This window comes from Scyliorhinus torazame, chromosome 7 (assembly GCF_047496885.1).
Source record: "Scyliorhinus torazame isolate Kashiwa2021f chromosome 7, sScyTor2.1, whole genome shotgun sequence".
In the NCBI taxonomy this organism is placed as follows: Eukaryota; Metazoa; Chordata; class Chondrichthyes; order Carcharhiniformes; family Scyliorhinidae; genus Scyliorhinus; species Scyliorhinus torazame.
The window spans coordinates 282532239-283685671 of record NC_092713.1 but is presented as its reverse complement, the minus strand read 5'-3'; the positions used below and the strand labels follow the sequence as shown (position 1 = coordinate 283685671).

Sequence of the window (1153433 nt, the reverse complement as noted above, 5' to 3'; positions counted from 1 at the left end):
TCTTTGTAGCCTCTCGGATTCAAGGATGACTTGTTTTGACTCCAGTTTGATGGGTTCTGACATGGCTGCTTAACCCTCTGCACGATCTGTAGACACTGTCACATTCAGAGCACACAGTGCTTGAAGGATTGGGTAGGTGGGTTGTTTGGGGGATCCCCCCCCTGTGCCCTGTCCCCTCCACCACCAGCTCTGGTGGCTCAAATTCAACTCGGCACATTCTTGATGAAGTCTCTTGATGACTTTGATGCCTTCCTGAATGAACCTTCGCCATTCTGGTCGGTCACAAGCCATGAACTCCCATGAGTCAGTGAGTATGTTTGTTCTCTTCAGGAATGCTTTAAAAACATCTTGAAAAGTTTCTGGGAGTCTCCTGCTGCGACTGAGTTCTGACTAGAGCATTTACTTTGGGAATCTGTTGTCAGGCATGGGTAACATGTCCTGCCTAGTGGAGCCAGTTTAAGTGATTAGTGCCTCAGTTCTGGGCAGCTTGTCTTGGGACAGGGCACTCCCTTTCTTGCCAGTAGATTTGGAGGATCTTGTGAAGGAATTGCTGGTGGTTCTTCTCCAGCATGAAGTGCCTGTTATTGGTCAACAAAGTCTCAGGTGCATATAGAAGAGTAGGGGTCACTGCTGCTCTTAGTCTCGGCTTTGAGATCCTGCTCCTCAAATACTCTTTTCCTCATATGGTTGAAGACTGAGCTGGCACATTGGAGGAGATGATGAATTTTGTTGACTATGTCTGCCTTTATCGAGAGGGGGTTCCCAAGTTACGTAAGATGGTTCACATTTTCCAGGATCTTGTTATTGCTCCTAATTGACGGGTGGGGGAGAGGGGCGGGGGTATTTTGCTGTTGGAGCTGGTTGGAAGAGGACTTTAGATTTCCAGGTGTCTTGAAAGGCCAATTTTCTCATATACTTTGGTGAAGGAGTCAGCAGTGTCCTGGAACTCTGTTTCTGAGTGAATGAACACACGAGCAACATATATATTTTGAAGATGTATGACTGACGTAGGGATGGTTTTGGTTTTGGATTGAAGGTGGATTTGGAGATGCAGCCATATTGTGAGGTACTGTACTGCAGAGGATTCTGGGATTTCTGCAGATCCTCCACCAAATTTACAGCAAATGATCTGGAAATGCCCCCAGGAAATTGCTAAATTTCCAGACCTGCTGCAAGAACATTCAACGAGGCTCAGTGATCTGGTAAGATTGATGATCAACAATGACCTGACAACAATACAATATTTTCAAGGCAGAGGGTGTAGGGGGTGGTGGTGAGCTGTCTAATCGGTTGTAACGCACGTGATGTATGTAAAAACTTGCCAATTTGTTGCGGGGCAACTTGTAAATAATGCACACGCTGCCACTGTGTAATGGTGGTTGAGGACGTGCCCATCATGCAGGCTGTTTCCTCTTGGATCGTGCCAAGCTTACCGTTATCTATAAGACACAAGTCAGTGTCTTGCTACAAAGCTCTCCACTTGCCTGGACATCTTCCAGGCAAGCGGAGGCTTTCCAGCAAGACACTGACTTGTGCCTTATAGATAACGGTAAGCTTTGGAGAGTCAGGAGGTGAGTTACTCGCCTCAGAGTTCCCAACCTCTGACCTGCTCTTGTTACCACAATACTTTTCGGGCTGGCCCATTCATGCTTCTAATTAATCCGCAGGATTTTGATGGTGGCTGATTCAGCAATGGTAATGCCGTTCAATGCCAAGAGGTTAGATTGTCTCTCGTTTGAAATGGCTATTGCTTGGCACTTGAGTGGCACGAATGTTACTTGTCACTTGTCAGTCCAAGTCTCAATGTTGTCCAGTCTTGCTGAATTGGGGCTCGGAATGCTTTACTTTCTGAGGAGTCGCAAATGGAACTGAACACTGAGCAATCATCAGCGAACATTCCACCCACCTTATGTTTCAGTGAAGATTGTTGATGAAGCCAGCTTAGGATGGTTAGGCCGAGGACATTACCTTGAGGAATTCATGCAATGATGTTGTGGAGCTGTGGTGGTTGGTTTCCAATAAGCACCTAGGCATGACTCCAGCCAGTGGAAAGTTGTTCCCATTGGTTTCCATTGCCTTCAAGTTTATAAGGATTCCTTGATGCCACACTCAAGGTGCAATTTTCCCATAATAATCAGGCTCGGAATGAAAACTGGCATGTATCTCTCCAGATGCACAGTCGAGTTTTCAGACCAGACCTTGAGCCACTTTGACAGAGAAACCTCAAGGTGAGGGTGGTTTATGCCACCACTATGGCGGGGCACGGCCTGATGGAGCCAGCAAGAGCGTCACCACCAAGATGCCGGGGGTTCTCTCCCTCCCCAAGTGCACAAGTATCAGGTGCTCTCCCCCACCACTATCGCGGCAGTATCACAGTCACTTCCCTCTCACTGCCAAGTTCATGCCCCTGACTGTCAAGTTCCCACTGCCGCACTGTCAGGTCCCAACTCCCTCACTGCCTGTAAATATTTATACAACTACCTGTCCTGCCGATAGACAGGACATACCCGGGAATAGTAATGCTGGAGTCTGTGACATCGGCTGCTAGGTATGATTTGGTGAAGCTGATTATGTCAGCATGTTGCTTAGCTAGTCTGTGGAATCGCTCTCCCAATTTTGGCACAAACCCCCAGATGTGAAGAGGAGGATTTGCAGGGTTGATTTTGTAGCGTGTACTATTGTCATACCTGGTGCCTTGATGCCGGGTGGTCCACTTTCAGTTTTAATGTTATTAAATCTTTCTGTAGTGAATGATTCAACTGACTCACTTAATTGGCCATTTCAGAGGGAACTTAAGAGTCAACTACATTGCTGTGGGTCTGGAGCCAGTTATGGTCCAGGCAAGGTTAGGATGGCAGATTTCCTCCTCCAAAGGACATTACTGAACCAGATGAATGCTATGACAATTCAGTGGTTTTGTGATCATTATTAATGAGAATAGCATTTTATTCCAGATTTATCAAATAATTGAATTTAAATTCCCCAAGCTGCCATGGTGGGATTTGAACTCATATTTCCAGCATATTAGTCTGAGCCTTGGGATTCTAGTTCAATAGTATTACTACTATGCCGCCATTCTCATTTTCATTTTTGATGCTTGTCAACATAAACATGTGAAAAATGCAAATTCACTCCACAGATTCATTCTTGAGCTGTGCGGTCCATCAAAGTGGGTTGATTTACATACAGAATTTTGCAGAACACACACTTAGGGCCATTTTAGCCTCATCATAGTCTGCATAATTTCTACTGGCTGACAGCATAATAAATGTATTTTACAAATATTTTACTTCATCGTACAAAAGCAAAGCTGTCCTTTACATCGCATGCATATCACCCAAACCTGCCCTGGTGCTTTCGAGCAATTCCATCCACTCCTCCCATCTTGAAATGACTGAAGTCAGATTGAATGGGTTATGTGGAGCCACATTACCAATACCACTTTGCTGTTAAATCTTTTAAATTTTGTTTTAAAAATTTAGAGTACCCAATTCATTTTTTCCAATTAAGGGGCAATTTAGTGTGGCCAATCCACCTACCCCGTACATCTTTGGGTTGTGGGGGCGAAACCCACGCAAACACGGGGAGAATGTGCAAACTCCACACAGGCAGTGACCCAGAGCCGGGATCGAACCTGGGACCTCAGCTCCGTGAGGCAGCAGGGCTAACCCACTGCGCCACCGTGCTGTCCTTTGCTGTTAAATTAATGAAACTATATACATCAGATATACAGGATCTATAGTTATTCAATGCATACTGCTCAGCAAGACCTGTGTACCTGCAATTAATCAAATGGCTACCTTCTGAATACAGATTTTATTCTTCCTAAATTATCTACAAACCTCTCATTAATATTATGGAATAATCTGCGCTAATTACTTAAGTGTTACGATATTTCTAAAAAATTCAATTAACTATTTATATTTGTGGCTGTTATAAATTGTGACCCGAATATAACATTTTTCAGATAATTAGTCATGCTTTTATTAGGATCCAACAATGACTATGATGTAGAAGAATGTAATTGGTCTCTGTGGAGCAGAAATTATGAGCACAAATAGGAAATATTCCACTCTGCTGATTCTTTTCAGGCCAGGCATATTATTTTTTTTTTGCTTTACAGATCCGCTCATGCCCATCAAGATGAAGAAATGCTCCACTGAGTAATGGAACATGTTTTTTTGTGTGTGCTAGCAATTAGCCAGGCGGAATTTGGGCGAGGTACGAGTTGAGGATCCTTTGGCATTGCTCCAACAATGAAACATAACATGTGAACTTCAAAGGAGCATTCCCAACACACCGGCCATTCGTATGGCCCTCTAAGTGAGGCTGCTATATCAGTTTAAACAGGGCATGATTTGTGTGGAGGAGTCACAGCCAGTCGAAAAACTGTGTTGAAAGTGGGCCAAATTAATTTCACCTACAGCGAGTACGGAGAAGAGATATTCACTAATTGGTTCAATATCAATTCCCAGAGGTGGAAAGGGCAATATTCCAATTGACAATGCCAACAAGTTATCATAATAGTAAAAAGCTACTTTATTCTTTATTGATTTTATACTAGAAAATAATTCTCAAACACAATGAGTTCTACCTGAAGTTAACAGTCCCATGAATGGCAATAAAAATAGGTTTGAGTAAAAAGAAAACACACACACAAAAAAAACATTTTAATAGTTACTTCGGCAATGTCTAATTTAGCAGAGGAGGGCAAAAATGGCAACAACACGGGTGGGATTCTCCGGATCCCCCAGCCATGTGTTCACTGGTGGGGGGATTCTATCCTCCCGCCAGTTGTCCATGGGATTTCCCATTGAAACCACCCCACGCTGTCGCGAAACCACCCCACTCACGGGGGTGAGCTGCCAGCGGGAAAAGTGAATCCCGACGACTGGAGAATTCCGGCCCACATTTTCCCCTTGTCACTTGCCGTTCACAACCTTGATAGACTTGACTGTGATCAACGTCTTCTTCCTATATTGTCATGAGCCAGGTTCAATTGAGCACCAGGATCATTGCTCCACACAGAATCCAAACACAAACTGACCACTGATGAAGAGCAAAAGATTGTGTGATATTTCACTCCAAAACCAAGGTAGTGTTATTCCATAATTTCCACCAACCAAAGATTTTTAATCAGCAGCAAACTTCGGAGGAAAAGCTACATATTTTCCACAATTTTGATCTCAACATTATGGAACATGTATAATTGATCAAGATTTTCAATTGCGTTCACTTAAACTTTAGATATACTTCAAAATATGGAGATAGTCGGTGGACCTGTGCTTTTATTTTGTATGGCAATTGTTCTCTCCCAGTTGGACATGGTATATGCAAGATAATTGATTAAGAATATAACTTAAGACTTCCGAGTGCGGCTATGCTGAGCTAAGTCGCACGTTCGGCAGCTCCTTTTGGGCTCTTTTGAGGGGCCCCAACGGCAATTGTTCAACGGTTCCCAGCGTGGGAAGGTGACATACGGTTCCCCCGGCATTTGGACCAGGAGTGGAGCGGTCAAGAAAGTGATTTTAGTGCAGCGAAAAGTACGAGGGAGGAGAAGCAAAATGGCGGCGGGGTGGAGACCAAGCAGCGTGGGTGCTATGGTCGCAGGAGCAGCAGGAGCTCCTCAAAAGCTGCCTAGCGGAGCTGAAGGCAGAACTGTTAGAGCCGATGAAGGCGTCAATCAACAAGCTGGTGGAGACCCAGAAGGCCCAAGGGGCGGCGATCCGGGAGGTGCGGCAAAAAGCCTCGGAGAACGAGGATGAGATCCTGGGCCTGGCGGTGAAGGTGGAGGCACACGAGGCGCTGCACAAGAAGTGACAAGAAAAATTTGAGGACCTGGAGAATCGGTCGAGGAGGAAGAATCTCCGGATTCTGGGTCTCCCGGAGGGAGTTGAGGGGTCTGATGCCGGGGCATATGTGGTCACGATGCTCGACGCGCTGTTGGGCGCGGGAGCTCTCCCAAGGCACCTGGAGCTGGACGAGGCTCATCTAGTCCTGGCGAGGAGGCCCAAGGCCAACGGTAATGGTGCGGTTCCACCGCTTTGTGGACAGGGAGTGTGTCCTGAGATGGGCCAAAAAAGAATGGAGCAGCAGGTGGGAGAACACAGAGATCCGAATATACCAGGACTGGAGTGCGGAGGTGGCCAAGAAGAGGGCCGGCTTTAACCAGGCTAAGGCGGTTCTACATCGGAAGGGGGTGAAGTTTGGGATGCTGCAGCCAGCGCGATTGTGGGTCACATTTCAGGATCGACACCACTACTTCGAGACGCCGGAGGAGGCGTGGACTTTTATCCAAACTGAAAAGTTGGACTCGAACTGACGGTTTGATGGGAGGGGGTGCCTAGGGGGTTACTGTGTATTGGAGGATGTTCTGTTCTGTTTTCTTTGGTGCTGGGTGGGGTTGGGCTCAATGGCTCTGAGGGATCAATCCTCTGGTCTCATTACGCTCGGGCGATGGTGAATAGTTGGAGAGGTCAAAAACGAGAACACCGCTGGGCGCAAAACTATTTTTTGGGTTGGGGGTTGGAGGCCCGGGATGGGGAGTTGAGACAAGGCTGCAAAAAGGGAGCTGCGCCAGAGGGGGCGGGTCCGGCTTGGATGGAAAGCGCAGGCTTTTACCCGTGCTGGGGAAGGAAGGGGGCAGGGCCAGGGCGGGAAGTGTGCTGCTGGAGAGGAGCACACACTGATTGCCAGGGGGAGGTGGAGGGATTCACACACCGGGGGGTTGATGGAGTGGCGGGAGAGACTGGGTCAGCAGGAGTCAGCTGACTTACGGGAGTTCCATGCGGGAAGCAAAAAGGCTAGAGGAGAATCTAGCTGGGGGGGGGGCGTGAGGAGGGAGGTGGGGGGGGAACTGGGTTGCTGCTGCATTGGCCAAAGGGGAGCTGGAGCTAGGAGAGGAAGTTGGGGCGGGGGTCCGCCGCCTGGGGGAATGGAGGGTGCGGGAGGCGCGGGCACGTAGCTGGCCAAAAAAGGGAGATGGCCAGTCGGCGGGGGGGGGGGGGGGGGGGGGGGGGGGGGGTAGGCTGAGAAAGGGGTGGGTAGGGCAGGTCTTTCACTCGGGGTTGGACGCGAAGAATAGAGGGGTGGCGATTCTAGTGGGGAAGCGGGTGTCGTTTGAAGCGCTGAACATTGTGGCAGATAATGGAGGTTGGTACGTGATGGTGAGTGGTAGGTTGCAGGGGGTGCGGGTGGTATTGGTGAACGTATATGCCCCGAACTCGGATGATGCCGGATTTATGAAGCGCATGTTGGGTCGGATTCCGGGCTTGGAGGAAGGGAGCCTGATAATGGGGGGGAACTTCAACACGGTGCTGGACCCAGCACTGGACCAGTCTAGGTCCACAATGGGTAAGAAGCTGGCTGTGGCCAATGTGCTTAGGGGGTTTATGGACCAGATGGGGGGAGTGGATCCATGGAGGTTTGCCAGGCCGGTGGCCAGGGAACTTTCCTTTTTTTGTCACGTCCATAAAGCCTACTCCCGGATAGATGTTTTCATCGTGAGTAGGGCGCTAATCCCAAGAGTGAAGGGCACGGAATATTCGGCCATAGCCATTTCAGATCATGCCCCGCATTGGGTGGAGCTGGAGCTGGGGGAGGAGAGGGACCAGCGCCCGCTGTGGCGCCTCGATGTGGGACTGTTGGCAGATGAGGGGGTGTGCGGGCAGATTCGGGGGTGTATCGAAAGATACCTAGAGGCCAATGACAATGGGGTGGTGCAGGTGGGGGTAGTCTGGGAGGCGGTTGTCATAATATACACCAGTATAGCATGGTGCAGACACACACTGATGGACACACAGTGGGACCAATCAACACACACAACACCGCAGCCAATCACCAGTGAGAGCACACGCACTATAAAGACAGGGGACATCAGAGTTCCCACTCATTCGAGTAGCAGCTAGCTACGAGGATAGAGCTCACAGCCTGCAACACAGACATTCACCATGTGCTGAGTGCATCAACTGGTTAGGACAAGGCAAAGGTCTTTAGTTAAAGCTAGTATCATATTTACCCACAGTTCAAGTATGTTTAAATAGTTAACCTTTTAATAAAATAGTGTTGCACTACTTCAAGTGTTGGTGACCTGCATGTGATCCAGAACACCCAACACATCAGCGTTGAAGGCGGTGGTCAGGGGAGAGCTGATCTCCATTAGGGCCCATGGGGAGAAGAGAGAGAGGAGAGAGAGGGAGAGACTGCTGGGGATATATTAAGGGTGGACAGGAATTTTGCAGCGGCCCCCGAGGAGGGACTACTTAGGGAGCGACGGAACCTCCAGACGGAATTCGACTTGCTGACTACTGGGAAAGCAGAGGCGCAGTGGAGGAAAGCGCAGGGGGCGGCGTATGAGTACGGGGAGAAGGCGAGTCGGATGCTGGCTCATCAGCTTCGGAAGAGGGAGGCAGCGAGGGAGATTGGTGAAGTTAGGGATAAATGGGGGAATACGGTGCGGAGTGCGGTGGGAATAAACGAGGCATTCAGGGACTTCTATGAGGAGCTGTATAGGTCTGAGCCCCCGACGGGGGAGGGGGGGATGTGCCAATTTCTAGATTGCTGAGGTTCCCGAAGGTGGAGGAGGAGCAGGTGGTTGGGCTGGGGGCACCGATTGGGCTGGAGGAGCTGGTTAAAGGACTAGGGAGCATGCAGGCAGGGATGGCCCCGGGGCCGGATGGGTTCCCAGTAGAATTTTATGGGAAGTACGTGGACCTGCTGGGCCTGCTGCTGGTGAGGAATTTCAATGAGGCGAGGGAGGGGGGGACCTTGCCCCCGACAATGTCCAGGGCGCTGATCTCTTTGATCTTAAAGCGGGACAAGGACCCATTACAGTGTTGATCGTACAGCCAATTTCGCTCCTCAATGTCGGCGGGAAGTTGCTGGCGAAGGTACTGGCTACGAGAATTGAGGACTGTGTCCAGAGGGTGTTTCATGAGGACCAGACGGGATTTGTGAAGGGTATGCAACTGCACAACAATGTGCGGAGGCTCCTTAATGTAATTATGATGCCTTCCCTGGAGGGGGAAGCGGAGGTAATGGCGGCTATGGACGCGGAGAAGGCCTTCGATAGGGTGGAGTGGGAGTATCTTTGGGAGGTGCTGCGGAGGTTTGGGTTCGGGGAGGGGTTCATCAGTTGGGTTAGGCTACTATATAAAGCCCCGGTGGAGAGTGTGGCTACGAACTGGCGGAGGTCGGAGTACTTTCGGCTGTTCCGGGGATGAGGCAGAGGTGTCCCCTGTCCCCTTTGTTGTTTGCACTGGCAATTGAGCCGCTGGCCATGGCATTGAGGGAGTCCAGGAACTGGAGGGGATTGGTTCGGGGGGGAGAGGAACACCGGGTGTCGCTGTATGTCGATGACCTGTTATTGTATGTTGCGGACCCAGTGGAGGGGATGGCGGAGGTCATGCGCATCCTTAGGGAGTTTGGGGACTTTTCGGGGTATAAACTTAACGTGGGTAAGAGTGAGCTCTTTGTGGTGCACCCAGGAGACCAGGGAAGGGGAATAGACGAGCTTCCGCTGAAGAGGGCGGAAAGCAGTTTTCGGTACCTGGGGATCCAGGTAGCTAGGAGTTGGGGGGCCCTGCACAAGCTCAATTTGACGCGGTTGGTGGAGCAGATGGAGGAGGATTTTAAAAGATGGGATATGCTGCCACTCTCACTGGCGGGTAGGGTGCAGTCGATCAAAATGACGGTCCTTCCGAGGTTTCTCTTTGTGTTCCAGTGCCTTCCCATTCTGATCCCTAAAGCCTTTCTTAAACGGGTAAGCAGGAGCATCATGGGATTTGTATCGGCGAATAAGACCCCAAGGGTAAAAAGGGACCTGGAGCGTAGCAGGGACAGAGGAGGGCTGGCGTTGCCGAATCTATGTGGCTACTACTAATGTGGCGATGATCCGTAAGTGGGTAATGGAAGGGGAGGGGGTGGCGTGGAAGAGGCTAGAGATGGCGTCCTGTGTGGGCACGAGTCAGAGGGCGCTGGTGACGGCACCGTTGTCGCTCCCGCCGACAAGGTACACCATGAGTCCGGTGGTGGCAGCGACTCTGAAGATTTGTGGGCAGTGGAGGCGTCATAGGGGTGAGGTGGGGGCCTCGGTTTGGTCCCCGATTCAAGAGAACCATCAGTTCGTCCCGGGAAGGATAGATGGAGGGTTCCTGAGCTGGCATCGGGCAGGGATTAAAAGAATGGGGAACCTGTTCATTGATGGGACGTTTTGCGAGCCTAGGGGTGCTGGAGGAGAAATTTGGGCTACCCCCAGTAAACGTTTTTATGTATATGAAGGTGAGGGCGTTTGTGAAACGGCATGTGAGGGAATTCCCGCTGCTTCCAGCGCGCAGGATTCAGGACAGGGTGATCTTGGGGGTATGGGTTGGAGAAGGTAAGGTCTCGGCGATTTACCAGGAGTGCAAGAAGAGGAGGGGACCTCGGTGGAGGAGCTAAAAGGCAAATGGGAGGAGGAGCTCGGGGAGGAGATAGACGAGGGTCTGTGGGCTGATGCCCTGAGTAGGGTTAATTCTTCCTCCTCTTGCGCCTGGCTCAGCCTCATTACAGTTTAAAATTGTTCACAGAGCGCATATGACAGGGGCGAGGTTGAGTAGGTTCTTTGGGGTGGAGGACAGATGTGTGAGGTGCTCGGGGAGCCCAGCAAATCACGCCCATATGTTCTGGAGGTGCCCGGCACTGGATGGGTTTTGGAGGGGCTTTGCAAGGAATATGTCCAAGGTGGTGAACGCCCAGGTCAAGCCGAGCTGGGGATTAGCATTATTTGGGGTATCGGACGAGCTGGGAGTGCAGGAGGCGAAAGAGGCCGGTATTCTGGCCTTTGCGTCCCTGGTAGCCTGGCGGAGGATTTTGTTACTGTGGAAGGATGCGAAGGATGTGAAGCCCCCTAGCATGGAAGCCTGGATTAATGACATGGCAGGGTTCATCAAGCTGGAGAGGATAAAGTTTGCCTTGCGAGGGTCTGTGCAAGGGTTCTTCAGGCGGTGGCAACCGTTCCTAGACTATCTCATGGAGCGTTAGGAGGAGGTCAGCAGCAGCAGCAAAAATCAATTCCGTCTGGAGGTTCCGTCGCTCCCTAAGTAGTCCCTCCTCGGGGGCCTCAGCATAGCTCCTGTCCACCCTTAATATGTCCCCCACCAGTCTCTCCCTCTCTCTCCTCTCTCTCCTCTCCCTATGGGCCCTAATGGAGATTAATCGGGTGTTTCCCTATTTGTGTTTTTATTGTTATATGGGGGGTTATTGTAGTTTGGGGAAATTCTATGTATAATTCTTGCGGGTGGTGTACTTATGTTCTTGTTTCTTTTTTATGGAGGGGGGGGGTTGTTGAAAATCTGTTGAAAATTTGAATAAATATATTTTTTTTTAAAAAGAATATAACTTAAAATCAATTTTAACAATTTATTAAAATAAATAAAATTTGCTGAAATTTCAAGCCCTGATCTCAAAAATATTGGAGTTTGGCATAAGTCATTACTCACATTACTGTTGTTTACTGCCTTATTCTAGGCTCTACATTGCTTTATATAAATAAAAATGACAACATTTACAAGACAATTTACAAGCTTACAGTGGTGCCTCGAGGCAATATTCAGAAGACTTCCAGTATAACTGAACAAGGGTTTATTGATAACAAGTAATGGCGAACTACACACAGGCACAGAATCACTGAACAATTCTTCGCTCTCGAGCTCCAGGGATCACTCTGTCCATGATTCCGCTCCCAACGCCCCATGCTTTTTCCCATTGGTCACAGTTCACGTGCACTCGTGCATTAGGCCCCAAGCATGTCACATGGACCGCAAGTGGGGCGACGTGGTGGTATAATATTCAGCACTGCTGCCTCACAGAGCCAGGGATCTGGCCTTAGGTGACCATCTGTGTGGAGTTTGCATATTCTCCTAATGCTTGTGTGGGTTTCCTCCGGGTGCTCGGTTTCCTCCCATAGTCCAAAGAGATGCAGGTTAGATGGATTGACCATGTTAAAAATTGCCCGCTAGTGACCAAAGATGTGTATGTGAGGTGTGGGTACAGAATTACGAGGTTAGAGATGGGGAGTGGGCCTAGGTGGGGTGCTCTTTCAGAGGGTCGGTGCAGATTTGATGGGCCGAATGATCTCCTTCTGCACTGTAGGAATTCTATGGTTCTATGGCTTGCCCCTTAAAGGGATCGCGCTATCACATCCCTTCCCTCTCAAGTCCCTCAATAACTTATTTACAGTTCAGGTTATGTACACTAACTATATACAATAAAAAGGTTGAGAAACACAAAGTGTGAGAGTCCATAACGGTTCATCACGTTGTCAATTTGTCAGAGGTTTTTCTGGGTCTCGTAGACCAGCTTCGTCCTCTAACTGGCTCATCCAACTCTTAGGTAGCAACGTTGTCATCCGCAGGAAACCGTCTGAGACTTCTCTACTCCAGCACCCTCCTGGGTTGTCGATGGGGCTTCCTCAGAACTCTTAGATTCCCTCTCTGCTGCCTCCACCACAGGAGCAATGTTGCTGTCTGTTGTCTCCAGATTGAGGTTGTTTTGTTCACTTCCACCATGTTTAATCGTCCATTTCAGGTTTTTCATCTGAATTCCTTTCCACTTTGTTCACTCGAGTCATGACTTGTTGGGCGGGATTCTCCGTCCTGGAATGCGTTCCTTGATAGCACGGAGAATTGGGCATGGGGGAAAATCGGGATCATGCAGGGTGGGAGGTGTGGGGGGTCCTCAACTTCACTTTGAGATCTGGCACCCTTGAGAAATGGTGTATCGATCTCTGAGGAACCGGCCTTGCCACTGACTTTAGTTCCCCACTGCAGAAAAAAATTAGAGTGTGGGAGTTGTCCGTGAGAAACGCCCCAGGCTCCAAACAAATGACTGAGGGCTGGATTCTGTGGTCCGCCAGCCGCGTGTTCCTCAGCATCGCTTCCTTGCTGACAGCCGGGTTCTCCGTTCCTATCACCTGCCAATAGGATTTCAGATTGTGACCACCCCAATCCACCGGATTGCCAGCACAACAGAGAATCCAGCCGCTGGAGAATCCAGTGTGGGTGAATACTGGTCTGGATCTCACCCAAATACCCGATGGGAATAAACCCGTCAAGCATGCCCAAAATGGCACTGAGGGAACAATCCTCTGGTCTCATTTCGCTCGAGCGATGGAGAATAGTTGGAGAGGTCAAAAGCGAGAACCCTGCTGGGCGCAAAACCATTTTCGATGCAACCGGCCCGCTTCCTTGGTGAAATCAAGATCCCGCCGTAGTGTGACGAGAATCCAATTATCACCACTTCCAGACGATTAACGGGAGCCACCCCATATCCAAAGGCCTCCCATGATCCAGCTGTTTCCCCAGCAAGTGGTCAAGCTGGCGCCAATTAGTACCACTTTTGAAAAATGAGAAGCTGGCGGATGGGTTCCGACGGGGAGCTGAGGAGGTGAGCAGCCATCTTCGCTCACAGGCAGTGACCCACGGACATGCTGCCCCTGTGCTTGGGGAGAGGGTGGCAACAGGGGGGAGGGCAACAGGGGGGTGCAGCCCCGGTTGGGGGCAGGATGCCATGGTGCTCTGCTCGGGGTGGGGGGTGCTGATGGTGGCGTGGGGTCAACTGTGCGACGTACAATCAATTGCACAAAGACTAAAGTTGGGTACAACTGTGGCTTTATTACAGTCAGATGCGTGGCCTCCTGCTGCAGCTGGCGAAATGGCAGGGCACTGGAGGTCATGCATATTTATACAGTTCTCCGTGGGCGGAGCCAGCCGGCAGGAGCTACCGGTGAACCTGTAGTGCAGGTCCTACCTTACATCTCCTATTACAGTGGTTCACCACATTCACCCCCTGTTAAAAATGAGTCCGGCGGGGGTGACATGAAACTATATATAATTAGTGCAATTATGTACAGTGGTAAGAAAAAGAAAAGTCCATGTTGACGGTCCGGAGTCCGTCAAAGGTTCATCAGGTCCGGTGCTTTGGTGCTTCGTTGGGAGCGGCATTACGGTGGCAGCTAAGCCGGTGCTGGCGGTGGTGGAGGTGGCACCGATGGCGGTGGTGGCGGTGCTGATGCTGGAACTCCAGGAGCGTGCCGAAGTCCTCTTCGTCCTCTTGTGCGGAAAAGGGGAGGTGGGGGTGTTCTGGTGGGGTCAATATTGGCGGCGCGGTGGGAGGGGATGGCGCATGGGTGAGGGGGGGTGTCTTGGGGTGGAACCTGACGGTGCCAGGTCCCTGAGTGAGACAGTATCTTGGCGGCCATCGGGGAACTCAACGTAGGCATATTGAGGGTTGGCGTGGAGTAGGTGAATACTGTCCACCAAGGGGTCCGCCTTGTGGAGTCAGATGTGCCTACGGAGAAGGACCGGTCCTGGAGCTGTGAGCCAAGTCGGGAGCGACACCCCGGATGTGGACTTCCTGGGGAAGGTAAAAACACGTTCATGGGGTGTGTTATTAGTGGCGGTGCACAATAGTGACCGGATGGAGTGTAGAGTGTCAGGGAGGACCACCTGCCAGTGAGAGGCTGGGAGGTTCCTGGACTGTAGGGCCAGGTGGACGGCCCTCCAAACCATCACATTCTCCCGTTCTACTTGCCCGTTTCCCCGGGGGTTGTAGCTGGTCGTCCTGCTGGAGGCTATACCCCTGCTGAGCAGGAACTGACGCAGCTCATCGCTCATGAATGAGGATCCACTGTCACTGTGGATGTAGGTGGGGAAACTGAACAGATCGAAGATGGTGCTGAGGGCCTTGATGACGGTGGCAGACATCATATTGGGGCATGGGACGGCGAAGGGGAATCTGGAGTACTCGACGACCATACATAAGAACATAAGAACTAGGAACAGGAGTAGGCCATCTGGCCCCTCGAGCCTGCTCCGCCATTCAATGAGATCATGGCTGATCTTTGTGGACTCAGCTCCACTCTCCGGCCCGTACACCATATCCCCGAATCCCTTTTTTCTTTAGAAAGGTATCTATCTTTTTCTTAAAAACATTTAAAGAAGGACCACACTGAGAATGTACGTGTTCCGGTCGGTGGAGGGGAGGGACCCTTTGAAATCTAAGCTGAGGCGTTCAAAGGGGCGGGAAGCCTTCACCAGGCGCGCACGGTCTGGCCGTTAGAAGTGCGGCTTGCACTCCGCACAGACCTGGCAGTCCCTATCGACTGTCCTTACTTCCTCGACGGAGTAGGGCAGATTGCGAGCTTTGACCAGATGGTACAATCGAGTGACCCCCGGGTGACAAAGGCTGTCGTGTAGGGCCCGGAGTTGGTCTACTTGTGCGCTGGCACATGTACCTCGGGAGAGGGCGTCTGGGGGTTCGTTGAGTTTACCGGGGCGGTACAAGATCTCGTAATTATAGATGGAGAGCTTGATTCTCCACCGCAAGATTTTATAATTTTTGATCTTGCCCCGCTGTGTGTCATTGAACATGAAGGCTACCGACTGTTGGTCCGTAAGGAGAGTGAATCTCTTACCGGTCAGGTAATGCCTCCAATGCCGCACAGCTTCAACGATAGTTTGGGCCTCCTTTTCGACAGATGAGTGGCGAATTTCAGAGGCATGAAGGGTGCGGGAAAAGAATGCCACGGGTCTGCCTGCCTGGTTTAGAGTGGCGGCAAGGGCGACGTCTGAAGAGTCGCTTTCTACTTGGAAAGGCAGTGACTCGACCACTGTGCGCATCCCGGCCTTGGTGATGTCTGCTCTGATGCGGGCGAAAGCGTGTTGTGCCTCGGCCGCGAGGGGGAATTGGGTGGACTGAATGAGTGGGCGGGCCTTGTCCGCATAGTTTGGGACCCACTGAGCGTAGTAGGAAAAGAACCCCAGGCAGCGTTTGAGGGCCTCGGGGCAGTGGGGGAGGGGAAGTTCCATGAGGGGGCGCATGCGCTCGGGGTCGGGCCCAAGAAGCCCGTTTTGGACTATATAGCCGAGAATGGCTAACCGGGTCGTGCTGAACACACAATTCTCTTTGTTGTAGGTCAGGTTGAGAAGAGTGGCAGTGGGGAGGAATTTATCGAGGTTGGCATCGTGGTCCTGCTGGTCATGGCCGCAGATGGTGACATTACCTAAGTACGGAAAGGTGGCCCGCAAACCGTACTGGTCGACCATTCGGTCCATCTCTCTTTGGAAGACCGAGACCCCATTAGTGACACCGAAAGGGACCCTAAGGAAGTGGTCGAGGCGACTGTTCGCCTCGAAGGCCGTGTATGGCCGGTCCGACTTCCGGATGGGGAGCTGGTGGTAGGCGGATTTCAGGTCAATTGTTGAGAAGACTCGGTATTGCGCAATCTGAATGACCATATCAGATATGGGTGGGAGGGGGTACGCGTCAAGCTGCGTGTACCGATTGATGGTCTGGCTGTAGTCCATGACCATCCTGTGTTTCTCACCAGTTTTAACCACTACCACTTGGGCTCTCCATGGGCTGTTGCTGGCCTCGATAATACCCTCCTTAAGCAGCCACTGGACTTCAGACCTGATGAAGGTCTTGTCCTGGGTGCTGTACCGTCTGCTCTTAGTGGCAATGGGCTTGCAATCTGCAGTTACATTGGCAAAAAGGGAGGGGGGATCGACCTTGAGGGTCGAGAGGCCGCAAACGGTAAGGGGGAGTAAGGGCCTGCTGAATTTGAGGGTGAGGCTCTGGAGGTTGCACTGGATGTCCAGGCCCAACAGGAGTGCAGCGCAGAGATTAGGAAGGGCATAGAGGAGGAAGTTACTAAATTCTATGCCCTGGACCGTGAGGGTGACTGTACAGAAGCCTCGGATCGGGACGGAGTGGGATCCAGAGGCTAGGGAGATCCTTTGATTGGCAGGGTGGACCGTGAGGGAGCAGCGCCTTACCGTATCTGGGTGAACGAAGCTTTCAGAGTCCAGCAGTCACAAGTTCGAGTGGCCATTGATTTTCACCGTCATCGACGCGGTGGCCAGGTTGTGCGGGCGAGATTGGTCCAGCGTCATCGAAGTGAGCTGCGGGTAGCCATCGGATGCTTCGGGTGGTGAGCGTGTGTGGTTCCGATGTCGGGATGTCTCGAGACCCTGTGGGGGACAAGATGGCGGCACCCATGGTGCGCACATTGCGGGGTCGGGACAAGATGGCGGCACCCATTGGTCGCACATGGACCCGGGAGGAGAAGATGGCGGCTCCCATTGTGCGTCTGGCATGGGGTATGGGGCGATAGCGGGCGCGATCGCAGTGACTGCGCGGGCCTGGCACACAGCCGCGAAATGGCCCTTTTTACTGCAGGCTTTACAAACTGCAGTGCGGGCCGGGCAGTGTTGGCGGGGGTGCTTCTGCTGACCGCAGAAGTAGCAGCGGGGACCCCCGGGTGCGCAGATCGGCGTGCGGCACAAGCGTATTGGGAAGGCAGGGCCACGGCTGAGGACGTCGTCAACGGTGTCCAGGAGGGGTAGGAAAGAGTAGAAGGGTGGGCAGCGCGGCGGGAGGGATACGACTGCACGTTACGGGGTGCAACCGTCATGGAGAGCGCCAAGGTTTTCATCTCTGCTAGTTCGAGCATGGCCTCTTCCAGTAATCGTTCTCGGATGCAGTCCGACGCAATCCCCGTCACGAAGGCATCGTGGCTGAGAAGATTTGTGTGTTCGGCGGCCGTAACGGCCTGACAGTCACAGTCCTGGATGAGTGGAATTAGGGCCCGCCAGAAGTCTTTGATGGACTCACCAGGTTGTTACGAGCGGATGGCGAGTACATGCCTCGCGAAGAGCATGTTCGTCTTCTGCGCGGAGTATTCCTTAAGGAGTTCCACTGCTTTTGTGTAATTCGTGGCGTCTTGGATCAACAAGAACACGCTGGCGCTCAGTCTGGAGTACAGGACGTTTATCTTCTGAGCCTCCGTTGGTGCGGGGTCCGCCGCGTTGATGTAGGCCTCAAAACATGCTAGCCAGTGAGCAAAGCCTTTTCTGGCGTCGGGCGAGTGCGGATCCAGCTGCAGGCGATCAGGCTTAATTGGGATATCTATTCTGTGGAAAATCTGACTGTAATAAACTGATGCACGATCAATTGCAGAAAGACTAAAGTTGGGTACAACTGGGGCTTTATTACACTCAGATGCGTGGCCTCCTGCTGCAGCTGGCGAAATGGCAGGGCACTGGAGGTCATGCATATTTATCCAGTTCTCCGTGGGTGGAGCCAGCCGGCAGGAGATACCGGCGAACCTGTAGTGCAGGTCCTACCTTACATCTCCTATTACATTGGTTCACCACACCGTGCATGGGTCCTCCATGCCACTGGGCTGGGCCTGTTTTCCCAACTATCATCCATAACTTCCACTGATGGCAGAGGCTTCTGTCTTTGCAACTGAAGGCATTTGCGAATGCGAATTGGTAATCGTGTGCAGTAGGGAAAATGGAGCCTCAGAGGTACACTTAGGGCAGCAAGGAAAAAAATGCCTGGAAAGGGTTAAATCGACAGTCTCCAATAACCAAATCAAATTAGCATAGTACAAGCCAGCACGCCACAGGTAACACATAACTAAAAGGACAGCGATCAGGCCGGCTCCGGCCTGTCTAGGAATGACATGCTATAGCTAGCTACATGCAAATATCAGGGACATGGAGCAGATTACCACCCAATCACAGACCGATTGTTTCGGCACGGTCTTTTTGTATTACAAAGCAGGTGAGCAAAATGTACCTCCAGAATGATTAGGAATAATGTATGTAAAACAGTGTATCCGCAACATTTAATCGGGGATGACTGTGATCCCATCACGTTGCCGGTACCGATAGTCGGTTGCATTGTACTATTTGAATCACTCATTTCATGTTGAATCATTTTGAATCACTCTGTATCGAGCCTAAACAGTATAAAGAATTGCGTGGGGGCTTTGTTCGGGGAGAGCTGCTTGGACTGAGCTGTAGTTAAGACAGCTGAGTTTTAGCTCTCCCACATGCATGTGGCATTAAAAGACGTTTTGTTAAAGTTTCACACAGTCTGAAGAACTTGATTCATTTAACTCCGCTAACATCGTGGTAAAGTGAGCACTTCACACATACCGGGCAGCACGGTAGCATTGTGGATAGCACAATTGCTTCACAGCTCCAGGGTCCCAGGTTCGATTCCTGGCTTGGGTCACTGTCTGTGCAGAGTCTGCACATCCTCCCCGTGTGTGCGTGGGTTTCCTCCGGGTGCTCCGGTTTCCTCCCACAGTCCAAAGATGTGGGGGTTAAGTGGATTGGCCATGATAAATTGCCCTTAGTGTCCAAAATTGCCCTTAGTGTTGGGTGGGGTTACTGGGCTATGGGGGATAGGGTGGAGGTGTTGACCTTGGGTAGGGTGCTCTTTCCAAGAGCCGGTGCAGACTCAATGGGTCGAATGACCTCCTTCTGCACTGTAAATTCTATGATACCAAGTGTATCCCCATGGGTGGGTGGGCCATGTACCGTGTGGGAGTCATTGCCTAGCATTCCAATCACACCTTGATACAGGGACACAGTGTTTACACATTGCGAGAGGAAGCACCACAGGTGCAGCGGCCAACCTTCAATCATCCAGCGGCTGGGCCATATGTCTGCGGCCGGGCGTGTTGGGTGGGGGGGGGGGGGCATGTCTGGGGGGATGGGGCATGGGATTGGTGGTTGGCCTGCATCACAGAACAAAGAGCCAGAGGCGTCATATTGGTTATGGTGAGGGTATGTTAATGTTCTTCGTACAATTGTACAGCATTGACCCGCTCTCCTGATGGTGCCACCTTATCCAAACTCTCCCACCCAAAGACCCCCACCTACCCCTACATCCCCACTGCCCTCTCATTGATCCTCAATGTGCTTGGCCTTCCTTGCTCTACCACTACGTCTAGGCATATCCCCAGGATGCACATCAGAGGTGGAGGCAGCCAGCTGCTTACCCGTGGCCTTCGATGCCCCTGATGGGTATCATGACTCATCTTTCATTCCAACACCCTACCGTATAAATATCTCCCACTTTCTATGCCTTTCAGCTTTGACAAAGGGTTATTTACAACGTGAAGCCAAAGGGGCCTCATTAAGTAGGCTAATTAACGTTATATTGCATTGTTGGCCTCATTGGGCCTAGCGTCGGGAAGCTCGCGGCAGTTCCCGCTCGCTACCACATTGAGAAATCTTCCCAGAGAATCACGACCTTAGTCATTTTTTGGGAGAATCGTTTCCACTGTTTCTTCTACAGTAGAACAAACGAAGGAATTCCAGTAGCAAAGCTCCGTTATCTGATCACTTTACTGAGTCCCTTAACTGATTATTCAGTCAATTACTGTCCGACTAGACTTGTAGTTTTCTCTTCTCAGAGAACTTAGAATCCCGGTCTTCTCTCTCCGACCCAGACTGAATACTGATGTGTTGAGTGTTCTGGATCACACACAGGTCACCAACACTTGAAATAGTGCAACACTATTTTATTGAATTATTAACTGTTTAAACATACTCAGACTGTGGGTCAATACGATACTAGCTTTAACTAAAGACCTTTGCCTTGTCCTAACAGTCGATGCACTCAGCACATGGTGAATGTCTGCGTTGCAGGCTGTGAGCTCTGTGCTCCTAGCTAGCTGCTACTCGAATGAGCGGAAACTCTGATGCCCCCTGTCTTTATAGTGCGTGTGCTCTCACTGGTGATTGGCTGCGGTGTTGTGTATGTTGATTGGCCCCACTGTGATCCATCAGTGTGTGTTTGCACCATGATATACTGGTGTATATTATGACATCCCCCTTTTATAAAGAAATGTACCTGCATGGCAATAAATAGTGTATGGTGAATGTTTCTGACTACGTGTGCGCGAAATATTTACAGGACTATGTACATAAAAACTAAGCTATTTACATGGGAAGGTGCCTGGTGCAGAAAAACAGTATGTCACAAGAAAAATGAGATGAACACTATATACAAACCACTTGAACGATTAAGCAGAAGAACAGAACAAATCAGAAAGTCCATAAGTCCACAAAGTTCACAAATTAAGTCTCTGAGGTGGGCGACGAATTCTGGTTGACCGCCTCAAGGGTGGGTCGGGAACCGCCGGCTGAGGAGCGGGCTGGACTGCGTCAGAGTGAGGAGGATGCAGAGTGACCGGAATCTCTGCATAGTCCAGGTCAGGGGCAACAGGAGGGTATGGCAATGGTGGAGGATCATGTAGCGAGCGCAGAACGAGACGAAGGGCACGTCGATTGCGGCGCAGAATGGAGCCATCTTGCAGACGAACCAGGAACGAGCGGGGAGTCACCTGCCGAAGAACCGCAGCAGTTGCAGACCAGCCACCATCCGGAAGATGGATGTGGACATTGTCATCTGGAGCCAGAGCAAGGAGATCAGCTGCACGGGAGTCATGAGCCGCCTTGTGCTGTGCACGAGACAGTTGCATTCGTTGAAGGACCAGAACGTGGTCGAGGTCTGGGACGTGATTGGACGGCACCGTCATCCTCAGGGTGCAACCCATGAGCAGCTGGGCTGGCAACAGGCCAGTGGACAGTGGGGCCGAGCGATAGGCCAGCAGGGCGAGGTAGAAATCGGACCCAGCATCGGCAGCCTTGCAGAGGAGCCGTTTGACTATGTGGACGCCCTTCTCCGCTTTGCCGTTGGATTGGGGGTACAGGGGACTGGATGTCACATGCACAAAGTTGTACCTCCTGGCAAAGTTGGACCATTCCTGGCTTGTGAAGCAGGGGCCATTGTCCGACATCACAGTGAGTGGGATGCCATGTCGAGCAAAGGTGTCCTTACAGGCACGGATGACTGCAGGCGATGTGATGTCGTGTAAACATACCACCTCTGGGTAGTTTGTAAAGTAGTCTACAATCAGAACATAGTCCCTGCCCAGCGCGTGGAACAGTCGATGCCGACCTTGGACCAAGGGGACATGACCAACTCATGGGGCTGTAGGGTCTCACGTGGTTGGGCTGGCTGGAAACGCTGACAAGTGGGGCAGTTGAGCACTGTGTTGGCGATGTCGTCATTGATGCCGGGCCAGTACACTGCCTCACGGGCCCGTCGGCGGCACTTCTCCACGCCAAGATGGCCCTCGTGTAGCTGTTCCAAGACGAGCTGGTGCATGCTGTGCGGGATGACAATGCGGTCCAGTTTCAGGAGAACACCATCGACTACCGCCAGGTCGTCTCTGATGTTGTAGAATTGTGGGCATTGGCCCTTGAGCCACCCGTCTGTTATGTGGTGCGTGACACGCTGTAGGAGGGGGTCAGCCGCTGTCTCGCGGCGAATTTGGACGAGGCGTTCATCCGTGGCAGGTAGATTGGAGGCCACGAAGGCCACATGGGCGTCAACCTGGCAGACGAAGCCCGCTGGGTCACATGGGGTGTTGACTGCCCTGGAGAGAGCATCGGCAATGGTTAGGTCTTTGCCCGGGGTGTATACCAGCTGGAAGTCGTATCGCCGGAGCTTGAGCACAATGCGCTGGAGGCGAGGGGTCATGTCGTTCAAGTCTTTCTGTATCATATTGAACAGCGGGCGATGGTGGATCTCGACGGTGAATTGGGGAAGGCCGTACACATAATCATGAAACTTGACGACACCGGTCAAAAGGCCCAGGCACTCCTTTTCTATCTGCGCTGTTCCGTGGGGGTCATGGCACGTGACACATATGCAATGGGGGCCGATGATGAGGCCTCATCGCGTTGCAGGAGCACTGCCCCAATGCCAGAGTGGCTAGCATCGGTCGAAATTTTTGTCTCTTTCGCTGGATCAAAAGAAGCTAAGACCGGGGCCGTGGTGAGTTTGGTTTTAAGTTCTCTCCATTCGCGCTTGTGGGCAGGAAGCCATTGGAAGTCTGTCGTCTTCCTGACAAGGTTCCTGAGAGCCGTGGTATGAGAGGCGAGGTTAGGGATGAACTTCCCTAGGAAGTTGACCATGCCCAGAAATCGGAGGACCGCCTTCTTGTCCTCTGGCGTTTTCATGGCTGTGATAGCAGCCACCTTGTCCGCATCCGGCTGCACACCCAACTAGGAGATGTGGTCCCCGAGGAACTTGAGTTCCGTCTGACCAAAGGAGCATTAGGCTCTGTTGAGGTGTAGGCCCTGCTCCCTTATGCATTTGAACACACGCTGGAGGCGACTGACATGCTCCTGCGGGGTGGTGGACCAAATGATTACGTCGTCGACATAGACGCAAACACATTCAATGCCTTCCATCATTTGTTCCATGATCCTGTGGAACACTTCTGAAGCCGATATGTAACAATATCTGCCAAAAGGGGTGTTAAAGGTACACAGTTTCCTGCTGGATTTGCCAGAATCCTTTCGAGGCGACAAGTTTGGTGAAGAGCTTGGCGCAAGCCATCTCGCTTGTGATCTCGTCGCGCTTGGGGATTGGATAATGCTGCCTCATGATATTGCGATTGAGATCCTTGGGATCAATGCAAATTCTGAGCTCACCGGAAGGCTTTTTTACGCACACCATGGAACTGACCCAGTCGTTGGTTCCATAACTCTGGAGATCACTCCTTGGTCTTGGAGGTTCTGCAGCTGCTGCTTGGGGCGGTCCTTGAGGGGTGCTGGGACTCTGCGAGGTGCATGCACCACAGGCATGGCGTTCTGTTTGAGTAGGATCTTGCAAGTATATGGGAGCGTGCCCATGCCTTCGAAGACGTCGCGGTGCTGGTCGATGATGGCGTCGAGTTGCGCCCTGAAGCCAGCGTTCTGGAAGGCAGGCGTGTCATCAGGAGAGAGAGAATGAACTCTTTGAACGAGGTTCAACAGCTTGCACGCCTGTGCGCCAAGCAGGGAGTCCTTCGAGGAGCCCATGATCTCAAAAGGAAGGATGGCCTTCCGTGACTTGTGCATCACTTCAAGTTGGCACGAGCCGATAGCAGGAATGATGTTGCCATTGTAGTCCAATAGCTGGCAGGCCGATGGAAGGATGGCTGGTTTGACACGAAGGCTTCGGAAAGCAGACCACGCCATGAGATTGGCGGAGGCACCAGTGTCCAGGCGGAATCGTATTTGGGACCGGTTGACCGTCAGGGTGGCACACCACTCATCTTCTGGATCAATACTGTATACCGACAGCGGCTGGTGTCTTTGCTTTGGGGACAACCTGTTTTTCATTACGACACCGACTCGAAAAGGCACCTTCGGGTCCTCGGTGTCACTGCTGTGTGGGAGGTCCGCATTGGACTCAGTGACCGTGGGTTGAATTGCCCGAATATTCCTGCAAGGCTGGCTGAAGCGATATGAGTTGGCAGGCTGAGCTGCTCGACAGCAGGCAGCATAGTGGCCAAGTCTTCCACATCGTAGGCATTGTCGAGATTTTGCGGGGCATTGCCGCTTTAAATGGGCGGAGCCAAAGTTGCCGCATGTCGTGACGTCAGCACGTTCGCTGCGCCACCGCGCATGCGCGGTGCAGTCGTTGCATGGTGCGCGCCTGCGCATTACGTTCCTCAACGTCGCCGCCCCCTCGTTTGGTGTATACAAGTGTGGGAGTCCGTGAAATGCATGCAAAATGGCCGACCTCATCCAGGCTGTGGCCCTGGTGGTGCTCAATCACTTGGACCCGTTCCGCCTAGTGGGGACCTTGCCGTGACGTTTGAGCCGACTCGTGGCATTTTCATGTAAGACACAGGTCTCTATGGCAGTCGTTAGGGTGAGTTGCTTTACTTTGAGGAGCTGCCGACTGAACACCGAAAACGATCTGGTCGCGTATCATGGAGTCGGAGGTGGGCCCATAGCTGCAAGATTGCGCAAGGATGCGGAGGTGCGTTAGAAAGGATTGGAAAGGTTCATCCTTACCCTGCAAACGCTGCTGGAACACATAATGTTCAAAACTTTCATTCACCTCAACGCTGCAGTGAGTGTCAAACTTGAGTAGGACCGTCTTGAACTTCGTGTTATCTTCGTCATCTGCAAAGGTGAGAGAGTTTAAAATGTGGATGGCATGGTCCCCGGCCGTGGAGAGGAGAAGAGCAATCTTTCTGGTGTCCAAGGCGCCCTCCCTGTCCGGGGCTTCGAGGAAGAGCTGGAAGCGCTGTTTGAAAATCTTCCAGTTGGCCCCGAGGTTGCCGGCGATGCGGAGCGGCGGCGGCGGGCTGATGTTGTCCATGTTGCAGGATGACGGAATGCTGCCGGAAGGCAGATCACTTGCAGGTAGGTCTAAGAAGTGCTAGTATCCCACTACTCCTGGTATCATGATGTGTTGGGTGTTCTGGATCACATACAGGTCACCAACACTTGAAATAGTGCAACACTATTTTATTGAATCATTAACTGTTTAAACATACTGAGACTGTGGGTCAATACGATACTAGCTTTAACTAAAGACCTTTGCCTAGTCCTAACAGTCGATGCACTCAGCACATGGTGAATGTCTGTATTGCAGGCTGTGAGCTCTGTCCTCCTCGCTAGCTGCAACTTGAATGAGCGGGAGCTCTGATGCCCCCTGTTTTTATCGTGCGTGTGCTCACACTGGTGATTGGCTGCGGTGTTGTGTATGTTGATTGGTCCCACTGTGTGTCCATCAGTGTGTGTCTGCACCATGATATACTGGTGTATATCATGACAAACACTTCCTCTCAACTCTTGCATTTTCTGTGTCTGTCACTGGATCACTGTTGCTGGGCAACAGTAACGCTTTTCTACTTTTTTTTTCTTTCCAGAATCACTGAACTATCAATCCCTTTCAACCCACCTCTTAAACCTCAGGGTTTGTAAGACCACACAAAAATAATGATACAAACAAACCAAAAAGACCTGAAATCTTTCTGTCACATGTCTATCCAGGTTCCGGAACGCCAACAGTCACAAACAAAACCGAAATGAAACAGGAATTGTTTTACCGGTCTTAACATAATGCCATAACATATATACATATAAAAAATCAACTTAAAATTATACATTGTTCATAACACGCGACACAACCTTGAGCTTTCCAGCCTGACATAGCTATTGTGATCTTAGTTTGATATAGGTGACAAATTTCTGGGAGTTATCCAGTTCATCTACCGTAACTTCAGCAGATAAGCCTTGGAAATCCCACGTTTTATGAAACCCTTCCACTGAAGTTACAGCAGAAAAGCAGGAGAACTTTAATCAAAAGTCATCGCCACAAATACATGGAAGCACAAACTTCAAGATTCTCTTGTGCAAACGGTTGACAGGAAGGCCTTTGCAGGAGGTGGTTTATTCTCGTACTCACCAAGATAAACATTGATATCTGAGAGACGAAGAGTAGCAGACAGAGCGCGAGGAGACACATAGAGGAGTGAAAGAAGGGGAGAGGGAGACTGCGAGGTGCAGTGAAAGAAAGATAGGCAGAAAAAGAAACAAGAAAATCAGACATAAAGAAGGACCGAATGAACCAGAGACAATGGAGAGAATAGAAACAGGTAGATAGACTGAGAACCAGTAAAAGGCAGGACAGGGAGATAGATGTGTGATGAATGGAGGAAATTGGTGCACATTATATTGTATATTTTGTTGTGGTAACATTGTTAAAAACCCTTGTTTAAGATACACAGTCAGTGGGTCTGTTAAAGATGTAATTAAAGTGTCGTGAAAGTGAGGTAATTACTTTCTTTTTAATATATTTTTATTGAACATTTTTTATATATACGAAACAAATAAACACCCCAAAAGAAAAAACACCCTCCAACGCTCTTTCACCCCCCCATAACATCTGACGGTGACCAATTCCTGGAAATACATGACAAATGGCTGCCATCTTGTATAAAACCTCCAAATCGAGCCTCTCAGCCTATATTTCATTTTCTCAAGGGACGAAAAGCTCCATGAGAACCCCCGTCCACTCCGAGGTACTGGGTGGAGAAGCTGACCTCGACTCCAACAGAACCCGCCTGCGAACAATCCGCGAAATGAAGGCTAAAACATCTGCTCCCATCTGCAGCTCCGGTCGGTGCGACACCCAAACATAGTCTCTCGGGGGCGAAGCTCTAATTCCATTTGTAAGATCGCCGACATGGTGCTAAAGAAGGAGCCCTAGAAGTTCACCAGCTCAGGACATGCCCAGAACATAATTTGCTGGGTCCCTCCCACACCACTTGCACTTATCCTTTACCCCCTCAAACAACTGACTCCTCCAAGCCCTTGCTAAGTGTGCCCGATAACCACTTTTAACTGTATGAGCCGCAGCCTTGCAGAGGCATTCACCCTCCTTACGGTTACATATCACACACCCTACTCCACCTCCCCTCCCAAATCTTCTTCCCGTTTGCCCTTAATTCCCCGCCTCCCCGCGAAGCAACATCCTCCGCCAGAATCCTCCAGTAAATTCATGAAGTACTCCCCTCCTCCACCCCCGCCAACGACAGGATCCCCGCCAACAATGATGACGATGGCATCACCAGAAAGGTCAGAAAAACCCTTTAGGCAAAGTCTCTAACCTGCAGGTATCCAAACGTTTCAGAATGCGAAACAAATCTTAATTCCCCGCTAGCTCCTCCAAACTCACAAACCGCCTCTCCAGGAATAAATCCCCCATTACCACCACCCCTTTGTCCTCCCAACCTCTAAACCTGGCATCCAATCAGGCAGGTAGTTGACCCAATTTAAAATGCTGCCGTAATTGCCTCCATATTTTTAACGTGGCTACCACCACTGGATTTCACAAAAATGTGCCTGGAGAGAAAGTATGTGGGGCGGTCTCTGGTGCCCGCATCCCTGTCCTCTTGCACAATCTGGCCTCCATCTTCACCCTGACTTCCTCCTGACCCCTGTATCAACGCAATACCGTTTCCACATTCGCCGCCCAGTAATAATAAATCAGGTTCGGCAGCGCCAAACCTCCTGACTGCTGATCCCTCTGCAAGACCACATTTCGAATCCTCGCCATCATACCCACTCAAGTGGACGATGAAGTAATCCATTCACCTCCACCATGAACGCCTTAGGCAGAAACACCAGAAGGCACTGGAATTAAAACAAAACCATGGTAGGATATTCATCTTTACCGACTGCACTCCAATCGCCCAGCCAGAGACAGGGGGAGATCTCCCACCTCTGCAGATCCGCCTTAACCTTGCTAACCAAACACATAAAGTTCAGTTTCCATAACCGCAGGCCACCTGGAACCCCAAGTATCTAAAATGAGAACTCATCAGGTGGAATGGCAACACCCCCAAGTTAGCTCCCTTCCCTGGTGGAGTGACCGAATAAATTCACTTTTTCCAAATTCCATTTTATACCCGGAAAAAGCCCTAAATCGCTTTGATAGTCCCGTTATGTCCCCCATTGTGGGAACTGGGTCCATGATGTATAGTAATAGGTCATCAGCATATAACAATACCCTATGCTCCTCCCACCCCCTCATTAGCCCCCTCCATTGTCCAACTTCCTCAAGGTGATGGCCGACGGCTCAATCGCCAACACAAAGGAGAGGGGACATAGGGCACCCTTGCCTCATTCCCCTAAACACCGAAAATAACCCAAGCTTGATGTTATACCTGCCCGAAGCCTATTGGCTGGGGACAATTGATTATCCCATGACTCTTGGGGAGTTGAGCTCCCCCAATGAGGTGGGGGAGGGGGGATGGCAATCACTCGTAGTTGCAGCTGTACAAATAGACTGGCCAGTGTGGTACCGGCTAGAAAAGGAAACAGTGGTGAACTATTGCTGCTGTGTACATATTGTTGTAAATAAAGTTACTTTTTGTTTGACTCGACAAACTCTTGCTGGATTCTTTGTGGCCCTCACAAAACTTACATTGTTCGTCTGAACGTTGGCCTTTGGTTCCTCATACAACAACTTAACCACGACATAAACTTAGGTCCAATCCTGAACCGCTCTGACACAGTGAGCAGGTACGTCCACTCTACTCTATCGAAGGCCTTTTCCGCATCTGAAGCCACTATCACTTCTTGTTCTTCCCCCTCTGCTTGGGACAGTACCACATTTAGTAGGCACTTCACATTGGAAGACAATCAGCTACCCTTGACAAAACCTGTTTGATCCTCCCCAACAACCTGCGGGAGACACCCCTCCAATTTGCCAAAATGTTTTGCATCAATATTCAACAATGAGATTGGTCGGTATCAGCCACACTCCACCGGGTCCTTGTCCTTTTCAATAGGAGCGAGATGGATGCCTGACTCATCGTCTCCAGGAGCGAGCACTGGGCCACCAAATCCTCAAATGCTCCCACTAATAATGGCCCCACGCAATCTGCAAACTCCTTATAAAGATTCACCGGGAACCCATCTGGCCCCATTGCCTTCTCTGTCTGCATATTCCCAATCGCCTTCCCAACTTCCTCCACCCCCAAAGGCTTCTCCAACCCTGCCCGATCCTCCTCCTTCAACCTGGGACACTCCAATCCCTCCAAAAGCTCCACCATGTCTGGCTCATCCCCCAGTGGCTCCGAGCTGTACAATTTATTATCAAACGCCTCAATCACTCCATTCACCTCCTCTAGCGCCTATACCAGCTCCCCCTCCCCGCCCATCGCCCAAACCGGAACAAGGTCCAGGGTTGCCACCTGCCACCTCAACTGACACGCCAACAGATAAGACGGCTTGCCTTTTCCCCATACTCATAAACTACCCCCTTTGCCCGTCTCAACTACTGCACTGGTTTATCCGTGGACACCAGATCAAATTGTCCCTGCAGCAGCTTCCTGCTGGTCAAAAGCTCCGGAATCCATAAGACATAGGAGCAGAATTAGGCCACTTGGTCCATTGAGTCTGCTCTGCCATTCAATCATGGCTGATATTTTTCTCATCCCCATTCTCCTGCCTTCTCCCCATAACCCCTGATCCCTTTACTGATCAAAAACCTATCTATCTCTGTCTTAAAGACACTCCGTGATTTGGCCTCCGCAGCCTTCTACAGCAGAGTTCCACAGATTCACCACCCTCTGGCTGAAGAAATTCCTCATCTCTGTTTTACCGGATCGTCCCTTTAGTCTGAGATGGTGTCCTCTGCATCTAGTTTTTCCTACAAGTGGAAACATCCTCTCCACATTGATTCTATCCAGGTCTCGCAGTATCCTGTAAGTTTCAATAAGATCCCCCTTCATTCTTCTAAACTCCAGTGAGTACAGACCCAGAGTCCTCAACCGTTCCTCATATGACAAGCTCTTCATTCCAGAGATCAGTCTTGTGAACCTCCTCTGGATCCTTTCCAAGGCCAGCACATCCCATCCTTCCTTAGATACCGGACCCAAAACTGCTCACAATACTCCAAATGGGGTCTGACCAGAGCCTTAAAAAGCCTCAGAAGTACATCCCTGGTCTTGTCTTCTAGCCCTCTCAACATGAATGCTAACATTGCATTTGCCTTCCTAACTGCCAACTGAACCTGCACGTTAACCTTAAGAGAATCGTGAACAGGGACTCCCAAGTCCCTTTGTGCTTCTGATTTCCGAAGCATTTTTCCATTTAGAAAATAGTCTATGCCTCCATTTCTCCTTCCAAACTGTATAACCTCACACTTTTCCACATTGTATTCCATCTGCCATTTCTTTGCCCACTCTCCTAGCCTGTCCAAGTCCTTCTGCAGCCCACCTGCTTCCTCAGTACTATCTGCCTCTCTACAGATCTTAACCAATCTACAGATCTTTGTATCATCTGCAAACTCAGCAACAGTGCCTTCAGTTCCTTCTTCCAGATCATTAATGTATGTTGTGAAAGGTTGTGGGCCCAGCACCGACCCTTGAGGCACACCACTAGTCACCGGTTGCCATCCTGAAAAAGACCTCTTTATCCCCACTCTCTGCCAGTCAGCCAATCCTCTATCCATGCCAGGATCTTACCCTTAACACCAAATGCTCTTAACTTATTTAACAGTCTCCTATGCGGCACCTTATCAAAGGCCTTCTGCAAATCTAAATAAATCATGTCCACTGGTTCTCCTTACTCTACATATCCTCACACAGAAACCCAGATCTGCGAGCAGCCCAACATCCAAACTCCATGTTGCCCACTGGGCCGGTCCCCTCTCCAACAACACATCAACCAGGTGTGGGGTGTGGTCAGAAAACATAATTGTTGAATACTCCGCATTCCTTACCCCCAGCAACAATGACTTCCCCATTGTAAAACAATCGATCCCCGAGTAGACCTTGTGCACAAGCGAAAAGAAGGAAAACTCCCTCTCCCCTGATTGCAAAAAACGCCATGGATCCGCTCCCCACCTCCCTCCTAAATGCTGCTCCCTGCCTGACATGGTCAGCGACTTTGGCTTGGAATGGTCCACTTTTGGATTCAAAACCGTGTTCAACCACCCCCCCCCCCCAACCCCCTGCCCAGGATCAACTTATGCAGATACATGCCCGGATTAGCTGCCACCATCCTCTTCATAAAATCCACGTCATCCCAATTTGTAGTGTAATGCTCACCAAAACAACAGATTTACCTTCCAACACCCCTTTCAACATAACATGCCCCCCTCCCCGTCCAATACCACATTCTTCATCTGGAACTGAATTCTCTTATTTATCAAGACTGCCACCGCTCGGGTCCTGGTATCATATTCTGAGTTACCCAACCTTTATTTACCCTTACCTGGTCCTGCCCTTTCAAATGAGTCTCCTGCAACAACACACATTGGCCCTCAAACCCTTTAAGTGCACAAGGCCTCCCAACCCTCGGAAATTCCATGTCACCAGCTGGATTGGGGACTCTCACCCTCCCCTCCTGCTCTCAGCCATTACGCCTCTGGGGGATGCTCCGATCCCCCCCTCCCCCACTAGGTTCCATGACCTGAAGCCCTTCTAAGGTGGCATCTGGTCCCACTCAGATTCTAACCATTTACTTGTTTACTTATAAATGGCAAATGGAATATTGTTTACGTTTTTGGAGGTTCCCTGGGATGTTAATAATTTGAGGGATGGTGTTTAGTCCTAACTAAGCAGGTCACAGGACATCTTGGTGGTATACAGATGATGTAATTAATGGAAGGAGGCAGGTCTATCTGCAGTTTTGTCAGAGGATTTGAGTCTGACAAGACAGAAGAACTTTCAGGTTGTTGCTGAAAAGGTCTTTCTCCAAGGTCTCTACACAGAGGAAAGAAAGTCAACCTGTTTTGTTAATTTTATTTATAAGTGGCATTTGAACTGTATTAGACTTGCTTGCTTGGAATATTTACAGTGAAAGCATAGGGCATAAGTTAAAGTGTTTTCCTTTTATTAAGAACTGTTTGACTGTTAATTGTAAAGCTATTACTTTGATGTTAATGTGTTTAAATTAAAGTCTATTTTAACATTAAAGATATATACTGGTCAGAGTCATCACTCCTGGGGTGAAGTCTTCTTTCCTCACAATTTTACAAAATGCACATTGCTCAGGGTTTCTCGTCTGGTCTCCTCACAGATGATCGATATAACAACTTATATTGATTTATATCAAGCCATAAACATATGAAATACGCAAAGGTGTTTCACAGGAGCAATAGAAAACAAAATATAACACCTATATATATGAGGAGATATTAGGTCAGGTGACCAAACATTTGCGGCCAAAAAGATAGATTTTTAAGGAGTGTTTTGAAGGAAAAAAGTGAGGTAGAGATACAGAATATGAACATAGAACTTACAGTGCAGAAGGAGGCCATTCGACCCATCGAGTCTGCATCGAACCAGTTAAGCCCTCACTTCCACCCTATCCCCGTAACCCAATAACCCCACCTAACCTTTTATGGTCACTAAGGGCAATTTATCATTGCCAATCCACCTAACCTGCACGTCTTTGGACTGTGGGAGGAAACCGGAGCACCCGGATGAAACCCACGCAGACACAGGGAGAACGTGCAGACTCTGCACAGACAGTGACCCAGCGGGGAATCGAACCTGGGACCCTGGCGCTGTGAAGCCACAGTGCTAATCACTTGTGCTACCGTGTTGCCCCATCCCTCTTGAATGGTTTCAAGAGGGAATAATGGAGCTTAGGAACGCGCCAACTGAATGCATGGTTACCAATGGCGAGGAGATTAAAATCACGGATGCTCAAGAGACCAGAAGGCAAGGAGCACATAAATTTCAGACAATTGCGGGGCTGGTGGTGTTAACGTATATAGGCAGAGGTGAGGCCAGGGAAGGATTTGAAAACAAGGATGAAAAGTTCAGAATCAAGATGTTGCTTGCCCAATGTAGCTCAGTGAACACAATGTGAACGATGAACAGGATTTGGTGCGAATTGGGACATAAGCGAGAGAACGTTGGATGAACTCTAGTTTATGGAGTATAGAATTGTACAATCAGTCAGGAGTATACATGAATAGTCAAGTTTAGAGGTAAGAAGGACATGAATGAAGGTTTCAGCAGTTCAGGCAGGGATGTCATCAGGTGATGTTACTGAGGTGAAACCTGCAAATATTAGCGATGTCACATATATGTGGTCTGAAATCAATACGACACCAAGGTTATGAACAATCTGTTAAGTCTCAGACAATTGCCAGGAGACAGGGATGGAATCAGTAGCAGGAGCATTGTCCCAGTTCAGCTGACTTCTGACCAGACTTCCTTACAATTTCCCTTCACTCTTTGCAGCCCATTTGTTTTTTTAATTCATTTACGGGATGTGGGTGTCACTGGCTAGGCCAGAATTTATTGCTCATCTCTAGTTTCCTGAAGAAGATAGTGGTGGGATACCTTCTTAAACTGCTGCAGTTCCTGCGGTGTAGGTGTGGGCAGCGGGGTAGCACAAGTGGATAGCACTGTGGTTTCACAGCGCCAGGGTCCCAGGTTCGATTCCCCACCGGATCACTGTCTGTGTGGAGTCTGTACGTTCTCCCCCTGTCTGCGTGGGTTTCCTCCGGGTGCTCCGGTTTCCTCCCACAGTCCAAAGGCGTGCAGGTTAGGTGGATTGGCCATGCTAAATTGCCCTCAGTGACCAAAAAGGTTAGGTGGGGTTATTGGGTTATGGGGATAGGGTGGAAGTGAGGGTTTAAGTGGTTCGGTGCAGACTCGATGGGCTGAATGACCTCCTGCTGCACTGTATGTTCTATGTACACCCACAGTGCTGTCATGGAGGGTATTACACTATTCTGACGAGAGTCCGTGAAGGAACATCGATTTATTTCCAAGTCAGGATGGTGCACCTCCAAGTGGTGGTCTTCCCAGGTATCTTCTGCCCTTTTCCTCCTAAACGGAAGTGGTCGTGGTTTTGAAAGGTGCTGCCCAAGGAAACTGGGTGAGTTCTTGCAGTGCATCTTGTAGATGGTACAACGGCTGCCAATGTTTGTTGGCGGTGAAAGGATTGAATGTTTGTGGAAGGGTAGCAATCAAGTGGGCTTCTTTTTCTTAAAAATTTTTTTTTTTTAAGAGTACCCAATTATTTTTTTCTCCAATTAAGGGGCAATTTAGCATGGCCAATCCACCTAACTTTCACATCTTTGGGTTGTGGGGGTGAAACCCATGCGAACATGGGGAGAAGGTGCAAACTCCACACGGACAGTGACCCAGGGCCGGGATTCGAACCCGGGTGCTCAGCGCCACAGTCCCAGTGCTAACCACTGCGCCACATGCCGCCCCGGGCTTCTTTTTCCTGGATGGTGCTGAGCTTCTTGAGTGTTGTTGGAGCTGCACTCATCCAGGCAAGTGGACGCTATTCTATCACATTCCTTGTAGATGTTGGACAGGCTTTGGGGAGTTAGGAAGTGGGTTACTTGCAGCAAGATTCCTAGCCTTTGACCTGCTCTTGTAGGCCCAGTATTTATATGGCTAGTCCAGTTTAGTTTCTGGTCAATGGCAACCCAACGGATGTTGCACTGCACAGTGTCTTTAACATTTATCCCTGGCCATGCACACACCATCTTAAAGGGACCACTGCTTATGTGCAGTCTATTCATCATGTATCCAGATCGTTGCTTGACTGTGCATCACCACAGTTTACAGGGATCATTGATTATGGCCCCATTCCACTTGGGTGTAAAGAGTACTTATAGCCTCTCCAGCTCAGATATCCTGAGGTCAATGTGTCCTCTGGTATACTGTAACTGCATGGGGAATCTGTTAGTATTATATCCTTCCGTGTTGTACAGCTATTCTGTTGCATTATGGTTAATGCTATTTGTGACAAGCACTCTGATATGATAACTGTAGTAGATGTACAACAAAACAACAAAAAGGACAAGCGAAAAGGTCAACTGGATCAGTAATGACATTAGTAAACAAGCAGAGAATGAAAAATAGATAAAAAAATAATCAGGACAGCTGCAGAACTGAAACTGGAAAGGCCAAGAGAGGAAGACAAGGCCTAGCAGAAGCAATGAGTCAAGGTATAGTGCCACACATGATAAACGAGTTTGGATAGACTCCAAGACAGAGGAAGCTACACAGACAGCAATGAAGGGTGACTGTAGGACAAGTATACAGAATTGCTAAAACTACTGTTGTGTCGTCAAGGACAACTGTCAGTGCCATTGATGAATAAATAGTGGAAGGCACTAAAGGCAAGTAGAGGGACGGGAGGCAGTTAGAAAAATAGCTTGAATGTTTTAAAGGAGACGGCGAATAAATCAGCGCCTGAGGGTTCCCTTAATAGATGTTAAAATGAGTTGAGGCAACAGACATCAGGTCCCACTTGTTCAATTTGGTAAAGCCTGGCTGGAGATTTCTTAGGTCAGTGGTTTTAATGACGCCTGTGACTGCAGCACTATATTCAATCTTAGCAACTAAGGAGAACCCCGAGCATTGAAAAGTATTGAAGGAGCTCATTTGTTACTTGAAGGAAGCGGCAAGCCGATGAGTTTCTTCATTATAGTCTCTCTGGATTTACTGCTTCGTGTTATGTATCCATTAAGACTACAGCCAAGAACATAAGATCTGGATCAATGAAATAAGAGAACTGTGGAGCTGCATTAAACACAAAAAAAATTGCTACAATTTTCTTACAACCAGAGGTTATGGGGACATTCCATGATTCCATTGGAGGTGTTTATAGCTCAACAGACCCGCTCCAAAGACTTACATATGGGCCAGAAATTTATGCGCAACATGAGCATATGATGGGCGGTACTGGAAGGGGCTGCGTTTCCTGCTATTGCACAAGATCAAGCAATGATCACAATATTACGCTGGCTGGCCACTTGAGTAGCAGCCAGCGTGAAGTGCATCCGGATAGGGTCATCGATGCTGGCGGGGACGGAGACTTGGCAAGCTGTTTTTCGGAGGAGTGTCTGTGCGGACTTGTGGAGCCAGTGACAGACAGGAGGGACATCCTCTTAGCCCAGGGTCAACATAATGCTCATTCTCCACAAGGATTCCTCCATGACTGAGACCATAGATATCATGGAATTTACAGTGCAGAAGGAGGCCATTCGGCCTATCGAGGCTGCACCTGTCCTTGGAAAGAGTGCTCTACTTAAGCCCATGCCTCAGATTGTACAGAGGTTGGTGACTTTGAGAGAGGCAAGAGCCCAGCAGAATACATGGTAGTCTCATCCTTCATAAGGACTTCAGCGATGCAGCAAACACTAAGCCACTGTGATGCAATTAATACCACTCATACCAAGCAATATCTCATGGACATTGGCTCTGTGTGATATGACTAATAGTACTGACTGATTGCTTTGTCCCTCAGAGCCATCCAACCGAGCTAGACAGGAGGCCAATAGGCCTCCATTGACACCAGAGCAAGTACCAATGGAATATGCATTCACGGCACATCCTCTCTCAGCACCAAACACTAGCCAGATTCTGGCACATCAATGGGAAATAGTACGTTGGCTCAGTTGGTAATGCACAGTGGTGAGGGCACATCAAAGTAGCATGACCAGATGGTAGAGACAGGGTATGGCAAGGGTGCCAGCAGTCAGAGGACTGCTGTAGACCAGGACCATGCTGAGTCCGAGGCAGATGATGAGATTCTGGAGTTGTCCTGTAGGTTGAAAATGCTGGATATCCAGCGGAAAACGTCGGGAGATCTGGTGGAGGTCCCTGAGGATATGCATGCCATGGTCTCAGTCATGGAGGAGTCCTTATGGAGAATGATCATTGCATTGACCCGAAGCTACGAGCACACATCCTCATCCTTTGAGAGAGTGGTGACTCTCATGAAGAGACAGCCCCAGGGATAGAATGAGGGGTTCCTGGGTTTGGGTTCGGACCTACAAACATTCACACAGGCAATGACCTCAGGGGGTCACAGCCAGCGTGGGAGAAGGATACGGCACACAGTCTCTCAGATGGTGAGCAGGGAGGTCCAGGCACATCTCAAAATTGCGGCAAGCTACCTATCATCTCTGTGGGCTCCCCTCACAGAACCCAGGATGAGGCAGCAACTCCTCGGCCTCTCTGTCAGGCGCCATGCCAGCCTCAGAGTCCATCCCCTCAGGTGGAGCTTACTCAGGCCGCCCCGGCCAGAGGGCGACTGCCAAGGTCACCCACATCACCAGGACGCCAGATGCAGCAATTCGTCCCGATGCCGCTTTCAGTGAGTGGGGGAGAGCGCACCAAGACACAGCACTCACAAATGCAAACTTAAGACAGTGAGCACAGCAATGGGTTTGCACTGGTTGCTTAAGCTTTTTGAAAATATCACGGCGGAATTCTCAGTTCCAGCAACTAAGCGCCAACGGAAAATCCGTGGGTGGACCACGATGGGGAAATCGGCGCAAACTCCTCACCAATTCCGGTACCGGCGAGGGGCTAGCACCGGTGCTGTGTGAACCACCCACAGGTCGCACAAAAATGGCCGGAGAATGGCGGTCGGCCTAAGTAGTTACCCCTTTGGCCCATCGTGAGGTCCACCATGCCAAAGTCACACTGGTAGGGACCATCCGAGTCCACCTGAGGGCCATCCCACCACAGTGCACTGCCTACCCAACACCCCAACCAGTTCCCTGGCCCCCACATCCCCCAAGGGCCCCTGTATTAGGGGCCTCCCGCAGGGGCCCCTATAATAGGGAGACCTCCCTCCCCCACAGATGTAAGTACAGTGCATTCACAGGTCTGAGTGATTGGAATGTACTTAGTGCTTAGAATGCACTTACCTCTCTTTGATGTGGTCAATGTGTAAGCATTGGGGTCTCACCGCTTAGACCACTGAACCATGAAGGGCGATGAATGAATCAAAGCTGCAGACGGTTTGTAGAAGCTGTCAATCACAGGCCACTACTAGAAAGGTATGAATGGCTTGCAGCTAATTGATCTGTGGGAATCAGATGTAGGTGGCAGCTGTTCTTCTTCAAGGAATGGACATGTGCTACTGCAAGGTAAGTGTTACAGCTGTAATTCTTCTCACTGCCCCTGTCTGGACTAATCTCCAGCTTCCAGACAGAGGTCTCATTTCTTTGGGGAGGACTGTGTGTAGGAGGGTGGTCTGTGGGGAGGGGTGTGGGGGGGAGTCTGTATTACATGGGGCCTGTAGGGATCTGACCATTATAGGGTCCCCTGTAGGGGGTGTCTACATATTACAAGGGTCCCTGTGGGGGTTCTTCTTATTACAGGGGTCCCTAGTGGGTCTCCCTATTACAGGGTTCTTGCCTGATGTCTTCCTATTACATGGGTTTGTGAAGGGGGGAGTCTGTAATATAGGGATCCCCGTAGGGGGGTCTGGCCATTGTAGGGGCCCCTATGGGGGTCTCCCTATTACAGGAGTCTCTGTGGGGATCTCATTATTACATGCGTCCCTATTGGGGTCTCCTTATTACAGGGGTCCCTGTGGAGGGTGTCTCCTTATTACAGGGGTCCCTGGGGAGGGGTCCCCCTATTACAGGGGTTCATGAGGTGGTCACTGTATTACAGAGGACCATGTGGGGGAGTCTCCCTATTACACGGGTCCCTGTGAGGGGTCACCCAGGGTCTCTGCGGGGGTGGGTCGGGTCACCCCCATACTTGGGGGTGGGGGGCACCCAGGTAATATGGGTGGTGGGGGCTGCTGTGAGGTGCAGGGGTGGGGGGGGGTAGATTCCGGGCTGATTTGCAGTGCTGGGGGTTGGTCAGCCGCGGGACCTCGCTATCAGTCCACCCGCTCAAAATGGCAGCCCGATAGCAGGATTTCCTCGGGAATCACTCATATTCGTCAACATACATAAATTTGCATGGCAAGGAATACTGAATTGCTTGCCGGGTGTGCGCTCCTGGGGGGAACGTAAACCGGTTGCAATTCACCTTCGGCAGGAGAGCAAGTCTCCCAAATGGAGAATCCCACCCATTTTCTTTGGATGAGACCGGAAGCCATGGACTGGATTCTCCACCAGCGGGATGCTCCATTTTCCCGGCTGACCTCTTTCTCAAATCCACCTCATAACCTGTTCCCCATAATCCATTTAACTCATTTTTAAAATCAGAAATATATCTATCTCCTTCTTGAAACCATTTAATAACTCAGACTGCACCACATTATGGGGCAGCGAGTTTCACAAATTCACACCTTCTGCGGAAATATTTCCTCCTCATCTCCTCATCTCAGTTCTAAATCTACTTTCTCTCAACCTACTGTGACCTTTCATTCGAGATTGCCCCACAAGGAGGAAAATTGGTCTATGTTTATTCTATTAACTCCTTTTAGTATTTTCTATACCTCGATCAGATTCCCTCTCATCCTTCTAAACTCCATTGGTTTGCAGTTACTAAATTCCATTGAGACTTTTCCCCAGGGTAGAGGGGTCAATTACTTGGGGACATAGGTTTAAGGTGCGAGATGCAAGGTTTAGAGGAGATCATAGATCATGTACGAGGTAAGTTTTTTACACAGAGGGTAGTGGGTGCCTGGAACTCGCTGCCGGAGGAGGTGGTGGAAGCAGGGACGATGGTGACGTTTAAGGGGCATCTTGACAAATACATGAATAGGGTGGGCATAGAGGGATACGGACCCCGGAAGTGTAGAAGATTTTAGTTTAGACGGACAGCATGGTCGGCACAGGCTTGGAGGGCCGAAGGGCCTGTTCCTGTGCTGTACTTTTCTTTGTTCTTTGTTCTTGTTCATTATTATTTCAATTTGGGGGGGGGATGTGAGTGAGGGAGTGTGAGCTTTGCACCTTGATATCCTTGGTGCTGTGGGATCAGTACACGAGAAGTATTGTAAAGCAAACATAAGGCAGGGTATCGCAGCAAAATCGGGAACTGACCGGTATGCCTAAGTGTCTGGCCAATGTTGATCTGGCCACTGTGGCGATAGTAATTGAATGATTGGAAGAGTTTAAATGGGCAGTGGAACCATGGTAATCGAGTAATTAGCGGAGATTAAGGGGAGATAAAATCAATCTTGCTGTTTCAATGTTGTTATTCTGGGGCGGGATTTACTGACCAACCCACCGCATGTTTTCCAGCGGCGGAGATGGCCCGCCAGTGGGATTTACTGGTCCTGCCATTGTCAATGGGATTTCCCGTCGACTGAACCACTTGTCGCCGGGAAATCCGTGCGCCATCGTGGGACCGGAATATTCCACTGGCGTGTTCAGCCAGTAAATCCCGCCCCTGATGTCACCTTTATGTGTTTGTGATGTACTGGGATTTAGGACAAGTAAACATGGAGTGCAAAGAATTTGTCAGTTAACCACAATATATTGTGCGTGTGCTGGTGTGTGAGACCTGAATGCTCACATTGGATGGTGTAATATCAAGACATTGAAGACCGTGTGTACTATAATAGATTTATGTCATAATGTAAGTAAAATCTCCATAGTCCCAGATGATCATAGGTTGCTTTCGCCTTTGAGGGGGAGAGCTGATTAGTGGTGATTTAACCTATAAAGTATCACTACACCTCAGGCAAGGAGCAACATTGAGAAGGCGGGGCCTTCTTGAATAACCTCATCCAGTACGGTATTTATGTCATATAATTAACCTGAAAGCACATATTAGATTGTGTAGCACGATGTCGCATTAAAGACATGGGGCACGATTCCCCGACCCCCCGCCGCGTCGGAGAATCGGCGGGGGATGGCGTGAATCTCGCCCCCGCCGTGTCCCGAATTCTCCGCCACCAGAGATTCGGCGGGGGTGGGAATCGCAGCGCGCCGGTCGGCGGGCTCCCCCCGGCGATTCTCCGGCCCGCGATGGGCCGAAGTCCCGCCGCTGTCAACCCTCGCCAGCCGGCGTGGATTGAACCACCTACCTTACCGGCGGGAGCAGACGGCGCGAGCTGGCTCCGTAGTCCTGGGGGGGCGCTATTCCTGGGGGGGGGCGCGGAAGAGACCACTGCGCATGCGTGGGGTTGCCGTGAGTGGCCGCTGACACTCCCGCGCATGCGTCGCCCGGCGAAGTTCTTTCGGCGCCGGCTGGCGTGGCGCCAAAGACCTTTCCCGCCAGCCGGCGGAGCGGAAATCATTCCGGCGCGGGCCTAGCCCCTCAAGGTGAGGGCTTGGCCCCTAAAGGTGCGGAGAATTCCGTACCTTTGGGGCGGCCCGATGTCGGAATGATTCTCTGGTGGCGGAGAATTCAGGACACGGCGGGGACGAGATTCACGCCAGCCCCCGGCGATTCTCCGACCCGGCGGGGGATCGGAGAATCGCGCCCCTGATTCCACAGTTCTTAAAACTGATCCGCGTGTACTTTGGTATTTATAGTCACGAGAAAAGTTGGAACAAGAAAGCAGCCCCAACAGGCGGGACCATATTCAATGATTCAATACTCATAAAGAAGTCATAAACCAAGGACTTTGTTCAAGAGAAATGTCCCATCTTTTTGTTTCGGAGTGGGAATTCTTCTGCACGACTGCACACACGTGGTCATTTTAAAAGGCTGACATTTGCATGGTTGCCACGTGGCCACACGTCTTACAGAAAACATCGTCATGAGTCAACCACACAAATGAATGAAAACAACTTATATTTCTATAGCTCCGTTAATGTAATGGCAGATCCTAAGATGCTTTCAAAAAGTATCATCAAAGTATGATACTGATATTAGGTCAGACGACCAAAAGCTTCGTCAAAGCCTGATACAAAAGTTTGAGGTCACGTACCAACCGACTCAAGAACAGCTCCTTCCCTGCTGCCATCAGACTTTTGAATGGACCTACCTCGTATTAAGTTGATCTTTTCTCCACACCCTAGCTATGACTGTAACATTACATTCAGCAGTCTCTCCTTCCTCCCTATGTACGGTATGCATTGTCTGTATAGCATGCGAGAAACAATAATTTTCACTGTATATTAATACATGTGACAATAATAAATCAAATCAAATCAAAATCAAATCAAAAAAACTTAACCAAAGAGATAGGTTGTAAGCAGTATCTTAAGGGAGGAAAGTGGGGTCGAGAGTTGTGATGCTGTAGGGAGGAAATTCCTAAGCTTGGAGATTCGGCAACTGAAGGCACAGCCAGGCTGGAATTAGACAAATACAGATAGCTTGGAGGGTTGTGATAGAGATCTTAAAAATTATAAAGGTGTTTGATAGGATAGATGTGGAGAAAATGTTTCCCCTTGTGGGTGGATCCAAAACTTTGGTTCATAAATATAAGGTAGCCATCATTAAGTCTGTCACGGAATTCAAAAGAATCTTACTTCCCCAGGGGGTAGTTACATTGGGGAACCTGCCATCACTGGAATAGTTAAGGCAAGTACCATAATAGCCTTTCAGGAGAAGCTAAGGTATGGAGTGAAGGCTTGTGTGGAACATAAACACCAGAATGAACTAGTTGGGCCAGGTGACTGTTTTTGTGCTGTACTTCCTAAGTAATTCTATGCAATAAAAGAGAATGGAATAGAAAACCGGGGAGCGGATGTGATTCCTGTTTGTCGGGGTGTTTATTGGACAGTAGAATCACGCAGGGTCGATGACACGTGGACGAATCACTTTTGGGCTCCCACCGAAGATGGATTTCTCCTGCTCTCTATTCTGTTTGAATGGGTGCAGCGATGTATTCAGTTTAGCAAAACTAAAATCTACTTTCTTCCCAGTTGAAGAATTAAGTCTCTGATTTCAAGCTGTTTCGGAAAGCGAATGAAAGCACATTCAACTCTTTCTATGGAGAAAGGCTGAGTAATCAATGTATTTGTTACTTTGGGCCCTCTGCCAAGTTGGGGCTAGTTTGTGTAAATGAATGAATTTTATTGATTTGCCGGAGTTGCTTTTTCTCTGTTTCTTTCTTCTCCTCTGTCTATTGCTCTTTCTGTCTCTCATTCTTCCAATGGTAAAGCATCAAGTGTTGTGTTAAAAGCACTGAAGACAGTCAGTGTCATACTATCTTGCTACATGGAAGTAAATAGCTGAGAAAGACCGTTGATACTTTCTCGTGATTCGCATGATAGACAACCTGAGAGAATAAAAAACACAAAGTTTGACAATATGCTCTGATTTCAACCCATCTCTCCATTGTGTCTGCATATATTTCCCACGTCTCTCTGCATTGTAGCAGGTCACCAACCATTTTAATTGCATGCGATGTCACAAATAATAATAATAATCGCTTATTGTCACAAGTAGGCTTCAATGAAGTTACTGTGAAAAGCCTCTCGTCGCCACATTCCGGCACCTGTTCGGGGAGGCTGGTACCGGAATTGAACCCGCGCTGCTGGCATTGTTCTGCATTACAAGCCAGCTGTTTGGCCCACTGTGCTAAACCAGCCCCTGTCTTATATCCCTGTCCTATATTAATCCTGCCAACTCCAAAGGTTGTGTAGCGTATCTGTATGTCATGGCATTGCAGCATCTTGATTTTAAAATTCTCATCCTTGTTTTCAAATTCCTCCTTGGCTTCCCACCTCCCTATCTTTGTAATCTCCAACAGGTTGACAAGCCTCCAAGTTACCTCCACTCGTCTAATTCCAGTCTCTTGAATTGCCCTGGCTGTGCCTTCAGCTGCTGAATGCCCAAATTTTGGAATACCCTCCCTACAGCACCCCAACTCTCAACCCCACTTTCCCACCCTTAAGATACCGCTTAAAACCTATCTCTTTGACTAAGATTTGACCAACCTTTTGGTCATCTGACCTAATGTCAATATCATACTTTGATGGTACGCCTGTAAATCACCTTGGGATCTGACCCTGTATCCCTTTGTTTATTACAAGAAAAGCCCAGCCTGTAATTGAGTTTGCAGATATTCTCAGCACAGTGAAGTGAACAACACGTATAGAAAATGAGCTACAATTTGCTCAATGTGCACCTGATAATGGGTTTTTGCATTGCTACATTTCTTACTACATTTTTTTGTTTAGTGGTTTAAACCTGGGACAAGGCGTCTGCAAGGATATGGGCAGGAGTCTGTGTCTGCCGACGTGGAATTCAGGAATTGCGATTGGGCAGAGAATCAGTTCCGATGGGAAAATCACGGCAGGCGCCGATTTCATGGCAAATCGCAATTCTCCGACGCCTTGACAGCACGTCAATGCATTCCAGAATGCCCATACAGTAAACACTGTTTGCATTTCATTAGCGGGCCTGACCCGGTATTTTCCGGGGCCTCCGCGATTCTCCGCCTCTGATGGGCTGAATTCCCGACGGCGCAGTTCACTTGTGCTTTGCTAAATCGTGAAACCAGCGTCGTGGCGGATGAGGGAGAGAGAGGAGGTAGGACACGGAGTCTGTGGCTGCCGGGCCGGAGACTGGCCGGGCTGGCTGGGGCGGGAAATCTGTGTCAACATCGGATCCGAGCTCCGGGGTGTCGAGGGTGTCGCGTCGAGGGCTGACGTCCAGGCTGCTCTCCTCGTCGCTGCTCATGGGGTGGGGGGGCCTCCGGTGTGGCATGGCTGGGGGCGGGGGACACCAGTGTCTCACCGGAATCGATTGTGTTCCACATGGCGCCGGTTCTAGCCCCTTGACAGCTGCTGAATCGGTCAAGGTGCCAGTTTTGCCGTCATGGACGTCCAAGAATCCTGCCCCGGCATCAACACTTTGTCTCAAGAATGGAGAATCAAAGCCCATGGTCTGTGTTTGGGTTTTGAAATGTAACAAGTCTGACTGACACCTCAGGCTCTTTGTAGTGTTGTGACCATGCTACTGAGGCAGACATCTTAAGATCAGTTCAATAAAGTTTGCATAGAAACCCACTAATGAAGATTGCTGTTTGTATACATGCAACATTATGTCAGGAGGTAGTGGCAAAAAAAAGATTGATTTTTGAAACTTGTAAACTGAGCAGAGAAGGCACTGAGAACACAGGCACACAGAAAGGTTCAAAGTCCACAAACGGCTGCTGAAAAGAACAAAGAAAAACACACAAATGTTGCAAGTGAAATTACTCGCTGCAGAGAAACAGGAAACACAGATTATGGCTGCAAGAAAATGAGTAAGTGAGTAAAAATGGCTGCTGTAAATTTTCCAATCCCATATGCAGTCTCGTTGAAATATGAAGTATGTCAAGACTGGCATTTTTTCCAGTTACAATGGCAAAATTAAGATTGCAACAGACTAAATTAAGAAATCTGAAATGATAAGAGTCGCTACATTTTTAACACTGCTTGCGAGAGACAGTTACAAAAAGTGTATCCCACCCTAAATCTGACAAGCGAAGAAAGAAAGGGGACAAGAGATTTTGAAAGCCTTGAACACATTTTTCTGAATGAATGTTATACATGAAAGATATGTGTTCAATGGTAGAGATCGGAGTGAACCAAGAGCGTTGAAAGGTGCGTCATGTCAGTAATGCAGCTAGCAGAATCATGTGAATTTGGGCTGCTAAAGGATGAGCTGATTAGATTGGTGTCAGAAGTGAGATACTCCACAGTGAGAGCAAGTCGACTGAAAGATGAGGAACTGATGCTAAAGAAAGTGATAGACATGTGTTGAAATGCAGAAGTTGTGAAACAACAATTAGAGCACATGTATGACAGAACAGACCAGGGGTTACATTATGCTGAGATGCAGTCAAGCCAAAAGAGCTGAGTAATCGCAGACAAAGGAATCTTTCCCTACAACGCTTCCAGTTCACTCTGATGTGAACATTTTCCTGCAGAACATTTGTCTTCATAGATTATCATAGAATTTACAGTGCAGAAGGAGGCTATTCGGCCCATCGAGTCTGCACCGGCTCTTGGAAAGAGCACCCTACCCAAGGTCAACACCTCCGCCCTATCCCCATAACCCAGTTACCCCACCCAACACTAAGGGCAATTTTGGACACTCAGGGCAATTTATCATGGCTAATCTACCTAACCTGCACATCTTTGGACTGTGGGTGGAAACCGGAGCACCCAAAGGAAACCCACGCACACACAGGGAGGATGTGCAGACTCCGCACAGACAGTGACCCAAGCCGGAATCGAACCTGGGATCCTGGAGCTGTGAAGCAATTGTGCTATCCACAATGCTACCATGCTGCCCGTTTGTCTTTGTCTCGTGCAATTACTGCGGAGGACAGCATGCGCAGAAAGGCAATGTTTTAACTGCAACAGGCAGAACCATTTTTCAACAAGCGTTTGGACAGGAAAAGGAAAAATAACTGACACAGCTGCTGGAGAGATATCAGCAGGCACGTCTGAAGAAGAACTACACATGAGGCAACAGGTTGGTTCAGTCAAGCCTAAGGATTGGTGACTGTTGAAATGAGGACCGCAGAAGGAAAGCATCATACAACATAATGACCTTCACAGACCTGTGTGAAGTGGTTCAACATGAAAAATGAAAATGAAATGAAAATCGCTTATTGTCACAAGTAGGCTTCAAATGAAGTTACTGTGAAAAGCCCCTAGTCGCCACATTCCGGCGCCTGTTCGGGGAAGCTGTTACGGGAATTGAACCGTGCTGCGGGCCTGCCTTGGTCTGCTTTAAAAGCCAGCTCTTTAGCCCCGTGCTAAACCAGCCCCGTGCTAACATAACAATAAGACCATCGGACGCAGGAGCTGAAGTAGGCCATTCGGCCCATCGAGTTTGCTCCTCATTCAGTGAGATCATGGCTGATCTGGTATAATCCTCAACTCCACATTCCGGCCTTACCCCATAACCTGTGATTCCCTTACTGATTAAAAATCTGTCTATCTCAGCCTTGAACATACTTTGAACACGTCATTGATGACGATGAACATCTTGCCAAGGTCATCCCCACACCCCCACTACTTGCCTTCAAACAACCGCGCAACCTCAAACGAACCATTGTTTGCAGCAAACTACCCAGTCTTCAGAACAGTGACCACGACACCACACAACCCTGTCATGGTAATCTCTGCAAGACGTGCCAGATCATCGACATGGATACCACTATTACACGTGAGAACACCACTCGCCAGGTACGCGGTACATACTTGTGCGACTCGGCTAACGTTGTCTACCTCATACGCTGCAGGAAAGGATGTCCCGAAGCGTGGTACATTGGCAAGACCATCCAGACGCTGCGACAATGAATGAACGGACATCGCGCAACAATCACCAGGCAGGAATGTTCCCTTCCAGTCGGGGAACACTTCAGCAGTCAAGGGCATTCAGCCTCTGATCTCCGGGTAAGCGTTCTCCAAGGCGGCCTTCAGGACCCGCGACAACGCAGACTTTAACCTGGTGTTGTAAGACTTCGTACTGTGCTCACCCCAGTCCAACGCCGGCATCTCCACATCATTGAACATACTTAACAGACCAGCCTCCAAAGCCGCCTGCTATAAAGAATTCCACAGATTCACTACCCTCTGAGAGAAGAAATTCCTCCTCGTCGGTCTTAAATAAATGACCCCTTAGTCTGCGATGATGCCCTGGTTTGGACAATCCGAAAAGGAAGCCCTCAAAAGTAAGACTGAGACTACATAATGGCACAATCCTGAGAGGATACTGCGAGGCCTGGATAGAGTGCACGTAGAGAGGAATTTCCACTGGTAGGGAAAACTAGAACCAGAGGACCCAATCTCAGACTAAAGGGACGATCCTTTAAAACAGAGATGAGGAGGAATTTCTTCAGTCAGAGGGTGGTGAATCTGTGGAACTCTTTACCGCAGAAGGCTGTGGAGGTCAAATCACTGAGTGTCTTTAAGACAAAGATAGATCGGTTCTTGATTAATAAGGGGATTAGGGGTTATGGGGAGAAGAAGGAGAATGGGGATGAGAAAAATATCAGCCATGATTGAATGGCGGAGCAGACTCGATGGGCCGAGCAGCTTAATTCTGCTCCTAACTCTTATGGTCTCATGGTCTAATACTGATACCAAGAGGACAAGTTAGTCTTACAGCCCAATGCCATGACAAGAAGGAAGATCTCAAGTTCCAGATCATGGATGGGAGACAACAGGTATACAATCATTGTTTGACTCTGGTTCTTCTATTTGTTCGGGATAGGGGCTGAGGTCTAACTTCTCCAAAGGTATGTTGGGCCGGGGGGAGCACTGGGCTGTTGGTGGTGGGGGTTCTAGTGGCTGGGGGTAGGGGGCACCGGAGTGGGCCTCTGGTTGGGAGACGGAGCTGACCTTGAGGTGTGAGAGAGAGAGGGGGATAGATGGATGTGAGTGTGTGTTTGGGAGAGGGCGGTGGGTAACTGTGTGTGGGTGAGGTGAGGGGGGAATGGGTGTGGGTGAGAGAGTGTGATGTATTTGTGTGTGTGTTTGGGGGTGGGGGGGTGGGATGAGGGAGAGTGGTGTGTTTACACTAAGTGCCACATAGTTTCTGATAGCAGAATTGCATTGTATCTCTGCTGCCCGAAAACGTATATTCAAAATCAGCTTCTAGTGACAGAGTTTATCTCCTCTGTCAACAAGGTCTGCTTCACCCACCTCTGCCAACACAATGGTAGCACAGTGGTTAGCACTGTTGCAATATAGTGCCAGGGTTCTGGGTTCGATTCCCGCTTGGGTCACTGTCTGTGCGGAGTCTGCACATTCTCCTTGTGTCTGCGTGGGTTTCCTCCGGGTGCTCCAGTTTCCTCCCACAAGTCCCGAAAGACGTGCTGTTAAGAGAATTGGATATTCTGAATTCACCCTCTGTGTCCCCGGACAGGCGCTGGAGTGTGGCGACTAGGGGATTTTCATAGTAACTTCATTGCACTGCTAATGTAAGCCCACTTGTGAAAATAATAAAGATTATTATTTTTCCAGCATCATCCTGGCGACCAACAGTATCTGCCCACTTTATTTCTTCAGTACCAATCGTCACCTTTCATATTTCTCCCCTGCCCATAGCACCTTTGTTGCTAAGATTGAGACACTATCATTCCGATGCCTTCCCGGTTTCTTTTTTTATAAATTTAGCGTACCCAATTCATTTCTTCCAATTAAGGGGCACTTTAGCGTGGCCAATCCACCTACTCTGCACACATGGGGAGAATGTGCAAACTCCACACGGACAGTGACCCAGAGCCGGGATCGAACCTGGGACCTTGGCGCCGTGAGACTGCAGTGCTACCACTGCGCCACCGTGCTGCCCCCTATTTTCTTAAGTTAACACCAACCTGTGGTAATACCAGGTATTTCAGTACCTGAGAGGGGAATGACCATTGGCTAGACCGCGGGGTCTACCATTGGGTAATGTAGCCCCGCCCTGAGAGGCGGGGTATAAGAACCAATGCCGTCCCAGCAGCCTCCACTTTTGTAACATCGCTGCTGGGTACAGATCTATCTGATTAAAGCTGAATCGATATGACTCATCGTGGTCTCAAGAGTATTGATGGCGCATCAATTTAATCAGATAAGTGCTTTGAAGGATGGATCTCCGCATCAAGCCGGCGTGCCTTCAGCTCAGCCCTCACGCAGAAAACTACGCCGCGATTTTTAAGCATTGGCTGGCATGCTTTCAGAGCTACCTCGATACGGCTGCCTACACCCCCACGGAAAGGCAGAAGAGACGCCTCCTACGCTCGCGGGTCAGCCCGGCGATCTACCCCCTGATCGAAGGGGTGGTGAACTATGATAAAGCCATGGAACTGCTGGAAGGACATTACATTCGTCCACTGAACCAGGTCTACGCCCGTCACTTGCTGGCAAGATGAGACACTCGAAGACTTCTGCCGGGCACTGATAGTGCTGGGCCAAAACTGCGGCTGCCCAGCGGTGACGGGGAACGAGCACACCAAACTTTTAATTCGAGACGCTTTCGTGGCAGGTATGGTCTCCCCTGACATTCGCCGAAGGCTACTCGAAATGGACACGCTGGGCCTCACCGAGGCCCGGGCCCTGGCTGGTTCATGGACGTGGGGTTCATGAACTCCCTTGCGTATGCCCCCGCGCGCACCGCGCCCCCCTGGGCTGCGTGTCACCCCGCCGCGGCAGCCCCCCAGACTTACCCGCTTAACCCCCAGACTTACCCGCTAACTCCGCAGGCCTGCACGGCAAGGCGCCCCGCTACCGCCGCCGGCCAACGCTGCTTCTTCTGCGGCCAGGCGAATCACCCGCGCGCGCGCTGCCCGGCCCGCACCGTCACCTGCAAAGGGTGCGGCAAGAAAGGCCACTATGCCGCGGTCTGCCTAACCAGCGCGGTTGCCGCGGTACAAAATGAGTACCCACAGCCATTCTTCCAGCCACCCGCTGTGCAACCACAACCGTTTTTTCAAGTCCCGACTGTCCAAGGCCCACCGCACTCCTTTTTCCCAGCCCCACCGGCCCAACGCGCACCGCAGCCTTTGTCCCGCCGGGCAGCGTCGCAGCTGCAGCCATTCTGCCCCCCTGGCAACCATGCTGGAGGAGTGCGCGCAGCCATTTTGTCCCTCGCTGGCCCAATCGTCGGAGTCTCCATCCCCGAACTCCATGTGCGATCCATGGCCGGCGCCATCTTGGATGGGGCCTCAAGCCCCCAGCACGGCTGGCTACGCACTGCCCGACCAAAACCCCTTGCTGCAGCTGACCTCCACCACGCGGGAGCAGTGTGCGCCACCATTTTGTCCCTCCCCGCCGCCATTTTGTTCCTCCCCGCCGCCATTTTGTTCCTCCCCGCCACCATCTTCGGAGTCCCCGGACTCCATGTGCGATCCATGGCCGGCGCCATCTTGGATGGGGCCTCAAGCCCCCAGCACGGCTGGCTACGCGCTGCCCGACCAAAACCCCTTGCTGCATGTAGCGCACAATGACTTACGCGAGACGAGAAGCGATGAAGTCTATCTAGGCTTTATTAAGCGAGATTGTTCCCCAGCAGCTCCGCAACAGAATGAGGCTGCGGGGAGAACGCGAGCTCTTATACTCCGCCTTCAGGGCGGAGCCAGAAGTCGGCAGATCCAACCAGAACCCGGGACCTGTCAGCCAATAGCCTCTCAGCTTCACAGGTACCATATTACCCCTAATACATACCACCACATTCACCCCTTGTTAAAAAGGAACCGGGCGGGGTAGTGGTTCGCATGGTGGTAGGGGTTTACAAGGCTGGCCCTGGAACAAATTTCGGACTGTGGCTATACATATTTAGCCCAATATTTAGCTATGTACAAGTTTGTCAGAACGATTTACATTAAGAAAATTTTTTAAAATTTTACAACAAAATTGGTGTCACGCGGATTCCACAAGTCGAGTGGGCGGTCTGGTCTTCCTCGTCGATCGCCTCAGCCCCGGTGGTGGTGCAGGTGCTGGCTCGGGCGCTGTCGTCTCCGGGAGCGTTTCGTTGTTTGTTCCTGTGTTACTCATGGGCGGGCACGGGAGGAGGACCGATCTCCCCGGGAAGGGGGCGGTCGCGGGGTGCGCCGGTGGCAGGGAGGGGGTGATCGGTGTTGGGGGTGTGTGTGTGTTGCCGGGGGGCGCCAGGTCCCGCAGGGAGACCGTGTTCTGTCGGCCGTCGGGGTACGCCACACAGGCGTACTGCGGGTTCGCGTGGAGAAGGTGAACCCTCTCGACCAACGGGTCCAATTTGTGCGCCCGCACATGTTTCCGGAGCAAGATGGGTCCTGGGGCTGTCAGCCAGGTCGGCAGCGACGCTCCGGAGGAGGACTTCCTAGGGAAGACAAGGAGGCGCTCGTGAGGCATTTGGTTAGTGGTGGTACACAGCAGCGACCGGATGGAGTGGAGAGCATCCGGGAGGACTTCCTGCCACCGGGAAACTGGGAGATCTCTGGACCGTAGGGCCAGTAGGACGGTCTTCTAGACCATACAGTTCTCCCTCTCTACCTGCCCGTTCCCCCGGGGGTTGTAGCTGGTCGTCCTGCTCGAGGCAATGCCCTTGCTGAGCAGGAACTGACGCAGCTCGTCACTCATGAAGGAGGACCCCCTGTCGCTATGGATGTATGCGGGGAAGCCGAACAGTGTAAAGGTGGTGCCAAGGGCTTTAATGACTGTGGCCGCTGTCATGTCGGGGCAGGGAATGGCGAAGGGGAAATGGGAGTACTCATCCACCACGTTTAGGAAGTATGCGTTGCGGTCGGTGGGGGGGAGAGGCCCTTTGAAATCCAAACTGAGGCGTTCAAAGGGGCGGGAAGCCTTGATCAGGTGCGCTCTATCCGGCCTGAAAAAGTGCGGTTTGCACTCTGCGCAGATGTGGCAGTTCCTGGTGACTGTACGGACCTCTTCAACAGTGTAGGGGAGGTTGCGGGACTTTACGAAATGGTAGAATCGAGTGACTCCCGGGTGGCAGAGGTCCTCGTGGAGGGCTTGGAGGTGGTCTATTTGTGCGTTGGCACATGTGCCGCGGGATAGGGCATCGGACAGCTCGTTCAGCTTTTCGGGGCAAAACAAGATCTCATAGTTATAGGTGGAAAGCTCGATCCTCCACCTTAAGATCTTGTCATTCTTAATTTTGCCCCGCTGTGCATTATCGAACATAAAGGCTTCCGACCGTTGGTCGGTGAGGAGAGTGAATCTCCTGCCGGCCAGGTAATGCCTCCAGTGTCGCACAGCTTCCACTATTGCTTGTGCCTCCTTTTCCACTGAGGAGTGGCGGATTTCTGAAGCGTGGAGGGTTCGGGAGAAAAAGGCCACGGGTCTGCCCGCTTGGTTAAGAGTGGCCGCCAGAGCTACGTCGGATGCGTCGCTCTCGACCTGGAAGGGGAGGGACTCGTCGATGGCGCGCATCGTGGCCTTTGCGATATCCGCTTTGATGCGGCTGAAGGCCTGGCGGGCCTCTGTCGACAGGGGGAAGGTAGTGGACTGTATTAGCGGGAGGGCCTTGTCTGCATACTGGGGGACCCACTGGGTGTAATATGAAAAGAAGCCCAGGCAACGTTTCAGGGCTTTGGAGCAGTGGGGGAGGGGAAATTCCATAAGGGGGCGCATGCGTTCGGGGTCGGGGCCTATCACTCCATTGCGCACTACGTATCCCAGGATGGCCAACCGGTTTGTGCTAAAAACGCACTTTTCCTCGTTATATGTGAGGTTCAAGGCGTTAGCGGTCTGGAGGAATTTTTGGAGGTTGGCGTCGTGGTCCTGCTGATCGTGGCCGCAGATGGTTACGTTGTCGAGATATGGGAACGTGGCCTGCAACCCGTGTTGATTAACCATTCGGTCCATCTCCCGTTGGAAGACCGAGACCCCGTTCGTGACGCCAAATGGGACCCTTAGGAAGTGGTATAGACGCCCGTCTGCCTCGAAGGCTGTGTACTTGCGGTCACCTGGGCGGATGGGGAGCTGGTGGTAGGCGGACTTGAGGTCCACGGTGGAGAAGACTTTATATTGGGCAATCCGATTGACCATGTCGGATATGCGGGGGAGAGGGTACGCATCTAGCTGCGTGTACCTGTTGATGGTCTGACTATAGTCTACGACCATCCTTTGCTTCTCCCCGGTCTTCACGACTACCACCGGGGCTCTCCAGGGACTCCCTTGCACCATTAGGTTCGCGATGCAGAACCCTTTGATCTCCACTGAGTGGGATCCTGCAGCTAGGGAAATCTTTTGCGTGCTTGGATGGATGGTCAGAAAACAGCGTCTTACCGTATCTGGGTGAATAAAACTTTCCGTGCTCCCGGAGTCGATCAAGCATGGCGTCTCGTATCCGTTGACCAGCACCGTTGTTGTCGTTTGGAGCGTCCGGGGCCGTGATTGATCCAGTGTCACCGAAGCCAGTCGTGGCAGTAGTGTCGCGGCGTTTTCTTCGGACCCCGTGGAGCTGTCTATGCTGGGGTCCTTTGTTGTCAACCAAGATGGCGGCGTCCATGAATCGCACGCGGTCGGGGGTGGACAAAATGGCCTCCCCCATGAATCGCACGCGGTCGGGGGTGGACAAAATGGCCACCCCCATGAATCGCACGTTGCTGGGGGGTCACAAGATGGCTGCGCCCATCCTCCCCTCGTGGTGTCCGGGACCCAAAATGGCAGCGCCCGGGGTCGCACATGGGACGCTGTGGGGGGGGTTGGGGGGGGTTTGGGATGTGTTGTCCTCGTTCTTCTCCGGGGATTGCGGCGACACCCCGGGACCGGCACACTGCCGTGTAATGGCGCTTTTTGCCGCAGCTTTTACAAGTAGCTGCACGGGCCGGGCAGCGCTGCCGGGGGTGTTTCACCTGCCCTCAAAAGTAGCAGCGGGCTCCCCCGGGATGGTCTGGCGCTCTAACAACGTAAGCTTGCGGGGGGGGTGGGGGGTGCCGGGGAGTCGGTGCGACGGGGGTCCATGGAGACCAAGGGGCTGCCACGCAGTCGGGGCCATAGGCGCGGGCGTTTTGGGAGGCCACATCAAGGGAGGCCGCAAGGCCCCATGCCTCTGAGAGTCCTAGCGACTCTCTTTCCAAAAGTCTTTGACGAATTTGGGGAGAGTTCATACCTGCCACGAATGCATCTCGAATTAGCAGGTCCGTGTGCTCGATCGCGCTCACCGGCGGGCAGTTGCAGTTTCGTCCCAAAATCAACAGCGCGCCGTAGAATTCGTCGAGCGATTCTCTGGGAATTTGCCGTCTCGTCGCGAGTTGGTGGAGTGCGTAGACCTGGTTTATGGGCCAAATGTCGATGCCCTTCAGCAACGCGAGCACCGTCGGGAAATCCTCTGCGTCTTCTATAAGCGAGTAAATCTCCGGGTTTACCCTCGAATGCAGGACCTGCATTTTCTGCTCTTCCGTGATCCGGCCGGGGGCCGTTCGAAGGTAGCCTTCGAAGCATGCTAGCCAGTGTTTGAACACAGCCGTCGAGTTTGCTGCATGGGGCTGATCCGCAGGCACTCCAGGGCGATCCGGAGCTCCATAGTCTTTTAAGCTCGCTTAATAAATTGTAGCGCACAATGACTTACGCGAGACAAGAAGCGATGAAGTCTATCTAGGCTTTATTCAGCGAGACTTGTTCCCCAGCAGCTCAGCAACAGAATGAGGCTGCGGGGAGAACTCGAGCTCTTATACTCCGCCTTCAGGGCGGAGCCAGAAGTCGGCAGATCCAACCAGGACCCGGGACCTGTCAGCCAATAGCCTCTCGGCTTCACAGGTACCATATTACCCCTAATACATACCACCACACTGCAGATGGCCTCCGTCACGCTGGAGCAGAGTGTGCCGCCATTTTGTCCCTCCCCGCGCCATTTTGTCCCTCCGCGCCGCCATTTTGTTCCTCCCCGCCGCCATCTTCGGAGTCCCCGGACTCCATGTGCGATCCATGGCCGGCGCCATCTTGGATGGGGCCTCAAGCCCCCAACACGGCTGACGACACACTGCCCGACCTAAACTCCTTGCTGCAGCTGGCCTCCATTACCCTGGACCAGAGTCGGCCCCAAACGCTAGCGAAGGCCACCACGACGATCCCCATCAACGGCCACGTGACGTCGTGCTTGATCGACTCTGGGAGCACAGAAAGCTTTGTTCACCCCGACACGGTAAGGCGCTGTTCTCTTGTCACCCATCCCGTAAACCAAAGGATCTCCCTGGCCTCCGGGTCACACGTGGTGGAGATAAAGGGGTTCTGCCTAGCGGACCTCACTGTCCAAGGCAGGGAATTCCGCAATTTCCGCCTGTACGTCCTGCCGCACCTCTGTGCAGCCACCCTCCTTGGGCTGGATTTCCAGTGCCATCTGCAAAGCCTGACTTTTAAATTTGGCGGCCCTATAGCCCCCCTTACTGTCTGCGGCCTCGCGACCCTTAAGGTCGACCCACCTTCCTTGTTTGCGAACCTCACCCCAGATTGCAAACCCGTCGCTACCAAGAGCAGATGGTACAGTGCCCAGGACCGGACCTTTATCAGGTCGGAGGTCCAAAGGCTGCTGAGGAAAGGGGTCATCAAAGTGAGCAACGGCCCCTCGCAGGCTCAAGTAGTGGTGGTAAAGACCGGGGAGAAACATAGGATGGTCATCGACTACAGTCAGACCATCTACCGGTTTACGCAGCTGGACGCGTACCCTCTCCCCCGTATTGCCGACCTGGTAAACAGGCTTGCGCAATACAAGGTCTTCTCCATGGTGGATCTCAAGTCCGATTACCATCAGCTACCCCTCCGTAATAGCGACCGCCAGTACACTGCCTTCGAAGCAGATGGGCGGCTCTACCACTTTTTAATGGATCCCTTCGGGGTCACAAACGGGGTCTCGGTCTTCCAGCGTGAGATGGACCGAATGGTTGACCGGTACGGCTTACACGCAATGTTCCCGTATCTTGACAACGTCACCATCTGCGGCCATGACCAGCAGGACCACGACACCAACCTCCGTAAATTTCTCCAGACCGCGCACCTCCTAAATCTGACCTACAATAAGGAGAAGTGCGTGTTTAGCACCGACCGTCTAGCCATCCTAGGCTACGTAGTGCGAAATGGAGTCATAGGCCCCGATCCCGAACGCATGCGCCCCCCATGGAGTTCCCCCTCCCTCACTGCCTCAAGGCCCTAAAGCGCTGCCTCGGCTCCTTTAGCTACTATGCACAATGGGTCCTTAATTACGCCAACAAGGCTCGACCCCTGATCCAATCCACAACCTTCCCCCTGTCGACGGAGGCCCGCCAGGCCTTCTGCCACATCAAAGCGGACATCACAAAAGCCACGATGCGCGCCATCGACGAGTCCCTCCCCTTCCAGGTCAAGAGCGACGCGTCCGACGTCGCTCTGGCCGCCACCCTCAACCAAGCGGGCAGGCCCGTGGCGTTCTTCTCCCGCACTCTCCATGCCTCTGAAATTCACCACTCTTCGGTCGAAAAGGAGGCCCAGGCCATAGTAGAAGCTGTGCGGCACTGGAGGCATTACCTGGCCGGCAGGACATTCACTCTCCTCACGGACCAACGGTCAGTTGCCTTCATGTTCGGTAATGCACAGCGGGGCAAGATAAAAAACGACAAGATCTTGCGGTGGAGCATCGAACTCTCCACCTACAATTACGAGACCTTGTATCATCCCGGGAAGCTGAACGAGCCTCCTGATGCCCTATTCCGCGTCACTTGTGCCACCGCACAAGTAGACCACCTCCGAGCCCTCCACGAGGATCTCTGCCACCCGGGAGTCACCCGATTCTTCCATTTCGTTAAGTCCCGAAACCTGCCTTACTCCATCGAGGAGGTCAGGACAGTCACCAGGGACTGCCGAATCTGCACGGAGTGCAAACCGCACTTCTACCGACCAGAGAGGGCGCATCTGATAAAGGCTTCCCATCCCTTTGAACGCCGCAGCATGGACTTCAAAGGCCCCCTCCCCGCCACCGACCGCAACACGTACTTCCTTGACGTGATTGACGAGTACTCCCGGTTCCCATTCGCCATCCCCTGCCCGGACATGACCACAACCACCATCATCAAGGCCCTCCAAAGTATTTTTACACTGTTCGGTTTCCCCGCATACATCCACAGTGATAGGGGGTCCTCCTTTATGAGCGACGAGCTGCGCCAGTTCCTGCTTAGCAAAGGCATCGCCTCGAGCAGGATGACCAGCTACAACGACCCGGGGAAACAGGCAGGTAGAAAGGGACAATGGAACGGTCTGGAAGACCGTCCTACTGGCCCTTCGGTCCAGGAATCTCCCAGTCTCCCGCTGGCAAGAAGTCCTCCCAGTGGCCCTTCACTCCATTCGGTCACTGCTATGTACTACCACGAACCAGACACCTCATGAACGTCTCCTTGTTTTCCCCAGGAAGTCCTCCTCGGGGACCTCGCTCCCAACCTGGCTAGCGACACCCGGAACCGTCCTGCTGCGGAAACATGCGAGGGCGCACAAGTCGGACCCGCTGGTCGAGAGGGTCCACCTGCTGCATGCCAACCCCCAGTACGCCTACGTAGCGTTCCCCGACGGACGCCAAGATACGGTCTCCGGGACCTGGCGCCCGCCGGAGCCCCACGTGAGCCCGAGCCACTGCACCCCCCCACTGCACCTAACCGGAGGGTCAGTACTGCCGCCAGAACCCCGACCCAGAGCCAAGCAGGCACCGACGCCCCCTACAGGCACCCCTTCCTCCTGCCCATTTTCCGACCCTACAGCACCGCCTAGGGGGGACAAAACTGCCTGGGAGGAAGACACCACGTTCCCGGAGTCACAACCGCCGGGGCCCTCATCAGGATCGCCGCCGAAACTTAGACGCTCCAGTAGGACGACCAGGCCGCCCGATCGTCTGATTGCAGCACCATGAAGAAAATAAACAACACAAGAACTTTCTCCGCTACCCTCAACAGCATGGTACCTGCAATACCTGGTCCTACCATGAAAAGGCGACAGTAACACTGGCCATCACCCTGCTGGCTCTTTTTTTAACAGGGGGTGAATGTGGTAATACCAGGTATTGCAGTACCTGAGAGAGGAATGACCATTGGCTAGACCGCGGGGTCTACCATTGGGTAATGTACATAGCCCCGCCCTGAGAGGCGGGGTATAAGAACCAATGCCGTCCCAGCAGCCTCCACTTCTGTAACATCGCTGCTGGGTACAGTTCTATCTTATTAAAGCTGAATCGATATGACTCATCGTGGTCTCAAGAGTATTGATTGTGCATCACAACCTTTGCATTTCACAGCAGACTGCCTGGAACACTCTGAAATGATACCAGTAACCCATTACCTTCTTCCATTTGATGCAAGTCAATCTGCAATTTTCTATTGTTTTGAAGCGCTGTCTGCAGAGTAATTAAATGCTCACTTTAGAACGGTTGCTTCACAGTTAGGTAGATTTTGTAATGACAAATAAAAGTGTCCTGCTGGAATGTGTAATTAGCCTTTAATTTGTGTGCTGTGGTTAATTGATTTCACCCTCTTGATTCTCAATGGCCCAGCTACAATTGAACCACATACTGTTCGGTTAATGCACAAGGCACTCACCACTTACTTCTTCCAGTTCACATGCTGGCAGAAAGGATGACTTTTAAAAGGTTTAGTGAACTGCGAATGTGATATTAATCACTCACATTTCCTGCAGCAAAATAGAAGCTGAACTACATAACACGGAATAAGAATTGTGCGTGAGACCTTGATTTTAAATTTTTCATCCTTTTCTCCTCATGGATAGATTAGGTATATTTCCAGGTGGCTGTGGATAGCCCCAAAATACAGGCATGGGGAATGCAACGTGCAGTTAATTGGTGCCTAACTTAACGCTGCCTGGGCACTTGAATGATATCTGAGCTTGCCAGTATTATCCATACTGATGCATCAACAGGAAGGTCACTATCATGAATGGTCAGCACTGCTTTAAGTTAGCCTGCACCTGTGTACTGTAGCTGGAACAGAAAATGGAAGTTGTAGTTGGAATAAATCTGACCTGGTAGTGAGTGGGGCACAGCATAACTGGAGCAGAGAGCAAACGCCGAGGTTTTCAGATGCTGCCCTGGAGGTCCTGTCAGAGGAGGTCAAAGGGTGATGAGCTACCTGTGGTGAATGTATTACGGCAACCATTCACCACTGTATTGCATTGTACTATGTTGATGCCCTTGTGGGCTCCACCTATGGACCATTGTATTACATTACATCGCATTGTATCATGTTGGTGCCCTTATGGGCTCTGCCCCTGGCTCCGCCCCCTCGGGGGAGGTATATAGATCTGCTGCCCTGCAGGCGGCTCTCAGTTGCAGAGCAGTCGCAGGCAGGCACAGTTCTAGCTGATTAAAACCACTGTTCACTTCAACTCTCCGTCTCGTGTGAATTGATTTACCCACGTACACGGATTTATTAGAAGACAGGAGGGGGCGATAGCCATGGAGGTCAACATCAGGAATCAAGCCCTAAAGGCCTGAACGCAGCGCAGCACGAAGTTTAATAACCCCCCATGAGTGGTTTATGTCAGTGAATGCATTTTCAATTGCAATATCCTGCTAACTGCACCACTAAGCTCAATATTCACCGCATTATAGGAAGGACGTGGAAGCTTTGGAGCGGGTGCAGAGGAGATTTACCAGGATGTTGCCTGGTATGGAGGGAAAATCTTATGAGGAAAGGCTGATGGACTTGAGGTTGTTTTCGTTAGCGAGAAGAAGGCTAAGAGGAGACTTAATAGAGGCATACAAAATGATCAGGGATGTCAAAATGTCCTAGAGTGGACAGTGAGAGCCTTCTCCCGCGGATGGAAATGGCTAGCACGAGGGGACATAGCTTTAAACTGAGGGGTAATAGATATAGGACAGAGGTCAGAGGTAGGTTCTTTACGCAAAGAGTGTGAGGCCGTGGAATGCCCTACCTGCAACAGTAGTGAACTCGCCAACATTGAGGGCATTTAAAAGTTTATTGGATAAGTATATGGATGATAATGGCGTAGTGTAGGTTAGATGGCTTTTGTTTCGGTGCAACATCATGGGCCGAAGGGCCTGTACTGCGCTGTATCGTTCTATGTTCTATGTTCTATACCACCCCTGAATCGCTCACCTATCAACAATTATTATCAACCAGCCCTCACACCTAACATTCATATGCTTCAATTCCAAACAGGAAACACTGGAAATAGTCAGCAGATCAGGCTGAGGAGCGGGAAACAAAATTTGCATTTAAAGTTGATGATTTCCATCATAACTGGAAAATATTTGACACGTAAGAGGTTGTATGCATGTACAGAGGCAGAAAAGCAAGCAAGTGGTAGGAAAGAACAAATAGGAAGGTCTATGTAAGGTTGGCAAGCAGAAGTGATTAAATCCCAAAATAAATTATTGCAAAGGGCTAATGTAAGTAAAGGAACAAAAGATGGGTTGAGAGCATACGGAAATGGGGAAAACAGAAAAGTCATCAACAGCTACCATCTGAAAATAAAGCAAAATATAATCGCAAGAAACCAAAAAGTAAGGAAAAATGAGAAAAAATACTTGGGAAAGATGTTTATAGTTTGAAATTGTTGAACCTGACTGAAGAATAAGATGCTGTGCTCTCCACAGAACCTGCCAACCCACTATGTATTTGCAGAATTTTCTGTTTTTATTTCAGCTTTCCAGCATCCACAATACGCTGCTTAAATATTCATGCATTTCACTCTCACACACACTAGGCACGGCTGCAAATCTCTTTCAGGGAGCACACACTGCGAGCTATTTAATCTTGAAAGCCACATCAACCAAACGCTCTTCCCTCTGCTTGCTTACAACTGGAGGCAGCAGGAGCTAAGCCCCTTAGAGGAGAAGCCGCTGGCCATTGTCGGGGTGACGATTGCTGGGACCGTGGTCAGTGAAAGAGCTGAAGCCATTGAAGGTAACAGGATCATGACCATAAGACCATAAGACATAGGAGTGGAAGTAAGGCCATTCGGCCCATCGAGTCCACTCCACCATTCAATCATGGCTGATTTCAACTCCATTTACCCGCTCTCTCTCCATAACCCTTAATTCCTCGAGAAATCAAGAATTTATCAACTTCTGTCTTAAAGACACTCAACGTCCCGGCTCTACCGCCCTCTGTGGCAATGAATTCCACAGACCCACCACTCTCTGGCTGAAGAAATTTCTCCTCATCTCTGTTCTAAAGTGACTCCCTTTTATTCTAAGGCTGTGCCCCGGGTCCTAGTCTCCGCTACTAATGGAAACAACTTCCCTACATCCACCATATCTAAGCCATTCATTATCTTATAAGTTTCCATTAGATCTCCCCTCAACCTCCTAAACTCCAATGAATATAATCCCAGGATCCTCAGACGTTCATCGTATGTTAGGCCTACCATTCCTGGGATCATCCGTGTGAATCTCCGCTGGACCCGCTCCAGTGCCAGTATGTCCTTCCTGAGGTGTGGGGCCCAAAATTGCTCACAGTATTCTAAATGGGGCCTAACTAATGCTTTACAAAGCTTCAGAAGTACAACCCTGCTTTTATATTCCAAGCCTCTTGAGATGAATGACAACATTGCATTTGCTTTCTTAATTACGGACTCAACCTGCAAGTTTACCTTTAGAGAATCCTGGACTAGGACTCCCAAGTCCCTTTGCACTTCAGCATTATGAAATTTGGCACCGTTTAGAAAATAGTCCATGCCTCTATTCTTTTTTCCAAAGTGCAAGACCTCGCACTTGCCCACGTTGAATTTCATCAGCCATTTCTTGGACCACTCTCCTAAACTGTCTAAAAACTTTCTAAATCTTTCTGCAGCCTCCCCACCTCCTCCATACTACCTGCCCCTCCACCTATCTTTGTATCATCGGCAAACTTAGCCAGAATGCCCCCAGTCCTGTCATCTAGATCGTTAATATATAAAGAGAACAGCTGTGGCCCCAACACTGAACCCTGCGGGACACCACTCGTCACCGGTTGCCATTCTTAAAAAGAATCTTTTATCCCAACTCTCTGCCTTCTGCCTGACAGCCAATCGTCAATCCATGTTAGTACCTTGCCTCGAAAACCATGGGCCCTTATTTTACTCAGCAGTCTCCCGTGAGGCACCTTATCAAAGGCCTTTTGGAAGTCAAGATAGATAACATCCAATGGTTCTCCTTGGTCTAACCTATTTGTTATCTCTTCAAAGAACTCTAACAGGTTTGTCAGGCACGACCTCCCCTTACTAAATCCATGCTGACTTGTCCTAATCCGACCCTGCACTTCCAAGAATTAAAAAATCTCATCCTTAACAATGGATTCTAGAATCTTGCCAACAACCGGGGTTAGGCTAATTGGCCTATAATTTTCCATCTTTTTTCTTGTTCCCTTCTTGAACAGGGGGGTTACAACAGCGATTTTCCAATCCTCTGGGACTTTCCCTGACTCCAGTGACTTTTGAAAGATCATAACTAACTCCTCCACTATTTCTTCAGCTATCTCCTTTAGAACTCTAGGATGTAGCCCATCTGGGCCTGGAGATTTATCAATTTTTAGACCTCTTAGTTTCTCTAGCACTTTCTCCTTTGTGATGGCTATCATATTCAACTCTGCCCCCTGACTCTCCTGAATTGTTGGGATATTACTCATGTCTTCTACTGTGAAGACTGACGCAAAGTACTTATTTAGGTCCTCAGCTATTTCCTTGTCTCCCATCACTAGATTACCAGCGTCATTTTGGAGCAGCCCAATGTCAACTTTTGCCTCCCGTTTGTTTTTAATGTATTTAAAGAAACTTTTACTATCATTCCTAATGTTACTGGCTAGCCTACCTTCATAATTGATCCTCTCTTTCCTTATTTCTCTCTTTGTTATCCTCTGTTTGTTTTTGTAGCCTTCCCAATCTTCTGACTTCCCACTACTCTTTGCCACATTATAGGCTTTCTCTTTTGCTTTGATGCATTCCCTAACTTCCTTTGTCAGCCATGGCTGCCTAATCCCCCCTCTGATAACCTTTATTTTCTTCGGGATGAACCTCTGTACTGTGTCCTCAATTACACCCAGAAACTCCTGCCATTGCTGTTCTACTGTCTTTCCCACTAGGCTCTGCTCCCAGTTGATTTTCGTCAGTTCCTCCCTCATGCCCCTGTAGTTACCTTTATTTAACTGGAACACCTTTACATCTGATTCTACCTTCTTTCTTTCAAATTGGAGATTGAATTCTACCATATTATGATCAAAAATAATGCTCCTTCTTACATCCCACTTCCTCCATCATCCCACAATCCATTCGGATTTACCAGCCTCAATTGACTAAGCGTGAATTGCTTACTCTGCACTATGCCCCACCCATACTCTCCTCACCACAACTTTACTCTTGTTTTATTTCCCTTTCAGATACTCAAGAACTGCAACTCGGTCCGACAATGGAGGAGTACTAACAAGACAGTGACGATGAAGACACAGTTCTATAATTTCGCACTTGTGGCCATCAGCTCAAATACGGACAGGACATGTGTCTGAAGAATTGGGCAGCACGGTAGCATAGTGGTTAGCACAATTGCTTTACAGCTCCAGGGTCCCAGGTTCGATTCCCCGCTGGGTCACTGTCTGTGCGGAGTCTGCACATCCTCCCCGTGTGTGCGTGGGTTTCCTCCGGGTGCTCCGGTTTCCTCCCACAGTCCAAATATGTGCAGGTTAGGTGGATTGGCCATGCTAAATTGCCCTCAGTGTCCAAATTACCCTGAGTGTTGGGTGGGGTTACTGGGTTATGGGGATAGGGTGGAGGTGTTGACCTTGGGTAGGGTGCTCTTTCCAAGAGCCGGTGCAGACTCAATAGGCCAAATGGCCTCCTTCTGCACTGTAAATTCTATGATAAAGACGGAATTTTCAAATAGTGTGACACCAGGAAGAGTGGTCTGTCACCAGTCTGCACGTATGGACAGTGAAGGTGCTAGCTTGCTGGAAGATAAGGTTTCACACTGATTCAACTGGGGAGGACTCGGATGTGAACTTCCATGGGGCAGTCGACAGGGGAATGAACAAAGAACAATACAGCACAGGAGCAGGCCCTTCAGTCCTCCAAGCCTGTACCGGTCATGATACCAACCTTTGGCAAAACCCTCAGCACTTCCTTGTGCCATATCCCTCTATACCCATCCTATCCTGTTTGTCAAGATGCCTTTTGAAGCCATTAACGTATCTGCTTCCAGAACCTTCCCTGGCAACGCGTTCCAGGCACTCACCACCCTCTGCGTAAAAACCTGCCTCGCACATCTCCTCTAAACTTTGCCCCACGGATATTAAACCTATGCCCCCTGGTGACTGACCCCTCCACCCTGGGAAAGAGTGACTGCCCATCCACTCTATTCATGCCCCTCATAATCTTATAGACTTCTATCAGGTCACCCCTCAACCTCCCTCTTTCTAATGAAAACAGTCCAAGTCTATTCAGCCTCTCCACATAGCTAACACCCTCCAGATCAGGCAACAGCCTGGTAAACCTCCTCTGCACCCTCTCCAAACCCTCCACATCCTTCTGGTAGTGTGGTGACCAGAATTGTGCGCAATATTCCAAGTGCGGCCTTACCAAGGTTCAGTACATGACTTGCCAGTTTTTATACTCGATGCCCCGTCCAATGAAGGCAAGAATTCCATATGCTGAAGGGCATGCCCAACAAAATGTTTGGCTTATTAGGAAGCTGTCAAAAATGTCTGTAGTCAATGCCCAGGAATGTAGAAGAGCCCTGCTCCAGCCTTGCACAAGGCTTTGCTCTGCGTGACAAACTCTGTTTGCACACATGTGAACACAACCATGATGTAGCACTACTGCTTCACAGCGGCAGGTTCGATTCGGCCTTGCATGACTGTCTGTGTGGAGCTTGCACGTTCTCCCCTTCTCTGCTTGGGCTTCCTTCGGGTTCCCCATTCCCTCTCTGTGTCCAATGATGCACAGGTTAGGTGGGGTTACGGGGTAGGGTGGAGAAATGTGCCTTGGCAGGGTGCTCTTGGAAGGATCGGTGTAGACTCGATGGGCTGAATGGCCTCCTCTGCACTGTAGGGATTCTGTGGATCTGATGATCGATGTCTCAGCTTCCATTGAAGTCCATGTACAGCTGCCCACTGTCTGAGTGCTCCATTGGAAGCTCAGATTGCTGTTACACAAGGCCAGCTTGCTGCCATCATGGCTGTGGATTAGAGAGTTATAAAGGGGTCTGCAGAATGTCTCAGGAGTCCGAATACTCGGATTATTGGGGCGGAGTGCCAGTGACTCCCTGGAGCATGAACCTGCTCTCCTCTCCCAGGAGTACAGCTTTTGTTCTCCAGATCCTGCCCGCCAGTGTCCTTGCTGTTGCCCATCAGCCAGTCAACCCAGGCTGTCGTCATCAATGCTGAGAAGGTGCAATCCATAACCGGTGAATTTCTAGGCTCAAAAGTCATCCTCCAAGCTCATTTAAAGTCACCCCATTGAAAGTCAGCATTGCTCGATGCACTGAAATCACATTGCATGAGAGCATTAGGACATGGAAGGTACATGGAAGACCGGCACTAATACAATATGCAAGGGTGAATGAGTTGACCTATCTATGCAATATAGAACACTTCTGTTTATAAATTTCATTTGGACTATCTATTTTGTGATGGCTTTTATTTTTGCGCTGTGGCAAATGATGTTCAGTGACAAAGTGTGAGACTGTTGATATATGGGGATTAATGGTTATGCTTACTGACATCATATTTGGAAGAGTTCCTCATGGATAACCCTTCCAGAAATGGGCTGTCTGGGATCCTTCCTCTTTCTCTTCCTCCTCATGCTCCTGCTCCTGTCTATGAGGATAGTGGCGGCAGAGAAATTGGATGGGCATTTGAAGGAAATTAACCTGTAGGGATACGGTGTTGTGGTACCAGAACAGACCCCAATGTATGTTAGGAAACTGGACAAGAAACCCCAACAATTTTGCAATTTGTAAACTGTGAGGAAAAGATGCTTCACCCCAGGAATAATTCCACTGACAAACAGGGATCTTTTCTATTAAAACACACTTTATTCTTAGTACAGCGCCAGCTACATTAACATCACAGAAAATGGCTTCAAAAAATATTCTTAACAATAAAAGGAAACACTTTAACTTCTTTCTTATACCTTCTCTAGCTCCAGTTAAGCAAAGCTCATTACAGGTCAAAAGCCGCTTGCAAATAAAGGTAGCAAACACAGGACTTTCTGTCCTCTGTGTAGAGTGTTCTTTTCAGCAAAGGAGAGCGACCCTTTCAGACACAAGCTGCATGTCCTTCTGTCATTGGCAGACTAAAAGCTAAACTGTATATAATCTTTATTAGGCTTACATTAACACTTCAATGAAGTTACTGTGAAAATCCCCTCGTCGCCACACTCCGGCGCCCGTTCGGGTACACAGAGGGAGAAGTCAGAATGTCCAATTCACCTAACAAGCATGTCTTTCGGGACTTGTGGGAGGAAACTGGAACACTTGGAGGAAACCCACGCAGACCCGAGGAGAATGTGCGGACTCCACACAGACAGTGACCCAGGGGTGAATTGAACATGGGACCCTGATGCTGTGAAGCAACAGTGCTAACTGCTGTGCTACCATGACACCCTGCGTGCTACAGATCTGGCATCTCCCATTAGTAACATCATCGCTATCCCACTAGATCCCACTTATGGCCATCTTACTAAGGCTCTTACTTACACTACCCCTCAATTATCGAAACCCCCAGAGAACCTTCTTTATGTAAACAAAAGTCCATTAGTTCTTTTTAGGTAAATAACTAAATGGTTATGATCAATGATTATCCCACTTTTACGACATTTTAATTCCATCTTTTGTAGACACGCCATCTGCCTTTATGTTAAATCAGGATCTATAAAAATATTACTGCAACAGACATATAATACAATATATGAAAAACAATTCCATACATTCCCCTCGACGGGAACAGATCATGGGAATGGGACTGACTGGAAAACTCAATGGAGAGCCAGCATGGATTTGCTGGGCTGAATAGCCTCCTTCTGTAATAAGAATATGATTCTATGATTCCTCAGCTATTCGCCACACAGCTGGTGAAAAAGGATATGGTGATGTTGTGCAGCACATGGCAGACCACAAGTCCTGACACACGCTCTGCCATTTGTTGCAGGGCTCCTTCAGAGCTGTCCAAGCAGTGGAAACCCCAGCACCCCAATGATCTGCTCTATCACATTATGTGTGGCAGCATGTCTTTCATTGTATGCATGCTGCCTAAATTTGCACAGTGGCATCAGCCATGTTGCTTCTGGATAGCCTTTGTTGCCCGGTGGCCACCATTTGGTACCATGTGGTGACTCAAGTACAGCTGGCATTGTAGTTGCTGTGCTAGATTAAGTGAGGGCATTAGGTGGAGCATTGAGCTTGAAAATAGCACTGTTAGCATCAAATCAGTGTCGCATACTGATTGACATCAGGATCTACCTGCTGTGCGAACTTCCAGTGAATGTTCACTGTGTGTGTGCTGTCACTGGCAAGGCAAATACCTAACTACCGTGAGATGGTGATGGTGAGCCACCTTCTCAAATATGATTGAGTGGTGTAACACAGAGGTCAGACCAAATAAAGGTGACAGGTTTAATTCCTGAAGGAGAGTGATGAATTAGATAGGATTTTACGACAATCGCTTCAGGATTACCATTACTGACAGTAGGTTTTTATTTGAGATTTGTTTAATTAATCGGTAGGATTGTAACTTAAGGGTGCGATTTAAAGGGGAAAAAAATGAGTCCTATTTTGGATGCATTTAACGGGTTATTTCTCAAAACCTGCTGAGCCGAGAACTACCTGCTATCAAATGGGCCTCTGTTTTGGGCCTCGGCAAGGAACGTCCATCGAGGCCGCGCTTACCTCATTTCCTGCACCAATGACATTGGGGCACCATTTTTAAATGGTGCCCCAATCTCTGAACGCCTCACCGCTGTCTCCGGACACCCCCAATGCCCCAACTTACCTGTTAGGGGGTCCATGAGCATCCCCCCCTCCACCCCCGCAAAAGGGAAGGGCACCCCAGACCTGATCCCTGGCAGTGCCAACTTGGCAACTGGGCACCTTGGCACTGCCAGGCTGGCACCCTGGAGGTGCCAGTGTTGCATTGTCAGAGTGGCCAGCTGGCACTGCCTGGATGTCAGTCTGGCAGTGGCAAGGTGCCTGTATGGCAGCGGGAGTGCCAGAGTACCACCTTGCCCAGTGCCCAACTACCCAGTGACCTCTGATGGCTTGGGAGACCCTCCAGATGCCGTTACACCTGGTCCACATATTTTTTGAAAATTTAGAGTACCCAATTCATTTTTTCCAATTAAGTGTCAATTTATTGTGACCCATCCATCTACCCTGCACATAGAATCATAAAATCATAGAATTTACAGTGCAGAAGGAGGCCATTCGGCCCATCAGGACTGCACCGGCCCTTGGAAAGAGGACCCTACCGAAGCCCACACATCCACCCTATCCCCACACCTCCACCCTATCCCCATAACCCCACCTAACCTTTTTTGGACACTAAGGGCAATTTAGCATAGCCAATCCACCTAACCTGCACATCTTTGGACTGTGGGAGAAAACGGGAGCACCCGGAGGAAACCCACACACATACGGGGAGAACGTGCAAACTCCACACAGACAGTGACCCAAGCCGGGAATCGAACCTGGGATCCTGGAGCTGTGAAGCAGTTGGCAGCACGGTAGTGTAGTGATTAGCACAGTTGCTTCACAACTCCAGGGCCCCACTTTCGATTCCCAGCTTGGGTCACTGTCTGCCCATTCTCCCTGTGTGTGCATGGGTTTCCCCCGGGTGCTCCGGTTTCCTCCCACAGTCTAAAGATGTGCAGGTTAGGTGGATTGGCCATGATAAATTGCCCTTCGTGTCTAAAAGGGTTAGGTGGGGGTACTGGGTTGCGGGGATGGCTTGGAGGTGTGGGCTTAAGTGGGGTGCTCTTTCCAAGGGTCGGTGCAGACTCAATGGGCCGAATGGCCTCCTTCTGCACTGTAAATTCTATGAACTGTGCTAACCACTGTGCTAGTGTGCTGTCCTACATCTTTGGGTTGTGGGGACACTATTCCGTCCATCTTCAGCAGGATGCTGTTGATCAGCGTGAGGTTGTCCATAACAGTGTAGAATTGAGGGCATTGCCCTTTCGGCCACCCATTGTTGAGGTTGTGGATGACTCGCTGCGACAGGGGGTCTTTGGCCGCCTCTTCTCTGATGAGAACGAGCTTTTCGTCTATTGCAGGGAGGGTGCTTGCGCACATTTGCACCTGCGATTCAGTGTGCTGGATGATCTCCAGTGGATCACTTGGTGAGGTGACGGAGCGGGACAATGCATCGGCTCCTTGCCAGGTGTGTACACCAGATTGAAATCGTACCTCTGGAGTTTGAGCAGAATCCTCTGCAATCGGGGAGTCATGTCATTCAGGTCCTTTTGGATTATGTGGACCAGAGGTCTGTAATCCGTCTCAACGGAAAATGTCGGCAGGCCGTAGACGTAGTCATGGAGTTTGAGGATGCCGGTGAGAAGACCTTGTGGTAGTCTGTGTTAGGAGGATTACGGTACCTAGAAATGCCGGAATGCCATTGGTGGAGAATGTACTTGTTCCAATTAGATAAACTTGTATGTTAGCTCCGCCTTGCAAGGCGGGGTATAAGAGCCCGTGCTGCCCCAGCAGCTTTCTTCTGTACCTGCGTTGCTGGGGGAAACATCTAGTGTATTAAAGCCTTCAATTGTCACCAATCTCGTTTCTGAGGTTATTGATTGTGCATCAATTTAATACGCTAGATTTAAAAGAATGGAGCTCCGAATCAAGCCAGAGTGTCTGCAACTCAGCCCCCATGTGGCAAACTCAGCAGCAACCTTCAAGCACTGGCTGGCGTGTTTTAACGGATATCTCGGAACGGCCGAAAACACACCACGGGAGAACAGAAACTGCAAGTCCTGCACTCGAGGGTGAGCCCAGAAATTTACACCCTCATCGAGGACGCGGATGACTTTGATGCAGCAATGGAGCTGCTGAAAGGACATTATATTCACCCGGTAAACCAGGTCTACGCCCGACATCTGCGAGCGACGAGGCGACAAATCCCTGGGGAATCGCTGGAAGAATTCTATCATGCGCTCCTGGTGTTGGGGAGAAACTTCAGCTGCCCACAAGTTTCGGCGAGCGACCACACAGAACATTTGATCCGGGACGCTTTCGTTGCAGGTATGCTGTCCTCCCAAATCCGCCAGCAATTGCTGGAGAAAGACACCCTAGGCCTCAAGGAGGCACGGGCCCTTGCCAGCTCCCTGGATGTGGCCTCCCGAAACACCCGCGCTTACATCCCCGACCGCGCGGCAGCCCCCTGGGCAGCGTGGAACCCTCCCGCGGCCGACCCCGAGACATCTCCCATCCCCCCACAGGCTTGTGCAGCAAGACGGCCTGGCAACCGCGGGGGGCCCTGCTGCTATTTTTGCGGGCAGGCCAAGCACCCCCGACAGCGCTGTCCGGCCCGCGCATCCACCTGCAAGGGATGTGGTAAAAAGGGCCACTTCATGGCGGTATGCCACGCCCGGGCAGTTGCTGCGGTCTCCGGTGGTGAATGCGGACCGCCACCACAATCCGTGCGGCCAGCGGGGTCCGCCATCTTCCTCCTCAATGGCCACGTGCGGCCTCTGGGCGCCGCCATCTTGTGCCGCGGACGCCACGTACGATGGATGAGCGCTGCCATTTTGTGCACCCCCAGCCACGTGCGACCAATGGACGCCGCCATCTTGGATGGACTCCCAGGACCCCAGCTCGGCTGACCACACACCGCCCGAAGAGAACATTCAACTGCTGCCACGAGTAGCCTCGGTGACCCTGGGCCAGTCTCGGCCCCGAACACTGTCGACTGCTACGACAACGGTGCTTATCAACGGGCATGAAACATCCTGCCTAATCGACTCTGGGAGCACGGAGAGCTTCATACACCCCGACACGGTAAGACGCTGTTCTCTCCCCGTCCACCCCGTTAATCAAAAAATCTCCCTGGCCTCCGGATCTCACTCAGTAGAGATCAAAGGGTTTTGTATTGCTAACCTCACAGTCCAAGGAAGGGAGTTCAAAAACTACCGACTCTATGTCCTGCCCCACCTCTGCGCGGCCACACTCCTAGGATTGGATTTTCAGTGTAACCTCCAAAGTCTAACGTTCAAATTCGGCGGCCCTATACCCCCCCTCACTGTCTGCAGCCTCGCGACCATCAAGGTCGATCCGCCTTCCCTGTTTGCAAACCTCACCCCGGATTGCAAACCCGTCGCATCCAGGAGCAGACGGTATAGTGCCCAGGACCAGATCTTTATTAGGTCAGAGGTCCAACAGTTACTGAAGGAAGGTATCATTGAGGCTAGCAACAGCCCCTGGAGAGCTCAAGTAGTGGTTGTAAAGACCGGGGAGAAGCATAGGATGGTCATCGACTACAGTCAGACCATCAACAGGTTTACGCAGCTCGACGCGTACCACCTCCCCCGCATATCCGACCTGGTCAACAGGATCGCGCATTACAAGGTCTTCTCCACGGTGGATCTTAAGTCCGCCAACCACCAACTCCCCATCTGCACTAGTGACCGCAAATGCACTGCCTTTGAAGCAGATGGGCGGCTCTACCACTTCTTAAGGGTTCCCTTTGGTGTCACTAATGGGGTCTCGGTCTTGCAGCATGAGATGGACCGAATGGTTGGCCGGTATGGTTTACCGGCCACATTCCCGTATCTCGATAATGTCACCATCTGCGGCCACGACCAGCAGGACCACAACACCAACCTCTGAAAATTCATCCAAACCGCAAAAATCCTTAACCTAACGTATAACAAGGATAAATGCGTGTTTAGCACCGACCGCCTAGCCATCCTCGGCTACGTAGTGCGTAATGGAGTTATAGGCCCCGACCCTGAATGCATGCGCCCCCTTATGGAGTTCCCCCTCCCGCACTGCTCCAAGGCCCTGAAGCGCTGCCTCGGCTTTTTTTCTTACTATGCCCAGTGGGTCCCCAACTATGCGGACAAGGCCCATCCACTGATCCAATCCACAGTTTTCCCCCTGTCGATAGAGGCCCGTCAGGCCTTCAGCCACATCAAAGCAGACATTTCAAAGGCCACGATGCACGCCATCGACGAGTCCCTCCCCTTCCAGGTCGAGAGTGACGCGTCCGACGTAGCTCTGGCGGCCACGCTCAACCAAGCGGGCAGACCCATGGCCTTCTTCTCACGCACCCTCCACGCCTCCGAAATCCGTCATTCCTCAGTCGAAAAGGAGGCACAGGCCATAGTAGAAGCTGTGCGACATTGGAGGCATTACCTGGCCGGCAGGAGATTCACTCTCCTCACTGACCAACGGTCGGTTGCTTTCATGTTTGATAATGCACAGGGGCAAGATAAAAAATGACAAGATCTTACGATGGAGGATTGAACTCTCCACCTACAACTATGAGATCTTGTATCGTCCCGGGAAGCTAAACGAGCCGTCCGATGCCCTATCCCGCAGCACATGTGCCAACGCACAAGTGGACCGCCTCCGAGCCCTCCATGAGGACCTCTGCCAGCCGGGGGTCACTCGATTTTTCAACTTCACCAAGATCCGCAACCTGCCCTACTCCATCGAGGAGGTCAGGACAGCCACCAGGAATTGCCAAATCTGCGCGGAGTGCAAGCCGCACTTCTACAGGCCAGAGAAAGCGCACCTGATAAAGGCTTTCCGTCTCTTTGAACGCCTCAGTATGGATTTCAAAGGCCCCCTCCCCTCCACCGACCGCAACACGTACTTCCTGAACGTGATTGACGAGTACTCCTGGTTCCCTTTCCCCATCCCCTGCCCCGTCATGACCGCAACCACCGTCATAAAAGCCCTCCATGGTAACTTTACGCTGTTCGGTTTCCCCGCCTACATACACAGTGATAGGGGGTCGTCCTTTATGAGCGGCGAACTGCGTCAATTCTTGCTCAGCAGGACGACCAGTTACAAACCCCGGAGAAAAGGACAGGTAGAGAGGGAGAACGGAACGGTCTGGAAGACCGTCCTACTGGCCCTGCGGTCCAGAATCTCCCAGTCTCCTGCTGGCACCTCCCGGATGCCCTCCACTCCATCCGGTCAATGCTGTGTACCACGACCAACCAAACACCTCACGAACGTCTCCTCGTCTTCCCCAGGATGTCCTCCTCTGGGACCTCGCTCCCGAGCTGGCTGGCAGCTCCCAGACCCGTCCTGCTCTGTAAACACGTGCGGCCGCACAAATCGGACCCATTGGTCGAGAGGGTCCATCTCCTCCATGCTAACCCTCAGTTTCGCCTACATGGCATACCCCGACGGCTGATAGAATACAGTCTCCCTATGAGACCCGGCGCCCACTGGATCCCCACACACACCCCCGCCATCAGCCCCACCCTCCCTCCCACCGGTGCACCCTACAGCCGCCCCCTTCCCAGGTGGATCGGTTCTTCCACCGGCCCCGTCTAGGCCCTGCCCACCGGCGCACTCCACAGCTGCCCCCTTCCCAGGCCAGTCGGCCATTCCACCAGCTACGTCTAGGGGTGATGAAGCAACCGCAGAAGCCGAAACCACACTCCCGGAGTCACAGACACCGAACCTCCAACCGACATCACCACCAAAGCTACGACGATCGCAGAGGATGGCCAGGGCCTCCGATCGACTAATTGCTTCCTTTTGAAATGTACATTACTGTTATAATGAGGCAAAACGCTGCACGGAGGCATTACGATACCTTCATAACTATAACTTCTACCACTTCTACCACATTGTAATATGAAGCCACCACCCCCGCCGGACTCTTTTTTAACAGGGGGTGAATGTGGTAGTCTGCGTTAGGAGGATTATGGTACCTAGTAATGCCGGAATACCATTGGCGGAGAATGTACTTGTTCCCATTGGATAAGCTTGTATGTTAGCTCCGCCTTGCAAGGCGGAGTATAAGAGCCCCAGCAGCTTTCTTCTGTACCTGCACTGCTGGGGGAAACATGTAGCGTATTAAAGCCTTCAATTGTCTCCAAACTCGTTTCTGAGGTTATTGATTGTGCATCAGACCTAAACACTCCTTTTCAATCTGCGCGTACCTGGTCTCAGTCGGTGTCATTGCCCGTGACGCGTATGCTACTGGGACCCATGATGATGTGTCATTTTTTTGTAGCAGCACCGCCCCAATGCCATCCTGACTTGCATTGGTCGACATATTAGTTTCCCACTCTGTGTCAAAGAATGCAAGGCGGGTGCAATGGTGAGCTTGGCCTTCAGCTCCAACCACTCTGTCTGGTGTTCCGTCTTCCACTTGAAGGCGGTTGATTTCTTGATCAGTTTTCTGAGGGCCGTTGTGTGTGTGGCCAATATCGGGATGAATTTGCCGAGGAAGTTTACCACTCCAAGGAAGCACAGTACTGCTTTCTTGTCCCTGGGGACTTTCATTGCCTCGATGGCTTTTATTTTGTCCGTGTCCGGGCATACACCGTGTTTCGATATCTGATCACCCAAGAACTTCAGCGTGGATGTCCCAAAACAGCACTTGGCGTTGTTTAGTTCGAGGCAATGTTCATGTATGCGTCGGAACACCCTCTTTTGTCGCGACACATGCCCCCCCGGAGTTGAAGACCAGATTATGATATCGTCAACGTAGACACGAACCCCTTCTATTCCTTCCATCATCTGCTCCATGATGCGATGGAAAATCTCTGATGCCGAGATGATGCCAAGTGGCATTCGGTTGTAGCAGAATCTGCCAAAAGGCATGTTGAAGGTGCAGAGCCTTCTCCTGGATTCTTCAAGTTGAATTTGCCAAAATCCTTGGGATGCGTCCAATTGTGTGAAGAAGCGCGCGTGTGCCATCTTGCTCGTGATTTCTTCCCTTTTTGGGATTGGGTAATGTTCCTGCATAATGTTTTTGTTTAGAGCCTTGGGGTCGATGCAGATGCGTAGGTCCCCCAAAGGCTTTTTAAAGCACACCATCGAGCTGACCCAGTCGGTTGGTTCAGTGACCTTAGCGATGATGCCTTTCTTTTGTAGGCTTGTGAGCTCTATTTTCAGTCGTTCCCTCCATGGAGCAGGGACTCTTCGTGGTGCGTGGACCACTGGTTTGGCGTCAGGCCGCAGTGGAATCTTGTACTCATACGGAAGTGTGCCCATCCCGCTGAAGACATCTGGGTACTGGGTCAGGATGTCGTCGATGATGGTCTGAAAATCCGGATGAGACGGCGTCATGGTGTAGACCCTTTGGATGAGGTTCAGTTGCTTGCAGGCGTGCACACCTAGCAGGGACGCCCTGGCTGGTTGAACAATCTCAAAGCGTAGGCTTGTCTCTAAGTGTCGGTTGGACACTGTCAGGTGGCAGGACCGCAGTATCGTAATTGCGTTGCCATTGTCGTCCTGGAGTTTGCAAGCAGCTGGAAGGATTTTGGGAGCCTTCTTGATTCTCGTGAAGTCCAACTGCGAGATCAGGTTAGCGGAGGCACCTGTGACCAGTTTGAACTGGATGGGGCATTGGTTGACATCCATCACTGCGTTCCATTCGTCCTCGGAATCCACGGCAAGGATTGACTGGACTTGCGATGTGCCCAGTGTGGCATATTCGCACTTCATGATGATGCCGACTCGGTATGTGTTGTCCAGGTAGTCATCGTCTGGATCTGGACCACTACCTTGATCAGAGTCATGCGTTCGGTGTTGCACACTTCTGATGCGATCCTGCCTGAATTGTGGTTCGCTGACTCCAAACTTGTGGTGCAGATCTGCACAGGGCTGCAGAGTGGTTAAGTTTCCCTCAGTGTAAACAGCGTTTGCCTCTTGCAGGGCATTTTTTTCTAAAGTGGGCGGTGCCACAGTTTGCACACGTCATGACGCTCAGTGCGTCGTTGCGCAAGCATGGTGTGGTTCTCAACCGTTTGCACCTGCGCGGTGCGGTTCTCGGCAGCTTCGTATTCCCGGTTGTATTGCGCATGCGTCGGGCCCTGGGAGGAGCGCGCGAAATGGCTGCCGTCGGAGATATGGAGGCGCTGCATCCGGGAGATGGCCTGAACACACTCCACCTCGCGGGAGGTTTGTTTTTCACTCTCAGCAATTTTATGTTGTGAGTAGCGATTTTTTGAATGTTCATTCACAGTGCACGTTTCAACAGCGATTTTTCAGGTCATGTGCTTGATTTTCAGCAATTGCTCTTGCAGAGGGTCAGAGTTGACTCCAAAACCGATTTGGTCTCTAATCATGGAATCAGTTATGTCACCGAAGTTGCAGGATTGCGCCAGCAGTCTAAGGTTAGTTAGATAACTATTGAAGGATTCATCTTTACCTTGCATCCTTTGCTTGAAGATGTAGCGCTCAAATACTTTGTTTGTGTCCACCTCACAGTGGCTGTCGAATTTCTCCAGGATGGTTTGGTATTTTGTTTTGTCCTGCCCTTCTGTGTATTGAAACGAGTTGAAGATCTCTATCGCATGGTCACCCACAGTGGTCAGTAGAAGAGCTATCTTCCGAGCATCGGTCGCTCCATTTAGGTCGGATGCTTCCACGTATAGTTGGAACTTTTGTTTGAACGAATGCCAGTTAGCACTAAGATTACCGGTGGTCCTGAGTTGGTGAGGAGCCTGAATCGTGCCCGGATTCGGTAGCTGGTTGTCTCTGACCTTACTGAGTTGAACTAGGGAGATTGAGCAGTCACTCCTGTACCATGTTGTGTTATGTTACTTGATGTAGGCTTTGCTGAAAGATGCTCCAGACTCTGAGATAAGTTCAAGGTATTTATTGAGCGATTCACAATGCTCCTAAATGAGTTCGACACTCTGCTAATCTAACTCTAGTAACTCAGTCTATTCTGCTAACTATACAAGCTTGCTCTAGACCACGTGCTATGGTGTGATGTTGCTGTTAATCAACCCTGTCTTGCTCTCTAGGTTTCTGCCGGTGGAAGAGGCAGAGCCTGTGTGCCTTGTCCTTTTTATAGTGGTCGTGTAGTGCCCCCTTGTGGTAATGCCACCTCTGGGTGTCCTGATTACCCATTGGTTGTGTCCTGTTCTGATGACCCATTGGTTGGGTGTCTGCATATCACCAGTAAGCCTAGCATTGCCAATAAAGGAAGGAGCCAGCCTGTAATTGGACAAGCCACATGCAATCAATTGTTTATAGTAACACTGCAATGAAGTTACTGTGAAAACCCTCTCGTCGCCACATTCTAGCGCCCGTTTGGAACATGGAGGGAGAATTCAGAATGTCCAATTCACCAAACAGCACGTCATTCGGGACTTGTGAAAGGAAACCGGAGCACCCGGAGGAAACACATGCAGACATGGGGAGAACATGCAGACTCCGCAAAGACAGTGACCCAATCCGGGACTTGAACCAGGGACCCTGGCGCAGTGAAGCAACAGTGCTAACCACTGTGCTACCTGCCGCCCACTGTGCTACCATGCCGTCCTGATGGGGAGCTCAGAGCAGCTGCAATGGGCGAGTGGAGAGTGGGGTTATGATCGGTCTGGACGGATCATATCTTGGGAGGCATCAGGCTACCTCAACTTGAATTTACTCTGGTTGTAAGGGGGTGGTAGTTGGGTGGAGCTAAGGAGGGGCAGGGCCTCAGGCAGGCCCAAGACAGATGAGGTTCTGGCAGACCTGGGGAGGACAGAGTTGTGGTGGACCCAAGGAGGATGAAGTTGTTGCGGGTCTGTGGGGGCGAGGTTGTGCTGGGCCCAAGCAGGGCGGAGTTGTTGGGGGGCCAGGGCAGAGTCAAGTTGTGGCATGACCAGGGAAGGGGGGGGGGGGGGTCGGATGGGTAAAGCTGCAGCGGACCCAGGGAGAGTAAAGTTGTTGTGGGCCCAGGAGGGTGAAGGTGGCGGGCCCGGGAGGGTGAAGATGTGGCGTGCCCGGGGAGGGTGAAGGTGTGGCGTGCCCGGGGAGGGTGAAGTTGTGGCGGGCCCGGGGAGGGTGAAGTTGTGGCGGGCCCGGGGAGGGTGAAGGTGGCGGGCCCGGGGAGGGTGAAGGTGGCGGGCCCGGGGAGGGTGAAGATGTGGCGTGCCCGGGGAGGGTGAAGTTGTGGCGGGCCCGGGCAGGGTGAAGGTGGCGGGCCCGGGGAGGGTGAGGTTGTGGCGGGCCCGGGGAGGGTGAGGTTGTGGCGTGCCCGGGGAGGGTGAATGGTGCAGCGGGCCCGGGGAGGGTGAGGTTGTGGCGTGCCGGGGAGGGTGAAGGGGCAGCGGGCCCGGGGATGGTGAATGGTGGCGGGCCCGGGGGGGGTGAAGTTGTGGCGGGCCCGGGGAGGGTGAAGTGTGGCGGGCCCGGGGAGGGTGAAGGGGCAGCGGGCCCGGGGATGGTGAATGGTGGCGGGCCCGGGGAGGGTGAAGTGTGGCGGGCCCGGGGAGGGTGAAGGTGCAGCGGGCTCGGGGAGGGTGAAGGTGCAGCGGGCCCAGGGAGGGTGAAGGTGCAGCGGGCCCGGGGAGGGTGAAGTGTGGCGGGCCCAGGGAGGGTGAAGGGTGGCGGGCCCGGGCAGGGTGAAGTGTGGCGGGCCCGGGGAGGGTGAAGGTGCAGCGGGCTCGGGGAGGGTGAAGGTGCAGCGGGCCCAGGGAGGGTGAAGGTGCAGCGGGCCCGGGGAGGGTGAAGGTGCAGCGGGCTCGGGGAGGGTGAAGGTGCAGCGGGCCCAGGGAGGGTGAAGGTGCAGCGGGCCCGGGGAGGGTGAAGTGTGGCGGGCCCGGGCAGGGTGAAGGTGCAGCGGGCCCGGGGACGGTGAAGTTTTGGCGGGCCCGGGGAGGGTGATGGTGCAGCGGGCTCGGGGAGGGTGAAGGTGCAGCGGGCCCGGGGAGGGTGAATGGTGGCGGGCCCGGGGAGGGTGAAGGTGCAGCGGGCCCGGGGAGGGTGAATGGTGGCGGGCCCGGGGAGGGTGAAGATGTGGCGTGCCCGGGGAGGGTGAATGGTGGCGGGCTCGGGGAGGGTGAAGGTGCAGCGGGCCCAGGGAGGGTGAAGGTGCAGCGGGCTCGGGGAGGGTGAAGGTGCAGCGGGCTCGGGGAGGGTGAAGTTGTAGTGGACTGGAAAGAGTGGAATTCCACTGAGGGAGTGAGGGCGTGTGTGTGTAAGTGGCAGTGAGAGAGTGTGTTTGAATTTGGCCTTGAGGGAGTCTCTGTGTGTTGCAGTGAGGAAGTGTGTGTGTGTGTGGCAGTGAGGGTTTGTGTGTGTGCATGTGTCAATGCGGAAGGTTTTGTGGGTCCATGAGGAAGTGTGTGTGTGTGTGGCAGTGAGTGAGTTTGTGTGTGGCCATGAAGAAATGTGTGTGTTTGGCCGTGAGCAAGTGTCTGTGCAGCAGTGGGAGAGTGTGTGTGTGGCAGAAAGAGAATGTGTGTGCGGCAGTGATATTGTGTGTGTGTGTGTGCGGATTTAAGGGAGTGTGTGTGCGCGGCCGTGAGGGAGTGTGTGTGTGTGTGATTGTATGTGTGTGTGTGTGGCCATGAGGGACTATGTGTGTGGCCATGAGGGTGTGTGTCTGAGTGTGTGCAGCCGTGAGGTAGTGTGTGTGTGTGCGACCGTGTGGGACTGTGTGCGGCCGTGTGGGAGTGTGTGCGTGCAGCCGTGAGGGAGTGTGTTTGTGTGTGTGGCTGTGATGGTGTATGTGTGTGGCAGTGAGAGAGTGTGTGTGCATGTGCCCGTGAGTGACTGTGTGTGTGAGTGGCTATGAGTGGGTGAGTGTGGCCGTGGGCGAGTGTGTGTGTATGTGGGTGTATTACAGGGAGTGAATGTGTGTGTGTGGCCGTGGAAGAGTGTGTGTGTGTGTGTGGCAGTGAGGGAGTGTGCATGTATGTGCGAGTGTGTGACAGGGAGTGAGTGTGTGTGGCCATGGCGGAGTGTGTGTGTGTGTGTGGCAGTGAGGGAGTGTGCTTGTGTGTCATACTGTCAGAGGCACAGGGCACAGAAAAGGCCCTTCGCCCATTGTTTCTGGGCTGGTAAAAAACATCTAACTATTCTCATCCATTTTCCAGCACTTGGTCTATTGCCTTCGCATCGCAAGTACACATCTAAATATTTCTTAAATGTTTATGAGGCTCTCGGCCTCCACCATCTTTTCAGGCAGCGCGTTCCAGACACCAACCACCCTCTGGGTGAAAACGTTATTCCTCACCTTCCTCTAAACCTCCTGCCCCTTGCTTTAAACCTAAGTCTCCGGTCCTTGATCCCGCCACCAAGGGGGAAAGATTTTTTCTGTCCATTTTATCAATGCTCCTCACAATTTTATGCATCTCAATCATGTCCTCCCTCAGTCTCCTCAGCTCCAAGGAAAACAACTCCAGCCTGTCCAATTTCTCTTCATAACTAAAACTCTTCAGCCCAGGCAACATCCTGGTGAATCTCCTCTGCACCCTTTCCAGTGCTATCACATCCCTCCTATAATGTAGATTCTAGAACTGCACACAATACTCTAGCTGTGGCCTAACCAATGTTTTATATAGGTCCAGCATAACCTCTCTGCTCTTAAACTCCATACCTTGGTTAATGAAGACATGTATACCAGGGGCTGGATTCTCCGATTCTGGGGCTATGTCCTCACGCCGGCGTGGGAACGGTGGCATTTTACGGTTGGAGAATTGCCGGGTTTGTGGCCGCGCATGTGCATGGCGGTGGCCTCCGGCGGCCGAGACGTGCCACATGGCGGAGGCAGCTCGTGGACCCGGCCCGCAAAATAGTGGACCCCATTTGGCCGGCTTATGCGCCCCAGACCACCCCCCCCCCCCCCCCACAGTGCCCCCAGCCCCGAATAATGTCCTCCCCTGCCCGCGGATCAGCCCTCCCCCGATTGTAGAGGCGCTGGACTGAGTCCGCAGCCAGCACGCTGAGTTCCCAACGGGTGAGACCATGAGAGACCCACGCCATCAGGAACTTGACCGGTCGGGGCAGAGCATCAGGGGGCAGGCCTCAGGCAATGCCGCTTTGGATGGGGCGGAGCATCGCGAAAGCGGCACCGCTCTCGATCTCATCAGAAACTTGGATTCTCCGGCCGATCGCTGAACGCAATTTTGGGGTCGGCGACCGGAGAATCCAGCCCATATGCCTTCTTAACCATTTTATCCACCTACCCTGCTACGTTAAGGGAATGGTGTATATGCACACCAAGGTCCCTCTGCTCCTCGGTGCTTCCCAGACACCTACCATTCATTGTGTCTTGCCTTGTTTGTCCTGCCCAAATGCATCACCTTGCATTTATCCAGGTGAATTCTATTTCTCACCGATCAGCCCATCTTACCAGCCCGTCTGTATCTTCCTATAATCTAAGGCTATCCTCCTCACTATTTACCACCCCACCAATTTTCATATTATTCACAAACTCACGGATCAACTCTCCAACATTCAAGTCTAAATCATTTATGTAACCACAAACAGCAAGGTTCCCAACACTGATCCCTGTAGGACCCCATTGGACACAGGCTTCCAGTCAGAAAAACACCCCTCGACCATGACCCTCTGCTTCCTGCCACTCAACCAATTCTAAAGCTAATTGGCCAAATTTCCTTGGATCCCATGGGCTCTTACCTTAGCTATCAGTTTCCCATGTCGGACCTTCTCAAAAGCCTTGCAGAAGTCCAAGTAGACTACATCAAATGCATCGCCCTCATCTACACACCTGGTCACCTCTTCGGAAAATTCCATCAAATTGGTCAGACATGCCCTCCCATTAACAAAACAATGCTGACTGTTCTTGATTAATCCCTGCCACTCCAAATGCAGATTAATTCTGTCTCTCAGAATTGCTTCCAATAGTTTCCCCACCACTGAGGTTAGACTGACTGCGTGTAGTTTCACTTCCACTTCACCAGATGAAAATGTCACAGGAAATCCAATTGTTGCCCCCCCCCCCATTTAATAATAATAATCTTTATTGTAACAAGTAGGCTTCCATTAACACGGCAATGAAGTTACTGTGAAAAACCCCTAGTCGCCACATTCCGGCACCTGTTCGGGTACACAGGGAGAATTCATCTAACAAGCAACGTCTTTCGGGACTTGTGGGAGGAAACCGGAGCACCCGGAGGAAACCCACGCAGACACAGGGAGAACATGCAGACTCCGCACAGAGAGTGGCCCAAGCCGGGAATCAAACCTGGGACCTTGGCGCTGTGAAGCAACAGTGCTAACCACTGTGCTACTGTGACGCCCACAATGCGGAAACAGACTCCAACAATGGTGGGTGTGCGTTTGCACACTCGACATTCCTGAGCCACAAAATGGATACAGGAAAATGAAGCAGAGTGGAAAACGCTGAGGAAAATTGGATTTCCTCCAAAGGAAACGGAGATGTGGCCAATTACATGCGGAAAGCACCTACACACTCAGGAGGTAATACTGCCTCTGTCACTACATTTCTATTCCGCGAACATAATCATTTTTCGACAGTACCCCTAAGTTAGGAATGTTCATGATTTGGAAGGGAACTCACTGGTGATAGCTTCATCAAATGCCTCTGGAAATCCTTATCCATATAAATATTATAATCTCATTAGTTCAGCGACCTTTCAACATAATTGCTGATTACTTTAATCTCACCTCAAGTGTTTGACTTCTTGACAGCTGTGCCTGAGTTTGCTACTATTACTATCCGGTGTATTCTTTTCCTTGTTCCTTTTCTCTATTTTCAGATTGGTTTTTTTTCTTGCATGTTGCAGCTCCTGATGCATAAAATTGTAAAATGAAAGAAGTCTTTACACAAGTCAAATATATATTCCATCTCTATTCTTTCGGTTATATGAATGTCAGAGTTCTCCATGACTCTCGTGTTTTGCAAAGCTCATTGTGTACATTTTTTGTGCACGGTGTGGTTGGTTATTTGCCTCTGACTCATGACTTTGCCTCATGTCAATAGTGTAAAAAGAATGGTATTAATTAAAAAGACAAAGGTATTAAACTAACCTATTGATTCAAGGATTAACGTGTCACCTAGCAACCATCTGCTGATCAATTACTCTTGCAGTAATTGTCTTCCTGGTTCTGAAATGACTGGATGGATATTGCCAAGGGTACTGGTACGAATGTCAAATATCAGTTGCACATTTCGAGCAAGTAAACCAGTGTAGGTATGCCCTTTTTGGAAGGGACACAGACAAGAAATATGGCATAACCAATGCTAAATGTTGGGAATGATAGCATAACTTTGGCTCTTTATTTCTACATTGGACAATGTTATTACGAAATAGCCTGGGCAAGGCAAAGAATAATAGAAAAAATTGGGGTGATGGAGTGAATTATTTGGTCCCTCTAATAATAATTTCTATTATTGTCACAAGTAGGCTTACATCAAGACTGCAATGAAGTTACTGTGAAAATCCCCTAGTCGCCACACTCCAGCACTTGTTCGGGTACACAGAGGGAAAATTCAGAATGTCCAAATTACCTAACAGCACGTCTTTCAGGATGTGTGTGAGGAAACCGGAGCACTCGGAGGAAACCCACACAGACACGGGGAGAACGTGCAGACTCCGTACAGACAGTGACCAAGCCGGGAATCGAACCTGGGACCCTGATGCTGTGACGCAACAGTGCTAACCACTATGCATCCATGCTGCCCACTACAGTGGCAAGCATGGAGCATCTAATGTGCTCAGCCTGGATTTGTGAGATGTAGTCATTTAACAGATTCCGATACAGTCATTGTGCATATTGACTTAGGCACAAGGAGTGTGCACTGATGGAAGTGGCAGGACATTCAGAAATGTAAAGGGATGCCTGGCTGTTGAGAAGCAAAGGGCAAAACCTCTTCCAGCCTCTAGCTCTTGCTCATACGTCGGACATTCCAAAAGGGGAAAGAAGTGACAGGCCAACAGCAAGCAAAGACAAACTGACTGCAGTTGCACGGAATGGAGCGTGTGGGAAAGTGGAGATGCAGTCTAGTTGGCTTTGTGGAAATGATAAATGCACAAAATGGGCACAAGGAGAGTTTTCCAACATTCCAATAAAAAGGCAGTGCAGAATGCTTGTCTGATTCAATGAAGCATACTATACCTAGCATTTGTTAAATATTCATTTAAACATTTTTTGGATTAAATATGGAATCATAATGGAGTAAAGACATGAAATGGGTATAAAGTTCTTGTCAGGTGGCCTGATTTATATGACACCAACCACGGTAGCACAGTGTTTAGCTCTGTTGCTTTACAGTGCTAGGGACACGGGTTCGATTCCCGGCTTGGGTGACTGTCTGTGCGGAGTCTGCACATTCTCCCCGTGTCTGCCTGGGTTTCCTCCGGGTGCTCCGGTTTCCTCCCACAGTCCAAAGATGTGCAGGCTAGGTGGATTGGCCATGCTAAATTGTCCATAGTGTCCAAAGGTTAGCTGGTGTTACTGGGTTACGGGGACACGGTGGAGGTGTGGACCTAAGTAGGGTGCTCTTTCAAGGGATGGTGTAGATTTGATGGGCTGAATGGCCTCCTTCTACACTGTAAATTCTATGAATTTATGATTGCATAACTTGTAGCTAAAGCTATAAACGATTTAGTAACATTAACTGTGGGTCAAATATATACACAACAACAGTTTAGCACAGTGGGCTAAACAGTTGGCTTGTAATGCAGAACAAGGCCAGCAGCGAGGATTCAATTCCCGTACCGGCCTCCCCAAACAGGTGCCAGAATGTGGTGACTTGGGGCTTTTGACAGTAACTTCATTGAAGCCTACTTGTGACAATAAGTGATTATTATATTATAGATGATTAACAGTATTAACATGCACAAGCAACTTCTCTTTCTCAGCTCCCTAGTCAATCTGAGGTCATCTGACTCTAACATTCACTTATATACTAATGAGACTCATAGTGGTCAGACAGTAAATTACACCACAACCATGATATCACTACATCCCCTTTCCTTCGAAAGAATAAATCAATACATTATCATCAGTATATTTACATGTGATATCATTAGCCTGTGAATCTAACAGTATTAATTTTTTTTCATTAACTTTTTTAAAATAGGTTTAACAAATGCACATATGTATATATATATGCACAAGAACAGCAAGCATAGTATGTACAAATAGTCTAAATCTACAAATTGCGTTGATCAGTTTTTCTTCCGACTCCGGTTGATATTCTCAAAGTTTGACCTTGCTGCTCAGAACTTGTAGATTCAATGTTCTCCATGACATTTTCATGCTCAGGAACTGCTGAACCATCAACTCACACTGATGGTAGCTGCCGTTGATTCTGACGTAGATTCGTCATCCATCACATTGTTGTGAAAGTCTTCTCTGGATTTCAAAAGCGTGTGACGATTTCTTCTGAAAACCAACCCGTCCTCTGTCTGTACATTGTAGGAACGAGGTGCTACTTCTTTAAGTACAATGACTTTTCTCGATCAATTGCCTGAATCTTCTATTCTGACAATGTCACCACTACTCAGAGGTGGTAAGGTTTGAGACACTCTATCATAGAACTGCTTTTGTTTTTCTTTAATTTTTTGCATTTCTTGCAATACCACTAGGGCTAAATCGCTGGCTTTGAAAGCAGATCAAGGCAGGCCAGCAGCACGGTTCAATTCCCGTAACAGCCTCCCCGAACAGGCGCTGGAATGTGGCGACTAGGGGCTTTTCACAGTAACTTCATTGAAGCCTACTTGTGACAATAAGCGATTTTCATTTCATTTCATTTTTCATTTCATTTCATTTTCCTCCTTCTTTTCCAAGTATGGAAGTGTGGTACGCAACCTTCTATTCCTTCTATCCATGAGTAACTCTGTTGGCGATCAACCATGTGACAATGGCGATGCTCTGTAACTCCATAGTTCGAGATATGGATCATGTGGGCTGTCCATTGCCTTCTTCAACAATTGCTTAACAATATGTACACCTTATTTGGCTTTTACATTGATGTGACGTGATTGAAATCATACGTGACTGCAAAATGTTGCCACACTTTACAGCTAAAACAAGGACCGTTGTCACTCACAATTACTTGAGGAATTCCGTGTCTAGCAAAAATGGACTTGGCATGCAGTATTACATTGCTGGCCGTTATGCTTGACAGTAGAGCCATTTCGGGATAGTTTGAAAAATAGTCTATGATAATTAAATAATCTTTCCCTCGTAGGTGAAAGAAATCCATAGCTACCTTCTGCCATCGTGTCATAGGTAAATCAGATATTTACATAGGTTCTCCTGTTTGGTTGCAACGATGCGCCTGGCAGGTGTCACAACAACTGACCATACTGTCAATATCCTGGTTTGTAGCTGGCCAGTAAACAGAACCATGAGCTCTCCGTTTACACTTCTCAATCCCGAGATGTCCTTCATGTATCTTCTTAAGTACATCCTTGCAAAGAGATTGAGGTATAACTAGGTGTTCAAATGAAGTACCAGTCCATTAACAATACTGAGTTCCGATCTTACATTGCAGAACTCCATACATTGACCTCTGGGCCAGTGTGAGTTGATGTTCCTCATCATCTCTTGAAGAGTTTGATCCTTCCTGGTCTCTTCTTGGATCTCATGTAGTTTTGTAGCTGATACTGGTAGTAGTGTGGAAATAGGATTGGTATGCAGATCTAGATCTTCAGCAATTTCACTACTAATATTTTGTATCGGGCTCTTGATAATGCATTTGCTAAGATCAAATATTTGCCTGGTGTGTAGATGAGATTGAAGTTATAGCGTTGTAACTTCACCATCAACCTCTGAAAGCAGAGCCATTTGGTTGAGATTCTTCATGATGATGTTAACCAAAAGACGATAATCTGTCTCAACTATGAAAGTTGGAAGCCTATGCACGTAGCTATGGAATTTCTCAAAGCCTACAACTAAATTGACGCATTCTTTTTCAATTTGAGCGTACCTCTGCTCTGTTGTCGTCATGGATCACGATCCATCTGCGACTGGCTTCCAATCGCCATGCTCAAGTCGCAGAAGAACTGCTCTCAGACCATCTTTGGCCACGTCTTTAATCTGCTTAGGTGGGTCAAAAAATGTGAGAACTGGCGTGATGGTTAGTGAAGTCTTGTGAGTTTCAGTCCAAGTGAAATCATTGTCTTATGCAGGAGATCACATCGGCGTGTTGTTTTTGCTGACAGGTTTGGAATGAATTTTCCGATAAAATTGATCATACCCATCTCTCTTAAGATGGCTTACTCTCCTGTGGTTTTGGCATGTTGAGAATTGCTTGGATTTTATCTTGTCAGATTCAATGCCATGTGATGAGAGCTTGTCACCGAGGAGTGCGACCTCAGTTGCACTAAATTGGCATTCTTTTTTTTTAATAAACATTTTATTGAGGTACTTTATTTGCATTGTAACAGCAGCAATATAAACAATGTACATAAAAATATAAACATAGTGCAAATTAATTAACCCCCTAATGTACGCTAACCTAACCCCCTCCCACCACCCCTTCTGCTGATGATTAATTCTCTGCGAAGAAGTCGATGAATGGTTGCCACCTCCGGGCGAACCCTAACAATGACCCTCTCATGGCGAACTTAATTTTCTCCAGGCAGAGAAAGCCAGCCATGTCCGATAACCAGGTCTCCGACTTCGGGTGCCTTGAGTCCCTCCATGCTAGTAATATCTGCCTCCGGGCTACCAGGGAAGCAAAGGCCAGAACGTCTGCCTCTTTCTCCTCCTGGATTCCGGATCCTGCGACACCCCGAAAATCGCCACCTCTGGACTCAATGCCACCCTTGTTTTTAGTATCTTGGACATGACGTCAGCAAACCCCTGCCAAAATCCCCTCAGCTTTGGACATGCCCAGAACATGTGAACATGGTTCGTTGGTCCTCCCGCATACTTTGCGCACGTATCCTCCACCCCAAAGGATCTGCTCATCCGTGCCACTGTCATGTGGGCCCGGTGAACGACCTTGAATCTGGCACAAGTTGCGGTCGCGGTGACTCTACTCAACGTGTCCACCCAAAGGCCCGCCTCTATCTCTCCCCCCAGCTCCTCCTCCCACTTTCGCTTCAGCTCCTCAGTCTGCATCTCCTCTGATCCCATAAGCTCCTTATAAATGTCAGAAATGCTCCCCTCACCTATCCATCCTCTAGAAACCACCCTATCCTGAATCCCCCTTAGCGGCAGGAGTGGGGAAGGCTGATACCTGTCTTCGCAGGAAGTCCCGCACCTGCAGATATCGAAATTTGCTTCCCCCCGCCAATGCAAACTTCTCCTTCAGCGCCCTCATACTCAGAAAGCTCCCCTCTATAAACAAGTCCCCCATCCTCTCAATCCCCGCTCTCCGCCATATTCGGAACCCCCCCCCATCCATCCTCCCCGGGGCAAACCGGTGATTATCGCAGATTGGGGACCAGACCGATGCTCTCACTGCTCCCACATGTCTCCTCCATTGCCCCCAGTCTCTCAGGGCTGCCACCACCACGGGGCTGGTGGAGTACCGTGCCGGCGGGAATGGCAGAGGCGCAGTTACCAGCGCCCCCAAACTTGTGCCGCTGCAAGAAGCCGCCTCCATACGCACCCATGCCAACTCCCCCCCCCCCACCAGCCATTTCCTAATCATGGCTATATTAGCCGCCCAGTAATAATTGCTAAAGTTTGGCAGTGCCAGCGCGCCCTCCCCCCGACTCCGCTCAAGCATTACCCTCTTCACTCGCGGGGACTTGCCCCCCATACGAAGCCCGCTATAACTTTGTTGACCCGCTTAAATAAGGACCGCGGAATGAAGATGGGGAGACATTGAAATACAAACAGGAATCTCGGGAGGACCGTCATTTTCACCGTTTGGCATCTGCCAGTTAGAGACAACGGGAGCGCATCCCATCTCCGGAAATCGTCCTTCATCTGATCCACCAACCAGGCCAAGTTCAATTTATGTCGCCGGTCCCAATCCCGCGCCACTTGGATACCTAAGTACCTGAAACTGTCCCCTACCAATATAAACGGCAGTTCCCCCAGTCGCCTCTCCTGACCCCTCGCCTAGACCGCAAACATCTCGCTCTTCCCCATATTAAGCTTATACCCCGAAAACCGGCCGAATTCCCCTAAAATTCCCATGATCTGTTCCATCCCCTCAATCGGATCCGAAACCTACAGAAGCTGGTCGTCCGCATACAGTGAGACTCTGTGCCCCCCCCCCCCCGGACCAGCCCCTTGAGGCCCTCAGAGCAATTGCCAGCGGCTCTATAGCCAGCGCAAACAGCAGTGGGGAGAGGGGGCATCCCTGTCTCGTCCCCCGTGAATGTTTTCCTCCCAGGACCAGCCCTGTAAACCCTTACCACCATACGAAGCATCACCCCGCCGGGTTCATTTTTGACAAGGGGTGAATGTGGTAGTATGTATTAGGGGTCATGTGGGACTGGAAGCCCTAATGTCATTGGCTGACAGATCCCGGGTCCTGGTTGGCCGTTGACCTCTAGCTCCGCCCTGAAGGCGGAGTATAAGAAGCCGGAGTCCTCCCCCGCAGGCCATTCTACTATCGAGCTGCAGGGGAACAGACACGCTTAATAAAGCCTCGTCGACTTCACTCTATTCGTCTCACAGAGTCTTTGTGCGCTACAGCTGGGTACCCATCCGGTCCCGGGGCCTTACCCGACTGCATGGCCTTCAAGCCCTCCACTACCTCTTCCAACCCGATCGGGGGCCCCAGCCCTTCTACCAGCTCCCCGTCCACCTTCGGGAAAGTCAGCTCCTCCAAGAAGTGCCTCATCCCCTCCAGCCCCGCAGGGGGTTCCGACCTGCACAACCTGCTGTAAAAATCCCGAAACGCCTTACTCACCCCTGCCGAGTCCCCAACTAAGTTCCCATCCCCGTCGATAACTTTCCCTATTTCTCTAGCTGCCTCCCTCTTTCTGAGCTGCTGTGCAAGCATCCTGCTGGCCTTCTCACCATGCTCGTATATTGTCCCCTCGCCTTTCTGAGCTGTTCCACTGCCCTCCCTGTGGTTAACAAGCCAAACTCCGCCTGTAGCCTCATCTGCTCCATGAACCATTTCAGTTCCTTTGCCATTGCTGGCACCGTGCCCGTTTTCGAGCATGACCGATCCAGGCCAGGATCAATAACTTTATTAAAGTCCCCTCCCATGATCAGTTTGTGCGAGTCCAGGTCCGGTATCTTCCCCAGCAGCTTCTTTATAAATTCCACGTCATCCCAATTTGGCGCATTGCCCTCGGAGGGTCCCACGTTCGCGGCTTCCTCGCAAGCGCTCTATACACCCTGTCCACCTCCAAGGGTCGGGAGAATGCCCCCTCCCCCAGCAGCTTTTCGAACATACCCGCTACGTATGCCCCAGCACCCGCTCCCTCAGTCCCCTCCGGGAGCCCGACAATTCTTAAGTTCTGCCAGCGGGACCTATTCTCTAGGTCCTCCACCTTCTCCAGAAGCCTTTTCTGCTGGTCCCCCAGCATCCCCACCTCCAGCTCCACTGCTGTTTGATGCTCCTCCTGCTCAGCCAGCGCCTTCTCAACCTTCTGGATCGCCCGATCTTGGGCGTCCAATCTGTGTTCCAGCCGATCAATCGACTCTTTAATCGGGTCCAGACAGTCCCATTTCTGTTTGACAAAGCCGTCCTGGATGACCTGCATCAACTGCTCCGTTGATCGCTGGGCCAACACCCCAGGGGTCCTGTCCTTGGCCATGCTGTCTCCTGCTGCAGCTTCAGCACAGCTCTTGCCTATTTCTGCCTTTTCGTGCACTTCTTGGGCGAGATTCTCCGACCCCCCGCCGGGTCGGAGAATCGTCGGGGGCTGGCGTGAATCCCGCCCCCGCCGGTTGCTGAATTCTCCGGCACCGGAGATTCGGCGGGGACGGGAATCGCGCCGCGCCGGTTGGCGGGCCCCCCCCGCGCGATTCTCCGGCCCGGATGGGCCGAAGTCCCGCTGCTAGAATACCTGTCCCACCGGCGTGGATTCAACCACCTCTCTTACCGGTGGGACAAGGCGGCGCGGGCAGGCTCCGGGGTCATTGGGGGGGCGCGGGGCGATCTGGCCCCAGGGGATGCCCCCACGGTGGCCTGGCCCACGATCGGGGCCCACCGATCCGCGGACGGGCCTGTGCCGTGGGGGGCACTCTTTTCCTTCCGCCTTCACCACGGTCTCCACCATGGCGGAGGCGGAAGAGACTCCCTCCACAGCGCATGCGCGAGGATGCCGTGAGCGGCCGCTAACCCTCCCGCGCATGCGCCGCCCAGCAATGTCATTTCCGCGCCAGCGGTGGGGCGGAAATCAGTCCGGCGCGGGCCTAGCCCCTCAAGGTTAGGACTCGGTCGGTCAAGGGGCGGACGATTCCCCTTTGGGGCGGTGCGATGCTGGACTGATTTGCACCGTTTTTAGCGCCGGTCGGTGGACATCGCGCCGATACCGGAGAATTTCGCCCCTTGTTCTTTTCTCCATCCACCGATATGTGGAAACGGTGCCCAATTGCCTCAGCCTTCAAATTCATCGTTTAAAACCGGAAGAAAGTCCGGGGGAAAGGTCCAAAAGTCCGACCAGAGCAGGAACCACCAAATGTGCGACTTACTCCTTCATAGCCGCCACCGGAAGACCCTAAATTGGCATTCTTGCTTGTTGCGCTCCACCCTATTTCTCCTGACGCTCGTTAGAACTTTAACCAACCTCGTAATGTGCTCTTCTATGGTTGAACCCCTAATGATGATATCATCCACGTACACGCGTGCACCTTCGATGCCTTTGATTATGTGCTGCATGGCACAGTGGAAAATTTCTAATGCCAAAATAATGCCAACAGCATTCTCAGAAAGCAATACCATCAAAATTGTGTATTAAAATTGCAGTACTTTGTACTTTGTTCCTCTAGCTTTAGCTGCCCGAAACCTTGAGATGCGTCAAGTTTCATAAAGAATTGTGAACCTGCCATCTCAGATATGATTTCTTCACTTTTTATATTTGGTAGTATTCTCTTTTGATATTCCCATTAAGATCTTTTCTCAGAATCGTTGGGAGTGTAGATCCAATACTTTGTGGATGCTACATATCAACTGCACTAGACCTAATTCTTCACAGGACTGATCACCTAATAATGAATCCAAGGCCTCAGATACAATACAGAATGGGACAGAGGAAACTGTTTTCTTAACCATCACACTCAGGTCACAAGCACCATAATATGTAATGCTTGAACCATTATAATCTCTCAGAGATAATTTGTGATTTCTTCTAATCGGCTGAATTTTAAGATTTCTTAAATCAGTCATGCTGATTAAATTGGCTTTGGCACCAGTGTCTAACTTCAATTGGATCACTGCACTGTTCACCTCAAGTGGTAGCAGCCATTTGTCCTCATCAACCACATTTATTTTAAATGGAGTATCAGTTTGCATTTTTTTTAAGTGCTGGAGAATTTTTTGATATCTCCAACAAATTCTTCTCCTCTGTTATTACTCCAACAATGATGTTTCATCACTGGAGACTGTGTCTTATACTGTGCTGACCCATCTGGGGTTGAACTTAGAGTAACAATTCTGAGCAAAGTGCTTTTGTTCCTTTGCATCTGGAACAAAACTTGCCAAACGTTGGACACTGCCTTAATTTACATCTTTTATGGACTTTGTCCTGATCTTTAACCTGTTTGTTGGTGTGAGGAGCTGCAGGAACTTTCCTGCCTTTTTTTGGAAGTTTCCCGCCCTTTATGGAAAAAGCGCACATCCGGAGTGCTTTCCTACAAGAAGACACCGCCATTACTAAGAAACATTTTAGAATGCTGTGCTGCTAGTTCGTGAGCCTGACAAATATTAACTGCTTGTTCCAAAGACAGCTCTGATTCCCTCAGCAACTGTTCCCTCAGCTTTTCATTCACACCAAACACAATCTGGTCCTGAATCAGGGAAGATTCCACCGCAGAAAAATTACAGGTTTAAGATTTTAACTTTAAATCAGTGACAAAATTACCTATTATCTCTCCTGTCTTCTGTAAATGTGATCTAAACACATAGCGTTCATGAATTTCATTCTTTCTGGGGGTGTAATATGAATCGAATCTTCAAAATACTTGGGTAAAATTTTTACTGTCTGTAGCGCACCAAAGACTCCGAGAGACGAATAGAGCGAAGTCGATGAGGCTTTATTAAGCGTGACTGTTCCCCCGCAGTTCAGTAGTAGACTGCCTGCGGGGGAGGACTCCTGGTACTTATACTCCGCCTTCAGGGCGGAGCTAGAGGTCAACGTCCAACCAGGACCCGGGATCTGTCAGCCAATGACATCACGGCTTCACAGTCCCACATGACCCCTAATGCATACTACCACATTCACCCCTTGTTAAAAATGAACCCGGCGGGGTGATGCTTCGCATGGTGGTAACGGTTTACAAGGCTGGTCCTGGGAGGAAAGCTTTCGCATGTTATTACCGTATGTACAAGGTTTTTTTTGTTTCGAACTATTTACAGTAATCGTCAGGAAAAACAAAATGTTCTCGTTAAAAGTCCACATATTGTACTGTTAGATCGACGCCACGAGTCGGTCGGGCGGTCTGGTCGTCCGTGTCGATCGCCTCAGCCCCGGTGGTGGTGGTGGTGCTTGTTCCGGTGTTGTCGTCTCCGGGAGCCTTACGGTTTCAGCTTGGGCTTCATTCCTGGTCGGGACTGGGAGGAGGACCGATCCTCCTGGGAAGGGGGCGGTCGCGGGGTGCGGCGGTGGCAGGAAGGGGGGGGCGGTTGGGTGATTGGTGTCGGGGGAGTGTGTGTGTTGACGGCGGGCGTCAGATCTCGTAGGGAGACCGTGTCCTGTCGGCCGTCGGGGTACTCCACGTAAGCGTACTGCGGGTTCGCGTGAAGGAGGTGAACCCTTTCGACCAACGGGTCCGACTTGTGCGCCCGCACATGTTTTCGGAGCAAGATGGGTCCTGGGGCCGCCAGCCAGGTCGGCAGCGATGTTCCAGAGGAGGACTTCCTGGGGAAGACAAGGAGGCACTCATGAGGCGTTTGGTTAGTGCTAGTACACAGTAGCGACCGGATGGAGTGGAGGGCGTCCGGGAGGACCTCCTGCCACCGTGAAACTGGGAGGTCCCTGGACCGTAGGGCCAGTAGGACGGTCTTCCAGACCGTGCCGTTCTCCCTCTCTACTTGCCCGTTCTCCCGGGGGTTGTAGCTGGTCGTCCTGCTCGAGGCTATACCGTTGCTGAGCAGGAACTGGCGCAGCTCGTCACTCATGAAGGAGGACCCCCTGTCGCTGTGGACGTATGCGGGGCAACCGAACAGTGTGAATATGGTGTTCAGGGCTTTAATGACTGTGGCCGCGGTCATGTCAGAGCAGGGGATGGCGAATGGGAAGCGGGAGTACTCGTCCACCACATTAAGGAAGTATATGTTGCGGTCGGTGGAGGGGAGGGGTCCTTTGAAATCCAGACTAAGGCGTTCAAAGGGGCGGGAAGCCTTAATCAGGTGCGCACCATCCGGCCTGAAAAAATGCGGTTTGCACTCTGCGCAGATGTGGCAGTTCCTTGTGACTGTACGGACCTCCTCTATAGAGTATGGGAGGTTGCGGGACTTAATAAAGTGGTAGAACCGAGTGACCCCCGGGTGGCAGAGGTCCTCGTGGAGGGTTTGGAGGCGGTTAATTTGTGCGTTGGCACATGTGCCGCGGGATAGGGCATCGGACGGCTCGTTCAGCTTTCCGGGACGATACAAGATCTCGTAGTTGAAGGTGGAGAGCTCGATCCTCCACCTTAAGATCTTGTCGTTTTTGATTTTGCCCCGCTGTGCATTATCGAACATGAAGGCTACCGACCGTTGCTCCGTGAGGAGAGTGAATCTCCTGCCGGCCAGGTAATGCCTCCAATGTCGCACAGCTTCCACGATGGCTTGGGCTTCCTTTTCCACTGAGGAGTGGCGGATTTCTGAAGCGTGGAGGGTTCGGGAGAAAAAGGCCACGGGTCTGCCCGCTTGGTTAAGGGTGGCCGCTAGAGCTACGTCGGAGGCGTCGCTCTCGACCTGGAAGGGGAGGGACTCGTCGATGGCGCGCATCGTGGCCTTTGCGATATCCGCTTTGATGCGGCTGAAGGCCTGGCAAGCCTCTGTCGACAGAGGGGAGGTCGTGTTCTGTATTAGGGGGCGGGCCTTGTCTGCGTACTGGGGGACCCACTGGGCGTAATATGAAAAGAAGCCCAGGCAGCGTTTTAGGGCTTTTGAGCAGTGCGGGAGGGGAAATTCCATGAGGGCACGCATACGTTCGGGGTCGGGGCCTATTATCCCATTGCGCACTACGTAGCCCAGGATGGCAAGCCGGTTTGTGCTAAAGACGCACTTGTCCTCGTTGTACGTGAGGTTCAAGGCTTTAGCGATCTGGAGGAATTTTTGGAGGTTGGCGTCGTGGTCCTGCTGATCGTGGCCGCAGATGGTTACATTGTCGAGATACGGGAACGTGGCCTGTAACCCGTGTTGATCAACCATTCGGTCCATCTCTCGTTGGAAGACCGAGACCCCGTTTGTGACGCCAAATGGGACCCTTAGGAAATGGTATAATCGCCCGTCTGCCTCGAAGGCTGTGTACTTGCGGTCACTTGGGCGGATGGGGAGCTGATGGTAGGCGGACTTGAGGTCCACGGTGGAGAAGACCTTATATTGGGCAATCCGATTGACCATGTCGGATATGTGGGGGAGAGGGTACGCGGCTAGTTGTGTGTACCTGTTGATGGTCTGGCTATAGTCTATGACCATCCTTTGCTTCTCCCCTGTCTTTACTACTACCACCTGTGCTCTCCAAGGACTATTGCTGGCCTGGATTATGCCTTCCTTTAGTAGCCGCTGGACTTCGGACCGAATGAAGGTCCAGACCTGGGCGCTGTACCGTCTGCTCCTAGTGGCGACGGGTTTGCAATCCGGGGTGAGGTTTGCAAACAAGGATGGGGGTTGCGCCTTGACGGTTGCGAGGCCGCAGATAGTGAGTGGGGGTATTGGGCCGCCGAATTTGAAGGTTAGGCTCTGTAGATTGCACTGGAAGTCTAATCCCAGTAATATGGGGGCGCAGAGTTGGGGAAGGATGTAGAGCCTGTAGTTTTTGAACTCCCTCCCTTGCACCGTTAGGGTAACTATGCAGAAGTCTTTGATCTGTACGGAGTGGGATCCTGCAGCTAGGGAAATCTTTTGTGCGCTGGGATGGATGGTCAAAGAACAGCGTCTTACCGTGTCGGGGTGGATAAAGCTCTCCGTGCTCCCGGAGTCGACCAGGCATGGTGTCTCGTGCCCGTTTATCAGCACCGTTGTCGTCGTCGTCTGGAGCGTCCGGGGCCGAGCTTGGTCCAGCGTCATTGAAGCCAGACGTGGTTGTAGTGGTTGAGCGTCTTCTTCAAACCCCGTGGAGCCGTCGACACTGGGGTCCGTTGTTGCCGTTAAAGATGGCGTCGGGGGTGAACAAGATGGCTGCCCCCATGCATCGCACATGGCTGGGGTGGTCCAAGATGGCGGCGCCCTTCCTCCCCTCGTGGTGGCCGGGACCCAAAATGGCGGCGCCTGCGGGTCGCACATGGGGCGCTGGGGGGGTTGGGGAGCGTTGGGAATACGCAGGACTCCCTCTTCTCTGGGGACAGCGGTGGCTGGGACCCAAAGTGGTAGCGCCGGCGGGTCATACATGGGGCGCGGGGGGGGGGGTTGGGGAGCGTAAGCGGCGTCCAGGGCTCCCTGTTCTCCCGGGACAGCGGCGACCTTGCAGGACCAGCACACAGCCGCGAAATGGCCCTTTTTCCCGCAGGTCTTACAGATCGCTGCGCGGGCCGGGCAGCGCTGCCGGGGGTGTTTCGCCTGGCCGCAGAAATAGCAGCGGGCTCCCCCGGTGCGACTTGGCGTTTGGACCGCGCAAGCCTGTGGGGTGTCCGGGGGGGGTGGATTTGTCGCGACGGGTGCGTATGGAGCCCAATGGGCTGCCGCGCGGTCGGGGCCGTAGGCGCGGGTATTTCGCGCGGACACGTCTAGGGAGGCTGCTAGGGCCCGTGCCTCTGAGAGTCCTAGCGACTCTTTTTCTAGAAGTCTTTGGCGGATTTGGGAGGAGTTCATACCTGCCACAAAAGCATCGTGCATTAACATGTCCGTGTGTTCATTTGCGTTCACCGGCGGGCAGCTGCAGGCTCGTCCCAAAATTAGTAGCGCGGCGTAGAATTCATCTATCGATTCTCCGGGACTTTGCCGTCTCGTTGCGAGTTGATAGCGAGCGTAGATCTGGTTTACTGGGCGGACATAGAGACTTTTTAGTGCTGCGAATGCCGTCTGGAAATCCTCTGCGTCTTCGATGAGAGAGAAAATCTCCGTGCTTAACCTCGAGTGCAGGACCTGTAGTTTTTGGTCTTCTGTGACCCGGCCGGTGGCCGTTCTGAGGTAGGCCTCAAAACAAGTCTGCCAGTGCTTGAAAGCTGCTGCTGCGTTCACTGCGTGGGGGCTGATCCTCAGGCATTCCGGGATGATCCTGAGCTCCATAGTCCTTTAGTCACGCTTAATAAATTGTAGCGCACAAAGACTCCGAGAGACGAATAGAGTGAAGTCGATGAGGCTTTATTAAGCGTGACTGTTCCCCCGCAGTTCAGTAGTAGACTGCCTGCGGGGGAGGACTCCTGGTACTTATACTCCGCCTTCAGGGCGGAGCTAGAGGTCAACGTCCAACCAGGACCCGGGATCTGTCAGCCAATGACATCACGGCTTCACAGTCCCACATGACCCCTAATGCATACTACCACATTCACCCCTTGTTAAAAATGAACCCGGCGGGGTGATGCTTCGCATGGTGGTAAGGGTTTACAAGGCTGGTCCTGGGAGGAAAGCTTTCGCATGTTATTACCGTATGTACAAGGTTTTTTTTGTTTCGAACTATTTACAGTAATCGTCAGGAAAAACAAAATGTTCTCGTTAATAGTCCACATATTGTACTGTTAGATCGACGCCACGAGTCGGTCGGGCGGTCTGGTCGTCCGTGTCGATTGCCTCGGCCCCGGTGGTGGTGGTGGTGCTTGTTCCGGTGTTGTCGTCTCCGGGAGCCTTACGGTTTCAGCTTGGGCTTCATTCCTGGTCGGGCCTGGGAGGAGGACCGATCCTCCTGGGAAGGGGGCGGTCGCGGGGTGCGGCAGTGGCAGGAAGGGGGGGGGTTGGGTGATTGGTGTCGGGGGGGTGTGTGTGTTGCCGGCGGGCGCCAGATCTCGTAGGGAGACCGTGTCCTGTCGGCCGTCGGGGTACTCCACGTAAGCGTACTGCGGGTTCGCGTGAAGGAGGTGAACCCTTTCGACCAACGGGTCCGACTTGTGCGCCCGCACATGTTTTCGGAGCAAGATGGGTCCTGGGGCCGCCAGCCAGGTCGGCAGCGACGTTTCAGAGGAGGACTTCCTGGGGAAGACAAGGAGGCGCTCATGAGGCGTTTGGTTAGTGCTAGTACACAGTAGCGACCGGATGGAGTGGAGGGCGTCCGGGAGGACCTCCTGCCACCGTGAAACTAGGAGGTCCCTGGACCGTAGGGCCAGTAGGACGGTCTTCCAGACCGTGCCGTTCTCCCTCTCTACTTGCCCGTTCTCCCGGGGGTTGTAGCTGGTCGTCCTGCTCGAGGCTATACCGTTGCTGAGCAGGAACTGGCGCAGCTCGTCACTCATGAAGGAGGACCCCCTGTCGCTGTGGACGTATGCGGGGCAACCGAACAGTGTGAATATGGTGTTCAGGGCTTTAATGACTGTGGCCGCGGTCATGTCAGAGCAGGGGATGGCGAATGGGAAGCGGGAGTACTCGTCCACCACATTAAGGAAGTATATGTTGCGGTCGGTGGAGGGGAGGGGTCCTATGAAATCCAGACTAAGGCGTTCAAAGGGGCGGGAAGCCTTAATCAGGTGCGCACCATCCGGCCTGAAAAAATGCGGTTTGCACTCTGCGCAGATGTGGCAGTTCCTTGTGACTGTACGGACCTCCTCTAAAGAGTATGGGAGGTTGCGGGACTTAATAAAGTGGTAGAACCGAGTGACCCCCGGGTGGCAGAGGTCCTCGTGGAGGGTTTGGAGGCGGTTAATTTGTGCGTTGGCACATGTGCCACGGGATAGGGCATCGGACGGCTCGTTCAGCTTTCCGGGACGATACAAGATCTCGTAGTTGAAGGTGGAGAGCTCGATCCTCCACCTTAAGATCTTGTCGTTTTTGATTTTGCCCCGCTGTGCATTATCGAACATGAAGGCTACCGACCGTTGCTCCGTGAGGAGAGTGAATCTCCTGCCGGCCAGGTAATGCCTCCAATGTCGCACAGATTCTACTATGGCTTGGGCTTCCTTTTCCACTGAGGAGTGGCGGATTTCTGAAGCGTGGAGGGTTTGGGAGAAAAAGGCCACGGGTCTGCCCGCTTGGTTAAGGGTGGCCGCTAGAGCTACGTCGGAGGCGTCGCTCTCGACCTGGAAGGGGAGGGACTCGTCGATGGCGCGCATCGTGGCCTTTGCGATATCCGCTTTGATGCGGCTGAAGGCCTGGCAAGCCTCTGTCGACAGAGGGGAGGTCGTGTTCTGTATTAGGGGGCGGGCCTTGTCTGCGTACTGGGGGACCCACTGGGCGTAATATGAAAAGAAGCCCAGGCAGCGTTTTAGGGCTTTTGAGCAATGCGGGAGGGGAAATTCCATGAGGGCACACATACGTTCGGGGTCGGGGCCTATTATCCCATTGCGCACTACGTAGCCCAGGATGGCAAGCCGGTTTGTGCTAAAGACGCACTTGTCCTCGTTGTACGTGAGGTTCAAGGCTTTAGCGGTCTGGAGGAATTTTTGGAGGTTGGCGTCGTGGTCCTGCTGATCGTGGCCGCAGATGGTTACATTGTCGAGATACGGGAACGTGGCCTGTAACCCGTGTTGATCAACCATTCGGTCCATCTCTCGTTGGAAGACCAAGACCCCGTTTGTGACGCCAAATGGGACCCTTAGGAAATGGTATAATCGCCCGACTGCCTCGAAGGCTGTGTACTTGCGGTCACTTGGGCGGATGGGGAGCTGATGGTAGGCGGTCTTGAGGTCCACGGTGGAGAAGACCTTATATTGGGCAATCCGATTGACCATGTCGGATATGCGGGGGAGAGGGTACGCGGCTAGTTGTGTGTACCTGTTGATGGTCTGGCTATAGTCTATGACCATCCTTTGCTTCTCCCCTGTCTTTACTACTACCACCTGTGCTCTCCAAGGACTATTGCTGGCCTGGATTATGCCTTCCTTTAGTAGCCGCTGGACTTCGGACCGAATGAAGGTCCAGTCCTGGGCGCTGTACCGTCTGCTCCTAGTGGCGACGGGTTTGCAATCCGGGGTGAGGTTTGCAAACAAGGATGGGGGTTGCGCCCTGAGGGTTGCGAGGCCGCAGATAGTGAGTGGGGGTATTGGGCCGCCGAATTTGAAGATTAGGCTCTGTAGATTGCACTGGAAGTCTAATCCCAGTAATATGGGGGCGCAGAGTTGGGGAAGGATGTAGAGCCTGTAGTTTTTGAACTCCCTCCCTTGCACCGTTAGGGTAACTATGCAGAAGTCTTTGATCTGTACGGAGTGGGATCCTGCAGCTAGGGAAATCTTTTGTGCGCTGGGATGGATGGTCAAAGAACAGCGTCTTACCGTGTCGGGGTGGATAAAGCTCTCCGTGCTCCCGGAGTCGACCAGGCATGGTGTCTCGTGCCCGTTTATCAGCACCGTTGTCGTCGTCGTCTGGAGCGTCCGGGGCCGAGCTTGGTCCAGCGTCATTGAAGCCAGACGTGGTTGTAGTGGTTGAGCGTCTTCTCCAAACCCCGTGGAGCCGTCGACACTGGGGTCCGTTGTTGCCGTTAAAGATGGCGTCGGGGGTGAACAAGATGGCTGCCCCCATGCATCGCACATGGCTGGGGTGGTCCAAGATGGCGGCGCCCTTCCTCCCCTCGTGGTGGCCGGGACCCAAAATGGCGGCGCCTGCGGGTCGCACATGGGGCGCTGGGGGGTTGGGGAGCGTTGGGAATACGCAGGACTCCCTCTTCTCTGGGGACAGCGGTGGCTGGGACCCAAAGTGGTAGCGCCGGCGGGTCATACATGGGGCGCGGGGGGGGGGGTTGGGGAGCGTAAGCGGCGTCCAGGGCTCCCTGTTCTCCCGGGACAGCGGCGACCTTGCAGGACCAGCACACAGCCGCGAAATGGCCCTTTTTCCCGCAGGTCTTACAGATCGCTGCGCGGGCCGGGCAGCGCTGCCGGGGGTGTTTCGCCTGGCCGCAGAAATAGCAGCGGGCTCCCCCGGTGCGACTTGGCGTTTGGACCGCGCAAGCCTGTGGGGTGTCCGGGGGGGTGGATTTGTCGCGACGGGTGCGTATGGAGCCCAATGGGCTGCCGCGCGGTCGGGGCCGTAGGCGCGGGTATTTCGCGCGGACACGTCTAGGGAGGCTGCTAGGGCCCGTGCCTCTGAGAGTCCTAGCGACTCTTTTTCTAGAAGTCTTTGGCGGATTTGGGAGGAGTTCATACCTGCCACAAAAGCATCGCGCATTAACATGTCCGTGTGTTCATTTGCGTTCACCGGCGGGCAGCTGCAGGCTCGTCCCAAAATTAGTAGCGCGGCGTAGAATTCATCTATCGATTCTCCGGGACTTTGCCGTCTCGTTGCGAGTTGATAGCGAGCGTAGATCTGGTTTACTGGGCGGACATAGAGACTTTTTAGTGCTGCGAATGCCGTCTGGAAATCCTCTGCGTCTTCGATGAGAGAGAAAATCTCCGTGCTTAACCTCGAGTGCAGGACCTGTAGTTTTTGGTCTTCTGTGACCCGGCCGGTGGCCGTTCTGAGGTAGGCCTCAAAACAAGTCTGCCAGTGCTTGAAAGCTGCTGCTGCGTTCACTGCGTGGGGGCTGATCCTCAGGCATTCCGGGATGATCCTGAGCTCCATAGTCCTTTAGTCACGCTTAATAAATTGTAGCGCACAAAGACTCCGAGAGACGAATAGAGTGAAGTCGATGAGGCTTTATTAAGCGTGACTGTTCCCCCGCAGTTCAGTAGTAGACTGCCTGCGGGGGAGGACTCCTGGTACTTATACTCCGCCTTCAGGGCGGAGCTAGAGGTCAACGTCCAACCAGGACCCGGGATCTGTCAGCCAATGACATCACGGCTTCACAGTCCCACATGACCCCTAATGCATACTACCACATTCACCCCTTGTTAAAAATGAACCCGGCGGGGTGATGCTTCGCATGGTGGTAAGGGTTTACAAGGCTGGTCCTGGGAGGAAAGCTTTCGCATGTTATTACCGTATGTACAAGGTTTTTTTTGTTTCGAACTATTTACAGTAATCGTCAGGAAAAACAAAATGTTCTCGTTAATAGTCCACATATTGTACTGTTAGATCGACGCCACGAGTCGGTCGGGCGGTCTGGTCGTCCGTGTCGATTGCCTCGGCCCCGGTGGTGGTGGTGGTGCTTGTTCCGGTGTTGTCGTCTCCGGGAGCCTTACGGTTTCAGCTTGGGCTTCATTCCTGGTCGGGCCTGGGAGGAGGACCGATCCTCCTGGGAAGGGGGCGGTCGCGGGGTGCGGCGGTGGCAGGAAGGGGGGGGGGTTGGGTGATTGGTGTCGGGGGGGTGTGTGTGTTGCCGGCGGGCGCCAGATCTCGTAGGGAGACCGTGTCCTGTCGGCCGTCGGGGTACTCCACGTAAGCGTACTGCGGGTTCGCGTGAAGGAGGTGAACCCTTTCGACCAACGGGTCCGACTTGTGCGCCCGCACATGTTTTCGGAGCAAGATGGGTCCTGGGGCCGCCAGCCAGGTCGGCAGCGACGTTTCAGAGGAGGACTTCCTGGGGAAGACAAGGAGGCGCTCATGAGGCGTTTGGTTAGTGCTAGTACACAGTAGCGACCGGATGGAGTGGAGGGCGTCCGGGAGGACCTCCTGCCACCGTGAAACTAGGAGGTCCCTGGACCGTAGGGCCAGTAGGACGGTCTTCCAGACCGTGCCGTTCTCCCTCTCTACTTGCCCGTTCTCCCGGGGGTTGTAGCTGGTCGTCCTGCTCGAGGCTATACCGTTGCTGAGCAGGAACTGGCGCAGCTCGTCACTCATGAAGGAGGACCCCCTGTCGCTGTGGACGTATGCGGGGCAACCGAACAGTGTGAATATGGTGTTCAGGGCTTTAATGACTGTGGCCGCGGTCATGTCAGAGCAGGGGATGGCGAATGGGAAGCGGGAGTACTCGTCCACCACATTAAGGAAGTATATGTTGCGGTCGGTGGAGGGGAGGGGTCCTTTGAAATCCAGACTAAGGCGTTCAAAGGGGCGGGAAGCCTTAATCAGGTGCGCACCATCCGGCCTGAAAAAATGCGGTTTGCACTCTGCGCAGAAGTGGCAGTTCCTTGTGACTGTACGGACCTCCTCTAAAGAGTATGGGAGGTTGCGGGACTTAATAAAGTGGTAGAACCGAGTGACCCCCGGGTGGCAGAGGTCCTCGTGGAGGGTTTGGAGGCGGTTAATTTGTGCGTTGGCACATGTGCCACGGGATAGGGCATCGGACGGCTCGTTCAGCTTTCCGGGACGATACAAGATCTCGTAGTTGAAGGTGGAGAGCTCGATCCTCCACCTTAAGATCTTGTCGTTTTTGATTTTGCCCCGCTGTGCATTATCGAACATGAAGGCTACCGACCGTTGCTCCGTGAGGAGAGTGAATCTCCTGCCGGCCAGGTAATGCCTCCAATGTCGCACAGATTCTACTATGGCTTGGGCTTCCTTTTCCACTGAGGAGTGGCGGATTTCTGAAGCGTGGAGGGTTTGGGAGAAAAAGGCCACGGGTCTGCCCGCTTGGTTAAGGGTGGCCGCTAGAGCTACGTCGGAGGCGTCGCTCTCGACCTGGAAGGGGAGGGACTCGTCGATGGCGCGCATCGTGGCCTTTGCGATATCCGCTTTGATGCGGCTGAAGGCCTGGCAAGCCTCTGTCGACAGAGGGGAGGTCGTGTTCTGTATTAGGGGGCGGGCCTTGTCTGCGTACTGGGGGACCCACTGGGCGTAATATGAAAAGAAGCCCAGGCAGCGTTTTAGGGCTTTTGAGCAATGCGGGAGGGGAAATTCCATGAGGGCACACATACGTTCGGGGTCGGGGCCTATTATCCCATTGCGCACTACGTAGCCCAGGATGGCAAGCCGGTTTGTGCTAAAGACGCACTTGTCCTCGTTGTACGTGAGGTTCAAGGCTTTAGCGGTCTGGAGGAATTTTTGGAGGTTGGCGTCGTGGTCCTGCTGATCGTGGCCGCAGATGGTTACATTGTCGAGATACGGGAACGTGGCCTGTAACCCGTGTTGATCAACCATTCGGTCCATCTCTCGTTGGAAGACCAAGACCCCGTTTGTGACGCCAAATGGGACCCTTAGGAAATGGTATAATCGCCCGACTGCCTCGAAGGCTGTGTACTTGCGGTCACTTGGGCGGATGGGGAGCTGATGGTAGGCGGTCTTGAGGTCCACGGTGGAGAAGACCTTATATTGGGCAATCCGATTGACCATGTCGGATATGCGGGGGAGAGGGTACGCGGCTAGTTGTGTGTACCTGTTGATGGTCTGGCTATAGTCTATGACCATCCTTTGCTTCTCCCCTGTCTTTACTACTACCACCTGTGCTCTCCAAGGACTATTGCTGGCCTGGATTATGCCTTCCTTTAGTAGCCGCTGGACTTCGGACCGAATGAAGGTCCAGTCCTGGGCGCTGTACCGTCTGCTCCTAGTGGCGACGGGTTTGCAATCCGGGGTGAGGTTTGCAAACAAGGATGGGGGTTGCGCCCTGAGGGTTGCGAGGCCGCAGATAGTGAGTGGGGGTATTGGGCCGCCGAATTTGAAGATTAGGCTCTGTAGATTGCACTGGAAGTCTAATCCCAGTAATATGGGGGCGCAGAGTTGGGGAAGGACGTAGAGCCTGTAGTTTTTGAACTCCCTCCCTTGCACCGTTAGGGTAACTATGCAGAAGTCTTTGATCTGTACGGAGTGGGATCCTGCAGCAAGAGAAATCTTTTGTGCGCTGGGATGGATGGTCAAAGAACAGCGTCTTACCGTGTCGGGTTGGATAAAGCTCTCCGTGCTCCCGGAGTCGACCAGGCATCTGTCTCGTGCCCGTTTATCAGCACCGTTGTCGTCGTCGTCTGGAGCGTCCGGGGCCGAGCTTGGTCCAGCGTCATTGAAGCCAGACGTGGTTGTAGTGGTTGAGCGTCTTCTTCAAACCCCGTGGAGCCGTCGACACTGGGGTCCGTTGTTGCCGTTAAAGATGGCGTCGGGGGTGAACAAGATGGCTGCCCCCATGCATCGCACATGGCTGGGGTGGTCCAAGATGGCGGCGCCCTTCCTCCCCTCGTGGTGGCCGGGACCCAAAATGGCGGCGCCTGCGGGTCGCACATGGGGCGCTGGGGGGGTTGGGGAGCGTTGGGAATACGCAGGACTCCCTCTTCTCTGGGGACAGCGGTGGCCGGGACCCAAAGTGGTAGCGCCGGCGGGTCATACATGGGGCGCGGGGGGGGGGGGTTGGGGAGCGTAAGCGGCGTCCAGGGCTCCCTGTTCTCCCGGGACAGCGGCGACCTCGCGGGACCAGCACACAGCCGCGAAATGGCCCTTTTTCCCGCAGGTCTTACAGATCGCTGCGCGGGCCGGGCAGCGCTGCCGGGGGTGTTTCGCCTGGCCGCAGAAATAGCAGCGGGCTCCCCCGGTGCGACTTGGCGTTTGGACCGCGCAAGCCTGTGGGGTGTCCGGGGGGGGTGGATTTGTCGCGATGGGTGCGTACGGAGCCCAATGGGCTGCCGCGCGGTCGGGGCCGTAGGCGCGGGTATTTCGCGCGGACACGTCTAGGGAGGCTGCTAGGGCCCGTGCCTCTGAGAGTCCTAGCGATTCTTTTTCTAGAAGTCTTTGGCGGATTTGGGAGGAGTTCATACCTGCCACAAAAGCATCGCGCATTAACATGTCCGTGTGTTCATTTGCGTTCACCGGCGGGCAGCTGCAGGCTCGTCCCAAAATTAGTAGCGCGGCGTAGAATTCATCTATCGATTCTCCGGGACTTTGCCGTCTCGTTGCGAGTTGATAGCGAGCGTAGATCTGGTTTACTGGGCGGACATAGAGACTTTTTAGTGCTGCGAACGCCGTCTGGAAATCCTCTGCGTCTTCGATGAGAGAGAAAATCTCCGTGCTTAACCTCGAGTGCAGGACCTGTAGTTTTTGGTCTTCTGTGACCCGGCCGGTGGCCGTTCTGAGGCAGGCCTCGAAACAAGTCTGCCAGTGCTTGAAAGCTGCTGCTGCGTTCACTGCGTGGGGGCTGATCCTCAGGCATTCCGGGATGATCCTGAGCTCCATAGTCCTTTAGTCACGCTTAATAAATTGTAGCGCACAAAGACTCCGAGAGACGAATAGAGTGAAGTCGATGAGGCTTTATTAAGCGTGACTGTTCCCCCGCAGTTCAGTAGTAGACTGCCTGCGGGGGAGGACTCCTGGTACTTATACTCCGCCTTCAGGGCGGAGCTAGAGGTCAACGTCCAACCAGGACCCGGGATCTGTCAGCCAATGACATCACGGCTTCACAGTCCCACATGACCCCTAATGCATACTACCACACTGTCTTCATCGTTTGCAAATTTAAACGTATTAAATACAGCAATTGCTTTGGTCCCTGCCGTTGTTAGGAGCATCACTACCGTACGTGAATCTGATTGATCTCCTAACTTTATTGCAGTAGGAAACAGGCTAAATTAGGGGCAGCACGGTAGCATTGTGGATAGCACAAATGCTTCACAGCTCCAAGGTCCCAGGTTCGATTCCGGCTTGGGTTACTGTCTGTGCGGAGTCTGCACATCCTCCCCGTGTGTGCGTGGGTTTCCTCCGGGTGCTCCGGTTTCCTCCCACAGTCCAAAGATGTGCGGGTTAGGTGGATTGGCCATGCTACATTGCCCATAGTGTCCAAAAATTGCCCTTAGTGTAGGGTGGGGTTACTGGGTTATGGGGATGGGGTGGAGGTGTTGTCGTTGGGTAGGGTGCTCTTTCCAAGAGCCGGTGCAGACTCGATGGGCCGAATGGCCTCCTTCTGCACTGTAAATTCTATGATAATCTATGATAAATTGTTGTTTAAACACACGCCAGTTGCTGTCCACATTGCCATGAAATGTGAGATTCATTGGTGGCTTCAACAACTCCGTGTGGTTCATTCTTGCAACACAAAATCTCCAAATCACTGTGGACCTTGCGGCAGGCTGATAATTTTTTTTTCGGTGTTTAATACCATCCAACCCTGAACATGTAATGTTCTTGTCGGATGGCCTGATTTATATTACAAGAAAACTTGTAGCAAAAGCTATAAACAATTTATTGCCATTAACTGTGAGTCAAATATATGCAAAACAACAGATGAATACAGCATGAATATACACACGTAACGTCTCTTTCTCAGCTCCCTCGTCAGTCTGAGGCCACCTGATTCATATACTAATGAGACTCCTAGTGGTCAGTCAGTGAATTACAACACAACCATGATATCATTCCAATGGGTATGAACCTACTGGCTCACAAAATGCGGCTCATTTGTGAGGCCTGGGCATGAGGCCCTGAGCTTCCAGTCTGTGCAATTCCCCTGCAGCCTAAACAGCAATTTCACTTTCAGGGTTCAGCCCCACTGAATCATTATTGATTCAATGATGCCAACCATTGCCCTGGTTACTGTCCAAAAGATACAGGGGTGGATTTTACCTTCGTCACTGAGGAAGTAAACTGACCATGCAGATCACCTTCCCACAGTTTAAGTTACCTGCTTTTCTTAGGTTTGCTCTGCCTGTTGCCCACCCAAGCAGTGAATTTAGTAGATTTGTTTGGGTTTGGCCTGCTGGCACTATCCTCTTGTTACTCTTTGCACATTAAACAGTCCAGTTGAGACTGAGCAATATATCAAAACTGTGATGTGTTAAACCAGAGAGATCATCTCTCTTCTAAATCTTTGAATGCATTCTTGCTTTGTTATCTTATCAGTAGCTAGAACCAATTTTGAGTGTGTCATCAACAATAGAAATAGGTGATAAAAACAGTAAGAAGTAATAAAAATGGAAAGTGCCATAAGTATTCAGCAGGTCTGGCAGCATTTGTGGAGAAAGGAACAGAATTAATGTTGCAGGCCAAGGAGCTTCCTTCAGAACATGTTGTGCTTTATCGGCAACCGCATTGTCAATTGCAGCAAAATGATGACGAAACCAGATGCTTTTTCAACTCAAGTTGACATCAGCCACAAAAATCTACAAAGGTATTGTTACATTTGAGGGTCGTAATGAACAATGAGATTCTTAAAACGAATGTAGAACCGACAGACAGATATAAGATTAGTTTCCATTATTTAATGTCTGTTGCTGACCCCTGCAAGCTACAAGTACATAAAGGGGAATCGGCCACAATTGTCTATCCACTGGAGACTTTGCCAATAATATTAGAACTGTAAATTTTACAAGAATGTTTTGAAGCAATATAGCTAAGGGTCAATTTTAATCGTGCTCGGCCAGTCAGAACCAGAGAGGCAGCTACAAGGTTTGCAATGGCTTTTCCCTTTCAAATGCGCTGCCATCCTGTGAGTTCTAACCTCAACCTACTTGCAGGTGAGAGGAGCACCCACTGGAAATCAGCATGGATATGCAGTTAGGCTTCAATGATATCGTGGAATCGTAGAATTTACAGTGCAGAAGGAGGCCATTCGGCCCATCGAGTCTGCACCGGCCCTTGGAAAGATCACCCCATTCAAGTACACACCTCCTCCACCCCATCCCTGAACCCAGTAACCCCAAATCACCTTTTTGGACACAAATGGCAATTTAGCATGGCCAATCCACATAACCCGCACATCTTTGGACTTAACTTTGGATTTATACTGTGTTCCTGACCTGTACCCTTTTTTTTCCCTTATCCCTCTTTTACTGTTGGAGTGCAAAAGGGGCAAATCGCCTTCCCACATTGTGTGGGTAAAATAAACCAAGCCTTCTATTTTATCTCATTTTGAATTTGTCAATTACTTTATTAAAATAATTACTTTATTATTACATCATTATCCTCTGGGCTCCATTGCAATTTTAACCCAACAACTTTGTGAGGAATCCATTTGTGGCTGCCCCACCAGTCCAATCTGACAGCATAGAACATAGAACATATAACATTACAGCGCAGTACAGGCCCTTCAGCCCTCGATGTTGCGCCGACCTGTGAAACCACTCTAAAGCCCATCTACACTATTCCCTTATCGGCATAAAGGAATGGAGCAAGTACAGGTCCCAAATGCTGAGTTAATTTAACCATTTTTGGGGGTTCCTAGTAAGTCAGGAAGAGCAGCAAACATCAGGCCTTAAGCTGAAAAAGATGCATCCCACTCCAGACCCCTACTCCCCATTATGACTTCCAGCCAGACAGGTACTTTTCCTTCAGGAACTTGGCATCAGAGCCCTATTGTACAAAATCCTGCTTTCACCCACCAATCAGCAAGAGATTCCCACCAAGTTTGTGCGGGATACTGGTGACACCTAAGAAGACAATGCCTGGAATTTAAAAATCTTCCTTGGCCGCCATTCACATGACGTCTCTGGGGAGTTACGACGCGCCTATAATTTTACAATGGATTCTAAACGTTGCAAAGTTTTAACTTTTATCGTGGACCTGGATTCCAGGACAATTCTCTTGTTCTTCATTTGTGAAATTAGCTTATTTTCATTAATTTAGCAAGTCTGCAGATTGCTGCAATGGTATTAGGTTTGAGTTTTTTTGTCATCTGTGTGATTTTTGTTTTCAAAAAGGAATATTTAATCTACAATTTTTCCCCTGAAGAAATTTGTTGTACATTTGTAAAGATAATGCAAAGTAGTTGTGAAGCACTCCAGTTAAATTTGCAAACACAAGTTTGACATAATGCAGTAACAGAATCACAAATCAATCTTACTCCACATTGCAGCTGCAGTGCCAAGTAGCTTAAAGTCAGTTCACAGGTTCAGAGGATATTCTAAATATGATCCCTAAACACAGAATCACTTACTCCATTTCATTACCAATTTCTTTAGGATGTCCACTGTTGACATTAGCATTATATATACGATTAGTGGCTGCAATGATCCTTTCATCCATTATCATGCTTTGTGCAATGATATTCTTGTGTATAGAACCTGGCGAACAAAGAGGCCATTCAGCCCACCATTGGTAGTTATCCAATTTATCTCAATCATGCCTTTTCCCATGTCCTTATAAATGTTTTCCTGTTCATCTATGTAACATGAACATGGAGGGCGGCACAGTGGCACAGTGGTTAGCACTGCTGGCTCAAAGCTCCAAGGACCCGGATTCAATTCCAGCCTTGGGTGACTGTCTGTGTATTTTGCACTTTCTCCCTGTGTCTGCCTGGGTTTCCTCCGGGTGCTTGTTTTCTCCCACAGACCAAAGATGTGCGGGTTAGGTGGATTGGCCATGCTAAATTGCCCCTCAGTGTCCAAAAGGTAAGATGGGGTTACTGGGTTACGGGGATGGGGTTGGGGGTGTGGGCTTGGGTGGGGTGCTCTTTCCAATGGCTGGTGCAGACACAATGGGCCGAATGGCCGCCTTCTGCACTGTAAATTCTAAGTAACTGTTTTCCAATCTGTCCTGGACCACCCACGTCGATGCTACCACCAAGAAAGCACAACAGCGTCTATACATCCTCATAAAACTAAGGAAATTCAGCATGTCCATATTAACTTTGACCAACTTTTACAGATACACCATAGAAAGCATCCTATCTGGCTGCATCACAGCCTGGTATGGCAACTGCTCGGCCCAAGACCGCAAGAAACTTCAGAGAGTCGTGAACACAGCCCAGTCCATCACACGAACCTGCCTCCCATCCATTGACTCCATCTACACCTCCCGCTGCTTGGGAAAAGCGGGCAGCATAATCAAAGGCCCCTCCTGTTGTGTTATATTACTTCGAGTAACATAAGGTGCTACTTGATGTAGGCTTTGCTGAAGGATGCTCCAGACTCTGAGATAAGTTCAATGTATTTATTGAGCGATTAACAATACTCCTAAATGAGTTCGACACTCTGCTAATCTGACTCTAGTAACTCAGTCTACTCTGCTAACTATACAAGCTTGCTCTAGACCACATGCTGGAGTGTGATGTTGCTGTTGATCAACCCTGTCTTGTTCGCTAGGTTTCTGCCGGTGGAAGAGCCTGTGTGCCTTGTCCTATTTATAGTGGTCATGTAGTGCCCCCTTGTGGTAATGCCACCTCTGGGTATCCTGATTACCCATTGGTTGTGTCCTGTTCTGATGACCCATTGGTTGCGTGTCTGCATATCATGACGCCTCCCACCCGGCTTGCTCAGTCTTGCAACTTCTTCCATCGGGCAGGAGGTACAAAAGTCTGAGAACACGCACGAACAGACTCAAAAACAGCTTCTTCCCCACTGTTACCAGACTCGTAAATGACTCTCTTATGGACTGACCTCATTAACACTACACCCTGTATGCTTCACCCGATGCCGGTGTTATGTAGTTACATTGTGTACCTTGTGTTGCCCTATTATGTATTTTCTTTTATTTCCTTTACTTTTCATGTACTTAATGATCTGTTGAGCTGCTCACAGAAAAATACTTTTCCTGTGCCTTAGTACACGTGACAATAAATAAAATCCATATCCATTGGAAGTTACTATCAAATTTGTTTCCACCAGACATCTGTTACACATCAGAACAATTTGATGCATGAAATTTTCCTTATCTTCTCCCACCACGGTTCTTTTGCCAATTATCTTGTCCTCTGCCAATAGCTAAACTTCAACATTCAGTACTGACCACCTGAAGGATAACATTAGATATAAAAATAGACAGCAGATAAAGTCCAGTTGTGTGTGATATTGTTCATGTAATCTCTTAATCTTAATGCCTTGACCTGTACATTTTCAAATCTTCATTGCTGCCATTTAAGGTGTGATCTATCTGAATGGGAACAGAGTCCTGCAGCATGTGATTAGCCCGGTGTTTCCCGGCGCTTGGAGTGGCGAGACAAATTCGGGTAAATTCGGGTCCTCAGCAGGAAACGCACAGCGATGCCGCACTTAGTCCTAGTCCTGTTTTCTGCACTGCGGAGCAAGAACAAAAGCTGCACAACTCACCGATAAGCGGGTCCTCAGGACTCCTTGCACCCGCACAGGGCACCCAGGGCCCAATCCGCAGTGCGGCTAAATGGCAGCCTGTGATCTTGTCAGTGCCAGCCTGGCATCCTGGTGGCACTGACAGGGTACTAAGCTGGCAGTGCCAAGGCGCCCATGTCACCCTACCCAGAGGGTAAGAAGCTGTGGGCCTCCAATCCCCTGAGAGAACCCCACAAGTGTCGTTCCATCTGGTCCCCGTTTGTGGGGTCCTGCACTGAACGCCGCTGGTCCGAAATGTCCACGGTGAAGGGGTTAGACCCCATGCTTGGGTAGATCGTGAGACTAGCTGCCTCACTCTGATACACAGATTTACCAAAAAGTGATCCCACCCACAAAGGGCGGGATCTACCCATCGAGTTGCGCCACGCTGCCTTTCGGGCAGAATGCGGCCGGTAGATCTCGCCCTTAGTTTCTAAATCTCTACTCACGTAACCCATGTCTCGACACCATTAACCCTTAAACGAATCCCTACGCACCTTCTGAAACAATAGAAATAGCATTTTGTTTTTTTTATCTATCTTCTGTGTCCACCTACCCAATTCTTCCAAAGAGTTTGCTGTTGAAAACAAATCAAGTAAATCAATTAATGTGTTAAGCTTCTGTAAGCTTATCATTGAAAAGGCAGGCTGTGACAGATTCCTAGAAGGGATACATGCAGAAAGGTCAGTCAATCCATAAATTATTTGAATACGTAACTTCGCCCGCCAAGGAAAAATTTCCAAATACATATTTATAACATCAGTTGTATCTGGTCATTTCAGTTTGAAGCAGGAACAAGATATGTCTCTGGCCCTGGACAGCAGTCACTTCATGACTAGTCTTTTGACGTTTACTATTTTCATGATCAGTTGTGAATATTGTATTCCAGCTGGAGCCAAGCAAATGGTAAGCCAGCTGGCCCTGGGTCCCGATATGGCAACGCATTATTCAAGGAATGTTACATTATACAGTATGGTACAACTGGGTTTGAAAACAAATTATATACAAAAATAGGGGCAGAGGATCTATTAGCAAGAATAATTGGGAGGGGAAAGCGTTCCAGGCATTGGCAATGTTGGATGATATTATTTACAACTATTAATTTAGTATATATACATTTGGTAGAGTACAGATTCATCAGTCCTTTATCATCATTCGCACCATCTTCAGGAAGATATGTTTTGAATTTTTTCCGTGTAGGAAGAGAGAATAACCAAAGCATGCCTTTCACACGAACATAAAGGGCACGTTCTAAACATATTGCAACAGAGCTCACGTCGAGCTAGTTTAAACTGGTGTTTCCCAGCGCCAAGAAAGACGGCGCTATGTAACGGCTCCTTGTTGCAATCTGGGGCCTCAGCGGGGAATGCCCTGCTAAGGCCTTGAGATCAGGCGCGCACACTAGCTGTCTCACTCTAATATGCAGATTTGCCAAATACTGATCCTGCCCACAATGGGCACATTTCAGATCGCCACGTCCCCGCGAGATCCCATTAGATCTCACTAGGCGTGGTGAGCCAGGTAGAGCCAGGAAGAGGGATCTCACAGAATCTACCTGCCGCCTTGCGCCTCAATTCATCTGAACGGGGGCATGGAAGGACGGTAAATCGCATCCAAGAACTAGGAGCAGGAGTAGGTGATGTGACCATCAATTCACTCGAAGACACGTGGAAAAGTAAACTGTGGTTTTAATCAGCTTGGAACTGAGCCTGCCTGTGACCGGTACAACACTGAAGGCAGCCCCGTAGGTCAGCAGCTCTTATACTTCCTGTAAAGGGGGTGGAGACAGGGGCGGAGCCCGTACATGCCCCAACATATCCCCTGTGGGTGAAGCCACACAATGGCCCATAGGTAGAGCCCACAGGGTTAATAAGATAACACAGTGCACTGGTGAATTATCAGTAATTATACATTCACCACATTCACCCCCTGTTTAAAAATGAAGTCCGACGGGGGTGACGGGCTCATAGATTCAGTCGGTCCGGTGCCCGGATCGTACGTTGCGACCGCCGAAGCACTGGTGTTGCAGCCGCTTCGGGTGGCTGTGGAAGTGGGTCCGGAGCAGGCACAGGCACAGACTCCGGGAGCGGCTCTTCCGGAGCATCATTCCTGTGGACCGGTGCGGCGGGTGTGAGGGAGCGCAGGAACCATATAGGGGTGGGGGCGCTGAACATGGGAGGTTGGACGGGACATAGTGTGGGGGATGCAGTAGTGGGAGTGGTGTTGGAGCCTGCGGGCGCCAGGTCCCGGAGGGAGACGGTATCTTGCCGGCCATCGGGGTGTTCGACGTACGCATAGTGTGGGTTGGAGAGCAGGAGCTGGACCCTCTCTACCAGGGGGCCAGTCTTATGGCTCCGAACATGTTTTATGAGGAGAACTGGACCCAGTGTCATCAGCCAGGGCGGAAGCGAGGTCCCTGAGGTAGCTCCCCTGGGGAAAACAAACAAACGATCATGAGGTGTCTGGTTTGTGGCAGTGCAAAGGAGGGACCTAATAGAGTGGAGCGCATCGGGGAGGACCTCCTGCCAGTGAGAAACTGGGAGATTCCTGGACCGCAGGGTCAGTAGGACGGTCTTCCAGACAGTCACGTTCTCCCTCTCCACCTGCCCGTTTCCCCTGGAGTTATAACTGGTAGTCCTGCTCGAGGCGATGCCCTTACTGAGCAGGTACTGACGCAGTTCGTCGCTCATGAACGACGAGCCCCTGTCGCTGTGGACATAACTGGGGAAACCAAACAGGGTGAAGACACTATGCAGGGCTCTAATGTCAGTGGGGGTGGTCATATCAGGGCAGGGGATGGCAAACGGGAAGCGGGAGAACTCATCTATGATGTTAAGGAAGTACGTGTTGCAGTTATTGGAGGGGAGGGGCCCTTTGATCGATACTGAGGAGTTCAAAGGGCCGGGATGCCTTTACCAGGTGGGCCTTATCTGGTCGATGGAAGTGGGGTTTACACTCCGCACAGATTTGGTGGCAGTCTCTGGTTAAAGCTCTGACCTCCTCGGTGGAGTAGGGCAGGTTGCAGGCCTTGATGTAATGGGCGGGCCGGGTGACCCCCAGGTGGCAGAGGTCATCGTGGATAGCCCGTAGTCGGTCATCTTGCGCGCTGGCACATGTACCGCGGGACAGGGCATCTAGGGGCTCGTTGAGTTTCCCAGGATGATATACTATAGTTATAGGCGGAGAGTTCGATTCTCTTATCATTCTTGATCTTGCCCCGCTGCGTATTGTCAAACATGAAGGCAACCGATCGTTGGTCGATGACGAGGGTAAACCTCCTACCAGCGAGGTAGTGCCTCCAGTGCCGCACGGCTTCCACGATGGCTTGGGCTTCTTTTTCGACTGAGGAGTGTCGAATTTCAGAGGTGGTGAGGGTGCGTGAAAAAAACGCCACCGGTCTGCCTGCTTGGTTGAGGGTGGCGGCGAGAGCGACCTCTGAGGCGTCGCTCTCCACCTGGAAGGGGACGGACTCGTCCACCGCACGCATCGTAGCTTTGGCGATGTCCGCCTTGATGCAGTTGAAGGCCTGGCGAGCCTCAGTTGCCAGTGGAAAGAGGGTGGCCTTAAATAGTGGGTGGGCGGGCTTTGTCCGCATACTGGGGGACCCACTTGACATAATAGGAGAAAAATCCAAGGCACCTCTTCAGGGCCTTGGGACAGTGAGGGAGAGGAAGTTGTAGGAGGGGGCGCATACGGTCAGGGTCGGGCCCTAGGACCCCGTTTTCCACGACGTAGCCGAGGATGGCTAGCCTGGTTGTACGGAAAACACATTTCTCCTTGTTGTAGGTGAGTTTGAGTTTTTGGGCGGTTTGGAGAAATCGGTGGAGGTTGGCGTCGTGGTCCTGCTGATCATGGCCGCAGATGGTCACATTGTCCAAGTACGGAAATGTGGCCTGCAGCCCGTACTGGTCCACCATTCAGTCCATCGCTAGGGGACCCGGAGGAAATGGAAAAGGCGACCATCTGCCTCAAACGGCGTGTAGTGGCGGTCCTCCGGGCGGATTGGGAGCTGGTGGTATGCAGACTTCAAATCGACTGTGGAGAACACGCGGTAGTGCGCGATCTGATTTACCATGTCTGCAATCCGGGGAAGGGGGTATGCATCGAGTTGCGTAAACTGGTTAATGGTCTGGCTGTAATCAACCACTGTGGTAGTATCAGGTATTGCAGTACCCGAAAGGCTGTAAACCATTGGGTAAGCCTAGCAGTTTACCATTGGCTGTTTGGTATGTGGCTCCGCCCTGACAGGCGGGGTATAAGAACAGCCAACATTCTGTACCGAAGCTGCTGGGGAACAGATCTAGTCTATTAAAGCCTTCTGTTATGTTACAACCTCGTCTTTGAGTTTAATTGATCGTACATCAATTTAATAGACTACTCTTAAGCTGAAAGAATGGATCTCCGAATCAAGCCGGAGTGTCTACAACTCAGCCCCCATGCGGAGAACTCGGCTGCGATATTTAAGCACTGGCTGGCGTGTTTTAAAGGCTACCTCAAGACGGCCGGAGGCACCCCCTCAGGAGAACAGAAACTGCATCTCCTGCACTCAAGGGTAAGCCCTGGAATCTTCACCCTCATCGAGGAGGCGGAGGACTACGATGCTGCGATCGAACTGTTAAAGGGACATTATATACGCCCTGTAAACCAGGTCTACGCACGTCACCTGCTTGCAACTGGACAGCAAAGCGCCGGGGAATCGCTGGAGGACTTCTACAGTGCTCTACTGGTGCTGGGCAGAAACTGTGATGCCCGCAAGTTTCGGGCAGCGAGCACACAGAACTTTTAATCCGGGATGCCTTCGTAGCAGGTATGACCTCTTCAGAGATCCGCCAAAGACTTTTAGAAAAGGACACCCTGAGACTGAGAGAAGCACAGACCTGGCAGAGTCCATGGATGTTGCCTCCAGAAACGCGCAGTCCTATGCGCCCGACCGCGCAGCGGCTCCCTTGGCTGTGTGGCATCCTGCAGCGGCAGCCCGACTGACCTTCCCCGTGTCCCCGCAGGCCTGCGCTGTAAGATGGCCCGCTAACTCCATTGGGCCCCGCTGTTTCTTCTGCAGGCACGCGAAGCACCCCTGCCAGCGCTGCCCAGCCGCACCTCTACCTGCAAAGGGTGCGGCAAGAAGGGCTATTTTGTGGGGGTCTGCCAAGTCTCCAATGACTCCGGACCGCCACGGCAACCTTCCCTTCGGGCCCCAGGCGGCCAGCACTCACCGCCACGCCCCTATCCTAGGGCCACGTCCGACCCACGGGTGTGGCCATCTTGCCCTTCGGATGCCACACTGGACGGATGGGCGCTGCCATTTTGTCCATCCCCACCGCCATTTTGTCAATCCCCGACCACCATGTGTGATCCATGGGAGACGCCACCTTGGATGGGGCCCCAGGCCCCCAGCACGGCCGACTACATGCTGCCCGATCACAACCCACAACTGCTCCATCTGGCCTCGGTGACACTGGACCAAAATCGACCTTGGACACTCGCGACTGCAATGACGACGGTGTTCATCAACAGCCACGAGACGTTTTGCTGATCGACTCTGGGAGCACGGAGAGCTTCATACACCCCGACATGGTAAGGCGCTGTTCACTTGTTACCCACCCTGTAAACCAAAGGATCTCCCTGGCCTCCGGGTCACATTTGGTGGAGATAAAGGGGTTCTGCCTAGCGAACCTCACCGTCCAAGGCAGGAAATTCAACAATTTCCGTCTTTATGTCCTGCCGCACCTCTGCGCGGCTACACTCCTGGGGTTGGACTTCCAATGTAACTTACAAAGCCTCACCTTTAAATTTGGCGGCCCTATACCCCCCTTACTGTCTGCGGCCTCACGACCCTTAAGGTCGACCCGCCTTCCCTGTTTGCGAACCTCACCCCGGATTGCAAACCAGTCCCCACCAGGAGCAGGCGGTACAGTGCCCAGGACCGGACCTTCATCAGGTCAGAGGTCCAAAGGCTACTGAGGGAAGGGGTCATTGAAGCTAGCAACAGTCCCTGGAGAGCTCAAGTAGTGGTGGTAAAGACCGGGGAGAAACATAGGATGGTCATTGACTACAGTCAGACCATCAACAGGTTCACGCAGCTGGATGCGTTCCCTCTTCCCCGCAAATCCGACCTGGTGAACATGATCGCGCAATACAAGGTCTTCTCCACGGTGGATCTCAAGTCCGCTTACCATCAGCTACCCCTCCGCACTAGTGACCACAAGTACACTGACTTCGAAGCAGATGGGTGGCTCTACCAATTTTTAAGGATTCCCTTTGGTGTCACTAATGGGGTCTCGGTCTTCCAACGCGAGATGGATCGAATGGTTGACCGGTATGGCTTACGCGTAACATTCCTGTATCTTGATAACGTCACCATCTGCGGCCATGACCAGCAGGACCACGACACCAACCTCCGAAAATGTTTCCAGACCGCGTAAATCCTTAACTTAACGTACAATAAGGATAAATGCGTCTTTAGCACCAACCGCCTAGCCATTCTCGGCTATGTAGTGCGAAATGGAGTTATAGGCCCCGACCCTGAACGCATGCGCCACCTTATGGAGTTCCCCCTCCCTCACTGCCCCAAGGCCCTGAAGCGCTGCCTCGGGTTTTTCAGTTATTACGCACAATGGGTCCCCAACTACACAGACAAAGCCCGCCCCCTAATCCAGTCCACAACCTTCCGCCTGTCGACAGAGGCCCGCCAGGCCTTCTGCCGCATCAAAGCAGACATTGCAAAGGCCACGATGCGTGCCATCGACGAGTCCCTCCCCTTCCAGGTCGAGAGCGATACGTCTGACGTAGCTCTGGCCGCCACCCTCAACCAAGCGGGCAGGCCCGTGGCCTTCTTCTCCCATACCCTCCATGCTTCAGAAATTCGCCATTCCTCGGTCGAAAAAGAGGCACAAGCCATAGTAGAAGCTGTGCGACATTGGAGGCATTACCTGGCCGGCAGGAGATTCACTCTCCTCACTGACCAACGGTCGGTGGCGTTCATGTTTGATAATGCACAGCGGGGCAAGATAAAGGACGACAAGATCTTACGGTGGAGGATAGAACTCTCCACCTACAACTACGAGATCTTGTACCGTCCTGGGAAGCTAAACAAGTCTTCTGATGCCCTGTCCCGCGGCACGTGTGCCACCGCACAAGTGGACCACCTCCGAACCCTCCACAAGGACCTCTGCCACCCGGGGGTCACTCGTTATTTCCACTTCAGTAAGGCCCGCAAGCTGCCGTACTCCATCGAGGAGGTCAGGACAGTCACTAGGGACTGCCAAATCTGTGCGGAGTGCAAACCGCACTTCTACCGGCCAGAGAGGGTGCACCTGATAAAGGCTTCCCGTCCCTTTGAGCGCCTCAGCATGGACTTCAAAGGCCCCTTCCACCGACCGCAACACGTATTTCCTGAACCTGATTGACGAGTACTCCCGGTTCCGTTCGCCATCCCCTGCCCCGACATGACCACAACCACTGTCATCAAGGCCCTCCAGGGTATCTTTACACTGTTCGGCTTCCCCGCGTCCATACACAGTGATAGGGGGTCCTCCTTTATGAGCGACGAACTGCGTCAATTCCTGCTCAGCAAGGGCATCGCCTCAAGCAGGACGAACAGATACAACCCCCGGGGACACGGGCAGGTAGACAGGGAGAACGGAACGGTCTGGAAGACCGTTCTACTGGCCCTAAGGTGCAGGACTCTCCCTGTCTCCCGCTGGCAGGAAGTCCTTCCGGAGGCCCTCCACGCCATTCGTTCGGCTGCTATGTACAACTACCAATCAGACACCTCATGAACGTCTCCTTGTCTTCCCCAGGATGTCCTCCTCCGGGACCTCGCTCCCAACCTGGCTAGCGACACCCGGACTCATCCTGCTTCGGAAGCACGTGCGGGCGCACAAGTCGGACCCGTTGGTCGAGAGGATCCACCTACTACCACGTTAACCCCCAGTACGCCTACGTGGCATTCCCTCACGGCCGGCAAGATACAGTCTCCCTCCGGGACCTGGCGCCCGCTGGAACCCCACGCGCACACGAACCATTACCCCCACACCCTCCCCCCCACAGCACCTCACTGGGGGGTCGGTCCTCCCGCTGCTCCTACCTAGGCCATCCCACCCACCGACGCCCCCGAGAGGCGCCCACCTCTCATGTCAACCGTTTGCCCCACCAGCGCCGACTAGGGGTGACTAAGCTGCCATGGACGACGAAGCCACGCTCCCGGAGTCACAGACGCCCGGACTCCCACCAGAATCACCACAGAGTCTCAGACGATCCAGGAGGACGACCAGGCCACCCGACCGACTGATTGCTACACTGTAACTGTAACTGTAAATGAACACTGACTGTATATATCTTCCACGCTTGTAAATACTCACTGTATCTCCATATCTGATCATACCATGTTAAATGCAATTGTAACCACTGGCCACCACCCCCGCCGGACTCTTTTTTAACAGGGGGTGAATGTGGTAGTATCAGGTATTGCAGTACCCGAGAGGCTGTAGACCATTGGGTAAGCCTAGAAGTTTACCATTGGCTGTTTGGTATGTGGCTCCGCCCTGACAGGCGGGGTATAAGAACAGGTGCTGTCCCAGCAGCCCTCATTCTGTACCAAATCTGCTGGGGAACAGATCTAGTCTATTAAAGCCTTCAGTTATGATACAACCTCGTCTTTGAGTTTAATTGATCGTGCATCAACCACCATCCGGAACTTTTCCCCGGTCTTGACGACCACCACCTGAGCTCACCAGGGGCTATTGCTGGCCTCTATGACCCCCTCCCGCAAGAGACGCTGGACCTCGGACCTAATGGACGTCCTGTCCTGCATGCTATACCGCCTGCTTCTGGTGGCTACTGGCTTGCAATCGGCGGTGAGGTTTGCGAAGAGGGGGAGGGGGTCGATTTTTAGGATCGCGAGGCTGCATATGGTGAGCGGGGTCAGGGGCCCCCTTGAACTTAAGAGTTAGGCTCCTGAGGTTGCACTGGAAGTCGAGTCCCAAAAGGAGAGGAGCGCAGAGGTCTGGGAATACATATAGTTGAAAATTAGCATACTCAGCACCCTGTATCACTAGGGTTGCAGTAGTGCACCCTTGGATTTGCACCGAGTGCCACCCAGAGGCAAGGGATATGGTTTGTTGCGTCGGGAATACTGGGAGCGAGCAGCGACTTACCATATCCGGGTGAATGAAGCTCTCTGTGCTCCCGGAGTCGAAAAGGCAGGGCGTCTCGTACCCGTTAACCCGGACGGCCATCATGGAGCTCCGGAGGTGCTTAGGCCGTGACTGGTCCAGGGTGACCGCGCTGAGGTGTGGGTAGCCGGCGGCGTGATCGGAGGTGTTAGGGCGGCCCCGCGATGGCTGTCCGTGTAGGTCATACACGTCGAGCGGCGTAGCAGATAGCGGCCAAGATGGCGGCCCCCGTTGGTCGAGCGTGGCAGGCGGTGAGGAAGATGGCGTCCAAGATGGCGGCCCCCATGGATCGCACGTGGCCGGCCGCGTGGAGAATGGCCAAGATGGCGGCCCCCATGAGCCGCACATGTTATGCGGAGGCGGAGGCGGCAGACACGCTGCCACCTTGTGGGGTCTGCGGGCCTGTGAGTCTGTGGATCGGGTCTGTGAGTTCGAGTTCTTAGACCTGGCCAGGCTGACCTTGGCGAAGGGTTCTATTCGCCTGCAGCTGCTGCAGTTCACGTTGCGGGCCGGGCAGTGCTGTCGGGGGCGTTGGGACTGGCCGCAAAAGTAGCAGGGTAGCCCCCCCATGATGGGCGGGCGGCCGAGCGGCACAGGTCTGGGGTAGTCTCGGGTCGGGGGCCCACGAGGGGTCACGTGATCGTCCGGGAACGCTGTAAGGCTCTGAAAAGCGGCCTCCAGAGAGTTAGCCAGTTTTACTGTGTCGTCCAGGTCCTGGGCCCCTTTTTCGAGCAGGCGCTGTCTCACATAGTAAACGTCTCGGACGGTGAGCTCCATGTGCTGAATGGCCGTCACGGCCTGGGAGTTACAGTTGCGCGCGAGGGCTTTGAGGTCGCGTAGGTAATCATCTAGCGACTCCCCGTGGCGCTGGCGGCGAGTGGTGAAGACGTGTCGCGCGTATACCTCGTTCACAGGCCGCACATAGAGGCGTTCGAGTAGTGCGAGGGCCTCTGTATAGGAAGCGGCTTCGTCGAGCTGGACAGAAATGCGATGGCTCACCCGTGCATGGAGGAGGCTCAGCTTCTGTTCGTCAGTGATGGATGGCGTAGACGACGCGGTGAGATAGGCCTTGAAGCATCGAAGCCAATGTGGAAAAAATTCTTTCACCTCCGCAGCCTGTGGATCGAGTTCCAGTCTGTCAGGTTTGAGGGCTGATTCCACAGTAGTATTTTAAGCTGATTAAATTGATGCGACCATCAATTCACTAGAAGACACGAAGAGAAGTAAACCGTGGTTTTAATCAGCTTAGAACTGAGCCTGCCTGTGACCGGTACAACACTGAAGGCGGCCCCGCAGGTCAGCAGCTCTTATACTTCCTGTAAAGGGGGTGGAGCCATGGGCGGAGCCCGTACATGCCCCAACATAAACCCTGTGGGTGAAGCCACACAATGGCCCATAGGTAGAGCCCACAGGGTTAATAACATAACACAGTGCACTGGTGAATTATCAGTAATTATACATTCACCACAGTAGGCAATTCAGCCTCTGCAGCCTGCTTCGCAATTCAATGTGATCACGGCTGATCTCCTCTCGGCCTCAATTCCCCTTTCCTGCCCGTTCTCCATAACACGTGAACGCATTACTGATTAAAAATCTGTCTCCTCTCGAAATTTACTCAACGCCCTGGCATCCACCATACACTGGGTACTGAATTCCATAGATTCATGATCCTTGGGAAGAAATAATTTCTCGTCATTGTAGCGATCTCTGTATATGTAAATACATGATTGGTTAATGTGCTGTCAGCTCAGTCAGATGATCACTAGAGGGCAACACTAACAGGGAGTACATAAACAAGCTCAAGCTGTTTTCCCGCTCTCTTTGTGTGTGTTATAGCTAGAGAACAGAAATGTAGCAAGCTCATAGTGTAGAGTATTATATTCACTGTTAATTTAATTCAATCCTAGTTAATTTGACTACCAGTAAAAGTATTAAAGAAAATAACTCATAAGTATATTCATTTGTTACTCAATAAATAATTTGTCATCAGTGGAAGACTTCGAGTTCATCATCAAAGTTAAGTTTAACTCGGCATAACAAATGAGTAACATATATTACTCCCAAGTAATATAACACTTATCTCTATTTTAAATCTGGTTAAATCAAACATACTCACCATAAAATAACCTGTGAAATTAACACAATGATGTGTTCCAACACCATTTGGACATCACATACGCTTGTGTAAAGAAAAAACAGTTAACAAAGAATTTTAATGGCCCATAAAATAGATTGGTTTACACCATGCCACAGCAATATGTTAGGCTGTCTTTGGCAAGAGAATTTTTTATTCAGAGTGGAAGCTAAATGATCAATATAATGAATGAGAGTCTTCCCTTAAAACTGCCAGATAACCAAAATTCTTCGACAGAGAAAATTTGTAGGACTCATTTTTGGGTAAGATATGCATTTTACTCAACTGTATCTTTTCTGTTATAATTATAATTGTAGAATTAATAAAGCTTCTATCAGCAATTCTTTTGGATAGGTACACTAATTAATAATCTTTATTAAAAATAGCTCACAATCTTGTATTCTCCATTTTCATTTTTACTTTGCCATAGAAATTACTGAGGGGTACATTAATATATCTGCATTCGGGGAAAGATAATGGATCTAATTACTATGAAACTTTACATTAGTATTTATTTCATCAGCTTTTGGTTAACATTACTACAGTAGAATTGTATCTGCTGTTGGAGTACAGCTGTTACTTTAAGATTGCTGATACAAATTATAGGCCAGAGCCGTGGCATTCAGGAGGAGATGTCAGGTACATTCCAGCAACTGGAGCAGTCCCAAAGCCTTCAGGCGCAGGAGTTGGCGGCAACAATGCGTGGCACTGAGGCCAACACTGCTCGGGTGGCGGCCGCAATGGAAAACCTAGAGCACAACGTCCACATCATGAGTTCACAGTTCAGTCTGTGGAGAGGGAGGGAAAAGGGGTGAGGGAGGGGATTGGGGGACAGAAGGAAGTGTGAGGAAGGGAGATATTGGGAGAGGGAGGGAAACAAAGAAAAAGAAAAGAACAAAGAAAATAAAATTACAGCACAGGAACAGGCCCTTCGGCCCTCCCAGCCTGCGCCGATCCAGATCCTTTATCTAAACCTGTCTTCTATTTTCCAAGGATCTACTTCCCTCTGTTCCCCGCCCGTTCATATATCAGTCTAGATGCATCTTAAATGATGCTATCGTGCCCGCCTCTACCACCTCCGCTGGCAAGGCGTTCCAAGCCACCACCCTTTGCGTAAAAAACGTTCCACGCACATCTCCCTTAAACTTTTCCACTCTCACCTTGAAATCGTTACCCCTTGTAATTGACACCCCCACTCTTGGAAAAAGCTTGCTGCTATCCACCCTATCCATACCTCTCATAATTTTGTAGACCTCAATCAGGTCCCCCCTCAACCTCCATCTTTCCAACAAAAACAATCCTAATCTACTCAACCTTTCTTCATAGTTAGCACCCTCCATACCAGGCAACATCCTGGTGAACCTCCTCTGCACCCTCTCTAAAGCATCCACATCCTTCTGGTAATGTGGTGACCAGAACTGCACGCAGTATTCCAAATGTGACCTAACCAAAGTCCTATACAACTGTAACATGACCTGCCGACTCTTGTACTCAATACCCTGTCCGATGAAGGCAAGCATGCTGTATGCCTTCTTGACCACTCTATCGACCTGCGTTGCCACCTTCAGGGTACAATGGACCTGAACTCCCAGATCTCTCTGTACATCAATTTTCCCCAGGACTCTTCCAGTGACCGTATAATCCGCTCTTGAATTAGATCTTCCAAAATGCATCACCTCTCATTTGTCTGGATTGAACTCCATCTGCCATTTCTCTGCCCAACTCTCCAATCTATCTATATTTTGCTATATTCTCTGACAGTCCTCCTCGCTATCTGCAACTCCACCAATTTTAGTATCATCTGCAAACTTGCTAATCAGACCACCTATACCTTCGTCCAGATCATTTATGTATATCACAAAAAAACAGTGGTCCGAGCACAGATCCCTGTGGAACACCACTAGTCACCTTTCTCCATGTTGAGACACTCCCTTCCACCACTATTCTCTGTCTCCTGTTGCCCAGCCAGTTCTTTATCCATCTAGGTAGTACACCCTGAACCCCATGCGACTTCACTTTTTCCATCAACCTGCCATGGGGAACTTTATCAAACGCCTTACTGAAGTCCATGTATATGACATCTATAGCCCTTCCATCATCAATTAACTTTGTCACTTCCTCAAAGAATTCTATTAGGTTTGTAAGACATGACATTCCCTGCACAAAATCATGCTGCCTATCACTGATAAGTCTATTTTCTTCCAAATGTGAATAGATCCTATCCCTCAGTATCTTCTCCAACAGTTTGCCTACCACTGACGTCAAGCACACAGGTCTATAATTCCCTGGATTATCCCTGCTACCCTTCTTAAACAAAGGGACAACATTAGCAATTCTCCAGTCCTCCGGGACCTCACCCATGCTCAAGGATGCTGCAAAGATCAAAGATATCTGTTAAGGCCCCAGCTATTTCGTCCCTCGCTTCCCTCAGTAACCTGGGATAGATCCCATCCGGACCTGGGGACTTGTCCACCTTAATGTCTTTTAGAATACCCAAAACTTCCCCCTTCCTTATACCGACTTGACCTAGCGTATTTAAACATCCATCCCTAGCCTCAACATCCATCATGTCCCGCTCCTTGGTGAATACCGATGCAAAGTACTCATTAAGAATCTCACCCATTTCCTCTGACTCAATGCATTAATTCCCTCTTTTGTCTTTGAGTGGGACAATCCTTTCTCTAGTTACTCGCTTGCTCCTTATATACGAATAAAAGGCTTTGGGATTTTCCTTAACCCTGTTAGCCAAAGATATTTCATGACCCATTTTAGCCCTCTTTATTGCGCATTTGAGATTTGTCCTACTTTCCCGATATTCCTCCAAAGCTTCATCAGTTTTAAGTCGCCTAGATTTATGTATTCTTCCTTTTTCATCTTAGCTAGTCTCACAATTCCACCTGTCATCCATGGTTCCTTAATCTTGCCATTTCTATCCCTCATTTTCACAGGGACATGCCTGTCCTGCACTCTAATCAACCTTTCCTTAAAAGACTCCCACATTTCAAATGTGGATTTACCCTTAAACGGCTGCTCCCAATCCACATTCCCTAGCTCCTGCCGAATTTTGTTATACTTGGCCTTTCCCCGATTTAGCACTCTTCCTTTAGGGCCACTCTCAACTTTGTCCATGAGTATTCTAAAACTTACAGAATTGTGATCGCTATTCCCAAAGGAATCACCGACTGAAACTTCAACCACCTGGCCGGGATCATTCCCCGATACCAGGTCCAGTATGGCCCCTTCCCGAGTTGGACTATTTACATACTGCTCTAAAAAACTCTCCTGGATGCCTCCTTACAGATTCTGCTCCATCTACGCCTCCAACACTACATGAGTCCCATTCAATGTTGGGGAAGTTAAAATCTCCCATCATGACCACCCTATTGCTCCTACATTTTTCTATAATCTGTCTACATATTTGTACCTCTACTTCACGCTCGCTTTTGGGAGGCCTGTAGTAAAGTCCCAACAATGTTCCTGCACCCTTCCTATTTCGTAGCTCTACCCATATTGCCTCAGTGCTCGAATCCTCCATCGTGCCCTCCTTAATTAATGCTGTGATATCATCTCTGACCAGTAATGCAACTCCTCCACTCCTTTTACCTCCCTCTCTATCCCTCCTGAAGCATCTATACCCTGGGACATTTAGTTGCCAGTCTTGCCCTTCCCGCAACCAAGTCTCCGTAATACCAATAACATCATATTCCCAGGTACTAATCCAAGCCCTAAATTCATCTGCCTTACCTGCTACACTTCTCGCATTGAAACAAATGCACCTCAGACCACCTGTGCCTTTGTGTTCATCATCTCGTCCCTGTCTACTCTTCCCCTTAGTCACATTGAGTTTATTATCTAGTACCTTACTGGCTTTAGTTGCTGCCTCTTTACTGACCTCTAACTTCCTAATCTGGTTCCCATCCCCTGCCACATTAGTTTAAAACCTCCCCAACAGTGTTAGCAAAAGCACCCCCTAGGACATTGGTTCCAGTCCTGCCCAGGTGTAGACCATCCGATTTGTAATGGTCCCACCGCCCCCAGAACCGGTTCCAATGTCCCAAAAATCTGAACCCCTGAAATCTGAAATGGGGAGGGGGGGGAATTGGGGAAAGGAGAAAAATGGGGTGAGGGAGGGAAATGGGAGGGTAGGGTGCTTTGGGGAGGGATATTGGGGGGGGGGGGTGTTAGTGGTTGAGCTGGCGGACAATGCCTTGTCCTAGGAGAATCTGGAGACGATAAGCACCTCACTGATTCTCCTCACATGTCAGATCTTGCCAGTGCTGCCTGTCCTCCATCCTCCGGCTCCTCCTCGGGGTCGTCCTCCAGATCCTCCTGGGCCACCTCAGATGAGGCCGCATGACCCTCCAACATCTTTCGATCCTCCCCCAGCATGTAGCCCTACTGCTGTGCCAGATTGTGCTGGGCACAGCAGACCACAAGTGTACTGCAAGGCACCGCCAGAGAGGTCAAGGCATCAGAACGGCATTTTCAACAGGCTGATGAACCGCTCAGTGACAGCACAGGTGAACGTGGGCCTCACTATAATGAGTCTCTGCCTCGGTCTCAGGACTCTACACCGGCATCATCAGTCATAACCTCAGCATGACCCTTGTCCCCCACAAGCCAACCGGTCATCCTGGGGTGGTCCTTGAAGACACTGGCGATCTCCAAGTGCTGCAGGATGTAGCTATTATGCATACTCCCAGGGTAGCGGGCACACACGTGAATGTTTCAGAGGTGAGGTCGCACACAATCTGAATATTCTGTTAACATAGGGCACTCCCTGATTCCCCGGTGCTCGTATGGCGACATGCATGCCATCGATCACTGCCTGGACCTGGGGCAGCCCGGAGATGGCAGCAAATCCTGTAGCTCGGATATCTTGGCGGGCCTGGTCCAGGTGGTAGGTGATATAGTTGGATGCCCAGGCTTACAGAGCATCCATCACCTCCCGGATGCACCTGTAGGTGGAAGATTGGGATATGTTACACAGGTTCCCGCTCAAACCCTGGAATGATCCATTGAAGCAGTGGGAGCAAAAAGACAAGTGGTAGTTGTCGGGGATACTATAAATAGGGGAACTGATAGCATCCTTTGTAAGCAGGACCAAGAGTCCCGCATGTTATGTTGCCTACCTGGTGCCAGGGTGAGGGACATCGCTAACTGGCTTGAAAGGATATTGGAGTGGGAAGGGGAGGATCCACTTGTTGTGGATCACGTTGGGACAAACAACATTGGCAAGACCAGGAAAGTGGACCTGTTGGGGAATATAGAAACTAGGAACAGAATTTAAAAAACAGATCCTCAAGGGTTATTATCTGAGCCACATGCAAATTGGCAAAGGGATGAGAAAATTAGGGAAGTAAACACGTTGCTAAAGGAGTGGTGCAGGAAAGAGGGGTTCCATTTCATGGGGCACTGGCATCAGTATTGGGTCAGGAGGAAGCTGCACTGTTGGGACAGTCTTCATTTGAACCAATCTGGGGCCAGCGTTCTCGCGGAAAGGATAAGCAGGGTGATCACAAGGACTTAAAACCAGCAAATGAGGGGAAGGCCTCAGGGGAACTCAATACAGTTCTAAAAACAAGTAGCAAGGCAAAGAGTAATGAAATAGTCAGGAAGCAAACTTCAGGAACTGCAGCTAATGGCAAATATACAAGACGTATATTGGTTAAACCAAAAGTGAAAATTAATAAACAAGCAAGTAAAACATTATTGAAGTGATAGTATTTCTAATCAGTAGTGCTGAGTGGCGGATCAGTGGGAATAACTCAATTGAGAGTTCTATATACAAATGCACCGAGTGTAAGGAATTAACTAGATGAGCTGCAGGTGCAAATGCAAGTTGAAGGTTACGATGTAGTTGCTATTACAGAGACATGGCTGCAGGGTGGTCAGGACTGGAAACTAAATATACCTGGTTATAAAGTTTACAGGAGGCACAGAGAATATGACAGAGGGGGTGGAGTAGCCTTACTGATTAGAAATGCTATCACTTCAATGGTGAGGGAGGATATATTGAGGGGAAGGTATCCAGTGGAGATCATATGAGTGGAACTGAGGAACAGAAGAGGATCTAAAACAGTAGTGGAAGTTGTGTATCGACCGACCCCCTGGTAGCAGTTCTGAGGTGCTAGATTGTATAAAGGCAGAAATTAGGCAAGTGTATAGCAAAAGCAGAGCAGTATTAATGGGAGATTTCAACGTACACAGATTGGGAGAAGCAGACTAGCACCTGTCAGGAAGGTAGTGAATTTCTGGAATGTGTCCAGGCTAGTTTCCTGCAGCAATATGTTCTAGATGCAACAAGGGGACAGGCAATATTAGATTTAGTTATGAGTAACAAGCCCAATTTAATTAGTAGACTAACTGTACGCGAACACTTATCAAATAGTGATCACAACATGATTGCATTCAGTGTAGCATTTGAAAGTGAAAAGCACGTTTCAAATACTAGAATATTAGACTTGCGTAAGGCTGGCTTTAACGGGATGAGGCGGAGACTGTTCACGGTAAACTGTTAATGGGTCAAACGACTGAAGATCAGTGGAGAATATTTTAAGAAACATTTAATGAGATACAGAATAAGTATATGAGAGGAAGAAGTTCCGCTTCACAAAAAGAATAGCCATGGACAAGCAAAGAGGTTAGAGGCAGCATGAAACTAAAAGAAAGGGCTTACAAAAATGTAAGACACCGAACAGATCTGGACGAATGGGATAGACACAAGGACCAGCAAAGGGTTACAAAGCAGCTTATAAAAGCTACTAAAAGGGATTATGAAAGGAAACTTGCAGGGGACATCAAAAGCAATAAGAAGACACTTTGTAGATTAATAAAGGGAAAGCAATGTGGGCCCACTAAACCTCAAAATGGAGATGTTGTCAGTGATAATGGGGAAATGGCAGACATGTTGAACAATTACTTTGGCTCAGTATTTACAGTAGAAAAGGAGAGTAACTTGCCAGAAGTCCTGAAAATATTAACAGTGGATAGATGACATGGAATTACAATTGATGTGAGTACAGCATCAGTAACTAAGAAATTAATGGAACTAAAGAGTAACAAATCCCCAGTTTCCATCCGAGGGTGTTAAAGGAAGTAGCGGAGCACATTGTAGATGTCCTAACTGTAATTATGCAGAGTTCTCTAGATTCAGGACTAGTCCCTCTGGATTGGAAAATTGCACATGTCACTCCACTTTTTAAGAAGGGTGGAAAGGGATTACAGACCAGTTAGTCTAACACAGTGGTGGGGGAATTGCTAGTGTCTATTATCAGGGATGGGGTAACTGAACACTTTGGAAAATGTTAGTTAACCAGGAGAGCCAGCATGGATTTGGGAAGGAAAGGTCATGCCTGATTAATCTTATTGAGGTGACTAAGGTATTGGACAGGGAAATGTCTATGGATGTTGCTTATATGGATTTCAAAAAGGCATTTGATGAAGTCCCACACAAGAGACTATTAACTGAGGTGGAAGCCCACGGAGTTGAGAGTAAATTATTGGCATGGTTAGGAAATTGATTGAGCGGCAGGCGACAGAGAGTGGGAATAATGGGGAATTACTCTAAATCTCAGGAGGTGACTCGTGGTGTACCATGTGTTGGGGCCTTAATTATTCACATTATTCATTGGATGGTGGCATAGAAAGTCATATAACCAAATTTGCTGATGATACAAAGTGTCATCGTAGACACGGCATTGTAGACCGCCCAGATGATAGCATAACTTTGCAAGGAGATACCTAACTAACTAACTTATACCCTAAACTAACAAAAATCCATCAATCCCAGTTTTGAGATTATATGAAACATGCTTTTGTCACATCGCCCCTGAATAGTTTAGCTATAATTTTAAGGTTATGCATCTTATTCTGGGCACTCCTACCAATTCATTTCTCTCTACACTCCCTATCAAATCCTTTCATCCATAACTCGGACATCCCTTAATTTTATGTATTCAAGGGAACACACACCTAGTCTGTCCAGCATGCTCACATAATTTAACTGTCTTAGCCCAGTATCATTCTGTTGTTTTTAGGATAGGGAAATAGAAGTTAATGTAAAAGTTCAATCATGTAGTGGAGCGGACCTGGAGAGGCTATATTTCCTGCTCCTGCTTCTATTTCTTATGTTCATGGAATAACTTCATACTTTTGAACATGCAACTCCACCTGCCACCCGTTTTGGCCATTCATTTAATGTACCAATGTCCCTTTGCAAATTTCTGCTCCCATCTACACTATTTACTGTGGCACCTAACTTAATGCCATCAGCAAACCTAGGTGTACAGCTCTCTTCATCCTTTCATCCAAATACTGCAATTCTGTCGCTCCGGTAGAAAACCCTTGGGAAGACTACTACTCATCCTGCATACAACCCCATAATCGTTAACTCCTGTCTCCCACATTCAAAACAATTTCCTATCCAAGTCAATAGGTTGACTCCAATTCCATGTACTCTCAATTAGGAATTTTCATATCAAGTTGAGTCTTGGGAGAAGGTCAGTCAGGATCACTGCAGCTGGTGGAACAATTAAAAATGATAGCGTCGCCTTTGAAAGCAAGTGCATGTAGAGGCAGAATGAAAACACAAAGAGAGGAAGTATCAAGCCAACTAGCAACTCATCCAAAACTCAGTCATCTACTGTATCCTGTCCTATTTGCAGCAGTTCCTCCAGGCCAGATCGGCCTTAGTGATCACTACATATCCATCCTACCTAACGCCACAGATAATGAACATGGTCATCTTTGCCTTGAAGGATGAACAAAGTCTAATTCTGTCAACAATCTATTATGTGCCATCTTGTCATATGCCTTCTGAAAGTCGACATAAATAACATCCATTAATTCTGTGTGAAGAAGTATTTTCTTTTTTCTTATAAATTTAGAATGCCCAATTCATTTTTTCCAATTAAGGGTCAAGTTAGCGTGGCCAATCCACCTACACTGCACATCTTTGGGTTGTGGGGGCGAAACCCACACAAACACGGGGATAATGTGCAAACTCCATCCGGCAGTGACCCAGAGCCGGGATCGAACCTGGGACCTCGGCGCCATGAGTCAGCAGTGCTAACCACTGCGCCACCGTACTGCCCTTAATAACAGATTTGAGTAAATTTTCCACAACTGGCTTGGACTAAACAGGTTTATAATTTTCAAAGTTATCTCTCTCAGCTGTTTTTTATAGTGGAGTGTCATTGGCTACTCCCAGTTTAAGATAACAATTCTTGAACGGAGAACATATTGGGAGATAGTGGAACCCATATTCCTCTTTCTTCCGCAGTCTGTAAGTGCAACACAAGTTTTCAGCTTGCCTCTTGTCATCTGTCTGTATAGAAGATATAGCTGCATATAGCTACAGGTAAAGGAGTGTCACATTCCCCCCCTTTATGTTGAACTGTCATTTTTCTGTTTTCATCTCCATTAACAATACGTTTGTTCGATTGGTTTCCTGGACAGTGTCAAAATTGCAATTCCAGTCTTAACTGACATTCATACTCATATTCAATTTTTACTCAAGTGCAGGGTAGCCAAGCAACCAGTCCGGTGTTTTATTTTTGACTTCTGAAGATTTCAGTAGTCTGATACATAATGAGATTGGATACACGTAAACCAACATTCCTCTCACATTCTGTTTGCTCAATTCCAGGCACTAGGACATGGGTTATTGGTTAAAACATTATCCATCATTGAATGGAACAATAATGAAAGACAACTGCTATTCTCAGATGGCTTGTTTTTTTAGACATGAGGCCTGGAAGATCCCATGGATTGCTTCTTGCTTGACCATTTATTTTGCTCCCATCAACAGATGCCCTTTCAGCAAAAAGGGACATGCATATCATGGCTGAGGTGGCGAAAATGACTGAAAGACATTTCTTCACACAATAGAAGCACTTGTTAAAGCTTCCCTGATGATGTTATGTGGGAATTTTTAGATTGATACCAAATGTTGAAATTGGGATGTCTGGTACAAACATCTTCATGCCAGAACAGTGGATAGCCTCCAGGCCATTCAATTGCGAGCATTCTAAATGACTGATATTTGATTATATCTCTCCAAAACTGTGAGGAATAACTATGGCTAGGAATAGACAGACCTTTTTATCTGATGCTTTAGGCTCTGCTGAACCCAAAGCAAAAGATGGTATTTGTCTCTGTAGCCCAAAGGCACAGCTATGTAATCCCATCAGCGAGTCAATTTAGATGGTGAATTTTAACCCCACCCACCTGGCAGAGACCCAGCAGGTGAACAGTTAAAAACAAGGTGGTAAACACCTGTTTATAACTTGCGAGTTATAACATTTTGGTAAATTCCAAGCCTGTGTTCATGTCTGAACACAAAAGGCCCCCTTGAAGCTATCTTGTTCTAGAGCTGCCAACAGTATATCAACTTGATGGATTGCAATCACGAGTCCCAAGATACTGGCTACAAATCGCTCTGGGAGTCTTTTATTGGCAACTGAATCTTGTCCTCTCAATCACAATGAAGGATTTCTAACTTATTGCCATGGTCCCTTCTGGAGGGAATAATTATTTCCTGTTGGTCAGTTGTTGTTGGCAGGATGGGTAGAGGAGGTGGATATGAATCTTTACAAGATTGCGGGATGTCAAAGTCCATTACAGGTTGTGCCAGCAATTTTGTCTATATTGATTTAGGTCATTAAACAGTTCTGATTACCCTAGCTGAAAGCAAAGTCAAACTCGCCATGTACAGAATCCACTCATCTAACATTCATTCATTGATTCAATGGATTTAAGAGTGTTTGCATTCTACAATCACATGACACTTGGTCCATATAATCGAATTCTGCAGAAAAAACACACTTAAAAAGAATTAGAGGAGCCAGAAGAGCTAAAATTATCAGGTCCTATTTTTATTTTCTAATTAGAATTAAGGATTATAAAACAAATTTTGATCATCCTTTCTCCCAAATTTATGCCTCTGTCACAGAACACCCGTGGCCAAGAAGGCCTGCTCCCCAAATAGCACCAAAGTACTTTGCAACTTTTATTTATCAAGTGTTGTAACGTGGCAGCTGATTTGCACACAATGCTTTCTCACAAACAACAATGAGCATAAATGATTAGACAACCTAATTTTAATGACATTGATTGAGGGATAAATATTGGTGAACATCATTGGGGAACATCATTGGTCTCCATCAAATGCATGGGATCATAACTTCCTGGTTCGTCAATGTCACATTTAGCAGCTACCTCAGTGATATGCTGGGGTTTACTCAACAATTGCCTAGAAGTGCTAACGGCCCCTGGACAACGGCCCGCTGGGCTGGTAACCATCCAACAGAAGTGATTTAAATTATTAACTTTGGATGGTTGTGTCAGTTTTACCCTGCTAATTACTTTGAAAGAGTTAGAAGAAAAAAAACTTTCTAACTGCAAAGTAACGATTGAAACACCCAGACGGAGCCTCGCACGGGATATCCTGCATAGACATGACACCCCCCCCCCCCCGCCGCCCCCTGTGAATCCGCCATACTTGACCCAACCACCCCATTCTCCCCCTTTCCAGTCTCAAGACCTTCCCCTTGCTTCCCCACCACCCCCTCGCCACCGTTCCCTACCTCCCCCCCCACTCCCCCCCACTCCCCCCAATCCCCCCCCACTCTCCCCCACAACTCCCCCCACCCCCACTCCCCCCCCCCCCCACTCCCACTCCCCCCCCCACTCCCCCCCCCCCGTAGTCGTAGTCTCCCCCCCCAAACTTCCCGGTCACCCCCTCCCTCCCGATTCTCCCCCCTCCCGCTCTCCCCCCGATCACCTCCTCTTCGATTGCCTAAACCACTAACCTTTGAAACTTACCTTCCCCCTTTAAATTGTCCCTTTAAACATCTCCTTTACGGTGGCTAGTGCCATAAAAAGAGGAGTTCCTTTCTTCCCTGCACCCCAGTTATTCCTCGCCGAGGCAGCCTGTCTCACCCAGCCTGAGGGAGGAAGGTTGGGTAAGACAGGGGCTTTGCAATTTCAGCGAGGGTAAGTCCATCCAGAGTGGCAGTCCACTGGAGATTCCCACTCTGAGGAAGTTACCAGCAAATTCCTGAGGATGTAGTCTTGGAGTTAACTGCTAGTGTACAAGATCAGCACCATAACCCCCTCCCGAGGGAATATAGTGTAAGACTTGACTTTCATTTACAATCTTCCTGAACCTAAATGCTTCACTGTGTTATATATTTCTGTGCGGAATCTGAGGCATCAATCCATGTCCTAAGACCCCGCAGAATGTTGAATCCTGAAGATGCTGCAGCACCGTGCTAATATATTAATGGCATTCTAATTACATGTCAATTCTTAATTGTTTCAAAAGGACGGCGGTTCAGTCTGAATATGCACAAGTTAGGTGGTTAAGTTTTCTTACCGTTGGTTTAGATCAAAATTTGTACAAGTGCAAAAGTTATATATTTGTCCCTTTGGCTCACCGTAGAGCCCTGCTGTAGTAATATATGCAAGGAAGTGATGTAATGTGATACAGAGCAGGAAACAGAAGCAGCGGGTATGAGGGAAAACACACCATGATAAAATTATGTTTGTTTGTCAAATGTTCCTGAGTAACATTCTCCGAATACACAACAGTGACAATGTACTGAAAAAAGGGAAAATAAAAAATCTAACAGTCTTTACTCAATGATACACCTCTGGGCACGTTTGGACAGAAATATTTCCTGAGACATTGAAGCAGATTGACTATGTGCAACTTTGACTTTTAAATGTTGCTGATTGTGAGAAGAAGGGTTTTAGTGGCAGGAAAAAAAGACAGACAAATTAGGGGTGGTTTTGCTACCCCGTTGCTCCCAGACGCAATTTTGTTGCACCGGGTGCATTATGGGTGAGGCCCAGATTTGGCTTCACGCCGGGTGCAAAACCGCGTGCGGGTCACCCGACACGCTGGGCGTGATCCAGATAATCATATTTGTAGCTTATTTGAATATGCGCGGTCTATTTGAGGACGCATTCTTCCAGCGCCTGGGAATCACTGGTCACACCTGCAAAGCCTCAACCGGGCGCTGATTAGTACTAGTCTCCACAAGTGGACACGAGGTGTGATGGCCACTCCAGGGGTCTCGGAGGCCATTGGAGCCCAGGGTGGTTGGGGCAGGGCAGGGCAGTACCATGTCACTCCCCTGGCACCCCGGGCATCCTGGCTGTGCCAACCTGGCACTGCAGGTTGTCAGGTAGGTACTGCCATGTGCGAAGGGGTACTGCCAGGGTGCCTTGCTGGTAGTGCCAGGGTTCCAGGGTGCACAGCCTCAGGGGTTGGCATGCCCATGAAGGGGAAAGAAGGGAAGTTATGAAGGAGGGCTGAGGGGGGGGGGGGGGGGGGAGGATACTGAGAGGTGGGAGGTCATGAAAGGACAGGGGTGTCTGATAAAGGCGGACCCTCAGCAACCCCATAGCGAGATGTGCTCATTTGGAGGGGAGGAGGGGGGGGGGGGTAATGCCCATGTGTGTGTGTGTGGGGGGGGGGGGGGGGGGGGGGGATAATGCCTATGTGTGTGTCTGTGTCTGTGTGCATTGTCGGTGTGTATGGGTGAGGCGGACCCCCAAGCACACTTGGAGATTGAGGCATCCTTTCAAAATGACGCCCTGATTTCGGAGGAGCTGGCGAGTTCAGCTTTCCACTGCTGAAAATATGTATATATTTTTTTTAATATGTTCATTCAAAGTTTTTCCAACAAAAATTTTCAACCAATTAACCCTGTAACAGAAAAGAGAAAGAAAAAAAGAACAGAACAAAATATAAACATATCAGTCAAACATACTACAGAACTGATACAATGGGTTTCTCCCGCACATAATAACCCTCCCATATGCTTTTTACAAGTACCCCTAGGGGAAAAAAAACCCTCCCCCGCCCACCCAACTATCCCCCCCGTGAAAGGGACATCCCCCCCCCCCCGCCCCCCCCCCCCCCCACCTCTCCCTCCCTGGGTTGCTGCTGCTGACCGACCTCATTCTAACGCTCCGCGAGATAGTCTAGGAACAGTTGCCACCGTCTGAAGAACCCCTGCGCAGACGCTCTCAAGGCAAACTTTATCCTCTCCAGCTTAATGAACCCAACCATGTCATTTATCCAGGCTTCCACACTGGGGGGCTTCACGTCCTTCCACATGAGCAAGATCCTCTGCCGGGCTACCAGGGACGCAAAGGCCAGAATGCCGGCCTCTTTCGCCTCCTGCACTCCCGGCTCGTCCGCCACCCCAAATAATGCCAGCCCCCAACTTGGCTTGACCTGGACTTTCACCACCTTGGACACAGCCTTCGCGAAACCCCTCCAGAACCCATCCAGTGCCGGGCACGACCAGAACATGTGGGCGTGATTCACCGGGCTTCCCGAGCACCTCCCGCATCTGTCCTCCATCCCAAAGAACCTACTCAGCCTCGCCCCTGTCATATGCGCTCTGTGAATAACCTTAAACTGTATCAGGCTGAGCCTGGCACATGAGGAAGAGGAATTAACCCTACTCAGGGCATCAGCCCACAGACCCTCTTCAATCTCCTCCCCCAACTCCTCCTCCCACTTGCCCTTCAGCTCCTCTACCGAAGCCTCCTCCTCTTCTTTCATCTCCTGATATATTGCCGAAACTTTGCCTTCTCCGACCCATACACCCGAAATCACCCTGTCCTGAATCCCCTGTGCCGGGAGCAACGGGAATCCCCTCACTTGCCGCCTCACAAACGCCCTCACTTGCATATACCTGAATGCATTTTCCGGGGGTAACCCAAACTTCTCCTCCAGCACCCCTAGGCTCGCAAACATCCCGTCTATAAACAGATCCCCCATCCTTCTGATCCCTGCCCGATGCCAGCTCCGAAACCCCCCGTCCATCCTTCCTGGGACGAACGGATGGTTCTCCCGGATCGGGGACCACACCGAGGCTCCCATCTCACCCATATGTCGTCTCCACTGCCCCCAGATCTTTAGCATTGCCGCCACCACCGGACTCGTGGTGTACCTTGTCGGCGAGAGCGGCAGCGGTGCCGTCACCAGCGCCCTCAGGCTCGTTCCTATGCAGGACGCCATCTCCAGCCTCTTCCATGCCGCCTCCTCTCCCTCTATTACCCAACTCGCCACGTTGGCTGCCCAATAATAGCCACCCAGATTCGGCAACGCCAGCCCTCCTTGTCCCTACTACGCTCCAGAAACCCCCTCCTTACCCTCGGGGTCATGTTTGCCCACACAAAACCCATGATGCTCCTACCTACCCGCTTAAAAAAGGCCTTGGTAATCATAATAGGAAGGCACTGGAACACAAAAAGAAACCTCGGGAGGACCATCATTTTAATCGACTGTACCCTGCCCGCTAGCGAGAGTGGCAACACATCCCATCGTTTAAAGTCCTCCACCATCTGCTCCACCAGCCGCGTCAACTTAAGTTGGTGTACCTGGATCACCAAGTACCGAAAGCTCCTTTCCGCCCTCCTCAACGGTAGATCGTCTATCCCTCTTCCCTGGTCCCCTGGATGCACCACAAAGAGCTCACTTTTCCCTACATTGAGCTTATAGCCCGAGAAGTCCCCAAACTCCCTTAGGATCTGCATGACCTCCACCATCCCCTCCACTGGATCTGCCACATACAGCAACAGGTCGTCGGCATACAGCGACACCCGATGCTGCTCTCCCCCTCGGACCACCCCCCTCCATTTCCTAGACTCCCTTAATGCCATAGCCAAAGGCTCAATTGCTAATGCAAACAACAGGGGGGACAGGGGGCACCCCTGTCTCGTCCCTCGATACAGCCGAAAATACTCCGACCTCCATCGATTCGTAGCCACACTTGCCACCGGGGCTCTATATAGGAGCTTAACCCACCTGGTAAACCCCTCCCAAACCCAAACCTCTGCAACACTTCCCAGAGATACTCCCACTCCACCCGGTCAAAGGCCTTCTCCGCGTCCATAGCTGCCACTATCCCCGCCTCTCCCTCCACCGAGGGCATCATAATCACATTGAGGAGCCTTTCGCACATTGGTGTTTAGCTGCCTGCCCTTTGCAAATCCCGACTGGTCCTCATGAATCACCCCCGGGACACAGTCCTCAATTCTCGTAGCCAGCACTTTTGCCAGCAACTTAGCATCCACATTGAGGAGCGAGATCGGTCTATACGACCCACATTGCAGTGGGTCCTTGTCCCGCTTCAGGATCAGAGAGATCAGCGCCCTGGACATTGTCGGGGGCAGGGTCCCCCCCTCCCTTGCCTCATTGAATGTCCTCACTCGCAACGGGGCTAACAGGTCCGTATACTTCCTGTAAAACTTAACCGGGAACCCATCTGGCCCCGGGGCCTACCCCACCTGCATGCTCCCCAGTCCTTTAACCAGCTCCTCCAACCCAATTGGCGCCCCCAAACCAGCCACCTCCTGCTCCTCCACCCTCGGGAACTTCAGTTGATCGAGAAATCGTTGCATTCCCTCTTCCCCCGCTGGGGGCTGAGATCTGTACAGCTCCTCATAAAAGTCCTTAAAAGACTCATTTACTTTCACCGCACTCCGCTCCGTAGTTCCCCTTCCATCCTTGACTCCACCTATCTCCCTCGCTGCCATTCTCTTACGGAGCTGATGTGCCAGCATCCGGCTTGCCTTCTCCCCATACTCGTACGTCACCCCCTGTGCTTTCCTCCACTATGCCTCTGCCTTCCCTGTGGTCAACACGTCGAATTCCGTCTGGAGACTTCGCCGCTCCCTAAGTAGTCCCTCCTCGGGGACCTCTGCATAGCTCCTATCTACCCTTAGGATCTCCCCCACTAACCTCTCCCTTTCCCTGCCCTCTCTCTTCTCTCTGTGAACCCTGATGGAGATTAACTCTCCCCTGACCACTGCCTTCAGCGCCTCCCATGCTACCCCCACCTGCACCTCCCCGTTGTCGTTGGCCTCCAAATACCTTTCAATGCACCCCCGCACCCTCACGCACACCTCCTCATCTGCCAGTAATCCCACATCCAGACGCCACAGCGGGCGTTGGTCCCTCTCCTCTCCCAACTCCAGCTCCACCCAGTGTGGGGCGTGGTCTGAGATAGCGATGGCAGAGTACTCCGTTCCCTCCACTTTCGGGATCAGCGCCCTACTCAAAACAAAAAAATCTATCCGGGAGTAGGCTCTGTGTACGTGAGAGAAAAAAGAAAATTCCCTGGCCAGGGGCCTAGCAAATCTCCACGGGTCTACTCCCCCCATCTGGTCCATAAACCCCCTAAGCACCTTGGCCGCAGCCGGCCTCTTCCCTGTCCTAGATCTGGAGCGATCTAATGCTGGATCCAACACCGTGTTGAAATCCCCCCCATTATCAAGCTTCCTGCCTCCAGATCCGGAATCCGCCCCAACATGCCCTTCATAAATCCAGCATCATCCCAGTTCGGGGCGTATACGTTTACCAATACCACCCACGGCCCCTGCAACCTACCGCTCACCATCACGTATCCTGAAAATATTTATAAGGGCACAATTTAGCTACCACATTGTGCCTGGCATGGATCCGGGCACACCGGGTGAATAGCGGAAGAGGGCAAAATCCATATTCGCGCAGGGCACGATCCATTTTGCAATTCACCCGACCCGCTTCCGATGGCGAGTTCCGGATATCGCCCAAAAATGATGAGAATATCAAAAGGGGTTGGTTTAGCACACTGGGCTAAATAGTTGGCTTTTAAAGCAGACCAAGCAGGTCAGCAGCACGGTTCAATTCCCGTACCAGCCTCCCCGAACAGGCGCCGGAATGTGGCGACTAGGGGCTTTTCACAGTAACTTCATTGAAGCCTACTTGTGACAATAAGCGATTTTCATTTCATTTCATTAACCATAATTTGCATTCATTTCATTCTCATTAGAACGAGATTGAAGTTGAATGCAGTAGCCTCCCGAGAATTATCCTCTCTCTGTCAAAGGGTAAGTGTGTAGATGAGCAGAGGACAGCTGATTAAGGCCTCCCTGGCAGAGGTCTTGGATCTAGGGGCCAGGGGTGATTGTGCAGAGCGAGATTTGCCAGCACGCTTGGCTCGCTGGATGGTACTCTGAGAGAGGGCGGTACAGTCATGGTAAGGGTGGGAGGGGGGCCTGGAGGATTTGAGGGTCCCGGGATGGAGCTCTACCTGATGGTCGGTCTCTCTCCTTCTCCAATTGTTTCCAGATCACAAAATGTTTGCTGGTGTGGATTCTGTGGAGGCTGTGCTTGTGGCAGCTGAGGTGGGCAGACGCCGGAGATGGCAGCAACGTCAACGCAGGCTGGTGGCGGCACCACATGTGCAGGGGGCCTCCGCACACCCTGAAGATCTGGCCTCCCATCAGGCTGAGAAGGGGGCCAGAAGGGGAGGCCAGCGATGCCCCAGGTGTACAGGCATCGCAGGTCCTTCCATGAGCTGACGGACAGCAATTGCTGCAGAAGACTCTGTCTCAACAGAGAGACAGTGCGGCACCTGTGCCATGTCCTCACGGATATGGCACCTCGTGGAGGAGGAGGAGGACCCTTGCCACCGGTGGCCGCAAAGGATACTGCAGCAGTATACTTTTATGCCACCGGGTAATTCAACGGCTTGAGCAGCGACCTTTGTGGCATATCGCAATCTTCAGCCCACAGGTACATCCGGGAGGTGTCAGATGCTCTGTGTGCCTAGACATCAACCTGGACCAGGCTCACCAAGATGCCAGGGCTGCAGGATTTGCCACCAACGCCGGGAAGCTGCAAGTACAGGGGGCTATCGACAGCCGCCTGTCTGCTTACGAGCACCAGGTCCCACTCCCTGAATATAGTGTGTGACCACCTCCTCAGAATCATGCACGTGGGTGCCCGCTACCCTTGGAGCGTGCATGACAACTGCATTCTGGGGCATTCAGAGATCCGCAGTGACTTTGAGGCCCACAGGATGATTGATTGGCTTGTGGGAGACACGGGATACCTGCTGAGGTCATGGCTAATGATGCCGGTACAGAGGCTTGAGACCGAGGCGGAGACTTGATACAATGAGGCCCACGCTGCGACCCATGTTGTCATTGAGTGGTGCAATGGGCTGCTGAAAATGTGGTTCCGACGTCTGGACTGCTCTGACGGTATCCTGCAGTACACCCCCCAGAGGGCCCCTGCTTTGTGGTGGTCTGCAGTGCCCTTCACAGTCTGGCACAGCAGGGAGTGGCATGCTGGAGGAGGAGAAGGATGAGGATAAGGTAAGAGAGACATTCAGCCTTGTCTGGGGAGGAGGTGGCAGACTAGGAGAGGCTGGAGGATGGAGGGTCCAACGTGCCAGGAGGAGCATGGAAGCCCTCATCATCACCAGATTCTCTTAGGACGAGGCTGTGTCTGTCAGCTCAACACGCTCCTCACCCGCCACCTCATTTTTCTTCCAATCCTCCTGATTTTAACCCCCACTTCCCCCCTCCCCCCCTCCCCCCCCCCGCATTCTACCCCAAACTCTACCCCATCATCACACCGCCTCTGCCTGACCACACTGTTCCACCCTCCCAGAGTCTGGGTAACATCACTCCAGGGTGCCGGACCTGTGTTGGCACTGTCAGCAGGTCAATAGACCATGCAGGAGAGGGATGAGGGAACTCTGGTGCTCATGGTCTGATTAAGTCTGACTCCTGTCTTTCTTCTCACACTCACACCCATCCTCATGACAGGGCCTGCATCGGGGGCTTTGCCGGGGCGGGGGGTGGTGTGGGCATGCCCACTGTGAAGATTAATGTGTCAGAGGCTTCACATGTATCAGGGGTAACAAGTTTTAATAGTGAACATTCTACTGTGACAGATTCCCATTTCCCCTGGCTACAGATAGTGACCCACCAGTGCCCACTCAGTTCTTCTCACTTTTCTTGATCTTACATGGTCTAGTGCTACATCTAGGTGTGTCCCCTGGCTTCACATCAGATGGAGGCAGCCAGCTGCTTTCCGCACCCTGTGGACTTTGATGTCCTTGGTGATCATCCTCTGGAGGCCCTAGAGTCAGAGGGTCCTGTCCAAGTTACCAGTGTCACAGACGTGCCGTCACACTCTGTTCTACCCACTGCCCTTGACATGAGCCAGTGTCAGGAAAGAGCGATTTTGAAGAACTGGAAACTGCTGTAGTCTCCTATCTGGCTGGCCCCAGGTTGTGCTCTGGAGCTTCCTTCTCCCTGACAATACCCATAGGGCCCTGTGTGACTCCATGGGATGGAGGGGCAGCTGGAATCAGCTCCAGCGGCCTCTGAATAATCTTGCTCTGCCACTCCTAAAGGCTCCACATTGTCTGTTCAATGGTATCGACACCCTCAACGATGGTCCTCAGTGACTCAGCCACGGTCTGGGGTGCATCGGCAATGTCCACCTCATCGACTGGGACATGATGTCAAGGCCCTCAGTCATGGCTGTCACAGACTGAGCCATGCCTTGGACACCACCACTCAAGGAGCAGACGCGAGCTCCAGGTTTTCCACTGCGGTCATCACCCTCGCAGTGTTGGTCTGGATGCCACATATGGATGGCACCATCCCCTATGCCTGAAAGCTTTGGGACTCCTCCAATCGACCTTGAAGTCACTGGAATGTTGCTGTCATCCCCTCCTGAATGTCATGGCACTGGCCTATCATTTGTATAAACTCTGGGAGAACCTTGTCCAACAACTGGCTGGAACCTGGCTGAGGCCTGGTATCCAGCAAACCTCCAACTGTTATCTCCCTTGGATATATCTGCCTCCACCTGATGTGCACCAGCAACTGTGTGCTGCTCACCAGACAATGCCCTCAAAACCTGTCCACTAATGTCGCCTACCAAGGTGTGTGTTGCTGCGTTGATGGAAGGTGTAGGTGACAGCTGGGATGCATCACCGGTGTTCTCCTTGGAACTCTCCTCTGAAGCGTTTTCTTGGGTTGGGGGCGGTGGGGATGTGGCACGGCCTCATCAGATGACAATGGACATGTGGTCAGTGAGAGGAAAGGAACGTTTTGTGAGACATCAACAACTCACTTGACACATGTCACCTGGGTGAAGGGACAATGGATCCTCGTCTCTGGTGCAGGCTGATCTTGTTGTCAATCACGCTGTCTCCTCTTCCAACCTCGCGATCGCAAGGGCCCAATCCTCATTAATTCCGACACCTCCAATGCAAGTTCTAATGATGTTATCCATACCATGATGATATGGCAGATTTAGGGATATCAAAATAATATTTGTTATCATATTACGATAACAGTTGACAGGGCAATGGTAATTTGAAGGATAATTTGACATTTTGTGAGGTATCCTTGTTACAGTGGCTGCTCTGTGCTGTTTCTGACTACATTGACTTTTATAACCTGACTGTCAAAACCAATAAAGGAGAGTGGGTAAAGCTGAGTTTAAAACAAATCTTATAAATGGAGCAATTATTGATGTCCATTGCTTGATAGCCTCCACTGCAAATCTTTCATAAGGAATGATATAAAAGCTCTCTAATCGCTTCTCTGATGGCTCAAGGGGAAAATACAAAATGCACTCTATGATAGTAATTCATGGCACTGTGCCCTCTTGCGAAGGGTGCCCATGCGGGTGTCCCCAGCATGCATCAGAGGCTTGTGAGGGAACTCTTATCTCGACACCGCAGAACCCAAGTGGCAGATGGAAAGAATCTGCATGTCACTCTGAAAACAATAAATACTAGCTGCAAATGAGGCCTGCACATAAGTTATTTAAAGCATCAGGCACTCAAAATATAGGTAAGAGAATTCTTAACATCTCCTATTACAAAATATTATTAGGAGTACTCTGGAATGTTTTCCAGGAGGTACTCTGGGGAGTTCCTTGTCACGGCCCCCTGATGCTTAACCTTTTATTATGCACAGTATTATAATTAAATGGACAGAAAATGTAACTGCCTATGTAATATCCCATTCCCAAACCCCCCCCCCCACCACCACCACCAACTACCCCCGCACTCTCACACAGGCAAACAACACAGGGGAGTGGGTGGTTGAGAGGGGCAGAAATTAATACAATAAAAGGATAAAGGGTTTTGGATTCCAGTTAATGTTTCTCTGAAGTTTAGGCTTCTGTTTCGGTACTTCTTCCTTCTGGGCTTGAGATGGTTTCTCTGGCAAGTTTGTTTACTTTCTCTGTAGATTCAAGGTAATTTCAAATTCACAGCAAAGATGTGACAGGCACTCACTGGTTTTGTAACAATGAAGCAGTTCTCTCACTTCAGCAAGCAAGAGAGAGAGAGAGAGTTCCTTCTCCTTCCAAGGTCCAAACAATTCTGCCTAGTCCCTCAGAAAGAATCACACAGGAACCAATCACTGACTGTTGTCAAGCAGAACACTATCCCTGGCCAACCCACAGGTTGCCAGTTATCTAATCAAACTAACTTCTTCCAAAATCTGTTCCTAAGATTCACTTGGCACCGAAGAGTCTGGGAACACAATGTCCTGGCAAGCAGGCTGCTTCAGCTCGAGTCTTCTGCTTAAAGACAGGGGGAGGGATTCTCCCAGCCCCGACACCATTGGCGCTGGCGTGGTTGGCACGGCGCCGGTCGTGGGCTCGCTCTACGCACCCCCCACCCCCCCGTGATTCTCCGTCCCGGGTGGGCTGAGCGGCCGTAAGGAAAAAGCCCGAGTCCCACCGGCGCCGTTCTAACCCGCTCTGAGCCGGCGGGATCTCAGCATTGAAGGGTCTGGTGGCGGCCTGTGGGGGGGAGGGGGGGTCAGACCCCAGGAGGGGCCTCCGATGTGACCTGGCCCGCGGTCGGGGCCCACCGATCGGCAGGCCAGCCTCTCAGGCTGGGGCCTCCTTTGCTATGCGCCGGCCCGTGTAGCCCTGCGCCATGTTGGGTCGGGGCCAGCGCGTTGAAGGAGGCCACTGCGCATGTCTGCGTTGGCGCCGGCGCCACTGCTCATGCGCAATTCCGCGGTGCACAGTTAGCGCCTGGAGCGGCAGCTGGAGCGGCAGGAACCGTTCCAGCACCGTGCTGGCCCCCTGAAGGGGCCAGAAGTACTCTTGGCCGCGGCCCGTTCACGCCGTCGTAAAACGCAACGGCGTGGGCACTCTGCCGTGGGATGGGAGAATCCCGCCCAGGATATATTGAAATTACAGGATATATTGGATAAATACGTGTCTGAAGAGATGGTGTCAGGAGGGGCGGTTTCCGAATCCTGGGGCATTGGGACCGGTTCTGGGGGAGGTGGGACCAGTGATGTTAAGAAGGGAGGTCCAGGATTCTGACCAGCTACAGTCAAGCAATGTCATTATAGTTCTAAGTCAGGATGGTCTATGCTTTGCAAATGATCTTGTAGGTGGTGGTGTTCCCATCACAATTATCTGCTGCGCTTGTCTTTCTAGGTGCTAGAGATTGTGGGGTTGGAGGATGCTGTTAAAGGAGCCTTGGTTAGTTGCTGCAGTGCACCTTGTAGTAGGTACACCATGGGCGGGATTCTCCCCTACCTGGCGGGGCGGGGGGGATCGGCGGGATGGAGTTGCAGGAACCACTCCGGCGTCGGGCCGCTCCAAAGGTGCGGATTTCTCGGCACCTTTACGGGCTAAGCCCTCACTTTGAGGGGCTAGGCCCGCGCCGGAATGGTTGGCGCTCCGCCGTTCGGCAGGAAAGGCCTTTGGCGCCACGCCAGCCGGGGCCGAAAGATCTTCGCCGGGCGGCGGAAGGCCGTGCATGCGTGGGAGCATTAGCGGTTGCTGACATCATCCCCGCGCATGCGTAAGGGGGGTGTCCCTTCTGCATCGGCCATGGTGAAAACTGTGGCCGAGGCGGAGGGAAAACAGTGACCCCACGGCACAGGCCTGCCCGCCGATCGGTGGGCCCCGATCGCGGGCCAGGCCACCGTGGGGGCAGCCCCCGGGGCCAGATCGCACCGCTCCCCCCCCCACCCAGGACCCCGGAGCCCGCTCTGCCTTGTCCCGTCGGTACGAAAGGTGGTTTAATCCACGCCGGCGGGACAGGCATTCCAGCAGCGGGACTTCGGCCCATCGCGGGCCGGAGAATCACCGGGGCGTGGCGTGATCCCCGCCCCCGCCGAATATCCCAAAGGCGAATCCTTTGATTCGCGCCCATGGGAGAATCCCGCCCATTGCTCTCACTGGTCAGTGGTGGAGGGAGTGAATGTTTATTGTGCTGTATGCGGTAACAATCATGTGCGTTTCTTTGCCCTGATAGTGTTAAATATCAAGACTGTTGTTGGAGTTGCACTCATCCAGGCAAGTGAAGAATATTCCATCACATTTCTGGTTTGTTGCTTGTAGTTCGTGGATAGGTTCTAACAAAATTAACAAGGCTCAAGAGGTACAGGAGCCCAGCAGATGGCTGAGAAAACTATTTGCACTGCCATTGAATATTGGGTCTTGGGCCTCATTTACATCAAGTCATCCTCAGGCAGCTCATTGGTGAAGGTGACTTGATATTTTTATCCATTAGTTACTCTTGGTTAGACCTTGCGAGAGAGCGAAAGTGATCAGGAGAGACTGAGTGACTGGGCGACTGAGTGTGCTGTGTTCGAGAAAAAGACAGCAACCAATGGCAGGGGACAGCAGCATTTGGGAGTATATGAGGCAGTGATTGAGAGAGGAGGGCAGGCAACAACTGACAAGGGTTGGGCAGTAGCTGGCAGTGGCGCAGCTGATTTTAATTTGGAGCTAGGAGACCCCCTCCTACATCTCCCTGCTCAATGTTCAGGGTGTGGTAGTATGCATTAGGGGTCATGTGGGACTGTGAAGCCGTGATGCCATTGGCTGACAGATCCCGGGTCCTGGTTGGCTGTTGACCTCTAGCTCCGCCCTGAAGGCGGAGTATAAGAACCAGGAATTCTCCCCGCAGCTCCAGTCTGTTGCTGAACTGCGGGGAACAAGTCACGCTTAATAAAGCCTCATCGACTTCATCTCTATTCGTCTCTCGTAAGTCTTTGTGCGCTACAATTTATTAAGCGTGACTTAAAGGACTATGGAGCTCAGGATCGTCCCGGAATGCCTGAGGATCAGCCCCCACGCAGTGAACTCAGCAGCAATTTTTAAACACTGGCAGACTTGTTTCGAAGGCTACCTCCGAACGGCCCCCGGCCGGATCACAGAAGACCAGAAACTGCAGGTCCTGCACTCGAGGGTAAGCCCGGAAATTTACCCTCTCATAGAAGACGCAGAGGATTTCCAGACGGCGTTCGCAGCACTAAAGAGCATCTACGTTCGCCCAGTGAATCAGGTCTACGCACGCTACCAACTTGCAACGAGACGGCAAAGTCCCGGAGAATCGATAGACGAATTCTACGCCGCGCTGCTAATCTTGGGACGGGCCTGCAGCTGCCCGCCGGTAAACACGGCTGAACACACGGACATGTTAATTCGCGATGCGTTTGTGGCAGGTATGAACTCGCCCCAAATCCGCCAAAGACTGTTAGAAAAAGAGTCGCTAGGACTCTCAGAGGCACGGGCCCTTGCAGCTTCCCTAGATGCGGCCGCGCAAAACGCCCGCGCGTATGGCCCCGACCGCGCGGCAGCCCCTTGGGCTCCGTGGACCCCCGTCGCGACAAACCCCCCCCCCTCCCACAGGCTTGCGCGGTCCAGACGCCAGGTCATCCCGGGGGGGCCCGCTGCTATTTCTGCGGCCAGGCGAAACACCCCCGGCAGCGCTGCCCGGCCCGCGCAGCGATTTGCAAGAGCTGCGGGAAAAAGGGCCATTTCGCGGCCGTGTGCCGGTCCCGGGGGGTCGCCGCTGTCCCCGCAGAAGAGAGAGTCTAGCGCATCCCAAACGCTCCCCAACCCCCCCCCCCCAGCGCCCCATGTGCGACCCGCAGGCGCCGCCATTTTGGGTCCCGGCCACCACGAGGGGAGGAGGGGCGCCGCCACTTGTGACCCCCCAGCCATGTGCGATGCATGGGGGTGGCCATTTTGTCCACCCCCGCCGCCATCTTGGGACCCCCCAGCCACGTGTGATGCATGGGGGTGGCCATTTTGTACACCCCCGCCACCATCTTGGACGACAACAATGGACCCCAACATCGACGGCTCCATGGGGTTCGAAGAAGACGCTGAAACACTGCGACCACGTCTGGCCTCGGTGACGCTGGACCAAGCACGGCCCCGGACGCTCCAGACGACGACAACAACGGTGCTGATCAATGGACACGAGACACCATGCCTGATCGACTCCGGGAGCACAGAAAGCTTCATCCACCCCGACACGGTAAGACGCTGTTTTTTGACCATCCGTCCCAGTACGCAAAAGATTTCCCTAGCGGCAGGATCGCACTCCGTAGAGATCAAAGGGTTCTGCATAGTGACCCTAACGGTGCAAGGGAGGGAGTTTAAAAACTACAGGCTCTACGTCCTTCCCCAACTCTGCGCGCCCACATTACTGGGATTAGACTTCCAGTGCAACCTGCAGAGCCTATCATTTCAATTCGGCGGCCCAATACCCCCACTCACTATCTGCGGCCTCGCAACCCTCAAAGTTGAACCCCCATCCTTGTTTGCAAACCTCACCCCGGATTGCAAACCCGTCGCCACTAGGAGCAGACGGTACAGCGCCCAGGACCAGACATTTATTCGGTCCGAAGTCCAGCGGTTGCTGAAGGAAGGCATAATCCAGGCCAGCAATAGTCCCTGGAGAGCACAGGTGGTAGTAGTAAAGACAGGGGAGAAGCAAAGGATGGTCATAGACTATAGCCAGACCATCAACAGGTAGACACAGCTAGATGCGTACCCTCTCCCCCGCATATCCGACATGGTCAATCGGATTGCCCAATATAAGGTCTTCTCCACCGTGGACCTCAAGTCCGCCTACCATCAGCTCCCCATCCGCCCAAGTGACCGCAAGTACACAGCCTTCGAGGCAGACGAACGATTATACCACTTCCTAAGGGTCCCATTTGGCGTCACAAACGCGGTCTCGGCCTTCCAATGGGAGATGGACCGAATGGTTGATCAACACGGGTTGCAGGCCACGTTCCCGTATCTCGACAACGTAACCATCTGCGGCCACGATCAGCAGGACCACGACGCCAACCTCCAAAAATTCCTCCAGACCGCTAAAGCCTTGAACCTCACATACAACGAGGACAAGTGCGTGTTTAGCACAAACCGGCTAGCCATCTTAGGATATGTAGTGCGCAATGGGATAATAGGCCCCGACCCCGAACGCATGCGCCCCCTCATGGAATTTCCCCTCCCCCACTGCTCCAAAGCCCTGAAACACTGCCTAGGGTTCTTTTCATATTACGCCCAGTGGGTCCCCCAGTACGCAGACAAGGCCCGCCCCCTAATACAGACCACTACCTTCCCCCTGTCGACAGAGGCTCGCCAGGCCTTCAGCCGCATCAAAGCGGATATCGCAAAGGCCACGATGCACGCCATCGACGAGTCCCTCCCCTTCCAGGTCAAGAGCGACGCCTCCGATGTAGCTCTAGCGGCCACCCTTAACCAAGCGGGCAGACCCGTGGCCTTTTTCTCCCGAACCCTCCACGCCTCAGAAATCCGCCACTCCTCAGTGGAAAAGGAAGCCCAAGCCATAGTGGAAGCTGTGCGACATTGGAGGCATTACCTGGCCGGCAGGAGATTCACTCTCCTCACTGACCAACGGTCGGTAGCTTTCATGTTCGATAATGCACAGCGGGGCAAAATTAAAAATGACAAGATCTTAAGGTGGAGGATCGAGCTCTCCACCTTCAACTACGAGATCTTGTACCGTCCCGGAAAGCTGAACGAGCCGTCCGATGCCCAATCCCGCGGCACATGTGCCAACGCACAAATAGACCGTCTCCAAACCCTCCACGAGGACCTCTGCCACCCGGGGGTCACTCGGTTCTACCATTTTATAAAGTCCCGCAACCTCCCCTACTCCGTGGAGGAGGTCCGTACAGTCACCAGGAACTGCCACATCTGCGCAGAGTGCAAACCGCGCTTTTTCAGGCCGTATAGAGCGCACCTGATCAAGGCTTCCCGTCCCTTTGAACGCCTCAGTCTGGATTTCAAAGGGCCCCTCCCCTCCACCGACCGCAACACATACTTCCTGAATGTGGTGGACGAGTACTCTCGTTTCCCTTTCGCCATCCCCTGCCCCGACATGACAGCGGCTACAGTTATTAAAGCCCTTAGCACCATATTCACACTGTTCGGTTGCCCCGCATATATCCATAGCGACAGGGGGTCCTCCTTCATGAGTGACGAGCTGCGCCAGTTCCTGCTCAGCAAGAGTATAGCCTCGAGCAGGACGACCAGCTACAACCCCCGGGGGAACGGGCAAGTAGAGAGGGAGAACGGCACGGTCTGGAAGACCGTCCTACTGGCCCTACGGTCCAGGGATCTCCCAGTTTCACGGTGGCAGGAGGTCCTCCCGGACGCTCTCCACTCCATCCGGTCGCTGCTGTGTACCACCACTAATCAAACGCCTCATGAGCGCCTCCTTGTCTTCCCCAGGAAGTCCTCCTCTGGAACGTCGCTGCCGACCTGGCTGGCGGCCCCAGGACCCATTTTGCTCCGGAAACATGTGCGGGCGCACAAGTCAGACCCGTTGGTCGAGAGGGTTCATCTCCTCCACGCGAACCCGCAGTACGCCTACGTGGAGTACCCCGACGGCCGACAGGACACGGTCTCCCTGCGAGACCTGGCGCCCGCCGGCAACACGCATACCCCCCCCGACACCAATCACCCCCTCCCTGCCACCGGCGCACCCCTCAACCGCCCCCTTCCCGGGAGGATCGGTCCTCCTCCCAGGTCCGACCAGGAGTGAAGCTGAAGCAGAAACCGTAAAGCTCCCGGAGACGACAACGCTGGAACAATCAACTGCACCACCGCCGGGGCTGAGGCGATCGACAAGGAAGACCAGACCGCCCGCTCGACTCGTGGCATCGGTGTAACACAAGAATGTCGTGGACTTTAACGAGAATGTTCCTTTTCTTCTTACGAATATTGTAAATAGTTCACAAACCCTGTACATAGCCCAGTGTAGGGCACTGTAATGACATGCAAAAGTTTTTTTCCCTCCCAGGACTAGCCTTGTAAACCGCTACCACCATGCGAAGCACCACCCCGCCGGGTTCATTTTTAACAAGGGGTGAATGTGGTAGTATGCATTAGGGGTCATGTGGGACTGTGAAGCCGTGATGCCATTGGCTGACAGATCCCGGGTCCTGGTTGGCTGTTGACCTCTAGCTCCGCCCTGAAGGCGGAGTATAAGAACCAGGAATTCTCCCCGCAGCTCCAGTCTGTTGCTGAACTGCGGGGAACAAGTCACGCTTAATAAAGCCTCATCGACTTCATCTCTATTCGTCTCTCGTAAGTCTTTGTGCGCTACACAGGGAAGCATTTTTCTTAATCAAGAATTTGGTGTTGGCCTACTGTGGTCACCTAAAATGGCCTCCCACAAAGAGTGATGGGAAATTCGGCCAAGCTTGAACACAGACAGGCTGCAGCTTGCAAATATACAAACTGCAGCCCAGACTTTATGCAGAAACTCATGCCTGCAAAAGACCATTAAAAGGCAATTAAAGGAACAATAGAAATATCCTATCCATCACATCGTCTCCCAGACGCAGCGGCACCAGCCCCTACTTGGAACACTCCCAGGATTGGCCACTGAGTCCCCAACCCAAAATCGATGTTGTGGTGAATGTATAGTGCTAATAATTCACCAGTGCATTTGTATCATATTCTGTTGTTGTGTTATGTTGTGAACCCTGTGGGCTCCACCTATGGGCCATTGTGTGGCTTCACCCACAGGGGGATATGTTGGGGCATGTACGGGCTCTGCCCATGGCTCCTCCCCTTAAGAGGAAGTATAAAGAGCAGCTGACCTGGAAGCAGTTCCCAGTATTGTTCCAGTCGCAGGGAGGCACTGTTCTAAGCTGATTAAAACCACGGTTTACTTCTCCTCGTGTCTTTGAGTGAATTGATGGTCGCATCAGATGTGGCAGCGCCTGATTGAACGTGATTGATCAGCGGGATGGAACCCTGATCAATGGATTTACGGCGACCCAGAGTCCGCCCACAAAGGAGCAGGGAATCCCAAGCCGGTTAAAAGGCATTGCGCAGCCATTACTCGCTCTCTCTCGACTGCTGCATTAACAACGGTGAATCCGCCAGCCAAGCAGAGCTCACACCATCCACAGAGGACAACAACAGAACACAGACTACCTACAGAACTTCAGTGCTGCCAGACGACCAGAATCCAGAGAAGGCCATATCTGCTGTGCATTTGCCGGTCACCTGGAAGTTAAGTTAAGGCCGTTTAAGTGTGTTAGTTATAGTCCAATGTGGATGAACGTGTGATTAATTAAGTAAATAACCTTGTGTATGTTAAATAAACTATTATTGTACGAATCAACTTGTGTGATCATTTGTCCATCTTATTCGGGTTATACACACTGTGGTTATAAAAGAGCTTCACTACATCAGTCCTTTTAAGGACTGCTGGTTAGGCCACGTGTAGACATAGTTTTCCTATATGCACCCAGTTCAATGCAGCGAGTTTTATAATGTTGGTTACAATCAGATCTTCTATGTTTTCTTTTTACAAAGATACATTGAACTGAACAGTCCACCATTGACTTTTAAGAAATCTTTCTGGGTGGTCTAATTCAGAAACTCTTCCACCTTCCAGATGCTGTGGGCTGTGGTGAATTGCAATCCTGTGCCAGAGATTTAGTCCCTTAGTACGCTAAAGATCCACAACTGTCCACCTCATGGACTCCATGCACACCATGAGGATTTTCTGCAGTCATCTCTCCGTGTCTAACTTGAAAATTTAGATCTTCAATTGGCACCAATCTCTTGGAAGAAATAAACTTCCCTAACTCACTTCTGAAGTGAATGGTTATGGATGAACACATGCTGGAGAATTATATCTCACTCAAAGTTGAGCTCGCTCCAAGAGATCAGCAATGTATGCATGGTAGTCACCATGAAATCAGATAGCGAATTCAGAAAAAATCCTCTTTACCCAGACAGTGTTGATAATATGGAACTCACTTCCATAGCAAGGAACTGGGCAAATAGTATGTTAATGGTATGTTTATTACATTGTTAAGATTACACAGCTGAAGCATTTTGAACATTTATAAAGGGAGACTGCTGGGACATTGTGGATTGGAAGCACAAGTGTAAGTCTGTGAATGTGCCTATTATCAAGAAAAGTATTAGGACACGATTCTCCAGCTGTGGCCGCCTGGCGACCTGAGAATCCCGTCCGAGGTCAATGGACTTTTCCATTGTCCGCGTCTTATCCGTGGCATTCTTGCGGCGGGTGCGGAGGAAGAAACCAGCCCTTCGTGTCTGGTTTAGAAACTTATTTTACTGGCTTGGGATAGAAATAACATAGTGCAAGAATAACATAGTGCATTTAAGGGGAAACTGGATAAGCATATGTTGGAGAAGGGAACAGAGTGTTACCCAGATGGAGTTAGATAAGGAAGGATGGGAGAAGGCTCCAGTGCAGCATAAAAGGTGACACTTGTTGGGTGAATGGCTTGTTCTTGTGCTATATGCCATACATAATTCTATATCAGGTCAAATCCCTGCTGAAGCTAAATTTTACACTTCTTTCATCTTTCACATCTTACTGACCACTAGCTTCTCAGGACTAAAATATTTGCAAGAGTCTTGGAGGGGCTGGTTTAGCACAGTGGGCTAAACAGCTGGCTTGTAATGCAGAACAAGGCAGCAGCGCGGGTTCAATTCCAGTACCGGTCTCCCTGAACAGGCGGCAGAATGTGACGAGTAGGGTCTTTTCACAGTAACTTCATTGAAGCCTACTTGTGACAATAAGCGATTATTATTATTATTATTATACCTTTTCATAGAAAACGTTGTGAATTGTATAAATTACAGTCAGACAGGGGCATCTCAATGGATGAGTGCACATATTAAGAGGCATTTAATGCAACTGGCGGTGTGTGATAGAGTTATGAGCAATACATTTCTAATGTTTCACTTTGTGAATAAATCCAAAACTGAATAAAGACTGACTTCTGGGCTGGATTCTCCGATCCTGCAGCTACATCCGCAGGATCCGTCTGCTCTTATGACCAGAAAGTCGGCACCACCTCCGACTTTACCTGTGGATACGGCCGGAGAATGGCTGGGTCCGTGGCTGCGCATGGGGACGGCCTACAGTGGCCACGCCGTGCAACATGGCGTGGACCTGGCCTGTCAAAACCTGCCCCCTGTAACCAGCCTCGCCACCCCCAGACCACCGCCCACCAGTCCCCCAGACCCCGCCGAAGCCCCCCTGCCAGCGGAATGGCTCCCCCCCCCGACTGTGGAGGCACTGGACTCAGTCCGCAGCCGAACGCGATTTCGGCGTTGGCGATTGGAGAATCCAGCCCCTGGTCTCTCTCAATGACTGGCTGGCTTAACAGACATTATGTTATTGGCACTTGGTTATTTGATGGCTCAAGTCTTTAAAATGGGTATTGGTGGTATAAATTGATGGATTTGCCTAAATGCAGAGTTGTGGATATGCATAGCTCAAGCGGAAAGCTCAAAAGTATTTGGAATGTTAAATTGAACCACAGAATGCCCATTTATAAGGCATAATGTGGTTTCCTATGGCCATGAAATGGTATACAGGAGGTTTCCGCCCACTTCGGACCAAAGTACATGCCAACCACATTAATCAAGGTCAAACAACAGGCGTCCTTTACCCAAGAAGCAGGTATTTGACTCTTAAGATGTGTAAATAAGGGACAAAAGCCAGCTTCAAGTCCCCCCAGAGACATTGAATTGTATTGATACCACCAGCAAAGTGGAAAACCATCCAAAAGCATTGCTTAAATAAAAAAATAGTTTACTACTTGGCACAATCAGTTCCCATAATTGGGTTCAGATGGCCAAATAAAGTGCAGCAGTGATACACCTAACTAACGGGTAATGAAGTAAAGTCATCATAGTCCCAGATGACCATAGGCTGCTTTCGACTTTGAGGGGGAGAGCTGACTGGTGGTGATTTAACCTGAGGGTCACCACACCTCAGGTGAGGGGCAAAGTTGAGAAGTCTGGACCTTCATGAATAACCTCAGCCGGTACGGGAATTGAACCTGCGCTGTTGGCCTTGCTCTGCATCACAAATTAGCCGTCCAGCCAACTGAGCTGTCATGTAATAGGGTACATTCAGAAGTTGGAGTTTGGTGACAGTGCACTCCTGTCCTAGGTGCTCCTATCAACATAGCGAAGGGGCTTAAAATTTTGTCAATTTACAATGACTAACAAGTGATTATTGCGGAGTAGATTAGCTGGATCGCTTTGGAGCGAAGTCAGCTGTAACAGTGACATAAATTGTGGTGCAATTTGAAGTAGAATCATCCCCCCACCCCACTGTTTCTATCAGAAATCTGATAACTGAGCCAGTTTCTCAGCTAGTTTGGATGGAGAGAGAACTGGGGGTTCTTTTCACTCGACTGTGTAAATTGGTAGCGTGAACTTGGCTAGCCAAACCCCTGATGCTTACTGACAGCTTTAGCAGACAGAATGTGTACTTTTAGCAGATTGTGCTCCAGAAGTACCCCTGCACACTTCTGGGTACCTTAACCCTGGCTGTTGTGAACTGCATGAGGTTTCCAGTATTTAGGTGAGTCCTTACTAAAGAGAGTGTACATCCCACATTCGATGAACAGGATTTCTACCCTTGTGGATTTCTCAACAGTTTGATTCAGAAACTCTTAAGTGTAGTAATGTGTTTCTGTATTTGATAACGCCCCCCCCCCCCGCCCACCAAAATAAAGAGGAGGCGTAATTGAGAACATGGAGCACTGTGCTTTGCTGACTACCCAAGATCGACTTGTGATTAACTGCTAACTGAAAGATCTTTATTGCAAAAGACTTTCCTGAAGTCTGCCTCTGGGTGCTAATTGTAATAAATGTAAATTATGTACATGATAAATGCATTTCTAATTTGAGTACGCATAAGTCCAAGTATCCAGAAACCCAAAAGTGGAACATTGAAAAAATAGCAACTTCATTCTTATGTTACATAATATTATCAGGGTGATTTTAAGAGCTAACTAATTTTTGGGAAATAATTTTTGTTCCACGTTGTCAGTGTATAGGGAATTGATACATAGATAGACCAATAACATAGAACAGTACAGCACAGACAGGCCCTTTGGCCCTCGATGTTGTGCCGAGCATTGTCCGAAACCAAGATCAAGCTATCCCACCCCCTGTCATTGTGGTGTGCTCCATGTGCCTATCCAATAACCGCTTGAAAGTTCCTAAAGTGTCCGACTCCACTATCACAGCAGGTAGTCCATTCCACACCTCTCTGAGTAAAGAACCTACCTCGGACATCCCTCCTATAACTCCCACCCTGAACCTTATAGTTATGCCCCCTTGTAACAGCTGCATCCACCCGAGGAAATTGTCTCTGAACGTTCACTCTATCTATCCCCCTCATCATCTTATAAACCTCTATTAAGTCGCCTCTCATCCTCCTCCGCTCCAAAGAGAAAAGCCCTAGCTCCCTCAACTTTTCCTCATAAGACCTATCCTGCAAACCAGGCAGCATCCTGGTAAATCTCCTTTGCACCCTTTCCAATACTTCCACATCCTTCCTATAGTGAGGTGACCAGAACTATAGTGGGTTTCCTCCGGGTGCTCCGGTTTCCTCCCACAGTCCAAAGATGTACAGGTTAGGTGGATTGGCCATGATAAATTGCCGTTAGTGTCCAAAATTTCCCTTAGTGTTGGGTGGGGTTACTGGGTTATGGGGATAGGGTGGAGGTGTTGACATTGGGTAGGGTGCTCTTTCCAAGAGCCGGTGCAGACTCGATGGGCCGAATGGCCTCCTTCTGCACTGTAAATTCTATGATAATCTATGATAACTGCACACAATACTCCAAATGTGGTCTCACCAGAGTCATGTACAGTTGCAGCATAACCCCGCGGCTCTTAAGCTCAAGCCTCCTGTTAATAAACACTAACACACTATAGGCCTTTTTCACGGCTCTATCCACTTGAATGGCATCCTTCAGAGATCTGTGGACATGAACCCCAAGATCTCTCTGTTCCTCCACATTCCTCAGAACCCTGCCGTTGACCCTGTAATCTGCATTCAAATTTTTTCTACCAAAATGAATTACCTCGCACATATTGGGGTTAAACTCCATCTGCCATTTTTCGGCCCAGCGCTGCATCCTATCAATGTCTCTTTGCAGCCTACAACAGCCCTCCACCTCATCCAGTACTCCACCAATCTTGGTGTCATCAGCAAATTTACTGACCCACCCTTCAGCCCCCTCTTCCAAGTCATTGATAAAAATCACAAATAGCAGAGGACCCAGCACTGATCCCTGTGGTACACCGCTGGTAACTGGTCTCCAGTCTGAAAATTTTCCATCCACCACCACCCTCTGTCTTCTATGTGATAGCCAGTTACTTATCCAATTGGCCAAATTTCCCTCTAGCCCACACCTCCTTACTTTCTTCATAAGCCGACCATGGGGAACCTTATCAAACGCCTTATTAAAATCCATGTATACGACATCAACTGCTCTACCTTCATCTACACACTTAGTTACCTCCTCAAAGAATTCAATCAAATTTGTGAGGCAAGACTTACCCTTCACAAATCCGTGTTGATTATCCCGGATTAAGCTGCATCTTTCTAAATGGTCATAAATCCTATCCTTCAGGGCCTTTTCCATTAACTTACTGACCACCGAAGTAAGACTAACCGGCCTATAATTACCAGGGTCATTCCTATTTCTTTTCTTGAGCAGAGGAACAACATTCGCCACTCTCCAGTCCTCTGGCACTATCCCCGTGGACAGTGAGGACCCAAAGATCAAAGCCAAAGGCTCTGCAATCTCATCCCTTGCCTCCCAAAGAATCCTTGGATATAGCCCATCTGGCCAAGGGGACTTGTCGACCCTAAGGTTTTTCAAAATTGCTAATACATCTTTCCTCAGAACATCTACCTCCTCTGACCTACCCGCCTGTATCGCACTCTCATTCTCAGAAACATGGCCCCTCTCCTTGGTGAACACTGAAGAAAAGTATTCATTCAACACCTCTCCTATCTCTTCTGACTCCATGCACAAGTTCCCACTACTGTCCATGACTGGCCCTAACCTCACCCTGGTCATTCTTTTATTTCTCACATAAGAGTAAAAAGCCTTGGGGTTTTCCTTGATCCAACCCGCCAAGGACTTCTCATGCCCCCTCCTAGCTCTCCTAAGCCCTTTTTTTTTAGCTCACTCCTTGCTACCTTGTAACCCTCAAGCGACCCAACTGAACCTTGTTTTCTCATCCTTACATACGCTTCCTTTTTCCACTTGACAAGACATTCAACCTCTTTTGTGAACCATGGTTCCCTCACACGGCCATTTCCTCCCTGCCTGACAGGGACATACCTATCAAGGACACGCAGTATTTAATCCTTGAACAAGCTCCACTTTTCATTTTTGCCTTTCCCTGACAGTTTCTGTTCTCATATTATGCCCCCTAATTCTTGCCTAATCGCATCATAATTACCCCTCCCCCAATTATAAACCTTGCCCTGCCATTTGATAAGTATGTACCGGTCAGGCAGGGAGGAAGGCATCGAGCGAGGGAACCGTGGTTTACCAAAGAAGTGGAATCTCTTGTTAAGAGGAAGAAGGAGGCCTATGTGAAGATGAGGAGTGAAGTTTCAGTTGGGGCGCTTGATAGTTACAAGGTAGCGAGGAAGGATCTAAAGAGAGAGCTAAGGCGAGCAAGGAGGGGACATGAGAAGTATTTGGCAGGTAGGATCAAGGAAAACCCAAAAGCTTTCTATAGGTATGTCAGGAATAAAAGAATGATTAGGGTAAGAGTAGGGCCAGTCAAGGACAGGGATGGGAAGTTGTGTGTGGAGTCTGAAGAGATAGGCGAGATACTAAATGAATATTTTTCGTCAGTATTCACTCAGGAAAAAGATAATGTTGTGGAGGAGAATGCTGAGACCCAGGCTATTAGAATAGATGGCATTGAGATACGTAGGGAAGAGGTGTTGGCAATTCTGGACAGGCTGAAAATAGATAAGTCCCCGGGGCCTGATGGGATTTATCCTAGGATTCTCTGGGAAGCCAGGGAAGAGATTGCTGGGCCTTTGGCTTTGATTTTTATGTCATCATTGGCTACAGGAATAGTGCCAGAGGACTGGAGGATAGCAAATGTGGTCCCTTTGTTCAAGAAGGGGAGTAGAGACAACCCCGGCAACTATAGACCGGTGAGCCTCACGTCTGTTGTGGGTAAAGTCTTGGAGGGGATTATAAGAGACAAGATTTATAATCATCTAGATAGGAATAATATGATTAGGGATAGTCAGCATGGCTTTGTGAAGGGTAGGTCATGCCTCACAAACCTTATCGAGTTCTTTGAGAAGGTCACTGAACAGGTAGACGAGGGTAGAGCAGTTGATGTGGTGTATATGGATTTCAGCAAAGCGTTTGATAAGGTTCCCCACGGTAGGCTATTGCAGAAAATACGGAGGCTGGAGATTGAGGGTGATTTAGAGATGTGGATCAGAAATTGGCTAGCTGAAAGAAGACAGAGGGTGGTGGTTGATGGGAAATGTTCAGAATGGAGTTCAGTTACAAGTGGCGTACCACAAGGACCTGTTCTGGGGCCGTTGCTGTTTGTCATTTTTATCAATGACCTAGAGGAGGGCGCAGAAGGGTGGGTGAGTAAATTTGCAGACGACACTAAAGTCGGTGGTGTTGTCGACAGTGCGGAAGGATGTAGCAGGTTACAGAGGGACATAGATAAGCTGCAGAGCTGGGCTGAGAGGTGGCAAATGGAGTTTAATGTAGAGAAGTGTGAGGTGATTCACTTTGGATGGAATAACAGGAATGCGGAATATTTGGCTAATGGTAAAGTTCTTGGAAGTGTGGATGAGCAGAGGGATCTAGGTGTCCATATACATAGATCCCTGAAAGTTGCCACCCCGGTTGATAGGGTTGTGAAGAAGGCCTATGGAGTGTTGGCCTTTATTGGTAGAGGGATTGAGTTCCGGAGTCATGAGGTCATGTTGCAGCTGTACAAAACCCTGGTACGGCCGCATTTGGAGTATTGCGTACAGTTCTGGTCACCGCATTATAGGAAGGACGTGGAAGCTTTGGAGCGGGTGCAGAGGAGATTTACCAGGATGTTGCCTGGTATGGAGGGAAAATCTTATGAGGAAAGGCCGATGGACTTGAGGTTGTTTTCGTTAGAGAGAAGAAGGTTAAGAGGAGACTTAATAGAGGCATACAAAATGATCAGGGGGTTAGATAGGGTGGACAGTGAGAGCCTTCTCCCGCGGATGGAAATGGCTAGCACGAGGGGACATAGCCTTAAACTGAGGGGTAATAGATATAGGACAGAGGTCAGAGGTAGGTTCTTTACGCAAAGAGTGGTGAGGCCGTGGAATGCCCTACCTGCAACACTAGTGAACTCGCCAACATTGAGGGCATTTAAAAGTTTATTGGATAAGCATATGGATGATAATGGCATAGTGAAGGTTAGATGGCTTTTGTTTATTGACTTCCCATGTCGGTGCAATATCGTGGGCCGAAGGGCCTGTACTGCGCTGTATCGTTTTATGTTCTATGTTCTATATGGCCCTATCCCTCTCCAAAGACACCGAATTGTGGTCACTATCTCCATAGTGCTCTCCCACAAACAAATCTAACACTTGGCCCGGTTCATTACCCAGTACCAAATCCAATGTGGCCCCCTCTTGTCGGACTATCCACATATTGTGTCAGGAAACCCTCCTGCACAAACTGTACAAAAACTGCCCCCTCCGAACTGTTCGACCTATAGAGGTTCCAATCAATATTTGGAAAGTTAAAGTCACCCATGACAACTACCCTGAGACCTCCACACCTATCCATAATCTGTTTTGCAATTTCTTCCTCCACATCTCTATTACTATTTGGGAGCCTATAGAAAACCCCTAACAACGTGACCGCTCCTTTCCTATTTCTAATTTCGGCCCATATTACCTCAGTAGGCAGATCCCCTTCGAACTGCCTTTCTGCAGCCGTTAAACTATCCTTGATTTCCTTGATTAACAATGCTACTCCTCCGCCTCTTTTACCACCTTCCCTACTCTTACTGAAACATCTATACCCGGAACTTCCAACAACATCCTCAGTACCTCACTACTCTCAACACTGGCTTCTGGACTACAGCTCATTTTCCCATCCCCCTGACAAATTAGTTTAAACCGCCCCCCCCCCCCCCCCCCCCCCCCCCCCCCGAGGAGCCGTAGCAAATTTCCCTCCCAGGATATTGGTGCCCCTCTGCTTCAGGTGCAAGCCGCGCTGTACAGGTCCCACTTTCCCCAGAATGTGCTCCAATCATCCACGTAACTGAAACCCTCCCTCCTACACCATCCCTGCAGCCACGTGTTTATCTGCACTCTCTTCCTGTTCCTCACCTCGCTAGCACGTGGCACCGTCAACAAATGAGAGATGACAACATGGTTTGTCCTGGCTCTCAGCTTCCACCCTAGCTCCCTAAATTCCTGTTTTAAATCCCCGTCCCTTCTCTTACCTATGTCGTTGGTACCGGTGTGTACCATGACTGGTGACTGTTCCCCCTCCCCCTTAAGGATTCTGAAAACACGGTTCGAGACATTACGGACCCTGGCACCCGGGAGGCAACATACCATCCGTCTCTTTTGTTGCCACAGAACCGTCTATCTGTCCCTCTAACTATCGAGTCCCCAATAACTATTGCTCTCCTGCTCTCCCCCTTCCCTTCTGAGCCACAGGGACAGACTCAGTGCTGGAGATCCGTTCACCGTGGCTTACCCCTGGTAGGTCGTCCCCCTCAACAGTATCCAAAGCGGTATACTTGTTACTGAGGGGAACGACCACAGAGGATCCCTGTACTGACTGCTTCCTCCCTGGCCTTCTCACCGTCACCCATCTACCTTGATTCTTCGGAGTAACTACATCCCTGAACTACATCTATGACCACCTCTGCCTCCCGAATGATCCGAAGTCCATCCAGCTCCAGCTCCAGTTCCCTAACGCGGTTTCTGAGGAGCTGGAGATGGGTGCACTTCCCACAGGTGAAATCAGCAGGGACACTGATGGCTCACTTCACTTCAAACATTCTGCAGGAGGAACATTGCACTGCCTTCCCTGCCATATCGTCTAGATAAAACAAGAAGAAGAAAGAAAGAGCTTACCTGTTATTCACTCTACCCCTTAGGTTAGAGGAGGTGGAAGGGTGGGGGACACTTCAAGTGTAGTGTCTAGGGTTTAGGAACCGCCTAACTTAAATACAGGTAAAAATAAAACACTTAACCAGCAACCACTGCGCCCCGCACAGAACAGCAATCAGCTGTTATGGGCCCGCGCAAACAATTTAAATCTTTACTACTTACTCAGCAGTCACTCTGTCCTCACTCTGACCGGATTCAGCTGGAAACTCCCAACAGTAAGTTTTCAAAAAGAATTTACTCCCCTTCTCAGCAAGCACTCATTCAGCAACCACTGCGCCCCGCACAATAACACCTCAGGGAAAAGAAAAACTACTCACCAGTCATCAGCCAATAACTTACCCGCAGGCTGTGACATCAAGGTTCAACTTTTTTCTACGTCTACCTGCCCTCGAGTCTCCCTCTTGATCTTTACTCGGCTGGGATCCTTACAGTGATTGGGTTTTTTTTGGTTAGAGGAGGAGGTAGGGAGGGAAACACGGATGAACAGGAAAAGACCAGCAGACCAACCATTCCACCCAAAAGACCCCCTTCCCCACAGCCTCACAATCTTTAGGCATAAATAGATAAGACCCAGAGGCATAAAGGGGAAAGCACTTTGTAAAATTCCTCTTTACTCCCTCTGGCGATTGAAACCAGTCCAGTGCGTACGGACTGAGTGTTAAAAACACTTACCTTCTGCGATGGGATTTCTGTCGCAGACAGCAACCGGTCCAGCTCCCCCTTGGATAACAATGCAAGAGTCAGTACCAATCACATCAGACATCAACCTCTGTCAGAGGGTCACAATTCTCTGGGAAAAGAAGAACTATCTAATGTTCGCTCCGGTGATGGGAGGAACAGCCCGATTGGCCGGGGTGATCCTCCCATGGGACGAGGGCAGTGTCCTGGCACGGACTGCCATTACCGTGGCCACCTTGCTGTGCACCCACTGACCACCTACCTTGGCCCCTGGTTCTGCAGAGCGACATCGGCCGTAAGGGTGCCCCCACCCCCGCATTCCACCTTCCGCAACACCCTGCCAATGTACCCCCGCACCCGGCTGCCATCCACCAGCAGCCCATCCAGGACAACACCCACAATAGCCCCTATGGGTGCATTACCCTGGCGCGGGCAGTGCTAGCCAACGGTACCGCTGGAATCAGGGGCGGGCGCCAGGGCCAGAGGCCCCTATGGGGCCGACCATCGATGGTGGAGGGTCACTTGTCAGCAGAGTCCGCAATGTCAGCCGGGGCCGCCATGTAGCCCGTTGAACCAGGCTCGGCACAGAGGGTACGCACCATGCTAACATGTCGGCCTTTCACCTCCTGCAGACAATGGGTATTGGAAATCAACCAGCAATGGTGGCCTCCCTGCTAGTTGCAGCCCTGGGAGATGCCCTGCAGCTGTACAAACAGGTTCTGCTTGAGGAGGAGGAGGAAGCTGCATGGTAGAGCATGCAGCAGCGTAGCGGGCAGCAGTGAGTGGATAGCAATGGAGTATGCCGCAGAGGGACAGGTGGCAACCGCCCAGATTGGAGAGTCAGCTACCCAATAGGCCGAGGAAGAGCAGGAGATGCCAAAGAAGTGCCACATGAGGCTTCGTGTGTACCGGCACTGCCTATCATTTGAGGACCTGCTGGACAGGGCATGCCATCGAGGAGTCCGGCTGAGCAAAGAACAAAGAACAAAGAAAGGTACAGCACAGGAGCAGGCCCTTCGGCCCTCCAAGCCTGCGCCGACCGTGCTGCCCATCTAAACTAAAATCTTCTCCACTTCCAGGGTCCATATCCCCCTATTCCCATCCTATTCATGTATTTGTCAAGATGCCCCTTAAATGTCACTATCGTCCCTGCTCCCACCACCTCCTCCGGTAGCGAGTTTCAGGCACCCACTACCCTCTGTGTAAAAAACTTGCCTCGTACATCTCCTCTAAACCTTGCCCCTCGCACCTTAAACCTATGCCCTCGAGTAATTGAACCCGCGCCCCTGGGAAAACGTCTCTGACTATCCACTCTGTCTATGCCCCTCATAATTTTGTAGACCTCTATCAGGTCGCCCCTCAACCTCCGTTGTTCCAGTGAGAACAAACCGAGTTTATTCAACCGCTCCTCATAGCTAATGCCCTCCATACCAGGCAACATTCTGGTAAATCTCTTCTGCACCCTCTCTAAAGCCTCCACATCCTTCTGGTAGTGTGGCGACCAGAATTGAACACTATATTCCAAGTGTGGCCTAACTAAATGTTCTATACAGCTGCAACATGACTTGCCAATTTTTATACTCAATGCCCCGGCCAATGAAGGCAAGCATGTCGTATGCCTTCTTGACGACCTTCTCCACCTGTGTTGCCCCTTTCAGTGACCTGTGGACCTGTACTCCTAGATCTCTTTGACTTTCAATACTCTTGAGGGTTCTACCATTCACTGTATATTCCCTACCTGCATTAGACCTTCCAAAATGCATTCCCTCACATTTGTCCGGATTAAACTCCATCTGCCATCTCTCCGTCCAAGTCTCCAGACTATCTAAATCCTGCTGTATCCTCTGACAGTCCTCATCGCTATCCGCAATTCCACCAACCTTTGTGTCGTCCGCAAACTTACTAATCAGACCAGTTACATTTTCCTCCAAATCATTTATATATACTACAAACAGCAACGGTCCCAGCACTGATCCCTGCGGAACACCACTAGTCACAGCAGTGAGACAGTGCAACATATCTGCCAGATGTTGGCATACCTATCACCGCGGGGGTATGGGGAGAACACCCGCTCCTGGTAGCTGTCAAGGTGACAGTCATTCTGAAAATGTATGCAACGGGGTCCTTCCAGGTGCTGAGTGGGGACCTGTCCAGGACCTCACAGATCTTGTCAGTGGCGTCACGGAAGCCCTATCTGCCCAGGTGGCTCAATATATCCACTTCAATGTGGACCAAACCCACCTGGATACCCGGGCAGGGGGAGAAAGATCTTCTTTTCCCTACTCGGGTTAAGGTATCCAAGCACTCTATATTTTTCAAGAATTCACTTCATACATTTGCACAAAATGCAGCACAGTAGCATTACGGATAGCACAATTGCTTCACAGCTCCAGGGTCCCAGGTTCGATTCCCGGCTTGGGTCACTGTCTGTGCGGAGTCTGCACATTCTCCCCGTGTGTGCGTGTGTTTCCTCCGGGTGCTCCGGTTTCCTCCCACAGTCCAAAGATGTGCAGGTTAGGTGGATTGGCCATGCTAAATTGCCCTTAGTGTCCAAAATTGCCCTCAGTGTTGGGTGGGGTTACTGGGTTATGGGGATACGGTGGAGGTGCGGAACTTGGGTAGGGTGCCCTTGCCAAGAGCCGGCGCAGACTCGATGGGCCGAATGGCCTCCTTCTGCACTGTAAATTCTATGCAAATTCTATGAAAATTAAATCAAAAAACTTTTGAGAGTCCAGAGTAAAGTCCTTGAGATATGGGAGAGTAAAAAAAAGTCTTCAAAATAAAAGTAGTTCCAGAAAAGGCTACAAAATAAAAGTAATTTCAACAAAGGTTTTAAAAGTAATTTTCACGGATGCTTCAATAATCTCAGAAGGCTAAAATTTATCTCATGCTGATCAGGGACTGGATTGTCCAATTTTGAGACTAAGTGCTGATGCCATCGTGAAAACTGTGGTCTTTTACACCAGGAACACTGGTGTCAAAAGGCCATCAATTCCCCATTTTGCAGGGGGCTAGCAGGTAGCCGTCGTAGAGCTCGCAGCTCCAGCTGCCGATATGGCTCCCAGCACTTCTAGGGCAGAGGCCGTGGCGCATATGCACAGCGGCGGCCTGCAGCAGCCGCGCCATGCTCCATGGCGGACTCAGCCCGTGGACCTGGACCGCTAAAGTAGTGCCCCGCATCGGCTGCTCGCATGCCCCAGACTGTCCGCCCACATTGCCCCCAGCCCCGAATGAAGCCCCCCCCGCTTGCTGATCGGCCCTCCCCCAACTGTGGCAGCCCCGGACAGAGTCCGCAGCTGCCACATGAGGACCCCGGATGGTGTGAGCGCACGTCAACCACGCCATCGGGAATTCGGCCGGTCGGCAACGCAGCATCACGGGGCGGGGCTCAGGCAATGGCATGAGGCGGTGGATACTCGGCGCGGCGCACTCCATGAGTACGCCGATTTTTGGGGGGTGGAGAATTGAAAAACCGGCGCCACTCCTGGGGCGAAATTCTCCTACCCGCCCCGCCACATTTCTGCCCCGACCGGCCGGCGGGAGTCTCCGTAACACCGGCTGGTCAATGGGGTTTCCCATTGTGGGGCAGCCCCACGCCGTCGGGACACCCCCGGGCGCCGGCAAAATGGAGACTCCCGCCGGCGGAGAATGACGCCCCTGATTTCAGCGCCAAAACGGATTCTCCACCCCGTCGCTGAACGCAATTTCGGTGTCGGGGAGCGGAGAATCCAGCTCCAGATTCTTAAGGAAATTCTTGTCTATGGTTTAGCCCTTTATTTACTTTCACTTGTTCTAATTCTCAGCTCAAGCTTTCTGATTTATTCAAACAACCGTCTGTCACTTAGAACATGGTTTGTCATCCAAGCATTGGTCATTATTTAAAATTCACTAATTTTCATCAAATTAATGAAATGTTTACGTGCACCCGTCATATATGCCATTCCTACAAAGTTAAAGGGTCTGCATTCACCGTTTTTGAGGCTAAGTGCTGATGCCGAAGTGGGAACTATGGCGTTTTGTGATGCCAAACTTGGCATCGAACACTAGCGGGGAGGAGCTAGCAGCCGCGCTGGGTAAAACCGACTGCCGCGACAAAAATGGCTGGAGAATGTCCGGGTCGGTGGCCCCACATGCTCACGGCGACGACCTGCAGCGGTCGCGCTGTAAAACATTATGCCGGTCGTGCGCAGACCCGACCTGTCAAATACTGCCCCCTGGCCACTTCCACCAGTGCCCCCAGCCAGCAGCATGGCACCCGGCCGACTGTGGCGGCACTGGACACAGTGATCGGGAACCCGGCGTGGCGGCTGTGATCTCTCTCATGGAGGTCTCTGGTAGGCCTCTCCTCTGAGGTGGGTCTCTGGTGGGGTTTTCTCTCATGGGGTTTTCTGGTGGGAGCCTCTCTTACGGAGGGTCTCTTGTGACGGTCTCTCTTAAGGGATGGTATCTGGTGGGCTCTCTCATGGGGGGTGTCTGGTGGGGATCTCACTTGTGGGTGTCTCATGGGCGTGTGGTGGGCAGGAATTGCATTGTCAGAGGGAGGGTAATCCTTGATGGAAGTTACGAGCTACTGCCTGGAAGAGTTACCCCTTTGGCCCTGTGTCATCCCCATGTTAGTGCCACGCTGCGAAATGCTGGCACCAATTCTCATCTACGTGAATCCCAGCCCAGAAGGCTAGAGAATCATGTGGGCTTGGAGAATCTGGGGGCCGAGAATGTTAATAGGATGCAATGGGTCAATTTGACTTATTTGCATCCTCCCACTGGCATTGGGTACAAACCTCGAAGCCCCCGCCAGCGGGGGATGGAGCATGGAACAGGCATAAATCTCTTTTTTAGGATGAAGCTCGATTCTCCGCTGCATGGGGAACTCTGCTACCAGCAGCAGGTGGCAGAGAATCTAGCCGCACAAGTTTAGTTCTTTCATTATCACAGTTTGCATACATGAGAGGATTTAAAATCTTTGAATGGGTTTCATGAATGAAATTTTTTTTCTGTGTCAAGTGTGTATTTGTGAGAGCTCTCTTACATTTTGGGAAGTTTAAATTCTTTTCATCTCCACATGGCTCATGAGGTCTGCCCATACTGGCCATGGAGGTGGCATGAGGGCTGAAGTTGGTCTGGAAGGCAGTGGTTAGGAGCGTGAAAGATGTGATGCTAAAGGGCCTATGAGTTTCTAAAACAATTGGAATGATGCAGGTATGCCAACCAGATTGCTTTGCTTGGTCACCTACAATCTGCTTCTAAGGTTGTTGGGTCCAAACCTATCCTGTCCCCACCTCCCTGGAATGAAAAGCGGACGTATCGGGACCATTTGAAACAAGGTGGGCATACTGAGTCAGGAGATTTCCTGTCTTAAATTGTCCGTCTCACTCGTGAACATCTGGCCCATGTGTAAGTTCCAAGCTTTCCTTCGGCCCCAACTGTTTCCACTGATTTTTACTTATTTAACTAGAATTTTATGTTCCAGTATATACTCACGAGAATGCCAAGAAAATTAAGCACAAATTTACAGAGGCAAACCAGGGGTTTAAATGGGTGTATTTTCAATTGCAACATCTCAATAAGGTCTTGAAAATCAATTCTAATTTGAATTTTATTTTGCTGTTCGGAAAGTTGTTTTACTGTTTCTGCCAAATAACATGTAGGTCCCTACTGTAAACTGATACTGGCATTGAACAGAAAACACTTCTGTGTTTTATATATGGAGGGACAACACTCTGAAGTTCGGCTTCTCTGTGAACATAATCGGGCTAATAGACATCCAGAAAATTCAAATTGTATTGGGATTCAAATTTGTTCGATCCTTGGGTTCAACTAAAGGACATGCAGTAGTGTTTGGAATTAATTGTATTGATTGGTCTATTGGCCAGTGATCTACCAGAATGCAAGCAAGATGAGTTGTCCTTTTTAATATAGATTGTAATTTAGACTCATGCATATAGTTGTGATTAGCTTCCAAATAGATATTATCTTGCCACTAAATATTTTCTTTTGAAACAACGAATACTGGTAACATCACTGGGGAAACTGGCTGAGTTATAGATCGTAACAATGCAGGGTAATTGAGTTGATATACAGTTACGCTGACACAATCACCAAAGTTCCTTGTGTTGTTTATGAATTGCAGTGTCTCTATCAAAGTTAATTTTAGTTGCCTTCTATTCTCAGATCCAGTCATTTCTCCCAGTACATTGGTGCTATTTCCATTCACTGGGTTTGAAATATGAATACTGACAGAGAAGAAAGCACAAGAGTGTTCAAGTTAATGGCAAATCCTTTGCAGCAGTTTTATTTCCAAAGGTTCCCCATTTTGTGGCCCAGTGGATTTCAGTTTGAGATTACCATCTCATCCCTGCCACTGGAGTAAGGTATTGAATAGAGGTCAGGCACTTAACAAGCAGGGCAGAAGAATTAGAGCGCAATCCTTGAGCCACTCTCCTGTACTACACATTGTAGCACCAACCCATAGCTGAGGAAGCAAATAATCCACTTCCCAGTTTTAGTTAGTACTGATGTGGATTGATAATTAATCAACATCTTGCTTGTCCTTCACCTATTGTTTAAACTTGTTCCAGGATTAACACATACTTGTTTAGATTACTGAACGATCGTAATATATGATCTGTAAATAGTAACACTGCTACATGTATTGGTTTCAGTTGATAGTGCACTTGCCTGAGAGTGTTGTGTATTCAAACCCCATAGTAGGAATTTGAGACTATAGGGCTGTAATCCGAGAGCCCCCGGAACTGGCAGGTGGGATGGGGGGGGGGGGGGGGGGGGGGGGGGGGGGGCGGGTCGGCTGACATAGGTACAATGCCATTGGTGCCATTCCTGGCACCTATCCACCCATCCCAATTTTGCCAGTAGTGGGAGCAACATCAGGAGGCTCATCCACCCATGGGCCAATGAAGGCCCTTGTGTTGTCAATTAATGACCGCTTAAGGGCCTCCTCCCGCCACTACTGGGATTTAACTGAGGCTGGGAAGGCCTACGTCAAGTACGCAAACGTCACTGGTTGGCTCCGACTAGTGGCGAGGCAAAGTGGGGTGATGCTTTCTTTACATGGACAGACCCCAAGGTCTTCTCACGCCTGTAGTTCCCCTTAACCACACCCTGTCCACCGTGGTCCATCCCAGAAATCCCCACACCCCATTCCCTTTTCAGCCTCGCTCTGGTGTTACCCTCACCCCCTCCAATTACCTAAGTATCCAGCCCCACCAATGATCACCCTTGGTAGCTGGATGCAGTCTCAGCAGTGGCCACCACTCCCAATAATTGTTAAATGGCTGTGGGGAAAAATAGCCAAGGAGAGATGAGTTCTCTCCTGAATATTCCACCCTAAACCATTCCCCCACCCGCCTAATAAAAATCCAATCAATAACCTAATATGACACTTGGGTTTGCTGCATTTCCAGAGATGCTATTTTTTTGGTTTTAATTGAGGCCCTGTCTGTATATGAAATGATGCCAGTTGAAGAATAGGGATTTTCCTGGCCACAATTTCCCCTCCAATCAATACCATTGTAAATACATGCTCTGCTGTGTGCAAAACGGCTGAACCTCAAGTAATTAACTAATTTTACATTTGAGACTTTTCCAAAATACATGGTAAAGTGGTTAGCACTGTTGTTTCACAGCGCCAGGGTCTCAGGTTCGATTCCCGGCTTGAGTCACTGTCTGCGCGATGTCATGTGAGAGTACCTTTAAGAAATGGGTGTATATAAATATCTGTAGTGAGAGTACCTTTAAGAAATGGGTGTTTACTACTGCAGTGATGTCAGAGAGTGGGTGGAGCTGGGCTGTCTGCCAGCTTTTTACTTTCGTTTTTGAGCAGGCTGCAGGCTGTTTTAGTTTTGTTTCAGTGTTGGAGCTGAAGCCAGACCAAGCAGGTGTACTGCTGTTCTCTCTGCCATCAAAAGATTATCTCTTGATCATTTGGTGAATTCAGAATTATAAATATTCTCAGTAGTGAATGTAAACCTAATGTGCTTCTTTTGAAAGGTGTTTCTTCTATCTTCTGGATGTTGTTTGGGAAGTTATTAAGCATTACTTAGTGTTGTATTCTTTGGGGGTTGTATTTGAATTAATGGTTGCTAAGATGTTCACTGTATGTTAAAAATGTTAACTGGAGTTCATAGAATAAACATTGTTTTGCTTTAAAAAAAAACTTTTCCATTTCTGCTGTACCACACCTGTAGAATGGGCCGTGTGCTCCCCATACCACAATCTAATAAAAGTTGTGGGTCAGGTGAACTCCACGATACACTTTGGGGCTCTCTAATCCCTGACCCATAACAGCGGAGTATGCACACTCTCCCCGTGTCTGTGTGGGTTTCCTCCGGGGGCTCCGGTTTCCTCCCACAAGTCCCGAAAGACGTGCTTGTTAGGTGATTTGGATATTCTGAATTATCCCTCAGAGTCCCCGAACAGGTGTAGGAATGTGGCGACCAGGGGATTTTCACAGTAACTACCTTGCAGTGTTAATGTAAGCCTACTTGTGACACCAATAAAGATTCTTATTATTATTAAGCCTCTGTATATAAACACAAGCATTTCTCTGCACGACGCACTCATCAGTTGTAAACCTCAATTTGTAAACTGCACAAATATCTACAAACCTTATGAAATAGGAATATACTGTACGGCACTGCTATAGCTTTTGGGAAATGCTACAGAAAAAATGTTCTAGTAGTGAGTATGTGTGCATAACTTGTACACACTGAGATGTTCATGCATTGTACAAGTCAGCAGATTAGCTGAAAATGCTTCATAAAGGTTTCAGTGCAGAGGCAACGGAGACATGCAAGGATATAAATTATTTTTCTCTCCCTTTTGGTGGTGTTTTCACCAGATAGAATTCATCACTCAATGGTTAGAATGTTGACCATATTCACTGATCTCTGGCATTAGTAGTCTTCACTGTGAGAGACATTGTGTGCGTTTATGGCCTCCCCTGTTGTCTTCCTGTTGGATAGAGAATACCTGGTCTGTGTTCAGCGTCTCCTCCAATAATCCCAAGGAATCCAACAGTAAAGCTGTATCTGCTCACTGTGTGTAACAGTATTTACTTCCGTAGTCATCAGTTTTTCTTCTTCATAAACTATATGCTGAGACCGAACTGAATGTGAATCCAAATTCTAAGGTGAGAGATATCCATGATGTGGACTCAAATACAATGGGCAGATTCTCATTTTTACTAATTGCACATTATTCTGGCAGAGTAGATTGTGCACGCTTTATGGAACTCACCTGATTTTCATTCAAATTAAAGAATGTAGAGCAGGGAGATTTTTTAAAGGGTAAACTACCACTCAGGCAGTTCAGCTGAAAATCTAGTCAAACATTTTTTAAATCTTTTGCCTCCAGTCTCATCAATTCTAGATTAGCACTAGGAGCAGCACAAGTTAAACCGACATTGGGTTGAATGATTTGTAAACTCAACCTTAGAAAGTCAACTGAGCCAAGAGCATTTCCAATCCCTCCACTGGCTCTCCGCGTAGTCTTTAGGAGTGAGATGAACAATCCAATACAGAACAATGGTTCGTTTTCTGTTATTGATCCAGAACGTGGAGTACCAAGGATAGCACTCATTCCATCAATTAGGATGGATTTAAAACCAGTTCTCACAGGTGAAATGTGAATTTTTGATTGAGTATCACTCTTACCAAAATGGCTTTGCGACAATGATGTGTCAAAATTGTAGTGGGTTCCTAAAGCAATAATGTTCATATTTTGCCATTGCTTTGTCTAAATGAGAATTACTTTAATTTTAGATTCAAAAGTAAAGATAATCCAATTTTGAATTGCTTGCTTTTAGTTTATTCTTGCATGCTCAAACAGATGGCTGGATTTTGGGCCATGTGCCAGTTGCTGTTGTGGTTACTGAGGTATAACATTGCAGGAAATGATTCTATGGGTGGGCAGGGAATAAATGCCCACAAAGGCATATTTATTGTCCCACTGGGATTCCAGGAGAATACTGTTCAGTTGGAGAGCTACAACTGCTAAATGCTACCGTATATATATATTTTTTAAAGTGCTTTTGTATGTCCCCAGTCTCTCCCTTGAGAGCTAATACAAAGAGTCGCTTCTATTCTGAGCTTACGGTCTTTGCTCGCAGGACCCATGCAAAGTTGGAGTGGCGAAGTCTGCCAGCATTACATCAGAGCCCATTGGCCACAGTGTGAATACTGAGCTCCTCCTGTTATCTTGTACTCTTTCAACCAGCGTGAGTTTAATGTAAAAGTGCCTTTGATGAATAGTTCTGGGAGCCTTTCACCACTTCTTCTGCAATATCCAGTGTAAAGCAAAATGGACTTGAATTCTAGCAAGAAGATAATCAACAGTGAAAAGAGGAATCGCTTCAGAGCCTTCATCGTTTACATCAGAACAGCTTCAATCACACTTTCAGGATTCTAAACAGTGAGAGTATAAATACGATCAGAGTACAGTTTACAGGATTTGCAGTTCAGACCCCCTAATAGAAGTAGAAAACTTTTTTCTTTTGTTTTCTTTTTTTACAGAAAGCATAATACAATAAAATAACCGATTTTCTTATGTATAGCATTATTGCAGTTCATATAAATGTTATCTGTTTGCATAGGGTGTGCAAGGATTTTCTCATCATGTTTAAAATACTCAAACGCAGAAATAAAAGGTCAAACATTCATCCACACAGTTGATAATCTAAATAATTATCGCCATTATAATAGAGACACAAACATCATTCTGCTTACAGAGCAAATAGTCAAGGGATTTTGATTATCGTTTGACGTAGAAATGAAATGGTTTGAATCCAAGTCCACCCATGTTGGTTTGTACCCACATTACATCTGCACTGACACTAGGGGGGCATTGTACATTCAGGGATCACTCTCCCCTGACATATACAGGTGCAGTATCATTTCTGATTTCTACGGGCCACCACTTCAATTTTGAAACTTACGGACATCATATCCATTCTGTCCATGTGCTGTATGTATGCTTGCCCTAACACAGAGAACTGTAACAGCCTTATTGTTACTGAAAAGAATTTGGCTTTCCCCGCCACAAGCATTTGTTACATTTTTTTCTCTGATTCTTAAACATCTTTTATTGGGTGGATTTTGTGCTGGTCCACGAGCGTTACTGCTGAGAGCCAATGCATTTCGTACTATCTCCCCGGTATCATCATCACGCATTCTCAGATGAGGTATAGTGTGAATCAAACTCTCCTTAAACTGATCAATAGCCCACTCTTAGAAGACGACCCCTGCTGCTGAATTAAAGTGACATTTCCATTTCGATACCAGCCATCCTTACTGCATCTGAGTGAAGACCACCACGTCAGGCCTAGTTATAATTTACTTTGTAGAGACCAAATTCATGTAGGATCTGTACAGGCATCAGAACAGGAAGATTTGCTAGATTTGAGGTGAGTGCCAATGGGAAATGGCAACAATAAACCAACTGTGCTACTTGGACCTTCAAGTTGTACCTTTGGAGATTACAGTGCTTCCTAAATCTGTACTCAAATAAATATACCACATTGTGTCGGAAAATGTACTTTGTTGCCAGATTGGAGTGGAAATGGTGACATCAGGGGCGAAATTCTCCCCCAACGGCGGGATGTCCGCCGACTGGCGCCAAAGCTGGCGCCAATCAGACGGGCATCGCGCCGGCCCAAAGGTGCAGAAGGCTCCGCATCTTTGGCGGCCTAGCCCCAACATTGAGGGGTTAGGCCGACGCCGGAGGGATTTCCGCCCCGCCAGCTGGCGGAAATGGCGTTTGTTTCCCCGCCAGCTGGCGCGGAAATGCGGCGCATGCGCGGGAGCGTCAGCGGCCGCTGTCAGTTTCCCGGCGCATGCGCGGGAGCGTCAGCGGCCGCTGACAGTTTCCCGCGCATGCGCAGTGGGGAGAGTCTCTTCCGCCTCCGCCATGGTGGAGGCCGTGGCGGAGGCGGAAGGGAAAGAGTGCCCCCACGGCACAGGCCCGCGGATCGGTGGGCCCCGATCGCGGGCCAGGCCACCGTGGGGGCACCCCCCGGAGTCAGATCGCCCCGCGCCCCCCCCCAGGACCCCGGAGCCCGCCCACGCCGCCTGGTCCCGCCGGTAAATACCAGGTTTGATTTACATCGGTGGGACAGGCAATTCCTGGGCGGGACTTCGGTCCATCCGGGCCGGAGAATCCAGCGGGGGGTCCCGCCAACCGGCGCGGCCCGATTCCCGCCCCCGCCCAATCTCCGGGAGCGGAGACTTCGGCGGGGGTGGGGGCGGGATTCACGGCGGCCAACGGCCATTCTCCGACCCGGCGGGGGGTCGGAGAATGACGCCCCAGATGTAAGCTGGTCATTTTGATACCAGCTTGTCACTAATTCTAAATTCACACCATTCCTTTTGAATTTAGTTCATACACATACTATTCAGTTCAGAGTTAGATTGATGCATCAAATGTACTGCAAGTGTTAGATCCTTAACGCTAGCTCCTACATTTAACACATTAAATGTGTTGAAGTGACATTCTAAAACTCAATCCTTCATTTTATCTCTCTTTCTGCCTTCTGCCTATATTTTCTAAAATTCAATTACAAGATGTGGGCATTGCTGGCTAGGCCAGCATTTATTGCCCATCCTTAGTTGCCCTTTGAGAGGTGATGGTGAGCTGCCTTCTTGAACCTCTGCAGTCCCTGAGATGTAGGTACACCCACAGTGCTGTTGGGGAGGGAGTTCCATCACACTACTGACACAGGATTCCTGGCCTCTGACCTGTTCTTGTAGCCTAGTATTTATATGGCTCGTCTAGTTCAGTTTTTAGTTCATTGTAACCCCCAGGATGTAGGTATTGGGGGATTCAGTGATAGTCATGTCTTTGAATGCCAAGGCGCGATGGCTAGATCCTCTTTTGTTGGAGTTGGCCATTGTCTGGCACTAGTGCGGTGTGAATGTCACTTGCCACTTGTCAGCCCAAGCCTGGATAATGTCCAGGTCTTGCTGCATTTGGACATGGACTGCTTAAGTATCTAAGAATAGCGAATGGTGCTGAACATTGTGCAGTCATCAGCAAACATCCCCACTTCTGACATTATGATGGAAGGAAGGTCATTGAAGAAGCAGCTGAAAATGGATACTACCCTGAGGAACTTCTGCAGTGATACCATGGAGCTGAGACTCTCCACGTCTGCGTGGGTTTCCTCCAGGTGCTCCGGTTTCTTCCGAAAGTCCAAAGATGTGCAGGTTAGGTGGATTGACCATGATAAATTGTCCCTTAGTGTCCAAAAGTATGTTACACCATTGGGTGGGGGAATGGGCCTACGTTCGGGTGCTCTTTCGGAGTGTCAGTGAAGACTCGATGGGCCGAATGGCCTCCTTCTGCACAGTAGGGATTCTATGATTGACCTCAATACATCACAGCCATCTTCCTTTGTGCCAGGTATTTAAAAAAAAAAGTTAGTGTACCCAATTATTTTTTCCAATTAAGGGGCAATTTAACGTGGCCAATCTTGCACATCTTTGGGCTGTGGGGGTGAAACCCACACAGACACAGGGAGAATGTGCAAATTCCACACGTCAGTGACCCAGGGCTGGGATTCGAACCCGGATCCTCAGCGCCGTCGGCAGCAATGCTAACCACTGTGCCACCGTGCAGCCCTCTTTGTGCCAGGTATGACTCCAACCAGCAGATGGCTTGTCCCCTGATTCCCATTGACTGCAGTTTAGTTAGGGCTCCTTGATGCCACACTCGGTCAAATGCTGCCGTGATGCCAAGGGCAGTCACCCTCACCTCACCTCTGGCAATCAGTTCTTTTGACCATGTTTGACCCAAGGCTGTAATGAGGTTGAAACTGAGTAACCCTGGTGGAACCCAAACTGAGCATTAGTGAGCATGTTATTGCTATGGAAGTGCCGCTTGATAGCACTGTTGATGACTCCTTCCATCACTTTGCTGATGATCGAGAGTAGACTGATGGGTTGGATTTGTCCTGTTTCTTGTGCACAGGACATACCTGGGCAATTTTACAAATTACCATGTAGATGTCAGTGATGTAGCTGTACTGGAACAATTTGGCTAGGGGCATGGCAAGTTCTGGAGCCCAAGTCTTTAGCACTTTTGCTGGAATATATGCCGACATCCTGCAGAAATTTTAGACAGTGGGTTTACTCCAGGTTGCTGCAAGTGTTGCAGAGATGTCTTCCTGATAGTTTGTTTTCCTTACTCATCAAGAATGAAGGCCTTCAGCACTCTGGCATCAAGTCAAGCTAATGGCAGAGAGGAAAACAGTTCAAATATTACCTTTACAACAACTGAACTTTCCGCACTGAAGTCCAAAATTGTACTGCTAGGGCCGTTGCCTATTCTCATTGAGTATCTGACACATCACGATTAAAATTATCGTCTTTCTGAATGGGAAATCAACAAATGGCTCTGGGGCACTTACTTGAGAAGGAAGTATGAATAAAGTTGTCTTACAACCAGTGCAAAGGTCCAAGTTTCATTAGCTGGTGTTATTTGTTGAAGAAGACAAGTACTTCAAGCTGCAGAAATCTTGACTAAGATGGTTAGAACTCACTGTCTGCAGGTATGGTTTGATAGCACAACTTGTTTGAGCTGAGCAGAATTCAGCCTGGATCTCAAACATTTCTAAAAGAATGGCCTCTTGTTATTATAGACTCCTATGTTTGGGGTCTTTACACTTAGCAGTTTAGCAAGTTTGAACTGCTTTATAGAATATAAGACAGTAAGCAAGCTGAAACAAGAAAAATCCATCTGGCCAACCTACAACACCTCATTTTTTAAAACTCTCTTCCTTTCGTATCAGACCAGTATTTCCTGTTAAATTGGGTGGGGGGAGGGGTCTCTTCTTGCTATGGAACAGTTGATTTGATTCATCAGTCAGTTTGAAAATTGTGAAAAAAAAGTTGTGTTAAGTTTAAGCTTACTGTTTTCCTATTTGATATCTATATACATTCATTCAATTTCCTTCGTTCTGCACAACTACCTTACAGAGACCAGATTGAGCTTATTTAGCCTCTCTTGATAGCTCACTGGCAAATACTTGGAACCCATCTATCATGTTAATGGGGCTTCTGCTAAGACTAGAGATCCAATTTATTTCAAGAGATTTGCAATAACAAGGTATTCGCTCTACTTGGTTCCACCACGTTATAGCGTAAGCACTCCTAACATTGCACCACTGATGGTAGTCAAAGTCACAGCAGTAAGCTGAGAATGAATCCCAGCGCTTCTAAAGTGACCCAGAGGTATTATAATAACCAAGACCATAGCAGAAATAAGTGAGACTGTTCCACCTGTCAGCCTCTCTATCATTTATCGTATGTTCAGGAATTGCTCAGGGCATTTTTAATTGTCTGTTTTGGCACTGAGCCCATTATCCCTCTACTCCTAATAGAATGGAAAACCCATCTTTGTCATATTTCAGTTAATTCACTGACCTGGACAGGAGTTTCATCCTAAGTTATTTCTTGCTCAAAGTTTGTGTTCGTTCTTTTGACTTTTTGCAACGAACCATTAAGCCTTTCTCCCACTGCACTTCTGTCCTCCCTCTAACCAGCCTGTCCTCTAACCGGTTAATTGTTCAACTCATTGGCAGGGAGCCTGGACATGCATGTTCCTGTCACTTGTTCATCTTTTATTTTTAGTTTACTTAGTCACTCTAACCTGCGTACAGGTAACACACAAATTAAAACCGGCATTATCTTCGTCCACTTGACGGCATTCACTGAAACTATAGCTCGCTGGTGCCGACAAACAAAAAGCAAATTATTACAACGTTAACCATGGATTGCCTGAAGAGCCCTTACATGTGAGGTGCTGGTAAGTCACCTAAGACTCCCACAAGGGCATTCCGGTAGTAATAGTTGAAAAAGTTACATTGTACAGATTTCGATGAATTACTTTGTTATAGCTCATGCTGTTGGTCAATAGGACAGATAAAGTAGTAACAGTATAGATTTACGCCTTGTAGTCTGACTGTGCTGTATTTTCTGACCTTAGTAATGAGTAAGAGAGGCAGAAGGAGAGAGGAACAGATATCAAGGCAAGGGCAGAATGGCAGCACAATGGGGGTTGGGGAGGTGGTGGGGGGAGGGGAGGAGGGGGTTAATCTAGACTTTTTTTGTACTTCCTAATTACATTCTCAGAGCACCCTCAAAGGTTGTAGGCTGAATAATGGAGAAAAGTCCAAAAGAAATGGTGAAAGATAGGAACACATTGAAATTCAAAAAAATAGACACTTGTGTTATGCATTTCATATAAAACAAAATGCAATTTTTTCTTATTCAGAGGTGACGAATTGGGAGTAAAGTGCTTCATTGTGATACAATGAAGGTAAAATACTTTTTCTTGTAAGGCTTAGAGTTCTGGGTCCACGTGACCATTTTCAACTGCTTTGCATCAACAATTTGCTGCATTTAATCTTGCAGGCTTTGCAAATTCGATTTCTCTCATGCTGAAATCACAGCTGTACTGGTCAGCGGATCACAACAGGAAAGCAATCGCAACAAACAAGGTAACGGCTTTCAATTGCCAAGCCTAGCAACACCAAGGAAGCTCGTCTGCAATCGGGAGGTATTAATGAATGACAGAATTCCTTGGCAGAGAAATCTTTCGGAGATCATAAGGGTGGAATTGAGGATGTTGGAAAAGCAGAAATATTAGGATTTCTATCATCAAGTGCAGAAAGGCTTTGCATAATGTGGCAATATTGCTATTCGCTAAAAGCTGGACAAAAGTTCCACTGGCCCTTATTTGTAGTAATATTGTTCTACTGAACTTCTTTGTAGTAATATTGTAAATATGTTTCTTTAAAATGTGTTTACCATCTTACCATGAACAGTAAACCGAAAAAGCTTTGATAAACAAATTTACAATCTTGCAATACGCCAAGGGCCCTCAAAGAACTCTTGCAAGTGTCTGAGGATTTAAACTGTTCTGTATCAAAACACAACCAGGCAACACCATCTAACAAGTTCTTCGTAAACAGGATGCAAAATTCCATCAATGAGCAACGTCTTTTTTCAGAATAATTCCTACCATTTCCCCAAGCTTTGATGTTGCACTGAATAAACAGAACTTGAATGAACAGGAAGCGGAATCGATGTGCATTAGGTGCCATGGGCGTGTTGGATGAAGCACAAGAGCTTACAAATATCTCAAATGCACTGACACGAAAGACACAAGTACAATTTGTGCCTCCCTCATTTTGTAAGAGTGGCAGGTATCTGTAAGTGGAGATTGGAATATATATGTGAGTGCATTTGTTGAGAAGATTTATCTTTCTTGTGGAACCCACTACCACATGGAGCAGGAGAGATAAATAGCGTAGATGCATTTAAGAGGAATCTAGATAAGTACTTGAGATTGAAAGTAATGAAAGTTATGCTGATACCGTTGAATGAAATGGGGTGGGGGGGGGGGGGGGGGGGGGGGGTGGAGAAGCTTATGTGGGTTATCAACTCCAGTCTAGTCCAGTTGAGCCGGATGGTCTATTTCTATACTACAAATTCAATTGTGCCATTTGTTTTGATTATAAATATCTACCAGCAACCAGCAAATACACAAAACCATAGTTTATTTGGAACAAGAACAGAAGATGCTGGAAAAACACAGCAGGTATGGCAGCATCATTAAGGAGAGAGAAAGCAGAGTTTGGTAGCATAGCCCCTTTAAGAGCCAATCCTGTGTGCGCCATGTGACTCACCCAGTGAGGATGGAGCGCCTGAACCTGGGCCTATTTGGTGCAATGGTGCGGACCCTGGTAACGGAAAATCAGCAGACTAAGACATGGATTGGGTGGGAATTAGACCTGTGTTCGTGTTGTACCTGTACATAAATATAGTTTTCAAGTTTGTTAATAAATCACTGTTGTGATTTAACTCTGCCTCGCTGTATTAACTCGCGCTACAACATTGGCGACAAGAATAAATCAGACCAGTTGAAAAAGGAAAACGTTTGTTGGGGGGAAAGAGTGGCCTATCAGAGACCTGCAAAAAAAGGTAAATGATCAGCCACAGTCGAATTGCCATGCCACGCTTTGGGAAAATCGATCCAATTGATCCGGGGGTTGAAAGTTGGGGCCAATGCATTGAATGGCTTCGATACTTGCCAACAAAATCACAGCAGAAGACAAGCAAACAGTGATATTGCTCTCAGTTTGTGGGCTCACAAACGTATAACCTCATAAGAAGCCTAACAGCTCTGGAGGCTCTGGATACTAAATCTTTTGATCAACTAGTGCAACGAGTGAAAGACCATTACAATTCCCGGCCCACCATTATAATGCAGCAATATAAATTCCATTCAGCCATTTGGCGCCCTGGAGAAACAGAATCATAGAATTTACAGTGCAGAAGGAGGCCATTCGGCCCATCGGGTCTACACTGGCCCCTGAAAGGGCACCCTACCTCAGCCCACACTTCCACCCCATCCCCATAACCCAGCAACCCACCCAACATTTCGGACACCACAGGGCATGACCAATCCACCTAACCCGCACATCTTTGGACTGTGTGAGGAAACCGGAGCACCCGGAGGAAACCCATGCAAACAAGAGGAGAATGTGCAGACTCCGCACAGACAGTGATCCAAGCAGGAATCGAACCTGAGACCCTGGCGCTGTGAAGCAACAGTACTAACCACTGTGCTACCGTTCTGCCCACAGGATGTGCTTTTGTAGCCAGACTTCGCCAGTTGGCTGAACATTGCGAATTCAGTTAATCTCCGCGTGATATGATACATGACCGTTTGTTTTGCAATATCAATAATTTGAATATTCAGAAGAAGTTGCTGGTAGAAACCAGAATATCCTTAGACAAAGCAGTTGAGTTAGCTCAAGCGACTGAAAGTGCTGAACAAAGCACTTTTGAACTGCAAGGTGTGCAAAGTGAGATACATCAGATGTGGCGGGAAACAGTGGCCGTTTAAAGTACCCGTAGTCAGGGTGCAGCGGTGCCTGAAAGAAGGAAGAGTGACCCCCCAGTCATAGGGTCTAGAGGCCTGTTATCACTGTGGGGGAGACATACCCAAGTGCCAGTCTACCTGGTCCCCATTTGTTGGGACCAGTGCTAAATGGCACCTAGTTGTGGTCTCCTCGGTGAGGCTGGTAGATCCTGGGAGCCGGTTAGATCTGACATCGACAGAGTTAAGTGAGCTTTTAAGCTCACTTAACTCTGCAAGTCTGGGTCCTGCCAATTGTGGATGGGATCCAGATCGTGTCATCCCACGAGTTCTCGTTAGATCTCGCGAGGCGTAACGACCTTTGGGAAAACTGGAAGAAGCCTCTCATGGGATCTACCGGCCGTGTCCCGGCCCCAAATCCGATGAGATGTGGCCGGTAAATCGGGTCCCAAGTCTCATGAGGCAAGACTGGCTGAGGCAAATTAAAGTAAATTGGCTGGAGATATTCAGCACTATGGACAGGATTTTCCAGGAAATTCTGGGCATATACCAGAAGTCTTTCAGAGAAAGCTGGGTGAATAAAAGGGGTGAAGGCCAAAATCTGCATAGACCCTGATTCAACATCAAAATCTTTTAGAGCCTGACCGGTGCCCTGTGCTCTGCATCAGAAAGTTGAAGTGGAGTTGCAATATTTTGAAGACCTCGGAATAATTAACCAGTACAGTTCTCAGAGTGGGCAGCACCAACAGTTTCAATGTTAAGCCAAGCCGCGCAATAAGGATTTGCGGCGACTGCAAGATGACCGTGAACACGGCTGTTAAAATAGATAGATGTCCTATTCCTAGGATAGAGGACCTCTACACGAAATTGACAGGAGGCCTCGTGCATGAAATTGGATCCAAGTCATGGGTACCAGCAGCTTGAGTTGGAGGAAGAATCGAGGAAATTCATCACTATAAACACACATAAGGGCTTGCTCCAATTTTCATTTGCCAGTGCAATATTTCAGTACATGATGGAGAACGTTTTACAAGGCATCTCAAAAGTTGTGTATCTGGGCAATGTCTTGGTAATGGGGGCATCACCCAAAGAGCATAATGCCAATTTTGAAGAAGTCCTTAGGAGATTCAAAGAAGCTGTTATAACATCTGAAGTGTGAAAGGGGCACATTTCAGGCCAATGAAGTCACATTTAGGGTTCAAAGTTGATGCAAAAAGATTACATCCATGTGAGAACAAGATAAAAGTGATAAAAGAGGTGCTGGTACTAAGAAAAGTAAAAGAGTTCAAGCCCTTCTTAGGGACGGTCAACTACAATGGCCATTTCTTACCCAACCTATCTACAATTGTGGCAACATTGCACCAACTGTTGAAGAAACATAAATGATGGAAGATTCCCAGAGAAATTCTTTTGACCAAGAAACAGGCCCTACAATTGTCAACCTTACTTGTCCACTTTGACCAAGGCAAACCCATAATAGTGATGTGTGATGCATCACCTTATGGCATAGGGGTGATACTTTGCCATAAGATGGAAGATGGAATGGAACGGCTTGTCGCCTTTGCTTCTGGGACTTTGATGGATGCCAAAAGGAAGTGTTCACAGGTGAATAAAGAAGGTTTGACAGTAATATATGCTGTCAAGACGTTTCACCAATATGTTTATGGCTGCCACATCACTATCATCTCGGACAATAAACTGTTACGTGGGCTCATCTGCGGGAATAAACGGTTCCACCAATTGCATCGACCAGAGTACAAAGATGGGTATTACTGTTGGCTGCGTATAGTTACACTTTCAACACAGACCAGGTACACAGATCTCAAATACTGATGCTGTAAGCCGGTTTCCATTTTCACAGATGGTATAGTGCCACCCTCGGGGCAACAGCCACTTCTCCAGGAGTTGCAGAATGTGCATCCTGGTCTGACCAAGATGGAAATGTTGGCTAGGAGCTACATTTGGCGTCCAGGGATCGACAAAGAAAAGTAGAAACTGTTGTCAGCCATTGTGAACATTGCCAAACGCAGCAGACCCTTCCACCCGCAGTTAAACTAAACCCTTGGGAATGCTCTGGCCGCTCTTGAATGAGGCACCACATTGATTTTGCTGGCCCTTTTATGAGAATGATGTCTTTAATTGATGTGGATGTCCACTCAAAATGGTTGGATGGCCAACTCATGCTTTCAATGACTTCATCAGCCACTGTCAACAAGTTGCAACATATTTTTGCAATACATGGCATCAAAGAGGTAATTGTTTCTGATAATGGCACCGCTTTCACAGCTGAAGAGTTTCAAGTTTAAAAGTTTCCACTACATATGAATGGCTCCCTTCCAATGGGTTGGTAGAAAGAGCAGTACAAATCTGAAGGTCAGCTTTAAAGCCTCAATGAGGAAGCAGACTATTCCTGTTCCGCATGGCCAATTCTATACTCTCTTACAACACATCTCACACTACCACTGGAGTTAAACCGGTTGAATTGTTGACAGATCTTGACCTTGTTTTCCCGAATTTCACGGGGCGGGTGTAGATTAAGCAATCTTCATAGAAGAAGCACCACGACTCAGCTAAGGGAGACAGGTCCTTTGAAGTGGAGGACTTAGCTTTTGTCCGGAATTTCAGAAGGGGGCCAGCTTGGCTACCCAGGAAGGTTATTGCAAGGACTGGCCCAGCATCCTATGTCCTCGACCTACAGGGCAGTGAAATGCAGAAGAATGTAGACCATATGCGAAGGAGTTAAGCCGCCAACCCCACACCTTGCTATGACTGTAACATTATATTCTGCAGTCTCTCCTTCCTTCCCTATGTACGGTATGCATTGTTTGCATAGCATGCAAGAAACAATACTTTTCACTGTATACTAATACATGTGACAATAATAAATCAAATCTGTCAAATCAAATCTGGGTCCAGTGGTAGTTAATATTCTGCCAGCCACAGAGTTGGTGGTGGTAGAACCAGTGGTTTCCCAAGTAGAATCTCGTAACTCAGCAGAAAGAGCGGAGGAGGGTGTCAGCACTGGCTCATCTTCGGAATCTGTAATTTTGCCTGACACTGTTGTGGCCTCTGATACCTCAAGCATGGAGGAACTGGTTATCGAGTTGCGGCACTCTGCAAGTGTCCCAAATGCCCGGTTAGACTGAACCTATGGACTTTGCCCGTGGGCTCCCTTACAGAGAATTCTCTTTAACTTTACTTAGTTGTATATAAGAGTTTTTTTAATGAGATTGTAAAGGGAATTTAAAGGGGGAGGAATGTGATGGCATGGTCGCTTTAAGAGGGCCACGTGACCCGCCTGGAACTTATGTAGATGGACGCATGAATCTGGGCCTATCAGGTGGCAGGACATGGACCTATGTAGCAGGGAAGCAGCAGACTAAGCCCTATAGTCAAAGAACAAAGAGAGGTACAGAACAGGAACAGGTCCTTCGGCCATTTCAGCCTGCGCCGACCGTGCTGCCCGTCTAACCTAAAACCTTCTAGACTTCCAGGGTCTGTATCCCTCTATTCCCATCCTATTCATGTATTGTCAAGGCGCCCCTTAAACACCGCTATCGTACCTAATCCACCACCTCCTCCGGCAGCGAGTTCCAGGCAACTACTACCCTCTGTGCAAAAAGCTCCCTCGCACATCTACTCTAAACTTTGCCCCTCGCACCTTAAACCTATGTCCCTTAGTAGGGACTAGACCTGTGCTAGTATTGTGCTTGTGTTTAAATATAGTTTGCCAGGGCAGCACGGTGGCACAGTGGTTAGCATTGCTGCCTGATGGCACCGAGGTCCCAGTTTCGATCCCGGTTCTGGGTCACTGTCCGTGTGGCATTTGCACATTCTCCCCGTGTTTGCGTGGGTTTCACCCCCACAACTCAAAGATGTGCAGGGTAGGCGGATTGGCCATGCTAAATTGCCCCTTAATTGGAAAAAATTGGATACACTGAATTTATAAAATAAAAATAGTTTGCCAGTTTTTTAATAAATCACAGTTGCAATTTAACTCTGCCTCATCGTATTATCTCGCGCTGCAGAGTTTAACGCTTCAAGTCTTTCGGCTCTTGTCAGAAGTGACGGGAGGGAGAACGTGTTATAGAGCGGTGAGAGATTGCAACAAAAAGTAGCAACGGTAAGTTAAAAAGAGAGAATGCCTGCTGTTGGAGGGGGAGGTGGGTTTGCATAGAAGCAATACATGCATGAGACATTTTTAAAAAGGGTTTAAGATGGAGGAGAAAGGTGAGAGAAAGAGAATATTTGGATTATTAAATGTATTAAATGAATAACAGACTAAAAGACTAACACAGGCTTGTGGAAAAGTACTGCTTGGACAAGGAAACAGATGTACATGAGGAAGTGGAAATAATGGAGAAGTAGGTATAGCATTAACAGAAGAGATAATAATAGGTCTGAATATTGAGCAAGATAGATTGGGGAAGGCTTAGCAGAATAGATGAGTGGACAGTCTTAAAGACATAAACAAGCCTCTGAGGCTGCGCAAATGTCCAGTGGACAGAAAGAGTACGTAAACGTGAACATATAATGCATGATGAAGCATGAATACTGATATGTAATGTATGATGAAGGCTAATAAGGAAGAATGTGAACCTCAGTGAAACCTGATCCAATCAGGAGGAGAGGGCAGGAGAATGATAAACGAACAAAGTGTATATAAACAGACGAAACAAGCTATTTGGTGTGCTCCTGTCTAGGAGGCACCCAACTCTGCAGACTTGTATAAGAATAAATAAAACTCTAACTTGCTTCTAGTATTTTTGTCCTCGGTGTCACTGATTGTGAGCACACATTCAAATCTCAGAAAGGTCACAATCTAAAGCTGCCAAACTCAATATTGAGTCTCGAGGGCTGCAACGTGTCCAACCGGAAGATGCGATGCAGTCCCTACAGCTTGTGCATTGCAGCATTTAAGGTGGCAGGTGGGCCTATTTACTTTGTGTTTTGTTTGGTTTTGTTCACATTGGCCACATTGGCTAGGCCCAGCTTTTATTCTTACCCCTCGATACCCTTGAGAAGGTGGTGGTGAGCCGCGTTCTTGAACCGCTGCAGTCCAAGTGGTGTAGATATAGCCACAGTGCTGTTAGGGAGGAGTTCCAGGATTTTGACCCAGCAACTGTGAAGGAATAGCGATATAGTTCGAAGTCAGGATGGTGTGTGGCCGAGGGGTTGTGTGGGGGCAGGGGGGAAGGGACTTGGAGGTGGGTGATGGCGTCCCCATGCATCTGCTTCACTGTCCTTCTAGGTGGCAGAGATCATCGCTCGGAAGGTGCTTTTGAGGGATCTTGTGCAAATAATGAAATTTAACATTAAAAAAGTGAACTGATATTTTTTGACAGCAGCACCCATCCCGACCCCCACAGAAAAAAAAAATCAGTCTCAAGGGGCTGTTGACTTTTTTTGAAAAAAGAACACATTAATTTTTCCAAAATGAACAGGCTTTATTTTCTGTGGCCACAAGGTCCATCTCTTACTGTGAAAACATCATAGTGTACAGCAGACTGATAATCAGGTGTCCACCAGTAAAGAAATAAAAGATTTTTAAAAGCCTGGTTCTGCTCCACCTCAAATTCTAACCATGTGGATAATGTGATATGCAAGGTAAACATTTAAAAAACCTTGCAGGGGTGATACAATGCGGAAGGGTCTCAATCTCTGTGCACATAGCGCTGTGTAGACAGTGGCAGGGGTCTGGCCTCTTTATGCAGTCAGCTAATCTCAGCTGTAATATTACACTGGATGTACGAGTCAACCATGCCATCATAAGGGATGTAAAAATGTGAAAATACGATAACAGGTTGTTCTGATTATTTCTCAGAGTTAATCTCAGACAATGAATCATGGCTAGTTATAGAATAGCCTGCCCAAGGAAGAGGACCAAGGGAGGTTATGATTCTCGTAGGGGAACTGATGTGTTTTGCAAAAAAACAATGTCCAGATATGTACAGACATAACTAAGGGAGGAAAATGTTGGAAACTTTGCAGTATTCAGGCAATATCTGTTATGTGGTTAACAGTCTCCTCTTTTATGTGTGACTGGTTTTGATGGGCATCATGGGATTTCCTGAATGCCAACAGTAGTTTACACTTGCCTCATGCAATGTAGCTTGCTGCCCATGACTTTGTGATTAACAGTGGTGTCTGATTCCTGAAGAAAAGTCCAAATATTTTAAACAATTTAAAAGTGAATAATGACTATATCCACCGATCTGGCCTCACCTCCCACCCTGTCCCTGAGAGTTTTCCGCTGTATTTTTCTCATCACTGCAAATCCTGCCATTGAGGTCTGCCTTGGTCTTGAACCTATTGACAGGACATAAGTCCAACACCTTACGGACCCTCGCAGAGTCATGAAAGTAAGCACCATACGATACATGGACAGCGTGGCTGAATTCCCATCAGTCTTTGGTCTGTGACTCTTTCTTACTCTGTAACTCAAAGCCATAAAATAGGTATATAATATATATATAAAAACCTCAAAATATTTTTCTATTAGTCTACCACAACACACCAGTACATACACACTAGGAGTGCACCGATTACAGTTCCCCTACAATCAGCAGGCTGTAGACTGTAGTCCATTCCATCAATGGATGTAAATTTAGTTAATCAGATTCCTGCAGGTTTTCGAAACAAACAAATCAATTATTATTTCACTGTTGATTTTAATCTGGCTATTTATTTTTCAAAAAACTGAAATGTCAACACGGCTAAATAGACATTAACATTTTTGCTGGTTATCTCTGCACAGCCTCCGCTCTTGGAATTATCTGTTCAGTAAGTAACTTTGCCTTATGTGATGGTTATAATCACGGCAGACAGTTTATGTGCAGCAACTTGAATGACTCAATCATGTAAATGTTTCTTTCTTATTTATTGGCCTTCGATAAAGAAGGCACTACCCCAATTATCTGTGACTCAGATTCCAACTTGCGGAATACCTGCAGGATTTCCTACTTGGTGTGGATGATCAGACTGAAAAGTGGCAAAGGAAGACCAGCCACTTCATCACTGTTAAAACAGGAGGGAATATTCTTTACTGCCCCCAGATTTACCACTAGAGGAGACAAGTGTCATGTTCCTGTGCAGTCAACTGGCTCCTGAACAACACTCATGGAAGCCAGGGAGCAGTCTCCAGGTGACTTTGGAGATGAGTTCAGACGAAAAGAGATGGAGACAAATAAGAGAAGGTACTTCTCTCAAAAATTCTTCAATTTTTTTTCCAATTGATGAGTGAGGAAAATATCCAGTGACACGCAGTCAACTCAACATATTTTGGGGGTGAAAAATTAAAATGATCCGACAACATTTTAAAAAACCAACTATTATTCGAATAAGAAAGCTTTTTTTTGCGTATTAAGCACCTCACATAAAATTAATTATTTTGAAGTGCCGTGACTATTATGTATAGAAAACAAATCTGGAAATTGTCTTGAATATAGCATTGTGATAAATGATCAGCTTGTGTCATTGCTTTTTTTAATGGTAGTGTGGGTTAAGGAGAACGCAAGTTTCTTGAAGAGGGCCATGGGTTCTCTTGAATCCACAAAAGCAGACAGAGAATACTTTTAATATCTCATTATAATGCGTGCATCTCTGACAATGCAGTACTCCCTCTATGCTGCACTAAGGTGCCGGCCTAAATTGGTTCGACAAACTTTCCTAAAGCAACAAATGAATGAAAAACTGGAGAATTTATCGATTGGTCTACATTTAATGATGTTAGCTTTTATAACTGGGATGCGTTGGCAATGTACCACAAACAGATCCCTCTAAACGGGATTGTTGTGATGACTGACACCTACCAGCACACCTACTTGCCGCTCTACCTTAAAGTTAGAAAATAAATGAGCTGTACCTTACCTTGCCATCTACGAAGCCATCTCCTTTCCTTCCTAATATATGGATCAACACTTCTACAGTCCAAAACCTGATGATTACTGGGTTCAACGTCAGTACTGGGATTTGATCATTTTACACATTTTGTAATCTTTGCACTCCCAATTACACACATGAAACTTAAAAATAATGTGCTTTCCTTGCTGAGTGCATTCAGTTAAGGCAAAGGCATACATTTGTTTTTCACCCTCTTTGAACAGAGATGTTATAGCAACATGTCTCAGTAAAAATGATTTCTTTTTCATTTTTTAACCCCCTATACTGAAACAATATTTTAACAGGGTTTGAAGACAGTCAGCACAAAGTGTCTATTTAGGAGGCCTTTTCCATAGTTGTCTAGCAGGCTCACGCCATGCAGGTACGGCCACCCATAGCTGTCCAAAATTCGAATGACCTGAACTTTGCTGGCAATGGCTGTGGATATTGCCCCTGTGCAGTTTTTGTTTTACATTTCCTTTATAGACAGACGCTGCTGTTTATCTGACATGTGGAGCCCGCCCCTGCTTGTGAAAGGAAGAGTTTTCCATTTGAGCAGACGCAAACCTCAAAGATATTTTGGCGAGCAGATGGCGAGGAAGTGTACGAACCCATAGGCAGTCTAGGTAATTTTATTTTTCCGGCTTCCAAACGGATCTGAAAGAGATTTTAAAAAATAAACATGAGAAATGAGACCTGCATATATTTAAAGAAATCGCACATTGCTGTCGCTAGCGAACACGGGAGTTCAGGAGAATCTCAAACCCAAATCTGAAAACTCAAAGAGTTACGATCAGCGTCAATGTCATTGTGTTTTCCACATCTGCTTTGTTCGAACAGGGGATGATGTCTGGCTTGGGTTCGATAAAATGAGAATGTACTTTAAACATATAGACTAAATAGGTTTTCATTAGAGTTTTAAAGTTGTTTTGGAGATTAGGGATGTGACAATGCCGTTAAGTCTCGAGTGAAAGGCTTCCCGCAGGATATACGACGCTCGTTACGCCTTGGGAGATTTAACTCGATATGTCATGGGCGTGATCCAGATTTGCATATTCAAATGAGTAGTTAGTCTCACTTGAATATGTCTGTGCTGGAGTTACCCAGGGTGCAAGATTGCATGTCCTTGCCTCGAAGACCCTGCTGTGGCACCGTTTAGCACTGATTTCCGCAAAAGTGGACCAGGTGTTACGGCACCTGCGATCTGAGGCCCTCGGTTGGTCAGGCTCTGGGCATGGTAGTACCCTGGCACTCCCGATGCCCTGGGGCACCATGGCACTGCCACCCTGTCACTGCCAGTGGCACTGTCAGGGTGCCCAGGTGACACTGCCAGGCTGGCAGTGCCAAGGTGCCCAGGTGCCAGGCTGCACGTGCCTTCGGATCAGGCCTGGCAGTGCCCTGCCCCTTATGAGGTGGGGTGAGGGGGCTCGAGGTCCCTTAAGTTCGGGCATTGGCGAGGGGCGCGGGGGTGTTCTGGTGGCCATGATGGGAGGGTCGACAGATTGGTGCATCATCTTCCTGCACTGACGAGCTGAGCTCATTAGTACAGGAATTGAGTTTAAGTGCGGTCTCGGCGGAACATTCCTCACCATGGCCTAAAAAAGAAGCAGAGTCCCGTTTAATAGGGGGCTGGTTCTCGGCAAGCGTCGGGAAACATCCTGTTAAATGTCGCGAAAATTGGACTGTTGCTTTTTCATTAAATCGGGCCCTAGAAAAAATGATAACTAGCATTTCTATAACCTTTTACCCTCAGCATGTACCAAAGCATTTTAATTTGCTTCAAAATACAGCAACTGTGGTTAATGCAGGGTATCATGTTAGCATGTTGTGCACAGCATGATCTCACAAATAGAATGGATGAATTGTCAATAAATCTCACTTTTGGAGATACTAATTAAGTCAAGAAGACTGACAAGGATAACTCCCCTTTCCCACTTCAATTCATGGATTCTTTCACATCTATCTGAACAGGTAGACATGGCCTTGATTTAAACTCCAGAGGAGGAGTTGGGGGGGGGGGGTCAAAATTGAGTGCACCACTATGGGTGATGTTCTCAGCTCAGCCCCACTGAAAGGAAGATGTTGGGAGGCCCATTGTATGGCCAACTGAGGCTCTTAATTGGGCTATTAATGGCCTTGAGATGGGCCTTTTCCTACTACTGCTTAGACATAGTGGGTTGGGGCTGACACCGTGTGAATTCCAGCAGCTTTCATTCCCTTGACTAGTGGCTGGCAATGGGGATATCTCCTTTACGGAACGCTGGGGCCCATTACGGGGCCCCTCTGGGTCTTTAGCCCGCAGAATTTATTTGTTAAAGGAATAAAACCACAAGATCCGCAGATTCGGAACAAGTATAAACAAACTTTTCTATTCCAGGTTCAGAAAGATAAAACAATTTACAATATCTATCTTATACTCTAACATTCAAGTTAATATAAGGTACATGTGAATTAACAGGTGAAAAGTGGTTGTACACACAATACTGCACAATAAATAGGAAATGCATTGAACACAGATTCCATGGACTTCTCAACAAGCCGCCCAGACCTCAGTAAACATTGTGAGTCAATCAATCAGGTTGAAACTCTCTCTCGCAAATGTTTCCAGTGTTCAGCTTCAAAGATATTGCCTTAGAATTCTATCCAAAGTTCATTCCACCACTGATGGCCTCAATGACTGTACACCTCACAGGGTTTCAATCTCATTTCCTGAGACTCTACACCCCTTGATTCCTGAGTCTGCAATCCAGCACCAGCTCAGAAGAACAACTTCAGGCCTTTGGCTCTGACAAGTGGAATACTACTGCTGCTAAGGGGTACCGAATGGCCTGTGGCCATGGAATCACTAATCTTCTGCTGTCCTTTTAGATCTTCAGGGATCCTCCTTAAACCTCAATAGCCCTTTTTATGCTTGGAGCCTTTTTCTCTGCTCTGCCCTTGCTTTCTTCTTAATTGGGACCTCTCTCTGTCCCCTGTTTGGAACTCTTCATTGGGACCTCTCCCTGGCCTCTCTCGCTGTCCCAGCCAGGGACGCTTCTCCAATTATGGCACTCTGCTCCTATTCACAAGATCCCATTTTCATGCTGCTTTCTTGTTGCACATGCACAATGGGCCCATTATTGGCCCGAAGAACTATAAAAAGCTGGATTGCACATGTGTCGCCCGCTCCTGCTCTATGCATGCACAATGCATGGACACAAACCCCTGCAGCCATTTGGGACTTGGAGTGCCTGGTCCCTAGGTAAGTTTGGATCTTGTAACATACTCCCACAACACCCCCGTCCCCATTGTATCCTTCTCCAACAGCAATTGCTCTTGGGGACTCGATGCAGTTCCAGGTGTGGCCACCACTTCCGGTGGCACTGCTGGGATCAGTGATCTGCCATCCTTTTGTTTGGCCAGCATCTCTTGGAGGCAGGAATCCTTCCTCGAATGGGGAGGGAATTTATAGCAATGAGGGCGTTTTTCATAAAAACGGAGAAGGTTAAGAGAAGATATTGATTGATTGATTGATTTGACTTGTCACATGTACCGAAGTACAGTGACGAGTATTTTTCTGCAGCCAAGGGAACGCACACAATGCATACATAGGAGACAAGAAAAGAATAATCGACAGAGTACATTGACAAATGGTACATCGACAAACAATGATTGGTTACAGTGCGAAACAGGGGGCTAAACAAAGCAAGTGCATGAGCAAGAGCAGCATAGGGCGTCGTGAATAGTGTTCTGACAGGGAACAGATCAGTTCGAGGGAGAGTCCTTGAGGAGTGTAGCAGCTGTGGGGAAGAAGCTATTCCTATGCCTGGATGTGCAGATCTTTAAACTTCCATATCTTCTGCTTGATGGAAGGGTCTGGAAGAAGGCAAAACCTCGGTGGGAGGGGTCTCTGATAATGCTGTCTTCCTGAGGCAACGGGAGGTGTAGGCAGAATCAATGTGCGGGTGGCAAGCTTTTGTAATGTGTTGGGCTGAGTTCACCACACTCTGCATGGTAGACATGTTTACAGTTATGAAAGATTTTGATACGGTCAATAACTAGAGAAGATACATTTAAGAACAGAAAAACATAAGGTACAGGGGCCAGGGTAGGCCTTTCAGCCCTTTGAGCTTGCTCAGCAATTCAACACGATTCTAATTGATCTGCCTCAACTTAACCTCTCTGCAATATGCCCATAGTCCTCAATGCCCTCAGTATGGACATTTCAGTTTGGATGTTTTCTCTCACTCAACGTTCTGTCACCAGAGGTAACAAATTTCTAGTCCATGGTTCTTTTAGAGTGATATATTCAAAATTGATCACTTTTCTAAATGTAACTACCTTGTCACACTACCTGTGTTTTGACAGAGAACATTATCTGTTGGCAGTGAAGATTGAAAAGTGACTTCTCTCTTTTACCTACTGTCCATAATTTATTAATCATTAGATGCACTGGAAGGAAAATTGACACCAATATATTTTTGTTGTCAAGTAGTCTTTGAGATATGAACGATTCATCTCCCATGACTTTCCCAGGGGGAAGTCAAGGCCAACTGCAGTATTCAGGTCAACTAGGGTTAAAAGACAGGGGAATAACTGGACTCAGTGGCAGATGGCAGGAGGAAGAAAGGTGATGAAGAAGGGAAGAAGGAGTAAGGAGAGAGGAGTGTTTTAATATGCCTTTAAGGGATAACAGCATGATGCCACCAGAAGGGAAGTGTGTCATGCAATCCGGTCTTAGTTCTATTTTGTTTTTGAGCATAGCACACACACACACACACAGAAACAGTGCGCCCGGTGGACACCATGGGGACTGGAGTGTTTCTTTTTTAAAAATTTAAAGTACCCAATTTTTTTTTCCAATTAAGAGGCAATTAAGGGGGTCCTTGTTAGCATAAGCGCTTAGCACAATTGCTTCACAGCTCCAGGGTCCCAGGTTTGATTCCCGGCTTGGGTCACTGTCTGTGCGGAGTTTGCACTTTCTCCTCGTGTCTGCGTGGGTTTCCTCCGGGTGCTCCGGTTTCCTCCCACAGTCCAAAAATGTGCAGATTAGGTGGATTGGCCGTGCTAAATTGCCCTTAGTGTCCAAAAAGGTTGGGAGGGTTGGGTTGGGTGGGGTTACTCAGTTACAGGGATAGGGTGTGAGCTTGGGTGGGGTGCTCTTTCCAAGGGCTGGTGCAGACACGATGGGCCGAATAGCCTCCTTCTGCACTGTAAATTCCACGAACTTTAGCGTGGCCAATCCACCTACCTGCACATCTTTGAGTTGTGGGGGGTGAGACCAACGCATTCATGGGGAGAATGTGCCACCTCCACATGGACAATGATCCGGGGCCGGGATCGAACCCGGGTTCTCGGCGCCTTGAGGCAGCAGTGGTAACCACTGCACCGCCGTGTCGCCCGACTGGAGTGTTTCATTGACCAAGTCACTGCTTAGGTGGGATTCTCTGACCCCCGCCGGATCGGAGAATTGCCGGGGGGCGGTGTGAATCCCGCCCCGCTGCTCCGACGCCGGCTGCCAAATTCTCCGGCGCCGGTTTTCGGGCGGAGGTGGGGATCATGCCTTGCCGGTCAGGGGCCATTGGCAGAGGCCCCGCCGGCAATTCTCCGGGCCTCGATGGGCCGAACGGCTGCCCGTTTTGAAATGGACATGGTCCATCACGGCGGGACCTGGCTTTTAGGCCGGCTAGGTGAGTCCTCGGGAAGGCGCGGGGGGATCCGGCCCCGGGGGGGGGTCCCCACGGTGGCCTGGCCTGCGATCGGGGCTCACCAATCTGCGGGCGGGCCTGTGCCATGGGGACACTCTTTCCTTCCGCGCCGGCCTCTGTAGGGCTCCGCCATGGCCGGCGCTGAGAAGAACCCCCCCCCCCGCGCACGCGCAGGAACACAGCCGGACTGCGTATGGGCGGAACCACGCCAACGGTTCTGCACATGCGCCAACTCGCGCCGGCCCTTCACCGCCGATTGGCGCGGCGTCAACCCCTCCGGCGCCGGCCTAGACCCCGGAAGTGCGGAGGATTCCGCACCTTCTGGTCGGCCCGACGCCAGAGTGGTTCGCACCGCTCTTGTCGCCGGGCCATCCGGCCAGTTGCAGGAGAATCCCGCCCCTTTTCTTTTGAAATTTCCTTTGAGATTCCGTTTACTTTGATGCAGCATCAGTTTATGGGGCTGCTTTTTCATTTTTTCCTCAGTTTGTTAACTTAGTTTACTTTGTTATCCAAAAGATACACGGCTCTGCTGCTAATGTCTTCAAGCTTTCTCCCTATTGTTAGGATATTGGACAAGACCTCCATATTTGTTAAGATATTGGATGAAAAACTCCAAAGTATTTGCAATTTTTACTTCACGCCAACTGTGATGGCTCTGACCAAAAGGTATCTTTTGTGTTAAAACAAACTTTAATTTAAACACAGACCTAACCCCATTAACATCAAAGAAATAGTTTTACAATTAACACTTAAACAGATCTTAAATAAAAGGAAAAACTTTGAGTAACTTATGCCCTACACCTTCACTATAACTATTTCAACCAGGCAACCCAATATAGTTCAAATGCCACCTATAAATAAAGTTAACAAAACAGTTTACTTCCTGTCCTCTGTGTAGAGATTTTGGAGAGAGACCCTTTCAGGAACAACCTTAAAATACTTCTGTCTTGACAGATTCAAATTTTATAGCAAAACTGCCAAAATTACAGACAGACCTGGTTTCTCCAATTCTTTACATAATCTGAATCCCACTAAGACGTCTCATGGCCTGCTTTGCTAGGACTAAATATCATCCCTCAAGTTTTTCCCGTCCCCAGGGAACTGCCCAAATATAAACAATATTCAATTATTCATCTATAAGTAGACAAGTAAATGGTCAGAATCAATAACAATCTCACGTTTATGACACCTTAATTACAGCTTTGGCAGACACACTTCCTGCATGTACTTTAACCCAGGGATTTTAACAACATTACTCCAACAAAATATAATATATAACAATTTCCTACATTTATCGCACTATGTATAAATGTTTTCATGTTCCTGGTCTAAATAAATGAACCCACAACACGTTTCCACGTCATTTATGTGTGATGGGTGCTCATACCATTCTAACAACAAGACATGGTACTCAGCGGTAGTCAAACAACATGGTAACAAGGTTAAATATAGGTACAACATGGTGAATAGTCTTAGATCACTTTTTAATGGTATGAGTCAACCCTCAACATTCTGGTAAGACCACTATGTAGTGACGGCATTTGAGAATGTTGAAACCGTAGCATAGTGACTGAGCAGAAAAAAGTGGTATACACAGTGTCAGGATAGTGCTCAACTAAAGGACTGGTAAGCACGGGGTCAATTCAGGTGGGAAATGCAAGTGACCAGGGGGTGGGCCAGATTGATAGAGAATCAGGGAGAGTCATAAAAATCAGACCAGAGAAGGTTGCAATTATAACAGGCGAAAAGTGCACAAAAGTAGTAACAGCGATATTTATCCCAAATACTGTGGCAGAAGGAAAGTTAAAGGGATATTGTCAGAAGGTCCACAAAATTCCCCATTTTAAATTGGGATACAGCTGATCTACTATCCGAATTCCAAATGTTGAAACAACTTACGTGGTTTCTTGATTCAGTTATGTCTTAACCAGGCAAACAAGCCATAATTATCTGCCTAGAAATCAAGCATGAATGGCTACATAGGCCGAACACATCAAGATTGACAGCAGAAGAGCTAAAGGATCCTCCAAAGATATGCAATACAGTGGAAAACCAGTTCAGAATCAGGTTAAACCTACGCATTCATCAACCACCATTTAGTCATTTCGACACCAGCCTGCAGAATCTGTAGACCACTTTGTCAGCAAATGTAGAGAAAAGGATGCACACTGTGGTTTTTCAGACAGATCTAGGAGACAGAATTGCTGAGTAGGGAATCACATCCACTCCCATGGTAACATTCCAGAAAGATCTGCTAGACAAGCCCAAAACACAGAGCAATAATGAGCTTCTTGATGATGCACGTGCGGACAAAGTTTTCCTTGCAGGTCGACGGCGCTTACAAAACCTGTCACTCGCTAGAATACCCAAGCTAGCAAGATATGTGGAAGCTGTGGCATTCTACATGTACCAAGGAAGGGTCCAGCTTTACTTCAATTCTGCAAGACATGTGGCAGAGAGAGCCAGAACAAAGTCTGATGCAGCTCCAAAGGGCTGTGCAAATCCAAACAGACCATATACAATGTATATCTTCAAGCAAAATGGATGACCATCTGGTATCCCATCAGAAACACATACATTGTTTGATAAATCAGAAAATGATGATGATGTGAATGATGAGATCAAGAATGGTGAACATGTGCTTCACACCATCAATCTCATGGAAAACTTAGATATCGCCACACCATCTGAGGTGTTTACCAAAATTCAAATTAGTTGTTTGTAAGAAAGTTGGCAACCAATGGTTATTGGCCATGATTGACACAGGGAAAAATTCCAATAAGCTACTCCTGCAATTTATAAAAGGTCTAAATCTACAGACCTGGAGGACCATGGCAAAACCTACTACTGCATAACTTAGTGTACAAAGTTTAATTAATTCCAGGTGCAGGATCCATATCCTGGCGTGCAAGTACAATCAATCGTCCTGAGTTTAGGCGGTACTGTGGCACTGTGGTTAGCACTACTGCCTCACAGCGTCAGGGTCCCAGGTTCGATTCTGGCCTTGGGTGACTGCGTGGATTGTACATTCTCCCCATGTCTGTGTGGGGTTCCTTGGGTGCTCCGGTTCCCTCCTGCTGTCTAAAGATGGGCAGGTCAATTACTAGGGGGCATAGGTTTAAGGTGCGAGGGGCAAGATTTAGAGTAGATGTACAAGGCAAGTTTTTTACACAGAGGGTAGTGGGTGCCTGGAACTCGCTGCCGGAGGAGGTGGTGGAAGCAGGGACGATAGTGACATTTAAGGGGCGTCTTGACAAATATATGAATAGGATGGGAATAGAGGGATACGGACCCAGTAAGCGTAGAAGATTGTAGTTTAGTCAGGCAGCATGGTCGGCACGGGCTTGGAGGGCCGAAGGGCCTGTTCCTGTCCTGTACTTTTCTTTGTTCTTTGTTGTTAGGTGGATTGGCTATGATAAATTGCCCCTTAGTGTCCAAAGATATGTAGGTTAGGTAGATTGGTCATGACCAATGTGTGGGATTACGGGGATAGGGTGGAGGAATGGACCTAGGTAGAGTGCTCTTTCAGAGGATCAATGGGGCGAATGGCCTCCTTCTGTAATGTAGAGATTCTATGGATTCTATTGTTTCCAAAAGGAGGTGAAAGCTTATCGAGAGCATTAGGAATGTGGGGTTTAAGATACAATCAGATCAGCCATGATCCTATTGAACGGCGAAACAGGCTCGAGGGGCTGAGCGGCTTACCCCTGCTCCTAATTTGTATGTTCTTATGTTACATATATTCTACATAGAGGAGACTAAATGCCCAGTGATTACAAGTCCATTACCATGCCATGACCTCATTCTAGTGCAATTCATGGAACTATTCAGACATCACAAGGCAGGTCAACTTCACAAACAACTTCTAATGTTTCATCATCTGACGGCAGAATATCCAGAATGTTTCAACACATTTGGCAGTTTCCAGGGAGCTGCAAAATGACACTTTCAGGAGAATGCAAGTCCATCAATTGATCTCGTACATTTTACGCAGCACAAATGCCAGCAGCTACAAAAAGACTGTTGAAAACTATCACTGAAGGATGGCCTGATTCAATTCAGTATATCCACAAATGCATGAGATCCTTTTTGCCTTACCTGGATGGGTTAGGCATTTCCAAGGGAGTCATTTTTAAAGGCAGTCAAGTAATCATATTGGAATATTTGTGGCATGGTCTTCAACAACTTCATCACTCGCACATGGGCATAGATCAGATTATAAGACTCACAAGACTATTGACTAGGTATGAACAATGACATTGAAATCATTGACAAAATGTGCAATGTATGTCAAGAACATATGCCAAGTCAGCACAAAGAAATATTGATTTCACATGAAGTTCCTACCCATCATTAGTTTAAAATTACACCTGACCTCTTCTTTGTCCACAGAACTGACTTCATTGTCATCTTTGACTATTTTACCATTATTCAACAATTGCACAACAGATCAAGCACACTATTACACACACTCTAATAAATGTTATTTTCAGTTGAAATGGTGTGCCCAGAGAGATCATTACAGATAACAGTCCTCAATTTATTGGTAAGCCATTTCAGGACATGTGTGAGAAGTAGAATATTGATTGCACTACTTTTTCTCCTCGTCACTTTTGATCAAATGGGCTGAGCTGAACTGATGATTTGCACTGTGAAATCACTAATTCTTAGATGCAGGCAGACCTATCAAGATCTATACATTTCAACGTTACATCTGTGAAAGACACCTTTAAGTGCAGCTATTCCGTCACTGGTATAGCTCATGTTTGGCAGACCAGTGCGTACCAATTTAGCTATTCTTACTTGTTCTAGTCTATCAGGAACTAGAGAACTACTTTTAGAACTGCACGGGAAGATGACCAATGTGCATGATAAAACAGAATTGCCAGGTTTACAGTTGGTACAACAAATTCGCATCTAGGATTCCACAGAAGGTACGGAATCATATCATAGAATTTACAGTGCAGAAGGAGGCCATTCAGCCCATCGAGTCTGCACCGGCCCTTGGAAAGAGCACCCCACATAAGCCCACACCTCCACCCCATTCCCGCAACCCCACCCAACCATTTTGGACACGCAGGGCAATTTAGCATGGCCAATCCACCTAACCTGCACATTTTTGCACTGTGGGAGGAAACTGGAGCACCCGGAGGAAACCCATGCATACACGGGGAAAACGTACAGACTCCACACAGACAGTCACCCAAGCCGGGAATCGAACCTGAGATCCTGGAGCTGTGAAGCGACAGTGCTAACCACTGAGCTACTATGTGGCAACCAGTTGAGGTGACAAAAAGTTGTTTGGAACCAAAGCCCAATGAAGTCATTTCACACAAAGGTGAGGCATAACCAAGGGCAAATCAGATCCATTCTAGCTCCACAGCCAGTATACAGTCGTATTGCATTGAGGACAAGATCCTCAATGCAGTCAGGAAGAACATCCAGGAATGACAACCCCACAGATCACTGTCAGCCGTTAAAGAAACTTCCACACAAGGTTATCATTACAAAATGTGGGCATACCAGCAGATTATCTTTATACTTTAGAGACCAATAGATTCATCAGTTCGAAACACTTATGTAATGGTAACCAAACATGAACATGTATTGTTAATAGTTATACTTCTTTGGAAGGGAGAAAGGTATCATTAAAAAAGTAGGGATGTTGTAATATGCCTTTAAGGGGCAGTTGCATGACACCACGAGAAGGGAAATGTGTCATGTGATCCAGTCTTAGTTTCACTTTTACTTTTGAGCAGAGTATGCATACTCAGCTTTCTATCTTTGTATACATGTTCTCATATTCCTAACAAAATAAATGAACTCACAATGTGTTAACAAATTCTCTTTTGGGTGCTTATATCATTATACAACACAACAGGGAGAAGTTGATGGGGTGGAGAAAATAGGGGAAAGAGAAGGGTCAGGAAAAGGAGCGTACAAGGAAGGGGTGGGAATGGGAAGGAGAAAGGAAAGGGTTGAGGATGGAAGAAGGAGATGGGGAATGGAGGAATTTGAAAGAGATAAAGAGGGATAGTTAAAAGGAAGGGGAGAGAAATGTAATTGTGGATAAACAGAAAATTGTGAGGGAAGTGGAGAAGAGAAAGAGACAAGAGAAGGATGGGAAGTGAAATAGCGGGAGAAAACTTATTAGGACAATTAAGGATTGGGGAGAGAGTTCTAGTGGGGCAGTAACTCTCCGTGCTTAGTGGGGCAGGGAATGCAGTTGGGCTTGATCAATTCCCTTACTTGTTGTGGGGGAAGAGAGAAGGAAGAGCAGAGCTGAATTGAAGGTCTACCCCATCAAGTCTGAGATCTGATTTTCAGCTAATTGGGAAGGGAAAAATACGAACTATAAGGTGAATTCCTGCCATTTTACCATTTTACTGCTTCAATGCTTTCTCAAATCAATATCTCACTAAAGAAAACAAAAGAGTTGCACATCTGACAATGAAGACTGAAATCACAAAGAAACATGATAAATAGACTCTTGGAGAGTTGAATTTACTGAACAGGCAATAATGTGCCTGGCTGACAGACAGAACGTTGATGTCAATTTCTAACAATATTATTCTATTTAAATCTGAAGAGGACATGGAAGAGAACTTTGAAAAATGATAGAAATTCTACTGGAACCAGACCCTCAGAAGTTTATCTACATAATTTGTATTTACTGCAAGAGTACAATATATTGATTAATCTGGGAATTTTGTGCATTCTAATGCGAGTATTGTATAATTATTAATGCTGAGAACACAATGCATTTATTAGCTGAAAGCATAATCCATTTTTAGCTGTGAGGATGACCTTATTAATTGAGAGTTAGACATTTCTTAACTATGATTAGTCTCCATCTGTGAAAGAGGAGTTTATTATGAACTATTAGAGTACTGTATATTTGTTGAGTGTTCGAGTACAGTGGATGTGTTAAGCTTGATAGTATATATTTTATTAAGAGTATTCACAGAGTATTGTGGATGTATTGATACTGAGAGTACTGTACTCATAGGAATAGTGTGAATAAAAAAATAATTTCATAGAATAGGAGGCCATTCGGCCCATCGAGTCTGCACCGGCTCTTGGAAAGAGCACCCTACCCAACGTCCCCACCTCCACCCTATCCCCATAACCTAGTAACCCCACCCAACACTAAGGGCAATTTTGGACAGTAAGGGCAATTTATCATGGCCAATCCACCTAACCTGCACATCTTTGGACTGTGGGAGGAAACCGGAGCACCCGGAGGAAACCCACGCACATACGGGGAGGATGTGCAGACTCCGCACAGACAGTGACCCAAGCCGGAATCAAACCTGGGACCCGGGAGCTGTGAAGTAATTGTGCTATCCACAATGCTACCGTGCTGCCCTGAATAGAATCGTGTTGATTTCATTAACTGTGAAAGGGCGCTGAAAGTAATTGAAGAAAAAGCTGTGCATAGATTGTAAATACAGATTTATGATTGCAGATTGTGCATTTTATTTATAAACAGTTATATCATTTTGTATTTTATTAATTGCAAAAGGATTGTCCATTTTATAAATGTGACCATTAATTGTGGCAGACAAAACATAATGGGCGGGATTCTCGACCCTAGGACTACCGGAATGTGTTCCCCGATGGGATGGAGGGACAGTGAAATCACACGCTTGAGTGACTGGAATGCACTTAGTGCTTGGAATGCACTTACATCTTTTTGATGTGGTCAATGTTTACAAACATTGGGGTTTCACCACTTAGGCCACTGAAGCGTGAAGGGGTAAGAATGGGTTAATGCTGCAGATGGCATGTACAAGCTATCAACCCACAGACCACTACTTGAAAGCTATCAATGGCGTGCAACTAATGGATCTGTGAGAACAAGTTGCAGGCACAGCTGCTCTCCTTCGAGGAATGGACACATGGACCGGGATTCTCCCCCAAACGGCGGGGCGGGCCGTACCAGTGCCAAAGGGTGTGTGAACCACTCTGGCGTCGGGCCGCCTGGAAGGTGCGGATTCCTCTGCACTTCCGGGGACTAGGCCGGCGCTGGCGTTGTTGGCACCGGGCCTACCGGCGCCGAAGGGCCTCCGCCGGCCGGCGCGAGTTGCCGCATGCGCGGGAGCACCAGCGTGTTCTGGCGCATGCGCAGAACTGCTGGCACGATCCCTGCGCATGCGCAGGGGGTTTCTTCTCCATGCCGGCCATCGCGGAGCTTTACACAGGCCGGCGGGAAGGGAAAGAGTGCCCTCACGGCACAGGCCCGCCCGCAGATCGGTGGGCCACGATCACGGGCCAGGCTATGGGTCTCCCTGCATCCCCCCCCGAGAACTCTGCAGGCTGCCCTCAGAGCCAGGTCCCGTCGGTATGGACCTTGTCCATTTCACGCCGGCGTGACCGGCCGAAAACGGGTGGCCGCTCGGCCTATCGGGGCCCGGAGAATCGCCGGCTTGGCCACTGCCAACGGCCTGCGACAGGCGCGGCATGATCCCCGCCCCCGCCAAAAAATTGGCGCCGGGGAATTCGGCAGCCGGCTTCAGAGAGGCGGGGCGGGATTCACGCCGCCCCCCAGCAATTCTCCGACCCGGCGGGGGGTCGGTGAATCCCGCCAATGGATCTGCAAGATATAATGCTTCCCACTACCCCTATTAGAAGGGTCCTGGGGGGGGGGGGGGGGGGGGGCGGTGGGGACGGGTCACCTCTGTTTTTGGGGGTGGGGGGGCACCCAGGCAATCCGGAGGGGGGGGGCTGCTGTGCCGTTGGGGGGGCCTGGGACGATTTGCGGTGGGGGGGGGGGGGGGGCGATTTGCAGTGTGGTGGCCAACCCTGATAGCGGGATTCCCAGGGAATCCCTCTTCGTCCGTTTACATGGCGTGGAACATTGAATGGTAAAGGGAATTGTAAAACTGGCGCAATTCAGCCCCGGTGGGAAAACAAAGGGCTGGATTCTCCGATTCTGTGGCTATGTCCGCAGGATCCATCTGGTCTTACGAGCAAAATGTCGGCGCAGTCCCCGCACCGATCCTCCGCCCGGTGCGGGGCTAGCAGCCTCGCTGCGTAAAGCCCGCAGAATGGCTGGGTCCGTGGCCGCGCATGTGCATGGCCAAAGCCTGCGGCGGCTGCGCCATACAACATGGCACTGGCCGCGCGAGGACCCGGCCTGCCAAAAACTGCCCTCCTGTAACACCCCTCGCCAACCCCGGACCAATGCCACCAGTGCTCCCAGCCCCTGCTGAAGCCCCCCTGCCAGCAGAGCAGCTCCCCCCGCGCCCCGACTGTGGCAGCGCTGGACACGATCCGCCCATGATTTTGGCGCAAACGGAGATTCTCCGGCCGATCGCCGAACGCGACTTTGGCGTCGGCGACCGGAGAATCCCACCCAGAATGTTCATTATCTCGTAAGATCTCCATCTAATCTGTGGGGCCATTTTGAGCCGTTCCCCCCTTGTCACCCAAGGTACCACCTCGGAGGAGAGCTCCGAGGAGCATATCATCAAGGCGTCACAGCTATCACCCCCACCTTCCACCAGCACAGAGACACACACCTCGGTGGGTGACATTAGTGGACATGTTCCTGGGGCATAATCTGGTGAGCACCACACAGTTGCTGATGCACATCAGGTGGAAGCAGGAACATCCGGAGTTCTGCTGGATCCCAGGACTCAACTGGGTATCAGTCAGATGCTAACCCTCTGGACAAGGTTCTCCCAGAACTGATGCAGATCATCGGATACAGTTGTGAGATTCAGGAGGGGATTTCAGCGACATCCCAGCGAGTGCATAGCCGATTGCAGGAGTCCCAAAGGCTACAGATGCAGGAGACGTTGCCGACAATGCATGGTACTGAGGCCATCTCTGCTAGGGTAGCGACCGCAGTGGCAGGTCTGCCCAAGGCATGGCTCAGTCTGTGACGAGGGACATATCCCAGATGTAGGTGGACATTGCCCAGGCACTGCAGAACATGACCCAGTCACTGAGGAGCATCGCTGAGGGTGTTCACACCATTGTGCAGTCGGGAACTATCAAGAGAGCCAGATGACTCAGAGGCCTCTGGAGTTCAATCCAGCTGATCTTCCGTCCCATGGAGATCCCCAGGCCCCTACGGGCATCGCTGGGGCCCTCTAGCTCCAGGACCGCCAGAGGACGTCTGCCAAGGGCATCAAAGGCCACAGGACGCATAAAGCAGCAGGCTACCTCCACCTCCGATGTGCATCCTGGGGACACACATAGACATCGCAGTAGACAATGAAAGATCAAGAGAAAAGATCACTGATTGGTCATGTGGAATGGGTGAACACTATTTGTAGCTCCCTGGAAATGTCAAACATTCACAATTGAAACAAGTTACACCTGATACATGTGAAGCCTCTGTCATGTTGATCTTCACAACGGGTCTGCCTGCATCCCCAAGCCCTGTTGTCCTCTGCTTCCCCCCCCCCCCCCCCACCCCCCGGACACAGTGGTTCAAGTTCAGATGCCCCAATGCAGACCCCGTTCAGGGGATGAGTGTGAGCGCGCTGTCAGCAGAAAGACTGCAATCAGACTTTTGAAGAAACTGAAGAGCACCAGCGCTTACCTCACAGTGAGTGATCATCACTCGCCCGCCTTGTACAGTGACCCGCTGACAGAGCTGACACAGACACATCACCCTGGGGTGATGTCACACAGACCCTTGGAGAGTGACTTGATTCAAGTGTATAAGATCTGGAACGGTATTGGCATGGTGGACCTGGAAAGGACTCACCTTCTTGTGGGTGAGTCCAGAGTAGGAGGCAGTGTTTTAAAATTACAGCTCGCCCTTTTGGAATAGAGATAAGGAGATTTTTTTTTTCTCTCTCAAAGGGTTCTGCAACTTCATAACTCTGCCTCAGAAGGTGGTGGTGGTGGTGGGGGTGGGGGGTCATTTAATACTTTTAAGGGAATTAAAGGTTATCGGGGTTAAATGGGAATGTGGAATTTGAAACACAAATAGATCGTCCATGATCTTATTGAATGGTGGAGCAAGAATAGCCTATTTCTGCTCCTATTTTGTTTGTTCATCCGGTGCCTCTTCACCTTCTGTTCCCTGTTCAGATTCTGTAAATGTATAATCAGCTAAAGAAATCGCACCATAACCGATGAGATGCTTCACAAAATCTGAACTCTCCAACTGACATTTGCCCTGGCGTGGACCGCACATGCAAAGAATTCACTTCAAATAGTCTACCGCCCCTATCAATTAGTCTATGGGACAAATCCAAAAATACCCTTGGTGATGTAGGATCATTCCCTGGCCCTTAGAACTAAGATTAGTTCAATTGTTCTGAACCCTTGAAAGCCTGCAGACAGGGAGAAGGGCACTTATGAAGGCTGAGGTTTGAGAGAACATTTGGTGAGTCTTATGGCACCACATAAGGCCATCGAGTATAAATGTTAGTCCCGGGGACATGGTATATTACAAAAGAGAAGGACAGAAAGAGTGGAGAGGCCTAGTTAAAAGTTATAGGCAGTGATGGAAAAACAGTAATATTACAACGTGGCAATCATACTTTGGGTACAAGCCTCGAGGCCTATGGGCATTAATTATGTATTTATAGAATCTGGCCAGTGAATAGAATAGAAGGTGAAGCGACACAATGTACTTCACACACACATTTGTTGGACACTTATGAAGAGCAGGTTACACCAGATGACGGGATGACTGAGTATAGACAAAGTGATACTGGGGCACAGGAGAAGGTTATTTATCCCAAAGGACAATGGCCCAAAGTTGGCACTAGAGTCAGACATATGCCAGTAAGGGCCAGTTTGTGGAGGGATTTCACCATTATGGGGAGAGCAGGAAAAGCCACTGGCAAATAAAAAAACATTCACTGAATGTACAGGATGAGGGGCAGGAGGTGGGACCCATGCATTAGCAAAATTAGTTAAAGATGTGGAAGGCCAGAAAATGCAGTGTGAGTTCTGAAAGTGGACCAGAGAGCAGTCACAACCCTAGGAAAAGATCATGGACTAGCAAGAAGAACTATGATTGTAGGAGGGAGAGACCCTGCATCAGTAGTCAAGGGGGTGAGTAGAGGTCGTAGTTTGACAAGAGCAAGGACCATAGAACGGACTACGAATGCCACAAGAAGTGGCTCTTATGATCGAGAAGTTTACGTGGCTAACAACAAATTAGAAGATAAGTTGATAAACGATGCCAAACAAGGAGAGTTGGAAAGAATACATTGAGGTAGCAGACAGGGACAACCAGCCTTATTACACAGGTGGATATACACAGAAAAGGTACCTCATGATGGCATGTTTAAGGCTAAAGCTGGACTAGTGGTTTGGGGTTTTGAAGAAAGACTTGGTGATCAAGATGTCAGAGTGGACTCCCCGATTGCAGGAAAAATGAGCTAGAAGATTTTCTTAGCGCTTTTAGCCACGCACTTCTGGGAATGAAAATCAATTGATGTAAAAGCTTCATTTCTGAAGGATAAAAAATTTCCAAAGGAAGGGTTTGTGAAGCCACCTAAAGAAGCTGGCGGTATAGAAATTAAACTGGAAATTAAACAAGTGTGTTTATGGGTTGAGTGATGTGTCAAGGGAATGGTATGTTTCAGTTAGGTCTGCCCTGCTTGCATTCAGCTCAAGGCAGACCCAGCAATGTTCTTGTTGTAACCTGTCCTGATTCGAGCGGAGGGGACACTTGGTTACCCCATGAACTCTTCTGGGGCCAATCAACCAAAACAAAACAAACTCAGGGATAAATTAAAAGGGGCAGCTCTCGATAGGTGCACTGCCAAAACAAAAAGAAAGATCAATCAAACTTTAGAAACATCAAATCAAAGTGCAGTTAAGAGTGTCAATAAAGCACTCCAGCCACTGCAGTGCCCACTGGGCACAGAAGGCCTCAATGGTGCCTGTGGACACCGCCTGCTCCCTCTCCAGGAACACTTGGCCATGAACATAGCCACGGAAGAGGGGCAGGCACTCCGGCCGGACGACCTCCTCCACCGCCCGCTGCCTGGACCTGCTAATGATACAACACCAGGTTAAAGTCCAAAAGGTTTGTTTCGATGTCACTAGCTTTCGGAGCGCTGCTCCTTCCTCAGGTGAAGGAGCAGCGCTCCGAAAGCTAGTGACATCGAAACAAACCTTTTGGACTGTAATCTGGTGTTGTAAAACTTCTTACTGTGCTCACCCCAGTCCAACGCCGGCATCTCCACATCACTGCTAATGATAAGTTTTGCCAAGAGCAGGTTCACAAGGAGGTCCTCCACCTTCCTCCGTTCTACACCGGGTGCCCATAGACCAGGAGGGCGGGACTGAAGTGCAAACAAAACTTCAACAAAAAGGCTGCAGAAACACGATGGGGAAGGGGATGGGAAGAAAACAAAAGGTGCCACTGAAAGTAGGTTAAGGATTGACCATGGTAGCAGAAAGGAAATATTGGAAAGAAGACAGATTTCCAAAGTAAAATGGGTTGATGCACATGATCAATTGTGAGACTCTTTTACAAAGTGCTTGCTCCAAGGAATTATAAGGTAATACTGCCCAGAGTTTAAAGAGAATATGGAAGACAAATTTTTTTTTGTTTGTAATTATTTGTATATGGTAAAGAAAGAAGAAATGGTTCAAGATGGGTAAAATGGGATCTATTAATGGTTGGTTGTAGTCTAAGATGAGACAGAAGATGACAAAAACATATAATTTTGTTTTGGCCTGGTGCGTTTTCTCCCCGACGTTGGATTCTCCGCCGCATCGGGAACTCCGCTACCAGTGGCGCGAGACAACGAATCGAGCCCACGATGAATTCTCCTGAAGATGCAGATTTGATGCACACTTTACTGATGGTGGTAAAGCAAGTCAAACCGTCAGCTCGATAGGATCATGTCCTCATGTTTTATTTAAAGCATTTTGTGCACTGCGATTTGGTTTTCACTGAAGACTAAATTGAAGCTGTCAGATCATTATTTGCACAGACTTGGTGCAGCTGCTAGTTCGAGGTATGGGAGAAAATTCTCTTAACATTTTCTCTTTCTCTCGCTCCCAATCATCCTTCTCATACGCCATGGTGGTTTTGGGTTAAAAGTTCGGCAGTTACGTTAGTAATTTCCTGGCACAAAAGCACAATATCACTTGGAAAATTCTTTCTTTATCCATATTTATGGTGGAATCTGTATAGGATGTGTGAATATTTCAAAATTAACTATTTCAGATTAAAGTATAAATGCCAACAATGTCCTTATTCACCCACCTCGCCATCTTCGGATTCCAATTTCAATTCGTTTTGGCAAGTAGCCAGCAAATTACCCGCCTCCGCTTGTATCTCAACTCCTTTAGGTGCTTCCAGTATCAGTGAACGTGTGGGTGATTCTAGTCTAGGGTCACAAAATGTCAGAATTAGTTTCAGTATTTGTCCCCTTTCCTTCAGCAGTGAGTTACTGTACGAACACATAGTGCAGAGCTTGACTGTCTTTTGTAATGATGTACATTCCTCTGTGGCGCTTCCTTCAAGGTTGAGGAAGTGATAGCAATCTCATTGGCAGGTGATGGATGTGTTTAATCAAACAGGCAGGGGACTGATCCTTTGAAGCTAATATTTAATGTAAATGTATTTTTGTTTTAAACTTTGTTTACCGATTAAAGAGACACTGTTCTCCTGCCTTAGATGTTGATCAGATGTCTGTGAACCAATGGGAAATGAGATGCAATGGCATCGTCACATGACCGAAGAGGGGGGGTATTCTAATGTTTCCTGCTGGGAAATAAGGTAGTTATGTCCCAATGGAAAAGAGGATTGATTAGCCATCTTATTCTTGCTGACGGTGTCGGCGATACAATAAGCCAAAGGTTGAACCAAACGGTAGATCCCTTTAATAAGTGAATCGGAGTCCTATAAAGTATATTGGACTCAATAGCGCAGAACAGGCATGATTGAACCCTCCCCATTGTAACAGTTGGTGCTCCAGTCGATGAAGAACCCACAAGATATACATATTTTTGCACAGTTGGAGAAGCTCCAGACATACCCTGGGTCACTGTCACCTTTTAACCTGAGGTAAGTCCATTTCCTCCTCTTCCAGGGATTAGAGGCTGGCCAGGTCACCCAATACTATGATAGCCTGGATCCGGTGGGCTGCTCTACATCTCCAATTTCTGCCTGCAAACCACCAGCCACAAAGGAACGAGGCCTAACTTGCAAAATGGACTTGCGTCCTGTTGACAGTATGGGGTAACTTGTCAGTTTGCTCTGCCAGCGACCTACCCTAATATCAAATGGAAGCAAATATACCCTGGGCGGGATTCTCCCGCCACGCCGCTCTGCGCCGGGCCGCCGATTCTCCGGCGACCGGAGAATCGACGGCAATGGCGCCTGCGCAGTCGCTGCGTCGCCGGTCGGGGGCATTGAGAGCGGCCCCCGTGGCGAATTTCCGCGCTCGATGGGGCGAGTGCCTGCCGAGTCCTGTCACCGTCATTCGCGTGTGGTCCTACCCGGCGGGACCTCGGCGTTCTGGCTGCGGGGGCCGTCCTGGTGGGGGGGGAGGGGGGATCCAACTCAGGGGGGGGAACCTCTACGGTGGCCAGGCCCGCGATCGGGGGCAACCGATCGACGGGCGGGCTAATTACGGGGGAGCCTATGTTCCTCCGCGCCGGGCCCCTGTAGGTCTCCGCCATGTTGCGTGGGGGCCGGCACGGAGACAGCAACCCACACGCATGCGCAGACCCGCACTGGCCGTGCTGGAGCCCGTGTCAGCAGCTGGAGCTGCGTGAAGCACTCCAGAGCCGTTCTGTCCCCTTGTGGGCTGGGGGATCGCTGCTCCTGGCGGCCAGATGACGCTGTCGTAAAACGCTCCGGTGGTTACGACGGCGTCAACACTCTGCCGCTAAAATGGAGAATCCCGCATGCTATTACTGAAAAGAAGGAACTTAAAACTGTACATAACCTCGATAGGTACAGAATGTGTTCGTGTGAGGCGCAGTAGACAGTACCTGATGCAACACAAATCTGCCTAGTGAGCTTTGAGAGTAGAAAACAACAGTGCCCAAATCATGGACTGACAGTGGGGAAGCAGTTAAGTCAATGAAATAGTAATCCAGTTTGGGAATTTGAATTCAGTCTTTAAAAAACCCTTAAAAAATGGTTTCTGTCTGTGGCCATGAAGCTGGCCTACACGTGACACCAGTCCCACCGCAATAGGTTTGACCCTTAACGGTGCTTTGAAGTGGTGTGAAAGCTAAGTTGCTCTATCGAACTGCTACCATGTAGGAATCCAAGCAGGCCCATTCTTTTCACAGCAACCGGGAACAGGGAAAAATAAAGTAGTCTCCAACCAAGAATTAATGAGAAAATAATTCTGCTCTTCCTCTCATATCTAAATCAGATACGCTTTCCAAGCAAATTACAGAAATCCCTGTACTTACAGGAATTCGTGATGATATAACACTAAAGTTGTCGTTAAAGGTGAAGTTTCTGGTGCTTTTAAGGCAGGAACCATCCTCTCATTTTGTGCATTATGACAATCTTTGTGGACTGGTTACATTAGGCACACTTGTGTGCTTCAATTACTGAGCTTTCAAAATTCTGAGAAAGCACAGATGCCTGATGTTCTTGCTCAAAGTGAGGACTGTAAGATAGACACCAATTGCTGCGGTCCAGTCACCCTTAAGCATCATGCAATATTTATCCAGAACAAAATCGAACTCATTTTGTGCTCACAATGTTTCTACTTATTGATCCAGTGTTAATTAGTTTAAAATAGAAAACATATTTTTCAATGATTTTGGCAGAAGCGCAAGACAATACTTGGCAGAATATTGTCGTTAAAATATTTTGAGAAGTTCAGTTAGCTTGGCTGATAACTAGGAGGTTGCACATTGTAGTCCCAGTGTCGCTCATACCTCAAACTCATGTGGTTCAGCTATCGAAAGTTTTCAATTCATAATGTGCTTATGAAATGATAGGAAAATTGGCACCAGCTTGATTGTTATTAATGATTTACCTTTCCTGGTAATTAGCAGCGTGATATGCTCATTGACATAGAATAGATGTGGAAATCAGCCCAAAAGCATTTCAGCAGAAACTAACCTCCTTGTTAATTACATTTCTTTTTTCTCCCCAATTTTTGCCAATATGGCACATATTTGAAGAATGACATCAAAATTTGCAATCAATATACATTACGTTAAGGAATAAAAGAAAGATGGTGATATGAGGATAATTTTTTTAAATGTAGCAAGTGGTTGGAATCTGGAATGTACTGCATGGGAGTGTGAGGGAAACAAATTCAATTAAGACCTTCAAAAGAGAACTGGATAGTTATCTCAAAATTAAAGACATTGCAGGACTATGGGGGAAAGGCAAGGTAGTGGGTGAAGTGTTGTATTGTGGTGCACCATGGGATCAATCACCCAGGCTTGACCAATTTGCTGATATAAATTTTAAAAGTTTTTGCAGTCAAAAAAAGTTAGAGTGCATGTAGTAGGCGATGTGACGTTTTGGTCAGGCCGACAGGTTGATGAGTAGCCTATGGGCCAGTCCATCATAAGCTCAGGAAATGTGACATTTGGGTCAAGATAAAATAAGTTGATGAATGATCCATGAGTTATACTGTGGCAAAATCGGATTGCCTGATCTCAGAACCAAGCTAAGATATGCAGATGACTAGGCACTGCACTAAAAGATCAGGATGGATAAGCAAAGTTTGTGCTTTGGTATAAGCTGCAGACATTGGTTGTGCTAAAGGTCATTCTTTGATTGTTAAGTCGACTCATCTGTAATTGCAGACATACCGAACGAAACAGACAAGATAGGAGCACTGTGAGTTAATGATGGGATTGTGATATCTCACAAACTCTGAAAACTGTTGAATTGCCTCTGAGCATTCTGAGAGAGCATTCGCCTGTATGCACACTTGTACTTGTATTGAAGAAACTGCTGCTTGCTTTATCTACGGCCGATCTAGGTGTCTTTAAGTACTCCACAACATGGGACTCGCTGAGTTGCTCTTCTAGACAGCTGGCATGAACATGATGGGCTGAATGACCTCCTTCTGTGATGCAACCATTCTGTGTTTCTATGGGCTGGATACACGCCAGATGTGTTTGCAATGGCGGGACATGGAAAAAACAAGGAGTGTCAAGACCACCACCTCTCGCCCCAAACTGTCCTCCATTATACAGGATTCGATCGGGCACCAAAATCAGCAGACTGCCTGTCTTTTGTACAAAAATAATTAAGGGTCAATTGAGCTTGTTGACTTGTTTGTTTGTTTGACTGTTTGAGCCCCTTTGTAAAATCCAGCCCTATGATTCTCCATGAGAACCCGAGGATTGGAAGGATTTTAGAATTTGGCAAAGGATGTTCAAGAAATTGATAAAGTAAAAGAAAGTAGAATATGAACAGAACCTAGCGAGAGACATTGTAAAGACTTAAAAACTTTGATAGGTCTGTCAAATGGAAGAGATTAGCAAAAGTCAGTATGAGTCCCTTAGAGACAGCAACAGGAGAAACTATAATGAGGAGTAATAAGAAAATGGCATTAAACAAATACTTTGTTCATGTATATTCTGGAAATACGGAGGAGCCTAGGGCCTAGTTAGGATGAGGAGCTTCTGAGAAATGAGAAATTAGTATCAGTAAAGAAACACAACTGGATAAATTAATGGGACTAAATGCATTGTTGCAATGATCAGTGCTCGTGGTGCTGTGGTAGGTTGGTGGGTGGCGGTAGCTATTTAAGTAAATTAATGAGGGGACCGAATGTAATGTCTTCAAGAGAAAAGTGTGGCAAATTTTGGAAATCTGCAATCAAAGCAGAAAATACTGCAAATACATAGCGGTTTGGCAGCATTTTTGAAGAAACAAAGTGTAAACACTTCAAGTTGATGGCCGTTCATCATAGTCCATGGCCAAGATTTTTAGGACGGTGGAGTTTCCCTCCTTGCCATCTGATGAATCGGCAAGAACACATCCCCGCAGATACTGTCTGCCCTGCAGCTATTTAACACTTAGACAAGTGCTAATTAGCTGGAGACGGGACTTCCACTTCTCACTCAGGAGGGAGTGCCATCTCAATGAGCTGCCGGCCAATCATATATCTAGTCCCTGCGGCCGCAGTGGACAGGACTGCATGAAGTCACCGGAGTCCAGTACTAGCTAACTGTGGTGTTAAGGCAGGGATGGGAGGTGAGGACCAGGGCACAGGACAGAGGGAGGTGTTGGTGGGGAGGCTTTGACAGTGGGGGGGGGGGTGAAGTGGGTTGTGGAGGACCCGTAGACCGGGCTTTCTATTGAGGGGGGGTGGCACCAGATGGTAAAAGGAGGCTGTGGATGAAGGTGCACCCTCTCCAAATTCACCCACAAGGCCTGAAAATGATTTCAGGCTCCCTGAGAATTGAGGCTGGGTGGGAAATGGCCTTCAATGGACAATAATTGACCACTTAAAGACCTCAATTAGGGCAAGGGTGGGCGGGCTAGCCTTGGCGTCGCTTGTTGAAACGTAAAGCTGCGGAGAGTTCCGGTTGTCAAAAGCCTGGCGCTGCAAAGGGATATAGACAAGTTGAGGGTGGAAGAAAGTGGCAGATGGAATATAATGTGGAGAAGTGTGAAGTTACCCATGTTTGTCAGAAAAATAGCTTAATTTTATCACTAATAGGAAACTCAAAGATATTGGTGTTCGGAAGGACTTGGACATCCGTGTACATCAGGATTGTTCAATTTTTGCGCGGGCGAGAATTTTCTCCCACTCAAAGGGCTGATAAGGAAACTTCAGAAATTAAGGTTTAGAACAACATTAAACGTGGATTTCAAAAATAAAAATCAATGTCGAAGCAGTAAATAGATAATTTTAAAAAGTAATTGGTCAAAATGACCATTAAAAAGTGTCAAGCCGGCAGAGTTAACCAATAGCACCATTTCTGCCTTTTTGCTTAAGGAGCAGAATTAAAGAAAAACAGACTAGACCCCAAGTCCTGATCACCAGGGAAGGGAAGGGAGTGGGGTATGGACCCAAGCTATGGAGTTAGGGTTAACCACTGAAGGACAGATCTAAGGCGTTCAAGTCAGACGACCCTGACCTATACAGGAAATCCAGGTGTGACCTCCGCAAGCCATCTGAGATGCCAAGAGAGAATTTCAAACCAAGCTAGAGTCACAGACTCTCGGCGATTGTGGCAAGGACTAAACAACATAACGGGCTACAAAGCGAAGCCGAGCAGTATCTCCGGCAGCAGCGCACCCCTCCCCGATGAACTCAATGCATTCTATGCTCAGTTCGAGCAGGTAACCAACAATCTGCTGTCGAGTGCCCCAGCAGACCATAACTCACCCATAACCACCATCACAGCTTCCGAAGTCAGATCGGCCTTGAACCCTCGGAAGGCGACGGGCCCAGGCGGGATCCCTGGTCGTACACTCAGAGCCTGCACGGACCAGCTGGCAGAGGTATTCGCGGACATCTGTAACCTGTCCCTACTCCATTCCAAGGTCCCCACCTGCTTCAAGAAGACCACCATTATAACGGTGCCAAAGAAGAACCAGGCAACGTGCCTCAATGACTACTGTCCAGTGGCCCTGACTTCAGTCGTAATGAAGTGCTTTGAGAGGTTGATTAGAAGCGCATCACCTCCATAGTCCCAGAACACCTTGATCCACTGCAATTCGCATACCATCGCAACCGGTCCACAGCAGACGCCATTTCCCTGGCCCTACACTCATCACTAGGGCATCTTGACAACAAGGACTCCTACATCAGACTCCTATTTATTGACTACAGCACCGCCTTCAACACCATAATCCCAGCCAAGCTCATATCAAAGCTCCAAAACCTAGGACTTGGCTCCCCACTCTGCACCTGTATCCTCGATTTTCTGACCAACAGATCACAATCAGTAAAAATGAACAACAACACCTCCTCCACAATAGTCCTCAGTACTGGGGCCCCGCAATCTGCGTACATAGCCCCCTACTCTACTCCCTGTACACACACGACTGCATGGCAAAATTTGGTTCCAACTCCATCTACAAGTTTGCTGACGATACGACCATAGTGGGCCGGATCTCAAATAACGACGAGTCAGAATACAGGAGGAAGATAGAGAACCTAGTGGAGTGGTGCAGCGACAACAATCTCTCCCTCAATGCCAGCAAAACTAAAGAGCTGGTCATTGGCTTCAGGAATCAAAGTACTGTACACACCCCTGACAGCATCAACGGGGCTGAGGTGGAGATGGTTAGCAGTTTCAAATTCCTAGGGGTGCACATCTCCAAAAATCTGTCCTGGTCCACCCATGTCGATGCTACCACCAAGAGAGCACAACAGCGCCTATACTTCCTCAGGAAACTAAGGAAATTCAGCATGTCCACATTAACTCTTACCAACTTTTACAGATGCACCATAGAAAGCATCCTCTCTGGCTGCATCACAGCCTGGTATGGCAACTGCTCGGCCCAGGACCGCAAGAAACTTCAGAGAGTCGTGAACACCGCCCAGTCCATCACACGAACCTGCCTCCCATCCATTGACTCCATTTACACCTCCCACTGCCTGGGGAAAGCGGGCAGCATAATCAAAGACCCCTCCCACTCGGCTTACTCACTCTTCCAACTTCTTCCATCAGGCAGGAGATACAGAAGTCTGAGAACACGCACGAACAGACTCAAAAACAGCTTCTTCCCCGCTGTTACCAGACTCCTAAATGACCCTCTTATGGACTGACCTCATTAACACTACACCCTGTATGCTTCATCCGATGCCAGTGCTTATGTAGTTACATTGTATACCTTGTGTTGCCCTATTATGTATTTTCTTTTATTCCCTTTTCTTCCCATGTACTTAATGATCTGTTGAGCTGCTCGCAGAAAAATACTTTTCACTGTATCTCGGTACACGTGACAATAAACAAATCCAATCCAACAAAGGCCTTGCATTCACCTCTGGTGGTGCACACTCCGAGCTGGCCTCAGAGGAATTCATGCAAAAAGTAGGGGTCTGTAGGGAGTTGTCTTTTAGTCTGTGTTCTCCTCCTCCTCATGCCTGTTTGTGGATAGGTTTTTGGGGAGGGGAAGGAGGGGAAGGATATGTGTATAACAGCCCATTCCCAATCTCAGAGTTCTCACAGAGACACACAAACACACACACTTACGCCCAGGCCTGGGAGGTTTGAATATTTTACCTCTGAGGAGGAATTCAGGATGGCTATGAAGGTGTCAAGACCCGCTTCCTCACTGTCCTTTGACTCCAGCTGCCCTGCTCAGGGTGATCAGGCAGGCACTGTTACCATGTTGCTGCTCCTTGCAGCTTCCCTAGTCCTGTTTGCCATCTTGATTCCTGTCCAGGAGGGCGAGAGAGCAATTGTGGCCAAAGATGGAGAAAGTATGGAACATGGCCACTCACTTTCACAATGTTCACTATTCCTCCAATCACCTGAGCCTTTCAACAGCCAATGTGGGAGAGAAAGAGTTTGTGATTGGAGGAACAGCTCTTTGCAGATCTGTCATTTCTACTTACCTGTATTTTGAGCAGTGAGTCTGCAGGTCACAAAGAGAGGCAAGATAGGCCACGCACTGTATGTTGGTCAACACTGTTGTGCATGAATCACAGAATGTTAATGTGCAGGTAAAGAATGCAAAAGAAAGCTTATGATATGTTAGCCTTTATTACAAAGGCATTAGAATATCAGGGCGAAGATGGCTTGGTCCTCCACCTTCAGGTACCGTGCCCTAAGAGGGCACTGATGATCATGGGCTTCCATTGGATTGGTGCATGATCATTCTTGGCAAAGGACTGCAGTGGTTTACTATTGCCTTCTGCAGAATAGTTGACCAGAAAACTGTCCTGGTTTTAACTGACTGCCATCAGATGTATTGGAAGGATTTACAGGCTGATAACCAATCTGTTTGGCCACATTACACATGCACCTTTTATGGTGCTATCAAGCCCTGAAGTGAGACTGAACCCAGAACTTTTGGCCCACAGGTAGAGAAACTACCACTGTGCCACACATCTCTGTAAATAAGTCTCACTGCAATTATTTAGTGCCTTGGTGAGATCACAGCTGGAGCACTGAGTACATTTCTTACTTATATTTGCCTTAGAGGGACTGCAATGAAGTTTCACCAAACCGATTCTCCAGATGAATGGATTTCCTATGAGGAGAGATAAAGTAGATTGGATCTATATTCCTCACAGTTTAGAAATTTGAGAGGTAATCTCATTGAAAGATATACCACTGTTAATGGGCTTGACAGTGTAGATGTTCGGAGGATGGCCCCCCTGGGGATGCAGTGCAGAGAACTAGAGGTTACAGCCTCAGAATACGGGGTTGCCCAGTTAGGATTGAGATGGGAAGAGGTTCCTGCATTCAAAGGGTTGTGAATCTTTGGAATTCTCTGTTGCAGGGAGCTGCGGCTCCTCAGTCATTCAGTATTTTGAAGTTAGATTTTGATAGACTGTTGAATACTAAGGGAATCAAGGTACATCGGGAGGAGGTGAGAAGGTGGAATTGAGTAGATCAGCCATGTTTGCAATAAACGAGGAAGCAGGCTTGAAGAGCTGAATGGCATACTCCTGCTTCTATTTCTTATATTCTTATGTTTTATCGCCTCTTGAAAACATTGGCCCTTTGCTGATATTCGTGCCAACTGGCACCCTTAATTAGCCTCCTCAATGATTATTATTCCAATGAGCTGCCTTGATAATTAACAAAGCTGAAATCCTTAAAGTGAGGACAACTGTAACCCTCTTTTTTCCACCATAGTTGAGAGCAAATACTGAGCATCTACTGGAGAATAAGTATGGATCAATATGGCTTAGAGAATAGAATAATAGAATTTATAGTGCAGAAGGAGGCCATTTGGCCCATCGGATCTGCACCTGCCCTAGGAAAGCACACCCTACTTAAGCCAACACCTCCACTCTATCCCCATAATCCAACCTAACCTTTTTGGACACTAAGGGGGCAATTAAGCATGACCAATCCACCTAACCTGCACATCTTTAGGCTGTGGGAGGAAACCGGAGCACCCGGAGGAAACTCACGTAGACATGGGGAGAACATGCATACTCCAAACAGACAGTCACCCGAGGCCGGAATTGAACCCGGGTCCCTGGAGCTGTGAGGCAGCAGTGCTAACCAATGCGCCACTGTGCCGTGCTGGAATCACTGGGTAAATTTGCAAAGCCATCAAAGGAACAACAAAAATTGCCTGCCTGTCAATTACATTGCAGCAACTAACTCCCATTAACCAATTGAGCAGCAGAAGATTATGTGTCATTCAGTGAGAAAAGAACAGGGATCAGCCTTTATATTGATTATAGCGCAGCATATGTTAGCCTGCTGGTCAACTGCGGGGCAACACTAACAGTTGTAGTTGCACACAGATAAAATTACTGCATCTGATCACAGGATAGAAAAACTACTTGTTATGGGGCACTGCTGGGCTCACCTGCCAATCATGGAACACTAAAGCTTGTTGTGTGCCCATGTATTGTCACTGTTAGGAGAACTTTAGCGAGCATGTTGCCGTGTATTCAAGTTACAATGAACCCGACTTGTTTAGGATCTGAATTGCAGTAATGTATTTGCTTTAAAACGTCTCTGGTTATGAACTAATGCACACTCCCCCTGAGGGTTCTTCTGCTCTTGAAATGAATCAGAGTTGACGTCTCACACAATAGCTGCTTTGCATTCAGAACACCAAGATGTCATAAGAAGAATCACTGCCACTACCACAGACCTCAACCCAGCTGAAAGTTTGTGAAAAGTTCTGAACTTGCAACAATAACATGCTCAAGGGTTAAGTAATCTGTAAGGAAGAGGCATAAATAATTCAATAATTAATTAGAAGACTGGGCTATCGAATTGCTGTGCTGTTCGAAAGTAGAAATTGATGAGCAGTCAATCATATTAAATTGAATCCCTCACTGTATAACTGCACCCAGAGCCATTTTTACAAATTTCATTTGTGGTGCGCAGAGGCATGGGTGTCAGGCCGAACACGTCTGAGGTGAAGTGAAATTCAAGGCTTGCTTACGACGGAACTGAATATCAAGCGGGGGTCTATAACCGACAGGTGGATACAATAACGTCCACTTAACATTACCATCCAAAATGGATTACTATCCCTGGTGTCTCTCGAAACAGAGTGCCTTCTCAGGACTCCATAGGGCAATTTCTGCTGATCGATCAAATATGATTCACTTATGTTATGTTTCACGGTGTTAAATGCAGACCGATGAGGTTGGCACCTTACAGATGAAGGAAAATAGAAACACAATTTAAGTTGAGGGCTATCACATATACTCTTCATGGCTGGTTGCACACCATCATCAAAGGTGGTTCTGTTTCCCCCACTCCTTCTCAAATCTCATACATTTCATTGGGGTGAATGATGTGACCATAATTGAAACAGTACAATTTCCTCGTACTTACAGCTGCTCCACCCTAATTTTGCTACTCTTCAAAGAAATGTGCTTCAGATTGATAACAATGGAGCAGAAGCGGTGCATCGAGGCATAGGCAGACTTTAATTTCACCTGTACAGGGTACATCACAGAAGATGATTTGGCTTTCACCTGAGATGTGGGAGACTTGAAGGGTCTGTCAGCCACTATATAATTCTATAACACTGTAAATTCTATAAAAACATTTTTTTAAATTCATGTGGAATCTGTAGGATCTATTTCAACGAAAATAGCTCTGGGTGCGGCAATATAATGGAAAAGGTACAGTTTAGTGTGATTGAGTGCTTGCCGATTGCTACATCAAAACAAACAAAGCAAATTTTACAGACCGGTTGGGGAGGGAAGAAAGATTGAAATTCATTGCCTCCTCGAGCATTTGGCTGTTTAAAATTGTGCCATCTGAGCATTGAAACAAAAAGCTCTGAGACAGAACTAAAGAGTGCCATTTATTATCCAGTACGCATGCAATAGTTCGCACCCAATGACTTTGCAGCTGGCTTGAATCCAGCAATTGACACATGCTAAAAATAAGGGACTAAGGACTACCTTTCATGAATTCAGCTCATAATAATCATCAACTATTATAGTTTTTAAAAATCATTCTTCTGATCATTACGCATTAAATTTTGAAAAATCTATTCGTTGCTGATTAAATGTAAGACAACCAGGAATGTGAATACTAAGGTATTTGAAGAATTCTCAATCACTTTGGGAGAAAACAAATAACAATGTGTTTAGATTAGGATTAAATTGTTGACCTTCCAGGGATATCCTCGGAGACCAGTGTGGGAAAATGCAATTGTAGTTGTAAGTCTTGAATAATCAGTATTTGATTAATATTTACACCTTGTTATGTAGCTACACACAACAAACAGGAACAAAATCCCAGGAGTGGAAGAAATTAGTCCAAGTGAATAGGCGGACATGTACCTAATTTCTCAAGCACAAAAGCACATCTTATTTCTCGCCTACTGATAAAATGGGAGAGGACTTTTGAAATTCCACTTTGCAATTTTTCCACATATAGAATCTCGGATTCCCAAGAGCTCTGTCAAGACTTTTTGACTTTGAGTTAAACTAATCTAATATATCGAGATGGTGTACAAATGGCAGATGGCATGAGGTGTATGGGATGAAATACATGGGGCAGATTCGCAGTCCCGCCACACCGATTTTCTGGTGCCATCGTCGCCGTCGGCGATCGGATTCTCCGCCCGCCAGCCGGCCATTTAGGTTTCCCATTGTGGGCAGCCCCATGCCGTTGGGAAATCCCTGGGTGTGGGTGCGCTGCTGGCTCAACGGAGAATTCCAACAGCGGAGAAACCAGCCCATAGACATGAATTTTATGCTCTCTCCAGAGAGTTTTGAGGTGGTGAGGAGTGTGAAATTGCATGGACGGAATTCCCTCCCACATCACAGCCGCACCGGCCCGGATGTGATTTTACGGAGGGGTGGGTAGGGTCTCAGATGGGAAGCCCACCTTTGCCCCTATTAAGGCCCTTAAGTGACCACTTCATGACCACCTAGGATGTTTTGCCGCCCACCCTCAGTTTTCAGGTTGGTGGTGTTGGATAACTGAGGGTGGGAAACAGAAGAATTCACTAGCTTCGATCTTGGGTGGGAAGGTGGTGGTGGGGGGAGGAGGATGCGGTGGGGGGTGTCTCCTGCTGATTAACCACTGACTACCACTCTTCTCCCTCTCCCCCGCTACGACCACACAGGACATCCTCCTCCCCTCCCCAGGAACTCTACCACTTACCACACACCGGGGAGGCGGTGGCCTAGTGGTATTGTCACTGGATTAGTCCCAGGTTTGAATCCCACCAGGGCAGATGGTGAAATTTGAATGAATTCAATAAAAATAAATCTGGAATTAAGTCAAATGATGACCATGAAACACTTGTCGATTGTCGTAAAATCCCATCTGGTTCACTAATGTCTTTCAGGGAAGGAAATCTGCCGTCCTTATCTGGTCTGGCCTACATATGACTCCAGATCCACAGCAACGTGGTTGACTCTCAACTGCCCTCCACTGAAAGATCCTTGCAAGCCATTCAGTTCAAGGGCAATTAGGGATGGGCAACAAATGCTGGTCAAGCTGGCGACACCCACATCCCAAGGATGAATTAAAAAAACACCGGCTCCCTGCACATTGACTCAGGCACAACACTGCAGTACCTCTTCCAACCAGTGCAGCGCTGTGTCTGGAGGGACAGGTGAGCTATTGATGAATCTGATGGGACTAATTCCTTCCAAGTGCAGATGGAAGTCCTGCCTGTTGCCAATCAATGCTCATTTGAGTCGGAGTCGGAGGAGATGCATTCCCTGCCGACGCTCCAGATGGTTGAGCGCCTGCTATCCGACAGACTCGGGCCATGGATTTTGGGTGCCTGATTTACACGAAAGCCCACCACTATGGAAAATTTCTGCTTGGCACAAAAAGGCATGAAATCGATCATATCACAAAAATGACTCAAAAAGTGGTATTTAAAGAAAATTTAGCTGACTGGAAACTTGGTACTTTTAAATGTGAGACAGCAAACTGCTGTAAAATGCGAGGCCACCTTCCAAGCTGAAGGGGTGAAAAAAAGCAAACAAAAAATCTCTCCAAAAGGAAGTGTGAAGAGAGAAACACTTCAAAGGAAACCTACAGACATCAAAACCCAATGCTATAACTGAGGAAGAGATTAAGAGAGGAAGAGTGCTGGATTTGAATCAATAGTAAAAATAATGTTAACTGTTAACCAGCCAGATACACCCAACAGGCACTCAAAACCATCCTGTGGAGGATGAAATAATCCCATCTCCTGCTGTTTTGTTTTGCTGTCTTGCAATGTGTCAGAAGTTTCTGGAATGAAAGATCAAAACGTAATTAATTGTTCTCCAACAATGCAAGAACTGTAAATCAAATTCCTTTTGGGAAAATAAAGACAGGAGGTTTTTAAGAACGAAGAGCAAAGACAAGTACAAGACAGGAACAGGCCCTTTGGCCCTCCAAGCCTGCGCCGACCATGCTGCCCATCTAAACTAAAATCTTCTACACTTCCAGGGTCCGTATCCCTCTATTCCCATCCTATTCATGTATTTGTCAAGATGCCCCTTAAACGTCACTATCGTCCCTGCTTCCACCACCTCCTCCGGCAGCGAGTTTCAGGCACCCACTACCCTCTGTGTAAAAAACTTGCCTCGAACATCTCTAAACCTTGCCCCTCGCACCTTAAGCCTATGCCCCCCAGTAATTGACCCCTCTACCCTGGGAAAAAGTCTCTGACCATCCACTCTGTCTATGCCCCTCATAATTTTGTAGACATCTATCAGGTCGCCCCTCAACAGGATTTGTTCCAGTGAGAACAAACCAAATTTATTCAACCTCTCCTCATAGCTAATGCCCTCCATACCAGGCAACATCCTGGTAAATTTCTTCTGCACCCTCTCGAAAGCCTCCACATCCTTCTGGTAGTGTGGCAACCAGAATTGAACACTACGCTCCAAGTGTGGCCTGACTAAGGTTCTATCCGCAATTCCACCAACCTTTGTGTTGACCGCAAACTTACTAACCAGACCAGTTACATTTTCCTCCAAATCATTTATATATACTACGAACTGGGTCGAGATCTTCTTGCTGCTCATGCTGACATGATCTGTCGGTGCTATCGACAGTGCACTCCCACCACGGGTTTCCTGGCGGTATGGGGTGGATTCAATGGGAAATCCTATTCACAGTGGTGGGACCAGAAGACCCCGCCATTGGCCAACAGTGGGCTGCCTCCCGCTGCCAAGAAACACATCATGGGGAGGTCAGAGAATCCCACCCATGGTTTTTACTCCAGAGTGATGTCAGCTGGAAGACCTGCTGAAGAGAGCATTAAGGAATCTTTCTCTCTTTTAAGTTCAGAACAGCCCTATTTCTACAGTAGAAAAATCCAACCCAAGAGGCAGTGACTCTCCATCGGAAAGTACCTCAGGCAAATCCCATCGATTTCTGGGATTCGGATCACAGAATTAAAATGAAAGAAATTGTCTCCAGCAAAGTGCAGTTACCTGGACTTCAATTCAACTCCAGGATGTTTTAAAGGGAGCCAGCTAATTCAAACTGTCGCAACGTCCAACAGACTATACCTCAAGGGCAAGCAAAGGACTCAATTGTATATTTTAACTTTGGACCCTAGCTTTTCATGCTTCTGATATCTGTGTGTGTGCCATCATGTCCTTTACTATTTTTCCTCAGGTTTAGCAGCTAATAAGCTATTTCTTTCTCAAATTCAAGAAAACCTGGATGGATTGGCTCCTTATTACAAATAAATATATTTGTATTGAAAAAGGCATCTACCGGGAAAATAAATTGTAAAATATCCATGTTGTGACCAACTGAGGAGGCGGAATAAAAAAAGGGATCCATTTAGTCCCTCCTCGGCCAGCCATAACGATAGCGTCCATTCAAGATCCAAACCATTTCAAGATCCCTTCTGGCCTCACTTGAATCTTTCCGGTAAGCTGCTGAAAACAAATGGGCTCTTGCATTTAGCTACAACATACCTGTTTTGGACAGCAGGAAATAGGCTCAATTTGGCATGTCAGCAGGTCCTCCTGGCCCCACTAAAATTTTAATAAAACTAAATCTCGAAATCTTGCCTTTTCCTGAGCAGCCGCTGACTCAGCTGCTCACTGCCCATTACAACTGAGGCTAGTATGCAAGGCGCATGCTCTGTCCATTTGTACACTATTGTAATTGGTTGGAGAACAGGCTCAGGACACCGATTTGCATGTTTGAAGAATCTCTTGCCTGTTTTAGGGAAAGGGTTGGAAGGTGCATTGCACACTTGAGTCTCACTTTCTCCAGGCATTGAGAGGTCTTAGTGGGACTTGTAGAGGCCTTTCCAAAGGTATTTTATGTGCTCGCCCTGGCCCTACAAAAACCCACCGGCTGGCTGCTGCTTCCCACCCCTTGGCAAATGCCCCCTCTCCTGTCCCGACTGACTTTACCTTACAACTGGATACAAGATATTGTTTGCCTCAACCAATTGGAGGATAGTCAATAGGTAAATGACAAATGTATTCCTGAGCCTTCACTTGGCAGGTAATAAGAGACCAAGAACAGTTCAACAAGCAACTAAATCCAGCATGAAATGTTTTATTGCGTTAAAATCAATGACTGGATGATATATGCAACCTGTTGTTGCAGATTGTTGAAGCCTCCAGGTTTCCTCATCAGCTGTACATGTTGTTGCAACAGCCAGATCAGAGTTTCAATGTACTGCTTGAGTTTGCCTACCCTCTGTTTAAGCTGCCGGTAGGTGTGGTGATATGCATCACTGTAAATACACTAAGACTAGGTAAACACTGGAGGGAGCACCAGAGACATCATGACACACAGACATTCAACCAATAGGCCAGTAAGATAGGACACGACCAATGGGCAGTCACGACACACACAGAGGCGACACTACCACAGGGGGGCATTACACCTACCCATATATAAGGACACAGACAACATGATCTTCCTCTTTCCAGTGGAGACACTTAGTGAGTACAGACAGGGTTGATGGAAACACATCACACCCACCACGTGGATTGTAGCAGACTGGTTAGTTTGTCTGAATAGCGAGCAGGATTAACAGGAGAGTCGAATCCAAGTAGGAGAATTGTTAATAGTTTAATAAATGTGTTAAAGCTATCTCCAAGTCTGAACCTTCCTTTGTTAGAGTGTACATCAAGGAAGCAGCTGATGCTATGTCAAGAGCATAACAAAACAGTAGGTTTTATTTGTTCTGTTATGTTTAGAGAAACCTGATATGCTACAGGATAATACTATTGTGACAATCTGAACAGAAATATGTACTGTTCCTTAACATTACCCATTTGGACAACATTAACACCACTACACATTTGAAGGTTGGTAAAATTACATGCATTACAGGAGTCTATTTTTTTTAATTTGGAACAGGCAACAATGGAAATATTTCCTAAAGTTGCCACAGGACAAAGCAGCCCGCTTGATTACTACCTCTTCTCACAAACATTCACTCCTTCCACTACTGACGAAGTGTACCATCTACAAGATGCACTGCCGGAAATCACCAGGGCTCCTTCAACATCTTCCAAACGAAAGACCACTACCATCTAGAAGGACAAGGGCAGCAGATACATGGGAACCATAAGATATGGGAGCGGAATTAGGCCATTTGGCCCGTTGAGACTGTGCCACCATTCGATCATAGCTGATAGGTTCCTCATCTCCATTCTCCTGCCTTCTCCTCATAACCCTGATCCCCTAATTAATCAAGAAATCTCCTTATTAATCAAGAACACCAAATTTGTGTTTGAGGTGCTGTTACCGATAGTGCTACTGACCAAGAGCTGGAAGGTGAAATTAGACAGATTAGTTCTTTCTTACAACATAAGAACTGGAAGCAATTTCGCCTCTCGAGCCTGCTCCGCCGGTTAATGCGATCGTAGCTGACCTCACCATGACCCCAATTCCACTTCCTGCCCGTTCTCCGTCACATTTCAACCCATTACTAATTAAAAATCTGCCTAACTCCTCCTTAAATTTATTCACTGTCCCAGCATCCCCCGCAATCTGGGTAGCACTTTGAAGTTCCCATCAGAGCCACTCACCATTTCAACTTGGAAATATATCGCCGTTCCTTCACTGTCAAAATCCTGCACTGTGGGTGCACCTACACCACATGGACTGCAGCGATTCAAGAAGGAAGCTCACCAGCAACTTCTCAAGGGCAATTAGGGATGGGCAATAAATGCTGACACAGCCACCGATGTCCACATCCCATTAATGAATTTTAAAATCGCCTCAGCAAAGTCAGTTCCCCCCTCATATCTATGTAATTGGCATTGTTTAAGTTTAAGATTCTTGTTTTAGATTGGAGTATGTTGCTCTCAAATGTAATATGGAATTCAATCATATTGTGATCCCTTTCCTAAACAATCTTTCACAAAGAGATTACTAAATTAACCTTTCCTCATTGTACAATAAGGTTACCCCTAGTTGGTTCCACAATGTATTTCTCCAGCGAACTGTCATGCAAAATTTCTACAAATTCATCTTCCACGCCACCTTTGCCAATTTGATTTGTTCAGTCTACATGAAAATGAAAGTTCCCGAAATGTATTTGGCTGTCTCTGTGGCACGTTTCAATGATTTCTTGCTAAATGCTCTGCCCAATGGTATAATTTCTACTAGGGGGTCTATGAACTATGCCCAACAGCATGATTGAACCCTTGTTATTCTGTATTTTCACCCATACTGATTATACTTCCTGATCTTCTGAGACGAGGTTCTTTCTTACTACAGTCCTTAAGTCATTATTTATTATCTGATATATTTCTCTTCCTCGTCTCCATTCTGCCTATCTTTTTGAAATATTGTGTATCCTGATATATTTATTTCTAAATCTTGATCCTTGTAACAATGGACAGCATTTACATTTCCCCAGGGATGGGTAGGGGGTGGTGGGGCTTGTTTAATTGGGTGGGAAGATATGGGGTGAAGACCCCATCACTTTGCTACTCCCCCCACTTATAACAGGACATAAAAGGTCGAGGACAGACTTGCTCTGTGGAAGCCAACTGAGGTCCTTAAGTGGTTACTCAAGAGCCTCATCCTGCCGCTACTGGCATTTAATCAAACAAAATGACTTAGAATTTATGACACCATTTATGACACCGAGACAAGAAAGATAAAGATAAAATAAAAGGTTTGTGAGAGGAAGAGTCATGGAGTTCCTAACTGAATTCATAGTCATGGAAACAAAGTGCGACATCACTCCTTGTTTGGTGAAATTTGAAGGAGAGATAGAGGGGGTGCACCCTTCACTGACATGGGCAAAATTCTCCGCTACCCGCAGCTGGGGTTCCTGATGTGGCTGAGAATCATGCGGCAGTAGGAGCATGCAAATGGTTACAAATGGGTCTAAAGTGCTGCAACCACAATGTGTACAAATATCAACCACTTCAAAGAGAGCTAACTGCTTTCGATTTCCAGCTGAGCACTTCAAATTTGCTCAAGCATGAAGGGGGTGATTGGAATGCACTTAACTCTCTTTGAAGTGGTTGATGTTTGTAAACATTGTGATCAAAGCACTTGAGAGTCACTGAACCATGAAAAGGATGAATGAAGCAAGGCTCACAGCTATGTGTGTGTGGAAGCTGTCCATCACAACCCACTAAGGGAAATGCATGAATGTCATGCAGCTCAAGGATCTGAGGTTTAAACACAGGTCAGTGCTTTTTCTTTCCAGAAATTGACACATGGTGCTTGCTCTTTCTGAGCCAGCAGGTGTATTGCCCAGGTGAGTGTTACAACAGTGATTATTTTCACTGCCTCTGTCTGGACTGCTCTCTAGCTTCCAGACGGTGGTCTCTTTTCTGGGGGGGTGGGGGGGGGGGGGGAGCCTCTTCACAGGTTTCAGGTTTCTTTTTTTGGGGGGGCTTCCTGACAGGTTTCTCTTTTCTGGGGGGCTCCTGATTGGGGTCTCTTTTCTGGATGCTTCTTGACAGGGATCTCCTTTCTGTGGGGGGGGGGGGGGATCTGTGAGGGGGGTCCCCCTATTTCTGAGGTCTCTGTGAGGTTCTTCCTACCTAGGGGGTCTTTGTGGGGAGTCCCCCTGTTTAAGGGGTCTCTGTCTCTGTGGGTATCCCCCTATCTCGGGGGAGTCTCTGTTAGGGGTTTCCCTATCTAAGGGGTCTCTGTGGGGGGTTACCCCATCCTATTTAAGGAGTCTCTGTGGGGGAACCTCCTATTTAGATTGTCTCTGTGGGGCGCACCCTTATCTTGTGGGTCTCTGTGGGGGGGGTTATCCCTATTTAGGCTGTTTCTGTGGAGGGGGGTAGGATCAGGTCACCCCACCACTTGTGGAAAGGGGGGGGACCCAGAAAATCCGGGGGTGGGAGGCTGATGTGCGATGTTGGCCGGGGGTGGTAATTTTCAATGTGGGGGTGGGGCGTTGGCCAGGAATGGGGCCTGGTTGTAGGGCCACCTGCTCAAAATGGTGGCTCAATAGCGGGATTCCCTTGCCATGCATAAATTTGCATGCCTGAGGATTGGGAGTCGCCTCCTGATTGAGTGCAAGTCAGTAGTAATTCAAATCCAGCGGGAGAACATCTCCCGAATGGAGAATTCCGCCCGGTATTTCTCGTCCCCAAAGTAAACTCTGACTAGAGGGCAACAACAAAGGTGTAAGAAATAGAGAAACAATTTTTCAGAATGTACCTTCCACTTTGCTTGAAACCAAGGCCTTTGCAGGCTTTAAGGAAATAATTGGGGAAAATATGAACCAAATATTTCCCTTTTTATCATGTAATTATGCAGAACATTGAACACTGTACTAATCAAGTGGTACTGAATAACGTTCACATTTAATTATTCATGAGCAGCAATAAAAGAGGCCAATTTAATTTTAATATAAGCCACAAAACATTTGTTCAGTGATTTGCCAAAGACTCAGTGTGCTTAAAGGGCAAATATGTCATTTGGATATTAAATAATAAAAAAACATTTGAGCCATTTCCCATTGGTAAACTTTCCCTTCAATCCAGCACTGCTCTCATTTCATTATCAGATGATGCCCTATATACATTTTCTCCTCTGTGTTTTTGTGTGCTGTGTATATATGGTTTCTGTCATTGGCTCCTGTTCCTTTTACTTCCCTCTGTTTCTGCGCAATTTATGTTTCACCTAACTGTTGCTGGTTTCCATGTTCTCTCTGTCATTCTTTCACCTCTCTAAGTTTTGCTTTATCTTTCTTTCCTTCCTCTATCCTCATTATTTAACCAGCACAGTGTGTGCAAAATAAAACCGTTGCCATGGTTTTTCAAAGAACTCCAAAAGGTTTTCACTGGACCCGCTCCTTGAATATGTTGCATTGACCAGATTACCTCTTGACAGATATCACTTTATAACATGGGCTTCTACTCGTGAAATCTTAAATCAGTTGAGGAAGCTCCATTGCAAAGTCAGACACCAACTGCGCGATTTAAAGAAAAATATCCAACATTATTATTTTGGAATTAAATAACATATGAGAATATTTTGCAGAAGGCATCACTTCTTACAATTTTCTCATCATAGCTTCTTCTAAAAAAAGGATCCCTCCAATCATTGTTTTAGATTTCAAATTAACCCTTTGCTGCTACACCATCATTTAAGGAGGCACTTTCTGGGTCACATTCAGCTACTGTCATGTAATTACAGTAATTTAAAGGAAGCTTTAAACGAGGCTTCTCCATCTTTCCATCCTCCACCTGCTACACACGTGAAACCAAATTTACTGCTGCAATGCAATACACCCTCCGATGGCTGGAGTGAATGTGTACCCGTCTCCAGGAGGACCCAGATCAGGTATCACAATTTTCTTCCTCAGGGACAAAGTCACGCGAGAGCCCAAAAACGAAGATCTCGCCGGAAAGGTCTCTGGTTCAGATTTTCCTTGCACCCCCCCCCCACCGGTTCCTGCCAGTGATGTCATGAGGTCTCTCTCCCCCGCCCACCCATTAGGGGGCATTGCAAGGGTGACAGCCGGCAGTGTCAGGGAGATTCCTCTCGGGATCTGCAATGAGGTGGGAGCTTCTTATACATAGGGGGTGCGTGCATGTGCAGGGGTGGGGTGGGGGAGGGTTGCCGTGACGGGGGGCCTCATGGGAGGTGTGTTCCCCATGCGTTTGTCAGGGGGGGGCGGAGGGTTTCACATCTGTGGGGGGCTAGGGTGGGGGTGTGGTTGGTTTTTTTCTATTCCAGAGTTCAGGGTGCCCTTTTGATCTCAGAGACAAGCCCGTCCTGCCGGCATGACGGTGTGAGACACACTTTCAGCCAGCATTCTTTATGGGAGATGGACAATACGGAGAGACAAGGCGGCTGTGCAGCTGGCGAGCTGCACACCGGTTTACTCGGCTCGCCCAGCACTTGGAGAAAAAAAGGGAATATTCCGCTCGGTACCACCATGAGATTTTACCCTTGCCTCTGAATATGCTCATCAGAACCCTACTTAAAAAGGAAGGAACAATAGAAGACCTATTCAGATAACAGACTTTTTTGAAAAGCTGCTTGCCAAACCTTTATTAGGTGACAACAGTTTCTTCTTCAAAATGATAGATCACTCTGCTCCCTTCCCAAAGAAAACATCTAGCCACACATTTCCTTCAATGAAAAATGCCCGATTAAAGAAAGTTAAGCTGAAGTAGATATTGCACCTCTGTTTTAAGGTTTTACAGACATTCCATGGGGTAGAAATATGGACACAAAACATGCACAATGCATACCAATTTAGCAATGGGACATCCCGCATTCAGTGCTAAACTCGTGATGCATCCAGTGTCAGGCATCTGAATATGTACAGAATTTTACCATTCAATGGCATTATCATCATTGAGTCACTCATTATTAACATCCTCGAGTTTATCATTGACAATAAACTGGACCAGCCATATAAAGACTGTGGCTACAAGATCAGGTCGGAGGCTGGGAATTCTGAGGCCAGGAACTCACTTCCTGACTCCCCTAAGCTTGTCCATCACCTACAAGGCACAAATCAGGATTGTGATGCAATACCTCCACTTGCCTGGAGGAGTGCAGCTCCAACAACACTCAGGAAGCTTAACATCATCCAGGACAAAACAACTGGCTTGTTATGCACCTCATCCATGAACGTACACATTCTCTCCCTCCACAACCATTGCACAGTGGCAGCAGCTTGTACTATATATTAGATGCACTGCAGCAACGCACCAATGCGCCTTTGACAGCATTTCCCAAACCTATGAGCTCTACCATCGAGTAGGACAAGGGAAGCCCGATACATGTGAACACCACAGCCTGCAAGTCTCCCTCCAAGCCATACGCTATCCTGACTTGGAATGTTGTCACCATTTTGTCACTGTCGCTGTGTCAAAATCATGTAACTCCCTTCATAACAACACTGTGAGTGTACCTACACCAGATGGACTACAGCAGTTTAAGAAGGCAGCTCACCATCACCGTCTCGATGACCACTAGGGGTGGGAAACCAACATCCGGCATAGCTACCTTCACTAGGACAAGCTGTCTGTGGCGCTCACTCCAACTCTGCTGATGAGGTCCAGGGACCAATTCCTTTGATCCTTGGGCCTTCTGTTTCAGGCACATGATTATCGTGCAGTGCCAGGTCTGAACCCAGAACCGGGCCGAGGAAAAAGTGGACCGATAATACTCTATCCACTTCATGATCCCACAGCCATAGTTGCCCTGTGGAAAAACTTGTTGTTCTACAGTTTTAAAAAAAACAGTGTATCCTGAATATGTTAAATGTGCTTCTCTGATCTCTTAGACTGCAGAGAAAAAAAACCAAGGAACTTGTCATTAAGGGACTGCAACTTATCCTCATTAAGTATTAAGTGCGGAATTGAGCTTACATTCCATTTGCAAGGCTGCTCTCATCAGCTGTGAAATATCCATAATTCAGATTTTTATTTCTAATTGTGGCGTTTATTAGCATCTGCTTTCCTCTCAAGGTTAGCCATTAGATAATATAAAGACTAATTACAGTTGCTGGTGTGGTACACTCCAGGACGCCTGCTTTCTCCTACACCTGTTTGTTTTCACTAATGAGATCGCAACTTAATTAGCTTCTGATGAGCAACCCTCTTGATCAGAAATAGAGAAGCATAAAAAGAATGAGAAAGTGAAAGAAAAGAGCTTATTAAACCAGAGTGAAAAAGAAAAATAAGAAAAACATCGAGAAAAATTGCAAAAAGAGATGAGAGGAAAATTGGGAGAAAGATTACTGACAAGGCAAATGGGAACACAAGAACTAGGAACAGGAGTAAGTCATCTGGCCCCTTGAGCCTGCTCCGCTATTCAATAAGATCATGGCTCCAATTACCTGCCCGTACACCATAATTCTTAATTCCTTTACTGTTCAAAATTCTATCGAGCTTTGCCTTAAAAACATTTACCGGGAAGCGTTGACTGCTTCACTGGGCAGAGAATTCCACAGATTTCCAACCCTTTGGGTGAGGAAGTTCCTCCTCAACACAGTCCTAAATCGGCTTCCCTTATTTTAAGGTAATGCCCCTTAGTTCTAGATTCACCCACTAGTGGAAACAACCTTCCTGCGTCTATCTTATCTATTCCCTTCATAATTTTATATTTTTCTATAATTTCACCCCTCATTCTTCTAAATTCCAATGGGTATAGTCCCAGTCTACTCAGTCTCTCCTCATAAGAAGAAAGCAAATGTGACAGAATCCTTGAGCAGCAATGGATAACAACCAAAGAGAAAGAAATTAGACAGCAGATTTTGTCATTTACAAGAGATAGAGATCTTTTATCTGAGGTTTAATAGAACAAAGAACAAAGAAATGTACAGCACAGGAACAGGCCCTTCGGCCCTCCAAGCCCGTGCCGACCATGCTGCCCGACTAAACTACAATCTTCTACACTTCCTGGGTCCGTATCCCTCTATTCCCATCCTATTCATGTATTTGTCAAGATGCCCCTTAAATGTCACTATCGTCCCTGCTTCCACCACCTCCTCCGGTAGCGAGTTCCAGGCACACACTACCCTCTGCGTAAAAAACTTGCCTCGTACATCTACTCTAAACCTTGCCCCTCTCAGCTTAAATCTATGCCCCCTAGTAATTGACCCCTCTACCCTGGGGAAAAGCCTCTGACTATCCACTCTGTCTATGCCCCTCATAATTTTATAGACCTCTATCAGGTCTCCTCTCAACCTCCTTCATTCCAGTGAGAACAAACTGAGTTTATTCAACCGCACCTCATAGCTAATGCCCTCCATACCAGGCAACATTCTGGTAAATCTCTTCTGCACCCTTAGATCGGTTTAATCTAAACAATTTTACACTCTGTCACACGTGGACTTTGTTAGACCCAAACTGGGAGAATTGAGGTCAATACTGTAATAATCCTCATGGCACCCATGGGGACACCCCAATTGATCTTCCCGTGGGACTCGTGGAATACGAGCTCCCCCACTAGTGGGCGGAGGCCCATCAGCTGGGACTCGTAGAAATCGTCTCTTAAACGCCGGCCCAGACTGGGACCGGCTCGATCCATAGTCCTAATTGGGACCTTGGAGCTGTCAGCTGCATTGCAGCCTTTACTTTGTTGTCAAATTGAATTTCCTTTGATTTACCTTCTCGGGACTCTTGAGCTTTTATAAATACCAGAGCTGAAATTATGCCCTTTCTTTCCTTGCAGGTAGATGTGAATTCACGTGTTTAATTTGCTGATTTGGGGGACTGCAAATAACCAATCAAACTACTTTGCAAACCTGGTGTAGCCACCTGGGTTGGCCACTTCCCGACTTAAAATGGAGATCGGCAAAGAATGCAGGGAAATTCAGTCAAGCCAGGAAAAACTAGCAGGTGCAAAGTTTCCTGTGTATTAAAACTTGCAGAAACCCAGACAGCACTGAAACCAACAGCCATCTGCATATTAATGAGCGATCCCCGGGAATAATTGAAACATTTAAGGTGAATAAGGCCAAGCCAGACTCCTCAGCGCCAGCAGGAGCCAAGACAAAGAAAGGCCAACGGACACTCAGGAACCGCCCAGCGATCAGGGAATGGCTCCAGTATTGGAGAAATCGATCCAAGTGATCGGAACGTAGTCCAATTATTTGGAACCAGGTACGGGGTCTGCCCCGAACGGCGCAAAGCCCGTGGAGACTATAAAGTAGAGCCCCCAAGTTCAATTCATCCTTCTTGGCAGGATCACTAAGCAGCTCGAAACAACCCTTGACAGTGACCTGCCTAGCTGTCGCATCAAGCAAGTAAGTCTCCAGTCAACGCACGCTACGAGATAGGCGCTCCTAGCTACCAGTCCATATCAGCTTTGAATCCTGCAGACTCAGCGTCGAACGAAAGGCCATTTGTTCCCCTGACCTGGTGGGCCAGACCCAAAGCTAAGTATAGCCCTTTTAGTGTTAGAGATAGTTTAGTAAGTAGACTTTTATGCATGAGTAGTGATAGACTGTGTATAATAAATGTTTTGATTTGAATCTTACTAATTGGTGTGTCGAGTTATTGATCAGCACTTGAACTTGAACCTCATGGCGGTATCATAAAGATACCTGGCGACTCTAGAGCAAAGGCTATAGAAACAGAGCAAATTAAGTAAAGACACAACGGACAACATTTAAGAGCCAACCAAAAATTAGCAACACTGGGTACTCGTAATGTAAGTTTCTGTTTGTTTTTAAGTAGAAAAGTTGAGTGAAAAAACATGAAGATTCAATTGATGTCAAGCAATGTTGTTAACAACTGACTCAATCTTAGTCAGACTTGGAAATGAATTCAATGCAACGGAAGTCATGCAATTCAGGTTAAACCAAAAGTTTAACATTTTCACCTATTCGGGAAGGAAATGCCCCATGTTAAATTACCAGGGCACCCTGATGTACTCTTTTGCCTTTGGCCTGAATGTTCCTAAAGACCTCTTTGTCATGAAAATGGTGGCAGAGGCCTGGATCTAGAACCACCCCACCAAAAAAAACAGCACCCATTTTTGCAGGGGAGGAATGGGGGCGGGTTCTAAGTTGCACATCCATGGTTCATGGATACAACTGCACATGTTAAAGTGCAGCTGCATCAAGCTGATCTGATTTTCATTAGTGGTATGTCCAAAACACAATTTGTGCACTTTAGGACTGGCTGATGTTCTAAAGCTTCCAGAGATCTTTCGAGAGGTAGGGTAACCTTCTGGATATGGTCCCGGGACATCTTTGGGGCAGGTGAGGTGAGTTTTGGGAGAGGTAAGGTGCCCTTTGGGAGAGGCAAGTTGCCCTTTGGGATTGTTAACAGTAGACATGAATGTGTATAAACAGTGCATAATCTCATTGGAACTGCCAAGAAAACTGTCAAGAGAGAAATCACAAAGAGCTGTCAAAAGGAGTTGTGAAAATAGATTATCAAAAGGAGCTGTCAATAGAACTGTCAAAGGGAGCTGTCAAGGTAGCATTGCATTTAAAACGCCAGTGCTTTGAATATATTCAGAAACGGCATGCAACTTTAAAATAAATTAGTGCTTGCTATTTCACTTTGTCTATGGACATAGCCTGAGGGTTTGTTCTGTACATGAAACTTAGAGTGGACGGGATGTAGTAGCTGGCCCCTTTAAGGGGTGATTTTCTGAAGGGTCATGTGGCCCGCTCTTCCAATCTGTACGTCGCATGTGGAATCGCCGAGCAAAATGAGTGCTTTTGCTCAGTTTAATCCAGGAGGCAGACTGGCAACATCGAGGCTACATGACTCTGTGAATGGCATGCTGTACAAATAAATGTTTGTACCGAACTCGTTAACAACCTAGCCACAATTTTTTTTTTTTAAATTTAGAGTACCCAATTCATTTTTTTTCTAATTAAGGGGCAATTTAGCGTGGCCAATCCACCTCGCCTGCCCATTTTTGGGTTGTGGGGACAAAACCCACGCAAACACGGGGAGAATGTGCAAACTCCACACGGACAGTGACCCAGAGCCGGGATCGAACCTGGGACCTCGGCGCCGTGAGACTGCAGTGCTACCACTGCGCCACCGTGCTGCCCTTACCTAGCCACAATTAACATTCCAGAATTAGTGATGCATGACTGATTTCACAACCTTTCATTACCACAGCTAGGTGCCTATCTATATAAAGTTTGATTGACAGCTCCAAGTGGTAACAAACAGCTTGAAGTGAAATTATGAATTCCAATTATTTTTGATAAGGGATTGATTTAACAAAGGATTTTAAATGTATTGAATGGTATTTTAATCAATGGGATTGTTTTCTTTGATATCATAAATTAATCAATAGACACTTAAAAATTTTAATTAATTTCAGTATGGGTGCTGAGGTCTGCCCATGGTGGATGCCATGTGAGTTGGCACAATAGGTGTAAGGTCAAAAGATGGTGGGTAGGTGGCATGGGTTGGTACCTACCCTACCCTACTCAACCTTAGTCAGACTTGGAAATGAATTCAATGCAATGGAAGGCATTAAGTTAGCATAGAGCTAATAAAGGCTACAAGGGGTGGGCATGATATATCATTGAGTTGGCATAGGACCATTAAGGGCAATGAGGGTTGAATGAACGGGCACTGATTCACATGGAGGGTTTGAGGAGCATGGGTGGTGGGTATGGGAGCATGAAGTTGCACGGGGCATGGGGAATATGTGAGGCGGTTAAAGGGATGCGATGGGAGAGCATTGGAGGGCTGTTTTACTTTACTGTTTCTTTTCATAGCTTTGACAAAGTGCTGGTGCACCGGGGAAGGCCTTCCCCCAAGCCCCATCTATGCATCCGGCAGTCTCAGCACTTCTTCTGGGATTGCCCAGAAATTCAGCCCCCATGGAACAAAATTCCGAAGTACCAAGGCACATATTCCCTGGTCGGGTTTGCAAACTCAGGAATATTCCTAACTGCGCTCACAACCAGGCAGCAAAAAATTTAGTCCCAAATTCTACAATCTACCAAACTCAAGGTTCTCACACCTGGAACCACTCGCGTTAATCTTTTCTACACTCTTCGGAATACTTTCATGTCTTTTCTAAAATATGAGGCTGGATTCTCCGTTTGGGAGACGAAGTGAAAACGGTAGTGTTTTATGCCAGAAAAACTGCTCCGGGGGGAGGGGGGGGTGCTAGCAGGGAGGCAGTGTAGAGCTCCTAGCTCTAGCTGCCGATGCGACCCGGAGCATTGCCGGGTCCGTGGTCGCGCATGGCGACGGCCTGCAGCGTCCGCGACGTGCTTCATGGCGGACTCAGCCCGGACCGCAAAAATAGTACCGCCCTTCGGCCGCTTGCGCGCCCCGGACTGCCCCCTCACACCGCCCTCAGCCCCGAATGAAGCCCCCCCTGCCAGCGAATTGGTCCTCCCCCGACTGTGGCGGCACTGGACTGAGGCCACAGCCGCCATGCTGAGTTCACGACGGGTGAGATCACACATGTCCCATGCCGTCAGGAACTCGGCCAGTCGGGGATGGAGCATCGCGGGGTGGGGCTCAAGCAATGGCCTGATGCCGTGGATAAGGGGCTGGATTCTCCACCCCGCAGCCACATTTCTGTTTCACCCTGCCGACGGGATGCTCCGATTTGCCGGCTGGTTAATGGGGTTTCCCATTGTGGGGCTGCCCCTTGCTGTTGGGAAACCCCCGGGCTGCCGGAAAAACAGAGTTTCGCGCTGGTGGAAAATCCAGCCCAAGGCGTGTGCCATACTCCTAGAGTACGCCACTTTTCAGGGGCCGGAGCATCGCAAAAGCAGTGCCGCCCCCGATTTGGGCATCATCAGGGATTCTCCGCCCCCTCGCCAAACGTGATTTCGGCATCGAGGATCGGAGAATCCAGTGTCCAGAATTGGACACAATGGGCGTGATTCAGTGGCCCTGTTGCACCCAGCGCGAACCCAGGTGCAATGGGTGAATCACGCATGAAACCAAATTTAGGCTCCACGTCGGGCACCGGGCTGATTGCAAGTCACCCGACCCGCCTCGCCCGGTGCAATCTGGGTCTTGCTCTCACTGGACGTAATCCAGGACTTCATAGTTAAAAGAGCCGTATGACTCATTTAAATACCCTGATGCCAGATTCGTCCGGGACTACCTGGCCGTGCCTGGGATATCTTGCCAGGCGCTGTTTAGTACTGCTACACACAAATGTGGACCAAATGGCATGGCTCCTTGGGGGGGGGGTTCTTGAAGCCCATTGGAGACCTCTGAGTGGTTGAAGACAGGGATGGGTGGCCGCCTGGCACCTGGACACCTTAGCACCTGCCAGGTTAGCAATGCTAGGGGTCGGTGCTGGTGAAGTGTTGTGAGGTAGAGGGGGTGATGGAGGTTGGGGTTCGCCAAGGGTAAGGGGGAAGGTAACAAAAATGGGGACGAGGGGGAACCTAAAAAGGGCAGGGCAAATTTATGCATGGTGTGGAATACGAGGGATTCCCAGGGAATCCCGCTATTGGGCCGCCATCTTGAGTTGGCAGCCTGATAACGAGGTCCCGTGGCTGGTCACCCCCCTCCCTCCACACCGAAAATCGGTCCCGACCTCCCCCCCTCAACGCAAACCAGCCTCAGCCCACCCCTCCCTACCACACAACAGCCCCCACCCCTGGATTTCCTGGGTGCCCCCCAACCCCATGTATGGACCCCAATTAGGAGTTCACGGGCGGAGGTCCCCCTATAACAGGGGTCTCCGTGGTGGGGTGTGGGGGGTGTCTGCTAGAGGAGGCGTGGGCAGCAGCCCATTGTTTGGGGGGGTTGGCCCTTGGATGGGCTCAGCTGGTCTCTAACAGTGTGCCCTTGGCGTGGTGGACCTCAGGTTGGGCCAAGCCACCATGACAAGGCCGTGCTTGGAAAAACCACAAGTAATCTACTAAGCACAAGTGATCCGTGCCCACGTGATACTCGGCAGCGGGAACCGGAGATTCTTGGAAGGCCAGAGCATAGGGAGCCGGGCCCACTAAACAGCTGCAAATAGGACAATGGCATCTCGTTCAGATCGCCGCCCGACACTGATCACGATTTTGCCCCGATGCCCGATTATCCATCCCATTGGGCAATGCATTCCGAGCGCCCCGGCCCACCCTGGCTGTTACTCAGCACCTGCAGCTCTGAGAAACATGCTGCTAAATGTGCCATTCAATGGACTTTAACTCAAGTCTGCTCATTCACATCCAAAATTGCAGTTGAGGCCAAACAAATGTTTTACACAAGTTTAACGTAACCTCCTTGCTCTTGTGTTCTATGCCCCTATTAATAAAGCCTTGGATACTGTATGCTTTGTTAACTGCTCTCTCAACCTGACCTGCCATTTACTGGGTAATGAAAATATAGCAGAGCCGTACAAAAACACACGACTGCTTAGCTGTTTGACAACAGACTAATGAAAAAAGTAGCCATGCTGCAAAAACGAGCCCATTGATTTATATCACACCAGCATGACCATTCCAACCATTAACACGTGAAAGAGAGAAAACACCAGCTATGTGGAGGACTCACATAAACTAAATGAATTGCAAAGCAATGACCTAACATAAGGAAAGCATCTGTAATTGCACTCTCAGAATATACTCTGGGTCTCAGAAAGAGAAAGTTTTTAAACTGTAATTTATCAATGGTCAACTTATGAAACTAATAAGACACCAGCATATATTTAATTTTGTGAAACCACGGCCAGGATTTTCTCGCCCCATTGTGGCGGGACACGCGGCAGAAGATTCGGCAGCCCAGCCAAGGGACCAGATGATACCTGTGCTGGGCGGGACTGGAAAATCCCACCCCATACCTTCAAGAACTATAATTTATTTTAAAATTTGGAAGGACGTTGCCTTATTTCAACACCCTGGGGTTATCATTGACCACAAACTGAACTGGACTTGCCATATAAATACTGTGGCTACAAGAGCACATCAAAGGCTAGGAATCCAGTATCAAGTTACTCGCCTGCTGACTCCCCAAAGCCTGTCTACAACGTGCAAGTCAGGAGTGTAATGGAATACTCTTCACTTGTCTGGGTGAGTGCCGCTCCAACAACACGTAAGAATCTCGACAAATGCAGCCCCCTTGATTAGCACCACATAGGCAAACATTCACTTCCTCCACCGCTTAGACACATTAAGGTGAGTTAAGGACAAAGGGAGATTTCCCTTTTCCCTGTTCCCAAGAGCTGCAAAGCGTAGACTTGCTGGCTTGGATTTAACTCCCGGGTTGGGAGTCAGGACATTAACCAGGTTCACCAAACCCGACTCAGGAAAAAGGCCGCATAAGTTGGAATTTTCATTCTGGGGTTGGAAATCAAGCCCACTGCCCACAGAATGAGTGCAGAGGCCGCCGGGGAGGCGGGCTTGGCTGGAGACTGCCGAGGAGGCAGGTTTGGCTGGAAGCTGCCGAGGAGGTAGGCATGGCTGAAGGCTTGCCTCTGTGCTATGGCATTGTGTCCATGATTTTTGAAAAAGCATCCTTTAAAGTTACACCCCCTCACCCCCCCCCCCCGCACAAACACTTCCATGCCAGCCCATGTCACTCTATGCCCTCTACCCACCCACCCTTCCTGTCCCTTTATAGTCCCTATGCAAAGTTAATGCCAATTCATGCAAACCCATCACTCTTGGCACTTACACCATACTAACTCACCCAGTATCCACCATGGGCAGACTTCAGAACCCAACCTGAGGTTAATTAAATAATGCTCGATAATGATAATATTTATTAGTGTCACAAGTAGGCTTACATTAACACTGCAATGAAGTTACTGTGAAAATCCCCTGGTCGCCACACTACGGTGCCTGTTCGGGTACACTAAGGGAGAATTTAGAATGTCCAATTCACCTAACAAGCTAAATGTATTCACCTAACAGCCTGTATTTGTTAAAAAAAACCTCTTCATAAAAAATCATAAAAACCCATTCATTACACTTATATCCCTTCAACTACATCTTTATATAAGCAAACATTTCATTTAAATGCTTAATCCCTTACAAATGCAAATTTTGGAATTCATAGTCCCACTTCAGAGAGAGACACAACCACTGGAAGCTGTGAAATGAACTACAAAATGGAATGCATCCTACTGTGGTAACAGAAGGATGTTAAATCAGTCATTCAGCATTAATCCAGTAATGGTAGCTCTCAGGTTTATGTCAACAGAGTGAAATAGCAAGCGTTGATTTTTTAAAAATGCTCCAAACATTTTGTTTCAAAGATTTAAAGGGCAGCAATTTCAATGCCTTGACAGTTTGACATTTGCTTTTGAAAGTTCACCTTGACACTTTTGACAGTTACCTCTGACAGTTCATTCTTGACACTTTTGACAGCTGCTCCAGACAGTTAATTTTGATACATTTGGCATTTTTAATGAGTTTGACAGTTAAATAGTTAATGTACACTTAACAATCGCAAGGGACACTATCCAAAGGAGTAGTGTATCTCTCCAAAAGGTACTTCTCCAAAGGATTGCACAAAATTCAGAACTGCACCTACCAGGCCTAAAGTCCACATACCTGGGTCAACAAAGTTTCCCATGAATGGAGAAGCTGCTGATTTATATGGGCATCTTCCCCCACAAAACTCACATTCACAAACCCTGACCTGGGCCCATCCCCCACCCCCCCGAAAACAGTTGGGTACGTGCTCGGGTGCTGTTCATCCACCATCTTTACAATGGGGGCCTCTCCGTTATTGTTAAAATCCAGGCTGGTGTCTCAGGTTGCTACTCCTACAACGCTGTCTATGGAATTCATAAATGGCAAAAAAAGGCGCCTCTCCCCTCCTTAGACATACTGTAAAATTTTCTGGCTAGTTTAATTGATAGCAAGTGGCTAATTGGTCTCAGGTTGGTCTCTGTGATAATTTCATTCTCAGAGAAATCATCATGGCTGCTGTGCAGGAATGCGGAACAAATGGAAGCAACGTTTGTATTTTTGTGTTGAACTGCGTTTGTGTGGACAGCAGAAGTTGCTGTCGCTTTCACAATTGTAATCAGTTGATAAGACATCATTTTGGTCTCTCGGGAAATCAAGGGATATGGGGAACAGGAAGAAAGTGAAGTTAAAGCCAAGAATTGCCATGAACATATTGAAAGGCAGAGCGAACCATTGGAGCAGTCCTATGGTCTTCTCCTGCTCCTATTTCTATGTTCTTATCTTTTATGTACCAGGAGACTACCTGAAATAGGCACTCACCCAGTATTGACACACAAATGGAATGGGAGAGGGGCCCGAGAACACGTTTGCTTTTTGTATCCTTCCCAGAGTCTGAAGGTAGGAAGTAGGATCATAAAGGCTGGAGTTTCACCATTTTGAAATTGCCACCGATTTACACTTATTATGCCAATTGCCTTTAATCACTTTTTAAAACTTCTACATCAGGCTAATTTAAAGATTGGGGCATCCAGATGGGTGAAAATAGAGACTAAAGAAATCAGAAAAGTGTTTTTAAAAATTAATAAAATCTTAGTTTAAGAAATCTATTTATTAATTATTTAACAGCACTCCGCGAATATGTAATTATCTTCTCAGGGTCATCAAATTTTATTAATCGCATTGCATTGCCATTAAAAACACCAGGGGCAAAATTCTCCGGAAACGGCGCGATGTCCGCCGACTGGCGCCCAAAACGGCGCAAATCAGTCGGGCATCGCGCCGCCCCAAAGGTGCGGAATGCTCCGCATCTTTGGGGGCCGAGCCCCAACCTTAAGGGGCTAGGTCGGCGCCGGACGAATTTCCGCCCTGCCAGCAGGCGGAAAAGGCCTTTGGTGCCCCGCCAGCTGGCGCGGAAATGACATCTCCGGGCGGCGCATGCGCGGGAGCGTCAGCGGCCGCTGACGGCATTCCCGCGCATGCGCAGTGAAGGGAGTCTCTTCTGCCTCCGCCATGGTGGAGACCGTGGCGGAGGCGGAAGGGAAAGAGTGCCCCAAGGGCACAGGCCCGCCCGCGGATCGGTGGGCCCCGATCGCGGGCCAGGCCACCGTGGGGGCACCCCCCGGGGTCAGATCGCCCCGCGCCCCCCACAGGACCCCGGAGCCCGCCCACGCCGCCTTGTCCCGCCGGTAAGGTAGGTGGTTTAATCTACGCCGGCGGGACAGGCATTTTAGCGACGGGACTTCGGCCCATCCGGGCCGGAGAATCGCGCGGGGTGGCCCGCCAACCGGCGCGGCGCGATTCCCGCCCCCGCCGAATCTCCGGTGCCGGAGACTTTGGCAACCGGCGGGGGCGGGATTCACGCCAGCCCCCGGCGATTCTCCGACCCGGCGGGAGGTCGGAGAATCTCGCCCCAGGTTGCACAAGGAGTGACTTACTAGGGGATTTCTAACAGTGATGCGGGGTGGGAAAGTTAAAGTTTTTACTTATATTAATGATTGGCAGCTGGTTGTTGGGGGTGGGTGTGGGGGGAAGGCATGGATGGGATTGGCAGCATCCACTGTGTCATTAGCCTGGGTGGTAGACCCCAACTTCAGTTTTTCCGCACAAATCTGCTGAAAAGCCTGAAGTTGCAGTTTTTGATGGGTGTTGATGTGAATGCTGACAGTCCAGCGCCAATCCCTCCATGCTCAGAAAATGTCACTGCTGCGGAATAATGCAGCACCGGATAGATAATAGGGCTGGAGGAGTCAGCTCCAGTAAGAAGCAAACTATGAGACACTTCAGTTGGTCCTTGACAGAACTGAACCTGAGCTCGAGCCAGGTTTAGAAAGAAGTAGAAATTTTCAGGTACAGCAAATAGTTAGGCAATCTAATAGAATATTGTGAGGGGAATTGATTACAAAATTAGGGAGATTATGCTTCAGTTGTACAGTTGTGGCATTGGCGAGGCCACATCTGGAGTACTGTGTGTAGTGTTGGTCTACTTATTTAAGGAAATATGTAAATGCGTTAGAGGCAGTTCAGAGAAGGTTTATTAGACTAATACCAGGAAAGGGTAGGTTGTCTTATGAGGAAAGAGTGGAGAGTTTAGGTTTGTAACCACTAGAGTTTAGAAGAGTAAGAGGTGACTTGATCGAAACCTTTAGGGGTATGGGCAGGGTGGATGTAGAGAGGATGCTTCCTCTTGTCAGAGAATCTGGAACTAGGGGTCACTGTTTAAAAATAAGGGGTTGTCCGTTTAAGACAGGAATGGGGAGCATTTTTTTCTCTCAGACCGTTGTGTCATTGGAACTCTCTTCCTCAAAAGGCAGTGGAAGCAGAGTCTTTGAATATTTTTAAGGCAGAGCTAGGTAGGATCTTGGCCAACGAAGGGGTGAAAGGTTATTGGGCATAAGCAGAAATGTGGAGTAGAGGTTACAAGCAGATCAGCCATAATCTTAATCAATAGCAGAGCAGGTTGGAGAGGCTATGTAGCTTATCCTTGACCCTAACTCCTGTATTCATATGTAATTTAAAAGCTAGATGTTGCGTATTCGTGTTTGTTCCTAGTTGGAACAGGGTCACTTTAAGAGTTCGATCACGTGACATACTGATGACAGCATCGGCAGTTTGAGTGGGCTCGCAGTCAGTCTACACCAACAGCCTGTGTGACAACACCTTCCCAATAAAGCTCTTGTTTGTTTTGTACGTTCGTGGTCTGCAAGCTTCTCTTTTAAAATACCACAAAGAAAACTAGCAATGAGCTGATTGAATCTACACTGCAAACAACTCGAAAGAAGAACTACAGAAATCCGGTCAGAAAAAGAATTGTTGCAGACATCCAAAAAGTCTTGAGAGCTTATTTATTTGTACAACAACCTGCATTTGAAAAATGTCCTGCCTACTTCACAAAGATGCAATCTGCCATAAGAGTACATAGAGTTAAAGAAGAAGATTCTGGGGGAGTGGAGAGTGGTCACCAACAGTCTGGGCTCCAAAAGTGTGTTTTAAATTAGGTTAAAGGAGGAAAGGGGTGTGTAGAGGTAGGGAAACAGGTGAGGAATTCCAGAGCATGGTGTTTAGAAGGCTGAAAGCATGGTCATCATGAAAAGGGGTGGGTTACACTAATCTAGATCAATAAAGCAGAGAGTTTGTGAGGCATTGATGAAGAGCTAATTATTATTTTTAAGAATAATTTAGAGTACCCAATTCAATTTTTCCAATTAAGGGGCAATTTAGCTTGGCCAATCCACCTACCCTGCACATCTTTGGGTTGTGGGGGCGAAACGCACGCAAACACGGGGGGGGGGGGGGAATGTAGAAACTCAATAGAGAGCTTCCTATCCGGCTGCATCACAGCCTGATATGGCAACTGCTCAGTCCATGATTGCAGGAAACTGCAGAGTGTGGTGAATTCAGCCCAACGCATCACACAGGGGCTGGTTTAGCACACTGGGCTAAATCGCTGGCTTTTAAAGCAGACCATGGCAGGCCAGCAGCACGGTTCAATTCCCGTACCAGCCTCCCGGAATGTGGCAACTAGGGGCTTTTCACAGTAACTTCATTGAAGCCTACTTGTGACAATAAGCGATTTTCATTTTTCATTTTTTTCATTTCACAAGCTTGTCACCACTACATTGATTCTGTATACACCTCCCGCTGCCTCAGAAAGGCAGACAGCATTATCAGAGACCCCTCACACCCAGGCATTGCCTTCTTCCAGACCCTTCCATCAGGCAGAAAGTACAGAGTCTGAAGACCCGCACATCCAGCCATAGGAACAGCTTCTTCCCCACAGCTACAAGTCTCCTCAACGTCTCCCCCTCGGATTGATCTGCTCCCTGTAAGACGCCCTATGCTGCTCTTGCTCATGTATTTGCTTTGTTCGGCCACTTGTTCCGCACTGTAACCAATCACTGTTTGTCGATGTACCATTTGACAATGTTCACTGTTGATTATTCTTTTGTCTACTATGTACGTACTGTATACGTTCCCTCGGCCACAGAAAAATACTTTTCACTGTACTTCGGTACATGTGACAATAAATCAAATCAAACTCCACACAGACAGTGGCCCAGAGCCGGGATCGAACCTGGGACCTTGGCCCTGTGCTGCCATCATTTAAAACTTATGAGTAAGATATTTGTCATGATTCTTCCAGCGGCATCTTGAAAAGATAAATGACCCTGAAAGCTAAATCCATTTTATCTGAAACCTCAACATTATTGGTATGAAGGACAGTTTATCGGGAAACATCTTCAATGGGAAGTGAAAGCGACAATGTGACTCTACCACATGCCAAAGGATTAAAAGGATATTGTTGCACATTCCAAGAGATTAAAGAGAAACTTGCCATGTGTCAAGCAATTAAAAGATAAGTCTCTTATATGTCAAGTGATTTCTTGTGCAGGTTCAGTTGCTGGATCAAATCTATGACATAGATTCACACTTTAGTTGTTCTTTTACCGATAAAGTCAAAAGTTTTAATCTAGCTTTTAGAGAACTTTAACGGGCAAGTATTGTAATAAATATTTACCTCACACTAACTAAAATTCTATTAATAATAAGCAAGCATTGGCATTGAACTTTCATGTTGCTGACTGTTTTGTAATCCTCTTTCATAATATTGAACACTGACTACTATCAAAAGAAACGCATGGGGCTGGATTCTCCCAAAATGGGGCCATGTTCCCACGCCGGCGTAAAAACGCTGGCGTTGCATTCCCCAGTTTCCTGAGAAAAATAAAAGTCGATTCACTTACCTGCAGGGGGCTAGCAGGGACCCGGAGAGCTTCACGCAGCTTTGGCTGCGGATACGGGCCCCCACATATCTGGTTCCGCGCACGCGCATGGCGGCAGCCTCCAGCGGCCACGCCGAGCGGACTCGGACCCCGGAGGCAGCTCCGTAATACAGGTCCAACCCCATCAGCCGCGCGTCCCTGCATCGGACCGGCCTGCTCTGTGCCCCGGCCACCCACAAGGCCCCCACATTTTTGCAATGAAATTTCATCTTGCTTTAAATTTTAACGTGAATAAAAATTAATAGTCGGCGTGGAATTGATCTTTAGCATTAGTGTAAAGTGTGTGATAATGATGAGCAGCTGGTTTTACACCCTGCACACGACGTCAATGGGAAGGGAATAAGACTGGATGTAGGTGAGCGTCGATTCACTGTCACCCATTTTGTGCGACTTTCAAGTGAACATAAAAACACTCCAAAAACTACAGAAGCTGGAAATCTGAAAGAACATCAAAAAATGCTGTCAGATAGCATAAATAAACGGAATAGATAAATTACCATTTTTTGGGGTGGAGTCTTCGGTTTTGAAGAAGTGTATACCTGAAAATTATCTAGCATGTTCTCTCTATAGATGTTGCCTGGCCTGCTGAAAGTCCCAGGCATTTCCCTGTCTTTTAGTGGATTTATGATGCCAAATGTGATACATGGGCATGTTATAAGCACAATAAGGTTTCCATCAAGTTTTATTCACCATGGCCACCATTCTGGAGCAAGACTCGGTTACCATTCAAAATCCTCTCAGTTTTGACCATTCGGAGACTGACTCCAGAAAATGGAGCTTACATGAAACACACTGGATGTGACGAGGAAGAGGTAGAGAAACAGGAAAAGAAAGGAAGGGAAAGGGAAACTCTTTCGGAAAAAAGGGAAGAGGAAGGAAAGGAAAAAGGTAAAGAGAGGGCAAAATAAAAGGGAGAAAGAGAAAATACATGAATGAAGGCACAAGGAAAGGCAAGGGAAAATTGAGAGGATAAGGAAGAGGAGGGCGAAAGAAGCTATATAGGGGGGAAAACAACAAACTGGAAAATGATATTTCATACCTCAGCCCTTTGAAAGGCTCAGCCCGGATATGTGGTGTTTCTATAGACCTTTCAAACACAGCCCCTTCAGCACCTGCAGGGAAAGACCGGTTGATGTTAATGAAGGAATATTAAATTCTGTACCCGAGTGAGTTACTATACTGAGTTCCAACACCACTGCATGTAAGAATACAAGATAGGTATAAACAAGTAACTTGCTGGCATATCATAGAGAATTTCTACTGTACCCACCCCAATGGAAACCAGCCAGAGGCAATTAATGAGCTCTTGCCCTTAAATAAAGATGGGCTTCCCAATGGCGCTTCACTAGGCTGCTTTCCCCACGCGTGAGTTAAAATTAACCCCATTGTGTTGGAGCACTAATGCATACTGTCGCAGAAAAGTGATACAGAGGCTTTTAAAGCAGACCAAACAGGCCAGCAGCACGGTTCAATTCCCGTACCAGCCTCCCCGAACAGGTGCCGGAATGTGGCGACTAGGGGCTTTTCACAGTAACTTCATTGAAGCCTACTTGTGACAATAAGCGACTTTCATTTCATTTCATTTCAAGCTTCCCAGGTATGTCTACCCCAGCTCTATCACTTTAGAAATGCAGCAAACATTATCAAGAGGATATCCAACTGGGATCTCGGAAGCACTGGGGAATGTCGCATTCTGAAATTGGCAGAGGAGAAAGAAAGCAGATTTTTTTTTGTGTGGAAAAAACCCCCTGAAGTTTGAGAAATAACCTACTCCCAAGATTGTTTCCTCACAGATGATGAATGGCCTCTATATTTCTAGTATTTTCTGCTTCCTTCTGAACAGAAATCTGCTACTTTGCAAACATGCCTCTTCCCTGGGTAATGTTTCCATATATACTGGTTGAGCACAGGGGCTGGTTTAGCACAGTGGGCTAAACAGCTGGCTTGTAATACAGAACAAGACCAGCAGCGTGGGCTCAATTCCCGTACCAGCCTCCCCGAACAGGCGCCGGAATGTAGCAACTTAAGGGGTTTTTCACAGTAACTTCATTGAAGCCTACTTGTGACAATAAGTGATTATTATTATTATTATTACAGGCCCTTCATTTTTACCATGTGTTGGCAGCCATTACTCGTGTTTGCGACTGGACAGTAACAGTTTGCAGGTTTCCTGGCCACAAGAGGGCATCACAGCCAAACCTAACCCTGTCTTCACCTGAAATCCACATGCACCTGCAGCAGTAGAATCTTGAAAACAAAAGGATTTCCTATTTTTAACATGGAGGTGCTGACAGCAACTTTCTTATTATCACCACCCTGGCTGACGAGCACAGACTGGATAAACACAGTGAACCACCGGGGAAGCCCCTCCAATATGTTTTGTGTTGTGTGGATGATACCCAACCGCTACCTCACTCCGCTCCCAAACTGTAGACCTTTAAAAATAGAGTCATAGGATTATTATGACACAGGATGCCATTTGGTCCATCAAGCCTATTCTAGCTCTTTGTAACGCAATCCAGCCTGTTCCATTTCACTGCTGTATCCTGGTGCTCTGTTTTTTTCTCAATTTTGCTCAAATGCCTATTCAATTTCCTTTTGGACGTATTCATTATCGCTGCTTCCGCTATCCTCACAGCCAGTGAGATCCAGGTCATTACCACTCGCTGTGTAAAAGAGTCTTCCTCACATTTCCTTTGCATCTCTTGTCCAATGCTTAAATCTGTGTCTTCTACTCCCTGTACCATCAGCTAAAGGGAGCAGCTTTAAGTTGTCTAATCTATCTAAACTTGGATGCCTCCATAAAATCTCCATTTAATCTCCTTTTGCTCTAAGGAGAGCAACCCCTGATTCTCCAATATAACATTTTAACTGAAATCTGTCAACCCTGAAACCATTCTGGTATATCTGCTCTGAACCTTCTAACGGACCATTACATCCTTCCTAAATTGTGAGTGACCTGAACTGGATGCAATACTCTACTTGTGGCCTAATCAGAGCTTTATGCAGGTTCAGCCTAACTTCCCTGTTCTTGTGCTCAGTATTTATGAAGCCCAAGATTCCAAATGCTTTGCTATCTCAATGTGCCCCGCACCTCCCAAGATTTGCACATGTGAATTCCCAGCTCCTTCTGTCCCTGTGCACTTTTTAGAACAGTGCCATTAATCTACTGGCCATTCCTGGTCATTTTGCCAAAGTGACTTCACACTTCCCTGCGTTAAATTGCTTCTGCCACTTGCCTGCCCATTCTGCTGACCGATCTATGTCCTGTTGTCAGCGATGGGTGTTATCCTCGAAGGCAATAATTAAAGATTTACCAGGCATAAAGGATTATTAATCCTTGGAGCTGTTGGTGAAGCAGCCCAGGCAAAATTTGTGCCCCACATGACATTGTCCAAGTAAACGAAAACAATTAAACTAACTCACACAATCTGAGAAGTGTCTTTCATGACCACAGAAATCATCAAAGCACTTTACTTAGTGTGATCACTATTTTAATGTGAGACTCGAGAGAAAAAAGAACACTGATCTAATTTACTTCAGGGCTTCAAAATGGGTAATGCTGTGTTGTCTAACTACTTTTTAAAATTTTTAAAAATCTGGTTAAAACACTTGTATTTATATTCACCTTTCACCAGCTCAGGATATCCCAAAGCATTTCATGACCAATCAACTAGATTTGAAGTGTGGTCACCCTTGTAATTGTAGTAAATGCAAGAGCCAATTTGTGCAAGTCCCATAAACAACAATGTGATCATGATGAGATAATCTGTTTTTATTGAGGTTGATAAGAGGGATAGATATTCGACCAGGATACCAGTACAAACTCCAGCACATTTCTTCAAAATACTGCCATTGGATCTCTTATATCCACCTAATTGATGAAATTTGGTCTCGGATTAACGTCTAATTTGAAAGCTGCCGGCTGGGATACTCCGATCCTGTGCCAGGTCGGAGAATCCCCGGGAGGAGCGCAAATCCCACCCCGATGCCGGCTGCCCTATTCTCCGGCGCTGTTTTTCAGGGCCGGCGGGATTCCCGCCACGCCGGTCAGGGGCCGTTGACAGCGTGCCCCCCCGGCGATTCTCCGGGCCCCGATGGGCCGAGTGACCGTAAAGTTTTGGCCAGTCCCGCCGGCGTGAATTACTCACCTCACACACGGCGGGACTTGGCAGGTAAGTGTGCGGGGGCGTGGGGGATCCGACCCTGGGGGGACCCCCCACGGTAGCCTGGTCTGCGATCGGGGCTTATCGATCTGCGGGCGGCCTGGTTCCATGGGGGGCCTTCTTTCCTCCGCGCCGGGCCCCTGTTGGGCTCCGCCATATTGCCCGGGAGCCGGCGTGTAGAAGAGAACCCCTGCGCATGCGCGGAAATACGGCGGCCGTTCTGCGCATGCGCGGAAATACGTCGGCCGGTCCACGCATGCGCGAGATCACGCCGGCCGTCCTGCGCATGAACTCACACCGGCCCTTTGGCGCCGGCTGGAGCCGCGGGATGGGCTCCGGCAGCATCCTAGCCCTCTAAAAAGGTGAGAATTCCTCACTTTCAGGGGCCGTTGACGCCGGAGTTGCTGCCGCCGGTTTTCTCGCCGGCGTGGGGACATAGCCCCTTTTTTAGAGAATCCCCATCTCTGGCAGTGCAGCACTCCCTCAATTCTGCACTGGAGTGTCAGCCTAGAGTTTTATCCTCAAATCTTAAGGATTTAAGAAACCTTGACCGGAACCCATAACCTTCTGACTCAGAGTCTCACCAACTGAGCCACAGGCATCACTCTAAGGTTAGGAATGGGGCCAGTACAGATATAGGTGCCCAAATCCCCCAGAATATTACGCTTGTTACACTGAGGAAATGTGATCCATGGGAAGCAATTGATCATTGTTGAACGAATGAAGCCTGCAAACGTTCATACAAATTGTGTCCTTTCACTAGTTTAGCCTTTGAATTAAAAAAGGCATTGTCGAGGGCATTTCTTTCAGGGGTTAAGGGGATGATTCTCCAATTGGAAGACTACGGCTGAATTCTCCGCCGTCGGGATCCTCCGTTTTGCTGGCAGCCCGGGGGTTTCCTGATGGCGATGGGTAACCCCACTGACCAGCCGGCGAAACGGAGAATCCTGACGGCATGCCACACCAGAAATCTGGCGCGGCGGGATGGAGAAAACCGCACCACGTTCTCCCAGCGGAGCTGAACTGCACCAGATTTCCAATCCCCTTGCGGTCGTAAAGCGGGATGCAATTCAGTGTTTCAGGCCATGCAAATCTATGCATCGCACGGAACACAAGGAATTCCCTGGGGAATCCCGATACCGGGATGCCATCTTGAGTGGGTGGTTCAATAGCAGAGACCCGCAGCTGGCCCCCATCACCCTGCACTGTACCGCACATCGGCCCCGACCTGCCCCATCCCACCCCCGGATTGCCTGGGTGCCCCCTCTACTCACAAGAACGGGGTTGATCCACCCTGTCCCCCCAGGGTCCCCTATAATAGGGTGACACCCCGGAGACCCCTGAAATAGGGGGACCCCCCTCACAGACCCTCCCCTCCCCCCCCCAGAAAAGGGATCCCAGTCTGAAAGCTAGAGAGCAGTCCAGGCAGGGGTTGTGGGAACCATTATAGCTTTAATATTTACCTTGCAGCTCCACATCTCTATTAAAAGAAATCAGCTATGCCTGCATTTGGTTCCCACAGATCCAGGGCTGGATTCGCCACACCCCGACGCCGAAATCGCGGCCGGCGTGGGGGCGTTGAATCCGTCTTTCTGCACGGAATCGGGATCGGCGCTGGTTCCCCGATTCTGAGGGTCCCGATAAACGGCGCACTCGGCCTACCTGGGTCCATTGCTGGAGGCCTGCTCCGCCATTCTCCGCCCCCGACCAGCCGAAGTCCCAATGGCGTGTATCTAATGTGGTCCAGCCGGTCGGGAAACTACCGTGGCGGCTGTGGACTGAGTCCGCAGCCATCCTGGTTGGTGGCGGGCCGATCGGAGGGCAAGGGGGGCCTTATACGTGGCCAGGAAATGTTTGTATGGGGGGACAGTGTTGGGCACGTGGCTGATCTGGGGGTTTATTTTCAAGGTCCAGCTCCGTGGTCCGAGTTCGCCAAGGAGCACGGCGTGGCCGCTGGAGGCCACTGACGTTCGCATGCGCGGCCTCCGACCCGGAGGTGCGGGTCCAGTTTTTCTGGCATGAAATTCTACAGTTTTGATGCTGGCGTGGGGACATGGTCCCAGTAATGGAGAATCCAGCCCCTACTGTCTGCAATCCATTCATGGCTTTCCAGTCGTGGTCTGTGATTGACAGTTCATAAAAACCATCTGCAGCCTTGAAACATTCCTAGCCCTTCTCACTTCAGTGGCTTAAGTGGTGAAGACCCAATGTTTATCAGCATTGCCCACATCTAAGAGATGAAAGTGCACTAAGTGAATTCCAATCACTCAAGTGTGTTATTTCACTGCACTTATCTCTCTTTGATGTGGCCGCTGGCATGCGATGTGGAACTCAGTCATGCCGCCTGCGAAGGGTCGGAGCATGGCATGATTTTTCCCTAACGGTCACCGGGAAACTCATTCCAGGCGTCCCAGGGAGAGAGCATCCTGCCCTAAGGGTGTGATTTAACAGGCCAAAAACAGGGTCCCATTTCGGGCACGTTTAGCGGGGTGTTTCTCGTGCTTGCAGTGCCGAGAACAACCCAGCTATTCAACTTCTTCATTTTTTTGGGCCTCGGCAGGGTCCGCACTTACATAATTTCCTGCACTGGTGAGGTTTCCAGCACTGAGGAGCTCAGCTCGTCAGTGCAGGACAAATATTTGCGGATCAGGGCACCATTTTTAAATGTCGCCCAGATCTTTTGGCCTCCCTCAAAAGATCCCCCCCTGGTCTCCGGACCCCCACACTAACGCAAACCCAACATACCTCTTACAGGATCCTCGAGCCCCCCCCCATCACCCCATCTCTTATTGACAAGGCACCCCGGGCCTGATCCCTGGCATGAGCAACCTGCATCTGGCCACCTTGGCACTGCCACCCTGGCATTTCTAAAAGCCTGGGAGACTTCCCCAGGTGCTGTTATGCCTGGTCCATGTTTGTGGAAATCAGTGCTAAACGACACCCTGACGACGTCTCCTCGGCACGTCCGTTAGCTCCCGGGCCCCGGCAGAATACGGCGTAGGCATATTTTAAAAAGCCTGATGGCGCACGTAAATACGTTAATCTGGATCTCGCCCAGCGACGTCTCGTCTGATTCCGTTAAATCTCGTGAGACATTTTGAATGTTGTGAATCTCGTAAGAGGCCTCTTGTGAGATTAAATGATCTCGTTGTGTCACCAAGTCGGGCGCAACACTTCTATTAAATCCTGCCGGATGGAAGAAGTTGGAAGGGAGAATAACCCGGGTGGGAGGGGTCTTTGATCATGATGCCTGCTTTCCCAAAGCAGCAGGAGATTTAGACAAAGTCAATGGATGGGAGGCAGTTTCATGCAATGGGTTGGGTTGGGCTGTGTTCACGATTCTTTGCAGTTTCCTATGGTCTTGGGCCGAGCAGTTGGCATACCAGGCGGTGATGCTGCCAGATAGGATGCTTTCTATGGTGAATCTGTAAAAATTGGTAAGAGTCAATGTGGACATGCCGAATTTCCTTAGTTTCCTGAGGAAATATAGGCGCTGTTGTGGTTTCTTGGTCGTAGCGTCGACATGTATCGACCAGGACAGATCTTTGGTCATGTGCAGACCCATAAATTTGAAGCTGTCAACCATCTATGATCTATGATCTCCACCTCGGCCCCGTTGATGCACACAGCGGTGTATATGATACCTCACGTCATGAAGTCAATGACCAGCTCCTTAGTTTTGCTGACGTTGAGGGGGAGATTGTTGTTGTTACACCATGCCACTAGGTTCACTATCTCCTTCCTGTATTCTGACTCATCTCTGATCATGAGGAATGATCCACTTCCTCATTCATATTAACAGAGATGACACTCATCACTGGCCTCCGTCATCTCGCTTGATGCTCCAAGTGAAACTGATACTTGAAACAAACTCACAAAAGAAAAATGTTGGTGTCAAGCGAAGGAGAGAAAAATAGATCAAATGTTCTGAACTGTTATCGATCTGCACTAGTGAAAGCACCTTGCGTGATGATTTCTGTCTTCGACTCGGGATAAATGAGGATGGGGCTAACACAATGACAACTGTTCTGCAACAAAATGAATGTTATCAAATGAAGAAGATTGCTATTATAAGAGTTATTTTCAACACAAATCTTTCACCCTCCTTTCTAGTGCAGCTTTTTAAGTAAGATCCTTAACACGACACACCAGATCGATATCTCTCAGCTTAAGAACTCCATGTGGACACACACCTTCATTTTCTAACTGAATCATTGCAGATCAGAAATTTATTCCCTCTTGAATACTTGGAAATTAATAGAAACCCAGCGGGCAAAGTTTTACATTCCCCTGCTGATGGGTTTGCAGGTGGAGTTGGCTCGTTAAATCCTCGGATGTCCTTCCCACTGTGTTCCCACCTGCCCCGACTGCTCCACGATTTTACAATGGGGCGGGCAAGGTTTAGGTTGGCCCATTCCCCCCTTGTCCCTGTTGAGAAAATTAATGATCACTTACGGGCTGTTTCGCACCCAGCCTCAATTTGCAGGAAGGCAGGAGGAGTTCAGGGATGTGGGAAATTCCCAGAAAAGGAACCCGCTCAGACCACAGGTCAGAAGGGGAAGGAGGGGCGGCACATCCTTCGACAGCTTCCTGTCAATGTTGTTTCTCCCCCCCCCTCCCCCACAAGGTCCTTCCAGGTGCTCTGTCCCCCCACCGGTCCCTGTCTGATAGCGGGAATTGGGGACAACATGACGGGAGGCCCAGAAACCTGTTCCATGCAGTGTAAATTTACAGCAGGATCTTCCACCGGTGCACGCCATGGTGGGTAGGAAAATCTGCCAGAGGCCTATGTAAGCCGCATTTCCATTCTGTTTTTGGGGTGCATGTGAAGGCCCCCTCACCCCCCACTCTAGATTGGCAGCAATGTGGGTAGGAAAACATGCCTGGGTGTAACATGTGGGGAACAACATCGGGTGCAGATGTTGGGACTGATCTGAATAATGCCTGGGGTTCCCTCCAGAGTTCAGGATGAAGGCCGCCAAAAGTCCTGGACCCTGAACACCACAGCAGTGAGTCGGGGAAGCATCTGCAGGTGGGCCTTCCAGATTCGGCGTCCGGGAGTGGGTCCATCTTCCAGCCTCAGAATGTCCCTGGAAATCCAACTTTTTTCTCAGGACGTCCATCTTCCTATCTCAGAGTGTTCCCGAGATCCAGCTTAATTTTCAGGAGGTCCACCTTCTTTCTTCAATAGTAGGTCAGTGATATTCGGTACATTTTCAATATGGCACCCAGACACAATGTCAGACCATGCAACATCCAGGCCTGCCCCGCTACTGAATACAGCGCAAAACACCCTGGTGCATAATTAATTAGGCTGGGGCGGAAGATTTGGTGCATTTTCCCACTGCCCGCCACAGCAGGAACCACTTCATATTCCCACCCCTTCCATGGCACTTGACCGGCCCCCCTTGACCCAGAGCCACAACACAATAGAATTAATCAATAACTCTCAGAAAAATACTCAAATTCTTTGGCCCTTAGTTGCCCAATCATTACAGGAACCAGGTTTGTAAATTCAAACACAATTACCTTTATGTATAACAACTGTAATGAAATATGCAGCAAATACAACTAGTTAACCATTATCTAATTCCTAACACCCCACTTTAACGTGCCCCCCGCCCCCTATATACACACATATGCAAGACAGACAAACACAGAGGGAGGAGAGGGGTGAACATCATAAATAAAATGAAAAAGGGTCTTTGTTTCATATGGTTGTCTTTAAGTAGACCTTCATTCAAAGTAAGATTGTAGATACAGGTCTCTGTTTGCAGCCTGTAATGGTTTCACGGTAGATTCATTCATTCAGGTTCTCTGTTGATGTAGAAATATAGAAACTCACAGCCTTTCTGGAGAGGGAGAATGAAAGAGGGAGAGTCCTTTCCCCTGAGTGTCCTGGATTCAGACTGAGCTCCTTGGCTCGCTGAAAATCATTCCACCCGAGGAGGATCCAATCACCACCTGTTACCATGCAGAATGCCGGCCAATGAATCGACCGGAGTCCATCCCATTTCTCGGGTGTTGAGAAGTTTAGGTATTGCTGTCCCAAAGCTAGCAGCATCATATGCTGTGTTGCAACGTCTTGAATTTCTCATTCTCTCTGATGCTTGACTTAAAGATACAGGTCCATTAAACAGCCATGGATCAAAAATGAAAACCACAAAAAATAAAGAAAGGGAAATTAATAAACAGGAAGGACCCTTACAATGCATGGAAATCGAATTGGCAAGTAGGGCAAAATATCTTCCCATGATGGTGGCCTACTCTCTAAAAACAAGGGATTCATTCCCTCAGTAAACATAAGAAGGTATTGTGGCACAATGGTAGTTTTCCTATCTCTGGGCCAGAAGCTTCATGTTCAAGTCCTACCACTTGGCCCTGGGAAGAATATTCATGATGCAATGCAATGGGCTGATAATCAGCCTGGGAATCCTGCCACCAATTCTCCACTATTCCCCCAAAAGGAAAATAAGTATGAAGATCCACTAAAAAAAAAATCCAAGAAGTAGAATTATCAGAAAGCTTCCTCTTCTATAACCCCCATTTCTATATTCGTAATGGAAAATCAGGAAAGTCCATGTTGCAGATTTTTGGCGAATGACTCCATTATTCAAAAAGGGAGGGAGGCAGAAAGTGGTAAATAGCAGGTCAGTTAGATTAACATCTGTCGACAGGAAAATGTTAGAAGTTATTATTGAAGATGTTATAGCAGGGCACTTTGATAAGTTCACAGTAATTAGACAGAGTCAACATGGTTTATGAAAGGGAAATCATTCTTGACCAACTTATTGGAGTGCTTTGGATAAAGGGGAGCCGGTGAATGTGTTGTGCTTTGATTTTCAGAAGGCATTTGATAAAGTGCCACAACAAAGGTTCTTGTGGAAAATAAAAGCTCATGTTATAGGGGGTAACATATTAGCTTGGTTAGAACATTGTCTGACCAACAGGAAACAGAGAGTAGACATAAATGGGTCTTTTGCAGGTCTACAAAATATAACAAGTGGTGTGCCACAGGAATCAGTGTTGGGCCCTCAACAGTTTACAATTTCTATTAATGACTTGGATGAAGGGATTGAAGGAATGGTTGCCAAATTGATGACAAGGATTTCCCATGGAACAGAAAAATCCATATCGCAATTCGGCCACATTCACAGATTTGCCAACTGCTGACTCCAGACTGGGTTTCATGCCAACTGAAGTTGATAAGCGACTGAGGGAGGAGCAGCTACGCCGGGTCGGAGAATCGTCGGGGGTGTGGGAAATTCCTGCCACGCCGCTCCGACGCTGGGCTGCCGATGCTCCGGCGACCAGAGAATCGGCGCCAATCGCGACACGCGGTCGCCGAGGCGCTGGTCGGTGAAATAGGCCCCCGCGGCGATTCTCCATGGGCGACCGGCCGAACTCCCGTCGGCGTTGCTTACATCTGGTACCACCCGGCGGGAGCTAGGATCCGCGGCTGCGGTGGCGGTCCTGGTGGGGGGGGCGAGGGGAATTTGACTCCAGGGGCGGGCCTCAGCGGTGGCCAGGCCCGGGATCAGGGGCCACCGATTGGAGGGCCATCGCGATCTGGGGGGGACCCAACTTACTCTGTGCGGGTCCTAGAGTGGGAAAAGTTCTGGAAAATAGAGCATAATGTTGGAAAATGTGAAATTGTCCATTTTGGCAGGAAGTATAAGCAAGAAGCATATTATCTAAATGGTGAAGGATTGCAGAGCTCTGAGGTGCGGAGGGATCTGGCTGTTCCAGGGCCGGTTAGCCCATGGCTAAATCGCTGGCTTTGAAAGCATACCAAGGCAGGCCAGCAGCACGGTTCAATTCCCGTAACAGCCTCCCCGAACAGGCGCCGGAATGTGGCGACTAGGGCCTTTTCACAGTAACTTCATTTGAAGCCTACTTGTGACAATAAGCGATTTTCATTTCATTCATCACGAAAGGCTGGCATTCTGGTCCAGCAATTAATTAGGAAAGCTAATTAGAAAGTTAGCATTTATCATGAGGAATTGAAAACAGTCGTAGGGAGGTTATGCTTCTGTTGTACAGGGCTCTAGTGAGATCACATTTGGAGTACTTTGCACAATGTAGGTTACCTTACTGTGTACAGTATTGGTCATCTTATTTGCAGAAGGATGTCAATGAGTTGGAAGCAGTTTAGAGAAGGGTTTCCAGACTAATACGTGGAATGTGTCATGATATTCAAACACACATCACAACACACACATCATGATAGACAGACCAACAGACCAATTAGCACACGTAACACGACAGCCAATCACAGACAAGAGCAGACACAGTATAAGACAAGAAACACGACACCTGGTGGCCAGTCCATCTGGAGACAGGACAAGGCTAGGACCTCATTAACAAGACACTCATACAGACACCACGTGCAGAGTACCAAGACAGATGTGTAAATAACTAGTTGGAATAAAACTGCGTTGTACCAATCGCAACCGTGTTGGTTCGTCTGTACCTCAGAGCACCCAACGCCACAGAATGGATGGGTTGTCTTCGGAGGAAAGGTTGGACAGGCCAGGCTTGTAGCTGCTGGAGTTTTAGAAGAGTGAGAGGCGACTTGATTGAAACATATAAGAACCTGAAGGGTCTTGACAGTATGGATGTGGAGAGGATGTTTCCTCTTGTGGGAGAATCTGCAACTAGGGGCCACTGTTAAAAAATAACGGGTCGCCCATTTAGTGGCGATAAGGCAAAATATTTTCACTCAGAAAGTCATGAGTCTTTGGAACTCTCTTACTGAAAAGGCGGTGGAAGCAGAGTCTTTTAATATTTTAAGGAAGAGGTGAATAGATTCTTGGTAAGCAAGAGGATGATAGGATGAAGACTTGAGGTTACTATCACGTCAGCCAGGATCTTATGAAATGGCAGAGCAGGTTTAAGGGGCAAATCGCCTTCTCTTGCTCCTTATGTGAATGTTTGTATATTTGGTGACCATTTTTATTAATTCTCTTCTTTCTTTCAGGTCCTCTTCCCTCTTAAATAAATAAAGATGACAAATAGGAAGTAACATTTGCATCACATAAGTGCCAGACAATGACCATTTCCAACAAGAGAGAATCTAACCATCGTCCCTTGACATTCAATGGTATTACCGTCGCTGAATTTCCCCACTATCAACATCCTGGGGGTCACCATTGGCCAGAAACTGAACAGGAATAGCCATCTAAATACTGTGGTTACCACAACAGGACAGAAGCCAGGAATCCTGCGGTGAGGAGCTCATCACCTGACTCCACAAAGCCTGTCCACCTTCTACAAGGCCCAGGTCAGGAGTGTAAGGAATACTCCCTACTGGCCTGGGTGAGTGCAGCTCCAACAGCACTCAAGAAACTTGACATCATCTGAGACAAAGCAGCCCGTTTGATTGGCACCTTCATCCACAAACATTTACTTCCTCTATCGTTGATACACAGGATGTACCATCTACAAGATGCACTGCAGGAACTCATCAAGGCGTCTTGGGCAGCATTTTCCAAACCTATGGCCACTCTCATCTAGAAGGTCAAGGGCAACAGACTCATGGGAACACCGCCAATTGGAAGTGCCCCTCTAAGCCACTCACTATCCTGACTTGGAAATATACCGCCGTTCCTTCACTGTCGCTGGGTCAAAATCCTGAAACTCCCTCCCTAACAGCACTTTGGGTGTGCCTACTTCAAGGAAAACCGCGGTTCAGGAAGGTAGCTTATCACCACCTTCTGAAGGGGCAACTAGGGATAGACAATAAATACTGGCCCAGCCAACAATACTCAGCACCTATGAATGAATTTAAGATGTAGCAATCTGCTTTGACAAACAATCACAGCCACTAACACTGCCCAATTACAAACAAAATGGTACAGATACTAAGACACAGGCCGAAGTTTTAGTTCCCATGGGTGCGGGTTTGGAGGCAAGCAGGCAAGGAATTCTGCATCATGGGCCAGAATGCCAGTTCACTGGCACCATAAATACACAGCAAATAGGAGCACAAGAATCTCATTTTGCCTTTCGAGCCTGGTCCCCCATTCAACGAGATGATAGTTGATCTTCCACCTCAACACTTTCCCCCCAAACTATCCCCATTTCCCTATATACTTTCAATATCTAGAAATCTATCGATCTCTGTCTGGAATAATAATAATCTTTATTAGTGTCACAAGTAGACTTACATTAACACTGCAATGAAGGTACAATGAAAATTCCCTAGTCGCCACACGCCGGCATCTGTTCGGTACTCAGAGGAAGAATTCAGAATGTCCAATTCACCCAACAAGCACGTCTTTCGGGATTTGTCCGAGGAAACCCACGCAGACACGGGGAGAACGTGCAGACTCCACACAGACAGTATACTTAATGCATGAACTTCCATGGCCCTCTGGGATAGAGAATTACAAAGATTCACCACCATTTGAGTGAAGAAGTTGCTCCTCATCTCTAGCCTCAATTGCCACCTCTTGTTCTGAGACTGTGCCCCCTGGCTGTAGATTTGCAGTCACAGGAAGAATCTTTCCTGCATCTATCCTGTTAATCATTGTAAGAATGTTGTATACTTGTAATAAATAATAATCTTTATTGTCACAAGTAGGCTTACATTAACACTGCAATGAAGTTACTGTGAAAAGCCCCTAGACGCCACATTGCGGTGCCTGTTCGGGTACACAGAGGGAGAGTTCAGAATGCCCAAATGACCTAACAGCACGTTTTTCGGGACCAGTGAGAGGAAACCGGAGCACCCGGAGGAAACCCACGTAGACACGGGGAGAATGTGCAGACTCCGCACAGACAGTGACCCAAGCCGGGAATCGAACTTGGGACCCTGGCGCTGTGAAGCCACAGTGCTAACCACTGTGCTACCACTTTAATGAGATACTCTCTTATTCTTCTAAACTCGTGAGGATAAAGGCCCAGTCTCCTCAATCTCTCCACATAAGACAATTCCACCATTCCAGTAATCAGTCTGATGAACTATTGTTGTACTCCCTCTATGGCAAGTAAATCTTTCCTCAGTTAAGGAGACATAAACTGTACAGAATTGTCAGATACGATCTCGCCATGGCTCTATATATTTGCAGCAAGATTTCACATACTCAAATCCTCTTGCAATAAAAGCCGATAGACCAGCTGCCTTCCTAATTTTTTGAGGAAACTGCATCTTACCCCTGGGCCATTTTCTTCGAGGGTTGCGAAGGGCAGGGTGGGGGAAGCAGGCAGCAGGATATCTGTGGCAGGTAGCCAAATAAATTGGCTTAAAGGCCTGATTAAAGATTGCAGAGGTCGTCTGGAATTTTCCAGTGAGCCTCCAAGCACCCAGAAGCATCAGTGTAGCTGCCTGGAGGCAGCCTCCTCACAACAGACCAGGGGGGTGGGGCAGTGCTCAAGAGCAACCCCCCCACCCCTCCCCCAAAACCCCATAATTGTGGCCCAGCTGCTGATTGTATGCTTTATTTAACATTTTTTAAAGTTGGAGCGAGTGCACCTCAAAGTGGAGGAGTTCTCTTTGTCACTTACCTGAAAAAGGTTTGCTGCTTCAAAGTTGAAGGGGCTCCTATTGGCCCTGCAGCTAGAGTCTGTCCACTGTCCGTAACTGTACAGTGAGCCTGCCCTCTGATTGTTAATTGGCCAATTCAGGGAAAATCACACTCACGTGGCTGAGGGACAGGCATCCTGACATTGGAAGTCCTGAAGCCCACAAGTGAAACATTCCTCACAGTGGCACAATAGTGGATTTATTCTCCCACTTTAATGAATTTCTGTTCTTGACCATATCACCGCAGGGAACACTGAGTTGATGACAAGGATTTCCCATGGAACAGAAAAATCCATATCGCAATTAGGCCACATTCACAGATTTGCCAACTGCTGACTCCAGACTGGGTTTCATGCCAACTGAAGTTGATAAGCGACTGAGGGAGGAGCAGCTGAAAATGGTTCAACCTCCAGTAACAACGTTGGAAATCTAACACTGGAATCACTTCAAGTCACATAGGTTCAGTTAAGCCGCATTCGTGGTCCGAACAGATTTCAAATATACTCAGGATCTGCTAATATCAGTGCAGCAACATCCCTCCCGTAAGGATCAGGTGTGCTGTGATAATTTGCCGTCACTTTGGGATGATAACTTTTAAAAGAGAGAAAGCTCGAAGAGACTCTATGAACTAGAGCAGTCAGCAGATGTCTGCAAAGTTTAATGAATATCATCACACCTATGTTTCCATGTTAACTGGTTCCATTGGCTGAGTGCCTCTGGATTCAAATCAAGAAGCTACAATCATTAAATTCATAATTCTACAGAGAGCAGTAGAAGTAGCAGGAAAAGCAGTTGTGGCTTTCAGTGCAGATTATCATAGAATTTACAGTGCAGAAGGAGGCCATTCGGCCCATCGAGTCTGCACCGTCTCTTGGAAAGAGCAGCCTACCCAAGGTTAACACCTCCACCCTATCCCCATAACCCAGTAACCCCACTCAACACTAAGGGCAATTTTGGACACTAAGGGCAATTTATCATGGCCAATCCATCAATACAATCTGCTGATATAACTTGCCGGGAATCGCCGTTTCAGAAATTAAGTGTTGACGCTGGGATTGAATCGGTCGACTTCTAAATTGGCTGTGGGCCCCACCACAAGGACCGGACAGCAATGCAGAAAGAAGCTGCACAACCTCTTCTGGGCAGCCAGGATAAGTAGACAGCACTGTGCCCCTGGCACCAACCATTGCCCAAACACCTGTAACACCCCTCCCCGCCCCCCCACCCAGCGGGCGACCGTTCAACATCCACCGGCAATGTGCGGGCTCCCCACCCTGCACCACATGCCAGCACCCATACCGCCAGCTATGGCCGGGTGTCCTGGCCAGGAAGGCCACCAGCTGTGCAACAAAGTGAGACCCCGCTGCGTCGGTTTCTCAGGGCATGCTTGGCATGGCCTCCATCGCCCACACCACCCCCATACCACCCCCTCAGCACCCACTCATGCGTCCTGTCTTGTGTTTTGCAGGATCACCTGGCGAGGTGACGGGCCCCTCTGGTGTCCTCTGCCCCTGAACCCTACCCCAAGCAGATTCCAGCGTCAAGGAGGCAATGGACAGTAACAGGAGCCCCCAAATGCCAGCCTGAGACACCCCGGAGCACCAGTCCTCGAATGACACTAACTTCCCATCACAGCTGTCACCAACACCCTCCACCATCCCAGCGACACTCACCTCGGTTGGGCACTTTAGCGAAAAAGCTCCTGGGGCACTATCCACATACTGCGGTAAACCAAATGGAGGTAGGAACCGCTGAGAGGGCGGACGGTCGGGGGGCTTCTGCCGTCCAGGCGGATCCCGGGCTTCTGGCGGGCCCATTGATTGTGGAGGTGCAGACACCGAGCCGGGGACTACATGAAGGGGTTAACTGCAGGTGCAGTTGGAGGAGTCCAAATGCGTGCAGAAGCAGGAGGCGGTGTCGCCTATGCATGTCACACAGGCCAACACCGCATGTGTGGTGGCCACAGTGGTGGCCCTGGGGGCAAAGTTCTCAACCATGGGTCAGGATGCCCAAGGCCTGGGGTACTCTGTGCGGGTGGTGGCCGAGGCACAAGACTGGGCTGCCCTGACACAGGCAGCTGTGTATCAGGGCCTCCTGGACATTGCAGCGGTGCTCTAGAACCTGGCCAAGTCACAATGGGTTATGGCTGAGGGAGTCAACATTTCCCAGGTGCTGGCTGACCTGTGCCAGTCTTGGAGGGAGGTGACACAGTCACGGAGGTGACACAGTCCCAGAGGGAGGTGGCCCGCTCCCTGTGTTCCATGGCCGCGAGCATAGAGATCCTGGACAAGAAAGGTAGACACTGTTGTAGGAACTCACCAAACACTTCGACTTGTCCAAACTAGAATCTTTTATTGAGTCTCATGTGGTAAAATAGCAATCTGATACAAAGCACGTTACCATGGAGTCTGCTAACTACTCCTCTGGAACCTGCACTTAGCATTGACCATTCACATGCATGTCTTATTACCCTCTCAATCTTCTTCTGAAGATGGCCGGGTGTGTCTCCCTTTATATTTCAGTCACAGGTCACATGACCTTGGTCTAGAGACCACATTGCGTAGCTGTACCGCCACCTGCTGGTTGGAGGTCACATACTATCCAACCATGATTTAGCCCATAGGCATATCACCACGGACACCAGTTAGGTTTGCATGGGTGCAGCACATAGGATACGTTAGGGGCTAGTGCACAAACCTTTACAGTGATGTCCACATGTTATTTACAAAATAAACACCTGTGCACAAAAGTTCCAACCTGCCTTGGTGCTCTTTCAGAAGGGTGTGAGGGATGGGCTGGGCTGGCTGTAGAGGTGGCGGCGGTGAGGGGGCTGAGGAGGTCACAACCCGGGGCCCCCAAGTCAGACACTGCACATCACCCGGGTACCCCTCCCTGGCGCCCATCCCCTCCGCACCCCCTCCCCACCTCTGCCACCCCAAGGGTTCAGTGACAGCCTGTGATGGAATGACCAGCTCACATGCAGGGATCACCCAGGTGGACGGTGGAAAGAGCTACAGTGGGCAGTAGGCACACGTTGTCAAACAATGCGGAGCACCAGAGCTCATCGCAGAGCGGGTCGTCATTATCCTCCATCCCATGGATCAGACCCGCTGTTACTGCCAAACCCAGGAGCTGCACCGCAGGTAGGAATCACGGAAGGAGATGCGAGGGGGCGGGGGTGGTCATGGGAGGGGGGTATCGGCCAGGGGTGGGGTGGAGGGAGTGATGTGGCGGTGAAAGCGGATGTTCGCACCTTCGGCAAGGTCCCCTAGTCGGCGAATTAGAGGCAATTAGAGCATCCCGTGTGCGCCAGCCATGGCGTACATGTTGTGTGGCCCCGTGTGCCCAGGCCCCATGCTCTGTCCATCCTGGCCATCCTGCACATCCTCCTCGTCGGACGAAGCCTGCCGTTCATCCTCCTCCTCCAGCCTGTCGCCCCTCTGCTGCATGATGTTGTTGAGAATGCAGCAAGCCACCACAATGTGGGAGACTCTCCCAGCGCTGTACTGGAGGGCCCCTCCAGAGTGGTCCAGACAGCTGAACCGCATCTACAGGGTGCTGAAGCACTGCTCGATCACACCCCTGGTCAATGCACGGTCGTTGTTGTAGCGGGTCTCCGCGTTGGTCTATGGCTTCCGGATAGGTGTCATCAGCCACCGACCGCAGCGGATAACCCCTATCACCCAGGAGCCAACCCCTCACCCGGGGGTGCGCCTCAAAGGAATCAGGAACCATCGAATGTGATAGGATGACGGTGTTGTGCACACTGCTTGGGTATCGGGCGCAGATGTGCATGATGTGCAGCTCATAGTCACAAACCAACTGTGCGTTGATCGAGTGGAAGCTCTTTCGATTTGTGAAGATTGGCCTGTCACGGGCCAGTGCTCATAGGGGGTCATGCATCCCGTCGATACCCCTGGATCTGCGGCATCAGGCGGTGGCAGTGAACCCTGTTGCCCGGGCATCCTGGTGGGCTCAGTCCACATTGAAGTGGATTTATTGAGTCGACCAGGCAAATAGGGCCTCAGTGATGGCGCCAATGAATCTGTGCACCAAGCTCTGTGAGATCCCAGGCACGTCCCCCCTTGGCACCTGGAAGGACCCCATGGCTTAAAGTTTTCGGGTGACCATCATCTTGATGGCTACCGGGATCAAGTGTCCTCGTCCATAACACCACGGTTCCAGGTGCGGCATGATCTGGCAGATATTTCGCACTGTCCCCCTGCTTCGGCGCCATTTCCGTCCTGCGGGTCCTCGAATGACAAGCGCTGTCGGTACACACGAGGCCTGATGTGCTGCCTCCTTCCCACCTCGGCCTGTTGGGCGGCCGGTTCTCCATCCTCAATGGCTGCCTCTTGTTTCCCGCCACTGCAGGGTCCTCCCCAAGCAGCTCCTGCTCGTACAACCTCAGTGCATCCTCCAGGGTTGCGGTGGCTGGGATGAAGGCCACCATTCCTGGTTGAATTCAGAAGTCCATTGGCTGTAAGGGGTGAAAGGCAGGCATGTTAGCATGATGCATCACCCGTGTCCAACCCGGTCCAACGGGCTACACGGTGGTCCCGGCCTGCACTGCAGAACCTGCCCTGCATGACCCCCTCCTCCCTCTCCCTTCGACCCCCATCCCCATTCCCCGGCACTCTGCCCTCCGCCCCGCACGTCTGGCCCCCTCAATGCCCAGCATCTCCGGTGTCCTCTGGCCCCGGCACCCAACCCTGCGGATGGCCCCACTAGTAGTACGCTCCGTGGCCCCCAATCAGCGCCCTCCTGTAGGGGCTACTGTGGGCATCTCCACCCCCCCCCCCCCCCCCCCATCCTCCCACATCCCGTGTGGGAAGTGTGATGCCCCACCAGCGGGTGGCAGGCACCTGATTGTTGGCGGGGGGGGGGGGGGGGGGGGTGCGAGGGTGGTGGGGTGGGGGGCACCCATATGACCGGTGTCACTCTGCGTAACTAGTGTCACAGGGCCACAGTGTCACTGCGATGGGCAGTGAGATGGCGGTCCATGCCTGGACACCCTGGTCTTGGGGGGAGGTGGGTCACCGCAACCACAACACCAACCCCATGGCCCTTCCCCTGACCGTCCCCCGCTTGTCCCTGCAGTGAAACATTATTGCCCATCCCGTTGGTGCTGAAGTCAATGGAGTTTTAAAAGAGCTTATTGCACCTTGCTCCGTGGGTGGGCTGTGAAGTCCCGCCCATTGTATTCCATTGGGACAGACAGAAAATCAAGTTTGGGTCAGTTTGAGGAACTCGGGAGGAATTTCTGTTTTGTAACTGAGTCTGTGTTGGCAGACTTATCTTTAAAACAAGCAGACATTGGCACTCTTCATCCAAACATCCTCTCATTCCAGATTATGTTTCTTAGACTGCCCAGCTAGACTGTCCTTAGGTGTTTTGGGGGTGATTTATTGTGTGCTTATTAAGTGGGATAGAGCAAAGATATAGGATGGAATTTAAGCAGGGATTAGTGAGATTGTTTATTTTGGCCTATTTCTGCGACATTATTGTCTACTTTGTGCCATGGGCCACACAGGAACTAACCCTCAACTGATTACACATAGAAGAGAGGTGACTTTTGCGCTACTAGTCAAACCCAGATTATAGAGATCAAATTAAATGCTGAAACACAGCACCGTTCAGTGAATTAACATTTCCAAATTTACATTCTCTGTTGAGGAGAAATGGGAACATTGAGATGGATGGATTTCCAACTGGCTGACATACAGCATATTCACTATCACCTTCAACAAAGGCGAATGATTTTCCCATTGATGACCAGTGTACATTGCATACCATTGCAATGACTCAATAAGATGGGCAATAGTAACTCTGCAAGAACACTCTTACCACGACCTGGGTGGTGCTATGGTTTAAAAGATAGTAATTTCATTTCTGGGACCTAGATTTGCATCTAGCCTGAACTAACTGCATGAAAGCCTACGCTGTGCTATCTATAAAGGATGGCTTGAGTTTGGTATAGTTTCAAGTTCAGTCCTGAATAGGCATGGGCTCATTGTGAATATGTGATGATAAGGCAAGTTGCAATGTTACCCAGGAAATTCAGAAGACTGCCCAATCGGAAACTTGAAAACTGATCTAAACCCGATTGACTTACCCCATTTGATGTGAGCTACAATTAACAGGACTGTCTTGTTACCAAAAGCAGAGATTTCTGTTAGAAATATAACTTCAGTAGTGAACAGATTGCTAGCTTATTCTCAATTCATTAAGGTATTTATTATATCCCCCTGCACAATGACAAGTATCACACAATGCCAATACAGTTCAATATTAATAGCTGCCAAATAGCAAATTTGGAAACACTTGCAACTTTGTCCCTGCGCTGAACCAGGAAACAGAGCGAAGGAATCAGAAACCACGCAGGTGCACAGTCAAAAGTAGGGGATTTGTTACCCTCTCGCAAACCAGCCCTGATGTGCCGTCTCCATTGTAACCAGCAGGGTTCTGCCTAAAGCAACTGGGAACCGCACGGGAGACTCATCATTTCAGATATCAGAGTACTTGGGTGTCTCATTTTAACTGGCCCATTTGCGGGGAAGCTTGTTAGTTCTCTTGTCATGCTGAATCCCATCTGGCAGACAGACCCTCCAATATTTAAGCGTGAAACATTGCCCTGTGGGGGCAGGAGAAGCTGGTCACTGGTAGTATGCGGATATGGCCAAAGAAAGATACCCCTCACATTTAGGCAAGCTGCTGTGTTTTGCACTCCCTGCCAGCCAGAAATCCGCTCTGCATTAACACTGACCTGCAGATTGTAGTTCAATTCAAGGCTGCTTTGAAGAAATAATCAGAGTTGAAGTGGTTGAGGATTGAACATTAATGAAATGTGGCTTTGTGTTGGGTTCCTGCCTTCTTCCCTCTTCCCTTAAGTGGAGCCATCATTTAAACTATTGCATTAAAACATTTGGCAAAGAAAGAAGTTTGGAATAAACCCTCTTGAGCGTTTTTACAATCTTCTGGGAGCAATAAGCAGATCAATGAAGGGTAACAGGAATGTTCTGCTTTTGTAGCCTTATTTCCTAATGATCTCTTTGGGGAGGTGATAATCGCCAAGTATAGAATTGGGGACATTAATTAGGAACTTATTCAAAGTATTCACCATTATGCCATTGTAATATAAGCAAACCAGCTAACTGGCATCTACCTGTGTTTTATTTGACACAATTTTCACATTAATCAGAACTAAATTAGTCCTGAGTAAAGTCTTCCCATCAAAAATGGCCTTTTGGTTGGATTGGCAAGGCAACTGAGTTGGAAAGTGTGGCCAAGGCTTCTCTCCCAGTATTTAAGATCATAAACAAAAAATAATGAATCAGCGAATGGTCGCTACAGTTTAATGGTCGCTCCAATTTAATAGTCCTATTCCCAATCTCTCCTTGTGTTCAGCAAAGCTCCTCCCATTTCTTTGCAGTGACCCCTTTATATTTTCTTCCCCCAATTGTACTGTCATATACACTGCCACCAACTTTCCAAGGTGCTGTTTTCTAAACTTCCATAGTTATTTTAAGCATCTCTCTTCCTTCAACACTGTTCAAAATGACCCAACAAACATGTCTTTGATGCAGCAGATGGGAAAAATGTTTATCTGGTCGCTATTGTGAACCAACAAATCATAGAAATTAACGGTGCAGATGTAAACTATTTGATCCATTGTATCTTTCATGTTCTACATAAGTATCTCCCCTCCTCAAATATCTATCCACTTTTCCCTTAAAGAATGCAATGCTCATTTATCAACTATTTCATTGACAAAGCATCCATGTGTCACTTATTTTCAGTGCCCAGCCCTCCACCATCCTGTCCACCACCAAACTGCCCCCATAATACACAAGATGGGTGGGTGCTGAAATCGGTAACCCACCCACCATATTTAAATAAACAACTAAAGATCAATTAACCTTGTTCACAAGTCAATTGACTGGGATGTTAAGCTTGCCCACACAAAATATGGTTGGAGTGGGCAGGCAGGTGGAATGGACAATACATTTTTTGAGACTAGCTTGAAAAAGGGTGAGAAGGAAAGTGGGCACATCATTCAGCGGGTGACCCCTGCACATTAAAGGCACCACACCCTCCCCCACCCCCCCACACCCTCCACAAGATGTTTTTCCCCCTCCAAACTTTGTTCCTTGCCCAGTGCCCTCCAAAACCTAGTTCCCCACCCCCTCCCTAGGCTCTTGATCGTACCCCAAAAGCCTAGGACCTGTCTGTTTCCAGTAGCCATCACACTTCTTGCTGCTCCTCCTTCAGTTCTAGCAGCAACTACTGCTGGGTTCTGGCATTGCTGGTGATGCTGAAATTGCAGACCAATCAGATTGACCAGCAGCTCTTGAATGCAGGACTTCCTCCCACTAAAGGACAGAGGTCCCACTCTTATCTAGTCTAGCCTGCCAGCAGCAGGCTATGGCTGTGGCATGCGCTTCTTTCCAATGCATAGGCTCTCCCACTCTCATAAAATCCATGCCATGTTTATGGTTTTCCCGCAAACAGCACGGAAGGAATGTTACCGCTGGTAAAGGAGGGGCTTCCCGAACAGGCACCGGAATGTGGCAACGAGGGGCTTTTCACAGTAACTTCATGGAAGCCTACTTGTGACAATAAACGATTATTATTACTGTTTCAATTTTGCGCTGCCAATTTCCGTAATTGCAGATAACCTCACTCATCACCTGCATCACACATAGCCCTTCAGTTAATAGAAGGATCATTTCTATTCCTTATATAGTGCAACAAAAATCATCTTTGCACATTTAAATGAAATGCACGGGTGGCTTTGCATTCTGGCCCTCTACTATCCTCTCCCATTTGTCACAGTACATTAATTACTTGCAGCATCATTTACGGAGAGGTGGAGCCCCTATTAATAAGGTGTTGCCAAACGTTTTATATTCTGCAGCCACATTAGACAATTCCTGCACCTTCTGTGCTTAGAAGCGTTACAGAGCAATAAATGGTGCCTTTTTAATTTCATATAACAGCTTTGGTTTCGAGTGATTTGCAGAAACATTGATCTCATTAATATTCGTTCAGATGCCTGGCAAGCTGTTCTTTACTGCCAAATATTATTGGTAATTGTGCAATGGGACCTTCGACAAGGTAACGACAAGTCACGACCATGAGCACATTCACTTTTTTGTCTGACCATGTTGTACGTGCTTTTGGCTCAGTATATCTGACTTTACTGGTTGTTCTCAAACCCTTGCAAGAAAATTTGGAAGAGTTTTCTTTTTGTGTTCTTGTGGCTGGAGCATTTCTACCAAGGATCATGTATTAGGATCATAGAATCCTAGAATTTACAGTGCAGAAGAAAAACTTCCCCATTTTTGAACGCAGAGTTTAAGAAAAGACACATTTTAGAGATGTGTAGGGTTAAAAATGTATGAATACCTAAGACTCGTAAGCGATCAACACCAACAACTACTTCACTGTCCTCCGCTGAAAACAACAACTTGTTGGTATCAGAGATGACTTCAAATCGCTTGCCACGTGCTTCTATAGCTTCACTTCCTGCAGCCAAACACAAAAAATTATGAGATGCTGGAAATGGAGTAATTAATGTTACATTCAGAAATGCAATCAGTTAACCATATTCTAGAGGAACCTATGAACCTATAAAATTGAAGCACAAATACACCATGTGGCAACTTGAGCTCCCTCCGCCTTTCCATAGGATTACGGCAGATCTTTGACCTCAACTCTACTTTCTCCTCATATTCCTTGCTTCTCTGGGAAATCAAAGATTTGTCTCTCTCAGCCTTAAATATACTCAAAAATGGAGCATCTACAAGTCTCTGGGGTGAGAACTCCAATGTTTCACAATCTTCTGACTGAAGATCTTGCTTCTCATCTCAGTTCCCAATGATCGACCCATATCCTGAGGCTGTGCCATTGTTTGCTAGATTCCCCACCCAGAGGAAATGTGTCCACCCGATCACGCCCCTTCTGAATCTTGTCTGCTTTATTAAGATCACCTCTCATTCTTCTAAACTCTACAGAGTATAGGCCTAACTTACTCAGCTACTCATCATAGGACAACCCTCTCAACCCAGGAACCAATCTGATGAACCTTTACTATTTTTATTCATTTACGGTTATGTGGGCATCACTGGATATACCAGCATTTATTGCCCATCCTAATTACCCTTGAGAAAGTGGTGCTGAGCTGCCTTCTTGAACCACTGAAATATGGCAAATTTCTGGAACCTTGGATAACGAGAGATATTGCAGGCCTCGTCAAAAAGAAAAAGGAGGCAATTTTCAGGGCTAGAAGGCTGGGAACAGACAAAGCCTGTGTGGAATATAAGGAAAGTAGGAAGGAACTTAAGCAAGGAGTCAGGAGGGTTAAAAGGGGTCACGAAAAGTAATTGGCAAATAGGGTTAAGGAAAATCCCAAGGCTTTTTACACGTACATAAAAAGCAAGAGGGTAGCCAGGGAGAGGGTTGGCCCACTGAAGGACAGGGGAGGGAATCTATGTGTGGAGCCAGAGGAAATGGGCGAGGTACTAAATGAATACTTTGCATCAGTATTCACCAAAGAGAAGGAATTGGTGGATGTTGAGTCTGGAGAAAAGTGTGTAGATAGCTTGGGTCACATTGAGATCCAAAAAAGACGAGGTGTTGGGCGTCTTGAAAAATATTAAAGTGGATAAGTCCCCAGGGCCTGATGGGATCTACCCCAGAATACTGAAGGAGGCAAGAGAGGAAATTGCTGAGGCCTTGACAGAAATCTTTGGATCCTCACTGCCTTCAGGTGATGTCCCGGAGGACTGGAGAATAGCCAATGTTGTTCCTTTGTTTAAGAAGGGTAGCAAGGATAATCCAGGGAACTACAGGCCGGTGAGCCTTGCGTCAGTGGTAGGGAAATTACTGGAGAGAATTCTTCGAGACAGGATCTACTCCCATTTGGAAGCAAGTGGACATATTAGCGAGAGGCAGCACGGTTTTGTGAAGGGGTGGTCGTGTCTCACTAACTTGATAGAGTTTTTTGAGGAAGTCACAAAGATGATTGATGCAGGTAGGGCAGTGAATGTTGTCTATATAAATGTCGGTAAGGCCTTTGATAAGGTCCCTCATGGCAGACTGGTACAAAAGGTGAACTCACACGGGATCAAAGGTGAGCTGGCAAGATGGATACTGAACTGGCTAGGTCATAGAAGGCAGAGAGTAGCAATGGAAAGATGCTTTTCTAATTGGAGGGCTGTGACTAGTGGTGTTCCGCAGGGATCAGTGCTGGGACCTTTGCTGTTTGTAGTATATATAAATGATTTGGAGGAAAATGTAACTGGTCTGATTAGTAAGTTTGCGGACGACACAAAGATTGGTGGAATTGCGGATAGCGATGAGGACTGTCAGGATACAGCAGGATTTAAATTGTTTGGAGACTTGGGTGGAGAGATGGCAGATGGAGTTTAATCCGGACAAATGTGAGGTAATGCATTTTGGAAGGTCTAATACAGGTAGGGAATATACAATGAATGGTAGAACCCTCAAGAGTATTGACAGCCAGAGAGATCTAGGTGTACAGGTCCATAGGTCACTGAAAGGGGCAACACAGGTGGAGAAGGTAGTCAAGACGTCATATGGCATGCTTGCCTTCATTGGCCGGGACATTGAGTATAAAAATTAGCAAGCCATGTTGCAGCTGTATAGAACCTTAGTTAGGCCACACTTGGCGTATAGTGTTCAATTCCGGTCGCCACACTACCAGGAGGATGTGGAGGCTTTAGAGAGGGTGCAGAAGAGATTTACCAGGATGTTGCCTGGTATGGAGGGCATTAGCTATGAGGAGAGGTTGAATAAACTTGGTTTGTTCTCACTGGAATGTCGGTGGTTGAGGGGCGACCTGATAAGAGGTCTACAGAATTATGAGGGGCATAGATAGAGTGGATAGTGAGAGACTTTTTTCCAGGTTAGAGGGGTCAATTACTAGGGGGCATAGGTTTAAGATGCGAGGGGCAAGGTTTAGAGGAGATGTACGAGGCAAGTTTTTTACACAAAGGGTACTGGATGCCTGCAACTCGTTGCCGGAGGAGGTGGTGGAAGCAGCGACGACAGTGACGTTTAAGGGGCGTCTTGACAAATACATGAATGGGATGGGAAGAGGGATACGGACCCCAGAAATGTAGAAGATTGTAGTTTAGATGGGCAGCATGGGCAGCGTAGACTTGGAGGGCAGAGGGCCTGTTCCTGTGCTGTACTTTTCTTTGTTCTATGTTCACTCAATCACAGTGCTGTTAGGGCGAGAGTTTAGGAATTTGACCTAGAAACAGTGAAGGAACATCAATATATTTCCAAATTAAGATGGTAAGTGACTTGGACAGAAACTTTCAGGTGGTTGTAGTGTTCTCATGTGTCTACTGCTCTTCACCTCATCGTGACTTTGGACGGTCCTGTCTAAGGAGCCATGGTGAGTTCCTGCAGTGCATCTTGTAGATGATATACACTGCTGCCACTGTTCATCAGTGGTGGAGGGAGAGAATGTTTGTGGAAGGGATGCCCAATCAAGTGAGCTGCTTTGCCCTGGACGGTGTCGAGCTTCTTGATTGTTGTTGGAGCTGCACTCATCCAGGTAACTGGAGAGTATTCCATCACAATCCTGACTTGTGCCTTGTTAATGGTGTACCGTTTTTGGGGAGTCAGGAAGCGAGTTACTCACCACAGGGTTCCTAGCCTCTGACCTGTTCCTGTCACCACAGTATTTATCTGGATAGTCCAAGTCAACGGTAACTACCAAGATGTTGATAGTGGGGATTCAACAATGGTAATGTCAGCGAATGTCAAGGGGCATTGGTTAGATTCTCTCTTGTTGGAGATGATCATTGCCTGGCACTTATGTGGCACCAATGTCACTTGCCACTTGCCAGCTGAAACCTAGATAGTCTCCAGATCATGCTGCATTTGGACATGGAGTAATTTTGTATTGTAGGAGTTGTGAATGGTGTTGAACATTATGGAACCAACAGCGAACATTCCCACCTCTGACCTTACGACGAAGGGAGGTCATCGCTGAAGTTGGTCGGACCTAGGACACACTGCCTCCAATGCATGTATATCCTTACTTAAATATGGAGACCAAAATTGTGCATAGTACTTTTGGTATGGTCTTACCAAAGCCCTTTTATAATTGTCCTTGTACTCCAAACCCCTTGCAATAAAAGCCATTGTGCAATTTACCTTATTAATTGTTTTCTAAACCTGCCTCCTAACTTTCTATTCCTTTTATGGGGCGGCAGGGTGGCACAGTGGTTAGCACTGCTGCCTCACAGTTCCAGTGACCTGGGTTCAATTCCAGCCTCGGGTGACTGTGTGGAGTTCACACTTTCTCCCCGTATCTGCATGGGTTTTCTCCGGGTGCTCCCGTTTCCTCCCACAGTCCAAAGATGTGCAGGTCAGGTGGATTAGCCATGCTAAATTGCCCTTTAGTATCCAAAAGATTAGGTGGGGTGACTGGGTTACAGGGATAGGGTGGAGGCCTTGGCTTAAGTAGGGTATTCTTTCCAAGGGCAGGTGCAGTCTCGATGGGCTGAATGGCCTCCTTCTGCACTATAAATTCTATGATTCTGATTCTAAACATACAAAGTCTCTTTGAACATGAACATTTGGAAGTTTCACAGCTTTAAAAAAATATTCTGCTTTAATATTCTAACTACAAACTGAATAGCCTCACACTACTCCATATTATACCCCATCTATCACATTGTTGTCTTCCTGCTTAACGTATCTATTTTTGCAGCATCTTTGCACCCTCCTCATTGAACATAGCCACCTCACTTTATATCATCAGTAAATATGCCTAAATTATTCGAGGTCCCTTCTTCTAAGTTATTGATGTAGATTGTGAATAGCTGTGGCATTGATCCTTGCAGCATTCTGTTAGCTACAGCCTGCAAACTTGAAAATGCTCCATTTATCCTTACTCTCTGCTTCCTGTCTATTATCAATCCTCTGCTAATATACTAGCCCCTCACCCTGTGTGTTAATGTTCTGTGTGGTATCTTATTGAATGTCTTTTGGAAACTAAATATACTACATCTACATGCTTCTCTTTATCTACCCTACTGGATACTTCCTCAAAAAATGCATAACTGTTTCAAACTTGATTTCCTCTTGTAGAGCCAGTTGACTCTTTCTGTTTAGACTATGGGGGCAAATTTCAGCCTGCAATTGCCATCAGAGAGAACAGCGACGCAGGTGGAAAATCCGGAGAGAATCACATTTCCTGATTCTATCTGGAGAGATTGTGCTTCCCGATTTTCCAAGCCCCTCACCGGCGGCATCATGAGGTTCGGCCCTTTTTTTAATGGATGGTCATAAATTTTTATCTTATGAACCGGTTCGCCAGCCACATGACTCCGTCACTAAATGTTCACACCTCGCCGACATGATGTCACATCGGAGAGGTTTACAACAGCTTTTTAAATACAGGATTCAATCGAAGATATCCCTCCTGGGATGCAAAGGTTAGTATAGCTCCTGGGGGGAGTGGGAAATGCCCGGGCAGCGCCAACCTGGCAGCGCCAACCAGTGCCCTGCGGCAGTGCCAGGGGTGGGCCCTCGTGGGAGCCTCAGGCGGGGGGGGGGGGAAGTTTCCGTTTATGTGTAGTCAGAGGGGTGCGGAGAGACCAGACAGTGAGGGGGAAACTAAGAGGCAAGGGGGGGAAGTGGGCACTGAGGGGAGGGCAAGACTGGTGATACTGCTGTAGTGGTGGTGGTGAGGAGCCCCAATGATTACCTTGGGGGGGGAGGGGGGGGAGGGGGAGGGGGGGCTAGAGCCCCCGCTGTTTGTCCGGGAAAAGGACCCGCGATACCTCTATGGGGGGGGGGGGGGGTCGGAGTTGCTGTTCACTTCTGATCGGGGCTCTGTTTTGGAGCCACGCGCTGGTTCTATCAGGCCCCATCCTGCCAGACTGACAGTGTAAGTCACACCCATTCATTTTCAGGCTCAAGGTCTGGAGTGATGACTGGTCTGTGCAACTGGAGCACGAAATGTCAGTTTTCAGTCTGAGCCTCACACTTTTTATAAAAATGGTGAGATTCCACCCTATGATTTTCTAAGTGCATAATTAAGACTTACTTAATAATAGGTTTCAGCATTTCCCTGAATACTGATGTCAGGCTAACTGACCTTTAGTTCCCTGTTTTCTCTCTCCCTCTTTTCTTGAATTGAGGTCTTATATTTGGCAACTTCCAACCCATTGGGATTGATCTCGATTCAATGGAATTTTTGGAAAACCGTAATCCATACATCCACTGTCTCTGCAGCTACCACTTTTAGTCGGATGTGGGCCACGAGGATTTGTTGGCTTTTCATCCTTCAGATTTCTCTAATAAACTTTCTCTGCGGATAATAATTACTTCATGTTCGTATACTCTTAATGGTCCTTTGGTTATCCTCGATTGGAATATAATTTGTGTTTGCTCCTCTGAAGTCAGACACAAAATATTTTTTCATGTCCCTGTAATTTCCACATCCCTCATGATAATCTCTTCTGTCTCTGCCTCTAAGGGACAAATGATTACGTTAGCTACTCTCCTTTTTATATAATTGTATAAGCTCTTAACCATTTTTATATTCCTGGTTAGTTTACCCTTTTGTTCAATTTTTTTCTCTTTTAATCAATGTTTTGATTGCCTTTTGCTGGTTTCTAAAACTTCCTCTATCCTCAATTTTACTGCTAATCTGTTGAATATTATAAGCCTCCTTTTAATTTAATACTACTGTTAACTTCCGAGCAACCCACGGATGGATCTTTCCCAATAAGATTTTGTTTGTTAATGGAATGTGCTTTTGTTGAACATTTAAAATCATTTCTTTATAAGGTTTCCACTGTCCATGTACCCAATCAACCATAGCTAATTCTCCCCTCAAACTTATGTAATTGACTTTGATGTTTAAGATGCTTGTTTTGGACTGGAGTATGTTACTCTCAAACTTAAAAAGGAATTCACATGCATCATGATCACTTTCTCCCAGGGGATCTTACTAATTAACCCTGCCTCGTTGAAAATAGATTGAACATAGCTTTGACCCTACTTCTGATTTCTAAAGCAAGATCACTGGCATTAAATATTAACTATTTCTCTCTCCACAGCCTAACCAACTGAGTATTTCCAGCATTTTATGTTTTTATTTCAAATTTACAGCATCCTCGGTATTTTATATTGGCTCTGCCTGTAGTTGGTTCCACAAAGTATTGTTCTAGAAGATTGTACAAGCTCACCTTCCAGGCTACCTTTGCCCATTTGACTTGCCCTGTCTATAAGGAGATTAAAGTCCCCCATTATTATCACATTTCCTTTGTTGCAAGCTCCAATTATTTATTGTTTAATGCTTTGTCTAACGGTACAATAATTGTTAGGGAGGCCATAAACTACCCCCACCAGTGTTTTTTGATCTTTGTTCGTCCTAATTTCCACTCAGACGAGTCTATTTCCTGATCATCTGAGCCAGGATTCTTTCAGCTGCTGTCCTTATATCATTGTTTATTATAAGTGCTACTCCTCCTCTTTGATCATTTTGCCTGTCTTCTTGAAATGATGTGTACCATGGAATATTAATTTCCCAACCTCGGTCACCTGTGTCTGCAAAGACGATGACAACAAACCTATTTATTTCTTGCCATGCTGCCACTTTGTCCATCTTGCGATGAATGTTTTGCGTAACCAGCCTTTACTTATTCTTTTGCCAATAGTCTTGGCGTGGTCCTTTTATTACTGTAGGATTCTACTCACTCCTAACTGCCTGCCCCTCTGACATTTTAAGGGAGTGGAGACGTCAGGTATTCCACCCAACCTTGGGCTTATTGAGGCCATTGAGTGGCCAATTTATGCTCGCTGAAGGACCACACCGTCACCGCTGGTATTTTACTCGCAGCAGGGGGAGGCCCACAGCAAGCATGAAACCCAGCAAGGGGGAAGGACCTCCTTTGGGGTCTACCTGGGTTTATCAGAGACACCCCCCCACAAGGGCATATCCCACCAGATCATTTCCCCTGCCCTTGACACTCTCCACTGGCCTCTTGTTCCCAGCCCCTCACCCACTTCACTTCCCTCATCAAGACCCCTGACCCAATACCTATCTGGGTTTCTTAGCATGGTGGGACTGCCTATAGTTACAGCAGTGGACAATATACCTGTCTGGCACGGTTGGGACTACAGAACTGCCAACATTCCGATTGGCCAGCAGCTCTCTAAGGTGGGACTTCCTCCCAAGATAGGTGCAGAAATCGTGCCTGAAAGCAATTTACGAGGCTCTCACTGGGGGGCATTCATCAGGATCATGGGGCAGAAAATCGGTGGCAAGATATTGGCCGTCCATACTGCAACCCTGCCAGAGTTGAATCTCATCCCACTTGCCATTAATCAGTGAACCATTTTGTGGTTTGTCGAAACAGCTTAAGGCAGTTGGAGTGTACAGTAAGCACTAAAATTGACGATTCTAACAAAAAAAAGTCAATACTTTTGTGCTCACTCCTTTAGTCCCAGCTCCACAAAGGGAATTCCGGACCAAATGTCCCTATGCTCCCCCATAATTGGTCACTAGAAGGTTTGTGAAAATGAATTACCCTGAGTTTGTTTTTAACTCTTTCTGATAAAATGCAAGCATACATCTTCCATCCCCCCAGCAGCAAAGCCAAGGTTGAGCTGGTAACTATTGATGGTTATCACTGTATTAATAAAGAACACTATAATGCACATTGGCTTTAATCAATTGAAACAATCAACTGTTTGCTTAATGAAACCCCTGGGTTGAAAGGAGTTAACTAAAATCTTTTGTGCTTGTTCAGAATCAAAAAACACCATGTGGTCTGCTGTAGGCAAATAAACTGGGAATTATAACCATCCCCATTTCAAAATAATTTCCCTTGGGTCCCAACAGCTGGTATCTCAAGGTTAAATTTCAGCTATCTGTCAGAAGTATTTCATTCATGCATATAATTAAACTTCATCTTTGTTTTGTTTTTCTCCTTCCTGTTCTTCCAACAAGTTCATGATGTTCACCTTAGACATCTACACACCAGACAGCTGCAAGCTCACAAACAAATCTTACTGAAGCAGTTTAAGAAGTATCTTGTTCCCAATTGATCTATTTGACTGGAACTAATTTTGTACCTTTGACAGTACAAAGGCTTGAGGTTGTGGGGAGGTAGTGTGGGACATGATTTAAATAAGCATATTAATATTGAAAATAACACTTGTCACCCTAGGAGATGAGATTTTAACTCACTCAAAATCCATTCCCTTATACTATTTTTCTAAATCTTAACTTGGGCCCCAATTTTAATGTTTTAACTGCAGGCGACTTTTCATCAACTGAGCTTTGATGTCAGTTCATGAAAACATGCCTGAGGTTTTAAAACTCCCACTCCTCTCAACTACACCAGGTATGGGATAATATTCGCTGTCAGATCATCTCGGGGTCAGCCCGTGATGGGGCTGCTGGTAAGATTGAGACAGGGAAAACCTAACATGCCCTTTGTGAGCAAGAGAAGCTCTACTGTTCCGCCTGAATCCATAAAGAAAGCTTAAAAAAAAAACACTTTTCAACATACCCTTTAGCACCTCATCTGGCCCAGAGCCATTTCATGCTGGATTGGACAGATAGAAAATTCAGTGCCAAATTGTGCAGCAGTTGCCTGGTTAAAAATAGCCACAGGGTCAAGTTAACTATGTTGGGAGGTGGGATACAAAATTTAAAATAGGGCCTTGTAGCTAGAGTGGACGTTGTTTTACCTCCTCAGTGAAGCAGGTTTAAATAGTTGCAGTTCACCGCTTGTTAACTCATATGGCAGGTAATTGCGACCTGGGCGATTTCAACTGCCCACTTGTCCAATTTCGCTTGGTTGGGTAGGGTTAAAATTGTCATGATCTCTTCTTATTTCATAGAGGAAAAGCAGGCTGCAGTCCATTTCCAAAACAACTATCTCCCCCCCCACCCGCAACCACCACCACCACCCTCAAGCCCACTTTGCTCTGTTCCTTGTAGTTATAACAGCCGGGGTGAAAGTAGGAACCCATTCCCACCTTGAAGGCAGCTTTGACCTAAGAGTACCAGTAGGAAACATTTTACAAGGATCTCGGGAGTCCATCACTGGCTTTACCTTCCCCTCCATCGGCAATTGTCAGATCGTCACTTTCCCAGGGCAATATGTATAAAATTGGGAACTCAAGAGGCATTGACAGCTGAACCAAACATGCAGAAGCGTGCGCCAGTGATTAATACTGCTTATACATGAAGACAGAAAACTCAATCATTAATGTTTATCACAAAATAAACTGAGGATGCTTTTCATGTAATGTTTATTAAAAATGAAGCCTGCATCCAAAACTTTTTTATGATTTTTAAAATCTTCTCCTTTAAAGAAAATTGTAGCAAAGATGAGGCAGTGTCTCCAGCCACCAGTAGAAAAGTCGGGGACGAGCCTGCCTCCACCGGCCCAGGAAGCCACAAATGGATATTATGGTTATCCGGCAATAAATTGTCTGAGGCCATGGATGTTGTTCCCATCAGGGAGGATATCCCAACTCCCAAGAGTTGCCAGAGGACCAGCAGTGCTTCAGTCCCAGTGGCGCCACTAGGATAGATGGCCACTGCTAGCATTGCAGTCATTCCCCAACCATGAACGCTGCTGGAGGCTGAACTTGAAGGTCGGCGAGGCGGCCTCGACGGGGCCAATCAGGCAGGACCCAACAAGGTGGGGGGGGATCGCAAGGCAAGGGGGGGTGGGGTTCAAGCTGAGGTAGTTCTCTGTACTGGTGGGGTGAGGTGGTGGTGGGGGGGCGTCTATTGAGTCTCCCAACCTCGAAGTGTATAGCCAGGATTCATGTCACAATGGGAGGAGGCTCTAAGTGGCCCTTATTTGACCACTTATGCACATCAATTGGAACTGCCGCTGCAAGTAAAATGCCAGCAGGAGTGTATAGATGATGGGCACAGTGCCCTCTCCCCACCATCCAACCTAATTTTACACCAGCCCCCCACATACTTTCCAGCTGCCCTCCCAAGGATGGGAACGTTTGGGAGGGGGAAGCCTCGCATTCTGACCAATTTTCCAAGGTGATGGGCAGCTGACTTGCTGCAATGTCTCTGTCCTATTTTCTGGCTTCTCCCTGTCTCTGAGAAAAAAATTGCGTTTGATTTTTCATAGAATTTTTACAGTGCAGAAGGAGGCCATTCGGCCCATCGAGTCTGCACCGGCTCTTGGAAAGAGCACCCTATCCAACCGCACACCTCCACCCTATCCCCATAACCCAGTAACCCCACCCAACACTATGGGCAATTTTGGACACTAAGGGCAATTTAGCATGGCCAATCCACCTAACCTGCACATCTTCGGAGCACCCGGAGGAAACCCATGCAGAGGCGGGGAGAACGTGCAGACTCCGCACAGACAGTGACCCAAGCCGGGAATCGAACCTGGGACCCTGGAGCTGTGAAGCAATTGTGCTAATCACTATGCTACCATGCTGCCCTCTTTCTTGGTATAGAGCACAAAGGCCGCTCCCCTCAATCTATTCAGCCACTGTCTCCAGCTTCCATGTGTAGATGAGGAACGCAGTGCATCTGAGAAAGCTGTAGTGCCAAAAATTGTGTCAAACCCCTTGGTGAAACAGCACACCAATGCGCTGCAGCACTACATAAGCAGATCAGTATGAGTGTCAATCTTCTTTATTGTTATTTTCAGCACATCCAGCTCAAACGTGTCTGAAAAGAGGGCTATATGCCCTCTCCATGGCATTCAGACTTACCTGCAATTAATTGGGTAACAATCTGATGCTGACTATTGCGGATGCTCACTGTAACATTCCTAGAAGACTGTAAGTAAAGGGGATTGTCCTATAATGAAAACAACATAAGAAAAAAAATACTGTTAGGAATATTCCTTTGAGGATTAGTCTTCATGGTTATTATTGGGGCAGCCATATTGTTTATGCAAAACAGGGATTAGTCAAGATAACAGGGGGAATTTAATGTCAACATGGTCTGTTTGGTGGTTGGTGATTTAGTCAGGCGGAAGGGTGCTGGCTGGTAACACCTCAACCTTTTCCTCCTCCACTCTGAATACGTCCATGCAGGATCACCCACGGGCGGCCTTCCCATCATACCACCAATTGAGGCCCTTACGTGGACCATTCCGACCCACTTAAAGGTATCATCCTGTTGCCGCTGGTGTTAATCCAACAGCAGGCACGGAGGTTTGCCATGAAGGGAGAATGACAAGCACACATGTGTGGGTTGGCTGTGGGCTTATTCAAAGGCACTCAGTACCTGATTGAGGGGCCCAGCACTGGAAAGGAGGTGCCTGCTAAGTGGCACCTTCCCCTGTTCTTACCGACAAATCCTCCTCTCCACCCCAATTCCTCCAAACTACCCCCCACCCCCACTCTGGCCCAGGTTTCTGCAACATTCCCGGCCCCAAGGTGGGCGACACCTGGTAGCAGGCACCAGCTCCCCAGTGGTGCTGCCATTCAATAGAGCTTTCAGCCTCTGATTGGCCGGCAGCTCCAGGTGGGTGGGAACTATGCCCCTGGATTCATGATCCTTGGGGTGGGGTTGGGTGAAACAAGATTCTGCCCAACACCTCATCACCTTGAAGATATCCTGGGCCTGGGGACAACCACTGGCTGCCATGTTTGAGCAAATCACAGTCATTGTATCACAGAAGTAACATTAAGAGAAAGTGCACAGCAATGTTCCGATGTACAAATCTAAGCCTTGAATAGACAAAGAAAATAAATGGAAAACAAAAGTGTTAAAGGGCTTGATCTGCATGAAAAAGTACTTGGAAACCATTCGTTGTTTATGGAGACAGAAACACCGCAAATCGTGTGCCATTGATGCACTTGAATGGTTCACGACATTTTTATCATTTTGCTATCTGTTTGCAAGCTAATGACAAATGTATTTGTGACATACCTTTTCCAGAAAGACAGTGCCCCTCATTTTAAAATTTCATGGGAACAAGAACTGACCTATAACCTTGGTGTTTTCCAATGTGCACTTCACAATGATGCTTTTAGCAGAATGCAAATACTTTCCTCTGAAGTCAACCAGGCCAGCTTGATCTTCAGGTGGATTTAAATATCTTTCTTTGGTTAATTAATAACTTGGAACACTTGCCACATTTGTTTTGTTAAAGGAAAACAGCACAGTCAAACAATGTTGGAACGCTTTATCCGATGTCTGTTCCTTAGGATTTAGTGTTGCTGGCTTCTCGACTTACTGATCATTTACAGTTGAAAGGTACTTCTCTTTACACAGAGGTAAATCCTTGGAACCGTAAATCACATCTTTGTTGCCACATGACAATTGAAATAAAAGGCAAGCTCATTTTTATAATATGAAAACATTTGCCAGCAAACTGGCTTCAATGGAAAACATAGCGCTGCCTGGTCTGTCCATCGGCCAAGCAAGCATTATCCACGATTTGGGAATAAACAGTGGGTTACCTGCTGCACGGATGTTAAGAGGGCACATCCGCTTTAATACCTGGTTTTGAAACGTACATTTCATGGCCTCCGCAAGGGACTTCAAACATTTTCAAATAAGGATCATTATGGAACATCCTCTTAAGAGTTTTTTTCCAAAATTAAAGCGATATACTAACCTTTGGCATGAAGTGTGCAGTTGAAATCTACTATCAAAGGATTCGCTAAACTGTTTTAGCTACGAGTTCACTATTTAAATGAATGGGATGGCGATGTTTGGTTAATGACAATATTAAAAACACAGTCATGGAGAATGGAAAAACAAAATGAAGGTTAATATTCAGGATAATGAATCACAAACCCCAAGTCGCATTGGAAATGTTGAAAGAGAAAGGAAAATTGCCACAAATTGGCCATGTAAATGGAATTATGCAACAGGTGCCTTCCATCTCCATCGAACAATGTCAGGAAATTCCATCATTTTTAGTTACTTGGATAATTGGAGTACATTCTGGGGAAGGTGGGACCTGCACAGACAGGACGGTTTGCACCTGAACCAGATGGGCACCAATATCCTGGGAGGGAAATTTGCTGCGGCTCTTCGGGGGGGGTTTAAACTAATTTGTCAGGGGGCTGGGAAAACGAACTGTGTTCCAGAAGCCAGTGTCAAGAGTAGTGATGTACTGAGGAGGTTATCAAGGTCGCAGGAGTGTACCGGCAGACAGAAAGGTGGGTTGAAGTGTGTCTACTTCAATGCAACGAGCATCCGGAATAAGGTAGGTCAACTTGGAGCATGGATTGGTACTTGGGACTACGATGTTGTGGCCATTGCGGAAACATGGTTAGAACAGGGACAGGAATGGTTGTTGTAAGTTCCAGGGTATCGATGTTTCAGTAAGAGTAGGAAAGGTGGTAAAAGAGGTGGAGGAGTAGCATTGTTAATCAAGGATAGTTTAACGGCTGCAGAAAGGCAGTTTGAAGGGGATCTGCCTACTGAGGTAATATAGGCCGAAGTTAGAAATAGGAAAGGAGCGGTCACTTTGTTAAGAGTTTTCTATAGGTCCCCAAATAAATAGAGATGTGGAGGAAGAAATTGCAAAACAGATCATGGATAGGTGTGGAGGTCTCAGGGTAGTTGTCATGGGTGATTTTAACTTTCCAATTATTGATTGGAACCTCTATAGGTCGAACAGTTCGGATGGGGGAGTTTTTGTACAGTGTGTGCAGGAGGGTTTCCTGACACAATATGTGGATAGGCCGACAAGAGGGGGGGGCGACATTGGATTTGGTACTGGGTAATGAACCGTGCCAAGTGTTAAATTTGTTTGTGGGAGAGCACTTTGGAGATAGTGACCACAATTCGGTGTCTTTCACTATTGCAATGGAGAGGGATAGGGCAATACGGCAGGGCAAGGTTTATAATTGGGGGAGGGGTAATTATGATGCGATTAGGCAAGAATTAGGGAGCATAAGATGGGAACAGAAACTGTCAGGGAAAGGCACAAATTTGTTCAAGGAACAAATACTGCGTGTCCTTAATAGGCATGTCCCTGTCAGGCAGGGAGGAAATGGCCGTGTGAGGGAACCATGGTTCACAAAAGAGGTTGAATGCCTTGTCAAGAGGAAAAGGAAGCGTATGTAAGGATGAGAAAACAAGGTTCAGTAGGGTCGCTTCAGGGTTACAAGGTCGCAAGGAATGAGCTGAAAAAAGGGATTAGGAGAGTTAGGAGGGGTCATGAGAAGTCCTTGGCAGGTCGGATCAAGGAAAACCCCAAGGCTTTTTACTCTTATGTGAGAAATAAAAGAATGACCAGAGTGAGGTTAGGGCCGGTCAAGGACAGTAGTGGGAACTTGTGCATGGAGTCAGAAGAAATAGGAGAGGCGTTGAATGAATACTTTTCTTCAGTGTTCACAAAGGACAGGGGCCATCTTTTTGAGGATGAGAGTGTGATTCAGGTGGGTAGGCTAGAGGAAGTAGATGTTCTGAGGAAGGATGTATTAGCAATTTTGAAGAACCTGAGGGTCGACAAGTCCCCTGGACCAGATGGGATATACCCAAGGATTCTTTGGGAGGCAAGGGATGAGATTGCAGAGCCTTTGATCTTTGGGTCCTCGCTGTCCACGGGGATAGTGCCAGGGGACTGGAGAGTAGCGAATGGTGTTCCTCTGTTCAAGAAAGGGAATAGGAATGACCCTGGTAATTATAGGCCAGTTAGTCTTACTTCGGTGGTCGGGAAGATAATGGAAAAGGTCCTGAAGGATAGGATTTATGACCATTTGGAAAGATGCAGCTTAATCCGGGATAGTCAACACGGATTCGTGAAGGGTAGCTCTTGCCTCACAAATTTGATTGAATTCTTTGAGGAGGTAACTAAGTGTGTAGATGAAGGTAGAGCAGTTGATGTCTTATACATGGATTTTAGTAAGGCGTTTGATAAGGTTCCCCATGGTCGGCTCATGAAGAAAGTAAGGAGGTGTGGGATAGAAGGAAATTTGGCCAATTGGATAAGTAACTGGCTATCAAATAGAAGACAGAGGGTGGTGGTGGATGTAAAATTTTCAGACTGGAGACCAGTTACCAGCGGTGTACCACAGGGATCAGTGCTGGGCCTTCTGCTATTTGTGATTTTTATCAATGACTTGGAGGAGGGGGTGAAGGGTGGGTCAGTAAATTTGCTGATGACACCAAGATTGGTGGAGTAGTGGATGAGGTGGAGGGCTGTTGTAGGCTGCAAAGAGACATTGATAGGATGCAGAGCTGGGCCGAAAAATGGCAGATGGAGTTTAAACCTGATAAGTGCGAGGTGATTCATTTTGGTAGAAAAACATTTGAATGCGGATTACAGGGTCAACGGCAGGGTTCTGAGGAATGTGGAGGAACAGAGAGATCTTGGGGTTCATGTCCACAGATCTCTGAAGGTTACCACTCAAGTGGATAGAGCCGTGAAGAAGGCTTATAGTGTGTTAGCGTTTATTAACAGGGGGCTTGAGTTTAAGAGCCGCGGGGTTATGCTGCAACTATACATGACCCTGGTGAGACCACATTTGGAGTATTGTGTGCAGTTCTGGTTACCTCATTATAGGAAGGATGTGGAAGCATTGAAATTGGGTGCAAAGGAGTGATGCACGATCAATGACCACTAAAGGTTGTAGTCCAACTGAAGGCTTTAATAAGCTAGATGTTCCCCCCAGCAGCTCAGGTACAGAATGAGGGCTGCTGGGGCGGCACGTGTTCTTATACCCTGCCTATCAGGGCGGAGCTATTATACACTCTAGCCAATAGCAAGCATACAGGTTCTACCGATGGTACTTTAGCCTCTCAGGTGCCATAATACCTATGATACCACGTTCACCCCTTGTTAAAAAAAAGTCCGGCAGGGGTGGTGGCCAGAAACTCCAAAACATAACAACATGGTACAATTAGTTATGGAGGTACCGTAATACCTCCGTACAGTGTTGAGTAACTATTTACAAGTCTGGTAGCTATGTACATTTGGTGGTTTATATTTACAGATTACAGTTAAAATGAAGCAATCAGTCGATCGGGGGCCCTGGTCGTCCTCTGTGATCGTCGGAGCCTCGGTGGTGACTCCGGTGGAGGCTCGGGCATCTGTGACTCCGGGAGCGTAGCTTCGATCTCCATGGCAGCTTCGTCACCCCTAGACGGCGCTGGTGGGGAAAACGGTTGACCTGGGAAGGGAGCGCCTGCGGGGTGCGTCAGTGGGTGGGGGGGCCTAGACGGGGCCGGCGGAAGGACCGATCCTCCTGTAAGGTACTGCGTTGGAGGGGAGGGTGGGACCGGTGGCTGGAATGTGCGTGGAGTTCCGGCGGGCGCCAGGTCCTGAAGGGAGACCGTGTCTTGTCGGCCGTCAGGGTACGCCACGTAGGCGTACTGGAGGTTAGCATGGAGCAGATGGATCCTCTCGACCAACGGGTCTGACTTGTGCGCCCGCACGTGTTTTCGGAGCAGGATGGGTCCGGGTGCTGCCAGCCAGGTCGGGAGCGAGGTCCCAGAGGAGGACTTCCTGGGGAAGACAAGGAGGCGTTCGTGAGGTGTCTGGTTGGTGGTTGTACAAAGTAGTGACCGGATGGAGTGGAGGGCATCCGGGAGGACGTTTTGCCAGCGGGAAACTGGGAGGTTCCTGGACCGTAGGGCCAGTAGGACGGTTTTCCAGACCGTTCCGTTCTCCCTCTCTACCTGTCCATTACCCCGGGGGTTGTAACTGGTTGTCCGGCTCGAGGCGATGCCCTTGCTGAGCAGGAATTGACGCAGTACGTCGCTCATAAAGGAGGACCCCCTATCACTGTGTATGTAAGCGGGGAACCCGAACAGCGTAAAGATGCTATGGAGGTCCTTGATGACAGTGGTGGCGGTCATGTCGGGGCAGGGGAAGGCGAATGGGAACCGGGATTACTCGTCAATCACATTCAGGAAGTAAGTGTTGCGGTCGGTGGAGGGGAGGGGGCCTTTGAAGTCCATGCTGAGGTGTTCAAAGGGACGGGAAGCCTTTATCAGGTGCGCTCTCTCTGGCCGGTAGAAGTGCGGTTTGCACTCCGCGCAGATTTGGCAGTCCCTGGTGGCAGTCCTGACCTCCTCGATGGAGTAGGGCAGATTGCGGGTCTTGACGAAATGGAAAAAGCGAGTGACCCCTGGGTGGCAGAGGTCCTCGTGGAGGGCTCGGAGGCGGTCCACTTGTGCGGTGGCACACGTGGCGCGGGACAGGGCGTCAGGAGACTAGTTTAGCTTCCCGGGACGGTATAAGATCTCGTAGTTGAAGGTGGAGAGTTCTATCCTCCACCGTAAGATCTTGTCGTTTTTTATCTTGCCCCGCTGTGCATTATCAAACATGAAAGCAACTGACCGTTGGTCAGTGAGGAGAGTGAATCTCCTGCCGGCCAAGTAATGCCTCCAATGTCGCACAGCTTTTACTATGGCCTGGGCCTCCTTTTCGACTGAGGAGTGGCAGATTTCGGAAGCATGGAGGGTACGGGAGAAGAAGGCCACGGGCCTGCCCGCTTGGTTGAGGGTGGCCGCCAGAGCTACGTCGGATGCATCGTTCCCGACCTGGAAGGGGAGGGACTCGTCGATGGCGTGCATCTTGGCCTTTGCAATGTCTGTTTTCATAGATTATCATAGAATTTATAGTGCAGAAAGAGGCCATTCGGCCCATCGAGTCGGCACCGGCTCTTAGAAAGAGCAACCTACCCAAGGTAAACACCTCCACCCTATCCCCATAATCTAGTATCCATCCCAACACTAAGGGCAATTTTGGACACTAAGGGCAATTTATCATGGCCAATCCACCTAACCTGCACATCTTTGGACTGTGGGAGGAAACCGGAGCACCCGGAGGAAACCCACGCACACACGGGGAGGATGTGCAGACTCCGCACAGACAGTGACCCAAGCCGGAATCGAACATGGGACCCTGGAGCTGTGAAGTGATTGTGCTTTCCACAATGCCACCGTGCTTTGATGCGGCTGAAGGCCTGGCGGGCCTCTATCGACGGGAAAAACTGTGGATTGGATCAGGGGACGGGCCTTGTCCGCATAGTTGGGGACCCACTGGGCGTAGTAGCTAAAAAACCCTCGGCAGCGTTTCAGGGCCTTAGAGCAGTGAGGGAGGGGGAACTCCATAAGGGGGCGCATGCGTTCAGGGTCAGGGTCTATAACTCCATTTCGCACTATGTAGCAGATAATGGCTAGATGGTCAGTGCTAAACATGCATTTACCCTTGTTGTATGTTAGGTTAAGGATTTTAGCGGTCTGGAGAAATTTTTGGAGGTTGGTGTCGTGGTCCTGCTGGTCGTGGCCGCAGATGGTGACATTATCGAGATACGGGAATGTTGCCCGTAAACCGTACCGGTCAACCATTCAGTCCATCTCACGCTGGAAGACCGAGACCCCGTTTGTGACACCAAAGGGGACCCTTAAGAAGTGAAAAGAGCCGCCCGTCTGCCTCGAAGGCAGTGTACTTGCGGTCACTAGTGCGGATGGGAGCTGGTGGTAGGCGGAATTGAGGTCCACTGTGGAGAAGACCTTATAATGCGCGATCCTGTTTACCAGGTCGGATTTGCAGAGGAGAGGGTACGCGTCCAGCTGCGTAAACCTGTTGATGGTCTGATTGTAGTCGATGACCATCCTATGCTTCTCCCCGGTCTTTACGACCACTACTTGAGCTCTCCAGGGGCTGTTACTGGCTTCAATGACCCATTCCCTCAGTAGCCTTTGGACCTCTGACCTAATAAAGATCTGGGGCGTCATTCTCCGACCCCCTGCCGGGTCGGAGAATGGCCGTTGGCCGTCGTGAATCCCGCCCCCGCCCCCGCCGAAGTCTCCGGTACCGGAGATTGGGCGGGGGCGGGAATCGGGCCGCGCCGGTTGGCCGAAGTCCCGCCCAGAAATTGCCTGTCCCGCCGGCGTAAATCAAACCTGGTATTTACCGGCGGGACCAGGCGGCGTGGGCGGGCTCCGGGGTCCTGGGGGGGGGGGGGGGCGCGGGGCGATCTGACCCCGGGGGGTGCCCCCACGGTGGCCTGGCCCGCGATCGGGGCCCACCGATCCGCGGGCGGGCCTGTTCCGTGGGGGCACTCTTTCCCTTCCGCCTCCGCCACGGCCTCCACCATGGCGGAGGCAGAAGAGACCCTCCCCACTGCGCATGCGCGGGAAACTGACAGCGGCCGCTGACGCTCCCGCGCATGCGCCGGGAAACTGACAGTGGCCACTGACGCTCCCGCGCATGCGCCGCATTTCCGCTAAGCTGGCGGGGCAACAAACGCCATTTCCGCCAGCTGGCGGGGCGGAAATCCCTCCGGCGTCGGAGCATTCCGCACCTTTGGGCCAGCGCGATGCCCGTCTGATTGCCGCCGTCTTTGGCGCCAGTCGGCGGACATCCCGCCGTTGGGGGAGAATTTTGCCCCTGGTCCTGGGCACTGTAGCGTCTGCTCCTGGTGGCGATGGGTTTGCAATCCGGGGTGAGATTCGCAAACAGGGAAGGCGGGCCGACCTTAAGGGTATCGAGGCTGCAGACAGTAAGGGGGGATATAGGGCCGCCGAATTGGAAGGCCAGGCATTGAAGGTTACACTGGAAGTCTAAACCCAGGAGCGTAGCCGTGCAGAGGTGGGAAGGACGTAGAGATGAAAATTTTTGAACTCCCTTCTCTGGACTGTGAGGTTTGCTACACAAAACCCCTTTATCTCCACTGAGTTGGAACCGGAGGCCAGTGAGATTTTTTGATTAACAGGGTGGATGAGGAGGGAACAGTGCCTTACCGTGGTGTATGAAGCTCTCCGTGCTCCCAGAGTCAATTAGGCAGGACGTCTCGTGCCCGTTGATGAAAACGGTCGTCGTAGCGATTGAGAGTGTTCGAGGTTGAGACTGATCCAGAGTCATCGAGGCCAATCGCAGTAGTTGGGAATTCTGTTCAGGCAGTGTGTGGTCGGTCGAGCTGGGGTCCTGGGGGGGTTCATCCAAGATGGCGTCTCCCATAGGTCGCACATGGCCAGGGGTGCACAAAATGGCGGCGCCCATCCTGGCGTAGACCTGGTTTACCGGGCGAATATAGTGTCCTTTTAGCAGCTCGATTGCTGCATCAAAGTCTTCCGCTTCCTCGCTGAGGATGTAAATCTCCGGGCTCACCCTTGAGTGCAGGACGTGCAGTTTCTGCTCTCCCGTGGGTGCGTTTTCGGGCGTCTCGAGATACCCTTTAAAGCACGCCAGCCAGTGTTAAAGATTGCCGCTGAGATCGCCGCGTGGGGGCTAAGTTGCAGACACTCTGGCTTGATTCGGAGCTCCATCCTTTCTTCTTAAAAATCTAGCTTATTAAATTGATGCACGATCAATGACCACTAAAGCAAAGTTGTAGTCCAACTGAAGGCTTTAATAAGCTAGATGTTTCCCCCAGCAGCTCAGGTACAGAATGAGGGCTGCTGGGGCGGCACGGGTTCTTATATCCCGCCTATTAGGGCGGAGCTATTATACACTCTAGCCAATAGCAAGCATACAGGCTCTACCAATGGTACTTTAGCCTCACAGGTACAGTAATACCTATAATACCACAAGGAGATTTACCAGGATGCTGCCTGGTTTGCAGGATAGGTCTTATGAGGAAAGGTTGAGGGAGCTAGGGCTTTTCTCTTTGGAGCAGAGGAGGATGAGAGGTGACTTAATAGAGGTTTATAAGATAATGAGGGGGATAGATAGGGTGGATGTTCAGAGACTATTTCCTCGGGTGGATGTAGCTGTTACAAGGGGGCATAACTATAAGATTCCGGGTGGGAGATATAGGAGGGATGTCCGAGGTAGGTTCTTTACTCAGAGAGGTGTGGAATGGACTGCCTGCTGTAATAGTGGAGTCGGACACTTCAGGAACTTTCAAGCGGTTATTGGATAGGCACATGGAGCACACCAGAATGACAGGGAGTGGGATAGCTTGATCTTGGTTTCGGACAATGCTCGGCACAACATCGAGGGCCGAGGGGCCTATTCTGTGCTGTACTGTTCTATGTTCATTCGTCAATGTAATTCCTTGGAGATCGGAACTACCTTTCTATTCGCTGTGTGCCAAGATCTACATCAAATGATAATTTCAAACGCTAGTGTCATACTTTCGTTCTGCTAATTTCAAGAAAAACAGGTCTGAAGTGAGAACACTTCTTGTTAAGTAAAGCTAACTATTTTGCTAAAATTAGTGAATGCGGGAAGTGCTCCCCAATATCTTAGTAATTATTGCAAGACTGGGCTATAATTTAATTTCAAGACCCAATGACACAATGACTGTTAATATTTATTTAAATCAGCAACTTGATGAAGAAACTGACGTGGGTAGTGTAGCTTCTCCTGGTGCTTAGCAACGCGTCATTTGCTTGTTCTGACAGAATAATTCCATATATTTTGACCCCAACTCTGCTCATCCCTTTCCACTGTACTGTTCCACAGACATTGGCAGGGTTTTAATACTCCCACTAGAAGTGTCCTGTCTTTATGCACACATCTAAACAGTGTGTGAAAAACTGTGAAAGTCAAGACAATCCAGCTCGATCCTATCAATATCTACATGTGTATACTTTGTAAGTGATAGCAATCGTGAGAAGCAACACTGGCTGCCTTTCACTCTTCAGAGTTGGGAACCTAGAGGTGTTCCATCAGTAGCTTGATAATCCAGAGTAGCATTACTGTATACAGTCTGTTACAAATGCCAAACTTTAGCTTAAAGTTTAAAGCGGAGGTTGGGAACTGCAAATCATGACAAGACGTCAGAGTTTCCGCGCGGGCTAAACATATACAGATCTATATTTTTAAGTTCTTTGGGCTCCCCGTCCCAGCGCATAAAGGAAAACCCCATGAAAACCCGGGTAATGTGACTGGGACCAGAGCATCATTGAAAACAAGAGTCCTGGGCCGGGTGGGGGGGGGGGGGGGGGGGAGCTGACGTTCGCAGTCTTAAGGAAAGAGGGCTGAGGAGAAGCCCTGAATATTTAAGAAGGCAACAGACGCTTGGTGACTCAGTGCTGTGGGCCGTTGGTGCAAACCTATCCTTGTTCTGATCGGCCAGGGCAAAGAGCTGAGATTGTGCTTGTGAGTGGAGCTTGGGAACGGATTCAGTGATCCACAGGAATGGAATCTCAGGAGATGAGACCAAAACCCCGAGAGGTGGGCCATCGTTGATGACGTCCGAGTTGGAGTGACTTTTGGAGATAATTCCAAGGTTAGATCTTTTTGAGGTAAAGACTGTTCCCTCGTGCGAGGTACAGAGTTTGTGTGAGATTAACTGACACAATGTTACTGACGTCTGGGTGGGTTGTTGAGGAATCCATGGTCTGTCTTGGTCACATCTGTCATTTAGTCTGCAAAGTGGTGTGTGCGGCCAGAGTTTGCCTGTTAATTTACACTTACCTCATATTAACCCTGAATTAAGATAGATATTGTAAATTGTTTTATCTTTCTGACCTTTTAGTGCAAACTTTATTTTTGTTTGTTCAAAACCCATGGAAATGAGTGGCTTTATTCCCTTAACAAATGTCTTGAATCATTAACTTTGGGCAGGATTCTCCATTCAGGCGACGAACTTCTCCCGCCAGAGCATAATCATTCCTGGTCTGTGCTGGCACTGGGAGCAGCATCAGGAGCGATTCCCTCCCCCTTGCCATGCAAATGTATGTTTGGCATGCAGCTTGCGGGATTCTATTGGAATCTCGCTATCCGGCCACTATTTTGACTGGGCGACCAAATACCGAAGTCCGGCGGATAGACCCCCTCCACCCCCACTGACAAATAGGGGCATTCTCTCCCCCCCCCACCACAACCACCATGGGAATTAGGACTCACCACACCCCCTCACTGCATACATGCATGAGGGTAACTCGGCCCCCCAACAAACCCCCATCAGAGTACCCCGTGCCCCCACCATATCCCCCCATCAGAACTGATGGGGGTTTTGATGGGGTGGTCTCTGATGCATCTCTTTTGGGAGTCTGTTGGGGGGGGGGGCGGTCTGAAAGGGGGTCTCTGTGGGTGGTCTGATGGGGGGAGGGGCTGATAAGGCGGAGTAGGCAGGATTTGCATTGTCATGGGGAGGAGGCCCTCCGATGGTCTTTGGGGGGCACCTACGTTACATATTTACCACCCTGACCCACCATCGGGTCCACCACATCAGGCCCACATTTGGAAATACTTGCACCCAGTTTATCCCAGTTTAAATCCCAGTTTAGAGGCCTGGAGCACCATGGGGCCATGGAGAATTGGGCTTCCAGCCAGTAAATTTGATGCCAATGGGTTCAAATGACCCATTTGCAATCTTCCGTCAGCATGGAGCATGTAGCTTTTTCCAATTCATTCTCTCGCCAAAAAATGTTCCAAAATAACAGAGAACATTGAGAAAACTAAAAGCCAATTTGTATAAATTAACAGTGCAAGTGAGATTTTACTTTAAACTGAATAACCACTGACAAGGCATTGAAAGTATAGATTGTTTTCAATCTCTGTGTACTGACTGCATACTAATTTGGCACTGCAATGCTTGTGTGGCATTCAACTTCTCTCGCTCAAAAGGTTGCTGTGGTTTGACCTCACTATCTGTACAATGCAATAAGTTAAAGGTCTGAAAAGGTTATTGAGGCAAAGAATGATTTTTGGCCCAATTAGATACAAGAAATGCAAATTACCAGGTGGCAACAGATTTAATAAACTTCACAAAGACTCAGTCAATGTGGCTGAAAGCAGCTGCCAATTCAGTGAGGCTCGTCAATTAGATCAGGATAGACCAGACCAATAACTGTGCAAACCAAAACAATGGGCTGGGTCTCTGTTTCAGCAACGAAGCATTGACGGCAACGAAGCATGTGTGTCTTTTACGACAGAAATTCTGCATGAGACCCTCACCGATTCCGGGACTGGTGAGGGGCTAGCAGTGCTGCCGGGTGAAACGCCCGGCTCCTGCGTCGGAAACGGCCGGAGATGGCTGGGTCCCTGCCGGTGCATGCACTTGGGCTGACGACCTGCCTATTCTACAAGAGTGCTTTTTTCTTATATCTCACCATTTCAGAGCCAGTTTTCTTTTAATCCATTCTCTTTGGCTGTTATTTTCTCACTATCTCACTGTTTATTTTACCAATGCCTTTTGCTTCTGGTTCAAACCAGCCCTTTGTTGTGCGCAAAACGACTTCCAGATTTGCGTGATATCAGTTGATCATCAAAGTAATTTACTGTTTGTGAAGTGTTTCGAGATGTCTCTGAGAGATATGGAAAACTTTCCGAACAAGATTGCAGGAATGTAGGTAACTCTTTGTGGGGCGGAGATCCATCGGGAGACCGAGGCTGATCTGACAATTGATTGGAACATTATTTATGGACTATCACACTGTCCTCAGCTTTCTAGATTTCTGTTCTATTTCAGCAAAGGGTACGCATTCACTCTTCCAGTATTTTTTGCAGCTTTCTTTTCTGGCATGTCTCTCACTCTGATATATAGGGCGGAGTTTTACCATACTGTAGCTCCCCAGCTGCACAACGCAGTTTTCTCTCCAGATCTTGGGCCTCTCTGAGTAAAGAAAATGTATATGGGCATGGTTTACTGGCGGGGTCAGGGCCTGATAGAGCTGGAAAACTGGCTCAAAGTCACGTTAAAGATGGGTCGCATGTGGCGGCCGAAATTGAAGATGGCGGTGCCCACAGGTCGCATATGTTGGGTGGCGCAGCAGCTGGCGGCGGCCCCAACAGGCAGCAGGCAGCGCTGCTGTGCCTAGAAGTTTTGGGGAGAGGTTGGGCCTGGCAGGCTTTTGCAAAGTGGCCCTTCCTCCCACACCCGTTGCAAGTCGCATTCCGTGCAGGGCAGCGTTGTCTGGGATGATTCCCCTGGCCGCAAAAGTAGCACCTCGGGCTTCCGGCGTTGGTGGGCCACAGCGCGGCGCAGGCTTGCGACGCCCCTGGGTCAGATGATGGCGGCGCCCACGAGGTGCACGAGGGTGCTGCGCGGTCGGCGGTGTAGGCCTCCATGTTCTGGGACGCCACCTCCAGCAAGTTTGAGAGTTGCACTGTCTCTGGGAGGCCGAGTGTACCCCCTTCTAGCAATCGCTGGCGGATATAGTTTGATTTCATGCCTGCGACATAAGCGTCCCTGATCAGCAGCTCCGCGTGCTGGGTAGCCGATATCACCCGGCAATCACAGTTGCGGCAGAGTACCCGCAAAGCTCGCAGGAATTCTGCTAGTGATGTCCCAGGGCGTTGTTGTCTCGTGGCAAGGAAGTGCCTAGCATACACCTCGTTTACAGACTTTACATATTGCCCCTTCAGCAGCTTGATTGCCTCCGTATACGAGGGGGCGTCCCTGATGAGAAGAAAGACTCATGGGGTCACACATACGTGGAATATCTGCTTCTTTTGGAGGTCTGTGAAGTCTTCGGTGAAGGATCCGAGTACGCTTCGAAGCAGCTTAGCCAGTGCTCGAATGTTTCCGTGGCATCGACTGCTTGTGGGTCCAGCTCCAGGCGATCAGGCTTGAGTGATGAATTCATCTTAGAAGTTTAGTGTATTAAATTGATACACCATCAATAACACACGACGAGTGATGAACGTAACTGAGGCTTTAATACACTAAACAGTGAGCCTCCTGGCCTCTGATCCCGAACTGGATCAGATGCGGAGACTAGCCACCTTTATACATGTGCTCGAGGGGAGGAGCCACAGGCGGAGCCAGCCAGGACAAGCCCAGGCATGTAACAACATAATACAATGCAATACAGTGGTTTACCACATGGCTCCCATGCCGAAAACGGCAGGAGAATGGCCGGATCCCTGGCCGCGCATACGCACGGCTAATGACCTGCAGGAGTTGCGCCGTACAACATGACGCTGGCCATACCCGAACCCGATCAGCCATCCGCGACCCCACAGCCTAGCCCTTGGCCAACCCCCACCAGTCCCCCCAGCCCTCGCAGAAGCCCCGCTGGGCAGCAGCACGGATCCCGGCCGAGTGTGGCGGCGCTGGACATGGTCTGCAGCCGCCACGCCGGATTCCCGCACGGCTGCTGAGTCCACACATGTCCCGCGGCATCGGGAACTCGGCCCATTGGGGGTGGAGCATCGCAGACGGGCCAGCCGATGACACGCCAACGCCGTTGCAACGGCGCGTGGCATGATGATGCCATTTCGGAGGGGGCAGAGCATGGCTGACGCATGGCTGACTGGTGTCAAACCGGTGCCGGCTCCGATTTTGGCGTCGGGAGTCGATTCTCCGTCCGATCACCGATTACAATATCGACGTTGGGCAACAGAAAATCCCACCCTTTGTCTTTCAAAATCGGTTGTAAACCTCACCGATGTGCCATTTTAATATTCAGTGCGGGGGTCATCATGTGGCCGGGGGGGGGGGGGGGCGGGGAGGGGGGTTGTTGGGGGTTCGCTGGCTGATAATATAAAAATTTATTGAATGCCTTTACAATCAGGATCTCGCCCTTAATGGACGTGAACCTCATGATGTCACTGGCGAGGGGCATGGAAAATCGGGAAACGCTATTCTCCGGATTTTCCTCCCACGTCGCCGTTCTCTCTGACGCCGAACACGGGCTGAAAATCACCCCCATGAAGTGCTTCATATCTCTAGCACAGCACACATCTCTGAAGTGTAGTGTTGAACATCAACATCTATTTCAATTAATTGGGGGGGGGGAGAGGGGTTGTCTTTGAACCTATGATCTGGCTCCAGGTGGTATTTTAGTTTGGGCATTATTATGGGATCTTCAGGTTTCCTCCCTACCTTCAACTGTTCTGTTCTTGCTTTCATAAACTATTGCCTCCTGACTACTAACAGCTTCACCCTATCGTGGATCTGTGCTGAATTCTCATTTGTGAAGGCAGTGCTAAGCTGAAGTTTTCCAGTCACATTTGTTCCATGCTGCAGTGTGATACAGTTACAGCACCCTGCTAAATGATATGAAGCTGTGATAAAACACATAGATCAGCAAACTGAATCTGGACCAGAAGCTTTGCCGCACAGCTTAATTCATTCGGTGAACTTAGTCCACTCCTCGGGATTTTTGAAATTAGAATTCTCTCGGGGGGTGGGGGGGGGTCTTAATTGACTCGCTGCCATAATTTTTTTGTGCTGTGTTTCTGATGCAGTCATTCATTAGGTGAAATGTCTGCTTTACTCTCACTTAGACTCTTGTAATTGGCGCTCTCACATTTTGTCTGAAACTACAGTCCCAAGAGACCATAATGCTGCCAAAGAATCAGAGACATTTAGTCTGATTTGTTTCTTTTAGCACAGGCTGGTTAACTGTTATCGTGTGGTGCTGCGAGTTCTTTTAGTCGAACAACGAAATTAGTGTTATTAAGATAAAGGTCTTCTGCTTCCCAGTAACTCAGTGGAAGGTAGCACATGAGGTTTCACTGTCTCGTGGATGGAAAAATCACTGATGAGCGGGTGTGAAGAATTCCTCTCCTCTGCCCCTGACAGCCTGTGAATCATTTTCATATGTTCGGCAACTCCCTTAGAAATTCCCCTTTGTCTAGAGGGTAAAATATTCCCCCTTCTTTCGGGCTCCTGGACCCACTTGGTGCTTCAATGTAGTTCCTGCACATTTTGGTCGTAAATTCATTCAACAATCTATGGTGATTACAAATGCTCCAGGGCTGGGGCTAAACGTTTGTTCTCCTTCACTGGAATCTTGTTTTAACTCCTGGGTGCAGCCAACAGTTTAGGGCAGCACGGTAGCATTGTGGATAGCACAATTGCTTCACAGCTCCAGGGTCCCAGGTTCGATTCCGGCTTGGGTCACTGTCTGTGCAGAGTCTGCACATCCTCCCCGTGTGTGCGTGGGTTTCCTCCGGGTGCTCCGGTTTCCTCCCACAGTCCAAAGATGTGCAGGTTAGATGGATTGGCCATGATAAATTGCCCTTAGTGTCCAAAATTGCCCTTAGTGTTGGGTGGGGTTACTGGGTAATGGGGATAGGGTGGAGATGTTGACCTTGGGTAGGGTGCTCTTTCCGAGAGCCGGTGTAGACTCGATGGGCCGAATGGCCTCCTTCTGCACTGTAAATTCTATGAAATGATGTAGATTTTAGTCAGGATGGCTCAATCAATAATCCACCCTTTTGATTGAGTTTCTAATAATTCTTTTGTCTGGAACTTGCTTAAGGATTATTTTGTGATAAAAGGTTGACGAAAAGGGACAATTTTATTGAAGTTTTGAAACAGTATGATAGGAGCTTACAGCAGTTCTCAGGGTCTGTTATGTGATGTTCTTTGTCTGCAGCAGTCAATCTTACATTGATGCATTGCGGGATAAGCTGTTGGTTTAAGCTATTTCTCCAAAGGTACATTCACATTAGAGCGATTTTGCTTTTCACCAGTTCTGTAATAATCGAATATCTGCAACCAGAATCCTGTGTTAGCACCCAGACTCAACGGAATATGGTGCAATTCCTCGCTTTCCTTTGGAGTCAGTTCAGCCACCCGCTGAATGCACTGAAATATAATAATAATTACCGAAGTAAAAAGTTTTATATAAAATAATTCCTATTATTATCAATACTTGTGTGTTCCTGTGACTCCAATAGGGACCATGATATTTGTTAATCACTGAAATTAATAGTTTGTAAAAAGGAAACATGAGCAGTGAATAGCACTATGTACAGATTAATTAAATATTACATCAACCTCTTTTACTGACCTTTGCTTCATCGATAATAAACTACAAAATTATTTCGTGATTTTCCTCTCACTGTTACAAACACTGCATTGATGGATAATAACTAATAAGTAATTATTTATTTCCAAAATATTCCCATCTGTTAACGAATATCACAAGTGTAATTGCTATTAAAGTTAATCTGTTCGCAACCTTGATGTCACATCTGGGGCGAGATTCTCCGACCCCCCGCCGGGTCGGAGAATCGCCGGGGGCTGGCGTGAATCCCGCCCCCGCTGGTTGCCGAATTCTCCGGCACCGGATATTCGGCGGGGCGGGAATCGCGCCGTGCCGGTTGGCGGGCCCCCCCCCCCCCGCGATTCTCCGGCCTGGATGGACCGAAGTCCCGCCGCTAAAATGCCTGTCCCGCCGGCGTAGATTAAGCCACCTACCTTACCGGCGGGACAAGGCGGCGCGGGCTGGCTCCGGGGTCCTGGGGGGGGCGCGGGGCGATCTGGCCCTGGGGGGTGCCCCCATGGTGGCCTAGCCCGCGATCTGGGCCCACCGATCCGTGGGCGGGCCTGTGTCGTGGGGGCACTCTTTGTCTTCCGCCTTCGCCAAGGTCTCCACCATGGCGGAGGCGGAAGAGACTCCCTCCACTGCGCATGCGTGGGAAGCCGTCAGTGGCCGCTAATGCTCCCGCGCATGCGCCGCCCGAAGATGTCATTTCCTCGCCGGCTGGCGGGGCACCAAAGGCCTTTTCCGCCAGCTGGCGGGGCATAAATTTGTCCGCCGCGGGCCTAGTCCCTTAAGGTTGGGGCTTGGCCCCCAAAGATGCGGAGCATTCCGCACCTTTGGGGCGACGCGATGCCCGACTGATTTGCGCCATTTTGGGCGCCAGTCGGCGGACATCGCGCCGATACCGGAGAATTTCGCCCCAGATCTCAAGATGAGCTTCTGACCTCAAATTCCCACCGTTATAAAACCCCCATTTTATATCCATAAAACCAAAGCATTCCTAAAGTTCAGAAAGAGGCCATTCGGCCCATTGGGTTTGCACCGAGCTTCTGAAAAACCACCCTATCTTGGCCCACGGGGCCCATTAACCCCACCTAACGTACACATCCTAAGGGCCAATTTATAAAGACCAATACACCGAACCTGCACATCTATAGAGGAAACCGGTGCACTCGGAGTTGAACCCAGGTCCCTGGCACTGTGAGGCAGCAGTGCCAACCACTGTGCCACCATGCTGCCCCATTGAAAATATCAAAAATGATTTTATTTATTGAGTGGGATGAAACCTTAAGAGAAAAACAAGACTAAACAACAGTTTTTCAAATCACTAAACAGCAGCTTCTAAGTTGGTCAAACACTTGCCGAGCTATAGAACAGAGTCAGACTATTTGGTGACAGCCCACCAGACAATAAACTTACCTGAGTGTGAAAGACCCATCACCTGAACCATTCACAAAACATTCAGACAGCACCCGTGTTTTCGACCGCAACTAGAACTTTCTGATCGGTCTCAGGCGGGATCTTCTAGACCCGCTGATGGCACACTCCATCACGGGTTTCCTGGCAAGCTAGCGGTACATTCAACGGGAAGCCCCATTGACAATGGTGAGGCTGGAAGTAGCAGAATTCTCCGCACTTCCGGGGGCTATGCCGGCGCCGGAAGGGTTGGCGCCGCACCAGCCGGCACCGAAGGGACTGCGCGAGTTAGCGCATGCGCAGAAACACTGGCATGGTTCCGCGCATGCGCGGGGGGGTTCTCTTCTCCGCGCCGGCCATGGCGGAGCCCTACAGGGGCCGGCGTGGAAGGAAGAAGTGCCCCCACGGCACAGGCCCGCACGCAGATCGGTGGGCCCCGATCGTGGGCGAAGCCACCGTGGGGGCCCCCCCCAGGGACGGATCTCCCCCACCCCCCCCCCACCCCCCCCCCCACCACCCCCGAGGACCGCACCAGACACTTTACCTGCCAGGTCCCGCCGTGTGTGACCATCTCCAATCCATGCCGGCAGGACTGGCCAAAAACAGGCGGCCGCTCGCCCCATCGGGGCCTGGCGAATTGTCGGGAGGGCCACTGCCAACGGCCCCCGACCGGCATGGCATGAATCCCGCCTCCGCCCGAAAACCGGCGCCGGAGAATTCGACAGCCGGCGGTGGGGCGGGATTCATGCCACCCCCCCCCCCGGCGATTCTCCGACCCAGCGGGGGGTCGAAGAATCCCGCCCTCTGGTTGGGCACGCTCTCTCTCTCTCCAGCCAACCTGCAAGCTTGTGTCCTGCCTGTTGTCTCGGGCAGTGACTTCAAAAACCAATCCAGATGCTGCTGACACAAGAAAAAAGGATATAAATAATTTGTCAAGATAATTATATGATCTTGAAGCAGAATCCAGAGAGAGAATCAGACTATCCTGAAATCATCCACGTCATCAATCCAAAAGATCTCGGGCGTCATTCTCCGCCGGCGGGAGTCTCCGTTTTGCCGGCGCCCGGGGGTTTCCCGACGGCGTGGGGCTGCCCCACAATGGGAAACCCCATTGACCGGCCGGTGTTACGGAGACTCCCGCCGGCCGGTCGGGGCAGAAATGTGGCGGGGCGGGTAGGAGAATTTCGCCCCTCGTTACAACTGACTTTTCTTCGATTCTTAATCCATTAAACTGACACTTTCCTTTTGTAATTTACATTGTGTGTTGTGTGAAAGTCAGAGAATTTTTATTGTTATATCTATTTTCAGTGTTAAGTACAATAAATATTGTCCAGGAATCTGTTTGGGAGACTATGGGCTGGATTCTCCGATCCTGCGGTTATGTCAGCAGGATCAGTCTGGTCTTACGACCAGAAAGTCGGCGCCACTCCCGCACTGATCCTCCGTCCGGTGGGGCTTACCTGTGGATACGGCCGCAGAATTGCCGGGTCTGTAGCCATGCATGAGCACGGTGGCAGCCTGTGGCAGCCGCGCCGTGCCCGCGGACCCGGCCTGCCAAAAACTGCCCCTCTATAACAAGCCTGGCCATCCCCCACCAGTCCCCCAGCCCCCGACGAAGGCCCCACTGCCAGCGGAACGGCTCCCCACCCCCCGACTGTGGCGGCGCTGGACTCAGTCCGCAGTTCCCACACGATGTGAGCACACGTGTCCCACGCCGTCAGGGACTCGACCCATCGAGGACGGAGCATCGGGGATGGGCCTCCGGTGACGTCCTGAGGCCACCCATTTGGCGTGTGGCGTCCTCGCAAAAACAGCACCGCCCCCGATTCCTGCGTAACCAAGGAGAATCCCGCGTTCTTCTGCCGGAGGTGAAATGACATAGACATAGAACATACAGTGCTGGAAGCCATTCGGCCCATCGAGTCTGCACCGACTCACTTAAGCCCTCCCTTCCACCCTATCCCCCTAACCCAATAACTCCTCCTAGCCTTATTGGACACCAAGAGCAACTTAGCATGGCCAATCCACCTAACCTGCACGTCTTTGGACTGTGGGTGGAAACCGGAGCACCCGGAGGAAACCCACGTAAACACGGGGAGAACGTGCAGACTCAGCATAGACAGTGACCCAGCAGGGGATCGAACCTGGGTCCCTGGCGCTGTGAAGCTACAGTGCTAACTACAATGCGACCGGCTAGAAATTCAATCAATTCAGTATCCCTTGCCATGCAAATGGCGAGTGAACCCCGTTGTTTTCAGCAGGTGGCCCGTTAGCGAAGCTCTGCGGCTGGCTACACCACCGCTGCACTGCAAATCAGCTCCTAACCCTCCCCTGCCTCACAAGCAGCTCCCCCACCCTTGGATTTTCCCTGTGCATCACACCTTCCCCCCAGGTATGGGGGTGATGCCTGCCAGGGATCCCTAAATAGGGAGAATACACCAGGGACCATCTAAATAGGGAGACAATACCCCCCCCCCCCAGCCACCCCCTAAGTAAGAAGGTTAAGTGCATTCCAACCATGCCCCTTCACGCTTGAGTTATTTTGAAGTGCTGAGCTAAAAATTGATAGCATTTAACGCTCTTTGATATGGTTGATGTTTATAAACATTGTGGTTCTGCACTTAGATTACTCATCCATGAAGATGTTAAATGATGCAAGACTCGGAGCTGTTGTTTGGAAGCTGTCATTCACAGCCCACTACCAGAAATGAATGAATGGCTTACAGATAAAGGATCTGAGGAGTTAAAACACAGGTCACAGCTGTTCCCTTTCCAGGAATGGACACGTGGTGCTTCCAGGTGAGTGTTACAGCTGTAATTTTGTTTTAATTGCCCCTGTCTGGACTGCTCTATATCTTCCAGACTAGGGTCTCTTTTCTGGGGGTGGGGGGGAGGATCTATGGGGTGTCCCATTTGTCACATCGGGGAACCCGCTACTGGCAGTGGCAGGAGAGAATCCAGCTCAGTATTTCTTTTTGTTTTACAAACTTGAAAGAAAATCTTTTAAACAGTCACAGAATTGACAAGCAATTGACCCGGAATGAACACAAGTAAAATTACATTTTATTTAAAATACCCGAGGTACTTGGTTGGGCCCAATAAACAGCAGTCACCAGGTTTGTAACTTTAACACAGGTAACACTTGTTATGTACAGTATTATGACTAAACTGATGGAAAATGTAACTGACTATCTAATACATCTTTCCCAACCCCTCCATTTCCTAACTATCCCCACTCTCTTCCCACAAACACACAGACAAATAACACAGAGGGGAAAGGGTGGTTGAAAGATAAAGAAAATATGAATAAAGTAAACGGATAAAGGATCTTTGACGCACAGGGAAGACTTCCAGTTAATGTCTTTTCAAGTTGAGGCTTTAGTTTTCGTACTTTCTTCCTTCGAGGCTTGAGATGGTTTTCTCTGGCAAGGTTATCTATTTTCTCTGTAGATTTAGGATCATTCCAAGTTTACAGAAAGATGTGCAGGCATTCATTGGTTTTAGAACAATAAATCAGGTCTTTGCTTCAGCAAACAAGAGAGAAAGAGACAGTGTTCCTTGTCCTTCCGAGGTCTAAACACGTCTTCCCAGTTCTCTCAGAAAGCAGCATGCAGGAACCAGTCACTGACTGTTGTCAGGCAGAACAGTGTCCCTGACCAACACACCAATTACCAGTTAGCTAATCGAACTGACCCCTTAACGGTACACCCTAATTATAGGTCCACGGACCAAAAATAATAAAAATAAAATAAATGGGAACAAAGGAAATAAACAGGAAGGACTCTTACACCTGATCATAACAATATCATTGGGCTGGTTTAGCACATGACTAAATCACTGGCTTTGAAAGCAGACCAAGGCAGGCCAGCAGCACGGTTCAATTCCCGTACCAGTCTCCCCAAACAGGCGCCAGAATGTGGCAGTTTGATTTTCATTGAATTTACAGTGCAGAAGGAGGCCATTCGGCCCATCGAGTCTGCACCGGCTCTTGGAAAGAGCACCCTACCCAAGGTCAACACCTCCACCCTATCCCCATAACCCAGTCACCCCACCCAACACTAAGGGCAATTTTGGACACTAAGGGCAATTTATCATGGACAATCCACCTAACCTGCACATCTTTGGACTGTGGGAGGAAACCGGAGCACCCGCAGGAAACCCACGCGCACACGGGGAGGATGTGCAGACTCCGCACAGACAGTGACCCAAGCCGGGAATCGAACCTGGGACCCTGGAGCTGTGAAGCAATTGTGCTATCCACAATGCTACCGTGCTGCCCAACATGTTTGAAGCCTACATGTGACAATAAGTGATTTTCATTACTAACACTGTGTATATCCACATCTGGATAATGCTCAATTTCGCCTCTGTTTCAGCTCATTTGCTGAATCCATACCTTCATTTTTCTTGACTTTGTGGTGATATGCATCACTTTAAATACACAAGGGGTTAATGTAGGTACAGTAGGACACTGTAAATACACAAGGGGTTAATGTAAATACACTGGGACTAAATAAACACTAGAGGGAGCACCAGAGACATCATGACACACAGGCATTCAACCAATAGGTCAGTAAGATAGGACACGACCAATGGGCATTCAAGACACACCCAGAGGTGACACTACCACAAGGGGGCTACCCATATAAAATGACAGGGCACACATACTCTTTCTCTTTCCATAGGCGACACTCAGAGAGACAGGGGCAGATCAGGGAAGCATCACACCCACCGCATGAATTAGAGCAGACTGGTTCGTTAGACCGAGTTACACAGTAAGATTAGCAGGAGAGTCGAACCCAAGTAGAAGGATTGTTAACTGTTCAATAAATGTGTTAAATCTATCTGCAAGTCTGAACCTTCCTTTGTCAGAGTATACATCAAGGAAGCAGCCTATGCTACGTGAAGCAGCATAACACAACAGACTTTACTATTCTAACCCACTCCTGACTGATCTCCCATATCCTACCCTCCGTAAACATAAGGCCACACAAAACTCTGTTGCTCGCGCCCTAACTGACAGCAAGTTTCGTTTCTTTATTTTCCCCATGTGCTCCTTGCCTTACATTGGCTCTGGTCAAGCAATATCTTGATTTTAACATTTTCATCCTTGTTTTAAAATCCCTCCATGGTTTTGCCTCTCCCTCCCTTTGTAATCTCCCCCAACCCCATGCAGCTTGTGATATCTGCAGTCTGGTTCTTAGGCATTCCCAATTACAGATGCTCCACCATTTATAGCTGTGCCTTCAGATACTTAGACCCCAAGCTTTGTATACCCTCTCTACATCTCTCTGCCTCTTGACCTCATCTTCCTCCTAAAGACAATTCTTAAAACATACCCCTTGGACTAGGATTTTAGTCATCTGGCCTCACATCTCTACATCTCCTTTTGTGTCTCAGAGCCATACATAGTTTATCATGCAGCTGTGAAGTACCTTGGGATGTTTACACTAAAGGCACTGTATAAATATAAGTTATTATTGTTACCATGGTGCTTACTTCCATCAGGGCTCAGTTAATAATCAACAAGTATCATACATATCATTAGCTTCCCATTCTTCATTCTCAGCAGTATGCTGTCAGTATAATTTCAGCATCAAATATAGATGCATGAATCCAAGTTTAACAACGTCTGCAGTTGTTCAAATGTATTTTTTTCTGACAGCCCGACAATATGACGTAATCATAGAATCCCTTCAATGCAGAAGGAGGCCATTTGGCCCATCGAGTCTGCACCGATTCATGTCCCAACCTATCCTTGCAACCCCATAACCTAACCTTCACATCCCTGGGCACCAAGGGGAAATTTAGCATGGCCAATCCACCTATCCCGTATCTTTGGACTGTGGGAGGAAACCAGAGCACCCGGAGGAAACCCTCACAGACACAGGGAAAATGCACAAACTCCACACAGATGGTGACCCAAGGCCGGAATTAAATCCGGGTCCCCGGCGCTGTGAGACAGCAGTGCTAACCACTGTGCTAAGTGCTGCCCCTAATGTGAAAGAGAAGCACCTCCCACTCTAAATGATTGGCTCCATAAAACTAGAATATATTCCAAAAAGGTTATATTTGCACTGGTCTGCAACACCTGGAAAACCTGAGGTGTCACAATCACAAACATTTCTTTGGTGTCTCCAAAGAAATTTTTAATCATAATGGATACAGCAGATGGCTCTTGCGGTTCTCTATAATAGATTATGTTATTTAAAAGTCCAGTTTAATTTAGAAAATGGCAGTAGTTATCTGGTGACAGCTGGTCCCTCAGATGACAAGTCCAATTTTCATAAATATTCTAAGTATATTCTCAGAGGCTGCACAGAAATAATGACTCATGTTCTCATATTTTACTGTTTTTTTTAAAGGAGTTTATGCTCATCAAGGTGTGAAAATGTCAGGGTTGCAGTTTTTAAAAATCTTTCCACATTAGGAGAGTCAAATAGAAGACAGTGGCATAGTGGTATTGTCACTGGGCTATTCAATCAGAGGCCCAGGGGACATGGGTTCAAATCCCATCACGGCAGCTGGTGGAATTTAAACTCAATTAATAAATCTGGAATTTAAAGCTAGTCTCCGTAATGGTGCCATAAAGCTATCATCAATCATTGTAAAAATCCATCTGGTTTACCAATGTCCTTGGGGAAAGAAATCTGCTGTCCTTATCTGGTCTGGCCTCCATTTGACTCGAGACCCATAGCGACGTGTTTGACTCTTTGCCCTCTGAAATGGCCGAACAAACCACTCAGTTCAAGGGAAATTGGGGATGGATAACAAATGCTGCCCTGCATGTGATGCCTACATCCCATGAAAGAATGAAACAAGGCATGTCTACCCAGCGTATAACTCCCTCTACTCTGCCCAACAATGTACACCATTCAATGGACCATCTTTCAGTCATCCTGGTTCAATGTTTTGATGCAGATTATGGACTATTTTCTGTTGCTGGGTTTCTTTTCTTTTACTTCATTCAATGTTTCCTAAAACTGGCTGCATAACTCCCAACCTTCAACGAAGGTCCTGGGGGTGAATTCTCTATTTGGAGATTATGGGCGTGATTCACTGTCGGACGACACCAACGCGATTGGGCAGAGAATAACCTCCGATGCCAAAATCGCAGTAGGCGCCGGTTTGACACCAAATCGGGATTCTCTGGCACTCCGAAAATGGCGTAAATGCGTTGCTCGCCGCGCGGGATTGAAGTACCGTTGGCAGGACTGACCCTCTATTCTCCGCGGGCTACGCGAATCTCCACCGCCGATGGGCCGAGTTCCAGATGGCGTGTTGCACTTGTAGTCTCAGCGGTCGGTAACCCGGCGTGGCAGCTGCGGGCTGCGTCTGGTGCAGCCACAGTCGGCCGGAAGCCATGCTGTTGGCCGGGGCGGCTTCCACGAGGGCTGGGGATGCACGGCGGCACAGTGGTTAGCACTGCTGCCTCACGGCGCTGAGGTCCCAGGTTCGATCCCGGCTCTGGGTCACTGTCCGTGTGGAGTTTGCACATTCTCCCCGTGTTTGCGTGGGTTTTGCCCCTACAACCCAAAGATGTGCAGGGTAGGTGGATTGACCACACTAAATTGCCCCTTAATTGGAAAAAATGAATTGGACATTCTAAATTTATAAAGAATACAGAAACGGTGAATCCAGGCCAATGTTCTCCTGCCGGAGAAAATTTGCAATAAATCTATGTTCCCCCTGTCGGAGCAAACTGGGAAGCAATTCCATATCCCTTGCCATGCAAATATATGCATTGCGAGGAATACGAGGGATTCCGAGGGAAGCCCGCCATTGGGCCGCAATTTTAAGCGGGCAGCCCAATAGCGAAGTCCCACGACTGGCCACCATCCCCCCCCCCCCCCCACACCCCCCACCCCGTACTGCAAATCAGCCCCCCATCCCTCCCCCCGCACCGCAAATCAGCCTCCCCCCCATCCCTCCCCCCGCACCGCAAATCAGCCTCCCACCCCATCCCTCCCCCCGCACCGCAAATCAGCCCAGCACCCACATCCCCCCACACCGCAAATCAGCCCCCAAGCCCCCCTCCCCCACACCGCAAATCAGCCCCCAAATCCCAACTGGAAGAACTCCCGCAGAGATCCCTAACTATTGGGTCGCCCCACAGGGACTGCTGACTATCTGACTAGAGGTAACGACCACCCCCCCCCACCGCCCCACACCACAGCCCACCCCCAACAGACCCCGCCACCACCCACCCACCCCTCCCCCAGAGCAGAGGGCAGTCCAGACAGGGGCAGTGAAAAAGTGTCAATTCTTTGAAGGAGAGCGGCTGTGATCTGTGTTTCAACCCCACAGATTCATTATTTGCAAACCATTCATTGCTTTCTAGTACTGGGCTGTGATTGACAGTTTCCACAAACCAGCTGCAACCTTGATTCATTCATCTCCCCTCATGGATGAGTGACTCTAAGTGGTGAGACTTCAATTTTTACAAACATCAACCACATCGAAGGGCGGTAAGTGCATTGCAATCACACGTTTCCCTACTTTTATACCCTACCCAAATAAAAGCAAAAGACTGTGGATGCTGGAAATCTGACATAAAAACAGGAAGTGACAGATAAGCTCAGCAGGTCTGACAGCATCTGTGGTGAGAGAGACTGAGTTAACGTTTCGAGTCCGTATGACTCTTCTCTAGAACTGAAGAGAGGAAGAAATGTAATGAATTATATAGTTGGAGAGGCAGGTGGATGAGGTGGGGCAGAGGAGAAGGACAGAGATTGATTAGAGCAAAGGAGAGACTGACAAAGGGGTCATGGATATAATGTTGCTACTAAGGACTGAAGAGTGCTAATACTGGCAAAAGGTGAGAGAGTAGAATGTGTTAATAGGAGAACAAAGGTCACTGCTCCCAGAGATTCTAGGAATAGTGGGACATTACAATGTTCAGCAGTTTTGGACAACAGCACCAGTCCAGAAGAAGATGCGGTTACTATCTTTTTGTTTTTGAGCAGAGAAATAGATATAGAAATATTGTGTACTTGAGATAAGATAATCAATTTATTACAACTCACTATAATGAACTGGCATTTGCATAGAACCCCAACCCCTGTTCAATACCAGGTTGGTGCTCACATTAACCAATACTGTGATAGATTTTCTAGTGCTTGTGAACTGATTTATAACGGTATTGCCCAGCTAGTTAAAATGCTTTGTCTGTTAAGAGCATAGTGAAACAACTCAAGAAGATCAATGACTTAAGTTCCCAAATTTTACTTCCTTTATTATTCCCAATATATGTTTGGAATAGCCTTGTTATGTTGTATTAACAATGGAGTCCACTTTATAACAGTCTTACCGAATTTTTTCCTTGAAGTGCACACCCGCATGTTTTACTAACTGGGAAACAATATATTGACGGAGCAGGATTGTCGGACTCTCCTTTTTGGACTAAGTCCTGTGACAGATCAGGGAGCGGGAATGTTTCCTGTCGTGGAGGCCAGTGAGAATTCGCAACGGATTACATGACGTCGGCCTTATTAATTATACAGTCAGGGATTTTCCAATGTTTTGTACGCTAGGGTGGGCTGGATGGCTCAGAAAACGTAATGTCTGTGCTAGTCTTGTACAGCTTTAAGATCCACCAACTGGCTCTCCTCCTGCAGCTCCAGGTCCCAAATTCACTGGTGCATCCCTGGAAGTCCTTGTGATCGGCATGCAGAACCTGGTCCAGCAGGTTCCCCTTTCCCCTTATCACCCCAGGCCCGTTCACACCTGCACAACACTCCCCCATCCCACCCCCTACACTCCAGCATGCCCCTTCCCACCCTCCCTTCATATCAGCTCACACATTTCATGATCCCCTCAGCATCTCTCGCTTTCCCCCAACGGTCCAAACTCATACCCCCTCTCTAGGCCTCCACAGCCACCCCACTTCTTCATTCCTCTCCTCCCTGTTTATTCACCACTCCCCTTCCCCCAATACAAAGACCATCGCAGCCCAATTGTGCTGCAGGCAGAAGAACCGCATGTTTGATGCTCCACCCACTCATTGCTGCATGTGGCGTTCCAGTGTCCACAGTCGCTGGAGGCCTCCATCCTCCGATCTGCATTAGTGAATCCAGGCCTCCTCGCAGGTGCGTACCAACATATGTCGGCCACATTGGTCTGCCCACATTCCAGACAAGCATGGTATGCAGCTTGCGGCGCGGAAGGTTGGACGAGTGGGTGTGGGGGGGGGGGGTTTGGGGGGGCTGTTCCATTCCAGTCAGGCCTTCAACTACATCCTAGTAACACAATGAAAAATAGTTTCACACTGGCTTTTGGCAGGAATGGTGACCCACCATAATTGGGGCTTTGCGGGGAGGACATGTTCCCGCCATCATTGCACACTGGCAGGGAACTGATTTTTCAGCTCCCGCCACATGGATTCCCTCCATCCCATCGCCATTAAACACCCGGTGGGGGGGAACTGGAAAATTCTGCCCCTTGAAGGGGGAAGGTGCTTGTGTCATGAGAATGTCGCTTTAAGAAATGGTTGGCTGCTCATGTTACTGCAGTGATGTCAGAGTGTGGGTGGAGCTGAGCTCTGGTTCTGCTTTTGAGTTTCACTTTGAGAAAAGCTTGGGTGTGTCTGTCTTTTTGGTTTTGTTTTTCAGTGTGTTGCAGCTGAAGTCAGACAAAGCAGCTGTACTGCTGAGCTCTCTGCCATGAAGGACTATCTCTTAATCATTTGGTGAATTCAGAAATATAAATGTTTTCAGTCTTGAATGTAAACCCTGATGTGCTCCTGTTTGAAGGTTTGTTAAATCTTTTGGATGTTAAAAGAACAGCCTACAGATTACTTAGTGTTGTATTCTTTGGGGGGGTGTATTCGAATTAATGGTTGCTAAGATATTCACTGTTTGTTTTAAAAAGGTTAAATTGAGTTCATAGAATAAACATTGTTTTGTTTGAAAAAATACTCGTCCATTTCTGCTGTAACATGCCTGTAGAATGGGCCGTGTGCTCCCCATACCATAACAATTGGGGGCTCGAGGACGATAAAAGTCCATCTATTGGATTGGCTTAGTGAACATAAAGACAGTGAGGGGTGAGCATATTGTGGTTGCTTTTCAGGTGTTGTATTTTTAGTTTAAGTGGGGAGTGTGTTGTGGACAATGGCTCTTTCAGAGGCTCTGAAGTTTTTCGGGGTGGAGACTGTCACAAGCAGTACCTTACGGACAGAGACTAAAAGCAGACTGTGAGATTTGGCAAGAACATTGCAGTTAACATTACCTGACAAAATGCGAAAACATGAGGTAATTATGGCAGTGGTTAAGCATTTAAAGTTGCCTGAGATACAGTTTGACTCATTGGAAACGGCAAAAAATTCAGTTGCAAATTAAACAAATGGAACATGAGAAAGAATTAAAGCAGCTTGAATACGAAAGAGAGAGAGAGGAAAAAGAAAAGGAGAGAGAAGAAAGGAGAAAAGAAAGAATAGCCCTAGCAGAACAAAAAGAAAAAGAAAGGGAGATACAGATCAGGGAAAGAGATAAAGGGTGCAATTCTCCTATCGGGAGTCTAAGTGCCGACGCCGGAGTGAAAACCGGAGTGTTTCACTCCGGCGTTGAGCCCACTCCCGGCACCCTGTTCTCCCGCCCCCGGGGGGCTAGGAACGGCGTCGCATCATTTACGCGCGCCGGGCCTTGGCACCGCGTAAAAGCGGCGCCACGTAAATGATGCGGCCTGCGCCGTGTAAATGACGTCACCCGCGCATGCGCGGTTGCCATCCTCCCCGGGGGCGCCCCGCAAGAGGATGTCGGATGGATCTTGCGGGGCGGCGGAGGAAAGGAGGTCCTCCTTCAGAGAGGCCGGCCCGCCGATTGGTGGGCACCGATGGCGGGCCAGACACTATTTGAGTCACCCCCCCGGTGCAGGAACCCCCCCAGCATTCTTGCGCTGTTCCCGCCGGCAACGACCAGGTGTGGACGGCGCCGGCGGGAACCCGTCGTGTTGGGCAGGCTGCTTGGCCCATCCGGGCCTGAGAATCGCCGCTGGCCAGTTGCAAACGGCGAGCGCCGATTCTCCGAGCGGCCAGCCGTGGTTCCTGCCACTCCGGTTTGGGGGGGGGAGGGAGAATCGCGTGCGGGTGTCGGGGCGGCGTGGCGGGACACGCACGGCGCCCCGGCGATTCTCCCACCCGCCCAAAGAGAGAGACTTTGAACTTGAGAAAATGGCCATGAAACATGAGAGTCAGTTAAAATTGGCAGACGTAAAGGGAAATGTACAGTTGAATGATAATGATGAGGATAGTGAGAAAGAGTGTCAAAGTCGAAGGCATGATGGGATCTATTTAAATATGTCCAAGCATTGCCAAGGTTTGATGAGAAGGAAGTGGAAACCTTTTTCATTTCATTTGAGAAGGTAGCTAAACAAATGAAATGGCCACAGGACATGTGGGTGTTACTGATTCAAACAAAGCTGCTAGGTAGAGCTAGTGAAGTGTTTGCATCACTACCGGAGGAGGTATCTGGGACGTATGAGGAGGTGAAAAAATCCATCTTAGGTGCATATGAACTAGTGCCTGAAGCCTACAGACAAAGGTTTAGAAATTTAAGGAAAGAATTTGGTCAAACATACATGGAGTTTGAAAGGCTCAAACAGAGTAATGTTGATAGGTGGATAAGGGCTTTGAAAATAGATCAAACGTATGAAGCTCTTAGAGAAATTATACTTTTGGAGGAGTTAAAAAATTCAATTCCTGATGTAGCGAGAACTCGTGTGGAAGAACAGAGGGTTAAAACTGCGAGAGTAGCAGCACAAATGGCAGATGATTATGAATTAGTTCATAAATCAAAGCTTGGTTTCCGACATCAGTTTCAGCCTGTAAGGGATAGAAACTGGGGACATGAGAAATACTCAAGTGGCAGAGGTAAAGGTGATCTGATGGGAGATAATAAGGAGAGTGTACCTCAGATTAAAAAAGAAATCCAGGAGGGTGGAAAAGAAATGAAAAGTTTCAAATGTTTTCACTGTAATAAACTAGGTCATGTAAAGTCAAAATGTTGGTGGTTGAAGAAAAGCACTGGGAAGGCTGATGTGGTAAAGCAGGATAAGACAGTGGGGTTTGTTAGAGTGGTAATGGAAAGCCCAAGTGAAGCGAAGGAAGTGCAAAAGATTGTATGGCCTGTTCAAGAGGTGATTGATAAGAAGGTGCCAGATGTCTTTAAAGAATTTACTTGTGTGGGTAAAGTTTACTCATGTGTATCAGGAGGAGCAGGTAAATAAGTCACAAGAGATATGGGAGCTAGTCAATCTTTAATGGTAAGAGATGATGAGTTAGGTAGTTTGGGAAGAATGTTGCCAGAAAAGTTGGTAATATGTGGAACTCAGGGTGAGAGGAGTAGAGTTCCATTATATAAGGTAAGGTTGGAAAGTCCAGTGAAGAGTGGTGAAGTGGTAGTAGGAGTAATAGAGAAACTATCTTGTCCAGGAATACAGTTTATCTTGGGTAATGATATAGCTGGATCACAATGATATAGCTGGGGCAGCACGGTAGCATTGTGCATAGCACAATTGCTTCACAGCTCCAGGGTCCCAGGTTCGATTCCGGCTTGGGTCACTGTCTGTGCGGAGTCTGCACATCCTCCCCGTGGGTTTCCTCCGGGTGCTCCGGCTTCCTCCCACAGTCCAAAGATGTGCAGGTTAGGTGGATTGGCCATGATAAATTGCCCTTAGTGTCCAAAAATTGCCCTTAGTGTTGGGTGGGGTTGCTGGGTTATGGGGATAGGGTGGAGGTGTTGACCTTGGGTAGGGTGCTCTTTCCAAGAGCCGGTGCAGACTCATTGGGCCAAATGGCCTCCTTCTGCACTGTAAATGCTATGACAAGTGGGAGTGATGCCTACTGTGGTTGATAAGCCAGTGGAAAATCAGACAACTGAAAGGTTGAAGGATGAATATCCTGGGATTTTTCCTGATTGTGTAGTAACAAGGTCGCAAAGTCACAGGTTAAGACAAGAGGAGAACTCAAAGAGTGAAGATGAAGTTGAGGTGCAATTATCAGAAACGATTTTTGATCAGATGGTTGAAAAAGAACAAGAACAGGTGGAGGATGAGGCGGATATTTTTAGTTCAGGAAAATTGGCGGAATTACAACGGAAAGATATAAAAATAAAACGGATGTATCAGAAAACATATACGGAAGAGGAATCTGAGTGTATACCAGAGTGTTATTACCGTAAAAGTAATGTCTTGATGAGAAAATGGAGACCTTTACATATGCAGGCGGATGAAAAGTGGGAAGAAGTTCATCAAGTAGTATTGCCGGTAGGGTATAGAAAGGAGATGTTGCGAGTTACACACGAGGTACCAGTGGGAGGTCATTTGGGAATAAGGAAAACTCAAGCTAAAATCCAGAAACATTTTTATTGGCCTGGAATACATAAAGATGTAGTTAAAATTTGTCAATCATGTCACACATGTCAAGCGATAGGGAAACCCCAAGCAGTGATAAAACCAGTGCCCTTGATACCCATTCCAGCATTTGAGGGACCTTTTACAAGGGTCCTAATTGATTGCGTAGGACCGCTTCCTAAAACAAAAAGTGGGAATCAATATCTTTTGACGATAATGGATGTGTCTACTAGGTTTCCAGAGGCCATTCCAGTACTTACTATTACAGCTAAAAAGATTGTGGCGGGATTACTTAAATTCTTTACTAGATATGGACCACCCACAGAAATACAATCGGATCAAGGGTCAAATTTTACCTCAAAGTTATTCAAAGAAGTAATGGATAGCTTAGGAATAAAACATTTTAAACTGCGTACCATCCAGAATCACAGGGAGCATTAGAAAGGTGGCATCAGACATTAAAGACAATGTTGAGGACTTACTGGCAAGATTATCCAGAGGATTGGGATAAAGGAATTCCATTCCTACTGTTTGCAATTAGGGATGCAGCGAATGAGTCAACCAAATTTAGTCCTTGTGAACTAATTTTTGGTCATGAGGTAAGAGGACCACTCAAAATGATTAAGGAAAAATTGGTGAGTGAGAAATCGGAAATTACATTATTGGATTACGTGTCAAATTTTAGGGAACGATTAAATAGAGCAGGTGAATTAGATAGACAACATTTAAAAGGTGCACAAAATGTGATGAAACTGGTAGCGGACAAGAAATCCAAAGTTCGTAGTTTTGTCAGTGGAGATAAAGTTTTAGTGTTGTTACCGGTGGTAGGTGAATCTTTAAAAGCAAGGTTTTGTGGACCTTATCAGATTGAAAGGAAATTAAGTGAGGGGAATTATGTGGTAAAAACGCCAGATAGAAGGAAGACTCACTGAGTGTGTCATGTGAATATGCTTAAAAGGTACTTTGGAAGGGAAGGAGAGAAAAAGGAGGAGGCTTTAATGATTCAAACTCAAAGTGACGAACCAAATCCAGATGACTGTGAATTTGACATACCTCAAATTAAATTGGAAAATGAGGATGTTCTTAAAAATTGTGACAAATTGTTGAGTTATCTTCCAGAGGAAAAACGAACTGACCTGAAAGAGTTATTGATATCACATGGGCAAGTTTGTGGAGATAAATTGGGAAGTACTAAAATGGCTATACATGATGTAGATGTGGGAAATGCTGTTCCAATCAAACAACATCCATACAGACTTAACCCTTTAAAATTGGCACAGGTTAACATAGAGATTGAGAGTGTGCTTAAAAATGGCATAATTGAAGTGGGTTGCAGCCAATGGAGCTCACCCATAGTGATGGTGCCTAAACCAGACGGTGCCCAACGGTTGTGTGTGGACTGTAGAAAGGTTGGTGCAGTTATAGGAGCGGACTCTTGTCCTGTCCCACGTTTGGAGGATTGCATTGAGAAAGTGGGACAGTCTGCTTTTATTTCCAGATTGGATTTGCTTGAAGGCTGCTGGCAGGTACCTTTGTACGAAAGGGCGAGGGAGGTTTCGGCTTTTGTGACTCCAGATGATACATACCAATTCAAAGTTGTGCCATTTGGCATGAAGGGTGCCCCAGCCACATTTCAACGGTTGACTAACACAGTCGTTTCAGGATTACCCAATTGTGCGGTATACATCGACGATCTGGTAATTTTCAGCCAGACATGGAAAGACCATTTAAAACATCTGATGGAGTTATTCGATCGACTTCAGGAGGCGGGTTTGGTGATAAACCTAGCCAAAAGTGAATTTGGAAAAGCCCAGGTCACTTTCCTTGAGGAGTTTTCGATACCCTCGAGACAAAGGGAAATAATGCGATTTCTTGGCATGAGTGGATTTGATCGAACATTTGTGCAAAGGTTTTGTAGTTTGATTGCTTCATTGATGGACTAGCTGAAGAAACATCAGAAATTTCAATGGACAGCAGAGTTTCAACAGACATTTGACTGCCTGAAAGCTGTGATTACCAATGCGCATGTGTTGGAGAATTGTAAGGGATTCTGTGATCGGATCGAACTAAAGTATGTGACTTTCAAGAGAAATGCCGAGGCATAGAGAAATGGACGGATCATGCAGTGACCTTCTTGTTCAAAGAGACTGTCAATCGAGACGGATTTCAGTTGGAGGAAGAAGAACAAAAAAAATGGACTATTATTATACCTGTTTGCGTGTGTTGTTTTTGCAATGAGAAAGTATATTTACTGTGTGCATTTCTGAAAGGATGGTGAAAAGGTGAAAAATTAAACCATCTTGAAGTTGATGGTTTATTTTTTTTTCTTGGGGGGAGGTGTCATAAGAATGTCGCTTTAAGAAATGTTTGGCTGCTCATATTACTGCAGTGATGTCAGAGTGTGGGTGGAGCTGAGCTCTGGTTCTGCTTTTTAGTTTCACTTTGAGAAAAGCTTGGGTGTCTCTGTCTTTTTGGTTTCATTTTTCAGTGTGTTGCAGCTGAAGTCAGAAAAGCAGCTGTACTGTTGAGCTCTCTGCCATGAAAGACTATCTCTTATTAATCATTTGGTGAATTCAGAATTATAAATGTTTTCAGTATTGAATGTAAACCCTGATGTGCTCCTGTTTGAAGGTTTGTTAAGTCTTTTGGATATTAAAAGAAAAGCATACAGTTTACTCAGTGTTGTATTCTTTGGGGGGTGTATTTGAATTAATGGTTGCCAAGATATTCACTGTTTGTTTTAAAAAGGTAAACCTGAGTTCATAGAATAAACATTGTTTTTTAAAAAAAAAAACTTTTCCATTTCTGTTGTACCACACCTGAAGAATGGGCCGTGTGCTCCCCATACCAGAACACTTGTATTAACTGTCCACTCCTACCAATGCAGTGTGGCGGTGCAAGATGGCCACTGATACTTGTCTGCACATGTGCGCATGGTCTGCGCATGCACAGAAATCCAGTGCCATCAAAGCTGGAGCCTGCAGCCTTGAACTCAAAGTGGGAGAAGCAGAAAGGATGAAGAGAGGCAATACAATCTAAGATTCATAGCAATCTACAATCCATTCACATTACTGGAAAAGTGGGACAAAGTTCCACTGACCAAATTGACTGCAGTAAAATATCCTACAAGGAAAATACTTGACTTTCCCTTCTGCAAATCCTTCCCTTCTAACCACCTGTAAAAGGTGGTTCCACGATCCATCACTGGCAGGCCAGGATAGAATTTTGCAACATTCTCTCCTCCTGCTGATAGGAACAGTGATGACCCCAAATGAGCCCTGCTGCCCCCTATAAAGATGGTGGCTGATAATCTTGGTCTACTGTCAGTATAAAACTGTGCATGCATGGCGTTGGCAGCAAAAGCAGCCTTAACTGCCTGTGTTTCCTTCTTCATGTGTCCGTTCACTGTGACCAGTTTGATCTTTAATGGGAAGAACATTTTCAGCCATTTAGAATTGAAGAAACCAGAGGCTCACAAACCCAATCTCAATGTGTGCACAAGTGTGACAAAAGGTCACTTTGGATTACCACGAGCTGAAGGTTTCTCAACCCCACCAGAAAGTCAAAAATGTCATCACAGAGAATATGTACTGGACTTATATTGTAACAGTTCCAATGTTCCACATTTCTTCTACCGTTTTCCCAGATGATTCCAAAGCTACATACTTGGCAACGCTTGACCCAGAATCTGGGAGAATGATTGAGCATGATCTCGCTTGAGGGGGAAAAGTGGGAACTGCCACAAGGGGCCAACAGCTGCCAGAACACTTATTGCACAATGCGGATTTATTTTTCTGGCTGGTAAACTTGCCTTCACAGGATAAACTATAATCTGAGCAATAAAAATAAATTGTGTTAATATTGAAAAACAAAGATGCGCCGGTTAGGTGAATTGGCCATGCTGAATTGTCCCTTAGTGTTCAAAGATGTGCAGGTTAGGTTACAAGGTTATGGGGATAGTTGGGGGTGGGGGAGGGGGGGGGGTATGCCTACGTAGGGTGTACTTTCAGAGGATCGGTGCAGACACGATGGGCTGAATGGCCTCCTGCACTGTAAGAATTCCTATGGATTCGACAGAACCATTCCAAGGCACTCCACAGAGGCATGAGGGCAAACCTGCGTGAAAATCAGGGCTTAGCGAATAACAACATGGCCAGCAGCCATGAAGCTAGAAGGTGGCCCGAAGTAAGATTTGTTTTTAAAATTAATTTTACGGGATGTGGGTGGCGCTGGCTAGGCCAGCATTTATTTCCCTTCCCTAATGGCCCTTCAGAAGGTGGTGGTGAATTGCCTTCTTGAACCGCTGCAGTCCTTCAGGTGTAGGTGCTGTTAGGGAGGGAGTTCCAGGAGTTTGCCCCAGGGACAGTGAAGGAACAGCGATATATTTCCAAGTCAGGATGGCGAGTGACTTGGAGGGGAGCCTCCAGGTGGTGGTGTTCACAGGTATCTGCTGCTCTTGTCCTTCTAGATGGTAGTGGTCGTGGATTTGGAAGATGCTGCCTAAGGAGCCTTGGCGAGATGCTACAGTGCATCTTGTAGATGGTACACACAGCTGACACTGTCCGTGGTGGAGGGAGTGAATGTTTGTGGAAGGAGGAGCAATCAAGGTGGCTGATTTGTCCTGGATGGTGTCGAGCGTCTTGAGTGTTGTTGGAGCTGCACTTATTCAGGCAAGTGGGAAGTTGTGTAGGTATTTGGCCTTGTGCATTTTAAGGAGGATTCCAAGTAGAACATCCCTGGAGCAAAAGAGAAATTGATCACATGAAACTAACTAGACCACCAGGGAAATAGGATACAGAGGCCCAGCGAGTGCACCATGTGAAAATAAAGAAATCAATCCACTCCTCTTGCGTTGGATTATATTCTTTAAGGGACAAATACGTCCAAGCTGTCAGTTCATAAAAATAAATGCACCTGAATAGGGGCAAGAATAATTCCAATCCATGAGCTTAGAGCTATCAGTACTAATTACTTTCCCTGTACAGTCATTAACCAGGCTTTGGAGAAAAGTAAAAGCTACAAGGAAGGACAGATAGCAGCAAGAAATATTTTGTGTTGCCTGTGACAAATTAATTAACCAATTTAACAACTGAATCTTGTGCATTACAAGGGCACAGTAATGTGCTGACCTAGTTTTGAAGCTTATATCTATTCTCGTCTATCACAAAGATAACAAAATTAACTTATATGTCAATTTGATTATATATTCATTTAAACGTTTTAAAAAACTATGTAATCTGAAGCAGGCAGATATAATTATCAGGAAGCGACACCAAATCGCATCCCTGTTAAATAAAGACAGACCGAATCAGAATCTGATTAAGAATAAGAATCACCTCCTATCAGCACTTCAGCTTATCAAAGCTTTGAATACTCTTCTCATTGTGGCTCGGATCAGACAAAAGGTTCATGCAATTAAAAGTTTAGCTTTGTATTAACTTAAAATGAAAGCATGAATTTGGACGTGTACGCCGTCTTTCACATCCTCAGAGCATCTCAAAGTGACATCCTTCTCTTTTTCAAATGTGCTCACTGTTGTAATGCAGAAATGTGGCAACCAACCAGTGCACCGCATGGCCCCACACGTAGCCATTAAATAAATTGCCAAGTCATCGATTTTAGGTGTTGGTTCGGGGATCAGTGTTGACCAGGGATGTCATCCACGTCACTCTTCAAATTGTGTGGGGCCTTTCAATCCACATCTGAGAGCAGGGTCTCGGTTTAAAGTCGGACAGTGAAGCATCCCAGAGGTGCAGCTTTTAGCTTCCTTCGGCCAGGATTTTTCAGCCCCACTGCAGCAGGTTTTCCCCTGGTGGATGCTGCAGCCCATTCAAATGTCCATTGACTTTGGCGGGATCGGAAGATTCCTCCAGTGGGGGGATGGGGAAATTCCAGCTCTATATTCCAGTCCTGTTTGGCCTTTGGTATCCAATCCAGTGCCCTGCAAAATTCTTCCATCACTTCTTATTTCCTAGATTCTGTGGCCCAGGGACATTTGCCTTTCAATGCATTCACATCATCATCATCACTTTTTCTGCTCCTTATAGAACCTGTCCAAATTCCACTACTGTTAGTTCCATGGAAGTAAAATTCAGGCAGGTTCTATGTTGGTATAATGGCGAAGGGACAGGGAGAGAGAGAGTTTCAGATGTAAAGCTCCAAAGAAAAGAATAATTCGAACCTGGCGGGTTGTGACCCAGGGTGGCTGCACCCAAGATGCCAGAGAAGCCCGTGTTGACCGAGAGTTTGGAACTGTATGTTGTTTGGAGGAGATTTGAAGGGAAAAGCTCAAAGAAAGAAATCTCAATCCTAAAATGAATTTTCAAAGCTGTACTCAGACCAACTGGTTAATCTTCCAATTTCTGATCAGTGTCTGCCTTGATTTTATTGGGCGTGGAAGTGGTGGGGAAGGCAATTTGATGTTTGAAGCAGAGATTGACAGATTTCTAATTAACAATGATGGATGTTAAAAGCATTCAAGTGCCCAATCAGCCATGATTGTATTACATGTGGAGCAGGCTCGACGGGCCGAATGGCCTTCTTCTGTTTCTATGTTCCAATTTAAAGAGTTCAGTTTAAATTGTAAGTAACCAGCTTCATGACCCTGTTATTATCAAGGAAGTGACTATTTAAGGTGGAGGTTACGTATTTGTGGTCTTTGTGCAGTAAAGTTCTTTTGATTTAAACCGTAAACCTCGTGGTCTCATTCTTCCGGTAAATGTCTGGGCCCGGATTCTCCGCAACCCCACGCCGAAATCGCGTTTGGCGCAGGAGCGGCGAATCAACTTTCCTGATGGACTCGGGCCAGGCACCGCTCCGGCGATTCTCCGGGCCCCGAATATCCCCGCGTCCGTGAATTTTGCCGCGCGGCTGGGCGGGCCATTGCCAGAGGTCCGCCCAGTGATGCTCCGCTCCAGATCGGCCAAGTTCCCGACGGCGTGGAACTAACATGGTATGGCCGGTCAGGACTCTCGTGTGGCAGCTGCGGACTCAGCCCACGGCCCACTGGTGGGGGTCGCGGGGGATAAGGCACCTTATGGGCGGCCAGGGCATAGATTGGGCCGGTCCGATGCAGCGGACACAGAACTGGAAGTGTGGGGCACGTATCACCAGCCGAAGTTGCGTGAAGCACTTCGGGTCCCCGCTAGCCCCCTGAAGGTAACAGAATTGACTGGTATTTGTCTCTGGAAAAGCGGGAGTGCAACGCCTGCATTTTTACACCGGCGTGGGGACATAGCCCCAATCCAGCCCCTGGATTTTCAGATCCTAACTCTATTAATGGTTCTATATCAATTGGGGGTATTTTCCGGGTTTGTAACAGCAGTGACAAAGAGGATAGCCTTCCTTGTCACTCCATGACACCATTCCAACAGATCAGAATTGCAGCTTGGCGAGATGGTGGTGGACATAGGCTAAAGTCCACAGTATCTTCATTGGCTATTTTAGCCCTATGCTACATGGTAACTGTAATTGTTCAAGCAGATGGTGTAGCTCCATGCCTGGCTCTCTGCTGACGTGGATCCTGTAAAGACAGTCTCTTGCAGGCATTCATTGCCAGGTAGCTATGACAATGTTTATGGATAGGATTGATGGCGTTGATCATCCTGGCATGTAGCACCACTGAGAGAAACACTGTGATAGGTTTGTTTCCAGTGTTAATCATGTTCAAGGACGAACAGATGGTAAAATGACACGTAGTCACTGCACTTTGAACCACCCAAGCAGTATAGCGATGCACCCCCACTACATATTGCTTCTGAAGAGTGGTATAAGTGCCAATAAGGATACTACTTAGATGGTAGTGCTGGTGATGATTGGTTCAGAGCACGCAGATGCTTTTGTGATCCTGTAAAAGTACATCAGGTTTGCATAATAAGCCATTATTCACTGACTGAAGCCAACGCAAGCCTCTCGCCACACATGTGGAGATTCTTCACTTACTTCTCTGGATCGGATTTCTTTGGCATACAAAGGCTGCAAAAACTCGGATGGTCCTTCTAATCGCAGGCCCTTGTCAGTAATTCTGAGTTGCCCCATGCCGTCCTGCAATGGAAAAAGAGGATATTAAAATCCAAACTCAGGAATGCAAGAGAAGAATAAATCATATCTAAATTCCTGCGAGGGGTAAGCGTAATTGGTTCAGCACTAAGGTGCTCAGGTTAAGACTCCATCTTCCCACCAATGCCTGGTCATAAATGAATCCAAGAGATTGCATTGCTTCTCCATTTGGACTCTTTTGAGCAATCAGATGAACAAATAAAACAAATTAAATAAGGGGATAGTCCCTTAAGGGACACTGCAACTAAAAGTAAAATATCAAATGATTAGTTTTTTCTTTTTGAATTTTTCCAATTAAGGGGCAATTTAGCGTGGCCAATCCACCTACCCAGCACATCTTTGGGTTGTGAGGGTGAGACCCACGCAGTCACGGGGAGACTGTGCAAACTCCACACGGACAGTGATCTGGGACCAGGATGTCCTCGGCAGCCTGAGGCAGCAGTGCTAACCATTTTGCCACTGTGTCGCCCCAAAATATCAAATTAATCATATCAAACTCTAATTAAATTGTGTTTCAAGGGTGTTAAATGATGGACCCCAGCCCCTGCGGTGCCCACCAGTCATGGAAAGCTCAATCGTGCAGGTGGACATTGTAATGATATGTAGGATAATATTTGTTTGGAATTTAATAACCGAACTGGAAGTTAGGATAGGTGCCGTATGCAGAGCATCCGACCACAGGTGGCATGGTGACAGGAGAGGTCGCTAGAAGACAGGCCTCATGGTGATCGGATATAATCTCTTGGACAACAGCACAGACAAAGAATCTGGACAACAAGCACAGATGCATATCGAGCAGCTCCTGATTCAACATTATTAATAAGAGTTAACCATAGTTACTGATATTTAGACGCAATATCCAACTGCAATCTTACATCATTGAAACCCTTTAGTGATTTAGTTAATTAATAAACAATTTTGTTCATTTACAAAGCTGCATGTTTTCTGAGCACTTCAACTACAAAGACCTCGCCATCCATGCGTGCAGAGAACATTACAGACATTGTATGCTCCCTCTCCAGGGACAGCCGGCTGCGAACATAACCATGGAAGAGGGGAAGACAATCGAGCTGGACAACCCACCCCACCGTCCGTTGCCTGGACCTGTTCATGACAGGTTTGACCAAGACCAGGGGCAGGCTTTTAAGGGGATCTTCAACCTTTCCTGGCACTCCTCAGCATCGAGTGTGCTTCTTCATTGCATGCTCTCAGGACTGAACCTGGGGCACTGGCTTCCATTAGGCAAAGCAGCTGTCTTTGACATTAACCCTGCAAGTAGTAACTTATCAGTCAAGGAGTGGAACTGTGAACTAATTATTCTATCAACCACAAATCAAACAGTGTCCAATTTGTATCATGATTTAGATAGGTGAGGCCTTCTTCCTTTGGGATTCTGCAATCTTGTCTTTTTTCATTAATAAGAAAGAAGGAAGAGCATTTGATACCTTACCTATTGAACACCGTCTCGCTTTACTATGCTGCCAGAATTTCTGATATCTCCTAACTGCTGGAGGAGACCACAAGATTAACTGTCTAATAATGTTGGACAAACATTGAAATATTCATGTACAAATACCATATTTTTTTACTAATAGAAATAAAAATTACCTAAATGGCACACACACCATGAGCTAAATCAGAGTCAATTGCTTTGCGAGACACTTTAATTATCCAATCCCTTGAAGTGAAGTAGTCTATAAAATTCAGCGCAGTCACTTTCTTAAAGAATTTAGTGAAATCTATTACACACTGAGCAGTTAGACATCTCACTTGGAAATTCCCCAAGGACAAATTCACTTATCAAAAATTCTACTAAGGTAAACAGGAGGGAAATTTGTATGCAAAACAGACACTCTTTGCTGGAAGTAGTCCTGGTCAGGATCAGTATTAGGTAGGGAGTTCAGTGATATACAGTACGGGTGTCTTTCACACACCCTCTGCTAGTATGGTTTGCACTCTGCATCCATTTTAATTTGTGCATGTGTTTCTGTGCCTGGTGCCTCTTACCCATTAGTATGAATGAGTGCTTCCGATTTGCATCCATAAATACTGGTGTAAAATTGCTAATGTAAAACATGAACAGTTTGGGCTTATACAATCTATTCGACCTACAATATCAGCAGACAGAATTAACTCCTAACAGATGACATAAAAATTCTGTTCTGTGGCTCCGCCGAGCTGTTTAGAGTAAGCAATGACCTCAAACTGGCATGCTGAATTGGACCATGACAAGCATGATTGATCTATCTTACAGACCACATTTCACGCAGTCTCCCCTTGTAAATGAGAAGCCGATACTTGACACCATGCTGACTATGGTGCTCCAGTAGCTGCTCTGCAAAGAGCTTCAAGAACAGCAACACTCCAATTTCAAATCTCAAATTTGGGAGAAGAGGGCATTTGCCTCATTTGCAAAAAGGGAATTGGAAAAGCTATGTAGTTCTGCTGCAACTCAATTTATGTTTTGTCCTCGTTTTACTAAACATCATGATGGCAAACTTGAGGAAAAAATTGAGTCCAGAAAAAGCTGATGTCTTGGAAAGTCAGATTGCAATAAAGCACAAGTGTTGCTCCAAGCAAAATAGTGGTAATGTGTCAAAGTTATTTATGGAACTGGGTCTGCATGATAAATCTTAAATAGGATTCTTTTTGTCAAATTATTATAATGTTTTTAAAGAAAAACTTTGACTTTTTCATTATTGCAGCATGAACAAAACAATAATGCTCCCCTGATGTCAGTATTGTATGCAGTTATATAAGCTCTCCCTAACGGATGCACAGGACAGCTGAAAATTCCACTGATATATGGTAGCAGTTATTTTTATGCTGCCGTTGCCCAGTGCTCTGAGCGCATTGCCTAGTGTGGAAAATAAGGGGCACACACTGAAAGATAGGGGAGTTGAGATCATGTTTGAAGAAGGGTCACTCATTGGGAAGCATTAACCAGAGGTGAAAGTGGGCCACTCACTATGAGGACACTTTTCAAAAATCAATAAAATTACATTCAAAGGAACAGCTCATCAAAAGGCATGGGCTGCATTCTCCGCTGCACCGGCAGCCCGGGGATTTCCCGACGGCGTGGGGCTGCCCACAATGAGAAACCGGCTGGCGAGACGGAGAATCCCGGTGGTGCGGCGGGTCGGGAAATCCTGCCCCATGCCTTTAGTATAAAAAAATAAAGGGAACTGGAATCAAATATTCCATGTCAGCCCAAGTGATAAGATACTGTCAAAATTAATCAATGGACTGGTGCTTTTTCCCTGCACACTGGAGGTGTGAGCATTACATTACAGGCAGCATGTACATTAGATCACTGATACTGCACTGATACTGTGTGAGCATTTTATCATGGATGGTAGAGCATTGTTAGAAAAGAGTTAATGTTCCCTCGTACTAAATTTGGAATCGGGGTTTTCATTATTTAATAGAATGCAATTATTGCACCAAATATGGGGATACAGGTGACACTGTGGTGTTGTTGGAAAAGTGACTGCTGAACACAATAATCTTAAAGTCAAAGAAGCCAAGAGCTATTTTCTAGTTCTTATTATAGAGTTACCATCGGAGCTTAATGGTAGCAGAGAACGGTTAGCACTTTTGAGTGAAAACAATTGCAAACTAAAATTTCTTTAGATAAAATATTGTATTCTAACCTTGAAGAGTGATTTGGAGTATGTTGGAAAACAAATGGCTGAATCCAAGTGTAGAATGTTGGGGTGTGACTACCCACCGTTCTTTTCTGAGGGTCAACCCTATTAATGTGTTGGGTACTCTGCTACACAGACGAACCAACACGGTTGCGAATGGTACAACTCAGTTTTATTACTAACATTTATTTACAGTGGTAAACTGGTTACTGAGGTTCGATCATAACCCTAGAATCTGTGGACCTATTCCTAATACTATCTTGTAGTGGCACTCAGCACATGGTGGATGTCTGAGTGGCTTGCTATGAGCTCTGTGCCCTGAGCTGTCTCCTGCTGGAATGCTCAGGAAGTGTTATGTTCCCTGTTTTGTATTGTGTATGCTCTTGCCTGTGATTGGCTGTGTTGTGTGTGTGTTGATTGGTCCGTTGATCTGTCCATCAGTATGTATGTGCTATGATGTTTACCTGAATATCATGACACCTATGGCCAATGAACAAATGTAGTTACCATGTGGACACAGGTTACATCCTTGCCCAAGAAAAAAACAAGGAAATGCCTTGGCACTTACATTACCGTACAAAAGCAAGATAATGTGCAAGGTATTTTCAGAATTGGAGCTGGAGTAATTGGACTTCGATGAAGGTTTGGATACATTATTAACTTTCATGGATAAGATTTACCAAAAGGATGACTTATTAAGTGCTTATGAAGCTTGGTCAATCATAGTAACCCTGTAACCCCACCGAACCTTTTTTGGACACTAAGGGCAATTTGTCATGGCCAAGTCACCTAACCTGCACATCGTTGGACTGTGGGAGGAAACCGGAGCACCCAGAGGAAACCCACGCAGACATGGGGAGAACGTGCAGACTCCGCATAGACAGTGACCTAAGCCGGGAATCGAACCTGCGACCCTGGAGCTGTGAACCAACAGTGCTAACCACTGTGCTACCATGCCGCTCACAAATTTTGACAAATTTTGAAAATCGGAGAATACTACCATAGTACATAATGGAATTTAACAGAGTGTGAACAAGGCTGCAAAAATTGCTCAGTCAGTGCCGATATTTAGGTTATTCGACTGTGCTAAAGTTATAAACATGGATAGGGCTCTTGTTTTGACGGGAGCTAAGTTTGCAGAAAGACACATCCTGCTAGAACATAGGTCAGAGGCTCTGAATATGTTCCTGGGCAAACATTCCTTTCCGGTAAAATCAATTCTCAAATGGACTAACTGGCAATAACAATGGACAACCCAATGTTAATGGGATGGCGAGATGGTCTAGAAACAGGCCGCAAGCTTCGATATGAAAGAAGATGTGTAACTAAAAATAATGAGGACACAAAGTCATTTAACAATTATGGCAGGACGCATGAATTGGGAATTGTCAACAGTAAAATGAGCCGCAGAATCATAGAAATTACAGTGCAGAAGGAGGCCATTCAGCCAATTGAGTCTGCACCAGCCCTTGGAAAGAGCACCCTACTCAAGCCCACAACTCCATTCTATATCCGTAACCCCACTTAACCTTTTTGGCATTAAGGACAATTCAGCATTCCAATCAACCTAACCTGCACATCTTTGGACTGTGGGAGGAAACCGGAGCACCCGGAGGAAATCCACTCAGACACGGGGAGAACGTGCAAACTCCACACAGACAGTGACCCAGCCTGGAATTGAACCTGGGACCCTGGAGCTGTGAAGCAACTGTGCTAACCACTGTGCTACCGTGCTGCCCAGGCTGTGGTCAATTGGTGTTTTAGGTATGATTCAAAATTCCATTCTGCAATAAATATCATATGAGATATGAGAGGATGTTTGAAACTGAACATGAGACAGAAGACTCTAAAGATGAAGACATTAACCAAAGAAAGGGCATTGGGCGGGATTCTCCGTTGGCCGACGCCGAAATCTGGGCATGCGATTGGGCGGAGAATAGCTCCCGACGGTGAAATCGCGGCAGGCGCCAGTGTGACATCGAATCGCGATGCAGTCCATATCAGTTGGTTTCTGGGAGAAAACCCAAAATTCTTTCAATCATGAATGATCATCCTCCAGTTTGGGAGGGTACTACGATTATCTCTATCTTTTCTGAGTATTTGAATCCACTACACGTGGGCAGGAGAGAGTTCCTTGAAGCAGAAATCTCAGAGAAAATTTGGAAAGTTTTGAGGCACAATGTAAGGCCACCAGAAACCACTGTCAAACAGGTAGACATGACATACTATAAAAGAGGTGGATTTAATGAGTGGAAAGGTCCAAGAAAGATTATAGGTACAGATAACAAAACAATCATTTTGCAGCATGGAAACCAGGCTGTTCAGATACACTCATTAAGATTAGTGGGCACAGATTATAAGTTTACGGATTCAAAAGGGGTTATTGAACGTGCTGAGGAAGCAGACACATGTTACAGAATAATGAGGAACAGATCGGCCCAATTGACAAGGTATCTGAAGAGGGACTTGGTAATTCTGACAAACTGGATGAGGCTATTTGTCCCAAAGGACAACTGCCAAAGGTTGGCACTGAAGAAGGATCCAGTCAGTGTAAGGATGCAGCTATCATTGGTGGAGCAGGTAAGACTACTGGAAATTATAACATCTGGTTGAATGTAGCCACCCCCCCCCCCCAACACAAACACTGCAAAACAGCCCATCAATCCCAGATTTCATGGGTGCCCATCTTCCCCCAAGTATGGGGATGACCCGACGTGCCACCCCCAGGGACTCCCTATCTTATTAGGGAGCCCCCCAGGGATCCCCTTAAGAGGGAGACCCTCCCAGGGACCCCCATAATAGAGAGACCCCTGAAGGGACCTTTTAACGGGGAGACCCCCAGGGACTCCATGAATAGGGGGACCCTCTAACTGAAGAGACTCCCTAACCAAAGGAACCCCCTTCCCAATAGGGACCCCCTAACCAAACGAACACCCCACAGGGACCCCTAACTAAAGGGACCTCCAGTTTCCTCCCACAGTCCAAAGTTGTGCGGATTAGGTAGATTGTCCATGCTGAATTGCCCCTTAATGTCCAGGGATGTGTAGGTAGGTTAAGGAGTTAAAGGAATAGGGCGGGGAAGTGGGCTTGGGTGGAGTAATCTTTCAGAGGATCGGTGCAGACTTGATGGGCTGAACAGCCTCCTTCTGCACTGTAGGGATGCCATGATTCTACGACAGCAGCAATCAAGTCAAAACAATGATTTGCCTGCCGCACAGCATCAAAGAGTTATCATTTTTTCGCATTTGATATCCACTTTCATAGCTGGAGGGAAAGCTGTAGGTCACCCAATTAGCATGGCTTCAGTTAGCAGACCTTGCGCTTTGGGAGGATGAAGTGAAGCATGATTCCAGAAACAATTCAAAGGGGAGGATGCCCACTGACTAGCAAAATAATTTGCGATGGAAGTAAATTAGGATAGCTCATTAGCAAACCCATGCACACGCACGCGCACGGGCATCTCGGTAGCATTGTGGATAGCACAATTGCTTCACAGCTCCAGGGTCCCAGGTTCGATTCCGGCTTGGGTCACTGTCTGTGCGGAGTCTGCACATCCTCCCCGTGTGTGCGTGGGTTTCCTCCGGGTGCTCCGGTTTCCTCCCACAGTCCAAAGATGTGCAGGTTAGGTGGATTGGCCATGATAAATTGCCCTTAGTGTCCAAAATTGCCCTTAGTTTTGGGTGGGGTTACTGCGTTATGGGGATAGGGTGGAGGTGTTGAACTTGGGGTCGGGTGCTCTTTCCAAGAGCCGGTGCAGACGCGATGGGCCGAATGGCCTCCTTCTGCAAATTCTATGATTCTATGACTGACAAAGCTGGTCGTATGTCTTTAACCTCCCGTGCCAGCCATAGGAGTGGAAGTCATCAGTCTGTACAGGTAGAGAGTGCTTTGCATATTGACAGCAAGCTTACAAGATCAGAACAAACATCTGCTTCTGCACTCTGCTCGATTGTACTTCCCGCAATGTCAGTTTCCTACTGGTCAGTCCAGGTTAAAATTACCCTCGCACTTTCTGTGCTGAGAATGCCTTAATTGAAATCACAGCGCAGATAGAAGCCCTTCAGCCCACCCTGTCTGTCCTGCCTCTCCGAATGAGCAATTCACCTCACGCCATTCTCCTTTTCCCTGAAACCCTGCACATTCCTCCTTTTCGGATAACAGTCTAACTCCTTTTTCAATGCTTCAATTGAACCTGCCTTCACCAAACTCTCGGGCTGTGCATTCCAAACCTAAGCCTCTCACTGTGTGAAAATGCTTTTTCTCATATTGTGTTTGCATCTTTAGCCAATTGCTTTAAGCCTGGACCCTTTCATTCGCGACCCTTTCATTTGCGACCCTTTCATTCGCGACCCTTTCATTCGCGACCCTTTCATTCGCGATCCTTTCATGAGTACGCACCATTTCTCCCTCTCTACTCTTGTCAAGACCTCTCTTGATTTTGAATACCTCTATGAAATCTCTGCTCAGCCTTCTCTTTCTCCAACGAAAACAATACCAACTTGTCCAATCCATCTTCAGTAATGAAGTTCCTCGGGCGTCATTCTCCGACCCCCCGCCGGGTCGGAGAATGGCCGTTGGCCGCCGTGAATCCCGCCCCCGCCGAAGTCTCCGAAGGGAGAAAAGTCGGCGGGGCGTTAATGGCGCCGCTGCCGCGGAGAATGTCACGGGTCTGCGCAATGCAGCCGATTTTCGGCCTGCCGATATTCTCCCTTCCGGATGGGCCGAAGTCCCGTCGACGTGATGACCGTTCACGTCGACGTCAATCAAACCTCCTTTTCATCGGCGTGACCCGGTGCTCCAGGCTCACGCCGACCAGCGAGGAGGTGAGTGACGGCCTGGGGGGTTGGCTCTGGGCAGGAAATGGCGTGGCCGCAGACTGATTGCCTGAGGAGAGGTGTGTCTCGGCTTGTGAGTGTGTGCGGCGGGGGGGGGGGGGGGGGGGGGGTGGTTAGAGTAGGCTGGGCTCCGGGGGAGTGCCGGGAGGGGGTCCGTGCCGGGGTGGAGGTTGGGGGTTGGGGAGGGGGTCCGTGCCGGGGTGGAGGTTGGGGGTTGGGGAGGGGGTCCGTGCCGGGGTGGAGGTTGGGGGTTGGGGAGGGGGTCCGTGCCGGGGTGGAGGTTGGGGAGGGGGTCCGTGCCGGGGTGGAGGTTGGGGGTTGGGGAGGGGGTCCGTGCCGGGGTGGAGGTTGGGGGTTGGGGAGGGGGTCCATGCCGGGGTGGAGGTTGGGGAGGGGGTCCGTGCCGGGGTGGAGGTTGGGGGCTGGGGAGGGGGTCCGTGCCGGGGTGGAGGTTGGGGAGGGGGTCCGTGCCGGGGTGGAGGTTGGGGGTTGGGGAGGGGGTCCGTGCCGGGGTGGAGGTTGGGGAGGGGGTCCGTGCTGGGGTGGAGGTTGGGGGTTGGGGAGGGGGTCCGTGCCGGGGTGGAGGTTGGGGGTTGGGGAGGGGGTCCGTGCCGGGGTGGAGGTTGGGGGTTGGGGAGGGGGTCCGTGCCGGGGTGGAGGTTGGGGGTTGGGGAGGGGGTCCGTGCCGGGGTGGAGGTTGGGGGTTGGGGAGGGGGTCCGTGCCGGGGTGGAGGTTGGGGGTTGGGGAGGGGGTCCGTGCCGGGGTGGAGGTTGGGGGTTGGGGAGGGGGTCCATGCCGGGGTGGAGGTTGGGGAGGGGGTCCGTGCCGGGGTGGAGGTTGGGGGTTGGGGAGGGGGTCCGTGCCGGGGTGGAGGTTGGGGAGGGGGTCCGTGCCGGGGTGGAGGTTGGGGGTTGGGGAGGGGGTCCGTGCCGGGGTGGAGGTTGGGGAGGGGGTCCGTGCCGGGGTGGAGGTTGGGGAGGGGGTCCGTGCCGGGGTGGAGGTTGGGGTTTGGGGAGGGGGTCCGTGCCGGGGTGGAGGTTGGGGGTTGGGGAGGGGGTCCGTGCCGGGGTGGAGATTGGGGGTTGGGGAGTGGGTCCGTGCCGGGGTGGAGGTTGGGGGTTGGGGTCCATGCCGGGGTGGAGGTTGGGGAGGGGGTCCGTGCCGGGGTGGAGGTTGGGAGTTGGGGAGGGGGTCCGTGCCGGGGTGGAGGTTGGGGAGGGGGTCCGTGCCGGGGTGGAGGTTGGGGGTTGGGGAGGGGGTCCGTGCCGGGGTGGAGGTTGGGGAGGGGGTCCGTGCCGGGGTGGAGGTTGGGGGTTGGGGAGCGGGTCCGTGCCGGGGTGGAGGTTGGGGGTTGGGGAGGGGGTCCGTGCCGGGGTGGAGGTTGGGGGTTGGGGAGGGGGTCCGTGCCGGGGTGGAGGTTGGGGGTTGGGGAGGGGGTCCGTGCCGGGGTGGAGGTTGGGGAGGGGGTCCGTGCCGGGGTGGAGGTTGGGGGTTGGGGAGGGGGTCCGTGCCGGGGTGGGTGATGGGAGGGCAAATGAGTTGGTCCACCTGGCCAGGTGCCAGCCTCCAACAGTTGGACCCATGCGGTCCATGCCACCTGGCTGGGGGGAGGAGGGGATATGGGCAATGATGACATGTCGTCGTTCCCCTCCCCCCCACCAGGTCGTCATGTTTTCAGATCATCCAGCGATGTTGGCCGCCGTGGTGGCAGCCGCTCATGTCTATGTTGCCCTGGATGAGGAGGAGGAGGAGGAGGAGGAGGAGGAGCGTGCCAGAGAGGCGGCGCAGGCTGCCGCTGAGGGGCAGGCGGCAGCCGCCCAGGCTGGAGGGACACCTGACCGACAGGACGAGGAGGGGGAGGAGGACGTCGCGGCCCCACGGCAACGGAGGCACCCGAGGGCGCCCCGTGTGTACCGGCCCCGGCAGTCATACCAGGACCTCACGGACCGGGAATGCAGGAGGAGACTCCGGATGAGCCGGGAAACTGTGGCACACATCTGCCACCTGCTGGCACACCTGTCACCGCGTGGCACTGGCGGGGGACACCCTCTCCCCGTGTCCGTCAAGGTTACGGTGGCCCTGAACTTTTATGCAACGGGGTCATTCCAGGCACCGAGTGGGGACCTGTCCGGCATATCACAGACATCGGTGCACCGGTGCATCCGGGCAGTGACAGATGCCCTTTATGCCATGGCGCACCGCTACATCCGCTTCCCCGTGGACCGGGCCAGCCAAGATGCCCGGGCCGTGGGCTTCTCTGCCGTTGCCGGGTTCCCCATGGTCCAGGGCGCGATCGATGGGATGCACGTCGCCGTGCGGCCACCTGCAGATAACAGGGCCGTGTTCACTAATAGGAAGGGGACCTATTCGATGAACGTACAGGTGGTCTGCGACCACCGCATGATGATCCTGCACGTCTGCGCCCGTCACCCAGGCAGTGTACACGACTCATTCGTGTTGTCGCGGTCATCCATCCCCGGCATGTACGAGGGGCGCCATCCCCGGCTGAGGGGCTGGTTGCTGGGCGACAGGGGCTACCCATTGCGATCGTGGCTGATGACGCCTATACGGAGGCCACGCAATGAGGCGGAGAACCGCTACAATGATGCCCATGTAGCGACAAGGGGAGTGATCGAGAGGTGCTTTGGCGTGCTGAAGATGCGTTTCAGGTGCCTGGACCTCTCTGGGGGCGCCCTCCAGTATCGGTCAGATAGGGTCGGCCGCATCATTGTGGTGTGCTGCGTCCTGCACAACATAGCCCAGCAGAGGGGCGATGTGCCGCAGGCAGAGGAGGGCGGAGTGGAGGAGCAGCAGGAAGAGGCCCAGTCCTCCCCAGATGAGGGGGATGGGGGCAATGGTCAGGGCAGACGGGGTAGACACAGACGGGTGGCTGTCCACCGTTACCGGCTGGCCCAGCGGGCACGGGACAGGCTGATAGCCGTCCGCTTCACTGACTAGATGGGCGTGGGAATCGGGTAGTATGGCCACAGACCGCACACCATGACAACAGCCGACCACCCACACCCCCCACCCATCCACCCACCCAGCACCCTCACCCCCCTCCCCAACCCCACACACCCCACCCGCATGCACACCACCCCCCCACTCCCAATTGCCGATCCACCGGCGGCACAACGGGCCGGGCTCACCCGGTAGGTGTAACATTGACTTTAATAACCAAAGGAGTTCATGCATGTGCCCTAGCGCCTAAAACTCATCTGTGCCCTGCACCCGTGCCAACTTACTCAGTGTCTAATTGTTTAGCCTTACGGGCCCTTTGACTACGTCTACGTGGTTCCCCAGACGGTACAGCAGAACTGGAGGTGGACTCCTGTGATTCCTGCCCTCTGACACTGGATCCCTTTGGCGGCCGTTTCCTGGGGCGTCCTGGCCTAGATGGGCCAGGCTGCGGCCCGGGCGACTGGGATGGCGAGCTGCCAGCCTGTCCTGCCCGTTGCCCACCCGATGCACCTGGGACGGAAGGGGGGGAGTCCGAGGTGTCGCGGTGTACCGGGACCTCCCCTACAGAGGGAGCCGGGACGGACCACACCACCTCCTCCTCCCTCGGGGTGCCCGATGGCCCCCAGGCCTCTACATGGGTGGGGGATGCGAACGGACTGGCCATCCGACGCGCCCCCGACATCTGGCGCTGCCAGTCCTGGAGGCCCGTGCTGGTATCGACAGGGGTCTGCAGGTTTGCAGCCATGGAGCCCAGGGGGTTGTCGAACCCTGTCTGCGACAGTGCGACGCCAGCTCGCACATGGCCACTGGCGCCGATGCCCTCAGCGATGGCCTGCTGAGACTGGGCCATGGCCTGCAGAGACTGGGCCATGGCCTGCAGAGACTGGGCTATGGCCTGCTGAGACTGGGCCATGGCCTGCTGAGACTGGGCTATGGCGTTGAGCGCCTCTGCCATCTGGCGCTGGCACTGGCTCATGGCCTCCTGTGAGAGGGCAGCCATTTCCTGGGCCACAGACGCCGCCTGCACGGAAGGCCCCAGGCCTCGCAAACCGTTCCCCATGTCTGACACCGTCGCACCCATTGCCTCCACCGCGGACGCCACCCGTGCGGTGTCAGCCTGGGTGGCACGCATGACCGGGACCACTCCCAGCTCCTGGACGCGGGTGGACTCCTCCACCTGCGACCGCAGCCGCCGCAAGCCACCCGTCACCCTATTCGCTCGTCTCCGTGTCGGTGGTTGCATCGGATCTATGTGTGGGTGTGGTAACTGCAGGAACCCGGGATCCATCTGGGCGGCAGATGTTCGCTTGGCCTGGGCTGCCCTCCGACCGCCCGGTCCCTCTGCTGCTCCTACCTCCACCTGCTGTACCGGGACGGCTGTGTTGTGCGCACCAGTGAGTGTACCAGACGCCTCATCACTAAAGTGCCCAACCGTGGTGAGTGTTTCTGCGATGGTGGAGGGTGTTGGTGACAGCAGTGGCGTTGTGTCGTGCTCTTCGTCCCACTCTGAGTCCATGGCACTTTGGGGTGGGGGTTCGTCTCCACACATCCACTCTGAGTCACTGTCCGGTATTTCGTCTTCCCGGGTAGGGGTGTCCTGGGTAGTGGTGTCCCGGGTAGTGCTGTCCCGGGTAGTGCTGTCCCGGGTAGTGCTGTCCCGGGTAGTGGTGTCCCGGGTAGTGGTGTCCCGGGTAGGGGTGTCCTGGATAGTGGTGTCCTGGGTAGTGGTGTCCTGGATAGTGGTGTCCTGGATAGTGGTGTCCTGGCTCGGATGTGACGGGGGCCTGTGGCTGCCCCCCTCATCGCTGGGTGGTCGCTCCCGCACGTGACGGGGGTGTCGTCTCCCTGTTGCTCCAGGTCTCTCCGTCTCCCGTGGTCTCCGAGGGGCATCCTGCGGGCGTCGCATGCTGGAGGGTTCGGGTCTCTCCGTCTCCCGTGGTCTCCAAGGGGCATCCTGCGGGCGTCGCATGCTGGAGGGTGCGGGTCTCTCCGTCTCCCGTGGTCTCCGAGGGGCATCCTGCGGGCGGTCTGCATCTGCGGGGATGGGTGCCTGGACGTTTGGTCCTGCGATACACAATGAAGCATGCATGGTTAGACATCAGGCAGTGATCAGGTGATACGGGAGAGGGGGATATAGGGGAGGGGGGATATGGGGACGGGCTGTTGGTGGCTCACTTGCTCGTGGGGCCCCGACCTCTGCATCAGCAACCTCCCGGTCCTCAGGTCCGCCAGCCAGTTCCAGGGCCCTTTCCTCGTGTACGGTCAGTGGCCTCTCATCAGCGGGCCCTCCTCCAGTCCTCACATGCTCCCTATTGTTGTGTGCGCGCTTCTCCTGGGGGGGGGGGGGGTGGCAGGGGTAAAAGGCAACAGTGTTAGGCAGGTATATGAATGCACGCCATCGGTTGCGCGTGCATTACAGAGGTTAAGGTTAGGGCTGGATTCACTTGGGGATATGGGGGATATGGGGGAGGGGGGATATGGGGGAGGGGGATATAGGGAGGGGGGGATATGGGGAATATGGGGGATATGGGGGAAGGGGGGAATATGGCGGATATGGGGGAGGGGGGATATGGGGGAGGGGGGATATGGGGGAGGGGGGAATATGGGGGATATGGGGAGGGGGGATATGGGGGAGGGGGGATATGGGGGATATGGGGGAGGGGGGATATGGGGGAGGGGGGATATGGGGAGGGGGGATATGGGGAATATGGGGGATATGGGGGAAGGGGGGAATATGGGGGATATGGGGGAGGTGGGATATGGGGGAGGGGGGATATGGGGGAGGGGGGAATATGGGGGATATGGGGGAGGGGGGATATGGGGGATATGGGGGAGGGGGATATGGGGGCTATGGGGGAGGGGGGATATGTGGGAGGGGGGATATGGGGAGGGGGGATATGGGGAATATGGGGGAGGGGGGATATGGGGGAGGGGGGATATGGGGGAGGGGGGATATGGGGGAGGGGGGATATGGGGGATATGGGGGATATGGGGGAGGGGGGAATATGGGGGATATGGGGGGGTATGGGGGAGGGGGGGATATGGGGAGGGGGGAATATGGGGGATATGGGGGAGGGGGGATATGGGGGATATGGGGGAGGGGGGATATGGGGGAGGGGGGATATGTGGGAGGGGGGATATGGGGAGGGGGGATATGGGGAATATGGGGGAGGGGGGATATGGGGGATATGGGGGAGGGGGATATGGGGGATATGGGGAGGGGGGATATGGGGAGGGGGAATATGGGGGATATGGGGGAGGGGGGATATGGGGGATATGGGGGAGGGGGGATATGTGGGAGGGGGGATATGGGGGAGGGGGGATATGGGGAATATGGGGGAGGGGGATATGGGGGAGGGGGGATATGGGGGATATGGGGGAGGGGGGATATGGGGGATATGGGGGAGGGGGGATATGGGGGAGGGGGGATATGGGGGATATGGGGGAGGGGGGATATGGGGGAGGGGGGAATATGGGGGATATGGGGGAGGGGGGATATGGGGGAGGGGGGATATGGGGAGGGGGAATATGGGGGATATGGGGGAGGGGGATATGGGGGATATGGGGGAGGGGGGATATGGGGGATATGTGGGAGGGGGGATATGGGGAGGGGGATATGGGGAATATGGGAGAGGGGGGATATGGGGGAGGGGAGATATGGGGGATATGGGGGAGGGGGGATATTGGGGGAGGGGGAATATGGGGGATATGGGGGAGGGGGGATATGGGGGATATGGGGGAGGGGGGATATGTGGGAGGGGGGATATGGGGGAGGGGGGGATATGGGGAATATGGGGGAGGGGGGATATGGGGGATATGGGGGAGGGGGGATATGGGGGATATGGGGGAGGGGGGATATGGGGGAGGGGGGATATGGGGGATATGGGGGAGGGGGGATATGGGGGAGGGGGGAATATGGGGGATATGGGGGAGGGGGGATATGGGGGAGGGGGGATATGGGGAGGGGGGAATATGGGGGATATGGGGAGGGGGGATATGGGGGAGGGGGGGATATGGGGAATATGGGGGAGGGGGGATATGGGGGATATGGGGGAGGGGGGATATGGGGGAGGGGGGGATATGGGGGATGGGGGATATGGGGAGGGGGGATATGGGGGAGGGGGAATATGGGGGATATGGGGAGGGGGGATATGGGGGATATGGGGGAGGGGGGGATATGGGGGAGGGGGGATATGGGGGATATGGGGGAGGGGGGATATGGGGGAGGGGGGATATGGGGATATGGGGGAGGGGTAGATATGGGGGAGGGGGGGATTGGGGGAGAGGGGATATGGGGGATATGGGGGACGCTCACCCTGCCTGCTCTGACGAGGTCTTTCACCTTCTTGTGGCACTGGGTGCCTGTCCGTGGTGTTAGGGCCACAGCGGTGACGGCCTCTGCCACCTCCCTCCACAGACGCCGGCTGTGGCGTGGGGCAACTCTGCGGCCGTGCCCGGGATACAGGGCGTCCCTCCTCTGCTCCACCGCATCCAGGAGCGCCTCCACATCGCGTGACTCGAACCTCGGGGCTGAGCGACGGCCAGCCATCAAGTCGGGTGTTGCGGTCGGCTGTTCCGGTCGGGTGGGGGGGAGCTGCGCGGCCTTATGAGCCGTCACGCCGTGCAGCGCGTATGACGCTGCACGACGTGAACCACTGCGCAAGCGCGGATCCCGTTACGTCGCTGCTAGCCCATTTCGGGCCGCAGACTATCGGCCCATTTTTATGACGTGACGCAAGTGGGATTTGCGCCGTTTTGTGCGCCGATCGGCGGAGTTTCCGCCGATAACGGAGAATTTCGCCCCTCATCCGTGGAACCATTCTCGTGAATCTTTTCTGCACTAACTCCAATGCCTTCACACCCCTGACAGCATCAACGGGGCCGAGGTGGAGATGGTTAGCAGTTTCAAATTCCTAGGGGTGCTCATCTCCAAAAATCTGTCCTGGTCCACCCACGTCGACGCTACCACCAAGAAAGCACAACAGCGCCTATACTTCCTCAGGAAACTATGGAAATTCGGCATGTCCACATTGACTCTTACCAACTTTTACAGATGCACCATAGAAAGCATCCTATCGGGCTGCATCACAGCCTGGTATGGCAACTGCTCGGCCCAGGACCGCAAGAAACTTCAGAGAGTCGTGAACACCGCCCAGTCCATCACACGAACCTGCCTCCCATCCATTGACTCCATCTACACCTCCTGCTGCCTGGGGAAAGCGGGCAGCATAACCAAAGATCCCTCCCACCCGGCTTACTCACTCTTCCAACTTCTTCCATCGGGCAAGAGATACAGAAGTCTGTGAACACGCACGAACAGACTCAAAAACAGCTTCTTCCCCACTGTCACCAGACTCCTAAATGATCCTCTTATGGACTGACTTCATTAACACTACACCCTATATGCTTCATCCGATGCCGGTGCTTATGTAGTTACATTGTATATGTTGTGTTGCCCTATTATGTATTTTCTTTTATTCCCTTTTCTTCTCATGTACTTAATGATCTGTTGAGCTGCTCGCAGAAAAATACTTTTCACTGTACCTCGGTACACGTGACAATAAACAAATCCAATCCAATCCAATCCAATCTTTCCTAAAATACAGCACAGAACTGGACCCAATGCTGCATTAGCGGTCCCGATTCAGCGGACTCGAGTTAAAATTCCCTGAATGGCACGTTTAACGGGGTATTTCTTGGCGCCTGCAGCGCTGAGAACCCCCTGCTATTCAATGACACTTTACCGGTTCGTTTGGCCTTGGGAAGATTCTCTCCGCCGAGGCCGCACTTGGAGGGATTTCCTGCTGGTGAGCTGAATATCACCAACAGGAAAGGTTCCTCGCAGATCGGGGTGCCATTTTGACTGGCTACCCCAATCAACCCCCCTGCTTTTCAGCCCCCCGCCCTCCCGCATTTGTGACCCCCCCCCCCTCCCCCTCAGGCCCCCAGGAACCCTCCCTCACACCCCCCCCCCCCCCCCAGTATGGCAAGCTCCAACCCCCTTCTGGGCCTGACCCCTGGCACAGGCAACAGGGCATTTGGGCACCGTGACACTGCCAGCATGCCAGACTGGCAGTGCTGTAGTGCCCAGGTGCCAGGGGGAGTTCCAGGGTATCACCCTGCCAGGGGTCTCCAATGGCTTGGGAGATGCCCTCGGGTGCCATTATGACTGGTCCACATTTGACCAGTACCAAACAGCGTCCTGGCGAGGTCTCCCAACCACAGCTGGTGAATCCCGGGTGAACGGAGATTCCAGCAAATGAATATTTAACGGAGGCTAATGGTCATTTAAATATGCAGATCCAGATCGCGCGTCTTGCCTGATTTCATTGAATCTCACAACACGTTTCGACCATCACAAAAATCTTGCGAGAGGCTTCTTGCGATATTCAATGACTTCGTCCTAACACCACGTCAGGCACGATGAGGCCGCTGAATTCGTGCCCCGTGTCTTTCACAAGTTCAATATAACCTTCTGCTCTTGTACTCAATTCCCTTACTAAAACAATCTAGGATACTGTATGTTTTATTAACCTCTCCCTCAACCTGCCCTGCCCCCTTCAATGATTTATACACATATACACCCAGGCCCCTCTGCACGTGCATCCCCGTTGGAATGTTTCCTTAATTTTATATTGTGTCTCTGCGTTCTTCCTACCAAAATGAATCACCACATTTCTCCACAATGAATTTCATCTGCCCCCTCTATCCATCTATTCCACCAAAATGTATGTCCTTTTGAAATTCTACACTATCCTCCTCACGTTTCACAATGCTTCTAAGCTTTGTGTTCTCTGCAAACTTTCACATTGTGCCATGAACACCAAGGTCTAGGTCATTAATACATATCAGGTGAAGCAAGGGTCCCAAGACCCTTGACCAAGGGGAACTCCACTACAGACCTTCCTTCAGCTTGAAAAACATCCATTAACTACAACTCACTGTTTCCTGTCACTCAACTAGTTTCATTACAAATTTGCTACTGCTCTTTTTATTCCACAAGCTGGAACTTTTTTCTCGAGTCTAGTGCGTGGCATTGTATCAAATGTCCTTTGTGAGTCAATGTACATCACATCAACAGTACTGCTCTCATTGTGGTAGCATGGCCCCTTTCTCTGGAGATCCCTCGTAGGCCACGTGGCCAGTTTGGGGCCTAACATGTGTGAGCGTGTAAATTCTGACCAATCGGGAAAAAACACGGGGCCTGGGGAGTGTGGACGCAGGAGTCGCAGAGTGAAGACCTGTTTTAGAGGCCTCTGTGTCTGTATATGATTAACCTTTCTACTGTTCCCAAGAAAGCCCTTTTGTTATACAAGAAGTCCCCACAGTGTTGCCTCAAGCCACTACACTCATGAACCCTCTCTGTTCCCTCTTGACAAAAAACCAGCAAGTTAGTGAAATATGAAACAATTTTCCGAGCAAACTTTCCCATTGTTTAATCAAGTTTGAACTGTCCGGCTGTCCTGTCCCAAAAATTAAATCAAAACGTAAATGATTCAGGGAGGGGGCGAGGCAACATCGTTACTGCTGTAGTGTGCTGCTAGAGGGCTAACATTTCAAATACCATTTAAGAGATGAATTTCTGTGGCAGTCATTTTACATGTGGGCACAGTAGACAGGCAATATTCTGCAAATCTGTAGGGGTTTGTGGCCTGAATTAAATATGGGTCAAGGTTCCGGCAAAATTCAGAAAACACCAAAGGACGAGAATGTGTGTCAGTCAGTAATCTCCCTTGCTCTTATTTTTTGTTATCAGTAACAGCATCTTCTGATACTCAACCTTCCTAATGCTGTCCCTTGTGTCCAATCGATGAGGGCACCCAACGCACGTGAATTTAGCAGATAACTCATGGCCAATACTCCTATTTGGAATGGAATATAAAACAAACTGAGAATCAAGTGAGATTCCTTAGACTAGCCATGTTCCCTCAATGTAGAAAGTGATTAAAGCATTTTGATGCACGATCAATTACACTCAAGACAAAGTGATTTCATAACTGAAGGCTTTAATCGACTAGAACTTGTTCCCCAGCAGCTTCGGTACAGAACGTGAAGGCTGCTGGGACGGCACCGGTTCTTGTACTCCACCTGTCAGGGCGGAGCTACGTATCAACAGCCAATGGTAAACTCCTCGGTTTAACCAATGGTCATCAGCCTCTTAGGTACAGCAATACCTGATAATACCACATTCACCCCCTGTTAAAAAAAGAGTCCAGCGGGGGTGGTGGCCAGTGGTAACAGTCGCCTTTAACATGGTATGATCAGATATGGAGGTACCGTGATACCTCCTTACAGGGCTGTCGAGAATATTTACAAAGTGTTCGTTCACGGTTAAAGTCACAGCGAAGCAATCAGTCGATCGGGTGGCCTGGTCGTCCTTCTAGATCGTCTGGGCCTCGGTGGTGATTCTGGTGGGGGTCCAGGTGGTTGCGACTCTGGGAGCGTGGTTTCGGCCTCCCTGGCAGCTTCGACACCCCTAGGCGGTGCTGTTGGGGCAAACGGTTGACACGGGGTGGGGGGGCGCCTGTAGGGGGCGTCGGTGGGTGGGCGGGCCTAGGCAGGAGCGGCAGGAGTACTAACCCTCCAGTGAAGTGCTGTTGGGGCGGGGGGGGGGGGGATAATGGTTCGGGTGCGTGTGGGGTTCCGGCCGGAGCCAGGTTCTGGAGGGAGACTGTATCTTGCCGGCCGTCAGGGCACGCCACGTAGGCATACTGGGGGTTGGCGTGCAGCAGGTGGACCCTCTCGACCAACGGGTCCAACTTGTGCGCCCGCACGTGCTTCCGAAGCAGGATGGGTCCGGGTGTCGCTAGCCAGGTTGGGAGCAAGGTCCCGGAGGAGAACTTCCTGGGGAAAACAAGGAGACGTTCATGAGGTGTCTGATTGGTAGTTGTACAGAGCAGCGACCGGATAGCGTGGAGGGCCACCGGGAAGACTTCTTGCCAGCGGGAGACTGGGAGATTCCTGGAACGTAGGGCCAGTAGAACAGTCTTCCAGACCGTTCCGTTCTCCCTCTCCACCTGTCCGTTTCCCCGGGGCTTGTAACTGGTCGTCCTGCTTGAGGCAATGCCCCTGCTGAGCAGGAATTGACGCAGTTCGTCGCTCATAAAGGAGGAACCCCTATCACTGTGTATGTACGCAGGGAAACCGAACAATGTAAAGATACCCTCGAGGGCCTTGATGACGGTGGTTGCGGTCATGTCTGGGCAGGGGATGGCGAATGGGGACCGGGAGTACTCGTCAATCACGTTCAGGAAATACGTGTTGCGGTCGGTGGAGGGGAGGGGGCCTTTGAAATCCATGCTGAGGCGTTCAAAGGGACGGGAAGCCTTTATCAGGCTTGGTAGAAGCCTTGGTACCTGGCCGGTAGAAGTGCGGTTTGCACTCCGCGCAGATTTAGCAGTCCCTGGTGACTGTCCTGACCTCCTCGATGGAATAGGGCAGGTTGCGGGTCTTGATGAAGTGGAAGAAATGAGTGACCCCCGGGTGGCAGAGGTCCTCGTGGAGGGTTCGGAGGCGGTCCACTTGTGCAGTGGCACAAGTGCCGCGGGACAGGGCATCAGGAGGTTCGTTTAGCTTCCCCGGACGGTATAAGATCTCGTAGTTGAAGGTGGAGAGTTCTGTCCTCCACCGCAAGATCTTGTCGTTTTTAATCTTGCCCCGCTGTGCATTATCGAACATGAAAGCAACCGACCGTTGGTCCGTCAGGAGAGTGAATCTCCTGCCGGCCAGGTAATGCCTCCAATCTCTCACAGCTTCAACTACGGCTTGTGCCTCTTTTTCGACCGAGGAATGGCGAATTTCGGAAGCATGGAGGATACGGGAGAAGAAGGCCACGGGACTGCCCACTTGGTTGAGGGTGGCCGCCAGAGCTATGTCGGACGCATCGCTCTCGACCTGGAAGGGGAGGGACTCGTCGATGGCGTGCATCGTGGCCTTTGCAATGTCTGCTTTGATGCGGCTGATGGCCTGGCGGACTCCTTCGACAGGGGCAAGGTTGTGGACTGGATTAGGGGTCGGGCTTTGTCTGCGTAGTTAGGGACCCATTGGGCGTAGTAACTGAAAAACCCTAGGCAGCGCTTCAGGGCCTTGGGGCAGTGAGGGAGGGGGAAATCCATAAGGGGGCGCATGCGCTCAGGGTCGGGGCCTATAACTCCATTTCGCACTACGTAGCTTAGAATGGCTAGACGGTCGGTGCTAAATACGCATTTATCCTTATTGTACGTTAAGTTAAGGATATTCGCGGTCTGGAGAAATTTGCGGAGGTTGGTGTCGTGGTCCTGCTGGTCATGGCAGCAGATGGTGATGTTATCCAGATACGGGAACGTTGCGCGTAAGCCGTACTGGTCAACCATTCGGTCCAGCTCTCGCTGGAAGACCGAGACCCCATTAGTGACACCAAAGGGAACTCTTAAAAATTGATAGAGCCGCCCATCTACTTCGAAGGCAGTGTACTTGCGGTCACTATTACGGAGGGGTAGCTGGTTGTAGGCGGACTTGAGATCCACCGTGGAGAAGACCTTGTATTGTGCGATCCTGTTTACCAGGTCGGCTATACGGGGGAGAGGGTACGCGTCCAGCTGCGTAAACCTGTTGATGGTCTGACTGTAGTTAATGACCATCCTATGTTTCTCCCCAGTCTTTACCACCACTACTTGAGCTCTCCAGGGACTGTTGCTCGCTTCGATGACCCCTTCCCTCAGCAGCCTTTGGACCTCTGACCTGATGAAGGTCCGGTCCTGGGCACTGTACCGTCTGCTCCTGGTGGCGACGGGTTTGCAATCCGGGGTGAGGTTCGTAAACAGGGAAGGCGGGTCGACCTTAAGGGTCGCGAGGCCGCAGACAGTAAGGGGGGGGTATAGGGCCGCCGAATTTAAAGGTCAGGCTTTGCAAGTTACATTGGAAGTCCAGCCCCGGGAGTGTAGCCGTGCAGAGGTGCGGCAGGACATAAAGACGGAAGTTGTTGAATTTCCTGCCTTGGACAGTGAGGTTCGCTAGGCAGAACCCCTTTAACAGGGTGAACAAAGCTTTCCGTGCTCCCAGAGTCAATCAGGCAAGACGTCTCCTGGCCGTTGATGAAGACCGTCGTTGTTGCTGTTGCGAGTGTCCGAGGTTGACTTTGGTCCAGTGTCACCGAGGCCAGATGAAGCAGATGCGAGTTCTGATTGGGCAGCGTGTAGTCGGTCATGCTGGGGGCCTTGGGCCCCATCCAAGGTGGCGTCTCCCATGGTTCGCACATGGTGGCCGGGGGTGGACAAGATGATGGCGGGGATGCACAAAATGGCGGCGCCCACCCGTCCAGCGTGGTGTCCAAGGGGCAAGATGGCCACGCCCGTGGGTCTCACGTGGCCCTAGGATAGGGGGGTGGCGGTGAGCGCTGGCCGGTCGGGGCCTGAAGGGGGGTTGCCACGGCGGTCCGCAGTCGCTGGAGACCGCGGCCACGGCGCGGGCCTGGCAGACCCCCACAAAGTGGCCCTTCTTGCCGCATCCTTTGCAGGTGGCGGTGCGGGTCGGGCAGCGCGGGCGGGGATGATTCGCCTGCCCGCAGAAGAAACAGAGGGGCCCGGCGGCGTTAGCGGGCCGTCTCGCAGCACAGGCCTGCGGGATCAGGGAGAGGGTCTGTGGGGCTGCCGCTGCGGGGTGCCACGCAGCCCAGGGGGCCGCCGCGCGATCGGGCGCATAGGACTGCGCATTTTGGGAGGCTATGTCCATGGACCCTGCCAGGGCCCGTGCCTCTCTAAGTCCCAGGGTGTCCTTTACTAGGAGTCTTTGGAGGATCTCTGAGGAGCTCATACCTGCTACGAAGGCATCCCTGATTAAATGTTCCGTGTGCTCACTCCCCGAAACTTGCGGGCAGCCACAGTTTCGGCCCAGCACCAGTAGCGCCCGGTAGAAATCCTCCAACGATTCCCCGGGGCTTTTCCGTCTAGTTGCAAACAGGTGACGTGCGTAGACCTGATTTACAGGGTGGATATAATGTCCTTTTAACAGTTCGATCACTGCTTCATAGTCCTCCGCCTCCTCGATAAGGGTGTAGATCCCAGGGCTGACACTTGAGCGCAGGAGATGCATTTTCTGTCCTTCTGAGGGGGTGCCTCCGGCCGTCTCAAGGTAGCCTTTAAAGCTCGCCAGCCAGTGTTTAAATATTGCAGCCGAGTTCTCCGCATGGGGGTTGAGTTGTAGGCACTCCAGTTTGATTCGGAGATCCATCCTTCCAGCTTAAGTCTAGTCGATAAAATTGATGCACGATCAATTACACTCAAGACGAAGTGATTTCATAACTGAAGGCTTTAATCGACTAGAACTTGTTACCCAGCAGCTTCGGTACAGAAAGTGAAGGCTGCTGGGACGGCACCGGTTCTTATACTCCACCTGTCAGGGTTTCAACAGCCAATGGTAAACTCCTAGGTTTAACCAATGGTCATCAGCCTCTTAGGTACAGCAATACCTGATAATGCCACACATTTTACCTTTGTTCTTATCTGAGCACAAAGTGAGTGTCAGCTTGACTCAATTCACTTATCCGGGTGGCATAGTTGTGGCTTCAAGTTCCACTACAGATTTAAGTGCATAATTCAGCCGATACTGCAGGGCAATACTGCGGGTGTTCTGCATTGTTGGTGATGTTATTTGGATGGAATGTTAAACCAAAGCCCATTTTGCCTGAGAGGTGATCATAAAACATTCAATGGACCATGTGAAGGAGATCAGTGAATTGTTGTGATGTCCTGACAGACATTCTCCCCTCAGGTCACTCCATCAGCTTTCATTTGTGGAACACAGCTGATACAAAATTTGCGACTATGACAACAGTGATCATACCTCAACAAAAAGCCATTGTTTGCAAAGTTATGTGAGATATCTGGAAGGTGTAATAAGATGCTACATAACAACCCAAGGTCTGGATTTTCAACCTGGTGTGCAAGTGTGATCGGCAGGGCCGGAAGCAAATGTAAAATCAGCTTTGACCCATGATTGGTCCCCGAGGTCACTTCCACACTGGCTGACCAATTAACTACCAGCCAGAGTGAAAGACAAGCTAGAGAGGCTCAGCGCTCCCAGCGAGGGCAGGGAAAGGGCGGATGCCAGGGACAGGAAGGGTGCAGGGCAGGGATTCAAATAGAGCTCCCTGAACCTCAGACCTGTCCAGGTAGCATGAGTGCAATCTGTAAACTCTGCCCGCTGGATAATGGTGCCTTCTCCAGACCCTTCTGCCCTTGCATTTTCTGCTGGCCCTGCACCCCTTCTGGCTCCGCCTCACATCCCATAGGTTTGAATACTGCCGGCAGGCAACTGGCCTCCTATCCCTTCTGGCCCTCTCCTCCTCTTCTGAGGAGATCCCACCACCAATCCCTATGTTGGTACAGATGGTCGCACAGGATTGTGCCCTAGGCACCCTCTCAGCAGAGAGCCTCTGAAAATGCTGATTAAACAGAGAGCTCTCTGGAACACCAAAAAATGCAAGAAACAATCTGTGAACTAACTCCATGCAACTCACAGCCAAAGTCCTGATTTGTCATCTTACCAACCTTTAATCCCGCCCCAAATATAGAATGCATGAAAAACGTGAAGGTCGCTTGGTTGAGTGTCCTGTGCACATGGGCCACTGAAAATTGCTCCCAATTGCTTTTTCATTGGGCTTAATTAGCACTTTAACTGTCGTCGGCATGGTTCCGATGCCCGTGCATCACTGAAATATTGCGAGGCAGTGCGATGATGTCAGGAAGCCCTCCCGATGCAACCCTGCCCCATTTCACAATCGCCCGTGTCCACTGCACGCCTGCTCAGCAAAAGGAAAATTCTGGTCCCAGTTTCTAGCAATTAGTGGGGGCAGAATATTAAAAATCGCTCAGTGTGAATGGTCAGTCTGAAAATGAGCTTGCAGGCAACCTCCCTAAGGACAGAGTAAAACGTGCAGCCTCAGGAAAATTCTGACAACCTTTCTTTCCAAATCTGTTTTGCTCCTTGATGTTAAAAAGCTTAATTTGCTGCAGGGCAACAATGTGAGCTTAAGCTCGAGGGCAGTCTGTAAGAACTTGGGCAGGGTTCTCCTTTTGGGAGACTACGGGCGGGATTCTCCAATCGCTGGCCCCGGAATCGCGTTCGGCGATCGGCCGGAGGATACATTTTTACCCCGGAATCGGGGGGCGGTGCCGTTTTCCGATGCTCCGCCCACTCGGAGCATACTCGAGGAGTACGCCACACGCCATCAGGACGGCCTCAGGACATCACCTGAGGCCCTCCCCCGATGCTCTGTCCTACGGTGGGCCGAATTCCCGACAGGGAATTTACTTGGCGCGGCTGCTAGCCCCCCACCGGGCGGAGCACTGGTGCGGGAATGGCGCCGGCATTTTGGTCGTAAGACCGAACGGATCCTGCAGACATAGCCGCAGAATCGGAGAAGCCAGCCCTTGTTCTCCCGCCGGAGATGAATTCCACCTGATGCGCGCTCACGCTGGGAACGGAAGTCAGGAAACGATTCCCAGTCCTTAGCCATACAAAATTGTTGCATGGGCTATCAGGACACCATTTTGAGCGGGCGACAGGATGACAAGGTCCTGCGGCTGGGCCCCCTGCCCTGCTATGCAGGTCAAAGGTCTGAGGGGATTTAAACCCAGCTGATTAGTTTTCTCTTTCCAGGAATTGACAGGTGCTGCTTCCTCTGCCTGAGCCAGCAGGTGTATTGCCCAGGTGAGTGTTAAAGCAGTGGTTACTTTTTCTCACTGATTCTGTCTGGACTGCTCTCTAGCTTCCAGAGAGGGAATTATCTTCTCTGTTTGGAAGTCCCTCTTCTGGGGACTCTCTGGGAGGGTCTCTTTATTTACGGCTTCTCTGGTGAGTGTCTCTTTATATAGGGATCTCTGTGAGGTTCTCTTTGGGGGGGATTTCTTTATTTGGTGGCCTCTCGTGGTCTTTTTAAGTAGGGGGTCTCTTTAATTGGGGAGTCTCTGGTGGGAGCAGTATGGTGGGGGTAGGGTGGGCAGGCCTTGCCTTTTGGGGGAGGGGGAGGCTGACCCTCCAATGGATGTTGGGGGCAACTCCCCTATAAAAGGTTACCTTCTTGGCCCACTGTGAGGTCCACCGCATCAGGTACATGCTTGTCAAGACCTGCACCAATTCTCACCCACGTGGATTCCCGGCCCAGGGGACTGGAGAATCACAAAGGCGCGGAGAACATGGGGCAAAATTCTCCCCCAACGGCGCGATGTCCGCCGACTGGCGCCAAAAACGGCGCCAATCAGACGGGCATCGCGCCGGCCCAAAGATGCGGAATACTCCGCATCTTTGGGGGCCGAGCCCCAACATTGAGGGGCTAGGCCGACGCGGGAGGGATTTCCGCCCCGCCAGCTGGCGGAAATGGCGTTTGTTGCCCCGCCAGCTGGCGGAAATGGCGTTTGTTGCCCCGCCAGCTGGCGCGGAAATGCGGCGCATGTGCGGGAGCGTTAGCGACCGCCGACAATTTCCCGCGCATGCACAGTGGGGAGAGTCTCTTCCGCCTCCGCCATGGTGGAGGCCGTGGCGGAGGCGGAAGGGAAAGAGTGCCCCCACGGCACAGGCCCCGATCGCGGGCCAGGCCACCGTTGGGGCACCCCCCGGGGTCAGATCGCCCCGCGCCCCCCCCAGGACCCCGGAGCCCGCCCACGCCGCCTGGTCCCACCGGTAAATACCAGCTTTGATTTACGCCGGCGGGACAGGCAATTTCTGGGCGGGACTTCGGCCCATCCGGGCCGGAGAATTGAGCGGGGGGTCCCGCCAACCGGCGCGGCCCGATTCCCGCCCCCGCCCAATCTCCGGTACCGGAGACTTCGGCGGGGACGGGATTCACGGCGGCCAATGGCCATTCTCCGACCCGGCGGGGGGTCGGAGAATGACGCCTCTGGTGCCCAGCATGTTAATAGGATGCAAAAGGGCTGTTGGTGAGGGGTGTGAAACTCGACCCCGATGCCAGTGGGGAACCGGAACATCAGGCGCCGATCCATTTTTTCCCCGCATCGGGAACGCCGCTGCCGGTGGCGGAGTATCCAGCTCCTTGTTAAATATTCTGTAAACATTTTCTACACACTGTTTAGGTCAATAAATTTTAAAGGTCTATAGTTTCCCAATTGGAGACTTCTGGTGGCGGCATGTAGAGGGAGGTCACACGCAAGATATCTCCCACCACAGTCTTTGGCTTTTGGCCCTTTTAGCCTGGTTCACGTAGGTAATTTGTGGACAGACTCGTCCCGGTTAATAACTCTTTACAAGAAGATGTCAAAAACTGAAAAAAAGAATACTGGAAAGAAGGGTAGGAATATTAATACCTCAGAGGAGTTGGGGAAGGTTCGGAGTCCATTGGGAACAAAGATGGCGGAGGCAAGCTGGTCGGGTGGGACTGCACGTATTATGGTGGACAAGGTGACTGTGATAATGCTGGTCGAATTTGAGACAATTCAGCAAGCTTTTTGAGAGACAAGGGAGGGAGATGATGGAGATGCTTAAAAAGTCAGTGGACGACGTGCTGGGCCTGGTAAAGGAGGTATTGGGAAAGACCTCAGAGACAGTGCGGGAGGAGCATGGCGAGGTGCTGAATGGCGTGGAGGAGATCCTGTTGTGACATAGTGACCAGATAACCTCATTGGAAGATCAGCTGTTGATGGTGGAGGACAGGAACAAGGGCCTGAGGGCTATGGTTGAAGACCTTGAGAATTGGTCGAAGAGGCAGAACCATAGATCGCGGGGTTGATGGAGGGGATGGGGGGGCCAAGGTTGACTGAGTACTTTGATGCGAGGTTCGCAAAGTTGTTGGGGGAGGAGGACCAGGTTCCCTCCCTCGAACTGGATAGGGCCCACCATTCACTCTGGGCGAGGCACGGACAAATGAACCACCACGAGGAGTAATAGTGTGCTTTCACAGCTATCGGACGAAGGAGAGGGTCCTGAAATGGGCCAAAGAAAATCAAGAGCTGCGGTGGGAAGGCAACAGTATTTGAATATACCAAAATGTCACGGCAAAGTTGGCAAAGAATCGTGCGGCCATCAACAGGGCAAAATCAGCGCTGTATAAGAGCGGTGCGCGTTTTGGTGTGGTGTACCGGCAAGGCTGAGAATCACGCACAATTCCAGAAATCATTTTTTCAAGATGGTTGATGACATTGAGGCCTTTGTTAAATCTCAAGGACTTGGTTTGAACTGAGTGGGTTTGAATGGAACTTTTATGCTGGTTGGGATGGGTCTGATTGGGGATGTTGTAATGTTTTTCCTTTTGTACATAGATGTGGTTAATTGAAATTTATGTTCTTATATTGAGGAAGTATATGTTTTTGGGGTTGGAGGGGGGGCCGAGGACATTGAGGATACAGATTAGGCTCGGAATCCGAGTAATATTATTACTTGTTCCAAAATGGAGGATGTGGATGTTAATGGCTTTGGGTTTCGGTTATTCCTTTGCAGAGGGAGGGGGTGGGGGTTTTCAGTTCTTTTCCTTTACTCATTGGATGTGGGCTCAGGCCGGGGGTTGGTGAGTTGGCGGGGGGGGGGGCTACCTCGCTAGCAGGCAGAGTTTAGCTGGTGAACGGGATTGAGGTGGGGGGAGGGGCTGCAGCCTGTTGCACTATTTATGCAGGTTTCGATGAGTCTAGAAGGTGTGACTGGTGGGGGGAAAGGGGAGGGGGAGGAGAGATAACAGTTTGAGAGGAGGTAGTTGGGGGATTTCTGGGATAGGAGAAAGGAAGGAGTGGGGGAAGGGTAGATTGCTGATGGTGACCAGGGACTTTTTCTTAGTCTCACCTTGGGTTGGGGTGGGATGCCACCTTGGGTGAGCCCTGGTATTAGGAGCTTGGAAGGTGGTGGGGAGAATGCCTTGTGGTGGAAATGGCAGACGTGATGGGGGAGGGGGTGATAGATGCCAGATTAAGTTGGTGACGTGGAATGTTCGCGGGCCCAGTGAAGCAAACAAGAGTTTTCTGTCATTTGTAGATTTTAAGGGCCAACTGCGGGCGAGGGACCAGATTAGGCTTCGGAAGGGTTGGGTGAGCCAGGTGCTTTACTTGGGCTTTGATAGTCGGGCCCGGGGTGCGGGTGGTAACAAAAGAGTTCAGTTGTAGCGGCTCAGGGAGGTAGATACGTAATCGTAACTGTGACATTGGAAGGCACGTCAGTGGTTGGGTGTAAATGTGGACGCTCCGAACTGGGATTATGCAGCATTTATGACGAGGATGTTGGCTGCCATACAATACTTGGACAGGCACACGTTCACCTTGGTGGGGAATTGAACTGTTATTTGAATCCAAAGTTAGACCGGTCTAAGCCGGTCCCCTTCAGGTGTAGCAAATGTATTGACCGCATTTATGAAGGAGATTCTGCACCCGAGGGGCAGGGCATTCTCCTCTTTTCTCCAGTGCAGAAAGTATATTCGCGGATTGACTTCTTCATAATGGGGAAGTCTCTGCTGCCAGGGATGAGGAAAGTGGAATATTCCACAATAGTTATTTCGGATCACGCTCCACTCCTGGTAGATGTGGTTTTGGAGATGGGGCCAGTTCAGCGGCCGGCATGGTGTTTGGAAGTGGGGCTGTTGGTGGATCTGGGGTTTTGCGTAAGGATATCTCGGGCGATGATAATGTGGGGTTTAATAAGAATGGGGAGGTTTCGCTCTGGTTCTGTGGGAGGCCCTGAAGGCAGTGGTGAGAGGGGAGATTATCTTGTATAAGGTGCAGGTAGATAGGGAGGCAAGGGAGGAGTACCAACGGTTGGGAGATGAGATCCTGGAGGTAGATGGTAGGTACTTGAGCCACCCCACCCCAGAGCTCCTGGCTAGCAGAAAGAAGCTGAAGATGCAGTTTGATTTAATGTCCACAACTAAGGCGGTGTGCCAGTTACAGTGCTCGAGGGGGATAATGTATGAATATGGGGAGAAGGCCAGTTGCCTCTTGGCTTGCCAGTTGAGGCGGTATGCGGTCTCCCAAGTGATTGTTCAGGTTTGAGATTAGCAGGCTGGTGACCTGAATCTTTATACGTTGGAGTCACCTGGGGAGGGGTCGGATATCGTGGACTTTTTGGAAGGCTTGGCGTGTCCTAAAGTGGAGGATAAAGATTGGGAAGGGTTGAAAAAAGGTTTTGGCATCATCAGGGATTCTCTGCTCCCTCGCCGAACGTGATTTTGGCCTCGGGTAGCGGAGAATCCAGCCCCATATATCTGAACCTGCGAGGTTGGATGCCATGTTCTGGGGTGGGAAGAAAACAGGTTGGAAGGAATGTGGGGATCTGTACTTGAAGGGATGGTTTACGAGTTTGGAGGAAAAGTCAGAGAAATTTGGGATCTCGCGGTCTGACTCGCTCAGGTATCTGAAAGTTCGCACTTTGTGAAACTGATCTTTTCGACATTCCCTGTGGCGTCGCCGACCTCGTTGATGGAGAGAGTTCCTTCACTCACAGGGTCGGAGGAGGGGAGTACCTCGGGTATCTATGGAAGGATTATCTCCGAAGACGCAGTATCGGTGGAGAGGCCAAATAGGAGAAGGAGTTGGCTGGTGTTGGAGGATGGGGTGTGGAGTGAGGTCCTGCGGAGGCTTGGCCTGATACAGCTTAAAGTAGAGTATAAGATAAGGTAAAGTCACCATTGTCCCAGATGACCATTGGCTGCTTTTGCCTTTGAGGGGGAGAGCTGACTGGTGGTGATCTTACCTGAGGATTACCACACCTCAGGTGAGGGGCAAGGTTGAGAAGGCAGGGCCTTCATGAATAACCGCAGCCGGTACGGTAATTGAGCCTGTGCTGCTGGCCTCGGTCTGCATCATGAACCAGCTGTCCAGCTAAGTGATCTAAGTAGTATATAGGGCTCATTTGACTAGGTCCAGGATGAGCAGTTTTTTTGCGGGAGCGGAGGACAAGTGCGAGTGCTATGTTCAGATCGTGTTCTAAGCTGGTGGGGTTCTGGGCCTCCTTCTTTAGCACCGTGTTGCCGATTCTGAAAACTGAACTGGAGCCCTGTCTCTTAGTGGTCATATTTAGGATGTCAGACTTGCCAGAGCTGCGGACGGGTGCAGAGGCTGATATCCTAGCCTTCGGCTCGCTGACTGCTTGGAAGCGAATGCTGATGGATTGGAGGTCAGCTTCTCCACACAGTGCCTCAGTGAGGCTGGGAGATCTTTTTTTAAATAAATTTAGAGTACCCAATTCTTTTTTTCCAATTAAGCGGCAATTTAGCATGGCCAATCCACCTACACTGCACATCTTTTTGGGTTGTGGGGGTGAGACCCACGTAGACCCAGGAAGAATGTGCAAACTCCACACAGACAGTGATCTGGGGCCGGGATCATACCCGGGTCCTCGGCAGTGAGGCAGCAGTGCTAACCACTGTGCCACCATGTCACCCAGAGGCTGGGAGATCTAATGGAGTTCCAATACCTTGAGAAAGTCAGGTACACTGTGAGGGGAGCAATTGAGGAGTTCTACCGAAGATGGCAGCTGTTTATTCTGTATGTCAAAGAGTTGGTCGCCGTTTGTTGCTAAAGGGGTGGGGGGTGCGGGAGAGGGCTCTGAATATGTTGTTTTTATCAGTGGGTAGAGGGGTTTGTCATTGGGGATTGTTTGGGTGGGATGTGTTGTTTTGGTGTTATGTATCAAATGGAAAACGCTTGAGTAAAAATAGTTTTCCCGATTGGGTGAAGAGGAGGATGCAGGGTTGAAGCACTCAGAGAATGTCACTGGGTAACTGGGAATAGTAATAGAATTCATAGCTTCCTAAGTGTTTAATTTAAATAGTTACCTACCACAGAATAACTAAAAGGCCAACTGCACTGAAACAGCGAAGAATGCAGGCCTTTTCATGCTGAAATCCATAATTCGCTCCCGACATTCTGTTCCTCCCCCAAAATAAATGAGCAGATTGTAATGTGCTCTAGTGGGAGTGATGTTTTTTTTTCTAATTTAGCTCGTCTCTCTGTGGACTACGTCCATCAGTTCCAATGCAACAACCGCTCTGATTAAATATATCAAGGCGTTGCTGAGGCCTGACTGCACAAGTCTGCTTGCAATTCGCACAGCTTCTCCGATGGCTGTGAAAAAACTGAAGGAAAAAATAAATTAAAAAGTAAGATTACTTTAATGCACTTCACAAAACCAATGGTGATGAACACTCCCTCAGCAGTATTTTATTGAAGTGGATTTGTTTGGTGCTCTAATTAGTAAATGACATCCTCGAGAACCTTCTTCATTTGCTGAGTTTTAGGCAAATTTTTATGCTCAAGAGCTGTCGATATTGAAACATTTTTTTGTACTCTTGCTGCTTGAGGTCAATGAAGCAGTTACAGCTCTGAAGGAGAGACGTATGGACTTGAACCGTTAACTCTGTTTCTCTCTCCATAACTGCTGCCAGACATGCTAAGTTTTTACAGCATTTCCTGTTTTCATTTCAGATTTCCAATATCCGCAATAGCTTTTGTAACACAGTTTCATGATCAGGAATACCAGAAAGCTCACAGGCTGGATTCTCTGCGAGCGGGATCCTCCGATTCGCTGGTGGCGTACTCACGCCAGCGGGTTTCCTGATGGCGTGGGGTTACCCACAATGGAAAACTCCATTGGCTGGCTGGTGGGATGGAGGATCCCGTTGCCGCTGGGGGTGCGCCGCACCAGAAAATGGGCACGGCGGGACGGAGAATCCCGCCCCACATTTATCATTCCTTCATGGAATGTGGAGAGTCACTGGAAAGGTCAGGAAGGAAGCTGTATTTGTGGAGTTTGCATGTTCTCCCCAAGTCTGCATGGGTTTTCTCCAGGTGCCACATTCTAGGGAGTATAGAAATAGGAGGTTAGTCCAGATGAATATGTGGCTGGAGAGATGGTGCAAGAGGGAGGGCTTTAGATTTCTGGGACATTGGGACCGTTTTTGGCGATGTTGAGACCTGTAGAAGTCAGATGGTTTGCACTTGAAACAAAATAGGACCAGCGTCCTTGCAGGGAGGTTTGTTAGTGCTGTTGGTGAGGGTTTAAACTAACTTGGCAGGGGGGTAGGCTCCTGAGAGAAGGTTCAGCAGAGATAGATGCACAGCCAAAATTAGAGATATCAAGTGAATCAGGAAGGCATAGAATGTGTAGACCAATTAAGTCACAAGGGAATTTGGCAAGATTGGATGGTATTTATTTCAATGCAAGGAGCCTGATAATCAAGCAGATGAGTTGAGGACACAAATTAAAACATGGGGGTATGATGTCATTGCTGCTACTGAAACATGGTTGAGAAAGTGGCAGGATTGGCAGCTCAATATTCCAGGATATAGGAACTTCAGGCAAGACAGGGAAGGAGGTAAATGAGGATGGTAACATTTTGATCAGGGAATCAATTACACAGTAAGGAAGGATGACATCTTAGAAGGCTCTTCAAATGAAGCCATAAGGGTAGAACTTAAAAACAAAAAGGAACAATCACATTGCTGGGAGTGTTCTATAGACCCCTAACAGTCTGTGAGAAATAGAAGAGCTGATATGCAGGAAAATTTCAGAGAAGTCTAAAAGTAATAGAGTAGTGATTGTGGAGGTATTCAACTTCCACAACATTAACTGGGTTGGTCATAGTGTAAAAGGTTTTGAGGGAGCAGAATTCTTAAAACGCATTCAGGAGAAACTTTTAAGTCAGTACATAGAAGGTCCTACAAAAGAGGGGCAGTCGTTGGCTTAATTTCAGGTAATGAAATCGGGCAAGTAGTTATTATATATAAGTGGGGGAAGCATTTTGCAAACAGTGATCATAACTCCATCAGAGTCAAGATTGTTATGGAAAAGGACAAGGATGGGTCTGAAATCAAAGTTCCAAATTGGGGGAAGGCTGATTTTCATAAGTTTAGATCTGATTTGGCCAGAGTGGACTGGGAGCAGACACTTTTAGCTAAATCTGTGACAGAACAGTGGGTCACATTCAAGAAGGAAATAGGCAGAGAGCAGGGCCAACATGTTCCAATCAAGAAAAAGGGTGGGACTAACAAATGCAGTGAACCTTGGACATATACAGCATTGGATAAGCAGAAAAAGGGAGACTTATGGCCAATAGCGAGAGCGCAAAACAGCAGAAGCCCTAGAGGTGTATAGAATGTGCAAAAGGAAACTTAGAAAGGGAATTAGGAGAGCAAAAAAGGGGACATGAAATGATACTGGCAGATAACACAAAGAAAAATCTTAAGTTGTTTTACAAGTACATTAAGGGTAAAAGGATAACTAGGGAAAGAGTAAGGACCAGAGTGGTAATTTGTGTGTGGAGCCGGAGGACATAGCTTGGGTTCCAAATGAATACTTTGTGTCTGTGTTCACTAGTGAAAGGGCCGGTGTGGTATAGAAATCAGGGAGAAGGACAGTGAAAAAATTAAAGAAATTAACATAGACAGAGAGGTTCTGAGTTGTATGTCATGATTTAAAATAGATAATTCTCCAGGGCCAGATGAAATGTATCTTTGCTGTTGAGTGACGTTAAGGGAGGAAATAGCTGGCAATAATTTTCACTCCTCTCTGGCCACAGAAGAGGTGCCAAAGGACTGGAGGACAACCAGCGTGATACCATTATTCAAGAAGGGAGGAAGGGATAGACCAGGAAACCACAGGCCAGTTAGTCTAATCTCATGGTGGGGAAACTATTGGTAGCAATACTCAGAAACCGAGTTAAACTGCATTTGGAGAGGCAGGGATTAATCAAGAACAGTTAACATGGTTTTGTTACGAGGAGGTCATGTCTGACCAACTTGATTGAATTTTTCAAAGAGGTGACCAGGTGTGTAGATGAGGGCAATGCATTTGACATGGTCTACTTGGATTTCAGCAAGGTTGTTGATAAGGTCCTACATGGGGGATTGATAATGATGGCAAGAGTCCATGGGATCCAAGGAAATTTGGCAAATTGGATCCAGAATTGGCTGAGTGGCAGGAAGCAGAGGGCGATGGTCAAGGGGTACTTGACTGGAATTCAGTGTCCAGTGGGGTCCCACAGGGATCGATGTTGGGGCCCTTGTTGTTTGTAGTTTATATAAATGATTTGGACATGAATGTCGGAGGGTTGATCAGTAAGTTCACGGATGATACAAAAAATGGTGGGGTGGTAAATAGTGAGGAGAATAGCCTTCGATTGCAGAAGAATAGAGACGGGCTGGTCACATGGGCTGCTCAGTGGCAAATGAAATTCAATCTGGAAATGTGAGGTAATCCATTGGGCAGGACAAACAAGGCAAGGGAATACATGATAAATGGCAGGATCATGAGAAGATAATAATAGAACATAGAATTGACAGTGCAGAAGGAGGCCATTTGGCCCATCGAGTCTGCACCGGCTCTTGGAAAGAGCACCCTACCCAAGGTCAACACCTCCACCCTATCCCCATAACCCAATAACCCCACCCAACATTAAGGGCAATTTTGGACACTTAAGGTGAATTTAGCATGGCCAATCCACCTAACCTGCACATCTTTGGACTGTGGGAGGAAACCGGAGCACCCGGAGGAAACCCACGCACACACGGGGAGAACGTGAAGACTCCACACACACAGTGACCCAAGCCGGGAATCGAACCTGGGACCCTGGAGCTGTGAAGCAGTCGTGCTATCCACAATGCTACCGTGCTGCCCAATAATCGCTTATTGTCAAAGGAGGCTTCAGCGAAGTTACTGTGAAAAACCCCTAGACGGCACATTCCGCCGCCTGTTCGGGGAGGCTGGTACGGGAATTGAACCCGCGATGGTGGGGGTCTGGAACTCATTGCCTGAAAGAGTGGTGGATACAGAAACCCTCAAAACATTTAAGCTGTATTTAGATGTGCACTCGCCATGCCATCACATTACAAGGCTTTGGGCCAAGAGATGAAAAATGGGATTAGAATAGTTAGATGGTTATTTTTGACTGGCGCAGACACGATGGGCTGCAGTGCCTTTTCTGTGCTGCAGGCCCAATGACACTAAAGGGAGCTGGAAAATCTCCTTGGACAACTTGCAGCGGCAGCTCCGCAGTTTGCCCTCTTAACTCTACTTTGACTGTGATGCATCCTCTAAAGATGCATTGTTTCCTCAGTGTATGTCCTCAGGATGACCATCTGCTGGCTTTAATAGTAGGTGATTCAATTTTTGTTCATAGATGGTCTCGGGAATTAAAGGGTAGCAGCATTTTAATAGGTTGTCCATTCAGTTTTGGAACTACCCGGAACCGATGTGATTCGCCTTGAACTGAAAGTACATTCAACTACGGGAAATGGCAAAGTCAGCACAAAGCAGAAGGGCAACACTGATGCTGGAACCAGCTGTCGGAACCTGCCGCTCAGCACATGCCATTCAATCCATCTGCGGGAGAAATATTTCCAAATGAAAGCTTTTATCATCAGATGCGAAGAACAATTCGACTCGTTTAAGAAACCTCAGTACACGACTGTCATGTCGCTCCAACTTCCAATGTTGCTCTTGCCTCCTGTGTTATGATCAGCAGCAAACCCAGCAGGAGGGCCCACGTGACATTTGGAAAATAACACTGAACTACCAAAATAGCGGGTTCTTGAATGTTCAATGGCTTTAACTTGACAATCGGAGCCCAACTTCAGACAAAGCACTCGGATAGCACAATGGTTAGCATTGTTGCTTCACAGCGCCAGGGTCGCAGGTTCGATTCCCGGATTGGCTCACTGTCTGTGCGGAGTCTGCACGCTCTCCCCGTGTCTGCGTGGGTTTCCTATGAGTGCTCCGGTTTCCTCCCACAAGTCCCGAAAGACGTGCTGTTAGGTGAATTGGACATTCTGAATTCTCCCTCTGTGTACCCGAACAGGCGCCGGAAGGTGGCGACCAGGGGCTTTTCACAGTAACTTCATTGCAGTGTTAATGTAAGCCTACTTGTGACAATAAAGAATATTATTATTATTATAGGACGCTGGAACATGTCAGGAAGCCGGTCCAACACACTTCTTTCTTTTCACACCTTCAAAACCGTCACCAGAGAGTTGGGAACAATATTGCCAATACCTCCCATGCAGGAAGAAACAGCGGGCAGGATTCTCTGATGCTGAGGCTAAGTGTTGGCGCTGCCGTAAACGCCGTTGTGTTTCTCGACGGCGTCACTATGGCCTCAGGAGCAGCGATTCTGTCCCCTACAGGGGGCCAACACGGCACTGGAGCGACCCACACCGCTCCAGTTGCCGATCCCGACGTCAGATGGGCGCTGTGGGTCTACGCATGCGCAGTGGGGCCGGCGATAACGCACGCATGCGCAGTGGGACGGTGCGATTGCCACGCATGCGTGGTGGCTCCCTTCTCCGCGCCGGCCTCAACGCAACATGGAGTAGGTCTAGAGGTGCCGGCACGGAACAAAAGAGGCCCTCAGCCCGAGAGGCCGGCCCGCCGAATGGTAAGCACCGATCATGGTCCAGGCCACAGCGGAGGCCCCCCCTGGGGTCGGACCTCCCCCCGCCCCCCCCCCCCCACACGAGTTTCCCCCCGGATCCATTAATGCCAAGGTCCCGGCGGGTATAACCAGGTGTGAACAGCGCCAGCGGGACTCGGGTTCTTTTGTACGGCCGCCCGGCCCATCCTGGGCCGAGAACCGCCAGGGGGGCCCTGTAGAGCCGCCCCCGACCAGCGCCGCGCCGACCGTGCTGGCGCCAATTCTTCGCTCTCCGGACTGACGTCAGGGCGGCGTCGGACGATTCGCGCCTGTCCAGGCGATTGTCCGGCCCGGCCTGGGCTGAGAGAATCCCGCCCAGCATCTTCAGAAGTGGAGAGAAAAAATTGGAAGTGTCTCGCACACCAATGAACTGTATTGCACTGCTACAAAGAATAAGAGTTTTTTTTTAAATGATCACCCAGCTGAGCTAGGCATAAGGTCAGATTATGAAAAAGACAATACAGCCAGGTTTGAGCTGTAAAATCCTCCTCAGAAACATCTGGGGACTAATATCAAAGTTGGGGGTGCTCCCTCAAAGACCAGTCAAACAACAACTGAGAGGTTCAGGGGGCCAGTGACATCACGACAATTCTGTCCATAGAATCATGAGGCAGAAGGAGGCCATTTGGCCCAATGAGTCTATGCTGGTTCTCTGTACAGCAATCCAATCCGTCCCATTCCCATAGCCCTGCAAGTTTATTTTTCTCAAGTATATGTAACTTCTTTCTGAAGTCATTGAATGTTCTGCTTCACCATCCTTGCAGGTAGTGCATTCTAGACCATTACCAAATGCTGAGTGAAAAGGTTCTTCCTCACATTGCTCCATCTCTTGTCCAAAAATTCAAATTTGTTTCCCCTAGTTTTTGTAATCAATACCTTTTCTTTATTTGCCTTAACTAAAACTGTCATAAACATACACACCGCTATCAAATCTCCCCTCAATCTCCTTTATTCCGAGGAGAACAACCCCAGCTTCTCCAACCTAACCTTGAAGTTAAAATCGAACCGCTCTGGTAAATCACCTTTCTGCAATGGGACCAGCCTTGCTTTGCACTTCTCCAGCAATGAATCATAAACCCCAGATTAGAGCCTTTTGCTGTTCCAATCTGACATTCTACACCTACACTAACCATTCTTGTGGACTCTTGAGAGACACAACAGTTGGTATTGAAGGTGTTCATGCTATCTAGGATATATATAGAAATATATGCTGTTATTTCCCCCGTCACTCAGTCTTGCCATTGGGATTGCTTCTCCATAGAAACAGCAGTTAATACTCGTATCGCAATAACTTAAGACCCAAATGGCATTTTTTAAGGAGGTTGGAAGGAAACATTAAAGCCTAGATTTTTATTTCTGTTGTATTTGAAATTACTCATTTCCCAGGCATAACAAAGAAGATTGTAGGTGGAGACCCATTTGTTCAGGTCACCTCCTACATCATGCTATTCCTCCATTTCCTATATCATCTACAGTAAGCATTGGTCCAATGGAGCCTTGTTAATCTGGCAGGAGTGAACTTTCCCTCATGCTTCACTTTCCTCTGGTTACAACCAGAAAGTGACCAAATAAAGGACCTTGACACCACACAATATAAATTATTGTAGTGAGAGTTCGGTAAAAGGTAGAAGACAAAATAAGAAGTATCCCTGCCTTATTTCTGCACACAGATGATCTTTGGAGCCGAGGTAAGCCAGAAGGTAGCAGTGTTGCAGAAGTGGAAGATGTTTAAAGCTCAATTTAGGCTTAAACCTGATGTCAATTCAACTTTCAAATGAGTTTGTCCAAACAGTGGGATGGCATCAGATGGTAGTTAAGAGAGGGAACTTTGTGGAGGGGACTAAAACCTATTGCCTCAGGGCATTGGCCCAGATTTTCCGAGGTGGGGAGGTGGGGGTTGAGGGTGGATACTGTTGCTCACCATTCCCCCTCCCCTTCCCTGGTAGAAAGGTCAGTTGCAAACCGACGGACTTTAAAAAAAGGCTGCCTTGCCCTATGGGCCACCTTGAGAAGCTCAGCGTGTGACTCCCTTCCTCAGGAACAGGAAGCCCTGCCCTTGATTGACCAGCAGCTGGCAGCACCAGAATCCAATTATAGGCACTGCTGGGATTGCAAGCATTGGCACTAAGGAGATAAGATGGAGACCAGATTCAGGCAAGAGAAGATGGAGCTGCGACTCAGGTAAGTCTGGGTTTTTTGGGTAGAGCGGAATTTGGTACTGTAGCGATGGGTTCAGGTTTAGGAGGCTGGGGGGGGGGATACATATAGGGGGTGCAGCGGGAGAGAGAGCGGGATTCCTCCAATGCACAAAGGACATCTCCAAAGGAGGTAGCCCATCCCCGCCCCCCCCCACCAGACTTTTCATCCTGATGTGTTGGGTATGCCGGGTCTGCGAGGACTGCGTTTACTGCAGCAGTGAGAGAGATAGGCTTCCAACACTTGAAGAAATGCAACTCGTTTTTATTGAACTCTTAACTATCATACATACTTTAACTGTGGGTTGAAACTATGCTGACTTGACTGGAGGCTAACCTGACCAGACTATCTTACGACCACATGGTGTATGTTCTAGTTGCTGCTCACGTGCGCTGACTGTCTCAGAGGCTGGATCCCAAGAGAGCGGGAAAACTAGTGCCCTCAGGCTTTATAGTGGCCGTGTCCTGTCTGGTGATTGGCTGCTGTGTTCTGTGTGTCCACTGTGTCATGATATCCACATCAGCATATCAGGGTGCAATTACACACACACTGATGGACAGGTAGTTGGACCAACCAACACATACACAACATCGCAGCCAATCACCAGTGACAGCACACGCACTATAAAACAAGGAACACCACAGTTCCCGCTCATTCTACCAGGAGATAGCTCAGAGCACAGAGCTCACAGCGTGCCACTCAGACATAGACCATGTGCTGAGTGCCTCACCAAGATAGTGATAGGGCTAGGTCCACAGTTTAGCTGGTGAAGCACGAACCTCAGCCAGCAGTTAGTAGTTGTTATTGTTTAAGACAATAAAACAGAGTTGTACCATCTACAGCCGTGTTGGATCATTTGTGCATCGGAACACCCAACATGACACACTGGTCATCCTGTGTGTCAATCACTGCCTGTCCGTGCACCATCATATACCTGTGTGTATATTATGACATCCCCCCTTTTTTTTGTTTACTTATTTTAAAAAATGTGTGTAGGTCAATAAATAGTGAGTGTGTGCGTGTACAGGAGCCTGACTATATACAAAGTATGTTAATGTATTCACATGGGAAGGTGTCTAGTGCAGATAGAGGGCAGATAACAAATTAGGAAGGAACAATATGACCAGATGTGTAAACGGTTCACAAGGTAATGTAACATTCAGTCTATAAAGTCAGTCTCTGTGGCGGGCGACGAGTTCTGGTTGACCGCCTCAAGGGTGGGTCAGGGGCCGCCTGCACTTGAACGGGCGGAGCTGCCACCAATGTAGAGGTCGGTAAAAGAACTGGCAGATCGGTGGCCTTGTAGAAGGGCGCATCCTGAAGAACCAGCATGCGAGGCGGGACATCACATTCAGGTGGCGGGCGTGGAAGTAGCCGCAGTGCCCGCCTATTACACCGAAGAAAGGAGCCATCATGCATGCGAACGAGGAACAATCTCGGGGCCACTTGCTTAACCAGCACAGCCGTGGCAGACCAGCCACCGTCAGGTAGCTGAACATGAACTCGGTCAGCAGGAGCCAGAGCAGGGAGATCTGTGGCATGGGCATCGTACGGCAACTTGAATTGAGCCCGAGATTGTTGCATCCTCTGCAGGACCGGAAGATTGTCAAGGTCCGGGATGTGGATAGCCGGCACCGTCGTCTGTAGTGTGCGGTTCATTAGCAGCTGTGCTGGGGACAGGGCAGCGGACAAAGGAGTCGCCCGATAGGCTAACAGCGCCAGGTTAAAATCCGAACCCAAGTCAGCAGCTTTGCACAACAGTCTTTTAACAATGTGGACCCCCTTCTCAGCCTTCCCATTCGACTGGGGGTAGTGGGGGCTTGAAGTGACGTGCATAAAATTGTACCACCGGCAAAATTCGTCCACTTCTGGCTGAAGAAACAAGGGCCATTATCAGTCATAACTGTAAGTGGAATGCCATGATGGGCAAAAGTCTCTTTGCATGCCTTGATGACCGTTGCTGATGTGAGGTCAGTCAGTCTGACCACCTCAGGGTAGTTAGAAAAGTATCCACGAGGAGGACATAGTCTTGGCCCTTTGCATGAGAGGTCAATACCAACTTTGGACCATGGGGAGGACACCAGTTCATGCGGCTGTAGAGTCTCTTTGGGCTGAGCCGGCTGGAACCTTTGACACATTGGGCAATTGAGGACCGTGTTGGCGATATCCTGACTGATGCCTGGCCAATATACTGCCTCTCGGGCTCGACGGCGACACTTTTCGACCCCCAGGTGACCCTCGTGGATTTGGCCGAGGACCAGCTCACGCATGCTCTGTGGGATTACAATCAAGTCCAGCTTCATTAATATGCCGTCCACTACCGCTAGATCGTCCTTTATATTATAAAACTGGGGGCACTGCCCCTTTAGCCACCCATCCGTGAGATGTCGCATTGCCCGCTGGAGTAAAGGATCCCTGGCCGTCTCCTGTCGAATTTCATCAGTCATCAGCACGACCCTTTCATCAGTGACCAGAAAGTTGGATGCACAAAACTTCACCTGAGCATCTATCTGACAGACAAAGTCCGACTGCTCACACGGCGTGGTGATTGATCTAGAGAGTGTGTCGGCCACAATGAGCTATTTGCTCGGGGTGCAAACCAAGTCGAAATCGTAGCGGCGGAGTTTGAGGAGGATACGTTGTAGCCGTGGCGTCATATCATTGAGGTCTTTTTGGTTGATGTGAACCAATGGCCTGTGGTCTGTCTCGACCGTGAATTTGGGGAGTCCATACACGTAATCATGGAATTTGTCAATCCCTGTGAGGAGGCCCAGGCATTCTTTTTTCAATCTGAGCGTATCGTTGCTCAGTAGGTGTCATGGCTCTCGAGGCTTATGCGACTGGGGCCCAGGAGGAGGATTTGTCCCGCTGGAGGAGTACTGCCCCAATGCCAGCCTGGCTCGCATCGGTGGAGATCTTCGTCTCCTTGGCGCAGTTGGAAAACGCCAGTACCGAGGCCTTGGTGAGTTTCGCCCTGAGCTCACGCCACTCTCGCTCATGAGTAGGGAGCCACTGGAAGTCCGTAGTTTTTTGACAAGATTGCGGACAGCTGTGGTGTGTGATGCAAGGTTGGGGATAAACTTCCCAAGGAAATTGACCATCCCTAGGAAGCAGAGGACTGGGGTCTTCGTGGCATTGATCGCCGACACCTTATCTGCATCTGGCTGCACACCGAACTGCGAAATATGGTCGCCAAGGAACTTTATTTCTGCTTGACCGAACGAATTTGGCTCTATTGAGTCGGAGGCCATGCTCGTGGATCCTGTGGAATCCGCTTGAGGCGGTCAATATGCTCCTGAGGAGTTGTAGACCAGATAATAATATCATTGACGTACACTCGCATCCCCTCGATGCCCTCCATCATTTGCTCCATTATGCGGTGGAACACCTCCAAGGCGGAGATGATGCCAAATGGCATCTGGTTGTAACAGTAGCGACCGAATGGGGTGTTAAATGTACACAACTTTCGACTGGACGCGTCCAGCTGTATTTGCCAAAACCCTTTGGAGGCATCCAGCTTCATGAAAAGCTTGGCGTGAGCCATTTCGCTGGTGAGCTCTTCTCGCTTAGGTATAGGGGAGTGTTCCCTCATGATGTTATGGTTCAAATCTTTGGGGTCGATGCAAATGCGAAGTTCCCCTGACGTTTTTTTGACACAGACCATGGAGCTAACCCAGTCCATGGGCTCAGTGACCTTAGAAATGACACCCTGGTCCTGGAGGTCTTGCAGCTGCTGCTTGAGGCAGTCCTTAAGGGGTGGCATTCGGCTTCAGCAGTATCTTGTATCGGTAAGGTAGTGTACCCATACCTTCGAAGACGCTGTGGTATTGTGCTATGATGTCATCTAATTGGGCTTGGAAGTTGACATCTGGCGAGGCCGTTGCCTCTGCGGACGACATGGTATGAACCCGCTGCACAAGATTCAGGATTTTGCAGGCCCGAGCACCGAGCAGAGAAGCTCTGTTGGTTCCTACAATTTCAAAACGCAGGGTTGCTTCTGAAGAACAATGGGATGCCACAAGCTGGCATGAGCCACTGGCAGCAATGGCATTGCCATTGTAGTCGACGAGCTGGTAGGCTGGTGGAAGAATGCTTGGCTTGACCCGGATGGTGTCAAGGTCAGACTTTGAAATGAGGTTCGCTGAAGCACCGGTGTCCAGCCTGAAGCGTATGCGAGCCTTGTTGGCCGTAAGGGTGGCACACCACTCGTCGTCCGGATCAATGCTCATCACTGGGAGTTGTTTCACCTTCTTCGCTGAGAGCATCGTATGCTTGGTGATGATTCCCACCCAGAATGGGGATGTGAGGCCCTCGGTGTCGGAATCTGGAACCATGTCGGAGTCGGAGTCTGCAACGGGTTGCTGTACTGACCGGACGTTCCTGCGCTGCGATTGGGATCGCTGTGTATTGGGCAGTTGAGCAGATCTGCACAGGACTACATAGTGGCCAAGCTTGCCACACTGGAGACAGCATCGAGATTTCGCGGGACATGCCGCGTTAAATGGGCAAAGCCACAGTTGTTGCACGTCATAGCGTCGACGTCAGGACGCTCCGTGCGCCACCGCGCATGCACGATGCGGTCGAATGATGTGCGCACCTGCGCAGTTCGGTCATCGGCCTCGCCGTCCCCTTGGTCGTGGCGCGCATGCGCAGGAGCCCGGGAAAAGTGTGCGAAATGGCCGCCCTCATCCAGACTCAGGCCCTGGAGCTGTTTTACGGCCTGCACCCGCTCCGCATCGTGGGGGCCTTGCCGCGCCATCTTTGCCGCCTTGATATGGGAGTACCGGTTGTTAGCGTGCTCGTGGAGGATGCAGGTTTCGATGGCGATGGTAAGGGTGAGCTGCTTACCTTTAAGGAGCTGCTGGCGAAGGGGATCGGAGTGGACCCCGAAAACGATCTGGTCGCGGATCATGGAATCAGAAGTGGAGCCGTAGTTGCAGGACTGCGCGAGGATATGGAGATGGGTTAAGAAGGACTGAAAAGGTTCATCCTTACCCTGCAGCCTCTGCTGGAACACACAGCGTTCAAAGCTCTTGTTGACTTTGATGTCACAGTGGCTGTCGAATTTCAGCAGGACTGTTTTAAACTTTGTCTTGTCCTCGCCTTCAGCAAAGGTGAGGGAGTTGAAGATGTGGATAGCGTGGTCCCCGGCTGTAGAGAGGAAGAGAGCGATCTTCCTGGCATCCGATGCGGTTTCGAGGTCAGTGGCGTCAAGATACAGTGGAACTTCTGCTTGAAAATCTTCCAGTTCGCACCGAGGTTGCCGGCGATGCGGAGCTGCGGGGGAGGGCGGGCGCTGTCCATGTAACCGGATGGCTGGTCGCTGGTCAAAGGCAGACTATCGCCAGGTAGGTCCGTCAAACTCGAGCATAACTCACTGGTACCATGATGTGTTGGGTATGCCGGGTCTGCGAGGACTGCGTTTACTGCAGCAGTGAGAGAGACAGGCTTCCAACACTTGAAGAAATGCAACTCAATTTTATTGAACTCTTAACTATCATACATACTTTAACTGTGGGTGGACACGATGCTGACTTGACTGGAGACCTGAGGCTAACCTGACCAGACTATGTTACTACCACATGGTGTATGTTCTAGTTGCTGCTAACGGGCTCTGACTGTCTCAGAGGCTGGATCCCGAGAGAGCGGGAAAACTAGTGCCCTCTGGCTTTATAGTGGTCGCGTTCTGTCTGGTGATTGGCTGCTGTGTTCTGTGTGTCCACTGGTCATCCTGTGTGTCAATCACTGCCTGTCTGTGCACCATCGTATATCTGTGTGCATATTATGACACATCCGGCTTTTACCCATTCTCGATCTCCTTCCACCACCAGCCGTATTCTGGCAGTGGAGGTGGAATGAGACTCTTATCGCTCTTTAATTGGGCAGTGTAAGCGGCTCTGTAGACCTAAATGCAGAGGGCACCCTGCCCACCTGCCAATATGGGGAACAGATCAGAGCAAGTGGGAAAATCGTGGGCTAGCCACCTGTCAAATCTTCATGTTCCCCACCAAAACACACCTGATTGGAGCCATAAAACGCACCCCATTGTGATTTATCCAGGGCTAATTTTGGACAAGCAATCTGACCAGCTAGAGGCAGTTGCCAGCGGGGAGAAGATTGTCGTCAAGGAAATGCATAAACCCCTTACCACTTGCCAACGAACAGCAAGAACGTGGTCTGTCTTGCTGCACTGCCATTTCTATAAAGCAAATAGAAATTTAGAAGCTGCAGATCTTTCAGGGTGAAGGAATAATCCATGAAGGCTTTTTTCAATTTAAGCAAAACTGCTTTTGTGCACAGACTCTGCTGCCCTCAGAAACAGCTTATACTTGTGAATAATTAAGAGCACTAGAATCTCACTGAACCTCCATCGCTAGCTGAGGAATGCTGAGGCTCCGAGTCCTTTTCAGTTCAATTCATCATTAATATTTATTATTAGCCTCTCGTGTCACACAAGCATGCCGCTGAAGTGAAAGTGATTCCTCAAGCCGGCCTGCCACCTAAATCAAAATCATCCAAGCCAAATGTCAATCTGCAGCTTGTTGCTCAGCCTCCAGAGGGTCTGATCTTTGGGTATTTTGTGGCTACAAAACAGAGCTGCAGATTCACCAATTTCTTCCAGGAATAATAATTTGATTTGTAACACTTCAGCACAACATTAAAAGGATTCGCTTTTTAATTCCCATATTTCATTTGAGATCCAAGCATTTCCGGATCAAAAGATTACTGAAAGGACAGCAACAGCAGGCAGGGAGGTCTTAGTCATGACGTTTGTCTTTAAACTGGCGATGAAAATAATTTGGAAACCTTAATAAAACTAAGAACTATTGCTGCACAGGGTAAGACAACGAAACAAGCTCACAACCTGCAATTAAATGGCACCATTAACATCGACAAACATCCCAAGGCGCAAGATATAGGCAGAATCAAACAAAGTTGGAGGTCGAGACGAAGAAGGTGATTTAGGAGCAATGATTTATGTGTCAATTGACTGCCACATTTCCGATCTTTATTCCATTCTTTCATGGGATGTGGGCATCGCTGGCAAGTAGAGTGGTCCTGGAAGAACCCGTATTGAGCATCAATGAGCAGGTTATTGCTGAGTAAGTGCCACTTCATAACATGGCCACAGATAACTGATGATTGAGGATAAGCCGACGTGGGTGCAATTAACCAGATTGGTTTTGTTCTGCTTCATGTGGTCAGTCAAACCTGAGCACCTTTCCACTCTGTCTGGTAGATTCCATTATGTCAGCTGTATTGGAACAGCTTGGGTAAAGGTGTGGTTATTTCTGGAGAACAAGTCTTCAGCACTACAGCAAGAGCCCATGGCCTTCACTGAATCCAGTGCACTTAGCCATGTCTTGATATAATATGGAGCAAATCGAATTAGATGATCTGTGATGTTGTGGAACCCAGGAAGGGCCTGAGATGGAACACCCACGGAACCTCTGGATGAAGATCTTTGCAAATGCTTCAGCTTCGTCCTTTGCATCGACGAGCTCGGCTCTCCAAGAATTGAGGATATAGATGTCCATGCAGCTACTAACTCCCATTAGTTGTTTCATTGTTCACCACCATTCACAATGAGATATGGCAGGTCAGCAGACCTTTGATCTGATCTGTTGGCTGTGGGATCACTTTGCTTCATTTGCTTCCACTATTCAGCATGCATGTAGTCCTGTGTTGCAACTTCACCAAGTTGGCACTTTGTTTTGAGGTACGCCCACTGCTTCTTCTGGCATTCTCTCATCCACTCTTTATTGAACCAGTTTCTTGGCTGACTGATCAATGGTAGTGTGAGGGATATGCTGGGCCACAAGTTTACGAATTAGGGTGGAAAACACTTTTGTTGCTGCTGATGACCACAGAACTTTCTGGATTCCTAGTTTTGAGCTATGAGGCCTGTTCTGCATCAATCACATTTAGCACAGTGGTACTGCCACATAACATGGTGGGTGTTGTCCACAGTTTAAAGATGGGACTTCATCTCCACAAGAACTGTATGGTGATCACTCCTACTAACACGATCATGGACAGATGTATCTGAAACAGGTAGAGTGGTGAGGATGAAGTCAATCAGGCTTTTCCCTCTTCCCTCAACGCCTTCCACGGGCCCAATATGGCAAGGGGTCAGCATGGACTCAATGGACCAAATGGCTTTCTTGTGTTCTGTAACCTTTCTATGATTCTATGTCCTTCACAACCCAACCAGCATGGTCAGATGAGGTCCTTCTGAGCCATTCTTGGTGATGGACATTCAAGTCCAAGGGTACATTTTGCGCCTTCACGTTGTAACAAAATCCAAAGAAAATGATTTCTTTGACTGTTAAGTGCTTTGGATAATCTTGAATTTTTGACAGGCACGAAATGAAACCAAGTCTTTCTTCACTTCATTTCTGTTTCAATTTCTAATGGCATTGTAATTAATCTTGCGATTTCAAGCTAGAAATTAGATATATAATTGTGGATAATTGCTGTCCTCTTTGATGATCTTCGTCTGAGGGCATTTATGGCCAAATAATTTGCCAATACTCGTTATAAAAGTTAACAGGTTAGAATAACCACTTGGGAAAGCTATCATGAGGATTTCTGGAGTCTGTGAAACCGTTCTGCATCTTGCATAGGCTCTCACAGCCTTCCAATAGCTTCTCATGAAAAGGAACAGGGAAGACCACAAGGGTAAAAGTTTCAGTTTCTTAGGCCCTTAACTTCCAATCTCCTGGGCATCGTACCTACCCCAAAAATGTGCTGGACAACACGTGTCCAATCTCCCCCCCGCCCCCCCCCCCCCCGCAGAGGGATCCATGACTACCCTCCCCACTTCCCAAACTACCCTCATCCCCACATTTTACACTCCCAAATTCCCTGCCAAACCTCAACTAGTAGCCACCCTCTGACTAACCCAAAATCCCCCAAGAGATTTCCGACCTACCTTCTGACCCTCCCATGAGATTATGCCCCAGCCCCAATCCCAACTACCCTCAACAACCAGCAAACCCCTCCCCCCGCAACTGACCACCACCCCATAGACCACCCAATGCTCAACACTGACCGCCCCCCCCCACTGTCCACCCAAACCCCCACTGATCACCGCACCACTGATCATCCAACCAACCTAATGACCATCTTACTCCCCCAACCCAATACCCCCAACCCAATACTCCCGACCCCACCCTACTTATCTCATACACTTATCTTCTCCTTCACTTCTCAAAAAAATGCATAAAAGGCTTTTAACTATAAAGGGCCTCTACAGAAACCCCAATCTTTGATTTAAGAACTTCTAGAATTAATTTTTTCAGGACATTGCTGTTATACTTGTCTTTGCTTTTGGATTTAACATGGCCAATCCACCTAACCCGCACATCTTTGGTCTGTGGGAGGAAACTGGAGCAGCCGGAGGAAACCCACGCACACACGGGGAGGATGTGCCGACTCCGCACAGACAGTGGCCCAAGTCGGGAATCGAACCTGGGACCCTGAAGCTGTGAAGCAACTGTGCTAATCACTTTGCTACCGTGCTGCCCGGAAGCTGTCATTCAAATTGTGTTGTACATGGCAAATGTGCAGCCTACCCACAGTTCCATATGGTTTTGCAGTACATTTATACTAAATAACCTTTTTTTCCAATTATAATTGTTTTGTGAAGTGTGAAATAAGCAGGCAAATCAAGTGGAAAAATTTAATTAACAAATAAGAATCTCCAAAAGCAAAGACTAGTATAACAGCAATGTCCTGAGAAAATCCCACCTAACCTTTTTGGACATTGAGGGCAATTTAGCATGGCTAATCCACCCAACCTGCACACCTTTGGACTCTGGGACGAAACCAGAGCACCCGGAGGAAACCCACGCAGACATGGGGAGAACATGCAGACTCCGCACAGACAGTGACCCAAGCCGGGAATCGAACCTGGGACCCTGGCACTGTGAACCCAAAGTTTTTAAAAATCGGTCCAGGAGTTCAGATTTCTGTTGGACCAATCTTGATCAAAACAAGTTGCTGCCAATGTCGCAGAAGGTGTAATGAGATGTTGAAGCACAAATCTCCTATTTTCATTGACACCAATCAGCACCAGATAAATGTGCCAATTATTTCACTGCAGTTCAAATTGCAGTACAGAATATTATGCTGTCATTGCATACTTTGGTTTTTCTGAGGTTAGATTGAAGATTCAGTTCCATGTGACCTGTTACAAAATGTGTATTCATGAGCATTTGTACAATGGAAAATGAAGTCTCTGATTTTTGCATGTTAATAAGTTAGCATTGGAGAGCTGGAGAGAATACTAACAGCAACAACACCATGTGAAATAAGGGCAGAAATCTGGGAGGTAATTACTGCCAATCAAGCATTACCGCAATGAAATATTCATCTTTTGCTTAAGCAGTCTGTTTAAAGTTCTCAGTCATTTCCCAGGAGCTGCTAAGAGATTGTAGAACCCAGCCATGCATTTGTGCCTTACCTTACCCCAGCATTGTTACTACAGCATCTCTTTCCTGTCCTGTGCTGTGAGTAGTGTCTTGTTCCATTAGGGGCTGTATGTTCTCTTTGCATAAAGAGTCTCAGGAAGGTGAGTGTCACGATATGCAGACATGCAGATAATGATATACAGACAGGCACAGACAGGCAGCTAATGAACACAGAGAACAGGACATGACCAATGAGCAGGCAGGACACTCAGGGGTCATATTTCACGATAAAAGGCACGAGGTACTCACACTCCGCCTCTTTCCACTGATGAACATCTACAGAGTGAGTCAGGGTGTATGTACAGCATCACACCTCCAGTACGTGGCTGAGAGCTTGTCTGGTTCAGTCAGAGTAACCACACTTAGGTTAGCAGAGAGTCGAACTCATAGAGAACTGTGTTAACTGTGCTAGTGGTTCAATAAATCAGATTGAACTAACCTCAAGGTCAGGAGTATCTTTTGGTTAAAGCTGCATCCAGTTGCAGCCTGTGTTATCCCAGAGTACATAACACGACAGCGAGAAGTTAAACCGCAGAGATTTTTTTTTTTAAACCACTTCTTCCTCCCTGAATCCCGAAAAAAACGAATACGAAGCTCGAATTCGATTGAATTATTCATGTAGGGAGTGAGCTTTAAAACGTGTTACCATTGTTGCCATTGCATTTTTACCTTTTTGACAGGACTAGAAAAAGAGATGCAGTTTCAATTTCTTATTCTGTTGCAAGCTGTTTTACACAAGGATGTGGATAAGATTAGATATGGAAGTACATTAAAGATAACAAGGCTACAGATCAGGTGCTGGAGAGTGGGAGTAAAATGAGTGGCTCGTTCCTTTTTCCTCCTTTTTGGCCGGTGCAGATAGGATGGGCTGAGTGGCCATTCTCTACACCGTAACCTTTCTATGGTTCTATCATTCTTTCTCGGGTTACAGTTCCCCACCAAATAAATAACCCCTTTGTAGCACCTTCACCCATCAACTAAATCACATCCTGCAACTCCATGAACTCTACTGTTATTCTGTACGAGCTGGTATGTCAAGCCATTACTTGGCCGCATTCGGAATTCTGGAGGGCAGTTGGAATGTTTAGTTGCTAATCTGCCCTGTACATTTTATGCCTCTGGTCAAGTTCACCCTCTGGGAATTGACATAATTGTAATTACTAGTAAATTCCCAGGATAAATTAGAGATCAATAAATTACTTGTAAATTTTAGGCTCCAGGTCAGTGATAGCGCGAGTTAAGTGATGAGCTACTCAAACGAGCCATTTTCTGTGCTTATACTTGCAAGCGGGAATAAGGCGCCCAGATAAGAAATGACCACAGAAGAAATAAGCATAATTTCACTTCCTGACACTAAAGTGATGAACTAGCATAATCTCTGCGATTTCACTCTTGTAAATAAACTAAACCCAGTACCGAAACGGTAATTCGCAATATTTTGGGGTTGGAGGACATCTTTTCGAATGAATCATGAAACACAGATCACCCAAATCAAAATTATAATGCTAATTAATACTCATAATATGGAAATGCTGCATATGAAGAGTGTTTTAGTAAATTAATATCTTTGAGAATTTGTTGGTTCTAATTCTAACACCGGGAAAAGTAAATTCTGCAATAATCTAGCCTAAAGTATGTTTTCATTCCCATCGGCCTAGAATTCCACAATCCCCTTCCTGACGAACAGCAGAAGACAGAGACACTCAGACACTATCATCGGACAACTTATTAACGTCCGCTGCTCTCAAGTGCTTCTCCATCTATGACCAACTAGGTGAGACAGCCAGCCACGCTGAACTGCATATCTGGGGGTCACGCCCTGTTTCCTCTCACTCCTCAGCTCTCAACAGGCAGCTGCTCATTTGGTCACTGGACCCTAGCACCACCCTGGAAGTGTTTGTAAAATGTACAATGCTCAAAGCTTCTTCCACACTGACCCTATAAATCATTATACAATTCGAGCTATTTGAAAAGAATTGTGGTGCAGGATATTATTGTTATTGTCAGATGCCACTGATGTAAAATAGCAAAAATCGACACCCATCAAAGTCTATACAGACCCCAAGGAACCAATGGACCCCAGTTGAGGAGCACTGGACTAATGCAGTGTGAGATGGAGTTCAGTACAGTTACTGAGGTATTTGGGATAAAGTGGGTAAGGTCTCACTTAGGGGAGTGGACACTCAAGAAGAATAACTCAAGTAAAAATGGGATTAAAATGAGTGGCTGGTTTCAAAGAACAATACAGCACAGGAACAGGCCCTTCGCCCCCCCCCCCCCCCCCCCCCAAGCCTGTACCGGTCATGATAACCTTTGCCAAAACCCTCAGCACTTCCTTGTGCCGTACCCCTCTGAAAAGCCGCTCAGACACGATGGGCTGAATGGCTTCTTCCTACGCAGTAACTTTTCTGTGGTTTTAAAACATGTAAAAATGTATTCGGTGTTCTCTAATTTGAGATTTATGGTGGAGGTGTGCATGAACTGACAGTGCATTACCAAGTACTTCATCTGTTGGTTCTGGTAGTAATTTCATTGGGATTGATTTTCCAAACATGATGAAGAAAACAACATGGCAACATTCCTCTATTTGATCACTCTCAGTCAGCCTTAGATTGTAGCAAGCAATGTGACTGCTAAGTAGAATTGATCTCAGCAGAAATGAAAAGAAGCCAAAGTAAAAGGTGATAGATGACAGAAGTGGTTCGAAAAATACATTTATCAGTGTAACATAGTCATGTTTCGGGCAGGAGAAAATCATTGGTGCATTTATTATTCATTTCCAGACTTCCTATCAATTTCCTCACTGTAGATCTGGAACTCGTATCCCGTTTCTTAACAGGAATCCATCCATTCTTATTTTTAAACCTGATGTGCTTTTTCTGTTTCAGCTTCTCCACCAACACATCAGTTTCACTGTCTATCACCCCTTTGTCAAAATGCTGAGGAATCAATTTTCTATTTGCTTTAGCGACTTTAAATCTCAAACCTTGTGGTCAACGAAAGAACATTGTATTTGCATGTCCCCAGATCCTTGCGTTCTAAGCCCATGACAATCTTCTGCAGCATTTATTGTCCATCCCCAACTGCCCTTATGAAGGTGGTGTGACGGGCGCCTCAACAACTCTCAACAGTGGCTAAGAGACTGGACCAGATGCCATCACTTTTTAAAGTTTAAATGCGGTGCAGAAAGATCGATTTGTTCCAGGAGTGATAGGAAATAGGGCTTGGTTATTTTATCAACAAACTTTATTACAACGTAAGAGCAGAAAACAATATTCAAACTTTTATTTCAGCTACATCATAACATATTGCATGCAGTATCTTAACCATAACACACTAGTTCCCATTAAACAGCACATTACATGAACCTTGCCACTCTCATGCCACTTACACAGGCAGGCCAAGGCAATACTTGCATTTATGAAGCATTTTTTCTTCTGTTTGGGACATTTGTTCAGAACCCTTTTCCAAGGCCTGCCTTGGTGGCAACTTTCGTGACCTCTCTGGTTGATTTCAATAGACTTCTTTGCAACTGTTCAAATCAACATTTCTTCCCCTCTCTCTCTAAGCTCCACCCTTCCCCTCAAACAAAAGTTCCCTCGCATTTCCAGACTTGAACCGATTATCATTATCTTGGCTGGTTGCCCACTTCCGTTTATACAAAAAGCGGAGCTATGCCAATCAAATGCAACTAACCTTCCATTGATGAACAAATAGGTCATCAGACTCTGTGATGGGCTAGTGGCTTGTCAAACAAGGTCGGCCCGAAGGACAATGGATCATGACAGCCTTTCAGCAAGCTCTGGTGGGGCCCCTCTGGTCACTCTGGTACACAAGGTTAAGAGATGTCAAGGGGCTCTGGTCAGCCATATGGTAGAAGGAAATTGTAGCCTCTACCATCTTTATCCGTGGCTCTCAGCTACAACATGCATGTAAATGTGTATGTTGCCAAGGCAACTTGGACTCCTTGGTGTGCCAGTTAGCTCACTTGGCTGGATGGCTGGTGTGGATTGTATTGGTGCCAACAACCCAGGGTTCAATCCCTGTTCTGACTGGAGTGGGGTTTGGACATTTCTCCCTGCCCTACTTGTGGTGGAGGTTGCAGTGCTGTGGACCTGCCTTTGGGCAGAGTGCTCCAGAAGAAGAGGGGTCGAATGCGTCAAGCTTCTGTTATTCATACTTCAATGGCCTGTTTGATTGACAGTTTTATAGGGTTGTAGGCACATCAGTTTAATTTCCAAAAAAGAATTCGAGCAGACGTGAAGAAAAACATTTTCACCCAGAGGTTGGGGGGCATCTGGAATTCACTACCTGAGTTGCTGGTTGAGGCTGAAATGCTCGACTCATTTAAAAAGCACTGGATCTGCATTTGCAGTGCTGTAAACTGCAAGGATACGGACCAGGTGATAGAAAGTGGGATTAAAATGAACGGCTAGTATCTTTAATCTCTTTTTTGGCTGGCGCAGACATGATGGACCGAATGGGTGGGATTCTCCGACCACCCGCCAGGTCGGAGAATTGTCGGGGGGCCCGACGCCGGCTGCTAAATTCTCCGGCGCCGGGGTTTTGGCAGGGGCAGGAATCGCGCCGCAACGGTCGGCAGCTGCTGTCAGCGGCCCTCCGGTGATTCTCCGGCCTATCGGCCGCCCGTTTTCGGCCGGTCCCACCAGCGTAAATCAAACCAGGTCTGTACCGGCGGGACCTGGCTCTACGGGTGGCCTGCAGAGTTCTTGGGCGGGGGGGATCTGGCCCCGGGGGCTGCCCCCACAGCGATCGGGGCCCACCGGTCCACGGGCGGGCCTGTGCCGTGGGGGCACTCTTTCCCTCCGCGCCTGCTGCTGTCAACCTCTGTCATGGCCGGAGCGGAGAAGAACCCCTCTGCGCATGTGCTGGGATGACGCCAGCACACGCTGGCGCTCCCGTGCATGCGCCAACTCGAGCCGGCCGGCAGAGGCCTTTTGCCACCGGTTGGCATGGCGCCAAGCCCTTCCGCGCCGGCTGGCATGGCGCCAACCCCACCTGCACCGGCCTAGCCCCTGAAGGTGCGGAGGATTCCGCACCTTCTGGGCGGCCCGACACCGGAGTGGTTCACGCCACTCCTCAGCGCCGGTATGGCCCGCTCCACCGCGTAGGGGAGAATCCCGCCCCAGAACATTTTAATGGTTCATGAATGAGTGGGTTTTTTTTCCATGCAGTTTCACACATGCCATTGTTACTGTAGGGTTCACTGGTTCTGGACATATTGTACACTGAATGAATGGCATGGAATGGCCACAACTCAGAGGTTATGAGGGGCCATTTAGAGCGGGTGGGGTTTGAGTTGACATTAACTGGCTTTGAACGGGCTGGGGAAGCAAGGGCAAGACCTTTCAGAGCTTACCTTTCAAAAGGGTCACAAATCCAGAACATGGCAGAAAATCGCCAACTCCATTAAAATTGTAGGTGGCTAGGAAATGTCTGCCCCCACATTAGAGCTGGCTAGGTTGGCTTGTTACCCACACTCTTATCCCACACCAGTGAAAATTGAGGGAAGTGGACACTCAATGCCCAATGTTTTAATAATTACATTGACCTGTTAATTGGCAATAAATCAGACATCAGGGTCCATCTCTCTCTTGCACAAGATGTTAACTTGAATGCATTTTTGCAGAGGGATCTCCCTCCTAAACATTTAAGTTATGAAAAGAGGTTGGATAGGCTTGGGTTGTTTTTCATTGGAGCAGAGAAGACTGAGGGGTGACCTGATTGAGGTGTCCAAGATTATGAGGGTCATGGTAGAATGGTTAGGAAGCAGCTGTTCCCCTTAGTTGAAAGGTCAGTTACGAGAGGACACATGAGAGGCAGGAAGTTTAGGGGGGATGTGAGGAAAAATATTTTTACCTAGAGGGTGGTAGTGGTCTGAAATGCACTGCTTGGAAAGGTGGTAGAGGCGGGTTGCCTCACACCCTTTAAAAGTACCCAGATGAGCACTTGGCACATCATAAGAGCAGCAGATGTTTGAGAGGTTATACGCCAAATTCTGGTAAATAGATTAGGTAGATAGGTCAGGTGTTTTTCCCGTGTCAGTGCAGACTCGATGGGCTGAAGGGCCTCTTCTGTACTGTCATTCTGTGATTCTGTGAATGTGGGCATCACTCGTTAGACCAGCATTTATTTCTGTTCTTGAAAAAGTGATGGTGGGCCACCTCTTTAAACTGCTGCAGTTCATGTGATGTGGGTGCATCCACAATGATGTAAGGAAGGGCCTTCACGATGTTGACGCAGTGACAGTGAAGGAATTACTATTTTGTTCCAAGTCGGGATAGTGTGTGGCTTGTCGGGAAAGTTTTCAAGTGGTGGTGTTCTCATACATCTGCTGCTCCTGTCCTTCTAGATGGGAGAGGTCGTGGGTTTGGATGGTGTTAACGAAGGAGGCTTGATGAATTAATTACAGCTACAGTCACCGTTTTAAGTTGGTACCATAATTTATGACTTTCATTTTAAAATTAACGTCCTCTTGAAATTACACTGAAACCTTCTCAATAATGGCCTATTCTTTAGTTCTGCAAATTAGCAATTAAAATTAAGCTCCCGACATTTGTGATGGGATGTGTATAATGTGTCAAAATTAGGAGCTCCGTGGACCAAAAGGGAATCGATGAGCAGAATTTTCCATACCATATTTGCGGCAGTCATTTCCAGTTTTAAAACGCTGCGTCGTGGGGAATAAACAAACCTGAAGCTTTCACTCGCTTGTAAAATTTGACAATGAGTGGGTATCACTGATCTGTAATGATCTTTTTTTTCCACATGTATGGATGCTTCTGAGCAAGGATTAGAACCTGGAGCATATGTTTTTCTGTCTAATTGAGTGGGCAAAAATGCAAATGTGTCCGCAGAGGATTCTGCATTCATTAAAACAAGTGATGAGAAATAGTGTGTAAAATTGGTTCTTTCATTACTCAGCAAGAAGATCAGACATCCCACAATGTTGTGTTATATGTGGAAATGTCATCGCTGCAAATTATTCTGATTGTTAATTATGAATGTAAGTGATCTGTGAATCTTGATGCTCTTCTCTTTGCAATAACTGTGCTTCAATACTGCATAGTACCACCAACAATATAAATGATTTGATAATAAAGCCCAGGAGATTGATATAATGCTAATGATGTTTAAAACTCCAGGTTTCAAACCATTAATATGACATACAGATAATACAATCCTTCACTAATTATTTTCTCACATTCTTTATTTTTGGGGTCATGGGTCACAATGCAGTTCTATTACCTTGCATATGACTGATTAATTGACAGAGCAGACTCACTCAATGCTGTGTGTCTGAAGACACAATGGTTTATGTCCCACTCATACTGAGAAATGAATTGGAGCAGATAGCAACGGAGATGTATGCAAAGAGTCTAGCCCTAGGGTTGCCAGCTTTCCAGAATTGGTCCGGAATCTCCAGGAACTGGAGATCAATCTCCACGAAACCGCTCTGTGCAACTCTGGGGGGAAATCATAGGCACGTGAAGGTTCCATGGCACAGAGTCAAGCATCATCCAATTGTATAAGTAGTCTTTTTGCTTTCCAATTGGCGAGAAGGAAGTGCGTCACAAGGATGGATGTGTTGGCCGGCTACTAGCACGAGCTCTGGTGGGGAAAGACATGCGATGAAACCTGCAGGAATATAGTTGGCAACAGTATCTGGACCCTAGAATCTGGCTGCAGTGCCAGAAAAAGTTCCAATGACCTCACACCAGTAGTTAAGGTCAGTGAACAGATCATCACATGCCACCACCTATTCACTGGACCATGAACCTCACATACTGTTCAATGCACCACACTCCCACCAGTCAACCTCCAGCTCTCATACCAAAATTAATATGCTCCACTTAACCCTCACACACTTACAAGCCCTGCAAGCATCATGCTCATATCTCAGTTTCCACATATTTCTAGCTGTTCAGCTACGACAGGCACATCCCCCAAACATCTTACAACATATCACTGACATTTTTCTCTCTCTCGAAGGACATGGTGACACATAACTAGAAAGAGCAGCAAAGAACCAGGAGAGAGGGGGGGCACGGGGGGGGACAGGAATCTTCTCATTTCCTTGGTGGGCTTATTCACTGCACAAGACACTGGGCACCAGTCACTCATAAGTGGCGCAGGCTGTGCCAGCATTTATTGCCCATCCCTAACTGCCCTTGAGGCGGCAGTTTTGAGTAAACCACATTGCTATGAGTCTGGAATCACATGTAGGCCAGGCCAGGTAAGGAAGGCAGATTTCCTTCCCTAAAGGACATTAGTGAACCAGATGGGTTTTTGCCACAATAGACAATGGTTTCAGATTTCACCACACAGGGCCCCCAGAGCATTACTCTGGGTCTCTGATTTCGAGTCCAGTGACAATATCACTGTGCCACCGCCTCCCCTAAGTGATGCCATGCATAACACCACCACCGCCATGGTGTGTCCTCTACTACACCCCCACTGGGAGTTCCCCCCCGCCAAGCCACACACCATTCTGACTTGGAAATGCAGTGGCACGCACACACAGGTGCACACGTGCACACACACGTGCACACATGCACACACACACACCCTCCAACGCAGTGTACTGTCTGGGGACGCCGCGCAATGTATAGATGGCTGTGGACTCAGTCCAGCATCGCCACACTCGGGAGAGCACCGATCTGTGGGCAGGGGGCACATTATCAGGGGCTGGGAGCACTGTGGGGAAGGTGGTCCAGGGTGCACGAGCCAGCCAAAGTGGGAGACTATTTAGCGCGCCAGGTCCGCGAGCGACTGCCGCAATGTAGCATGGCACGGCCGCTGCCATGCACATGCGCAGCCATGGACCCGGCAATTCTCCGGTCCTTACCGGCAGCTAGAGCTGGGTACTCCACGCGGCCTTGATGCGAGCCCTAGCCAAACGGAGGATCGGTGGCCGTTTACGCCATTTTTTCTGTTGTAAAACGCCACCGTTCCCACGCTGGCGTGGGGACATAGCCTCAAAATTGGAGAATCCATCCCATGGCCTTAACTTGGGTGAAGAAAAAAGAGGGAGATCATTACTATTTCATTGGCAGCTTTTCTAGACTACTGTTTTAGTAGCTTATGTGGCACGAGATTTCAAAAATGGTTGCTCCAGTCACTTGACCTCTTTTTGCACAATGATTTCAGGCGGTATTTGCTTCGCAGATATCTGAACAAGCGGTGGCTTTGTCCCATGGCCTATAATCCCATAGCTATTAGCTTCTGAATAATTGATTGTCTATCTTGATGAGATTGGAAGAACACTATCCATGTAGCCAATGTCCTGGTTAGACCTTCTGTCTTTGCTTGAGAGGCCGCCTTATAGAAATGCAAATGTGAGGTCAGGTGCAGTTTCTCCCCTACCCGGCAGGGCGGGCCGTACCAGCGCCGAGGAGTGGCGTGAACCACTCCGGCGTCGGGCCGCCCGGAAGGTGCAGAATCCTCCACACCTTCAGGGGCTAGGCTGCACCGGCGGGGTTGGCGCCGCGCAAGCCGGCGCGGAAGGGCTTGGCGCCACGCTAACCGGCGCCGAAGGGCTTCCGCCGGCCGGCGTGAGTTGGCACATGCGCGATGCGCGGGAGCACCACCGTGTGCTGCTGTCATCCCAGCACATGCGCAGGGGTGTTCTTCTCCGCACCGGCCATGGCGAAGGTTGACAGTAGCTGACACGGAGGGAAAGAGTGCCTCCACGGCACAGGCCCGCCCACGGATTGGTGGGCCCCAATCGTGGGCCAGGCCGCAGTGGGGGCATCCCCAGGGGCCAGATCCCCCCGCACGCCCCCCCCCCCCCCCCCGAGGACTCTGCAGGCCGCCCGTAGAGCCAGGTCCCGCTGGTACGGAACCAGGTTTGATTTACGCCGGCGGGAACGTCCGAAAACGGACGGACGCTCGGCCCTATCGCGGGTCGGAGAATCGCCGGAGGGGTCGCTGCCAGCGGCCGCCGAACGGCGCAGCGCGATTCCCGCCCCCACCAAAACCCCGGCGCCGGATAATTCGGCAGCCGGCGTCGGGACGGGATTCACGCCACCCCCGGGCGATTCTCCGACCCGGCGGGGGGGGGGGGGTCGGAGAATCCCGCCCATACGAAAATGAAAATGGCTTATTGTCACAAGTAGGCTTCAAATGAAGTTACTGTGAAAAGCCCCTAGTCGCCACATTCCGGCGCCTGTTCGGGGAGGCTGGTACGGGGCTAGAAAAGAGGATAATAGATTAAAACGTGAATCCATGGCTTAAAATGCAGGAGTTAATCTTGTTCTTTGACTACTTCGTTAACATAATTTATATGTCCAATGATGTGTTCATTGAAGTAATTGAAGGAAGGAAAAGCTTTTCACTTTTTCAGCAAGAGGCATTCCCAGGTCAGGAATAATTCAGGTTAATAGCAGATTAAATTTTCACTCAAGCTACCCAGAAAATGTGCATTGACCTCAATCTCAGAGTAGCGCTCTCTACTGCACTTGTGTGACTTTCCATTTCCCACAATTAGCCTTTCGGCCTTTTTGCTTCAGACTGACAACATCCTGACACTTTCCCTGAAATTATGGGTAGCTTCCATGCTGTGGATTTGTCCGCACTTGGTCTGAGATAGGCACAAGTTCACTGAAAGCGATAGCCTCGTAACCAAGAGAGGACACTGCCTCGTCAGAGGTCCAATCTGCGTGGAAACCAAGTTGAAGGTCAATGCGCTAACCCAGAGGAACTCAAAGTATAATTTTAGTGAAATTGTTTCATTTAGTTCACTTCACACCATGCATGGCTGCCCTCGCCAGGCAGAGAGCAGGCTTATTATGTTTTCAGAACTGCTTCTAAGCGGCATTATGAGATAAAAAACGACATAAGACTCATTAGTATGATTTCTATAAGTTACCTCCTTTGAACTCTGGGTTTCCTGTACCTGTAACGATGCCTTATCAGAAAGCTGGAGGTAAAACCAATGATTATGCATCACATCCAAATGAATGAATTCAAATTTGTTTCTGTTAAAGTGCCATCTGTTCCATCACAAAATATTTCTGAATCTTAGGCCTGGATTTTAACTGCCAGTGGATTTCTGCTGGCAAAATGCACTGGTGAAGTAATTTGGAGCTTTTCTATAGAAAAAACTGAAGCAGCCGGACAGTGGTGGTTATTGACCATCCCAACGTGGTCCCATGATTTTTGGTAGAGAACCATACTCGCAGGAGCAGATGTCTTTGATTTCCGTTTGGGGCCTGATTGCTCTTCCTGGCCTCACAAGGAAAGTTTCAAAAAAATGTTTAAAACCTCAGCTGGCCCCGATACTATTCGCTGTTGGTTTGGTCCAATGGGAAAGTCATTGCTCCTCACTGCTCGGGCCACCACATTAAAATTGCAGTAAGTACTCTGCATGGAGTGCAGGCCGCACACAGGGCAATTAACATTCCTTGTGTGAGGTGGCAGCATCTAAACACATAGCTCCCCATTTAAGCCAAGTGGCAATTTCATGTCTCGTGCCTCACTGGCAGTTACACAAAGTGGCTCGGCAACGACTTACAGCAGTTGTTGAAAAGAACCCATTGGTCTGAACTTCCAAAAAGCTAGTCTCGTCCAATTGATTATCATAGATTATCATAGAATTTAGTGCAGAAGGAGGCCATTCGGCCCATCGAGTCTGCACCGGCTCTTGGAAAGAGCACCCTACCCAAGGTCAACACCTCCACCCTATCCCCATAACCCAGTAACCCCACCCAACACTAAGGGCAATTTTGGACACTAAGGGCAATTTATCATGGCCAATCCACCTAACCTGCACATCTTTGGACTGTGGGAGGAAACCGGAGCACCCGGAGGAAACCCACGCACACACGGGGAGGATGTGCAGACTCCACACAGACAGTGACCCAAGCCGGAATCGAACATGGGACCCTGGAGCTGTGAAGCAATTGTGCTATCCACAATGCTAGAGTCTGAAAGACTCATCCACTTCCACTGTGTCAGTGGTTGTGAGCCACCGGTAGCACAGAGGTTAGCGCTGTCGCTTTACAGCGCCAGGGGCCCAGGTTCAATTCCCGGCTTGGATCACTGTCTGCACGTTCTCCCTGTGTCTGCGTGGGTTTCCTCCGGGTGTTCCGGTTTCCTCCCACAAGTAATAATAATAATAATAATGATCGCTTATTGTCACAAGGAGGCTTCAATGAAGTTACTGTGAAAAGCCCCTAGTCGCCACATTCCGGCGCCTGTTCAGGGAGGCCGGTATGGGAATTGAACCCATGCTGCTGGCATTGTTCTGCATTACAAGCTAGCTATTTAGCCCACTGTGCTAAACCAGCTCCACAAGTCCCGAAAGATGTGCTTGTTAGGTGATTTGGACGTTCTGAATTCTCCCTGTGTGTACCCGAACAGGCGCCGGAGTGTGGCAACTAGGGAATTTCCACAGTAAGTTCATTGCAGTGTTAATGTAAGCCTACTTGTGACAATAAAGATTATTCTTCTTATTAAAAGACTAGTGTTGATGCCAGTGCACAATTTGTGGACTTTCACGACAGAAAACCTGGCGCCACACCTGGACCAATACCGTTACTGTGGAGGGACTAGCACCGGCGCCGCGGGGAACACAATCGATTCCAATGAAAAGTGATGCGGGCACGCCAGGTCCGTGATCAACAGTCGGGAGGCTGACAAGCTGCAGCCGTAGATACACATTCCACTCCCTACACACACTCATCCCAGCCAACAGGATGGCACTGGTTGTGCTGGAGCGCGGCCATACAGCTGATGAGTCAGATGGGGCCAGAGGGGGGGTGGCCTGGTGGGACAACTTTATGACCCATGGCACTAAGTTCTCAGTGGGCAGTCAGCGGCGTGCGCAGTTGCATAGTTGCCTTGCCGGCTACAGAAATGGTGTTCTGTGCCCGTCCACCCTGACCCCACAGCCCGCCTCCTGGCCACGCCTGCTACTCTCCCCAGCACTGGAAAAAGCTCTGGCCAGTGATACAACTGTCAGCAAACTATGGCGATGTCGGACACTTTCCGTAACTGATTCCAAAGAGCTGGTAAAATTACAATCTCTCCCTCAGCAGCCACCACGCCGGTTTCATGATTTGTAGAAGCACAAGTGAACCGTGCTGTCGGGAACTCGGCCCATCGGACGCGGAGAATCAGGAAGGCCCTGGAGAATACCGGGTCGGGCAATGATATGCAAACGGTGTTTACTGTACTTGCACTCCGGGACGTATTGACACCACTGTTGAGGTGATGGAGAATTGAGATTTGGCCTCAAATCGGCACCTGCCGCGATTTTGGATTCGGTGCCGATTCTCCGCCCAATTGCCTTTCCCGATTTCAGCGTCAGCCAACGGAGAATCCCGCCCCACCAAACGGGACACATAAGAATGTGATCTTGTTGTCGGAGACAGAATGAGTAACCTTGTGCTATCTCGGTGATTGTAACTTCATTAGAATGCACAAACCTCAGGCCAACCATAAAATAACAGAGACCATTCTGCAGTTCAGATGATTTTATGGAGATGCTGCTTCATGGTTGCCATGCCAACAACTCGTGAACCCACACCACGAGACTTTCTAATGACTGGTCTGAAAATATTGACATGTTGGTACTGGGTTTGTGGCGGCAAATTTACCACTGTTGGCGTCTTACCTGGCTGCTGCTGGGACTACCATCCACCCCTGTAATACCAAGATCCTCAATTGGTCCTGATATTGGGACCCAAGATCTTCGGCAATCTCTCCCTATTTTACTCTTGAAAATCATTGTTTCCTAGCTATATCCATCCGTCCAATCAAAGGGTGGGCACCTTTCTAGCTCTGGCAGACCCACCTATAGAATCGGCCACTGTTGAGGCTGCAGGGTAAGAGAGAGAGTGCCTCCATGTTGAGGTACCCCAGGATGCTGCAGAGCCACCATCTCCAGTCAGTAGCTGGTGGAATGACGACCGTCCCCACCTTTGGTAATATCCTCTGGCGGCAAGAACTCATTAGGTTTTCCTCCTCATGCCTTCCCCTGCCATTTTCCCATCGGTCCAGCCTGTCTCCAAAGAGCTGGTAAAATTACAATCTTTGAACGGAAAATTTGTAGGTTGAGGCAGCTGGGCACTGTTTCCTCGCATTGGTTTATGGAAAAAAGGATCAGAAGTGTGCGAAAGGGCAGGAACAAGAAGCGAGCTGTGTTGAAGCTGCAACGGGAGACAGTATGGCTGAGGGACGGACCCCTGGGGTGGCAGCGCAACGTTCAACGGACTCAGTGATGCAGGCCATTCAGGATGGTTTCGCCAGACAGAAGCGGGAATGCCTGGACCCGATCAAAGAATCAATTGATCGCCTAGAGAGCAGACTGGACGCCCAGGACCGGGTGATTCAGAAGGTGGAGAAGGCACTGCTGGAACAAGAGGAGCATCAAACAGCAGTGGAGCTGGAGGTGGGGATGCTTTGGGAGCAGCAGAAAAGGCTCTAGGAGAAGGTGGAGGATCTTGAGAACTGATCCCGCCGGCAGAATCTAAGAATTGTCTGGCTGCCGGAGGGAGCTGAGGGAGCAGATGCTGGCGCATACGTGGCGGGTATGTTCGAAAAGCTGCTGGAGGAAGGGGCATTCCCCCGACCGCTGGAGGTGGACAGGGCGTACCGGGCGCTTGCCAGAAAGCCGCGGGCGGGGGACCCTCCGAGGGCGGTGGTGTCCACAGGTTCCTGGACAAGGAATGTATTCTGCAGTGATCCAAGCGCACGTGGAGTTGCAAGTGGGATAACAGCATCCTGCGGGTCGCCCGATGAGGCATTGGACTTTGCAAAAAGAAAAGGACTGGTGGGAGTTTGAGAACTTCTGGACTCAGTGACAATATGTTGGCCTATATTTTTCCTTTTCTGTTTTTCTCTGGGGGTTTTTGTTTGTTTTTATTTTCTCTCCCTTGGTTTGTTGGTGGGGTTTGGGTTGGGTTTTTTCTTTCTGTTGTTAAAATTGGCTATGCCTTCTCGTATTGTTTTGTATCAGTCTTTTTTGGAGCTCTGTTTAGGGAAAAAGGAAAAGGGGCAGGGGAAAGTCGATTTTCCGTTTTGTTTTTGGCTCTTTTTCGGGGGTAGGTGTTGGTAATGTTCCTTCTGTGTTTTATCTTGTTTGTTTATACTTTTGTGCACTTTGGTGGGATGGGTGGGTGCCTGTCTGGGTTTCGGTGGGTGGTGCTTTTGTTCTTTGTGTTTTCTTGCTGCGGGATGTTGTTTGGGGATTGTTGGATGAGGGAACTAGTTTGCAGGAGTGGTGGGGAGGAGATCGAGGGAACAATGGGTGGGAGACTTCTTGGCGCCAGTGGCCGGGGTCACCAAGCTAGCTGGGTGAACTAGCCCACGGAAGCTCAGTGGTGGGGGGGGGGTGTATATGCTTAGTTTGTTAGCTGGGTTAGGATTTAGAGTAGTGTTGCTGGGGGGAGGAGGGGGGATGGTTCTGCTAACATGGGAGGGACTTCGATGGAAGGTCACTGAGGAGGTCGGGCGTGAGGGCCGCCCGGGGCGGAGGAGGTGCGGCGCATGGGCTAGAGGCGGGCCCAAGAAAGGGGATGGCTGACCGGCGGCATGGGGGGGGGGGGCACTTTGCCCCCCCAACTAGGCTGGTCACCTGGCATGTCCAGGGGCTAAATGGGCTGGTAAAGAAGGCACGTGTGTTTGCGCACCTGAGGAGATTGAAGGCGGATGTGGTGATGCTTCAGGAGACATATCTTAAAGTAGTGGATCAGGTCAGGTGGATCCATGGAGATTTAGGCAGCCGAGGGCCTGGGAATTTTCCTTTTTCTCCCATGTTCACAAGGTGTATTCCCGGATAGATTTCTTTGTTGTGGGCAGGGCCCTGTTAGCGGGGGTGGTGGACACGGGACATTCGGCGATTACGATCTCGGACCATGCTCCGCACTGGGTGGATCTGCAGGTCAGTATGGATAGCAAGCAGCGCCCGCAATGGAGGTTGGATTGTGGGCTGTTGGTAGACGAAACGGTGTGCGAGAGGTTGAGGAAATGCATGCTGGACTACCTGCAGGTAAACAACACGGGGGAGGACTCAGCAGCGGCGGTCTGGGAAGCGCTGAAGGCAGTGGTGAGAGGAGAACTGATCTCGATTCGGGCTCACAGGGACAGGACGGATAGGGCAGAAACAGACCGACTGGTAAAAGAGATTCTACGAGTGGCTAGGAGGTATGCAGAGGCTCCAGAGGCAGGGCTGTTAAGGGAACGCCGGAGGCTGCCGGCGGAATTTGGTTTGTTAACTACAGGAAGGGCGGTTGAGCAGCTCAGAAAGGCGGGAGGGGGTGATTTACGAGCACGGGGAGAAGGCCAGTAGGAAGCTTGCACAGCAGCTCAGAAAGAGGGAGGCAGCTCGGGAAATAGGGAGAGTTGTTGACGGGGATGGGAACTTAGTTGAGGACTCGGTGGGGGTGAGCAAGACCTTTCGGGACTTTTATAGTAGGCTGTACAGGTCAGAACCTCCTGTGGGGCCGGAGGGGATGAGGCACCTTTTGGATGGGTTGACTTTCCCGAAGGTGGATGGGGAGCTGGTAGAAGGACTGGGGGCCCCGATCGGGCTGGAGGAGATAGTGGAGGGTTTGAAGGACATGCAGTCGGGTAAGGCCCCGGGACCGGACGGGTACCCAGTCGAGTTCTATAAAACGTTCTCTGGAATATTGGGGCCGGTACTGTTGAAGGTCTTTAACGAGGCCAAGGATAGAGGGGTTTTACCCCAGATGATGTCACAGGCCACGATCTTGCTCATTCTGAAAAGGGACAAGGACCCGGAGCTGTGTGGTTCTTATAGGCCTTGCTGAACGTGGATGCCAAACTTCTGGCCTCTAGGATTGAGGACTGTGTACCGGATGTTATAGGGGAGGACCAGACAGGGTTTCTTAAGGGTAGGCAGCTGGGGGAAAATGTGAGAACGTTGGTAAACGTGTTCATGATGCCCCCGGAAGGTAGGGAAGCTGAAGTGGTGGTTGCGATGGACGCAGAAAAAGCCTTCGACTGGGTCGAGTGGGATTACGGACAAATAGGACAACTTTGGAATATTTTAGACTACACCGGGGGACGAGACAAGGATGTCCCCTCTCCCCACTGCTGTTTGCGTTGGCGATAGAGCCGCTGGCAATTGCTCTGAGGGCTTCAAGGGGCTGGAAGGGGTTGGTCCGGGCGCGGGGGAGGGGGGGGGGAGGTGGACTACAGAGTCTCGCTGTATGCGGATGTCTTACTATTGTATGTCTCGGACCCAATGGAGGGGATGGGGGAAATTATGGGAATCTTAGGGGAATTAGGCCGGTTTTCGGGGTACAAGCTTAATATGGGGAAGAGCGAGTTGTTTGTGGTTCAGGCGAGAGGTCAGGAGAGGAGACTGGGGGAACTGCCGTTAAGAGTGGTAGGGGACAACTTTAGGTCCTTGGGTATTCAGGTGGCGAGGGATTGGGATAGGCTACACAAATTGAACCTGGCCCGGTTGGTGGACCTGATGAAGGAGGATTGGGATGCGCTCCCGTAGTCTCTGGCGGGTAGGGTGCAGTCGGTAAAAATGGTCCTCCCGAGGTTCCTTTTCGTTTTCCAGTGCCTCCCCATCTTCATCCCACGGTCCTTTTCTAAGCGGATCAATAAGATTATCCTGGGCTTTGTGTGGGGGGGGCAAGCCCCCGCGGGTGAAGAGGGCAATGCTCGAGCGGAGTCGGGGTGATGGTGGGCTGGCGCTGCCGAATTTCAGTAATTACTACTGGGTGGCTAACATAGCCATGGTTAGGAGGTGGCTGGTGGGGGGGAGCCGCGTGGGTGCGCATGGAGGTGGCTTCGTGTAATTTAGGGGCACTGGTGACGGCGCCCCTGCCGTTCCCGCCGGCGCGGTACTCCACCAGTCCAGTGCTGGTGGCGGCCCTGAGAGTCTGGGGGCAGTTGAGGAGACATGTGGGAGCAGAGGGGGCTTCGGTGTGGTCCCCAATCTGCGATAACCATCGGTTTGCCCCGGGGAAGATGGACGGGGGTTCCGAATTTGGCGAAGAGAGGGGATTGAGAGGATGGGGGACTTGTTCTTGGAAGGTAGCTTCCCAAGTATGAGGGTGCTGGAGGAGAAGTTTGCATTGGCTGGAGGGAATGAATTCCGATATTTACAGGTACGGGACTTTTTGCGGAGGCAGGTACCAACCTTCCCACGCCTGCCGTTAAGGGGGATTCAGGACAGGGTGGTCTCTAGAGGATGGATAGGGGAGGGGAGCGTCTCGGACATATATAAAGAGCTTATGGGTTCGGAGGAGACGCAGCCCGAGGAGCTGAAGCGAAAGTGGGAGAGGAGCTGGGGTGAAAGATAGAGGAGGGCCTTTGGGCGGACGCGTTAGGAAGGGTCAATGCTACCGCAACATGTGCCAGGCTCAGCCTGATCCAATTTAAGGTTGTTCACCGGGCTCACATGACAGTGGCCCGGATGAGCAGGTTCTTTGGGGTGGAGGATGGATGTGCGAAGTGTGCGGAAGGGCCAGCGAACCATGTCCACATGTTCTGGGCATGTCCAAAACTGAGGGGATTTTGGCAGGGGTTTGCCGACACAATGTCCACTGTATTAAATACGAGGGTGGTAATGAGTCCGGAGGTGGCGATTTTTGGGGTTTCGCAGGGCCCGGGAATCCAGGAGGAGAGAGAGGCAGACGTTCTGGCCTTTGCTTTCCTGGTAGCCCGGAGGCGTATATTGCTGGCGTGGAGGGACTCAAAGCCCCCGAAATCGGATGCCTGGCTTTCAGACATGGCAGGCTTCCTCTGCCTGGAGAAAATTAAGTTCGCCATGAGAGGGTCTCTGCTGGGGTTCGCCCGGAGGTGGCAACCATTCGACGACTTCCTCGCAGAGAACTAATCATCAGCAGAAAAGGGGGGGTTAGGGTAGCGTAGGTTAGGAGGTAAGTAATGGCAAGTCCTGCGGGAGAGGGTGGTGGAATTTGCGCTATGTATATATTTTTCTTGTTATGTATATTGTTGATTTTGTTGCTGTTAAAATGCCAAAGAAATACCTCAATAAAACGTTTATTAAAAAAAATTACAATCTTGCATTAAGCAGAAAAATATCGACTAGAAGTGCCTATTAACATGCAGAACTTAGTTACAGAACAGACTTAGGTTACATTATATGGATACTTTTACAAGTTAGTCCAGTGCCTGCCAGTATACTACGACTTCATTGCGGAATTTGATTCTTCTTTCTCGCCGGCATACTGGAACAGGAAGAAGATGACAGGACAGCACTGCAGCAAGAACTACAATATGTGGGATCACCTGAAATATTCATTGAGAATGTAATTTAAAAAGGAAAAAAACGGTCTTGCATTTGTACCAGGGAAGGGAAATCTAGGCTCGTGAGTGGGGCACAGGAGTAACCCTCCTTCACCTCAGTGCAAAGTTGAAATTGGCCACATGAATAAGATTAAATACATTTAATACACACTGACTATTTCATAATGATTTACAGAAAATGCTAACTCATTCATATGTTAATAGAACTGTCACCAACTTCAAATGGTAAAAGCAATAGAAATATGTATGCTTCCCTCATGTATATTTACTCTGCTTATCAAAGCTACCAGCAAGACTAAAAGTTATACATTTATTAATTACACAGATATGCGCTCTAGATATTAATTTTTATTTGTTTATATTGTAAGGGCCTTCCTATCTTTTTTCTCTTTTCTTTATTTTTGCTGTTCGCATTTTGATCTATGGATGCTTAATGAACATGTATCTTTAAATTGAGCAGAGGAAGAATCAAAAAGTTACAAAACAGAACACTGTTCTAGCTTTTGGACTGAAAAACCCAGACTTTTCGGCCCCTGAGAGAGGTGGGACTCGGTTCAATTCGTTGGTGAGGTTGGACAGGCTAGGGTTCTTTTTGCTGGAGCAGAGGGCGACCTGATTGAGGTGTAAAGATTATGAGGGGCATGGTCAGGGTGGATAGGGAACAGCTGTTCCGCTTAGATGAAGGGTCGGTTACGAGGGGACATAAGTTCAAGGTGAGGGGCGGGACGTTCAGTGGGTATTTGAAGAAAATGTTTTTACCCAGAGGGTGGTGACGGTCATGAACGCACTGTCTGGGAAGATAGTAGAGGTGGGTTGCCTCACATTCTTTAAAAAATATCTGGATAAGCACTTGGCACAACTTAGCATTCGAGTCTATGGGCCAAGTGCTGGAAAATGGGATTAGGATTGGCAGATCGGGTGCCTTTCATGCAGCGGTGCAGACTCGATGGGTTCAAAGGCCGTTTCTGCACGGCATTTTTCGGTGTTTCTGTGGTTGGTTGGTGGCCATATTCTGCCCAGATGTGGCATGATTTTTCAGAGAATCATCGAAGTTGGAGTCCTGGACTCTCAGAGGAAAGAAGCTGCTCTCTCTCCCTCTCGTTTTTAAAAGATAGTTTATTGGAGGTGTTTTCAAATTTCTACAGAACAAAATGACACAGAGAACCATAACAAACCATCAACAATGTAATAACATGTCTAATGCTAACTTTTCCCACTCCCTCCTACCTCCCCCCTTTCCCAGTATAACCCTCGACCTTCCCCCTCGCCCAACAAAGAAAAGACTGGAAATGTGAAAAAAAACAAGACGCTCCCCCCCCCCCCGATCCCCCTGTGATGAATGATAACTGTAGCTTTAATGTCATGATCCCTTTAAGACCGGGTTTGGAACCCTGGGGGACTCCGCCTCCGGGACCGCCCCCCCCCCCCAGGGTGCCATATATAAGGTAATGTTCAGTGGGCAGTGAGCACACTTCTCGGCAGCTGTCTGGTTCTCTGCTAATTAAAGCCTTTGTATTACCAATCATCTCTCTCGAGTTGTAATTGAGGGCATCTCAATTTAATTACCGGATTACTACAAGATGGACAGCGGTCTAAAGCCGGAGAAGCTCAATTTGGACGCTCGGTCGCCGGAGGCCGCTGAAATTTTTTAATCTGGCTCCGGTGTTTTGAGGCCTACCTGAACTCCTCAGACTCTCCAGTCGATGGACCTCGCAAGCTGAGCTTGCTACATGCCCGGGTGGGCCAAACACTCTCCTCCGTGATCGAAAAGGCCACCACGTACGAAACGGTGGTCGGAATCCTGCAGAAGCGCTTTGTTGAGCCTATAAACGAGGTACACGCCCGGCATTTGCTCTCGACCTGCCGGCAGCGCTTGGGGAAAACGTTGAACGAGTACGTGGAGAGACTCACTGCGCTCGCTAGGAACTGCAACCACAAGGAGGTGACGGCAGAAGTATTTATGAACTTGCACATTTGAGATGCTTTCGTGTCCGGTATATGATCCACATACATCAGGCAGCGACTCCTCGAATACAGAGCAAAGGACCTCCAAGGCACGGTAACGCACCCCTCTTCACTGGAAGTGGCCCACGATAATCTCCACACGTACTCCGCGGACCTTGCGAACCCCTCTCGATCCCCTCCAGACTCGGCCACGCTACAGGCTTGCGCCGCGCAGCGACCCGCTCACACCGTGCTATTTCTGTGGGCAAGGCCAGCACCCACGTCAGCGTTGCCTAGCCTGCTCCACTATCTGCAATGACTGCGGAAAGAAGGGACATTTTTTGGGCCTAGCTGGGCCTAAAGTCCAGAAACAAAAGTCTTATCGGGCCCAAAAATCGAGTTCCCAGGCCCACAGGCCCCGCAACGCGGCTGCGCACCGGTCGGACACGTCCCCTTCTGACGCGTCATAGGCCTCGTGCGAGTCATGGGAACGGCCATCTTGGCGGTGGCCATCTTCAAAATCCGACACGTGCATTTTGACGGTGGCGGCCATTTTGTGACTCCGGACGGCCATTTTATGAGTCCGACTCAACAGAGGACCCTGAGTACCCGCAACTGGGAGCGATCACTCTCGATCAATCATGGCCAAAGCACCTGCGGAACTCCATGATGCAGGTCCAAATCAATGGGCGCGACACCCCCTTCCTTTTCGACTCCGGGAGCACGGAGAGCTTTATTCACCCGGAAACAGTACGACGCTGCTCCTTGCGCACCTATCCCGCCTCCCAAATTATCGCCCTTGCATCTGGGTCCCACTTGGTCCAAATCACGGGGTATTGTGTCGCGAACTTCGCGATCCAGTGCCGAATATGCCCGTTTCAAACTTTATATCCTCCCTCACCTCTGCGCCCCCCTGCTGCTCGGTCTGGACTTTCAGTGTAGCCACCGAAGCCTGACACTGAAGTTCGGTGGACCCCTGCCCCCACTCACGGTATGTAGCCTGGCGACACTTAAAGTTGCACCACCCCCCCTCTTCGCGAGTCTCACTCCCGACTGTCAGCCGGTCGCCACCAGGAGTCGGCGGTACAGTGCCCAAGACATGACTTTCATCAAGTCAGAGGTTCGGCGGTTACTAAAAGAAGGGGCCATAGAGGCTAGCAACAGTCCCTGGAGAGCACAAGTATTGGTAGTCCGGTCTGGGGGAAAGCAACAAATGGTGGTGGACTATAGTCAGACCATAAACCATTTTACGCAACTCGATGCGTACCCCCTTCCCCGCATAGCAGAAATGGTTAACCAGATCACCCAGTACCGGGTATTCTCCACGGTTGATCTAAACTCCGCCTATCATCAGCTCCCTATCCGCCCGGAGGACCGCCTCTACACGGCCTTCGAAGCTGCCGGTCGGCTTTTTCACTTCCTCAGGGTCCCTTTTGGCGTCACAAATGGGGTCTCCGTTTTTCAAAGGCCGATGGATCAAATGGTGGACCAGTACAGCTTACAGGCTACATACCCGTACTTGGACAATGTCACCATCTGCGGCCATGACCAGCAGGACCACGACGTAAACCTGAGAAAGTTCCTCCAGACCGCCCGGGCCCTCAATCTGACATACAACAAAGAGAAATGTGTTTTCCACACAACCCGACAAGCCATCCTCGACTACGTCGTGGAAAACGGGGTCCTAGGCCCAGACCCCGACCGCATGCGCCCCCTAAAGGAACTTCCCCTTTCCCGTAGCCTCAAGGCACTCAAACGGTGCTTGGGGCTCTTTTCCTATTACGTCCAGTGGGTCCCCAGATATGCGGACAAAGCCCGACCACTCATTAAGACCACGGTTTTTCCCCTGACGGCTGAGGCCCGGTCGGTCTTCAGTCGTATAAAACCAATATCATCAAGGCCGCCAAAACGAAACCATCCCCTTCCAGGTAGAAAGCGATGCATCAGACGTCGCCCTGGCTGCTCTCCTCAACCAAGCAAGCAGGCCAGTAGCCTTTGTCTCCCGAACCCTCACCGCCTCGGTAATTCGGCACTCTGCAATCGAGAAGGAGGCACAAGCCATTGTGGAGGCCATGCGGCACTGGAGGCACTATCTAGCTGGTAGGAAGTTCGCCCTCATCACCGACCAACGCCTTCATGTTTGATAGCGCACAACAATGGGGCAAAATAAAAAATGATAACATTTTGAGGTGGAGGATCGAACTCTCCACCTATACATATGATATTACATATCGTCCGGGGAAGCTCAATGAGTCCCCAGATGCCCTGTCCCGCGCCACGTGCGCCAACGCGCAGAATGACCGTCTGCGGGCCATCCACAATGACCTCTGTCACCCGGCTTGCTCATTTCATCAGGTCCCGCAATCTACCTTACTCCACCGAGGAGGTCAAGGCCATGACCAAAGCTTGCCAGATCTGTGCGGAGTGCAAACCGCACTTCTACCGACCAGACACGGCTCGCCTGGTGATAGTCTCTGGGCCCTTTGAGCGACTAAGCGTGGACTTCAAAGTGCTCCTCCCGTCCACCAACCGCAACATTTATTTCCTCACTGTCATCGACGAATTCTCCCGCTTTCCATTCGCTGTCCCCTGCCCCGATATGACCTCGGCCACCGTAATCAAGGCACTGCACAGCATCTTCACCCTGTTCGGTTTCCCCGCCTATGTCCACAGTGACCGGGGTACATCGTTCATGAGCGATGAGCTGCGCGGTATCTGCTCAACAAGGGCATCGCTTCGAGCAGAACGACCAGCTATAACCCGCGGGGAAACAGGCAGGTGGAGAGGGAGAACGCGACAGTTGGGAAGGCTGTCCTTCTAGCCCTACGGTCAAGAAGTCTCCCAACCACCCGCTGGCAGGAGGTCCTACCCGATGCCCTACATTCCATTAGGTCGCTCCTCTGCACGGCCACGAACGAGATCCCTCACAATCGTTTGTTTGCCTTCCCCAGGAAGTCCACCTCTGGGGTCTCGCTTCCACGTTGGCTGACGACTCAGGTATCAGTTCTACTCCGGAGGTACGCGAGGAGCCATAAGACGGACCCTCTAGTCGAGAGGGTCCAGCTGCTGCATGCAAACCCTCAATACGCCTACGTCGAGCACCTCGACGGAAGGCAAGACAAGTTTCCCTGCGAGACCTGGCATCCGCTGGCTCTCCCACCGACGCTTCCCTCCCCGCACCTGCTGCCGACCCCGACAGCGCCCCCCTCACCCCAGCGCCCCCTTCCACCCCGCCAATGCCGGCACCAATCACCCTAGTCACCCCAGATACCCCTCTGCTCCAACACGGGCAAAGGTTCAGACCACCGTGCTCCCGGATATACCCACACTGAAGACGACCGTGTCCACCGCACCGCCGCCAGAGCTGAGAAGGTCAACACGGACAATCAGACCACCCAAAAAGACTGGACATGTAATTCCACTTCACCCCCGACGGACTATGCGTTTTCTCAAAACAGGGGGTGAATGTGATGAATGATAACTGTACCTTTAATGTCATGATCCCTTTAAGACCGGGTGTAGAACCCTGGGGGACTCCGCCCTCCCAGCGAGCCATATATAAGGTAATGTTCAGTGGGCAGTGTGCAGTGAGCACACTTCTCAGCAGCTGTCTGGTTCTCTGCTAATTAAAGCCTTTGTATTACCAATCATCTCTCCTGAGTTGTAATTGAGGGTATCTCACCCCCCCCAACCCCTGCTGATGGTTTAGTACCTTTTAGAAAAGTCGATGAACAGCTTCCACCTCATGGAGAACCCCTCATCCATTCCTCTAATGGCAAACTTAATCATCTGTAAGTGTAGAAATTGCGCCAGGTCGCACATCCATTTTCCCACCCTTGATAGCTCTGAATCCCGCCAACTCAGCAAGATCCTTCTCCGGGCTAGCAGGGAGGTGAAGGCCACCACGTCAGCCTCTCTCCCCACCTGAGCACCTGGATCTTCCAACACCCCAAATATTGCTACCCATGGGCTCGGTGTGCCCTTCACAGCCAGAAACTTTGACAATACTTCAGCAATCCCCTTCCAAGACCCTGCCAAGCTTGGTCACGCCCAGAACAGGTGGCTATAGTTCTTCAGGAAAGCTGCTTAGCTGTACAATGACCTGAATGAATCTACAGTGAAAACCCATTACAGAAACAGAAACCTCGAACCGAAAGCCTGGAATGAAGAAAGGTGTGCTAGAAAACAACCATCTGAAACAGATGACTTTTATCCCTTTAACTTATTGTTTTACACCCCTCTTCTCCCCTCTGTGCTTGTTTCTCTGTCTCGCGTGTGTGAGAAGGTGGGAGGGGAAAGTTAAAGTGGAGATTAGGAATTAGATAATCGTTAACCAGTTGTATTTGCAGCATTTTTAATTGTAGTTATTTTGATTAGTGAAATTAATTGTGTTTAAATTTACAAACCTGGTGACTGTCATTATTGGCCAGCCAAGGGCCAAAGACTGTGGGTGTTTTTCTAAGAATTATTTATTAATTCCAATTGTGTTGCGACTCTGGGTCAAGTAGAGCTGGAATTGACCACATACTAACAATATCATAAGAATATTGATTTACCGTTACTTATTGTAATTAATAAACCCTACTGCTCCCGATAAATCTCATGGCCGCTGTAATAACAATTTGATTATGAAGAAACCTTACAGTTAGCAATATGTTGCAAAAGTATTTGAAGGTAAATGCGGAAAACCAACCAACCGCTCCGCTCTCAGTCTTGTTCTTTCTCACGCCCTTTTATCCTCCCGGCTCACTCTCAGTTTCGTTCTTTCTCACGTTTTTGAATCTCTTGAATCTGCTCTCACTCTTGAAAACGCCGCTCTCCCTCTCTCAGCAAAATGGCTCCGGGGTTTAGGCAGATTCATGACTGGTTGCATACGACCCATAGGCCACAGATTGCCCAGCACTGATTTATGCAGTACTTTTGAAGTATAGAAACTGTTGTAACATGGGAATCCCATGAAGAATGATAATCACCAGATAATCTATTTTTCGTCATATTGATTGAGAGACAAATATCAGTCAGGATGCTGCGGATCCCCCTGTTCTTCTTTGAAATAGTGCCACACGATCCTTTGCATCGACCTGTGTAGGCAGCTGGTGCCTTGGTTCAACGTTCCACCTGAAAGACAGCACCTCCAACAGAGCAGCACGCACTCAGTATTGAGCAGGGATTGCTGTAGGGGCTGCAGCTAGACAGAGGAGCCTGGAGCAGGTAACTCCAGGGTCTTGAGCTGGGAGGCTTAGGAAGAGGGGCAATGCGGGGGGAGGGAGCAGGTGGGCTTAAGAGAGAGAGTAGGTAGGAAGGGAGGGGTCTAGTCTTAGGAAGCCACCCACAATCGGCAAAGGGCAGCCCTGAAGGATGACCTCCTCCTTTCCATCCTTTAACCATTTCAGATCAAAGATTGGGCTTGCTGCTCCCACTCTCCTGCCCAGGTCAAACGCATTATAGCACTGGCAGCATATTATCAAGGTCAAGAGGCTTAACAATAAGCCTGTGCCTGGGGGGTGAGGTCAGAGGTGCTGGGATGAATGTTCACACACGTTCCTCAGGGTGCTCCGGTTTCCTCCCAAAGTCCAAAGATGCGCAGGTTAGGTGGATTGGTCATAATAAATTGCCCTTTGTGTCCAAAAGGTTAGGTGGGGTTACTCGGTTACAGGGAAAGGGTTGGGGTGTGGGCCTAGGTAGAGTACACCTTCCAGGGGTCGGTGCAGACCTGATGGGCCGAATGGCCTCCTTCTGCACTGTAGAGATTCTATGATTTGGGCACAAAACAATTGGAAAATGACTCGTGGTTGCTGACCTCTTACCACGTGTCTGATGTGAGCAATGGGAGGAGGAACGTGGCAGTGGGCATTCCTCAGTTAGAGACACCTTAAAATGATAATGTCACCCAGCTAGTGAGTCCTTTAATGCCGGCACAGTAATTTTACTTACATGGAGGAGTTAGCGCAATAGCTTCTAAGGAGTAACAAGAACTTGCTGTAACTGATGGTTGGTTAATGTTGTATTTTGCCCACTTTTTTTTGCCAGTGCAATCTTCAGTGAGATGGCCATCTAACATCAGACTTATTTGACTGAATCCAATTTCATGTACTTCCTTTGCCACAGACAACTGTTTTAATTACTTTTTTATTACACATGACTTGAACTGTTTAATGAGCTGATGATACTGACTACTTTGGTTCTTCAGAGGACAAGGCATCATATTCACTTTATTCTGTAATTATGATCTATCAGAATTGCTACACTGCAGAGGGAGCCATTCGGCCCATCCAGTCTGCACTGACCCTCTGAAACAGCATCCTACCTCGGCCCACTCCCCCACCCTATCCCCGTAACCCCACCTAACATGCACATCTAAGAAGCAATTTAGCATGGCCAATCCAACTAACCTGTGGGAAGAAACCGGAGGACCCAGAGGAAACCCACGCAGACACGGGGAGAACGGTGCAATCTCCATACAGACAGTAACCCAAAGCTGGAATTGAACCCGGGTCCCTAGCGCTGTGAGACAGCAGTGCTAACCACCGTGCCACCCTGAGGCCCTTCAATATCCACAGTGTCACATCAAGACCAATGTACCCTCAAATTAATTTTGTAGTCCCCAGCCGATTTTTTAACGTTTTGGGCTCTTTAAGTTATTTTGCGCTGCCTGCAAACGCAGTACATTAAAGAAGCCGATTCATACCTGACCTAAGTGGGTATCTTTGGGTTGCTGCACGGAACATTGGTCAAGATCGCCAGAAAATGCAAACAGAATGGACTGTGGTAGGCAAGATAAATGCCCGAATAAAAATGGGAGCGAGAGAAGAAAGATAGAGCATGGGACAAGCCAAAGAAAAAGACAGATCTGCTGGAAGGATGTGTATTAACTGCCATTCATCACCATCAGTGAGGGGCTTTGAGACAGGTACAATAACATTACAAATTGGTTCCAATAACTGTCTTCATAGACCATAAAGCTCAGAATGCAGCCTCCATCCATGCAACATAGGAAAGGCTATATAGCAAAGTTTGTGTCATTTGAAATGAATCAGTATGTGGCCCATCACACCAAAAATATGCAATCCACAGGGACAGGTAATTAACAATACACAATTAAACGACATTAACTGCATTTACCAATGCTCCCATTAAAGGCATTATCAGTATTGCCTAATTAAAGTTTCATACAAACAGTTACAGATTATTCTTCTCTATTAAGGCACCTTTACAAAACGGTTAAATAATGGGTAAAACATCATTACTCATAAGCAACATTAATCTGAAGAAGTAAATAATTCAGACATAGTAAAAGCTTTTAACTATCAGTAATCAGTTCACATTATATAAAATCAATTCTGCCTTGCAGACTCAGCCTACGATTCAGACAGTTTCCATTTCTTCAAAAGCAGGAATTAATTAAATGCAAATAATCACAGTCCATTTTTGGTAAAAAACCAAAGGCTGAATTACCGAATCAACAGTTAAACAGGAAGCAATTGGACCAATTGAGGAGGAAATGGAGGTGGGGGAAGAGATGGTGTTGGTATAAATGCGCTTTGAAAGTACAATACATCCCAAGGTCTTTTACGGTTCAACCCAGGAAAAGCCGGTGCCAAGACAGGAAGAGAGGTCAGTGTTATATTACCTTACCAAGTTGGTGAAATGAACAATAGTCTTCTTGTAAAGATAAATTTATTGAGTAATATGAATCAATATTGAGTTCTTTTACTTAATACTCAACTAGTAAAACAAAGAAACAATTGTGGAGATAACTAATTAATTATACAATACAATGCTTTGATAACTGATAACTTCTCTCTCTAGCTTTCTTATGTCTATTCGCTCTGCACTCCTGATACGCACTCTCCTAGAAAGAGCGGGAAAACTATTTTTTTTTTTAATTTAAAAATTTTTTTTATTAAGGTTTTCACAGAATATCAATAACAAAATGAAAAAGGAACCTAACAGGGTTAAATCCAAACCGTCAAAAAACAACCCTCCATACCCCCCTCCCCCCTGCACAAAAATAATAAATTAAGACCCCCAACTTAACACAGAGTCAACATAGCAAATATATACACCCCCTCAGATCCCCCAGTGTAAATAAACATAAATAAAGTAAACCACCCCCCCCCACCCCCGAGTTGCTGCTGTCATTGACCAATATCTACCGTTCTGCCAGGAAGTCTAAGAACGGTTGCCACCGTCTCAAGAACCCTTGTACCGACCCTCTCAAGGCAAATTTCACCCTCTCCAACTTAATAAACCACGCCATATCGTTGATCCAGGATTCCACGCTTGGGGGTCTCGCGTCCTTCCACTGAAGAAGAATCCTCCGACGGGCTACCAGGGACGCAAAGGCCAGAATACCGGCCTCTTTTGCCTCCTGCACTCCCGGCTCCTCTGCCACCCCAAATATTGCGAGCCCCCAGCCCGGTTTGACCCTGGATCCTACCACCCTCGACACCGTCCTCGTTACGCCATTCCAAAGTTCCTCCAGCGCTGGGCATGCCCAGAACATATGGGTGTGATTTGCTGGGCTCCCTGAGCACCTGACACACCTGTCCTCACCCCCAAAGAACCTGCTCATCCTTGTCCCGGTCATGTGTGCCCTGTGCAGCACCTTAAACTGTATGAGGCTGAGCCTCGCGCACGAAGATGAAGAGTTCACCCTCCCTCGGGCATCTGCCCACGTCCCTTCCTCAATCTCCTCTCCCAACACCTCCTCCCACTGACCTTTCACCTCCACCACCGAGGCTTCCTCCTCCTCCTGCATCACCTGGTAAGTTTCCGAGATCTTCCCCACTCCCACCCACCCCCCTGAGAGCACCCTGTCCTGTACTGTGCGTGGCAGCAGTCGCGGGAATTCCACCACCTGCCGCCTGGCAAATGCCCTTACCTGTAAGTACCTGAAGGTGTTCCCCGGGGGGTGCCCATACTTCTCCTCCAGCTCACCCAGGCTCGCGCCCACACAAAACCCATTATGCTCCTGTTGACCCGCCTACAAAAGGGCTTCAGGATAAACACGGGGAGGCACTGGAACAGGACCAAAAACCGTGGGAGCACTGTCATTTTGACTGACTGCACCCTACCCGCCAAGGACAGCGGCAAAGCGTCCCACCTCTTGAACTCCTCCTCCATTTGCTCCACCAGCCTTGCGAAATTAAGCCTATTCAGGGCCCCCCAGCTCCTGGCCACCTGGATCCCCAAATACCTGAAGCTCCTCGCCGCCCTTTTTAGTGGGAGCTCGCCAATCCCCTTCTCCTGGTCCCCTGGGTGAACCATGAACAGCTCGCTCTTCCCCATGTTGAGCTTGTACCCCGAGAAATCCTCGAATTCCCTGAGGATCCTCATTACCTCCGGCATTCCCCCCACCGGATCCGCCACATATAACAGCAAGTCGTCCGCATAGAGCAACACCCTATGCTCTTCCCCACCCCGCACCAACCCCCTCCAGTTCCTCGAGTCCCTCAGTGCCATAGCCAGGGGATCAATCGCCAGTGCGAAGAGCAGGGGGGACAGGGGACACCTCGTCCCTCGGTGCAACCGAAAGTACTCCGACCTCCTCCTGTTCGTGGCCACACTCGCCATCGGGACCTCATGCAACAGCCTGACCCACCTGACAAACCCCTCCCCAAACCTCTTCAGCACCTCCCACAGGTACCCCCACTCTACCCTATCGAAGGCTTTCTCAGCGTCCATCGCCACCACTATCTCCGCCTCCCCCTCCCTCGCCGGCATCATGATAACGTTCAGAAGCCTCCGCACATTCGCGTTCAACTGCCTCACAAACCCTGTCTGGTCTTCGTTGATGACCTGCAGCACACAATCCTCAATCCTCGTGGCTAAGACCTTTGCCAGCACCTTGGCATCTACGTTTAGCAGCGAAATCGGCCTGTGAGACCCACACTGCAGGGGATCCTTGTACCGCTTCAGGATCAAGGAGATCAGTGCCCGGGACATCGTCGGGGGGTAAAGCCCCCCCTCCCTTGCCTCATTAATGAAATGAAATGAAATGAAATGAAAATAGCTTATTGTCACAAGTAGGCTTCAAATGAAGTTACTGTGAAAAGCCCCTAGTCGCCACATTCCAGCGCCTGTTCGGGGAGGCTGGTACGGGAATTGAACCGTGCTGCTGGCCTGCCTTGGTCTGCTTTAAAAGCCAGGGATTTAGCCCAGTGTGCTAAACCAGCCCTAACTAAAGGACCTAACTAGCAACGGGCCCAACAGGTCCATATTTTTTAATAAAATTCGACCGGGGAACAGTCCGGCCCCGGTGCCTTCCCCGCCTGCATGCTCCCTATCTCTTTGGTCAGCTCCTCCAGCCCAATCGGGCCCCCAATCCCGCCACCAGTCCCTCCTCCACCTTCGGAAACCTCAATTGGTCCAGAAAGCGGCTCATCCCTCCCTCCTCCAGTGGGGGCTCGGACCGTTACAATTCCTCATAAAAGTCCCTGAAGACCCCATTGATGCCAACCCCACTCCGCACCACACTCCCTCCCCTGTCCTTAACTCCCCCGATCTCCCTAGCTGCGTCCCGCATCCGGAGCTGATGCGCCAGCATCCAGCTTGCCTTTTCTCCATACTCATAAATCGGCCTGGAGGCTGCGCCTCTTCCTCAACTGTCCTTCCTCAGGCACCTCCGCATACCTCCTGTCTACCCTCACCATCTCCCCCACCAGCCTCTCCCTCTCCCTCTGCTCCCTCCTCTCCTTGTGGGCCCTAATGGAGATCAGCTCTCCCCTAACCACCAACTTCAGTGCCTCCCATACCATCCTCACTCAGACCTCCCGGTGGCCTCCAGGTACCTCTCTATGCTTCCTCGGACCCGCTCACTCACCTCCTTGTCCGCCAACAGCCCCACCTCCAAACGCCACAACAGGCGCTGGTCCCTCTCCTCCCCCAGCTCTAAGTCCACCCAACGCGGGACGTGATCCGAAATGGCTATCGCCGAGTACTCGATATCCTCTACTCTCGCTATCAGCGCCCTGCTCAAAATAAAAAAGTCGATCCGGGAATAAGCCTTATGGACATATGAGAAGAATGAAAATTCCCTAGCCCCCGGCCTTGCAAATCTCCAAGGGTCCAGCCCTCCCATCTGGTCCAGAAACCCACTCAGCGCCTTAGCTGCCGCCCGCTTCCTACCCGTCCTAGACCTGGAGCGATCCAGTGCCGGATCCAACACCGTGTTAAAGTCTCCCCCCATTATCAGGCCCCCCACTTCCATATCTGGGATCCAACCCAACAGGCGCCGCATAAAACCCGCATCGTCCCAGTTCGGGGCATACACATTGGCCAGTACCACCCTCTCTCCTTGCAGCTTACCACTAACCATTACGTACCTACCGCCATTGTCTGCCACAATGCTCGATGCCTCGAACGATACCTTCTTTTCCACCAAGATCGCCACCCCTCGATTTTTGGCATCCAGTCGCGAATGAAACACCTGACCTACCCACCCTTTCCTCAATCTTACCTGGTCTGCCACCTTCAGGTGTGCCTCCTGGAGCATGACCACATCCGCCTTCAGCCCCTTCAGGTGCGCGAACACCCGGGCCTGCTTGACCGGCCCGTTCAGTCCCCTTACATTCCAGGTTATCAGCCGGATCAGGGGGCTACCCACCCCCCTCCCCGCCGACTAGCCATAAACCCTCCTCGGCCAGCCACGCGCCCGCACCTCTCGCCCAGCCCATTCCCCACGGCGGCAGACCCCCGTCTTGACCCCCCCCCCACTCGCTCCAGCTCCCCCTTGACCATAGCAGCAGCAACTCGATTTCCCCCTCCCCCCCCTCCCGCCCCGGCTAGGACCCCTCCTAGCTGCTTTACTCCCCCCGTTGCACTTCCGCAAGTCAGCTGACCCCGGCCACTCCCGCCTCTCCTTCGACTCCTCCCATTGTGTGAAACACTCTCCTCTTCTATTCCCCATCCGCAGGCTCTCCACCTCCCCCTTCCATCCCAAGCACGGGAAACAACCCTCGCTTCCCGACCCCGGCCCCTCCAATCTTCAGCGCGGGAAAAAGCCCGCGCTTTCCACCTACCCGGCCCCGCCACCTCTGCGCAGCTCTTTTTACAGGCCCAGTCCCCTGACCCCCGACTCGGGCCTCCTCCTCCCCCGCGGGGCCCCATCACACTGCCGGCCATCCACCCCTGTTCCATTTGCTTAACCCCCTCCAAGAGGCCCCCGACCAACCCAACCAAAACAGTGCCCAACCCGCCCTAACCACCCTCACCGAACCCGAAAGAAAAAAAACAAGAGCAAAGGACCCCCCTCAAAAAGTAACATATCAACCGCAATCCCCAAACGCCCATCCCGACCCTCAATCTGTGTCCAACGTCTCAGCCTGAACAAAGGTCCAGTCCTCCTCTGGAGGCTCAAAATAATGGTGCCGGTCCTTGTAGGTGACCCACAGTCGCGCCGGCTGCAACATGCCAAACTTCACCCCCTTCCTGTACAGCACCGCCTTCGCTCGATTGTACCCGGCCCTCCTCTTCGCCACCTCCGCACTCCAGTCCTGGTATATTCGAACCTCCGCGTTCTCCCACCTGCTGCTCCTCTCCTTCTTGGCCCACCTGAGCACACACTCCCGATCGGCGAACCGATGGAACCGCACCAGCACCGCCCGCAGAGGCTCGTTAGTCTTGGGCCTCCTCGCCAGCACTCTATGCTCCAGCTCCAGGGGCCCCTGGAAGGACCCCGCTTCCATCAACGACTTCAACATGGTGACCACATAGGCCCCCACGTCCGGCCCCTCCAGCCCCTCCGGGAGGCCCAGAATCCGCAGATTCTTCCGCCTTGACCGATTCTCCATCTCCTCAAACCGTTCCTGCCATTTCTTGTGGAGCGCCTCGTGCGCCTCCACTTTTACCGCAAGGCCTAGGATCTCGTCGTCGTTGTCGGAGATCCTTTGTCGGGCCTCACGGATCGCTACCCCCTGGGCCGTCTGTATCTCCAGCAACTTATCGATAGAAGCCTTCATCGGCTCAAGCAGATCCGCTTTAATGACCCTAAAGCAGCGCTGGATAATCTCCTGTTGCTCCTGCGCCCACTGCAGCCACGTTGCCTGGTCCCCGCCCGCCGCCATTTTGTTCTTCTTCCGTCGCACCTTCTTCGGGTCCACCACTACTTTTTTAGTCGCCCCGCTCCTCGTAAAAGCCATATACTGACGGGGAGCTATAGTACTGTGCTTCCCACAGCGGGAAACGTCGAAAATAAATCCATTGGGGGCCCTGAAAAGAGCCCAAAAGTCCGTTTTTTGCGGGAGCTGCCGAATGTGCGACTTAGCTCCGCATAGCCACAACCGGAAGTCCCGGGAAAACTATTACTATAGATCCTGATAGTGAGACCTCTTGTGTTCTGTTGCCCGAACGAGCATTACATATATTGATCATGTATATTGATATACAGAGATCACTACAGTCAGGAGTGGTAATCAGAGTCACAGAGAATATTGAAGACATTTTTTTTTTTAAAAGGAGGTAATGGCAGAGGGTCTGTGAGACTGAGAAAGTGAATTCTAGCGGCTCTAATACCATTGGTGGGAGGAAGGGAGAGGTAGACATTCATTTTCATCAAAAAAAAGGCTTGCTTTCCGCTTTTCTGCCTTTTCTATATTTTAATTCCGCCTTCAAGAGTAAAGCTGCATCTCTTTTGCTTTGATCTTGCCATAATTCTTCAATTTCCTTCTGGTCCCCAGCACAAAAGTACTGAGAGAAAGATTTTTCACTGGTGCCACTCAGCAGAAACAAGACAGCTGTACCCCTAAGATGGCAGGGAAAAGCTTATTAACTCAACTCACTCTCAATCCAGCCAATGCTAATTTGCAATGGCCAATGGAGTCATGCAGTAGATCTTTCTAATATGTAAATCAGGGATATACGATCCATATTCCAGCAAAGAGGAGACCGGAAGTTAAATTTTATTTTTTTATTACAGAAGGAAGGATGATTAATACTCTGGGCTCGACAAAAACTCAACAAAATTGCCACACAAAGCTTTCACCCTACCAAGAATGGACCTACCCTGGATTCACTATCTACCTGGTGCCAGAGTTATCTGGGACTATCCAATATTGTTGCGGTCTGAGCAGGGCACTATATTCTCACCTACAACTCACCAGTCCTATATCAATGAAACCAGGTCATCAAAGTGGACTAGACTGGCTGTTGGGGCAATCAAGTGGCTCCCTAAAAGCCATACAAAGCCAAAACCGTCATTTCCAAAGTGTCATTGCTTTACAAAGGTTGAATTGCAATTATTGCTTAAATTATAGTATCAGAGGTCACATTGATGGACTAGCCCACCACTTCGTGGAACAAGATGATCTACATTATCAGAGCCCATGATTTCATTCAGAGAGGGACTATCGGATTGAAGATTATGAGTGCGATCTACTGGCCCTATCCCATCTAAATGGGGGTGCAACGCGGCTGGTAGATATCGGGAGAGGTCTCTTCTGGGATTTACTCAGCTGGCCACGCCTCGTGAGATCCAATGGGATCTTGCAAGACGTCACAATCTGGATCCCGCCCATTGGGGGCGGGATCAGTATTTGGCAAATCTGCATATTAGAGTGAACAGCTACTCTCACTCTAAAATGCAGCTCGCCTGATCTGCCTGATGCTTTGGGATCTAATCCCTTTGCCTCAGAGATCTGCGGTGAGAGCCATTTAGTATTGGTCCCCACAAACGGGTACCAGGTGGAATGACACTTCAGGGGGTCTCCCAGGGGATGGTAGGCCCCTGGGAGGTCTTTGGGCAGGATGGCACCATGGCACTGCTAGTGCCACTTGGCACCCTGGCACTACCAGTCTGACACCCCGACAATGCCACCGAGGTGCCAGCCTGACACTGCCAGGGTGCCCAGGTGGCAATGCCAGGCTGGCATTGTGTCTGTGCCAGGGATCAGGGCTGGGGATGCCTTGCCCCGGGTGGTGGGTGGTCTGTACTGCGGGATTTTGGTGAGCGGAGCTCCTCAGTACAGGAAACAGGATTAAGCGCAGCCTTGGTGGGGCGTTCCCCATTGAGGCCCCGGATTGCAAGTGCCCCATTCAAGAGCATGGTCTTTCTCAGCACTGCGCGCGCCGGAAAACACCCGGCTAAACGCGTTCAACACGGGACTCTGTTGCAATTTGATTAGATCACGCCCAAAATCTTTCCTTTCTATGTAATTTAAATGTTTGTAAAATTATCTCAGTATATTCTTCATAGTGAGAGTTTGTACAGAAATATTTCATTGCTTTCATTTTAATGAGAACTTTTAATTCAGGATCTTCCTTGACCCACGACTATGATGGTTCACGTAATAAGCCATTCATCAGAGAAATCACTTTACGTTCCTTGCATATTTAAAAATCGTTTATTCTTATTAGCTTTCTTAAAGGCGACTCACTTTTGTAAAATTCATGACCTTCAGAATCCATATTGTCAGAGCGAGATTCAACAGCAGCAGAATCATCAAGAGGAGGACAAAAAAATAAAGGCACCGCTTTCGCCAGCCATAAATCCCGAATTTGTAGACATATTGGTTTTCTGAGGTCTGGATGTTGTTTCGTTGAGTCAAGTACTGTTCCTGTGACATCTGCAGAATAAAAAATATCATTCAATGAAAAGAAATGAGATGTTTCTCATGGTCTTTAACCCAAAACTGTGGAGAATTTTTCCTTTTTAATTACCTCTATTTTGGACTTTCTGGATCATAGCAATAATTTTAACCTAACCTTGCTAATGGTAACTGATGAGGTTAATTTGTATCTGTCTTCAGGGTTGAAGACACAAAAAGCTTCCCAGGAATGGTAGAAAATCAGGAGGGGAAAAGGAAGTGAAAGGAGGTTAAAATTTTAGGCGGAGGTGGCGGTGTCGTGACAATGCCACTCGACTAGTAATCCCAAAGCCTCGGCTAATGGCCTGGGGACAGGGGTTCAAATCCCTTCACAGCAGCTAGTGGAATTTAAATTCAATTAATAAATATTGAATTGAAAGCAAGTCTCTGAAATGGTTACCATGAAATTGCTGTTTAAAAACCCATCTGGTTCACTAATGCCCTTTAGCGAAGGAAATTTGCCATCCTAACCTGGTCTGGTCTACACCAGATCCACAGCAATGTGATTGACGTTTAACCAATCTCTAAACTGGCCTGGCAAGCTATTCATTTCATGTGGGTGGGCAACAAATGTTGACCTTACCAGAGTCATCCACATACCATGAAAGAGTAATGAAAAAAAAATCATGATTAGTGGATGAAAAGTACTAGGAAAATTAATGGAACTACAGGCTGATGATCTACAGCCTTGGGCCTTGGAGGAAGTGTCTGTAGAAATAAATGGATGCATTGGTCATAATCCTCCAAATTTCTCTTTCTGCAAATATGGCAGTGGCTTGGAGAACTACAAACGTAACACCATGGTTTAAGAAAATACGGAGTTAGAATACAGGAAACTGTAGCCCAGTTAATTTAACATCAGTCACTGGGGAAATACTAGAATCCATTATTAAGAAGGTGGTAGCAGGACATTTAAAAAATCATAATCCCATCAGACAGAGTCAACATGGTTTTGTGAAAAGAAAATCATGAATGACAAATTTATTAGTGCTCTTTGGGGATGTACAAGCAGGGCGGATAAAAGGGATCTAGTACATGCAGTGTATTTGAATTTCGAAAAGGGGGGCAGCACGGTGGCACAGTGAGTAGCACTGCTGCCTCACGGCGCTGAGGTCCCAGGTTCGATCCCGGCTCTGGGTCACTGCCCGTGTGGAGTTTGCACATTCTCCCCGTAATTGTGTAGGATTCACCCCCACAACCCAAAGATGTGTAGGCTAGGTGGATTGGCCGCGCTAAATTGCCCCTTAATTGGAAAAAATGAATTGGGTATTCTAAATTAAAAATACAAAATGAAAAAATAATTTCAAAAAGGCATTTGATAAGATGGCACATACAAGGTTACTGCACACGATAAGAGATCATGGTGTTGGGGTAATAAATTAATATAGATTGACCAACTCACAGGAAATAGAGAGTTGGGGTAAATCGGTCATTTTCAGGGTTGGCCAACTATAACTAGAGGAGTGCCACAGCGATCTGTACTGGGGCCTTAACTATTTACCATCTATATTAATGACTTGGTTGAAGGGACTGAGTGCATTGTAGTCAAATTTGCTGAGGATACAAAGGTAAGTAGGAAAGCAAGCTCTGAGGAGGATACAAAGAGTCTGCAGAGGAATATAGATTGGTTAAGTAGACATGGAAAATAAATTGTTAGATGGAGTATAACGTGGGAAAATGATAGGTTGTCCACTTTGGCAAGAACAATAGAAAAACAGAATATTATTTAAATTGGGAGAGACTGCTGCAGTGCAGAGGGATCTGGGCGTTATCGTAAATGAATCACAAAAAGTTAGCATGCAGGTACAGGAGAGAATTATGAAGGCAAATGTCGGCGTCCAATGCAAGGGGTGGAGTATAAAAGTGGGAGATTCTTGCTACAGCAGTATGGGCATTGAGCAGATCCCACCTGGGGTTCTATGTAAAGGTTTGGTCTTCTTACTTAAGGAAGGATATACTTGCATTGGAGACAGTTCAGAGAAAGTTCGCTCGACTGATTCCTGGATGAAGGGGCTGTCTGTTGAGGAAAGATTGTGCAGGTTGAGCCTGTACCCATTGGAGTTGAAAGGGATGAGAGATGATCTTATTGTAACATATAGTAATCTGAGGGGATTTAAAGGTTAGATGCTGAGGAGATATGTCTATTCGTGGGGAAATCTAGAACTAGGGGCACAGTTTAAAAATAAGAGGCCTCTGATTTAAGACGAAGAGGAGGAGGAATTTCTTCATTCAGAGAGTCGTTAATCTTTGGAATTTTCTTCCCAGAGGACAGTGCAGGTTCGATCATTGAAGATATTCAAGGCTGAGTCCGACAGATTTTTGACTGACAAGGGAATCAACGGTTATGGGGGACAAGCAGAGAAGTGGCGTTGAGGCCACCATCAGCTCAGCCATGATCTTATTGAATGGCAGAGCAGGCTTGAGGAGCCGAGTGGTCTATTGCTGCTTCTATTTCTTATGATTTTATAATCCCTGGTTTTACACTCCATGGAAAGTAACATTAGACATAATGTAAAACCGTTCTACCCAAACAGATGGGTTTCACGCCTGGCAGGTTAAAATGACCTTCTCTGCTCTAGGTTTCACAGTGAGCAGCGGTCTAATCATGGAAGTTAAAACGTGAAAGGGACTTGCTAAAGTGGATTTCGGGGGAATACTCAACAAAAAGGATACAATTTTAAAATTAGAGTGGGGTAATTTAGACTTGAAATCAGGACGCCTTTATTCACGTAAAAGGAGACCTTAATCTGGAACTCTTTATGTAAAAGGCGGTGGAAATTGGGTCAATTGAAACACTTAATATAGATCATTCAACACTTCAATGCTTGTTTGGTAAGGATCTCAAGGGCTGTGAAACAATGATAGGTAAATGAAATTGACATACATATCAGGTACAATCTAATTATATGATGGAACAGACTTGAGGGGCTGAACGGCCCAAACCTATTCCTACTTTTTTCCCTTGTATCCTCACAAAAGTAAGAGACCATTGAAAATGTTTAGATTTTTATTAAACTGAATCATAATGGGTTTCTTTCACTAGCCCAGTGCCAATTATTAAATGACGCTCATGGATAGAAACATGTTGTCTCTCTTGGCAGCAGGGAAATCAGCCTGATCACTTTCAAACCGTCTGAAGCTGGTTTTCTGAAACAATGGTGATTTTTTTCAGTTATATTTCTAAAATCTTGTCCCTAAAAGCTCCCATCCAGTGGTCTGTTATTGTTATGAGTACAATCCATCATAAACATTATTTCTGTGCCTTCAGAATACACATTAACCATACTGAAAACACAAAGAAATCCAGCTTCTCGCTGGAGTTTATACATAGCTGAGGAGGATCCAGAATTTTGTGGATACAAATTAGAATGCCAAACACCTTGCCACATTCTAGTCACAGTTCCAGTCTGCTATTTTACATCCATCGAAACCGAATCGGCAGAAAGCTGTGGTTGAATGTGGATATTTGTGGGATATGTTCTCTTGCGCACCGTGGCATATTGGAACTCTTGATCATAGAATCACAGAATTACAGTGCAGAAGGGGGCCATTTGTCCCTTCACGTCTGCACCGGATCTCAGAAAGAGCACCCCACTTAAGCCCACGCCTCCACTCTATCCCCATAACCCCACCTAACCTTTAGGACACTAAGGGGCAATTTATCAAGGCCAATCCACCTAACCTGCACATACTTGGAATGTGGGAGGAAACTGGAGCACCTGGAGGGAACCCACGCAGACACGGGGAGTACGAACAAACTCCACACAGTCACCCGAGGCCAGAATTGAACCCGGGTCCCTGGAGCCGTGAGTCAGCAGTGCTAACCACTGTGCCACCATGATACCCACGGTGATCTTAAATAGCACATTGACAAAAAAGATGTATTTTTTAATATGAGCTGTATTATGAGAACTCTCAATTAATTGTAGCACATCATACATTGTAAGGCTTCCTAACCATAAATGAAGAGATTTGTGATGTTACTGACAGTAAGTTGTTAAATTTGTATCTACTTGATGGTGATTTTTTTTAACATGCAATTGAATCTTACTTCTCAAGAGAATTCTTGTTTTGTTAAACATAGCCTTCCAATTCTAAAGCAAGAATAATAACATTGCAATTATATCACAGCGTCCACCAGTTCTCACTCAGGACAAACTCTACCTGCAACAGAATCTCACAGCCTTTCACAGCTCACATTTCCTTTCATTTGCAAACAAAATTGCAAATTTGATAGGATTTAGACTTATGATTCACTCAGTTATCTTAATCTAACTCTCAATTCAAATAACATATTCGACAAGAATGCAGCAAATGGAATCAACTTCACAGAATGCAAACAAGGCTACATACAGCGGTACTGATATCCCTGTCCAGAATAGGCATGATTGGTTAATTCTCCCCTGTCAATGCGTCCGGAGATCACACTGCTGGAAAAGATTGGGATTGATTTTCCGCACATAATTTCTATGTAACTATCATCCCCTCACTACATCTTGCTGGAGAAATCACCCTGCTTTTATCAGAAAACGATGTTACAGTTACAATCAGAAGCTCTTTTTAAATAGACTCTGGAGGCTGTTTGCTGCAGTGCACAGTTTAAACAGACTTTTGTTTGCTGAGCATATAGACACAGCAAAGCATTCACCATGAACTCCAACTTAGATCAAACTTTCATTGTTAAATTCACTCAGAACAAATTGATCTTCCCTGCATTTAGTCAGGCGCCCAGAGCTGATATATGTTTTGCGATTTGTGGAGTATAAGGGTGTTTGGCACAGCAAGGATGAATGGGGCACTGGGAAACAGCACCATCCACAGTATGATGTTAAGAGACACATGACAGTAAACAGGAGACAGAGTTGTATGGAGAGAATCAAGGAGGAATCAGCATGAAGTTAATTCTTAATTTGGACTATGCTTTGTCCATACATAAATTGTTATTTGTTACCACTAAACCAGACTGTTCAATCTTACAAGGCTCTGAACCACTTAATAAGACCGATTTAATAAACCCGTTCAACAATATAGTTGTAGAATATAGCATAATAACTGGAAGAGCTTTTAATAAATCTCGCTAAAGGATAGGAATTTATAGAGCGAGTTATCACAAATAGTTTTGTAGTGCAAGAGTAAAATAAGAATTTGAAGACGCAGGACGCTTAAGGATTATATTTTTTCAGATGTAGACTCAAGGAATATGAACTCATGATTTCAAATCCTTATGTTTATAGTGAATGTTCAAAAAAAAATCAAACAGATAGCTGAAGCACCAAACAGCTTTATAAAAATCTGAATTGTTGACCTGGAACATGTTACAATCTTATTTATGGCACATATTTCCAGTTGTTACGACCACACCATGTTATTTGCTGAGCAAACCAAATCCTAGAGGCAAATTTGTCTTGCTGATCATAATTGTTTTTTCACATTTTGAAAATGAGAAAAAAAGCTACTGATCCCAGAAACGTAGAACTGCAGCAACACTTTTAGAATTAAAAAAACCAAATGATTTATTAAAAAGTAATAAACCTTAAGCATATGGAATTAAAGCTACACAGCTAAAACAGTCTTACAAAACATCCCCCTAAAAATCTATTTGGTCAGAACACAGGTAAACTACTTGGCAACAATCCCAGAGAGATTTTTAACTATAAAAATCAAGTAATGTTATCCAAGGCAAAAATGTCTGTCACTTTAGTAAAGGTTTGCCACACGACTCCTCAAACACTTCCACTCTACTGTGGAAATCCAAGAAAATTCAGAAACACAGCGGCTTTCTGAAATGAAGACTGTTCTGGTTGGACTGGATGGCTATGTCAGATTCCACACCGTCTCTCAGCAAAGAACTGGGGCAGGATTCTCCGAAATGGAGGCAGAGTGTCTGTGCCGTCGTGAACGCCGTTGCGTTTCACGATGGCGCGAAACGGGCGCGGGCACCACCGATTCTGGCCCCCACAGGGTGCCAGCACGGCGCTGGAGTTGTTCACGCCGCTCCAGCCCCCCTTCCCGGCACCAACTGGGCGCTGTGCCAACCCACGCATGCGCAGTGGCGCCATGCCAACCCGCGCATGCGCAGTGGCGCCGCACCAACCCACGCATGCGCGGGGGACTTCCTCAATGTGCCGGCCCTGACGCAACATGGCGTGGGAGTTCAGGGCCCGGCCGCATTTCAAAATAGGGCTGGGGCTGGATAGGCCGGCCCGCCAATCGGTGGGCCCCGATCGCGGGCCATACCCCATCGGAGGCCCCCCCCCGGTGAAGGAGCCCCCTTCCTACCATCCCCCCCAAGGCCGCCCCCGACCCTCCACTCCTCGGAGAATCGCATGCTGGCGTCGGGGCAGCGTGGCGCGGTTGCGGCGATTCTCTGGCCCGGCGCGGGGCTCAGAGAATCCCGCCCCTGGTCTCAGGACATCTCCCCCACACAGCTACCACAACTCGGCTCAACATCTTTCCTTAAATATCTTTTCCCCCCATTATCTATGATTCCATTGTCCTCAGCATCTCTTTGACGTCAACTTTTCCAAAATATAAAATTCTTTAATATTTTCCGATTGCCTCCAGTTTTGGATCAAATAAAATGTAATAACCATTGTCTTGTTTACTTATGAAACCTTTGTAAGTTGTCACAGTCCCTTGAACTTAACAGCTGAAAAGCCAAGCCCCTATCTACTAATGCAAATTTATAGACCCAACCTGTTTACTTGTAAATCCACTTCATCATAGCCTCTCATTATGAATGCATGCAGCTTGCACCTTTACCCTTTTTATCTCTGAACTCTCCCAAACAAATTGTCCCTATTAAACATCTCCCAGTTTAATTAAATCATGTTGGTACACAAATAGCCAAACAGCCTTCTTTACAGAGTACTATAATATTCCAAGAAATATTTTCAAAAATAACATCCATCTGCACACAATATTCAAATGTTACTCTTTGTGACACAATTCTGATGAAACATTTCAAAAGAGAAATGTATGTGACCGTTTAGGATGGCAAAGGTGATGTTGTTTGCCGACTGTCTATTATGAAAATTGCCTGATTTACATTTTAATGGTTCTAGTGGAAGTTTCAAACCCATTAATTTACCTTCATCCAGACTCGACGCACCATAACATTACCTATCCAGTTTTGCTTCAGGCCAGAATCTCCTTCTCCTCAGACTATTAGTCTTTTGTTCTGCCCCAATCCCAAGTCAAGCACTTCCATGATGCTCCCAAGACTCTGGCCCGCATTCTCACGGATTTCTGATTTTAGATCGGCCTCAATGCTCTTAGCTCGTGAGATTTTCTTTCACAATTCTCCCAGCTATGAGCACTTCACTCCAATTATTCCCATAATCTTTCTCACCAGTGCTACTGAGTTACCTTTTCCCAAATGTGTCCTGTGTTTAAAACTTTGGGGCTCCTTCAAAGTCATGCTGGACGTTTTGACTTATCTCACACTGAATCTCCTGTGCTCCCAAAGCATCCCAGTGTCAATAATTCAGGATCTCTACTAAACAGCACTCATAGAGTCAAATATCTATTCTGATTCCATTATCTAGCACTTGGCCAGTAGCCCTGTATGCTATGGCATTTCAAACACATATCTAAATGCTTCTTAAATGTTGTGAGGGTCCCTACCCTCTACCACACTTTCAGGCAGTGAATTCCAGATTCCCCCCACCCTGGGAATAACAACCTTTTCTTATAAAATGTTCCAGCTTACTAAGAGCAAAGTCAATGAGAAATGTTCTCGCCTTTGTAATAATCACAACAGGAGGTTTTCAGGAACAATAGTTACATAACAATCACATCAGATAGCCTACAGTGCCAATAGCTTAATGACACTCACATCAGGCAACCAACAGTGCCAATAGCTTTATAATAGTAACAGCAGGTAACTTCCAAATCCTAGACTGTTAGCAGGTAGCTTAATTGGATAACATTTAACAGTGCAATTTTATTGGCTTCGGTCAATTCATTTTTCCTTTTGCTTTCTCCCTTTTCCTCCGGTCTTACCTCATCCAGAAAAGAATAAAGTCAGTCCATAAGAGGATACTGTGTATTTGAGTATAGCTCTTTTCATACAATCATCGAATTTACAGTGCAGAAGGAGGCCATTCGGCAAATCGAGTCTGCACTGGCGCTTGGAAAGAGCACCCTACTTAAGCCTACGCCTCCACCCTATCCCTGTAACCCCACCTAACCTTTTTGTTTTGACACGAAGGGGCAATTTATCATGGCCAGTCCACCTAACCTGCACACCTTGGACTGTGGGAGGAAACCGGAGCTCCTGGAGGAAACCCACGCAGACACCGGAAGAAAGTGCAAACTCCACACAGTCACCCGAGGCCGGAATTGAACTCAGGACCCTGGATCTGTGAGACAGCAGTGCTAACCACTGTTCCACCATGCAGCCCTGACGTTTGTTGAGTCTTTAATTCCTTAAACCAACATTGGGCCAATATCTCCTGATCATTGGAAACCAGAGGCGGGATTCTCCCGCAACCGGCGGTGTGGGCCGTACCGGCACCAAATAGTGGGGTCAACCACTCCGGCGTCGGGCCGCCCGGACGATGCGGAATCCTCTGCACTTCCGGGGGCTAGGCCGGCGCTGGAGTAGTTGGTGCCGCGCCAACCGGCGCCGAAGGGACTCCTCCGGCCAGCGCGAGTTGGCGCATGCTCAGGAGCGCCAGCGTGTTCTGCGCATGTGCAGAACCACTGGCGTGTTTCCTGCGCATGCGCAGGGGGTTTCTTCTCCGCGCCGGCCATCGCGGAGCCTTACACAGGCTGGCGCGGAGGGAAAGAGTGCCCCCACGGCACAGGCCCGCCCGCAGATCGGTGGGCCCCGACAATAAAGGCCTTGGATTTTCTGTTGCACTGGCGGGCCTTTTAAACAGCCAGTGGCTGCGTTCACCCACTTTCCTGGTTCAGCTGGCCCGACTCCAGTTCACACTCGGCCCTCAACAATGAAGATCCTGGCCTGGATTCTGCGAGCCCGTGCCGGGTCGGAGAATCGGCGGTGGGGTGCGAGAATCCCGCCACGCTGCTCCGATGCCGGTCCGCCGCTTCTCCGGCGACTGGAGAATCGCCGCCAATCGCCCCGCGCGGTCGGCACGGCGCCGGTTGGGGGCCGTTGAAAGTGGCCCCCACAGCGATTCTCCGCGCTCGACAGGCCGAGTGCCTGCCGGTGTGGTTTACATATGGTCCCACCCGGCGGGACCTTGGCAGTCTGGCTGCGGGGGCCGTCCTGGTGAGGGGGGATCCGACTCCGGGGGGGCCTCCATGGTGGCCAGGCCCACGATCGGGGGCTACCGATCGGCGGGCGCGCTCATTCCGTGGGGGGGGTTATGTTCCTCCACGCCGGGCCCCTATAGGACTCCTTGTTGCCTGAGGGCCGGCGCGGAGACGGCAACCACGCGCATGCGCCGGTGCGGAGACGGCCGTGTCGCACATGCGCAGACCCGCGCCAGCCGTAGCGCGCATGCGCGGACCCGCGTCGGCCGTGTAGGGCCGGATTTTGGCGCCGGAGCAGCGAACAGCACTCCGCCGCCATTCTAGCCCCTGAAAAAGAGAATTCCTGGGCCTGGAGGCCCATTGACGCCGGTGCCGCTCGCGCCGGTTTTGACGCCGCCGTCAACACTTGGCCGTGATATCGGTGAATCCCGGCCCCTGACTTCATATCATAGAATTTACAGTGCAGAAGGAGGCCATTCGGCCCATCGAGTCTGCACCGGCTCTTGGAAAGAGCACCCTACCCAAGGTCAACACCTCCACCCTATCCCCATAACCCAGCAACCCAACCCAACACTAAGGGCAATTTTGGACACTATGGGCAATTTAGCATGGCCAATCCACCTAACCCTCACATCTTTGGACTGTGGGAGGAAACCGGAGCACCCGGAGGAAACCCACGCACACACGGGGAGGATGTGCAGACTCCGCACAGACGGTGACCCAAGCCGGAATCGAACCTGGGACTCTGGAGCTGTGAAGCAATTGTGCTATCCACAATGCTACCGTGCTGCCTTCCAAGGGACATCCTTCCAAGGCAGGTGGGGTGAATTGGAAAGTTTCCCAACTCCCCACACCCACTTCTAGGCCAATATGAGGCACTCTGGCTGGCTCATATCTGAAGGCACAATTGGATTGGTTAAGGCAATGGAAGTGGATCTTCAAGATGCCAATGATCAGCTTTTCTCTGGAAGGCGAGAAGGTTGAGGAGAATGGCGGCTGGGGTAGAGAGGCCAGTGTACAGCACAAAACCTGGTGGGGTTACATCTTGTTGGCCCTTCATTGGGCCCAGTGCCCTGCTCGGCACCAGCCCACACCAGGAAAGCAGCTGGACTGGACCCTTGGTGTTGGTCTCTCCTGCTGCTGGCTATCCACTTATGGGCCCAATTGGTCCATGGATGGTCGGGCTGCCCGACACCCACCAGCCACTGCTAGTTTTGCAGCGGGGGCAGGGTTGGGCGGGTAAGCGAGGGCACGCTGCCCGTTGGATTTGACATGGTCACTTCACCTCTAAACCTGCTGGCGGGGCAGCATTATATCCAGTAAATATTCTCTACTTATGGAGGAAGAAAAACCATGGACCACTTTCATCATAGTAATCACCTACATAACTTATATTTGTGGTTGCACAATGATGATATATGATTTATATGGTAGTAAAGGAAGAAAGATAACCAACCACTTTTGATGAAGTTGCTGTCTTATTCAAAGGCATGGCTGATAACTGGAGATTTAATATGCAGTCTGTGGCATGATAAATCATTCATTTTGTTTAGTTGTATAGACGTATAGTGTCAAGCCCTTTACATCTCCAGAACAAAGTAAAGGTTAATTGGAATTCCTTACCAGAGCATTTTTAAAGAACTGCTGTGTGTAAACTTTTCTTTCATTTGTACATTTTTATGTATCAGCAATGATAAGGAAACAATTAACTCGATTTGCAAACTCCAAGTGATTTTTTCTACTGCTATTTCCCCTCTGAAACATGCTAGGTTTTTTCCCCATTTATTCTCCAAGTGGATTCCTGAACAAGAAGACTGGCCGTGATTCAGTGGACTCAAGTCAAAGTCTGTTGAATGGCGCGTTTGGCGAGGTTTTACTCGGCAGCTGTCACGCCGAGATACATCCCACTTTGCCGGGTATTTTTTGGCCTCGGGAAGATTCTCTCCACCGAGGCAGCACTTAGAGGGATTTCCTGCTGGCGAGCTTCAGCAGATTGCAGATCGGGCGCCATTTTGTACGGCAGCCCCAACCTTTCCATTCTCCCTCCCCAAGCTTTTTTGACCTACCCCCCTCAACCCCAAAACCTTGGGGAGGCCCCCAGGTACCCTCCTCAACCTGGCAAGGTCGCCCCAAGCCTGACCCCTGGCAGTGCTAACCTGGCACCTGGGCACACTGGCACTGCCAGCCTGGCACCCTGGAAGTGCCCCTCTCAGTGCCAAGGTGTCCAGGTGAGAGGAGGGGTGCAAGGGTGTCAACCCGCCCTGTTCCCGACCATCTCCAAAAACCTGGGAGAACCCCCCAGGTGCCATCACTGGTCCACATCCTGGCGCGATCAGTGAGCCCCAGGCATCAGGAGAATCCAGCGACCGGGTATGTAAATAAGCCATAAGGCTCTCGCCCTGCGAGGGAGAGATACGGTTCGCGCCCAAAGTAGGTTTAAAAAGTGGTGCTGGGAAAGAGAAAATGTCAACTGGATTATCTCAAACTGGTCCACTCCACTGAAGTAACAAGTGAAGAGTGTGAATGGGGGTGAGGGCAAAAAATATATTGTAAAAGGAAAGGACAAGATTCTCTGGCCACCCCAGGGCCACTATCAATGGGATTTCTCCTTGAATCGACCTCATGCCGCCAGGAAACCTGCAGCAGTTGTGCGCTGTCAGCGGGACCGGAAGATCCCGTTGGCGTGAACAGCCAGAAAAAAACACACGGAGCTATATGTGGAGCTGAATAGATGAAAAGACTGGCAGTGCAAAGAGGCGCCTTTCAGAGTGGGGAATTCCACTAACTCTGTTGCTCATGTGCTGTCAGAGATTGCCAAGCCAAATAGAAAAGTACACAATCGCAAACTGTCATGATATTCAAACACACACATCATGATAGACACACCAACAGACAAATCAGGACACACAACACCACAACCAATGACAGAAAGATATAAAAGCACACACACGACCCCCGGTGGTCAGTATTAGCTGGAGAGGAAGACCAGGACAGACCTGCTACCAGACACACTCAGGGAGACAGCACGTGCAGAGTATCCAGAACGAACTGTATTATAAGAGTTAAAATAAAATAGAGTTGTACCACATACAACTGTGTTGGCTCATCTGTGCACCAGAGCACCCAACACCACATGGTACAGGAGTGGATCGATACCTGCCGGCATACCTCAGTGTACACAGACAACCAGCAGTGCCCAGGCAAAATGATAGAGCTCCCGGTTCCACAGCCGCTCCAGTGCTACGGCGATCTCCGCGAAAACTGGCGGCGATTCCGGCAAGTGTTCGAATTGTTCCTGGTGGCAGCTGAACTCCAAGACCTGGATGATAGCGAAAAAATTGAATTTCTCCTCACCATCGCCGGTGCAAGGGCAAGAGAAATATTCACAAGGTTCAGGTTCTTCAGGAGGCAGCAAAGGTACGATTACCAGGCAGTCCTGGACAAATTCTCCAAATACTGTGAAGAAAACGCAATCCAATCGGCAAGTAAAGGTAAGAAAAGCGGCAGTACTCACCTCGTGGCTGGGATCCCGGAGCCCGAATTCCCAGAGGCCGAAATCCCGGGCCTGAGAGAGGGCTGGGTCGAGGTCGGCGGCCATCTTGCTAAAGGTATCACGCTAGCACAGTTGCGCGAGCAGTGCGCAGAACCGGAAGTATCGTTTGCGCATGCGCGAGATGCTGCGCATGCGCAGTCAAGAAAACGGCCATCGGTAAAGGAACAGCGATCTGAGCATGTGCAGTCGCTTCCTACGTGCTACATACCGAGCGTCAGGATGTCAGAGGCCCCAGACCGCACCAATTTAAAGGGGAAACGTCCCAAATCCAATTTAAAAGGGAAACGTCCCAAATCAAAAAAACAAAAATCTGTTAAAGCTGTAAAACAACCTTCCCTCACCTGGAATGACAGCACATTGCCACAAATTGACCCAGGAGATGAATTTGACCTCCGAAGAACCCTCCGACAAGCAGTTACCTACGCACAAGCCGATGATTCCGACCTCGAATACTTCGATGACGATCTTTACAGTGTTTCCGGACCTCGCGAGCCCAATGATAGCTCCGTGGTCCTATACGACTATGACTCGGACGAACCTTTCGTGTTGCACATTGGCGGCCCCCACATTGAATCCGACGCAGATGCGGATTCATTTTTCGGATTTGAGGATCTTCAATCCAGCAGATATGACGTCCCAACTTATCAGTACCGGATGATGCTGCAGCCTGACATTAACAGACAGGGAGCGCTGAAAGCACACGGAGAGCGCCCTGCTGCCACACAGAGCGTGGTCCACGTCCCGCTCAACGTTCCCGAATCTATTAAAGAAGACATGCAAGACTCCAGAGCGCAGTCCTCGCATGAACCAGAAGTGACTCCAGTGTCACAAATCTCCACAGCTGAACCGGCTTGAGGACCAGCCCATTCTTGAGGCGGTCACCCATTAGACTGGACTTATAACACTGTTCATACGTTCAAAAAGTCAAACACTTCTGTATTATAACCTGTTGTTGTTTATTGTTCCAGATATCGTCTGACCGGACCACTGTTCAAGTTTTTTTTCTTCTCTCGCATCCATGTTTTGTTATGGTACAACCTTGTTAGTGTGACGCACCCGACATCGCCCCATGTAAATAGTTACGTCATATACACACGCTGTACACAACACACGCACACACTCTTAGATGCACTCACGACACGATTATATTTCTAACCACGTAGGCACATATCTTTGTAAAAAGGGGGGATGTCATGATATTCAAACACACACATCATGATAGACACACCAACAGACAAATCAGAACACACAACACCACAACCAATGACAGAAAGATATAAAAGCACACACACGACCCCCGGTGGTCAGTATTAGCTGGAGAGGAAGACCAGGACAGACCTGCTACCAGACACACTCAGGGAGACAGCACGTGCAGAGTATCCAGAACGAACTGTATTATAAGAGTTAAAATAAAATAGAGTTGTACCACATACAACTGTGTTGGCTCATCTGTGCACCAGAGCACCCAACACCACACAAACTTCCCAAAGCGACCACTGAAACATTTCATGGTCCTTCACACATATCCTGTTAACCAGGGGGTATTGTTGGCTTTTCCTATCTTTGTAATGCAGAATTCACCAAGTATTGTGTTGTTGACCACTAATAGAGAACACAAACAGGAATTAGACTGCGGGGAGACAAGTTAATTTTACCCTCCTTTGAATTTCAAAGTTTTGAATGGCTTTTTTTTTTAACCCACTCAATTGACTTTAAATTGTTCAAACATCATGGGCGGGATTCTGCGTCCGGCGACCCCGGAATCGCAAATCCCGTCATCGGGCAGAGAATTGCGTGCCAGCTGAAATTCACGGTCAGCGCCGGGCGTCCAACGCAATGCCATAGTCTGGCACCTTGATAGCAGCATGCATGCAGTCCAACTGTACGTCTGCCAGGGCCGTGGAAGTAGCAGGAGTTGGCCAAGGGAAAGGCCGTGGGGCCGTGGTATCCCCCACGGGACCAAGGTGTCCGGGCACGGACAGCCATTGCCGCAGCCTGCAAGGCCGCCATCTGGCTACGCACCCCACTGACTGCCCACTATGGCCCATAGATATGCAGAGCGCCACCGCCCTTATGGGTGTTCTGCCGCCACCCCACAGACCCCAGCCAACCCATCACGGGATGGCCATGGCACAGCATAGCCTGTAGCCCACCAGGTGTTGGCACACACCACTGCACCCATCCGAAGCATTGCTCCACTGCAGGGTGAACAGGGGAGCAGCGGAGCGCGCCCAGACCAGCAGACGCATGTACCATGGCCGTCGGCACCCACCCTTGCAAGGCAGACATCCCACCAGTGACGCCATCAGCTTGCCCACCCTGTGTGATGACCAGCTGTCACCGGGCCCTGCCTGTCCCCATTCATCCTGCCCCCAGACAAGTAGGCACAACCGGTGTGCCGCACAAAGACCCCACAGCACACCAAAGCTACGGTCCCAATGGGTTCCTCCTCTACCCCCAGCCCCTTCCCAGCAGAGCCCCTCCAAGCCTGGGCCAGTCAGTGGTGCATGCCGCACACCACCCACTCCCCCCACAACCTGGTGCCGTCGTGCTGGTGGGATATCTGACGGTCCAACTGAGGCGGACACCCACAGTAGACCCCACAGATGCGTATTGCTGACTTGGGTAGCACCAGCCACAGGTACCCCTGGGTAGTGGGGTTAAAGGCCCTCCCGATGCCAGGCCAAGGAGGAGGTGGGACAGAGACATCACATCATGTATACTGTCAGCGTCTGTCGGACGAGGACCTGTTGAACTATGTGTGTCGCCGACGATTGCGGCTGAGCATGGAGACCGTGAGACATCTGTGCCGGATCATGCCGCATCTGGAGCCGCAGGGGGATAGGGGAGGACACCCGCTCCCAGTGGCCATCAAGGTGACGGTCAGCCTGATCCTGACCCTGGCAAAACATAGTTGTAACCACTGTGCGGCCATGCCGCCCATATTATTATAAGCTGCGGTCGTGGCTGATGGCGCCTATTCGGAGGCCACAGACCAATGCAGAGAACCAGTATAACGATGCACATGCTGTGACCAGGGGTGTGATCAAGCAGTGCATCGGTGTCCTAAAAATGTGGTTCAGGTGCCTGGCCCGCTCTGGAGGGACTCTCCAGTACTACCCCAGGAGGGTCTCCCTCATCATGGTGGCCTGTTGCATCCTCCACAACGTCACGCAGCAGAATGGTAACATGCTGGAGGAGGAGGATGAACACCAGGCCTTGGCCGAAGAAGAGGATGCGAGGTGGGCCTGGATGGACAGGACATGGGGCCCAGGTAGCCACAGGAGGCTGCACAATGTGTGCGCCAGGGCCCCCAAACACGGAACAATCTGATCGTCTCCAGGTTCACCGTCTAGGGTGCCTGGCCACCGGCAGCTTGATCACCCCGTGATGATGGAAGAGCCCAGTACATCAGTGCAAAGGATAAAGGTGAAGCATTTGCGGCAATCTTCAGCCAGAGGTACTGAGTGGATGATCCATCTCAACCTCCTTTTTAAAAACATTTAGTGAACCCAATTCATTTTTTCCAATTAACGGGCAATTTAACATGGCCAATCCACCTACCCTGCACATCTTTGGGTTTTGGGGACAAAACCCATGCATACACGGGGAGAATGTGCAAATTCCTCACGGACAGTGACCAAGAGCCGGGATCGAACCTGGGACCTCGGCGCCGTGAGGCAGCAGTGCTAACACTGCGCCACCGTGCTGCCCTATCTCAGCCGCCTCCTGAGGTTCCCAGCATCAGATACCAGTCTCCACACAATGTGATTTCAAGGGTAAAGGTACTGGACACTGCAAAGGCTATGGGACCTTAGAACAGAGATGAGGAGACATTTCTTCAGCCAGAGAGTGGTGGGTCTGTGGAATTCATTGCCACAGAGGGCGGTGGAGGCCGGGACGTTGAGTGTCTTTAAGACAGAAGTTGATAAATTCTTGATTTCTCGAGGAATTAAGGGCTATGGAGAGAGAGCGGGTAAATGGAGTTGAAATCAGCCATGATTGAATAGTGGAGTGGACTCGATGGGCCGAATGGCCTTACTTCCACTCCTATGTCTTATGGTCTTATGGTCTTATGGACCTGACAATATTACGGCAATAGTACCAAATGTTTGTGCTCCAGAACTTGCTACACAACTACGCAAGCTATTCAGTATAGCTACAACACTGGAATCTACTCGGCAATGTGGAAAATTGTCCAGGTATGTCCTGTACACAGAAAATGGAACAAATCCAATCCTGCTAATTACCGCCCTATCAGTTTACTCTCAATTGTCAGTAAAGTGATGGAAAGTGTCACCAATAGTTCTATAAAGCAGCACTTGCTTAGCAATGACCTGCTCACTGGCATTTAGTTCCACGAGGATCATTCAGCTCCTGACCTCATTACAGCCTTAGTCCAATTAAGGACAAAAGAGCTGACTTCCAGAGGTGAGCACGGTGGCACACTGGTTATTACTGCTGCCTCACAGCACTAGGGGCCATGTTCAATTCCGGCTTAGAGTGACTGCCTGTGTGGAGTTTGCACATTCTCTTCGTATCAGCGTGTGTTTCCTCCGGGTGCTCTGGTTCCTCCCAGAGTCCAAAGGTATGCAAGTTAGGTGGGGTTACGGAGGGAGGGTGGGGGTGTAAGCCTAGCTACAGGGGTCTTTCAAAGGGTCGGTGCAGTCTCGATGGGCGGAATGGCCTCCTTCTGCATTGTATGGTTTCTATGGAGATGAGAGTGACTATCCTTGATATCAAGGCAGCATTTGGCCAAGTATAGCATCAAGAGGCCTGAGCAAAACTAGAGTCAATGGGAATCAGGGGGGAAACAATCTGCTGGTTGGAGTCATGCCTACCAGAACGAAAGATAGCTGTGGTGGCTGGAGATCTATCTGCGCGAGTTCCTCAGGGTAGTGTGCTGGACCCAATCATCTTCAGCTGCTTCACCAATTACCTTCCTTCCATCATAGGGTCATACTTTTACTTAAGAAGATATCAGCCTCAGGTTATTCAGATTTTCTCAGACGATTGCACAATGTTCAGTATAATTCGCGACTCCTCAGACACTGAAGCAGTCCGTGTCCAAATGCAGCTAGATGTGGACAATATCCAGGATTGGGTTGTAAAGTGGCAAATAACATTTATACCACACAAGTGCCAAGCAATGAACAGCTCCAACAAGAAAATATCTAACCATCACCCCTTGACATTCAATGGCATTACCATTGCTGGATCCCCCATAATCAATATCTTGTGGCTCACCATTGACCAGGAAATGAACGGGACTTGCTCTATAAATACTGTGGCTACAGAGCAGGTCAGAGTGTAGGAATCCTATGGCGAGTAACTAGCCTCTTGTGTCCCCAAAGCCTGTTCACCAGCTACAAGACACTATTCAAGAGTGTGATGGAATACTCCCACTTGCCTGAGTGAGCGCAGCTCCAACAACACTCAAGAAGCTTAGCACCATCCAGGACAAAGCAGCCCACTTGATTGGCACCCCTTCCACAAATATTCACTCCCTCCACCAACGACGCACAGTAGCAGCCATATGTACCATCCACAAAATGCACTGCAGAAACTCACCAAGACTCCTTTGACAGCACCTTCTAAACCCATGACTGCTACCATCTCGAAGGACAAGGGCAGCAGACACATGGGAACACCACCACCTGGATGTCCTGCTCTAAGCCTCCCATCATCCTGACTGGAAATTTATTACCATTCCTTGACTGTTGCTGGGTAAAAATCCTGGAACTCCCTCCCTAACAGCATTGTGGGTGTACCTGCATCACATGTACTGTGGTAGTTCAACAAGGCAGCTCGCCACCACCTTCACATGGGCAATTTGGGATGGGTAATAAATGTTGGGACTCCCATATTCAGCAAATGAATGTAGTTAAAAACTCATCGTGATAATGATATGCATTCATGAAGATATACGTTTTTAATATATTTGTTAAGTTTCTAAGTGTTCAGTAGTGTACGAACCTTATCAACATACCTTACTCATAGAATCAAAGAATTTACGGTGCAGAAGGAAGCCATTCAGCCCATCGCGTCTGCAACCGCCCTTGGAAAGATCACCCTACCCAAGCCCACACCTCCACCCCATCCCCGTAAGCCAGTAACCCCACCCCACCTTTTGGACACTAAGAGCAATTTAGCATGGCCAATCCACCTACCCCGCACATCTTTGGACTGTGGGAGGAAACCGGAACACCCGGAGGAAACCCACGCAGACGCGGGGAGACCGTGTTGACTCTGCACAGACAGTGACCCAAGCCAGGAAGTGAACCTGGGACCTTGGAGCTGTGAAGCAACTGTGCTAACCACTATGCTACCATGCTGCCCTAACTTAAAATGATCAAAACAAAAGTTAGAACCAGCTAACTGAAAGAGAGCCGAGATTCATATTGAAGTGGACATGAGGAATTCGGGGTCAGTGAGGCAGCATGTTGGAACTCAGGGCTGTGGCATTAAAAATAGCTTGGCTGTATTACACTACTGAAGTGAACTCTCTGATCCACACAGTGGAACAAGGGTTGCTTTTTCTGATCCAATGGGAAACCTGCTGAGAAGAATGTTTCTGAGGCTTGCAATATTGCAAACAAGATTCTGAATCCCCACCAGTATTTCTGGCTGAACGTTATGGAATTGAACCCTTCGGCTTTGCTGGCCTTTTGTTTCATTTCTTTCCCCCCCATTTTGCAGTTTGTTAAATAAAATAACTGTCCTTCGTGAGTGATGCACCATCAATTACACACGAGGCAAGTTGTAGAAAACAAAGTAATGGTTTTAATACTCTAAGATGTAGCCTGTCTGCTGTTGAACCCAGACTGGAGACAGGGCTACAGATCAGTCAACTATATACACCACCCAGTGGGGCGGAGCCACGGAAGAACAATATATAACAGTGAGTAACAATGGAACAAACAGTAACAGAGAATATATACAGCGCTGTAAGTAACAGTGGAACAACAGTGGAACTACAATAACAGTGGTTCACCACATTCACCCCCTGAAAATGCGGTTTTGCACATGTACCGGCGGGACAGGGCATCTGGGGGCTCATTGAGCTTCCCAGGATGATACAAGATGTCATAATTGTAGGGGGAGAGTTCGATCCTCCACCTCAGAATCTTGTCGTTCTTGATTTTGCCCCGCTGTGTGTTATTAAACATGAAGGCTACCGATCGTTGGTCAGTGAGGAGAGAGAATCGCCTGCCGGCCAGGTAATGCCTCCAACGCCGCACAGCTTCCACAATGGCTTGGGCTTCTTTCTCGACGGAGTTCTGTCGAATTTCGGAGCCCTGGAGGGTACGGGAAAAGGCCACGGGTCTGCCTGCCTGATTGAGGGTAGCGGCCAGAGCAAAGTCAGACGCATCGCTCTCCACCTGGAACGGGATGGACTCGTCCACAGCGTGCATCGTAGCCATGGCAATGTCTGCCTTGATGCGGTTGAAGGCTAGGCGGGCCTCAGCTGACAGGGGAAAAAGGGTGGATTTGATGAGTGGGCAGGCCTTGTCCGCATAGTTGGGGACCCACTGGGCATAGTACGAGAAGAACCCCAGGCATCTCTTCAGGGCCTTGGGGCAGTGGGGAAGGGGAAGTTGCAGGAGGGGGCACACGCGGTCGGGATCGGGCCCTAGGACTCCGTTTTCCACTGCGTAGCCGAGAATGGCTAGGCGGGTCGTGCGGAAAATGCACTTCTCCTTATTCTACGTAAGATTAAGGAGCTTCGCGGTGTGAAGGAAACGCTGGAGGTTAGCATCATGGTCCTGCTGGTCATGGCCTCAGATGGTGACATTATCCAGATACTGGAACGTGGCCCGCAGCCCGTACTGGTCAACCATTCGGTCCATCTCCCGTTGGAAGACCGAGACCCCATTGGTGACGCCGAAGGGGACCCTGAGGAAGTGGAAGAGGCGCCCATCTGCCTCAAAGGCAGTGTATTGGTGGTCCTCCAGGCGGATAGGGAGCTGTGGTACACGGACTTCAAGTCTACCATGGAGAAGACTCGGTACTGCGCAATCTGGTTGACCATGTCAGATATGCGGGGAAGGAGGTACGCATCGAGCTGCGTGTACCGGTTGATCGTCTGACTGTAGTCGACGACCATCCGGAGCTTCTCCCCAGTCTTGACGACCACCACTTGGGCTCTCCAGGGGCTAGTACTGGCCTCTATGATCCCTTCCTGCAGGAGTCGCTGGACCTCTGACCTGATAAAGACCTTGTCCCGAGAACTGTATCGTCTGCTCCTGGTGGTGACGGGCTTACAGTCCGGGGTGAGGTTAGCGAAGAGCGGGGTGGGGCGACCTTAAGGGTCGTGAGGCTACAGACGGTGAGAGGGGGCAGGGGTCCACCGAACGTTAAGGTCAGGCTTCGGAGATGGCATTGGAAGTCTCGGCCTAATAAAAGGGGAGTGCAGAGATAGGGGAGGACGTAGAGTTTAAAGTTAACATACTCTACACCACGTATCGCAAGAGCTGCGACACAGTACCCCCGGACCTCAACAGAGTGTGATCCGGAAGCCAGGGAGATTGTCTGGGATGCAGGAAAGATTCGGAGGGAGCAGCGCCTTACTGTATCCGGATGGACAAAACTGTCCATGCTCCCAGAGTCGAATAAGCAGGTCATCTCGTGCCCGTTGATCAGGACGATCATCATGGAGTTCTTGAGATGACGGGGCCGGGACTGGTCGAGAGTGACGGAGGCGATCTGCGGAAGGTGGCTGGTCTGGTCGGTGGTAGCAGGTGGCCTAGAAGATGGTGGCCAAGATGGCGGCCCCCACGAGTTGCACGTGGCGAGTCACGTCGGAGATGGCGAACAAGATGGCGGACTCCACAAGTCGCACGAGGCGGATGACGCGTTATAAGGGGGCGGTCCTGACAGGCAAGATACCACGCGGCAGGATTTGGACGTTTTAGGCCGGGCCCGGCAGACTTTTGCAAAGTGGCCCTTCTTACCGCACTCGCTGCAGGTCGCGTTCTGAGCTGGGCAGCGTTGTCTGGAGTGCGGACCGTGGCCGCAGAAGTAGCAGGACAGTCCCCCGGAGTTGGCGGGCTGCCGCGCGGCACAGGCTTGTGACACCCCCGGATCGGGTGATGGCTGCGCCCAGGACGCCCACGAGGATGCCGCGTGGTCGGGTGTGAAGGCATCCATATTCCGGAAGGCCACTTCCAGGGAGTTCGTGAGCTGCACCGTGTCGTTTAGGTCGAGCAGGCGCTGACAGATGTAGTCAGACCTAACGCCGGCCACATAGGCGTCCCGGATCAGGAGCTCGGTATGTTGAACTGCCGTTACTGCCTGACAGCTACAATTCCGGGCGAGTACCCGCAGGTCACGCAGGAAATCGGCCAAAGATTCTCCTGGGCGCTGACGCCTCATGGCGAGGAGGTGCCGGTCATACACCTCGTTTACCACCCTCACGTACTGCCCTTTGAGGAGTGTAATCGCCTCGTCGTACATGGCCGCGTCTCTGATGAGGGTAAATACTCGGTGGCTCACCCGGGCGTTGAGGACCCGAAGCTTATGCTCCCCTGAGACGGCGTCAGTGGAAGAGTCGAGGTAGGCCTCGAAACAGCTTATCCAATACTGGAAGATCAGCTGCCTCTGGGTCCAGATCCAATCACTCAGGCTTGAGTGACTTATCCATCGGACTATCTTCGAGTATTAAATTGATGCATCATCAATTACACACGAGGCAAGTTGTAGAAAACAAAGTAATGGTTTTAATACTCAAAGGTGTAGCCTGTCTGTTGCTGAACCCAGACTGGAGACAGGGCTACAGATCAGTCAACTATATACACCACCCAGTGGGGCGGAGCCATGGAAGAACAATATATAACACAGTGAGTAACAATGGAACAAACAGTAACAGAGAATATATACAGCGCTATAAGTAACAGTGGAACAACAGTGGAACGACAATAACAGTAGTTCACCACAGTGAGCCAGCTGCCAAGATGTGAAAGTGTCACATAGTCATTTGGAAATAAACTGTAATATTTTGTTTGTGTCAAGTTCATTGCTGGAGTGGTTACAAATAGAAGCATATGTTATTTGTGAGATCTACCTGTAAATTAATCAAGTCGCCGTAGTGCCAGATGACCAAAGGCTGCTTTCCCCTTTGAGGGGGAGAGCTGACTGGTGGTGATTTAAGCTGAGGATCACCACATCTCAGCGAGGGGCAAGGTTGAGAGGCCTTCATGACTAACCTCAGCCGGTACAGGCATTACCCATGCAGTGGTACAGGCATTACCCATGCAGTTGTTCTCGCTCTGCATCACGAACCAATTGGATGTTCTAGCTACCTGTCTGCATTTGTCTGCATAACAATAGTGATACAACAATATAAACAAATTGTTTATAAAGTGCTTCGGAGAAACCTAAAAGGTGTGGCCCTTTCTCTATTTTACTTCAGAAGATGTCAATTTATTCAGATTTTAATTGTTCCTCCGTAATGGAATTTTGCACATTGGAATATTCTGGTCATCTCTGGCGCAGATGGCCTTTTAGGATTGTTTTGCATACCTAGCCATACCTCCACTGTGATGTCTATAGACACAGATATACAGGCATAGATTTTCAAATTGCAGCCCAGGTACATGACGAGCATTACTCTTCAGTCAGCCATTACAGAAACCATCGGGTGACCTTTGTTGATAAAATCAATGAGAATTTGATGGTCTTGTGACTATGCATTAAAAATGCTAAATTGTAAAATGATCATGTTATTGAGTCTCACGTTCTTCTGCCAACATTTGCATTTATGCAGTGTCTTTCATGACCTCAGGATTTCCCAAAGTGTTTTACAGTCTTTAAGTACCCATAAAAGGTAATTATAAAATAGCAAACATGGCAACCAATTTGTGCACTGTAAGGTCCCGTAAACACCAGTGATATAATAAGCAGGCAATTTGATTCAGTAATATTGTCTGAGGTATAAATATTGTCCAGGATAATGGGGAGAACACGCCTGCTTTTCTTCAAATGCTGCTAATGGATTTTTTATAGTCACCTCAGAAGGCAGAAATAGCCTCAATTAAATATTGGAAAGCCTGAAGCTATTTGTTTTCAGTCCTCACTACAAACTCTCTTCCTTGGTTACTGACCCCACCCCTTTCTGAATCTATTTGCAAACTTGATATCATTTTTGACCCCAAGGTGAGCTGCTGACCACATATTCACACCATCACCAAGACCGTCTATTTTCTTCTCCGTAACAATGCCCTCACCTCAGCACATCGGCTGGTGAAGCCCTCATCCGCGCCTTTGTTACTTATTTAAGACTATTCCAATGCACTCCTGCTTGGGCTCTCAGTTTCTACGCCCTCTAAACTTGAGGTCATCGAATACTCCAAGGTGTAGTGGTCAGTCACCCCTGGGTTCGCTGACCTGACCTGCCTCTTGCCTAAACAGTGCCTCCATTTTAAAATCCACACCTTTCTTTTCAAATCCCTTTGTGAACTCATCCCCTCCCTATCACTTTATTCTCTTCCAGCTGTGCAAACCCTCCAAGATTCAGGCCTTTTCATCACCCCTAATTTTAATTGTTCCACCTTTTCTGTCCATTCCTTCCGTTGTGACACATCTCCCCCTCTCTTACCTCTACTAGGACGTTCCTTAAAACCTAGAACATTGGCCAAGCTTCTGACCATTTGCCTTCACACAGCTTAATGCGCTTGATGTCAAATGTTGCATTATAGCTGTGGAGCGCCTTGGGACATTTTTACATTAGAAGTGCTGTATAAATGCAAGTTGTTGTTATTCAATCTGGGAGCACTCCTGCTGACATCCTTTAAACATATATAGAAATGTCCATTCATGGTGAAAACGTCAGTTCCTAAACTCTGCAAGAATAGTGTCATTGAGATGATTGTGTAGGATGTGCATTCCTCGCTTGGTTAGATACAGTGGGCAAGTGTATTTCTTCATCTTTGGAATGTCAGATATTCCTGTCATGTCATTTCAGCTCACTGTCCTTTCATCTTTGGGAGCTGGGTAAAAATGATGCCAGGCCAAAATGAATGAAAGTGCTCTTTCTTTGAAAGTTGTAGTTATCCTACGCGAGTCTAGATGGTGCACAATGTTTTTCTCCCCATTTATTGTCACAATGTCCTCTCCTCAACCAGCACTGACTCATTGCCAGAGCATTGTTTTCACGGGTGTCAGCTGCTCACGAATGTCTCACTAAAGTAAACATCCTTTGTGTGAGTCTACAAAATTAGGGCCAGCAAACAGCTTTAGGGGTCATCGCAATTTAGCTTCATCCTGTCCTCATCCATTGTCTACACAGATTAATTTGCTTAAGGGGCTGCTAGATGTCAGTCTGGAGCAGGAACTTGATTTCTCCCTCCCTAACCCAGGAGCACTGAAACATATTGCAGCAACCCTACTGCTACCTAGGCTGACACCTCGAACTCGGCACAGACTGAACATCAAACTGAACAGGGCAGCACGGTAGCACCGTGGTTAGCTCTGTTACTTCACAGAGCCAGAGTCCCAGGTTCGATTCCCGGCTTCGGTCACTGTCTGTGCGGAGTCTGCACGTTCTCCCCGTGTCTGCGTGGGTTTCCTCTCACAAGTCCCGAAAGACATGCTGTTAGGTGAATTGGACATTCTGAATTCTTCCTTAGTGTACCCTAACAGGTGCTGGAATTTGGCAACTAGGGGCTTTTCACAGTAACTTCATTGCAGTGTTAATGTAAGCCTACTTGTGACAATAAAGATTATTAAATTAAATCTAGAGTCTACAGGGCTCAGATTCATGCTGTCACGAATGGCTTAGCCCTTGGGGAAATCAGCTGAATTCATTATTCAATGAATATTATTCCTATTTTGGGAGATCGAGAGGTTGGAATGTAAAAATGGAAATGTACCATCAAAAGAAGTATTCAATCGCAGAAGGTGTAACACCTGCCACTTTACCTCTTCCTTTCTCACCATCCCAGGGCCTAAACACTCTTTTCAAGTGAGACAGTGCTTCATGTGCACCTCCTTCAATCTGGTCTATTGCATTTGTTGCTCCCAATGCTCTACATTGGAGACACTAAACGCAGACTGGGTGATTGCTTTGCAGAACACCCCCAGTCCGTCCGCAAGCAGGACCCAGATCTTCCTGCCGCTTGCCATTTCAACTCATCGTCCTGCTCTCACATCCACATGTCCGTCTTTGGCCTACTGCAATGTTCCAGTGAAGCCCAGCGCAAGCTGGAGGAACAGCACCTCATCTTCCGATTAGGCACGTTACAGCCTTCCGGAATTAACATTGAGTTCAACAACTTCAGACTGTGAACTCTCTCCTCCACCTTCACCCCATTTTTATTTCCAGCAATTATTCTTTTTTCCTTTGATCAGTTTTTCACTCATATATGATATTGCTACCTGGAATGAGCAGGTTGTCTTATGAGGAAAGGTTGGACAGACTGGGCTGGTTTCCACTGGAGTTTAGAAGAGTGAGAGGTGACTTGATTGAAGTATGTAAGAATCTGAATGGTATTGACAAGTTGGATGTGGAAAGGATGTTTCCTCTTGTGAGTGAGTCCAGAACTAGGGGGCACTGTTTTAAAATGAGGGGTCACTCTTTTCGGACAGATGAGGAGAATGTTCTTCTCTGCGGTTTGCGTGGCTTTGGAACTCTCTGCCTTAGAAGGTAGTGGAGGTGGGGGTCACTGAACATTTTTAAGATTGATTCCCTTGCCGAACAAGAATCTAAGGTAACTAGGGGTAGATGGGAATATGGAAAACGAAACACAAAGAGATCAACCATGACCCTTTTGAATGGTGGAGCGGGGTCAAGGGGGTGAATGGCCTACTCCGACTCCTATTTTTCATGTTTGCATTTTCCGTATTCTTACTGCAGTCTGAATGCAGAAGTCATTGTGGCTTTCTGTTATGTATTGTAACCAATGCCCTATAGTGTGCCACATGACTACATGGCACTTGGGAGATTTCCCTCTCTTCCATCTTAGACATTGGGCAAGCAACACCTCTGTAAATAAAGTCTGACAACTGGTTAAGTAACCTGCAGTGTGGCAACCTGGCTATCCTTTGTCTAAAATTCTTCTATCTGCCGGTTAGACCAATTCAAACGGGCTAAACTCAGTAGATTCATTCGGATAATCACTGGTGGCAAATCGTAAAAAATCCAATCGCTTGTCCCAATCTCTTGAAGATTCATGTCAATCGGCCCTAATCATGATTTTGAGAGTCTGATGATATCTCTAAAGCTCCCTGAGTTTGTGGGTGATAGGCAGTTGACTTTAGTTGCTGGATACCTAAACTACAAATTATGTCCTGGAAAATTTTATACAGTTAGAATCCTGGTCAGATTGTACTTCTGAGGGTAGGCCATAGCATGAAATAAACTATGTCAACTTTTCCACTTCCACCTAAGCTGTAATTGTTCTTAAAGGTATAGCTTCCAGAAATTGGGTGTCCATATCGATGAACGTAAACATATATTGATGCCCTGCCTTCATTTTAGGCAATGGTCCTTCGCAATCTACATATACCTGACTAAGTGGTTCTTGAAACACTGGTATGGATATCAAAGGTGCTGGTCTAATCACATGTTGTGGTTTACTTATTACGTGACTGGTATGATCGATTCTACAGAATTGCAGTACAACCTTATGCAGTCTTTGGCCAGGAAAATGCTTGTTGACTGATGCCTGAGTTTTCCCACATGTCCTGCAACTGGTATCGCACGTGCCACTCAGTGGGTGCACCTACGCCACATGGGCTGCATAATTTAAAGAAGGCAGCTCATCATCACCTTCTCAAGGGCAATTAGGGACAGGCAACAAATTCTGGCCTAGCCAGCGAAGCCCAGATCCTGTAAAAATGATTTTTTTTTAAAAACTGCAGTATTGTCCTACGATATTTGGGCAGTAACATATGTGTCTATGCATGCTCTTAATATGTGTTGGTATGTGTGAATTATCCAACCATGTCAGTAGCGGAGTAATGTTAATTGGAGTATTGAGTCCAGTTCTGGGCACCATGATTTGGTAGGCTTTTGAGTAGGTGAGGAAAAGATTCATGAGAAAGGTTCCAGGGAGAAGGAACTTTAGTTATGTAGATATATTGTAGAAACTGGGGTTGTTCTTTTTCAAGGAGATTTGATATAGATGTTCAAAATCATGAGGAGTCAGGGCAGATAGTTCAGGAGAAATGGTTCGTATTGGTGGAAGGATTGAGAACCAGGCTGCACTAATTTAAGTGACATGAGGAAAACATTTTTTATGCATCCAGTGGTTAGGATCTGTAATGCACATCCAAGGTGTTGATAGCAAGTTCCCACCTTTGCCCTATTCTGAGGGAAGCTTCTGCTGCGGGGTAACAGCGACCATCCCACCAGCAGGGGACAGTCAATTAGACCAAATAATGCTCCTATTGCGGGCACTGTATGCACACCTTCTGAAATGTTCCAGATGGCATACAGCCCCCTGCCTCTCACCCATGGCCGAGGCTGAAGTCATGCAGATGGATGAAGGTGATCTCTTAGCAGCAGACTAGGGACCAGCAGCATCTTGATTTCCATGCGCCCCTGCACAATGCTGACCTAGCAACCAGGGCCATATTTTGTTTTTAGACATTGAAAATTCTTCAGATAAGATGCCTCCATCCTGAAGCCTCCTCGTAGTCTGCACACTTGCAGTAGCAGCATCCACGTTTCCTGGCAAAACATCTAGCCGCCCAGAGGCTCAGACCTCACATTGGTCCTCCTGCTATGAAGCCTGCCTGCCAAACTTAAATTAATGGGGCCCCTGGGGCTGATCTCTTACTTGGCCATCTGCTCATTCTACAGCTCCATCAAGGCCACATCTGGGTTCCCATTCCAGAGTTCAGACTGCTGTTAGGAATGAAACGCTGAAACAAAAATTCTGCCTTTAGCCTTGCTGATACTTTGTGCAAACTTGCTGAACCTGTATATTGATTGCTCGTTAGAAATTGGGTAATTAAGAGTGCAGGCTGAATTTAGTGGCCACAGTGGTGGGCCCATCCACTGGCTGCAGACAACCCGGCCCCTGCCATTTCAGTGAGAAGGACATGATTGAAAGTCAATCAGACCCCTATCTGTTGGGCTTCCAGGTCATGGAGGGTAGATGTCCCATTTCTGAGAGCTGCCACAAATCAGAGAACTGGTAGCTCTTTAGTACCAGCAATGCCAGGAGAATGGTGATCACTGCCAGTACTTAGAGAAGGAGGAATAGCTGTAGAGCCCTGAAACTCAGGAGGTGAGAAGGCCTCGCCAGAGACAGTAGGGCCCTGGTGAGGTGGGGGGACTGTGTGCCAGCGGGTATTTTCCTGCAGGAACGCCCTTGTTGCCTGTGGGTCCTCTATTGAGTCCAGGGTTCACAAGCAAGAGGAACTGCCTCCACTCCCCAACTCAGGCTACAGTAGGTTTACCAGGGTATATCTGGCAGTCTCTCCGCATGATGTGCCCCACACCACTGGTAGAATACCAGCAGCGGTGGATTGAAGTTTTTATGTGACCATTAATTGGCAGGAACGTGATAGAATACTCTCCACTTTTCTGGATGAATGCAGCTGCAATGACACTCAAGAAGCTTGACGCTATCCAGGACAAAGCAGCCCACTTTATTGGCATCTCACCCACAAATACTCACTCTCTCTGCCGCTGATGCACAGTAGCAGCAGTATGTACCATCTATACATCTATACATCCCCTTGCCATCTAGAAGGACAAGGGCAGTAGATACATGGGAACGCCACCACCTGGAAGTTCCCCTCCAAACCACACAATATCCCAACTTGGAAATACATCACCATTCCTTCACTGTTTCTTGGTCAAACCTTGGGATTCCCTCCCGAACAGCACTGTGGGCGTACCTCTGCCAAATGATCTGCAGCAATTCAAGACAACAGCACCCCACCACCTTCTCTAGGGCAATTAGGAATGGGCAATATAATTGCTGGCCTAGGCACATCCCTTGAATTAATAAAAAAGGGAACAATTTCAAGCGCTCAATCTCATTTCTGCATGTGGTCAATGGTGATTTTTACAAGTTTATATTTTCATCCTTTTTCTTGCTTTTCCTTTTGATCTCTCTCCCTTTATCTTAATCCAACTGCTTCCCTTCTCTTTCTTTCTTTTTCTGTTCTTGATTTGATATTGAAACCACAAACTTCAAACTAGTCTCCTCCCCAGTCTTTCCCCTGTTTTTTCCTCAATCCATAAATCTCATCCGTCAAGGGGATACACTGTTGGTCTCGCCATTCACTGAGGTCCTAGGACGCGAGTTGCCCACGCTGTGCCTTTATCAGTTCACACTACGGTTATTTTAGCCTGAGGCTAAAGAAGCAAAGAAAATCCGACTAACAGGGCATGTTCCAGTCGATGCTGCCAATTTATGTGGCTACCTATAACTGCATGTGTGCCATTGACTTTTCAATGGTATCCCACTGACTGACAAATTAATAGAACTCAGCTCGAAAACTCCGGAAGAGAAAAACAAATTCTGAGAGCCTGTCTCTCCTACACTTAGTATTTCCACCACTTACTGATATCAGGGTGTCAACAGCAGGAAGGACTTAGGGAATAACAATTATTCATGCACTATTGGCAGTCCCGCTGCAGTGAATGGGGGATATGGCTGAGTGCCAAATTCTCCACCCGATAGCAGCGGCAGTGGAGCGGACTCAGAGGAGAATCCCTACCTATGGACTGAATTCTCCTGTTGCCCAGCCGCGTGTTTCTCAGCGCTCTCTCGCCACTTGTCAATAGGATTTCCCATTGAAGATCTCCCCCCCCGGCCCCCACACACACACACACAGTCGCCGGGAAACCTGCGCTGCTAGCGGGAACAGAGAATCCCAACGGCCGGAGAATCCCGGCCTTTATCTGAACGCCATCCCTTGATTTAAAAATTCGAACAACACTTCAGGTTAGATGCAAAATCAGGGTTCTTCAATAATTCAAGAACTTCAGTAAACATCAAGGATACAAATCCTTTGCTATCATGAACATATAAATCATAGATGGACTAACGGAATTTAATTTATATAAGCAAACTCATTGCTTTCCTCAATAATCAAAGACCCCTCCCACCCAGGTCATTCTCTCGTCCAACTTCTAGGAGATATAAAAGTCTGAGAACTCGCACTGACACGTTCAAAAACAGCTTCTCCCCCGCTATTACCAGACACCTAAACAACCCTCTTATGGACTGAACTGATCTCTTCACACATCTTCTCTGCTGCACTCCGCATGCTTCACCCAATACCTGTGCCTATGTATTTACATTGTGTATCGATGTATGTCCTATGGTTTTTCCATGTATGGAATTATTTGCCTGGTCTGGACTGTACACAGAACAATTCTTTTCACTGTACCTCGGTACATGTGACAATATATCAAATTCAAATTAACTTGAATATCATAAACAGAAAAAGTACATTGGCATTATAATTAAGATAGTGAGCAGAGACGAGGGGCGTCATTCTCCGCCCCCCCAGAGGGTCGGAGAATGGCCGTTGGCCGCCGTGAATCCCGCCCCCGCCGAATTCTCTGAAGGGAGAAAAGTCGGCGGGGCGTTAATGGCGCCGCTGCCGCGGAGAATGTCACGGGTCTGCGCAAGGCAGGCGATTTTTCGGCCTGCCGATATTCTCCCTTCCGGATGGGCCGAAGTCCCGTCGACGTGATGACCGTTCACATCGACGTAAATTAAACCTCCTTTTCATCGGCGTGACCCGGTGCTCCAGGCTCACGCCGACCAGCGTGGAGGTGAGTGACGGCCTGGGGGGTTGGCTCTGGGCAGGAAATGGCGTGGCCGCAGTCTGATTGCGTGAGGAGAGGTGTGTCTCGGGTTGTGTGTGTGTGTGTGTGCGGCGGGGGGGGGGGTGGTTAGAGTAGGCTGGGCTCCGGGTGAGTGCCGGGAGGGGGTCCGTGCCGGGGGTGGAGGTTGGGGGGGGGGGGTCCGTGCCGGGGTGGAGGTTGGGGGGGGGTCCGTGCTGGGGTGGAGGTTGGGGGGGGGTCCGTGCCGTGCCGGGGTGGAGGTTGGGGGGCGGTCCGTGCTGGGGTGGAGGTTGGGGGGGGGGGTCCGTGCCGGGGTGGAGGTTGGGGGGGGTCTGTGCTGGGGTGGAGGTTGGGGGGGGGTTCGTGCTGGGGTGGAGGTTGAGGGGGGGTCCGTGCCGTGCCGGGGTGGAGGTTGGGGGGGGGTCCGTGCTGGGGTGGAGGTTGGGGGGGGGGGTCCATGCCGGGGTGGAGGTTGGGGGGGGTCCGTGCTGGGATGGAGGTTGGGGGGGGGGTCCGTGCCGTGCCGGTGGTGGAGGTTTGGGGTGGGTCCGTGCTGGGGTGGAGGTTGTGGGGGGGGGGTGGTCCGTGCCGAGGAGGGGAATGGGGGGGGCAAGTGAGTTGGTCCACCTGGCCAGGTGCCAGCCTCCAACAGTTGGACCCATGCGGTCCATGCCACCTGGCTGGGGGGAGGAGGGGATATGGGCAATGATGACATGTCGTCGTTCCCCTCCCCCCCACCAGGCCGTCATGTTTTCAGATCATCCAGCGATGTTGGCCGCCGTGGTGGCAGCCGCTCATGTCTATGTTGCCCTGGATGAGGAGGAGGAGGAGGAGGAGGAGGAGGAGCGTGCCAGAGAGGCGGCGCAGGCTGCCGCAGAGGGGCAGGCGGCAGCCGCCCAGGCTGGAGGGACACCTGACCGACAGGACGAGGAGGGGGAGGAGGACGTCGCGGCCCCACGGCAACGGAGGCACCCGAGGGCGCCCCGTGTGTACCGGCCCCGGCAGTCATACCAGGACCTCACGGACTGGGAATGCAGGAGGAGACTCCGGATGAGCCGGGAAACCGTGGCACACATCTGCCACCTGCTGGCACACCTGTCACCGCGTGGCACTGGCGGGGGACACCCTCTCCCCGTGTCCGTCAAGGTTACGGTGGCCCTGAACCTTTATGCAACGGGGTCATTCCAGGCACCGAGTGGGGACCTGTCCGGCATATCGCAGACATCGGTGCATCGGTGCATCCGGGCAGTGACAGATGCCCTATATGCCATGGCGCACCGCTACATCCGCTTCCCCGTGGACCGGGCCAGCCAAGATGCCCGGGCCGTGGGCTTCTCTGCCGTTGCCGGGTTCCCCATGGTCCAGGGCGCGATCGATGGGATGCACGTTGCCGTGCGGCCACCTGCAGATAACAGGGCCGTGTTCACTAATAGGAAGGGGACCTATTCGATGAACGTACAGGTGGTCTGCGACCACCGCATGATGATCCTGCACGTCTGCGCCCGTCACCCAGGCAGTGTACACGACTCATTCGTGTTGTCGCGGTCATCCATCCCCAGCATGTACGAGGGACGCCATCCCCGGCTGAGGGGCTGGTTGCTGGGCGACAGGGGCTACCCATTGCGATCGTGGCTGATGACGCCTATACGGAGGCCACGCAATGAGGCGGAGAACCGCTACAATGATGCCCATGTAGCGACAAGGGGAGTGATCGAGAGGTGCTTTGGCGTGCTGAAGATGCGTTTCAGGTGCCTGGACCTCTCTGGGGGCGCCCTCCAGTATCGGTCAGATAGGGTCGGCCGCATCATTGTGGTGTGCTGCGTCCTGCACAACATAGCCCAGCAGAGGGGCGATGTGCCGCAGGCAGAGGAGGGCGGAGTGGAGGAGCAGCAGGAAGAGGCCCAGTCCTCCCCAGATGAGGGGGATGGGGGCAATGGTCAGGGCAGACGGGGTAGACACAGGCGGGTGGCTGTCCACCGTTACCGGCTGGCCCAGCGGGCACGGGACAGACTGATAGACGCCCGCTTCACTGACTAGATGGGCATGGGAATCGGGTAGTATGGCCACAGACCGCACACCATGGCAACAGCCGACCACCCACACCCCCCACCCATCCACCCACCCAGCACCCTCACCCCCCTCCCCAACCCCACCCACCCCACCCGCATGCACACCAACCCCCCCCCCCCATTGCCGATCCACCTGCGGCACAACGGGCCGGGCTCACACAGTTGCGGGTGGACGCGTGTCTATTGCAGGCCATGGAGGATGATGACAACCCGCCCTGCGATGAGCTCCTGGCTCTACATCGTTGGACTATGTCTGACCCATGGCCACAGTACCCCACCATCCACCCGGACCATCCCTGCATGCAGCTGTGACACTGCAGCGCACGGTCCCGTCCTCTGCCCGGGGGATGTTGATGGCGGCCCAGGGGGAAGGGGGCAGACTCACCTGGGGCTGAGGTAAGACCACCCCTCACACACACACTTGCGCTCAACGTACATGACACCCCCGCACACTTTGGACACAGCACAAAGGCAGCTTCGGTAGGTGTAACATTGACTTTAATAACCAAAGGAGTTCATGCACGTGCCCCAGCCCCTAAAACTCATCTGTGCCCTGCACCCGTGCCAACTTACTCAGTGTCTAATTGTTTGGCCTTACGGGCCCCTTTGACTACGTCTACGTGGTTCCCCAGACGGTACAGCAGAACTGGAGGTGGACTCCTGTGATTCCTGCCCTCTGACACTGGATCCCTTTGGCGGCCGTTTCCTGGGGTGTCCTGGCCTAGATGGGCCAAGCTGCGGCCCGGGCGACTGGGATGGCGAGCTGCCAGCCTGTCCTGCCCGTTGCCCACCCGATGCACCTGGGACGGAAGGGGGAGGAGTCCGAGGTGTCGCGGTGTACCGGGACCTCCCCTACAGAGGGAGCCGGGGACGGACCACACCACCTCCTCCTCCCTCGGGGTGCCCGATGGCCCCCAGGCCTCTACATGGGTGGGGGATGCGAACGGACTGGCCATCCGACGCCCCCCCGACATCTGGCGCTGCCAGTCCTGGAGGCCCGTGCTGGTATCGACAGGGGTCTGCAGGTTTGCAGCCATGGAGCCCAGGGGGTTGGCAAACCCTGTCTGTGACAGTGCGACGCCGGCTCGCACATGGCCACTGGCGCCGATGCCCTCAGCGATGGCCTGCAGAGACTGGGCCATGGCCTGCTGAGACTGGGCCATGGCCTGCTGAGACTGGGCCATGGCCTGCAGAGACTGGGCTATGGCGTTGAGCGCCTCTGCCATCTGGCGCTGGCACTGGCTCATGGCCTCCTGTGAGAGGGCAGCCATTTCCTGGGCCACAGACGCCGCCTGCACGGAAGGCCCCAGGCCTCGCAAACCGTTCCCCATGTCTGACACCGTCGCACCCATTGCCTCCACCGCGGACGCCACCCGTGCGGTGTCAGCCTGGGTGGCACGCATGACCGGCACCACTCCCCAGCTCCTGGACGCGGGTGGACTCCTCCACCTGCGACCGCAGCCGCCGCAAGCCGCCCGTCACCCTCTTCGCTCGTCTCCGGGTCGGTGGTTGCAACGGATCTATGTGTGGGTGTGGTAACTGCAGGAACCCGGGATCCATCTGGGCGGCAGATGTTCGCTTGTGCTGGGCTGCCCTCCGACCGCCCGGTCCCTCTGCTGCTCCTACTTCCACCTGCTGTACCGGGACGGCTGTGTTGTGCGCACCAGTGAGTGTACCAGACGCCTCATCACTAAAGTGCCCAACCGTGGTGAGTGTTTCTGCGATGGTGGAGGGTGTTGGTGACAGCAGTGGCGTTGTGTCGTGCTCTTCGTCCCACTCTGAGTCCATGGCACTTTGGGGTGGGGGTTCGTCTCCACCCATCCACTCTGACTCACTGTCCGGTATTTCGTCTTCCTGGGTAGTGCTGTCCCGGGTAGGGGTGTCCTGGGTAGTGCTGTCCCGTGTAGGGGTGTCCTGGGTAGTGGTGTCCTGGGTAGTGGTGTCCTGGGTAGTGGTGTCCTGGGTAGTGGTGTCCTGGCTCGGATGTGACGGGGGCCTGTGGCTGCCCCCCTCATCGCTGGGTGGTCGCTCCCGCACGTGACGGGGGTGTCGTCTCCCTGTTGTTCCAGGTCTCTCCGTCTCCCGTGGTGTGCGAGGGGCATCCTGCGGGCGTCGCATGCTGGAGGGTGCGGGTCTCTCCGTCTCCTGTGGTCTCCGAGGGGCATCCTGCGGGCGTCGCATGCTGGAGGGTGCGGGTCTCTCCGTCTCCTGTGGTCTCCGAGGGGCATCCTGCGGGCGTCGCATGCTGGAGGGTGCGGGTCCCTCCGTCTCCCGTGGTCTCCGAGGAGCATCCTGCGGGCGTCGCATGCTGGAGGGTGCGGGTCTCTCCGTCTCCTGTGGTCTCCGAGGGGCATCCTGCGGGCGGTCTGCATCTGCGGGGATGGGTGCCTGGACGTTTGGTCCTGCGATACACAATGAAGCATGCATGGTTAGACAACAGGCAGTGATCAGGTGATACGGGGGAGGGGGATATAGGGGAGGGGGGATATGGGGACGGGCTGTCGGTGGCTCACTCGCTAGTACGCCCCCGACCTCTGCATCAGCAACCTCCCGGTCCTCAGGTCCGCCAGCCAGTTCCAGGGCCCTTTCCTCGTGTACGGTCAGTGGCCTCTCATCAGCGGGCCCTCCTCCAGTCCTCACATGCTCCCTATTGTTGTGTGCGCGCTTCTCCTGTGGGGGGGGGGGGGCAGGGGTAAAAGGCAACAGTGTTAGGCAGGTATATGAATGCACGCCATCGGTTGCGCGTGCATTGCAGAGGTTAAGGTTAGGGCTGGATTCACTTGGGGATATGGGCGATATGGGGGAGGGGGGATATGGGGGAGGGGGGATATGGGGAGGGGGGATATGGGGGAGGGGGGATATGGGGAGGGGGATATGGGGGAGGGGGGATATGGGGGAGGGGGGATATGGGGAGGGGGATATGGGGGAGGGGGGATATGGGGGAGGGGGGATATGGGGGAAGGGGGATATGGGGAGGGGGATATGGGGGCTATGGGGAGGGGGGATATGGGGGAGAGGGGATATGGGGGATATGGGGGAGGGGGGATATGGGGGAGGGGGGATATGGGGGAGGGGGGATATGGGGGAGGGGGGATATGGGGAAGGGGGGATATGGGGGAGGGGGGATATGGGGGAGGGGGAATATGGGGGAGGGGGGATATGGGGAGGGGGGATATGGGGGATATGGGGAGGGGGGATATGGGGGTGGGGGGATATGGGGGAGGGGGGATATGGGGAGGGGGGATATGGGGGAGGGGGGATATGGGGAGGGGGGATACGGGGGATATGGGGAGGGGGGATATGGGGGAGAGGGGATATGGGGGAGGGGGGTTATGGGGTATGGGGGATATGGGGGATATGGGGAGGGGAGATATGGGGGAGGGGGGATATGGGGGATATGGGGGAGGGGGGGATATGGGGGAGGGGGGGATATGGGGGATATGGGGAGGCTCACCCTGCCTGCTCTGACGAGGTCATTCACCTTCTTGTGGCACTGGGTGCCTGTCCGTGGTGTCAGGGCCACAGCGGTGATGGCCTCTGCCACTTCCCTCCACAGACGCCGGCTGTGGCGTGGGGCAACTCTGCGGCCGTGCCCGGGATACAGGGCGTCCCTCCTCTGTTCCACCGCCTCCAGGAACGCCTCCACATCGCGTGACTCGAACCACGGGCCTGAGCGACGGCCAGCCATCCAGTCGGGTGTTGCGGTCGGGTGTTCCGGTCGGGTGGGGGGGGAGCAGCGCGGCCTTATGAGCCGTCACGCCGTGCAGCGCGTATGACGCTGCACGGCGTGAACCACTGCGCAAGCGCGGATCCCGTTACGTCGCTGCTAGCCCATTTCGGGCCGGAGGCTATCGACCCATTTTTCCGACGTGACGCAAGTCGGATTTGCGCCGTTTTTTGCGCCGATCGGCGGACCTTCCGCCGATAACGGAGAATTTCGCCCAATATGTCCTCTGTGTGTGACAGTCCTTGAAGAAGGGGTTGGGGAAAGACCTGCTCCATAGGAGGAATATAAATGTATTAAAAATAAAATTGGTCTCATTTCAACTTCATAAAACAACGTGAAAGAATGGCACAGAAAATTAAACACTGGAATTATTGAGCTAAAATGACAGAGCTAAATTATTTCTGACCATATAAGGTGCCAAGTCAAATTTGGAAGTATTGCATATACTGTTAACAGTTTCAACTTGTGCTGTGGTGCATCATAATAACCAACAAGTAGTGAGTTAAAGTATTCAGGTGCAAAATGGGGAACAATCTTTGTGACTTTGTATGGGACTCCACAATCTCACGAGCAAGGTTTTTCAACGTTCGCCATAGCTTTGCGAATTGATGCATGGATTTTTATATTGCACATCGATACCCTGGGATATGGGGGAGGAAAAAGGGGAGGTTACTCCCTCCACACGTTGAAATCATCATGCACAATGTAACGTGAAGCAGAACAGTGATTTCCTTTCTGCCTCTCTCCAGAAGCTCAGGAAAAAAATTAAAACCAGATACAGCCACGGGCCATCCCCAAGCACATTTGAATTTCTTCCCCTTCCAAAAAAACTAGCACCTCCTGGAGGACTTCCTTAAAAGCTGAGAGTCGTTCAGCAGCAGTCTAAATATAGAGTAACTTGATGGCAACAAAAAGTTCGGGGAGTTAATCTAACTTCTATAACTATGCTTTAACCCGCTGACAGCAGCTGTTGCTTCATCGCCATATTCCGTTCACTACTTTAACTTGATTGTAAAGTTACTAATTGGAAACAGAAAATCTATTACCTTTTTCTCCTCGCAACAAAAAGATTCACAAGGGAAGGGGGGGTGGGGGAGACAGACAGACATAAGGGGCTCAGATGGAGCAGGACACGTAAAGTAACGTTACTTGTTTGTGCCTTACCTTTTAGCCTTTTTAATGTGACAAGAGACAGCCTGGGTGTGTCGGGAATATCTAACAGTGAAGTGTTTTAGCAACAACAGCACGTGGGATGGGCTGGGCTGAGCTGGCATTCACATCAGAATTTTCCAACGCATCCCAGCCAAGTGCAACCGTAGGCCTGGAGAACTTCCTCAATTCTCTGTACAGCACGAGCAACTGCTGACTGAGAAATCATTCCATGACTAAATCCTGCTCAGGCAGTTTGATTTACATCTGTCGAGCTCCAAGAGGGCAGCACTAAAGCAAAGGCATCCAGCATTCATGAGCGGACCCTCTTTTACTCCATGTACAATTATTCTTTTTTTAAAAAAGGAACTCGATAATAAAATCCTTCACATCATTCCAGCTCTGTTTTTCTTACAGCATAGTTTTAAATAATGCAAGCCTACTTGCTCTCACAGGAGGGTGGTGCACAGATCAATTTAAACATGAGTAAACTGCCAACAGTATTTCACTGGAAATTATTTGCCTATGATCCTATTTCTTAAATGGTTCAAATTATCTTTCCAGAAATATTATCATTTGGGTATCCCCTTGGCGTCTATTGCTCTATCATCTGTTCACTTCTGTTACTGCAAAGTGATTGCAGTATCTGAATGATTTTATTGTGATCGATGATGATGAAAAGGAGTACTGGGTATATCTTCCAACTGGAATTGAGAAGACCAGAGTCTGGCATAAAAAGCAGTGAGACGAATTCTGTTGAAAAGTAAGGTCAACCTCAGGAAATACCAGAATCATTCGGGGCTGTAATAAAAATGGAAAATAATGGAAATACTCATCAAGTCTGGCAGCAGGGGGTAGGGTTGGGGTGCGGCACACGGGGGAGCACACTGGTTAGCACTGCTGCCTCGCAGCATCAGGGACCCGGGTTCAGTTCCGGCCTTGGGTCACTGTGTGGGGTTTGTACATTCTCCCCATGTCTGCGTGGGTTTCAAGAACAAGAACAAAGAACAAAGAAATGTACAGCATAGGAACAGGCCCTTTGGCCCTCCAAGCCCGTGCCGACCATGCTGCCCGACTAAACTACAATCTTCTACACTTCCTGGGTCCGTATCCCTCTATTCCCATCCTATTCATGTATTTGTCAAGATGCCCCTTAAATGTCACTATCGTCCCTGCTTCCACCACCTCCTCCGGTAGCGAGTTCCAGGCACCCACTACCCTCTGCGTAAAAAACTTGCCTCGTACATCTACTCTAAACCTTGCCCCTCTCACCTTAACCCTATGCCCCCTAGTAATTGACCCCTCTACCCCGGGGAAAAGCCTCTGACTATCCACTCTGTCTATGCCCCTCATAATTTTGTAGACCTCTATCAGGTCGCCCCTCAACCTCCTTCGTTCCAGTGAGAACAAACCGAGTTTATTCAACCACTCCTCATAGCTAATGCCCTCCATACCAGGCAACATTCTGGTAAATCTCTTCTGCACCCTCTCTAAAGCCTCCACATCCTTCTTGTAGTGTGGCGACCAGAATTGAACACTATACTCCAAATGTGGCCTAACTAAGGTTCTATACAGCTGCAACATGACTTGCCAATTCTTATACTCAATGCCCCGGCCAATGAAGGCAAGCATGCCGTATGCCTTCTTGACTACCTTCTCCACCTGTGTTGTCCCTTTCAGTGACCTGTGGACCTGTACTCCTAGATCTCTTTGACTTTCAATACTCTTGAGGGTTCTACCATTCACTGTATATTCCCTACCTGCATTAGACCTTCCAAAATGCATTACCTCACATTTGTCCGGATTAAACTCCATCTGCCATCTCTCCGCCCAAGTCTCCAAACAATCTAAATCCTGCTGTATCCTCCGGCAGTCCTTATCGCTGTCAGCAATTCCACCAACCTTTGTGTCATCTGCAAACTTACTAATCAGACCAGTTACATTTTCAAAGAACAACAAAGAACAAAGAACAAAGAAATGTACAGCACAGGAACAGGCCCTTCGGCCCTCCAAGCCCGTGCCGACCATGCTGCCCGACTAAACTACAATCTTCTACACTTCCTGGGTCCGTATCCCTCTATTCCCATCCTATTCATGTATTTGTCAAGATGCCCCTTAAATCCTCCAAATTTTCCTCCAAATCATTTATATATACTACAAACAGCAAAGGTCCCAGCACTGATCCCTGTGGAACACCACTGGTCACAGCCCTCCAATTAGAAAAGCATCCTTTCATTGCTACTCTCTGCCTTCTATGACCTAGCCAGTTCTGTATCCACCTTGCCAGCTCACTCCTGATCCCGTGTGACTTCACCTTTTGTACTAGTCTACCATGAGGGACCTTGTCAAAGGCCTTACTGAAGTCCATATAGACAACATCCACTGCCCTACCTGCATCAATCATCTTTCTGACCTCCTCGAAAAACTCTATCAAGTTAGTGAGACACGACCTCCCCTTCACAAAACCATGCTGCCTCTCACTAATACGTCCATTTGCTTCCAAATGGGAGTAGATCCTGTCTCGAAGAATTTCCTTCCACATTCCAAAGATGGGCAGGTTAGGTGGATTAGCCATGCTAAATTGCCCCTTGAGGTCCAAAAGATGTGCAGGTTAGATGGGGTTATGGGGAGAGGGTGGGGGAGTGGGTCTAGGTAGGTTGCTCTTTCAGAGGGTCGGTGTAGACCCGATGGGCTGAACGACCTCCTCCTGCACTGTAGGGATTCTATGATGACTACCAGCTGTGGAAGGAGCAACAGAATTAATATAGGCTGGATTCTTCCGCGGTTTCGAAACCCTGATGTCAGGACCTGAGAGATCCATAACCCACACTTGCCATCAGCCATACCGGCTGAGAAACCTTCCTGTAAATGGCTTACTAATCGGCTGCCTCGAAGCTTGCTCTCCTTTATTAAGGACGTGTTCCATGGTCAATGGGCATTACCCCCCAGAACAGCATTTTAATTTAAAGCTTTTAAATTTCCTTTGTGTTGCAGCGTCCCTTTAAGGGTCTAACCCCCCCACCCCCTCCATTTTAATTTGATAATATGTCAGTTTGTTAATTTGCCAGTTTGGTAATTTCTTCTTTGTGTTTATTGGTTGTTGTGTTTTACTCAGATGGGTTTTTTAGGACGTGGGTGAGCTCCTGCACTTGTCAGCTGAATCGGAGGCAAGCAACGCGAGCAAGGCGAGGTAGGGGCTGGTGAGGCGGGCTGAGGACTGTGAGGGCGCCTGGACAAGGGTGTTCTCTCGCTGGCCTCAACACCAATCATCAAAGAGCTAACATCCCCACTGGGCTGCAGGGGAAACCACTCTGCAGAATTGCGATTGTGGTCTTTCAAGAATGCAGCCCTGGTTTTGAGGCAGAGAAGCCTCCAGTTTGGATGCCCTCCTCCCCCTCACCCCCCTTACCAGAGGGTGCTTCCATCAATCTGGTGGTCTCCACGCACAGGTAGGACCATTCTGCTGCCGGCAAACTGGCAGAGAGGTGGCAACATTGCTCCTAAATGCAACCTCAGCAATGTTATTCGGCTAAAGTACAAGCAAAATACAGCAGATGCTGGAAATCTGAAATAAGAACAGAAAATGTTGGATAAACCCAACCGGCCTGGCAGCCTCTGTGGAGAGAGAAACAGAGTTAACATTTTAAGTCCGTAGGTCTCTTCTTCAGAGCTGAAGAGGGGTACAAAGTGATGAATTATATAGTCGGCAAGCCGGGTGGAAAAGGTGAAGCAGAATAAAAGGTTAGTGTTAGGTCAGAGCTAAGGCGAGATTGATCAAGATGAAATGCAGACAAGACAAACGGAGTGTTAATGATAACATTAAGGACTAAAGAAGGTGCTGATTGTGGCACAACAGTAAGATAGGAGAATGTGTTAATAGGAGAACCAAGGTCAATGCTCAGTGAAAGCAAAGAACTGTGACAGATGGTCCTGCCGGGAAAGGGGTGGGGTTATTTTGGTACAAAATAAAACTTAAAAGGGGTAATGATGGAGAAGGACACCCCTTCTTGGGTTTTCTTTGTTTGGCCCAAAGCAACCTCCCCCCCCCCCCCCCCCCCCCCCACACACACCTCCTAGCTGTCGTGTAACAATTATTGAGATGGTTTAGTAAATTAAAGACAAGACACAAACAGGGCTACAATACTCTAGGACAATTAAGTATATCAATCACTAAACACACACACAGTTCATGTAGAATATACCCATTGATCAAAAATATACCTAAGTGCCCTGAATTCCTTAAGACTTCCCTTTCCCCCAAACAATATCCAAATTAAATAAATTTATAAGTCAAATCCAGTTTATAGTTACCACACAATACAGGGCTGGTAATAAAGTCTGGGGAATGTCTTTTTCTAGTCCAATGAAGATATTTAAATAGCCTATACAAAGGATTCTGCACGGCTTCGACTCTAAGACTTAGATGTAAAACTAGACTCCTGCCGGTAAGTTGTGAACTCGCCTCTCAGGCTGATAGATGTACACTGGCCTGACTGCTTTTGAGGGTTCTGGCAATTATACCATTTTGTCTCTTCGATTCTTCATTCTGTGCATTTGGTTATCTACTTCTTTCAAATTCCTCATCTAGAAATTAGCATGTGTATACCTCCACTGATTTCTAAGTTGTCCAGGTAAATTGGGGTGGATTCTCCGCTGTCGGGATTCTCCGTTGCGCCGGCAGCCCAGGGATTTCCCGACAGTGTGAGGCTGCCCACAATGGGAAACCCCATTGGCCAGCTGGCGACATGCGGAATCCCGGGGGCAGGAGAGAGAATCCCGTCCGTTGTTTCTACTTGTAGAGAGATTTACACCTGATTCTGTCAGTTGCCTGTTAATCTCGTTACTGGGAAAGTCGCATCCATTCCTGCCTTTTGAATGCTGCTGTCACTAAAGAGATTTCTATTTGTTGCTGGGCAGATTGCATCCTATCATGCCTTGTTAAATTTGTTTTACTGCTGTTACTAGGCAGATCCATGGCAATCCATTTAAAACTCTTATTGTCCAAGCAGTTAGCAGCTTTATTTTCTTCCAACCAATATTTACCACCTCAAACTTCTCTACGTTGAAATTAGTTGCCAATAACTGCCCATTCTGCTAGTTATTAATCTGTCTCGTTTGTTTCTTTATACTAACGGCACACGCCAATTTGGTGTCACCTGCAAATTTTGAAATTGTGCTATTGATGCCTGAGTTCAAATTGTTACTGCAAACTGTGATCTATTTGATCCCAGTATACAATTCTGATCTTTTGACAATCTGAGTAGCTTCTCTCAGCCCAACTCCCTGTTTTTTGTTTCATAGACAGATTGTTATCCATATATATTGACCTTAGCCGTGAATCTAGTTCTTCTTCTTTGGCTACCCTGAGGGTCGAGGATAACTTATTTCCACTCCGGGGGTTGGGCTCTGCGACGGCTGAATAGACCAATCCTGGAGCCGCAGAGTGCCACAGATGGGGTAGGTGGTGATTGATGAGGCGGGCGGGTGGTACGCTCTGGATTCAAAGTAGCTCTTTCCACTACTTATGTTTGGCCTCCACATGCTTCACTCAGCGACGTTCAGGGTGTTTGGCACCTTCGCGAATGCTTGTCCTCCAGTTTGTGCATTCTAGGCTAAGTCATTCCCACGTGCAGTTGGGATGCTGATTTTATATAGAGTGGCTTTTAGCGAGTCCTTGCAGCATTTCTTCTGCCCTTCTAGTGATCGCTTGCCATTGTGGAGCTCGGAGTAGAGCGCTTGTTTAGGGAGTTTTCTGTCGAGCATGCTGATAATCTGGCCCATCTACTACAGCTGGTCGAGCATGACCAGTGCCTCAATGCTTGGGATATTGGCCTTGGAGAGGACGTTCATGTTGGTACACCTATCCTGCCAGAGGATTTGTAGGATTTAGCAGAGCAACTTTGGTGGTACCTCTCCAAGGATTTGAGGTGTCTGCTCTACATTGCCCATTTCTTGGAGAACCTTTGTTTTCTGGATGTTTAGTCTGAAACCTATTGTCTCGTACGCCTCGGCGAATGCATTGACAATGGTTTGTTGTTCAGCCTCTGAGTGTGCGCAGAGGCAGGCATCATCTGCATACTGCAGCTCGATGCCAGAAGTTAGGATGGTCGTGGTTCTGGCCTGGAGGCATTGGAAGTTGAAATGTTTCCTGCTTGTCCTGTAGGTTATTTCCACTCCGGCAGGGAGCTTCAGGGTGGCGGGGTGGAGTGTCACTGCAAGGAAGATGGAGAAATGCATTGATGCGATGATGCAGCCCTGTTTGACCCCAGTTTGAGCACATATTGGGTCTGTGGTAGAGGACCATGGCTTGCATGTCATCGTGGAGCAGGTGGAGAATGGTGACCGTCGAATTTGAGGAGAATGTTCCACAATCCTACACAACTGCGAGATCGAAGACGGTCATGTACAGAGGTTGATGCTGCTCACTGCACTTTTCCTGGATTTGTCGCGCGCTGAAGATCATATTCTTGTGCCTCTTGACAGCCTGAAGGCACATTGAGACTTAGGGAGGAACTCTTCGGTCAGTGGGAAGAGGCGGTGGAGGAGGATTCACGCAATGATCTTTCCCATGGCAGTCAGCAGGATTGGATTGGATTGGATTGGATTTGTTTATTGTCACGGGGCTGGTTTAGCTCACTGGGCTAAATCGCTGGCTTTTAAAGCAGACCAAGGCAGGCCAGCAGCACCGTTCAATTCCCGTACCAGCCTCCCCGAACAGGTGCCGGAATGTGGCGACTAGGGGCTTTTCACAGTAACTTCATTGAAGCCTACTCGTGACAATAAGCGATTTTCATTTCATTCATTTCACGTCTACCGAGGTACCGTGAAAAGTATTTTTCCGCGAGCAGCTCAACAGATCATTAAGTACATGGGAAGAAAAGAAAATACATAATAGGGCAACACAAGGTATACAATGTAATTACATAAGCACTGGCATCGGATGAAGCATACAGGGTGTAGTGTTAATGAGGTCAGTCCATAAGAGGGTCATTTAGGAGTCTGGTGACAGTGGGGAAGAAGCTGTTTTTGAGTCTGTTTGTGCGTGTTCTCAGACTTCTGGATCTCCTGCCTGATGGAAGAAGTTGGAAGAGTGAGTAAGCCGGGTGGGAGGGATCTTTGATTATGCTGCCGGCTTTCCCCAGGCAGCGGGAGGTGTAGATGGAGTCAATGGATTGGAGGCAGGTTCGTGTGATGGACTGGGCGGTGTTCACAACTCTCTGAAGTTTCTTGCGGTCCTGGGCCAAGCAGTTGCCGTACCAGGCTGTGATGCAGCCCGATAGGATGCTTTCTATGGTGCATCTGTAAAAGTTGGTAAGGGTTAATGTGGACATGCCGAATTTCCTTAGTTTCCTGAGGAAGTATAGGCGCTGTTGTGCTTTCTTGGTGGTAGCGTCGACGTGGGTGGACCAGGACAGAGAGGGACCAGGAGATCCCTCTTTAACTTCCACAGTCGGATGTGTCTCCTGTCTTGAAGGTGGTCACAATTACGGCGACCCTGAAATCTCCCGGCATGCTCTCTTCCGTTCAGGCAAGGGCGATGAGGTGGAGCATTCATATCGAGAGTGCCTCTCTGCCATATTTTAATACTTCAGTGGGGATTCCATCTGCGCCAGAGGCCTTGTTGTTTCTCAGCTGTCGGATGACCTTTTTGACTGCATGGCGGGCCGGGGTTGTCCTGAGCGGGTTGCGGGTAGTGTGTTGCGGGGATGGCATCGAAGGCACATCTATCAAGGGTTGTATCTTGGTTGAGGAGGTCCTCGTGACATGAATCTACCATGTGGTAACTTATCAAAGGCCTTTTGAAAATCCAAATGGGAACAGCCTGGAGTTATCTGCCACATTGTATTGCTTCATCAGGGCAATACATCCAAAATTGGCCAAATCAGCGCCAAAGATCACAAAATCTCAAGCACAAATTGCAGCCAGCAAATCAAGTTTTCGCAAAATTTTGCACCAGTTGAAAAAAAGTTACGTGGGAATTGGTCCCACTGACAAAGTGGCCACATCCCCAGATCGAATTAATTATCATGTCAATTTTCTGCTAATTGCATCTGGTTACGGGCCTACGAGGAGACTCTTAAAATTGTTTTTTTTTCAGGTGTATGGTGTCACTTTTTAAAAACTTATAAATATTGTTTTCAAATTACCAAAGAACTGACTACTGCACACCAATGTAACTGGTAAACTGGTTTCTTCTCATGTACTTAATGATCTGTTGAGCTGCTCGCAGAAAAATACTTTTAACTGTACCTTGGTACACGTGACAATAAACAAATCCAATCCAATCCAAATGCTTCTGTGTAGTTTGCTAAACTCATTTTCAGTCACATAAACGTGGGTTCCTCAGACCATTGGTACACCGATGAAAGATGCTTAGTTTTCATTTTTAGCTTTAGTAATGAAGCTGCACCAATATACAGATGAAGAATATTATTTTGTGGAATTTTTAAAAAAAGAAATACATTCTAAAACGGTGCGATGGTTAATGTAAGAATTTATGCTCGCCAGTCCAAATAGCTCGGGCGCAAACTTGTACACAAACAACTTCTGAAAACCAGATGAAGTTCATGCATTAACAGGAAAGTGGGCCATGCTTTTTTCAGGATCACCCAGCACTGTGTTGAGAGGGGGGTGAATATATCAACTTGGAAAATTCCAAACTCCTCGAGGATCTGGGCTTTCAGGCAGTGTGAGCTGACCTGAGTCGGTGGTGACAGTCTCAATCTGCCCCGACAGAAGTAAAAAACATCCCTTGGAGCCCGTTTTTACAGTGGGGAATGAAACGATAAGCCATTCACAATAATCAGCAGGTTCTGCAGTTGTTCTTTTATAAAGAGAAGGCACTTGAGGTCAGACATTGCCCTTGATACTTGGTGCAAGCTGTCACTAGGACACTGATATGCGTTGTCAGGAAAAACAAGATCAGGAAGCAGTGGGATAAGGAAATTGCACCATCTCACCCACAAGCTCAGAATTGTGTACTTTTAATTCGTTTATGGTACACGAGCGTCGCCATGCATTTATTGCTCATCCCTAATTGCCCTTGACAGGGCAGTTCAGAGTCAACCGCATTGCTGTGTGTCTGGAGTCACATGTAGGCCAGACCAGGAAAGGACAGCGCAGTCTCACAGTGGTTAGCACTGTTGTTTCACAGCTTCAGGGTCCTATGTTCGATTCCCGGCTTGGGTCACAGTCTGTGCGGAGTCTGCACGTTCTCCCCGTGTCTGCGTGGGTTTCTTCCGGGTGCTCCGGTTTCCTCACTCAGTCCAAAGATGTGCAGGCTAGGTGGATTGGCCATGACAAATTGCCTTCAGTGTCCAAAAAGGTTGGGTGGGGTTACTGGGATAGGGTGAAGTGTGGGCTTAAGTGGGGTTCTCTTTACATGGGCCAGTGCGAACTCGATGGGCCGAATGGCACTGCACTGATTTCCTTCCCTTTTAAAAAAAATTTAGAGCACCAAATTCATTTTTTCCAATTAACTGGTTGTTTAGTAATCCATCTACCCTGCACATCTTTGGGTTGTGGGGGCGAAACCCACGCAAACACAGGGAGAATGTGCAAACGCCCCACGGACAGCGACCCAGAGCCAGGATCGAACCTGGGGCCTCGCCGCCGTGAGGCAGCAGCATTAACCACTGCACCACCGTGCTGCCCTGTGATTTCCTTCCCTAAAGGACATTAGTGAACCAGTTTTTACAACAATCGACAAGTGTTTCATGGCCATCATTTCCAGATTTGTATTGAATTCAAATTTCACCATCTGCAGTGGCGGGATTTGAATCTGGATTCCCAGAGCATTACTCTGGATCTCTGGTTAAGTAGTCCAGTGACAATACCACTACGCCACTGCCTCCATGGGTGAAACCGATAACAGCATGGAGTGGGACTCAATATTCCTCTCCTGACCTCGGAGACTGAGGGAAGCACCTCTACCCAGAAGGAAAAAACACTAAAACGGGAAATAAGAATACTGGTCAGTTATAACCCGGACAGGAGGCCGAGAGATCTGCGATTTCAGAACCACTGTACCTCAGCTGAGTACAATTTACCTCGATGAAGGGGTGGAGAGGGGAGCGACCCTTCTTAATCCAGTGCCCTCTGTGACATAAATATCCCGGCCCACACTTGGGAGACCCTTTGGGGCGTAGGAGGGGTAGATATATAAGTAAAATAAATCTGAAGTTTTTCTGCAGTCGTTGCTCCGAGTGGTCGCTTGCCTGAAACTTTACATGGTCCGAACTGCTCTTGCACACTTTAAAATGGAACACCAGTAAAACGGTGTAATAGGAATACTCGTCCAAACTGTTTTTCCCTTCAATCACAGTTCTCTCTGGTCTGTGCAGTTTGATTCTGTTTTGAATCATCAGGGCAGCTGCTTCGCTTTTTTTTAAAACAAAGCTTGCACAGGAAAGGAACTCATAAAAAACTCTACGGCATTGCTCAATAATAATACACTGGAACATTTCTGCAATAGGCTGCCAGGCAACTGTATACGGTCAACAGCAGTTTGGAAAACCAGTGGGCTTGTTGGAACATAAATGACTGCCTGAAATTGGGCCTTCAAGGTTCAGCAGCCCATAATGAAGAAAATTCTTCCAACCGGGAGGTGGGGGGAGGGGGCGGGGTGGGGGGGGGGGGGGGGGTGGACAAGCTTGCACGTAGAGTGTAGCATCTGACCTCTGCTTCTCTCAAGCAGACACAGTCAAAACAGAAATAAACTACAGTGCAAGGTTTGACCAGCAGACAATTTTACAGCAATATTACATTTCCTGGCGGCAGTTATCGCATGTCACAGGCTGTCAGGCAAGTGCTAGGATGGTCTTTGAAGACTAAAAAAAAAGGAGGTACACAAATAGAAGCAGCCGCCAGCATGACTCCAATGGGCCTGCTGTAAAAAGACAACACTATAGCGTATCAGAAACTTGACAAAAGTTCAATACTTGACAATTTGACCCCCTACGTTCCCTCAATTAATTCCGCTTTTGTTTTCTTCAGCTTTTTAAAAATTAAATTTAGGAGTACCTAATTCTTTTTTCCCAATTAAGGGCAAATTTAGTGTGGCCAATCCACCTACCCTGCACATCTTTTTTGGGTTGTGGGACTGAGACCCACGCAGACATGAGGAGAATGTGCAAACTTCACACGGACAGTGACCCAGGGCCGAGGTCGAACTCGGGTCCACAGCACCGTGAGGCAACAGTGCTAACCACTGTACTACCGTGCCGCCCTTCTTCAGCTTTTTTAATGATCTTAATAATAATCTTTATTATTATTGTCACAAATAGGCTTACATTAACACTGCAATGAAGTTACTGTGAAAATCCCCTAGTCGCCACACTCCGACGCCTGTTCAGGTACACTGAGGGAGAATTCAGAATGTCCAATTCACCTAACAAGCAGGTCTTTTGGGACTTGAGGGAGGAAACCGGAGTACCCGGAGGAAACCCACGCAGACACGGTGAGAACATGCAGATTCCGCACAGACAGTGACCCAAGTCGGGAATCGAACCTGGGACTCTGGCGTTGTAAAGCAACAATGTTAACCATACCATGCAGTCAGAGCCATTTTAAGAAACAAGTGGATGAAGTAACACCTGGAATAAATTGAGCAAATTAAACACAGGGGGAACATTAGACAAGTAGGCTATGTGCAGTCATCACTCTGAGGATCTACAAGGAGGTCTTCACTTGGCATTTTTAAAAAAATGTACAGTCAAGAAAATATACATTTAACTGCATCTGGTGGGTATATTCATTTAGAAACTATGGGTTAAATTTTGCCCGCTGAGTTGCCAGACTGACATCAGCCTCAGTTCCAGGCTGCGAAGCCGGAAGTGGCTATGGTGGCAGAGCAGTCGTGATCTTTTCAGAGGCTACCAATTGAGAATTCGCCTCCTGGAGTCCAGTGCAATTAAGGGAGGCGGACCAGGGAAATGGGAAAAATGGGAAGCCCAATAGAAGAAGCCAGGATGATGGCCAGTTAGCTGCATCACTGGGAGAGGTGCACGCCGCTGCGGCAGTCAGAAGGATACCTCAAAATGGAGGCATTCTGCTACAAAGGGAAAAATTAAAAATTGCACTCAACCATCGGTGGCTGTCGTATCACAGAGTGTCCAAACTGGGGTAAGTGGCAGAGGACACTGAGAGTCTCCTCCAGGTAAATGACCATCACCAGTCTTAACTGGGGTTCACCCATCCGTTGGCATCATTAACATTCCCGCAACTGCTCATTAATGGGTCTAATTGGCTATGTGCTGTCGGGTGGGGGGGAGCTTCTGCCCCATTGACCTCCCCGCTGCTCTGAGGCAGGAACATGTCATGCAGCTGATCTGACCCACTATTTTGCAACTTTGCTCCTGCCTCCTAACCCATCTCTGGTGCACCACGAGAATTCAGCTCCATATTTGGAATATACCCCCACTCATTTTGTCTACTCTTTATTTTCATAACAAAGTACATATTATATCATTTAGACTAAGTGCCAGCAAAGGAAGATCATTGTTCCCTTCCTTCCTCCTCTGCAACTACTTTAGCTTCACACAAACATTTTTCTTTATTCGTTCATGGGATGTGGGAATCACTGGCTGGGTCAGCATTCATTGCCCATCACTGAGGGCATTTAAGAGTCAACCACATTGCTGTGGGTCTGGAGTCACATATAGGCCAGACCAGGTAAGGACAACAGATTTCCTTCCCTGAAGGATCTTAGTGAACCAGATGGGTTTTTACGACAATCGATAATAGTTTCATGGTCATCATTGGACTTTTAATTCCAGATTTGTATTCAATTCAAATTTTACCATCTGCCCTGGTGGGATTCTAAGCCAGGTCTCCAGAGCATTATCCTGGCCTCTGGATTACTCGTCCAGTGACAATACCACTATGCCACTGCCTCCCATCATCCATAGATTTTGTGCAGAGGTAAATCTGTTTCTTTGGCAGTTCCTTCTATTTACCTGCAGGAAGATTCAAATCGCATTGTATTAGTTATCATAGAATTTACAGTGCAGAAGAAGGCCATTCGGCCCATCGAGTCTGCACTGGCTCTTGGAAAGAGCACCCAACTTAAGCCGTTGCTTCCACCCTGTCCCCGTAACCCAGTAACCCCACCTAACTTTTTTTGGACACTGAGGGCAATTTTATCATGGCCAATCCACCTAACCTGCACATCTTTGGACTGTGGGAGGTGATGTGTTAGGCAGTTTGGTTCGATGTGGACTGCACTCGATGCAGGGATGTTCGAAACAGACGTCTAACACAGGAGAAGATCCAACACTGTTTTATTCAACTAGATGAACTGCTGTACATAGTCAGCTGTGGGTCGACACTATATTGATCTGACTGGTGACCTTGTAGTAGCCTGACCAGATTTACTAGCTACCGCATGGTGTTTGTGCTTGCTAGCTCGTGGACTCTCACTGTCTCAGTAGCTGGGTCCCGAGAGAGTGGGGAACCAAGTGCCCTCTGGCTTCATAGTGGTAGTGTCCTGTCTGATGATTGGCTGTGCTGTGTTGTTTGCTTACTGGTCATCCTATGTGTCAATCACTGCCTGTCTGCATCTCATTATATGCATGAGTGGATATTATGACATCTCCCTCCCTTTTTTTTGAGTTAAATAAATACTGAGGTATGTATATATATATGCCTGACTTTATACAAACAGTGATTGAACAAGCGTATATACATGGGAAGGTGTCGATAGTGCAGATACATGGCAATCTAAACAATATTTACAAGAGTTAAGTCGATGGATTCAGTCACAAAAATTTACAAAAGTTAAGTCTATAGATTCAGTCTTTGTGGCGGGCGACGAATTCTTGTTCATCGCCGCAGAGGTGGATCGGGAGCCACATGCACGTGGAGAGGTGGGATCGCTGCCATTGCGGTGGTCGCGTGGGCCGGCAGGATCGCTGGCAGATCGGTTGCCTCGTGGCAGGGCACGTCCGGAGGAAGCATGACAGCCGGCGGAGCACTGCGGTCAGGTGGTGGGCGTGGAACTCTTCGCAATTCCCTTCTGTTGCGCCGTAGCAGGGAGCCATCTGCCATGCGAACAATGAAAGACCTCGGGGCAACTTGTTTGACAACAACAGCTGTGGCTGACCAACCGCCCTCAGGCAACTGGACGCAAACATGATCGGCTGGAGCCAGCTCAGGTAAATCCGTGGCATGAGCATCGTATGTGGCCTTCTGTTGGGCCCGGGACTGCTGCACTTTTTGTAGTACCGTGAGGTGGTCAAGGTCTGGAACATGGATGTCTGGAACTGTGGTCCTCGGAGTGCGATTCATGAGCATCTGCACTGGGGACAACCCAGTGGACAGTGATTGTCCTGTATGCCAGCATTGCCAGGTTGAAGTCGGAGCCTGAGTCTGCAGCTTTGCACAGCAACCACTTGACAATATGGACCCCTTTCTCGGCCTTCCCGTTTGATTGCAGGTAGTGGGGACTGGAGGTAACGTGACGGAAGTTGTAGGACTGTGCAAAATCAGACCATTCTTGGCTGTAAAAGCAAGGACCGTTGTCGCTCATTACCGTGAGCGGTATCCTGTGCCTGGCGAACGATTTTTTGCAGGCTTTGATTACCGCCTTCGACTTGAGGTCGGACTGTTTCACCACTTCTGGGTAACTGGAGAGATATTCGACCAGGAGTACGTCGGCCCTTGCCGTGAAAAAGGTCTACACCTACTTTGGACCACGGAGAGGTCACAATCTCGTGCTGTTGCAGTTTTTCCTTCGGTTGAAACTTCTGACAGCTGGGGCAGTTGAGGACTGGTGTTGGCAATATCCTGGTTAATGCAAGGCCAGTAAACCGCCTCCCGAGCTCTGCAACGGCATTTCTCGACTCCAAGGTGACCCTCATCGAGTTGACCCAGCACCACAGCCTGCATGCTTTGAGGAATAACGATCCTGTCGAGTTTCAGAAGGATTCCCTCCATAACCGTCAGCTTGTCTTTAACATTAAAGAATAGGGGACATTGTCCCTTCTGCCAGCCATGGGTAAGGTGCTGCATCACATGCTGCAGTAAAGGATCCTTGGCCGTTTCCTCACGAATTTAGACCACCCGTTCGTCAGAGGCTGGGAGGTTGGTGGCACACAATTGCACTTGCGCTTCTATGTGGCAGATGAAGTCACCTTGTTCACACGGTGTGGTGATGGACCGGGATAGGGCATCTGCAATGATCAGCTCTTTGCCTGGCGTGTAGACAAGTTCGAAGTCATAGCGGCAGAGTCGAAAAAGAATTTGCTGTAACCGAGGTGTCAGGCCACTTAAATCTTTCTGGATTATATGGACTAGAGGCCTGAGGTCCATTTCCACCGTGAATTTCGGCAGGCCGTAAATGTAGTCATGAAACTTGACTATTCCTGTCAGGAGACACTGACACTCCTTTTCGATCTGGACATACCGTTGCTCATTGGGCGCCATGGCCCTGGAGGCATATGCCACTGGAGCCCAGGACGCGGAGTCATCTCGCTGGAGGAGCACCGCCCCAATGCCGTCCTGGCTTGCATCAGTCGATATCTTGGTTTCCTTGGTTGGGTCGAAGAACGCTAGAACCGGGGTTGTGGTGAGCTTTGCCTTCAGCTCACGCCATTCCGCTTCATGTGTGGGCAGCCACTGGAATTCCGTTGACTTCTTGACGAGATGGCGGAGGGCCGTGGTGTGGGATGCCATATTGGGAATGAATTTCCTGAGAAAGTTGACCATCCTGAGGAAGCGGAGGACCGCCTTCATGTCCTCCGAGGTCTTCATGACGTTGATCGCCAAGACCTTGTCGGCATCTGGCCGCACACCCTGCCGCGAGATGTGGTCGCCTAGAAACTTTATATTAGATTGACCAAATGAGCACTTGACCCTGTTGAGCTGGAGGCCATGTTCATGAATTCGCTGGAAGACCTGCTTGAGGCGAGCGATGTGTTCCTGGGGCGTTGTGGACTAGATGATCACGTTGTCCACGTATACTCGTACCCCCTCGATGCCCTTCATCATCTGCTCCATGATGCGATGAAACACTTCGGAGGTAGATATGATACCGAAAGGCATTCGGTTGTAACAGTAGCGGCCGAACGGGGTGTTGAACATGCACAGCTTGCGACTGGACGTGTTCAGCTGTATTTGCCAAAAACCCCGGGAAGCGTCCAGCTTAGTGAAGAATTTGGCATGAGCCATCTCACTGGTTAACTCTTCACGCTTCGGGATCGGGTAGTGCTCCCACATGATGTTGCGGTTTGGATCCTTGGGATCAATTCAAATGCGGAGCTCCCCTGATGGCTTCTTTACGCAGACCATGGAGCTGGCCCAGTCTGTTGGCTCCGTGACCTTCGAGATGATGCCCTTGTCTTGGAGGTCCTGTAGTTGCTTTTTCAGACGATCCTTGAGGGGCGCCGGCACCCAGCGTGGTGCATGGATTACAGGGGTGGCGTTCAGCTTGAGCAGTATTTTGTATCGGTACGGGAGTGTGCCCATTCCATCGAATACACTGCGTGATAATGTCATCTATGTCGGCTTGCAAATTTCCATCGGGTGAGACCGTCGCCGGTGACGATGACATGGTGTGGACTCGCTGAACCAGGTTCAGGAGCTTGCAGGCGCGAGCACCGAGCAGGGACGCCCTGTCAGGCCTGACGATTTCAAATCGTAACGTTACCTTGATCACCTTGTTGGATACCCTTAGTTGACACGAGCCACTGGCAGCTATGGCATTGCCATTGTAGTCAAGGAGCTGGCAGGCCGGTGGAAGAATGCTTGGTTGGGCCCAGATGGTGTCGAGGTCGGATTGTGAGATCAGGTTCGCAGACGCGCCGGTGTCCAGTTTAAATCGGATGCGGACCTTGTTAACTGTGAGGACAGCACACCACTCGTCGTCGGGATCCACACTGAGGATCGAGAGGCGTTGCGTAGGTGTGGTGGAGGCCAGCTCATGTGTGGTTATGATGCCCACCCGATATGGAGACTTGAGGCAGTCAGCATCAGGGTCCGTTGGGCTGTCGGTATCAGAATCTGGCATGCCTTGTTGTATTGAATGGATACTTTTGCGCCGCAGCTGGGATTGCTGGCTGCTGAGCGGTGGAGCGGATCTGCAGAGGGCTGCGTAGTGGCCAAGCTTGGCACACTGGAGACATCGGCGTCCTCTTGCCGGACAGTGCCGCTTTAAGTGGGTGGAGCCACAATTCGGACACGTCATGACGCTGACGTCAGCGCGATCCGTGCGCCATCGCGCATGTGCAGTGCGGTCGGCTAACGTACGCACCTGCACACTCGGGTTTTCGGTCTCATCGTCCACTCGGTCGTGGCGCGCATGCGCAGGGATCCGAGGAAAGCGCGCGAAACGGCCACTCTCCTCGATGCTCAGGCCCTGCATTTGTGCAATGGCCTGCACCCTATCTGCCTCGTGGGAGGCCAGCTTTGCAGTTTCTGCCGCCCTGATGTGGGAGTAACGATTCTTGGCATGCTCATGGACAATGCACGTCTCAATAGTGACAGAGAGGGTCAACTGTTTGATTTTAAGGACCTGCTGCCGAAGGGAGTCGGAGTGGACCCCGAAAACGATCTGATCCCGGATCATGGAATCAGCCGTCGAGTCATAGTTACATGACTGCACTAGGATGCGGAGATGGGACAAGAAGGCCTGAAAAGGTTCATCCTTACCCTGAAGCCTCTGCTGGAAGACGTACCGTTCAAAGCTCTCATTCACCTCAACGTCGCAGTGGCTGTTGCACTTCAGCAGGACTGTTTTGAATTTTGTTTTGTCTTCGCCGTCGGCGAACGTAAGCGAATTGTAGATGTGGATGGCATGGTCCCCCGCAGTGGAGAGAAATAGCACGATCTTCCTGGCATCCGATGCTGCCTCGAGGTCGGAGGCCTCGATGTACAAGAGGAACTTTTGCTTGAAGATTTTCCAGTTGGCGCCGAGGTTGCCGGAGATGCAGAGTTGTGGAGGAGGCTGCATGTTTTCCATATAGCTGGATGACTGCTTGCTGGTCGATGCTGATTCACTCGAGGTAGGTCCGTCAAGATCAAATCACTCTGGTACCATGATGTGTTAGGCAGGTTGGTTTGATGTGGACTGCACTCGATGCAGGGAAGTTCGAAACAGATGTCTAACACAGGAGAAGATCCAACACTGTTTTATTCAACTAGATGAACTGCTGTACATATTCAGCTGTGGTTCGACACTATACTGATCTGACTAGTGACCTTGCAGTAGCCTGACCAGACTTACTAGCTACCGCATGGTGTTTGTGCTTGCTAGCTCATGGACTCTGACTGTCTCAGTAGCTGGGACCCGAGAGAGTGGGGAACCTAGTGCCCTCTGGCTTTATAGTGGTAGTGTCCTGTCTGGTGATTGGCTGTGCTGTGTTGTATGCTTACTGGTCATCCTATGTGTCTATCATTGCCTGTCTGCATCTCATTATATACGAGTGGATATTATGACAGGAGGAAACCGGAGCACCCGGAGGAAACCCGCACAGTCACGGGGAGAACGTGCAGACTCCGCTCAGACAATGACCTAAACCAGGAATCGAACCTGGGACCCTGGAGCTGTGAAGCAACTGTGCTAACCACAGTGTGTGTGGATGTGTGTGTGTATGAGATGCATGTGTATGGGGGTGTATGGGATGTGTTTGTGTATAGGTTGTGTGTGTGTTGTGTGTGTGAGTGGTGTGTGTTGTGATGTTCTCTGTTTTCTTTGTAAGGATGGCTTGGATGTGTAATATTCAACAAAGAACATCAAGCTATATTACTGAACAACGCTGATTTATTAACACTTATTTCAACTAGATTCAAACGTATTCCTCAGTACAAAGGTTGCTAAAATAAAACTATGCTATAACTATATCTACAGAACTCTCAAATACATTACTCTCTCTCACGTCTAAACATCTTCTCCCAGAATCAAGGGTTGTCACGTGATCTTATGTGACTGCTCTTGAGCACCATCTGGTGGTTAGATGTATTTACATGAAATTATTAACCCTTCATCTCCCACACAATGTCCATATTGTTATATATGTGTGTGTGTGTGTGTCTACATGATGTGAGTGTGTGTGTCTACATGATGTGAGTGTGTGTGCATGGGATGTGTGTGCATTGGTTGTGTGAGTGTGTGTGTTGTGTGTGTGTGTGCGTATGGGATGTGTGTATGGGATGTGTGTGTGTGTGTATAGGATGTGAGCGTGAGTATGGGATGTCTGTGTGTTTGTATAGGTTATGTGTGTGTATGTATGGGATGTGTGTGTGTATGGAATGCATGTGTGGAATAATGATGTGTATGGGTGTCTGTGTGTGTCTATAGGATGTGAGTGTGCATGGGATGTGTGTGTGTATGGGATGCATGTGTATGGAATGTGTGTGCATGGGTGTATCTATGTGACTATAGGATGTGAATGTCCGTGTGTATGTGATGTGTGCGTGAGTATATCGGGTGCGTGTGTGTGCTGTGTGTGTGTTCTGTGTGTTTGTGTCCTGTATTTTTCTTTGTTTATACATGGTTGTATATGTGTACATGTAACAGCTGTGATAATATCTCGATGGAATGCCTTTCCATGTGTTAGTATGAATTGTCATACTTCAGGATTGTTACCTATTTGGCATGTAAGCAATTTTCAAACTAACTTACAATATGATGCTGCTTAGAAATTATATTCAGTCACCAAAGAATAATTTCGATTGAAAATGCATTATTTTCTCTCTGGGCCAGATGTTTGCTACCAGAGTGTGAAGCTCGAGTAGGGAAATTCCCTCACTCTGCAGTCCCAGTTCAGTTCAAAGGGCCACAAATTGCATGTATTTCACTCTTGACAGGCTGGTGTGGGGTGGAGTTGGGCTTTGGAAGAAGATGTTAGGCCGCCAAGGTAGCAGGTGAGTGTTAAGACCGGCTGGTTAGAAGCCTTGCATCCATTCTTTTGGGCTTTATCCCAATAGTATTAAAAGCAATTAGGCCCTCTGGCCCTCGCACCCCCTCTCCCACATCCTTTCCCTATGGCCCCTCGCACCCTCCATATCCCCTCACCCCCACCCTTTCCCCAGGATCCTGCACACCCTCCATACCCTCACCCCATGACCCCTCACACCCTCCATACCCCCTCACCCCCACCGTTCCCCATGACCTCTCGCATCCAACATACCCCCTCACCCACCCTTTCCCCATGATCCTGCAAACCCTCCATATCCCCTCACCCCCCCCCCTCTCCCCATGACCACTCACACCCTCCATACCCCCTCATCCCCACACTTTCCCCATGGCCCCTCACACCCTCCATACCGCCTCACCCCCACCCTCCATTGGTCCCTTGCACTCTCGATACCCCCTCAGTACAAACTCTCTCCATAGCCCCTCGCACCCTCATACCCCCTCACCAAACCCTCTCCCCATAGCCCTGTCACCCCCTCCCCCATACTCCCTCACACTCATCCTCTCCACATGGCTTCTCGGACCTTCTATACCCCCTCACTCCACCCTCTTCCCATGGCCCCTTGCACTCTCTATACCCCCTCACCCCAATCTCTCTCCATGGCCCCTCGCACCTTCATAGCCCCTCACACAACTCTCTCCCCATCGCCCCTCACACCCCACCCCCCATACCCCTCTCACTCCCATCCTCTCTACATGGCCCCTCGGACCTTCTATACCCCCTCACCCCACCTTCTACCCATGGTACCTCACATCCTCCATACCTCCTCACACCCACACTCTCCCCATGGCCCCTCACACCCTCCATACCCCCTCACTCCGATTGTCTCCCCATGGCCCCTCGGGCCCTCCATACCAACGAAATGCCAATGCATGCCCTTTCAATGCCTATTCACAGAGTATGTGCAAAACCAATGAGCTACATAATAACAATGGCATTTGGAAATACTAAGAGAATAAACATCCATTCAAAAATGTTATTTAAAAAACACTGTTGTTCCTACAACACAAGTGAAGCATCAGTCGGACCATTAAAGTATCAATAACCATGGCTTCAAACACTTTACAGCTCTTTATCTGGTCCAAATTAATATGAAAACATTGACAAATGAGATCACAGAAAGGGCAACTTACTAGAACCATTTAAGACTGTCAATCTGAAGGGCCAAATGAGCCATGGAGAAATTTGCCTGACTCCATGAAAATTGTGGGGAGCTAGGAGATGCCTACCCCCGCAATGCAGCTGGCTAGCTTGAGAGTGCAGGGTGCAGACTTGTTAAAATAACCTGTGCTGGGGATGGTGATAGGAATCTCTGAAATGGGTCCCAGCCACCATTTGTAAATGGCTTTACATTCTGGCCAGAATCCTCCGGCTGTTGGGATTCTCTTTTCCCACTGGCAGTGCACCCCGCTCCTGCGTTTCCTGGTGGAGTGGGGTAGCTTTGATGGGAAATCCCACTGACAAGCAGCGGGAAGAGAGAATCCTGTAGCCAGCGAACTGCACGCCACCGAGAAACATGCGGCTGGGGGACTGAAGAATCCAGCCCTCTGTGAAAATCCACCCTCTGTCTCTGTTTCTCGATGGTTTTCAGTTTGAAACAACAAAAAATGCAGCAAGATCTCAGATTTCTCTTCAGCCTGAGGAGGATTTCTGGAGATTTCAGATTGAGGCAGCTATATCCTGTACAAAAAAAGTTAGTGCTGGCTAATTTCAGATATTTCTTTTCTGCAAAGCAATTTTAGACTAATATGAAGGTGTGATGAAATTTGATCAAAGCCTGTATATATTTTTTGGGACTGTCCTTAGCTGAAATATAGATCAGTCCAGTTTTCTGAGGACACTGGTTTGTAAATTGGATTTCCTGGCTGTGACATCAGACTTCTGAGGCTGCTAACAAAACATAAGTTAGTTGGGTACAATGAAGAGACTGAGAGATTTCAGGTCTGGCAGAAAAATAAGCTGTGTGCAAAAAGGAGCAGAATTAAATATGTGCCTTCTAAAAATAAGAGGACTGAAATGTCAGATGGTGGAAAGAACTTACAGTTAAAAATTTAAATTTAAACAAGATGATGTGAATTCAGTTGCGATGGAGGACAACTTGGATGTTTGGTTGGCTGAATTGTTCTTTCCAAGGGTTTGGACATTAAAAGCATGTGGACATAGGACAAAAATTGGGTATCGGAGGTTAAAACCGGAGCAGTATATTTCAGAGTTTGTTTTTAAAAGTGAAAGCACTGAAACCAGCACCCATGATAGCCGTGATGATAGTTTATTGTCTGGTTTCAAAGATAATTGGAAATGGCTGGATCCAAAGTGTAAGAAGGGACATGACTGGGGAATTTCTCCCTGTGTTCCAGATCAGAGCAGTACCCAGAAGCCAGATGGACTGCCAAGTTTTGAAGCTCGACACGAAATACTGAAATACAACATTTTATAAAAGGACATAAAATTACTATTTTAAAATTGCAAAATGAAAAGGGAGATCTTCTTAGAAGACTGAATTATGTAAATCACAACCAAACAGTAAAATGCACACATTTGCAGGAAAATTGGGACCTGGGAATTATCGTAGAATTTACAGTGCAGAAGGAGGCTATTCGGCCCATCGGGTCTGCACTGGCCCTTGGAAAAAGCATTCTACCTCAGCTCACACCTCCACCCTATCCCCACACTTCCACCCCATCCTCGTAACCCCACCTAACCTATTTTGGACACTATAGCATGGATAATCCCCTAACCTGCACATGTTTCGACTGTCGGAGGAAACAGGAGCACCCGGAGGAAACCCACGCAGACACGGGGAGAACGTGCAGACTCCGCACAGACAGTGACCCAAGCCGGGAATCGAATCTGGGACCCTGGAGCTGTGAAGCAGCTGTTCTAACCAGCGTGCTATCAAGCTGCCCCTAAATTCATGCAAGTTTAATTGTAATTTCAGTTGTCGCATTTGTGGTTTTTATTTTTGTTTATGCCCCTAACCTTTTAAATATATGCAGAATTGCAGTGTAAATATGATATGCATAGTTGTGAAGTGTGATAAAAAGAGAAAATCTTACCTTTTTTTGTATGTAGTAAGTTATTTGCTAAAATTTTATGGTGTTGAGAATTTATGTTTTGAAATTGTTGTACAGAAGCCCTTACTTTAGTAAAGTTTTATTTGCTTCGAAGGGGGAAGCGTAATGAAATGGTTTCAAACCCTATATTTTTTCAAGATTGGAATGGAGCTGAGCCAGAGACCAGGTCCAGATTTCTGGGGGGAAGGAGTTAGTTAATTGAATTTCCTGGCAGTAATATCAGGTTTCTGAGAAATGAGTCTGTGCCTTCGGTTGCTAAGTAAATGGAAGCTAAATGAGAAGAATAAATAGGCTAAAAGCTTGGAAGCCTGTGGCCAGAACAAGATGGGCTCTAATTTTGGGTTGCTTGTCAGTAGAAAGAGAACAGACACAGGAGTTCTTGGTGAATCTCTGTGTGGGAGCCAGGTTTTGAAGGTGCTGCCAAAGGAGCCTTGGTGAGTAACTGCAATGCACTTGTACATGCTACACACTGCTGGCCCTGTGCATCGGGCCTTAAGATGGCAAGTGGAACGCTGATCAAGTGGGCTGTTTTGTTCTGGATGGTGCAGATTTTCTTGAGTGCTGTTGGAAAGCACTCATCCAGGCAAGTGGAGAAGATTTCAGCAGGCTCTTAACTTGGGTGGCACGGTAGCACAGTGGTTAGCACCGTTGCTTCACAGCGCCAGGGTCCCGGGTCCGATTCCCATCTTGGGTCACTGTCTGCACGTTCTCCCTGTGGAAGATGCATGGGTTTTCTCTGGGTGCTCCAGATTCCTTCCACGAGTCTCGAAAGACGTGCTGTTAGGTAATTTGGACATTCTGAATTCTCCCTCTGTATATTCTCTCTCACCTCCATTGGTGTGAAGGGTAAGATCCTGGCATGGATAGAGGATTGGCTGACTGGCAGAAGGCAGAGAGTGGGCATAATGGGGTCTTTTTCAGGATGGCAGCCGGTGACTAGTGGTGTACCTCAGGGGTCGGTGCTGAGACCACAACTTTTCACAATACACATGAATGATCTGGAGGAAGGAACTGAAGGCACTGTTGCTAAGTTTGCAGATGATACTAAGGGGTAGGTAGTATTGAGGAAGCAGGCTGGCAGCAGAAGTACTTGGACAGGCTAGGAGAGTGGACAAAGAAGTGGCAGATGGAATACAATGTGGAAAAGTGTGAAGTTATGCACTTTGGAAGGAGGAATGGAGGCAAAGCTATTTTCTAAATGGGAAGATGTTTCGGAAATCAGAAGCACACAGGGACTTCGGAGTCCTTGTTCACGATTCTCTTAAGGTTAAGGTGCAGGTTCAGTCGGCAGTTAAGAAGGCAAATGCAATGTTAGCATTCATGTCACGAGGGCTAGAATACAAGACCAGGGATGTACTTCTGAGGCTATATAAGGCTCTGGCCAGACCCCATTTAGAGTATTGTGAGCTGTTTTGTGTCCCTTATCTAAGGAAGGATGTGCTGGCCTTGGAAAGGGTCCAGAGGAGGTTCACAAGAATGATCCCTAGAATGAAGAGCTTGTTGTATGAGAACTCTGGGTCTGTACTCATTGAAGTTTAGAAGGATGATGGGGGATCTTATTGAAACTTACAGGATATTGCATGGCCTGGATAGAGTTGATGTGGAGAGGATGTTTCCACTTGTAGAAAAAACTAGAAGCAGAGGATACAATTTCAGACAAAAGGGACGATCTTTTAAAACAGAGAAGAGGAGGAATTTCTTCAGCCAGAGGGTGGTGAATCTGTGGAACTCATTGCCGCAGAAGGTTGTGGAGGCCAAATCACTGAGTGTCTTTAAGACAGAGATGGATAGGTTTTGATCAATAAGGGGATCACGGGTTATGGGGAGAAGGCAGGAAAATAGGGATGAGAAAATATCAGCCATGATTGAATGGCAGAGCAGACTCGATGGGCCGAGTGGCCTAACTCTGTCCCTATGTCTTATGGTCTTATGGTACCTGAACAGGTGCCAGTAACTTTTCACAGTATCTTTGTCGCAGTGTTAATGTAAGTCTACTTGTGACAATAAAGATTATTATAGGCAGTGAATAGGCTCTGGGGAGTCAGGAGGTGAGTTACTCATCGCAGAATTACCAACCTCTGACCTGCATTTGTAGCCATAGTATTCATGTGGCTGGTCAATGTGTAAGGGCACTTCCTGTTCATTCCCTTATATCCCATTTCTTTCATTTTGCCGCTTTCATTTTTGATCCATGGATGTTTAATGGACATATACCTTTCAGTCAAACAGAGGAAACAAGGAACGCAGAAGTTGCAATATAGTATGCTGTACTAGCTTTTGAACAGCAAAACTCAGATTATTTTGCACCTGACAGAGATCAGAGGGATTTGGTTTGATTGGCTGGCTGGTGACCAATGAACTAGCAAAAGGCCGTATCCTTCCCAGCGACAGACAGTGATTGAGTCCTACCTGAATGGGTTGGTTTACAGAGAAGCAAGGAAAGAACAGTCGGGTTCTGGATGCTCAGAGAAGAAGGCGTGAGTTTTTCTGTCTCCCTTTGTCCCCAGAAAAGCTGCATAGTTGGTGTATTTCTGAGTCTACAGAGAACCTGGATGAATCTACAGTGAAAACCATCACTAACTCAAAGCAGAAATCTCGAAATGAAAGCTTGGACTGAAGGAAGATGTGCTCGAAGATAACACTCTGAAACAAAGACTCATATCCCTTTACTTTCATCATCATTTTTACACCCCTCCTTTCCCCTCTGTGTTTGTTTGTCTGTCTTGTGTGTATGTGTGTGTAGAGGGTGGGGCGAGTTAAAGAGTGCGGGTTTGGAATTATATAATAGTTAACTAGTTGTATCTGCTGCATATTTAATTATAGTTATTATTAATAAAATTAATTGTGTTTAAACTTACAAACCTGTCGACTGTAGTTATTGGGCCAAAGGTCAAATAGGGCTGAAATTCATCGTGCACTAGCCCACAGGGGTCGTAATAATGGTAACTTCTAGGATGTTGATGAATGATTCAGTGATGGTGATGCCCTTGAATGTCATGGGGAGATGGTTAGTTTTTATCTTATCGGAGATGGTCATTGCCTGGCACTTCCTAGTTATCAGCCTAATCCTGCATGTTGTCCAGGTCTTGCCGCATATGGATAGGACCAGAAGGAGCTGCAAATGGAAAGGAAACTGTGCAATCATCAGAAACATCCCTATTTCTAGTCTTTTGATGGAAAATATGTAATTGATTGAAGCAGCTGAAGATGGTTTTGTCTAGAACACTGCACTATTAAACTCCTGCATATCCTGGGGCTAAGATGCTGACCTCCAAAATCACAACCATCACCCTTTCTGCTGGAGCTATGAAGAAAGGTCCTTGACCTGAAATATTAACTTTCTCTGTGCAGATACCATCAGTCCAGCTGAGCATTGTCAGCATTTTCTGTTTTGTTCCTTTGTGCTAGGTTTGACTCCAACTAGTGCAGAGTTTTCCCCCGATTTCCATTTACTTTGCTTTTACTCAAGCTCCTTAATGCCACACTCAGTCAAATGCTGCCTTGATGTCAAGGGCAGTCACTCTCATCTCATCTCTGGAATGCAATTCTTTTCTCTATGTATGCACCAAGGCTGTAATGAGCACTGGAGTTTAGTTATCCAGATGGAACTCGTTATAATCCCTACGAGACCCACAGGGATGACCCGATTGATCCCCTTGTGGGGCTCGTGCAGTACTAGCTCTCCTGCTGAGGGACAGAGGCCCAACAGCAGGCTCGTTAATTCCCCGAGATAAAAGCGAGCTTGGGAAGGAGCCAGTATCTCGGGATGGTCCCGCTGGGACTTGGACTGTTGCTTAGTTGCTATATTTCTTAACTCTGAGTAGGAAATAAATTACTTTTGTGTCTCCCTTTCGGGACTCCTCATTGACTACAGTAGAACTAAACAAGGATTGTATTGCCTGGAATTTCGTAGGTGTTTTTGTTGAAGTTTTTAAGATGTAAAAGGGAATAGATCAGGTGGCAGAGACCTGTTTCCACTAAACGGAGAATTCTAGACGAGAGGACATGGTCTAAAAATTAGAATCAAATCTTTCAAGAGTGAAATTAGGAAATGCTTCTCCACAAAAAAGGCGTCAGAAATCTGGACCCCTTCTGCAAATGACAACTGTTGTTGGATTAATTCTTCATTTTGAATCTGAGATTGCTGAATTGTGGCTACCCCAAGTGATTAAAGAATATCAGGCAATAGTGAATCAGTATATTGAGATATGTCACAGAGCAGTCATGATCTTATTAGGTGGTGAATAGGCCCAAGTGGCTAAATGACATACTCCTATTGCTATGTTCCTATCTTTAATTCCCCTCTGCCTTATCCCATGTAATATTCATAGTCCAAGAAGGTAGATAAACAATTCACTCCAAATCTTAGCTGCTACAGCTATATAATGGACTGCTAGGGCATAAATGAGAATATTATAGATAGTCTTCATTCCTCAATGTAGAAAATTGGCTCCAACGTATTCTTCCATCTCTCCATTCCAGACAACTCTATTCAATCCTAATCATTTCTATTTCAAAAATTCAAATTATGATAGCCTTTTGTATGAAATAAGTTAAGTCTTCTGACTTGTTGGTGGGAGTTTGAGTCCCTTCCCTGGCCTGTCATATCAACAGAAAAGCACAAAGCAGCAGAGAATCCTTAATGTTTTGTACACTATACGGGTGCAACGGATTAGAATTAATTTTCATGCTTGAAAATAACATCTATCTATATCACAATAAATAATGGTGAGTATAAGTGGTTGCAGCTGAAATAATCTCACTTAAGTGTTCAGATGATGATAAAGCACTCGTCAGTTATCTCACATTTACTTTTAGATGCTTTCTGCTTTTTCCTTATGGATACACGATGTACAGTAAAGATTGCAAGAACAGGAAGATAATGAGAATGCTTTATGAACACAATATCAAATTTACTAACAAAGCATCAATTTAGCAGCAATCTAAAAATAAACATTCAACTGAATGTCAGATGAAGGATCAGGTCACAATGAATGATTGGATATCCCTCAGTGATAAAAATCATCTTTATTGCCTGACATTCTGTTGATAATTACTTTACAGGGACAAGCGCTCCATTTACCAAGTGACGATGTAGGTCTATTTATTTATTTATATTGGAGAAGATTCCTGTGTAGTTATGGTATCAAACAAATCGTACATCATACATGAGTTTGTCACCACAGAAGGCAAACACTGACAGTGAAAACTGTTAACTAACTGAGTTGTGTAGGTTTGGGCCACCCAGGAGGTTGACCGGGTATTACAGATTGGAATTTTTGCAATGCTGTAGGTTAGACAGTGAGATTGTACAACTGATTCTATTCAATAGTTTGAGACTTTATCCTTCCAAAGCGATGGAGAAATCAAGGAAGCTGAAAGGTAGGTTTGCACTGGGATTGCAAAGGCCAGTCCAGAATAAGGCGTATATGATGAGAGATCAAGCTTAATTATGTCCTTATTTCAGCTCAGTTTAATTGTCTTATACTCATCTAACCATGGAACAAGTGAGTCCCACTTCCTGGTTATTGGATTATTTACTTGTAAGGCAGTGGTGGGATGAGCTGGGGATTCATTCGTGCCCCTGCAAAAAGAAACAGATTGAAACTATAGTGGTTGCGGTCAGGAGGTGCATGTTTGTAATGTATTTCTCCGTAAATGAATGTATACAAATGTGGAGAAGATTGGCTCCAGTTCTATCCTTCACTACTGAGCTTTCTGAATGATAACATGGTTGCAAGAGATGGTTACCTTAAGGTGAAAGTTGGAAACTAAGAAAACATTTTTTTAAGACAGAGAACTAAATTCTGAGTGCTCATTGTGGAAAATGGCAGAACACACATTAGGGCATAGGCAGTCAATTCAAATAACTCATTCCAGATGGTAAAACAGTATAATCCTTACCTATCAGTCAATGGGTGAAATCCCAGTTACCTTCTGTTCTATGTGACTCTTCTGATAGAAGATACTACAATTAATTCAATTTATCTCTGTATATTTGACTGTTTTACATGCAGGGAGGTAGGTTTTTGTCAAGGCTGAGGTCTCAAAGAAAATCCAGAAGGCAGTGAAGCATTGTATTAAGACCAGCTGAGACAAACTCCATGTAGGATATTTAGTACACTATGAAAGAGAGTGTCATGAGAAATGGAAATGCCCTGACAATGTAATCAGTTGTGATGGTAAGACAGTACTTATCAAACATGGCAATCAAACTGTTCAGGTTCATTCATCACAATTAATCGGAATTAATTACAAAATCTCAAACTCTGAGCTGTTGATGGAAATAAATGATGCACCTTGCAGAGAAAATGCTGATGTGCTTTGTGACGAAGGCCCTGAGGAAAAGAGGCAGTAACCCAAGGTTTGGATAATGTAATGTGAGTGATCATGATACACAAGAGAGAGCTATCAACTCCGTCGGCCAATTGCCCAGAAGGGGTACTCAGGTGACATATATTCCAGCATACGTTTATGTGAGACATACATGAAACTCTACTGGCAAATACTATTCAAATACTATTCAGGATGATGGCCAAGAGGTGAAGTCCATGGACTGGCAGAATGGGATGCAAGAGCAGAAAGTAAAAGAGCACAGTGGAAGTATTGATAGTCAATCTGGAAGAGGCTCTTCCATAACCAGAGGAAGAGCCTCCAACAGAATCAGTGAGAGATCTCATAGTGGTATTTGCAGAAGATATAAAAGTGGCAGTAGAGTTTGCAACTTGAATAGATTAGACATTAAAATAAAGGTCACAAAGCGATCTCAACACAGAACCAGAAGTAAAAGTCCATGAGGTTTTGATGGCTGCCCATAAACTTGATAAACAAATAAGAGAAGAAAATCAAAGGGAATTAGAGAGTTTCAGAGTGCTTGAAGTTTATTACATGGTACCAGATCTTGTCATATAGGTGGATTTGGACTAAAACGTCCTTGTAGGTAGGCAGGCTAAAGAAAGGCTAGTTGCTGTGGGTTTTGAAGAGAAACTGGGTGATACAGCCATTAAAGATATTCTTGCATAGCTGCAAAAGTAATCTTGAAAACACCTTTAGTTTTTTTGGCCACATATTCATGATTGGTCAATGGACAGAGAAGCCATGTTTTTGGCGGGCAATATTTTTCAGAGCAAAGAATTTTTCAAACCACCCAGAGAGTCAGGAGCAGAAGTGGAGTGTCTGATCTGAATGTGTTCACCTCTGCAGAAAATGGGGTACTGCAGATGGCAGGAGAGCAGAACGGCTGAGTAACCGCAGATGGTGAGGTTAGAATGACCAGGCATAAGAGTGAAAATGCACCCAACCTTGTGCATATGGACATATAGGAGGCACAGGAGGAAACAAGAATTAATAGTTTGAGCCCAACATGACTCTTCATTAGCTCCGAAGATGAGTCATATAGGACTCAAAATGTTAACTCCGTTTCTCTCTCCACAGATCAGCTGAGTTTTCCCAGCATTTTCTGTTTTTATTTCAGATTTCCGGCTTCTGCAGTATTTTGCTTTTATTGAAGCACTTTTTGAGACTGAAAGCAGGAACTCAGAAGGGGAGGTTTGGTGTAAGGGAAGGGAATGGGGTGGGAAGCAAGAAAGGTTCATGGGCACACCACCTTCAACTTGCTCATCAGGCCTGATGGCAGGATGAGGGTAAACTGGGTGTTGAGAAGAGGCATAATGTAGGAACATACTCAGTGATGCTGGATGATATCAGCTCTGTTGTTATCAGCCCCGTGATGTTGAGAATCATCTCCTCTGTAGGGCAAAGGAGATGCAGGTACCCTTGCCCACTGATAGTTTTGCTCTGCTCCCTTTTATTGTGTGCAACCTCAACCTGCAATAGAGAGGACAGATTGTCTGTGATTGTGGTACCTGTCTATCTGGAGGTATGTGGATGCAGTAAGTGGTGAGTGTGAAGCTGACTGCATTGATAAGGTGTGTGAGGATGAGGTGAAATATCTGAGTATTGGGTGTCGGCCATGAGGGCCAGCGAGTGCCGCTGGCTGATTGACAGGGGTGTGGAGAATTGAGCAACGTGAGTGATTGGTGGTATGGTGCGTAGGAGATGTCATTTGAAGATGCACTCACGGACCATGACTACCCACATTAAATCATTAGACCTCTTGTGGCACTGCTACCAGGTCATTGAGCCCAGCTCCTGGAATTCCACAGAACCCTTACAGTGCAGAAGGAGGCCATTCGGCTCCGTGAGTCTGCATCAACCCTCTGAAAGAGCACCACACCTAGGCCCACTGACCCGTTCTATCCCGGTAACCCAACCTAACCTTCACATCTCTGGGCACCAAGGGGCAATTTTATCATGGCCAATCCACTGAACCTGCAACTACTTTTACTGTCGGAGGAAACCGGAGCACCCGGAGGAAACCCACGCAGACACAGAGAGAATGTGCAAAATCCACATAGACAGTCACCCAAGGCTGGAATTGAACCCGGGTCCCTGGCGCTGTGAGCCAGCAAAGCTAACCACAGTGCCACTGTGTCACCCAACTGATCTTCCTGGTCACCTGCTCCCATTTCCTTTATTATCCCTCTGTTGATTGCAGCTAGCGTGAACAGGCCACAAATCATGGAACCGCAAACGAAGGCCAGGGCACATAAATTTGTAGCCCCATATCTCAATACTTACCCCAAAAACTTAATAGCGATTTTATTTTTCTTGAAAATTCAGGAAGGCACGGGAATCATCCCATCATATAAACCTCAGATGACTGAAGACAAGTTTCCGAAACCTTGTAGAGACATCAGAGACAAGAAAAACAACAGAGGAACAAGCAACGATTTTCCAACAATCAATGTCTAGTTCTACATCTCGGGAATCAGTAAATGGCAGCTGACTTTCTATTCCTGGCTACCATCAATTGTTAGTTTGAGGCGTTAGCACTGAATGAATGATGCCGAACACTAATTAATCTACTGGAATTGATCTTCTGCTGAGTAGACATGGTATCGAAAGCCTGTGGGAAGGATCCAGCTGGAAGAAAGCTAACAGCTAGGCTTTCTGTGTCCCTTCAACAATACATTGCACAGATTCCTTATGCCACTTAAAGTGGGCTATTTCATGTAAAGAAACTCTTTTTCAAAAATCAGTTCCTAAAGTCTCACCATCTTTGAGATTCAAAGCTTATTGACAGTACTTGTTTCTTGAATATTTCCTTTATTAGCAAACTTCATTTGACAGCATGCTGTCAGTTCGTCAATGATTTACAAAAGAGATTGGCACTTGGGGCAGCATTGCTCTGCACACAGTGAACTAATCCAAATTTAATTGCTTGCTGACCATGGGAGGATCAATATCAAACTCAAAATCTTTTAAGGCAAAAGTGTAATTTATAATTAAGAAGCTTTATCCTGTTGCCCCATTTACATTTCAGGTTCAATATACTCTCAAAAGTGAATACCTTACCAGTTACCTTGAATTCATCATCTTCCTTTCTTCTGTAAAGATTTGTTAGCACAGATCATAAGGTGAGAAAAGTAGTATTTGAAGAAATTGATGTGAGTCCACAGTTTTCATCTTTTAGTTATTTTTATTTTCTTTTGCTCCTTTTGCTTATACGCCACGTCACACATAAAACCTTCCTTCAGCTCGCAACGAGGGGAAGCACTGCATTTAGTGTGCTGTTAATTGTGACTTCTCGTGAAAAATGGCGAATACATCACAGACAACGTCCATAAAATAACCAACTCCTCACACCAGGGCTGACTGAAAAGGTAATAAGTGGCAAAACCACTCATTGATTTTGTTCAGTCTCATGAACACCATCATTCTATCACACTGACAGTCAAAATGCATTCATTTATATTTGTGTAGCTCAAGGAAATCAGCTGAAGTATCATGGTGATGCACTTTGTCCTATAGCACAAGTCACGATGAGATTCGCCTCCCGTTGCTCGTTGTCAATCCAAGTGTGAGTAACACATATCAAATGGGAGCGGTTTTCTACGTAGTCTATACTGTGGCTTTCCTTTATCGTTCTGTTAGCCTTTCCTTTCCGTTCAGGCTCCCTGTCACCTCCTGCATTTTGCATTGCTCTCTAACCATGTGGAGGGACAGGGAACCTGCCTCCCACAGAGTAACTGCAGCAACAATTTGCGCAGGCGCGAAGGACAACAACTTGTTTTTGTTTGGTGCCTTTAACATAACAAAAAAATCCTGAGGTCTTTCACGGGGTTATTATAAAATAAAGGTTGACCCCAAGATATTCGGTCAGGTGGTCTTCTGGAGTGTCTTAGAAGAGGAAAGCAAGTTAGAGTGGCAGAGAGATGCAGGGAGGGTATTCCAGAGCTTAGGGCCTAGACAACTGAAGGCACAACCGCCATCGAGCGAATTAAATTAAGTATGCACAAGAGGCCAGCAGCAAAGGAGCACAGATATCTTGAAAGGATGTGGGGCTAGAGGATACAGCAGAGATGGGCAGGGGAAAGGACAATGAGGGATATGAAAATAAAGATAGGAATTTGCTTAACCAGGAGCCGGTGTAGATCAGCGGGTAGCGATGTAGAATCAGAATTGATTAAAATTAGTGCAGACCTTTGGATGATTTTTAAGTTCTGGAAGGATATCAGTAGCAATTCACTCCCATCTAAGAGACTATACGGTCATGCACAATCCATACATTATGGATGTGAGAGAATTGTTCCTGTTCAATGTCAAGGAAAATGCACATTAAGTCGAAGTGGACAAGTGACTTACACAATTCATTTTACTTGGATCTTGATATCAACTCACATACTTATATAGTGCATATTGAATAATTTAGCTTCTGTATCATAGATTATCATAGAATTTACAGTGCAGAAGGAGGCCATTCGGCCCATTGAGTCTGCACCGGCTCTTGGAAAGAGCACCCAACCCAAGGTCAACACCACCCACCCTATCCCCATTACCCAGTAACCTCACCCAACACTAAGGGCAATTTTGGACACTAAGGGCAATTTATCATGGCCAATCCACCGAACCTGCACATCTTTGGACTGTGGGAGGAAACAGGAGCACCCAGAGGAAACCCACGCAGACACGGGGAGGATGTGCAGACTCCGCACAGACAGTGACCCAAGCCGGAATCGAACCTGGGACCCTGGAGTTGTGAAGCAATTGTGCTATCCACAATGCTACCGTGCTGCCCTGTGCATTAGTTATGTGCATAATATACTGTTATGATCTGCTAACGATTAAAGAAAAATTCAAATACCCAGTGATTAACTGAAAGAATTATTCTTCAAGCCTCCAAGTTTTTAAACAAAAACATGCCTCACTGTGTCTGTAAAAAAAACAAACCAAGCTGGTATTCCTAACATAACACCATAGTTTGCCAATATTCAACTGCCTCGTCGCACCCAAGTTGTTCTCAGGACAATAATCTTAATATAATAATCTTTATTATTATTGTCACAAGTCGGCTTACATTAACACTGCAATGAAGTTACTGTGAAAATCCCCTAATTGCCACAGTACGAAGCTTGGGCGTCATTCTCCGACCCCCCGCCGGGTCGGAGAATGGCCGTTGGCCGCCGTGAATCCCGCCCCCGCCCCCACCGAAGTCTCCGGTACCCCCGCCCCCGCCGGCATAAATCAAAGCTGGTATTTACCGGCGGGACCAGGCGGCGTAGGTGGGCTCCGTGGTCCTGGGGGGGGCGCGGGGGTTTCTGACCCCAGGGGGTGCCCCCACGGTGGCCTGGCCCGCGATCGGCGCCCACCAATCCGCGGGCGGGCCTGTGCCGTGGGGGCTCTCTTTCCCTTCCGCCTCCGCCACGGCCTCCACCATGGCGGAGGCGGAAGAGACTCTCCCCACTGCGCATGCGCGGGAAACTGTCGGCGGCCGCTGACGCTCCCGCGCATGCGCCGCATTTCCGCGCCAGCTGGCGGGGCACCAAACGCCATTTCCGCCAGCTGGCGGGGCGGAAATCCCTCCGGCGTCGGCCTAGCCCCTCAATGTTGGGGCTCGGCCCCCAAAGATGCGGAGCATTCCGCACCTTTGGGCCGGCGCGATGCCCGTCTGATTGGCGCCGTTTTTGGCGCCAGTCGGCGGACATCGCGCCGTTGGGGGAGAATTCCGCCCCTTGTTCGGGTACACGGAGGGAGAATTCAGAATGCCCAAATCACCTAACAAGTACGTCTTTCGGGACTTGTGGGGGGAAACCGGAACACCCGGAGGAAACCCACACAAACACAGGGAGAACGTGCAGACTCCGCACAGACAGTGACCGAAGTCGGGAATCGAACCTGGGACCCTGGCGCTGTGTAGCAACTGTGCTAACCACTGTGCTACTGTACCACTCTTGAAGGTCATTGAATCTCGTGAGAGGCCTCTCTCGAAACTCAAAATGTCTCGTGAGATTTAATTGAGTCTCGAAAAACGCCGCGACCTTGATCTCACTCTCGCTAGGCGAGATCCGAATATGCATATTTAAATAATGCATTAAGTTCATTTAAATATTCATTCGGTGGATTCTCCGAGGGCCCCGGATTCACTGACTGCACCTGGGAGACTTCACCAGGGCGGCGTTTACTACTGGTCCACACAAACGTGACCGGTCGTAATGGCATCGTGGGGGCGGGGGGGGGGGGGCGGGGGGGGTGGTATCTCAGGCCATTCGTGACCTCTGGGTAGTCAGGCATTGGACAAGGTGGCACCCTGACACTTCCTGTTATCACTTGGGCACCTTGCCAATGCCAGGCGGCACCTTGGCACTGCCAAGCTGGTCAGGCCGGCAATCGCAAGGTGCCCGGGTGCCAGGTTGCCTGTGCCAGGGGGAGGGCCGGGGGGGGGGGGGGGGGAGGGCATAGGCCTTGCTCAAAAGAAGTGTGGGGGGGGGGGGAGGGGGGTGTCGAAGACCCCAGAAGAGGTACGTTGGGTGAAATCTGGGATTCAGGAGGCCAACGTTTGGCTTATGAGGGGGGGGAGTCAAATGATCTGCCCTGACCTGGGAGTAGGCTTACTGCACTGGTGAGCTGAATTTGCCGGTGCAGGAAATGATGTAACTGGAGCCTCGACGGGATGTTTCCTGCCAAGGCCAAAAACAAAAGCCTAGTGTCGTTAGATAGCGGGGTCATTCTTGATGCTGCAGCACCGAGAAACAGCTCGCTAAACACACCCAAAACGGGATATAAAAATGTTTTGGTTGAATCACGCCCTTAGAGTATAAATCAAGTTCAATTTTTGCTTCCTAATTCCATCCAAGAGTTCCCTTGTATGAGATCTTGAGAGTTCATTTACTTCTTATTCTGGAATCAAACAAGGTATGCCACAGGTGTCCAGACTTAACTCTGATTTCTCCTCAGTGTTCCAACTAGTCTCCTCGGTACAAGATTTTATGGAGACCACCTTCCATATTTCTTCAAAATCTCAGGACAGTGCATTTCTCAGTTCAAGCTTTGGCCTCACTGAATTCATGTTTAATGAATTAAAGATCAGGAACTCCCCAGGTTCGTAATGGCCTCTACACGCTTTGTCCTGGTTTTGGATGGACACAGTCTGTTCCCGCAGCTCCTGGCAGACTCTACATTCTCTGCCTGATACTGAGCTGAACTTCATCTTTGCTGTGAGAAAAATAGACAGAAAAAAGTACAAAAGGGCACCTCACTGATATAACTCTATCACCATAGAAGCGGAACATGTTTGGTATATTCCAAAACAGAATTATAAATTAACTATCTTCTACCTTCAAAACAACCCTTTGATTCTGGGGACCAGATGAATAATTTATGGCCCTCTTTCCAGACTTGTTGATTCCACCAAGTTTGTTGTTTACAAAGGCGGACTTCCGCACCCACCTGATACAAAATTGCATAGAATCATCTGTCGATCAGAGTTGTCAGTATCTATTTGTTGAGTAGAGGCGTAGAAGTTCATTAAAAATATTACATTTCAATTCTGTTAGGATTCATGCACCAAAGTGAGCTACAACTTCATGCACTGCATCTGAATTATAATCAATATGCACACTTTGAAATGGGAAATATGATTGTCATCAACTTTATTCCAATGTTTCTCTAGTACTGCTGTACTGAGACTCATCTGCTCCAGTAATTATCAGGACTCGTTTAAAAATTATTTTACGGGATGTAGGTGTCACTGGTTAGGTCAGCATTTATTGCCCATTCTTTGCCCTTGAGAAGATAGTGGTGACTCTCCTTATGAACTGCTGCAGTCCATGTTGTGTAGATACACCCACAGTGCTGTTAGGAAGGGACATCCAGGATTTTGACTCAGTGACAGTGATATATTTCCAAGTCAGATGATGTGTGGCTTTGACGAGATCTTGTAAGTGGTGATGTTCCCATTCATATGATGTCCTTGTCCTTCTAGGCTTTGTAAGGTGCTGAGAAATTCCACAGTGCACCCTGTAGAAGGTAAACACTGCTGCTACAATGCGTACGTGATGAAGGAAGTGAATGTCTAAGGTAGTGGATAGTGTGCCAATCAAGCTGGCTGATTAATTCGAGCTTCATGAGTGTTGTTGGAGCTGCAATCATCCAGGCAAGTGGATAGTATTCCATTGCACATCTTGTCGATGGTAGACTGGTTTTGTGGAGTCAGGAGGTGAATTTCTCTTGCAGAATTCCCAGCCTCTGACCTGCTCTTGTAGCCACAGTATTTATGAAGCTGGTCCAGTTCAGTTTCTGTTCAATGGTAACCCAAATTTATCGCTTTTGGAGATTCAGTGATGGTAATGCCATTGAATGTCAAGGGGAGATGGTTAGATTTATTTTTGTTGGAGATTGTCATTGACCACTTGTTTAGTGCAAATGTTACTTGCTACTTATTAACCCAAGCCTGAATGTTGTCCATATGGATGAGGACAGCTTCAGTATGAGGAGTCACGAATGGTGCTAAACATTCATCGGCAAACTTTCCCTTTTCTGACATTACGGTGGAGAGGAGGTCACCGATGAAGCAACTGAAAATTGCTGGGCTTGGACACTACCCTGAGGAACTCCTGCAGTGACGGCCTAGGACTGAGATGATTGACCTCCAGCAACTACAATCATATTCCTTTGTGCCAGGTATAACTCCAACGAACGGAGCATTCTGCTCCTGGGGTCGTTTGCTCGAGTTTCCTGACGCCACACTCGGTCAAATGATGCACTGATGTCAAGGGCAGTCACTTTCACCTCACCTCTCGAGTTCTTCTTCAGTTCCTAAATTCAATAGTTTTAATGGTTATTGTTCCTCAGTATTGCTCTGCCTGATCCTTCTTGTTCAAATTACTGATGCCTGACTGCCCTTACTACAATTTGGTAGTTGTAACATATCTATGATTGTCACCAGCCTTAGAAATATCGTGGCTACAAAAGGAGGGCTAAGGCTCGGAATCCTGACTAACTCACCTCTTGAATCTCCAAAGCCTGTCCACCATCTACAGGGCACAATTCAGGAGTTTGAGGGAATACTATCCACTTGCCTGGATGAGCGCAAATTCAACAAAACGCAAGAAGCTTGACGCCATCTAGGAGAAAGCTTGATTGCTACCCATTCCACAAACAGTCACCCCCTCCATCACCGACGAATAGTGGCAGCCATGTGTACCATCTGCGAGATACGCTGCAGGAAGGTTCCTTAGACAGCACCTTTCAAATCCACAATCACTACCATCTAGAAGGACAAGAACAGCAGACAAAAGGGAACACCACCACTTGAAGGTTTCCCGCCAACATACATCACCGTTTCATCACTGTCGCTGGGTTAAAATCCTGAATTCCCTCCCTAACAGCAGTGTGGGGGTACCTGCACCTTAGGGACTGCAGCAGTTTAAGAAGGCAGCTCACCACCACCTTCTCACGGGCAACTCGGAATGGGTGATACACAGTTTCCTAGCCAGTGATGTCCAGACCTGTAGAACAAATTTTTAAAAACTTTCAACTGTCCACAGTATGTCGTGATGTCCTGCAGGAGGTGGCTTTAATAAAAAGAAATCTATTTCATAGCAGCCCTCTGCAATGCATCCAGCATCCACAGTAATTTGCTTTTATCCAGACCTCTGCAATATCCAGGTTATGGTGTCATATATATGAAATTGAGTTTGTTGAAATTGCAGCTTGCATTTAAATGCTTAGAAAATGCTGGAAATACTCAAAAGATCTGACAGCCGTCTGTACAGAGAAACAGAGTAAACTGGCTGGATTCTCTGCACCCCGACGACAAAATCGCGGCTGGCGCTGGGGTGGACAATCCAGTTTCCCGCATGGAATTGGGACCCGCGCTGGTTCCCCGATTCTCCGGGCCCTGAAAAGCGACGTACTCTCCGCCTACCTGCAGCCATTGCTGGAGGCCCGCCCCGCTCTTCTCCGCTCCCGACCGGCCGAAGTCCCGACGGCATGGTTCTAATCTGGTCCTGTCAGTCTGGATACTAGAGTGGCGGCCGCGGACTCAGTCCATGGCCGCCATGGTCGGTGACGGGCTGATCGGAGGGCAGGGGGGGCCTTATACGGCACCCTGCTCATTTTTGGCAGCAATCCGGATCGGGCGCGCAGCTGATGGGGGGCACTATTTGGAGGGTTCAGCTCCGCGGTCTGAGTCTGCCATGGAGCATGGCGCGGCAGCTGGAGGCTGCTGCCTTGCGCATGTACGGCCTCTGACCTGGAAGTGCGGGGGCCCGTATCTGCAGCAAAATCTGCGAGCCTCACAACGGCTCCCTGCTAGCCCCCTGCAGGGCTCTGAATATGTGGCCCTTTTACGCCAGTTTTTCTGGGGACATAGTCCCCAAAACAGAGAATCCAGCCCAATTTGTCAGGTCCATTACCTTTCATCAGGCTATTTACCTGAACCATTAGCTCTCTCTCCACGGACGCTGCCTGACTTGCTGAGTACTCCCAGCATTTTCTATACTTATTTCAGATTGCCGGTCTCTGCAATATTTTATTTTGGTATTTATATAAAGTCTTCGATGTATTAAACCATCCCATGCCAATTCACAGAAGCGAAATTTGATGAAGATAATACAGAGCCTTTAGGGAAGCGGCCTGTCATTTATATTGGAGCATGTTTAAGTGAGGACATCCCAGAATCGGAACTCATCACATCTGAGATGGCAACACCAGTTCCATTATACTAAAGTGAGCAATATGTTGATGTCCCTTCTTGATCAAATTCATCCCGATGGGAATTTCTAAGGTGTCAAATTTATGATAATCAGGCAAGGTTTTAGTTCAATTCAGTGAATTTGTACCATTCACACACTGTTTATTTCTTCAACATAGAGCCACACGGAGCTACTGAGTGCACTGGTTGACAAATAGAACAGTGCATTCGAGTGCACTGAGTTTGCTGGCCCCCAGTGAAAGGTACTCCTGTTTTTTTATGCATTGGTGTGGATCTATGTTCTGCCCACAAAACGGGCCTCCATTATAGTCAAGGACAGTTGCAACAGCAGAAATTTGGTTGCACAGAAAGAACTTGCAGAAATGATAAAATGACAATTGAGCTTGTCTCTGTTGGAAGCACTGTCAGTCTTTTGACAGCATACTTAAAACAGCTGAGATTGATTCAGCAGTAAAGCCTGAAAAAATTTTAATGAGCGAGAAGGGCAAGCTTTTCAGATAATATTAAAATGGTTTGGTCATGAACAGAGAAAGCTGACCGAGGTTTTAATGGGAGCAGGCCACCCCTTAAATATAACCTCTTGAGAAGTGTATCCTTTTGACCCTCTTGATGTTGTCTGGCAGTCCTTCATTAACTTAGTTCTCCCAAGAAAAAGTTATAATGTGAAAGTGATGCACGATCAATTAAACTCAAAGACAAGGTTGTATCATAACTGAAGGCTTTAATCGACTAGAACTGTTCCCCAGCAGCTTCGGTACAGAAAGTGAGGGCTGCTGGGACGGCACCTGTTCTTATACCCTGTCTGTCAGGGTGGAGCTACATACCAAACAGCCAATGGTAAGCTGCTAGGCTTACCCAATGGTCTACAGCCTCTCGGGTACTTCAATACCTGATACTACCACAGAAAGCACTTGAAAATATTGAAAACACAAAACCCCCTCTTTATCAGATTGGTATGTTTTACTGCGCTTATGTTTTTCAAGTGTTTTTTAATCATTTTTTTTTCCATTTATTTAAAAATAGAGGTTAGGCTGTGGATGTCATTTATAACACCATCCTTCAGTCTGTGATTGCCAGGTTTGAATTCTGCCTGGATTTATGAATGAGGGTTTGGTTTAACACAGTGGGCTAAACAGCTGGTTTGTAATCCAGAGCAAGGCCAGCAGCGCAGGTTCAATTCCCGTACCGGCCTTCCCGAACAGGCGCCGGAATGTGGCGACTCGCGGCTTTTCACAGTAACTTCATTGAAGCCTACTTGTGACAATAAGTTATTATTATTAGCTGCAATCTCTGTGGACGCCAAGAATTCCACACCAAGTGACCAGGAAATCACTTACATCTTTCCATGTAGGTATTAAACAGTTGTGGGGGAGGGTTTGGGGGTGTAGGCCCGGGGGGGAGGGGGGGAAGGGGGGGGGGGGGGGGGAGTCCTCAGTCTTATTCAGAAAGGCCACAAGAATTGTCAAGTGTGGGAAATGAAAATCAAAACCTAATGCAATCTTTTGTGGCTAGCATTAAAACACATACACAGCGAAATGTTGGAGGTTTGAACCTCTCTCTATCACCAAGTGCAGATAACTCTCAAACACTTTGGTGGCAAATTTCCCCTCAATATCCCAAGTTTAAATACAAAAAATGGTTTTGAATCAATACCAGCATCTGAGCGATTCCTACAGTTCAGCAATTTAACAAGCATGAAATGAACATTGTGATACATATATATGAAATAGCAGTTTTCCCAATTGGAAGATTGTCAAGATTGTCAACAGAAACAATTGGAGTGGGTAAAATTGACCAGAATGGTGCATTTCACTGACAATGTATTTCATTTTATTTACCATCCCAATTGGCAGAGAGTGCAGGAATACTTAACGCTGGCACAAACCTCTGACTCACATCAAGGCAGAAATCACCAACTAAACAAATGTCACATTCACCATCTGTAAAAAGTGGCAGCAACTTGTTAGAATCATATTTGTAAAAAAAATATTTTTTTCTTTTAATCTGTGGATGGAAACAGTACTGGCCCATAACGTCTGTATTCCTCAGCATTGCATTTTAGGGGGTAGCCCTCTGGTGAGCTGGGATTCCCTTTCGGATGTTCCCACATAAGGATTTACCCAGCAATTGCCCAGAAGTGCTAACTTCCCCTGGGCAATTGCGCTGGGCTGCGAACCATCCGTCAGAAGCGATTTAACCCTGTAGTTACTCTGAAAGAGTTAGAAGGAAAAAAACTTTGAACTCCTGAGGAACTATTAAAACACGCAGATACAGCTTTGCATGGGACACCCAGGACAGATAAGACCCCCCAAGAAACTCACTACACCATTCCCACACCCAACCCAACCCCCCACCTTTACCTGAACCTCACCACACCACCCCCCCCCGAACCCATCCCTCCGGTGCAACCTGATCCCACCTGACTCCGGGTGCTCCGGTTTCCATCCATAACTCCTGAACGACCCCGCCCCCGCCTGACCGAGCCAACACCACCACCATGCCCTGGCCCGGACTGAGCCCCTCCATCCCGGACTGAGCCCCTCCCTCCCAGACTGAGCCCCGTCCCTCCTGGAGCATGCTCCATCCTGGACTGAGCCCCGTCCCTCCTGTACTGAGGTCCCATCCTGGACTGAATCCCCTCCCTCCTGTACTAAGGCCCCATCCTGTACTGAGCCCCGACCCTCCTGGACTGAGGTAAAGGTAAAGGACTGGTGATTTACTGGAAATCACATTATGGAGACAAGCTTTAAGTTTTGAATCTGCTGTTTTTAAAATCAGCATGTTTTGGGGAATGCATTCACACTGGGGATAAACCGTTCATCTGCTCCGAATGTGGCAAGGGATTCACTTGTACACCTTACTTACTGAGACACCAGCAGGTTCACACTGGGGAGAGACCGTTCACTTGCTCGTAGTGTGGGAAGGGATTCACTCGCTTATCCCACCTGCTGAGACACCAACGCAGTCACAGCAAGGAGAGACCATTCACGTTCGCTGAGTGTAAGAAGGGATTCACTCAGATAGCCCATCTTCTGACTCGGCAGTAAGTTCACAAGTGTCTGCAGGGGTTGGATTCTGCAGTTATTGCTGCTGTTAATCACATCCCGGAATGAACCTTGTTCATTCTGATAGTTAAAGTTTATTTCTGATGATAATAATCCCAATAACTGGCTGGAATCTAATCCTCTGGATAAAATACCGTGGCAGCAGGGTAGCACAGTGGTTAGCACTGTTGCTTCACAGTACCAGGTCCCAATTTCGATTCGTGGCTTGGGTCACTGTCTGTGTGGAATCTGCACGTTCTCCCCGTGTCTGTGTGTGTTTCCTCCGGGTGCTCTGGTTTCCTCCCATAAATCCTGAAAGATGTGCTTGTTAGGTGAATTGGACATTCTGAATTCTCCCTCCATGTACCCAAACAGGCGCCGGACTGTGGCGACTAGGGGATTTTCACAGTAACTCCATTGCAGTGTTAATGTAAGCCTACTTGTGACAATAAAGACTATCATAAATTATGATGTGCTGAGAAAGAAGGCTGCCCCAACTCGCTCTCTCCCTGTCTTACCAAAAATTCCATGTGCGGTTATCTTCATCTGAATACAATATTCGGAAGTCTGGCACGGGATTCTCCGAGCCTCCAGTCCGAAATCGCGATCGGTGCGGGAGAGTTGAGTGGGTGCTGACGCTGAGATCCGGTGCGACTCTGGTCGTGTGATTCTCCCGTCCCCGGAGAATTGCCGCGAATGGCGCACGCGCGGTCTACGCTGCGCGGGTAGGGGGCCATTGACAGAGGCCCCCACGGCAATTCGCCAAGTGTAACTGGCCGAGTTCCCGATGGCGTGGGTCTCTCATGGTCTCACCCGTCGGGAACTCGGCACGGCGGCTGCGGACTCAGCCCTGGTGGGGGGATCTTTCACCGGAGGGGGGCCTCTCAGACGGCCAGGCTATACATCGGGGGCCACCGATCCGTGGGCGGCACGATCTCGGGGGGGGGGGGGGGGGGGACTATCATTTTGGTGCCGGTTCCCGGTGTGGGTCTGCCATGTCACACGGGGCGGCCGACGCAGGCCAGCGTGCGCATGCGTGGATCCCCGACCGGAGGTGCAGGGCCCCATATCGGCAGCCGGAGTGGCAAGGACTACTCCGGGGCCCTGCTAGCCGCCTTCAGGTAGGTGAATCGCTCTGGACTTTCTCCAGGAAAGTCCAGAGTGATTCCCCCGCGTTTTGACACTGAAGTGGGACATGGGATTCCGCCCCTGAAATGCTGAGATGAGGAGAGTATTGATCTAGCTCTATATTCTCCTCCATTGGTGAGAATCTCCAGTCATGGAATCCATAGAATCCCTACAGTGCAGAAGGAGGCATTTCAGCCTATCGAGTCTGCACTGACCCTCTGGAAGATCACCCTACCTAGGCCCACTACCGCGCCTTATCTCCATAACCCTACCTAACCTCCACATCTTTGGACTGTGGGGGAAAACCAGAGCACCCGGGGGAAACCCACGCAGACACGGGGAAAACATGCAAACGCCACACAGACAAGTCCACATGACCCTACTACAGAACTGTAGAAGGATCATATGGGTCCGAAACATTAACTCTGTCTCTCTGACTCCACAGATGGTGCCAGACCTGCTGTGTTTATCCAGCGTTTTCTGTTTTTATTCCAGTTTTCAATCAGCAGGCATTCAAAATTGTCAAACTGATGGTAGTGAAACGTGAGAAAATATCTACATTTTAGGTAGACTATAATGGAAAAAGGCTGAACAGGAAAAGGTACCACCACATGCCCCAGGTGGCTACCTATGTCTCAGAGATGAGTAGCCATATTATCCATTCCCATAATCTCTGGACCAATAACTAGCTGAGGAGCACTGCATTTTAGCAGCACTGAGATTGCTACTCTGACTGATAAAGTGATCTATCATTCAGGAGGTTCCAGATAATCTCCAGCGGCTCTTCCTATAAGTACATGGGGGGGGGGGCGATTCTCCAAAATGGAGACAAAGTGTTTGCGCCGTGGTGAACGCCGTTACGGCGAGAAACGGGCACGGGGATGACCGATTCTGTCCCCCACAGTGGGCCAGCAGAGCGCTGGAGCGGTTCCCGCCGCTCCAGCCTCCCTTCCCGGCACCAAATGAGCGCCGCGCCAACTCGTGCATACGCAGTTGGGCCGCGCCAACCTGCGCCTGCGCGGGGGACTTTGTCAGCGTGCCGGCCCCGACGCAACATGGCGTGGGGATTCAGGGGCCGGCTGCGCAACAAAGTAGGCCCGTGGGGGAGAGGCCGGCCCACCAATCGGTGGGCCTCGATCGCGGGCCAGACCCCATCGGAGGCCCCTCCCCCGGTGAAGGAGCGCTTTTCCCCGCCCCACAGGCCGCCCCCCCGACCCTTCGTGCAGAGTTCCCGCCAGCAGTGACCAGGGGTGAACGGCGCCGGCGGGACTCTGTCATATCCGCGCGGCCGCTCGGCTCATCCGGGCCGGAGAATTGGCGGACCCGCCGATTACATCCGCCCGCGGCCGGTGCCGTGTCAAACGCGCCAGCACAAATGGCGCCGATTCTCCGCACTTCAGAGAATCGCGCGCCGCCGTCGGGGTGCGGTTGCGGCGATTCTCCGGTGCGGGGCTCGGAGAATCGCCCCCATGATGAGGTAAATTTCTGTGTTTACTACATAGGCAATACCTGAAGATCTACTCCACCAGATTACTGCACATGTGGTGAAGACAAATGGTAACCCTGTTGTTCTGACCTCAGACAGGTCTGAAAAGATGGTGGAACACACACGAGTAATCTGTCCATGCGTGTTCACAACTCTCCTCTGATAGTACAACAATAAGATGCTTTGACAGTGAATTGAATAGAATTCCCACTCTGAATGCATTCATTGGCGTAACGTATAGGCTTAAAATGTATTTTCCAAATGAGGTTTGATGGAGCACTGGATTTACACTCCATGTTGTATCAAACCAAGTGACTTCAAGGGCATCCCAGATGTTAATTGCTTCACCAATGACAGCTGTTCTTCAGCTGCTGTAAGCTCTGAAATCACTTACCTTTGTTCCTTTAGGATGCCGCTTAAAACATATCCCTTTGACAAACCTTTTGGTTTCAAATATCTTATTATGTGGCACAGCGTCAAATTTTGTTTGCTAATGTTCCTGTGAAAGGCACTATGCAAGTACAAGTCCAAAGTAGTGTGAGACTAGCCCCTACAGACAGCTTCACTCCTGGTCAGATTGTGTCTTGGTTCTAGGCTTATACAGCAAGGTAAACAGCTTTACCTTAGTCCCTCCCTGGCAGTATTGTAGCCAATCTGGCTCCAGAAACAACACCAGACTTATAGCATGTGAATGCACTTGGTATTCTTTGCCAAAGGTTTGGCCAATGCATTCTTTGCCTTCACACTCATCATCAAGTGTTTCTGCTAAATCCTCAATTATTCCCGATGAGCAATCAAAGTCCACGTTTGGATTGTTTGGCTTAACAATGTTACCATAATTATAATTGTACATTTACACGGGAGGAAACCATGGAATATGAGCAGAACAAATTTTGCTCATGGAAAGTATGATTGATGTTTATAATGCTATCTTTGTTTGAGCTCCTTGCATAACCCTGTATTTCTCTCTGGGAAGAACAGTAGTAAGTTTGATTAAAAGCAATGATTTCTGATATAAAAAGAGAGAGTCAGGCTTAACTTACTGCACGAGGACCTTCACATATCATTCAGCAAAACCGCAACAGTTGAGAAGTAATAAAGGTTTCACCTGGAGCCTGTTACAAAGTAATCTGACCATGTCTCATGGGCCTGACTAGTGCACTGAATCTGAAATTAAGTAGCTTTTTGAGACATGAGGCCTGAAATTTCGATTAGCTTTCTCCACTTCAGCTGGTAAGAGCTTGGATGGAATTTAATGATCATAGCGACGGGCCCGTCCACCAACTGGAGAGATGGCGCCAACGTGTGCTGTGGTCATTTCTAGGAACCCCATTGGATTAAGTACCAATCTGGCTGCCTACCAGTGAAGTTTGTGGTTCCACCAGGGACAATTTCCTAATGGGCTTCCAAATATGGGCGTATATCTTGCCCCGTAGAGCTGTTGTCCAATCAGAGGCTGGCAAGTCTCCAATAGTGGCAGTGCCACTGGGAGCAGTGGCCACCGCCGGTATTGCAGTAGGCCCAAGCTGGAGATTGTTGGCTGGAGCTCTGGAGTGAAAGTGAGAGGGTTGGGATTGCTTGGGCAAATCAGGGAGGCCCCAGCAAGGAGGGCGAGGGAGGTTGTTTTCAAGGATAAGGGCCAGTTTCCAGAGGATTCCTCCATTCCTGCTGGCAGGTCCCTCAGTTGGGCTCAGGGTGCTGGAGAACGACAGATCCCCATACCAGGTTGCAGGCAAGATTTACCTGAAGGAGTTCCCAGATGGCATGAACTACCCTGTCGTTGGTAGAATACCAGTGACGGCGGGTTGAGGCCCTTGTATGGCCACTTAAATGCCTCAATTAGCCTCTGGTTGGGAAGGCCATTCTCACCCCTTACTGCCGCGGACATAGTATGAGCATATGAAGAAGGATCAGGAGTAGGCAATTTGGACCCTCGAGCCCTGCTCCGCCAAATAATAAGATCATGGTTGATCTGGTCGTAACCTTAAATCTGCATCCTGCCTACCCCCGATAACCTATCACCTTCTTGCTTACCAAGCATCTATCCACCTCTGCTTCCACCATCTTTTCAGGAAGAAAGGTCCAAAGATTCACGACTCACTGAGTGAAGAGATTTTGCCTCGTCTCCCATTTAAATGGGTGACCCCTTATTTTGAAACAGTGATCCCTAGTTCCAGATTCTCCCACAAGAGCAAGCATCCTCCCCACAGCCACCATTTCACATCCCCTCAGGATCTTATATGGTTCAATCAAGTCACCTCTTACTCTTCTAAACTCCAGAAACTACAAGCCTAGACTGTCCAACCTTTCCTCAGAAGACAACCCATCTGTTCCAGGTATTAATCTGGTAGACCTTCTTTGAACTGTTTCCAATGCGTTTACATCCTTTCCTGAATAAGGTGACGAATACTGTGCACAGTATTCCAGATGTGGTCTCACTCGTGCTTTGTATTTCTGAAGCATAACCTCCCTACCTTTGTGTTCAATTCTCCTCACAATAAATGATTGCATTCTATTAGCATTTGTAATTATTTATTGTACCTGCATACTAGCCTTTTATGATTCATGCACCAAGACACCCAGATCCCTCTGCTTCGCAGAGCTTTGCAGTCTCTGACCATTTAGGTAACATGCTTCTATTTTATTCTTCCTTCCAAAAGGGCAATGCCACATTTTAACACATTATACGCCCTTTGCCATCTTTGCCGACTCACTTAACCTATCTATATCTTATTGTAAACTCCTGATGTCCTCCTAATAAGAGGGGGAGTTGGGAAGGTAACGGGATCTCCAACCCATACTTTCCCATCCGCATTACAAAGAACAAAGAAATGTACAGCACAGGAACAGGCCCTTCGGCCCTCCAAGCCCGTGCCGACCATACTGCCCGACTAAACTACAATCTTCTACACTTCCTGGGTCCGTATCCTTCTATTCCCATCCTATTCATATATTTGTCAAGATGCCCCTTAAATGTCCCTATCGTCCCTGCTTCCACTACCTCCTCCGGTAGCGAGTTCCAGGTACCCACTACCCTCTGCGTAAAAAACTTGCCTCGTACATCTACTCTAAACCTTGCCCCTCTCACCTTAAACCTATGCCCCCTAGTAATTGACCCCTCTACCCTGGGGAAAAGCCTCTGACTATCCACTCTGTCTATGCCCCTCATAATTTTGTAGACCTCTATCAGGTCGCCCCTCAACCTCCTTCGTTCCAGTGAGAACAAACCGAGTTTATTCAACCGCTCCTCATAGCTTATGCCCTCCATACCAGGCAACATTCTGGTAAATCTCTTCTGCACCCTCTCTAAAGCCTCCACATCCTTCTGGTAGTGTGGCGACCAGAATTGAACACTATACTCCAAGTGTGGCCTAACTAAGGTTCTATACAGCTGCAACATGACTTGCCAATTCTTATACTCAATGCCCCGGCCAATGAAGGCAAGCATGCCGTATGCCTTCTTGACTACCTTCTCCACCTGTGTTGCCCCTTTCAATGACCTGTGGGGGGTGATGGTGGCACACTGGGATTGTCACTGGACCAGTAATCCAAAGGCCCAGGATGCTGCTCTGGGGGCATGGGTTCGAATCTCACCACGGCAACTGGTAGAATAGGGCAGCACGGTAGCATTGTGGATAGCACAATTGCTTCACAGCTCCAGGGTCCCAGGTTCGATTCCGGCTGGGGTCACTGTCTGTGCGGAGTCTGCACATCCTCCCCGTGTGTGCGTGGGTTTCCTCCGGGTGCTCCGGTTTCCTCCCACAGTCCAAAGATGTGCAGGTTAGGTGGATTGGCCATGATAAATTGCCCTTAGTGTCCAAAATTGCCCTTAGTGTTGGGTTGGGTGGGGTTACTGGGTTAGGGGGATAGGGTGGAGGTGTTGACGTTGGGTAGGGTGCTCTTCCCAAGAGCCGGTGCAGACTCGATGGGCCGAATGGCCTCCTTCTGCACTGTAAATGCTGTAAATGCTATGACCTGTACTCCTAGATCTCTTTGACTTTCAATACTCTTGAGGGTTCTACCATTCACTGTATCTTCCCTACCTGCATTAGACCTTCCAAAATGCATTACCTCACATTTGTCCGGATTAAACTCCATCTGCCATCTCTCCGCCCAAGTCTCCAGACAATCTAGATCCTGCTGTATCCTCAGACAGTCCTCATCGCTATCCGCAATTCCACCAACCTTTGTGTCGTCTGCAAACTTACTAATCAGACCAGTTACATTTTCCTCCAAATCATTTATATATACTACAAAGAGCAAAGGTCCCAGCACTGATCCCTGTGGAACACCACTGGTCACAGCCCTCCAATTAGAAAAGCATCCCTCCATTGCTACCCTCTGCCTTCTATGGCCTAGCCAGTTCTGTATCCACCTTGCCAGTTCACCCCTGATCCCGTGTGACTTCACCTTTTGTACTAGTCTACCATGAGGGACCTTGTCAAAGGCCTTACTGAAGTCCATATAGACAACATCTACTGCCCTACCTGCATCAATCATCTTAGTGACCTCCTCGAAAAACTCTATCAAGTTAGTGAGACACGACCTCCCCTTCACAAAACCGTGCTGCCTCTCACTAATACGTCCATTTGCTTCCAAATGGGAGTAGATCCTGTCTCTAAGAATTCTCTCCAGTAATTTCCCTACCACTGACGTAAGGCTCACCGGCCTGTAGTTCCCGGGATTATCCTTGCTACCCTTCTTAAACAGAGGAACAACATTGGCTATTCTCCAGTCCTCCGGGACATCCCCTGAAGACAGCGAGGATCCAAAGATTTCTGTCAAGGCCTCAGCAATTTCCTCTCCAGCCTCCTTCAGTATTCTGGGGTAGATCCCATCAGGCCCTGGGGACTTATCTACCTTAATATTTTTTAAGACACCCAACACCTCGTCTTTTTGGATCACAATGTGACCCAGGCTATCTACACCCCCTTCTCCAGACTCAACATCTACCAATTCCTTCTCTTTGGTGAATACTGATGCAAAGTATTCATTTAGTACCTCGCCCATTTCCTCTGGCTCCACACATAGATTCCCTTGCCTATCCTTCAGTGGGCCAACCCTTTCCCTGGCTACCCTCTTGCTTTTTATGTACGTGTAAAAAGCCTTGGGATTTTCCTTAACCCTATTTGCTAATGACTTTTCGTGACCCCTTCTAGCCCTCCTGACTCCTTGCTTAAGTTCCTACCTACTTTCCTTATATGCCACACAGGCTTCGTCTGTTCCCAGCCTTTTAGCCCTGACAAATGCCTCCTTTTTCTTTTTGACGAGGCCTACAATATCACTCGTCATCCAAGGTTCCCGAAAATTGCCGTATTTATCTTTCTTCCTCACAGGAACATGCCGGTCCTGTATTCCTTTCAACTGACACTTGAAAGCCTCCCACATGTCAGATGTTGATTTGCCCTCAAACATCCGCCCCCAATCTATGTTCTTCAGTTCCCGCCTAATATTGTTATAATTAGCCTTCCCCCAATTTAGCACATTCATCCTCGGACCACTCTTATCCTTGTCCACCAGTACTTTAAAACTTACTGAATTGTGGTCACTGTTACCGAAATGCTCCCCTACTGAAACATCTACCACCTGGCCGGGCTCATTCCCCAATACCAGGTCCAGTACCGCCCCTTCCCTAGTTGGACTGTTTACATATTGTTTTAAGAAGCCCTCCTGGATGCTCCTTACAAACTCCGCCCCGTCTAAGCCCCTGGCACTAAGTGAGTCCCAGTCAATATTGGGGAAGTTGAAGTCTCCCATCACCACAACCCTGTTGTTTTTACTCTTTTCCAAAATCTGTCTACCTATCTGCTCGTCTATCTCCCGCTGGCTGTTGGGAGGCCTGTAGTATACCCCCAACATTGTGACTGCACCCTTCTTATTCCTGATCTCTACCCATATAGCCTCACTGCCCTCTGAGGTGTCCTCTCGCAGTATAGCTGTGATATTCTCCCGAACAAGTAGCGCAACTCCACCTCCCCTTTTACATCCCCCTCTATCCCGCCTGAAACATCTAAAGCCTGGAACGTTTAGCTGCCAATCCTGCCCTTCCCTCAACCAGGTCTCTGTAATGGCAACAACATCATAGTTCCAAGTAGTAATCCAAGCTCTAAGTTCATCTGCCTTACCCGTAATGCTCCTTGCATTAAAACATATGCACTTCAGGCCACCAGACCCGCTGTGTTCAGCAACTTCTCCCCGTCTGCTCTGCCTCAGAGCCACACTGTCCCTATTCCCTAGTTCTCCCTCAATGCTCTCACCTTCTGACCTATTGCTCCCGTGCCCAACCCCCTGCCATACTAGTTTAAACCCTCCCGTGTGACACTAACAAACCTCGCGGCCAGGATATTTATGCCTCTCCGGTTTAGATGCAACCCATCCTTCTTATACAGGTCACACCTGCCCCGGAAGAGCTCCCAGTGATCCAGATAATGGAAACCCTCCCTCCTACACCAGCTGTTTAGCCACGTGTTTATCTGCTCTATCTTCCTATTTCTAGCCTCACTGGCACGTGGCACAGGGAGTAATCCCGAGATTACAACCCTCGAGGTCCTGTCTTTTAACTTTCTGCCCAGCTCCCTGAACTCCTGCTGCAGGACCTCATGCCCCTTCCTGCCTATGTCGTTAGTACCAATATGTACAACGACCTCTGCCTGTTTGCCCTCCCCCTTGAGGATTCCCTCTACCCGTTCGGAGACATCCTGGACCCTGGCACCAGGGAGGCAACATACCATCCTGGAGTCTCTTTCACGTCCACAGAAGCGCCTATCTGTGCCCCTGACTATAGAGTCCCCTATTACTATTACTCTTCTGCGCTTTGACCCTCCCTTCTGAACATCAGAGCCAGCCGTGGTGCCACTGCTCTGGCTGCTGCTGTTTTCCCCTGATAGGCTATCCCCCCCGACAGTATCCAAAGGGGTATATCTGTTCGAGAGGGGGACAACCACAGGGGATTCCTGCACTGTCTGCCTGCCCTTTCTGGTGGTCACCCATTTCTCTGCCTGCACCTTGGGTGTGACCACATTTACATAACTGCGATCTATGACGCTTTCCGCCACCTGCATGCTCCTAAGTGCATCCAATTGCTGCTCCAACCGAAGCATGCGGTCTGTGAGGAGCTCCAGTTGGGTGCACTTTATGCAGATGAAGCCATCCGGGATGCTGGAAGCCTCCCGGACCTGCCACATCTCACAGTCAGAGCACAGCACCCCTCTAACTGACATTGCGTCAATTAATTAAAATTTGTCTTTTTTTTTTTAAATACTTTTTTTTAAATTTCAAAGTTACTGTCAACTATCTGTTTCCTAGCACTAGATTTCTAATAGAAATGCGATAGCTAACTATAATACTCTCCGATCTCTGGCTTAGATATCCTCTAAATTATAATTAAGTTATTATGTTTAATTAGTTCCCAAATACTCAAATTTTTTTTAAATTTAGGTTAGAATCCCAACCAGCCACTCTGGCCACAGCTTTTCTGTGATGTCACTTTAGTTTCCCCCCGACACACACAATTTGAAAAAAGGTATAAAAGTAAAAATAACTTACTTACCTTCTTACCTTCTGAGTGTCTTAGATGTTCTCAGGTTCTCTCGCTGACAGAGACTGCTCCTCCACCTCCGAACCTTGACCTGCACAATGCTAATAATATAATAATAATATAATATGGCACTTACCTTACACCAATGGGTCTTATTATTAGGTTAGAGGAGGAGGGCGGGTGGGAGACACTACACGTGTAGTGTCTCGGGTTTCCTCTCCACCAGAATTTATTAGTTGGGGGGGGGGACTTCCCAGAGGTCCGCGGGTCGAACTTCCGGTTCCCGCCTTATATAAAAACAAATAAAACAGAAAAGAAGAACAGACACGGGACCAGGCAAGGCTTTTAAATACACTACTCACCTCCAAGAAGGCCCCTGCGCACCGCTGCCGCCGAAATCCGAAGGGCTGCTCCTGTAAAGGCAAGGCTTTTTAAAGTAAGTACTCACCTCCCAGAAGGCCCCTGCGCACCGCTGCCGCCGAAATCCAAAGGGCTGCTCCTGTAAAGGTAAGGCTTTTAAATACACTACTCACCTCCCAGAAGGCCCCTGCACACCGCTGCCACCGAAATCCGAAGGGCTGCTCCTGTAAAGGCAAGGCTTTTTAAAGTAAGTACTCACCTCCCAGAAGGCCCCTGCGCACCGCTGCCGCCGAAATCCAAAGGGCTGCTCCTGTAAAGGTAAGGCTTTTAAATACACTACTCACCTCCAAGAAGGCCCCTGCGCACCGCTGCCGCCGAAATCCGAAGGGCTGCTCCTGTAAAGGCAAGGCTTTTTAAAGTAAGTACTCACCTCCCAGAAGGCCCCTGCGCACCGCTGCCGCCGAAATCCAAAGGGCTGCTCCTGTAAAGGTAAGGCTTTTAAATACACTACTCACCTCCAAGAAGGCCCCTGCGCACCGCTGCCGCCGAAATCCAAAGGGCTGCTCCTGTAAAGGTAAGGCTTTTTAAAGTAAGTACTCACCTCCCAGAAGGCCCCTGCACACCGCTGCCACCGAAATCCGAAGGGCTGCTCCTGTAAAGGCAAGGCTTTTTAAAGTAAGTACTCACCTCCCAGAAGGCCCCTGCGCACCGCTGCCGCCAAAATCCAAAGGGCTGCTCCTGTATAGGTAAGGCTTTTAAATACACTACTCACCTCCAAGAAGGCCCCTGCGCACCACTGCCGCCGAAATCCGAAGGGCTGCTCCTGTAAAGGTAAGGCTTTTAAATACACTACTCACCTCCCAGAAGGCCCCTGCGCACCGCTGCCGCCGAAATCCAAAGGTCTGCTCCTGTATAGGTAAGGCTTTTAAATACACTACTCACCTCCAAGAAGGCCCCTGCGCACCACTGCCGCCGAAATCCGAAGGGCTGCTCCTGTAAAGGTAAGGCTTTTAAATACACTACTCACCTCCAAGAAGGCCCCTGCGCACCGCTGCCGCCGAAATCCGAAGGGCTGCTCCTGTAAAGGCAAGGCTTTTTAAAGTACTCACCTCTCAGAAGGCCCCTGCGCACCGCTGCCGCCGAAATCCGAAGGGCTGCTCCTGAAAAGGCAAGGCTTTTTAAAGTAAGTACTCACCTCCCAGAAGGCCCCTGCGCACCGCTGCCGCCGAAATCCAAAGGGCTGCTCCTGTAAAGGTAAGGCTTTTAAATACACTACTCACCTCCAAGAAGGCCCCTGCGCACCGCTGCCGCCGAAATCCAAAGGGCCTGCCCCCCACCAAGCTTGACTCCAAGGGGAGCTTTAAATTCCTCCCTTCAACTGAGATTTTGGAAGGAGAATCTTCCTGAGAATCAAGAACATGCCTAAATGCAGTATTCCAACTGAACTGGATTCTTCCCATGATCCAGTTCCACAGCTAGAGGGATAATGGGCTCAAGTTTCTGTCATGATATGCAGACATGCACATAATGAGATACAGATAGGCAGCTAATGAGCACAGAGAACAGGACATAACCAATCAGCAGGCAGAACACTTGGGGGTGGTTTCCCACTATAAAAGACACAAGGCAGTCACACTCCGCCTCTTTCCACTGGGGACATCGACAGAGTGAGTCCGGTGTATATATCACATAACACCTATAGCACGTGGCTAAGAGCTAGTCTGGTTCAGTCAGACAGAGTAATCACACTTAGGTTAGCAGAGAGTCGAACTCACAGAGAACTGTGCTAACTGTGTGACAGGTTCAATAAATCAAATTGAACTAACTTCAAGATCTGGAGTATATTTCAGTTATAGCTGCATCCAGTTGCAGCCCGTGTTATCTCAGTGTGCTTAACACAACATGGCACCAGAAGACTGCTATCCCTAGGTGGTTTACCTCAATCTGTTCCGTGACGACCAGCAAATGTATCCCGGCCCCATAGAGAGGATCCAGGTTCCTCAACAGCTGCGGACCTCCAGCAATCTCAGTGCCATCTGGCGGACTTTCAAGCAAAGGTTTCTGCTGTATATCGAAGCCTCAGACCTCGAGGGTGCGTCTGATATAAGAATGATCGCGCTTCTCCTCTCAACTGCGGGGGATCAAGCCATCCAACACTTCAACTCGTTTAACTTCACCGAAGGACAGGACAAGACAAAGTTTCAGACCATCCTGGACAAGTTTGATAGTCATTGTGAAGTGGACACCAATGAAATCTTCGAGCGCTATATATTCAAACAACGCCTACAAGGTAAAGCTGAATCTTTCAATTCCTTCCTAACTAATCTCCATCTACTAGCGCTGTCCTGCAACTTTGGTGATACTGCTGAATCCATGATCAGAGACCAAATTGTTTTTGGAGTTCACTCTGATCTTCTGAGAGAGCAGCCACTGAAAATCAAGCATATGACCCTGTCAGTCACGATTGATACATGTACAGTGCATGAGCATACCAAAAATCGGTATTCCCAATACAAATCGGCTGAAAATGAGAAACTTGCCTCCCACTTGGCAGACAGTGTGCAGGCCATCGCCTGGATGCAGCGCCTCAGCATTGATGAAAGCGGCCATTTTGCGCGCTCTTCCCGGAGCCCCACGCATGCGCAATGTGAATGGGATAACGAAGCGGCTGATCACCAGACTGCGCAGGTGCGAACGTCTGCCGACCGCACTGCGCATGTGCGATGACGCACGGAGCGTAACAACGTCATGACGTGCCCAAACTGCAGCACCGCCCACTTAAAGAAACACTGCCCTGCAAGAGGCAGGCGCTGTTTAAATTGCGGAAAGCCTGGACACTATGCAGCCTTGTGCAGGTCTGCACCACCAGTCAATGACCAGCGATCCCAATTCCAACACAGGTGCGTTCGGAGTGTCCAACAAGGTTTACAGGATTCTGATCCTGGCAGTATAATGGATCCAGAGGACGATTGCCTGGAGTCCCCCTACCATGTGGGCATCATCACCACACGTGAACATGCCTCTCCGACATCATCACGGAGCCTGCCCATCCTCACTGTGGATTCTGCGGACGAATGGCGTGCGGTGATGCAAGTAAATCAATGCTCTATCCAGTTCAAGCTGGACACAGGTGCTTCTGCCAGTCTCCTTTTCACAGGCAGATTTCAACTGCATCAAGAAGCCACCCAAGCTCCTTCCAGCAGCCTGCCAGCTCCTGGACTATAATCGCAATGCCGTCAGAGCACTGGGACCCTGCCATCTGCTCATCGCCAACAGGAGCATCCACGCAAGGATAAGGTTTGAAATCGTCAAGCCAGACAGGGCCTCCCTGCTCAGCGCACATGCATGCAAGCTGCTCAACCTTGTGCAGCGGGTGTACACAATGACCTCCCCCAACGTGAATCTTCAAGCCGGCATTGACGACATCCTCACTCAGTGTCCGGATGTGTTTGACAGGATGGGCATTCTGCCATGTCGGTATAAGATCCTGCTGTGGCCTGTTGGCACGCCTGTGGTCCACGCTCCATGCCGGGTCCTGGATCCACTGAAGGAGCGCCTGAAGGCGCAGTTAAAGGATCTTCAGAACCAGGGCATCATCTCCAAAGTTACAGAACTGACTGACTGGGTCAGCTTGCTGTTATGTGTAAAGAAGCCTTCGGGGGAACTGCGCATCTGCATTGATCCCAAGGATCGCAACCAGAATATAATGCGGGAACACTACCTCATCCTGAAGCGGCAGGAACTAACAAGTGAGATGGCACACGCCCGGTTTTTCACAAAGTTAGATGCGTCACACAGGTTCTGGCAAATCCAGCTGGATGAGTCCAGCAGAAGGGTCTGCACCTTCAACACACCGTTTGGCAGGTACTGCTATAACCGTATGCCATTCGGTATTGTCTCGGCCTCGGAGATCTTCCATAGAATCATGGAGCAGATGATGGAGGGCATTGAAGGGGTTCGTGTGTATGTGGACGACGTTATCATATGGTCCACAACCCCCGAAGAGCACATCTCTCGTCTCCAGCAGGTATTCCGCCGTGTCCATGCCAATGGCCTCAAGCTGAACAGGGCCAAGTGCTGCTTTGGCATGTCGAAGTTCTTAGGTGACCAGATATTTCAGCAGGGTGTGCGCCCGGACACAGACAAGGTCAAGGCCATCGAAGCCATGAAGACCCCTGAAGACAAGAAGGTGGTGCTGCGCTTTCCAGGCATGGTAAACGTTTTGGGCAGGTTTATCACAAACCTGGCCTCACACACCACGGCCCTCAGACACCTGGTGAAAACGTCTACTGCCTTTGAGTGGCAGGCAGTTCATCAAGCAGAGTGGCTGGAGCTGAAAGCCAAGCTCACCACTGCACCTGTACTGGCATTTTCTGACCCCAACAGGGAAACAAAAATCTCGACAGATGTGAGCCAGGATGGCATCGATGCGGTCCTGCTGCAACGCGATGACACCTCATCCTGGGCACCGGTTGCCTACGCATCACGGGCGATGACACCCACCGAGCAGCGGTACACCCAAATTGAAAAGGAATGCCTCTGTCTTCTCACTGGAACTCTCAAGTTCCACGATTATGTCTACGGCCTGCCGCCGTTCACTGTCGAGACGGACCACAGGCCTCTGGTCCACATTATCCACAAGGACCTGAATGACTTGACTCCCCGGCTGCAGCGCATCCTCCTCAGACTCAGAAGGTACGACTTTGAGCTCGTGTACACGCCTGGCAAGGAGCTCATTATTGCGGATGCCTTGTCCCGCACCATAACATTGCCTGCTGACCCGCCGGCATTCATCCAACAGATCGAATCACAGGTGCAGCTTTGGGCCAGCAACCTCCCGGCGTCGGATGAAAAGGTGATCTGCATTCGCGACGAGACAGCCAAAGACCCGCTTCTGCAGCGTGTCATGCGCCACCTCGCCAATGGCTGGCAAAAAGGGCAGTGCCCTCAATTCTTCAATGTGAAGGATGACCTGATGGTGGTTGATGGTATCCTCCTCAAGCTGGACCGCATTATCATTCCACTCAGTCTCCAGAGCTTGGTTCTCCGGCAAATCCACGAGGGACATCTGGGTGTCGAGAAGTGCAGGCGCAGAGCCAGGCAAGCTGTCGACTGGCCTGGGATGAGTCAAGACATCTCAAATATGGTCCTCAACTGTCCGACTTGTCAACACTTCCAGCCAGCACAGAGCAAGGAGACGCTGCAGCAGCACGAAATCGTGACCTCTCCGTGGTCCAGGGTGGGCATCGACCTCTTTCATGCCAACGGTCATGATTATGTGCTAATCATTGATTAATTTTCCAACTACCCAGAAGTCGTGAAGCTCTCGGACCTCACATCCAAGACCGTCATCAAGGCCAGTAAGGCGACGTTCTCCAGGCATGGTATTTCACTCACTGTCATGAGTGACAATGGTCCTTGCTTCAGCAGCCAAGAGTGGTCACGATTTGCCCAGCTATATCAGTTTCATCACGTCACTTCCAGCCCACATTACCCGCAGTCCAATGGGAAGGTTGAGAAAGGGGTGCACATAGTGAAGCAGCTCATCTGCAAGGTCGCGGAGTCTGCTTCTGACGTCAACCTTGCGCTGCTTGCGTACAGGGCGACCCCTCTGCGCCCGGCATGTCACCAGCTCAACTCCTGATGAACAGGGACCTGCGGACGACTCTTCCAGCCATACACTTGCCTGATCTGGATCACCTCTGGTGCTGCAGAAGGTGCAGAAACGCAGGGACCGGCAAAAGCAGGGCCATGATGCTCATGCCACCGATTTGCCTGTGCTATCCCCGGCGGATGCTGTTCGGATCAAACTACCTGATGGAGGCAGGTCAGCCCCAGCGGTTGTTTTTCGACAGGCTGCTCCTCGATTGTATGTTGTGCGTATGGCTGATGGCTCTGTTGTGCGGCGAAACAGACGGGCATGCGCACAGTTGCCCGCCCGCAACCACATTCTTTGTTGTTTCCATCTGTTATTGTGCCACCGCCTGACACCTCGAACCACGAGGCCACCAGTCCGGCTGCAATCCCGCCCATCAAGGAGCCGTCGTCCCCGCCACCACCTCTTCAGCGGTCGACCAGGATCAGGCGCAAGCCCCAGAGACTGGACTTATGACCATTTGTTTGTTTCAGTTTTTGCACATTAGACACCTGTTTTCACATGTACATATGTTTCCATCTGCCATTTTATGTAAATAAGTTAGTTTTTCGGCCTACACATGTAAATACTTTCAGATATGCCACAGAAAATAATTTCAAAAAGGGAGATGTCATGATATGCAGACATGCACATAAAGAGATCATAGAATTTTTTTCATAGAATTTACAGTGCAGAAGGAGGCCATTCGGCCCATTGAGTCTGCACCGGCTCTTGGAAAGAGCACCCTACCCAAGGTCCACACCTCCACCCTATCCCCATAACCCAGTAACCCTACCCAACACTAAGGGCAATTTTGGACACTAAGGGCAATTTAGCATGGCCAATCCACCTAACCCGCGCATCTTTGGATTGTGGGAGGAAACCGGAGCACCCGGAGGAAACCCACGCACACACGGGGAGAACGTACAGACTCCGCACAGACAGTGACCCAAGCCGGGAATCGAACCTGGGACCCTGGAGCTGTGAAGCAATTGTGCTAACCACTATGCTACCGTGCTGGCCATACAGACAGGCAGCTAATGAGCACAGAGAACAGGACATAACCAATCAGCAGGCAGGACACTCAAGGGTGGTTTCCCACTATAAAATGCACGAGGCATTCACACTCCGCCTCTTTTCACTAGGGACATCGACAGAGTGAGTCCGATGTATATATCACATAACACCTACAGACACCTACAGGCTAAGAGCTAGTCTGGTTCAGTCAGACAGAGTAACCACACTTAGGTTAACAGAGAGTCGAACTCACAGAGAACTGTGCTAACTGTGTGACAGGTTCAATAAATCAAATTGAACTAACTTCAAGGTCTGGAGTATATTTCAGTTATAGCTGCATCCAGTTGCAACCCATGTTATCTCAGTGTGCTTAACACGACAGTTTCGCGTTCAGGGGTGAAGCAAGTCACTGATCTTGCTCACTTTTCAGTAAAATTTTAGGACTGTGAAATAAGTGATTGTGATTGGATTAAGATAGAAGCTCAAATAAAATTAAACAAACCCTTGAAAACCTAAATGCCACAAATATTTAAATTCAACTTTTCAGGTCCAGCGAAGGTGTTTAGTAATAATTATGAAGACTGTATGCTGCTAAAAATCCATCTCATTTAAGAAGATGAGACTAACAGCATAGGACTGGGACACCTTGTCAGTTCAGTTGGTTGAAATGCCTCCGCAGAGCAAACTCTAAAGAAGCATAGGATCATTACCAACAACTTCTCCATCCACACACTAATCTGCACATATGAATACTCCAGACGTTCCTGTCAATTTCAGTAGAAGGATGATGTCGATCGTTTCACCAATATTTAATACTGCAAAATTTGACCCACTGACTTCCTGTGGTGGCCTAGAACAGAACAACCATCAGAACGAAAACATTTCTCCTCATCTCGGTCTGAAATGGCCAGTCCTTGTCCCAAGACAATGACTTCTTGTTCCAGACTCACCAATCAGGGTAAATGACCTCTCTGCATCGCTGGCCCAAAGCAATAGTCCTCACTTTTCCTTCTCCCTTGTCTAAGGTGGACTGTTTCTCTCTCTACTTTCCCTTTAGATATCCTCCAGACATCCCCAAAAGAGTAGGCCACAGATCTTCAGGGGTGCAGGTTAGTTTCATCAGAATGTTACCAGGCTTCAAAAGGTCAAATTATGAGGTAAGATTACATAAACAAAGTTTATGGTCCCTGGAACTTTTAAAAAACCATTGAAGGGATGCGGGCATCGCTGGGTGGCCAGCATTGATTGCTCATCCCTAATTGAAAATGAAATGAAAATCGCTTATTGTCACAAGCAGGCTTCAAATAAAGTTACTGTGAAAAGCCCCTAGTCGCCACATTCCGGCACCTGTTCGGGGAGGGTGGTACGGGAATTGAACCGTGCTGCTGGCCTGCTTTAAAAGCCAGTGATTTAGCCCTGTGCTAAACCAGCTCCAGAGAATTGCCTTTGAGAAGGTGGTGATGAGCTGACTTCTTGAAGTGCTGCAGTCCAAGTTGTGTCGGTACACCAGCAGTGGTGTTACGGAGGGTGTTCCAGGATTTTAGCCCAGCAATATATTTCAAAGTCAGGATGGTTAGTGGCTTGGAGTGGAACTTAGATGTGTCTGCTGCCTTAGCCCTACTAGATGGTAACAGTCATGGGTTTTGAAGGTGCTGTCTAAGGAGCTTTGGTAAATTCCTGCAGTACATATTGTAGATGGTACACACTTGCATCAACACTGCAATGAAGTTATTGTGAAAATTCCAGAGTCGCCACACTCCGCCATCTGTTCGGGTACACAGAGGGAGAATTCAGAGTGTCCAATTCACCTAACAAGCACATCTTTCGGGACTTGTGGGAGGAAACCGGAGCACCCGGAGGAAACCCATGCAGAGGGTGCAGACTTCGCAGAGACAGCGCCCCAAGCTGGGAATCAAACCCGGGTCCCTGGCGCTGTGCCATCCACATGTCTGGGTGATGTTTAGATTCTCTCATACATAGAAACATTGAAAAAAGGAGCAGGATTAGACCAGTTGGCCCTTCGAGTCTGCTCCGCCATTCATTCTGATCATGGTTGATCACCCAACTCAGGAACCTGTTCCAGTTTTCCCCCCATATCCTTTGATTCCTTTAGTCTCAAGGGCTATATATAATTCCTTGAAAACATACAGGGCTGAATTCTCCATTTCGGAGACAGTCTTCTTCCCTTGGAGATCAATCGTCTCTGATTTGTGCTCACAGAAGGAATCCAGAGGCCGAATAACTATCCCTTGCCGGGACATCTATGCATGGCGGGGATTGCGAGGAATTCCTGCTATCAAGCAGCCATTTTGAAATGGCTACCCAATGGCAAGATCAGGTGGCTTGGCCCCCTCCCCCCAAAGCAATTTCTACCCCCGTGGGATTGTCTGGCATTGCAGATCAAAGTTCTGAAGGGGATTAAATCCAGTTGATGAAGTTTTCCCTTTCGAGGAATTGATAGGTGCTGCTTCCTCTGCCTGAGCCAGCAGGTATTGCACAGGTGAGTTTTAACACTGTTTTTTTTCCACTGTCTCTGTCTGGACTGCTCTTTAGTTTCCAGGCAGGGGTCTCTGTAATGGGTGGGGGGGGTTCCAGGCAGTAGTCACTCTTATTGGGGGGTTTCTAGTGAGTGTCTCTTATGCAGGGGTTTCTCGTATAGGGAGGAATTCTGGTGGGGGTGGGGTGGGCAGGATTTGCAATGAGGAGGGGAGGCAGGCGCTCCGATGGACTAAGGGCAACTCCATAGAAGAGTTACCCCTTGGCCCACCAGGAGGTCCACCACGCCAGGGCCACACTGGGAAATGCCTGCACCAATTCCTCCCATGTGAATCCCGGCCCAGACGATTTGACGCATTTGCTGGCTCGGGGTGCGAACCTCGATGCTGGATTCTCCGCTGCATCGGGAACTCCTCTACCGCCGGTGGGTGGCAAGAGAATCCAGCCCTATCATGATTTGGCCTCAAGTGTTTTCTGGATAGAGACTTCCACAGGCTCACCAATGTCTGGATGAAGACATTTCTCCACATCTCAGCCTGAAATGGTTACCCCGCATCCTTCGATTGAGACCCCTGGTTCTGGACTCTCCCGACATTGGAACATCCCTCTTACATCTAGCCATGTTGGAATTTTATAGGTTTCTGTAAGATCATTCCTCTAAACTTCAGCGAATATAATCCTAACCGATTCGATCTCTCCTCATACGTTCATCGCGCCATCCCAGGAATCAGTCTGGTCAACCTTCACTGTACTCCCTCCATAGCAAGAAAATCATTCCTCAGAATAAGGAGACCAAAACGGCACACAATATTCCAGGTGTGGTCTCACCAAGGCCCTGCATCACTGCAACAAGCTATCCCTGCTCCTGTACTCGAATCCTCTCATTATCAAGGCCAACATAACATATGCCTTCTACACCACCTGCTGCACCTTGTTGGAGATGGGTCAATGGCCAGCACTTGTGTGACATGGATGTTACTTGTCACATTTTAGCCCAAGCCTGGATGTTGTCCAGGCATTGGTACTTTTGCACACGGACTGCTTCAGTTTTGAAGGAGTCACGGATAGTGCTGAACAGCATGCAGTCAACAACGAACTTTATGTTGAAAGGAAGGTCACTTCTGACTTTATGTTGGAAGGAAGGTCACTGATGAAGTAGTTGAAGATGTTTGGGACTCGGACAATATCCTGAAGAATTCCTGCAGTGATGTCCTGGGACTGAGATGAATGACCTCCAACAATCCCAACCATCTTATTTTGTGTTAGCTATGACTCCAAACAGCAGAGTTTTCCCATGATTCTCATTAAGTCCAGTTTTGCTAGGGGCAAAAGCTACCTTGTAGTCTCATGTTCTTAGTAAGTACACAGTCCATGTAAACAAATAGACAAAATGTGGACAGACACATCTCACTCTGAAACCAAATGGCAGATGCCACCCAGTTCAACTTCTGTGGATTTCTTATCAACTCCCCCCACATGCTTGTCACAATGTGAGGCAACCGGTTTCTCTGTAAGTCTGTCTTTCACACAAGGGTTTCCAATCTCTGCTCTCCAAGAATATACCTTGGAATTCTCTCCCAAACAACATTTCCTCTTGGATATCATCACCAAAAATCCCCTCCAGGGTTTCAAACTCTCCCATTGATGTTCCTCTGCCCTGGAGCGCATTCAATCTCTCAGATACCCATTCATGCGAACAGAAAACCACTGCTTCACAGGCCCATAGTGTGGAGTCACCAATCTTTGGATAGCCTTGGATCTCTGGTTTCGCGCAAGCTTTTTTAAAAAAAATGTTCATTGAAAATGTTTCATTATAAACAAAGTAATAGAAAACAATTCATTCAAATTATAATGACAAAGAATACAGCAATCAAAGGCACAAATTAACTTTACCCCCCTCCCCCCAACATTAAACTAAACCCTTAAAAAAAAAAATTTAGAGTACCCAATTCATTTTTTCCAATGAAGGGGCAATTTAGCGTGGCCAATCTACCTACCCTGCACATCTTTTGGGTTTTGGGAGCAAAACACATGCAAACGCGGGGGGGAATGTGCGAATTCCACATGGACAGTGACCCAGAGCCGGGATCGAACCTGGGACCTCAGCGCCGTGAGACAGCAGTGCTACCATTGCGCCAACATGCTGCCCCTAAACTAAACCCTTTAAAAACTGATGGTGACTTAACTCTTTAAAAAAGAAAATGAATCGTTGCCATCTTAAGTAGAACCCTTCTGCCAACCCCCTAAAGGTGTACTTGACCTTCTCCAAATCTAGGAACGACATGAGGTCACCCAACCAAGCCGAGGCACTGGGCAGAGTAGGCGACCTCCACCTAAGCAGAAGTCTGCAAGCTCTTAACGAGGCAAAGGCGAGGACATCCGCCTTCACCCCTGTCTGCAGCACCGGCGAGTCTGTTACCCTCGGTAATAGCCAGCAGCGGACATGGCTACAGATTGACATTAAGTATCTCTGACATGGTATTGAAGAAAGAGACCCAAAAGCTTACTAACTGGGGACAAGACCAGAACATGAGTGTGGTTAGCTGGCCCCCGAGCACACAGCTGACACCTACCTTCCACCCCAGAGAAAAATTCACTCATCCTCACCTTGGTCAGTACCCTTGCACCACCTTGAACTGGATCAGACTAAGCAGAGCACAAGAGAATGTGGAGTTGTGGAGTTAACCCTGTGAAGAGCCTCGCTCCGTACCTCACCATCCAGAATAGCACTCAGTTCACCCTCCCATTTCATCTTTACCTCATTCACCAAAGGGAGGAGAGACCTATCCACCACAAAAAGATCAGCATGCGAGTATACTAGTGGACATGGGAGAAAAAGGAAAAATCTTTATCACCCCCCACCCCACCCCCCCACAAACTGTTCCATGAAAACGAACAAAGCTTGGCCACCCCTGATGGAGTCAGAGATTGGGCCTGGACTGATCCACCCTGGGATCCAGAACATGGTTTAAGTCACTCCCTAAAATATGCTGATGCAAATCCAAATCAAGGATGGAGGCGAGCACTGGTTAATAAAACCCACAGTCCAAAGATGTGCGGATTAGGTGGATTGGCCATGCTAAATCGCCCTTAGTGTCCAAAAAATGTTAAGTGGGAGTTACTGGGTTACGGGGATAGGGTAGATACGTGGGCTTCAGTAGGGTGTTCTTTGTAAGAGCCGGTGCAGACTCGATGGGCCGAATGGCCTCCTTCTGCACTGTAAATTCTATGATTCTATGATCCCTTCCGCAACCTTGTCTGCTCTCTGACCTGCAAATGAGTCTCTTCCAGAAACACCACATTGGCATTTAAACTTTTAAGGTGAGCAAATACCCTTGACCTTTTCACTGGGCCATTCAATGCCCTGACATTCCAAGTAGCCAAACAAACTGAGGGCCGCTCACTGCCCCTCGCTCTGGAGTCAGCCATTTCCACCAAGAAGGATTATCCAACAGTTACATAGAAAGTACAGCAACTAGGCCCACCCAAGATGGCCGCCAAACCCACTAACAAGATTAAACAAAGAATAATCTGCAGTCAGCGTCAACAAACTAGCGCTGTCCCCAACCCACCCCCCCCCCCCATTCCCCACCTCAGATATTCCTACACCCAAATATGCACACAGAAAGTAGTACGGCAAACATAAACAACTAAAATCTACTTCTAATAAACCTAACCCCAAACAGAACAAAAACACCAAGCTTATTATCTAAAACAGAACTAATATAATGAGCTATAGCCCTCCCCACCCCCCCCACCCCCATCACTCCGCTTCTGTTAGCTAACTCTTCTGTTAGCAGGGTGGCTCCTGCCCAGAGTACACAAAAAAGACATAAAGTAAAAACCCCTTAAAACATTATACTCCAACAGGGAGCTATATATTTTCACAAGTTAGAACAAATAGAGCAAAAACCCACATTAAATTAAACCCTCTATCCAAGTCCAACTGGCAAAACATTCAACCCAAACAAGAACAGAAAAATGCAAACATAAACAAGGATCCCCAACAATTCCACATATCCACATTTCCATCCCCAATATCCAAAAACCTCAATCAACCTGCGCCCAGCCCATGCTTCATTACAAACGAATCTGCCTCCTCTGGCGCATCAAAAAAAGTAGTTTCCCTCAAAGGTCACTCTTAGCCACACCAGGTACACCACCCCAAACTGGACTCCGCTTTTATACAGGACGGCTTTGGTCTTGTTGAATGCCTCCCGCTTCTTTTCCAGCTCCGCTCCCACATCCTCGTAAAGCCTGGTGGCATGACCTTCCCATTTGTAGTCACGATGGTCCTTTGCCGATCTCAGGACCTGCTCTTTTTATGGGAAGCTGTGAAGCTTCACGGTTACAGCTCGCAGTAATTTGATTGGATTTCTGTCAGAATGTCCGGTGGGCTTGCTCCAGTTCGGGAGGGGCTGTGAGTCCATCTTCCCCCACCATTTTCCCAAACACCTTTACAAAATACTCTGCGGGACTTCCATCCCATATGACAAGCCCACAATTTGGATATTTTGCCTCCTGGAACGATTCTCCAAATCACTCACTTTGGCCTTCAGTGCTTCATTCGCATCAGCCATCAGAGACATCTCCACTTCCAGTGAGGCAATCTGGTCCCTGTGCCTCGAAAGTGCCATCTCCATGCCTTGTATTATGTCATCATGTGCTTTTTTCGTTTCGTTGGTCCTCTACAACACCAAATGAATGGGGGCCAGGCCTCTTCCATCGATTTACGGATGTCCCCTGACACAACCCGCTGGTGTTTGTCAAATTTCGCCGCCAAGGTGCTAGTTATGACTCAGCCGTTCGTGGAGTGGCCAGAGTCACAGGAATGCCTCCGCCAATCTCTCCACCGACGCGCTCCGGGAAACCGATGATTCAGCCGACGAACTTCTACTTTCAGGCTTTCTCCCTCTGGGTTTTCTAGGCATTTCACCCAGGCAGGTACCTTATTCCATTAAACAAGTGGGTTTTTGAATGAAAATAAACTCTCTGGAACTAAGATAATAGGACTAAGAGTATCCGAGCGGGAGCCACCTCAGCTAGTTTCCCAGACTATGTGCTTTCACCCTGAACTCAGAAACTAATTATCTTGTATTTTGCCATTGGGACAGTTAAAAACAAAATGGGCAACGGGGGAAGCAAAGAAAGATTTCCTGGCCATTTAAAATATTACATTGCTGCTTTTTAGGAATTTTAAATAATGTCTGTCATTTTATGGAGGTGTGCAAAAAACAACGTCCCATTCAAAGGATGATGCAACATCGTATCATTAACAGTCAGCAACCTGTGGGTTATGTATCTGAGAAGACGCAACTTTGCCAGTAAATCAATTCATAGTCAGATTCTCAATTTTAGACTCACCATCAATTTTCCTTTTTGCTTTTTTCATTTGCTGAAGTAAACGTGGGTCAGTCTCGGGAGATAATATTAAACAACGGGCAACGCACACAGCACTTTTCTTTATCAATCATACCCTGCTTGCAAGCTGTTATAAGTAAAGTGGCAAAGCTATTTGTCTCAGTCATGAGGCGCCTGTCTTGCTGCACCATACAGGAGGCAGACCCATCAGAGTGCACTCTGCGTTGCTGCTCTCTGTTCTCTTGTGGCTTCATTAGTAGCACCATCGCGCACTGGCTGCTGAAGTCCCAAATCTTCAAACTCTGCACTGACAGTTATAAAGTACAACCAGTGCCGCAAAGATCAAAACCTTGATATTCCCTTAAATCCTGTAGCAGCTCCACACACCCTGAGCTCAAACAGGCAAATGCAAAATGATTAAAGCTTTAAATACATAAAGCTCCAGGGCATTATGGGAGATTCAATTCAGTTATTTTTGTTGTACTTTCATTTTCTTATCTAAATATTGTACTGAATGGAATTAGTTCCTCCTAATCCTGGTCCAAGAAGATATGAAGGCAAGAAGGGTGATCCATCTCTACTTGTCAAGGCTCCCTTTATTCTGGATACATTAACTCAATTTTCACCTCAACTCTGAGCTATAAACATTTTACTCTCTGTTGAATTACAAATCTATCGACTTCCCTTCTGAGTGTTTCAATGAAGTCTGGTTTTACTGTATTCCATGCAAGTCTGCCCCCCACCACCCCCCACTCCACTCCCACTGGGTCAGACCAGAGGAGCACAATAAAGTTTAGTAGCAGAAAAAGGACATTAGGTACAATCTCATCCGTTTCAAAGTGGATAGGGTCCTGATTTAAGAAGGAGTAAACTGTTACTCATTCAACAATTTCTCCTCAACCAGGCCAAATTTAGGTTTTTCCTGTGTCTACTCATTGGTTGCTACTCCAGCCTGGAGCCCACACTTTCTACACTTCCCCCAACTTATTTTTGATTAATTTTCTCTGTGCTCCTCTTACACCCATCTCTCCACTTAATTTTGCCTCTTTCATTTCTTCCCTTTTGGGGATTCTGCCCTTAAATGCATTCCAACCATTCAGTACTACTTGACCTTCCTACTCCCCTGCCACCATTCCAGGCACTTCTCATTGCGCCTGAGACATTCTCTTAAAGGTCCATCGAGATAGTTGACACAGTCTCCTTATGAACAGCAACCCAAATGCCTCATCCTATTCTCTTGCTGACCTTCCTGCCCAGCTTCTTGGGGCTAATCTTGCCAATCTCCACCCTATCCAACTCATCCCGCCCAGTGCTGACCCTTTTGGACGTTGCTATTCGATCAGTCTCTATCTGCACCTCCCACCAGAATGTCTGTTCACTTCTGGATAAGGTGCCCATCTTTCATAATCTCATTCGGGATAATTGTATTGACATCATTGTCTTGGCAGAAACCTGTCTGAGGGGTGACGACACCCTCCCCTCAAGTGAAGCCACGTCCTTCCGAACCATGCCCACCTCCCTGGCCAAATGATCCTTCCGCTGTTTGCCCTCTCAGGCTACCACAACGGCAGTGTGACTTTTATTGTCAAATTGTCAGTCTCCCTGTTCCTCTGGCCCTCACTCCTTTTTTGGCATCTTACCTTGTTTCATCTCCCTCTTCTTTAAAACCCTTTTTCTCTACTGCATGCCCAAATATCCTAAAATCTCTCTCAGTGAGATATCTTCAATGCTTTCCTCCTACAGCTTCTTCTTCACTGAACGATGATTTCAAGCGTCTCTGAGTTCATTGCCCTCCTATCCTTCCTAAAGTTTTGCCTCACATAAAATTCCCAACCCAGACACACTGCTACTCCCTTGATCTTGCCACCTCATGTGACCTTGCTACTCTGATCGTGTTCAATTATAAAGTCATTTCTGAGGTCTTGTATCACTTGATATCCACATCGCCTTCCTCTCCCAATCCGCTACCCTTCCATGTCTGCCCAGAAAAAAACACTATCCCAATTGATTTACGACTGCACTTTCAAAATCCCAACATCTAGCCTTTGACCATGATATATGTGCAGCTACTGATCTACTCAACAACACCCTCATTTCTAACTTTGGAGTTCCAGTCCCCAGTAAAATTAGTGGTCTCTCTTATCCTGGCCATTCGCCCGTTAGGGCTCTTCTCTCCACTTCCTTAAGTCTAACGGATGCAGATTCACTGTACACGGTAGACAACTTATTCAGCCATTCACCACCAGATCTGGTTGGGCCATATTGTCATTGATAACACCCAGCTCTACCTCACCAAACACACTTCCCAATCCCCTACATTCTGACCACACATTCTTCACCATCATAAGGCTACTTACTTTCACCTCTGCACCTCTGCCCAACTCCACCCTGCCTCACCTCATCTACCACTGAAATCCATGGGCAGGATTTACCGCAACCCAATGGCGACGGGGCGGAGAATCCGTTTTCGCGCACAAAATCGGGACCGGCGCGGTTTCGCTCTTCTCCGCCCCACCGACAATCGGCGTACTCCCCGCCAAGTATCCACTGCCTTAGGCCATTGCCTGAGGTCCGCCCCACTATTCTCCGTCCCTGACCGACCAAATTCCCGTAGGCATGGTTCTAACATGGTCCTGCCATTCGGGAACCTCGCGTGGGAATTGTGGACTCAGTCCGGGGCCGTCACAGTCAGGGGAGGGATGATCGACGGGCAGGGGGGCTTCATTTGGGGCTGGGGGCAATGTATGCGGGTGGTCCAGGTCGGGCGGGCGGCTGATGCGGGGCATTATTTCGGTGGTTCAGGGCCGCGGGCTGAGACCGCCATGGAGCACGGCGCGGCTGCTGCAGGCCACCGCCGTGCGCATGCGTGGACTTTGACCCGGAAGTGCAGGGGCTCGTATTGGCAGCTAGAACTGCGAGCTGTACAACAGCTGCCTGCTAGGCCCCTGCAAGACGGTGAATCTGTGGCCTTTTGACGCCAGTTTTCCAGGCGTAAAAGACCAGTGGCGGGATTCTCCGGATCCGCGGCAGGTTGGAGAATCCCCAGGGGGGCGGCGTGAATCCCGTCCCTCCGCTCCGACGCTGGCTGCCGTATTCTCCAGCACCGGTTTTCGGGTGGGGGCGGGGATCATGCCGCGCCAGTCGGGGGCCGTTGGCAGCGGCCCCCCCGGCAATTCACCGGGCCCCGATGGGCCGAGCGCCCGTCGGTTACTGGCCAGTCCCGCCGGCGAGAATTGGACATGGTCCCACACGGCGGCACCTGGCAGGTAGGCCAGCTGGTGTGGTCCTCGGGAGGGCATGGGGGATCCGGCACCAGGGGAGGCCCCCACGGTGGGCTGGCCCGCGATTGGGGCCCACCGGTATCTGTGGGTGGGTTTGTGCCGTGGGGGCACTCCTTCCTTCCGCCCTGGCCTTTGTAGACACCCCCCCTGCGCATGCGCCAGAACACGCCGGCCGGTCTGTGAATGCGTGGGACCATGCCGCCGGTTCTGCGCATGCCCCATGTGCCGGATTCTCCGCAGCTCAACGCCAAAATCGCATGTGGAGAATCCAGTTTGACGCCGTAATCGGGCTTAGCACCGATTCGGTGATTCTCCAGGCATCGAAAGTCAGTGTCACCGCAGAGTATGCCGCACTGCGGGGGGGGGGGGGGGGGGGGGGGGTGGCCATTTCCAGAGACCTGGGCCGGGATTCTCCGGGAACCGGCGGGGTGGGCAACTCCGACGCGAAGGAGTGGCGTGAACCACTCCGGCCTCGGGCCGCCCCGAAGGTGCGTAATCCTCCACACCTTCAGGGGCTAGGCCGGAGTGTTTTACGCCCCGCCGGCCGGCGTGGAAGGGGCTTGGCGCCGGGCCTCCGCGCGTGAGTTGGCGCATGTGCGGGAGCTCTAGCGTGTGCTATCGTCATCCCAGCGCATGCGCGGGGGGGGGGGATCATCTCCGCGTCGGCCATCGCGGAGGGCCACAGCAGCCGATGCAGAGAATAGAGTGCACCCACGGCACAGGCCTGCCTGCGGATCGGTGGGCCCCGATCGTGGGCCAGGCCATCGTGGGGGCACCTCCCGGGGCCTGATCCACCCGCCCCCCCCCCCCCCCCCAGAGGACCCCGGAGGCCACCCCGCGCAGGCAGGTTCTGCCGGTAAGTACCTACTCTAATTTACGCCGGCAGAACCGGCCGAAAACAGGGGGCCACTCGGCCCATCACGGGCCGGAGAATCGCCGGGGGGGCCGCTGCTAGCAGCAGCCGACCGGCGCGGCGTGATTCCCACCCCCATCAAATCCCCGGCACCAGAGAATTCGGCAGCCGGCGGGGGCGGGATTCACGCCACACCCCGGCGATTCCCCGACCCGGCTCAGCAATCCTCTGCTCCCGACCGGCTGAGTTCCCGACGGCGTGGAACTAACCTGCTATTGCCAGTTGGGATGCTCGTGTGGCGGCTGCGGACTCAGTCCACGGCTGCCCAAAAGCTGCGAGATTCACTCCGGGTACCTGCTAGCCCCTTGCAGGGCTATGAATTTGTTTAACATTTTTGCAGGAATTTCAGGAGTGAAACTCCGCCGTTTTGACTCCAGCGTGGGTACGTAGTCTCAATAATGGAGAATCCAGCCCCACAGTTTTGACGCCAGCGTGGGGACATAGTCCCAAAAATTGAGAATCTAGCCCCATGTGTTTGTTACCTCCTGGCTTGACTATTCTAACACACTCTTGGCTGACGGTCTACATTACCCTCTGTAAACATTGGGGCCGGGATCTTCCCTTCTGGGGACTAAGTCCCCACGCTTGCGGGAAAACCGGTGCCAGCGACTCCAGTCCCCAAGGTGAGGAATTCTCATCTTTCTAGGGGGCTAGGTTGACGCCGGAGGGGTTGGCGCCGCTCCAGCCGGCGCCGAAGGGACATGTTCGCGCATGTGCGGAACGTCCGGCGTGATTCTGCGCATGCGCAGGGGATTCTCTTTCCGTGCCGGCCCCCGGGCAATATGGCAGTGCCCTACAGGGGCCCAGCACGGAAGGAAGAAATTCCCCATGGAACAAGCCCGCCCGTAGATCGGTGGGCCCCGATCGCGGGCCAGGCCACCGTGGGGGCCCCCCCCGGGGTCGGATCCTCCCGCGCCTCCCCAAGGACCGCCCACGCATACTCACCTGCCAGGTCCCGCCGGTGCGTGAGTTGAGTGATTCACACTGGTGGGATTGGCCAAAAATAAACTGCCGCTCGGCCCATTGGAGCCCGGAGAATTGCCAGGGGGGCCTTGTCAACGGACCCCGACCGGCGTGGCGATGATCCCGCCCCCGCCCAAAAAACGGCGCTGGAGAATACGGCAGCCGACGTCGGGGCAGGATTCGCGCCTCCCATTGGGCATTCTCCGACCTGAGAATCCCGCCCTAGACCTCCAGTACTCTGTTGTGGAGCATCCGAAAACAAGCGCCGCCCCCGATTCGGTCGTAAAAAGGGATTCTCCGCCCGATCGCAGGGCTGCACGGTAGCATTGTGGATAGCACAATTGCTTCACAGCTCCAGGGTACCAGGTTCGATTCCGGCTTGGGTCACTGTCTGTGCGGAGTCTGCACATCCTCCCCGTGGGTGCGTGGGTTTCCTCCGGGTGCTCCGGTTTCCTCCCACAGTCCAAAGATGTGCAGGTTAGGTGAATTGGCCATGATAAATTGCCTTTAGTGTCCAAAATTGCCCTTAGTGTTGGGTGGGGTTACTGGGTTATGGGGATAGGGTGGAGGTGTTGACGTTGGGTAGGGTGCTCTTTCCAAGAGCCGGTGCAGACTCAATGGGCCGAATGGCCTCCTTCTGCACTGTAAATTCTATGAAATCGGCAATTACGAAATCGCCGTCAGCAAGCGGAGAATCCGCCCTAAGTGTTCAAGAGACCATTAAATATGTTTCTGTGAGGAGAGTAACAATGGGATGTCATAAGAAGATACCAGGTCCAATTCTCCCATCACCCATAGGACCACAAGATCACTAACAAACATTGACTCCTGGACAAGCAATGTCTTGATTTTAGGATTCTCATCCTAATTTTTAAATCCTTCCATAGCCTTGACCTCCACTTCCTCTGAAATTTCCAGCAGCCCTATAACCCTCCGAGATTTCAATCCTCTTCCACTTTTGGCCTCTTGAGCACTCCCAATTTTAATCACTCTATGTTTGCTGGTCATGGCTTCAGCCACCAAGGGTCTAAACTTTGGGATTCTCTCTCTATCCCTGTCTGTCACCCTTTTTGTCTGTGCACCTTAAAATGCTCCTTAAAACATCTTTGATTAAGTTGTTGCTCATCTGCCTTGATAACTCCTTAGGTCGTTTGGTGTCAAATTTTGTTTGGTTATCTCCTGTGAAGCTTCTTGGGTTTTTCTACAGGAGATGGGACTATGTAAATACAAGTTGTTTTTGTTTATAAAGCTTAACATTGAGTCACGACAGAGATGGAAATGAAGTACATGCCAATGAGACTCAGCATGAAGAGATTTCTTGCTTTCCTATCTTAGAGACAGGGTGAGGAAGAATGCTGATATTTCATTTAGTATCAACATCTGATCCATCTTATGACACCCCAGTGTTGCTCTCCTCACAGAAACATATTTAATGGTCTCTTGAACACTTAGGGCGGATTCTCCGCTTGCTGACGGCTATTTCGTAATTGGCGGTCAGGCGGAGAATCCCTTTTTACGACCGAATCGGGGGCGGCGCTTGTTTTCGGATGCTCCACACCCTCCAAAATGGCGCCATCGGGGAGTACGCCGCACAACGTAGGGACAGCCTCAGGACGTTACCTGAAGGCCCTCCCCCAATGCTCTGCCCCCGATGGGCCGGGTTCACGACGGCGGTTCACTTGTGCTCTCATTTTTCGTGAACCCGCGCGTGGCAGCTGCAGATTGTGTCCGGCACCGCTACAATCTGGGGGGGGCCGGCTTCGCCGAGGGCTGGGGGGATTGGTGGGGGGTGGTCCGGGGCGGCGAGGGGGAATCCATGGGGGGCTCTATCTGGTAGGTCCGGTCCGTGCGCGGCCGAGGCCATGTTGTGCAGCGCCGAATTGGCATCGGGAAACAGAGAATCCCGCCCTGTATTTCAGCTTTGAAGCTAATTAATAATAATAATTGCTTATTGTCACAAGTAGGCTTCAATGAAGTTACTGTGAAATGCCCCTAGTTGTCACAATCCGCCGCCTGTTCGGGGAGGCTGGTACGGGAATTGGACCCGTGCTGCTGGCCTTGTTCTGCATTACAAGCCAGCTGTTTAGCCCAGTGTGCTGAACCAGCCCCTATAAGGATCAGGATTCTCTATTTGGGAGACTGAGGGCTGAATTCTCCATCCGGCGGAGCCCAAAACACACTTCTCGATCGGACGGAGAATTGGGCGTCGAGGGAAAAGCTGAATTAGCGCCAGGCGCTGATCCGAACGAGATGATCCGACTCCCCCACTGGCCTCAGCATTGAGCTTCATGACCACTGGTCAGCGGGAGGATGTAAATGAATCCATTTAGCGGGTCCAGCACCCTCCAGTCCCCTGGGCCGGGAACCATGTGGGCGTGGATCATTTCTGGTATTTAGACGCGTGACCCTAATGTGGTGGACCTCATGGATTCCTTGTGTAATTTGAATGCACTTTGCACTAAGAATGTGATGTTATGTTATTCTTTTGATCAAGGAGGCAAACTATGAAGACCCAGGAGGCCCTTGTAGGTAAGGAAATGGAAGTTTACTTTAGTCATAGAAAATGGCCACTGTGGCACGTACGCACAGTAGGTCCCAGTCGGGAATACCAGAATACCGGTACCTCTGGGCCGGCTTTAACATAGCACAGTAACGAGCCACAGCTGGGTGTGAATCACCCAGGGAAACTCACATTCCATGAGTTCCATGAGGAGATTGAATAGGGTAGAATAGGGTATCCCCATGGTCCTCATGAAGGTTATTACACAAACTACTAAAGATATTGAGTGACGCTGGTGAAAGTGGATCATTGATCCTGGCTGATAATAAAATTTGTCTTCCAAAGCGGCAAATGCAAGAAAAAAATATTAATTGGAGGCATCCGTAGAGGTTATAATCTGATTCCTTGGCATAGAATTGGATTAACGAGTGATTTAGTAAGTGGAGAGGTTCCAGTTGGAGTGCTGCATTAAATCCCATCGAGGAACAACCTGCCAGCTCAAAAATATTAGCTTCACTGAAGGGGTTGGAAGATGCTACGGAGGAACATCCTGGATTGTTTCCTGGCCGTGTTGTGATGACATCTCAGATCCATTAAATTAGACAGCAAGAGGAAAAATCTGCACAAAAAGGAGATGGCGTAGAAATTCAGTTATCTGATTCAATTTTTGATAAGAGGGAGAATGAGAGAATGAGGCTGAAATGTTTAACCCATTTTCTTTAGTAGAAGTACAACAGGCAGATCCTGAGTTGAGGCAACTGTGTCAAACAGCCTACTCAGAGACTGAATCAAGAATCAAGACCTGGGGTGAGTGTTATTGTTTAACGGACAAAGTGCGAATGAGGAAATGGAGACCACCTCAATCACAGCAGATGGGGATTGGGCAGGAGTAGATCAGGTGGTAGTTCCATCTGAATATCATGATGGAATTTTACAAGTGGCTCAGGAAATTCCAATGGCAGGTCACTCAAGTATTAGAAAGACACAAGCTAAAATATTGAAACCTGTTTATTGGTCAGGATTGCACAAAGACATGATTAGATTCTGCTAGACATGTCATACATGCCAGGAAGAGGAAAAACCCCAATCATTAATTAAACTTGCACCCTAAATTTCAATACCAGAACCATTTAGCAGGGTATTAGTAGTTTGTGCAGGGCCCCTACCTAATGCCAGAATTAGTAATCGGTATATTTTAACAATTCTGGATGCTTTTCTGAGGCAGTGCCTTTGGGGGAAATTACCGTAAAAATGGTCGTGGAGAAGTTAGTTACATTTATTTCCAAGATTTGGATTACACAAAGAATAACAATCGAATCATGGTTCAAATTGTATGCCACAAATATTCAAAGAAAATAACAAGTAACTTGGGTCTAAATTTATTTCGGTCTTCATCTTATCATCTGCAGTCACAATGAATGTTAGAATGATAGAATCATTAGACCATGATTAAAGCCTATTGTCAGGAATGTTCCAGTGACTGGGACAAAGGAATTCCATTTTCACTGTTTTCAATTGGGGAAGCCCCTAATTAGGCAATAGGATTCAGTCAACTGATATATGAGCATGAGGTGAGAGGACCCCTTCAAGCAAGTAAAAAATAAAATAGACAAAAACTTAGAAACTACACTTTTGACTAATGTGTAAAATTTCCAAGAGAGATTAATCAAAGTGAGTGAGTTGGATGGGTTTGGTGGGGTGGGGGCCGGCTCTGACTGGGGGGGGGGGGGGGGGGAGTCGGGACAGAGGTGTGGGGAGCAGTTGGGAAGGAGAGGGTGGCGGTTGGGTCAGGTTGGGTTGGGGGGTTTGGATGTTGGGTCAGCCGGGCACTTCAGCGTGGTTAGGAAGGATGAGGTCAGATGAGGAGGGGGTGGATCGTGATGGGGTGGGGGTTTGGGATGGGCAATACTGTGTATGGTGCGCTTAGATGGGGGGGGAGCAATGGGGGAGCCCCGGGGTTGCAGAGTGTAGGACCAGTCTGGGTCTTTAAAATAATTATGCTGAAGTTAGAAGTGCATTTATTTCTTCTAACTTGTTCAGAGTATAATAAGATAAAGATAATGGCAAGAGGCGATTGTCATAGAAAATGAAAATGTCCCTTAAAGATGCCTTTTCACATTTATTCTGTGGAAAGGTGTTCGGAACAATGTATAACTCAAGTTTAATTTATGTTTGTATTTGTATTAAGAAAGGTGGAGCAGGGAGGGCACAGTGGTGCAGTGGTTAGCACTGCTGCCTCATGATGTCAAGGACCTGGATTCGATCCCGGCTCCGGGTGACTGTCTGTGTGGTGTTTGTACATTCTCCCCGTGTGTGCATGGGTCTCACCCCACAACCCAAAACAAGGTGCAGGGTAGATGGATTGCCCCTAAATTGCCCCTTAAGTGGAAAAAAATAATTGGATACTCTAAATTTGTTTTTTAAAGAATGGTGGAACATGCTTTCAGTTTCATTTCGTTTTTTTCATGAGCGTGGTGCTGGGAATCCGAGAGAGCTTCTGAGCAAAAAAGGTCAGGATTAGTTCATATACATGCATTTTTAATGAGGTTTTACAACCCCTGAAGTGAAGAGATGGGTTACAAAGGGATTAGTAGTTTAGTGATTTTGAGAAAAAACAAAGTCACAAAAACTATGAGATTGCCTCGCAACAGGAGTCCAGTGACAGACAGAGAGGCAGGAAAAAACAGAAAAGAGGTTCAGAGTGTGTATGAAACAGAGTGAAGACAGAAGTTTGAAGTTCTCTGGTAAGAAATAATGCAAAAGTGCTGGGTGCTGGGTTCAGCGAACGCATGTTTGCTGTTCAGCTGATGTAATGTATTAGTGAGTTTAGATTGCGGTTTTGGAAGAGACACCAGCTAGGTAAAAGCATCTTGTGAATACTCAGAAAACTGACAGAAGTAAACCATTTGTATCTGGGCCAGTTCAGGTAAGAAGCCTCGGTGTTAAGATAGTGGTTTGGGGTTTTGTGTCTGAGGGTATTGCTAGGACAAAAGGCATTGTGTGAGTTTGAATTATTTTCTTGTGTTTGCGCTGAGATCTTTCCAACCTTTTTACCTGATTAATTTTTTCCCCTTGTTTAATATATGTTTTATGTTAAACGTTCATCAGTAACGCCTGAGAATTTGTACAGCATCGTTCCTCCACAGTTCCAAACAAAGAACAACGTTAGGATCGAGAAAGTCAGATTTTATTCTGGGATTGACTTTTCCAGTATTAACATCAGCTGGGATCATAACAATGTCTACTATTAACAATCCTAAAGGGCATTTGATCTCTCCTAAGGGGCAACATACCACTCCCAAAGGACATTTTACCTCTCCCAAAGGTGACCGTGGACCTATTCCTGTCTCTATAAATAACTTTACTAATTGTAAACTTTTTACTGATAGGTGTAAAGTACACAAGTCTTGTTTTGGCTATCCCACTCATGAAAACAGGATCTGATTAAAGGCTGCACTTTAACACGTGCACCTGCCTCTGTGTACAACAGATGTGCAAAGTGCAATCCGTTCCCATTTTCTCCTCTGGCAAAAATAGTGGTTGCTGGGTTTGGGAGTGGTTCTTCCGGAATTGGGCCTCCTGTGTCTCCTGTGTGGGCAGCGGGGTGGTTAGCACAGGGCCCAGGGTTCAAGATTTGGTGACCAGCTTGGGTCACTATCTGTGCAAAGTCTGCGTGTTCTCCCCGTGTCTGTGTGTGTTTGCTCCGGGTGCTCCGGTTTTCTCCCACAGTCCAAAGATGTGCAGGTTAAGTGGATTGGCCATGTTAAATTGCCCTTAGGTTAGGTGCGGTTACTGGTTTACGGGGACAGGGTGGAGATGAGAGCTTAAGTCGGGCGCTCTTTCCAAGAGCCGGTGCAGACCTGATGGGCCAAATGGCCTCCTTCTGCACTGTAAATTCTATGATCCATGATCTGTAGACTCTCTCCATCCTTGTGAAAATTTTGTCTTATCACATGGCTTCAGTGATGTCATTGTGTGGGTGCAGATGGGCTGTGGCTCTGTGAGTTTTTACTTTCGCTTTGAGTTTGGAGCTGATTTGTGGCTCTGTGGGTTTCACTTTTGCTTCGAATGTTGGACTGGGTTTTGAACTGCACAGGTTGAATAAAGTGTTTCTCTATCTTCATTTTAAAAGCTGTTTCCAATCTACTTGATAACTTAAAAGAGATAATGGCTTTCTGGAAGGAATTCAAACCTGCTGTTTGAGAAGGGGAACAGAGTATCACAAACAAGTCTTATACCAGTAAGGGTGCCGTGTGCTGGGCCACACCTTTGAAAAGTTTTTTTTGGTTTATGGGATCTTGTTATTGAATTGGAACGGTTAAAGGGGGAATTCATTAAGTGTTATACATAGATTACTGTAGCTGTGTGGGCGGCTTTATGCTTGTAGTTGATAATAATTCTTATTGGATAAAAGCAAATTACTGCGGATGCTGGAATCTGAAACCAAAGAGAAAATGCTGGAAAATCTCAGCAGGTCTGGCAGAATCTGTAAGGAGGGAAAAGAGCTAACGTTTCGAGTCCAGAAGACTCTTTGTCAAAGCTTTTCCAGCATTTTCTCTTGGGTTAATAATTCTTACTGTGTGTGTTTATAAAAATGTTAACTAAATTCGTAGAAAAAAGCTTGTTTTTTGATTACAAGCGCCTTAGAACTCTGTTGAATAAAACCTGCAGCGGGATTCTCCCGAATCCCCGCAATGGCCCGACGCCGGTGTAAAAAGTGGCGCAGACCACTCTGGCGTTGTGCTGACCGGAAGTTGTGGAATCCGCCACACTTTGGGGGGCTAGGCTGGCGTCGAAGGGGTTGGCGCCGTGCCAACTGGCGCCGAAGGGCCTGCGAGAGTTAGCGCATGCTCAGAACCGCCGGCCTGGTTCCACGCATGCGCAGACCGGCCGGCGTATTCTAGCGCATTCGCAGGAGGGTGTCTTCTCCACACCGGCCATGGCGGAGCCCTGCAGAGGTCGCCGCGGAAGGAAGGAGAGCCCCCACGGCACAGGCCCGCCCGCAGATCGGTGGACCCCGATCGCGGGCCAGGACACCGTGGGGGCACCCTCCCCCGGGGCCGGATCCCTCTGCGCCTCCCCAAGGACCGCATCAGCCGGCCTACCAGCCAGGACCACGTGTGGGACCTTGTCCAATCCACGCCGGCGGGACTGGCCAGAAACGGACGGCTGCTCGGAGAATTGCCAGGGGGACGACGACGACCGACGTAGCGTGATCCCCGCCTTCGCCCGAAAACTGGCGCCGGAGAATACGGCAGCTGGCGTCGGTGCGGCGGGGCGGGATTCACGCCGCCCCCCGGGGTCAGAGAATCCTGCCCCTGAAAGACAGTCTCTTGTGCTCATCGTAACCAAAATCAATAAACAGTTGTACGTCAGATGAAGTCCATAATATACTTTAGTATATTATGCTCCTGAACTCCCTTTAGAATTGTATCCTTTATCTTATATTGCCTCTCGGTTCGGTCTTCCGACCAAAATGTATCAACTTCACACTTCACCGCATTAAATTACATTTGCCTAGTACTTAACAGGATGTGTTTAACAACAAACATTAGATGCAGACCCACACATTCAATTTATCTCCTCTCTTTTGATTTATATATCCAATTCTCCTCTCCTTTGTTCTTTCCTTTTTTAAGGTGAGACAATTCATCTCTTCACAGCACAATCCCTCAGAATCATTATAATGGCCCAGACTTTCCTTGGGATTTAATGCCACATCAAGCCACAGGAATCCGTGAACAGCACAAAGGGACCTTTGGAATAAGTAACTTATGCCATTAATTATGCCATTTTGTATTATTTGAAAAATCTTTTTCAGTGTCTTTCGATGCTCAGCATCCCAAAACACACGTGATCATAATTTTCCTACCTTTAAACTAGTTTTCACACTGCTGTCACTGAGACTAAATGATAATGGTGTCGGTGACCCAGTAGCGTCACTTTAATTGATTGAGAAGAGGGTTCATGTAAATGAGGACAAAAAGAATCATTTGACGTTAAATTCAAAAGGAGCTGCAATTTGGGCCAGAATTTTACTCTCCCCACCGACGGATTGTGAGGGATACCACCCAGACTAACTAGAACACAATTTTAGAAATATAAAGTTTACCCTTAAACCTTTGTCCCTACAGCTGAAATTCACCTATTTGCACTCTTAAACCACAACCTTCAACCACTGTCACGGCAAGAGCAAACAAATAGGGTTTGTTTGCCGACATTGGGAAAGGAGGTAGGCATGGCCGGAAAATTATGAGGCCAACCAGCATGCCAGCTTCCTGACCCATTCCCGATAGCGACCATTTTGACCGACTCGTGTTTGGCAGGTTGTGAAGCGGGCAAGCAATTCGACTCATCAGGAGCCTTTCTGAGACGGTTAAAGAGGTTAACTGGGTTTTTCTTGACAGCCTCCAGTTTCCCAACCCAATGAGGAACAGGCCAACTGTCTGGAGGCAGGCGACTAGTGGCCGACTGGGATGTCAGTACTTCTTGCAGGCTTACAGGCTCTCTCTGCTTCTCTGGGTGGGGGGTGAAGCCATAGACTGTCCTGTGGAGGGGTTACCTCCAGTCCCCCACAATCATAGTGGTGGTCTAGCTGCTTTTGCAATCTTTTGTTAAGGTTTCAAAAAGAGGCTGAGAGGGCACCTCTTACCCTGGACAGAAGTCAGGTACTTCTCTGAAGCTGGACAGCCTCTGATTGAGTGCCTGTTCACCACCCTTACTTGAACAGGGAATCTGCCTGCATGCCAATTAAGGGTTCAACCAAGTGAAAACCTTGACTGTCATCAGATTCCCAGCAGAGGTGTTCTGGATCTGGAAACAAACCTGGCTCCTGTTTCCCGCCTCTGTGGGGAAAATTCAGCCCATGAGGTGGAACAAACACTCTTTTTAATTTATCCAAATTAAACTTAACGAGAAACAAAAGTCTTCTTTGATTTGTCTTAAGAGCACGGTAGCATTGTGGATAGCACAATTGCTTCACAGCTCCAGGGTCCCAGGTTCGATTCTGGCTTGGGTCACTGTCTTTGCGGAGTTTGCAAGTCCTCCCCGTGTGTGCGTGGGTTTCCTCCGGGTGCTCCGGTTTCCTCCCACAGTCCAAAGATGTGCAGGTTAGGTGGATTGTCCATGCTAAATTGCCCTTAGTGTCCAAAATTGTCCTTAGTGTTGGGTGGGGTTACTGGGTTATAGGGATAGGGTGGAGGTGTTGATCTTGGGTAGGGTGCTCTTGCCAAGAGCCGGTGCAGACTCGATGGGCCGAATGGCCTCCTTCTGCACTGTAAATTCTATAATAATCTACCTTTAAACCAACATTATGGTTATATTGAGGAAATAGTAAACAGTCCAATCTGTAAATGGTCATTAGCTTTGCCATTGTTTTGGTGCTATGTTTGCTAAAACATATTCTAATTAAGAAACCTGCAAACTTTGGGGTAACTTAGCAAGAAAGTGATTGGTGTATTGGAAGTCAAAACCAATTTCACTGATTTTGTCATCGCAGGAAAATTTAGGCCACCATATTGAGATAATAATGAAAAAGATGGTTTGTCTATTATGGTGTTAAGGCCAAGTGGTCACATTTAATAATGTGCAAAAAATTGATTTACACAATATGATTACCCTTGGAAATGGATAGGATTTTTATTGTCATTAGTTTATGGCTACACGTGTTATCGTTAACAGTTTTAATCAGCCTTATTCTTACCCATAAACGAATCCTAATTAACAGATGGAATTTCACAGAAAACGTGGATATCAGAAGGAAGAACAGACAAAATAATCCCACAGATAGTAATATTTACTGCTCCTCATGTATGGTTTAAAATGCCTACATAATTTGTCAGAATTTTATCATTATAGGCGGTTGGTAAAATACTGTGGATCATGGAGAGATAGAATAACACTTTAGTGGAATGATCCATACCCTTTAACACAATCACTGATTTCAAAGTACTGCATCAAGACTCGAACATTCTGGGCAGAGAATGCAACACAAAATAGAAAGGAGGTCAATCGTGAAAATGCGGATTTCTGAATTAAGTATATCGGTCGTAGATGCAACCAATAAACAGCCAACAACAAAGGTGGCCATGTATATTTTCACACTGCAGTGCATCCAGATACCTTGAGTAAGTGTTCCCTCCAGCTATTACCCACAATCCTGCTCAAGGACTCCTTTGACAAGACTAGCAACAGTGTCATTTTTGCATTCTCTATAAAAGCTTGATCAGTAAGAATGATGAGACATTGGCATTGGGAAGCTCTGCTGAATAATTCTACTTTGTCCTTTAACCTCAGTATCCCACACACTTCTCAAACAGAATCCTCCTGAGGAGCATTGTTCGAGCTTATGTTACCATTGCAGGAGCAGCTGCTGTTGAACAGAGAGCTCTGCCAAATCTCAAACATTTTGCCAGAATAACATTTAATCAGTAACGGTTTGTGAATCTGCACATCGTTTTAGGTCACAATGCTACAAATACCCTTAGTTAAGACATCTGAACTGAGTTCAGAAATTACAATCTGAGTCAATAGTCTCCCTGCAGTAAAGTAACTCAGTGTGCCATGGATTTCAAAATGAAGAAATGCAATTCCTGTAATTCAGCAGACCATAAAAAACAATGATTTCTTCTGTGCATCAATTTGTAAACCTATCCATTTGAACATGCGTTTATCATCATGCCGAGAATTCTAATTCATGGTAATTTCCCAATCTGAGGCACACAGTGGAGAAGAAGAGTCAGACAGAGATGATGTTATTCATCACAAGGAGGGGGTAAACATATTGTAACGTGAGTCAACAGAGGCTAACAGGTAGGATGGATGAGTGAGTAGTACTGAAATATATTGGGATATGCCTTGCTGAGGCAAAACATGACTTGCAAGGAGTACCTTCTGCATAGAGACCTATCAACTATTGTGAGTATTTGCTGACCTTACTCCTGAAAGGATCGTCTTTCCGATCTCACACAGTTACAGATATAAGGAAGGAAATTCCATGGAATATGACCTTTGCTGATTACCAACCCCATTCCCCCTTTGGGAACATTGCACAGGCTCATCCAACAATTTCCCTCAGTATCTTATAATGTTGGCACTCTTCAGAGGTTCAAGGCTTGTCTGTCTAGAGTCCATTGACCAGACCCACTAATGCTCTTTGAGAAGCCAAGATGCCTCCATTCACTTAGCATACCGGTAATCTTTATTAATAAATAACACAGTGATCATCCCAGTTGTATAGAGAGAGCAGCTTTTCTGTTTATGTATCTTTGCGAGCTCTCTGAAAACCTGATGAAAAACTATGCCCCTTTCTACATTGTACTTTGTTAACTTCAAAGTTATATGTTGCACAAAATACTTCATGGCATATCCACCCCAAAATCCTTCGGAACAGTCTATCCACGACATGGTTTATTACACTCGCCAAATCATAACCTCCTGATATTACTCATTCAAGAATAGGCTCTGTTAAGCATTATCTTTCTATACTATGTTTAATCAATGGCGATTACCTAACCATTAAAGTTACACATTAAACACTCTTGGTTGACATCATTCCTTTTTTTAAATGTATTTGTGTGCAAAATTTGAGCTTTGCTGGCTAGGCCTGCATTTATTTTCCATCCCTAAATATGCTTGGGAAAGTGGTGACTTACCAGTTTAACGCATGTACTCTATTGCAATACATTTCCAACATTAACACTCGCACCTCCCCATCACATTATACAACCTCTCCCCATCTCCCAGGGGAGCATTAAATTCTGCTCGTTGGCTGTAATTAGTGTACCTATCATTATTAAATGTTTGACATTGTGGTCATAATAGACTGTTTTGAGCTAGGGAATGAAAAGAAATCATGAAAAAAAGAACAAGATTTCTGTAATGTTTTTAGGATGACCTCAGGATGATCCAAAGAACTTCACAGCCAAGAAAGTGCTTTTGAAGTCGAGCCACTGTAGGAAACCACTGCTGCCAATTTGTGCACAGTGAGCTCCTCTTGACAGCAGTGAGGTGGATGGATAGATAATGGGCTAGCAATTTTCCTTGGATGATAGCACAGTTGGTGGTTATAGCATTGGTTGCCTGTTATACCATCACTGAATACTCAATTCTAGCGTCGGCAATGAAATTGAATTGAATGCGGGAGTATAATGATTGACCAAAGCGATACCACCGTTGCATTGCTCCCTGAGACAAATTCCTACCCCAATCTGTTTTACTGATGTCTGCTGAGGGATTAATGTTGACCAGGGTATTGATAGAAGAGTCAAAAGAAACTAAGGATCGGGAAATTCTCACAAGACGTATCTCAAATTTTAGCACCAAGACTTCTGGTTGCGGCTATGCGGAGCTAAGTCGCACATTCGGCAGCTCCCGCAAAAAATGGACTTTTGGGCTCGTTTCAGGGCCCCCAACGACATTCTTTTGACGTTTCCCACTGTGGGAAGGAGAGTACAATAGTTCCCTGACAGTATATGGCTTTGACCAGGAGCGGGGCGACTAAAAAAGTGGTGGTGGACCCAAAGAAGGTGCAAGGGAAGAAGAACAAAATGGCGGCAGGCGTGGACCAGGCAGCGTGGTGCAGTGGGCGCAGGAGCAACAGGTTGTCCAGCGCTGTTTCAGGGAGATTAAAGCGGACCTGCTGGAGATGATGAAGGCTTCTATCGATAAGCTGCTGGAGACACATACAGCCCAGGGGGTGGCGATCCGCGAGGCCCGACAAAAGGTCTCCGACAACGAGGACGAGATCTTAGCCTGGCAGTAAAGGTGGAGGGAAATGGTAGGAGCGGTTCGAGGAGATGGAGAATCGGTTGAGGCGGAAGACTCTGCGGATTCTGAGCCTCCCGGAGGGGCTGGAGGGGCCAGACGTGGGGGCCTATATGGTCACCATGTTGAACTCGCTGATGACAGCGGGGTCCTTCCAGGGGCCCCTGGAGCTGGAAGGGGGCCATGGAGTGCTGGCGAGGAGGCCCAAGGCTAACGTGCCTCTGCGGGCGGTGCTGGTGCGGTTTCATCGGTTCGCTGATCGGGAGTGTGTGCTCAGGTGGGCCAAGAATTTTCCTCGGATGGTGATGTCTAGCACGAGGGGACATACCTTTAAATTGAGGGGAGATAGATATAGGACAGATGTCAGAGGTAGGTTCTTTACTCAGAGAGTAGTAAGGGCGTGGAATGACCTGCCTGCAACAGTAGTGGACTCGCCAACACTACGGACATTCAAATGGTCATTGGATAGACATATGGACAATAAGTGAATAGTGTAGATGGGCTTTAGAGTGGTTTCACAGGTCGGCGCAACATCGAGGGCCGAAGGGCCTGTCCTGCGCTGTAATGTCCTATGTTCTATGTTCTAAGACGGAGAGGAGCAGCAGGTGGGAGAATGCGGAGGTTCGAATATACCAGGACTGGAGTGCGGAGGTGGCGATCAGGAGGGCCGGGTACAATCGAGCGAAGGCGGTGCTGCACAGGAAGGGGGTGAAGTTTGGCATGTTGCAACCAGCGCAACTGTGGGTCACCTACAAGGACCGGCACCATTATTTTCAGTCTCCGGAGGAGGCGTGGGCCTTTATTCAGGCCGAGAAGTTGGACACAGATTGAGGGTCGGGATGAGTGTTTGGGGATTGCGGTTGATATGTTACTTTTTGAGGGGGGGGTCCTTTGCTCTTGTTTTTTTTCTTTCGTGTTCGGTGAGGGTGGTTAGGGAGGGTTGGGCACTGTTTTGGTTGGGTTGGTCGGGGGGGGGGGGGGGGGGCTCTTGGAGGGGGGTAAGCAAACGGACAGGGGTGAATGGCCGGCAGTGAGATGGGGCACCGCGGGGGAGGGGGAGGCCCGAGTCGGGGGTGAGGGGACAAGGCCTGTAAAAGGAGCTGCGTCAGAGGTGGCGGGGCCGGGTAGGTGGTAAGCGCGGGCTTTTTCCCACGCTGAAGATTGGAGGGGGCGGGGCCAGGGCGGTGAAGCGAGGGTTGTTCCCCGCGCTTGGGATGGAAGGGGGAGGTGGAGAGCCTGCGGATGGGGAATGGAAGAGGAGAGTGTTTCACACAATGGGAGGAGTCGAAGGAGAGGCGGGAGTGGCCGGGGTCAGCAGGAGTCAGCTGACTTGCGGAAGTGCAATGGGGGGAGTAAAGCAGCTAGGATGGGTCCTAGCCGGGGGGGAGGGGGGGTATATCAAGTTGCTGCTGCTATGGTCAAGGGGGAGCCGGAGCGAGTGGGGGGGGGTCTGCCGCCGTGGGGTACGGGCCGGGCGTGGGGTGCGGGCGCGCGGCTGGCCGAGGAGGGGTTATGGCTAGTCGGCGGGGAGGGGGGCGGGTAGCCCCCTGATCCTACTGATAACCTGGAATGTAAGGGGACTGAACGGGCCGGTCAAGCGGGCCCGCGTGTTCGCGCACCTGAAGGGGCTGAAGGCGGATGTGGTCATGTTCCAGGAGACACACCTGAAGGTGGCAGACCAGGTAAGATTGAGGAAAGGGTGGGTAGGTCAGGTGTTTCATTCGGGGCTGGATGCCAAAAATCGAGGGGTGGAGATCTTGGTGGGAAAGAGGGTGTTATTCGAGGCATCGAGTATTGTGACAGATAATGGCGGTAGGTACGTAATGGTAAGTGGTAAGTTGCAGGGAGAGAGGGTGGTACTGGTCAATGTGTATGCCCCGAACTGGGTCGATGCGGGTTTTATGCGGCGCATGTTGGGTCGGATCCCAGATATGGAAGTGGGGGGTCTGATAATGGGGGGAGACTTTAACACGGTGTTGGATCCGGCACTGGATCGCTCCAGGTCTAGGACGGGTAGGAAGCCGGCGGCGGCTAAGGTGCTGAGGGGGTTTATGGACCAGATGGGAGGGGTGGACCCTTGGAGATTTGCAAGGCCGGGGGCCAGGGAATTTTCATTCTTCTCACATGTCCATAAAGCTTATTCCCGGATTGACTTTTTTATTTTGAGCAGGGCGCTGAGAGTAGAGGATATCGAGTACTCGCCGATAGCCATTTCGGATCACGCCCCACATTGAGTGGACTGAGAGCTGGGGGAGGAGAGGGGCCAGTGCCCGTTGTGGCGCTTGGAGGTGGGGCTGTTGGCGGACAAGGAGGTGAGTGAGCGGGTCCAAGGAAGCATAGAGAGGTACCTGGAGGCCAACGATAACGGGGAGGTCCGAGTGGGGATGGTACGGGAGGCGCTGAAGGCGGTGGTTAGTGGAGAGCTGATCTCCATTAGGGCCCACAAGGAGAGGAGAGAGCAGAGGGAGAGGGAGAGGCTGGTGGGGGAGATGGTGAGGGTAGACAGGAGGTATGCGGAGGTGCCTGAGGAAGGACTGTTGAGGAAGAGGCGCAGCCTCCAGGCCGAATTTGACCTGGTGACCACCAGGAAGGCGGAGGTGCAGTGGAGGAAGGCCCAGGGGGTGATTTATGAGTATGGGGAAAAGGCAAGCCGGATGCTGGCGCATCAGCTTCAGAAGCGGGACGCAGCTAGGGAGATCGGGGAGTTAAGGACAGGGGAGGGAGTGTGGTGCGGAGTGGGGTTGGCATCAATGGGGTCTTCAGGGACTTTTATGAGGAATTGTATCGGTCCGAGCCCCCACTGGAGGAGGGAGGGATGGGCCGCTTTCTGGACCAATTGAGGTTTCCGAAGGTGGAGGAGGGACTGGTGGCGGGATTGGGGGCCCGATTGGGCTGGAGGAGCTGACCAAAGGGATAGGAAGCATGCAGGCGCTGAAGGCACCGGGGCCGGACGGTTTCCCGGTCGAATTCTATAAAACATATATGGACCTGTTGGGCCCGTTGCTAGTTAGGACCTTCAATGAGGCAAGGGAGGGGGGGGCTTTGCCCCCGACGATGTCCCTGGCACTGATCTTCTCGATCCTGAAGCGGGACAAGGATCCCCTGCAATGTGGATCTTACAGGCCGATTTTGTTGTTATATGTAGATGCCAAGGTGCTGGAGAAGGTCTTAGCCACGAGGATTAAGGATTGTGTGCCGCAGGTCATCAACGAAGACCAGGCTGGGTTCGTGAAGGGGAGGCAGTTGAACGCGAATGTGCGGAGGCTTCTGAACATTATCATGATGCCGGCGAGGGAGGGGGAGGCGGAGATAGTGGTGGCGATGGACGCTGAGAAAGCCTTCGATAGGGTAGAGTGGGGGTACCTGTGGGAGGTGCTGAAGAGGTTTGGGTTTGGGGAGGGGTTTGTCAGGTGGGTTAGGCTGTTGTATGAGGTCCTGATGGCGAGTGTGGCCATGAACAGGAGGAGGTCTGAGTACTTTCGGTTGCACCCAGGGACGAGGCAGGGGTGTCCCCTGTCCCCCCTGCTCTTCGCACTGGCGATTGAACCCCTGGCTATGGCACTGAGGGAGTCGAGGAACTGGAGGGGGTTGGTGCGGGGTGGGGAGGAGCATAGGGTGTCACTCTATGCGGACGACTTGCTGCTATATGTGGCGGACCCGGTGGTGGGAATGCCGGAGGTAATGAGGATCCTCAGGGAATTCGAGGATTTCTCGGGGTACAAGCTCAACATAGGGAAGAGCGAGCTGTTCGTGGTTCACCCAGGGGACCAGGAGAGGGGGATTGGCGAGCACCCACTAAAAAGGGCGGAGAGGAGCTTCAGATATTTGGGTGTCCAGGTGGCCAGGAGCTGGGGGGCCCTGAATAGGCTTAATTTCACAAGGCTGGTGGAGCAAATGGAGGAGGAGTTCAAGAGGTGGGACGCGTTGCCGCTGTCATTGGCGCGTAGGGTGCAGTCAGTCAAAATGACGGTGCTCCCAAGGTTTTTGTTCCTGTTCCAGTGCCTCCCCGTGTTTATCCCGAAGGCCTTTTCTAGGCGGGTCAACAGGAGCATAATGGGGTTTGTGTGGCGCGAGGCACTCCGAGGGTAAGAAGGGTGTTCCTGGAGCGGAGTAGAGATGGGGAGGGGGCTGGCGCTGCCCAACCTCTATGGGGACTACTGGGCCGCCAATGCGACAATGGTGCGCAAGTGGGTGATGGAGGAGGAGAGGGCTGCATGGAAAAGGCTGAAGACTGCGTCTTGTGTGGGTACGAGTCTGGGGACGCTGGCAACGGCGCCGCTGCCGCTCCCTCCAAGGAGGTATACCACGAGCCCGGTAGTGGCGGCTGCCCTCAAAATCTGGGGGCAGTGGAGGCGGCACAGGGGGGAAGTTGGGGCCTCGGTGTGGACCCCAATACGGGGGAACCACCGGTTCGTCCCAGGTTGAACAGATGGAGGGTTTTCGGGGTGACACAGGGTAGAGATACGAAGGTTGGGAGACCTGTTTGTGGACGGGAAGTTAGCGAGCCTGGGTGAGCTGGAGGAGAAGTATGGGCTCCCCCCGGGGAACACCTTCAGGTACTTACAGGTAAGGGCGTTTGCCAGGCTGCAGGTGGTGGAATTCCCATGGCTGCTGCCACGCACAGTACAGGACAGGGTGCTCTCGGGGGGGTGGGTGGGAGTGGGGAAGACTCAGAAACTTACCAGGTGATGCAGGAGGAGAAGGAGGCCTCGGTGGTGGAGGTGAAAGGTAAGTGGGAGGAGGAGTTGGGAGAGGAGATCGAAGAGGGGACGTGGGCCTAGGATGCCCTAGGGAGGGTGAACTCTTCCTCTTCGTGTGCGAGGCTCAGCCTCATACAGTTTAAGGTGCTGCACAAGGCACACATGACCGGGACAAGGATGAGCCGGTTCTTTGGGGGCGAGGACAGGTGTGTTAGGTGCTTGGGGAGCCCAGCGAATCACACCCATATGTTCTGGGCATGCCCAGCGCTGGAGGAATTTTGGAGGGATGTAGCGAGGACGGTGTCAAGGGTGGTAGGTTCCAGGGTCAAGCCGGGCTGGGGGCTCGCAATATTTGGGGTGGCAGAGGAGCCGGGAGTGCAGGAGGCGAACGAGGCCGGTATTCTGGCCTTTGCGTCCCTGGTAGCCCGGCGGAGGATTCTTCTTCAGTGGAATGATGTGAGGCCCCCAAGCGTGGAATCCTGGATCAACGATATGGCGGGGTTTATTAAGTTGGAGAGGGTGAAACTCACCTTGGGAGGGTTGGTACAAGGGTTCTTTAGGCAGTGGCAACCGTTCTTAGACTTCCTGGCAGAACGGTAGACATTGGTCAATGGCAGCAGCAACTCGGGGCGGGGGGGTGGGGGGGGGGGGGGTTTACTTTATTTTTGTTTTTTATTTACACTGGGGATCTGAGGGGGTGTATATATTTGCTATGTTTGCTTTGTGTTAAGTCGGGTGTTAATTTATTATTTAGGTACAGGGGGAGGGGGGTATGGAGGGTCGCTTTTTTGGACTGTGTTTTGTACTTAACCCTGTTGGGTTCCTTTTTCATTTCGTTAGTGATATTCTGTGAAAACCTTAATAAAACATTTTTTTAAAAATTATTCTTTTTTAACACCACGCTAAAAGTGTCAAGAAGGGCTGTAAAAATGGCAATATCAATGACCCCTCCTTTCAGATCCATGGTTGATAATTATGATTATTGTACATGACTCCCAAATAATCCAAAATATTATTGGTATCTATAGATGCGTTTGTTTCTGTTCCCGATGTTTTAATTTTTGAAGTTAGAAATAGCCTTGCGGCACACGTAACGGATATAATTCCCACTTATATGACTGTGATACTTTCCTTTTTAATTCCTGTATTCCCACAAAGATGTTTTTGTGGTTTGGTTCAGGACCTGGCATCTGGAGAAACAGCAATTGGGAGCATTCAACATTTATTAAGTGCAGACAAGACTGGAATCAATAATTTAGCAGCAATGAATTATCTGCCCCTGTCCGTAGATCATTAACAATCATTCCATTCCATCTAGTGTCATATCTCCTGAAGCAATTTCGATTGATACTCCAAGGATGGAATCTTCCCAAAGCATTGGCTCAGGTGACAAAAGCAATGTGAAGCTCACAGGCTGCACTGTCAGCTTTTCTCACTGTGTTCAACAACACTCTGTGCATTTGGAAAGGGGAAGTGAGATTCACACTGTGACCTGGAGGGGAAGGCCTAAAATGACATCTCGATCTCTGACTTAAATAAAAGGCCCCCTCACAAGGAAATCCTACCCCACCTTCCCTCCACCCCCCCCCCCCCCCCCCCCACAACAACCTAAGAATCGAGAATCAGCACCTCCCTGTACCACAACACCAACACCCTCACGACCCCCCCCCCTCCCTCAGGCATCTGGGTTCCCCCCTTCACCCCACATAAGGGGGACCCCCAAATGGGGCTCCCCAGATGTCCTGCCCCAGCACTGCCAATCTAGCACTGCCAAACTGCCACTGCCAACCTACCAGGCACTGTCCGGCCATGTCCTTCACCACCTCGGAGGTAAAGTTACCTCGCATCGTTGCTGTGGTTATCACAACTGGTTTTGGTTTTTGAAAACCAGTAGTGATTTGTCCTGACGCGATGTCACACCAACTGGGTGGGAGGACAAGGCGCGGGCGGACGTTATGGCGTCAAGGCTGGTAAGTACATGTTAGTTTATTTAAATGCATAGAAGTCAGGGTCACGCTCAGAAAGATGGCAAACCGTTTTGGCCCTCTCGCGAGATTTCACGGCCATTATGGGATTTGCGCCCACAGCTAACGCAGCTGTTCGATCACAGACCAAATGTGTGGATTTTGAATGTAAAGAGGATGGGTTATTTGCCACCAGTGTTTTGGCAGGGCCCTCCCTGTAAAGGTTCCAACAACGACATACGGTCAATACCATTCCATTTTATTCTGGAGATTAACAGCAATGATCCTGTAAGGTGGAGAGAGCAATGCCTTGTTGATTGCCCCACAGAGAAATATCATGCCATGATTACTTCCAAGTTAAATATAAAATAATGATTATAATGGCAAGTGTGGAACAGACTGCCAGATGGGAAGAAGCTGCACTGCCAGCCTCTCTAAAACCTGTTGCAATCTCCTTCAAACAGTGAACAGAAAGATGTGGAGGCATCAGTGAGCTGTTTCTGCAAACTCAAGGTTCAATATACACTCAGAAGAAGCCTGAATAAATATTAAAGTAGTTGTTTATTCTACTGGCATCAAATATTTAGAATTGAAGAGGCTTCCATTAATTCCTATTTTTTTAGTTCAGCTTCCTCCTGATCAGGAGTAAGAGCAAGGGCAAGGGTCAAGATTGAATGCTTTTGTTGAACAGAGCTTTGGAATGTGTATCATAATTTAGCACCCGACATCAATCCTGCCAAACCCAATCCTAGATTTGCTTGGTGTTTGACATAGTGGGAGTACCATATTCACATTTGATACTTATCCATGCAATGCAAATGCCAGTCATAAGCATGTTTGTTATTGCTTCTCTGAGATAAGATTTTAAACAAGGTTGGTGTGGTAGTATGTATTGGGGGTCATGTGGGACTGGAAGCCCTAATGTCATTGGCTGACAGATCCCGGGTCCTGGTTGGCCGTTGACCTCAAGCTCCGCCCTGAAGGCGGAGTATAAGAAGCCGGAGTCTTCCCCCGCAGGCCAGTTTACTATCAGGCTGCGGGGGAACAGACACGCTTAATAAAGCCTCATCGACTTCACTCTATTCGTCTCATGGAGTCTTTTTGCGCTACAATTTATTAAGCGTGCCTAAAAAGGACTATGGAGCTCAGGATCATTCCAGAATGCCTGAGGATCAGCCCCCACGCAGTGAACGCGGCAGCAGCCTTCAAACACTGGCAGACTTGCTTCGAGGCCTACCTCAGAACGACCACCGGCCGAGTCTCAGACGAACAAAAACTGCAGGTCCTGCACTCGAGGGTGAGCACGGAGATTTTCTCCCTCATTGAAGACACCAACGATTTCCAGACGGCGTTCGCAGCACTGAGAAGTCTCTACGTTCGCCCAGTTAACCAAATCTACGCTCGCTACCAGCTCGCGACGAGACGGCAAGCTCCCGGAGAATCGATGGACGAGTTCTACGCCGCGCTGCTGATTTTGGGACGAGCCTGCAGCTGCCCGTCGGTGAACGCAAACGAACACACGGACATGTTAATGCGCGATGCTTTTGTGGCAGGTATGCAATCCTCCCAAATCCGCCAAAGACTTCTAGAAAAAGAGTCGCTAGGACTCTCAGAGGCACGGGCCCTAGCAGCCTCCCTAGACGTGGCCGCGCGTAATACCTGCGCCTACGGCCCCGACCGCGCGGCAGGCCATTGGGCCCCGTACGTACCCATCGCGGCAAACCCCCTACCCCCCCCCCCCCCAGACACCCTACAGGCTTGCGCGGTCCAAACGCCGAGTTGCACCGGGGGTGCCCGCTGTTATTTCTGCGGCCAGGCGAAACACCCCCGACAGTGCTGTCCGGCCCGCGCAGCCGTCTGCAAAAGCTGCGGGAAAAAGGGCCATTATGCGGTTGTGTGCCGGTCCCGTGAGGTCGCCGCCGTCCCGGGAGCACAGGGAGCCCTGCAAGCAGTCTATGCGCCCCAACCCCCCCAGCACGCCATGCACGACCCGCAGGCGCAGCCGCTCTGGGTCCCGACCACCGCGGTCCCGGGAGAACTGAGAGCCCTGCACGCCGCCTACGCTCCCCAACCCCCCTCCCCGCAGCCCATGTATGACCCGCCGCCGGCGCTACCGCTTTGGGTCCCGGCCAACACTCTCCACGGAGAGGAGGGAGTTTTTCGCGTCCCTAACGCCACCCTAACCCCCGTCCCGCGCCCCACGCCTGACCCGCCTGCGCCACCTACTTGGACCCCGACCACCGCTGTCCCCGGTGAGGGAGCTCCGCGCGGTCCTTGCGCTCGTGGCCCCACGCCTGACCCGCCGGCGCCGCCTACTTGGACCCCGACCACCGCTGTCCCCGGTGAGGGAGCTCCACGCGGTCCTTGCGCTCGTGGCCCCACGCCTGACCCGCCGGCGCCACCTACTTGGACCCCGACCACCGCTGTCCCCGGTGAGGGAGCTCCACGCAGTCCTTGCGCTCGTGGCCCCACGCCTGACCCGCCGGCGCCGCCTACTTGGACCCCAACCACCGCTGTCCCCGGTGAGGGAGCTCCACGCGGTCCTTGCGCTCATGGGGCCACGCCTCACCCGCCGGCGCCGCCGACTTGGGCCCCGTCCACCGCTGTCCCCGGTGAGGGAGCTCCGCGCGGTCCTAGCGCTCGCGGTCCTAGCGCTCGCGGTGAGGGAGCTCCGCGCGGTCCTAGCGCTCGCGGTCCTAGCGCTCCCCAGCCCCCCCAGCACACCATGTGCGACCCGCAGACGCCGCCATTTTGGGTCCCGACCACCACGAGGGGAGGAGGGGCGCCGCCATCTTGGACCGCCCAGCCACGTGCGATATATGGGGGCGGCCATTTTGTTCATCCCCGACGCCATCTTGGACGGCAACAACGGACCCCACTCCACTACTACAACCACGCTTCGATTACGCTCAATCAGGCTCGGCCCCGGACACTCCAGACGACGACGACAACGGTCCTAATAAACGGCCATGAGACGCCATGCCTAGTCGACTCCGGGATCACGGAAAGCTTTATACACCCCGACACGGTAAGACGCTGTTCCTTGACCACCTATCCCAGCGCACAAAAGATTTGCCTAGCTGCAGGATCCCACTCCGTACAGATCCAGGAATTCTGCATAGTTACCCTTACGGTGCAGGGGAGGGAGTTCAAAAACTACAAACTTAACGTCCTTCCCCAACTCTGTGCCCCCACCTTGCTGGGATTAGATTTCCAATGTAATCTACAGAGCCTTACGTTCAAATTCGGCGGCCCCATACCCCCACTCACTATCTGCGGCCTCGCAACCCTCAAAGTGCAGCCCCGTCCTTGTTTGCGAACCTCACTCCGGATTGCAAACCCGTCGCCACTAGGAGCAGACGGTACAGCGCCCAGGACCGGACCTTCATTCGGTCCGAAGTCCAGCGGCTACTAAAGGAGGGCATAATCCAGGCCAGCAATAGTCCCTGGAGAGCGCAGGTGGTAGTAGTGAAGACAGGGGAGAAACAAAGGATGGTCATTGACTATAGCCAGACCATCAACAGGTACACACAACTAGACGCGTACCCTCTCCCCCGCATATCCGACATGGTCAATCGGATTGCCCAATATAAAGTCTTCTCCGCCGTGGACCTCAAGTCCGCCTACCATCAGCTCCCCATCCGCCCAAGTGACCGCAAGTACACAGCCTTCGAGGCAGACGGGCGATTATACCATTTCCTACGGGTCCCTTTTGGCGTCACAAACGGGATCTCGGTCTTCCAACGGGAGATGGACCGAATGGTTGATCAACATGGGTTGCGGGCCACGTTCCCGTATCTCGACAATGTAACCATCTGCCGCCACGATCAGCATGACCACGACGCCAACCTCCAGAAATTCCTCCAGACCGACAAAGCCTTGAACCTCACGTACAACGAGGACAAGTGCGTTTTTAGCACCGACCGGCTAGCCATTCTGGGCTACATAGTACGCAATGGGATAATAGGCCCCGACCCCGAACGTATGCGCGCACTCATGGAATTTCCCCTCCCGCACTGCCCAAAAGCCCTGAAACGCTGCTTGGGGTTCTTTTCGTACTACGCCCAGTGGGTCCCCCAGTACGCAGACAAGGCCCGCCCCCTAATACAGACCACGACCTTCCCTCTGTCGACAGAGGCTTGCCAGGCCTTCAGCCGCATCAAAGCGGATATCGCAAAGGCCACGATGCGCGCCATCGACGAGTCCCTCCCCTTCCAGGTCGAGAGCGACGCCTCGGACGTAGCTCTAGCGGCCACCCTTAACCAAGCGGGCAGACCCGTGGCCTTTTTCTCCCGGACCCTCCACGCCTCAGAAATCCGCCACTCTCCAGTAGAAAAGGAAGCCCAAGCCATAGTGGAAGCTGTGTGACATTGGAGGCATTACCTGGCCGGCAGGAGATTCACTCTCCTCACCGACCAACGGTCGGTAGCCTTCATGTTCGATAATGCGCTGCGGGGCAAAATCAAAAACGACAAGATCTTAAGGTGGAGGATCGAGCTCTCCACCTTCAACTACGAGATCTTGTATCGTCCCGGAAAGCTGAACGAGCCGTCCGATGCCCTATCCCGCGGCACATGTGCCAACGCACAAATTAACCGCCTCCAAACCCTCCACGAGGACCTCTGCCACCCGGGGGTCACTCGGTTTTACCACTTCATCAAGTCCCGCAATCTCCCATACTCTTTAGAGGAGGTCCGTACAGTCACGAGGGACTGCCACATCTGCGCGGAATGCAAGCCGCATTTTTTCAGGCCAGATGGAGCGCACCTGATTAAGGCTTCCCGCCCCTTCGAGCGCCTCAGTCTCGATTTCAAAGGGCCCCTCCCCTCCACCGACCGCAACGCATATTTTCTTAACGTAGTGGACGAATAGTCCCGCTTCCCTTTTGCCATTCCCTGCTCTGACATGACCGCGGCCACAGTCATTAAAGCCCTGAACAGCATCTTCACACTGTTCGGTTACCCCGCATACGTCCACAGCGACAGGGGGTCCTCTTTTATGAGTGACGAGCTGCGCCAGTTCCTGCCCAGCAAGGGCATAGCCTCAAGCAGGACGACCAGCTACAACCCCCGGGGGAACGGGCAACTAGAAAGGGAGAACGGCACGGTCTGGAAGGCCGTCCTACTGGCCCTACGGTCCAGGGACCTCCCAGTTTCAAGGTGGCAGGAGGTCCTCCCGGACGCTCTCCATTCCATCCGGTCGTTATTATGTACGAGCACTAATCAAACGCCGCATGAGCGTCTCCTTGTCTTCCCTAGGAGGTCCTCCTCTGGAACGTCGCTGCCGACCTGGCTGGCGGCCCCAGGACCTATCCTGCTCCGAAAGCATGTGCGGGCACATAAGGCGGACCCGTTGGTCGAAAGGGTTCACCTCCTCCACGCGAACCCCCAGTACGCCTACGTGGAGTACCCCGACGGCCGACAGGACACGGTCTCCCTGCGGGATCTGGCGCCCGCCGGCAACACGCACACCCCCCCGACACCAGCAACCCAACCCCCCCCCCCTTCCTGCCACCGCCGCACCCCGCGACCGCCCCCTTCCCAGGAGGATCGGTCCCCCTCCCCTTTGCACCGACAGCTGAAACCGTACGGCTCCTGGAGGCGACAACACTGGTACAAGCACCACCACCACCGCCGGGGCCGAGGCGATCGACACGGACAACCAGACCGCCCGACTGACTCGTGGCGTCGATGTAAAACAAATATGGACTGTTCACAAGAACATTTTGCTTTTCTTCCTATACCCTCTGTAAATAGTTGCAACAGGACGAAATTGTCCAATACTGTATTGCCATGTGAATGTTTTATCCTCCCAGGACCAGCCCTGTATACCCTTACCACCATACGAAGCATCACCCCGCCGGGTTCATTTTTGACAAGGGGTGAATGTGGTAGTATGTATTGGGGGTCATGTGGGACTGGAAGCCCTAATGTCATTGGCTGACAGATCCCGGGTCCTGGTTGGCCGTTGACCTCAAGCTCCGCCCTGAAGGCGGAGTATAAGAAGCCGGAGTCTTCCCCCGCAGGCCAGTTTACTATCGAGCTGCTGGGGAACAGACACGCTTAATAAAGCCTCATCGACTTCACTCTATTCGTCTCTTGGAGTCTTTGTGCGCTACAGTTGGACATACACTAAAGGATGTTTTGTGCTCTGATCTCTGTTAGTGAATATGGAGGCAGCATATGGAGAGAACAGGAAGCCTGAAATAAAAACTAGAAAATGCTGGAAAGACTCAGCCGACCTGGTGACATCTGTGGAGAGAGAGAGCTGACATTTCAGGACAGTGATCTTTCATTAGAACTGTGAAGAAAAAAGTTTGAAATGTAAGCACTGTTAAAACTGGAAGCATGGCCTTCAGAGTTTTAAGTGTAAGAAGTTCAAGAAGCTTTTCAAGAAGTTCAAGAACTTTTTCCAGAACGTTTCCAGGTATGGTTCACATTATGGCAGCACAGTAGCATAGTGGTTAGCACAGTTGCTTCACAGCTCCAGGGTCCCAGGTTCGATTCCCGGCTGGGTCACTGGCTGTGCGGAGTCTGCACGTTCTCCCTGTGTCTGAGTGGGTTTCCTCCGGGCGCTCTGGTTTCCTCCCACAGTGCAAAGATGTGCCGGTTAGGTGGATTGGCCATGATAAATTGCCCTTAGTGTCCAAAAGATGTTAAGTGGGGGTTACCGGATTATGAGGATAGGGTAGATACGTGGGCTTCAGCAGGGTGCTCTTTGTAAGGGCTGGTGCAGACTCGATGGGCCGAATGGCCTCCTTCTGCACTGTAAATTCTATGATTCTATGAGAAGAAGGATGCTGAATTCTAAAGCGGTTCCGTTCCTAGGATTAAGTTAATGGAATTTATATGGCCCCTGCCAGTGAATGTATGAGGAGTTCCCTATGAGAAGCTTTGAAAAGAAACTCGAGGGCATCACAAAGAATAAGGAACAAATGGATTTCTCAAAATTTTTCAAATTGGACTAATTTTGTTAATTCCCATTCATTACATACAAATATCCTACCAGAATTCCTCTGTGAATTATTCTGTATTTATAATGGGGATTCTCATTATCCAATTTATCATAAATAAACTCCAATGGAGTATGGAGAGTAATTGAATAAAAGAAGTGACTTGGGGCACGAGATACATCAATTTGTGCAGCGAGTTCTATGTTTTGGTGGTACTGAACTCTTGGCTTGGCCTGCTTCATTATGTGACACTCCATACATGATTAAATAAGGCAATTTGCATCAGGTGTGTTTAATATTACCGAAACTACACAAGAGCACGTGTCAGTTTCCCCATCGTCTGGGCCTCTACAGGCGGCTAAAAGAGGAAAGCCTGGTGAATTTCCCGGCACAGAAGCACAGAAAGAACAGCAAAAGAGGAAAGATGGCTGGGTTAAGGACTTAATTGGCCCAGGGAATGCAGTAAATTGAAAGCTCCTATATATCACCTGAGTTGTCTTCAGTGGGACTGTGCTCATCTTCAGGTGGAAGGATGCGGATGCTCAATTAACTCATCTACATTCAGGTTACCTGACCATTTGTCTTTTAAAGTTATATAATTCCAGTATTACAAATGTAGCATCCATCAAATCACTAGAATGCTTACAAATTTAGTTCGGTAACATTGGGCAGAATCTCACCAGAATTTGGCAAAGTGTCAGGTTCACACAGGTGCATGTCGTCGCCGTGCGCATGTGCGGCCACGGACCTGCCAATCTCCGGCCGTTTATGTCGGGAACGCCGGGAGTTTTACCCGGCGGCGCTGCTAGCCCTCCACCGAGCGGAGCTTCGGTGCGGGGGCGCCCCCGACATTTTCATTGTAAAACTAGACACTTCCTCCGGACGTAGCCACAAAATCGGAGAATCCAGCCCTTTATATCCAAACTTTTAGAAAATATATAAATTAAAAATGTAACTTTAAAATGTCTTTGGAATTTTTATCATGGAAAGGAGGGAATGACATTCTAAACTTTTCCAATGCATTTTTCAGTGCCAGTTTGTACAATAATATTTATGACTTAGTACACATTCAACAAGGTGTTTTTACAATGAAAATGTTCTTCTTCTTCCAGTTTCTTCTATTTTACTTGGGTCATTGCCAAGCTGGTTGATCATCCTTCGCCATCTTCACCTGTCAGCCACCCATTCCTCCTCCAACCCTATCTTTCTTTTTGGTCTTACGCCTACCTTCTCCTTCTGCTTGACAGTTCCATCTCCATTACTCGCCTCACTACATTTCCTCTCTCGCTCTTCCTGGCTACATCCTTCATTGCTCCCATAACTTTCGCAGCTTTCATAGTGAGAATAGTGTGTAAAAAATTGAAGGTCATGTCTTATTGCTGGTTTCTATGCTGATTTCATCGACAAACATTATAAGCCACTCAGTTGCATCAAACGGTTATAAAAATTACAATATAACTGGATAGGCATCTCAATGCAAACTAGGCATTAGATCAGGATATGATGGAAACATTCCCAGCTCAATCAAACCATCAAAGTACTCATTTTGTGGGGGACAGGGGGCTGGGTTGGGAGAGCTGTCTCATTAATGAGTTAAGTACCAGCCTGATATATGTGCATAATCATACACATCAGTTAACATCTCAGATTCCTCATCACCAAATCTCACTGTGTCTGCATGTTGAACATCACTTGAGGAAGTTCTGAGAGTAGCAAAGGCTCAGAATGTACTCTGTTTTGAGATCTTCAATGTCCACCATCAAGAGTAGCTCTGCAGTACCACAGCTGACTAAGGTGATTGAGCCCAGAAGGACAGAAGTGCGAGAGACTGGGCTTGTGACAAGTGGTGGAAAAACTAACAAGAAGGAGCAATCTACTTGATGTTGGCTTCACTGATCTATCTGTAACAGGAGTGTCTGTCTATGAAAGTCGCTCGACCATTACACAGCTTTTTTTTATGGAAACTAAGCCCTTCATTGTGCCATACAGCACACCACATTTACTAGGATAGATTAAAAACAGATCTCGCAGCTCAAAACCGGCTCTCTGTGAGGCATGGTGAGCCATCAGCAACAGAATTGTATATTATCAGAATCTGTAACCATATCCTTCAATCATTGGCATATCCCTCATTCCCCATTCAACACCAATCCTTTTGTTTTCAATGCTTCAATGAGGAATATAAAAGAGCAGGCTAGATGTTAACCGGTTTTCCTTCATGCTAAAGAGTGGAAACTGCACAGCATATAGGGAGCTATGTGATCTCACAACCAATGGACCAGGATAAGAGTCTGAAGCATTACCACATCCAGTCATGTATGGTGGTGGACAATGAAGAAACTGACAGATGGAGAAGGCTTCAAGAACAAAAGGAATGCATTTAATTGGAATCTTTCAGGATCAAATGATGTACCAAATCACTTTATAGCCACTTACCAGTAAGTATTTTTTAAGTGTAGTTATTGTGGTAATGTAGGAAATACGAAAGCCATTTGGTCCCAGCAAGGTCCTACAAACTGCAATGTAAAAATGACCAGGTTATCTACTTTTCGATCATTGTGAAGGAATATATGTTGACAAGGACAACGGGGAGAGTTTCTTTGTTTTTCTTTGAAACAATGTCATGGGATCTCTTACATCCAGCTGAGAGGGCAGAAGAAACCTCAGTTTAACTTCTCATCCAAAAGATGACAACTCTGACAGTGTCATGCTTCCTCAATAATGCACTGGAGCATCGGCCTAGATTTCTGTGGCCATATCACTGGAATAGGGTTAGAATCTACAACCATGCGATTCAAAAGCGAGAGTATTACCACTAAATCAATATCCCCATCTTCAATAATGGCAGAGCCCATCATGTGAGTGCAGAAGAGAAAGTTGCAATCCCCTTCAGCCAGCAGTGCCAAGTGGATGATCCTTCTCACTCTCCTTTGTGGTTCCCAGTATCACTGGAGCTAATCTTTAGCCAATTCAGTTCACTTCATGTGACAGCAGAAATGGCTAAGTGTATTTGTCACAGTAAAGGTTCTCGACTCTGGTTGTACTGTTGAAGACTTTTGCACGAGATATAGACTTGGCCAAGCTGTTCAGTACAGTTATAATATTAGCATTTACTTGATGATGTGGAAAATTTCTCAGGTACGTCTTATTCACTAAAAGCAGAACAAACTCAACCTACCAATTATCAACAAAGTGATGGAAGGAGTTGGCAACAGTGTTATCATGCAACATTTACTCACCTAAACTCTGCTCAATGGTATTCAGTTTGGGTCCACAAGGGCTACTTAACTTTAAAGCTCATTGCAGCCTTAGTTCAAACATGGAAACAAGTTGAATTCAAGAGGTGAGGTGAGTGACTGCCCTGGATGTCAAGGCAGTATTCATTCAAACGTGACCCCACACAACACCAGTAAAACTGAAGTCAATGGGGATCAGGGAAACCTCTCCAGTGGGTGGTAACATAGCTGGCACAGAGGAAGGTGGTTGAGGTTAATCATCTCATCCCCAGGGTCTAAGCTGGAGAAGTTTGTCAGATTAACATCCTTGATCTAACTATCTTCAATTCGAATGACATTTCCTCTAAAAGATCTTAGGTGGGCCTGCTTCTTAATGATTGAACATTATTCAGCTCCATTAATAATTCCTGAGGTAATGAAGTTATACATGCCCATAGGCTGCATGATCAGCACCACATCCAGGCTTTGGCTAATAAGGGACAAGAAGCATAATTTACCCCACACAACAGGAGAGATCTTAACCACATCCCCCGAGCATTCAATGGAATTTGCATTGGCAAATCCCTCATCATCAATATCCTGGGTTGCTATTGACCAGAAACTGAACTGAACAAGCCACAAAAAAACTATGGGTTCTAGGCCAAGTAAAAGCCTGGATAGGCCGAGATTCACCGATATCGCGGCCAAGTGTCGACGGCGGCGTCAAAACCGGTGCGAGCGATGCCGGAGTCAACGGGCCTCCAGGTCCAGTAATTCTCCTCTTCCTCGGGGGCTAGAACGCTGCCAGAGTGCTGCGCGCTGCTCCGGTGCTGAAAGCCGGCCCTACATGGCCGGCGCGGGTCCGCGCATGCGCGCCACGGCCGTCTCTGCGCCGGTGCGGAGCTACATTTCGGCGACCGGACAGCGGGCCTGCGCGGAGGAGGTAGGCAACCTCCAGATCGCGGCCACCCACCGATTGTAAGCCCCCGATCGCGGGCCTGGACCTGGTGGAGGCTCCCCTGGAGTCAGATCCCTCCGCCCTCCCACCAGGACGCCCACATCGGCCGCGGGTCCGGGCTCCGCCGGGCAGTACCAGATCTGAACCACGCCGGCGGGAGTTCGGCCCGCTGCGCGTGGAGAATCGCCGCGGGGGCCTATTTCCGCCCCTCCCCGGCGGTTCTCTGACCCGGTGCGGGCTCGGAGAATCCTGGCCCCTCCTGTTATGAATGGCTCACTTTCTCATTCTCAAAGACTCTCCACCATCTATGAGGCTCCTTCGGCAGTAACTCCCAAAACTCCAATTTCCACCAACTGGAAGGACAAGAAAAGAATTTGCATGGGACGACCACCTTGCTCCACACCCCTTCTAAATCAGTATCGCCCTCACTTGACATAAAGCTTTATTACCAGGTCAAGATCTGGAACTCCCTACCCAACAACATTATGGAAGAATCTTCAACACGGTGGTTCAAGAAGGGAATCGATTATCTTTTCAGGGAACTAGAGTTGCCTTGCTAGTGATGCACGCATCCCAAGAATGATTTTAAAAAGATCCTCCTTACAAGTACAGTTAGTTTATCTAAGCCATTACGTAGTCAAAGTTAGAAATGTTAATGCTACAGAAAGGAATAGGTCCCTGCCTTTCAGATCAGAACCATATCAAATCCTCATAGGGCGGAATCTTCCCCAAAACAGCAAAGTGTCAGGATTTCACAGACTACTGCTGTGGAGCTCTCCAGTTCCACAAACCAGTTTTCTCACGGCACAGGTTGCGCTGCCAAGTTGGCACTACCAGATTGGCAGCACAGCCAGGTAGTGCCAACCTGGCAGTGCCAAACTGTGCCAGGGGGCAGTACCCTACCCCCACAGGAGCTATACTTACCTTTGCATCCCCAGAGGGATCCCTCAGATTGCCTCAGATTCCAATTTTAAATACACTGGTCTTGGGAGTCAAGATAGGTCAACATGGAAAGGGGTAATGAATGAATGGAATTGATTCAGGATTGCAAATGTACAGCAGGTATTTGGTAAGGTAAAGGCAATGGAGGATGAAAGGTCATCCAGGAGAGCTCTGGAATAGTCAAATTTGGAGGCATATGTAAAAGTATATGAGATGTAAATTTGAAGATGTTTTCAAATGACCTGGAAAGTAGGCTGGTATACTGAACAGTGAACATACAATCAATGTGGTGGAGTGGTTCAGCCTCTGTTGCAATGTTACAACAGTGGAAATGAGTTGTTTTTGTAATGAGAGGTCATAGAATCTGCAACAATAGTTTGGGGTTGAATTTTTAAAAATTAATTTACAGGATGTGGGCATTGCTGGCCAGGCCAGCATTTATTGCCCATCCCTAATTGCCCTTCAGAAGGTGGTGGTGAGTTGCCTTCTTGAACCGCTGCAGTCCTTGAGGTGTAGGTACACTCACTGTGCTGTTAGGGAGGGAGTTCCAAGATGTTGCCCCAGCAACAGTGAAGGAACAGCGATATATTTCCAAGTCAGGTTTGTGAGTGACTTGGAGGGGAACCTCCGGGTGGTGGGGCTCCCAGGCATCTGCTGCTCTTATCCTTCTAGATGGTAACAGTTGTGTGTTTGGAAGGTGCTGTCCAAGGAACCTTGTTGAGTTACTGCAGTGCATCTTGTAGATGATACACAAGGCTGCCACTGTTCATCAGTGGTGGAGGGTTTGAATGTTTGTGGAGGGGAGAGCAATCAAGCGGACTGCTTTGTCCTGGATAGTGACGAGCTTCTTGAGTGTTGTCGGAGCTGCATTCATCCAGGCAAGTGGAGAGTATTCCATTACACTCCTGACTTGTGCCTTGTAGATGGGGGACAGACTTTGGGGAGTCAGGAGGTGAGTTACGCGACATAGGATTCCTAGCCTTTGACCTGCTCTGGTAGGACAGTATTAATGTGGCTAGTCCAGTTCAGTTTCTGATCAATGGTAACCCCCAGGATGTTGATTGTGGGGGATTCTGCGATGGTAATGCCATTGAATGTCAAGGGGCAGTGGTTAGAGCCTCTCTTTTAGGAGATGGTCATTGCCTTGCACTTGTGTGGCGTGATTGTTACTTGCCACTTATCAGCTCAAGCCTGGATATTGTCCAGGTTTTGCTGCATTTGGACATGGACTGCTTCATTATCTGAGGAGTCGCGAATGGTGCTGAACATTGAATACAACATCAAGGTTGCAAACTGTCTAGTTTAACCAAGACAGTGACTGAAAGGGGGAATGGAATCAATGGCAAGTGTACAGACATGCAGCAGAAGCCAAAGACAACGTACTTTATCTTCTCAATTTTAAACTGGAGAAAATTGCAGCTCGTCTAAGACGGGATGTCGGACAAGTAGTCTGACAACACATATAATTGGGTGAGGTGCCCACAGTGAGAAGGAATCAATCAAGTTGGTAAGCCAGGTTTTGGTGGGTCTTTGGATGTCAGGATTAGGTCATGTGTGAGGATAGAAGTGTAGAAAGTATCGCAACTGCTACAATGCGAAGTTCCAGATAGCCACAGGCCATTAATCACAGCATTCAGAGGCTGCACTTGGTTTCTCCAGAAACTGTGTTCCTTTTATAAGACAGCACAACTTCTAAGATGTTTTTCCAAAAGATTTATGGATGTGGCTTGCTGCAAAAAATGTTTTGCTTTGTCCATTCCATACTTCATCACCAGTTCTAATTCTCCAAACATCAGCTTGTCTGGAAGAAACACATTTTAAACTAAAGAAAATCAAAATGATCTCAACCATGCTGCTGTATTGGCCTTCCATTTCCTCTGGGGAGGGAGGGTGGAAAAAAATCGCAAGGGTCACTAATGGGCCACCGGCAACAATAAACAAGGTTTATTAATATCACACCTTTAACATAGTAAAACTTCCCAAGATGCTTCAAAGGACCATGCATGAAAATTGGCACCAAATCACATAAGAGAGGCTTGATCAAAGAGGTAGGTTTTATGATGCGACTTAAAGGACCATGGAGAGGGAGAGAGGTGGAGTGATCAAAAGAAGATTGGACTCTTTACAAGCTCACACAAAGCAGCAATGAACCATTCACCCACTCAGCCGGGGAAAGTACATGACGTGAGGAAACTCGGAGCTCAATTTTATGCAGCTGTCACGGAAGGGGTGGGGCTGGAAGATGCAGCAAGCCATTCAAACGTCCATTGACTTCGGTGGGAGTGGAAAATTCCACCCTAAGTCTGAGAAAAGTAGGGGAATGGAGAATAAATGAAGGTTGATGGTAGGGGGGCGTTGTTTCTCTGACGGGAAAAGCAACTATTTTACTGTCGAGCTCAAAAAATGTAAAAATAAACACTTAAAAGAATCACTCTCACTCAGTAACAATATAATTTATAACCATACCAATTTACTTCAAATAGTTTTAGTCAGTTTCAATAGAGGCATATGTAAAAGTGTACGAGATGTTAATTTGAAGATGCCCTCAAATGACCTGGGAAATTGGCTGATGTATTAAATATTTCCAGTGAGTATACAGTCAACAGATGAATGCCACATACTGAATTACTTCGATCATCTTTCAGTTCATTTTAAAACAATATGTGCATTTCTAACAATGACACTTCATGAAAATGCTTTGCCAAATCCACTATCATGAAGTAAGGATTGTGTGCACATCCACACTACCCTCCCCCATATAGTTATTCCCCAACCTATAATCTCAATCAATCTTGCCTTACTTTAAAAAGGCATTATCAGCAAGATAAAATATTTGGTGTGTATCTATTTTAACTGTATGGCAAAGGGTGCAGTCATCTCAATATGTTATTAAATGCATTTGATGGTGCAAATAAGTAAACGCTTTAAAAAGTCAGGTTGATTTAAAAATGAGTGAAAATCTTCTTGGAAGATACATATTATAAATACATATACCAATTCTGAGGCCCAAGCTGATGGTTTTTGGGCTAGATTTTTGACAGAGGATGTACATAAAGAATGTAAACACCCCCCACCCCAAATGGACAGAAGTTAAAAGAGAGCAGAATTTTGGAAATGCGGTCAATGTCCTGTAGCACTTCTGATGACAAGTCATCGAATTTTGTGAAGTCATTGTTTTATAAGAAGAGTGATAGATCATCTCAAATAGGTGCAAATGCTCCTTCCAGCAAGAATATATAATTCCAAGTGAAACATGGACTCATTTATTTGCATCAAAGGGGCAATATCCGCAAGATAAAACGTTCAGGATTGTTTGACTGACAGTTCAATAGCATGAGGCTAGTGTGTTCTTGGAGGAATCTGAGGCATAGCAATCTATGGGGCTGGATTCTCTGCCATCGGGTGCTCTGTTTTGCCGGCAGCCCGGGGGTTTCCCGACAGCGTGGGGCTGCCCCACAATGGGAAACCCCATTGACCAGCCGGCAAAACGGAGCATCCTGCTGCCATGCTGAACCAGAAACCTGGCGCAGCGGGACGGAGAATCCAGCTCATGATGTTTTGTATCTCTGAGAAACAGTGAAGGAAAACTCACAATGTGGGTGCCCTAGTTGTTTGAAAAGGTGCTGGTGAACCTTCTCCTTGTAGGGTTTTAAATTGATAATAAGGTGGTATTGGAAAGACTATGTAAATTTAAAATGGATAAGACATCAGGGCCGGATGAGATGCATTCGAGGTGACCAAGGGAAGTGAGAAAGGGAATTGCGGAAACACTGGCAATGGTTTTCCAGTCTTCCTTATAGTGTCGGGGGTGGTGACGGAGGACTGGAGAATTATACCTTTGTTCAAAAAAGGGCATAAAGGTAAGTCCTGCAACTACAAACAGTCAGTTTAACTTTGGTGGTGTAGAAACAATAATTCAAGAAAAATTAATAGTCATATGGACAAAAGTGGGTTAATTAAAGAAAGCTGGCATGAATGTCTTCGGGGGAAATTGCACTTAACTATCTTGTTTGAGCTCTTTGATGAGGTATCTTGTTTGAGCTCTTTGATGCGGTAACAGCGAGGGTTAATGAGGAAAATGGACTTCCAAAAGGCGTTTGATACAGTGCAACACAACAGACTTCAGAGCAACATTACAGCTCATGAAATAAGAGGGACAGTAGCAACCTGGGTAAGGAACCGAGTGACAGGAATGTGCAATGTTCCAAAGATATGCAGGTTAAGATTAGACTGGCTATGCTAAATTGCTCCTTAGCGTCCAAAGGTGTGTAGGTTAGATGGATTGGCCATGTGTGGAGTTACGGGCATAGTGTGATGAAGTGGGTAGACTGTACTTTAGGAGGGTCGGTACAGACTCAGTGGGCTGAATGGCCTTCATCTACCACTTCTATGGATTCTATATTTTTGAGCTGGAGACAGGTTTCTGGTGGAGATCCCCAGGGATCAGTATTGGGAGCCTTGTTCTCCCTGATTTTTTTAATGACCAGACCCGAGTGTACAGAGCATAATTTCATAGTTGTTGGATGTGAGGAGGAAAGTGCGCTATTTCTTTTGTGCCAACGGCATTGAAAGGGATGAGAAGCAGAAGTTAATTCTCCTGACAGCATACCCCGATGATTAGTCTTATAAAAAGCTTAACTTACCCAGCAGCCACTGACTCTAAAACATGGATGAGCTTGTAGACCTGGTGAGAAACCTGGTGGCCATCTATCATCCTCCAATATTATGGCTTTAATACAGTTGTGAGAACCCTGGACAGTAGTGTCCTCAGGTTGGGTGAAAGGTCCCCACATAAAGAAGCCTGCCTTTCCGGTGAGGGCACCCTTTTGCCTCGCCCATTATCAACCCAACATTCTGCAGGGACACCCTGGTGGTCTAAACAACGTCAGGATAACCCCAGATGTACGCAGGAAACCTCTCTGAAGGAATAAAGGTGTCAGCCGCTGGACGGTTTTAAGTTCTGCAGAAGGACAGGACCTAGAAAAGAGTGCCAGAATTGACTGAACGTACCACCCAGGCAAGAAGCCAAAGCCTCCTCAGGTCCAGGCTTTACAGGTATACCAGCCATCAGAGGGAGGAACAATTCACCTGAACTGCATCGTCACAACTTAGGTCGCCCTAATAAGGATATGGTTGCCCGTCAACGGTCATTCCTTAGAGATGGAGGTAGATGCAGGAGCTGCCATCTCTGTCACTGTGGAAGAGACATTCTATCGCCTTTGAACGGGTACTCTGTCCTTAATCCTAAGGGATACCAGGGCCAGACTAGCCACGTATGTGGGATAACCTTTGAAAATTATGGGGACAACTCCACGCCTGTAGCGTATAGACAGCAGTCGGCCCCACTCCCATTCATAGTCATGCGAGGGTCAGGATCAAGTCTCATGGGCAGAGATTGGCTCCAGAAGATCCAACTGGACTGGCTGGAAATTTAAAAATTGTGGATTACTGGATTGTATCATTTATTAGTAAATATACTGAAGTCATTTAAGGGGGCTTTGGTAAAATGCAAGGAGCAAGGACCAGAATCTATGTTGACACCGCTGCCATGCCAAAATATTTCAGGGCATGGCCAGTCCCATGCTCATTGCTTGACAAGGTTGAAACTGAGATTGAGCGGTGGGAAAACCTTGGGATAATATGGCCAGTGCAGTTTGCGGAGTGGGCCGCACCCGTAGTTCCCGTCCTCAAACACAACATGTCAGTCCACCTTCGTGGGGATTATAAACTCAGGGCCAACAAGATGTCACAACTGGAGCAGTACCCCATGCCACACATAGAGGATTTGTATGCCAAATTGGCAGATGGGCAAACCTTCACGAAACTGGATATACGCCACGTCTACCTTCGGCTCAAACTAGATGGACCATCCTGGAAAGACATCACAATTAACATCCATAAGGGTCTGTATGAAAATACATGCCTGGAGTCTCGTCAGCATGTGCCATCTTAATAATTTTTATTAATAATCTTTATTATTGTGACAGTGACAAGTAGGCTTATATTAAAACTGCAATGAAGTAGGGCAGCACGGTGGCGCAGTGGGTTAGCACTGCTGCCTCACAGCCCTGGGTCATTGTCCGTGTGGAGTTTGCACATTCTCCCCGTGTTTGCATGGGTTTCGCCCCCCACAACCCAAAAGATGTGCCGGCTAGGTGGATTGACCATACTAAATTGCCCCTTAAATGGAAAAAATGAATTGGGTACTCTAAATTTTTTTTTAAAAATGCAATTAAGTTACTGTGAAAAAGGACGGCAGATTTCTTTCCCTAAAGGAAAACCAGATGTGTTTTTTACGACAATCAACAATGGTTTCATGATCATCACTAGACTTTTAATTCCAGATTTGTATTGAATTCAAATTTCACCATCTGCAGTGGCGGGATTTGAACCTTTGGATTACTAGTCCAGTGATAATACCACTATACTGCCACCTCCCTTATGTGACTTAATTCCCAAAACAATATGGCAGACTTAACTGAACTTTGAAGTGACCTAGAAAATCATTCCATGGCATCAAATTTATGCAGTGCAGTCATTCACAGAATTGCAGAAATACAGGATTGTTATGGTGCTGGAGGAGTCCATTCAGCCCAACATTTCTACCCTTAGCTCCAATCTCCTACCTTCTCCCTGTAGCCCTGCACATCATTCAGAGTGCTACCTGCCTGCACCACAATCTCAGGCAGTGCATTCCAGAACTTCATCATTCAGAATCACAGAATCTTTACAGTGCAAAAGGAGGCCATTTGGCCCATTGAATCCACACTGGCTCTCTGAAAAAGCATTCCAGCTAGTCCTTCCCCCCTACTTTATCCCGGTAACCTTGCACATTCTTTCTTTTCAATTGCAATTCAACTCCCTTTTGAATACTTTGATCAAACCTGCCTCCACCACACTCTCAGGAAGTTTGCTTCAGACTATAACCCCCCTCTGGGTGAAAAATGATTCCTCACATCACTTCTCCTCCTTTTGCCCATTATTTTGAATCTGTGCCCTCCAGTTCTTGATATACTCCTGAGAGGAAACAGTTTTTTCACTATTTATTCTGTACACACCTTGCATGATTTTTAATACCTCTTATCAAATCTCCGCATAGCCTTCTTTTTCCAACGAAACTGTAATCATTCCAGGGAAGACCAGGCGAGATGAAATTAAGGTTTATTCTTTAACAGAGTTAAAGCCACAGCCGTGGGGTAGAAAGCAAATGTCCCAGCAATCAGGAACACCCCAGCCTGGGTCAGGGTCAGTATTTACAGCCCCGCTAATATGTCCCTATTGGGCGAGGTGCTTTTACAGAGTTTGTGTCACACTGAACCAGGGAACTAATCACACTACATAAGTGGGGGAAAAAGCACTGGAAAATTAATTTACCTATGGCTGAGAAACTGCATGATGCCACTGCAGATACATTCTGACAATCCCCCATGAATTAGGGTTACCAATCCTTCCAGTTACCCTGGAGTCTCCTGGAATAAAGATTAATCTCCAGGGCAATGTTGCAAGCAACCAGGGAGAAAGATTATCATGGCATTGAAAAAAGGGTGCAATTTTCATTTTTGTTTAAATAATATTGGAGGGGGATCAAAATGGTGATGAAACTGGACAGGTGGATGGAGGTGGAATATCCCACGTGAAAGCTTCCAGAAATACTTCCAATTACTGCAGACAACGTGAGCATTAATGGATTTGCACACTTTTCTTGACATTGTTTCTGCGTACAGTTGGCAAACCATTAGCAAGACGCTAACTGCACAGGTTTGTGCAAAATCAGGTGTATTCAATCCCGTGTGGCAAAATGGCATTGAAATTCTGTTAATCCGTGATCCTGGACAATGTACCAATCAAACCTTATTACCTCAATACATAACGTATTTCAAAAAGAAATTAAAGACAAAATTGTAATCTTCCCAAAAATGTGCCAGCATGCGATCCCTCAATAATGAATTTGATTAACTCAGCAGTTATTGGTGACTCCGATGCGGACTTAAGTGTTTTCTCTGAATTCAGGCTTCGTAGAAAGCCAATTGATTATTTTTCAATGGTTGGGTTCCTTCATTTCTAAAGGCGCTGCGCAGCTGAAAAAGGAAAGGTGGTGATGTGCTGATATGGGCTGAAGAGAAACTCAATACAACCTCAGCTGAGAACATTACAGTTTCAGCAGATCTTGAGTTCATGTGAGTCCTCATTTTCCCAGAAAAGTCTTTTTCCCAGAAAAGTCTCAGGAATCAAGGTACACTGACGTGTACCCACTCTCTAATTGCCGGAAGGAATTTGAGTTAATCCGAGTACCTAATCAAGGCAGTCAATGAAATTTGATCTGGGCACCCAAAAGGATTTGTTGCATGGGAAGATTTTTAGCAACATTTGAAAGTCTTGACATGATTGTAATAACGCTGCCTTTCAACAGACAGTAGGTATAGCTGTGAGAAACAATACAGTTTTAGATAAGGTTTTAACCAACCTGCGTCCCCACTGCAAAAAGAGGTCATGTGACATCATGGCAGTAGTGACCATAACTCGATCTTCTGGTCTCCCCGGTTGCCCATGCTAATGAATCAATAAGGTATTCTGATTCCTGAGCTTTTGTCTGCTTGGTATTTTCCCATTTTTGGCCCAATGCACTCGATGCATTCTAAATTAGGGGCGGCACGATGGCACAGTGGTTAGCACTGTTGCTTCACAGCATCAGGGAACCGGGTTCAATTCTGGCCTTGGGTGTCTGTCTGTGTGGAGTTTGCACATTCTCTGCGTGTCTGCATGGGTTACCTCCAGGTGCTCCGGTTTCCTCCTACAGTGCAAAAATGTGAAGTTTAGGTGGATTGGCCATGCTAAATTATCCCTTAGTGTCCAAAGATTACGAGGATAGGGTGGGGGAATGGGCCTAGGTAGGGTGCTGTTTCAGAGGGTCAGTGCAGAGTCAATGGGCCGAATGGCCTCCTTCTGCACTGTAGGGATTCTATGATTCTGTAGGGATTCTAAGATTCCTCTATCACTTCTACTAGATATAATGGGCTGGATACTCCGCTGTTGGGATTCTCCATTTCGCCGGCAGAGCACCCACGCCCGGGGATTTCCCAATGGCATGGGGCTGCCCACAATGGGAAACCCCATTGGCCGGCTGGCGAGACGGGGAGTCCCGCCGCTGGTGGGGGCGCTCTGCGGGATGGAGAATCCCGCTCAAAGCATTTAGCATCCCTTGCTGTCAGTGTTTATTTGTACTTTCCTTGTAGCTATGATCGAATTCGTCAAAGCTATAAAACTTGGATCACGCCGAAGGTGAAGTCTCTTATCCATTAACATCAAAGTATTTTACAGTGGGAACTCCCAGAAGCAGAGGGAGTATCATAACAAGATGCAATGCATCATCGCAAATGCAAAAGAACAATTCTATTGTGACCAGGTAATGCAGTTAAATAAGGATAATCCATCATCCTGGTATCACACTTGAAACTATTGACATAATCTTCCCAGTCCTTACGGTTCCTTGCAATTCATAATGGAGATCAGTCCAGCCATTATTCATCACTAATATTTTTAATAGATTTTAGCAGACATTGCTGATGTCATGACATCTCTGGACTTTTCCCAATTACTAACATTGCTACCGACGAGAAAACCTCCTCTGATCCAACTGTGCGAAGTCTTCCACACAGTCTTGGTAGTTAAACCTGGAAAGGTGGCAGTTCCAGACCGAGTTCCAGCCAAGTTTACCTGATACTTCACCTATGAGTTTAGTGTTCCGTTATGTGATGTCTTGAATGTTTCCTTTGACAACGGAATAGTTCCATATTAATGGAAGCAAGCAACTGCTGCTTCAGTACTGATTAAACTCAACGGTGAAGTATCAGATAGAGTTTGGGTTCTTATCAAGGGAAAACATGCATTGTTTCACAAAGCCAGTTGGGAGCAAGCTTTAAAATGTAATGTGGTTGAAAACAAACTGCCTATAACCCTTGTGGACTGAAGTGCTGTGTGTAAGCCATTCATTGGACTATTAAAATGGCCATTGCCAACCCTGTGAGTTATGACAATATCAGCTGGAATTCTCCGGCCGTTTTGAATCTCTTTCCCCGCCTGCAGCGCACCCCCTCCCATGGGTTTCCGGTGCGTGGGGTGGCTTCAATGGGAAATCCCAATGACTAGCGGCAGGAGTGGAGAATCTCGGCAGCAGTGCACGGCACATCGCCAAGAAACACACGGCTAGGGGATCGGAGAATCCAGCCCATCATCTCCAGATAGTTCTGAGACTCAAGAAAATACCTAATTACATATGAACATACACAGTCATCCGGGAAATTCGCAAATCCCTTTGTTTAAGGGTGGAACATCACCAAAACAACTCAGCATTCCAGCCAGCTTATTTTTCTGGTTCACCATAAACAAAAAACACATTGATGTTCAACATACAGTGGATGAATATGAAGGATCTCTATGGACCTCCCATTGTACTATGATGTTCCTTCACCCAAGCTCAGACTGGGTGTCAAAAGACAAACAAAGTATATTTATTGACCTGATCACTCACATTATTTAGAAAAGGACTTTGGACCTGCAAATGTCACCAGGGAGACATGTTTTATCCCTGCTTTTAAAACAAGAGTCAGCTCTGCAGAGACAGACACACCATCAGAAAGCCATTAAACCAGCTGCAGACCAACTACACAGCCACGGTAATATGTAGCAATACCTTGAAAGTGGGAGAAGGACTCCCAGCAAACTGTTCTGATATCCAGTTTACCTGATAGCCAATCTCCTCGAAATTTAAATGTAGTAAACCTCTCAGTTTACTGAAAACCCTCAGCTTACCAAACCTTTACTAAAAGCATCAACTCATCTGAGAAACTAAAGGCCTTGCACAAAGGAGAGATTGAGATAATTATACATTGTAATCATATTTTCTTTTCTTCATCTCTATCTAATCTTTGTCTGAGTGATAATATATATGAGGTGTCAGATCTCTAACCTCCAGAGTAAGTGTGGATAACAAATAACTTTCTTTTAAAACTCATTAAAAAGCTTGCTGCTGGGATTATTGTAAATTGCGGACAACTAAGAGAACAAAAATACATACAGCTCACATGCAACATTGTTCACGGACAGTAAGAAAACATACAAATTCTGTCTGTGACAAAGTTGAGATTAAAAGCTGAGAAAAGTGTGCAATGCTTCTCCAAGTGATAGGTATGTGAAATATAGCTCATTTCAATCCCTCATCTCACCACAGAATCAATCCCATTCACTGTGGGAATAGTCACACAGAGCAGGTGACCGTGCAATGATTAATAGAAAGATTACTTTGATGTTTAATGGTGTATTGGTTAATGGTTCATCATTCTATAACTATTTGAAATATCTCTGTGTCAATATAGACATACATCTTACCACATCATTCAGTAACGTAACACACCTGCCTGCCTAATTAAGAACCTGTAAAAAACAGCTTTTCTATTATTTCCACCTCAAAGAAACAAATGTTTTCTTCCATTCCCCCTTTTAACTTTTATGGATATCTACATACAACACATTAAATCCATTCTAAGGGATTCTGTAAGCAATGAGCTTCAACAAGTCTGCTAATTGCTCTCTTCATCACCAAGGGCCACAGGAGAGTAATCTACAGTGACTCCTTTTCTGGTAGTCCCTCACTCACTGTGGGGATCACCTCAGTATCTCCCATATTTGGATATGGATGCGATGACTTGCCTCATACCAAAATAAATCAACTATCGTACATGGAATGACTACTATATTTGGCTCCCTGTATGTTTACAGTGTCTATTTCATCAGGTGGTAGAATTCTTACCTCTGGTGCTGTGAATTTGTGACCCACCTTCGAAGCCTCATCTGAGTTGACACCCACGACAGTGCTGGTGGACTTTTGTATTTTCATAGGTGCATTCCTTTGCATAAACATAGTGGTTGAGCCGAACATTGAAGATCTCACAGCATTATTTGAAGGCAGCAAGGAATTCTCCTGGTGTCCTAGCCAATACTTATCTCTTAATTTTGACCAAGCTTCTAGGTATCGGACATAATGTGCGTAATTTACTGGCCTCGTCATGCCCGACTTGGTGACACGACGAGGCTATTGACTCTCGCGAGGTTAACCCGAACCTCGCGAGATGGCGTGATCGGGGGTTCACTCTCAGTGGTCGTGATCCAGATCAGCATATTTAAATGAGCCTGGGTCCGAATGGCTGTGTCTGGGAGACCTCGCCAGTGTGCCATTTAGAACTGCTTTCCACAAACATGGACCTGGTGTAATAGCACCTGGTAGGAGCGGTCTCCCAGGCCATTAGAGGCTCCTGGATGGTCAGGCATTGGGCAGAGTGGCCCCTGGCACTCCCACTGACATCAGGACACCTTAGCACTGCTAGCCTGGCACCTAGGCGCTGTCACCTGGACAATCTGGCAGTGCTACACTGGAACTTCCAGGGTGCTGGGGTGGCACTACCAGTTTGGCAGGGGAACTACCATGGTGCCAGGCTGGCAGTGCAAGGGTGCCCATGCCAGGGATAGAGTCCGGGGTGTCTTACCCATAAGAGCTGGGGTGAGGGGGGTCTCAAGGGCGGCAGAAGAGGTACGTTGGGTGTAGTAGGGGAGGTCCAGAAGCCGCAGTGGAGTCTCTGAGGGGGGCCCAAAGATCGGGGCTGCCTTTAAAAATGGCACCCCGATCCGCAAGTCACCTTCCTGCTGGTGAGCTGAACTCGTCAGTGCAGGATATGATGAAAGTGCAGCCTCAAAGGGGCGTTCCTTGCCAAGGCTAAAGCAACCAGCAAAGTGCTGTTGAATAGTGGGGTCTTTCTCGACGCCTGCACCCAAAATCGGACTCTTTATCCCTCCGGTTGAATCGCGCCCAATATCTCCCTATGTGGCTCGGTGTCATGTTATGTTCATGTGGTAGCGCAGCCCCTTTAACTAGGCGGGCCTTGTGGCCCATGTGACCGGCTCGGGTCCAATCATGCGGGAGCGCGTGAACCAAGGCCAATAGCGAGTAAGTGTGGGGCCCTGGTAACAGGGGCCTAGGCAGTGTGGAGCCCCCAGCCAGAAAGCTAAGACCCATGTATTGCGTTCTGTGCCTGTACATATACCAGCCTTTACCTTCCATCAATAAACCCTTTTGTTACTCCTGGTGTCATGATATTCAGGTAAACATCATAGCACAGACATACATACATACTGATGGACAGATCAACGGACCAATCAACACACACAACACGACAGCCAATCATAGGCGAGAGCATACACAGTACAAAACAGGGAACACAACACTTCCTGGACACTCGAGCAGGAGACGGCTCAGGGCACAGAGCTCATTGCAGGCCACTCAGACAGCCACCATGTGCAGAGTGCCACGACAAGATAGAATTAGGAATAGGTCCACAGAATCAAGGGTCATGATCGAACCTCAGTAAACAGTTTATCAGTGTAAATAGATGCTTGAAATAAAACTGCGTTGTACCATTCACAACCATGTTGGTTCATCTATGTGGCAGAATACCCAACACTTCATAGTACCAGGAGTGAATTTGGTACCTACCTACAAATCCTCCGGAATCTGCCATCCTGCGCCATGGACCGTCAACACACCGCAGCCGCAGCAAGTCGCTGGAAACCTCGGTGTTAATTGGAAGCTGTTCAAACAGCGCTTCCAGCTCTTTCTGTAAGCCAACAAAAAGGAAAGCGCCTCGGACACCAGAAAGATCGCCATCCTCCTCACCACGGCAGGTCAACATGCCATCCATGTCTCCAACTCCCTGGTGTTCGCGGAAGGCAAGGACAAGACCAAATACAAGACGGTCCGTCTCAACCTCGACCAACAGTTCAACGTCGAGGTCAACGAGAGCTTGTGGAGTTATCTCTTTCAGCAGCGCCTGCAAGGTAAGGATGAGCCCTTTCAGTCATTTCTTACGCATCTCCGCATCCTCGCGCAGTCCTGCGGTTACGACACCACCTCCAATTCCATGATTCGGGACCAGATCGTTTTTGGGGTCACCTCGGGCACCCTACGCCAGCAGCTCTTAAACATAAAAGGCCTCACCGTAGCCTCCGCAATCGAAGCCTGTGTCCTGCACGAAAACGCGACTAGCCGTTATACCCAATTTCAGGCGGCCGAATCGGCGCGGCAAGGGTCCTACGCGGCCGGATCGGCGAGGCAGGTGAGCCACGAGGCCGAACGGGTCCAGGCGATCGAGTTCCTCCTGGCCCCCGGCCCAGACGAGGGCAGACATTTTGCGCGCTTTTCGAGGCCTCCGGCGCTGTGTGCGCCAAAAACTACGCCTACACTGAGGGACGTGATGCGCAGGCGCGCTTGACGCAAGACCGAACCGCGCATGCGCAGTGGCGCAACGAACGCCATGACGTCACGACGTGCGGCAACTGTGGAGCCGCACATTTAAAGCGGCAATGTCCCCCAAGAACCCGACAATGCCTCCGCTGTGGCAAGGTGGGCCACTACGCTGCTTGCTGTCGAGCAGCTCAACCTGTCAATGTTCCCCAACTCCGACAACCTCGCAGGGACGTGCGGACCATTCAGCCTCCTTATTACGAATCGTGCCCAGACGATATCCAGACCAGTGACACAGACGACCGGGACGCCTTCCGTGTTGCGGTCATTGATGGGAACCAAATGTCTCCACCCAGGACCCACCAGCCGGTGCAAGTTAACACGATCAACCCAAATTCGTCGCCCACCTACTAGACTGGACTTATGAGACTGCTTGTACATTGAACTCATACTACCACTGTGTTAATATGTTTATGTTCTTATCGTTACAGGAATTTGTTTTATCGTTCAACCGTTCTTTGTTTATGGTACAACCTCGTTGTTATGTCACACCCGACATCGCCCCTTGTATATAGTTTAGCCCCATGTACATGCTGTAAATATTGCACACACACACATTTAGCTACACTCAGTACACATCTCTATTTATGACCACGTAGGCACATGTTCTTGTAAAAAAGGCGGGATGTCATGATATTCAGGTAAACATCATGGTGCAAACATACATACAGATGGACAGATCAACGGACCAATCAACACACACAACACGACAGCCAATCACAGGCAAGAGCATACACAGTACAAAACAGGGAACACGACACTTCCTGGGCACTCGAGCAGGAGACGGCTCAGGGCACAGAGCTCATTGCAGGCCACTCAGACATCCACCATGTGCTGAGTGCCACTACAAGATAAATTAGGAATAGGTCCACAGAATCAAGGGTCATGATCGAACCCCAGTAACCAGTTTACCAGTGTAAATAGATGTTTGAAATAAAACTGCGTTGTACCATTCACAACCGTGTTGGTTCATCTGTGTGGCAGAGTACCCAATACTTCACCTGGAAGCCCCCAGAATGTTATCTTGAGCCAGCACATTGATGACAAAGTAAAAGGTTCGATCGCAGCCTGCAGTACTTTGTGATTCGAGGGGAGATGGAGCACTCAAAATAAAAAGACCAACAACAATCGAGAAACAACAACTGTAAACATCCAACATGTGAGTGAAAAGCCCATTATTGGTAAACTAGACCCGTTTGGCCAAGGATCTGACGATTGGAGCCAAACGGCTCCGCTATTTCTTCACTGTGAACGGGATCACAGGGGAAGACAAGCAGTAGGTGATACTTCTGACAGTTTGTCGGCCGCACACCTATAACTTGATAAGAAACCAATGTCTCTAGAGGTACCTGACTCAAAGACCTTTGACCAGTTAGTCAAGTTGGTCAAGGAACATTTTAACCCCAGGACCTCGATCATCCTCCAGCAAATTCATTTCCGCTGTCTTCAACTATATATCACCTACCAAAAGTTACTACTGGGACTCTTGAGAGGGGGTAAACCAATATCACGAATAGGCTCTGCAAGGGTGCAACGTCGGGCCTTGCCGCAAGCAGCTGACAACAATACTTTCCAGCACAGACTTAACACGCAAATCGTCAACGCGGATGCATTGAACCAACTCCTTTTATTGAAAAGCATCCGCCAGTATCCCAAGAAATCATATTGGCATTGAACCTCTTGGACACATTGCCAGTGTCAGCTGGCCACATCCGAAACTGGACCCAGGACACAGACTGGGTGGCACCATGGAAAGTCCGAACAGTTGAGACCCTACTTCAACTGTCCAATGAGGATGGTGTGATCCTGTGGGGCACATGTGTCATCGTTTCACCACTGGCCTGGGGAATCTCTCTTACAGAAGTTACATGGCGCCCACCCAGGGCAAACAGAGATGAAGATGCTGGTACACAGCTATATATGGTGGGAGCGGCCTGGTCACTGTGAAGCAGGGTCCATGTTGACTATGTAGGCCCTTTCCTGGGCAGGAAGTTCTTAGTTTTAGTGGATGTCCACTCCAAGCGGCTACCTATACAGAAAATGGTGACAACGGCCTCGGTGGCTACGGAGGATGCCTTAAGCCGAGTGTTCACCGTACGTGGGCTGCCAGAATCGATTGCATCTGACAATGGCCCCACTTTTACAGGGGACGACTTGCAAACTTTTACTTGAACGAACAGCATGCGCCACACCAGGACGTCCCCATACCACCCTGTGTCCAATGGTTTCTCCGAGAGGTCTGTACAGACTTATAAAAACGCCATGAGAGGGCGGCACGGTGGTGAAGTGGTCAGCACTGCTGCCTCATGGCACCGAGGACGTAGGTTTATCCTAGCCACGGGTCATTGTCTGTGTGGAGTTTGCACATTCTCCCCATGTCCATAAGACCATAAGACATAGGAGCAGAATTAGGCCACTCGGCCCATCGAGTTTGCTCCGCCATTCAATCATGGCTGATATTTTTCTCATCCCCATTCTCCTGCCTTCTCCTCATAACCGCTGATCCCCTTATTGATCAAAAAGCTATCTATCTCTGTTTTAAAGACACTCAGTGATTTGGCCTCCACAGCCTTCTGCGGCAAAGAGTTCCACAGATTCACCACCCTCTGGTTGAAGAAATTCCTCCTCATCTCTGTTTTAAAGGATCGTCCCTTTAGTCTAAGATTGTGTCCTCTGGTTCTAGTTTTTCCTACAAGTGGAAACATTCTCTCCACATCCACTCTATCCAGGCCACGCAGTATCCTGCAAGTTTCAATAAGGTCCCCCCTCATCCTTCTAAACTCCAACGAGTACAGACCCAGAGTCCTCAACCCGTTCCTCATACGACAAGCTCTTCATTCCAGGGATCATTCTTGTGAACTTCATCGGGACCCTTTCCAAACCCAGCCCATCCTTCCTTGGATATGGGGCCCAAAACTTCTCACAATACTCCAAATGGGGTCTGACCAGAGCCTTATATAGCCTCAGAAGTACATCCCTGGTCTTGTATTCCAGCCCTCTCGATGTGAATGCTAACATTGCATTTGCCTCCCTAACTGCCGACTGAACCTGCACATTAACTTAATTGAATCATGAACAAGGACACTCAAGTCCTTTTGTCCTTCTGATTTCCTAAGCATCTTCAAATTTAGAAAATAGTCTATGCTTCCATTTCTTCTTCCAAAGTGCATAACCTCACATTTTTCCACATTGTATTCCATCTGCCACTTCTTTGCCCACTCTCCTAGTCTGTCCAAGTTCTTCTGAAGCCCGCCTGCTTCCTCAATACTACCTGTCCCTCTACAGGTTTTTGTATCATCTGCAAATTTAGCAACCGTGCCTTCAATTCCTTCTTCCAGATCATTAATGTATATTGTGAAAAGTTGTGGCCCCAGCACAGACCCCTGAGGCACATCACTAGTCACCGGCTGCCATCCTGAAAAACACCCTTTTATCCCCACTCACTGCCTTCTTCCAGTCAGCCAATCCTCTATCCATGCCAGGATCTTACCTTCAATACCATGGGCTCTTAACATATTTAACAGTCTCCTATGCGGCAGCTTGTCAAAGTCCTTCTGGAAATCTAAATAAATCACGTCCACTTGTTCTCCTTTGTCTAACTTCCTTGTTACTTCCTCAAAGAACTCGAACAGATTTGTCAGACATGACCTCCCCTTAACGAAGCCATGCTGACTCAGTCCTATTTTACCATGCACTTCCAAGTACCCCGCGATCTCATCTTTAAAAATGGACTCTAAAATCCTACCAATGACCGAAGTCAGGCTAACCGGCCTATAATTTCCTGTCTTCTGCCTCCCTACCTTCTTAAACAGTGGTGTTACATTAGCCATTTTCCAGTTCTGGGACCCTTCCTGCCTCCAGTGATTCCTGAAAGATCATCACAAATTCCTCCACAATCTCCTCAGCTATCTCTTTTAGAAACCTTGGGCGGGATTCTCTGACCCCCCGCCGGGTCAGAGAATCGCCGGGGACGGTGTGAATCCCGCCCCCGCCGGCCGCCGAATTCTCTGGCACCGGAGATTCGGCGGAGGCGGGAATCGCGCCGCGCAGGTCGACGGGCCCCCCCCGGTGATTCTCCGGCCCGTAATGGGCCGAAATCCTGCTGCTGTAATGCCGGTCCCGCCGGCGTGAATTAAACCACCTCCCTTACCGGCGGGACCAGGCGGCGCGAGCGGGCTCCGGGGTCCTGGGGGGGGGGCGCGGGGCAATCTGGACCTGGGGGGTGCCCCCACGGTGGCCTAGCCCGCGATCGGGGCCCACCGATCCACGGGCAGGCCTGTGCCGTGGGGGCCACTCTTTTACTATGCGTCGGCCATGTTGGTCTCCGCGATGGCCGACGCGGAGGTGACCCCCCCCCTGCGCATGCGCGGGGATGACCTCAGCAGCCGCTGACACTCCAGCGCATGCGTGGACTTCCGGCTGCCGGCAGAGTCCCTTCGGCCAGCCGGCGGGACGGCAACCAGTCCGGCGCGGGCCTAGCCCCTAAAGGTGAGGGCTTGGCCCCTAAAGGTGTGGAGAAATCCGCACCTTTGGGGTGGCCCGACGCCGGAGTGGATCACGCCACTCCATCCTGCCGGGACCCCCGCCCCGCCGGGTAGGGGAGAATCGCGCCCCTGGGGTGTAGTCCATCCGGTCCAGGTGATTTATCCACCTTCAGACCTTTCAGTTTCCCCAGAACCTTCTTCTTAGTAATGGTCACTGCACTCACCTCTGCCCCCTGGTTCTCCTGGAGCTCTGGCATCCCAATGGTGTCTTCCACCATGAAGACTGATGCAAAGTAACTATTCAGTTTGTCTGCCATTTCTTTGTTTCCTATTATTACTTCTCCAGCCACATTTTCCAGTGGTCCAATGTCTATTTTTGCCTCTCTCTTAGCTTTTATATATTGAAGAAGCTATTCCTATCTTCCTTTATATTACTAGCTAGCTTGCACTCATACTTCATCTTTTCCCCCCTTATTGCTCTTTTAGTTGTCCTCTGCTCACTATTAAAGGCTTCCCAATCCTCTGGCTTCCCACTAATGCTCGCCACTTTGTCTGCTTTTTCTTTCGCTTTTATGCTGTCCTTGACTTCCCTCGTCAGCCATGGGTGCCTTGTCCTCCCTTTAGCACGTTTCTTCCTCCTTGGGATGCATTTCTGTTGTCCCTCCCGAATAACCCCCAAAACTCCTGCCATTGCTGTTCCACTGTCTTCTCTGCTAGGCTCCTTTTCCAATCAACTCTGGCCAGCTCCTCCCTCATGCCTTTGTGGTTATCCTTATTTAATTGTAATACCGTTACATCTGACTCCAGCTTCACCCTCTCAAACTGCAGGGTTAATTCTAGTCACTGCTCCCAAAGGGTTCCTTCATCTAAGTTCCCTAATCAAGTCTGCCTCATTACACATCACTAAATCCAGAACTGCCTGTTCCCTAGTAGGCTCTGTCACAACCTGCTCCAAAAAACCATCTCTTAAGGCATTCCACAAATTCCTTTTCTTGGGATCCAACACCAACCTGATTTTCCCAGTCCACCTGCATATTGAAGTCCCCATGATTATTGTAATATTGCCATTTTTACATGCCTTTTCTTCTCTACTGATTTATTTTCTGCCCCACCTCCTGACTGCTGTTAGGGGGCCTGTACATAACTCCCATCAGAGTCCTTTTACCTTTGTGATTCCTCAACCCTACCCACAGAGATTCTATGCATTCGGATCCTTTTTCGCTCCTTGCTATTGATTTAACTTTATTCCTTACTAACAATGCAACCCTGCCCCCTTTGCCAATCTGCCTGTCCTTTCGATAGGACACATATCCTGGTATATTTAGATCCCAGCCCTGATCCCCTTGCAGCCACGTCTCTGTGATGCCCACAACATCGTACCAGCCAATTCCAATGAGCGCAACAAGCTCATTTCCCTTGTTCCCTATACTGTGCATATTTAGGTACAACACTCTCAATCCTGCATTGACCACCTCCCTTTTCACACTTGTCACCTTTTTTGCTCTGACTGAGGGTGATGTTGTTCTTTTATTTTGGTTCTCTATTTCCCCTTCGGTTATTACACCTTCTAAGCTCACATTCTGGTTCCCACCCCCCTGCCATACTAGTTTAAATTCTCCCGAGTGAATTAACAAACCTCCCAGCCAGGCTATCAGTGCCCCTCCAGTTTAGATGTAACCGGTCCTTCTTGTACAGGTCCCACCTGCCCTGGAAGAGATCCCAATGGTCCAAAAATCTGAAACCCTCCCTCCTACACCACCAGTTTAGCCACGTGTTCAGCTGCACTATCTTCCTATTTCTAGCCTCACTGGCACGTGGTACAGGGAGTAATCCTGAGATTACAACCCTCGAGGTCCTGCTTTTTACCTTACTTCCTAACTCCCTGAACTCCTTCTGCAGGACCGCAAGACTCTTCCTGCCTCTGTCGTTAGTACCTATGTGTACTACGACCTCTGGCTGTTCACCCTCCCCCTTCAAGATGTCCTGTGTTCGTTCAGCGACATCCTGAGAGACAAGTCCCGATAGACGTGCTGTTAGGTGAATTGGACATTCTGAATTCTCCCTCTGTGTACTCGAACAGGCGCCGGAGTGTGGCGACTAGGGGATTTTCACAGTAACTTCATTGCAGTGTTAATGTAAGCCTACTTGTGACAATAAAGATTATTATTATTAACCTGCATCCCACAAACCCTTAACCAAATCCTCCTCCCCCCCACCCAGAAGGCGGCCGAACCCCCACCCTGCACCACATACCGGCCGCCATGACCAGGTGCTCTGGCCACTGAGGCCACCAACTACCAAACCACTGGACTGCATGCGTGGTCGGACTGTCTAACTCTGAACATTTTCTGTTTCCCCCCGCCAGCAGAAGGCCGCTCATAAACACCGGAAGCGGGAGAAAACTGGCGGGGGACCGCCGGACCTGTGGCCCCTCACCATTGCAGAGCAGAGGACCCCGGATGTGGTCGGCGGCCAGAGGAAAGTGAGGTCGCAGGGCAAAGAAGAGAGGTCCTGCTGAGTTGCGGTTCCCCATGTCACGTGCATCAAACCCCCCCCCAACAACAAGCCCACACCACCCTCATCTCCACACGATCCTCACCCTCATCCTCACTCCACCCTCACTCCACCTCCCTCACCCTCTTCCTCACCGCCACTCCACCCCCACACCATCCTCACAGCCACGATCGCAACAGATAACCTGGGCGGGAGGGCCTCCCAAACATGTCAGGAATCATCGAGTGTGCTACGATGAAAGCATCATGCACACTGCCCGGGTATCGGGCACAGAAGTGTATGATGCGCAGCTGATGGTCACATATCAGCTGCACATTCATCGAGTGGAACCCATTTCAGTTTGTGTAGAGCAGCCTGACATCTGCAGGTGCTGGGAGGGGGACATGGATCCCATCACTCACCCCCTGGACCCGGAGCTTGTCGACGATGGTGCCAAACCCTGCCGCTCGGGCAACCTGTTGGGCTTGGTCCACATTGAAATGGACGTATTGAGCCGACTGGGCATCTCTCTTGATGGCGCGAATGCACCTGTGCACTGAGGTCTGTGAGACCCCGGACAGGTCCCCACTCGGCGCCTGGAAGGACCCAGTCGCATAAAGGTTTAGTGCGACCATCACCTTGACGGCCATTGGGAGTGGGTGTCTTCCCCCATACCCCCGAGGTGCCAGTTGTGTCATGATCTGGCAGATATGTGGCACTGTCTCTCTGCTCAGCTGGAGTCTCCGACTCCATGCCCGGTCTGGCAGGTCCTCGAATGACGGGCGCTGCCGGTACATGCAAGCCCTCATGCCGTGCCTCCTTTGCATCTCCCCTTGTTGGATGACTGGCTCTCCACCCTGGGTGGCTGCCTCCTTTTCCTCAAGCTGTGCTGCAAGATGGTTGCCTTGCAGGTCGCGGCAATGGCGGTCCATGCCTGGGCATCGCCCTAGTTTCGTGGGTGGGGTCACCCTGCCCATTTGGCCCATTCCCCCGATAAACCGCCCTTCCAGACCCCGGTCCTGGCAGGGACCCGCCGCAACGCAGCCAGCTCAGCCAGTGTCTGGCCCGGTAGCCCACAGTCATGCCACTTTGTGTCCTCTCTTTCCCTCATAAGTCACGATGCTGTTTTCACGATTTTTAAAAGCACAAGTGAACCGCGTCGTCGGGAACGCGGCCCATCGGAGGAGGAGAATCGCGGAGGCCTCGGAAAGTACCGGGTCGGGCCCGCTACTGATATGCAAACCGTGTTTACGGTACATGTGTTCCCTATTGCATTGACGCCGCTGTCGAGGTGATAGAGAACTGCGTGTTGGCATTAAATCAGCGGCCGTCGCGATTTCGGCGTCAGAACCGATTCTCCGGCCAATGAGTTTCCCGATTTTGCCGTCTCCCAAATGGAGAATCCAGCCTCATATCGCTGGATAATAATGCAAAATAATCACTCTGCAATATTTCTTCCTATTGTATGCTTCGGCTATATTTTAAACGGTCAAATGTGCTAAGTTATGGCAATGCAGTTTTTCACAATAAATATCAGACCCTCAGTGCTGCAACACGGAATCTCAGGAGTCACAGCACATACGAGTTTGTGACTTACAAAGGAAGGAGGGATACGCCAGGGGAAAGGGTGCCATATTATTTTGGATGTTGTAAAGATACACTGACAATATCCCAAAGAGGCTTTAATGCTGTTGCCAAAATTTCCTTCCACCCCATCAATGCTATTGTGCAAAACCTCACAACGTAAGTACTACTGGGATTTTTAATACATACATATTTAAATCTAGTCAATTCCAATCTGAGATTTTCATTTACTCTATGATCGGTCAAATTGTTTAAATCAGTGCCAATTTGATATCCAAACTACATTGCCACAGATGTTAGCTTGAAGTAAGATGAATCAATCCCAGGTGGATTGTCCCACACACAACAATGCAGTTCTACGTGGATTGTGAATTGATGATTTCAAAATAAAATGCAACAGGGTATGTTGCCTCAGTCTCTGCAGTTGATAAGTATATTCTTTGTTTCCTCCACGGGTCAGGAAAAAAAGTTCAACTCTACAATTAAAACAACAACTTAACATTTAACAGAGAAAATGTCTCAAGATGTTTGACATGAACATTATCAAACAAAATTTGACACTCAGCCACTTAGGAAGACATTTGGAGAGGAGACAAAAAGCTTGATCAAAGAGGTAAGTTCACCAAAGCACTGGTGGTGGAGGGAGTGAAGGTTTGAGATGGTAATTGGGGTGTCGATCAAGCAACTTCTTTGTCCAGATGGTGTCGACCTTTTTGAGTATTGTTGGAGTTGCCTTCATCCAGACAAGTTTTGTGATTTGTGATCCAGGATTTCTCACTTTCCACCACACCCCTCTTCCCTCACATCAACCTTCCCCTTCTGATTTCTGGCCATCATACACTCAAGAACTGCCCTCTGCCGACAGCCATTGAACCAAAGGAAGGAGAGGGAAATGAACAGCAGAGAATGGCACAGCTCTAATGGAGAGGCCCCAACACTTCATTTGTCACTCACAGTCACCAGCTCAGATACTGGCACTGCATAATACCCTTGGAGGGGAGTTTGGATCAACGTGTGGCAAGTGGGATGCAACCAGGCCAGGGAAAACGGATAGTTTGTTTGACAGCGCAGTGGAGAGTGACGTCGCAGAAGAATCCTGCTGCAGTGCGCTTAGATAATCTCAAAGTTTAAAAGGGAGAATTATTATTTGAAGGGAAAATCTGACACATAAGTAACCTCTATCTAAAAGCACTGTCTGACAAAAGGATACCTGAAGCATTCTGGTTGAATTCCGCACTTGCTGTATTTCAACAATTTGGAGATTAATGTTTTGAATGAAATGTCACTGTAGGTTGAGTTATTGCCATCTTTGGCTGATTTCATTCTTCCAGTTCTTCTGCACTCATGCCCCACTAGGCAGCATGAAGAGCCAGGAACAAAAACCTGAGTAATGTAACATTATGCTGTGGTCCTAGAAAATAAAAAGATCAATAATGGACACCAAGGCTAACAAGCGCAGAATGAAGTGTTTTATTTCAATGTAGACATTTTTAAGGAATAAAAGGCTGAAGTGGAGCGAGGAGAAAGATGAAAACATAATGCAGGTTCTTATTCCTACACTCCTATAATCTGTGACACAGGTCGACACGGTGGTTAGCACTGCTGCCTCACAGTGCCAGATACCCGGGCTCAATTCCGGCGTCGGGTGAGTCTCTGTATAGAGTTTGCACGTTCTCCTTGTGTCTGCGTGGGTTTCCTCCGGGTGCTCCGGTTTCCTCCCACGGTCCAACGAAGGGCAGGTTAGGTGGACTGGCCATGCTAAATTGCCCATGTCCCAAAGGTTAGTTGGGGTTACTGGGTTACAGGGATAGGGTGGGAGCCTGACCCTAGGTGGGGGCAATTTTGGCGGATCGATGCAGACTCGATGGGCTGAATGGGCTCCATCTGCATTGGAGGGATTCTATGAAATGCGACCGGGGCAATCTCTACCCATTTCCTAACAGTCACCAGTCCATGTCACGAGCAAAAGCACAGTGTAGGGTCCCCTACAATACGGCAATCTTCATTTTGCAATAAGCCCTTATCTGAGAACGTTTAATTCTAACGATAATTGTGTGTTTTATTCCCTAGTTCTAACATTACTCACTTTGATAATTCTTTAAAAAAATCAATTTTGGAAGCAAGGCAGAGCGAAAGCTTCTGTCCAATGTGGAGATACTGGTGAAAGTTCTCCTATTAACTGCTTATAATTATCATCTCCAGTGTCAGGCTGAGAGCTAATACAGCAACATATTCTCATGCTCGAGAACCTATCACAGAAATTCAACTGCTTAATGACCTCTGTGACACATCAGTCCCCATTATCAATGTTTCCAACTGCATCGGAAAGGGTTTGGTGGATTGCCACGGAACTGCATCAGCTATTTTTTATTTGGAGTCAACTGCATTACGCTGTTGAATTACTTGCATCTCACTTAGACCAGACAATACGGATGTCCTCACAACTTTGACTTTTCTCACATTAGTTATCTTCAGTTCTTCAATTCGAACACACAACTCAAATGTAAAATGAAGAAAAGACTAATTCAGAAGTGTTGAACTATAATCTGATGTAACTGTCATCTTTTATTATACAATGGCCCAGATTTTCCTCTCAGTGATGGAGAAACAACTTTTGTTGTTCATCTCACGTACAGATGCCCATGGACGTTTGCAGTCTTGTCAGGAGAGATTTCTGCTAATCTGCCATCTGTTTCTTTGCAGCGTCCTCTGCAAGGAATCTGTGTTGTTTGCAAGCTGATCGAAGGCAACAGTGAGGCTCTTCAACCAATCAGATTGAAGAATCCTCACTTTGGGCAGCACGGTAGAACAGTGGTTAGCACTGTTGATTCACAGCTCCAGGGTCCCAGGTTCGATTCCTGGCTTGAGACACAGTGCAGAGTCTGCACGTTCTCCCCGTGTGTGCGTGGGTTTCCTCCGGGTGCTCCGGTTTCCTCCCACAGTCCAAAGATGTGCCGGTTAGGTGGATTGGCTATGCTAAATTGCTCTTAGTGTCCAAAATTGCCCTTAGTGTTGGGTGGGGTTACTGGGTTATGGGGTTGGGGTGGAGATGTGGGCTTGGGTAGGGTGCTCTTTCCAAGAGCCGGTGCAGACACGATGGGCTGAATGGCCTCCTTCTGCACTGTAAATTCTATGATTCTATGTTAATGTAAGCCGACTTGTGACAATAAAGATTATTAATTATTAAAACACGCAGGACCGAAATTTTGTGTCCCCTGCCGATAGGTTTGTAGGTGAGTGGACCCATGAAATTCTCTGGGTGGCTTTCCCCATCGCTACCAACTTCGTCCCCCGCCCGCTCCACCCCCCCCCATTTTCCTGCAACCCATCAGAAATATTATAGGGGTGGGAGAGGCCAAGAGCTGGTCAGCCCGTCTTTCTTCGCCCTAATGCTGCCCCATGTGTGCTTCAACACTCATGGGCCGCAACTTCGAGGTGGAAAGGTGGAGCTAAGGGATAGGAGGGGAGAAGGCCAGTAGGTTAACTCACTCAGGTCTTGGGTGGGAAAGGCGGAGCGGGAACCTCCATTCTTGGCCCCTTTCCTAAAAGCCCCACACCAAGGTCTGCCCTCTCTTAATTTCCTCTCCCTCCGGCCTTTCAAATATCACCTCTTCAGGACATCCCCTCCTGTCCCCTGGACTTACCTTCATGCTGGGCCCTTGGCCCTTAGAATCTGGGGACTGACTGTAATCTCAGCAGTGGATCTCACCACTCCCACCAGCCAAATCTGATTGACCAACCGTTCCCTGAGATGGGACCTTCTCAGGTGAGAAGAATAAGTCCCATCTCCAGCCAATAAAAGCTCCACAGCGGGGATACATTCTCACCACCTTCCTCCGAAACCCCACTGACCAGAAAATCCTGCCTGCAGTGTCGAAACCAGAAGGTGAAGAACAGGAAATATTCATTACAATTAAATCATATACCAGATGGGAAATAAAAATTGGAAAATATACACGGAGTTAAGGGGGAAAGATTAAAAAAACTGAAATACTTTAAAAACATTATTTTTGTTTTAAAATCTCCAAAATTAATTTTCTTCTGAGAAAATGAGACTCCACCCCGAGAAAATTATTTTTCAAGGCCAGAGACGTCATACACCAATAATTGTCATTTATTGTGCCATTAAAAACTCAATTTATTCCTGAAAACATTAGACCTAACTTTTTCAGTTTATTTAGTGCACAATGAGTGGGCAATTAACCCTCAAGTTCCCACCATTACAGTGATTCCAGTGCAAGGTCTATCAGCAACAACGCACTCCGGGCATCCCTGAAGGCAACTTCTGGATTTCCACTTTTAACTGCACAGTTCATTTGGATTCACTAATCCTGTTCCTGAGGTAGCTATCTGCAGACTCATCCACAGTTCCCCCTTTTTCTCCATTTTATTTCCCTCATCCAGGCACACAACATGAAAACAAATATTTAGAAGTGAGGGGAGAGCACTCGACACAGCCACCATTGGGCCAGCAACTCCTACATTTTCATTTTTACTAAAGCACACCTTCATATCTGACCTGCTGAATCGGGAATTCATTCAACTTTCATCTGAGCCGCTATTTCTTGTGCTCGGTAGGAACTATGATTAGCTGTTTTTCAAGTTATATTTAATTCATGATTTTATTCAATGATATATCTAGCTGCAACTTTCTTTTTATCTCACTTTGTTATGCAAAACAAACACATCATCATGTTTCCCTGGCCTTTAAATTTCTTTTTCCTTTGGAAGAATTGATTCAGAATCATAAATTAATCATCTAAAATTTGAAAATATCTTTGTTGCAAACTCTGAACATTTTTTCTGTTTATTTTGGCAGACACAACTGAACATAATACTTATCATCTCAACACCACCAGTAGCAACGGCACTGAATTACACCCTTGGATTTATATGAAACTACTTATGTAGCCAAGAATGCTTTTTGTATGCCAAAAGTTGCAAAGATGTCTTGGAGGTGTTATCGGTGTTGGGCAGTTTCAAACAATGGGCAATATTGAATCAGCTGTCTGGTAAATACCTTGCCCCAATTTCTATCCCATTGAGGTTAGTGGTGAAGAAAGTCAAATGGGGTTTGAAATAAGCAGCAGATTTGACATAACTGATTTTTCATTATTGCCCAATATCATACAGACCGGGACAATCAAATTGACAAGAGTGGTCTAGAATATGCGATTCTCGGACAAATTCATTTTGGAATGAACCAAGGATGAAGCTATCTTAGATGCAGCATTATTATGTAATGGAATAGTGCTAATTAGCAATGTTGTAGTAAAAGATCCACTGGGAAATAGTGATCATGTCACTGAATTCCAGGTTAAATTTGGAAGTGCCATACTCCAATCGCAAACAAGAATCTTAAAACTTAAACAAAGCCAATTATATAGGTATGAGGGGAGAATTGACTAAGGTACATTGGATTAGCAGACGAAGAGCTATGCCTGTAAATGAATAGTGGGAAGCATTGAAAGAGAAACAAAAACCCAACCATGGCTCACTCAGGAAGTATTAATTTAAAAGTAGAGGCGGACGATATTGCAAAATTCAGTACGATGTCTGAGGAATTTAGAAACCAGCAAAGTGCAACCAAAATGTTGATTAAAAAAGAAGTAGAATGTGAGAGTTACTAGTCATAAATATAAACAGTTTTAAAGAACTTTTATAAGTATACAAAAAGGAAGAGAGTGGCTACAGTTAATAGTGGACCATTAGATTCAGAGACATGAGTAATGAGAAAATGGCAGAGGCATTAAACAAATAGAAGGCATACATTTCACTCCAGAAACAATAGTAAACTAGAGGCTAAAAAGAATGAGAAAATTAGGGAAATTAACATCAACAGAGAAAAAATATTGGGAACATTTTCGGGGAGATTTCTCAGATTCGAAAGGAGATAATTCCAGAGAGAGTCGGAGAGTTTGCTGTGATTTTTCAGAATTTATTGGATTTGGGAACGGCCTCTTCAGTTTGGATGTTGGCAACTGTTACTCCTGGAGAGAGAGAGAAAACAGGGAACGCTAGCTGAGTTAGCCTTTCATCAGTTGTTAGGAAGATGCTGGAATCTATCATTGAGGGAGTTTTTCAAAAGCACTTAAAAGAAGCATAGCATGATTAGAAGTCAACATGGTATTAATAAAGGGAAATCATACCTAATAAATACTTTGGAGTTTGTTGAGGATGTAACTTGATGGATAGATAAAGGGAAACTAGGAGATGTGGGGTGCGATCTAACGCAAATGTTTCTAAGTGTCATTTGTGGTGTGTTTTGCTGGGAGATTCCCGCTGGCCCAGCAGGCAGGTTCCCCCCCATTATCTAACCAAACTTAGTCACTTTTGTGGGTCCTAGGTGGCAGTGCCAAGGTGCCTGTGTTCTGGGGGAGGGTAAGGGGGCCACCCTGCACTGTCCCTGACCGCCTGCGATGGCCCACAAGATCCACCCACGTGCCATTCCGCCTGGTCCACATTTCAGTGGACCAGTACTGAATGCCGCCCGGCCGGGGAGGCCGTTAGATGCCGGGAGATTGATTAATCGCGGGTGAGTATGCACAGCAGGTTTAAAACCTACTTAGGCGATGTGGATTGGTCACACCCATTGTGGGCGGGATACTGATCGCGCCACCTCGCGACATCCGGGTAGATCTCGCGAGGTGTGCTGGCTGCCGGGAAGCCCGTGGCATGCTTCGGCCGGCATCAGCTGGCCACGCCGTGCTCTCGTTCCAGCACAAAATGGTTGGTAGATCGCGCCCCCAATATACCTAGATTTCCAAAAGGCATTTGATAAGGTGCCACACAAAAGGTTGATTGGCAAGACATATACACATGCAATTGGAGATAATGGGTGTGAACAAAGAACAAAAAACAAAGAAATGTACAGCACAGGAACAGGCCCTTCGGCCCTCCAAGCCCGTGCCGACCATGCTGCCCGACTAAACTACAATCTTCTACACTTCCTGGGTCCGTATCCCTCTATTCCCATCCTATTCATATATTTGTCAAGATGCCCCTTAAATGTCACTATCGTCCCTGCTTCCACCACCTCCTCCGGTAGCGAGTTCCAGGCACCCACTACCCTCTGTGTAAAAAACTTGCCTCGTACATCTACTCTAAACCTTGCCCCTCTCACCTTAAACCTATGCCCCCGAGTAATTGACCCCTCTACCCCGGGGAAAAGCCTCTGACTATCCACTCTGTCTATGCCCCTCATAATTTTGTAGACCTCTATCAGGTCGCCCCTCAACCTCCTTCGTTCCAGTGAGAACAAACCGAGTTTATTCAACAGCTCCTCATAGCTAATGCCCTCCATACCAGGCAACATTCTGGTAAATCTCTTCTGCATCCTCTCTAAAGCCTCCACATCCTTCTGGTAGTGTGGCGACCAGAATTGAACACTATACTCCAAGTGTGGCCTAACTAAGGTTCTATACAGCTGCAACATGACTTGCCAATTCTTATACTCAATGCCCCGGCCAATGAAGGCAAGCATGCCATATGCCTTCTTGACTACCTTCTCCACCTGTGTTGCCCCTTTCAGTGACCTGTGGACCTGTACTCCTAGATCTCTGACTTTCAATACTCTTGAGGGTTCTACCATTCACTGTAGATTCCCTACCTGCATTACACCTTCCAAAATGCATTACCTCACATTTGTCCGGATTAAACTCCATCTGCCATCTCTCCGCCCAAGTCTCCAAACAATCTAAATCCTGCTGTATCCTCTGACAGTCCTCATCGCTATCCGCAATTCCACCAACCTTTGTGTTGTCTGCAAACTTACTAATCAGACCAGTTACATTTTCCTCCAAATCATTTATATATACTACAAACAGCAAAGGCCCCAGCACTGATCCCTGTGGAACACCACTGGTCACAGCCCTCCAATTAGAAAAGCATCCTCCCATTGCTACTCTCTGCCTTCTATGACCTAGCCAGTTCTGTATCCACCTTGCCAGCTCACCCCTGATCCCGTGTGACTTCACCTTTTGGACTAGTCTACCATGAGGGACCTTGTCAAAGGCCTTACTGAAGTCCATATAGACAAAATCCACTGCTCTACCTGCATCAATCATCTTTGTGACCTCCTCGAAAAACTCTATCAAGTTAGTGAGACGTGACCTCTCCTTCACAAAACCATGATGCCTCTCACTAATACGCCCATTTGCTTCCAAATGGGAGTAGAGCCTGTCTCGAAGAATTCTCTCCAGTAATTTCCCTACCACTGAAGTAAGGCTCACCGGCCTGTAGTTCCCTGTTATCCTTGTTACCTTTCTTAAACAGAGGAACAACATTGGCTATTCTCCAGTCCTCCGGGATATCACCTGAAGACAGTGAGGATCCAAAGATTTCTGTCAAGGCCTCAGCAATTTCCTCTCCAGCCTCCTTCAGTATTCTGGGGTAGATCCCATCAGGCCCTGGGGACTTATCTACCTTAATATTTTTTAAGACGCCCAACACCTCGTCTTTTTGGATCTCAATGTGACCTAGGCTATCTAGGTCTCCACCCTTCTCCAGACTCAACATCTACCAATTCCTTCTCTTTGGTGAATACTGATGCAAAGTATTCATTTAGTACCTCCCCCATTTCCTCTGGCTCCACACATAGATTCCCTTGCCTATCCTTCAGTGGCCCTTTCCCTGGCTACCCTCTTGCTTTTTATGTACGTGTAAAAAGCCTTGGGATTTTCCTTAACCCTATTTGCCAATGACTTTTCGTGACCCCTTCTAGCCCTCCTGACTCCTTGCTTAAGTTCCTTCCTACTTTCCTGATATTCCACACAGGCTTTGTCTGTTCCCAGCCTTTTAGCCCTGACAAATGCCTCCTTTTTCTTTTTGATGAGGCCTACAATATCTCTCGTTCTCCAAGGTTCCCGAAAATTGCCGTATTTATCCTTCTTCCTCACAGGAACATGCCGGTCCTGAATTCCTTTCAACTGACACTTGAAAGCCTCCCACATGTCAGATGTTGATTTGCCCTCAAACATCCGCCCCCAATCTAGGTTCTTCAGTTCCCGCCTAATATTGTTATAATTAGCCTTCCCCCAATTTAGCACATTAATCCTAGGCCCACTCTTATCCTTGTCCACCAGCACTTTAAAACTTACTGAGTTGTGGTCACTGTTCCCGAAATGCTCCCCTATTGAAACTTCTACCACCTGGCCGGGCTAATTCCCCAATACCAGGTCCAGTACCGCCCCTTCCCTAGTTGGACTATCTACATATTGTTTTAAGAAGCCCTCCTGGATGCTCCTTACAGACTCTGCCCCGTCTAAGCCCCTGGCTCTAAGTGAGTCCCAGTCAATATTGGGGAAGTTGAAGTCTCCCATCACCACAACCCTGTTGTTTTTACTCTTTTCCAAAATCTGTCTACCTATCTGCTCCTCTATCTCCCGCTGGCTGTTGGGAGGCCTGTAGTAAACCCCCAACATTGTGACTGCACCCTTCTTATTCCTGATCTCTACCCATATAGCCTCACTGCCCTCTGAGGTGTCCTCCCATAGTACAGCTGTGATATTCTCCCTAACCAGTAGCGCAACTCCGCCACCCCTTTTACATCCCCCTCTATCCTGCCTGAAACATCTAAACCCTGGAACGTTTAGCTGCCAATCCTGCCCTTCCCTCAACCAGGTCTCTGTAATGGCAACAACATCATAGTTCCAAGTACTAATCCAAGCTCTAAGTTCATCTGCCTTCCCCGTAATACTTCTTGCATTAAAACATATGCACTTCAGGCCACCAGACCCGCTGTGTTCAGCAACTTCTCCCTGTCTGCTCTGCCTCAGAGCCCCACCGTCCCTATTCCCTAGTTCTCCCTCAATGCTCTCACCTTCTGACCTATTGCTCCCGTGCCCACCCCCCTGCCATACTAGTTTAAACCCTCCCGTGTGACACTAGCAAACCTCGCGGCCAGGCTATTTATGCCTCCCCACTTTAGATGCAACCCGTCCTTCTTATATAGGTCACACCTGCCCCGGAAGATCTAACCAAATCCGTTCTAAGTGTGGTAGTGAGCAGGAATCGGCAGGTGTTTCCCAAAGGATGACCCAGCGAAACCGTCACTGGCATCCAACGTTAATTACGGCACTTAATGATGCCCCACGAGCTTTTGGCGCAAATTACTGTCTGACCAGCTGATTAGCCAGGACCCCACCTGACAGCTAACGAGGGGGAGAGCACTTAAACCGACCCAACGTAGAAAACCCCAGACAGCACTCAGCCATGCCACCGTGTAGACCAATGCTGCGATACGGAGATGTCGACCGAACTAGGCTCTTGGACGTGGTCGACTCCAGGAGGGATATCCAGTTCCCACGAGGGATCGGAGTATCAGCCACAGGTCACCCAGTGCCACCTGGGAGGTGTGGCAGCAGCGATCAGCTCGTGCAGTGTCACCAGGAGAACTGCCACCCAGTGCCGCAAGAAGGTCAACAAAATCCACCAGGCCACACGGGCGAGTTGGCATTGGCCCCCTGGCATCGGTCCCGCCTGCCATCCCTGGATGCTCCCGCCGATGGTTCGGCGCCTGGCACCGCCCCCCCCCCACATCACAATACCACAGTGCACCCTGGCACTCAGCAGCATACTGTACCCATGCCCGGCAGTGGTACCTATGCCTGTTCCCCCGTCATGCCACCCCACCCCACTCCCGATACATGTCCCCCTCCGTGACCCCGCAGGAGAAGTTCACGCAGAATCGGCTCTTATATCTATTGAACTAGCCCTCTATTGCACCAACATTGCTGCTCTCTCTCAGGAAGACAAGGCTGACTGATAAGGGCTCACTGAAGGAAGACAGAAGTGGCTTCCATTTTCTTCTGGAAGGATGAATGGAGAATGAGGATAGGCTACATGGGGCTGAATTCTCCGGTCGCTGACGCCGAAATCGCGTTCGGCAATCGGCCGGAGAATCAAAGTTCCCGACCAAATCATCGCTGCTTTTGCGATGCCCCACCCCTCCAAAGCAGAGTACGCCATGTTTCGTCGGCTTCAGGACATTGCCTGACGCCCTTCCCCCCCGATGCTCCGCCCTGACTGGCCGTGTTCCCGATGGCGTCGGTCCCGTGTGCTCTCATTCGTCGGGAACTCGGCGTGGCGGCTGCAGGCTCAGTCCAGCACCGCCAGTTGGGGGTGGGGGGCGGTGGCGATCTGCGGGCAAGTGGGGACTTTATTAGGGGCTGGGGGCTTGTGGGGGGGTGGTCTGGGTCGCGCGAGCCGGCCAAAGGGGGGGTACTATTTTGCGGGATTGGTTCACGAGCGGCCTCCACCATGTAGCACGGCGCAGCCACTGCAGGCCGCCGCCGTGGGCATGCACGGCCACGGACCAAGACCTGCCAATTCTCCAGGCTGAATCGGCAGCTAGAGCTGGGTGCTCTACGCTGCAGGCTCGCAAGCCCCCAGCAAAACGGAGCATAAAACGCCACTGTTCCCACACCGGCGTAGGGACATAGCCCCAGAATCGGAGAATCCAGCCCATGGTGGAGGATTTACGATCATATCATCTTTTTTTTTTTTTTTTAATTTATTGGCATTATCTACGATCATATCACTTTTGATTAAAAACATGACTACACTTTCTGTCAGGGTCAAGAATATATCATGAAGTTGCATTTTCCACTCCACCGAACGCACCACCTGACCATCGCCAGCGCCAATGCACAAACTCTCAACAGCCCTGAGGAGATGATACAACAGTTCTATGAGGATCTGGATCAATTAGTTACGTCCACGTCTGTCAATGATAAGCTCATGGTCCTGGACGACTTAAATGCCCATGTGGGAAAAGTCAGGGATAAATGGATAAATCCGGCCTCCGTGATTCTCTGGTCCCCGTGGCCGGGAATCACGTGGGCACAGGCCACTTGTGGCAACCATCATGGCCCATTGTGAGGTCTACCACGCCATGGCCACGCTGGTGGAGACCTCCGAGCCCATCCGAGGGCCAACATCCCTCCCCACCCCCCTCCAACAATGCATGCCACCCCATAGGGCCCGACAGGGACCCTGTAATAGAGGGACCCTCCATAGGATCCCTGTAATAGGGGGACACCTCAGGGAACTCCTGTCATAAGGGGACCCAACATAAGGACTCCTGTAATGGGGTAAACCCCTACAGGGCACTTACAAAATCTTTTAGCCAGACGGGTTGTTTGGAGATAATTATCCCTTATCATGTCTTGAGAAATTCACTTACCCCTGAATGTACCAGTGCTAACTTTTGTTGCATTTTTAGTTTAGAACTAATGGCTTTATTTTATTATAGCAATTTCAATGCTGAGTCTATCATTGAGGACTGCAACAGTGTGCCCTTCAGAGGAACACAGGACAAAGAATAGGCTATTTAGCCCCTCAAGCTTGTACCGTCATCCAGTAAGATCATAACCGATCTGAGACTTAGCTCAACAAACCCGTCATTCCTCTCATTACATTTGGTTAACAAAAATCTATTGATCTCACATTTAAAATTAACATTAGATCTGGCACCAATTATTGTGAGCGGAAGAGAGTTCCATGACTGATATGTCTGATATCACACCTGGATTACCAGGTTTAACATGTAGGGACTCCATTGGTTACTTTCAGCTTTCCTCCGTTACAACTGTGAGAGCAGTTAGCCTCACTATTATTCTCATAACAAGATCTGGGCCAGTATCTGCAATATTGCCATCGTCCACCAACTGCATTAAATCTTCAAGAAGTTTTTTGAAGTTTATTTATTAGCTATAACCTGCCTGTCATAACCCCATATTGATTTGAAATTATATTGTCTTTATTTCACAGGGAACATTGAATTTTGCCCTTTAACACAGACTTCATTTTTTTCTCCTATAAATGTCAAAATCGCATTTCTGCAATTGCCAGCATTAAGTTCTTGACCTTTTCTTCAACAATTAGGAGATTTGCAGTTATTTTCCAGTCTTACCTGCATGAAATAATCGGCTGAAATATCTTGTCGCAAAGTCAGAGTGTCATGCAGTATAGAAGAGGCCCTTCGGCCAATTGAGGTCTGCACCGACAAGGCTACATTGAATCTACATTAATCCCACTTTCCAGCACTTCGCCCATAGCCTTGAATGTTATGAGGTTTCCCGCCTTGATTACCCTCTCAGGCAGTGCATTCCAGACTCCCATCACCCTCTGCATGAAAAAGGTTTTCCTCAAATCCCCTCTGTACCTCCTGCCCCTCACCTTCAAATTATGCCCCCCTCGGGCGGCACAAGGTGCAGTGGTTCGCACTGGGACTGCGGCCCTGAGGACCCGGGTTTGAACGGCGGCCCTGGGTCACTGTCCGTGTGGAGTTTGCACATTCTCCCTGTGTCTGCGTGGGTTTCACCCCCATGGCCCAAAGAGGTGGTTAGGTGGGTTGGCCACGCTAAATTACCCCTTAATTCAAAAAAATAAATAAATAAAAGGGTACTCTAAATTCTTTTTTTTTTAAAATTATGCCCCCTCATTATTGGCACTTCAACTAAGGGGAACAGCTGCTTCCCATCCACCCTGTCCACACCCCTCATAATCCTATACCGCAGGTCCAGTGCAAGCAAATCCTTCCGAGAGTGTGGTGATCAGAACTGTATTCCAGCTATGGCCCAGCCAACGTTTTTTACAACTCCAATGTAAGCTCACTGCTTTTACAATCTATGCCTAAGGGATGAAAGCAAGTGTTCCATATGCCTTCTTAGTGACTCTATTATTCTGCCCTGCCACCTTCAGAGGTCACTGGACAAGCACCTCAAGATCCCTCTGTTCCTCTGAGTTTCCTCATGTCCTGCCATTCACTGAGTGCTCCCTTGTCTTGTTACTCTTTCCAAAGTACATCACCTGGCACTTTTCAGGGTTAAATTCCATCTGCCTCTGATCTTCCCATTAACCGGTCTACATCATCCTGTAACAAAAGACCTTCTTCCTCACTATTAACCACCCTACCAATCTTCATGTCATCCAACAATTTTCTTATCATTCCCCCCACAATCACAACTATGTCGTTTTTTATATTCCGAATAAGAAACTCAGCACTGATCCCTATGGTACACCACTGGACACCAGCCTCAGGTCACCCAAACAGCCTTCTACCACCACCCTCTGTCCCCTACCACAAAGCTAAGCCAGCTTTGGATCCAACTTGCCAAGTTACCTTGGCTCCCCTGTGCCTTCTTCCTTCTTCCTCAGTTTCCCATGTGGTACCTTGTCTAAGGCTTTGCTGAAATTCATACAAACTACCTCAACTGCACTCCACTCATCGACACATCCGATCACCTCCTCGAAAAATCCAATCAAATGCATTAGGCATAGGGACTTCTGGTGGCGGCTATGAAGGAGTAAGTCACACATTTGGTGGCTCCCGCTCGGGTCGGACTTTTGGACCTTTCCCCCCAATTTTCTACCTGACTTGATCTGTAAAACTGAAGACAGAGGCAATTGTGTACTGAATTCCCACATCAGTTGATGGAGAGAAGGACTGGAGGTGCTCGTAAAGGCAGAAACAGAAAGACAGAGAAGGCTTGGGCTGAAGCTGCAGCGGGAGACAACATGGCGGAGGGCCGGACCTCTGGTTTGTCGACCCAGCGGTCAATGGAGTTGCTGATGCAAGTTATTCAGGAAGGCTTTGCTAAGCAGAAACGGGACTGCTTGGACCCGATAAAAGAGTCGATTGAGCGGCTGGAGCTTAGATTGGACGCCCAAGATCGGGCGATCCAGAAGGTGGAGAAGGTGCTGGCTGAGGAGGAGGAACATCAAACTGCGGTGGAGTTGGAGGTGGGGATGTTGAGAGACCAGCAGAAGAAGCTCCTGGAGAAGGTGGAGGACTGAGAGAATAGGTCCCACCGGAACTTGAGAAACGTTGGGCTCCGGAGGGGTCTCAAGGAGCGGACGCTGGGACATACATCGCAGATATGTTTGAGAAGCTTCTGGGGGATGGGGCATTCTCCCGACCCTTGGAGTGGACAGAGCTCACAGAGCACTCGCGAGGAAGCCGCGAACGGAGACTCCCCCGAGGGCAATGGTGATGAGATTCCACAGGTACTTGGATAAGGAGCGCATTCTACAGTGGACCAGGCAGACACGGAGCTGTAAGTGGGACAAAAGTACCCTGTAAGTAGGACAATAGTCTCCACCTGAGTGTGGAGGTGGCCAGGAGAAGAGCAGGCTTCAACCAGACGAGGTTGATCCTTTTTAAGAAAAAGGTGAAGTTCAGACGCCCGTCTCTGGGTCACGTATGAGGAACAGCACTTTTATTTTGAGTCGCCTGAGGACGCGCTGGACTTGGTGAAAAGGAAAGGATTGGTGGTGGACTGAGAACTTTTGAACTTTGCTGCAGCGTTCAGGGTTTTTTCCTTTTGTTTCTCTGTTCTTTAAAAAAAAAGTTTCTCGTTTTTCGTTTTGGGGAAGCTGTTTATAATGCCTCCTGTATTGATTTGGGACCAGTGGCAGAAATGAGTGAGTTAAGGTTTTCATTTGCACTGTTGGAGGATGGAGATGTGCTTGTTTAGATTTTGGTGTTTTTCTGTCGGGCAATTGTGTGGGGATTGTTTGATGTTGGAGTATGTTTGTATGGTCAGGGGGGAGGGTGGGGAGGAAATAATAGGTGGGAGACTATCCGGCGCCAGGGATGGGGGCCACCAAGCTAGCTGGGCGAGCTAGCTCTCGGAAGCGCAGTGGGGGGGGGGGGGGGGCTGTGCATATGTTCAGTTTATAAAAGGAGTTGGGTTACAGAGTGTTGTTACCAGGGAGGGAGGGGGGAAAATGTTCTGCTGACGAGGGAGAGACTTGGGCCAACGGACAGAGAGGAGGTTGGGGGCAGAGGCAGCCTGGGAGCGGGCCAGTGGAGGTGCCGAGCATGGGCTGGAGGTGGGCCCATAAAAGGGGATGGCTGATCGGCGAAGGGGGGGGGGCAATGAGCCCCCCAACTAGGCTGATCACCTGGAATGTTCGAGGGTTAAATGGGCCGGTCAAGAGGGCATGTGTGTTCGTGCATCTTAGGGGACTGAAGGCGGACGTGGTAATGTTGCAGGAGACGCACCTTAGAGTAACTGACCAGATAAGATTGAGGAAAGGCTGGATCAGTCAGGTCTTTCACTCGGAACTGGATTCAAAGACTAGAGGGGTTGCGATCCTGATCAATAAGCAGATGGTGTTTGAGGCGGGTAGAATAGTCTCGGACGTGGGAGGTCAGTACATTATGGTCAGTGGGAAATTGGAGGGGGTGCAGGTGGTATTAGTAAATGTGTATGCGCCAAATTGGGATGATGTGGAGTTCATAAAGAGGATGCTGGGGAAGATACCGGACCTGGACTCGCACAGGTTGGTCATGGGAGGGGACTTGAACACATTGACCCTGGCTTGGACCGGTCAAGCACGAAAACAGGCAGGGTTCCAGCAATGGCAAAAGAACTAAAAGGGTTCATGGAGCAGATGTGGGGGGGGTTTGGATGCATGGAGATTTGGCAGCCGAGGGTGAAGGAGTTCTCCTTCTACTCACATGTGCATAAAGTGTACTCCCGGATCGATTTCTTCATTTTGAGCAGGGCCTTACTGGCAGGGGTGGTGGACGCGGGGTACTCGGCGATCACAATCTCAGACCATGCTCCGCACTGGGTTGACCTGCAGGTTAGTAAAGACAGTAACCAGCGCCCACACTGAGGTTAGATGTGGGACTTTTGGCGGATGAAGGAGTGTGTGAGCGGCTGAGGAAATGTATTCAGAGCTACCTGCAGGTCAACTACACAGGGGAAATTTCAGCAGCGATGGTCTGGGAAGCACTGAAGGCGGTGGTCAGAGGGGAGCTGATCGCGATATGGGCCCATAGGGAGAAGGTGGACAGGGCAGAGACGGACCGGCTGGTTAAGGAGATACTACAGATCGATAGGAGGTATGCGGAGACCCCAGAGGCAGGGTTTTTAAGGGAATGGTGGAAGCTACAGACGGAGTTTGGCTTGTTAACCACAGGGAGGGTGGTGGAGCAGCTGAGAAAGGCGAGGGGGGCGATCTATGAGTATGGAGAGAAGGCCAGCAGAATGCTTGCAGCAACTTAGGAAGGGGGAGGCAGCTAGGGAAATAGGGAAAGTAAATGACGGAGATGGGAACCTGTTTGGAGATTCAGCAGGGGTGGATAAGGCATTTAGGGATTTCTACAGTCGGCTGTATAGGTCAGAACCTCCTACGGGGCCGGAGGGGATGAGGCACTTCTTGGGGGGGGGACTGAATTTCCCAAAGATGGACGGGGAGCTGGTAGAAGGGCTGGGGGCCCCGATCGGGTTGGAAGAGATAGTGGAGGGTCTGAAGGCCATGCAGGCGGGTAAAGCCCCGGGGCCGGACGGGTGTCCAGTGGAATTTTATAAAAAGTTCTCTGGGATATTGGGGCCGGTGTTGATGAGGATGTTCAATGAGGCAAGGGAAAGAGGGGTGCTGCCCCCGACGATGTCACAGGCTGGTGATTCTGAAGCGGGACAAGAACCCGGAGCTGTGTGGGTCCTACAGGCCAATATCCCTGTTGAATGTGGACGCCAAACTGCTTGCCAAAATTTTGTCCTCCAGGATTGAGGATTGTGTTCCGGCCGTTATTGGGGAGGACCAGACGGGGTTTGTTAAGGGTAGGCAGTTGGTGGCCAATGTAAGAACGCTGCTAAATGTGATCATGATGCCCCCGGAAGGTAGGGAGGTGGAGGTAGTGATTGCAATTGATGCAGAAAAGGCTTTTGATCGGGTAGAATGGGATTACCTGTGGGGGTACTGAGGCAGTTCAGATTTGGGCGGGGCTTTTTTGACTGGGTCAGGTTACTGTATCATGCTCCTGTGGCAAGTGTACAGACAAATAGGACAACATTGGACTATTTTAGACTGTACCGGGGGTCGAGGCAGGGATGCCCCCTCTCCCCACTGTTGTTCGCGCTAGCTATTGAGCCGTTGGCAATTGCTCTGAGAGACTCAAGGGGCTGGAAGGTGCCGGTCCGGGGGGGGGGGGGGATGCAGGTGGAGCACAGAGTCTCGCAGACGACCTGCTTCTGTATGTATCAAACCCGTTAGAGGGGATGGAAGAAATCATGAGGATTCTGGGGGAATTTGGCCGGTTTTCGGGGTATAAGCTAAATATGGGGAAAAGTGAGATGTTTGCGATCCAGGCGAGGGGACAGGAGAGGTGATTGGGGGAGCTGCGATTTAGATTAGTGGGGGGAAGCTTCAGGTACCTAGGCATTCAAGTGGCGCGGGAATGGGATCGGCTGCATAAATTAAATCTGGCCGGCTAGTAGACCAAATGAAGGACGATTTTCGGAGATGGGACGCGCTCTCATTGTCATTAGCTGGGAGGGTGCAGACGGTGAAGATGCCGGTCCTTCCGAGATTCCTGTTCATGTTTCAGTGTCTCCCCATCTTTATTCCGCGGTCCTTTTGTAAACGGGTCAACGAAGTGATCTCTGGCTTTGTTTGGGCGGGCAAGACCCCGCGGGAAAGGAAGGTAATGCTTGAGCGGAGTCGGGGTGAGGGCAGGCTTGGGCTGCCAAAGTTTAATAACTATTACTGGGCGGCGAATATAGCCATGATCAGGTAGTGGGTGGTGGGGGAGGGTTCAGCATGGAAGCGTATGGAGGTGGCTTCATGCAAGGGCACCAATTTGGGGGCGTTAGTAACTGCGCCTCTGCCATTCCCGCCGGCACAGAACTCCACCAGCCCCATGGTGGTGGCGGCCCTGAGAGTCTGGGGGCAATGGAGGAGACATGTGGGAGCAGAGGGAGCATTGGTCTGGTCCCCAATCTGTAATAATCACTGGTTTGCCCCGGGAAGTATGTATGGGGGTTCTGGATATGGCGGAGAGCAGGGATTGGGAGGATGGGGGATATGTTTATAGAGGGGAGCTTTCCGAGTATGCGGGCACTGGAGGAGAAGTTTGGGTTGGCGAGAGGAATAAAAAACTTGGGTTAGAGCCCTTGCCTCCAACAGCAGCCTGGGGTACAACTCATCTGGACCTGATATTTGTCCACCTTTAAGCCCGTCAAAACCTCCAATATCTCCTCACTCCCTATTTCAAAGGGCAGAATTCTCCATTTGGGGGTCGATGTTCTCCCTCCGTAGCTGAATTACACCTGATTTCCCCCAATCTGTCAACATGCCAATTTATGCATGGCGAGGATTGATAGGGATTCCGAGGGAATCCCGCTATTGGGCCGCCATTTTGAGCAGGTGGCCCGATAGCGAGGTACCATGGCTGGCCCTCCCCCACAGAGCCAATTACAGGGGCCCTCATCAGAGGTCCCCCATAAGAGACATCTGCCAGAGATTACCCCATGAGAGAGACCCCCACCAGAAACCCCCTATGAGAGAGCCCTACCTGGAACCCCCCATCCCCACCCCCGCTCAATATGAGAGGCCCTTGCTTGGAAGTTCCCCCGCTCCCTTCCCCCGTCTGGAAGCTAGAGAACAGTGTAGACAGAGGCAGTTAAAAAAAAAATCATTGCTTGAAAACTCACCTGTGCAATACCCTGCTGGCTCAAACAGAGGAGGCAGCTGCTATAAATTCCTGGAAAGAGAAACTAGTCAGCTGGGTTTAAACCCCCTCAGATCTTTGATCTGAAAGCCTTTCATTCATTTATATCTCTGAAATTACTTTAATAGGCTACGATTGACAGCTTCCACACAAATCCAGCTGTCTGCATTGTGTAATTCATCTCCCTTCATGCTTGAGAGACTTTCAAGTAGTCAGTTGTCAAACCTAAGGCAATGTTTATAAACATCTAGGTATGATTGACAGCTGCTGGACCACATCAAGGACAGTTAAGTGTTTTCTGCAGAGAGAGCGCTTTCAGGCCACCCACTCAAAATGGTGGCTCAATAGAGGGATTCGCAATGGACTCCCTCACAATCCCCGCCATGCATTAATTTGCATGGCAATGGAGGGGAATCGCTTCTGGATTTGCGCTCATGCTCGGATCGCAAATCAGTGATGATTCATCTCCAGTGAGAGAACATAGAGCTGGATTCATTGTTTTGGATGCTACGTGCCGACGCTGGCGTGGGAACTGTGGCGTTTTACGACACCAAAATCGCCGCTGAACCCTCATTGATCTGGCGACCGGTGAGGGCTGACAGCCGCTCCGAGTAAAACTCCCGACTCCCACGATATAAACGGCTGGAGAATGGCCGGGTCCATGACCGTGCGTGCGCACGGCGACGACCTGCAGTGGTTGCGCCCAAAACATGGCGCCAGCCATGCGCGGTCCAGATCTGCCAAATACCGCCCCCCTGTCCACCCCCCCACCAGTTCCCCCCCCCCCACCCTCCCGGAAGCCCGCCTGGCCAGCAGCATGGCTCCTGGCCAACTGTGGTGACGCTGGACACAAACCACCGCCACCATGCCGGGTCCCTGACTGCTGAGACCATGCATCCCCCGCGCAGTCGGGAACTCAGCCCATCGGGGGCGAAGCATCGGGAGAGGGCCTTCAGGTGACACGCCAATGCCGTTCCAATAGTGTGCGGCACGCAACGTGATAACGCCATTTCGGAGGGGGATAGAAAACCAACGTTAAACCGGCGCTGCCCCCAATTTGGGCGTCGGAAGGGATTCTCTGCCCGATCGCCGATTATATCAGCACCGGGCAATGGTGAATCCCGCCCAATGTCTCTCAAACGGAGAATCCTGCCCATGACGTTAGAGTTCTGTATGAGGAGACACACTTCAGTAAAGAGGAACTGGTTGGATCAGTGATAGATTAATGAGAATTTTCGACCATGCCCCAAGTGCCGCACTATTGTGTCAGAGCCAAATTTCATCCAGGTCTATCATTATCGTCAGGCACTGGTGATATGTGGGGCATCACCCAGAGCCCTGTGAGGGAATGCATCTGCCAAGTCACAGTAGCCATATCCTATAGGGTTCCTCAGCTCATCAACTTTGACATGTTACACAGTGCAATATCTGAAGGGATCTACATCATTCTGCAGGATTACTGGATTTTATAAAGTGCTTGGGGTTGTGTATGGAACCATATCCCATTGAAGACATTGAATCTGAATATGTTTACATACATAAACAGAAACGGGGTTCCATTCATTAAATATGATCCTTTGTGATGCCCAATAGTACAGATCACCAGGAAAGTGCTCATGATGCTTTCATCCTCCAGCATTCAGTCTCACAGAAGCCTCAAATTGATTGTGTCGAGCAGCTAGATGGATTCTAAACTGATGACAGCCTACTACAGGATCAATAGTAAAGTATAGGGAAGCTGTGTGCATGGCAAGTGGTGGAAAGGACAGTCAAGATGCTGAAATCATTATTCTGGTGCCTGGGCAGGTCAGGGGGGCCTTTCCATTCCTCACCTGTCAAAGTGACGAGGATTGTGGTGGTCTGGCGCACATCGCATAACTTTAATGTCTTGTGGGAAGAACAGGCGCCGGAATGTGGCGACTAGAGACTTTTCACAGTAACTTCATTTGAAGCCTACTTGTGACAATAAGCGATTTTCATTTCATTTCATTTCATTTTCAAAAACTGACCCTTAACCTTGCAGATGAGAGTCTGGCAGAAATGACTGACAGGGAAGTGGTCCAAAAATGGTTGGCCGTGCTTCATGAAATACTTGAGGAAGCCACGGCTGAAATGGACCGGCAATAGAAACTGACTTTTCTAGTTAGCTATAACCATGAGAGTAAGGGAAGATAATAGAGGTAAAAGGGTTAAATGAGAACTCATTAAGAATAATTAACTTTTAAGTATATGTGGTGTCGCTCCCGTTTTGAAAAGTGCCTGCATGTTTGGGTCCGTTCTTGTCATTTTTTTTCGACCTTTTTAGGGTGTTGGAAGGTGGGAGGGATGTGGGTTTTTTGCGTGCTTTTTGCGTGGTTTACCTGAATGTTTCCTTTTTGGGCTCTTTGATTAGTTGGAGTTTGGCTGGGGGGAAATAATACAGAAAGCAGTTAAAAGGGTTGGGTTAAGATGGATGCTTCAGGGGAACTTTGTGCAATCTTTTTCTGTGTCTGTATGGGAAGGACTGAGAGTGCCTGTTATTTCTTATCTCTTTTTTTCTCTTGTTTAACTTGAATTGTGCTATTGTGGGGGCTGTTTCTGACTTGTATCGAGTGTTCGCTTAAGTCGGGCTGATCTGGGAAGTGGTAGGGATGGGTCGGGGGAGGGGTGACTGGGAACAATGGGTGGGAGACGCGCTGGCGCCGAGGCTGGGAACCCCAGGCTAGCTGAGTGGGGCTAGTCAACGGACGCTGAGGTGGGGTTGTGAATATAGTTAGATTAGAGCAGGGGTTAGGTGATAGGATGGTGTTGCGGTGGGGGGGGGGGGGAGAGGGGGGCCGTTCTGCTGACGGGGATGGAACTGGGCATGGCAACATGAGGAGGTCATGGGTGGAGCCGGCCAGGAGGCAGGCCAGATGAAGCGCGACACATGGCTGGAGGGCTGGCCAAGGAAAGAGGATGGCTGATCGGCAAGGGGGGGAGGGGGGGGGCGAGGGGGGGGGGGGGGGAATGCCCTCCAACCAGGCTGATCACCTGGAATGTTAGAGGGTTAAACGGGCCAGTGAAGAGGTCGCGTGTGTTTGCGCATCTGCGGGTTCTGAAGGCAGACATAGTCATGCTGCAGGAGACGCACCTGAAAGTGGCAGACCAGGTTAGGTTAAGGAAGGGCTGGGTCAGTCAGGTCTTTCATTTGGGGCTTCTAAGATGAGGGGGATTGTGATCCTGATTAATAAAAGGGTACAATTTGAGGCGGAGGGCACAGTCGTGGATGGGGGTGGCAGGTTCGTTATGGTGAGGGGTAAGCTCGAAGGGGTGAGAGTAGTCCTGGTCAGTGTGAATGCCCCTAATTGGGACGATGTGGATTTTATTAGGAGAATGCTGGGGAAGATCCCCGACTTGGACTTGCGTAAGGTGATCATGGGCGGGGACTTTAACACAGTCCTGGACCCGACGGGCAGGTTGCCAACGATGGCAAAGGAACTGAGAGGGTTCATGGAGCAAACGGGGAGAGCAGATCCCTGGAGATTTAGCCTGCAGATGGCGAGGGAGTTCTCGTACTATTCCCACGTCCACAAGGTGTATTCCCGAATTGACTACTTTGTTGTGAGTAGGGACCTGCTGGCCGGAATGGTGGGGGCAGAATATTCGGCAATTGCTATATTGGACCATGCTCCGCACTGGGTAGACCCGCAGTTTTGTAAGGACAGCTTTCAGCGCCCACCATGGAGGCTGGAAGTTGGATTAATCGCAGATGAGGCGGTGTGTGAGAGGCTGAGGAAATGCATGCAGAATTACCTGCAGGTGAATGATACTGGAAAAGTCTTGGCAGCGATGCTCTGGGAGGCACTGAAGGCAGTGGTGAGATGGGAGCTGATTTCAATCCGGGCGTACAGGGACAGGACAGACAGGGCAGAGACGGACCGACTGATTAAGTAAATTCTACGGACAGGCAGGAGTTACGCGGAATCCCCGAGGCCAGAGTTACTCAGGAAACGACAGAGGCTGCAGGCCGAATTTGGGGTGCTGACGACAGGCAAGGCTGTAGAGCAGCTTAGAAAGTTAAAAGGCGTGATTTATGAGCATGGGGAGAAGGCCAGTAGAATGCTTGCACAACAAGTAAGGAAGAGGGAAGCGGCTCGGGAAATAGGGAGCGTAGTGGATGGGGAGGGCAATCTAGTGGGTGACCCAGCAGGGCTGAACAAAGTCTTTAGGGACTTTTATAGCAAGCTGCACACTTCGGAGCCCCCCGGGGTCCGAGGGGGAAGAGGCGATTCCTGGATGGACTGACCTTCCCAAGAGTGGGGAGGGGGTTGGTAGACGGACTGGGGGCCCTGGTCAGGATCGAGAGGTATTGGGGGGCCTGAAGGTCATGCAGTCGGGTAAAGCCCCGGGGCCGGACGGGTATCCGGTGGAGTTTTACAAAACATTTGCCGGGATAGTGGGACCGGTGCTGGTCAGGGTCTTTAACGAGGCAAGAGACAGAGGGAGTTTACCCCCCGACGATGTTGCAGGCCACCATCTCACTTATTCTGAAACGGGATAAGGACCCGGAGGCTTGTTTGTCATACAGGCCGAACTCTTTGATCAACGTAGACGCCAAGTTACTGGCCAAGATCTTGGCGACTAGAATTGAGGACTGTGTACTGGATGTAATTGTGGAGGACCAAACCGGGTTTGTAAAGGGGAGGCAGCTGGTGGCCAACCTAAGAAGGCTGCTCAACGTGATTATGATGCCCCCGGAGAGTAGGGAGGTAGAGATAGTGTAGCCATGGATTCTGAAAAGGCTTTTGACCGGGTCGAGTGGGATTATCTGTGGAAGGTACTAGGACGGTTCGGGTTCGGGGCAGGGTTTATCGACTGGGCTAGGCTATTATATCAGGCCCCGGAGGCGAGTGTAAGGACGAACAGGACGACATCGGACTACTTTAGACTGCACCATGGGACAAGACAGCTCTGCCCTCGCTCCCCACTGCTGTTTGCGTGGTCATAGAGCCGCTGGCAATTGCACTGAGAGCTTCTAGGGGCTGGAAAGGGCTGGTCCGGGGGGGAGAGTCTCGTTATACGCAGACGATCTGCTGTTATATGCATCGGACCCAATGGTGGGGATGGACGGTATTATGGCCACCCTGAGGGAATTTGGCCGGTTCTCTGGATACAAACGGAACATAGCTCAGAGCGAGCTGTTTGTAATTCAGGCGAGGGGGCAGGAGAGTAGGCTGAAGGGGTTGCCGTTCAGGCTAGTGGGGGAGAGTTTCCGATATTTGGGGATTCAGGTAGCATGGGACTGGGCAGGTTGCACAAGCTCAACCTGTCCCGACTGGTGGAACGATTGAGGGAGGAGGTCCGGAGGTGGGATGTGCTCCCGCTGTCATTGGCGGGGAGGGTGCAGACTGTTAAGATGACGATTCTCCCGCGGTTCTTGTTTGTTTTTCAGTGTCTCCCCATCTTTATCCCACGGTCCTTCTTTGAGAGGCTGGATAAAATTATTCTGGGATTTGTATGGGCAGGGAAGTCCCTGCGGGTGAAGAGGGTGATGTTTGAAAGGAACAGAGGAGAAGGGAGGCTGGCGTTGCAGAACTTCAGCAACTATTACTGGGCGGCCAACATAGCGATGATAAGGAAATGGATGGTGGGTGCGGGGTCGGGTTGGGAGTGGATGGAGGCTGCTTCGTACAGGGGCACTTGCTTAGCAGCCCTGGTCACGGCGCCTCTGCCACTTCCGCTGGCACGGTACCCCTCCAGCCCGATAGTGGTGGCGGCTCTTCGGCTCTGGGGCCAGTGGAGGAGGCATGTAGGGGAGGTAAGAGCATTGGTGTGGACCCCAATCTGTGGCAAACACCGATTTGCCCCGGGGAACATGGACGGGGGATATCGACTGTGGAGAAGGGCGGGGATTGTGAGGATGGGGGATCTATTCCTGGAAGGGAGCTTTCCGAGCATGAAGGCGCTGGAGGAGAAGTTTGGGCTGATGAGAGGGAACGACTTTAGATACTTACAGGTGTGGGATTTTGTACGCAGACTGGTGCCGTCCTTCCCACGTCTCCCGCTGAAAGGGAGGCAGGACAGCGTAGTTTCTAGGGGGGAGGTGGGCGAGGGTAGAGTCTCAGACATCTACAAGGAACTAATGGGAGCTGAGGATATGCAGACCGAGGACCTGAAGCTTAAGTGGGAAGAGGAGCTCGGGGGGGAGATGGAGGACGGTATCTGGGCAGAAGCCCTGAGCCGAGTAAACATGACCGCAACATTTGCCAGGCTCAGCCTGATCCAGTTTAAGGTCGTGCACCGGGCCCACATGACAGTGGCCCAGATAAGCAAATTCTTCGGGCTGGAGGACAAGTGTGCTAGATGCGCCGGAGAGCCGGCTAACCATGTACACATGTTCTTGTCGTGCCCTAAACTCAGGGGGTATTGGCAGGGATTCGCAGATGTCATGTCCCGTAATTGAAAGCTGGGTGGTAATGAGCCCTGAGGTGGCAATCTTTGGGGTTTCGGAGGACCCGGGAGACCAGGAAAAGAGAGAGGCAGACGTTCCGGCCTTTCCTTCCTGGTAGCCCGGCGACGAATACTGTCAGCATGGAGGGACTCAAAGCCTCCGAGGGCTGAGGTATGGCTATCGGACATGGTGAGCTTTCTTTGCCTGGGGAAAGTCAAGTTCGCCTTGAGAGGTTCGCTATTAGGGTTCGCCCGAAGGTGGCAGCCATTTATTGACTTCTTCGCAGAGGAGTGAGCATCAGCGGGGGGGGGGGGGGGGGGGGGGGGGGGGGCAGGGTAGAGTAGAGTAGGGGGATATTGAGGCAGGTCCTTGCGTGAGCAGGGCCGTGGTTTGCACTGTTTAATTTGCGTCTTGACTTCTTTTTTTTGTACTGTACAATGTCACTTTTTCTATATGCCTAAAATACCTCAATAAAATTGTTTGTTAAAAAAAAAAGAATAATTAACAATAATCATATCAAGTATTACTTGAGTGCAACAATAGCTGGGAATCCACTCAGGGTTAATCCAGATCATACACTTTAATTTCTTTCTTAAACTTAGGTTTCACATCTGCAAGGTCAGTGACGTCAACTAGCTAAAAGGCCCCATTGTATCGTAAGAATTGGTGCTGCTGTCACAGTACGGGTAGTCCCGTTTCTATGGTAACAGCCAGTCTCGGGTGATAATGTCTTAACAAAAACTGTGTTTTTCCAATTAATGTTAGATGCAGGTGTGGATAATTTGGAAAATTGGCAAATGATGGAATGGGAAATTTGCACCAATACATTTAAATACATATACCTCTTAAATTGATGGACAGACATTTTGGCCAAATTGAGTAAATTATAAATTAGTTAAAGCCAATCAGAAGTAAAAAGAAGGCTAGACCTTAAGATAATAATCTCCTTAAGAATCACTTACCGGAATGGAAAACTCATCCCGGGATCACCCCATCTATGTTTCTGAAACCTATTTCCTTTGCTGCTTGCTTTTGCTAATCACCATCTTTCTTTTGTTTAAATAACTTAGTTATTTCATCCTGTGTATTATGAGTTGAAGAATTATTACGATTACTACGAATCAAAATTCAACGACTTTATTCACTAAAGACAATCAACCTGACTAGCTTGCTGCAGGGCTAGTTGGAATTTTGTATTGAAAATAAGTTTACCAGTGGCACAGCTGACAAATAAAAGTGGACTTTGCCAAAAAGCACAGACTTGACCTCTGTTATTTGGGAACTGAGAAGGGATAACAGATATCCAGGGTTCCGAATAGACACAGAGATCCATCAACCAGGGAGTAGAGAGTAGCTGGTGGCTCTACCATTTGGACAGTGATGCGAGTGGCAAGATGCGCTTTCCCTCCCCCTCTCCCAGGAAAAAACACAAAAGAGCAGGTAAGATTGATTGTGAAACTGTGAACATCTATTAAACCAGGAAATACTCATTGCAAGATTAAAGTAGTAGTTATCGCTAAACTTAACATAAACATTGTGCTGCTTAATGGAATGTTTTAAATACAAATTAAGTAAAGTAGCTATTTGCTCCTTTGTAAACAGTTGTAATGTTAAAATGGTGGATGTTAATAAAAAAAATAAACAATTTAAATTGACTTCAGACTAAGACTAAAGAACAGCAGCAATAAAGTAAAGTACAATGCAATCATACATAGATATCAATCTCAATAAATATCACCATAATTCTAGACAAACAGACAACAAAAACAGACATGTCTCCTCATATCCATGTCTCAGGATTGTTGCGACAAAGTATGAGTGGAAGGAAGTGGATTCTACAGGAGGTGCCACCTGTGCCTTGCCTTTCCCATGACCTGACTCCTCTTGTGTCATACCACGACTATTCATTGACCACTGACGGGAATTCTAAGACACCTTCCTCCAAGCAGACACAAAAAATAATCACAGGATGCTTTGAAGTCAAGGTATAATTTACCAATTGCAATTTTCAAAATTTCTGAAACAAGAGACATACTGTCAAAGCTTTTAGTCTTGCACAAATCAGAACAGATGCAGGAATGCCAAATTTCAAAAAGAACAGTACCAGAAACTGCATGAGAAAAGTGTGCTGATTGACTGGCAAACTAATCCTGATTAGTTGAGGTGTTGCCATGGAGAATGCACCAGGGAAGTATTGTACCCAATGCTTTAGTTCAATTCAAATAAAGTGCAATGCCTAGACTTGTTCATTTCGCTTGCTGAGGATAGGTCCCTGTGAATGTATATATGTAGCATTTAACAAGTGTGAGTGAGCAACATTATGAACCTGGATGGTTATCTTAAATTGTTATTATAATTCTTTAGCACATTCGAGATTGTACAGCAAGTACTGTCCAATCGTGGAATCATATCTCATGTTAGAAATTTAGTTGTGAGTCTTTTCAAGCTTGGGCTCATTGACTACAGTCAGTACTCTGTGAACAGCCAAGGGGACATGCTGTCTGATACCGACCACCAGTCATTAGGATGTACAGCCTACATATCTGACATCGCAACAACGCTGAAAATACCGGGAGCAGAATTCTCCGTCAGCGGGATCCTCCAGTCGGCCGGCAGTACACCCACAACCACGTGTTTTCCGACGGTGTGAGGTGGCCATAATGGAAAACCCAATTGGTCGGCTGCGGGAATAGAGAATCCCGCTGTAAGCAGGGGCGCGCCACGTCAGAAATTACAGCTGGCGGGCCGGAGAATCCCACCCCACATTACCCATTCGTAGCGTAGCCACCTAAATTGGCCAGCTCCCGATTTAAAATGGCAAACGGCAAAGGCTGATGGGAAAGTCAGCCAATACAGAGACCAGCAGCTGCAGGTTTGTTGTGTATTTACCTCTGCGAAGGCCAGACAACATCAATACCAGCGACCATCAGCATAACAATGTAGCAGCCATCTGCATACTGATGGGCAATCCCCGGGAACAATAAGTAACATTTTGGGCACACAAAGCAAAGCCAGACTCCTCGGCGCCAGCAGGAGCCAACACAAAGGAGGTGAACGAGCACCTCAAGACCGCTCATCGATCAGGGAACCGCTCCAGTATTGGAGAAATCAAACCAAGCGATTGGGACAAAGTCCAATCACTTGGGACCAGGTACAGGGTCCGCCCCAAAAGGCGGGAAGCCCCTGGGGACTATAAGAGTTAAGCCCCAAGTTCAAATCGCTCTCTTCACCTCTGCGTCCTGCCCGGGTCACCCAGCAACATAAACCAACCTTGACCGTGACCGGTGCAGTGACCCCCGAACAAAGTAAGTCTTAATTCAACGCTCGCTATGAGATAGGCACTCCTAGCTACCAATCCGTACCACCTTCGAATCCCGCAGACTCAGAACCCGAATGAAAGGCCATTTGTTCCCCTGACCTGGTGGGCCAGTCCGAAGTTAAGTATAGGCCTGTTAGTTGTAGAAGTAGCTTAGACGTAGAATTCATGAGTAGCGATTACTGTGTATAATAAATGTGCTTTGATTTGAATCTTATTAATCGGTGTATCGGGTTATTGATCATTACTCGGACTTGAACCTCGTGGCGGTATCATAAAGATACCTGGCGACTCGAGAGCAAAGGTAATAAAACAGAGCAATTGAACCAAGGAGAAAGTTAGCAACAGTATGGTAGGCAGAAACTTCCTTTTTCAGTAATACTCATGTTTTGTACGACTAACATCTAATTGCAATTTTTCACCTCAAATCTGTGGTTACAAAGAAAAAGAGCGGGATTCTCCATCCTGCTGTACCTGTTTTCTGGTGCGGAGCGCCCCCTACGGGCAGCCGGATCCTTCGATCTGGCAGCTGGCCAATGGGGTTTCCCATTGTAGGCGCGCCCACGCCAACAGGAAACCTGTGAGTGCACTGCTGGCAAAACGAAGGATCCCGCCGACAGAGAATCCTGCCCATGGTCTTTACACACACCCAATGAGGCAATGGTAAATGCATTTAATGACCAGTTTTGTTCAGACTGAATCATGATCCTACACAACAAACAAGCTCTTCGCTATTCATTGCATCGGTCACATTTCCAACAAACGTTTCTAATTTTAAAACTTTAATTTACTGTACAAACCCTTGCAGATCATGTTAAGTCCTTCATTTTTTTCTGACGTTATCCACATTTTGTAGCACAGTGTAGTTAACACTCAGAGTCTGTACAATATCCTGTGATACCAATACATTAACTTTTCCTGATGCCCTATGCTTCTCATTTCCTAGAAACTACGGATACCTCAGTGAGTGTGTTGAAGTCTTCAGGGCCAAATTCGTGGTACCGCTTCTGCTCATCTATCTTTGGCGATGCCAGCTTTTATTCTATAAGCAATTGTACAGCTAATTACTTTTTTCCGCTTTCTTTTTACGAACTATTCATTCCACTTTACCATTTTATCAACATTTTTAAAATGTTTCTCCGCATTTATATGAGTGTAAAGGGTTATTTAAAGGTCACTCATCTCTCTTACTCACACTGGCTAAATTTGTGGGTGTCCCCTGTCAGGTTTAGCCTTGATTGCTTCATGTAGTCTGACATTTGCAAGTATGTTAAGGAAAAAGGACTCCTACGTCACACTCGTATTCATTCACTATAGGTCTGCTAAAATCCCAGCCAAAATCATATCCAACCTCCAAAACTTAGGACTTGGCTCCTCCCCCAGCAACTGGATCGTCGACTTCCTGACCCATAGACTACAAACAGTAAGGATAAACAACAACACACACCTACTCCACCTCCAGGTCCTGCAATGCTGTGTACTTAGCCCCCTACTAAACTCACTATGCACACACAACTGTATGGCAAAATTCGGCTCCAACTCCATCTACAAGTTTGCTGGTGACATGTAGTGGGTCGGATCTCAAACAATGATTAGTCAGAGTACAGGAGGGAGATAGAGAACCTAGAGGCGTGGTGTAACGACAACAATTTCTACCTCAATGTCAGCAAAACTGAGGAGCTGGTCATTGGCTTCAGGAAGTAAAGTGCCATACATTTTCCCGTCTGCATCAATGGTGCCATTGTGGAGACAGTTCACAGCTTCAAATTCTTACGTTTACACATCACCAACAATCTCTCCTGGTCCACCTACATTGACGCCATGGTCAAGAAAGCACAACAGCATCTATACTTCCTCAGGAAACTAAGGAAATTCAGCATGTCGACATTGACTCTTACAGATTTTTACAGATGTACCATAGATATCATTCTATTTGGTTGCCTCACAGCCTGGTTTGGCAACTGCTCGGCTCAAGACCAGAAGAACTACAGAGAGTCGTGAGCACAGCCCAGTCCATCACACAAGCCCGCCTCCCATCCACTGACTCTGCCTATACTCCCGCTGCCTTGGGAAAGCAGGCAGCATAATCAAAGACCCCTCCCACCCAGGTTATTCACTCGTCCAACCTCTTTCATCGTGCAGGAAGTACAAAAATCTGAGAACCCGCATTAGCAAATTCAAAACCAGCGGGCTGGATTCTCCGATTCTGGGGCTATGTCCCCATGCTGGCGTGGGAACGTGGCGTTTTGCACCAGAAAAACTGGTGCAAAACGGCCACCGATTCCCCGTTTTGCTGGGGGCTAGCAAGATGGCAGCATAGAGCATCTGGCTCTAGCTGCCGATACGCTCCAGAGAATTGCCGGTCCGTGGCTGCGCATGCGCACGGTGGCGGCCACTCGTGGACCTGGCCCGTGAAATAGTCCACCACTTAGCTGGCTCGCATGCCCCGGACTGCCCCACCCAGTGCCCCCAGCCCCAGGTAATGTCACCTCCTGCGTGCGGATCGGCCCTCCCCTGACTGTGGCCGCAGCCGAGTTCCCGATAGGTGAGACCATGAGAGAGCGACGTCGTCGGGAACTCGGCCTGTCGGGGGCGGAGCATCCGGGGGCGGGCCTCAGGCAATTTCCCGAAGTCGTTGATGCAGGGCTAAGAGTACGCCGCCCTGGAAGGGGCGGAGAATCACGCAAGCGGCGCCGCTCCCAATTTGGTCGGTGACTTGGATTCTCCGGAGAATCCAGCCCCTCTTCTTCCCTGCTGTTATCAGACTTCTAAATGGCCCTCTTGTGGACTGAACTGATCTCTCTACACATCTTCTATAATGTTGTAACACTATACTCCTTCTGCTTCACCCAATGCCTATGTATTTACATTGTGTATTAATTGTATGTCCTATGTTTGTAGCACAGTGGTTAGCAGTATGCCGAACAGCGCCAGGGATCCGGATTTGATTCCCGGCTTGGATCACTGTGCGGAATCTGCACGTTCTCCCCGTGTCTACGTGGGTTTCCTCCGGGCGCTTTGGTTTCCTCCCACAAGTCCCAAAAGATGTGCTTGTTAGGTGAATTGGACATTCTGAATTCTCCCTCAGTGTATCCGAACAGGCGCCGGAGTGTGGCGACTAGGGGCTTTTCACAGTAACTTCATTGCAGTGTAAATGTAAGCCTACTTGTGACACGAATAAAGATTATTATTATGGAACGGACTGTCTGACTTTTCACTATACCTCGGTACACGTGGCAATAAATCTAAATCTAGCGCTGCTCAGCTCTGTGGGAAAGGACACTGTGCAGAGATCGTTCAATATTTTCACCAAATGTCAGCCACAAGAATTGCCGCTTTCTTTGAGCAAGTGCTGTTGTTTTGCCGCTGACTGTAAAATCCGGACAAATGGAAATGTTTGGCCATCTTGCTCTCTCCCTTCTCACTGACTGACCTCCCTTATCTTTGATGGACTTCAAAATTTTGGTTTCAATTTCCTTTGCAATTTTCTCTGTTCTTTCCGGGTTAATTATTTCAAAAGTGAAAGCCTGCTGAAAGGCCCACCTCCGTCCTTGCTGCAATACCCTACACCTGAATTACCTCTGATCTGGTTCATTCCTGGGGGGTGGGGGGCGCGGGCGGCATGGTGGCACAGTGGTTAGCACTGCTGCCTCACAGCGCCAGGGACTTGGGTTCAATTCCGATCTCGGGTGACTGTCTGTGCAGAATTTGCACTTTCTCCCTATGCCTGCGAGGGTTTCCTCTGGGTACTCCGGTTTCTTCTCACAGTCCAAAGATGTGCTAATTAGGTGGATTGGCCATGCTAAATTTCCCCTTGCGGGTGGGATTGCTGAGGTGGTCTATCGAAGGTCGGTGCGGACTCGATGGGCCGAATGGCCTCCTTCTGCACTGCAGTGATGCCATGATTCTGTGATCCTGGGCCTCTGGTGGCTCACGTTCCCTCTGAAACTACCACTTCTCTGATGACGCTAGTTGGCTGCCAGCTCTTGGTGGGTGGGGTCCTTGATCCCGGGGAAGGCCTGCAGTGGCCAATTCAGAGCCTGAGAGGCACTGAATACCAGCCGGCCTTCCCAGGGGAGACAACAAGGGCCTCTGACCAGCTCTCCAGCCAGTAAGTGAAATCCTTACACCTCCATAAAATCTTCCCTATATCACCTTATGTGTGTGTGTGTCCAACCAGTGAAACAGGATGATGTAGGGATGGTGACAAAGAAATTAACACCATCCAAGCATGCCAATTAAAACACCACACTAAAAATTAATTTTCTCCACCACAGGCACACTGTGGCAACAGTGTGTTCTATATACAACATGCACTGCTGTTGTATATTAGTCTCATATTAGCCACATTAAGCCTCCTTCAACAGCACCTTCCGAACCCATGCCCTCTAGTCTACATGCTAATGGATGAGGTTAGAAAATGCCTGGGAACATCAACACCTGCAGGTATTCCCTCCAAGCCACTCAGCATTCCCATTTGGAATATATCATTGTTCCTTTCCTGTTGCTGGTTCAAAATCCTGGAACTCAGTTCCTGCCAGCACTGTGGGTGTATCTACATCAGATTGACTGCAGTGGTTCAAGAAGACAGCCCACCTACGCCTGCTCAAGAGCAATTAAGGATGAGCAACAAATGCTGGCCTTGACAGCAATCTTCAAATCCCATGAAAGAATAAAAATAAATCCCTCCACATACGGCGCACAGCGGCAGCAGTGTGTATCGCCTATAAGATATACTGCAGCAATATGCCAAAGCTGCCTGGAGAGCATTTTCAAAACCCACGGCCTCTGGGAGCACCACCAACTGAACGTTCTGCCCCCCATTACGTGCCATCTTGGTTTGGACCAATACCGCTGTACCTTTGCTGTTGCTGGTTCCAAACCCCAGAAGCCTCTACTTCTAGGGTGCACCTACAGCATTTTAAACTGCAGCAACTCAACAAGAAGCCCACCACCACCATCTTGTCAAGGGAAAGTAGGGATGGTCAATAAATGGTCTTGATACGAACCCTGGGTTATTGTTGATCGGTTCGACTGCATTTCTTATGATCGAAATTTGCAGAGATTGTTTGCAATTGGTTCCTTGACCCTTAATAACTTTGCAAATGGCCAACCACAGAGTGCGGGACTGGAATCATATGAAAGACAGGATGAGAAGAGGTGGCAAACTCATTTCCCAAGGCCCTGGGTTACCCAGTTGGGTTCCATATCAGTCATGGAACAATTTCATTACTTCTCTCGTCCACAAGTGATCAGATGTGTTGAGTTCAATTCCTGGTGTCCATGTCAGCTGTCCTTCGGTTGCTTTATTACATTACAGGTTCTGCACAAGTAGAAACCATGTTTGTTGCAGCAGGGTTTCAAATGCTCAAGTACAGATGCTTGACAATTTAATAAAACTACTGCAAAATGTGACACTGATTGTTCCAGAATACGATTTTGACAAACCCGGTTATATTATTTTATCATTTGAATGAGACAATATTGTTGCTCTTCTTTGTCATTTATGTCAAACAGCAGGTGCTTTCACAGCTTTGCTGAGCCTTCACTGGTGCTGCACCAAAATTGTATCAACCCATATTGACAAAGCCACAACGTTGGAAGAATTAGTGAAAATGAACGATCAGAAACAACTCGTTTGACACACAAATGGAAGAAGCCAATATATCATCGAAAGTATTATAGACTTGAATGTGCCAAAACTTCTTGTTGACTCCTATCCTTCAAAATGTTGAATACTCTATATCTGTTCACCACCAGTCTTGTCCTTGTTTATCCATATAGTTCTTGTGCACCCAACCCTCCCCTGCCTCGCCCCACACATTTTATTGAAAATTCATCGCTTTGTTTATAAATCCTTCCCCAACTACACCCTGCACCAAACACCGGCCCACTCCACAACCCGGGTGCTATGTACATACCTCGTCGCACCTAATATGGTGTTGTGACTGTGGTGTTGGGTGCTCTGAGGTACAGACGAACCAACACGGTTGCGATTGGTACAACGCAGTTTTATTCCAACTAGTTATTTACACATCTGTCTTGGTACTCAGCACGTGGTGACTTGTGAGTGTCTTGTTAATGAGGTCCTGGCCTTGTCCTGTCTCCAGATGGACTGCCCAGGAGGTGTTGTGTTTCTTGTCTTATACTGTGTCTGCTCTTGTCTGTGATTGGCTGTCGTGTTATGTGTGCTAATTGGTCTGTTGGTCTGTCTATCATGATGTGTGTGTTGTGATGTGTGTTTGAATATCATGACAGTGACGAGGCCATTGAATCTCGTGAGAGGCCTCTTGCAAGATTCACAACGCTCGAGACGTCTCACGAGATTCACCCGAACTGGGCGAGACGTCACGATCTGGATCGTGTCTTCGCGATCTGGTTCTTGACCGGGCGCCATTTAGCACTGGTCCACACAAATGTGCTCTCGGTGTAACAGGACCTGTGGTGGGCTCCCAAGCCATTGGCGACCCCTGGGTGGATGGGGACAGGGAACGGTGGCACTCTGGCTCTCCCTCTGGAGCCCAGGCACTTTGGCGCTGCCAGCCTGGCAGCTTAGCACTACCACTCTGGCACTGCTAAGGTGCCCAGGAGGCACTACCAGGTTGTCAGGGACATTGCCAGGGTGCCAGGGTGGCACTGCCAAGGGCCAGTGCCTTTGGGGGGCCATACCTATGAAAGGGGGAAGTGATGGGGCGTATGAAGGGTGAGGGCTGGTGAACGGCAGATATGAAGGGGTCTACAAAATGGGACGGTTGAAGCGTTCGGGTCTTAGAGGGGAGGCGAAAGAGGGGGTAGGAAGGCTTGAAAAGGGGAGGCCCTTCAGTGACCCGCATAGTGGGGTGTCCTCACTTGTGGGGGGGGGGGGGGGGGAGTGGGTTAGTGCTGATGTGTGCAGGGGGGGGGGGTGAATTACCCATGGCTGGGTGGGTGTGTGGGACCCTCAAGCTGACGAGACATCAGGGCACCTTTTCAAAATGGTGGCCCGATCTCTGAGAAGCTGGTCTCATCAGCGGGTTCAGCTCACCAGGATGTACCAGAGACTCCCCAAGGCCCCAAAAAATGACTTTCCCAAAAACAGACTGAAAGGGTAACACCTGGATGGCACTACCAGTGTGACCAGGTGGCATTGCCAAGGTGCCAGGCTGGCAGTGGCAAGGTGTCTGGAGGTCCACAACTGGGTTGCCTCCAATCGCCTGGGACACCCCCCCAGGTACCGTTCCTCCTGGTTACCGTTTGTGGGGACCAGTACTGAACGACGCCTGGCTGGGGTCTCCTCAGCGAGACCAATAAGTGCTGGGTGGCCGTTAGATCCGGAGCAAGTGTGATTAAGTGAGTGCTTATGGGCGGGACCCAGATCGCGATGTCTCGCGTGATATAGTTAGATCTCGCTCGGCATAGCATCCATCAGGAAGCCTCTCCCAAAACCTACCAGCGGGTTCCTGTGGGACGTGGCTGGTACATCACGCCCTAAGTGTGGATCTCACCCAAAAGGCCAGTGAGAAACACCCCGCCAAACCCACCCAAAATTACACTCAGGATTCCACCCATCTTTCAATCGCCTTCAATCCTATTTCCCATCCTTGTTAAGCTCACCTGAAATGCCATCAGTGTTGTCCTGCCTATTTCTGAAGTGCTTTGGGACATTTCTTTATGTTAACACTGACGTATAAGTGGAAGTTGTTGCTGTTGTTTGTCTAGCAAGGTCACATAAAAATTCCTTGGCAGTTCCTGTGGCTGTACATTGCACTGCATTGTACAAGGATAACTGTTCTGCTAATACACAATACACAGGGCATTCCTTAAGGCTGGCTGAACAGAAAATGTCTATCTTACAACGGCAGCTCAGCATGTCGCTATTGCAGCTCCAGCCCCAGGCTCCAGCAGTATCCAATATTCCTCATTCTCATCAATATATTCGTTTTTCGTGTTTTCAGCAGATTTTGGGATACACCAACTGATAAACATAAGCAATAACTGAATGTAAGTCGAATAGTGTGCAGAGAATGTCCAGTACAGAATGTTTTATCTTCTCTTTGGCTCTCGTTTCCTGCATCAGCACTCTATTATATCAGGACAAAGGGTTCACCATCATTCAGGTGTACGGCTGTAATTCATAGAATTTACAGTGCAGAAGGAGGCCATTCGGCCCATCGAGTCTGCACCGGCTCTTGCAAAGAGCACTCTACTTATGCCCACACCTCCACCCTGTCCCTGTAACTCAGGAACCCCACCTAACCTAATGGCAATATAGTGTGGCCAATCCACCTAACCTACACATCTTTGGACTGTGGGAGGAAACCGGAGTACGCGGAGGAAACCCACGCACACACGGGGAGGATGTGCAGACTCCGTACAGACAGTGACCCAAGCCAAGAATTGAACCTGGGACCCTGGAGCTGTGAAGCAACTGTGCTAACCACTGTGATACCGTGTGGGTGGATGGGTGGATGGATGGATGGATGGGGAGGAAGTAATTATTATGGGGTTGGGGGGAACGGGTGAGAGATTGTAGAGCGTGTGATCGTCTGAGGAAATCGCATGGGGATCAAGATTAATCATTGAGGAGGGCAGCCTTTGAATCGCTGGGATGGGGGGAAGTCAGATCGCAGAGGTCAGGTTGTGGGCTCATCATCAATTGCGGTGGGTCAGTGTCGGATCAGGTAGGCATTTGTGCAGGATGTGGGGGTCATTGATCACAAGATGGTAGGGATTCGGTGAAGGGTTCAGCGTCAGGTCGCCAGCGGTCTCAGTATCAGAATGTGAGGGTGGGAAGTGTCAGAATGTCAGGGGGGTCAGTGCCAGAATGTGAGGGGGGGGTCAGTGTCAGAATGTGAGGAGGGGTCACTGTCAGAATGTCAGGGGGTGTCAGTGTCAGAATGTGAGGGGGGTCAGTGTCAGAGTGTCAGGGGGGTCAGTGTCAGAATGTGAGGGGGGGTCACTGTCGGAATGAGGGGGAGGGTTAGTGTCAGAATGTAAGGGAGGGTCAGTGTTAGAATGTGCGGGTGGGTCAGTGTCAGAATGTGAGGGTGGGTCAGTGTTAGAATGTGAGGGGGGGGTCAGTGTTAGAATGTGAGGGGGGTCAGTGTCGGAATGTGGGTGGGGGTTAGTGTCAGAATATAAGGGGGGTCAGTGTAAGAATGTGAGGGGGGTTAGTGCAGAATGTGAGCGGGGTCAGTCATAGAATGTGAGGGGGGGTCAGTGTCAGAATGTGAGGGGGGGTCAGTGTCAGAATGTGAGGAGGGATCAGTGTCAGAATGTGAGGAGGGGTCAGTGTCAGAATGTGAGGGGGAGTCAGTGTTAGAATGTGAGGGGGGGTCAGTGTCAGAATGTGAGGGGGGTCAGTGTCAGAATGTGAGGGGGGTCAGTGTCATAATGTGAGGGGGGGTCAGTATCAGAATGTGAGTGGGGTCAGTGTCAGAATGTGAAGGGAGGTCAGTGTCAGAATGTGAGGGGGGATCAGTGTCTCAATGTGAGGGGGGGTCAGTGTCAGAATGTGAGGGGGGGTCAGTGTCTCAATGTGAGGGGGGGTCAGTGTCAGAATGTGAGGGGGTCACTGTTAGAATGTGAGGGGGGGGGTCAGTGTCTTAATGTGAGGGGGGGTCAGTGTCTCAATGCGAGGGGGTCATCAGTGACTGAATGTGAGGAGGGTCAGTGTCAGAATTTCAGGGGGGGTCAGTGTCAGAATTCGAGGGGGGGTCAGTGTCAGAATGTGAGGGGGGGTCAGTGTCTCAATGTGAGGGGGGTCAGTGTCAGAATGTGAGGGGGGGTCAGTGTCTCAATGTGAGGGGGTGGTCAGTGTCAGAATGTCAGGGGGAGTCAGTGTCAGAATGTCAGGGCGATCAGTGTTAGAATGTGAGGGGGTCACTGTTAGCATGTGAGGGGGGGTCAGTGTCTCAATGTGAGGGGGGGTCAGGGTCTCAAAGTGAGGGAGTCATCAGTGACAGAATGTGAGGAGGGTCAGTGTCAGAATGTCAGGTGGGGTCAGTGTCAGAATGTGAGGGGGGGTCAGTGTCAGAATGTGAGTGGGGGTCAGTGTCTCAATGTGAGGGGGGGTCAGTGTCTCATTGTGAGGGGGGTCAGTGTCAGAATGTCAGGGGGGTCAGTGTCAGAATGTCAGGGGGGGTCAGTGTTAGAATGCGAGGGGGTCAGTGTCTCAAAGTGAGGGGGGGTTAGTGACAGAATGTGAGGGGGGGGTCATTGTCAGAATGTGAGGGGGGCTCAGTGTCAGAATGTGAGGGGGGTCAGTATCAGAATGTGAGGCGGGGGGTCAGTGTCAGAATGTGAGGGGAGCTCAGTGTCAGTATGTGAGGGGGGTCAGTGTCAGAATGTGAGGGGGGGTCAGTGTCAGAATGTGAGGGGGGCTCAGTGTCAGAATGTGAGGGGGGGTCAGTGTCAGAATGTGAGGGGGAGTCAGTGTCAGAATGTGAGGGGGGTCAGTGTCAGAATGTGAGGGGAGCTCAGTGTCAGAATGTGAGGGGGATCACTGTTAGAAAGTGAGGGGGGCGTCAGTGTCAGGATGTGAGGGAGACAGTGTTAGAATGTGAGGGGGGGTCAGTGTCTCAATGTGAGGGGGGTCAGTGTTAGAATGTGAGGGGGGGTCAGTGTCTCAATGTGAGGGGGGTCAGTGTCAGAATGTCAGGGGGGGTCAGTGTCAGAATGTGAGGGGGTCAGTGTTAGAATGTGAGGGGGGGCAGTGTCTCAATCTGAGGGGGGTCAGTGATAGATTGTGAGGGGGGGGTCAGTGTCAGAATGTGAGGGGGGTCAGTGGCAGAATGTGAGGGGGATTCAGTGTCAGAATGTCAGGGGGGGCAGTGTCAGAATGTGAGGGGGGTTTGTGTCAGAATGTGAGGGGGACTCAGTGTCAGAATGTGAGGGGGGGTCAGTGTTAGAATGTGAGGGGGGGGTCAGTGTTAGAATGTGAGGGGGGTCAGTGTTAGAATGTGCGGGTGGGTCAGTGTCAGAATGTGAGGGTGGGTCAGTGTTAGAATGTGAGGGGGGGGTCAGTGTTAGAATGTGAGGGGGGTCAGTGTCGGAATGTGGGTGGGGGTTAGTGTCAGAATATAAGGGGGGTCAGTGTAAGAATGTGAGGGGGGTTAGTGTCAGAATGTGAGCGGGGTCAGTCATAGAATGTGAGTGGGGGTCAGTGTCAGAATGTGAGGGGGGGTCAGTGTCAGAATGTGAGGAGGGATCAGTGTCAGAATGTGAGGAGGGGTCAGTGTCAGAATGTGAGGGGGAGTCAGTGTTAGAATGTGAGGGGGGGTCAGTGTCAGAATGTGAGGGGGGTCAGTGTCAGAATGTGAGGGGGGTCAGTGTCATAATGTGAGGGGGGGTCAGTATCAGAATGTGAGTGGGGTCAGTGTCAGAATGTGAAGGGAGGTCAGTGTCAGAATGTGAGGGGGGAATCAGTGTCTCAATGTGAGGGGGGGTCAGTGTCAGAATGTGAGGGGGTCACTGTTAGAATGTGAGGGGGGGTCAGTGTCTCAATGTGAGGGGGGGTCAGTGTCTCAATGCGAGGGGGTCATCAGTGACTGAATGTGAGGAGGGTCAGTGTCAGAATTTCAGGGGGGGTCAGTGTCAGAATTCGAGGGGGGGTCAGTGTCAGAATGTGAGGGGGGGTCAGTGTCTCAATGTGAGGGGGGTCAGTGTCAGAATGTGAGGGGGGGTCAGTGTCTCAATGTGAGGGGGTGGTCAGTGTCAGAATGTCAGGGGGAGTCAGTGTCAGAATGTCAGGGCGGTCAGTGTTAGAATGTGAGGGGGTCACTGTTAGCATGTGAGGGAGGGTCAGTGTCTCAATGTGAGGGGGGGTCAGTGTCTCAATGTGAGGGAGTCATCAGTGACAGAATGTGAGGAGGGTCAGTGTCAGAATGTCAGGTGGGGTCAGTGTCAGAATGTGAGGGGGGGTCAGTGTCAGAATGTGAGTGGGGGTCAGTGTCTCAATGTGAGGGGGGGTCAGTGTCTCATTGTGAGGGGGGTCAGTGTCAGAATGTCAGGGGGGTCAGTGTCAGAATGTCAGGGGGGGTCAGTGTTAGAATGTGAGGGGGTCAGTGTCTCAAAGTGAGGGGGGGTTAGTGACAGAATGTGAGGGGGGGTCATTGTCAGAATGTGAGGGGGGCTCAGTGTCAGAATGTGAGGGGGGTCAGTATCAGAATGTGAGGTGGGGGGTCAGTGTCAGAATGTGAGGGGAGCTCAGTGTCAGTATGTGAGGGGGGTCAGTGTCAGAATGTGAGGGGGGGTCAGTGTCAGAATGTGAGGGGGGCTCAGTGTCAGAATGTGAGGGGGGGTCAGTGTCAGAATGTGAGGGGGAGTCAGTGTCAGAATGTGAGGGGGGTCAGTGTCAGAATGTGAGGGGAGCTCAGTGTCAGAATGTGAGGGGGATCACTGTTAGAAAGTGAGGGGGGCGTCAGTGTCAGGATGTGAGGGAGACAGTGTTAGAATGTGAGGGGGGGTCAGTGTCTCAATGTGAGGGGGGGTCAGTGTCAGAATGTCAGGGGGGGTCAGTGTCAGAATGTGAGGGGGTCAGAGTTAGAATGTGAGGGGGGGCAGTGTCTCAATCTGAGGGGGGTCAGTGATAGATTGTGAGGGGGGGGTCAGTGTCAGAATGTGAGGGGGGTCAGTGGCAGAATGTGAGGGGGATTCAGTGTCAGAATGTCAGGGGGAGCAGTGTCAGAATGTGAGGGGGGTTTGTGTCAGAATGTGAGGGGGTGGTCAGTATCAGAATGTGAGTGAGGTCAGTGTCAGAATGTCAGGGGGGGTCAGTGTCAGAATGTGAGGGGGGGTCATTTTCAGAATGTGAGGGGGGGGGGGGGTCAGTGTCAGAATGTGAGGAGGGGTCAGTGTCTCATGTGAGGGGGTGTCAGTGTCTCAATGTGAGGGGGGGTCAGTGTCAGAATGTGAGGGGGGTCAGTGTCAGAATGTGAGGGGGGGTCAGTGTCAGAATGTGAGGGGGGTCAGTGGCAGAATGTGAGTGGAGCTCAGTGTCAGAATGTGAGGGGGATCAGTGTTAGAATGTGAGGGGGGGTCAGTGTCAGAATGTGAGGGGGGGTCAGTGTGAGAATGTGAGGGGGGGTCGGTGTCAGAATATGTGGGGGGCGTCAGTGATAGAGTGTGAGGGGGGTCAGTGTCAGATTGTGAGGGGGGCTCAGTGTCAGAATATGAGGGGGGGTCAGTGTCAGAATGTGAGGAGGGGTCAGTGTTAGAATGTAGGGGGGTCAGTGTCAGAATGTGAGGGGGGTTCCGTGTCAGAATGTGAGGGGGGGGGGGGGGGGGGGGGTCAGTGTCAGAATGTGAGATGGGGCCAGTGTCAGAATGTGTGTGTGTGTGTGGGGGGGGGGGGGGTCAGTGTTAGAATGTGAGGGGGGGTCAGTGTCAGAATGTGAGGCAGGGTCAGTGGCAGAATGTGAGGAGGGGTTTGTGTCAGAATGAGGGGGGTGTCAATGTCAGAATGTGAGGGGGGGGGTAAGTGTCAGAATGTGAGGGGGGTCAGTGATAGAATGTGAGGGAGGGTCAGTGTCAGAATGTGAGGGGGGGTCAGTGTCACAATGTGAGGGGGGTCAGTGTCAGAATATGAGGGGGGGTCAGTGTCTTAATGTGAGGGGGGTAGTGTCAGAATGTCAGGGGGGTCAGTGTCAGAATGTGAGGGGGTCAGTGTTAGAATGTGAGGGGGGGTCAGTGTCTCAATGTGAGGGGGTCAGTGTCTAAATTTAAGGGGGGATCAGTGTCAGAATGTGAGGGGGGGGTCAGTGTCAGAATGTGAGGGGGGTAGTGTCAGAATGTGAGGGTGTCAGTGTTAGAATGTGAGGGGGGTCAGAGTCTCAATGTGAGGGGGGGTCAGTGTCAGAATGTCAGGGAGGGGTCAGTGTCAGAATGTGAGGGGGTCAGTGTTAGAATGTGAGGGGGGGCAGTGACTCAATCTGAGGGGGCTCAGTGATAGATTGTGAGGGGTGTCAGTGTCAGAATGTGAGCGGGGTTCAGTGTCAGAATGTCAGGTGGGGGGCAGTGTCAGAATGTGAGGGGGGTCAGTGTCAGAATGTGAGGGGGGTCAGTGTTAGAATGTGAGGGGGGTCAGTGTCAGAATGTGAGGCGGGTCAGTGTCAGAATCTGAGGGGGGGTCATGTCAGAATGTGACGGGGGTCAGTGTCAGAATGTGAGGGGGGGGTCAGTATCAGAATGTGAGTGAGGTCAGTGTCAGAATGTGAGGGGGAGTCAGTGTTAGAATGTGAGGGGGGGTCAGTGTCAGAATGTGAGGGGGGTCAGTGTCAGAATGTGAGGGGGGTCAGTGTCATAATGTGAGGGGGGGTCAGTATCAGAATGTGAGTGGGGTCAGTGTCAGAATGTGAAGGGAGGTCAGTGTCAGAATGTGAGGGGGGAATCAGTGTCTCAATGTGAGGGGGGGTCAGTGTCAGAATGTGAGGGGGTCACTGTTAGAATGTGAGGGGGGGTCAGTGTCTCAATGTGAGGGGGGTCAGTGTCTCAATGCGAGGGGGTCATCAGTGACTGAATGTGAGGAGGGTCAGTGTCAGAATTTCAGGGGGGGTCAGTGTCAGAATTCGAGGGGGGGTCAGTGTCAGAATGTGAGGGGTGGTCAGTGTCTCAATGTGAGGGGGGTCAGTGTCAGAATGTGAGGGGGGGTCAGTGTCTCAATGTGAGGGGGTGGTCAGTGTCAGAATGTCAGGGGGAGTCAGTGTCAGAATGTCAGGGCGGTCAGTGTTAGAATGTGAGGGGGTCACTGTTAGCATGTGAGGGAGGGTCAGTGTCTCAATGTGAGGGGGGGTCAGTGTCTCAATGTGAGGGAGTCATCAGTGACAGAATGTGAGGAGGGTCAGTGTCAGAATGTCAGGTGGGGTCAGTGTCAGAATGTGAGGGGGGGTCAGTGTCAGAATGTGAGTGGGGGTCAGTGTCTCAATGTGAGGGGGGGTCAGTGTCTCATTGTGAGGGGGGTCAGTGTCAGAATGTCAGGGGGGTCAGTGTCAGAATGTCAGGGGGGGTCAGTGTTAGAATGTGAGGGGGTCAGTGTCTCAAAGTGAGGGGGGGTTAGTGACAGAATGTGAGGGGGGGTCATTGTCAGAATGTGAGGGGGGCTCAGTGTCAGAATGTGAGGGGGGTCAGTATCAGAATGTGAGGGGGGGGGTCAGTGTCAGAATGTGAGGGGAGCTCAGTGTCAGTATGTGAGGGGGGTCAGTGTCAGAATGTGAGGGGGGGTCAGTGTCAGAATGTGAGGGGGGCTCAGTGTCAGAATGTGAGGGGGGGTCAGTGTCAGAATGTGAGGGGGAGTCAGTGTCAGAATGTGAGGGGGGTCAGTGTCAGAATGTGAGGGGAGCTCAGTGTCAGAATGTGAGGGGGATCACTGTTAGAAAGTGAGGGGGGCGTCAGTGTCAGGATGTGAGGGAGACAGTGTTAGAATGTGAGGGGGGGTCAGTGTCTCAATGTGAGGGGGGGTCAGTGTCAGAATGTCAGGGGGGGTCAGTGTCAGAATGTGAGGGGGTCAGAGTTAGAATGTGAGGGGGGGCAGTGTCTCAATCTGAGGGGGGTCAGTGATAGATTGTGAGGGGGGGGTCAGTGTCAGAATGTGAGGGGGGTCAGTGGCAGAATGTGAGGGGGATTCAGTGTCAGAATGTCAGGGGGAGCAGTGTCAGAATGTGAGGGGGGTTTGTGTCAGAATGTGAGGGGGTCAGTGTCAGAATGTGAGGGGGTGGTCAGTATCAGAATGTGAGTGAGGTCAGTGTCAGAATGTCAGGGGGGGTCAGTGTCAGAATGTGAGGGGGGGTCATTTTCAGAATGTGAGGGGGGGGGGGTCAGTGTCAGAATGTGAGGAGGGGTCAGTGTCTCATGTGAGGGGGTGTCAGTGTCTCAATGTGAGGGGGGGTCAGTGTCAGAATGTGAGGGGGGTCAGTGTCAGAATGTGAGGGGGGGTCAGTGTCAGAATGTGAGGGGGGTCAGTGGCAGAATGTGAGTGGAGCTCAGTGTCAGAATGTGAGGGGGATCAGTGTTAGAATGTGAGGGGGGGTCAGTGTCAGAATGTGAGGGGGGGTCAGTGTGAGAATGTGAGGGGGGGTCGGTGTCAGAATATGTGGGGGGCGTCAGTGATAGAGTGTGAGGGGGGTCAGTGTCAGATTGTGAGGGGGGCTCAGTGTCAGAATATGAGGGGGGGTCAGTGTCAGAATGTGAGGAGGGGTCAGTGTTAGAATGTAGGGGGGTCAGTGTCAGAATGTGAGGGGGGTTCCGTGTCAGAATGTGAGGGGGGGGGGGGGGGTCAGTGTCAGAATGTGAGATGGGGCCAGTGTCAGAATGTGAGGGGGTGGTCAGTGTCAGAATGTCAGGGGGAGTCAGTGTCAGAATGTCAGGGCGGTCAGTGTTAGAATGTGAGGGGGTCACTGTTAGCATGTGAGGGAGGGTCAGTGTCTCAATGTGAGGGGGGGTCAGTGTCTCAATGTGAGGGAGTCATCAGTGACAGAATGTGAGGAGGGTCAGTGTCAGAATGTCAGGTGGGGTCAGTGTCAGAATGTGAGGGGGGGTCAGTGTCAGAATGTGAGTGGGGGTCAGTGTCTCAATGTGAGGGGGGGTCAGTGTCTCATTGTGAGGGGGGTCAGTGTCAGAATGTCAGGGGGGTCAGTGTCAGAATGTGAGGGGGGTCAGTATCAGAATGTGAGGGGGGGGGTCAGTGTCAGAATGTGAGGGGAGCTCAGTGTCAGTATGTGAGGGGGGTCAGTGTCAGAATGTGAGGGGGGGTCAGTGTCAGAATGTGAGGGGGGCTCAGTGTCAGAATGTGAGGGGGGGTCAGTGTCAGAATGTGAGGGGGAGTCAGTGTCAGAATGTGAGGGGGGTCAGTGTCAGAATGTGAGGGGAGCTCAGTGTCAGAATGTGAGGGGGATCACTGTTAGAAAGTGAGGGGGGCGTCAGTGTCAGGATGTGAGGGAGACAGTGTTAGAATGTGAGGGGGGGTCAGTGTCTCAATGTGAGGGGGGGTCAGTGTCAGAATGTCAGGGGGGGTCAGTGTCAGAATGTGAGGGGGTCAGAGTTAGAATGTGAGGGGGGGCAGTGTCTCAATCTGAGGGGGGTCAGTGATAGATTGTGAGGGGGGGGTCAGTGTCAGAATGTGAGGGGGGTCAGTGGCAGAATGTGAGGGGGATTCAGTGTCAGAATGTCAGGGGGAGCAGTGTCAGAATGTGAGGGGGGTTTGTGTCAGAATGTGAGGGGGTCAGTGTCAGAATGTGAGGGGGTGGTCAGTATCAGAATGTGAGTGAGGTCAGTGTCAGAATGTCAGGGGGGGTCAGTGTCAGAATGTGAGGGGGGGTCATTTTCAGAATGTGAGGGGGGGGGGGGTCAGTGTCAGAATGTGAGGAGGGGTCAGTGTCTCATGTGAGGGGGTGTCAGTGTCTCAATGTGAGGGGGGGTCAGTGTCAGAATGTGAGGGGGGTCAGTGTCAGAATGTGAGGGGGGGTCAGTGTCAGAATGTGAGGGGGGTCAGTGGCAGAATGTGAGTGGAGCTCAGTGTCAGAATGTGAGGGGGATCAGTGTTAGAATGTGAGGGGGGGTCAGTGTCAGAATGTGAGGGGGGGTCAGTGTGAGAATGTGAGGGGGGGTCGGTGTCAGAATATGTGGGGGGCGTCAGTGATAGAGTGTGAGGGGGGTCAGTGTCAGATTGTGAGGGGGGCTCAGTGTCAGAATATGAGGGGGGGTCAGTGTCAGAATGTGAGGAGGGGTCAGTGTTAGAATGTAGGGGGGTCAGTGTCAGAATGTGAGGGGGGTTCCGTGTCAGAATGTGAGGGGGGGGGGGGGTCAGTGTCAGAATGTGAGATGGGGCCAGTGTCAGAATGTGTGTGTGTGTGTGTGGGGGGGGGGTCAGTGTTAGAATGTGAGGGGGGGTCAGTGTCAGAATGTGAGGCAGGGTCAGTGGCAGAATGTGAGGAGGGGTTTGTGTCAGAATGAGGGGGGTGTCAATGTCAGAATGTGAGGGGGGGGGTAAGTGTCAGAATGTGAGGGGGGTCAGTGATAGAATGTGAGGGAGGGTCAGTGTCAGAATGTGAGGGGGGGTCAGTGTCACAATGTGAGGGGGGTCAGTGTCAGAATATGAGGGGGGGTCAGTGTCTTAATGTGAGGGGGGTAGTGTCAGAATGTCAGGGGGGTCAGTGTCAGAATGTGAGGGGGTCAGTGTTAGAATGTGAGGGGGGGTCAGTGTCTCAATGTGAGGGGGTCAGTGTCTAAATTTAAGGGGGGATCAGTGTCAGAATGTGAGGGGGGGGTCAGTGTCAGAATGTGAGGGGGGTAGTGTCAGAATGTGAGGGTGTCAGTGTTAGAATGTGAGGGGGGTCAGAGTCTCAATGTGAGGGGGGGTCAGTGTCAGAATGTCAGGGAGGGGTCAGTGTCAGAATGTGAGGGGGTCAGTGTTAGAATGTGAGGGGGGGCAGTGACTCAATCTGAGGGGGCTCAGTGATAGATTGTGAGGGGTGTCAGTGTCAGAATGTGAGCGGGGTTCAGTGTCAGAATGTCAGGTGGGGGGCAGTGTCAGAATGTGAGGGGGGTCAGTGTCAGAATGTGAGGGGGGTCAGTGTTAGAATGTGAGGGGGGTCAGTGTCAGAATGTGAGGCGGGTCAGTGTCAGAATCTGAGGGGGGGTCATGTCAGAATGTGACGGGGGTCAGTGTCAGAATGTGAGGGGGGGGTCAGTATCAGAATGTGAGTGAGGTCAGTGTCAGAATGTGAGGGGGAGTCAGTGTTAGAATGTGAGGGGGGGTCAGTGTCAGAATGTGAGGGGGGTCAGTGTCAGAATGTGAGGGGGGTCAGTGTCATAATGTGAGGGGGGGTCAGTATCAGAATGTGAGTGGGGTCAGTGTCAGAATGTGAAGGGAGGTCAGTGTCAGAATGTGAGGGGGGAATCAGTGTCTCAATGTGAGGGGGGGTCAGTGTCAGAATGTGAGGGGGTCACTGTTAGAATGTGAGGGGGGGTCAGTGTCTCAATGTGAGGGGGGTCAGTGTCTCAATGCGAGGGGGTCATCAGTGACTGAATGTGAGGAGGGTCAGTGTCAGAATTTCAGGGGGGGTCAGTGTCAGAATTCGAGGGGGGGTCAGTGTCAGAATGTGAGGGGTGGTCAGTGTCTCAATGTGAGGGGGGTCAGTGTCAGAATGTGAGGGGGGGTCAGTGTCTCAATGTGAGGGGGTGGTCAGTGTCAGAATGTCAGGGGGAGTCAGTGTCAGAATGTCAGGGCGGTCAGTGTTAGAATGTGAGGGGGTCACTGTTAGCATGTGAGGGAGGGTCAGTGTCTCAATGTGAGGGGGGGTCAGTGTCTCAATGTGAGGGAGTCATCAGTGACAGAATGTGAGGAGGGTCAGTGTCAGAATGTCAGGTGGGGTCAGTGTCAGAATGTGAGGGGGGGTCAGTGTCAGAATGTGAGTGGGGGTCAGTGTCTCAATGTGAGGGGGGGTCAGTGTCTCATTGTGAGGGGGGTCAGTGTCAGAATGTCAGGGGGGTCAGTGTCAGAATGTCAGGGGGGGTCAGTGTTAGAATGTGAGGGGGTCAGTGTCTCAAAGTGAGGGGGGGTTAGTGACAGAATGTGAGGGGGGGTCATTGTCAGAATGTGAGGGGGGCTCAGTGTCAGAATGTGAGGGGGGTCAGTATCAGAATGTGAGGGGGGGGGTCAGTGTCAGAATGTGAGGGGAGCTCAGTGTCAGTATGTGAGGGGGGTCAGTGTCAGAATGTGAGGGGGGGTCAGTGTCAGAATGTGAGGGGGGCTCAGTGTCAGAATGTGAGGGGGGGTCAGTGTCAGAATGTGAGGGGGAGTCAGTGTCAGAATGTGAGGGGGGTCAGTGTCAGAATGTGAGGGGAGCTCAGTGTCAGAATGTGAGGGGGATCACTGTTAGAAAGTGAGGGGGGCGTCAGTGTCAGGATGTGAGGGAGACAGTGTTAGAATGTGAGGGGGGGTCAGTGTCTCAATGTGAGGGGGGGTCAGTGTCAGAATGTCAGGGGGGGTCAGTGTCAGAATGTGAGGGGGTCAGAGTTAGAATGTGAGGGGGGGCAGTGTCTCAATCTGAGGGGGGTCAGTGATAGATTGTGAGGGGGGGGGTCAGTGTCAGAATGTGAGGGGGGTCAGTGGCAGAATGTGAGGGGGATTCAGTGTCAGAATGTCAGGGGGAGCAGTGTCAGAATGTGAGGGGGGTTTGTGTCAGAATGTGAGGGGGTCAGTGTCAGAATGTGAGGGGGTGGTCAGTATCAGAATGTGAGTGAGGTCAGTGTCAGAATGTCAGGGGGGGTCAGTGTCAGAATGTGAGGGGGGGTCATTTTCAGAATGTGAGGGGGGGGGGGGTCAGTGTCAGAATGTGAGGAGGGGTCAGTGTCTCATGTGAGGGGGTGTCAGTGTCTCAATGTGAGGGGGGGTCAGTGTCAGAATGTGAGGGGGGTCAGTGTCAGAATGTGAGGGGGGGTCAGTGTCAGAATGTGAGGGGGGTCAGTGGCAGAATGTGAGTGGAGCTCAGTGTCAGAATGTGAGGGGGATCAGTGTTAGAATGTGAGGGGGGGTCAGTGTCAGAATGTGAGGGGGGGTCAGTGTGAGAATGTGAGGGGGGGTCGGTGTCAGAATATGTGGGGGGCGTCAGTGATAGAGTGTGAGGGGGGTCAGTGTCAGATTGTGAGGGGGGCTCAGTGTCAGAATATGAGGGGGGGTCAGTGTCAGAATGTGAGGAGGGGTCAGTGTTAGAATGTAGGGGGGTCAGTGTCAGAATGTGAGGGGGGTTCCGTGTCAGAATGTGAGGGGGGGGGGGGGGGTCAGTGTCAGAATGTGAGATGGGGCCAGTGTCAGAATGTGTGTGTGTGTGGGGGGGGGGGGGTCAGTGTTAGAATGTGAGGCAGGGTCAGTGGCAGAATGTGAGGAGGGGTTTGTGTCAGAATGAGGGGGGTGTCAATGTCAGAATGTGAGGGGGGGGGGTAAGTGTCAGAATGTGAGGGGGGTCAGTGATAGAATGTGAGGGAGGGTCAGTGTCAGAATGTGAGGGGGGTCAGTGTCACAATGTGAGGGGGGTCAGTGTCAGAATATGAGGGGGGGTCAGTGTCTTAATGTGAGGGGGGTAGTGTCAGAATGTCAGGGGGGTCAGTGTCAGAATGTGAGGGGGTCAGTGTTAGAATGTGAGGGGGGGTCAGTGTCTCAATGTGAGGGGGTCAGTGTCTCAATTTAAGGGGGGGATCAGTGTCAGAATGTGAGGGGGGGGTCAGTGTCAGAATGTGAGGGGGGTAGTGTCAGAATGTGAGGGTGTCAGTGTTAGAATGTGAGGGGGGTCAGAGTCTCAATGTGAGGGGGGGTCAGTGTCAGAATGTCAGGGAGGGGTCAGTGTCAGAATGTGAGGGGGTCAGTGTTAGAATGTGAGGGGGGGCAGTGACTCAATCTGAGGGGGCTCAGTGATAGATTGTGAGGGGTGTCAGTGTCAGAATGTGAGCGGGGTTCAGTGTCAGAATGTCAGGTGGGGGGCAGTGTCAGAATGTGAGGGGGGTCAGTGTCAGAATGTGAGGGGGGTCAGTGTTAGAATGTGAGGGGGGTCAGTGTCAGAATGTGAGGCGGGTCAGTGTCAGAATCTGAGGGGGGGTCATGTCAGAATGTGACGGGGGTCAGTGTCAGAATGTGAGGGGGGGGTCAGTATCAGAATGTGAGTGAGGTCAGTGTCAGAATGTGAGGGGGGGTCAGTGTCTCAATGTGAGGGGGGGTCAGTGTCAGAATGTCAGGGGGGGGTCAGTGTCAGAATGTGATGGGGTCAGTGTTAGAATGTGAGGGGGGGTCAGTGTCTAATGTGAGGGGGTCAGTGTCTCAATGTGAGGGGGGCATCAGTGACAGAATGTGAAGAGGGTCAGTGTCAGAATTTCGGGGGGGGTCAGTGTCAGAATGTGAGGGGGGGGTCATTTTCAGAATGTGAGGGGGGCTCATTGTCAGAATGTGAGGGGGGGTCAGTGTCTCAATGTGAGGGGGGGTCAGTGTCTCAATGTGAGGGGGGGGGGTCAGTGTCAGAATGTGAGGGGCGTCAGTGTCAGAATGTGAGGGGGGGTCAGTGTCTCAATGTGAGGGGGGGTCAGTGTCAGAATGTGAGGGGGGGTCAGTGTCAGAATGTGACGGGGGGTCAGAGTCAGAATGTGAGGGAGGGTCAGTGTCAGAATGTGAGGAGGGGTTTGTGTCAGAATGAGGGGGGTGTCAGTGTCAGAATGTGAGGGGGGGTTCAGTGTCAGAATGTGAGGGGGGTCAGTGATAGAATGTGAGGGAGGGTCAGTGTCAGAATGTGAGGGGGGGCAGTGACTCAATCTGAGGGGGGTCAGTGATAGATTGTGAGGGGGGTCAGTGTCAGAATGTGAGGGGGGTCAGTGGCAGAATGTGAGGGGGGTTCAGTGTCAGAATGTCAGGTGGGGGGCAGTGTCAGAATGTGAGGGGGGTCAATGTCAGAATGTGAGGGGGGTCAGTGTTTGAATGTGAGGGGGGTCAGTGTCAGAATGTGAGGCAGGTCAGTGTCAGAATCTGAGGGGGGGGTCATGTCAGAATGTGAGGGGGGTCAGTGTCAGAATGTGAGGGGGGGGTCAGTATCAGAATGTCAGTGAGGTCAGTGTCAGAATGTGAGGGGGGGTCAGTGTCTCAATGTGAGGGGGGGTCAGTGACAGAATGTGAAGAGGGTCAGTGTCAGAATGTCGGGGGGGGTCAGTGTCAGAATGTGAGGGGGGGTCATTTTCAGAATGTGAGGGGGGCTCATTGTCAGAATGTCAGGGGGGGTGGTCAGTGTCAGAATGTCAGGGGGTCAGTGTTAGAAAGTGAGGGGGGTCAGTGTCTAATGTGAGGGGGGGTCAGTGTCTCAATGTGAGGGGGGCATCAGTGACAGAATGTGAAGAGGGTCAGTGTCAGAATGTCAGGGGGGTCGGTGTCAGAATGTGAGGGGGGGTCATTTTCAGAATGTGAGGGGGGCTCATTGTCAGAATGTGAGGGGGGGTCAGTGTCTCAATGTGAGGGGGGTCAGTGTCTCAATGTGAGAGGGGGGGTCAGTGTCAGAATGTGAGGGGCGACAGTGTCAGAATGTGAGGGGGGGTCAGTGTCAGAATGTGAGGGGGGTCAGTGTCAGAATGTGTGTGTGGGGGGGGTGTCAGTGTTAGAATGTGATGGGGGGTCAGAGTCAGAATGTGAGGGAGGGTCAGTGTCAGAATGTGAGGAGGGGTTTTTGTCAGAATGAGGGGGTGTCAGTGTCAGAATGTGAGGGGGGTCAGTGATAGAATGTGAGGGAGGGTCAGTGTCAGAATGTGAGGGGGGACAGTGACTCAATCTGAGGGGGGTCAGTGATAGATTGTGAGGGAGGTCAGTGTCAGAATGTGAGGGGGGTCAGTGGCAGAATGTGAGGGGGGTTCAGTGTCAGAATGTCAGGTGGGGGGCAGTGTCAGACTGTGAGGGGGGTCAGTGTCAGAATGTGAGGGGGGTCAGTGTTAGAATGTGAGGGGGGTCAGTGTCAGAATGTGAGGCGGGTCAGTGTCAGAATCTGAGGGGGGGGGGTCATGTCAGAATGTGAGGGGGGTCAGTGTCAGAATGTGAGGGGGGTGGTCAGTATCAGAATGTGAGTGAGGTCAGTGTCAGAATGTGAGGGGGGTCAGTGTCTCAATGTGAGGGGGGGGTCAGTGTCAGAATGTCAGGGAGGGTCAGTGTCAGAATGTGAGGGGGTCAGTGTGAGAATGTGAGGAGGGTCAGTGTCTAATGTGAGGGGGGGTCAGTGTCTCAATGTGAGGGGGCATCAGTGACAGAATGTGAAGAGGGTCAGTGTCAGAATGTCAGGGGGGGTAAGTGTCAGAATGTGAGGGGGGCTCATTGTCAGAATGTGAGGGGGGGTCAGTGTCTCAATGTGAGGGGGGGTCAGTGTCTCAATGTGAGGGGGGGTCAGTGTCAGAATGTGAGGGGCGTCAGTGTCAGAATGTGAGGGGGGGTCAGTGTCAGAATGTGAGGCGGGGTCAGTGTCAGAATGTGAGGAGGGGTTTGTGTCAGAATGAGGGGGGTGTCAGTGTCAGAATGTGAGGGGGGGGTCAGTGTCAGAATGTGTGGGGGGGGTCATTTTCAGAATGTGAGGGGGGCTCATTGTCAGAATGTGAGGGGGGGTCAGTGTCTCAATGTGAGGGGGGTCAGTGTCTCAATGTGAGAGGGGGGTCAGTGTCAGAATGTGAGGGGCGTCAGTGTCAGAATGTGAGGGGGGTCAGTGTCAGAATGTGAGGGGTGGTCAGTGTCAGAATGTGTGTGTGGGGGGGGTCAGTGTTAGAATGTGAGGGGGGGTCAGAGTCAGAATGTGAGGGAGTGTCAGTGTCAGAATGTGAGGAGGGGTTTGTGTCAGAATGAGGGGGGTGTCAGCGTCAGAATGTGAGGGGGGGTCAGTGTCAGAATGTGAGGGGGGTCAGTGATAGAATGTGAGGGAGGGTCAGTGTCAGAATGTGAGGGGGGCAGTGACTCAATCTGAGGGGGGTCAGTGATAGATTGTGAGGGGGGTCAGTGTCAGAATGTGAGGGGGGTCAGTGTCAGAATGTGAGGGGGGTCAGTGTCAGAATGTGAGGGGGGTCAGTGTTAGAATGTGAGGGGGGTCAGTGTCAGAATGTGAGGGGGGGGGGTCATGTCAGAATGTGAGGGGGGTCAGTGACAGAATGTGAGGGGGGGTCAGTATCAGAATGTGAGTGAGGTCAGTGTCAGAATGTGAGGGGGGGTCAGTGTCTCAATGTGAGGGGGGGTCAGTGTCAGAATGTATTGGGGGTCAGTGTCAGAATGTGAGGGGGTCAGTGTTAGAATGTGAGGGGGTCAGTGTCTAATGTGAGGGGGGGTCAGTGTCTCAATGTGAGGGGGGGCATCAGTGACAGTATGTGAAGAGGGTCAGTGTCAGAATGTCAGGGGGGTCAGTGTCAGAATGTGAGGGGGGGTCATTTTCAGAATGTGAGGGGGGGTCATTGTCAGAATGTGAGGGGGGGTCAGTGTCTCAATGTGAGGGGGGGTCAGTGTCTCAATGTGAGGGGCGTCAGTGTCAGAATGTGAGGGGGGTCAGTGTCAGAATGTGAGGGGGGGTCAGTGTCAGAATGTGTGTGTGGGAGGGGGTCAGTGTCAGAATGTGAGGGGGGTCAGTGATAGAATGTGAGGGAGGGTCAGTGTCAGAATGTAAGGGGGGGTCAGTGTCAGAATGTGAGGGGGGTTCCGTGTCAGAATGTGAGGGAAGGGGGGGTCAATGTCAGAATGTGAGGAGGGGACAGTGTCAGAATGTGTGTGTGGGGGTGGTCAGTGTTAGAATGTGAGGGGGGTCAGTGTCAGAATGTCAGGGCGGTCAGTGTTAGAATGTGAGGGGGTCACTGTTAGCATGTGAGGGGGGATCAGTGTCTCAATGTGAGGGGGGGTCAGTGTCTCAATGTGAGGGGGGGGTCAGTGTCAGAATGTGAGGGGCGTCAGTGTCAGAATGTGAGGGGGGGTCAGTGTCTCAATGTGAGGGGGGGGGGTCAGTGTCAGAATGTGAGGGGGGGTCAGAGTCAGAATGTGAGGGAGGGTCAGTGTCAGAATGTGAGGAGGGGTTTGTGTCAGAATGAGGGGGGTGTCAGTGTCAGAATGTGAGGGGGGGGGGTCAGTGTCAGAATGTGAGGGGGGTCAGTGATAGAATGTGAGGGAGGGTCAGTGTCAGAATGTGAGGGGGGGCAGTGACTCAATCTGAGGGGGGTCAGTGATAGATTGTGAGGGGGGTCAGTGTCAGAATGTGAGGGGGGTCAGTCGCAGAATGTGAGGGGGGTTCAGTGTCAGAATGTCAGGTGGGGGGCAGTGTCAGAATGTGAGGGGGGTCAGTGTCAGAATGTGAGGGGGGTCAGTGTTCGAATGTGAGGGGGGTCAGTGTCAGAATGTGAGGCGGGTCAGTGTCAGAAACTGAGGGGGGGGTCATGTCAGAATGTGAGGGGGGTCAGTGTCAGAATGTGAGTGAGGTCAGTGTCAGAATGTGAGGGGGGGTCAGTGTCTCAATGTGAGGGGGGGTCAGTGTCAGAATGTCAGGGGGGGGTCAGTGTCAGAATGTGAGGGGGTCAGTGTTAGAATGTGAGGGGGGTCAGTGTCTAATGTGAGGGGGGGTCAGTGTCTCAATGTGAGGGGGGGATCAGTGACAGAATGTGAAGAGGGTCAGTGTCAGAATGACGGGGGGGTCAGTGTCAGAATGTGAGGGGGGGTCATTTTCAGAATGTGAGGGGGGCTCATTGTCAGAATGTGAGGGGGGGTCAGTGTCTCAATGTGAGGGGGGGTCAGTGTCTCAATGTGAGGGGGGGTCAGTGTCAGAATGTGAGGGGCGACAGTGTCAGAATGTGAGGGGGGGTCAGTGTCAGAATGTGAGGGGGGTCAGTGTCAGAATGTGTGTGTGGGGGGGGGGGTCAGTGTTAGAATGTAAGGGGGGGTCAGAGTCAGAATGTGAGGGATGTGAGGGAGGGTCAGTGTCAGAATGTGAGGAGGGGTTTGTGTCAGAATGAGGGGGGTGTCAGTGTCAGAATGTGAGGGGGGGGGTCAGTGTCAGAATGTGAGGGGCGACAGTGTCAGAATGTGAGGGGGGGTCAGTGTCAGAATGTGAGGGGGGTCAGTGTCAGAATGTGTGTGTGGGGGGGGGGGGTCAGTGTTAGAATGTGAGGGGGGGTCAGAGTCAGAATGTGAGGGAGGGTCAGTGTCAGTATGTGAGGAGGGGTTTGTGTCAGAATGAGGGGGGTGTCAGTGTCAGAATGTGAGGGGGGGGTCAGTGTCAGAATGTGAGGGGGTTCAGTGATAGAATGTGAGAGAGGGTCAGTGTCAGAATGTGAGGGGGGGTCAGTGATAGATTGTGAGGGGGGTCAGTGTCAGAATGTGAGGGGGGTCAGTGGCAGAATGTGAGGGGGGTTCAGTGTCAGAATGTCAGGTGGGGGGCAGTGTCAGAATGTGAGGGGGGTCAGTGTTAGAATGTGAGGGGGGTCAGTGTCAGAATGTGAGGTGGGTCAGTGTCAGAATCTGAGGGGGGGGTCATGTCAGAATGTGAGGGGGGTCAGTGTCTAATGTGAGGGGGGCATCAGTGACAGGATGTTAAGGGGGTCAGTGTCAGAATGTCAGGGGGGGTCAGTGTCAGAATGTGAGGGGGGGTCATTTTCAGAATGTATGGGGGGCTCATTGTCAGAATGTGAGGGGGGGTCAGTGTCTCAATGTGTGGGGGGGTCAGTGTCTCAATGTGAGGGGGGGGTCAGTGTCAGAATGTGAGGGGCGTCAGTGTCTGAATGTGAGGGGGGATCAGTGTCAGAATGTGAGGCGGGGTCAGTGTCAGAATGTGAGGAGGGGTTTGTGTCAGAATGAGGGGGGTGTCAGTGTCAGAATGTGAGGGGGGGTCAGTGTCAGAATGTGTGGGGGGGTCATTTTCAGAATGTGAGGGGGGCTCATTGTCAGAATGTGAGGGGGGGTCAGTGTCTCAATGTGAGGGGGGCTCAGTGTCTCAATGTGAGAGGGGGGGTCAGTGTCAGAATGTGAGGGGCGTCAGTGTCAGAATGTGAGGGGGGTCAGTGTCAGAATGTGAGGGGGGGTCAGTGTCAGAATGTGTGTGTGGGGGGGGTCAGTGTTAGAATGTGAGGGGGGGTCAGAGTCAGAATGTGAGGGAGGGTCAGTGTCAGAATGTGAGGAGGGGTTTGTGTCAGAATGAGGGGGGTGTCAGTGTCAGAATGTGAGGGGGGGGTCAGTGTCAGAATGTGAGGGGGGTCAGTGATAGAATGTGAGGGAGGGTCAGTGTCAGAATGTGAGGGGGGCAGTGACTCAATCTGAGGGGGGTCAGTGATAGATTGTGAGGGGGGTCAGTGTCAGAATGTGAGGGGGGTCAGTGTCAGAATGTGAGGCGGGTCAGTGTCAGAATCTGAGGGGGGGGTCATGTCAGAATGTGAGGGGGGTCAGTGTCAGAATGTGAGGGGGGGGTCAGTATCAGAATGTGAGTGAGGTCAGTGTCAGAATGTGAGGGGGGGTCAGTGTCTCAATGTGAGGGGGGGTCAGTGTCAGAATGTCAGGGGGGGGTCAGTGTCAGAATGTCAGGGGGGGGTCAGTGTCAGAATGTGAGGGGGGTCAGTGATAGAATGTGAGGGAGGGTCAGTGTCAGAATGTGATGGGGGGCAGTGACTCAATCTGAGGGGGGTCAGTGATAGATTGTGAGGGGGGTCAGTGTCAGAATGTGAGGGGGGTCAGTGGCAGAATGTGAGGGGGGTTCAGTGTCAGAATGTCAGGTGGGGGGCAGTGTCAGAATGTGAGGGGGGTCAGTGTCAGAATGTGAGGGGGGTCAGTGTTAGAATGTGAGGGGGGTCAGTGTCAGAATGTGAGGCGGGTCAGTGTCAGAATCTGAGGGGGGTCATGTCAGAATGTGAGGGGGGTCAGTGTCAGAATGTGAGTGAGGTCAGTGTCAGAATGTGAGGGGGGGTCAGTGTCTCAATGTGAGGGGGGGTCAGTGTCAGAATGTCAGGGGGGGGGTCAGTGTCAGAAAGTGAGGGGGTCAGTGTTAGAATGTGAGGGGGGTCAGTGTCTAATGTGAGGGGGGGGTCAGTGTCTCAATGTGAGGGGGGCATCAGTGACAGAATGTGAAGAGGGTCAGTGTCAGAATGTCAGGGGGGTCAGTGTCAGAATGTGAGGGGGGGGTCATTTTCAGAATATGAGGGGGGCTCATTGTCAGAATGTGAGGGGGGTCAGTGTCTCAATGTGAGGGGGGGTCAGTGTCTCAATGTGAGGGGGGGTCAGTGTCAGAATGTGAGGGGCGACAGTGACAGAAAGTGAGGGGGGGTCAGTGTCAGAATGTGAGGGGGGTCAGTGTCAGAATGTGTGTGTGGGGGGGGGTCAGTGTTAGAATGTGAGGGGGGCTCAGAGTCAGAATGTGAGGGAGGGTCAGTGTCAGAATGTGAGGAGGGGTTTGTGTCAGAATGAGGGGGGTGTCAGTGTCAGAATGTGAGGGGGGGGTCAGTGTCAGAATGTGAGGGGGGTCAGTGTCAGAATGTGAGGGGGGGTAGTGACTCAATCTGAGGGGGGTCAGTGATAGATTGTGAGGGGGGTCAGTGTCAGAATGTGAGGGGGGTCAGTGTTAGAATGTGAGGGGGGTCAGTGTCAGAATGTCAGGTGGGGGGCAGTGTCAGAATGTGAGGGGGGTCAGTGTCAGAATGTGAGGGGGGTCAGTGTTAGAATGTGAGGGGGGTCAGTGTCAGAATGTGAGGCGGGTCAGTTTCAGAATCTGAGGGGGGGGGTCATGTCAGAATGTGAGGGGGGTCAGTGTCAGAATGTGAGTGAGGTCAGTGTCAGAATGTGAGGGGGGTCAGTGTCTCAATGTGAGGGGGGGTCAGTGTCAGAATGTCAGGGGGGGTCAGTGTCTCAATGTGAGGGGGGGTCAGTGTCTCAATGTGAGGGGGGGGTCAGTGTCAGAATGTGAGGGGCGACAGTGTCAGAATGTGAGGGGGGGTCAGTGTCAGAATGTGAGGGGGGTCAGTGTCAGAATGTGAGGGGGGGTCATTTTCAGAATGTGAGGGGGGGTCATTGTCAGAATGTGAGGGGGGGTCAGTGTCTCAATGTGAGGGGGGGTCAGTGTCTCAATGTGAGGGGCGTCAGTGTCAGAATGTGAGGGGGGTCAGTGTCAGAATGTGAGGGGGGGTCAGTGTCAGAATGTGTGTGTGGGAGGGGGTCAGTGTCAGAATGTGAGGGGGGTCAGTGATAGAATGTGAGGGAGGGTCAGTGTCAGAATGTAAGGGGGGGTCAGTGTCAGAATGTGAGGGGGGTTCCGTGTCAGAATGTGAGGGAAGGGGGGGTCAATGTCAGAATGTGAGGAGGGGACAGTGTCAGAATGTGTGTGTGGGGGTGGTCAGTGTTAGAATGTGAGGGGGGTCAGTGTCAGAATGTCAGGGCGGTCAGTGTTAGAATGTGAGGGGGTCACTGTTAGCATGTGAGGGGGGATCAGTGTCTCAATGTGAGGGGGGGTCAGTGTCTCAATGTGAGGGGGGGGTCAGTGTCAGAATGTGAGGGGCGTCAGTGTCAGAATGTGAGGGGGGGTCAGTGTCTCAATGTGAGGGGGGGGGGTCAGTGTCAGAATGTGAGGGGGGGTCAGAGTCAGAATGTGAGGGAGGGTCAGTGTCAGAATGTGAGGAGGGGTTTGTGTCAGAATGAGGGGGGTGTCAGTGTCAGAATGTGAGGGGGGGGGTCAGTGTCAGAATGTGAGGGGGGTCAGTGATAGAATGTGAGGGAGGATCAGTGTCAGAATGTGAGGGGGGGCAGTGACTCAATCTGAGGGGGGTCAGTGATAGATTGTGAGGGGGGTCAGTGTCAGAATGTGAGGGGGGTCAGTCGCAGAATGTGAGGGGGGTTCAGTGTCAGAATGTCAGGTGGGGGGCAGTGTCAGAATGTGAGGGGGGTCAGTGTCAGAATGTGAGGGGGGTCAGTGTTCGAATGTGAGGGGGGTCAGTGTCAGAATGTGAGGCGGGTCAGTGTCAGAAACTGAGGGGGGGGTCATGTCAGAATGTGAGGGGGGTCAGTGTCAGAATGTGAGTGAGGTCAGTGTCAGAATGTGAGGGGGGGTCAGTGTCTCAATGTGAGGGGGGGTCAGTGTCAGAATGTCAGGGGGGGGTCAGTGTCAGAATGTGAGGGGGTCAGTGTTAGAATGTGAGGGGGGTCAGTGTCTAATGTGAGGGGGGGTCAGTGTCTCAATGTGAGGGGGGGATCAGTGACAGAATGTGAAGAGGGTCAGTGTCAGAATGACGGGGGGGTCAGTGTCAGAATGTGAGGGGGGGTCATTTTCAGAATGTGAGGGGGGCTCATTGTCAGAATGTGAGGGGGGGTCAGTGTCTCAATGTGAGGGGGGGTCAGTGTCTCAATGTGAGGGGGGGGTCAGTGTCAGAATGTGAGGGGCGACAGTGTCAGAATGTGAGGGGGGGTCAGTGTCAGAATGTGAGGGGGGTCAGTGTCAGAATGTGTGTGTGGGGGGGGGGTCAGTGTTAGAATGTAAGGGGGGGTCAGAGTCAGAATGTGAGGGATGTGAGGGAGGGTCAGTGTCAGAATGTGAGGAGGGGTTTGTGTCAGAATGAGGGGGGTGTCAGTGTCAGAATGTGAGGGGGGGGGTCAGTGTCAGAATGTGAGGGGCGACAGTGTCAGAATGTGAGGGGGGGTCAGTGTCAGAATGTGAGGGGGGTCAGTGTCAGAATGTGTGTGTGGGGGGGGGGGTCAGTGTTAGAATGTGAGGGGGGGTCAGAGTCAGAATGTGAGGGAGGGTCAGTGTCAGTATGTGAGGAGGGGTTTGTGTCAGAATGAGGGGGGTGTCAGTGTCAGAATGTGAGGGGGGGGTCAGTGTCAGAATGTGAGGGGGTTCAGTGATAGAATGTGAGAGAGGGTCAGTGTCAGAATGTGAGGGGGGGTCAGTGATAGATTGTGAGGGGGGTCAGTGTCAGAATGTGAGGGGGGTCAGTGGCAGAATGTGAGGGGGGTTCAGTGTCAGAATGTCAGGTGGGGGGCAGTGTCAGAATGTGAGGGGGGTCAGTGTTAGAATGTGAGGGGGGTCAGTGTCAGAATGTGAGGTGGGTCAGTGTCAGAATCTGAGGGGGGGGTCATGTCAGAATGTGAGGGGGGTCAGTGTCTAATGTGAGGGGGGCATCAGTGACAGGATGTTAAGGGGGTCAGTGTCAGAATGTCAGGGGGGGTCAGTGTCAGAATGTGAGGGGGGGTCATTTTCAGAATGTATGGGGGGCTCATTGTCAGAATGTGAGGGGGGGTCAGTGTCTCAATGTGTGGGGGGGTCAGTGTCTCAATGTGAGGGGGGGGTCAGTGTCAGAATGTGAGGGGCGTCAGTGTCTGAATGTGAGGGGGGATCAGTGTCAGAATGTGAGGCGGGGTCAGTGTCAGAATGTGAGGAGGGGTTTGTGTCAGAATGAGGGGGGTGTCAGTGTCAGAATGTGAGGGGGGGTCAGTGTCAGAATGTGTGGGGGGGTCATTTTCAGAATGTGAGGGGGGCTCATTGTCAGAATGTGAGGGGGGGTCAGTGTCTCAATGTGAGGGGGGCTCAGTGTCTCAATGTGAGAGGGGGGGTCAGTGTCAGAATGTGAGGGGCGTCAGTGTCAGAATGTGAGGGGGGTCAGTGTCAGAATGTGAGGGGGGGTCAGTGTCAGAATGTGTGTGTGGGGGGGGTCAGTGTTAGAATGTGAGGGGGGGTCAGAGTCAGAATGTGAGGGAGGGTCAGTGTCAGAATGTGAGGAGGGGTTTGTGTCAGAATGAGGGGGGTGTCAGTGTCAGAATGTGAGGGGGGGGTCAGTGTCAGAATGTGAGGGGGGTCAGTGATAGAATGTGAGGGAGGGTCAGTGTCAGAATGTGAGGGGGGCAGTGACTCAATCTGAGGGGGGTCAGTGATAGATTGTGAGGGGGGTCAGTGTCAGAATGTGAGGGGGGTCAGTGTCAGAATGTGAGGCGGGTCAGTGTCAGAATCTGAGGGGGGGGTCATGTCAGAATGTGAGGGGGGTCAGTGTCAGAATGTGAGGGGGGGGTCAGTATCAGAATGTGAGTGAGGTCAGTGTCAGAATGTGAGGGGGGGTCAGTGTCTCAATGTGAGGGGGGGTCAGTGTCAGAATGTCAGGGGGGGGTCAGTGTCAGAATGTCAGGGGGGGGTCAGTGTCAGAATGTGAGGGGGGTCAGTGATAGAATGTGAGGGAGGGTCAGTGTCAGAATGTGATGGGGGGCAGTGACTCAATCTGAGGGGGGTCAGTGATAGATTGTGAGGGGGGTCAGTGTCAGAATGTGAGGGGGGTCAGTGGCAGAATGTGAGGGGGGTTCAGTGTCAGAATGTCAGGTGGGGGGCAGTGTCAGAATGTGAGGGGGGTCAGTGTCAGAATGTGAGGGGGGTCAGTGTTAGAATGTGAGGGGGGTCAGTGTCAGAATGTGAGGCGGGTCAGTGTCAGAATCTGAGGGGGGGTCATGTCAGAATGTGAGGGGGGTCAGTGTCAGAATGTGAGTGAGGTCAGTGTCAGAATGTGAGGGGGGGTCAGTGTCTCAATGTGAGGGGGGGTCAGTGTCAGAATGTCAGGGGGGGGGTCAGTGTCAGAAAGTGAGGGGGTCAGTGTTAGAATGTGAGGGGGGTCAGTGTCTAATGTGAGGGGGGGTCAGTGTCTCAATGTGAGGGGGGCATCAGTGACAGAATGTGAAGAGGGTCAGTGTCAGAATGTCAGGGGGGTCAGTGTCAGAATGTGAGGGGGGGGTCATTTTCAGAATATGAGGGGGGCTCATTGTCAGAATGTGAGGGGGGTCAGTGTCTCAATGTGAGGGGGGGTCAGTGTCTCAATGTGAGGGGGGGTCAGTGTCAGAATGTGAGGGGCGACAGTGACAGAAAGTGAGGGGGGGTCAGTGTCAGAATGTGAGGGGGGTCAGTGTCAGAATGTGTGTGTGGGGGGGGGTCAGTGTTAGAATGTGAGGGGGGCTCAGAGTCAGAATGTGAGGGAGGGTCAGTGTCAGAATGTGAGGAGGGGTTTGTGTCAGAATGAGGGGGGTGTCAGTGTCAGAATGTGAGGGGGGGGTCAGTGTCAGAATGTGAGGGGGGTCAGTGTCAGAATGTGAGGGGGGGTAGTGACTCAATCTGAGGGGGGTCAGTGATAGATTGTGAGGGGGGTCAGTGTCAGAATGTGAGGGGGGTCAGTGTTAGAATGTGAGGGGGGTCAGTGTCAGAATGTCAGGTGGGGGGCAGTGTCAGAATGTGAGGGGGGTCAGTGTCAGAATGTGAGGGGGGTCAGTGTTAGAATGTGAGGGGGGTCAGTGTCAGAATGTGAGGCGGGTCAGTTTCAGAATCTGAGGGGGGGGGTCATGTCAGAATGTGAGGGGGGTCAGTGTCAGAATGTGAGTGAGGTCAGTGTCAGAATGTGAGGGGGGTCAGTGTCTCAATGTGAGGGGGGGTCAGTGTCAGAATGTCAGGGGGGGTCAGTGTCTCAATGTGAGGGGGGGTCAGTGTCTCAATGTGAGGGGGGGGTCAGTGTCAGAATGTGAGGGGCGACAGTGTCAGAATGTGAGGGGGGGTCAGTGTCAGAATGTGAGGGGGGTCAGTGTCAGAATGTGTGTGTGGGGGGGGGGTCAGTGTTAGAATGTGAGGGGGGGTCAGAGTCAGAATGTGAGGGAGGGTCAGTGTCAGAATGTGAGGAGGGGTCTGTGTCAGAATGAGGGGGGTGTCAGTGTCAGAATGTGAGGGGGGGGTCAGTGTCAGAATGTGAGGGGGGTCAGTGATAGAATGTGAGAGAGGGTCAGTGTCAGAATGTGAGGGGGGGCAGTGACTCAATTTGAGGGGGGTCAGTGATAGATTGTGAGGGGGGTCAGTGTCAGAATGTGAGGGGGGTCAGTGGCAGAATGTGAGGGGGGTTCAGTGTCAGAATGTCAGGTGGGGGGCAGTGTCAGAATGTGAGGGGGGTCAGTGTTAGAATGTGAGGGGGGTCAGTGTCAGAATGTGAGGTGGTTCAGTGTCAGAATCTGAGGGGGGGTCATGTCAGAATGTGAGGGGGGTCAGTGTCAGAATGTGAGGGGGGTGGTCAGTATCAGAATGTGAGTGATGTCAGTGTCAGAATGTGAGGGGGGGGTCAGTGTCTCAATGTGAGGGGGGTGTCAGTGTCAGAATGTCAGGGAGGGTCAGTGTCAGAATGTGAGGGGGTCAGTGTTAGAATGTGAGGGGGGTCAGTGTCTAATGTGAGGGGGGCATCAGTGACAGAATGTGAAGAGGGTCAGTGTCAGAATGTCAGGGGGGGTCAGTGTCAGAATGTGAGGGGGGGTCATTTTCAGAATGTGAGGGGGGCTCATTGTCAGAATGTGAGGGGGGGTCAGTGTCTCAATGTGTGGGGGGGTCAGTGTCTCAATGTGAGGGGGGGGTCAGTGTCAGAATGTGAGGGCCGTCAGTGTCAGAATGTGAGGAGGGGTCAGTGTCAGAATGTGAGGCGGGGTCAGTGTCAGAATGTGAGGAGGGGTTTGTGTCAGAATGAGGGGGGTGTCAGTGTCAGAATGTGAGGGGGGGTCAGTGTCAGAATGTGTGGAGCGGTCATTTTCAGAATGTGAGGGGGGCTCATTGTCAGAATGTGAGGGGGGGTCAGTGTCTCAATGTGAGGGGGGGTCAGTGTCTCAATGTGAGAGGGGGGGTCAGTGTCAGAATGTGAGGGGCGTCAGTGTCAGAATGTGAGGGGGGGTCAGTGTCAGAATGTGAGGGGGTGTCAGTGTCAGAATGTGTGTGTGGGGGGGGGGTCAGTGTTAGAATGTGAGGGGGGGTCAGAGTCAGAATGTGAGGGAGGGTCAGTGTCAGAATGTGAGGAGGGGTTTGTGTCAGAATGAGGGGGGTGTCAGTGTCAGAATGTGAGGGGGGGTCAGTGTCAGAATGTGAGGGGGGTCAGTGATAGAATGTGAGGGAGGGTCAGTGTCAGAATGTGAGGGGGGCAGTGACTCAATCTGAGGGGGGTCAGTGATAGATTGTGAGGGGGGTCAGTGTCAGAATGTGAGGGGGGTCAGTGTCAGAATGTGAGGCGGGTCAGTGTCAGATTCTGAGGGGGGGGTCATGTCAGAATGTGAGGGGGGTCAGTGTCAGAAAGTGAGGGGGGGGTCAGTATCAGAATGTGAGTGAGGTCAGTGTCAGAATGTGAGGGGGGGTCAGTGTCTCAATGTGAGGGGGGGTCAGTGTCAGAATGTCAGGGGGGGGTCAGTGTCAGAATGTCAGGGGGGGGGTCAGTGTCAGAATGTCAGGGGGGTCAGTGATAGAATGTGAGGGAGGGTCAGTGTCAGAATGTGAGGGGGGGCAGTGACTCAATCTGAGGGGTGTCAGTGATAGATTGTGAGGGGGGTCCGTGTCAGAATGTGAGGGGGTCAGTGGCAGAATGTGAGGGGGGTTCAGTGTCAGAATGTCAGGTGGGGGGCAGTGTCAGAATGTGAGGGGGGTCAGTGTCAGAATGTGAGGGGGTCAGTGTTAGAATGTGAGGGGGGTCAGTGTCAGAATGTGAGGGGGGGTCAGTGATAGATTGTGAGGGGGGTCAGTGTCCGAATGTGAGGGGGGTCAGTGGCAGAATGTGAGGGGGGTTCAGTGTCAGAATGTCAGGTGGGGGGCAGTGTCAGAATGTGAGGGGGGTCAGTGTTAGAATGTGAGGGGGGTCAGTGTCAGAATGTGAGGTGGGTCAGTGTCAGAATCTGAGGGGGGGTCATGTCAGAATGTGAGGGGGGTCAGTGTCAGAATGTGAGGGGGTGGTCAGTATCAGAATGTGAGTGAGGTCAGTGTCAGAATGTGAGGGGGGGTCAGTGTCTCAATGTGAGGGGGGGTCAGTGTCAGAATGTCAGGGAGGGTCAGTGTCAGAATGTGAGGGGGTCAGTGTTAGAATGTGAGGGGGGTCAGTGTCTAATGTGAGGGGGGCATCAGTGACAGGATGTGAAGGGGGTCAGTGTCAGAATGTCAGGGGGGGTCAGTGTCAGAATGTGAGGGGGGGTCATTTTCAGAATGTATGGGGGGCTCATTGTCAGAATGTGAGGGGGGGTCAGTGTCTCAATGTGTGGGGGGGGTCAGTGTCTCAATGTGAGGGGGGGGTCAGTGTCAGAATGTGAGGGGCGTCAGTGTCTGAATGTGAGGGGGGATCAGTGTCAGAATGTGAGGCGGGGTCAGTGTCAGAATGTGAGGAGGGGTTTGTGTCAGAATGAGGGGGGTGTCAGTGTCAGAATGTGAGGGGGGGTCAGTGTCAGAATGTGTGGGGGGGTCATTTTCAGAATGTGAGGGGGGCTCATTGTCAGAATGTGAGGGGGGGTCAGTGTCTCAATGTGAGGGGGGCTCAGTGTCTCAATGTGAGAGGGGGGGTCAGTGTCAGAATGTGAGGGGCGTCAGTGTCAGAATGTGAGGGGGGTCAGTGTCAGAATGTGAGGGGGGGTCAGTGTCAGAATGTGTGTGTGGGGGGGGTCAGTGTTAGAATGTGAGGGGGGGTCAGAGTCAGAATGTGAGGGAGGGTCAGTGTCAGAATGTGAGGAGGAGTTTGTGTCAGAATGAGGGGGGTGTCAGTGTCAGAATGTGAGGGGGAGGTCAGTGTCAGAATGTGAGGGGGGTCAGTGATAGAATGTGAGGGAGGGTCAGTGTCAGAATGTGAGGGGGGCAGTGACTCAATCTGAGGGGGGTCAGTGATAGATTGTGAGGGGGGTCAGTGTCAGAATGTGAGGGGGGTCAGTGTCAGAATGTGAGGCGGGTCAGTGTCAGAATCTGAGGGGGGGGTCATGTCAGAATGTGAGGGGGGTCAGTGTCAGAATGTGAGGGGGGGGTCAGTATCAGAATGTGAGTGAGGTCAGTGTCAGAATGTGAGGGGGGTCAGTGTCTCAATGTGAGGGGGGGTCAGTGTCAGAATGTCAGGGGGGGGGTCAGTGTCAGAATGTCAGGGGGGGGTCAGTGTCAGAATGTGAGGGGGGTCAGTGATAGAATGTGAGGGAGGGTCAGTGTCAGAATGTGATGGGGGGCAGTGACTCAATCTGAGGGGGGTCAGTGATAGATTGTGAGGGGGGTCAGTGTCAGAATGTGAGGGGGGTCAGTGGCAGAATGTGAGGGGGGTTCAGTGTCAGAATGTCAGGTGGGGGGCAGTGTCAGAATGTGAAGGGGGTCAGTGTCAGAATGTGAGGGGGGTCAGTGTTAGAATGTGAGGGGGGTCAGTGTCAGAATGTGAGGCGGGTCAGTGTCAGAATCTGAGGGGGGGTCATGTCAGAATGTGAGGGGGGTCAGTGTCAGAATGTGAGGGGGGGGTCAGTATCAGAATGTGAGTGAGGTCAGTGTCAGAATGTGAGGGGGGGTCAGTGTCAGAATGAGGGGGGTGTCAGTGTCAGAATGTGAGGGGGGGGTCAGTGTCAGAATGTGAGGGGGGTCAGTGATAGAATGTGAGAGAGGGTCAGTGTCAGAATGTGAGGGGGGTCAGTGATAGATTGTGAGGGGGGTCAGTGTCAGAATGTGAGGGGGGTCAGTGGCAGAATGTGAGGGGGGTTCAGTGTCAGAATGTCAGGTGGGGGGCAGTGTCAGAATGTGAGGGGGGTCAGTGTTAGAATGTGAGGGGGGTCAGTGTCAGAATGTGAGGTGGGTCAGTGTCAGAATCTGAGGGGGGGTCATGTCAGAATGTGAGGGGGGTCAGTGTCAGAATGTGAGGGGGGTGGTCAGTATCAGAATGTGAGTGATGTCAGTGTCAGAATGTGAGGGGGGGGGGTCAGTGTCTCAATGTGAGGGGGGTGTCAGTGTCAGAATGTCAGGGAGGGTCAGTGTCAGAATGTGAGGGGGTCAGTGTTAGAATGTGAGGGGGGTCAGTGTCTAATGTGAGGGGGGCATCAGTGACAGAATGTGAAGAGGGTCAGTGTCAGAATGTCAGGGGGGGTCAGTGTCAGAATGTGAGGGGGGGTCATTTTCAGAATGTGAGGGGGGCTCATTGTCAGAATGTGAGGGGGGGTCAGTGTCTCAATGTGTGGGGGGGTCAGTGTCTCAATGTGAGGGGGGGGTCAGTGTCAGAATGTGAGGGCCGTCAGTGTCAGAATGTGAGGAGGGGTCAGTGTCAGAATGTGAGGCGGGGTCAGTGTCAGAATGTGAGGAGGGGTTTGTGTCAGAATGAGGGGGGTGTCAGTGTCAGAATGTGAGGGGGTGTCAGTGTCAGAATGTGTGGAGGGGTCATTTTCAGAATGTGAGGGGGGCTCATTGTCAGAATGTGAGGGGGGGTCAGTGTCTCAATGTGAGGGGGGGTCAGTGTCTCAATGTGAGAGGGGGGGTCAGTGTCAGAATGTGAGGGGCGTCAGTGTCAGAATGTGAGGGGGGGTCAGTGTCAGAATGTGAGGGGGGGTCAGTGTCAGAATGTGTGTGTGGGGGGAGGTCAGTGTTAGAATGTGAGGGGGGGTCAGAGTCAGAATGTGAGGGAGGGTCAGTGTCAGAATGTGAGGAGGGGTTTGTGTCAGAATGAGGGGGTTGTCAGTGTCAGAATGTGAGGGGGGGGGTCAGTGTCAGAATGTGAGGGGGGTCAGTGATAGAATGTGAGGGAGGGTCAGTGTCAGAATGTGAGGGGGGCAGTGACTCAATCTGAGGGGGGTCAGTGATAGATTGTGAGGGGGGTCAGTGTCAGAATGTGAGGGGGGTCAGTGTCAGAATGTGAGGCGGGTCAGTGTCAGATTCTGAGGGGGGGGTCATGTCAGAATGTGAGGGGGGTCAGTGTCAGAAAGTGAGGGGGGGGTCAGTATCAGAATGTGAGTGAGGTCAGTGTCAGAATGTGAGGGGGGGTCAGTGTCTCAATGTGAGGGGGGTCAGTGTCAGAATGTCAGGGGGGGGTCAGTGTCAGAATGTCAGGGGGGGGGTCAGTGTCAGAATGTCAGGGGGGTCAGTGATAGAATGTGAGGGAGGGTCAGTGTCAGAATGTGAGGGGGGGCAGTGACTCAATCTGAGGGGTGTCAGTGATAGATTGTGAGGGGGGTCCGTGTCAGAATGTGAGGGGGTCAGTGGCAGAATGTGAGGGGGGTTCAGTGTCAGAATGTCAGGTGGGGGGCAGTGTCAGAATGTGAGGGGGGTCAGTGTCAGAATGTGAGGGGGGTCAGTGTTAGAATGTGAGGGGGGTCAGTGTCAGAATGTGAGGGGGGGTCAGTGATAGATTGTGAGGGGGGTCAGTGTCAGAATGTGAGGGGGGTCAGTGGCAGAATGTGAGGGGGGTTCAGTGTCAGAATGTCAGGTGGGGGGCAGTGTCAGAATGTGAGGGGGGTCAGTGTTAGAATGTGAGGGGGGTCAGTGTCAGAATGTGAGGTGGGTCAGTGTCAGAATCTGAGGGGGGGGTCATGTCAGAATGTGAGGGGGGTCAGTGTCAGAATGTGAGGGGGTGGTCAGTATCAGAATGTGAGTGAGGTCAGTGTCAGAATGTGAGGGGGGGTCAGTGTCTCAATGTGAGGGGGGGTCAGTGTCAGAATGTCAGGGAGGGTCAGTGTCAGAATGTGAGGGGGTCAGTGTTAGAATGTGAGGGGGGTCAGTGTCTAATGTGAGGGGGGCATCAGTGACAGGATGTGAAGGGGGTCAGTGTCAGAATGTCAGGGGGGGTCAGTGTCAGAATGTGAGGGGGGGTCATTTTCAGAATGTATGGGGGGCTCATTGTCAGAATGTGAGGGGGGGTCAGTGTCTCAATGTGTGGGGGGGGTCAGTGTCTCAATGTGAGGGGGGGGTCAGTGTCAGAATGTGAGGGGCGTCAGTGTCTGAATGTGAGGGGGGATCAGTGTCAGAATGTGAGGCGGGGTCAGTGTCAGAATGTGAGGAGGGGTTTGTGTCAGAATGAGGGGGGTGTCAGTGTCAGAATGTGAGGGGGGGTCAGTGTCAGAATGTGTGGGGGGGTCATTTTCAGAATGTGAGGGGGGCTCATTGTCAGAATGTGAGGGGGGGTCAGTGTCTCAATGTGAGGGGGGCTCAGTGTCTCAATGTGAGAGGGGGGGTCAGTGTCAGAATGTGAGGGGCGTCAGTGTCAGAATGTGAGGGGGGTCAGTGTCAGAATGTGAAGGGGGGTCAGTGTCAGAATGTGTGTGTGGGGGGGGTCAGTGTTAGAATGTGAGGGGGGGTCAGAGTCAGAATGTGAGGGAGGGTCAGTGTCAGAATGTGAGGAGGAGTTTGTGTCAGAATGAGGGGGGTGTCAGTGTCAGAATGTGAGGGGGGGGTCAGTGTCAGAATGTGAGGGGGGTCAGTGATAGAATGTGAGGGTCAGTGTCAGAATGTGAGGGGGGCAGTGACTCAATCTGAGGGGGGTCAGTGATAGATTGTGAGGGGGGTCAGTGTCAGAATGTGAGGGGGGTCAGTGTCAGAATGTGAGGCGGGTCAGTGTCAGAATCTGAGGGGGGGGTCATGTCAGAATGTGAGGGGGGTCAGTGTCAGAATGTGAGGGGGGGGTCAGTATCAGAATGTGAGTGAGGTCAGTGTCAGAATGTGAGGGGGGTCAGTGTCTCAATGTGAGGGGGGGTCAGTGTCAGAATGTCAGGGGGGGGTCAGTGTCAGAATGTCAGGGGGGGGTCAGTGTCAGAATGTGAGGGGGGTCAGTGATAGAATGTGAGGGAGGGTCAGTGTCAGAATGTGATGGGGGGCAGTGACTCAATCTGAGGGGGGTCAGTGATAGATTGTGAGGGGGGTCAGTGTCAGAATGTGAGGGGGGTCAGTGGCAGAATGTGAGGGGGGTTCAGTGTCAGAATGTCAGGTGGGGGGCAGTGTCAGAATGTGAAGGGGGTCAGTGTCAGAATGTGAGGGGGGTCAGTGTTAGAATGTGAGGGGGGTCAGTGTCAGAATGTGAGGCGGGTCAGTGTCAGAATCTGAGGGGGGGTCATGTCAGAATGTGAGGGGGGTCAGTGTCAGAATGTGAGTGAGGTCAGTGTCAGAATGTGAGGGGGGGTCAGTGTCTCAATGTGAGGGGGGGTCAGTGTCAGAATGTCAGGGGGGGGGGGTCAGTGTCAGAATGTGAGGGGGTCAGTGTTAGAATGTGAGGGGGGTCAGTGTCTAATGTGAGGGGGGGTCAGTGTCTCAATGTGAGGGGGGCATCAGTGACAGAATGTGAAGAGGGTCAGTGTCAGAATGTCAGGGGGGTCAGTGTCAGAATGTGAGGGGGGGGTCATTTTCAGAATGTGAGGGGGGCTCATTGTCAAAATGTGAGGGGGGTCAGTGTCTCAATGTGAGGGGGGGTCAGTGTCTCAATGTGATGGGGGGTCAGTGTCAGAATGTGAGGGGCGACAGTGACAGAAAGTGAGGGGGGTCAGTGTCAGAATGTGAGGGGGGTCAGTGTCAGAATGTGTGTGTGGGGGGGGGTCAGTGTTAGAATGTGAGGGGGGGTCAGAGTCAGAATGTGAGGGAGGGTCAGTGTCAGAATGTGAGGAGGGGTTTGTGTCAGAATGAGGGGGGTGTCAGTGTCAGAATGTGAGGGGGGGGTCAGTGTCAGAATGTGAGGGGGGTCAGTGTCAGAATGTGAGGGGGGGCAGTGACTCAATCTGAGGGGGGTCAGTGATAGATTGTGAGGGGGTCAGTGTCAGAATGTGAGGGGGGTCAGTGTTAGAATGTGAGGGGGGTCAGTGTCAGAATGTCAGGTGGGGGGCAGTGTCAGAATGTGAGGGGGGTCAGTGTCAGAATGTGAGGGGGGTCAGTGTTAGAATGTGAGGGGGGTCAGTGTCAGAATGTGAGGCGGGTCAGTGTCAGAATCTGAGGGGGGGGGTCATGTCAGAATGTGAGGGGGGTCAGTGTCAGAATGTGAGTGAGGTCAGTGTCAGAATGTGAGGGGGGTCAGTGTCTCAATGTGAGGGGGGGTCAGTGTCAGAATGTCAGGGGGGGTCAGTGTCTCAATGTGAGGGGGGGTCAGTGTCTCAATGTGAGGGGGGGGTCAGTGTCAGAATGTGAGGGGCGACAGTGTCAGAATGTGAGGGGGGGTCAGTGTCAGAATGTGAGGGGGGTCAGTGTCAGAATGTGTGTGTGGGGGGGGGGTCAGTGTTAGAATGTGAGGGGGGGTCAGAGTCAGAATGTGAGGGAGGGTCAGTGTCAGAATGTGAGGAGGGGTCTGTGTCAGAATGAGGGGGGTGTCAGTGTATGAATGTGAGGGGGGGGTCAGTGTCAGAATGTGAGGGGGGTCAGTGATAGAATGTGAGAGAGGGTCAGTGTCAGAATGTGAGGGGGGGCAGTGACTCAATTTGAGGGGGGTCAGTGATAGAATGTGAGGGGGGTCAGTGTCAGAATGTGAGGGGGGTCAGTGGCAGAATGTGAGGGGGGTTCAGTGTCAGAATGTCAGGTGGGGCGCAGTGTCAGAATGTGAGGGGGGTCAGTGTTAGAATGTGAGGGGGGTCAGTGTCAGAATGTGAGGTGGGTCAGTGTCAGAATCTGAGGGGGGTTCATGTCAGAATGTGAGGGGGGTCAGTGTCAGAATGTGAGGGGGGTGGTCAGTATCAGAATGTGAGTGAGGTCAGTGTCAGAATGTGAGGGGGGGTCAGTGTCTCAATGTGATGGGGGTGTCAGTGTCAGAATGTCAGGGAGGGTCAGTGTCAGAATGTGAGGGGGTCAGTGTTAGAATGTGAGGGGGGTCAGTGTCTAATGTGAGGGGGGGGCATTTTCAGAATGTGAGGGGGGCTCATTGTCAGAATGTGAGGGGGGGTCAGTGTCTCAATGTGTGGGGGGGTCAGTGTCTCAATGTGAGGGGGGGGTCAGTGTCAGAATGTGAGGGGCGTCAGTGTCAGAATGTGAGGAGGGGTCAGTGTCAGAATGTGAGGCGGGGTCAGTGTCAGAATGTGAGGAGGGGTATGTGTCAGAATGAGGGGGGTGTCAGTGTCAGAATGTGAGGGGGGGTCAGTGTCAGAATGTGTGGAGGGGTCATTTTCAGAATGAGAGGGGGGCTCATTGTCAGAATGTGAGGGGGGGTCAGTGTCTCAATGTGAGGGGGGGTCAGTGTCTCAATGTGAGAGGGGGGGTCAGTGTCAGAATGTGAGGGGCGTCAGTGTCAGAATGTGAGGGGGGGTCAGTGTCAGAATGTGAGGGGGGGTCAGTGTCAGAATGTGTGTGTGGGGGGGGTCAGTGTTAGAATGTGAGGGGGGTCAGAGTCAGAATGTGAGGGAGGGTCAGTGTCAGAATGTGAGGAGGGGTTTGTGTCAGAATGAGGGGGGTGTCAGTGTCAGAATGTGAGGGGGGGGTCAGTGTCAGAATGTGAGGGGGGTCAGTGATAGAATGTGAGGGAGGGTCAGTGTCAGAATGTGAGGGGGGCAGTGACTCAATCTGAGGGGGGTCAGTGATAGATTGTGAGGGGGGTCAGTGTCAGAATGTGAGGGGGGTCAGTGTCAGAATGTGAGGCGGGTCAGTGTCAGATTCTGAGGGGGGGGTCATGTCAGAATGTGAGGGGGGTCAGTGTCAGAATGTGAGGGGGGGGTCAGTATCAGAATGTGAGTGAGGTCAGTGTCAGAATGTGAGGGGGGGTCAGTGTCTCAATGTGAGGGGGGGTCAGTGTCAGAATGTCAGGGGGGTGTCAGTGTCAGAATGTCAGGGGGGGGGTCAGTGTCAGAATGTCAGGGGGGTCAGTGATAGAATGTGAGGGAGGGTCAGTGTCAGAATGTGAGGGGGGGCAGTGACTCAATCTGAGGGGTGTCAGTGATAGATTGTGAGGGGGGTCCGTGTCAGAATGTGAGGGGGTCAGTGGCAGAATGTGAGGGGGGTTCAGTGTCAGAATGTCAGGTGGGGGGCAGTGTCAGAATGTGAGGGGGGTCAGTGTCAGAATGTGAGGGGGGTCAGTGTTAGAATGTGAGGGGGGTCAGTGTCAGAATGTGAGGCGGGTCAGTGTCAGAATCTGAGGGGGGGTCATGTCAGAATGTGAGGGGGGTCAGTGTCAGAATGTGAGTGAGGTCAGTGTCAGAATGTGAGGGGGGGTCAGTGTCTCAATGTGAGGGGGGGTCAGTGTCAGAATGTCAGGGGGGGGGGTCAGTGTCAGAATGTGAGGGGGTCAGTGTTAGAATGTGAGGGGGGTCAGTGTCTAATGTGAGGGGGGGTCAGTGTCTCAATGTGAGGGGGGCATCAGTGACAGAATGTGAAGAGGGTCAGTGTCAGAATGTCAGGGGGGTCAGTGTCAGAATGTGAGGGGGGGGTCATTTTCAGAATGTGAGGGGGGCTCATTGTCAGAATGTGAGGGGGGGTCAGTGTCTCAATGTGAGGGGGGGTCAGTGTCTCAATGTGAGGGGGGGGTCAGTGTCAGAATGTGAGGGGCGACAGTGACAGAAAGTGAGGGGGGTCAGTGTCAGAATGTGAGGGGGGTCAGTGTCAGAATGTGTGTGTGGGGGGGGGGGTCAGTGTTAGAATGTGAGGGGTGGTCAGAGTCAGAATGTGAGGGAGGGTCAGTGTCAGAATGTGAGGAGGGGTTTGTGCCAGAATGAGGGGGGTGTCAGTGTCAGAATGTGAGGGGGGTCAGTGTCAGAATGTGAGGGGGGTCAGTGTTAGAATGTGAGTGGGGTCAGTGTCAGAATGTGAGGCGGGTCAGTGTCAGAATCTGAGGGGGGGGTCATGTCAGAATGTGAGGGGGGTCAGTGTCAGAATGTGAGGGGGGGGTCAGTGTCAGAATGTCAGGGAGGGTCAGTGTCAGAATGTGAGGGGGTCAGTGTTAGAATGTGAGGGGGGTCAGTGTCTAATGTGAGGGGGGGTCAGTGTCTCAATGTGAGGGGGGCATCAGTGACAGAATGTGAAGAGGGTCAGTGTCAGAATGTCAGGGGGGGTCAGTGTCAGAATGTGAGGGGGGGTCATTTTCAGAATGTCAGGGGGGCTCATTGTCAGAATGTGAGGGGGGGTCAGTGTCTCAATGTGTGGGGGGGTCAGTGTCTCAATGTGAGGGGGGGTCAGTGTCAGAATGTGAGGGGCGTCAGTGTCAGAATGTGAGGGGGGTCAGTGTCAGAATGTGAGGCGGGGTCAGTGTCAGAATGTGAGGGGTTTGTGTCAGAATGAGGGGGGTGTCAGTGTCAGAATGTGAGGGGTGTCAGTGTCAGAATGTGTGGGGGGGTCATTTTCAGAATGTGAGGGGGGCTCATTGTCAGAATGTGAGGGGGGGTCAGTGTCTCAATGTGAGGGGGGGTCAGTGTCTCAATGTGAGAGGGGGGGTCAGTGTCAGAATGTGAGGGGCGTCAGTGTCAGAATGTGAGGGGGGGTCAGTGTCAGAATGTGAGGGGGTGTCAGTGTCAGAATGTGTGTGTGGGGGGGGGTCAGTGTTAGAATGTGAGGGGGGGTCAGAGTCAGAATGTGAGGGAGGGTCAGTGTCAGAATGTGAGGAGGGGTTTGTGTCAGAATGAGGGGGGTGTCAGTGTCAGAATGTGAGGGGGGGTCAGTGTCAGAATGTGAGGGGGGTCAGTGATAGAATGTGAGGGAGGGTCAGTGTCAGAATGTGAGGGGGGCAGTGACTCAATCTGAGGGGGGTCAGTGATAGATTGTGAGGGGGGGGGTCAGTGTCAGAATGTGAGGGGGGTCAGTGTCAGAATGTGAGGGGGGTCAGTGTCAGAATGTGAGGGGGTTCAGTGTTAGAATGTGAGGGGGGTCAGTGTCAGAATGTGAGGCGGGTCAGTGTCAGAATCTGAGGGGGGGGTCATGTCAGAATGTGAGGGAGGGTCAGTGTCAGAATGTGAGGAGGGGTCTGTGTCAGAATGAGGGGGGTGTCAGTGTCAGAATGTGAGGGGGGGGTCAGTGTCAGAATGTGAGGGGGGTCAGTGATAGAATGTGAGAGAGGGTCAGTGTCAGAATGTGAGGGGGGGCAGTGACTCAATTTGAGGGGGGTCAGTGATAGATTGTGAGGGGGGTCAGTGTCAGAATGTGAGGGGGGTCAGTGGCAGAATGTGAGGGGGGTTCAGTGTCAGAATGTCAGTTGGGGGGCAGTGTCAGAATGTGAGGGGGGTCAGTGTTAGAATGTGAGGGGGGTCAGTGTCAGAATGTGAGGTGGGTCAGTGTCAGAATCTGAGGGGGGGTCATGTCAGAATGTGAGGGGGGTCAGTGTCAGAATGTGAGGGGGGTGGTCAGTATCAGAATGTGAGTGAGGTCAGTGTCAGAATGTGAGGGGGGGTCAGTGTCTCAATGTGAGGGGGGTGTCAGTGTCAGAATGTCAGGGAGGGTCAGTGTCAGAATGTGAGGGGGACAGTGTTAGAATGTGAGGGGGGTCAGTGTCTAATGTGAGGGGGGCATCAGTGACAGAATGTGAAGAGGGTCAGTGTCAGAATGTCAGGGGGGGTCAGTGTCAGAATGTCAGGGGGGGTCATTTTCAGAATGTGAGGGGGGCTCATTGTCAGAATGTGAGGGGGGGTCAGTGTCTCAATGTGTGGGGGGGTCAGTGTCTCAATGTGAGGGGGGGGTCAGTGTCAGAATGTGAGGGGCGTCAGTGTCAGAATGTGAGGAGGGGTCAGTGTCAGAATGTGAGGCGGGGTCAGTGTCAGAATGTGAGGAGGGGTTTGTGTCAGAATGAGGGGGGTGTCAGTGTCAGAATGTGAGGGGGGGTCAGTGTCAGAATGTGTGGAGGGGTCATTTTCAGAATGTGAGGGGGGCTCATTGTCAGAATGTGAGGGGGGGTCAGTGTCTCAATGTGAGGGGGGGTCAGTGTCTCAATGTGAGAGGGGGGGTCAGTGTCAGAATGTGAGGGGCGTCAGTGTCAGAATGTGAGGAGGGGTCAGTGTCAGAATGTGAGGGGGTGTCAGTGTCAGAATGTGTGTGTGGGGGGGGGGTCAGTGTTAGAATATGAGGGGGGGTCAGAGTCAGAATGTGAGGGAGGGTCAGTGTCAGAATGTGAGGAGGGGTTTGTGTCAGAATGAGGGGGGTGTCAGTGTCAGAATGTGAGGGGGGGTCAGTGTCAGAATGTGAGGGGGGTCAGTGATAGAATGTGAGGGAGGGTCAGTGTCAGAATGTGAGGGGGGCAGTGACTCAATCTGAGGGGGGTCAGTGATAGATTGTGAGGGGGGTCAGTGTCAGAATGTGAGGGGGGTCAGTGTCAGAATGTGAGGGGGGTCAGTGTCAGAATGTGAGGGGGGTCAGTGTTAGAATGTGAGGGGGGTCAGTGTCAGAATGTGAGGCGGGTCAGTGTCAGAATCTGAGGGGGGGGTCATGTCAGAATGTGAGGGGGGTCAGTGTCAGAATGTGAGGGGGGTGGTCAGTAGCAGAATGTGAGTGAGGTCAGTGTCAGAATGTGAGGGGGGGTCAGTGTCTCAATGTGAGGGGGGGTCAGTGTCAGAATGTCAGGGGGGGGTCAGTGTCAGAATGTGAGGGGGTCAGTGTTAGAATGTGAGGGGGGTCAGTGTCTAATGTGAGGGGGGGTCAGTGTCTCAATGTGAGGGTGGGCATCAGTGACAGTATGTGAAGAGGGTCAGTGTCAGAATGTCAGGGGGGGTCAGTGTCAGAATGGGGGGGGGGGTCATTTTCAGAATGTGAGGGGGGGTCATTGTCAGAATGTCAGGGGGGGTCAGTGTCTCAATGTGAGGGGGGGTCAGTGTCTCAATGTGACGGGGGGGTCAGTGTCTGAATGTGAGGGACGTCAGTGTCAGAATGTGAGGGGTGGTCAGTGTCAGAATGTGAGGGGGGTCAGTGTCAGAATGTGTGTGTGGGGGGGTGTCAGTGTTAGAATGTGAGGGGGGGTCAGTGTCAGAATGTGAGGGAGGGTCAGTGTCAGAATGTGAGGAGTGGTTTGTGTCAGAATGAGGGGGGTGTCAGTGTCAGAATGTGAGGGGGGGGGGTCAGTGTCAGAATGTGAGGGGGGCCAGTGATAGAATGTGAGGGAGGGTCAGTGTCAGAATGTGAGGGGGGGTCAGTGTCACAATGTGAGAGGGGTCAGTGTCAGAATGTGAGGGGGGTCAGTGTCTTAATGTGAGGGAGGGTCAGTGTCAGAATGTGAGGGGGGGGTCAGTGTCAGAATGTGAGGGGGGGTCAGTGTCAGAATGTGAGGGGGGCTCAGTGTCAGAATGTGAGGGGGGGTCAGTGTCTCAATGTGAGGGGGGGTCAGTGTCAGAATGTGAGGGGGGCTCAGTGTCAGAATGTGAGGGGGTGTCAGTGTCAGAATGTGAGGAGGGGTCAGTGTTAGAATGTGAGGGGGGTCAGTGTCAGAATGTGAGGGGGGTTCCGTGTCAGAATGTGAGGGGTGGGGGGGGGTCAGTGTCAGAATGTGAGGAGGGGACAGTGTCAGAATGTGTGTGTGGGGGTGGTCAGTGTTAGAATGTGAGGGGGGTCAGTGTCAGAATGTCAGGGCGGTCAGTGTTAGAATGTGAGGGGGTCACTGTTAGCATGTGAGGGGGGATCAGTGTCTCGATGTCAGGGGGGGTCAGTGTCTCAATGTGATGGGGTCTTCAGTGACAGAATGTGAGGAGGGTCAGTGTCAGAATGTCAGGGGGCGTCAGTGTCAGAATGTGAGGGGGGGTCAGTGTCAGAATGTGAGGGGGGGCAGTGTCTCAATGTGAGGGGGGTCAGTGTCAGAATGTCAGGGGGGTCAGTGTCAGAATGTGAGGGGGTGTTCGTGCAAGAATGTGAGGGGGGGTCATTGTCAGAATGTGAGGGGGGCTCAGTGTCAGAATGTGAGGGGGGTCAGTGTCTCAATGTGAGGGGGTGTTCGTGCAAGAATGTGAGGGGGGGTCATTGTCAGAATGTGAGGGGGGCTCAGTGTCAGAATGTGAGGGGGGTCAGTGTCAGAATGTGAGGGGGGGGTCAGTGTCAGAATGTGAGGGGAGCTCAGTGTCAGAATGTGAGGGGGGTCAGTGTCAGAATGTGAGGGGGGGTCAGTGTCAGAATGTGAGGGGGGGTCAGTGTAAGAATGTGAGGGGGGCTCAGTGTCAGAATGTGAGCTGGGGTCAGTGTCAGAATGTGAGGGGGGGTCAGTGTCAGAATGTGAGGGAGTCAGTGTTAGAATGTGAGGGGGGGTCAGTGTCTCAATGTGAGGGGGGGTCAGTGTCAGAATGTCAGGGGGGGTCCGTGTCAGAATGTGAGGGGGTCAGTGTTAGAATGTGAGGGGGGGCAGTGTCTCAATCTGAGGGGGGTCAGTGAAAGATTGTGAGGGGGGGGTCAGTGTCAGAATGTGAGGGGGGTCAGTGGCAGAATGTGAGGGGGATACAGTGTCAGAATGTCAGGGGGGGCAGTGTCAGAATGTCAGGGGGGTTAGTGTCAGAATGTGAGGGGGGTCAGTGTTAGCATGTGAGTGGGGGGGGGTCAGTGTTAGAATGTGAGGGGGGGTCAGTGTCAGAATGTGAGGGAGGGTCAGTGGCAGAATGTGAGGAGGGGTTTGCGTCAGAATGAGGGGGGTGTCAGTGTCAGAATGTGAGGGGGGGGTCAGTGTCAGAATGTGAGGGGGGTCAGTGATAGAATGTGAGGGAGGGTCAGTGTCAGAATGTGAGGGGGTCAGTGTTAGACTGTGAGGGGGGCAGTGTCTCAATCTGAGGGGGGTCAGTGATAGATTGTGAGGGGGGGGGTCAGTGTCAGAATGTGAGGGGGGTCAGTGGCAGAATGTGAGGGGGGTTCAGTGTCAGAATGTCAGGGCGGGGCAGTGTCTGAATGTGAGGGGGGTTAGTGCCAGAATGTGAGGGGGGTCAGTGTTAGAATGTGAGGGGGGTCAGTGTCTCAATGTGAGGGGGGGTCAGTGTCAGAATGTGAGGGGGGGGTCAGTATCAGAATGTGAGTGAGGTCAGTGTCAGAATGTGAGGGGGGTCAGTGTCTCAATGTGAGGGGCGGTCAGTGTCAGAATGTCAGGGGGGCAGTGTCAGAATCTGAGGGGGGGGTCATGTCAGAATGTGAGGGGGGTCAGTGTCAGAATGTGAGGGGGGTGGTCAGTATCAGAATGTGAGTGAGGTCAGTGTCAGAATGTGAGGGGGGGACAGTGTCAGAATGTCAGGGAGGCTCAGTGTCAGAATGTGAGAGGGTCAGTGTCTAATGTGAGGGGGGGTCAGTGTCTCAATGTGAGGGGGGCATCAGTGACAGAATGTGAAGTGCGTCAGTGTCAGAATGTCAGGGGGGGTCAGTGTCAGAATGTGAGGGGGGGTCATTTTCAGAATGTGAGGGGGGCTCATTGTCAGAATGTGAGGGGGCTCAGTGTCTCAATGTGTGGGGGGGTCAGTGTCTCAATGTGAGGGGGGGGTCAATGTCAGAATGTGAGGGGCGTCAGTGTCAGAATGTGAGGGGGGGTCAGTGTCAGAATGTGAGGCGGGGTCAGTGTCAGAATGTGAGGAGGGGTTTGTGTCAGAATGAGGGGGGTGTCAGTGTCAGAATGTGAGGGGGGGTCAGTGTCAGAATGTGTGGGGGGGTCATTTTCAGAATGTGAGGGGGGCTCATTGTCAGAATGTGAGGGGGGGTCAGTCTCTCAATGTGAGGGGGGGTCAGTGTCTCAATGTGAGAGGGGGGTCAGTGTCAGAATGTGAGGGGCGTCAGTGTCAGAATGTGAGGGGGGTCAGTGTCAGAATGTGAGGGGGTGTCAGTGTCAGAATGTGTGTGTGGGGGGGGGGTCAGTGTTAGAATGTGAGGGGGGGTCAGAGTCAGAATGTGAGGGAGGGTCAGTGTCAGAATGTGAGGAGGGGTTTGTGTCAGAATGAGGGGGGTGTCAGTGTCAGAATGTGAGGGGGGGTCAGTGTCAGAATGTGAGGGGTGTCAGTGATAGAATGTGAGGGAGGGTCAGTGTCAGAATGTGAGGGGGGTCAGTGTTAGAATGTGAGGGGGGTCAGTGTCAGAATGTGAGGGGGGTCAGTGTCAGAATGTGAGGGGGGTCAGTGTTAGAATGTGAGGGGGGTCAGTGTCAGAATGTGAGGCGGGTCAGTGTCAGAATCTGAGAGGGGGGTCATGTCAGAATGTGAGGGGGGCAGTGACTCAATCTGAGGTGGGTCAGTGATAGATTGTGAGGGGGGTCAGTGTCAGAATGTGAGGGGGGTCAGTGTCAGAATGTGAGGGGGGTCAGTGTTAGAATGTGAGGGGGGTCAGTGTCAGAATGTGAGGCGGGTCAGTGTCAGAATCTGAGAGGGGGGTCATGTCAGAATGTGAGGGGGGTCAGTGTCAGAATGTGAGGGGGGGGTCAGTATCAGAATGTGAGTGAGGTCAGTGTCAGAATGTGAGGGGGGGTCAGTGTCTCAATGTGAGGGGGGGTCAGTGTCAGAATGTCAGGGGGGGGTCAGTGTCAGAATGTGAGGGGGTCAGTGTTAGAATGTGAGGGGGGTCAGTGTCTAATGTGAGGGGGGGTCAGTGTCTCAATGTGAGGGGGGGCATCAGTGACAGTATGTGAAGAGGGTCAGTGTCAGAATGTGAGGGGGGGTCAGTGTCAGAATGTGAGGGGGGGTCATTTTCAGAATATGAGGGGGGGTCATTGTCAGAATGTGAGGGGGGGTCAGTGTCTCAATGTGAGGGGGGGGGGTCAGTGTCAGAATGTGAGGAGGTTCAGTGTCAGAATGTGAGGGGGGGTCAGTGTCAGAATGTGAGGGGGGGGTCAGTATCAGAATGTGAGTGAGGTCAGTGTCAGAATGTGAGGGGGGTCAGTGTCTCAATGTGAGGGGCGGTCAGTGTCAGAATGTCAGGGGGGCAGTGTCAGAATCTGAGGGGGGGGTCATGTCAGAATGTGAGGGGGGTCAGTGTCAGAATGTGAGGGGGGTGGTCAGTATCAGAATGTGAGTGAGGTCAGTGTCAGAATGTGAGGGGGGGACAGTGTCAGAATGTCAGGGAGGCTCAGTGTCAGAATGTGAGGGGGTCAGTGTCTAATGTGAGGGGGGGTCAGTGTCTCAATGTGAGGGGGGCATCAGTGACAGAATGTGAAGTGCGTCAGTGTCAGAATGTCAGGGGGGGTCAGTGTCAGAATGTGAGGGGGGGTCATTTTCAGAATGTGAGGGGGGCTCATTGTCAGAATGTGAGGGGGCTCAGTGTCTCAATGTGTGGGGGGGTCAGTGTCTCAATGTGAGGGGGGGGTCAATGTCAGAATGTGAGGGGCGTCAGTGTCAGAATGTGAGGGGGGGTCAGTGTCAGAATGTGAGGCGGGGTCAGTGTCAGAATGTGAGGAGGGGTTTGTGTCAGAATGAGGGGGGTGTCAGTGTCAGAATGTGAGGGGGGGTCAGTGTCAGAATGTGTGGGGGGGTCATTTTCAGAATGTGAGGGGGGCTCATTGTCAGAATGTGAGGGGGGGTCAGCCTCTCAATGTGAGGGGGGGTCAGTGTCTCAATGTGAGAGGGGGGTCAGTGTCAGAATGTGAGGGGCGTCAGTGTCAGAATGTGAGGGGGGTCAGTGTCAGAATGTGAGGGGGTGTCAGTGTCAGAATGTGTGTGTGGGGGGGGGGTCAGTGTTAGAATGTGAGGGGGGGTCAGAGTCAGAATGTGAGGGAGGGTCAGTGTCAGAATGTGAGGAGGGGTTTGTGTCAGAATGAGGGGGGTGTCAGTGTCAGAATGTGAGGGGGGGTCAGTGTCAGAATGTGAGGGGTGTCAGTGATAGAATGTGAGGGAGGGTCAGTGTCAGAATGTGAGGGGGGCAGTGACTCAATCTGAGGTGGGTCAGTGATAGATTGTGAGGGGGGTCAGTGTCAGAATGTGAGGGGGGTCAGTGTCAGAATGTGAGGGGGGTCAGTGTCAGAATGTGAGGGGGGTCAGTGTTAGAATGTGAGGGGGGTCAGTGTCAGAATGTGAGGCGGGTCAGTGTCAGAATCTGAGAGGGGGGTCATGTCAGAATGTGAGGGGGGTCAGTGTCAGAATGTGAGGGGGGGGTCAGTATCAGAATGTGAGTGAGGTCAGTGTCAGAATGTGAGGGGGGGTCAGTGTCTCAATGTGAGGGGGGGTCAGTGTCAGAATGTCAGGGGGGGGTCAGTGTCAGAATGTGAGGGGGTCAGTGTTAGAATGTGAGGGGGGTCAGTGTCTAATGTGAGGGGGGGTCAGTGTCTCAATGTGAGGGGGGGCATCAGTGACAGTATGTGAAGAGGGTCAGTGTCAGAATGTGAGGGGGGGTCAGTGTCAGAATGTGAGGGGGGGTCATTTTCAGAATATGAGGGGGGGTCATTGTCAGAATGTGAGGGGGGGTCAGTGTCTCAATGTGAGGGGGGGTCAGTGTCTCAATGTGACGGGGGGGTCAGTGTCTGAATGTGAGGGGCCTCAGTGTCAGAATGTGAGGGGGGATCAGTGTCAGAATGTGAGGGGGGGTCAGTGTCAGAATGTGTGTGTGGGGGGGGTCAGTGTTAGAATGTGAGGGGGGGGTCAGTGTCAGAATGTGAGGGAGGGTCAGTGTCAGAATGTGAGGAGTGGTTTGTGTCAGAATGAGGGGGTGTCAGTGTCAGAATGTGAGGGAGGGGTCAGTGTCAGAATGTGAGGGGGGTCACTGTGAGAATTTGAGGGGGGATCAGTGTTAGAATGTGAGGGGGGTCAGTGTAAGAATGTGAGGGGGGTTCCGTGTCAGAATGTGAGCGGGGGGGGTCAGTGTCAGAATGTGAGGAGGGGGTTGTGTCAGAATGTGGGGGGTGTCAGTGTCAGAATTGGAGGGGGGGTGTCCGTGTCAGAATGTAAGGGGGGGTCAGTGTTAGAATGTGAGGGGGGTCAGTGTCTCAATGTGTGGAGGGTGGTCAGTGTCTCAATGTGAGGGGGGGTCAGTGTCAGAATGTGAGGGGGGTCAGTGTCTCAATGTGAGGGGGGGTCTGTGTCAGTATGTAAGGGGGGGTCAGTGTTAGAATGTGAGGGGCGTCAGTGTCTCAATGTGAGGAGGGTGGTCAGTGTCAGAATGTGAGGGGGGTCAGTGTCGGAATGTGAGGGAGGTCAGTGTCAGAATGTGAGGGGGAGTCAGTGTCTCAATGTGAGGGGGGGGGTCAGTGTCAGAATGTGAGGAGGTTCAGTGTCAGAATGTGAGGGGGGGTCAGTGTCAGAATGTGAGGGGGGTCAGTGTCAGAATGTGATGGGGGTCAGTCTCAGAATGTGAGGGAGGATCACTCTCAGAATGTGAGTGGGGCTCAGTGTCAGAATGTGAGGGGGGGTCAGTGTCAGAATGTGAGGGGGGCTCAGTGTCAGAATGTGAGTGGGGGTCTGTGTCAGAATGTGAGGGTGACTCTGTGTCAGAATGTGAGGGGGGGTCAGTGTCAGAATGTGAGGTGGGGTCAGTGTCAGAATGTGAGGGGGTGTCAGTGTCAGAATTTGAGGTGGGGTCAGTGTCAGAATGTGAGGGGGCTCAGTGTCAGAATGTGAGGTGGGGGTCAGTGTCAGAATGTGAGGTGAGGTCAGTGTCAGAATGTGAGGGGGGTTCAGTGTCAGAATGTGAGGGGTGGGGGTCAGTGTCAGAATATGAGGGGGGGTCAGTGTCAGAATTTAAGTTGGGGTCAGTGTTAGAATGTGAGGGGGTGTCAGTGTCAGAATATGATGGGGGGTCAGTGTCAGAATTTGTGGGGGTGTCAGTGTTAGAATGTGAGTGGGGGGGTCAGTGTCAGAATGTGAGGGGGGTCACTGTCAGAATTTGAGGGGGGGATCAGTGTTAGAATGTGAGGGGGGGGTCAGTGTCAGAATGTGAGGGGGGTTCAGTGTCAGAATGTGAGGGGGCTCAGTGTCAGAATGTGAGGCGGGGTCAGTGTTAGAATGTGAGGGGGGGGGACAGTGTCAGAATGTGAGGGGGGGTCAGTGTCTCAATGTGAGGGGGGGGGGTTAGTGTCAGAATGTCAGGGGGGGTCAGTGTCAGCATGTCAGGGGGGTGAATGTTAGAATGTGAGGGGGTCACTGTTAGAATGTGAGGGGTGGTCAGTGTCTCAATGTGAGGGGGGGTCAGTGTCTCAATGTGAGGGGGTCATCAGTGACAGAATGTGAGGAGGGTCAGTGTCAGAATGTCAGGGGGGGTCAGCGTCAGAATGTGAGGGGGGGTCAATGCCAGAATGTGAGGGGGGGTCAGTGTCAGAAAGTGAGGGGGGGTCAGTGTCTCAAGTGAGGGGGGTCAGTGTCAGAATGTGAGCGGGGTCAGTGTTAGAATGTGAGGGGGTGCCAGTGTCAGAATATGAGGGGGGGTCAGTGTCAGAATTTGTGGGGGTGTCAGTGTTGGAATGTGAGTGGGGGGGGTCAGTGTCAGAATGTGAGGAGGGGTCACTGTCAAAATGTGAAGGGGGTCTGTATCAGAATGTGAGGGAGGATCAGTGTCAGAATGTGAGGAGGGTCAGTGTCAGAATGTGAGGGGGGTCACTGTCAGAATGTGAGTGGGGTCAGTGTCAGAATGTGAGGGGAGGTCAGTCTTTAAAATGTGAGGGGGGTCAGTGTCTCAATTTAAGGGGGGGGTCAGTGTCAGAATGTGAGGGGGGTCAGTGTCTCAATGTGAGGGGGGGTCAGTGTCAGAATGTCAGCGGGAGTTCAGTGTCAGAATGTGAGGGGGTGGGTCAGTGTCTCAATGTGAGGGGGGCATCAGTGACAGAATGTGAGGAGGGTCAGTGTCAGAATGTGAGAGGGGATCAGTGTCAGAATGTGAGGGGGGATCAGTGTCAGAATGTGAGGGGGGGGTCAGTGTCAGAATGTGAGGGGGGGTCAGTGTCTCAATGTGAGGGGGGGTTAGTGTCAGAATGTAAGGGGGGGTCAGTGTCAGAATGTCAGGGGGGTGAATGTTAGAATGTGAGGGGGACACTGTTAGAATGTGAGGGGGGGTCAGTGTCTCAATGTGAGGGGGGGTCAGTGTCTCAATGTGAGGGGGTCATCAGTGACAGAATGTGAGGAGGGTCAGTGTCAGAATGTCAGGGGGGGTCAGCGTCAGAATGTGAGGGGGGGTCAATGCCAGAATGTGAGGGGGGGGTCAGTGTCAGAATGTGAGGGGGTTCAGTGTCTCAAGTGAGGGGGGTCAGTGTCAGAATGTGAGCGGGGTCAGTGTTAGAATGTGAGGGGGTGCCAGTGTCAGAATATGAGGGGGGGTCAGTGTCAGAATTTGTGGGGGTGTCAGTGTTGGAATGTGAGTGGGGGGGTCAGTGTCAGAATGTGAGGAGGGGTCACTGTCAGAATTTGAGGTGGGATCAGTGTTAGAATGTGAGTGGGGGGTGTCAGTGTCAGAATGTGAGGGGGGTCAGTGTCAGAATGTGATGGGGGTCAGTCTCAGTATGTGAGGGAGGATCACTGTCAGAATGTGAGTGGGGCTCAGTGTCAGAATGTGAGGGGGGGTTAGTGTCAGAATGTGAGGGGGGGGGGTCAGTGTCAGAATGTGAGGAGGGGGTTGTGTCAGAATGTGGGGGGTGTCAGTATCAGAATTGGAGGGGGGGAGTCAGTGTCAGAATGTGAGGGGGGTCAGTGATAGAATGTGAGGGAGGGTCAATGTCAGAATGTGAGGGGGGGTCAGTGTCTCAATGTGAGGAGGGGTCAGTGTCAGAATGTCAGGGTGGTTAGTGTAATAATGTGAGGGGGGTTCCGTGTCAGAATGTGAGGGGGGGGGGGTCAGTGTCAGAATGTGAGGAGGGGACAGTGTCAGAATGTGGGGGGGGGGGGGGTCAGTGTTAGAATGTGAGGGTGGGGTCAGTGTCAGAATGTGAGGGAGGGTCAGTCAGAATGTGAGGAGGGGTTTGTGTCAGAATGTGGGGGGTGTCAGTGTCAGAATGTGAGGGGGGGGTCAGTGTCAGAATGTGAGGAGGGGTCACTGTTAGAATGTGAGGGGGGTCAGTGTAAGAATGTGAGGGGGGTTCCGTGTCAGAATGTGAGGGGGGGGGTCAGTGTCAGAATGTGAGGAGGGGGTTGTGTCAGAATGTGGGGGGTGTCAGTGTCAGAATTGGAGGGGGGGAGTCAGTGTCATAATGTGAGGGGGGTCAGTGATAGAATGTGAGGGAGGGTCAGTGTCAGAATGTGAGGGGGGGTCAGTGTCACAATGTGAGGGGGGTCAGTGTCAGAATGTGAGGGGGGTCAGTGTCTCAATGTGAGGGGGTAGTGTTTGAATGTCAGGGGGTGTCAGTGTCAGAATGTGAGGTGGTCAGTGTTAGAATGTGAGGGGGGTCAGTGTCCCAATGTGTGGGGGGGTCAGTGTCTCAATGTGAGGGGGGTCAGTGTTAGAATGTGAGGGGGTGTCAGTGTCAGAATGTGAGGGGGGGGGGGGGTCAGTGTCAGAATGTGAGGGGGGTGTCAGTGTCAGAATGTGAGGGGGGGGTTAGTGTTAGAATGTGAGGGGGTGTCAGTGTCAGAATGTGAGGGGGGGGGTTAGTGTCAGAATGTGAGGGGGGTCAGTGTTAGAATGTGAGGGGGGTGTCAGTGTCAGAATGTGAGGAGGGGTCAGTGTCAGAATGTGAGGGGGGTTAGTGTCTCAATGTGAGGGGGGGTCAGTGCCAGAATGTAAGGGGGGGTCAGTGTTAGAATGTGAGGGGGGTCAGTGTCTCAATGTGAGGAGGGCGGTCAGTGTCTCAATGTGAGGGGGGGGGTCAGTGTCAGAATGTGAGGGGGTTCAGTGTCTCAATGTGAGGGGGGGTCAGTGTCAGTATGTAAGGGGGGGTCAGTGTTGGAATGTGAGGGGCGTCAGTGTCTCAATGTGAGGAGAGTGGTCAGTGTCAGAATGTGAGGGGGGTCAGTGTCAGAATGTGAGGGGGGTCAGTGTCAGAATGTGAGGGGGGGTCAGTGTTAGAATGTGAGGGGGGGGTCAGTGTCTCAATGTGAGGTGGGGGTCAGTGTCAGAATGTGAGGGGGTTCAGTGTCAGAATGTGAGGGGGGGGGTCAGTGTCAGAATGTGAGGGGGGGTCAATGTCAGAATGTGATGGGGGTCAGTCTCAGAATGTGAGGGGGGGGTCAGTGTCAGAATGTGAGGGGGGCTCAGTGTCAGAATGTGAGTGGGGGTCTGTGTCAGAATGTGAGGGTGGCTCTGTGTTAGAAAGTGAGGGGGGACCAGTGTCAGAATGTGAGGTGGGGTCAGTTACAGAATGTGAGGGGGGGTCAGTGTCAGAATTTGAGGTGGGGTCAGTGTTAGAATGTGAGGGGGTGCCAGTGTCAATATGAGGGGGGGTCAGTGTCAGAATTTGTGGGGCTGTCAGTGTTAAAATGTGAGTGGAGGGGTCAGTGTCAGAATGTGAGGAGGGGTCACTGTCAGAATTTGAGGGGGGATCAGTGTTAGAATGTGAGGGGGGGTCAGTGTCAGAATTTGAGGGGGGATCAGTGTTAGAATGTGAGGGGGGGGTCAGTGTCAGAATGTGAGGGGGGTTCAGTGTCAGAATGTGAGGCGGGCTCAGTGTTAGAATGTGAGGGGGGGTCAGTGTCAGAATGCGAGGGGGTGTCAGTGTCAGAATATGAGGGGGGGTCAGTGTCAGAATTTGTGGGGGTGTCAGTGTTAGAATGTGAGTGGGGGGGTCAGTGTCAGAATGTGAGGGGGGTCACTGTGAGAATTTGAGGGGGGATCAGTGTTAGAAAGTGAGGGGGGTCAGTGTAAAAATGTGAGCGGGGTTCCGTGTCAGAATGTGAGGGGGGGGGTCAGTGTCAGAATGTGAGGAGGGGGTTGTGTCAGAATGTGGGGGGTGTCAGTGTCAGAATTGGAGGGGGGGCGTCCGTGTCAGAATGTGAGGGGGGTCAGTGGTAGAATGTGAGCGAGGGTCAGTGTCAGAATGTAATGGGGGGTCAGTGTCACAATGTGAGGGGGGTCAGTGTCAGAATGTGAGGGGGGGCCAGTGTCTCAATGTGAGGGGGTAGTGTGAGAATGTCAGGGGGGGTCAGTGTCAGAATGTGAGGGGGTCAGTGTTAGAATGTGAGGGGGGTCAGTGTCTCAATGTGTGGGGGGGTCAGTGTCTCAATGTGAGGGGGGCATCAGTGACAGAATGTGAGGAGGGTCAGTGTCAGAATGTGAGGGGGGTGTCAGTGTCAGAATGTGAGGGGGGGGGTCAGTGTTAGAATGTGAGGGGGTGTCAGTGTCAGAATGTGAGGGGGGGGTCAGTATCAGAATGTGAGGGGGGTCAGTGTTCGAATGTGAGGGGGGTGTCAGTGTCAGAATGTGAGGGGGGGTCAGTGTCAGAATGTGAGGGGGGTCAGTGTCTCAATGTGAGGGGGGGTCAGTATCAGAATGTAAGGGGGGGTCAGTGTTAGAATGTGAGGGGCGTCAGTGTCTCAATGTGAGGAGGGTGGTCAGTGTCAGAATGTGAGGGGGGTCAGTGTCGGAATGTGAGGGGGGTCAGTGTCAGAATGTGAGGGGGGTCAGTGTTAGAATGTGAGGGGGGGTCAGTGTCTCAATGTGAGGTGGGGGTCAGTGTCAGAATGTGAGGGGGTTCAGTGTCAGAATGTGAGGGGGTGGTCAGTGTCAGAATGTGAGGGGGGTCAATGTCAGAATGTGATGGGGGTCAGTCTCAGAATGTGAGGGGGGGGTCAGTGTCAGAATGTGAGGGGGGCTCAGTGTCAGAATGTGAGTGGGGGTCTGTGTCAGAATGTGAGGGTGGCTCTGTGTCAGAAAGTGAGGGGGGACCAGTGTCAGAATGTGAGGTGGGGTCAGTTTCAGAATGTGAGGGGGGGTCAGTGTCAGAATTTGAGGTGGGGTCAGTGTTAGAATGTGAGGGGGTGCCAGTGTCAATATGAGGGGGGGTCAGTGTCAGAATTTGTGGGGCTGTCAGTGTTAAAATGTGAGTGGAGGGGTCAGTGTCAGAATGTGAGGAGGGGTCACTGTCAGAATTTGAGGGGGGATCAGTGTTAGAATGTGAGGGGGGGTCAGTGTCAGAATGTGAGGGGGGTTCAGTGTTAGAATGTGAGGGGGGGTCAGTGTCAGAATGCGAGGGGGTGTCAGTGTCAGAATATGAGGGGGGGTCAGTGTCAGAATTTGTGGGGGTGTCAGTGTTAGAATGTGAGTGGGGGGGTCAGTGTCAGAATGTGAGGGGGGTCACTGTGAGAATTTGAGGGGGGATCTGTGTTAGAAAGTGAGGGGGGTCAGTGTAAGAATGTGAGGGGGGTTCCGTGTCAGAATGTGAGGGGGGGGGGTCAGTGTCAGAATGTGAGGAGGGGGTTGTGTCAGAATGTGGGGGGTGTCAGTGTCAGAATTGGAGGGGGGGTGTCCGTGTCAGAATGTGAGGGGGGTCAGTGGTAGAATGTGAGCGAGGGTCAGTGTCAGAATGTAATGGGGGGTCAGTGTCACAATGTGAGGGGGGTCAGTGTCAGAATGTGAGGGGGGGCCAGTGTCTCAATGTGAGGGGGTAGTGTGAGAATGTCAGGGGGGGTCAGTGTCAGAATGTGAGGGGGTCAGTGTTAGAATGTGAGGGGGGTCAGTGTCTCAATGTGTGGGGGGGTCAGTGTTTCAATGTGAGGGGGGCATCAGTGACAGAATGTGAGGAGGGTCAGTGTCAGAATGTGAGGGGGGTGTCAGTGTCAGAATGTGAGGGGGGGGTCAGTGTTAGAATGTGAGGGGGTGTCAGTGTCAGAATGTGAGGGGGGGGGGGGTCAGTATCAGAATGTGAGGGGGGTCAGTGTTCGAATGTGAGGGGGGTGTCAGTGTCAGAATGTGAGGGGGGGTCAGTGTCAGAATGTGAGGGGGGTCAGTGTCTCAATGTGAGGGGGGGTCAGTATCAGAATGTAAGGGGGGGTCAGTGTTAGAATGTGAGGGGGGTCAGTGTCTCAATGTGAGGAGGGTGGTCAGTGTCAGAATGTGAGGGGGGTCAATGTCGGAATGTGAGGGGGGTCAGTGTCAGAATGTGAGGGGGGTCAGTGTTAGAATGTGAGGGGGAGTCAGTGTCTCAATGTGAGGGGGGGGTCAGTGTCAGAATGTCAGGGGGGAGAATGTTAGAATGTGAGGGGGTCACTGTTAGAATGTGAGGGGGGGTCAGTGTCTCAATGTGACGGGGGATCAGTGTCTCAATGTGAGGGGGTCATCAGTGACAGAATGTGAGGAGGGTCAGTGTCAGAATGTCAGGGGGGGTCAGCGTCAGAATGTGAGGGGGGGGGTCAGTGTCAGAATGTGAGGGGGGTCACTGTGAGAATTTGAGGGGGGATCTGTGTTAGAAAGTGAGGGGGGTCAGTGTAAGAATGTGAGGGGGGTTCCGTGTCAGAATGTGAGGGGGGGGGGGTCAGTGTCAGAATGTGAGGAGGGGGTTGTGTCAGAATGTGGGGGGTGTCAGTGTCAGAATTGGAGGGGGGGTGTCCGTGTCAGAATGTGAGGGGGGTCAGTGGTAGAATGTGAGCGAGGGTCAGTGTCAGAATGTAATGGGGGGACAGTGTCACAATGTGAGGGGGGTCAGTGTCAGAATGTGAGGGGGGGCCAGTGTCTCAATGTGAGGGGGTAGTGTGAGAATGTCAGGGGGGGTCAGTGTCAGAATGTGAGGGGGTCAGTGTTAGAATGTGAGGGGGGTCAGTGTCTCAATGTGTGGGGGGGTCAGTGTTTCAATGTGAGGGGGGCATCAGTGACAGAATGTGAGGAGGGTCAGTGTCAGAATGTGAGGGGGGTGTCAGTGTCAGAATGTGAGGGGGGGGTCAGTGTTAGAATGTGAGGGGGTGTCAGTGTCAGAATGTGAGGGGGGGGGGTCAGTATCAGAATGTGAGGGGGGTCAGTGTTCGAATGTGAGGGGGGTGTCAGTGTCAGAATGTGAGGGGGGGTCAGTGTCAGAATGTGAGGGGGGTCAGTGTCTCAATGTGAGGGGGGGTCAGTATCAGAATGTAAGGGGGGGTCAGTGTTAGAATGTGAGGGGGGTCAGTGTCTCAATGTGTGGAGGGTGGTCAGTGTCTCAATGTGAGGGGGGGTCAGTGTCAGAATGTGAGGGGGGTCAGTGTTTCAATGTGAGGGGGGGTCAGTGTCAGTATGTAAGGGGGGGTCAGTGTTAGAATGTGAGGGGCGTCAGTGTCTCAATGTGAGGAGGGTGGTCAGTGTCAGAATGTGAGGGGGGTCAATGTCGGAATGTGAGGGGGGTCAGTGTCAGAATGTGAGGGGGGTCAGTGTTAGAATGTGAGGGGGAGTCAGTGTCTCAATGTGAGGGGGGGGTCAGTGTCAGAATGTCAGGGGGGAGAATGTTAGAATGTGAGGGGGTCACTGTTAGAATGTGAGGGGGGGTCAGTGTCTCAATGTGACGGGGGATCAGTGTCTCAATGTGAGGGGGTCATCAGTGACAGAATGTGAGGAGGGTCAGTGTCAGAATGTCAGGGGGGTCAGCGTCAGAATGTGAGGGGGGGTCAATGCCAGAATGTGAGGGGGGGGGTCAGTGTCAGAATGTGAGGGGGGGTCAGTGTCAGAATGTGAGGAGGGGGTTGTGTCAGAATGTGGGGGGTGTCAGTGTCAGAATTGGAGGGGTGGTGTCCGTGTCAGAATGTGAGGGGGGTCAGTGGTAGAATGTGAGCGAGGGTCAGTGTCAGAATGTAATGGGGGGTCAGTGTCACAATGTGAGGGGGGTCAGTGTCAGAATGAGAGGGGGGGCCAGTGTCTCAATGTGAGGGGGTAGTGTGAGAATGTCAGGGGGGGTCAGTGTCGGAATGTGAGGGGGGTCAGTGTCAGAATGTGAGGGGGGTCAGTGTTAGAATGTGAGGGGGTTCAGTGTCAGAATGTGAGGGGGGGGTCAGTGTCAGAATGTGAGGGGGGTCAATGTCAGAATGTGATGGGGGTCAGTCTCAGAATGTGAGGGGGGGGTCAGTGTCAGAATGTGAGGGGGGCTCAGTGTCAGAATGTGAGTGGGGGTCTGTGTCAGAATGTGAGGGTGGCTCTGTGTCAGAAAGTGAGGGGGGACCAGTGTCAGAATGTGAGGTGGGGTCAGTTTCAGAATGTGAGGGGGGGTCAGTGTCAGAATTTGAGGTGGGGTCAGTGTTAGAATGTGAGGGGGTGCCAGTGTCAATATGAGGGGGGGTCAGTGTCAGAATTTGTGGGGCTGTCAGTGTTAAAATGTGAGTGGAGGGGTCAGTGTCAGAATGTGAGGAGGGGTCACTGTCAGAATTTGAGGGGGGATCAGTGTTAGAATGTGAGGGGGGGTCAGTGTCAGAATGTGAGGGGGGTTCAGTGTTAGAATGTGAGGGGGGTCAGTGTCAGAATGCGAGGGGGTGTCAGTGTCAGAATATGAGGGGGGGTCAGTGTCAGAATTTGTGGGGGTGTCAGTGTTAGAATGTGAGTGGGGGGGTCAGTGTCAGAATGTGAGGGGGGTCACTGTGAGAATTTGAGGGGGGATCTGTGTTAGAAAGTGAGGGGGGTCAGTGTAAGAATGTGAGGGGGGTTCCGTGTCAGAATGTGAGGGGGGGGGTCAGTGTCAGAATGTGAGGAGGGGGTTGTGTCAGAATGTGGGGGGTGTCAGTGTCAGAATTGGAGGGGGGGTGTCCGTGTCAGAATGTGAGGGGGGTCAGTGGTAGAATGTGAGCGAGGGTCAGTGTCAGAATGTAATGGGGGGTCAGTGTCACAATGTGAGGGGGGTCAGTGTCAGAATGTGAGGGGGGGCCAGTGTCTCAATGTGAGGGGGTAGTGTGAGAATGTCAGGGGGGGTCAGTGTCAGAATGTGAGGGGGTCAGTGTTAGAATGTGAGGGGGGTCAGTGTCTCAATGTGTGGGGGGGTCAGTGTTTCAATGTGAGGGGGGCATCAGTGACAGAATGTGAGGAGGGTCAGTGTCAGAATGTGAGGGGGGTGTCAGTGTCAGAATGTGAGGGGGGGGTCAGTGTTAGAATGTGAGGGGGTGTCAGTGTCAGAATGTGAGGGGGGGGGGGGTCAGTATCAGAATGTGAGGGGGGTCAGTGTTCGAATGTGAGGGGGGTGTCAGTGTCAGAATGTGAGGGGGGGTCAGTGTCAGAATGTGAGGGGGGTCAGTGTCTCAATGTGAGGGGGGGTCAGTATCAGAATGTATGGGGGGGTCAGTGTTAGAATGTGAGGGGGGTCAGTGTCTCAATGTGTGGAGGGTGGTCAGTGTCTCAATGTGAGGGGGGGTCAGTGTCAGAATGTGAGGGGGGTCAGTGTTTCAATGTGAGGGGGGGTCAGTGTCAGTATGTAAGGGGGGGTCAGTGTTAGAATGTGAGGGGCGTCAGTGTCTCAATGTGAGGAGGGTGGTCAGTGTCAGAATGTGAGGGGGGTCAATGTCGGAATGTGAGGGGGGTCAGTGTCAGAATGTGAGGGGGGTCAGTGTTAGAATGTGAGGGGGAGTCAGTGTCTCAATGTGAGGGGGGGGTCAGTGTCAGAATGTCAGGGGGGAGAATGTTAGAATGTGAGGGGGTCACTGTTAGAATGTGAGGGGGGGTCAGTGTCTCAATGTGACGGGGGATCAGTGTCTCAATGTGAGGGGGTCATCAGTGACAGAATGTGAGGACGGTCAGTGTCAGAATGTCAGGGGGGGTCAGCGTCAGAATGTGAGGGGGGGTCAATGCCAGAATGTGAGGGGGGGGGTCAGTGTCAGAATGTGAGGGGGGGTCAGTGTCAGAATGTGAGGAGGGGGTTGTGTCAGAATGTGGGGGGTGTCAGTGTCAGAATTGGAGGGGGGGTGTCCGTGTCAGAATGTGAGGGGGGTCAGTGGTAGAATGTGAGCGAGGGTCAGTGTCAGAATGTAATGGGGGGTCAGTGTCACAATGTGAGGGGGGTCAGTGTCAGAATGAGAGGGGGGGCCAGTGTCTCAATGTGAGGGGGTAGTGTGAGAATGTCAGGGGGGGTCAGTGTCAGAATGTGAGGGGGTCAGTGTTAGAATGTGAGGGGCGTCAGTGTCTCAATGTGTGGGGGGGTCAGTGTTTCAATGTGAGGGGGAGATCAGTGACAGAATGTGAGGAGGGTCAGTGTCAGAATGTGAGGGGGGTGTCAGTGTCAGAATGTGAGGGGGGGGTCAGTGTTAGAATGTGAGGGGGTATCAGTGTCAGAATGTGAGGGGGGGGGGTCAGTATCAGAATGTGAGGGGGGTCAGTGTTCGAATGTGAGGGGGGTGTCAGTGTCAGAATGTGAGGGGGGGTCAGTGTCAGAATGTGAGGGGGGTCAGTGTCTCAATGTGAGGGGGGGTCAGTATCAGAATGTAAGGGGGGGTCAGTGTTAGAATGTGAGGGGGGTCAGTGTCTCAATGTGTGGAGGGTGGTCAGTGTCTCAATGTGAGGGGGGGTCAGTGTCAGAATGTGAGGGGGGTCAGTGTTTCAATGTGAGGGGGGGTCAGTGTCAGTATGTAAGGGGGGGTCAGTGTTAGAATGTGAGGGGCGTCAGTGTCTCAATGTGAGGAGGGTGGTCAGTGTCAGAATGTGAGGGGGGTCAATGTCGGAATGTGAGGGGAGGTCAGTGTCAGAATGTGAGGGGGGTCAGTGTTAGAATGTGATGGGGGGCCAGTGTCTCAATGTGAGGGGGGGGTCAGTGTCAGAATGTCAGGGGGGAGTATGTTAGAATGTGAGGGGGTCACTGTTAGAATGTGAGGGGGGGTCAGTGTCTCAATGTGTGGGGGGGTCAGTGTTTCAATGTGAGGGGGAGATCAGTGACAGAATGTGAGGAGGGTCAGTGTCAGAATGTGAGGGGGGTGTCAGTGTCAGAATGTGAGGGGGGGGTCAGTGTTAGAATGTGAGGGGGTATCAGTGTCAGAATGTGAGGGGGGGGGGTCAGTATCAGAATGTGAGGGGGGTCAGTGTTCGAATGTGAGGGGGGTGTCAGTGTCAGAATGTGAGGGGGGGTCAGTGTCAGAATGTGAGGGGGGTCAGTGTCTCAATGTGAGGGGGGGTCAGTATCAGAATGTAAGGGGGGGTCAGTGTTAGAATGTGAGGGGGGTCAGTGTCTCAATGTGTGGAGGGTGGTCAGTGTCTCAATGTGAGGGGGGGTCAGTGTCAGAATGTGAGGGGGGTCAGTGTTTCAATGTGAGGGGGGGTCAGTGTCAGTATGTAAGGGGGGGTCAGTGTTAGAATGTGAGGGGCGTCAGTGTCTCAATGTGAGGAGGGTGGTCAGTGTCAGAATGTGAGGGGGGTCAATGTCGGAATGTGAGGGGGGTCAGTGTCAGAATGTGAGGGGGGTCAGTGTTAGAATGTGAGGGGGAGTCAGTGTCTCAATGTGAGGGGGGGGTCAGTGTCAGAATGTCAGGGGGGAGAATGTTAGAATGTGAGGGGGTCACTGTTAGAATGTGAGGGGGGGTCAGTGTCTCAATGTGACGGGGGATCAGTGTCTCAATGTGAGGGGGTCATCAGTGACAGAATGTGAGGAGGGTCAGTGTCAGAATGTCAGGGGGGGTCAGCGTCAGAATGTGAGGGGGGGTCAATGCCAGAATGTGAGGGGGGGGGGTCAGTGTCAGAATGTGAGGGGGGGTCAGTGTCTCAAGTGAGGGGGGTCAGTGTCAGAATGTGAGCGGGGTCAGTGTTAGAATGTGAGGGGGTGCCAGTGTCAGAATATGAGGGGGGGTCAGTGTCAGAATTTGTGGGGGTGTCAGTGTTGGAATGTGAGTGGGGGTGTCAGTGTCAGAATGTGAGGAGGGGTCACTGTCAGAATTTGAGGGGGGATCAGTGTTAGAATGTGAGTGGGGGGGGGTCAGTGTCAGAATGTGAGGGGGCTTAGTGTAAGAATGTGAGGCGGGGGTCAGTGTCAGAATGTGAGGCGGGGTCAGTGTTAGAATGTGAGGTGGGTCAGTGTGAGAATGTGAGGGGGGGGGTCAGTGTCAGAATGTGAGGAGAGGTCAGTGTCAGAATGTGAGGGTGGTCAGTGTCAGAATGTGAGGGGGCGGGTCAGTGTCAGAATGTGAGGGTGGTCAGTGTCAGAATGTGAGGGGGCGGGTCAGTGTCAGAATGTGAGGGGGGTCAGTGTCAGAATGTGAGGGGGGGTGAGTGTGAGAATTTGAGGGGGTGTCAGTGTCAGAATGTGAGGAGGGGTCAGTGTTAGAATGTGAGGGTGGGTCACTGTCAAAATGTGATGGGGGTCTGTGTCAGAATTTGAGGGAGGATCAGTGTCAGAATGTGAGGAGGGTCAGTGTTGGAATTTGAGGTGGGGTCAGTGTTAGAATGTGAGGGGGTTCCAGTGTCAATATGAGGGGGGGTCAGTGTCAGAATTTGTGGGGCTGTCAGTGTTAAAATGTGAGTGGAGGGGTCAGTGTTGGAATGTGAGGGGGGTCAGTGTCAGAATGTGAGTGGGGTCAGTGTCAGAATGTGAGGGGAGGTCAGTCTTTAAAATGTGAGGGGGGGTCAGTGTCTCAATGTAAGGGGGGGGTCAGTGTCAGAATGTGAGGGGGCTCAGTGTCTCAATGTGAGGGGGGGTCAGTGTCAGAATGTCAGCGGGAGTTCAGTGTCACAATGTGAGGGGGGGAGTCAGTGTCTCAATGTGAGGGGGGCATCAGTGACAGAATGTGAGGAGGGTCAGTGTCAGAATGTGAGAGTGGATCAGTGTCAGAATGTGAGGGGGGATCAGTGTCAGAATGTGAGTGGGGTCAGTGTCAGAATGTGAGGCGGGGTCAGTGTCAGAATGTGAGGGGGATCAGTGTCAGAATGTGAGGGGTGTCAGTGTCTCAATGTAAGGGGGGGGGTCAGTGTCAGAATGTGAGGCGGGTCAGTGTCTCAATGTGAGGGGGAGTCAGTGTTAGAATGTGAGGGGGGTCAGTGTCTCAATGTGAGGGGGGGGCTCAGTGTCTCAATGTGAGGGGGGCATCAGTGACAGAATGTGAGGAGGGTCAGTGTCAGAATGTGAGAGGGGATCAGTGTCAGAATGTGAGGGGGGATCAGTGTCAGAATGTGAGTGGGGTCAGTGTCAGAATGTGAGGCGGGGTCAGTGTCAGAATGTGAGGGGGATCAGTGTCAGAATGTGAGGTGGGATCAGTGTCAGAATGTGAGTGGGGTCAGTGTCAGAATGTGAGGTGGGTCAGTGTCAGAATGTGAGGGGGAGTCAGTGTCAGAATGTGAGGGGGGTCAGTGTCAGAATGTGAGGGGGGTCAGTGTCAGAATGTGAGGAGGGGTCAGTGTCAGAATGTGAGGGGGTTCAGTGTCAGAATGTGAGGGGGTGTCAGTGTCAGAATGTGAGGTGGGTCAGAGTGAGATTGTGGGGGGGGGGGTCAGGTGTGAGAATGTGAGGGGGGGGCAGTGTCAGAATGTGAGGGGGCGTCAGTGTCAGAATGCGAGGGGTGGGTCAATGTGAGAATGTGAGGGGGTCAGTGTCAGCATGTGAGGGGGGGTCAGTGTCAGAATGAGAGGGGGGGGTCAGAATATGAGGGGGGTCAGTGTCAGAATGTAAGGCGGTGCTCAGTGTTAGAATGTGAGGGGGGGTCAGTGTTAGAATGTGAGGGGGGTCAGTGTGAGAATGTGAGAGGGGGGTCAGTGTCAGAATGTGAGGGGGGGTCAGTGCCAGAATGTGAGGGGGGGTCAGTGTGAGAATGTGAGGGGGTGTCAGTGTGTGAATGTGAGGGGGGTCAGTGACAGAATGTGAGGGGGGCTCAGTGTCAGAATGTGAGGGGGGGGGGTCAGTGTCAGAATGTGAGTTGGGGGGTCAGTGTCAGAATGTGAGGGGGGGTCAGTGTCAGAATGTGTGGGGGGTCAGTGTCAGAATGTGAGGGGGGGTCAGTGTGAGAATGTGAGGGGGGGTCAGTGTGAGAATGTGAGGGGGGTCAGTGACAGAATGTGAGGGGGGTCAGTGTTAGAATGTGAGGGGGGGTCAGTGTCAGAATGTGAGGCGGGGTCTGTGTGAGAATGTGTGGGGGGGTCAGTGTCAGAATGTGAGGGGGGGTCAGTGTCAGAATGTGAGGAGGGGTCAGTGTCAGAATGTGAGGGGGGGTCAGTGTCAGAATGTGAGGCGGGGTCAGTGTTAGAATGTAAGGGGAGTCAGTGTCAGAATGTGAGGGGGGGTCAGTGTGAGAATGTGAGGGGCGGTCAGTGAGAATGTGAGGGGGGTCAGTGACAGAATGTGAGTGGGGTCAGTGTCAGAATGTGAGGGGAGGTCAGTCTTTAAAATGTGAGGTGGGTGTCAGTGTTAGAATGTGAGGGGGGTCAGTGTCAGAATGTGGGGCGGGGTCAGTGTCAGAATGTGAGGCGGGGTCTGTGTGAGAATGTGAGGGGGGGGTCAGTGTGAGAATGTGAGGGGGGTCAGTGTTAGAATGTGAGTGGGGGGATCAGTATCAGAATGTGAGGGGGGGTCACTGTCAGAAATTGAGGGGGGATCAGTGTTAGAATGTGAGGGGGGGTCTGTGTCAGAATGTGAGGGGCGGCTCAGTGTCAGAATGTGAAGGGGGGGGTCAGAATGTGAGGGGGGGGTCAGTGTCAGAATGTGAGGGGGGTCAGTGTCAGAATGTGAGGAGGGGTCTGTGTCAGAATGTGAGGGGCGGCTCAGTGTCAGAATGTGAAGGGGGGGGTCAGAATGTGAGGGGGGGGGTCAGTGTCAGAATGTGAGGGGGGATCAGTGTTAGAATGTGAAGGGGGTCAGTGTCAGAATGTGAGGGGCGGCTCAGTGTCAGAATGTGAAGGGGGAGTCAGAATGTGAGGGGGGGTCAGTGTCAGAATGTGAGGGGGCTTAGTGTTAGAATGTGAGGGGGGGTTCAGTGTTAGAATGTGAGGGGGGTCAGTGTTAGAATGTGAGGGGGGGTCAGTGTCAGAGTGTGAGGAGGGGTCAGTGTCAGAATGTGAGGAGGGGTCAGTGTCAGAATGTGAGGGGGTTCAATGTCAGGTCTGGGGGGAGTAGTGCGGACTGGCCCGGACGTAGGCTGTGGGGATGTGGTGGACGGACCCTGAGCACCATTGCCGCAGCCAGAGAGGCAGCCAAGCAGCTGCACGCGCTGCTGACTGCCCACTTGGAGCCTTGTGCCACGGGTCATGTATGTGTCCCCCCAGGGCACCTCCCTGCATGTCCTCTAGCCCCAGACGATGCTCCAGCACAACCAGTGCCACCTTTTTCCCTGGGGTAAGTGTGTGTAATAAGTGTAATATGTATGTGCGGCTGCAGCTTTTCAGTCTCCTGACTGCCAATCACGGACCCGGCGTATCCCGCACCACTTTTCATTGGAATCAATGGTGTTCCACGCTGCCCGGTGCTAGCCTCTCAACGGTAGCGGAATCGGTCCAGGTGCAGTGCCAATTTTTCTGTCGTAAATGTCCACTTAGTCTCAGTGACGGAGAATTTCTCTCTTAATGTTGATAATTGTGTTATGTTGATAGTTGTTGTTTATGCTGCTTCGGATAACACAGGCTGCAACTTGATGCAGTCTTAACTAAAGAATGCTCCAGACTCTGAAATGCGTTCAACGTGTTTATTGAGCTATTAACACAGTTCTCAAATGAGTTCAACTCTCTGCTAATCTAACTGTAGTAACTGAGTCTAACTGTACCAGCTTACTCTAAGTCATGTGGTGATGCTGCTGATCAACCCTGTCTAACTCTCTAGATGTCTGTCTGTGGAAAGAGGCAGGGTGTGAGTGCCTCATCCCTTTTATAGTGTTTATGTCATGCCCCCTTGTGGTGATGCCACCTCTGAGTGTCCTGACTGCCCATTGGTTGTGTCCTATTCTGAATGTTCATTGGTTGCATGTTTGCATATCATGAAATCTCCCCCTTTTTTCTGTTGTTTTTTTGTAGATGTATATACATGTGAATGTGTCTGTCTAATGTGACTGACTGAGGAATACAGAACAGAACAAACAAGACAAATGCTCATCAGTCCAGTCTCTGAGGCTTGCGTCTGATCTTCGTCGACAGCCGGAGAGGTGGCGGAGGGGATGACGGTGTCTTGGCAGGCGACAGGGTGGCACGACTGGTGGCCTCGTGGTTCGAGGTGTCTGGAGGTGGCAATTCGACATGTGGATATGGAGGGGAAAGTGGTTGTGGGCAAGCAACTTTTCGCAGTGCCCTTCAATTCCTTCGCACAATGGAGCCATCAGGCATATGTATGACATGGGATCTGGGCGCGGCCTCTCGAACAACGACAGCCGGAGCAGACCACCCACCATCCGGTATCTTGATCCTGAGCGTGTCTGCCGGGGATAACATGTCCAGATCGGTGGCATGTGCGTCATAGCCCTGCTTCTGGCTGTCGCAAAGATGCTGCATCTTCTGCAGCACCGGGAGGTGATCAAGGTTGGGCAGGTGTATGGCTGGGAGTGTCGTCCGCAGGCCCCTGTTGATCAGCAGTTGAGCTGGCGACATGCTAGTGGACAAGGGAGTCGCCCGGTATGCAAGTAGTGCAAGGTGTATGTCGGAAGTGGAGTCCGAGGCCTTGCGGATGAGCTGCTTTTTCGACTTTGCCATTGAACTGTGGATAGTGCGGGCTGGAGGTGACATGCCTGAAATTGTAGCTCTTGGCAAATGTGGATCATTCTCGACTGTGGAAGCATGGGCCATTGTCGCTCGTGATGGTGTTCGGGATGCCATGCCGTGAGAATGTCCCTTTACACGCTTTGATGACGGTCCGTGAGGTGAGGTCTGGCAGCTTCAGCACCTCAGGATAGTTTGAAAAGTAATCGATGATTAAGATATCGTCACGACCATGCGCGTGGAATAGATCAATGCCAACTTTTGACCACGGAGAGGTCTCTACGTCATGTGGTTGGAGCGTCTCCTTGCTCAGCGCTGGTTGGAACCTCTGACAGGTTTCGCAGTTCAGGACCATGTCCGTGATGTCCTGGTTGATGCCGGGCCAGTGGACAGCTTGCCCGGCCCTGCGTCTGCACTTTTCTACGCCGAGGTGTCCCTCATGAATCTGTCGCAGCACCATGCTCTGGAGACGTAGCAGGATGACTATCCTGTCCAGCTTGAGCAGGATGTTGTCGATCAGCATCAGGCCGTCCTTGACGTTGTAGAATTGAGGGCATTGCCCTTTCTGCCAGCTATTGCTGAGGTTGTGGATGACTCGCAGCAACAAGGGGTCTTTGGCCCTCTCTTCTCGGATGAGAACGATCTTCTCATCTGTTGCCGGGAGAGTGCTTGCACACAGTTGTACCTGCAATTCAATGTGCTGGATGATCTCCAGTGGTTCACTGGGTGAGTTGACGGAGCGGGACAATGCATCGGCGATGATGAGCTCCTTGCCAGGTGTGTACACCAAATTGAAATCATACCTCCGGAGTTTGAGCAGAGTTCCCTGCAAACGAGGCGTCATGTCGTTCAGGTCCTTTTGGATGATGTGGACCAGAGGCCTATGATCCGTCTCAACAGTATATGTTGGCAAGCCGTAGACATAATCATGAAATTTGAGGATGCTGGTGAGAAGACCTAAACACTCCTACTCAATCTGCGTATATCTGGTCTCAGTGGGTGTCATTGCCTGTGACGCGTATGCTACTGGTACCCAGGATGATGTGTCGTCTCTTTGAAGCAACACCGCCCCAATGCCATCTGACTCGCATCTGTGGATATCTTGGTCTCTCGGTCTGGGTCAAAGAATGCAAGGACGGGTGCAGTGATGAGCTTGGCTTTCAGCTCCAGCCACTCTGTTCGGTGCTCCGCCTTCCACACAAAGGCAGTTGATTTTTTCACCAGTTTGCGTAGGGCCGTGGTGCGTGTGGCCAAATTCGGGATGAACTTGCCAAGGAAATTGACCATTCCCAGGAAGCGCAGTACTGCCTTCTTGTCCTCGGGGACTTTCATTGCCTCGATGGCTTTAATTTTGTCTGTGTCCGGGTGCACACCGTGTCGCGAAATCTGATCGCCCAGGAACTTCAGCGTGGATGTCCCAAAACAGCACTTGGACCTGTTTAGCTTGAGGCCATGTTCATGTATGCATCGGAATACTGTCTTGAGTCGCGACATATGTTCCTCTGGGGTTGTGGACCAGATTATGATATCGTCAACGTAGCCACAAACCCCTTCTATTCCCTCCAACATCTGTTCCATGATGCGATGGAAAATCTCTGATGCCGAGATGATGCCAAATGGTATTCACCTGTAGCAGAATCTGCCAAAAGGCGTGTTGAAGGTGCAGAGCCTTCTGCTGGATTCTTCAAGTTGGATTTGCCAAAATCCTTGGGATGCGCCCAATTTTGTGAAGAAGCACGCGTGTGCCATCTCACTCGTGATTTTTTCCCTCTTTGGGATGAGGTAGTGATCCCGCATAATGTTTTTGTTTAGATCCTTGGGGTCAATGCAGATGCATAGGTCCCCCGAAGGCTCCTTAACGCACACCATCGAGCTAACCCAGTCAGTTGGTTCAGTGACCTTGGAGATGATGTCTTTTTGTTGTAGACTTGTGAGCTCTGCCTTCAGGCGCTCTCTCAGTGGAGCAGGGACACGTCGTAGTGCGTGGACCACTGGCTTGGCATCAGGCCGCAGTAGAATCTTGTACTCATACGGCAGCGTGCCCATCCCGCTAAATACATCTGGATACTGGGTTAGGATGTCGTCGATGCTGGCCTAAAGATCCGAATGGGACGGCGTCGTGGTGTAGACCCTTTGAATGAGGTTCAGTTGCTTGCAGGCATGTGCACCTAGCAGGGACACCCGTCTGGTTTAACAATCTCGAAGCGTAAGCTTGCTTGTGTGTGTCGGCTGGACACCTGCAGATGGCAGGACCCCAGTGCCTTGATTGCGTTTCCATTGTAGTCCAGGAGTTTGCAGGCAGCTGGAAGGATTGTGGTGGGCTTCTTGATTCTCTTGATGTCCACCTGTGAAATCAGGTTGGCGGAGGCACCTGTGTCCAGTTTGAACTGGATGGGGCAGTGGTTGACCTTCATCACTGCATGCCATTCGTCCTCGGAATCCACGGCCAGGATTGATTGGATTTGCGATGTGTCCGATGTGGCGTATTCGCTCTTCGTAATAATGCCCGCTCGGTAAGTGTTGTCCAGGTATTCATATCTGGATCCGTCGCACTGCCTGGATCAGAGTCATGCATTCGTTGTTGCACACTTCTGATGCGCCGCTGTCGGAATTGGGAGCGCTGGCTCCTGACTGGTAGTGCAGATCTGCACAGGGCTGCATAGTGGTTTAGTTTCCCACAGTTTAAACAGCGTTTGCCTCTTGCAGGGCAGTTTTTAAAAAAAATGGGTGGTGCCGCAGTTCGCACATGTCATGACGTCGGCGTCATGATGCTCAGTGCATCGTTGCGCATGCACGGTGCGGTTCTCGGACGTCAGCACCTGCGCAGTGCGGTTTTCGGCCGTTTCACATTCCTGATCGCATTGCACATGTGTTGGGCCCTGGGACGAGCGCGCAAAATGGCCGCTTTCGTCAATGTGGAGGCGCTGCATCCGGGAGATGGCCTGAACACTCTCCACCTCGTGGGAGGCTTGATTTTCACTGTCTGCCGTTTTGTACTGTGAATAGCGGTTTTTAGAGTGCCCGTGCACAGTACACGTTTCAATCGCGACTGGCAGGGTCTTGTGCTTGATTTTCAACAATTGCTCTCGCAGAGGATCAGAGTGGACTCCAAAAACGATTTGGTCTCTGATCATGGAGTCAGTGATATCACCGAAGTTGCAGGATTGGGCTAGCAGTCTAAGGTTAGTTAGTTAGGAGTTGAAGGATTCGTCTTTGCCTTGCATCCTCTGCTTGAAGATGTAGCACTCGAAGATTTTGTTGGTGTCCACCTCGCAGTGGCTGACAAATTTGTCCAGGATGGTTTGGTACTTTGTTTTGTCCTGCCCTTTGGAAAAGTGAAAGGAGTTGATGATCTCTATCGCATGGTCACCCGCAGTGGTGAGTAGAAGAGCTATCTTCCGAGCATCGGTCGCGCCATTGAGGTTGGATGCTTCTACGTATAGTTGAAATTTCTGCTTGAATGATTGCCAGTTGGCACTAAGATTGACGGTGGTACTGAGCTGATGAGCCTGAATCTTGTCCATTGTGCCTGTATTCAGTAGCTGGTTGTCACGGATCTTGCTGAGTTGAACTAAATAGATTGAACAGTCACTCCTGGTATCATGTTGTGTTATGCTGCTTCGGATAACACAGGCTGCTACTTGATGCAGTCTTAACTAAAGGATGCTCCAGACTCTGAAATGAGTTCAACGTGTTGATTGAACTATTAACACAGTTCTCAAATGAGTTCAACTCTCTGCTAATCTAACTGTAGTAACTCAGTCTACCTGTACCAGCTTGCTCTAAGCCACGTGCTGGGGTGTGATGCTGATTAACCCTGTCTAACTCTCTAGATGTCTGTCTGTGGAAAGAGGCAGGGTGTGAGTGCCTTATCCCTTTTATAGTGTTTATGTCATGCCCCTTGTGGTGATGCTACCTCTGAGTGTCCTGACTGCCCATTGGTTGTGTCCTATTCTGAATGTTCATTGGTTGCATGTTTGCATTTCATGACAATAGTTTCATGTTATATAATTCCAGCTCAGTAAACTACCGAGGATTGGCCAGCAATATCTATGTTCTCAAAAGCGGTATCAGTGAGACAACTGGATATTCCAGTAACTGTTCAATGAGTGGCAATATTTCCTCATGATGAATATTACTGGCCCACATCTGGCGATGGAAAGCTGCCTTGAAGGTTGATTGCTTTATGACTCAGAGATAAATTGAGGGTCATTACACATCAGAGTCAAATTGGCCACGACCTCACTTTACCAGCGCAAAAATTACGGTCATGTAGTGGTATTGTCACTGGATTAGTAATCCAGAGACTCAGGCTAATTCTCTGGGGTCCTGGGTTTGAATCCCAGCATGGCAGATGGTGAAATTTGAATTCAATAAAGACATCAAATTAAAAGCTTAATGATGACCACAAAACCATTGCCGATTGTCGAAAAAACCCATCCGGTTCACTAATCTCCTTCAGGGAAGGAAATGCCGGCCTTACCCAGTCTGGCATACACGTGGTTCCAGACCCACACAGCGATGCTGTTGACTCTTAACTGCCCCAGCAGTAAATGGCCTAGCAAGCCACCCAATCCAAGGGCAATTAGGAATGGGCAACAAATTCTGGCCCCAGCGATGTCCACATCCCAAGCATGAATAGAAAATAGATCATTCATGTGAGTTATTCAGTCTCCCTAATCAGTTAAACAAATCGTGAGGAAAATAATTATAGCAGTACAGCCAGTCATTAATGCCTCACTTACTGTCGGAAGACTCAACAAATGCAGCAAGCCTAAAAACTGAGTTGATAACTGGTTCCAAAAGCAGTACACCAGAGGAAAGGATGATGCTGGTTGGGTTGTGGTAGGGGTGGGACGGGGGGAGGTCGGGAGGCTGTGACAAACATCTAATGCAGAGCACCACCCAGGGAGAACAGAAATTGCAGCCTGCCTGTTTAAACATCCAGCTCATTAACGCAAGCAGATTTTAAATAGACAGACTCTGTATTGATTTTAAATTTGGCAGCCCTGTTGAGAGCAGTGGGTGACAGAGCACGGATAATCAGAAGGCAGATCACTGATACTCCGCTGCACTTCCAAAAGCATTGTACCTGCAAACATGGGGATAATACATCCTCACTGCATTATTTAAGAAACATTTTTGCACAAAACACAATCTCACACTGCTGTTATTGGTGTCTGCCAACATGACCTGCAGCCATATTTCCCAGTTGACTTTTTGCAGAGTTCCCATGGCTCTCCCCAGGAAGCCACAAGTTTCCAGTATAAACAGTCTTTGATATGCAAAGCAAATGCAGCTTTTTTTTCTTTAGCCTGTATATATTCAGAGATTCCTTCCTACAGCTCCTTCAGGCTACACCTACCTCAAAGACATCCCTCACAGATACAGAAGAACTAAGTGCCCAGAGCTCTTGATTGCACAGAGCATGCCAATTTATATGATAAATACAAAACCTCGCATGATTCAGCTCGACTTACATTTATAAATAAAAGATGAAGAAAATGACATTCAGAATGCCAGCAACTAAAAGAAAATCGTTCGGATTCAGTCATTTCTAAGCATAAACTTGCTTTTATGTTGCATTAAGTTTTGACACTGGACAAAAAGAGTTCAGAAACCAGAAGCAGATCTAGATAATGGAACTGTTCTTTGAAAAAGGACGTTTTGTATTCTGTAATGGACAATACAAATATTGATAGGTAAACTTCAAAAAGAAAATGCAAACTTTTCAATGTTATTTATTTGCTATATATTGTGGGCAGCACGGTAGCACAGTAGGTAGCACTGTTGCTTCACAGCGCCAGGGTCCCAGGTTCGATTCCTGGCTTGTGTCACTGCCTGTGCGGAGTCTGCACATTCTCGCATTGTCTGCGTGGGTTTCCTCCAGGTGCTCCGGTTTCCTCCCACAGGTTCCGAAAACATGCTTGTTGGTGAACTGGGCATTCTGAATTCTCCCTCAGTGTACCTGAACAGGCACCGGAGTGTGGTCACGATAATTTCATTGCCGTGTTAATGTAAGCCGACTTGTGACACTAATAAAAATTATTATTAATTTCCTTGTTTTATTTCCCCCTTTCCTGCAGAAAGTGTCTGAAACTATTTGGCATCTTCCCAAATGATCTTCCCGAATGACATGGTTCAGCTTGGTAATTCATTGCTTGAACAGGCACTTATAGCCATTACTTTGACACCGAGTGTATAGAAACGAGCTCTCTCCTGCATTTTAATGAGACCCAATCTATAGGATTGCGAAGCTTGAGTTTATTTTGAGATAAGATAAATCTGCACACCGTCAAATGACAAATTTAAGCACATCTGTCAAAAGCCTTGCTGTCTCTCATCAAAATGGAACCCAGAAGCAAACAAACTCTGTGGGTGGGATTCTCCAACCCCCCGCCGGGTCGGAGAATCCCGGGGGGCGGCGTGAATCCCGCATCCCAGCTCCGACGCCGACTACCGTGTTCTCCGGCGCCCGTTTACGGGCGGGGGCAGGGATCATGCCACGCCGGTCGGGGGCCGTTGGCAGCGGCCCCCCGGCAATTCTCCGGGTCCCGATGGGTCGAGCGGCCATCCGTTTCTGGCCAGTCCCGCTGGCGTGAAATGGACATGGTCCCACACGGCAGAACCTGGCTGGTAGGCCGGCTGGTGCGGTCCTCGGGGGGGGCGAGGGGGGGATTCGGCCCCGCGGAGGGCCCCCAAGGTGGCATGGCCCGCTATCAGGGCCCACTGATCTGCGGGCGGGCCTGTGCCGTGGGGGCACTCCTTCCTTCCGCGTCGGCCTCTGTAGAGCTCCGCCATGGCCGGCGCGGGGAAGAAACCCCCTGCGCATGTGCCAGAACACGCCAGCGGTTCTACGCATGCGCCAGAACATGTCAGCCCTTTGCCGCCGTTTGGCACAGCGCCAACTCCTCCAGCCTGGCCTAGCCCCCGGAAGTGCGGAGGATTCCGCAACGTCCGGGTGGCCCAATGCCGGAGTAGTTCGCGTCGTTCTTGGCGCCGGCGTTGGGCCACCCCACCATTTGCGGTAGAATCCCGCCCTGTTACTTCCTGCTCTCTTTATCCTACCCCCACAGGAGTACACACTCTGCGAACTCATGCAAACTCCCATGGCCAATCTTTGGAGAAAACTCTAAAGTTAAATAAGTCTTGCACTGAGCACCCTGGTCGATGCCTTGCATCTAATCTCAAAACAAGGCTCAGTGTCCGCCTTGGCTCAATGGCAATCTTCTCTTGAAGTCGTGAAACAATACGGGTTTCAGAGCTGACTACAGAGTACTGAACAGAAAATCAAGGCTAGGAACCGTGTGGTGTCAGAGGTGCCATTCTTCAAATAAGGCATTAAACCAAGGCCCTGTCTGGCCTCTCAGGTGAATATAAAATATCCGCAGCACTATTTTGAAAAAGAACAGCAGAGATCCCTCTAGTATTCTGGCCAACATTTATTTCTCAATCAACTTCACGAAAAAAGATGATCAGGTTTTTATTTGATTGCCGTGAGAAAATTGATTCATTTCCTACACAACAACAATGACTACACTTCAAAAGTATTTGACTAGTTGCAAAGCACTTGAGGATACAAGCGTGAGAAAGGCACTATATAAAGGCAGTCAAAAGCAAATGGTGACTTACATCTTGGAAGGCATCTGCCTTCCAGCTTCCTCACTTATCCCTTATGCATTAAAGCTGCAATTAAGAATTTTCACAAAATGAAACACAGAAATCAAAATTGTAACAACTAAAGGAGAGGTTCATTGTGCAAATCACCGACTATTTATGAAGAAAAACATGTACTTTTCCCACTTTTCTCCTCCAATCTACTGGTTGGTGTGACCTGACCTCTGCCTCATTTCACTTTCATCCAACTGGACAATACAATATTTCCAGATTAACTATTAAATATGTTTTCAGAGCATGTTGATACCATATCTAGTTCCTCCGGCTATTCCCACTAATGCTTCAGGAGCAGCACAGTAGTTACAATAACCAAAGGCTACCTAAGCCTAAGTCAGATCCTAGGGGCTCAATAATGTGGCTATGCACTGATAGCAAGTTCTGCACCAGGAATTCGGTGCTGTTCCGACTTCTGTGCCCACCGGAGTGTGTCCGATAATCCGTAAGGGCAAACTGTAGGCCTTCATTCCACCCAATGCCTGCTGGAGGGTGGGATGCAAGCTCACAGAGGCTGCAGGCCCTGACCATGACAAGGTCACGGCCACCAATTTAAAGGGCTCTGGCACGGGATTGAGTTAAGGCGCCCATCAGATGAACAATCTTGTTGATCTCTTGGGGGCTGGGGGTGAAGATTTGTGCATTATCCAGTCTTGCTAAGTAAGTGAATTTAAATCTTAGGTAATCTTTGCAAACCATGTCATTCTTCACAGGTGGTAGAACTTTAACATTTCGGCATTGAGCAGTTATATATTTTAATAAGAATCTTTTTATTGTCACAAGTAGGCTTACATTAACACTGCAATGAAGTGACTGTGAAACGCCTCTAGTCGCCACATTCCGGTGCCTGTTCGGGTACACAGAGGGAGAATTCAGAATGTTCAAATTACCTAAAGTACATCTTTCGGGACTTGTGGGAGGAAACCGGAGCACCCGGAGGAAACCCACCCAGACACGGGGAGAACGTGCAGACTCCGCACAGACAGTGACCCAAGCTGGGAATCGAACCTGCGACCCTGGTGCTGTGAAGCAACAGTGCTAACCACTGTTCTACCGTGCCGACCTGTGTCTACAACAACAGAGTGAGGGAAGAGGTGAACGGATCAAACCAGTCCCTCGATTCAGTGAGGTCTCCCTTGGAGCCCTCTGTGTGCAGTATCGGGCGGATGTTAGCAGTTCATGCCAATTTCCGAGAAGAAAAGTCCAGCCAGACACATGCTGCACGGGAGTGGTAGCTGAGGTGGTCAACAGTGTGGGTGTAGTGAAGAGGACCTGGTCCTAGTGCCAGAAAGGTCTCAATGACCTAATAAAATCAGCCCAGATTGAGTGTGGCCTTAGTATGAGCAATCGTCATCCAGTCTCGCTAGTGAATGCAGGAAGCAATTAAGGTTAGCTATTCCTCATAGGTGGCATGATCCCAGAAGGACACAGCTGTCCTGGACCATGCCTTTGTCCATTTCAAGCACTGATCTGATAATGGATTGGAGGCATAGCATATGATTGCTTGAAATCTTTGATGAATACTCTGTGCCAAATCTTTTCAGGAGAAGTGAGCCCACAACATCAGCGAGAGAATCCATACAAGCGGGGATCTACCGAATATTGAAGTCCTGGCTCCTTTTGAAGAGCTAGTGCTAGCCCTGCTGAAGTCTGACTCCTCCAGGAGTATAAATGGAGGCGTGATTTGAGGAAGGCCTGTGCCTGGTGAGATGGCAAAAGGCACAGAATGATTGAAAAGCGGAGATGGCAAGTGACATTTTAATGGAGGGTAGGCATTATGCAATGTGGCTGGTTAATATAGTTGACATGCTGAAACCGCAAAAAACTTCCATCACGGAAGCTTCACATCATCGTTCAAGGGTACTGTGGTAGTATGTATTGGGGGTCATGTGGGACTGGAAGCCCTAATGTCATTGGCTGACAGATCCCGGGTCCTGGTTGGCCGTTGACCGCTAGCTCCGCCCTGAAGGCGGAGTATAAGAAGCCGGAGTCCTCCCCCGCAGGCCATTCTACTATCGAGCTGCGGGGGAACAGACACGCTTAATAAAGCCTCATCGACTTCACTCTATTCATCTCACGGAGTCTTTGTGCGCTACAATTTATTAAGCGTGCCTAAAAAGGACTATGGAGCTCAGGATCATTCCGGAATGCCTGAGGATCAGCCCCCACGCAGTGAACGCGGCAGCAGCCTTCAAGCACTGGCAGACTTGCTTCGAGGCCTCCCTCAGAACGGCCACCGGCCGGGTCACAGAAGACCAAAAACTACAGGTCCTGCACTCGAGGGTGAGCACGGAGATCTTCTCCCTCATCGAAGATTCGGAGGATTTCCAGACGGTGTTCGCAGCACTGAAAATTCTCTATGTCCGCCCAGTTAACCAAATCTACGCTCGCTACCAGCTCGCGACGAGACGGCAAGGTCCTGGAGAATCGATGGACGAATTCTACGCCGCGCTGCTGATTTTGGGACGAGCCTGCAGCTGCCCTTCGGTGAACGCAAATGAACACACGGACATGTTAATGCACGATGCTTTTGTGGCAGGTATGAATTCCTCCCAAATCCGCCAAAGACTTCTAGAAAGAGAATCGCTAGGACTCTCAGAGGCCCGGGCCCTAGCAGCCTCCCTAGACGTGGCTGCGCGTAATACCCGCGCCTACGGCCCCGACCGCGCGGCAGCCCATTGGGCTCCGTACGTACCCGTCGCGACAAACCCACCCCCCCCCCCCGGACACACCACAGGCTTGCGCGGTTCAGACGCCAAGTCACACCGGGGGTGCCTGCTGCTATTTCTGCGGCCAGGCGAAACACCCCCGGCAGCGCTGCCCGGCCCGCGCAGCAATCTGCAAGAGCTGCGGGAAAAAGGGCCATTTCGCGGTTGTGTACCGGTCCCGCAAGGTCGCCGCTGTCCCGGGAGAACAGGGAGTCCTGCAAGCCATTTACGATGCCCACCCGCTGGGTCAGCCACTCTGGGTCCCGACCACCGCGGTCCCGGGAGAAGAGGGAGCCCTGCACGCCGCGTACGCTCCCCAACCCCCCCCCGCACCCCATGTATGACCCGCCGGCGCTACCACTTTGGGTCCCGACCACCACTCCCCACGGAGAAGAGGGAGTTCTGGCCGTCTCTAACGCCCCCCTAACCCCCCCCCCCCGCGCTCCACGTCTGACCCGCCGGCGCTACCAACTTGGGTCCCGACCACCGCTGTCCCCGGAGAGGAGGGAGCCCCGCGCGGTCCTAACGCTCCCCAACCCCCCCAGCGCCCCATGTGCGATCTGCAGACGCCGCCATTTTGGGTCCCGGCCACCATGAGGGGAGGAAGGGTGCCGCCATCTTGGACCACCCCAAACCTCTATGACGCGTGGGGGCGGCCATTTTGTCCACCCCCGCCGCCATCTTGTGACTCCCAGCCACGTGCGATGTATGGGGGCGGGCATTTTGTTCATCCCCGACGCCATCTTGGACGGCAACAACGGACCCCACTCCACTACTACAACCACGTCTCGCTTCGATTACGCTCGATCAAGCTCGGCCCCGGACACTCCAGACGACGACGACAACGGTGCTAATAAACGGCCACGAGACACCATGCCTAGTCGACTCCGGGAGCACGGAGAGCTTTATCCACCCCGTCACGGTAAAACGCTGATCCTTGACCACCTACCCCAGCGCACAAAAGATTTCCCTAGCTGCAGGATCCCACTCCGTACAGATCCAAGGATTCTGCATAGTTACCCTAACGGTGCAGGGGAGGGAGTTCAAAAACTACAAACTAAACGTCCTTCCCCAACTCTGCGCCCCCACCTTACTGGGATTAGATTTCCAATGCAATCTACAGAGTCTTACGTTCAAATTCGGCGGCCCAATACCCCCACTCACTATCTGCGGCCTCGCAACCCTCAAGGTGCAACCCCCGTCCTTGTTTGCGAACCTCACCCCGGATTGCAAACCCGTCGCCACTAGGAGCAGACGGTACAGCGCCCAGGGCCGGACCTTCATTCGGTCCGAAGTCCAGCGGCTACTAAAGGAGGGCATAATCCAGGCCAGCAATAGTCCCTGGAGAGCGCAGGTGGTAGTAGTGAAGACAGGGGAGAAACAAAGGATGGTCATAGACTATAGCCAGACCATCAATAGGTACACACAACTAGACGCGTACCCTCTCCCCCGCATATCCGACATGGTCAATCGGATTGCCCAATATAAAGTCTTCTCCACCGTGGACCTCAAGTCCGCCTACCATCAGCTCCCCATCCGCCCAAGTGACCGCAAGTCCACAGCCTTCGAGGCAGACGGGCGATTATACCATTTCCTAAGGGTCCCATTTGGCGTCACAAACGGGGTCTCGGTCTTCCAACGGGAGATGGACCGAATGGTTGATCAACATGGGTTGCGGGCCACGTTCCCGTATCTCGACAATGTAACCATCTGCGGCCATGACCAGCAGGACCACGACGCCAACCTCCAAAAATTCCTCCAGACCGCCAAAGCCTTGAACCTCACGTACAACGAGGACAAATGCGTTTTTAGCACCAATCGGCTAGCCATTCTGGGCTACGTAGTGCGCAATGGGATAATAGGCCCCGACCCCGAACGTATGCGCGCCCTCATTGAATTCCCCCTCCCGCACTGCCCAAAAGCCCTGAAACGCTGCCTGGGGTTCTTTTCATACTACGCCCAGTGGGTCCCCCAGTATGCAGACAAGGCCCGCCCCCTAATACAGACCACGACCTTCCCTCTGTCGACAGAGGCTTGCCAGGCCTTCAGCCGCATCAAAGCGGATATCGCAAAGGCCACGATGCGCGCCATCGACGAGTCCCTCCCCTTCCAGGTCGAGAGCGACGCCTCCGACGTAGCTCTAGTGGCCACCCTTAACCAAGCGGGCAGACCCATGGCCTTTTTCTCCCGGACCCTCCACGCCTCAGAAATCCACCACTCCTCAGTGGAAAAGGAAGCCCAAGCCATAGTGGAAGCTGTGCGACATTGGAGGCATTACCTGGCCGGCAGGAGATTCACTCTCCTCACTGACCAACGGTCGGTAGCCTTCATGTTCGATAATGCACTGCGGGGCAAAATCAAAAACGACAGGATCTTAAGGTGGAGGATCGAGCTCTCCACCTTCAACTACGAGATTTTGTATCGTCCCGGAAAGCTGAACGAGCCGTCCAATGCCCTATCCCGTGGCACATGTGCCAACGCACAAATTAACCGTCTCCAAACCCTCCACGAGGACCTCTGCCACCCGGGGGTCACTCGGTTCTTCCACTTCATCAAGTCCCGCAATCTCCCATACTCTTTAGAGGAGGTCCGTACAGTCACAAGGGACTGCCACATCTGCGCGGAATGCAAACCGCAATTTTTCAGGCCGGATGGTGCGCACCTGATTAAGGCTTCCCGCCCCTTTCAACGCCTTAGTCTCAATTTCAAAGGGCCCCTCCCCTCCACCGACCGCAACACATATTTTCTTAATGTGGTGGACGAATACTCCCGCTTCCCATTCGCCATTCCCTGCTCTGACATGACCGCGGCCACAGTCATTAAAGCCCTGAACACCATCTTCACACTGTTCGGTTGCCCCGCATACGTCCACAGCGACAGGGGATCCTCTTTCATGAGTGACGAGCTGCGCCAGTTCCTGCTCAGTAAGGGCATAGCCTCAAGCAGGACGACCAGCTACAACCCCCGGGGGAACGGGCAAGTAGAGAGGGAGAACGGCACAGTCTGGAAGACCGTCCTACTGGCCCTACGGTCCAGGGACCTCCCAGTTTCACGGTGGCAGGCGGTCCTCCCGGACGCTCTCCACTCCATCCGGTCGTTATTATGTACGAGCACTAATCAAACGCCTCATGAGCGTCTCCTTGTCTTCCCTTGGAGGTCCTCCTCTGGAACGTCGCTGCCGACCTGGCTGGCGGCCCCAGGACCCATCTTGCTCCGAAAGCATGTACGGGCACATAAGGCGGACCCGTTGGTCGAAAGGGTTCACCTCCTCCACGCGAACCCGCAGTACGCTTACGTGGAGTACCCCGACGGCCGACAGGACACGGTCTCCCTGCGGGATCTGGCGCCCGCCGGCAACACACACACCCCCCCCGACACCATTCACCCAACCCCCCCCCTTCCTGCCACCGCCGCACCCCGCGACCGCCCCCTTCCCAGGAGGATCGGTTCCCCTCCCCTCAGGCCCGACCAAGAATAAAGCCCAAGCTGAAACCATAAGGCTCCCGGAGACGACAACACCGGTACAAGCACCACCACCACCACCGGGGCCGAGGCGATTGACACGGACGACCAGACCACCCGACCGACTCGTGGCGTCGATCTAAATCAAAATATGGACTTTTCACAAGAACATTTTGCTTTTCTCCCTATACCCTCTGTAAATAGTTGAAACAGGACAAAATTGTACAATACTGTATTGCCATGTGAATGTTTTTTTTCCTCCCAGGACCAGCCCTGTAAACCCTTACCACCATACGAAGCATCACCCCGCCGGGTTCATTTTTGACAAGGGGTGAATGTGGTAGTATATATTAGGGGTCATGTGGGACTGGAAGCCCTAATGTCATTGGCTGACAGATCCCGGGTCCTGGTTGGCCGTTGACCTCTAGCTCCACCCTGAAGGCGGAGTATAGGAAGCCGGAGTCCTCCCCCGCAGGCCATTCTACTATCGAGCTGCGGGGGAACAGACACGCTTAATAAAGCCTCATCGACTTCACTCTATTCGTCTCACGGAGTCTTTGTGCGCTACAGGTACGTTGTGTCTGGTCATGTCAGATAGCAAAATGGTTGATGTACGTTGTGTGATATGGCTAATGTGGCAAGGTACTTTACACCCGATTACCCCCGTACTGATCTCTGTCACTTGGAGGAGTGTCTTCTGTGCAAGCTCCACCGGACGCCATCCAGCAACCTTCCTCCTCCTCCGAGGAACTCTTGAGGATGCAGTGTCACATCCTCGCACAGCACCCAGCGCCACAGCAGATTTGAGCACATCGGCATGGAAGGCCATGTCAGATAGGTACACTACACAGACTGATGAGTGCACTTCAAATTTGCACATGCGGTTGCCAAAGAGAGTGGTGGAGCAGGCCTCGGGCAGTGCCCAGGCTGACCAGAGATGAATTCTCAGTCATATTGGAAGCCTTTGGAGTTCTCCACAAGGTGGCAGATGCTCGATATTTAGCGCGAGGTCCGTGAAGATTTGGCAGATATTCCAGAGGGGTTACATGCTTTGTCATTGCCTGTGGAGGTGTCCATCTCGGCCATATGTGGCGTGATGACCCACTCTTTGGAGCATGAAGTTTCCACCAAGGACAGGTGAAAACTGCCCTGGAGGGGCAAACAAAGCACATAGCAGATTCAATCATTGCAATGCACTCTGATCTGCACACCATCATTAGGATATCAGACCAGACCCCAATTTTTGTTAGGATACCAGAGGAAAAATTCTAAACAATTTGCAATTTGGAAAGGAAAGGATACTTCACCCCAGGAGTGATGACTCTGACCAATAGTTAACTTTTATTTTAAAACAAACTTTAATTCAAACACTGAATTAACCACAGTAATGTCAAATAAATTGTTTTACAACTAACAGTTAAACAGTTCTTTAGTAAAAGAAAAACTTTTAACTCACTATCTACACCCGCCGCTGTATATATATATTCCAGCAAAGCAACCCAATACAGTTCAAAATTCACTCATAAATAAAGTTAGCAATCAGGGTTATTTTTAAAAATTAATTTACGGGACGTGGGCGTCGCTGGTCAGGCCAGCATTTATTACCAATTCCTAGTTGCCCTTCAGAAGGTGATGGTGAATTGCCTTATTGAACTGCTGCAGTCCTTCAGGTGTAGGTACACCCACTAGGCTGTTAGGGAGGGAGTTCCAGGATTTTGACCCAGCGACAGTGAAGGCAAACCAAATATATTTCCAAGTCAGGGTGGTGAGTGACTTGGAGGGAAACCTCCAGGTGTTGGGGTTCCCAGGTATCTGCTTCTCTTGTCCTTCTAGATGGCAATAGTCAAGGGTTTGGAAGGTGTGGTCTAAGGAACCTTGGTGAGTTATGGCAGTGCATCTTGTAGATGGTACACAAGGCTGCTGCTGTTCATCGATGGTGGAGGGTTTGAATATTTGTGGAAGGGAGAGCAATCAAATGGGCTGCTTTGTCTTGGATGGTGTCAAGCTTCTTGAGTGTTGTTGGAGCTGCATTCATCCAGGCAAGAGGAGAGCATTCCATTACATTCCTGACTTGTGCTTTGTAGATGGTGGACTTGCTTTGGGGGAGTCAGGAGGTGAGTTACTCACCTTACAATTCCTAGCCTTTGACATGCCTTGCTGGCCACAGTATTCATGAGGCTAGTCCAGTTCAGTTTCTGATCCATGGTGACCCCCAGGATGTTTATTGTGGGGGATTCGGCCATTGAATGTCATGAGTTGACGGTTAGATCATCTCTTGTTGAATATGGTCATTGCCCGTTCGCTGTACACAGCTTTTTTGTATAACCTTCATTAGTGTCACAAGTAGGCTTATATTAGCACTGCAATGAAATTACTGTGAAAATCCCCTAGTCGCCATACTCCGGCGCCTGTTCGGGTACACTCAGGGAGAATTCAGAATGTCCAAATTAACTAACAGCACGTCTTTCGGGACTTGTGGGAGGAACCCCACGCAGACACGGAGAGAACGTGCAGACTCCACACAGACAGTGACCCAAGCCGGGAATCAAACCTGGTTCTCTGATGCTGTGAATCAATAGTGTTAACCACTGTTCTACCGTGCCACCTTTGGAGAGAGACCCTTTCAGGAACAATGTGAAAACCCTTCTGTCTTGTCAGATTTAAATCCTATGGCAAAATGGCCAAAATCACACACAGACCTGGCTCCACCCATTAATTACATCATCTGTATCCCACTAAGATATCCCATGACCTGCTTACCTAGAATTAAACACCATCCCTCATTAATTATCTACACCCCGGGAACCTCCAAAAACGTAAACGACATTCCATTAACCATCTCTCAGTAAACAAGGGATGGATAAAATCAATTATTACTTAACTATTGTGCCTCCTTAATCTCAGCTTTATCAGGCATACTGCCTGTATGCATTTGAACCCAGGGTTTTTAATAACATTATTACAACAAAATATAAAACGTAATATATCACAATTTACTACATTCATCACACCTCCCCTTTAAAAAAAAAACAACAATATGTTGATTCTTGATTTCTCGAGGAATTAAGGGCTATGGAGAGAGAGCGGGTAAATGGAGTTGAAATCAGCCATGATTGAATGGTGGAGTGGACTCGATGGGCCGAATGGCCTTACTTCCGCTCCTATGTCTTATGGTCTTATGTAAATATGGCTTCATTTTCCAAAGCCTTTTCAACCTTAAACACTATTTATTACTAAACACTACTATTACACTATATGATACATATCTCATCATGTTTATACATACAAATGTAAACATCAATATAGTCCATTTCATTCTTTCTTTCCCTACAGATGACACAAAAATAGATGGGACAGTGAGTTGCAATGAGGAAATAAGAACCTTACAAATGGATACAGAGAGATTAAGAGGGTGGGGCAAAATGTGGCAGATGGAGTTTAACGTCATCCATTTGGTCGAAAAAATGGAAAGGCAACTTATTATCTAAATGGGGAGAAACTTTGGGGTTCTCCGTTGCAGAGAGATCTGGGTGTCCTCCTGCATGAGTCACAGAAATGAGCATGCAGGTGCAGCAGATAATAAGGAAAGCAAATGGAATGTTGGCATTTATAGCAAAAGGAATTGAGTATAAAGATAAGGAAGTGTTGTTGCAACTATACAAACATTGGTAAGACCGCACCTGGAGTATTGTGCACAGTTTTGGTCCCCTTATTTGAGGAAAGATGTAGTGGCATTGGAGGCAGTCCAGAGGAGGTTCCCTAGATTGATTCCACAGGTGAGGAGTTTTTCGTATGCGGAGAGATGGAACAGTTTAGGCCTATACTCTCTGGAGTTTCGAAGAATGAGGGGTGATCTCATTGAAGTATACAAGATGCTAAAAGGGATGGATAAAGTAGACGTGGAACTGATGCTTCCTCTTGTGGGCATTCTAAAACGAGAGGTCATAACTTAAAATAAGAGGTGGCAAATTTAAAACAGATTTGAGGAAAAACTACTTCTCCCAAAGGGTTGTGAATCTGTGGAATTCACTACCCCCGAGTGCGGTGGATGCAGGGGCAGTGAGTAAATTTAAGGAGGAGTGAGAAAGATTTTTAATTAGTAATGGGTTAAAGGATTATGGAGAACGGGCAGGATAGTGAAGTTGAGGCCACGATGGGATCAGCCATGATCGGCTCAGGAGGCTAAATTGCCTACTCCTGCTCCTACGTCATGTGTTCTAGGGAGGAGTTGGACTGGCTGATTTTGTAATCCAGCTCTTGGCCTGTAACATTGTCGGTAGCAGAGGAGGAACATATCAGCCATGATAGAATGGCACAGCAGACTCAATGGGCCGAATGACATAATTCTATTCCTATATCTTATGAACTTATGAACTCATTCCATTCTTCTTACTTCTCAAAGTCGGGATAATGAATCTGCAATCACATTTTCTCTTTCTGCCACATGTATAATTTAAAGTTAAATAGTTATAGCAGTAAACTCTATCTAAACAGTCTTGCCTTTTGATCTTTAAACTTCTCCAGAAATTTCAATGGGTTATAATCTGTATAAGAAATTGTCTCTGATGAATTGTTGGCAACATCAATGTCAAAATGTTGCAATACAATAACAAACTCAATGTTGCCTTTTTGATGGTTGACTACTTCTTTTGATGAATATTTCATTTTCTGGAAAAATAAGCAATAGGTCTTTCTATACCTTTGTCATCTTCTTGTAACAGTACAGCACCAAAGCCCACATCACTCGCATCAATGGCCACCTTTAACTGCTTGACATAATTCAATGTCACCAAAACTGGTGTGGTGTTTAGACACAGTTTTCAGATTGTCAAATGCCTCCTGACACTCCGACCTCCAATGAAATTTTCGGTTCTTTTTTAAAAGTTCAGTCAGTGAAACAACCACACTGCACAAAATTTGGAACTTTATCTGAGGTGATGTCCGGGCCACTGCTGAAAAGTCAGGGACAATGTTGCCCTCCACTTGGTCAGGCCATCCTCTATGATTTGACATCTATTGACGGTTTATCAGTTTATGGCAAGACTCCTGTCCCATCTGGGAGGAAGTTCCACCTCTGAGAGCTCCTGACCAAACAGCTGACAGCCCTCTAGTCACAGCAGAGCCATCAGTTGTGGTGATCACTGCTGGGACAACAAACAGTGCCCAATGCAGAAGTGCCTTAGAACCTGGAGTGTCGCCACAGCCAAGTTGTTAGATTTGGAGGGTTGGGGGGGGGGGTTGGGTTTCAGAAGGCAGACAGAGCTGGTGCACATGAGGGGAATACCATCGGTGGGGACCTCCGTTGGGCATAGGGTAACTGAACAGAAAAAAACCCCGCCCTCAGCCTGCAAAAAGGCCATCAGATCGCCACATGGCATGGACAAAATTAATTGGCCCAAAGCCGGCTGAGCCACCCCCACCACTTGTAAAATTCCAGTAGAGGATAGTAGGCGATGGGCAGAATGGCGCTGCCACATCACCCAATGTTATATCCCTACCATCTCCAGACTGACTCCCAAGGAGAGTCCTAAAATTCGACCTCATCTCCAATATAGATGCAGAGCATAAAGGGTAATGGTTGACAGTTCAGCCAAAACGTGTATTGAACAGACAGCAGCATACTGAGCAAGAGCATCTTATTGGGCATGAAACATAAAGCGGTCTACATTATTAGTGACATGTGGTAAAATGTCTTCTGGGCTTTTTCCAAATGGGGACTTGAAGAACTTTCATCAGTCTGATTACATGTTGGCAGTATTGGCTATGTGAGTTTCTGGGGAGAGGGACCTTGGTTGAAGTCATCTGTAACTTGCAGGAACTCTGATGAGGTCACCAATCTCACAAATCAATTTATAGGCGGCCACAGGAAGGGTCAGGCCTTAGTATATTTTGCTGGTCTGATTGAAACATACCATGCCACTCTTCTGCCAACCTCACTGACGAGCCACACAATGCCTCCATGCCAATCGTCCGCGTGCTGCACAAATACTTTTCTCACCAGTTCTGCATCTCAAAGAGCAATGATATAGGCACCATTATTCGTCTTCAAACATCAAAATCATTCATCCATTAATAAAACCAGAAAAATACAGTGTGGGTGGCCAATGAGACACTCTTCACCTTCCCATATGAGATACAATAATTTCCTCTCCATAATTTTCTTGTTTGAGTTACCTAGTGAATGACACGGAAGAAAATTAAAGTCAGATATCAGAGGCAGTAAACGTCCTCCATCAGTTTTATATGGCTCTGTGTCAAAATTTGTTTGATAAAACTACTGTGAAAGGCCTTGAGATGTTTTATTACATTAAAGGCACCATATAAATATAAGCTGCTAGTGTTGTTGTGGAAATAAAAGATTAACATCCTCCATCATAAGAAAATAATTTTAATGTTATAACCAATCAGAATTCCACTCCCATTTTTTTAATGTGGAATATATTTCAGTAGATTTATAATAATTCAGATCTTATCATCTAATTGTATTTGTTAAGCCTGAGATTTAAATATTGGTTGGAATTCTCCTGGCAATTTGCTGGTGGTGGGATTCATTGGCTCTGCTCGCAACACACCCCCGCCCACAGGTTTCCCAGCGGCGTGGGGTGGCTTCAATGGGAATTCCCATTGTCGTCGGCTGGAGCAGCAAGCGGAGCGCCACCTCCTGCTGCTGAGAAGCGGACGGGCTGGGAAGCCGGAGAATCTCACCCATTATTTGGCGATTGAAACCTAGCCGTTTGTGTCCAATCAGAAAGCAGTAAATCTACTAATTGCATTGGTGGAGGGCAGGACTGTGTAACCAAATAAATTGGCGATGAATGAGAATGGATAGCAACTCGGATTGCTGATCAGAGTGGGTTAGAATGTAGTTGCTAAAGTGCTGAGATGATTTTAAAGGGCAGGGGCTCCTATTAGACTGGGTGGGGGGGAATGGGTTGGCATGGCATTGCTGAAGAGAATAGGTTCCTGCTACGTTTTGTCTCGTTTAAAGATTCTGGGTAAGATTTACTGCACGCTTGGGAAAGCAACAGTTAAGTTTCGTTGGAAGTCCAAATGTCTCCTGCTCCTCCACATGTGTGCTCAAGGATTGAACAGACAGAATTGAGCAAAACTGTCATTTGGACTGCTCTGAATTTCCTCAGCGTCAAATAATCGTCTTTTTGAACCCAAACAATAAGAGTAGGATGCCTTCAAAATGTCAACCTTGTTTCTCATCTTGCTGTCACTGGATAAGGAGCAGGTAGCTCTGAACAAGCCATTCACACAAAAGTTGGCCATTGTCAATAGCAGACATGCATTCGGGGAGAGGGTAAAGATCAAATCTAATTTTTGCTCATCCCTCATCACTAGGCCTAACCTAGCACATCAGGTAAGTAACAGATGGATGGAAATCTGCTCTGGGAGATTTACAATGTAAAAAAATAGCGCTGATCAAAATTCTGATCTAAACCTTGAAAACTGCTACTTTCGATCTGAACATTCAATTTCCCTTAAAATTATTCTTTCCCCTTTCAATTTTGAAACCTATTCCTGTCAACTTTGTGGGAGGTGAGGGTAAGGTTCATGTTAAGGGGCTAATATCAAAGTTAGATTTTTTTTCTGGCGCTCTTCCATGCCGACATTATTTTCTTTAATTGTGACTCCACACTACCTACATTAGAGAGAATGGTCAAGTAAACTGTGCCCTGTTAAAGAAACATAGAAACATAGAAAATAGGAGCAGGAGAACGCAATTTGGCCTTTCGAGCCTGCTGCGCCATTCATTATGAGCATGGCTGATCATCCAACTCAATAACTTTTTCTCACATCCCCCATATCCTTTGATGCTAACGAGTGACTGTGTGGAGTTTGCACTTTCTCCCCGTGTCTTTATGGGTTTCCACCGGGTGTTCCGGTTTCCACCCACAGTCCAAAGATGTGCAGGTGAGGTGGATTGGCCATGATAAATTGTCCCTTCGTATCCAAATGGTTAGGTGGGGTTACGGGGATAGGATGGGTGCCTGACTCCAGGTAGGGTGCTCTGTCAGAGGGCCAGTGCAGACTCGATAGGCCGAATGACCTCCTTCTGCACTGTAGCCATTCTATGATTCCTTTAGGCTCAAGAGTTATATCTAACTCATTCTCGAAAACATACAATGTTTTGGCCTCAACTGCTTTTTCTGGTAGGAAATTCCACACTCTCACCTCTCTCTGGTTGAAGAAAATTTTCCTCATCTCATTCCTGAATGGTTTAACCTGTAACCTTAGACTGTGACCCCTAGTTCTGGACACACCCACCATCGGGGACAATCTTGCTGCACCTATTCTGTCTAGTCCTGTCATGAATTTTATAGTTTTCTATGAGATCCCCCCCTCATTCTTCTAAACTCCTGCAAATATAATCCTAACTGCCTCAATCTCTCCTCATATGTCAGGCCTGCCACCCCAGGAATCAGTATGGTAAACCTTCGCTGCACTCCCTCGACAGCAAGAGAGTCCAAATAAACCACATCCACTGGCTACCCCTCATCAACTCTACTAGATACTTCCTCGAAGAATTCCAGTGGATTTTTCAAACATGATTTCCCTTTCGTAAATCCACGCTAACTCTGTTCTATCCTACCACTGTTTTCCAAATGCTCTGATATTAAATCTTTTACAATGGACCCTAATATTTTCCCCACGACCGACGTCAGGCTGACAGGTCTTTAATTTTGTATTTTCTCTCTCGCTCCCTTTTTAAATTGTGGAGTTAGAGTAGCTGCCCTCCAATCTATAGGAACTGTTCCGGAGTCTACAGAATCTTGGAAGGTGACCCACCAATGCATCCACTGTTACCAGGGCCAGTTCTGTACGTTCTCTGGCCCTCGGGATTTATCAGCCTTCAATCCCATGAATTTCCCCAACACCATTTCTTTACTAATGCTGATTTCCTTCAGTTCCTACCTCTCACTCAACCCCGCGTTCCCCAACATTTCTGGCATGTCATTTGTGTCCTCCTTTGTGAAGACAGAACCAAAGTATGTATTTCATTGGTCAGCCATTTCTTTGTTCCCCATTATAAATTTGCTTGTTTCTGACTGAGTCTTCACTGATCTTTTTCTCTTCACATATCTATAAGATTTTATGTTCCCAGCAAACTTACTCAAGTTCTATATTTTCCCCTTCTTAATCAATCTCTTTCTTTGTCTTCCTTCCCTGAATTCTAAATTGCTCCCAAATCTCAGGTCTGCTATTTTTTCTGGCTAATTTGAATGCCTCTTCCTTAGATCTAATATTATCTCGAATTTCCCTTGTAAGCCATGGTTTAGTCACCTTTCCCATTGTATATTTGTGCCAGGCAGGAATGAACAATTGTTGCAGTTCACCCATGTACTCTTTGAATGTTTGCCATTACCTATCCCCCGTCATCCCTTTAAGTAATGTTCCCCAATCCGTCATAGCCAGCTCACAAGTCATATCATCATTGTTTCCTTTATTTAGATTCAGAACGCTAGTCTCAGAATCAGATATGTCACTCTCCATCATGATCGCTCATCCCCAAGGGGCCTCACCAAACTAGATTGCCAACTATTCCTTTCTCATTACACAGTACCGAGTCTAGGGTGGTCTGTTCTCTAGTTGGTTCTTCAACATATTGGTCCAGAAAACCATCCTATATACCCTCCAGGAATTCCTCCTCTACGGTATTGTCTGTAAATGGTGCTCCACACTAGTCTATACAAGGTGAGCAAGGTTGACTAGGAGCTGGCTTCAATCAACCCTTGCCTCAAACAGTGAGATGAGGATAGGTAACCCACATCCCACCTCTTCAAGGTATTGGCGATTGGCGCTTCAATGCATGCCCTACTGCACCTGAATTCCTTTGCAATAAGATTAAAGAAAATGTAATTAGCATTTGAACTCATAACATAGAGGTAGATTTTCATCTTGCTGGTGTCAATCTGGCTGAGCAGGTTGTTCACCTATTAGAAACTGCCCAATTCTTACTTCTCTTGAAATCGATGGAGTTCAAAATCAGCCAAAAGGGCAGCTGATCCACAAAGTCAGCATTGCGCTTGGGTGGAAAGTTGAACAACAATGCCATACTTCATGGTAATGTTCTTACCAAATAGTTTTCTTCGATCAAAGCAAAAGTTTAAGTCTCGGTCAGTGGTGGGCAACCTGCGGCCTGGGTCCTGTGTGTGGCCCACAAGACATTTTGTTGGCACTTACCCACGTGCAGGGTTGCCACAATCCGTTGAGTTCCACCAGCGTAGGTTTTATCCTACTGGTATGGCTAACGCAAGGGCAAGTGGAGTGAGGTGCATGCTGACTGCACGCAACATTAACTGGGAGAGCCATGCACTCCTTCTGCGTCCAAAGTGCAAATATTTATTTTGCTTTTATCATTTGAAGTTGATGATAGTTCTATTAATATGTGAATGTAACTCGTTGTGAAATATTAAATATATTTAATCTTATTCATGGGACCACGGTTAGTGAACAAGCCCGACTTCAATCTTGCGGCCCACTGAGATGAAGGAGGTCATTCATACGGCCCACTCACTAACTTAGGTTGCCCATCACTGGTCTAGATAAAGGTCGGTGCTGTCAACCTGACGCAATACATGTTGCTGGAAAATCAACTGTGTAGATGAGATCCATTATGTTTAATAACAAATTATTCAAGGATAGCTATCTTTCAAGATCTAAACTCCAAGATCTTATGAACCTCTTACATCCTTTAGCACTGAGATCTCCTTGTTAAATCTTAAATCCCACTGTGAGTCAACCTAACGAACTGATTTTGCTTTAATAAATGTCAGTAAATCTGTAATTGCGCTGTTCTATTGAATTAGTATCAGCTTTAAGCTTTCAAAGCACAGTTTATTGAGCAAAAATGTAATATAGCCATCCAGTGTTGAAACAAAATGTCAGAGCTAATCGGCAAGTGAGTTAAAATGCTGTAGCATCGCATGGCACCATCAGAAAAGGTCAGATTGAAGAATGCATGGAATACAAGTAACTTGTCCATTCCCCTTGGCTAATTAAATGGAAAGGCTATGTGCAGAAAAATAGATACACGGGAGTGAATTGTATATGTTGGTGTACTCAAGAGGTTCCGATCAATCATGTGGAGAATAATGGGTAACTGACAGCAAGGTACAAGCTACAAACTGATCATTGGTTTAATGGTCAATGTACAGAGTAGCTTATGAGATGCTTATGAGATGCCTCAAATGTCATTACAAATTTCAAGGGGTTCCCCGCAAGATATAGAAAGGTAACCTGAGGGAGTATCCCTCAGGAAGGCACTTTACTAACTTGCCAAAAGCCTCGTTAAAGACAGGCACCAGAAAATCAATGTAGGAAAATGTAAATAAAATAGAAGGTTAAGAATCAGCACATTGGCAAATGTGGTCCATTTTCATTAATATTCTCATCAACAGGAAAATCACTGTATACCTTGTGGTAAACCACTGTTGCACCTGTATTAGGTGATGTAAGGTAGGACCTGTACTACAGGTACAGCGGTAGTCCCTGCCTGCTGGCTCCACCCAGTAGGCGGAGTATAAATATGCGTCCTCCATTCAGCAGTCATTTTGCCAGCTGCTGTGGGAGGCCACACATCTTAGAGCAATAAAGCCTCAGTTGTATCCAACTCTAGTCTTCATTCAATTGATCGTGCCTCAATTTATTGCTCTAAGATTTTCTAAAAGATGGACCTCCGTATCAAGCCAGATCGCCTGCAGCTGGATCCGCAATCAAGAGACGCCAAAAAGGACTTTAATCACTGGCTAGCTTGCTTCGAGGCGTACATCAACTCAGCGACCACCCCTGTTCTGGAGGCTCAGAAGATACAGATCCTGTACTCAAGGTTGAGCTCCAACGTGTTTCCGCTGATCCAGGATGCCCCGAACTACGCCGACGCCATGGCGCTTCTCAAAGAAAACTACGCACAGAAAACGAACACGCTCTTCGCCAGGCACGTACTCGCCACTCGCTCTCAACACCCTGGTGAGTCCATAGAAGACTTCTGGCGGGCCCTAATCCCACTCGTCCGGGACTGTGACTGTCAGGCCGTTACGCCCACCAAACATTCCAACCTTCTTATGCGGGCGCGTTCGTAACGGGATTGAGTCGGACCTCATATGCCAAAGATTGTTAGAATGGGCAACGCTCGACCTAGCTGAAACAAAGAAGCTGGTGCTCTCCATGACGGTTGCCTCACGTAGCATTCAGGCTTACCCCACCAGCCGCGCGGCCCACCCCTCGTGGACCCCACAGACGGCCACCTCAGCGGGGGCCTTACCCAGCCAGTACGCCTGTGCCACAAGCCAGCCCGCGCACCGCAGGGGTCCCCGATGTTACTTCTGCGACCAGCAGAAGCACCCTCGCCAATGCTGCCCGGCCCGTGCTGCCCTTTGCATTCTTGCATCAAAAAGGGGCACTTCGCCGCGGTGTGCCAGGCCTGCGCAGTCGCCGCTATCGCCACCCCTCTAGCCTACACACAATGGGAGCCACCATCTTCAACTCCCCGGACTACGCGCGGCCAGTGGGTGCCGCCATCTTCACCTCCTGGGGCCACACGTGGCCAGTGGGCGCCGCCATCTTCTCCCCCTCAGTCCACGTGCGGCCCATGGGCGCCACCATCTTGTCCAACCACCACAACGTGCGGCCCATGGGCGCCGCCATTTTGTCCCCCGCAGGATCTTCAGGCGCCGCCATCTTGTCTCCCCCACAGGACATGGACACCGACAGCATTCCAGGACCTGGGCCCCCCAGGCTCCCCATCATCCGACATCAGCGACGACCGACCACGACTCGCCTCAGTGACGATCGACCAGTCTCGTCCGCACAACCTGGCCACTGCATCGACCAGTGTAAAAATCAACGGCCACGTGACCTCTTGCCTGCTGGACTCCGGGAGCACCGAAAACATCATACACCCAGATATGGTAAGGCGTTGCTCCCTCGCGGTACACCCCGCCAACCAAAGAATTTCCCTGGCCTCCAGATCCCATTCCGTTGCGATCCGGGGGTTCTGCACGGTCACACTCACGGTCCAGGGCGTAGACTTCAGCGGCTTCCGCCTCCACGTCCTTCCTAACCTCTGCACTGCCCTACTACTCGGCCTGGACTTCCAGTGTAACCTCCAGAGCATAACCCTCAATTTCGGCGGGCCCCTACCACCCCTCACTGTGTGCGGCCTTTCAACCCGAAAGGTCGATCCGCCTTCCCTCTTCGCCAATCTAACCCTGGATTGCAAACCCGTCGCCACCAGGAGCAGAAAGTACAGCACCCAGGACAGGACCTTCATCAGGTCCGAGGTCCAGCGGCTGCTTCGGGAAGGCATCATCGAGGCCAGCAACAGCCCCTGGAGAGCCCAAGTGGTAGTCATTAAAACTGGGGTGAAACACAGATTGGTCGTGGACTACAGCCAGACCATCAATCGGTACACGCAGCTCGACGCATACCCCCTCCCACGCATATCTGATATGGTCAATCAGATTGCACCGAGTCTTCTCAACAGTAGACCTCAAATCCGCCTATCACCAACTCCCCATTCGTAAATCAGACCGTCCATACACCGCTTTCAAGGCGGACGGTTGTCTCTATCACTTCCTCAGGGTCCCCTTCGGCGTCACTAACGGGGTCTCAGTCTTCCAAAGGGAGATGGACTGAATGGTCGACCGGTACGGTTTGCGGGCCACCTTCCCGTACCTAGACAACGTCACCATCTGCGACCATGGCCAGCAGGACCATGATGGCAACCGTGCCAAATTTCTCCACACCGCCACTCTCCTCAACCTCACCGACAACAAGTAAAAGTGCGTGTTTAGCACGACCCGCTTAGCCATACTCGGCTATGTGGTCCAGAACGGAGTTCTGGGGCCCGATCCCGACCGCATGCGCCCCCTCATGGAGCTTCCCCTCCCCCACTGCCCCAAGGCCCTCAAACGCTGCCTGGGGTTCCTCTCGTACTGCGCCCAGTGGGTCCCAAACTATGCGGACAAGGCCCGCCCACTCATTCAGTCCACCCATTTTCCCCTGACGGCCGAGGCACAGCAGGCCTTCACCCGTATCAGAGCCAATATCGCCAATGCCTGGGTACACGCAGTAGACGAGACACTGCCCTTTCAAGTAGAAAGCGGCGCATCGGACGTCGCCCTAGCCGCCACCCTCAATCAGGCAGGCAGACCCGTGGCATTCTTCTCCCGCACACTTCATGCCTCAGAAATTCGGCACTCATCCGTCGAAAAAGAGGCCCAAGCTATCGTTGAAGCTGTGCGGCATTGGCGGCATTACCTGGTCGGCAGGAGATTCACTCTCCTCGGTTGGTAACCATCATGTTCAATAACACACAGCGGGGCAAGATCAAAAACAATAAAATTTTGCGGTGGAGGATCGACCTCTCCACCTATAATTACGAGATTTAGTATCGCCACAGCAAACTCAACGAGCCCCCAGACGCCCTATCCCGAGGTGACAGCGCAAAGTAGACCGACTCCAGACCCTGCATGGCAGCCTTTGTCACCCAGGAGTCACTGGGTTGTACCATTTCATAAATTCCGCAACCTGCCCTACTCCGTCGAGGAAGTCCGGACAATCACCAGGAACTGCCAGGTCTGTGCGGAGTGGAAGCCGCACTTCTACCGGCCGGACCGAGCGCGCCTAGTGAAGGCCCCCCCGCCCTTTGAACGCCTCAGCGTGGATTTCAAAGGGCCCCTCCTCTCCACCAACCGAAACAAGTATATTCTCAGTGTGGTCGATGAGTACTCCAGGTTCCCCTTCGCCATCCCCTGCCCCGCTATGACGTCTACCACCGTCAACAAAGATCTAAACACTATCTTCACTCTGTTCGGTTTCCCCGCCTATATCCACAGTGACAGGGGATCCTCATTCATGAGCGATGAGCTGCGTCAGTTCCTGCTCAGCAGGGGTATCGTCTTCAGCAGGACGACCAGCTATAACCCCCGGGGAAACGGGCAGGTAGAGAGGGAGAACGGGACAGTATGGAGGGCCGTCCAACTGGCCCTACAATCCAGGAACCTCCCAGCCTCTCACTGGCAGGAGGTCTTCCCTGATGCACTCCACTCCATTCGGTCACTGCTGTGCACCGCTACTAACAACACACCCCATGAACGTCTTTTTGCCTTCCCCAGGATGTCCACATCCGGGGTGTCACTCCCGACTTGGCTCGCAGCTCCAGGCCCGTCCGCCTCCACAAGGTGGACCCGTTGGTGGAAAGGGTGCAATTGCTCCATGCCAACTCCCAGTATGCCTACATGGCATACCCCGACGGCCGCCAAGGTACTGTCTCCCTCAGGGGCCTGGCACAAGCAGGTTCCACACACACACCTCTCCGGCCCAGCGCCACCCTCCCTTCCCCTGGTGCTCCCAGCATTAACCCCACCAGGACCATCCGTCCTTCCCCTGCCCACGCCCGAGGATGAAGAGGATTTTGGCATGCTCCCGGAGTCACCGAACATCAGGCCAGCATCGACATCGCCGCCACCGCTACGTCGCTCCCAGCGGAACATCAAGGCACCAGACCGGTTAAATCTCTAACTGGCACCGGACTTCAAACGACATTTTTATTTCTGATCAAATACTGTAAATATAAATTCATTGCTGCATATAGTTCTCCACCACCCCCGCCCGACTCAATTTTAACAGGGGGGTGAATGTGGTAAACCACTGTTGTACCTGTATTAGGTGATGTAAGGTAGGACCTGTACTACAGGTTCGCTGGTAGTCCCCACCTGCTGGCTCCGCCCAGTAGGTGGAGTATAAATAAGGGTGTCCTCCATTCAGCAGCTATTTCGCCAGATGCTGTGGGAGGCCACACATCTTAGAGCAATAAGGCCTCAGTTGTATCCAACTCTAGTCTTTGTTCAATTGATCGTGCCTCATACCTCAAAGTCCACCACTGTTTAATCTATTTCCTTGGCTCATTTTTCTGAAAAGTGCTTCTTCTTTTTACGTGGTATTTTTCTGAATGTTCGTTTTTATTTTTTCATGATAACATTATAAAAGGACAGTAAGTAAATCTGTTCAGAGGTGTAGTGCAATATTTGGGTTAACTTTTTACTCAGTTTACAGATTTTCTACAGATATGAAGCAACGTGGCTCCCGTAAATCATGTTCAAAGTCAGGGCACAGGATTCTCCGTTGCCCGACGCTGATATTGTAATCGGCAATCGGGCAGAGAATCCCTTCCGACGACCAAATCGGGGGCGGCGCTGGTTTGGTGCCAATTTTCCAGTCTCCGCCCACTCCAAAATGGCATAATTGTGTCGCGTGACGCACGCCGTTGGAATGGCGTTGGCGCGTCATTTGAAGACCCTCCCCCGATGCTCTGCCCCGATGGGCCGAGTTCCCAACCACGTGGTTAACGTGTGATCTGAATTGTCGAGAACCTGGCATGGCGGTGGTGGACTGTGTCCAGCGCTGCCACAGTGGGCCGGGAGCCATCCCACTGGCTGGGGGGGGGGCTTCCTCGAGGGCTGGAGGGACTGGTGGGGGAGTGGCCTGTGGGGCTGTATCTGGCAGGTCGGGTCCACGCACAGCCAGCGCCATGTTTTACGGTGCGACCGTGCAGGTCATTGCCATGCGCATGTGCAGCCACGGACTCTGCTATTCTCTGGCCATTTTCGGCGCGGTAGCCGGGAGTTTTACCGAGCGCTGTTGCTCGCCACTCACCGGTCCCGGAATTGGTGAGGGCTAGCAGCGGTATTGATTTTGCCGTCGTAAAACGCCCAGGGACTCTCCGTTTCAGCCAGCACTTAGCTGGAATCCATCTCAAATACAAAATAGGAAAAGGGCACATAATCCTTCCATAATCCTCAAACTGATGCTGAACCGCCATCTCGCACGCTTCCCACCTATTTAAAGGAATTCTTGCACTTTACATACTATCAAACAGATCAGCCAACAGGAATCTTATGCTAGAGCTGACGGGGAGTTGAATTGTCCTTCCTGATAGAAGAAGCTTTTAGAATACAGCCCAGAGCGGGATTTTCCAGACCCTTCCCCCTGTAGAAGTCAACTATTTCCTAATACACCTGATAGGTAAAAGATAGCTATTTAGGATAAATATTAAGCCCTTGTTTTACCCATTTTAAATTCAGGATTTCAACACTCTCATAACCTCAGGTCATCTCAAAGCATACAGCTTACAAAACAGCATAACACAGCATAATTCACTTTACTAAGTTCCATTATTCTAGCAAGACAGTACAACATCAAAACAACAGAAACACTAAAGAACCTGATACATGCAACAGCAGTAGAGATTAAAACAAACACTTTAACTGAACTAATGAATACATTTTTCAAGACAGTGTCCAAGGACAGGGCAGGCTCCATAGCAACAGCATAGCAACGACACAGTAACATGAAGGTTCTATTGTTATAACAACTAAGTCAGCAAAAGACCAGTTCAAGCTGGTTGCGATAACACAATATCGCATTCCTTAACATACACAAGTAAGTAGACACGAAACAATTAAATCTAATGTTGCACATTCAAGACTGACAGCTCACCGCCAAATCAAACTCATTTGATTCAAACCCAAACCAATTAGGATTACATAGGGGTGTAGATAGATGGCTAAAGACTGATATGATTTAGTATAACTGTGTGTGTCCGTACGGCCATCTTTATTCATGAATCATCTATACTTTGATCTAAACTATTCGCTGTCTCTATACTTTCACTTTTCCACTCTAACTCTTGAAGTAAATGCAAGCTGTTTTGCCGAAAGCAAGAAACCATTTCTGTATTATTTTGAAAATTAAATTGTGCACAAGTTACTTCCCTTTAAGTCCTTTTTGCTAGCCGGACTTATTAGAGAATAAGATTTAAGTGACTCTCAATTGTAATCAAATAGAGGCAATAAATGATTCTTATTTGCACCCGAGAAGTTTTAAATCAAATTTCTACTGAGTTTTAGTGTTCGCAAGTGCCACTAATTCTGCATGGTAGATCTCTACAACCCCCCCCCCCCGCCATGGCATCATTTCTGGTGGTGGAGGCCAATGGAATCCTCAGGTCCCACCAGTGCCTACTGTGTTTTGTGTGGCGCGTACCCTCTACTACCAGGGAACCCAGTGCAGGGGGTCACCATCAGCGGGACCAGTAATTCCAGCGGCAGGAAGGGCTGGAAAATTCAGCCCTCAGTGTTATGTTCTTCCTCTCTTCAACGTCAACATACCAATCTAACACAATAGGTGAATCAATAATGTGGGTTCCTTATTTGAAGATAATACTATATACAGATCGAGTTAACTGGTGCATGTCAGCATATCACAACACTCCGTAGAATATAGAGAAGAATATCAGCACCTTCATGTAATCTTTAATTCTCTTCTAAAGCAGGAGGGAAAATGCAAGATCTTCAGGGTTTTATCAGCGATTTGAATCATCAATAGTTTCTTAACTGAATAAGGCAATGTTCTGAGACAGCTAAAATCATGGAGCGGTTTCTTTCCAGATGAATTGATATCAGAATTAGTCTCAATGGGATTAACCAAATATATTAAAGATGATCATATTTTGCAAATCAAGAAAGAAAATCCTGTTTGTGTTAAAGAGTGCAAATTCCTTTGTACATAATTCCAGCCGTGATACACTGCCAAGAGTGTCCCCTTTCCAAGACAAACACACGAATATTTGCAGAACATGAACTTCTAGATACAGCCTTACACATCTGTAACAAAATACTCTCCAGTATCTTAGTGATTAAATACACTGCCAGTGTATTTTGGGCCAGGTGGACAAGGAAGATCCCAGGTTTGTCCACTTGCCTGTGCTGCGCTATCTTATTCTGACTGAGTTGGCAGTGGGGGACATCAGTCGGATGGTGCGTTTGTGTCTCGGTTCAAGCGGGCTAATCATCAGCCTGCTTATCCTTTCAACACTTTCTCACTGTTTCCCGAAGAAATCAGAGTGTGTGTGAAACTGGCCACCCCCGGAATGAACACGAGGAACATAGGCCCCCCCCCCGGAATGAGCACGCCCGCCGATCGGTAGCCCCTGATCGCGCGGGACCTCGGCATTCTGGCTGCGGGGGCCGTCCTGGTGGAGGGGCGGGGGGATTCACTCCAGGGGTGGCCTCCACGGTGGCCAGGCCCACGATCGGGACCTACCGATCGGCGGGCACGCTCATTCCGGGGGGGGGCCTATGTTCCTCCGCACCTGGCCCCTGTAGGGGCGATGTTACCCAGGGGCCGGCGCGGAGATGGCCGGCGCGCGCATGTGCGGACCCGCAACGGCTGTGCAGGGCCAGCTTTTGGCGCTGGAGCAGTGCACAGCACTCCGGCGCCATTCTAGCCCCCAAAGAAAAGAATTCTGGAGGCCCATTTACGCCGGCATTGCTTGCGCCGGTTTTGACGCCAGCGTCAACACTTGGCCGCGATATCGGTGAATCCTGGCCAGGGTGCATGGATCTATAAATGGAAGCAAATGAGTCATTAAGACCCATTTCCATTTATTTACATCCCCCGCTGGCAGGCGGGTAAGAACTCCGATCCAGCCCCCAGTGGGGGTCGGGCCATCGTGATCGGATCGGCGCCCGGCGAGCCTCGGCGCCGATCCCGGTTTTTTGATTCCATGCTGCATTGTAGACCCTGCTTCCAGGGGTGGGCAGGGCAGAATCCAGGCCATGGTGACGATATGTAGGCTCAGAGGATGGATAATAAAATTATTTACACAATTAAATCATAGTGAATAATAAGGGTACATCTAAGAGGAGAGTTAATCTAAGAGGCAACATCCATTGCTGCTAAAGAATGATGTAATCTGGTTGCGAAGGGTATAATTGTTTCAGTTTCCTTTCAGGAGAAGGTGCAGGGAGAACCCCTTCAATGTTTCTCCAGTTGTTGAGGAGTTGGTTATCGGAAAGCAGAGAGGTTTTCCACACAACTGGCCAACTGCTGATTCACTCGGGATTGAAGTAAATCTTTACTGTGAATACTGATGGGTATTCATAAATTGATATTAGCTGTGGTATTGCATTGTTAAAGTTTTATTGGATTCTGTATTAGAACTAAGGACACTTTTTATGTTTTATAGTCATGAACCTTGCGATGAACGTACCCACTTTAAAGTGTATTGTGTGTTAATTGGTTCTGTAACAAACTTGTAAATTAGTTGGATAGTATAACATCTCTTGTTGTCTTCAATATACAGAATAAGAAACCATCTCTTGTATTTTCTGAAAGTGGGAAAATACATTTTTCAAGAGAGACCAACAGACTCTTCTAATATTCGCTTTGTGAAATTTGGCCAACAAATTATATAACAGGCTATCTAGGAAAAATTTACATTCCTTAACAGTCGCTTTCCTTGGGGGAGATGTAGTTAATTTTCTCAGACCCAAAATAAGTGTCTGTTTGAAGTTACTGCCTTGAACACAGGTGAAGGTGATTGTTGAAAGGGTACTCCAAATCTAGGGTAGCCTATATTTGGGGCTCGAGTTATAATCCACATCATCATTAGTGGAGGATTCAGTGATGGTAATGCCATTGAATGTCAAGAAGTCATGATGAAGACTCTTTCTTGTTGGAGGTGGAAGGTTCTCGCAGATGGGCAACTTTATCGTGCCCTGAGCCTTATAACCTATGGCCAATAGCTTATAAAGTCATCTCAGGGTGTCATGGTGGCATAGTGGTTAGCACTACTGCCTCACAGCACCAGGGACTCAGGTTCATTCCGGCCTTGGGTATCTGTGTGGAGTTTGCACATTCTCCCCGTGTCTGCGTGGGTTTCCTCCGGGTGCTCCGGTTTCCTCTCACAGTCCAAAGATGTGTAGGTTAGGTGGATTGGCCATGCTAAATTGTCCATTAGTGTCCAGGGATGTGCAGGTTAAGTGGGCTTGCTGGAATGGAGCAGGGGAGTGGGCTTAGGTAGGGTGCTCTTTCAGAGGGTCAGTGCAGACTTGATGGGTCAAATGGCCTTCTTCTGCACTGTAGGGATTCTATGGTTCTAAGTTTGGCAGGTCAAGCTGGTCAAAGAAGGTGGTCCTCACTTTTTAAACAAGGTTAAGGCACCACTTTCCATAAAATACAGCCCTATATCTCAACACCGAGAGAGAGAGAGAGCGAGAGAGAATAAGAGATAAAGATCTGCGAAGGAAGGAACAAATTTGTGGAAAATAAATGAGGTAGTTACTTATTGATTATTGCAGACATGTAATAATGTCTGCTGGTTAGCTCAGTTGGCTGGATGGTTGGTTCCTGATGCAGAGCGTATGCCAACAGCGTGGGTTCGATTCCTGTACTGAGATTATTTATGAAGGCCCTGTTGTCTCAACCTTGCCCCTTGCCTGTGGTGTGGTGACCCTCAGGTTAAGTCACCACCAGTATGGTCCTCGGGCACTATGGCAACTTTCATTTAATTGCGGACAATATTGTTTTAACCAGCAGTAGAAAGAGAGAAGAAATTAAGAGCCTGTATCTCCTTTTCTGATGTCCTCCCAACAATTAATGCATTGTTTTTCCTACCTATTGCCTTCCCATCATCAAAGAGCTTCTTATTTTTTTGAAAGGATGTTTGATAGTGCATTTAAAAAGTGTTGCGGTGTTTTTGAAGATGGCAATATACTGAAATAAAGATGTTTAACAGGATTTAACATCGTTCTGATGAAATATCGTAGACCTGAAACATTAGGCTGTACGTTCCTTGGAGTGGCAATATATTGCCCTGTTAGAGGTCAGGGGGATGGCCTCAGAGGTCAAGGGGAAATGGAGGTCTACATTGTGGATCGGGTAGGAGGGGTAGAATAGTTCCTTGGGGTTGGGGGATCCCCATGCGGGCGTGTGTGATCAGGAAGTATTAGGAATCCCCACATGAGCCTGGGGGTGTGGGAGAGGTCCCGTGGGTGGGCAAGTTGGAGGCTGGGGGAGACCCTTGACAGTCAGGTGGTTGCCATGTCCCATAGGGATTAGGGGGTGGGGGAGTCCTGTTGGAGTGCGATGTCCTGTAGGGGAGGGTAGTTGGGTGTTAGGCAAGACCCCTGGAGGGGCTGGGGTTATGGGGGTGGGGTGGGGGGGGGGGTCCCATGGGGGGTTCAGTCTGCACCTATGCAATAGTTACCCAGAAGTTAGAAATGATTTTAATCCTTGTAACATTTTTCTGGGTAACTACTGGTGTAACTCAGTCAGAACCATCCAAAGTTTGTGATTTAAATCACATTTTTGGATGGTTCCCAGTGCATTGCAATCACCCAGCAAATATATGTGCTCTGAACAATTGCAGTGCAAACCTTACCTTGGATCCTCCGAAGGAGATTTCCCAAGACTTTTTTGGGGTACCCCCACTATCGAACACTGGGGAGTTCAGAGGTTACGGCATTAATTCTGTTTCACTCTCCAAAGGTGCTGCCAGACCTGGTCAGTGTTTTTATTCCAGGTTTCTAGCATCCACTGTATTGTGCTGTTGATATTTAACAGGGTCTGTTGGAGTAGTACATTAAGATACAGGATACTCACAAATATAAGATTTTTACAACATTGTAGATATATATAAATATATCTCCTAAGATTAAATACACTCTTTATATATTCAAAATCTCATGACTGTATGCCCTTCCTGCCGACAATACTTTACTTCTACTTGTTAAATGTTAACATTTGCATTGTCACTTGTTTAACCATCTATACAAACACGTCCTGTTGAATTGTATCCTCGATATGCTTGTGCTTCAGTTTTGTCTCCCAGCCCCTCAGCTGGTTGGGGCGCTACACTCCATCCAACTCTATTCAGCACCCCAAGTTGTCCCAGGTTTTGCGATGTAACTATAAATAATATAAAATCAAAGCATATTAAACTAAGGGCGGGTGCATTACAATAAAAGGGGGACTGAAATATGCCTGCGCACAATTTGGTCCAAATATTGCCCAGCTTCTAAGCTAATTTCAAAGAACAAAGAAATGTACAGCACAGGAACAGGCCCTTCGGCCCTCCAAGCCCGTGCCGACCATGCTGCCCGACTAAACTACAATCTTCTACACTTCCTGGGTCCGTATCCCTCTATTCCCATCCTATTCATGTATTTGTCAAGATGCCCCTTAAATGACACTATCTTCACCTGAAGACTATGATATCCTGACTGCCCGAGGATAAGGGAAAGTAATAGAAGAACAGTCAGTCATATTTTAAACAAAAGTCTCGAGTCTGTTGGTAAGAACCTTCACCTGAATGCTCAATGCTTTTCTCCCTCCCTCACTCCTAATTTTCTCAATCTCTTTAAACCTCACGTTGTCACGCACAATTTGGCAGCTAATGAAGCAACTTTGACAACTTCTACATTGGCAACTGTGATAGCCACATTTTCTTTAACCCCCCCACCCCCACCCCATCCTTGTTTGCTTTTCGCCTTTCTGGTTTCCTTTTAATTTTTAGCTTCTCAAATAGAAAATCACTGTGATGAAGCCTCATCACTGTGGTAACTGTGGCGTTATCATAAATGTACTGAACTGTAAGGGTTAATGGAATGTCTAAATCAACCACTAGAGGGAGCTGGATGTACAACTATATAAGGCATCGGTGCAAAGCCTTGTGGGTGAGCGGTTGAGGAGAAAGTTAGAGGACAGACTGAAGGAAACATTGTGTGAGTGAGAGCAGATCATAGTTAATGTAATAGTGTAGAGATTAGTTGTAGATGAGTGTAGATTATATGTTTATTATCAACTATGTATTATGTAGGAGTAAGTGTCGAATCCAATTAAGTAGTGTTAATAAATTTATAGCCTTGTTCAAGTTAAAAGCTATTTGTGGTCTTTGTGAACACCACGCCAACCATCCTTAAATTAGCAACACAAAGAACACCACAATAACCAGTACTCTTTTACCAGTGCAGCTGATGCTAGTGCCATTAGATGCAGTGACAAGCTTCAATACTGGGGTATCATATTCTGTAGTCTTCAGACGGGACTGTGCAGGAACTGAATCATACCGTTCAATTCTCCGTTTCTACAGAGCACAACTCAGTGGCTGAATTCTGCTATTACAATCATATAATTTAAGAGAGATTGTGATTGAAATACTGCCCACTGGCATGGATCTGGGTGCCACAACAACATAATCAACAAGATAATTAAATATAATATCTCATCAGTGTGCAAAAGGAGGATTTTCAACTAGTCATGGATAAAAGAATTAAACGTATTTCACACTGCAAACCAGTGGTAATTGGATCTTCACATGGTAGCAAATATACTTTGGTAGAGTTCAACGGTTCAGTTAAGATTTTCTCTTGAGTCCAGTCACTTTAAAGCAAAATTTTACCATTGCACATTTAGAATGTCTCCTGCTGCCCATGCTTGCCTTCAATAATTTTACCATTCATTCTTTCGAATATCTCCATTATGAAATTCCTAGAAAACCAGCAGTATTACATCTCTGTTATCTATTTGTCACAGCGAGAGAAGTTTTTGTCAAATCTTGATAAAGCTCCAACCTCCTGTCACAGGGAGATTAATGTTATCCAGTAATTAAGTGCACAAGCACACTGAGCAATACCAGCCTCCATCAGCTTTGCTGAAGTTGCTGGGAGAGCAAATCGTAGGCAAAGTCGATTGAGGGAGCTTTGTCATCAGAAAAACATAATGGTTTGCCTATTTTGATTGTGTTTTTAAATAAATTCAACACCTTTTTCACATTTCGGAGTTACCCCATGTGCAGAATGCAGCACATGACTATGATACACTTGGGATATTTTTCAGGGAACCTCTGAATTAGAGGATACAGACACCAGACCAGTATGCATTGGTGTGTTCAATAATGGTCCCATGACTATTATTGTACTGTTCAGGCATGGTGTAGCTGCATAGAGGCCTGATTAGCCCCTTGGAAGCCATCCTCTGACATTCCTGGACTGGTGGAATGGCAAAATGATGGCTGGAGGGGGAAAAAGGGAATTGGATTGCATTGTGGCAGCTGGCATTGAAACCTCCAAAGGCTTGTATTCAGAGCTGGTCACAGTCCAGATGCACATTGATGGAAAGGTAGGCTTCCTGTTGAGAAAAGCTGCTGACTTGTCCTTTCGTGAGTGCTTGGATAATGCACTGCGCAGTCAATGTTGCGCTGTACATAAAGGATGTCAGCCACCACTCCCGGTTGCGTCTATGCAGAGCTAAGTCGCACGTTCAGCAGCTCCCACAAAAAACGGTTTTTGGGCTCTTTTCAGGGTCCCCAATGGCATTTTTTCGACATTTCCCGGTGTGGGAAGAAGACTGCAACTTTCCCCCGACAGTGTATGGCTTGGCCCAGGAGCGGGGCGACTAAAAAAGTGGTGGTGAAGCCAAAGAAAGTGCGAGGGAAGAAGAGCAAGATGGCGGCGGGCGGGGACCAGGCAGCATGGATGCAATGGGCGCAGGAGCAGCAGGAGGTTATCCAGCGCTGCTTCAGGGAGCTCAAAGCGGACCTGCTGGAGCCGATGAAGGCTTCTATTGATAAGCTGCTGGAGACACAGACGGCCTAGGGGGTGGTGATCCGCGAGGTCCGACAAAAGATCTCAGATAACGAGGACGAGATCTTGGGCCTAGCGGTAAAGGTGGAGGCGCACGAGGCGCTCCACAAGAAATGGCAAGAAAGTTTCGAGGAGATGGAGAATCGGTCGTGGCGGAAGAATCTGCGGATCCTGGGCCTCCCGGAGGGGCTGGAGGGGTTGGACCTGGGGGCCTATGTGGTCACCATGTTAAACTCGCTGATGGGTGCGGGGTCCTTCCAGGGGCCCTTGGAGCTGGAAGGGGCCCATAGAGTGCTGGTGAGGAGGCCCAAGGCTAACGAGCCGCCGCGGGCGGTGCTGGTGCGGTTTCATCGGTTCGCTGATCGGGAGTGTGTACTCAGGTGGGCCAAGAAAGAGAGGAGCAGCAGGTGGGAGAACGCGGAGGTTCGAATATATCAGGACTGGCACGCGGAGGTGGCAAAGAAGAGGGCCGGGTACAATGGGGTGAAGGCGGTGCTGCACAGGAAGGGGGTGATGTTTGGCTTGCTGCAGCCGGTGCAACTGTGGGTCACCTACAAGGACCAGCACCATTATTTTGAGTCCCCGGAGGAGGCGTGGGCCTTTGTTCAGGCCGAGAAGCTGGACACAAACTGAGGGTCGGGATGGGGGGTCGGGCGTGGGGATGGGCGGGGATTGTTGTTGCTGTGTTACATTTTGAGGGGGGGGTTCTTTGTTCTTGGTTTTTCTTGATTTGGTGTGGGTGGTTAGGGTGGGTTGGGCACTGTTTTGGTTGGGTCTGTCGGGTGGGCTCTTGGAGGGGGGCAAGTAAACGGAGTAGGGGGTGGATGCCCGGTAGGGGGGCTGGGGCCCTGCGGGGGAGGGGGAGGCCTGAGTCGGGGGTGAGGGGACTGGGCCTTTGAAAGGAGCTGCGCCAGAGGTGGCGGGGCCGGGCAGGTGGAAAGCGCGGGCTTTTTCCCGCGCTGAAGGCTGGAGGAGGCGGGGCCAGGGCGGGGAAGCGTGGGTTTTTCCCCGCGCTTGGGATGGAAGGGGGAGGCGGAGAGCCTGCTGGTGGGTAATGGAGGGGGAGGGGAAGTCCCACAATGGGAGGAGTCGAAGGAGAGGTGGGAGTGGCCAGGGTCAGCAGGAGTCAGCTGACTTGCGGGAGTGCAATGGGGGGGAGCAAAGCAGCTAGGAGGGGTCCTAGCTGGGGGGGGGGACGACGGGGGACCGAGTTGCTGCTGGTATGGTCAAGGGGGAGCTGGAACGAGTAGAGGGGGTTGGGACGGGGGTCTGCCGCCGTGGGGAACGGGCCGGGCATGGGGTGCGGGCGCGTGGCTGGCCAAGGAAGGGTTATGGCGAGTCGGTGGGGGAGGGGGGTGGGTAGCCCTGATTCGGCTGATAACCTGGAACGTAAGGGGACTGAATGGGCCGGTTAAGCGGGCCCGAGTGTTCGCGCACTTGAAGGGGCTGAAGGCGGATGTGGTCATGCTCCAGGAGACACACCTGAAGGTGGCAGACCAGGTAAGATTGAGGAAGGGGTGGTTAGGTCAGGTGTTTCATTCGGGGCTGGATGCCAAAAATCGGGGGGTGGCGATCTTGGTGGGAAAGAGGGTGTCGTTCGAGGCGTCGAGAATTGTGACAGACAATGGCGGCAGGTACGTAATGGTAAGTGGTAAGCTGCAAGGGGAGAGGGTGGTGCTGGTCAACGTATACGCCCCGAACTAGGACGATGCGGGTTTTATGTGGCGCATGTTGGGTCGGATCCCGGACTTGGAAGTGGGGGGCCTGATAATGGCGGGGGGTACTTTAACACAGTGTTGGATCCGGCACTGGACCGCTCCAGGTCTAGGACGGGTAGGAGGCCGGCGGCGGCTAAAGTGCTGAGGGGGTTTATGGACCAGATGGGAGGGGTGGGCCCTCAGAGATTTGCAAGGCCGGGGGCTAGGGAATTTTCATTCTTCTCGCATCTTCATAAGGCTTATTCCCGGATCGACTTTTTTGTTATGAGCAGGGCGCTGATAGCGAGAGTAGAGGATACCGAGTACTCGGCGATAGCCATTTTGGATCACGCCCCGCATTGGGTAGACTTAGAGCTGGGGAGGAGAGGGACCAGCGCCCATTGTGGCGCTTGGTGGTGGGGCTGTTGGCGGACGAGGAGGTGAGCGAGCGGGTCCGAGGAAGCATAGAGAGATACCTGGAGGCCAACGATAATGGGGAGGTCCGAGTGGGGATGGTCTGGGAGGCGCTGAAGGCGGTGGTTAGGGGAGAGCTGATCTCCATTAGGGCCCACAAGGAGAGGAGAGAGCAGAGGGAGAGGCTGGTGGGGGAGATGGTGAGGGTAGACAGGAAGTACGCAGAGGTGCCTGCGGAGGGACTGTTGAGGGAGAGGCGTAGCCTCCAGGCTGAATTCGACCTGGTGACCACCAGGAAGCGGAGGCACAGTGGAGGAAGACCCAGGGGGCGGTTTATGAATATGGGGAAAAGGCAAGCCGGATGCTGGCGCATCAGCTTTGGAAGCGGGACATAGCTAGGGAGATCGGGGAGTTAAGTCCGGGGAGGGAGTGTGGTGCGGAGTGGGGTTGGCATCAATGGGGTCTTCAGGGACTTTTATGAGGAACTGTATTGGTCCGAGCCCCCACTGGAGGAGGGAGGGATGGGCTGCTTTCTGGACCAATTGAGGTTCCCAAAAGTGGAGGAGGGACTGATGGTGGGATTAGGGGCCCCGATTGGGCTGGAGGAGCTGGCCAAAGGGATAGGGAGCATGCAGGCGGGGAAGGCACCGCGGCCGGACGGTTTCCCGGTCGAATTCTACAAAATAATATGTGGACCTGTTGGGCCCGTTGCTGGTTAGGACCTTCAATGAGGCAAGGGAGGGGGGGGGGGGCTTATTCCCCGACGATGTCCCACGGCACTGATCTCCTTGATCCTGAAGCGGGACAAGGATCCCCTGCAGTGTGGGTCTTACAGGCAGATTTCGTTGTTAAATGTAGATGCCAAGGTGCTGGCGAAGGTCTTAGCCATGAAAATTGGGGATTGGGTGCCGCAGGTTATCCACGAAGACCAGACGGGGTTCGTGAAGGGGAGGCAGTTGAACGCGAATGTGCGGAGGCTCCTGAACGTTATTATGATGCCGGCAAGGGAGGGGGAGGGGGAGATAGTGGTGGCGATGGACGCTAAGAAGGCCTATGATAGGGTAGAGTGGGGGTACTTGTGGGAGGTGCTGAAGAGGTTCGGGTTTGGGGAGGGTTTCGTCAGGTGGGTTAGGCTGTTGTATGAGGTCCTGATGGCGAGTGTGGCCATGAACAAGAGGAGGTCTGAGTACTTTCGGTTGCATCGAGGGACGAGGCAGGGGTGTCCCCTGTCCCCCCTGCTCTTCGTACTAGCAATTGAACCCCTGGCTTTGGCACTGAGGGAGTCGAGGAACTAGAGGGGATTGGTGAGGGGTGGGGAGGAGCATAGGGTGTCGCTCTATGCGGACGACTTGCTGCTATATGTGGCGGACCCGGTGGGGGGAATGCCGGAGGTAGTGAGGATCCTCAGGGAGTTCGGGGATTTCTCAGGGTACAAGCTCAACATGGGGAAGAGCGAGTTGTTCGTGGTTCACCCAGGGGTCCAGGAGAAGGGGATTGGCGAGCTCCCACTAAAAAGGACGGAGAGGAGCTTCAGATATTTGGGGGTCCAGGTGGCCAGGAGCTGGGGGGGCCCTGCATAGTCTTAATTTCACGAGGCTGGTGGAGCAAATGGAGGAGGAGCTTAAGAGGTGGGATGCGTTGCCGCTGTCCTTGGTGGGAAGAGTGCAGTCAGTCAAGATGACGGTGCTCCAAAGGTTTCTGTTCCTGTTCCAGTGCCTCCCCATTCCTATCCCGAAGGCCTTCTTTAGGCGGGTCAACAGGAGCATAACGGGGTTTGTGTGGGCGCGAGGGACTCCGAGGGTGAGAAGGGTGTTCCTGGAGCGGAGTAGGGATGGGGGGGGGCTGGCGCTGCCTAACCTTTGTGGATACTACTGGGCCGCCAATGTGACGATGGTGCGCAAGTGGGTGATGGAGGGGAAGGTGGCTGCATGGAAGAGGCGGGAGACGGCGTCTTGTGAGGGTACGAGTCTGGAGGCGCTGGCAATGGCGCCGCTGCTGCTCCCTCCAATGAGGTATACCACGAGCCCGGTGGTGGCGGCTACCCTCAAGATCTGGGGGCAATGGAGGCGGCACAGGGGGGAAGTTGGGGCCTCGGTGTGGACCCCGATACGTTGAACCACTGGTTTGTCCCAGGGAGAATGGATGGAGTGTTTTCAGGGTGGCACAGGGCAGGGATAAGAAGGTTGGGGGACCTGTTTGTGGATGGGAAATTCGCGAACCTGGGTGAGCTGGAGGAGAAGTACGGGCTCCCCCCCAGGGAACACCTTTAGGTATCTACTGGTAAGGGCGTTTGCCAGGCGGCAAGTGGTGGAATTCCCGCTGCTGCTGCCACGCACGGTACAGGACAGGGTGCTCTCGGGGGTGTGGGTTGGGGAGGGGAAGATCTCGGCAACATACCAGGTAATGCAGGAGGAGGAGGAGCTGAAAGGTAAGTGGGAGGAGGAGTTGGGGGAGGAGATCGAGGAGAGGACATGGGCAGATGCCCTTGGGAGGGTGAACTCTTCTTCTTCGTGCGCGAGGCTCAGCCTCATACAGTTTAAGGTGCTGCACAGGGCACACATGACCGGGACAAGGATGAGCCGGTTCTTTGGGGGTGAGGACAGGTGTGTTAGGTGCTCAGGGAGCACAGCAAACCACACCCATATGTTCTGGGCACGCCCAGCGCTGGAGGAATTTTGGAAGGGAGTAGCAAGGACGGTGTCGAGGGTGGTAGGATCCAGGGTCAAACCGGGCTGGGGGCTCGCAATATTTGGGGTTGCAGAGGAGCCGGGAGTGCAGGAGGCGAAAGAGGCCGGTATCCTGGCCTTTGCGTCCCTGGTTGCCCGGCGAAGGATTCTTCTTCAGTGGAAGGATGTGAGGCCCCAAGCGTGGAATCCTGGATCAACGATATGGCGGGGTTTATTAAATTGGAGAGGGTGAAATTTGGCTTAAGGGGATCGGTGCTAGGGTTTTTCAGGCGGTGGCAACCGTTCTTGGACTTCCTGGCAGAACGGTAGACAATGGTCAGTAGCAGCAGAAACCGGGGGGGGCGGGGGGGAATGTCAGCCACCTCTGAATAATGACAGAGCTCGTCCATTCTGACTATTGTTGCCCATTGAGAAAGTAATTACCGATGGGCTCTCGTTAAGAGGGCGTTATTGACCCGTACACTTCCGACTGGGAAATATTGGTGACGTCTCTTGCAGCAGCCTGGAAGGAGTCTGAGGCCAAAAGATTCCGGTGGAAGTTCCAATGAGCCACTGAAGAAGCACAGGTCTGGAAGAACACTGTGAGAGTGAAGCACCGATGCACTGTTCCTCTAACCTAATAACAATAACTTGTAATTATATCGCAGCTTTGACATAATGAAACATCTCAAGGCTCTTCACAGAGGCATTATAAAGTAAAATGTGAAGCTGCGCCACGTAAGAAAATATTAGCACAAGTGACCAAATGCTTGATCAAAGAGGTAGGTTTCAAGGACAATGTTAAAGATGGAAAGTGAGATAGGGAAGCGGAGAAATTTAGGTCCCAATTAGGATCCAGCCAAATGAAGGCATGGTATTAATGGTGGGGTGATTAAAATGAGGGATTCTCAGGTGGCCAGAATTAGAGGAGTTCAGAGATCTCAAAAGTTTTTTTAATTCATTTACGGGATATGGGCATTGCTGGTTAGGCCAGCATTTATTGCCCATACATGGATGCATACATAGAGGGTAGGAGCAGGAGGAGGTCTTTTGGCCCTTCGAGCCTGCTCCGCCATTCATCACGATCATGGCTGATCATCCAACTCAATAGCCTAATCCTGCTTTCTCCCCATAGCCTTTGAACCCATTCTCCCCAAGTGCTATATCCAGCCGCCTCTTGAATATATTCAAAGTTTTAGCATCAACTACTTCCTGTGGTAATTAATTCCACAGGCTCACCACTCTTTGTGTGAAGAAATGTCTCCTTATCCAAAATGGTTTCCCCTGAATCCTCAGACTGTGATCCCTGGTTCTGGACACACCCATCATTGGTAACATCTTCCCTGCATCTACCCTGTCTAGTCCCGTTAAAATTTTATAAGTCTCTATGAGATCTCCCCTCATTCTTCTGAACTCCAGCGCGAATAGTCCCAACCTAGTCAATCTCTCTCATATGACAGTCCTGTCATCCCTGGAATCAGTCTGGTAAACTTTCGCTGCACTCCCTCGAGAGCAAGAACATCACTAGTTGCCCTTTAGAAGGTGGTGGTGAGTTGCCTCCTTGAACTGTTGCAGTCCTTGAGGTGTAGATACACCCACTGTGCTGTTATGTTAGGGAGGGTGTTCCAGGATTTTGTCCCATCGACAGTGAAGGAGCGGTGATATATTTCCAAGTCAGGTTGGTGAGTGACTTGGAGGGGAACCTCCAGGTGGTGGGGAACCTCCAGGTATCTGCTGCTCTTGTCCTACTAGATGGTAGTGGTCATGGATCTGGAAGGTGTTGTCTAAGGAACCTTGATGAGTTACTGCACTGCATCTTGTAGATAATACACATGGCTGCCACTGTTTGTCGATGAGGGAAGGTTTGAATGTTTGTGGAAGGGGGAGTAATCAAGTGGGCTCCTTTATCCTGGATGGTGTCAAGCTTCTTGAGCTGCACTCATCCAGGCAAGTGGAGAGTGTTCCATTATGCGCCTGACTTGTGCCTTCTAGATGGTGGACAGAATTTGGTTACTTGCCGTAGGATTCCTAGCCTTTGACTTGCCCTGGTAGCAACAGTATTAATGTGGCTAGTCCAGTTCAGTTTCTGATCAATGGTAATCCCCAGGATGTTGATTGTGGGGGATTCAGCGATGGTAATGCCATTGAATGTCAAGGGGCGGTGGTTAGACCCTCTCTTGTAGGAGATGGTCATTGCCTGGCACTTGTGTGGCACGAATGTAACTTGCCACTGACAGCCCAAGCCTGGCTACTGTCCAGGTCTTGCTGCATTTGGACATGACTGCTTCATTATCTGAGGAGTTGCGAATGGTGTTGAACATTGTACAGCCATCCGCAAACATCCCCACTTCTGATCTTATGATGGAAGGCAGGTCATTGATGAAGCAGCTGAAATGGTTGGGCCAAGGACACTACCCTGAGGAATACCTGCAGTGATGTCTTGGAGTTGTCAGGAATTACCGAGCTAGGGAGGAGACATGGCCATATTGAGATTTGAGAACAAGCATGAGAATTTTAAAATCAAGACATTGTTTAACCAGGAGCCAGTATAGGTCGGGATGCCACGTAGGTCTGTGAGCATAGGGGTAATGGACGAATGAGATTTGGGATGAGCTAGGACAAGGACAGCAGAGATTTGCATGATCTTTAATTTTGGGAATGGCCACTGTGCATTAGAATCATCAAGTCTGGAGACAACAAAGGCAGGAATGAGCCTTTCAGCAACAGACAAGCTGAGGTAGGGGTGAAGTCAGGTGATGTTACGAAGGGAACAAGGGGAGCTGTTAGTGATTATCTAAGGGTCGAATATGGCACGAAGATTCTGCATGGTACCACACACAGAAGAAAATGGGAAGGTCAGTTCATAGAGTCATAGAATTTACAGTGCAGAAGGAGGCCATTCGGCATAACCAATATACCCATAACCAAGTAACCCAACCTAACCTTTTTTTTTTGAACACCAAAGGCAATTTAGCATGGCCAATCCACCTAACCTGCACATCTTTGGACTGTGGGAGGAAACCGGAGCACCCGGAGGAAACCCACGCAGACACGGGGAGAACGTGCAGACTCCGCACAGACAGTGACCCATTCGCAGGAATCGAACCTGGGACCCTGGAGCTGTGAAGCAACTGTGCTAACCACTGTGCTGCCATGCCGCCCAATTCCTGGCATCTGGAACTGATGGCCTGGTAGGAATGACACAAGAAGTCTCATGACCTTATACGAGTGGTCAAGGTCCATGAATCCATCTTTACATTCCACCTCCTGCCCACCACATCACAAACATTCACACTGTTCAATGCAGCACATGGTGTCACTCATCCATTAGTGCTCCCTGGCACTCAGGACTCATGTCTAATATGCAGATACTCCACCTCACCCTCACACACCTACCAAAACTACCAAACGCAAATCCATCTCTCCACGTTTTTCCAGCTATTCAGCTATGACAGGCGCCCCGTTCAGATACAGTGCAACATAATCACTGTTATTCTTCCCTTTATCATTGCAGGATCAGCTGGCACCCAACAGAAGGAAGTAGAGCAGAACAAGCAGGTGACAAGGACACCTGCATCTCCTGCCCCCAAAAAGGACATGGTTCCAGAATGCTTTTGCAGCCAGCAATTGAGGATGATTCTCGACTCCCAGCTCACTTCATCCTGCTATGTGGCATGGTGAGCAAACTGCCTCCTGCTTCACCCCACCACCTAGCCCACTCACCCCCACCGCACACCAACCTTCACCTTCTAATTTCCTGCTTTCAGGCACCCAAGGACTGCAGTCTATCCAGCCACAGCAGCCAAAAGAGGAAAAGAAAGACAGTCAGCACTGCACTAATGAAAAGGTCCTGTATGTAATCTGAAGCTCTTAGCCACCAGTTCAGATATTAGCACTACGCAAGCCTTGGAGGCTACTAATAGAGTTGGGGCCAGCATGTGGTAAGTAACCAGCATGAATGGATTGCAGCCAGGTCAGTGAGAAAGGATTGTTCATTAGCCAGCTCACTCGAGGATAAGGTTGCAGATGGAGTTCTGTTGCAGCAGACACAGATGAGGCAGCTGACAGGAAAGAGACATCGCTCATGTCCCCTGAGCTGCTGGGTACATTGGTTGGCGTGACAGAGAGCCTCCTGTCACTTTCAAGAAGCATGAAGCTGGCAGTGGGCATCAGGCAGAGCTTGCCCTCTCTACAGCCTTTCTCAATTTCCTCATCATGTTGCGTACATCACAAAACTATCATTCCAGATACCGTGGCTTTTGCACCTTTTGTATCGATGGGTCACCTACACCTCTGCTATCCCTGTGAAGATGCAGCACCATTCTTTGGTAAATGCAGGAACTCACCACAACACTTGCAACAGCACTCAGGAATACTTCCAATGGCAGGCATTCTTAAAAATTACCTTACCTCCATTGTATGTGTCTGTTTTTTTAAGGAATGCTGTTGTGGGGTCCACCTTTCAGCTACATTGATGATTAATGAGTGACTGACAACTTCGTTGCCGGGACCGGCATGGGATAAAATAGGTATCCTGGTGTTGCATTGGCTGGTTGGGTGGTGTCAGATCGGAACTGTGCAGTTTCACTGCTTTCTGGTGCATGGCAAGGATTCCACCACAAGTTCCCTTGCCACGTGGACCACCCAGGAAGCAGTGGGCAATGCAGCGTCCCTCAGAAAATCTGCACTAGTCTTCCATAGCACCACAAGAGTAATTTCACACCCTTATTTTTCAATTGATTCATGCCCTCTTTATTCTCCATACCATAAGATACCAGTCCACACTTACTTATATTAATTTGATAATTAAACATCCATTCTGTAAGTCTATTAATGTCTTGCTGCATTTTAATAACAGCAGTCCACTTAATTCATGACAACCAAATGTAACTTCACTCAAATTTTGAACTAACACAGGATATGCTTTAACATTGTGTTGTACCAAGCTTGTCACAAGACGATGACAAAATCTTGCCCTTATCTTTTCCTTATGAAAACTACTTAATTCTTTAAACCCCATGAATTTGAATCATTTCAAGTAATGGGGGCCCCCAAATTTGACAATCCGTGGGTGGTTTCTGTAGAATAAGAGATTAATGGTTAAATTAATGAACAAAGATGCTAATGATGGTGTAAGCATAACATCAGGGTAGAATGACCAAGTGGCCCCAAGAGAGCAAGACACAGAACAGACTGTGTCCAGAAAACCATGAGGTCTTTCCAAATAGTCCTGAATAAATAGTTTCAAGAGAAACTATACACTGATTATCTTGTCACTCATAGGGTAGGCAATACCTCATCAAGACAGGGTGGCAACACAAAACAGTTTGTCTAATTTCACTCTTTTTGTGTTCTTACCAGTCTGAATGCTTTATCGAACTCTGATTCTTTGTGAGAATGGTGCCCGACGTTCCCTCTAAGCTGCATAATTAGGCAGTAGCCTGGAAGTTTCCGCCCTGACTGAGCTCAAGTTGACGCTTTTAAGTTACCACATTTGCATGGCCACACAAAAACACTGACAGCACTCAGGCACTTAATTGAATTAGCCACTCCCTACAATAAAGAACAGGGGGTGCGTTGCTGGTACTTGTGTTTTGCACTGTTCTTTCTGCTTCCTGAAGATCGTTAATAATGTGTGAGGATTTTGTCACGTTCTGTCTGGGCACTCCTCTGTGATTCTGCATGAACATCCCACTTTTTCCCAACTTCGTGCTGTCCCTCCTGAGTTTCACGCATTCATTAATTCTGGTACAGTTGGTCAATTATCATACAGTATTGTTTTTGGCTTTGCACATTATTCTGTCTTTCCTGTCGACTGAGGCTCTGAAATTTGGTACTTTTGTGTTCTCCCAGAAAGAGGGAGATATTTATCACAGAATTGTTACAACACAGACGGAGGTCATCCAGCCCATCATTTCGGCGCTGGCTGTTTGAATGAGCAATTCACATAGAGCGCCCTGTACATATGAAAAGCACCAGGGCAAAACGATGAGCTCTGGTGCTTCTCCCCAGTCCCTTATTCACCTCTCCCCAATTTAAGCCTCTCCACAATCATGCAGGATATTGTTTCCCTTTCAAGATTCGCCAGTTAATTCACCAATCACAGAAAGGTATGAGTAAAATGATAATGCCCACTGTTGACATCTAATTACAAATAACATCTGATACAACGTGGGTCATTAATATTAAAGCCAGCAACAATATAATGCAGTTTAAATTTGTATGCACCCTACAAATGATCCCACTATGACTATTAAACAAGCCAGAGAGTACAAATTTTACTTAAACAGCATTGTGTGGCATTGTTAAGTTGAAAAGAAAATATCCGTTAGTTATTTATAACATTGTTCAAATGATAATACTGATTTTGAAGACTGCCTCAACCATCATTAATGTGTTCTGCACATTGCACCATATGGACATGGGCAATGGGGTTTCCCATTGTGGGGCAGCCCCACGCCGTCGGGAAACCCCCGGGGTGCCGGCAAAACGGAGCATCCCGCCGGCGGAGAATCCAGCCCCTTGTTTTCCTTACTATTCTACATCTAAGGACTATCACCAAACAGACAGCCATTGTACAAATAATCTTCCACCAGAGGTCATTAACGATCGTACTGTGGTAACACCACTGGTAACACATTGCATGTATTACGGTACTGCCACTATATTACAGGTACCACAGTAAAGCCCAGCCTGCTGGCTCCTCCCAGCAGGCGACGTATAAAAGTATATGCTCTCCTGTGCTGCTCCCATTCTGGTTCCAGCTACAGGAGGGACAACATCTTGTGCAATAAAGCCTCGATTGTTTCGCTATTCTCGTCTTTTGGTAATTGACGGTACATCAATTTATTGCACAAGATTTTTAAAGTTGAGCATCTTAATAAAGCCTGATCACCTGGAGCTGAGCCCTCACGCAGCCAACGCCATGCCCACCTTCGACCACTGGCTAGCCTGCTTTGAAGGCTACCTCAGAGCAGCCACTAAAGAACTCTCAGACCCACAGAAGCTCCAAGTCCTCTACTCACGGGTGAGCCCACAAGTTTTTCCCCTCATCCGGGATGCGCCCACCTACACAGAAGCAATGACGCTACTAAAGGGACATTACATTAAGTTGGTGAATCAAGTGTACGCCAGGCACCTCCTGGCCATGAGATGGCATCTCCCAGGGGAGACTCTGGACGATTTCTTGCGGGCTCTACAGATTCTCGGTAGGAACTGTGATTGTCAGGCAGTTTCGGCAGTCCAACACACCAAACTACTAATCAGACACCCTTATGTCACGGGTATGAAGTCTACGTACGTTCGCCAGCGACTATTGGAAGGGGGAACGCTCTATCTTGCAGAGATTAGGCAGCTTGCTCACTCCCTAGAAGTGGCCTCCCGTAATCTGGAGGCCTACACCCCCAACCGCGCGGCACCCTCGTGGGTATCGTGGGCCCCACCAGCTGCCGAATCAAGTACACTGCAAGCCTGCGCCGCGCGGCAGACAGCCAACTCCGGGAGGCCCAAGTGTTATTTTTGTGGCCCGGGCAAACATCCCAGGCAGCGCTGCCCGGTGCGAAGCATGACCTGCAACGGGTGCAGGAAGAAGGGCCACTTCGTTTCCGTTTGTCAGGCCCAGTCGGTCGCCGCTGTTTCCAGGCCTGGCATTGCTACACCCTCAATGTGTGATCCAGGGGTGCGCCATCTTCTCCACCGCAAGCCACATGCGACCTGTGGGCGCCGCCATCTTTGATGCCGCCCACCATGTGTGCCCCGTGAGTGCCACCATCTTCGGCGCCATTTTGGACCGCGCCTCAGGACCCCTGCTCGTCTGGATGTTCGCTGCCCGCTGATACCTCCGCCACCGCTGATCCGCCCGGGACCTCCCAACATCTTCCGCAGCTCGCCTCCATCACCCTGGATCAGTCTCGGTCCCGCAACCTCGCGACCGCTAAGACGATGGTAAAGATCAACGGGCACGAGACGACCTGCCTCTTTGACTCCGGGAGCACAGAGAGTTTCATCCACCCTGCTACGGTAAGGCGTTGCTCCCTCCCGGTACTCCCCATCACCCAGAAGATCTCCCTGGCCTCTGGATCCCATTCCGTGGAAATCCGGGGGTACTGTGTCGCGACTCTCACCGTTCAAGGCGTAGAGTTCAGCAACTTCAGGCTCTACATCCTCCCCCATCTCTGCGCTGCCCTGTTACTAGGTCTTGATTTTCAATGCCGCCTCAAAAGCCTTACTTTGAAATTTGGCAGACCCCTGCCCCCCTCACCGTCTGTGCCTCACAACCCTTAAGATCGATCCACCTTCAAAGAACAAAGAACAAAGAAATGTACAGCACAGGAACAGGCCCTTCGGCCCTCCAAGCCCGTGCCGACCATACTGCCCGACTAAACTACAATCTTCTACACTTCCTGGGTCCGTATCCTTCTATTCCCATCCTATTCATATATTTGTCAAGATGCCCCTTAAATGTCCCTATTGTCCCTGCTTCCACTACCTCCTCTGGTAGTGAGTTCCAGGCACCCACTACCCTCTGCGTAAAAAACTTGCCTCGTACATCTACTCTAAACCTTGCCCCTCTCACCTTAAACCTATGCCCCCTAGTAATTGACCCCTCTACCCTGGGGAAAAGCCTCTGACTATCCACTCTGTCTATGCCCCTCATAATTTTGTATACCTCTATCAGGTCGCCCCTCAACCTCCTTCGTTCCAGTGAGAACAAACCGAGTTTATTCAATCGCTCCTCAAAGCTTATGCCCTCCATACCAGGCAACATTCTGGTAAATCTCTTCTGCACCCTCTCTAAAGCCTCCACATCCTTCTGGTAGTGTGGCGACCAGAATTGAACACTATACTCCAAGTGTGGCCTAACTAAGGTTCTATACAGCTGCAACATGACTTGCCAATTCTTATACTCAATGCCCCGGCCAATGAAGGCAAGCATGCCGTATGCCTTCTTGACTACCTTCTCCACCTGTGTTGCCCCTTTCAATGACCTGTGGACCTGTACTCCTAGATCTCTTTGACTTTCAATACTCTTGAGGGTTCTACCATTCACTGTATATTCCCTACCTGCATTAGCCCTTCCAAAATGCATTACCTCACATTTGTCCGGATTAAACTCCATCTGCCATCTCTCCGCCCAAGTCTCCAGACAATCTAAATCCTGCTGTATCCTCAGACAGTCCTCATCGCTATCCGCAATTCCACCAACCTTCACTGTTTGCAAACCTCACCCCGGACTGTAAGCCCTTCGCCACGAGGAGCAGACGGTACAGTGCCCAGGACAGGACCTTTATCAAGTCAGAGGTCCAACAGCATCTGCGGGAGGGGATCATTGAGGCCAGTGAGATCAATGAGCCCCCTGATGCCCTATCCCGCGGTACATGTGCCAGCGCACAAGTGGACTGACTCCGGGCTCTGCACAATGACCTCTGCCACTCGGGGGGTTACCCGGTTCTTCCATTTTGTCAAGGCCCGCAACCTGCCCTACTCCATTGAGGAGGGTAAGGACCATAACCAGAGACTGCCAAGTCTGCGCAGAGTGCAAGCCGCACTTCTACTGGCCAAATAGAGCGCACCTGGTGAAGGCCTGCCGCCTCTTTGAGCGCCTCAGCATGGACTTCAAAGGGCCCCTCCCATCCACCGACTGCAATGTGTACTTCCTCTACGTAATTGATGAGTACTCACGGTTCCCCTTCGCCATCCCATGCCCCGACATGACTTCTGCCACGGTCATCAAAGCCCTGCACAGCATCTTCACCCTGTTCGGTTTCCCCACCTACATCCAAAGCGATCGGGGATCCTCTTTCATGAGCGATGAGCTGTGTCAGTTCCTGCTCAGCAAGGGCATCGCCTCGAGCAGGACGACCAGCTACAGCCCCCCGGGAAATGAACAGGTGGAGAGGGAAAACGGGACGGTCTGGAAGGCCGTCCTGCTGGCCCTTCGGTCAAAATATCTCCCGGTCTCCCGCTGGCAGGAGGTCCTCCCCGACGCGCTCCACTCCATCCGGTCGCTCCTGTGTACCGCCACTAATGAGACCCCTCACGAACGTGTGTTTGCCTTCCCTAGGTGTCCACCTCCGGGGTCTCGCTCCCAACATGGCTGACAGTTCCTGGATCCGTCCTCCTCCGGAAACATGTGCGGAGCCATAAATCGAACCCTTGGTTGAGAAAGTCCACCTCCTGCATGCAAACCCGCAGTACGCCTACGTGGCACACCCCGACGGGCGCCAAGACACAGTCTCCCTCCAGGACCTGGCACCCGCTGGGTCCCCACCCACAACCCTCGACCTGATACCATTCCTCCCTCCCCCGGTTGCCTCGTTGACCCCTGCGCCACCCACACTCCCACCAGCGAACCTCACCGCAGCCCCCACCCCAGCAGGATCCGTCCCTTCACTGGATCCACTAAGGGGTGACGAAGAAGAGGACAACACGCTCCCGGAGTCGCAGGTGACCACATCGGCGCCCACACCACCACCAGGTGATCACAGCGGAGGGTCAGAGCACCGGACAGACTCAATCTGTAATGTTTTCTTCACCCCTGCCAGACTCTTTTTAAACAGGGGGTGAATGTGGTAAACATCACTGGTAACACATTGCATGTATTACGGTACTGCCACTGTATTACAGGTACCACAGTAAATCCCAGCCTGCTGGCTCCTCCCAGCAGGCGATGTATAAAAGTATATGCTCTACTGGGCTGCTCCCATTCTGGTTCCAGCTACAGGAGGCACAACATCTTGTGCAATAACGCCTCGATTGTTTCACCATTCTCGTCTCGTGGTAATTGACGGTACATCACGTACCAATTAACCAATTTCACAAATCTGAGCAGCTATTTTACATTCATTTCTGATGAAATATTGGGTACAAATTTACGCCTCCTGCCCACCCCACCTTTGCGCCCAGCGCACCTCCAGCTATTCCTGAAATATATCAGGAGAGCCCCTAATCAGGATTTGTGCTGGGCGTAGTACGTAGCACGATGATTTCTGGCCCGCGGCACCCAGTGAGGGGGCGAAGCAGATGAGCGTATTTAAATATGGCGCGATTTTCCGGCCACATTCCTGGTGAACAGCGGGAGAGCCCGCAAAACGGGTTTCACTCCGGGTGCTGCTCTGATTGCGATGCTCCCGACCCACAGCACCCAATGCCCTCGCTGGGCGTGATCCAGATCAGTATATATAAATGAGGCATAAAACCCATTTAAATATGCACAGCCTGTTCGTGGCTGCAGTCTCCCAGCTCCTGGGATTTACCTGCCCCACTGGCTCAGCCTGAGGCTGGCGCCAAACTGTACTGCTTTCCTAAAACGTAAGTCAGACATAATGGCCATGCCAAGGGGCTCTGAGGCCACTGAAGTCCCCGGGTGTCCATGGACAACGAAGGGCAGTGTCCTAGCGCTGCCCCCGGCACCTGGGAAGTGCCAATATGGCACAGAGGAATCCTAACAATGTAAACCTAGCACCCTGACAGTGCCAACCTTGAGTGCCAGTGGGTACTGCCAAGGGGTGGTGTTGCTCTTTTTAACCTTAGTCTATTTGCTCTGATTACGTCACCTTTGCTCATGAGTCGCCAGGTGTCTTTATGATACCGCCACGTGGTTCAAGTTCAGGTTATGATTAATAATACAGCACACCGCTTAGTAAGGATTAAAACAACTGTCATTTATTATATACAACAAGCAATATTAATACCCTAATACTACTTTCTATATAATAAACCTATCACTACTGGCCAATACTTACCTTAGGAAGAGCCCACCCAGGTCAGGGAAACGAATGGCTTGTCCAATCAGATCTGGCCCGCGGGATTCAAAAGGCTGCTACAGGTCGGTGGCTAGGTGTCTCTACCGGATAGCGATCGCTGGATTCAAACTTACTGTTGCCGGTTGCTGTTCTTGCGAAGGTCTCGAGCAGGCGAAGAGGAGAGAGAGAGATATCTGAACTTGGCCCCTCACTTTTATAGGGCCCAGGGGCTTCCCGCCTCCCGGGGCGGCCCTTGACCCAGAGTCCCAGGTGATTGGATTTGTTCCCAATCCCTGGGGTCGATGTGTCCAATGGTGAGGCGGTTCCTCGATCGGGGGGTGGTCGTTCACCTGTCTTTGTTTCGGCCACTGCAGGCGCCGACAGGTCTGGCCCGGTATTCAATTGCTAATATGTTGCAATTGTTCCCGGGGATAGCCGATTAAACTGCAGATGCCTGGATAGATGGGCTGCAAACAGTCCTGAATGTAACTGCAAATACCTGGGTTGATGGGCTGTTGATAGCCCTGAGTATCGATCTGGGCTAACTTCCCCAGAGCCGAATATGCAATACTGTCTGCAGCTGCCTGCTTGTGTCTTGTTAGTTGCTTTTCCCAGCAGTCTTTCGGGTTAGCCATTTCAAACTGGGTTTTGGCCAGATTAATCGGAACGCAGCCATTTTACGTGGCTAGATCCTTTCTAGTTCCAAATGATAATCCGAGAACCAGAATATGATTTAATTGTTTCACTTGGCCATTTTCCAATAGGCTGTTGCTGGCCAAACAGAACTTAGGACTTTTCTCCCAAAATGTCAATCAGATAAAATTAGATATTTCCGCTCAGCACACATTAGGCTGGATTCTCGGCCGTATCGCGAACTCCGCTACTGGCGCCGGGCGGCAGAGAATCGAGCATTGGGCAGAAACCGGGATCAGCACCGGTTCCCCGCTGGCTCTGGGATCGATGTTCAAGTTTCACGCCGCACGCCAGCGGGAGGATGCAAATGGGTCATGAACATTCATTTGGATCCGATTAACGGGCCTGGCACCATATCCTCTGGGCCCTCGAGATTCTTTCATCCTCTGGGCCGGTGAGAATTGGTGCAGGTCTGGAAGGAAGTTGCTCCCAAACTCCACCAGCGGGCCATCCTCCCCTCGTTCTCCAATGTAAGATCTGCCCATTCCATCCCCACTAGATACCTCCTATCGCCCCCCACACCAGAGACCCCCTAATTAAAGACCCCCACCAGACAGGCCCTATAGAAGAAATCCCACCAGAAAGCTTGCATAAGAGAGCCCCATGTCTGGAAGCCCTCCAGAAGAGAGACCCCTGTCTGCAGGTCCCCCAGAAGAGAGACCCCTGTCTGCAAGACCGCCAGAAGAGAGGATCCTGTCGGGAAGCCCCCAGAAGAGAGTCCCCTATCTGGAAGCTGGACAGTTATCCAGACAGAGGCAGTGAAAAAATTACTGTTGTAACACTCATCGTGCCTGGGACCCTGGAGATGTGAAGCAACTATGCTAACTACTGTGCTACCGTGCTGCTGGTGCGTGTTCTCAGATTTTTGTAGCTTCTGCCCAATGGAAGAGGTTGGAAGAGAGAATAATCCTGGTGGGAGGGGTCTTTGATTATGCTGCCTGCTTTCCCAATGCAGCGGGAGGTGCAGACAGAGTCAATGGATGGGAGATGGGTTCGCGTGATGGACTGGGCTGTGTACACGACTCTCTGTAGTTTCTTACGGTCTTGGGCCATAGTTTCTTACGTTCTCTGTCAACCATCTCCACCTCGGTACCATTGATGCAGACAGGGATGTGTACGAGACTTTGCTTCCTCAAATCGATGACCCGCTCCTTAGTTTTGCTCTCATTGATGGAGAGATTGTTGTCATTACACCATGCCTCCAGGTTCTCTACCACCCTACTGTACTCTGACTCATCGTTGTTTGAGATCCGACCCACTACGGTCGTATCATCAGCAATCTTGGAGATGGATTTGGAGCTGAATTTTGCCACATCGTCGCGTGTGTACTTGGAATATAGTAGGGGGGCTAAATACACTGCCTTGCGGGGCCCCGGTATTGAGGAGTATCGCGGAAGTGGTGTATTTATTTATCCTTCGTGATTATGGTCTATAGGTCAGGAATTCGAGGATCCAGTTGCAGAGGGAGGAGCGAAGTCCTAGGTTTTGGAGTTTTGATATAAGCTTGGCTGGGATTATGGTGTTGAAGGCGGAACTATAGTCAATGCACAGGGTCTGACGTAAGAGCCCTTGTTGTGAAGGTATGACCCAAGCAACCACTAAACTCAATATAAAAGCAGCTGATCACAAATGAAAATCGGTAACACATTGTCACCTCTAACACAACAGACCACACAAATGAATAGTATTATGATATTGATAAACCCTACCTCTCTCACTCACAGACATACACTGCACAATTACATTGTTGGAGATTATCAACCATTTCTAAATTCCTTGGCATATCATTGCCTTTATAGTGCAAGCTATCTTGGAGTTATGGTAATGATCCAGCAGAAAAATATTAAATGAAGCAATAAAAAAAAAATTTTTTTTTAAATCGCTTATTGTCACAAGTAGGCTTCAAATGAAGTTACTGTGAAAAGCCCCTAGTCGCCACATTCCGGCGCCTGTTCGGGGGGCAAACAAGGGTGAGAAAAACAAATTGACTCAAATGTTACTCCCTGTTTTCATCTTCGTTTAAACATGGCATATCATTTACTTCAGCTGATTAGGGGAGGGCAATTTTTCCACTCCTGGTGCATTGCCATAATGCAGGAGCTGTTGGTAAAACAATTCTCTCTGGTAGTTTGTACTTCAAGGGACGCTCAAAACAGATTGACAACAAATCACCAACTCTGCCTCACAAGGATTAATGCCTTGATTACATCAAAGCAAGTTGGAAGAGATACATTTTACTACATGGACCAAGTCATAAATTACATTATGAAAATTAATTCATGAATCAATTTGTAGAGTTCCAAATGCAGCATTATCCATGTAGAGAAAACACATTTTTAACAGCTTGACTCTAGTTCAATCACTAAAAATGTAGTACAGAACTTGGCACTTTAATTAAACTAATCCATAACCAGAAATGCTATAACCCACGCTCAACAGCAGTCTTTATTTTACCAGGTCATTAAACCTGACAATCTATTACTAAACTAATTGGCATCATGAATATACTGCAAATTTATGGTTGTGTCATTTCATAAATATCCTGTATAATTGTTTGTAGTCCCATTTCAACACAAGCTATTTCACTCCAAGCTGAAAATGAATAATGCTGCATAAATATAGGAAATTCTACGGCTGGTCGAATAAAGTCTTTGGTTGCTGTGTGGCCTACTGCTTCATCTTATAACGCCAATGTTTCAGGTGCAGAAATGAAGAAAGCGAATTCTTGTGCGGTGTCGAATTGTTCAAGTTACATTCTTGAAAGTCAACTAAGGGGCATCTTGTTCAGGGTTTTGCTTTACAATGATGCCTTGCCTTCAATGATCCTTTGAAGTCATATTTTTTACAACAGGAGCTGTGGAACTGAACATTCTACTTTAGCTACATGCATTCCAATCTCAATTGTAATTCAGCTCTTTCGCACTGTCCTCCTAAGGCATCTTATCCCCAGCCTCTGAGGATTTGTCCCTTCTGTGGTTATGTGCCACCTGAAGGAGGGAGTGCTCGGCGAGTCATGTGACCCGTGCGGCCAAATGGCCCAGACGCGCAAATCTGGGGCTGAGCGTGGGTTTTCCTTGTCGGTATGGAGTTGTCAGCGTCTCTGCAAACTAAACTGGCCTGTTTCCTGATCTCCTATAGAACAACACCTCATGTCACCATAGGTGACTGAGTTACTAATGAGCAGATGTATTGGAACAAGGTTGGATCTGGTATTTCCGAATTTGACAGGGAAGGTGAAGGCAAAACATAACCCACAGAAGAGACATCACAACTTGACAAAAGCTGAAAGAATGGACACGAGTTAACCACTGTGTTGTACCTGGAGTGGATCTGGGCAGCACGGCAGTTAAGTAGGCCAAAGTCGAAATTTGGGTCGGGCACAAATCAGTTTGTGATTTCCGGCTATAGAAAAGGAAGGAAAGAGCAACAGCAGCCTCCAGGCATCCACCAGCAGGAGCAAGCAGCAAACACAACCTGCAGCTGGGAAGTACTCTCACAATTAACAAGGCCAATTCCCCATTAGCAATCGCCTTCAACTGTGAAGCTGGAGGCTGCTCATGGCCAAAGGGAGTTAAAGTGACCTTCAACATAGAACCAAGAGCAGGGCTTTGTCCTGAAAGTGTATGGTAGGCTAGACAGGCAGCGGCTGTAATTGCCCCTGTTGGGTATCCATAATATTTATAGATGGCATGAAGGCCTCACAGACGAAAGACTCTCACCACTCCCCGCTCCTGACCACTCCCGATGGCGAGTTGTGGATCACGCTGAAATATGGTGAGCATATCAAAAACCCTCATTTGCATTCATTTCCATTTCACTTATGAGACGGAGGTTGAGTACAACGACCTTGCGGGAATCAACAGGCTCCCTAGCAACAAATCAAGAGGGCATCATTTAGTACTCATTTTTTTAAAATGTGAAGTTGCCGCAATAACTGCTGAGGGGAACTGAGGAAATCATAGAATTTACAGTGCAGAAGGAGGCCATTCAGCCCATCGAGTCTGCACTGGCTCTTGGAAAGAGCACCCTACCCAAGGTCAACACTGCCACCCTATCCCCATAGCACAGTAACCCAGTAACCCCACCCAACACTAAGGGCAATTTTGGAGACTAAGGGCAATTTATCATGGACAACTCACGTAACCTGCACATCTTTGGACTGTGAGAGGAAACCGGAGCACCCGCAGGAAACCCACGCACACATGGGGAGGATGTGCAGACTCCGCACAGACAGTGACCCAAGCTGGAATCGAACCTGGGACCCTGGAGCTGTGAAGCAATTGTGCTTTCCACAATGCTACCGTGCAAACAGCAGGAGGTGAGTAACCATTTCCATTTTCTGGCAAGCAGCTCAAGGGCACCAGAGCTGCTGCCCCAGTGCTCTGAGGGGAGGGGGTGATGCTTCAGGGGGGACGGGTGTCAGGGGGCTGAAGCGTTCCAGGTTGGGGATCACCCCAGGGTCAGGAGGGGGGAGTGGTGAGAGTCTTTCGTCTGTGAGGCCTTCATGCCATCTATAAATATTATGGATACCCAACAGGGGCAATTACAGCTGCTGCCTGTCTAGCCTACTAAACACTTTCAGGACAAAGCCCTGCTCTTGGTTCTATGTTGAAGGTCACTTTAACTCCCTTTGGCCATGAGCAGCCTCCAGCTTCACAGTTGAAGGCGATTGCTAATGGGGAATTGGCCTTGTTAATTGTGAGAGTACTTCCCAGCTGCAGGTTGTGTTTGCTGCTTGCTCCTGCTGGTGGATGCCTGGAGGCTGCTGTTGCTCTTCCCTTCCTTTTCTATAGCCGGAAAGAAGGACAATTTTCTCGAAGTTACCTGGATCCTGGAACAAAGTACTCAGGGGGACTTATGGATCCAGAAGGCAATCCGGTTTGAAGCAAAAAGGTGCTGCGGAACATGAAGTGGGACATTTGTTTCAAATGGCCCACCTGATGAGGCCACTGAAGAACTGCTTTTTGCAGATTGCTGATGTGGTGAGTGCTGCATGTAATTGCACGTCACCGCGGGTTAAACTTATTGGAAGTCAATGATGTTCAACTTCACCTTGAGCACCAGTGGAATATGTGGATGTCAGGATTTGGTTCTGGTGAGACTGGGCCGTTATGGGAGGGCCTGCACAGCTGGGTCTCCTGGACAGAAAACAGCACTCATAAGTGGAACAAGTAACACATTGAAAGACAGATCATTTCTACAACTACTGGAGCACTGGATGGCACTCTGCGAGAAGGCAGGACACGTAGGAGTAGGGGAGGCTTGGGGGATTTGAGGGTCCCGGCTGGAAGCTCTAACTGATTGTCGGTCTCTCTCCTTCTCCAGTACCTTATAGGTATAATAAAATGGCTGGTTTTGTCGGTCCCACGGAGGCAGCCCTTGCGGTGCTGGTAACAGCTGAGGCAGGCAGATGCCAGAGAAGGCAGCGTCGTCGATGCAGGCTGGAGGCAGCACCCCATGTTCAGCGGGCCGTTGCACACCAAAGGACACACATCAGGCCGAGGAGGAACCCAGAGGGGGATGCCAGCGATGGCCCAAGGTGTACAGGTGTTGTTGGTCTGTCGAGGAGATGCCGGACAGCATGTCCCGCAAGACATAGGGTATCAACAAAGTGACTGCATCCTCACAGATTTGGCATCCCGTGGAAGAGGAGGACACCTGCTCTCGGTGGCCGTGAAGGTCACCGCAGCCATGAAATTTTATGCAATCAGTTTGTTCCAGGGCTCGAGTGGGGACTTGTGCGGCATATCACCACCTATAGCCCACAAGTGCATCTGTGAGATCTCAGATGCCCTGTATGCCCAGGCATCCGACTTTATCAATTTTGTGCTGGACCAGGCCCACTGAAATGCCCGAGCTGCAGAATTCTGCAGGGATGTCCCTGGTCCAGGGGGTAATTTATAGCATGCATGTCGCCTTGCACACACAGGCCATCAGGGAGTGTGCTTCATTAACAGGAAGGAGTTCGACTCCCTGAATCTTCAACTCGTATGCGACCACCACCTCCGGATTATGCACGTTTATGCAAGCTTCTAGGGAGCGTGCATAATAGCTACATCCTGGGATACTCGGAGATCCCTGGTGTCTTCAAGGACTACCCCAGGATGACGGGTTGTCTCTACGGGACATGGGATATTGCTGAGGGCTTGGCCGATGACATCAGTGTGGAGGCCGGAGGCCGAGGCGGATTCCCGATATAAGAAGCCCATGCTGGCGCCCGTGATGTCACTGAGTGAGGCATCATAGATTATCATAGAATTTACAGTGCAGAAGGAGGCCATTCGGCCCATCGAGTCTGCACCGGCTCTTGTAAAGAGCACCCTACCCAAGGTCAACACCGGCACCCTATCCCCATAACCCAGTAACCCCACCCAACACTAAGGGCAATTTTGGACACTAAGGGCAATTTATCGTGGCCAATCCACCTACCTTGCACATCTTTGGACTGTGGGAGGAAACCGGAGCACCCGGAGGAAACCCACGCACACACGGGGAGGATGTGCAGACTCCGCACAGACAGTGACCCAAGCTGGAATCGAACCTGGGACCTTGGAGCTGTGAAGCAATTGTGCTATCCACAAGGCTACCGTGCTGCTCAAAATGCGGTTCTGATGCCTTGTCCGCTCTGGTGGTGCCCTACAGTCCACCCCCCCCCAGAGTGTCTCCTGCTTTGTGGTGGTCTGCTGTGCCCTCCACAAGCTGACACAGCAATGGGGAGACATGATGGAGGAGGAGGAAGCAGACCCCCTCCCCATTCCCCAATCCTCCCACACCTCCCCTCTCCATAAGACCATAAGACAAAGGAGCAGAATTAGGCCACTCGGCCCATCAAGTCTGCTCCGCCATTCAATCATGGCTGATATTTTTCTCATCCCCATTCTCCTGCCTTCTCCCCATAACCCCTGATCCCCTTATTAATCAAGAACCTACCTATCTCTGCCTTAAAGACACTCAGTGAATTGGCCTCCACAGCATTCTGCGGCAAAGAGTTCCACTGATTCACCACCCTCTGGCTGAAAAAATTCCTCCTCATCTCTGTTTTCAAGGATCGTCCCTTTAATCTGAGATGGTGTCCTCTGGTTCTAGTTTTTCCTACAAGTGGAAACATCCACTCACGTCCACTCTATCCAGGCCTCGCAGTATCTTGTACGTTTCAATAAGATCCCCTCTCATTCTTCTAAACTCCAACGAGTACAGGCCCAGAGTCCTCAAACATTCCTCATACAAGTTCTTCATTCCAGGGATCATTCTTGTGAACATCCTCGGGACCCTTTCCAAACCCAGCACATTCTTCCTTAGATATGGGGCCCAAAACTGCTCACAATACTCCAAATGGGGTCTGACCAGAGCCTTATACAACCTTAGAAATACATCCCTGGTCTTGTATTCTAGCCCTCTCGACATGAATGCTAATATTGCATTTGCCTCCCTAACTGCCGACTGAACCTGTACATTAACCTTAAGAGAATCGTGAACAAGGACTCCCAAGTCCCTTTGTGCTTCTGCTTTCCGAAGCATTTCCCCATTTGGAAAATAGTTTATGCCTATATTCCTCCTTTCAAAGTGCATCACCTCACACTTTTCCACATTGTATTTCATTTGTCACTTCATTGCCCACTCTCCTAGCTTGTCCAAGTCCTTCTGCAGCCCCCTGCTTTCTCAATACTACCTGTCCCTCTACAGATCTTTGTATTATCTGCAAACTTAGCAACAGTGCCTCCCCGAATATCCTGTTCCACCCTCCAAGGTCCTACATAACATCACCCCAGAGTGTTAGGCCTGTGTTGGCACTTTCAGCGGGTCAATATACAAGGCAGGAGAGTGATGATCACTCGCTGTGAGGAAAGCTCTGGTGCTCCTCAGTTTATGCCAACGTCTGAATCCTGTTTTTCTGCTGAAAGCGCACTCATCCTCCGAATGGCGTCTGCAAGCATTGCAACTTGGACCACTGTGTCGGGGGTCGGAGAGAGGGGGAGCAGAGGGTATCAGGGGGTGGGGGTGTAGGCAAGTACGCTGTGAAGATTAGCATGACAGAGGCTTCACATGTATCAGGTGAAACCTGTTTTAATCGTGAATGTTTGACATTTTCATTCCCCTTAGCTACAGGTAATGACCCCCTTCCCCCTCCACTGTGCCCAGTCAGTGTTCCTCTCGCTTACTGAACTTTTGCGGTCTGCTGCTAGGTCTAGCTGTGTCGCCATGATGCACATCAGAGGTGGAGGCAACCTGCTGCTATCTGTGCCCTGTGGCCTTTGATGCCATTGGTGGACATCCTCTGGAGGGCCTGGAGCCGGAGGGTCCCGGCTGACTTACTGGTATCACTGGCATCGCCGTGCCACCCTGTTCTGCTTGCTGCCCTCGAGATGTGCCAGTGTCAGGAAGGGGGGATTCGGAAGAACTCGAGACCGCGTTGCCTGCTTGGCAGCAGGCCGCGGGCTGAACTCCAGCGCTGTAGGGTTCTTGGGATCTCCATGGGATGGAGGGATCTTCCGTCCCGGCAGCCAGTCAGTGGAGTTCCCATTGTGGCCACCCCCACACCCTTGGGAATACATGGGCGTGCGTGCGCTGCCGAGAAGCAGAGGATCCCGCCGATGGAGAATTCCAGCCCGGATGTGGGGAGGGTGCGAGGTGTCAGCCACTGACTTGTGAGAGGGAGGTTGGAAATTTGAGAGGTAGCAGACGGAATTGATGTACGAGAGAGCTGGAAACTTACCTTGCAGCTCGGTGGAGATCGTTGGCCTTCTTCCAACATGGTACAATGGTCCTCCTGGTCTTGCTGCCCACGCGGACAACTGCTGCCATTGCCTCCCAGGTATTGGTGACCCTGCTACTGGTCCTCCGATCCCCTTCGGAGGAACAGGATATCCCATCTCGCATCGACGGTGTTGAAAAGTCTGGGCAGGTCGGCATCCCCAAAGCAAGGCGCAGGTCTGCTCGCTGCCATGCTTGTATGTTGACTGGGAGTGGGTGGTGAGGGAGTGTTTAAAACAGCTCCCTCTTGTTAGTGGCAAAACGCTGAAGCGCGAGTCTGGTGAATCACACGGCGAGACAGCCAGTAATGGCGAGAAGCTCGTGGGGGCTCATTTCTGGCACTAAATGCCGTTAAATATGGGCCGCGATCTCAGCAACTCAACCATCGAGAAACGCCCCACCAAACGTGCCCCAAATCACACATAGACAATTTTCCGTTAAAGCGACGCCCAACATTTGAGGTGGTCGACTCGGTATAAGTAAAGAATTTTGATGCTCGTCCAAATTGGATCCCTGAAATAGTAGTGGGCCAGTGCCTGTCTAGTGTCATTCAAAATAGATGTCCAAGGAAAAGTGGTGAAGAAACACCTGGATCACTTGAAATAAAGAGAATCACACACAAAGCCAGTAGGGCAGTCCGCCTGTACTATGTCTGTCTCGTGATATTCCTAATTCTTATAGATGAAAGTAATGTTGCAGAAAGTTACCCCGAGGAAGAACCCAGTAATGTTCTAGTGGGAAGTGGGGAAGTTATCTGCACTGATTACCTTTGCAAGTCGAGAGTCAACCCGCTGAGGCTCAAACCGAATTTACCTCTTGATGCACTATCAGTTACCACAAAGACGAGAGTAGTGGAATAATCGAGGCTTTATTGAGCAAGATGTGGTGCCTCCTGTCGCTGGAACCAGAATGGCTGCAGCACCAGCGAGCACACACATTTATACGCCGCCTACTGGGCGGAGCCAGCAGGCAGGGATTTACCCATGTACCTCTATTATACGTGTCTTACCGTAATACATATAATACTGCTAGTGGTGACTACCACACCTCTACTGCTGGGGCAGCTGCTAGTGAATTACGAATTCCCCGATCAACAAGGGACTGTGTTGAGATCCATTGGAAATAATATTGTAAATAGTTCCATTGTTATTCAAATGTGTTTTACCAGGAGCTTAAAGGGGGAGGCATGTGGTAGCGTGCCCTTTAAGGGGCGGGTTCTTGGAGGACCATGTGACCCATTCGGCCAATTGGGCCAGAGCGCACAAATTCTGGGGCTGAGCATGGGTTTTCCTTGTCAGTTTGAAGTCCGAAATTGGTCGTATTTATCTCACTCTATAAACAGTTACTTATCTTAATAAACCATCTATTTGTGGATCTGTTGGCCACCAATCTTACAGGATACTACACCCTCTGCAAAAAACTTCGCACATTTATTAATGTGGGCTGTATTCAAGTTGAAGCCTTCGAGAGTTTAATAACCCACTACAAGACTATGTCACTAACCCCCTCTTTAATTCTTCTTGGATGAAGTGCGCCTGAATATAGGTCAGAATCATTCTTAATTTTTATTATTGATGTAACAATGCCACCCGACAAAAAAGTTCCACCAAAAGGCCAGTGAGACTCCTTTGTATTCTGTCCATGGTCCTCTCATCAAGCTGGTTAGAAATGATATGCGGCAGATCTGAAATCAATTTTTACTTGTGGTCTACAATGAGGTCATCAAGCATATTCTATTCAGAGCTTTGAACTACAAGCTGTGAGTGGTGAAAAGCAATCAGTTCTACATAATGTGTTCATATGGGAAATTGCCCTAAGATTAATTCCGGATGGGTGGTTGAGGGGGTGCAAGCAGTGAGATGAGTTGGAACGCTGTTACAGAAACCAGCCCTGGCAAATTTAACTGCTGGGCTCATTAACAAGCCGCTAGCTATACAGACTCCGAGAATCTTTGGTTCATGGCTGTCTGCTAGCTGTCAGGGAAGTGTGGGGCTGGGAATTCTGGGATGTTTCACTGGGAGGGAAGGTGAGAATCCAGGAAAGGCGTGATTGTCATGATATCCATATTAACATATCATGGTGCAATCACACACACACACTGATGGACAGGTCGACGGACCAATCAACACACACACATCACAGCCAATCACCAGTGAGAGCACACGCACTATAAAACAGGGAACACCACAGTTCCCGCTGATTCCACCAGGAGATAGCTCAGAGTACAGAGCTCACAGCGTGCCACTCAGACATACACCATGTGCTGAATGCCTCTCTAAGATAGTGATAGGGCTGGGTCCACAGGTTAACTGGTGAAGTACGAACCACAGCCAGAAGTTAACAGTTGTTATTGTACAGAATAATAAAACAGAGTTGTACAGTTGTTAATAAAACTATAATAAAACAGAGTTGTACCATCTACAACCGTGTTGGTTCGTTTGTATATCGGAACACCCAACACGACATGATACCAGGATTGGAAACTCCCCAGCAACTGTGAGACCTACCTGCACATCTTCAGAGATCCGCCATCCTGCGCCATGGACACCATCAGCCTGCCCCAGCCGCTCCAAATCGCTGGAAATCTCGGCGTCAACTGGAAGCTGTTTAAACAGCGCTTCCAGCTCTTCCGAGAAGCCACAGACAGGGAGAATGCATCGGACACCAGGAAGATCGCCCCCCCACCTCTCCACGGCAGGGCAACATGCCATCCACACCTATAACTCCCTGGCATTCGCGGAAGGCGAGGACAAGACGAAGTACAAGACGGTCCTTCTATAACTTGAGCAACACTTCAGCGTCGAAGTGAATGAGAGCTTCGAGAGGTACCTCTTCCAGCAGCGCCTGCAGGGTAAGGATGAGACTTTTCAATCGTTTTTGACACACCTCCGTATCCTTGCGCAGTCCTGCGGCTATGAGGCCACCTCCGATTCGATGATTCGGGACCAGATAGTTTTTGGGGTCACCTCGGACCCCAACGCCAGCAGCTCCTCAAAATAAAGAGCCTCACCCTAGCCACCGCCATCGAAACCTGCATCCTCCACAAGAACGCGACCAGCCGGTACTTCCAATTCCAGGCGGCCGAATCGGCACGGCAGGGGTCCTACGAGGCCGAGCGGGTCCAGTCAATCGAGTTCCTCCCGGCCCGCGGCCCGGACGAGGGCGGCCATTTTGCGCGCTTTCCGAGGCCTCCCGTGCTTATATGCGCCAAAAGAGGGGACGTCGTTGCAGTGGGACGTGACGCGCAGGCGCGCTCTACGCAGGACCGAACTGCACATGCGCGGTGGCGCAACGAAAGCCATGACGTCACGACGTGCGGCAACTGTGGATCCGCACACTTAAAGCGGCAGTGTCCAGCCAAAACTCGACAATGCCTCCGCTGTGGCAAGTTGGGCCACTACGCTGCCTGCTGTCGAGCAGCTCAACCTGCCAACGCTCCGCAATTCCGCCAGCCTCGCAGGGACATGCGGACCATTCAGCCTCCATACACCGAGTCATACCCTGACGATATACAGACCGGTGATACCGACGACCGGGAAGCCTTCTGCGTTGCGGTAATAGACAGAAATCGGATGCCCCCAAGTAGGACCCACCAGCCGATGCCAGTGCACAGCGTTAATCTGGGCAATGAATGATGTGCCACCCTAACGGTCAACCGATAACCAATCACATTTCGTTTAGACACTGATGCCTCCGCCAATCTCATTGCATGGTCAGCCTTCTACACCTCGAAGGTCACCGATTCGGCCATCCCACTGTCAGTTGGTCGATCACAACGGTAATGTTATCCCGGCCATGGAGTCTTGCCAGCTCGAGGTTGCACACAATTCATACACAGCCACACTGTCTTTTGAGATTGTTCGATCCTTGAAGGACTCTCTGTTAGGTGCACAGGCGTGCAAGATCCTCCACCTCGTTCAGCGGGTACACACTCTGTCTCCAGAAGGCACGTCCGATTTCCCGGATGCAGAATTTAGGGCACAGCTCCACTCGCTCCTCGCCCACAACCAGGAGGTTTTTGAGGGCATGGGCACACTGCCCTACACTTATAGAATATGGCTCAAACCGGACGTCACCCTGGTCATTCACGCACCTCGTAGAGTCCCAGCACCACTCAAGGACCGCCTCAAGCAGCAGCTGCTGGATCTGCAGGACCAAGGAGTGCTTTCCCGGGTCACGGAGCCAACGCCATGGGTCAGCTCCATGGTGTGCGTAAAAAAGCCCTCTGGCGAACTCCGGATCTGCATCGATCCGAAAGACCTGAACAATAACATCATGAGGGAACACTACCCCATACCCAAACGGGAGGAGATCAGGAGTGAAATGGCCGGGCTAAAATTTTTACCAAGCTTGATGCCTCAAAGGGTTTTTGGCAGATTCAGCTGGATCAGTCCAGCAGGAGGCTGTGCACTTTCAACACTCCCTTTGGCAGATACTGCTACAATAGGATGCCGTTTGGCATCATCTCGTCATCCGAGGTGTTTCATCGAATCATGGAACAGATAATGGAGGGCATCGAAGGGGTGCGCGTCTATGTTGACAACGTCATCATCTGGTCCACCACACCATGGGAACACATCAGTCGTCTCCAGCACGTCTTTGCTCGGATACGAGATCACGGCCTGCGCCTCAACCGAGCCAAGTGTTCTTTTGGCCAAACTGAGCTAAAGTTTCTGGGGGACCACATATCCCGGTCAGGGGTGCGTCCGAATGCAGACAAAGTGACAGCTATTACAGCCATGCCGCAGCCGGCAGACAAGTAGGCAGTGCTGCGCTTTCTCGGGATGGTCAACTTCCTGGGGAAGTTTATTCCCAACCTTGCCTCCCACACAACGGCTCTTTGCCACCTGGTGAAGAAGACTACGGAGTTCCAGTGGCTGCCCGCACACCAGAAGGAATGGGAGGAGCTCAAGATCAAGCTCACCCCCGCCCCGGTATTGGCGTTCTTCGACACTACTCAAGATACAAAGATCTCGACTGATGCCAGCCAGTCCGGCATTGGGGCGGTACTCCTGCAACGGGACGACACTGCATCATGGGCCCCAGTCGCCTATGCTTCGCGGGCCATGACCCCCACAGAACAGCGCTATGCGCAGATTGAGAAGGAGTGCCTGGGTTTGTTAACCGGCATAGATAAATTCCACGACTATGTGTATGGTCTTCCTCAGTTCACCATGGAAACCGACCATCGCCCCCTGGTCTGCATCATACAAAAGGACCTCAATGAGGTGACCCCTCGCCTCCAGCGCATTCTGCTCAAGCTCCGGAGGTACGACTTCCAACTGGTCTACACCCCGGGAAAGGACCTCATCATCGCGGATGCCCTGTCCAGAGCAGTGAGCACACCGCCCGAATCGGGGGGGGTTTGTCTGTCAGGTCGACGCACATGTAGCCTTCACATCGGCCAATCTGCCAGCTATTGATGCAAGTCTGGCCCATATTCGCCGTGAGACTATGTCTGACCCCCTTCTACAACGTGTGATGCGCCACATGACGGAAGGGTGGCTCAAGGGGCAGTGCCCACAATTCAACAATGTCCGGGACGACTTGGCCGTCATTGATGGTGTCCTCCTAAAGTTGGACCGGATTGTGATCCCACACAGCATACACAGGCTTGTCCTCAAACAATTGCACGAAGGCCATCTCAGGGTTGAAAAGTACAGGCCGGGCATCAGCGATGACATCGCCAACATGGTGCTCAACTGCCCCACCTGCCAAAGGTTTCAGTCGGCGCAACCCCCTGAGACGCTTCAGCCCCATGAGTTGGTAATGTCCCCCTGGGCAAAGGTGGGTGTGGACCTTTTTCATGCGCTCGGCAGGGACTACGCCATCATAATTGACTATTTTTCCAATTATCCGGAGGTCATACGCCTGCACGACTTGACATCATCAGAGCATGTAATCAGAGCATGTAAAGACACCTTCGCTCAACATGGCATTCTGCTTACCATCATGTCGGACAATGGGCCCTGTTTTGTGAGCCAAGAATGGTCTTCTTTTGCCACTTCATATGGCTTCATACACGTGACGTCCAGCCCTCTGCATCCCCAGTCAAATGGCAAGGCGGAAAAGGGCGTCCATATCATGAAGCGGCTCCTCTGCAAGGCTGCTGATGCTGGATCTGATTTCTGTTTAGCCCTGCTGGCCTATCGCACGGCCCCACTGTCCACAGGCCTCTCACCAGCCCAGTTGTTGATGGGTCGCGCCCTCAGGACCACTGTGCCATCCATTCATGTTCCTAAACAGACCATGCTCCAGTACTGCAAAGGATGCGACAGCAGCGTGCTCAGAAGGTGGCACATGACACTCGGACAACTGATCTTCCTGCCCTGGTGCCTGGAGACAACGTCCGCATACACCTACCAGAGGGTGGCTGGTCGGCAACTGCCAAGGTTCTCCGCCGCGTGGCTCCCCGCTCGTTCCTGGTTCGCATGCCTGATGGGTCCATTCGACGGCGTAATCGGCGGGCCCTTCGGCTGCTTCCGCGTTCGCTACGTGATCATGCACCGGTGCCACGCCCTCCTGTTGTCCCTGATGTCGACTTCGTGGAACTTCCTGCCACTCTGCCTATTCCTCTATCGCTCGTGGCCAGGCCCATTCCTCAGCCAGTGGATCCTGACCCACCCTCGAGGCGGTCAACCCGAATTCGACGACCACCTACTAGGCTGGACTTATGAGCCTGTTTGCACATTGGACTCACTGAATTGTTGTGCAACAATGTTAACGTGTTTCTCTTTTTTTGTCGTTCCAGGAGTTCTCTTTCGATATTTGATGATTGCACTTGTTTTGTTTGTGGTACAACCTCGTTGCTCTGTTGCACCTGACACCTTCCTATGTATATAGTTTAGCCTCATGTACATGTTGTAAAAATTGCACACACATACTCAGCCGCACTCAGTACACACCAATATTTATTACCATGTAGGCACATATTCTTGTGAAAAGGGGGGATGTCATGATATCCATATCACCATATCATGGTGCAATCACACACACACTGATGGACAGGTCGACGGACCAATCAACACACACACAACATCACAGCCAATCACCAGTGAGAGCACATGCACTATAAAACAGGGAACACCACAGTTCCCGCTCATTCTACCAGGAGATAGCTCAGAGCACAGAGCTCACAGCATGCCACTCAGACATAGACCATGTGCTGAGTGCCTCTCTAAGATAGTGCTAGGGCTGGGTCCACAGGTTAACTGGTGAAGTACGAACCACAGCCAGAAGTTAACAGTTGTTATTATACAGAATAATAAAACAGAGTTGTACCATCTACAACCATGTTGGTTCGTTTGTGTATCGGAACACCCAACACGACAGTGATCTAAATTTCTCCTTGTGGTGCCTGGGGGCTCCTGCATGCACTGCCTGGCTCAATGAAGGAAAGTAAAGACAAAACTTACCTTATTGGGCCTCATCATCAGAACCTGGCAGGTTCTACCCTCCCTCAGGCTGGTGGGAAAGGAAGGGCTACTTCCCTGCTCAAGCTGGAGATAAAGCTGCAGTCACAATCTGATGACACAATCTGCATATTGAATGGAGATCTTGTTGGCTTTGGCCAGGCAATTTAGCTGTCCATCCAAGGGCCTGCATGAAAACACCAGCCCACCAGGTTTCTGTCAGTCAGAAATTACTCCCACTTCGTTTTTGCTGTTCCTTTTATTGCAGTTTTGAATCTCCTCGACATTATGTTATACTTTTATCTCTTTGCACGTCAATGGATAAAGCTGTTTGACAGAACAGTTTACCGTATAATTACACGTAGTATTCTGCTGTAAGCTACAGTTGTGTTGAATGTTCCCATTATTTTTAAGGTTGCAAGTTCTTATTGCTTTATGCTGGCATATCCTAAGGTCATGAGAAGCTAAGGTCTGACTAACATTAAATTTTGGCATATTTCGTTAGACAAGAATTATGAGGATTTGATGATGTGTTATTCTTATAATAGTCTCTGAAATGTGAAAGTCACAAACACTAGCACATAGCCCAGAACTTCTGATCTCCGGGATGGGATCATGTCCAGGAGGTACCCCCAGAAGATGTGCTGGGGACTTCCCAGATGTCCGCACACAAAGACTGCACAGGATTTGCCCAGGAAGTTCAAACTTATGATAGACAAGTACCCGGCACTGGGAACCATCTAACACTCTGATTTAAATTGGAGACTTTGGATGGTTCCAATGCTCTTAGCAAAATAGTTACCCAGAAAAAGTTAGAAGAATTAAAACCATTTCTAACTCCTGGATAACCATTGGTCTGACACCAGCCCCCACCCCCCAACCTCGTGATTACTCTCCCACCCTCCTGACGGCCCTCCCAACCAATGACAACCCTCCCGATCCCCGGCTCCTTTCGGCTCCCCGAATACCCCACCCCAACTGACCACCCGACCAATCGCACCCAAACGCCCAACAGGCCTTATCAGCCCCAAACCCCTCCCTGACCCATCCTACCCACTTACTTTACGCACTTACCCTCCCGTGGCTTCTCAAAGTGGCTGGGACCTTTAAGTGTACCTGTTTCACGGCAGCTAGTGCTGCAAAACGAGGGCATTTCTTCACTTCCTCCAACGCTGCTGCACTCGACTGAGGGCCTTGGGAACCCGCTGGACCATTATTTTCTAACCCGCTCCAAGTGGCAAGCTGGGCACGAAATGGGCAGCTCCACTCCGGTGGTAAGTAAAAAGGGGCAGAGTGGCAACGCAACTGCGATTGGTCAGGTGATCAGATATTCTGGCCCAACGATATTTTAAAAAGCACCGTCAGAAAGTAACCTGTGGGACTTCCGGGTGCGGCTATGCAGAGCTAGGTCGCATATTCGGTAGCTCCCGCTTGGAACGGACTTTTGGGCTCTTTTACAGGGCCCCCACGGCATTTGTTTGACATTTCCCGGTGTGGGAAGAAGACTGCAGCATTCCTCTGACAGTGTCCCCCAGGAATGTTATGTCTTTTGGCTACCAGACCCGGCAGAAACAGTAAAAGATTTGGCTGCAACAGGATAAACAGGGCCTTTTCCAGCATGCAGGCGGGGGAAGGGCAAGCTTAAAGCTGCAATCTGACTTGACTCTATCAAAGGTGAATTCTAGCAGCAGAGGGAACAACTGTGAAAAGATCTACCAAGGCCATTGAAGAGGCAGGGACGAGGCTTCCGGTGGTGGCCATGGAGGAGTAGGTCGCGCATTCGGCAGCTCCCGTCTGGAACGGACTCCCAGACCTTTTTCAGGAGTTTCCATAGACTTTTTGGGACAGACTGGTGAAGCAAACACTGCCAAAAGGATTCCCTCTCGACTTCCGGTTGCGGCTATGCGGAGCTAAGCCGCAAGATTCGGCAGCTCCCGCTACCACGGACTTTCGGGCTTGTTAGAGGAGCCCCAACGGAACTTTTTTTTTTTTTTTTTGACGCAGCCCGTGGGGAAGGGAAGAGAGAGGTCCCCCTCCAACTTCTATGAAACGGACCAGAAGTGTAACGGCCAAAGGAGCGGCACTGGAGCAACGGGAGAAGCGAGGGGAAGAAAACAAAATGGCGGCGGCCAGGGACAAAGGGGAGCTGCAGGAGTTCATCAAGCGCTGCTTCGAGGAACAGCGTGAGGAGATGCGCAAGGAGTGTTGGTGCCTATGCTTTTGGCAATTGAAGGACTCGGGATCACCCAGAAGGCCCACGAAGCTAAGCTCCAGGAGGTACAGAAAAGAGTCAGTCAGAACGAGGACGAGCTCGTGGGCCTGGCGGTGAGAGTGGAGCAGAACGAGGCGCTACACAAGAGGTGGGCGGGAAGACTCGAAGACCTGGAGAAAAGGTCGAGGAGAAAGAATCTGCGAATCCTGGGTCTCCCTGAGGGAGTGGAGGGGGCTGATGCCGGGGCATACGCGAGCACGATGCTCGAGGCGATGATGGGCACGAAGGCCCCTTCGAGGCCGCTGGAGTTGGACGGGGCACATCGGGTGCTGGCAAAGAAGCCCCAGGCAAATGAGCCGCCAAGGGCGATGGTGGTGAGGTTCCACCGGTTCACGGACAGAGAGTGGGTCCTGAGATGGGCCAAGAAGGAGCGGAGCAGTAAGTGGGACAATGCAGAGATCCGAATATACCCGGACTGGAGCACAGAGGTTGCAAAGCAGAGAGCGGGTTTCAACCGGGCCAAAGCGGCGTTGTACCGGAAAGAAGTGAAATTCGGAATGCTGCAGCCAGCGCGACTGTGGGTCACATACAAGGGCCAACACTATTACTTCGAAACGCTTGAAGAGGCGTGGACCTTTGTACAAGCCGAAAAGTTGAACTCTAACTGAGGGTTTGTGAGGGTGGGGAGGATGTTTTGGGGTTTGATGTGTGATGGTTGTTGTATATAGGGGGTCAATCACGCGCAGGAAATGTTACATGGGCTGGGGGAGAGAGACAAGGCCGCAACAGGAGCTGCGCCAGAGGGGGCGGAGCGGGCTTTGGAAAGGCGGGAAGGGGAACAAAGGAATGCATATGGATTGGGAGACTCCCACGCGGGGAGGTCAATGGGACGGCGGGGGAAGCCGGGGTCAGCAGGCGTCAGCTGACTTACGGGAGTGACATGGGGGGTGCAAAAAAGCTAGACAGGGATCTAGCGGGGGGGGGGGGGGGGAGGGGAGGGGTGGGGGGGGGAAGCGGGGGGGGGAAAGGGTTGCTGCTGCACTGGCCGAAAGGGAATGGGACACAGAAGAGGTGGTCGGGACGGGGGTCCCCCTCTGGGGGACTGGAGGGTGAGGGAGGCGTGGACACAGGACTGGCCCAGAAAAGGCGATGGCTAGTCGGCGGGGCGGGGCGTGAGAGCCCCTCCAATCCGGCTGATAACGTGGAATGTGAGGGGCCTGAATGGGCCGGTGAAGAGGGCTCAAGTGTTCACGCACTTAAAGGGACTGAAGGCGGACGTGGTCATGCTCCAAGAGACACACCTGAAGGTGGCGGACCAGGTCAGGCTAAGAAAGGGATGGGTAGGACAGGTATTCCACTCGGGACTGGACGCGAAGAATAGAGGGGTGGCAATATTGGTGGGAAAGCAGGTGTCATTTGAGGCCAAGACTATTGTAGCGGACAATGGAGGGCGATATGTAATGGTGAGCGGTAGGCTGCAAGGGACGTGGGTGGTGTTGGTAAACGTATACGCCCCGAACTGGGATGATGCAGGATTCATGAAGCGCATGTTGGGGCGCATTCCGGACCTGGAGATAGGAGGCCTGATAATGGGAGGGGACTTCAATACAGTGTTGGATCCAGCACTGCACCGCTCCAAATCAAGGACTGGAAAGAGGCCGGCGGCGGCCAAGGTACTTAGGGGGTTTATGGATCAGATGGGGGGAGTGGACCCATGGCGGTTTGCAAGGCTGCAGGCCAGGGAATTTTCTTTCTTCTCCCACGTACACAAAGCCTACTCCCGGATAGATTTCTTTCTTCTGGGTAGGGCGCTCATCCCGAGGGTGGAGGGGACGGAGTATTCGGCTATAGCCGTTTCGGACCATGCCCCGCACTGGGTGGAACTGGAGCTCGGAGAGGAGAGGGACCAACGCCCGTTGTGGCGGCTGGATGTGGGACTGCTGGCGGACGAGGTGGTGTGTGGGAAGGGGAGGGGGTGTATCGAAAGGTACTTGGAGGCCAACGACAACGGGGAGGTGCGGGTGGGGGTGGTATGGGAGGCGTTGAAGGCGGTGATCAGGGGAGAGCTAATTTCTATTAGGGCTCATAGGGAGAAGACAGAGGGTATGGAAAGGGAGAGGTTAGTGGGGGAGATTTTGAGAGTGGACAGGAGATACGCAGCGGCCCCGGAGGAAAGATTACTTGGGGAAAGACGACGGCTCCAGACGGAGTTTGACTTGTTGACCACAGGAAGGCGGAGGCACAGTGGAGGAAAGCGCAGGGGGCGACCTACGAGTATGGGGAAAAGGCTAGTTGGATGCTGGCACACCAGCTCCGCAAGAGGATGGCAGCGAGGGAAATAGGGGGAGTCAAAGATGGAAGGGGAGCCACGGTTCGGAGTGCGATGAAAATAAACAAGGTATTCAAGGCCTTTTATGAAGAGCTGTACAGATCCCAGCCCCCAGCGGGGGAAGAGGGGATGAGACGATTCCTAGATCAGCTGAGATTCCCGAGGGTGGAGGAGCAAGAGCTGGCTGGTTTGGGGGCACCAATTGGGTTGGAGGAGCTGAGCAAGGTATTGGGGAGCATGCAGGCAGGGAAGGCCCCGGGACCGGACGGGTGCCCGGTGGAGTTCTACAGGAAGTACGCAGACCTGTTGGCCTCGCTACTGGTGAGGACCTTTAATGAGGCAAGAGAGGAGGGGACCCTGTCCCCGACAATGTCGGAAGCGACAATTTCTTTGATCCTAAAGCGGGACAAGGACCCACTGCAATGTGGATCGTACAGGCCGATCTCGCTCCTCAATGTGGATGCAAAGTTGCTGGCAAAAGTGCTGGCCACGAGGATCGAGGACTGTGTCCCGGGGGTAATCCACGAGGACCAGACTGGATTTGTAAAGGGCAGGCAACTAAACACCAATGTGCTACGGCTCTTAAACGTGATAATGATGCCATCGGAGGAGGGAGAGGCGGAGATAGTGGCAGCTATGGATGCGGAGAAGGCCTTTGACCGAGTAGAGTGGGAGTACCTCTGGGAGGTGCTGCGTATATTTGGGTTCGGGGTAGGGTTTATCAATTGGGTTAAGCTCCTTTGCAGAGCCCCGATGGCGAGTGTAGTGACGAACCGGCGGAGGTCGGAGTACTTTTGACTGTACCGAGAGACGAGGCAGGGGTGCCCCCTGGTCCCCCCTGTTGTTTGCATTGGCGATCAAACCATTGGCCATGTCATTGAGGGAGTCTAATAAATGGAGGGGGGTGGTCCGAGGGGGAGAAGAGCATCGGGTGTCGCTATATGCGGATGACCTGTTGCTGTACGTGGCGGATCCAATAGAGGGGATGGTGAAGGTCATGCAGACTCTAAGGGAGTTTGGGGAGTTTTCGGGCTATAAGCTCAATGTAGGGAAGAGTGAGCTCTTTGTATTACAGGCGGGGGACCAAGAAAGAGGGATAGGGGACCTACCGCTGAGGAGGGCGGAGGGGAGCTTTCGGTATCTGGGGATCCAGATAGCCAGGAGTTGGGGGACCTTACATAAACTGAATCTGACGAGGTTGGTGGAGCAAATGGAGGAGGATTTCAAAAGATGGGACATGTTACCGCTCTCGCTGGCGGGTAGAGTGCAGTCGGTCAAAATGGTGGTCCTTCCAAGGTTTCTGTTTGTGTTTCAGTGCCTTCCCATCGTGATCACTAAGGCCTTTTTTAAGAGAGTAGGCAGGAGTATTATAGGGTTTGTGTGGGTGAATAAGACCCCGAGGGTAAGGAGAGGGTTCCTGGAACGCAGTAGGGACCAAGGAGGGTTGGTGCTGCCAAACCTGGGGAGCTACTACTGGGCAGCAAATGTGGCGATGATCTGCAAGTGGGTTATGGAGGGAGAGGGGGCGGCAGAGAAGAGGATGGAGGTGGCGTCCTGTAAAGGAACGAGCCTGGGGGCGTTGGTGACGGCACCGCTGCCGCTCTCGCCGACAAAGTATACCACGAGCCCGGTGGTGGCGGCAACGCTAAGGATCTGGGGCCAGTGGAGACGGCACCGGGGTGCAATGGGAGCATCGGTGTGGTCCCCGATCAGGGGTAACTACCGGTTTGTCCCGGGGAAGATGGACGGAGGGTTCCAGAGCTGGCATCGGGCGGGGATTGGAAGAATGGGGGACCTGTTCATCGACGGGACGTTTGCGAGCCTAGGGGCACTGGAGGAGAAGTTCGAGTTACCCCCGGGAAATGCCTTTAGATATATGCAGGTGAGGGCTTTTGTGAGGCGACAGGTGAGGGAATTCCCGTTGCTCCCAGCACAAGAAGTTCAAGATAGGGTGATCTCGGGTGTATGGGTCGGGGAGGGCAAGGTGTCGGAAATACACCAGGAGTTGAAAGAAGAGGGGGAAGCGCTGGTAGAAGAGTTGAAGGGTAAATGGGAGGAGGAGCTGGGGGAGGAGATCGAGGAAGGTCTGTGGGCTGATGCCCTAGGTAGGGTTAATTCCTCCTCCTCGTGTGCCAGGCTCAGCCTGATACAATTTAAGGTGGTCCACAGAACGCACTTGACGGGGGCGAGGTTGAGTAGGTTCTTTGGGGTAGAGGACAGATGTGGAAGGTGCTCAGGGAGCCCGGCGAACCATGTCCATATGTTTTGGTCATGCCCGGCACTGGAGGGGTTCTGGAGAGGAGTGGTGGGAGCAATATCTCAGGTGGTGAAAGTCCGGGTCAAGCCAAGCTGGGGGCTAGCAATATTTGGAGTAGTGGACAAACCGGGAGTGCAGGAGGCGAAAGAGGCCGGCATTCTGGCCTTTGCGTCCCTAGTAGCCCGGCGAAGGATCTTGCTAATGTGGAAAGAGGCGAAGCCCCCCAGCCTGGAGGCCTGGATAAATGATATGGCTGGGTTCATAAAGTTGGAGAGGATTAAGTTCGCCTTGAGAGGGTCTGCGCAGGGGTTCTACAGGTGGTGGCAGCTGTTCCTAGACTATCTCGCGGAGCGTTAGAGGAAGGTCGGTCAGCAGCAGCAGCAACCTTGGGGGGGTGAGGGGATGTCCTGGGAGGCGGGGGGGGCGGGGGGGGGGGGGGGGGGGGGGAGAGGGGGGACTGCCTGGGAGGGTGGATGAGCAAGAGATAACATGAAGGGTTGGGGAAACTGGCACGTACGGGTGAGGGCCAGTGTACAAAGCTGTGTAAATATATCATTTTGCCATGTATATATCTTGCTCTGCGCGATTTCTCGTTTTGTTTTTTGTTTTTTTTTGTTACGAGGGTTTGTTTGTAAGGGAGAAAAATTGTGTTAAAAAACTTTAATAAATATATTTTTAAAAAAGAAAGTAATCTATGGGAGCTACGAGGAGGCCGAGGCGGCAGGCCCGAGGCCAGGGCACCATGTAGGGAGGGTGCTCGACGTCGGATGGCTCCCACCTAGGAAGAAGAAAGAAGGTTGAAGCCTGGTCCCAGGTGAATGCAGAGGAGAAAGAAAGACGATTTAAGGAAGTTTGGTGAAAGTTTTTTTTTCTCTCTCACTTTTTTTTTCAAAAAAGAAGAATGTCAGATTGATGAAGGGCAGGAGGGTGAAGGGGGAGAGAGGAGAAAAGAAAGAAGAAAAAAAACAATAAGTCGCTAAAGGATGCGAAGAGCAGCGTTGAAGAAAGGAGGAAACGCGGGTTCGCCGCCGAAGGAGAAGAAGAGCAAAAGTGTTGACAGAATGGCGGAAGCCGAACTGCAAGGCGGGGCCGCACTACTGACGGTGGAGAAGATGACCGAGGTGATGGTGGTGGAGCTGGAAAAACGTTTGGTGAGGCACATGGAGATCCTGAGGAAAGAGACGGCGGTCGTGTTGAGGTCATTGTTGGAGGAGGCAATCGGCCCGATCAGGGTGGAGGTGGCAAAGGCATTGGCCGAGGTGAGAGAGCTGGGCGAGAAGATGAAGGAGGTGGAGGAGGCCGTGACACGACACAGTGACCAGGTCACCTCGATGGGGGACGAGCTGCGGAGGGTGGTGGAGGTTATCAGAGGACTCCGAGCAAAGCTGGAAGACTTGGAAAACCGCTCAAGGCGGCACAATTTGAGAATTGTGGGCTTGCCCGAAGGGACAGAGGGCCCAAGGCCAACGCAATACTTCGCTAAGAAGTTGGCGGAGCTGATGGGGGAGGGTGAGAACCCCACCCTGTACGAGCTAGACCGAGCTCATCAGTCATTAAGGCCGAAGCCCAAAGTGAACGAGCCGCCAAGGGCAGTAATTATCTGCTTCCATAAATTTTGCATGAAGGAGAAAGTATTAAGCTGGGCGAAGCAGGAGCGTGAGGTGCTGTGGGATGGTACTGCGGTTCGGATCTACCAGGACTTGACGGTGGATTTGGCAAAAAGACGAGCGGCGTTTGGGTGAGTGAAGGCGGCTTTGTACAAGAAGGGGGTGCGATTTGGTGTGGTGTACCCGGCGAAGTTGAGAGTAACATATAACACCAAAGACTTTTATTTTGAGACAGCGGAGGTGGCTGAGGCGTTCGTGAGGGCATAAGGCTTGGGACAGACGTGAAGAACGGAACTGGAAGAGAGACTGTCGACTGTGTTTGAACAGCTGGAAAATGTACAAATGTTACAACTTTCTTTTTACTGGTTTATATTGAAATTTACTTCTCTTTACATTGTTACAGAGTTGAAGTTAATGGCGTTCTGTGTTGCGACGGTTAAATGTTATGTTAGTGAATTGTAGGGGTTGGATTGTTGGGTTTGTTTTGGTGTTTCTTTCTCTGGGACTGGGCGGAAGGGGGTGAGAGGTTTTGGCGGGGGGGAGCCACCCGCGCTAGCTAACTAAAGTCAGTTAGTGAACGGGGGTGAGGTGAGAGGAGGACTGCGGATGTTGGAGCCTGGGTAGCAGGCTTCAATTGGCCTACGAGGTGAGCAAGAGGGGGTGGAGGGAGGGATGTTGGGGGATGTTTTTGTCGGGGGTGTTCTTGGGAGGGGGGTTCTTGGGAGGGGGGGAAGGGGTTCAATGTTAACAATGGACAGGGGCGGGTCAGGCTTAGGGGGTAGGACCCGGTGGTATGGTGATGGTGGATAAGAAAGGTGGGGGGGGGGGTGAGAGACCCCCAGTAAGGATAATCACGTGGAACGTGAGAGGGTTAGGAGGTCCGGTCAAGAGGTCAAGGGTGCTTGCACATCTTAAAAGTTTGAAAGTCGATGTAGCAATGCTGCAGGAGACTTACTTGAGGGTGAAGGACCAGGTGAGACTTAAAATGGGCTGGGTTAGCCAAGTGTTTCACTCCGGATTTGATGGAAGGATTCGAGGGGTAGCGGTGCTGGTCAGCAAAAGGGTACGCTTCCAGATGGAGAAGGTGGTGGCAGATCAGGGTGGTAGATATGTGATTGTGACAGGGGCACTGGAGGGGAGATTAGTGGCGCTGCTAAGTGTATACGGTCCCAATTGGGACGATGTGGGATTCGCGAGGAAGGTGTTTGGGGCTATTCCCGACTTGTACACGCATGAGCTGATTGTGGGGGGGGGACTGGAACTTGGTGCAGGAGCCAAGGTTGGACAGATCACGGCCGCGCTCGCTGGTCCCATCAGGGGGGGCGAAGGCGCTGGCTGGGCTAATGGTGGAAATGGGAGGGGTGGACACTTGGAGGTTCCTGCACCCAAGGAAACGGGAGTATTCGTTTTTCTCAGCGGTCCGTAAGGTATACTCGCGGGTCGACTTTTTTGTGGTGGGGAAGGCTTTGCTGGCTGGAGTCAAGGGGTCGGAATACTCTGCAATTGCAGTGTCAGATCACGCTCCACATAGGGTGGATATGGTGCTGGAGAAGGGGGCAGCGCAGAGACCGGGGTGGAAACTGGATGTGGGGCTTTTGGGGAACCAAGTGTTCTGTGAGCAAATTGAAATCAAGGAATATGTTGGTTTCAATTGTACGGGTGAGGTGTCGAAGGCAGTCGTCTGGGAGGCTCTAAAGGCGGTGGTGAGAGGTGAGGTAATTTCATTTAAGGCCAGGGTGGATAAAGAGGAGAGGTTGGAGCGGCAGAGGGTAATAGATGAGATGTTGGAGGTAGCTAGGAGGTATGCAGAGGATGGGGACCCGGCAAAGCTGGAAAAGAGGAAGGAACTACAGGCGAGCTTCGACCGACTGTCCACCAGGAAGGCGGTGCGCCAACTAAGACGAGCAAGGGGTGCAGTTTTTGAAAATGGAGATAAGGCTGGGAGATAAGGTATGTTAGCAGGTCAGCTCCGGAGGGAGGCAGCGGCAAGGGAAATTCTTCAGGTGAAGGATAGGGCAGGGAAGTTGGTGGTGGCCCCAGTGCTGATTAACAAGGTTTTTGAGGAGTTTTATGAGAGGTTGTACAAGTCAGAGCCACTCGGGGGAGACCGTGAGATGCAGGAATTTCTAGATGGGTTGGAGTACCCGAGGCTAGGGGAGGGGGACAGGGCTACATTAGAAGGAGCAATAGTGGAGCAGGAGATAAAGGATGCGATTGGGAGGATGCAGTCGGGGAAGGTGGCAGGGCCGGATGGGTTTCCGGTGGAATATTATAAAAAATTTAAGGATAGGTTGGCACCCCTGATGGTGAGGATGTTTGAGGAGGCGATAGGGAAGGGGATGTTGCCGCAAACCTTGGGGCCAGAATCGATTTCCCTGTTACTAAAAAAAGATAAGGATCCGACGGAGTTTGGGTCGTATCGGCCCATATCACTTCTGAATGTGGACATAAAAGTGTTGGCGAAGGTACTGGCGGGTAGGCTGGAGGAGTGCCTTCCGAAGGTGATAGGGGAGGATCAGACGGGGTTCGTGAAAGGGAGGCAGCTGTTTTCGAACATTAGGAGGGGTTTTGAACGTTGTTATGGCACCGGCGGAAAGAAAGGAAACAGGTAGTTGTGGCATTGGACGCCGAGGAGGCGTTTGATCGGGTAGAATGGGGATACCTGATGGCAGTGCTGAAGCGGTTTGGGATTGGACCAAGGTTTGTGAACTGGGTAAAGCTATTATATAAGGAACCGAAGGCGAGTGTCCGCACAAATAATATCAGTTCGAGATACCTTTCTCTCCACCGTGGGATGAGACAGAGATGTCCTATGTCCCCCCTGCTGTTTGCACTTGCAATTGAGCCGTTGGCCATCGCATTGAGAAGTTCGGGAGCATGGAAAGGAATAGTGCGGGGGGGGGGGGGGGGCGGGGGGTGGAGATAGAGCATAGGGTGTCCTTATATGCCGCCGACTTGCTGCTGTATGTGTTGGAGCCGAATGCGTCGATAGGAGGAATATTGGAGCTATTGCGGGTATTTGGGTCTTTCTCGGGGTACAAGTTGAACCTGGACAAGAGTGAGTACTTTGTGGTGTCTCGGCCGGGTTGGGGGCAGGGGTGGGGGGGCTGCCATTCCGGAGAGCAGGGACTCATTTTAGGTATCTGGGGGTGCAGGTTGCCCAGGAGTGGGGGGGGGGGGGGGGCTTTGCAGGTACAACATCACTAGTTTGGTGGGGAGAGTGAAAGCTGATCTGGCAAGGTGGGATGGCCTTCCTCAGTCACTGACGGGTCGGGTACAGGCGGTTAAAATGAATGTGTTGCCGCGATTCCTGTTTATTTTTCAATGCCTACCGATTTTCCTGCCAAAGTCTTTTTTCAGGGAGATTGAGGGAAGGATTACCTCATTCATATGGGGAGGGAAGGTGGCCAGAGTGAGAAAGGTGCTGCTACAGAGGGGAAGGCAGGCAGGGGTTTGGGTCTTCCGAACCTGATGTATTACTACTGGGCGGCAAATGTGGAGAAAGTGCGGAGCTGGGTCAGAGGGGTGGATTCTCAGTGGGTCAGAATGGAGGAGAGTTTGTGCAGGGGGTCGGGGCTGAAGGCACTTGCAACAGCGCCACTCCCGATAGCTCCGGGGAAATATTCAGGGAGTCCGGTAATAATAGCTTCATTGAAAATCTGGAGGCAGTTTCGCCAACACTTCGGGTTGGGTTTAGGGTCAAGGGAAATGCCGATTCGGGGGAACCACAGATTTGAGCCAGGGAGGTGGGATGGAAGTTTTCGGAAATGGGAAGAGAAGCGGATTAAGACACTAAAAGATTTGTTTCTTCGGGGTCGGTTTGCAGGATTGAGGGAGCTGGAAGCGAAGTATGGGCTAGAGCAGGGAGAAGTGTTTAGGTACATGCAGGTTCGGGATTTTGCCAGGACGGAGATACAGAGCTTCCCAGAGGAACCGGCCTCCACATTGCTGGAGGAGGTGTTGACGACAAGGGACTGGAGAAGGGGGCAGTGTCAGCGGTGTACGGAGCTATTAAGAGGATAAGGCACCACTGGAAGGGATCAAAGCAAAGTGGGAGGAAGAGCTGGGAGAGGTTATAGAGGAGGGGGTCTGGTGTGAGGTGCTCCGGAGAGTGAATGCCTCCACCTCATGTGCGAGGTTGGGGCTGATACAGTTAAAGGTGGTATATAGAGCGCACCTCACGAGGGCGAGGATGAGACGATTTTTTGAAGGAGTAGAGGATGTGTGTGAGCGTTGCGGCGGGGGGGAGGCCGCGAATCACGTTCATATGTTTTGGTCCTGTCCAAAGCTAGGGGAGTACTGGAAGGAGGTGTTTAGGGTAATTTCCAAGGTGGTGCGTGTGAAACTGGACCCGGGTCCCCAGGAGGCCATATTCGGGGTGTCGGACCAGCCAGGGTTGGAAACGGGAGCGGAGGCAGATATCATAGCCTTCACCTCGTTGGTCACCCGAAGGTGGATCCTGCTGGGATGGAGAGCAGCCTCTCCACCCAGTGTCCTGGCGTGGCGGGGGACCTGTTGGAATACTTGACCCTTGAGAAGGTTAAGTTTGAACTGAGGGGAAGCTCGGAGGGGTTCTACAAGTCATGGGCACTATTTATTATGCACTTTCAAGAACTGGATAACATCGAACATTAGTTGGGGTGGGTGGGGGGTGGGGGGGAGGGGGGCTGTGTGGATTAAGGGTGACTACGGGTGATCCCTGATTCCTTTTTGTCATTTGTTTATGTAAACATGCGGGCTGATGTTTGGGGGTTGGTGGGCGGATGGGATCATTGTTATTATGGGGATTGACATATCTTGCTGATTATTGTTTATTGTTGATGGGTGTCAATGTGGGAGAAAATGTGAAAAAGGAGGAGAATAAAAAGAAAGAAATCTGTGGGAAGTGAAGAGTTAAAAGGCGATAAAAGATACATTATGGCGCCAAAATCTAAAGTTATCCTGGAAAGATTAAAAAGAACAAGGTACCCTCATCATTCAAGGAAACATAATTTGCTACTCGATTATAGCTTTGGCCTTCATCAGATAGTGAGCGATAGCTTTGAACAGCTAAATGGCCAAGCAGCTTACTGCCTCATCGATTTTCTTTGTCTGAAGAGAGTGTACATACATGTACAGACTGAAAAATGGGCACAGGTACTCAATAGTGTTTGATGACAGGCTTGTACATTTTTTATTATTTATGTGTACAAGTACTCAATTGTGAATATACTTGGTGATATCGGTTTGTTGAGTACTAATCCCGCAAACTAGCTGGAAATAATTCCCATGTTCCGGTTTGAAATGCATAAAAAATAGATTAATTCATAGGACTTCTGCAGTTCACTGCTTAAAGTAACCTGTAATTTTAGCAGATATAGCAACATCCTCACTGCATTTACAGTGGCCTGTGCCTGGAATTAATCCTGCGTCTTGTGTCTATTGCCAATATTGCAACTTATCCCCGAAGACAGCATCTGAATCTATGTTCAAAGATAGTGCTGCAATCTTATGAGATGTGTGCTTTTATTGTGCCCTCCCTAATTTACAAGCATAAACTGGTGACTTGTGTAAGATACTGTATCATCCAGTTCAGGAATCTCCATGTTGAATCCTTTGTTTGTTCGTGATGGTGATGCTACAGTTGGGTTGTATGTACTATACCAAAGTTATGTAGGAAAGGTCAACCACTGACCAGTGCTGGAATATACTTATAAGCCTCATTTGAGATCTCGCCACCAACATTACGTCACTGATTATACCTGCACGTCCTGGTGCATCTACAGGCAATGATCAGGGACAACTGCTTCCAGAGACTCTGTGTCGGCATGGAGGCAGATGCACAGCTTCACCAGCCATTGCAAGGCCACCTGCAGGGACTTCCACTGGAGGAGTATTATTGCAAGTGGCAACCAAGGTCACCTCCTCCTTTGCTGGAACAATTATCATCAGCAATGTTAGCCAATTTGCTGTTGAGAGTCACATCAGCTGAAAGAAAGATGCAGTGTTGAGCAGGGCCAAACCTTGCAGTTCTTTTCCACACTCCTCCCATCAATAATAACTGGATTGACAGAATTCCCTTCTGTCATCCCTGCTGCATTTTCTAAAATACAGTCTGTTACCAATGACATCCACATGGCAAAAAGGGTTCCGTTTTATTCTTAAATATTGTTCAGAATTGATGAATGTGATGATCTGTATGGGGCTTAACATGATGGAGATGTGTTTCTGTAAAGCTCATAATCATGCAATGGTGGATATCCAGGAAGAAAACACTCCAATAAAGGATGGGTCTGAGAATTGTGATGAATTTTATTCCTTCCATCTTTTGATGCTAAATTAAGCGTACTCCCTGAAGCTGCTGAGGAAATGGTTCCTTGCGAATTTGTCTTTCCCTTGACTGGCAACCCATTGTCCTAGGACACGATTCTCCATAAGAATTTCTAAGTGCAGTAGTGCGCGGGAATAGCTGCGAGCTTCCTGGCGCTCGGCCCAGCGAGGCCGGCAACGCAATTCAACGTTAATTAGTCCACTTAACGAGGCCTCACGGGCTTCCCGCTGCAAATGAAGGCTCGACAGCTGATTTGCCAACCCCCCGCTAACAAAGACGAGCAGCACTTAAGCCGCACTTGCTCAGCCAACCCCAGGCAGCTCGCAATAAGGAGGAGACCGGCCCCAAGATGCGGGGACGCAGATCTGGGGAGGCTGAGAGACGTTGTGGAGGCCAGGAGGGTTGTCCTGTTCATGTGAGGGTCCCAGAGAGTCAGCCAAAGGGCAGCCAGTGCTGCCTGGGATGAGGTGGCGGCAGCTATGAGCTCAGGGAGAGTGACCAGGAGGACTGGCTTCCGATGCCATAAGAAAGTCAATGACATACACCGGGCAGCACGAGTGAGTAGACACCAATGGCCCTCACCACCCCCCAAGGGAGCATCCACCCCCCAACTACCCATGCGGCCGCCAACCCTCCCTCCACCCCTCCAACCCTCCCATTACACTTTAATAAAATTAACTTAAGCTACGTGACACACAGACGTTTTTTGCTGACAAAAAACACTTCCAATAGCAAATTGAAGCTAATTTATCATCTCAGCTATATTAGAAACAATGGTTTGAAAATTCGAACTAGTGGCATTACCCCTGCAGTAACTATATCACTATATTGTGGTAAAATGTTTGCTTATAGCATGAAGATGTTTTGAACCCACAAAGTGCATCATTATGATTGCCGTTAATCTCCACAAAAAACACAACTCTTAGGTTTCTTGATTTTCTCCGCTTTCTTCATGTTAACATGATCCAACCAGACAAAGTTGGGAGCTGCAATGGAATGTTAAAGAGTCACATCCTGTTCCCGAGCCACAGTTTGCAACCCCCCCCCCCCCCCCCCACTCTAAGATGATTGCAGCTGTAGTGGATTCAAGCTGCTATGAGGTGTTGGCAGAAAGCGCTTCTGGGCCAATTATGACAGAAGAGAAATATCCATTAAACTGTTTTAATGGATGTTTTCAAACAGCTTGTAGCGCAGCATTGGCAGCAAAATGCTTACATATTTGGTGGCATAATAATTGGTGAGTGCGAACAGCCAGCCTTGTCACGGGGACAAACAATCGCTGCCTCAGGAGTCACAGGTTTAAGCTCCACTCCAGAAACTTGAACAGTTACATTGAATGTACAGCACAGAAACAAGCTGTTGGATTCTCACCCACACCTGGCCCTTGCCCCTGGCACTCAGCCCTCCACACTGCACCCCTGGCCCGGTCGGTGGCCGGTACCGCAGGAGCCTCTTGACTCGGCACCTTTACCTGCCGGCAGTGGTATCGGTGGCTGGCGCTACCCATGCAAGCGGTACACTCTGCGGCCCCCGTCCGGCGCCCTCCTATAGGTGCTATCATTGGATTTGCCCTCGGGTGGGCCGTGTGCTGCCTTACTGGCAGGTGGCACCCGGTTGTGGGTGGGGGTCTGTGGTTGGGGTTGAGGTGGAGGGAGGGGTTTTGAGTGGGATGGGGGCTGTTGGTGGGGTGACATGAGGGGTCAGCATGGGGGGAGCAGGGTTGGTGTACCCATACGACTGGTATGGCTCTGTGCAACCTCGGGCCACGGTGGGCAGTCAATAGGGTGCCCTGCAAGGTGGATGCCTTGCAGACTGCAGCAATGGCGGTCTATGCCTGGACACCCCGATCCCGCGGGTTACCCCGACACCACGGCCCAGCCTCTGCTCACCCTACCTACCACCCGCTGGTCGTGGTAGACATGCCCCCAGCTAGCCATGCCAGCGGCAGGACCGACAGCCCACGGTCGTGCCTCTGAGAACATGATTGACCCCCACTCTCCCCCTCATCAGCCACAGTGCCTGTTTCCCAATTTTTAAAACCACAAGTGAACCTCTCCATTGAAAATGTCTCCTGGCGGCGGCCGAGCATCGCGGGAGCCCCGGAGAGTACCAGGACAAGCCCGTTAATGATGTGCCAATGCCATTTACCATACATGCGGCAAGGCACTAGAGCATGGCATTCCATCGGGTGCCCACCGCCGGCCTCGGTTTCTCAGCTGATGCGCAATTCTCCACCCAATCGTGGGCGGAATTCTCCAAAATGGAGGCAGAATGTTCGCGCCATCGTGAATGTCGTCACATATCACGACGGCGTGAAACGGGCACGAGCACTACCAATTTTGGCCGCTCCAGCCTCCCTTCCCGGCGCCAACTGGGCACCGAGCCAACGGTGCCGCGCCAACCCGCGAATGCGCGGAGGACTTCCTCAACGCACCGGCCCCGACGCAACATGGCGCGGGGGTTCAGGGGCATTACAAATTAGGGCCGGGGCGGGAGAGGCCGGCCCGCCGATCGGTGGGCCCCGATTGCGTGCCACACTCCATCGGAGGCCCCCCGGTAAAGGAGCCTCCCTCCCACCCCACAGGCCGCCCCCCCCCGACCCTGCGCGCAGAGTTCCCGCCGGCTGCGAGCAGGTGTGGACGGCGCCGGCGGGACTCTGCCGTTTCCACGCGGCCGCTCGGCCCATCAAGGCCGGAGAATCGGCGGCACGGCCGCGGACTGCGGCCCGCGACTGGCGCCGCGCCAACACGGCAGCGCAAATGGCGGCGAATCCCGCCCCGTGTTTCCCGATTCTAACAGCGGCCGACAGAGAATCCCGCCCAAGCCATTTAGTCCAACTAATCTGAGCGGGTGTTTATTCTTCTCACGCGGCTTCCTCCATTCCAGTTACCTCATCTTAAACTTCCAGCAGATTTGGCGTTTGCCTTTCCCTTAAGTACTTGTTGAGTTTCCCTTTTAGAAAATCTAAGCTATTTGCCTCGACCACTCCCTGTAGCAGCACGTTTTGCATTCTAAACACGCTGAGAAAGGAAATCGTTCATTGGTGGATGTGTTCACAACTATTTTGCATTGATGGGCCCTATAGTTTTGAGTCCTCCCACAATTGGACACATTCTCTCCACATGTACCCCGCCTGACACATTCATAATTAAAAAAGAATACCACAGCCTGTTCACAATAGTTGCGATCTCAATCCTTGTAAGGTTTTGCAAGGTTCCCCAGTGCTTCTCTATCCTTTAAAAAAAATTTATGGCAGTCAAATCTGTGCACATTATTCCAAGTGCAGGTTTTGCAAAAGTTTGAAGTACCTTCACTACTTCTGAATCCTATTTACTAGAAATGAATTCCATTACTTGCTGGCATGTTAATTGCTTTGATGATCTGCAAAGTTATTTTTTGATCACCTTGCTTATGCAATATGTGCATTTCTGGAAAGGCTAGCATTTATTGCCCACCGCTAAATGCACATTAGAAGGTGGTGGTGAATGTTTTCGCGTATCCCTGCAGTCCTTGTGGTGCACTGCACCCACATGCAATTTGGAGGGAATGCCAAGATTTTGATCCCGCACCAGAAAAAGAGGGATGATATATTTCCAAGGAACCTTGGTGAGGTGTTGCAATAGATATCGGACATGGTAGACAGTGCCACCACTGTGGAAGAACTGAGTGTTTAAGATGGTGGATGGGGTGCTGGTCAAGTGAGCTATTTTGTCCATTTGCAAGACTCGAGTCAGGAATGTAATGAAATACTCTCCACTTGCCTGGACCGGTGTAAGTCCAACAATGCTCAGGAAACCCGACACCATCCAGGCCAAAGCAGCTCGCATGATTGCCACGCCATCCACCAACTTCAACATTCACTCTCTCCACCAATGATGGGCAGTGGCAGCAGTGTGTACCATCTGTGAGATGCTCTGCAGCAGCACACCAAGGCACCGCGACGGCACCTTCCAAACCCATGAGTTTTACCACCCAGAAGGACAAGGGTAGCAGATGCATGGGAACGCCACCACCTGCAAGGGCGTAGAAGGATGGGTGAGTAAATTTGCAGATTACACTAAAGTCGGTGGAGTTGTGGACAGTGCGGAAGGATGTTACAAGTTACAGGGGGACATAGATAAGCTGCAGCGCTGGGCTGAGAGGTGGCAAATGGAGTTTAATGCAGAAAAGTATGAGGTGATTCATTTTGGAAGGAATAACAGCAAGACAGAGTACTGGGCTAATGGTAAGATTCTTGACAGGGTGGATGAGCAGAGAGATCTTGGTGTCCATGTACATAGATCCCTGAAAGTTGCCACCCAGGTTGAGAGGGTTGTTAAGAAGGCATACGGGGTGTTAGCTTTTATTGGTCGAAGGATTGCGTTTCGGAGCCATGAGGTCATGTTGCAGCTGTACAAAACTCTGGTGCGGCCGCATTTGGAGTATTCCGTGCAATTCTGGTCGCCACATTATAGGAGGGATGTGGAAGCATTGGAGAGGGCGCAGAGGAGATTTACCAGAATGTTGCCTGGTATGGAGGGAAGATCTTATGAGGAAAGGCTGAGGGACTTGAGGCTGTTTTCGTTAGAGAGAAGAAGGTGACTTGATTGAGGCATACAAGATGATCAGAGGATTGGATAGGGTGGACAGTGAGAGCCTTTTTCCTCGGATGGTGATGTCTAGCACGAGGGAACATAGCTTTAAATTGAGGGGAGATAGATATAAGACAGATGTCAGAGGTAGGTTCTTTACTCAGAGAGGAGTAAGGGCATGGAATGCCCTGCCTGCAACAGTACTGGACTCGCCAACACTACGGGCATTCAAATGGTCATTGGATAGACATATGGACGATAAGGGAATAGTGTAGATGGGCTTAAAAGTGGTTTCACAGGTCGGCGCAACATCGAGGGACGAAGGGCCTGTACTGCGCTGTAACGTTCTATGTTCTATGTTCTATGCAAGTTCCCCTCCAAGCCACACGGCATTCTGACTTGGAACTATATCGCCGTTCCTTCACTATCGCTGGATCAAAATCCTGGAACTCCCTCTCTACCAGCACTGTGGTTGTACCTATACCACGTGAACGGCAGTGATTTACGAAGGTCGTTCACCACCACCTTCTCTTTTTTAGAGGACGCAATTCACTTTTTCCAATTAAGGGACAAATTAGTGTGGCCAATCCACCTAGCCTGCACATCTTTGGGTTGTGGGGTCGAAATCCAAGCAAACACAGAGAGAATGTGCAGTCTCCACACGGACAGTGAACCAGAGCCGGGATCGAACCTGGGACCTCGGTGCCGTGAGGCAGCAGTGCTAACCACTGCGCCACCGTGCTGCCCCACCACCACCTTCTCAAGGGCTGTTCAGAATGGGCAATGTTCAGTGCTGGCCTAGCCAGTGATGCCAACTGCCAGTGTAGAGAATAAAAAGAACTGCGTTACCCTTCATTATTCCTTCTGTTACCTCTACAGATTACTTTTTCAGCTGAATTAAACATGACATATCCTTTCCAAATCCATAATGACTATTGTAATTACTTTGCTGACCTTCAATGCTCTTTTAAAACAAAAACTTCTTACGGGATGTGTGCATTGCTGAAAATGCAAGCATTTCTTACCCATCTCTAATTGCACGTGAGAAGGTTATGGTGAACATCTTGCATCGCTACAAACCTTGTGGTGTAGCTGCATCCAAAGTGCAATTAAGAAGAAATTCCCAGTTTTATTTTCTGGCTCTAGGTTCTCTTTTAACGTTTTGTTTAGTACAGATCCAGTTTCATCCCAATTGCCGGTGTTAAACTGACAGATCTGTGATTACCAGGTTTTTTTTCTACCACTCTTTGTGAATATAGGAACAACATTAGTAGTGCCAGTTCCCTGGATACCCCCTCTTCTTACAGAACATTTGTTATATACATACACTAATGCAGCATCGATCTCTGTCTAGTTTTGAGTTTACATGAGTACATACCATTCAGGTCTGGTGACACACCCTGTTTCAATTTTACTAGTTTGTCAATTTCTTTCTTCCCTTTTATCAAGACAAGAAATCTAGGTATGACCTCCACAAACCCATCAGAGACACCAAGAGACAATACCAGACTAAGCTGGAGTAACAGACTTTCGACACGGACTCTTGTTGTTTTTGGTAAGGCTTAAACAATTTAACGGGCTACAAAGCAAAGCCGAGTAGAATCTCCGGCAACAGAGCACCCCCTCCCCGATTAATTTAATGCACTCTATGCTCGTTTCGAGCAGGAAGCCAATAAACCGTTGTCAACTCGGTGGATAATGGGGAACCTGTAGGTGTGATATATCTAGACTTCCAGAAGGCATATGATAAGATGCCGCATAAAAGACTGGTCCAGAAGGTGAGATTGCAGGGGATTGGGGGTGGAGTACTCGACTGGATTGAGGATTGGCTGACGACAAACAGCAGAGGGTCGGGATAAATGTGTCCTTCTCTGGCTGTGAACTGTAACTAGCAGGGTGCCGCAGGGGTCAGTCCTCGGATGTCAAATGTTTACAATTTATATAAATGATCCGCAAGCAGAAACAGAGTGTAACATAGCAAAATTTACAAATGATATTAAAAGAGGTGGGAAAGCAGGCAGTGAAGAGGAGAAAAAGATTTTACAGGTGGATATAGATAGGCTAGGAGATTGGGCCAAAGTTTGGCAGATGGAGTTTATTGTGGATAAGGGTGAGGTTATTCATTTTGGCCAAAAAAATAGAAAGGCAAATTATTATCTAAATGGAAAACAGATTCAAGATGCACCTGGGCAGAGGGATCTGGGTGTCTTTGTTCATGAATTACAGAAAGTCGGTGTGCAGGTACAGCATGTACTTAAAAAGGCAAATAGAATGTTAGAGTTTATTGCAAAAGGACTGGAGTATAAAAGTAGAGAAGTGTTGTTGCAATTTTGGTCTCCTTATTTGAGGAAGGAATTGGAGGCAGTTCAGAGGAGGTTCACCAGATTGATTCCGGGAATGAAAGGGTTGACGTATGAGGAGAGATTAAACAGTTTGGGTTTGCACTCGCTCGAGTTTAGAAGGATGAGAGGGGATCTAATCAAGGTATATTAAATATTAAATGGGTTTGATAAAGTAAATGTAGACCAAATATTCCCTCTTCGGAGGCAATCTAGAATGAGAGGTCACTGATCTCGGTTGAGAGGCGGTAGATTTAGAACTGAGATGAGGAGGAACTACTTCTTGCAGAGGGTGGTGAAGTTTGAAACTCTGCCCCATAGTGCGGTGGGGTCTGAGTCATTAAATAGTTTCAAGAAGGAGATAGATACATTTCTGATAAAACAATGAGTTAAAGAGATATGGGCAACAGGTGGGGAGGTGGATTTGAGGGCGGGAAGAGATCAGCCATGATCTGATTGAAGGGCTGAATTGCCTTCTTCTGCTCTTAATTCCTATGTTCCTATGATACCTACCATCACATCCTCAGAAGTCAGATAGGCATTCTTGAAAGGGAACCCACAAAAACAACAGGTACTGATGGAGCACCTAGTCATGCACTCAAATCCTGCATGGACCAACTGGAGGATGTGTTTGCGGATTCTTCAACCTCTCCCAACTCTGTTCTGAGGTTTCCATCTGCTTCATGAAGACCATTATGCTGATGCCTAAGAAGAACAAGGCAACCTGCCTCAATGACTACCATCCAGTGGCCTTGACATTTATCATTATGAAGTACTTCAAGAGGTTGGTCATGAAACACATCAACTTCATACTTCCAGAGCGCCTTGATCCACTGCAATTTGCATAGTGCCATAACCGATCCACAGCAGACGCTGTCTCCCTGGCCCTACACTCATCCCTGGAGAATCTCGACAACAAGGACTCCTATGTCAGATTCCTATTCATTCACTACAGCTCCACCTTCAATGCCATAATCCCAGCCAAACTCATAGCAAAACTCCAAAACCTAGGACTTGGCTCCTCCCACTGCAACTGGACCCTCTCCTTCCTGGCCCATAGATCATAATCAGTAAGGACAAACAACAACACCTCCTCCATGATAGTCCTTAATAGCGGGCGCTGTAAAGTGCTGTACTTAATCCCCTACGATACTCCTTATAATGGTGCACTGACAACAATCTCTCCATCAATGTCAGAAAAACTAAGGAGCTGGTCATCGATTTCAGGAAAAAAAGTGTCGTACACACCCGTCTGCATCAATTGTGCTGAGGTGGAGATGGTTGACAGCTTCAAATTCCTAGGTGTACACATTACCAACAATCTGTCGTCATCCACCCACGTTGATGCTATGACCAAAAAAGAACAGCGCCGATACTTCCTCAGAAAACTAAGGAAATTCAGCATGTCCACATTGACTCTTACTAATTTTTTATCTGGCTGCATTATAGCTTGGTATGGCAACTGCTTGGCCCAAGACTGTAAGAAACTATCGAGAGTTGTGAACACAGCCCAGCCTATCACGCGGACGCCTCCCACCCGGGTTCCTCACTCTTCCAACCTCTCCCATCGGGCAGGAGATACAAAAGTCTGAGAACACGCACAAACTGACTCAAAAACAGCTTCTTCCCCGCTGTTACCAGACTCCTGAATGACCCTCTTATGGACTAAACTGATCACTCTATGCAAGTTCTCTACCGTATGCTTCACCTGATGTCTATGTATTTACATTGTGTATTTACCATATGTCCTATGTTTTTTCATGTATGGAACGATCTGTCTGGACTGTACACAGGACAATACTTTTCACTATACCTCAGTACACATGCCAATAAATCTATATCTACCTCAATTGTATTACTATTATTTTAATTTTATCCTGAAGTGCCTGATTCATTGCCTTCAGGTAAAATAAAAGTCAAGTAGTTATTTAATACTTCTGCCATTTCCCCGCCATTATCTGTGAGGCTTGCTCATTCTGTATTAGCCTTATCCATACTTTAATTTTTTCTTTTGTTATTTATACATCTATAGAACACTTTTAAGTTTTTTTGTACTTTTTGATAATTTGACTTTGTCTTTGTGACTTTTTTGAACTTATTTCCTAAGCTGCCAGTTGAGATCTGTGATGACGGGAAGAGTTTAAGAACAATGGATTCTAAATGCTAATCAATTTAAGGGTCAAAAGCCTGGGGTTAGAGTGTGTTTGACTGCTTTTTAAAAATAATTCTGTTTTGCAGGGCCTGGGTAGCTTTAGCAGCCATAAGATGAAATTGACAAAGGAATATGTATTTCGGTGCAGGCTAATGGACTATGGTTTGACTGGGCAAGTCCCTGGGGAGTTAATGTGCTTTGTAGCCTGGAGAGATAAAAAAGAAAATTCAGCTTTGCAGGGTCATTTCTGGGTGGAGCTAAGGAAGGCAGAGGGAAACATTTTGAGAAGCTGTGGAGAGAGGCAGTTTTTGGAGAAAGTTGTGGAGAGAAGCAGCTGGTGGAGAAATTCTGGAGAGAGGAGTTGAATTCTGATCTGCCTGATGCTGAATCCACAATTCTCCTGCAGTAAGGTAGATTGAGATCTGTATGTTTCTTTTCTTGTTGTTCAATAGGAAATTAAGTAGTAGTGTTCAAGGTGTAAATTGTAAGCTGTTCTTTTTGGGTGTGAAGTTAAAAAGTTTGATTTTGTAGTTATAATAAAGTTTTGTTTTATAGATAACTAAGCCCTATTTATTCATGCATCACTCATGGAGCAAAACATTCTTTCCGCACAGTCTTTCAAATAAACTAAAATATTGGGGTTTCAGTCCAATATTGTTCGGGACTTGTCTGGGATCGTAAAACATCCCCAGTGTTCAGGGCAGTAGAGGATTTGTAATATTTATGCCATGTATCAAACGGATTTTCTTTTATCACTTACACTTCAACATTCATTCCAATCTTACCTCCTCAATGCTGAAATTCTTATTCTCGCTTCCATTATACTTGACTTCTCAGACACCTTTTAGCCAACATCCCAAGTTCCTCCTATCACAATCTCTAACTTGTCAACAGTTTACCGCTCGCACCATGTTCAATATTAAATCCCCTTCTTGATGGCCACAAAGGATGCTCCATTCCCATGGCCATCAAAACGTTAGTCATTATTTACAAATCCAATCTATTATCTTACTCACCTTAGCTCTTCAACATCTGTAACCGATAATGCGCTCTAACATTGAGCTTGTGTCCATCGCTTCCGCCAGGGGTTCCTGATTTGGTGGGTGAGCTTCAAGATGTTAAATTAAATTCTCTGGAAATGGCACAGACAGTTAAGCCTTGCTCCGCTCTCCCAGGGTCCCTTCCAAAATTTTCTTTTCAGCCAAGGTACCGGACCTCTCTTCTGCTGTTTGGTTCATTTCCATTAACTTTGATTATCTTTATTGCATTAAAGGCAATATAAAAATGTCCATTATTGTTGAGAATTACAGAAAATATGAATGCGCACAAAATAAAACAAGGGCTGGGTGGCACTAGCTCTGAGTTGGGAAGACTTCTGGCTTTACTTTCTTTAATTACTTTAATAGTCTTAAAAGCTGTCCGGGAGTTACTCATTCCAATGAATTATAGACTTGTAATATTCAAGCTCTCCTCCAGTTCTCTTGTATTGTATGTTTTTTTGTGCAGCTATAAAAATGATCTTCAGATGTTATAATTTGAAGGCGCATACACAGTGATAGATGTGTGACCAACCTTCAGTAAATTCCGTGCAAGTAGGTTAACCATGCATCACATAGTTAAGTAGAATTACTGTGATTTACTGTGTGAATCTTTCTTCTAGACGTTGGTGCAAAGAGTTTCAATTGTAAATTGCAGCTTTTAAATTTGTGTCCTGTCCATGGAGATTGGGCAAGCATGATAAGCAGAGCTTAACTGGCCATGGGCATGCCTTTAACTTTGCAAGTTTTCTAGAAATTACAACGGTGACATTTCAAAGACTGAATCAAATGTTTTTTTTAAGGGCGCACACTCTCAGTACAAGCAGATTGTACTAGTGACATTATGGATTCTTAGTTTGCCTTTTGTCTACAGTAACTTTGATTCAAACCTACCTTTGGTCTTCCAAAGCAGCAGTTGTCAAGGTGATTTCTTGAGTAAACGTCATGCTTAATTAAACCGAAACAGAATGAATGGCAGTAAAGCCAATTAAAGGGGAACGTTTTTTTAGTAATATTCTTCAAATAGCCTGCACTTCACATGAATCCTAAATGCCAGGCTCATCAAATGTGTCTGCTGAAGATAGCACAATGGACAGACAGGATTGCTCATCTAGTCATTCAAATTAGGCTCCTAACAGCCACTGACTAGTGTCATTGAGAGCTGCTGGAAAAAGCCTGTAATATTTATTATCGCAGAAAGCCAGCAGCATTCTTGCTGGCAGACTATGGCCGAAGTAAATTACTGAAATATTCACGAAGAGTGTCAGGAGGGAACAGAAACAATAATTATATCACAAAACAAATCAAACATGTTAGAAACAAAGCAAAGCTAATGTGTACCAGTTTTTGAATTGCCAATCCTATCCAGAATTATATATATATATATATATTTTAATTATTCAGTGTTCTCTCATCTTCACAGTTCTCACCATACCTAATAATAATAATCTTTATTGTCACAAGTAGGCTTACATTGACACTGCAATGAAGTTACTGTGAAAAGCCCCTAGTTGCCACATTCTGGTGCATGTTAGGGTACACAGAGGGAGAATTCAGAATGTCCAAATAGTATGTCTTTCGGGACTTGTGTGAGGAAACCAGAGCACCCGGAGGAAACCCACACAGACACAGGGCGAACATGCAGACTCTGCACAGACAGTGACCAAGCCGGGAATCGAACCTGGGGACCTGGCGCTGTGAAGCAACAGTGCTAACCACTGTGCTACCGTGCCTCCCTCCTACCTACTTTTGCCACACACTATTCTCCTTCACCTGGTAAGACAAGCGGTTCTCCCCTCAAGCTTCTGTCTATCGTACTCTGGAACAAAGCACTAACGCACGAGGGTAGATTTCTTCTGATGATCCTCTGCACTTACTCTCTCGACACTTTGAAACTTACTGGTCAAGAAAACATATTTTAGTAAGAGACACGCTGTGCCACAAAAAAGGCAGTAATCCAGAATTGTTCCAACATTAATTTCTTGAGATGGTCATGATCGGACTGTGTGATGGATTTGTAAACCATTACAGTGACAGGACTTTATCCAGCACTAATCATCATCCTCCATGGAGGCAAGTGATCAGATACTTTTTCAAGCCACAGTGATGTATTTGTCAATGCTTGCTTGGAATCTGCAAACAGTCTAGGGCACTATTGCAGCCTGGCTTATTAATGGGCTTGAAGGAATAAACATGGGCGGGATTCTCCGACCCCCCGCCAGATCGGAGAATCGCCGGGGGGCAGCGTGAATCCTGCCCCCGCCGACTGCCGAATTTTCCGGCGCCGGGTATTTGGCGGGGGCGGGAATCACGCCGCGCCGGTCAGCGGATGCTCACAGCGGCCCTCCCCGGCGATTCTCCGGCCCGCGATGGGCCAAGTGGCCGCCCGTTTACGGCCGGTCCCGCCGGCCTAAATTACAACAGGTACTTACCGGCGGGACCTGGCTCCACGGGCGGCCTCCGGGGTCCTTGGGGGGGCGCGAGTGGATCTGACCCCGTGAGGTGCCCCCACGGTGGCCTGGCCCGCGATCGGAGCCCACAGATCCGCGGGCGGGTCTGTGCCGTGGGGACACTCTATTCCTCTGCGCCGGCCGGTGTAACGGTCCGCGATGGCTGGCGCAGTGAAGAAATCCCCCTGCGCATGCGCTGGGATGACGCCAGCACACGCTGATGCTCCCGCGCATGCACCAACTCACGCCAGCCAGCGGAGGCCCTTCGGCGCCGGTTGACGTGGCGTCAAGCCCCTTCCCCGCCGGTCAGCGCGGTGCAAACCACTCCGGCATCTGCGTAGCCCCTGAAGTGCAAATTCCTACCTGTGCGGCCCCGGCGGGTTCCCTTCACCTGGACCCCATTTTTGAAGAGCAGTTATAAATCTCGTCAGCTTGATGTCACGTCGGCGAGGGTGGGGGGATGACATGTCGAGGAAGCCGGCTAATTTATTGAAATTTATTGAAATGACGTTCTTGACCTTCTAGGTTGGGAACCTCATTAAATCACCAGCAAGACGCAGGGAGAATCGGAAAATTAGGTCTCGCCAGTGCGATTCACGTTGTCCGAATCTCATCAGATTTTGCACCCATGTCGCAATTTGCGCTGATGGCAAACGCAGGGTGCAAAATCACGGCAAACCTTTCAGATTGTGTTGAAGAAACCAGGTACAAGTCTTTTATTTCGGTTTGAACAACAGAAAAGGTAAATAATTGGCCATTTTTATGAGCAAATTAAACTAATAGTTCCACCCATGGAGTAGTGAGGCTAGTTAAACTGTGCGCTCCTCCCATCCTGGTTGTAACAGTAGCTATAATCCTATTGTCCTTAGCGCCATAGCAATAGACACACTGCAAGAGAATCCACTTATTGATATCTCCATGGTGCAATCATTTCATGAAAATGGACATACGAGGATCACCGAATACCAGGATACTTATTGAAAAGAAAGGAAGACACAGAGAGCTGATGTGCACTCATCATTCCACATGCTTCCCCCCAGCACATTTTCGCTTTTATCTAAACTGTTTCTATTATACCCTATTGCCTCATCTAAAAGAGGATCATGATTTAAACCAACTCAAAATCATGCAGTGAAAATCAAGGAGAAAATGACAAACAACAAACCATTACAAGTACTCAAGTCGCTATTGTGGTACAAAGATCTGCCTGGAGAAGCCTTGCAGTTTTTTTTAATGCAAGTGATTGTTTTATATTACATTGGGTCCTTATGCACTGTGTATGCCAGGTATAGAGAGAGTACAAAATCAGTCCACTGTATTAATGCAGAAGATAATACAGCAAAATAATGATGTATTGCAGGTCAGGGATTTCTTTAAAAGTTCTTGTTTTCCACTGCAATTATGTTAAATGTGCCTCGGGAATAGTTGAGCTCACATAGCATTTCAATCCTGTAATTTATTGTCGAGGATAAAAATGGACACAATTTGAGATTGAGGCCTGGATTTTCTAGCTGCTCTGCAGTGAATGCAATGAGCCATTCGCATGCTCGTCATCTTCTGCGGAAGGAACCCGAAGTTCCCGCCACCGGGAGAGGCTGAAAAATACCCGAGTGTGGAAGCACAGGGTATGATGAGTCCTTCCGCACTGAGGTATGAGGGCTAATTTGGGAATTTGGTGTCTTGCCGATGGGAGAATCTCTGGAAAATTGTTCTCAAACTAATTTAGATTAGCACTCAGACACTGACTTCGGACTTCAAAACATCGAGCTAGTTAACAGAAACTGCCTGACAGTGGCAGCTATCTGTTCATCAACTGAACGTGAATGGATGAATTTTATGGGCGGCACGGTGGCAAAGTGGTTAGCACTGCTGCCTCAGTGCTAGGGACCCGGGTTCAATTCCGGCATCGGGTGATTGTTTGTGTGGAGTTTGTACATCCACCCACCGTGCTGCCTCATGGCATAAATGTAGCTTCTCGGAGTTAAAACAATGAGTGTGTGTGGTTTGCACCATCACTCTGGTGGGGACTGATAGAGCTGGCAAGACCAATTCCACAGAGATCGGGTCGCTATCCTTAAAGGATGTCCTGATCAGCACACAAGCTGAATTGCCCACAGTGTGCCCCCCCCCACCCCCACCCCCACATAAATGTTAGCACCCACTCACAAGCCTCCCTCCCACAGCACAAGTGACATGGCTCCACTCACCCCTCCCCACAATGCCAACAACACCAACAATGGGGCAACCCACCCACCCCTTCGCAGGCAGTGGGCAACCCCTTCTCACCTCTCACCCATCCCTTTTCACACCCACCTGGTTTTCAGGCTTTGGGCCAACCAGCCAACCCCCCCCACACCACCACTGCAGTCTCAGGGGCACTCTCCCCCTCACAGGATTCAGCTGACATACACAGCCAACACGCCCAGAGGGCACACATCTAGCGCTGCCCTGGCACAGATTTGCACTGGCAGGTTGGCACTGTGCTGCCTGGCTGTGCCAACCTGGCAGTGCGAATCTCTGCCAAGGTGCAGTGCCAGGGCCATATCCCACGGGAGCTATACTTAGCTATGCTCCCTCGGGGGGATGCTCGAGACTGAATCTTGTTTTTCCATAAACTGTTGTAAAGCTCCCTGATGTGACATCACGTTGCCGAGGTTGGAATATTCAGTGAGGGTGGATCATGAGGTGAGGAGGGAGGGGGCTGGCTATTGATATTGATGTGAATGCAATACCATTAAAATGAGGTCCTCACCCTTCGTGGGCGAGAACTTGATTATATGACCGATGTGGGACGTGGAAAATCAGGGGCGAGATTCTCCGACCCCCCCACCAGGTCGGAGAATCGGCAGGGGCTGGCGTGAATCCCGCCCCCGCCTGTTGCCGAATTCTCCGGCACCGGATATTCGGCGGGGGCGGGAATCGCACCGCGCTGGTCGATGGGCCTCCCCGGCCCGCGATGGTCCGAAGAGTCCCGCTGCTGGAATGCCAGTCCCGCCGGCGAGAATCAAACCACCTCTCTTACCGGCAGGACAAGGTGGCGCGGGCGGGCTCCAGGATCCTGAGGGGGGCGCGGGGCCATCTGGCTCCAGGGGGTGCCCACACGGTGGCCTGACCCACGATCAGGGCCCATCGATCCGCGGGCGGGCCTGTGCCAGGGGGGCACTCTTTTCCCTCCACCTCGGCCATAGCCTTCACCATGACCAACGCGTAAGAGACCCCCCCCCCCCTGCGCATGCGCAGGGATGATGTCAGCAGCCGCTGACGCTCCCGCGCATGCGCGGACTTCCGCCAGCCGGCGAAGTCCTTTCGGCCCCGGCTGGCGTGGCGCCAAAGGCCTTTCCCGCCGGCCGGCGGTGCGCCAACCACTCCGGTGCGGGCCTAGCCCCTCAAGGTGAGGGCTTGGCCCGTAAAGGTGCGGAGAAATCTGCATCTTTGGTGCGGCCCAACGCCGGAGTGATTCACGCCACTCCATCCCGCCAGGGCCCCCACCCCGTCGGGTAGGGGAGAATCCCGGCCCAGGAAACGGAGACCTCTCCAGAGAGAATCAGGTTACCTGATTTTCTCCAAATTATCCACCCGTGTCAGCGATCCCACAGACCCATAATGTGGGCAAAAATCACACCCTCCTTAGATTCTGGAAAGCTCCCAACTGATTGGGAAACCAAATATGTAACACCATAACTCAAGTGGGCAGCATGATAGCACAGTGGCTAGCACAGTTGCTTCACAGCTCCAGGGTCCCAGGTTCGATTCCCGGCTTGGGTCACTGTCTGTGCGGAGTCTGCACGTTCTCCCCGTGGGTTTCCTCCGGGTGCTCCGGTTTCCTCCCACAGTCCAAAGACGTGCAGGTTAGGTGGATTGGCCATGATAAATTGCCCTTAGTGTCCAAAAAGGTTACATGGGGTTACTGGGTTACGGGGATAGGTTGGAGGTGTGGGCTTAAATGGGGTGCTCTTTCCAAGGGCCGGTGCAGACTTGATGGGCTGAATGGCTCCCTTCTACACTGTAAATTCTATGTCTGTGTCTAAGAAAGGAGGAAGGCAGAAAGCAGAAAACTACAGACCAGAAATTCGAACATCTGTCCTTTGGAAAGTGTTGGAATCCATTTTGAAGACGGTAGTAGCAGGATATTTATTTATAAAATCATAATGAGATCAGGCAAAGTCAATGTGGTTTTGCAAAAGCATTTATTAGAGTCCTTCGAGGTCGTAAAAAGCAGGTAGAAGAGGAATGTCAAGAAAACTGTGAAGTGTATTATTTTTCTTCTGGTATATCATCGTCATATTTCTTTTGTAGTGGAAGACAGTCTGTTGGGGTTTTTTAGTCTGGTAATTGGACTAAGAGACAGGATGGCTGCAAAAATCCAAACCGACAATAAGACGTGTTTTTTATATGTTAATGAACAAAGGAGAACATCAGAATTTCACATGAGGCAAGAACTGGAGGGGTTTTGAAGACATGGAGTTTTCCAGCATGGAAAGATTCCTTCCGCCCATCATGGGTTGTTTTGGTTCAAGTTGTAAAAGGTGTAAGGTAAAGATTGGGTAAGTTTATTGTTTGAAGCCTAAGAGCTATAGTAAAGAAAGAAATGTAATCTATTCTGAGAAGAAGGCACTTCTGAAGAGACTGGTTGAATTACTAAAGAGATCAAAGGGAAGTAACGTATTTAAGGGAGTACTGAATCCCATGTGAGGGGTTAGGGTGGCATGGTAGCACAGTGCATAGCACGGTTGCTTCGCAGCTCCAAGGTCCCAGGTTCGATTACCGCTTGGGTCACTGTCCATGTGGAGTCTGCACATTCTCCCCGTGTCGGCGTGGGTTTCCTCCAGGTGCTCCGGTTTCCTCCCACAATTCCCGAAAGACATGCTGTTAGGTGAATTAGATATTCTGAATTCTCCCTCTGTGTACCCGAACAGGCACCGGAATGTGGCGACTCGATGATTTTCACAGTAACTTCATTGCAGTGTTAATGTAAACCTACTTGTGACAATAAAAATTATTATTATTAAAGATTAAGCTTCTTTTAGGGCTGGTTTAGCTCAGTGGACTAGACAGCTGGTTTGTGATGCAGAACAAGGCCAGCAGCCTTCCCGTACCAGCTTACCCGAACAGGCGCCAGAATGTGGCGACGAGGAGCTTTTCACAATAACTTCATACTTGTGACAACAAAAGGTTATTATTATTATTAAGATCTCCCAGAGGACAGTGTGAAGAAGGCCATGCATGGGTTGCTGTCAGCCTCAGAGGACACCACAAGAGAAAAAGGGCACTGTGTTGTAACAAATACTTCAATTCTATAGATTTTAAAATCTTTCACAATAGTTGCTAAACAGAAAGGTTAGCTCTGCGGGCAGTGTAATTTAAGATCTTTTGGATCTGTTGTGAAGTTCTGTTGACTGTGTGAAGCTATTCTTGTGTTTAAGTGTAATTCTGCTTTATTTTCTCTTTATTTCTTTTAATAAACATGTGTTTAATATAAAATCATCATGGGCATCATTTCCTAATTTCAGAACATCGCCTGATAATATACGAATTACAAACATCATTTTGGCAGCTGTTGCAAGTTTTTCTTTGGGATTTGGTCAATTTGCATTTACCGTCATCAATGCTTTATATTACGATCCCAGACCAGACACCAACAGTAGCTAAGATACTGGGCTGAAACCCCAATATTTTAGTTTATTTTGTATGATTGTGTGGGAAGAATACTTTGCTCCAAGAGTGACTGCACGAAAAAAATCGGGATTTGGTAATTTAATACAGAACTTTATTAACACAATATTAAACTCTTTAACATCACATTCGAAAATAGCTTACAATTACCCCTTTTCTTAATTCTCCCTCTGTGTACCCAAACAGGCGCCATAGTTTGGCAACTAGGGGATTTTCACAGTAACTTCATTGCAGTGTTAATGTAAGCCCACTTGTGACACTAATGAAGATTATTATTATTAAACAATACTACTCAAAACAGTAAATACAATACCCTTGTGGACTCGGTGTTAGCCAGATAAGAACTCAACTCAAAAGCTTTCTCAAAATGTCTGAATACTTTAGCTACACCCAGCAATGGCATCATCTCCCCAAGCTGAAAACACATTAACTCCCCAGGGACTCCCCTTCATCAAACAGCGGTGCATTAGCCCCGGCTTTTATGGTGGTCAATTTCACATCTGGCTCCTAACAGATTTCTGGCAAAACAAGATTCTTTTAAAAACATGACAACTGCAGTCAAACACACTCCAACCCAGGCTTTTAACTCTTAAATTGCCAAATATTTATAATCCAATATATCTACAATCCTGCATTTGCCACACTTAACAGGACAGTAACCTGTAGATGTAGTGTATTTGGATTTCCAAAGATGAGGGCTCATGGTGTTGGGGCAATATATTAGCATGGATAGAGGATTGGCTAATTAACAGGAAACAGAGTTGGGATAAATGGATCATTTCGTGTATTTTTAAAATTCATTCATAGAATGTGGGCATTGCTGACTGAGCCAGAATGTGTTGCCTATCCTCAAGTGCCTTGGACTTGAGTGGCTTGCTAGATTAATTTAGAGGACATTTAAGATTCAACCACATAGTTAATGTAGGCCAGAGCAGATCAGGATGGAATATTTTCTTCCCTAAAGTAGGTTTTACGACAATCGGCAATAGTTTCATGGGCATCATTGAACTTTTAATTTCAGATTTTTATTTAATTCAAATGTCATCATCTTCTGTGGTGAGATTCGAAGTCAGGTCCCCAGAGCACTAGGATGGGTCTTTGGATCGCTAGTCCACTGCTTCCCCCATGTTGACAATCTGTAACTAGTAAATTGTCACAGGAATCAGTGCTGGGGCCACACTTATTTTCAATCTGGATTAATGACTTGGATGAAAAGCCAAACAGTTTAGTAGCCAAATTTGCCGATTAGCGTCTCTAAAGGGCCTGTAGTGACTATCTAGTTCATATGATTTTAAATATAACTTTTAGCGTTTGCCATATAACTTTTAGGTCAAATGTAAAAGTGTTAAATGCAAGATAAATGTAAAATCCTGATTGAGAAACTGGTAATAATCCTGAAGTGAATGCAATTCAAATGAGTTTGGAATTAATTCTAGTTAAAAGCTGTCCTATGTTTATCTCATAACATTAGAGGGAGAGGTGTGAACACTTAAACAATGAATGGTCCATTTCTGGAACTCCAGGTAGTCGCAGAGTATCTATTCTTATTGCAGTGAAATAAGCTAAAAGCCAGTAATTCGAGGAAAGAGAATCATAAATCTCCATTAGATACAGGAAGCATTGATATGGGTTGCAGAATCAAAGAGTAACCTTGAAAGTAAAATCATTTGTTTGCATTTCTGATTAAATCATTGCAAAGCATGTCAGGTTGTCATGGAGATAGTGTTCCAAGTTAGAGCCTTGATTAGAAGATTCTCTTGTTTAATTGATCTGTGTACAGTTGCTAACGGAGAGAAAAGGAGAGAGGCAGCTGTAGCTTTTCTTTGGCTCTGATTCCCACCAGATTTAGAGACCCAACAGGATGTGATAGCCAGTTAGGCCTGAATTTAAAGCTGAGACAATACTAATTTTTCGTTCACCATAGGGCATATGTGGATGGGACTCATCTCAGTTTGGATTTTGAGAGAGAAAGCAGCTGCCTAGTGGAATACATCTACAGTGGTCCTCATAGAGCCTTGTGACAAAAAGCAATTAACTTGGGAGCTGTGAGAAAGCAGTTGGATCTACAAGCAACCCAGTTCAGAGAAGATTTACTCAGCTGATTCCTGGAATGAAGGGCTTGTCTTATGACAAAAGATTGAGCAAGTTGGGCCAATGCACATGGAATTTTGAAGAATGTGAGGTGATCTTATTGAAACATATAACTGTGGTAGCCGAATCAGGCCGAGAAAATGCACATAGGCCAGGAACAGAAACTTCCATACGAGACCCCTGCTGAATTGATACTTGCTGTCTGCAAGAGCACTCAACTGAATATATAAACTCATTATTGCCAAATGAACTTTGTGATTAGCCACTCACGTTTACACAAAAGAACAAGAACATGCTATGAAAAAGAAACAAATTTCCAGACACAGGTGATCAACTTTGGAGCAGGGCGAAGGACAGACAAAAGAAAGCCATCAGACTCCATAATGGGCTACACCTGGTCAGATGAGTGTGTTTCAGAGGACAGTGGGTTTTGATTGAAATTATCCTGTTGGGTTCTGAATGCGGCAATGGGCAGTTGCGGCCGTATACCTATGACTCAATGCAAGCAGACCACTATAAAGGAAGGAATAAGCAATAACCTGGGAGTCCCCCAGGCACAAGAAGAAGGGACCCTGGGTTTCGAAGCCCAGAGAAGATGTCCACATCGAGTGACTGTAGCCTGGCCAGCCTCCTTCACTAAGTGTAAGTAAAACCTAGAGATCAGCTGTGATGCTGAGTCATACTTTGTTGAGCGAGAGGATTGTGAATAAAATTGAGTTAAACCTTGCACCTGTTTTGTCCTTTGTTCATCTTGCAAATAAGGGTACCTGGGTAAAACGTTTGATTAAAATACTGGTGGAAGTATCTAAGATTTTATAGGTACAACGGCTGGGATTTTCTGAAATCCTGGGCAAGTGTTGATGCTGGCGTAAACACCAGAGTGGTGTACGCCGGCGTCAACGGGCGTCCTGACCCAGAAATTCAAAGGTCTTCAGGGGGCCAGCTCGTCGTGGAGTGCTGCGCGCTGCTCCGGCGTCAAAAGATGGCCCTGCATGTCCGGCGCGGCGCATGCACGTGGTTGCCGACTCCGCGCTGACACCGCGCAACATGGCGGAGACCTACAACGGGCCTGCGCAGAAGGAAGTAGGCCCCCTCCAGATCGCGGGCGCCCGCCAATCGGAAGCCCCTGATCGTGGGCCTGGACCCCGTGGAGGTGCCCCCCGGAGTCACATCCTCCCGCCCCCCCACCAGGACATCCACCACGGCCGTGGGTCTGAGCTCCCGTCGGGTGGTACCAGGTTGGAACCACACCGGCAGGGCTCGGCTGAACTCGGTGGGATTTCGGCCGGTCAACCACGGAGAATCGCCGCGGAGGCATCTTTCAGCGGCCCCCGACTGGCGCCGTGGCAACTGCACGGGCGCGATTGCCGCCGATTCTCTGGCCGCAGGCTCGGAGAATCCCGCCCAACATCACATTCTGCAGGGGTTTGACAGGGTAGATGTTGGGAGCATGTTTCCTCTTGTGGGGAATGGATAGGGGCACAGTTTAAAAATCAGGAGTCTTCTCACAGTTTTATCACCTCCATTATGAGACATAAACAATCAATCTGAAGGTTAACAACACCAGGAGCGGGATTCTCCCGAATACCCGCAATAGCCCGACGCTGGAGTAATAAGCGGCGCAAACCACTCTGGCGTCGGGCCGACCGGAAGTTCCGGAATTCTCCGCACTTCCGGGGGCTAGGCTGGCGGCGGAGGGGTTGGCGCCGTGCCAATCGGCGCCGATGGGCCGGCGTGGTCCTGCGCATGCGCAGACCGGCCAGCATGTTCTGGCGCATGCGCAGGGGAGCGTCTGTACAATGGCCTCCGACCGGTGCGACGTGATCCCCGCCCTGTAGGGCTCCGCCATGGCTGGCGCGGAAGAAAGGAGTGCCCCCACGGCACAGGCCCGCCTGCAGATCGGTGGGCCCCGATTGCGGGCCAGGCCGCCGTGGGGACCCCCCAGGGCCGGATCCCCCACCCCTTCCCGAGGACCTCACCAGCCGGCCTACCAGCCAGATCCTAGTGTGTGGGACTCATGTCCAATCCACGCTGGCGGGACTGGCCAGTAACCGACGACTGCTCGCCCCATCGGGGCCCGGAGAATTGCCGGGGGCGGGGGGCGCTGCCAACGGCCCCCGACCGGCACGGCGTGATCCCCGCCCCCGCCCGAAAAGCAGCGCCGGTGAATAGGGCAGCCGGCGTCGGAGGGACGGGATTCACGCTGCCAATCCCCGGGGATTCTCCGACCCAGCGGGGGGTCGGAGATTCCTGCCTCACATTTGCTGCCCACCTCTCTTTCATTCATAGAACATTCATAGAATCCCTGCAGTGCTGAAGGTGTGCATTTAACCCATCGAGTCCAAATCAACCCTCTGAAAGAGCACCCTACCTAGGCCCACTCCCCGTAACCCCACCTAACCATTGGACACTAAGGGGCAATTTTATCATGGCCAATCCACCTACCCTGCACATCTTTGGACTGTAGGAGGAAACCGGACATCTGGAGGAAACCCACACAGACATGGGCAGAATGTGCAAACTCCACACATAGAGACAGTCACCCAAGGCCGGAATTGAGCCCGGGGCCCTGGCGCTGTGAGGCAGAAGTGCTAACCACTGAGCCCCCGTGCCGCTCTCTTTGTTGGCAAATGAAAATCTAGCTTTAAGAATGGAATTTTGAATGCATTTCACTCCTTCACACTAATTCCATCTAAATACAATTCCAACAGATTGTCTCCCTCCCTGCTAGACACAATTTCAAAGCACATCACCCTTCAATAATCTGTACAATTGCAACATTAGATACTTGTCTTAGGAGCCATTTACATTTTGGAAAAGTCTTAAATGAAATGATTTGAAAGATTCTACTGGGCCAAAGTGCTTTCCATTCACTAAAATTACCTCAGGGTTAGGAACCAGCCATAATAATCTTGACCCAGACATGAAACATTCTTGAATTATTCACATGTTTGTCACTTGGCACAATGAAGAGTGCCAGGCCTGCGTACTCTGCATCTTTCAATTACTGACAAACATGCTGGAGAAAAGATCACTCCCTATAAAAGTACTTTCAGTCAGCTTCAGTTGCAGACAGACCGTTAAACAGATTGATGTTCAAAGATATAAATGATACAGATCAGCAGATGTACGTCACTGCATTGGTTCACTTGTATGCACACCAGTAGTTTATAGAAACCCTGATCCACAGGCATCGTTTTCTCAGCAAGATATTTCCCACAGCTCTTCTGAGTATCATTGAGATTAGTTTCATCCCTTGTATGGAAGAGATGACTTCGGTATGAAGCAGGCCAAATGAGCTAGATTTAAAGTTGGATTTTTAAAAGAATCTCTAGAAGGAACATTCATAATTCACTTTTACTCCACTTTTAACAAACTCTATTCCTTATTTATGTTTCACACCGGCTGTTTTTTGAGACCTGGGGTGAAATTCTCCGTTATCGGCGCGATGTCCGCCGACCGGCGCCAAAAACGGCGCAAATCCCACCTGCATCACGCCGCCCCAAACGTCGCAAAGTCTCCGGCCTGGAATGGGCTAGCAGCGGCGTGACGCTATCCGCGCTGGCTCACGTGGTTTGCGCCGTGCGGCGTGACGGCTCATAAGACGCGCTGCTCCCCCCACCCGACCAGAAGACCCGACCGGATGGCCGCCCGCCCGCCGCTCAGCCCCGAGGTTCCAGTCACGGGATGTGGAGGCGCTCCTGGACGCAGTGGAGCAGAGGAGGGAGGCCCTGTATCCCGGACAAGGCCGCAGAGTTGCCCCACGCCACAGCCGGCGTCTGTGGAGGGAGGTGGCAGAGGCCGTCAGCGCTGTGGCCCTGACACCACGGACAGGCGCCCAGTGCCACAAGAAGGTGAACGACCTCGTCAGAGCAGCCAGGGTGAGCCGCCCCCCCCTGCCCGATATCCATATCCCCCATATCCCCCATATCCTCGGGTGACTCCGTTGCCGTGGGGCCGCGACGCCCTCCTCCCCCTCCTCGTCCTGTCGGTCAGGTGTCCCTCCAGCCTGGTCGGCTGCCGCCTGCCCCTCTGCGGCAGCCTGCGCCGCCTCGCTGGCACGCTCCTCATCCTCCTCCTCATCCAGGACAACATGGACATTAGCGGCTGCCGCCACAGCGGCCAACATCGCTGGTTGACCGGAAAACATGACGGGCCGGGGGGGGGGGGGGGGGGGGGGTTGGCGACGTGTCATAGAACATAGAACGATACTGCGCAGTACAGGCCCTTCGGCCCACGATGTTGCACCGACATGGGAAGTCAAAAAACAAAGCCATCTAACCTACACTATGCCATTATCATCCATATGCTTATCCAATAAACTTTTAAATGCCCTCAATGTTGGCGAGTTCACTACTATTGCAGGTAGGGCATTCCACGGCCTCACCACTCTTTGCGTAAAGAACCTACCTCTGACCTCTGCCCTATATCTATTACCCCTCAGTTTAAGGCTATGTCCCCTCGTGCCAGCCATTTCCATCCGCGGGAGAAGGCTCTCACTGTCCACCCTATCTAATCCTCTGATCATTTTGTATGCCTCTATTAAGTTTCCTCTTAACCTTCTTCTCTCTAACGAAAACAACATCAAGTCCATCAGCCTTTCCTCATAAGATTTTCCCTCCATACCAGGCAACATCCTGGTAAATCTCCTCTGCACCCGTTCCAAAGCTTCCACGTCCTTCCTATAATGAGGTGACCAGAACTGTACGCAATACTCCAAATGCGGCCGTACCAGAGTTTTGTACAGCTGCAACATGACCTCATGACTCCGGAACTCAATCCCTCTACCAATAAAGGCCAACACACCATAGGCCTTCTTCACAACCCTATCAACCTGCCCTTCACAACCCTACCAACCTGCCCTTCACAACCCTATTATCATTGACCATACCCCGTCCTTCCCCCAGCCAGGTGGCATGAACCGCATGGGTCCGACTGTTGGAGGCTGACACCTGGCCAGGTGGACCAACTCACTTGCCCTCGCACCCCCCCCCTCCCCGGCACGGACCCCGTCCACCTCCCCGGCACGGACCCCGTCCCCTGTCCCCCTCCCCGGCACGGACCCCGCCCCCGTCCCCATCCCCCTCCCCGGCAGTCATCCTCCCGTCCCCGGCACTCACCCCCCCTCCCGGCACTCCCCCGGAGCCCAGCCCACTCTAACCACCCCCCCCACCCCCCCCCCCCCACCGCCGCGCATACACACAACCCTACACACACCTCTCCCCCACACATACAGACTGCAGCCACGCCATTGCCTCTCCAGCGGCCAACCCCCCAGGCCGTCACCCACCTCCACGCTGGTCGGCGTAAACCTTGAGCACTGGTTGACGCCGATCGAAAGGTGGTTTGATTTACGGGTCACGTCGGTGGGACTTCGGCCCATCCGGACGGGAGAATATCGGCAGCCCCGAAATCCATTGCCTCGCGCCCACCCGTGCTATTCTCCGAGGCGTGCGGCGCGATTGACGCCCCGCCGACTTTTCTCCCTTCGGAGAATTCGGCGGGCGGCAGGGGCGGAATTCACGACGGCCCACGGCGATTCTCCGACCCAGTGAGGGGTCGGAGAATCTCACCCCTGATTATTGCTTTCTCCTGCCAACGAAGTGGCTTGTGTGAGATGCTGCCAGATCTCTGCCAATGTTTCACAAAAGCAAACAGTGCATGAATGACATTGAGGCTATCAGCGCACACTATTATTGTGCAGTATGTTGGACAGCAACCTCCAGCGTCCACACAAGTGGAGTTATGCATGGAAATCATGAAGATGGTGTCTGATTTACCCTGGTCATCCACAAGCTCTGCTGGTACCTCGCTAAGACACTTCACACTAAAACATACAATGTCTGTGAAATTCAACTCGGTGCTCACCCGGTTACCCAGGAAATGCTCCAGCAAAACTTACCACTTGTGTATTCAGGTGCAAGTGACTGTTTAATGGCATTATAAATCATAATTACTGCCATTCGGATGTTCTTTCTGCCTCTTTTATTTCTCGCGCTCTTAGTTTTATCTTTCTTTCCATTATTTCATTTCTGTACATGATTTTGCAATGAAATTTTAAAAATTATTATTCGTTCATGGGATGTGGGTGGCGCCAGCTGGCCCAGCATTTATTGCCCATCCCTAATTGCCCTCGAGGGGCAGCTAAGAGTCAACCATGTTGCTGTGGGTCTGGAGTCACATGTAGGCCAGACCAGGTAAAGATGACAGATTTCCTTCCCTAAAGGACATTAGTGAACCAGATGGTTTTTTTGACAATCGAAAATGGTTCCATGGTCATCATTAGCCATTTAATTCCAGATTTTTATTGAACTCAAATGTTGTCACCTGCCGTGGTGGGATTCAAACCTGGGTCTAGATTTTACCCTGAGTCTCCGGATTACTAGTCCAGTGACAATACCACTCCACCGCTGTCTCCCTGTATATTTTAACTTACACCTATTGGGCTGGATTTTCAAATCGGGTTCACGGAACCTACACCCAGAGGAATTCCAGGTCCCGAACCTAGAACTCAGCAATGCTATTTTCAAATTTAAATGCCCTAATTGGGAAGGAGGCAAGCTCAGTACACAATTAATGGTGCTCAGAGCTGCTGACTGCTTCAGTGCGAGAGTGGGAAAGTTAGTCGGAAAGGAAAATCACGCTTGCAAATCTACTAGAATTCTTTGAAGATGTAACTATTCGAGTTGACCAGGGGGAACCGGTGGATGTGGTTTATTCGGACTTTCAGAAGGCTTTCGGCAAGGTCTCACTTAGAAGATTACTATGTAACGTTAAAGCGCATGGGATTACGGGTAGTGTCTTGAGATGGATTGAAAGCTGTTTAGCAGACAGGAAGCAGAAAATTGGAATAAATGGGTTGTTTTCTGATTGGCAGGCAGTGACTAGTGGGGTACCGCAGGGATCTGTTCTCAGACCCCAACTATTCACATTATATAGTAACGATTTGGACGAGGGAACTAAATGTATTATCTCCACATTTGCAGATCATACAAAGTTGAGTGGGAGGGTGAGCTGTGAGGAGGATGCAGAGATTTGAACAGGCTGAGTGAGTGGGTGTATGCATGGCAGGTGCAATCAAATGTGGATAAATGTGAAGTTATCCACTTCGGTAGCAAAATAACGAAGGCAGTTAGTATTTGAATGGGTGAAAATTAATGAGGTGGATACTCAGTGAGACCTTGGTGTCCTCGTGCATCAGTTGCTGAAAGTAACCACGCAGGTACAGCAGGCAGTAAAGAAGTCAATTGGTCTTCATAGTGAGAGGATTTGAGTAGAGGAATGGAAATGTTTTACTGCAATTGCAGAGGGCATTGGTGAGGCTACACCTGGAGTACTGTGGGCAGTTTTGGTGTCCTTATCTGAGGAAGGATGTTCTTGATATGGAGGGAATGCAGCAAAGGTTTCCCAGGCTTATTCCTGGGATAACAGGACTGTCCTATGAGGAGGGACTAAATTGGTTAGGATTATATTCATTGGAGTTTAGAGGAGTGAGAGGGAATCTCATAGAACTTACACAATTGCAACATGGTTAGACAGTGTAGATTCAGAAATAATGGCCGGGATTCTCCAGGAACGTGGCTAAGTGTTGGCGCTGGCGTAAACACCGGAGTGTTTCATGCTGACGTCAACGGGCCTCTTGGCCCAGCGATTCTGTAGCCCACAGGGGGCCAGCAGAACTGCGGAGTGCTCCGCGCTGCTCCAGCTGCCGTACGCGGCCCTGCACTGCTGGATGTGGGTCCGCGCATGTGCCACACAGCAGAGCCACACAGCAGAGCCACACAGCAGAGCCACACAGCAGGCCGGCACGGAAGGAGATAGTCCCCCCCACATCCCGCGCGCGCGTGCTAATTGGTGACCCCCGATCGCAGGCCTGGCCATCGTGGAGGCCCCCCCCGAAGACTGATCCCCCCGCCCCCACTAGGATGGCCACCGCAGCCGCGATGCCGAGCTCCCGCTGGGTGGAACCATACGTGAACCACGCCGGCGGGAATCGGCCCGTCGACCGCGGAGAATCGCCGCGGGGGCCTCTTTCAACGGCCCCCGACCGGCGTCGCTGGAGAATCAACGCCAGCCGCGCGTGCGCGGTCGGCGCGGCGGCTCGGAGAATCCCAGCCCACGTTCCCGTCGGTGGGGGATTTCTTCACCCAGAGAGAGTGGCGAATCTGTGGAATTCACTACCACAGAAAGTAGTTGAGGCCAGAATGTTGTGTAATTTCAAGAAGGAATTAGATGTAGGTCTTGGGCTAAAGGGATTAAGGCCTAGCACTCGCACCAAAATTCGCAGGTCCATGAAGAAACACTTTTACACTACTGCGCACCAGACAGTTTGGGTGTGCCATAATAAAGTTGTAATAATTTATTTATGCACTGGACAGGCCCCTTAATAATCTCCTTAACCAGCATAACGGGTTGTAATTGTTGCCATGCGGAATCCCCGTTCCCTTCCTCCATCCCACTGCCAGCCCTTCGGATATTACAAACTCTCCGAAAGGCATCGGCATTCTGAAACAACCTCTGGGATCATGATTGTGAAATCCCGTTTGCATTGGGACCTGACCACACAGCCCTTTGGAAAATCCAGCCCTGTGTCTCTCAGTGAGGATTCTCTAATTTGATTGGTTGAGATGACACACTGTTCTTGTCCTGCACACACACAACATACAGATCCTCTAAAGGGAGTGTCACACTGAAAATAATCTTTTGCTACGGTTAATTGCTGCTCAAAAGCCTGTGGGCAATTGTAAGCACAATGAACAGTATTAATGGTTCCTTCATTGACTGCGAAGTTGGGATGCAGCTGTTTAGAATTGCTTGAAAGTGAGCTGACTCATTCTTTGTGCCCAATGTACCATCCAGAGGTGGAAACAGAGGTCCAGTCTGTTTCCTGGTGCTGCAACCACCCTGGGGTAGGGAGGGCAGTCACTCATTGGGATTTTAATGGGGACCCCTCTTAATTGGCATGGAGACAGGTTCACCTTCCAATTAAGATCAGCGTCAGGCTCTGGAAGCTGGAGGAAAACAGTCAAGTCAGCCTCCTTAAATTGCCCTGAAGGTCGTTCTTAACGAGTCTGATTGGCTACAAGCCTGCTGCTCCCCCACGCCCCATCCCCTGATTCCGACTTGGCAATGATAGCAACTGAGGTAGACTGGGGCTGGGAACGTAACACGTCGACCGGTAGGGCTATTTTGTTCACACCCCCCTCTACTGGCTCAAAAGTCCCGGGAGGGATTCTCCGTTGTCCGATGCCGAAATCAGGAACGGCAATCGGGCGGAGGAAGGCTCCCGACGCCGGAATCGGGGCAGGCGCCGGTTTGGCGCCAGGTCTCGATGCCCTGCCCCCCTCCAAATCAGCGGGACACGCATCGCGCGCAGTCGCAACCCCGTTGGTATGTCATTAGCCAGCCCACCCGCGATGCTCCGCCTCCGATGGGCCGAGTTCATGACAGCACGGACCACATGTGGTCTCAGCGGTCAGGAGCCTGGCCTGCTGGTTGCAAAGGGCGAGAGAGGGCGTGCGGACAGTATACAGTGCCGCCAAACTTGGCCGAGATCCACTGGCCAGGGGGCTTCTGCCACGGCTGGGGGGGAGTGGTGGGGGGTGGCCAGGAGGTGGGCTGTGGGGTCGGGGTGGGCGGGCACGCGGTACAGCATGGGCGGCGCCATTTTTGCCGGTGCAATTGGTGCATATGTGCGGGATTTAGGCGTACGCGTGCTGCAGCAATTCTCCAACCATTTTCCGCGCATTCTGTGGGTGTTTCATACAGCACCGGTGCTAGCCCCTCACCAGTAGTGGAATCGGTGAGGGTTTTGTGCCGATTTTTCTGTCGTGAAATGCCATGGATCTTCCATTGACATCGGCACTTTGCCTCAGGAACAGGGAATGCAGCCCCCCCCCCCCCCCCCCAGGGGGCGGCGTGAATCCCGCCCCGCCGCACCGACGCCGGCTGCCGTATTCTCTGGCGCCGGTTTTCAGGCGGGGTCGGGCTGAGTGGCCATCCGTTTCTGGCCAGTCCCGCCGGCGTGAATTGGACATGGTCCCACACGGGGAGACTTGGCTGGTAGGCCGGCTGGTGCGGTCCTCAGAGGGGTGCAGGGGGATCCGGCCCCGGTGGGGGTGGGGGGTGGGGGAGGGGGGGTGGGGCATGGTGGCCTGGCCCGCGATCGGGGCACACCGATCTGCGGGCAGGCCTGTGCCATGGGGGTACTCCTTCCTTCCGCGCCGGCCCCTGTAGGGCTCCGCCATGGCCGGCGTGGAGAAGACAACCCCCAGTGCGGATGCGCTAGAATACGCCGGCCGATCTGCGCATGTGCGGAACCACGCCTGCGGTTCTGCGCATGCGCTAACTCGCGCCGGCCCTTTGGCGCGGCTGGTGTGGCGCCAAACCGTCCGCCGCCGGCCTAGCCCCCAGAAGTGCGGAGGATTCCGCAACTCCCGGTCGGCCCGAGGCCGGAGTGTGTCGCGCCGTTTTTTACACCAGCATCAGGCCATCGCGGGGATTCAGGAGAGTCGCGCCCTTCATGGTTTTTGCTTCCTGTGAAGAAGCATCGTCAAGAATTAGAACTGATAAAGAAATGTAGATGAAAAGCACCAGTGGAACAGTGAGTGAAAGCATCAACCTACACTTTGAATTGCTTCGGTATTATTATTAGGTCAGCGTAGATAAGACCAACCTGCCTACATCCTACTCTTCACACATCAGAGCATATAAGCCATGTAGCTCCGCGCAAAGCTGCCATTAAGATTTTTTATAATCTACTCTTGAAGATGTGAGCTTGAATACTACACTTACTGAAGAGTTTGGAACCTTCTCGGGCTACAAACTTAACCTGGGCAAAAGCGAGGTATTCTCAGTGAACCCAAACGGGGGAGGGAGAGAGCTGGAGTGGCTCCCGTTCAAAACAGCCCAGAACAGATTCCGTTACCCGGGGATCCAGATAGCCAGAGACTGGACACAGATGCACAAGTGGAACCTGACCAGCCTGGTGGAGGAAGTAAGAAGAGACCTTCAAAGGTGGGGCTCACTCTCACTCTCCCTGGCGGGGAGAGTGCAGACAATCAAGATGAACGTACTGCCAAGGTTCCTCTTTCTGTTCAGATCCATTCCGATATTCATCCCCAAGGCCTTTTTCCAAAACTTAGACAGTCTAATCAGGGCGTTTTGGGGGGGGGGGGTGCACTGGGGGTGCCTCACCAAACAATACAACCACTGGACAGCAACGGCAGAAAGAGTGAGGGGATGGGTACAAGAACCCGACACAGATTGGGGGCAAATGGAGGAGGCATCCTGTAAAGGAAGGACCCTCCGGGTCCTAGCCACAGCAGCATTCCCATCCTCTTCAACAAGATACACAACGAGCCCAGTGGTAGCGGCCACGTTGAGAACGTGGACCCAGCTGAGACAACACTTTGGGATAGCCAAAATGTCCCCCATGGCTCCCATATGCAGCAATCACAGATTCCCCCCAGCCATGCTGGATACCACCTTCAAAAGATAGAGGCGGGATGGGGGCACATTGACGGTCGGGGACTTCTACGTAGGGCACAGACTGGCGACACTAGATGAACTGATGAGGAAGTGGCAGCTAGCAAAAGGACAGGAAATGAGACACCTCCAAATAAAACACTTCCTCCGCAAAGATACGGTAGGTAACCCCGGGACCCCAGAAACCACACTACTAGAGGATCTGATAGGCACAAGCAACGAGAAGTGGGGGCTCTGTGGGAAAATATACGGACAGCTACTGGACAGGGCCTGGGCAAAAATGGGAGGACGAACTGGGGACAGAGGTAGGATGGGGACTCTGGAGCGAAGCACTGAGCAGGGTGAACTCCACCTCCTCCTGTGCAAGGCTAAGCCTAATGCAGCTCAAAGTGGTGCACAGAGCGCACCTGACCAGAACCCGAATGAGCAGCTTCATCCCGGAGATGGAGGACAAATGTGAGCGGTGCCAGAGGGGCCCGGCCAACCACACCCACATGTTTTGGGCTTGCTGGGTTCTGGACAGCTTTCTCCGAGGCAATGGCCAGGGTTGTGGGGGTCAGGGTGAAGCCATGCCCAATTGGGGCAATCTTCGGGGTATCGGAGCAGCCAGAGTTACACATGGAGAAGGGGGCCAACGCCCTCGCTTTCCTTCCCTAATTGCACGCCGGAGAATCCTGCGCGGCTGGCAATCGGATGTTGCCCCAGTGACAGTGAAGGAACAGTATTAGAGCACAATACAGGATTAAAGTCACAGGGCAGACTCAGTAGAATGCAATTTCTTGAAAGAAATTACTGAACCTGTTGAGTTTCAAAATCCAGATTTCATGGTTACTTTTCTGCTGCTATTTACTGAATTTACTTTCTCAATTTGCCGTGGCAGAATTTGAACTTGTGATTTACTGGTTATTAGCACAGCACCCTAACCACGACACTACCATGCTGAGTATTTGCTTCTTTCTAGCCGATGTATAAAATTATTCAACTTGAGGTGTCTGTTCATTGCTTGACTTCAGAAAAGGTGTACTTTAAAACGTTTCCGCTCCTGAACTTGTACTGGAATTATTTGAAAGAAAAATCAATGATTATTCATCAGTTTATGGAAGGGGTTCGTCGCGACAGCAAATGCTAGAGATGAGGTGCACAAATCTCTAAAATTATTAATGATTGATTCTGAAATGGATTGGATTTCATTATCTGCACCCTGGGATGGACAGATTATGATTTATTTAATACAGACGAGGATCGTGGGCCTTGGGGGGTCCCACCCACCAGATCAATAGCTGGTGAGAGCCCCATGTTGTCTCCCTTGAGGAAAGCCAGCCGAATTATGTGCCTCGCAGGCACTTTTGGTTTGCACAGTTGCTTTACAGCGCCAGGGTCCCAGGTTCGATTCCCAGCTTGGGTCACTGTCTGTGCGGAGTCTGCACGTTCTCCCCGTGTCTGCGTGGGTTTTCTCCAGGTTTCCTCCCACAAGTGCCGAAAGACGTGCTTGTTAGGTAATTTGGACGTTCTGACTTCTCCCTCAGTGTACCTGAACAGGCGCCGGAGTGTGGCGACTAGCGGATTTTCACAGTAACTTCATTGCAGTGTTAATGTAAGCCTATTTGTGACAATAATAAAGATCATTACTATTATTATCAAGTGTCCAGTGGCAGGCCTCCCAGGATCAAGGACCCTGGCGACAAAAATCACGCACCCCAGAGGTGCTGGTCAAGCAAAGGCCGACAACTGTATATTGCCAGTGGCACCATCGGGCAACAGTACCTGCTGCTGAGGGACTCACAGCACGTGAGTGAGGGTGGAATGGGGGTCGCAAATTGGGGTTTGAGGGAGGGCAGGATGGGCAGGAAGATGGTTCTTAGCGCCCCTATCACTTGCTTCTTACCGATTATTGGTCCTTCAATCAGGCACAGAATGCCTTGAAACTAGGGACTCACCCTGGGAGCCCACAAGCCACCTCGCCAGTGTTTGCTTTTTAGGCTTCCCATGTGGCGACTCGCCCGCCCGCCTGCCCGCTGCTGAATGAATACCAGCAGCAGGGGAAAGATGTCCTTCAGTTGGCATTAATTGCCCAATTAAGGGCTTCAGTGGTGGTCGGGCAGGAGGTCATCCCTGAATCTTCCTGCCTCAGACTTACATCATGGCAGAGGCGACAAATTGGCAGGATTCTTACCCGACATCCTTCCACCTGATTAAATGCTACCTGTGTCCATACTTGCATTGGGGCTGGACATCAAATTTCACCCATATTTTCCATTTCCACTGTACCTGATGTCCTTTTCTTCATAGTGACCTCTGTGGTCGTCAGATCCATAGTTTTTCTTTTCATTTTAGAAAGCTTTAAATTTACTTCATTAACTGTTCTTTGGTTCTGAAACTCCCTCAATAAAAAGTTCTTTAAAAAGGGGGCAGAAATGGTTACAGAGGAGTACACTACAATTTCATTCATAATTACTATGGAAAGGAGAGAGGTGTTGGTTAGTTCAGTTGGCTAGATGGCTAGAATGTGATACAGAATGACACCAACGCCACAGGTTCAATGGACTACGGTAGTCCATGGAGGCCTGACACCTTGCCTTGCCCCACTTGCAGAGTGGCACACCTCAAGCTATGAGTGACCCAAAATGTCTCTCTGATGGAGCGAGATGCCTATGGCTTTGCGAGCATGGATAGATGCAGACACTGGAAAGTAGACTGAAGACCTCTCAACAGAAGTATTAGTGCTTTTCCAATGAGGTAACCAATCAAGAAATGCAGAATACCTCGAACAGCTGAAACTTTTCAGATTTTCACTGTCTTTCTCACTCTCATGTGTATGTATGTGAAATATATACTGATACGATTCTGGCCTGAATACACTCCGTATTAATCACTATATAACATGCAAAATCATCCGACTTTTGATTGTGCATGTTAAATCCGCGGTAAGCCAGCAGGCAGGGATCTACCCCCGTACCTGTAGTACAGGAGCCTTACCGTATTACATCTCGTATGTGATATATACTACAGTGGTGACTACCACAGAACGCATGGGCAATAAGGAGAAATTAACAAACAAGGTTTATTACAATACAAATCCTCCATCTGCCTAACTGTCTCCTTCCCTAACCTGCACCCACGCCGGGGTTTTCATAAAAGTTGGGACTTTCCTTGTTAGGGGGAAGCTCCGCCACCTTAAAGGGGAAGTTCATATTCCGGGGAGGCCATGGGAAACTGTATCATCGTGATCCGGGGACCTCCATTGGGGTTGTAACAGAGCAGTAATCAGGCACTGCTGAATATGAAGCACCAACGTCAAGTTCCTGAAAGGTCTCGCACAATATTAATTTAACACCCCCAATTAAAGACCCACAGAAACTCTTTGAATGTTTCACATGCTCAAGTGATTGGATCATGTTGTTGAATGTAAGACCTAGTCAAAATTATTCTATTGTAAGATGGGAATAGAAAACAGCATCCAAATATTCACATTACAGCTGAATGGGATGTGTTATTTTGTTGCACACAGCACAGCATACAAAATTCCCATCTTTCTCCGAAAGACTACAATTGGGATTTATTACGCAACCCGCCGACGTGGCCCGCCATTGGCCGGCAATGAGCTGTTCTGGTTTCGCCATTGTCAAAGGGCTTCCCGTTGAATACACCCCTCTCGGCTATGACACAGTCAGCACGGGTGGGCCATTGGCAGAACTGGAAAACCCCACTGACATGAACAGCCAGAAAGGTCTGGCCAGTGGGTAACGGAGGCAGACAATACTAATCAGTTGACAGTGATGATAGCAGATAGCATGGCAAGTCAAAATGTACAGAATGCAGATCCTGTGGGATAGGAATGATGCCTGGAAAGAGACAGACTAAATTAGGCGCTATCTTCCCAAAATGACGGAGTGTTAGATCAGGTGAGAAAAGTTGTGTAAAACTCCCTCGCTTCCCAGATGCATTTTCTTGCCTGATTTCACAACACTCTGTGCAATTTCAAAAGTGCTGGCAAGGATCATACAGCCAGCTGGAGGGGCAGGGCCTAAACACACTGGCAATGCCAGGAATCTGAAATCGGGGCGCTCAATCTCAAAGTTAAATTTAAAGACCCCACCCACCCCCAATAGACATCCGGAGCTCCCTCCCCAACACCACAGACATGGCCCCGCATTAATATTGGGAACCCCCCCCCCCCTGACAAATAAGGGAGCTACCTCCTAACCCCCACACTCAGAAGGAGACAACTCCACCCACACGGCCATACCCATGGATAAGGGGAACACAGAAACATAGAAAATCAGTGCAGGAGGAGGCCATTCGGCCCTTCAAGCCACTCACCCATTCATTATGATCATGGCTGATCATCCAACTCAATAGCCTAATCCCGCTTTCCCCCATATCCTTTGATCCCCTTCGCCCTGCGTGCTGTTCTAACTGCTTCTTGAAAACATACAGGGTGGGGTTCTCCATCCTGCTGCACCCGATTTCTGGTGCGGCGCGTCCCCGCCATCAGCGGGATCCTCCTTCCCAGCAGCCGGCCAATGGGATTTCCCAAGCCAATGGGAAATCACGGGTGTGAGTACGCTGTCGGCGGGGACCCCATCGACGGAGAATCCAGCTGATAAATGTTTTGGCCTCAACTACTTTCTGTGGTAAGAAGTCTGGCTGAAAGGATTTCTCCTCATCTCTGTCCTAAATGGTTTACCCCGTATCCTTAGACTGTGGCCCCTTGTGCTGGACACACCCACCATCGGGAACATCCTTCCTGCATCTACCCTGTCTAGTCCTGTTAGCATTTTGACATTGTCAAAAGCCTTCTGATAGTCCAAATATACATCCAAGGATTCCCCGTTGTCAACTCTACTACTAACATCCTCAAAGAACACCCCCCAACCTGCACACTCAGAAGGGGACCCTCCAGATGGAGGAAGGTGACCCTGACAGTGACCCTTGCAGTGCCCCACTGGCAGTGCCCACTGGCAGTACCAGGTGTTAGGCATGTGACTTAATCCCCAGTGGCTAGAGGCATCTCCGCACCCTCCCCACCTCCGCGGAGTGGTCATCAAGATGGGTTGGGCTTTTGAAAACCAGTAGTGAATTGCGCCAGTGTGATGTCATGCCACCGGGGGGGAAGAAACATCAAGGATGGACATTGCGGTGTCAAGCCAGTAATTACATGCAAATGTATTAAAAGATATGGAAGTCACCTTCACGCCCATTACATCACTGGCAGAGAGCAGGGAAGATCTCAAACTGAGATTTTATCAGCGCAAATCCCCTTTCTGGTCGCTTGTGAGATTTAACGGCCATTACGGGATTTGCGCTCGCGGGTAACAGGGCCATTAGATCACGCCCATTGAGTTGAGTGGATTTAGTGTATAGTAGAACAAGTAGGGGTGGATATACTGAAGGTAAATTGAAAGAGGGATTAATAGTGAGCTGAGTAGGCAAAATAATCGTCTCCTTTTTCTAGCTATGTGGATTTATATTTTGCATTGTGAAGATTAGTCTTTCATCCTCTTCTAGTTTCCCTGGATTATATATTGATGACCAGCATTATTTTTAAAAACTAAGAAGAAAGATTACGGATCACTTTAATTTTACTAAAACTGCATGAGGATTAGTGAATCTTTTTCATCTTCCATAGACAAATAACCTTAAAGAAAATTGGCAGATCTCCATATAAGAACATAGAACATAGAACAATACAGCGCAGTACAGGCCCTTCGGCCCACGATGTTGCACCGAAACAAAAGCCATCTAACCTACACTATGCCATTATCATCCATATGTTTATCCAATAAACTTTTAAATGCCCTCAATGTTGGCGAGTTCACTACTGTAGCAGGTAGGGCATTCCACGGCCTCACTACTCTTTGCGTAAAGAACCTACCTCTGACCTCTGTCCTATATCTATTACCCCTCAGTTTAAAGTTATGTCCCCTCGTGCCAGCCATTTCCATCCGCGGGAGAAGGCTCTCACTGTCCACCCTATCCAACCCCCTGATCATTTTGTATGCCTCTATTAAGTCTCCTCTTAACCTTCTTCTCTCCAACGAAAACAACCTCAAGTCCATCAGCCTTTTCTCATAAGATTTTCCCTCCATACCAGGCAACATCCTGGTAAATCTCCTCTGCACCCGCTCCAAAGCCTCCACGTCCTCCCTATAATGCGGTGACCAGAACTGTACGCAATACTCCAAATGCGGCCGTACCAGAGTTCTGTACAGCTGCAACATGACCTCCCGACTCCGGAACTCAATCCCTCCACCAATAAAGGCCAACACTCCATAGGCCTTCTTCATAACCCTATCAACCTGGGTGGCAACTTTCAGGGATCTATGTACATGGACACCTAGATCCCTCTGCTCATCCACACTTTCAAGAACTTTACCATTAGCCAAATATTCCGCATTCCTGTTATTCCTTCCAAAGTGAATCACCTCACACTTCTCTACATTAAACTCCATTTGCCATCTCTCAGCCCAGCTCTGCAGCTTATCTATATCCCTCTGTAACCTGCTACATCCTTCCACACTATCGACAACACCACCGACTTTAGTATCGTCTGCAAATTTACTCACCCACCCTTCTGCGCCTTCCTCTAGGTCATTGATAAAAATGACAAACAGCAACGGCCCCAGAACAGATCCTTGTGGTACTCCACTTGTGACTGTACTCCATTCTGAACATTTCCCATCAACCACCACCCTCTGTCTTCTTTCAGCTAGCCAATTTCTGATCCACATCTCTAAATCACCCTCAATCCCCAGCCTCCGTATTTTCTGCAATAGCCTACTGTGGGGAACGTTATCAAACGCTTTGCTGAAATCCATATACACCACATCAACTGCTCTACCCTCATCTACCTGTTCAGTCACCTTCTCAAAGAACTCAATAAGGTTTGTGAGGCATGACCTACCCTTCACAAAGCCATGCTGACTACCCCTGATCATATTATTCCTATCTAGATGATTATAAATCTTGTCTCTTATAATCCCCTCCAAGACTTTACCCACTACAGACGTGAGGCTCACCGGTCTATAGTTGCCGGGGTTGTCTCTGCTCCCCTTTTTGAACAAAGGGACCACATTTGCTGTCCTCCAGTCCTCTGGCACTATTCCTGTAGCCAATGATGACATAAAAATCAAAGCCAAAGGTCCAGCAATCTCTTCCCTGGCCTCCCAGAGAATCCTAGGATAAATCCCATCAGGTCCCGGGGACTTATCTATTTTCAGCCTGTCCAGAATTGCCAACACCTCTTCCCTATGTACCTCAATGCCATCTATTCTATTAGCCTGGGGCTCAGCATTCTCATCCACAACATTATCTTTTTCCTGAGTGAATACTGACGAAAAATATTCATTTAGTATCTCGCCTATCTCTTCAGACTCCACACACAATTTCCCATCCCTGTCCTTGACTGGTCCTACTCTTTCCCTAGTCATTCGCTTATTCCTGACATACCTATAGAAAGCTTTTGGGTTTTCCTTGATCCTTCCTGCCAAATACTTCTCATGTCCCCTCCTTGCTCGTCTTAGCTCTCTCTTTAGATCCTTCCTCGCTACCTTGTAACTATCCATCGCCCCAACCGAAACTTCACACCTCATCTTCACATAGGCCTCCTTCTTCCTCTTAACAAGAGATTCCACTTCCTTGGTAAACCACGGTTCCCTCGCTCGACGCCTTCCTCCCTGCCTGACCGGTACATACTTATCAAGAACACGCAGTAGCTGATCCTTGAACAAGCCCCACTTATCCAGTGTGCCCAACACTTGCAGCCTACTTCTCCACCTTATCCCCCCCAAGTCACGTCTAATGGCCTCATAATTGCCCTTCCCCCAGCTATAACTCTTGCCCTGTGGTGTATACTTATCCCTTTCCATCATTAACGTAAACGTCACCGAATTGTGGTCACTGTCCCCAAAGTGCTCTCCTACCTCCAAATCCAACACCTGGCCTAGTTCATTACCCAAAACCAAATCCAACGTGGCCTCGCCTCTTGTTGGCCTGTCAACATATTGTTTCAGGAAACCCTCCTGCACACACTGTACAAAAAACGACCCATCTATTGTACTCGAACTATATCTTTTCCAGTCAATATTTGGAAAGTTAAAGTCTCCCATAATAACTACCCTGTTACTTTCGCTCTTATCCAGAATCATCTTCGCCATCCTTTCCTCTACATCCCTAGAACTATTAGGAGGCCTATAAAAAACTCCCAACAGGGTGACCTCTCCTTTCCTGTTTCTAACTTCAGCCCATACTACCTCGGAAGAAGAGTCCCCATCTAGCATCCTCTCCGCCACCGTAATACTGCTCTTGACTAGCAGCGCCACACCTCCCCCTCTTTTGCCTCCTTCTCTGAGCTTACTAAAACACCTAAACCCCGGAACCTGCAACATCCATTCCTGTCCCTGCTCTATCCATGTCTCCGAAATGGCCACAACATCGAAGTCCCAGGTACCAACCCATGCTGCCAGTTCCCCTACCTTGTTTCGTATACTCCCGGCATTGAAGTAGACACACTTCAAACCACCTACCTGAACACTGGCCCCCTCCTGCGACATCAAATCTGTGCTCCTGACCTCTATACTCTCATTCTCCCTTACCCTAAAACTACAATCCAGGTTCCCATGCCCCTGCTGCATTAGTTTAAACCCCCCCAAAGAGAACTAACAAATCTCCCCCCCAGGATATTTGTGCCCCTCAGGTTCAGATGTAGACCATCCTGTCTGTAGAGGTCCCACCTTCCCCAGAAAGAGCCCCAGTTATCCAGAAATCTGAATCCCTCCCTCCTGCACCATCCCTGTAGCCACGTGTTTAAATGCTCTCTCTCCCTATTCCTCATCTCACTATCACGTGGCACGGGCAACAACCCAGAGATAACAACTCTGTTTGTTCTAGTTCTGAGCTTCCATCCTAGCTCCCTGAAAGCCTGCCTGACATCCTTGTCCCCTTTCCTACCTATGTCGTTAGTGCCAATGTGGACCACGACTTGGGGCTGCTCCCCCTCCCCCCTAAGGACCCGGAAAACACGATCCGAGACATCACGTACCCTTGCACCTGGGAGGCAACATACCAAACGTGAGTCTCTCACGCTCCCACAAAATCTCCTATCTGTGCCCCTGACTATAGAGTCCCCAATTACTAATGCTCTGCTCCTCTCCCCCCTTCCCTTCTGAGCAACAGGGACAGACTCCGTGCCAGAGGCCCGTACCCTATGGCTTACCCCTGGTAAGTCCCCAGAATTTATTGGTGAGGGTCTTCCAGGACGTCCGCGGGTCGACTTCCTGTTCCCGCCTAAAACACTAATTTTAAAAAAAAATTCTCAGCTCCTGCTGAAATTGACTAACCAGCCAGCTCCACTCCCGCCGAAATCGACTGGCCCGCCCCTGCAAAGACAAGTACTTTTAAAGGACAGACTTACCTCCCAGCAACCACTTCTGCACTGCTCCCGCTGAAACTGACTCACCAGCTGTTCTCACGCCGAAATCGACTGGCCTGCCCCTGCAAAGACAAGTGCTTTTAAAGGACAGACTTACCTCCCAGCAACCACTTCCGCACTGCTCCCGCTGAAACTGACTCACCAGCTGTTCTCACGCCGAAATCGACTGGCCTGCCCCTGCAAAGACAAGTGCTTTTAAAGGACAGACTTACCTCCCAGCAACCACTTCCGCACTGCTCCTGCTGAAACTGACTCACCAGCTGTTCTCACGCCGAAATCGACTGGCCTGCCCCTGCAAAGACAAGTGCTTTTAAAGGACAGACTTACCTCCCAGCAGCCACTTCCGCATTGCTCCCGCTGAAACTGACTCACCAGCTGTTCTCACGCCGAAATCGACTGGCCTGCCCCTGCAAAGACAAGTGCTTTTAAAGGACAGACTTACCTCCCAGCAGCCACTTCCACACTGCTCCCGCTGAAACTGACTCACCAGCTGTTCTCACGCCGAAATCAACTGGCCTGCCCCTGCAAAGACAAGTGCTTTTAAAGGACAGACTTACCTCCCAGCAGCCACTTCCGCACTGCTCCCGCTGAAACTGACTCACCAGCTGTTCTCCCGCCGAAATCGACTGGCCTGCCCCTGCAAAGACAAGTGCTTTTAAAGGACAGACTTACCTCCCAGCAGCCACTTCCGCACTGCTCCCGCTGAAACTGACTCACCAGCTGTTCTCACGCCGAAATCGACTGGCCTGCCCCTGCAAAGACAAGTGCTTTTAAAGGACAGACTTACCTCCCAGCAGCCACTTCCGCACTGCTCCCGCTGAAACTGACTCACCAGCTGTTCTCCCGCCGAAATCGACTGGCCTGCCCCTGCAAAGACAAGTGCTTTTAAAGGACAGACTTACCTCCCAGCAGCCACTTCCGCACTGCTCCCGCTGAAACTGACTAACCAGCTGTTCTCCAGCTGTTCTCCCGCCGAAATCGACTCGAAATATTCTAAGAGAGCACCATGGCATTAATATTTTGTCAAAGAATCAATCAGACTCGAAACATTCGATCACTTCTCTCTCCCCAGATGCTGTCAGATCTGCTGAGATTGTCCAGTATACTCTGTTCTTGTTACGGCATTAAAGCTGATAGGTAAAATCAAAATGATGGGGCCATCCTCCACATCGCAGTTAGATGGGCTTAGCCTGCACGCGAGTGTTTAACGACCTATTTTGTGTGTTCGCAATAACTGGATGCAATGAGCTAAATCAGCCGGCTTAATCCTGCGCTCATGACATCAATACGCTGAAAGTACACAAAGCTCTTTTTCCTCGTCATACATGGAACGGATATGTTGAGCCCATTCCTAACGAAATAATGTCCCTTTAACTCCTCATCAGAAAGGCAAAATACAGACAGAATTGGGAAGTAGGCGGAGAAATGATGTGCTATCTTCAGGGCTCAGAAAAGTTTAAGTCAATAATATTGCCAAGAAAGATTGAGCATGACACCACTCACCCACGTTGTTCTCACCAAGCTCTTCACAGTTTAAAGAAAAGTCATTTATTAAGTTTGGTAACACTTGCAAGCCGTGCGGATGTTATACATTGCAAATGGCTGGAAAAGCAAACAGAACATTGGGATTTCTCCAGGAATGTTAGCCTGATTCATCACGGTCACTGACGAAACTGTCCTTCAAAGCTTCTATCAATCCAGCAGCATAATATTGCTGCCTAGTTTTGCCTAAATGGAAGGAAGCTCCAGCTTCTGCTCTTGTAATCCACTCACAGCAAGTCCTTAATTTAAATGAAATGCCAGAATCCTTTGTTAACAGTTCATAAACTAAGCAAAGCTGTCAGCCCCCCTCCAATATTATGACTCCAGCATCGTCACAACTTGTTATAATGAGCCAAAGCCTGCCTTTCACAACAATATGAAGAATATGAGTCGGGCAACTGTGCATCAGCACTGTCTCCCAAGCCAGAGAGAAAGAAAAACTTGTATACACATAATGCCTTTCACAACCTCAAGACATTCCAAAGCACTTTACAGGCAATTAAATACATTTAAGGCATAGTCACTGGTAAAATGCAGGAAAACATGCAATTTGTACCCGGCAAAGTTGTTCCAGACGCAGCATGGTGGCACAGTGGCTAGCACTGCTGCCTCACAGCTCCAGGGACCCGGGTTCAATTCCAGCCTCGGGTGACTGTCTGTGTGGAGTTTGCAGTTTCTCCCTGTGTCTGCATGGGTTTCCTCCGTGTGCTCCGGTTTCCTCCCACAGACAATAAAGATATGCAAGTTAGGTGGATTGACCATGCTAAATTGCCCCTTAGCGTCCGAAAGGTTAGGTCGGGTTACTGGGATAGGGTGGAAGCGTGGGCTTAAGCAGGGTGCTCTTTCCAAGGGCTGGTGCAGACACGATGGGCCGAATGCCCTCCCTCTGCACTATAAGTTCTAAGATTCTATGATTCAAGCAACTGGGAGAGGAAAGTATTCATTTTTAGTCATATTTGTTGATGGGCAAATGCTGGCAAAGACACTGGGAAAAAGTCCCCTGCTCTTCAATTGTGCTATTGCCAAGGTTAACATCTCATCTCAAAGACAGCACTTTTAACAGTGCGGTATTCCTTCAGTTTTGCATAGGTTACATGCACAAGCCTCAAAGGTCAATAATGACCTGCACAAAAGCCACCCTAAATTATAATCAGGGCCTGAAACCTTTGTGTCTCATTACCTAGGCCAATTTTGAGTGTTATTGGCCTTCATTACGTTTACCTCTCTCTTCCCTGCGTCTCCTCTGACTGGACTTTGCTCTTACGTTGTGTACACAAAAATAAATGTGTAGAGCTGAAGATGTTAGAATCATGGGCCTGCAAATAAGGTCATGTATACTGTGTTTAAATTAACTACAAATTAATGAATTTCCTTCTGCACTGTAAATTCTATGATTCTATTCTATGAATTGTGTCAGTCTCACGTTTTTCTGAAATGTAAAAATATGACATTATCACAAGAAACAGTTGTTCAATTATCCCAAAAATAGATTTTCAAGACTATCAACCTCGAAGTATTTATGTTGTTATCACTGAAGATTTGCACAAGCTTGAATTATTTTAAATTGATGGGGATGTGCACGCTGCTGACAAGCCCAGAAATTATTGTCCAATCCACTTACCATTTAAAAAATATATATATTTTATATCAAGCAAAACAGAAAATTCCACAAACATAAGATCCACTCAAATATATTACAAACAGTTTGTCATTTTTGTTTTTATAAACTAACTAATTACAACCCCAAAGAAAACCCCCAGTCCGCCCCACCCCTCCCCCACCTGCTTCTTCCCCCCCTGACTTTCTGGAAACAAACAGAAATTTATAGACAGCGATGAACGGCTTCCACCTTGAGCGAAACCCTTCTCCCAACCCCCTAAGGGCATATTTGATTTTTTTTTCTAATTGCAGGAACTCTGCCAGGCCCTCCTACCACGCCAGAGCCCTGGGTGGCACCGTCATCTTCCAGTCAAGTAGGATTTGCTGCCGGTCAATCAGGGAGGCGAAAGCCAAGACATTGGCCCCTTTCCCCTCGCGAAACCTCGACAAATTCGACACGGCAAAAATTGCCACCAATGGGCACGGCTCCAGCCTCACTGCCATGATCACCGACATGATCTCAAAGACCCAAGGGTGCCAGATTTTAGACATGGGACCTTTATTGCACTAATTATATTAATGACTTGGACGAGGGAAGTAAATGCATTAATGCCAAGTTTGGATGACACAAAAATAGATGCGAAGGCAACTGGCAAGATTGACAAAAAGAGTCGACAGAGGGATAAAGACAGGTTAAAGAGCAGATGGAATATATTGTATGAAAATGTGAACTTATGCACTTTGGTAAAAAGAATAAGGGAGCTAAATATTATTTAAATGGAGAAAGCTGCAAAAGAGAGGGAACTGGGAGTTCACATGCATATATCTCAAAACATTAGCATGCAAGTTCAGCAGGTAATAGTGAAGGCAACTGGAATGTTGGCCTTTATTTCGAAGGGATAGAGGGAAAAAATAAGGAAGTTCTGCTAAAACTACACACGGCCATTAGGCCGCTCTTGGAGCACAGTAACCAATTTTCATCCCCTTATCTTAGGAAAGATACACTGGCTTTGGAGACAGTCCCGAGAATGTTCACTCGGCTGACTCCAGGTATGGAGGGAGTCTCTTATGAGGAGAACTTGAGATTGGACCTGTGCTCATTGGAGTTTAGAAGGATGAGAGGCGACCTTATTGAGATATAGGATTCTCATGGGGCTTGACAGGGTAGAGGCTGAGAGGATATTTCCTCTTGTGGGAGAGTTTAGGACCATAGGGTATAATCTCGGTTAAGGGACCACCCATTTAAGACAGAGATGAGGAGGACTTTCTTCTCACAGAGGGTAGTGAATCTGTGGAATTCTTTACTGCAGAGAGCCATGGACGTTGGATCGTTGGTATGTTCAAGGCTGAGAGAGACAGATTTCTAATCAGTAAGAGAATCAAGGGCTATGGGTATAGGGAGTGGGATACCGGGTAAGGGGGTGAATGCCAGATGAGCCAACTAGCTTTTAATACAACTGAGTCAAAATTCCAAATAACCAAAGCAGAATTTGTAACCAGACTCCCTCCCTAATCGTCCATCTGCGGAAGTGGCTAGGTCTGACTCCATCCCACCCCTGCCTTCCCAGCACAAAAATGCAGCAGGCAGGGCATTTTTGGACCAATGCTGCATGGGAACGTGTCCCTCCTGGCTCTTCCATGGCTCTGCCCTCGCCCAGTCAGTCTCCTGTCTCTTATTCTTTATATCTCTTGGGGTTCTGATAGGAGGTTTATATGTTTGCAAATCTCTATTGGGCATGGTCAACGAGATGGTGGTATCCACCTTGGGGGTTAATGGATCCTCACTGGCAGGCATTGGGGTCTGGCACATAAGCAAGCCCAGTAACTCTCAATTACAGGGACAAATTAAAGAGACACTGCCCTAAACAAAATCAAAATTGACTTTGACATTTTGCTAATGTTTCTGCCCGGTTTCAAACCGGGGACCTTTTGCGTAAAAAGCAAAAGCGATTATCACTACACCACAGTAACAATACTTTCTTGACTTTGAAACTGTGGGCAGCTAACATTGTTAAGGGTTAACTATTGATGGCCAATTAGTTCTACGTGCACGAGTCTCTGAAATGTTAGAGGGCATAATTATTTACTGCTTCAGGGAGAGACAGAGCTTACAGGCACCCGCCTTACTCAGGCTACATCATTCGAAATCACATTGCCACCATGCCTCTATACTTAAGACTCCTGGACAGCAACTTCAGAGCTCATGCCACACCTCCCCCACCCACCCCCATCCTCCCTTCCCCCCAGCTGGGCACTGCGTTGCCTTCTCTTTCGGAGTCTCATCCACCCAGCCCGTTAGGCCCTCCTCCTTGACGCTCATCAGACTCCAACCCCCACCCCATGCGGCCTGCAGCCACCCCATACCACCATGCCACACACATCAGACTAAAAGAGCCCCCTGAGTACTTTTAAACACAGGCAGTAGACTTTAGGGCCTCGCACACCAACTACAACCCCCATCCGAGAAACCCTACACCTCCTCCCCCCAGAGCCTTCTCCCTGCCTCCGGAGCTGAGCAGTGGGCTCTGTCCCATTGGACTCCCTGGCGCTAGGTGAATACAGTGGTACTCACCTCCCTCCTGCCTCTCGGAGGTCATGGCATCTGGTTCCAGTTTTTATAAAGCAGTAGTAATTTGCCTCTGCATGGCGGCACGCCTGGTGGGCGGGAAGATTCAATGAGGGCTGAGGATGTGACGTTAAACACTCCAAGTATGTTAAAAGGGATTCAAATCCATGCAAATCAGGTTCAGACCCTTCCTGGGCATCAACCTGATCATGTCATCAGAGAGGGCCGGGGAGAATCGCTTCTGAAATCTCGCCAGCGCAAGTCCCCTATGGCCCTCTCGCATGACTTTGCGCCATGATGGGATTTGCGCCCGTGATGAACCGACAGGATAAATTGCACCCAATATCTTTTATTTCCACAGTTTATGGTCTGCTGATATAGATGTATAGCTTTGAGCTGTGCACTCCCATTTTATTTAGTGTACAGTGGCCTAACAGGCCTCTCGCACTCCTGTACGTTTAAGAGATGATATACAGAATTAATTTCCATTAAGTGTACAATGAAAATTTGTGCAGAAGTAAAATTGTACTGTAATTAGACAAAGGAGCAATATTGAAATTAGGGCAATGACTGACATCCTAATTAGAGAAATGTGTGATGGTACAATTACAGAATCCTATGCCATTATAATTATAAGACAATGTTGCATTGTAATTAATGAAATGGGTGGTTCTGCAATTATAGAAGTTAGAAATGGAGCTGCAGAACAATTCGTACATAACAGTAATCTTTCATCAAATAATTATTTTCTGTTCAAAATCTCTTTGCCCACATTAGAGTACTGATTATATCCTGAACTGCAAACTGTTGGTAAGTTTTCTTTGCAGCGTGTAGCTTCCAAGACAGAACTTTAGGCAAACTATAATATTTAGCAAAGGGAAAAAGTAAAGGAAAAACGCTTTGTGGAAAACTTCACTTAGAGAGCAGAGAGGAAAACCTATCCACTATGTATTTGGCTCATCTGTCACATGTTGAAATAATGGGCAGGATTTTCCGATCCTGGGCCTAAGTGTTGACGCTGTCGTAAACGCCGGAGCGTTTTACGACGGCGTCATCTGGCCCCTAGGATCAGCGATCCTGCACCGCACAGTGGGCCAGCACGGCCCTGTAGAGCCTCACGCTGCTCCAGCTGCCGATACGGGCATCAGGACGGGAGCCGCGGGTCTGCGCATGCGCGCCACGGCCGGCGCAAGTTCGCGCATGCGCGTGGGTTGCTGTCTCCGTGCCGGCCCCGACGCAACATGGCGGAGACCTACAGGGGCCCGGCATGGAGGAACATAGGCCCCGACCAGATAAGCTCGCCCGCGGGCCAGGCCACCGTGGAGGTGCCCCCCCCCCACCCGGAGTCGGCTGCCCCCTCTCCCCCACCAGGCCACCCCCCGCAGCATGAATGGCAAGGTCCCGCCGGATAGGACCACATGAGAACGACGTCGGCGGGACTCGGCGGGCACTCGGCCCATCGCGCGGGGAGAATCACCGGGGGGGGGGACGCATTGAGCGGCCCCCGGCCGGCCCCAACGGCGCCGATACTCCAGTCGCAGGAGAATCGGCGGCCCGGCATCGGAGCGGCGTTGTGTGATTCGCGCCCCCCCCCCTGGCGGTTCTCCGACCTGGCGCGGGGTCGGAGAATCCTCCCCAATGGGTTTTGAATGGGCCTCGACTGATTTTCCCATTAAATCCCAGGGAACAAAGAAATAGCTAAATAGCTGCCTTGTAAAGCAGACCAAGGCAGGCCAGCATCACGGTTCAATTCCCATACCAGCCTCCCCGAACAGGCGCCGGGATGTGGCGACTAGGGGCTTTTCACAGTAACCATTTGAAGCCTACTTGTGACAATAAGCGATTTTAATTTTTTCAACTGACTGATGGGGGAAGGCGGGATCAGGGTATCGAACTTGATGATCAGCCATGATCATAATGAATGGTGGAGCAGGCTCGAAGGGCCAAATGGCCTCCTCCAGCTTCTATTTCCTTTGTATGGTTCTATGTGTGACACCCCCATCCAGAGATTGTCATTATGGATATAAATACATAAGAAAAAGGAAGAGAGGCAGACCATTCAGCCCCTCAGGTCTGCTCTGCCATTAAGGTCATGACTGGTCTGATTGTAGCCTTCGTTTCACTTATCTGCCGGGTTCCCCCACACCGTAGTCCGCCCCCCCCCCGCACCTCCATCTCGGCCCCGCCACCACCACCACCACTCCCCCATAACCCTCAACTCCTTTGTCAATCAAACATTTGTCCACCTCAGCCTTGAATATACTCAATGATCCAGCCTCAATTGCTCACAGGGAAGAGGATTTCTGACACTAGGAACACACTGAGAGCAGCCGTTCCTCCTTGTCTCCATCTTATTTGGAAGACACCTCAATTTGAGACCGCACCACCCACCCCCGCTCCGAGATTCTCCAAAGAGAGAAACATGGGGCAGGATTCTCCCATCTGAAGGCAGAGTGTTGACGCCGTTGTAAAAACTGAAGAGTTTAACGACGGCGTCATTGGACCGCTATGTGTAGCGATTCTCTGCCCTACACGAGGCCAGCATGGCATTGGAGCGACCCACGCCGCTCCAGCTGCCGATACCAGTGTCAAATGAATGCACCGGGTCTGCACATGCACGCTGCGACCGGCGCGCATGCGCGATAGTCTCCTTCTCCGCGCCGGCCCCGACGCAACATGGCGTAGGGCTACAGGGGCCGATGCGGAGCAAAAGAGGCCCCCACAACGAGAGGCTGGCCCGCCGATCGGTAGGCCTTGATCGCAGGCCAGGCCACGGTGGAGGCCCTCGCCGGGGTCAGACCCCCCCCTCCCCACCCAACAGGCCGCCCCAGACAGGATGATGTCAAGGTCCCGCCGGGTAAGACCAGATGTGAAAGGTGCCGGCGGGACTTATTTTTGGGGGGGGCATCCAGTCGGCCCATCCCAGGCGGAGGACCACCGTGGGGGCCGCATAGAGCGGCCCCTCATCGGCGCCGCACCGGCAGCAATGGTGCCAAATCTCCGGAGAATCGGCGGACCGGCGCCGGGGCGGGGGCGCGCAAATGGCGCCCGGCCTGGCGATTCTCCAACCCGACGTGGGCTGAGAGAATACCGCCCAGGCTCTCAGCATCTAGGGCTGGATTCATGTAGGGCTGGATTCTCCGTCCCGCCGCGCCAGATTTCTGGTTCAACACGCCGGCGGGATGCTCCGTTTCGCCGGCTAGTCGATGGGGTTTCCCATTGTGGGGCAGCCCCACGCCGTTGGGAAACCCCCGTCCTGCCGGCAAAACGGAGCATCCCAACGGTGGAGAATCCAGCCCCTAGCTTTTCAAGTCCACTCATATTCTTATGTTTCAACAAGGTCACGTCTAACTCTTCTAAACTCCAATGAGTTTAGGCCCAACCTGCTCAACCTTTCCTCATAAGCCAAACCCCCCATCCTAGGAATGCACCTTCTCTGAATTGCATCCAATGTAAGTATATCCCTCCTTAAGTCAGGTGGCCAAAGCAGTGCCCAGTACTCCAGGTACGGCCTCACCAGTGCACTGTACAGTTGTAGTAAGACTTTGGTACTTTTATACTCATTTCACCTTGCAATCAACATTCCATCTGCCTTCCTAAGCCTTTACTGTGTGCCCACGTCTGCTGATTTGTGTACAAGGACACCTCATTGGTACTGTACCACGGCATTCTTCAGTCTCTCTCCACTTAAATAATATTCTGTTTCTCTCTTCTTCCTGTCAAAGTGGGCAACCTCACATTTTATCACATTATAATCCATCTGTCAAATGTTTGCCCACTCACTTAACCCATCTATAGCACTTTGTAGTTGTATCCTTCTTTGTATCTATAGCTACATCCCTATGCTGCAGCATTCTGTAGACTGACTCACTGTACCACTGAAGCAATGTTCTCCCTGTCAGGGGCAGGCTTTAGGGACGTGCTTGCCTTTTCCTGCCCCTCACTGGCGCTTGTATGTTCAAGTCTATTTTTTGAATGCAAAATGACATTAATGTAACCCTCAATAACCTTTGCACATGCCAAGTGGTAAAGAAAACTTTTAGAGACGGAAGCTGTTGAAACAGCAAAGGCACACGATTCTCACCAGTGATTTGCTGCATTTGCCTCAAGAAGTGAACAGGATTGAACTAATGGAATGAACTTGCAAGTCACCAATGCTTGGCATCATGAATGATTGAAATGTGTTTAGTGTGTTCAAACCTTCTTTATCGAAATTGATGCAACAGTCAAATACAGTAGCACATTTGTGTGCAAGGTAAAATTAGTTGGAGTACTTTGACAATGAAAAGCAGCCATCATTATCGTTGCTGTATTGGATCACACGCAAACTGCAAGATCTGCTCACATTTCTTTACACTGTAATTTTAAGTCAAATCAATATTGATGATGCTCACTCCAGCTTCTATGAAGTGCATTGAAGAAGAACTCCTTTATACCTGATGGCCTAAATTCAAGATCACGTGTTACTTAAATCTTCAGTAACTATGTATTCCAGCCATTACAACAGTCCATAAATAAAGCCATTTGGCTCGTTTATTCTGCTTTGTATAAAATCCAATGCTGTGGCATTATCCCATTTATTTATGAGAACTGTACTGGAAATATCACATCATTTTGTGTGAGAAATTCTCCTGCCTCAACACAAATGGTTATTATAGTGACCACTCCATTTGGTGTGCACCCATTGACCTGCTGCCCCGTGCCCACCCCACCCTATCACTCATCATTAGCCCTTCCTGCGCAAAAAGGAACTTCATTATGAAATGCCGTTGCATAATTCAGGACTTAACAGGGATATCAATCAGTTAACTGGATATCCATAACAATTGAATCTTATTCTTCTTAATTACATGCAACATAAACAAGCTGCACGACTCAGGTCTTACACTGTGGAGGTTGCCAGCTTTAATGTCAGACAAGTAATGCCATCCTTTTAAGACAGTGATAGATCGGTGCTTGATTAATGAGGGGGTCAGGGGTTACGGGGAGATGGCAGGAGAATGGGGATGAGAAACATGTCAGCAATGATCGAATGGCGGAGCAGACTCGATGGGCCGAATGGCCTAATTCTGCTCCTCTTTCTTATAGTCTTATGGTTGTAGTGTAAGGGGTTAATTCTAACTGTGTGATTATGTTGATGAATGTATATATCATCACGGGAACTGATGCAATTTCACATGATCTTGGCCCCTCTTGTAGAACGTTGCGGTAGGAAGTCGATACAGTAAGAGACGTTCCAATAACAATTAGTGTTTTCCTTACCTCAGCAGACCAACAGTATTATATGGTGGCATCGAGTGAAAGAACAAGCATGGGAAAGTCTTTATCATTGCCAGAAAGCTTCAAGCAGGTCACAAGTCTCAACCAGGCAGAAGCATGGTTGAATTGGCACTGAAGATTTGCCAGATATTGCACCGCATCAGGCCTTTCTGTGAAGGAGAGTAGTGAGCTGGTCAGTACACTATTATATCTGATGGGTGGCAATGCAGACAATATTCTAGTCAGGCAAGGGATTATGAATAAAAAGCAATGCACAATGAAGTAAGAAAAGCACTTGATGCCTACTTCAATCTAAAAAAGAATAACACTATCCAGTGCACTAAACTTAATAAGCATACCAACGACAAGGGGAAGTATTGATGCATTATCAACGATCTATATAGACTTGCAGAGGACTGTGAATATGGCAACTTAAAAGATGAACTAATCAGGGCCAGAATTGTTGTTGGCTTCTTGGATGAAGTATTGTCTGACCACTTGCAGTCAAGAGATGATTTAAGCTTAACAAAGGCAATTCAACTGAGGAGATCAGCTGAGGCCTGGAAGCAGAAATTGATAGATTATTTGGGGTGACAGGGAAAACTTTGTCCCAAAAATGACTGACTCAGTGGAGTATGCTAAATTTAAAGGCAGGGAGATGGTTGTTAAAAAGCAGGGGTGGCAGAAAGAGCATCGATCAACCGTCTCAGCTAACTGTAATCGGTGCAACAGGAAAAGTTAACAGGTGTGAAAATTGTGCTGTCAGAGAGGCCAAATGCTACTTTTGTAGAAAGGAAGGTCATTTCCAGGCTGTGTGTTTCAACAAGAAGCCTGTAGAGAATAAGCAAAAAGAGAAGCCTTTAAAAGGTTCAAGATCTATTAAGTAGAAGATATTAATGATGCTGAGATCCCTTTCCTTGGAGAGATCCAGGAGCCAAATGGGAGCTACTGGCGTACTGGTATCCTAGCAGAGAGAAACTTACCATGTTTTAAGTTAGACACGGCCAGAAGTTTCAATTCTTTCTGATGCTGAACTGTAGCTGTACAAAACCTCTCTTCAACCTTCATGCAAAAAAAAACTACACAGGCCCGGAGATATGGAATTCAAGGTCATAGGACAACTGGGTGCAACACTTTAATATAGAGAGGGAAAAAATACTAAACTCTTATATGTGATACTGAACCAGAACTGTTCACTGCTGAGTCGGAAAGTTTGCACTAACTAACATCTGCTTTGCAGAGTAGAGGAACTGGAAAGCTGAAATGATCAGCCTAAAAACGTCAGAGCTGAATTTCAGTGTATCCACATCACCCTTTGGCCTGAAATGAAGCAAGTATTTCTGTTTACATCCAGGAAGGTTTCTCATCCATTTGTGCTAAATGTAAAGAAGGAAATTCACTCAATGTCGAAACTTGGGGCCCGATCCAATGGCCATGCTGCGCCAGAAAAGCAGCTTGCCGTGGCACAGTGTGGCCGATAAAAGCCGGGAGACCCTGCTCCCGGGATCTACCCGGCTCGCAATGTCTCACGAGATCCAATACGGTCTCACGAGACATTACCATGTAAATCCCGCCCATTGTGGACGGGATCACTTTTTGGCCATTCTGCACATTCGAGCGAGACAGCTAGCCTATTCATAGATTATAATCATAGAATTTACAGTGCAGAAGGAGGCCATTCGGCCCATCGAATCTACACTGGCTCTTGGAAAGAGCACCCTACCCAAGCACACCTCCACCCTATCCTCATAACGCAGGATCCCTACCCAAAACTAAGGGCAATTTTGGACACTAAGGGGCAATTTAGCCCAGCCAATCCACCTAACCTGCACATCTTTGGACTGTGGGAGGAAACCAGAGCACCCTGAGGAAACCCACGCGCACACGGGGAGAACGTGCAGACACCGCACAGACAGTGACCCAAGCCGGGTATCGAACCTGGGAACCTGGAGCTGTGAAGCAATTGTGCTAACCACTATGCTACCGTGCAGCCCAAACTCACTCTAATGTGCAGCTTCCTAAGGTACCTGAGGCATTGGGATTCATCCCCTTCACCTCAGAGAACTCAGATGAGCGTCGTTCAGCACTGGTCCCCACAAACGGGGACCAGACAGAATGGCACTCATAGGGGTCTCCCAGGGGATCGAAGGCCCCCTGCTGCATGCCCTTTGGGCAGGGTGGTGGCCTGGCACTGCTGGTGCTACCTGGGCACCCTGGCAGTATTACCTGAGTGTACTGGGGCCTGGGGTGCCCTTCGTGGGTGCTGCAGGTGGGGGGATGGGGGCTCTCCAATCGTGTGTTCGGGTTTGGGGGGGGGGTAGAGTCAGGGATCGCTTTGGGGGCCTTGGAGATCGGGATGCCATTTTCCGCTACAATGGGAAGTTCCAGCGAGTTGAGCTCCCCACTGTACAAAACAGGGCTATGTGCAGCCTTGGCCGCATGTTCCCAGTTCAGGCCCCTAATACCACGCGAGTTGCGTTGAATAGCCCATGTGTTTCTCGGCACTGCGAGCACCCGAAAACATGCAGCTAAACACGCTCACTATGAGACTAAAAGATCTGTCCCGATTTGTGTCGATCTTACACAGCTGAACAAATGACACAGAGGTATGATAATGATAGAGAAAGAAGCATTAACTGCTAAATGGGCTTGTAAAATGTTTCAGATTATGTTCTTGGTATCCAATTGAAGATAGCAACAGACTACAGATGCTTAGTGAAACTCTTAAGTTCTGAAGATTTCGCAAAAATGTGTGCATGAGTATAAAACAATTCAGACTGAGGATAATGAGGTTTGATGCAAAGACAGAGTATGTTCCAGGAAAAAAACAGATGCTTTGTCCCATATCCCAGTGGCAAGACCTGAACAAGGTGATGTGCCCCTTATTGAAGAGATAGAAAAATTTGCATCGATAACAACCACAGCTCTACCAGCAACAACTCAGTGACTGAATTAAATCGTAGATGCTCAGAAATGTGTTGAAGAACGTGCTCCGAACAGAGACGTCTGCATTAAAGGATGGCCAGTATACATGCCACATAATCCCATTCTCAGACAATACTGCAACCAGAGAGGGAACCTCCAATGTAGTTGATGATTTACTCATCTATGGTAATAGAGTGATCATTCCAAGTGTTCTAAGCCTTGACATACTGCAACAATTGCATTAAGGTTATTTGGGCATCACAAAATTTCGAGCCAGAGCTAAGTTGTTCGAAGAGATAATATCAAACTGTTTTACTTGTGCTATTCATCAGCAGGAGACAAGAGAAATACTGATGTCATCTTCCTTCCCATGAAGACAATGGTAATGTTTTGAGATGGACCATTTTGAACAGAGGTAAAATATTCTTGATCATAATCGATTATTACTCAAGGCGAATAGGAGTCAAGCAACTGCACAATCACACTCCTGAAATATTGTTTACGTCGTTGAAGGAGATTTTTACAACAATGCAATCTCAGACCTTATCATCACAGACAACCAATCGCAATTTGCCAATGAATACTACAAAGAGTTTGCAGCATTAGAAGGGTTGGCTCGTCCCAGTTCAGCAAGATAGCCTCAAAACGGTCAAGCTGAAAGAGGGGTACAGACAGTGAAAGAATTGCTGAAGAAAAATGCTGACATCCAACTTGCATTTCTGAACTATCATTCAACTGCACTCCAAAATAGTTGAGCATCATGTCAACTCCTAATGGGAAGGCAACTGCGAACTCAACTCCCTACTCTCTCACACACACTCACACCATGTGTACAAGCTGATGACTTGAACAAGGTGAGGGGGAAAGTGGATGAGTATTGTTCCAACCAGATGTGGAACTATGAACTATGATAAATGCTAAAAGCACGCAGCCTGCCAACCCCCGGTTGGGAGCGCTAGTTTGGATGTGAGAACAAGCTCACTATGGACAAGTGGTTGAACAGGCAAAACATCCACAATCCCAAATTATCCAAACAGATAATGGCAGAACAGACACGCACTAGTTTCCACACAGAAGCAACTTTCTAAACAATCGACACAGTCACCTACTACATCTAGCAGACTAGAGATGCTGAATTCACCTAACAATCCAGATGACAACTCGACTGGAGAAGCTGATTCATCTCTTAATTCCTTCTGCTGTCCAGCAGTATCTGAGTGATCAACCACAGGATTCAAATCCCCAATCTCCTCCAAGGAAGCTGAGGATCCATTCAGGCAGACTAGTGAAATTGGCCAGTGGCTGTCCCTCTGAAAATGAAATTGAAGCCAGAGGCTGAGGGCGGGGGGTGTAATGTAGTACAAGGGGCTAATTCTACCTTTGTGGTATGCTAATAAGACAGTCGACATCATCACAGGAAATGATGCAATGTCACATTGTATTGCTCTGTCTTGTCAAACCTCATGGTAAGAGGTGGGCACAGTAAGAGGTGTTCCAATAAAAATTAACATTTTTCTTACCTCAGCAGAGACTCTATATATTACATATCAGCACAATAAGGCAAAGAATATTACAATGGTCGGGTCTCATTTCTCAAGTCACACACCACCCTGACTTGGAAATATATTACCATTCCTTCATCATTCTGGACTCCTTGCCTAATGGCACTGTCGATATACACACATCGCATGGACTCCAACAATTCAAGTTGACTCCGTACTGTTTTTTTTCATAGAATTTACAGTGCAGAAGGAGTCGGTCCATCGAGTCTGCACCTTCCCTTGGAAAGAGCACCCTACCCAAGCTCACACCTCCACCCTATCCCCGTTACCCCACCCAACCTTTTTTTTGGACATGAAGGGCAATTTAGCATGGCGAATCCACCTAACCTGCACATCTTTTGGACTGTGGGAGGAAACCGGAGCACCCGGAGGAAACCCACGCAGACACGGGGAGAACGTGCAGGCTCCGCACAGACAGTGACCCAGCCGGGAATCGAACCTGGGACCTTGGAGCTGTGAAACAACTGCGCCAACCACTGTGCTACCGTGCTGCCTTTCCAAGGGCAATTACTGATGGACATCCCATGAGTAACTTTAAAAATTATAGTTATGGTCACCCTGACAGATATGCCTGTTGATGAACTGATCAAGCTCATTCCAGACACATACTACCTCCATTAAATAGTGGGTGCGATCCATGATAATCAAATTCCATTCATTTATGATGATTTAAAATAATGAAATGTGAAGGATTTTAAATGTATTTTGAAACATTATCGAGATTGACCATCCTGGATGTTTCAAAATCATTAGGGATGTTATACTTTCAAATTGAATAAAGTGGCTGCTAGAAGTTCCTCGGTGACATATAGTTCAAATACCCTTGAACGTTCCCTGTAGATGAAGGATGCACCTTACATTCAACTGCACTGCCTGAAGAGTAAGAGAGCAGATGAAGAAAGATGACTTGGATTTCTTTATGGGAGAAAAAAATTTAATTAACTCTGACAATACGAGGCAAAAGTCAATAATCCAAGCTAAGCTCATAACAGAACATATATCAGACTCAAACAGAAGAAATAAAATGAAACACAAACTTCAAACTGCCACTGGAGAGTGGTAGCCTGTGTTTCCTTCCAAAACATTCGGGGTGATTTTGTGCAGCACTAGCCGTGCGGCACACACCCATCGATATGGGTGCAAAACAGAGAGAGATTCCCGATTTTCCCTGCCCCTCACCGGTGACATCACGAGGTTCACACCAACAAAAGGCAGGGACCTAATTTAAATAAATTTCATTTAATTTAAATATTATTAACGAACCCCCGTCACACATGTTCCCTCCTCACGAAATATTCACACCTTGCCGACGTAAAGTCACGTCGGGAAGGTTTACAACAGGTTTAGCCAAATGAGAGTCAGTCGAGGGGATCCCTCGTGGGGCTAAGTGGGAGGGAGGGGAGGCAGGTTGGCACAGTGCACAACTAGCAGTGCGAACTGGCCTGGCAGTGCTACCTTGTGCCAGGGGCAGTGCCAGGAGTAGGCCCTAGTGGGGACCCCATGAGGGGTGAGTTCATTTATGTGTGGTGGGGAGAGCGGGCACTGAGGGAGGGGAGAGCCGGCGATACTTCCGCGGTGTTGGGGTGGGGGCATGGGGGAATTCCGGCGATGATTGTTGGAGGGAAGGAATGCCGGTGATGATTGTTGGGGGCAGGACGGGGTAAGAGGGGGGCTTTGATGATTGTTGGTGGTGGGGACAGGAAAGGCAATACTTGGCGATGTGTAGTGGGGGGTGAGCCCCACTTACCTTCATGGTGGAGGCAGGTGGCTGTTAGGCTTCAGTGCTGACCAGGGCGACCTTTAAAGATTGCGCCCCAATCTTTGTGGAGGCAGTTACCAGCTCTATCAGGTCCCGCCAGAGTGACGGTGTAAACCACGTCCACTCATGTTTTTTTTTTAAAGAGGCTCAAGGAGAGAAAAGTGGTCCATGTAACTGGAGAGTTACACGCCAGGGGCGTCATTCTCCGACCCCCCGCCGGGTTGGAGAATGGCCTTTGGCTGCCGTGAATCCCGCCCCCGCCGGTTGCCGAAGTCTCCGGCACCGGATATTCGGCGGGGGCGGGAATCGGGCCGCGCCGGTTGGCGGGCCCCCCTGCTGGATTCTCCGGCCCGAATGGGCCGAAGTCCCGCCGATAAATTGCCTGTCCCGCCGGCGTGGATTAAACCACCTTTTGAACGGCGGGACAAGGCAGCGTGGGGGGGGCTCCGGGGTCCTGAGGGGGGGGGCGGGGCGATCTGACCCCGGGGAGTGCCCCCACGGTGGCCTGGCCCGCGATCGGGGCCCATCGATCCGCGGGCGGGCCTGTGCCGTGGGGGCACTCTTTCCCTTCCGCCTCCGCCACGGTCTCCACCATGGCGGAGGCGGAAGAGACTCCCTCCACTGCGCATGCGCGGGAAACTGTCAGCGGCCACTGACGCTCCCGCGCATGCGCCGCCCTGAGATGTCATTTCCGCGCCAGCTGGCGGGGCAACAAAGGCCGTTTCCGCCAGCTGGCGGGGCGGAAATTCCTCCGGCGTCGGCCTAGCCCCTCAATGTTGGGGCTCGGCCCCCAAAGATGCGGAGCATTCCGCACCTTTGGGGCGGCGGGATGCCCGTCTGATTGGCACCGTTCTGGGCGCCAGTCGGCGGACATCGCGCCGTTTCGGGAGAATTTCGCCCCAGTTTTCAGTCTGAGCCTGACACTTTGCCAAATTCTGGTAAGATTCCGCCCATTGTGATTTCGCGGTGTGGTGAAGAATAATGGAAGGAGTGTAAACTGGCCTCCTCTCAGTTATTCCTACTATTCCTTGCTATCATATCTGGCACTGACCGCAGTTGTTCCAGCTCACTGTTGATCCATGGACAGTGAAGAAAATAGATGAGAAATAGCTTGAATAAATGCAGCCTCAAAAAAATAATTCAATTTATAAATAAAGTTCCTGTTTTACTTATGGACTTGAATATCCTTGCGCCATCCTGAATTTAAAAAAAAAAGACAGCATTTAATGCTGAAAAAAGTGGAGAAGATAATTCGAAATAAAATGGAAAAATGCTGGTAAAAACAGAGAAGATCTGCCAGCATATGTAAAAAAACAGATTAGTATTTCATTTTGGTCCCTTTGTTAGTCAAGAGCTGCAAGGTAAGCATGGGCGAAATTCTCCCCCAACGGCGGGATGCCCGCCGACTGGCGCCAAAGCCGGCGCAAATCAGACGGGCATCGCGCCGGCAAAAAGGTGCGGAAGTCTCCGCATCTTTGGCGGCCTAGCCACAACATTGAGGGGCTAGGCCGACGCCGGAGGGATTTCCGCCCCGCCAGCTGGCGGAAATGGCGTTTGTTGCCCCGCCAGCTGGCGCGGAAATGCGGCGCATGCGCGGGAGCGTCAGCGGCCGCCGAAAGTTTCCCGCGCATGCGCAGTGGGGAGAGTCTCTTCCGCCTCCGCCATGGTGGAGGCCGTAGCGGAGGCGGAAGGGAAAGAGTGCCCCCACGGCACAGGCCCGCCCGCGGATCGGTGGGCCCCGATTGCGGGCCAGGCCACCGTGGGGGCACCCCCCGGGGTCAGATCGCCCCGCGCCCCCCCCCCAGGACCCCGGAGCCCGCCCACGCTGCCTGGTCCCGCCGGTAAATACCAGGTTTGATTTACGTCGGCGGGACAGGCAGTTTCTGGGCGGGACTTCGGCCCATCCGGGCCGGAGAATCCAGCGGGGGGTCCCGCCAACCGGCGCGGCTGGATTCCCGCCCCCGCCCAATCTCCGGGAGCGGAGACTTCGGCGGGGGCGGGGGCGGGATTCACGGCGGCCAACGGCCATTCTCCGACCCAGCGGGAGGTCGGAGAATGACGCCCCATGTTCTTAATAAATTTGGAGAGAACAAAAGAAAATTAAGGAAAATATGACCACCTGCATAGAGGGATAGTTGGAGGACATAACATTGTGTTTTATTTGTTTGATGTCTCAAGGATGAGGGGCGTCATTCTCCGACCCCCCCGCCGGGTCGGAGAATCGCCGGGGGCTGGCGTGAATACCGCCCCCGCTGGTTGCCGAAGTCTCTGGCACCGGATATTCGGCGGGGGCGGGAATCGGGCCGCGCCGGTTGGCAGGCCCCCCCGCTCAATTCTCCGGCCCGGATGGGCCGAAGTCCCACCGATAAATTGCCTGTCCCGCCGGCGTGGATTAAACCACCTTTTGAACGGCGGGACAAGGCGGTGTGGGCGGGCTCCGGGGTCCTGGGGGGGCGCGGGGCGATCTGGCCCCAGGGGGTGCCCCCACGGTGGCCTGGCCCGCGATCGGGGCCCACCGATCCGCGGGCGGGCCTATGCCGTGGGGGCACTCTTTCCCTTCCGCCTCCGCCACGGTCTCCACCATGGCGGAGGCGGAAGAGACTCCCTTCACTGCGCATGCGTGGGAAACTGTCAGCGGCCGCTGACGCTCCCGCGCATGCGCAGCCCTGAGATGTCATTTCCGCGCCAGCTGGCGGGGCAACAAAGGCCGTTTCCGCCAGCTGGCGGGGCGGAAATTCCTCCGGCGTCGGCCTAGCCCCTCAATGTTGGGGCTCGGCCCCCAAAGATGCGGAGCATTCCACACCTTTGGGGCGGCGCGATGCCCGTCTGATTGGCGCCGTTTTGGGCGCCAGTCGGCGGACATCGCGCCGTTTCGGGAGAATTTCGCCCGAGATCTTAAAACTAAACATGAACCATGTATTGATAGTCTTTAACTATATATAGATTCCGGGTAATGTCATGCCGGGTGCTGCTGTCTCCACACAGGCTGCTTATAGACTGGTCTCTGTATGTTACCATGTGACTTAATACATCATGCCATGGACGGTGCTATTCTTCAGTCCCATCATCATACAACTTCCACCTTTCTTCTCAAAATAGTGGGTGGGATTCTCTGATCCTGAGGCTAAGTGTTGATGCAGTCGTAAACGTCGTCGCATTTTACGACGGCGTCAACAGGCCGCCAGGATCAGCGCTCCTGCCCCCTACAGGGGGCCAGCATAGCACTGGAGTGACTCACGCAGCTTCAGCTGCCGATACCGGCGTCAAACGGGCGCCGTGTGTGTGCGCGTTACGACCGACGCGAACTCGTGCACGCGCGCTAGTTGCCTTACCCGCGCCGGCCCCGACGCAACATGGCGTAGAGCTACAGGGACCCGGCGTGGAATAAAAGAGGCCCCCACCAGGAGAAGCCGGCCCGCCGCTCGGTAGGCCCCGATCGCGGACCAGGCCACGGTGGAGGCTCCCCCCGCGGTCGGACACCACCTCCCCCCCACCAGGCCGGCCCCCACACGATGAACGCCGAGGTCCCGCCAGGTAGGAGCACATGTGAACGACGCTGGCGGGACTCGAGCACTCGGCCCATCGCACATGGAGAATCGCCGACTGCGCTGGCTCCACTGGCGCCAATTCTCTGGACCGGCGTCGCGTGAATCGTGGCTCCCCTGGCGATTCTCTGACCTGGCCCGGGGTTAGAGAATCCGCCCAGAACATATTTTTAAAAACTTTTCACGTGTTATGCTTTGCAACAAATATATTAATCCACATACAGGGTGTTCCAACTTTTTGTACTGCACTGTTCCAGGCTGAAAATTGATAGAATAAAATCACAATTAGCTGGCACCACATTTGGTGGGGAACTGGGTACAGAGAATTGTGATGGAATTATGAAAAGTACAATGAGGGTGATAGGTGATACTTTGAACTGTAGGAATACGTGAGGGAGAGATCTTAAATATTAAGAATTTACGTGAAGTACAGAAGAAATGGTATTTTGGTCTATAGATAAGACAAATGGACAATTGCTTGGAGAAGATTAACAGAAACGTTGGTTTGTGTGTCTGAAGGCAAAGATTCCAATAACACTAAGGATAAAGTTAAACTAGAACAGACCTTACTCAGGTTACAATTGGAACGTTCTGCCTAATTTTGGGCACTCATTATAGCAAGGGTATAAAAACAATGGAAAAGGTTCAGCATAGCTGAGGACTTGCAAATACAAAAATATATGATAAATTAGTGGGGGTTTTTGTTTGAGCCAACATGGTGAAGAGATAACCTCTTAGAGGTCCTGAAGATTGTTTTCACTTATTGGCAAGGCAGTGACAGGATCTGAAAAGGTTGTGTGCTGGGGGCAGGTGCAGCAAAAAAACAGAGGCCTGAAGTGCACCGAAATTGGGTATTATTGGTCAATGGGCCGCAGACTCCGATTATGCGCCTAGAGGAAGCTCATTGTTCCCACAGGATAGAAAGTTGGGCTAGCTGCCTCCCAGCAACAGCCCTCGAGTAACCCCTGGAAGGGCGGACAGGGGTAGTGATGTACCATCAATAACCATGAGACGAAATGGTGAACAATTGAGGCTTTATTGCGCCAGATGTTAAGCCTCCTGCAGCTGGAACCAGAATGGAGGCAGCGCAGGAGAGTGCACACTTTTATACAGAGCCTGCTGGGTGGAGCCAGCAGGCCGGGGTTTACTGTATTGACTGTAGTACAGTGGTAGCAGGTCAGGGTTGGTGGTGATTGTGGATCGGGAACCAGCGGGTGCCAGGTCCCGGAGGGAGACTGTATCCTGCCGCCCATCATGGTGTGCGACATAGGAGTACTGTGGGTTTGCATGGAGGAGGAGGACTTTTTTGATAAGGGGATCTGATTTGTGGCTCCTCACATGCTTCCAGAGGAGGACGGGCCCAGGAACTGTCAGCCAGGTTGGGAGCAAGACCCCGGAGGTGGACTTCCTAGGGAAGGCAAACGCGCATTTGTGAGGGGTCTCATCGGTAGCAGTGCACAGGAGCGACCAAATGGAGTGGAGCGCATCGGGGAGGATCTCCTGCCAGCGGGAGACTGGCGACTCCTAGACCGAAGGGCCAGCAGGACGGCCTTCCAGACCGTCGCATTCTCCCTCTCCACCTGCACGTTTCCCCGGGGGTTGTAGCTGGTCGTCCTGCTCGAGGCGATGCCCTTGCTGAGCAGGAACTGACGCAGCTCATCACTCATGAAGGAGGATCCCCGATCACTGTAGATGTAGGTGGGGAAACCGAACAAGGTGAAGATACAGTGTAGGGCCTTGATGACCATGGCAGAAGTCATGTCAGGGCATGGGATGGCGAAAGGGAAACGGGAGTGCTCATCAATGATATTGAGAAAGTACACATTGCGGTCAGTGGAGGGGAGGGGCCCTTTGAAGTCCATGCTGAGGCGCACAAAGGGGCGGGAGGCCTTCACCAGGTGCGCCCTGTCCAGCCGGTAGAAGTGCGGTTTGCACTCCACGCAGCTTGGCAGTCCGTGGTCACCGTCCTGAGCTCCTCGATGGAGTAAGGCAGGTTGCGGGCCTTGACAAAATGAAAAAAACAGGTGACCCCCGGGTGACAGAGGTCATTGTGGAGAGCCCAAAGTCGGTCTACTTGTGCGCTGGCACATGTACCGCTGGATAGGGCATCTGGGGGCTCATTGAGCTTCCCCGGGCGATACAAGATCTCGCAGTTATAGGTGGAGAGTTTGATCCTCCACCTCAAGATCTTGTCGTTCTTAATCTTGCCCCGCTGTGTATTACTAAACATGAAGGCAACCGACCGTTGGTCAGTGAGGAGAGTGAATGTCCTGCCGGCCAGGTAATGCCTCCAACGCCGCACAGCTTCCACAATGGCTTGGGCCTCCTTCTCGACAAAGGAGTGCCAAATTTCGGAGGCATGGAGGGTGCGGGAGAAGAAGGCCACGGGCCTGCCTGCCTGTTTGAGGGCGGCGGCCAGAGCCATGTCCGATGCGTTGCTCTCCACCTGAAAGGGGAGGGACTCGTCGACCGCGTGCATCGTGGCCTTGGCGATGTCCGCCTTGATGTGGTTGAAGGCCCGGCGGGCCTCAGCCGTCAGGGGGAAAACTGTAGACTTGATGAGTGGGCGGGCCTTGTCCGCATAATTAGGGACCCACTGGGCGTGATATGAGAAGAACCCCAGGCATCGTTTCAGGGCCTTGGGGCAGTGGGGTAGAGGGAGTTCCAGGTGCGGTCGGGGTCGGGCCCTAAGACTCCATTTTCCACAACGTAGCCAAGGATGGCTAGGCAGGTTGTGTGGAAAACGCATTTCTCCTTATTATAGGTAAGGTTAAGGAGTTTAGCGGTGTGGAGGAATTTCTGGAGGTTCGCGTCGTGGTCCTGCTGGTCGTGGACGCAGATGGTGACGTTATCCAGATACGGGAAGGTGGCCCGCAGCCCGTACTGGTCAACCATTCGGTTCATCTCTCGCTGGAAGACCGAGACCCCATTGGTGATGCTGAAGGGGACCCTGAGGAGGTGGTAGAGGCGGCCGTCTGCTTCGAATGCAGTGTATTGGCGGTCCTCCGGGCGGATGGGGAGCTGGTGGTATGCAGACTTCAAGTCAACTGTGGAGAAGACTCGATTACTGCGCAATCTGGTTGACCATGTCAGATATGCATGGGAGAGGGTACGCGTCGAGCTGCGTGTACCGGTTGATTGTCTGGCTGTAGTCGATGACCATCCGGTGTTTCTCCCCAGTCTTAACTACCACCACTTGAGCTCTCCAGGGGCTGTTACTGGCCTCAATAACCCCCTCCCACAGAAGCCAGTGGACATCCGACCTAATAAAGGTCCTGTCCTGTGCACTGTACCATCTGCTCCTCGTGGCGACGGGCTTACAGTCTGGGGTGAGGTTCGCAAAGAGTGAGGGCGGGTTGACCTTAAGGGTCGTGAGGCCACAGACGGTAATGGGGGGCAGGGGTCCTCCGAACTTCAGGGTAAGGCTCTGCTGGTGGCATTGGAAATCGAGACCCAATAACAGGGCAGCGCAGAGATGCGGGAGGATGTAGAGTCTGAAGTTACTGTAGTCTACGTCCTGTACGGAGAGGGTCGCGACGCAGTACCCCCGGATTTGTACGGAATGGGATCCGGAGGCCAGGGAGATTTTCTGGGTGACGGGGAGGACTGGGAGGGAGCAGCACCTTACCGTAGCAGGGTGGATGAAACTCTCTGTGCTCCCGGAGTCAAAGAGGCAGGTCGTCTCGTGCCCGTTGATCTGTACAGTCGTTGTAGCGGTCACGAGGTTGCGGGGCCGAGACTGATTGAGTGTGATAGAGGCGAGCTGCGGATGTTGGTGGGAGGGCTGATCGGCGGTGGCAGAGGTATCGGTGGCCCATGAATGGCCAGGCGAGCAAAGGGTCTGGGATGCGTTCAAAGATGGCAGCGCCGAAGATGGCGGCGCCCACGGGGCGCGCATGGCGGACGACATCCAAGATGGTGGCACCCACAGGCCGCACGTGGCGGGCGGCGGCAAAGATGACGGCGCCCCTTGATCGCACGTGGGGGGTGCAGCGATGTTGGGCCTGGAAACGGCAGTGACCGATCGGGCCTGGCAAACGGAGACGAAGTGGCCCTTCTTGCCACACCCGTTGCAGGTCGCGCTCCGTGCTGGGCAGCGTTGTCTGGGGTGCTTGTTCTGGCCACAAAAATAGCATTTGGGGCCTCCAGAGTTAGCTGGCTGCCGCGTGGCGCAGGCTTGCAGTGTACCGGGGTCGGACGATGGTGGGGCCCATGATGCCCATGAGGGTGCCGCGCGGTCGGAGGTATAGGACTCTAGATTGCGGGAGGCCACTTCCAGGGAGTTAGCGAGCTGTACAGTCTCCGTAAGGTTGAGCGTACCCCCTTCCAGTAATCGCTGGCGGACGTAATTGGATTTAATGCCCGTGACATAGGCGTCTCTGATCAGCAGTTCCATGTGTTGGACTGCTGACACTGCCTGGCAATTACAGTTCCTACCAAGTATCCGCAAGGCACGTAGGAAATCGTCCTGAGGCTGCCCCAGGAGTTGCCGGCTCGTGGCCAGGAGGTGCCTGGCGAACACCTGATTAACAGTCTTGATGTACTGTCCTTTTAGTAGTGCCATCGCTTCCGTGTAAGTGGGAGCATCCCAATGAGGAGGAAAACTTGTGGGCTCACCCGTGCGTAGAGGATCTGGAGCTTCTGCGGATCTGAGAAGGCTTCCGTGGATGTTCCGAGATATCCTTCGAAGCAGGCTAGCCAGTGCTTGAAAGTGGCAGTGGCGTCGGCTGCGTGAGGGTTCAGTTCTAGGCATTCCAGCTTGATTAAGACGTTCATCTTTAAAATTCTAGCGCAATAAATTGATGCACCATCAATAACCACAAGACGAAATGGTGAACAATTGAGGCTTTATTGCGCTAGATGTTAAGCCTCCTGCAGCTGGAACCAGAATGGAGGCAGCGCAGGAGAGTACACACTTTTATACAGAGCCTGCTGGGTGGAGCCAGCAGGCCGGGGTTTACTGTATTGACTGTAGTACAGTGGCAGTACCGTAATACACATAGTGTGTGACCAGTGGTGTTTACCACAGGTAGGAGATTTTGGGACCCAACAGAAGACAACAATGGTCTTCAGGGCTGCTGAGGAGCAGGAGCCTGGCTCCATATTCAGGTTGTCACTTCTTTAAAAACATCCCTTCTGTTGGCAGTTTCTAGTAGTTCCTTTAGCAACCTCTGGTTGGGCAGCATCAGACATGATTAGCCTGACTGCATACTGGACAGGCCAAGTTTGGGAAACAGCTTTGAACAGGCTTTAGGCCTGCTTTTTCAGGGTCTAATAAAGGGTGCAGACATGAATACTGAACATTTATACTGGAGACTTTAGCAATACAGGGCACAGCACACCCTCGTCACAAGATGAGCACAAACACACTACGTGTCCGATTAGAAGCTTCGGTGCAATTTTATGGATGTAAATTGGGTGGGGATCAATAAATTACTAGGCTGTTGCCATTCTAATCTGTGTACCACACACTGATTTAAAACAGCGGGAGCTTTTTAAAATTACATGACTACGCCAGTTTAAGACATCTTACACATAATTACACAAGTTAAATTCAGTACCTCCATAACAAGCAATATCCCCGAACTAGCTCATAATTTATTCATATCACCTGGCTATGCAAGTCTTGCAGGTTACCTGAATGGCACAATTTAAAACAGATATTATGATTCCCTGGAGTTTTCCCTGGGCAATTAAGAGGACTTGGGACATTCATTTTTAACAAGTCCCTCAAGTCATCCATCTCCATACCTTTCAAGTCTTTTGGCACAGCATGAAATTATGTTTTATTTATTTTTTAAACATTGAGATTGGGGAAAATGCAAGATTTTGTTGGTTTCAACGGTCTGAATTGTTTGATAGAGGAAAGAGAAAGTGAAAAACCTTACTTATTCAGAATCCATGAAATCCCTAATTAAAGAAATAACCTTATTATTTGCTGCATGACATTTTTCAGTTTTTATGGATTTGCACAGGAAATGAAAGGGATTGGCTTTTATGCAGTGCCTTTCATCGCAAAGCATTTACAATTAAAATATCTGTTATTGCAGACAAATCCAGCAGAAAATTGTGCACAGCCAGACCTCCCCCAGGGAAAAGAAAAATGACAAACTCACTGGTGAGATCATCTCTTTCTGGTGTAGTTGGGTGTTTAGGAAACCAAGAGAACCTCTTCATGGAATATAGCCATGAGGTTGTTTACAGCCAATTGAGAAGGCAGACATGACCCAACAGAATCAAAGAATTTTACAGCCTTGCAAAGCTTGTCGACTAACAACACCTGTGCCGGCTTGTTTTGTCAGCAAGACAATATAAAAGCAGCCATTTTAGAACATTTTTTAAGAGCTGGAGAATAGACATTCCATACAACAGTCTGTGTTTTGGACCATGCGATGGCCCATGCAAAACACCACCAAGTATGCCAATGGAGAATTAACTTTTCAGTCACGTGCAGTGGAAGCACCTGACGATTCTGAGATTTGAGTTATCCTCCTGGCTGAATAGTAAGCATTCTCTCTGTAAATCACATGAGTTTTGCTGTCATTAAAACCAATGGTTAGAAAAGGTTAAAAGCCTTGGCTGATTTTCCCTCGAGATTATCCTAAAGACTAAATAGGGAGCCAATGAAAACCAGCGCCCTCCATGGCCTCAACAGTCTTCCTGAAATAAAAGCCCTAAAACAGAACATAACATTCGAACTGAGTTCAACTAATGATTTGTGTGTAGCTCACATGACCTCTTTGCGTTTACACTATATTTCCCGGTCTAAAACCGAGCACCCAGATGCGCTATTTTGTTCTGCAGATTTATTAACTTTCACACTCACCATTACTTGCTCCTTTCCTTTTATAGTTTTAATTTCCTCTCCTCCCCCGTCCTTCCAAAATGTGCCATATCTTTCCAACAATAAATTTTGCCTGACTTCAACTTGCCCAATCTATCGACCTTTATTAAAGTCATTTACAGTTTTCATCACGGTTAATCACAGCCTGTCAGCAATGCAGAGGTGTTAGCTTTGTTTACCCGCTTCATCGAAAGTGAGGTTGAGTTCACAATATCCTAACTCAAAGACAGCAGCTAATAAAAGCTGAACAAAGTTCACATTCAAGATGATCAATTACTACTCAATTAGAAGATTGAAATCTAGCCAGGTCTTTTGTAAACAGATTTTATTTTCTTCCTAATGTACCATTAATCCACTGCTAGACGATGGGAGCGAGAGAACATCGGCTTTATTACACAAGAACTTGCCTGCCTGAGATCGCTGTAACAACTGAGCGCCGCCCCCAGGTGGCCGGTCTATATACCGTCCGGGGAGGCGGAGCCAGAGGCGGAGCCCACCAAGGTTCCAGTACGCTACATGGAAAAGGGATCATATTACAATACTCTACAGACAACTTATTCTGGTGAATACATTCACCACACTTCCCCTTCTCTTCTGTTCCTTCACCCCCAACAATGACCATGGTGCGCATCATTCCGAGCTGCAAATTGGCGAACATGTAGCCTGTTTCAATTCCTCGTTGCGAATCCACTGTGACTGACAGTTGGCAACATTCCAAAAAGCCTGGGTTGCTCCTCTTCCAATTTTTCATTTCACTTTGAAGGTAAAAGTCAGACATCAGCTCAAAGCTACACTGAAGTTTAGGAACTTGCTGCATGAGCAATTGCTGGCCTCCAGTGACAGTGCTGCCCTCAACACTTACCATGAATGACAGCCACAGCCATGTGGTTCACTGAGAAAACTGTGCACCAGAAACTGACCTCCTTCAACACCTTGATAACAGACATGCTATTGAACATTAATATTCCTCTTTAATGAGCTGGGCTTACACTGGTTAAGTATTAGTGTTTAAGCCATGACCACCTGTATTTGCAATGACTGGGCATGCCATTTGTTGCAAATAAATGAGAAAAAAAAATTAAATCGCTGGTTTCTTTAATTTTATAACAGCACTCTCCAATAAATGTAATACGTTCAATTTGGAATGAAAATGCCTCTAATTGTCACAGGTCTCAAAGCAATGTTATGCTCGCGGTTTGCTCAAAAAGCATGAAATTCATGTTTCAGCCACCAACTCATTCACAACAAAAAGGAAACATTTCTCTTCTTGTATGTCTGACTTTATTTTTCCCCACAGGACAATACAATGCTATAAAGTGTGCCCAATATGAGAGATCACAGCCGTTACTCACCCTGAGGTTACCAAAATGTCCTCATTTAAATCAGTTCTGCTTGTTACTTACAGCCGAGTACAAATATCTCTTGCTGCAGAAAACACAGCGCAAAAGCCGGCAGTTCACTTCAATCTCGGAACCCTACATGGCTCTTGCTGACCTCAAGTCAATTCTCTCCACATGACAACAGTCATTGCAAAATTTACTCTGTGAAGTGTCTCTTTCAGGATTAAGGATTAGGGGCAGCACGGTAGCACAGCGGGTAGTGATGTGTTATGTGAGTTGGTTCAACGTTGACTGCAACTGGATGCAGTGAAACTAGAAACAGGCTTCTGACACAGGAGATGGTCCAACACTGTTTTATTGAACTTCCTGATTGCTGTACATAGTCTGCTGTGAGTTGACACTCTATCAATCTAACTGATAACCTCCTGCTGGCTTGACCAGACTAACTCTCTACCTCATGGTGATAGTGCTCACTGGCTTGTGCACTCTATCTCAGTAGCTGTGTCCTGTAGAGAGAGGGAGAGTCTTAATGCCCCGTGTGCTTTATAGTGGTGGTGTCCTGTCTGGTGATTGGTTGTTAGTGTCGTGTGTGTTCATTGGTTATCCTGTGTGTCAATCACTGCCAGTCTGCATCTCATTACATACATGAATGGCTATTATGACAGTTAGCACAATTGCTGCACAGCTCCAGGCTCCCAGGTTCGATTCCAGCTTGTGTCACTGTCGGTGCGGGGTCTGCACGTTCTTCCCGTGTCTGCGTGGGTTTCCTCCGGATGCTCTGGTTTCCTCCCACAGTCCAAAGATGTGCAGGTTAGGTGGATTGGTCATGCTAAATTGCCCTTAGTGTCCAAAAAGGTTGGGTGGGGTTTCTGGGTTACGTGGATAGAGTACAGGGGCGAAATTCTCCTCCAACGGCGCGATGTCCGCCGACTGGCGCCAAAAACGGCGCCAATCAGACGGGCATCGTGCCGGCCCTAAGGTGCGGAATGCTCCGCATCTTTGGGGGCCGAGCCCCAACATTGAGGGGCTAGGCCGGCGCCGGAGGGATTTCCGCCCCGCCAGCTGGCGGAAATAGCGTTTGTTGCCTCGCCAGCTGGCGGAAATGGCGTTTGTTGCCCCGCCAGCTGGCACGGAAATGCGGCGCATGTGCGGGAGCCTCAGCGGCCGCCGACAGTTTCCCGCGCATGCGCAGTGGGGAGAGTCTCTTCCGCCTCCGCCATGGTGGAGGCCGTGGCGGAGGCGGAAGAGAAAGAGTGCCCCCACGGCACAGGCCCGCCTGCGGATCGGTGGGCCCCGATCGCGGGCCAGGCCACCGTGGGGGCACCCCCCAGGGTCAGATCGCCCCGCGCCCCCCCCAGGACCCTGGAGCCCGCCCACACCGCCTGGTCCCGCCGGTAAATACCAGCTTTGATTTACGCCGGCGGGACAGGCAATTTCTGGGCGGGGCTTCGGCCCATTCGGGCCGGAGAATTGAGCGAGGGGTCCCGCCAACCGGCGCGGCCCGATTCCCGCCCCCGCCCAATCTCCGGTACCGGAGACTTCGGCGGGGGCGGGATTCACAGCGGCCAACGGCCATTCTCCGACCCGGCGGGGGGTCAGAGAATGACGCCCCAGGTGTGGGCTCGGGTAAGGTGCTCTTTCCAAGGGACGGTGCAGACCCGATGGGCCGAATGGCCTCCTGCTACACTGTAAATTCTATTAACTGGAGACCAATGTGCAGCAGATGAGGTCAGCTGTGGGATGAGTTCATAACTGGCCCACCTACTCTGAAAGGCGACCCAGGGGATTTTAACCCCTGAAGTTCAAAATAAATCCCTCTTCCAGGAAGGGTGTCAGCAAAAAGTCACTGTGCTCGGAGGCTGCCTGCCAACAGCAGCACAGTGCTGGCATTGGCTGTGTGACCGTCCCCAAATCACCCCCGGGCAGGCTGATCTCATGGGCAAAGCTTTCCATGTGGGGCCAGGTGGAGCAATCATGTTGCTCCCATTCACCTCACCTGGTAAAAGCTGCAATCGGCTCCCAGTGACATCATCAGAATCCGACATGCATATCACAACGAGAGATGCTGCTGGCTTTGAGCAAGTGCCTGGTAAGGGTGATTTTCCTTGGCTGCCGCATGTTGTCAATGGCAAAGTAACCCACACATGTGGCTCTTTCTATGTTTCAATGTAACCCTGACTGGTTACCCAATTGGCATGGCCGAAAGCATTTGGGTGAAAAGTAAATTGACGCCCCATTTATTTGCCCAAGGAAGTGAAGCAGGGGAAGCAGAACGGGACGTACCTCGGCCTCCTGGCCACGAGAAACATCCATTAAATACAGATGTTTGAGTTTCACTCTTAATTCTGTGTTGGAACTTAATTCGTATGCAGGATGAGACCTTGAGAACTCTGGTAGCAACCACAAGCCAACAGGACGTAGCAAGAATCTTCGTGGTTTACTGAATTCTAGCCTGTGTTGCTGCAGGATAGGTATTGCTGCAGGAACCCACTATTCAATACAAACTGGGACACACAATGTTCAGTGACAAGAGTGGCATATCTTGGAAAGTGAAATGACACACTGGGGGGTGCTATTCTCTGGTTGAAGCCAAGGCAATTGTTAAGACGATGTAGCAGAAAACACACAGTTTCAAGCTGATCAATCACTACCTTGGTACAAGTGAATTTGAGGCTCAGATGATGTGTAAAAGGTGGAAAATGTACTGTCATGAAAACATGCTTCAAGGCACATCATGGTTTTTTAATCCCCCGGACAGAAACTCAAATTGAACTTTAGAAATAGAGGCCTGAATTTGTTGCCCAACGGGCGCGTGCTGTCAAAGAACCTGAAAGTGGGTGTGAAACGCACTCCTGGTCAGCCCTGGGAAGTGATTTCACGCTGGCTGGCCAATTAACAGGCAGACAGTATGAAACATGCACTGAGAAAGGCTCAGCGCTGCCAGGGAGGGTGGGAAAAATGCAGGTGCCGAGAAAGGGAGGGTGCGGGCTAGAGCTCCGTCAGGCGCACAGCCGCTGCGGAGTTGTCTCAGTGACCTGCAGTCCTATGAAAAATAAACGGCGATGGAAAAACTATGCAGAGTGTCTGGGCAGTACAATCACACACAAACTTCAGTCCTCTGACACATTTGTTAATTTTATTTCAGCCCTGACATTTCACCCCACTCTGACTCAAGGCTGCAAGTTAAATGTGAAGGCCACATGGCCAGCAGCACGCATCGTTGCAGATGGGACGAGAACATTTGGACAGTGGCCAAAGTAATTGACTTTTGGTGCTCCATATATTATCCTCCCACCCAGCGTGGTGCTCACCCCTGGGTAGCTAATGAATTCTGGCCTAAGTGCGATTTGAGCTCACAGCTAAATATGGCTACTCAAATTGCATCACTGAACCCTCTGCATTCCAATCCACTAAGACGGAGACAACACGTCTGCAAAGACCCACAGTGGTTAGCACTTTGGCCTCACAGCACCAGGGGCCCAGGTTCAATTCCAGCCTTGGGTAACTATTTTTGTGGAGTTTGCACGTTCTCCCATGTCAGTGTGGGTTTCCTCCGGGTGCTCTGGTTTCCTCCCACAGTCCAAAGATATGCAGGATAAGTGGATTGGCCATGCTAAATTGTCGCTTAGTGTCCCAGGGGTGTGCAGGTTCGGTGAGTTACGGGGGTCGGGTAGGGGAATGGGCCATGGTAGGGTACTCTTTCAGAGGGTCAGTGCAGATCAATGGGCCAAATGGCCTCCTTCTGCACTGTGGAGATTCCATGATTCTATGAGTATGAGTGATCCACATATTTGTTCTTGGGGATATTCAACAGGTGATGCCCAGTCGTGAACTGATTAAGGTACAAGGGGGAATTTACTCGACTAATGACTATGTTTGAATCACTGGGTGATGGTCATGTGACAGACCCACCCTTAGTGAGTTCAATTTTCTGCTTTCTCCGCAGAAAGAGGGCAAGCTGCTGAGGCACTGATGACAGAAGTCCCGAGTGGGGTCCTCCTTCCTCCCTCTCTCTCCAACCCAAATGACAAACTTTCAAACTCAGTTTGCTGACCGCGACCACCCGGAATGTCTCTGGTGCAGTCAGAGACTTCTTGAAGAAAGTCAACCCCGCACCAATGTCTCCAGGAGAACAGCCAAATCAGCCGCCTGCACATTTCAAACTACCATGATGAAAAAAGCATCGGACCACCAAAGGAAAATCGCAAGACCACCAAATTCAGCCTGAAGCCAACCAAGTCACCAACTTCCCCACCCCATTCAAGTCGGAATGCATTTTATTATTTTTCCTTCGGCCGAGTTAAATAAAATAAAGTTAATCTCTTTCTTTGTTAAACTCAATAAAACCTGCCTGATTGAGTCTTTTTGATTACAGTAAACTGTTAAATACTCAGTGAATTGGCAAATCTATTCTTCATCCCATTGACAAGCGGCAGGAGAAGCATGCGGCTGGGGGAACAGAGAAATCCACCCGAGGAGTGAGAAAAGAGAAGAGCCATCTGACACCTCGCCCCCACTCACCTAATTGTAACAGTACATACTCAACAATGACCTGAATGTACACTAATATTGAGCATGCAAAACTCAATGCTCAGGCTTTTCCAGAATATACAGATTCCACCTCCTGGTTCAGTTGTATGTTGTGAAGTAATCAAATATCCAGGTACAATAATTAGCGGATAAATGATTTAATTGCTTCTGCATCATGCAAAACTCCTACATATCTATAGTATGAAATGACAAACTTTCAAACTCAGTTTGCTGACCGCGACCACCCGGAATGTCTCTGGTGCAGTCAGAGACTTCTTGAAGAAAGTCAACCCCGCACCAATGTCTCCAGGAGAACAGCCAAATCAGCCGCCTGCACATTTCAAACTACCATGATGAAAAAAGCATCGGACCACCAAAGGAAAATCGCAAGACCACCAAATTCAGCCTGAAGCCAACCAAGTCACCATATACAGATTCCACCTCCTGGTTCAGTTGTATGTTGTGAAGTAATCAAATATCCAGGTACAATAATTAGCGGATAAATGATTTAATTGCTTCTGCATCATGCAAAACTCCTACATATCTATAGTATGAAATGACAAAGAGTCAACAGTTTAGAACATCATTATTGAAGGAGCCGATATTAATCTCAGATAAGTACATGAATTCTGATCATGTGTGACCCTCCCATACACGAGGTATACCTCCCTTGAGCTAATGCTATCTTTATTCAGAACCAATGTCAGAAACCAAAAGGCATAATATACAATATTATATTCAATGCAGAGAACTGAACTAAATTTTGTCAGTCTTGCTTAAAAGCAAACTGAGGGCGCAGAGATAAAAGAATTGTTACAATGACCTTTTCTGATATACATTAATGATCTAGATCTTGGTGTGCAGGGGACAATTCCAAAGTTTGCAGATGACACAAAATGTAGAGGTATTGTAAACTGTGAAGAGGACAGTGTAAGGCAGCACGATAGCACAGTGGGTAGCACTGTTGTTTCACAGCTCCAGGGTCCCAGGTTCGTTTCCCGGCTTGGGTCACTGTCTCTGCGGAGTCTGCACGTTCTCCCTGTATCAGGGTGGGTTTCCTCCGGGTGCTCCAGTTTCCTCCCACAAGTCCCGAAAGATGTGTTGTTAGGTCATTTAGACATTCTGAATTCTCCTACTGTGTACCTGAACAGGTGCCGGAGTGTGGTGACCAGGGGCTTTTCACAGCAACTTCATTGCAGTGTTGATGTAAGCCTACTTGTGACAATAAAGATTATTTTAAAAAAATTTTTTTTAATAGAACTTCAAAAGGACACCGACAAACTTGTGGAGTGGGCAGATAGGTGACAGATGAAGTTCAATGTGGACAAGTGTGAGGTGATACATTTTGGTAGGAAGAACATGAAGAGACAGCGTAAAATAAGGCGTACAACTCTTAAAGGGGTGCAGAAGCAGAGGGACCTGGGTGTATTTGTACATAAATCACTGAATGTGGCAGGACAGTTGGAGAGAGCAGTTAAAAACGTGTACAGGAGGCAGCACTGTGCCGCAGTGGTTAGCATTACTGGCTCACGGTGCTGAGGTCCCAAGTTCGATCCCGGCTCTGGGTCACTGCTCGTGTGGAGTTTACACATTCTCCCCGTGCTTGCGTGGGTTTCGCCCGCACAACCCAAAAGATGTGCAGGCTAGGTGGATTGGCCACGCTAAATTGCCCCTTAATTGGAAAAAATATGAATCGGTACGCTAAATTTAATTTAAAAAGCATACAGTATTCTGAGACTTATTAATAGGGGCATAGAGTACAAGATAAAGGAGGTTATGTTGAACTTATACAAGAAACAAGTTAGACCGCAGCAGGAGTATTGTGTGCAGTTCTGGGCGCCATACTATAAAAAGGTGTGAACGAATTGGAGAGAGTTCAGAGGAGGTTTACAACAATGGTTCTAGGGATGAGAAACTTTAGTTATGAGGATAGATTGGAGAGTTTGGGACTGTTCTCATGGAGAGAGGAAGATTAAGGAGGATTTGATGGAGATGTTTAAAACCATGAGAAGGCTGGACAAAGTTGATAGGGAGAAACTGTTCCTGCTGGTAAAAGGATCGAGAACGAGAGGGCAAAGATTTAAAGCGATTGTCTAAAGAAGTAAATGTGATGTGAGAAAAAGGTTTTACGAATGGATCTGGTCTGGAATGCACTGTCTGGAATTGTGGTGGAGGCAGGTTCAAAAGAGGCATTAAAAAGGGCATTAACTGATTACTTGAATAGAAACCATGGGCGTAATTCTCCCCCAACGGCGCGATGTCCGCCGACTGGCGCCAAAAACGGCGCCAATCAGACGGGCATCGCGCCGGCCCAAAGGTGCGGAATGCTCCGCATCTTTGGGGGCCGAGCCCCAACATTGAGGGGCTAGGCCGACGCCGGAGAGATTTCCGCCCCGCCAGCTGGCGGAAATGGCGTTTGTTGCCTCGCCAGCTGGCGGAAATGGCGTTTGGTGCCCCGCCAGCTGGCGCGGAAATGCGGCGCATGCGCGGGAGCGTCAGCGGCCGCCGACAGTTTCCCGCGCATGCGCAGTGGGGAGAGTCTCTTCCGCCTCCGCCATGGTGGAGGCCGTGGCGGAGGCGGAAGGGAAAGAGTGCCCCCACGGCACAGGCCCGCCCGCGGATCGGTGGGCCCCGATCGCGGGCCAGGTCACCGCGGGGGCACCCCCCGGGGTCAGATCGCCCCGTGCCCCCCCCCCCAGGACCCCGGAGCCCGCCCACGCCGCCTGGTCCCGCCGGTAAATACCAACTTTGATTTACACCGGCGGGACAGGCAATTTCTGGGCGGGACTTCGGCCCATCCGGGCCGGAGAATTGAACGGGGGGTCCCGCCAACCGGCGCGGCCCGATTCCCGCCCCCGCCCAATCTCCGGTACCGGAGACTTCGGCGGGGGCGGGATTCACGGCGGGATTCACGGCGGCCAACGGCCATTCTCCGACCCGGCGGGGGGTCGGAGAATGACGCCCCAGGTGCCGGGGAAAAGGCAGGGGGGAATGGCACTAATTCATAATGCTCATTCAGAGAGCCAGCGCAGCGACGATGGGCTGAATGGCCTCCATCTAAACTGTAACAATTCTGTGATTCTGTGAACGGCACATAGCACATCCGTTTCCCATCCCCCACAAAAAAATCAATTTGAACTAATTTGAATTTTTCCAATTAATGAGAAGTACAATCTTTGCTCATTTATTATGGAGGCCATGTGTTCCTGTGGCTTGCACATTCACACCCCCTCCGAATTTTGGTCATTTCACATGCTTTGTTTTCCACGATCAACACATCACTGCAGCTTGAAACATCATACAATCAATTCGCAAAACACCTTTCTGTGAAACTAGTGGGACTTTTTTAGTGTTCAAAAAACACACGCATGCACAAACAGAATGGATCACTACTGACAAGAGTGCACTGTTAGTTCGGATTGGAAAGGGTTATCATTATGTGCAGCAGAATCTTCCGCAGCTGATTAAGTAGCTGTTGAGGGCTTATAAAAGCTTCACTTATGTGCAGTTATGTCTCATGTGTGGTCGCTCCAGAAGGTTAATCATTTCATATGGGTACTCGAAATCTGTTGGAGACTCTTTGGATGGATTGACATTTGATAATGCTCATCAGGAGTTTATGTATAATTCTTTAAGAATAAGCATAAATGTGAGTTGAAGCCAATCTGCACATGTTTCAGCTTCAATCTGATTAGCCCAGAATCAAGTTTGGGTGGAGAAATATTTCCATCTAAAAATTACTTTGAAAGGTACAAACATAAGGTGGAATTTAATGTTCTCTCTCTGGGCGGGCTGGAAGGGGGTGGGCGGTAGTGGGAGGGTGTTGAATGATTGGGCAATTGGGTGCAGAATGGAAACCCTTTTGCCTTCTCATAACCCCTCATTATGTATGACGCAAGATGGGTCCTGGATGGCCTTCCAGCCTGGACGTCAATTGATGCCCATAAGTGTCTACTTAATGAAATGACATGAAATGAAAATCGATTATTGTCACAAGTAGGCTTTAAATGAAGTTACTGTGAAAAGCCCCTCGTTGCCACATTCCGGCGCCTGTTCGGGGAGGCTGGTACGGGAACTTAAGGGTCTTAAGGTCTCAGCCTGTCACCACTGACAAATCTGCTGTATAACTCCTGGCGAGCTTACTGCAGTTTGTGGGGATGCAAGCATCCCTCCTATCTTGGCAGCCCAAGTGTGGGTAGATTGTGATTTGGATCAAGCCGAATCACCCGGCAGGAATCGCACCTCGTTTCCCGTTGAAGACCACACTTAGAATTGTTTTGGAAGGATTGCACCCTAGACAAAGACAGCTGCCGCACGAGACCACCATTTGCAATTTCCTCTCCAAGTCACGTGACTCGGAACTATGGTTGCGATTTAACGGAAACCCCGGCTAAACGAGCCCAACACGGGACTCTGTTTCATATCCGTTAAATCACGCCCTGTACATAATGCATTGGATACAGTCACCAGAGAGCTCATTTTAATGTGGAAGCAATTCATCCTTGATTCTGAGGGACTGCCAAAGAAGAGAAGATAATGTAGTAATAATCACTTATTGTCACAAGTAGGCTTCAATGAAGTTACTGTGAAAAACCCCTAGTCACCACATTCCGGCGCCTGTTTGGGGAGGCGGGTACGGGAATTGAGCTTGCGCTGCTAGCCTTGTTCTGTATTACAAGCCAGCTGTTTAGCCCACTGTGCTAAACCAGCCCCTGTAATAATAATAATCGCTTATTGTCACAAGTAGGCTTCAATGACGTTTCTGTGAAAAACCCCTAGTCGCCACATTCCGCCGCCTGTTCGGGGAAGCTGGTACGGGAATTGAACCCGCACTGCTGGTCTTGTTCTGCATTACAAGCCAGATGTTTCGCCCACTGCGCTAAACCAGACAGATCTTTGATCAGGCAATGTTACTATCTAAGTAATTGAGGGACTGCCGAAGAGGAGAAGATCTTTGATCAGGCAAAGTTACTATCTATGTAATTTATAAGATGCCTCTGGAATCATCTTTTACCATTGGTTAGGCTGACATCACTCATGTTCACAGCATGGGTTTGTTTGGCTATATTAAACTATCAAGCCCTATTCTAAGAATCTTCATTTACAATGGAAACCATTTTACTTTTTCAATCATTCACTTTGTAAGATTATTTCCTTTGCAAAATATTGAGTTTTATTTAGTCCTAAATGACACAACGTGGTGTGGAATAGTATTAAGTTAATTCACCGACACAAATTAAGCAAAGATAACTCATGCAATTCAAATCTATTAATCTCTCTCATATTGCATTTGACCCCATCATTCAGCCAGTGCATATTCATTAAGCTATTTAGAAAGTAATATAGTCTTCTATTTAAGTAAATGAAATATTATTTGCATCACTGTACACCAAAGAGCAATCTTTCTTCTTTCTGAGAAAGCATTTACAAATAAAATCAATTTTGCATAATTTCCTTACTTATGAGAACTCGTTACCAGAGCTTAAAATTCACTGGAGAAACCAAACGCAGCATGCAACCAGTTAGTTTATAATGTAAAAATCCACCACTTTTATGAGTATTTTCTATCCTAATGAAAGGAAAATTAGAAGTTGATACATAACTCGTAGCACATACTGATTGGGCAGTAATGCGGAACCAGCTGCACTGAAATACTGCATCTTGCTAAACAGAGTAACTGTGAACTTTGTCAAAACAAAAGCAAAGTGCTGGAAACCTGAAATATAAACAGAATATGCTCAAAATGCTCACCCTCCCCATTCCTTTCAGTATTGTGGGTGGCCATTCCCAACGTGACACTTTGGTCTACTCTTCAATCAATCCCAACACCCCCTTTCCTTCTCGAGGCACCTTCCCATGCATGCACAGAAGATGCAACATCTTGGGCTGGATTCTCCAATTTCCAAAGTAAATGCTGGGCGACATTCTCCGACCCCCCGCCGGGTCGGAGAATCGCCGGGGGCTGGCGTGAATCCCGCCCCCGCCGGTTGCCGAAGTCTCCGGCACCGGAGATTCGGCGGGGGTGGGAATCGGGCCGCGCCGGTTGGCGGGCCCCCCCCCCCGCTCGATTCTCCGGCCCGGGTGGGCCGAAGTCCCGCCGGTAAATTGCCTGTCCCGCCGGTGTAAATGAAATCACCTACCTTACCGGCGGGACAAGGCGGCGTGGGCGGGCTCCGGGGTCCTGGGGGGGGGGGGGGGCCGCGGGGGCGATCCGACCCCGGGGGGTGCCCCCACGGTGGCCTGGCCCGCGATTGGGGCCCACCGATCTGCAGGCGGGCCTGTGCCGTGGGGGCACTCTTTTCCTTCCGCCTACGCCACGGTCTCCACCAGGGCGGAGGTGGAAGAGACTCCCTCCACTGCGCATGCGTGGGAAACTGTCAGCGGCCGCTTACGCTCCCGCGCATGCGCCGCCCGGGGATGTCATTTCCGCGCCAGCTGGCGGGGCAACAAAGGCCGTTTCCGCCAGCTGGCGGGGCGGAAATACCTCCGGCGTCGGCCTAGCCCCTCAATGTTGGGGCTCGGCCCCCAAAGATGCGGAGCATTCTGCACCTTTGGGGCGGCGCGATGCCCGTCTGATTGGTGCCGTTTTGGGCGCCAGTCGGCGGACATCGCGCCGTTTCTGGAGAATCTCGCCCACTAAGTGGGAAAAGTGGTGTATTACGCCAGAAAAAATGGCGCAATAGCTGCCCCGATTCCAGGACTGTTGGGGGGCTTGCAGCCTCTCTGGGTAAAGCTCCGGGCGCACAAGCCAAAAACGCTGGAGAATGGTCGAGTTCATGGCTGCACATGCGCACGGCGGCGGCCTGCGGCGGCCATGCCATGCAACATGGTGCCGGCCGGGCACGGAGCAGGCCTGCCAAATAATGACCCCCAGTAACCCCCCTCGCCACCCCTGGACCACCCCCACCAGTCCCCCCAGTCCTTGCTGTAGCCCCTCCCAGCCAGCGGCACTGCTCCCCCCCCCCCCCCGACTGTAGTGGCGCTGGACACGGTCCACAGCCGGCATGCGGGGTCCGTGAAAAAAAAAACATAAGTGTTCCGTGCCGTCGGGAACTCGGCCCGTCGGGGGCGAAGCATCAGGGGAGGGCCTCAGGTGACGTCCTGAGGCAATCCCGACAGCGTGCGACGTACTCCTCGAGTACGCTGTTTTTGAGGGGGTGGAACATCGCAAAAGCGGCACTGGCTGGTTTAGCACAGGGCTAAATCGCTGGCTTTGAAAGCAGACCAAGGCAGGCCTGCAGCACGGTTCAATTCCCGTACCAGCCTCCCCGAACAGGTGCCGGAATGTGGCGACTAGGGGCTTTTCACAGTAACTTCATTTGAAGCCTACTTGTGACAATAAGCGATTTTCATTTAATTTTTTCATTTCACTCTCGATTTCCATGCAAAACCGGGATTCTCCGGCCGAACGCCGAACGCGATTTCAGCGTCGGCGATCGGAGAATCACGCCCCTGTTCTTTCACCTCCTCCCTAGACACCAGCAGAGACAAAACACATTTTCTAGTTGGCACAATGACAAACTTGTGCTCCTTTAAATTTAGTGTAATGAATTTTTTGCTCATTGTTCTGCATCAGGTAAACCCAACGCAGATTGAGCGATCGCTTTGCTGAACGAACACCTCTGGTTCGTGCACAAACGTCACCCCAAACTTCCCACTGCCTGTCATTTAATTCTCCACCCCACTCATAAATGACTTATAAACTATACTTAAAACCCCTAACAGCTAACAGTGTCCAGATCCTTAAAAAAGGAAATACATGGGGCGCGATTCTCCGCTCCCGCGCCGGTTGGGAGAATCGCCTGGCGCGCCATTTTTCCCCGCGACGCCGGTCCGACGCCCTCCCGCGATTCACCCAAGCGGCGAGAACGGCCCCGTCGAGTCCTGCGCGGCGCAGGCCGGAGAATCGCCCGGGACACCCAAAATGGTGATTCTCCGCTACACACGTAACTCTCCGGCCCGGATGGGCCGAGCGGCCTGCCCAAAACGACGGCTTCCTGCCGGCGCCATCCACACCTGGTCGCTGCCAGCGGGAACAGCGCGGGAACACTGGGGGGGGGGCGGCCTGCGAGGGGGCGAGGGCGGTTCTTTCACCGGCGTAGGACTCAAAAGGGGTCTAGCCCGCGATCGGTGCCCACCGATCGGCGGGCCGGCCTCTCTGAAGGAGGCGCTCCTTTCCTCCGCGCCCCGCAAGATCCATCCGACATATTCTTGTGGGGCGGCCTCGGGGAGGACGGCAACCACGCATGCGCAGGTGACGCCAGTTACGTGGCGCCGGCTGCGTCATTTATGCGGCGCCGCCTTTACGCGGCACCAATGCCCGGCGCGCGCTGACAACGCTGCGTTCGCGACACGCCTCCCGAGTTCCTCGCGGCCCGCTCCTAGCCCATTTTCGGGCCTTGAATCAATCGCGATGGGGGCCGTTTCGCGCCGTCGTGAAACTCGACGCCGTTCACGACGGCGTGGGCACTTAATCGCGGGAGCGGAGAATTGCGCCCATGGTTCCCATCTCAGGTAGAACATCTCCACTGAACCCCTTATGGTGAATTTAATTTTTTCTAAGTGTAAGAAGGACTTTAAGTCCCCCAACCAGCCAGAGGCACTGGGCAGAATAGAAGACCTCCAACCAGGCAACATCCACCTCCAGGTTATCAACGAGGCAAAGGTGACAACATCCTCCTCTACTCCAGAGTGGGCCGCCGGTGAACCCTCAGTATGGCTACCAGCGAATATGGAATAATTTCAAATGGAGTAACTCCAACATGGTGCTAATAAAGAAAGCCCAGAAACTGTCGAGTTTGGGGCAGGACCAACATATATGCGTATGATCAGCAGGGGCAAGTGAACACTGATCACATCTGTCCTCAACATTTGGAAAAAACCCACTCATCCTCGCCTTGGTCAAGTATGTCCTTTGCAGCACAGGGAATCAGCCTGGTAAACCTTTGCTGAACTCCCTCCATAGCAAGAACATGTGTCTGGAAGACTGTGAAGCGCCATAGCAAGAACATACTTCCTCAGATAAGGACACCAAAACTGCACACAATGCTCCAGTTGTGGCCTCACCAATACCCTACACAATTGCAGTAAAACATCTCTGTTCCTATACTGAAATCCTCTCGCTATGAAGGCCAACATACCATTTGCCTTCTTTACTGCCTGCTGTACCTGCGTGCTTACTTTCAGCAACTGATGCACGAGGACACCAAGGTCTCGCTGAATATCCACCTCTCTCAATTTACACCCATTCAAATAATAATCTACCTTCCTATATTTGCTACTGAAATGGATAACCTCACATTTATCCACATTATACTGCATCTACCATGCATGTGCTTAGTCAGTCAGCCTTTCTAAATCATAGAACATAGAACATAGAAAATACAGCACAGAACAGGCCCTTCGGCCCACGCTGTTGTGCCGAACCTTTGTCCTAGATTAATCATAGATTATCATAGAATTTACAGTGCAGAAGGAGGCCATTTGGCCCATCGGGTCTGCACCGGCTGTTGGAAAGAGCACCCTATCCAAGGTCAACACCTCCACCCTATCCCCATAACCCAGTAACCCCACCCAACACTAAGGGCAATTTTGGACACTAAGGGCAATTTATCATGGCCAATCCACCTAACCTGCACATCTTTGGACTGTGGAAGGAAACCGGAGCACCCGGAGGAAACCCACGCACAAAATCACAAACAGCAGAGGACCCAGAACTGATCCCTGCAGTACGCCACTGGTAACTGGGATCCAGGCTGAATATTTGCCATCCACCACCACTCTCTGACTTCTATCGGTTAGCCAGTTTGTTATCCAACTGGCCAAATTTCCCACTATTCCATAGTCCTAGAGTCATAGATGTTTACAGCAAGGAAACAGGCCCATTGGCCCAGCTTGTCCGCACGCCCAGTTTCTGGGTCCTCTGCATGAAGCTAGTCCCACTTGCTCGCATTTGGCCCAAATCCCTCTATACCCACCTGCCCATGTAACTGTGTAACTGTTTTTTAAAAGATAGAATCATACCCGCCTCTACCACTGCCTCTGGCAGCCTGTTCCAGATGCTCACCACCCTCTGTGTGAAGAAATTTCCCCTCTGGTCTCTTTTGTATCTCACCCCTCTCATCTTAAATCTATGCCCTCTAGTTCTAGACTCCTCTACCTTTGGGATAAGATGCCAACTATCTACCTTATCGGTGCTCCTCATTATTTTATAGACCTCTATAGGATCACCCCTAAGCCTCCCATGCTCCAGAGGAAAAAGTCCCTGCCTATCCTGCCTCTCTTTATAACTCACATTATCAAGTCCTGGCAGCATACTCGTAATCCCGTTGAGGCATCTCTGCATCCTCCTCACAGCTCACCCTTCCACCCAACTTTGTATCATCTGCAAATTTGGAGATAATGCTCTTGGTTCCCTTATTCAAGAATATATAATGATCCCTGTGGTACTCCATTAATCACTGAACCCCTGGATAGGGAGACATTTAACGTATCTAATAACAAAGATGCGAGCTGTTCTGCAAACTTCTTGTAAAATTTAATCAGAAAGCCATCTGGGCAAGGGCCTTGCCAGCCATCACCAACCCAATATCTTTCAAAATCTCGTTGGGGCGTAACGGGGAGTCCAACTCACAGCTCTTCTCCGCTTCGAAAGCTTGGATGGGCAGACTGCCCAGAAAATCAGGCATGATCAACTTGTCCAAGGGAGGCCCCAATTTATACAGGCCGCAGTAATAGGATTTACCAGCCACATTGACCTGGGGAGGGACAGAAACAAAGTTGCTGTAATAGAATTTCCCCGGTGTTTAATAATTTCAGATTTTAATTCCTGCTTCCATTCATTTTCACAGCTTCCATTAATGATTCTGCTGTTGCTAGTTACAGCTCTTCCAATCACATCTTTTATTTGCTTACGTTTCCCATGATCGCTCCTTTTTGCTTGCACCGCCATCTTTCTCGTTATTTAATCGCTCCTGCTCTCCAACCGATCACAGATCTTCCCCTCCCCCTCCCCACCACCTTGCCTACCTCGACTTATCTAAATGTGTTAAATCTCTAATTCGGGCCAGTTCTGACAAGAGGTCAATGAAACATTAACTGTAAGCAGGATTTTCTGGCACCTCCCACCAGCGGGATGTCCCGGTCCCTCCAAAGTTGACCCCCCCTCCCCCCCACGGCGGGTTTCCCGGAGGGGCGAGACGGACGAACTACGCCAAATGCTGTAAACATCGATGGGACCGGAAAATACCAACGGCGGCCAATAGTGAGCCGCCTCTGCCGGTGGAAAACACGCCGAAATCTGGCGCAGCCGGACAGAGAATCCAGCCCACTGTGTTTCACACTCCACTAATGCTGACTGATCAGCCTGGATTCTCTGATTTTTATTTATAAAATTCATTCGTGCTGATGAAAACATAGCATAAAACTCCTCACATTGACAGAACCTGCCCAAGGTCTGATGCCATATCTCCACTGCTGTTTTTCTAAAATTTTCACTGTCGGACGAGAAGCTGACTTATGACAGTATTCTCGTCTCATTGTTAAAAAAAAAGAGTGAAACTTCAAGGTGAATAAAATCACGAGCCAATGACTTTCACTTCAATTGATGGGGAATTGCTCGTATCCATTATCAAGCGGGTGATTGGAAAAGATAAACTGATTAGGGAACGTCAACATGTTTTTTTAAACGATGGGTTTGCCTAACTGGAGTGCATTTGACAGAATCATTGAGGTGGCAGAGAGAGAAAGAGAAACATATCTTTTTGTGAAATTATTTAATAACAATTCTGCACACAAAAAACATGAAAACATGAGCTCCATGAAACTCATGTCAATCTTAACATGTTAACAGGAAATGAATTGGGAAGGAGCAGGGAGAGAACTGGGATTAAAATATTCCCCAGAGATGGGTGCTAGAACCTCACTCTTTCAACAACTGGGATTGGGGAATGGAGTGGGATATACCCAAGTTTAAATAGGATATTAAATTAGGACATATGGTGGACAGTGACGATGTGAGAATGTTCTCATGGGCCAGATTAAGCAAGTGGGTAGAAGGATGGCAAATGCAATTTAGTATAATTGAATTTAAGGACAAAGTACGGCATATATAGTCAAATGCGGAGTAGCGGTACAAATGTACTTAACAGTTCATGTAAAACTATTATTAAAAAGCTAGCCTGCAGGCATGCAAACTGTAAAAATGGTTGCAAAGGAATCAGTGTTACCGCAATTGTAAGAATTCTGTTCAAACCTCACCTAGAATACTGTGCTGATAATTTGGATTCACAACTTCAGAAGTATAAAAGTGGCCTAAGGAAATGTCCAGTCACTTATCACCAGGATGATACCTGGAATTAAGTGGGTGAGTTACAGTGAAATACTGGATAAATCTAGGTTATATTCCCTAGTGATAAGGATGTTAAGGGATGAGCTGACTGCAGTGTTTAAAATAATGAAGGGAATTGACAGAGTACATGGAAACTATCCAGAAAAGGGTCTTTGATCTTAACGTTCAAACCAAGGAAGTTAAATGTGAATCCAAATGACGTCGCAAAAGGTCACTGTCGCTGATCAAGTGAGGTGCTTAAAAGACAAGTAGATATTTAGGAGACACTTTGAAAAGGCGAGATTTGTGCATGAATAAAATTGCGCTGCCAAAATGAAGAAGAGGCGAGGAAAGTCAAATAGTCTACACTGCTACGCTTCCCAACCCTCCTGTTGTTGACAGCAGCCTACTAAGATGGGTGATTGGTCCCCTGAATGTTGCTGCAAGCAACTCAGGAGGAAGGGTCACAGCTCTTGCAGTATGTGTGGCACCTCATTTGCCCTGGCTTGCAACGAAACCAAAAGACGTGCTTGTTAGGTGAATTGGACATTCTGAATTCTCCCTCAGTGCGCCCGAACAGTAGCCGGAGTGTGGCGACGAGGGAATTTTCACAGTAGCTTCATTGCAATGTTAATGTCAGCATTCCTGTGACACTAATAAAGGTGATTATTATTATTATGGCATTCGGACCATAGGGAATTGCCTGGAAACCCTGCAAGTACCAAGAGAGTAATTGAGGGAGGCAGAAAGAGAAGCACAAACTGTAAAAGGGAAGAAAGGTCCATGTTGGCTTCAGGCCGCTCTGGTGCTTCTCTCTGATGTTGGGCTTCAGTGGTGGAGTGAGCCAGTTAACTGAGGCTGGATTTTCATTTCATGTTTTGATAACCTGTTGTGTATTATAAAATCTTACAAAATACATGCAAAAGCTTTAGTTAAAATTTGCTCATGCTGGTTGCTTTTGCGATTATAAATCATAGAAATCTGGCAGTGCAGAAGGAGGCCGTTCGGCCCATCGAGTCAGCATTGACCCTCCGAAATAGCACTCAAAGTTGGCCCACTCCTCCACCCTAGCCCTGTAAACCTGCGCATTGATCATGGCCAATCCACCTAACCTGCACATCTTTGGACTGTAGGAGGAAACCGGAGCACCCGGAGGAAACCCACGTAGACATGGGGAGAACGGGCAGACTTCGCACCGACAGTGACCCAAGGCCATCAGGTATCACTGAGTAGTCCCTGCACACGGTGGAAAGCACTGCTGTTACAAGACAAATTCTCACGGAGGTGAAAAGTAGCCCTGAACTGACCAATTAAGTAATTCAATTGGCCTCCCAGTGGGCAGTTCCTCTGACACATTTCTCACTAGTGGCAAATGACATGGTTGGGGAGGGACATATGCATTACCCTCAGGAACACCTTCCTGCTTCCCCACCTGTCATCAAAGTGCTGAGAAAATTCCAGCCGAGGTTACAAAATCGTATGGGATAGACTGTATGGATCGCAGGGACTCCAGCTGTCTGATAATATTCATATATACTTACGTACTTAAGTAACCAACAAGAAACTGGAATTAGCAGCGCAGGAGTAAAACCAGAGGTCAAAATTTTCAAAACTATTTTAAACATTGAATGGCATAGGCACCAATGAATCAGTAGGGTGTCTGTAAAGACAAAACAATATATATATATAAATAAATAATGGGTGGGATTCTCCGTTCGCGGGACTAAGTCCCCACGCCGGCGGGAAAACCGGCGCGAACCACTCCGGCGTCAACAGCGCCCGAAAATGGGTAATTCTCCGCATTTCCGGAGGCTTGGTGGACGCTGGAGGGGTTGGCGCCGCGCCAGCCAGTGCCAAAGGGACTGCGCAGTTTGGCGAATGCGCCAAAGGGCCAGTGTGATCTCGCGCACGCGTAGACTGGCCGGCGTATTCTGCCGCATGCGCAGGGGAATACGGCAGCCGGCATCGGGGCGACGCCCGGGGATTCTCCGACCTGGAGGGGGGTCGGAGAATCCCACTTAATATGTACACACACACACACTCGTAAATAAATACATGCTAAAGATAACCAATTAATTACAGTCAACATCTATTATTAACTACACAGAATTAGACAGAGTATTCAGCACAGAAAAGGCCATTGTTCCAACTAGTTTGTGCTGATGCTGCACATGAGTCTCCTCCAATTTCATCTACCTCACATTTTAACTTTTCATTCATTTTCTCTCATCTACTAATTTTTTTCAGGGGGACACTTAATTATTTTATTATGTTATTCACGGAGGTTACAACATGGAGCCTGTGACTGAGTCCAATGCATGGTTAAAGTGAGACCAAGTGACCCCCTGACACAATGTGGGTGACAGATGCAGTAAAGCTTTGCAAAGTACATTGGGCACCCGGATAAACCTTTGAATGTGATGGATGCAGTAATGGTATCAATTAACTATGTGATTAAAATCAAGATTTTATTCATAAGATGAATTGTGATTTTTTGAAAATTGCTTGTTAGCTCTAATATACATGTGAAGCCATCTGGATAGACAGAGCCTGCAAGAAGCCAGCGAACTAAAAAGACTTCCACTTTCAACTTTGAACAATAGTAACCACGGATACAGACACAACAATTTACCAAATGTTGTACAAGTGCAAATGTCATTTGTGAGGAAATCTAGGGTTAATGCGCAAAAAACAGAGTCCCGTTTTGGACGCAGTCTGCAGCACTGAGAACCACCCAGCTATCCAATTCTTTGTTTTTTCTGGCCTCAGTCGGGAACACTCAGCCAAGGCCGCAATTGCCTCACTTCCAGCACTGACGAGCTCAGGTCAGCTCGTCAGTGCAAGAAGACATCGGGGTGTTATTTTACTCTAGTACAGTAACATTCCTTCTGCATGCTTAAAACTGTGGAATCTTGTTGTTTTATTATCTCAGTAAACACCTGGGCTATAAAATTGCCTCTACTTTAACAACAACATTAATGTCATTTAACCAGATCACAACAAGTTAAGAATATTTGGCAGCTTTTTATATCATTGTACTTGGACATATAGGAGGATCAAGGTCAACAATGCATCGAGGAACACTGTGTGGATCACTTACAAGTATGATATATTCCTCAGCTGAATATGTACACTGCCAACATGATCTAATACACTAAAGTCCAATTAACAGGATGACCTACCCAATCAGTAGTGAAATAAAAGCATCACTGTGTTTTTCAAAGAAACAATATTTCCACAAAGAATATCATGGAAGTAAAGAAGTAGCATTCCAGCCCAGAACATCACCACAAAAATATTTAGTTGAAGCAAATGAGACACTTTCCATCCCGACTACAGCTGCTTGTGTCATGCTTCCCACTGGCATTTTGTTTTAAAAATCCCTCCATGGTCATCTCCCATTCCATCTCTTACAACACATGCCTTACAATTCTCCTTGATCTCTTTACTTCTCTAATTTTCTCTCTTGCATACCCTCTACTTTAATCACTCCGCAATTGGCAGCCATGACTTTGCATTTCATCAAAAGCATTTTCGTCAAGCGTCGCTGTGCTAAACTGGAGGATTTGCCTGCTAAAGTACAGGCTTATTCCACAGAATTGAGCAAGACAGCCAGTTCAGGCCAAGGTCAAGACAGGCAGACTAATGTAATGATGGGGTGGGATGGAAAGATGAAGTCGTATAAGGAAACAGCCTGGGCCCACACAGGCAGTCGGGAAACATGCATCAATGTCAGGCCACAGTTAATGAAGCCAACAGGGAAATTGGGGAGGGGACAGTTTAACAGTTGACAATATTAATCTGGAGCCTGTGAAATTTCAGAATAAAATGTTTGTTTGAAGCTGGATATTCAAGAAAAAACTGCCAAAACATGTAGGGCTGTATTTGACTGCTCCCCCCCTCACCTCATCCCACCATCCACACCCCCCATGCCCGCAACCTCCACCGGCAAGGCAGGACTGGCTGTGAAATTCCCTGCATGGCATTTTCAGCATCCTCTTATCCACCCCGACTTGCCTGTCCACACCCCAGCTGGGGCCCTTCAGAGGCCAATTACTGGCCACTCAACGGCTACTTTCTACCTGGCCTAATTTATGAGGCTGCCAGGAGGAGTTCAAGGTCAGGGCTAGGCCGGGGGGGGGGGGGGGGGGGGGGGGGGGGGGGGGGGATGGAGGGACCACCTCCCTCAAGGGCTCCCATTCCACATTTGGCACATTCCCCGCACTCCCAATCCTGAAGCAGGTCTCCCACCCAAGCACAAGCCTGAAGGCTCACCTCCAGCCAATTAACACGTGCTGGAGTAAGAGGCTCTTGTTAGCGGCGGGCAAGCATTGCCCACAGAGCGTTAAGGTTTGGTGGTTACAGGGGAGCGATGGTGAAACCTTGCAATCCAAAAAATCCTGTCCACTGCCATATTGGGCTCCAAGCTATGGCGGATGGTCAGCAGAGCAGGAGGAAAGTAAGGTGACATTGAATGATGCCAAACTTCAAGCAGCGACTCAAAATAAATGAGAGCATTTACAAAGTAGGAATATAAATGAGAAAAGCAGCAGAGGCTTTTCAAGCAGAGGCTGGTAAAGAGATGTTTGCCAAAGCAAACAGTGAGGAGATGCTCAGAAAAAAGAATGTGCACTGATATAGCAGCTTCCACAATCTCAGAACATTTACTTCGACGAAGCATTTCAGGAGTGTCATCACTGTTGTAGTCATTGGGAGGTACGGCAGCCAATTTGTGCACAACAAGGCCTCACAGGCAGCAACGAGTTAGATGATCAGATAGTCTGTTTTGGGCGGAAAGTTTGACCAGGGCAAACAGGAGGACCTACTCTTCTTCCAAAAGTGCCACTGAAGCTTTTACAGATACCTGAGAGGGCTGACAGGGCCTCAGTTAATATCTTATCTGAAAAGCAGCATCTCCCAAAGTGTAGCACTGGCTCAGTCTTTGTTAGGTTTGATTGTGCCTTTCAGTCCTGGAATACGGCTTGAACTGATGACCTTCTGGCCAGAGGTAAATGTGCTCCCCCTGAAGCAGGGCTGTTCACTAAAATCTGGGACAAAAACTATTTGTGGAAAAGCGATTAAGCTAAAACCCATTAATTTTCCCAACATCTTCCAGTTGCAAATATTGTTAATGGTACAGGTGTACTGTTTTTAGTAAAATTCCTCCCTGCCCCAATTTAAAAAGACTTCTCAATCTCTCTGTCTCAATTTTTCGTTTGTTATTATTTAACACTAGTGCTAGCCAATGGGATCCAGCATACATAGGGATTAATTCAATGGCCATGGCAGTGTCCCAATCCACGAACTAGAACAGAATGGCAACCACAAAGCAACCACTTCAGGGAGCCCAAGGTAATTAGATGTTACTCAGGGGGGCTATCTGCCCGTTGTCGGGCTTCCTGGTGCCTTTAACGGCAAAACCAATCAGAGGGTCGAATGTTCTGCAGTCCCAGCAGAACCACTGGAGCAGTGGCCATTGCTGAGGCTTCAGGCCACCAAGAACAGAAGCCATGGTGAAGGACCTGGCATTACGTCAATCGGGTCAGGTGCACCAGGACCACTCAGGTAATAGCAAGATGGGGGGTTGGGTTTGTTAGTGACGGTATGGAGTCCGTTTTAGCAGGGCTGTCCAGGGAGTCCTCTGTTAACTGCACGGTGCCCAATTAGGAGGGTTTCCGAACCCCCACCCACACCTCGGGCCTGAGCCCACATGGTGGCCACCAGTCTTTACTGGATGGCCTCCCAACGTGGCATATTGCACCTGCAGCTCCCAGGACGAATAGAACACCAGCGGCAGAATGAGGAGGCCATTAATTGGCCACCTCAGGGCTTCATTTGGCCTCACCCTCCAGGCAAGAAGACTGTCCTTGATTTTCTCTGCTGATGACTTATTTGGCACAAATGAGGAAGATGGATGCCACACCAAACCCTCCTCAGCCTTCCCCCCTGATTCTACAACCACCACTTCCCCCGTATTCCAGCCTGTTCCTAAAATTCTGCCCGTGGAAATAATGATGACTGAATAATCCAGACACTTTAATCTCTTTTCCAAGTTTGAGGAAAGTGACTGGGATGTCCGGAAATCAACTCATCTATGTTTCCTGTTGCAACAGGAATAAAGTTGATAAAGATAGATAGATAGTCATGCCCTCTTTGAATAAGTATTATCCTGCTTTGAGAAACCGCACTCAGAATGGAATCAAATTTAAGCCCTGGAACAAATTGAACAGGGTTCCTATGCACAGAAGCCACTCAATGTTCCAACAAATTATTACTTTCATCTTTGTGCACCTTTGAAGGTTAATTTTAACAACCATTGAGATCTGTGATTGTGGGCATGGGGACAGGTGAGTGCAGAATGGCAGGTGCAGGCTGAGATGTCAGGTCCTGGCATTTTAATGCCTGGGTTTCGTCTGTGTACCAACAGTCAGCTATCAGCTGAAATAGTTGGGAAGCAGTTTCTGGCCGTAGAGTTTCCAAGCCTCGAAGGGTATCTCAGATTCTACAGGAATTAAAGAATGGTCATCCCCAAATCTGCTGTATGCATACTGGGAGCAAAACCAGAGAGAATTTTATTTTTAAAAAGCTTTACCTTTTGAATAAACAAATTAAACAATTCTTGTTTATTTTATAGAAATAAAAGAGATGGGAAGAAAGGCTGCCCTGGGTTGTTGGGAGGCAGGTGGTCTTCTGATGAATCCCTCCGGGATTATGTACGACCCAAACTGGCCTTCAAGCAGGAAAAGATATTCAGCGACTAGAGAATGATGAACTGCACTGTAGGAAAACAAGCAGACAGGTAAGTCGTGGGAAGGGGGTTTCAGAAAGGTGCCACTGGAGAACAGTGGTGGGACGGGGAAGGGATGGTGGGGGGGAGGGGTGTATAGAGAGAGAGAGAGAGGGGTGAGGGGTGGGAGTGAGAAGGAACATAAAGCAGAGGAGACCGACATAGTGCCTTTCTTTCTAGAGCCCGGAAGAGTTCACCTGCTCCACTTGGCACCACAAATGATAGATTGGCTTACCTCGCAGACCCTCTCTCTCTTCCTGCCAACTGCTCACCTGCCTTCACCCAATAGGAAGACCACAGTAATTCACATTCTCAGGTCTAATGGGACCTCCATTTGCAAAAGATAATACGGCTTCTACCTCAACACCTCAAACACTGAACTGGGAACTGGCACGAGCAGGTAAAATCGGGAGACCAGCTGGAACAGAGCTGATTGGCTGAATGCTCCATTTCAAAAGGCTCCACCTTGGTCCCATTGGGCAGGGTGGGTTTAAATCATCCCCCTTCTTAATTCAGCATCAGTACAGCTCGCAGGCTCTTTTTATCAAAGCCACTTCAGGAACAATTGTCCGAGAACAGACTCCTCTGTAGACATTCGGCAATGTTATAAAAAGACTTCCCAATTTCCTGATTTATATCAAATGCATTTATTGCACTTGTCATTAATAAGCCAATGGGGAATTATACTCACCAAAAACCATTTCATCATTTGGGTATTATTCACTCAGGGATGGGAAATTGATACCTAATCATGATTTAAGGATCCTTGCAGAAGAATATTGATTGTATTACAAGTGAACAATGTTCCGTTTCAAAGATTGTTCCAATTAAGACAGAACTAAAAACACTCCATGTATTTCCTTGGGATTTAGAAAAGGTGAACTTAATTAAGTTACCTGCAGAAATGTGCATCTTTCGGAGACTGCTTAAGGCTAGAAGAGAGAACGTGCTTCAATTTTAAAAATATGAAAGGAACAATGCATGGGTAGAATTTTAAGCATGACAAGTGACTGCTGCTCGCCATTTCGCTCACCGTGGGTAGAATTTTAAGCATGACAAGTGACCGCCGCTCGCCATTTCGCTCACCGTGGGTAGAATTTTAAGCATGACAAGTGATCGCCGCTCGCCATTTCGCTCACCATTCCGAGAGTCGCCGGCAACTCTCGAACTCCCATTGCTAAATTAATGCTCGCTCAAGCTTTGATTGGTAGTGCCGTCTGCCCTCGAAAGGGGGTTCCACCGTGAGGACTGTCGGCCAATTTTGGTTGGGAACAGCGCTGCAGTGGACAGAGGTGGTACTATAGTTTTCTGCCTGAGACTCGGCCTAGGAACTTCTGGGGGGGGGGGGTCGCAGGGGCAGGAGGGTAAGGGATGCGCTGGGGTTCGGGGGGGGGGGGGTTGCAGTTGCAGCATAGGCCAGAGTGGGGGGTGGGTTCCAGAGCTCCAACTCCCGGAGGGAGCAGAGGGGCTTCAGAGTGAGGCCCCAGTTCCTACAGGAAATGGGAAATGCATAAATATCACATTTCCACCCTTACCGCACCCACTCCTGCCAGCCTACAAATTGAGGCTGGGCGGGATCAGACCCGTAAGAGCCCTAATAGTTGAATGGGCCAGTTTCCCTCCCGAGGCCCTGCCGGCCCAAGTGTAAAATTGCCTCTGGGCCTGTGTGTGTGTTCCCAGGGGGAAACCCATCCAACTGATTTTGCGCTCCCCAAACCCCTCCCCGCTCAACCCACCTCGGAATCTACCTCGGAGGGGGGGGGGGAGGGGGGGGGGGAATTCTTTGTACCAGTTGGCAGTAACACATAGACAAATGGGAACTCGAGTAACTGATTTATATTTTTAGCTGATATCTTTTAGAGCAATCTGTCACCTGTTTTTAAATTCATTTTACGGGATGTGGGCGTCGTTGGCTGGATCAACATTTATTGGCCATTCCAAACTGCTCTCCATTTCAGTGGGTATTTACGAGACAACCGCATTGCTGTGGGTCCGGAGTCACATCTCGGCCAGACCGGGTAAAGGTGATAGATTTTCTTCCCTCAAGGACATTAGTGAACCAGATGGGTTTTCACAATGATTAGCAATGGTTTCATGGTTGTCATGAGACTTTAAAAAAGAATTCCAGATATTTATTGAATTCAAATTTCGCCATCTGCAGATTTGAATCTGTGTCCCCAGATCTTGCCCTGGGATCTCTGGATTACTAGTCCAGTGACAATACCATCAAGCCACTGCCTCCCCCATCGTGCAAAGATAAATTTGAAGCACGAAATGCAGATTTATCAGAGAGTTAAGTGCTGCAAACTGGGAACCAGGACAAGAAGAAGATGATGACGGTGATCAAAATGGCTCCTGAACAGATACTTAAATGATGATGAGAAATGTCTGGATTAGGTTCTTATTCTCTATAAATGTTGCTCATCCAATTGTGTGGCAAAGTTTTACTGTTGGATAAAACCTTACAACTTTGCAGGGAGAGAAGTCTGTACCTAATGTGTCTGTGTACCTAACTTAGTAATATCTGTTTATTGGCCTCAGGGTGGCTCGAGTGGAGCTTGCTGGAAGCAAGATGGCACTCGGAGCGTGACGACTCTCTGCGAGCACTCCCAAACAGATCCTCCTTTACATCTCTTATATTATGTATTTTCTTTTTATTTTATTTTATTTTCACGTACTGAATAATCTGTTTGAGCTGCTCGCAGAAAAATACTTTTCACTGTACCTCGGTACACGTGACAATAAGCAAATCCAACCCAATCCATCCAATACCAAAGAGACACATTAATGGAATTAGCATCCAAAAATAAGGCAGCTTGGCAGTGATGAAACCCAGTCAGTCTATCCAAGAGATACAGTTGTCAAATCTTTAAGATTTAAAAAAAAATCACCTGTCAAGGAGCTATAAGTTTGGTTTCCGCTACTCAAGTTGACGCTGGGCAACATATTTCAAAGCGATCAGGTTGAGCTTTACAGGTCACTGCTTCCACAAGCACCTCTTATTCGTCAAAAGGCAATCGGGAAAAGAAAATCAGGGTTTGATTCTCAAAATAATTATGCTCATCTTTCAATCTCCGACTCTAGAATAGGACAACTCTTGGCCACTGCTCACACTCTAAAGGGAGCAAGGTGACTCTGGTGGTCACTGCTTCTTTCCACTGTAAAAAAACTAGGATCCAAAGGCAACAGGACCAATTTAACCCTTCTACAAAAGACAAAATACTATGGATGCCAGAAATCTGAAATAAAAACAGAAAATGTTGGGAATACTTTGAAAGTTTGGCAGTATCTGTATAGAGAAAAATGGGGTCAATGTTTCAATTCAATGACCTTCCATTAGAACTGTGCCAAATTCCAAAAGTGGCAACAGAACCCTATGAACCTCCAATGTATCCTCCATAGACCCTCACCGAGCATCCACAAAATACATTCTGCAGGAGCCATGCAATGGCAATCGGAATTATTCTAAGGATATTAGCAAAAAATAAATCCTTAATAATTTAGTAAAATCCTAAAATCAGTTTAATTGATATTGGGCGTGACCCAGTGGCCTCGTCACCCTTGATTTGGTGTCGGGCGAGGCCGCTGAACCTCACGTGAGGCCTTCATCAAGATTCCTGATGCTCAAAATGTCTCACGGGATTCGACAGAATCGCGCAGTTCATCGCGATCAGGGGCGTCATTCTCCGACCCCCCGCCGGGTCGGAGAATGGCCGTTGGCCGCTGTGAATCCCGCCCCCGGCCCCGCCGAAGTCTCCGGTACCGGAGATTGGGCGGGGGCGGGAATCGGGCCGCGCCGGTTGGCGGGACCCCCCGCTCAATTCTCCGGCCCGGATGGGCTGAAGTCCCGCCCAGAAATTGCCTGTCCCAACGGCGTAAATCAAAGCTGGTATTTACCGGCGGGACCAGGCGGCGTGGGCGGGCTCCGGGGTCCTGGGGGGGGAGGGGTGCGGGGCGATCTGACCCCGGGGGGTGCCCCCACGGTGGCCTGGCCCACGATCGGGGCCCACCAATCCGCGGGCGGGCCTGTGCCGTGGGGCACTCTTTCCCTTCCGCCTCCGCCACGGCCTCCACCATGGCGGAGGCAGAAGAGACTCTCCCCACTGCGCATGCGCGGGAAACTGTCGGCGGCAGCTGACGCTCCCGCGCATGCGCCGCATTTCTGCGCCAGCTGGCAAGGCAACAAACGCCATTTCCGCCAGCTGGCGGGGCGGAAATCCCTCCGGCCTAGCCCTTCAATGTTGGGGCTCGGCCCCCAAAGATGCAGAGCATTCCGCACCTTTGGGCCGGCGCGATGCCCGTCTGATTGGCGCCGTTTCTGGCGCGAGTCGGCGGACATCGCGCCGTTGGGGGAGAATTTCGCCCCTGGATCTTGATCTTGCTGTGCAAGATCCAGGCGCGCATATTTAAATAAGCCTAATGTGCTCACCAATTCACCGAGCAGAACAGGCAGAGTAACTGTCAATCAATGGAGGTGACCAGTTGTGGAGATTTTCTCCAACTTTTAAAGGCAGAGGGCTAGATTCTCCAAGATTAGGGATATGCTCCCACGGAGGCGTAAAAATGCTGGCGTTTCACGCTAGAGTTTGCTTAAATTTTTTTAATAGCTATTCACCTACCTTGAAGTGCTGGCAGGGTCCCAGGGTTTCTCGCACTTCCGGTTGCGAGTCCACGCATGCGCACGGCGGTGGCCTGCAGTGGCCGAGCCGAACGCGATAGCGGACTCAACCGGCGGACCTGGACCTGGACCAACAAAGCAGGACCCAACGATCTGCCCCGCGCCGCTCGATATAACCCGCCCAATCACCACCCCGGCCGCCCATAAACCCCCCCCCTGGTATTTGATCCCTCCGCCCCCCACCAGACCCCACTAGGTCCGCAGCCGGCGTGCGTGAGCCAGGCATGGCTAGAACCACGCCATCGGGAATTCGTCTGGTCGTGACCAGAGCATCGCTTGGAGGGCCTCTGGCAATGGCCCCAGCCACGCTGCGCAAATCGCACGCGAGCGATTCTCCGGTCCCTGGCACCAAACGAGTGGTGCCGGGCCCGATTCTCGCGTAAAAGTGGATTCTCCGCCCCCACGAATTGCCAAACGCAATTTAACACCTAGAGCTGCCAGTTGACTTAAACCACAGCACATGATATGTCAGCAGAGGCTGACCGGACACTTTTTAAAAACATTTTTCATTACATTATGGCACTTCTTCAATTGAAAAAGTAGTGCAATGCATGACAACACTACACTATGGTGGTCAATATATGGATGAACTTATCAATGCCGAACCGGTCTCTATGATGAATTGATGCATTAAAAATGAATCTACATTACGATACAGCTTCTAACAGTGACATTTGAAAGCGTCAAATCATTTTACACTTATATCTCAGTCCCCCAGTGGTCATAAACTCTCTTTTAGGACTTCCAAAACCTCAGACATGGAGCTCTCTCAGTGCAGCAGGTAGAAGCCCTGAGCTGGATTCTCCGTAGCTCGACGCCGAAACCGTGATCGGCGATCGGACGGAAAATGGATTCCGACACCGGAATCGGGGCCGGCGCCGGTGTGACGCCATTCACAATGCTCTGCCACCTCCAAACTGGCGCCATTGTGATGCGCGGCGCACGCAGTTGGTGTGGCATTGCACCGACGCACCCGGGATGCTCCACCCTCGATGGGCCGAGTTCCCAACGGCACAGGCCACATGTGGTCCAGCGGTTGGGAATCTGGCATGCCAGCTGCGGACAGTGTCCAGCGCCATCACACTCATCCAGGATCCGTGCCACTGGCTGGTGGAGCTTCTGCTAGGGGAGGGGGTACTGGGCGGGGGTGGCCAGGGGGTGGGCTGTGGGATTGAGGTTGGCGGGTTAGGTTTCAAGCTCCCTGGATCTCCCTGCAGTGTGGGTGGCATCAATGGGGATTCCCATTGAAAGCAGCGAGAGCAGAGAATCCCGCCGGCAGCAAGTGGTCGTGCGCTACCTCCCGTCGCCGCGAAACACATGGGCGGGATTCTCCGACCCCCCTGCCGGGTCGGAGAATCGCCGGGGGACGGAGTGAATCCCGCCAAGCTGCTCCGACGCCGGCTGCCGAATCCTCCGGCGCCGGTTTTTCGGAGGGGACGGGAATCGCGTTCTGCCAGTCGGGGGCCGTTGGCAGTGGCCCCCTCCTCCGGCGATTCTCCGCCCCGCGATGGGCCGAGCGGCCGCCCGTTTCCGGCCGGGCTCGCCGGCGTAAATCAAACCAGGTCCGTACCGGCGGGACCTGACTCTGCGGGCGGCCTGCAGAGTCCTCGGGGGGGTGCGGGTGGATCTGACCCCGGTGGGTGCCCCCACGGTGGCCTGGCCCGCGATCGGGGCCCACCGATCCGCGGGCGGGCCTGTGCCGTGGGGGCACTCTTTCCCTCCGCGCTGGCTGCTGTCAACCTCCGCCATGGCCGGTGGGGAGAACCCCCCCGCGCATGCGCTGGGATGACGCCAGCACACGCTGGCGCTCCCGCGCATGCGCTAACTCGTGCCGGCCGGCGGAGGCCCTTCCGCGCTAGTTCACGCCGTGCCAACCCCACCGGCGCCGGCCTAGCCCCTGAAGGCGCGTTGGATTCCGCACCTTCCGGGCAGCCCGGCGCCAGAGTGGTTCACGCCACTCCTCGGCGACGGTACGGCCCGCCCCACCGGGTAGAGGAGAATACCGCCCATGGCTGGGAGGCCGATGAATCCCGCCCAAGGTTTCACAACCAGATTTGCACCTCCACTGGAAGGTGAAAGTCCGGCCCATTAACTGTTTCTCTCTTTACAGATGCTGTCTAACCTACTGAGTATTTCCAGCATCTTCTGTTTTCTACATTCAAATCAATTTAACCTTCACTGATCACATGGGAGGCTGAAACTGACCAAGCTATTAGTCATGCTTCACTTAATCGGCAGGATCTTTCAGATTGTTGGGGCTACCCACCCGCTACCCAAAGAGTCGGCGAAGAACACATCACCGCCAATACCAACTCGCCCAAAGTTATTTAACTTCATTAATTAGCTAAGGGCGAGACATTTCCCACAATCTGGGGTGCAAGTCCCACTGTATGCAGCTCCTGGCTAATCTTGGGTGCAAGTCCCGCCTTAGAGAGCTGTTGGCTAACCGGATAACCAGTAACACCGTGTTTGAGCAGTGGCCAGTACTGGGACTATAGCCAGACCACAAAGGACAGCAGCTAATGGAGACCGGATTGGAAATAACCCCAGGGTATCAGTGGGTCCTGGCTCAGCAACAGGGGGGTGGGAGGAAAGAGTTAAAAGGAGATATGACCTTGGGTGGGATGCTCCCGACGAGTACAGGGTACAGTAAAAGGAAGTACACCACTTGCACAACATCAGCCCGTGCAGCTAGCTGCCTCACTAGCCGCTTGGTGTGGGCCTCCCCTGCTGTAAGACGGGGCAGGATGAGACATTTAGGTGGCCATTAACTGCCCAATTAAAGGCCTTGAGCCTGACATCTCCACCAATTGCTCAGAATGGGAGACAGATCAGGGGCAAGAAGCAAGGCAGATGTTACATTTTTTGAGCCCTTCCTTGCCGGCAGGGGGCTGTAAAAATCCACCCAATTTCTTTTAGCTGATTAGATACAAGCAACATAGAGAAAAAAGTGGATACTTACAACAAATAATAATTGCTAAGTAGTAAAATGTCCTTTCTGGAAGACTAGGTTAGTCTAGTGGTGGAGTGTCTGGATGCAGACAGCAACTTATGCAGTAGACATCTGCAACATGTTATTGCTCAAGTGGATTTCCTGTGAGGCACCTACCTGAAAATGAAAATCGCTTATTGTCACAAGTAGGCTTCAAATGAAGTTATTGTGAAAAGCCCCGAGTCGCCACATTCCGGCGTCTGTTCGGGGAGTGTGATGAACCACTGATAGGAGATGTAAGGTAGGACCTGCACTACAGGTTCGCCGGTAGCTCCTGCCGGCTGGCTCCGCCCACGGAGAACTGGATAAATATGTCTGATCTCCAGTGCCCTGCCATTTCGCCAGCTGCAGCAGGAGGCCACACATCTGACTGTAATAAAGCCACAGTTGTACCCAACTTTAGTCTTTGTGCAATTGATCGTGCATCAATTTGTTACAGTCAGATTTTCCACAGAATGGATATCCGAATTAAGCCCGATCGCCTGCAGCTAGATCCGCACTCGCCCGACGGCAGGAGAGACTTTGCTCACTGGCTAGCATGTTTTGAGGCCTACATCAACGCGGCGGACCCCGCGCCAATGGAGGCTCAGAAGATAAACGTCCTGTACTCCAGACTGAGCTCCAGCGTGTTCCCGTTGATCCAAGACCCCACGACTTACACAAAAGCAATGGAACTCCTCAAAGAACACTACACGCAGAAGGCGAACACGCTCTTCGCCAGGCATGTACTTGCCACCCACTCGCAACTACCTGGTGAGTCCATCGAAGACTTCTGGCGGGCCCTAATCCCACTAGTCCGGGACTGTGACTGTCAGGCCGTCACGGCCGCAGAACACTCGAATCTCCTCATGTGCGATGCCTTCGTGACGGGGATTGCGTCGGACCGCATCCAAGAACGATTGCTGGAAGGGGCCACACTCAAACTGGCGAAGACGAAAACCTTGGCACTCTCCATGACGGTCGCATCCCGTAAGGTGCAATCGTACCCCTCCCGCCGCGCTGCCCACCCTTCTACTCCTTCCTACCCCTCCTGGACCCCGCCGATGACCTCCTCAGCCGTGGCCCTGCCTTCCCAATACGCCTGCGCCGCACGCCGATCCGCGCACCCCGGGGGTCCCCACTGCTACTTCTGCGGTCAGCAGAAGCACCCCCGCCAACACTGCCCGGCCTGCACTGCCGTTTGTAAAGCCTGCAGTAAAAAGGGCCACTTCGCTGCTGTGTGCCAGGTCCACGCAGTCGCTGCGATCGTGCCCGCTATCGCCCCCTCCCCCACGCCAGACGCACAATGGGAGCCGCCATCTTCTCCTCCCGGGTCCATGTGCGACCAATGGGCGCCGCCATCTTGTCCCGACCCCGCAATGTGCGCACCATCTTGTCCCTCCGGACATCCCGACATCGGAACCGCACACGCTCGCCACCGAAGTATCCGATGGCTATCCACAGCTCGCCTCGATGACGTTGGACCAATCTCGCCCGCACAACCTGGCCACTGCGTCGACGACGGTTAAAATCAACGGCCACGCAACCTCGTGCCTGCTGGACTCCGGGAGCACCGAAAGCTTTGGTCACCCAGATACGGTAAGGCGCTGCTCCCTCGCGGTCCACCCTGCCAATCAAAGGATCTCCCTAGCCTCCGGATCCCAATCCATCCCGATCCGAGGCTTTTGTATAGTCACCCTCACGGTCCAGGGCGTAGAATTTAGTGACTTCCGCCTCTATGTCCTTCCTAATCTCTGCGCTGCACTCCTGTTGGGCCTGGACTTCCAGTGCAACCTCCAGAGCCTCACCCTCAAATTTGGCAGGCCCTTACCCCCCCTTACCGTTTGCGGCCTCGCGACCCTCAAGGTCGATCCCCCCTCCCTTTTTGCCAATCTAACTGTGGATTGCAAGCCCGTTGCCACTAGGAGCAGATGGTACAGCACCTAAGACAAGACCTTCATCAGGTCCGAAGTCCAGCGCCTGCTTAAGGAGGGTATTATCGAGGCCAGCAACAGCCCCTGGAGAGCCCAAGTGGTAGTGGTTAAAACTGGGGAGAAACACAGGATGGTCGTGGACTACAGCCAGACCATCAATCGGTACACGCAGCTCGACGCGTACCCCCTCCCACGCATATTTAATATGGTCAATCAGATTGCGCAGTACCGGGTCTTCTCAACAATTGACCTGAATCCGCCTACCACCAGCTCCCCATCCGGAAGTCGGACCGGCCATACACTGCCTTCGAGGCGGACGGTTGCCTTAGGGTCCCTTTCGGTGTCACAAATGGGATCTCGGTCTTCCAAAGAGAGATGGACCGAATGGTCGACCAGTACAGTTTGCGGGCCACCTTTCCGTACTTAGATAATGTCACAATCTGCGGCCATGATCAGCAGGACCACGATGCCAACTTCAATAAATTCCTCCGCGCTGCCACTCTTCTCAACCTGACCTACAACAAAGAGAAGTGTGTGTTCAGCACGACCCGGTTAGCCATTCTCGGCTATATAGTCCAGAACGGATTTCTCGGGCCCGACCCCGAGCGCATGCGCCCCCTCATGGAACTTCCCCTCCCCCACTGCCCCAAGGCCCTCAAACGCTGCCTGGGGTTCTTTGCCTACTACGCTCAGTGGGTCCCAAACTATGCGGACAAGGCCTGCCCACTCATTCAGTCTACCCAATTCCCCCTCGCGGCCGAGGCACAACATGCTTTCGCCCGCATCAGAACAGACATCGCCAAGGCCGGGATGCGCGCAGTGGACGAGTCACTGCCTTTCCAAGTAGAAAGCGACGCTTCAGACGTCGCCCTTGCCGTCACTCTAAACCAGGAAGGCAGGCCCGTGGCATTCTTTTCCCGCACCCTTCATGCCTCTGAAATTCGACACTCATCCGTCGAGAAGGAGGCCCAAGCTATCGTTGAAGCTGTGCGGCATTGGAGGCACTACCTGGTTGGTAAGAGATTCATTCTCCTGACGGACCAACGGTCGGTAGCCTTCATGTTCAATAACACACAGCGGGGCAAGATCAAAAATGATAAAATCTTGCGGTGGAGAATCGAGCTCTCCACCTATAATTACGAGTTCTTGTATCGCCCCAGTAAACTCAACGATCCCCCAGACGCCCTCTCCTGAGGTACATGTGCCAGTGCACAAGTGGACCAACTACGGGCCCTACACGACAGCTTTTGTCACCCGGGGGTCACACGATTGTACCATCTGGTCAAAGCTCCCAATCTGCCCTACTCCATCGAGGAGGTAAGGACAGTCACCAGGGACTGCCAGGTCTGTGCGGAGTGCAAGCCGCACTTCTACCGGCCGGACCGTGCGCGCCTGGTGAATGCTTCCCGCCCCTTTTAACGCCTCAGCGTGGATTTCAAAGAGCCCCTCCCCTCCACCGACTGTAACACGTACATTCTCAGTGTGGTCGATGAGTACTTCAGATTCCCCTTCGCCATCCCATGCCCCGATATGACGTCTGCCACCGTCATCAAGGCCCTCAGCACCATCTTCGCTCTGTTCGGTTTCCCCGCCTATATCCACAGTGACAGGGGATCCTCATTCATGAGCGATGAGCTGCATCAGTTCCTGCTCAGCAGGGGTATAGCCTCCAGCAGGACGACCAGCTACAACCCCCGGAGAAAGTGGCAAGTAGAACGGAAGAATGGGACGGTTTGGAGGGCCGTCCAGCTGGCCCTATGGTCCAGGAACCTCCCAGCCTCTCGCTGGCAGGAGGTCCTCCCTGATGCTCTGCACTCCATCCGATCACTATTGTGCACCACCACTAATAACACACCCCATGAACGTGTTTTTACCTTCCCCAGGAAGTCCACATCCGGGGTGTCGCTCCCGACTTGGCTCGCTGCTCCAGGACCGGTCCTTCTCCGTAGGCACGTCCGACTCCATAAGGCGGACCCCTTGGTGGACAGGGTTCACCTGCGCCACGCCAACCCTCAATATGCCTACGTTGAGTTCCCTGACGGCCGCCAAGATACTGTCTCACTCAGGGACCTGGCACCGTCAGGTTCCACCGCAACACCCCCGCCCCCCACCAATGCGCCCCCCCCCACCCCGCGCCGCCAATATTGACCCCACCAGACCACCCCCCCCTTTTTCCGCACAAGAGGACGAAGAGGACTTCGGCACTCTCCCAGAGTTCCCCGATGACTGGCCAGCATCAGCACCGCCACCACCGCCATCGGTGCTACCTCCACCACCACCAGCACCGACTTAGCCGCCACCGTTACGCCACTCCCAACGAAGCACCAAAGCACCGGACCGGCTGAACCTTTGACGGACTCCGGGCCGTCAACATGGACTTTTCTTTCCCTACCACTATACATAATTGCACTAATTGTATATAGTTTCCACGTCACCCCCGCCGGACTCATTTTTAACAGGGGGTGAATGTGGTGATCCACTGTAATAGGAGATGTAAGGTAGGACCTGCGCTACAGGTTCGCCAGTAGCTCCTGCCGGCTGGCTCCGCCCAGGGAGAACTGTATAAATATGCATGACCTCCAGTGCCCTGCCATTTTGCCAGCTGCAGCAGGAGGCCTCGCATCTGACTGTAATAAAGCCACAGTTGTATCCAACTTTAGTCTTTGTGCAATTGATCGTGCATCAGGGAGGCTGGTACGGGAATTGAACCGTGCTGCTGGCCTGCCTTGGTCTGCTTTAAAAGCCAGCTATTTAGCCCAGTGTGCTAAACCAGCCCCTGTACGTGTGTTTCAGCTTTCACAGGGCAGTGCTGTCAGATCCTAATGCCCACCAGACCTAATTTATCCAATATCCCTTTGCTCGCTCATCTACACTGGCTCCCAATCCAGAAAAACTTCAATTTTAAAAGTCTCACCCTTGGTTGTAAATCCCACACAGCTTTGCTCCACTCCATCTCTGCAAACTCCTTCAGCCCTATAAACCTCCATACCCACTGTGCCTTTTTAAATCTCGCCTGATTTTCTTTGCTCCACCATTGGTGGTTGTGCCTTGAGCTGCCTAGGCCCTCAGCTGTGAAGTTCTTCTCCTAACCCTCTCTCTCTCTTTGCGAGGTTCCTTAAAACCTACCTCTTTGAGCTAAGTGTTGGTCACCTATCATCATATTTACGTGGTTCATTGTTGAATGTTTTTGTGTGATAATCACTCCGATGAAGCATCTATAAATGCAGGGCTGGATTCTCCGTTTCAGCGGCTAAGTGCAGACTCAAACGGAGAATTTGCGGGCGTTTTACAACCCAAGAATTAGAGCCAGACCCTCACCAATTCCGGGACTAGTGAGGGGCTAGCGGCAGCGCTGGGTGCAACTCCCGCACTGAAAACAGCTGGAAAATGGCCGGGACCTGGCTGCGCATGCTACCGGGCCGACCTGCAGCGGTCGTGCCGTACAACATGGTGCCGGCCCTGTGCGGACCCGACCCGCCACCCCCTGGCCACCCCCCCCCCCCACCCAACATTCCCCCCAGTCCTCGCGGATGCCTCCCTGCCAGTGGCACGGATCCCGGCCGAGTGTGGCGGCGCTGGACACAGTCCGCAGCCGCCACGCCGGGTTCCCGAGCATCGAGACCACACGTCCCCTGCGCGGCCGGAACTCGAACCATCGGGGCAGAGCATCACAGGAGGGCCCGCTGATGACGCGGCAATGCCATTGCAACGGCGCGTGGCGCGCAACGCGATTACGCCACTTCCGTGGGAGCAGAACATGGCTGACCGGCGTTTAATCGGGCAACGGAAAATCCCGCCCGCAATGTTTTACAGTCACATACACTATTAAAACCGTGAATGATTTTAAGTTCATGGCCCTCTTTAAATCACTGCAATTATTTTGTATTCAAATGTAAAACTTTTGTCATTTTAGCTGCAAACCCACTTACAACCCTGTTTCTCACTCAATTCAAGCAGATAGCAATCAATTGCTCGCTCAGTTAGAATATATGAAATTGACTGGTTATTGACTAGCAAGCTGCTGTTCGAAATGAAAAGGCAGCTTTATTACTCTGCTCTTGTAGCAATACCTTCAAAACCCCGTCACACTTTGACAGAATATTATTGGACGACAATCCACTTTAATTGCTACTTTGGAAAACTGAAGGAAGAATGTTCTTCCTGTTTATCGTTCCCACGTTAACTCAAAGGAGAGTGAAACTTCACCCAACACGTCTCCTCACCTCCAGTTCGCAGTTCAAATCTGGGGCGTCATTCTCCGCCCCCCCAGAGGGTCGGAGAATGGCCGTTGGCCGCCGTGAATCCCGACCCGCCCCCGCCGAAGTCTCCGAAGGGAGAAAAGTCGGCGGGGCGTTAATGGCGCCGCTGCCGCGGAGAATGTCACGGGTCTGCGCAAGGCAGCCGATTTTCGGCCTGCCGATATTCTCCCTTCCGGATGGGCCGAAGTCCCGTCGACGTGCTGACCGTTCACGTCGACGTGAATCAAACCTCCTTTTCATCGGCGTGACCCGGTGCTCCAGGCTCACGCCGACCAGCGTGGAGGTGAGTGACGGCCTGGGGGGTTGGCTCTGGGCAGGCAATGGCGTGGCCGCAGTCTGATTGCGTGAGGAGAGGTGTGTCTCGGGTTGTGTGGGTGTGTGTGCGGTGGGGGGGGCGTGGTTAGAGTAGGCTGGGCTCCGGGGGAGTGCCGGGAGGGGGTCCGTGCCGGGGTGGAGGTTGGGGGGGGGGTCCGTGCTGGGGTGGAGGTTGGGGGGGGTCCGTGCCGAGGAGGGGGATGGGAGGGCAAGTGAGTTGGTCCACCTGGCCAGGAGCCAGCCTCCAACAGTTGGACGCATGCGGTCCATGCCACCTGGCTGGGGGGAGGAGGGGATATGGGCAATGATGACATGTTGTCGTTCCCCTCCCCCCCACCAGGCCGTCATGTTTTCAGACCATCCAGCGATGTTGGCCGCCGTGGTGGCAGCCACTCATGTCTATGTTGCCCTGGATGAGGAGGAGGAGGAGGAGGAGGAGGACGAGCGTGCCAGAGAGGCGGCGCAGGCTGCCGCAGAGGGGCAGGCGGCAGCCGCCCAGGCTGGAGGGACACCTGACCGACAGGACGAGGAGGGGGAGGAGGACGTCGCGGCCCCACGGCAACGGAGGCACCCGAGGGCGCCCCGTGTGTACCGGCCCCGGCAGTCATACCAGGACCTCACGGACCGGGAATGCAGGAGGAGACTCCGGATGAGCCGGGACACCGTGGCACACATCTGCCACCTGCTGGCACACCTGTCACCGCGTGGCACTGGTGGGGGACACCCTCTCCCCGTGTCCGTCAAGGTTACGGTGGCCCTGAACTTTTATGCAACGGGGTCATTCCAGGCACCGAGTGGGGACCTGTCCGGCATATCGCAGACATCGGTGCATCGGTGCATCCGGGCAGTGACAGATGCCCTATATGCCATGACGCACCGCTACATCCGCTTCCCCGTGGACCGGGCCAGCCAAGATGCCCGGCCCGTGGGCTTCTATGCCGTGGCCGGGTTCCCCATGGTCCAGGGCGCGATCGATGGGATGCACGTCGCCGTGCGGCCACCTGCAGATAACAGGGCCGTGTTCACTAATAGGAAGGGGACCTATTCGATGAACGTACAGGTGGTCTGCGACCACCGCATGATGATCCTGCACGTCTGCACCCGTCACCCAGGCAGTGTACACGACTCATTCGTGTTGTCGCGGTCATCCATCCCCGGCATGTACGAGGGACGCCATCCCCGGCTGAGGGGCTGGTTGCTGGGCGACAGGGGCTACCCATTGCGATCGTGGCTGATGACGCCTATACGGAGGCCACGCAATGAGGCGGAGAACCGCTACAATGATGCCCATGTAGCGACAAGGGGAGTGATCGAGAGGTGCTTTGGCGTGCTGAAGATGCGTTTCAGGTGCCTGGAGCGCTCTGGGGGCGCCCTCCAGTATCGGTCAGATAGGGTCGGCCGCATCATTGTGGTGTGCTGCGTCCTGCACAACATAGCCCAGCAGAGGGGCGATGTGCCGCAGGCAGAGGAGGGCGGAGTGGAGGAGCAGCAGGAAGAGGCCCAGTCCTACCCAGATGAGGGGGATGGGGCAATGGTCAGGGCAGATGGGGTAGACACAGGCGGGTGGCTGTCCACCGTTACCGGCTGGCCCAGCGGGCACGGGACAGACTGATAGACGCCCGCTTCACTGACTAGATGGGCGTGGGAATCGGTAGTATGGCCACAGACCGCACACCATGGCAACAGCCGACCACCCACACCCTCCACCCATCCACCCACCCAGCACCCTCACCCCCCTCCCCAACCCCACCCACCCCACCCGCATGCACACCACCCCCCCCACCCCCCCCCCCCCATTGCCGATCCACCTGCGGCACAACGGGCCGGGCTCACACAGTTGCGGGTGGACGCATGTCTATCGCAGGCCATGGAGGATGATGACAACCCGCCCTGCGATGAGCTCCTGGCTCTACATCGTTGGACTATGTCTGACCCATGGCCACAGTACCACCATCCACCCGGACCATCCCTGCATGCGGCTGTGACACTGCAGCGCACGGTCCCGTCCTCTGCCCGGGGGATGTTGATGGCGGCCCAGGGGGAAGGGGGCAGACTCACCTGGGGCTGAGGTAAGACCACCCCTCACACACACACACTTGCGCTCAACGTACATGACACCCCCGCACACTTTGGACAGAGCACAAAGGCAGCTTCGGTAGGTGTAACATTGACTTTAATAACCAAAGGAGTTCATGCACGTGCCCTAGCCCCTAAAACTCATCTGTGCCCTGCACCCGTGCCAACTTACTCAGTGTCTAATTGTTTGGCCTTACGGGCCCTTTGACTACGTCTACGTGGTTCCCCAGATGGTACAGCAGAACTGGAGGTGGACTCCTGTGATTCCTGCCCTCTGACACTGGATCCCTTTGGCGGACGTTTCCTGGGGCGTCCTGGCCTAGATGGGCCAGGCTGCGGCCCGGGCGACTGGGATGGCGAGCTGCCAGCCTGTCCTGCCCGTTGTCCACCCGATGCACCTGGGACGGAAGGGGGGGAGTCCGAGGTGTCGCGGTGTACCGGGACCTCCCGTACAGAGGGAGCCGGGATGGACCACACCACCTCCTCCTCCCTCGGGGTGCCCGATGGCCCCCAGGCCTCTACATGGGTGGGGGATGCGAACGGACTGGCCATCCGACGCCCCCCCCGACATCTGGCGCTGCCAGTCCTGGAGGCCCGTGCTGGTATCGACAGGGGTCTGCAGGTTTGCAGCCATGGAGCCCAGGGTGTTGGCAAACCCTGTCTGTGACAGTGCGACGCCGGCTCGCACATGGCCACTGGCGCCGATGCCCTCAGCGATGGCCTGCAGAGACTGGGCCATGGCCTGCTGAGACTGGGCCATGGCCTGCAGAGACTGGGCTATGGCGTTGAGCGCCTCTGCCATCTGGCGCTGGCACTGGCTCATGGCCTCCTGTGAGAGGGCAGCCATTTCCTGGGCCACAGACGCCGCCTGCACGGAAGGCCCCAGGCCTCGCAAACCGTTCCCCATGTCTGACACCGTCGCACCCATTGCCTCCACCGCGGACGCCACCCGTGCGGTGTCAGCCTGGGTGGCACGCATGACCGGCACCACTCCCAGCTCCTGGATGCGGGTGGACTCCTCTACCTGCGACCGCAGCCGCCGCAAGCCGCCCGTCACCCTCTTCGCTCGTCTCCGGGTCGGTAGTTGCATCGGATCTATGTGTGGGTGTAGTAACTGCAGGAACCCGGGATCCATCTGGGCGGCAGATGTTCGCTTGGGCTGGGCTGCCCTCCGACCGCCCGGTCCCTCTGCTGCTCCTACCTCCACCTGCTGTACCGGGACGGCTGTGTTGTGCGCACCAGTGAGTGTACCAGACGTCTCATCACTAAAGTGCCCAACCGTGGTGAGTGTTTCTGCGATGGTGGAGGGTGTTGGTGACAGCAGTGGCGTTGTGTCGTGCTCTTCGTCCCACTCTGAGTCCATGGCACTTTGGGGTGGGGGTTCGTCTCCACCCATCCACTCTGACTCACTGTCCGGTATTTCGTCTTCCTGGGTAGTGGTGTCCCGGGTAGGGGTGTCCTGGGTAGTGCTGTCCCGGGTAGGGGTGTCCCGGGTTAGGGGGTGTCCTGGGTAGTGGTGTCCTGGGTAGTGGTGTCCTGGGTAGTGTGTCCTGGGTAGTGGTGTCCTGGCTCGGATGTGACGGGGGCCTGTGGCTGCCCCCCTCATCACTGGGTGGTCGCTCCCGCACGTGACGGGGGGTGACGTCTCCCTGTTGCTCCAGGTCTCTCCGTCTCCCGTGGTGTGCGAGGGGCATCCTGCGGGCGTCGCATGCTGGAGGGTGCGGGTCTCTCCGTCTCCCGTGGTCTCCGAGGGGCATCCTGCGGGCGTCGCATGCTGGAGGGTGCGGGTCTCTCCGTCTCCTGTGGTCTCCGAGGGGCATCCTGCGGGCGGTCTGCGTCTGCGGGGATGGGTGCCTGGACGTTTGGTCCTGCGATACACAATGAAGCATGCATGGTTAGACATCAGGCAGTGATCAGGTGATACGGGGGAGGGGGATATAGGGGAGGGGTGATATGGGGACGGGCTGTCGGTGGCTCACTCGCTAGTACGCCCCCGACCTCTGCATCAGCAACCTCCCGGTCCTCAGGTCCGCCAGCCAGTTCCAGGGCCCTTTCCTCGTGTACGGTCAGTGGCCTCTCATCAGCGGGCCCTCCTCCAGTCCTCACATGCTCCCTATTGTTGTGTGCGCGCTTCTCCTGTGGGGGGGGGGGGGGTGTCAGGGGTAAAAGGCAACAGTGTTAGGCAGGTATATGAATGCACGCCATCGGTTGCGCGTGCATTGCAGAGGTTAAGGTTAGGGCTGGATTCACTTGGGGATATGGGGGATATGGGGGAGGGGGGATATGGGGAGGGGGGGATATGGGTGAGAGGGGGATATGGGGGAGTGGGGGATATGGGGGATATGGGGGAGGGGGGATATGGAGGAGGGGGGATATGGGGAGGGGGGGATATGGGGGATATGGGGGAGGGGGATATGGGGGAGGGGGGATATGGGGGAGGGGAGATATGGGGGATATGGGGAGGAGGTATGGGAGGGGGGATATGGGGGATATGGGGGAGGGGGGGATATGGGGGAGGGGGGATATGCGGGAGGGGGGATATGGGGGAGGGGGGATATGGGTGATATGGGGAGGGGGGATATGGGGGAGGAGGGATATGGGGGAGGGGGGGATATGGGGGAGGGGGGATATGGGGGAGGAGGGATATGGGGGATATGGGGGAGGGGGGATATGGGGGAGGGGGGATATGGGGGAGGGGGGATATGGGGGATATGGGGGAGGGGGGATATGGGGAGGGGGGATATGGGGGATATGGGGAGGGGGGATATGGGGGAGGGGGATATGGGGGATATTGGGGAGGGGGGATATGGGGAGGGGGGGATATGGGGTAGGGGGATATGGGTGAGGGGGGATATGGGGAGGGGGGATATGGGGGAGGGGGGATATGGGGGAGGGGGGATATGGGGGAGGGGGGATATGGGGGAGGGGGGATATGGGGTAGGGGGGATATGGGGGAGGGGGGATATGGGGGATATGGGGGAGGGGGGATATTGGGGAGGGGGGATATGGGGAGGGGGGATATGGGGGATATGGGGAGGGAGGATATGGGGGAGGGGGGATATGGGGGATATGGGAGAGTGGGGATATGGGGAGGGGGGATATGGGGGAGAGGGGATATGGGGGGATATGGGGGAGGGGGGGATATGGGGGATATGGGGGAGGGGGGGGATATGGGGGAGGGGGGATATGGGGAGGGGGGGATATGGGGGAGAGGGGATATGGGGGAGGGGGGATATGGGGGATATGGGAGGCTCACCCTGCCTGCTCTGACGAGGTCGTTCACCTTCTTGTGGCACTGGGTGCCTGTCCGTGGTGTCAGGGCCACAGCGGTGACGGCCTCTGCCACTTCCCTCCACAGACGCCGGCTGTGGCGTGGGGCAACTCTGCGGCCGTGCCCGGGATACAGGGCGTCCCTCCTCTGCTCCACCGCGTCCAGGAGCGCCTCCACATCGCGTGACTCGAACCTCGGGGCTGAGCGACAGCCAGCCATCCAGTTGGGTGTTGCGGTCGGGTGTTCCGGTCGGGTGGGGGGGAGCAGCGTGGCCTTATGAGCCGTCACGCCGTGCAGCGCGTATGACGCTGCACGGCGTGAACCACTGCGCAAGCGCGGATCCCGTTACGTCGCTGCTAGCCCATTTCGGGCCGGAGACTATCGACCCATTTTTCCGACGTGACGCAAGTCGGATTTGCGCCGTTTTTTGCGCCGATCGGCGGACTTTCCGCCGATAACGGAGAATTTCGCCCCTGATGTTTCGAGCTGAAGTGAACTGAGATTTACCCCAGCTCGACTTAACCAAAAAGATTTTGATACAAGCAGGCAAATACTGTGATTCAAAACAATGTTGACAGATTGTCATGACATCTCAGATGGATATCATCTCATCAGCACCGACAGTCTTGGAGAATAACAATTTTCTCCTTCACCAGCCAAATTACAACCACACCTCTGGCTTAGTTTAAAGCAAGATAAACAGCTGCATGGCTCTATAATTGCGAGTGAAATTAAGTCTTGTGCATATCTGCATTTCAATTGATTTTCTACAGTGATATATGAACGAGAGCCCATGGGCGCGATTCTCTGCTCCCGTGCCGTTTCAGAGAATTGACTGGGTCGGCAAATTTTCCCGCGACGCCGGTCCGACGCCCCCCCGCGATTCACGGAGGCGGCCAGATCGGCACAATCGCGTTTTGCGCGGCGCGGTCCAGTGAATCGCCCGAGACAGCCAAAATGGCGATTCACCGGTACCCCCGCGATACTCAGTGCCGGATGGGCCGAGCGGCCTGCCCAAAACGGCGGGTTCCCCCCGGCGCCGTCCACACCTGGTCGCTGCCGGCGGGAACAGCGCGGGAACGCTGCGGGGGGGGGGGGGGGCGGCCTGCCGGGGGGGGGTCCTGCATGGGGGGCGGCCTCAAATGGGGTCTGGCCCACGATCGGTGCTCACCGGCCTCTCTGAAGGAGGACCTCCTTTCCTCCGCAGCCCCGCAAGATCCGTCTGACATCTTCTTGCGGGGCGGCCTCGGGGAGGACGGCAACCACGCATGTGCGGGTGACGCAGTTATGCGGCGCCGGCCGCGTCATGTATGCGGTGCCGCCTTTATGCGGCGCCAAGGCCTGGCGCGCATAAATGATGCGCGCCGCTCCTAGCCCATTTTCGGGCCTTGAATCGGTCGGGATAGGGGCCGTTTCGCGCCGTTGTGAACCTCGACGGCGTTCACGACGGCGCAAACACTCTGCCTCCATTTCAGAGACTCCCGCCCCTGTAGAACTCACACGATAGGATGCAGCAAACAATAGGATAAACAACTGCATAAAACATGCCAGGTAAAAGGCAAGAAAGCACATTAGCTACACCAAGTGAAAGGATAGTGCTCACAATGATGTCATGATATCCATATTAACATATCATGGTGCAATCACACACACACACTGATGGACAGATAGACGGACCAATCAACACATACACAACATCACAGCCAATCACCAGTGAGAGCACACGCACTATAAAACAGGGAACACCACAGTTCCCGCTGATTCCACCAGGAGATAGCTCAGAGCACAGAGCTCACAGCGTGCCACTCAGACATAGACCATGTGCTGAGTGCCTCACTAAGATAGTGCTAGGGCTGGGTCCACAGGTTAGCTGGTGAAGTACGAACCACAGCCAGAAGTTAACAGTTGTTATTGTACAGAATAATAAAACAGAGTTGTACCATCCACAACCGTGTTGGTTCGTTTGTGTATCGGAACACCCAACACGACAAATGATACAGTGAAGTGTGGGACACAGCCCATACAAAGTACACCGTCTACATAATGGGCAGCGCAGGGTATAGCAGAAAAACAGCATGGAACACACATGGAATATTGTCATCCTCGTATTCTAAGTGCCATGCTGAGTGACGTGGGTGATCCTTGTCTGCAAAACTTTATGGTCATGGCAAAGGTGGATGACCTGGTTGTTGGAGCTCTGGTTAGGCCTGTCTATCATTTTGACCAGCTGCTTCCTTCACTGTTGGCATCTAGTTCTTTTTCTGAAAATTCTTCTGGTGGTGATTATGCATACCAATCCTTCTGCGTGGATAACGGGCACGACCGAATGGCCAATCTGCACCCCTCCTGAGATCTACTTGGCTCACAATGCCTCGCAACATCTAATGCGATCTCACGCGACATTGTGGGCGGGATCACTTTTTAGAAAATCTGCCAGGTTGGCATTGTTAAAGTGACAAGCTGACATTTTGCGTGTGTTGGTGATTGTGCTGGGGTGCTCTGTGTGAGTGTTGGGAGGAGTATGGATGGAGCTGGAGACACTCCCATCATGCGCTGGGGATTGAGGGTGATCGGTGTACATGTTGGGGGCCTCGGAAATCGGGATGCCATTTAAAAATGGCTTCTTGATCTCTCGCTATACTGAGGAATTCTGGCGAGCGGAGCTCCTCCGTGTATAAACGGAGCCATGCGCAGTCTCGGCCGCGCATTCCCTGCTGAGGCCTCAGATCTAACAAGAGTGCCATTTTCTAGCCATGTGTTTCTCAGCACTGCGAGCGCAAGGAAACACACTGCTAAATGCGCTTGTGCAGCACAGCGACCAGCTCACCTCGATGGGGGATGAGCTGCAGAGAGTGGTGGAGGTCAACAAAGGACTCAGAGCAAAGCTCGAGTTTTAAGGATACAAAGTAATAACATTTACTTACAATAACATGTATATATAACAGCAGCAGCAACATCCCTTGCTGCACACTCCTTCCTGCTGCTTCCAAACTGGCCAGCTTTATTTATACTTGGAGTTTACTAATGGTTTCCCCCTCATTGGGGAGGCTCATACTCCCACAGGATTGTGGGATTGTCATTAGTCCCCAGCCAATGGTAAGCAGGCAGGTTATAACAGCGCTCAATATGGGACTTTGTTTTAGTAAAACGCACCCAATATGTCCGAAGAACTCCATTTTTCTTTCAATATTGGCCCCTAAATTCATGACCCCACAGCGTAGGATTTAGGAGGTACCCAAAAGATGCACAATGGAATGCCTCTCGGAAGTTAACGCTTACCGACTTTTACAGATGCACCATAGAAAGCATCCTATCTGGCTGCATCACAGCCTGGTATGGCAACTGCTCTGCCGAAGGCCACAAGGAACTTCAGAGGCCGGGATTCTCCCGCAATTGGCAGGACGGCCCGGCGCCAAGCGCGGTGCGAACCACTCCGGCATCGGGCCGCCCGGAAGTTGCGGAATCCTCTGCACTTCCGGGAGCTAGGCCGGCACCGGCGGGGTTGACGCCGCTCCAACCGGCACAAAAAGGGCCGCCGTGGGGCGGCACGGGTTGGCGCATGCGCAGAACCGCCGGCATGATTCCTGCGCATGTGCAGGGGTTTCTTCTCCGCGCCGGCCATAAGACCATAAGACATAAGAGCAGAAGTAAGGCCATTCGGCCCATCGAGTCCACTCCACCATTCAATCATGGCTGATTTCAACTCCATTTACCCGCTCTCTCTCCATAGCCTTTAATTCCTCGAGAAATCAAGAATTTATCAACTTCTGTCTTAAAGACACTCAACGTCCTGGCCTCCACCGCCCTCTGTGACAATGAATTCCACAGACCCACCACTCTCTGGCTGAAGAAATTTCTCCTCATCTCTGTTCTAAAGTGACTCCCTTTTATTCTAAGGCTGTGCCCCCGGGTCCTAGTCTCCCCTGCTAATGGAAACAACTTCCCTACGTCTACCCTATCTAAGCCATTGATTATCTTGTAATTTTCTATTAGATCTCCCCTCAACCTCATAAACTCCAGTGAATATAATCCCAGGATCCTCAGACGTTCATTGTATGTTAGGCCTACCATTCCTGGATCATCCGTGTGAATCTCCGCTGGACCTGCTCCAGTGCCAGTATGTCCTTCCTGAGGTGTGGGGCCCAAAATTGCTCACAATATTCTAAATGGGGCCTAACTAATGCTTTATAAAGCTTCAGAAGTACATCCTTGCTTTTATATTCCAAGCCTCTTGAGATAAATGACAACATTGCATTTGCTTTCTTAATTACGGACTCAACCTGCAAGTTTACCTTGAGAAAATCCTGGACTAGGACTCCCAAGTCCCTTTGCACTTCAGCATTATGAATTTTGTCACCGTTTAGAAAATAGTCCATGCCTCTATTCTTTTTTCCAAAGTGCAAGACCTCGCACTTGCCCACGTTGAATTTCATCAGCCATTTCTTGGACCACTCTCCTAAACTGTCTAAATCTTTCTGCAGCCTCCCCACCTCCTCCATGCTACCTGCCCCTCCACCTATCTTTGTATCATCGGCAAACTTAGCCAGAATGCCCCCAGTCCCATCATCTAGATCGTTAATATATAAAGAGAACAGCTGTGGCCCCAACACTGAACCCTGCGGGACACCACTCGTCACCGGTTGCCATTCCGAAAAAGAACCTTTTATCCAAACTCTCTGCCTTCTGCCTGACAGCCAATCGTCAATCCATGTTGGTACCTTGCCTCGAATACCATGGGCCCTTATTTTACTCAGCAGTCTCCCGTGAGGCACCTTATCAAAGGCCTTTTGGAAGTCAAGATAGATAACATCCATTGGCTCTCCGAGCCATGGCGGAGCCTTACAGAGGCCGGCGCAGTGGGAGAGTGCCCCCACAGCACAGGCCCACCCGCAGATTGGTGGGCCCCGATCACGGTCCAGGCCACCGTGCCCCCCCCCCCCCCCCAGGACTCTGGTAGCCGCCCTCCAAGCCTGGTCCCGCCGGGATGGACCATGTCCATTTTACGCCGGCGGGACTGGCCGAAAACGGGCGGCCACTCGGCCCATCGGAGCCTGGAGAATTGCCGGGGGGGGCCACTGCCAACAGCTTCCAACCTGCGTGGCGCGATCCCCGCCCCTGACCGAAAACCGGAGCCGGAGAATTCAGAAGCTGGCGTCGGAGCGGGATTCCCGCCGCCCCCCGGCGATTCTCCCACTCGGCGGGGGGTCGGAGAGTCCCGCCCAGAGAGTCATGAACACAGCCCAGTCATCCCATCAATTGCCTCCCATCCATTGACTCCATCTACACATCCCGCTGCCTCGAGAAAGCAGGCAGCATAATCAAAGACCCCCTCCCACCTGGCTTGCTCACTCTTCCAACTTCTTCCATCGAGCAGGAGATACAAAAATCTGAAAACACGCACGAATCGTTTCAAAAACAGCTTCTTCCCCGCTGTTACCAGACTCCTAAACTATCTTCTTATGGACTGACCTCATTAACACTACACCCCTGTATGCTTCGCCCGATGCCAGTGTTTATACAGTTACATTGTGTACCTTGTGTTGCCCTATTATGTATTTCCTTTATATTTTATTTTATTTTCATGTAATTAATGATCTGTTGAGTTGCTCACAGAAAAATACTTTTCATTGTACCTCAGTACACTTGACAATAAACCAATCCTAATCCAAGTTCCCAGGTAAATGTTTACGTGCCAATCGTCCAGAGGTGCCAACTTAATCTGGACAATATTGCTCGGCTGGGAACCGTCCGACAAAGCCATTTAAATCACGAACTTCAGACGGTTCTGCCAGCGATACGCTAATAGTTGCTCTGAAAGTGTTAGATTAAATAAAAGCACTTCTAACTTCAGTGTAATTGTTTTAAAGACCCATATGGAGCCCCACATGGGACAATGCACATTCCCTCCTGGAGGACTCTCTCCACCCACCCCCCACCCGCATGCGATTCCCCAATGCCCCAACACGACCCGACGCCCACCCTGCCCAACCCAAGCCACTGACCCGACCCCCAAACCCCGGCCCGACCTCAAACCCACCCAACTGCCAACGCCCAGACTTTATCCACACCTCCGACTCAACTTCTCCAACCCCAATATCCGACCTCGCCACCTCTCCCGTTTGCTGATCCCGCCCGATGTCAAAGCCTTCCATCTCCTCCGATTTCCGACCCTCCCATACCCCCAATGACTGACGTCCGCCACTCCCCCCCCTCCCCCACCCCCAACCCCACCCCCCCAATGTCTGACAGTAATAAAGAGTGCAGGAGGGTACGGTGTGCAAAGGAACAAGCATGGTTAAAGTATGAAAGTGCTGCAGATGCCTCGAATCTGACATAAAAACAGAGAATGCTGGAAATACTCAGCAGGTCAGGAAGCATCTGTGGAGAGAGAACAAACTGGTCTTTCAGGTTGATGATGTTTCGTCAGAATTGGAAAATGTTCGGGATGAGCAGCTTTAGAGAAAATACAAAAATAGGGAGAGTGGAGGGGGAGGGAAGGAACAAAGGGGAGGGTCTCAACCTGATAGGGTGGATGATAGATAAGTTTAAATGACAAAAGGGGCGATGTGCGAGGCAAAAAGGATGTGGGTAATGGGACAAATAAAGAAACAAAGATATGTCTAGAGGAAGTGTTGATGGAAAACTGCAGAACGGTGGCACAGTGGTTAGCACTGCTGCCTCACAGAGCTCGGGACACGGGTGCGATTCCGACCATGGATGACCGCCTGTGTAGAGCTTTCGCTTTCTCCCCGTGTCTCTGCGGGTTTCCTCCCGGTGCTCCGGTTTCCTCCTACAGACCAAAGATGTGCAGGTTCGGAGGATTGGCCATGCTGGGTTGCCCCTTAGTGTCTGAAACGTTAGGTGGGATTCCAAGGATAGGGCAGAGGGATGGGCAGAGATTCGGGTACTCTTTTGGAGGATCAGTGCAGAGTCAATGGGCCAAATGGCCTCCTTCTGCACTGTAGCGATTCTTTAATGATTTCTAAAGACCCTGGCAGCTGGAGCTGTTTTAAGCGCAACGCTCACCACATATTCACCGCAGCCACGAGGATGGCTCAGAGAAGACCTGCCTCGGGAGTCTAAGGTGAACCCACTGCTCGATGTCAAAGAGCAGAGGAGGACACTCTCTTCCCCAGAGGGGGCCGCAGACACAAGACTGGCCTCCTGAACCGTACCTGGAAGATGGTGGCAGAGGCAGTCAGTGCTGCCAGCCTCACTAGGAGGAGACAGCGCGTGTTCCTGAGGGGTGGGGGTCACGGTGAGGCCTTTGCCCTGAGAGGGGCAGAGGACCAGGGAGGGTTCCAAAGGCCACAATACAGATGTCCTTTATTTGGGGTGAGCTCTGCTAATCCTCTGCTTCCTCTGCAGTTGGACAGTGCTTCTGAGGTGTGCTAGCAGCCAGTGGGCCACTGACTGAGCATGGCAACTCCCATCCCTTTGCTGATACCGCTGGGGTATGAGGGGTTCCAAAGGGGCAGTCTGGGTGGACGGCCACATCATCAGAGGCTCTCTGAGCATTTACAGGATACCGTGAGTAGTCAGCCGTGGGAGCAGCAAGGAGCCTGTAAGCAGCACCAAAAAGGTGCGTTTAAATCCACTTGCTGAAACAATGGTGATCTGAGACAGGCCACCCCGATCCCGAGGGGCACTTTCCAAGTCTACGGACTTTGCACTAACTCTTTCCCCGCTACTCCCCCGGCCCGGGCAGCCACTCCCGGCAAACACAACAATTTTTGAAAGTTTTATTTTAAAGCTTTCCGCTACCCCTCACCAGCCCTGGCGCCCAGGCCCTGCTTGCAAATACTCACACCAATTTGAGCCCGTGTTACTTCCAACTAAGAGAGGATGGAGCATGAAGTGTCCAACCCGCTAATGATGTTTAAATTCATGCAAATGATGGTTTTGCATGGACTCACTGGCACGGGACATAAACTTCAATATCGCCGCCAGCAGGGAACTGGAGCATGACGACGGAATCAGTGACTAGTGCAAATCACTATTATTTCATTGCTCGCTATGCTCCGCCTGATCGCAATTCTCGCTGCCAGTGGCGGAAGTGGAGAATTTAGGTCCTGATCTTTGTCACTGCAATGCCAATTTTCTCCTTTCACTAGCCGTCTCTTGTCAGTCACTGGTCTGTGACCACAGTTTGCTCAACTGTGGCTACCAGCGCTGCCACCATGTTTCAAAGTTTTACTTAGGCTGCAAGTGACCAGAGATAGTTGGTATAGTTTTTCTAAAACTATTTATTTACAATATTTACAAGGAATCATAGTGAGCACATAGTATTCGGGATACAGGCTATCCAGCATCTCTCTTACAATTTGACTTCAGTCGTAATGAAGTGCTTCGAGAGGTTGATCATGAAGCGCATCACCTCCATACTCCCAGAACGCCTTGATCCACTGCAATTCGCATACCGCTGCAACCGGTCCACATCAGACACCATTCCCCTGGCCCTACACTCATCCCTAGAGCATCTCGAAAACAAGGACTCCTACATTAGACTTCTATTTATTGACTACAGCTCCGCCTTCAACACCATAATCCCAGCCAAGCTCATATCAAAGCTCCAAAACCTAGGACTTGGCTCCCCACTCTGCAACTGGATCCTCGATTTTCTGACCAACAGACCACAATCAGTAAGAATGAACAACACCTCCTCCACAATAGTCCTCAACACCGGCGCCCCTCAAGGCTGCGTACTTAGCCCCCTACTCTACTCCCTCTATACACACGACTGCGTGGCAAAACTTGGTTCCAACTCCATCTACAAGTTTGCTGACGATACGACCATAGTGGGCCGGATCTCGAATAACGACGAGTCCGAATACAGGAGGGAGATAGAGAATCTAGTGGAGTGGTGTAGTGACAACAATCTCTCCCTCAATGCCAGCAAAACTAAAGAGCTGGTAATTGACTTCAGGAAGCAAAGTACTGTACACACCCCTGACAGCATCAACGGGGCCGAGGTGGAGATGGTTAGCTGTTTCAAATTCCTAGGGGTGCACATCTCCAAAAATCTGTCCTGGTCCACCCACGTTGACGCTACCACCAAGAAAGCACAACAGCACCTATACTTCCTCAGGAAACTAAGGAAATTCGGCATGTCCACATTAACCCTTACCAGATTTTACAGATGCACCATAGAAAGCATCCTATCGGGCTGCATCACAGCCTGGTATGGCAACTGCTCGGCCCAGGACAGCAAGAAACTTCAGAGAGTCGTGAACACCGCCCAGTCCATCACACGAACCTGCCTCCCATCCATTGACTCCATCTGCACCTCCCGCTGCCTGGGGAAAGCGGGCAGCCTAATCAAAGATCCCACCCACCCGGCTTACTCACTCTTCCAACTTCTTCCATCGGGCAGGAGATACAGAAATCTGAGAACACGCACGAACAGACTCAAAAACAGCTTCTTCCCCACTGTCACCAGACTCCTAAATGACCCACTTATGGACTGACCTCATTAACACTACACCCTGTATGCTTCATCTGATGCCAGTGCTTATGTAGTTACATTGTATATGTTGTGTTGCCCTATTATGTATTTTCTTTTATTCCCTTCTCTTCTCATGTACTTAATGATCTGTTGAGCTGCTCGCAGAAAAATACTTTTCACTGTACCTCGGTACACGTGACAATAAACAAATCCAATCCAATCCAATTTCTCAATCACCCTGATGTCACAGTTACATCATTAATATCATCATGGTCTCATTAACATAACCATTAACCCATTACCCTGCACCAGGGTTTTTTAGACTGCGTGTCACGACCAGTGGGTAAGTGTTGGGAGGGGCATGGAGTGACCGGTCATGGCGTTCCCGATCGTGATAGAAGCGTCCACCAGTTGCGTCTGGCTTTTAAGAATGCCAGATGCGATCGGCTTTCAGGAATGCCAAATGCGATCGGCTTTCAGGAATGCCAGCCATGACCAGCTTTTTAAAATTGTGAATGTTGTCCACAACATTTTAAATGTGAACAATGCAGTATTACCGCTAGAAGCGGTGGCAGAGAACAGGTCGCATACCCGGCACGTACACTGATGTTGCGTGCCCTGGATGTCTGTGCTTTTGGCGAAAAATCACGGAGGAGAGATTCCTCCTTTTTCTAGTTGCAAGCAAGCAAATCAACAGGACTGTGAAGAGCTCAAATGGAACATTTTGTTATAAGGAAGACAGGGCCAGAGACACAAACAAGCCAGGATCTCTGAATCTGCTGGAGAGAACTGCCCAGGAGAGTCCACTACAGGACAAAGATGTACTAGTGTGAGCTGTTCAGTAGAGACCACGGCAGGACACAGCAGTGCTAGTGTGAGCTGTGTACGGAGGTCCAGGGCCTCTTGTGAACAGCCTACTAAGAAGAAATAGAAATCGGGGACAAAGCAGTACAAAGATGATTTCTTGATGTATGGTTTTGTTAACTGTGCCAATGCAAATCAGAATGCAAAGCCCAGGTGTGTTATATGCAAGGAAGTACTGGTAAATGAAAGTTTGAAACCCTCAAAACTTCAAAGGTATTTGAAGGCTAAGAGTTTGAGGACAAACTTTTTGATTTTTTTCAAAGGATGCAGCAAGAACTTAAATTATCAGCTGAAGTCCTTAGCAGAAATGTAACATTGAATGGCAAAGCAAGTGAGATTGTGAGGACCAAGCAGGCTCACTTGTCACATTAAATGTAAGCAAAAATGATGGGTCGCGAAGGTCGGCCGGCGTGGGTCCTGAAGGTCAGCTGGTTGGTAAAAGTGAGTCTCGGGGGAAAAACGTTTAAAAAACACTGCTTCACACTACCATCCATAAACAAAAGAGACTGAAAATAATTGGGAACAAAAATTCTGATTTGATATTGTTGAACATAATGGTGAATCAAGAAGGCTGTAATGTACCTGATTGAATAATGAAGGACGGAATGCTCCCAAAAAATAAAGGGGCATTTTGGACGAGAGGGCAATGAGAATCCAGTCGGCTGTGATGATTCCCATCACAATCCACCCACATTTTGTCAAATGTTTGGAGCCTGGGGGAATTCCCGTTGGGAATGTGAAGGGCAGGACCTGAAGACCCCAGCCAGGCAGGCTCCTCAGATTAGAGGGATCCATTTTTTAAGAGCACCCCTATCTATAAGAGCACCGCCAACCCCATCACCGATATCAGTGCACCCCCACCCAAGGGAGGCACTGCCAGAGTGCCAGCCCTGCCCCCGACCACTCAGGGGCACCAATAGCCTCCGTACCCACCCTCTCCCCGCGACGTGGCTATCATGTCTGGTCTCCGTTGATGCACACCAGTCGTGATTCCCGCCAGCCTCACGCTGCGCCAGCAGGGGTGATACATCATGGGAGCCAGCAGCTAAAATCCTGAAATGCATATTTAAATTAGTTAAATCTGTTCATCTGATTCATTCACAGCTAGTGCGGAATCCAGCTGGCATCCAGCGCTGTGGGCCGGGAACATTACACTCCGTTCTGTGCCCAGCCACTTTGGGGCTCTCCTACTATTCTCTGGGAAAAATGGGAGGTGGGCGCAATGCAGGGGGAAAATCACACCCAAAGGTTTTTTCCTCACCTTGCCGCCTCAAGTGGAGGAGGTGGATAACTAAGAGGTCAGTCTGGGAGTGGAGTGGAAATTTAAAATAACAAACAACCATCCAATCTGTGTTTAGTCTGTCTCATGTAAGGGAGACCACATTATGAGCAGTGAATCAGTATATTAGATAGTAATGAAGTACGAGTAAATTGCTCTTTCGGCTGGAAGGAATGTTTGGGGTCTTGGACAGTGCTCTTGCATGGAAAGGTCCAAAGGAAAAAAATGTAATCAATGTTTCTGGTGTATAACGTCGGTTGAAGGTCCTGTGCGGTGAGAAGGTCTTGTTCAAACTTGTGCATGAAGATGTTGGCGTATTGGGGTGCGAATTTGGTCCCCATGGCTGTTCCGTGTGTCTGAATGAAGAGCTTGTTGTCGAAGGTGAAGGCGTTGTGATCCAGAATGAAGCGGATGAGTTGCAGAATTGCATCTGGAGATTGGCAGTTGTCGGTGTTGAGTACTGAGGCTGTTGCAGCAATGCCGTCATCATGGGGAATGCTGCTGTAGAGTGCCGAGACGTCCATTGTGACGAGGAATGTTCCTGGCTCAACTGGTCCATGGGTGCTGAGTTTCTGTAAGAAGTCCGTCGTATCGTGACAGAAGCTGTGCGTTCCTTGTACGATGGGTTTCAAGATGCCCTCGATGTAGCCAGAGAGGTTCTCACACAGGATCCCATTGCCTGGTACGATAGGATGGGCCTGGTGTGTTGGCCTTGTGTATTTTTGGGAGGCAGTAGAGATCTCCAACGCAGGGAGTACGTGGGATGAGAGCACGTAGGGTGCTCTGAAGGTCTGGATCCAAGGTCTTGATCAGCCTGTTGAGTTGGCGGGTGTGTTCCTTGGTCGGATCTGCGGGTAACTGTCTGTAGTATTCCTGGTTGTTGTCGGTACACTTCTTTGCAGTAGTCCGTTTTGTTCAGTATGGCGGTGGCCCCTCCTTTGTCTGCTAGTTTGTTGACGATGTTGCGGTTGGTCTTGAGAGCGTGGATGGCGTTGCGTTATGCATGGGTGACATTCAGGGCTGTCTTGTGAATGCGACTGATGAATCTGGCATTGACGTGACCTTTGACGGCTTGAGCATTCATGTCGAGTCTAGGGCAGTGGCCTTCCGGAGGGGTCTTATTCGATTCTTTCCTCTTCGGTTGCCGCACCGCAGATCTCTCGGTCCGCTGTTCCGGTTGATTTGAAACAAATCTGTTGTACTTTAACCTGGTGTTGCAAGACTTCTTACTGTGCTCACCCCAGTCCAACGCCGGCATCTCCACTTTATGTTGTGGGTGGAGGGGTGCCCCGATGCTTGGTAGAGGTCTCCCCGACATATGGAGGGGAGGGTGTCCCGATGTATGTAAGGGGTGTCCCAATGTATGTGGGGGGGGGGGGGGTCATGATATTTGTGGAGGAGCTCGGGGGGGACGGGACTTAAATTTAGTTTTGAGGTTGAGACGACCTTTAGAAACGGCATCCCGATCTCAGATTTCCCGGCGTGTTATGCCCTTCCCCCCTCCATCCCGACTCCCAGTGTAGTCCTCACCAGCACTTTAAAGTTCCACAGAGTGCTGTTAAATTAGACATCTGTGAAGCCGGTGGGTTTCAGACGACTTTTCTCACCTGATCGATCACTGCAATTTTGGAAAGATTACACTCAATGGGCGTGTTTTAACAGAAATGAAACAGAGTCCAGTTTTGGGCACATTTAGCCAGGTATTTTCTGGCGCTTGTAGCACCGATAACAACTTTGTTATGAAACGGAACTCTGCTTCATTTCTGGGTCTTGGTGAGGGATGCCTCGCACTTAGGCTTATTTCCTGCACTAACGGGCTCAGCTCACCATGCAGGAAGAGATCCGATCTCTGGACTCCACACCGCGGCCTCCGGACACCCTCCAATGCCTCAACTTGCTAATTAGGGGATCCTTGAGCCACCTGCACCCCACCTCTTTCGGGCAGGGCACCCTCAGGCCCTATCCCCAATCTGGCAGTGCCACGATGCCTGGGTAGCATTGGGTACCAGGATACCATCCTGCCCAGAGCCCGGCTACCCAAAGGCCCATGATCACCTGGGCCCCGCTGCTCCCCCCCCCAGTGCCAGTACGCCTGGTCAACGTTTGTGAAAAGCAGTGCTGAACAGCGCCCGCTCAGGGTCTCCAAGGCGAGGCCAATAGATCCTGTGCCTTGGGTAACTCCGGCACAAACATATTTATGTGAATTTAACTGCTCACTGAAATATGCAAATCTTGATCCTGCCTGTTGTGATTTACTGGCCGCATCATGTCCCGAGTCGGGTGCAGCGTGATCATTAGGTCGGCCCAAAGTTTCAGTTCAAAGATCAATTAATTAATTTACTTTGGGGCAGCACGGCAGCGCAGTGGTTAGCACTGCTGCCTCACAGCGCCGAGGTCCCAGGCCCGATCCCAGCCCTGGGTCACTGTCTGTGTGGAGTTTGCACATTCTCCTTGTGTCTGCGTGAGTTTCGTCCCCACAATCCAAAGATGTGCAGGTTAGGTGGATTGGCCACGCTAAATTGCCCTTAATTGGAAAAAATGAATTGGGTACTCTAAATTTAAAAGCAAAAATTTAAACTTTTACTGAACCCTAATTTATCAAGCATCTAATTAATTTAGTTGAAAATCAATCAATCAATTTTTCTTGTGATCTAGATGCTAAGTCAATGTTCCTGGAATATGCAGAAGGACTGAGAGGTAACGTTCACAGCATTTCCTGTGTACATTGATAAGGATTTAATCAAAGATTAAATTATCAGCTTTAACCAGCTGGCTTTGCGAACAATGGGTAGGGTTTGCCTTCTGGTTTATGTAGTCTTATTGTGAGATTGTGCTTTTCTTGGAATGATTATGATTTTCAACAGTCTTATTAACGTGTAGAGCTCTGCCGCACAATGAAGGACACATTGGCCTGAAGTCTATTACCTTCAACAGTTCATTCATACACCACTTAGACATCAGTGCTAAATGACAAATAGTTATTGATTTCTTGCATGGTTTTAACAATCGCTATGCAGGGATTCGAGTTTCCAGGACAATAAATGATACTCGTGAAGACCTGAAAGGAGATCAAATACCCAACTCTCTCAACTCAACCATGAGTTCTGTAGTAGCCTTAGGTCAGAAAAGAACAAAAAGGGAAAACTGTAAGAAACTAGAAAAAATAATGTGCAACCTTCCCGAAAAATCCAGTGTGAGGCTTTAAAATATCGACATACTCGCACTCCTCAGGAATTCCATCAGGGGGCAGCATGTGGCGCAGTGGTTAGCTCTGGGACTGCGGCGCTGACACGGGTTCAAATCCCGGCCCTGGGACACTGTCTGTGTGGAGTTTGCACATTCTCCCCGTGTCTGTGTGGGTTTCACCCCCATAACCGAAAGATGTGCAGGGGAGGTGGATTGGCCACACTAAATTGCCCTTAATTGCGAAAAAAAAATAGTTGGGTACTCTAAATTTATTTTAAAAAAAGAAATACCATCTTAAGTTATCAAAAATGGAAGTTACTTAACCTAATACTGTACATTTCACATTTTACAGGAGGAACCTATAATGAACCCTCGTAGATTTTCCGTTAGCCATAGTAAAGTCTCTGAAAGTAAAACTCTGCAAAATTAATTCATTCAAAGTTGCTCAATATTTATGATCATTATTTCAGCACAAATTTGCTCAGGCCACATTGTGTGATCATTAAGATGACGGATGCCAGAGTAGGGAAATTAATTACTTTTCCAGCCAATATCAGCATCTTGTTCTCCCAGGAACATATGCCCTTGCTGAATACACCTTAATCTCACGTGCACCAGAGCAAATGTTACTACACCCCACACCACGGGCATTTTACCACCCCCTCCACCCCCCAAGGCAGGTCGTGTTTTTAGCAGGAGAAAAGAATATAGGACAGATGCCCATCACACCACCACCACCCATCCTTGAGATTATCCCCCAAATATGGACGGTGTGGGGATGGGGGTCCAAATTAGCAGCCCACCCACCACATTTAAATAGCTAATCAAGGGTCAATTAGTCTTGCTGCCAAGCCAATTGATCCTGATAATACATTTCCCACACCATCTGGGAAATGTTGGTCTGGGATGTCGAGCGGGAGTCAGCAGACCACTTTTTCAAAGCATTCTATATAATAATCTTTATCAGTGTCACAAGTAGGCTTACATTAACACTGCAATGAAGTTACTGTGGAAATCCCCTCGTCGCCACACTCCAGTGCCTGTTCGGGTACACTGAGAGAGAATTCAGAATGTCCAATTCACCTAACAAGCACATCTTTCGGGACTTGTGGGAGGAAACCGAAGCACCCGGAGGAAGCCCATTCAAACATGGGTAGAACGTGCAGACTGACCCAACCCAGGAATCAAACACGGGTCCCTGGCGCTGCGAAGCCACAGTGCTAACCACTGTGCTACCGTGCCGCCTTACTTCGAAGGATGCGAAGGAAGAGGTTGGGGTTCTATCTTCAGAGGATGTCTTATGCGGATCCCGGGGGAGGGGGGCAGAATCCCTAAGAAAGTAGCCCTCTTTCTTCTTACCCTACTGCCTATATCCCACCACCCCAACCCCCTAATGTACCCAAATACTCCCAGCACAAGATCCCAGATTTACTTGTTCCCAGGACCTATTGGTCCTTCTTCTGCTTCCTCCTTACATCCCGGCAGCATCCACTAATGCATTCTTGGCACTGCCGGGACTGATGAAGTTGTTGGAAAATCTAATTAAGTGGCAACCCCGGGATGGAATTTCCTCGTCCGCAGCTCGTTATGACTGCAGAATTGGTTGGGCATGGATGGGTCGGTCCCGCACCAACTATGCTCCTGGTGTGAGGGCAAGCCTTCGACCCCCAAACCACCCACCCCCCCGAACCCCATGATATTCAGCCCCATGCACCCATGTTTGTATCAACCACAGCTGCTGAATTTGAGCTAGAAATACATTTCCCATTGTGGTTATGCTGAGAATACACAAAGCTTACAGCAGAAACAAGAGATTTTCATTGCATCGTACTGTTTTAAATTCGAATTTAGACTGTGAATAAAAGGACACTGCACTAAACTACCCCACTGCCTAAATGAGCTAGGTTAACATGCTGGAATTGCTTTCCTAAAACACTGTACCTAGAGCAGGTGGACTACAGCAGTTCAAAAAGTTACCTCACCAGCACCTTCTCAAGGGTAACTGGGAATGGGTAAAAAATACTAACCATGTCCACAACACTTACATCCCAGGAGCGAATAATTTTAAAAAGCATTGCCATCATATTTTGAGATTTCCTGATTATTTGGCAATAGAAAGGACAGGAAAGAAGAGCTCCTTTTAAGTGTTGGGTCTTGGAAGGACAGAATAGTTCAGACCAGGATTCCAATTTCCTCATTTTCACTGATGTTCCATTTTGAGAAACACAAGACCGTTTCAGCTCAATGTTCTTATTTTCTCATTTTTACTGTTTTTTTCCTTCTGGGACAAAGAAAAGTGTTTTCACAAAAATATTCTTTTAAAACGGCACTGAAATGAAAAGTGTTCAAAATGCTAATAAGCAGAGCTTTGGACATGAAACAGTAAATACCACACACCAATTGTGTTGATCCCAGGCATTCAGTCGGTATAGTTTGACAGGCCTTCCTTTGACCTATGAATGCAGAATGATAAAAATAAAGATAGGCACATAGTCACGTTCCTGGACCCAGCCTCAGGAGATTTCAGGGAGAGGGTTAAAGAGCTTGTTTAAGTCGAGCAAGATAATAAACAGGAGAGGCATCCTCAGACATATCAGCCGCTTTGTTACACACTTGGGTTACATCGGTATAGTTAAATGACAAGCATAATAATCTTTATTAGTGTCACAAGTAGGCTTACATTAACACTGCAATAAAGTTACTGTGAAAATCTTCCCGTCGCCACACTCCAGCTCCTGTTCGGGTACTGTCATGTGAGAGTACCTTTAAGAAAAGGGTGTTCGAGAAATGTACCTTTAAGAAATGGGTGTTTATCAGTGATGTCAGAGTGTGGGTGGAGCTGGGCTGTCTGCCAACTTTTTACTTTTGTTTTAGGCTGTTTGCTGCAGGGTGTGTTTTAGTTTAGTTTTCAGAGCTGGATAACTGCAGTTACAGCCAGAAGGTGTATGAGTCTCTCTCTCTGTAATCTAAAGACTGTAAATCGATCCTTTGGTGATTTAAAACTAATAACTGCTCTCAGTAGTGACTTTAACCTGATGTGCTTCTGTTTAAAGGTTTTTTTAAAGTCTTATGGATGTTAAAAGGACGGCTTAAGGATTACATAGTGTTGTATTCTTTGGGGGTTATATTTGAATTGATGGTTGCTAAGATGTTCACTGTATGTTTTAAAAAGGTTAACTTGAGTTCATAGAATAAACATTGTTTAGCTTTAAAAAATACTTTTCCATTTCTGCTGTGCCACACCTGTAGAGTGGGCTGTGTGCTCCCCATACCACAAACTAGTAAAAGTTGTGGGTCAGCTGAACTCCATGATACATTTTGAGGTTCTCTAAACCCTGGCCCATAACAGTGCACTGAGTGCGAATTCAGAATGACCAATTCACCTAACAACGCGTCTTTCGGGACTTGTGGGAGGAAACCGGAGCAGCTAGAGGAAACCCACGTAGACACGGGGTGAACGTGCAGACTCCCCACCGACAGTGGCCCAAGTCAGGAATCAAACCCAGGTCTCTGCCGCTGTGAATCAACAGTGCTAACCACTGTGCTGCCCTTTATGTAGCACGGGCACATCCCTAAACATAAAGACATGCAGACCACTCATGGGTGTCCCCACAGTATCCAAAGAGCATTTCTAAGACAACAATTGAAACTTGGAATGACAATGTGATAAAAACTATGGTGTATAAAATGAGAATTCAATTAAAAGCTCTCTTTGAGAAAATATCCCACTGTCTCACATTTACAGTTTAACTGCTGTGAGTTAGATTCTTCTTTTTTGCTGAACCTGCCTTTTAGTTTGGTCAACTTAGAAATTCAACAATACCATGTGGCAGTACAATGCAAGAGCACAGAAGAGATTAAAGATAAGAGAAGCTGCACATTGAGTAATTGCTTGGCAAATCTGCAAATAAAACTGTGAGAGATTATGGGATACAGCCATGGTGAAGTCAGAAGTGCTTCCTAGAAAGACCAAGTATTGTTTCTAACCACAGTTTGTTTTAAATAAGCTGTTCTTTGTTCGGAAGTGCTTCCTAGAAAGAGCAGCTGAGCTGAAAGGCCTCTTTCTGCACTGGGGAATTCTATGACTCCCGGGTTTTGATCATACCATGTTAGAATTGTAAGTTAGCGGCACAACTTAACTCAATCCCTAACTCCCTGCCTCACCCCTAAAGGAAGAATATCATCAACTTGAAATCGAGAAGTCACTATGAGTGTGCACGTCGGTGATGGATATTACCATCCTTGTGTTGTGCCAGGGGTCTGCTTGAACTTCAATAAGAATGTACCTCTTCAGAAGGAACATTGCGAGATACCATTAGCTACTATTAGTCTTGAATCATCAAATGTTATAGCATATCGGTAACAATCGGGATGAGGTCCTACAATCAGAATTCAGGGAGTTAGGAGATCAGTTAAAAAGTAGGACCTCAAAGGTAGTAATCTCAGGATTGCTCCCAGTGCCACGAGACAGTCAGAGTAGAAATTCAAGAATAGACAGAATGAATACGTGGCTCCAGAGATGGTGCAGGAGGGAGGGATTCAGATTTTTGGGACATTGGGACCGGTTCTGGGGGCGGTGGGACCATTACAAATCGGATGGTCTACACCTGGGCAGGACTGGAACCAATGTCCTAGGGGGTGCTTTTGCTAACACTGTTGGGGAGGTTTCAAACTAATGTGGCAGGGGGGTGGGAACCAGATTAGTAAATTAGAGGTCAGTAAAGAGGCAGCAACTAAAGCCAGTAAGGTACTAGATAACAAACTCAATGTGACTAAGGGGAAGAGTAGACAGGGAAGAGATGATGAACGCAAAGGGACACGTGGTCTGAGGTGCATTTGTTTCAATGCAAGAAGTGTAGCAGGTAAATCAGATGAACTTAGGGCTTGGATTAGTACCTGGGAATATTATGTTATTGTTATTACTGAGACTTGGTTGAGGGAAGGGCAAGACTGGCAACTAAATATCCCAGGGCCTAGATGCTTCAGGAGGGATAGAGAGGGAGGAAAATGGGGTGGAGGAGTTGGATTACTGGTCAGAGATGATATCACAGCTGTGATTAAGGAGGGCACGATGGAGGATACGAGCATTGAGGCAATATGGGTAGAGCTAAGCATTGGAAGGGTGCAGTAACATTATTGGGACTTTAAAAAAGCGAGCGTGAAGTAGAGGTACAAATATGTACCTCAGATTATAGAAAAATGTAGGAACAATAGGGTGGTCGTGATGGGAGATTTTAACTTCCCCAACATTGAATGGGACTCATGGAGTGTTGGAGGCGTAGATGGAGCAGAATTTGTAAGGAGCATCCAGGAGAGTTTTTAAGAGCAGTATGTAAATAGTCCAACTCGCGAAAGGGCCATACTGGACCTGGTATTGGGGAATGATCCCGGCCAGGTGGTTGAAGTTTCAGTCGGTGATTACTTTGGGAATAGCGATCACAATTCCGTAAGTTTTAGAATACTCATGGACAAAGACAAGAGTGGTCCTAAAGGAAGAGTGCTAAATTGGGGAAAGCCAAAATTCGGCAGGAGCTAGGGAATGTGGATTGGGAGCAGCTGTTTAAGGGTAAATCTACATTTGAAATGTGGGAGTCTTTTAAGGAAAAGTTGATTAGAGTGCAGGACAGACAAGTCCCTGTGAGAATGAGGGATAGAAATGGCAAGATTAGGGTACCATGGATGACGCGTGGAATTGTGAGACTAGCTAAGATGAAAAAGGAAGCATACATAAGGGGCGTCATTCTCCGACCCCCCGCCGGGTCGGAGAATGGCCGTTGGCCGCCGTGAATCCCGCCCCCGCCCCCGCCGAAGTCTCCGCTCCCGGAGATTGGGCGGGGGCGGGAATCCGGCAGCGCCGGCTGGCGGGACCCCCCGCTGGATTCTCCGGCCCGGATGGGCCGAAGTCCCGCCCAGGAATTGCCTGTCCCGCCGACGTAAATCAAACCTGGTATTTACCGGCGGGACCAGGCGGCGTGGGCGGGCTCCGGGGTCCTGGGGGGGGGCGCGGGGCGATCTGACCCCGGAGGGTGCCCCCACGGTGGCCTGGCCCGCAATCGGGGCCCACCGATCCGCAGGCGGGCCTGTGCCGTGGGGGCACTCTTTCCCTTCCGCCTCCGCCACGGCCTCCACCATGGCGGAGGCGGAAGAGACTCTCCCCACTGCGCATGCGCGGGAAACTGACAGCGGCCGCTGATGCTCCCGCGCATGCGCTGGGAAACTGACAGCGGCCGCGGATGCTCCCGCGCATGCGCCGCATTTCCGCGCCAGCTGGCGGGGCAACAAACGCCATTTCCGCCAGCTGGCGGGGCGGAAATCCCTCCGGCGTCGGCCTAGCCCCTCAATGTTGGGGCTAGGCCGCCAAAGATGCGGAGACTTCCGCACCTTTGGGCCGGCGCGATGCCCGTCTGATTGGCGCCGGCTTTGGCGCCAGTCGGCGGGCATCCCGCCGTTGGGGGAGAATTTCGCCCAAGATCTGGGCGACTTAAAACTGATGAAGCTTTGGAGGAATATCGGGAAAGTAGGACAAATCTCAAACATGCAATAAAGAGGGCTAAAAGGGGTCATGAAATATCTTTGGCTAACAGGGTTAAGGAAAATCCCAAAGCCTTTTATTCGTATATAAGGAGCAAGAGGGTAACTAGAGACAGGATTGGCCCACTCAAAGATAAAAGAGGGAATTTATACGTGAAGTCAGAGGAAATGGGTGAGATTCTTAATGAGTACGTTGCATCGGTATTCACCAAGGAGAGGGACATGACGGATGTTGAGGCTAGGGATGGATGTTTAAATACTCTAGGTCAAGTCGGCGTAAGGAAGGGGGAAGTTTTGGGTATTCTAAAAGGCATTAAGTGGACAAGTCCCCAGGTCCGGATGGGATCTATCCCAGCTTACTGAGGGAAGCGAGGGACGAAATAGCTGGGGCCTTAAGAGATATCTTTGCAGCATCCTTGAGCACGGGTGAGGTCCCAGAGGACTGTAGAATTGCTAATGTTGTCCCTTTGTTTAAGAAGGGTAGCAGGGATAATCCAAGGAATTATAGACCTGTGAGCTTGACGTCAGTGGTAGGCAAACTGTTGGAGAAGATACTGAGGGATAGGATCTATTCACATTTGGAAGAAATAGACTTATCAGTGATACGCAGCATGGTTTTGTGCAGGAAAGGTCATGTCTTACAAACCTAATAGAATTCTTTGAGGAATTGACAAAGTTAATTGATGAGGGAATGGCTGTAGATGTCATATACATGGACCGCAGTAAGGCATTTGATAAAGTTTCCCATGGCAGGTTGATGGAAAAAGTGAAGTTGTAAGGGGTTCAGTGTGTACTAGCTAGATGGATAAAGAACTGGCTGGGCAACAGGAGACAGAGAGTAGTGGTGGAAGGGAGTGTCTCAAAAGATGACTAGTGGTGTTCCACAGGGATCCGTGCTTGGACCACTGTTGTTTGTGATACACATAAATGATCTGGACGAAGGTATAGGTAGTCTGATTAGCAAGTTTGCAGATGATACTATGATTGGTGGAGTTGCAGATAGCGAGGAGGACTGTCAAAGAATACAGCAAAATATAAATAGATTGGAGAGTTGGGCAGTGAAATGGCAGATGGAGTTCAATCCAGGCAAATGCAAGGTGATGCATTTTGGAAGATCTAATTCAAGAGCGGACTATACGGTCAATGGAAGAGACCTGGGGAAAATTGATATACAGAGAGATCTGGGAGTTCAGATCCATTGTACCCTGAAGGTGACAACGCAGGTTGATAGAGTGGTCAAGAAGGCATACAGCATGCTTGCCTTCATCGGACATGGTATTGAGTACAAGATTCGGCAGGTCATGTTACAGTTGTATAGGACTTTGGTTGGGCCATATTTGGAATACTGCGTGCAGTTCTGGTCGCCACATTACCAGAAGGATGTGGATGCTTTAGAGAGGGTGCAGAGGAGGTTCACCAAGATATTGCCTGGTATGGAGGGTGCTAGCTTTGAAGAAAGATTGAGTAGATTAGGATTGTTTTCTTTGGAAAGATGGAGATTGAGGGGGGACCTGATTGAGGTCTACAAAATTATGAGAGGTATGGACAGGGTGGATAGCAACAAGCTTTTTCCAAGAGTGGGGGTGTCAATTACAAAGGGTCACGATTTCAAGGTGAGAGGGGGAAAGTTTAAGGGAGATGTGCGTGGAAGGTTTTTTACGCAGATGGTGGTAGGTGCCTGGAACGCTTTGCCAGCGGAGGTGGTAGAGGCGGGCACGATAGCATCATTTAAGATGCATCTAGACAGATATATGAACGGGCGGGGAACAGAGGGAAGTAGATCCTTGGAAAATGGAAGACAGGTTTAGATAAAGGATCTGAATCGGTGCAGGCTGGGAGGGCCGAAGGGCCTGTTCCTGTGCTGTAATTTTCTTTGTTCATAAAAGACAATGAGCAAGAACAGTTATTAGTGGAGGAACCTCACAAAACTGAACTATATTTTTTTAATACTCGATGCATTCAGCATAATGATACCCGGAAATTGCTAGAGAAAATAATCTTGAACCAATGTATCTTAATGTTGTGATTTCCGGCATAATAATTTCAACTTAAATTGTTCCCATCGTCACAGACAAATCTGTACCCAGCAGTATTCCACTCTACAGTTATATAATTCAAAATTCTTCAAGACATAAAACAATTTTAGGATAATTATACCACTGGAGGCTTTCTGGCAATCAAGTGGACATGATGTGAAAGTTTCAAAAGCCCATTATTGTGCTTTGTTGAAATGTTCGTGGACAAAGTGCTGGGAAAGAAGGAAGAACAATCATCATACATAGTGCTGTTTCCTGCGTTGTTGTGCAGAGCTGAAATCTTGTTGACAACAGGGAGAAATAACAACAACAAAAAGGCCTGATGAGTGTCGCAAGTGACCTGAGCAGAATCTTAAGAGCCTGGAGGATGGACAGAATTACTAATGACGCCATCAGCTACAGAACCACTAAGCCATTCGTGACTGAGACCATCAGAACTCTGAACTGGATTAGTCCAGCCGCATATCGGACAAATTCAAGTTACATAAAAAGATATCTGAAATTGGCCTGACAAGCCCTGCAATCTACAGAAGGATACGGATAGGAACTTAAGACGATTATTAGAACGAAAACGAAACAAAAATCGCTTATTGTCACAAGTAGGCTTCAAATGAAGTTACTGTGAAAAGCCCCTCGTCGCCACATTCCGGCGCCTGTTCGGGGAGGCTGGTACGGGGATTGAACCGTGCTGCTGGCCTGCCTTGGTCTGCTTTCAAAGCCAGCGATTTAGAGAAGAGGGGAGGTTGATGACTCGAGGAGCCAATTTGCCCTGGAACTTATAAAGTGGGCTTCTGTCAGCTGTGGCGATAGTTTCTGAGATTTAAACTGTGTGTCAAAGCAAGAGCACTATATAATTAAGCAGCAGCTGGTCATGCTTCCCAATATTTGGGTTTTATTTTCAAAAGCACAGAAAATGGATTCCAAGAAAATAGTACTTATGAGTCGCTTTTCCTTTCATTCAGTTCTCTACCCACACCTCCACCATTCCATTGGTGCTGCTTTATACGAACATGAGGTGGGTGAGACTGGTACAGATCAATTCAATTAATCCTCCTTTCTGCTCTCTCAGGACAAAATGTCTCCCGTGGGACTGACTCAATTGCAAGCTCAACTGTGCGTGGGAGGAATTGAGTTCCACTGCGTTCTTAAGAAGTACAAAAAGTATTCGGCAGCAAGAAGGCTTTTGGCTCAGAGCTGGTATGTCTCTCTTGTGGGGACCATGAATTGGATTCAATTTGAATTTGAATTGGTTTTTGGAGCAGGCAAGGAGCTGGATTAGGGGTTCGCCCCTGGCCATGCTCTGAGCCCTTGCTTAGTAACTCAGAAAAAGTCATTAAAAAAATAAAAAGGTGAGCACACATGACTGAATGCGTTTCCACTGTTTCGCTATCACACCAGAGCTAAATGGTGCAGCGTATTATTTCCTTTTAATGGGTCATCCAGAAGCACTCTCCATGTGCAGTGATAAAGAGCCATTGTGAACGGCATGCTGAAAGAGTGTGCTTGAAATCTCAGCTTGATGGTGTGACTGAGGAACCAAGCATAACTCTATGTTTATGAAGAACTCTACGGGCACAGGAGAAGGTGCTCCTTTATGTGATATCTGAAGTTTTTGAAGCAGGGTCAGAACCAAAAAAGTGGTCAGGTACCTTGTTAAGCCATCACTGAATTTTGGGACAGATGGTAACAAGAGATGAGTTTTTCAGTGATTTACGTAAAACATGGAGCTGCACAGGTCTGCCAATTGAGGTGTCAGTAAAAGCTTTATTCCTGGTCAGGTGCACATTCCAGTGATCTTATTAAGCGGCTAACTATTTTCTCCAAATACCTTTGTGACTTTTAACTGTTTCTAAACAGGTTACAAATTCACCACAAAACCTAGACCATACAGTTCTTAATAAATGAAGGTCTTTTTATGGATACGTTTTGGATAGTCAGAGGCTTTTTCCCAGTGTAGAGGGGTCAATTACTAGGGGGCATAGGTTTAAGGTGCGAGGGGCAAGGTTTAGAGTAGATGTACGAGGCAAGTTTTTTACGCAGAGGGTAGTGGGTGCCTGGAACTCACTACCGGAGGAGGTGGTGGAAGCAGGGACGATTGTGACATTTAAGGGGCATCTTGACAAATACATGAATAGGATGGGAATAGAGGGATACGGACCCAGGAAGTAGAAGATTGTAGTTTAGTCGGGCAGCATGGTCGGCATGGGCTTGGAGGGCCGAAGGGCCTGTTCCTGTGCTGTACTTTTCTTTGTTTGTTCAAAAAGAGTGTCTTTCAAAGAGAAAATCTTGGTCCCAGAACATTTTTTAAACAGGGGGTCTTACCTTCCCTTTTAAAAAAATAGCCATTAGGTACAGATAGAGGACAAGATTAATGGAAACAAATCCTTTTGTGCATTTCTGCTGTTTAACCATCAAACAGGATAGGAAGTGAAGAGAGGGAATGAAGACAGAAACACAGTTCACGGTGTGCACAACTGAGCTAAGGCTCAAACATCCTGGATCCATGGCTATAGGGAGAATTTTATCTTAGCTGGCCCATTAGGAATAGGGCAGCTATATAATTAAAATAGCCTCAGTAAAATTTTGTTAGGAAGTGGAAGAAAACTTCCGAAGCAAGTCAAAAACTTTCCCCACTAGGACCCCTGTTCTAGGACTCCAGCTTCCTTCTGTGCCTGTTAATTGACATCCCACTCTTACTTCAAGTCGATGCAATTATTCTCCATTCCATTGGGGTCTAGGCATTTTTTCTTTCACTTAATTCAAGTTCATCCTATTGTATAATAATACATTGCAGAAAATGCAATGAAGGTTTACCGGATGATCTCAAAACTGCTAAGTGATACCCATCAAGAAAGAATGAGCGGACTGGAGGTCTTTTTACTAGAAGGCTGAGGGGAAGACCTGTTGAAGGCCTTTAAGATTATAAAAGGGATTGATGTGGTAAACATAGAGATGTTCCCACTTATTGGTGGTGTCAGCTAACGCCATAAATATAAAATGGTGGTGGTGTGTGACAGATCACTCAGGGAGTCTGAGTTGTCATGGCAACTTTCACTTTACCTGCATGTTGTAGTTTGGAGCCTCAGATTGTCACAATCGAAGTTCCGACTGCATTTCCATTGCATGGATGACGAGGGGTTTCTCCCGTTTTGCCATTGGGGTTTATTGGAAGGATTTGCAGGTTCACAATCACTCCGTTTTGACACATTATGAAAGCAATTTCCTTGGGAATGCTACCCACTGCACTGTCTTATAAATCTAAGACAGTGATTAATAAACCCAATAGGGAATTCGGGGGAAACCTCTTTACACACTTGAAGTATTTGAGGTGAATAGTATCGATGCATTAAAGGGGGAAGTTAAATAAGCAGATCGAGAGGAATTGGATAGAAAGTTATGCTGACAGGAATTGGATGAGCAGTGCTGGGAGGCAGGTCAGGTGGGCTGAATGGCTTTGTTCTGTGGTGTTCTGTGCAAAGTCCAGCTGCTTACTTTTGAAAACTAAATACTGATGGTGCAATCAGAACTAATTCTTCAGCAAGTGAGGTCCAGAAGAACCTACAGCTCATTTCTACACTGGAGTGCGACACCTGTGGTTGTGTGCTGGCACCAATCAAGAGCAGCAGATGGTCCAACTGCTGTAAATGTCACATTTGATTGATAAAGTGTCTGAGATTCAGTGAGCGGACACTCTATCATTAACTTCACTCATCATTCATCCAAGGTAACTGGATTTTATTTTTCAATGAATCAGCAGCACACGCACTAATCATAGAATTTGCAGTACAGAAGGAGGCCATTCAGCCCATCGAGTCTGCACCGGCCCTTGGAAAGAGCACCCTTCCTAAGCCCACAACTTCACCCTATCCCATAACCCCACCTAATCGTTTTTGGACACTAGAGGCAATTTAGCATAGCCAATGCACATCTTTGGACTGTGGGAGGAAACTGGAGCACCCAGAGGAAACCCACGCAGACACGGGGAGGACGTGCTGACTCCACACAGACAGTGACCCAAGCCGGGAATTGAACCTGGGACCCTGGCGCTGTGAAGCAACTGTGCTAACCACTGTGCCATCGTAATACCCTGTATCTTTTGGATTGCAATAGAAACTAAGGTTCCAGCAGGATGTGCAAGGTTCCATTACATTATTTTGAGTAACAGAAGGGGAGTCTTCCCTGGTATCCTGGCCAATATCTATCCCATAATCAACATCCCTTAAAAGAAAGATTATTTGGTCATTATCACATTACTGTGTATGAGACTTTACTGTGTGTAAATTGGCTGCTGTGTTTTGTACATCACATTTCAAAATTACTGAGCTGGATGTTTGAGGACATCCTGAGTAATGAATGATGCTTTGTAAATGCACTTTCTTAATCTGATGGCAGAATAAATATCCCAATATGGTGTTTAGACAATAGGTCTTCCCATGATCTGCTGCAGTGAACCAAAGCAACACTGTGATTTAAAAATTGGAATAAGAACAAAAGAATTGCACAACTTGAACAGTTTCAGGTATCGCATTATTGAACATATTAGAATCATAGAATTTACAGTGCAGAATGAGGCCATTGGGTCTGCACTGACCCTTGGAAAGAGCACCCTACTTAAGCCCACGCCTCCACCATGACCCCGTAATCCAGTAACCCCACGTAACCTTTTGGACATTAAGGACAATTTAGCATGGCCAATCCACCAAACTTGCACATCTTTGGACAGTGGGGGAAACTGGAGCAGCCCGAGGAAACCCACGCAGACACGTGGAGAAAGTGCAAACTCCACACAGTCAACCAAGACTGGAATTGAACCCGGGTTCCTGGCGCGATGAGGCAGCAGTGCTAACCACTGTGCCGCCGTTTCGCCCATATTCCCATATTCAAGGGGGAGCAGTAAGAGATCCTATTTTGCTAGGGCACCTTGGTGCCACACTCGGTCAAATGCTGCTTTGGTAGCAAGCGCAGTTAGGGGAAGATGGTGGCATGGTGGTATTGTCACTGGACGAGTAATACAGAGACCCAACGTAATGCTCTGGGGACGCAGGTTCAAATCCCGCCACAGCAGATGGTGGAATTTTAATTCAATCAAAACATCTAGAATTAAAAGATCGTGAAATCATTGTCGTAAAAACCTATCTGGTTCACTAATGTCCACTAGGAAAGGAAATCTGCCGTCCTTACCTGGTCTGGCCTACATGTGACTCCAGACCCACAGCAATGTGGTTGACTCTTAAATGCAATTTGATGTGGCAAAGCACTCAGTTCAAGGACAATTTAGGGATGGGAAATAAATGCTGGCCCAGGCAGTGACACCCACGTCTCCTGAAAGAGTAAAGAAAAACTTGCAACTCACTTGCTGAGTTCAGCTCTTTAGTCCATCGTTAGACCAAGGCTGTAATGAGATCACGAGCTGAATGGCCTTGGTGGAACCCAAACTGAGCCTCAGTTAGTAGGTTATTGTTGAGTAAGTACCACTAGCCTGAGGCTTGGCTTGGTTCTGGAGCACAAATCTTCAGTACGACAGCCAGAATGTTGTCAGGGTTCAGAGCTTTTGCAGTATTGAGTGCCTTCAACTGTTTCTTGATGTCATGTGGATTAAATCAAATTGGCTGAAGACCGCAAGACACTGAGGTGGGTCATCCACTCAGCGCTCCTGGCTGAGGATTGTTGTGAATGTTTCAGCCTGTCTTTTGGATTGGTGTGCTGGGCTCCCTCATCGTTGAGGCTGGAAATATTTGTAGAGCCTCCTCCTCCATTTTAATTGTCCACTGCCATGCATTACTGGATGTGACAGTACTGCAGAACTCCTATGTGGCCTGTTGTGTGAAATAGCTTAGCTCTGTCTATGCATTACTGCTGATGCTGTTTGGCATGCAAGTAGTCCTGTGTTGCAGCTTCAGCAGGTTGACACCTCAATTTTATGTATGCCTGGTACTGGTCCTGACATGCCCTCCTGCATTTTTGATTGAACCAGGATTGATCCCTTGTTTGATGGCAATGGGAAAGTGGGAGATTTGCTAAGCCCTGAGGTTACAGATTGCAGTTGAAGACAATTCTTTTGCTGCTGATAGCCCAGTGCCTCACAGAGGACCAATTTTAAGTTGTTCGATCTGATCAAAATCTATCCCATCCAGCATGGTGGCAGTGCACGATAGACGGTATCCTCAACATAAAGCTGGGACATGGTCTCAGAAGGACTGTATGGTGGCCACTCCTATCAATACTGTCATGTAATCTCCTCTCCTTTGTACCAAAGGTGAGGCCTGTGATGATAAGTAGATTGTCATCTGTACGTTCATCTATATGTAAATAATAATATATGTATAACTGTTGTAGTTCCAGCATCCGACCACGAGGTGATGTGAGTATGCAAACACGTGACCCAGACACACCATAGGCGGGATTCTCCGACCCTGTGGGAGGGAGAATTGCCGGGCGTCGGCGTGATTCAATGGGTGCCGGGGCCGCCCGAATTCTCTGGCCCGCGATGGGCCGAAGTCACGCCCGCTTGTAGCCAGTCCCGCTGGCGTAAATTAGAGTAGGTCCCTTACCAGCGGGACATGGTGGCGCGGGCAGGCTCCGGGGTTCCTGGGGGGTCCTGGCCCTGGGAGGTGCCCCCACGGTGGCCTGGCCCGCGGTCGGGGCCTACCGATCCGCGGGCGGGCCTGTGCCGTGGGGGCACTCTATTCCTTCGCATCGGCCCAATGTGGTCCTCCGCGATGGACGATGCGGAGACGAACCCTCCCGCGCATGCACGGGGATGACGCCAGTACGTGCTGGCGCTCCCGTGCATGCGCCGACTCGCGCCGGCCGGTGGAGGCCCTTCAGCGCCGGTTGGCGTGGCGCCAAGCCCCTATCCCGCTGGCCGGCGGGGCGACAACTACTCCGGGGCAGGCCTAGCCCCTGAAGTTGCGGAGGATTCCACACATTTGGGGTTGCCCAAAGCCGGAGTGGTTCACGCCACTCCGTCCCGCCGGGACCCCCCGCCGGGTACGGGAAAATCCCGCCCCAGGTGTTCCGGGGGAAGGTGCTGGTAAGGAGTTTGTAGCAGTCGTATATTAGAGTAGCTCTGTAGTATCTTAGTGTAAGTTAGTGTTAGACCATTATTTCCAAATGTATTAATCTTAGACATTTTAGTAATTTGTTAGTGTAGTGTTAGTAATAAATAACTTTGTTGAAAAAACAAAGTCTAATGTTCTTTGTTCACACTACAATATCAAGATTCAACATCAGCCCAGCAAAGAACGTTACAGGCCGTTTTAGCTCAGTTGGTTGGACATTTGGTTTGTAATATAAATTGAGGCCAAGAGCGCAGGTTCAATTCGCACACCGGCTGAGGTTATTCATGAAGGCCCGGCTTCTCAACCTCGTCTGAGGTGTGGTGATCCTCAGGTTAAATCGCCACCAGCCAGCTCTTTCTGTCAGAGAGGAAAACAGCCTATGGTCATCCGGCACTCCCAAAAATACCGAAATGAAATGAAAATCGCTTATTGTCACAGGTAGGCTTCAAATGATGATACTTTGAAAAGCCCCTAGTCACCACATTCCGGCGCCTGTTCGGGGAGGCTAGTACGGGAATTGAACCGGGCTGCTGGCCTGCCTTGGTCTGCTTTCAAAGCCAGCGATTTAGCCCTGTGCTAAATCAGTCCCTTTCTTGCGTCCTCTCTCCTCTCTTCCACTTCAACCTATCTACTCTCCAGCTATCCCACTCCTTTACACAATCTCTAACTCTCTTTTATTGTAAGTCAGTCACCATCTCATCTTAACACGGCTCTCCTCTTTGTAACCAGAGAATCCAATCTACTTTGTAATATCCAGAATCTCTATTTCATATTCTTCTATATGATCCATTTTGTCTGTTGGAAAGAAAAAGTCAAGTAACACTCAGAACAGAATTGGCAGCGAGTTGCATGGTTGACCATTCAAGAATAAAATACGTATATACCCACTACTTATTCTGAGTATATTTTGGAGACAATTACACTTCATTGTAAGTTGTGTGCCAAAGGCATCATTAGGAAAATTATGGTCTATTTGCAATGAAACTGAAAGCAGCTATAGAGCAGAACCAACAAGGATTCTATTTTTGGATCAAAGTATAGCTGTCATTTCTAAACATCTCATGAAGTGAAGATGCTCCAAGTTAACCGGTTAAATGAATTACTTACATGTATACCATTGTCATTCAGATTCAAATATTTGCATTTAATTCAAATGTAAAATGTTTATGAGATGTGTTCCATCAGATGGTTGCAACAGTTTTCAGGCACAGAAGCTGCTGTATTGATCAGACTATTCAGGCAGGGAAGAGGGATGTGTCATGATATACACCAGTATGTCATGGTGCAGACACACACTGATGGACACACAGTGGGACCAATCAACACACACAACACCGCAGCCAACCACCAGTTAGAGCACACGCACTATAAAGACAGGGGGCATCAGAGTTCCCGCTCATTCGAGCTGCAGCTAGCTAGTAGGACAGAGCTCACAGCCTGCAGCACAGACATTCACCATGTGCTGAGTGCATCGACTGGTTAGGACAAGGCAAAGGTCTTTAGTTAAAGCTAGTATCGTGTTAACCCACAGTGAGAGTATGTTAAACAGTTAATGATTCAATAAAATAGTGTTGCACTATTTCAAGTGTTGATGACCTGTATGTGTTCCACGGATCCAGAGTGCCCAAAACAACAGGCTACCAGGAGTTGAGGGATATTAGCACTTCTTAGACCTACCAGCAAGTGATCTGCCTTCCGCCAGCATTCCGTCATCCTGCAACATGGACAACATCTGCCCGCCGCCGCCGCTCCGCATCGCCGGCAACCTAGGGGTCAACTGGAAGATGTACAAACAGCGCTTCCAGCTCTTCCTTGAGGCCACAGACAGGGAGGACGCCTCGGATACCAGGAAGATTGGTCTCCTCCTCTCCATGGCCGGGGACCATGCCATCCACATTTTCAATTCTCTCACCTTTGCCGATGATGAAGATAAAACAAAATTCAAGACGGTCCTCCTCAAGTTTGACACTCACTGCAGCGTAGAGGTGAATGAAAGTTTTGAGCGCTACGTGTTCCAATAGCGTTTGCAGGGTAAGGATAAGCCTTTCCAATCCTTTCTCACGCACCTCCACATCCTTGCGCCGTCTTGCAGCTATGGGCCCACCTCCGACTCCATGATACGCGACCAGATCGTTTCCGGTGTTCAGTCGGACCCCCTACGACAGCAGCTCCTCAAAGTAAAGCAGCTCACCCTAGCGACCACCATTGAGACCTGCGTCCTACACGAAAATGCCACGAGTCGGTATTCCCACATCCAAGCGGCTGAAATGGTGCGGCAAGGTCCCCACGAGGCGGAATGGGTCCAAGCATTTCAGCAACTCCAAGGCCTCAGCCTGGATGAGGGCGGCCATTTCGCGTGCTTTTCGTGGACTCCCGCGCTTGTGCGCACCAAACGAGGGGACGGCGACGTCGAAGAACGTAATGTGCAGGCGTGCGCCACGCACGACCGCACCGCGCATGCGCGGTGGCACAGCGAACGTGCTGACGCTACGACATGCGGCAACTGTGGCTCCGCCGATTTAAAGCGGCAATGCCCTGCCAAATCTCGACAATGCCTAAGCTGTGGCAGACTTACATAGAACATAGAACATAGAACGATACAGCGCAGTACAGGCCCTTCGGCCCACGATGTTGCACCGAAACAAAAGCCATCTAACCTACATTATGCCCTTATCATCCATATGTTTATCCAATAAACTTTTAAATGCCCTCAATGTTGGCGAGTTCACTACTGTTGCAGGTAGGGCATTCCACGGCCTCACTACTCTTTGCGTAAAGAACCTACCTCTGACCTCTGTCCTATATCTATTACCCCTCAGTTTAAAGCTATGTCCCCTCGTGCCAGCCATTTCCATCTGCGGGAGAAGGCTCTCACTGTCCACTCTATCTAACCCCCTGATCATTTTGTATGCCTCTATTAAGTCTCCTCTTAACCTTCTTCTCTCCAACGAAAACAACCTCAAGTCCATCAGCCTTTCCTCATAAGATTTTCCCTCCATACCAGGCAACATCCTGGTAAATCTCCTCTGCACCCGCTCCAAAGCCTCCACGTCCATCCTATAATGCGGTGACCAGAACTGTACGCAATACTCCAAATGCGGCCGTACCAGAGTTTTGTACAGCTGCAACATGACCTCCTGACTCCAGAATTCAATCGCTCTACCAATAAAGGCCAACACTCCATAGGCCTTCTTCACAACCCTATCAACCTGGGTGGCAACTTTCAGGGATCTATGTACATGGACACCTAGATCCCTCTGCTCATCAACACTCCCAAGAACTTTACCATTAGCCAAATATTCCGCATTCCTGTTATTCCTTCCAAAGTGAATCACCTCACACTTCTCTACATTAAACTCCATTTGCCACCTCTCAGCCCAGCTCTGCAGCTTATCTATATCCCTCTGTAACCTGCTACATCCTTCCACACTGTCGACAACACCACCGACTTTAGTGTCGTCTGCAAATTTACTCACCCACCCTTCTGCGCCTTCCTCTAGGTCATTGATAAAAATGACAAACAGCAACGGCCCCAGAACAGATCCTTGTGGTACGCCACTTGTAACTGAACTCCATTCTGAACATTTCCCATCAACCACCACCCTCTGTCTTCTTTCAGCTAGCCAATTCCTGATCCACATCTCTAAATCACCCTCAATCCCCAGCCTCCGTATTTTCTGCAATAGCCTACCGTGGGGAACCTTATCAAACGCTTTACTGAAATCCATATACACCACATCAACTGCTCTACCCTCGTCTACCTGTTCAGTCACCTTCTCAAAGAACTCGATAAGGTTTGTGAGGCATGACCTACCCTTTACAAAGCCATGCTGACTATCCCTGATCATATTATTCCTATCTAGATGATTATAAATCTTGTCTCTTATAATCCCCTCCAAGACTTTACCCACTACAGACGTGAGGCTCACCGGTCTATAGTTGCCGGGGTTGTCTCTGCTCCCCTTTTTGAACAAAGGGACCACATTTGCTTTCCTCCAGTCCTCTGGCACTATTCCTGTAGCCAATGATGACATAAAAATCAAAGCCAAAGGTCCAGCAATCTCTTCCCTGGCCTCCCAGAGAATCCTAGGATAAATCCCATCAGGCCCCGGGGACTTATCTATTTTCAGCCTGTCCAGAATTGCCAACACCTCTTCCCTACGTACCTCAATGCCATCTATTCTAATAGCCTGGGTCTCAGCATTCTCCTCCACAACATTATCTTTTTCCTGAGTGAATACTGACGAAAAATATTCATTTAGTAACTCGCCTATCTCTTCAGACTCCACACACAATTTCCCATCCCTGTCCTTGACTGGTCCTACGCTTTCCCTAGTCATTCGCTTATTCCTGACATACCTATAGAAAGCTTTTGGGTTTTCCTTGATCCTACCTGCCAAATACTTCTCATGTCCCTTCCTTGCTCATCTTAGCTCTCTCTTTAGATCCTTCCTCGCTACCTTGTAACTATCCATCGCCCCAACTGAAACTTCACACCTCATCTTCACATAGGCCTCCTTGTTCCTCTTAACAAGAGATTCCACTTCTTTGGTAAACCACGATTCCCTCGCTCTACGCCTTCCTCCCTGCCTGACCGGTACATACTTATCAAGAACACGCAGTAGCTGATCCTTGAACAAGCTCCACTTATCCAGTGTGCCCAACACTTGCAGCCTACTTCTCCACTCTACCCCCCCCCAAGTCACGTCTAATGGCCTCATAATTGCCCTTCCTCCAGCTATAACTCTTGCCCTGTGGTGTATACTTATCCCTTTCCATCATTAACGTAAACGTCACCGAATTGTGGTCACTGTCCCCAAAGTGCTCTCCTACCTCTAAATCCAACACCTGGCCTGGTTCATTACCCAAAACCAAATCCAACGTGGCCTCGCCTCTTGTTGGCCTGTCAACATATTGTGTCAGGAAACCCTCCTGCACACACTGTACAAAAAACGACCCATCTAATGTACTCGAACTATATCTCTTCCAGTCAATATTTGGAAAGTTAAAGTCTCCCATAATAACTACCCTGTTACTTTCGCTCTTCTCCAGGATCATCCTCGCCATCCTTTCCTCTACATCCCTAGAACTATTTGGAGGCCTGTAGAAAACTCCCAACAGGGTGACCTCTCCTTTCCTGTTTCTAACCTCAGCCCATACTACCTCGGAAGATGAGTCCCCATCTAGCATCCTCTCCGCCACCGTACTACTGCTCTTGACTAGCAGCGCCACACCTCCCCCTCTTTTGCCTCCTTCTTGGTCACTATGCTGCCTTCTGCCAAGCAGCTCAGCCTGCCAATTTATATCGCTTCAGCCAGCCTCGCAGGAATGTCCGGGCAATTCAACCCACAGTCACCGAGTCCGATGCGGACCTCCCACACAGCAGTGACACCGAGGACCGGAAGGCGCCTTTTCGAGTCGGTATCGTGACAAAAAACAGGGTGTCCCCGAAGCAAAGACACCAGCCGCTGTCGGTATACAGCATCGATCCAGACAATCTTCCTAAAACAAAAATAAAACTGCTTACTGCGACTCTATACATGGGTTCAAATCTGCTCACCACTTTACAAATATCACATTGGATCCTGCACATGATTTTATGCAACAAAGAGGATGTGTGCCACCCCGACGGTCAGCCGGTCCCAAATACGATTCCGCCTGGGCACTGGTGCCTCCGCCAGTCTCATTGCGCAGTCTGACTTCCAAAGCCTTCGTGTCAAACCAGCCATCCTTCCATCAACCTGCCAGCTATTGGACTACAATGGCAATGCCATTGCTTCCAGCAGCTCGTGCCAACTTGAAGTGTCGCACAGGTCACGCAAAGCCATCCGTCCTTTTGAAATCATGGGCTCCTCGAAAGCCTCCTTGGTTGGCACGCAGGTATGCAAGCTGTTGAACCTAGTTCAGAGCGTTCACTCTCTCTCTCCTGATGACACGTCTGCCTTTCAAGACACCGACTTCAGGGCGCAACCCGACACCATCATCAACCAGTACCACGACGTCTTCAAAGGCATGAGCACGTTCCCGTACACCTACAAGATCTTATTGAAACAGAATGTCACGCCTGTGGTGCACGCACCTCGCAGGGTCCCAGCACCCCTTAAGGACCGCCTCAAGCAGCAGCTGCAGGACCTCCAGAACCAAGGAGTGATTTCCAGAGTCACGGAACCGACCGACTGGGTCAGTTCCATGGTATGTGTAAAAAAGCCTTCCGGCGAATTGAGAATTTGCATTGATCCCAAGGATCTAAATCGCAATATCATGAGGGAGCATTATCCAATTCCCTATCCAATTCCCAAGCGCGAAGAGTTCACATGCGAGATGGCTCGCGCCAAGCTCTTCACCAAACTCGACGCCTCAAAAGGATTCTGGCAAATCCAGCTCGACAAATCCAGCAGGAAACTGTGTACATTCAATACCCCCTTTGGCAGATATTGTTACAACAGGATGCCGTTTGGGATCATATCTGCTTCAGAAGTGTTCCATAGGATTATGGAACAAATGATGGAAGGCATTGAAAGTGTTCGCGTCTGTGTCGACGACATAATCATTTGGTCCACCACCCCGCAGGAGCATGTCAAGTCACCTCCAGCGCGTGTTCAAACGCATACGTGAGCAGGGCCTACGCCTCAACAGGACCAAATGCTCTTTTGGTCAGACGGAACTCAAGTTCCTCAGGGACCACATCTCCCAATTGGGTGTGCAGCCGGATGCGGACAAGGTGGCTGCTATCACAGCCATGAAAACGGCAGAGGACAAGAAGGCGGTCCTCCGATTTCTGGGCATGGTCAACTTTTTAGGGAAGTTCATCCCTAACCTCGCCTCTCATACCACGGCTCTCAGGAACCTGGTCAGGAAGACGACAGACTTCCAATGGCTTCCTGCCCACGAGCGCGAATGGAGAGAACTCAAAACCAAACTCACCACGGCCCCGGTCTTAGCTTTCTTTGATCCAGCAAAAGAGACCAAAATATCGACCGATGCCAGCCAATCTGGCATTGGGGCAGTGCTCCTTCAACGTGATGAGGCCTCATCATGGGCCCCCGTTGCATATGTGTCACGTGCCATGACCCCCATGGAACAGCGCTACGCCCAGATAGAAAAGGAGTGCCTGGGCATTCTGACCGGTGTGGTTAAGTTTCACGATTATGTGTACGGACTTCCTCAATTCACCGTCGAGACCGACCATTGCCCGCTGGTCAATTTAATACAGAAAGACTTGAACGACATGACGCCTCGCCTCCAGCGTATTCTTGTCAAGCGCCGGCGATACGACTTCCAGCTGGTATACACCCCAGGCAACGACCTCATCATTGCTGACGCTCTCTCCAGAACAGTCAACACCCCGTGTGACCCAGCGGGATTCGCCTGCCAAGTTGACGCCCATGTGGCCTTCGTGACCTCCAATCTACCGGCCACGGATGAACGCCTCGTCCAAATTTGCCGTGAGACGGTGGCTGACCCCTTGCTACAGCGTGTCATGCGCCACCTAACGGACGGGTGGCTCAAGGGCCAATGCCCTCAGTTCTATAATGTCAGAGATGATCTGGCGGTAGTAGACGGGGTTCTTCTGAAACTGGACCGCATTGTCATCCCGCACAGCATGCGCCAGCTCGTCCTGGAACAGCTACACGAGGGCCATCTTGGCGTGGAAAAGTGCCGCCGACGGGCCCGAGAGGCAGTGTACTGGCCCGGCATTAATGAGGACATAGCCAACACAGTGCTCAACTGCCCCACTTGTCAGCACTTCCAGCCGGCCCAACCATGTGAGACCCTGCAGCCCCATGAGTTGGTCACGTCACCATAGACCAAGGTGGGCATCGACCTGTTCCATGCGCTGGGTAGAGACTATGTCCTGATCGTGGACTACTTTTCAAATTACCCGGAGGTGATACGGTTGCGTGATATCACATCGTCCGCAGTCATCTGTGCTTGTAAGGACACCTTTGCTCGACACGGGATCCCACTCATTGTTATGTCGGACAATTGCCCCTGCTTCGCAAGCCAGGAATGGTCCAACTTTGCCAGGAGGTACAGTTTTGCACATGTGGCATCCAGTCCCCTGTACCCCCAATCCAACGGCAAAGCGGAGAAGGGCGTCCACATAGTCAAACGGCTCCTCTGCAAGGCTGCCGATGCTGGGTCTGATTTCCACCTTGCCCTGCTGGCCTATCGCTCGGCCCCACTGACCACTGGCCTGTCGCCAGCCCAATTGCTCATGGGTCGCACCCTGAAGACGACGGTGCCGTCCATTCATGTCCCAGACCTCGACAACGTTCCGGTCCTTCAACGGATGCAGCTGTCTCGTGCACAGCACAAGGCGGCTCATGACTCCCGTGCAGCTGATCTCCCTGCTCTGGATCCAGATGACAACGTCCGCGTCCATCTTCCGGATGGTGGCTGCTGTGCAACGCTGTTGTCCTTCGGCAGGTGACTCCCCGCTCGTTCCTGGTTCGTCTACCGGATGGTTCCATTCTGCGCCGTAATCGACGTGCCCTTCGTCTCGTTCCGCGCTCGCTACGTGATCCTCCACTGTCACCTCGCCCTCCTGCTGACCCTGCCATGGACTATGCAGAGATCCCGGTCACTCTGCATCCTCCTCACTCTGACGCAGTCCAGCCCGCTCCTCAGCCGGCGGCTCCCGACCCACCCTTGAGGCAGTCAACCAGAATTCGTCGCCCACCTCAGAGACTTAATTTGTGAACTTTGTGGACTTATAGACTTTCTGAATTGTTCTGTTCTTCCGTTTGATCGTTTACATGGTTTGTATATAGTGTTGATCTCATTATTTTTATTGCATACTGCTTCTCTGCACCAGGCATCTTCCCATGTAAATAGCTTAGTTCTCATGTACATAGTCCTGTAAATATGTCTTTCGCACACACGTAGTCAGGAACATTCTCACCATACACTATTTATTGCCACACATGTACATTCTTTTATAAAAGGGGGGATGTCATGATATACACCAGTATATCATGGTGCAGACACACACTGATGGACACACAGTGGGACCAATCAACACACACAACACCACAGCCAATCACCAGTTAGAGCACACGCACTATAAAGACAGGGGGTATCAGAGTTCCCGCTCATTCGAGCTGCAGCTAGCCAGGAGGACAGAGCTCACAGCCTGCAACACAGACATTCACCATGTGCTGAGTGCATCGACTGGTTAGGACAAGGCAAAGGTCTTTAGCTAAAGCTAGTATCGTATTAACCCACAGTGAGAGTATGTTAAACAGTTAATGATTCAATAAAATAGTGTTGCACTATTTCAAGTGTTGATGACCTGTATGTGTTCCACGGATCCAGAGCGCCCAAAACAACAGGATGTAGGGATGGGACGGTGGAATGTCCAAACATTCAGATGTAGATTTACAGTTAGCTCCTTCTACAGAGTTCAGATGAGGTGCGCATACTTCATTCAACTCTCAAAACATTCTTGGGGAACTACATGCCATATAACAAATAGCATCTGTTTTATTCCTCTGTAACGGCCTGGATTCTCCGAAATCCCAGCCAAGTGTTGACGCCGACATAAACACCGGCGTGGAGTACGCCGGCACCACTGGGCCTCCGGGCCAGCAATTCTCCGTTTTTTAGGAGGCAAGCACGGCGCTGGAGTGCTGCGCATTGGACTGGCGGCGAAAGGCAGCCCTGCACGGCCGGCGTGGGTCCGTGCATGTGCGCCACGCCCGTCTCCGTGCCAGCGCATGCGCGTGGTTGCCGACGCGGCGCAACATGTCGGGGACCGAACAGCGGGCCCATGTGGAAGGAGGTAGGCTCCCTCCAGGTCGCGGCCGCCCACCGATCGGAATCCCCCGGTCGCGGGCCTGGACACCGTGGAGGCCCCCCCAGGGTCAGATCCCCCCCCCCCCACCTCCCCACCAGGACGTCCACAGCGGCCACGGGCCCAAGCTCCCGCCGGGTGGTACCAGGTTGGAGCCACGCCGTCGGGACTCGGCAGAACTCAGCAGGAGTTCGGCTCGTCGTCTGCGGAGAATCGCCTCGTGGGCCTATTTCAGCGACCCCCGATCAGCACCGCGGCAACCACGTGGGCGCCAATTCTCTGGCGACCGGAGAATCAACGGCCCAGCGTCAGAGCGGCATGGCGGGAATCTCACACGGCCCGGTGATTCTCCGACCCGGCGTGGGCCCGGAGAATCCCAGCCAGCATGGCTGACTCATAGGCCCTCAGGTTTCAGGTCTGCAAATTAATGTTGCTTTTCTCCAAATCATTCCCAATTATGCACAGCTAGCAAAATCTTTGCTGCCAGAAATAATTTCTAGCAGCTGTTTCTTTGGCCAAACTGACCCCAATGTCTAGGGATTCAATTATTGCCATGATGTTCCTTCTATCTTATCAAATTAATTTTCTCACTCGAATGGAAGCACGAAGGCCAACATAAACATGGCACCAAGGTAAATCACCTTTATAAAGATATTGATGACCTTCAAATCTGGAACAGGAAGCTTTGTACCAGTTCTGTCTTGCGTCCCTACACCATCAGGACTGCAGACAAAACTTTGGTGCAACCAATATGCTTACTTTCTAACAGCAAATAATCTTTGGATGTTTCAAATTTAATGAAAACATGTTTATTAACATTTATGTTTCCAGTAAGTCATTTGTATTGATGGATTTCTTCTGTATCGCCACAGTGCAGAAGAGCATACTAATGATGGTTTTGCTAATATTCGTGTGAGTGGAGTTGTTGAGTACTGTGTAAATGTGCCTCAATCAAAATCATCGTTTACATATAATAAACAGCCCAAGTAGTACATTTTCCTGCCACTGCATGCTCCCAACGCATTTTATAACTGCTCTATTATATAGTAATGGTCTTGCTAATAGCAGCACCTAGTGACTAAAAATGGCAAGAGTTTATTTAAGTAGCAATACAGAGGCAAACAGGACCACACAGTTTAATTAGTATTGGCAAAAAGAATAGTTGCAGCCAAACAATCAAGATTTTCTTGGAGTATTTTTTTCTCCTGCTCATTATACCCAGAGCATTCGTCTAACAAATGCTTAGATTATAAGCAGGCTGTAAATTTCAAATTGCTTGTCCGACATCCAGTACACAAGAACACAAGACATAGGAGCAGGAGTAGACCATACAGCCCACTGAGCTTGTTCTACCATTCAATGTGGTTATGGGTGATCTTGAAGTTCAACTCCACTTTTCCCCCTGTTCACCTAAGCCTTAATTTCCCAAAAGACCAGAATTCTGTCTACCCCAGCCTTGAATGTATTCAACATGGAGTCATAGAGTAATAGATGTTTACAGCATGGAAACAGGACCTACGGTCCAGCTTGTCCATGCCGCCCAGTTTCTATCATAAGCTAGTCCCACTTGCCCGCATCTGGCCCATAACACTTTCTACCCACCCTGTCCATGTAACTGTCTAACTGTTTTTTAAAGGGATAAATTGTACCCGCCTCTACCACTGCCTCTGACAGCCCGTTCCAGATGCTCACCACCCTCTGTATTAAAATATTTTGCCTCTGGTCTCTTTTGTATCTCTCCCCTCTCACCTTCAACCTATTCCCTCTAGTTCTAGACTCCTCTACCTTTGGGAAAAGATATTGACGATCTGCCTTATCGATGCTCCTCATTATTTTTTAGACCTCTATAAGTTCACCCCTAAGCCTCCTATGCTCCAGGAAAAAGTCCCAGCCTCTCCTCATAACTCAGACCATCAAGTCCTGGTGGCAACCTCGTAAATCTCTTCTGCACTCTTTTGAGTTTAACAATATCCTTCCTATAATAGGGTGACCAGAACTGAACATAGTATTCCATGTGTGGTCTTACCAATGTCTTGTACAACTTCAACAAGACTTCCCAACACCTGTATTCAAATTCTTACTGATAAAGCCTAGCATGCTGAATGCCTTCTTCATCACCCTGTCCACCTGCGACTCCACCTTCAAGGAGCTATGAACCTGCACTCCTAGATCTCTTTGTTCTGTAACTCTCCCCAACTCCCTACCGTTAACTGAGCAGGTCCTGCCCTGATTTGATCTACCAAAATGCATCACCTCACATTTATCCAAATTAAACTCTCTCTGCCATTCATCGGCCCACTGGCCCAATTGGTCAAGATCCTGTTGCAATCTTCTATAACCTTCTTCACTTTCCAATTGGCGACCTCACCCTGGAACATTCACAACGCTCTGGGTTAGAGAATTCCAAAGATTCATAACCCTTTGAGTTTTCTCATTTCAATCCTAATGGCCTCTTAGCCTGGAACTGTGCCCTTGTGTTTTGGAATTCCCCAGCCAGGGGAGACAGCCTCTCAGTGTCTCCTTGTCAAGCCTCTCTTTGGCAAGACCAAGGCCACTGACGTCAGCCCCGACCGCAAGTTCCCTCCCCTAGATACTGACCCCACCCTCCTCCCTGGTGACTGCCTGAGCCTGAACCAGATTATTCACAGCCTTGATATTATATTTGAGGTTGGATTGTGCTTCTAACCACATGTTCTAGCATCATGTTAACTGCCTAATTCCACCTCCATAACATCCCTCGACCCCACCCTGCCTCAGGTCCTCTGCTGCTGAAATCCTCATCCGTGCCTTTGTTACCCCGAGAACTGTAAAGTGCTCCCGGCCCGTTTCCCCCATCTCTCCTCTTGATTTGCACAAAGTCCTATTCGCCCATCACCCCTATGCCCCCTGACCAGCACATGCTCCTGCTGAAGAAACAGCTCAATTTTAAAAATCCTCATTTTCAAATCCCTCCAAGGCCTCACCCTCCCCTATCTCTGTAACCTCCTCCAACTCCACAACACTCCAAGGTATTTGTACTCCTCCAATTCTGGGCCTCCTAAGTAACCCCAAATTTAATCACTCTTCCATAAATCTCTCTGTCTCTCTACCTCTTCTACATTTAAAAAAAAGCTTTTCCAGCCATTCCTGCCAGTGGGATTTTCTGGTTCTGCCGATGGTGGCAGAGGGAACGAGCAACGGGAAACCCCTTTGACAGTGGCGTGACCGGAATATCTTGCCGTCCGGCCAATGGCGGGCCCTCTCCGCCCCGTTGGGGGGGGGGGGGGGGGGGGGGGGGCGGGGGGTGGGCAGGGGTGGTGGAGGCAGAAAATCTCACCCAACTCTTTGACCATGGTTTGTTCGGTTGTCCTACAGTCTCCTTAACTGGTGAGCTGCCAAATTCTGCTTGATTACCCTCCTGTGAAGCACCTTGGTATGGTAAAAGCACTATATGAATGCAAGTTGTTGTTTTGTTGTGTTGGGGGAAAAGGTGGGTGCCCAACAAATGAACTGTCCAGTAATGTCAATGGCATTGAGTACTGAAATAATTTTTATTTTTTAATTCATTTATGGGATATGGGCGTCGCTGGTTAGGGCAGCATTTATTGGCCATCCCAAGTTGCCCTTCAGAAGGTGATGGTGAGTTGCCTTCTTGAACCGCTGCAGTTCTTGTGGTCGTGGGTTTGGAAGGTGTTGTCTAAGGAACCTTGGTGAATTATTGCAATGCATCTTGTTGCTGGAACACAAGCTGCCAATGTTCGCTGGTGGTGGAGGGTTTGAATGTTTGTGGAGGGGAGAGCAATCAAGTGGACTGCTTTGTCCTGGATGATGGCGAGCTTCTTTAATGTTGTTGGAGCTGCATTCATCCAGGCAAGTGGAGAGTATTCTGTTACACTCCTGACTTGTGCCTTGTAGATGGAGGACAGGCTTTGGGAGGGTCAGGACGTGAGTTACTCGCTGTAGGATTCTTAGCCTTTGACCTGTCCTTGTAGCCATAGTATTAATGTGGCTAGTCCAGTTCAGTTTCTGATCAATGGTAACCCCCAGGATGTTGATTGTGGGGTATTCAGCGATGGTAATGCCATTGGATGTCAAGGGGCTGGGGTTAGATCCTCCCTTGTAGGAGATGGTCCATTGCCTGACACTTGTGTGGTGTGAATGTAACTTGGCACTTGTCAGCCCAAGCCTGGATATTGTTCAGGTCTTGCTGCATTTGGACATGGATTGCTTCATTAACTGAGGGGTCACAAATGGTATTAAACATTGTGCAGTCATCCGCAAACATCCCCACTTCTTTTTTTTTCTAAATTTAGAATACCCAATTTTTTCTTTCCAATTAAGGGACAATTTGAAATGAAAATGACTTATTGTCACAAGTAGGCTTCAAATGAAGTTAATGTGAAAAGCCCCTAGTTGCCACATTCTGGCGCCTGTTCGGGGAGGCTGGTACGGGAATTGAACCGTGCTGCTGGCCTGCCTTGGTCTGCTTTAAAAGCCAGCGATTTAGCCCAGTGTGCTAAACAGTGATTTAGCGTGGCCAATCCACCTACCCTGCACATCTTTGGGTTGTGGGAGTGAAACCCACGCAGACACGGGGAGAATGTGAAAACTCCACACGGACAGTGACCCAGGGTCGGAATTCAAACCCGGGTCCTCAGCGCCGTAGTCCCAGTGCTAACCACTGCGCCACCTGCCACCCTAAACATCCCCACTTCTGACCTTATGATGGAAGGGATGCCATTGATGAAGCAGCTCAAGAAAGTTGGGCCTAGAACACTACCCTGAGGAACTCCTGCAGTGATGTCCTGGAGTTGAGATGATTGACCTCCAACCACCACAACCATCTTCCTTTGTGTCAGGAATGACTCCAACCAGTGGCGAGTTTTTCCCTGATTCTCATTGACTCCAGTTTAGCTAGGGCTCCTTGATGCCATACTCGGTAAAATGCTGCCTTGATGTCAAGGGCAGTTACTCTTACCTCACCTCTGATATTCAGCTCTTTTGTCCAAGCCTTTTGTTTGAACCAAGACTGTAATGAGGTCAGAAGCTGAGTGACCCCGGCGGAACCTAAACCGAGCAGGTTATTGTTGATTAAGTGCCGTTTGATAGCACTGTTGATGACTCCTTCCATCATTTTGCTTATGGTGGAGAGTAGACTGATAGGGCAGCAAATGGCTGGGTTGGATTTGTCCTGTTTCTTGTGTACAGGACATACTTGGACAAATTTCCACAGTGCCAGGTAGATGCCAGTGTTGAAGCTGTACTGGAACAGCTTGGTTAGGAGTGCGGCAAGTTCTGGAGCACAAGTCTTCACTACTATTGCTGGGATATTGTCAGGGTCCAGAGCCTTTGCAGTATCCAGTGCCTTCAGCCGTTTCTTGATATCACATGGAATAACTCGTATTGGCTGAAAACTGACATCTGTGATGCTGGGGACATCCGGAGAAGGCCGAGATGGATTGTCCACTCTGGCTGAAGATTATTGCGAATGCCTCAGCCTTGTCTTTTGTACATATATGTGCTGGGCTCCTCCATCATTGAGAATGGGGATATTTGTGCAGCATCCTCCTCTGGTAATGTTGTTTAATTGTCCACCACCATTCACGGCAGGACTGCAGATTTGACATCTGATCCGTTCATTGTGGAATTGCTCAACGTTGTCAATACTTGTTGCTTATGCTGTTTGGCACACAATTAGTCTTGTGTTGGAGCTTCACCAGTTTGACACCTCATTTTTCAGTATGCCTGGTGTTGCTCCTGGTATGCTCTCCTGCACTCTTCATTGAACCAGGGTTGATCCCCTGGCTTGGTAGAGTGAGGAATATGCCGGGCTATGAGGTTGCAGATTGTGGTTGAATACAATTCTGCTGCTGCTATGGCCCACAGCGCATCCTGGATGTTCAGTCTTGAGTTGCTAAATCTGTTCAAAGACTATCCCATTTAGCACGGTGGTAGTGTCGCACAACACAATGTGAAGACGGGACTTTGTCTCCACAAGGACTGTGTGGTGGTCACTTCTACCGATATTGTCATGGACAGACACATCTGCAGCAGGCAGATTGGTGAGGATCAGGTCAAGTGTGTTTTTCCCTCTTGTTAGTTCCCTCACCACCCCTGCTGCAGTCCCAGTCTAGCAGATATGTCCTTTCAGACTCTGCTTGGTCTGTGGTGATCTACCGAGCCACTCTTGGTGATGGACATTGAAATCCACCACCCAGAGCATATTCTGCACCCTTGCCACCCTCAGTGCTTCCTCCAAGTGTTCAACATGGAGGAGTACTGATTCATCAGCTGATGGTGGATGGCACGTGGTAATCAGCAGGAGGTTTCCTTGCCCATGTTTGACCTGAAGCCATGAGACTTCATGGGATCCAGAGTCGATATTTCCCAGGGCAACTCCCTCCTGACTGTATACCACTGTGCCGCCACCTCTGCTGGGTCTGTCTTTGTTTTCATATAAATTTAATGTACCTAATTCATTTTTTCCAATTAAGGGGTAATTTAGTGTGGAAAATCCACCTAACCTGCACATCTTTGAGTTGTGGGGGCGAAACCCACGCAAACACGGGGAGAATGTGCAAACTCCACACAAACAGTGACCTAGAGCCGGGTTCGAACCTGGGACCTCGGCGCCGTGAGGCAGCAGGGCTAACCCACTGCGCCACCGTGCTGCTCATGTCTTGCCGCTAAGACAGGACATACCCAGGAATGGTGATAGTGGTGTCTGCAACATTGTCTGTAAGGTATGATTGTGTGAGTATGACTATGTCAGGCTGTTGCTTAACTAGTCTGTGAGATATCTCTCCCAACTTTGGCACAAGCCCCAGATGTTAGTTAGGAGGACCTTTCAGGCTCGGCAGGGCTGAGGTTGCCGTTGTTGTTTCTGGTTCGATGCCGGGTGGTCCGTCCGGTTTCATTCCTTTTTTGTGTATTTGTAGTGGTTGAGTAAGACTGAGTGACTTCCTAAGCCAGTTCAGAGGGCATTTAAGAATCAACCACATTGCTTGGGTCTGGAGTCACATGGAGGCCAGAACAGGTAAGGACGGCAGAAGGATGTTAGTGAACCAGGTGGGTTTTTTAATAACAATCAACAATGGATTTGTGGTCATCATGAGAGTTTTAATTCCAAATATTTTATTCAGTTTAAATTCCATCACCTGCCGTGTGGGATTCGAACCCAGGTCCACAATCATTATCCTGGGTTTCTGGATTTCTAGTCCAGCGACAGTAACACTGGTGCCACCGCCTCCCCATGTGTAGTTTATCCTGACAATCCTCTACTGGTTCAGAAAAAAATACATTCTGTCTTCACAACAGCATTTACATAACAATGATTTTAATGGCAGGAGCTGGAGGCTGATTAAAATAGATGGGATTATTTATACAATGTAGCAAATCTATATAGCTGCTCACTCTCACACTCATGTTGTGCTATATTCAGAACTGGGGCGTTGGTTTACAGTTGAGCATCTCATACTGTGGCCTACTCAATCATGTTTAAATGTACAGTGCTTACTCAATGATTTATTTCCAAAAACTGCAATTACAATCACCAACACTGGTACGAGAGTGAACACCGACCAATTCATTCTTTGTCTAATGAACTCCATCCATTTTAATTAGCCCCTAGCGCCTCCCATTGTTATGTAAATTTCTGAGTTGGGACCAAAGAAACACAGATTAAGTGAGGCCACCAAACTGACATCTCAGGGGACAAAAAACGGAATGGTAAAGGTCAGGCAACCTAACATTATTCTGCAGAACATGACATTTAATTAGATGTTATGTTCTCAACCAGCACCTAATGTTTCGTCCAAAGGGCCTTTTAGCAAAGTTCAACGCAATTATTTTTTTGAACGTAAAAATGATTTTCTTCAAAATCATAAAAATGTAAGTTTTAAAGAATGGCAACATCACCAAGGAGCCTTGGATCTGGGAGATGTATTTTTTTTAGTTTTATTTCCTGTATCCCATAAATCACTGTTTGGAAAATGAAAAGGAATAACGGTGCTGGGTGACACCTCATTTAAAAAGGAATAACGATAACAACCCCAATAACAACTTGCAGTTATATAGCACTTCGAACGCATGGTGCCTCACAGGAAGATGATCGGCAATATTCGACATGGAGCCACCTGAGGAGATATATGGGCAGATGCCACAAAGCTTATTCAGAGGTAGGTTCAAAGGAGGGCTTAATGGAGGAAGAGAGACAGAGGAGTGGAGAGGTTTTATGGAGGGACTTTGTTAGCTGAAGGTACAGCCAAGCGTGGTGGAGCATTGAAAACCGAGTGCCAGAATTGGAGCAATGCAGATATCTCAGAGGGTTGTAGGGCTAGGGAGGAGGCTACAGAGATAGGGAGGTACCAGGCCATGGAGGGATCTGAAAACAAGAATGAGGCATTGCTTAACCAGGAGCCCATTGAGATCAACAAGGTCCTGGGCAAGCAAGCCTTGATGGGCATAAGTTCAAGTTTATGCATCAATGAAAAATGATAGGTTGGCAATGAGTGCTTTGCAATAGTCAAGTCTAGAGGTAACAAAGGCATGGATGAAGATTTCAGCTGCAGATGAACTGAGGCAGGGCAGAGTCAGGTGATGTTGTAGACGTGGAAATAGACAGTGTTGATGGCGGCTTAGATATATAATCAGAAGCTCAAATCAGGGTCATGATACAAATACACTTCCAAGGATGTTATTTGTTAGTTAATTTTTAAAAAATAATCCTGGGGTATGGGTAACATCAGCGAAGCTGCATTTATCACTTATCCTAGGCTGTCCTGAAGGAATTAAGAATCAAGCATTTCTTATTTTTGTAACAAATCACAGGAAACATGTACCAAAACACACTGTTGCGATGTGAAATTGTGATATTACAATTTTTTCAGAAAAGCACTGTTCCAAAGGTCACTTTTTAAACCTGGGGACTGACTGACTTTAAAGGCTGTTTTGAAAATGGACGCCGAGGATCATCTGACTTACTCCTTTTGGAACCCGCTTCAGTCAGACAACGAGGAGCTGAGGAGGAGACATCCTCAGACATACATATAAAAAAAGACTTTTGAAATTCAATGAGAGTTCCAAAAGAGCAAATAGAAACTCATTAACTTGATGGCCTTCAAACACAAGCACACTAACTAATAAGCCACAGTAAGGTGTGAATCTTTTGAACATGACAGGTGGTAAAAATAATTTACAACTGTAATGGATTGACCACGCTTCATACAAAACAATGACTCAAGCAGCCATCTTTTATTCATGCTGTATTAAAGGTGCACGGTAATAGCCTATGTGGCGACTAGGGGCTTTGCACAGTAACTTCATACTTGTGACAACAAAAGATTATTATTATTACTATTATTATTGCAGCAGAGAATCATCTTGGTCATCCACCTTGAAACAGCTTCACGCAGGGAGCGAGAAACCAACTAGCACAGCCATTCAACTACTGTAAACAACCAGGCTAAAGAAACATATTTTAAAAAATAAAGAGCCACACTGCAGTTCCTTAAAAGAGAACTGAAGAAACTCTTCTTCCCCACATCTCTTATCTTCAAGCTTACCCGAGAAAACCAACACCGGCAAATCAACTACAGGAGCCATTGCAGCTGCGGAGACAATCCTACAACCTCTAAACCTTTACTTCAGACGACGCAACCCTTTGACTTCAAAAATATTTGGCTTGTACCAAATATGGACTGGGTCAAATTTTATAAGTATTATTTTATCTTCACCTTTAATTAACGTGTGTGCGTCTGTGGTATAAATTTTCCTTAAGTAACTTGTCGTCAAGAGTGTATAAAGTAACCATTCCTTTTTGAGTGCAAAGTGACAGGAAGCAGATTTACATCGAATTTACAGTGCAGAAGGAGACTATTCGGCCCATCGAGTCTACACCAGATCCTGAAAGCGCACCCTACCTAAGCCCAACACGTCGACCCTCTCCCCGTAATCCAGAAACCCCACCCAACCTATGGACACTACGGAGCAATTTAGCGTGACCAATCCACCTAACCTGCATCTTTGGACTGTGGGAGGAAACCAGAGAACCAGGAGGAAACCCAGGCAGACATACATACATGGGGAGAACATGCAGACTCCGCACAGACAGGTGCAGTTTTAAGCAATCTATGTTTGTGTGGTTGGATATTAGAAATACGTCATAGACATAAGTGAGTTTAATGTCACGTTTCTGCGTAAGAAAGGGTAGAACTCTATTTAAATTCATGTTAGAGGTATTTGCATGTATGGGGGCTTTGGTTTCATTTTACACCGTGTCTCTATTGTGTTTAGAGAGTGTGTGGCGTGAAAAGTAAACAAGAGCTGGGAGAAGGATTGAGCTGTTGCTTGGCAAAGAGGGGCTGCTTTTTAAGTTGGGAAAGATTTTTGTGTTTAGTTTTAAACTGAACCCAGGCAGAAGAGCTTAGCAGTAAGCGAGAAAACAGCTCTCCCACAGCTCTGTCAGAAGCAGAAGAATGGAGTAATTTGCAGAAAAGCAAGTCCCACAGAAACGAATGGGCAGTTAGTTATACAAACTGAGAAATGAAGAGAGGTTTCCAGGAAGCCTAAAGTAAAAAAGGAGACAGGAACTGGAATTTGAGCAGGGTACTATTCACTGAAGTTAAAGGCAGACATGAAAAGGGCAGACTGGGTGACAGTGGCTAGAGAAAAGCCAGATATCTGAAGCAATTGTAAGATTGGTGTCTTTATTCCAGTCTTTGGAGCAACAGTATTTGGTTGGCAACTGAGTACCTGAGAGATTGTGTGGAAAACCTGAATACACGTGCCCATTTAAAACAAAGGAATACCAAAAGGTGATTTGGAAATCCTGGAGGTGGATCCTTGCTGAAAACCTCTGAGGAAAAGCACTGATTGTTTGTAAGAAGGTTCGAAGGTTTGGAGAATGGAGTTTAGACACATTTGTATGAAAGACGGAGTCCAGTGAGATCAGTAGGCTCATGGTGCAATAATCATCTGGGGGGATTTGAAGAGAAATCCACAGGGGTTTGATTAGGTGACATTTGCCACTTGGTTTTGGAGTGGAGTGTGTCTGACTACATTCAGCCGGTTGAGTTGCACAGACTGCATAGTCACTGACAACATTATAGCAGAAGATATATTTTGTAATCTGTGTTGTAATCTGTGTTATTCATAAAATATGTGTACATTTGTGAAGATAAGAACAAAGAACAATACAGCACAGGAACAGGCCCTTTGGCCCTCCAAGCCTGTGCCGACCATGGTACCTGCCGCAACTAAAACCCTATGTACTAATTGAACCCACACTGCAGGCCTTGTTCTGCATTACAAGCCAGCTGTTTAGCCCACTGTGCTAATCCAGCCCTGTGAGTTTTATCAGATTTGAGGGGTGCATTACCACCTATGCAAGATACAGCTTTCTCTAGACAGACGGCCCATTGCGTCCGATGTCTGGAAGGTCATACCCGAGGTAACTCAGAAGATACACTGAGCCCTCCCACCCACTCAGATGTTCCCCCATCCTGGAGGTCCCCACACAAAGACCACTGCTATGAATGGCTTGCAGATAATAGATCTGTGGGAACCAGACACAGGCACAGCTGCTGTCCTTCGCGGAATGTATATGTGGAGCTGAAAGGTAAGTATTACAGCTATAATGTTCCCACTGCCCCTGGCTGGACTGCTCTTCTGCTTCCAGACAGGTGTCCCTTTTCTGGGGGGTGGTGGTGTCTGTGTGTGTGGGGGGGGGGGGGGGGTGGAAGGGGCTCTTTTATGCAGGGGGCCCTGAGGGAGGTTCCCCACAAACAGGGGTCCCTGGGCAGGAGGGGGGGGGGGGGGGGCGCTCCCCCATTACAGAGATCTGGCAGGATTCCCCCTATTACAGGGGTGTTGGTAGGGGGGGCGCTCCCCCATTACAGGGATCTGGCAGGATTCCCCCTATTACAGGGGTGCTGGAAGGGAGGGTCGGGTCACCCAGATACTTGGTGGTAAGGTGAGCATGCAGGCAATCCGGGGTTTGGGGCCTGCTGTGCGGTGTGGGGGGGCGATTTTGGTTACGGGGGAGGGATCAGGGTCGATTTGCGGTGCAGGGGGTGGCCGATTGCAGGGTCTCGCTATCGGGATGCCTGCTCAAGAAGACGTTCCCATCGTGGGATTTCCTGGGATCCCCAGTATTCCACGCCATGCATAAATTTGCATGGCATGGTGCACTGAATTACATCCCGCTTTACGACCACAAGGGAATTGGAAAACTGGTGCAATTCGGATCCAGTGGGAGAACATGAGGTCGGATTCTCCATTGCTCGTTGCCGAAATCGTAATCGGCAATCGGGCAGAGAATCGGTTACGACGCAGGAATCAGGGCCGGGACCAGTTTGACGGCAGTTTGTAATTCTCCACCCCCTCCAAACCGGCATCATCGTGACGCGCACCGCACGCCGTCGCGAGGCCTTTGGGGCCTCATCGGCTGGCCCACCGTGATGCCCCACCCCCAATGGCCCGCGTTCCCAATGGCGCAGGGCACGTGTGGTCTGCGCCAGCGTGCTGGATGCGGACTGTGTTCAACGCCGCCACACTCAGCCTGAATCCATGCCGCTGGCCTTGGGGCTGTCTGCTAGGCCTGGGGGTCTGGTGGGGGGGTGGCCAGGGAGTGGGCCGTGGGCTCGCGGTTTGTGCATTAGGTTATGCATGTTGTACGGCGCAGCCGGTGTAGGTCGCCAGCCGTGCGCTTGCGCGGCCCGGGACCCAGCCATTCTCCAGCCGTTTTCGACGCGATCCACAGCCGTTTCATGCGGCCCCTGGTGCTAGTCCCTCACCAGTAATGGAATCAATGAGGTGTTCGCGCCAATTTTCCTGACGTGAACCTCCTGCAGATTTTCCATTTGAGCCGGCACTTAGCCGCACAAATGGAGAATTCTATCTGTAGCGTTCCGAATGTCGAAATACTGGACTGGATTCTCCGATTGTCTTCACGCTGGCGTGGAAACGGTGGCGTTTTATGCCTGAAAAAGTGGCGTAAAATGCCCACCGATCCTCTGTTTGGTGGGGGAGGCGAGCATGCCGGCAGCTTAGAGCACCCGGCTCTAGCTACCGATACGGCCCGGAGAATTGGCTGGTCCATGGCCGCACATGCGAACAGCAGCCTGCAGCGGTTGCGGCGTGCTCCATGGCGGCGGCCGCTCGCGGATCCGGCCCGCAAAATTGTGCCCCCCCCCCCTTTCGCCAGCTCGCGTGCCCCGGGCAACCCGCCCCCACAGTGCCCCCAGCCCATGAGAAGCCCGAATACCCTGCTATTGAGGGGGCGGAGCATCGCAAAAAAGCGGCGCCGGCCCCGATTTGGTCGGGAACTGTGATTCTCCAGCCGATTGGCAAACCCGATTTCAACGTCGCCGACCAGAGAATCCAGCCCACTGAGCCCAATGCAGGCCTGAGACTTCATCACAATAATTAGTAGCCTCTAAGCAGTAGCTCAGTCGGCAGCACTCTTGCCCACGAGTAAGAAGGTTGTGTGTGCAACACCTCGCCAGGACATTGAATACAAAAATGTAAGTCGACAATTCAGTGCATTATTCTGGGAATGCGGCACTGTCGAAGTTACCCTCATTCCTCTCCTCCTTCCGTGTCATTATCTCCCAAATCCATTCCCACGTTTCATGGAACTGTGTGTCTGCATTCCTGTAATCAGGTTTCTGACCCTGTCACAGCATCAAAACAGCATTTAACAATGTCACGTGACATCCTATTGTGACTGTGACTGAGGTCAACTTTCCCCTCGGCCTTCTTCAGTGTTCTGCAGCCTTTTACATGGCTGACCACACCATCCTCTTCCAACGCCTCTCCACTCTTGTCCAGCTGCTCTCACCCAGCTCTATTCTTGTCTAATCATAGCCAGAGAATCACTGGCATTCCCACTGGTAATGTGGAAAATTGCCACGGTGTGTCCTGTGCACAATAAACAGGACAAATGCAACCCAGCCAATTACTGTCCTATCAGTCTACTCTCCATCATCAGCAAAGTAATGGAAGGAGTCATCAACATCGCTATAAACTGGCACTTACTCAGCAATAACCTGCTCACGGACACTCAGTTTGGTTTCCGCCAGGGTCACTCAGCGCCTGACCACATTACAGCAGCCTTGGTTTGAACATGGACAAAAGAGCTCAATGGCAGAGATGAGGTGAGGGTGACGTAAATGCAGCATTTAACTGAGTATGGCATCAATGAGCCCTAGCTAAACTGGGAATCAGGGGGAAAACGCTCTGCTGTTTGGAGTCATACCTGGCACAAACGAAGATGGTTGTGCTGGTTGGAGGTCAATGAACTAAGCTCCAGGACGGCTCTGAAGGAGTTCCTCAGGGTAGTGTCCTGGGCCCAACCATCTTCAGCTGCTTTATCAATTACCTTCCTTCCATCAAAAGGTCAGAAGTGGGGATGTTTATGGATGACTGCACAATGTTCAGCACCATTCGCCAATCCTCAGATAATGAAGCAGTCCGTGTCCAAATGCAACAAGACCTGGACAATATCCAGGCTTGGGCTGACAAGTGGCAAATTACATTGCGCCACACAAGTGCCAAGCAATGACCATCTCTTACAAGAGAGGAGCTAACCATCGCCCTTTGACATTCAATGGCATTACCATCGCAGAATCCCCCACAATCAACATCCTGGGGGTTACCTTTGATCAGAAATTGAACTGGACTAGCCACATTAATACTGTGGCTCCAGGGCAGATCAAAGCCTAAAATCCTACGGCAAGTAACTCACCTCCTGACCCCCAAAGCCTGGTCAACCATCTACAAGGTACAAGTCAGGAGTATAATGGAATACTCTTCACTTGCCTGGATGAATGCAGCTCCAACAACACTCAAGAAGCTCGACACCATCCAGGACAAAGCAGCCCTCTTGATTGCTCCTCCTTCCACAAACATTCAAACCCTCCACCACCGATGAACAGTGGCAGCCGTGTATACCATCTACAAGATGCGCTTCAGTAACTCACCAAGGTTCCTGAGACAGCACCTTCCAAACCCACAACCACTACCATCTAGAAGGAGAAGGGCAGCAGATACCTGGGAACCCCACCACCTAGAGGTTCCTCTCCAAGTCCCTCACTACCCTGATTTGGAAATGTATCACCATTCCTTCACTGCCGCTGGGGCAAAATCCTGGGACTCCCTCCCTAACAGCACAGTGGGTGTACCTACACCTCAAGGACTGCAGCGGTTCAAGAAGGCAACTCACTACCACCTTCTGAAGGGCAACTAGGGATGGGCAATAAATGCTGGCCTAACCAGCAATGCCCACATCCCGTAAATTAATTTTTAAAAATTGCAATGCCTTCTCTTCTATTAGTCCTTCAGCACTGTAACCTCTGTCCCCGAAAGATCTACTCTTGGCCTCCTCCTATTTCTCACCTAAATGCTGCCCCATCAGCAACACCATCCAAGAGCACAGAGTTAGTTGTTACATGTATGCCGATAACACCCAGCTTTAACTCAATAACATCTCTCTCAACTCCTCCACTGTTGATAAATAATCAGGCTACTTATTACATTCAGTGCCAAATGAGCAGAAGTGTCGTCCAATTAAATGTTGGAAGACTGAAGCCATTGTTTTCAGACTCTGTTCCAACCTCCATTCCCTAACTACCAAGTCCATCCCTGTCCTTGGCAACAGTCTGACACTAAGCCAGTTTGTTCACCACCTCGGTGTCACATTTGATTCCAAGCTGAGCTTCCAGCCTTATATTCGTGCCATCATTAAAACCATCACTATTTCCATCTCTGTAACATTGTTCAACTTTGCCCCTTCCTTCCTCGTCTCATCTGCTGCTGAAAGCTTAATTCATGCCCTCGTCACCTCTAGATTTGACTCTTCCACCACCATCGTGGATGGTCTCCCACATTCTGCCGTCAGTAAACTTGAGGTCATCCAAACCTCTGCTGCTTGCATCTTAACTCACACCAAGCCCAATTCACCCTTCACCCCTGTGCTCGCTGACCTGCATTGGCCCCCAATCAAGCAAAGTATTGAGTTTAAAATTCTCTTTTTTTCAAATCCCACGGCTTCACCCCTCCCAACAGTGTAATTGTTCGGGTTTTGAAATGTCTGATGCCAGATCTGGCCTTCTGTAATCCTGTGACTGTGCTGTCTCTCTGGAGGCATCTTGAGGAGTTCAATGAAGATCTCCCACTGAGAAGAAACCGATGAAGTACAGCTGCCCTTAATCTCCTCCAGCCCCACAACCCTCTGAACTGTCTACATTCCTCTAAATCTGGTCGTGTGTCTGTCCCCAAATTTAACTACTCCATAATTGGATGCCATGCTTTCAGTTGCTGAAGCACCAAGTTCTGTAATTCCTCCTTACATTGTATTCTTCTGCTTTGCTTTACTTCTTTGAGACACTAATTAAAACCTACCTCTTTGGTCAAAGCTTTGGTCATCTGACTTAATATCTCCTTTTATAGCTTGTTATGATATTTTGGGTGTGATTTAGCGGCCTCGTCGCGCCCGACTTGGTGTCGGGACGAGGCTGTTGAATTTCACAAGAGGCCTGTTGCGACATTTGTAATGCTGTAAACGCCTCATAGAGTTAACAAAATCTCGCGAGAAGCCGTGACCTGGATCTCGTCCTCACTGAGCATGATCCAGGTCTGCACATTTAAATGAGCCATTTTGTACTGGTTTCCACAAATGGGAACCAATCATAATGGCACCTGGGTGGCCTCTCAGGCCACTAGAGGTCCCCAGGTGGTTGGGGTGGCACCTTGGCACTTCCTCTGGCACGTGGGCATGGCACTGCCAGCTTGGAACCCATGGCACTGCCAGGGTGGCACTGTCAGGCCGTTGTGGGGAGGGGAGGTGGTTCGAAAATGGAGGGAGGGAGAGGGGCTGAAAGGGGGTGGGAGAGATATGGGCAGCCGGACAAAACGGCGCCCCGATCTGCAAGGGCTAGCCAGCAGGAAATAACTCAAGTGCGGCCTTGCTGGAGAGAACTTCCCTGGGACCAAACAGAATGTCGTTGAAAAGCGGGATGTTTCCCAGCGCTGCGGCCACCTAGGAACATGCCCAAAACTGGACACTGATTTTTTTTTTCCATTGAATCGCGCCCGTTGTTTTCTAATGTTCCAGTTAGGTGCCTTGGGATGTTTTATTCTGTGAAAGGTGTGATATAAATAAGTTGTTGTTTCAGGTGAGATGGAAAGAAAGTGCAACCTTCCCTCGCGAGTGGATGTAAATGATCATATGGTACAATTGTGAAGAAGAGTGAGGTGAATTATATAGGGAGTGTCCTGGCCAATCTACTTCCCTTAATCAACATCACCAAAACAGATTATTTCCCCGTTAGCTCATTGCTATTTGTGCGAGCTTGCTGTGCACAAATCGGCTGCTGCATTTCTGACATTACAACAGTAGCTGCACTTCAAAGAACATCGCTGGTTCTTAAGCACTTTGGAACATCCCGTGGACATGGAAGACTTTATATAAATGCAAGGCTTTCCTTTTTTCACTTTTGTTAAGATCATGCTCAAATGAATTTTAAATGATAATGTACAATCTACAATAAATGTGTGAGACACCATTTCCCTTTCAGAAAACTATGTTCACTCTAGCTGATAGTGTCACGATTTTCTAAATGTCCTGCTACTACTTCCTTAATAATGGTTAACCGATGTTAGGCTAACTAGCCTATGGTTTCCTGCTTTCTTGAATAGGGGTGCTTACATTTGCAGTTTTCCAACCTGTTGGGACCTTTCCAGAATTTTGGAAGAATAAAACCAATGTATCCCCCATCACAGCAGGCATTTCTGTTATCACCCTTTGCACGAGCTAACGAAAAAAAAAGAGTCCGTTCTGGGCGAGATTAAGGGGTCGTTCCCAGCGCTTGTATTGCCGAGAGCAACTCTGCTATTTAACGGCACTCTGGGGGGTTTTCGTGCCTCAATGAGGAACGCCCCGTCAAGGCTGCACTCAGTCACATTTCCAGTTTTAATGACACCCCAATCTCGCGACCCCCCCCATGCGACCCCGGATCTCCCACCAATGCCCCAGCACATCTGTTGGGGGGTTCCTCGAGCTCCCCCTCACCCCCAGGCCCTATCTCCGGCATGGGCAAAATGCCACCCAGGCAACTTTGGCACTGCCAGCCTGGCACCCAAGAAATACCAGGTTGGCACCCAGATGGCATTGCCAGGGCACCCAGGTGGCACTGCCAGGGTGACATGCTGGCAGTGCTAAGGTGCCTGGATGACATCGGCAGTGCCAGGATACCACCCTGCCAGATACCAACCACTCAAGGGACTCCGATCGGTTGGGAGACCCCTCCAAGTGCTGTTCCGCCGAGCCCCCGTTTGTGGGGACCAATGCTAAACCAATGCCCGGGTGGGTCTCCTCGGGAGGCCGGTAAATAGTGAGGTTGTTGGGTGCCTCGGTCTGGGCACCGATTTGTGGGAATTACAGATTTTCAACGGGGGGGGAGGTCAGGGGATGACAGGGGGTAAAAACGGGGGAGGCGGAGTCAGTAGAGGGGAATGGCAGGAAGGGTGGGGTGCTGGTGGTGTTATTTATTTGTTATGGTTCTGTTTTTTAGTTTTGGTTGTATATATATATATGCCTTAATAAAAATATTTTTATAAAAAGAAAAGATTCCTGCCTAGAAAATCTTGATTTCTGATTTTTCCGTCCCCTCACCGATGTAATTAGCTTACTGTCCAAGAATGTCGGCAAGGTTTACTACATTTTCTGCAAAATATGAAGCAGCCGAAGGGAACCCGATGGGGGCACAAAGATCAGTATTGCGCCCAAGGGGGTACATGCCCCTAGCATCATGGCACTTACCCCCCCGTGACAGTGCCAACCTGGGAGTGTTGTGACAGTGCCTGTCCCTCAGGGGGTTCCCCTTATGTGTGGGAGGTTGTTGCTTTGGTAATTGTGGGTGGTGGGGGGGTGTTGTCCTGGTGCTTGTGAGGTTGGGGCAGATCCCCATTTCCATGGGTGGTGGGGGCCTTTGTTTCAATGCAGATCTGGGCGCCTTTGTAAAAGGGAACCCCGTTCTATCAGACCCTGCCTCGCCATTGTGCCAACAAAAACCACCCCCCCTAACTTTCCTGTGCAGAGTATCTGGAGAGAAAACTCGCCGGTTTTCTCATCCTAACCAGCACTCTGTGCACATAATGCAAAATCACCCATAGTGTGAAGTCTTACTCCCCTGATACCCTAGCTTGCAGGCTATCATGTCCAGGGAACTTGTCAGCCTTTAGTTTACCACATACCTTTTTGCTACTGATAGCAATTGTTTTAAGTTCCTCCCTCCCTTTTGCCAATTGATTTTCTACTGTGCGGGAGATGTCGTTTGTCTCACCTACTGTGGACAGATACAAAATATTTGTTCAAAGTCTGTTCCATATCTTTGTTTTCCATCATTAATTCACTAGTCCCATCCTCCAAGGGACTCTGATGACCCGCTTCCTTTGTATATAATTATAGAAGCTTTTACTGACTTTTTAATATTTCTTGCTAGGTTACTCTCATATTATAATTTTACCCTCTTTAGTTGTTTTTTTAGTCCTCCTTCGCTGGTTTCTATATTTTTTCCAATATTTTGGTTTACCATGAATCATTGCAGCATTGTTTGCCTTTTCTTTTAATTCGATACCATCCTTAACTTCCTTAGTTTTCCACAAATGGTGCATCCTTCTTTATAGAGTTTTCTTTCTCAATGAAATATATCTTTGAAATATCTTTTTAAATGTCTGCCACTGCTTATCTACTGTCTTGTCTTTTAACCTATTTCCCCAGTCCATTGTAGCCAATCATGTCTTCATATCTTTCTAATTGCTTTATTTAAGTTTATGATACTAGCTTCAGTCCCAAATTTCCCAAACCAAACAGGATGTGAAATTCTATCATATTATGCTCACTCTTTCCCAGAGTATGTTTTACTATGAGATCATGAATTAATCCTCTCTTATTACACATTACCTGGTCTAATATAATCTGTTCCCTGGTGGTTCCACAATGAATTGTTCTCAGGACCTGTGCATAATACACTCCTATGAACCCAACCTCAGGCTAATTTCATTTGTCCAATTTCATTATTTATTGATTTATACTTTGTCCTACAGTGTAGCTCCTGTAAGGGGAGGCTATTAACTACTCCTACCAATGACTTATTCCCCTTGCTATTTATCTCAACCTAAATTGATTCAATATCTTGATCTTCTTAGTCAAGGTAGTTTGTCACTACTGTACTGATGTTATATTTTATCAACAGAGCTACCCCACCTCCTTTCTTTTCTATCTACCTTTCCAAATACACCAAAACATTCACTTCTGAGCCTTGGTTACTTTGCAACCATGTACTTGTAATACCATGGCACACACACTTATTTCTATTTGTGCTATCAGTTGATCCATCCCATTAAGAATGTTGTGTGCATTCAGAAGTACAACCTTTAATTCTGCATTTGTATTATTTTTCTCTACCCTCACCCTTTGAGTTGTTGCACACTTATGTTTGTGTGCTCTTTCCCTTCCTGTCACACTCGGGTTATCATTATCGGTATTGGTACCCTGCACTATTGCCTTGCCATTTTTAGCTAATTTTCTCAATTTCCCTCCACCCCAACTTCACTAGCAAACATTTAGTTAAATCCCTCTCGAAAGCTCTAGTTGTCTGATTCGGTCACTGCTTGTGCCTCCTGCTCACTATTAAACCTGATGAGTACTAGGTTGACGATATGCCAACTTGATTAGACACCCTTCACTGCGACATAGCTCAGACTTTGTCTCCTTCATTTCCTTCCTTCTTCCCTTCCAGAAACCATGGGGATGAATTCGTGCCACATTCACCTTTAGCGAGAAAAGCGACGTGGGTGCGAAATCTGGCGAGAATCAGGAAACGCGATTCTCGTTGGCGAGATCACGATTCCTGATTTTCCCTGCCCCTTGCCAGTGGCGTAACGATTTCATTTAAACGTAATTTAAATACATTTCTAATACATTTACACCTGTGTAAAGGTCCTTCCCTTCACATTATCCCTCTAACAGAATAGTGATATCATGCCAATTTGACGTCAAGATGGGAAACAATTGAGGGGATCCCTCTGGGAGTGCCAAGGTAAGTGTAGCCCCGGTAAGAAAGGGACATTATCAGGAAGTACCCTGGTATTGTCTCTGGCATGTGCGAGCAATGCCCCAGCACAGGTCAGTACAGCCAGGTCCACACAAGGTGGCACTGCCAGGTTGGCATTGGTTGGCACTGCCAACCTGTGCCGGAGAAGTGCCAGGAATGGGCCCTCTCGGCAGCCTCACTGAAGGGTTCCACTTATGTGTTGGGGGGGGGGGGCTGATGTCTTTGAGGGGGGAGATTGGCCCTGAGGTTGCAGTGCTGGAGGAGTTGGGGGGGTTTGCCCCGATGCCTGTGAAGGGGGAGAGAGCCCCGTTGCTTACTCTGTGGTGGAGGTAGAGGAGCCTCGATGCTTGTGGGGGGAAGGGCCAGTGTGTCCCTGTCAGAGGTGCTGGGGGCAGCTAATTTCTGTGCTTTTATAGGGCGCTCAGATCTCTGCGCAACCGGCCTTGCTAGCTGTGGTAGTCTGTGTAGAGGTATTACGGTACCTGGTAATGCTGGAACACCATTGGTAGATATTGTATGTTTCCTATTGGTCAAGCTGTATGGTAGCTCTGCTCTGCAAGGCGGGGTATAAGAGCCCGAGCCGCCCCAGCAGCCTTCTTTCTGTACCTGAGTTGCTGGGGGAAACATCTAGCTTATTAAAGCCTTCAGTTGGACTACAACCTCGCTCTATTGGTCATTGATCATGCATCACTAGCTCAGTCTGGCCCCACCCCACCAGGCTGACCGTGTAAACCTCGCTCATTTTACTTCTCAGAGTGCCGGAAAATATGGTTTAAAACTCGGTTGTGTACTGCAGATCTACACGCTGGTTTACAGACAGGATCTGGCACTCTGAAAGAATATGGGAAAATTCAGCCCCCTATTTTTCCCTGGACTGCCTGAACTGTACTTCAGCTCCAATTTGCATATTCTGGAATATGGAAAGTAGGCCAATGCTTCCCTAAACTTTTCTGTGAAACCAAAGCCTTAGCCGCATGCCCCAACTCTCTACTGAGCTCTGCCACATCCCCCCTTAGCAGCTACATTGTAGGCCCTGCCGACCTCCATGCTTTGCCCCAAACTGTGTGCTCATGGCAAATGTTAAAGCAGGGCTGAGGCTCCAATCATTTCATTCGTCATTAATCTTTTAGTGAGATCAGTGACAAGAAGTACACTGCCTTCCAGTTTGAGCTTTGTCACCAAAAATAAAATTATATACTCTGCAATCGGGATGGGGCGTAGCTTTAGAGACCTGATTTATATGCAGTCATCACCTAACCTGATTAATTCAAAGACAGTCAATATATTAATAAGTAATAAACTGGCAGTAATAACAATTATTGTTTGATTAATTGATAAGATTTAATCTAATAAATTTACAAGCCAATATCAGCAGCAATTAAGGCCTGTTTATTTGGCACAATAACATGCAGAGCCAACAATTCGGCAACAAGCTATGCCTGAATTTGTGTCTTCATTTTAGGGAAGGAGAGTGAAATCTTGCGCTAGCAGACAATAGATCAGTAAAGAGACGGATTAAATTATCTAAATCTTCCGAGTGTATTTCTTCATTTTCTGGATTCTTCTAATTTAAAAAGTATCCTTCAAGCAAGTTTGCTAAATCGGCCTGCTAAGGAGAATGTCGAACTAGCTTTTACAAGAATTTAAAATTCAATTTTAAGGGAAATAGCGTTGAAACAAATTATTTCTTCAAGACTGCTCATTATTTAAGAATTCCTACAATAACATTAATGGTTCTGAAACTCTTAATGGACAAAAATGTATTAAATAAAACACACTTCAAGGTGTTCCAATCCAGCTTGTTTTAGGCCAATGACAAACTCAGCTGCTCTTACATACTTTATAAATATTCAAATATTAAAGTATGAAGCTATTAATAATCCCAGCATCTCTACACAGGGTCTGCTTCATCACAGTCCAATAATTTATCCTTTAATATTTAATTTACAACTGTATCTGCAGAATTTCAATTCACGGACTCTGCCATATCAGAGGTCGTTATGAGCATTAATCAAGCCTGGCTCGTGTATCTAAATTCATGTTGCTCCAGCCTCCCATTTTCCTTGCAGGCAGTCACCGCCAGCAGTTCCTTACGTTTTACGAGAATTGTCACAGAGAAGCTGCTTCATAACATTAGCAGCACAGTCTGGGGCAGGGGGAGGGAATGGGAAAGAAAGAGAGTGCCTCCTCCCAGAAATTCACCGCATTTGCACCCAGCCCCGGTACAGGAAGGGAAAAACAATCTGTTCACTGAATGATTGCAAAAAGATGAGGCCCGATTTCTAACTTCTGTTGCTTTAGTCTTAGTGTGCTTGAAGAAATGCAGCCAGTTCTGTATTTTGTTGGAACAAGAGCGTGAAATCTGTAATTAGGCTCTGGCCTAATGATTCTTCTTGCACGCCCCAAAATAGGAAAGGCCCAGCATCCACACATGAAGGCTCAGGGTCCATGCATGTGCCCAGAGGTGATGAGTAACAGCAGGACATAAAAGCAAGCATCTCCATCTGCAACCGTCCCTGTGTGTAGTTACAACAATCCCACTCAAGAGAATAATGCAGCTGATTAAATAAATATTTATTCTGCATCAACAGGAAATTAAAGATCACCTCTGTCCCTTCCATTGTTACTATTCAGTTGGCTGGATTGCACAAGGTAAGTAGCATCATACATTCATTTATTCCATACTGAACTGCGGTAGGTTGATGTTAAAACATTTCCCGTCACGTGTGGCGAGATATCAGTTTGATTTTAAGGTAATGAGTTGATTGTTTCTTTTTCTTTTAATAACATTAAATGCACTCTCCAATTGAAAATAAATTGCCTTTTAAAAGAAAATGGAGCTCCCTTTTCTAAATTCTAAAGTCATCCGGGACTGGGTTTAGTGCCAGAGATGATTGGTGTCGTCAATAACATCCCAGAGGAATTCTGAAGGGGTGACTTTGGGGAAGGGTATTAAAAGGTTCTGCAGCCCCAAAACACGGTACCAGATAAGGCTGGGGTTTATAATCGCACACTGTCGACGCCCTGATGGTATGCCACAGCTTGCAGTGTGGGATATAAAGTAACCTATTAAAACAGGAGCACAGTCCGACATGCAAAAAAAAAGTCATGCCCCTGGCCCCTGCCTGGCAATGTACAAATGACAATTCTATCCTCTGCTTATTGCATCCACAGTTGGCTCTCCACAATTGGATTCTTTCATAGGCTAATTTACAAACTCTCGTCACTGATGTCAACTCCTCACTTACAAATTCACCTTTGTGATCCCAAATCAATGATTCCGCACATAACCTGACCCTTGGCGAAAAAAAAGGAAATACAGAAGTCAAGGATTGATAATAAAGAGAGACCAGAAATAGTGGTAACAAAACAATGCAGTTACAGGCTTGATACAGCCTTCAGCAAACAAATCAAAGACAGGAGAAATCTATAATTGATCACCACATTGTGCCAGTTACTGTAAACTATTCGAACATTTAAATGATTATTAATGTTGATCGTTATCAAGGATTTACAGAGGGAACATTGATTAAAGAGTACAGCAAACCATAGCTGGATGACCAGAGGCAGTATTTTTAAAATTGCTTTCCATTTGATTCAAACTCAGCATTTTCTCTCCATCCTAACCTCCCAACTGCCCAAGAGTGTCACAAAAAAAATCCTAATGACATCCCTTCTTTTTACATCAAGTGGCAGTCTTCATTAATTAAATCTTATGTCACACAAACACAACACAATGTACATGATTAGGGCAAAGAATAAATTCGATTTGAATGAGCACCAGGAAACTGTTTCGGAGGAGTTGGGTTAAATATTTTTTATTTGAAATGTAGAGTTGTAGAGCTGGGTGATTCGCTAAGGGTGGGCTCCCTGCACCCCAGGGCGAGGCCACCTCAGCGAGGCTGGCTTCCCCCACTTTCAGTTTTTGGACAACAGGCTCATAATTATTCTGAGGTGAGATCTCTGCCGCTCTCCAGGAGGAAGTCCTGCCTCATTGGGCTGCTGATAAATTGGAGTCTGGTGGCTCTGCTCTGCCAGCATCACCTGGCGCAATGGCCAATTCCGGAGTATTGCAGCTAAGTCAAGGAGGAGGCAATCAGCAATGGACCCAAACCTCCAGGCATCTCAGGTTAGGCCTGCTGAGGGGGCTGAGGGGGGAGGGAAGTTGGACAGAGTTTGGGGAAGGGGAGGGGCATAGACCTAGGGAGGGCAAACTGTGAAGGAGGCCTCCAAATATCACCACGGACCCAGAAAACGGTCACATGTCCTTCACAGACCAGCAGCCCACAGATACGGACAGGCAAACAGGTTGGGTGGCACATTGGACGCAGGCCTCTCTCACCACCCATTAAATCAGGATGACACCTCTAAATGAGCATTGATTGTTCGTCCATGGGACTCAAATGTGCCATGGATGTGCCTCCCCTGATGAGATCATAGGAGTGGCAGGCATGGCACACGGCCCGATTGTACAGGTTCCCCCACCTTCCCTCCCATCCATGGTGGCCCGGTAAATGAAGTCCATGTAGTCATTGTGGCACAGGAAGAGAGTATTCGGCCCATCAAGTCCATGTAAATGTAAATGTTGTCACAATTCCAGAGGACCATAGGCTGCTCTACCCTTTGAGAGAGAGCTGACAGTTGGTGATTTAACCAGAGGGTCACCACACCTCTGGCGAGAGGCCAGGTTGAGAAACCAGGGCCTTCATGAATAACGTCAGTCAGTACGGGATTTTAACCCGTTCTGTTGGCGTCGCTCTGCATCATGAATCCAGCCGTACAGCCAACTGAAGTCAACACCCACTCTCTGTAGAGCAATGCAGTCACTCCCATTCCCCTGTTCTATCCTTGTAGCCCTGCAGGTTTAGCTCCCTCACGTGTCCATTAATATTCCTATTGGAAACGTTGGTCATATTCTCGTTCACCAATCCCATAGGCAGTGAATTCTAGGTCATTACCACTTATTCACATTCCCCCTACATCTCTTGCTCTAAACCTTCTACCTTTGCCTCCTTGTCCTGGTACCATCAGCTAATGGGAGCAGCTTTTCCTTGGCAACCTAATCTAAACCTGTCAGAATCTTCTATCAAATCTTCTATCAAAACTTCTATCAAATCTTCCCTCAATCTTCCTTCCTCTGAGGAGCGCACCAGCTTCCCCAGTCTAGGGCAGCACAGTAGCACAGTGGTTAGCAGTGTTGCTTCACAGCTCCAGGGTCCCAGGTTCGATTCCCGGCTTGGGTCACTGTCAGTGCAGAGTATGCACATTCTCCCTGTGTCTGCGTGGGTTTCCTCCGGGTACTACGGTTTCCTCCCACAGTCCAAAGATGCGCAGGTTAGGTGCATTGGTTATGCTAAATTGCCCTTAGTGTCCAAAAAGGTTAGGTGGGGTTTCTAGGTAACGGGGATAGGTTGGAAATGTGGGTTAAAGTGGGGTGCTCTTTCCAAGGGCTGGTGCAGACTTGATGGGCCGAATGGCCTCCTTCTGCACTGTAAATTCTATGATTCTATAACTCGGTAGCTAATAATCACTCATCCCTGGAAACATTCTGGTAAATCTCCTCTACACCCTCTCAAGAACCATTATATCCTTTCTAAAGTACAATGACCCCAAACCCTAGTTGTGGATGAACCAGATCTTTATAAAAGCACTTCCCAATTTTTCTGCGCACTACCGCTACTTCTGAAGCCCAATATCCCATATGCTTTGTTACTTGCTACCTCAACATGTCCTGCCACCTTCAGCGATTTTAGCATGTGTACCCCCAGATTCCTCTGTTCCTATATTCCTTCTGCCATCACCTCACACTTCTCTGTCAAGTTCCATCTTCCAGTTGTCCCCCTTCGGCTAGTCTACCCACATCCTGTTGCAGTCGGTTTGCATCATCCTCACTGTTTGCAACACTTTCAAGCTTGGTATCATTGACAAATTTAGAAATGTTATTCTTTGTTTCAATATCCAAGTCAAAAAGAGCAGATGATTTCGCACTGACCCTCGGGGAACATCACAGTCAACCATCCTCCAGTCTGAAAAACAACCGTTTGTATCGGCTGTGTTCTGCCCTTAATGCAATTTTTTATATGCCCCATCCTGGTCTATACTGAGGCTCTCACTATAATAACTCTTCTCTCAGTTTACATTATTTGTCACTGTTATCTTTGGCTATTATGAACTTCAGTTTGTACCTGATACCATATTTTTTATTATTAAGTAAAGATGGTGATGCTGATCTCTTTTTATTTTTCTTTATGTGATTTCTTCCTCACGTGTTGTAGCTATGTGTAGTTTAACATTTCCAAAAATAGGCTATAATATATTAAACCTGCACCAGCCCCTCCCCTCTCCATGTGAGATCAAAAGAGCGTCATCCCATAATCTAGCTGGTAATAAAAAGTAAATCATAAGATCGCACTAAGCCATAAAACAGCTCGGCAGAAACTCCGTACAATTCCAAATGAGTAACCATTAATCTTCTTGCTAAACAAAAATCTCATACAGTTAGTGACGGTGCCTTCCTGAATAAAAACGAACTCACCTACCATTACACAATAAATCTAATCATTATATCAATTGAAAACTTAAATTAAAATAGTTCAGTGGACGCTCCTCACCTGATTGAACCCTTCACCAACTACGCTACCAAAGGCAGAATTGCTCACTTTTTCCACAGCTATAGCTTCATGTAAGAACATGACTCTTTGGGGCTGGTTTAGCACACTAAATAACTGGCTTGCAATGCAGAACAAGGCAGCAGTGCGGGTTCAATTCCCGTACCAGCCTCCCTGAACAGTAGCCGGAATGTGGCGACTAGGGGCATTTCACAGTAACTTCATTGAAGCCTACTTATGACAATAAGCGCTTATTATTATTAAGGAGCTCTTTGCAACTGGGGTCCTATCTTGGCAAAGCTAGAACAGCAGCTTAAATGGGATTCGTACCTTCAATCCCTTCCACTCAACTTGGGCCACCAAAGGATTCTTAAGTGAGCTGCTGAAGAAGAAAGCACAATTTATTTTATGCTGCTCTGCAATTCTTGGTGACTTCACGTTGCCATGTTATCTTTGCTGAGAATCATTTCACTCTGCCCACCAGAGATGGTGCTGTGCACGTTGACTTTGAAGCCTCGAAAAATCCTTCCAGAAGCAGGGTTGATTAATACGCTAGGTATAAAATGTGAAGCACCAGTATTGGCCTTGGTGGTCATCGTTTTGAAATTGAGAAGAAAAAAAAACACCCAAAATTAAAATTAAATCAAGGTGACATGTTTTCTTGAATGAATGGATTCTACAAGCATACTTTTAACCACAATCAAAGGGTTCTAAAAAACTTCAAATTCATTGTCTTCGGCATCCAACGCAACAAGTTCATCAAATGCATTCTGAGTCACTTTGGCTCTGGCTCCATCGCAAGGGTCCCACTCACGATCGGATGTGTGCGTTCAGTTTCAGAATCATCCTTCCACAACAAAGCATTCTCCCTTCTCACCATTGACTTAAGTATTCTGTATCCTTTGAGCGATCAGGCGACAGTTTGTCCATTGATAGCATCCCATGACTTGATGATGAAACCACATAAAACATCAAACCGGCTGCAAAGGTTTTTTCCCCATTAAACATCCACCTATTCCACTAGGTGTGACCAAGATCCTTGAATGGCTTGTTGAGACATACATCCAAGGATTGAACTATGGTTGTTAGACCCCTAATATAACTGGAATTTGGGTGTTATTTCTTCCCAGGTGCCTCTTGAACAGTTTTGTGGGATATGATCATGTCCCTAAGTTCTTTGCAAATGCTACATTCTGCATTCCACCAATTCTACATATTATTGATTCACAGCTTCATTCCATCCTTATCCAACCAGCCATTGTCAGGGACGTACGCAAAATTTCCTGCGAGGAACTTTGAATTTGGCCATGGTTTTAGAGTTGAAAATTTCCCGCAAGATTTGATTTTGTTCCATCGACCATGCAGGATTGTCCCACCTTGAATCTCGTCTTCTTGTGTCCAGTGGTTTTCAGTAGAACCGTTTTTGAACTTTTCCTCTCCTCAGTTCGGCCGCTGGGTATGTTAAACTTCATTGGCATTTCATTCACGTTGTCAATGTGACATCAAGGTATTCATTTTTTGCCACCGTCGAATGGTGAACCCCTGGAAAATGGTAATTTTGGCATTGTGGTCTCTGAGAAATCTTCATCTTCTCTCTGAAACTAGACCTTTTCATTCAATAAAGTGGCCACACCAACCAACTGTTGTGCTGCACTCAGGGTTTGATTTGGCCCATTTAAGTGTGTATGTATGCATTGGATTGGCGGTGATGATGTATCCATTCTTTTTTTTTAAATTTTGCCAATTAAGGGGCAGTTTAGCGTGGCCAATCCACCTACCCTGCACATCTCTGGGTTGCGGGGATGACATCCACGCAATAAAATATGCATTTCTGAGCTGAGAAATTGAGGCCGGCTCCCAAACTAGTACAGCAATTCTTAGTGTCATGGGAATGTCACTTTAAGAAATGTTTGTCTTCTCAAGTGGCTGCAGTGATGTCATTGTGTGGGTGGAGCTGGGCTCCGGCTCTGCTTTTTACTTTCGTTTTGAGCTGGAAGCTGTTTTTAGCTCTGAGTTTTAGTTTCGTTTTCAGTTGGAGAGGTGCATTCAAACCAAGGAGCTGTATTTTGGCCTCTCTCCCTGCATGCTAAAGAATGTTTCCAGATCACTTCATGATTTCAAAGTAATACCTGTTTGAGTAAGGAATGCAAACCTACTGTCTTTGTTAAAAAGGTTCTTTGACTTATGGATGTTGTTAGGAAAGTTACTACGGGTTACCTAGAGAGTACTGTATCTTTGGGGGGGAGGGGGGTTATCAGTGTTGGTAGTTGATAAGATGTTTACTGTGTGTTTATAGAATGTTAACTGGATTCATAGAATAAACATTGTTTTTGTTTACATTACACCTGTAAAGTGGGCCTTGTGCTCCCCATAACCAAAATCTATTAAAGGTTGTGGGTCAGGTGAACTCCATAATATACTTTGGTGTTCTCTAAACCCTGGCCCATAATAATAGAAGAAAAGGGGGCTTGGCCTACATGCCAAGGAAAAGCCTAAATATGGTCTTTGGCACTGAAACATTTTATAGTCTTATATGCCAGGATGACTTATGCATTGTGATCTATGGTGCTTGCTCTATGAATTGAACTAGTGCATCCACTACTGTTGAAACGTCAGTTATTGCGACCCTTGAGTTTGGAGTTTGGAGAAACATGCTACATCTCAACTGTGCTATTAATCTGGCATCTCAATCCACTGATTAAGAACAGGCCAGTTCTTTGTGCAGAAATAGGGACCGGAATTCTCCAGTCATTGGTGTTATATTACCTTACATGATATATATATTACTCTTTGAACCAGCCGGATTGATAAAATGAACAATAGTCTTCTTGGAAAGATTAACTAATTTAATGAATAATATAAATAATATTTGTGAGTCCTTTGTACTTAATACTCAACTAGTAAAAGAAATAAAATACAATAAAGATAACCAACTAACTATACAGTGGAATAATGAACTAACTTATAACCTCTCTCTCTCTCTAGCTATTCTATGTCTTGACTATTCACTCTCCTGAAGAACACCCTCTCAGAAAGAGTGGGAAAGTCTCTTTTATACTCTCTCCGATAGTGAGACATCTAGGGCGGGATTCTCCGACCCCCCGCCGGCTGCCGAATTCTCCGGCGCCAGGGATTTGGCGGGGACGGGAATCACGCCACGCTGGTCGCCGGCCGCCAGAAGGGGCCACCCCCCCCCGGCGATTCTCCGGCCCCCGATGGGCCGAGTGGATGCCCGTTTTCGGCCGGTCCCACCGGCCTATGTTGCACCAGATATTTGCCGGAGGGTCCTGGCTGCGTGGACGGCCTCCGGGGTCCTCTGGGGGGTGCGGGGGGGATCTGGCCCCAGGAGGTGCCCCCTCGGTGACCTGGCCCGCGATCGGGGCCCACCGATCCGCGGGCGGGCCTGTGCCGTGGGGGCACTCTATTCTTCCACACCGGTGGCTGTACCGGTCCGCCATGGCCAGTGCGGAGATGAAGCCCTCTGCGCATGCGCTGGGATGATGCCAGCAGATGCTGGCGCTCCCGCGCATGCGCCAACTTGCGCCGGCCGGCGGAGGCCCTTCGGCGCCGGTTGGCGTGGCGCCAAGCCCCTTTCCCGCCGGCTGGCACGGCACAAACCACTCCAGCGCCGGCCTAGCCACTGAAGATGCGGTGGATTCCGCACCTTTGGGGCGGCCCGACGTCGGAATGGTTCACGCCATTCCTCGGCGCCGGGACCCCCCCCCACCCCGCCGGGTAGGGGAGAATCCCGCCCACAGTGTTGAATTGACTGTACTACTTTCACATACATTGATCATGTATATTGATATAGAGAAATCACTACAATTGGGATTCTCTTTTCCCACCAGCAGCACACCCCCGTCCACAGATTTCCTGGTGGTGTGGGGTAGCTTCAGTGGGAAATCCCATTGACAAGTGTCAGGTGGATGTACCTTTAAGAAATCGGTATTTATCAAATAGCTGCAATGATGTCAGTGTGTGGGTGGAGCTGTGCTGTCTGTCTGGCTTTTACTTTCATTTTGAGCTGGCAGCTGCAGTGTGCTTAGTTTCGTTTTCAGAGTTGGAGAGCTGCATTCAAACAAGAAGCTGTATATCTCTCTGCAATCAAAAGAATGTCTCCAAATCACTTGATGATTTCAAAGTATACCTGTTTCTGTAGAGAATTTAAACCTGCCGTCTTTATTTAAAAAGGGTTTAACTGAGGGATGTTGTTTGGGAAGTTATTAAGGATTACCTATAGAGTACTGTATCTTTTGCGGGGGGGGGGGGGTAGTTGATAAACTGTTTACTGTATGTTTATAAAATGTTACTGTGTGTTTATAATTTTGTTTAAAAATACTTTTAGTTCTCTGTTGCATCACACCTGTAAAGTGGGGCCTTGTGCTCCCCATAACCAAAATCTATTTAAAGTTGTGGGTCAGGTGAACTCCATCTTATACTTTGGAGTTCTCTAAACCCTGGCCCATAATAGAAGCAGCGGGAGTAAAGAATCCTGATGCTAGCGAACAGTACGTCACCATGGAACTCGTAGCGGGGGGACCAGAGAATCCAAGCCAGGACAACACTCTATATTTGTGCTCCTTTGACGCTCATCTGATGCTCAGACTTCTGTCGTTGTACAAAATACATACCGTCAAATCTTGCTTATTTTGCAAGGCTATTTTGAGCCTTCAAATTCAAATCCACTGTGATAATTTTATGCATGCATTTGTAAATCTGACTTTTAGAATAATTGTTTAATTAAATTAAAACTGCATGAATGCAGACTACTTCAGTAAAGTCGACATGTTAAAGATACAGAAATAAACATCTGCTGTTCTCCAACAAACAAGCAGTTTTTGTGAGACTATGTATTCCCATATTTTGCAAGTTCATCTCACTAAATGTTACTGAGCTTTTTCCCTAGTTTTAAACGTTATGTAGAACACAGTTCTTAAAAGCGCAAATACTCTCGAGGCTGCATTTCCCCCCTAAAACCTCCTTCATAAGTGTCATTCTTCACAACTATCAACAATATATACTGCACGTTTACCCAATCTTCAGCCAGCTTCTGCAGGATCACAATTCAGCCAAGTCTTTTGAAGTTTAAAGTAAAATCTTTGAGGAGTGTTTTCAATTTTCTAACTATGGAAAAGTGGGACTTGCATCTGCGGACAGAACAGGCCAAGCTTTGTGCAGAGACGACGGTTGAAAAAAAGAAAACGATTTAGCCAGCAAGCTAACTGAGAGAATAGGGAAGTGTGTCAAGGATGAAAGGAGAACAGCTTTTCCCAAATGCCACAGTGTAATGATCAAGTGAACCTTTCTGCTGCTGTGAGGGATTTACTTCTTTTCATGAAAATTGGGTCTGGTTCCAGCCACTTGGCGAGTAAACAAGGCTTGTCAGGGACTTCTCAGTTTTCAGTTAGACATGGCTTTGAGGAAATGAACATCTGAGCCATCTGCTCACAAATTAATCCCACCCACAACACAAAAAATCCTGCGGAAAATTAATTCCAATTCTGATAGAAACACCGCAGACCATCCGAGTATATAATCTATTCGACAGAGAATGTAAAAACTCAGCAAAATGATGCAACTTATATACTGAATCTCCAAATAGTACAGTGCAAGTCGCTCAAGGAAAAAGGGTTCAAAGCGTTTAAAGCGAGAGAGGGCGCAGCATACAGCATCCACAAGGAAGCGGAGAGAACCTCCTCCAGTCCAAATACCTCCCACATCCTAAAGTGAAAGTCCGAAGGAAACTGAAAGTCACAAATAAACTGGAAGTTTGCTGGTTCACAGAATCCACTGGTACACCAAATTGAGTTAGGGGAAGGAACTTTCTGGCTGTTCATGCTGGCGGGATCTTTTAGTCCTGCCAATGGCGCACCCCCACTGTGGGTTTTCTGGCGGCGAGGGAGCCCCGTTGACAACGTGGGATATAAGATCCAGGTGACAAACTAGAGGACAAAGATGAGGAACATACAAACTCTGCACAGACAGGGACCCAAGGCTGGAATGGAATTTGGGTCCCTGGCACTGTGAGGCAGCGGTGCTAACCATGCCACCATGGTTTAGCTGGGGCTGGTTTAGCACCGTGGGCTAAATAGCTGGCTTGCAATGCAGAACAACGCCAGCAGTGTGGGTTCAATTCCCGTACCGGCCTCCCCGAACAGGCGCCGGAATGTGGCGACTAGGGGCTTTTCACAGTAACTACATTGAAGCCTACTTGTGACAATAATTGATTATTATTATTATTATTATGCCACCCTTCATAAGACAAAAAAGTCTTCATAAGTCAAACCCCTCAATTCTGGATCTAATCGAGGGAACCTCCTCTGAACGTTTGAACTGCCTCCAATGCAACTACATCCCTCCTCAAGTCTGGGAACCAAAACAGTACACAATACTCCAACTGTGGTCTCTCACCCCAGCACCAGTCAGAAAACACAGCATAAGAAATAACAGAGCATGTAAAATTCTTGATCCTACTTATGAAGATGATATTTGTCCCTTTAGTTATTGAATTCCCTATAGCTGCCACATTACACTCCCCCCGCTCCCAAGTACCCAACCCCCCACCTCTCCCCTCCCACGCACAACTCCACCCCCAGCTTTCGGCAGTCTTCTGATCCACAGTCTGTATGTTGGATGCCCTTCTGACAATCTTTAGCCTTTTCCTCACAGCTAGAAAGTATTTTGTTGCTGGGACAATTCAATCAAGCTCAATTAATCAATAGATACCTGGCATTGGAGAATAACATTGACAAAAAAATACTTGAGCTTTATCGCACAGTTTATGTTGTCTCAATCCCTTGGCGTGACAACTTTGAGATTGTGCTATTGTTGCTATAGTATTTATTCTGCTTGGTTCAAAACAACTTATTGTATTGTATCCATGTACATTTGTCATTATTGTGTGAAATATATCGACAACATTGATTTTATTAATTTTCTGCATCAATGCTGCACCAATCCAAGAAAGCATGGGCTGCAAGGGTCACTTTAACCTAGTTAAGTAGTTTCATTTAACTAAAGTCAGTTATTTCTGTGATCCTCAGTACGCATCAATGAAATTAAAGCAGAAAGAGAAATCCTTTCCAAACTCCACCTCCTGATGAAACTGAAACTGCACAAATCAACAAGTAAGAGAAAGATTTGCATTTGTGCAGAACCTTACATGGCCTCAGCAAATTCCAACATGCTTTACATCAAATTAGGTAATTTTGAAGTGCAGTAACTGTTGTAATAGAGGAAATGTGGCAGTCAATTTCCACATAGCAAGCTCTCAAACAGCAATGAGATGACGACAAGATTAACTGATTTTTTAAAAATGATGTTGGCTATATAAGTACAAGTCGAACAAAGTTACCTTGGCTTCATGGGCCAATTTCCCAACAATAGCAGATCAAACATAGGACCACCAGTCCACATCTATAAATATTCGCCAACTGACTGTCCGTGAGGAGTTTGCACATTCTCCCCGTGTCTGCGTGGATCTCACGCAGGGTAGGTGGATTAGCCACGCTAAATTGGCACTTAATTGTGAAAAAAAATTGGGTACTCTTAAAAAGAACTGAAAAAAATTCTCCAACCGCCATCTGAAAAGAGCATTATCTACTGCACAAATATGATGGGCAAAATTCACCTCCTCACACCGCCGGTACAGAGTTCCCGGTGAGGCGAAGAATCACGCATCAGTGAAGAAAACTGGATCGGCGTCTTTTCTGATTCTCTGGCCTCCCGCTGGCATCAGGATTGAGGTTCAGCCCCATGCCAACAGGAGGATGCAAATGGGTCAAGACAACCCATTTGCATCCACGTAGTGATCCAGGCACCATGGGCGGGATTCTCCGACCCTGCGCGCCGGAATCGCACCCAGCACGAGGGCAGAGAATAGCCGTTCACGCCGGAAATCCGGCGAGACAGCGCTTCCGCAATTCTCCGCGGACCTGCCAGTTGCGCGCACGCGGTCAACACGCGACGGTCAGGGGCCGTTGAAAGTGTCCCCCGCGGCGATTTTCCACGCTCGACGGGCCAAGTGCACGCCGAGGTCCACCGAGTCCCGCTGGCGTGGTTCACATGCTAGCCCCCTGAATAGCAGTGAATTGCTGGGCCAGGAGGCCAGTTGACTCCAGCGTACACCACGCCGATGTTTACGCCGGCGTCAACACTTGGCCGGGATTTCGGAGAATCCCGGCCCTTAGTCTCCAGGCCACGTGATTCTCCGGTCCTGTGGGCCAGGAACCACGTGGACGAGAAGTACTACTGCTATTGGCACACCTGACAAGGTGGACCTCGCAAAGGGAGTAATGCTTTAAGGGAGTTGCCTTCAAACGTCCACCCTGGAGCCACCCCGCCCCACAACAATGCATCAATTCTCTGATTCTAATCTAGTCTATGATTCATGAAATGGTAAGTGTGAGTTAAAATGTACCATGAGCAGACCCTGGAGCATATCAGCTGGACTCTTCTCAGCTTGTGAATGGGATTTTAACATTCGGTTCTGAAAGCTAAACAAGATTTTTGAAATCACGCACACTCTCAATGGGTTAGAAAAGAAGATTAAGAAAAAGTCAGTCAAGTGGCTAGTACATGAAATGCTACATCAAGATATTTCAACACCGGGTAAAAGAACTAATCAAGAAGTCAACCCACCGATCAAGTTTACACATGTAAGAATTTGAGAGCCAATGAGTGAAATATCCTGACAATTACAAGGGGCAGCACGGTAGCATAGTGGTTAGCACAATTGCTTCACAGCTCCGGGTCCCAGGTTCGATTCCCGGCTTGGGTCACTGTCTGTGCGGAGTCTGCACGTTCTCCCCGTTGTCATGATATCCATAGTGTAGCATATCATGGTGCAATCACACACACACACTGATGGACAGGTAGATGGACCAATCAACACACACACATCACAGCCAATCACCAGTGAGAGCACACGCACTATAAAACAGGGAACACCACAGTTCCCGCTCATTCTACCAGGAGATAGCTCAGAGCTCACAGCGTGCCACTCAGACATACACCATGTGCTGAGTGCCTCACTAAGATAGTGCTAGGGCTGGGTCCACAGGTTAGCTGGTGAAGTACGAACCACAGCCAGAAGTTAATAGTTATTATTGTACAGAATAATAAAACAGAGTTGTACCATCCACAACCGTGTTGGTTGGTTTGTGTATCGGAACACCCAACACGACACCCGTGTGTGCGTGGGTTTCCGCCGGGTGCTCCAGTTTCCTCCCACAGTCCAACGATGTGCAGGTTAGGTGGATTGGCCATGATCAATTGCCCTTAGTGTCCAAAATTGCCCTTCGTTTTGGGTGGGGTTATTGGGTGTGGGCTTGGGTAGGGTGCTCTTTCCAAGAGCTGGTGCAGACTCGATGGGCCGAATGGCCTCCTTCTGCACTGTAAATTTTATGATACATGTTAGATTATTTGGACAGCAGACTAATTTACAAATCAAATCACTTATACAATTCTTCAGACTGAAATTGCATGATTATGGTGAAAAGTTGGGCGTTCTAAATGGAGACTCAAATATATTAGCTGCTCGGAAACACTTAGGCAGACCCTTGGGAACGAGAATGACTTGCTACCAGTACAGTGCAATGGGTTCTGAGATGGCTGATAAGTCTAACGTGCGATCTGCAGACTCTGTCACATACCAGTGATACCAGTGGAGAGTTCCCCACCCCACGATGCCCATTGACTTCAGTTTTGCCAGGGTTCTGCTGCCAGCCAAATGCTGCCCCATGTCAAGGACAGTCATCCTCTTCAGTTCAGCTCTTTTGTCCATGTTTGGACTAAGGCTGTGATGAGGTAAGGAGCTGAGTAATCCTAGTAAAACCTAAACTGGGCATAAGTGAGCAGGTTATTGCTGAGTAAGTGCCGCTTGCTGGCACAGTCAACAACAATTTTCATCACTTTGCTTTACGGCAGGGGCTGGATTTGTCCTGCTTTCTGGGCAGGTTTCCACATTGTCGGGCAGCTGCCAGTGTGGTAGCAGCACTGGAACACCTTATCTAGGGGTGAAACCAGTTCAGAAGCATAGGCCTTTAGTACCATCGCTAGAATATTTCAGGGCCCACAGCCTTCACAGTCTCCAGTATCTTCAGCCATTCTTTGATCACAGGGAGTGAATCAAATTGGCTGAAGAATCTGTGATGCTGGAGACCTCCAGAGGAGGTTGCGATGAATCATCCACTCAGCATTTTGGGCTGAAGGTTGCTGCAAATGCATCAGTCTTATCGTTTGCACTAATGTGCTGGTCTCCCCCATCATTTGAGGTTGGGGATATTTGTTGGGCTTCCTCCTCCAGTCAGTGTTTAATTGACCACCACGACTGGATGTTGCATGAAATTAGATCTGATCTGTTGGTTGTGTAATCACTTAACTCTGTCTATCACATGCTGTTTCCGCTGTTTGGCAAATAGCCCTTGGTGTAACTCCACCAGGTTGACTGCTGGTCCACTAATATCCTTTGCGAAAGGAAATCTGCCATCCTTACCTGGCCTGGCCTACATATGACTCCAAACCATCAGCAAATGTGGTTGGCTCTTAAATGCCTTCAGTTCAAGAACAATTAGGGGTGGGCCCAGCCTGTGATTACCATGTACCGTGAATGAATAAAGGAAAATCTCACTTTTAGGAATGCCCTGTGCTGGCTCTTGGCTTGCCCTCCTGCACTCTTCACTGACGGGTGCAAACACTCCTCAGGCAAAATACCTCTTCCCGACTTCCCACTAAGCCATGAACAGCGTCATCACTCTTTCTGTGACCTGCTTCTTTGGTTGCTGCTCCCCATTGTACAGTTGTGGCTGTCTTTCCCCACTGAAAAAAGATGCTCCCTTTTCTCCACACAAGCATGTCTGGTGACTGAATGATAAAACAGGATTGCCTCAAAATCCACTGAATCATTATCTTCCAAAATTGTGCTTTCTACAGCTGGGTTAACAAACTACTCAATATTTATATTGAATCATTAGTTCAGTAGCTGCTTGGGAAACATTAAATGATCATTCTTACAAGTGCATCATGACTTGGCTGCTTCTTTTCACCGTTGATAATTCTCAGGAAGTGTACATTTCTATACTGACCTGTCTCCTGATATTGTTAGCCAGTGAGGAACTAGTTTCTTTTTGTTTAAAGGAAAAGGAGAAATTATAATCCTGCCTCTGAAAGAGGTGGGAAGCAAGGGCTGTGTTAGATATGAAGGGATTACATAATTGTTGTGAAATTAGGAGACATAAGGAGAGACTTGCATTTACACATTACCCATCACACAACAAACCATCCCACCCTCTTTGTGGCCAATGATGTACTTTGGAAGTGTAGTCACTGTTGTAATGTAGTAAATGTGGCAGATAATATGCACACACACAGTAACTATGACAACAATGTGATAGTGACCAGATTGTCTATTCTCGTGACCTTGTTTGAATGTTTGAATATAGGCCACGACACTTGGGATAATTCCCCTGTTCTTCTGCAATGCAGTACCATGGACTCCTTTGTATCCACCTTAAAGAAGAAACAAAGCCTTGACTTAACAACTCACCCAAAATATGGTTCCTCCAGTAGTGTGTCAGTCCCTCGGCACCGCACTAAACTGTCAGCCTAGATTTTTGTGCATTAGTCTCTCAAGTGAGATTTGACCCCACAACCTTCGAACACAGAGGCAAGTGTACTACCAACTGAGCTACAACTGACACTAGCATTCTCTTATAAGAAAATATGAAACAAAACTTTCAACGGTGAAATTTGATATAAAGCCATTTAAAAGTAGTTGCTTACTTTTGAGATTGAAAATAATCATATTAGATTTCATGTTTCATCAGAAATGCGCACATCACCTCAATATTTGACGGATCATGAATTAGCTCAGTCACTCATTTTACGATCCTCATAAAGGCTGATGACTTTTAAAACAAAATTCAAACTTCCAGTTAATAAGGATGACATTACAAGATATCATATTTTAAGACTTTCACTGTAACAAACAAACTAAAAACACCATTGACTAAACACTATTTCAGTCGGCAACTTATACTGTAAATTACAGTACAAAACATTCCCATTTTACTTATAATACAACCAAAGTAGAAGCATTTGATAAGTCTACTTAACACTCTCCCTTAAGAAGTCATTCAATTTTTTAGACCTAGTCCAAAGTGATTCTTAACTCCTAAGGGTTTACTTCTGTTTCTTTCCTTTCCAAGCCTGGTAACTCATAACCCCAGAACAGCCTTTCACAGTGAGGGTTTTCCTTAAGCACAAGCTAGGAGAACTTTGCAGCCTCATTTCAAATCCTCACAAATTTGGTCTTTTCAATCCAAGTGCACTCTCCACCCTTATACAATGGACCACATATATGTGCAGCCTCTAGTTGCATGATCCCTCTGAGATCCTCTCTCCCCAATCTCACAATAGTTTAATAAGGATCCTACCCCTATCAGAGTCAATGTCCCTGGCAGCATGAATCACATGGGCCTTGTATCCAGGTAGAAATGCTGACTAACTAGCCTTGAGTCACAACTTTATTTTATCCTGGGAGTAAATGGGCAGTTCAAAGCACAACTGTTTACAAGCTGATATTATTAACAACTTCCTGGGATTCTGGAAGCTAGCAGTGTAGCCACTGCAAATGCAGATGTTGCTGTTATTGTCTCCAACTATGAACAGTTTAAATCTCCTTTTCAGCAAGATAACCCAGTTTTCTTTAACAGCCATGTTACTGAGGCCTGTTGTCAGGCAGACTTCAGATCAGGTCACATGAACCCCTGCATTTTACCCAAATTAAAGATACGGTCCCAAAACATAACAATATCACATTTTTAACACAACTGAGAATAAGAGAAAAATGTATTTTGAACATTAATCAGACAATAGGATTAAAATGTGGGGCGACATTCTCCAACCCCCCCGCCGGGTCGGAGAATCGCTGGGGGCTGGCGTGAATCCCGCCCCCGCCGGTTGCCGAAGTCTCCGGCACCGGAGATTCGGCGGGGGCGGGAATCGCGCCGCGCCGGTTGGCTGGCCCCCCCGCTCGATTCTCCGGCCCGGATGGGCCGAAGTCCCGACGATAAATTGCTTGTCCCGCCGGCGTAAATTGAACCACCTACTTTACCGGTGGGACAAGGCGGCGTGGGCGGGCTCCGGGATCCTGGTGGGGGCGCGGGACGATCTGGCCCCGGGGGGTGCCCCCACAGTGGTCTGGCCTGCGATCGGGGCCCACCGATCCGTGGGCGGGCCTGTGCCGTGGGGGCACTCTTTCCCTTCCGCCTCCGCCACGGTCTCCACCATGGTGGAGGCGGAAGAGACTCCCTCCACTGCGCATGCGTGGGAAACTGTCAGCGGCCGCTGACACTCCCGCGCATGCGCCGCCCAGAGATGTCATTTCCGCGCCAGCTGGCAGGGCACCAAAGGCCTATTCCGCCAGCTGGCAGGGCGGAAATTCGTCCGGCGCCGACCTAGCCCCTCAATGTTGGGGCTCGGCCCCCAAAGATGCGGAGCATTCCGCACCTTTGGGGTGGCGCGATGCCCGTCTGATTGGCGCGTTCGGCGGACATCGCGGCGTTTCCGGAGAATTTCGCCCCAGATGTTGATAAGAGGGCACACACAATATGGAACAAAAGATGGGGGTAAGCAATTTATAAATAGGAATGTAAAACCAAAATAACTATAACTTGTTATAGAAAGAAAAATAGTTTTATTTATTGTTGGGATACAGGTCACCCTGATAAGACAGTGTTCACTGTCCATCCTGAGTTGTACTGAGGATATCAAGAGTCACATACCTTGGTGCTAGGCGCATATATAGGCCAGACCAAGCATGTCCCTTCCTAAAGGGCATTAGTGACCCAGTTGGGTTTTCAGAACCAAACAGAAGTTTTTGTGGCCATTCTCCAGCACGTTATCAAATCTATTGAATTTAACTTTACAAATTGACATGTTGAAATTTGAACTGATTGGTCTAATACAATAATCACTGGGTTAACATATTCTATTTTAAGAGGATTTAGTTTTAAAAAGACCTGGTAACAGCTGTTACATTCAGGGGGGAAAAGCTCTCTGCAATATAGATTTTCTAGCATGAGATTTACTCGTGATCTTAAAAATCCAATCTGATAGAGGTTGCCCTTGGAAGCTTGTCTCAGCAATGCCTTTATTTCCTAACCAGCTGGGTGTTCCATATCTCACACATTTTCAGAATATCAGAAAAGCTGCAGAATCACACAGCGCAGACGCTATAATCCACTTTGAAACACGTTTCTGGACCATTGTGTCGGTGCAAACTTTCCAACCCATTATTAATTAATTATGCAGACCCAGCTCCCTAAGGCAGTATATACCCAAAGTGCAGGCTCCAAAGGCCGGAATTATATGGTCCCAGGTGGAGGAAAAAGCCCACTGAACAGGGTGGCTGAAGGTTATTTTCACAGGAGCAGATCACAGAAGCCACTCGCTTCCACAGAGGAGGCAAGTGACAGCATTGCTGGCTCACTGAGGGCCCATTCGGGTTTTTTTTATGGAGGCAGCCAGAATTTAGCAGCTTTCAGACTTTACACCAGCTACGTGAAGGTGTGAGCCATGGATTAGAGTTGGGAAGAGTTTAAAAAGTAAGTGAAATAGTTTTCATTTCTTCATTAATGCTGCAGCATGAGTTGTATCGATGTTTAGTGAAGCGAGTCATGACAGAACTGTGAAGATGTACCTACCCCTGAAAAATGTATATGCCAGATTATCACTTCTGCCGACTAGCAAGTTGTAAATGGGCAAAACAGATGAGTTTAAAAAGGTTAAGCAATGAATAAAAATGTACAGTATATTTCAGACTATTGAAAGGGCAACCTAGCATGATAGTGTAAATGTTTCAGCTTTTCCCACTGCTTTTATGTCTTCAGCTTAGTGTATATCAATTTCTCCATAGTTACAGAGGACCATAGGCTTGTCTCCCCTTTGAGAGTTGACTGGTGGTCATTTAACCTGAGGGTCGCCACACCTCGGGTGAGGGGCAGGGTCACAAAGGATGGGCCTTCATGAATAACCTCAGCAAGTATGGAAATAGAACCCGCACTGTTGGCTTCGCGCAGTTTAGACACCTGGTGAGATAGCAGTTCTGAAGTCTGTTCACTCAGGGAGTTTTATTGGCTCTTGGAGGAAATCCAGATGCCTAATTACTTTACAAATGCTTTGTATTGTTTACACGGCTGCTTTGAAGAGTCTGTTTGTTAGCTCAGGGAGCCTTATGGGCTCCTGATTGCAATCCAACTGCCCTAATCGTTTTCCAAATTTTTATCAATGTTTGTACAGCTGCTTTGAAGAGCGTGTTTGTTTACTCACTGCATTTCTTGGGCTAATCAATGATTTCCAAATATGACAATACGACTTGTGAGTTCTGTTCACAATGTGATAATGGGTGAGGAAGTAATTGGGTGGGGGCGCATTGGGGGTGGGGGGGTGAGTGATCAATGTAGCCATGTAAAATGGCTGATTCCCGATTAGAATGGTCAAACCCCGATCTAAAATGCCGAACGGAAGAGGCTGATGGGAAAATCAGCCAACAGGACTCAAACGGACAGCTGCAGGTAAAACAGTGTATTCGCCTCTGGGGAAGTCAGCCCAGACCGATACCTGCAGCCATCAACATCACAACAACCCAGCCATCTGCATAGTAAGCAGCCATCCCCGGGAACAATTGCTACACATTAGCAACATAAAGCCGATCCAGACTTTTCGACGCCAGCAGGAGCTGACACAAAGAAAGGTAAACGACCACCCCCCGATCAAGGAATCGCCCCATTATTGGAGCATATCGAACCAAGTGATTGGGACCAAGTCCAATCACTTGGAACCAGGTACGAGGTCCGCCCCGAGAGGCGGGAAGCCCCTGGGGACTAGAAGAATAGGGGCCAAGTTCAACTCAACCCTTCTTTTCATGCTCGCAACCTTCGAGATCCGTCTACAAGAAAACTGTAAGTCTTACTCCAGCGATCGCTACCAGATAGGCGCTCCTGACTATCGACTTGTACCAGCTTTTAAATCCCCCAGGCTCAGAACCAATTCGAAAGACCATTCGTTTCCCTGACCTGGTGGGCCATTTCCAAAGTTAAGTATTGGCCTTTAGTGGTAGGTAGTAGTTTAGAAGTAGGATTATTGTATAAGTATTTATTGCTGTATATAATAAATGAGCGTTGATTTAACTCTTACTAAGCGGCGTGTTGCATTATTAATCATTACTTGGACTTGAACCACGTGGCGGTATCAGAAAGATACCTGGCGACTCATGAGCAAAGGTAACAGAATAAGAATAAAGTAAACTAAGGCTAAAATGAGCAACATCATAGAATCATAGAATGTACAGTGCAGAAGGAGACCATACTTCTCGGGTGTATTCCCTTTTCTTGGACAGTTCACTAACCTTCTCATGAAATCATTGCCATTCAACCCACTGTGCCTATGCCAGCTCCTTGAAAGAACTATCCAAGCAATCCCATTCTCCTGCTCTTTCCCACTGCTAAACCTTTTTTCACATTTTCAATTATCTATCCAATTCAATTTTAAAAGTTACTAAATCTGCTTTTAACACCTGTTAAGGCTTCTGAACACATGTTTAAAATTCTTTGAAACCACATAAAAAGGGGTTTGTGACCCCTCCAAACTGCACACTGAGAGTTGAATTTAATGCCCCCCCCATCCCCGGCAGAGGTATTTTAAGGCAGGGGCTGGTAAAATAAAGCGTGGTCTGCCCGCTGTCTTTCTGTCCATCCTCAGCTAATTCCCTTAGCAAAGATGTGGAGATGCCGGCGTTGGACTGGGGTGAGCACAGTACGAAGTCTTACAACACCAGGTTAAAGTGCTGCTCCTTCCTCAGGTGAGGAGGGTTTCACCTGAGGAAGGAGCAGCTCTCCGAAAGCTAGTGACATCGAAACAAACCTGTTGGACTTTAACCTGGTGTTGTAAGACTTTGTACTGTCCCTTAGCAAAGTGGGTGGACAAGGTGCAAGGTAGCCTATTCACCCTTGCACCTATTGAGGCTCTTAAGTGGCTAATTGTAACTTAAGGGCCTCAATCTATCTCCACTGCTATAATATGCTTTCACTGAATGGGCTACTAATGGGGAGGAGGGGGACCTTCCCCATGTCCATTGGAGGCAGAACCTCCTCCTCCAGGATCATACCCTCCTTTAAATCTGCTCCCCTCTCCTAATCCGGTCTCTAAAACACAGCCCACCCCCCCTCCACCTCACCTCCCCCTTCCTTGTTGGGGTCCGCCAAGCAGGCCCATCTACAATCCCCAGACTTAGCCGCAGTCCAGCATCTGTGGCACCTTTTTGGGAACTGTCTGTAATGCCAGCAGTGGCCACTACTCAAATTTGGCACTGCTGGGACGACAGAATTGATTAACACCCACATTTTCTGCATTGGTGCCAGTTAGATTATGCAGTAGATTATGTCATTGCAATTTTGCTTTGATTCAAGTGCACTAGTTTCCATCTCCATATGTCAGCCAGTGCCCTGTCTTAGCCTCACACTGTTGAACACAACATTAAACAAATGAAGGACAGCCTCCACTCGGGTGCCATTTGAAAGGATCATGGACTACCTACAGGTTTGTTGATGGGTTATTTATTTTGATTGCTGGTGAATTTGCCCACATCAGCAGAGCTTTCCTGTACTTGGAGAATGTTTGAATATTCTGCAGGGAGGATACTGTGAATGAAATAGTTTTCTGTTGATTTAAACATTTCTTCTAAAAGAGTGTGGCCTGGTACAGCTTCCTCTGGGAATTGAGCTTAACTGGAGGAATAAAAAGAGGCCACACAGAGCTGAAAGAGGTAGATGAGGAGGAAGAGGAGTAGATGGAAGGGGAGAGGGGCTCTGAGCAGGATGTGATCAGCGGAATTCTCCATCGGCGGGATCATCCGGACCACCAACAGCACACCCACGCCCGCGGGTTTCCCCGCGGCGTGGGGTGGACACAATGGGAATCCCCATTGGCCAGCTGTGGGAATGGAGAATCCCACTGCCAGCGGGGGCGCGCCGTGCAGGAAAACGGGGTTGGCAGACCGGATCTGTCAAAAATCTCTGGGGAGCAATGACCTTAATCCCATTGAACACCAACACATGAGGTTTCTTTGCTGCAAAAAAAGGTCAAGACTGAAATCTGCTTCCAGCTGCGACCACAAAGCTACCTCACAACTTCAAAGTAGGGCAACGACAGCATTGCTTGGGACTTTCAAAGTAGCCGTGGCTCTTAAAGCTTATGCCTGTGACTCCGTCCAGGTAGCTATTGCTGATGTTTTAAGCAACGTTTCACATTTTCTAGTTTATTACTGTGTAACGGCAATCACCAGTAACACTCTCTCTACACAGAGAATTTGTTTAAGCTCACTCCCTCTTGCCACAGACAGCAGGCAACAGGTTTCCACACAGAGCAGGGTGCCACTGACTGCATGCACGTTTCAGCTGAGGTACATGCAAGACACGCAGAAATTTTCATGAATCAAAAGAGCTTTCATGCCTCAATATACAGCTGGTGTGAAATCATGTGCAGTGTCTCATGCAAGTTGAATGCCTGTTATACTGGGCAACAATCACAATGCCTCCATTCTGCAGTGGTGCCTGCTATATTTAATGGCAAGTCAGAGGCTGGCTAGTGGGTGACGAGGGTTTTCCACTTAGGACATGATTCTTGGCTCAGCACCTCAGTGCAGAACCCACACACAGGTTCATAACAGACATACGATAGGAACCATGCTTGCCCAGGGAACATTACAGAACAGACCAGCAGTGTCCTCTGGCAACACTCTTGCTGGCTCGACCACACTGGAGGAGCCTTCAGCGGAGAAAAAGAAAGACTTGAATTTGCATTGTGGCTTATTGACCCCAGGGCATTTGAAAGAAGTAAAGCCAGTGAAGTGGAGTCACTGTTGTAAGGAGGAAACATAGCAGGCAATTTGCACACAACAACCCCCCACAAAAACTGTGCCATAATGACCAGGCAATCTGTTTTAGTGATAGATATATAGAGGTAATATTGGCTGGGATACTGAAGAAAATTCCCATGCTCTTTTTCAAAACAGTACTATCCGATCTTTTAAATCCACCTGACGGCACAATACAGGCCTCAATATAACATCTCCTCTGAAAGGCAGCACCTTGGCAATGCAGCACTCCTATGGAACCACACTGGAATATCAGGAAAAATGTTTGTGATTAAATCTCTGGATTGGGACTGGAATACAAAACTTCCTGACTTGGAAGTGAGCTTTGTTTCCCTTAATTCAAGGGATGTCGGCTTCACTGGCTAGACCAGCATTTATTGCCCATCCTTAACTGGCCTTGAGAAGGTGGTGGTGAGCGACCGTCTTGAACCACTGCAGTCTATGTGGTGTAGGTACACCCACAGTGCTGTTGGACGGGGGGAGTTTCATTATTTCGACCCAGCGACAGTGAAGGAACAACGATATATTTCCAAGTCAGGATGTTGAATGGCTTGGAGGAGAACTTCCAAGTGGTGATGTTCCCATGTATCTGCTGCCCTTAACCTTCTCGATGATAGTGGTTATGTTTAAGGAGTTGTATGAGATCCTGCAGTGCATTTGGTAAATAGCACACACTGCTGCTACTGTGTGTTGTTGGTGGAGGGAGTGAATGTTTGTGGATGAGGTGCCAATCAAGCGGGCTGCTTTGTCCGGGATGGTGTCAAGATGCTTGAGCCTTGTTGGAGCTGCACACACCCAGGCAAAGGAAGAGAATCCCATGACACTCTTGGCTGGGGCCTTGCATATTATGGTCAGGCTTGGGAGTCAGGAGTTGAGTTACTCACCTCGGGATTCCTAGCCTCTGACATGCGCTCGTAGACACAGTATTTAAATAGCTATTCTAGTTGAGTTTGTGGTCAATGGTAACCCCCAAGATTTAGATAGTGGAGGATTCAGTGACGGTAATGCCATTGAATGTCAAGGACCAATGGTTAGATTCTCTCTTGTTGGAGATGGTCATTGCCTGGTACTTGTGTGATACAAACATTTTCTGCTACTTGCCAGCCCAAGTCTGGATATTGTCCCGGTCTTGCTGCATTTAGACTGCTTTAGTATTTGAGGAGTCACGAATGGTGCTGAACACTGTGCAGTCATCAGCGAACATCCCCACTTATGACCTTACGATGGAAGGAAGGTCATTGATGAAGCAGCTGAAAATGTTTGGGCCTAGGACACTACCGGGAAGAACTCCCGCAGTGATGTCCTGGAGCTGAGATGACTGACCTTCAACAACTCCAACAACCGTAATCATGTTCCTTCGTGGTAGTTATGACTCCAACCAGCAGGTGGACGGTCACCCCAACGATCATGGGCCTGATTTGCTGCCAGATTTGCTGCGTATTTCCACTGTATCAGGTTTTTATTTCACATTTCCTGCATCAGCAGCATTTTGCTTTTCAGTGAGGATTATCCTTTTACAGGAGAATTTCTCTTTCGGCATGGCCTGAAAAAAGGGAAACCATTACATAGAATTTACGTGCAGAAGGAGGCCATTTGGCCCATCGAGTCTGCACCGGCACTTGGAAAGAGCACTCTACTTAAGCCCACACCTCCACTCTATCCCTGCAACCCAGCAACCCCACCTAACCATTTTGGACAATAAGGGCAATTTAGCATGGCTAATCCACCTAACCTGCACATCTTTGGACTGTGGGAGGAAACCGGAGCACCCGGAGGAAACCCACGCAAACGCGGGGAGAACGTGCAGACTCCGCACAGATAGTGACCGAAGCCGGGAATCGAACCTGGGACCCTGGTGCTGTGAAGCAACAGTGCTAACCACTGTGCTATCGTGCCACCCCTAGCAGGTCACTACTTTAATTCAAGAATTTAACATAACTACTTCCTCTGATTAGTACAGCAAAGCTCCTCGAAAAGAAAAAATCTACGAAAAGGGATCTATTTCTCATGAATTTAAACCCCACTGTAAAAGCAAAAGCAGCACGCTCTAGAATTGAATATCCGTTCCTCTCAGAATAATGATGAAATTGAAGATAGAGTACAGGCTTGGTAACCTGCAGTTGGTGTAGTATTGTGTCAATTGTGCAATTCATTATATGAAGCATTCCCCAGAGGGAGCAAACGGACATTAAATGAAGCACTGAATAGCCCGCCAATCCAATTGGCCTTCAAGATATTGCAAAGAAAATAATAAACCCCATTGTCGTTTACATTGTAGGATTTACTAATGCATCGTAAAAGCTAATATTTAAAAAATCAGTTTTCCACAAGTGGAACAAGACACCTTGAAGCCTCCTCTGCCCGTTCTATTTTTCCCATCGATCTTACAGCAATCCGTCTTACTGATCTGCTTTCATTTTAATCCCATATTGCCAGGAGGCTGATGCTGAGTTGAAGTAGCAAGTAGCCAATGATTAAACACCACCTTGTCTCCTCTCCCATGTAAACTGGCTGCAAAGCACTACTTGGAAGCAAGGCAGAGGATCAATTACCTCGAAGAGAATTTAATCACTTTCCAGTACTTGGCCTATTGGCTATTCCCTTCTGTGACAGTCTCAGTCAACGCCAATAATTAATTATGAATTGATTATTTGAATCTGAAAGGATGAGAAAGTCCACTTGTATTGTCAGTATTTGATGTGACAGAGATATAGCAAAGATCAAATAAAGATGTGCTTTTCGGAGCACTACTTATCACAGGGCTGCAGCAGAACACCGCACAGTCCTTGTGGAGACAAAGTCCTGTCTTCACATTGAGGATACCCTCCATCGTGTTGTGTGGCACTACCACTGCCCTAAATGGGATCAACTTCAAACAGATCTGGCAACTCAAGACTGGGCATCCATGAGGCACTGTGGGCCATCAGCAGCAGCAGAATTATACTCAAGCACAACCTGTGGCCTCATGGCAAGGCATGTCCCCCACTCTACTATTACCACCAAGCCAGGGGATCAATCCTGGTTTGATGAAGAGCATGCCAAGAGCAACATCAGGCATGCCGAAAATTATGTGTTAACCTGTGTTCAGCCAATTTGATACACTCCACGTGACATCAAAAACGGTTAGAACACACTAGATATTGCAAAGGCAATGGGCCCTGACAATGTTCCGGCAATAGTACTGAAGACTTGTGCTCCTGACCTTGCCGCACCCCTGGCCAAGCTGTTCCAGTGCATCTACAAGGCTGGCATCTACCCAGCAATGAGGAAAATTGCTCAGGTATGTATTGTTCACAAGAAACAGGACAAATCCAACCCGGCCAATTATTGCCTCATCAGCCTACTCTCTATCATAAGCAAAGTGGTGGAGTTCAGAAGGATGAGAGAGGATCTGATCGATTCCCGTACCGGCCTCCCCGAACAGGCGCCGGAATGTGGCGACTAGGGGCTTTTCACAGTAACTTCATTGAAGCCTACTTGTGACAATAAGCGATTTTCATTTCATTTTTCAATTTAGCATGGCCAAACCACCTAACCAGCACATTTTTGGACTGTGGGAGGAAACTGGAGCACCCGGAGAAAACCCACGCACACACCGGGAGAAAGTGTAAACTCCGCACAGACAGTGACCCGAGCCGGCAATCGAACCTGGGACCCTGGAGCTGTGAAGCAACACTGCTAACCACTGAGCTACCGTGCTCCCCATGGGGGGATAGTTCAGATTGTCAGATGCTCTTTCCTAGGATAGGAGAGTCAAGTACTAGGGGACATAGGTTTAAAGTGCGTGGAGAAAAGTTTAGAACAGATGTGCGAGGTAAATTGTTTACACAGAGGGTTGTAAATATTGGAAGGCGCTGCCTGGGAGGTGGTGGGAGCAGGTACGATAGCAGCATTTAAGGGGCATCTAGACAAATATATGAATAGGGTGGGAATGGAAGGATACGGATTCCATAAGTGCATACGGTTTTAGTTTAGGCAGGTACCATGGTCGGCGCAGACTTGGAGGGCCGAAGGGCCTGTTCCTGTGCTGTATTGTTCTTTGTTCTTTGTTTGCACAAGTGCTAGGCAATTACAATCTCCAACAAGAGAGGATCTAACCATCGCCCCTTGACATCCAATGGCAGCATTACCATCACTGAAGCCCCACAATCAACATCTTGGGACTTACCATTGATCAGAAACTGAACTGGACTAGCCTTATAAATACTGTGGCTACCAGAGCAGGTCAAAGCCAGGAATCCTGAAGGAAGAAACACACCTCCTGACTTCGCAAAGCCTGTCCACCATCTAGAAGGCACAAGTCAGGACTGAAATGGAATAATCTCCACTTGCCTGGATGAATGAAGCTGAAACAACACTGAAGAAGCTCGGTACCATCCAGGACAATAAAGCCCACTTGATTGCTACCCCTTCCACAAAGATTCAATCCCTCCACCACTGTCAAACAGTGGCAGTCGTGTGTACTACATATAAGATGCACTGCATGAACTCACCAAGTTTTCTTAGACAGCACCTTCCAAGCCCATGGCCACTATTATCTAGAAGGACAAGGGCAGCAGATACATGGGAACACCACCACCTGGAGCTTCCCCTCCAAGTCAGTCACTATCCTGACATGGAAATATATTCCTTTGGTGTCGCTAGGTCAAAATTCTGGAACTCCTTCCCTAACAGCACTGTGGGTGTATCTATACCCCAGGGATTGCTGTAGTTCAATAAGGAAGCTCACCACCACCTTCTGAATGGCAGCTAGGGATGGGTAATAACTGCTGGTCTAGCCCGCCACGCCCACATCCCGTAAATTAATTCTTAAAAATTGCAAATTTTGCAATTCCTTTCTCCCATTTCAACAAGAATGGATGCTTTGACGTGATTCCGTATCAGGGACCAGGTGAATTTTTGGAGTCTTGTCGCGAAATCTGTGGCATCTAGCTTCAAATCCAATTTAGAATGGTGGGAGGATTGTTTTAAAAATCATTTATTTGACAGATTCATAGCTCCTCCTCGAAAGTAATCAAGAGAGTCTCATGCAAATTCTTGGTAAGCATATCGTGCAGTGCAGAACTACCATAAATTAACAGTAATTGCCACTGACAATTTACAATAATGCTGCGGTAAGAGGATGACAACAATTAACTCATGCTATTTGAACTCTATGCCTCAATCAAAACAAGTTGTTTACAAAAGTCTGAGAACACACAGTAACACATTCACAAACAGCTTCTTCCCCGCTGTTACCGGACTCCTGAATGACCCTCTTTTGGGCTGAACTGATCTCCCCACATATCTTCTCTACTGAGTAGTACTACACTTTGTATGCTTCACCCGATGACTATGTCTATGTTATTTACTTTGTGTATTTATCGTATAACCTATGATTTTCAAATATGGAATAATCTGCCTGGATTGTACGCAGAACAATACTTTTGACTGTGCCTCGGTACAAGTGCCAATAAATAAATCTAAATGTAAATCTCTGAACTCTGACGGCAAATGGAATCCAATCAAATATTGTTATTTCTGCTGGTTGCAAATGAATGAGTGACTCAGCACCTTCCTGTATGATTTTCCACTCACTCAGCTGTATTCACTTTCCACGGTCACAGATTGGCTTTTTTGTACTTAATCAGACAATATCAAATCTTATACTTCTGTAAAGTCATAAATTGGCACTGTCACTCACTCACACTTACGAGGTAGTTTTTCGTCAGCCAGATATCTCATATGAAGAGAAACCCAAACCAATGCTTAAATGCCTCCAAATCAAAGTGATGAGGCATTCACATAATGCACTATTAATAATAATATTATAATAATCTTTATTGTCACAAGAAGGCGTACATTAACACTGCAATGAAGTTACTGTGAAAATCGCTTAGTCGCCACATTTCGGCGCCTGTTCGGGTACACGGAGGGAGAATTCAGAATGTCCAATTCACCTAACAGCACGTCTTTCGGGACTTGTGGGAGGAAACCGGAGCACCCAGAAGAAACCCACGCAGACACAGGGAGAACGTGCAGACTCCGCACAGACAGTGACCCAAGCCAGGAATCAAACCTGGGACCCTGGCTCTGTGAAGCAACAATGCTAACCATTGTGCTACAGTGCCGCTCATTAAGAAGAACACATTAAAGGATGGCAGGAAAGGTGTGAGGTGGGAAGTCGGAGAATCCCCAGGAGCCGCCGCGAATCCTGCCCCTCCGCCCCGACGCCAGCTGCCGTATTCTCCGGCGCCGTTTTTCGGGCGGGGGCAGGATTCCCGCCACGCCGGTCGGGGGCCATTGGCAGCGCCCCCCCCCTCCCCCCCCCGCCCCGGCTATTCACCAGGCCCCGATGGGCCAAGCGGCCGTCCATTTTTGGCCAGTCCCGCCAGCGTGAATCACTCAACACACGTACCGGCGGGACCTGGCAGGTGAGTATGCGTGGGCGGTCCTCGGCGGGGCACGGGGGGATCCGACCCCGGGGGGCCCCCACGGTGGCCTGGCCTGAAAGCGGGGCCCACTGATCTGCTGGCGGGCTTGTTCCCTGGGGGCACTTCTTTCTTCCGCGCTGGCCCCTGTAGGGCTCCACCATGGCCGGCGCGGAGAAGAGAACCCCCCCCGCGCATGCGGCAAAATATGCCGACCGGTCTGTACATGCGTGGAATCACGCCGGCCGTTCCGCGCATGTGCGAGATCACGCCAGCCGTTCAGCGCATGCGCAAACTCGTTCCGTCCCTTCGGCGCCAGCTGGAGCGGCGCCAACCCCTCCAGCGTCCACCTAGCCGGAGTGGTTGGCGCCGGTTTTCCCGTGGGCGTGGGGATTTAGTCCCCCAGAAGGGGGAATCCTGGCTGGTGTGTCTAGGTTGCAGCATATGAGAGCATCTGAATGCCAGTGTGATCCAAGGCAAACATGTCTGCCGAATGTGTGGCTTGATGAACGTCAGCTCACACTCATAAGTTCATAAGATATAGGAACAGAATTAGGCCATTCAGCCCATCAAGTCTACTCCGCCATTCTATCATGGCTGATATGTTCATCATCTGGAACCTACAATGTTAAAGGCCAAGAGCTGGATTGCGATATCAGCCAGAGCACCTCCTCCCTAGAACACATGGCCTAGGAGCAGGAGTAGGCAATTTAGACTCCCGAGCCTAAACATCTTCAATGTGATTATGGCTGATCCCATCAAGGCCCCAACTCCATTGTCCTTCCTGCCCGTTCTCCATAACCCTTCAACCCATTACCAATTAAAAATCTGTCTAATTCCTCCTTAAATTTACTCACTGTCCCTGCATCCACCGCACTCTGGGGTCGCGAATTCCACAGATTCGCAAGCCTTTGGGAGAAGTAGTTTTTCCTCCAATCTGTTTTAAATTGGCTACCTCTTATTCTAAGGTTATGACCTCTTGTTTTAGAATGCCCCACAAGAGGAAGCATCAGCTCCACGTCTACTTTATCCATCCCTTTAGCATCTTGTTTACCTCAATTAGATCACCCCTCATTCTTCTAAACTCTCGAGAGTATAGGCCTAAACTGTTCAATCTCTCCTCATACAACAAACTCTCACCTGTGGAATCAATCTAGTGAACCTCCTCTGGACTGCCTCCAATGCCACTACATCTTTCCTCAAATAAGGGGACCAAAACTGTGCACAATACTCCCGGTGCGGTCTTACCAATGTTTGTGTAGTTGCAACAACACTTCCTTACCTTTATACTCAATTCCTTTTGCTATAAATGGCAACATTCCATTTGCTTAGTTATTATCTGCTGCACCTGCATGTTCGTTTTCTGTGACTCATGAACAAGGACACCCAGGTCCCTCTGCATCGGAGCAACCCGAAGTCTCTCCCCATTTAGATAAGTTGCCTTTTCATTTTTCACAAAAAAATACATGGCCTCACACTTATCCACGTTAAACTCCATCTGCCACATTTTGGCCCACTCTCCTAACCTATCTATATCCATTTGTAAGGTTCTTTTTTCCTCATTGAAACATACTGTCCCACCTATTTCTGTGTCATCTGCAAATTTAGCTGTAGAACCTTCTATCCCTTATCCAAGCCGTTAATATAGATTGTAAGTAGCTGGGGCACAAGGACCGAACCCTGTGGCACCCCACTAGTTACAACTTGGATCCAGAAAAAAAAACCATTTATCCCAACTCTTTGTCCCCTGTCCGTCAGCCAGTCTTCTATCCAAGCTAAGAAGTTACCCCTAATCCCATGTGCTCTCACCTTGTGAATTAACCTTATCAAACGCCTTCCGGAAGTCCATATATATTACATCTACAGGATCCTAGTTATCCATTTTGCTTGTTCCATCTTTGAAGAATTCAAGCAAATTAGTCAAACATGATTTGTCCTTCAAAAAGCCTTCTGATGGATAGCACTATGGCTTTCCAAATGTCCTGATATTACGTGCTTGATAATTGATTCTAACAATTTTCCAACAACAAAAGCAGATGTTAAATTAACTGGTCTGTAATTTCCCACATTCTGCCTCCCTCCCTTTTTGAATAAGGATGTTATGTTGGCATTTTTCCAATCCACTGGGACCTTTCCCGTGCCCACGGAATTTTGGAATATCATAACCAATGGATCCACTATCTCTGATGCCACTTCCTTTAACACCCTAGGATGTAAGCCATCAGGCCCTGGGGACTTGTCTGCCGTCAATCCCAAGAGTTTGATGAGTACCGTTTCCCTATTGTTGCTGGTTGTTCCAAGTTGCACCCTTTCTATTACCTCTGAATTGCCCGTTCCTATAGGAATGGTACTAGTGTCCTTCACCGTGAAAACAGAGGCAAAGTCATTGAGCTTCAGGCATCCAACACATCAGGGGGGGGGGGGGGGGAAATTACCTGGATGCTTTGAAACAGGAGGCAGTCACATCCCCTTAGGATCAGGTCTTGTGAGTTGGTCAATGGTCAGAGACAGGAGAGAGTGACGCACATTAGAGAAGCTAGAGGACAGGAGTGCAGGAGTTTCAGCCTTTGCAATTGTCCAACAGGTTTGGGGTTGCAGGGTGAATGAGTTAACTGACCATGGTGCCTTGATACAGGAAGCCATTCCAGTAGGGGGAGCAAAAAGGAATGCAATTGCAAAAAGGAACAGTATAGTGAGGGGGATTCACACTGTTCACTGCAGCCAACAGCAAGATCTCAGTGGCTGTGTTTCCTGCCTATTCTCAGGGTTTGAAACAACTGCTGAGGCCTCAAGAGGAACTGGGAGTGGGAGGATCCAATCATCGTGGTCCGTGTCGGTACCAACTTAAGTAGAACAAAGAAAGATGTTCTGCTTAGTCAGGCCGAGGAGTGAGACACAAAATTAAAAAGCAGAATCTACTTTGTGCTAACTTGGCATATGCTCTTGGCATGTCTCACACTTCTTCACAATGACTTCAAGATCATTGTTCATGCCTGGCCAATAGATTGTCTCTCCTCCGAGCACTCTCGTCCGATTTACGCCCAGGTACGAGTGATGAAGTTGTTGAATTAGATCATAGATTCCGGTATGATGACCTGCTTTCCTTTAAAACTAACCCCCTGGGAGATGCCTAATTCATTCCCATAAGGTCAAAATGTTATCAAGTGTTACTGGGCATGCTGAATTGAATGAGGGTATGCTTCAAAGATGGTTTTCCATACTTTTTGTAGCATAGAATCTTTCGCCATTTCTTCTTGTAGCTGCTGGAAATTGCATGCCGCAAGATGTACCAGATCAATTGTCGGACTCGCATTCGCCTGCAAGCGTAACGTTGCAGCTCCCTTTAAACTGTCAATTGTGTTGAAACGTTCGGTATAATTTGATTTAGCTCATGATCCAAGGTAATAGGAAGTAATTTCTGACATTGATCCACTGTATGAGGTTCAACTAATTCCATGTATTGTCACTAGTGTAAGGTCGTGGCATGCTGGTAGGTCTGTGATCGGTGGGCCTTTTATCTCCATAATGTAGAACATCTGTGACACCCAAGAGGATAGATTGTATTTGAACTCCAGGACTATGGATCTTGCACATGGAATAAGAGATCCGTTGTATGCCAAAGATTGTGCAGTAGTAGGTTTATTCATATCTATGAATACATGTCTTTTAGAATTTGCACGGGCAGAATGTTGGAACTTGCCCATGTCAATATTGGCCAATAATGAGTAGTTATCAACTATCTTTGGGCAGATAATTTGATTATTATTTTTTTGGACAGTACAAGCCAGAGTAAGTTATGCTCAAAATGGTCAGACTACAGTCTGAGCAGCATATCCACCCCTGGTCACTAAAACATAAATGAGACAAGAGTCCTATTGCTCCAGTTCGTATTGTTCTGAGTATAGCAGCTGTAATACATATGATGCATCACCCATCTCTCGAACAGTCAATTCTCTCACTGCTGGAACAGTGTGGAGTGAACCGATGGCTTCTGGCTTTCCTGGACCAAGCCAGCCCAGCTCAGGTCTAGGCCCTCCCATTCCACTGAAACTGGCTCTTTGAAGCACCAGCGGTCACACATGTGAAACACATTCGTCGACCATTTCACCTCTCTGTGTGAAAGAAGCTCATCGCTGATCACACAACACAGACACACACAGATGCAGTTTTAAACTAGTTTAATGCAGTTGGTCCTTCAAAGCAGCAAAAAGCAGACACAACTGAGTGAGTTATATATTGGGGGAAGCGAGAAAGGCTACCTGCAGTTTGCTGACTTGCGTTGGGAAGTACTTAAAGACATCATTCTCATCATAAGTCATTAAGGCATAAAAACGTCAATGGACAGGCACTGTGGAGTACAATACTTAATTAATAGCTACTAACCGATTTAAATATTATTGCAGTATGTCATATCATTCAACTTTATAGAATTTAACATAACATTATGTGATTATTCTGCCTTTTACAATCTTCCAACAGCTATTGTACACAAGTCTAAACTCTTCAACTCAATGCTGATGCTCAGGACAGAATATTAGGATCAGCTTTTAGAGGAAGACAGTTACCATTATAACATAACACAATTGTGTTTGGTGGGAGAGGCTCAGAGCACAAGTTTTTTTGCATCACATCTGCAGCTGCTGTTATTTCTATTTGCCAGTTCTGTTCATACACATTCATAAAATGTAATAATAGCATCAGCATGAACTTCTCTTTTAAATTACCAACGGCTAATCCCCATGAAAATAACCCTTCAGCTCATTGTCTGTGACGCTTCATCCTGAGCCACCTTCTTGGCAGTTTTTGTCGGTAGTGGTTTGCCACAGCCTTCCACCTCAGACACAACTGGAATTGAAGCCACACTGTTGGCATTACTCTGAACTAGCCATCCAGCCAACTGAGCTAATTGGCCCGCTGTATACAAATATATAGCTGACTATCAGTTTAAGATTATACGTCTGGTACGCAGTGTGGTACATTTATGTGTACCAGAAGCTACATATATTAGGGCCCTGTCTGTCGCAGACAGAAAGAACATGCACACACATTCCATCTATTTCAGCCAAACAAAATAAGTGACAGCCATTTGCTGGTTCATTCCTCAGGGCAATGACTTGACCGATCAGAGTCAAGCTACCTGGTTTAAATTTCAAACAATGCTTGACAGTTAACTTTCAGTCACCATCAACTGGTACATTCACCATGGCAACGCCTCTACAAATCAAAGTCCACTTTCCAACCAAACAGCCTCCCTCTTCACAGAGTATAGATTTGTTGTCTCCCTTGGATTTGTATTCTTGCGAAATGTCCAGATGAGTGCCAGCTGAAAAGTTTTGATAGAAAGTGTCTTTTTTCAGCAACACTCAAGTTCCATACTACTAAATGACTATATGCATGTCCATATATACTGCCAAATATGCAATTTTGTAAAAGTTCTGTTGTGATTTTTCATACACTTTCTTGGGAGCTTTTCATACCTTGTTATGTCTTGATTCTCCCCTGGATGGATCATGCTAATGGCCACAGCTATAGGTCCCCATTGCTCTACATGTGGCTGTTGCAGCTAAAACTGACAAGACAACGCAGACCCACAGCAAATGGTGCCAAGATTAGACATACACCAAAAGATGGCCACTCCCAGCCTTGAATCAGGCAACAGCCATTCCCTCTCCAAGGAGCCACTGGTAGGTTCTTTTTGTAATAGTTTTAGTGAAACATTTTCAAACACAATAATATAGTTTTTGTTAAGAGATCTGGCCAGTTTGAGACTGAACAAGCCATAAATGAAGTTCATGAGCAAACTGTCAATCTATCTTAATTTACGTTTGAAAAAAACAAAACTTCATGATTTTTTAGCGTTTGCGGGAGAGATTTGTTCACACATCGACCTGGCGATGCCATGCGGTCTTTCTCGATTCTTGGAGAGCAGCCAGCTCCATGCTCAGTCTGCACAGTGTTCCTCAATGACATTGAGTCAAATGATACGGTTTTTGATCTCTTTCACTTCAGTCAAGTGCATATTTAATAACTGAATCTGGTTCACTTAATGTACTAGATTGTGACTACCTGAAATGTTCGACTGATAACAAAGTCAATCATGATAGTTTTCTTTGAGCTGCAATGTGGTGTGGACAATTCTGAGGTGTGGATATATCACAGAATTGTTATGGCGCAGAAAGTGGCTATTTGGCCCATCATGTCTGCACCAGTTCTCCAAACAAGCATTGTTGCTTCGTGCCATTCCCAGGCCTTTTCCCCATATATAGAGGGTAGCGGGTGCCCGGAACACGCTACCGGAGGAGGTGGTGGAAGCAGGGACGATAGTGACATTTAAGGGACATCTTGACAAATACATGAATAGGATGGGAATAGAGGGATACGGACCCTGGAAGTGTAGAAGATTGTAGTTTAGTCGGGCAGCATGGTCGGCACGGGCTTGGAGGGCCGAAGGGCCTGTTCCTGTGCTGTACATTTCTTTGTTCTTTGTTCTTTGTTATATGATGAATGTAAGATTTTTATTCAAACAAAAAGGCTTAAGCTGCCCAAGATATGAAAAATGAAAATCGCTTATTGTCACAAGTAGACATCAAATGAAGTTACTGTGAAAAGCCCCTAGTCGCCACATTCCGGCGCCTGTTCGGGGAGGCTGTTACGGGAATTGAACCGTGCTGCTGGCCTGCCTTCGAAGCCAGCGATTTAGCCCTGTGCTAAACAGCCCCTTCATAGCTAATAGATATAGCTAATGTGGTACCTTTATTCAATAAGGACAGCAGGGGTAAGCCAGTTAGCCAGGGAAATTATTGGAAAACATTCTGAGTGACAGGATTAATCAACGCTTGGAAAGGTAGGGATTGATCTGTAGGCACAGATTTGTTGGTCGGAGATCCTGTCTAACTAATCGAATTGAGTCCTTTGAAAAGTACATGAATATATTGATGAGGGTAGCGCAGTTGATGTGGTTAACATGGACTTCAATAAGGCTTTGACTAGGTCCCACATGGAACAAGAGTGATTTGGAGTTTGGTGAAAACAGGGAGTTGGAGGCTTCAAGGTTAATAGATTAGTAAGGAGTGGGTAAGGTCGGGTTATTTATTATTTAAACATAGCTTGAGAAGACATTTTGTGATTTATAGTTTGTAAGGGCTGTGTTTGGTGATAACAAGGACCAAGAAAGAAGGGCCCTCGGGAATTAGATAGAATCTGATATCAAGCATCTTCCAAAGCTTGAATTTAAAGGGGTAAGTCATGGCAGGAGAGCTCAAAGCCGTTGTTTGCTCCATGTGGGAAGCCAGGACCATTTGCACTGCCCGTGGCCAGCATGTGCACAGGAAGGGTCAGATTCAAACAGGGCCACAGTGGGAATGGGACAAGTAATGTTAAAAAAACAAGCCTGAAGTTTTAACACCTTAATGTGCGGAACATTCGCAATAAAGTGGATGAATTAATCATGCAAATAGATGTAAACGGGTAATTATATAGTCTGGATTACAGGTATATGACTGAAGGGTGACCAGGTATGGGAATTGAATATTCAGGTATATTCAGTATTTCGGAAGGACAGACAGAAAGGAAAAGGTAGTGGAGTTGATTTGCTGGTCAGAGAGAAGATTATTGCATTAGAGGAAAGAGATTAGTTCTGACAATGTGGAATTTGAATGGGTAGAACTGAGAAACACCAAGGGGCAAAAAACCTTAGTGGGGGTTGTACATAGACCTCCAAACTGGTGATGTTCATAATGACATTCAACAGGAAATTACAGATGCATGTAATAAAGGAACATCTGTAATTATGGGTGACTTTAATCTGCATCTGGATTGGGCAAATCAAACTGGTCACAAACTGTTGAGGGGGACGTCCTAGATAACTTTGGACAAAGGGTCATCTGGACTCGAATCGTTAGCTCTTTTCTCTCCCTACAGATGCTGCCAGACCTGCTGAGAATTTCCAGCATTTTCTTTTTGGTTTCAGAATCCAGCATCCGCAGTAATTTGCTTTTATCCTGGAGTACATACAGGATGGTTTTCCGGATCAACAATTTGAGGAGAACAGGCCATCCTAGACTGGTGTAAGGATCCTTCCTGTTGATTCCCCTATTTCCCCTTTCTTTATTTTTCCTGTCATCGTTTTGATCCATGGATGCTTAATGGACATATGTCTTTAAGTTGAGCGGGGGAAGTAAGGAATTAAAAAGCTACAAAACAGAACACTGTGCTAGCCTTCAGTCAACAGAACTCAGACCATTTGGCACCCAAGGGATCGGTGGGACTGGGTTCGAGCGGTTGGCTGGTGGCCAATGAATGAGGCAAAAGGCCATATTCTGCCCAGTAACAGGCGATGATTGGATCATGCCTGAGTGGGATGATTTTCAAAGATCCAGGGGAAAGTCAGTTTGAGTCCTGGACACTCAGAGGAAAGGACCTGCACTCTTTGTTCTCCCTCGCTCCAGAAAAGCTGCGTATTTCTGAAACTGCGGAGACCTGATTTAGTCTACAGTGAAAACCATTACAGACCAGAAACAGAAATCTCAAACTGTAGGCCTGGATTGAAGAAACAAACGTCTGAAAGAAATGCTTTAATTATTATTTTTACAGCCCTCTTCTCCCTCTGAGTTTGTCTGTCTTGTCTCGTGTGTGCGTAAAGGGTGGGGGCGCGTTAAGTGGAGGGGGGGTTAGGAATTAGATAACAGTTAACATGTTGTATTTTCTACATATTTAATTATAGTTATTGTTATTAATAAAATTAATTGTGGGTAAATTTACAAACCTGGGGCGAAATTCTCCGGTATCGGCGCGATGTCCGCCGACTGGCGCCCAAAACAGCGCGAATCAGTCGAACATTGCGCCGCCCCAAAGGTGCAGAATGCTCCGCATCTTGGGGGGCCGAGCCCCAACCTTAAGGGGCTAGGTCGGCGCCAGACGAATTTCCGCCCGCCAGCTGGCGGAAAAGGCCTTTGGTGCCCCGCCAGCTGGCGCGGAAATGACATCTCCGGGCGGCACATGCGCGGGAGCGTTAGCGGCCACTCACGGCATCCCCGCGCATGCGCAGTGGAGGGAGTCTCTTCCGCCTCCGCCATGGTGGAGACCGTGGCGAAGGCGGAAGGAAAAGAGTGCCCCCACGGCACAGGCCCGCCTGTGGATCGGTGGGCCCCGATCGCGGGCCAGGCCACCGTGGGAGCACCCCCCGGATCCAGATCGCCCCCCGTCCCCCCCAGGTCCCCGGAGCCCACCCACGCCGCCTTGTCCCGCCGGTAAGAGAGGTGGTTTAATCTACGCCGGCAGGACAGGCATTTTAGCAGTGGGACTTCGGCCCATCCAGGCCGGAGAATCGCGGGGGGGGGGGGCCCGCCAACCGGCGTGGCGCGATTTCCGCCCCCGCCGAATATCCGGTGCCGGAGAATTCGGCAACCGGCAGGGGCGGGATTCACACCAGCCCCCGGAGATTCTCCAACCCGGCGGGGGGTCGGAGAATCTCGCCCCTGGTGACTGTAGTTATTGGACAGCCAAGAGCCAAAGACTTTGGTTTTTTTTAAAGAATTATTTATTAATTTCAACTGTGTTGCGACTCTGTGTTAAGAGTTGAATTGGCCCCACACTAGCCCAGGGGGTGGTAACACTGGGTGTTGTGTAATGAGAAAGCAATCATTGGAAATCTAGTTGTGTGAGATCCCTTGGGGATGAGCAACCATAATATGACAGAATTTTTCGTCAAGATGAATGAGTGACGTAGTTGATTCTGAGACTAGGATCCTGAATCTAAATAAAGGCAACTACGATAGTATGTGGCGCAAGTTGGCTATGATGGATGAGGAAACAATACTTAAAGGGATGACAGTGGATAGGCAATGGCAAACATTCAAATGGTGCATGGCAGAACTGCAAAAATTGTTTATTCCTGTCTGGTGCGAATGTAAAATGGGAAAGGTGGCCAAACCATGCTTTACACGGGAAATTAGAAATAGTATTAGTTCAATATTTTGAATGCTTCCAACAGTTCCCTCTTTACCTTTTACATTGAAACAGTGGCAACAGCAATGCCTGCCAATGGTGATTGTTGCATCACTTTGGTATATCGGGAAAGCAGAATGGTCCATGCACAACAACGCAAACCACAAAATGTGAAACTCAGTCAGAGTCCAGTGCGCTAGGCCCATCAATCTATAGCCTGTAAGTTATTGCTACCCCTTTGGAAAAGAGAGTATACCTAAATAATAGAACCAGACCAATATTATTCAAAGACTGTAACCTCACCTTTCTGCAGATTTCTAAATGAAAACTGATTTCCACTCTACCTCACGTGATTCATTCAAGTTAAAATAATAATAAAAATTGCAATGCATTCCTCACCAAAATAGTTTCAAGAGCGATTGATGTGAACAGTGAGCTAGCACGACCAACATTGGGACGAGAATCCATTGTCAAGGTCATTTGGCGCCGTTGCATCATTCACTACTTTCCCTTGCTACTTAGCGATTCTCTGGCACTATCTCAATAGCAATGGTTTCTGTTGAAAGAATAAACAATGGCTCGATTTATGCATCTTTTCCACTGGGCTGGCAGTGGGGTGAGGCAGTCGTAGGGGGTTGTGGGTGTGGAGGGTATTGAAGAGGGAGGATGAGAGAGAGAGGGAGTAAGCACAAATAAAACTTCATAAGAATTTTAAATGTGTTCAGGGTGCTCGCTGAAACTTAAGCATGGTCTCTCAGCTCCTCACCCGATGCAGAAGTGCTTGCAAAACACCTCTCAGCTATATAGTGAGAGATGCTCAAGTCTTAATTCTCAAAATATAGATATACAAACATTTGAACCTGCTACACTGCCATTCTCTGAGAACAGTTTGTATTTTTCAATAAACTATTTCGCACTGAAAATTAAAATCGATAATGACAAGGCAGCCTTGTGGCTATAATGATAAAGACCACATTTAAAAAGAAATACTTGTTTCAATGGTTAGTGTTCGTGGCACCCACAAAGGAATTGGCTGAGAGGAGATGCTGAGTTGATAATTCATCTAACTTGACATAACATGCAGAGTTGAAACAGTACAAATGCTGAAGCACCTCAGGGTTAATGGCTGCATCTCTGCTGATGTTACTTCAGGTCTCTTCATACTGTCAAGATTAGTGACTCCCTGAGCTACTTCACTACTGAAGTTAGCAGATCAACAACATGAGGCAGATATGAAAGATTTTAAAATTCACCACTGCTGCTTGAGCATATTGACTTTTTTTATTTTAAGCTGGTACACTGATATCAAGATGCGCTCTTCAAGAAACAAGGGATTCGTGTTTCACAGTTTGCTAAACTATTAATGGTTTAATTCCAACAAATTCTGATTGCAGATCGGCCGAAGAAACCATGTTATTTTCCTGAATAATCATGCCACGAACACGATGGCTGCTGTTAAGTGGAATGAGCACTAACAAGGAAAAATAGATTGTAGCTGTGATTCTATGTCCGGTTCCAGGCTCTTCATGGAGAAAAGCACCGTCAGGCCAGACGAGGCAACAACCATTGCTATTACACACCTCTGGTTCAGTATGACACTGACATATCAGGATTCTTCATCCTCATTCAATAGTGAAAATTAATTGAAGATCATATCCAGACTGATTCTGAATGTTTGCTTCAGAGGAGAAATTCTGGAAGACTGGGAGCAAGTCACCAACTGGAAGCTGTCTTGGCTGCAGTAGGTGCATGGCCTTGGGAACCAGGTGATGGGGAAAATCTCCGACTCTGCCTTGAAATAAATTTAACTAGGAGCCTATTTCTCTGCTCCTTTCTTTTAACTTTACTTCTGGGACCTCCTTCTGATCCTTGTCTATGGTCCTACCCGGCGGCACGGTGGCTCAGTGGTTAGCACTGCTGCCTCATGCCACCAGGGACCCAGGTTCAATTAAAGCCTTGGGTGACTGTGTGGAGTTTGCATGTTCTCCCCGTGTCTGCGTGGGTTTCCTCCGGGTGCTCCGGTTTCTTCCCACAGACCAAAGACGTGCAGGTTAGGTTGAATGGCCATGCAAAAATTGTCCCTTAGTGTCCGAAGATGTGCCGGTTAGGTGGGGTTACGGGGGTGGTGGGGGTGGCGGGGTGGAGAGTGAGCCCAGGTAGAATGCTCTTTCGGAGGATCAGTGCAGACTCAATGGGCCAAATGGCCTCCTTCTGTACTGCAGGGATTCTATGGATTCTTCTGGGACCTATTTCTGATCCCGTAACAGCCTCCCCGAACAGGCGCCGGAATGTGGCGACTAGGGGCTTTTCACAGTAACTTCATTTGAAGCCTCCTTGTGACAATAAGCGATTTTCATTTTTTCATTCATTCCTTGTCTATGCTCCTACCTGGGACATTTTTCTGGAATCTCTTTCTGATCCTTGTTTTGTCCATGCCTGTGACTTTCTTCTGGGACCTCTCTCAGACCCCCTCACCATGTTCTGCTTCCTGGGACACCTTATCAGTAGTGGTGCTCCGGTTTCAACTTGCCTGACCTGCTGATTTACACTCTTTCACTTCTTTGCTTCTGTGCGGGTGCGCAGGGCCAGTTCCTAGACTAAAGATGCCAAAAGAAACCAACTGGGCATGTGCAACCACTTCCCAGCCAACACATGCACAGAAGGCCCAAAGCCCACTGGGAACTGCAGTTTTCAACCTCCAAGGTAAGCATTCGAGCTTCATAACAATTGATTGGTTAGGAACATAAACACCCCATGGAGATAGTGCTCAACCAGACACTGAAATGCTAAGTATCAATATTCACATGAATTTGAGGGGAAAATGTGACCTCTGATTAAAGGATAGTCCACAGATAATCTTGTTTTTTCATTAATTGTTGAATCTATGAAGTCATTTTTAGAAATATTGACATAAACCTTCATCATACTTGCATAAAAATTGCTTATCTGGAAGTGCCTATTTAAAAAAAAATAGCTGCTATTGTTCTTCCTGTGCAAAAAGATGGTTATGGCTCATTTGGGACGCCTAATATTACAGTGCAAAGGTACACAATGTATAATATAGAAAGCGTGCATCATTACTACAAAAGGCATACACCATTCAGGAAGACATAAATGCCATTTTCTGACTAGATGACTTCATAGGAGATGCAAGAGGACAGAATGCCATCTCCTCCATCACCAAGACAGCTTGTTCCGCCTCTGGTGGTCACGCACCATATCCAACATACAGCTTGTATAAAATGGAGCTGTCGGAGCGGTAATTGTAAAATAATGTTGTTTCATGTTGATTTGAAAAGTCACCAGCAAAAATTAACATAAGGCATTAATACATGACACTCCAATTAATTCCTTACTTCTTCAACACTATTTCAAAGCAGGTGAACTTAAGTCTTTTGTAGTAAATAAAGCATCACATCTTAGTGAAACACTCCCTTTTGCCTGGTATGTACCATTTATTTAAAGGAGCTGGCACTGAAACAAACACCAGCTACTAAATGTGATTTAAACAGTGCTTTTCATTTGCTGTGTGCTGTACCTATACTGGAGTGAACACTCACATTCATAAGCAATATCGTACTGAACATGAGTGAAGCATTTCATTATACCTGGTGCGTGCTGTACATGTACAGGAGATGATACTGACACTTGTCCAGCCAGAAACGGCTGGTTGTGAGCGTCAGCTCTGTGGTTTATTGGGCGACCCTACTGAAACTCCTGAAGCTCTCAGTCACTCTTTCCTTCTAGTATAATTACATGGTGCAAGATCAATTTATAAGCATATGTATACACCAATGTAATTTCATACTTCAGTAGCGATTAAAGGTCAATATTCTTCTAATCACCTCGTCTCTTCCAAACTATACTCTACGCTCCGCATTCTAATTGCAATCAGATTCCTATGCACCTTGATGAACTTCGGACACTACATATGATGAAGATCCAGAGCAGGCACACAGTACCACAATCCAAGTCTTCCTTCCCAACCTTGTTTATTTGACACAATTTAAACAAAGTTTCAAATTGTTGGGCACCTGTCAATATGCTGGGCAGTGTTATTTTTCTGGCCCAAACGAAGAACACAGGAGTGGTCAGTGGATCAGCCCATTTTTGTGACGTCTGTTCCTTTCCAAGTGGCGCATGGCTGGAGCCGCTCCCATTGAAGTCATGACACTGCCAGCGCTCGAGGCTGTGGATACCTTGGCAGCTAACTTTTTCACCCAAGGCAGAGACAAGACTAGCTTGTAACTGCAGTAACATGAAATGAAAATGAAATGAAAATCGCTTATTGTCACAAGTAGGCTTCAAATGAAGTTACTGTGAAAAGCCCCTAGTCGCCACATTCCAGCACCTGTTCGGGGAGGCTGTTACATAGGCACATAGGCAAGCAGAGCTGGTCACCAAAGTACAAGCAGGAAACAAGAAAAAGCAAGCAGCACAAGCAACACAAAATACATAATGAATACCAGCTAACTAGTCCCAACCCCTCTCTTAGCTCACTGTTTCTACCCTGAGGATTTGAAGCTCCATTCATTTTTGTAAAGCAGAATTTGGCCAGTTACTGCTCTCAGTTCCCAAGAAGAGAAAAGTTGCACCTATTCATCAGTACATAAAAGGCTGCCGCAATGCACAATGCAGAAATTTGTTCAGCAGCACAAATGCAAAATGTTCCAAAAACAGCTTTGCCTTCCAGCAACAACTTCGACAAGAGGAAGACAAAAATGTTTTTGGGTCTACAAGACATTCTCTCAACAACACTATATACAGTTTGAATTCCTAATGATAGTGGTAAATCAAACTCACTTTAAAATAGCTTTTGTCATGAGCAGTGCATTATCATTTTTTCTCTGGAACATTTTTCAGAGCGACAATCACATTGATAAAAGCTTCATTTTAGTAAAACTCATTCATCTCCTGCTAAATTGATGTAAGATTATGTAAGTTGTGTGCCAATGGGTTAAAGTGGTACAAATGTTACCTTCAGCAGTCAACATTTCCTTCCTCATCTTTGCTACAAGCTTTTTTTTGATAAATTAAAAATAATTCCATTTAACCTTCCCCCCCTCTCAAAAACCTGTACGCAAGAACTGTTCAGCGAGATCAGTTCTATTTGTACTCAAGAATACATAAAGCAAAGCGACATTAGGGCTCCCTTAAACCCATTAATCTGGACTAAGCTAGAGTCACATACTAACGACACGGACTTTCATTGGTTGTGGCAATGCTTCAACAATATAACAGGCGACAAAGCAAAGCTGAGTAGAATCTCTCCCCGATGAACTCAATACATTCTATGCTTGTTTCGAGCAGGAAGCCAACAAACCATTGTCAACTGCCCCAACAGCTTTGGACATACCCATACCTACCGTCACAGCCTCCATAGTCAGATTGGCTTTCTTGAAAGTGAACCTTCGGAAAGCAACGGGTCCTAATAGGGGAACCCTGCAGGGGACCCTCACAGGGACCCTGTAACAGGGAGACCACCCCAGGGTCCCCTGCAATAGGGAGACCCCCCACCCCTCCCCACAGGGACCCCTTTAATAGGGAAATCCCCCACATAGACCCCTGTAATAGCAGGACCCCCTTAGAGACCCTTAGAATACTAAGACCCCCCCCCCCCAGGACCCCCTGCCTAAAAGATCCCCCTCCACAGACCCCCCCCCCAAAAAAAACACAGCCGCCCCCCCCACCCAGAAAAGAGACCCCTGTCAGGAAGCTAGAGAACATTCTGGACAGGGGCCCAGTGGAAACATTATAGCTGTAATACCTACCTTGCAGCTCCATGTGTCCATTCATGGAAGGAGAGCAGCTGTCGCCTGCATCTGGTTCTCACAGATCCAGTCGCTGCAAGCCATTCATAGCTTTTTAGTAATGGTCTGTGATTGACAGCTTCTACAAACCATCTGCAGCTTTGATCCATTCATATTATTTCATGGTTCAGTTTCATAAGTGGTGAAGCTCCAATGTTTGTAAACATTGACCACATCAAAGAGATAAATGCATTCCAAGCACTAAGTGCATTTCAATCACTCAAGTGTGTGATTTCACTGCACTTACCTGGTTTAGCACACTGGGCTAAATAGCTGGCTTTTAAAGCAGTCCAAGGCAGGCCAGCAGCACGGTTCAATTCCCGTACCAGCCTCCTCGAACAGGCACCGGAATGTGGCGACTAGGGGCTTTTCACAGTAACTTCATTGAAGCCTACTTGTGACAATAAGCGATTTTCATTTCATTTCATCCATCCCTGTCAACAGAGGTACCGGTGCTGCCCCAATAATGTCAGCTATAGGCTCTGTCCTGTTTCCCCAATGGGTGTCCTCATTGGGTAGGCCGTGTGTTATCTCATTAGCAGGGTGGCACCTGGTTGTGCAGTGGAGAGGGTTAAGGTGTGCCACCAATCGCCTCCATGCTTAGAGGTGTGTGAGTGGACAGATTCTACAGATGGGGGTGAGGCAGGGAAGTGTTTGTCTGCTGGGAGTGTAGTTGCAGTGTGATGTGGGTCCTGGGTCTGACACACAGATTGTGACAACCTGTCTGGGGGCAGGATAGATGGGAACAGGAGTGTGGTGGGCAGGCAAGGCTTGGACACAGCTGGTGGGCCTGCGGAGTGGGCTGGCAGTGTGCCAGGGAGGGTGCAAATGGCCACAGTGCATGCGTCCTTTATTTGGGGTAAGCTCTGCTATTCCATACTATCATAGAACATAGTACAGTGCAGAAGGAGGCCATTCGGCCCATCGAGTCTGCACCCACTTAAGCCCTCACTTCCACCCTATCCCTGTAACCCAATAAACCTTCCTAATCTTTTTGGTCCCTGGGCAATTTATCATGACCAATCCACCTAACCTGCACGCCTTTGGACTATGTCATCCCCACCATCCCCACCCCGTCAGTCCCGTGCAGTGGTTTATGACACATACACACCACATACACCACACACACACACTACACACACACATAGACACACACACATAGACACAAACTCATACACTTCACACACACACAACACACACACACCACACACACACAACACACACCCATAGACACACACACATAGACACAAACTCATACACTCCACACATACTCCACACACACACATACTCCACACACACACATACTCCACACACACACATACGCCACACACACACATAGACACACACACATAGACACAAACTCATACACTTCACACACACACAACACACACATACGCCACACACACACATACTCCACACACACACATACTCCACACACACACATATAGACACACACCCATAGACACACACACATAGACATAAACTCATACACTTCACACACACACAACACACACACTACACACACATATAGACACACACACATAGACACACACACACATAGACACACACACACACAAACTCATACACTTCACACACACACACAGCACACACACTACACACACACATAAACACACCCATAGACACACACACATAGACACAAACTCATACACTTCACACACACAACACACACACACTACACACACATATAGACACACACACACATAGACACACACACACACACAAACTCATACACTTCACACACACACAGCACACACACTACACACACACATAAACACACCCATAGACACACACATAGACACAAACTCATACACTCCACACATACTCCACACACACACACATACTCCACACACACACATACTCCACACACACACATACTCTACACACACACATACTCCACCCACACACATACTCCTCACACACACATACTCCACACACATACTCCACACACACACATACTCCACCCACACACATACTCCACACGCACATACTCCACACACACACATACTCCACACACACACATACTCCACACACACATACTCCACATACACATACTCCACATACATACTCCACACACACATACTCCACACACACATAGTCCACACACATACTCCACACACACACATACTCCACACACACATACTTCACACATACATACTCCACACACACATACTCCACACACACACACATACTACACATACACATACTCCACATACACATACTCCACCCACACATACTCCACCCACACATACTCCACACACACGTACTCCACATACACATACTCCACACATACATATTCCACACACACATACTCCACACACACACATACTCCACACACACATACTCCACATACACATACTCCCCACACACAAATACTCCCCACACAATCACCACATTAATCCATATTATAGGAGGGATGCGATAACACTTGAAAGTGTGCAGAAGAGATTTACCAGAATGTTGCCTGAGCTGGAGAGTTTTGGCTACAATGGGAGATTGGATAGACTGGGGTTGTTTTCCTTTGAGCAGAGGAGACTAAGGGGGGACATGATTGAGATGTATAAAATTATGAGGGGCATAAATAGAGTGAAGAAGCTTTTCCCCTTGGTGGAGGTGTCAATCACCAGAGGGCATAGATATAAGGTAAGGGGCAGGAAGGTTAGAGGGGATGTGAGGAGAAACCTTTTAGCCTGGAGGGTGGAGGAGGTCTGGAACTCACTGTCTGGTAGGGTGTAGAGGCAGAGACATACATAGCATTTAATAAGTATTTAGATTTGCACTTGCAATGCCAAAGCATACAAGGCTCCAGGCCAAGTGCTGGAAAATGGGATTAGAATGGTTAGGTGGTAGTTTTTTGCCGGCACGGACGCAATGAGCTGAAGGGCCTTTTCTGTGCTGTACAACTCGATGACTCTAATAGAGATAATTATATCAATGAGTGTTTGGTGGTTCTTGCCATTGTCTATACAGGTAGCATATCTCAAATCTGTCACCTCAGCACAGACACCATGCCGGATTTTGGAACGTGCGGGTTTTCGGAGAAAAATTATAACACCTTAAATTAAATCGGACCGCCTTAATTTATTGGGTAGGGGACGCAGGAAAACCAACCAATATGATTGCAAAGCACTTTAGATGAATGGCCATGTCGCTGCTTATATTAATTCACTTCTCAAGCATTAGATTTAATAATTCTTTCATATCACCCCCACTTTCCTACATCAGCACACCCTGTTTAAAATGAGAAAGAAATCAATCAAACTGAAATGATGTTAGAAATATCCCGTGTAGTTGTAACGGAAAACTATTTATTTTTTATTCATGCAAGATTTTACAGTACTCCAGTTCCATAGAACATAGAACAGTACAGCACAGTACATGCCCTTCAGCCCACAATGTTCTGCTGACCATTTATCCTAATCTAAGATCAACCTAACCACACCCCTTCAATTTACTGCTGTCCATGTGCCTGTCCAAGAGTCACTTAAATGTCCCTAATGACTCTGACTCCACCACCTCTGCTGGCAGTGCATTCCATACACCCACCGCTTTCTGTGTAAAGAACCTACCTCTGACATCTCCCCTATACCTTCCTCCAATCACCTTAAAATTATGCCCCCTCGTGACAGCCATTTCCACCCTGGGGAAAAGTCTCTGGCTATCCACTCTATCCATGCCTCTCACCGTCCTGTACACCTCTACCATGTCACCTCTCTTCCTTCTTCGCTCCAGTGAGAAAAACTCTAGCTCCCTCAACCTTTCTTCATAAGACATGCCCTCCACTCCAGGCAGCATCCTGGTAAATCTCCTCTGCACCCTCTCCAAAGCATCCACATCTTTCCTATAATGAGGTGACCAGAACTGGACACAATATTCCAAGTGTGGTGTAACCAGAGTTTTATAAAGCTGCAACAAAACCTCACAGCTGTTAAACTCAATCCCCCTGTTAATGAAAGCCAACACACTATACGCCTTCTTAACAACCCTATCAACCTGGGTGGCAACTTTGAGGGATCTATGTGCGTGGACCCCAAGATCCCCCTGTATTCAGCATTCAAATTCAACCTTCCAAAATGTATCACTTAACATTAATCTAAGTTGAACTCCATCTGCCACTTCTCAGCCCAGCTCTGCATCCTTCCAATGTCCTGTTGTAACCTGTAACACCCCTTGGCACTATCTACAACTCCTCCAACCTTCGTGTCATCGGCAAACTTACTAACCCACCCTTCCACTTCCTCATCCAAGTCATTTATAAAAACCACAAAGAGCAGAGGTCCCAGAACAGATCCCTGCGGGGCACCACTGGTCACCGACCTCCAGGCGGAATACTTTCCATCCACTACCACTCGCTGTCTTCTTTCGGCCAGCCAATTCGGTATCCAGGCAGCCAAATATCCCTGTATCCCATGCCCTCTGACTTTCTGAATGAGCCTACCATGGGGAACTTTATCAAATGCCTTACTGAAATCCATATACACCACATCCACTGCCCAACCTTCATCAATGTGTCTCACCACATCCTCAAAGAATTCAGTGAGGCTTGTGAGACATGACCTGCCCCTCACAAAGCCATGCTGACTATCTTTAATCAAACTATGTTTTTCTAAATAATAATAAATCCTATCTCTCAGAATCCTTTCCAGTATTTTGCTCACCACAGACATAAGACTGACTGGTCTGTAATTCAGAGGGATTTCCCTATTCCCTTTCTTGAATAGGGGAACAACATTGCCTCCCTCCAATCATCCGATACTACTCCAGTGGAGAGTGAGGACGCAAAGATCATCGCCAACGGCGCAGCTATTTCCTCTCTCGCTTCCCACAGTAACCGTGGGTATCTCCCATCTGGCCCAGGGGACCTATCTATCCTGATGCTTTTCAAAATTTCCAACAAATGCTCCTTCTTAATATCAACCTGTTCGAGTTTATTAACCTGGTTCACGTTCACGCTGTTCTCATGAGCAACAAGGCCCCTCTCTCCAGTGAATACTGAAGCACAATATTAATTTAGGGCCTCCCCTATCTCCTCAGATTCTAGGCACAAGTTCCCTCCACTATCCCTGATCAGCCCTACTCTCACTCTGCTCATCATCTTATTTCTCACATAAGTGTAGAACGCCTTGGGGTTTTCCCTAATCCTTCCCGCCAGGGCTTTTTCATGCCCGCTTCTAGCTCTCCTAAGTCCATTTTTGAGTTCCTGCCTGGTTACTTTGTAACCCTCTAGAGCCGTGCCAGGTCCTTGCTTCCTCACCCTTACGTAAGCTTCCTTTTTCCTCTTGGCTAGAAGCTCCACTTCTCTTGCCATCCAAGGCTCCTTCACCTTACCATTCCTTCCTTTCTCAGTGGGACAAAACTGTCCAGGACTCGCAGTAAGTGCTCCTTAAACAACCCCCACACTACTGTTGTGCATTTCCCCAAGAACAACTGTTCCCACTTTATGCTCCTCAGCTCCTGTCTAATAGCAGTATAATTTCCCCTCCCCCAATTAAATACCTTTAAAAAAATAAATTGACAGTACCCAATTCATTTATCCAAGGGTCAATTTAGCATGGCCAATCTACCTACCCTGCACATCTTTGGGTTGTGGGGCGAAACACACGCAAACACGGGGAGAATGTGCAAACTCCACACGGACAGTGACCCAGAGCCGGGATCGAACCTGGGACCTCGGCGCCGTGAGGCTGCAGTGCTAACCACTGTGCCACCGTGCTGTCCGCCAATTAAATACTTTCCCATACTACCCTATTCCTATCCCTCTCCATGACTATGGTAAAGGTCAAAGAGTTGTGGTCACTGTCACCGAAATGCTCTCCCACCGAGACATCTGACACCTGGCCTGGTTCGTTGCCATGCACCAAATCCAATATGTCCTTCTCCCTAGTCGGCCTATCTGCATATTGAGTCCGGAATCCTTCCTGTACACACCTGACAAAATCTGCTCCATCCAAACCATTTGCACTGAGGAGGTTCCAGTCAATATTAGGTAAGTTGAAGTCACCCATGCCAACAACTCTATTACTTCTGCACCTTTCCAAGATCTGCCGCCCAACCTGTTCCTGTATCTCTCTGCTGCTATTGGGAGGTCTAAAGAAAACTCCCAATAAAGTGACTGCTCCTTTCTTGTTTCCAACTTCACCCACACTGACTCAGTAGACAACCCCTCCTCCTTTTCTGCAGCTGTGGTGCACTCCCTAATTAACAGTGCCACTCCCCCTCCTTTTTTACCTCCCTCCCTATTCTTCTTAAAACATCTAAACCCTGGAACATTTAACAACCATTCCTGCCCCTGTGAAATACATGTCTCCGTAATGGCCACAACATCATAGTTCCAAGTACTGTTCCATGCTCTAAGTTCATCTCTCTTATTCCTGACACTCCTTGCGTTGAAAGAGACACACTTTAATCCATCCCACTGAGTGCAACTTTTCCCTATCAACTGTCTATCCTTCCTCACAGACTTGCTGCATACTATTTCTGCCTGTTCAACAGCTACCCTATCCGCTGATCCATAGCTCTGGTTCGCACCCCCCTGCCAAACTAGTTAAAACCCTCCCAAAGAGCTCGAGCAAACCTCCCGCCCAGGATATTAGTGCCCCTCCAGTTTAGGTGCAACCCGTCCTTCATATAGAGGTCCCACCTTCCCCAGAAGATATCCCAATGATCTACGTATCTAAAGCCTTCCATCCTGCACCAGCCCTGTAGCCACGTGTTCAGCTGCACTCGCTCTCTGTTCCTTGCCTCACTTGTACATGGCACCAGTAGAAATCCTGAGATTACTACTCTGCTCGTCCTGCTCTTTAGCTTCCAACCTAACTCCCTAAAATATCGTAATTGGCGATCGGGCAGAGAATCCCTTCCGATGCCCAAATCGGGGGTGGCGGCAGTTTGATGCCAGTCTTCTACTCTCCGCCGCCTCAAAAATGGTGTCATCGCGGTGCACGCCGTTGGAATTGCATTGGCGCATCATCGGAAGGCCCTCCCCCGATTCTCCGCCCCCCCCAATGGGCCGAGTTCCCGACCGCACGGGAGACGTGTGGTCTCAGCAGTCGGGAGCCCGTCATGGTGGCCGCAGCGAGGGTTGGGGGGACTCTTGGGGGGTGGGCAGTGGTTGGCCAGGATGGCAGTGTTTGGCAGGCGGGTCCACGCACAGCCGGCGCCATGTTTTACCGCGCGTCCGCTACATGTCATCGTCGTGCGCATGCGCGGCCACGGCCCATTCTCCAGCCGTTTTTGTCGTGGCAGCCGGGTGTTTTACCCAGCACGACTACTAGCCACCCCCCCCCCCCCCCCCCCAGTCCCAGGATCGGTGAGGGTTCGGTGCCGAGTTTGGCATCGTAAAACGCCACCGTTCCCACACCGGCATCGGCACTTAGCCTCAAAATCGGAGAATTCAGCCCTAAATATTGTTGTTCATTCTGGGTGAGTTCAACCACCTGATTCAGATGGGGTCACTGGAGTGCAGGAAAAAAATGTCCAGGTTTTAGACACCACCAATTTTAACGTAGCCAGATTTAAGGGACTCAACCTGTGCATCTACCTGCAAGAGCTACCTCATCAATGCTCAGAGAGGTTCGATAAACTTGGTCTGTTCTCACTGGAACGCCAGAGGGTGAGAGGCGACATGATAGAGGTCTACAAGATTATGAGTGGCATGGACAGAGTGGATAGTCAGATGCTCTTTCCTAGGGTAGGAGAGTCAAGTACTACGAGACATAGGTTTAAAGTGCATGGAGAAAAGTTTAGAACTGATGTGTGAGGCAAGTTTTTTTACACAGAGTGTTGTAAATATATGGAACATACTGCCTGGGGAGGTGGTAGGAGCAGGTACGAAAGCAACATTTAAGGGACATCTAGACAAATATATGAATAGGGAGGGAATGGAAGGATATGGACTCCGTAAGTGCATACGGTTTTAGTTTAGGCAGGTACCATGGTTGGCAGAGGCTTGGAGGGCCGAAGGGCCTGGTCCTGTGCTGTATTGTTCTTCGTTCCCTGGTATACCATTCTTTTTCAAGGTTTCTTGTTTAGATGTCATGGATTCTGGCTAAGCTTCAGTAGTTTGCAGTGTTTGCCAAACCTACTATCCTTTTCTGCCACTCTATGTTATAAAGTCATACAGGGAAAGATGGAGGCCATTCAGCCTGGGATGTTGATGCCGGATCTCTGTGGAGAAATCCAATCAGTTCCATTCCCCTGGTCTGTCCATGTATTCCTGTAGATTTATCTCTCTCAAGTTCACATATAATTTCCTTTTGAAATATCCATCATCTCTCTTTTCCACCACTCTGGTAGGCAGCAGGATCCACGTCATTATCACTTACTCACTGTCGAGGTACATTCATTAATATAAATGTAGAATGTTGAATTCCTTTAAACATCTCCAGATAAAAGAACTCAAGCTTCCATTTTACCCTGAGGTTTATATGTCATGTTATTCAATTTAATATTCAAATTAAGTATTTTATAATTATGAACCAGCATCAAAGAGCAGTGGCAGGAAAGTACAGTAGCCTTGGTACAGGCTATAAATTATCAGCATAAGTCAAAGTCTGTAATTTGAAGACTACGGGCAAAACACTGAGTGCAGAATTTTCCAATGTTCCCATTCCTGACATCCTCATTATTCCACTCAAATCCCATGAACTACTTACTTAAATTTAAACACACTGTTATCTAATCATCTACTGCCCAGAAAACATAACAAATTCCCATTAAGACTCTCCTTGTAAACATGCCTTTTGCTTGGCATTGGTAGGCTTATGATGAGTCTAAATTAACTACCCACCGCTTGCAGGCACTTAGCCCTGCCACCTCCATTCTGCATCCGGGCAAACGGCCCAGAGATAGGGTGGTGCATGCAAATTGGTCAGGTCCACAGATTTCTCCTGCCACCCTGCCTCCATACTCACCCCACCCAGCCCTCAATCTCAGATTCAAAGGGCTAACGAATATGCAATGTTACCATTGAGTCCACTGAGCTTTCCTGTGGTATTGCAGGCAGGAAATGGCTAGGAGTAGAGTTGAAAATAAACAGAACATTTTAATAATAATACAATATAAGCCTGTTGCAAATTCAGCATATAACTGAGTGCTCATGTTTTGCAATGGAAGAACCCTGAATGCATTTGTCACATGGGCAAGAAGGTACTTACACTTTCGTATTTGAAATTGGGGCACTGTTCATCCCTATAGACACTCTACAATGTCCTGGACAGCTTTTAGATTATTTTTAGAAATAAACACCTCATAATGGACACAGTTGTCAGCTAATACAAAAGGAAAATACTGTGGATGCTGGAAATGTGGACTCAAAACAGAAAATGCCGAGCAGATGAGGCAGCCTTTGTGGGTGGGAAACACAGTTCCCTGGTGCTCTTAAGAAAGATCATCGAGGGGGCAGCACGGTGGCGCAGTGGTTAGCATTGCTGCTTCTCGGCGCCGAGGTCCCAGGTTTGATTCCGGCTCTGGGTCCGTGTGGAGTTTGCACATTCTCCCCGTGTTTGCGTAGGTTTCGCCCCCACAACCCAAAAGATGTGCAAGCTAGGTGGATTGGCCACGTTAAATTGCCCCTTAATTGGAAAAAGATGAATTTGGTACTCTAAATTTATTTTTAAAAACAAAGAAAAAGAAAGAAAGATCATCGTCCTGAAGCTTTGGGCCAGATTTTATCGGAGTTGTAATAACCGACACGGGACACAGTAGGCAGGATCAATTATTTTCCCCATGGTGCCTGAGGAGTATGAGCTCCCCGGCTAACAACCGGGCTGATAACCTTGTTGTAGAAAAGGTCGACAAGCTAGGAAGCGACTGACACAGAGAGAGGGCCGGGTGAGGGTCAGCCGGCCCCCTTGTAAATAATACGTTCTTATAAATAAACGTCTTCTTTTGTTTTCTCATCTGGAGGGGAGAGGATTGCCTTTATTAAATTGGCGACAAGGATAAACTGCAACTGTCAACTTGCAACTCTGCCGAATACGCCGCCTCTCCATGACTTTGCCTCTCCTGGAGAATATTGCGAACGCGATGCTGTGTTGGCGGATATGTTCAATGACCACCTGGTTTGCGGTATTAACAATCTTGACACACAAAAGAAGCTTCAAGGTAAAGATTCCCCAACATTCCAGCAGGCTTTGCAAATTTCTTTTTCGCAGGAGAGTGCCGCTCGGAGCACCCAGGAACTCCAGAGAATGGAAGTGAATATTGTCCGACGTCGCCACCCCCCCCCCCCCCCCCGATACATTTGAACAACGCTAGAGACGAGTCGAAAATGCAGCTGGACTGTGTGTCCGCGCCACGGGTAGCTCGTATTTGTATATGTGTGGAGGTCCATGGATGCTTAATTCAAATGGAGTTGGATACAGGTGCTGCCGTCTCAGTGGTGCCACGCCATGTATACAGGGGAGCGTTTGGCTATTGCAGGCTTCATGCTCGTCCCGGTGGTTTACGAGCATCGGTCCTTACGCTTTCCTTCATTGTGGGACAGAGGGACGGCTCCAACCTGCTGGATCAAAATTGGCTACATCATTTGTGGATCGACTGGCAAAGTATCCTCCAGGTGGAGACGGTACTGCAGCAGGAGTTCCCCAACATTTTTGGGCCAGGCTTTGGGAAAATCAAGGGAACCCCGTTTTTTTTTGTGCTCAACAACTCCCTTATGCTATTGTCGATAAGGTTGAGGCCGTACTGCAGTGATTGGAGAGCTTCGGTATAATTCAGCCCGTTTGTTTTGCTGACTTGACGGCACCGGTGGTTCTGGTGATGACATCACCATTAATAAATGAACCGTCAATACAGCTTCATGCTTCGACTGATACCCGCTACCTCGAATTGAGGGTCTCTACGCCACCCTGGCAAGTAGTTCTACATTCACTAAGTTAGATATGAGCAATGCTTACTTTCAGTTTAAGCTACACAAGGCCTTGAAGCAGAACTGCAGAAATTATCCGAATATGGCGTCCACCTGCGTACAGCGAAGTGCATTTTCAATGTTAAAGAGGTGGTGTATCTGGGCTACCGGATCGACCAAGATGGCCTGTACGCAGTAGCCAACAAAGTAGAAGCAATCAAGTTGGCCTTCACGCCATGCAATTCTACAGAGCTTCGCTCCTTCTTAGGCCTGATCAATTATTATGCCCGTTTTATTCTGAATTTAGGAACACCCTGGCCGCTCTCCACTTTCTCCGACAGAAACACCTGCCCTGGGTTTGGGGTGGTGAACAGGAGGCTGCTTTCTGATTGGTGAAACGGACATTGGTTTTGTCAAGAGTCCTGACTCATTTTGACTCAACTAATCCTCTCCTATCGGATGGGTAACGTCCCTGACCGTCCGGTAGCTTTTGCCTCCAGGACGTTGACAGCCGCAGAGTGTAACTATGCGCACATAGAGGAAGAGGATCTTGCGGTTGTGTTCGGAGGCAAACATTTTCATCAGTACGTTTACGGCTGCCAATTTTTTATAATTACGGATCATAAACCACTGTTTGGCCACTTCCGCGAAGGTAAGGCAAGGCCACTGATTGCGCAGCTGGGTCCAGAGGTGCCTCTGCTTTTGGCTGCATACCAGTATTCTTTCGAACACTGCCCAGGAACACGGGTAGCGAACGTGGACGCGTTGAGTCGTCTTCCTCTGACCGTGGTTTCAGAGGATCCACCCACAGCCGGCGAAACTGTTTCGGTGCTAAATTTGATGGACACTCTGCCCGTGACGGCTGCCTGTATCTACGAGTGGACGCAATACGATCTGATGCTGGCTAAGGTACGACATTTGGTTTTGTATGGTGAACAAACGATGAGAGCTCCCAGGGGAGTTAAAGACTTTTACTACCAAGATGTTGGAGTTGATGTCGAATACAATATCCCGCTGTGGGGCACGATAGACATCGTCCCTGCGAAAGAACAAGCTTTGGTTTTGAAGGACCTTCCTGCTGTACGCCTAGGTGTCTCCAAGATGAAACTTCTGGCTAGGAGTTATGTCCAGTGGCCAGGAATCGACATGGACCCTGAGCTGGTAGTTGGCAGCGGCGCCTTCGCACGTGGGAGTGGCCTAAACGTCTATGGGCTCGCGTTCACGTGGATTTCGCTGACCGGCTTTTAGGATCCATGTTTCTCATCTTGGTGGATGTGCACTCACAGTGGCTGGAGGTTCACATATGGCGCCCATCACCTTCGTGCCACCATCAAGCAGTTGCGCACCTCTTTTTGGGCACTCAGCTTACCGGGGGTGCTCGTTACCAACAACGGGGCTTTGTTTATTACTGAGGTGTTCTGTTTTCATAGTGTCTGTGACTGGGGTGGCCCAGGCTGAAATGTTGATGGGTCGCCGACTCCGGGCTCGGTTGGGTTTGTTACTCCCATTGGCACAAAAGTGTGTCGCACACAAGATTTACAAAGGTGTTGCCTGACTTGGTGTCATCTTCTGCGGCACTTTGCACATGACAAAGTGGTCCACACCCGTAACTTTGGTGAAGGTCCTCACTGGGTTCCAGCGGTTGTCATTCGTCAAACTAGTCCCATATCAAGCCTAGTCTGTGTTCAATGTCAGCTCATGAAGCATCACCTGGACCACCTCAGTGCCCAGCGGTCTGCCACTTGAGTGGCTCCTCGGGGAACTCCACCCTGGTCCTGCCGGTTGTCCTGGTTCGGAAGCCTGTGCATCCGGCTCCATTGTCATTTTCTCGTGATACTGAGATGCCTGATGTCTGATCGTCTGATTCTGATATGGAGACACAGACCTCTGGGGTCTTTAACTCGAATGTCGTTGTTCAGCCATCGGCGGAGGGCTCTCCACTCAGACGGTCCAGCCGCAAGTGTCATTCTCCGGCTTGGTTTACGCCGGCTGATCTGGTCTCACTGCCAGGACACGATATGCTGAATCCTTCCATCAACCACCAGGACTATGCCGTTTTTTCCTGTTTCTTTCTCGTCATCGGTATTTTTAACTTCTTCGCATTTGTCTACTCCTCGTCTTCCTCGTCCTCATCATTCCCTTTGGGGGTCTTCGGACTTTGATAAGGTGGGATGTGATAACCTGCACAGGAGACACTGGGTGGGATTGATTGTTTTCACCATGTGGCTCGAGGAGTATGAGCTCCCCCGCTAACTACGGGACTGATAAACATGTCACATAAAAGGTCGACCAGATAGGAGCAAACCAACACAGAGAGAGGACCCAGTGAGGTTTGACCAGGCCCTTGTAAATAGTACATTCTTATTAATAAACATCTTTTTTTGTTTACACATCTGATTCCCTTCGCCTTCATTCAAGGAGTATTCTTAGAAATGGCGGGTGGAATCTGTATGCGGGAATCCAGCCTCTATTTCCAACAGATCCACTTTGTTGCCAGCAGGGGGAACAGATGGGGGCATGATTCACGCAGGCGGGAAACCCAAATTCAGCAGGGTTGTTTGAACTCAGTGCTGAGTTCAGACTTACCCTATTTTGATTTTTGTAAGGACATTAACCTGTAGAGTGGGAGCCACAAATTGATGGAGTAGACATAAATGCTCTTAAGGGTGGATCAGGTCTGTTTAAGTATCATGATGTCTATAAAATCTCCTGCTCTTTGAATTAAATTTAAAAAACAGGCTTAAGCTTTTCTGAGAGTTTAAAAATACTCTGCTGGACTGTTTTGATTAATAGGGCATCAATTATAAGTTGGAAAATCATTCTATCTGGTCATGCAGCTTCAATAGATTTCTTTGTTGACATTTCCCCAAGGGCTATTATTTTGTCCTTATGAATGCGTGGTTGAGTTTCAAAAGCTGTATTTATACCAGCAGGGTATTCAAAGTTCATAGCTTGATTGACAGTTTAAAGAGGCTATTAAAAGGTAGCTGTCTTTGATGTGGCATTCTAATAGAAGTTTGTTTTGACGAAAAGGTACTTGAGATATAACAGCTTTGAATGAGTTTCTTGAATGGGAGATTTATCTCATTATCAAGTGTGTGTGAGAAATTAGATTGTTGGACTTTTTTTCACCTCCGCAAGGCCTACAGTGGATACCAGGATCAGTGGCTACGGAGGTGGCATTGGGGTACAAAGGACTCTGGAGGCTTGGGTGGGGGTGCTGAGATAGTGTGAGGAGTGAGGGTCAACCAGCTCACCTTGGTGCTTGCCCATCTCCATGACCACTGAGGACCTACTTCTGGCGTCAGCATGCCCGGTACAATCTCAGCCCCACCTTCCCGGGGTGAAACTGTGTCTAACGGGGCCTTTCAAATCGAGCAGGCCTTGGTGAGTCAGGAAATTTCCCGACCAGAGCTACCCACTTCGGTACTGAAAATCCAGAATAACACCTCTGTTATTCTCTCCACTTATCTGCCTGACCTGATGAATCAGTCTAGAAATGCTGCTACTTTGGTTGGTTAAATAATTGCATATTTCAAGCAAAAGGATGGTTTCATCGACGTCAGGCCATCATTACCAGCTAGAACGGGAGAGGAACAGTATACATATTTAAAAAGTAGCATCTGCTCAGTGAACTAGTGACCAGGATATAATATAAGCATCGACATTTATCTAATTTGTACTATACAAACTAAAATGCATGAAGCACATTACCCTGTCTTAATCTGCCCGGTTTCTTTGTTATTTTAATCAAGTTAAACATCAATGCTTTGCAGTCTTGTTCATCCTTCCTTTATGATTAGAGTTAAATAAACAATACTTTGTAGAAAACTACTAATTATAATTGTTGTTAAATTTGATTTGGAGATGCCGGTCAGAGCACATCTTTAAAATGGTCACACTGTCCAATCCATTTCAGGTCTGGATTTTATAGTAAAGAAAAGCAGCTATAAAATTTAAGAGCAATTTAATTTGGCTCTTTCCTAATATCTGCAACAGTACATGATGAAATGAAAAATTACTGGTCAACCAAAATTGTTTAAATTCAGAACTTTTACTGCGAACCTCCCTTTATACTTCAGGATTATATGGTCATTTTTCCACAGAAAAGATTAGGCTATAAATGTTTTTAATAAGTATTGTGAACAGGAACTGCCTAAATCGGCATTAGCCTTTCAGCACAGCTCCATACTGAGCTGCAAATGCATAAGATGAGATGGTGGTTTGCACAGATTCCAAACAACGTCTGGCTCTTCAGGCAGTCATCAAGCATTGTAATATGGACAACCTCATTTGACCTCTACTGGTGTTTAAAAATCAGGTTTCTAAAAGGAAGAATTCAGAGGAAGAATAACTTTGTCGTAATGTTAGGACAAGTAGAAGAGCACTTTCATCCCAATTATCTCGAAAGCTCAACTCAGTGGTTGTAAACATGTTTTTTAAGCTTGTACATGGAACGGTGGTTATATTGATTTTATCTCTTATACTGTATATTCTTAAACTTGTTTACAATAACAGTAACTTGCATGTATATAGCATGCTTAATATGCTAAAATGCACCGAGGAGGTTAATGGGAGCACAAGTTGACAAAACTCAACACCAAGCCAAAGAGGAAGTTTAGGTGAGCAAAAGAGAAAAACTCCAAGGACCATGGTAAAGGAGAAGAGAGAAGGAGAGCGGTTTATGGAGGGGATTCCAAAATTTAGGGATTAGGCCACTAATGATGGAGCAGTCAGGGATTCCCAAAAGCCCAGAATCAGAGGAGCACAGAGGTCTCAAATGGATGTAAGGCTGGTGGAAGTTAGAAAGATAGGGAAGGATAGTTTACACTGAGTCATCTGCTTAAATTTAACTTGGTTCATCTTCAAAAATATTGCAAGAGCACACATGCGCAGGACAACCCAATATCGTCATAGTCATTTTTGTTGAGCCTTTTTTTAAAACTGCGAACTCAAATTCTCAAAATTGTATTTGAAGTCGCCATTCTCTGAATTATTATTCCAATAACATAACCTCTACAGCACTGTACTTGAAAACTCATTCCTGTGCAAACTTGTCAATCTGTAACTCCAGTTTTATTCCCGAGAAGATGCTGTAACAATGCTGAAAGGGCACAATTGTGACCTGGTAAGTTTACATAGGTGATTTCCATTCTAAGTTTGGACAGTGGAATTTATTACTCAATCCTTCCTGATAAATTGCAAATTGTTGTTTTTTATATATATATTTGAGCTACTTTATACATAACACTTTACAGGGTAACACAGTGAATTGTGATGGATGGGCCCTTGTCACAAATCATCTAATAACTCTATATTCAGAGATTGAATGAGACATCCACAACATTGCCCAATTGCTCTCTGCCTAGCAACCTTATTTTCCCTGATAAATTAACTTGATCTTAACTCACCGGGAACATCATAAATATATATAAATCTCCAATAGTGTAAAAGTAGAGCTATAGTCAGAGTTCATCAGGATATTTTTCTTTACCCTCAGATTGATTCTACTTTTCCACCATGGGAGTTTGATGTTATACGAACGCATTGTGGTCTGTCCTTTTTAATATATTATACCTTTGAGATTGCATTATTTTGCAAATGAAGTAGCAAATTTAGCATCAATTTGGGAAGCAGAGAAGTACCATTGGTTGAAGCATAGGAGTCTCTGCAGTACAAGTGGAAGAACTAATGGACACAAAAGTGGTTCAGCAGCATCACCACTGGCAGGAGGGTAACATCACAGTATAACTGGTTTATGTAGACACTTGCCATTAGCAATGTGAATATCAACATTTAAAATGGGAAGAGATGATAACTGGGGTGGGGGCTTAGCTTGTAAATGTCATTTAATTAACAAGTATACAGAACATGTAATTGTGGGAGATGGTAAAGATTGCTATTCTGTATTGACAGAGTAATGAGGTGCAGCCACTTGAACAAAATACACCCACTTCACAATCTAACCTGTTTCAAAAGGTCCAGTTCAGCATTTCAGCCACTTCAAACTGAGAGGTTTAGGAACAATTAAACCCGTCTTCAAAATGTTTAGTGTCAAGATTTTCCCACTTGACTGTCACCTATAGACACAATTGCATTTTAAAGCTTTGCACAATTTCCCTGTATAATTACATTTTATCTAAACTTTGTGGGGGGGGGGGGAGTCTGGGGGATACAATAAAGGAACATGTTGTACCAGAGAATGATGCCCAACAGTTATGGGGAGTTATGGTAATCTGCTTTATAGTTCAGGCAAGGAGGGACTATCCTTTTGGTGTTGGGGAGAGAATGTTCGCCTGTGCAGACAAAACGTTAGAGACTAATTGAAAATCCTCTTAAGTGACCCATTGGTAGCACTGTAGCAGGTAGATTCTTCTCAAGTGTGGTGTTTTGGATGGAGCATCCCAGGAATCCCAGATGTTGCATATTTCTCCGTTCTGCTTTCTCTCACACGCACCAACACTTGGTGCCACGATTACGTGATTTAAAAAGAAAAATCATATACAAAGCATTTTTTTTTGTTGCATTATCCGTGTTAAATGTGACTGCCCAAGCTGAATAAATGCGAAAAACTTGGTGGAGAAATGTGACAACACTACCCTCTGCCAAATAAACCATTGCTACATAACTTGCTCACGCTTCCTCGCGGCTAAGGGTTAATCATAAATGGAAATTGGTCCCAATTTGGTGTAAGTGCTTTGTGAGGCGGGGGGGGGGGGGGGGGGAGGGGGAGAATGGTGAATATCAGGTGGTGCTGTAATGCAAAAAGAAAATCTCAACTGACTTTGCACATTCAACCTTAAATACTGCGATCATGGCACTGCGAGAGAGGGAATAAACAAATATCACTGACAATAAACATAGTCATACAGGTGGTGTTAAAAACTCACACGTCAGTCTCGTAGCTCTGAGGGAACACAGCATCGGTGACGGTTCAAACCTACCTCTGAACAGTGGCCAAAAAAAAACAGCAGTCCACACAACTCAAGTATGCAATTGATTGTAGGGTTGACAGCTAGCAGCACAGACTCCAGCTCGTCAGTACAGTAAATTCCATGAGCCACCGTTTAGCTGGGATCTCACGCCTCCAGTGGCTATAAGGATTTTTTTTTAAAAAAATACTAAGAGGAAAAATTCAGGAGTTTTTTTTCCCTCTCTCTCAGCCCGGATTCATCTACAGTAAACCCTGCAGCCGGCCTGGGGCGCACCGCTGCACAGGAACCCAAGGCAATAGTCCCCTGTTCTTGCTGGCTGGGGCTGGACATCCAGCAGGCATCACCAGCAATGAGCAGGTCCCCAGGACAAGAGCAAATCCAGGAGCTGGGGTCGAGCTCTCTCCGCAAGCACCATCGCCCTCTGACAGCGACAGAAGAGGAAGCTTTCCCAAATCCCTGCAGCTCTCTCTCTCTCTCTCCCTCTCTCTGAAGGAGCAGCGGGAGATCCGAGCACAAGCCAGCAATCGTCTTTCCGAAATTAGAAAAAAAAAAAGCTGGTTGTGGGGGAGTGGTGGTTTTTTTAGCGCAGTTACTGCGCGATCTCAAAATACTATAGAGGATAAAGGGGGAGAGGCAGAGGAGAGCAACATGGAGAGGGGACGGCTGTCCCAAACTGTTAGGTAGAAACCTGAACCCGGCCTGTTTTAAATATTTATTGAAGTTTTCCTCTGCCCGCGATGCACCTTTTGTCATTGGTTAAGTTTGTCCAGCTCACGGTGCCTTGTATCCCTCCCATAAGCCCTGTCGCCACCCCTACCTGTCCTCTCCCCCTGTTTATCACTCTGTCCCCATTGCCCACCCCTCCTTTCTCCTCTTCACACTCCCCTTTCCTCCACCCCACTGTCCCTCCTCCCCATCCCCTCGCTTCCCCCTCCCTGTCCCCCTACTGTCTCCATCCCACTGTCCCTCCTCCCCATCCCCTCCCTTCCCCCCCCCTGTCCCCCTACTGTCTCCATCCCACTGTCCCTCCTCCCCATCCCCTCCCTTCCCCCTCCCTGTCCCCCTACTGTCTCCATCCCACTGTCCCTCCTCCCCATCCCCTCCCTTCCCCCTCCCTGTCCCCCTACTGTCTCCATCTGTCTCCGATGAACTCAATGCATTCTATGCTCGGTTCGAGCAGGTAACCAACAATCCGCTGTCGAGTGCCCCAGCAGCCTATAACTCACCCATACCCACCAACACGGCTTCCGAAGTCAGATCGGCCTTCCTGAAAGTGAACCCTCAGAAGGCGATGGGCCCGGACGGGATCCCTGGTCGTGCACTCAGAGCCTGCGCGGACAACTTTAACCTGTCCCTACTTCACTCCGAGGTCCCGATCTGCTTCAAGAAGACCACCATCATACCGGTATCAAAGAAGAACCAGGCAACGTGCCTCAATGACTACCGACCAGTGGCCTGACTCCAGTCGTAATGAAGTGCTTCGAGAGGTTGATCATGAAGCGCATCACCTCCATACTCCCAGAACGCCTTGATCCACTGCAATTCGCATACCGCTGCAACCGGTCCACATCAGACACCATTTCCCTGGCCCTACACTCATCCCTAGAGCATCTTGAAAACAAGGACTCCTATATTAGACTGCTATTTATGGACTACTGCGCCGCCTTCAAGACCATAATCCCAGCCAAGCTCATATCAAAGCTCCGAAACCTAGGACTTGGCTCCCCACTCTGCAACTGGATCCTCGATTTTCTGACCAACAGACCACAATCAGTAAGAATGAACAACAACACCTCCTCCACAATAGTCCTCAACACCGGCGCCCCTCAAGGCTGCGTACTTAGCCCCCTACTCTACTCCCTGTACACACACGACTGCGTGGCAAAACTTGGTTCCAACTCCATCTACAAATTTGCTGACGATACGACCATAGTGGGCCGGATCTCGAATAACGACGAGTCCGTATACAGGAGGGAGATAGAGAACCTAGTGGAGTGGTGTAGCGACAACAATCGCTCCCTCAATGCCAGCAAAACTAAAGAGCTGGTAATCGACTTCAGGAAGCAAAGTACTGTACACACCCCTGTCAGCATCAACGAGGCCGAGGTGGAGATGGTTAGCAGTTTCAAATTCCTAGGGGTGCACATCTCCAAAAATCTGTCCTGGTCCACCCAGGTCGACGCTACCACCAAGAAAGCACAACTGCGCCTATACTTCCTCAGGAAACTAAGGAAATTCGGCATGTCCACATTAACCCTTACCAACTTTTACAGATGCACCATAGAAAGCATCCTATCGGGCTGCATCACAGCCTGGTGTGGCAACTGCTCGGCCCAGGACCGCAAGAAACTTCAGAGAGTCGTGAACACCGCCCAGTCCATCACACGAACCTGCCTCCCATCCATTGACTCCATCTACACCTCCCGCTGCCTGGGGAAAGCGGGCAGCATAATCAAAGATCCCTCCCACCCAGCTTACTTACTCTTCCAACTTCTTCCATCGGGCAGGAGATACAGAAGTCTGAGAACACGCACGAACAGACTCAAAAACAATTTCTTCCCCACTGTCACCAGACTCGTAAATGACCCTCTTATGGACTGACCTCATTAACACTACACCCTGTATGCTTCATCCGATGCCAGTGCTTATGTAGTTACATTGTATATGTTGTGTTGCCCTATTATGTTTTTTCTTTTATTCCCTTTTCTTCTCATGTACTTAATGATCTGTTGAGCTGCTCGCAGAAAAATACTTTTCACTGTACCTCGGTACACGTGACAATAAACAAATCCAATCCAATCCAATCCCACTGTCCCTTCCCCCCATCCCCTCGCTTCCCCCTCCCTGTCCCCCCTACTGTCTCCATCCCACTGTCCTTCCCCCTCCTCCCCATCCCCTCCCTTCCCCCTCCCTGTCCCTCCTCCCCATCCCCTCCCTTCCCCCTCCCTGTCCCTCCTCCCCATCCCCTCCCTTCCCCCTCCCTGTCCCCCTACTGTCACTATCCCACTGTCCCTCTCCCTGTCCCTCCTCTCCACCCCCTCACTGTCCCTTCTTCCCATTTCCTCACTGTTCCCTGACCCCTTCCCTGTCCCAACTGCCCTCTGACCTGTCCCCTCTCACTTCACTCTCCCTGCCCCCCCCCATTTTATTCCATACCTGCCCCCCCCAGTGTATCCCTCCCTGCCTCCTGCTATCCCCCTGCCCACCCCTCAACATCCTCTCCCTACCCCCACTGTCCCCCTTCCCAGCCCCACTGTCCCCTGTCAGTCTCCACAGTCCCCCTTCCCAACTCCCATTCTTCCCTTTCCCGCCTGCAACTTTCCCCTTCCCGCCCGTCACTGTCCCCTTCTCCACTGCCCCCTGATGTCCCTTGCTCCCACTGCCCTCTCCATATCCCCCACTGTCCTCTTCTTGTGTTCCCTCTAACCCTCCTTCTCCCCCACTGTCATTATCCCCCCTATCCCTCTGTGCCACTCTGTGTGTGCTGAAACACCTTTTCTCTCTCGCTCCCTGTCCCTCTGAACCACCTTTTACATCTTGTAGATCTTTGTCTCTAATCTTGTCCCTCTCTCTTTATGCCCTGTACTTCCATCCATTTCTCTCTACCCCCTCTAACCATTCCCTCACACCCCCTGCACCACTATAGTTTGGGCACTCTGCCCCTGTCCATCTTGTTTTACCCCCTGTACCCCATCTTTCTCTGTGACCTGTGCAGCTCCCTCCCTCTCTCTGCCCTTTGTACCTCTGCCTTTCCCCCTACACCTGAGCATCTGGACCTCTGTCTGTAGCTCTTTTGCTCAGCTCTGTATACCTCCATTTTCCAGCACTGACAAATATTTAATCGCATTTCAATCACTTTTCATCCATAGGTCACGGAGCTCGAAGCTGGATAGAAAGCCAAGTAGAGCACATATAAGAGAAGCAATCAATTGAATCTGTTCATGTGACAATCCTTCTGTAGGTACAAGCACAGAATTTCCCAACCTCATAAATGGGTCATCACAGAGCAAATGGAAGGTCACCAATTTTTACTTTCCCGTCTTTGTTCCTTTATTTATCTGAATTGCTGCAGTGATTACCAGGAAGTATATTTCAGACGGACAATGGTCCTAGTGGAGTCCTCTTAATGTAATCACTGAGGTAGTTATTGCTAAAAAAAAATACCTGCTTGTATATACAAATCACAAGGCGTTGCACAGTTAAGTGAAGGCAGTGCAGTCTTAAGATGGAGTAGGGTGAGCAATCAGCCATAGACTGCACCGCATAGAGACCAAAGGATAGAGATAGTGGGAGGTGGGGAGAGTGGATACTGGGTAGAGAAGATGGAGACGGGAGGGTTGGGCAAGAGTCCAAAGGCATGTCAGAAGAGCTTGAATTAAAATTTAAAGTGATCAAAAATGTATATTTGCATACATGCTGATGCAGCCTCGATGAACGAAATGTTGTTCTATGTGATTCTATGTATGCATGAAACAGGCTTTAATGATAGATTTATAATTGCCCTCTTGCCTCATGTAGGAACAACCAGAACGAAGAGTAAGCAGCCAATGATTGCCTACAAGCGGTGAAAGATAAACTAAACTACAACATAATTGAAAATGAAAAGAATGGTCAAAATAGAGGAGGCGTTTTAGGAAAGCGGGGAAAGCGAGGAAAGCGGGCAGTATAATCAAAGATCCCTCCCACCCGGCTTACTCACTCTTCCAATTTCTTCCATCGGGCAGGAGATACAGAAGTCTGAGAACACGCACGAACAGACTCAAAAACAGCTTCTTCCCACTATCACCAGACTCCTAAATGACCCTCTTATGGGCTGACCTCATTAACACTATACCCTGTATGCTTCATCCGATGCCAGTGCTTATGTAGTTACATTGTATATGTTGTGTTGCCCTATTATGTATTTTCTTTTCTTCCCTTTTCTTCTCATGTACTTAATGATCTGTTGAGCTGCTCGCAGGAAATAACTTTTCACTGTACCTCGGTACACGTGACAATAAACAAATCCAATCCAATCCAATCCGATCTGATGGCAGTGACCCAACTGGGGACCAGGGTTCAAATCCCACCATGGCAGATGGTGAAACTTGAATTCAGTAAGAAACTGGAATTAAACGTCTAATGAAACCATTGTCGATCGTCATAAAACCTATCTGGTTCACCAATATCCATTAGGGAAGGAAATCTGCCACCCTTACCTAGTCTGGCCTACATGTGACTCCAGAACCACAGCAGTGTGGTTAACTCTGAAATGGCCAAGCAAGCCATTCAGTTCAAGGGCAATTTGATTTGATTTGATTTAGTATCACATGTACCGAAGTACAGTGAAAAGTTTTTTTCTGCGGCCAAGGGAACGTACACAGTACGTACATAGTAGACAAAAAAAGAATAATCGACAGAGTACATTGATAAATGGTACATCGACAAACAGTGATTGGTTACAGTGCGGAACAAGGGGCCAAACAAAGCAAATACATGAGCAAGAGCAGCATAGGGCGTCGTGAATAGTGTTCTTACAGGGAACAGATCAGTCCGAGGGAGAGTCGTTGAGTCTAGTAGATGTGGGTGATGTGACCATCAATTCACTCGAGACAAGAGTAGAAATAAACTGTGGCTTTAATCAATTAGAACAGTACTTGCCTGTGACTGATCTAACACTGAGAGGCGCCTACAGGTCGACTGCTCTTTATACCTCCCTTCAAGGGGAGGAGCCATGGGCGGAGCCCATTCAGGCCCCAACATGTTACCTTATGGATAATGCCATACAATGGCCCATAGGTGGAGCCCACAAGGGCAACAGCATAGCACAGATACAAATGGTGGATTATTAATATAATACATTCACCCCCTGTTAAAAAAATGAAGGCCGGCGGGGGTGGCAGGTTCATAAGTTCAGCCGGTCCGGCGCACGGATTGTGTGCTGTGATCGCCGAAGCTCTGGCATTGTTGCTCGCCCGGGTGTCGAACTCATCCTTGCTGGCATCGGTAGTGAGGGCACCGGTGTGGGTACAGACGTGGACTCCGGGAGCGTCTCTTCTGGAGCTTCATTCCTGTTGATCGGTGAAGGGGGGATGGCGGGTGGGAGGGGGTGCGGGAGCCATATAGGGGCGGGGGTGCTGGCCATGGTAGGTTGGGCGGGATAGGGTGGAGTGGCGGTGGTGGTGGTGGAACCGGCGGGTGCCATGTCCCGGAGGCAATCCGTATCCTGTCAACCGTCGGGGTGTTCGATGTATGCGTACTGGGAGTTGGAGTGTAGGAGTTGGACCCCCTCTACCAGGGGGTCGCACTTATGGCTCCTGACGTGTTTTCTGAGTAGGATGGCCCCCGGTGTCTTCAGCCAGGACAGAAGCGAGGCCCCGAGGTGGATCTCCCAGGGAAAAACGAATAGGCGGTCATGAGGGGTCTCGTTTGTGGCCATGCAAAGTAGGGACCTAATAGAGTGGAGCGCATCGGAAAGGACCTCCTGCCAGTGGGGAACTGGGAGATTCCTGGACCGCAGGGTCAGTAGGACGGTCTTCCAGACCATCGCGTTCTCCCTCTCCACCTGCCCGTTTCCCCTGGGGTTATAACTGGTAGTCCTGCTCGAGGCGATGCCCTTACTGAGCAGGTACTGATGCAGTTCGTCGCTCACGAACGACGAGCCCTGGTCACTGCGGACATAATTGGGGAAATCAAACAGGGTGAAGACACTATGTAGGGCTTTAATGACGGTGGACGTTGTCATGTCAGGGCAAGGGATTGCAAAGGGGAAGCGGGGGAACTCACCGATAATGTTGAGGAAATATGTATTGCGGTTGTTGGAGGGGAGGGGCCCTTTGAAATTGATACTGAGGCTCTCAAAGGGCCGGGATGCCTTCACCAGGTGGTCCTTATCTGGTCGATAGAAGTGGGAGTACGTATAATTTAAAATTGGCGTACTCGGCGCCCTGTATTGCTAGGGTTGCAATAGTGCACCCTCAGATTTGCACCGAGTGCGACCCAGAGGCGAGGGAGATGGTTTGGTGCGCCGGGAAAATTGGGAGCGAGCAGCATCTTCCCATGTCCAGATGAATGAAGCTCTCTGTGCTCCTGGAGTCGAAGAGGCAAGGCGTTTCGTGCCCGTTTACCCGGACGGTCATCATGGAACTCCAGAGGTGTTTGGGTCGCGATTGGTCCAGAGTGACCGCGCTGTGTTGCGGGTTGCCGGCGTGGTCGGAGGCGCTGGGGCGGTTCCATGATGGCTGCCCTTGTTGATCGCACGTGTCGAGCGGCATAGAAGATGGCAGCCCCCGTTGGTTGAGCGTGTGGGGCGGTGAGGAAGATGGCGGCCCCCATGGATCGCACGTGGCCGGCCGCGTGGGGGAGGAAGGCCAAGATGGCGGCCCCTGTGAGTCGCATGTGCTGTGTGGGCTGGAAGATGGCTGCTGCCACGGATAGCACGAGGCTGATGACGCGCCTACAGGGGGCGGAGTCGGCAGACACGCTGCCACACTGCGGGCCGGTGAGTCTGAGGGTCGGGCCTGCGATTTAGAGTTCTTGGACATGGCCAGGCAAACTTTGGCGAAATGTCATTTTCTCCCGCAGGTGCTGCAGTTCACGTTACAGGCCAGGCAGTGCTTCCAGGGGTGTTGGGACTGGCTGCAGAAATAGCAGGGTAGCCCCCCATGGTGGGCGGGCAGCCGCGCGGCACAGACCTGGGGTAGTCTTTGGTCGGGGGTCCACGAGGGGGTCGCATGGTCAGACGGGAACGTGTTAAGGCTCTGGAATGCTACTTCCAGAGAGGAGGCTAATTTTACCGTCTGATCCAGGTCTAGGGCCCCTTTTTCGAGTAGGCGCTGTCTCACGTAGTAGGACCAGACTCCCGCCACGTAGACGTCTCGGACGGCGAGGTCCATATGTTGAGTGGCCGTAACGGCCTGGTAGTTGCAGCTGCGTGTGAGGACTTTGAGGGCGCGTAGGTAGTCTTCTAGCGATTCCCCGGGATGTTGGCGGCGAGTGGTGAGGATGTGTTGCGCGTATACCTCGTTCACGGGCCTTACATAGAGGTGTTCGAGCATCGCGAGGGCGTCTGCGTAGGAGGAGGCCTCGAGTTGAACAGAGAATCGATGGCTCACCTGTGCGTGGAGGAGGCTCAGCTTCTGTTCGTCGGTGACAGAAGGCGTGGAGGAGGCGGCGAGATAGGCCTTGAAACAGCGGAGCCAGTGCGAAAAAATTTCTTTCGCCTCCGCTGTCTGCGGATCGAGTTCCAGTCAGTCAGGTTTGAGGGCCGATTCCATTGTTGCGTTGTAGTTGATTAAATTGATGCAACCGTCAATTCACTCGAGACAAGAGTAGAAATAAACTGTGGCTTTAATCAACTAGAACAGTGCCTGCCTGCGACTGATCTAATACTGAGAGCCACCTACAGGTCGAATGCTCTTTATACCTCCCTTGAAGGGGAGGAGCCATGGGCAGAGCCCATACAGGCCCCATCATGTTCCCTTATGGATAATGCCATACAATGGCCCATAGGTGGAGCCCACAAGGGAAACAGCATCGCACAGATACAAATGATGGATTATTAATATAATACATTCACCACAGTGGGGAAGAAGCTGTTTCTATGTCTGGATGTGCGGGTCTTCAGACTTCTGCATCTTTTGCCTGATGGAAGGGTCTGGAAGAGGGCAAGGTTTGGGTTTCTGATAATGCTGTCTGCCTCCCTGAGGCAGCGGGAGGTGTAGGCAGAATCAGTGTGGGGGTGACAAGCTTGTGTGATGCGTTGGGCTGAGTTCACCACACTCTGCAGTTTCATGCGATCTTGGGCCGAGCAGTTGCCATACCAAGAACAAAGAACAAACAAAGAACAAAGAAATGTACAGCACAGGAACAGGCCCTTCGGCCCTCCAAGCCAGTGCCGACCATGCTGCCCGACTAAACTACAATCTTCTACACTTCCTGGGTCCGTATCCCTCTATTCCCATCCTATACATGTATTTGTCAAGATGCCCCTTAAATGTCACTATCGTCCCTGCTTCCACCACCTCCTCCGGTAGCGAGTTCCAGGCACCTACTACCCTCTGTGTAAAAAACTTGCCTCGTACATCTACTCTAAACCTTGCCCCTCTCACCTTAAACCTATGCCCCCTAGTAATTGACCCCTCTACCCTGGGGAAAAGCCTCTGACTATCCACTCTGTCTATGCCCCTCATAATTTTGTAGACCTCTATCAGGTCGCCCCTCAACCTCCGTTGTTCCAGTGAGAACAAACCGCGTTTATTCAACCGCTCCTCATAGCTAATGCCCTCCATACCAGGCAACATTCTGGTAAATCTCTTCTGCACCCTCTCTAAAATCTCCACATCCTTCTGGTAGTGTGGCGACCAGAATTGAACACTATACTCCAAGAATGGCCTAACTAAGGTTCTATACAGCTGCAACATGACTTGCCAATTCTTATACTCAATGCCCCGGCCAATGAAGGCAAGCATGCCGTACGCCTTCTTGACTACCTTCTCCACCTGTGTTGCCCCTTTCAGTGACCTCTGGACCTGTACACCTAGATCTCTCTGACTTTCAATACTCTTGAGGGTTCTACCATTCACTGTATATTCCCTACCTGCATTCGACCTTCCAAAATGCATTACTTCACATTTGTGCGGATTAAACTCCATCTGCCATCTCTCCGCCCAAGTCTCCAAACAATCTAAATCCTGCTGTATCCTCTGACAGTCCTCATCGCTATCCCCAATTCCATTAACCTTGTGTCGTCTGCAAACTTACTAATCAGACCAGTTACATTTTCCTCCAAATCATTTATATATACTACAAACAGCAAAGGTCCCAGCACTGATCCCTGCGGAACACCACTGGTCACAGCCCTCCAATTAGAAAAGCATCCTTCCATTTCTACTCTGCCTTCTATGACCTAGCCAGTTCTGTATCCATCTTGCCAGCTCACCCTTGATCCCGTGTGACTTCACCTTTTGTACTAGTCTACCATGAGGGACCTTGTCAAAGGCCTTACTGAAGTCCATATAGACAACATCCACTGCCCTACCTGCATCAATCATCTTTGTGACCTCCTCGAAAAACTCTATCAAGTTAGTGAGACACGACCTCCCCTTCACAAAACCATGCTGCCTCTCACTAATATGTCCATTTGCTTCCAAATGGGAGTAGATCCTGTCTCGAACAATTCTCTCCAGTAATTTCCCTACCACTGAAGTAAGGCTCACCGGCCTGTAGTTCCCTGGATTATCCTTGCTACCCTTCTGAAACAGAGGAACAACATTGGCTATTCTCCAGTCCTCCGGGACATCACCTGAAGACAGTGAGGATCCAAAGATTTCTGTCAAGGCCTCAGCAATTTCCTCTCCAGCCTCCTTCAGTATTCTGGGGTAGATCCCATCAGGCCCTGGGGACTTATCTACCTTAATATTTTTTAAGACGCCCAACACCTCGTCTTTTTGGATCTCAATGTGACCCAGGCTATCTACACACCCTTCTCCAGACTCAACATCTACCAATTCCTTCTCTTTGGTGAATACTGATGCAAAGTATTCATTTAGTACCTCGCCCATTTCCTCTGGCTCCACACATAGATTCCCTTGCCTATCCTTCAGTGGGCCAGCCCTTTCCCTGGCTACCCTCTTGCTTTTTATGTACGTGTAAAAAGCCTTGGGATTTTGCTTAACCCTATTTGCCAATTACTTTTCGTGACCCCCTTCTAGCCCTCCTGACTCCTTGCTTAAGTTCCTTCCTACTTTCCTTATATTCCACACAGGCTTCGTCTGTTCCCAGTCTTTTAGCCCTAACAAATGCCTCCTTTTTCTTTTTGATGAGGCCTACAATATCTCTCGTTATCCAAGGTTCCCCAAAATTGCCGTATTTATCCTTCTTCCTCACAGGAACATGCCGGTCCTGAATTCCTTTCAACTGACACTTGAAAGCCTCCCACATGTCAGATGTTGATTTGCCCTCAAACATCCGCCCCCAATCTAGGTTCTTCAGTTCCCGCCTAATATTGTTATAATTAGCCTTCCCCCAATTTAGCACATTCACCCTAGGACCACTCTTATCCTTGTCCACCAGCACTTTAAAACTTACTGAATTGTGGTCACTGTTCCCGAAATGCTCCCCTACTGAAACTTCTACCACCTGGCCGGGCTCATTCCCCAATACCAGGTCCAGTACCGCCCCTTCCCTAGTTGGACTGTCTACATATTGTTTTAAGAAGCCCTCCTGGATGCTCCTTACAAACTCTGCCCCATCTAAGCCCCTGGCACTAAGTGAGTCCCAGTCAATATTGGGGAAGTTGAAGTCTCCCATCACCACAACCCTGTTGTTTTTACTCTTTTCCAAAATCTGTCTACCTATCTGCTCCTCTATCTCCCACTGGCTGTTGAGAGGCATGTAGTAAACCCCCAACATTGTGACTGCACCCTTCTTATTCCTGATCTCTACCCATATAGTCTCACTGCCCTCTGAGGTGTCCTCCCGTAGTAAAGCTGTGATATCCGCCCTAACCAGTAGCGCAACTCCGCCACCCCTTTTACATCCCCCTCTATCCCGCCTGAAACATCTAAATCTTGGAACGTTTAGCTACCAATCCTGCCCTTCCCTCAACCAGGTCTCTGCAATGGCAACAACATCACAGTTCCAAGAACTAATCCAAGATCTAAGTTCATCTGCCTTCCCCGTAATACTTCTTGCATTAAAACATATGCACTTCAGGCCACCAGCTCCACTGTGTTCAGCAACTTCTCCCTGTCTGCTCTGCCTCAGAGCCCCACTATCCCTATTCCCTAGTTCTCCCTCAATGCTCTCACCTTCTGACCTATTGCTCCCGTGCCCACCCCCCTGCCATACTAGTTTAAACCCTCCCGTGTGACACTAGCAAACCTCGCGGCCAGGATATTTATGCCTCTCCAGTTTAGATGCAACTGGATATGATGCTCTTTGCGGCACATCTGTAGAAGTTTGTGAGAGTCGATGCAGACATGCCGAATTTCTTTAGCTTCCGTAGGAATTAGGAATGGCCAATAAATCCTGGTCCAGCCAGTGATGCCCACATTCTCTGAATGTACATCTTTTAAAAATCCACCTCTGCCAAGATGGCTGACACAATGTCGGTGGAAAATCTGGGGGGGGGAGAAAAGCACTGCTGTGCAGAGCCACCTGGTGATCAAAGGGCGAAACTGCAGTAAACAGTATCACAGAATCATATTAAGCCAGTATTAGCTGCATGGGGTCATCATTACAGAATGTGGTCGTGCTTGCACTAAATTTACTATAATTATATCTGTATATATATATATCGAAATGAGCTGTTTATTTTCTCAAGATAATGCTTAGTTCAATTATAATCACAATCGATATGCTAATTATGTTAAATCTGTTTGTTCTTTTTTGGAATCTCCTATCCAACAATGGGAACATGCTAATGTCCATTCCAAAGGAACTTATATAGCAGCTACAAAAAAACTCTCTTTTCGACATATCAGCTCCACCTACAGATCTTATATTACGTCTCAGTTCAGCAGCTTACAATTATTTTTTAAAACCCATTTACATTGTATATTCAATGGTACGTTGTGGTGACCTTTCCCACAAGTCTATTACCGCTGGTGCAAAACGAAAACTTCTGATTCATTTTAAATCATACTTCTGCCTCCGGCAATACAGCTGCAGGTCTTGTGAAGCATTTACATATTTGATAAACCAAAGATCTACTAAAGTTCCTGAAAACATCTGTCCATGTTACATGCCAATAAATCCCCTTATCTCTAGTTGGAATTGATTTTTTTCAAAATCAATTTACAATCATAATTATTAATGTCAGTCTCCAGTACATTTTAATTATGAGGCACATTGTGTTTGTGGTCCAGAACTACTAGATTTTTAAAATATCGATATTGAGCAGACCAAAGCTGTGAAAACACTGAAAATGTACCCAGCATTAATATCATTCACCTCGAAAAGTAAAGTGAATGCTTAGAATTGGTGCTCAGAATAGGTAACATAACATAGAACATTACAGTGCAGAAGGAGGCCATTTGGCCCATCGAGTCTGCACCAACTGACTTAAGCCCTCCCTTCTGCCCTATCCCCCTAACCCAATAACTCCTCACCTTTTTGGACACTAAGGGCAATTTATCATGGCCAATCCACCTCACCTGCACTTCTTTGGACTGTGGGAGGAAACCGGAGCACCCGGAGGAAACCCACGCAGACACGGGGAGAACGTGCAGACTCCGCACAGACAATGACCCAGCAGGGAATCGAACCTGGGACCCTGGTGCTGTGTAGCCACAGTGCTAACCACTATGGTACCGTGCTGCCCGTGATGAACAGCATTCCTTAATGTCATCCTGTAGCTTTAATTACTGCCTCACCCATGTTTACATTCCCTCTCCCGCCACCATTGACCTCGACCACCAACCCCTGCCACCTTACTCATGAAGGCTCTACCTTTTCAACCTTGCCCCTTGCCTGAGGTGTGGTGATCATCAGATTAAATAAACCGCCACCAGTCAGCTCTCCCACTCATGGGGGAAAGCAGCCTGTCGTCATCTGGGATTATCATGACTTTACCTGCCACCTCCCCCACAACATCACCACTGACCTGCGCCTTGCTTTGCTCAGGAGAAACGTTCGTGACAAACCTTCCAGATGCTATTCCTTCCTGGTTACATCTTTCGTATGCTCCATCAACTCTAGTTATTTCCTACATGCTGTACCCGTTCTGATAACTTCTCCAAAGATTCTATCCATTCTGACAGCAACGCACCAAATCAGATTGCTGCCAACAGCTTATAAAGTACCACTGTATTGTTGGGAAACCAACTTGGACACTTTTCAAGAGAGGTCAGAAATGGCAAAGTTGGAGAGAAATTTCTTTTGTCTAGCTGACAGGCGTCACAAAATCTTACTGAAAATTTATGTCTTTTTCTTTATTATCCCTCTCCCAACTACAATAAAAATATATTTTATTCCCTCTGTTGCCTTCATGTCTGCCTGCTCAGGCTCCACTCCCAAGGACTTGAGCACAAACTGTTCTGAGGCTTTCGAACCTAATGCTAATTGAAAAACAGCCGAATGGTGTTCCCTCCCATTCATTTTACTCATTCTTGATCGAGCCCAACTCACTCTTATTAGGAACCTGATATCCATATTTCAGATATCTGTCAACATATATTTCCATCAGAATCTTTACTCAGGACCAACAAACTCAAAGGCTCCTGTTATTTGCCTTTCTATGTCAGTGACAACTCAGCAATTTCAGACCACGGAATTGGGTTTCTTTACCTCCCGTCTTCTATCCTGTCATATCCCTGGTACACAAATCCATTGCTCCAGGTTTGCACTTTCTTATGATCCCGGCTTCACTGTTCTGTACTTACGCTACCATTATCTTAATTTTCTTAGCAGGGTACGGTAGCACAGTGGTTAGCACAGTTGCTTCACGGCTCCAGGGTCCCAGGTTCGATTCCCAGCTTGGGTCACTGTCTGTGTGGAGTCTGCACGTTCTCCCGGTGTCTGCGTGGGTTTCCTCTGGGTGCTCTGGTTTCCTCCCACAGTCCAAAGACGTGCAGGTTAGTTGGATTGGCCATGCTAAATTGCCCTTAGGTTAGGTGGGGTTACTGGTTTACTGGGATAGGGTGGAGGTGTGGTGCTCTTTCCAGGAGCTGGTGCAGACTCGATGGGCCAAATGGCCTCCTGCTGCACTGTAAATTCTATGATTGTATGAGCTTTAGATTGGTCCTTTCTTGGTGTTCGTCAGACAACATTGACTATGTTCCTTCACAACAGGTACGGGTTGTCAGCTTTTTATATTAGTGACAATTTCAACAGCACCAACTTTTCTTCATGAGTAACTGATCCTCTCATCACATCTTCCATAGATAAATTGAAGAAGGAAAACCAAAATCTACACACTTACCTAACTCATTTATGAATCATGCATTACTTCTGGCTGATCCTTCTTCCACTCCATCATTTATTCCAGGTGTTTGAAGAGTAATCTAGTCGAGTAACCCAATGAATATTTAGGAAACCACATTTTAAGGGGTACCTTCATGAGCTGAAACATTTCACGGAATTAGATGCTGCATTATTGCATTCTCTGAGATCTTTCAAGAATAATCACCTGAAACTTGATTCAATCACTTGACTGCTTTTCTTTCACACTAACACCCATATGGGGAGCAAGGGCTTAAATATTTACTTTTATGCTTTAATATAGCTTGCAGATGACATTTCCATTTCAGTATTGATCCATTTAATCTGCATTTTGAAATTCATCTTTTGGGGACAATTTGTGAATGGAATTCTAAAATCAGAAAGCCCAACTATTATTACAACCCTGGATAGACTCCAACAGTTGCTAAGATGCCAGATAGAAACCCCAATATTTTATTTAATTTGTAAATGTGTGAGGAAAGGATACTTCACTCCAGGAGTGATTCCACGCACAAATAGGGATATGGTGTATTAAAACAAACTTTATTACTGACACAGTATTACTAACTTTAACATCATTGAATATAATTACCAGTTAAACAATGCTCAACAATGACAGTGAAATACTAAATCCTAACTGTGATCTTTTATCTCTGCTCAAGCAAAACTTATCTCAGGTCACAATCCACTATTAAATTAAGTTAGCCAACCCAGGAATGCTTACTGTAAAGAAATGTCCTGGATAAACTGTTTTGAGAGATAGAACCTTCACGAAACGAGCTTGCAGATTCTTGCCTGTGTCAAACTACTGATCAACCTGCCAGCCTTTACAAAACTAACATTCTGTTCACAGGCAAAATATTTTTTAACTAAACTGCTTTCAGAGAAACTGCTATTGTGTTCACAGACAGATCTAAACTGAACTCCAAACTCAACACCAGACTACTTCAGCACCTGACTCCACCCATTAACTACATCATCTTACTGAAGCTAAACACAATGTGCAAAATTCTCCACCTCACGACACCTCAAACACAAACTGTGATCGGTTGGAGAATCAGGCATCCAGATTTTGGTGCCATGCCCCGGTCCCTCACTGGTGACGATAACAAGGTTTGCGCCCCCTGCCCGCAGTGGCATGTAAAACCAGCATTTGCATGCATTTAAATGTGATTACCGGGTTGGACACAATATGCTGCGCCCTTCCATGATGCTCCACTCCTCTCAGGCGGACGTCTTGTGCGTGTGAACTACTACAAGTGTTTACAAACGAGGACAGGTCGCCATGGCTGCGGAGGAGGAGCGGGAGGCAATAAAACATCGAGAAACCATTGAAAGCTCTCAGGCTTGCTGGGGGGCTGGGCAGGATGGGGTAGCTGGCTGGCTGGAGGCAGTAGCATGTAGCGACTTGTTGACAAGTCTGTGCAATTGGAGTGACCCCATCGGGATCAGGGTTGCATGACTCAGGCCGCCATTGCTGCAGTTTGTCTTCTAAATGCACCCCTTTAGCGCTATTTACAGGCTCCTGGCTGCTCACACTGCTGAGTGCTGCCTGGGTCCTTTAAATGCTCAGAAAGCCTCTGGTCATCTGGGAGCTCACCCAGGCTTCCCCTCTCAACACCCTCATACCCCAGCTGCATCATCAAGAGCCAAGCTCAATCATGAACCCAGCAGGTGTTTGCACTCCTCAGAAGCACTGTCCCACTGCCGAGGGAGCTGGAGATCAGCAGTACTCACCCCACCCAGAGGATAGCTACGCCGCAGCCTTTGGAACCCTCCCTGGTTATCTGCCCATCTTTGGACAAAGCACTCAACAGTGACCCCTACCCCTCTGGATCACCAGCTGTCTCGTGAGGCTGACAGTGCTGACTACCCCTGCCACCACCTCACAGGCAGTGTTCAGGAGGGAATACTTGGGTCTTTGGACCATGCTGGGGAAGAGGGTGTCTCTCCGCTCCTCACTGGCATGATCCCGACGTTAGGAGGCAGTTCTCTGAGTCATCTTGGTGGCTACAGTGTGTGCAGTATAAACCAGCTCCACCTGCCAGGCTCTTTGGTCTAACTCCAGCCCAGTGGTTAGAATGCTCGCTAGGCCACGTACTGCTCAGAATTCATGCAAGCAAAGTGCTGGTCCATTAGCATGTCCTGAATTGCTCCAGAACTGCACGCAATTCAGTCCAGACATCAACACTTAGTCTCACAAACGGAAAGTTTTTGCCCAATATCTCTAATTATCTACTCCCCAGGGGACCTTAATTATATAAACAAAATTCCATTAGCCCTACTTCAGGTATACAATACACATGGTTGGAAAGAATGATGATTTCATTTTTACAATGCTTTAATTGTATCTCTGTACTCAAAGTGTCTGCTGGTCTTTTAAACCGTGACCTATTAAAAAACATTACTGCAGCAGCCATACACGCACTAACCCAGGCGTTTAACCCTTACTGTAGCAAATACATATAATTCAATATATTTGAAATTCCTATATTCATCACACTATGCACATTTAAAAATGTCACGTAAACGTTGGAGAAAGTATATTGCAGTATTTGAATTTTGAATTCTTCAAATATTTAGTTAATCATGTTATGCAAAGAGATATTAGGAACTTGGGTCCAGAAATGAGATCCAAGGTATAGCAGGCAACTAAGGGGTTAAACAGACTGAGGGGAAAATGAATGTGCTATCACAGAGTCAGCGGGATATGCCCACACCTGGCTGAGTTACATTGTCCCAGTCAGACTTAAACTCGTTCATGAAAATACACAGGATTCCCCAGGTCCATTGTTCTTTGGGACACTCCTGTTTGATCAGCCATTAGCCATTTACAAAGTCTGATAGCCTCTTTATCTGTCAATGGGAGGTTAGTTGCACATCAATAGCATAGTTCTGTTCTTTTGTATAAATGGGGGTGGACCACCAAACAGCCAAGATAATGACGATAGGGTAAAGTCTGGAAACCCCAGAGAGCTTTTGTTTGAGGGGCTGGACAGCTCTTAGAGAGATAGAGAGGGAGAAAAAGAATCCTGTTTTGAATAGGGACATGAGAAGGCTTTGAAAATCGACCAAGAGGGGCCATGAAAGTTGCTGCCGAGGCAGGCTTTGGAAAATGGTTCTGAATTGTAGCCACCTAAAATAGCTGATTCCCGATTAATTTGGCCAAAACCCGATATAAAATGGCGAACCGAATAGGCTGATGGGAAAAGCAGCCAACAGGGCACAAACGGACAGCTGCAGACAGAATAGCGTATTCGGCTCTGGGGAAGTCGGCCCAGATCGATACCTGCGACCATTAGCAGCACATCAACCCAGACATCTGCAGTTTAATCGGCTATCCCCGGGAACAATTGCAACATATTAGCAATTGAATGCCGGGCCAGACCTCTCGGCGCCAGCAGTGGCCGAGACAAAGACAGGTGAACGACCACCCCCCGATCAAGGAATTGCCCCATTATTGGAGCATATCGAACCCAGTGATTGGGAACAAGTCCAATCACTTGGGACCAGGGTCAAGGTCCGCCCCGAGAGGCGGGAGGCCCCTAGGACCTATAAAGATAGGTGCCAAGTTCAGATCGACCCTTCCCTTCTCCTGCTCGCAACCTTCGCAAGAACCATCGACCAGCAACCGTAAGATTGACTCCAGCGATCGCTACCCGATAGAGACTCCTAGCCATCGACCTGTATCAGCCTTTTGAATCCCGCAGGCCAGACCCAATTCGATAAGCCATTCGTTTCCCTGACCTGGTGGGCCATTCCCAAAAGTTAAGTATTGGCCAGTAGTGGTAGGTAGTGATCTAGAAAGTAGGATTATTGTGTAAGTATTTATTGCTGTACATAATAACTGACCGTTGATTTCAATCTTACTAAGTGGTGTGCTGTCTTATTAATCATAACTAGAGCTTGAACCACGTGGCGGTATCAGAAAGATACCTGGCGACTCGTGAACAAAGGTGACATAAGTAAAGCTAATAAAACTAAGGCTAATAAGAGCAACAGAATGAATGTCCTTAACAGAAGAAAAATTGCTTTGTAAATGCAAGTATTGCCTTTGTCTGCCCGTGTGAGTGGCATGAGAGCTGTGTGTTCTGTAAAAGTGGGTGTTAAGGTTAAGAAGCTACATGTAATCTGTTATTGTTAGGGTTGATGTATAAAAGTTGAAACATTGTTTTCTTTTAATAAAGTTTGTTTATAAAATAACCAAGCTCTATTTCTGATATTATCACTCCTGGGATAAATCAATCTTTCCGCACCATCTTAAAACTTTAAATAGTTATGGTTCTAGTCCAGTTTCTCAGCCACTTTTGAGAGCTGGCCAGGCGTCTGTAACAATTAATTCCAGTTAACTCAAATTGACAGCTTTTTTTAAATTAGATATGCTATTTGGTAATTAAGGGTCAGGTTATATTTTGAACTTTAAAAAAATTCTATACTAAAGCACTTACTGACAAATACACTTCATACTCCATTGCTGGTATAGTAATCATTATGTTCTTCAAGTTCCCTTTCAAGTCATCTTCCTGACATGGAAATATGTCACCGTCTCTTAATCATCATTGGGTCAGACATATGAATCTTCCCACCTAAATCTAATGGAAGTACTTTGACACACAGTTCAAGAAGGGTGTTCACCATCACCTTCTCAAGGGCAGCTAGAGTCGGGCAATAGATGTTGGTCTTGCTCTCAACGCCGACACGATGAATAAATAAAATGCACAAATAAAAAAAGAAAAGGTTCAAAGTGATTGGATACTGGTATTTAGTTCATCAAATCTGAGGAGTCTTTGAGTGCTTAAATTAACTCATCAGTAAAAGATTGAGAGAATGATGACTTAAGTGTTTAAAATTAAGAATAGAATTGATAAGGTAGACTCAGAAAGGTCTTCATAGAATCATAGAATTTACAGTGCAGAAAGAGGCCATTTGGCCCATCGAGCACCCCACTGAAGCCCACGTCTCTACCTCATCCCCATAACCCCACCTAACCTTTTTGGGCACTAAGGGAAATTTATCATGGGAGGAAACCGGAGCACCCGGAGGAAACCCATGCAGAGACAGGGAGAACGGGCACACTCCGCACAGACAGTGAGCCAAGCGGGGAATCGAACCTGGGACCCTGGAGCTGTGAAGCAACTGTGCTAACCACTGTGCTGCTCCAGTGCTACCATGCTGCCCCATGAATCATCGAATTGACATTTGGAGGTTGTGGTTGAGCAAAGCTCTTTCTCTTCCATTCAGCCCATACCACTGTACAACCATCCAATTTTCAAAGAACAAGCATATTATCCAGTCAGTTAACCCTTTTCTTACGGGGACAGGCTGAAAATTCCCTGCTGTTTTTTGAATAGTGCCATGGATCTTTTCTTCTGAACTCATAAAACAAAGTATCAGTAATTATGAGCATGAGTTCAAGAAAGCCACCTGTGACTTAAACCTCTATGTCTTCTTACCCAATTACCACCAATAAAATCCCATTAAATACTGTGCATAATCTGTTGAATTTATTAAGTATTGTAAAATATCTCGATAAGAGGGGAACACCACGTTTGATGCTGTTGCAGAACGGTATCCACGCATACAGGCTTGGTGCTCATTCAGCTCTATTATGTCTTTTTTTCTCTATTCACATATTCTGTTACGTACACGTTGTGAATCTAGACACAAGTAGTTATGTCAAACAGCAAGCCTATATAAAGTACTGATATTTTATAATACTTGACACTCAATGACAGCTATAACTCTGTCCATAGACACCAGTGAAGATTGCATGAGTAATGCCACCATCAAATATTTTACGAAGGATTCTTCCCCATGAGAATTTCCACTTCACCGTTGTGAGGATAGTGTTACTAATCATAAATTCAGTGCAGGCACTTGATTGTTTAAAGTGGATGGAAATGGCAGAGCAAATGAAGCTTCACATGCTTGGCTACATCAAAAATATTAATTTTCCAAAATACTGCCATAAAAAGACTTAAAAAGATAATATTCTGCATCTATGATCTGTGGAAATAAAACATCTGTGGATGTATCAGCGGTGGGAATTCCCTTTTGTGGGGTGTCAGCCACATCCTACTTCCTAGTTAGATGGATAGCTGCACCTGGTTCTCAACACTCACCCAGCTCTTACCTACGATTCCACAATACTGCTTGTGACGAGTCGGTTCCTAGGGTGAACCAGGTGAGAGGAGCACGCGGGCTGGCTTCCGCACGAGAGGGCAAATGCTTATCTCCAACCAGACTTTTTCAGTGCAAACGAAAGCTGCCATGACGGATGGAGCAGAGGAAATGTTATTCCCTTACTGGTACTTAAAACATCGCAGCACAGCTGCCTGGACAACTGTTAAGTTCATCGGCACTGGTGCAGAAGATCTTCCACTGCAGTCACCCACATCTCCAGTCGTCTTGACTTGTCAAGCCGTTGGGAACAGATGCACAAGTTCAGGAAAGTGGGGCTGGCCAAGCTCAATTCATCTCCGCCGTGATCAATTCACATGCAGGTGTTTCTTGCATGCACACCTTACCGACACCTCCCCACACTTTCCATTATATTGCCACTGCACTCTGTTATATTACGTAATTGTAATACATCGTTACTCTTTGCTTATTCCAGAACGGTCTGATAGTTGCAGTTCAATGAAACTATCAGTCTTCAATTTAAAGCAAATAACATTTAATGAATACCGAATATAAATACTAATGAGTTTGTTCACTCTTCCACAACTATAACTGATGATAAAGTAAATCAGAAGAATAATCCTTAACTACACGTGCCAACTAAGTTATATCTCTCTAACACTCTGCCATCTAGTCACTCCTGGATTGAAGAGGTGGGAAGATCCCCTGAGTACAGTTTATATACATGGATCTGGTGCTGCCATCTAGTGGTTGTATAACACTATGACACAGTTGTTAACCCTTGACTTACCACAGATATACAGATTACTACACGCTCCTTTAGTATTCACCATCACATTACAGTGCATTGCAGGTGAGGCAAAACAGAAGAAGAAACGGGAACATGACTTGACAAAGACAACTCCAGATCTCAATGCAGGATTGCTCTGGATGCCAGGGAGCTATCACAATATAATATCGACATTCCTCCTTCAAGTGAAACTCGCCTAACTGAGGGTCAGCTAACAGATCAACAACAGCTACTCGTTCCTCTGAATAGGCAAGCGAAAGAGGCAGGTTTTGTTATGATGCCTAATATCGCAAAAAGTCTGGATACTCTTCGTGGGGGCATAAAAGATGACCTCATCATCTTACACCTACCTCTTGTGAACAACAAGCGTGCGACAATCATCAGTGAATACGTTCCGATAATGACTAGTCCTGAGGATGTCAAGGACAAATTCTATGAGGATCTGGACAGAGCTATTGAAAATACCCCACAGGAGAACACGTCATTGTGATGGGGAGCTTTAATGCAAGGGTACTTGCTGACTTTCAGGCTTGGGGTGGCATCCTGGGGAATCAAGGTGTGGAGAAATAAAATAGCAATGGAACATTTCTCCTGAGTCTTTGCAGCTGCTGGAATATCACAATCATCAATCCTATCATTAAATTGAAGGCAAAGTTCAAAAACACTGGATGCACCCAGGATCGAACACTGCCATCAGGTTGACATTATCATCAATGGCAGAGGAACATTAAAGATGCTATGATCACTAAGGTTACGAGAAAAGTGTGCTGCTCTACAGACTACAAGGCGCTATGCTCCAAAATGTAATTTACTATCTTACTGACAAGAAAACCAAGGTGCACTAGAATCCTCCACCTCCCCCCCCCCCACCCCCCCCACCCCCCAGAATTCCTACAGCGCAGGAGGAGGCTAGTCAGCCCATTGAGTCTGCACCAATCTCTGAAAGAGCACCCTACCCAGTCCTATTCCCCCCCACCCTATCCCCATAACCCCACTTAACCTGCAGACCTTTGGACACTAAGGGGCAATTTAGCATGGCCAATCCACTTAATCTGCATTTCTTTGGACAGTGGGAGGAAATCAGAGCAGCCGGAGAAAACCCATGCAGACACGGTGAAAACCTACAAACTCTACACACAGTCACCCAAGGGTGGAATTGAACCCAGATCCCTGGCATTGTGAGGCAGCAGTGCTAACCACTGTGCCATCGTGCCACCCCGAATGCAAGGTCTGCAGAAATGAGCATCCGCAGAATGCTTTGCAGAATTCAGGCTCAGACATGATGAACTGCTGTCCTCTGAAGAATGTCCAAGTGATGATGTGGAGATCGCAGGGTCAGCCTCGCACAACCTTCAAATCAACAGTTCTGGAAGCTGCCAGTGATGTCCTGGGAAGACAGAAAAGAAACCACTGAGATTGGTTCGATGAAAACAATGATCAACTTAAAGAACTGCTGTTGTGTTATGCATCAGCTGCTTCCTTGACGTATGCTTTGACAAAGGAAGGTCCAGACTTTATAATAAGTTCAATATGTTTATTGAACTATTAACACAGTTCTCAAATGAGTTCGAGTCTCCTGCTAATCTAACTGTAGTAACTCAGTCTAACTAAACCAGTCTGCTCTAAGCCACGTGCTGGGTATGATGCTTCTGATCAACCCTGATGTACTCTCTAGATATCTGTCTGTGGAAAGAGCCAGAGCATGTGTGCCCTGTCCTTTTATATGGATTGTGTAATGCCCCCTTGTGGTAACTGCCACCTCTGGGTGTCTTGATTGCTCATTGGTTGTGTTCTATTCTAAGTGTTCATTAATTGCATGTTTGCATATCATGACATCCCCGGTGCTCCCTCTAGTGTTTACTTAGTTGTAGTGTATTTACATTAACCCTTTGTGTATTTACAGTGATGCATATCACCACATACCCCCTTTTATCGTGTTACATATTTTCTGTACTTTGTTAAAGAAAATTGAACAAAATAGGTAGATAAGTGATGACATGTACAAGTCATAATGACAGTGATGATTATACAATCCCAAATAATATTTATGAGTCCAAAGGTCATGAATTTACATGGTCGAGTGACTTTCTTGTTTTGTTATTGAAGTGTCGATGTTGATGTTGTCATTTCCTTGTGAACGCCGTCTGTGTCCCTGAGCTTAGGGAACCAAGAAGTCATCAGGAGGTGTTCAAATGGTCAAATCACTTTGTTGTCTGATTTGGACTCTTTTTTTTTTCGATGCTTGTGGTAGCGATTCTTGATGTCATCTTTCCTGTCTGACTTGGACTGGTGTCTATGTTTGCGGTATTGGTGCCGTATGTCAACTGCCTTGAAAGCTGGTCTGCTTGTCTGTAGTGTAGCAAATGTGAATTTGTAAGATGCGTTATCATGCCATGGTATGTCTGTACTCTTGCCAGTGTTAGGAGCTGTGCTGTTACATTGTCCTGCATTTGCAGAGTGGTACCATGTTGTACCAGGCGTTGTTCCAGTGTTGTTGTTTTTGTCATGTTTGTTGTTGATGTTGGTGCCTTTGGTAAGCTTGTTGTTGTTGTCTGAGTTGTTGTTTTTGTAGGCTTTGTTGTTGTGTTTGTTGCGCTCAATGACCATTCCGAGTGGAGAATTCGAGTCCTTCACAAAGTTACTTGTGTCAGTGTCCTTTGTGGTATCTGCTGTTTCATTGAGCATTTCGTCTTTGATTCCTCGGTGCTCCCCATCTGTAGTCAAGTCCGGTTCACTTGAATCATCTTTGGCTTGTTGATGCTCCCCATCTGGAGTCCATTCTGGTTCACTTGAATCATCTTTGGTTTCTTGATGCTCTTCGTCTGGAGTCAAAATGTTCAAGATTTCATTTTCATATGGAGAGGCTCAAGTGGATGAGGTTTCAATTGACGTGGTCGCACTGGACGCACTAATAGTCTCACTTTGATTGTCGACTGCCTCTGTACATACGAGCTGAGATCTGTCAGTCTCGCTGTGATGTTGCACATCTTGTATGGGAATTGTGATGCCTTTGTCACTTGTCTTACATACAGTGGGTAGACCTTCAGTGTCTTCTTGTTGGCTAAATGAGCTGGGTAAACTTTCATAGTCTTGTTCTGGTGGCTCAAATAAGCTGGGTAGACTGTTATAGTCTTTGTGTTGTTCACGTGAGCATCGTCTGCTGCTGGTTGCTCAGATAAGGTGAATAGACCTTCATTGTCTTGTTCATGCATGGACTGCGCATTGGAGTCTTGAGTTGCTCCCATTGTGGAGTCTGTCAACGGGCTCGCTGTGGAGGTGTGTATCGCTCTCTCTGTGGAGTCTGGCATCGATCCCTGTGTGGAACCGTGCAGTGGTCTCGCTGTGGAGTCGATCTGTGCGCTCTCAACGGAGTCATGCAGTGGTCTCGCTGTGGAGTCTTTCATCGCTTTCTGTGTGGAGTCGGGGACTCTGCGTGGTGCGTGGACCACTCTCTGTGTGGAGTCAGGGACTCTTCGTGGTGCGTGGACCACTCTCTGTCTCTTGGCGTCAGGCCGCAGCAGAATCCTGTACTCATGGGTCGGGATGTCATCTATGCTGGGCTGAGGATCCTCAAATCCGAAGAACTCATCCATGTTTGTGTAGGATGCTTCAATGTACAAATCATCTTGTTGCGGTTCGGATCTGTTACAGTGCTCGCTACGTCCAATGGTGAAATCATCTTCTGAGTCGTAGTCTTCAAGGACCAAATTATCTCTTTGGGCAGTGCTAACTGCTTGTTGCCGGGTTATGCGGAGGTTATTTGCATCTACTGGTCGAAGTTCAGGCATTGTGCTGTCTTTCGTGGTGAAAGAATTGTGTTTTCTGGCTTTAAAACTCTTCTTCACTATTTTCGGACTTTTCCCCTTTAAGTGGGCATGGTCCAGGGCCTCTGACGTCATGACGCTCATGACGTAAAGCGTAGGAATGGATTGCGCATGCGCAAATCGCTTTTACTTTACTGTGCGTTCTTTCCGCAACTGCGCATGCACGGACTGGGCCGGCTGGATACGCGCAAGATAGCTGCCAATCAGAATTGCCGTTTGCTTCTGTTGCATCCCTACCTCTGCCTCGTGGTGAGTATAGGCGCCAGTTTTACCGATTTATTTTGTGTTTACCTCGCAGTAGTTTTTAAACTTGTCGAGAACTGTCTGGAAGTCTTTCTTGTCCTGCCCGTTGGAGTATTTGAAGGAGTTGCAGATCTCTGTTGCATGCTCACCCGCAATGGTGAGTAGAAGAGCTATCTTTTTAGCATCAGCCACGCCATTTAGGTCGGCTACTTCCAGGTAAAGCTGAAATCTCTGCTTGAATGCACGCCAGTTGGCACTAAGATTGCTGTGGTACCTGAGTTGCTGAGGAACCGGAATCTCGATCATCTTGCCTGGGTGCTGTTGCTGGTTGTCACGGATCTTGCTGAGTTGAATTAAATAGATTGAAAAGGCACTACTGGTACCATGTTGTGTTATGCTTCTTCGTGTAGCACAAGCTGCTTCCTTGATGTATGCTTTGACAAAGGAAGGTCCAGACTTTGTCATGAGTTCAATATGTTTATTGAACTATTAACACAGTTCTCAAATGAGTTTGACTCTCCTGCTAATCTAACTGTCGTAACTCAGTCTAACTAAACCAGCCTGCTCTAAGCCACGTGCTGGGTGTGATGCTTCTGATCAACCCTGATGTACTCTCTAGATGTCTGTCTGTGGAAAGAGCCAGAGCATGTGTGCCCTGTCCTTTTATATGAGTTGTGTAATGCCCCCTTGTGATAATGCCACCTCTGGGTGTCTTGACTGCTCATTGGTTGTGAGCTATTCTAAGCATTCATTAGCTGCATGTTTGCATATCATGACATCTCCGGTGCTCCCTCTAGTGTTTACTTAGTTGTAGTGTATTTACATTAACCCCTTGTGTATATACGGTGATGCATATCACCACAACTGCTATAGGAGGGAAATGCAACATTGCAGCGTGGCTGGAAAACAATGATACAAACACCACCAGAAAATCATTCCAGGTGAAAAAATGGAACTTGCAACAAAAGCTGTGTAGGATGCAAGACCCAGGGTGAGCCAAACAAACAAGAGATCTTCAAGTCTATGTTGGAATGAGAAATTTCTATAAACTCTTGAAGAATATGGTCCTCCCTCATTTGGCTACCCACCTATTCTCAATGTTGACAGGGTATCACGCCTGAGAGACAGGTTGGGATCGGAAAACCTGCACAGCAAGCCCTCTGTTGCAAAGGTTGACAAAGCCATCAGATCCCTGCTCTGAAGGAAAGTTTCAGGCTCTGATGGGATCCCTAGAGAAATTTATAATTCTGGGGCCCGGCTAGCTAGCCAACTCACAGAATTCAATCGCGGAATGTGGAATCCCTGGAGAAATTTATAATTCTGGGGCCTGGCTAGCTATCCAACTCACAGAATTCAATCGCGGAATGTGGAATCAACAAACCATTCCTTAGGAATTCAACGATGCCAGGAAAAGGACAAAGAAATACGTGTGGGACAACCACAGAGGAATCTCACTGCTCGTGATAGCTGGTCAGATTCTAGCAAAGGCTCTACTCAGCAGACTGGTATGTCACATAGTAAAACATGTACTGTCAGAAAGTCAAAGTGGATTCAGAAAAGTCAAGAGGCATTAACAACATGATCTTCACCCTCAGGCAAATACAAGAGAAGTGACGCGAAGAAACAGACAGGACACTATTACACCTTTGTTGGTCTGATGAATGACTGACACAGTAATTGGAGAGGCTTTGGAGAAAATCTGAGCCAAAGCTGGAAGCCCAGATCGAGCTGTAAATTTGAAATAGCAGTTTCATGCTGGATTGACGGTCAGAGTGACAGACAGTAGTGACTACATTGACTAACCCCTTCGACGTGACCAGTGATGTGAAGTAGGGGTGTTTCGTGGCCCCTGTACTCTTCAGTCTATTGTTTGCTGCCATGTTTTCTCGGGCATTTGGTGGAAATGCTGGCAGAATGTACATCCAATTCAGAATATATGGTAATCTCTTCAACCTAAGACGACTGAAATCCTCAATTAAGGTACCAGATATGATACAGAAAATACTTTGCCAGTGACTGTGCCCTCATGTCAAACTGTGAGCATAGTCTTCAAAGGATCATGGGCTGTTTTTCAAAAGCGGCTGACAACTATTGGAAAACCGTCAGTTTAAGGAAGACAGAGATACTCCACCAACCACCACCAAATTCTGACTATACTCCACCTTCTGTAACTACCAATGGCACAATGGCTCTGAATAATTTCACCCATCTCAAAGGACAAACTCCAGAAATGTCTACATTGTCTGCATTGATATTATGGAGATCATAAGTGTGTGTTAGTCCCTGGCCTACAGCAGAGCTGCCTTGTATTTCCTTGCCACTGGGCTTCGCTCTGTTGGGACCGTGTGGCGATTGATGTTAAATGAATCCACGCACAGGAATCTTCACTCTCAAACCCACCCTACCCACCCAAATGAATTTTGGGACCTGGAACATCAGGACCCTTATGGACAAGCCCAACAGCAACAGACCTGAACGTCGCACCATCAACATAGCCCGGGAACTCCAATGCCACAACATTGACATCCAGGATCTCCTTGACCGCAAGCGCAAGGTGTTCCTGAACTGGCAGCTCCACCAAAACTCGAGTGAGAGGAAACAAACCTAGAGGCAACTGAAGGCCGAGGTGCAACAAAGAACCCGCGACCTAAAGAACAGATGGTGGGTGGACCGATGTGCCCAGCTTATTCAGCGCATTCAAAACCATCTAGAGTCCACATATCCAGGGACCCACCCCACTGAGAGCCAAAAACGGAGAAGCACCCATCAAAGACAGAGATACAGTCAAAACCCATTGGAGAGAGCACTTCGAAAACCTCCTCTACCAAGACACAGCCTTTGACGCAAATGCTCTCGGCACCATCCCACAACACGCTACCCGCCACCATCTCAGCGCAACTCCAGCTTGTTGTAAAGTCCAGAAGTCCATCCAACGGCTGAAGAACGAGGCCTCTGGCGCAGATGGAATCCCCTCAGAAGTATTAAAAAGTGGCAGAGAAGCGCTCTTGACAAGAACCCACAACCTCATCATCCTCAGGATCCTTAAGGGGGAGGGTGAGCAGCCAGAAGTCGTGGTGCACATTGGTACCAACAACATAGGTAGGAAAAGGGGTGTGGAGGTAATAAACAAGTTTAGGGAGTTAGGCTGGAAGTTGAAAGCCAGGACAGACAGAGTTGTCATCTCTGGTTTGTTGCCGGTGCCACGTGATAGCGAGGCTAGGAATAGGGAGAGAGTGCAGTTGAACACGTGGCTGCAGGAATGGTGTAGGAGGGAGGGCTTCAGGTATTTGGATAATTGGAGCGCATTCTGGGGAAGGTGGGACCTGTACAAGCAGGACGGGTTGCATCTGAACCAGAGGGGCACCAATATCCTGGGAGGGAGGTTTGCTAGTACTCTTCGGGAGGGTTTAAACTAATTTGGCAGGGGAATGGGAACCGGATTTGTAGTCCAGCAACTAAGGTAGCCGATATTCAGGACGCCAAAGCATGTAATGAGGCAGTGGGGAAGGGAACACTGACAAAGGAGAGTATTTGCAGGCACGGAAATGGGTTGAAGTGTGTATACTTCAACGCAAGAAGCATCAGGAATAAGGTGGGTGAACTTAAGGCATGGATCGGTACTTGGGACTACGATGTGGTGGCCATCACGGAAACTTGGATAGAAGAGGGGCAGAAATGGTTGTTGGAGGTCCCTGGTTATAGCTGTTTCAATAAGATTAGGGAGGGTGGTAAAAGAGGTGGGGGGTGGCATTATTAATTAGAGATAGTATAACAGCTGCAGAAAGGCAGTTCGAGGAGTATCACCCTATTGAGGTAGTATGGGTTGAAGTCAGAAATAGGAAAGGAGCAGTCACCTTGTTAGGAGTTTTCTATAGGCCCCCCAAATAGTAACAGAGAAGTGGAGGAACAGATTGGGAAACAGATTTTGGAAAGGTGCAGAAGTCATAGGGTCGTAGTCATGGGTGACTTTAACTTCCCAAATATTGAGTGGAAACTCTTTAGATCAAATAGTTTGGATGGGGTGGTGTTTGTGCAGTGTGTCCAGGAAGCTTTTCTAACACAGTATGTAGATTGTCCGACCAGAGGAGGGGCAATATTGGATTTAGTACTGGGTAATGAACCAGGGCAAGTGATAGATTTGTTAGTGGGGGAGCATTTTGGAGATAGTGACCACAATTCTGTGACTTTCACTTTAGTAATGGAGAGGGATAGGTACGTGCAACAGGGCAAGGTTTACAATTGGGGGAAGGGTAAATACGATGTTGTCAGACAAGAATTGAAGTGCATAAGTTGGGAACATAGGCTGGCAGGGAAGGACACAAGTGAAATGTGGAACTTGTTCAAGGAACAGGTGCTACGTGTCCTTGATATGTATGTCCCTGTCAGGCAGGGAAGAGATGGTCGAGTGAGGGAACCATGGTTGACAAGAGAGGTTGAATGTCTTGTTAAGAGGAAAAAGGTGACTTATGTAAGGCTGAGGAAACAAGGTTCAGACAGGGCATTGGAGGGATACAAGATAGCCAGGAGGGAACTGAAGAAAGGGATTAGGAGAGCTAAGAGAGGGCATGAACAATCTTTGGCGGGTAGGATCAAGGAAAACCCCAAGGCCTTTTACACATATGTGAGAAATATGAGAATGACTAGAGCGAGGGTAGGTCCAATCAAGGACAGTAGCGGGAGATTGTGTATTGAGTCTGAAGAGGTAGGAGAGGTCTTGAATGAGTACTTTTCTTCTGTATTTACAAATGAGAGGGGCGATATTGTTGGAGAGGACAGTGTGAAACAGATTGGTAAGCTCGAGGAAATACTTGTTAGGAAGGAAGATGTGTTGGGCATTTTGAAAAACTTGAGGATAGACAAGTCCCCCGGGCCTGACGGGATATATCCAAGGATTCTATGGGAAGCAAGAGATGAAATTGCAGAGCCGTTGGCAATTATCTTTTCATCCTCACTGTCAACAGGGGTGGTACCAGGGGATTGGAGAGTGGCGAATGTCGTGCCCCTGTTCAAAAAAGGAACTAGGGATAACCCTGGGAATTACAGGCCAGTTAGTCTTACTTCGGTGGTAGGCAAAGTAATGGAAAGGGTACTGAAGGATAGGGTTTCTGAGCATCTGGAAAGACACTGCTTGATTAGGGATAGTCAGCACGGATTTGTGAGGGGTAGGTCTTGCCTTACAAATCTTATTGAATTCTTTGAGGAGGTGACCAAGCATGTGGATGAAGGTAAAGCAGTGGATGTAGTGTACATGGATTTTAGTAAGGCATTTGATAAAGTTCCCCATGGTAGGCTTATGCAGAAAGTAAGGAGGCATGGGATAGGGGGAAATTTGGCCAGTTGGATAACGAACTGGCTAACCGATAGAAGTCAGAGAGTGGTGGTGGATGGCAAATATTCAGCCTGGCTCCCAGTTACCAGTGGCGTACTGCAGGGATCAGTTCTGGGTCCTCTGCTGTTTGTGATTTTCATTAATGACTTGGATGAGGGAGTTGAAGGGTGGGTCAGTAAATTTGCAGACGATACAAAGATTGGTGGAGTTGTGGATAGTAAGGAGGGCTGTTGTCGGCTGCAAAGAGACATAGATAGGATGCAGAGCTGGGCTGAGAAGTGGCAGATGGAGTTTAACCCTGAAAAGTGTGAGGTTGTCCATTTTGGAAGGACAAATATGAATGCGGAATACAGGGTTAACGGTAGAGTTCTTGGCAATGTGGAGGAGCAGAGAGATCCTGGGGTCTATGTTCATACATCTTTGAAAGTTGCCACTCAAGTGGATAGAGCTGTGAAGAAGGCCTATGGTGTGCTCGCGTTCATTAACAGAGGGATTGAATTTAAGAGCCGTGAGGTGATGATGCAGCTGTACAAAACTTTGGTAAGGCTACATTTGGAGTACTGTGTACAGTTCTGGTCGCCTCATTTTAGGAAGGATGTGGAAGCTCTGGAAAAGGTGCAAAGAAGATTTACCAGGATGTTGCCTGGAATGGAGAGTAGGTCTTACGAGGAAAGGTTGAGGGTGCTAGGCCTTTTCTCATTAGAGCGGAGAAGGATGAGGGGCGACTTGATAGAGGTTTATAAGATGATCAGGGGAATAGATAGAGTAGACAGTCAGAGACTTTTTCCCCGGGTGGAACACACCATTACAAGGGGACATAAATTTAAGGTGAAAGGTGGAAGATATAGGAGGGATATCAGAGGTAGGTTCTTTACCCAGAGAGTAGTGGGGGCATGGAATGCACTGCCTGTGGAAGTAGTTGAGTCGGAAACATTAGGGACCTTCAAGCAGCTATTGGATAGGTACATGGATTATGGTAAAATTATATAGTGTAGATGAATTTGTTCTTAAGGGCAGCACGGTAGCATTGTGGATAGCACAATTGCTTCACAGCTCCATGGTCACAGGTTCGATTCCGGCTTGGGTCATTGGCTGTGCGGAGTCTGCACGTCCTCCCCGTGTCTGCGTGGGTTTCCTCCGGGTGCTCCGGTTTCCTCCCACAGTCCAAAGATGTGCGGGTTAGGTGAATTGGCCAATGATAAATTGCCCTTAATGTCCAAATTGCCCTTGGTGTTGGGTGGAGGTGTTGGGTTTGGGTGGGGTGCTCTTTCCGGGAGCCGGTGCAGACTCGGGGGGCCGAATGGCACTGTAAATTCAATGATAATCTATGATTAATCTAGGACAAAGGTTCGGCACAACATCGTGGGCCGAAGGGCCTGTTCTGTGCTGTATTTTCTATGTTCTATGTTCTATGTTCTTGTCTGGAAGGAAGAGAGCTTGTTGGATGATCTCAGAAATGCTTTAATTGTGACCACCTCCACGAAAGGAGGCAGGTCTGACTGTGGAAATTACAGAGGGATTTCCCTTCTCTCCACCATGGGAAAGGTAATCTTGAGAATACTCCTCAACCGCCTCCTCCCAGAGTCTCAGTGCGGCTTCCGCTCATCAAGAGGCTCAACGAGTGCAGCACGGTGGCGCAGTGGGTTAGCACTGCGGCCTCACGGCGCCGAGGTCCCAGGTTCGATCCCGATTCTGGGTCACTGTCCGTGCGGAGTTCGCACATTCTCCCCGTGTTTGCCTGGGTTTCCCCCCCACAACCCAAAAATGTGCAGGATAGGTGGATTGAACACGCTAAATTGCCCCTTAATTGGAAAAATTAATTGGGTACTCTAAATTGATTTTTTTTAAAGTCAAGAGGTTCAATGGACATCTTCATCTTGTGACAAATCCAGGAAAAGTTCAGAGAGCAGCGTTAACCTCTGTACATGACCTTCTTCGATCTCGCAAGGGCCTTTGACTCTGGCAACCGCGAGGTATTGTGGAACATCCTCCTCAAATCCATCCACAGAAATTCGTCACCATTCTCTGCCTGTTCCACAATGACATGCAAGCCGTGATCCTCACCAACGGAACCACCACAGGCGCAATACATGTGCAATCTGGGGTCCAACAGGTTGTGCCATCGCACCAAGCTCTTCTCCATTTTCCTCCCAGCAACACTCGACCCCACCACCCTGAAGCTCCCCGCTGGAGTGGAGCTAACATACCAGACAAGTGGGAAACTGTTCAACCTCCGACGCCTCCAGGTCAGAACGAAGACCACCTTAACTTCTGTCATCGAGTTGCAGAATTGCAGAAGACACCTGTGTGTGTGTTCGCAGACAGAGGCCGAGCTACAAACCATCATCGACAAATTCACCGAGGCATTTAAGAGAATGGGGCACAGGCGAAATATCCGTAAAACAAAGGTTCTCTACCAGCCCACTCCTACCACACAAAATTGCCCCCCTGACCATCAGGATCCAAGTGAGTCTCTGGTCAATGTGGATCATTCCCCATACCCCGGGAGCCTCTTCTCAGTGCGAGCAGACATCGCCGATGAAATCTAACATCGACTCCAATGCATCAGTGCAGTCTTCGGATGCCTGAAGAACAGAGTGTTCGAAGACCGAGACCTCAAATCCAGCACAAACTCATGGTCTACAGGGAACCCATGGCCTCTGCCCTCCTGTATCTATCAGAAACATGGTCAATGTACCGCAGACACCTCAAATCCCTGGAGAGATGGCACCAACGCTGCCTCCGCAAAGTCCTGTAAATCCCCTGGTAGGATAGCGTACCAACATGAGCGTCCTCTTAAAGGCCAATATCCCCAATATCGAGGCATTGATCTCGCTTGACCAGGTTGCGATGGGTGGGCCACACTGTCCACATGCCCAACACAAGACTCCCGAAACAAGTGCTCCACTCCGAGCTCCACAGTGGCAAGAGATCACTAGGACGGCAGAGGAAATGCTACAAGGACACTCTGAAATCCATCTAAATAAATGCGACACCTCCATTGCCACGTGGGAATCGCTTGCCTCAGAACACACAAATTGTAGAAAAAGCATCCGCGAGGGCATCAATCACTTTGAGCGTTGAGGATGGAACACGGGGAGGCCAAACGTAAACAGTGGAAAAAGAGCGCAGAATTCAGAGCGTCCCACCCACTCATCCACCTCATCAAACACCACTTACCAAACATGTGGCAGAGTCTGCGGATCTAGGATTGGATTGGATTGGATTTGTTTATTGTCACATGTACCGAGGTACAGTGAAAAGTACTTTTCTGCGAGCAGCTCAAACAGATCATTAAGTAAAGGAAACTAAAATAAAATAAAAAGAAAATACATAATAGGGCATCACAAGGTCCACAATGTAAATACATAGACACAGGCATCAGGTGAAGCATACAGGAGTGTAGTATTAATCAGGTCAGTCCATAAGAGGGTCGTTTTGGGCAGCACGGTAGCATAATGGTTAGCACAATTGCTTCACAGCTCCTATATCCCAGGTTCGATTCACAGCATGGGTCACTGTCTGTGCGGAGTCTGCATGTTCTCCCTGTGTGTGAGTGGGTTTCCTCCGGGTGCTCCGGTTTCCTCCCACAGTCCAAAGATGTGTAGGCTAGGTGGATTGGCTATGCTAAATTGCCCTTAGTGTCCAAAATTGACTTTAGTGTTGGGTGGGGTTACTGGGTCATGGGAATAGGGTGTGGGTGTGGGCTTGGGTAGGGTGCTCTTTCCAAGAGCCGGTGCAGACTCGATGGGCCGAATGGCCTCCTTCTGCTGTGTAAATTCTGTTCATGAGTCTGGTAACAGACTTTTGTATCTCCTGCCCAATGAAAGAAGTTGGAAGAGTGAGTAAGCCGGGTGGGAGGGGTCTTTGATTATGCCGCCCGTTTTCCCCAGGCAGCGGGAGGTGCAGATGGAGTCAATGGATGGGCCTGAGGCAGGTTGATCTGGGTCCCATTTTCTGTTCCCTCCTTGGCCGCTCCTGGGGTGGGACCTTGGAGTATGCCCGATCAGGCCTCCATGTGGATTCTTCTATCCTCCATTTTCAGGTAGGTCGGGTCGCTGGGCAGGCCTCTCCGGGTCGGGTCACTGGGTGGGCCTCTCCGGTCGAGTCGGGCCGGGTCTCGTGGTCGGGGGCCGGGTCAAGTGCTTCGGCAACTGGGTCAGGCGCTCTGAGGGCCGGGTCGGCTCCAAATCGAGGTCAGGGCCGTACTTCCGGTTTGGGCCTCATCAGCTTCCAGGCCAGGACGGGTCATCTGGAGTGCAGCCAGGTCAGGCCGAGTTGGGTCAAAAGAGGATCTTCTAACCTGCAAGGGAAGATAAAAGAGAAAGATTTGTAAAAATGTTAATTCAGCCTACACAAAACCCATCCCCCAGGAGTGGAAGCAAGTCATCCTCGATGCTGAGGGATTGCCCAAGAGGAGGAAGAAGGTAAAGAGAATTGCCAGAGCTTGCTCAGTATTTTCCTGTTAATGCAAGAGACTTTGGAAGAAACAAGATATCACACCTTTTTTGTGCAAAGTTGTGATAATACATATTCCCATAGATCCCTCTGAGATATGGACTAGCTACTCCAGACAAATGAAGAAGTTGGACAGGTTCCAAATGAGCTGTATTCAGAATACCATGGGAGCAAATGTTAGAAGCCTGGGCCCAACACTGAGTTACTTCAAAGAGCAGAAATATCTGGTATTGTAGTGTTCACATCCAGCTCAGATGGAGTTGCCAATTCGTAAGTAAAAATGATGATAAAATCCCAAAGGAAGTTATATATTCTTCTTTCCTCCATGGGGCAGCACGGTGGTCAGCACAGTTGCTTCACAGCTCCAGGGTCCCAGGTTCAATTCCCGGCTGAGTCACTCACTGTGTGCGGAGTCTGCACGCTCTTCCCGTGCCTGCGTGGGTTTCCTCTGGGTGCTCCGGTTTCCTCCCACAGTCCAAAGATGTGCGGGTTAGGTGGATTGGCGGTGCTAAATTGCCCTTAGTGTCCAAAAAAATCTTAAGTGGGGGTTACCGGGATACGGAGATAAGGTAGATAGATGGGCTTCAGTAGGGTGCTCTTTGTAAGGGTCGTTGTAGACTCGATGGGCCAAATGCCCTCCTTCTACACTGTAAATTCTATGATTCTCTGATGATATTCACAACTTAAACTTGGACAATGCCTGCGAGGTAGGCCAAGATTAAGATTAGAGGGCATCTCAAAGGGGAACCTCAGGAAATCTGACCTATCCATCAGAAACTGGGAGAAAAACACTGAAGAAGGAACAGCCCGTGGAGCAACCTGAAATAGTGACCTTGTTTCCTTCAAACAGCTACAGATGCAAACAGCAAAGGACAAAAGGCAAGCTAGGAAGGCTGTGAAGTCCGAACAAAATCCTTGCCTGCCCTGTGGAAAGCCATATAAATCTACAATCAGGTTCTACAGAAATTACTCTACGCTCACATGAAACAGCCATCATCGACGATGAAAGGAACCCGACGAGGAAAAGGCAGTGTAACACTTAGAAACACTGTTGATGGTGATTTCCAGGAAGCACTCTTTCCTCAATGTTGCAATTTGTGTGTTTGTTTTTATATATTGCTGTCACATAAGGATGCAGCCAGAGGCAACCGTTAACAAAGACAGATGTCTCACAAAAGTTACACTGCTAGCTGCTGAGAGTGCAGGAAGCTTGGAGAATTACTGCTGCTGTGCCAAAGAATGTCCCAGTGGAGACCTCAAAATGACTAATTCAGCTACCAATAGTTAACTATCCGTTTGATCTTCTATCAGAACGGATAACGTCCCAGATCATGATGTAGTTTTGGTGGAGGGCGGCATTTCCACGGGGAGGCAAAGCAACGTGTGAGGCTGTGGCACTGGTACTTTATACAGAATTTTTAGATGAATTAATAAATGGTGAAGTAGCTCTTGCCTTTCTGGCTGTGCTGAAGTGCTGGGCCTCGTGCGTTGAAGATCAAGTCATGATTTTGGAAAAGATTGTGATCCGGACAATATTAAAAGGCAAATTCCAACAGGACCAGAACTAAAAGTCATGGAATTGTTTTTCACACCGCAGAAGGAGACCATTCGGCCCATCGAGTCTGCACCGGCCCTTGGAAAGAGCTCTCTACTTAAGCCCACGCCTTCACCCCATCCCCGTAACCCAGTAACCCCACCTAACTTTTAGGACACAAAGGCGCAACTTAGTATGGCCAATCCACCTAACCTGCACATCTGTGGACTGTGGGAGGAAACCGGAGCACCCGGAGGAAACCCACGCAGACATGGGAAGGAAGTGCAAACTCCAGACAGTCACCCGAGGCCGGAATTGAACCCGGGTCCCTGGAGCTGTGAGGCAGCAGTGCTAACCACTGAGCCACCGTGCCGGGGGGAAGAGAATCAAAAAATCATAAATAATTGTGAGTATTAGTAACTGATTTTATTTTTAGTCCTCTGCTTGCCTGTCTCTACTTCAGTCCCTGGTCTTGTACAGTCGGCTCACTTTTCCACTTCTCTGCTGGAACTCTTTCACTTGATGCTCAGCGTGCTTTGATCTCTCCCTGTTGATTCCCATCCTGCTTTCGGTTCTGTTCCTCTGATGCTGACTGAGCTCTTTTCTGCTGCTTGCTTCCCACGGCCACTGACCCCTCTCGTCCTTCCGTTGCGCTTCACGGGTTGAACTGGCTCCTCAAGTTGCTACTGCTGCTCACTACTGACCTGATGTGTTCTTCACCTCCTTCCACCTATACTTTGGACGAATCGCAGAATTATTACAGCGCAGAAGCAGGCCGTTTGGCCCATTGTGTCTGCACCAGCTCTCCAAGCGAACGACTTAGTGCCATTTTCCTGATTTTTCTTGCATATTGTTTCTATTCAAGTAACCATCTAATGGCCTCTTGAATGCCTCAATTGAAGATGCCTGATGATCATCAATTCAGTCGAGGCAGTTTGTACCAAAGAACAGTGGCTTTAATCAACTGGATGTGTGCCAACCTGTAGCTTCTCCCGCACTGAGAGCCTGTCTCAGATCGGCCGGTTATATACCTCCTCAAAGGGGCGGAGCCACAGGCGGAGCCAACAGCAGCATCAATTCAACAGCAACAGTAACAGCAACAGTAACAGCAACAACAGTAAGTATATACAATAGTGGATGTCGATGACAATAGTAATAATAGAACAGTGAGTATATACAATAGCCATACGTGGCTCACCACACTGCCTCCACCACATTTCCAGACAGCGCATTCCAGACCCGAACCACTTGTGTGAAAATGCTTTTTCTCACATCACACCTGAACAAAGCATTACCCTGGTCTCTAGCATTGCACCGCTCCTACCAGCTCTCTCGCCTAGACGGATCCCCTTCGATTACCTTTCATCTTCCCTGATTCACTCAAATCCACTGTTCTTGGTTCATGGATTTCCTTCCCAGTCAATGTTCCTCACTTTCCTGCTGTGACTGTCTACTGCTGCTCAGCCCAGCTGAGTACCTAGTTCAACACTCCATTGCTCCACTGAACAACATCCAGCAATGTCCTCACCGATCTTCTGTCGAGAAAACAGCCCGTGAATTCACTCGCTGCCCTGAATACTCTCCAAACCTGGACATTGCTACATTGATGCCAAAGCTGGTTCACCAACATCTACAAATCATATTCATTCCACCACATGATCTCAAACGTCAACTTTCGATGTGTTTATCCTCCATGCCCTCCCTTTCTGCTCAGGGTGTGGGTCTCCTAATCTCCGGCATGCCTAGGTGTTCTGAATTCCTTCCAGCCATTCTCATCTATTTCAGCAGTCCAATATTTTTATCGCCATCTTACTTTTTTCTCCTTGCTCCTCAAGTCCTTACCTCTTTTTCCTGTCACCCAGTCTTGCCCCATTTCATTTCTCCCTTTTGGGCACTTGGCATCCCTCTTGATCCCGAGCCCAATCCATCACTACTGCTCCAGATTGTCTTGCCACTATACAAGGCTTGAATCCCCCTCTGATAATCTCGGAACTCCCCTGTGCAACTCTGCATCCTCTGAAGGACTCAGAGACCAATCTCATGTCCTATTTACCCCTTGCACTCCTTTGCCCTCATAGACTACTGGTGTATCAGCAATTACTGTTGTTCTCCTCAGAATGTCTATTCTCTCTCAGAATGTCCAATTGCTCATAGCCTCTGGCTCCAACTTTGGCCGAATTTGCATCCCCCTCTGTTCACTCCACTCCAAAGTCTGCAGCCATCTAAGTACTAAGCACTATGCTCAGAAGTTCCCTGTATAAATCCTTCTGCCTATCCACTTCCCTGTCACTTAAAATCTTTAGTCATCCATCTCAATTAACATCTTCTTCTTTTACTCCATATCCATTTGTGACATAACTGTGAAGCATATTGGCTGTCTTTCTACATTAAATGTTGGATGTAAATGTAAGGCTATTTGTCTTTATGTAAAGACTAGTGGCTAGATTTCCAACTGATTTCCTGAGTGTAAATCAATAGAGTTGATAATAAGATGGTTCTATAGCAGTGGCCAATCTGATCCACAATGTTTTCTTTGTGGCCAGACCATTAATTGAAAATCTTCCGTGCGCTGATGATATCGCTGGTTTGAGTGGTAGTTCTTTGACAACAATTGACATTAGCAGAAACAGTTATTAAACTCAGGAACCATCAGCATGTTTGCAACTTCAACCATTTCTGTTAATAGACTGTCAGGTCTAATCAAGTTTCAGTAACATAACAATATTCAGCCAATGTAAAAGCAGCAGAGAACATTATTTGCGCTCTATTCACAAAGACAATAGAGCAACCTTTATACCAAAACATCAGTAATTAGCCCGTGACTAGCCAGCACAAGAAAAGTAACCCCAAGAAGTTTCAGGTCAAACCTTATTGTTCGACTTTGGTGATGGCTCATGGCTTTGTCTATCCAGTGAATAACCAATAAAGCCAGGAATTTTGGAGGTGTAATCTCCCAACTGTGAAGAGTGAGCTAATATGAGAAGACAATAAGAGTTAGATATGAGAAACAATGGCTTGTTTTCCCTGCTGGAAGTACAAACATTGGACATCTGGTAAGGGCAGGAGTAAAAAACAGAAGATACTGGAGCTCTCAGCTGGCCTGGCGACATCTGTGGAGAGAAACGCGCACCTAACGTTTCAGGTCAATGACTTTTCATCAGGATTGGGAATGCCTGTAATAACCCCTCAGGGCCAAATGGCTTGTCACTGTCATTATCACTGTGGAGGCTATAAATAATGGTCACCGCAAGGAAGTACCAGAGGAAAATTGATCTTTATAGAACTGTACAACAGCTGTGAATTTAGACCTCAGCAAGGACAGGGAGAGGAAGAAGCTGGTCAGATAAAAACATCAACACACCCTTAACCAATGGTGAATCATGGCTGCAGTATGCGCTATCTATAAGCTACACTGCGCCAAGCCACTAAGGCAATTGAGCAGCTTCTCTCAAACTCACGGGGCTGGATTCTCCGCCGGCGGGATGATCTGTTTTGCCGGCAGCCCGCGGGTTTCCCGACGGCTTGGGGCTGCCCCACAATGGGAAACCCCATTGACCAGCTGGTGAAATGCAGCATCCCGCCGGCGTGCTGAACCAGAAATGTGGCGCGGCAGAACGGAGAATCCAGCCCATGGCCTCTACCGCCAAGAAGAACAGGTACAGCCGGAGCATGGGAATACCTTCATTTCCATGTTCCCCTCAAAGCTGGTTTAGCACAGGGCTAAATCGCTGGCTTTGAAAGCAGACCCAAGCAGGCCAGCAGCACGGTTCAATTCCCGTAACAGCCTCCCCGAACAGGCGCCGGAATGTGGCGACTAGGGGCTGTTCACAGTAACTTCATTTGAAGCCTACTTGTGACAATAAGCGATTTTCATTTTCATTTCATTTCAAGCCATACAGCAGCATGACTTGGATATATATCCCTTTTCCTTCATCGAGTCAAAAGTATGGCATGGTAGGAGTATCTGCATCGCGGGCATTGTGGTGGTTCCAGAAGGTGGCAGACCACCACCTTGCCAAGAGTAATGCCCACATTGTACAGTATAATTAAAAAAAGAAAAACCCTCGTATGCATTATTAATGCCTATGTCAGAAATTCATAAGGCTTAGAGGTGTCTGAGTGACATTTTAGTGCAAAAATCTGCACTGATTTGTGCTGCAGGCCTTCAGTCACTTAAAACTGGTTGAAAGGATACAAACTCATTTCACTTCTGTACCTTAAAGCTGACAGGTTGTCTTCTGTATGCTTCCTTGAGTGATTTTATCTGGCATAGTTTCAGGTGGTTAATTTCCTGGGAGAATTTTTACTTAAAGAACAGAAAGACTGAAAGAAAGACTTGCATTTTATAGCACCTTTCCCAGTCACTAGATGTGCCAAAGCACTTTGCAACGATAAGACTTTGCAACTAAGGAAATGTAAGTTGTGACGTAGGAACTGGAACAGACAATGTGCTCCGTCAGCAAGCTCCCACATGCAGCAATGTAATAAAGACGAGAATCGCCGGGTGCTGGCGTGAATCCCGACCCCGCCGGCTGCCGAAATCTCTGGCACCGGATATTCGGCGGGGGCGGGAATCGCGCCGTGCCGGTCAGCGAGCCCCCCCCCCCGGCGATTCTCCGGCCCGCGATGGGCCAAAGTCCCGCCGCTGGAATGCCTGTCCCGCCGGCGAGGATCAAACCACCTCTCTTACCAGTGGGACAAGGCGCCGCGGGCGGGCTCCGGGGATCCTGGGGGGGGGGGGGGCGCGGGGCGATCTGGCCCCGGGGGGTGTCCCCACGGTGGCCTGGCCCGCAATCGGGGCCCACCTATCTGCGGGAGGGCCTGTGCCGTGGGGGCACTCTTTTCCCTCCACCTCGGCCACAGTCTTCACCATGGCCGACGCGGAAGAGACACCCTCCCTGCGGATGCGCGGGGATGACGTCAGCAGCTGCTGACGCTCCCGCACATGCGCGGACTTCCGCTGTCCGTCGAAGTCCTTTGGACCCCGGCTGGCGTGGCGCCAAAGCATTTCCCGCCGGCTGGTGGCGCGCCAACCACTCCGGCGCGGGGCTAGCCCCTCAAGGTGAGGGCTTGGCCCCTAAAGGTGCGGAGAAATCCGCACCTTTGGGGCGGCCCGATGCCGGAGTGGTTCACACCACTCCATCCTGCCGGGACCCCCCGCCCCACCGGGTATGGGAGAATCCCGCCCCAGATAACCTATTTTTGTGGAATGAATTGAGGAATAAATATTAAGGCTAGGACACCAGGAATAATTTCCCTGCCCTTTTTTAAATTTGTGCTCGAGGATCTTTCACATTCACCTGAGAGGGCAGATGGGGGTCTCAGTTTAATATCTCATTTGTCAGTGCAGAATTCCCTCAGCGATACAAAGAACAGAGCACAAAGAGCAATACAGCACAGGAACTGGCCATTCGGCCCTCCAAGCCTGCACCGAGCATGGTACTTGCCTAAACTAAAACCGTCGGCACTCGAGTGCCAGTCTAAGTTCTTGCAATCAGATCGCGAGCAATTTTCTGGCTGAGTCATTTGTGCTACCAACTGACCCACAGCTGGTATTAAAACTATGTCATCAAATCGATGTTTAAAAGGAGGGTAATTCCATGTATTTACTTTGAGATCATTCCCAATTATTTCTTGCTAGATTATCGTCTGCAGAGTAACATTACCATATATTCACCACTAAATGTGTCATGTTCCTGCTAATAGTGACACTGCACATCCAGTGGGAACTGCAATTTGGCAAATTCCATGTCATTTCAAAAGAGCAATTTTAATTGATTTTCATCAATAGACTAATTTATCAATTAGGACAATTACTCTGTGGTGGACAGTATTTTACTAGGTAGAATTGGTGCTGTCTTTTTTCTCTTCCCCATATTAAGCATGCTATTGAAATTATATTGAATGCAAGATACCTCCAGCTGGCTCACAATGTGATTTACGTTTTGCAAGAACATTAATTTACAATAGCATGAAGTATCAAATCTCATTATCCTTCGATGGTACAATATCTGATGCAGTATGTTCTCTCACAGTATGCACCAATTTTTTAATTAAGTTGGCACCAGCCTAGTCACCAGCTACAGTCAACTTTATTCAACCAAACTATGTGGGAATGTCTGATCTTGTTGTCAATGTCCATTTATGGACCACGGTGCCCACTGGATCTCCTCCAGGAGCCTCATGATCTTATCTCCTTCTGCCCTGATTCCTCCAGTGTCCCTGATCCCTCATGGATGCGTGCCTCAATCCATGCCATATCTTTGCTTTGTCTGCTTTTCCCAGCTGCGCCCTGATGCTGAAGGGCTCCCCACATGTCCGCCAGTCAGCCTCGCAACTTTGTTGGGAAATTAATGTCAAAAAATTCTTCTGGGTTTCAAACTGCACCACCCAACTCCACTGTGCCACCACGACACCAATGCACCCCCCCCCACTGCCCCCCATCCCCTCTCCCCCCCACTGCCCCCCTCCGCCCTCCCCCTGCCCCCTCCTCACCCCCCCTCCTCCACTGCGCCCCGCCACTGCCCCCTCCCCACTGCCCCCCCATTGCCCCCCCCACATTGCCCCCCCCACTGCCCCCCCCCACTGCCCCCCCCACTGCCCCCCCACTGCCCCCCCACTGCCCTCCCACTGCCCCCCCCACTGCCCCCCCCCACTGCCCCCCCACTGCCCCCCCCACTGCCCCCTCCTCTGCCCCCCCCCCCACTGCCTGACAATACAAGGAAAATGTGTATATTTTATATTCTAACAGGAAAATGAATTCTTTAAAGGTTTATAGAAATGTACCATTGCAGGTGAGTTTGCCTCAGTAAAACTGGGCCCTGGTTACATTACTGCTGTAGCCATGGTTACTGGAAGATAACTATTTAAGATATCAAGCTTAATATGCAATCCTTTTACAAGAGGCATATAACATTGTCACCCTCGCTCGAGCACATGATTCAATACAACTTCTTAAATTTTAAATTTAAGATTTATTGTACTTTTCTGAGACTGTATTTATCTCTTGCAATCTTTAAGCACCTTTCTCTGCCATTTATTTTTGTACTTTTTTCAAATTTCCAACCATGTAACCTTTGGCCTTCAATTCATTATGTCACCTCAGCTGCTATTGATTTACTAAATCACAGCTCCTCCACCAACTCTAATCCCCTTGTCCCCACTGGAATTATTATTCATTTTCACTCTAATCATAGACTCTTGTCCCTCAAGTTCAAGGTACACATGCCTGAATTCCTTTGGTGAACAATTGGTTGAATCATTCACTACCAGATTAGACTAGACCACTTCAAGCATTAATTACCAAAGCTCTCCATTGTCAAAACTGCTCATTATTTAAAGATTATCCAGTTGGTAACCCCCTTGCCTCTGTGTCAGCAGGTTGTGGGTTTAACTTCCATTCCATGACTTAAACATAAACATCTAGGGCATGCTTCAGTGAGTGCCCCACATCTAAGGTGCTGTCTTTTGGATGGGGTATTAAATCGAGGCCCAGCCGTGCGCTCAGTTAACCTAAAAGCTCTCTCGTGGCCCTATTTCAAAGGAGAGCAGGGGAGTTATCCCTGTTCTCCCGGTTAATACTTATCCCTCAGTCAACAGCACAAAAAAAGTATTAGCTGATCATCATTCCTTAAACATCTGTGGGAGTTTGCTGTGCATTTTGTTAAGCAAAAATATTAAGGGATATGGGCCAAAGACGGATAAATGGAGTTAGGTCACAGATCAGCCATGATCTCATTGAATGGCGGGACAGGATCGAGGGGCTGAATGGTCTACTCCTGTTACTATGATCCTATGTTCCTACATATTGGCTGCCATGTTTCCTGCATAACAGTGACAACATTTCAGAAATACTTCACTGGCTGCAAAGCACTTTGGGATGTCATCAAATTATGAAAGGTGTAATATAAATGCAAATTTTGTTTGAGCAATGCAGATTTTCATACCATTGATGACGCCATCCTTTTGCGCTGACTCTGTTTCATTGTTCAGAAGGGTGAAATGCCCTTTTTACCGATCTAAATGTAACCAGAGAATCAACTACAATGATGGTCTTCTCACTCTCGCTTTTGAATATTCTAAGGATTTATTCTTGCTCCAACATTCCACATATCTGGGTGCACAGCAACTCAGAAGATGCCGTGCAGATCATTCACAAGCTGTCTCGTTTAAGATACCATTGTGTGCAGCTGAACTAAATAATTTAAATTACCATGTACCATGTATTGAAATGAACAGACCGTACGCACCACCAATATTAGAGGAGAAATTGCTTGGCTCTCTTCTCTTTCTCATCTACATTCAACCCCTCAGTGATATCATTGTAAAATATAACAGGTTTCATATGAATACCAATGGTACTCACCACCACCTCCTTGGATCTCTCTACTATCTCTGATTTGCCACACTGCATGTCCAATGCTCAATATGGGATGAGCAAAAATTTAATCTGACTAAATATTGGAAAGACTGGAGTCATTGGGCAGGATTCTCCCAGCTGCGAGTTTCTTAGCGGCGGGAAGCGGCGTGCCGTTTGCTGGTGGTGGGATTCTTTGCTACCACCGCTGTCAATGGGATTTGCCATTGAGGCCATGCCATTTGGGAAAGCTGCAGGAAGGGGATGTGCTGTCATCGGGACCAGAGAATCCCGCCACCAGCGAATGGCCTGAGAATTCCGGCCATTGACTTTCGTCCATGCAGAAACTACATTGCTTGTCCTCCATTTCCATCCCTCATAACAGTCTTAAGCTGAGTAAGACCATACGCAATTTTGAGGTTGTGATTGGTCCCAAGTTGAGTTTCTGACCACAAAACCACACCAAGGTGCCTACTGCCAGTTTCATATCATCGTTTGACTCTGACCTTCCCTTAGCTCATGTGCTGCTGAAATAATTCACCAATGCCTATGTTACCTCTTACCCTGCCTATTCAAATGCTTCCCTAGCCAACTTCCCATCATTCCCCCTCATAAAGTTGTTCGCAATCAAGGTTCTGCTGCCCATGTTTTAACTTACTCCAAACCTCATTTACCCATCCCTGTTCAACAATATTAATTTCAAAACTCTTATCCTTGTTTTTAACTCCCTCCATAGCCTTGTTCCCCCACCCCCCCTCTCTCCCCTCGGCATCAGGGTTTTCCAAACCTACAAGCCTTTGGGATCTCTGTTTCCTACCAGTTCCGACCTCCAGCACACCATTATATTAATAACTCCACAACTGGCAGCCAGGTTTTCAGCTTCCTTGGCCTCAAGTTCTGGAATTCACTCTCTAAACCACCCTGTTACTGTGCCCCGCTTGTCTCTTTTAAGATGTTCTTCTTTGATCAAGCTTTTTGTCACATTTCTTGAACTCTCCTTTTATGTGTCAAAACTATTTTATTGATACTGTTCCAATTCCTTGGGATATCAATGAGTAAAGTCATCATAGTCCCAGATAACCACAGGCTGTTTTCCCTTTGGAGGGAGAGAGCTGTCTGATGGCGATTGAAGCTGAGGATCACCACACCTCAGGCGAGGGGCAAGATTTAGAAGGCGGGGCCTTCATGAATAACCTCAGCCGGTACGGGAATTGAACCCTCGCTTGTTGGCCTTACTCTGCATCACAAACCAGCTGTCCAGCCAACTGAGCTAAACAGGCCCCCTTGGGATATGTTATTACACTGAATGCACAATATAAATGCAAGTTGTTCTTAATTGCTAATTATGTCAACGGTCATAATTAGTCATTTTATGCAAAATCACAAGCCTGTGATCTTAGATCTCATAGTATTAGAATTATAATATTTTAGTCACTAAGGTGCCCCTCTACTTGTACAAGTGTCTAGTATACTAGAGTGCTGCACTAACACAATGTGCAATGGAGTGATAAGATGTAGATTTACATGTGTGTGATGAGTCCCCCGGGTCTTGGAAACATTAGCAGGGGAAGTGGCAATAAGCAATGCCCAACACTCTGCAAGGAATAAAAACAGAACCAGCAGCAAATCAATCTTTAGACCATTTTTTGTGTCCTGCTGTCGCATAATACAAAAGGGCCTGGCAGTAGAGAATTTAACATCTAAGTTGGGAGATGCAAAGTTTTTTTTTTAAATGAACATTAAAACTGGATTACTGAACAGAGCACATAGATTATGTAAGAAGTTCGATAACTGAAAATGTTGTAGAGGGAAGATGTTTTCCAGGCAGCATACAATCGGCACACAGATTATCCATTAGCATTTCCCCATGGCTTACCTTGCTGCGTTGACTATAGGTTTCATAATAGAACAAATATTGTCGAGGACAGGACAGCTAATACAACAGCTGTCAACTTTGATCCTCCTGTCTATTTTAAGCTATGCCAAAGGGACTCCTCCCTTCTTCCCATTTAGAATATAAAACACATATCAGTTCCAGAATGATGTGAAGACACTGACAATTTAATACAGGCATGTTTAAGACGATAGCAAGTAGATGTTCAACAGCTTTTAGAGAGAAAGGGGTGAGCAAGATGATGGGAGTAGTGCAAGACAAAGAGAGAGGTGGGGAAACAGGGGGTCAGTCGGAAAGAGAGAAAGAGAATAGAAAATGTACATGTAGGAACCGTATTTCAACTGAGATTAGCACCATCACTCAGAAGGCTCACGGGAATGGCTTGTGTTATAAATATAGATGGAAGTATCATGCTGGCCAACTAGGGCTGGCCTTCCTAGACTGGGTTGAGCACAGAGAGCGTTAAGCTGAATATATGCTGCACTATTCCTGACTTGGGAATTAAAACATTCCCAACTATGCAAAAAATAAAACTAGTTGGAGCAGAACTGCGACAATACAAATTCATCACACTTACAGCCAGCTGAAAGAGATTTCAACCCTATCACAGACTGGACAAGATTCAGACCTCCTGCCCAGAGATAAATTATAATGCCCTAATGTATCTTCACTTAGTCTCTCATCGTGAAACCAGTTGCTGCATTGGAAGGTTTATCTGTAGTAATAGAAGACCACCTATTATTTTGTAACAATGACCGGAATTTTCCGATCCCAGTCGGAGAATCGCCGGGGGGCGCGAGAATCACGCCATGTCGCTCCGACGCCAGGCTGCCGATTCTCCGGCGACTGGAGAATCGGCACCAATTGCGCCCACGTGGTCGCTGCTGCGCCAGTTGGGGGCCATTGAAAGCGGCCCCCGCGGCGATTCTCCAAGCTCGATGGGCCGAGTCCCGCCGGCGTGGGTTAAATATGGTCCCACCCGGCGTAACCTCGGAGTTCTGGCTGCGGGGGCCGTCCTGGTGGGAGGGCGGAGGGATCCGGCTCTAGAGGGGCCTCTACGGTGGCCAGGAGCGCGATCATGGCCTACCGATCAGCGGGCGAGCTAATTCCGGCGGGGGAGACCTATGTTCCTCCGCGCCGGGCCCCTGTAGGGCTCCGCCATATTGCCCTGGGGCCGGCGAGGAGACGCCAACCCACGTGCATGCGCGGACCCGCCCCGGCCGTGTCGCGCCGGATTTCGAGTGGACAGCACTCCGGCGCCATACTAACCCCCGAAGAAGGGAGGAATGCCTGGGCCTGGAGGCCCATTGATGCCGGCGTCGCTCACGTCGGTTTTGACAGCCAATGATTTCCACCAGCATTAATTTCTTCACTGCCTCAGTAAGGAAGTAGAATTTCGTTATGATTAATTTCAATGCCAAATTATCTAGGTGGATTGAGGTACTGGGAGATGGTTTTCGCACGTATGACAGTGTTCTTTGGGTGATAGGCAGAGCAGCCACACTATCCCTTTGCAGTAGAGTGAGGCCAGAATCATTCTCACATTCAGGTCCCACTTGCATTACATCAGCAAGCTGCAAATCCTCAACGAGCACTGTCTGGGAGCTCATGGATCTGGGAGGGAAAGAGCCTGATAGTTTCCCAGGGGAGCTGAGCTAAAAGAGAACTGCATTTTCCAATGCAAGTGGGTTATGCGACAGTTTAAAAAAAACACTCATCCAATGTGAATAGGCTGAGCAATCTCGGTCCCATGATATGTAAAAGATTATTGCAGATCCCAAAACTAGAAGGAGTGATTGTGTAGTTTGGAGGAGTGAAATTAGACATTGTCAATGGGGTTAATAGGCTGATAGGACATCTGCAACCCATTTTATATCCAATTGAATAGCAAAGAAAACTGGTTTCAGTTTAAAACTAGCTGCTGATGTGCTGTCAGCAGATATTGCTCTATCGACTTTGACTGATTTCATGGCTTGGATTCTTGATGCTCTTGTAGAGGCAAAACGCATATTTACTGTTTTGTTTATAAAGTTGGAGCACAAACTTGGCTGTCGCTGCTGTGCACCTCCTTTTGGTGAAATTCGGAAAGACAAGGGCAAAAAGACTTGCAGCATCTTGCCTATCATCCATGGGTTTGGGTAGGGTGCTCTTTCCAAGGGCTGGTGCAGACTCGATGGGCTGAATGGCTTCCTTCTGCACTGTAAATTCTATGATCTATGATCCAAGTTAAGCAATGTTGCACACTACATTCAAGGGAAAACTTGAAGAGGGAAATAGTGGAGATACAGTGCAACAGCAATCATGTTCACCAAGCACAAATGCACTCGGATTGAACATTTCCCACACCACCTTGTAAACTGCTGGGTCATTTAATAGTCCCATTTATCATGAAGGCTTGGCATACTACCTGATACATAGATGTTGCTTTGATAAAAATGTTTCAGTGTCAACAGAGCAAAAGTGTAGTTAAGCACACATAAAATCTATCCACGGGGAGAAAGTCAGAAGAGAGCACGCATATTTTGCCTTGCCACTTGGGTGGCTATGCATGGTGACAAATAAAAATGGTGGGAGTATTTCTTCAGGAGTATTTTCATTTCTAAAAGCAGACTTCACAAGAAGTATTAGAAGAAATCTTCTCACATTAATTGTCACTGTACACAAGAAGTAGAGAATGTCATTCACATTAATGTCCCAACATTGAACTTTCTGGAATGCTCTCTTGCAGTGGCTCCCAAACTTTGTAACTCGCATACCCTTATTCAAATATTCAGATTTACCGACTTTTTGAGTACTTCTACAGACAGTTTTTTTGTAAATTAATCTTCCAATAACCACATATTTGGTAAATCATTTTGCTTACAAATTACAGATAAACAAATGTTTATAATAATAACCTTTACGGACGGCACTGTAGCACAGTTGCTTCACAGCACCAGGTTCCGAGGTTTGATTCCCGGCTTGGGTCACTGTCTGTGCGGAGTCTGCACGCTCTCCCCGTATCTGCGTGGGTTTCCTCCGGGTGCTCCGGTTTCCTCCCACAGTCCAAAGATGAGCAGGTTAGGTGAATTGGCCATGTTAAATTGCCCATCGTGTCCAAAAAGGTTAGGTTGGGTTACTGGGTTACGGGGATAGGGTGGAGGTGTGGGCTTGGGTGGAGTGCTCTTTCCAAGGGCTGGTGCAGACTCGATGGATCGAATGGCCTCCTTCTGTACTGTAAATTCTATGATACTTACCATTAATATTATGGATGAGCTTGTTTGTTGGAACGTAGACTTGGGATAAATGGGTGAAGATTTCAGTGGCAAACTGTTTTCAACACGCATATAGTGACGATACTTTGATTTCACTCCAGGGAGTGCCAAAAATCCTCTTTCACATATTACATTGTGGAAAATGGCATCAAAACATTGGCAGTTCTGTCTGACAGCTGAGGATACTCTGCTTGCATTTAGGTCCAACAATCTGCCGATTGCATTTGCTGGAGATCAGTCTTGAGTTGGCCATTAGTTGCCATGTAAAAGAGGCTCGCTTGTTCTTTACAATCAATTCTTCTTGAGACATGAGAATTGCAGGAAAACGTGAGAAAGGAAAGCTGACTCAACTCTTTGTGTTGTTCATTGGAGGGAAGTAACCACGTTACTGCCGTACTAGTTCAGTGATATGTTGCTTGATGCCACCTTTAATGCTATCCTTCACTTGGGCCGCTCTCTGTGTGGAGTCTGCATGCTCTCCCCATGTCTGCGTGGGTTTCCTCTGGGTGCTCCGGTTTCCTCCCACAGTCCAGAGATGTGCAGGTTAGGTGGATTGGCTATGGTAAATTGCCCTTGGGTTAGATGGGGTTGCTGGGTTACGGGGATAGGGTGGAGGTGTGGGCTTAAGTAGAGTGCTCTTTCCAAGAGCCGGTGCAGACTCGATGGGCCGAATGGCCTCCTTCTGCACTGTAAATTCTATGTTAGCTAATATGCGGTGAAGAATTTGTGCGAGGTTAGAAATATTTCAGTGCTGTTTGCCTCCACACAATAACTCCAAAATCCCAGCTTTTTAATCATGGCCCCAATTTTGTCCTGGATATTCAATACTATTGAGCTCAGTCCTTGGAGTCCTATGTTTAGTTCACTTAGGCAAGAGAAAATATGTGATAAGTAGCCCAGACGTGAGAGCAGGCGGTGTCATACAGACTTGCAGAAAAAGGGAATGAGTAATCTGTGAAGAATGATTTCAAATAATTTCAAAGGACCTGTTCAACAATTTGGCACGAGTAAGCCAGCGTATGTATGTATGGAACAATTGTTTGAGGTGTTTAATTCCCAATTTGATGCACAGGTCTGAGAAGAGATGTGTGAATTCAGGTGATGGGCTTTTATAAAGTTAACCAGTCTCACATCGTTCTCCAGCACTTCCCTTAAGTTGGCGAGTATATTCCTAGTGGTAAGTGCCTCCCTGCCTATCCTGTAATGCACCCACATTGTGTTCGGAACGACTGCTTTCCCATATCTCATCACTTCAATGTGCCTCCCTGTCATTGACTTAGTTACATTGGTGCAAAGTCCAACCCATTTTGAGCACAAAATTCCATGTCCAGTACTGAAGCTGCCAAGCACAAGGAAAATTTCCACACATGTGTTCGATTAGGTATTGGTTTACAAAATAAAATGTCCTTTTGTATTGGTCCTTTGCAAATATAGCCCTTGGAAACAAAAAGGTGAGCCACATTTGCCACATCTGTAGACTCATCCAATTGCAGAGCAAAACGATTGCTGGTAATTATACGGTTTACTAATTGAGTCAGAATATAATCAGCCACGTCATCAATGCACAAAGTCACAATATTATTTGACAATGGTACAATTTGAATGACCTTTCAAGAATACAACTATGGCCGCCCTGAATGTGCACGTGATATTTGATAAGGTATCAAAGTTTCTTATAAATATCCAGTTGTATGATATTGTAATTAGGATAGCGAGGAAGAAAGCTGAATTAATTTATCTTTCAAAATTGTTATAGCATGAAAAAGAACAGTTGCGATGGAGACCAGTACATCTTTTAAGGGAGGATAAAATAAACATTTGAATCAAAGACAGAGCACAATGGAGAAAGAGTTGCATTGTGTTATTATAATGATATAAAACCGAAGGTTTACTTACTGTACAAGATACAAGGCACTAAACGCTTGTAAGGTATTGGGTTAACACTTTGCGGGTTCATTTATTAAGACTAGGCACAAGAGCACAGTTATACATAGGTATAAAGCTTGAAGGCATCTGAGTTGTCTCTGTGCTCTGCTCAAAGCCAAAGTGAAACTCAGAGTGGATCACAACACACATGTTTCTTCTCGTAATGCCATGCTGATTTCCCTTAAAGGCTTATTACATCAAATTAGGCAATAGGATTATTTTGGATTTGTCTGTTAAAAAACAGTTACAAACACCATTGATCATGTGGCTTCCTTCTACGCTATGAATGTCTATGTACAGTATTTCAGCTTTAGAAATAATATATATCTGTTAGATTTTAAGGGTCTTTTGCTTTTACACAAAGGATAAATAGGTTGCCACGTCATAGGCACATAACCAGCTATCAGAGTTTATTGCAGAGGTTCTGCTTTCTCACAGTATCAGATGGAAGAGAGGTCAAATCTCCTAAGTGGCTCTGATGATGTCACCACTTAATCATGTGTCACACTATATAGAATTACATCGGTTACAATACATAAACCTCTAGTGCGACAACTAATATTAACAAATATTAACTTAATCTTTTACTCATGGTGAACACTGGTTATTCAACCAAGTATTATTATTTTAATACAATTATTTATATATATATACATCAACACATGAGTCTTTTAGCCATAATCCAAGCTTCTTGGTTTCAATGTCTGCTCATGGTGAATAACGTGGTTTTGTTGTTATCGCTCGTCTATGGTAGAAGTGTCAGGTGGTAAGAGCAAACCAACTTTGTTTTTCCATACAAGTACCCCATTTTGTACCATTAATTCAAGTTTTCCTGTTTGGTACGGCTTGAATTCTGGATTTGTCCTCTGTGTATCCAGTGGTATAACTTTCAAGCTCATATCCAAGACCTTGATCTGATCTTGCTCGTCTTTGCACTTGAGATGCAGTAACATAAACTATCCACTTGGGAAAAGTGCACATAGTTTGCATTGTTCTCCTGTGATTCGGCTCTGTCCCCCATTAGAAGACGTGATAGAGCATCGACGTTCGCATGTTGCTCAGACCTTCTGTGTTTAACCTCATAATTATGCACTGATACGATGAGGGACCATCTCTGCGAATGGCTCACAGCTAGAAACGGCATTCCTTTGTATGAACCAGAAATCATTGTCAAAGGCCTGTGGCCTGTTACCAATGTAAAATGTTTAAAATGTCATACAAGCAGTGATGAAATCATTACATTCCAAATACTATACTCAAGGCTTTATTTTCCAACTGAACATAATTCTGTTCAGCACTTGTCAACTTTCGCGATGCGAAAATTGGTCTTTCACCCCCATTTGGCATTATATGAGAGACGACTGCACCCACCCCATAGGACATCACATCACATACGGGTTGTATTTTAAAATTAGGGTTAAAATGAACAAAGACTTCCAATTTCTTCACGGTCTTTGTCCAAGCCCACTGATGGTTCTCACATAATAATGTATAAAATTGTTATAATATGGTAGCGAGATTTGTAATAAATTTTTTATAGTAACTGATGAGTCCCAAAAAGATCTCAGTTGTGAAATATTCTGAGGTCTTGGCGCATCTAAAATTGCAGTCACCTTCTTAGGTTCATTGTGGTTCCCGTCCTCATCATGGGACATGGCCAAGTTGGTTATTGATGATTGGAAAAAATTGCATTTCTCCATTGTGTCTTTCAAGTGGGTCCAATGTGTCTTATAAACTCTTTAGGTGCCCCTTTTCAGTCCTGCCAGTAATTAAAATTTGATCCAAATAACGTTGAACACCGTTGAGGATGCTAAGGATTTGGTCCATGGACTTTTGGAATAGAGCCGGTGCAGACATTATTCCGAATGGTAGACGCTTGTACCTGAACAGTCCTTTGTGTGTTATAATAAGTAGAAGAGGTTGCGACTCAGCTGCTACCTTCATCGGGAGGTATGCTTGGGAAAAATCTTTCTCACTGAACTAAATTAAAACCGAACTACTGTGGATACTGGAATCTGAAACAAAATCAGAAGATACTGGACACTCTCAGCGGGTCTGACAGCATCTGTGGAGAGAGAAGGGAGCTAATGTTTTGTGTCTGGATGACTCTTTGCCAAAGCTGAAATGCTGTCCACTCGACAAACCAGCAAATAGGCCCAATTAATGGTCAGGGATACTGGTCGGCACACAACACTGGGTTTATCGTCATTTTAAAGTCATCACAGATTCTTACTGAGCCACCTGGTTTGATAACTAGGACAATTGGGGTTACCCAATCACTCGTCGGCACACTCTCGATCTCTCCTCCACCTTTGATCAATTTGCTAAGTTCCACTTTGACTTTTGGATTGATAGCACAGGGCACAGTTCCTGCCACTAAGCATTTAGGAGTGCTATCAGGTTATATCTTAAGTCATGTCTCAACTCCGGCTTTTTCCCACAAAGTGTTTTCAAATATTTTGTTGCACTTTTCTTTCCAACAGCCAATTGGTTTGCAGCTTGCCAATTTAGTTTGAATTTGTTCAACGACGCTCTTCCAAAAGGTGCAGAAATGTTTTTTTCCCACATGCAATGTCCATTTTTCAGGTTAACTGTTTACTTCTACTTGCACCATGATGTAACCCTTCACTGGAACCACCTCATCCGTGTAAGTTCTGAAGATTATATCAGATGGTTTTAATGCTACATTCTTGAGCTTTTGTTGTTATAAATTTCCAGAGATAAGGGGCGCGATTCTCCACTCCCGCGCCGGTTGGGAAAATCGCCTGGGCCGCCAAAATTTCCCGGGACGCCGGTCCAACGCCCTCCCGCGATTCTCCCAAGCGGCCGGAGAATCGCCGGAGACACCCAAAATGGCGATTCTCCGGCACCCCTGCTATTCTCAGGCCCGGATGGGCCGAGCGGCCAGCCCAAAACGGCAGGTTCCCCCCCGGCGCCGTCCACACCTGGTCACTGCCGTTGGGAACAGCGCGGGAATGCTGGGGGGCAGCCTGCGGGGGAGGAGGGGGGATCCTGCACCGGGGGGTACCTCAAATGGGGTCTGGCCCGCGATCGGTGCCCACCGATCGTCGGGCTGTCCTCTCTGAAGGAGGACCTCCTTTTTTCCGCAGCCCTGCAAGATCCGTCTGCCATCTTCTTGCGGGGCGGACTCGGAGAGGACGGCAACCACGCATGCGCGCAGGCGCGGGTGACAGCAGATATGCGGCGCCGGCCGCGTCATGTATGCGGCGCCGCCTTTACGTGCCGACAAGGCCAGGCGCGTGTAAATGACGCGGCCCTGCTCCTAGCCCATTATCGGGCCCTGAATTGGTCGGGATAGGGGCCGTTTCGCGATGTCGTGAACCTCGACGGCATTTACGACGGCGTGGGCACTTCGGCGCGGGAGTGGAGAATCCCGCCCAAGATACAGCAGCTCATGTGTCTATTTCCATTTTAATTTTGTTCCCATTCAGTTTTCCAAAATACTTCTTGCGTCGATAATACACCAAGATTCAGTTCTTTGATCTCCACAGACATTGTGTCTTCCTGGGAATTTTAATCATCTTCGGTCAGACATTCTTTTTGAGGATTTGGGTGTATTCTTGCACTTATCCATCTTCGATATTTGAGGATTTATGTCTGGCCCAGCACGCTAGTGGTGTTAGGGAGGGTGTTCCAGGATTTTGACCCAATGACAGTGAAGGAACGGCTATATCTTTCCAAGTCGTGGTGGTGAGTGACTCGAAGGGGAAGCTCCAGGTGGTGGGGTTCCCAAGTATCTGCTGCTCTTGTCCTTCTAGATGGTAGTGATTGTGGATTTGGATGGAGCTGCCTAAGGAACCTTGGTGAGTTGCTGCGGTGCATCTTGTAGATGGTGCACACCGCTGCCATTATTTGTTGCGGGTGGAGGGATTGAATGTTTGTGAAAGGGGTAGCAATCAAGCGGCTGCTTTGTCTTGGTTAGTGTTGAGCTTCGTAAGTGTTGTTGGAGCTGCACTCTTCCAGGCAAGTGGACAGTATTCCATTACACTCCTGACTTGTGCCTTGCAGATGGCGGTTAGGCTTTTGGGATCAGGAGGTGTGTTATGCGCTGTAGGATTCCTGGTCTTTGACCTGCCCTGGTACCCACAGCATTAATATGGCTAGTCCAGTTCAGTTTCTGATTAATGATAACCCCCAGAATCGTTATTGTGGGGGATTCAGCAATGCTAATGCCATTGAATGTCAAGAGCGATGGTTCGATGCTTGCATGTATGAGATGGTCATTACCTGGCAGCTGGATGGTGCCTGAATATTGTCTAGGTCTTGCTGCATTTGAATATTAACTGCTTCATTATCTGAGGAGTCACGAATTGTACAAGCATGCCCACCCCAGACCTTATGATGGAAGGGAGGTCATCAATGGGGCAGCTGAAGATGGATGGACCTAGGACACTACCCTGAAGAATTCCTGCAGTGATGTCCCAGGACTGAGATGACTGACCTCCCAAAAGCAAGTCTCTCTCTCTCTGAATTTGAAGATCCGACAATGCAGCTCACCACGGGTGAAGCCGCCGATCTAGAAAAACTCCCCACCTCGATAAGTAACTCATTTTCTTTACAGCCTACCGCCTTATTTCCTGGCTTTCTCTTTTCCAGGAGATTTTTTTCTTAGCCCACCGATTGTCAAATCGACCAGGACAATAGTCGACGCTCTGGCTGAAAATAATTTCCCATTTCCCATTTAGGGCAGCACGGTAGCATGGTGGTTAGCAACATTGCTTCACAGCTCCAGGGTCCCAGGTTCGATTCCCGGCTTGGGTCACTGGCTGTGCGGAGTCTGCACGTTCTCCCCGTGTGTGCGTGGGTTTCCTCCGGGTGCTCCGGTTTCCTCCCACAGTCCAAAGATGTGCAGGTTAGGTGGATTGGCCATGCTAAATTGCCCTTAGTGTCCAAAATTGCCCTTAGTGTCGGGTGGGGTTACTAGGTTATGGGATTATGGGGATAGGGTGGAGGTGTGGGCTTGGGTAGGGTGCTCTTTCCAAGGGCTGGTGCAGACTCGATGGGCCGAATGGCCTTCTTCTGCACTGTAAATTCTATGAGTCTATGATTCTATGATTTCCCGGCTATGACTCTCCGAGCACTCCAGGGTCACGATCGTGCAGAAATTTTTTTAAGAATGGTCCCGGATGCTTTCTACCAGTTGTAAAACTATCATGCACACTCAGCAGGCTAAAAACCCCTTCCTGGTGACGGGTTTTACTGAACGTTTATGGATGATGGATTGACCTCCCAAAAATCAATCTTCACCTCGAGGTCCAGGTCTTGGCTGCCTTTTTTCTGACTATTTCACTGGAAAAACATCCTCGTCGCCAGCTTTGACTTTAATACTGTTATTTTTTAAGGGGCTTTGCTTTTACTCACAGTAAAGACAAAGAATAGCCAGGTTGGCACACTGTAGGTTGCTTAACCAGTTGTCAGACTTCATTTACATACGTATTGCTTGCTCACAGTCTAAGATGATGTGGAGATGCCGGCGGTGGACTGGGGTGAGCACAGTAAGAAGTCTTACAACACCAGGTTAAAGTCCAACAGGTTTGTTTCAAATCACTAGCTTTCGGAGCACTGCCCCTTCTTCAGGTGAGGATTCACCTGAGGAAGGAGCAGTGCTCCGAAAGCTAGTGATTTGAAACAAGCCTGTTGGACTTTAACCTGGTGTTGTAAGACTTCTTACAGTCTAAGGTGGAAGCGAGGGGGCGGCACGTGGCGCAATGGTTAGCACTGGGACTACGGCACTGAGGACCCGGGTTCAAATCCCGGCCCTGGGTCACTGTCCGTGTGGAGTTTGCACATTCTCCCCTTGTCTGCGTGGGTTTCTCCCCACAACCCAAAAATGTATCGGTTAGGTGGATTGGCCACGCTAAATTTCCCCTTAATTGGAAAAAAAAATAATTAGGTACTCTAAATTTATAACAAAAAATAAGATGGAAAATCTCCCAAGTGCCTCTGATAATGTCACCATGTAATCAAGTGACACACTACACAGAGGGCATTGGTGGCAAAACATAAAAGTACCTAATACTGGTCTCAATAAACGTTCTCATCAAAGTTGTGTCTGATTGTTTTTCAATAAATATATTTCATTGGGCTCTGCAGGAAAACTATCAAAAAGTATTCTAAAATATTACTGACCAGTTTTGACGAATGTGATATAAAATAGTTACTTTAGAGTTACTAGTTAATGTAATGTAGAAATACCTGAACTCCCTTCCCTAGCAGTTCTGTGGGTGGACCTGCATCAGATACATTGTAGCGGTGGAAGAAGGAAACTCATCACTGTCATAATATACACCAGTATATCATGGTGCAGACACACACTGATGGACACACAGTGGGACCAATCAGCATGCACAACACCGCAGCCAATCACCAGTGAGAGCACACGCACTATAAAGATAGGGGGCATCAGAGTTCCCACTCATTCGAGTTGCAGCCAGCTAGGAGGACAGAGCTCACAGCCTGCAACACAGACATTCACCCTGTGCTGAGTGCATCGACTGGTTAGGACAAGGCAGAGGTCTTTAGTTAAAGCTAGTATCGTATGAACCCACAGTCTAAGTATGTTTAAACAGTTAATGATTCAATAAAATAGTGTTGCAATATTTCACGTGTTGGTGACCTGTATGTGATCCAGAACACCCAACACATCATGATACCAGGAGTGGTGGGATACTAGCACTTCTTAGACCTACCTGCAAGTGATCTGCCTTCCGCCAGCATGCCGTCATCCTGCAACATGGACTACATCAGCCCGCCGCCGCCGCTCCGCATCGCCGGCAACCTCGGGGCCAACTGGAAGATTTTCAAACAGCGCTTCCAGCTCTTCCTCGAATCCACGGACAGGGAGGGCGCCTCGGACACCAGAAAGATTGTTCTTCTCCTCTCCACGGCCGGGGACCATGCCATCCACATTTTCAACCCCCTCACCTTTGCAGATGATGAAGATAAGATGAAGTTCAAGACGGTCCTCCTCAAGTTTAACACTCACTGCAGCGTAGAGGTGAATGAAAGTTTCGAACGCTACATGTTCCAGCAGCGTTTGCAGGGTAAGGATGAACCTTTCCAATCCTTTCTCACGCACCTCCGCATCCTTGAGCAATCTTGCAGCTACGGGCCCACTTCTGACTCCATGATACGCGGCCAGATCGTATTTGGTGTTCAGTCGGACCCCCTACGTCAGCAGCTCCTCAAAGTAAAGCAACTCACCCGAGCGACCGCCATCGAGACCTGTGTCTTACATGAAAATGCCTCCAGTCGGTATTCCCATATACAAGCGGCTGAAACGGCGCGGCAAGGTCCCCACGGGGCGGAACGGGTCCAAGTGATTGAGCACATCCAGGGCCTCAGCCTGGATGAGGGCGGCCATTTTGCGCGCTTTTCGCGGACTCCTGCACTTGTACGCACCAAAGAAGGGGACGGCGACGTTGAGGAACGTAATGTGCAGACGCGCACCATGCACGACCGCACCGTGAATGCGCGGTGGCGCAGCGAACGTGCTGACGTCACGGCGTGCGGCAACTGTGGTTCCGCCCATTTAAAGCGGCAATGCCCCGCAAAATCTCGACAATGTCTACGATGTGGAAGACTTGGCCACTATGCTGCCTTCTGTCGAGCAGCTCAGCCTGCCAACTCCCATCGCTTCAGCCAGCCTCGCAGGAATGTTCGGACAATTCAACCCACAGTCACCGAGTCCGATGCGGACCTCCCCACAGCAGTGACACCGAGGACCCGAAGGCGCCTTTTCGAGTCGATGTCATGACGAAAAACAGGCTGTCCCCAAAGCAAAGACACCAGCTGCTGTTGGGATACAGCATCGATCCAGACGATGAGTGGTGTGCCACCCTGATGGTCAACCGGTCCCAAATACGATTCCGCCTGGACAGTGGTGCCTCCGCCAATGTCATGGCGTGGTCTGTTTTCCAAAGCCTTCGTGTCAAACCAACCATTCTCCCATCGGCCTGCCAGCTATTGGACTACAATGGCAACATCATTCCTGCTATCAGCTCGTGCCAACTTGAAGTGTGGAAAACCATCCTTCCTTTCGAGATTGTGGGCTCCTCGAAGGACTCCCTGCTTGGCGCACAGGCATGCAAGCTGTTGAACCTTGTTTAAAGAGTTCACTCTCTCTCGCCTGATGACACGCCTGCCTTCCAGGATGCTGACTTCAGGGCGCAACTCGACGCCATCGTCGACCAGCACCGCAACGTCTTCGAAGGCATGGGCACGCTCCCATATACTTACAAGATCCTACTCAAACAGAACGCCACGCCTGTGGTGCATGCACCTCACAGAGTCCCAGCACCCCTCAAGGACCACCTCAAGCAGCAGCTGCAGGACCTCCAAGGCCAAGGAGTGATCTCAAGAGTTACGGAACCAACCGACTGGGTCAGTTCCATGGTGTGCGTAAAAAAGCCTTCCGGCGAGCTGAGAATTTGCATTGATCCCAAGGATCTGAATCGCAATATCATGAGGGAGCATTATCCAATTCCCAAGCGCGAAGAGATCACATGCGAGATGGCTTGCGCCAAGCTCTTCACCAAACTTGCCACCTCGAAAGGATTCTGGCAAATCCAGCTCGACAAATCCAGCAGGAAACTATGTACCTTTAACACCCACTTTGGCAGATATTGTTACAAAAGGATGCCGTTTGGGATTATATCGGCTTCAGAAGTGTTCCACAGGATCATGGAACAAATTATGGAAGGCATTGAAGGTTTTCGCGTCAATGTCGACGACATAATCATTTGGTCCACTACCCCGCAGGAGCATGTCAGTCGCCTCCAACGCGTGTTCAATCGCATACGGGAGCAGGGCCTATGCCTCAACAGAGCCAAATGCTCCTTTGGTCAGACGGAACTCAAGTTCCTCAGGGACCACAACTCCCAGTTGGGTGTGCGGCCGGATGCGGACAAGGTGGCTGCTATCACAGCCATGAAAACGGCAGAGGACAAGAAGGCGGTCCTTCGATTTCTGGGCATGGTTAACTTCCAAGGGAAGTTCATCCCTAACCTCGCCTCTCATACCACGGCTCTCAGGAACCTTGTCAGGAAGACGACAGACTTCCAATGGCTTTCTGCCCACGAGCGCAAGTGGAGAGAACTCAAAACCGAACTCACCACGGCCCCAGTCTTAGCCTTTTTTGATCCAGCGAAAGGGACAAAAATTTTGACCGATGCCAGCCAATCTGGCATTGGGGCAGTGCTCCTGCAATGCGATGAGGCCTCATAATGGGCCCCCGTTGCATATGCGTCACGCGTTATGACCCCCACGGAACAGATAGAAAAGGAGTGCCTGGGCCTGTTGACCGGTGTCGTCAAATTTCATGATTATGTGTACGGCCTTCCCCAATTCACCGTCGAGACCGACCATCGCCCGCTGGTCAATATAATACTGAAAGACTTGAACAACATGACGCCTCGCCTCCAGCGTATTCTGCTCAAGCTCTGGCGATATGACTTCCAGCTGGTATACACCCCGGGCAAAGACCTAATCATTGCCGACGCTCTCTCCAGGGCAGTCAACACTCCGTGTGACCCAGCGGGATTCGTCTGCCAGGTCGACGCCCATGTGGCCTTCGTGGCCTCCAATCTACCTGCCACGGATGAACGCCTCGTCCAAATTCGGCGCGAGACAGCGGCTGACCCTTTGCTACAGCGTGTCATGCGCCACCTAACAGACGGCGCCAGCTCGTCTTGGAACAGCTACACGAGTGCCACCTTGGCATGGAGAAGTGCTGCTGACGGGTCCGAGAGGCAGTGTACTGGCCCGGCATCAATGACGACATCGCCAACACAGTGCTCAACTGCCCCACTTGTCAGCGCTTCCAGCCGGCCCAACCACTTGCGACCCTACAGCCCCATGAGTTAGTCACGTCCCCTTGGTCCAAGTACGGCATCGACCTGTTCCACGCGCTGGGCAGGGACTATGTCCTGATTGTAGACTACTTTTCAAACTACCCGGAGGTACGTTTACACAACATCACATCGTCTGCAGTCATCCGTGCCTGTAAGGACAGCTTTGCTCAACACGGCATCCCACTCACTGTGATGTCGGACAATGGCCGCTGCTTCGCAAGCCAGGAATGGTCCAACTTTGCCAGGAGGTACAACTTTGTGCATGTGACATCCAGTCCCCTGTACCCCCAATCCAACGGCAAAGTGGAGAAGGGCGTCCACATAGTCAAACGGCTCCTCTGCAAGGCTGCCGATGCTGGGTCCGATTTCTACCTCGCCCTGCTGGCCTATCGCTCGGCCCCACTGTCCACTGGCCTGTCGCCAGCCCAGCTGCTCATGGGTTGCACCCTGAGGATGACGGTGCCGTCCAACCACGTCCCAGACCTCGACCACGTTCCGGTCCTTCGACGGATGCAGTTGTCTCGTGCACAGCACAAGGCGGTTCATGACTCCCGTGCAGCTGATCTCCCTGCTCTGGATCCAGATGACAACGTCCGCGTCCATCTTCTGGATGGTGGCTGGTCTGCAACCGCTGTGGTTTTTCGGCAGGTGGCCCCCTGCTCGTTCCTGGTTCGTCTCCCGGATGGCTCCATTCTGCGCCGCAATCGACGTGCCCTTCATCTCGTTCCGCGCTCGCTACGTGATCCTCCACCATTGCCACGCCCTCCTGTTGTCACTGACCTGGACTATGCAGAGATTCCGGTCACTCTGCATCCTCCTCACTCTGACGCAGTCCAGCCCGCTCCTCAGCCGGCGGCTCCCGACCCACCCTTGAGACGGTCAACCAGAATTCGTCGCCCACCTCAGAGACTTAATTTGTGAACTTTGTGGACTTATGGACTTTCTGAATTGTTCTGTTCTTCTGTTTAATCGTTCAAGTGGTTTGTATATGATGTTCATCTCGTTATTCTTGTGACACACTATTTTTTTCTGCACCAGGCACCTTCCCATGTAAATAGCTTAGTTTTTATGTACATAGTCCTGTAAATATTTCGCACACTCGTAGTCAGGAACATTCAATATACACAAATAATCCAGTAGTGTAGTCCACCCTTTGAATACATTCTAAACCATAAATAATATTTTCAAAATTGGTATTTTACTTATAGTAGACAACATATAGATGTCGACACAGGCACGCATGTCATACAGAGAATTTTCCCTTCATGAACCATTTCCATTTCATCTCCTTGAGTGAGCCAAAACGTAAGAACATAGAAACTAAGAGCAGGAGTAGTCAATTCAGCCCCTCTAGCCTGTTCCGTCATTCAACATGATCATGGTTGATCTTCTCTTGGCCTCAACTCCACTTTCCTGCCCCTTCTCCACAGCCCTTCAACCTGTTACTAATTCAAATTATGCCTATCTACCCCTTAAGTTTACTCAATGTCCCGGCATCCACTGCACTCTGGGGTAGTGAATTCCACAGATTCACGGGCCTTTGAGAGAAGTAGGGCTGGATTCTCCATTTCGCAAGATTAATTCCCAATTGGGTGGAGAATCGCATGTAATGCAAAAATAGAGGTTTGTGCCTGGCACTGATTCCAGCGCCACGCTCCAGTCACTCCCGGGTGGCAAAATTCGAGCCGGTGGGCCCAACCCAAACCGTCATTTGCATAGATTTAAATTTACTTAGCGGGTTGGACACAGTATGCTCTACCCTTCCCTGATGCTCCACCCACCTTAGGTGGAATCCACGCCCGTGCAGATTAGTGCAAGTATTTACAAACAGGGCCTGGGTGTCAAGGCTGGTGGGGCGTGGGAGCAAAAAGGTAAGGAAACTTTAAAAAACTCTCCAAAATTGCCAGGCTTTCTGGAGGGTGGCTGCGGAGCTGGGGGGTAGTGGGAAGCGACTTGGTGACAGGTTTGTGGATTCAGAGTGTCCCCCTCGCGATCGTGGTGGCCTGGCTCGGGCCGTCATTGCTGCAGTCTGTCTTTTAAATGCATTCCTTTGGGGCTCCTTACAGGCCCCTGTCTGGTCACTCTGCTGACTGCTCACTGTTCTTGTAAATGTTCACAGAGCCTCTCAGGCCACCCCTCTAGAAACCCTCAGACCCCAGCTGACCCGTCAATGGGATGGGTGTGGCCAAGCTCAATCAGTGACACACCAGGTGTTGCCACTCCTCAGAGCACTCATCAGAAGCATAGCCCCACTACAGGGGAGGCAGGGGATTACCCTGACCCTTGGCACCCAGCCTGGCACACTGCCCCTCTGAGGGCAGGGGCCTCACCAGTATCAGCTGGCCCAACCCTCAGGACCCCGAGCTGTATCGAAACCCTGCCTATTCACCATTCCTCCGCTCCCATGCATCCTGCCCTTGGACAGGTTGTCACAATTTGTGTGTCACATCCAGGGCCTACATCACAGTGCAGTTATACTCCCAGCAGACCAACACTTCCCTGCCTCACCCACATCGAGGGGCTGTTTAGCACAGGGCTAAATCGCTGGCTTTGAAAGCAGACCAAGGCAGGCCAGCAGCACGGTTCAATTCCCGTAACAGCCTTCCCGAACAGGCGCCGGAATGTGGCGACTAGGGGCTTTTCACAGTAACTTCATTTGAAGCCTACTTGTGACAATAAGCGATTTTCATTTCATCTATAGGACCTTCCGACACACAAACCTCTAAGCATGGAGGCGATTGGTAGCACACCGTAACCCTCTCCACTGCACAACTAGGTGCCGCTTTGCTGGTGGAATAATACACACCCACCCAGTGAAGAAATCCACAGTAGACCCCACTGCGGAAACAGAACATGCGCCACCAGACATTTGTTGCAGCAGCCTCTGGTACCACTGTTGCCAGGGATGAGTGGTGAGGATAAAGGTTCCCCACATCTCAAGCCCAGTGCCACTCACTGATGGGAACAGGGGTGCAGTGTAGGACAGTAACCTTTCTGGGGAAACTGACTGAGGGTTGGGGGTGGGTTGGGTGGGGGACATGTTCAAGGTGGCATTGAAGTACAACTCAAGGTCACAATGTAATTTGGTGACATTGGATGGACAGGGGAATGCTCATCTTGCTAACAACTTTTTCCCCGCCTCCCCATTTAGAAAACGAATTTCAGAGTGTAGTCAGCAATGCTCGCTATCTAACAAGTGTCATGAGAATGTCGCTTTAAGAAATGTTTGGCTGCTCACGTTACTGCAGTGATGTCAGAGTGTGGGTGGAGTTGAGCTCTGGCTCTGCTTTTTAGTTTCACTTTGAGACAAGCTTGGGTGTGTCTGTGCTTTTTTGGTTTTGTTTTCAGTGTTGGAGCTGAAGCCAGACAAAGCAGGTGTACTGTTGACATCTCTACCATGAAAAGACTATCTCTTGATCATTTGGTAAATTCAGAATTATAAATGTTCTCTGCAGTGACTTTAACCTGATGTGCTTCTGTTAAAGGTTATGTTTTTTGTAAGTCGTATGGATGTTAAAAGGAAAGCTTAAAGGATTACTTAGTGTTGTACTCTTTGGGGGTTGTATTTGAATTAATGGTTGCTAAGATGTTCATTGTATGTTTTAAAAAGGTTAACTTGAGTTAATAGAATAAACATTGTTTTGCTTTAAAAAATTATTTTCCATTTCTGCTGTAAGACACCTGTAGAGTGGGCCGTGTGCTCCTCATACCACAATCTATCAAAAGATGTGGGTCAGGTGAACTCCATGATACACTTTGGGGTTCTCTGAACCCTGGCCCATAACAAGTTGGGGGCTCAAGGGGGATAAAAGCCTATCTATTGGATAGGCTTAGTGAATTTAAAGACAGTGAGGGGTGAGCATATTGTGGTAGCTTTTCAGGTGTGCTATTTCAGTTTAAGTAGGGAGTGTGTTGTGGACAATGGCTCTTTCAGAAACTCTGAAGTTTTTGGAGGTGGAGACGGTCACACGCAGTACCTTATGGACAGAGACTAAAAGCAGGCTGTTAGATTTGGCAAAAACATTGCAGTTAACATTACCTGTCAAAATGCGAAAAGATGAGGTAATTATGGCGGTGGCTAAGCATTTAAAGTTGCTTGAGATACAGTTTGACTCATTAGAAATGGCAAAAATTCAGTTACAAATTAAATAAATGGAACATGAGAAAGAATCAAAGCAGCTTGAATACGAAAGAGAGAGAGAGGAGAAAGAAAGAGGGAGAGCAAGAGAGAGAGAGGAAAAAGAGAGAGAAGAAAGGAAAACAGAAAGATTAGCCCAAGCAGAACAAAAAGAAAGAGAAAGGGAGATACAGATCAGGGGAAAAGATAAAGAGAGAGAGTTTGAACTTCAGAAAATGGCCATGAAACATGACAGTCAGTTAGAATTGGAAGACGTAAAGGGAAACATACAGATAGTGGGTAGTGATGAGGATAGTGAGAAAGAGCTTCATAGTCGAAGGCTGACTGGGAATCTATTTAAATATGTGCAAGCATTGCCAAGGTTTGCCGAGAAGGAGGTAGAAGCCTTTTTGTTTCATTTGAGAAACAAATAAAATGGCCACAGGACATGTGGATATTACTGATTCAAACAAAGCTGGTAGGTAGGGCTAGTGAAGTGTTTTCATCACTACCGGAGGAGGTATCTGGGTCGTACGAGGAGGTGAAAAAATCCATCTTACGTGCACATGAACTAGTGCCTGAAGCCTGCAGACAAAGGTTTGGAAATTTAAATGAAAGAGTTTGGTCAAACATACATAGAGATTGAAAGGCTAAAACAGAGTAATTTTGATAGGTGGATAAGGGCTTTGAAAATAGTCCAAACGTATGAAGCTCTGAGAGAAATTATACTTTTGGAGGAGTTTAAAAGTTCAATTCCTGATGTAGTGAGAACTCATGTGGAAGAGCAGAGGGTTAAAACTGCGAGATTAGCAGCAGAAATGGCAGATGATTATGAATTAGTTCATAAATCAAAGCTTGGTTTCAGACCTCAGTTTCAGCCTGTGAGGGATAGGAACTGGGGACATGAGAAATACTCAAGTGGTAAAGGTAAAGGTGATCTGATGGGAGATAATAAGGAGAGTGTACCTCAGATTAAAAAAGAAATCCAGGAGGGTAGAAAAGGAATGAAAAGTTTCAAATGTTTTTACTGTAATAAACTAGGCCAATTAAAGTCACAGTGTTTGTGGTTGAAGAAAAGCACTGGGAAGGCTGATGTGGTAAAACAGGATAAGGCAGTGGGGTTTGTTAAAGTGGTAAAGGAAAGCCCAAGTGAAGTGAAGGAGGTGCAAAAGATTGTGCAGCCTGATCAAGAGGTGATTGATAAGAAGGTGCCAGGTCTCTTTAAAGAATTTACTTGTGTGGGTAAAGTTTACTCATGTGTATCAGGAGGAGCAGGTAAAGAAATCACAATTTTAAGAGATACGGAAGCTAGTCAATCTTTAATGGTAAGAGATGAGGAGTTATGTAGTTTGGGAAGAATGTTGTCAGAAAAGGTGGTAATATGTGGAATTCAGGGTGAGAGGAGTAGTGTTCCATTATATAAGGTAAGGTTGGAAAGTCCAGTGAAGAATGGTGAAGTAGTAGTAGGAGTAATAGAGAAACTATCTTGTCCAGGAATACAGTTTATCTTGGGTAATGATATAACTGGATCACAGGTGGGAATGATGCCTACTGTGGTTGATAAGCCATTGGAAAATCAGTCAACTGAAGTGTTGAACGACGAATATCCTGGGATTTTTCTGGACTGTGTAGTAACCAGGTCGCAAAGTCACAGGTTAAGACAAGAGGAGAAATCAAAGAGTGAAGTTGAGGTGCAATTATCCGAAACGATTTTTGATCAGATGGTTGAAAACAAACAAGAACAGGTGGAGGATGAGACGGATATTTTTAGTTCAGGAAAATTGGCGGAGTTGCAACAAAAAGATATCGAAATAAAACGGATGTATCAGAAAGCATACACGGAAGAGGAATCTGAGAGTATACCAGAGTGTTATTACCGTAAAAATGGAGACCTTGACATGTGCAGGCTGATGAAAAGTGGGCAGATGTTCATCAAGTAGTATTGCTGGTGGGGTATAGAAAGGAGGTGTTGCGAGTTGCACATGAGGTGCCAATGGGAGATAATTTGGGAATAAGGAAAACTCAAGCTAAAAAACACAAACATTTTTATTGGCCTGGACTACATAAAGATGTAGTTAAATTTTGTCAATCATGACACACATGTCAAGTGAAAAGGAAACCTCAAGCAGTGATAAAACCAGCGCTCTTAATACCCATTCCAGCATTTGAGGAACCTTTTACAAGCATCCTAATTGATTGCGTAGGACTGCTTCCTAAAACGAAAAGTGGGAATCAATATCTTTTGACGATAATGGATGTGTCTACTAGGTTACCAGAGGCCATTCCAGTACGTAATATTACAGCTAAAAAGATTGTGGAGGAGTTATTTATATTCTTTACTAGATATGGACTACCCACAGAAATACAATCGGATCAAGGATCAAATTTTACCTCAAGGTTATTCAAAGAAGTTATGGATAGTTTAGGAATAAAACAATTTATATCAACTGCGTACCATCCAGAATCGCAGGGAGCATTAGAAAGGTGGCATCAGACATGAAAGACAATGTTGAGCGCTTATTATCACGATTATCCAGAGGATTGGGATAAAGGAATTCCATTCGTACTGTTTGCAATTAGGGATGCACCTAATGAGTCAACCAAATTCAGTCCTTTTGAACTAATTTTTGGTCATGAGGTAAGAGGACCACTTAAATTGATTAAGGAAAGATTGGTGAGGGAGAAATTGGAAATTCCATTATTGGATTACGTGTCAGGTTTTAGGGAATGAGTAAATAGAGCAGGTTATTTGGCTAGACAACATTTAAAAGTTGCACAAAATGTGATGAAACGGGTAGCGGACAAGAAATCCAAAGTCCGTAGTTTTGCCAGTGGAGATAAAGTTTTAGTGATGTTACCAGTGGCAGGTGAACCTCTAAAAGCAAGGTTTTGTGGACCTTATCAGATTGAAAGGAAATTAAGTGAGGTGAATTATGTGGTAAAAACGCCAGATAGAAGGAAAACGCACCGAGTGTGTCATGTGAATATGCTTAAAACATAGAACATATAACATTACAGCGCAGTACAGGCCCTTCGGCCCTCGATGTTGCGCCGACCTGTGAAACCACTCTAAAGCTCATCTACACTATTCCCTTATCGTCCATATGTCTATCCAATGACCATTTGAATGCCCTTAATGTTGGCGAGTCCACCACTGTTGCAGGCAGGGCATTCCACGCCCTTACTACTCTCTGAGTAAAGAACCTACCCCTGACATCTGTCCTATATCTAACTCCCCTCAATTTAAAGCTATGTCCACTCGTGCTAGACATCACCATCCGAGGAAAAAGGCTCTCACTGTCTATTTTCAAAAACCCTATTGTTTTTGAAAACTCACCACTATTCTTAGAAGTCCCCCTATACCAAAAAGGGCCGACATTCTAAATGGTGATCAGGGATTCTCACTCCCCGACTCCGATGCAGGCTTCAGTGGGTACTATTCAGGTCAAACTATGTTTTCAAGTTATCCCCTGGTATAACCCATACCTTCACCGAAGGTTTCATCTACTTACCACTTAGTAGCATCGATCCTGGGTCCCGCATTGCTAAGTAAGTAAAGTAGACTTTGGAATAACCACTATTTCAGGTTAAATTAAGTTATTTTATTATTATATTTTTTCTTTTAAAAGCTGCAATTACTGTCTTTACGGAAAGGTAACAAGATCTTGCTTCTGGATCCTTCTGGTTGGTTGAAGGGACCTTCAGGCCCAACTTGACAATCAATCTACTTTAAAGTCTGGTCTTCATGAGATGTATTCGCTGGTCAGCTCAGTTGCTGTGTCCCATGCTTCCCATGTACTGAGCTATGAGAGCTGATTCTGCTGGCTGTCTCTGAGCTGACGCTGAGATGACTTTGCCGCCTCTTTAAATTCTAGTCTTCCTTAGATGTATTAGCTATTTTAGCTCGGCTGCTATGTCTTATCTTTCCCATGACCGAGCTGACTCTAATCTGACTCTGCTTGCTTCTCTTGTTCCTTCTCTGCTTCGCGCTCTCTCCTTCTGAGTTCTGGTTCCCGCAGTTCCTGCCCTGGTCTCTGGGTAGTCTCCAGTTTTCTTTAATTTACCTGGTATTAGCAAATTTTCACACTTAGAATTGTCACCAAATTCAACTGAACCTCATCCTTTCTTCCAGCTGCTAACTAAGATAGTTACTTTCAATGAAGGTGTGAGCCATTGTTTTTGGCTTCATTCAAAATCCTGTTTTTCTTGTTTGCTAAGCCTGCTTGACCAAGGCTATCAGCATTTTAAAATCCTGCTCTGGCAGTTGCTGTTAACCCTTTGTGAGATCTTGCCCTGTATTCTCTCATGTTTCTCTCAGACCAGATATTGCCAGACTTCCATGTTTCAAATGACACATCTTTCCATATTTTCAATAATACTATCTAATCTTCTGATCATCTTGTATGCCTCAATTAAGTCACCTCTTAACCTTCTTCTCTCTAACGAAAATAGCCTCAAGTCCCTCAGCCTTCCCTCATTAGATCTTCCCTCCTTACCAGGCAACATTCTGGTAAATCTCCTCTGCACCCTTTCCAATGCTTCCACATCCTTCCTGTAATGCGGCGACCAGAATTGCACACAATACTCCAAATGCGGCCGCACCAGAGTTTTGTACAGCTGCAACATGACCTCATGGCTCCGAAACTCAATCCCTCTACCAATAAAAGCTAACACACCGTACGCCTTCTTAACAACCCTCTCAACCTGGGTGGCAACTTTCTGGGATCTATGTACATGGACACCGAGATCTCTCTGCTCATCCACACTCCCAAGAATCTTACCATTGCCCAGTACTCTGTCTTCCTGTTATTCCTTTCAAAATGAATCACCTCACACTTTTCTGCATTAAATTCCATTTGCCACCTCACAGCCCAGCTCTGCAGCTTATCTATGTCCCTCTGTAACTTGTAACATCCTTCCGCACTGTCCACAACTCCACCGACTTTAGTGGCGTCTGCAAATTTACTCACCCATCCTTCTACGCCCTCCTCCAGGTCATTTATAAAAATGACAAACAGCAGTGGCCCCAAAACACATCCTTGTGGTACACCACTAGAAACTGAACTCCAGTCTGAACATTTCCCATCAACCACCACCCTGTGTCTTCTTCCAGCTAGCCAATTTCTGATCCAAGCTGCTAAATCCCCCTGAATCCCATGCCTCCGTATTTTCTGCAGTAGCCTACCATGGGGAACCTTATTAAATGCTTTACTGAAATCCATATACGCCACATCAACTGCTTTACCCTCATCCACCTGTTTGGTCACCTTCTCAAAGAACTCAATAAGGTTTGTGAGGCATGACCTACCCTTCACAAAACCGTGTTGACTATCTCTAATCAAATTATTCCTTTCCAGATGATTATACATCCTATCTCTTATAAACCTTTCCAAGACTAAAAGGTATCTCTTATAAACCTTTCCAAGACTAAAAGGTGCTTTGAAAGGGAAGGAGAGAAAAAGGAGGAGCTTTTAATGATTCTAACTCAAAGGGACGAACCAAATCCAGATGAATGTGAATTAGACATACCTCAAATTAAATTGGAAAATGAGGATGTTCTTAAAGATTGGGATAAATTGTTGAGTTACCTTCCAGAGGAAAAACAGACTGACCTAAAAGAGTATTGATATCACATGGGCAAGTTTGTAGAGATAAATTGGGAAATACTAAAATGGCTATACATGATGTAGATGTGGGAAATGCTGTTCCAATCAAACAACATCCATACAGACTTAACCCTTTAAAATTGGCACAGGTTAACAAAGAGATTGAGAGTATGCTTAAAAGTGGCATAATTGAAGTGGGTTGCAGCCAATGGAGCTCACCCATAGTGATGGTACCTAAACCAGACGGTACCCAACAGCTGTGTGTGGACTATAGAAAGGTTGATGCAGTTACAAGAATGGACTTTTATCCTATCCCACGCTTGGAGGATTGCATTGAGAAAGTGGGACAATCAGCCTTTATTTCCAAACTGGATTTACATAAAGGTTACTGGCAGGTACCTTTATCTGAAAGGACAAAGGAGATTCCAGCTTTTGGGACTCCAGATGGTATATACCAATTCAAAGTTATGCCATTTGGCATGAAAAACGCCCCAGCCACATTTCAACGGCTAACTAACAACGTGGTTTCAGGATTACCCAATTGTGCGGTATACATCGATGATCCGGTAATTTTCAGCCAGACATGGAAAGAACATTTAAAACATCTGATGGAGTTATTCGATCGACTTCAGGAGGCGGGTTTGGTGATAAACCTAGCCAGAAGTGAATTTGGAAAAGCCCAAGTCACTTTCCTTGAGGAGTTTCCAATATCCTCAACACGAAGGGACATAATGCGATTTCTTGGCATGAGTGGATTTGATCGAACATTTGTGCAAACGTTTTATAGCGTGATTGCTTCACTGATGGACATGCTGAAGAAACGTCAAAAATGTCAATGGGCAGCGGAATTTCAACAGGCATTTGACTGCCTGAAAGCTGTGATAACCAATGCTCCTGTGTTGGAGAATTACAAGGGACTCCTGTGATCAGATTGAACTAAAGTATCTGACTTTAAAGAGAAATGCCGCGGCGTAGAGAAATGGACAGATCGTGCAGAGACCTTCCTGTTCAATGAGATTGTCAATCGAGAAGGATTTCAGTTGGAGGAAGATGAACAAAAAAAAAAATGGACTATGTTATTATACCTGTTTGCGTGTGTTGTTTTTTGAAACGAAAAAGTGTATTTACTGTGTGCATTTCTTAAAGGATAGTGAAAAGGTGAAAAATGAAATCATCTTGAAGTTGATGGTTTATTTATTTTTTCTTGGGGGGGAGGTGTCATGAGAATGTCGCTTTAACGGAAAGCTTAAAGGATTACTTAGTGTTGTACTCTTTGGGGGTTGTATTTGTAATGGTTGCTAAGATGTTCATTGTATGTTTTAAAAAGGTTAACTTGAGTTAATAGAATAAACATTGTTTTGCTTTAAAAAATTATTTTCCATTTCTGCTGTAAGACACCTGTAGAGTGGGCCGTGTGCTCCTCATACCACAAGCTATTAAAAGTTGTGGGTCAGGTGAACTCCATGATACACTTTGGGGTTCTCTAAACCCTGGCCCATAACACAAGCCACAGCTGCTCCATCGAGAACCAGCTCATCAACGGGTGCCATTCAACAATAGGAAGGGCTCCCACTCCCTGTGCGACCACAAGCAGGACATCATGCATGTCTGTGCCCGATACCCAGGCAGCATGCACAACACATACATCCTAACTCCCTCTGAGGTTCCTGCCAGCTTCAAGGTGCTCCCTCAGGTGAGGGGTTGGTCCTTGGGTGACAAGGGTTACCCACTGAGGCCTTGGCTAATGATGCTTTTCCCCTGTCCCTCCTCCCTTCACTCCACCTTCCCTTCAACTATCGACCATACAGTGTTCCCCAAGCCTTGAACGTCTTGACCCATGGCTCTGGCATCTTGTGTCTTCCACCTCGGACGCCAGCCTTTCAGTGTTGACAAGATCTCCTGCAGCTGAATGCGGTTGGACTCCTCCAGCTGCACCTGCAGGCACTGTAAAGTTGCTGATGCTCTCTCCTGTAGATCCTGGCTCGGTGTCTGCATCTGTACCAGTGACGGGATCATACTTTCCAGAAAGACGACACCTGTCCAGACTACAGCTGCCTCCTGGGACCGGGCAGCCCTCTGGCCGCCTGCTCTCTCGGGAGTTCCTAACTCCACCTGATGCACTGCAGCTGGTGTGAAGTGCGCACTAGAAGGTGCCCTGGGAGCCACTTCACTTAAATGTCCCACCGAGGTGATAGTCTCTGCAATGGAGGAGGGTACAGGTGACAGCAGTGCCGAAAAGTATTTTGCCCGGACTGGTGCTCCGGCATGTGCTGAGGATTTGTCCGGGAAGAGGTAGCTCTGACGGCTCGGCCTTGTCTGATGGTAACCCTGCAAGACAAAAGACATGGTGAGATCTTGGGAAGGACTGGTCTGTGGGAGCGGGATGACTCACTTGAAATGAAATGAAATGAAAATCACTTATTATCACAAGTAGGCTTCAAATGAAGTTACTGTGAAAAGCCCCTAGTCGCCACATTCCAGCGCCTGTTCGGGGAGGCTGGTACGGGCTATAGGGACATAATATTGCTCGCTTGGCCAAAGAGGACAATACAAGTGTTGGGATTTGGTGGAGGGTGGTATGAAAGGGGGATGCCAGCAGGTGGGTTTTGATTGGCCTGTGTGAGAGTGAGGGTCTGATGTGAGGAGTGAAAGACAGGAGTGACGCCAGGGGAAGAGAGGTGGTGACTCACCTGAGCTGCCCGAAGGAGATCGTTCATCTTCTTTCGGCACTGGGTCCCAGACCTCTTGGTGAGGCTGGTAGCACTGATCGCCTCTGCATCTCATCCCAGCCCTGTTTATGATGGCAGGCTTCAGTCTCCTGCCCTCCCTGGGGAAGAGGGTATCCCTCCAATTCTCCACTGTGGCCAGCATTTTCTCAAGCTCAGAATCCAGGAACTGAGGGGCAGGTCTCCCTTAGTGCCACTTTCTTGGCTGGAATGAGAGTGTGTGGTGAGTGGAGCGCTTATAAGCAGCTCCAGCCTGTCAAGCTCTCCAATGGCAATTTTGGCCCGAGGGAATCAGATGCCAGCGGGAATGAGTCCTGACTCGCTTCTCGAATAGCACCCCTAATGGGAATGCGAATTACATGCAACTCAGTCCCAGTGGCAACACTTAGTCTCCCACAAGGAAAATTCAGCCATAATTTCTCCTCATCTCTGTTTTAAATCGGCTACCCTTTATCCTAAAACTGTGATCTTTCATTCTAAATTGCCCCACTAGAGGATGCACCTTCTCTAGTTGATCTAATTTGCAAGATGTTACAAAACATAGAAGAGAGGAAATTGATTTTTGGACACATCGGAGTCACACATTTATCAGACATGAATACATGACCAGCATTTATCCCCTACATACTGTCCATGTTGCTAATCATGTTAGATGATCAGGCTGCATCTAGGGAGAAAACTATCACAAGCATTTATAATTTATCGACTTGTACAAATATTTCAAGTGGTCTAGTATAATTGTCAAAAGCAAATACACATTCCAAGAAGCAAACTTGTCCAGAATTATGTTATATGAAACTAGCTGCAATCTTCAAAAATCAAATTTTATGGGTTGCCTCTCTGAATCTCATCACATTTTTAAACAATGTCTTAACTGTCAAGAAGAAGCTTGTTGTACAGAACTGTCTCATATCTCAAAATGGATTCAACCACAGGAATTTTACCAGCCCATTGGAGATGGGCAGGGAGACGGGAAGACTAGCAAAATGGTAGCGGGAGGTGTGGTGATATGCCTGTGTACAGTTTTGCATATAGTTAGAAATGCAACTTCCGGGCGGCATATGGCGCAGTGGATAGCACTGGGACTGCGGCGCTGAGGACCCGGGTTTGAATCCCGGCCCTGGGTCACTGTCCATGTGGAGTTTGCACATTCTCCCCATGTCTGCGTGGGTTTCACCCCCACAACCCAAAGATGTGCAGGTTAGGTGCATTGGCCATGCTAAATTGCCCCTTAATGTGAAAAAAATAATAATTGTGTACTCTAAATTTATTTTTAAAAAGTAATGCAACCTCCAACCAGCTGGTAGCATCAGGCATCCATCACGTGACTTGAGATACCCGCCAGTTTGTAGTAGGATGTATGGGAGGATAGTCGAACTTACAGCTAGTTCCAGGAGAATTCACTGAATTCATTTAGTAGCCATTGTCTGTTTAATAACCTGTTTGTTGTCTTTCCACGTGTTTGTAAATAAATCATCTTTCCATTTAAACAACTGGATGTTCTGTGTACACCATTACAACAGTTGGATCACAGAACACAGCATGGTACCAGGAGTGCAGAACATTTAAAGATAACAGCAGGGAAGACGAGGCAAAATAGACCGAAGAACGAAAAGCGAAGATTCTTCCGCCGACCTGGTGAATTATGATCATTTGCAACTCGACACAACAAACAACGGTGAAGTTAGCCATGGAAGGTTTAAAGGCACCCCACCAGCTTCGAGTCTTGGGTAATGTAGATCAAAACTGGCGTGTTTTCAAGCAACAATTTAGACTCTATGTTTCAGTCCTTGGTCGACAGGCACAGCCTGATAAGAGGCGTATTGCATTTCTGCTCACGGTACCAGGTCCTCAGCAATAGAAATATACAATACCTTTGCATTTGATAGCGAAGAGGAAAGCAAGAGCTACAATGAGGTGATAAAGTACTTCGATCGGCATTGCTCTCCAAAGAAAAACAAAACATTTGAAAGATACATATTTCATATGCGTATCCAAAAACCAGGCAAATCTTTTGATAGCTTTGTAACCGACTTGAGGTTGAAGACCCATTCCTGCAACTTCAGTAATCTGAAGTTATCGATGATCCGTGACCAAATAGTGTTTAAGATATCGAATGATAAACTCCGTGATAGATTGTTACAGGAAGAAGACCTGAAATTAAAAAATGCTATTAAGATTTGCCATGCGAGTGAGCTGGCTGCACAGCAGATCAGTACACTCAGCTTGAAACCTTTTGGCGCCAATATGCCTCACAGCATCATCACACTGTGAGGCTGTTCAATGAAAATCTCTGTGCGGGTGGCCATTTTAAACAGCTGATTGGGTCCGCCATTTTACACCAGAGATGTGGCAATCGTCACCGGCCACAGTAATGTCCAGCACATTGAAAAGTATGTTCCAAGTGTGGCCGTACAAATCATTTTGCAAAGCAATGTTTTTCACATCCTACAGTGGACCAAGCAAGATCAGTCAACGCAGTTGATGAGATGTCCCCTGAAGAACAGTTTTTCATTGATCTAATTTCAATCAAGGACACAATGAACCTGACCATGAAAAGTGAAGAAGTCTTACTGACCAGTTATGACAATAGTAATGATGAAGCTGATACCATCGCAAATAAATGGACAACTCTAGTGATGCTGAATGAAACATTGATAAAATGTGAGTTTGACACGGGAACAAGGGTCAACCTCCTCAGTCTGTCTGATTTGCACGGGCTGCAAATTAAACCGAAAGTTGTCAATCAAACGAGACTAAAGACTACAGTGGGATGAGGACGCTGGGTGTATGTAAACTCGCATTATGGGTACACGACAGAAGTCACATAATACCATTTTCCATTGTGTTCACGAAAAGTGAGTGCATCATAGGAGCGGATGGGTATGAGGCCCTGAACCTATTTGAATAGCTGTACATTCCAGGCAGTGCTGTGATGGAGGACCATTGTGACTGCAAACAAAATATACTGGCACAGTTATACGATGAGATACAAGCAAAAGTTAAAGTGGAGGATGACAAATCAGATGAAGAGATGGAAGAGCCAAAGGGAATTCCAAACTTCTGATTAACGGTCTTCAAGAAAGTGATCTTGCTCAGTGGTATGATACAGGAGCATGAAAAGCCCATATTAAAGCATCGACAAGATGTCAACATTGTAGTAAACCACTGTGTTCTGATATTAGAGGTTTTACGGTAGAACCTGCACTACAGGTTTACCTGTGGCCCCTGCATGCTAGCTCCGCCCAGGAGGCGGGTTATAAATATGCGTGGCCTCCAGCTCGCAGCCATTTCGCCGGCTGCTGTGGGAAGCCACACATCTGATACTAATAAAGCCTCAGTTTGATTCAACTTTGTCTCCAGTAAAATTGTTCGTGCCTCAATTTATTAGCATCAGATTCAGAAGATGGACCTCCGTATTAAACCAAATCGCCTGCAGCTGGATCCACACTCAAGCGATGCCAGAAAGGACTTCCAGCACTGGCTAGCTTGTTTTGAAGCATATATCAACGCAGCGCTGACCCCTGTTCCAGAGGCTCAGGAGATCCAAATATTGTACTCCAGACTCAGCTCCAAAGTCTTCCCGCTGATCCAGGATGCGCCCAATTACGCTGATGCCATGACTCAACTCAAAGAAAATTATGAACAGAAGACGAACACGCTCTTCGGCAGACACACGCTCGCAACGCGTACTCAACTACCTGGTGAGTCAATCGAGGACTTCTGGAGAGCCCTGATCCCACTAGTTCGGGACTGTGACTGCCAGGGCATTACAGCTAAGGAGCACTCAGATCTCCTTCTGCGGGGCGGTTTTGTGACTGGGATTGGGTCCGATATTATCAGGCAGCGGCTCCTAGAAGTCCAAGTCCCCAACCGCATGGCCCACTCCTCCTACGCTTCATGGGCCCCACACGCAGCCGCCCCAGCAGGGGCGCTACCAACCCAATACGCCTGCACTACGCGCTAGCCAGTGATCTCCGGGGGACCCCGATGCTACTTTTGCGGCCAGCAAAAACACTCCCGCCAACGCTGCCCGGCCCGCGCTGCCCTTTGTAAGACTTGCGGGAAGAAGGGCCACTTTGCTGCAGTGTGCCTGGCCCACTCAGCGGCCACGGTCGCCCTCACCCCGCCCGGTCACGGACAATGGACACCGCCATCCTCGTCTCCTTCCCAGGCCATGTGCGACCAATGGGTGCCGCCATCTTCCCCTCCGCACAACACGTGCGTTTCATGGGCGCCGCCATCTTGCTCCACCCCTGCAACATGCGTTTCCTGGGCGCCGCCATTTTGCAATCCCCAGGATTTCCGGGCGCCGCCATCTTGTCCACCCCGCAGCACATGTACACCAACGGCGTTCCAGGACCTCAACTCAATGGCCGCCTCACTACCCGACGATCAACCACGGCTCGCCTCCATGGCAATCGACCAGTTCCGACCACATAATCTGACCAACGCATCCACCAGCGTGAAAGTCAACGGCCATGTGACCTCCTGCCTACTGGACTCCGGGAGCATCGAGAGCTTTGTACACCCAAATACAGTAAGGCGCTGCTCCCTTAAGGCACACCCTATCAATCAAAGTACCTCCCTGGCCTCCGGATCCCATCCCGTAGCGATCCGGGGGTACTGCACGGTCACGCTCACAGTCCAAGGCGTAGAGTTCCACGGCTTTCTCCTCTACGTCCTCCCTAACCTCTGCGCTGCACTTACCCTCGGCCTGGACTTCCAGTGCAACCTCCAGAGCCTGACCTTTAAATTCGGCGGACCCTTACCACCCCTCACTGTGTGCGGCCTCGCGACCCTAAAGGTCGATCCTCCTTCCCTCTTTGCCAATCTAACTCCAGATTGCAAACCCGTTGCCACCAGGAGCAGACGGTGCAGCACCCAGGATAAGGCCTTCATCAGGTCCGAGGCCCAGCGGTTGCTTCGGGAAGGCATCATCGAGGCCAGCAACAGTCCCTGGAGAGCTCAAGTGGTATTGGTTAAGTCTGGGGAGAAAAACTGAATGGTCGTGGACTACAGCCAGACCATCAACAGGTACACACAGCTTGACACGTACCCCCTCCCATGCACATCTGACATGGTTAACCAGATTGCACAGTACCGGGTCTTCTCAACGGTGGACCTGAAATCCGCTTACCACCATCTCGCCATCCGTAAATCGGACCGTCTATACACCGCCTTCGAGGCAGACGGCCGTCTGTATCACTTCCTTAGGATCCCCTTCGGCGTCACCAACGGGGTTTCGGTCTTCCAAAGGGAGATGGACCGAATGGTCGACCGGTACGGTTTGCGGGCCACATTTCCGTACCTAGACAATGTGACCATCTGCGGCCATGACCAGCAGAACCATGACGCTAACCTCGCTAAATTTCTCTGCACCGCCACTCTCCTCAACCTCATGTGTAACAAGAAGAAGTGTGTGTTCCGCACAACCCGCTTAGCCATCCTCGGCTACATGGTCCAGAACGGAGTTCTGGGGCCCGATCCCGACCGCATGCGCCCCCTCATGGAGCTCCCCCTCCCCTACTATCCCAAGGCCCTCAAACGTTGCCTGGGGTTCTTCTCATATTATGCGCAGTGAGTCCCAAACTATGCGGACAAGGCCCGCCCACTCATACAGTCCACTCATTTCCCCCTGACGGCCGAGGCCCACAGGCTTTCGCCTGGATCAGAGCTGATATTACCAAAGCTGGAATGCACGCTGTAGACGAAACACTTCCTTTCCAAGTAGAAAGCGACTCTTCGGACATCGCCCTTGCCGCCGCCCTCAACCAGGCAGGCAGGCCCGTGGCATTCTTTTCCCGCGTCCTCCATGCCTCTGAAATTCGGCACTCATCCGTCGAAAAAAAGGCCCAGGCTATCGTTGAGGCTGTGCGACATTGGAGGCATTACCTGGCCTTTAGGAGATTCACTCTCCTCACTGACCAACGGCCGGTAGCCTTCATGTTCAACAACACACAGCGGGGCAAGATCAAAAATGATAAAATCTTGCGGTGGAGAATCGAGCTCTCCATCTATAATTACGAAATTAAGTATCACCTTGGCAAACTCAATGAGCCCCCAGAGGCCCTATCCCGAGGTACATGTGCCAGCGCACAAATAGACCGACTCCGGACCCTGCACGACAGCCTTTGTCACCCGGAGGTCACTCGGTTGTACCATTTCATTAAGGCACAAAATTTGCCCTACTCCGTCAAGGAAGTAAGGACAATCACCAAGGACTGCCAGGTCTGTGCGGAGTGCAAGCCACACTTGTACCGGCCGGACCGCGCGCGCCTGGTGAAGGCCTCCCGCCCCTTTGAATGCCTCAGCGTGGATTTCAAAGGCCCCGTCCCCTCCTCCGATCGAAACACATGTTTCCTCAGTGTGATCAATGAATACTCCCGGTTTCCCTTTGCCATCCCATATCCCGACATGATGTCTGCCACCGTCATTAAAGCCCTTAATTCTATCTTCGCTCTGTTCGGTTTCCCCGCTTACGTACACAGCAACAGGGGATCCTCATTCATGAGCGATGAGCTACGTCAGTTCCTGCTCAGCAGGGGTATCGCCTCCAGCAGAACGATGAGATATAACTCCCGGGGAAACGGACAGGTAGAAAGGGAAAATGGGACTGTATGGAGGGCCGTCCAGCTGGCCCTGTAGTCCAGAAATCTCCTGGCCTCCCGCTGGCAAGAGGTCCTCCCTGATGCACTACATTCCATTCGCTCATTACTCTGCACTGCCACTAACAGTACACCACATGAACGTCTTTTTGCCTTCCCCAGGAAGTCCACATCCGGGGTATCGCTCCCAACTTGGCTTACAGCTCTGGGAACCGTGCTTCTCCATAAACATGTGCGGCTCCACAAGGCGGACCCGTTGGTGGAAAGGGTGCACCTGCTCCACGCAAACCCACAGTACGCCGACGTGGTGTTCCCCGACGGCCGCCAGGATACCGTCTCCCTCAGGGACCTGGAACCAGCAGGTTCCACCCCGTCGCCCCCGCCGCCACCCTCCCCTCCCCCGCCGCCCCCATCACCCCCCCTAGGACCGTCCGTCCTCCTCCTGCCCACCCCCGTTGATGAAGAGGATTTTGGCACGCTCCCGGAGTCAACTTCGACCACGACAGCGCCAACATCGCCTTCACCAGGACAGGACCGGCTGAACCTCTGACCGGCCCGCCGGATGACCAGAGACATTTTTTTTTTCTGCTCTGTAAATATTAAAATTTCTAATTGTATATAGTTATCCACCACCCCCACCGGACTCAATTTTAACAGGGGGTGAATGTGGTAAACCACTGTGTTCTGATATTAGAGGTTGTACGGTAGAATCTGAATACGGGAGCGGCACCCCGGATGTGGACTTCCTAGAGAAGGTAAAAACACGTTCATGGGGTGTGTTATTAGTGACGATGCACAATAGTGACCGGATGGAGTGTAGAGCGTCAGGGAGGACCTCCTGCCAGCGAGAGGTTGGGAGGTTCCTGGACCGTAGGGCCAGCTGGACAGCCCTCCAAATCGTCCCATTCTCCCGTTCTACTTGCCCGTTTCCCCGGGGGTTGTAGCTGGTCGTCCTGCTGGAGGCTATACCCCTGCTGAGCAGGAACTGACGCAGCTCATCACTCATGAATGAGGATCCCCTGTCACTGTGTATGTAGGCGGGGAAACCGAACAGAGCGAAGATGGTGCTGAGGGCCTTGATGACGGTGGCAGACGTCATATCGAGGCATGGGATGGCGAAGGATAATCTGGAGTACTCATCGACCACACTGAGAATGCACGTGTTACGGTTGGTGGAGGGGAGGGGCCCTTTGAAATCTACGCTGAGGCGTTCAAAGTGGCGGGAAGCCTTCACCAGGCGCCCACGGTCTGGCCGGTAGAAGTGCGGCTTGCACTCCGCACAGACCTGGCAGTCCCTGGTGACTGTCCTTACTTCCTCGACGGAGTAGGGCAGATGGCGAGCTTTGACCAGATGGTACAATCGAGTGACCCCCGGGTGACAAAGGCTGTCGTGTAGGGCCCGGTGTTGGTCCACTTGTGCACTGGCACAGGTACCTCAGGAGAGGACGTCTGGGGGATCGTTGAGTTTACCGGGGCGGTACAAGATCTCATAATTATAGGTGGAGAGCTCGATTCTCCACCGCAAGATTTTATCATTTTTGATCTTGCCCCGCTGTGTGTTATTGAACATGAAGGCTACTGACCGTTGGTCCGTAAGGAGAGTGAATCTCTTATCGGCCAGGTAATGCCTCCAATGCCGCACAGCTTCAACGATAGCTTGGGCCTCCTTTTCGACTGTTGTGTATCGAATTTCAGAGGCATGAAGGGTGCGGGAAAAGAATGCCACGGGTCTGCCTGCCTGGTTTAGAGTAGCGGCAAGGGTGACGTCTGAAGCGTCGCTTTCTACTTGGAAAGGCAGTGACTCATCCACTGCGCGCATCCCGGCCTTGGCGATGTCTGCTCTGATGTGGGCGAAAGCGTGTTGTGCCTCGGCCGCGAGGGGGAATTGGGTGGAATGAATGAGTGGGCGGGCCTTGTCCGCATAGTTTGGGACCCACTGAGCGTAGTAGGAAAAGAACCCCAGGCAGCGTTTGAGGGCCTTGGGGCAGTGGGGGAGGGGAAGTTCCATGAGGGGGCGCATGTGGTCTGGGTCGGGCCCGAGAAGTCCGATTTGGACTATATAGCCGAGAATGGCTAACCGGGTCGTGCTGAACACACACTTCTCTTTGTTATAGGTCAGGTTGAGAAGAGTGGCAGTGCGGAGGAGTTTATCGAGGTTGGCATCGTGGTCCTACTGGTTATGGCTGCAGATGGTGACATTATCTAAGTACGGAAAGGTGGCCCGCAAACCGTACTGGTCGACCATTCGGTCCATCTCTCTTTGGAAGACCGAGACCACATTTGTGACACCGAAAGGGTCCCGAAGGAAGTGGTAGAGGCGACCGTGGAAGGCAGTGTATGGCCGGTCCGACTTCCGGATGGGGAGCTGGTGGTAGGCGGATTTCAGGTCAATTGTTGAGAAGACCCGGTACTGTGCAATCTGATTGATCATATCAGATATGCGTGGGAGGGGGTATGCGTCGAGCTGCGTGTACCGATTGATGGTCTGGCTGTAGTCCACGACCATCCTGTGTTTCTCCCCAGTTTTAACCACTACCACATGGGCTCTCCAGGGGCTGTTGCTGGCCTCGATAATACCCTCCTTAAGCATCCGCTGGACTTCGGACTTGCTGAAGGTCTTGTCCTGGGTGCTGTACCATCTGCTCCTAGTGGCAACGGGCTTGCAAAACGCAGTTAGATTGGCAAAAAGAAAGGGGGGATCGACCTTCAGGGTTGCGAAGCCGCAAACAGTAAGTGGGGGTAAGGGCCCGCCGAAGTTGAGGGTGAGGCTCTGGAGGTTGCACTGGAAGTCCAGGCCCAACAGGAGTGCAGTGCAGAGATTAGGAAGGACATAGAGGCGAAAGTTACTAAATGCCACGCCCTGGACCGTGAGGGTGACTGTACAATGATGTGCAGGTTAGGTGGATTGGCCATGATAAATTGCCCTTAGTGTCCAAAATTGCCCTTAGTGTTGGGCGGGGTTACTGGGTTATGGGGATAGGGTGGCGGTGTTGACCTTGGGTGGGGTGCTCTTTCCAAGAGCCGGTGCAGACTCGATGGGCCGAATGGCCTCCTTCTGCACTGTAAATTCTATGTCTATGTCCCCACAAAAGCCTCGGATCTCGACTGATGCACGACCAATGCCCACGAAAATGAGGTTGTAGTCCAACTGAAGGCTTTAATAAGCTCGATGTTTCCCCCAGCAGCTCAGGTACATAGATTATCATAGAATTTACAGTGTAGAAGGAGGACATTCGGCCCATCGAGTCTGCACCGGCTCTTGGAAAGAGCACCCTACCCAAGGTCAACACCTCCACCCTATCCCCATAACCCACTAACCCCACCCAACACTAAGGGCAATTTTGTACACTAAGGGCAATTTATCATGGCCAATCCACCTAACCTGCATACCTTTGGACTGTGGGAGGAAACCGGAGCACCCGGAGGAAACCCACGCACACACGGGGAGGATGTGCAGACTCCGCACAGACAGTGACCCAAGCTGTTATCGAACCTGGGACCCTGGAGCTGTGAAGCAATTGTGCTATCCACAATGCTACCGTGCTGCCCTACAGAATGAGGGCTGCTGGGACGGCACGAGTTCTTATACCTCGCCTATCAGGGCGGAGCTATTATACTCTCTTGCCAATAGCAAGCATACAGGTTCTGCCAATGGTACCTCAGCCTCTCAGGTACCGTAATATTTATAATACCACAGGGACGGAGTGGGATCCGGATGCTAGGGAGATCCTTTGATTGGCAGGGTGGACCGCGAGGGAGCAGCGCCTTACCGTATCTGGGTGAACGAAGCTTTCGGTGCTCCCGGAGTCCAGCAGGCACGAGATCGCGTGGCCATTGATTTTAACCGTCGTTGACGCGGTGAGCAGGTTGTGCGGGCAGGATTGGTTCAGCGTCATCGAAGCGAGCTGCGGGTAGCCATCGGATGCTTCGGGTGGCGAGCGTGTCCGGTTCCGATGCCGGGATGTCCGGAGACCCTGTGGGGGACAAGATGGTGGCGCACATTGCGGGGTCAGGACAAGATGGTGGCGCCCATGGTGCGCACATTGCGGGGTTGGGACAAGATGGCGGCCCCCATGGGGTGCACGTGGCCGATGGAGGACAAGATGGCGGCGCCCATTGGTCGCACATGGACCCGGGAGTAGAAGATGGCAGCTCCTATTGTGCGTCTGGCGTGGGGGAGTGGGCGATAGCGGGCGCGATCACAGCGACTGCGCGGGCCTGGCCCACAGCCGCCAAGTGGCCCTTTTTACTGCAGGCTTTACAAACGGCAGTGCGGGCCGGGCAGTGTTGGCGGGGGTGCTTCTGCTGACCGCAGAAGCAGCAGCGGGGACCCCCGGAGTGCGCGGATCGGCGTGCGGCGCAGGCGTATTGGGAAGGCAGGGCCACGGCTGAGGAGGTCATCGGCGGGGTCCAGGAGGGTTAGAACATAGAACATAGAACGATACAGCGCAGTACAGGCCCTTCGGCCCTCGATGTTGCACCAAAACAAAAGCCATCTAACCTACACTATGCCATTATCATCCAGATGCTTATCCAATAAACTTTTAAATGCCCACAATGTTGGCGAGTTCACTACTGTAGCAGGTAGGGCATTCCACGGCCTCACCACTCTTTGCGTAAAGAACCTACGTCTGACCTCTGTCCTATATCTATTACCCCTCAGTTTAAAGCTATGTCCCCTCGTGCCAGCCATTTCCATCCGCGGGAGAAGGTTCTCATTGTCCACCCTATCTAACCCCCTGATCATTTTGTATGCCTCTATTAAGTCTCCTCTTAACCTTCTTCACTCCAACGAAAACAACCTCAAGTCCATCAGCCTTTCCTCATAAGATTTTCCCTCCATACCAGGCAACATCCTGGTAAATCTCCTCTGCACCCGCTCCAAAGCCTCCACGTCCTTCCTATAATGCGTTGACCAGAACTGTACGCAATACTCCAAATGCGGCCGTACCAGAGTTTTGTACAGCTGCAACATGACCTCCTGACTCCGGAACTCAATCCCTCTACCAATAAAGGCCAACACTCCATAGGCCTTCTTCACAACCCTATCAACCTGGGTGGCAACTTTCAGGGATCTATGTACATGGACACCTAGATCCCTCTGCTCATCCACACTTCCAAGAACTTTACCATTAGCCAAATATTCCGCATTCCTGTTATTCCTTCCAAAGTGAATCACCTCACACTTCTCTACATTAAACTCCATTTGCCATCTCTCAGCCCAGCTCTGCAGCTTATCTATGTCCCTCTGTAACCTGCTACATCCTTCCTCACTGTCGACAACACCACCGACTTTAGTGGCGTCTGCAAATTTACTCACCCACCCTTCTGCGCCTTCCTCTAGGTCATTGATAAAAATGACAAACAGCAACGGCCCCAGAACAGATCCTTGTGGTACGCCACTTGTAACTGAACTCCATTCTGAACATTTCCCATCAACCACCACCCTCTGTCTTCTTTCAGCTAGCCAATTTCTGATCCACATCTCTAAATCACCCTCAATCCCCAGCCTCCGTATTTTCTGCAATAGCCTACCGTGGGGAACCTTATCAAACGCTTTACTGAAATCCATATACACCACATCAACTGCTCTACCCTCGTCTACCTGTTCAGTCACCTTCTCAAAGAACTCGATAAGGTTTGTGAGGCATGACCTACCCTTTACAAAGCCATGCTGACTATCCCTGATCATATTATTCCTATCTAGATGATTATAAATCTTGTCTCTTATAATCCCCTCCAAGACTTTACCCACTACAGACGTGAGGCTCACCTGTCTATAGTTGCCGGAGTTGTCTCTGCTCCCCTTTTTGAACAAAGGGACCACATTTGCTATCCTCCAGTCCTCTGGCACTATTCCTGTAGCCAATGATGACATAAAAATCAAAGCCAAAGGTCCAGCAATCTCTTCCCTGGTTAGGAAGGAGTAGAAGGGTGGGCAGCGCGGTGGGAGGGGTACGATTGTACGTTACGGGATGCGACCGTCATGGAGACGGCCAAGGTTTTTGTCTCCGCCAGTTCGAGCGTGGCCCCTTCCAGTAATCATTCTCGGATTCAGTCCGACGCAATCCCCGTCACGAAGGCATCGCGCATGAGGAGATTTGCATGTTCGACGGCTGTAACGGCCTGACAGTCACAGTCCCGGACGAGTGGAATTAGGGCCCGCCAAAAGTCTTCGATGGACTCACCAGGTAGTTGCGAGCGGGTGGCGAGTACATGCCTGGCAAAGAGCGTGTTCGCCTTCTGCGCGTAGTGTTCCTTAAGGAGTTTTTGTGTAATGCGTGGCGTCTTGGATCAACGGGAACATGCTGGAGCTCAGTCTGGAGTACAGGATGTTTATCTTCTGGGCCTCCGTTGGCTGGGGTCCGCAGCCTTGATATAGGCTTGAAATCATGCTAGCCAGTGAGTAAAGTCTTTTCTGGCATCGGGCGAGTGCGGATCCAGCTGCAGGCGATTGGGCTGAATTCTGATATCCATTCTGTGGAAAATCTGACTGTAATAAATTGATGCACGATCAACTGCACAAAGACTAAAGTTGGGTACAACTGTGGCTTTATTACCGTCAGATGTGTGGCCTCCTGCTGCAGCTGGCGAAATGACAGAGCACTGGAGGTCATGCATATTTATACAGTTCTCCCTGGGCGGAGCCAGCCGGCAGGAGCTACCGGCGAACCTGTAATGCAGGTCCTACCTTACATCTCCTATCAGTGGTTCATCACACCCTCCCTCCCACTCGCAGACCCTCCCTCCCACTCGCAGTCCCTCCCTCCTACTCGCAGACCCTCCCTCCCACTCGCAGACCCTCCCTCCCACTCACAGACCCTCCCTCCCACTCACAGACCCTCCCTCCCACTCGCAGACCCTCCCTCCCACTCACAGATCCTCGCTTCCACTCGCAGACCCTCCCTCCCACACGCAGTCCCTCCCTCCCACTCACAGACCCTCCCTCCCACACGCAGACCCACCTCCCACTCACAGACCCTCCCTCCCACTCACAGACCCTCCCTCCCACTCACAGACCCTCCCTCCCACACGCAGTCCCTCCCTCCCACTCACTGACCCTCCCACCCACTAGCACATCCTCCTTTCCAATTTCAGCCCCTCCGTCCCACTCACAGACCCTCTCTCCTACTCGCAGACCCTCCTTTCCACTTGCAGACCCTCACTCCCACCCATAACCCTTCCTCCCACTCACAGATCTTCCCTCCAAGCCACAGATCCTCCATCCAACCCACAAACTCTCCCTCTCACTCCCAGACCCTCCCTCTCACTCCCAACCCTCCCTCTCATTCCCAGACCCTCCCTCTCACTCCCAGACCCCCCTCCCACTCCTAGACCCTCCCTCTCACTACCAGACCCTCCCTATCACTCCCAGACCCTCCCTCTCACTCCCAGACCTTCCCTATCACTCCCAGACCCTCCCTCTCACTCCCAGACCCTCCCTCTCACTCCCAGACCCTCCCTCTCACTCCCAGACCCTCCCTCGTACTACCAGACCCTCCCTATCACTCCCAGACCCTCCCTCTCACTCCCAGACCCTCCCTCTCACTCCCAGACCCTCCCTCTCACTCCCAGACCCTCCCTCTCACTTCCAGACCCCCCTCCCACTCCTAGGCCCTCCCTCTCACTACCAGACCCTCCCTATCACTCCCAGACCCTCCCTCTCACTGCCAGATCTTCCCTCTCACTCCCAGACCCTCCCTCTCACTCCCAGACCCTCCCTCTCACTCCCAGACCATCCCTCTCACTCCCAGACCCTCCCTCTCACTACCAGACCCTCCCTATCACTCCCAGACCCTCCCTCTCAGTCCCAGACCTTCCCTCTCACTCCCAGACCCTCACTCTCGCTCCCAGACCCTCCCTCTCACTCCCAGACCCTCCCTCTCACTCCCAGACCCTCCCTCTCAGTCTCAGACCTTCCCTCTCACTCCCAGACCCTCACTCTCACTCCCAGACCCTCCCTCTCACTCCCAGACCCTCCCTCTCACTCCCAGACCCTCCCTCTCAGTCTCAGACCTTCCCTCTCACTCCCAGACCCTCCCTCTCACTCCCAGACCCTCCCTCTCACTCCCAGACCCTCCCTCTCACTCCCAGACCCTCCCTTTCACTCCCAGACCCTCCCTCTCAGTCCCAGACCCTCCCTCTCACTCCCAGAATCTCCCTCTCACTCCCGGACCTTCCATCTCACCCCCAGACCCTCCCTCTCACTCCCAGACCCTCCCTCACTCCCAGACCCTCCCTCTCAGTCCCAGACCCTCCCTCTCACTCCCAGACCCTCCCTCTCACTCCCAGACCCTCCCTCTCACTCCCAGAATCTCCCTCTCACTCCCGGACCTTCCATCTCACCCCCAGACCCTCTCTCTCGCAACCAGACTGCAGCGGGATCTGCACCCACCACCCTCCTGCCCCATCAAACCGCAACCCACCAGCCTCAGATCTCACCTTCGAGATGATGGATCTAAATTCCAGTCGGTGAGCAGAGGGTTGACGAGGAAGAGCGTTAGCAAGTTGAAAGGTCAACGAGCAGGTGGGTCTGGGAGTGCAGCAATGAGAAGGTGAATCGGCCAAGGGGGTGTTGGGAAAAGCAGTGAGTGGTTGAGGTGGAAAGAAAGAGGTTGGAAGCAATGAGCAGGAGGAAAAATGGAAAGAGTTAGTGAATTATTGAGTCCTTATGTAAGTTAGCAAGATGATTTTTGAGCCAGTTAGGTTAAAGGCAGCCCAATGTGTTTTTATTGTAAAAATTACAGGTCAGGAAAATGACCCATCCTTATGACATGTTTTCTTATGGCACGGTGACTTTCGTTAAGCACCTTTAGGGGCTGGTTTAGCACAGTGGGCTAAATAGCTGGCTTCTAATGCAGACCAAGGCAGCAGTGCGGATTCAATTCCAGTACCGGCCTCCCCGAACAGGTGCCGGAATGTGGCAACTAGGGGCTCTTCATAGTAACGTCATTGAAGCCTACTTGTGACAATAGGCGATTAATATAAAAAATAATAATAATATTATTCATATTATTATTATTTTTAAGCCATTTTTAGGAACACATTCGGAGTACTGCAACCGGGATAGCCTCATTGCTCTTCCATTCTTCTTCCCTCGCCCCTCTGCAGCTCAGTCACCCAGGTGCCATGGACCTTGCTCCAACTGCACACCCCAGAGGAACCAGCATTCTCACCGGTACGCAAAATGGTGGAGAGCAAGGTGCACTCTTGGGATCTCTGCCCTGCTTGGCCCTCTTTGCTCTTTTGATGGTCACCCATTCTCGCTGTCTCTAAGTTTCAACTTGACTACCTACTAAGATGTGAAATCCACAAAACCCTCAGCCTTACAGATACCACGCAGTGATTCCATCTGATGTTGAACTCCAGGGTCCGAGCTGCTCTAGCTAGTGACACTTCCAGCACAGGTCATGAGAAGGCCCTATGCACTCGATGCATACTAAATTAGGGGCGACACGGTGGTGCAGTGGTTAGCACTGATGCCTCACAGCGCCAGGGACCCGGGTTCAATTCCGGCCTCAGGTGACTGTCTGTGTGGTGTTTGCACTTCCTCCCCATGTCTGCGTGGGTTTCCTCCGGGTGCTCCGGTTTCCTCCCATAGTCTGAAGATGTGCAAGTTAAGGAGGTTGGCCTTGCTAAATTGCCCATTAGTGTTCCAAAGTTTAGGTGGGGTTACGGGGATCGGGTGGGTCATGTGCCTAAGTAGGATGCTCTTCCCAAGGGTCGGTGCAGACTTGATGGGCCAAAAGGCCTCCTTCTGCACTGTATGATTCTATGAAGCGTTCAGGATTTCCCATGTGGCACAGGATGTGTATTCCATGGGGCTGAGGTGCCCTGCCAGCTACTTATCAGCTTACCGCCTACTCACCAATCAGCTCCCTGGTTGTCACATCATTATAGCTGGTTAGCAGATGTTGGTATTGCTGTTGGTGATTTTACTGGGGCTCTCTCCGCTGAATTAAATCCTTGGTCACTTCACTCAGTCTCCATTCAGGTCTGCCTCCACTGCTGCTGCCAGTGAATCAGAGACAACACATTTTGGGGAAAAGAGCAAGGAATAGAAACATTCATTAAATAGACACTGAGGCACATCGGTGATAAAAAGATGTAGTTCTTTCATTTATTGTTTTCTCGAGGTATGCATGACTCTGACCAGGCAGCACATATTGTCCATAGTTAATTGCTCCAGGAATTAATTATTTTTACAATTGAGTGACTATTTAGGTCACTTGTAAGGGCATTTAAGTGTCAGATAATGCAGAGTAAGGTTTAGGCGGACAGGTTCTGTTCTCTAAAGAACATTAAAGCATTGTTACCCCACAGGAAATTCTGACTAGCCATAGGTGTGGCTACGAGGACATTGTTTTAGTCAATCCATTAATTTTTGCAGAAAACACCTTTCATGCTCTCACATAATACAGATGAATGGACTTCACATGTCTATATTTACTAAACAAACACCCACCAGCATTCAGTGCAAAGCATTGCAACCTTTTTTTTTCACTAAAGTTTGGAATTCTGCCGCATATTCCTCAGGCACAGCACATCTTAGTGCAGCTTCCAGGTTTTTGGCCAGCAATTACAAGCAGTACTTTACTTTTCTCAGACTGAGGAACTGTTCAACTGTTGCTATGGGCTAGGGTTTAGAGAACCCCAAAGTGTATCATGGAGTTCACCTGACCCACAACGTCTAATAGATTGTGGTTATGGGGAGCACAAGGGCCTGCTTTGCAGGTGATACAACAGAGGTCTAAAGTACTTTTAAAAACACAACCATGTTTATTTATGAATCCAGTTAACACTTTATAAACCCACAGTAAACATCTTAACAACTATCAACACCAATAATCCCCACAGATACAATATTCTATAAGTAACCCTTCATAACTTTCCTAACAACATCCATAAGACCAAAAGACCCTTTTTACAGAAAGACAGCAGGTTTAAATTCTCTACTGAAGTCAGTCTGTAGCTTGTAGAGAGAGATCATTATACAGCTGCTTGTTTTGCCTGCAGCTATCCAGCTCTGAAAATGAAACTAAAACACACTGTAGCTGCCTGCTCAAAAACGAAAGTGAAAGACAGCCAGCCCAGCTCCACCCACACTCTGACGTCACTGCAGCTATTTGATAAACACCCATTTCTTAAAGGTAAATCCACTACAGCTATTTGATAAACACCCAGTTCTTAAAGGTACTCTCACATGACACTGTATAATGCCGGATCTGCCCTGCTCTCCATCCCAAATTAGATTGGATGCTCCTTGCTCTTTGCATGACTTGCCCTGCATTCATTATGGGCGGCACAGTAGCATAGTGATTAGCACTGTTGCTTCCCAGCCCCAGGGTCCCAAGTTCAATTCCTGGCTTGGGTCACTGTCGGTGCGGAGTCTGCGCATTCTCCCCGTGCATGGGTTTCCACCAGGTGCTCCGGTTTCTTCCCACATGTCCCGAAAGATGTGCTGTTAGGTGTTTTGGACATTCTGAATTCTCCCTCTGTGTACCCGAACAGGCGCCGGAGTGTGGCGACTAGGGGATTTTCACAACAACTTCATTGGAGTGTTAATGTAAGCCTACTTGTGACACTAAGAAATATTATTATTATTGGCTGGGTATGCTTTCATCTGTAGGCCCGAAGCAGTTGCCCTGTCTCCTTGTACTGCCATCACGCCCCTGTTGCTGCTTATATACACTGGAACAAGTGTGTTTACATAGATAGATCCTGACATTGGGACAAGCTCTTGAATAAGAAAAGAGGGAAAATCAAAGACCACACTCAATTTTGTCTGTTGGGCACAAGGAAACATTGGAAAAAAACAAACGACCCTATCCTCTCGTGTGCGTGGTAGTTAAGAGGGTAAAATAAAGTTTTAATCCTGATTATTAGAATATATTTAATTCACTGTGGTTTCAAAGTTGTAATTACTGATGTGTATGCATTATTCCAAAGGAACCTATATTTTTTACAGATCTCGCAAGATTTTAGAATACAATAAATCTGACCCTATAAACTCTAGGATACCTTGGACAAGAGAATTCCATTGCGAGTCAATTCATTTCAAACCCCCGTGCTGCTATGACTATTTTGTTCTTCATCAAGTTATGATCAAGTGAACACCATCTCCTTTTTGACCCTTACAATTGTTGTTGTCTGCTAATCGTTCAAAACAAGACTGAATTATTCTCACTTAAAAATTTGTCTCATTGAAGATGTGGGACGCGATTCAGCAACCCCGTTGCACCCGGATTCACGCTGGGCGCAACGGGTGAATTACAGGAGAGCGTGCAGCTGCCAAGAAACACCGCACTAATTGTGCATGGCTGAATTGCGCCCATGCTGTGTGCTGTAGTTAATTAGGAAATGCCTCTCAGTTCAGAGCCCAGGCTTTGTATCCAGCTGACTCTGATTAAATAAAGGTTGCCTCTCTTCATTGACTCGACAGATCTTCAATGATGTGATAGAGCCACAGGGCAGTCTTCAACCAGTTGAGCAATGAGGTGAGCGCAAGGAAATTTACGGGCACAGAACCTGACAGATTTCATTGTTGCTTAATTTTTGTGAATCCCCAATGGCTCAGCGGGCTTTTCAGTTCGATAAAGATCCTAGGTTCAAATTAGTCCAAGTGCCCTGTATTCGGAAAGAGAAAACCACCAAAATTTCCACTCCTGATCACTGTACGATAAGCCTTAATGGAAAATGCCTTCAGAAAGCTGATGTCGGATAAGGATATGATTGGGCTATGCTCTTAAGTTGAATATTCTGCTGGCATGATCATGGTCGTTGTGGAATGATGCCTGTTTCGATCCCAACTGGTGCTAATATTAATGATATTAATGATGTTGTTGGTGAACCATAAGCCTTCCCTTATATCGATCAAATGACCACACAACCAGTTAGTTAGCTCAAAAGATGGTTTATTTGCATACACAAGAGTTACCTCGACATGCAAACACAATATCTAGTACGAGTTAAACGACACCTATCAGCTACAATAACCTATACTTAACTTCAGGGCTACCGGCACTGTGCAAATGGATAAGGCCTTTATCTGGATTTCACTTAGCTGGTTCAAAGACAGCGGCTCTGTCTCTTCTGGGCTCATCCGTCAGGTAGCGATCATTGGTCTTGAACTTGGCTGGCTGTTTCTGCTACAATTGGTTTGGCACAGGCCGGATCCAAAACAGACAGAACACATCTTAGATGGCTACATCCCGTCCTCTTGATCCTGAAGGCGAAGCATGGTGGATCACACTATTGATCCCTGTTCATCCTTGATGGCCCGGTCACCCTTGGTCAAGGCAAGGTTCTACTCTACTCTATCTTATGGTTTGCAACATTTACCTAATATTTCATTACTACATCCATAAATTAATTCATCCCTAACGGTCATTATAATCAGGTCTCAATAAAACATTTAATTTATCCGCACTGTTGATCTCTAGCTGACACTATCTAAGCTACTCTCATGCTGCTGGTGAATATCAAATAACTTATATACAGTGCAAAATTTAAAACAGCAGCATCACATTTCTACTTAATCCTAATAAAGTTAAAGAGATACATGGTTTATTCTTAGCAGCGATTGGTACATGAATTTAATTTTGTTGAATTCCAAAGAAGGGGGATCGGACTGTATATATCGGGGAGCAGGAGGCTTTTGCTCGCCAATTACAGAATCGAAGGGCCTGAATGACACTGCAGATTATTGCAAATACTAGAAAGGCCTCTACTATGTATGAAAGGGGGTTCCATTTGGCAATGTTTTCGCACCAAGTGGGGGTTTCGATGTCTGTGTTTATGTGTGGTGTAGTGTCCGGGCTGGTGGTGGCCTGTTGTGTGGAAGTGTTCGGGGCTGGTGTGTGGTTTGTAACAAGAGTCCGTTGCGCTCAGTTGCAGAAGTCCAGCCATGATCCAAACGCATGTCAGCAGTCCATGCTTCATCCTGTGTTTTCTGTTTTCCGGGTGATCCTGGGGGTGCAAGCATAGTATCGGTTATTATCTTTGGTTATTTCATAGATTTCATAGAATTTACAGTGCAGAAGGAGACCATTCGGCCCATCGAGTCTGCACCAGCTCTTGGAAAGAGCACCCTACCTAAGCCCACACCTCCACCCTATCCCCATAACCCAGTAACCCCACCCAACACTAAGGGCAATTTTGGACACTAAGGGCAATTTAGCATGGCCAATCCACCTAACCTGCACATCTTTGGACTGTGGGAGGAAACCGGAGCACCCGGAGGAAACCCACGCACACACGGGGAGAACGTGCAGACTCCGCACAGACAGTGACCCAAGCTGGGAATCGAACCTGGGACCCTGGAGCTGTGAAGCAATTGTGCTAACCACTATGCCACTGTGCTGCCTAAAACGACCCTCTTATGGACTGACCTGATTAATACTACACTCCTGTATGCTTCACCTGATGCCTGTGTCTATGTATTTACATTGTGGACCTTGTGTTGCCCTATTATGCATTTTATTTTTATTTTATTTTCCTTTACTTAATGATCTGTTGAGCTGCTCGCAGAAAAATACTTTTCACTGTACCTCGGTACACGTGACAATAAACAAATCCAATCCTAGATCCGCAGACTCTGCCACATGTTTGGCAAGTGGTGTTTGAAGAGATGGATGAGTGGGTGGGTTAATCTCGTTTTATTAGTCTTTCTCTCCTTATTCCAATTACCCGTTATGATTGTCACCATGTGTGACTCCCTCATTTTTTTTTTCAAAATACCATTTTGAAGAGACAAGAAATGCAAATTTTTAAGTACAGAGACCCTCGCAGCTTGTGGTCGATGTGACGAGTGGGTGGACAATTTCTCTGACCAGTCTTTTCTTTACTTGCAACCAGTGGTGGTTGAGACTTATCTTAACGAGCCGAATTTCAGGGTGGCCAGTTTTACAGAATTTCGTCCCAGGGTTCAGAGGTAGTTCAGAGGGCATTGTACCCTCGAATCAGAAGAGTAATGGTGTGTCGGGCGACATGAATTAAAACCATGTAATAGAAAAAAAGAAGGAAAAAGGCGGGCAGGCTCAATCAGAACTTGGACACCTTAATACTTAAGTGGTGTCTCTTTCTCATCATCTGGACACCTCAGGGTTCTGTACCAAACGGTGCTGTAAAAGCATTACCGAAATGAGAGTTAGTATGTGAATCATCACCATCTCCCGGTTGCCAGACCCGTGTCTGCCGTTTCTGTGCCTTGGCCGCATGGGCTGTTGGATGGTCCGAATCATCGTGCCTCACTAGTCTGCAAGAGCTGTCGCGGTGCCAAAGAGGGGCTTGTTTGTCGTGAGGCATAGGGGCGGTGGGAGTGGAGGGCAAGTTATTGTGGTCGGGCGATGGCTGTGGCGGTGGCTGGGGGAAGGCATATCGGGGGTCAAAGATATCTAAGTTGTGGTTCCGGGGGCTGGGGTGACTGGGGGCAGCAAGATCGCACCAGTGTTCAGGGATAGTAATCAAATCCGGGAGGCTCTCGCTGTCGTCGGAGTCAAGTTCAAGGTGAAAGTCTGTACCTGTGGGCAGAGACAAGTTAGGGTCTGTGGGCATGGACAAGGGATAAATGCTGGCAGAGCTGGGGGAGGGTTGGCGTAGGGGTCGGACTAGGTTGTCGATGGGCGGGGCGTGATCGTCTCCTATTGCCAGAGAAATGTGGTGGGAGTGGCTACATTGTGATCCATAGACTTTGAGTTGGTTGATGTGGAACCAACCAGATTTACCATTATCTTGTACACGGAGGGGCTCACTTTGTCAGAAATGGATTAGCGTCCTGCAAGTTTGGGGGAGAGGAAAGAACTGGGGTTGTAAAGTGAAACCATTGCTTGCTGACCGACTGTGTACTCTACGGGGTGGACAGTTTTGTCAAAGCAGGCTTTACTCTGCTTCTTTCTAGCGCCTAATCGGACAGCTGCAGCGAGCTGTGCCGCTTTAATGTTATCTGGAACCTGTTGGACTGTTTTTTCTTGGGTGAGGGCGGTTACTGTGGGGCTTGCCAAATCGAGACCTAATAAATATTCATGGGCCGTCCGGTCATGAGAGTGTGGGGGGTGAAACCTGTTGAACTGGAAATGGTATTACGAATAAACATGAGAGCAAATGGGAGGACTGTGTCCCGCGTGGTATTATTCTGTTGCACCGTCTTTCTAATGGTCGCTTTTAAAGTTCGATTTATTCTCTCGACAATGGTTGGGGGCGATATGCTATATGGAATTTCTGCCTGACCCAAAAATTGTTAAAACATTTTGCATGACTCTGCCGGTGAAGTGGGAACCTTGGTCTGACTCAATGCTGCGGGGGAGACCCCAGCGTGTGAATATCTGTTGGGTCAAAATCTTAGCTGTGTTTGTCCGTGAGGGAAATGCTTCTACCCATTTAGTAAAGGTGTTGATTACAACCAGCACGGACTTGAAACCATTTCTGCAAGGGGGAAGGGGGCCAATGTAATCATAGAATTTACAGCGCAGAAGGAGTCCATTCGGCCCATCGAGCCTGCACCGGCTCTTGGAAAGAGCACCCTACCCAAGGTCAACACCTCCACCCAATCCCCATAACCCGGTAACCCCACCCAACACTAAGGGCACTTTTGGACACTAAGGGCAATTTATCATGGCCAATCCACCTAACCTGCACCTCTTTGGACTGTGGGAGGAAACCGGAGGACCCGTAGGAAACCCACGCACACACGGGGAGGATGTGCCGACTCCGCACAGACAGTGACCCAAGCCAGAATCGAACCTGGGACCCTGGAGCTGTGAAGCAATTGTGCTATCCACAATGCTACCATGCTGCCCACGAGTTGCAAATTTGTCCAAGGGCCATTAACAGGTCAGGTGTGAGATAATTGTCCTTTCTTTGAGTAACGTTCAGGATTGTTCTGTGCACAGATAAGGCAATTCTCGACATAATGGGTTACATCGCCTATGCTCTGGGGTGCTGTCCCTCGTGTCTACCTTTGTTTATCCATGCTGGGTCCTGGCTGGACCTAACTGGGTGCATGTTTGCTTCTATCTCGTCCTGATCTGTCTGTCGGCATAGGGTTTGTTCCCGTGCTCTGGAAAGTTGTTTAAGTACCCAAACTTCATTGTGTGTGTGGTCTGCGAGGTCGTAATTTACACAAGATTTTTGATCTGCGTCTGTGGCATGCGAGACTAAGGTGCAGGACCATTTAGTGGTGTCCTCTCATTTAGGTGTGCGCGGTTCAATTGTCCATAAACTGCCATGAAATGAATGCATAGGCGACCAGCAAATGCGGTTGGATGTTCTCCCTTCTTTTGCCTGCAGTGATTTAAACCCTCAACTGGATCTCCTTTGTTATACCCGATGGCATCTAATATGGCTGTTTTCATTTCCTGTCGGGTTCCTCCTGCTACCTTTTGGCAAAGTTGATCTTATGGACTGGCTAAGGCTCATGACTATTAGCTTTACTTCCTCCCTCTCATCTAGGCCGTACATAACTTTTTGTTGGCGCACCTCCTCAAAGAAGCTGTTCGGGCCTGCGGTGGGCTGGAATGGACTAATTTTCGTGCAAGCTTCTCTTAATTGGGTTATGGATAGTGGGGTGGTGTAAACGATATCAGGCTCATCCTGATCCGATGACTTGCGTTGTGTGATAACCGGATTCATGGGGGGGTGTGCTGCCTGTGCAGTCGGTGGTGCGCGTGCTTTCCTTTTTGGGAATTGGGGGGCTCGATTTTGATTTCCCGTGACCTCTACGTATCCTTGGGCACTTTCGTTTAACTCTTGCCAATCGGAAGCATCTTCCTCATCTAAATCCTGCCCGAAAATGTACCTGAAGCCATTCTGTACTGAGAGTAGCGACTGTAACTTTTCTATCTTCTGTCGGCATTTAGCATGGTCAACGGTCCTCTGCCTCTGTTCCTTAGTGGAGTTGTGGAGCGCTCTCAAAGCTGCTTTTAAATCTGCGCATTTGCTAGTTAGCTGGGCGACCTGTTGTTCTGTTTCTTCTCTTACCAGGACTTCTCGCTTGGTCGGCTTTATCGTACTGGGTCTGGAAGCTACTAAGGTGAACTAGACAAGATTGATCTGCACGTTTTACATCGGCCATTTCCTTATCCTTAGCTGCTAACTGCTCCTGGAGTTGCTCAATTATCTTCTCACTTCCGTTACTATTTCCCTCGTTCTTTTCTTCCTTCTCAATTAACTGCCTACGGAGCATCTTCACGACCACCTCTGTGTCTCGCAACTGTGCCAAACAGGACACTATTGCAATTGGCTTTCTGACTTTCCCTACATTTTTTTTGTGGACCTCGCTTAGGTTCTCCCACCAAGTTTGTCCTTTCTTTCCTGTACCTGACTCACCATCAGCGCAAAAATTCGACCAAAGGGGCCATCCTTTCCCCTTTAAGTCTTTCCTTAACTCTTCCTCCCATATGGGGCATTGCTCTGCTCTGTTGGTCGTTGCAACCTCGGGTTCCTGTGGATTCATCAATTTTTCCATTGCTTTCATGGCCATTTCTTCTCTTATCTCTTGCTCTACTTTTAATTTGGGACAGAGGAATTTGAACAGCGGGTAGGGCCTAAGCTATTGTCCAGCTCACAATCCCTCGATAGTTGTACACAATTCTAACGAGTTTACCTTACTCTTCCTGTTAGGTACGCATGCGGGTTAGTACGCACTTCCGAAATTAGGTTATTTGGTCAATATGGGACTTGCACTTGTGGTTCTTCCTCTTTCTCGAAATTGGATTCAAAGTTTGTGGGTTCTCTCGGAGTGACAAAGTCACTTCTAATCGAGTCCCACCAGAGTCGCCAATAATGTTGCCTGTTTCGTTCCCAACAGCATCGCCAATACTGTTGCTAATATTAATGATGCTGTTGGTGAACCACAAGCCTTCCCTTATATCAATCAAATTGCCACACAACCAGTTAGTTAGTTCAAAAGATGGTTTATTTACATACACAAGAGTTACCTCGACATGCAAACACAATATCTACTACGGGTTAAACTACACCTATCAGCTACAATAACCTATACTTAACTTCAGGGTGACTGGCACTGTGCAAATGGATAAGGCCTTTATCTGGATTTCACTTGGCTAGTTCGAAGAAAGCGGCTCTGTCTCTTCTGGGCTCAACCGTCAGGTAGCGATCGTTGGTCTTGAACTTGGCTAGCTGTTCCTGCTACAATTGGTTTGGCACAGGCCGGATCCAAAAGAGACAGAACGCAAGGCTGTGCTCTCTTTTATCCCTCTGGGATTTCGCACTCTTTGGGGCGGTCCTTAACCTTGGACCCAATAGTTCGACAGGGCTCTGATCACTGTCTTCGATTTCGGCCAATGAAGGGGCGGTGCCTTGGTACCTGGGCGGGTCCTCAGCGGCCATTGATCTTGGCAGTTGGGGTTTCTGAGTAAAGGGAGTGGCGCCGATAAGTCTTGGCTGTACCGGTTGCTTGATTGGAGTTCTATTGTCCTGGGAAAATGGGCCATTGAAATGCAAACGAGAGGGGGTTTCGATCAGGCCTGGTTACCTGTGTTTCAGATACACATAGGTTCTGTATCTGTCTGAGTCCTGGGTTGGCCATAATTCCCATGGTCCTTTGCAGGTGGCCATTTTAGATGGCCACAGTGATTAATGGTTGGACTGTGCTTTTGGACCTGTTAGACAATAAGGAGCCGATGATTTCAGTGGAAGAGATGAGGGAAGATAACTGACAAAATAAACTCAATTCATGACCAGAGAGCTGGTTGAGGGACTGAAAAAGTATTCCCTTGTCCATGGGCAATTGGTTTTAGTGAGCTCATTAATATTGATTTGGCAATTGCCTTATGCCTCCAAACAGCGCACACAAATGGTTAAACTTTAGAAGTGAAATGGCCATTGTTTAGGCCACCGGAATTTTGTATTATGGGAATTAATTGGGATGATTTAGGAAGGCTCTATGATGGGTGTGTAATGAAATGGCCAAAGAATTATCTCAAAATGAATGAAATGAAATGAAAATCGCTTATTGTCACAAGCAGGCTTCAAATGAAGTTACTGTGAAAAGCCCCTAGTCGCCACATTCCGGCACCTGTTTGGGGATGCTTGTACAGGAATTGAACCGTGCTGCTGGCCTACCTTGGTCTGCTTTCAAAGCCAGCGAGTTAGCCCTGTGCTAATGGAGTCAGTAATCAGAAAGAAGAGGATAAAGATAATTAAACATGAAGGCTTATATAAATAAAACATTCCTTACCAGGGTTGTATGACAAGCCGTGATCACAGGTCAGTGATGTGTTGTTACGAGTGACAAAAAGGATACTTGGCTTTATCGGGACGAATCAAAATATTGCAGATTCTGGAAATCTGAATTTTTTTAAAACTGAAAATATTCAGCAAGGCTGGTTGCACCTGTGGGGGGCGAAACAGAGGCCGGAATTCTCCGACTGTTGGGATTCTCTTTTCCCGCTAGCACTGCACCCTGCCCACGGGTTACCCGATGACGTGCGGTGTTGTCAATGGGATAGCCCATCTCTAATTATTCCTGAAAAGGTGCGCCACCTTCTTGAAGTGCTGCAGTTTGTGTAGTGAAGATCCTCCTAGAGAACTGTTAAGTAGGGATTTCCAGTAGGAATGCTACGTTTCCAAGCGAGAGTGATGTGTGACTTGGGAGGTGGAGTTGACCATTGCACTTGTTGTCCTTGTCCTCTTAGGCTGTGAATGTCACAAGTGTAGGAAATGCTGTCAAAAGAAACCGAGAACACAGTGCAGCCACAATACAGGATGGTGGCTGGGTCAGCAATCTAGTGTGCTGCTTTGTCCTGGATTGTATTGAGTTTATTCAGCATTGCTGGAGTTGCACTCATCCAGGCAAGTGGATAGGATTCCATAAAATTCCCAACTTCTGCCATTTAGATTGTGGACAAGCTTTGCGGAGTCAGATGAGATATTCATTGCCATATTCCCAGCTTCTGACCTGCTCTCATAGCTGCAGTGACTGATCCAGTTACGTGTTTGGTCAGAAGTGACCCCCCAGAATATTGATACTGCGGTATTCAACAATAGTAATGCTTTGAATTTATAGGGAAGGCGGTTAGGCTTTCTTTTGCAATGTCCATTGCCTGAGACCTGTGTAGTTTTTCAGTGCCAGCCTGAATGTTGTCCCAGTCTTGTTATATGGGCACGGGATTCTTCACCATCTGAGGAATTGTGGATGGAACTGAACACTGTGCAGTCATCAGTGAGCATCCCCAATTTTGACCTTCTGCTGAAGGAGCTGAAGATGGTTGAGCTTAAAACACTACCCTGAGGAATTCCTGCAGGCATGTCCTGGGCCTGGATGACCTCCAATAGTCACACCCATCTGCTCTTTTTCCAAGTACGACTCCAGCCAATGGAAAGTTTTCCCGATTCCAATTTACTTCAATTTTGCTCGTGCTCTTTGACGTTGGCACAGTGATTAGCACTGCTGCCACACAGCACCAGAGTCCTGGGTTCAATGCCGGCCTTGGGTAACTGTGTGGATTTTGCACATTCCCCCAGTGTCTGCGTGGATTTCCTCTGGGTGCTTTGGTTTCCTCCCACAGTCCAAAAATGTGCAGGTTAGGTGGGTTGGCTATGATCAATTGCCCCTTAATGCCAGGTGGGGTTTTTGTGGTAAAGGGATAGGGTGGGGGCTTGACCCTAGGTAGGATGCTCTTTCAGATGGTCGATGCAGACTTGATGGGCCGAATAACGTCCTTCTGCACCGTAATGATTCTATGTCACACTTGATCAATGGTGCCTTGATGTTCTGGAATTCAGCTCTGTTTTGCATATTTGGACTAATGTTACAATGAGATCTGAAGCCAAGTGGTACTGAAGGAAGATTTAGATTTAGATTTAGATTCACGTGTACTAAGGGGAACAGTTCAATCCACAAGAGGGTCATTCAGAAGCCTGGTAACAGCAAAATGAACATCAATGTACAGGTTATTGGTGAGTAAGTCAAAAGCAAAATACCACGGAGGCTGGCAATTGGAGGTATAAACAAATATGCTGGAAATACTCAGCAGATTAAATTATCACAGTCAGTGGGGAGAGAAACAGAGAATGTTTCAAATCCGTAGCCTTACATCCGAACTGGGAACATTTAGTCATGTAATAGATTTTGTGGTGGAGTTTGGCTGCCCATGGCCACCCCGATGTCATACTCTCTGACAAAGGCAGTGTGTTCACTGGAGAAGAGTTTCTGCATTTTATCCGAACAAATGGCATTTGCCATACTAGAACAGCCCCCATCACCCCACCTCAAATGTGTTAGCGGAGAGAGCTGTGTAGATGTTCAAAACAGCTATGACAAAGCGGTCCAGCAGACCACTTTGCCTCAAGTTGGCCAACGTTCTTCTATCTTATAATGCAACCACCCCGGGTGTCACACTGGCAGAGTTACTCAGGGTGGTCACCTACAGGCCCACCTGGACTTCATTTTCCTGAATTTGGTGGGGAGCGCGGAGGCATGGCAGGCCTCCCAGGAGGTACACCACCTTTTGCACAAAGGAGGCAGGCCATTTCAAGTGGGGGCCCTGGTCCTCATCAGGAACTTTGCCTCCGGCCCACTTTGGCTACCAGGGAGAATTGCATCAAAGTTCGGACCAGCCTTGCAGGTGGTGGATTTAAAGGGCAGGATAGTGTGGAAGCACATTGACCACTTCCGAAGTCAGGGGACCACAACGCCAATTTCGGAACAGTTGGAGCCAGCAGGCAGCGCAAGTGGTGGAGCCCATGAACAGAGAGAATCTAGGAGTTCTATGGAGGCGCCGTTGATGACAAAGAGGGAGCAGGAGGAGGGAATTCCCCCACTGGAGTGGTCGAATCTCGGAGACAATTTTCCACGGATGACAACGTTGTTACTTCAGAGTTGGCGGAGGCGGTTGGTGGATTAAAGGGGTCTGCGAGACACAGAAAATCCTCTGACAAATTGACATTGTGATGAATTTTTCTGGACTCTTTCTGTTTCTCAGTCTTTTTATTGTACATAGAAACTCTACATAACCTGTTCTGTAAATATGTTATTGAGGGACAGAAGGGGGAGGGATGTGGTAGCGTGGCCCCTTTAAGGGGCCGAGCTCTCGCAGTTCACATGACTGGCTTGGGGCCTATCGAGCGGAAGCAAGCAAACACCGACCAATGGGGAAATGCATGGGGCTCTGGGAGTGTGATCCTGGACCGAGTGGATCCTGGAGCCAGAGAATGAATACCTGTTTACTACCTCTATGCATGTGTATGGTTTACCTTTGCTTATTACAATAAACCCTTGTCCAGATTTACTGGTATTTCCTGAGCCAGCACAATGTCCGAATTGAAAAAAATTACATTACACAGATATAACATTTATTTCCAAGAACAAAAGGTTTTTCAGTGCTTGTTATGAAAACCAGTCAAACCTCATTAGCAAAGTCGAATCGCTTTGATAGCTTTCTAACTGCATAAAAGGGGAAGTTCTCATTGGTGCAGTGATTTCGAAAGATTTCCATCTGCAGGAACTTCCACGGTGTACCCTTTGGAGGAGCAAGGTGTGATATCCTGCCTGGGACCTCTGGGGTGACAATGCTTATCTTCCATGTGCTCCTTGCAGAGTACGAGCTCCCCTGCTAGGGGCAGGGTATCTCAATTAACCAATGTGTAAAGGGAGGCGGTGGCATAGTGATATTGTCATTGGCCTTGTAATCCAGAGACCTAGAGTAATGCTCTGGTCGAATCCCAGCACGGCACATGGTAAAATTTGAATTCAATAAATATCTGGAATTAAAAAATCTAAAGATAAGCATGAAACCATTGTCGATTGTCATAAAAACCCATCTGGTTCACTAATGTCCTTTCTGGAAGGAAATCTGCCGTCCTTACCTGGTCTGGCCTACATGTGACTCCAGATCCACAGCAACGTGGCTGACTCTTAAATACCCTCAGGGATGGGCAATAAATGCTGACTCAGCCAGTGATGCCCACATCCCATGAACGAATAAAAAAAAAGGTAAGGTAACGACCAGAATAGGAACCCAATGGGGATCTACCCATGGACTTATTAATCGAGGATCCACCCGGATTTCAGCGTTTAACTGTACCTGTACCATGCCAGAAGTTGCTGTTGAGCACCAAAAGTTTCACCATCATGACTACCGCAAAACCAGATCCAGAAAATAGATGGAAAAAACAATGGATTTATTTGGGTGAGGGAACGGAGAAACTGGTCACAATGAGCTCACATCTGAGAGCAACAGATCCCGTTCACTTAAAATAAATAAATGTTAGTGGATTTGTAATCCAGAAGCCTGGACAACTGATCTGGGGTCACAATCTCACCGTGACAGCTGGGGAATTTTATTTTTTTAAATTTTAGAGTACCCAATTATTTATTTTTTTCCAATTAAAGGGCAATGTAGCCTGGCCAATCCACCTCCCCTGCACATCTTTGGGTTGTGGGGGTGAAACCCACGCAGACACGGGGAGAATGTGCAAACTCCACACGGACAGTGACCCAGGACCGGGATTCAAATCCAGGTCCTCAGCACCGTAGGCAGCAGTGCCAACCACAACTGGGGAACTTAAATAGCAGTTAATTTAAATAAATGGAGAATAACAAGCTAGTATCAACAATGGTGAGCATGAAATATTCTTGAGTTGTTTTGACCACTGTCCCTTCCTTGCAAAATTAACCAGGATGCGGAATCCCAGCCCGATAAGCAGGGGAAAAGAACCTCAGGCTTGTAAGAGTGACTATAAAACTGCCGGATCATCAGCATGTATAATATCGGAGTTTATTATATAAAAAAAGCAATTCAGGATATCTCATGGGATAGGAAATAATAAATGGGCGCCTGTGTGGGATCATGAGAGGGAGTTCATGCCTGACAAATTGGCGGATGAAAAATGTAGTTGATATTATACATGCTGACTTTGATAAAGTCCCTTGTAAAAAAAACATAGCAGAAGTGAAAGTTTATGGAATCAATGTGATAACGACAAATTGGATAACGAATTGGCTTGACAACTGGAAACATGGAACAGTCAGCAATGGTAGAGGTTCAAAGTGGTCAGCAGTGATTCACAGAGTCCCAAAGGGATAATTTCCAACACATCTCCTGATTACATATATTAATAACCTCAGCTATGGCATAATTGGAATGGTTAGATTTTTCTGATGTTCATAAATTGTGAGGGAAAATAACAAGAAATAGCAGAGAGGTATGAAATCCATGCAGATCAACAGTAGATGGTAGTCAATATACATATTGGTAAAACTAATTAACGACAGCAAACATTAGAGTTCTCTTATGAGTTTTCAACAGAAAATCTTCAATTTTTTTTAGAATAATCTTTATTGTCACGAGTAGGCTTACATTAACACTGCAATGAAGTCACTGTGAAAAGCCCCTAGTTGCCACATTCTGGCGCCTGTTCGGGTACACTGAGGGAGAATTCAGAATGTCCAAATTATGTAACAGCACGTCTTTCGGGACTTGTGGGAGGAAACCGGAGCACCCGGAGGAAACCCACGCAGACACGGGGAGAACTTGCAGACTCCACACAGACAGTGACCCAAGCCAGGAATCGAACCTGAGACCCTGGAGCTGTGAAGCAACAGTGCTACCCACTGTGCTGCGCGCTCAATTTGCAAGGGATGGAAGCCAATGTTTTTGAAGGTGGACTGGGGTGGGTTTGTGGGGAGTTGGGGTGTCAGGGGTGGGGGTGAGTGTTAAGGAGCAAGTCAAGAGAAAACCTATTTCCGATCATAGGATCACACATTTTGCGCCTTTAATTGTTGTGGTAGTATGCATTAGGGGTCATGTGGGACTGTGAAGCCATGATGTCATTGGCTGACAGATCCAGGGTCCTGGTTGGACGTTGACCTCTAGCTCCGCCCTGAAGGCGGAGTATACGTACCTGGAGTCCTCCCCCGCAGGCAGTCTACTACCAAACTGCGGGGGAAACAGTCACGCTTAATAAAGCCTCATCGACTTCACTCTATTCGTCTCTCGGAGTCTTTGTGCGCTACAATTGTTAAACTCTTACAAGAATGGTTTTGTCCCCAACTTATGGAACCCTGATTTATTTTTGTGAGGAAGAGTTGATGGTAATATCAACTGAAGAAATTTTTTTTTTAAACTTGACTTCCATCGAACCAAACTGATCGAGTTGAAAAGATGTCAAGAGACATTAAGACTTTTGAAACTGGTCATGGAGGCCAGGTCATTGACTGGCAACACCATTTCCAGTGTTAAATTTGTACTCCCACACCAAAAGATATCCTCACTTGTCTTGTTCGGCCTTAAGCTAGAGGCTTCTCCTGATTCCAATCACAGCTTTGTCCTTTCTTAGATCATTGACAACACTAATACGGGAACAAAATCAATATTTGGGTCATCTACTTGATTGAATCAAACATTTTTTAAACTGTAGATTCTCCATAAATACAGGTTCTTTATTTTTCTTCCAAAATATCATATTTGGAACTGGAGGCTACAGTATTTAAGAATTTGTTGTTTGCTTATCAATATCTGAAAGAAACGGAAGCTGTATTCCTGGTGGAATGGGTGGAATTTAATGCCCCTGCTGGAGGTGAGTTTGGAGATTGGGGGGGGGGGGGGGGGGATGGGGAGGTGGAGTGGGGCATCTGCGCAGGTGGAAGAGTGTGGGGTGGAGATCCTGCTGCTCTCCTGGTTCCCTCCAATTAATTCCACACGGGGAGGCTTGCAGATGGCTACTTAAGGACCTCATCCCACCGATATTGGTATTCAACCACGGATGGAGGAACTCACCATCTGGGAAGCAATCCAGCAAACCCTGTACGGATTGCCTGTGGGCCTGTCGCCTTTTTTACCTGCTATAAATATGGCAATTAATGAGGTTGCCCTTCGTTCTTTAGATATCGATATTATCTTGCTCAGAGTCGCCAGGTATCAAATGATACCACCACAAGGTTCAACCGGATATCGATCAAAGAGCCAAACACCAGTTAGTTAGTTAAAGGTAAAGGGTACTTTATTTACACACAAGATTAATCATGCAACATAAGCACTACTAGTTAAACTACACCTAACAACTACGGCAACCTGTACTTAACTTCAGGCACCTGGCTCAGGTCAGAGGAACAGTGGTCTTTGTTCTAATCAGGTTCTATTGGGTCTGGAGAAGTAACTGCCGCTCAGCTGGGCTCATCCATCTGGTAGCGTGTGTTGAACTTGAACTTGCTTCTGGTGGTGCTGCAATTGGAGGTGGACGTTGCCGGAGCACCAGGTCCAAGAGCGATCGAATGCATGGCGGTCTCCCTCTTTATCCTTGGGGAGTTTCACGCTCTTTTGGGCAGTCCTTCGGTTTGGACCCCATTAATTGGGTAATTCTTGATCACTTTGTCTTACGGAGATGGGCCATCAAAAATGCTAATCGGTTGGGGGGTTTCGATGCTGTCGGGATTCCTCACTCACAAATATACATTCAGGCTCTGAGCCTGCCTGAATCTTACATTGTCCACATTTCCCTTTATGCTTTGCGACCGTCCATGTTTCTTATTGTAAGTGGCCATCCCAGATGGCTACAGTCCCACTAGAGAGGTTCCTTGTTCAAAATCACTCTGTGCCTTGTCGGTGCACTCGCATCAGGAAAGCAAAGGTTGGTGTGGGGGGAGGGGGAGGGGAGTGGGGAGGGTCCCAGGAAGCCATCCTCTGCCCTTGCTGTTGACACTCCAACCACCAGCATCGTGCACAACCCCTCAACCCCCCAGCACCCTTCCTGTGAGCCTCATTCCATGCACTGGACGTGGCTGCAAGCAGAGGCATAAAGAACCAGAGCACCAGCGAAGAATGTGGATCCCAGGTTCACAGGTGTGATGATGGACCGTAAGACCTTAAGACATAAAAGCAGAATTAGGCCACTCGGCCCATCGAGTCTACTCCACCATTCAATGATGGCTGATATTTTTCTCAACCCCATCCTCCTGCCTTCTCCCCATAACCCCTGATCCCCTTATTAATCAAGAACCTATCTATCTCTGTCTTAAAGACACTTAGCGATTTGGCCTCCACAGCCTTCTGCGGCAAAGAGTTCCACAGATTCACCACCCTCTGGCTGAAGGTGGAGGGGAGCAGGAGGAGAGGCATTGGGCTGGGTTCTTCGATTTCCAGGCTATGTCCGGAGGATCCGTGGCATTTTATGTGGGAAAAATCGGCAAGGCCCCAGCACTGATCCTCCGACCAGTGAGGGGCTAACAACTGCGCTTGGCCTTCCTGAAGAATTGCCAGGTCCGTGGCCGTGCATGGACACAGCAAGGACCTGCAGCGGACGCGCCATGTACATGGCACCCGGACCCGACCTGCCAAATACTGCTCCCCTGGACACCCCCTCGCCACTCCCGGGCCACCCCCCCACCAGTCCCTCCAGCCCTCGCCGAAGCCCCCCCCCGCGGCCAGCCGCACAGCTCCTGCCTGACTGTTGGCGGCGCTGGGTATATTTGGCAGCCGCCAGGCCGGGTTCCCAACCACTGAGACCGCACGCCACCCGCGTGGTCGGGAACTCGGCCCATCAAGGGCAGAGCATTGGGGGAGAGCCTTCAGGTAACGTCCTGAGGCCGTCCCAACGGCATGCGCCATGTTCCTCGATGATGCCATTTTAGAGGAGGCAGAACATCCCAAAACAGGCTCCGCCCCCGATTCCTTCATCAAAAGTGATTCTCCGCCCGATCGGCGATTACGAAATCGGCGTCAGGAAATGGAGAACCACGCCCATAGTGTTTCCACAGTGGGCGGAGTGGGTAGGGGATGGAGGTCGAGTAGCCACCTGGGTTGGCCACTTCCCGACTTAAAACGGATGTCCGCAAAGAATGCAGGGAAATTCAGCCAAGCCAGGAAAAACTAGCAAGTGCAAAGTCTCCTGTGTATTAGAACTTGCAGAAGCCCAGACAGCACTGAAACTCACAGCCATCTGCATGCTAATGAGCGACCCCCGGGAACAATTGAAACATTTAAGGTGAATAAGGCCAAGCCAGACTCCTCGGCGCCAGCAGGAGCCAAGACAAAGGAAGGCCAACGGACACTCAGGAACCGCCCAGCAATCAGGGAACGGCTCCAGCATTGGAGAAATCGATCCAAGTGATCGGAACGTAGTCCAATCACTTGGAACCAGATTAGGGTTCCGCCCCGAACGGCGCGAAGCCCCTGGGGACTATAAAGTAAAGCCCCCAAGTTCAAATTGGTCTTCTTGGCAGGGTCACTCAGCAACTCGAATCAACCCTTGACAGTGAACTGCCTAGCTGCCACAACAACCAAGTAAGTCTCCAGACAACGCACGCTACGAGATAGGCACTCCTAGCTACCAGTCCATACCAGCTTTTGAATCCTGCAGACTCAGAATCGAACGAAAGGCCATTTGTTCCCCTGACCTGGTGGGCCAGTTCCGAAGCCAAGTATAGGCCTTTTAGCGATAGAGATAGTCTAGAAAGTAGAGTTTTATGCATGATTAGTGATTTACTGTGTATAATAAATGTGTTTTGATTTGAATCTTACTAATTAGTGTGTTGAGTTATTGATCAGTACTTGAACTTGAACCTCGTGGCGGTATCATAAAGATACCTGGCGACTCTAGAAACAGAGAGTCTATAGAAACAGAGCAAATTTCTCTGTTATAGAAACAGAGCAAATTCAGTAAAGACCCAACAGGCAACGAATTAAGAGCCAACCAAAGTTAGCAACAGTAGGAGGTCTCAAGGACCATTGTGGCGCATGTTCGGGTACACTGAGGGAGAATTCAGAATGTCCAAATTATGTAACAGCACATCTTTCGGGACTTGTGGGAGGAAACCGGAGCACCCGGAGGAAACCCACGCAGACACGGGGAGAAACATAAGATAATAGAAACAGCTGAAGAGCTTGGTCAACACCTGGTCTGGGCCTGAGGACATGTAGTGCAGTAACAACGTGGAACAAATCAAAGGGAGCAAACCAGGATCGTTGGGGGCGGGGTCAGCTACACCTCTGTCCCCTGAGCACGATGGACGAGATGGTGCTTTCCATATTAAGGAGCCGGCTGCATCATAGCCTGTCCTATCCGACAACCACAAAACCATTGAGGGCGACCAGAATCCTGATGCCCGAAGTCCCTTCTGATATCTCATCTAACCCTCATCCTGCTGTTGCACATGAAGTGCAAGCTGCTGATTATAAGACAATCGAACATTGCTCACCACCCTACCCTGCTTCCCTGGCCTTCTCCCCACTCGCTCCTTTTGATTAAAGACAGGAAATGTTGGGAATACTCAGCAGGCCTGGCAGGATGTATGGAGAATTAGAATTCTCCTGAAAGGGTCATTGAGCTGAAATGTTATACTTTTTTTCTCTGTCCACAGACGCTGCCAGAACCGCTGAGGGTTTCTCACATTTGCTGCTGCGATTTCAGATTCCCAGCACCTGCAGTAAGCGAATGGTCGCACACCAACTACACACTCATGAAGTGACAGCCCTTGCAGGTCCTGTACCTATCCCAGTTGACCTGAGGGGCCTCCAAAGCAATGTGTGTGCACTTGGTGTCTCCCTGCACCATTGGAAATCTCACTATACTGGCAAAGCCACAATCTGTTCATTGTGCTTTGCTCCGTTTCGACACAAAATAATGAATTCACCTGCCAGCGCATAAAGGGCCTTTGTCACCCCCGTCCCCCCACCCCGCACGATGCCTTAGTGGAAGATATTCACTATGTTGCCAGCTCCCACCCAGAAATAAGTTTAAAGTGAGGGAGACTTTGGGAGACACTGACAGGGCCATCCTCACCATGATGTGGGGCTGCATGGTCTGTTGAAAGTGGTGACACAGTTTTGTGGCCAACACCGTATCGAATCTGAGACACCTCAGGTATTGCTCCTAGGTGACGTACTCAAGTTTGGGGCAGCTGCCGCCAAGGCGCAATGGGGACAGACCACTGTGTAAGGTCTCACCAGCAAATGTACACCGAGGGGCGGGTAACAGTGTAAACCCCCCTCGGTCTGGGTCATTAACACTCCAATGTATAAAAGAAACATGACAATGTAAATGTTTAAGAAGGAATTGTAATGTAAAGAGCGATATGTGTGTAAGGTTATCAAAATTGAATGGAAGAAAGTCAAGGGAATGTGTAACTCTGATGGAAATGTACAGTCAAGACAATTCGAAATGTTCTGTAATGTTTATGATAGATTTTATGAATAAAGTATATCTTTTGGGAAAAAAAAATTGCTCCTAGGTGACGTGGGAGACGGAGCGAAGTTCCCTGAATCGGGAGTATGATAAGGTCCGGAAAGGAGTCCACACCGAGCTGAACAGGTTGATGCACTATCAGTTACCACAAAGACGAGAGTAGCGGAATAATCGAGGCTTTATTGAGCAAAGATGTTGTGCCTCCTGTAGCTGGAACCAGAATGGGAGCAGCACCGGCGAGCACACACATTTATACGCCACCTACTGGGCGGAGCCAGCAGGCAGGGATTTATCCAAGTACCTCTACTATACGGCCTTACTGTAATCCATGTAATACTACTTAGTGGTGACTACCACACAGGTTGAATCAAAAATAAAAATGTTTAATGCGACAGAACAAGAGAACAGAGCAGTTACTCTACTATAGGAGCCTGCTCACAGGTCATGCAGTGTTAATGCTAGCCTACTTGTGACAATAAAAAGATTATTATTATTATTATAGCTGTCCGGTTTTATACAGGATGTAGAAGGGGGGAGTGTGTATTCCCCATTTGGGAATATCAATCTTCCAGTCTCATAAGTGTCCCATGACCTGCTTAATCCCAGGTTATGACAGTCTGGTAGTTTGGGCTTTTTGTGTTGAGCCCTCTTCGTTCTCCCTTTGTATGAAACTTCCTCTCTCTACTGCCTCTGCTGAATGTGTCTCCGGTGTTGGCGACCGAGAGGCACAGCAACTGTAGTCCTCGTACCTGTGGCAGACTTGGTGTGGACAGTGACCAGATCTTCTGCCCTCGCTGAATAGATGTACAAACCCATCAAAGAATCTCCAAATACAAACCACAATACTTCCACAAACTCTACCATCAAAGAAGTCCAAATCACATCAGCTGCAATTTGAAGGCCTGTCGCTTGAAAGAACACCAGAGTTGAGGGGAGGGTCTGCTTGTGAATGCTCTGAGCAGTCCTTACGTTTCTGACTCCCCCATGCTAGTGCCGTCCCTTGTGTGGGCCGCCATGCAAACTGTGCAGGAAGTAACTGGAAGCATGGTGTGTGCCATTTTGGAGAGTTTGGAGCCATTGTAGTGCTAACATCAGCAGGACAATGGAGCTCAATCTTTCAGCCAAAAGCTTTATTTAACAAAAGGTCATCGCCACACAAGATGGCGAAGCAGGCAAGAGATGAGTATAACAGTTATTAAAACACTCCGCAGTCCAAACCAGAGTTTCTCAAAACCAACAAAATGTAAGAGTAGTGTGACAGGCAGAGAGAACTCAACGTGTGTTTTATTAGTGAAAGAAGATTGAAAGTAATTGTAATAAAAAATTGTTAAAAATGATGGTGATTGAAATGACAAGCCACAGCAAGTGGAGAGGAGCATTCTGTTTAGCTACAGATCTGAGCCACATTTCTGTGTGAGGTGCTGCGTGGAAATTAGAGTCAGTGCCAGTCACCATCACAGGTTTCCCAGTGGCTAATTGAACACCAGCATTCACAGGAAGCTGATAACATGATAGCACCTTGCCCTCTCACGCACAGGAGGTTTGGGACCACTGGGATCTCCATGGAGATTTTAAAAAAGCTTAAGGACTCCATATTCTCTAAAATAAATATAAACGTATGAAGAGAGCCGAACAGATTGGACCTGACAAGCTACGGACCCAAGAATCGTCATTGTACACTCAGGAAACTGCAAGTTCCACATCAGAAAATGTAAAATGTATTTCTCAAGCAATCTTCACTGGCACACCTAAATTAACTGGTTTCTACAGATCCTTGTGATCCTGACTTCTCAGGATTGAATTTCTGCCCGAGGTTATCTAGTCATCCACTGTTTACATCATTTATCTAGGGCTTCTACAGGCCTTGCAGTAGAGGGCCAGACAAACACTTGTGGAAATTCAATCCCTTGATATCTTACTGAAGCAGGCATACCCTTTGTTGCTTCGGGAAGCTATCATTGCACTGTTCATCAGCCTGTGTTAATGTCATGGAATGGATTGATGCAATACATCTCTCTCTTTGTACAGGAACACCAGAAAAATAATTGCATTTTTTAAAAAATCATTACATTGCCAAAACAGAAATATTTGCAGCGTAATCATACTTGAGTCCTTATCAAAACAACGGGCGGAATCTTCCACGCTGAAGTCTAAGTTCAGGAGGGGAAGACAGAGTAAATCCCGTTGGTCGGTGGATTGGCTGAACATGTGTGACTTTTCAAAATAAATTTTAGCGTACCCAATTCATTTTTTTCCAATTAAGCGGCAATTTAGTGTGGCCTATCCACCTACCCTGTATATCTTTGGGTTGTGGGGACGAAACCCATGCAAACAAACTCCACACGGACAGTGACCCAGAACCGGGATCGAATCTAGGACCTCAGTGCCGTGAGGCAGCAATGCTAACCACTGTGACACCGTGCTGCCCTCATGTTTGATCTTCTGATGTTTCGCTCATTAGTTATGCATTCACGAGATCAGCAAATCTCACGGCGTGGTGGGCAGGAAGTCGTCCGTGCCACCGTTGCTTCATGGAGTCAAAGATCTTAGCGCCACACTTAGAGAGCCATTCACTACCTGCAGGCCAGGAGCTCCGGATCTGTGTGAGAAAAGATGTCCAAGAGAAGAAAGCAACCTTCGGCCCTATAGCTCCCCAGCTTTTCCTTCAGGTCCTCCGGGAAAGGTAGCAGGTACTGTTTCTTCAGGGTGGAAGCAGAGGACCCTCCCATCTGACCATGGCGGCCTGGCAGTTGTTAGAGCCCATGGAGTCCAAACAACAACCCCCTGCAGGCCAGGAAAGCGATGAATGATCTGCCACGCTCCATTAGGGTAAGTGAACCATCTATTTACTGCAAACTCACACTCTCATCAGGGTGTCCAGCAGTCTAAGGGTTAGAGTGCACAGGGATGTCACACATGATGGGACATCAGCACTGAATGTGTGCCGGCCAGTTTAAGTTTTCCATCTCATATTAGTTTCTGGACGAATGGCCTCTTAATCACTTAATGTCACTCAGCAGCGACCATTGCCATGCATGCTCCTGAACTGCTCATTCTGCCAATTGCCTCACGATAATCCTGCTGCATTTCTGCCCGAAAAGGTCACGCGGAATGGGCCAACTGGAGGTGGTACGTCTGAAATTCAGCCCCTCAGTAGTTTAGAGGAGCAGGCTGCTGAACTTCCAGGTGAGGTGCATGGCTGTGCCTGCAAGGAAGCTGAGACCAGCCTCCCCAACAACTCAGTGCTGATACATTTAGTCTCCATCCCTAATATGCGGACACTGACTGTGAGTGATCTTTAATGGTGATCCTGCTTAGTCAATCAAGACCCTAAGAGACATGCTAGGAATTCTGCGGTGAGTAACTCACCTCCTGACTCCCCAAAGCTTGTCCACCATCTACAAGGCACAAATAAGGAATGGAATACTCTCCACTTTCCTGGATGTGTGCAGCTCCAACAACATTAAAGAAGCTCAACACCATATGGGACAAAACAGCCCACTTGATTGCTACCCCTTCCGTAAACATTCATTCCCTCTACCACTGATGCGCAATGGCAGTCATGAGTACCATCTGCCAGGTGCAACTCACCAAGGTTCCTTAACCGGATCCTTCCAAGCCCACAACCACTACCATCTAGAAGGACAAGAGCAGCAGATATCTGGGAGCACCACCACCTGGAGGTTCTGCTCCAAGTCACTCACCATCCTGAATTGGAAATATATTGCTGTTCTTTCACTGCTGCTGAGTCAAAATCCTGGAGCTCCTTCCCTTACTGCACTGTAATAAAACACCGAAGGAGCTGCAGCATTTCAAGAAGGCAGATTGCAGGGTGGCATGTGGCGCAGTGGTTAGCACTGGGACAGCGGCGCTGAGGACCCGGATTCAAATCCCGGCCCTGGGTCACAGTCCGTGTGGAGTTTGCACAATCTCCCCATGTCTGCGTGGGTTTCACCCCCACAACCCAAAGATGTGCAGGTTAGATGGATTGGCCACGCTAATTTGCCCCTTAATTGGAGAAAAAATAATTGGGTACTTTAGAGACCAGGCCCCTCCTGAGCCCACATCAGATGGCGAGCCTCTGGACTCGGCCCATATTGGAGGTGCAGAGACAGGCAGGGGAACATCAGGCAGATTTGGCAGAGGCTGCCTGCAGACCACCTGCTGTCCTAACTCCATCATATGAGAACATGGATCTCTTCATGGGAAAACCCAGATCCTGCAGAACGCACAGTTTCTGCCAGATTTGCACTCAGACCTGCGCTCCAGAACTCAAACCATGGATTCATTGCAGCAGTGGCAATGCAAGAGGAGAAACGGGGCTCCACAACCTCCATCCAGGTGCCCCCCCCCCTCAAGGAATCGAGGAGATGTCATTGCATGCCGATAGGGAGAAGAAGCACCAGCCATATAACCCAGTGGCATCAACCCAGGACACTCCAATGGTGCCCTGCTGTCTCACCACCCCTTTGCCAGTGTTCCCATCAACTCCAGCAGGTCAGCCTGAGGATTGTGCGCCTGTACCTGAGCAGGAGATCCTGAGCAGGAGACCCTGAGCAGGCTGAGCTTTCATTGCCTTGGGCTACCAGACGATGCCCGCCAGAGTCACCTCAGTCAGCAGGGCATAGCAGTCAACAGGCTACCTCCACCTGTTTAGGGGCTGTTTAGCACAGGGCTAAATCGCTGGCTTTGAAAGCAGACCAAGGCAAGCCAGCAGCACGGTTCAATCCCCGTAACAGCCTCCCCGAACAGGCGCCGGAATGTGGCGACTAGGGGCTTTTCACAGTAACGTCATTTGAAGTCTACTTGTGACAATAAGCGATTTTCATTTCATTTCATTTCACCTAGGGCTGCTCCTAGACATAGCAGTAGAGGTAGAAAAACTAAGATGTTTTGAATGCACACGGTGACACAAGTGTAAACTCATTTTATAGTCTTCACATTTGTAAATATATCTTGAATTTAACTTTTTGCATTTCTCAGGGGTTCCTTTTTCTAATAGTTCTTTCAACGTTTCACGGTCAGTTCCACAATGTTGGACCCTAAATGAGTCTGACCAAGAACTTCTGTTGCTTAAGTTCTCCCACATTATCATCAGAGTGAGTTGACTATAATAGCACATGTGCCAGATATGGCAATGGCCATCATTTGTCTGTCTGCCTGGCCAATACTCGTGTCAACCAATTTTCATTGTTAACTGTGCCATTGCCTCGGCAGGAGTGCTCACCAAGGTTGATGGATTGTCAATTGTGGATGGCCCGATTACTCGTGGCAACTTAAATAAGCTACTTGTGCCCCAAGGTTAATTGAGAATGAATTTTTGGGTGTGAGAATATATAGTTGGACACTGTAATCGCAACACGAGAAACCCAGAGGCTACCATAACTCTCTGGCGGAAGAGGTGGTGGGCATGTTCAATGCTGAATGTCCTTGATGATTTGTCATTTTCAACAGCAATGCAGCTGTATGAGGCATGGAAGGATGCAACGGACACAATTGCCTTTAGCGCAAGAGGGTTAGAGTGTAGGATTTAAGAGGTGTGTGTTCATCTGTTTAAAGCCATTGGCGGAGCTCACATGGAGCTATGTTGGAGGTGCTCACCTCCTTCTCAAAGATGTCAGTAGGTCTTGGGTAAAGGGACAGCATTCAAATAGAGTTTGAAATCAATGCATGATAGGGCTTTTAGTGACTTAGGAGACAGAGACAAGAATGAGCTTGCGTGTTGTACCATCTCGAGAACTGTGATTCCTTTGATGGCCAGCGCTCCAAGTCCTCTGCAGGGTCTATCCTGGAAACTATTCGGCCTTGGCTGGTGTGTCCAAAATACGGCAGCACGGTAGCACAGTGGTTAGCACAGTTGCTTCACAGCTCCAGGGTCCCAGGATCGATTCCTGGCTTGGGTCACTGTCTGTGTGGAGTCTGCATGTTCTCCCCGTGTGTGCGTGGGTTTCCTCCGGGTGCTCCGTTTTCCTCCCACAGTCCAAAGATGTGCAAGTTAGGTGGATTGGCTATGCTAAATTGTCCTTAGTGTCCAAAAAAGTTTAGATGGGGTTACGGGGATTGGGTGGAGGTGTGGGGTTAGGTAGGGTGCTCTTTACAAGGGCCGGTGCAGACTCGATACAAATGGTCTCCCTCTGCACTGTAAATTCTATGATTCTATGATAATAGCGCACAGTCTCAGCCTAATGCAAAGGCCATCAAGGACAGAGAGACGTTTAAGGCTTTCAAAGCTACGAGGGCCCTGAGTGGTTGCACCTCGGCAATGCATATTCCAGGTGTGACACTGTCAGTGAGAACACTACAAACAAAACTCAAAACTTAACTGCATCATCAAGATAGCAGGCTTCTGGTTTTATGATGAGTGAGTGACGAGCATGTCGGAAGATCATGCCTCATCAATCTGCACTGAGGAGCGACGATGAGGGAACGTTTGGATCTGCCATGCTGCTTGTTGAACCATCCATCTGGTTATGCCTGAAAGAGTGATATGACTGGTTGGCCCTCTTTTGGAGCAGGTCGTGGCTAAATTTAAGTTTGGGCCGCTTACAATCTGCCATTCACACTGATTGGTGATGATATTGGGTAAAATTACAATTCTATTTGAACTTGCCTAAGGTTGTGGAAGAAGAGAGTGTTTTCAGATTCGTCAGCAGCCATATATTGCCAGGACTATGCTTCTAACCTTGGCTCAGTGCATTCGAATGATCAACTCAACATCAGGGCAGGTGATGTCTACCGGGGCTGGATTCTCCAGTCTCCCAGTCACATGTTTCTTGGCAGCGCGCCATTCACTGACCGCGGGATTCTCTGCTCCCGTCGCTTATCAGTGGGATCTCCCATTGAAGCCACCCCATACCGCCCGGAAACCCGCAGGCAGGGGTGCGCTGCCGGCGGGAACAGAGAATCCCAATGGCCGGAGAATTCCGGCCCCCAAATTTCCTTAATCTGGAAAAAAACATGGAACTTTTGAGACAATTATCTGAAAGCAAAAACGCGCTCGTATTGTCTAACCAACAAAGGTGTGAAAAAGAAATAATTGCGATAATGTGTCAGAACATGACTTCTACTAGAATCAGGTGGCTGTCAGATTATCAGGGACACTTCTGTCGTGTTGTACCACTGCCATGACCTTATCATATTGCTCATCAAAATCCCATCCCCTTCATCATTTCCATCCCCTTCAACGTCAACAAAATCTCGCTCCTCCACCTCTCCCTCAAACAAGACATCCTCCTATTGCAGTGCTAGGTTGTGCAGGGCGCAGCAGGCAACAATCATCCAGGGCACTCTCTGTAGTGAGTATTGGAGAGCCCCACCTGAGTGGCCTAGATATTGGAAACATCTGCTCAATAGGCCGATCGTATGCTCAATCGAGGACCTGTGGAGTATTGTAACTCCCTTCAGCAACACTAGGTAGATGGTGAACTGGCATCATCAGCCATGTCTTCTGAAGGTATAACTTGTCCCTCAGATGCCAGCAATGTAATCACTGAGGATTCGCAATGATATGTGGTACCTGCAAGTGGCTGAAAATGTGAGCGCTCCCTGGGTACCTAGCACAAACATAGAAAATTTGCATTCTGTTATCATAAATGTTCAAAGAGTGAAACCTTTTTCGATTGATGGATCTTACTGGTTGCTGCCAGGGAGCGCTCAAGGTCACATGTGTGCAGTCAATGATACCCTGCACTTACGGGAAACCAGATATCTTTATGAATCCCGCAGCTCAGGCAGCCTGGCTTTCAGCGTCTGTGCAGAACTGAACATACTGGTGAGCTCAAGTAAGCAGGATATCTGTCACCTCCAATATGCATTTGTGTGTCGCCAATTGGGAGATTCTGCAAAGGCCCCAGTGGAACCCTGAAAGGAACTGCTGGCAAGGAGGTTCAGTGTGGCAATTTTCCACTGGCATAGTGCCTGCGGCATTGTTTTTCGCTCATCTCCATAAATGAGCAGTGCCTTTGATATACTCGTGGCTGGGCCACTGGTCTTCATTGCATTTGTCCCTCTTTAGGAGCATCTTGAACTTCGTGGGGTCCCGCTCCCTCTTACTGCTCAGACTGCTGCTTCTCCTAAACCTGCTCCAATCAATGATGAGCCCTTCATCTCCTCATTTGTATGAGAGACATAAACAAGGCAAGATTGCTTGCGGCCTGCATTCTCAATGCCTCATGTTTTCTGTGAATAAATTCATTTGATACATGCATTGACCTCTTCCTTACCAGGTTTCTCACCATCTCCAAGCCAGCTGGCCAGCGTTAAACTCTTGGGCTGTCCTCCATCCAGACATGACATCTGCAGCCCACCCCTTCCATGTGAAGGGCATCCTGGAGGACCACAAGTGGATGTCCTTCCATTCAAAAAGACTGCTCATACAGCTCTAAACCTTCCTGGATGTTCTCAGGAATGTACCCCGTTAGTCATGGAGCAACATTCCATCAATGGGCTATTGAACTTTGGGAACAGTATTCCACTGAGCTTCGTTCTCCATGGCATGAACAAATAATCAATAGTGTGCACCTTAACTCAGCTCAAAAGTAGAGGCATAAACTTCTCCCACTCGCTTTGAGACCCCTCCCATATCATTTTTCTAGATTTGTTTTTGAATTGTGTGATATATCTGGAAAGTGGGAGATAGTTCCTCCATTCCTGAGTGTTTCCAGCATCTCCCAACCTCCCCTGTCACCCACCAAGTTCCCCCCATCCTCCTCCATATACACTGCGTCTTAATTCCGTTCCCTCCTGTGACCATCAAGCTTCCCCCCCCCCATTATTTACGTCGCCATTCCTGGTCTCCCCTGTTTCTAATAATGTTGACATCCTCATGCTTCCTGTGAATCTGACGCCTCCAGTTCTCAAAGCCAGGGGTAGCATAGTAGCATAGTGGTTAGCACTGTTGCTTCACAGCTCCAGGGTCCCAGGTTTGATTCCCGGCTTGGGTCACTGTCTGTGCGGAGTCTGCACGTTCTCCCCGTGTCTGCATGGGTTTCCTCCCGGTGCTCGGTTTCCTCCCACAGTCCAACGATGTGCAGGTTAGGTGGATTGGCCATGCTAAATTGCCCTCAGTGTTCGAAAAGGTTGGGTGGGGTTGCTGGGTTGCGGGGAGGGTGGAGGTGTAGGCTTGGGTAGGGTGCTCTTTCCAAGGGCCAGTGCAGGCAGAATGGCCTCATTCAGCATTGCAAATTCTGTGATTCTGTGATTACTTTTAGAAAGGCTCCCCAAAACGACCATCCACTACCTCCAACATCACACTTGAACTCCCACCATATTCAATCCAACTGCTTCCTCTCAATGTGTTCTCCCACAGTCCAAGGATGTGCAGGTTAGGTGGATTGGTCAAGCTAAATTGCTCCTTCGTGTCCAAAATGTTAGGTGAGGTTACTGGGTTATGGGGAGAGGGTGGAGGTGTGGGCTTAGGTAGGGTGCTCTTTCCAAGGGTCGGTGCAGACTTGATGGGCCAAAATGGTTTCTATGACCTTAAGCTGAACCTATGTAAAGCTCTGGTTAGGCTTTGTATCTGGTCACCACATTCCAGGAAGGATGTGAGATGGTTTGATGGTGGCAGAGGAGATTTACTAGCATGGTTCCAAGGAGTTTAGCTACAAGCTGAGCTTGGAGAAGCTGGGTCGTTCTCCTTGTAGCAAAGGTAATTGAAGGGAGATTTGATTATGGTGGAAGCAACTATGAAAGTTTAGGCAAACAAAAGAAAGAAAAGCTGTTTCCATTTGCCGATGGCACAAAAATAAATGGGTGGCACGGTAGCATAGTGGTTAGCACTGTTGCTTCACAGTGGGGGGGTGGGGGGGGGCGGGCGGGGGTTGGGGGGGCCTAACAAGACTGTTGGATGTAGTGGGGGAGAGGCAGGCAACCAGCTTCCCACGTGTTGGCCGGAGGCCCCAGAGCAACATGACCGATCCTGTCTGGGAGGCAGTGGCAGCAGTAGTTAGTGCCAGCAGCATGATCGGGAGGACAAAGGTTCAATGTCGCAAGAAGGTGAGTGGCTTTCTCTGAATTGCAAGGGTGAGTGACCACATCTCTCCTTGGTATTCGTCCCATCCATCACCCCGGGATGTCACCATTAACCCCCTTGCTGCCACCTCACTGTCTCCCAATGCCTGACCTGCCAACATCATCGTCAAACCCCCCAGCACTCCTCATCAAAAGTTATTTCTGCTTATGCGGGTGGTCCGCAAATGCCAGTTATCCTTGACCTCCGACCCGCCAGGTGTCCGGCTCACAATGTCCCCTTTGGTTTCCTGCAGGAGAAGATAACCCATAACAGGCATTAAAAGGGGTAGAGTGGGTGGGGGAATGGCCGAGCTGCACATTCCCGTCTCTTATGAGGAAAGGACAATGGAGCTTGCAAGGGAGGGCCAGGGGCAGGCCTGCACCAACCACGGGGTTGGCCTGCAGCAGAGAAGTGAGGAGCCAATGCACTTCAATCAAGTTAGCCTGTCTCGTGGGTTTTTAAGTGCTCAAACCCTTGACCTTGCCATTTACTAAAACCATATCCCTTGCCTGGCAGGAACATCAACCAATGAGCCTGAGCCTTCCATGAGCAGAGCCCCTCTTTCAACTCTGGATAGCACTTCAGAGATCGCCGAGGACACCAAATATACCCCACAGACATCACCTGCACCATCCACCATCACAGAGTCAAGAACGTCAATGGGCAATCTTAACAGTCAGGTACATGGTTCACTATCTGGTGAGCACCACACTGCTTCTGATGCACATCAGTTGGAGACAGGAACATCCCAGGGGTCGGGCAGTGAGAGGCCTGCTGGATCCCAGGACTCAGCTGTTCCTCCCTCAGCTGCTGAGATGCAAAGGCGGAGCCAGGACCACCAAGAGCAGTTTCCGGTGACATTCCTGAAACTACAAAGATGATTGGAGGAGTCCCAAAGCCTTCAGGCTCAGGAAATGTAGCTGCCGTTCCGTGGCAACCAGGCCTGAGGCAGGACATTCAAGCCATGAGTGGCGGATACAAGACTTGGCTCAGTCTGTGAGTCAGTCATGGCTGAGGGCCTCGAGAGCATGGCCCAGACACAGAGGATTATTGCTGAGGGGCTCCAGAACTTAGTCCAAACACAGACTACCATTGCTGAGGCCTTCGACATTATGGTGTAAACAATGGCGAGCCTCCAGGACTGGCAGCATCAGGCGAAGCAGAGGCTTCTGGAGCTCACTCCAGCTGCCCCAATTGTGGGCAGCACGGTAGCATTGTGGATAGCACAATTGCTTCACAGCTCCAGGGTCCCAGGTTCGATTCCTGCTTGGGTCACTGTCTGTGCGGAGTCTGCACATCCTCCCCGTGTCTGTGTGGGTTTCCTCCGGGTGCTCCGTTTTCCTCCCACAGTCCAAAGATGTGCAGGTTAGGTGGATTGGCCATGATAAATTGCCCTTAGTGTCCAAAATTGCCCTTCGTGTTGGGTGGGGTTACTGGGTTATGGGAAAAGGGTGGAGGTGTTGACCTTGGGTAGGGTGCACTTTCCAAGAGCCGGTGCAGACTCGATGGGCTGAATGGCCTCCTTCTGCACTGTAAATTGTATGAAATGTCCCACGGAGTAGCCCACGGACCCACGTGCACCCCGTGTGAGGAGGAAGTGCTGGAGTCCATCCTGGGGCCTTCCACCAAGGAGCCAGTGGTAGACTCCAGTCCTTCTTAATCACCCTTCCAGACACTGGGGCATCTCAGGGGCAGTAAGCAGAACAGGGTGACATGATTAAACCAGTCACAACAGAAAGTAGGCCAGGTCCTCCAGAAGATACCTGGCAAGGATATCTCAGGTTTCAGGGTGCGGTAGGCAGCCTGATATGCATCCTGGGGACCCACCTAGACATGGTGGTAGGCATCATAGGATCAAGGAGTTCTCAGTGCACCGAGTGTCACAAGTGAATTTAAGCACTGGTAGTCAGGGTGGAATTAAAGTATCACTGTCACTACTCACCAAGTTAAGCCTTTAGAGTTAACCCTCCTGGGCAGCCAATGCCTTATCTCTGAGTGAATGCACAGTGGTCCCCCTGCCCCCCCACCCCCCACCTCCCCTTCCAACCCCTCCCTGCCTGATCATTAGCCCTTCCTTCTCTCTCGTGGGTCACATCTAACCAGCCCTTTACGCTGGAAATCTTCAGTCTCAACATCCCCTTCCCTCCACTACATGTGCCTCACTGCCCCCTTTGGCCCAGATTCCCAGGCCATTGGCAACTGCTATCTGTGAGTTCATTCTCATTTCATTGGCACACAGGCTTAAGAATCATTACTGGTCGTAAAAAGGTTTTCAGACAAAAAGCATTGCTCTGTAATCTCTGAACACAGTCAGCACCTTGGCGGAGGGGGGGGGGGGGGGGGGGTCAGCAGTGGCGGGGGAGGGGGTGTAAACCTTTCACAAGAATCTCTGAGGGCAGGCTGCAGCTGTGTAAACAAAAAGCCTTTTCATTCGCTCTGGCCTTGGAAGTGCTCTGTAAACAAAGAGACGTTCACTCTGAGCTGTGATCTGCCTTTAAGTCAAGCAGGCTGCAGAATTGCTCTGGGCTGTGTAATGCTTTTAAAAGAGGCACGCAGCAGGCTTAATAGGAGCACAGCACAACCGTGACCCCCCAGCCTGGGGGAGACCTCTGAACTGCCCACCTCACCCCCAGCTCACCCCCAAATCCTTGAATGAGCCCCCTCTCCACAGTTGTCCAGCGGTCACTTTTCCCTTGTGCACCGTGGCACAAATTAGAGAGCGACACTGACCTCCTGCCTCCCTCTCAGGCGCCTGGCCCACATTTACATAGAGCAGTAACAATTCACACCAGGTGACGTCACACTGGTGGGCGGGAAGATTCAGTGAGTCGGGACAATCTATTGAAACTCGCTAATTACATTCAAATGGATTCAAATGCAATTCAAATCAGATTACGTCAGCGGGGAGGGCCTGGTAAGATTGCGTTCGGAGTTCTCGCGGCACGATCCATTTTTGGCCTCTCGCAAGATTTAGCGGCCATTATGGGATTATGTGCCCAAGGCAAATGGGCCCAGAAAATCACAGCCTCAATATTTAAACAAAAATAGATAAAGCCAAAGGATTTTGATAAGGTACTGATTGCAAAATTTTCCCTTAAGCTTCAGAACTGAACAGTAATGAAACAGCAAGGCTCTCAAAAACAGATATAATGCAGAATACTAAACACAATTTAATACTCAAACATATTCAAAATAAATATTTACAGCCGGCGTGAATTAACATTTTTCATTTTACAGTTCCAACATTTTAAGGCTTTAATATTCATGAATTTTCAGATGGTAATTTTTCTTGCTTCCAACAATACTTGTGGGAACTGCATTGAGTTTGAACCTTTGAACGAAGTTCCAGTACTTATATTAATTATCTCAGCTTATGCACTAACATAATTGTCAAGAAAAATATTAAGACAGCTCCGATGCATCATATCCAGCGACCATGTGAGGTTACTGCAAATTCATTTCCAGGTTTTCTCATTTTGTTTACCTTTTGTCATCTCACCTCACCTCTCTGAGGTAGCAATGCACTGGACCACTGGTTAAAACCAGCTGATTAATTCATTTTATTATTATTATTTTGCATTTCGAATTACTAAGCAGAACCAGCCTCATTGCTTACTGGGAATTTATGTTGTCACATGCAAAAGCCCATTTATTGTACACAAACATGGTCAACATATCTGGACCAATCTCCACATCCCTATCCGTAATTAGCAAGTTCTGCACTCCTCTCCTAAACCATTTGCAGCCATCAGTAATAGCTGTCAGAATTTTGTAATGTCCCCCGAGACGGCCGCTCCCCATATGCAACCTATATGTTGACCTAAGTTACATCATCATGTCATCTGCGGGACATTTCTGGAATGCTTACAGCCATGTACATCCATACAACCAAGGAAGTGAACTATAGACCAGGTGGTGGGAGGGGGGGGTATGGGGTGGGGTGGGGAGTGGGGCGTGGGGTGTGGGGAGTTGGGAGTGGGGTGTGGGGAGTGGGGTGTGGGGAGGGTAGTGGGGAGTCGGGTGTGGGGAGTGGGTAGTGGGGTATGGGTAGTGGGGTGTGGGTAGTGGGGTATGGGTAGTGGGGTGTGGGGTGTGGGGAGTGGGGTGTGGGGACTGGGGTGTGGGGAGTGGGGTGTGGGGAGTGGGGTGTGGGGAATGGGGAGTGGGGAGTGGGGTATGGGGAGTGGGGTGTGGGGTGTGGGGAGTGGGGAGTGGGGTGTGGGGAGTGGGGAGTGGGGAGTGGGGTGTGGGGAGTGGGGTGTGGGGAGCGGGGAGTGGGGTGTGGGGAGTGGGGTGTGGGGAGTGGGGAGTGGGGTGTGGGGAGTGGGGAGTGGGGTGTGGGGAGTGGGGTGTGGGGAGTGGGGTGTGGGGATGGGGAGTGGGGTGTGGGGGTGGGGAGTGAGGTGTGGGGAGTAGGGAGTGGGGTGTGGGGAGTGGGGAGTGGGGAGTGTGCTGCTTTAGTGGATTCTACAACTAACATTTGTAGAATCAGACAGCAACAACCAGAAGGAATCAACAAGAGACTAACCTGCCGTAGTTGATGATCCCTTCAAATAGCACCTGTGGTGTGGAGCTTCCTGCAGGTTATCACTGTTCAGCTGTGCGAGGTTACGATGGGATATCAGGGCCGGGATTCTCCAATCGCGCGGCCAAGCTCTAACGCCGTGAAAAGCGGCGCAAAATATGCGGCGTCAACGGGCCTCAAGTGGCAGGTATCCCCCCTTCCCCGTCAACGGGCCGGAATTGGCAGGTATCCCCCCCTTCCTCGTCAACGGGCCTCAAGTGGCAGATATCCCCCCTTCCTCGTCAACGGGCCTCAAGTGGCAGGTATCCCCCCTTCCCCGTCAACGGGCCGGAATTGGCAGGTATCCCCCCCTTCCTCGTCAACGGGCCTCAAGTGGCAGGTATCCCCCCTTCCTCGTCAACGGGCCTCAAGTGGCAGGTATCCCCCCTTCCTCGTCAACGGGCCTCAAGTGGCAGGTATCCCCCCTTCCTCGTCAACGGGCCTCAAGTGGCAGGTATCCCCCTTCCTCGTCAACAGGCCTCAAGTGGCAGGTATCCCCCCTTCCTCGTCAACGGGCCTCAAGTGGCAGCTGTCCCCCCTTCCTCGTCAACGGGCCTCAAGTGGCAGGTATCCCCCCTTCCTCGTCAACGGGCCTCAAGTGGCAGGTATCCCCCCTGCCTCGTCAACGGGCCTCAAGTGGCAGGTGTCCCCCCCTTCCTCGTCAACGGGCCTCAAGTGGCAGGTATCCCCCCTTCCTCGTCAACGGGACTCAAGTGGCAGGTATCCCCCCTTCCTCGTCAACAGGCCTCAAGTGGCAGGTATGCCCCCTTCCTCGTCAACGGGCCTCAAGTGGCAGGTATCCCCCCTTCCTCGTCAACCGGCCTCAAGTGGCAGGTATGCCCCCTTCCTCGTCAACGGGCCTCAAGTGGCAGGTATCCCCCCTTCCTCGTCAACGGGCCTCAAGTGGCAGGTGTCCCCCCTCCCTCGTCAACGGGCCTCAAGTGGCAGGTATCCCCCCTTCCTCGTCAACGGGCCTCAAGTGGCAGGTGTCCCCCCTCCCTCGTCAACGGGCCTCAAGTGGCAGGTATCCCCCCCTTCCTCGTCAACGGGCCTCAAGTGGCAGGTATCCCCCCTTCCTCGTCAACGGGCCTCAAGTGGCAGGTATCCCCCCTTCCTCGTCAACGGGCCTCAAGTGGCAGATATCCCCCCTTCCTCGTCAACGGGCCTCAAGTGGCAGGTATCCCCCCCTTCCTCGTCAACGGGCCTCAAGTGGCAGGTATCCCCCCTTCCTCGTCAACGGGCCTCAAGTGGCAGGTATCCCCCCCTTCCTCGTCAACGGGCCTCAAGTGGCAGGTATCCCCCCCTTCCTCGTCAACGGGCCTCAAGTGGCAGGTATCCCCCCTTCCTCGGGGGCTAGAATGGCGCCGGAGTGCTGTCCGCAGCTCCGGCACCCGAAAGCTGGCGCGCCACGGCTGGTGCGATTCCGCGCATGCGCGCTATGGCCGGCCCGAGTTCGCTCATGCGCGCCACGGCTGGTGCGAGTTCACGCATGCACGAGTGTTTCCATCTCTGCGCCGGCCCCCAGGCAATATGGCGGAGCCCTACAGGGGCCCGGCGAGGAATAACATAGGCCCCCACGGAACTAGCCAGCCCGCCGATCGGTAGGCCCCGATCGCGGGCCAGGCCACCATGGAGGCCTCCCCGGGGTCAAATCAACCCGCCCCCCCCACCAGGACGGCCCCTGCAGACAGAACTCCGAGGTCTCGCCGTGTGGGGCTAAACGTAACCCACGCCGGCGGGACTCGGACGAACTCGGCGGGCACTTGGAGAATCAGCGAGCCGACGTCAGGGCTGTGTGGTGTGATTTGCGCACCCCTCCAGCGATTCTCCAATCAGGTGCGGGGTCGGAGAATCCCGGCCCAGACATTTGGGGCTGGTTTAGACTCGGGGCTTTTCACAGTAACTTCATTGAAGCCTACTTGTGACAATAAGTGATTATTATTATATTATAGCGTTAAACTCCAAAATGCCACCCCTGGCATCAAATCAGTTTTTTTTTAATGTTTCCAATTAAGGGGCAATTTAGCATGGCCAATGCACCTATCCTGCACATCTTGGGTTGTGTGGGTGAGACCCACGCGGACACGGGGAGAATGTGCAAACTCCACATGGACAGTGACCCGGGGTCGGGATCGGGATTCATGGTGGAATTGTGCATGTGCATATCTTTTTTTTTTAACAAACAATTTTATTGAGGTATTTTTTGGCATTGTAAACAGTTAAAGATTACAGAAATATGCAAACATCAACGAAAAACCAACACTTCAACCAAACCATAATGCACATACCCGCTCGTCTCCCATGGACACTGCCCGCCTCATTTATCCCTCCTACTCTACTCTAATCTCCACCCCCCCCTGCTGACATTCACTCTCCCACGAACACGTTGATGAATGGTTGCCCCAATACAGATCCCCTCAAGGAGAACTTGATTTTTTCCATACCCAGAAAACTTGACATGTCCGAAAGCCATAGTTCGGTCTTCGGGGGTTTTGAGTCCCTCCATGCCAGCAGTATTCGCCGCCGGGCTATCAGGGAAGCAAAGGCCAGAACATCGGCCTCTTTCTCCCCCTGGACTCCCGGGTCTTCCGAAACCCCGAAAATTGCCACCCCTGGACTCATCACCACCCTTGTTTTCAGCACCCGGGCCATGACCCCCGCAAATCCCTCCCAGTACCCCCTAAGCTTAGGGCATGCCCAAAGCATGTGAACGTGGTTCGCTGGTCCTCCCGCGCATCTAGCACACTTGTCCTCTACCCCAAAGAATTTGCTCATCCGAGCCACCGTCATGTGGGCCCGGTGAACGACCTTAAACTGAATCAGGCCGAGCCTGGCAAACGCTGCGGTTGAGTTTACCCTACTCAGGGCTTCCGCCCATACCCCGTCCTCCATCTCCCTGCCGAGCTCCTCCTCCCATTTGAGTTTCAGTTCCTCTGTCTGGGACTCTTCCCCCTTCATGAGCACCTTGTAAATATGTGCACGGGCACATCTGACACCATTTATGTCCATCAGCAACACCGTCAGCACCAAAATAATGCGCACAGCAAGGCCACGTTTGTGCCTTAGTTTCCTTGTCTGCTTTTTTCATCACAATTACCATTTATGATCTAACAGTTAAAATGTGGTGAGGGAAACAATAATAATTAGTGTTTTCAGATTCAGCAACTGCTCACAGCAGGCAGATTTCTTCACTCCTTCCTGTTGCCAAGCCAACCCCATTGATTCAAGTAATAAAATATTTGTTTTTAGTCAATTTTTCTCCTCCCTTTATATCTCCTTTTGCGAAGTATAATTGCCCAACCAAGACAGCAAGCAAGTAGCCTGTTCCCCGGATTCTAACGAACACTCATCTTGAGCAGACCATGATCTAAAAAGGAACAACAAGGCTGATTGTGTTTCTGGCATTTCTCACTATTGAACTATGGGTCTGTGCCTTTCATCTCATGGTGCCTGCGCCAAGTATCTAGCTTGCCAGTGAAACCTAGTGGACTGGTTTCCGGAAAAGGGGGTGTTGCTGCCTTTTCAAGCCCAATGTGTTTATCAAAGGACTCCCCCCCCCCCCCCCCCCCCCCCCCCCGGGCAAGGTCATTCTCTCCCTCGGGTTTCCCCTTCCCCTGAGGTTTTATGATGTGGCACCAGAGGCCTTAGTGTTGGAGGTGGAAAGACAACGCTTGGACAGGTCAACTCCCAAAATCTGGCCCTGAGGACATGGCCGCACTGACAGAAACAGTTCAATTGACGCTCAAGAGTAGCCAAGGTCAGTGAATGCATCTTTGAAGGACATTGCCTACCACTCACACCACACAAGGACAAGGCAATGATCCTCTCCAACAAAGAGAGTTTCACCACCTTATCTTGACATTCAGTAGAATACCCCCACCAACGACATCCTGATGATTTTAACACTGGACAAAAAATTAACTGGATGAGTCATATAAATGCAATAACTACAAGAGCAAGTTAAAGGCTGGTTATTTTGTGCAGATGAGTTAGCTAGTTACTTCCCAAAGAATTCCACCACCACAAGTCAAGGGTGTCAATACTCTCTTCTTGCTCAGGTGAGTTCAATTGCAACAGAACTCAAAGGGTAGGATTTAGCGGGCCCATTATGGCCGCAAAATCTCTCGAGACGGCCTTAAGGGGATTTGCGACGGCGAGATCTCAGTTTGAGATCTTCCCCGCACCCCCGCCAGAGACGTGGTCAGGCTCACGCCCAAACAGTGCACAAATCTGATTTCCATAATTTTAAATACATTAACATTTACTTACTTGGTGCCGTAACGTCCACCCACACCTTATTCTCCCACTCACTCATCCTGACGTCACACTGGCGTACTGGTTTCCAAAAATGAAAACCAGTCATGATGACCATGCCAGAGGCGTAGAAGTATAGCACCTGGGTGGTGAGGACCTTGGTCTGCACTGCACCCTGGCACTGGCACCCTGGCACTGGCACCCTGGCACTGGCACCCTGGCAGTGCACCACACGAAAGTGGTCCACCATCACATTCTCAAGGTCAATCAGACATGGGCAATAAATGTTGGCCAGTAATGCCTACATCACATGGATGACTTTTTTTTAAACTTCCAACTCACTCAACTAGTAAAGATTTTAAGAAAGTATTGTGTGTGTGTCCAGCAAAGGAATGCTGGTTAAATGAAATCAACCAAGACCAGTTCCGGAACTTTCTGTCTGTTCATCCGGTCCTGCCAATGGCGCACCCCTGCCACGTGTTTCCCAGCGGTGAGGGGTGCATCAACGGGCAACCCTGTTGACAACGGCGAGAGTAGAAGATCGCTCCGCTGGACAATCGCGCGGAAAATGCTTGTTTAAGCAGCAAGAGGTAAACAGAGAGGAAGCAATTTCAAAATGTGAACAAGGATGGCTAGCACGCCCTCTAGTGGATACAGTTGTGCAATCACCTCAGCACAGGAAATATCAGACAAATGGTGGTGCACCTCTGCTAAATTTGGAGAGAATGTTTTTGCTTGTACGAGAATTCAGAACTAAGGTCCTTGTATACAAGATGGTTGATAATAAATCCATTAGAGACATAGGAGAAATGTCTTTACTCAGAGCATAGATTAAATATAGAACTCGTTAGCACAGGGCATGGTTAAGACAAATAATTTAAACGCTTTCAAAACGAAACTAGACAAGTACATGAGGGACCATGAAATGGAAGATATGGTGAAAAGCTAAGATGAGGTAACTGGAATGGAAGGAGGTGTGTGTACAGTATAAACTGCAGCACACACATTCAGCTGAGTGACCTGTTTCTGCACCCTACAATCAGGCTCTCACTCTCTAATGAGAAAACCGGCGCCAGCGACTCCGGCGTCAGCGGCCCCCGAAAGTGAGGAATTCTCATCTTTCTAGGGGGCTAGGTTGCCGCCGGAGTCATCCCAGCAGCTCCAGCTGGCGGGGAACGGCCCGCACGGGTCCGCGCATGCGCGGAACGGCCAGTGTATTTCCACGCATGCGCGGGGGTTCCCTTCTCCCGCCGGCCCCCGGGCAAATAGCGGAGCCCTACAGGGGCCCGGCACGGAGTAAAGAAGGACTCCACGGAACCAGCCTGCCCGCCGATCGATAGGCCCCGATGGCAGGCCAGGCCAGGCCACCGTGGGGGCCACCCCCCCCCCCCCCCCCCCCCCCCGGGGACGGATCCCCCCGCCACCCCCTCCAGGACAGCCCTGCACACTCACCGTCCAGGTCTTGCCATGTGGGAGGTGAGTATTCCACGCCGGCGGGACTGGGCTAACCTCGTCGACCACTTGGCCCATCGGGGCCCGGAGAATCGGCGGGGGGTGGCCGCTGTCAACGGCTCTGGACCGGCGTGGCGGCGGGTCGGAGAATCCGGCCATGGTGTTCTGATCAAACTTATCCCCCCACCAATGTCAATAAAAAAAACTATCTGGTCATTATCTCATCACAGTTTGCGGGACCTTCCTGTGTGCAAATTGACCACCTCAATTTGCAACATTGATTACGCATCAAAAGTAATACATTTTCTGTAATCACTATGGGATGTCCTGAGATTTTGAAAGGTGCTGTATGTTACATGTAAGGGGCGGGTATTCCGTTGGCTGGCGCTGAAATCGGGGCGTGTGATCGGGCGGAGAATTGCTCCCGACTCCAAAATCGCAGCAGGCGCCGGTTTAACGACGAATTGTGATGCTCCGCCTCCTCGAAAACAGCGTAAATACGACGCACCCGCCTATAGTTGAAAAACTGTTGGTATATCATTAGTGGGCCCACTCATGATTCGCCGCCTCTGATGGGCCAAGTTCAGCCTGGCGTGGTGGCTGCTGAGAGAAGGAAAGGGCGAGCGGACAGTGTTACCAGTGAGGGACCAGCACCGCCATACTGCGCCGACAGCCGTGCCGCTGACCGGGGACCTCTACCAGGGCCGGGGGGAGTAGTGGGGGGTGGCCAGGAGTCAAGATGTGGGGTCAGAGTGGACGGGTATGCAACACCATTACCGCGGACGACAAGGCAGCCATGTAGCTCTGTATGCCGCTGACAGCCTCCTTTAAATCTGGTGCCCTGGATCGTATAGGTGACCCCCGCGGGGCAGTGTGTGTGTGGGGCGTATAGTTTAAGTGTGGCTGTAGCTTGCCAGCCCTGCGAGTGTCTATCACGGACACGGCGATTCCCACACCGTTTTCCGTGGGTTTCAATGGTGTTCCACCTTGCGCCGGTGCTGGTCCCTCACTGGTAGCAGAATCGGTGCGGATGTGGCGCCGGTTTTTCTGACATGAAAGTCCGCGGATTCTCCGTTGGCATCAGCGCTTAGATGCAGGAACGGAGAAAGCGGCCCACGATCTTTCTCTCTTTCAGATGGACAAACTCCCAATCAAAGATGTTTCTATCCCTGGGTGTGTCGGAAAATAAATCTTAATAATATAATAATAATCTTTATTCACAAGTAGGCTTACATTAACATTGCAAAACCCCCTAGTCGCCGCATTCCGGCGCCTGTTCGGGTACACAGGGGGAGAATTCAGAATGTCCAAATTTCTTAACAGCACGTCTTTTGGGACTTGTGGGAGGAAACCGGAGCACCCGGAGGAAACCCACACACACGGGGAGAACGTGCAGACTCCACACAGTCAGTGACCCAAGCGGGAATCGAACCTGGGACCGTGGAGCTGTGAACAGTGCTAACCTGATCCTGGAAGTTACTATGGTATTGGCAGTCCATGGGTGGGATTCTCCGTCGCCCGACGGCGATATCATAATCGGCGATCGGGCGGAGAATCCCTTCCGATGCCTAAATCGGAGGCGCGCTCGTTTGAAGTCGCTTTTTGAGTCTCCGTCCGCTCTGAAATAGCATCATCTTGTCGCGCGCCGCATGCCATTGGAATGGCGTTGGCGCGTCATCGGAAGGCCCTCCCCCGATGCTCCATCCCACGCTGGGCCGAGTTCCCGATCACGCTGTTGACATGTGGTCTGAGCAATCAGAAACCAAGTGTGGCAGCTGCGGACTGTGTCCAGCGTCACCACAGTCAGCTGGAAACCATACCGCAGGCCAGGGGGGTTTCTGCATGGGCTGGGGTACTGCTGGGGGGCGGGGAGGGCCTGTGGGGCCGTAGTTGGCAGGTCAGGTCCGTGTACGGCCTGGCGCCATGTTGTACGGTGCGACCGCTGCAGATCACCGCTGTGCGCATGCCCGGCCACGCACCAGCCCATTCTTCCACCATTTTTGGCGCAGGAGCCGGGAGTTTTATCCTGCGCTGCGATAAGCCCCTCATAGGTGGCAGAATCGGTGAGAGTTCAGCCCCGCTTTTGGCGTCATAAAACGCCCGCAAATTCTCCATTTCAGCTGGCAGTTAGCCGCTGAAATGGAGAATCCACCCCCATTCGTTCTCTGCCCTATTTCTAGGGCTTGTACTTCAGTGATGATTATGTCTGTGTGAATCTAACCATCACCTCCAGACGTTAAGGCATTACCATGGCTGAATTTCCCCATTGACACCATCCTGGGGATTACCAGAAACAGAATTGGACGTAGCCATATAAATATTGTAGCTGAAAGAGCAGGTCAGAGGCTGGGAATCCTGCAGGGACTAACTCACCTCCTGACTGACTCCCCAAAGTCTATCCAACATCTACAAGGTACAAGTCAGGTGTATGATGGAAAAGCCTCCACTTTCCTCAATGAGTGCAGCTCCAACAACCAACAAGAAGCTCAACACCATTCAGGGCAAAGACGCCCATTTGATGGCACTCCATCCACAAACATTCACTCCCTCCACCTCCACCACACATAGCAGCAATGTACATAATCTACAAGATGCACTGCAGAAACTCACTAAGGTTCCTTAAACAGCAACATCCAAACCCACGACCGCTATCATCTGGAGGACAAGGGCAACAGACACATGGGAACACCACCACCTGCCAGTTCGCCTCCAAGCCACACACCATCCTGACTTGAAACTACATTGCTGTCCCTTCTTTGTTGTTGGGTCAAAATCTTGGAACTTCCTCCCGAAATCCACTGTGGGTGTATCTACGCCAGATGGACAGCAGGAGTTCAAGAAGGCAGATCAACAGCACCTTCTCAAGAGAAGTTATGAAAGGGTAATAAATATTGGCCTAGCCAGTGTAGCCCACATCTTGAATGAATAAATATGTCTGGATACTTTATTTGATGACCGTATAAAAATATAGGATGAAAATAAAGAAGTAGGAGGGAAATTTGGTGTATGGTACCTATTAATTGTTGGTATTGATTTTAATATTGGACTGGAACCAATTGAATGTATCCATTCTCTACGGGAAGCCATCAGGGACAAGTAAAATGGGACATTTTCATGCATCTCATTTGTGGGCATGCCAGTCCCACCCAAGCACAATTTCTGTATTTAAGATTTAGGGGAGGGGAATGGTCTTTTCTTTATTTTTGCATTGCCACATGGCTGGGATTCTCCCCTACCCAGCGGGGTGGGGGGTCCCGGCGGAATGGAGTGGCGGGAACCACTCTGGCGTTGGGCCACCCCAAAGGTGCGGAGGGGCCAAGCCCTCACCTTGAGGGGCTAGGCCTGCGCCGGAGTGGTTGGCGCGCTGCCAGCCGGCGGGAAAGGCATTTGCCACCACGCCAGCTGGGGCCAAAAGCACTTCGCCGGCCGGCGGAAGTCCGCGCATGCACGGGAGCGTCGACAGCTGCTGATGTCATCCCTGCGCATGCGCAGGGGGGGGTGTCTCTTACGCGTAGCCATCGCGGAGGCTGTGGCCGAGGCAAAGGGAAAAGAGTGACCAAACGGCACAGGCCCGCCCGCGGATCGGTGGGCCCCGATCGCGGGCCAGGTCACCATGGGGGCCCCCTCCGGGGCCAGATCGCCCCGCACCCCCCGCCCAGGACCCTGGAGCCCGCCAGCGCCGCCTAGTCCCACCGGTAAGAGAGGTGGTTTGATTCTCGACGGCGGGACTGGCATGACAGCAGCGGGACTTCGGCCCATCGCGGGCCAGAGAATCGCTGGGGGCGGGGGGTGGGGGTGGGGGGGGGGGGGCGACCGGCACGGTGCGATTCCCGGCCCCGCCGAATATCCGGTGCCGGAGTATTCGGCAACCGGCGGGGGCAGGATTCACGCCAGCCCCCGGCGATTCTCCAACCCGGCGGGGGTCGGAGAATCCCGCCCATGTTCTTTCTGTGTGAGACTTCTCTTTCACATATCTTCTTTGTTTCCTCTTTCTTTCATCTGAGTTCACCACTAACCATCCTCGTCAACAAGGGAGGTCAGGATATGACACGCACGCTTGCACATCAATGCTGTCTCAAAGTTAGGCACCTGGAGGTGCATGAGTGCTGCTAAGGGTCATTTAGATTTTCCCTAATTCCTCCCGTGTGACCTCCATCTAGTATTTCCATACAGCAGCAGAACTGACTTTGAAACTCAGTACGTGAAGGATCGTGGCCACAAACTCAAATCTAACAATTATTCCATTGTCTTTATGAACATGAAATATTCTAAAATTCAATTGTTCACATCCCGATAGTGCTGCAGCCACCAAGTCTCCAAGGCACATGGAGATTTCAATTCTTGGGAAGAATTACCTTTAACTGACTGTATTTTTTTCTATCAACTGAATGCTGCTTAGTTCACCTAAATCCATGGAGGCAAATGTCAAAACATACAAGTAGGTTTTAGTGTGACAAGCACTTAACTGTGCTTTATTTCCTGACCTTTCGGGCAAATTTAATGTCAAACCCTTTCCCAACTTGTCACAATGGATGAAGAAAAGTTTCTCACAACATGAATTATAGTAAATCTGTTATGTTTTTCCTGGTCTCCGATACCATATTCCACTTTTGGTTCAGAAAGTAGGTCGGAATTACAATGCCGATGTCACTCTGAAGGCAGTCGCTTGGAGATATGACAGAATGATCAAAGATTCTCTCCATCCAATTTTCCTTCCCTTTCTGTTGGACGTATATATATATGTTTAGCACTGCCCCCCAGCCGCATAGCGGACACTTGAATCACAATTATGAATTTACATCTCGCCGCTCTGAGGTGGGGAAAGCTAATATTCCAAATATTACGCCGCTACCAACAGATGCAAATTTTCAATATTCTATTGTTGTGTACATTGACAACAGCGATACAAAAATATATGTAGGATTGCGTGAGCCCCCCCACCGGTGCAGATTGGGGTGCAACAGGTGAATCTTGAGTCACATGATTTACCCCACCCGGCGTGATCTGGATCTCACCCCGCTCTGCATCCAGATCTGCATTTTCAATGAGACTTACGGCTCATTTAAATCCCTGGACACCAGGGAACAGCCACCTTGCTGACACCCCACTGACCACCCAACTTGGCTCCTGGTTCTACAGAGTGACACCAGCCCACACCCGGTGTCCCGCAGAACATAATGCTGGCAAGGGCAATGCCACCCGACGGTACCCCTGGACAGGGTCAGGTGCCATGCAGCGATGGGGCAGAGCCCGCACGCCAACTGGAGACAGCATGTAATCCATTGGACCTGGCTGGGCACGGAGGGTGTGCACATTGCTAACATGTCAGCCTTTCACCACCTGCAGACAATAGATATTGGAATTCAACCAGCAATGGTAGTCTTCCTCTTTGTTGCCACAGCCTTGGGGGATGCCCTACGGCTGTACCAGCGGGTGCTGCTCGAGGAGGAGGAAGCTGCAGCAGCAGAGGAACAGGTCCCCCAGGATGGCGAGCAGGTTGCCCAGCAGGCCGAGGAGGAGGAGGTGCCAAGGAGGTGCCGCATGAGGCTAGTGTGTACCGGCAGCGCCTGTCATTCAAGGGCCTGCCGGACCGGGCATGCCATCGAAGAATCCGGCTGAGCAGAGAGACAGTGCGACATATCTGCCAGATGATGGCATACCTGGCATTGAGGAGGTATAGGGGAGGAGACCCATTCCCAGTGGCTGACAAGGTGACAGTCGCCCTGACCTTTTACGCAACAGGTCCTTCCAGGTGCTGAGTGGGGACCTGTCTGGGATCTCCCAGACCTCGGAGCAGGTGCATCCGCATTGTCACGGAGGCCCTATATGCCCAGGTGGCTCTATACATCCATTTCAATGTGGACCGAGCCCACCAGGATGCCCGAGCAGCGGAGTTCGCTGTCATTGACGGAATGCCCCGGGCCCAGGGGGTGATTGATGGGATGCATGTTCCCCTCCGAGCATCTGCAGATGACTGGCCGCTCTACACAGGAGGCTGCAAGACATGTGCCCCAGGGCCAATGAGCGCCCGTGCCAACTTAACTGGTGTTTAACGTTCTGGCCTTACAGGTCCTAATGCTATGTGTAGATGGTACAGCAGGAGTAGAGGCGGACTGCTGCAGTTCCTACCCTGCGATCTGGGTCCTCCTGCTGTGCGTCTTCTGGGGCAAACAGGCCTTGATGGGTCTGGCTGCTACTTGGGTGTCCCAGGTGGCGTGATGCTGCACGGTTCCGCCTGCTGCCCACCTGATGCACCAGGGACAGGTGGGCGGGCGGGGCGAGGGGGGGCCGGGGGGGGGGGGGGGGGGGGGGGAGTCCAAGGTCATTAAACACCTCTCCTGCGGGAGTCACCGGCACGGGCCCCATCACATCCTCCTCCCTCAGGGTGCCCGATGGCCTTGGGCTATTCGATGGGACAGGGTGTGAGGGAAGCTAAGCCCCGAGGCTCCTCCGCCACTTGGCAATGCCAGTCCCGGCGGCCCGCTCTGGTCTCGACCAGGATCCGCACGCTCGTGGCCATGGAGCACAGGGAGGGGACCGTCTCCACCTGGGACTGCGCCACATCATGCTGCGAATTTGCCACCACCTTCGGGGTTTGTGTCACATCAGCCAGTGAGGCGCCATCTCCCTCCGGGACTGGGCCATCTCCCTCTGTGTCTGTGCCACGTCAACCAGTGCCTGGGCAGTGCCGCCGATGTTCCCAGCCACGCCTGCTGTCCGGTCAGGTTCCCCAGGCCTTGGACATGCCGATCCATAGCCAAAACCGTCGCCCCCCCAATGCCTCCACCGCAGATGCCACCTGTGCGGTGTTGGCCTGGGTAGAACGCAGTGTCGGCACCACCTCCTGCCCCTGCACACTGTTGGACCTCTCCACCTGCACCTGCAGGTGCTGGACGCTCGCCGACAACCCCTCATGTAGTCCCTGGCTCTGCGACTGAATCTCCACAATCGTTGGGACTGTTTGTTCCAGAAGCCCGAGACCCATCTGGACAGCAGCTAGTTCCTGGGCTCGGCCTGCCCTCCGATCGTCCACCCCATCGGGAGTTGCTACCTCCACCTGCTGTACCAGATCAGCTGTGTGGTGCACACCAGAGAGTGTCCCAGGAGCCTCTTCACTAAGAGGCCCAACTGAGGTAAGTGGCTCTGGGATAGTGGAGGGTGTTGGAGACAGCTGTAGCGGGAAACTAGTGTCATCCTCAGACTTGCGCTCCGGGGTCTCCTGAGTCTCGGGTCGAGGGCTGCCACCTGGGCTGCTCTCCTCATCATTGCTCAACACGTCGGGTGGCTCTGGCTGTGGCACTGGCTGGGGTCGGGAAACACTGGATGGACACCCTCCCCCATCACAAGCAGGCTCTGCAAGACAAGATGCATAATTAGCCCCCAGGTGGGGATGGGGGGGGGGGGGGGGTAGTGGGGGTAGTGGGAGTGCAGGTGGGCGTGGTGGTGTGAGTGAGGGTGGTGTGGGGGTGAGGGTGGTGTGGGTATTGGGCAGGGGTGAGGGTGGTTTGGGGGTACGGGTGGGGGTTAAGGTGGGGATGAGGGTGGTGTGGGGCTGGTGTGGGGATGAGGGTGGTTTGAGGGTGCGGGTGGGGGTGAGGGTGGTGTGGGGTTGAGTTTAGGGGTGAGGGTGAGGGTGGTGCGGGGGGTGAGGGTCTGGGTGAGGGTGGTGGGAGTGAGGGTGGGGGTGAGGGTGGTGTGGGGGTGAGGGTGGGGGTGGTGCGGGAGTGAGGGTGGGGGTGGTGTGGGGGTGAGAGTCTGGGTGAGGGTGAGGGTGTTGTGCGGGTGAGGGTGGTGTGGGTGGGGGTGAGGGTGGTGTGGGGGTGAGGGTGGGGTGGTGCGGAGGTGAGGGCGGGGGTGGTGTGGGAGTAAGAGTCTGGGTGAGGGTGAGGGTGGTGTGGGGGTGAGGGTGGGGGCGAGGGTCTGGGAGAGGGTGGTGTGAGGGTCTGGGTGAGGGTGGGGGTGAGTGTGGTGTGGGGGTGAGGATGGGGGGTAAGGATGGGTGTGAGGGTCTGGGTGAGGGTGGTATTGTGGTGGGCTTTGATACCTGTGTGATGGGGAACCGCAGCTCAGGAGGGTTTCACTTCCTTGATTGCGGCCAAACTCCACCCCGGCGACGTCCCTTTCCTCGGGGCTGCCAACCACGTCTAGGGCCCTCTGCTCAGCCACAGTGCCTGGCGGTTCCCCTCCTGTCTTCTCCTTGTCCCGGCAGTTGTGCGTGGCCTTCTCCTGGTGGGGGGGGGGGGGGGAAGAACAACGTTAGACAGTGCGACGCACGCAGCCCATGGGGTGGGTAGCTGGTGGCCAGGGCACCCGGCCATGGCGGCTGGTATGGATGCCGGCCTGTGGTGCAGGGTGGGAGTTTGGCCGCCCTCCTGGTGGGAGGGATGGGGTTACGGGTGTTTGGGACGGGGGTTGATGCCAGGGGCACAGTGCTGCCTACTCACCCTGGCCGCCCTAAGGAGGTCATGCAGTTTTTGCGGCACTGCTGGCCGGTCCGGGTGACGTTGCCCACGCCGGTGACCGCCTCTGCCACCTGCGCCCATGCACAGCGAACGGTGGCGGCTGGCAGCCCCGTGCCCAGGCCAGGGTACAGGGTAACCCTCCTCTCCTCCACTGCGTACAGGAGTGTCTCCAGCTCGGGGTCTGTGAACCTTGGGGCTGCTCTCCTTGTTGCCATCTTGTTGGTTGGGATGGTGTGTGTGGGAAGTACAGTGTGAGTATGTGGCAGCACTTGTCAGCCTCAAAGAACAAAGAGCAATACAGCACAGGAACAGGCCCTTCGACCCTCCAAACCTGTACCGGTCATGATACCAACCTTTGGCAAAACCCTCAGCGCTTCCTTGTGCCGTATCCCTCTATACACATCCTATCCATGCATTTGTCAAGATGCCTTTTGAAGCCATTAATGTATCTGCTTCCACAACCTCCCCTGGCAACGCGTTCCAGGCACTCACCACCCTCTGCATAAAAATTCTGCCTCGCACATCTCCTCTAAACTTTGCCAAACGGACTTAAACCAATGCCCCCTGGTAACTGACCCCTCCACCCTGGGGAAGAGTGACTGCCCATCTACTCTATCCATGCCCCTCATAATATTGTCGCCCTCTATCAGGTCACCCCTCAACCTCCGTCTTTCTAATGAAAACTGTCCAAGTCTATTCAGCCTCTCCACATAGCTAACATCCTCCAGACCAGGCAACATCCTGGTAAACCTCCTCTGCACCCTCTCCAAAGCCTCCACATCCTTCTGGTAGTGTTGTGACCAGAATTGTGCGCAATATTCCAAGTGCGGCCTTACCAAGTTTCTATTCAACTGTAGCATGACTTGCCAGTTTTTATACTTGATGCCCCATCCAATGAAGGCAAGCATTCCGTATGTTTTCTTGACTACTTTGTCCACTTGTGTTGTCACCTTCAAAGATCTGTGGACCTGCACGCCAAGATCTCTCTGACTTTCTAAACTCCTGAGAGTTTTGCCATTTCTGGTATATTTCCCCTCAATGTTAGACCTACCAAAATGCATTACCTCACATTTGTCCGGATTAAACTCCATTTGCCATTTCTCTGCCCAAGTCTCCAACCTATCCATGCCCTGCTATATCTTCTGACAATCCTCAACACTATCTGCCACTCCACCAATGATCCGCGAACTTACTAATCAGACCAGCTACATATTCCTCCAAATTGTTGATGTACACTACAAACAACAGAGGCCCCAGCACAGATCCCTGTGGAACACCGCTAGTCACAACCTTCCATTCAGAAAAACACCCTTTTACTGCTACCCTTTCCCTTCTGTGACCGAGCCAGTTCTGTATCCACCTTACCACCTCACCTCTGATCCTGTGTGACTTCACCTTTTGAACCAGTCTGCCATGAGGCACCTTGTCAAAGGCTTTACTGAAGTCCATGTAAACAATCTCCACCACCCCTCATCAATACTCTTTGTCACCTCCTCAGAAAACTAATCAAGATCGTGAGGCACGACCTCCCCTTCACAAAACCGTGCTGTCTATCGCTGATGAGTCCATTTGTTTCCAAATGGGTATAAATCCTGTCCCTGAGAATTTTCTCTCAATAATTTACCTCCTACCTGAGTGTCAATCGCGAAACCGGCGAATCCAGCACCGTTTCTCATTACAATCGATTGTGTTCCATGTGGTCCTGGTGCTAGCCCCTCGACAGTAGCGGAATCGTTCCAGGTACCGCCAGTTTTGCTGATGTGAAAGTCCACGGATTCTGCGTCGGCGTCAACACTTAGTCTCAGAAACGGAGAATCCCGCCCAAGATCTTCTTCCTGATTCTTGGTGTTCTGTGGGGTTTTATTTTGCTTTGTGTCTCATCACAGATGCTGCCGAAGCTACTTTGTGTTTCCAGTATTCCTTGTTTTTGTTCCTTATTTCCAGCCTTGATGAACAGCACTTTTCTTTAAGGAGATAATGGGGTAGATTTTCAACTTTCTGCCTTAGCATAAATCTGGCATTGAGCTCAATGAAAATGAAAATCGGTAGCTTCTATAACAAGCAGCTGATTCACAACATCAGTTTACGCCTGGGCAGGGTTGAAAATCTACATCAATGTGTGCAGGGTTGAAAATCTACATCAATGTGTGCACTCAAGTGACTGATACATGAATTATTACAAATCCATTCATCGTGTATTCCAGTTCCAGGGATCGATTAGCCCAGCAATACTAACAGCCTCATTAAATGGGCACATTACCGAGGCAAATAACAGTATTTTTTACTGTTGTATGTACTATCAATAAAGGTCCAAGCAAACACTTTCAGAACATAGTTATTGCATTAAGGCCAGATCTGCCCTCAAGGGCTGGAGTTACAAATTACTACCCTAAAAATTCCAGTAATAAGCCCAACCATATTATGAAGATGTCTGCAATGCGAGACTATGCATACTCACTGAAGGTAAAAAGAGCATGAAGCCAAAGTAAAAGGTGGGAGCGACTACATTGGGGATTGAAAAATATGAATGAAAAGTGCAGCAC

At 49.3% G+C, this 1153433-nt stretch overlaps 1 protein-coding gene across 6 annotated transcripts; it reads right to left on the bottom strand.

The window, feature by feature from the left end:
• Nucleotides 1–188597: 188597 nt before the first annotated feature.
• On the bottom strand, nucleotides 188598–1009901 carry sgcd (sarcoglycan, delta (dystrophin-associated glycoprotein)). Of its 6 annotated transcripts, XM_072512566.1 has the most exons (9): nucleotides 1009419–1009901; nucleotides 821487–821653; nucleotides 414470–414658; nucleotides 327268–327369; nucleotides 285735–285822; nucleotides 274374–274493; nucleotides 250312–250384; nucleotides 210940–211063; nucleotides 188598–191709 (listed from the first exon to the last, which is right to left on the bottom strand). In XM_072512566.1, exons 3-9 carry the CDS (start codon nucleotides 414656–414658, stop codon nucleotides 191533–191535), a joined length of 873 nt encoding a protein of 290 aa, XP_072368667.1. In that variant the 5' UTR covers nucleotides 821487–821653; nucleotides 1009419–1009901; the 3' UTR covers nucleotides 188598–191532. The 6 variants fall into 6 exon arrangements, with proteins under 6 accessions (XP_072368667.1, XP_072368668.1, XP_072368666.1 ...); XM_072512567.1 differs by lacking the exon at nucleotides 821487–821653; XM_072512565.1 differs by lacking the exons at nucleotides 821487–821653; nucleotides 1009419–1009901 and adding an exon at nucleotides 453169–453368.
• Between the last annotated feature and the right edge of the window lie 143532 nt (nucleotides 1009902–1153433).

Excerpts from the sequence above, each read along its gene's own strand:
- sgcd (XM_072512564.1), bottom strand. The coding sequence starts at position 453,113 with ATGTCTGTCTGTCTCCCCCACCCCCCCTTCCCTTGTGAATCTTTTTGT. Across the intron at positions 285,823-327,267 it reads AAGAAATCCGATCCAGAGAA|GACAATCCCCTTTACTTACA; the intron begins GTAAGTGAAGAA and ends TTTTCATTATAG. Across the intron at positions 211,064-250,311 it reads GAGCCTTTCAAAGGGCTGAG|ACTAGAATCACCCACACGTT; the intron begins GTATGAAATATC and ends TTGTGACCCTAG.